Source organism: Homo sapiens, chromosome 15 (genome assembly GCF_000001405.40).
Source record: "Homo sapiens chromosome 15, GRCh38.p14 Primary Assembly".
Lineage (NCBI taxonomy): Eukaryota > Metazoa > Chordata > Mammalia > Primates > Hominidae > Homo > Homo sapiens.
In genome coordinates, this window is record NC_000015.10 from 33,295,667 (window position 1) to 34,449,099 (window position 1,153,433).

Genomic DNA, 1,153,433 nt, shown 5'->3' on the forward strand with positions numbered 1-1,153,433 from the left:
CTGTAATCCCAACACTTTGGGAGGCCGAGGCGGGTGGATCATGAGGTCAGGAGATTGAGACCATCCTGGCCAACACGGTGAAACCCGTCTGTACTAAAAATACAAAGAATTAGCCGGGCGTGGTGGCGGGCACCTGTAGTCCCAGCTACTCGGGAGGCTGAGGCAGGAGAATGGCATGAACCCAGGAGGTGGAGCTTGCAGTGAGCCGAGATCGCACCACTGCACTCCAGCCTGGGTGACAGAGCGAGACTCCGTCTCAAAAAAAAAAAAAAAAAAAAAAAAAAAAAGAAAGATTAAAACAGATCACTTAAAATATTTACTTATAAGTTATTTTAAAATAATGATAATACATCCACATGTATTTTATGAAAAATGACTGCATTGTTCCCCCAGATTAGTGAGAAAAATGTCATTGTTTTAGATTTTTAAAAAATATTGTATTGAATGGCCTAATAAAAGACAGCACAACTCTATCTTCTTCTTCAATTATAATCTGTTGTGACATGTTGTTTTGATTCAAGTATATAAAGAAAATATGCTTCACCTGGGTATGTAGTTGGAAAAGGAGGATCTAGCCAACTTCCTGGAAGTGTCACAGAGACCCCTAGAGGTCCTCAGGCCACACTTTGAGACCAGTTATCATTATGTAGGGTGTGGGCACAGGCAGCTTGCATGGCTTAACATCAGCCTATGACCATGTATTGGTAAAAATATAGAGATGTGGTATGACTCTGGGTGCCCTACAAGGCAGCTACCTGAATGGCAGGATTTGAGAAGCATGATGAGGTCCTCCTGCCCCAAATTATCTCCCTTTCACTGGCTCCTCACGGTGCAAGAGCCTGATGATTAGTTTAATCTTTGGATGAAGACACTGAATGCTCCAATTTAAATTCAGATTTATTGATCATCCTTTAAATAAACTTGTATTAAGTGACATAAATGTGCAAGACTTGGAGCTAGGAACATAACTGTGAATAAGAGAGAATAATAGAACAATTGATTAGTCAGTAGTTTCCTGAGAGAATGGAAAATAGGATAAGCAAGTGTTGATTGTATGGAGTGGCAGAAAAAGTCTAAAGAGGATATTATCAAGGCCTAATTCAGGCCAAACTAGAGGTGGCCAGCGTGGAATGACTTGAGGGATATCTGGAATTCTCATCTGGGGAAAAATAGTATCTTTGAAAACTCAAATGAGAAAATTCACTTCTTCTAGTTATTCAATTCTTTTAAAATGAAAATATGCCTCCTTCTCCCTATCAGTATAAAGACCACTATCAGAACTATTGGATATTCCTGCCTGCTGTGTCATTCAGGACTCAACAGAATACACACACACACACACACCCCACACACACATACCGATTTACTGCAAGAAATTATGCAACAGGGAGGCTAGGCATGTACAAATCTGTAGGGCCAGTTAGCTGTCAAGAAGGGCAAGCTGGAAACTCCTGGGCAGGAGACGATGTTGCAGCCTTCAGGCAAAATATCTGCTTCTGCAGAGAAACCTCAGTTTCAACTAATTAGATCAGGCCCACCCAGATTATCCAGGATAATCTCCTTTACCTTAAATTGACTGATAGTAGATATTAATCACATCTACAAGATGCTTTCACGACATGCCTGGATTAGTGCTTGGTTGAATAACTGGAGATCATAGCTTAGCCAAGATGAGACATAAAACTGACGAGTGCATTACTTTATTGTAAATTTTTCAACTTCTCCTTCCCTAAAATGTTTTATAAATTAAAAAAATTCAACACCTAGGGACTAAAAAATGAAAAGAAAAATACAGAGCAGTAAGATAGAAAGAGAAAGCTGGTCAAGAGGTGGGGAATGGAAGGAAGAGAGACAAGGAAAGCCTGGAAACTGCCACAGAGAGACATGCAAAATTAGAGAGGGGTGAGGCCCAGGGACAGGAACAGAGAGGAAAGGGTGACTGTTCCGGAGTCTAACTGCTCTTATCACTAACTTTAAATTAGGAATTCGAGAAATAATCATTATTCATAACTCTTCATTTTCCTTATTCTTGGTGCTGAATGGAATCGCTGTCTGAGTTTGCCAGGTAGGAAAATATAACTCTTGGAGCTCAAGTGACTGGAAACTTACTAACTTTAAATCCTAGCTGGAGCTGGCCTCTGGGATACAGCTTCCCCATTCCTGCACTCTCTGTTGAGACAGGTTTGGTTCTTGCAAGTTTGCCTAGGGAAAATGTGACCTGTCTCTTCTTTTGGTCAAGGTCTCGAGCTCTGTCGTCAGACCGTGCGGAAGGAATCCTTTAGGATGGTCCCAGTGAACTCCACCTCTTGATATTCATGCCCTTTGTGTTATCTCATCACTGTTAGTGTGGGCTGAGGCTAATGATTTGCTTCTTATGAATACAATATGGCAGAGTGATGTGATATCACTTCTGCAATTAGGTTTGCATCTTGCTTTCACTCTCTGTCTGTCTGAATCTTCCCATGTACTTGTTTTAGTGAAGCAAGCTGCTATGTTGTAAGTCACCTTATGGAGCGGCCCATGTGATAAGGAACCAAGGATGGCAAATGACTTGAGTTCTGTGCCTCAGTTAACTCATTTGTAAAACGTGGACAGTAATAATAATACTGACCGCATAGGGCTATTGGACTAAATGACTTAATACATGTAACCAGAATAGTGCCTGGCACACAGGAAATGTTAACTTAATACTACTACTACTACAGATACTGCTCTACTATTATCATTCAAAGTTCAGAGAAAGATCACCGTGTATATCCTTCTAGAGAAAAGCACAATGTTACTGCTGGGCAATTAAGAATAAATGCTGCCTCTTAGGGATTTAGTCTTAAATTTTCAACATCAGCTTCCCAAGCTTCTGCTAGCTTCATGCAATTCTAATCTTGGAATGGCAATGTCCTCGTACATAGATGGCCCCTGAGAGCCCAGTGCCTTGCTGAGCCCAGAATATTCAAAAAGATTTCCAAAGTATTTGGAAAATATCTTCCACAGATATCTTTTCCCATTTGTTCTTTTTATCACTTTGTGATTTTTACCCAAGGATTTTCAGTGCCTGGTCAGGGAGTTACCTACTAAAAAAAATAGACAGGACGTCTGGCCTCAGAGACTGGCGAGGAATCACTTAAATGGAATGCTGAGCAGAGACTGCACCTGCCCTGTCATTGATCTACTCCAGAATCTTGCAGTGCTTTTGCCTCAAGGGATTCTGACTGGGCTGCAGGGAATGGAGGTGTCAGACCAAACTGAAGGGTCATTATTGGTCATGTCTCTTCCCTTAACTGTACATCAAGGCTAATATTTCACCCTCTCTACTTTTCTTTCTTTCTTTCTTTTTTGAGACGGAGTCTCCCTCTGTCGCCCAGGCAGGAGTGCAGTGGCGCGATCTTGGCTCACTGCAAGCTCCGCCTCCGGGGTTCACGCCATTCTCCTGCCTCAGCATCCCGAGTAGCTGGGACTACAGGCGCCCGCCACCACACCTGGCTAATTTTTTGTATTTTTAGTAGAGACGGGGTTTCACCATGTTAGCCAGGATGGTCTCGATCTCTTGACCTCGTGATCCGCCCGCCTCTGCCTCCCAAAGTGCTGGGACTACAGGCGTGAGCCACCGCGCCCGGCTTACCCTCTCTACTTTCTAAGCTGTCTTTTTAGGAATGAATGAATGAATGAATGAATGCCTCAATGATATCATTAACACATCTGTTATGACGAGAGGAAGCTTCAGGTAATGAGTATATTTGATTTTTTAAAAACCTGCCAAAAGGTAACAGATGGAATGTTAAGTAATAGCTAAATAAGCCTTGCAATTTGGCAGAAATGGGCCTGAACTCAGAGTTCAAGGAATTCTTCTACTTCTAGAGATCCAAGAATGCCATAAATGTACCGTCTGTTGACCAAGGCAGGGAAGCCGTCACTCAAGTGGATTTCAATCTATTCTCATTTGTCCCTTCCCAAACTGCTCTCCATAAGCTTGCAGCAGTTGCTGTGTAGCCTTAGAAGTAGTATCCATAGCTGTGTTGATAATGAGGAAGAATAATCAACCTCTAAATACAAGTGCTTTGGATCAATCTGTAGGATCTAATTTGACTATCTCAAATCTAAAGTAATTAAAAGAGTGTTTTTTTCTTCTCTGCTTGAACTGGAGACATTAAAGCATAGTGATTTGGTTTGGCTTTAAAATTAGATAGACTAGGGTTTAAATCCCAGTTTAGCTGAGAACCCTTAGGGAGATTTCTTTTTTGTTTGTTTGTTTTTTGAGACAGAGTCTCGCTCTGTCGCCCAGGCTGGAGTGCAGTGGTGCAACCTCGGCCCACTGCAAGCTCCGCCTCCCGGGTTCACACCATTCTCCTGCCTTAGCCTCCCGAGTAGCTGGGACTACAGGTGCCTGCCACCACGCCCGGCTAATTTTTTGTAGTTTTAGTAGAGATGGGGTTTCACCGTGTTAGCCAGGATGGTCTCGATCTCCTGACCTCGTGATCCGCCCGCCTCAGCCTCCCAAAGTGCTGAGATTACAGGCGTGAGCCACCGCGCCTGGCCGAGAACCCTTAGGGAGATTTCTTAACCCTTACTCTCAGTCTCCTCATCTGTAAAATGGCAGTAAAAATGCCTACTTCACAGGGTTGTTGATAGCTATTATCATGACATGAGAGAGAATATTTAACATGGAAGGGCAGGGCAGGGATAGAGAGAGGATGAAAGCTGGATCTACCTCTGGAAGTGATGATTTTTGAAGAACGGCATTGCCACTCAGTAAAGCACTTTGCCTAGTCCAGCATAACTGAGGGGTTGCATGAAGCAGCAGTCCCGGCCCCAGGCCTTCCACATGACAACCAGCATCTCAATCAGGGGAGCTCTCGGGCCCAATCATTGTATCTTTGCCTCTGTTCTGCGAGCCTAAAAAGAAATCATCCCATAGGGCTAAGCTTAATCTTGTTTACTCATGGGAGCTCCTTCTGACCACCTCAGCCAGTGGTAGTCTCCCTGGACACTCAACTTCTACTCCACTCCCTGGACACTCAACTTGCATTGCTGCTTACTTTACTGTACTATGTTCATATTTTGTCTTTGAAACTAAGCTGCAGTTCCTTGAGAGAGGTAGATTTTTATCTTATTTGAATCACTGCCAGTGATAGTATACTCATTACCTGAAGCTTCCTTTCCTTATAACAGGTGTGTTAAATATACCATTTTTATGTTCTTTGAATCACTCCCAGTATTCACAAATGCTAAGAACTGTGCTCCCCAAATTGGTCTGCGAATCCCTAGGGTTCTGTAGAGCTGAGTCAGGTACCTCACCTACTATGAGATCACTGGGCACCCAGTGCCAAATCCTGGGACCCCCATCCACATCTCTCCCTGCAGCTTCAGCCGGAATAGCCTGTTTTCATAGGTTTTGCCTTTGGTTGTCAGTGGTGATGATGACGATGGCATATTTATTGAACATTGGGTTTCCTCCCATTGTTGGGTATTTGGCAGCCCAATTTCCAACTGCCCAAGGGCTTTCTCTGGCAGCTGGAGCAGGCTGAAGGTGCCAGAGAATTAACACCCTGGGAGCAGCCTTCACCCAGTGACTGACCGGAGTTAGCGTGTAAATACCCCAGCTTCCTTGTTTTTCTGAGGGTGACTCTGAAGTGCATGTTCCTCACTAGTTCCCAGAGTTCCCCAGTGAGACTGGGCTCCTCATGCACAGTGGTAACCTGCTTGATAACTTGCTCCTTACTGGCTTCCTTCCCTTTCCTGTCTCACTTTCTCACTCTTACTGGTACTTTCTGGGATCATCTCCGAAATCAGGGTCTGCTTTTGGAGAAACCAGACAGTAAATCAGCATCCATCTGCTCATTGCCAGTCACTGTTCTAAAAACTTTATAGATGGCCGGGTGTGGTGGCTCACGCCTGTAATCCCCGCACATTGCGAGGGTGAGGCTGACGGGTCGAGAGGTCAGGAGATAGAGACCATCCTGGCCAACATGGTGAAAGCCTGTCTCTACTAAAATACAAAAAATTAGCTGGGTGTGGTGGTGCATGTCTGTAGTCCCAGTTATTTGGGAGGCTGATGCAGGGGAGTCACTTGAACCTGGGAGGCGGAGATTGCAGTGAGCCGAGATCACACCACTGCACTCCAGCCTGGCAACAGAGCGAGACTCCGTCAAAAAAAAAAAAACAAAACACAAAACCCAAAACTTTATAGAGATACTGACTTTTCAATTCTTCAATCATCCTCTTAAATTTGTTTTTAAATTTTACTTTCCTTTTTTAAATAAGAAAATTGAGACAAGGCAAGGTTAGGTATCTTACTCAGGTTCACAAAGCTAAACAGTGTTGGTGCCAGGATTCAAAGCAAAGGGTTCCAAATTGAAGAGACTCTGAAATGTGCTGATCCAGGTAGGTACTCTGCCCATTGGATGAGAATCTTAGCTTCCTTGCAGAAGTCCTTGGCAAAGCTCAATTTCTCTCATTAACTCCTGAATCCTGTCTTTGTGTTGAAGTGTTTTAGGTCTAGATAACCTTTGTCTGTTGTTTGAAGGCATCTCTTTATCAGAAGTGTTAGTTTTTTTTGCTTTGTTTTGTTTTGTTTTTCACACACCAAACTCAGTTGTGGAAGCCAGTAGAGGGGCAATGCGGCAGGGAGAAGTGTGTGTCCTGATGTCTTGACTGAGTGACTCATTATTTCTGCTGGTTCCTTTGCCAGTGTCAGTCATTGTTCCTCCAAGGATGGTGGTAGCAATAATAGAGATAGAAAGGCTGGGAGGAAGGAGAAGCCAGTAGGTCTGGAAAAGGGGAGCTCATGGGGAGGGTACTTACTTACAGGATAAATTCTGTTTTAGTCATGTTGCATTTGAAGAAATGGTGATACACACAGTTGGAAGTCTCCATCGTACAGTTAGAAAAGTAAATCTATAACTTGGAAGACCTGGCAATAAAGATCTGAGCATAGAGACTGTGGTGGCTAAAGTCATGAAAGAGGATAAGATGAGTTTGCAGAAAATGAAGGAGGTTCAAATTTGGAATCTTAGGGAATGTCCATTTCTGATATCAGGATGAGAAAGAGAGTTCATCAAATGAAATCAAGAAGGAAGGGTCAGAGAGGTAGAAGAGTCTGGATAGTGCTAGGACCTGGACCCCAAGGATGGGGAGTAGTTTCAATAAATAGTAATGAACCAACAGGGCCAAATACTGAAAGGGTTGAGAAGAACAAGAATCACAATTAAAGAGTGCTTAAGGTGTCTCAGCGTTTGAGGCCATAGACTATAATGTTGTGGTAGAAACTAAGAAGTGGAAGGATATGAAAAATGTGAAGTAATGTGTAAGTCATTGAAATGGTTTGGCTGTGTCCTCACCTAAATCTCATCTTGAATTGCAACTCCCACAATCCCCACGTGTCATGGGAGGAACCTGGTGGGAGGGGATTGAATTGTGGGGGCAGGTCTTTCCTGTGCTGTTCTCATGATAGTGAATGAATCTCACGAGATCTGATGGTTTTAAAAACGAGAATTTCCCTGCACAACTCTCTCTCTTTGCCTGCTGCCATCCATGTAAGACGTGACTTGCTTCTCCTTGCCTTCTGTTATGATTGTGAGGCCTCCCCAGCCACCTGGAACTGTAAGTCCATTAAACCTTTTTTTTCCTTTTTTTTGTAAATTGACCAGTCTCAGGTATGTCTTTATCAGCAGCGTGAAAATGGACTAGTACAGTCATGCAATTTAGTAATTTAATATTTTATGTTTGTAAAGGGCTATCCTAAAACCACCTCAACATGAGATTCACCAATCCCAAAACCTCCTCAACACACTGCTTTTACGTGTAATAAGTACTTAAGTGAGTGAAGTGATTAAGCTCAACCTTAATTTTATTTTCCTTTTTGTTGTTGTTGTTGTCTGTTGTTATAGTTTTAAAGAATAGTCAATAATCCCTTAGGGAACAAGCACTCTAGGTGGTCACTAGCGAATTCTCACACATGTGTTAGCCATTTTTAAAAGAATGAGACTACAGCAAATTCACTAAACATTATAACTTTATAGAGGACAATATTTGATGATTAAGAAGACACTCCAGGATCTTGCTCTACGTCTGCGTCATTACACTGAATTTAATTATGAAGAAAGCAGGGAAGATAAATACCAGACAAGGAGCCCAGAGATCTGGGCTTTGATCCCAGCTTTCATCAATTCAGTTCACAGTTCACCTTAGGGGGCCTTAGTTTCCTCATCTTAGAGTGAGGGGTTGACTCTATTGGTGATTCCCAAATCCGTGCTGGTCTTGATGAGGTTTTCATCTCCTTTGCGGGAAAAGGAGAGAGAGTGAGTGATAAAGAGAGAGAGGCAGAGAAAGAAAGAGATTATGTAGTGAGTTATTCATAAAGTCAAATTTATTCTTAATTCTAAGATTTGTCCTTTTTACTGTCTTATGTTAAAAAGTCCTTTCTTTTATACAATGGTAATAGCCATTAATTAGCAGTTTGATTATCAATGTGCTTAATAGCAACATAAAAACATGGCAACCCCATGATACAGCTGAAAATTGTACATTTTTACTGGTCTATGCACTCATTGAACTTAGGTTCTACATTCTCAATTCTAGATTGTATGATAAGGTACAAATGTGGTAGTTTAAGGTCTCTGACTTCTGTTTGGACCTCAGATGAGAGCAACGGGAGCCACCCAGCAGCACTGCAGGCCTCCTGAACTTAGAGTCCACAGCATTCTGCCATGCATGTTGGCGACAACAGCAACATTCTGACAATGAATTGCAAGGCAGAGCTAACATCCTAGGACACTGGAGCTCTGATACTAAGAGAAATTGTGTGTCCTTTAGTGCAGAGAGAACAAGGATTTGCTTTGTTAGATTCCTTGAATTATTTTAAAGGAAATTTCACCAGCTCAAAGATACTGGAAATGAGATCTGCTCAGAACAGGCTGTAGGGACAAGTTGAACCTGGGAGTTGGCCATATAGTTACATATAGTTACCCTAGAACCAGCATAAAAGTCATTTACCTACATTTTTGCCTACTGAAATGTGGGTCTTACCCTGGCACCTGAAATAAATGACAAACAACTGTGTTCATCTCCTTTCCCACTGTGTGCCCACCTATTTCAGCAGGAACTATTAAAACTGCAGCGAATCAGAGCAAATTGTTGCTGGCAGCAGCTTCAATAAATCTGTGCCACTGAATTACAGGAAGAATTAAAATGCAGAAATTAGAAGTCAAAGGCACTGAGTTTAGTGTGAGACTTATCTGATTAAGTATAGTTTCATAAGCCACTAGATCTCAATCTCATAAAGCCCAAGGGAAAACCTGAGGGGGGTGGAAGGTGACAATTCCACCTTCCAGAGGAAGTCACAAATTTCAATATGCCATAGCAACAGAATACATCTCTCATTAAAGATGCAAACACAATACAGCTCAGAACAAACTCCCTAGGAAACAAACACAGAAAAGCAGTGTTGGTGTTCACCATTAACTTGCAACACATGAGATCTGCCCGGAATGTTTTGCTTATTGGGGCAGGAAATCGTTTGCTGAAATCAGAAACATTGTGTCTCTTTTTGTGTGAGTAAAGGCCTCATAAAAGTCGAATAAGAATAGAACTTTAAGAGAGGCAAGAATACAAATAGACCGGAAAGGCAGGCGTTGGAAACCAACACAAAGGAGGACAGGGACTGATCTGCAAGGAATATCTAGGTGTTTTGTGCTGAGCAGTTTTACCAGACATTCTGCTAAACATTCTAATCACCCAGTCATTTAATCTTTAAAATACACACAAAAGTGGGTATTTTCATAAAATGAAAACAGGCTTTGAGAGTTTAAATTATTTGCTCAGAATCATACAAATGGTAGACTTTTGCCCAGGACTCAAACTCTAGTGTTTCTAATGTCAAATGTCTAATTTCTAATGTCTAATACACAATGATTACAGTATAAATTTACTGTTAAACAGAGGCTGACCTGCAGGGAAATGCAAATAAACTACTATAATGCTGGTGGCTTAATCTATTGCTTTAACAACCCTTTCCAACTGGAGACTCCTTGAAGATGAATTAGTTCAATGGACGGCACCTTGCAAAAGATCTGCCTCCTAGGCTTCTGCAAGTGTGCTCAGCTTGCCTCTATCTCTGCTGTGCCTCAGAGGCTGCCCCAGCCCCGCTGGGAGAAAGCCCCCTCTTTATTTAGTTTCCGGAGCCTTTCGCCAGAATGGCATATTAACTTTTGCCTTATAATGTAATCCTCCAATCTTAAAACATCAAAAGGAAAAAGAAGGAGAAGGTGAAAAAGAAGGAGTAGAGGAAGGAGAAAAAGAGGAAAAAGAAAGGAGGAAGAAGAAGAGGAAGAGGCGGAGAAGGAGGAGGCAGTGGCAACGACGACATTTCCATGTGTTCAGCTTCAGGAAGGTATCAGTAAGTGGATCCTTGCCTGTGTTAAGCAGTTGCGATGTCCGTGGCTTTTATAAACAAGATAATGCACATATCATCAGAAAAAGAAAGATTTTTTTTTGTACCTGTTTCCTGTCTATTTTAGAAAGGAATCTGAATCAAGGATTTTTGGTATGGCTTCCAAGTTTTAGGACAAAGCTATATTAGTATACCAATTTAGTAGCTTATTATAAAGATCTTGGAAACAATTGATAATTTTTTCTTAACATTAAAAAATGACTTTTGTAAAATGTGTATACCATCGTTCCTACTGACACCAAATTAAAAGCAGGTGTAGTCTCAGGAGCTCTTTCTGTTCACAGGCTTCCCTGGTGAAAATAACTTCTTGCCTTGGAACACCTGAACAAAAAGCAGAGAAAAGTGTTTTTTTTTCTTTTTGCTAATGAAAAACAAATAAATCTTCAGTCAGTATATAATAGTACTTGTGTATATGGTGAGATATTTTAAAAGATGGTAGCTAGCAGAGTCAGTTCCCTCAACTCTACAGTTCTTTGCATCATTCCCTTTTATATGTTCCTTAGGCAAATCCTGAGTCAATGCAGACCAAAGCCATGAGCGCAATTAATGGAAGAAATGCATTTTCAGCAAATGGATGGCTGCTATAGTTAGGAAGTGAGGCTGAAATGGATATTGGAGAAAGATTTAGTGTTGTGTAGAATTTAATATATTGCTAGTAACATGGGTGAAGGCTATCTTTATCAAGTGTGACCTCTTAGCTTCTGTGTCTCCAAGCATGGGAAGTCCTAGCTTGTTAAAGCTTAAGCCTGCCTCCCCTATGGCTAAATGAACAAAGATGTATGAGACTTTTAACCAGAATGAAGGGGCCAGAGTCTTTGGACAGCAAATGGAGTGAAGCTAACTGGCCCTCCTAGAACTGAATCCATATCCTTGGCCTCATTGAGACCACTTGGGCAACTGGCTACCATGAATAATACAACATAGCAAATGAGATACTGACTTATATGAGTGTGGACATTTTCATTAGCATTTTAAAACTATAGCAATATTACTGTTAAAACACAAATAAGAGGCCCTCTTATGTGAGAAAATCCTTAGGACCAATACTTTGAGAACCTCCAGAGGAGAAAATAAATACATGAATTTTATTTCAATAGTCAATATTGAATAACAATATTTCAATGTCAGGCCTTTAAAATTGTATATGTAAAAGGTATAAAAGTGCTATAATGATAAAAATGAAAAATTTCTGATTTGGCCCCCACTACAGGCTCTCCACCTGCTGTTGATATTGGCTGCAGAGTGCCCCAACATTCAAATACAGCAGGCTTTGAGGTCTGACTTTGAACCATGCCAGTATCCCAAAGGTATTTGATTTCCCTGTTGTGTGCACCTAATTGAAGTCATAATAATGGCTGATAGCTTTCTCCAGAGGTTTAGAAACCTGGGAGGCTTTGGGTTTTTCTTTCAAAATGTAGTAGCTACAGTACCCTCTAAGACCTAAGGTCCAAGTCCTCCGGCTCTCTACTAAGAGTAACTGGTCTTGAGAGAGACTCAGTTTAAAATATAGGCTGTGTGGAAGCAAACCCAATGTGTATGGGGTATGGGGGCATGGAGGTGGTGTATGAACCTGATGTTTTCCACTTTGCTGTTCTAGAAGCAAGGCACTATAGTGGAGAAAGTACTGAAAAGTATTGAGATTGTTTTACTCCAAGTAAGAGGAGATTGTGTGACTCCTTTTACTAGATGTATGAATTTAGACAAGTAACTTACTATTAGTTTATTCTCTCCCGGTCTTAATGGGTGAACTAATAGCAAAACAAGTATCAAAGCACAGTGTCTGAACTACTATTTATCTGTACCTGTATGACTACAGCATCATTATTGGTGCATCTTTGGGAAATCTTAGAGAATGGAAGAAGTACCAATAGATTTCAAATAGAAGTAAATGTCCACCTTCCCCAGTTTACAGTCTGAAACAACAGCCTGAGACTCTTTTATACGCTGAGCTCCAGAACAATCTTAGATTTTGATAATTAAACAGCTTACTTTTGGGAACTCTAAAGGAACACAAAGACCATCAGGAATCCAAGTGGATGCACCAATGGTGTTACAGAACTCCATTCTTACTTCTTTTGTGGTAGGGTTATTTGACTGATGCGGGAGGTGGTGTCCCAGATTACATATCTGTATTTCAGTAAAGTATGTAAGAAAGGCATTTATAGTAGCCCTATGAACAAGAAGAAATTTGGGCTGCAAAATAATATATTTATGTAGGTTATTTTTTAATTATAACTTTTATTTTAGGTTCAAGGGTACATATGTAGGTTTGTTACATAAGTAAACTGCATGTCATGGAGGTTTGGTGTACAGATTATTTTGTCACGCAGGTAATAAGCATAGTACTCAATAGGTATTATTTTTCTGACTTAGGTAAGTTCTTGATCATTAAATAAGCATAATCAAAAGTATGAAAGTTAATCCAACAGGGCCTCTATTAGTATTCTGAAGGTATGCCATATTAAGCATAATCAAAAGTATGAAAGTTAATCCAAGAGGGCCTCTATTAGTATTCTGAAGGTATGCCATATCACAGGTTAGTAATAATTAGCACCTTGCCTGGCATACTCTAGCTTTAAAAATACCTTAAAGGTTCACATATAGAGACATCAATACATGATTGGGTATTACAATTGGAAGGAACACACACACACCCACCCACACACACACACACACACACACATATTTTTGAGACAGAGTCTCGCTCTTGTTGCCCAGGCTGGAGTGCAATGGCATGATCTCGGCTCACGGCAATCTTCACCTCCCGGGTTCAAGCGATTCTCCTGCCTCAGCCTCCCAAGTAGCTGGGATTACAGGCATGCACCACCACGACCGGCTAATTTTGTATTTTTTTTTTTTTTTTAGTAGAAATGGGGTTTCTCCATGTTGGTCAGGCTGGTCTCGAACTGCCGACCTCAGGTGATCCACCCGCCTTGGCCTCCCAAAGTGTTGAGATTATAGGCGTGAGCCACCGTGCCCACAGGTACTCAAGCACTTGCATGTGATCAAGATGGAGAAGAGCTGACTTTTGCAGTTCACGTGGGAGGAAAAAAGTAAATCTAGAAATTCTAGTTAACTCCAAACACAGTGAGTGTCATTAGTGTTTCTCCAGAAGCCAATCCAATATTAGGCTGCACATAAAGACTGTCCAAAACAAGGACGGAGAGCACAACAATTCAGGAAGAAGACCACCTGGAATGCTCATATGGCCATCAAAGATGACATAGGCTCTGGAAACTATACTACAGGGAAAGTTGGGGCTAAGAAGAACCTTGAGCCAGGAGAAGAAAAGAGTGGATGGTGGGCCATAGAGGCAAGCATGGCAGATGCCTTCTAAGAGGTGAAGGGCCACAATGTACAGATGGTTTGACTTATTCTAGGCGGGTTTCAGAAGAGGCACAAGGCCCAAGCTGAAGCCTAGAAGGTAGCAGTTTGAGTACAATACAAGAAAAAAACATTTTTCTTTGCATTTCTGATGTTCATCAGAACATATGGGACGGAAGCTCAGGAAAGAGATCTTAAGGTAGCATCAAGAGATAGATGTCGTCCACAAGGAGGCGGTATATGAAGCTGTGAAATGGCTTGGGGTTTCCAGTGTCTTCCACCATCATCAGCCCAGAATTACCACCTTCCCAGTTGCACTTCCTCCTAAATCTACATCTCTGGTGCCTTTTGCCTTGAACAGTCTCTTGCCTTGGAGCTTCTCGGCCATCAAACAGAAGGGGGCACCCTGCACCGTCAGTCAAGGCAAGGACCAATCTGGCAATCCCCAACCATGGAAAAGGACCTAAGGCTGGGTGGGATGTAGGAGCCTTCCAGGACCTGGAAGGGAGCCTCCTGTAACTACTCTCTACTCCCTTTAGAGTCCACAGGGCTGGAACTCTAAATGCAGAATAAGGTTAGGGGTGGGCAGAGAGGAAGGGTTGTGATGCCACCTGACTTCCAAATTGAGGGTGGCACAGGATCCCCCAGAAGCTCCCTGGGGTACAGAAGTCACAGCAACCCTGGACAATCCAGGGGTTTGGTAAAGTGTACTTACCAATTTTGAAGAGGGGAAGGGGTTCTCTTAAGGTGTAGAAAGGACTATCCAGGGAGTTGCAAACTTTGTTGTAAGTGGACAATCACCCTCGCTCCTCACTGCACCGTCTTCTCCTTGCCCAACAATGCACGCGGGTCCTAGCAAGGTATTCGAGTCCAGATCTCTCTCTCTCTCTCTCTCTCTCTCTCTGTCTCTGTCTCTCTCTCTTTCCTCTCTCTGTCTCTCTGTCTCTGTCTCTCTCTTTCCTCTCTCTCTCTCTCTGTCTCTGTCTCTCTCTTTCCTCTCTCTCTCTCTCTATCTCTGTCACACACACACACACACACACACACACACACACACACACACAGGCAAAGTGGGCAAAGCGGGCAAAGCGAGCAAAGCGAGAGGGTTGGTACCCAGTCTGGGCGCGCTGGAGCTAAGCAACTGGCCTTTGTTTGTGAATTGGAGCAGTTTAGGGGACATCCTCCGGTCGCCGCGGGGCGCGCGCCTCCGCTGAGTGTGCGGTGCGGTACCCAGCGGTGCGGGGGAGGCTCCACCGCGCCAGCCCAGGGCCCCCGCACCGCCCCCGCCAGCTCGACGCGCCCAGCGTTGCGCTCTCCACGGAGCGGGCGGCCGCAGCGCACTTGGCTGGGGCGAGAGGCGAGAGGGGTGGGCGGACTGCTTGGTTGGCGTTGGCGCTCTGCAGTGCAGTGGAGTGTTAGCCCAGCTCCCTATATGGTCGGGGATTAGCTTGGCGCTGCTGAGGCTGAGGCTGAGCCAGGAGCTGGAGGAGGAGGTGGAGGACGAGGACGAAAAGGAGGAGGAGAAAGAGCGCAGCAGCAGTCAGCGCACGCCGAGCGGCTGCCGGGGGAAGCAGAGGCGCCGGAGGCTGGGGCACCGCCGACGCCTCGGGAGCCATGGCCGAAGGGGGAGAAGGAGGCGAGGACGAGATCCAGTTTCTGAGGACTGTGAGTCTCCGCGGCGGGGGCGAGGCCGTGGGCAGGTGGGGAGGAGCGCGGAGCGCGGCGAGGAGGGGCTGGCTGCGCTGCGCCGCGGTGCCGGGTGCCCGGTGCCGGGCGCTTTCTCCGCACCCGCGGGCTGCAGAGGCGGACCGGCCACCTACCCGCGGGGCCGCGAGGGGCTGCGTGGGAAGGGGCACCATCTCCTGCCTCTCCCTTGTTCCCCTACCGCCACCCCTGCCCCAGGCCCTCCACCTAGGACCGCTCGCTCTCCAGGCAACTTGCTACTTGGTCTGAAACCCTTGATGCCCAAACTTCAGCCGGGGTTTGTTCGCGGTTGTCCTGACCCATAAGATCGGCGTTGGAAGCCCTCGCCCCGGGGTCGGCCCTCTGACACCTCCATACTCCACCCCAGCCCCATTCCTCTTCCAGGGCGCCCCCACGCACAGGGGAACCTCCGGGAAGGAGCCAGCGGGGCAGGGGGGAGTGTGGGGAGCCGGGTCGGAGAAGCGGGCGCAGGCGCTTGGTCCTAGCCCTGGGATCGCTCGGAGGGGAATTCACCCAGCGCTGCCCCTCTCGTGTTAAGCCCCACGCCGGCAACTGCTGCTGGAGCCTGACTTGACTGACTGCCTGTCGTGTGTTCGAGAGCTGTGGCTTCTGCTCCTGGCTCCCGCGAGCCCCGCAGGACAGGGAAACCCCAGTCAGTGGCTCCGCGTCACTCAGGTCCCCTCCTTGACACCTGAGGGCGCTGCTCCGTCCCAGATTTGGGGGTGAGGGGGCGAAGTCTGTTGCAGCCACACCAGCCTTGCCCTGTAGGAGATAATACAAAGACTTTCAGGGTGGACGGCCACCCGGAGGGGTGGGGGCATTGGGGATGCATCCTAGCGCTGACTTCAGCCAAGTGACCTTGAGCAAGTCGCATAATCCGCCCTACTCAGCCTCAGTTTCCTCATGTGTAAAATAAAATGTAACCAGCGTTTCAGGGTGATAAGGATTAAACGTTATCGTGAATGTCATAATGTTTTGTAAACGGCAAATCGCTCTGTAAATCTTAGGTAATTTTATATGCGCTGCCTTGCTCTCAGGAATTAGAATGAAATTCTTTCTTTCCCTCTCTCACTTCCCTTTAAGGGTGCCCCCTTCTCCATGACCTGGTCTTCGAAGATCACAACTTACCTCTTGTCCATCTTTTGAACCACTCTCCTCCTGTTGAAGCGCTTCCTTCCAATTTACTTCAGTTTCTCTTCCAAACATGGTTCTTTTGTCAAAGCTGGGACTTGGGTCTTATTTGGGGGGGGTATGGAAGTACCTATCGCCCTGCTGGTACTACTGAGAGGCTAGAGTATTCATCTCTTCATCCTTCGTCTGACCTGCAGACCCAGACTCCATTCTCATCTCTCACACTGCACACAAGATGGCCCCACAGTTGCAACTCATGACAACCCTATTGTTATAAAGCTGCCTGCTCCCCTCAAAGCTCCATCAAATCCTTTGGTTGTCCCTCTGACAGGTGTCTTTAGTAGTGGATGGGTGGCAGCTCAGGTTTTTTCTGCCTTGTGTCCTCCATGATCAGTCATTTCTTCTCCTTATTATTAATGATCTTCTAGGCGTTATTGCTTGAAAAAATTATCTTCAGACAGGGTCAGTGTTGAATAGATGTCCCAGGGAGTTGAGGCTTAGGAAGGTGGTAGTTGTTGTGAGATCCTTATGCTTTTCTCTTGGCTTCTGAGCCATCTTCCCTGACTTTTCCTCTCCATCTGGCATTGTAAGTGTTTTTTGTTTTTGTTTGTTTTTGGTACACCTGTAGCCAAGGTTTACTATAGTAGTGGTTCTTAAGTTTTGTGTCCTGGGCTTCCTGCCCTAGAGATCAGAGCTGGCAGACCTCTTTTAAAGTACACCCATGACAGCCTGTGGGGTTCAAGGACCCAGGTTCAGAGCCCCTGTTGCAGAGAACTGCATACCGGTTATGGCTTAGAGCGAGTGATGGTGGTAACCATGGGGGCAGTGACTCCAAATGTGGCGTTATTGGTTCTTTTCCTTCTAGTTATCACCTTATGTATTTTTTAAGGTGTGTTCCTCATTTCTTCACCCTATGAGGCACCTTAACATCTTTGTTTTTAGCTCACTGGGAAGGAAATAGGTGATGAAACTGAAGCACAGGAAATCGAGTGACTTGAACATAGCTGTTGACAAGTTATTGGTAATTTTCATTATACAATGTTCAATTACATTCCCGCTAGAGCCTGGCATTGAGCGTTACGCCAGATGTTATATATAGTCTTAAGAATATACCTAAGAACATAAGAGGAGTACTGCAGCTTTCTGAGCTTGGCATCCTCCTTCTTCATCTGTGAATTCGACAAAATGATTTTTTGGAATCCAATAGCCATAAGCTTTTGATCTCTGCACAAAATTTTGACTTTAGGGTAGTTGGGAACACCAGGCTTGTGCTAGCAGTGGGATTTTTCTCTCCTCTGGGTATGTCTGGGTTAGGGAAGCTATTTCACTTTGAACTCACTCAGTTACCTTTGCCTTAGGCTTTCTTTCTCCTCCCCAGACAACACCTTTAAAAGCATTTTGGCAGTGTATTAGTCATATATAATGCTTCCTCACATCGACATGGTCCTGGATGAGAAGGTGACTCATACTGGACCATGGAATAGAATCATATCTTTGTAACCATGAACTTTAAAGGATTGCCATCCCAGAGAGCAGAAGCTTTTAACCTATTTACAAAAAAAGACCATACAATAGCATTATGCCAAGGATCCTAATCAAATTGTTAGTGGTTGTAGTGTCAGGTTTGTTATAATAGTGCCAAAAATGAAAGCAGCTAGAACTATTGATAGTGTGAAATGAGCCAGAATTACTGCAGTAACCACTGTAGGTGTGTGTGGTGTGGCTTTAGACACTTATTTGTGGTAGTGTTTATTTTGGTTATGTCCTCTGATACATTTGGAAGCCCACCCTCTCCTAAGTAGGGAACAAGACCTAAACAAGGGCTTTGGAAGCTTAAACACATGTGAACTAAATGCTACTGTACCCCAAGCCTTAAGGAGGCAGTCTAAAACTATATACCCTCTTCTGGCCTTCTGAAATCACTGACAGTCATGTATGCCAGTTAGAATCAGGCAGATAGACAGAATCTTTAAGGCTAAAATTTTCCCTCCCACTGCTGTTGGCAGTGGCATCCTCCTCTCTTCCGATTGCTCTTGCTGACGTAGCCAGTGTCATTGACGTGGCTCTGAAGCTGCTCAGAAGCAGATAAACCTGCCAGCCGCTGATCTGAAAGCAAGAAGTTATGGTGAGAAGAGTGGCAATTACCCCATCTTCAGACAGTCGGTGGAGCAGCTGGCACCACATTCTGCTTTGAGAGTGCTAGGAGAAAACTTTTCTCTCCTACTTTTTCCTTTAGACTACAGTATCCATTTAAAAAACACAAAACGAAACAAAACTCTAATCCTTAGCTTATTGTTTTTAAAATATCACAGTCTTCTCCTTGCCAACTGCCTTTCCACCACAATGTTAATTGAAACAGAACTCAGAGCCAGGCGCGGTGGCTCACGCCTGTAATCCCAGCACTTTGGGAGGCCGAGGCGGGTGGATCACGAGGTCAGGAGATCGAGACCATCCTGGCTAACACGGTGAAACCCCGTCTCTACTAAAAATACAAAAAATTAGCCGGGCGTGGTGGTGGGTGCCTGTAGTCCCAGCTGCTCGGGAGGCAGAGGCGGGAGAACGGCGTGAGCCCGGGAGGCGGAGCCTGCAGTGAGCCGAGATTGCGCCACTGGACTCTAGCCTGGGCGGCAGAGCAAGACTCAGTCTCAAAGAAAACAAACAACAAAAAAAAAAACCAAAAAAAAACAACAACAACAAAAAACGGAACTCAGAGTGAGATAGACATTTGTTTGCATTAGTTTCAATTAAAGGTTGGTCATAGACAGCCTAATTTAGACCTCCCCATAGAAAGTTGTCCTCCTTCATCTAAATTTGCAGCTCTCGAGGGATGAGAAAAGGCACTTGGGCTGAAAATCAAGGATTGGTCCCTTGTCTTGGGTTCCTGCCTACAGGGTGCCCAGGACAAATTCCTGAATTTGAGCTGCAGCGCTCACGTGAGCTCATGTCTCTCGTCCCTCCCCAGAGCGCGCTGTCTTGTGTTGGAATGACAGTGAACTTGTACCTGGTGGTTTATGGATGCCTGCTTTCTTCTCTCTGCGGCAGGGCCCATTTACATAACAGCTGCATGAAGCCTGTGTTTTGGTAGATTTTCTTTAAGGAGATAAGGGAAAGGAGGTGGACACCTTCCTCCAGGCTCTGGGTGCTAGTGAGTAGCAATGGAGGTAGTGCTAAAATTCAGACCTCAGATACCCAGACATGCAGTGTGAGTTGCTGCAGAGCTGAACTGTAAGCTCTCCTGCTGAGTTATGTTTGAGGATTAAAATGACAAAACTCGGAATATTCCCACACTCTGGGCCTCCCAAGGTCACTTCAGGGCTTCCCATCTTCTCAGTCTCTGCTTCCTTCGCTTCTCAGAGCTGATCTGATTAAAGACCCATATCAGCCGAGCTGGACACACAATATCCCCTCCTTTCCAGGGAAACGTTCCCGGTGAGGTGAGAAGGAGGCTGGATCCTTTTTTCCAAAGCAATTAACTTGAATCAGAAAGGCCGCATCAGCAGTAGGGGGGTGGTGGCACATATCTTCTCTGCCAAGGCAAGATTGCCATGTCCAGGGTTGTCCTAAGGATTTTAAGCTGCTGATCTCCTGGGAAGGAGGTGGTGATGACTGCAAACTTGGAAATATTTGGAATGCAATGCGGCCCACTGTATAAGGACTGAGGTCAAGGGATAGGTTTGCAGTTGAAGAATGTGTGTCTGACATCTGTGCATGTTTTTTTTTCTTATGCTACTATGATTATTAAGCAAGGAATAATTATTAAATATGTTAAATAACATATTTCACAAGTGAAAATTTTAATTTCTAATATTGGTTTCTCCAGCTCCTTAGGGTTGATCTGAGGGCAAAAAAAATGGTGAAAAAGAAAAGAGTGGGAGGAATTTATCTGGAGAGAAAAATACTCTGATAATTATTTTTGAAGGATTTGTATTTAAATAAGGCATAGCTATCTGTGCTTATTTGCCTCTTTGCTTTGTGTTATTTTTACACCTTCATAGAAAGGAATCTTTATTTTATAATTCGACTTTTTCTTTACCTTACTGCTTAAAGAATTTTTAACTTAGAAGCCATCAACTCCATCATCTTCTAATTGACTTGGCATTATTCTGAATGATCTTTACCAATCTCAAGTGCAGACCCAGGCGGTCCTAGGTCTTAGGAACCCAATACTTTAGTTAATTTCCCACAAGTTCATATCAGTATAAACCTTTCTAAATTAGATATGTTCTTTAAGCTACCCTTAATACAAGATTTATCCAGTAGGAGTGGGATGCTGTAATAATAAAAAAAAATGAGCTTAGAGGCAAGAATTCCTATTTTTAGGTCTAGATCACTATCACCTTCAAGGAGTCACATAAGAAAATTGAGGTTTCATTTTTCCCACTGTATGGAGATAGAACCTGCGTTAACAGAAGTGTTGAGAGAGGCAATAGTCATTCCAAATGAGAGACATATTACCCCAAATGAGTCAATAAGTTGTGTTTCATAGGATATTATCATTGTGTCTCTTCTGCACTAGGAAGTCGACCTTTCTTATCATCAGATCTTGTTGGAAAACCAGCCCAGTTGCCGCCATCTCTAACATGGTCTTTGTTGCGGGTCCTTCCCTCCATCCCAGAGCTGTTGGACAGCCTCTAGTGTTGGGCTCACCCCAGGATCTCTGGGCAATTACTTCTCTAAAGCCAACTGCAACTATTCTTAAGCTATTTGATTAAAAGACTTGAGAAGTCAAGGCAGTGGGTGTGATAATCTTCAAAAGGCCAGGTAGGCTCCTCCCAGGATCCCAGCCACCAAACAGAACATTCAGAGTTATTTTTTGTCATCTCAGAAAATTACCAAAGCTACCGTTTCCCATAGGACCGCCTTTTCTTATTGAATCCCGTAGCTCTTCCTTTCATAGCTATCCTTCCTATTCCCCTTCCTGTTTCTTTTATGAGCCCATTTTTTCTTTCGCTCAAAGCACTGGGGACCTGCTTTCCTGTAAAACCAGAGCGGGTTTTTCTCCCAGGGATTCTGCTGCTTTAGTCATGTCTGCTCAGGGTGTTGGGGCCTTTGAAGAGTTCCTTTTGGCTGCACCCGGATGAAGCAGATGCTTCTAGGGTGGAGAGCCCAGCCAGTGGTGAGGCTGTAGGGCCACAGTTCTCCTTGGGGAGCCACACTGGGTCCTCCAGGCCCCAGGCTGGTGTCCTCTCAGCCATCTTCTTGTTTGGAAGTCAGGGGGGGTGTTTTAGGGACAAAGACATTTCCAGTCACTGCAGTTTCCTTTGGTTCAGTGAATTTTGCCATCATAGCACCTCTTCAATTCAGAGAGAGGGAAGAAAAAGTGCTGGCACCTCAGCCCTGATCCTGCTACAGGGATGAGCCTCTTGAGATGCCAAGATTATTTTTTTTCTGTTTATGTCATTTCTGATTCCCGGTTGTTAGAAAACAAAGTTCAGATCATCTCTGAGACTGATGATGCAGTATTCCAGAATAAAAGAGCTATACCTCCTCTCCTCACATGCACTTTTCCCCTCCTCTGGCTTAGAGTACATTGCTGACTCTACAGTCATACTCTGGGCTATTGTCCTTTGAGGTGGGACATAGCTTTACAAGGAGGAGGCATGGAGACACCAGGGCCTTCTTTTTTCACCTTCCACCTCCCTATACAGTGAACTCCTCATTGATTTCAGGTCTCTCTGCTCCTGTGCAGTCTTGTCAATACTTGAGGAATCTTACTATTATTGGATTCAATGCCCAAGAAGAAGGAAAGCAAACACTCTATCCTAAAATCAGATTACAAAGAGATTCAGAAATTACACTCAACATGAGCTCTTCCCTCTGGGGTGACAGCTGCTTGCTGCTGCTTATTTCAGAGTGCAAAGGAGGCAGAGAGAGCTCTGGAGACAGAGCTGCTGCTGCCTGTGCAGAATTGTACAGGCCATCAACAGTTTTTCTACTGAGTTGAGTTTGTAAGTGGTTTTATGCTATAGGAACCAGCCAGTATTATGAGCAAGGCAGCACACCTGTTATAAAAGTGTAGAGATGAAAGTCTGGGTTGGTGTCAGTGTCACTGTGACCCTTGCAGATACCCAGAAGGATGTCTTTCTCCTTGGTCTGTCTTTGGGATAAAGCACTGTCTCAAGAAATTCCCCCTATTAAAATGCTGAAATGCAAAGTTGTTAGCTCAGCAGGTACCACTGATGATTAACATCATTAACAGCTGAGCAGAGCCTATTACTGAAGGAACAGGAATTGGGTTGGAGAAAGGTGAGAGCACATGAGGGCATTGCTGAGAGGGGCAAGCCTGAGTAGGGCACCGCATTGGTGCTTGGGGAACCTTGAGTAGGAAATATACATCAAAGCACAGGAATCTAGGTTCTGGAGATGGCGGTTCAGACTCCATCTTTATTTAGACCTTTGAGCAGAGGAGAAGAAGGCTTGAGTTACCTGGGAGAAAGTGGCCAACCTTCAGGCATTCAGAAGAGCATTATTCACCATCAAGACTGGTGCTAATACATACTTTGTTTTAAATAATTCATAATCAGAGAAAACAGTAAGATAAGGTGACTCTACATCAAAACGAGAACTAAGGTGCCTCCTTCCTGAAGTAGAAAAGTGTTTGAGAGACAAAACCTCATTATCAGTTATTGTATTCATTAACACGTCACTCATACTAATCCCAAGCAAATGCTCCAGAGCCCCTGAAACCATTTCAAAGCAATTCCTATAGCAAAAAAGGGAAAGTGCTAAGGGGAGCTGCTTATCCCCTAACAGAGCAAATAGAAAAAGCTCTTACTGGAAGGTAAAGGCATTGCACCCGACCAGTGACAGGTACTGGCATCAACTCTGAAAATTTCACAGTTGAGTTCTCTAATGGGGCTGGGCAGAGAGAGCTAGTCAGCGGGACTACAGGAAGGAATGGAAAGTTCTCCATCAATGGCACATAAATGTCCACAGTGTGAGAAGAGAAGTATTGATTTGAATCGTGTTGCTCTATACCATGGACCAGATCCAGACTGTAAATAATACCGGGGCAGAAGGAGAGATCCCGTTGGCTACCACATCATATCGACCAGAAGCCGAATCCAAGAGATCAGATCAAAATAGGACAGCTGGTCTTGGAGTAGCATAAGCCCCTCCTAAGTCCCTTCTCAGTCACCCAGGACACTTGGCTATTGTTCCAATTTAGGACAGTGGTTTTCCTCCAAGTAATCCTCTCTTCTGTCCAGGCTGGCTAGAAGAGAACAGTTCAAGAATAAACTATAGTGAGGTCTTGAACAGATCTCATCTCTTTGCAAGAGGCATTTTAGGAGAAAAATATAGCAAAGAACATACTAGTCAAATGATGGGTAAAGTCAGAGGTAAAGCGTTTGCTATATTTGGCAGCATTTCTATTGCCAGATGCCTGTGAGATTGCCTGCCCTTCCCAGGTCCTAGTTCAACCATTTGTAAAGGCATGGTAATAATTAATGATTACATCTCAGAGATGTCCTGAAGAAACTCCACATTTCCTCCAGGAGAACTAGATATGTAAATCTGGAGAGAGTAGCTTGGAATAATAGTTGCCCTATTCCCTGAAAATGTTTCCGTCAGCCTAAAGTATGAGCCATACATTAGGAACTCCAGGAACACAGGGGTCTTAAATTTGGTTTACGCCAAGTTCTCAGGTACCTACAGATTGGAAAGTTCACAAATCTAAACACTTTGGGGTCAAGCAGGTAGCTAAATGTGTAAATCAGGCTTTATTTGCAAATAGAGGCGGGCCTGATCTGTACGTTCAAATAAAAAAATTCTCAACACTGCCAGTCAAGCAAAACACATCTGCAGCAAGATTCTGAGCTGCCTACCATTGTGCAGCTGCAAATAAGCACTCCAAATCTGTTTGAATGAAAGCACTCCCTAGAATGCATGAATATTTTCATGATAGGATCAGGCTCACAATACACATCATGGTCCTTGGATAAAAATGTCAACCTTAAAGACAGTGTATCATTTATCACAGGGTATAAAAGAGAGATTGGCAGGCAGACAGATTAATGGGCTTAATAAATGATAGGCTTTATCATCAAAATGAATTCAGATCTTGCTAGTCTTTAAAACACCCTTTAAAATCATCATATGGATGTAGACATCATGAAATCTAAAGAAAGCAGGGTGTGCATTCAACATGTATTGACCAATTACTCTCCACCCAGCCTTAAACAAGTTACTGGAAGTTACATAGATGAAAAAGACATCTTAATGTTTGTTGTTTTTGACAGCTCAGGGTCAAGAGGGAGCTCAGACTTACTTTGAGGTAGCAAGGATATCAGTCACTTCAGATGACTTTATAACAATTAATTTAACTTTTCCATGTTTCTATGGTACAAAAATTTTCCTGTTGAAAGGTATGACCTTGGGGAAGTTTCCTTACTTCTGTTCTTGTTTTCTCATGTTAAATGAGGGTCATAATAGTGCCTATCTGAGAGGATTGTTGCAAGGATTAAATGAGTTCATCCATGTGAGGTACTTGGAACAGTGCTCAACATATAGTAAATCCTCAATAAATATTATTTATTATTGTCTCAACAAAACAGTGTAAACATTGACATTAGTCACACTAGCTATTCCAAATGTCATTGCACAGTCATTTTATTATTGGAAAGTACAAAGGGACAATCCCCTGGGATTATTCCATAGTCTTGATTCCTGGCATTCTGCTTCACTCTAAATATGAGCAGGCTTTGTGAATGGAAATGAGCCTGCAATGTTCATGGCCTTGGGAGTACAGATTGGGAGGTCAGTTCTCTGAGCGTCTACTTTGCAAAGCCTCTTGATGCAAATGCTGATTGACTTCTCCCTGGGCAATTTTAAATTCCTCACGTCAATAGATGGGCAACATGATTTGGAGAATCCACAGCTACACAAAAATTCATCATCTTTGCTTTGGGGAGACATTTTTTACAACTTATGTCTTAAGTGTAGAAATTAACCTCTCTGGGAATTTACTGTATTTCTAATAACACAAGGTCATCCTGCTGTAAGGATCTGGCTTTTCATATCCAAGGATACAAAGCATGGACCTAAAGTAAAGCTTGATCCTTGCTACATACTTCACTGCCCTCTCCCCTGAGAGGTCCTGCTGGGGCAGTTGTCCAAGCCTCTGATTCTTACTCCCTCCTCTCTATCAAACCTTATTCCCATCCTTTTTCCCTCTGCTTTCCATGGAATTAAACTGGATCATATTGGTTATTTAACCCTGTTAAGAATTGTCCTTCCCTGGTTGAGAGTAGGTGTGTGTGAAGCTAAAATGCTCTGCTCCTTAAGTGACAGGTGTGTAGAAGGGCCCATGGACAGGCTGATGGCACCTTGTTTTTGATTAGTTTGGATCACCCTAATTGGTTCTTCATTTCACTCAGAAATCTGGTCCCAATGACTGAAAACTTAATTGGACTTAATAGACGGGAAATTTAATAATAATACAAAAAAACTAAAGCAAGATTTCTTCAAATAATAGAGAATGGGTGGGCTTTTGGTCTCCTTAAAGAAAGGAGAGTTCCGGTGCTGAATCTGAGTGTTTCACTAACTAGCAATACATTTAACATTTTAAGTTGTAAATAGAAAAGTGAACTCTATGGATGAGTTATTTCATTAATGCCAGCCTCAGTTTCCTAATCTATAGAAAGGTGAAAATTATAACTAATTCACAGAGAAGGGGTCAGGGTGAAATGATCAGACCTGAGATTCTCCAGAGCAAGGCTCTATTTTATCACCATTTGCTGCTTCCTTCTCCCCAACGTTTAACTATGCCCAGCACTTGAGACTGCCCTCAGAAAGTACACTTTATAGAGTATAAAATGCTATGAAGATGTCACACATGCATCTTAGAACTTGGACAACATTGGCATCTGATTACATTTTATGTTAGGCCATTCTTGGGTTGCCATAAAGAAAGCTATGTCTGAGACTGGGCAATTTATAAAGGAAAGGGTTTAATTGGCACATGGCTCTGCGGGCTGCCCAAGCATGACACTGGCATCTGCTCGGCTTCTGGGGAGGCCTCCAGGAGCTTTTCGGCATAGTGAAAAGCAAAGCAAGAGCGAGCATGTCACATGGCCAGAGAAGGAGCAAGAGAGGGAGCGGCAGGGGGAGGTGCCACACACTTTTAAACGACTAGATTTCACAAGAATCCCCTTTATCATGAGGACAGCACCAAGACATGAGAAATCCACAACCATGACCCAAACACCTCCCACAAGGGCCCACCTCCAACACTGGGGATTACAATTCAACAAGAGATTTGGTGGGGACATATAATCAAATTATATCCCATATATAGAGAGCCCACTATTCTAATTAAATACATTTTAGATCAAAGTTGCTCTGACTTATTTATTTTTGTACATACATTTTATTATATTGGCTCATAATTAGGCATGATGGTACACAATTCACATAAATGACTACAATCTATGTAAGTTTTGTCTATCCAGAACAACTTTTTTTCCACTGAATGTCCTAGTTCTCTCTTATTGTCGATCTTAAAGTCGATGGTTTCTCTGGAACCACATCATTTTCAGGTCACCATTGTCACTGTGCTTATTGCAGCTCTACAAACATAAATGACAAATTCAGAATTCACACTCTTGTCTACCTTATTGTAAGCTCTTAACCACTCTGTTGTCAAACAATGTATCATCTGTATCAGCACCACTATCATGTACAGTCTCTGACAAGAGAGTGGTTAAGAGCTTACAGTAAGGTAGACAAGAGTGTGAATTCTGAATTTGTCATTTATGTTTGTAGAGCTGCAATAAGCACAATGCCTGGCTTGTACCAGGCATATTTTCTCTTCCGTGCTATAATATATGATATGATATTTAATACATATATATTTTTTTCTTTGAGACAGAGTCTCACTCTGTCTCCCAGGCTGGAGTGCAGTGGCACGATCTCTGCTCACTGCAAGCTCCGCCTCCCAGGTTCACGCCATCCTCCTGCCTCAGCCTCCCGAGTAGCTGGGACTACAGGCACCCGCCACCATGCCCAGCTTTTTTGTATTTTTAGTAGAGACGGGGTTTCACCATGTTGGCCAGGATGGTCTCGATCTCCTGACCTCATGATCCGCCTGCCCCGGCCTCCCAAAGTGCTGGGATTACAGGCGTGAGCCACCGCGCCCGGCCTTAATACATATTTTAATGGCAGAGCCTACTCCCCAGTGGCTGAGGATTCTTTCTGCCAGAGCCCCAGCACCCATGCTCAGACTATACTTTGATGAGCCACCTGGGATCCTGAAGCAGCTGCTCTTCAATGATATGGGGAGGGGGTGGAAGATGTACTTAAACTGTTTATTTACTACAATTTCTAAGTCAATTAATTGAGAAAAAAAATCTAAATAGCTCTCCCACCTGCGCCCTGGAAGCCTTAGCCAAGTGAAAACCTGTGGGTGTGCATGCATTTGTACTTGATTTTCTAAATATGTGAAGGTTGCAGTCCAAGTCATGCTTTTAACTCAACCACATCCTGTGCTTGACTCCCAGCTGTTTGGGAGGTGGTAACTTTGACTGTCCCCTGGGCTTTGCTCTGGTCTCTGGCTGTGCTAAGTGCATGCCACTTGTTCATATCCTGGTGAGGCCTGTGGAATACACATAAGAGGGCAAATAACTCACAAAGCTGGAAGAGGCTCCCGGATCTAGTCTGAACTGCCCAATTAAATGCAGATTAGAAGGCAGGTTTATTGAGGTTTTGAAGTAAAGGAGAGTTAGGGTTAACCTTTATCTAGCCCACAGGTTAGGTATAATATGTCACTGGGCAGGATGTGACCCTTTGCCCAGACTTCTTTATCACCATATGACATGGTACATGGAATTCCTGACATTCAAGATACTCTTTTGGATTAAGGTTTTATCTCCAAGGCATTTGCCTTGGATATTGTCTGGGGGTGGGAGGAGTGAATTTAGATGTTACTATACATCCTCTTGGATTATGACATTCTCTATGGATGAAACTTTGGTCTGGTAATATGGCATTTGGGATATAAAGAATTACCACTAAGGCACTGGCAGATTCCACTCACAGTAGGTTACCCTGTATCTTCTGGGGAAATGGGGGAAGGAAGGGTACTCTAAAAAAGTGGCATCTTAAGGATAAGGAGTAGGAGCACAGAGTCCAAACATCACTAATGTCGCCATTTTTATCCCAATCTTATTTTGTAGATGCTAATATCTTAGATAAAACTCAGTGCTTTCTATCAATAGAGGAGGGGTTCTAATGTTAAATGTTTCTTTCTTTACCGCCTACCTTTCTTCATCTTTGGTGCTTGTCAACATCTAGCAAGCTGTGTATGACACTGATTTATCCTGTTTGTCTCTCTCCTACTTTGCAAGCGTTCAGGGGCCAGAAGTTTTGTTCTTTTCTTTGCTGTGTTCTTGCTACTAAGGATGGTGCTTAGCATATAGTAGGTCTCTGTAAAGAGTTGTTGAAAGAGTTAGTAAATCCTCATCTGCTGCCCCTCCAGCCCAGGTGCTCACCTCACTCAACTCTCTGCTAAGTTCCCCTCTCTGTGCACTCATGGTTGGTGAGACTGAAGTATGTGTTGACACAAAGTTAAAAACCCAACCGCATTATGGAATGATCCACTGGGGATCTGGGGACTAATGTCTCAGTTTCTGATCTCAGTGGCTTATAGGATGCCAGCTTGTGAAGACTGAGAAATCAGGATGGCATGGACATCACATATGCATTTGCCTGATTCTCAGGACTAAACACACATATGGGATATTTCTAGATTCTTCTAAAAATGGAAAATAGATATAGGACAATTCTATATTTATGGGACATACGTCTGCTCTACATATTATTGATACCAGTTTGATGACTGTTCATATTTTTGTATTTCTTTGTGCTTGCAAACTGATGCTTGTTTGAGAAACTGAAGGTTATTTGATGTCAGTGTACCTTGGACAACATTTCTGTGTGCTTTTAAATCCTATAGTCTGTACCAGATACAAACCAGTAACCACTCTATAGGACCCCTTTACTCCCATGAGATTCTGGAGCACCATCAACAGCAGATACCAGCCCCCTCCACTGGCATGTGTACTTGCCGATTAGGAGCATAAACCCAGCCATCACTCATATCTAAAGATGAAGGGAAGACATTTTATTGACAGTTGAAGTTATTGAATGGTCCAAGATTAATTTTTGTTTGGCTTTGAAATGTACTTTACTACTTTCATGTTGCTTAGCTTGTTTCTACTTTTATATTACTCCTGTTTCCTTCTAGTCCTCATCTTCCTTTAGAATCTACAGCTTCTTCTGAGCCTTCTGATATTTCTCCTTTAGGGTCCTGAATTCCCATAGGATTATGATGAGGTTTCTTTTCTTTTCCTTTCTTTCCTTTTCTTTTCTTTTCCTCTCTTTCCTTTTCTTTTCTTTTCCTTTCCTGCCGCTTTCCACCTTCCCCCTTCCCCCTTCCCCTCTCTGCCTTCCCCCTCCCCCTCTTCCTTCCTTCCTTCCTTCCTTCCTTCCTTCCTTCCTTCCTTCCTTCCTTCTTTCTTTTCTTTTCTCTTTTCATTTCTTTTCTTCCTGTTGTTGAGACAGGGTCTCACTCTGTTACCCAGGCTGGAGTGCAGTGGCACAATCATGCCCCACTGCAGCCTCCATCTCTCGATCTCAAGCAATCCTCCCACCTCAGCCTCCCAAGTAGCTAGGACTACAGGCATGTGCCACCATGCCTCGCTAATTTTTGTAGTTTTTGTAGAGATGGGGTTTTGCCATTTTGCCCAAGCTGTTTTCTTGAACTCCTAAGCTCAAGCAACCTGCTCACCTCGGCCTCCCAAAGTGCTGGGATTACAGGTGTGAGCAACCATGCCCGGCCTATTTCTTTCTTACACGAGTCTGTTGAGGTTCTTTGTTTTTTGTTTTCCCCAATGTCTACTGAACTAAATCAAAGCTACTATCTTCTAAAAGAACCATAGGGCATTATAGATAGGAAAAGACCCCTGGCAATCATCTGTTAACTATTGTGTTAGGGAACTGAGATGCTATCCCCTTATTCATCCGTCCATCCACCCATTCATCCAGCAAGCATTTGTTGAGTACTTACTATGTAAAAGGCATGTGCTAGGGATTGGAGAAGATTTAAAGGTGATCAAAACACATAATCCCATTTTCAAGGATCTTAAAGTGTGGTCAGAGAGTTAGATATCTAAGGAACTAACAAGAAAGCAGAACAAAAATGTGTTAAATAAAGGTAAAAGTTATACATCCTAGAAGGAATACTTTTGACTAGGGAGTCAGGGAAGATTTGAAAAGAGAGGGAACATTTGAACTGGGGGTTTCTATAGGTTGTTGATAGGTTGCAAATGGAGTGAAAGAGGCACTTGAGACAGAAGGATGATCGTAAAGCAATACTCAGCAGTATAAAAGTATGTGACATGTTCAGGGAACTATAAAGACTGGAGTGTAGGGAGGTACATGGAAGACTGACTGTGTTGGGAGATAAGGCTGGAAAACTGGGGAGCAAATCAAGACAATCTGGCCTTAATTCTTTAGGTAATGGAGAACTAGCTAACATAAGTGCAATTAAGTCTAAAAATTTTGAACATACTTATGATAATTTACTACAGCATGGTTTTGATAAGGTAGACTATATAGACATAGATTATGAAGGATGCTTTTTATATTAATTTCTTCAACTTATTGTTATATGTCTGATACTAAATCATTTGTGCAATTGCAACTGTAAATACTGTACTTGATAAGCCTTAGGGTGTAGTTTAAAAAAAAAAAACTCCACTGACAGAGAACTGGCATTGCCCCTTGCATGGAAGTGAAAGACGAGACGCATGTTACATCTGTAATTTTCTTCATGGAATGAGAGCTGTTATACAGCTATAGAAGATGATTCACCTTCTCAGGCCAAAGGATTAAAGGTGACAGAAAAAAAAGTAAGTACTTTGAGAACATGTAGAAAACAGAAGCTGATGAGCACTGGAGGGCTATAGTCTTATTAAAGGTGTTACTGAGGACTCTGGTTGTTGAAAGTTGAGTATCAGCAGCATCCCTCATACCTCACACTGTTAAGTGTGTATGGATCCTCCACTTCTGGCAGAAAGCCACGAATCCATGGGACACAGGGGCTGTCTTAAAGCCACTGGTGATAGTGTGGTACAACCATTGTTTGAATACACATTTATAGACCTTGCTACCCTCGCTCTGGCCCTTTGAACCTACCATTTGGTTATATCTAATAGTGAAGAAAAATTGGAGAATTCAAATCAACACAATCAGATTGTTTAAAATTTTGCTAAAGGTTTAGTAAGGACTATAACTGGAAAGTGATTGTTAATTACTGTTTTCTGAACTAAACAATCAGGTGCTTGATCATATTGTGCAAATTTTACTTCATGTTATGAAAATCTCCTTTTCTCCACTAGACTGAATAGCTCCCTGGAGGGGAAGTTGCCTGCCTGCCTGCCTGCCTGCCTTCCTTCCTTCCTTCCTCCCCATCTCTATCTCTCTCTCTTCCTTTCTTTTCCTTTATCAGTGCTTATATTTGGGTATACAGTGACTCAGTGATTACTTGAATGATTTTTCATTCATCATTTCTGCATGGTCTCATTGATTAGACTAGATATTCTGCAAGTATTACTTCAGATCCCCCCAAGTGGTGTTTTCTTACCTAGTTACTTATGAAAATCCACATTCAGAAATTGCAGGTTATATTCTGAGTTAGACAATGTGAACCTCTAATGGGAATGACTTGTTTTCAATAAAATTTCAAAAGGGGGTTGTGTCTGTATGTGTGCCTGAAATTAAGTCCAAGACTGGGTTTTTGTTGCTGTGTTTTCTGATATAGCCCTAATGGCCAACACAGCATTTCACCTATAGCATGTGCCAAATAAACATATGCAGAACAACCTAATAAAATGAAATGGAGAAAATGGGAAGAAACATAAGTTTATTTGAAATCTGACATCTCATGTTCCAACTAAACTCTACATCCATCCTATTTCCACCTATGTAGTATCATGAGTTCCCTGTGTGGGCTGTTACGGCAGCTCTGCCCACACCGTCCTTATCTTTCTGGAGTGCTTCGTCTGTTCCTTTTCAAGCTTCCTATTGTTCCTTTTAAGTGTGCTTAACTAAGTGGGCCACCCATCATAGCTCCTTTCTTTCACCTAATCTTCAGTTATTCCTTCTCAGGTTCCTTTCTTCAGGTCTAATGTCCCCTGCTACATTTTCAGATGGGTTCCTTCTCTATCACTAATCTTCATGGGGTCATTAAAGTGAGTGCCCCAGATAATATTCTCTTTGCTTTCATCAAGAGCTTCATTATGCTTTTGGGAACATTACATATAAGCAATTATAAGTGCATATATTTCCTATGCTTTAGTTAAGACTGATTTGTAACCTTCCTTTTCAGATGTTACAGAGGTGTAATTGTTGTCTTAGACTTTGGTTTGTAGATCTAATATGGTCATTTGAATGCCTGAATCATTTTGTAACCTTTTAATAAGCCCAGACCTCGCATTTATTCAAATATGTCTAAACTTGTAAAAGTACTTTCTCCTCTTCCTTCTTATGCTTATTGATTCTTACTTCCTTCATCCTTTGCTTACTTTTTCTAGCTTGTGGTTTTATTTTCCTCTTTCTCCCCCTTTTCCCTTGTTTTCAGATGTATCTCTCCTTCTTCATTTCTTGCTTTCCTTTTTCAGTCTTTCTCTGGAAATATCAGTAAGTACAAGTAAAGTTTAGCTATGGAATACTAATGTAGGCTGAAGTACTCCAGTTAAAGGAAATTTATGGTTAGAGTAACGGCAGTTACTCCCTGCTTAGTGAACTTCTGTAGTTGTCTATCAAGTCTGGTCTGCAAGCCGAGGGACAGTTTCCTGCTTCCTCTTCTTCTCCCATCCCCATTTCTTCCCCTGGCTTACAGAAGGTTTCTGGAGGATGCCTCAGGCACATGGGCTGGTGATTCTTTCTTCTCTATTTTACATATGGGTAAGAACTCGTATGTAATGCTAACCTGAGTTTCTACGAGTGGTCAGCAGGAAATATTTAATTTTGTCATCTAAGATATGAAAATTTTCATGTCCCCAGAGAAGTCACTTACCAAGGAACATGAATACTGCTAATAAAAGTTACAAAAGATGAATATAAAAACTGGAACTCAGGCTTCAAATTTACCAGAATATACTTGGCTCAAACCGATGATCTATGTAGGGTTTTAAAGTTCATTAAGTTGTTTGATGAGTGTGGAACTGATGGAGACAAAAAGAAATTGATGTTCCTGAAAGGAGCATCAGGCTCACTCGTTTCAGTGTGTAGAGCGATTCCACTTTTGAGCATCTTTGTCGAAAGAACTGGAACACAATATGTACTGGAAGCTGGAGCTATGTTGGTAAAAATGCTTACTCACCAGTTCTCAATGTTCTCAATACTCCTTAACATCAAAATCTTTGGCCATCACAACATTATCTGTTCTTAAAATTTGACAAAGGATAGTCTATTTTTCATTTGATGCTTGTACATAGGACTGGTCTATGCCCAAATAAGCAGCCTACAGGTAGTACCCAAATATAGGAGACTCCAGACTTTGTGCGAAGGGGAGATGGTTACTGTTGTATTTGTCTGTGGCAATGTAATGCCAAGGAGATAGTCATCAAAATACAGGAAATGGAGGCAAAAGTTGGGAGTCGGGAAGGAAATATTTGGTAAATCAAGAGGACAGTATGAATGGGTGAAAGGGAGTGATCTTGTGTATAAGTGCACAAACCCTGAGGTCCTTCAGGGCAGTCTTCTTACCCAGGCCTAGGGCACTCTGGGCCAAGAACAGTCATAAGTCAGACTGGACAGTTTTTCCTTGGGTTACATTCTATGGAGGCACCATCCTAACCAATGAATCTCATGAGTAACTTAGCTCAAAGTGGCGGTGCTTGTTGGCTTCAATTTTAGGGTACATGTTCTTTGTCCCAAAATCATCAGGCTACACCTCTTTATGTGCTTCACTGTCTTCTATTCAGCAATCACCTGTATTCCTTCTTCATGTCTTCTGTTTATTCCCAGAACTTATACTAAGTAAAACAAACAGAGGAGTTTCTTTGTTTTCTCTGTCTTTGCATCCCCCTGTCTGAAGTAGTCTCTTCATTGGAGCAGTTGCCATCATGCCATTTTTTGCCTCCCAACTTTTCCCAATCAACCATAGCTTTCTACACATATGCCTGGAGGCACTGTCCACAGGCTGGTTAACCCAGGAGGCTCTCTCTCCTGTGCTCTAACCCTCCCTACTCTTCCTCTCCCCCAAAGTTTACCTGACTAGTGTTCCTTCACGTCGTGATTCTCTTTGGTATCTCTACTGCTTTTATGAGTTGATTTGAATTAGAGTATTAAAGATTGACTAATACTATGCTCCCAGATAGTTGTATTTTAAAATCAGTCTTCAATGTCGTTATTCATGTAAGTGAACAATAACTGGAATTCTAGGCATGCTAGGAGCAGGATGCCATAGGTTGTAGCTGCTACTCAGAGGTACTCTAGTCCCAGGGTTATCAATCCCCTTCGTCAGTCTTATAGATAGAGTGTATAGCATTAAACTTAGAACTTAAAAGCTGTGAAATGTTAGTTTTCACAGGATTCTCTTAAGCCACCCATTTAGCATTTGTGTTTTAGTATTATCTCTGCTACTAGCTCTGCAAACTTGGTCTATTACTCATTCATCTCTAAAATGAATGCTCTGTAAATGCAGAGGATCTCCCCCTGTAGCTGCTTTCCCCAGGAGCAGTGTGCTCCAGTGACAGAACTTTGTTTGTTTGTTTGGTTGGTTGGTTGGTTGGTTTTTGTTGTGCAATTTTATGAACAGAGTTGAGAGAATATATTTTAAAGGCTGGTTTTCAGAACGGAGCCTCTTCATCCTACTATATATTTTTAAACATACTAAAGTTAACTTTTTTCTCGACAAATATACTTTGGACCTTTTGAAAGAGTAATCTTTTAAAACGAGTTCATTCTCTTCCAAATATTAATTCTATAATGTTCTTGATGTCTCAGTACTTTAGGGTGTAGTCACATAGTTAAGAAGGCAAAAAAATGTGTTCTTAAATCCATTCCACCTATTATCTTATAGCTGTTTAATTCACTAATGTTCTTATAAGGTAGATCACTAGCTAATTCCACATTTTATAAGGATGCACTGAAGCATAGTTTGGTTTAATTAAGTAATTTTTGGTAGCGAATTAATTGTTTTACTAGAAATAGACTCTTAGTTTTTCTTGCTTCACTTGGTAATGACAGTGCCTCTAGCTCTTCTTCTGTGATTAAAAAATGTATACATGAAATACATATTTATACATTAAGTGCTGAGAGAAAATAGGATATTCAGTGAAATTATCTTTCAAGAATAAAGACTTAAGACATTTTTCAGAAAAAAAACAAACCTAAGAAGGATTACCACAGACAGAACTTAGCTAAAGGATGTATTTCAAGAAGAATAAAAATGGTCATAAAAAGAGGGTTTAAGAAGAAAGAAGAAATGGTAAGAAAAACAAAATTAAATTAAAATAAAGTGATAAATATGTCTACTGGAAACAGTAACAATATGTGTAAGTTGTGGGGTTAATAAAACCAGTATGTATCCAAAATTTTGGATAATAATTGCATGTAAATAGCATGAAAAGTGGAAGGTAATTGATGATAAAGAATTCTTAGATCCTTTTATCATTGTAGGAGGGTAAAGACAGTGATTTTAGACTTTAAGTATAATATGCAAATTAAAATTTCTAGACTATCCAGGAAGAAAGGAAGGAAGGAAATAGTACATAACTTTAAAGCAAGTACAGGAATTAAAGTGAGGAAAATTTTAATCAATCTGAAAGAAAACAAAATTGGAAGTACAAAATCAATGAGTTAAATATCCAGATATAGCAATAATGACAACTTAATGGGCTTATCCTCCAATTAAAGCTAAAGATTCTCAGAATGGATACATAAACAAATTCATAAATATTAATTAGAAATGAATAGGGACAGTGCTTATCTTTGTAAGTAGTCCAGTTCATCAGGAAGTTATAAAATGTTTAATTGGCATGCGTCTGAAAATATAGAGCAAAAATGGTCAGTGCTGCAAGAAGAAATTGTTAAATCCACTGTTTAATGGGAAATGTTAACACTTATCTCAATAATTGATCTGTTAAGCAATCAACAAGGATATAAAAGAGTTGAAAGATACAATTAATAAGACACTGCATTCAGCAGTTATAGAATACATACTATTTTTAAGCACACACACAGAAATTATAAAAAGTGATCATGTACCAGGCCAAGAATAACATTTCTAAAAATTTTAGGCAATCAGTATCATATAAATCTTATTCTCTCATTACAGAACAATTTAGATTAGAAATCAGTTACAACAAAGATACCTTGAAAAAAACCTGCATTTGAAAATTTAAAAATTACACTTTCTAAATGACCCACATAACTTCCTTTAGTCAAATAAATTATACCTGATGGTAGAAATAACTAAGTTCAGAAGAGTTATGAAAATACCATATAGCAAAATATATGTGTTGTAGCTCAAGCAATACTTAGAAAAAAATCTGTATTCTTAAAGCAGGGTGGGCAAAATTTTCTGTAGCAGAACAGATAATAAATCTCACTATTTACTGTCAGAACTCTGTTGCAACTACTCAACTTTGTTTTTGTAGCACGAAATCAATCATATCCAATAAATATGAAAGTAAATGGGTCTGTCTGTGTTCTGATAAAACTTTATTTAAGAAAACAGTCAGTGCCAGTAACAATTTTTGAAACTGAGGCAATAATAAATAGCCTACCAACCAAAAAAAAAAAAAAAAAAAAAAAGCCCAGGACAAGATGGATTCACAGCTGAATTCTGCCAGATGTACAAAGAAGAGATGGTACCATTCCTACTGAAACTATTCTGAAAAATGGAAAAGGAGGGACTCTTCCCTAACTCATTCTATGAGGCCAGCATCATCTTGATATCAAAACCTGGCAGAGATACAATAAAAAAGGAAAATTTCAGGCCAATATCCTTGATGAACATCAATGTAAAAATCCTCAACAGTATACTGGCAAACCAAATCTAGCAGCACATCAAAAATCAGGTAGGCATCATCTCCAGAATACAAGGTTGGTTTAACAATGCAAATCAATAAATGTGATTCATCACATAAACAGCACTAAAGACAAAAACCACATGATTATCTCAATAGATGCAGAAAAGGCTTTCAGTAAAATTCAACATCCTTTCATGTTAAAAGCTCTCAATAAACTAGGTATTGAAGGAACATACCTCAAAATAATAAGAGCCACATATGACAAACCCACAGCCAACATCATACTGAAGGGCAAAAGCTCAAGCATATCCCTTGGAAACCAGCACAAGACATGGATGCCCTCTCTCACCACTCCTATTCAGCGTAGTATTGGAAGTTCTGGCCGGGACAATCAGGCAAGAGAAAGAAATAAAGGGCATTCACATAGGAAGAAAGGAAGTTAAACTATCCCTGTTTGCAGACAACATGTTCCTATATCTAGAAAACCCCATAATCTCAGCCTAAAAGCTTCTTAAGCTGATAAGCAGCTTCAGTAAAGTCTCAGGATACAAAAATCAATGTGCAAAAATTGCTAATATTCTTCTACACTAACAACAGTCTAGCCAAGAGCCAAATCAATTCACAATTGCCACAAGAAGAATAAAATACCTAGGAATATAGCTAACAAGGGAAGTGAAAGATCTCTGCAAGGAAAACTACAACCACTGCTCAAGTAAATCAGAGATGTCACAAACAAATGGAAAAACATTCCATGCTCATGGATAGGAAGAATCAATGTTGTTAAAATGGCCATACTGCCCAAAGCAATTTATAGATTAAATGCTAGCCTCATTAAACTACCATTGACATTCTTCACGGAACTAGACAAAACTATTTTAAAATTCATATGGAGCCAAAAAAGAGCCTGAATAGCCAAGGCAATCCTAAGCAAAAGGAACAAAGCTGAAGGCATCATGCTACTCAACTTCAAACTATACTAAAAGGCTACAGTAACCGAAACAACATGATACTGGTACAAGAACAGACACATAGACCGATGGAACAGAATAGAGAACGCAGAAATAAGACCACACACCTACAACTATTGGATCTTCCACAAACCTGACAAAAATAAGCAATGGGGAAGGGATTCCCTATTCAATAAATGATGCTGGGATAACTAGCTAGTCATATGCAGAAAATTGAACCTGGACTCCTTCCTTACACCTTATACAAAAATTAACTCAAGATGGATTAAATACTTAAATGTAAAACCCAAAAACTATAAAAACCCAGAAGATAACCTAGGCAATACGATTCAGGAAATAGGCATAGGCAAAAATTTCATAATGAAGATGCCAAAAGCAATTGCAACAAAAGCAAAAATTGACAAATGGGATCTAATTAAAGAGCTTCTGCACAGCAAAAGAAAACTATCAACAGAGTAAACAGACAACCTACAGAATGGGAGAAAATTTTTGCAAACTATGCTTCTGACAAAGGTCTAATATCCAGCCTCTGTAAGGAACTTAAACAAATTGACAAGAAAAAAAAAAAACCCCATTAAACAGTGGGCAAAGCACATGAACAGACGCTTCTCCAAAAGAAGACATACATGCAGTCAACAAACATGAAAAAATGCTCAACATTACTGATCATTAGAGAAAAATGCAAATCAAAACCACAATGAGATACCATCTCACACCAGTCAGAATGGTTATTATTAAAAAGCCAAAAAATAACACACGTCAGTGAGGTTGTGAAGAAAAAGGAACACTTTTACATTGCTGTTGGGAGTGTAAATTAGTTCAACCATTGTGGAAGACAGTGTGGCAATTCCTTAGAGACCTAAAGACAGAAATACCATTCAACTCAGCAATCCCATTACTGGGCATATACTCAAAGGAATATAAATCATTTTATTATAAAGACACATGTATGTGTATGCTCATTGCAGCACTATTCACAATAGCAAAGACATAGAATCAACCTAAATGCCCATCAGTGATAGACTGGATAAAGAAAATGCAGTACATATACACCATGGAATACTATGCAGCCATAGAAAAGAATGAGATCATGTTCTTTGCAGGGACATGGATGGAGCTGGAGGCCATTGTCCTTAGCAAACTAATACAGGAACAGAAAATCAAATACTGCATGTTCTCACTTATAAGTGGAAGCTATATGATGAGAACACATGGACACATAGAGGGGAACAGCATACGTTGGGGCCTATCAGAGGGTGGAGGGTGGGAAGAAGGAAAAATAACTAATGGATACTAGGCTTAATACCTAGGTGATGAAATCATCTGTACAGCATGAAATAATCTGTACAGCAAACCCCCATGACACATGTTACATATGTACCAAACTTGCACTTCCTGCACCTGTACACTTGAGCTTAAAATAAAAGTGAAAAAATAAAGAATAATTAAAAAAAAAAAAAAGATCAGTGGATCAGTTTTGGCCCAAGCTTCTTGGTTTGCCAACCCCTACCTGCTATTTATGTATTTGTTTATTTATTTCATTTAATCATCCTTCATAGAACAAAACTCTTGCCTTTTAAAGGCTGGTACTAGAAGAAGAGAAAGGTTGGAATAAATTAACCATCTAACATAAGATCTTAATTTAAAACCTAAAGAATAAACCTAAAGAAAGGAACAGAAAGGAAATAAATGATAAAGACAAGAACAGCAATAAATAAAAGAAAAGATTTCATAAAACAAAGCCAAATTCTGGTTATTTTAAAAGACTTTTTAGCCTGGGTCCTCCAAAAAGTAGAAACTTAAGTACAGATTAAAGTTTCTAATACTTTTACTTAAGAGACACAAGTCCAAGTCTATGAAAGTGAGATAAAAAGATCAGCAAAAAGCACCATGAGCCTGTAATCTCAGCACTTTGGGAGGCTGAGGCAGGCAGATCACTTGAGGTCAGGAGTTTGAGACCAGCCTGGCCAACATGGTGAAACGCTGTCTCTACTATAAATACAAAAATTAGCCACCCGTGGTGGCACATGCTTGTAATCCCAGTTACTCGGGAGGCTGAGGCAGGAGAATCACTTCAACCTGGGAGGCTGCAGTGAGCTGAGATGGTGCCACTGCACTCCAGCCTGGGCGACAGAGCGAGACGAAAGAAAGAAAGAAAGAAAGAAAGAGAGAGAGAGAGAGAGAGAGAGAGAGAGAGAGAGAGAGAGAGAGAAAGAAAGAAAGAAAGAAGGAGGGAAGGAGGGAAGGAGGGAAGGAGGGAAGGAGGGAAGGAGGGAAGGAAGGAAGAAAAAAGCACCATGAGCTGTCAAGGGCACAACATGTTGCCCAGCAGGCACATTGGCTCAGCAGCATGGTCTTTCATCTGCGTTTGAAAGTAGAGGTATGATCCAGCACAGGTGAGCTCCATGCAAAGGAGAAAGAAGAAGCTGTGCAGGGGAATCTAAGAATGCCTGTGACGTTTGTATTGCAATACAAGGACTATAAAGTTTCTAAAACTCTGGCCGGGCGTGGTGGCTCACGCCTGTAATCCCAGCACTTGGGAGGCTGAGGCGGGCGGATCACGAGGTCAGGAGATCGAGACCGTCCTGGCTAACACGGTGAAACCCCGTCTCTACTAAAAATACAAAAAAAAATTAGCCGGGCGTGGTGGCGGGTGCCTGTAGTCCCAGCTACTGGGGAGGCTGAGGGAGGAGAATGGCGTGAACCTGGGAGGTGGAGCTTGCATGAGCCGAGATAGTGCCGCTGCACTCCAGCCTGGGTTACAGAGCAGGACTCCGTCTCAAAAAAAAAAAAAAAAAAAAAAAAAAGTTTATAAAACTCTGAGGAGACTGATAAAAAAAGAGAAGGCATGAGTAATCCATATTAGGAACAAAAAGAGTACATTACTGATGGAGCAGAGATTTAAAAGATAGGAGAATATTTTGAACTACTTTGTGCCAATAATTTTGAAAACTTAGATGTTAGGTCAGATTCCTAGAGGAATGTAAATTATCAAAACTGACTCACAAAGAAGAAGACAATTAGAATGCTCCTATAAATTATTAAATAAAATGAAAAATGTATTACCAAGAAAGTTTTCTCCAGAAACACAGAGCCTAGGTAATGTTATAGGCAAATTCTACAGCAACAACAAAAATCAAGCAACTGATAATTCCAAGCTTGCAAAAACCTTCTAAAACAGTGGATATAGAAGAAACACTCCCAAATTAATGTATGAGGCCAGTACAAACTTTAAGCCAAAATCAAAGATTATTAATTTTCAGAAAGGAAAATTACAATCCAAGTGCCATTTTTTTTTGCATGTGTTCACTTTTGAACATAGATGCTAAAGTCCTAAACAAAATAACATCAGTTGGAATTTATGAATAGATGAAGAAAAACTATTTCATCATGACTGTCAACTGGTACAGTCACTTTGGAAAATAACCTGATAACATGGTGAAGTTGAATATACACATTTCCTGTGACCCAGCAATTCCTCCCAGTGGAGCCTCTAAACTCATCCACATGTGCATCAGGTATGTGTTCAAGTATGTTCATAGTACTGAACAACTGGGAACAACACACATGCCCATCAGCAATAGAATGGAGAAGGTGTGTACATTATACATATGTCAGTAGAGGAAAATGATGAGACAAGTCTCAATCATTTTAGGAGATTTTTTTTTTTTTTTTTTTTTTTTTTTTGAGACTGAGTCTCACTCTGTCGCCCAGGCTAGAGTGCAGTGGCGCGATCTTGGCTCACCGAAAGCTCCGCCTCTTGGGTTCACGCCATTCTCTTGCCTCAGCCTCCCGAGTAGCTGGGACTGCAGGCGCCCGCCACCACGCCCGGCTAAGTTTCTTGTATTTTTAGTAGAGTCGGGGTTTCACTGTGTTAGCCGGGATGATCTCGATCTTCTGACCTTGTGATCTGCCCGTCTTGGCCTCCCAAAGTGCTGGGATTACAGGCGTGAGCCACCGCACCCGGCCCATTTTAGGAGATTTATTTAAGGATGCACCTGGGAGACAGGTCTATGGCTTTCCTCAAAGATGATTTTCGGGGCTCCAAATTTAAAGGGGAAAGGGCGGGATATTGAGAAGTACATAGTTTTCATGTAAGTGAATCTGCATTTTTACATAAGATGACATAAAAGGGGCAGAGGAAAAATGCGGGGAATCTGCATTTTACATAAGAGAACACAGACAAAACGGGGTAGGGGAATAGTCAGATGTGCGTTTGTGTCTGGTGGGCTGGGGTGACTGCACCTGTAAAGACAAGTTATCAATTTCCATTGCCGTGGTGAAATTTTAACAGCTCACTAGGAATTTCCTTGTGGGCAAAATATGGGGGAGGCATGTAGCTTTTCATCTTGTAGCCATCTTATTTAGGAACCGAAAGGGGGAGGCAGGTTTTCGTGACCCAGTTCCCAGCTTGACTTTTCCCTTTGGCTAAATGCCTTTAGGGTCCCCAAATTTAATTTCCTTTCACATACATATATTCATATATATTTATAGAAGGAGCAGTGAAATGAAATAGCTAGTTACCTGCAACAATGTGGGCAAATTTCATGAACATAATGGTGACAAAAAAAAGTCCTTGAAAAATACAAACTTCGTTTCCTCTTAAAAACAAGCAAAACTAAACAATATGTTATTTATGTGTACATACACACTGTAAAACTATAAAGGAAAGCAAGAGACTGACAAAACTGCACATTAAGGATAGCTGCAGCTTCTGGCAGATGGAAGGGAGGCAGGGAGTCAGAGGGCTTCCGAAGACTGGTCATATTCTCTTTCTTATATCGGTGGTTGGAACATGAGGGCTGTTAATATATCATGTATGACATTTCACACACAAAGGAAAAAGCGGACATTTTTCCAGTAGACATTAGGACTACTGCACACTCGGACCCACAGGACCGAAGGCACTTACGTGCTGGGCCGTGGGACTGGAGAGGTGTGGCTGCTACTGCAGCCTGCTGAGGTGGCAGGGCTGTGGCCCCAGGTCAGACTGGAAGGGCTGATGGGCTCACGGAGAGCTCTTTCTGAGATTTACGTTTTAGAAGGAAGACTTCTGCCCGTATTTTGGAGAGGATGAAAGACTAAGGCCAGTGACCAGGGAACGAGTTACAAGACTTTAAGTTTAGTCCAGGCAAGAGATGACAGAAGTGTCTTCCAAGGTTATGGTAGCCAGGATGAAGAAGAGGGGAAGGATTTGAAAGATATTTCACATGAACGGGATTGGGTGCTGCCTAGTGGATATGGAAGAGGAGGGAATCACAAAAAGCCAAAGATAGCCTCAGAAGGCAAGGATTTCAGCTGGCATAACTAGAAGGTTAAAATTGCCATTACCGGCCGGGCGCGGTGGCTCACGCCTGTAATCCCAGCACTTTGGGAGGCCGAGGCGGGCGGATCACGAGGTCAGGAGATCCAGACCATCCTGGCTAACACGGTGAAACCCCGTCTCTACTAAAAACACAAAAAATTAGTCGGGTGTAGTGGTGGGCGCCTGTAGTCCCAGCTACTCGGGAGGCTGAGGCAGGAGAATGGCGTGAACCCGGGAGGCGGAGCTTGCAGTGAGCCGAGATAGCACCACTGCACTCCAGCCTGGGCGACAGAGCAAGACTCCGTCTCAAAAAAAAAAAAAAAATTGCCATTACCTTAGTCGTGGAACACCAAAGGAGGAATGTTTTTGTGGCTTAAAAGAGAAGAAGAAAGGAAGATGACAGATTGAGCTTGAGGTGTATATGAGACACTTTTGTCCAGGGGTGGCCTGTCCAAAGGGCGTTTGGCCACTGCCCTTCCTACAGACCCATCCTGATCCTACTGCCTGCTTCTCCTCCAAGGACAAACGCCATGTACTTTGTGTTATTCAATCTTCCTTAGCTTCTTCCAACTTAGTGGCTCCCTTTGAACGCTTTAAGGAAGGACCACAGCTCTCACATCACCATGACACAACCATTGCACACATTGCAGGTTAGGAGAACTTACCTTTTGAGCAGTGCCAGACCTGTGCAGAGGGTCAGGGGCTCCAGGATGTGCTCTTCTTACTGTCTGTCATGCTGACAGTGCAGCCTTCCTAGAGTTGCATTTGTTTCTTTTGATGTTGGAGGCTTGATCCAGAATTCCAAAATCATTTAATTAAAATGTAAAGATTCCTATCCAGAGAATCAGAAGACATGGCGTGTTAGCCTGCTAGGGATGCCATTATAAAACACCATAGACTGGGTGGCTTAAACAGCAGAAATTTATTTTTCACAGTTCTGGAGACTGAATGTCCAAGATCAAGGTGTCGGCAGGTTTAGTTTCTCCTGAGGCCTCTCTCTTTGGCTTGTGGATGGTCCCCTTCTCACTGTGTCCTCATGTGGCCTTTTCTCTTGCACACAGGTCCTTGGTGTCCCTTCCTCTTCTTACAGGGACACTAGTCCTATTGGATTAGGGCTCCACCCTTATGACTATGACCTTATTTAACCTTAATTATCTCTTTAAAGGCCCTATCTCCAAATAGAGTCACATTTCGGGTTAGGGCTTTATGAATTTTGTCAGGAGACACAATTCAGTCCATAACACTTGGAATCTAATCATGGCCCACCTATACCCTAGATGTATAGTCTTGGGCAAGTGACTTTTCCTGTACTCCTGTGTTTCTCATCTGAAAATAAAGATCTAGAGACTAGAATGGTGGTTCTCAAATGTTAGAGTGCATTGGAATCACCTGTACCTGTAGGGCTTGTTGAACCACACACTGCTAAGCCCCATCCCCAGAGTTTCTGATTCAGTGGACTTTGTTTTGTTTTGTTTTGAGACAGAGTCTCACTCTGTCACTCAGGGTGGAGTGAAATGGTGTGATCTCAGCTCACTGCAACCTCCTCCTCCTGGGTTCAAGTGATTCTCCTGCCTCAGCCTCCCGAGTAGCTGGGACTACAGGTGCGCCCCACTGCACCCAGCTAATTTTTGTATTTTTAGTAGAGACAGGGCTTCACCATGTTAGCCAGGCTGATCTCGAACCTCTGACCTCAAGTGACCCACCCGCGTCAGCCTCCCAAAGTGCTGGGATTACAGGCATGAGCCACTGCGCCCGGTCTGATTCAGTGGACTTTGCATTTGAACATGTTTTCAGATGCTGCTGCTGCTGCTGCTGCTCTGGAAACACCACACTTTGAGAACCACTGGAATAGAATGATCTACATAGTTCTTTTAAGCCTTATCATTCTAATATTAAATTTATTGGAAAGTAACATCTTGCATCCTTTCTCAACTGGAGTTCCTCATCTGAACCACAACCTGGAAATAGATCTGAGTGGCTGTTTTCTGAATTCTTCCAAAAATGGAGTATATATTGTACCATCTACCATCTAGAAGCAGGAGGGGAGGGGTTGTTCATTCATCATAGAGAGTGGGTGTTGTAGGATGTTAAAGGCTAATTCTCTCATGGAACCCTTGTTGAAAAAGGCTGATATTAGAGGCTCAGTCAGGCTGAAAGGACTCCAGTTATGAACTTTACTTCCCTCAAGGTGATGTCCACAGCTTGCAGGAGAGCAGAACCCCTCTCTTAGATGTCCCTTCTTTCTGTCCAAAAAGGTAGAAAAAATTAAAAAAAAAAATTAGAGCTCAAAGAGATTGTAAGTCATTTCTAGACCAGAAGTATAAACTTTCAGAGGAGGAAACTGAGGCTCGAGGGTGACCTATGCAAAGCCACAAAGCAAATTAGTGTCAGGACCTGAACTGGAATTTAGGGTTAGTGATTCACCTGTCCAGACCAGTGCTTCATACCTACTTAGCTCGAGAAACGAATGATGCAGCAAGGGAAGTAAGAGAATCAACATGGAAGTGGGTGGGCAGGATTTCTGCTTTCTACCAGGAGCAGTGAGTCCTGCCCCCACAGCTGTAGTGGGCGTATTACTTCGGCACTTAGGAAGGTGGCAGATGTCACATGAGCACTCCTGCTGGGATCCTTTGCTGACTTCTGGCCCCTGCCATCTGCAAATTTCCATAGTGTGGGGCTTAGAAAACTGAAAATTTGTTGCATTGCCTTAGTGCTCAATTTTTACAAATTAGGAATAAAATACAAGATGACAGAAGTTGTACTCATAAAAGAAATTTATGTCCACTGAAAGTTAAGCCATGTTCATTCTTCTCAGATGAATTGGGATTTAGCATTATGTTAGTTTCCTGATCACAGCCCTTGATGCCAGTTTTCCTGTATGTACCTGTTTGATGCATTTATATCTATTGACTAAGTATTGAAAATATATTAATAGGTAGGGTTTCCATAACCTGCAGTAGTTTTAAGAATCATTTTCAAGGAAAATGGGTCTCTAGTTTCACGTATATAATATTATCCAATAATCAATCTTGTTTGTTATAATTAAAGCCAATTTGTATTATTCAGTTTTCTACCTCAAAATCCTTCCCCCCTTCTCCTAAATTCAAAAACAGAAGCAAGATGCTTCTCTTCAAAATGGCATGAGTTCTGGTCCCCACTGCTCTTGCCATTAGACTGTAAATTTCCCTGCTGTACTCAGAGAATCAATCTCAAAACCATTTCCAAAAGAAAAAGACATTTCTTATTAACTCACAGCCCAGAAGTTTTATTCGAACTGTGTCCCCTAGATCCTTCCCAGTGTTGGAGGACAAACAGCGACATATGACATATAAGGTATCTAGATACCATGGGGGTCTACAGGGCAGAAGTATAGAGCTTTGAAAAAACTCGATTGTTTTAAATGTTCTGTCTCACTGCAGTTAATTAAGACAGAAATGAACATCCTTAAAAATGCTATTTTTGATAGTGGAAATGAGAAAGTGGAATTAGGGAGTACCATTTTCATACCTTCTTACCTCCCCACTGTAAAAAAGGAAAAGCAACCATTGAGCAAGTGCACAGAACTCTCTCTACTAGGAGTACAGTACTTTACAGCATCGTCATGGAATAAGTAAAAGAATCTGTTTCTGCCAGTTCTCTGGAAGTTCTGAGTTCTTTAAAAGCTGAGTGTAGCTCTTTGCCCTTACACAATCACCCACTTTCCCTAAGCGGCCCTTCATTGTCAAATGCAACGTTAAAAAAATAAATAAATTTTAAAAAAACCCTTCATCTTCTATTCCCTATCTCTTTTACAGTCTAACGAACACCTCCCTTTGTGTTTTCCTCTGAACTGTCTTCTTTGTGGCACCTCCTGCTGAATCACACAAGAGAATCTATTTTGGGTTATTTTGTCACTATTTTATGCCTCCTCCCATCCCCCGCAGTTTGATTTCCCAGATGCTCTCACTTTACTGTCTTTTGAATTTTCCTGCGCTTTCCATCTTCAGAGTGATTTATGATCATCCTTGCCTATTTTTTACTGTGTCATGAAAAGAAATTGTTGTTATCAGTGGAAAAACACTTCTTTTCCTTCAGCATTATTTCTTGTCTACACATCTTGATCTTTTTCAAAATACTTTGCCAATTATTCTTATTTTCAGTTCCTATTGTTTGGTTCAATTTTTCCGATGAGTCAAGATCAAAGTGCGAGGTGTCCCATCCCAGGAACGGAAGCAGACTTTTGCTTATTTGGCCTATTTATTTGGCCCAGTTGCTGAGTTGCTCCTAGCTTGAGAAAGATGTCTTGGGCATTTGCATTTTTCCTATACAGTAGTAATTCTTGATGTCTTCTGGCTTTGGAGTAGTGATTAGTGGAATGGAGAAAGGTTAAGAAGATTTTGAAAGATGGCAGCTTCTAGCAATCTTATTTTAAGATTAAGAAAAAAATCTCTGCCAAAGAAATAGTCCCGAAATGCTGTCGCAAGCTTAAATTCAAAAACGTACATTCACTTGCTGGAATTGTTGTTGTTGCTTTTTACAAAGCAGTATTAATGCAGAGTAATGAGATGCAATCTGTCTGTACTAGCCAAAGCAAATGAAAACTCATTGCTCTGGTTGAAGGTGAGGTTTCAATTCATCCATGTAAACCTGCACCAAAAATGGAAACTCTCTTGCTGACTTCATTAAAGAGCTTGCACCTTGTACTGAAATCTGCCTCATGGTTGAACAAATGTGTTTTGCTGACATTGGGTTGAGTCATGAAAAGTAATTTCTTCCTAGACAATATTTGCTAGTACTGTCTATTTGACAATGTAAAACTAAATTTGGAAAATTAGACCCTGCCATGGGTATATATACACATTGACAAGTGGTTTTCTAATACAGTTTTCGGTTCCCCATTTGCTTGTTTTTGTACGTTCATTTTTAGTGGACAATATATATATATTTTTCCAGAAGACATTTTGGAATCATCTAGTTCATATAGAAAAAATGTGTTAATTTTCCCAGGTGGAGTGTTTTTGTTCTGGGTGGTTCTTAAGACTACCATGTTCAAAACATCTCTCAAGTGTTTCCACTGGACTTTAATTTCAGAGGCTGGTTCTGGGCATAAAACCCCTGATGAGTATAATAACAGAACCATTGAGAAGACGGTTTCTTAAAACAAACAAGGCCTACTTTCTGGTCATGTAAAAATGAGTTATCACTGCTTCAGCCACTACAAAGCTCAAAGTAGGGGAGGTGACTTAACATAAAAATTAAGAGGCCAAGACTGAAAAGATTATATTTAATAAGTATAATTGAAAAGTCTTGAGCTTAAGCATGACAGAGGGTTAGCAGAAGTTCTGATGCTATAGCTGATGTTCAGAATTTTGTTGCTGAAATCCACTTTCCCAATTCTCCCACATTTTGCAGGTAGGAAGGAGGCTTGCACAGATGTGAACTGACTTCCCCAAGTTTGCACAGCTGATAAATAACATAACCAGAATGAGAACTCAGGTTGTCTCGTTTCTAGTCCACTGCTTTTTTTCTTTTCTTTTCTTTTTCTTTTTTTTGCAAGTTCAGTATGAAGTAACTGAGATAGAGTTGCCAAAATCTATATTACAAACTCAGGAAAAAGAAGAATAGAACAGAGTATAAGCCTACCTACTCTTCAGCAATCAACTTATGCACTAAATAAATATTTATTGAGTAGCCACTATGTGCCAGGCATGGAGCTCCTAGCTCACAGCATTACAAAGGACTATATAAGATATCATCTAGCAGCTATTTTATAATTTTCAGCAGCTACTATTATTATTATTATTTTGAAACAGGTTCTCCCTTTGTCACTCTGGCTAGAGTGCAGTGGTGCAATCACAGCTCACTGCAGCCTTGACCTCCCAGGCTCTTAGGTGGCCTCTTAGGTTCCTTACCGCTCTAAAGGCCCATGTTCCTGGAAAAGCTTCTATAAATGTTTTCACGATGGAGTTTTAAATATAAATTCTGCACAGGAGTAACAGTGTTCATTCTAGACCAGCCACAAGACTAAGGAGAGGGTCTCAGACTTTGTACTCTGCCATGCAGAGTACAGACTTTGTATTCTGGGTCCAGCCTGGGTCCCAGCAGAGCAGAAGGAGAAGAGTGTGACGCTCTCCACTGAATTCCCAGCACCTCATTGCATCAGGCTACACAGTGTTCAAGAGAAAATACATAGTTTTTAATATGGAAAATTTTCCAAACTACAAAAAGAATATGCTCTGTTTACAAAAGTTTAACCATTACTGAAATCCCTACATGAAAGTGAAAATCCTTAATCATTCCATCCACCCAGTAAAGCGGTTTGGCATACATTTCTCTAAATGCTTTTTTGAATGTATTAACATGCGCCATTTCTTAATAAAAATCTAGTTATGTTCTATTTAGTAACTTTGTGTTTTTACATAATTATCTTAGATATGTTAGATGTTACTGTATTTATTTGAAAAAGGCTTATACAGCATTTCATTGAATGGAAGTATCATTTTAAACCATCATTATATATATTTTTTCCTATTTTTAAAACAATAATACTATACCAACTTCCAAAGGATATTGATCTTTGTGGTTGCAAAATAGAGGTGACAGGTGATTCTTGGAAATTAGAGAAATACAACACTAGATTTTTAGATGGCTGTGTGCGTGTATGTGTTGGAGTGAGAAGGACATAACTGAGAGGGAGTTGGTCACAAAAATGTATTGAACGAAAATAGATTGTAATTTCTCTAAAGAGAACACTGTGACATTTTATTGTGTCTACATACTGACCTCAGTGGTTTCAAAGCAGTGCTACTGAAATTAATGGAGGAAAATTCTCTTCTCCTTATTATTTACCTGAATCCTCCAATACAATTTGCACCCAAAGTGTGGCAGTAACCCATGCAGCTGCAAGAGCAGGAACCCTGGAACCATTTGGAAGGAGAGCACAGTGGTTTATGTATGGCTTCATCTTTTATTCTGGGCATTATCCAGAGAAATAGTTCAAATATTGATATCCAAATGTAAGAACTGGTATTCTGTATCTACTGTTGGAGTTCAAAATTCTTCAAAATGCCCTGTTGTGCGGGGGGCACCTTGTAGTAATTAGAAATCCTCTTGATATCAGAAAAAATGGTAGGCAAGGTTTTCCCCTGAACTTTGCTTTATAAGTAAGTACACCAGAAAAGGGGGCCTCCAGCATAATCGTGCTTGCTTTATTTGTAAAGGCCCTAAAAGCACGTTAGAATCCAAACTAGTGTTATTGATTTTTAAAATTACTAGGCTTTATTTTAGATTAAAATAAAAATTGAAGGCTTAGGTGGGAGGGTTGCTTGAGGCCAGGAGTTCGAGACCAGCCTGGGCAACATAGCAAGACCCTGTATCCACAAAAATTTTAAAAAAATAGCTGGGCATGGTGGTGGACAGACATGCATCTGGTGTTTTTCTCATGATTAGGCTGGGAGTATGTGTTTTGGGGAGGAAGATCACAGATGTAAAATGCCATTTTCATCATGTCATATCATGGGTCCATATTATCAATATGTTGACTGTTGGTGCTGACCTTGATCACCTGGCTGACATAGTACTTGTTGGCTTTCTCCACAGTAAAGTTACCCCCATAATGTCCCCTTCAGAGGGAAGTCACCATGCACAGCCTACACTTAAGGAGTGAAGAGGTATGTTCCACCTGTTTAAGGGCAGAGAATCCGCATAAATGATTTGGAAGTCTTCTGCATGGAGGATGTCTTTTCTCCTGTTCTATTAATTTATTCAATCATTGATTTATATCATGAATGTAAATAAATGGAATCATGGATATTTATTCTGTATCTTGAGTTATAGTCCAATATCACTTCATCTTGTTGCTCATGTTGTGTCAGATTTGGACATTGGGAGCTTTTTTTTTTTTTTGAGACGGAGTCTTGCTCTGTCGCCCAGGCTGGAGTGCAGTGGTGCTATCTCGGCTCACTGCAAGCTCCGCCTCCCGGGGTCATGCCATTCTCCTGCCTCAGCCTCCTGAGTAGCTGGGACTACAGGCACCCGCCACCATGCCTGGCTAATTTTTTGTATTTTTCAGTAGAGACGGGGTTTCACCGTGTTATCCAGGATGGTCTTGATCTCCTGACCTCGTGATCCGCCCGCCTCAGCCTCCCAAAGTGTGGGAGCTCTTTGAATTGGCTCCTGTGCCCCTTTGTCATAGCCCATCAATTAAACAAAATTTGCTTTTAGGACTTCCTTACTTTCTGACACTAGAAGGTATTCCAGGCTCATCTTGTATATTTTCTGCCCCAGTCCTAGAATCAGCCATTTCTTCCAGGAACCCTAGTTCCTTTCATTGGAGAGTGATATCAGAAACCAACTTCCAGGTACTATGTACCCTTGTTGCTACTGGCATTTTTTTTTTTTGGCACTTTTAACTGACAGAGCAAAGAAAGATATGTATGTATATTAAGAGTAGTATATACATACATCTATAAACATTCCTATATGTAACAATCTGTGTCTCTAGTAAGCTAAACATGAGTGCTGATTGATATCTTCAACTCTATACATTATCACATGGATTATTCTGGCCTTCTCCCTTTGCTTATCTATAAATTCTACTCCCGCAGTGAGAAACCTGTCTCACACCATCTGCCCTGCATTTACTAAGTTGTTCAGTTCTAGTATACATAGATAGCTGTATCAAAATTGTTAGCCCATAACCCCTGTGGGAAACAACTTCACTGCAGTACAGTGTTTACATGCAGTTCCTATAGCCTGTAGTCTTACAGACTTCATTCATTTCCAGAGTTACTTAGGTTGGCATCTTTTCCTCTCTCACTTCAGTGAGGTTGTTTCATACATGGTAATACAGTTAGATTCTCCTGTCATTGTCTTCATTCTTTCCTGAGGTCTCCTGACCTAAGTGATTTTATTTTATTTATTTATTTATTTTTGAGATGGAGTTTCACTCTTTTTGCCCAGGCTGGAGTGCAATGGCATGATCTTGGCTCACTGCAACCTTTGCCTCCCGGGTTCAAGCTATTCTCCTGCCTCAGCTTCCTGAGTAGCTGGGACTACAGGCGTGCGCCACCATGCCCGGGCTAATTTTGTATTTTTAGTAGAGACAAGGTTTCAGCATGTTAGCCAGGCTGGTCTTGAACTCCTGACCACAAGTGATCTGCCCACCTCTGCCTCCCAAAGTGCTGGGATTACAGGCGTGAGCCACTGCGCCTGGCCTAATTTAAAAAAAAAAAATTGCATGCATTAAGTTTCACTCTGTGCTGTGAAGTTTGGCGAGTTTTGCCAGATGTGTCGTGTCATGTATCCACTATTGCAGCATAATACAGAATAGTTTATCACCCTAAAAATCCCCTGTGTTTTATTTTTTTCTCCTCCCCCCGACACCCTGGCAGCCACTGATATTTTCATTGTCTCTATAGTTTGCCATTTCCGAAAGGTCATGTAATTGGAATCATACAGTAGGTAGCTTTTTCAGACTGGTTTCTTTTGCTTAGCAATATGCACTTAAGGTTCCTCTGTATCTTTTTGTGGCTTGATAGCTTGTGCCTTTTTTTTTTTTTTTTTTTGCTAGATAATATTCTACAGGGTGGATGTACCACAGTTTGTTTATCTGTTTACCTATAGAAGTACATTTTAATTGCTTCCAGTTTTGGGGAATTATGACTAAAGCTACTAGTAATGATTCACATACACGTTTTGTGTAGACATAAGGTTTCAGCCTAATTGGGTAAATTCCTAGGAGCGTGAATGCTAGATGTATGGTAAGAGCAGGTTTAGTTTATAAGAAACTGCCAAACTGTCTTCCAAAGTGGCTGCACCATTTTGAGTTCCCACCAGCAATGAATGAGAGTTCCTGTTGCTTGCCATCCTTACCAGCATTTAATATGTCAGTTTTCTGAATTTATCCATTCTAATAGATGTTTAATGGTATCTCATTGTTTTAATTTGCAATTCCCTAATGACGAATGACGCCAAGCATCTTTTCATATGCTTTTTTCCTCCCATTTGTGTACCTTCTTTTTTTTTTCTTCAGATTTTTTTTTTTTAATTATACTTTGAGTTTTAGGGTACATGTGCACAATGTGCAGGTTCGTTACATATGTATACATGTGCCATGCTGGTGCGCTGCACCCACTAACTCGTCATCTAGCATTAGGTATATCTCCCAATGCTATCCCTCCCCCCTCCCCCCACCCCACAACAGTCCCCAGAGTGTGATGTTCCCCTTCCTGTGTCCATGTGTTCTCATTGTTCAATTCCCACCTATGAGTGAGAATATGCGGTGTTTGGTTTTTTGTTCTTGGGATAGTTTACTGAGACTGATGATTTCCAATCTCATCCATGTCCCTACAAAGGACATGAACTTATCATTTTTTATGGCTGCATAGTATTCCATGGTGTATATGTGCCACATTTTCTTAATCCAGTCTATCATTGTTGGACATTTGGGTTGGTTCCAAGTCTTTGCTATTGTGAATAGTGCTGCAATAAACATACGTGTGCATGTGTCTTTATAGCAGCATGATTTATAGTCCTTTGGGTATATACCCAGTGATGGGATGGCTGGGTCAAATGGTATTTTTAGTTCTAGATCCCTGAGGAATTGCCGCTACATAATGGTAAAGGGATCAATTCAACAAGAAGAGCTAACTTTCCTAAATATATATGCACCCAATACAGGAGCACCCAGATTCATAAAGCAAGTCCTGAGTGACCTACAAAGAGACTTAGACTCCCACACATTAATAATGGGAGGCTTTAACACCCCACTGCCAACATTAGACAGATCAATGAGACAGAAAGTCAACAAGGATACCCAGGAATTGAACTCAGCTCTGCACCAAGTGGACCTAATAGACATCTACAGAACTCTCCACCCCAAATCAACAGAATATACATTTTTTTCAGCACCACACCACACCTATTCCAAAATTGACCACATACTTGGAAGTAAAGCTCTCCTCAGCAAATGTAAAAGAACAGAAATTATAACAAACTATCTCTCAGACCACAGTGCAATCAAACTAGAACTCAGGATTAAGAAACTCACTCAAAACCACTCAACTACATGGAAACTGAACAACCTGCTCCTGAATGACTACTGGGTACATAACGAAATGAAGGCAGAAATAAAGATGTTCTTTGAAACCAACGAGAACAAAGACACCACATACCAGAGTCTCTGGGACACATTCAAAGCAGTGTGTAGAGGGAAATTTATAGCACTAAATGCCCACAAGAGAAAGCAGGAAAGATCCAAAATTGACACCCTAACATCACAATTAAAAGAACTAGAAAAGCAAGAGCAAACACATTCAAAAGCTAGCAGAAGGCAAGAAATAACCAAAGTCAGAGCAGAACTGAAGGAAATAGAGACACAAAAAACCCTTCAAAAATTAATGAATCCAGGAGTTGGTTTTTTGAAAGGATCAACAAAATTGATAGACCCCTAGCAAGACTAATAAAGAAAAAAAGAGAGAAGAATCAAATAGATGCAATAAAAAATGATAAAGGGGATCTCACCACCGATCCCACAGAAATACAAACTACCATCAGAGAATACTACAAACACCTCTACGCAAATAAACTGGAAAATCTAGAAGAAATGGATAAACTCCTCGACACATACACTCTCCCAAGACTAAACCAGGAAGAAGTTGAATCTCTGAATAGACCAATAACAGGATCTGAAATTGTGGCAATAATCAATATCTTACCAACCAAAAAGAGTCCAGGACCAGATGGATTCACAGCCGATTTCTACCAGAGATACAAGGAGGAACTGGTACCATTCCTTCTGAAACTATTCCAATCAATAGAAAAGAGGGAATCCTCCCTAACTCATTTTATGAGGCCAGCATCATCCTGATACCAAAGCCGGGCAGAGACACAACCAAAAAAGAGAATTTTAGACCAATATCCTTGATGAACATTGATGCAAAAATCCTCAATAAAATACTGGCAAACCGAATCCAGCAGCACATCAAAAAGCTTATCCACCATGATCAAGTGGGCTTCATCCCTGGGATGCAAGACTGGTTCAATATATGCAAATCAATAAATGTAATCCAGCATATAAACAGAACCAAAGACAAAAACCACATGATTATCTCAATAGATGCAGAAAAGGCCTTTGACAAAATTCAACAACCCTTCATGCTAAAAACTCTCAATAAATTAGGTATTGATGGGATGTATCTCAAAATAATAACAGCTATCTATGACAAACCCACAGCCAATATCATACTGAATGGGCAAAAACTGGAAGCATTCCCTTTGAAAACTGGCACAAGACAGGGATGCCCTCTCTCACCACTCCTATTCAACATAGTGTTGGAAGTTCTGGCCAGGGCGATTAGGCAGGAGAAGGAAATAAAGGGTATTCAATTAGGAAAAAGAAGTCAAATTGTCCCTGTTTGCAGATGACATGATTGTATATCTAGAAAACCCCATTGTCTCAGCCCAAAATCTCCTTAAGCTAATAAGCAACTTCAGCAAAGTCTCAGGATACAAAATCAATGCACAAAAATCACAAGCATTCTTGTGTACCTTCTTTAGTGAAGTGACTGTTCAGATCTTTTGCCCGTTTTTAAATCATTTTTTTTAAATTGTTGAGTTTTAAAAAAATATTTTCAGTCTTTATCAAATCCTTACATAGATGGGCCTTAGTTACAGTTCCTTTATCAGATATGTGTTTTGCAAATATTTTCCCCTTTCTGTGGCTTATCTTCTCATCCTCTTACCAGTGTCTTTCATGTGTTTTTAAATTTTATGGCCATTTTCTTTACTCTCAGAGAATAGCTCTGAGAATTAGGGTTGAATTCTTCTGGTGCTAGGTGAGATCAATTATTTTGATACAGTCAGTGCTTTCTTCTTCCCCTTTCTATATTGATAACCACTGGTCTAGATTCCCACTGCTGAGCCAAGCCCACCACACTCTGGAGTCTGCCCTTGTTGACTTAACGAGATAGAAGCAATGAGGAGGTGCACAAAATCCTAGGAGACTTGGTGCTTCGTTTTGTCTCTGCTCATTATCAGCTGCGTGGCTTTAAAAAGACAGTGGTATTTCTCTGTGCTGCAGTTACTTTGGGTCTGATACTCTTTAAGCTAACAATGCATAGAATATTATTCACAAGCAAAAGTTTTACTGGGAAAGTATTTGATTACTCTTACTGAGTTTCAAGGTTGACTACTACAAATAGCTTTTAAAACAGATACCTATGCCCACTTCTGTTTACTCATGGTGGTCATTTAGAGAGCTAAGGTTAAAGCTGTAACTGGATGATTTCTAGGAAGTAGGTTCAAGCAGTTCCAAATATTTCACTTAACACACGAGGACGATGGGGACCTGTTTGCTCTTCTTTTAATATGTTATATTTACTATGCACTTGGAAATCTACCCCGGACCTAACATGAGCTCTCCTTTTGAAAGTGCCCCCCAAAATGGAGCACCTACTCTATGAAACCTTCTCTGACATTTATTAGATAAAGTAGAAAGGTTTAGAGCAGCAGTTCTAGTGTTGTTTCATCTTCTTCATTCCTCTTCTCTAAGGTATATGAGTGCATTTTTTATATTTAGCTTGAATTTAAATTAGAACAGCCTAAGTCAACTGTGGGGAAGATAGTAATATACAGCCAAGTCCGATTTTTGCCTTGGTAAGATATTTCTGTTATTCTATATGCCAAGGAAAGTAACTGAAGAATTTTAAGGAGAATACTGATGTGATTTGATAACTTTTTTGCTTTTTCTGGAGAGGTCACCCTTGAAGGTGCGCATAAAAGGGATTTTAGTTGGGCAGGAGCAAAAGCAGAGAAACATGTTAGGGAGTGATCACAATAGGCAAAGCTACAAAATATCTTGGACCATCTGGTGGCAGTGGAGTTGGGGAGAAGGCATCAGATTTGAAGCTTATTTGGGAGGTAAAGCTAACCAGATTTGCTGTTAGATTGAATCTGAGTGGAAAATATGACAACTAACCATACTGGTTTGCCCAAGACTGTCTTGATTTTACCACTGAAAGTCCCACATCCTAGAAACCCCATCTGGAATGGATGGTTGCCCTAGTGGAGGAACACCTACACTTTAAAATCAGGGGTTGAATCCACAGATCATGAAGTTTCTTTTCCCTACCTCTAAAGTTCTTTGTTGCTGTGATTCTGTGAAATACTCCTGCGGAGCAGTTTTCCCTCAATTAACAGACAGTCTAATGGTGATTTTTTTTTCAGGTAGGTCTAGGGCAGATATTGCAGAAGAAGGCATCCTATATAAGAATAACACATCCCATCCTTTGTAACACCTATGTGAAAGAAAATTCTTTATGGTAGGAGAAATTTAGTTTCCATAAAATAAATCATGTTTTAACTCTGGGGAATGGAAAACTGTGACTCCAGCCTTTTGAAAGATCCTTGAAGAGCAGATTGGACATTGATTTATCTGACGGCTGCCCAGAATCAAAGGAAAGCTTGACATGACCTCTTAGGGTCACTCTTTTGATTCTTTGACAAGTGGTTTGGGTTCTACAGCAAAAGAAGTTGGAAAATGCAAAATTTGGTGAGTACTTATTGTTACTGCCCAACATAAATGTTTAACATCCCATTTTCTCAGATACAGGTGGCATCTATGAGAATTCCTTTGAGAGGCAGTCAACCTACAGCTGTTAAATTCAGCCTCTCTGCAGCATCTACCAAGAAACCACTGTGAAAGAACCATGTAGTAAGATGCCCATTTCTTAGTGTTCCTATCCACCCAGCTTTATTTCTCACATTGGAATCTGGTCTGCCCTCCCTCACTTCTGGTAGAGCATTGCCTCTTGTTTGCTTTCTTTCTGCAAACTGCACACACAAGTGCAAACATTTTGACTAATGTCACCTATGAAGCCTTGAACCTACCCATGGGGAAATGCTCAAAGTCATTTCAAAATCCTGTAAATGAGAGCATCTTTACAAAAAAGAAAAACTGCTAAGTGTCAAGTATCACTTCATAATGCAGCTCTTGACTTGTTATTATTCAAGAATGCCAAGCCTTTCATCTTCTTTGCAAGCCTGCCCTGGAATTGATTTAATCAGCTTTCTGTGCTTGGTGGGAAGTTGTGGTGTGGGAGTAGTTTCTCACTAACTCTCACATATACTCTTTATAAAATAAGTACATCTTTCTTTCAGGAGGTGGTTTATCAAGGTTGATCTGGAAGCTTACTATTTTCCGTGATGCTCAATTTCCTTAGCAATTCACAAGTAAAGTAGTTGGACTTTATTGGCCTGTCTCTGACAGGATCAGTTGAAAACCACCTTTCGGCAGCATTCATCATGAATTATTCCTACAACCAAGATCATGTATTAGTTGGGGCCGAGTGCAGTGGCCTCATGCCTGTAATGCTAGCCCTTTGGGAGGCCGAGGCGGGCAGATCACTTGAGGTCAGGAGATTGAGACCAGCCTGGCCAACATGGTGAAACCCCGTCTCTACTAAAAATACAAAAATTAGCCGGGCGTGGTGGTACACGCCTGTAATCCCTGCTACTCAGGAGGCTAAGACAGGAGAATCGCTTGAACCTGGGGGGCGGAGGTTGCAGTGAGCTGAGATCGTGCCATTGCACTCCAGCCTGAGGGACAAGAGTGAAACTCCCTCAAAAAAAAAAAAAAAAAATCATGTATTAGTTGGCTTGGCCAGACTTGTCATCTTTATATTTTCCAAAACACAAAGCATGAGATCAGGCAAAATTATGAATTCACTATTTAAATGTGAAGGTTTCTAACTTGCAGTCATATTATATTATTTAATGGCCAGGAGAATAAGACTCGTGCTTATGGTAATTAATATTTATTTAGCATCATATGGTACCTATAGCATCACATAGCAGCCTTCCCAGCAACCCTATGAGATGTATGTTATTTTTCCTACTGTACATGTAAGGAAACTGAGGTTGAAAAACTTTAAGGTGTTTGTGAAAGCTGACATCGCTAATAAGCATCAGAGATAGGTTCGCAAATGCTGTGGAAGTCATAAGACAATCAAAGCCACGATTTAATCTTTAGGCTTCTCTTCTGCCATATTTTCTTAGGTAATTTTAAAGAGCCTTTAATCTAGTCATCAAGAGTGTCTAAAACCTTCCAGGCTGGTGTTGCTTCCATTGTAGCTGACTATATGGAGGCCCTTTGTCACTTGGGCCACCAGAAGAAGATGGCTGCTTCTCATCCCTGATCCCCTAGCTAGGTATAACCGGTGCCAATGATATTCATCTTGGGTGGAGAGGATGAGAACTTAGTATCTGTCTGATCCCTATACTCCCTAGGTTCCCGCCACACAATTCAGCTCAGTTATTGGCTTCTTTCTCCTTTTTCCTTTGAAATATGTCATTTGTCTATTCAAAACTTGTTAAGTGCCTGCTTCATATAGAACCCTGTAGTAGATACTGTGAGAGAAACAGAAGAGTGAGACCTTCAGCTGTAGGACATTCAGGTGGAGATTTCCTGCAGATGGATGGCGGGGGGTTCTCAGTTTCAGAGATAGATAAGAACTGTGAGTATAGATTTGTGAATCATGCATACGATGAGGTTCCATGAATCTAAGTGAAGGAGCAGCATGGTTATTTGGAAAGGAATTTTGGAGTGAGAAGGTCCGTGTTAGTCTTATGTCTGACTCTTACTAGATACCTCTGGCAATCTTTATAACCTCAACTAAACCTAAGATCCCTTTTCTCTTAAAGCAGAATAACTGTCATTTCTACCTCACAGCATTGTCACAAGGCTGCAATGAAGTATGCTGGTGTGCTTTGTGATATGCTGTGTCTAAATTTCAGTCGTTAGTGTTATTTTTGTTTCCATCATAAACAAGTGAGAAAAATAAGAGTAGGTGAGGGTGATCCACATGAAAGTGGCCCTCTGGTTACAGTCTGCCACTTTGCAGGTAGGCTTAGAAGTCTGAATTTGAATTTGTGGACTTTTCTCTATGGACATAGTGGCACAGATCTAAGAAATAATGATAATTAAGAACATATCAAAATAAACAAAATTATGTATAATCTCTCTGAATTTTACTTTCTCCCTTAGTAAAATGAGAATGATTATAGACACATAATATGTTTATTTTGAGGATTAAATGAGAGAGGTAAGTAGTAAGGAGTAAGTGTAAGTATAAGTAGATACTTGCAAATTATAAGTAGATACTCTCTGTTCCCTCATCTGTAGATTTTTTCTGTGTGTGCCATTTAGTAAGGTAAGATTGAGGTTTGCTCTCTGAGAACTAATGTAGCATTTAACTCTCCTCTAATGTGGCATATAGTAAGAATCCAGTAAATCACAGGTAGTAATAATTATAATATGGAAAAATAGGCCTTCGGGGGCCATAGTTGAGCAATACCATTTATTACTAGGTAATGTATCCTGGATGCTTCTTTGGAAAGGAGTGATTCCTTATGGCTGGTGACTCATGCTCTGTTCTCTTGGAAGGGTCTTTAGGAAGTGGAAGGTGTCGTGTCCCATCCTTCACTTGTCTATCTCACCTGCTTTCCCTGCCTGTATGCCACCTCTGACTTTGCTTTCCTACCACGTGGCCTGGTCCTGGACATATGTGGTGTTTGCAGCAAACAGAAGTCTAAAAATTTTGAAGGAGGGCCCAGCCCTACTTCTGCCACTTATCAGACCTGAATTATGTGGACACTGCTGGGTTTCTTTAAAATAACTTCAGATCTGGTCTTGAATGGATCAAGAAAGATTTTCTTAATAAAACAAACAAAAACAGCAATCCTGTCCTTTATGAATTTACTTGTTTTGGAAAACTTAATTTCCACATTGGACAAGAGAAAAGGTGAGTCCCGGTAGGTGAGGGCACAACCTGGGTATCACTCTCCTCTCTAGTGACACAAGGGTCACCCTTTGTCACCCTCACCTGTCAATACCCTCTTACATTTTAGAATTTTTCTGGCATTCAAAACCTTCAAATTTTAAAATCAGAACCCTGTTCTCCAGCTAACACATCCAGATTTTCCAACTTCCTGCATTTTTGTCTTGCAGGTTATTTTATAGTGCCTGCTTAAAACAGGCAATAATCTATTGATATCATAGAAAATTTAGAGTTTGATTGCTCTGCCTATGGAGTAGCCATTCTTTATTCCTTTACTTTCTTAATAAACTTGCTTTCACTTAAAAAAAGAAAACTCCACCTTCATTTATAAGTATTTTAAGAAACAACCTGTTCCTTCATTAATTGGACATTATTGACTATTTTAAAACAAACATACAGGGTAATCTTCCCCCAGCACCGCCCCCAGCAGTCACCAGCGAGCCTAATCATGTTTTGGTTCTTTTACACGGAAGTATTTTACATGAATGGCAAACTTACGTTGGATCAGATGGAAAAACTTTACTAGAAGGAGGGCTGTGTCCAAACTCTTACAGCAGTGTAGCCAGTAAGTGATTCTGTCCTTGCATTTGCCAGGGGCAAAAGCATACATCAGTGCCTTTTACCTGAGCAGCATGTGTCAGGGCACGCTCTTAACCTCTAATTACTTTCTTCTAAGCTGGTAGAGTAGAGTCATGGGAAGAGTATGGAGTCAGGTTGGGTCCAATCCTGGCTGAGTGACCACTGACAAGTTGTATATCTCCTCTGAGCCTTGCTTTCCTCCTTGGTAAAGTGAGGATAATAATGCCGACTTCATGGACTTATTTTCCAGGTTAAGAACAAGCTGCCAGGTCCCCAGAAAGTGCTTAGTGGGGTGCAGGGTCTGCCCCTTTGCTGGGCACTCTACCTACTGAGGCACTGCTGCCCATCTGGAACTCAGTCTATCAACAATAAGTGAAACTTGCCTTTCTCCACTGACAAATTCTCTCAGCCTCTGTTTGGCTTACTTGGAATTTGTTTGACAGTATATCTGTCTGGCCCATAAAGAGGGGAATTTAGACAGGGTTGAAATGCATCAAATTAAGTCCTGTCTCCACAAAGAAAACACTTTTGTACTTCTGTGAAAAGGCTGCAGAGACGTGGTGACTGGCCATGAGTCAGCCCAGGACTGTGGTGCAGCTGTGGTCCTTAATCCCTGCCCCACAAAAGATTTGATTTAAATGCCTTGTCACACTTGTTGAAATCTGGGAAGTGGTATCGTTAAAAAAAAAAAAAAAAAAGGACTTGGTTTAAACTTAATTTTAATACTCTGTTAGATTTTGCTTCTTTTGCAGTACCTAGCGCCTTAGCGGTAGTTAAATTTATAAAAATGAGACTTACAATCTTTTGACCAAAATAATGAGGCACTTTCTTCTCCTGAGGGACGATGAGTGTTCTTTTACCAAAGAAGAGTGGCAATCCTAGGTCACATGGCTGAGGGCTTAACTAGGTGCTAGGCACTATTCTAAGCTCATTTTCTTTCGAACATTCTAAGTACTTTTCTAAGCACTATTTCATGTGCTTTGAGTATTTTAAGTATTTTTCAGGTGCTTAGAGCATTCTAAATACTTTTCAGTGTTTCTTCAGAGCCAACCTATGAAGTAGGAACTCTACTCTCCAAATTTACCCTGAACACATTCTCCACTGTTACACCCTAGTTTAGGCCCCTGTCATCTCTTGCTCCAACGGTGTGATAGTCTCATAACTATTGCTTCCATCTTTACCCACTTCCACCTCTTCTCTTCACAGCAACCAACATGATACTCTTAAAACACAGATAATATCAAAGCATTTTTCTTCTCTTTCAGAAAAAATACAACAATAACAACACAACAAACAGACAAAGGCCTCTACTCACTTTCCAGCGTACTTAAATTCCAAATTCCTCACCTACAGTCTTCCTACAGTCTTTAAAGCCCCTGTGTGTCTTTATTTTCCCGACTCTTCACCTTCCTCCCTTGGCTTCAGCCTCAGCAGCTTCCCTGCTGTTTCTCAACTGCACCAGACACCACTCTGCCCCAGGGCCTTTGCATGTCCTGTTGTCAGTACTTGGGATACTCTTTCCCCAGATAGCCCCATGGCTCACATCCTCTCTCAGCCTTTCACTTCACTGAGGTTTCTGCTCAAACACAGTCTTTTTAGAGAGGCCTTCCCTGACCCCTTATTTATTTATTTATTTATTTATTTATTTATTTATTTATTTTCAGACGGAGTCGCACTCTGTCACCCAGGCTGGAGTGCAGTGGCGCGATCTCGGCTCACTGCAAGCTCTGCCTCCTGGGTTCACGCCATTCTCCTGCCTCAGCCTCCGAAGTAGCTGGGACTACAGGCGCCCACCACCAAGCCTGGCTAATTTTTTTTGTATTTTTTAGTGGAGACGGGGTTTCACTGTGTTAGCCAGGATGGTCTCGATCTCCTGACCTCGTGATCCGTCCGCCTCGGTCTCCCAAAGTGCTGGGATTATAGGCGTGAGCCACCGGGCCCGGCCTCCTGACCCCTTATTTAAATAGTGCCTATGATACTCTCCATACCCTTACCCTGCTTTATTTTTTTAATGGCATTTATCATTATGAATTGAATCTATTTTTATGCATTGATTATCTGTCTCTCCTCTTTAGACTGTAAGTTTCACAAGTTCCGGGATTTTGTTTTGTTCATATCATATTCCAGCACTTAGTACTTGACTCGTGGCGGTGCTCCATATAAATAAATTTTGAGATATCACTTGAATGCAAAAATAGTGCCCATTCAAATGAATCATTTGACAAGTAGACCTGTATAATCACTCTTACAGTCGTGAGATAGGACAGTTTCCCCCACCCCTCCACAGTCAGTCCCTGCCCATCTCCCACTCCCAGCCCCAGGCCGTCACTGACCTGCTTTCTATCACTATAGATTAGGTTTGTCTTTTCTAGAATTTTGTGTACATGGAATCCTACAGTATATGCTCTTTTGTGCCTGATTTCTTTTTCTCAGCATAATGTTTTTGAGATTGATCTATGTTACGGCATGTACCAGAAGTTTATTCCTTTTCATTACTGAGTACTATGACTTTGTATGGATATATCACAGTTTACCAGTTCACCTGCTGATATGAATATTTGGGTTGATTCTGGTCTTTGGATGTGATAAATAAAGCTGTTCTGAATGTTTATACATAGGTCTTCCTGAAGACACACATTTTCATTTCTCTCTACTAAATACCTAGATATGGCTTAAAATATATTTTGAATGAATTTTGGAAGTGAAGAATTGGAGCCTTAGAGAGGGTCAGTGACATTCCCAAGAACACACAGCCAGTGTGTTGGAGTGGGGTTTGCACCTGGGTGGCTTAACTCCAAAGTGCCTGAGTTTTGCATCTTTCATTGAAGGTAAATTATTTTCTATAGCCCAAGGCAGCCAAGGAATCTGGCCTATGCTTTAGTGTGGCCAGCCCTCTGCTCCTGGAGACAGGACAGTAGACAGACCTGAGCAGAGGTTGCACACCCACTTCCCCATTGATTCCCTTCTCTCTGCCCCAATCCCACTGCTGTTCCCTAGCTTTCTCCTCTCAGCACCGAGCAGTAATGGCTGTATTGAGGGAAAAGCAGATGTTGCAGCTCCTATTCTGATTGGAGCACATGGTGTGTTCCCCTCTAGCTGGAGGCTTCTCAGCCTGCATACAGCTGGGGCCCACATTTCTCATGGCCTGGATCCAGGTCAGCAGCTGGGCTGGGGTAGGTTTTCTGTTGCAGCTTCCATGTAGATAGTGAGAAATGGATACTGGATCTCAGTTCTCCTCTTTGGTAAAGACACCCCTTTCTTTCACATCTGGGACTCTCCATTGGACACTTGCTGAACACATGATGCAGAATTATTACAAAGGATAGAATCCCTCAGCAGATTACAGCTTAATTGAAAGGATGGCAAGCGAATATACATGAATACAGTTTTTATAAAAGGTTGCAGAAATAAAACTACCTAACCATGCATGGGCCGTCTCCATTTTAGCAAGGTAGAAAGTGCATGGCAGCAGTAAATACTTTATACCAATAGGATAAAGGAAGAGAATGAGGAAGAGTGAATTTCAGGGGTGTTTAGCATTGCACCTTTCAAAGAGTAGACAGAGCAGAATAAGGTAAAAGAGACTGCAAGGATTGCAGGTACCTGGGCCTCAGGCAGCATCACGAGTGTAAAATAGGGGCTAAATAAGCAGCAGAAAGGACTTCCTTCGCTGTGACTTCCTTTACAAGTTCCCCAGCCTTGAAGAGACTCTATTTTATATTGTTCCCTTCTGCACTGGGAGCATCCTGGCTAACAAATGAGCCAGTGATACCCAAAACCTAGTGCGTGAGGAGTAGCTGGTGGTGTGTTGAAAACACAGATTCCCACAACCTACTCCCAGTGACTTGAAGCTAATTGATCCGGGATGGGGCTTAGGAATCTGCATTTTTAGCAATTCTTGGATGACTGTGATGCTTGTTGTCAGGAAACCATACTTAGGAGAAAGAGTGATCCAAGCCCAGCATCTTCCTCAGTGAGCAAGGTTCAGTGGGAGCCCAGGAAGGTAACTGACTGGAGGCCGGCTAAGTTGCCGCATTCCCAAGGCTGAGCCTCCTGACCAGTGGCCACTCACCCATTGCCAGGCCTGATCTTCATGGAATCCCACAAGAGGTGAATGCAAAAGATTAATATGTAAATAACACAGCACCCTTGCCCCCTGCGGTGTGTTGCCTCTTACTTTTTGTGCTGAATGCTCTATAGTGCTTGTAAATAGAATTCCCCATTGGTTTGTGTTATTGCGTTATTTGCTTGGTATTTTTGCCTTCTATTGTCTTTACCCTCCCTGTGATCCAAAATGAACAGCCTGATGTTAACCTGTCTTCTCTACATCATAGGGTTGTGGGGAGAATTAAATGAACTAATGTGTGTAAAGCGTGTAGAATAGGGCCTGGCACACAGCAACCACTTGGTAAATGTCTGTCGTCATCATCATCATCATCAGCAGCAGCAGCAGCAGCAGCAGCATCAGCATCATCAGCATCATCATCTCATCACCACCATTTCATGGGTATAAACCTGCACATTTGTATTAATATAAATCCACACATATGATTAAATCTTCTGTTCAAGTGCTTTTATTGGTTCCCAGTGTCCTACTTAGGAGGACCCAACTCCTAGCCTGGAAGCCAAGGTTGGCCTCAGCCTTCCTTGTCAGTCTCAGCTTTTCCTTTCACCTATACAGTGTTTGAATTGAGCTGGATCGCTCTCTGTTCTCTCCCATGCTTTTCCACATATTTTCTTCTACTAGACTTCATGCTTGGAGAGCCCTTCCTTGAAATATCCTACACCATGACTGTCCTTCAGTACCAGAGCAAAACACAAGAGTCATCCTCTCCCTTAAGGTTTCTCCAACTCTCCCAGATAGTATTAACATCTTCTTTCTGTGAAATCTCAGGGGGTTACCTGTATCATTTATCTGCACTTCCCTTATAACACCTGACACGTTGTTCTGCCATGTGATGGCAGCAGTTGAGCTTGGGTCTGTACTCTCCTATTAGAGAACAACAGGGCAGTGACTTTTGGACATGGCTGTGTGTTATATACTTCTTCATATCCTCACCCTGTCCTGACTGCTCCTTCCCCAACACAGCAACCTTCATCTGGCATCTCCATTTGTTGATGAATAAATAAAATATAATGAACACTGCAAGGGTGCCATGTGTACCAGTCAGTCTTGGGTAGAGGAGAGAAAGCAGAGAACTTATGTAGGTAGGGTGCTCTTTTTCTCTCTCTTTTCATCTTTTTGCAGAGGCTCACTTAGCTGGTGTAACCTGTGCTCCAAAATTTCCCTCTTAGCCTCTCCCTCCCTCACTCCAACTAAAACATCTTGGTTCTGAATGGAATTGTTGGCTCGCTAACATTTGTTAACTAATTTTTGTGAGTATGCCAAAGGTTGATAATGGCTTAAGAGCCTTCTCTTCTGTTTTAACCAGTACTGATTTCTCATGCTCAGTTTTGGGACACAGAGGATCCTTTGGCCAGCAGATTCTAACTAGTGGCATGGAAGCTCCTAGGATATGGCAGATGTTAATACAGTGGTCTTTCAAATCCACATATGTGGATATTTTAAAAAACCCTATTTTTAGATATTTGTATCCGTATTTTTTTCAAATATATGTAGATGCTGTAATGAGTATGCTGAAATTATTTAAAGGAATTACTGAGTACAAGCTTTTTGTCAATTTGCAGGTTGCCAATCATGAGATGTTAACATAAAATGACTATTATGTGTTGAGCTCAAGAAATTTTTGTTAACAGATGGGTTCTCACACTCAGAACTTTCTGTGTCTCTAGATTGTGCTGTTCAGTGTGATAGCCACCAGCTGCATGTGGGTCCTGAGCATTTGAAATGTGGCTGATGCAATGGAGGAATGGAATTTAAAATTTTATTTAATTTTAATTAATTTAAATTTAAAAACTGATACTGGATCCAGTTACTGGAAAACTTTTTAAGTATGTTTGAAACTACTTGGATATATGAATCTACTTTTTCCACTGTAAATTTTATGAACTCTAAATACAGATCAAGTATTTCCAATGAAAATTTAGCTTCTGAATTGAGGTGTGCAGTGAGTGTGAAAGATAGTCCAGGTTTCAAAAACTTATAATATCTCATTAGTAACTTCTTATATTGAATACATTGAAATGACAAATATCTTGGATATATTGTGCTAAGTAAAATGTTTTTAAAATTTACTTCACCTGTTTATTTTTTGTTTTTAAAATGTGGCTAATAGAAAATTTATATTACATAGGTGCCTCATTGTATTTCTGTTGGACCAGGCTGCACTAAACCATTTCTCTCAGTGGTTGACATTCCTTCCATCACAAACCTGTTCACTCTCCTTTTTCTCTGAGTTTCATATGGAACAAAAGGCTTCTATAGTTACTTTAAAATAAGTGATTATATTTTACTGAGGCAGCATGCACACCTCATGAGAAGCCCTTTGCAGGGTCCTTCTGTTCCCCATCTATCCCTTTCCTCTACATCTTCATTTTATCCAGATCATGGTATTTGCTAGCAGCTTGCAAAACCATAGGCACAAGGCAGGGAGAAATACAAGATAGAGTAATGGTGGGAGACTTCAAATATTTGGGCCTGTAGAGGCAGATGCATTCAATTAAAAAGCAGCGTACCAGACAATGCATTGTCAGGCCTTGCTGAAAAAGTCATCTCCTAAGATATAGAAGTGACAAGGTAGACAGAATTGTGTCCAACAAGGAAGACCCAGGTTGATGTGCTGGAGAAGAAAGAGATCTGAGAAGAAATGGATTCTATCTAACGTTCATCAAAACAAAAGGAAAGATGACAAGGCAGAAGAACCTTAGATTTGGGCAAGGCAGGCTTCAGAAACTTTAGAAAAGAGCAGTAGATGTAATTCCACAGTATGCAATTCTAACAGGAAAGAGGGCTCATTAATGGAAGGAGGTCTCAAAAAGTAACTCTGCCACTTGCAAACGATCTCAGGAAGGAAGACAAGAAGGTATATAAGAACAGCTTTCTCAGGAGCTGAGAGGCAAAAAGGACACATACTGAAGATGGACAGAGGGACATGTAACTAAGAGGAGTATGACAGGGTAGCAGCAACATGTAGGAGCATTACCCAGAGGGCTGAGGGCTCAGATCAGCTGATGCCTGTGAAAAATAATGGCCACACTAAGAGCTATTTTAGTTCAGCTGGTGCAGAAAGAGTCACAGCATAGGACAGACTGGATAACCCTCCTCCTTGGGGGCCACAGTGTTTATCCATGTCCTGAGATTGGGAGGATAAACATTTATTAATTATGTGGAATTGAGAGCTCATGACTCCTGGACTGGATGAATTCCATTCCATGGGACCAAAAGTCAGTCAGTGAAATCACTGAACTTTCTGATAGACTCTTTGAAAGAGTGGAAGGACAAGAAAGGTGCTCAGCACTGCGAGGGGCAGAGGAAGGGAGGAGAAGTCATTTCCAGATTTAAAAGTGAAGTCAGTGGATGGTAAAGACTCCAGGGTAGTGAGTTGCACAATTCCAGACAAGATACTAGGATAGATCATGAAAAGTGTAGTTTGGGGACATTAGAAAAAACTCAAAAAAGCCATCAGTGATTGGCAGGACCCAGCTTAAGTTCAGCAAAAATAAGTCATTTAATCTACTATACAGCACAGCACCAATAGCTAACGATGCTGTATTGTACACTTAGAATTTTCTAAAAGGATAGAGCTCATGTTAAATATTCTTACTATGCAAATAAATAAGTAGTAACAATAATAAAGGGGATAGGAGGAAACTTTGGGAGATGATGGATATGTCTGTGGCCTTGGTGGTGGTGATGGCTTCACTGATGTACACTTAGACCCAAGTCATTGAATTGCATTTATTATATATATACAGCCTTTTACATATCAGTCATGCCTCAGTAAAGTGGTTTTTAAAAAAGTTATCTCAGAGTAGTTTATTTTTCTTAATTTATTAGCTTATTGGACTAGAAGATTAGTGTTTCACATGTATATCACCAGTTCATAAGGCACTTAATAAGGTCTTTCCTAAAAGTGTTGTAAACCAAATTGAGAAATGTAAACTGAACGATATGAGAATTGTGCGTGGAAACTAATGCCCTAATTAAAGAACACTGATCATTTCTTACTAGAATGCAAATTCTGAGTGAGCAGTCTTGGTTCTGTTTTCTCCTGTTTCTGCAGCACCTGTTTGCTTCACATAATAGGTAATTGGCAAATGTGTTTTATGAATTAATTAACTTGAAAAATATGGGTTGATTATTTACTATTGATTGTCATAGATTATCCATTTTCTGGTCCTGCGTCATTTATTCTCTTCTTGGTCTTGTCTGTTCAACGGTTTCATCAGTGAATTAGGTAAAGTTCAAAAAGACATGCTTATCAAGCTGCAGATGGCATAAAGCTTTCAACAGTAGTTAATATATTGAATGGCATAATAAAAAAAGATCTGGATAGTTAGAAATAATGGGGCTCATCTAAGAAGATAAATTTAAATAAAAGTATATGTGAGGCCCTGCACTTAATTTCAAAAAGCTAAGAGAACCAGCAGCAGTGGTACATCTGAACAAGAATTAAGGGTTTTAAATGGACAGTCTACTCAATCTGAGGCAACAGGGTGCTGTGCCTATTGAAGAACTAATGTGAACTTGGGAAACATTGAGATGGACAAAGATAAATCAGAGGAGGGGTTTGCTAGGAAAATGATGGGTGTTGAGGAGCCTCAGTGTGCTAGGAGGAACCACTGGGCCCATGGGAGCATGGAGCCTGGAGACACAGTAGATGGCTTTACTCAAAATGCAGGAGAATTCTACTACTTACAAGACACTTGTTATACATAGTCCAAATGGAGAACAATGAGACCGGTCAATAGAAAATTAGAGGGATGAATTTGAGCCCAACAAAAGGAAGGATTTTCTAACAGCTAAGATGGAATACCACACAGGAGGAAAAGAGCTACTCCATCTCTAGGGGAAAACAGGGATGTCTGGATGACATTGGGTGTACCTGATATTAGCGTGGCCAATTTAGCACTGGGATTGTAACATTTTGTTCATCCATTTATTTCAGTGCTGCTAAAGGCATTGCCAATGATTGAAGAACTATGAAAAACAAATTACAAAGCCTATTTTTATTACTATAAGTAAATTATTTTCAGTAGCCAGAGGCTGTGATACCTCCTAGTGGCTATGTCATCAAATCAGAAAACATGTAGTTTATTACCAGATGTTAAATTCTTTCACATTGCATTTCTGAAAAAAAGTTCAGAAAGTATGAAGAAAATAAGTAACCAAGAAAAGACTATAGTGACCTCAATCTTTATTTCCTCTGAATTCTCCCTTTTGTCACTTTCTTCCTTTTTTTCCTTTCTGCCTCCCTGCTCTTGCCCATTTTCTCCTGGATAATCTTTGACTCTGCTGTAGTGTTCAGAGTTTTAAAAATACAGTTGGTTTAGTTTAGGCAATGGAGAAGTCAGACTGAATTAATGAAAACATGTGAACAACGGGGCTTTCTATCTAACCTTCACACAGTTTGTCCAGTCATAAGAATATAAGAGTGCCCTGTGGTGAGAAGAAAGAGAAAACAGGGCTCTAGAATCCTGCCCAGGCTTTGGCTAGATGAGAACCATTTCTGAGGAGCACAATTATTGGTTGTATACCAGGTGTGCTGGTAAAGGAGTTCATTCTTAAGAAGTTACACTATGATTTCAAAACAAAACAGCCAGACCCATTTTTATAGCATAGTGTGACTACAAATTTCTGAACTGTTCGCATATCCCTGAAACTAATCCTGGTAGCAGTGCTGGTTGATCTAGTGATAACATATGCCCCTAAATTCACAAGGATTGTCAAGAATCCCGAGAGATTTTCAGTCCAGCCTTACTATTTTGCAGATATGAAAATTAAGTTATTGCAGAGATAACTTACTTACATAAAGTTGTGGGGCTTCTCTGCAATGAATAATCCTCTGCATTAATCTTCGTCTTGCTTCTGTGATAAATATTTTCCATATCTGATGAAGTATTGTTAGCATTGTAAATGGGAAGGAAGGGGGGAAGCTGGAAGTGAACTCTAGTTTTATTCATATTTTGTTATCCTGTCAATAAATTGCAAAAGCTCTTTAACTTTCCTCACACAATTTAATCATTCCTTTTTGAAAAACCAGCCTAGTTTTCAATTCACAAAGGTAAATCACAAAAAGACGTAAGGACTCAGTATAAAGAACAACAACAACAAAAACATCCCCACTGAGTTTGACTTGCCTCAACTCATCCAAATATATAACATCGGAGTAGATTCTGGGTCATCGCCTAGTTTTGCAGCTTCAAAACAGGACTTTTGTTTCTTCATTGTAGCCTTCCTGTCTTTTTTTTTTTTTTTTTTTTTTTTTACCATGGTGGCTCCTTACTACAAGGTCTGGATAACTAGTCTGCTTCTCTTCTCTTAGAGTCAGCAGGGCTTTGTGGCTTGGGGAGACACAGGGTTCAGCAGCCCCCACATTAGTCTGTGTGGCCCTCATCTGACCTTGGCTTTGCCTTTGTGATCTTCCCAAGGCTGTTGAAGCTGAGATTTCTGGAAAGTGATGACATGGATGGATGAGCCTCCTGGTCCTGTGTAAGTGGTGTTCAATTCAGTGATAATGTTCAATATAAAATGCTTGTACCTTTCTGGGTGAGGCAGCTGGTTCCCAGAAAAAGTGCAGTGAGCAGTGTCCTTCCCATGCACCTTGTCGGAGTGCCCCAGAACCTCCTCGCCTGCAGTCTTGGCAGCGTTCCACCCAGTCAGCAGGGAGGGTGATGGAGAAGGCCTCTTTCATCAGGTGGGCTCTAGTGTCTCGAGATTGGAGAAATAGCCTCCTAAACTTAGAGCGAGGTCCAGAAGAGAGGGTTTCAATCCGAAACATGACAGTGTCCTGAAAACTTTACCTGCTTCAATCCACCTCAAAATAGTAGGGTTTTTTAGTCATCTTTAGGGATGTTTCCCAAGATTAGGGAGGGCCTCAGGGAGCTCTTGCTGTGCACCAGCACTGACAGACAGACTTTTCCTGGACCAGTTACTCTCTGCTCAATCGTGACATATATGACTATATGCCGGATACAGCTTAAACATTTATATTTTATAACATCACTTTTTGAAACAATTCTGTAATCCCCAGTTTGCAGAGAAGGAAACTGAATCACCAAAAAGTGGTCATTTGCCAAAGGCCACACACCTAGAAAGTGGCAGAACCAGGCAGCCTGGCTCCAGGACCAAACCCTAGCCACTGCACTCTGTTGTCCTAACATAGACCTTGTTCTTCTCTCCTTCAAGCCCTCTCCCTATAGCCTACCCAAACCCAGCCATTCAGCTGTCCACAAATGCCATTGGCACTCCTCCACCAAATTACCTTTGTTCAGTCTCTGGTCCTTTGATGCCCTTGGTCCTCTCCCTTTTGTTAAAAGCCTACTCATCATCTATGGCCGAGCTCACATGCTGCCTCCTCCATGAAGGCTACCCTTCTCCTTCCATCTATAGTTTCTGTCTCTGTGTTTGAGGAGCTCCTTTACCATAGGATTCTCTCTGTTACCTTCATGGCAGGTGTCAGTTTGTAATTCCTTCATCTATCTATCTGTCTGTCTGTCTGTCTGTCTGTCTATCCATCCATCCATCCATCTTCATCATTTATCTATCTAATTTATTATCTATTGCTCAGATCCTTCTCTGCTCTAGACTTTAAAGGAAGATACCATGTCCATTTTTTTCTGAATATGAGACACCCAGCACCTATAACAGAGCATGGGCTGAAATATTTTCTGAGTGAATGAGGAAGTAAGTTGATAGATGTGTGTACCTTTCCTATAGTAGCTGTCACATTCTGCCTTATGTGTTGGTTCTCTTTGTGAAATGTCTCTCTTCCAGACTTGATTATAATCCCCATGGACTTTAAGGCTTAGATCATGGACAGTATCTTATTCATCCAAACATTCATCCCATACCTAATATAATGTGCTAGTGCCTAGCACATGGAAAATGCTCATCAATGTATATGTGTTCACTTGAATTTAAGGGACACTTTCAGCCATCATACTATCGCTTATTTAAATGTTTCTGTGCTATTAACAAGTGTTTGAAAATGCATCTTTTTCCCCCTGTAGGAGTCTTGATACCATGGCAACCACATTGGTTTGACTTGGAAGTATGTCTTAGGAACTGAAGGCTTTTCCTTCTACCTGCTGCTATACAACCATGCACTGAGATGCTTTCCAAAAAAGGCTATTATTTCCATCTGAGCAGGTTTGAGTAGGTAGAGCCCTTTCCTCTACACACTCTGACACGGTTTCCACATGGTCTGCCCCACCTCTACCTCTCAACCTGTTACTGATGAGTTATTTTGATGTCTGTAATCATCATGTCAGAAAATCAACAGCAGTCATTCCCTTGATACTTTTACTGGCACAGAACACTAAAGTTCAGAGCTCTACAGCCAGATGTGCTAAGAAGAGCAGCTGGCAAGCTATGCTGCTTACAGATAGGACACAGCTGGCCATAAAGAATGCTGACTCCCAGTTCTTGGCTGTGATTCTCATCTTTCATGTAGGTAATCACTTTTGTGGCCCAGATACAAAGTAAACGTATTGGACATATTATAGGTGCCCAGGTTTTCATTTTATAGCTAGGCATTTTAAGAAGATTGTCATGCCAAGATGTTGGCAGCTTTGGTGCAAGACAAGCAAGGGTGTGAGCCAGGATGGAGAAAGTCAAGTAAAGCATCCAGATGAACCAGGAAGAAACTGGAACCAGGGCAGGGCTCAAGGCAAAGTCAGCTTCAAAGCAATTTTAGGCAAGCAGGGAAGACAGACATAAGGAACTGGAAATAAAGATGACTCATATCTAGAGCAGTAGCATTTAGAGATGGGTGCTTCGCCATACTGTCTACTGCCTACCTCCTAAGGAGATATAGACACAAGAATGGAAATACCGCAAAGTAGGGATTTTAGTCTGTTTTGTCCCTCACTTGATCCTTCGCTCCAAGAACAACAGTTTCTGGCACAAAGAAGATGCTCAGTAAACATTTGGTGACTGAATGAATGGGCCCAAGACAAATCATTATTTTTATTTCATATTTATTTTGTAACATATTTAGCAAAAGCGTTCACACACAATCTCATGTAAACCTGGTAACAGCTCTTTGAGAGAGCATATTATCCTGTTTTATGAATGAGAGAACAGGTAAGGAGGTAAAGTGGCTGAGAAACAGAGGGTTGCTCAGCTGGAAACTGGCATCGCAGGGCTTCAGCCTCAAGTCTGGAGCTCCTGCTGCTATTTGGAGCAGGTAGAAGGGAAAGCCTTCAGCTCCAAAGCATACTTCCAAGTCAAACCAATGCGGTTGCCATGGTATCAAGGCTCCTGCAGGAGGGAAAAAGATGCATTTTCAAACACTTGTTAGTAGCACAGAAACATTTAAACAAGTGACAATGTGATGGCTGAAAGTGTCATGAGGCCCCTTAAATTCAAGTGAACAAACATACATTGATAAGCACTTTCTATGTGCTAGGCGCCAGCACATGATGCTAGGTATGGATGAATGTTTAGATAAATAAAATACTGTCCATGATCTAAGCTTTATTGTCCATGGGGTTTATAATCATGTCAGGCAGTAGACATTTTACTAGTCTACTCTGAGCAGACAAGACAGCAGAGAAAAGTTGGAGCTAGGGATAGACAGACACCTAGCGGGAGGATCATATTCATTTTCTGGGAACCAATGACTGATTCTCCAACTGGGGCAGCACAAGGCTGGAGATTCAGCAACTCCTGATGTCTTGCTGGCTACAACAAGCACATCCTGTATCCTAGATAGCTGCCTACAAGTCCAAGCCCAGGGCCTGCTGTCAGATGGGAGTTTTCAGAGGAGGGTGGGCTAAGGCAGCGGTGATGGCTGGTTCTGCTGGAACCCTTATGAGCACCAACCAACTTGTTTATCTGGCATTTCAGCCAAGATGCAAAGACCTGGAAGGCCTCAACTGAAGATTACTCACTCCAGCCAAGTAGGCATTTGCCTTCATGAAACTGCTTTGCACATAACAGCTTCCACTTGTTGATGCTCTGTGTGCTAGGTATTGTGCTGACTACTCTATATGAATTATTCCATTCAGTCTTCACAGCACTGCTGTGAAGGAGATAGGATTACTATTCCCAATTTATAGATGAAGAAACAGGTTTTGATATTGTTACTGCCTGGCTCAGAAAGCATTTTGAGACAGGGCCTTGCTCTGTTGCCCAGGCTGGAGTGCAATGGCATGATCTCGGCTAACTGCAACCTCCGTCTCCCAGATTTAAGCAATTCTCCTGCCTCAGCCTTCTGAGTAGCTGGGACTCAAGATGCACTCTGCCATGCCCGGCTAATTTTTTTTTTTTTTTTTTTTTTTTTGGAGGTGGAGTCTCACTGTCTCCCAGGCTGGAGTGCAGTGATGCGATCTCGGCTCACTGCAAGCTCCACCTCCTGGGTTCACACCATTCTCCTCCCTCACCCTCCCGAGTAGCTGGGACTACAGGCGCCCGCCACCACGCCCAGCTAATTTTTTTGGATTTTTAGTAGAGACGAGGATTCACCGTGTTAGCCAGGATGGTCTCAGTCTCCTGACCTTGTGATCCACCTGCCTCGGCCTCCCAAAGTGCTGGGATTACAGGCGTGAGCCACCACGCCCGGCCCCAGCTAATTTTTTGTATTTTAGTAGAGATGGGGTTTCACCATGTTGCCCAGGCTGGTCTCGAACTCCTGAGCTCAGGCAATCCACCCACCTTGGCCTCCCAAAGTGCTAGGATTATAGGCGTGAGCCATAGCGCCCTGCCCATAAAGCTTTGACTCTTTAGGGCTTCACTCAAGTTTCAGCTGCTCACCACCCTTCCTGACTATTTCAGTGTGTGTCAAATTTTGCTTTCTCCAAAGTCATAAGAATTGTAATATAGTGCCCAACAATAGATAACCTGGTAGATAGCCTGGCAGTGCTGATTGTCTTGGTGTTTAGATTGGCACCCAATCTAGATTATGCACCTTGGCAGGCAGGGACACCATCTCATACTTCTCACGTGTCTCTTGCCCATTTCTCCTATCAGTGAATTTGTTGAGTGATCAATTTACTTTGAGTTAGGTTTTCAGGAATGGTGGATTCATGCTGATCAAGTCTTCTTCCTATTCTCATTTGAATTTACCAACAAGCATCTGCCACTGGCTGACCCTGACCAGGGAATCCTAATTCATCAACTTCTATTTTAGGAATACATCTCCATATGGTGTTACAGTCCTTACATCTTTCCTCTTCCCTTTTCTACCATCTCTATATAAACGCCAGAAGAGATCCAGATGATGTGATGTATTTATTCCTAATTCACCTACCAGATGACAGACTTTCCACAAGGTACATAACTTACTTAAATCATGTTTCTGTATCAGTAAAATGGGGTAATGCCAATTTCGTAAAGTTGTTACAAGGTCTAAATGAAATTATGTATGCAAAGGGTCTGGCACAGTAGGTGATCAACCTATGTTTAGAAAAAATAACTGTTGTTATTAGAATACACCACAGAGTGGAACCTCAATATATATTTCTAGGCATTTTTCTGATATTGATACAATAGCTATTTCATATTTTGGAGATTTTAAAAATTGTTTGTTTGTTTGTTTTGTCCAGGATACATTTCCAGGAGATAACTTGATTTTTATGTTCTGATGTGTTTTAAATTGTATGTAATTTTAGTAAAAGGCATCACAATGCTTAGTTCTGCTGCAGACATACAACAATTAAATTATGCCTTCAAATAGCTCCAAAGTGATTAAATGAGGGCTACTGGAAGTAGCAGGTATGAATGAGAAAAAAGGCAGTCATTTTATAAAAGTATAGGATAGATAAAATGAAAGGTAAATAAGTTTTTTTAAATATGTTGTGGTAGGAATAGAGAAAAAGAGGCCAGGAGCTATAAAGAGTAATTGAAATGTACAGATAATTAAGAAAAAGAAATCTTATTTTAGGTGATGGTTTAAAATCCCTTCCTCACAGTGCCTGGAATCAGGGATGCTGTCAGAAAACAAAATTGGCTGGTTTTAATTTGACATATTTTTATTTTCCCTGTTAAATCTCTAACAAAGCAGCTAAAAAGCAGTGAATTGCTAAAAAGATAGGCAATTAAGAGGGAGGAAGATGAATAACAAAAAAATGTTTTTAAAGAAAAAAAAGCCAACTTCAGACTCTCCATCTTCAGCCTCTGAGTAATGGAGTATCAACTGTGCCTGCCTCCTCAGGTTGACTGAGATGCGACTGGCTCTAAGCTCATCTCTCATTTAGCCTGTAGCCTCCATAGTATCCTTGTCTCCTTGCTCTGTGTGTCTCTGGCTTTCTTCCTGTACGAGTGTATGTGTGTGTGTGTGTGTGTGTGTGTGTGTGTGTGTATATATATCTCCACCCCCACCCACACACACCCACACGCATAGATGTACACGTCAGCCAGATCTCATTTTTCCTCAATTATGGTCAGTGCCAACTATGCCTTCTTTGCTTTGAACAGTCTGTAGCAAAAGGAAGTGAAAAATATCCAGAGCTTAATTGCACCAAGAAAATTTCCTCAGCACACCAGATCACACTTGACCCTTTGGGACAGTTTGAAGTTGTATCTGGAAGCCTGAATTTAATCTCATTGGGGTTTAAAAAAATGACAACACATTTGTGCTCTGAATGGTAATGAAATGGTAATGTTATAATTGAGAGCAGATGAATTACATTGCACTAAACATTCAACGAACAGAAATGTAATTGTGAGAGCATGTGTTTGGAGCATTCTGGAAATCTTCTGGAGCCCTCCAGGACACTCAGCAGCTGTATTCAGCTGCTCCATGGCTGTGGCTCTGGCTGGGCTTTACCCAGGGCAAATCAGAGCTTGCAAATTGGTGCTCCTTGCTTCTAAATTTAAAAGTGCTGCTATTTACTTTAAAGAACTATCTTGAATATTTATTATAATCACTGCATTATTAATAGTATAGCTATTTTTAAATTCAAGCAAGCGATATTTTATTAAACATACATTGAAAGCAAATAGTGTCTAGTGGAGAGTATCCAGCCTTTGAGACCAGATGGAGTTCAGTTTGAATCCTGAGTTTTTAAATTATTGCTCTCTAACTAAGGATAAATTGCAAAATTTCTCTGAATCTCTGTTTCTTTCTCTGTAAAATGAGAGTAGTAATACTTACCTTAAGGGTTTGCCCCAAGTTTTTAAGTGAAATAATACAAAGCGCTTAGGACACTGTTTGATGCATGGTAAGCACTCAGAAATAGCAATTATTGTTATTGCTGTTGTTATTGTTAAGTCCCCAGTGGTCTGCTGCCAGAGAGATGTTGATTGTTTAGATGGCAAAATAGCGAGCCTAGTCGGCTGCAATCAGTGGATTGGATTGAGACGGGGAGAGATATGGGGAGGAAGTTGTCACTTCCTTCAAAGATCTTTAAAGCTCCTAAAAGAAGGGCAATCCAGATAAAATAGAGAAGCTGAGTTCTGGGTAAAGCCAGATAGGCATATTTCAAGGCTCCAGACTCAAACATGAGAGTTGTGTTATGAACCACTCTTAAAGTTCACTGCAGTGGGATTGACGGTGATAGAGATCTCTATCCACATGTAGGGGTGATCAGAGCAAGCCCAGATTCAAGGCAAACATTATTTCTTATTGAAGTATAATTTTTACACAGTAAAATGCACAGATCTCAAATCTACAATTTGCTGAATTTTGACAATTGCATACATCTGTGTAACCACCAATGAAATTAAGATATAGAACATTTCTGGCCAGGCGCAGTGGCTCATGCCTGTAATCCCAGCACTCTGGGAGGCCGAGGCGGGCGGATCATGAGGTCAGGAGATTGAGACCATCCTGGCTAACACAGTGAAACCCCGTCTCTACTAAAAATACAAAAAATTAGCTGGGCGTGGTGGCGGGCGCCTGTAGTTGCAGCTACTCGGGAGGCTGAGGCAGGAGAATGGCGTGAACCCGGGAGGCGGAGCTTACAGTGAGCCGAGATCGCGCCACTGCACTCCAGCCTGGGGAACAGAGTGCGACTCCATCTCAAAAAACAAAAGATATAGAACATTTCTGTAAACCCAAGTTTCTTCTTGTCCCTTTTCAGGCAACGTTCTTCTCCCCGCCCCAGAGACGACCACATTCTAATTTCTAGCACCATGGTTTTATTTGATCTGGCATTTCATATAGATGGATTAGTACCATATATACTTTTTTGTGTCTGGCTTCTTTCCCTCAACCTAATGATTTTAAGATAACTCATGATATTGAGTGTATCAGTAGTTTGTTCCTTTTTATTGTTGAGTAATATTCCTTTGTATGAATATCCAACAACTTGCTTATCCATTCCCCTCTGATGGACATTTGGATTTCCTGTTTATTGCTGTCATGACTAAGTCTACTCCAGACATTCAGAAATAAGTCCTTGTGGACATATGTTTCATTTCTCATGGGATAATTTTCAAATTTGTCTCAAATTGAGGCAAGGGAACAGGGCTATGTGTACACAGTTTGACTAGTCATTGGATGAGGGCTACCCCCTGGGTGAGGCAGATCCCTTTTGCTGAGGGAAATGTATGAAGAGACACAGTTGCGACTATAACAGCCAACACTTGCAGCGGCGGGAATGGGGTCTTGGTCTGAAGTGGGGAACCCGGGTAGTACTCCACAACATCCACTTCATCTGTCTAAGGTCACGTTTTCCTCTGTGTTCTCTTCTAGAAGTTTTATGGTCCGAACTTTCACATCCATGTCTGTGAGCCATTTCAAATTTATTTTCGTATATGGAATGAGTTAGGTGTTGAATTATTTTTGTTTTTGCATACAGATATCTAATTGTTCTAGCACCACTTGTTGAAAATTTTTCCTATCTTTATTGAATTCCTTGGTGCCTTTATTGAAAATCAATTGACCACATATGTGTGGGCCTGTTTTTGGACTCTCTGTTCTGTTTCATTGATCTATTGATCTATCCTTATATGAGGCAATGTTTTGAAAGAAATCTGGTAGAAACGATGTAACCCTTTGTGTTCTGGAAGGTAATTTAGTAGCTTAGGGAAGCAAGGCAGGCAGCATGTACCACCATTTAGACAGACGTAGACAATAGGCCCTAACAAGTTAATACCTGAAGTAAATTGGGTATTATAGGCTCTGAATTGGCTAGGCTATGCCATGGTTACAAACCAACCCTGAAATCTCAGTGTCTTAACCCAGTAAAAGTTTGTTTCTTGCTCATGTCACATGAGTTGGGTGGCTCTTCTGGGCAGCTCTTCTCTAAACAATGACGCAGACACCCTGGCTGCTTCCATCTGATATCTGTGCCATCTGGAACTTGTGCCTTCCAAGACCACATGGATGGGGAAGAAGACACTGAAGGATGTTTTAAGTGTCTGGCCTAGATATTCTCACATTATGACCACTCATATCTAACCGTCCAGTACTCAGTTATATGACTCACCCTAACAGCAAAGAAGGCTGGGAAATGTAGTCTTTGATAAGCATGAGCATTCTCCACAGGTGGGATTGGAGCAAGTTAGAGTCCGATAACTTTCATATGCAAGGGATTATAGCAGAAGTGTTAAACGCATGAGCTCTAGAGCCTGATTTCTCCAGGTTCAAATCCATCTCTGCCACTTACTGAATACATAGGTGACCTTAAGCAAGTCACATACATCTTCTGATATCTCAGATTCCTCACCTGGAAAATGCAGTGGTTAATAATAGTTGTTTCAGGGTGTTGCTGTGAGAATTTTTTTAAAAACGTAAGTTCTAGAAATCTTTTTTTTTCCCCCCTTTGGATATAGGGTCTCGTTATATCACCCAGGCTGGAGTGCAGTGGTGCCATCATGGCTCACTCCCAGGCCCAGGCAATCCTCCTGCCTCAGCCTCCCCAGTAGCTGGGACTACAGGTGCACACAACTAACCTCAGCTAATTTTTGTATTTTTTTGTAGAGATGGGGTCTCACCATATGGCCCAGGCTGGTCTTGAACTCCTAGACTCAAGTGATCCTCCTGCCTTGGCCTCCCAAAGTGCTAGGACTACAGGTGCAAGCCACTGTGCCTGGCCTGCTGTAAGAATTTAAAGAATACAGTATATATATGGTCCTTAGCATAATGCTTGGCATAGAACAGCATTTGATAAATAGTAGTTATTATTACACCTATACAGGCCCATAGGCATTACTTTGAATTTGGATCTGGGGGAGCCAGTCCAGCCCACCTTCTTCCCATTCTATTTGGCACTTTCTTCCACAGATCTTGGGGACTCTTGATGAGACCAGAACATCCAAACTGAAACAGCTCCATGTCCCCTCTGCCTGTCCCAGCCTCCTATCATTTTAAACTTAACAGTGTTGCTTCCTGGGAGAAGTGTCAAGTGGTCAGAGACTGTACACAGCAGAAACTTAAAAGGGTTCCTCATCCCAGGCATCTGGCATTGTAGGTATTTTGAGGCTTCTTGTTCATCTTTGTTGAGGCTAATGTGGTTGGTAATAAGCTGTTTGCAATGACGGCCAACGAAACCCAAGTTGTTTAAATAAGAAGCAAATAAGGAGAAGGGATCTAGTGTTTTTTATGGAATAACCAGAAAAGTGTTTGTGCCTGAGTATTTGTTTCAGTCATCAGAAGTTATTATTAGGACAGAAAGCAGATTGAAAATATGTTTTAAGGCCATGTGCAGTGGCTCACGCCTGTAATCCCAACATTTTGGGAGGTCAAGGCAGGAGGCCTGCTTGAGGCCAGGAGTTCAAGACCAGCCTGGGCAATATAGCAAGAACCCCATCTCTATAAAAAATAAGAAGATCAGCCAGGCATAGCTGTGTGTGCCTGTAGTCCTAGCTACTCAGGAGGCTGAGGCAGGAGGATTGCTTAAGCCCAGAAGTTCAACGTTAATATGAGCTATGATTGTGCTACTGCTCTCCAGCCTGGGCAATAAAGTGAGACCTCATCTCAAAAAAAAAAAAGTGTGTTTTAATATTACACTTAGTCCAAGTGAAAATCTTATCTATGTTACCACAAAGGTTCTCTTTTTCTCCTTCTAAGGAACTGTGGATAAACTACTTCCCCCTCTGAGTTTTGGTCTTTCCACACCCACATAAAATGGATAAAAGACAGAAAATTCTGATAGTCTTCTCATCAGGAAAAAAATGAGTACAAGCAGTTCTGGCTACTGGTTTGTAATCACATAAAACTGATTTCCTGTGATACTGTAACACACTATGGTTTTCAGGAATTTGAGAGATTGCTGATGTAATATTCATAAAAAAGAATAGAAGCGACACTTGACTATTAGTGACTGGTCATGTGGCTATTTCTCATTATGCTCTAGAGGGAGTGGAAGTGAAGGGCCATGCTGGGGATTGGAACAAAATGGACATTGGAACTGGGCATTTGGTTACAGTTTAGTGCCTGTGAAAAAAATACTTTTTGTCATTGTTCTGTTTGCAAAGTTCAACTGACTTTGACTTGAACTGTCCTGCTACCCTCGATTTCATTACTCTTCAGTGTGTCTGTTTTTCACTCAACTGGAAGCAAATAATGGAATTAATAAGTCAAGAAGAATGGAACTGAGATTGAATCTGTGTTAGGGTTCTCCATAGGGACAGAACCAATAGGATATATTTATGTGTATGTGTGTGTGTGTGTGTGTGTCCCTCTCTCTCTCTCTCTCTCTCTATATATATATATATATATATGAATTTGTTAGAGAGAATTGGCTCATACGATTACAAGGTTAAGTCCTACAATAGGCGGTCTGCAAAATGGGGAAGAGAGAAGCCAGTAGTGGCTCAGTCCATGTTCGAAAGCCTCAAAACCAGGGAAGCCGAAAGTGCAGCCTTCAGTCTGTGAACGAAGGCCCCAGAGCCCCTGGCAAGCCCCCGGTGCAATTCCCAGAGTCCAAAGGCTGAAGAACCTGGAGTCTGATGTCCAAGGGCAGGAGGAGCTGAAGGAAGCAGCCAGCATTAGAGAAAGAAGGAAACCAGAAGATTCAGCAAGCAAGGTTATCCTACCTGCTTTGTTCTAGCCGCACTGGCAGCCGACTGGGTGATGCCCACCCACATTGAGAGTGGTCTTCCTCTCCCAGTTCACTGACTCAAATGTCAGTCTCCTCTGGCAACATCCTCACAAACACACCCAGAAACACTATTTTACCAGCCATCTAGGCCTCCTTCAATCCAATCAAGTTGACACCTAATATTAACCATCACAGAATCCTTGAACTCTGTCCGATTTCTAAATTGGTAACTCTAAGGTCCTTTATAAAGGGGCTCCCAGTGCCTCAGGCTTAGCAAAGGGGACTGACCAGAGGCCTGTTCTTGGAGGCAGGAGGTGGGACTGGGGATGGGGGATAGTTAGGTAAATGCCTATTACCCACTGCGAGGAAACCCTCACAGCATTCTATTTTAAGACATTTTCTGGCAGGGGACATTTATCTTTGAGTGACTTCTGAAGTTCTTTTAGCCATGGGAAGGCTGAACTAGAGATGGCTGAGCGATTAGCTACTAGGGTGATAAGCACTCTAGAATTTTCAAGGGAGAGGGCTAAATATAGCAAATTCCACAGGCTGCACTTAGTATCAATGCCAAGGGAGACAACTCATGTTACTTGGGCTTCATGCATCTTCCAAAGTACAGCCAGTCGCATTTGCACATGGCGCTAAGCCATGCCCTGGGTAGTGCTTTTCAGCTGGTGTGGGCTGTATGGTATTCCTCTGACAGACAGGACATTCGTTCAGAGCCCACGAAGCAGCACACGTACGTACACTTCAGCCAAGCCTTACACGGAGACCCAGAAATGTCTTTAGCTTGCAAAGCTCTCCTCGGTTCTTCTGATTTTGGTCAGTATCATGGCAATCAAGCCTTTATAGCCAACTATTTAATAAAACAAATATTTTAAAGAAGGACCTTATTCTTGGTTTATCACATCTGTGCTGTTCACTCATGATTTTGGTCTTAGGATGTATGTCCAAGCCTTCATCACCTCGAAGGATCAATAATCTCCTAAATTGTTTCCAATTTCCAGTCTTCTGTCTCCTATCTTTAGTCTATTAGATCAATTTTCCTAAACCTCTACTTTGAAAGCGTTCCCTGTTAACAGATCCACATAGGCTTGTTACTGCCGAGATGAAGGAGTCCAGGTTCCTCAGTTTGCTATCATCTGGTTCCGCCAATGTTTCCAACGCCTTCCTGCTCATCTTAGAACATTGGAGAGAAAAGTGATCTTAGAAATGCCCGAGACCCATATGTTACAGATAAAGAGGCAGATCCAGAGCAGTGAGGTGATTTGCTCGAGGTGACACCAGGAATTAGCAGCCGAACCCCTGGAAAGGAAGTGCTATGAGGTCAGGGATTTTTATTTTGCTTACTGCTGTGTCACCAGTGCCCCAAACAGCAGGTGCTCAATAAACACATATTGAATTAATTCATGAACCTTGAGCATCTCAGTTCAGCCTTCTTTCCATCTCCCTGCTGTCTGTCCTCCACTATCCTCTGCTGCCCCAGCCTGATGGCTCAGCATCCCTTCCTCCAGGTGTTTTTTCATAGCCTTCTTCCTGCCCTGACCACTCTTCTCAGTTTAATTTTTCCTTCAGGGCTCAATTCAGTCCTACCACTCCTTGAAATCATTTCTGACAGCCCCAATCTCAGCTTCCTCTCCTTTCATTGGCCTCTTGTGGTTCTGCAAGACGCATGGCTGACTTGCCCTATGCTGCCTTGTATTTATGTTTTACTCCAGGAGCACAGTCTGTTGCTCACCCACTTCAGCCTCCTCTGTCCTGCAGGTGCTCTGTTCATTAGTATGAGCACAACAGTGCTATGGAGCATGATGTTGATTTTCATTCAGACTCGCCCCATCTTCTTTTCAATCCTGTAAGCCTCTATTATTTCACTTAGTTATATGCCTCCATCTCCTGTCATGAGTGCAGGGGCAGTGGTAGGTATAACAGTTATTTCCAGAGCCCATATAGCATAGTGTAGCACAGGAATCAAGCGAGTTCAGAAGAGGGGTGTCAAAATTAGACTAGAATTTTAGTACTTTAAAAAGATGATAATTGGCCAATGAAAGGCCAAAGAGGGCACTGCAAGCAGATGTAACCTAGAAGGATGGTGTTTTGGGGAACTGCAAGAAGCTTGGTGGGGCTGGAAGGAAAACTGGATATGGGGAAGTAAAGGAAAATGAAGCAAAGTGTGTAGGCAGCAGCCAGATCATAAGGGACTCGTCTGCTGAATTTAGGTATTAAAACTTGGTTGTGCATTAGTATAGGTACCAACATAAATATCCACAGGAACTGCTAATTTTAAAAGTGGCTTTTTTTTTTTTTTTTTTTTTTGAGACGGAGTCTCGCTTTGTCGCCCAGGCTGGAGTACAGTGGCACAGTCTTGGCTCACTGCAACTTCCGCCTCCTGGGTTCAAGCAATTCTCCTGTCTCAGCCTCTTGAGTAGCTGGGACTTCAGGTGCAAGCCACCAGCCCGGCTAATTTTCATATTTTTAGTAGAGACAGGGTTTCACCATATTAGTCAGGCTGCTCTCAAACTCCTGACCTTAGGTGATCCACCTGCTTAGCCTCCTAAAGTGCTGGGATTACAGACATGAGCCACCGTGCCCACCCCAAAAAATGACATTTTATACTTTCAATATTGTGCAAAAGAATGAAGTAGATCTGTGTACATTCATATGACGTAATCTTCAATATAAATTACATAAAATGCATTTGTGTAAAATGTTGTATATGACATATCTGTTAATATAACACATATATATGCATAGAAAAATTTTGTGGTACTGTTAATAGTAGGAGCCCTGGGGGCATGGGGTGAGTGAACAACTTACATTTCATGAAAATGATCCTTACATTTTAATGACAAGAGTCGTTTCATACCCTTTGGTAATATTTGAAATTTTAAACCTGTAGCTGTATTATCATGACTAAAAAAAAAATTCTTCAGTTAAAAAATGAACAAATTCTTCATACCTAGAATGACTTAGCACCTCTGACAGATTTGAAATAAGAAAACAATGTAATCATATTTCAAAAAGACTGTTAGGCCATAGTGAGGAAACAGAGATGGAAGAAGTGCCTCATGGAGGCAGGGAGACTAGGTGAGTGTTGGAGACTGTTGCAGGGATCCCAGACAGTAAGTGATGGGGGTAACAGTGAAGATCAAGACCAAGAGAGGATGGAAAAGTGAATGATGAGCATGTCAGAGCTCCAGGATATGCATGTGAGAAAGGAGGGAGGAGTGTGACATGACTGCCAGCTTTGTATTGTTGTGGCAACTGGCTATCTAGTGTTGCCGTCATGAGAGAGGAAAAAATAGAAAAAGGCCAGAAAAATGAATGCAGTTTTGAGATACGCCACACTTCGGTGATATGTCATATTTGTGGTACCTCTGACTGGTGATCCCTGTTGGCATCTTCCGGAAATTGCCTTCTGGATTTCATAATAGCATGAGTTAATGTCCGGCATTTTCATGGGGTCCACAATACCTGAGTCTTACCTTTCAAACTACGAGAGTCCACCTTAGTCTCTACTTGGTGTGACCATTTTGTTTTTAATTGGGTGTACATTTGCAGGGTTGTTGCATGGATATATTGCATGATGCTGAGGTTTGGCATACAGATGGTACCAACACCCAGGTGGTGAGCATAGTACCCAATAGGTAGTATTTTTGGCCCATGCCCCTCTTCCACCCTCCCCCATCTAGCAGTCCCCAGGGGCTACCATTTGACCCAGCAATCCCATTGCTAGGTATATACCCAAAGGAAAATTATTCATTCTGTCAAAGAGATACATACAGTCGTATGTTCACTGCAGCACTATTCAGTTGTAAACCCATGGAGTCAACTTAGGTGCCCATCAACAGTGGACTGGATAAAGAAAATTGGGTACATATACACCATGGAATGCTATGCAGCCATAAAAAAGCACGAAATTATGTCCTTTGTAGCAACATGGGTGCAGATGGAGGCCATTATCTTATGTCAATTAACGCAAGAACAGAAAACTAAATACCACATGTTGTCACTTGTAAGTGAGAGCTAAACAAAACAATGGCTTTTGTCCTGTGCACTCTGCCCCCCTTTGATAGGCAGGCAAGTCCTGTCTCCTAGGTTTAAAGCTAGGTCTCCCTTTGAGAATCTTGCCATTACAAATATGTAAGATACAGCTTTTGGACCCAGACCGAGGAAAGATGCCTTGACTGTTTATCTTTTTTAAGCTTTCAGAGAGGATAGCAACCTAAATCTTCTGCCTTCCTCAAGGCACACGAAAAGGTAAAGTGGATGAAGAGTCTACTAAATAATGCAGGCCAGAGGCATCCGGGTTTTGCCTGAATTATCTGAAAAATTCCTTGGCTCCTCTGATTATAATTGAGTTTTGTCAACACAAATTGGGTATTTTGTACTTGTTTTTTTGGTCATTATTATTTTAATTAATATAATTATAATATTATATTATAATATTATATTTTATATTATAATAATTATACTATTATTTTAATTAATAATATAATAATATTAATTTAATTAATATTATTTAAATTAATATATACTTACGGTGTACAACCTTATATATACATATCTATATATGCACACACACACACACACACACGTTGTGGAATAACTACATAAATTTAATTAACCTATCCCTTACTTCACATACTTACCATTTTTTTGTGATGAAAATATCTAAACTCTACTCTCTTAGCAATTTTCAATAATGCAATGTATTGTTAACTATAATCACCATGTTGTATAATGGATCCCCTGAACTTATTCTCCTGTCTGCCTGAAATTTTGTATCCTTTGACCAACACCTCCTTAACATGCCCCCCACCTGAAATTGACTGCATTTGTTTTGACTAACGATTTTCTAAGGGTTGATTGGAGGTAGTGTGGAATTTCCAACACTATAGCGGAAGCATTTAAAGGATAACTATGAAAGAAACAGTAAAATATGACCATAATATTTTAGCCTTGATGTTTTTCCCTTCCACCCTTAGATGTGCCAGCAAGGTATACGAAAAAGAAAGCTAAACAGTTTCCTGTGAAATTTCACGTAAAATCAAATTTTTTATGTCACTTACCACAGCTTTTTCCTTATTCCTCTACTTTTTCATCTACATTAAAGGGTTATTTTCTGGATGTATACAACATTCACCATTTCACTCACGGAAATGAGATGCTGCGTGATTAGTTAATAAGTGTTTATTGATTACTTCTGGGCCTCTTGGCAGAATTGAATTAGAGCCAGATACTATCCCCTTGTGCTTAATAGTACTTTTTTTTTCCCCTTGTAGAAGGTGGAGAAATATGTTCTCTTTGCTAACAACAGAGAAAATGGAATTTATCTTTTTTATCCCTGAAAATGCCAGGATACTTCAGTTCGACTGATTATTTTTAGCTGAGTAATGGGCATTATGATTCAAGTCATTCTTAGTCCATAGCTACTTCTACTACTGCTTTTATCTATAGAGTTATGAGACTCCAAAGTTAAAAAGTACTTACCTATTGTCCTACGTTAAAAACAAACAAACAAAAACCTCATAGTTTAAAATCTGAATGGTAAAGCTAAATACTCATCTTCTATGTTAATACTGACTTTGGACAGTAATGAGTTGGCTCTATATTGAGTATTTTCAAGAAATATGCTGACACTTCTGCCCCCTTTTTCTTTTCTTTTTTTTTCTTTTTCTTTTCTTTTTTTTTTTGAGACAGGGTCTCACTCTGTAGCCCAGGCTGGAGTGCAGTGGCATTATTATGGCTCACTGCAACCTCCAACTCCTGGGCTCAAGCAATCCTCCCACCTCAGCCTCCCAAGTAGCTGGGATTACAGGTGTGCACCACCAAGCCTGGCTAATTTTTTTAAGTGTTGGTAGAAATGAGGTCTCACTATGTTACCTAGGCTGGTCACAAACTCCTGTGCTCAAGTGATCCTCCCGCCCTGGCCTCCTGTCTTGACTGGGATAACAGATGTGAGCCACTGTGCCCAGCCTCTTTTCTTTTTTTTAAAACATGTTACTGTTATAAAATAAAAACAATCCTTCTTCAAGAAAATAGAATTTATGGATTTAAAAGGCTAAAAAGAAAATCTTTTAACTTTCTATATCAATTTGTCTTAAGGTGGTAGCATTTCTTTTGATTCATACAGCCTGAAATTCTTTTCTTTCCAACACCACCCCTCTTGCTTGCTTTGTATATTCCTAGAAAATTTGTACTAAATATCAGAACTCCTGTGTTCTGAGCAGTTTCTTTAACTCATTGGCGTTTCATTCCTTGCTGTATCATAATTAAGACCATTTCCAAATACAGAACAACTCATAAGATGTCACTGAGCCCATATCTTGGAGAAGAGTGTTAATATAAAAATATGTGTTGCTAATATTGATTACTTTCGCGTCAAAAATTTAAAACATTGCCATGAGCTGGTGCACTCAAATCAAATTGGAGTCATGCCAGCATGAGCTGAAATTGTAATTGCTGAGAAGACAATGGATAATGCCCCAGTACTTCTGCTACAGCTCCTTGTCCTCTTTTTAAAAAATCATCGTAACCATTTTCAGGTGTACAGTTCAATATTGCTAAGTATATTCATATCATTGTGCAACCAATCTCCACAACTTTTTCATCTTGCAAATCTGAAACTCTCTATCCATTAAATAACAATTCCCATTCCCCCTTCCCTCAGCTTCTGGCAACCACCATTCAATTTTCTGTTTCTATGCATTTGATTACTCTCTAGATGTGTTATAGAAGCGGAATTGTAGAGTGTTGGTGGCTTATTTCACTTAGTGCAATGTCTTAACATTCATGTTGTATCATGTGTCAGAATTTTTTTCCTTTTTTTTTATTTTTTAATTTTTTTGAGACAGAGTCTTGCTCTGTCGCCCGGGCTGGAGTGCAGTGGCACAATCTCAGCTCACTGCAAGCTCCGCCTCCCAGGTTCATGCCATTCTCCTGCCTCAGCCTCCTGAGTAGCTGGGACTACAGGCGCCCACCACCACGCCCGGCTAATTTTTTGTATTTTTAGTAGAGACGGGGTTTCACCACGTTAGCCAGGATGGTCTCGATCTCCTGACCTCGTGATCCACCTGCCTCAGCCTCCCAAAGTGCTGGGATTACAGTCGTGAGACACCACGCCCAGCAATATTTTTTCCTTTTTAAGGCTGAGTAATACTCCCTTGTATGTATATACTATGTTTTGTTTATTCACTAATCCACTGATGGACAATTGGGTTGCTTCCACCTTTTGGTTATTGTGAATAGTGCTGCTGTGAACATAGGTGTACAAATATTTCTTAAGAGACTCTGCTTTCAATTCTTTTGGGTAGATACCCAGAAGTGGACTTGCTGGATCATATAGCAATTCTATTTTTCATTTTTTTGGGAAAATGCCACACTCTTCCATAGCAGCAGCATCATTTTACATTCCTAGCAACAGGGCACAGGGGTTCCAATTTCTGCACATCCTCACCAACACTTGTTATTTTCTATTTTTTTGAGAATAGCCATCTTGATGGGCATAAGGTACCTGTCAGTTTTTTGTTGCTTGATCCTTAAATATGTGCAACTAAGGATCACCAGATATTTGAAGAAAATCTGAAAAATGAAGAAAAGAACACAAGATGAATAGGCAGGAAAAATGACCTCACAAAAAAAAAACAGAAATAGAGAAGAGATTGGATTTTTTTTCTTATGATTCTCAGAAAAATGTAAGCAGACACTGCATCCATAGAACAAAATGCTCTAAAAAAAGGAACAAAGAACAAAACGTTTAATGTATAACTGTATAATGTTTTTTAAAGTACTGAAAGGGTAGATGATTTTGAGGCAGGTATAATAGAGAAAAACAATGATGGAGAATGTGAGAGAAAAGATAAGTTATAGAGAATAAGTCTAGGCGGACTAGAAAGAAAGAACAGAGGAAAGAAAGAGGAGGAAATTATAAAAAAAATTTTAATTTCACAACACTAAAAAACAAGAATGAAGGGAGCCACTTAATGTCTAGCACAAATAAATAAAACATGATCTACAGAGAAAACACAGTTTCTGAATGTTCTGAACACCTGGGATAAAGAGAAACATTTATGAATCTTTTGAGGAAGAAAACAACAAAACAAAACAAGAAAACATAAGAACAGGCCACCTGCAAAAGATCAGGAACCATAGCAACAAAGGATGTGATAGTTGATAAAGTAAAACTTTAAGTTTTTGAGTGAAAATTATCTTCAATTTAGATTTCTCTTCCCAGCAAAACTATCAGGCAAGTGTAAGAATAGAACACAGATCTTTCAGATATGTTCTAAGTGGGAGAAAAAAGTAAAAGGGAAGATGGTATAGTGGAAATAATAATTTCAACCCAATAGAGTAAGGAAGGAGAATCCCAGGTTGACAGCTGAATTTTACTGACAATTAGTTATGATTGGAGCAGGAGAAATGATTGCTTTGGGAGGAGGTATCAGAGAGTAGGGATTAGTGAGGAAAAGCGATTCTATAGGTACATTGCTACCTTTAATTTCCTAGATCATATAAGGAAGCAATACAAACATTGCAAGAATGAAGACAAGGACAAGTATAAATCCCAGGATAAATAAAATGCTATAAAATAAAGGAAATAGAGCTACGCTATACCATTGGCTTCTAAGAGTGAACAGTAGTTATGGAGTCATCATTATATAGACACTGTTCATTGATTTCAACTTTTAGAATTCACCTATAGACAAAGCATGGAAGACAGACATGGCTACAGAACAGCATGTAAGTATTATCAACCTCCATGCTATAAAAGTGTAAACATGAACAACAGAGAGCTTCAGAGTGAAGCTGGGGAGGAAACCTGAAGGGGAAGATGAGGGCACTCATCACTCTTTATTCCTATAGAACGGAGAATTAAGAAAATTCTGCCCATCATATGAGTTCATGTCCTTTGTAGGAACATGGATGAAGCTGGAAATCATCATTCTCAGCAAACTATCACAAGGACAAAAAACCAAACACCGCATGTTTAATTGAACAATGAGAACACATGGACACAGGAAGGGGAACATCACACACTGGGGACTGTTTTGGGGTGGGGGGAGGGGGGAGGGATAGCATTAGGAGATATACCTAATATTAAATGACGAGTTAATGGGTGCAGCACACCAACATGGCACATGTATACATATGTAACAAACCTGCACGTTGTGCACATGTGCCCTAAAACTTAAAGTATAATAAAAAAAAATTCATCATAGATGGAATAAGAAATGAAGGGATAAGTAATTACAAAGGAAACCCATACAGAAACCAAAAGTAGCAATCAATAGATCATATCTAAAATCAATACATTAAGAAATAATAGTGTAAGTATGTTTTTTAGTGATATGGAGATGATCAGTAGAAAATTAAAAACAGGGACATTTAAATAAAAGTGGTTGCTACTAGGGAATAACAGCAGCTGGCATGTGGTAAGGCGGGAGACTGACTTTTCATTTAAAATAATTTCTTGACTATTTTGTAACAATGGGTATCGATTACTTGCATTAAAAATTAAGAATTTAATACACAGATTAAAAGTAAAACTGTCTCCTACCGCAGCAAGTAATGTAATGGAGTGACAATTATGACATCTATGGAAAAATATGAAAAATATTTGTCCTGTGTTTAAAATCTGAACCTTGATGTACAATGTGATCATAACCTTATAAAATATATATGATCTGGACAGAGTCTGAAAGGTAACATGCAAAACAGGCATTTTGTGTGAAATCGTGAATAATTTTCTCTTTGCAAACTTTTATTTAATATCTTTTCACTGCTTTTTCAAGGATGCAGTTTAGTATTTATGGGTTATTATTACATGCAGCTATTTCACCTTTCAGTAATATTTATGAAAATGTAACATGACAGTGAATTACATGAGAAAATAGCATCCTATAAATATGCTACCTTGCCACTAAGAAAGGTCACTTTGGCTATAAAAAGTTACAATGAAGAGGGCCATGTATTTAGGCTATGCTGATTAGTTTCCAATTTCTATCATTTCAGGTATGTAAATTATTGCTGAAAACATGGTTTATGTTTGTGGTAAATGAAATTTATGTCGCCGGATGAATTGGCTTCACTGCTGGAAATCTGTACTGTTATTCCAAGCAGAGTCTCGCTGCTGGGAGACAAGAAATGAAATCTCAGTTTTCAATATGCTTTTCAAATGAAGGCAATCATTAAATATAGCCCATTGGTATTGTATATTTAAAGCCAACAAAATAAGAGTTTTTGTTTGTTTGTTTGTTTAGTTTGTTCTTTTAGCTGGGCCCACATGGGCCTCAGTACCAGTATACCTGGGGGTCTCTAAATTTCACCTGACCTATTGAACACTAATATTTCCAAACACTGATATTTCCAAACTGATATTTGCAGGACCAAGCCACTGCAAAAGAGAATTCCTATAAAACCTCCTGTGAAGTTGCTTCTCTTTATCTGTTGATCTTATGATGCTGAAAATAGGGGAAAGTTCGACGCATTTGTTTTCACGACTTCTTCTTCAGGGGGTGATAGGTGTGGAGAGAAGAGTTAACAAAGCAGGCATGAGGAGGCTATGTTTAGAAGGGTCTGTCTGCAAGGGTGGGGGTCTTGGCCGACACCTGGGAACTTGGTACTTGTCCCATTCTCTAAGAAATCAGAGTGGTTCACTCTGCGTAGATTGTTTGCACAAACAATGTGATTTATGCCGAACACCTGCTTAGTTCTGGGAATCTAGAAGAGCGGTACTTGCTAGTCAGAGGGTGCTTCTGTGACCATACCCCAATAAAAACCCTGGATGCTGACTCCATAATGGGATCCCCAGGCAGAGACATTGCACACAGTACTGTACTTTCAGTTGCTGGAGAAAGGAACATGCTCAGTTGTGTCCCATCACAGGAGGGAATGGGTATAAGGAAGCCTGGCATTGATTTCTCTGCCTGTGTCTTTCCCTTATGATCCAGCTGTGTATTCTTACTATGTGGCTATAATAAACTCCAGCTTTGAGTACAACTGTTTGCTGAGTCCCGTGACTCCCTCTAGCAAATCTCTGAAGGTGAGAGTAATCTTTGGGATCCCTGAAACAGTAAGAAATATGTTAGTCCTGCCTCTTTCCCCTCATCCCTCCAGCCCCACCACTCTGCTTATAGTCAAAGATTTGGGAGTAATTCTCAAATACAGACATGGTTTCTAAGAAAGGCCTGGGATTCCAACCGTTTTGAACTGGTGTGCCTCCACTGAGGCTTCACTCTCATGCAGCCAAGTAATTTTACTTTTGAACAAGTGCAAGATTGCATGTTTTTAAATGGAGTTTAAAAGTAGTTAAAATTTGGGCCAGGTGCGGTGGCTCACACCTGTAATCCCAGCAATTTGGGAGGCCGAGGTGGGTGGATCACAAGGTCAGGAGATCGAGACCATCCTGGCTAACACGGTGAAACCCCATCTCTACTAAAATAAAAAAAATTAGCCGGGCATGGTGGCCGGCGCCTGTAGTCCCAGCTGTTCAGGAGGCTGAGGCAGGAGAATGACGTGAACCTGGGAGGCAGAACTTGCAGTGAGCCGAGATTGTGCCACTGCAGTCCAGCCTGGGCGACAGAGCGAGACTCTGTCTCAAAAAAAAAAAAAAAAATTAAAATTTGAAGGGCTGGACCAAATAGGCCGAATAAATAAATCATTAGCTGAGTAAAGTAATAGTGTTGAGTTTTTGTTTTGACTCCCAAAAGAAATTGCAAAGTCCTTTCCATTTCTTTAGGGTTCTTTGCCCAATTTGATCATTTAGGAGGGACTGGAAGAGGGTGTAGGACTCTTCCACAATGCTTCAGCCATGCTTTTCTTCTCTCTGCAACACTGTATCCTTATGCCTCAGGGCTTTTAAACATGCTGTTTCCTCTGCCTGGGACAATATTCCACCCACTCTACTTGCTTAATCCTACCCATCCTTCAGCCTTTTACTAAAAGCTGCTTCTTAAGGGAAAGGTTTCCTGCAAATGTGGCTAGATATTCTTATTTTAGATTCTGCTTTTATTCTGCACTTTGTTTTCAGAGCACCTATCAATTAGATGCTTACTTGCTTGATGTCCGTTTCCCCCATTTGATCGTAAATTTGCTGAAAAAAGGTTAGTGTCCATCTTCTTAATTGTTGCATCCCTAGAACCTAGCACAGAGCCAGGCACGTGGTAAGCCCTCAAAAAAAAAAAAAAAATCGAAGTCAAATAAAGGAATGAAGAGACTCTGTCTGGGTCTCGTTGCATGCGTCAGTGTCTTAGGGTGAACCTTTCCAAATAAACGACTTGTGCTCCACTCTTATTTCAAGGTACCTATGATTATACCTTGAAATAAGGCTGGAGCACAAGTCGTTTATTTGGAAGGATTCCAGGAAGCACCGTAGGGAAGTGGGGAAGTGAGGAAGAGAAGGGAAGGAAGCCAACCTTGGGAGGGTGAGCGGCAGGTCACTCTGTGGGCAGCTGGGACTTGATCCTTCTTCAGGCCTCTGAGAGACAGTGGAGAACATGCCTCAGAGTTGTTCTAACTGAGGGGTGAGGAATTGGGTATTTATTCACTAAACCTCTTTTATTTTAGTTGAAGGCTACTCCCTGCATCATTAACTCTCTGCCACTTCCAGCCTTTGCCACTTGGAGGCCTAACAGGCTCCTGTGGGTAGAGAAGCCCCTTACACAGAGAGTAGAAAATGCTTGTAATAGCAGGAGATCCGACACTACTGGAATGGCATTGAGGGGTTATGAGTGGGTCATCCACAGTATCTACTATGGTCAGAAACCCAACTGGATGAAATCGAAGCAAGTAGAGTATAGTATAATGCCAGTATAATTATATCACATGTTGAAAAGACAGGAAGAAAATAAAACCTATGCATATATGCAGTTGTAATTATTGTTCAAGTATGTTTTAGGAAGCCTACAAGGGCATGGGATTGCACAAGAAGCTAGCACACTACAGATACATAGCTGTGGCAGGAAGAAAGCTCATGTTGGCTGTAGATTTGGAAATTCTGAAAACAGCCTCCTCTAAGAGCCCTGAATGAATGGCTGCTACCACCTCATCTCTGTCACATGGAACCAGCTCTATCAAGAGAGATACTGCCAACAGCATTTGTCTTTGACTCGGTTTTTGTGTAACTGCTTAAACATTTTTCAGGGAACAGTTCTGCAAGGCAGATGTGAACAGGTAGAATCTATATAACAGCTGACTTGAGTTAAATGAGGAGCTGAAACTTCCCAGGACTGAAAGAAACCTGCTGATTATTGTCGCATAACCGTGATTTGCTTTCAGAACTTCAGCATAAAAATCAAGTGAACTTTTTCCATACCTATTGACCCTCCTCCCCTCAGTGTAGTGGTTATATTTCTATAGAAAGGTTGTTGGAAAGACCACAGGAACCATGCTGAGAACCTACATAACATGTATGAAAATGCAACATGCTTTAAGCCAATTCTGGGAAGAAAGGGAGAAAGACTCATATTAAAAAATAGGGGGAGGAAATAGGAAGAGCTTATTATTGATAGGGAGGGAAGCAGGGTGCTGCAAACTTTGAGAATGAGCCCACTTGAGCCCATTATGGTTGAGAAGGAGCAACTCAAGGACAATTCGACAACAAAGGGTGATTGTTTGGCAGGATTCAGGACTGGGAACTCCACTGTGTATTTTAGGCTTTGCATGTTGGTCGTTTGGTAAATTCTCAGAGCCGCTATTGGATGCTGGCGCAGGATGACAAGCTTGAATTCTAAGCCAGGCAAATTCACAATCTTGGACCCTTGGGCTGCAACATGGCATTTCCTGTTGGTTTTTCTGATCTACTTCAGGGACAGAAAACAAGCAGCTACTGAGCAAGGACTGTGTGCCAGATACAATGCGAGGCATTCTATGATACGATATCTCAATTAGTACATCCAGCAGCCCTATGAGATAGATGTTGACATCCCCTTTTCAAATGAAGACACAGAGACACAGGATCAAACAATTTTCCTATGGTCATCCACCTGCTAAATAACAGAGCCAGGCTCAGTTATGTCAGGCTCCAAAGTTTGTGTTCTCTGCACCATCTTGTGTGGCACAGGTTACCACTCCATTCTCTTGTGACCCTGGGAAGTTAGTTCAAGTGTTACTGTCCTCATTTTCCATGTTGGGAAATGTGGAAAGTAAGATATTCAACACTGCTTGGCAGTAACTCCCACGCGGAGTAAAATGGTCCTTTGTAGTGGCATGGTGCCAACCCTATGATGAGCTGAGACAGTAGGGAAGAAAGGAAGTTATTACAGGGTACACAAGCTTTTCGATAGAATTCAACATTGTTTAAAATATTTTCAGTACAGCCAAAAAGAGAGATGGGAGAAGCAGAAAAATCGGAGTATGTAGTAATCTGAGTCCAGTGATCTGAAAGAGAGAGACAATTTACATGTTATGTTCCAACTTTCCATGTGGTTTAGATTGGCCCAGACTGTATACCTTTGGTGTTTAGGTGTGGGAGCAAGGGGTATGGAACACCCTGTTTTCCATCAGGTTGAGTCACAAGTTGTCACTTTGGCTGCTGAGCTGATTTTCTCCATGGTATCTCTTTGAAGTGTTATCCTGTGAAAAGAACTGTAATTTCAGGGGAAGAATTCTTTCCTCCATTCTATGAGATTCTTGGCTGAAGCCACAAACTAATTTGATTCTGAAATGATGCTGTATAGAAGAGCTCATCTCTTAATCTCTGGGGCTTTTACCAACCAAACATGTGCTGATTCTGTTTTTCACAAGTCAAGCTAATTTCTAAATAATGTAGCAACCAGTTAGGACAATCACAAGAGGGAGAGAAATTGATTTTGAAAGCCAGTTCTGAGAGATGAATGGAAATAAATTTGGAATGTGAAAGGTAAGGAGAGCCAGATGGACATACAGTATAATGCCAGACATGAGGAGTTTTAAAAAATGCTGATGCAAAAAAAAACACATACTGATACCCGGGTCCCAATCTTAGAGGGTCTGACTTAATTGGTATGGTATGGGGTGCAATCTTGGCATTGAGGTTTTATAAGCTCATTGAAGTTTGAGAACCTCTGGGCTAGACAATACCGTGTGTTATTCCAAGGACTGTGAACTTTAGAGGAAAATCAAGAAAATGTGCTCAGTTACACAAAGATGGTGTGTGATTTTAAAATTTGATTGTGGAAAACTAGTGCCCGTGCTTATAGCTGTGTACACATCAAGGTGTGACTTTTCATATCAGTCACAAACATGGGGACGTAGCTGGAGCCTTTTCCTTCAGCAGTAGCCTGATTATGGGAAGACATTTCTAATGCAGAGATGATGCTTTATGTTTTATTCTTTCTAACCCACAGTCCCTGGAGCACTGCTATGTTTGTGATAGTTTCTTAAAAACCGAAACTTAAAATGGAACCACTTAGGGGTCTTTTATTTTTATCATCTGCTACATAACGCAAGGCACATACGTACTTCAACACTGGGCATTTCTGAAATGTCAGCCCGGGCTCTAGGATGACTGACAGGCAATCCAGAGAGACAGAGCCTAAAATTTGAGCTGGTAATGAATCTGGGCCAGACCCAGTGACTGACAGCCTTCCCGTGACACAGGCAGGCACTCTGCTAAGTAAGTCCTTCCACTGTGCCTGGAGCCCCGTGTTTGTCAGCCATTCTAGAAATCATATCTGGGTGCTCTGTGCAATGATGAACATGGACGTGGTTCACTCTGGGGCTTCTCCCTGTTAAATCCTCTCTGATTAGCTGAGTGATTTATCTTAGGGACTGCTTGCCTTGAAAGTGACTTCACTTAGCCCTCTGTAGTTGCGGAGCATTGGTTCCAGGACCTCCCACAGATTCCAAGATCCATGGATGCTCAAGTCCTTTACATAAAATGGCATAGCATAGTTGACCCTCAGTATCCATGCGTTCTGCCTCTGCAGATTCAACCAACTGCAGATGGAAACCCACGCATACAGAGGGCCGACTGTTTTTATCTGTCCTGCTGTGCCTGCCCACTTTGGATATCTGGCCCGAGTGAGTGGGTGAGTCTTCATCCACCTGTGCTGTCATTCAGGGACACAGACACTTCGGATTCATGCCGGTGACTTTTCCATAGTGGCTGAAGAGAAGCAGGTGTTGTCTGAAGGATCTTACATTCAGGGGCCGGCCCACTTGAGTGATTATGAAAGCTGGACCTATTCTGGCCCAGAATAGTATACTTCACTGAGAGAGAGCCCTGCACAGGCCTTCTTGACAACTGCCGAATTTACATTAAGAGCCACAGAATATATCCCGTCTGTGTGAGTGAAGTGAAGCACCTTCCAAACCCGTCAGTGTTTTGTGGTTGACACCCTGCATGTCATCTCCCACCTGTGCCCAACAGTGACAATTGTGGTTGTCACCTGAATGATCTTCTGGCCTCTGCCTGCCCACCCGAGGGACACTTCCTCTGCTCTTGAGTGAAGTAATGAGACTTATCCCAAGTTCTCCAACTTCTAATCTTCTCAACTTTTCTGTCTTTAGATGAGAGATCTCAAGCCCCGGGGATCCCTTGGTCAGACAGATACTAGGTTGGTGCAAAGGTAACTGGGGTTTTGCCATTGCTTTCAGTGGCAAAAACTGCAGCTGCCTGTGTACAAATCTAATGCATGAGTGAAACAGGCTGGCCTCAGAGATAGTGGGAGTGCTGAAGACTGTGACAAACTGGAGGGCTGGTGACCCATCTGCAGAGGATACCTGCCACTCAGCTCCAGCCAGTTGGTGGTTACCGTCAGTGAGATAACAAGTGACCCAGGTCTAGGGAGATTTTTACCTCTCACTCATAGATATCCTGGGCTACAGGAAAGGAGATTTAGAGAGGGCCTTTTCTCCTTCAACCCCCCTTTATAGACTGAAACCCAGAAGAGTAATGCTTACATGACCAAATAACACAAGCCAACCTCTTTATTTTTCTGGTAATGAAACAAAGCCAGTCATATTTTATTAATACTTCTGTAATAAAGGCAAAAAATAACATCTGCAGAAAAATTGGAGCTTCTATATGCCAGAGAAGGCAACAATACATTTGATTTTTGTTATATATTGTTAACTGAAAAAATTACAATGTATAAATTTAGAAAAGGAGAAGAAAGAAAATTTATTTCTTATAAAGGGTTACAACCTGTAAGGTGCCCATCCCCCAGGCTGGGAAAACATACCTCCAGCCAAGACCAGAGACAGGAACTTTGAAGGAGGAGGGGTAGGGATAGGACTTTATGCTGAACAGGTTGGCTAAATGTACATATTCAGCAGGTTACAAAAGGAGCTATGAATATTCATAAAGGTGATACGGACACAAGCATATTAAACAAACATGCATGTTAACATATGACCCACGTTCACTTTGGAGTGGAGCCTTAACATTTCAATGTCTTACAACTAGGCCCTATGCATCAAAAGGTCTTTTCAGGACACAAAGACACACAGGTACAAAATCTGTGTAAACTGGCATAGACCAGTGCATGGTCAGTGGTCTCTTTTCAGGAGAAAGTTACTGAAAGCAGTCTCTTGTCCAATCAGAGCCGTAGTCATGGCTGGTGGAACAGGGGCATCGTCTGTGATTTAGGCAGCATCTGTGAGCTGGATGAGCTGTAATTGTTCTAATATTGCTTATCTGGAGAACAGTTCTTGTTTTGCTGCCAGAGAAAAAGAAAAACCTTTTGGCAGTGAGAATCATAGTTTATTCTTTAGGTGTGGGGTGTGTGACTTAACCCTTGCCTGGCCTTAGGTCTTGTTTATAATTTGGTATCTTATTGCCACTGAGAGGCTATTCTGTCAGTCTTACGATCTCTATTTTAATATTAATTCTGGCCAGTTGTTGTGTCTAAACCACAGAAGAGGGGGGTGTAATGAGGCCTATTTGATCTCCCATCCCATCATGGCCAGAAATTCAGTTTTTTTCTGGGCTCCCTTTGTCCACAAGGGGGTCTGTGGCCCATCAGTTGTTTGGAGCTTAGGATTTTATTTTTAGTTTACAAATATCACAAGCCTGGTATGCCAAATATAAAATCTATGTAATAATATATTTCAATTATTTTCTACAGTCCCAGCGAGATAAAATACTCAACTTGGGGCTTCTTTGAAGAATGATCTGATATAAATTTAAAGTAGCTTTAAATAAAATGGATGGTGAACACACAACATTGACAGAAATGAACTACCTTTTTCCAAGGATTTTTTCAGAGTTGCAAAGATCGTGTAAGGTCAATGGTCAAAGCAAAGTTGCTAAGTTTTTATTAGAAACCGTCAGGGTGGCCATCCATCCACAATGCTGTGGGTATCAGGCGCACCATTCTTAGTGCAGTAAGCAGTGCGAGGAACTCCTGACTTTGTCGCATCTTTACTCTAAAGAACATAAACAGTGAATTCTGAGTGGGGAAAGTGAATGGTGTTCGGCAACTTCACAGTCAGAAATAGGAGGTCTGAGACAGATGGGTTAAATGATTAGGTCACAGTGAATTTTGGCAGTATTAAAATGTGCTAGTCTGACAGAATGTCTTCAATTAGTCAGTGTATCTATACTTATTTTACTGTGTGTAAAACAAGAAATTTCTCCACGCATGGGATTTCAGGGAGTTTTGTTTTGGAGAGGAATTTTTCCCACTCTCTTCTCTCCCAGGTGGGTGGAGGGTGGAGCTTTGGTCTCCTCTTGTGAGTGGTGTCATGTGGTTAGGCACACAGCAAAGCAGCGGAGGTGGGAAGGGACCAGGAGGTTGGGGGGTGATGGGTGTTGCAGACCCACAGTGCAGAGCCGAGCTGCGTTCCTGGCTCTGAGGAGAGCGAGGCTCTGGCCTGGAGGGACTCGTTCACATGGCGAGCTGAGCATGTCTCTGACAGCCTGGGTACCTGGGTGCGGGGTGCACCTGCCAGGTGTCATCTCACAGGGCGTGCCGAGAATGAGCCTCTCAGATTGTGGGGGCATTGCCTGGTTCTCTAGGTTGAATGTTTTGTTTCCTCAAACTGTACCATTAGATGTTAATCCAGAATCCTGGATTTATACAAGGGCCAGGATTTAAATAGAGGACCAAGACTCCTAATAGCAGAGACACCATGGTAAAGAGCACAGGCTTAAGAATCCATCACACCTAGGGCCAAATCCTGGCATTACCTTTGACAAGTGACCCTTTTTTTTAAGTCTCTGCCTCTTCATTTTTGAAATGGAGCTAAACCATTGTAAGACTCATATGACATCATTTGTATTTGCTTGCTAGCCAATTTAAAGGACAGCATTTATAGCGCTATTAAGTTCTGCATTGTTACATTTCAATAGACTCGCTGAGCCAGAACCAAGCTCTCTTCTCCTAAATTAAAAAAGTGAACCCTGAGGCCAGGCGCAGTGGCTCGTGCCTGTACAATCCCAGAACTTTGGGAGGCTGAGGTGGGAGGATCTCGAGGTCAGGAGTTCGAGACCAGCCTGGCCAATGTGGTGAAAACCTGTCTCTATTAAGATACAAAAAATAGCTGGGTGTGGTGGCCGGCGCCTGTATTCCCAGCTACTCGCGAGGCTGAGGCAGGAGAATCACTTGAACCCGAGAAGCGGAGGTAGCAGTGAGCCGAGATAGCGCCACTGCACTCCAGCCTGGGCGACAGAGTAAGACTCCGTTTCAAAAATAAAAAAGGAACCCTGAAATTGCTGAAATTGTTCATGGGCGACAGCTGCTTTACCTGTACCTCCTCAACACCCCCAGGCAAGAACAATGACATGGTAGCTAATACTAAAATAAGCCTGAAAGAAAGATAGATCTATATCTATAGTTATAGCTGTAGCTATAAATAAATGTATGGAAATATGTGTGTATACATATATGTATATGTATATACATACAATCAAATCCTAAGTCTTCCTTTTTAATAACTTCTAAAATCTAGGTAGGACAGACATAGAAGTGCACATACCACAACAGAGCACCTCAATGAATTACTACACAGTCCAGACTCCACTCAGCTCAAGAAATGGAATGTTACTGAAATCACCAAGCCCTTCTCATGCCCCTCCCCTCTTCTTCTGACTCCTTTCTCGCAAGGAAAACACTAAGCTGACTTCTTATCTCATGGATAAATTTTGCATGTATTGAAATTTATTTAAGTAAAATCATGTATATATCCTTTTGTGTCTGGCTTCTTTCACTCAGCCTTATATTTGTCAGAGTCAAGCACGTTAATTCATATCCTAACACTATGGTCACCATATGTAAACTGGGACCATCCCGGTTTATACTACCGTTTTGGCATAATTACTGATAGCACACCTTTTCACTGTTGAAAGTGTCCCGATTTGGAAAATAAATGGAATGATCAACCCTACCTACCACCAACGAAAAGAGATGGACTCCTTCCCCCCGCCACACACACACTATAGGCTGCTGTTTTGTAACTTTTCCTTTAAAGCCCGTTCCTACTGATGAAGCTAATTGATGACACCTGAGTCTTTTTGCATTCACGTGCTGGGGGAAAAGCAGGTGAGCTCCTGTGTGATTTCCCTATTTAGAGGTCTGTGAAAGCTGCAGAGGGCTGAGTTCTATCACTGATTTGAAATTTCTTCGTGGAGACTTTCTTCCTTCATGGAGACTTTCTTCCTTCGTGGTGAGTTGTATGGAACAAGATAAAGCAACACGGCAATTTTGTAAGGTAGTAGAGTAGGGGTGCTTGCTTTTTATAGAGTCTTAAAACTGGCTTCTGTAGCAAGATGCCTGAGTTGGCTTCCAGTGGGGAGTGGTATTATTAATGATATTATCATGCTTTCCCTTTCTTCCACCAACGCATAATCCAACACATTAAAACTATGACTTGAACAAGAAAAACACTCTGAACCTTCTTTTATAAGTATTGCAGTACCCTTTTCTTACCTCTGCTCTTTGAGCCACAGTTTGGGTCAATCATACTGACCTAAAGTCAAGACAGCATGGACGGGTAAATTTGCAATACAACAGCTTGCCTTAACCACCCACTATGGTCTGGTCACCCTGAAATAACTGTTGGTTCTGTAACATATATTTTCTGGTTACTGGAACATGTGAAAGGCATTAGCAGCCCAGGGCCAAATATGAGCGAATGCCCTTCTTTAGCTGCAGCATGGGAAGTGTCCCCCTTGAGAGTGTTATTTAGCGGTCTCTTCTGCTCGGCTATTATGAGGTCTTAAAAACAGTACTGCTTTGTTGGGGCAATCATCCTGAAGGGCAAGTGAGCTAAGACATCCTTGAATGTATCATCTCCTGATGATAGAAGCACTGTTTACACTCATAGAGCACTTTTAACTTCTCACAGCTCATTTAAAAAATTATTAATTTTATCCTTGCAATAGCCCTGGTCAGGCTGGGTGGTAACCTTGTTGTCTCAGGCGTCTGATTTCACAAGTACACTGTATAGTGCATGAATTTAAGTCACCTGGTAAAATCCTCTGACAAGTCTTCCAAATCTTACATTCAGCATTCAGCACTATTCAGCGCCTATCACTGCCAGCTGAAAACTGTATAGCCATTAAGATGTTGCTGTAGAAATTCGAGAATTTCTGGCCTGTAGAATAATTTTTTACATGGAAAAACATTTGTAAAATTTTGCTTGAGGAAACAGATTACAAAACAGTATGTGAACATGACAGTGTGATGTCATATGGAAAAAGGATATGTCACCTTTAAGACGTGGACCACCATTTAACAGTTTTGAAATAAGGATACATCTCAAAATGTGAGTGCTCAACCCCTACAAATGTTGTTATATGGATGACAAATCCTATATTTGACAGCATCTTAGAATAAATACAATCTCTCTTTTTCTCAAATCTGTACCTATATAAGTAATTTAAAGAATGTCTACCAAAATGTTAACAGTGATTATCTCTGGGTGGGGGCAATGAGTGATTTTGTGTTTTCCAAATCTTTTGTGTTTTCCAAATTTGAGTACATATTAATTTCAACAATGGCTTTTTGTAAAGATAATATACAAGGCCAAGGACCACAAAGTAGTAGACTGAGAAAGATGAGGTTCTTCCCATGATTATTATAAAATAATAGATGGAGAAGCCAAACAGCTAAAATCTTCTGCAAGAATGGTTAAAAGCATCTACAGGTTGATTTGGGGGAAAGGAAATAGAAATTTTAATTTAAATGTTGCATTTCAACATTTAAATTGATCATAGATATTTTGTACAATTTTTGTACAAGACTATCCGGTAGGAAAGAAATTATAAGACACTAATAAATTCATACCTGCATCTGTGGTTGATTCATTTACAAGAGTGTTCCTGATAGAATTGGGAGACTAACAATTTACAGGTTACAGATGAAGAAGAGCCATGAATAACACAGCTGAAGCGGCATGGTTAGTAAATGGCAATGGAATTTGAGTCTCCCAATTTGATTCTCTCCCCAAATACTTGAGGCACACAGGAGGCTTTCATAAACCAGTTGTATCAAATATGGGAAAAGCATGAATCAGGTGCTTGTTGTTTCTGTCACACTTCTCATGTAAATTCACAGTCTGCCTTGGATAAATATTCTTTATTCATCAGTTTAATCTAGAGCACTATTTAGAGCTGATTTATGATGAAAATGTAGACAGGCTGTTTTTGTTAATACTAGGCTGAACTTCACATATTAAACAGCTTGGCTACATTTAAGCACCAGCTTTGAAGATGATCCATTCAGCATAAATCCTGCACAGACTAAGAGCATGTCAGTGAGAACTGCCCTAGGCAGAGGGGCCCCAGGACGACAATGACTCAAGGACTCAGAAGACTCTGCTGGGATATCAAATTTGTGTTTTGTCAAGTCTTAGCAGGACTTGGTGCTATTTGTTGTTATGAAATCAAATGCCTTATGGGGCCAGGACTAATTAGGTTGACCATGGTGTCAGCTGCAGGGAGGCAGGCTGTTGGGAATCTGACCACAGCTGGATGTGGATGGGCAGTGCCTGCCTCACTGCGTCAGCCACAACCCTGCTATGAGCAACCAAGTCCAGCATCAAATGGCTAGAGACATAGTTATTTAAGTGAGCATTTAATGGACTTTACTTTGATATTTTATTTTAGTTTGTATCTTTAATATGAGGCAGTAGAGAAATGAATGGTCAAGAGAGCTGCTATTGGACATGAGGAATCTTAAAGACTTCGTTTCTGAACCAGGACTCTATAAAGAGGTATGAAACTCAGTAACTGATGAAAGATCTCTTTTGCATGTTTTAATTATTTTCTTTTCAACCATGTATAGGTAGAAAATTAAGGCAATGTGCAATGATACTCTTATTCTTTTTAAACTCTGGGCCAATACCTTTAGTGAAATTAACAAAATAATTGGGCTTTGTGAAGCGGAGCAAATCTAGACTCCAAATGATAAGATACATGTTTAAAGCTATGAAACTAACTTCACAGTATACAGAGAAGTGCTGACTTTGTGTGTGGGGGTGGATGTCTGATGTTTTGAGTAATCGGAGATGAATTGAAATACTTTTGAAGTGTCAATAGTACATTTTTCCAGTAATGTGTATGCCCAATACAGACTAAATATAAATATCCTTAATAGGTAAATATATCAGAATCTAAAAATTATTTTCAAATTATAAATTTCACTACAGAATAATAATTGACAACTTTTCAGTAAACATGTATGATTCATTAATCTAAATTAATGTAATTTTAGAAAACATAAAATGAATCAGATTTTTTCAGTGAAATAGTCATAATTTTGTCTCCCATTTGCTTCATAGCTAATAATTCAAGTATTTCTAAAAACACTGATCTTAAATGGTTAATAAGTAGACTCTGTGCATAATCACATACATTGGTTCCTCCAGTGCCTTTGAAATATCTTTCCTCTTAGTTGGGTTTGGCTGAGTTTATCCTTTAACTAAATCTTGGATGGCTTTCAAATGGAAGCCAAAAGAGAGATTGTTAGCCATAATTTTAGAGGAGTGGTAAAAAAAAAATGCAATAGCCAAAAAGCATATGGAATATCTTGTCAATTGAAAGATAAACAGTTGTTTTGTATGGGTACATCTTGCTTATAATAGCAAGCCACATGTTACTGTTCTTTCAGAAGTGTTTTTGCCTCTCCATTTGAGGGATGAATTTGGTCGTAAAATAACAGTTAGCTTACATCTGGAGTGGTGCCTTTTATTAGTAGAAATGATGACAGGATGTAAAATCAAAATATTGCTTGTGCTGTTGCTTTTTAGCTTACCTTGATGACTATAAATGATGAAACATCTTGGTGATGTTTAGAGGGAGAAAAAATTCACTTTTATTGAACGTGTATGTGTTCATGTGCTCGTTTAATCTTTACAATGATTCTAAACGATAAACATTCATCCCTTCTTACCAACTAAAAAATGGGCTTCAGAGCTGTTAAGTAACTTGGCCAACGTCACACAGACTGGGGTGGCTGTGACCGTGAGACCAAGCTTGTCTGCTCTCAAAGCTCAGGTTCTTCTATACGGTTCTCTTTAGCCAACTGGTTGTTTATGGCAGAACTACTATCATTGAAATAGCTAATCCAACTAGCATATCAATAAAATTAGGGACCTGTTTATCATTTTAAATGAGGAATTACTATTTACTACTGTGTGTTTTTTTTTTTTTTACTTGTAACTGTTGAAAACACTAGGCTTCAGTCACTTTTCAAAGTATACAAGTCGAGAAGCTGAGAAGCATTAACCACTACAACAAAGTCTTAATACAAATGAGAATGGATAAAGTTCATAATAAAAGTATAAACTGGACTGAAATGATTTAACTTGTTTTTGAAGACTATAAGATAATTTTTCTTTCCAGACAGAATATATTCCTTTCATTTGTATACATAACTTTTATTTTAAAAATTTGTCTTTTTGGTATCAGATGTCAAGTATTTTAGGGGCTGTCTGCTGGAGAAACTTGGAAATATAATGAAAAGAGCATGTATCCTCCAGTCAGATGACCTGAGGTTAAGTCCTGGCTTTGCCACCAACTAGCTGTGTGACCTCGGGAAACTGGTAACCTTGGAAAGCCATGATTGTCTCATTTGGTAAATTGAACTAATACTTACCTCCCAGGTGCTGTGAAATCCCCCATGAGATAATGTTTATGGAAACATTAGAAATACGTAAAGTATTATTTGAATCAAAGGTGATGGTAATTTTTGTCAAACATATAAAACTTTGGTTTTCTTGCAGGAGTATTTTTAATGCAGAAGTTGGCTTAGTGATCTGATCCAGCAACCATGAGTGGTTTTCATTCCTTGAGGCCATGGTTCTGGCATTGGAGACTGAGGTTATAAACCACTCCTGATTCACTTCATTAAGAATGTGTCTTGGAGTTTAACTGGGGTGAGATGTGACCTTATAAACTGTCCTGTGTCCCCTCTCTAGGGATTTTCCCTGTGCCTTTTCACTGAGTATATGGCCAAGATTCTAGGCTGCTAGCACCTGGGACTATGGGAGGTTTTGTCTTGCTTTGATAGTAGAAAGAAAGAGTTGAAGAATTCTGGAGACCCATGAAACCTCCTTGGCATGCTGATGTATTTTTTTAACCCACATGTAGTATCGTGTTCAATAAATACTTTTTTAAAAATATAAAGCATCATAGTTTAGTCACTTGACTAGCTGATGCTTCACTGATACTTACAAGCAAGTAAGGCACGTTGATAGTAATGATGTATATTAACCAAGGCTTATTCAGTTGCAAGTGTCAGAAACCCAACTCAAATGAGGTTGCAAAGAGGGAAACTTACTTGTTAATCGAACTGGGTAGTCCAGCTGGTGGTTCTGGCTTCAGACCCAGTTAATCTAACGATTTAGACAATGTCATTAGGACTCTGCTCTGCTTCCCTTGCTTGGCTCTGCCGTCCTCTGCTTCATTCTTAGGCAGCTTCTCTCTGGGGGTGGGGCAAAGAGGCCCACAGTGGCTGTAGGCCCATAGCATCCTCACAGGTGTATATCATGGAGAAAAGAATGTGTCACTCCCTTCTCTATAATCCATATTGATTCCTGAAAAGGACTCTCAGTGGCTCTGCTTAGTTTATGCGCCTACCCTTGAACCAAGCAGTGTACCCAGGAGGACATGTTATTCTGGAGATCCAGTCTGAGTTACCTGCTAACTGCTATGGCTGGAAAGAGTGTCTAATGGCAGTAGGGAGGTGGGAGGGAAGGGATATCACAGTAGTTCCATAGAATACCTTCTGTGCTTTGTCATGGGTACATGGAAATAGGAATCCCATTGGATGCCAAGGAAATGCCTTCTTTTTTTACCACCTTCTCTGATTAGACAGGTGATTAGGGGAGAAGAAGTCCCAAGGAGTGGATCTATTGATAACAGATGGCTAGCTCCCTTGGACCAAATGTTTGACCCTCACAGTTTTCATTTCCCCTCTCAGGAATCTTTCAGCTGTCTCTTCCATACCTCTGGCCTCACTCCACTTCCATAAAATGTCTGTGATCTATCCCCGTCAGCATGACAGTGAAAGTATTGACCCATGATATTTAGTTGCCTCTCAAGAACATTTACTCTGGAGAATATTTCAAAGATAACCTTTCAAGAGCTGAGGAATAAAGAATTGCCATGAAACAGTGGTCTCTATTTGGGGTCAGGTTGCCTGCCCTACAAATCCTCAAATAGTACAGCAGAGGAAGCCACTTAGTTGGTTTTGGGATACAGGCTGAAGCCTTGTGTTCTGTATGATCAGTTTGAACATAGCTGAAAGTTAACCGTCAGACAAGGGCTTGTTAGTCGAAGAGGAAATAACTATCCCAGGCCATTTCATTGTTTTTTTTAACAAAAGTTTGTTGAATTCTAAATACATGCCAGATCCTAGTCTAGATTCTGAGGATAAAGCAAAGTTCCTACCTGAATTGAGTGTTTATTCAGATATATACAAGAAAGGGGATATCTTATTGAATTTGTGCTTCTATAACAAAATACCACAAACTATGCAATTTATAAACAATAGAAATTTATCTCTTATGGTTTTGGAGGCTGGCAAGTCCAGAATCAAGGCATTGGCAGGAATGGTATCTGGTGAAGATTGCTCTCTGCTTCCAAGATGACAGCTTGTTGTTGGATTCTCTGAAGGGGAGGAACACTGTGTCTACACGTGGTGGAAGGGACAGAAGGTCAAGAGGGGTCTAAGCTAGTTTCCCTCAGCCCTTTTATAAAGCACTAATCCATTCATGAGGGCTTTGCCCTCATGGCTTAATCACTATCTTAAAGGCCCCACCTCTTAATACCACCACTGTGGGGATCAAGTGTCAACATGAATTTGGAGAGGACATAATTGTTCCAACTATAGTAGAGGGTGACGAAGTAAATACATAATGTGACAGAAGAGAAGTAAAACAGGGTAAGAAGGATAGGGTATAAATGGGGAGCAGAGTAGCCTTACTGGAAGAGACCTGATGGAGACGAGAGTGAACCATAGATCTGTGGACAGAGTTGCAGGCAGCAGGAACAGGAAGTCCATGTTCCTGTGGTGGGTCATGCTTGGTGTGACAGAACAGCAGATGAGGCCATGGGAGCTGCCAGATCACCTGGGGCCTTGGAAGTCACTGTGAGGATGTTGACTTGTACTCTAAGGGAGATGGAAGGGGACTGCAGGGGTGACATGCCATTTCATCCAGATACCAAAACCTGAGAGTTTGATAGCTTTGATTTTGTGTCATTGGATGGAGTTAATTGCGATTCACATAGCTTCAAAGTACTGCAGTAGAAACCTTGACCTATGGTAGTGGAAGAAAGTGAGTAAAGAGAAAATAGAGGCATCTCTAGAAAACAGGAGCATAAAATCTGGAGAAAGGCATTTATTCCCGGCATGGACAGTGGATTCCTGGCTAACCATAGGTTATTAAGGTTAGTTAACATGTGAGCATTTCCTGTGGCATGTATATATTACTTGTTTCCCCTCTACTCTCATTCAAAAGAGTTAAAACTGATAGTGTTCCTTTGTACAGCATTGCTTGAGGATAGGGTTGCCTTATTTGGAAAAGGAAAAAAAAATGATATCCCAGTTAAACTTGAATTTTTTTTTTTTCCAGTTTTCATTTTTAGATTCTGGGGGTATGTATGCTGGTTTGTTACCTGGTATATTGCATGATGCTGAGGTTGGGGCATGAATGATCCCATCATTCAGGTAATGAGCATAGTACCCAATAGATTTTAAGCTCTTCCCGCACCCCCTTTGCAGTCCCCAGTTGCTACTGTGGGCATCTTTATGTCCATGAGTACCTAATGCTTAGCTGACACTTATAAGTGAGAACATGTATTCAGTTTTCTGTTTCTGTGTTAATTTGCTTAGGATAATGGCCTCCAGATGGCATCCATGTTGTGGTAAAGGACACGGTTTTGTTCTTTATCATGGTTGTGTAGTAGTCCATGATATGTGTGTTCCACATCATCTTTATCCAGTCCACTACTGATGGGCACCTAGGTTGATTCCATGTCCTTGCTATTGTGAATAGTGCTGTGATAAATATCAATGATTGTGTCTTTTTATTAGAACAATTTTCTTTTGGATATATACCCAGTAATGAGATTGCTGGGTCAAATGGTAGTTCTGTTTTAAGTTCTTTGAGAAATCTTTAAACTGCTTTCCACAGTGGCTGAACTAAGTTACTTTCTCACTAATGGTGTATAAGCATTCCCTTTTCTCCTCAGCCTCACTAGCATCGGTTTTTTTGACTTTTTAATAATAGCAATTCTGACTAGTGTGATATGGTATCTCATTGTGATTTTGATTCAGATACACAAATATTTTTAAAGTATAAATATGTCCCAAATATTGCATGCCATCCTGTATTTTATCTGGCAATCCTAGTAGGCAGCAGAGGACATAAAATTTTAGTATTTTGGGTCTCAACTTCAGTTGCTTCTCCTATAGAATAGAAAAACAAATGGATCTTTAATATTTATAGTCATCTACTTAGAGTGATCTATGACTAGAAAACTGCTCCTCACAAATCTGTCAGAGGGGAAGTAACATGAAATTCACTCTCTGTGTATGTGTATTCAGATGAGGAAAAAAACCCTCCAAATCCTAAATACCGCTTTCTCATAATGCATTAGGGGTTTGCTTTTTGATTGCTAATCAGTGGCCCTTCTGCCAGAGAGTGCTGACAGGCAGAGGATTTCTATAAACTTTCACTATCTAGTTGGCTTGGCCAATGGCCTAGGTAATTACAACCTATGTACTCGGAGATAAGAAATAGGCCTTCTTTAAGTTTTAACGTGCATGTGTACAATGTGCAGGTTAGTTACATATGTATACATGTGCCATGTTGGTGTGCTGCGTATAATAAATAAATAAATAAGTAAAAAACAAATCACTGATCCAAATAAACTTGAGTTTCAAAAAATCTAAAAAAAAAAAAAAGAAAAAAGGCCTTCTTGTTCCCAGAGACACTACCTAGATTCCGCTCTCTCTGCAGCTCTCTACTCTCTGATACTCTGTCCCGTGAACTCTGGCTGTCTTGGGCTCCCCAGGTGCTCAGCTCTATCTCTTCACCTCAGGCTCCACCTGGGTTTCTCCTCCCTGTGCCACAGCCTGGCTCTCACAGACAGGAAGTGGGACAGTGGTTGGGCCCACTGTTCTCCAGTTTCTGGTGTCCAGTGTCTTGAAAAACCATTGTTCCATATCCAGTATTTTGTCGTTTTAAAATTTTCCCTATTGTTTGGAGTGGGAGGGTCAATCTGATCCTTCTGTTTCATCTTGGCCAGAGGTGGGTGTACGAGAGAGAGAATCTTAGGAGTTGCCCACTTCTGGAGTTCTAGCTATGTCTGAAAAATAGCTGAATTAAAACTTATCTCTTAGAGGGGATCAAGAACTTGTCTTGTAGACTAAAAAGGCACAAGGTTGTCTAAGGAGTCAGGAAATGCTAGTTCCTGTTCTCTTTCTCCTTTAGGCCTGGATTAAAGAAGGATTGTAATCTGAGAAACTCCTGAAAACACCAGGGCCTGTGATCCAGTGATCCTGGAATTTATTTCCCTCACTTCGAGCAGCTCAAAGCAGGCATAAACCCCAAAGAACATAGAAGTCAATTTGAAGGAAACTATTTATATTCCCTTATTTTTTTTCTGAACATAGAAAAACCATATATCCCACTGTGTAAACATGGTCTGGGGCTGTGTGCACAGTGATAAATGATAGTGGGAAGAACAGTATAACTGGCCCATCTAATGCCACCGCCTGGGGAATCTATGCCACAGCACTGATTAAGCAAATCCTTGGGGCTGATCTGCTAGCTCATCACCCTCAGTGGCATTATTGCTCCTCATGTATTTTTAAATAACTGAACAGGAGCCTTTGATTCTTGAGAACACTTGGTTTGGCAGGCCCAAGGCTCCTTAATTTAGAATCATTTGAGTTGAATTGGAATGAACAGGCAGGTAGCCTCCATAGTGGAAACCAATTATTCACTACGTGTCAAGATGTTGAAAATGATTTGTTACAAGTTTAGACAAACTTTTTGTCACTAAAGGTCCATCCTCATTATTCAAACTCAGGACCAGTCATCCGTAATAGATTTGAGAAGAGAATTTGTCAGGTGAAGAAAGCCGATGTCTCAGAAAGCAATGAGAAGTCTGTGTGTACTTGATTGCCTTATTTTAATCTAATTGTTGGGGAGAGTTGGAATTGAGGCATAAATGTCTTTCAGAGGATTTAATTCCCCACTGTAAATTCTTTCAGTCTCAGAGTGATATGAGTGGCATGGGCCCCGCACAGCATGGCAGTGGGTGGAAGGCCACGAGAGGAACCATGGACGCTGTATTAGTCTGTTCTCATGCTCCTAATAAAGACATACCCAAGATTGGGTAATTTATAAAGGAAAGAGGTTCAATGGACTCACAGTTCCACATGGCTGGGGAGGCCTCACAATCATGGCAGAAGGCAAAGGAGAAGCAAAGGCACATCTTACATGGCGGCAGGCAACAGAGCTTGTGCAAGGGAACTCACATTTATAAAACCATAAGATCTCGTGAGGCTTATTCACTGCCATGAGAACAGTATGGGGGAAACTGCCCCATGATTCATTATCTCCACCTGGCTCTGCTTTTGACACATGGGTATTATTACAATTCAAGGTGAGATTTGGGTGGGGACACAGACCAACCCTATCAGCCACCCTCCCTCCTTGGCTGAGAAGCTGGCTTCTTGCTGGTGCCTACTTCTAAGTGCCCCCTACCTGGATTTGTCTTGCTCTGGCTGTTTGAAAGTCTGCTTACCTAGGGCTGAAGTTGTCTTGCTGAGCCCCTGAGAAAAGTTAGGAGTATTCACACTAAATTTAAATAATGTATTTTCCTTGTCTCTACACAACCCTCAGCCATCACTGACGTCTTTAGGGCATTAAGTAACACAGGCAGCTGTGCAGCCTGCCTTTAAGAAGTCTGATGACAGACATCTGTCACTGCAAATATTGAAGCAAACAAATCTATACGTTCTTTTCATATTTACATGGAGGAATTTCTGTGGCCACATGGATGTGAGACAGAATGAGATATGAGGATGGTTCAGATGGGATGCACACGGTGAAGAAATTGTGCCACCTGTTCCTTGGGCATGTGCTATCTTCCCAGTCAACCCACTGACTCTGCTGAAGATTATTATTTCTAGTTATTTACTAATTTGACAAAGCTGCCAAAATCTGAATCACAAACTTACGACCACTTCCACTTCCCCTTAGGAGTTCATTTTCCTGACTGCCCACACACAAAAATTTATGAGGGTATCTGAGGTTTGGAGCTTTCTGAGAGGCTGTGTCTTCATATGAAAATCATGGTCCTGTGCTGGTCTCCTCCCTCTGGTTGCACGGTAATGGCTTTTCACATACCACACTGATGGCCATGCCTCAACTGCAAGCCTCAAGAAAATAGGGATAAGACTGTCAGACACTTGGCAAGGGTCTAGCCTATCTTTCCTGTGTTTTGGATGTTTTCTGTTGTAATAATCAGCTCCATGAAGACCTTTTAGGACCAAGTTAACCCCCAAGAAAGAATTTGTCACAGTTGTCTGTCAAGAAATCTCATATTACTGTGAAGGTAATATCCAACTTAGGTTCCCAGTGTGTCAGCCACACCTGTTGCTGCCATTCAGTAGGCTACTTTGTGTATAGTTTCTTAGTTACTGAGAATAACTACTTAGGCGAGTAAGAGATTATAAATATTATCATTGAAATGAGGTAGGCTTATTTTCTTCTCGGATACAGTTGTGGGCTTGTGGATTCAGTAATTTCTGGTGAAGCCATGCAGCTTTTCAATTTAGTAACCCCTTTGGCTTGAGGCTGGGAAGGCCATGGGTTGTTCTTGGCACGGACTTGCCAGTGACCTCTTCCAAGTGCCAAAGGTATGTTCTCAAGCTGAATTTGGGCTTTGATGCCACTCTTCTCAGTGGGAGACAAACTGACAGCGGAAACCCTGGCTCTATTTAAGGCTTCTGGAGAGAGAGCAGGTGGTGATATGTGGATTTCCATCAAATAATTTGGTTGTCACCAGTAGGATCACTTTGAAGCCACCCTGGCCACGTGCATTGGCAGAAGTCTCCCTGCCCTCTGGAGAAAGGAGAGGAGAGCCCCACGGTTTCTCTTCTGGGTCTAGGGTTTGTCACCAGGCCCAGAAATATGGGACTCAGGCCTCTTTCTGCAGCAATGGAGACCAGGCCCAGTATTGGAGATGGGCTGGTTTGGTTGTAACTCTCTGAAGCTGAGTACTGTGGCTAAATCAAGCTCCCATTCCACTGCTGCATTTTCAGAACTGTCCTCCGGTTTGCCTGTTTCACACCCTCCCACTTCTACAGCTTCCTGTTTGCAAACAGATTTGCTTGTTAAATGGAGAAAACCAAGTTTGTATGCATTTGTGTCATGCAAAGGAGGAGGAAAACCAGTCTTCCTGGGGGAAGGCAGCTGGGGTTGAGTGTTGACGATGAGAAAAAAATTCTGTTCAAGAAACTAGCCTATGTACTCCATCTTTCTCTTTCTGTGCTCTTTGAGAATGAGAAATGGTCTACCCATCTCTGGGTCTGAAAGACAACTGTACCATCCTGATAATTAGGATGATGTAATTCCAAGGATATTATTTCATGGATAAAATGGCTCTCTTCTTTTGAAGAAATAAAAATGAGATGTTCTTCCAACCTCTTGAATTCTGGCATGTATGCTTCTAGGAGAGGCCTTGTTATGCCGTTTGAGAAAAGGGAGGGAGCTTGCATTTCCTAGAAAACCTAGTAAAAACACATTTGTATTGGCCAGTAAGTCTTCTCACTGACTTGGATCCTCAAAAGATTTGTCTTGGGCAAGAGTTTGTCATATCTTAGAAGCTTCTCAAAGACTGAACATTAGAAAGATATGCTATAATAAGTGTGACTTCCAAAAAGGTGTGAAGAACTCTTAAACCAAAGCAAGAGAAAACAGTCCAATTCCTAGTGGAAGCGTCATGTGACGAAAGGTGGGGAGAGCAAACAAGACAGTCCAGTCATTGCCACTGAGAGCTCCCTGTGTGCTTCCTCAGAGCTTTCTTAGCAGGTCAAGGAGATATCACTGTTCTGATTTAGGGACAGGAGTGTGGCCAGCAGGGGCTGTCATCTTCATGAAAAGAGATATGTGGTCTGCAGACTGACTTCTGATCTAGGACTGGTCAAAATTGCAAAGTGGGTCAAATGTGTTTAAAGGGCCTCTGCACTGAGGTCCTTACCCAGTGCCTGGTGCCCCCATGCTGTGCAGCAGGCCTGTGGTCCTGTTCCCCCCCGCTCAGCTCTGCGCTGTTTCTGGGCCCCTGAGTCATTCTTTGCCACCTTTCCCATCAAAGTTTACCTGTCTTTTTCCCCATGTATTTGGGATTCATTATCCTATTAACTTTTTTACCATGATTGGTAATAGTCTTAATAACTTAGAGTATTGTCATATTTATATTTGAAAAAGCTCTTAGTGGCTATTTTTGCAAAGTAAGGAGAGGGAATTCCAAGTACGATGGCAGGCCATCAAGGAGGTTTCTCAGGATTAATGTCATTTAAACATCTGAGATACATTTAGAATGAATGCTACTATACTAATAAAACATTAAAATGTATATCAAATTACCTAATGAATCTGTTTCTACTTGTTATATATTCGTACCTTCAGGAGTCCCAGATTCTACTTCACCCCCTTGTTAAACAACAGAAATTAATTAGTCATACTATAAAATTATAAAAATTTCATTGACTTAAAGTATTACATGATAAAAATTACAAAAATATTAGAAAAGAGAATGTGATTAAAAAGAGGCAAACAACTAGAGACTTCCTGGAAAATAAGGACTTCGAGCTGAAATTTTTAAATGGTTTGGAGAGTGGTATTGTAAGCTAGTGGTAGAAAGTTATGTTGTGTGCTGGGTCTGTATAGCTAAAGTTCTGGAGACCAAAGAGAAAAAAAGACTGTGCTGACCCACAGTATGTAAGATATGGAGGTCTCCATGGTTATCTTGCTTATAGTTCTAAATATATAACAAAACAACTCTGGCTCCCAGACCAAGAAAGACAGCTTCCTCAACATTTTGGGTGTGAGTGAAGCCAGACAATATTTGAATCTTGACTCAGAAGCAGTGACAGGATGTGTCATGTCTGAGAGGCACCTTGAAGTTTGAATAAGTAATTTTTATTTTTTTTGGATGGAGTCTCGCTCTGTCGCCCAGGCTGGAGTGCAGTGGCGTGATCTCAGCTCACTGCAAGCTCCGCCTCCTGGGTTCACGCCATTCCCGCGCCTCAGCCTCCCAAGTAGCTGGGACTATAGGCACCCGCTAATTTTTTTGTATTTTTAGTAGAGACAGGGTTTCACCGTGTTAGCCAGGATGGTCTTGATCTCCTGGCCTCGTGATCCGCCCACCTAAGGCCTCCCAAAGTGCTGGGATTACAGGCGTGAGCCACCGCGCCGGCCTTAATAAGTACTTTGTGTGGTTTATCAATAACCTGCCAATCATCTTTGTGCCTGATAACTTCTGGGTTATATATAGGCACCCCCTCAAATATGTCAATGCATTTGGATTAATAAGACACTCTGTCCAGTATGGTAGCCACTGGCCATATGTGGCTGTTGAGCACCTGGAGTGTGGCCAGTCCAAACTGAGATGTGTTAAGTATAAGAGGCATGTTGTGGATTTCAGAGATTTAGTATGAAAAAAGAATGCAAAGTATCTCAAGAATGACAACTTTTTATTGATTATAACTTGAAATGATGGTATTTTAGATATATTGGGTTGAGTAAATATGATTGAACTACCAGTCCTTTTTACTTTTTATTAATGTGGCTACTAGAAAAGTTAAAATTACATACGTGTCTAGCAGTGTATTTCTATAGGACAGCACAGGCATGGATATTCATGTGTGTATACAGCTGTAAAAATTTTTCAGATATTTCCATATTTTCCCTTTTCTCTTTCATTTAATAATTTGCATGACTGTAAGGGACCTGAATTACAAAGGTGAATAAAGATTCCATATGTTCCACATACTCAGCAGCTTACCATTTGGTGAAAGAGATACTCTTTTTTAAAAAAAAAAAAATTACAGTACAGTATGTAAGGGCTGTAATAGAGAAGTGTACCAGTGCTATAGGAGAACAGAGGAGAAAGACCGTGAGACCACTGCAAGCAAAGACCGTGAGACCACTGAGTGGGCAAAGGCTTCAGAGAGGAGTTCACATTTGAACTAGACTCAATTTTATTTAGTTTTTTACAAGACATAATTTATTTCCTTTTTTTAAAAAAATTTAGATTTGAGGGTACATGTGCAGCTTTGTTACTTGGGTATATTGTGTGATGCTGAGATTTGGGTCTCGAATGACCCCATCACCCACATAGTGAACATAGTGCCCAATAGGTAGTTTTTCAACCCTTCTCCCCACCTTCATCCCTCCCTCCCTCTTTTTGGATTCCCCAGTGTTCATTGTTCCCATCTTTGCGTGTAGCCAATTTTTAGCTCCTACTTGTAAGTGAGAACATCTGGGTTTCTGTTTCTGTGTTAATTCACTTAGGATAATGGCCTCCAGCTGCATCCATGTTGCTATAAAGGTCATGATTTCATTCTTTTTTATGGCTATGTAGCATTCCATAGTATATATATCCCACATTTTCTTTATCTAATCCACCATTGATGGGCGCCCAGGCTGATTTTATGTCTTTGCTCTTGTAAATAGTGCTGCAGTGAACATAATGAGTGCATGTGTCTTTTTGGTAGAACGATTTAATTTCCTTTGGATATATATCCAGCAATTGGATTGCTGGGTCAAATGGTAATTCTGTTTTTAGTTATTTAAGAAATCTCCAAGCTGCTTTCCACAGGGGCTGAGCTAATTTGCATTGCTACCAATAGCAATAAGCATTCTCTTTTCTCTACAACCTTGCCAGTATCTGTTATTTTTTGACTTTTTAATAGTAGCCATTCTGACTGGTGTGAGATGGTATCTCATTGTGGTTTTTATTTGCATTTCTCTAATAATTAGTAATGATGAGCATTTTTCATATATTTGGCTATTTGTATGTCTTTTGAGAAATGTCTGTCCTTCGCTTACTTTTTAATGGGTTATATGTTTTTTTCTTCTTGATTTTAAGCTCCTTATAGATTCTGGATATTAGTCCTTTGTCAGATGCACAGTTTGCAAATATATTTTCTCCTATTCTGTAGGTTCGTTGTTTACTCTGTTGATAGTTTCTTTTGCTGGGCAGAAGCTCTTTAGCTTACTTAGGTCCCAATTGTCAATTTTTGTTTCTGTTACATTTGCTTTTGAGGACTTAGTCATAACTTTTTTGCCTAGGCCAATGTCTGGAACAGTATTTCCTACATCTTCTTGTAGGATTTTTATGGTGTGAGGTCGTACATTTAAGTCTTTAATCCATCTTGAGTTAATTTTCATATATGGTGAGAGGTAGGAATCCAGTTTCATTTTTCTGCATATGGTTAGACAGTTTTCCCAGCACCATTTATTAAATAGGGTGTCCTTTCCCCATTGTTTATTTTTGTTGACTTTGTTGAAGATTGGTTGGTTTAAAGTGTGTGGCTTTATTTCAGTAGTCCCTATTCAGTTCTATTCATGTATGTGTCTATTTTTGTACCAGTACCATGCTATTTTGGTTACTGTAGCCTTGTAGTATAGTTTGAAGTCAGATAATGTGATGTCTCCAGCTTTTTTCTTTTTGCTTAGGCTTGCCGTGGCTATTTGGGGCTTTTTTGGTTTCATATGAATTTTAGGACAGTTTTTTCTAATTCTGTAAAAAATAATATTGGTAATTTGATAGGAATAGCACTTAATTTGTAGATTGCTCTGGAAGTATGGACATTTTAATGATATTGATTCTTCCTATTCATGAGCATGGAATGTCTCTCCATTTGTTTGTGTTGCTTATGGTCCCTTTCAGCTGTGTTTTGTAGTTCTCCTATAAAGATCTTTCACCTCCTTGATAAGATGTATTCCTAGGTATTTTATGTTTTTGTGGCCATCGTAAGTGAGATTGTATCATCTATTTGGTTTTCAGCTTGACCGTTATTGGTGTGTAGAAATACTACTGATTTTTGTACATTGATTTTTGTATCCTGAGACTTTGCTAAAGTTATCAGGTCTAGGAGTCATTTGGCGGAATCTTTAGGATTTTCTAGGTATAGAATCATGTCCTCAGTGAAGAGAGATAATTTGACTTCCTCTTTTTCTATTCGTATGCCTTTTATTTATTTCTCTTGACTGATTGCTCTGGCTAGGACTTCCAGTACTATGTTGAATAAGAGCAGTGGGAATGGACATCCTTGTCTTGTTCCGGTTCACAGTGGGGTTGCTTTCAGTTTTTGCCCCTTCGGTATGATAATGGCTGTGAGTTCATCATAGATGGCTTTTATCATTTTGAGGTATGTTCCTTTGATGCCTAGTTTGTTGAGGGTTTTTATCATGATGTTGGATTTTATTGAACGTTTTTTCTTCATCTATTGAGATGATCATATGGTTTTTGTTTTTAATTCTACTTATGTGGTGAATCACATCAAATTGCGTATGTTGAACCATCTTTGCGTCACAGATATAATGCTCACTTGATCATGGTGAATTTTCAGTGTGCTGCTGGATTCAGTTTGCTAGTATTTTGTTAATGATTTTTGTGTCTACATTCATTGGGGATATTGGACTACATTCATTAGGGATAGTTTTGTTATTGTTTCTTTGCCAGATTTGGGTATCAGAATGACACTAGTTTTATAGAATGAGTTAGAGAGGAGTCCCTCTTCCTCGATTTTTTGGAATAGTTTCAGTAGGATTGGTACTAGCTATTCTTTGTAAATCTGATAGAATTCGGCTGCAAATCCATCTGGTCCAGGGCTTTTTCTCGTTGGCAGGTTTTTTTTTTTTATTATTATTGATTCGTCTTTTATTACTGATTTACTCATTATTGGTCTTGAACTGGACTTTAAACGAGAGTAGAAATAGACCAGGTAGAGAAAATGGCAAGAACATTTTTCAGGTAGAGAAAAAAGCACAAGGGAAGATGGTGAGAAATGGAAGAGCTGGACAGAGTGGGTTTCAGCAAGAGTTGAGGGTGGCCAGACAGGTAGCAAGAGGAGGAAAGATGACCCTGGAAGGGTAGTTGGAGAAACTGGACTTTATCTTATAGAATGAGGCTAACCTATAGTGATATGTCAATAAGCAGTGACATCAAATTTGTGTTTTAAGACAACTACCCCCTGGAAGCAGTGTAACTAAGGAACTGGGGAAGGCAAAGATAGACATCCCAGAAAAACCAAGCCCTAACTTTACACACTGGGGGTAGAGATAAAGCCAAGGGGACACATTCACAAAATACTTAGGTGGTATAGAAGACAGGATCTGGAAGTTGAATTGCTTTGGTGGAGAATCAAGGCAATAAGCTAGCATGAGGACAGGAGAAACCAGAACGCAATGAGTTAAGGAATTAGTGGAAGCAAAGAAGAGGTAATATGAGGATAGATGGCTTTATTTCCAGAAGCTCCAAGGTGCAGGCAAACACAGAAAGGTGAGCAGCTTTTGATGGGAGGACAAAGAGGTGTGGTATGGTGTACAGCCATCCTGCTTATGTGTTTTATATGTGCTTTATATGCATTTAAGCCTTTGGGCTGGGGAGCAGGACCAAGTAGAAAGAAAGAGATTAGAGATATAAAAGCGAGGGAATAATGAATGGGAAAAGCTTCCTGAGGAAGCCTGGGCAGGGACTGAGAAGCAAGAATTATTAGGCAAAGGAGAATCAGGTAAATTTGAAAAAGCCACTGTGAGAAACTGAGATTGCTGAAACCCTCAGTTCTGCCTCTTTTAGTAATAGAGGCCAAGCACATTGAAATTCTTCAACCAAATCATTTTAGAGGTGTCAGTCCAGTTCCTACTTGCAGTTGACTTTCGGGAAGGGATGGGAAATCCATTTCAGGTGGAAAAGTTGGCTTTTGGAGGTGCATTGTGTGCCAGGAAGTAATCAGTCAGACGTTAGACTCTGTTGCCTCTAATCGTAAACTTTTGGCTCCTGTCCTTCCTTCCTTCCATCTATCATTCATTTATTTTTAATCTGTATGCTTTCATTTGGAACTTAGTTTGAAAAGATGTAAGGAAAGTACCTTTCTGCTGACAGGCTCTGTCAAACCTAAGGCACAAATAGTACCTTTATTTGACAGTGTGAGCACATAAAATTCTCACGTTTTAGGGGCTTCATTTTCTTTATCTCTAAAACTTTGCATTCGTTTGGATTATTGCTGAGGCTCCTTTTAATTTTAAAATTCCATGGTAGTATGGTACCAACTTGAATTTGTGCCCACTTACAAGACGTGAAGCAGAAGGAAAAAGTGATGCAGTGTGTACTCATCAGTGAGGGCGCTGGTGTTGATGTACTACATATGTATAAAATCCCCATGTAACTTTACCAGGCATCTGCAGTACAAGGACATTTTGCCTGCATAAGCAGCGTATGCTTCAGCTCAGAATATATGCCAAGCACACTTGAGAACTTTCGTATTTTGCAGCTGAAGTACAACACAGCTGGCCTCCTAAATGATTTAGAGTCTTCCTCTCCACCAGCAGAATTAAAAACTAAGACTGTTATGATGCCTCTAAGAGAACAGAGATGCAACCTATAATTATGAATTTATCAGACAATAGGTGACTTTCCACAGCAATTCTTAATGTGTTACCATAATCACACTTTCTCCTTTGGAGAATCAAGCCTTGTTTTAAGAATTTGCATTGCATAGAGAGTGGGAGAGGGGAAATGGATGTGTTGGGCATCCAGCAAAGCTTAAAAAGAAAATATAATTGGGTTCCTCCTTATCTGCAGCAAAGCAACCAACAGAAGAATCAGAATGTCAGGGGTTTGAGTGTTTAGCAGGTGACGATGGGGTCTCAAGCCCAGGGCCTGTTTATAAGTCCCACAAAACATAATACATTTGTTTGTGATGTTACTTGTAAGTTGATTAATATTTTTATATTGACATAGAAGAGCAAGGTGAATCTGCTGGATTTCTTGTAGACCATTCCATTCAGAGTGGAGGTACCTTCATGTTGTGTCTTATTTGTTCTTGCAACATCCTGATGAGGTAGAAATCTATCCTTATTTTGCAGACGAAGTTAAGGCACAAGAAGTCAGTTTCAGCAAAGCAAGTCAGGGACAGATGGAGCACTAGAATCAGATCTCTAAATTTGCAGCATGTTCTTTTCCTTCGATTTTTTTTTTAAAACAATCTCACAAATTTTAAAAACTGAGCTGCTGTTTATTTGTCTAGTTCTTTGCCTACCTTATAAGAAAGGAAGCTGTTGCTTCTGATAAGGCCCCTTGATGAAATATGCAGATATGGAAGTAGGAAAGCAAAAATAATCTAGATCAGAACCTACTGTTGGTAAAATGAAATCCCACCATGTCCATTACCTACCTGCTGTGATGGTAAGCAGTCATTCTGCAGGCATTTTTGAGTACCTGCCCTGTACCATGCAGTGTGCTGGAGACTGAGGAGGTGTGCCTAAATTTTTCTTGGGGGTCTTGCTTCTTTAGGGAAAATTACCTTACAAAGATGACTGAGTCCTGAATGGGTTATCCAGGCCAAAAAGGTCAATTTGGGGAGCCATGAGAGGAGGGATTTCACTTACTATTCATTCATTCTTTCTGTAGTAAAGGCCTGGAACTAAGAAAGATCCTGGTGAATTGGAGGAGAAACGGAATGAAGCTGAATTTTAGATTTCAAAGGGGTGCATAAGGAGACCAGAGAGAGAGGCAGAGGACAGATATTAGAAGATGTCATTGATTGTGTAAGGTATTTAGAAGGACCTCATGCAAGGGAGTTATCTAATTAGAGCTGCTTTTGCAATGAGTCTGAGCCTAGAGGTAGGTTGAAAGGAGACAAGACTAAAGACACAGAGATCAATTTGGAGTTGTTGTATGAATCCAGGTGAAAAACCAAGGCCTGGACTAGGATAACGACATTGAGGATGGAAGTAATCTAATCTGTATGGTTTGGGAAAGGTTATAGGGGCTTGGTGAGAATCGGATGTGGACAATAAAAAGGCGAAGGAAGCCTCTAGGATGATGTCTAGGTTTCTGGTTCCCAAACAAAGGTAGATGGTGTGAAATAAGGAATGCTGGCAGAGGAGGGGTTTTTGAAAGATCAGTAGGAGACAATGAGCTTACTCTTAGACCTCTAAGAGTAATAATCAAATAACCTAGGTCATGCTGATGAGGCCCTAATTCATAGTGACCAAACTCACAGGAGTTTATAAATCTGAGTATTATTCTGTGAATTATTATTTAGAAGCATTTATTTCCGATGACTGGAAAATCCCCTATTTATATCAGTTCCATCTGTTAGGTAGAACTTCAGAGTAACCCAATTGTCAGATGTAGAAGCAGAACAAAGAAAAACGGATGAATTTTAAAAGAGGTTTAATTTAGTCCCATAAAATGTGGAAGACCTGCTTGGAAACAGACATATTTAGATAAGAATAATCAAATTACTCATTTTTTGAGGTTGGTAGTATTGGGTGATTACTAACATTTTTACTCTTCACCTTAAGATTTTGCTTCCTTCACTGCAGTGCTACTTCAGTTCATTATTATAATTGAACAATTCTGTTTCACATGGAGCACATTTTCAATAAACTCCTTCCCACTTGCCTTCTCAGAACTTCCTCAGGTTCCAGTTTGTGTGGATAGTCTCACTGTGGGGGTGATCCTTTGAGGCTTTTCTGACTTTGATGGTTTTTTTGTTTTTGTTTTATTACTTGACACCTGGTATTCATACTTAAACTTGGTGTCCACTGAAGGACAATGAGGCAGCAGCAGTGAGTGACTTCATCTTAGAATACAGGTGATCAGAATCTTTACTCCCCAGCTGAGTGCTGGGCTTAGTCTCTTGCTCATTTATTTAAAAACCATTTATGGAATACTAGTCCTTGTAGAGAAATATGGAATGGCATATTTCCTGTTCTTAATAAAGTAACAGTGTAGTAGAATACAGACATGCAAATGAGGAATTGGAATATTGTGATTGCCATTGCAGAGGGATAAATCAAGGTAATGGGCCATGGGTAAAGGAGCTTCAGAAGTGTGGGGAAGGCTTGATCATGGATTCATTAGGCTAGATGATAAGAGTTGGGGTAGGGGTGGTATGTGAGCCCTTTCTAAATACACAGAACTGCGTGGGCAAGCAGAGAGAGAGAGGAGAGAACCTCGCACATCCTGGGACTCTTCTGTATCGTGGGGCCATGAATTTATAGATAGCAGAGGTAGTATGAGAGATGAACCTGGGCTTGGACAGGTAAGTAGGAACCAGATCAGCAGAGGCCTTGTATCCCCTGTAAAACAGTTTAAATATTAGCCTGCAGAAAGCCATTGAATTGGTTTGAATAATATATTTTAAAGGCATCTAGTTCTAAGCATATTTGCATTTGACATAGACCTAAAGACAAGACAAGGTTGCATTTATTCCCTCTTGTAGTAGTTGAGAAAACTTTGCATATTAGTGTTTTTATTTTGCTTCAAGGGAGTTTAAATTGTAACATATATATAACATTGAGTTTGCCATTTTAACAAGTTTTAATTTTAATGGTTAAAATTCAGTGGTAATAAGTACTTACACAATGTTTTACAACCATCACCACTATTCCCAAAACATCTCCATTACCACAAATAGAGACTTTGCAACCATTAAGCAATAACTCTCCATCCCTGCCTCCAGCCCCTGGTAATCTCAAATCTACCTTCTGTGTCTATGGATTTGCCTATTCTAGAAATTTCATATAATTGAAATTATATAATATTTGTCTTTCTGTGTCTGACTTATTTCACTTAACAAAATGTTTCCAGAGTTTATCCATGTTGTAGTATGTATCAGAACTTCATTCCTTTTTTATAGCTGAATAAAATTCAATTGTATGTATAGACTGTATTTTGTTTATCCATTTATCTGTTGACAGACACTTTGATTGTTTCCACCTTAGGTTATTGTGAATTGGCCTGTAAGCATCTGTTTGAGTTCCTGCTTTCAGTTCCTTTGGATATATACCTAGAAGTGGAGTTTCTGGGTCACATGGTAATTCTACATTTAACTTTTTGAGGACCCACCAAACTGTTTTCCACTGTTTACCATTTTACACTTCCACCAGCAATGTACGAGGATTCTGATTTCTCCACATCTTTATCAACATTTATTATTTTCCAGGTTTTTTTTTTAATATTGTCATAGCCATCCTAGTGGGTGTGAAGTAGAATCTCATTGTGCTCTTATGCACCCTGGATTTGGAATATGCAAAAATATTTTGTAGTGAGTAATAAGCTTTGAACACATTTTTGTTCATGAGGTTTCTTAAGTGTTCCTATTTTTGCCATAGAAAATAATTGATTATAGACTTTTATTTCCAAGTTAAGGCTTGTCAGTTGAAGCATTCTTCTAAAAATTTTAAAGTAAGAAAACCCGTTGCTCTGAAATATCCTCCAATGCACCCAGGATCAGTTTGCTAAACGGCAGCTCTTGGCCATGTCAATATGCCTTGCTAGTACTCTTGGTGAACTCTCCTTGCCCTGGTTCAGATGTCCCTAGTCTCTGGGCTAGACTAGTACAGTGGCTTGCAAACTGTTCCCTCATTTCCTGATCTCCTCTTTTTCTCATTCCTCCTAAATACTGCAGGCAGTACAGCATAGTGCTTAAGTGCACAGGCATCAGAATGAGAACCTGGTCTGAGTCCCAGCTCTGCCACTACTAGCCATGACACTTCAGACAAGTCAGTTAATCTCAGTGAACACCTGTTTCTTTACCTATAAAAGAGGACAACATTGCCTACCCAACAGGGCTATTGTGAAGACAAGACAGGTCAAGCCCTTAGTACATTGCTTGGCACATAGACAAATGGGGTTAGTTGGGGTGCTATTAATACTGCCTGCAGAGTTATTTTTCTAAAAACCTGATTATGGAACTTCTCTGCTTGAGCCACTTCAAATTTCTGTTTTCTCAAAACAAACTTCAAACTGTTTGGTACTTTGTAAGAGGCCCTTTGCAGCGTAGGTCGCTAGCCTTGTCTGCTGCCCTCCTAAGCCACTGGCCAGTGTAGACCAGATAAGCATGTGACTGATAGCTCAGTGCATGCTCTCCCATCTGCCTGATTGAGCCACATTTAAGGAAATTATCCTTTCTCTGAAGCCTATAAAAAGATTCCTCTCTCTGAAGCCCCACCTGGCATATATTGGACTGGGTCTAGGCTCACCTATCTCTGTTAGAGTGATTATCTGTCATCACATGGGGGTTTTTGTGAACTCTTCTGTGTCTTATTTATCTTATTTATCATATCTTATTTATATGATGAGCACTATAGGGCCTCTATCAAGATGCAAAGATGAGAAGCCGGGCATGGTGGTGTGTGCGTGTAGCCCCAGCTACTTGGAAGGCTAAGGCAGGAAAATCACTTGAGCCCATGAGTTTGAGTCCAGCCTGGCAACATTTTGAAAAACAAGAAGAAGAAAATGGGAATATGGGAATAACTTTACCTACAGCAATCAGCCCCATTCCCTTGTTTTCTAACTTGGCATGGTTAGGATTGTGGGAAGAGTTTCCACATCTTGAAACTTACCTGTCCTTTCATGTGGCCATACAGTCAACAGACTCCTTAAAAGTGCACCATGGATGAATCCTGTGTGCTAGTGTTGATCTCCACCGCGTTTTACTTATTCAGCAACTCTGTTGAATACCCAGTTGGTGTAAGTCACTTTAATAGCCCCCTAAAGGAGATAAAGAATTGCATAAGATGTTTCTGTTAATGAGGCTTTTCAAGATAAATGTTCTTGCTTGTCCTGTGGCTTTGAGGAATGTAAAATCTAGTTGGAGCAATTGTAGTCTGTCTGTTTGCTGGAGAGGCTGTGGGAAATTCTGACTCCTCCTGTCGTCATTGTATTTCCAAAACAGTTCAGCCTTCTTGCTTGGCAGATGGGGCCACATGTAGTCCTGACTCAGCTTCTGAATTTCTGGTGAAATCTAAAACTACAGAGAGAAGAGAAATCCTGCTGTTTGCAAAGGATTCAAGAGGGAGACCACAATAGGTAGCAATTCAGAAGTAAACACCAACAAAATAACCCTGTGTTGTCTGCTATAGTCTACAGTCTGTTTTCTGACACCATTTGGTCTGAAGCTTCTACTAGGTTGAGACTCACAATTTTTTTTTTTTTTTTTTTTTTGAGATGGAGTCTCGCTCTGTGGCCCAGGCTGGAGTGAATTGCCGTGATCTTGGCTCACTGCAAGCTCCGCCTCCCGGGTTCATGCCATTCTCCTGCCTCAGCCTCCCGAGTAGCTGGGACTACAGGCGCCCGCCACCACACCCGGCTAATTTTTTTGTATTTTTAGTAGAGACGGGGTTTCACCGTGTTAGCCAGGATGGTCTCAATCTCCTGACCTCGTGATCCGCCCGCCTTGGCCTCCCAAAGTGCTCGGATTACAGGCATGAGCCACCGCGCCTGGACTGTTTTTTTATTCTTTAAATCTTTAAAGAAAATATACTGATATGTTCCTACATTGTTTGTAATTGAGCTCCCTGACCCTCTGATGTTATGTAAAGATCAAAAATCTTAATTAAAGCTACAAATCAGTAGCATTATTTTGAAGAGGTATTTAATGTGAGAAGAAGGCAGTGTGAGTCAGGAGAAAAGTTACAGCAAAAGTATATGTTAAGCATTCTTTGTAAAGTAGATGTAAAACTTACGAGCTTCTTGACAGGTGATGCAAAATAGAAAAATATCAGGAATTGAATTAATACTTTAAAATACTTTGATTTCAATACTTTGAAATTACTGAGTTGAAAAATGTTAATTTTTTTTAAGAAAACGTGGCAAATGTGGGCATCCCCTGTGGTCCTTTGGTACTCTTCAGCCTGGCTTCCAGATTTCAGATGATGTTGGATCCAGGCTCAGAAGTGAGGATGGGCCTTTGTTGCTGAGTTCAGAAGATTGCAGGCTACAGGCACTATTCCATATTTTTTAGCCAGGTGTTAGAGAAAATGTTGCTCCTGGAAGTAGTACTTTCTTATCCTTTTAGTGGTAAGGGTGTAACTTTTTGTACTAAAGGCAGTTTAATTTAAAAAACTACACAAGATACATGGTTAAGTGATTTTATGTACATATAACCCTTTTGGGTATTCTTATCATCTGGATTTAACAAAGATATAACTGAGGCTGGTAGTTAAGTATATTACCAGCTGATTAGTGGCAGAACCAGGATTGGAATCTTAGTCTTATTTACTGGCATCTTAGTTAATTCTGGCTGCTGTAACAAAATATCACAGACTGGGTGGCTTATAAATAACAGAAATTTATATCTCTCAGTTCTGGAGTCTGGAAGTGTGGGATTGTGGTACCAGCATGATCAGGTTCTGGTGAGAGCCCTGTTCTGGGTTGCCGACTGCTGGCTTCTCTTGTATCCTCACATGATGGGATGAGAGAGCTCTGGTCTTTCTGTCTACTTATAAGGGCACAAATCCCATTTATAAAGGCCCCACCCTCAGAATCTAACTATCTCCCAAAAGCCCCTCCTCCAAATGCCATCACATGAAGGATTTAGACTTCAACTTATGAATTTGGGAGAAGAGAGAGATGCAAACGTTTAGTTCATAACAGCTGGGTTCTATAGTTACCAGCTGGAGAGGCCTCTGATGGATACAGGGATCCAGGAGGATATGCAGAAAGGCACTGAACAGGGTATAGAAGTGTGTGGGTATGTGAGTCTGTGGGTATTCACTCTAAAAGTACAGCAGTATCAAAATTTAATGTTCCACTCTTTGTTGGATTTGGCCCCAATTTCATTTTATGAATGGATGTTAAGATATTTCTGACTACAGGCCAAAATGATTCAAAGCTGGGTGCAATAGTGTGCACCTATAGTCCCAGCTTCTTGGGAGGCTGAAGCAGGAAGATCATGTGAGCCCAGGAGTTTTAAGCAACATAGACCTCATCTCTAAAAAACAAATGAAAAATATTCAAACTCTGATTGGTAGTAATAAAGAATGCTGCTCACAACTACATTTTTTTGTGTATATGTTATGGGTATTCTCTTCAGTGCAGGTTTATGACTAGTATTCTCGTTTTGAAAAATACTTTTTGGGATGACAATCTTTTTTCAAACTCTTGACTTTATTTTCTGGAACTAGATGTTGTATTACATCACTGGAAGTTTATTCATGGCTCTCTCTGAAATGAATATTTATGCACCTGTGCAAAGCTCCCCTCACATCTCCGAGCAGTCAGTGGTATCACAATGAAAGCCAGATGTAGAAAGAGCAGGTTGAGATTGGTGAATATAAAACATGAAACTGGAGTCTATTAGTCAGACACTAAAGGAGCCTCATGGCTGTATCTCTTTTCCCCCATTTCCGCTGGGCAGCCTTATTTCTGGGTAGAAGCTCTGATCCAAAGAGAATAGCAAAGGGCAGGCCTTAAGTAGACAGGAAATGCTCATGTGGGAACTACTATCTTGCTGAAGCCTTTCTGAAATCCCTTCTTCTCCCAGAAACGGAGATCTCTCTGACCTGACCTCTTCTCCCTTATCAATCCCTATCATCAGATATAACATGGTGCCATGCATTGTCTGTTATCTTTGTATTGTAAGCTCCTTGAAGGTAAGGCTTGTGTCTTTGTCTTTGGTTTGTGGTAGTAGAAGGCCACCCCAATAGTGAATGATCTAGGATTTCCAGATAAGCTTATTGTTCATCATATAGATGGCGCACATTTCCTTCTTCTTCTACCTGTCCCTGTCTCTTGTATTGCATTCGAGTTAATGAGCTAATTCCATATCAAATGGCACAATGATCCTTAACATGTGTACATTCAGTTATTGATGACAGGTGCTCTCTTGGGTTTAAAAAGCTCTGCTCAAAGAAAGGTTTTGCTTTCTCTCAATTTATGAAAAGTCATTGTGTGCAGGTAGATATTAAGTTTTGTACTTCGAAGATTTTAGTAATTTAATAATCCTCACCCAGATATCTCAGATAAACAAAATCCTCTTGTTGGACAGATAATAAAAACAAAATACCTTAGACCTACATTTCTGGGTTTTCCTATATCCATTTAAGGCAGCATAAATACCCACGTGGAAACAAAACCTTAATCTTAGTTTATTCAGAGTTTTTTTTTCTGTCTCCTCCAAGAGGAAGATGAGCAAAAAAATAAAAAACTTTGCAGGTGTGTTTCAATCTAAGATTACTTGATTCCTTATTTTCTAGCATTCACATAGTCAGACCCAATTAAGTTAGAGGATTTTTTTTTCCGTGACTTCATATTTTTAAGATGAGTAATAAACAGTTATAGTTCAGGGGATACATGTTAGTGAAAAAAAGTCAAAGTTGTTAGCATAATTGTATAGGGTACCACATTAAGTTTTTCACAGAACTTTTCAAATACCTGAGATAACACAATATACCAGGTCCCCAAGTGTGACTTGAACATCGTATGACTTCTGTTTCCTGAAGCTGCTGAGATTCTTTACTGTTAGAGCTTGGGAATTTCAGGAGCAGCACTTCTACAGGAACCTAGTTAAGTTGCCCAGTGGCTGAGGCATCCTGGAGGAAAAACGACACTTTGTTTAGTGGGCGGGCACTGCAGGAGTTTGTTTTGCCTTTTCTCCTGCTCGCATCCTTCGTCTTCTCATACTCCCTTAGAATAATCGTGGAAACATGATGCAGGAGGCCTGGGAGGGATCTTTCAACTGTGTCTGAGCAATTTTAAGAGTTGTTCCACCAGGGTCCCCAGAGGACTTAGGATTTTGTCTCCACTCGGTTATGAGCTGGTAGGGAAATTTGGGAAGAAGCAAGGGAACATGTTTTCAGCCTGATGAGTACCCTACATTAGCCAAGTATAGGTGTCACTAAGGATTGTCACGCAGCTCAAAGAGATGTATGTTTTTTCTTCTAGACTACCTTCCTTGTAAAAGTCAGCCTCTTCTGAGAAAGATTTTAAAATCTGAGATAACAGCGGGAACACAAAGCTGAAGGATTCCTCTTTCTTTCTCTGGGCTTCTGAAAGGCAGACGCTGATGATCGGATTTGCACTTTTAATGGTGCTCTAATTGACTGGTTAAACATGCCATTGCTGTCTCTAATGTTTTCATTGTGCTCTAATGAATCTCTTACAGGACACACAGCTCAGCACTCTGAATGCATCCACACCAACGGTCCTCTTTATTATCCCCTCCCAAAACACTATTTTGAGAAGACTTCTTCCTTTATACATTTTACGTAAACATATTTATTGAGAACTGTTAAGCACGTATAAGAAAATCACAAAAATGGAATGAATAATTTAGGAAGCTCATCTAAGTGACTGGGTAGCACTGACAGTTGGTTTCTGGAAAGGCAGACCTCTGTTAAATATTGTATGACATAAACAAGATTTCTTTTCAAAAGATGGTTTATTATTAGTGTTTCTTTGGGAAATAGGAATAGCAGCAGGGGGAAAAAAGACTTTGTTTTGGTTCTCTAGTGTACCTTCAGCCAGCCAGTCGTCTAGGGCCCACAGGGCCTTCTGGCTGGGTGTGCTGGTGGTTGGTCTAAGATGAGAGGGGAAGGAGGGCACGTGAGTGGGTGCAATTTCCAGCCAACATCAGCAAAAAACACGAAGAGGAGGTGTACACTATTTGTTTTGAGATAGATGACTGTTAGTGTTATCCAACCAAATTGGGTCCACTCACCCAGTGCAGCAAAGCCAAACACTTATATCAGGATTGCAGTGAGCGAAAATGAGGCATTTATTGCACAATGCCAAGCAAGGAGAATCGGGCAGCTAATGCTTAGGATCCGAACTCCCTGATGCGTTACAGATAAGGGTTTTTAAAGGTGGGGAGGGAGAAGTCACAGGCAAAAGTGATAAATCGGCACATCGAGGCTATACATTGGTTTGACTTAAAAAGGGAGGGCATCTCAAAGTGGGGACCCACAGATCCATAGACGAATTTGAAGATTTTCTGATTTGCAATTGGTTGAGGAGGGAGAGCTTTATCTAAAAATTTAGGGTCAGCAGAAAGAATGTTAGCACTGACTTAGGGACGTGACCTCCTCCAGGCCCCTTAGAAAGAAATTTAGAACAAAGAACAGTGGTCAGAATTCTGTCCTCAGTTTCCCCCTTATCTGAGGTCTACGGGCCAGAGAATCCATTTGGTGGCGATGTGGGTTTCTGAAAAACAATGCGGGGACATGTGTTAAGATGTTATCTTCAGTTTCTATAAGGAACAAAACATTCTTCTGACTCTACCTTCCTTGGTTATTGTTTTAAGCTACTACTATCTTCTTGCTTATCACGTTGCTCATTTACTTCTCAAAGCTGGCTAGGTGCCAGGAATTTCCCTTGAAGAAATTCAAGATTTTCCTTTATTTCTGTGCTCTGGGGGTGAGAGATGTCTGGCAGGCCCCCAAGAGTGGGTCCCTGCTCTGTCACTAACTCTCCAACTGCCGGCAGCCTCAGAAGAGAGTGTACATTGCTTTCTTACCCTTTATTTTTTTAGGCCCATCTTACCTATTACTGCTTAGAGGAACAACTAGACTTAGGGGCTCAAAAAAGACTTGTCAAAGTGAATTGCTCTAAATGTTGTAATGTCAAGAATGGGTGAAAGTGTGGAGTAACTGACACATTGCTTGTGGGATTATAAATTGTACCACCACTTTAAGAGGTGAGTTAGAAGTATCTATCCAATCCAGCACTTCTTCAGTATAACTAGCAGGAGGTAAGCATAAGATTATCTACTGCCACGTAACAAAAGCAAAAGTACTCCCATATCCATGGGAAACCACTTATGGAGCAGCTAAACAGAATGAGTTAGATCTGTATCCAGCTCAACACAGAGGGATCTCTAAGATGCATTGAGTGGGGAAAAAAAAGTATCACATACCTTTTATGAGATACCATATAGTTTCTGCAGCTACATTTATGTACAATCATACATATAAGTGTGTGTATATGTATGTATAGATATGTTTGGAAGGAGATAAACCTAATTTCTACTTCTGAAAAGGAAGAGAGGGGCTGGGCACAGTGGCTCACACCTATAAACCCAACACTTTGGGAGGCTGAGGTGGGCAGATCGCTTGAGTCCAGGAGTTTGAGACCAGCTTGGGCAACATGGCAAGATTCCCTCTGCAAAAAAAAATATGAAAAATTTAACCAGGCATGGTGGTGTGCATCTGTAGTCCCAGCCACTCAGGAGGCTGAGGTTGGAGGATCGCTTGAGACAAGGAGGTTGAGGCTGCAGTGAGCCGAGCATGCACTCCTGCACTCCAGCCTGAAAAAGAAATGAGGGCGACAACAGAGATAGAAGACGGAGGATAATCATAGAGGATTTAGCCTTCTTTGAAATGCCAAAAAAGTATGTGTTGATGTATTACTGATCTAATTTAAGCCTAAACCAAAAAGTAAAGCGTTGTCTCTTTTACGGTGAGACTGGGTAGTTTGTGGGGCCAGGAGACGTTTTTGCATCATCAAGTAATCTGTCAACATATTTCAGATAAGAAACAGCAAGACTTACTGGAGTAGATAGGAATTATTTCTACTAGTAAGTCACTGGGTTACCCTCACTCATTGTTTACCTTGCCTTCAGATTTGGCTACTCACAAAATGCTGGCTCTTGTTTGACTCATAGATGTCTTACAAATATTATGCAGTTTTGGATGAAAATAAATATGTGTTCCCCTCATGGCTGAATAGTTTTTTGGAGAAAGCCAAGGTAAGCATCACAAGCAGGAGCTTGTGAGGATCATAAAAATCATAGGTGCTGATGTAAAAAGATGACTACTACAGGAGGGAAAAAACCAAGTGTCTGCATTTAGTTAAAAGGAAGAACAGTGTGGTATCTGGGGAACACAAAGGATGTTACTGAACTACATAAATGTAGTTTTCAAAACAGTACACCTATGTTAACCTGCCAGCCCTCACCCTGTAGCCTCATCTGTTTGGGGAAAATTTGAGGTTCCAAGACTTTTTCTTGTCTTAAGATGCTTACTCCTGAGTTTTGCAGCACTGTTGCATTTAAATCCTGTTTCCAGGTGACTATGAAACGATTCTTGAGATAGTCAACCGTGTTTTCCGAATTTTTGACCACAGAGACCCACTTAAATTTCATTAGATGTGAAGATTTTTCTTTTTTTCTTTCTTTTTTTTTTTTTTGAGACGGAGTAGCTGGGATTACAGGTGCCCACGACCACGCCTAGCTAATTGTGTGTGTGTGTGTGTGTGTGTGTGTGTTTAAAGTAGAGATGGGGTTTCACTATGTTGGCTAGGCTAGTCTCAAACTCCTGACCTTGTGATCTGCCTGCCTCAGTCTCCCAAAGTGCTAGGATTACAGGCGTGAGGCACCGCGACTGGCTGAGATGAGAAGATTTTTCTAGTCTCAATAATTCCACATCGAATTAGTTTTTCAATGTCTGGCTTATATGAAGTCAGGATAGAAAAATCAATACAATCCAACTCTTTGGCCTAAATTAATCTAGCCTTAGAACCGTGGAAATAATGTCCATTGTGTGGGCTGAATCAAATTAGTTTATTGATCAATTCTTCAACTGGTCTGTCCATTACCTGAGGCCTATATTGACCTTTTCCCTCATGGGTCTTTGACTCATGCAAACATTCTAGAGGAAGATAAAATGGGACTCTCCAAATCATTGTTATCTGCTGCATAGAGATGTATTTTATGCTGTATGTATTCAGGTATGTATTTTTGGTTAGTGTGTAGTAAGCATAAAAACTGCCACCTGGGGTTGGACCGAGGGGTCCCTATACTGCTTCACTTGTCTCCCACAGGAAAGTCATTGTTATAGAAGAGTATCTTTGTTTGATTTGGCTTTTTCAGGCATTAGTATCAAATGTTAGGCATGTCCCCCCAAATCCTTTATTTCATTAGCAGACCATTAATGCATGCTTGGATTTGCATCTAAAGCTATTTTGGTCATTCAACATTTTATATAATAAGTACATATTACGTTCACTAAACTTCTTGGGTATTGTGTGCTGGACATATAAGATGACATAGAAGTAATGATACACTCAAAGAAATTAAAGGACAATTAGGGAAGATAGATTAGTAAGTAAATAAATGCAGTCGTAGGAGTATGAAAAAGGGTAAGAAGTAAAAATATAGAAGTAGCTGATTTATATATTGACTGTGTAGCATCTTTTGAAGTAACAAGTTTCACATGATTAGCCTATACAAATTACTTTTAGTATTAGAAAACTAAACTGGTGTGTGAGAAAGCACCTTACTGGGTAGCTAGTACATTTCAGGCTTTCAATGTATTTGCTTCCCCTTCCTTACCTCAAGCTTTGGGATGCCCCATTCCACAAGCAGCTGGTTACCTCATCCATATTTTTAAGTAAACTGATGCATTTTAGTGGTATTTCTTTTCAAGTCCCATTTTCCAGATTGGCAGACTCTCATATTTTAGTGTGACCTCACTGGACACAACTTTATCCACCTAATCATTATACTTAATCTTTTTGTGTCTCCTCCAGCTCCATTACATTTTTCTTCAAGTGCAACAATTTGAACTTCACACAGCATTCCAACTGTGGAAGCACCCTCATTCTCCAAAATCCTAGGATAATAGTTTGCACCTTTTCTGATGGTAGTTGACATTTTGTTGGGATGTTTTTGTAGGTAACAGCACACTGGGTCAATGTCTTCAAAAATAGTTGATGATATCATCAAGGTCTCTTTCCTAAGTTGTGCCTGAGAGAGAGCCCATCAAACCAGTAAATGTAGATTGTATTTTCAGTAAAAATATTGTCTATTTGCCCACAGTGAAATTCATCAGTTGTTTGTTGGTTGTTTGCCAGTTACAGCGTCAGAAGTTTGCTCTGCAAATCACCTCCGTTGTCTTGGTGGGTCCTGTGCTTATAGTTTGTATTAGCTGCAAGAGGTTTTGTCATTTGCACATTAAGAGATTTCAAAGGGTGTTTACTCCAGAATGTGTTAGAACTCAGTTGAATCCACTTATTCCTCTCCATATTTCCACATGTCTAAAACTTATCTTCTCTCTGTAATATAGAACAATATTAACCAATTTCATGGCAACTTTTTTGAAAGTAGAGTTGGAAGCCTTGGTAACTTGATGAAATATTTTATGCAAGTAAAAATATCTAGTACCCATATGTAAGGCACAAACAATAAAGATAAACTGAACACTCGCATACTTGCTATTCAGCTAAAGTAACAGGGTATTACCGATAACTGTGTGCCCCTCCCCAGTTGTATTTCTCTCTCCTCTTCAGAGATAACCTCTAACCAGAATGTGTCATTCTCTTCTCTTTAGTGTTTGCTGTAGGTATTTCTCCCAACACTAATAAAAATATTTTTTCTCATTTACATTTTTTGTTGTTGTTGTTTTGAGACAGAGTCTCGCTCTGTCTCCCAGGCTGGAGTGCAGTGGTGCGATCTTGGCTCACTGCAAGCTCCACCTCCCGGGTTCATGCCATTCTCCTGACTCAGCCTCCCGAGTAGCTGGGACTACAGGTGCCCACCACCATGCCTGGCTAATTTTTTTTTGTATTTTTAGTAGAGATGGGGTTTCACTGTGTTAGCCAGGATGGTCTCAATCTCCTGACCTCATGATCCGCCCGCCTCGACCTCCCAAAGTGCTGGGATTACAGGCGTGAGCCACCGTGCCCTGCCATTTACATTTTAAGTTCAGGGGTACATGTGCAGGTTTGTTATTATAGGTAAATTTGTATCACTAGGGCTTGTTGTACAGATCATTTCATCACCCAGGTATTAAGCCTAGAACCACCCATTAGTTATTTTTCCTGATTCTCCAACCTCTGATAATTATAATTTTTATATAGATGTGTCATACTCTCTGTATTTTTCTGGAACTACTTTTGTTAATGTTGTGAGTTTCACGTATAGTGATATATATGGTTCTCATCAATTTTCAGCTACTCTGTGGCATTCCAGTGTATACATTTATCATTATGCTTTTTTCCAGTCAGTGTATAGTTTGGGGCTCTGGATATGTGTATGTGTGTGTGTGCTATTTCACATCCTACTGTAATAAACATTCTTATACTTGTGTGAGAATTTCTTCAGGATTTATACTTACAAATGAAATTGATGGGTCAAATGGGCTATATGCCTCTTCCTCCATATTGTGTCTCGCATTTATTCCTTCTCATGGGTTCTTGCTCTTGCTAACTTCAAGAATGAAGCCACCGACCTCAAGCGTTACAGCTCTTAAAGGTGGCATGTCCGGAGTTGATTGTTCCTCCCGGTAGGTTCCTGGTCTCACTGACTTCAGAGATGAAGCTGCAGACCCTCGCAGTGTTACAGCTCTTAAAGGTGGTGTGGACCCAAAGAGTGAGCAGCAGCAGCAAGATTTATTATGAAGAGCTACAGAACAAAGCTTCCACAGCGTGGCAAGGAACCCAAGTGAGTTGCCACTACTGGCTGGGGTGGCAGCTTTTATTCCCTTATTTGACCCTGCCCATGTCCTGCTGATTGGTCCATTTTACAGAGTTCTGATTCGTCAATTTTACAGAGTTCTGATTGGTCCATTTTACAGAGTTCTGATTGGTCCATTTTACAAAGTGCTGATTGGTGCATTTACAATCCTCTAGCTAGACAGAAAAGTTCTCTAAGTCCCCATCAACCCAGAAGTCCAGCTGGCTTCACCTCTCAATATCATATATAGCAAGTTATATTTCAAGGTTGTGTTCATTTGAGTTGTCATTGCCACCATAAGTATATGAACCCTCCTTGTGCAATATCTTTGCTATACTGATTTCCTTTTTTTTCAAATCTGATGGAGTGAAATAGTGTCACACTGTGTCTTTAATTTTACCATCAAGGTTGAGCATCTTTTTCATATATTTATTAGATATTGGTGTTGGTTTTTTCTTTGAAATACCTGCTCATGGCTTTGGGTTACTATCTTTTCCAAATAATTCATACTAGTTCTTTGGACATTACAACTGTCAACCTGTTGGTTATGTTTTACGAAGATCTTCCAGTTTGTGGCTTATGTGTTACTTTATCTGCCTTTTCATGAAACCATATTCTTTTTTTTTTTTTTTTTGAGATGGAGTCTTGCTCTGTCACCCAGGCTGGAGTGCAGTGATGCAATCTTGGCTCACTGCAACCTCCGCCTCCCGGGTTCACACCATTCTCCTGCCTCAGGCTCCCAAGTAGCTGGGACTACAGGTGCCTGCCACCACGCCAGGCTAATTTTTTTTTTGTATTTTTAGTAGAGACGAGGTTTCACCATCTTGGCCAGGCTGGTCTTGAACTTCTGACCTTGTGATCCATCTACCTCAGCCTCCCAAAGTGCTGGTATTACAAGCATGAGCCACTGCTCCCAGCCAAAACCATATTGTTAATCTTAGTGCAATTTGATGTATTAGCCTTTAAGTTATTTATTTTTTGTTTTTTAAGTGGTCCTTATCTACCACAATATCAAAAATATTTTCTTCTAACATTTTCAGAGTTTTTCTTTTTACATTTAAATATCTAATCCACTGGAATTGGTGTGTGAGTTGTGAAGTGGGGATTCAGTTTTATTGTTTATGCATGTGCTAACTAGTTGTCTTAGCATCACTTATTGTAATGATTTATACTTTCAACTCTGTCAATATCAAGATTCCATGTGTTTGAGTGTGTGTGAGAGAGAGAGATAGAGTGTGTGTGTGTGTGTGTGTGTGTGTGTGTGTGTGTGTGAAAATTCAATATGATTGCAAAAAATAGAAAAAAAATAGTGGCCTATTAAGCCTGGAGTTTGTCTCATGCAATAAGTGGTCTGTGGTCTGGAGCAAAGTCGTTGAGGCTGGCATAGCAGCTCAGCAGTGTCATCAAGGACCTAGGCTCCTTTTACATTACATCATTGCCATCCTTAACATTTTCCTCATGGTTACGGCATGGCTGCCATACTCCAAGGTTTTATATTTGTGTTCAAGTCAGGAAGAAGAGGAGAAGTATAAAGGTCAAAGACCTGATCTTGTTACGATTTACCTTTTAGTTTTTCAGGAAGGGAAAATCTTTTTTAAGACCTTATCCCTAAATTTTATTGTATAAAACTGTTATATATACTACTCTTACCTGAAAGGAGGCTGGGAATTAAAATAGAGCATTGAGTTGAGTAGTTTCCACTGTGGAAGAAAACAAGGAAGAACGGAGTTGGGATAACTGTTGAGTGAGCCAGCTTACAGTCTCTGCCACAGTGGCCTGTTTCTGGACTCTGCTTTTCCACTGGTCTGTATACTTACCTCTTCTCTAATACCACATTATCCTACTATAACTTTATTTTTTATTTTTGAGATAAGGTCTTTCTCAGTCTCCAAGGCTGGGGTGCAGTGGCACAGTCATGGCTCACTGCTGCCTCAATCACCCGGGCTCAAGTGTTCCTCCCACCTCAGCTTCCCAAGTAGCTGGGACTACAGACCCACCTGGCTATTTTTTAAATTTTTTGTAGAAACAGTGTCTTGCCATGTTGCCCAGGCTGGCCTTGAACTCCTGGCGTCAGCATTCCACCTGCTTCAGCCTCCCAAATATCTATATATTGACAAATGATAAATTGTATATATTTATTGTGTATTATTGTATTTCTCTCTCTCCTCTTCAGAGATAACCTCTAACCAGAATTTGTCTGGTTAGACAGAAACGATGTGATGTTTTTTGAACTAAGAAAATTTACATAGTCATTACCTCACATACTTTTTTTGTGGTGAGAACATTTAAAATCTCTTGGCAATTTTGAAGTAAATTATACATTATTATTAATTATAGTCACCATGATGTACGGTGGATCCCCAGAACTTATTCCCCTTGCCTGACACTGTGTACCTGTAACCAGCATCTCCCATTCCGTACTTCCCTCCCCATCCTCCACCCCCAGGCCATGGTAACCACCATTCCACTCATTGCTTCTATGAGCTCCTTTTTAAAAAAATTCCACATATAAGTGAGATTATGCAGTATTTGTCTTGATGTGCCTGGTGCCTGGCCTGTCTCACTAAGCATAACTTTAAAAATGTCTTTTTGTGTGGTGTGGAAAGGCCACCGAGTCCCAACCCCATTTCCTATTATTCTTTTTTCTTCAACTGTCTCAGCTATTCTTGCTCCTTTTATCTCCCATATAAGTTTTAGGATTAACTTATCAAGTTACACACACATGTGCATCAACACACAGGGTAGTTTCACCACATTGTATTGAATTTATAGATTAATTTGAGGATAACGGACATATTCACAATATCTTTTCCACAATATCTTTTTTATCTTTGAGCATGGTACATTTATTCAGGTCTTCGTCAATGTCTTTATATAATTTTCTCCTGAAACTGATAGAGTTACAAAACCTAATAACTAAAAGAATGGACTCTATTGCACATTATTATTTACATCACAAAAATACACCTGCACATAAAACAGTAATCTACACTTTACAAGAACTCATACAAACAAAAGGATACATAACAAATACATTAGGATGTTTTTCTGTGGTCACTGTTGAATGGAAATAGGAATGAGAGAATGGGCCGATGCTGATAAATGACCCAAGAGTCGAGCAGTATTAGTAACTTGAAGTTCAAAATGTTAAAAAAAACTAATAAAAAGTTCTGTAATCTTTTAATGTAGTTGTCTGGTTTCCTTTTTTGTTATTGCTAAATTTTTTTAAAATTTTGTTTTATAATCCTTTACTGCTGAGATATAGAAATGCTTTTGCTTTTTAACATGTTGATCTTGGAACTAGCCATCTTGTAAAATTCTTAATATTTTATCTTTGGGTTTATTTGGCATTTCTATAAAAGAAATTGTATAGTTTTCATATGACAGTCTTTTTCCCATATTGCACAGTACAATGTCGAATAGAACCAACAACAGTAAATATACTTGATTTGTTTTAATTTTTAAAGGGGCTACGTCAAGTGTTTTATCATTGTGCATGACTTGAGCAAGTTCCTGTAAATTCCTGTTTCTTGGTGAGTGGTTGTTCAAATGCTTTTTAAAAGTACTGTATATCTTCTTCATACTCTATTTGATTCAATTTGCCATCATTTTTTTAAAATTGATGCTCATAAATGAGAACAGTCTTTAATTGTCCTTTCCTATATTCTCCTATGTGGTTTTAATCTCATAAAATTAGTTATGGAGTATTTCCTATTTCTAATCTTTATTCAAAATGTTTGAAGACTAAATTGATTACAGCCATAAAATAGTTGTGTGATCATGGACAAGTTATTTAATCCTAAATCTTCACTTTCCTTATGAATAAAATCAGAATGATAATATGGATGCCATGGGGTTATTAAGAGAATGAGTTGAAATAATCCATATGAAGTACTTAGCTCATTGACTAACATATGGCAAATATACACAAAAAAATCATAGTTATGGTAATATTATCTATCATTAGTCCTTTTTCATTCATTAACATATGGGCTTGTTCTTATGGAAAAAAGTGCCTTTTTATGTGTTGTAGGTATACAAGCATGGATAGCGACAGGTAGATAAAAACGAATTTGTTTTAAATTCTTTAGTTACAATTTTTCATTTTAAAATTGAGTCTAGGCTGGGCATGGTGGCTCATACCTGTAATCCCAGCACTTTGGGAGGCCAAGCTGGTAGGATCACTTGAGCCTAGGAGCTCAAGACCAGCCTGGGCAACATAGGGAGACCCTGCTTCTATTAAATTTTAAAAATTAATGGGGCATAGCAGCATGCACCTGTCGTCCCAGCTACTTGAGAGGCTGAGGTGGGAGGATCACTTGAGCCTGGGAAATCAAGGCTGCAGTGAGCTGTGATTGCACCACTGCACTCTAGCCTGGGCAACAGAGTGAGACCCTGTCTCAAAAAATTGAGTCCGACTTCATATGGACTGCTGACTCAAACCCATTTAAACAAGGAAGTACATAGGTAAGCACTTGAGAACCACATCTTTGAGGCAATCATCATAGCCTCTGTCCCATGCGTGTTTTAGGATAGACTAGTTCAGTGGCTTCCAACCAGGTGTGATTATGCCCCCAGGGGACATTAGGTAGTGCCTGGAGATGTTTTTGGTTCCTACAGCTGGAGTGCTATTGGCATCTAGTGGGTTGAGGCCAAGGATGCTGCTTAATATCATGCAATGCACAGAGCAGCCTTCATAACAAAGAATGATCTGATCCAAAATGTCAGTAGCGCTAACTTTAAAACCTACATTATCAAAGTGATTCTCCAACGTGGAATTTCTATATATGTTGGGAGTTCCTTATTCAAAATTCCACAATTCCAGGCTCTATCCCTAGAGGTTCTATTTCAACTTGGTAGAGCCGTAAAACCTGGCTCTTTAAATATGCAGACGAGCTTGATATATGTGGTCCAGAAGGTTCATTATAAGACACAATGAAATAAGCAAATAGTGAAAACATGTTAATACATGCATTTTCCAAGTACATAGACAGCAACAAGGAAAAGAATGGTCAGACAGCAGTGAGAGTATTTGTGCTAAGAGCTGTGGATTTGGGAGCAGTAAGACTCTCACTGGCTCTTTCTTGTGGTGGTAACGATGATTTCTTGAGTCGCTTGGTGTTGTGTGACAGCAGTTTCTTACCCAGTTACGTACACAGCACAGCTGAATGGTTTCTGTCATTATCAAGCACTTTGTGCCCAGCCAGCCACATTTTCAGGGTCACTTCAGTGGTGAGAATTTGCCATCATTCTAGGCAGGCTGAAAACAGGGCTGAGTGAAATTCATTTCTTGCAATTGTGGTTACGGTTAGGGTTAAGAATGCTTAGAGGAAATTGCACATCAAGCCTCATCCTTGGTTGCCAAATTGTTCAGTCTGATTTTCTGACCATCCTTTTCAGCCACAGTATTAACTAATGTCACTTTGATTAAAAAAAAACTTAGGATGAATATTTCTATAATGGGTGCTTTTTAGTCAATGCCTGTATAGCACATATAATTTTCCAGGAATTGTTCTGAGTTCTTTAAATATATTAGATGACTTAATTTTCGTGACAGCCTAATGACATAGGTTCTGTTACTATTCCCATTTTTAGATGAGGGAAGATAGGTGGGGAGTTGGGGGAGGCAGATAGTCATTTTCTCATGGTCTTATAGCTGGTAGAAGTGGGGACTTAAACCCATTTATTCTTGTTTCAGGGTCTAGACTCTGAGACACTTAAACACACTCTTTCAGGTGCTTTCTCAAAACTCTGTGATCATAACATTAAGCTTACAAAATGTTCATTCCCTAGAAGTTCATTGTTTAAAAGACCTCAGCTTTTAAGTGAATGCCCTACTTTATACATTTGGATACTTTCTTCTACTTTATTTCTGCAAATGTCTTAAGACCTTACTGCTGTTGAATGTGAATTACCTGTCCCAGATCCTTACATGGTTGCTGTATTGGATTTCATGAGAGCCTCTTGATGGTGACTGAATTATTTCCTTGAGAGTAGGAAAGAGAAGACACAGGATAAGAAGAGAAAAAACACTTTCATTGTAATTTTTCAGACATATCATTGGAATGTCATTCAGCAAGTTATCACTTTTTGGATTATCCATAGGAATTTCCGAGTTTCATTTTGTCTACTGCTCAGCTGGGTTATAGTCCGTTACCTATAAGATGAAGCCAGAGAGACATCAAACCCAGAAACTGGTATTAGTGTCAGTGAGTGACTTCTGAGTGTGTGCCAAGCAAATAAAAACAATTTTCAAATTCTCAATTAGGTATTATGTATCCCTCACATTTCTATGTGAAAGTTGACTCCAATGATACATTAATTAATGTAATAAATTACCTTTTTTCTAAGAGAGGAAATATAGCTAAAAGATGGTTGTAAAAACAATATTTCAGTCAAGCAATTGAAATTTCCACCATGAATTAATTACATTGTTTTATGGTATCTCACTTTGATGTTCTCTGGGAACTACAATTTACCTTTGAGCATGTTTGCTTATTATTTTTATTTTGATTAATATTAGGTAGTTTAAAAATTTAAGTGTATTTAATGCCTCTTTGCTTCTAAAATTTGAAAAGAAACAACTTCAGAGAACTATTTGAGAATTTCGGTATGCAATGGTTTTCTGCTTCTAGCAGAATTAAGTAGGGGAGTGAGTTTGCAAAGACGTATCATGTAATAATGGTGATGCTGATAACAAAGACAGTTAAAACCACAGATTATAGCCGCCTGACCATATCAGCAGGTTGCACATGGCCTGAAAATGTCACATGTTGTTTATATGCCTTCCTCAAGCCAAACAGGCTTTAGACAGAAATTTTAACCATAGCAGTACTTCATTTATCTGGAGGGCACTCATCCAGTATCAGTAAACATTTAAAACATAATAATAAGCAAAAGCCTCTGGACAGCCAAAATAGATGCTGCAAAGCCAAAACACTAAATCCATGTGTTTGTCCACCACAAGGGGCTATAACAAAAGCATATTTGCTCTTACAGTAGAACACAGTTGTTCTAATTGTCCTGATAATGGTGATTTCCAGACACATTAGAAGGTAGGAGAAAGAAGGGAATTACAAACTTCATAAACAAGGCCAGGTGCAGTGGCTCACACCTGTAATCCCAGCACTTGGGGAGGCCAAGGCGGGCAGATCACTTAAGGTCAGGAGTTGGAGACCAGCCTGGCCAGCATGGTGAAACCCTTGTTTCTACTAAAAATACAAAATTAGCTGGGTGTTGTGGTGCACGTCTGTAATCCCAGCTACTCTGGAGGCTCAGGTGGGAGAATTCCTTGAACTAGGGAGGAGGAGGTTGCAGTGAGCTGAGATTGCACCACTGCACTCCAGCCTGGGTGAGATAGTAAGACTCCACCTCAAAAAAAAAAAAAAAACCCTGCATAAACAAAAGTGCAGCATTTCTAGTTGACAGCTAAAAAATAAACTAAACCCTGGAAGTCAGAAAAATTGAAAGATCAGTGTGCCCTGGAACTGTTAAGATAGGCTACCAGCAACATTAAGAACACGACATAATTTGATTATGATGAGCCCAAGTTGTAAACAATGGCTAAATTTTATTTATTATAGGATGTTTAGTAAAGCAAAGTTTGCAATGCATTTAAAAAGAGGTTAACCACTCTTTCCACCCGAGAAATTAGAAAACAGCCCTTAAAAACATGACAATATCCTATTGTGTGTTGCTTACCTAGGACAGTACAGACATCGCTCCTCTGACACTGTTCAGAGTAGTAATTATCAGGTTGTCAGGTCTTTTATTGTTTTACAAGACATGGGGCACCTGAGTCTGGAAATGATGGAACAGACACAAAATAAATGGGCCCACTTTGCTCACTCATCAGGAATTCACTGGCTGTGCCTCTGCCACATGCCCAGGAAGTGGGAAGCTCTTTATCACATTTTCCTTATAACTCTCCTCTTGTTTTCTGCCATCATCCTTAGCTCCTGTTATCATTTTTGGAGATTTCAGCGTCTGTGTTGACAGTTCATCTGGGGTTCCCTATATGACAGCTTGAAAATCTATTGCATTCTGACACACCATAGATATTGCAGGAGGCAGCCACCATGTGAAATCTACTTACTCACACCCTGTAGGTTATATTGGAGTGATAATTGCAAGATGCCCAGTGTGCCTGAAATGAATTTGAGGGCTTTGTGGTTAGCATTCTTTGGAAATGAAATTTTTAGTCAGGAAAACTAAATTGAGACCCATAGTAAAAAGTTTTTGGTGGGATTTTTTTTCTCCATTTCATGGGTTCCCTGTGGGGTTCGTGTACAAAGCCAGGGCCAAGAGGCTGTCACAGACCTGTTGTAGACAGGTGACACTAATTATTCTGCTCTGGGAGCAAAAAGCTTGTTAGAACAGGAAGTTTTCTAAGCAGCCCCCTCAAGTTCAGCCAATTTGCATTTTAATTTGCTTTCTGAAAAACCAAAGGTTTAAGAAATATTTATTTTGCTAATTTCATTTATTGTTTTCAGAGAAATAGGAAAATGTAAGTGCCTTTCCATGTGATAAAACCATAGACCCTACTCCTTGGTTATGTTTGTTCAGTGGCTATCGACTGAGTACTAGCTGTGCACATAACTTAGCGCTAGACATATGGGGATGAAGGAGATGGAGCCTCCCTGCCCTCAAGGAGTTTACATACTAGTAGAGAAGAGACAAGTAAGCTCAGGAATAAGTAAGGATTGTGGCAGGTGCTCTGCTATATATTAGCAATGGTGTGAGGAAGAATAAGGGCAAAGAGCTGTCTTAGTTGGGGCAATTACATTGGAGGCTTAGACCTGAGCGGTGGGTCAACCACCCACACAGCAAAGCTGGCAAAAGAGCATTGCAGGTGGAGAGCACAGTAAGTTCAGCAGCCCTGAAAAGGAAAGGCTTGCCACGTTCAAGGAGCTGAATAAAAGCAAGACGAGTTAATGGGTGCAGCACACCAACATGGCACATGTATACATATGTAACTAACCTGCACGTTGTGCACATGTACCCTAAAACTTAAAGTATAAAAAAAAAAAAAGCTGGAGTGCGCGGCCCCTGTGCCCTGAAGGGAGAATGCTGATAGCTGAAGTGGAAATGAAGACAGTGAGTAGCCTATGTAGGGCTTTAGAGGGCACTATAAGGTGTTTGGATTTATCCTAAAAGGACACTATCAAAGGATATTTAGCAGAAGAGTGGTATGATTTCATTTACATTTTGCAAAGATTCCATTCTTGGCCAAGGCAGCAGGCTGGAGGGACCAAGAATAGAAGCAGGAAGGTGAGTTGATAAGCCACTGCAGTGGTCAGAGCAGAGGTGGTGAGAGCTTGGGCTAGAGACTTAGCAGTGAGGGTGATGCGAAGGGGGCACATGGGATATGTCTTGGAGTTGGCGGTGATAGGGAACGCTGATGGGCTGGATATTGAGGAATAAGGATGAGGGAGGAACCAAGAAGGAATCTTAAGTTTGAGGTTTGAACAACTGGGCGAATGCTGGTATTTTCAGAGATGGAGGAGACAGGAGACAAAATGGCGAGATCTGTTTTTGACATACTCATGTTGAAATGCCTGTACGCAGCCAGCCCAGTAGAGACACATGTCTGATTTTTCCTGATCTAGGTCCCCTCTAGGGAATGTAGCAGAGACATGGTGTAGACCTTAGATTTAGTAAATATCATTAAATTCTGGGGAACCTACACTTCCGTTTTCCAGTCTCAGATGATGAATATAAATTCCTTTCCCTCCTCATCCCATTTTTCTACAAGAATAAATACCACCCTTTCCCCCACCAACACACACACACACACACACACACACACACACACACACACACACACACACGAAAGCCATTTGAGATTCCTGGAAGCAACACAAAGGAAGAATTCAATGGTTTATTTTTTTTTTAATGAAAGTTAAAAGTCAAGTTAGTTCATCCTTATTAGGTACTGGATTTGTACATTTTACAGACAGAAGAAAATCGACGTGATTTTTGTACTGTTATAAAGAGCAAAAGAAGTGACTTTACATTATGTAACATTAAGATCCCGAATGTTCTGGGACCCTGAGACGCGTTAGTAGGAAATGTTGTAGACTTGCTTCCTTTAAACCTTTACATGAACTCTCAGGAGTGGCTTAAGTGTGATTGTCCAGATTTGATTAGAGTCCTGAGGATAATGGAGGCAATTTCTTCAAAGTTATTTCCACACTTGATAATTACTTTATCCATGGCGAGGTGCAGAATGAAAACTAGGGACTATTTCTGCCACCTGGAGAAAATTCGTTTAATTACCACTGACCTCACTAACTTCTGCTTTTCTGATTCTCTTGCTCAAATTAGTGTTCTCCTCGCAAGGACCAGGCAAGAGATTGAGATTTTCTTTCGAAATTGAAGACTTAGGACAACTGAGCTCTTCCCTCTCAGATAAGGAAGCTTTAGAATAAATACTAATATTTCTTTACATGGGTGAAAGTTGGGTATGAAAATAAGCTTAATGTGTTTGTATTTGTTTGCTAGAGCTGCCACAATAAAGTCCATAGATTGGGTGGCTTAACAGAAATCTATTTTCCCACAGTTACAGAGGCTGGAAGCCCGAGATCAAGGTGTCAACAGATTTGGTTTCTTCTGAGGCCTCTCTCCTTGGCTTGTAGATGATGACTGTCTTCTCCCTGTGTCTTCACATGGTCGGCCCTCTGTGTGTGTCCGTGTCCTGATCTCTTCTTCTAAAGACACCAGTGAGATTGGATTAGGGCCCACCGTATGACCTGATTTTACCTTAATTATCATTTATAAAACACTGTTTCCAAATACGGTAAATTCTGAGGTACTCTGGGTGTTAGGACTTCAACATATGAATTTTGGAGAAGCACAGTTCAGCCCATAATAGTATCCCAATCTTAATTAGTTCTGCCAGAAAACTCACTCTAGTGCAGAAACTTAACAGCTTCCTTTTAGCACTTTAGTGTCATTAACAGCTGTTACTCTTCCTTCTCTTACATATATTGTAGAAGGCAGGTTCTCCAACGCCTTCACCACCTTGCTCTGTTGCCTCTTGCTCTCAGAAAACTTTTTTCCTGCTCTTTCCCCAACAAATGGAGTTGATGGCAGACTCTTCTATGCCATTGTAGAGTGCGTCTCACCCTGCACCACAGTTCTTTACTTGCATCTGCAGCCCTGATTAGAATGACAGAAATGAGGCCAAAGGCCGTTTTCAACTTTGCATTCTATTATTTAGCCTGGCGTAGTATAAGTGCTTAGTAAAAGAAAAGGTGGGATGTACATGTGTTAGTATTAGTTTGGAGACAGCTTCTATTTCATGTAGTGTCAATAAAGGTAACCTTTTGTTCATTGCTTAGAACTTGGTATTCATGATGATAAATTCCTGTACTCTAATTACCTTCACACAGAGAACCCCCTGACTTCATTCAGCCAGTAGCCATTAGGGTGACTAGTTGAGAATGGGGATAACTGGGTATGAACTGGGCAGTCTTCAAAGCAACAGGAGAACTGGACATTCTGTTAATGGTAGGTCAGGAGCATTCTGTTTTCCTAAAAGGACTTCCTTCCCCACCCCATGCCCACTTACTTTCCTCCGAGCAGTATTGGGATTTTGGACTTCTTAGGAGGTTAAGGTTGTATTTTGCAGTACTCCAGTCAGAGCAGGCATTGGGTTGTGCTCCCTCTGGGAAGGACATGAGACGATGGGCTTTTTCACAGATAAGATCATCCTTGAAAGGACTGTCACAGATAAAATTGTCCAGGATGGAGGCCACTAGCTACATGTAGCTAGGCAAAGTTAAATTAAATAAAATAAAAATTCAGTTCCCCAGTGACATCTGACACATTTCAAGGGCTCAATAGCCACACATGACTAGTGGCCACAGAGTACGGACCATTTCCATCATCACTGAAAGTTCTTTTGTTCAGCATAATTCTAAAGCCCAGCTCATAACTTTTTGTTTACTTCAATAGATGATAATAGTAATAAGTACCATTTAGCATGCACTTACCATGGGTTAAACTCAAATCTCTTTTTGAGGCTCAGTGAATTAAGTAATTTGCCCAAGTTGGGTCCCCCAAATTGGAAAGTAGCAGAGACAGGATAATAATAAAAATATATTTTCTAAAATTACCAATGTAAGAGATAGAAAATGGTCCTGTACTGTAATTTCAACTTACATGCCTTTTACAATGAGGTTAAATTGGAGCAAAGCAAATTATCTGAGGTTTTGTTTCAGACCAACCTGGCCTCAGTTTCTTCTCTCTTGTCTTGGTTCCAGTGACTTGAGGTGGCTGAGTCTTCCAGTGAGGGCCTCCGGGAGGATAAGCAGCCCCTCTCAAGAAAGCAGACGTCTGGCCAGCTGCTGGCCTCGAGAATATGGAGACAGTTTGTGTTTCATGACTGCTTTTTGCTCCTCTCCCTTTTCCAGATCAGAGTCATGTTTCAGTGGGACTAAGAGCAGGATAATACCTTTTGCCCTGAGGCTACCCAATCTACCAGTGAACAAGAATAGGACCCTGAAAGGGTGAAGGAGGCCAGTCATTTGTTCATGTTTCCCTGTGAGTTATAAAACACCCCCATCAGGGGAGACTATTGTAGACCTCTCAGAGAAACAGGCATTTCTGAAGAGAAAAACAAAGGCAAAGCCTTGAGAGCGAGATTTGAAGGTGGCTGAGCACTAACAAGGAAATGTACATAAAATAAAAAGTATGTACAAGAGTTTCCACAGATGGTGACAAAGTAATGATGAGGGCCTTTTGCTGCTAGACCAAAGGTGAAGTTTATCCAGAAATCAACTTTAATCTGTATTTTCACTATTTCAGTGCAGTTGGGCTCCTGGGGAGAAAACAATCAAAGAGTAAGAGAATTATGGTTTTGGGAAGCGGATTCTGGCCTCATTAGGTGAGGAGGCTGACAGGTGGCAGGACCTTTCTTGTGCAGTCAGCTCCTGAGGGTCAATGGCTCTGTCTCGGTTGCCCCTTGCAGCTGATTGGAAGTGGCTGCGGCTGCCTGGAGTGTGGGGGAGAGAACGTGGTCACTGATTATCCTCGTCTTCCACAGGTTTAGAAAGGGAAGTGGTGCCACAAACGTCAGGTATTTGTGACGCAAGGGCCTGAGAAGTAGTCCCGGAAAGAGTTTCACTACTCAAAACTTGTGGCAGAGAGAGTAATTAATTGTCTATTGCTGAGTGGCAAGTTATCCCCAAACTTAGCAACTTCAACAAACTTATTACCTCAGTTCCTGTAGGCTTGGAATCTGGGTGTGGTTTGGCTGCAGCCTCTGGCTCTGGTTCTCCCACAGGGCTGAATCAAGGTGTCAGTGCGGGCTGTGGTCACCTTAGTGCTCCGCTGGGGGAGGATCTACTTCCAAGCTTACTCACCTAGCTGGGACAGACCTCTGGTCCTCACTGGCTGTTAACCAGAGACATCCATTCCTGACCACATGACCCCCTCCGTAAGGCAGTGGATTCCACAGTGATCAAGCGAGACAGAAAGAGGGGTCGTACAATGTGAAACTCACAGTCTCCTTGTAACATAATCTTGGCAATGACATCGTGAATCAAGCCACTAGGTCCAGCCCATACTCACCGGGCAGGGATTGCACAAGGGTGTGAGCTCCAGGAGGCAGGAATCACTGAAGGCTATTCAAGAGGTTTCTACATAACATAGTGTGAATGGGGGGCAGAATATTAAATATATTATAGAAATACATTTGTTTTATTAGTAATGTATTTTAAAATGTAACAGTGTCGTGTGTTGTCCCATGCTGAATATAAAAATAACACAAATGCCATAATGAAACCTGAAAGAATTCTGATGGTTCCTCTAAGTTTAATCAGATTGCTTTTTGCAATAACGTCAAGAGAACAGAAGTTTTGGCAAGGTGTATAGGGTAGGTCAGTCATTTTCGAGCACGGATCTCTTTGCTTCAAAGACGGTGTTCATGCTGGTGTGAAAGGAAGGTATTTAACCAGAGGGAAGCATAAAGATCCCCCAAATCCTGGGTGGGACTGGGAGGAGGGGGACAAAGGCAGCCGAGGAAGTAGAATGGGGACTGGATGAGGTGGAGAATACCCAAAAGGAAAGTTAAACCTAGTTTGAATTACTGCTTAGTGGCAGCCCTGCCCTTCCCTTCTAGAGGCAAAGTATCCATAAATTATCTGTTATCTCAATCCTGCTTTTTCCTGTCCTTACTGCGGCTAGAGCATTAATACCTAAAAAAAAAAAAAAAAAAAAAAAAGCCGGCAACTGTGAGCATTAGCAGTTACAGTTCTCAAATGGGAGAATTCCAGGGGCATCCACACCCTGCATGGCTTCACTCAGATACAGCTTAGTGGGCTCAGATGTCTGACCAAGAATCTGAGATTTTGTGTTGTCCTTAGAGATAAAAATCCTGCTAAATAATTAGTTCTTGAATCTAATGGCTGTACTTTATTTGGGAAAACAAGACTCTGATTGTGAGTTTAATGGATTTCTAAGGCTAGAAGGCAGAGAGGGCAGGGACTGGATGCCACCAAGCCCCAGGCTGTACACCCTGTAGCTTTGCAAGCAGCAAGACGCTTCTGCCGCCCGCCCTCATCTCAAGCTTCTCTAAGTCAAAGTTCTCCACACAGCAGTTTACAGAGCCCGAGGTGCTGAGACAAAACTGTTTGGAGCAGAGTGACGTTATCTATTCCTAGGCAGAGCTCCTTGAGCTCCTTGCACCCTCTGTTCTTGAATTTTTTGAGGGTTCTTTTTTTTTTTTTAATACAATGTCAGCTTATGGGCTACGTATGTATCTTTTATTTACACTGCACACCTTGCAGCATCCTTACCTTGCAGAGTACTGAGTCCTGGCTTCATGAATTTCATGTCAAGTAAATGGGTTTTAGTCATCCCTAGTTCATGTGCATGTGCCGAGAAAAAGGGGAGCTTCTAAAACATGTGCGCAAACCACAGGAAACAGTGCAATCCTGTGTGTCTCCTATTCCACTTACTCCTCAAGGCCCCAAGGTAGGACGCATGTTTGGTGGCTTTCTGGCTTACAAGTTCCAGTGCCTACTCCCATTCCCTCAGAGGTTTGCTGTGATCACTGAGGGAAGCAGAATGGAGCATCGTGTGGTCCTTACTGGAGACTCCTTGCAGCACCTGAAACAACCCAATGTTGTTAGAGGCAAATCTGTGCTGGCAAACCTGGATCCTCATTTTATCTCTACCACTGTGTAGCTTTGGGTAAATGACAGATAGTCTGAACCTTATTAGTTTTCTCACATGTAAAATGCAAATGAGATCATTGTCAGTGTTTAATAAAGTACTGTTTATAAAGTGCCTGGCACAGAGCTGGTACATAACAGGCACTCCATAAATGGTGGCTTCCTTCCACTTTCCCCCAGTAGATAGCAGTGACCTTCATTACCTCTATTCAAACGGGCACCCTGTTCTGCTCCTTTCTCTCTCTACCCCTTCCCCACTTATCTTTCAGGATATTAACAGTTCCCATTAGCTTAGCCTGATAGAGGCTGGACAGTATAAAATGAACGGATGAGAGTGACCACTGGCTGCATAGCTCTGTTATAAATTGTCAAGATTGTCTTGGAAAAGGAACCTAAATTTTGGGGAAAAAAAAAAACTGGGGAAAAATGTGCTCCACAATCATGTGAGTGAGGTGGACAAGCAGGTTATGTTAACTCCAGAATTATTAATGCGTCAGTGACGTCTGCAGCAGCGTGCCAGAACTTGCCAGGATGGAAAAGAGGCTGGAAGATCTTCAGGTCACAGTCAAGTCCAAAGACAAGCCTAGTCCAGTGCAGACAGGAGTCAAGTCCAGAGTGACATAGCAAGGAAGATGGAATCCCATGCAAAGTGAGAGACTAAAAAAGTTGAAGCCTGAAAATTTGAGTTATTAATATTTCTGCTTTATAGTTTATAGGATGCATCTTCATGTATGATTGTTATTCTTCACAGTAGTCTTTGACTTCGTCATTATTAACTTCAGTTGATAAATAAAGCTCATAAAATTAAGGGATTTGCTCAAAGCCATGCAGCCAGTGAATAATCTAATCAGTACTCAAACCGGAGTCTTTGGGATTTCATTCTGGTGACTTTTTAAAAATTAAATCACAATCACAGACTTAATCAAACTGTCTAAGGCACTGAAGTCTGGTTGAAGGCCCGGAAAGGGCCTCCATGCTCCAACAACCAAACAGACGTGATAGTGGGACAAGACTCTGGGGCCAGGCCATGTGTGTTTGCCTCTTTCAGAATTAAAATTGGTTCCAAAGGCTGCGATCCAGCCTTTCTTTTAGAGTAAGCTCAGTTATGGGGTACAAATCAGGGCTGAAAGGGAATGTTTCTCATTGTTGGTTCTGCCCTGGTAATCACCCAGAGTGCTGCCAGTTCATTGCAGGACAGAAACAAGATATTTCTTTTTAACTTCCAACTTTCCAAAGCAGGACTGATACTGTGGCTTTGGATCGGTAATCTATCAAGGATAATTTATATTGCTTAGATTTAAAGCAGCATCTCAATTGCCAGAAAAGCAACCAAAGAGAAAAAAAATCAGTCCCATTTCTTCTAAATCTTGGCTGCAACTTTAGAAATAATATGTCTATGAAAATCAGACTACTTATTTCTATTATTATAAGAAGACATAGGCCATTGAGTATTCGTTATTCTTAAAGGGCTTCTTAAATATAATGATAGATCATAACAAAATGCCAATATCTACTGAGTACTTGTTAGATACAAGTACTGTTTTGGAGGTTTTATATTTACTAACTCATTTAATCCTCAAACAATGTGTGAATAAATGACTATTATTGTTTCCATTTCACAGCCAAAAAAATTGAGGTGTGAGAGGTTAAAAAAATTGCCAAAAGTTACATGGTGAGGTTCAGGGAGAAGATTCCAACCCAAACAGTCTGATTTCAGAACCTGGTAGTTTTCCCTACCCTGCTATAATGGATTTTATATGAAACTTAAAGTAGTGAAATTAATCAGTGAACAAGACAGACTTTAAAAACACCGTAATACTTTATTCCTAATTACAGAAAAACCTACAGCAATCTGTTAGGGTCAATGGAGGCTCAGTCTCTGAATGTTTGACTTGTCTGCAAGCAAATCTTCATACCAACATTTGCCAGAAGCCTCCTGGCTCCAACCTTTCTCCTTCCTTTGAAGACTCCAGTGAGGTTTGCTGCACTTGAAACTAGGGTTTTTTTCCTTAGGGGCAGCAGCCTGAACTGCAGGCCAAAGCTTCAAAATGGAATATAGTCAAGCAACAAGTTCTATCTCAAAGCTCAAAATAAACTAAGACCTTTATTAAATCATCCATTTGTTGGCTTAAGAACATTTGAAAGGTTAAGTGCTATATTAAAGTAAGATTTGTAGAAAAAAAATAAACCTTAATTACTATTCAGATGGCTTTTAGGCATTCTATGTCGATTTACCTCTGATTCTGGCCCAGATGTAGTTGATTTTACCAGCATTTTTCAGCTTTAAAAGTACTTTAGCTGCTTGGGGACTTTTGTGTATTCTAGAACAATCTCTGCATAATATTCCTACCATTGTATGTGGCTAAAGGAAACAACATTTGCTTCCATGATTGCCTGGGTGAGAAAGTCTTATATATTGATTGCTTATCCATAAAAAAGCAGAAATATAAAATAAGACCTACAACAGTTCTGTAGGTTTGGTGCAAAAAGGAACAACTGCTGTAATATAGTGATGATTCTCCCAAAGAATGTATATCTGTATACAAATGTTAACTGTCCATTGTACCACAAATCCTGGTATACTTGGAAAATATGCATGTGGAGTTGCATCGTCTTTGTGTTTCTGCAACAGTTGCCACGCAGTTTCCTGATTTTTCTATGGAAAGAAAAATAAGGATGTTTTTTCTAAAAGAAGTATTAGGGAAATAATACTAATGTCTTCCTGTGTTTTCATATGAAAAAAAAGTTAATTTACAATCAAGGAACCCAGACTGCACACAAATGATTAACCCTTTGACTCTGTTGGAGAGGAACAGTGAGTCAAACACAGCCTTTTCTTTTCATTGGGTCCTTTCCTAGGATCCAGCGGGTAAATGATTGACTTGTTTTGAATGAAGAATTGTTGAATTCTTGCCAGGTTGAGGCTTGGACAGTGGTACTGGACCTGAAAATTGGCAATAGCTCAGAATCTAAGCAGACATCATAAGAATTCTGCGTGAGGCTGGAGGCTATCCTTCTGGTCTGTTCCTTCAGTGATTTGTGAGGTGGGAGGCTCACTTGACAAAGTTTTGCGAAGATGCTGTAGTATTGGAAAACATGGCTTCTGTTGACATGGAGCATCCAGTAAAGAGAGAAATTGAAGACTAAGAAGGACTAACGGCACTCTGACTGAGTATCCCCAAACTAAAGTAACTGGCCAGAGGAGGCAGTTAAGGTGCTTGCTTGTAAAACTGTTTAAACCTGACTGTTATCCCACTGCAGGTAACACTGACCTTTTCTTTCTACCTACTTTCCCCATACAGTAGCCTGGGCTAAAAAATAAAAACTAGAAGCTAACCTGTGAGTATATTGGCGGTAACATGCTGAGTTTAAACTTAAGACCCTGGCCAAGCGAAACTCCATCCATCATCCAGTCATTAAGCATTTACCGAACATATCCTCTCTGCTAGGCCTTATCCTCGGCACGGAGATGAGTCAGACACAGTTGCCATCTCCAAGGATGGAGGAGGCAGACAAGCGAAACAGCGGTTAAGGTAAAAGGTAATAAATGTAGTCCCAGAAGTATGCAGGGAGCACTATGGATGCACAATGATGGACCCTCCCAGATTAGATGATGTATATGATGCAAGCCTGAGAAAATGAGGAGTGTGATAGAGGCATGCATCCTAGGCCAAAAGAACAGCATATACAAGGGCTCAGAGATAAGAGTAAGTGTGGCACTGCAGCAATAGCTCCATAGCGCTGAAGTTGATCATTTGGGTCAGGGTTGGTGAGGGCGGGTAGGAACTAAGGCTATAGAGAAGAGGGCAGGAACCAGATGAGGAGGAACTTGAACTTCAGCTATAAAACCTGAACGTTATTGGCAAACTATGGAAGAGTTTTAAGCAATGTAGTGAGCTGCTGAGATTTGTCTTTTTGCATATCACTGTGTCTGGAGCAGAGAAGAGAGAAACAAGGCTGGGCTCAGTAAGGAAGCTATTGTAGAAATCCTAGGTGCCTAAACTAGGGAAACAGCAGTGGGAACGGAGAGAAGCAAAGGAAATTCTAATTGAATGTGTAACACAGAGCAGCTGTGGATGACTTCCAGGTCTCTCCATGGGTGTGTGGGTGAATGATGACACCTGTCACCGTGCAGGGAGGGCAGAAGAAACACCTGTGGGAAGGAACAATTATGATGTGAGTTTTGGATGAACTGACTTGCAGTGTGTCAGGGCATCCAAAGGACCGGCAGCCTGCAATCTAACATAGGGTCTAGAGGTCAGATAAGATGTTTAGGAGTTATAAATAAAGAGATTTGAGTTAATCGTCAACTTGGATGGAGTCACTTGGTAAGTAGTGTGAGAAGAGCAGAGGCTGAAGACAGAGCCTGAGGAATTCTACCTCTAAAGGCACAAGAGGCTGAATGAGAGGATGGGAAGCTTTTCAGGAGAGGAGTACGTGCCTTAAAGGCCAAAAGAAAAGATGGTTTCCAGAAAAATGCAGAGATTTACGGTGTCCCTTGCCACATAGGTCAAGTAAGACAAGGTCAGAAGATGTCCCTCATATAGGACAAATTGAAAGTTCCTGGCCATCTAAAGTGAAAGCAATTGGCTGCAGGAACAGACAATATCACACATTGTAGAACAAACGGGTACAGCTTTGTCATAGGAACAGAGGCCAAGAAACTTGGTCTCTGGATATTGGTCCTGGAAGAAAAAAGTATTAGATACAAATGTCTACCTTGTTAAAGAACAGGAAAAATATTTTATTTCCTATTTATTGCACATAATCCCACACTAAACATAATGGAGGCAGGCTTAAGTGTATATGCAGCCACGAAGCTCAAGTCCATCAGTACACAAGCATCAAGACTCTAAAATTGGATAAATTGACCAAATATAACCTTTTGTTAATGACTGTTTCCTTAGATTGTATTCTTACAGAATACTAATCACAAGACACTTTAAATATCCCAGAGAAGATAGTTCTGTATTCTGTGTGTGAATAACTGTAATCTAATCTTGAAAATTTATAGTAGTGTTTAACCCTCACTTTCAGTAAGTTCTTTCTCATATCTCATTTCGATCTCCTCTGCTATGTTTTTAGGGCTAGTCTGTCTCATTCTCACTTCGCTGGATAATGGATGGTTACCATCTTCCATATATCAATCCTTCCCATAGTTGCAGATGAATAATAAATTTCTTTTCTGCTTGGAATGCTCCAGGCTGAATAACTTCAACAGAGCCCAAAGAATTGATCGCGCAGAATGCCAAGAGGATTAACTAGTTAATGGACACTGACTGTTTGTAGGCAGCGAGTGGGCAAGCACGTGACACAGGAAGTTTTTTAATCAGAAAAAGAAGTGTGCAAAATAGCATTACGTCTTTTTTTTATAAGCCCTGCTGTGTGATTGGTTGCCCAGGTTATCTTTTGGTGCTTTGCATGTGAATGTCTTCCCTTGCAAAGAGAGCAGTTTGAACTTCTGTCTTGAATTCCTGAGAGGTTTGGAATCAGTGGCTCCCGAGGTGCTTCACTCCTAAACACTGATTCCACTTCCACATAGACCATTTTTCCATCCCTTATCTTGGTTTGGAGGTTACATTTGCACAAAAGAACTTGATAATGACAAAGCATGAGAAATGGGGCCATGAGCACCTTCTCAGGGTTTTGCTAGAGATGAGTGTTACTTTCACCTATTCCTGGTGAAATCTCTTGCTGTGTTGTTTCAGTGGCTCAATGCTGAATCAGAAATCATCAGAGCAACAATAGTTGCAGTTGTGTGATAAAATAGGGGCCATTCTATATCATTAATTTGCTTTATATAAAAGATGTGAATATTGGTGTTTAATTCTAAGCTGACTTAGAGAATTAGAATCCAAAGTTATAAAGTCTCTCAATTCCTGGGATGATAAATACTGCATAATGACTAGAATTTTGTTTGTGTTCGACAAATAGGTAGCTACCTGTAGATGAACTATGGTTTTTTAAATGTTTGGAATACATGTAAATGTATTATTTGACATTGTATAATACTATTGTGTAACTATGTTTTCCCCAAATTTGGGGAAGAAGATTAAAATTTATTTCCCTATTTCAAATGGAAAAAAATGTGCCAAAAGAAAATTAAGATACATACATATTAGCTTTGAAACATTATTTAGCCATTCTGACTCCTGCCGCTGAGAAGGAAATGTGTTATTGTGGGGAGAGAGACCTTGATTCTTCTTGAAATCGGTATGTCAAAGAGATATCTGTACTCTTATGCAACACTATCTACAATAGCCAAGATATAGAATCAACTTGTGTCTGTCAGTGGATGAATAGATGAAGATAATGTAATGTATATACGCAATGGAATACTATTCAGCCATAAAGAATAAAGTCCTGTCATTTGCAGCAGGATAGATGAGCCTGAAGGACATTATGTTAAGTGAAATAAGCCAGGCACAGAAAGACCAGTATCACACATATGTGAAATCTAAAGAAATTGATCTCACAGAAGTAGAGTATGGAATAGTGGTTACCAAAGACTGGTAAGAAGAAGGGGAAAGAGGATAAGAGATTGATCAATGGGTAAAAAGTTATAGTTAGGAGGAATAAGTTCTCCTGTTCTATGGCACAGTAGGGTGACTACGATTCACAATATCGTATACTTTAAAATAGCTAGAAGAAAGGATTTTGAATGTTTTCATTGCCAAGAAGTGATACATGTGTGAGGTGGTGGATACGCTAAATACCCTGATTTCATCATCATACAACATATGTATTGAAACATCACACTCTACCCCACAAACTTGCAATTATGTGTTCATTTTAAAAGTTAAAATAGTTTTACTTGCTGTCCTTTGAAGCTATCAGAAATTCATTCACACCTTGTCATGGAGCGGTTTGGGAGTGGATTGGGGAAAGGAAAATAAGGATCAGCACGTTTCCTATCATCAGTAGTGCCAGGTACATTGAGAACATTCAATAAGTTCTTCCTGGTTGCTTGGCTAGTGTGATGGTTAATTTTATGGTGTCAACTTGACTGGGGTAAGGGATGCCCAGATAGCTGGTAAAACATTATTTCTGGGTGTGTCTGTGAGTGTGTTTCTGGAAGAGATGAGCACTTAGTAAGCTGAGTAAAGTAAGAAGAGTGGTTGCCAGGGGCTGGGTAGGGTAGACAGTGGGATAGGAGGAGATCAATTACACTTTGTACTCACCCTCCCCAATGTGAGGGGGCATCATCCCATCTGAAGGCCTAGATAGAACAAAAAAGTGGAAGAAGGGCAAATTCTCCCACTCTCTGTGTCTTTGAGCTGGGACGTCTATTTTTGTCTGCCCTTGGACCTTGTTGCTCCTGGTTCTTGGAACTTTGAACTCCAGGACTACTTATGTCACCAGCTTTCCTGGTTCTCAGCCTGCAGAGGCCACGTCGTGGGACTTCTCAGCTTCCATAGACACATGAGCCAGTTCTCATAATCTGTGTGTATATTTGTGTGTGTATATCTCCTATTGGTTCTGTTTCTCTGGAGAACCATGACTAATACAGCTGCTTTTCTTGTTTTAAACTTCTCAGTTCATTGTAAGTTCATGATTCCCTAGTTCTGGAGAAGTCTGTAAGGTGTTTAGTTTCTCTTGATGATTCACTTAAAGCTGACCTATCATCTTCCTATCTAGTCCCTGTAGCCAGGGGAGAAGTCCTATGAGGCAGTATTATAAAGGCCTTGAGAAAAAAGAAACCAGGCTCTATTTTAGAGTAATGTACCAAATGAGGGACCTGCAAACAATAGCCTTTGGTGACTGGTGTTTTCTGGGGTCAACAATGGCCTAGCCTTTGGATTCTTGATTGAAAGGAAATGAAGACCCAATACCTGATCTTTCCCACCACTGTCTTCTTTTTGTCATATCCAGAACTCATTTATTTTCCCCTGTGATGTCATGCCTGTATTAGTATATATCTACCAACCTTCTCTAACTTCCCCAGCTGTCACTTCTGACCTGAGTCAATGGAGGAGTCCTCCATCCTCACTGGTGTCTGTGACCTGGGAAGTGCTTCAATACCCGGCCCAGCATCCACCCTTCCCCAGAGATTCTCACTCATTTGGATTGGGCTAGGGCCCAGGCATCAATATATTTTTACAGGTGCTCCAGATAAGTATGATGCTCACATATGGTTGAGCCCCACGGCTTCATAGCAGAGCTAAGTTTGTTCTTTTCCTGTAGGCTCATCAAAAGGAGAAAAATTCTGGTTAAAAAATGCAGAATAAAAATGAGTTATATCCCTTCCTCACCCGGACAAGCAAGGATTTGTATCCTGGAGACCTGGGGTTCCCTTTTGCCCTGGGGTAGAGCTGAGACTTAATTCTCAAAGTCTCTTGGAGATAAAAATTCAGGTGGTATTAGTAAGATGTCCCTGAGGCTTGGACAAGTGGAGACCAAATAGTCAAACCCGGGAAAGCTGTGCTTTCTGGTTTAAGACTGGTGTAAGAGCACAGCAGGGCTTAATAGGTGGCAGAAACCTGCAACTCTGACCATTATTCTCTCCAGAAGACATAGGGTCTATGAGGGCCAAGATGCTGGAGACCTGGGCACTGACCCTGAAGCCACCAAGACTTTGGGTATCACAGTCTGCGGCTGAAAATGGTGATGAAGTGGTAGACACCTGCCAGCACATGGACCATGCAGGCTTGGACAATGGGTATCTTGACAGCAATCTTTAAGTGAAGACCAGCTGCCTTGCTCTAAATTTGTATACTATATAACTCTCCTGGGATTATTAAACAGTTCTAGGGAGGGGAAAGCTTCTCCAAACATGACTGAGATTGAAATTATTGCAAGTGAGGATTCAAAGCCAGACATGATTATATTTAAAAGGAAAAAAGCAATATGATGAGGATATGGAACAAATTCTAGTCTCGGTTACAAAAGGAATCAAGCAGTCATGCTTAAATAAATTAACTGTATCTCATATGCTTCTAATTTTATTGGTTTTTAAACTAGATTTTGGTTTGGCTAAGCACTCTAAGAACTTTTACTGCAGTACAGGTGCATTTTCTGAGCCTGTTGTTAGAATATGCTCCAGAAATTTTAATGGCAGGGCATATGGTCAGAAGGTCAGCAGAGTGATTGGACATGGTAGGGGACAGAGAGAATGGCCCCTGGGCTTGAAGCTGTGTTTTCATTAGACTTAAGTTGGAGAAACAATTGGCTGTTCATATTTTATTTAAGAAAGGGAAGCTGCTCCTTTAACTAAAGCCTTCGGGCTGCAATGCCCGCTGCTACACTATGAGTAAGAAGTTGAAAAACTAGTATCACTAAGTGGGAGTGGTGAGTGATGGACATATTGCAACTCTTACATTTGGTATGCAACTGACTGAAATGCTTCCTTCACAAAAGAGCCTTGTGTAAATTGGGAAGAACTTGAAGTTTGGAGTCACACAGAACTGGATTTACACCACTACTTACTAAATTTGAAGCTTTCTTGTATTCTGAGGACTTAGCGAGTCATACAGAACTGGATTTACAGCACTACTTACTAAATTTGAAGCTTTCTTGTATTCTGAGGGCCTAGCACTGCATGGTGTGTAATGGGCACTGAATAAATGCATGATACATTAAGGAATAATTAACAAAAGAAATCGCCGTCTTGCTCTGAGCAGTGACTTAATACGTCTGAGGCCAGGCTTAAGTGCCTTTACCTGTAAAATGGGCATAATGACAGCTATCTGGAACAGAATTTTTAGGAGTTTATGAACTATGAAGTACTCAAACCAGTGCCTGCAGGAGTCTTGGTAAGTTTGTTTCCTGCTTGGCCCACCACTTCCCTAAGTGCTGTTTATTCCGTGATTTTTGATAGGAACAGCCCCACTGTATCACAGCCTTCAAGTGTGGGAATTTGTGGCACATAATATCCACCTTTTTTTTTTTTTTTTTTTTTTAAGACGGAGTCTCGCTGTGTCGCCCAGGCTGGAGTGCAGTGGCGTGATCTTGGCTCACTGCAAGCTCCGCCTCCCGGGTTCACGCCATTCTCCTGCCTCAGCCTCCCGAGTAGCTGTAACTACAGGCACCCGCCACCACGCCCAGCTAATTTTTTGTATTTTTAGTAGAGACGGGGTTTCACCGTGTTAGCCAGGATGGTCTTGATCTCCTGACCTCGTGACCCGCCCGCCTCGGCCTCCCAAAGTGCTGGGATTACAGGCGTGAGCCACCGCGCCCGGCCTACTAATATCCAACTTTTAACCACAGACTAGACCCTGGGAACTAAACACTGAGTCCCACCACAGGAGAATGAGTTGAGGAGAATTCTGTCAGCAGAAATAGGCTTCACTCCAGTTTCACGGGTACTTTGTCTCTTCACGAGGCAATGTCTTATAACCCTGGATAGTGTCTGGTTTTGATTCTTTTAGTAGATACTTTGGGTTCACAGCTTTTTCTTCTATTTGACCCACAATTCTAATCTGTTATTTCTCCTAACCATTATTTTAATTCAATGAGTACTTTCAACATGTTTTCCATATGATCGGTATTAGGGATACAAGATAAACAGATGGAGATGGCCAGGATATGATCCTCGCCTTCTAAGCCTAAACGTTCTGGTGAGAGGGGAATTAAATAAGAAATATAAGAGTTGCAACATAAAGGGATAAGTTTTCCAATGGAAACATTTACTTACAGCAGCTCAGCCTAGGGCAGAAAAGTTGTCAGAGAAGAGAAAGAAATAGCCCAAACATCCGTGTGTTCTTCCTGCTGTCTTACTCAGATTCTTCTGGTCCTGAATTATGTCACCATTTCTGCAAACCAGTGCAACCCCAAGCCTGTCTGAGCTTAATGTATAAGCTGGGCTCTTTATCCACCTGGAATGTGACCTCCATGAAGGTGGATGCCATGCCTGCCTTGTTCACCACCATATCCAATACCATAAAACAAATATTTCCTGAATGAATGCATGATTTAGTTCTGAATGGAGCTGGAAAAAAAACCGTAGTTTTATGTTTTTTGGTTTGTTTGTTTAAGAAACTAGTCCTGGACAGGACAGTTCAGAGGCCTTATATGTTCCATTAAATTTTGGAAACACTTATTTTGCCTGTAAGTGACCTGTTTTCAAAGATTTAACCTTCTAAAAGTCAGCCCATAAATTTCATTAACATCTACTAACTTTATAGAGCATCTTTTTTTGAAAAAGGTAGTGTTCCCTGGTTATTAGATTTTGTATGGAAATTGCTGGATGGTTTGTTCTGACAAATTTACTGACAACATGTCAGTAAATTGCAGTGAGTGTGCACATAAAGGATATTCAAAGAGTATCCTACATGCCGAGTATTTTAGTTTTGTTTACTTTTTCTACAAACATTAAAGGGGAAAATCCCAGAAAGCACCCTGTATGAGGCGCTACAAGTAGAAAGAATCTCAATAAATTAGTTATTTCCCAAAAACAAAAGTGGATGTGCTGTGGCCTTTTCCCCTCAGGATAAGTATTGTTAGAAGATCTTGCTAAAAGTAGATGGGTTGTCGTTGGTCAGTTGTATGGCCCAGGGAAGACATTATGTCTTAACACAGTAGCCAAGGATTCCAGAACCAATGATAAATAGGAAGATAAATTGACTTAAAAATAAATAATATATCTAATGACATACAAATGCAGATACCATAGATCTGATAACATACAAACACAGATACCATTGCACAATTTGTCAGGATCTCCCTGCTAGTGCCATGGTGGCCTCAGACTTAGATGCTCTTCTGTCTCGTTGGAGCCACAGTGCTTAGAGTGCATCATATGATGGAGACACAGCCACAGACTCATTAACATTTATGATGGAAATATGAAAAGTTAAAGTGTCCTGGTCATATGTCCTTCTTCAAATAAGGTTCAGGTCAGGTGTGGTGGCTCACACACCTGTAATCCTAGCACTTTGGGAGGCTGATTGCTTGAGCCCAGAAGTTTGAGACCAGCCTGGGCAACATGGCAAAACCCCGTCTCTACAAAAAAACACAAAAATTAGCCAGGCGCACCTTGCCTGTAGTCCCAGCTACTCAGCAGGCGGTGGGAGGATTGCTTGAGCCCAGGAGGTCGAGGCTTCAGTGAACTGTCATCGCACCACTGCACTCCAGCCTGGGTGACAGAGTGAGACCCTATCTCAAAAAAAAAAAAATTTTTTTTCAGAGCAATGTTAGAACCAGAGACCAAAACTTTCCTGCCATAACTTTATTACTGACCCTTGCTACCTCTGAGGTTAGAGAGTAAAAATTATGATTTGCTGTAGTATTTGAGATTTCTTCCATTCATTCTTCTCCATGGCTGTTGTATCCAAAGAATAATGAAACCAAAGGAGTGTGTGCAAGCTTTTGGGTGTGGTCACTCACCTGCTGTGTTCTGATTGGGTGGGAGAGATGTATCCAGAATATCAGTGTTACCATTTTATAGAAAATCCTTCTGTGGGGCCTGAAATTCTCTGGGTAGCAACTAGATCATTATTTTTCCAACCTATGAGAATAGAAAACTTAAACAAATTGATTATTATTTCTGGAGAAAAATGTCATAGGTAATAGGTCACTGCATTCTTCCATGTTACATAACAGCATGTTCTGCCTGAGAGAGAATTAATTGCATATGTAAACCCTAATGCCTGCATGCCGCTACATCTCCCTAATCAACTCAGGGAAAGGCTTTCTCCTTTGCTCTCCCTTGCAAGTTTTATAAGAGATCAAGCCATGGGAGGCTGAGTAGCTTTTATGGTCAAGCTCAAGCTCCAACCTCTGCCTTCTTGGTAATGGGAAAAGTTGTAAAGAGGAATTACAACAGTCCTCCCTGTTGCTGGAGCCCAAAGGGTCCTGTAAGCTGTGGGTGCCTCTTTTGTCAGTCCCCATAAGCAAACAATTCCAGATGAGACCAAAGACTGGACACTTTCAGCAAAAATCATAAAAGAATGTAATGAATTCCCAGGTTTTTTGGGGGTTTACTACTTAGTAAGAACTAAAATGACTAATCTTTCATTCAGTGACTCCGTAAGTGCCTACCATATGCCAGGCACTGTTTCAGGCATTGAATATACAATGGTGAACAGAATCATATGCATGAAGGTTATTAATGAGGAGGAGAGAGATTAGAAATAAACCTGTATTGTTAGGAGGTAAATACTAGTTGGAAAAGAATATTAAGCAAGATTGGAAATGCAACATGAAAATGGAGCTATAATTTTATATGGTGTGATCAAGGAAGGCCTTTCTGACAAGGCAACATTTGAGCAGACACCTAAAGGAAGTGAGGGAGGGAGCCCTCCAGGTATGTGGGGGAAGCACATCCTGCATGAAGGGAACAGCAAGTACAAGGTTTTGAGGGAGGATAATGCTTCAAAAACTTGAGCTCTAAGGATAGGACCAGTATAGATAAAACCAAGCAAGCAAAAGAGTTACAGAAGAGAGACTGTAGGGAGGTGGAGATATATATATATATATATATATATATACACATATATATATACATACACATACACATATATGTACATTTATATGTATGTAAATATATACAAATATAGATAATATGTATTTAATATATAATGTATATAATGCATTTCCTATATAATATAAACAATATATTTAATTGATATATTTTTATTTAAGGTATCAACTTGATGTTTTGATATACGTTGTGCAGTGATCACCACAATCAAGCTAATGAATATTTCCATCACCTCACATACTTACCTTTGTGTGTGTGTGATAACACTGAAGCTCCATCCTTTTAGCAAATCTCAATTATAAGATAGAGTATTGTCAACTAGAGTCACCGTGCTGTACATTAGAGCTCCAGAACTTACTTACCTTGTATAACTGAAACTTTTTACCCTTTGACCAGCATCTTCCCACTGTCCCCATCCCCCCTGTCTCTGACAACCACCATTCTACTCTGCATCTATGAATTTGACTATTTAAGATCCCATAAAAAGTGAGATCATGCAGTACTTGCCTTTCTGCACGTAGCTGATTTCAGCTAGCATAATGCCGTCCAGGATCCAATAACATCTGTGTTATTGCAAGTGACATGATGCCCTTCTTTTTAAGGCTGAATAATATTTCACTGTGTGTGTGTGCCACATTTGGTTCATCCGTTCATCTGTCAATGAACATTTAGGTTGTTTTTGTATCTTGGCTATTGCGAATGTGCTGCAGTAAACATGGGAGTTAGATATCTGTTTGAGATACTTATCACATTTTCTTTGGAGATATATATATACACATATCTGTATATCTATATCTATCGATAGATATCTATATCTATATTCAGAAGCAGGATTGCTTCATCATATGGCATTTATATATTTAATTTTTTGAAAACCCACCTTGCTGTTTTCCGTAACTTCTGTACCAATTTCCAGTCCCACCCAGGGAATGGTTTTCAGTGTACATCTAGCATGCAAAGGTTCCCTTTTTTCCATATGCTCACCAATACTTCATAGCTTTTGCCTTTTTGGTAATAGCCAGTCTAACAGGTTTTGCTTTGCGTTTCAAGATGGGCGTTTTTTAGGACCTTGTAGGCCATAGTAAGATAAGAATTCTGCCTTTTCCTTAAGTAAGATGGAAAGTGATTGGAGGCTTTCAAGTCGTGAAATGATGCGATCTCAGGTTTTTAAAAGACTCTGGCTACTGTGTGGAGGACAGCAGTGAGAAACAAGTTTGGAGGTGATTACAATAGTTGTGACAAGAGATGATGGCTGAGCTAGGTGGTGGTGGTGAAGAGGATGCAAGATGGTACAATCACATATATTTAGAAAGTAGAATGAGAAGAATTTGCTGATGGTGTGGATGTGAGGTAAGAGAAGGAAAGGAATCACATGACCTCAAGATGTTTCTCTCTTCCTCCCTTCCTTTCTTCATCTCTCCGTCTCTTCCCTCCGTTCACTCAAGCAACCCCAGAGAATAGAGTTGCCAATGTTCTGAAATAAAGAAAACTACAAAAAGAACATATGTGGGGAGATACTCAGAAATCTGATTTTGGATATAGTAAGCTTGACATGCCTATTGGACATCCAAGTTGAGATGTTGAGTAGCATTTGGAAACACAAGTCGAGTTCAGAGAAGAGGTTTAATGTGGTGGCACAAACTTGGGAGTCCTTAAAATACACCTGTTTTTTAAAGCCATGTAACCAAATGGAATCAAGAAGGGGAGAGTACAGGTAAAGAAGAGAACTCTGAGGACTGGTCCTGGAGCACCACTGTAGCAGTAGAGGGAAGAAAATGAGGAGAAGCAACCAAGGAGACTGAGTATGAGGTGCTAGTGAACAGAAAAAACAAAATAGTATCCTACAAGCCAAATGAAGAAAGTATTTTAAAAAGGAAAGATAAATAAGTCTGTCAATTTGCTTCTTGGTATCCTGAAATTTCCATTTTATTTCATTTTTTAACAACAAGTAGTAAGAAACTGGAGATGGGTAGCTTTCACTAACTTTTGACACATTCTAAGACAATAAGAAGTACTAAAGGGATAATAAAACCAAAAACCAAAATAGTAAGTTGTAACAACAAAACTTCAAACATTGTTGCTGGAGATACAATGTCTGAGAGGTGGACACTGGACGAGTTATTCTCCTTCAATCTGTTAACCTTTACTTTCATAATGTGTGCAAAATGAGATTAATAATATTTCTATGTCTCATGGGTCTATTGTAGAAGCAAACAGGGTATCATAGATTCCTTTAAGAAGGATCTTTATTTTGGAATTTTTATACATAAGCATATTTGTTAATATAAGTAGTCGTTTTCAGAACATACGATTCTTTCACTGAATTCACAAATATTTGTGCTTTTTCCATTCAGTTCCAGGTAGTATTTTAGGCACTGAAGATTCATAGACAAAGGAGAGGCTCCTACCCCTAAAGATCTTAGAATTGAAGGAAGCAAATAATCCAAATGATTGCTATTTAGAACACACAAGTAAACGACCTTGTCATTCATTCTTGTGAAATAATCTGTGTGTAGTCTCGTCATTCCAAAAAGCCCACTTATTTTTCATTTAAGAAAGGCTTTTGGGTAAAGTCTTAGAATAAGTGCACACCCATATCTTCATATATTTAGAAAGTAGCTTAACTTTATCAGTTCCCTAAGTGCCTGATGTTTAAGATGAGTAGGTAGGAAACATCTTCCCTTTTAAAGCAATACATCATTATGGATTTTCCTCTGCAGTAATAATGTCTGCACTTAAACATGAAATCTGCTGGATGGCACTCTGTCCCACGTGCTCCTGGTCATGAGCTGCTCAGTACCAGTGATTTGCAGATCTAACTATAGGGCTGTCATCAGCTGCCTGGTGATCTACCTTAAATAGGGCTGTCAGCCATTTTGTTTTGTTCCAGAGAGTTCCTCACAGGTGACCCGTAGAGAAGCGGGAGAGCCAAGGTTCCCCAGCCATCAGCTCAGAGCCAGCAGAGATGGCTCTCTATTGTTCTGGCCCTCAGGCTGCGAGCCAAGGTATAAGAAAGAAAGCTGTAAGGATAAAATAGGCAAGATCCATTCATTTTCAAGTTCAAAGTTCTTTGGCCAGAGGACGGTAGAAAGAAGTTGACTTTGTCAGAGATGACCTGTGACAATGTGAAATCTAAGCAAAGAGAGCCAAAGGCTGTATATCCTTGTTCAGGGACAATCACTCAACACCACCACAAGCTGAATCTATGACAGGAATAGCTGGCGTGTGTGAACCACATAGCTTGGAGGGAGGCTGACATATGATATACCTTGGATTTTCATTTTTCTCCCTTTGCAGCAAGTTTTGGGCTGATGTTTACCCCTTCCAGTGTTGCAATCATGGGGAATAGAGAAATCTTGTTGTATTTATTTATTTATTTTAGCACTCTGGCTGCTCTCTTTGGCCTTGTGCTCTGTGATGTGGTTATGTTTCAATGTGGTTTGATCATGTGACAGGGCTGGGAGCATCTATTTTTGTCAACACCATCACCATGGGCTTTAGAATCAGACAGACATGAATTCATACCTATTGCTAAGGTCAGTCTCTTAGAGTAAGAGAGCCCGTTTGGTGCCATGGTAGAGAACTGACTCCTGATTCAGACAGTCCTGGGCTTAAGGTCTGGCTCTGTCACTTACAAGCTGTGTGGCACTGGGCAAGTGACTTAACCTTTCTGTGCCTCAACCACTTTATCAAATATAGAGCATATTAGCACCTACCTGACAGGATGATTGAAAGGATTAAACTGAGATGCTATAACATGGTAGCACATGGTGACTGGCCATTAAATATTCACTGTTATTAAATGTACCTAACCCCTCTGAGTTTTGGTTTTCTCATTCTTAAAGTGGTTGTGTTGTTGTGAAGGCTAATTTAATCTAGGAGGAAATGTCAGCATAGTGTTTGGCACAGAAGTCCAGAATGAATAGTTGATATCATTATCAATAATAATAATTAAGAAATAGAAGCTATGGACTCCAAAGCCTCATTGTTTTATTTTAAATGCCAGCATCTGTTCCCTTTTTATTCAATTATTCAGTTCTGACTCATCAATGAAAATGACCCTGTTATGTGGGTGAAAGTAGGGAAATTTCTTGTAATCCAAGTCCATATCCCAGTTAATTAACACATTTTTACAAAACACATTATGTTTCCAGCTTGGATGGGAAAGCAGAAGTTTTCTGCTCTAATAGAGTTTATAATTAAATAGGGTTGCAGTGTAAAAACATACCCATTCTGTAAATTATAATTGGGTGCATAATAGACATCAGATACCACAGTGGTGAGTATCATGATAGGCAGAAATGTGAATCAGATGTGATCCTGCCTTTGAGGGGTACAAAGTCAGCTGGAAGTAGTGGTAGCAAGTGCATCAATATAGGCTGCCTGGATTAGATACCAGGCTCTGCCCCCTGCCACCATGAGACCTGAGGCAAGTTACGTAACTGCTCTATACAGGCTTTCATTTGCAAAATGGAGACAACAATAGTGCTTACATAGTGTTGATGCGAAGCTTAAATGGGTTCTTGTGCGTAAAGCATGGTGCCTGTCACATAGGGATCAGTAAATGTTGGCCATTTAAAAACATATAGTGGGGGAGAAGGCATGCATGTAAGTAACACTGCAAAAAGTATGGTGATATTGCTATGGAAATTCAGAGATCAGAGAGATTACTTGGGCTTCATAAAGGAATGTGGCATTTAAACTAAGCTTAGAAGAATAGGTAATATATGGACATGGAAAACTAGGGCAAGTTAGGGCAGCTTTTCAGAGATTTCATGATCAAAGGCATGGAAATAGGGAAACCCAACGCTACAGGGAAGAAGTTAGGATGATAGTTTGGAAATGTGGAAACCTCAGATACTAGTTCAGGAAGTTTATGTTTTTTGAGAGTGCCATTGAGGATTTTCAGCAAGAAAATAAGGCCAGAGCTATGCCTCTGGTAGCAGACTAGGGAAGAATGCTTTGGGTCAAATAATAGCCTTGTCTTGGTCTCAAGACCTCCAGTCTCTCCTTCTGCTGGCCCATTTGCTGTGATACAGGAAAAGGGGAGGACTCAGAGATACGAGATAATGATGTGTAAGCTGAGGTTGCCCAGAGGTTGGATGTGCTCTTGACAAACTTGGGGAATATAAAAGGATAGGTAGACTGAAAAAGAAGCCTTTCAGTGCACTGGGACATGTTGATTTGAAGTGTTTGTAAGTCCGCAGGTAAAAATAGATGGAGGTTTGGAACCCTTGAGTACCACCAGGTTGGAGGTACAGACTGAGTAACAGCTCCTCAGAAGTAAAGCAGGAAGCCTGAAGAATGAATGAGATTGCCAAGGGAAAATGACAAAGACCAATCGTTGAGCAGTCCCTTATATTTAGGGATGGCAGAAGAAAATAGAGATGGGAAGGATCCAACAGAAAGGCGGGAGCACTAGAAGAATACAGAGATGAATACGGGAATGGAGGGGTTTCAAGAAGGAGCATTTTAGGGATCCTGGGCATGACTTATTTGGGAGACAGTAAGGCAATAGGAATGAAGGAGAGACAAAGCTAGAGGTGTCAGGTAGAACTCAACTGTGGGGCACCTGAAATCCAGGCAGAGACATTTTGGCTTACTTGGTATAAAGCAGGAAACCTTTATGTGATCTTAATGATAGTATTTCCCGATGACTAAAGAGAATCATATTCTTATCCTAAAAGACAGAGGCTGGGTTTGAAAGGTCTTAGTGTCCCCCCAGCCCCCACCACCATTGCTTATTATTGCACCTTCTAACTTAGTACTTTCTTCTCTTTATTTTGTTTCTCTTTCTTTTAAAGATGGGAGGTATGGTTATTTTATATTGACAGAGTTGCATCTGCTGTGAGGCCTACAAAAGGAAAATTTTGTGGTCTTGTTCCAGTGAGATAGAGTTGAAACAAGCTGAAAATAAGTTACCAGGAAATCATACATTTATAGTGGCATAAAACCCCAGAGTTGTGTTATTTTCTCTATCAAAAAAAAAAAATCAACAGTCCTCCTTGAGAAAGAGGAAATAATGGAGATGAGAGCACTTTCTAGGAACTGGAAGTCTTTATAAAATAGAGCAAATCTAGTAAAAGTAAGGAATGCGAAAGCAAGAGAGAAAATGGGTCTGTAAAGGTGGATAGTCCAGTTCTGGATTTTAGAAGTGGGATCATTCTAGGTTATGACATGGAAGGTTCATGATAGTGTGCTACCAAAACAGGGTGGAAATCATTAGGTCCAACTGAAGAGTTTTTGCACGTGGGTAGAACAGTAAGGTCCAAATTTGGCATCAGGACATGTGAGAAGTAGGCAGACTTCTGGGAAAAGGAGATACAAAATGTGGAAGAATTTGCAGCCTTCGAGTAAGGGTGCTTCCTTGGAAATGACATCCTTCAGCAATGCCCAGATCTGATTTAAAGCAAAATGAGAAAAAAGGAGGGAGGATAATTCTAGGGGAGAAAGTGCAAACCAGTACAGGGATGAAGAGAAAGGCTTGTGTTCTAATTGGAGAGCTTGTGTTCTGTATTTTACTCAGGAGCAAGAGGAGTAATCAGATGGGTTGAATTAACTCATCTCATAATCCCAAACAGAATTCAGTGCAAAGATTTCAGTGTCAGGCACTCAAAAGCTCCAGATGTCTGTCTATTGAAGGTTTATGGAAATAATTGCTGCTATATGAAGCAAAGGCAGGTGCAGGCTGCCACTCCAGGTGGTGTCTGCAGCCAGGTCAGCATGGTTGAGCAGAAGGTTCCAGATAGAATGTGGGAAAGAGTAGAAATCGTTTGGAGAAGCATCAATTTGGCCCAGAGTCCCATACCCATCTGTGTGTCACCAGAGCCCCAACCTAGGAACACATGTGTGCAGGGCTGCTGTTCTGCAAATTGCTATTAATTAAATCAGGGCAGGTTATTGTATCAGTTTCTTGGCAGCTTGGGATGTGACTTATAGGATGGGGAAATTTCAGAAGACAATTAGGGAGACCCCAAGGCAGCTACTGCAAGGTCAAAGCCTTGGTGGTTTGGGCGCCTGGGGGATAGAAAGGGAAAGAGAATTGAGATCTTGAAAAGAGAACCTCAGAGGCACACATTGATGGGAAAACTGTCAACTTTCATGCCTTTGTAAAAAAAAAAAAAAAAAATCCATAATTACACTTCTTTGATTTCTAAATGCCTGAGTTTTGTTGTTGTTGCTTTAGTTTTTTGGGGGGTTTTAAGTTTTGTTTCTTTTTACTGGTTAACTGTGGTGGGGGAGACACATAACTATTTCTCAATAGGGGGTATTCTTGATTTGGGTGTGAAAGGTAAGTTTTGAGTACTACCTCTTGCATTGCTGATGACTTAACTTCCATGGCCCCTGCTTTCCAACACAAACAGCACATCTCAGTCATCTTGGCAACTAAGAGCCCCTCATTACCTGCCCCTGACCACCAATGCCATTAGGAGGATCCTAACGCCCCTGGTTGATACAGGATCTAGGGGCACACTCCACCTGAGGAAAAATTTCACTCTCTTCAGAGATTTCACTAAACCCCCACTTTTAAAGCAGTGATATTCTGGAGTTTTCTTCAGTCTCAATTAAAATGAAGACCATGAATTCTGATTTTACTATAAGCAAAGACTCCTGAATTTGTTTCTGACTCACTTAGATAATGAACAGTGACATTTCAGTGCTAGTAAAACTGTGGAGCTATGTTTTTCCACTCTTCGTTTCATACATCTACAACTTGTGGCTTCTCGCATTCCCCTGCAGCCCCTCACCTATCTCTGGGCACAAGCAGGTATCTTTGTAGGGGTCTGTTAATCGTGAATTGCTTCGCACTCTCACCAGGTGGGACCATTTTATTTTCTTCACTTCGTAGGCACATTCTAGACACAGTTTAAGAAAAATGATTTCTACTTAATCTGCCTTTCCAACACTCTGGTGACACTTTCCAACAAGACAATCTCTGACACTGAAGGACATGGAGGTGAGATGGGGCAATGGATGGCCAGATGCTCAGAAGGAGGGAGGCTCCAGCTGGCTCCCCCAGGTCACTTCCGTAACTTAACCACACCTGGAAATCTGTTTGCTGCTTGAAATCCAAAGCTATGTGGTGGTGACTAGGGAGCATGGCCTGACAGATAGGAGGGGCAGGAATGGAAGGATTAGTAAGGAAACTGTTTTCCTCTCCACCTCAGGGAGGGTTGTGCAAGAAAATGTTTTGGTGTAGATGGAGGGCTGCCTCTTTTCCAGGGCCTCTGAAATTTTAGGAGGGCTGCTTTTGGGATTGATATTTAGGAGGGAGGTCTACTCCTTGAGAATTCAGAGCAGTTCTTCTACTTGACCTTCAGTTCCTCCTCCTCTTACCTGATCTTCAAGGCATCTTTAATCTTCCTTTTCTGTGAGTCTAAAACCCATCTCCTTCACCCTCCATATCTTCCTCTACCATCTCTGGCAAATATGCGGCCCACGACATACACTGCCTTCCTCCAACAAAACATACTTTGCCTCTTCCACAACCTGAAACCCCAACACTTTCCCTCCACTCATCCCACCTTGCTCTGATCTTGTCTGTATTCTCTGTTCCCTTCAATCCTATCTTATTGTTTTATTCTATATTTGGAGAGATTGTATAAATTTGCTTTCATATTTGCCCAAATGTTGAAATCATCAGCTCACCTAGACCATATGCTTTGCACAGCTCTCAGAAGTGAGGCCTTGGCTGTATGTGTACTTGCCCCCACTGACCTCACTCCAGGATTAAGTAGAGTTCTGACTCACGGTAGATGCTCCGTGATGTCCTGTGAATAAAAAATCTCCTTCCGTAATCAGGTTTAAAAATAAAAACAAAAAGCACGTGGCTGTCAGGGATTGGTGGCTTACCTGACTCAGGTACAGGAAGGTGACTCGGGGCCTGGCTCAGCAGTTCCCCTTACTCATGTTTGGGTCTCTCTTCTCCTGGCAGGAGGATGAAGTGGTACTCCAGTGCATCGCCACCATTCATAAGGAGCAGAGGAAGTTCTGCCTGGCAGCCGAGGGACTTGGGAATCGCCTGTGCTTCTTGGAACCCACTTCAGAAGCCAAGGTGAGATTGGCTGTCCGCCCTACACCTTCTTCCACCTTGGCGTCTGACAAAGTCATTTAGGGGAGATACTGCTGGGAGATGGTGATGAGGACGACATTTGAAAGGACACATTTATTTTTTAAATGGGAAGCAGATCTGGTTTAAACCATAACTTTCCACAAGCCTAGGAATCGTTGATGTAGGAACCCAGAGCACTATGAAGAATTAGAGGTGCTTTGCCTGTCAGTGTTGTCCAGGACTCTGGGGAGGCTTTGAGCTCACTGTCAGTGCTGACCGAGGAGGTCTTAATACTCCCAGAATGCCTTTCTGTTGCTGTTAATTCCTAGAAATCTGAGTGTGTGTTCTTTACTCCCTGCTGTTGTTCTATTGCTACAGAGACTCACAGATGCCTGAGCCTGTGTTTCACAGTGAGCACACCCCTTTCAGTTCTGACTGCGCTGAGATTGTTGTAACTGTCTGCCCACTGTGACACGAGGGCAGAGAGTAATGTTTGCACTGGTCTCCGCCTGCATGGTGGCAATAATGCTGTGTCTTTTCAGCAGAACTTTTCTTTCTCCATTTTCAGGCTGTTTCTGCTTTTCATGATCTGTGTGTCAAGTGGATCTATGTGCTCAGCATTCTTGCAGTGCTTTTCAGTCCTGGGAAAACCTCTATATCCGTCAGGGTTCTCCAGAGAAACAAAGTCAACTGGATGCATGGATGGATGGTGGGCAGATGGGCAGATGGGTGGATGGGTGAGTGAGTGCGTGAGTGGGTAGGTAGGTAAGTATATAAGTGTATAGAGATTTCTTTTAAGAAATTAGTTCTTGCAGTCGTAGGGGCTAGTGAGACTGAAATCTGTAGTTAGTATCAGTAGGCTGGAAACTCAGGCAGGAGTTAATGCTGTCATCTTGAGGTAGAGTTCCTTCTTTTCTAGGACATCTCAGTTGTTCTGAAGGCCTTCATCTGATCGGATGAGGCATACCAAAGTTATCAAGGCTAATAGCCTTTTCTTAAAGTTAACTGACTGCAGATGTTAATTACATCTACAAAATACCTTCACATCAAAACCTATGGTGTCGTTTGGCTGAATAACGGCACTATGGCCTAGCCAAGTTGACATAAAACCCACCATCACACCCTCTAAGCTCAGTTTTTCTCACAGAACCTTTTTTAAAAAAACCGAAAACAAAAATCAGAAATTGGTAACATTTTCCAAAAGACCCACCTATTGGCATGCCATTTTCCACATAAACATACACAACACAGACATACACAGAGAGTTTGGCTAAAATCTGTAACACCAGATGTCCAGGGTGATGGCCACGTCCTCCAGAAGCCTTCTTGTACTTCTCCCTCCCTTGTAGGTCACTGATCTGTGGATCCATAAGGATAGACATGAACCAGAGTCCCATTAAAATATATGGGATAGAAGAGAGACAAGGAAAATTTTTATCTTTTTAAAGATCTTTGACTTGATTTTCCTAAGGCCTTTTCTCATTTGCTTTTGTTCTTAGCTAGGTTTTTTTGTTTTTTTGTTTTGCTTTGTTTTGTTTTTCATTCCCGGCAGTCTGGGATAATAGGGAGGTCATTAGATTAGAAGTCAAGAAGTTAATTCTCAACCATGAGCTACTCATGTGACCGTGGGACAAGTCAGTCACTCATGTTTGCAATTTTCTCATCTGCCAAATGAGGTGCAGGACAATCCAATGGGAAGTGTGTTGACCTAAATTAGAAAACAAGTGGTATCCTTTTCTAGTCATCCATCGAGTAGGGTATAGGGCAGTGCTTTAGGGCAGCAGTTCCCAACCTTTTTGGCACCAGGATCCAGTTTTATGGAAGAGAGTTTTTCCACGGATGGTGGGAGATGGTTTCAGGATGAAACTGTTCCACCTCAGATCATCGGGCATTAGATTCTCATAAGGAGCGTGCAACCTAGATCCCTCACGTGCACAGCTCACATTAAGGTTCATGCTCCTATGAGAATCTAATGCTGCCACTGATCTGACAGGAGGCAAAGCTCAGGCAGTAATCCTCACTCACCTCCTGCTGTGCAGCCTGGTTCCCAACAGGCCATGAACTGGGTCCATGGCCCCAGGGGTTGGGGACCCTGCTTTAGGGCACAGGCTGTGAGCCAGACTGTCAAAGTTGGAATCCTGTCTCTACCACTTGCTGGCTAAACCAGGACCTTGGACAAGGTACCTCACTTTTCTGAGCTGAGTTTTCTCATCTGCTTAATGGGAATTTAATAGTAACTACCCTATAAGATTGCTGTCAGGATCAAATGGGTTCGTAAATCGCCTAGTGCATTGTAAGCTTGATAAAACCACTGGTTATTATGATTTCATATTGTACAAGACATTTAAACTGGGACTTAGTTTCTTGTTCTTTAAAATAAGGAAAACTAATTACCTTTCAGGGGGACTGTGAAAATAAAGAGAAATAATATATATAAAGCACATAATACTGAACTAATACAGTACACTTAACAGCTAGAGTTGATAATAATACTAAGTATAAAGTTGTTATCCCTTTTGACTTACAAGGTCTGATTTTGTGTAAAAGACAGAAAGACCACGGATCAGCCCCTGAACTTACAAAATCTTGAGTTTAGAATGAAAGTCTTGGAATTACAAATTCATGTAACTATCATATAATTCTATAAACATGTCTCTGTATTTATCGTTGTTTTACCCGAGCTAGATTAGAAACAACAGTGTGTTGTAATCTGAGAATGCTTTGTATCCCTCAGGCATAGAAACGATAAGTCATACACTCATAGATGAATTGGGGATGAGGAAATGTCTTTCCTAACATCCACTTAACTAAGTGATTGTTCTTATTTTAATTTGTCATTCTAAATTTCAAGCAAGATAAGACTGAAGAATTTTAAAAAGAGATACATGTCATCCATAATTTTACCACTTTGTCACAACTATTTTCATTTGTTTTTCATTCTAGCCTTTGCCCACGTGTACCTGTCTGTTTTCAAAGTTGTACTCATACTGGTTATTCAGACATTCTCTGTTTTGGGTTTTTTCTTTACTATTTCAGCCAGTTCCATATTGCTATATGGTCTTCATGAATGGTAAAAAAATAATATGCCTATGGTTTTCTTGGTTTATTTTGGCTTTCGGGAGTAAATATCCAGGAGTAGAATTAATGGTGTCGGAAGCATGAACACTATTAAACTGCTTTCCCAAAATGATAGATAAATTGTTTACAGTTGACATACCCACCATCCTTGCATGAGTGTGCCCCTTTTATATGTAGCATGAGGGAAGTGCGCCATCAGGGTTCTCACAGAGAAACAGGGTCAAATTCACGGTAAGGATAGAGCAGATATTCAGAATTTCTTGTCACCATTCCTGGGAGCAGTCTGCTAGAGGAACTTGGGTTCCAAGAGCTTCATTCTTTCCTGCAGTCATTTGCAGCTATGCAACCCTCTCTTTTGGCTGGTTGTCTTCTCCCTTATTACTAAATAGTTGCCCTAATTCTCTACCATCAAATTTCTCAACGAGCTGTACCATTCTTAGATTCTTGTATCCTAATGGAAGTCATGCAGTGAGGTGAGGAGGTATGTTTCCAAGCTTGGCACTGGGCATGAGGCACAGACATCAAATATCCTTCTTCTCAGCTGGCTACAGAGCCTACCGGTGACCTTGGGCATTTCTAGTCAAGGGTGTTTTAAGCTAGTTGAGACTCAGAGAAAATTGAGATGAATTCTATGGAGAAGAAAGACCTCAGAGAAAAAAAGAGATAAAGTGTTCAAAAACTATTCTTGGTGTGTGACCCGGAGAAAAGGAGATCATATGGAAGCAAAGGAGTGAGAGGATAGAAGAATAAAGGGCATGAGTATAATAAGATCATTAACACTTGCTATAGACATGAAGAGTATTTAGCACTTGGGAAGTCTCCCAGGACTTTGATTCCTGTATGCCATGGTCCACCCTTCCTTGAAGGTCTCCTGAAACTGCCATTAATTGATGGAAGCACTATTATTCAGCTCCCTTTCAAATAAGCAAAGGTTCAGGAATTTAAAGGTATCTTGTTTTGTTAAAAAAAAAAAAAAAAAAGGCTGGGCGCGGTGGCTCACGCCTGTAATCCCAGTACTTTAGGAGGCCGAGATGGGCGGATCACGAGGTCAGGAGATGGAGACCATCCTGGCTAACACGGTGAAACCCCATCTCTACTAAAAATACAAAAAATTAGCCGGACGTGGTGGCGGGCGCCTGTAGTCCCAGCTACTCGGGAGGCTGAGGCGGGAGAATGGCATGAACCCGGGAGGCGGAGGTTGCAGTGAGCGGAGATGGCGCCACTGCACTCCAGCCTGGGCGACAGAGCGAGATTCTGTCTCAAGAAAAAAAAAAAAAAAAAAAAAAAAAAAAAGACTAGGGGCTATTACCAGAGACTCAGAAAAAAGAGAGAGGAAATGTTTCTTTTTCATTTTATCGATAGCAAATGTTTATTTACTTTCCTTTTTACTCAATAGAAAATGTGTTCCTAGGCACTAGGAATTTAATACTTTCCCTCTGGTCCTTCACATTATATCTCATCTATTCTGTATCTGCAGTGTCCACTTGAGGGGGTTGGGGGGGGTGGTTTGGTTCAACTTTACATCCATACTCATAAGACTCTCATAGACCACTTGGCATCAGTCTTCTCAGAAGGACATAGGACAGAAACCATGGCTTGCCAGCTGGGATGTGTCAAGTACTGCATTTCGGCAGAAACCCCTATAGCAATTCAGGGGCTGGCTTCTGGATTTCCAATCCCCAGATGACAGCTCAGGTACAAAGAGCTTGAGAGGGTCCACGTCAGGCAGGTGTGAGAGTCACCATGGCTTAAAAGCCTCACGTACCATAGGAACCAATATATCTGTAACAATTCCATAGGCATAGCTTTTGAGGACTCCACAAAGGCAGCCCCAGCTACAAGAGTCGCTGCACTCCAAGAATATGCCCTTCTAAAATACGTATTGATAGTCTTCCCAGTCCACATGCAGGCTATCAATCAGGGATCATTTTCACCACAAGCAATGTACCCTGGTAACATGACTTACATACAGGTTGTATCAAGTAACCATGGGAACAAAACTGGAGAGTTAACTGAAGGTCAAATTCTCATGCAAAAGGAGTTTTAAAAAGTCATAACACTTACCCCACAGTAATCTTCAATGATGACAATTATTTAACTACTATGGCCTTGTTAGATATATCCGGAACCCCAATACCCTTCCAAATCCCAACTTCCACCTTTCTTAATAGTAGATCATCATCAAGAAATGGGAAGAATATGAGAACTATTTTTTGTTTAAAATAAGTTTCAACAGACCAAGGTTTGTTTCATTGATTTTAAGGAAGAAGAAACTAAGATAGGTGGAGTAAAACAATTTACCTTAGTGCCCTTTAAAAAGCCAGTGGCATGTCTAAAGTCTTGAGGCTGTAGGTATGTAACAGTGAAGTCCCACTTCTTTTTTGAGGAATTCTTTCTTACTGATCATGGCTTGTTCAAACTGAAAAATACAGTTTTCAAATCCAATGGAAATTTTCATTTTATTGTTTTCATCTCCTGTTTGCAGAATGATGGAATAGTGTGCTATTGTTTGAGAGTTATGTAGGCTCTGAAGACCCAGGATTAAACATTAGCTGTTGTACAAACATCATTATGTAGATGACATAAATTAAGATTGCATCTTTGGCTAAAAATAACTTATTTTCTATTATTTTTAGATTCTTTAGCTGAGAAAGAGATTACTGTTTCCTCCTAAAAAATTAAGTCTGTGAAGATTTGCAGAGACAGACTCATCCTAAGGTTGTACAGCCTTCTTTGAACTTCTGATGTATGTTAGTACATAGTATTCTCTATGGACCTGAGATCTTATGAAAGACCAGGCTATTATAAAACTTTAAAAAAAAAAAACTCCCTTATCATGTAATATGAAGAGGCATATAAGCTGAGATTTTGACTTTTTTTTTTTTTTTTAACATTTATCAGGCATCATGCGCTATGTCCCAAGTAATGCCGTGGGTGCCTACTGCTTTCATTTACTCTTTATGACTCTATAAAGCAAACATTGTCCTCATTTACAGAGAAGAAAGGTGTAAGAATTTAAACTGAGTTAAGTGACTTCATGAAGATTGTTCATTCCAAACCTGAATCACTGTCTAATTTCTGTAATATTCAGAAATAAAGAGTATCGTGGATCCAGCTTACATAAGGGTAAAGAAGGCATATTACTCCATGTAATTAGACTTCAGAAATGCCTGGGCACATCTCCATACCCCTCCCACAACTTTTCTACATCTGTCCTATGACTGTCTGGCATTCCTAAGTTAGAAATATATATTTTGCTTAAATCAAACAGGAACTAGTAAAATGCAAATGCTTTGAGTGAGCCATAAAGCAGTGTTAAATTTTTGTACAGCTAATATTTTACAATATAAATGAGAATATCATGTATTTTCTTCAAAGTAAGTTTCTAAAGGGATCTAAGGCAGATTATTATGTGCCTCTATATTGGGATAGAGGTACCCAGACATGGTAAGACTGGGGAGGAGGGGTGCAAAACATCTACTGCTTTAATTTGTGACAGTTTATCTGACTTTTCTTCTGCCTTTCCACAAGTCTGTGAGCACTGACATCAAGGACTTTTGTATAGCTCTGTATAGCACAGTGCTTAATAAACTTGACCCTGGAGTCAGACTGCCTGGACTGGTAATTCTGGCTCCAACACTTAGCTGTGTGACTGTGGGCAAATGACTTTACTGCTCTCTGCCTCAGTTTCTTCATCCTTCAAACTGTACCCATCTCATAGGATTATTATGAAGATTCAGTGACACAGGTTCAAAATTGTAATATGCTTTACAGCAGTTCCTAACACATCAGAAGTGCTATATTTAAGCAGTAGCATTTAGTATCAGCACAGGGTCATACACATATTAGGTCCTCAGAAAATGTTGATTGGCTTAGTTAAGTTGCCCATGTGTACTGAATTAACTAATTGAATTTTTGAAAGCCTGGATGTAAGAATCAGGAGGATATTTGTGACTTTTAAAAGTAAAATATTAAGGAGAGTCAGAGGGAGTTAGATAAAAAGTGTTAGTGAGTGGATGTTTTAAACAATGAATCAGTGGGATATAAGTTTTAATTGTTACTAATTTTTATTTTAATTCTGATGTGCTCAGAAAACATTCTGTGTATCACTCCAATCTTTTTCAATGTATGGAGACTTATTTTATGGCCCAGCATATGGTCTATGTTGGTGAATGTTTCAGGTGTCTTGAAAACATGGTGTGTCCTGTAGTTGTTGGATGTAGGTTTTATGGATGTCAAGATGGTCAAAAGGGGTGTTCAAATCTTCTATGTCCTTACTGAAATGTGTCTGCTGTTTTATCAATTATTGAGAGAAAGGTGTTAAAAACTATGAGGATTTGTCTCTCTTTAGTTCTGTCACTTTTGTTTCATGTATGTTAAAGCTCTGTTATTAGGTGCATGTGTATTCAGAATTTTTGTTTTTCATGATGAATTGATCCTTTTGTCATTATCAAATTGTCCTATTTGTCCTTGGTCTTATAGTATGCTTTGACTCATGCTAGTGTAGCCATAAGCTTTCTTATGCTTACTGTTTATATGGTACATCTTTTTCATCAGTTTTTTACCTTATGTATGTATTTATATCTTTATATTTAAAATGTATCCCTTATAAACAACATATAGGTAAGTACTGTTTTCCTACCCCATTTTACAATCTCTGGTGTTTAATTGGAATGTTTTATTCATTTACATTTATTGTAATAATTAGATACTCAGGTTTTAGTCTACCTTCATGCTATTCTTTTGTCTCCTCTGGATTTTGTTCTTCTGTTTCTCCTTTTTTGCCTTTAAATAAAGTAAAGTTATGACATTTTATCTTCTCTGTTGGCTTTTTAGCTCTACCTCTTAGTATTATTTTTGAATACTTTTTTTTTTGGGTTTTTTTGAGACAGAGTCTTGCTCTGTCACCCAGGCTGGAGTGCAATGATGCAATCTCAGCTCACTGCAACCTCTGCCTCCTGGGTTCAAGCAGTTTTCCTGCCTCAGTCTCCCAAGTAGCTGGGATTACAGGCACCTGCCACCAGGCCCAGCTAATTTTTTGTATATTTAGTAGAGATGGGGTTTCACCATGTTGGCCAGGCTGGTCTGGAACTCCTGACCTCAGGTGACCCACCCGCCTCAGTCTCCCAAAGTGCTGGGATTACAGGAGTGAGCCACCAGGCCTGGCCTTGAATACTTTTTTTTTTTTTTTTTTTTAGTAATTAAAATATAAATCGTTAACTTATCACAGTTTTCCTTGCATTCATATTTATACAAATTCCCTTATATCTTTTGTGCTATTATTGTCAGAGATTTTATTTCTACCCATTTAAAATGTGTAACACATTTTTATTTTTGTTTCAAAATGTCAATAGTCTTTTAAAGAAATAAAAGGGAAGAAGAACCTTTTATAAAATTAATGTATTTGCCATTTTCAGTGCTCTTTTTTTCTCTCCTCTAGATCCAGATTTCTATCTGGTAGCATTTTCCTTCAACCTGAAGGATATTCCTTAGTGTTTCTTATACTTCAGATCTGCTGGGGACAAACTCTCCAAGCTTCTTTTTCACTGAGAATGTCTTTATTTTGTCCCTGTTTTTGAAGGATTTTTCTCTGGATAAAAAATCATTATTTAGTTTTTTTTCTTCTTCTTGCAGCACTTTGAAGATGGCATCTTATTGCCCTTTTGCCTCCATTGTTTATGATGTAAAGTTAGCTCTCATTTTTATCATCATTCTTCTATATGTAACAAACCTTTTCCTCTGGAAAGTTTTAACATTTTTTTCTTTATCTTTGACTTCTAGCAATTTGGTTTTTGTTGTTGTTGTTGTTGTTTGTTGTTGTTTGAGATGGAGCTTCACTCTTGTCACCCAGGCTGGAGGGCAATGGCGCCATCTCCGCTCCCTGCAACCTCCCCCTCCCAGGTTCAAGCAATTCTCCTGCCTCAGTCTCCTGAGTAGCTGGGATTACAGGCGCAAGCCACCATGCCTGGCTAATTTTTGTATTTTTGTAGGGATAGGGTTTCACCATGTTGGCCAGGCTGGTCTCGAACTCCTGACGTTAAGTGCTCCTCCCACCTCAGCCTCCGAAAGTGCTGGGACTACAGGCGTGAGTCACTGTGCCCAGTCAGGTTTCTAGCAATCTGAATGATGTGTTTGAGGGTAGTTTTCTTTAAATTTATCTTGCCTGGATTTTGATGAGCTGAGCTTTATGGATCTTTTGGTTGTTGTTTTTCATTAAGTATAGAATTTGGGGGACATTATTTCTTAAAATATTTTATGTGCCATATTTACTCTCTCCTGGGACTCCAACTACTTATATGTTAGATTGTTTTATATTGTTCCACAGGTCACTATGACTCTATCCATTTTTTCTTCAACTATTTTTTTATCTATGCATCTGCCTGAATACTTTCCATTGACCTATTTTATATTTATTTATTCCCTTTTTTAATGTACATGTGCTATTAACCCCCTCTAATGAATTTATTTCAGGCTTTTATTTTTAAATTCTAAAGTTTGCAGTTGTTTATTTCTAAGGTTTCTGTTTATTTTCTAAGATTCTTCTTTCTCCTCCATTATTCTTTCTCCCCTTCCATTATCTCTCTCTTCTCCCATTATTCCCATTTTTTTGGTAAATTCATTAATAAATTTATAATCATTATTTAAATCCTTGACTACCAATTCAACGTCTTGAATGTCTGTAGGTCTGCTTCTAATGACTGACTTTGCTCTTGGTTATAAGTCACATTTTCCTATTTCCTTTAATATTTAGTATTTTTAAATTTTATACTGAACATTGTAGATGATATTTTATAGTTATTCTGGTTTCTGTTGTCTGCCCCCTGAGGAATATTGTATTTTGTTGTAGCTGGCAGTTAAATTACTAGTGTGTCTCCTTCATCTTGTGCCAGCTTGCTCCATTTAAATTTTGCCCTTAGTTCTAAGGTGCTGTTCCTGGTCTCCAGATGTAGTCTTTTGGGATTTTAATGAAAAGCCTGCAGTATTTTCTAAACACCTCTAAATAGCCAGACTTGAAAACCAAATTTTGCCATTCCAGAAATAAGTAGCTGTTGAAACTTTTGCTTATTCTAAGCATTTTAGCTGTTGCTTTCTAGCAATGCTGTCTTATATAGCTTATGAGTTGGCAAACAAATTGAGGGGAATTTGTATACTGATCTTGGGTTTTATTAATCTATGGTGGTTTCCTTGTTCCTAACATTTCTCCTCTTCTATTTCCAGACATTCTGGTAGCCCCATACTCAGGTCTCTTACTTCCTAGAAGCCTTTTTCTTGACATCTATTCCCCATGGATCCTATGAACAGGAGAGTACCCTTAGAAGAAAATTTAATTAAATGTTTATAGCACCTGATTGACTTCTCATCTTTAAAAAGTAATATTCCTTTCAGTTCTAGATTGCTCCCTGGTGCCTTCAAATAGTTATTTATTTAAATATTTATCCAGAATGTATCATTGTTATTGGCAAGAGGATTATTTTGCTATAGGTAGTTCCACCATTACCTGAACCAGAACCTCATCAATGAGTATTCATTGCTCTTTAAAAGAAGTTGAGTGTTTAAATGAAGAAGAGAAAAAAAAAATGACGGTTGAAGTAGAATTGAAGTCTTATAAAGAAAAAGTTTTAAGGTTGTAAAGAAAAAGTTTTCATAAGAGACACAAGCATGTTTCTAGGAAGAGAAGAAAAGGGCCCTAGAAAAGGAAAGAGAAGGTTCCAAAAGATAGAACTATAGGCATATGCAAAAGATAGAACTTTCTTTGGCATATGCCAAAGCTTCACTCAATTTAATTTCCTCTCTAATAGATGGCACTACTAGAGAGGGAATTAAATTGAGTATGGTTTTGGCATATGCAAAAGAAAAGATAGGTGATGAGGGCACAGATTTTGAAGTAGCAAGGATGGGAGCTGAACATGTATAGGGACTTATTGCTGAAGGAAAACATAGACTTGTGATCATTGTATAGATTCCTCATGTGAATAGGAGATGAATAGGCTTGGATTACATTGAATTCAGGTATGGGTAACAATTCATGGAGTGGCAAAGGGATCAAGGTAGGAGGAGTCAAGTATGATGCTAGAGTTATAGGTTTTAGCTGCCTGTAACTGGCTGACATATCATTGAGTGAAATAGGGCATATATTGGAGGAGGGATAAAGGAAGACAGAGGGAGGAGATGGAATTTATGAACTAAATTTTAGTCATGTGGAATTCAAAAAGCCTGTAAGACATCCAACAGAAAATTTTGGTAGGCATCTGTATATATGACTTAAGAGTTCAAAAGAGAGGTTGGGATGGAAGTAATGTTCAGGAGTTACTGGCTTAAGTAACTCCTTAGTAAAGGAATTGGTAAATCACACTATGAGAGTGAATACAGAAAATGTTTATTAAAAAGAGAGGAGGGCCTGGGAAATGTCAATAATTAAAAATGAATGGAGAAATAAACGATAAGAAGGAACATCCTGAGAGATCAGAAAAGAAATAGGCATGTGTGTCATAGAAGTCACAGAAATCAAGAGAAGAATATCAAGAAGGAATATAGTCATAGGGTAGAATACCACTTGGAGAAGATGGCATGTCCATTAGATAAAGTGACATGGAGGCCAGTGACAACCTTGGAGGGAGCTCTTTCAATGGCATGTGGTGAGGACAGAAGCCAATTTAGAGAACTTGAGCAATAAGAAGAAAGTAAGAAAATAAAGACAACCAATGAGGCATCTCTGAAAGAGAATGATGGCAGGATAGGGTCTTAGAATGGAAGGATTTTTGAAATAGGAAAGACTTCAGAATGTTTAAATGCTGAGGGGAAGATATATGTGGAAAAGAGAAGAGAGGAGATACAGGAGAGGGAAGAGGTGGTCAGTGTGCAAAATTGCCGATACAGTGGAAAGGCCTGGTGTTAAGAACAGAGACAAGGAACTGACTTTCAGATAAATGAGGAACTCATGTTTCATTGAATAGGAAGGAAAACGTCAAGGATGAGGGTGGATCTGTAGGTTTTTGTGCAGAAAGTTTTGGAGAGGGAGCTGCCTAGAGAAGAATAATGGCATTTCCAAATAGTGTGAGAGCATAGGGTTGAAGACCACTTGAGGATGACGACCATGAATTTTTAGTGCTACGCATTTTCTAGATTGTGTCACTCTCTGCAGCAGTCCCAGCACAGGCATGAAGAAAGTGGATTGTTAAATTCAGCCAGGATCAAAGTGTTGCCAGGCAAGTATGATAAACAACAAAGGGGCAAAAGAGTTGAGGAGATTGGACCATGGAGTCTTGGAATTTAAGTTGAATGAGGAAAGAACAAAAGATAGGAGTGAAAATGTATAAAGGATATAAATAGTAGGGAGAGTAGTTTAATGAGTGAGCGAGCAAGTTGGAAGATGAGTACATGGTTAGACAGTGGCCTGTCTCAGTCAGAGGTCTCAGAGTAGAGGACATAGAAACAACCCCTAGGTGTATGACCATGAGAGGGTGTGACTGACTTGGAGCGTGGAAGATCGTTGATAAAGAGGAAGCCAAATAACTGAGGAGTTGTAAGATGGAATATTCATTCATTAGTAGGGCTACTGTAACAAATTACCACAATCTAGATGGCTGAAAACAACAAATTATTCTCTTGCAGTTCTGGAGGCTAGAATTGGAAATCAAGGTGTTATCAGGGCCATGCTCCTTCCAAAGTCTCTAGGGCAGGATACTTCCTTGCCCATTCCATTTTCTGGTAGCTTTAGGCATTCTTTGGTTTGTGGAAGCATAACCCCAGTCTCTGCCTCCATCTTTACGTGGCTTTTTTCTCTGTGCACGTCTTTGCCTGTACATAGCATTTTGTTGTTCGTATAAAGGACATCAATCACCTTGTAAGAGGGCCTCCATCTCAACTTGATTATATCTGATAAGGTCATATTCACAGGTACAGGGGGTTAGGAATTCAACATATCTTTTGCGGGGACACAAAACCATATATCAGTATGAATGTTCAAATCACTAGGAGCAGAAATGAAGAGAAGACAGATTTCAGTAAAGGAATAATAGGTCAAAGTACACAAACATCAAAGAGGAGGGGAGTAGAGGGTGATGTTGCCAGGTTTGCAAATCTTAGAGTTAACAGTTTGTAGAAGAATAATGATCTAAAACCAGTGCTGAGCAGCAGAAGTGCATAGGCCCCACCTTGTGAGCCTGAGTTATTTGGTGAGAGAATGAGTATCCTGTGATTAGGAAGTCCCCAAGAGAAGCAGGGTCCTTTGGGAGGACCTGAGTTTCATTTGTTCAGGCTCAGAGTGAGAAGTGGTGCCCAGGGAGAACTTTGGGATGGATGGCTGGGCGCAGTGGGTCATGACTGTAATCCCAGGACTTTTGAGAGGCCGAGGCAGATGGATCACATGAGGCCAGGAGTTCAAGACCACCCTGGCCAACATGGCAAAAACCCATACCTACTAAAAATACAAAAATTAGCCAGGTGTGGTGGTGGGCATCTATAGTCCCAGCTACTTGGAAGGCCAAGGCATGAGAATGGCTTGAACCCAGGAGGCGGAGGTTGCAGTGAGCTGAGATCATGCCACTGCACTCCAGCCTGTGTGACAGAGCAAGACTCCATCTCAAAGAAAAAAAAAAAAGTGTGAGGTGGATGATTGAGCATATTGATCCCGGAGTAGGCATTCCAGCAGGGTTGGAATGGGCAAAAGGCTGAGTTAGGTGAATGGAGGGTGAGAGAACTAAGAAAATGAAAATACAGAAGAGGAAAAATGATACAGCAGAGGATTTAGATAGTGGCAGTTGCTGAAAGAAAACAAAACAAGGGCATGAGACTTTTGGGTTTAATCCTGCTGTCTTCTGGAGCATGGTGGGCATGTAGTGGCATGTAGCAGATAGATGCTGGATAGTCGTTTTGTTTGACCTAGACATTCTTTTTTATCTTAGCTACCAGAGTGCCTGTTTACAAGTACAAGCCTTGCTGCCCAACATTTTGGGTGAACAGAGTTCACTAAGAATGTTCAATCTTATGCACATATGGTGGGCTGGCCCTGTGGTGAGGTTCTATGGGGACCATGGTGGGCACTATGCATTGAGAAACTAGCCTACATCAGGCCGTTGTTCCTGTTGTGCCAGGGATTATTGCTGTCACATGCAGGCAGAACAAAAAGGGTCATTTCATATTCATCCATATGCAACTTCAAGGTGAAGGGTTGGGATGCAATCCTAACTATGTTCAGATTCTGAAAAACATGGCTCCACATTCCAGTTCTTCGTGATTGGCAGCTGAACTGTTTTCTTTCAGGAAATTATCTTCCTGTTTCTACATCCACATTGCTCCTCACGTTCTGCTATTTCTAACAGTCAAGGAATGGAGAAGGGAAATAGATATCTAAAGAAATAGCATAGAAGTCAAGTGCAACACATGTCAAGTTTATTAATGTATTTGTCATTTGTTGAACCCATAGTAGAAAAGAAAAAAACATCCACCTTTTAACTCTGAGATCTCTCCTCATCTATATTGTCCTCCTTCCTACTTGAGTTATTAATGCTGTCTTGATAACTTATCTGCTTGAGGCAATACCAAACCCCTCTTCTTATTTAAAGGCAATCTGTACCTTAGTGGTGGGAATCTTCACAAAGAATTTATTCAGTGTGTAAAGTAGCACCATAAGTCTGCTGTTCATTTGTCATTTACTTGCTCACAGCAGGCCAGTGGCCCCAGGTGAATTATGAATAGGTATTCATACATAGGCACCTCTGTCACGCTTAGTACTTTGCTCTTTAGACCTAATAGCTGCTATTTTGGTCTCGATTAGCAGTATTTTTTTTCTTCCTCCGCCGACTCCTGAACTTACTAATTAGATCACAGTCTTGCCTTTTTTTTTTTTTTTTCTGTGATTAGAACATCTCTTTTCTAGGTGTTGTTTTTACATGGAAGAAGAAATAAAATGGTATATTGTGTTTGTGTTAGAACTTGACTTTTAAGAACCCAAGTCATGGCCGGGCATGGTGGCTGATGCCTGTAATCCCAGCACTTGGGAGGACAAGGCGGGCAGATCACAAGGTCAGGAGATCGAGACCATCCTGGCCAACATGGTGAAACCCCGTCTCTACTAAAAATACAAAAAATTAGCCAGGCATGGTGACACGTGCCTATAGTTCCAGCTATTCGGGAGGCTGAGGCAGGTAATCGCTTGAACCCAGGAGGCGGGGGTTGCAGTGAGCCGAGACTGCACTACTGCACTCCAGCCTGAGCAACCGAGCGAGACTCTATCTCAAAAAACAAACAAACAAACAAACAAAAACCCAAGTCATGTTACATCTGTCATCTTGATTCTTCATGGATATTTTCAAACCAGGAGGTAAAACCTAAGTCATGGTTATGACCTTTTGTGTTGTATTTTGAAGTTATGTGCATGCTCATAATTCACAAATCATACTACTGTTTTGGGTAGTGATTCAAGAGATCTGGCTTTGCTCTCCTTCTAACTTGCTGTAAAATGTTATGCAAAATGACCTCTCAGGCCTGAATTTTGCTACCTGTCACATGAGGAAATATTTTATGAAGGAAATGCCTACAATTTTTTTTAGAAATTAAGATTTTCAGACATTTACATCGACAGCTTTATGTTCCTTATTTTTTTAACTTTTAAGTTCAGGGGTACACTTGAAGGTTTGTTACATAGGTAAACTTGTGTCACAAGGGTTTGTTGTACAGAGTATTTCATCATCCAGGTATTAAGCCCAGTGCCCAGTAGTTATTTTTTCTGCTCCTCTCCCTCCTCCCACCTTTCGCCCTCAAGTAGACCCATGTCTGTTGTTTCCTTCTTTGTGCTCATAAGCTCTCACCATTTAGCTCCCACTTTTAAGTGAGAACATCAAGTATTTGATTTGCTTTTCCTGCATTAGTTTACTGAGGATATTAGCCTCCAGCTCCATCCATGTTCCCACAAAAGACGTAACATCGCTCTTTTTTATGGCTGCATAGTATTCCATGGTGTATGAGTACCACATTTTCTTTATCCAATCTGCCATGGTGAGCATTTAGGTTGATTCCATATCTTTACTATTGTGAATAGTGCTACAATGAATATTCATGTGGAATAGAACATTCTAGAATGATTTCTATTCCTCTAGGTATGTACCCAGTAATGGGATTGCTGGGTCGAATGGTGGTTCTGCTTTTAGCTGAGACATCACCATGCTGCTTTCCACAACAGTTGAACTAATTTATACTACCACCAACGGTGTGTAAGTATTCCTCTTTCTCTGCACCCTCACCAGCATCTGTTGTTTTTTAACTTTTTAATAATGGCCGTTCTGACTGAGATGGTGAGATGGAACCTCATTTGCCCATTCATTCCTTAAAGTTTCATTCTTTTTAAATAATGACCTGACCAAACTCTATGAACTGAACCATTTTGAACCATTTGCAAACAAAAAACTTTTTTATTCTTAACTTCCTGATAATAGAGCAAATAGTTGATTTTTAAATAATTTATTAACAAAACACCCTTGGGAATTTGTTTTTCTTCATCTAAATTATTTCAGGGAATGATTACAAAGTGTTCCTAACTCAAGGCATTCCAGGATTTTGCTGCTTTCTCTATAAGAATGTCTTCAAATCACTTTTCTTCCATTTAACTGAGCTTTATCCAAAGCTTTTAGAGGATGAGAACAATTGGTACAAGAAAGCTGTTTGTAAGCCTCTCTCAAACAGCTGCCTTTGGGCCACTGAGCAGTTGACAAAATTAAGAAACTCTTGACCTAATGCTCTGTTTCTTCTTGGAGCATTTTCATGAAGGATCTTTGCTCTAAGCCCTACTTTAATACTTCACTGTACATCCCAAGATATTTCTACTTCAAAATAGAACAGAATATCATCTCTTTGGGGTGGTTCAGGTGCACTACTGCCTAATAGTACTGAGGGTGGAATAATTGATCTCAGCCTCACCTCTTCAATTCCAAGAGTAGTCACTTCAGACTTGAAATTTGAATTATTACCCTAATAAGCCATGGCATTTAGGTTCAAACAATTTAACTTCTTTTACCTAAAGATGAAGAGAGCTTTTAGAATTTAATACAAGCTGTGAAATGGAGTGAACAGAGGAAGGCTTAATATTATCCTTCAGAAAATTTCAAGTAAACAGCTAAAGAGTATTACTCTTGTTAAAAAAAAAAAAAAAGAGTCAAGAAAGATGAGAACTTTTTGATGTTTATGAGAATTTTTACAACCTTCTCTGGTCAATTTTTGACTTGAAAAATGAGCCCTGTGGTTTTGCTCACTACTCAATTTCCTTGGCAAATTGTGTCAAGAATGCTTCTCCATAAAGATAAGCCTGGCCAGTATCCATGGGGCTTGGCACGGAGTTCTCTTTGAAGGGTGGTGGTTCCCATCTTGAATGAACATATCCATCAGTTCTCATTTTTGTATTGGATGGGGCCAGGAACTAGCTTTTTTTAAAAAAATAAACTGCCAACAATTCTTATGCAGGTGGTCTACAGCCTGCACTTTGAGAAATTGTTGGTGGGGCTGAATTTGCAGTCATTGACCTTATACACCAGTTTCGTCATTTGACTAATATCTTCAGTGACAAAGGAGCTAGCTACTTAGCCAGGTTAGGAGTGCTGGTGTCATCACAAAATAAAGCAAAGCTATGATCTCGACTTCATTAGCAGCACATTCAAACTTACCCACATTCTGTCCTAGGTTTCCGGTTGCTATAGTAATAGATAGACTTGCTTCCTTTCCAAAATATACAAGTTTAATAGGCAGCCAAACATGGCTTTCATCTGTGTCTAGTTCACTAAGAACATAAGGATGAATGCCACAGGAAAGCAAGTGGCTAATCTGAAGCATTTATCTTCATGGGGTCTGACAGACCTTGCTTAGGTCGCTGTGAGCAAGGACTTTGCTTTTTGAGGTGTGGCATTGCTCCATCAGTTTCTATCAATGCATTCATTCTGCCTAGTGTTGCCAAGTGAACTCAACCATTATGTATTGGAGATAACTCTTAGTTATCCAGGAGGGAAAAAGAAAGGCCATAATTTGTCATGCAGCACCCCTTCCCTGTCTTCATTGTTGATGCAGAACCTCAGTAACCCTGGTTAATTACTCAGCAAAGCGGAGGAAGGGAGCTCAAGATGAAAGCCCAGTCATGTGAACTTGGATGGTTGGACAGATGTAGCATTAGACGTGGTATTTCCTGGCCAGTCCCCCCAGATACTGAGTGATGGGTTGAATTCAAGTAGGAGGAGACTGAGTCTCCTAATGGTTTCCCTGTGTTTATCAGAGACAGCTCATGCCCTGGGTGAAAGATGTCAATGACTTCAACCAGGAAAGATTTGGGGAGAAGGAGATCCAATAGATCACCACAGTTCAATGAACACTTTCATTTTACCCAACCTCCATACTTACAGTTCTTCCTGGTAAGGATGACATGATTGAAGAAGATATGGCCTGAGGAGGGGATAGGTCTTTCTATTACCATTCTATTCAAAAACTGATAAGTGAACATTTTAACTCCTGCAGGATCTGACTGGCAGTGCTAAATCCATGCCCAGTGTATATATTTTTAAGTGTCTGTGATGAGTGTTACGTGCTTTCTTGCAGTGGGGATGTATAGTACAAATCCTTGCAGATGTAAACATCTAGTGGTGGTGGTTCAGCTCAGGTAGTATGAGACAGTTGGAGGGGATGGGATCTAGTTCTCTGTGGAGAGATACAAGAACTTTTTCCATTTTGGAGAAAAATATTTATAACATTTATTTCCACAAAGGTTTTTGAAAAGGTATTTTCCACAAACATTTTTGAATATCTGTCCATGTACTGCTGCTAATTATTTTTTAAATCTAGAATTTGGTTTCTAGAGATATTATTTCTCTCAAAGCAAAAAAAAAAAATGCCATGTAGGAGCAAAAAATAAAAACTACATGTCCACATTGGAATTTGGATTCAGTTTGAGAGTAGGAAGAAGGCATTGGGGAAAAATCTCAAAAACATTTGGAAGCCGAGCTGTTTTCCTTGGCTTTCATTGCCCTGAGCTTTGTGTTCACTTCCCATCCTGGGTCCATGAACTGCATGCAGCTAATACTGCAGTCAAGGCAGGACCCAGTACGCTAGAGGTGCTCCCAAAGTGATAAATGATGCTGATGCCGATTGCACCTGAGGAGACAGCCCCACCTCTGGCTACTCTGTCTCTGTTCTGTCTGTCAGCCTTCAGTTCCAGTTTGGCATTTCCTCAGCTCTCGTGGGCGCTTAACAATGCTTTTCTCAGTGTTCCGCTTCCTGTCATGCAATGAAAAGGCCAAGAGACACAGATTCTCCCATCCTGCAGCTGCTGGATACCACTGCCTTGGTAATAGAGAACAGCCTCTCCATGGTTTGTAAATTCTGTAGCAACTATATCATCATTCCAGAGGGAGGAGGGTGTAAGTGGAATGGGAAAGGAATACATGGGAGAGGCAAAGCTCATTTGTGTTCTTCCCACCAAAAGTACAGTGAAACAAAATTTGAGACAAAAACCTGAACATTAGCTCGAGACTTAGACCTTCCTTCTCCCCTCTCCCCTCAATCTTCACCCCATCTCTCTGTTTCTGCCGATCCTACCTCATCTTAGCTGCACCATCATGTACCCTGCCTTCCTCCCCCTGCCGATGCTTACATCCCTAACTTATCGATGGGACACTGTGGTTGATTTTTATCTCCCGTTTGACATTCTGCCTTTTCTCTCTCCTGGCCTCTGCTATTTTTCTGATATGCAAGCTCTTTGGAATAACATCTTCATGGTTTCTCATCACAGCATCCATTGAAAGCTAGAATTCCAGGGATTGTTACGTTCCCATTAAGTTTCCACAGCTCATTGTAGTACCTGTGCTACTCATTAAGTGGTTGCTTATTTATGGCTGTATATTTTTATGACCATATAAAGAGTCAGTGTTTCAGGTATTTCTGTCCATCAACAGTAGGTATTAGTTGCTACTCATCAACACAACTTGTTTTTCCAGGTGCAAGGGTTCCAACTTTTCACCTATTGGCACCTTAGCTTTGTAACATGCCGACCATGTGCTGCCAGGCAGAGGGAAAAACTGGAATATGAAATTTTGCCAGTCCTGCTCAGGAGTTTCTTGGCTCACCGTATTTCTGCATTAATCCTTCCAGAACAAGCTTATACATATCTGTTTTAGCTCTTGTGAGAAATCTCTGAGCACCACCAAAAGAATAATTAGCTGGGTGCTGTGGCACACACTAGTAGTCCCAGCTCTTTAAGAGGCTGAGGCGGGAGAGTCTCTTGAGCCTAGGAATTGGAGTTCAACTTAGGCAACAGAGAGAGACCTTGTCTCAAAATAATAATGATGATGATGATGATGATGATGATATTGATAATTGATGCAAGTGTTGTTCTCACTTGAGTTACTAAACCTTCCTCCAAGAGAGGCTAGACTTTAATGGATCTGTTGATCAATGTCAATTAATAGCTATATATCTGGGCCTTTGAGGAATAGGCAAAGAAACAGTGATTGTGGCTATTTTTTTTTTTAGCTCTTTATCACATTAGATTAGCATTTCTCAGCAAGTCTTTTGTCAAAGGATATTTGTCCTGCAATTTGGATTCTCTGCTTCTAGGCAGTGGTGATGCCTCCCTTACATAAGAAAAGCTTCAGCAAGCGTTTTTCTTAAGTAAATATTTAAGCTTTCTAGAATGAGCTTTTTATTCTATTCAATAAATAAATTTGATAACCTTCTCCAATTTCCTTGCACATGATCAACTTATTCCAACATTTTCCTTCTTAATATTCCTTGTGTTGGAGTAAACCTCAGGCCAGCACAGTGCCTAGAAACAGCAATCATTCTGCTCATGGCTGCAAGTGCTTCTGCTTTAGAAGTCTCCTGGTGCTATGATAGTGTTTTTCCACCACTGTCAGTTCTCTTGGGGCAGCTCACTCATCCCTAGAATGAAGAAGCACCTAGAGAGAGTCTTTGTGCTGAAAGTATTGCATTTCTGTGGTTTATTCCTCAGACATTAGAAGGGGTTTTCTTTACTTCCTTCTTTTAAAAGATACTGACATCTTCCTCCCCACCTCCCAGAAAAAAGAATATTTTCCAGCTATAAGTTTAAATTTTCTGCATCTTACTGTGTACATATAATTGCTTTTGTTAGCAGTGTCTAAACAACATTATAGCTCAAATGTTGTGAATAGCTTCTATAGTTTTCTTCAGAAGAACTTTCCATCTTTTACCATAGCAAAATACCTTTTTAATTTAAGAAAGGTTTATGCATTTTAACTTTATTTTATAATAACAGCTCTTAACACAAACAGGCAAGCTCTCTTTTCTCAAAATCTTTAAAATCTGAATATATACACATTTAAAATCACACATGTGGTCCATAATTGAAACTTGCACCATCATCCCCAGAGTTAAATTGCGTTTTGGAAGAAAAAGCTTATATGGTGAGTCAGTCTCAGATTTTTAGAACTGCATAAAATGAAAATATTCCCACCTGCCTAAGTTTATAAAATATAGATTTTATGAGCTCTTGAGCCCTGATAGTCCCAGTAACTTCAGTCCATAGTCTTTACATTCTCAAAGATTATTCCAAAATAGAGAATGCTTTCTGAGGTACACTCAATAACGGGGTATAAAGTCCTTAACTTTCATTTAAGGCATAAGAGTTGGGAGGTAGGTAGCCTAGTGGGATTAGAATTGTACAACCTTGGGATAGGCATGGGAATGGGAACTCTATCTCCAGGGATATTGATGCAGTATGAGTCAGAAAGAGTTGGGTGTGAAATTTAGGGTTTAAATGTTCATCCCAGCGGTGTGATTGTGGGGAAGTGTTTCAGTCTTTCTGAGTCTTTCTCACCTGCAAAATGGCTTAAAATGTCTTCTCTAAAAGCACTGGTGTAAGGGATAGATGACATAGTATTTATAAAGCATCTTAGTGCAATGCCTGGTACAATTGTATAGATAGTTTCATGGATACATTTAAAATGTATATATGGATTCTATTCTTCTTTCTCTACTTGCCCATATAAGTTTTACCTAGTTCCTTTGTATTTCAATTGACTCACCTCTAATATGGTTGTACAGCCATTGATTATTTTTGTAGAAATCCAGAGAGTAGCCAACAGCATCAGATTTAAACATTCACCGTGTAACTTTCTCCATTATAAACTATCAACAACTTTCCAGAGGTCACAAAGGTAGGCTTAAAAAGCATTTAACTGCACAAATACATAAATAAAATCTGGTTAAGATGAGGTATAGATATTAATGACTGGCTTCACCTTTGAAGTATAACTACAATGCAAATAATTATGTGTTATCGATAATTGATTGGAAGTCTGTAAGTGAGCTCAGGTTTGCTGTAGGTTGATGAGATAATGTCTTTAAAGTGCTCAAAGGTCCTGAAATACAAACTACACACACCGTCTCCACCTATCCTGATGCTGTCCCATGAAAACGTGGTCTTATCCAGTTCCACTGTACCCCATGAGGCCTGGTTGACCTGGGACATTTTCTAGAGGCGATAGTGGTTTTCTGCCTAGGAGAGCTTGAGAAGTCTTCTCATCCATGTCTTTGAGTAGGACTATATAAAACCATCATAGGGAGATGGCAGTCAGCCCTGTTTGAGGTGATGTGGTGTCACGGAGCAAATGCAATGCATATAGAAGCCAGGCCACTGGGGACCGAGTTCATCTCCACCTTCTACCAGCAGACATAATGCCCCTGGAGAAGTAGACTCTGTGTCTACACAATCTGAAATCTAGAGCCACGACAGTGAACACCACCCATATTTATTCCTGAACGAGGCAGTCTCAGGTAGCATGAATAGAGCATAAAGGGGGAAATTGAAGGCCTGATGCAGTGGTGTACTACTTTTTCTTTCCTTTGCTCACACCCATTCCTCATTCATGACATCCTCATATATGCGCTCTTTTTCTTTGAGGAGATGAGAGAAAAAGCAAAGGGGGGAGACAAGGACAGATTCTGTAAAGCCTGTAATTTTAGAATGCTACTTCAATTAATGAAATTTTAAACAGAAGGGAAGAATGCACACACACAATACAAAAAATGGAAAGAATAACTCTCCCATTTGGATCATTCATTAAACAAAAATTTGAGATCTTACTATGTGCAGGAACTCCTTCTTGCCCATATATGAATAAATCGTCTTCACCCCTCAGGCCAAGCTCTTGCCTGGGTGTACCTGCCTAATCACATCATCCCTGGGAAAGTTCCTGCACAACTTTATATGCCAAACCTCTCAATTTAGCATTGAATTTCCTTTTTTTGTAATGTTTTTATAAAGTCTCGTGTACAGTAGATCTGTTTCTTCAAATAGGTAAAAAAAAAATTCCTTGAAGGACAGAAACCATGCCTTACTTCGTTTGTTTGTCCCCAGAGCAGCTGGTACAGGAACGAATGTACATTGTTTCCTTCTCTAAGGACTGACTACCTGCATGGCTAATACGGGAAAGGACAGTGAGGTTAATTGGGCTGACTCTGGTTGCCCAGCCTCCACTAATTCTCCTTTTGTGGAGAATACGCGTTAATTCCCCAGATTCCTCCTCTTCTCCCAGAGGAGCCTGCCTCTGCTGACATCTGCAGAGATACCCATACATCACCACAGAAATTTCTCCGCTTTCCTGTCACCTTTCTGTTGGCCCAAATGAGAGGTCCCAGTGGGCTATCTGCCAAGTTAAATGCTGTCTACATGGTCTTTCTGACACTTGCCATGACTTGTTCTTGCTGAGTCCTGTCCTTTTTGCTTTCTGTCCCATCCAGTAGAAACCTGCTCATCTCCCACTCTTGCTCCATCATCTCCCATATCCAGTTAGTCACCAGGCTTCATCTCTAACTTCTCAAGATTTTAAAAATCCATTCCCTTATCTCTATTCCTGCTGCTGCTACTTTAATTTAGGCCGTTGTCACCTCTTACCCAGTTGACTGCAAAACCTCCTAATTTATCTCTCTGCTTCAGCCTAGCCCTCTTTATCTGTCTTTTTAAAATTGGCACATAAGAATTGTACATATTTTATGGGGTACAGTGTGATGTTTTGATTGATATATACAATATGTAAGGATCAAATCAGGCTAATTAGCACATCTATAGCCTCAAACCTTTATCATTTCTTTGTGTTAGAAACATTCAAAATCTGCTCTTGTGGCTATTTTAAAATATACATTAAATTATTGTTAACCATAGTCACCCTAAGTGCTATAGAACACTAGAATTTATTATTCCTGGCTAGCTGCAATTTTACATCCATTAACCAGCCTCCCTCTCCCCACCCCTTCCCAGCCTCTAGTAACCACCATTCTACTCTCTCTACATCTATGAGATCAACTTCTTTTAATTCCACATGTGAGTGAGAATATGCAGTATTTTTCTTTTTGTGCCTAGCTTATTTCACTTAACATAATGTCCTCCAGACTCACCCATGTTGCCACGAATGACAGGATTTTAATCTTTTTTATGGCTGAATAATACTCCATTATACATATGTGCCACATTTTCTTTATCCATTTATTTGTTGATGAACACAGATTGATTCCATATCTTTGCTATGTAATATGCAATAAGCATGGGAGTGCAGATATCTCTTCAATATACTGATTTCATTTTCTGTTCAGTAGTGGGATTGCTGGATCATATGGTAGTTGTGTTTTAAGGACCCTCCATACTGTTTTGCATAATAGCTATACTAATTTACATTCCCACCAACAGTGTATAAGAGTTTTCTCTTCTATGCATCCTCATCAGCATTCGTGATTTTTTGTCATCTTGATAGTAGGCATCTTAACTGGACTACTATCATTGTGGCTTTGATTTGCATTTCCCTGATTAGTGATATGAGCATTTTTCAAATACCTATTGCCCACTTCTGTGTCTTCTTTTGAGAAATGTTTATTCAGACCATGTGCTCATTTTGTAGTTGAGTTTTTTTGGCGGGGTGGGGAGGGGGCTGTTTAGTTGTTTGAGTTCCTTGTATATTCTAGATATTAATTCCTTGTTGGATGAATAGTTTGCAAATATTTTCTCCCATCCTGCAGGCCGTCTCTTTACTCTGTTGTTTCCTTTTCTGTGCACAAGCTTTTTTGATATAATCCTATTTATTTTTGTTTTGTTGCCTGTGTTTTTGAGATCTTTCTTATTCATAAAATATTTGTCCACACCAATGTCCTGAATCATTTTTAGATGTCTTCTTCCAACAGTTTTATAATTTCCAGTCTTGCATTTAAGTTTTTAATCCATTTTGAGTTGATTTTTGTATATGGTGTGTGTGGGGTATTGTTTCATTCTTCAGCATATGCACGTTCAGTTTTCTCAGCACCATTTGTTGAAGAGACTGTTCTTTCCCCAGGGTATGTTCTTAATGCCTTTGTCAAAAATCCGTTTAGCCTTCTTAACACTGGACCTGCAATTCTTTCAAAGATGCAAATTTGATTATATCATTTCCTACATAACTTGCTCTAATGGCACCCTATTCTCTGAAAATGAAGCCCAAACTCCTCCTTGGCAAGAGTACCCAAGACCCAGTCTAATACCTACTTCTTCCTCAGCCTCACTTCTAACCTCCCCATGCTTACTCCCCTCCCTCTCTCTCCCTCCCCTTCCTCTCCCTGCCTCTCCTCCTCTCTCCCATTTTCTACCCCTCTTTACCTCTTTTCGCTCCATTTCCCTCCCTGTCTTCCATCCTTTTCTCCCCATCTCTCCCTCCTCCCCCTCCTCCCTCCTGCCACTCTTTCTTCCCCTCTGTCTCCTTCTCTCCTCTCCATTCCAGACATCCTCAACTCTGTGTGCTTCCTCACATGTTTTCTTACCTCTGGGCCTTTTGTCTCATACTTCAAAAATTATTCATTTGCTTCACTGACATTCCACTAAATCACACAATCCTGTAAGGCAGGGATTTTGCCTTATTTTTATACAAATAAGAACTTCAAAAATATATTAGTGAACATATAAGTGAGTTACTGAGTTTTGATTTCATTGCTGTTTTTTGGATATGCTTGACATTTGTTAAATATTTACTGTACACATCAGATCCTATTTTAAGCTGTTTAAGTAAAAAACCTTAGTTTATTTTGAGAAGTAGGTACTATTATATCTCCATTATACAGATAAGGAAACAAAGGCATGTGTAACAGAAACTAAGTTACCTGCATAATGTCATTCAGCTAGCGAATAGTCGATCAGAGATTTGACTTCAGGTAGTCCTACACTATAGTGTTCACTCTTCACTGGTATCCCCTATGGTGCCTTCAGAGCCATTGACACACCTACAAGGTGTATCACTGAGGCATGACTGTGTATGAACCAGATGGATTAACAGAGAAGAGACAGGGGCTCGTGACCACGGGGAGAAGAAAGACGTGTTGAATAACAGGCAGGAGACTTGAGGAGTCATTGCAATCTGTCTACAGCCACAGCCATAATCAGCACCACACTCCTGGATGATAGTCTTGAAGGACACAGGATCTGTTCAAGAAGACTTGAGTTGGGTGCTTACTATTCTATGTACTTGGGATACCAACAATAGAATAAGGCACAGATTCTTTCAAGGGACCCACAGTCTGGTGAAACAGACAAACCTCAATGCATCAAGAACGATATAAGCCAAAACAGACTGCAGTTAACAGTACAACGGAGAGAGGTGATGGTCTTCCTTTGTGTAATTAACTCCCTACCTCATTTCCCTGAGGGCTTGGCTAGTGTATGCTAGCACAGTGCGAAGTGAATGTTGTGGATTGCCAGATAGAGAAATGCTAAATGACTACAAAACAGGGGCAGCAGATTCCTACTAGCCAGGATTCAATAAGCCCCAGAAAAATATGCCATTATATAGATTTATGGAGCATGGAGGATATATAGACCTTGCCTCCTACTGTTTTCCACATAGTGAGGCTAAGTGAATCCTAGTTCCTGGCTTATCCAGGGCCCTGGCCTCTCAAGGTTTCCTGTAGGACATTTGGAAATGTAGTGCTTCTCTAGGTTCAGGGCAGGGCTTGGGGAGAGTGATGAGGAGCTATTTCAGAACAGATGTCAACAGAGCCCTTCTCTCCATGCTGAGAGTCATCAAACACTTGCCCCGTGCCTGCCAGGTAGAGTGACTGAGGCCACAGGTTCCACAGCACAGACACAATGAGCTGGCCTCCTAGGGGACTCTCATGGCTACAAACAAATTAGCTTTAATGGACGAGTGGCCTTTGCTCATTCATCAGGAGTGTGGAGGTGGGAGTTCAGGCCAGTTTGGAGTTTAATTAAGGATGGCAGCTGGCATAGCAGGTCAGATGGCTCTGTGCTCCATTCATGTCACAAGTTTTTCGTTGTTTTGTTTTTCTCCAGACATTCCAGTTGCTCTGTTCCCTCCCTTACCACTGCCCACACATTGTTTTGGGTGCTGTTGGAGTGGCATGCTCTTATTTCCAAGTACAGAGAGTCCAGGCAGGGACCACACACCAGAGGTACAGAAACTAAGCTGCCAGGAAACTCTGTAAACTAGTGGCAGGTACAGTGCTCCCATTTGAGAGGCTTCCTCTCCATGCACACTATTGTCCTGTTTAAATATACCCATTCAAACCAGTAATGAAATTGTGAGCACCTGGGGACTTTCAATACCTGGACTGAAAGGACAGCTATAATCATAGCATGCCTAGTGTCCCTATTATCTATTAGTGCTTCTCCTTCAAAATGGCTGATGGCAGAGACAAGGAGAGCTCCTGTCTCCTGTCTCAAACCAGACACAGGAAGGAAAGCAAGCTGACTTAGAATTACATGATGTCATGTAAGGGCAGAATCTTTAGCATTTGGAGCTATGAGGGTTTCTGTCTTAAAGAGAATAGACTGAATATGTTATTGTAAAAGTGGGCATTAATGTTGTGACCATTTAATTTGCCAAATTAAACTTTAAAGCAGACTTTAAAGGGCCAACCATAACTGCAGACATTCTTCAATGGGAAATCTCCAAATCATTCATTCTGATGAATTGGAAGAGGAAGAAACAAGCAAACTATGGCTTTTATGCTTCCTGTTCTGGGAACATGAAATTCAGGTAGGCAGAGTGGTAGAAAAATCTCTATAAAATCTCCTGAGATGGCATCATATTTTGGAAGGCTAAGTTAGACAATATATGTTTATGGTATAAGGTCTTAAGGAAATGCTTTATCATATAATTGTATGCTATTTGTAATAATGCTGTATGTACTGTACAAACATTTCCTGGACATGAAGCTCTGCCCTGCATCACCAGCTGCCTGCTTGCTCAAGTCCCATACAAATAAGTTAATTACCTGCTTTGGGAACAGACTTTGAAAACAAAGGGAGCAACACAAAATAAAGGCGGTAATCCTCCTCTGTTACAATCTCTTCTTAGTTAATGGTTTTAATAAAAAAGGATTGGGCAAATTCCTGTATTGCCAGAATTCTAAGACTAGGTTTTTAGGATTTCTCAGCATAGAGACCTTGAGTAGAAAAGTATTTAAGTAGAAAAGTACTCCCTCAAATCCTTAGTAGAAAAGTACTTGAAAATGTACGTCACCCAGAGCCAGTAGCCTTTGGAATAGGATTGTCCATTACTGGCTTAAAACTTTAATAAAGGAAAATTGTAGGCAGGTCCAGCAGGCCGATTATCTTATTTTTGAGAATGTTGCAGTTGGGAGGGGAGGAAGAATAAACACTCAGAAATTAAAGGGAACTTAAAGATGGTCAATTCCATTATTTTTATTTTAAAACTAAATGCTGAAGTTAGAGAGGTTGTCGGAGCCTTAGTAACAGACTTGGTTTAGCTTTTAAAGTGGAGCTCCATGGAAACAGCTTTACCTGTTTTGAAGTGTTAGGCATGGCTGTCGGTAGTTTCTGGCCCTCATTCCTCATTCCTGTTGTTCTCATGGTATTGATGTTCTGCCAATATCATGTAGGAAACAAAGGATTGGTACACAGGTGATCACAAGCTGTATTCTCAAGGAAAATGGTGTGTCATTGAAATGGGATTGTAAACTCCAGAAAGGCAGTGGTTTTGCTTTGTATTTCTTTGTATCTTTTCCAATATCAAGCACTACGTAAATGAAATATTTGAATATTTGCTGATCTAAAATGTTCTCACAGTGAAGAAAAACTTTAATATTTTTCTTAGTGGCAGGAACAGTGTAGGGTTAAGCACATGGACTTTGGAGACAGACTGTCTGGATTTGTATCTGACTCAGCCAAATGTAACCCTTGGGCAGGCGACCTAAACTCACTGTGCCTTCGTTTCCTTGGCTAGAAACTGGAATATTAATAGTCCCTCTCTTATAGGATGGTTGTGAAGATTAAATGAGTTAACCTATGCAAAGCCCTTAGAACAGTACCTGGCATAAAGTACTCAATAAATATTAGCTACTGTTAGTATGCAAAGAAGGCTATCTTTAACTGTTAAGAAATGTCCCAGAATAGGCATGAATGTCACGATGTTAACTGGTCACTGTTAACTGATTCTAATAAATTGGAATGATTGTTATAGGGATCATCAATTCTTAAAGTTCTGGACATTCCTTTGATTATGCTATATTTATATAGCTCTTAACCCCCTCTGTGGCCTCTTTTTATACTCTATCTAGGTTTTCTTAACAAATAAATGGATTCTCTATTAGGGTCACTACTGTCTAGAGCCACATTATGGTCTGTCCACTGCCCTTTTACAGATTATCGTGGATGAAATCCCAGTGGCTTTCTTTCTCTGGTCTCACCCAGACGTGGCTGTAGATCAGCCTTCCCTTCCTCTCCCTTCTTTGGCAAGGCTATATCTGTGTTCTTCCATATGAACCACCAGCCTTCCCTCAAGTCGATCCTGACATGTTGGAAACTATTCCCTTGATATATGGGGCTTTTCTTACCATTCTTTAGAAACCAGCTTAAAACCCATCTTGAACAGGAGAAAGCCACCTTTTTGCATTCCTATTCATCCATCCAACTGTCATTTTGATTCATAGGCTCTTTGCCCTTGAGATGTTGTTGCGTGACTGATCTCTGACTGATATGAGTAGGTATCCTCATTCTGATTTTATTTCCACAGTACATTCCTCCAGATCTCTGCGTCTGCAATTTTGTGCTGGAACAGTCCCTATCTGTCAGAGCCCTGCAGGAAATGCTTGCCAACACAGGTGAAAATGGCGGCGAAGGGGTGAGTACCCGAATTGTGTCCTAGGTTGGGATTGGGGTGCACCACATCCCCAAAATACGTTCTACATTTCATCCAACTTTGAACTGAAAAATTTTAAGACTGTTGAGATGATTCATATGGAGATAGTAAATCTTTCTCCCTGAGTTGAGTTGGTGTTATTCAGCAACCCTACTTCTGCTTCCTCTGAGTTAATCAGCTTCCACCAGAAAATGGACCACCACTAATGCTGCATGAGCAAGGCACAGGATGTTAAGCCTACTCCCCTCTCTTATCCCAGAATTCACCAGCGAATGTGGAGAGGCTGAGAGGGTCTTGAGATTGAGCATGCCTGTGAGGCAGTTTCTTTTTCCTTGGAAAAACCTCACTGGGGAGTTAGGACTGCTCCAATGGAGCACAACCAAGTTACAACAGTTCAAACATGATTTCCTACAGAATTATGAGTCTTTGACATGTGTCCAGAACTTGATGGTTTCACTGATGATGAGCAAGTACAGAATTGTCTTGAGTTTCCATTGTCAGTAAAATGATCCTTATAACTAAGAGACAAGCTCCATATTGCCTATGTCAGAAGGCTTTTGGGCAAGACTTTGGCCAGATATTTCAAAATAATTTTTGACTCTTCCCTTTCCTAATGGCTCACATTCATTTTTATATATTTGTCATCAAATACTTTAATTCTACTGCCTGAATATCTCAAATTCAACCATTTCTCTCCACCATCCTCAATCCCCCATACTCCATTAGATGACTGTCCTCTACCTTTTGGTTACGGCAACAGCCTATTAATTGCTTTGATTCCTCCTATACTTACCCCCTCCTCCCGTTTTTCCACTCAGCAGTTCTTTCCAAAATGCAAATACAATTATTACAGTTGCCTGTTTTAAAATCCTTTGTCTTCCCATTATTTTGAGATAAATTCCAAATTCCTAAACATGGCTTAGAGCCCTTTAGGAGTTGGTGAGCCCTGTTCACCTTTCCTGCCCCATCTCTCACCACATCCCACCAAGTACTCAGTATCCCAGCGACATCGAATTCCTCTCTCTGCCTCAAACATGCCAGTTCTCTTTTGCCTCTGATCCTGCATATCACCTATTCCTTCCACATGGAACAGCTTCCCTCCTCCTCTCTCACTTCCCTTATGTAATCCCTACGTATCCTTCAAGGAACTAGTTTAGTTATTAGATGAGTTGAGAAGCCTCTGCTGACCCCACAAGTCTGTTGCTGGGACAACATTAGGTACTTTTTCTGTCATAGCTCTTATCACTCTGTACTGTCATTGCAAGTCTTTTTTCTTCGCTACTGGAGAGTACACTGTCTGTGGGTAGAAACTGTTTGCAGTTACCTAGTAGCACAGTTTGTTCTCGCTTGAAGTTGTACATAATACGGACATGTCTCATTTGTAATAGAAGAGACAATTGACCATAGAATCAAGAGAATCGATGTTTACATTTCGGCCATCCTCCAGCCCTTAATGTGATCTTGGGTACATCTAATCTCTTGGGGCCACAGTGTTCTGTGAATTAGATCTCTAAACCCCTTAATACCAAATATTTGTGTTTTTTCACTCTTTTGATTTATAGCAGTATGCTTTAGTAAGACAACTGAGAATAGTTTGCTTTGTGTCTTAGATCATTAACAAAGGTGAGATTTTTGTTCATTTAATGTTCTCCTCAGTCTGGGTTCATTTCCCTGTTCCTTGCATTGACCTCAGCATCTTATATCTTCCACATACTCTCAAACACTTCCAGTTTAGGGAAACTTTGTTGTTGTTGAGACGGAGTCTTGCTCTGTCGCCCAGGCTGGAGTGCAGTGGTAAGATCTCTGCTCACTGCAAGCTCCGCCTCCCAGGTTCACACCATTCTCCTGCCTCAGCCTCCTGAGTAGCTGGGACTACAGGCGCCCGCCACCATGCCCGGCTAATTTTTTTGTATTTTTAGTAGAGATGGGGTTTCACCGTGTTAGCCAGGATGGTCTTGATCTCCTGACCTCGTGATCTGCCCACCTTGGCCTTCCAAAGTGCTGGGATTACAAGTGTGAGCCACCACGCCTGGCCGGGAAACTTTTTTTTAATTGATCACTCTTCTTTTTCCAAGATGTATCATATAAAGAAATCTTTGCTGAGGGAGACCTAGTTGATTTTAAATATCACCACTTTCAGTATCAAACTAGACCCAGCCTACCATGGTCTCAGGATAGAAATTAAGAAGACAAAGACATACTATGTTAATTGGAGAATTATTTCTTGGTTAATCTCTTATCCTGTTTTGTTGTAAAAGTATATTTCAAAGGACTTCTTTTTCTTTATCATTTAGCTTGAGTGGTTCAGAGTCCTATAGATGAGAAAGTAAATTCAAAAGTTCTGGTTTTTCCTTGTTGCAAAGAACTTAATAGTCTTAACTTGGTTTGTCTTAAGGGGAATAAGTAATCATTCATGTTCCAAGTAGAATGGAGGGACGCACTTTAATAAAATTGAGCTCTTCATTTTAGAATATATGAATAAGACCTACCTTAATTACCAAGCATGTTATAGCAGAAGTTTGTTTAATATAATTATATATTTCAGAAGCCATTTATAAGTTACAACATGTAGAAACCAATACATTAAATCTTATTTGAATAATCTACTCTTCTTTAAAAACTCATGTTCAAAATAAATGATCCATGACATTTTTGTTAATATCTATAGAATTATCATCATCATCATGTTGAGTCAGACTCTGAAATTTTCCATATTGCCTTTTGTTCTATTTTTGCCAAAGAGAAGAGAGACCTAATAGTTATTTCCCACCTTGACACATTTATCACTATTATAAGGAGTAGTATTCACTGGAGATCTCAGAGAAAAGAGACTTGAGAAGAGAGATGGAACACAGATGGGAAGGTACTTTTTTCAAGTCATATTACTTTACTGTGCATTGATGACTCCACAAAATAGTTACCTGAACAGCAGCTTCAGGTACTAGAACCCTCTTGGAACTTTCTCACAATTCCGTCTGGGCTCTTAGTCTTTCGTATGAAAAATGCAAGTTTTATATCATCTCTGGAGTCTGATTATTTTGCTTTTCTGAAGTAATTACTGTACACATTTACTATTGGTATTTAATTTGATTTTAGAAGAAAATATTCAGCAGGGAAGAAAAAGAGGAAAAATAAAGAAGGAAGTGAGTTAACATGACAGAGCAGAATGATTCTCTGGAGAGCCTGGGGATGTTTGAGTGGGATGGAGCATTCTTTGCATGCCACTCCATTCTGTTTGGAAATAGCCATTTTCTGCTTTTAAATAGACATTGCTTTCACTAATGATCATGACTGCCACCAAATGGGAGGCTTTGAAGAGTATAATTTTTCCTTCTAGTCAAAAATTGGTCCTGGTGTACTGTGTCTGTTCACTGCTGTGTAGCTACTGGACATTTTTAAAAATGACTTCAGCTGTTTACTCACGTGTTGAGTGTACAGAAGTCTTTCTGCAAAGATTACAATTCTGCAGCAATTTCTCTTGCTAACAAAGAAAACAAAATGCCCTAATTTAACAGCAAAGAGGTTTCTTTATTATTTAAATGTCATTAGCTGCAGCCAGTAGCACATGGAAGCCAGCTTCATATTGAGAAGGAGAATCAGTGATGAGGAGGACCTGGAGCAGAGAACATTTTGTGCCTCTCAGGGTCTGCCCTATCTCAGCTCCTCCTTGGATCACTTTACCTCTGATCTAATCCTATGTAATTTTATTCTGGGGAAAATTACCGAGGGATAGATGCTTGGCACTGTGGCCAATTTTATGGCTACAGTTTGAAGTAAAATTCCTGCAATCAAATATTAGAGTATTTTCACATTTTCAATTGATTAGACCTACAGTGTCTACCAACCTTCAGCAGGACATGGAGCCAAAAGAGATGTCCCCACCTCCCTCTAAGCCCTCAATCCCCATCATCCTACAGAAATGACTTTAAAGTGAGAGCAAACAGCATTTGTGATGAAAAAAATGCTCAGTCTTCAGTGTCAGGCAGATGTGTTTTCAGTCCAGCCTATATTGGACCAGGTGACCTCTGGGGCAAATTATTTCTCCTTTCTGTACCTTACTTTCCACATCTTCAAGATGCAATCTATCTCGTAGGACTGGGTGAGAATTAAATGAGATCAGTGCCTACAACTACCTGTGAGTTTGAAAATAAAAGTATTGGTTCCTCTGTTCATCCCTGGTCCACTTCCTCCTGTTATACGGATCCTTCAGGAATATTCAAACTTCCTCAAAGGAAGGAGAGTCCTGTGCTACACAACTAGGTGCATGTTAAACTTAACTCCAAATGGGTTCTGACATGAACTGGCATAATGCTTCTAGGAATGAAAGGCCTTGGTTAACACAATTACCAGCTGCACTCCTGCCGATAAGGGCTCCGGTTTTCTCTAAAAGTTGACTTCATCAATGTCAGATCTTTACAACTACGAAGAGAGATGAAATATAAATATAAAATGAATTATATAAATGGTATTTATAAAAATATAAAACTAATTGTATAGTTGCCACATGAACATGACACTTTATCCATGTCCAGAACACGTAAGATTATGCCTGACTTTGGATGCTAAAATATCTGGTATGCTAATACACAAGCAGCCTTTTAACCTTGATTGGGCTGGGCGTGGTGGCTCACACCTGTAATCCCAGCACTCTGGGAGGCTGAGGCGGGCGGATCACAAGGTCAGGAGATCGAGACCATCCTGGCTAACACAGTGAAACCCCATCTCTACTAAAAATACAAAAAAATTAGCCGGGCATGGTGGCGGGCGCCTGTAGTCCCAGCGACTCGGGAGGCTGAGGCAGGAGAATGGTGTGAACCTGGGAGGTGGAGCTTGCAGTGAGCTGAGATTGCACCACTGCACTCCAGACTGGGCGACAGAGCAAGTCTCCATCTCAAAACAAAACAAAACAAAAAACCTTGATTGGGAAATGTGACCTGGAAAGATATTATTTCTGCAAGAACCTTTATAACAGACATCCTCACTGAGAAGTTCTTCATCTCCCCGTATTACTTGTGTGATTTGATAGTCCCATTAACTCTGAAAGGAGCTTTTGGCTCCTTTGATTTATTCTTGTCTTTACAGTAGGGAATACCACACACAGCATGGTTGCTAGTGAAATGGTGTGGCACATTTGTCATATGTTACTGCTTCTTGAAGATGACATGCCTGTGACTGCTAGGGGTTGTCTCCTGGTATCATGTGACCTTGTAAACGGCCAGTGAAGCGTAAACATACATTATGCTATATCCGTGTAAAGGTCCTTAGAGTGCATGTCATGAGATACATGAGATATTTACCTTGCAGCCAGGTTCAGGACATTCATTCATCTCATAAACTCACAAAAAATTTAGTGACAGGTGGCAACATCATTAAAAAAGAATTGGCTAACAGTGCATCTGCTGTGACACTGCTAGCTGATAAATACATCAAAACAAACACTGATGAAGGGAATTATTAGAAGCCCCTTGTTTAAAGTCTGAACTGTGGCTGTGCCAAGATTTAGACATGTTGTGCAAACTCCTCTAGAATGAAGAGGGCTAATAGGATCCTTACTTCTTTCTTCCTGGGTTCCTGTGTGCCTGCCAACATTTTTATACCATAGAAGAAAAGGGGAACCACCACCATCCAGATTTAGCATCTCACTCTGAGGTTTTTATCTTCCCTTTAGAAATGTTAGAAAAAAATTGGTAATAGAATTTATTTTGTATGTGTGTGAGGAGGAAACATGACTGATGGAGGAACTGCGTCCATAATTCTAAACCTCATCCCCATTTTTACATGTTTTAATATTACATTTTTAAAAATACATAATTGAATGAGTCAAATCTAGCAAGCATTGATTACACTTCAGGAGAGTTCATAAGATTTCCTTTTTAAGTCACTCATGCTTATATTGTGATGTAAGTCCTAGGTCTTGCCCATGTATGTGTCAAGTCCCTACAGCCAGAGTAGCCATGCTAGGTGTTAAAAGCCTGAATTTCCTTTGTATTCGTTGGTAAAAAGCCACTGCCTCAAGCTGTCCAAGAACATCCTTGGTGCCCTTGCTCAGGACCTCCCCACCCCAGTGCCGATGACTTTCAGGCTGCTAACCTTTGGGACACTCCTCCTCCCTACACCTGATTGGTAAGAACAGGATATCACATCATTAAATTTTTAACTTGCTTGACTTGACTCTGCTTTTTCCTTGGAGAGGGAGAAAAATAACATTCTGGTTTCAGATGCTGTTCTTTCCCTTTTTAAATCTATGGCTGACCATCCACACCTGCTGCAAAAATAATGTTTTTTTATACTCGCAAAATAACAAATCAACTTGGCAAAATTGCTCTCATGTGCAAAAGCTTGTCGAAACCTGCGCTTTAAAAGCTGCCCTGTGTTAGAGTTCATTTTACAGATGTACTCCTGGCAGGCAGCCTGTTTCGGTGACAAAGCTGGGTGTTTGGAGGTTTAGATTTGGTCTTAATAATGCCACCAACTGGAAATTTAACTTCAAGCAAATATCTTACCAACTGGGCTTTAGGTTCCCCACCTCTACATGACATCACTTAGATGCAAAGTCCTTTCTCAGGTCTGTAATGGTTGCAGTGTACCAAGTTAAACTGGAAAAGTGTCATCACGTCACTTCCTCTGGTGTGTCCTGTGGGCTATAGCCCATCACTGATGAGCTGTGGAAATGTTCCCCTTTTTGTATTAATCATTACTTGAGACCTCGGCTCCCATTTATTTAGGTAGAATGAATAAATGTATTCTCTTTCTTCTTTGCTGTGGACAAGGAGAATTTTACAAAATCCATCCAGGACAGCAACCCTAAAGCACTAAGCATTGAGTACATAATTTTAATTTTTTTTTTTTTTTTGAGACAAGGTTCTCCTGTGAATTTTCTCGTGGAATTTTAGGGGACATATCATGTATATTTGACAGGTTTTCTTTCCTCAAAGAGCTAGGAATCATTTTGATAAATTAAATATTATTATAAATGAGAGGCCTCCAAACTAAAGTTTCAATGTGTTTTTTTCCACAGACCAAATTGTCATTAAACATGTACATCCTCTTCCCCCTTTCCTTTCCCCTCCTTACTGTCCTTTGTCATGTTATGCTATGATTTTAGGATTTTATGCTGATATAATGGATTTTAATGTTTCCCTGATAAGCTGATATTTATGAAGATATGTGCAAATAACTCACATTTCATTTTTGGACTGGCCTTTTGATGACATGATTTTTGGTTAAAATATGCCATCAGGAAGACCTTACTTCATGGTAAGAAAGCACCTTTCTTGGTCTAAGCAAAATCTGATTGATATAATTGATTGCAATTCTATGAGAAATTCCAAATTGCCTGATGTAGGTATTGACCATTTTTCTTGGGTGGATTTTTTTTTTAAATGTTAGTTATAAAAAAGTGGTTCAGCTGACTTAGGCGACAGCACATTGCTTGCTTATAGTTTGTTGATGACATCAGCACTGTACTAGAGAAAAACAGGAAAAACAAACTTTTACATTTAACGCTCTTGCAAACCTCTAAGATAACAAAATATTTACCAGGTAGGAAATCCACCCTCTTTTTTCTCTCTTTAAAAAAAAAAAAAAAAAAAAAACTCTTTAGTAAGCATCAGTAGACTCCTCAAATAAGTTGAAAGCTTTCAGCAAAACCTGCACACGCTAAAATATCCATTTACTGTTTTGTTTTTGATTTTGCTAGCTCAGTGATCTCTCGGAATGGGTATGTTATTCACTCCTTCAATATACATGTACTTTGCATGGACAACTGACTTCAAGCTGTATTTGTCATGAACTGGGCCTTTCACTTGTGAGTGTTCAGGGCAGTTTCCATTCTTTGTGTCTCTGCAATTAAAAAAAAAAAACCACTAGTGCACCTCACCCTTCAGTGTTGTGAAATTAGAGGTGGCTGCACACATAGAAATTCGTCGCCAGGCAGTTTGTTTTACCACTGCTCTCCAATTAGAATGACTTGCCTGTGGACTCATTTTTTATTTCTTCAAAACATTGCAAGTTGTTTTCTTTTTAATTTTTTATTTTTTTGAGACGGAGTCTCGCTCTGTCGCCCAGGCTGCAGTGCAGTGGCGCGATCTCGGCTCACTGCAAGCTCCACCTCCCGGGTTCACGCCATTCTCCTGCCTCAGCCTCCCGAGTAGCTGGGACTACAGGCGCCCGCCACCACGCCCGGCTAATTTTTTGTATTTTTAGTAGAGACGGGGTTTCACCGTGTTAGCCAGGATGGTCTTGATCTCCTGACCTCATGATCCGCCCGCCTCGGCCTTCCAAAGTGCTGGGATTACAGGCGTGAGCCACCGCGCCCGGCTGCAAGTTGTTTTTAAAGCCTCTCTTGTTTGCTCTGAATATGGTCTAGATGGCCTGTGATCATAGGTTCAATCTGGTGAGATGACACAAGTGTGTAGCTTTGCCTTCATCTCAGCTTCTCGATGCTTCAGACCTCTTCCAGTGCTATTATGCAACTCCAGCTCTGCTATTCCATGAGGCTGGAATTCATGATAAAAATGGAAAAAGCTAGTTTGATATTTTCTTTCTCCTGCCATATCTCCAAAGTGAACCAGCAGAAGAATTAAACGTGAACTTCAACAATTAAGAATAACCATTCAGGTTAACTAGCTTTTTACATTTCTTCACATGCTGAGTTAGAAGCCTTTTCAAGTGAAAGAGCCCACAGAATAGATTTTTAAAGCTCCAGACTCTCTCAAATCCCCCCATTTATTGAATATAGTGCTTCAGCTTTAGTGTGACTGTCTTTTCTTTGGTGAAATGGGCGTGTTGTGAAGTCGGCACCTCATGTTTAAGATCAATATGCCTGTCTGATCCTGGCGGTGTTTTTGCAAATGTGTTAACATTTAGCTTTGCTAATGTTACACAAACTAGAATTCTGTTCATCCTTGCTGTGGACATTGGAATGCTCTGTTGAAATAATCTTGTCATAATTGTATCTGTGATCTAGAAAGCCTGAGCTGCTTCTCCATGGCTGGACTAAATATATTTGTTGGTGGTGGTGGTTGTTTCTATATTTTAATTGCAAAAAAATGTAAACATCTTCATGAAAGTTTCTTAGAGGCATGAGGAGGGATTGGGGGTGTCTAAGCTTTCTCCAGGACACAATCTGTAGGTAAACAGTTTATTATTCAGGGAGATGTTTTGATAAGAGATTTTGCTGAGAGTTTTGAGAAAAATAACTGTTTCATGGGGGACAGGAGTAGAGATGGGTTGTAAAAATGAATTTCAGCTGCGTTTCTGGCAACATGTTTTAATCCTTAATTGTACAATATTTGAATTTTGGGGAAATCTTTTAAGAAACCTGCTTACTTTTTGAAAATAAAGCACATTTGCAGTTTTTTAAATCCTAGGAGAATGGAAACTCTTCAGTTTATTTATTAGAGTTTTCCTTTGATCATGTAATTCGCTTTTTAATAAATACCTGAGTTTAAATTACATATTTGTAGTGAGAAATGAATGAACTAGAGCAAACTTCAATTTATTTCCATTTCATTAAAGCTTAATAAGAGCACCGATCTGGATATTCTGGTAAAGAAAAGTTAACTTGGTGCTAGAGAAACCCTGATCTCAGCTGGCATTTTCATCCTTACTTGAGTAAAAACCTTGTGACCAACACTCCAGTCCTATGATTGCCACTATCTGGTTTTAGAATGGAAGGAGCTAAAATGATGACGTGGAATCGGTGGAAAGAAAGTGGGAATAAGACCAAATATATTTAGGCGAACCATGGTGTAAAAATCACTTCTGCTCTGCAGAGGGCTGAAATGGTTATCTGCAAAGTAAGACGAAAGCTGAAGGCAGAATGCTTCTGCTTCCACCTAGAGTTTCCTGCTGTGGGTACTGCATGTACTTGGGCTTGTAGTGAGGTGGGAGATGGGGAAAGTGCTGAGTCTTGTTTCTGAGTTCCGTGATGTTGCTCTGGTGTGAGGGAGGAAAGTGCTGGACTAGGCAGGGGGTGGACATTCTAGCCTTGGTATTCCCACTCTCTGGTCCTTGCTGTCCCACCTGCAAAACATGGACTCTGAACTAAATGAGTGGCTCCTAAACGTCTATCCCAGGATCAGTGTCTACCCGTGATGAAGGATTCATAAGTCATCAGGAAAATGGGAAAAACTGTTTTTTAGTACCCTTCCTATATTGATGATTAGTTTCATTCCTGTGGTTGAAATTGTACTTGTTCTTGAACTTGTTCTGTAAGGCCTATTCTTGCCTACAGCTCACGCATTCCATGTACTAAGTAGTTTTGCCCAAATATCAGATAGGTGTTTTGGTTTAAAAAAATGCCTTAAAAAATGTTCTTACTGAAACCCGGATAGTCAATTCCCTTGCTGGTTGTGGTTATTCACCTCTTTCTTTGTGGATAACTACCTCTGTGATTGAAGAGGAAAGGCACTTGATTTTAGAGTTTTTAGGCATCAGTTGCCCCTCCTTTTGTTTTTGTTCGAGAGAGAAACATGCATTGGCACCGGCACTGATAAGAATCACCTGGTGCCATCCTATTAAGGATGTGCAGCTGGAGGCTTGGTGCTCCAGACCCCGTTTCTCTGCTGCTCATCTGCCTTGAAAAGATGGAGGGTGGTAGGCAGGAGAACTGGGGTGTTCTAGAAGAATGAATTGAGAGCTGACCCAGTGTAAATGAGGCCCGCACCACGGAGGTTTCTTCTAAGGAACAGCCTTTGGGAGTTTGCTTTTAAACGCCCTTCTCTCTGCTGACTCCTGAGTCCTGCTCTCTGGGTGGGGCCAGAGGTGGAAATTATTCATGGTGGAGCCATTCCTTAAAATACTCATTTTCATGTCTTTGATGAGCTATTTGAAAGGTAAGTTGAATGCATTACTTTTTTTTTTTTTACACCTTATATCTTCATAGTTTAGTTTCTAAAGTTATGACTTGGTTTTAGGAATTTTCAGAATCACTGCTAGGGTATAAAAATCTCCAGTTGTTGGCCAGGAGCGGTGGCTCACACCTGTAATCCTAGCACTTTGGGAGGCTGAGATAGGCAGATCACGAGGTCAGGAGATCGAGACCATCCTGGTTAACACGGTGAAACCCCATCTCTACTAAAAATACAAAAAAAAATTAGCCAGGCATGGTGGCGGGCGCCTGTAGTCCCAGCTACTTGGGAGGCTGAGGCGGGAGAATGGCGTGAACCCGGGAGGCGGAGCTTGCAGTGAGCCGAGATCGCGCCACTGCACTCCAGCCTGGGGGACAGAGCGAGACTCTGTCTCAAAAAAAAAAATCTCCAGTTATGTTAAACAATTTTATAGTTGATACATAATGTACCTAGTTTCAGAATACATGTGATAATTTAATACATTCATGTAATTTATAAAGACCACATCAGTGAAAATTTCCAGAATTTGTTTTTGATGGGTACAAATAACTGAGCTGTAATGACTGAGGCATTGTGAGTCGATGAAATAGAGCTTTGGAGCTGATTCTGTAAAACCTCACCTCCACAATGATACTGTCTAAACCATCGAAGCCACAATTAATTCTCTGACCTCAGGCAGCTGACCCAGGTCACCAGGAGAATGAGCAACTGCTGTTCCCAGGCAACCACTTTGATGGTGCAGGGCAGGTGGAGCAATAGGGATACACAAATCCATGCTTTATTAGCTATGCAGATTTCACTGAAAGTCAGTGGGAGAAACCTTTGTAGGTCTGTCTGCAGCCTTCTCAAGCTCTCTCAATAATATAGTCTCTACCTGTTGTATATGGAATGCCAATTCCTCTTTTCATAACTTCAGTCTTTCCTATGGCACAAATCCCTTCTGAACTTCTTACTATGTCTTTCCCCAAGTGGAGCTACCTAGGCCTCTGCTAATACTATTTATTGCATTTGCAGTTTCTTGTGAGATTTTATTAAAATGAGCTGTTCCCAGGGTAACCAGGAATGGTAAGTTCGCTGGGCTGAACCCTGGTCCAAACAGATCCAATTCAAACTGGTTTATTGTTTTGCCTTAGGTTTTTGGCTTGCAGGAATACAAAACATTCTTCAGTTCTGCCAGTCTCTTTCCCCATTTGTCTGTCTATAAAAATTCATCAATGTGCACTTATTTTCTAAATATATTAACTTCATTTTAATGCTATTAACAAACCTTAGTATTTTGCGTATGTGTGTGTGTGCATAATAGATACCACTTCGCACTTCCTCACATTTACACTTGTCTTTCCAAACATATATCCCTGTATAAAAGGAATTTCTAGGGTGTCTATTTTGGACTTCACTTCTTTTTCCCACATGGTACGCCTTGTTACTAAGATAAAATTCTAACAAAAAAACCTTTATTATGATATTTGTATTAAACTATGTTTAAAAATTGGTTGCTTCAATCCCTTTTCCTGAAGAGTAATGTCCTAGTTGCTGTATCTTACAAAACATGCCAAAAATAATCAAGAGATTTCTGTATTCCAGCTTCCCCCATGTTTTATTCAATATAGGCTACTTTAATTTATCCTCAGGTTCTAGCATGAAACAGAGGCATGCCCCCCCCGAAATGATCCTGTTTTTAACATACATGTATATCCCTCTAAACCAAAAGACTCGTATCTGTAAGATCTACTTTTTTTTTTTTTTCCTCCTGAGACGGAATCTCACTCCGTCACCCTGGCTAGCGTGCAGTGGTGCAGTCTCTGCTCACTGCAACCTCTGCCTCCTGTATTCAGGTGATTCTCCTGCCTCAGCCCCCCGAGTAGCTGGGATTACAGATGCCCACCACCACGCCTGGCTAATTTTTGGTAGAGACAGGTTTTCACCATGTTGGCCAAGCTGGTCTTGAACTCCTGACCTCAAGTGATCCACCCACCCCAGCCTCCCAAAGTGCTGTGATTATAGGCGTGTGCCACCACCCCTGGCCTGTAAGATCTATTTTAAATGCACTCACTTGATCTAGGAAAAGAGTCTCTGGCCAAATCCAATTTTTTCTTACAAATCTCAGTGGGCTTCAGAGAAAGGGGAATGCTGAGTCAGACAATATGCTATCCCTAATGTTCCCGAACCTCCCTGTAACCAGATCTTGCTGGCTCAGACCACCCAGTTTGTAACCCATGAGACCTTGCACAGCATTCTCTCCCAGATGGAGCTTCTGCAATTTTTCAGAATGGCTTAAAAAAAAAATAAGGAACCAATAAAGAATAACCTGGGTTACCATGTTTACAGAATTGATGACAAGAGCCAAACATGTTACCCGGTGTTCTTCTACCTTTTATTTTATTATTATTATTATTTTTTGAGATGGAGTCTCACTCTATTGCCCAGGCTGCTGGTGTGCAGTGGCACAATCTTGGCTCACTGCAACCTCTACTTCTCGGGATCAAGCGATTCTCCTGCCTCAGCCTCCCAACCAGCTGGGATTACAGGCGCGTGCCACCACATCCAGCTAATTTTTGTATTTTTAGTAGAGATGAGGTTTCACCGTGTTGGCCAGGGTGGTCTTGAACTCCCGACCTCGTGATCCACGCACCTTGGCCTCCCAGAATGCTGGGATTACAGGTGTGAGCCACTGTGCCCAGCCTCTTCTACCTTTTAAATAACCTTTCTGATTTTGTCTTTATAATCCAGTGATTGAAAAAGAAGCTTCAGTATGGGGCTATTAGAATTTGAACTGAGAATCACTGCTGTAACACTACATTGGAAACTCGCTGTAATGTAACCTAAATGTACATTACAATGACCATTTCACACAACATGTCACCAATTCCTGTTTTAGTATCATCTTAAATTCGCATCTCTTTAAAATACCCAATGTGTTCCAAAATACAGTCGTCGTTTTCTCTTGGATACTGAGATCCTCCTTGCCTGGTCCAAGGGAATGCATGTTAACCTCTGCAGCATCATGGCTGATATCTTTGCGCAAACCCCTGCTTTCTTGCAGCAACAAAGTGACCCAGGCTCATCTTAATTTTTCTACCCCAGGACATGACATTGTATAACTCTTTAATATCTCTGGTTCTGTTTCAGAGAGAATATTAAAGATCAAACTCTGGCTCTAGGGATATATATTTATTACCCCCACTATGACCCATCACAGGCCAAGTCCAATTGGCCTGAGATTGGAGGAGATATTAGTATGATACCAGAAAAGAGGTTAAATCACCTTGATGACAGCATGATTTAATAATAGAATGAGACTTTATTATTTTTATGAGGAACATGGCACTTATGGAACACCTACTGTATGTTCTTTCCGTTCTCTGGTTTCATGGCACAATTTTCTAGGGTTTCTAAATCTTCTTTTGATTCTTCAAGTTGCATAAACAGCTGTGGATGCATATTGATGACTGGACAATGATAGAGTTTCCAGTGATTTATATAGCCTGCCTTGGCTCAAGTCAGTCAGTTAATCTGTCTGTTTCTCTGGCACTTCCTCTCACTGTGGGCCATCACAAACTGCTTCTCTTAGATAACATGCTTCCTTCTTCAGGCTTCTGAAGATCATTCCCAGTCAGCAGTGGTCTGTCTCAGTGGAAAGAGCAGAAATCAGCAGCAACATTCTTTTCGGTGCCAAGTTGTCACATTACATTAATGGTAACCACCAAACTTGCTGCAAATGGATTGAATTATTATTTTTTTTCTTCACTGGAGGAGGCAAACATCAACACAACTGATACTAATTTTATTAATTTTGTGGAGTTGTTTTTTTTCAAATTGTGAACCATACTTGGTGTTTTTGAGCTGGCCGCTCCCCCTCCTCTCGCAGGAGCTCTGCAGGTGCTACTTTTAATACGCCTTCTTTCTTTGCTGCAAAGCCTGCCACAGTGTCTTGCAGCTCAAGGGAAGTCAGGTTTTACTGTCAGCCCCAGTCGGTTATCCTCCCATTGTCAGTGTGATAAATTTGCTCCCCGCACAATGGGAGAAAATAGATCAGATGGTGCTCGCTCTGTCCGGGTCCCAGCTTCCATTCATAGATCAGCAAAGGAGTTTTTTTGTTTAACTTTTATTTTTCCAGTTGTCAGAAAAGCTAGTGGATGAGAAGAATGCTTGGACCTAAGCTAGCCTCTGAAAGGTGGGCTTTGGAAAGCAGCCATGCGAAAAGCACTGTCCAAGCATTAGACAACTCAAAACAACTCTGAGACACACTAGTCCTGCAGATACAGAGAGAAATGTAGAATGCAATTCTAAGAATGCAGAATGAATGCTGAGGCGTACCCTTAAGTTCTGGGGGTCTGCAAAGCACAGAAACCGGAGTGAGAACATAAGATCAGAGCTGACTAATTCCAGAGGGAGGTGACCAAGTAGTAAGGGAAGCAATAGTGCAAGTCCCTTTCCCCAGTCTGCTTTGTGCTTTGCCATTAACTGCATCTTTTCCCAGGCCCTGCAGCATCCACACCAGTGGGGAGGGAGGTCTAGAATGCATGGGGGGCAGTTCAGGAAGTGTCCAGCTGACCTTTGATGTGGTAAAGACAGGTGGATCTGGGGTTGACAATGGTGGGCTGGAAACTCTTCTTCTGAGAAGCTTATCTACAGTCTTCACCACACATAGATTTTGTAGTAGGGATTTGTGTCTTTCTATCTATCATATATATAGAAGCAAAGCTGAGAGAGAAGCAGAGAGAGTCAAACATTAGTCCTAAAGTTAGCAAAGGCAAGCAATCATGTTTGTTCTTTGCTTCTTTGGAGTTCCGGAGAAATATTAAAAGGAAAGTCAATCACTGGTCCAAAAGGATGCTTCCGAGAACACAGAAGTGCTTGCCGACTGCATGCATCATACATGAAGGGTCCTATGTGGCTAAGTCCTGGAGGGGTGACTGTCAAGCCTGACTGTGCATTTGAATTACCTGGGAGCTCAGACCTCACCATAGGCCCACCAAATTGGAATCTTATGAAAATGACCCAGCTTTTATGTTGTTTTTTTTTTTTCTTCTTTTGTATTCATTTTTAAATCTCCACTAGTTATTCCGGTCTATAGCTGGGATTGAGGGCCACTTTTCTAGAATGAAATCATGAGAGGTTCAGAAGAATGATGTCATTGCCTTCAGAACAGCCCCTGGTCCGTGGACAGGTGCTAAGTATTAGGAGCATCCGTTCTGTCTATCCCCAGGCCCACATACACAGGACCCTGGAGAATCAGCCTCTCCACCCAAGGCTACTTCATATACTTCAAGAAAAAGGCAAGATCGCTGTTTGTTTTGCTGGGTAATATAAACTTGGCCCCATGCTCATTATGTGGATATAGAGAGAACAAGAAGAATCGATCTCCAACTAGGAAAATCATAGTTGAGACCAGTACAAAAAAGATAGAGAGATTTAAAAAAATAAAGGTTGGTTGTTACAGGACATCCAAGGGGGAAAAAACCCCATGTAAGTTGAAGAACTGCAGGAAAGGGGGAGGAGGATCAGATAACAAAATAGAATCCAGTTGACCTTCTGCTTTATAGCTTGTGTGGGTAAAGGTGTTACACACAGTAGTAGTCAGCAGGGTTTTATGATAAAAAACTTACTCCTATTTTGTTATCTATAAATCCTCAGGATGAACAGTGAGTTTTTTTATAGAGAAACAGTAGATTAGAAACAGTGTTCAAATTTTCACGTCAAGGTAATCGGACTTTTTGAATGTTAGACTCTTTGTTGGAAATACTCATTATGCTACATTTGGTGAATGGAAATAATTGGGCAGAGCTCTTAATATTGACCCTTTGTGGTCACTGGTCCACTGTTTCATCTGAAGCCTGATGAGGAGGAGGAGTATGGGTGGTTCAAATAGAAACCAGAGCAGTGACTAGAAAACAAATTTGGCTGACAGGCTCCTTTTATGCAAAGAATAAATTTGGCAACATCAGATTCTTAATCTATTAGCTACAGGAGAAGGTGGTGGGAATAATTCGGAAAAAAAAAATTGCCTCACCTCTTTCCAAAGCATACTTGTCATCAATCTAAATGTCATTAATACGCTGACAAATATCTGGCGATTTGCTCTTTTAAAAGACACCATAATAAGAAACATGTGTTAGGGTTGCCATTTTGGCTCACTGTTCTCTCCATGGCATCTGTGTTCAAAGAAAAGCACAGATGTATACAGGATGACCCTGCCCAATTTGGAGGCATACCAGTGACCACCTTTTCCCCCTCAATGGAAAATGCTCATCTGTCTGTTTGAGAAGCAGTGTTTGAAAAGTATCAGGACTAGTGGGAAACTCAGTCATTTAATTTGTTCCCCAACCATTATGGATTGGGACAAAAGGGGAGGAAAATGGTTGCAGAAATCTACATCGATTCTCATAGGGCAAAGGCTCTTATTTTTAAAGTCTTGGAAGGCAGGAGGTTCCCCAGTTGTCTTCAGTTGCACATTTGGAGTTTAAGTCTGCACCATCCAGGGGATCTTCCTACGGCTTTAGGTGCCCACAGGAAAGAATCAACTCTAGGTTACCATAGCATCTCGTTTGCAGTCTCCAACCCATCTGAGCCATCTCGCAGATTATACCTATTCCATGTGCTAAACTTGTGCAAAGCAGAATCTAAGTTGGTGTTTTCCTGAAAGAGACTACTTTACTGGGGTACAGGTTCTTGCTGCAAATGATGCCTGTGACTGAGAATTTACACCTTCTCAAATTAGGCTCTGGCCTTTCATCCTTTTGTTCTGAAATACTTCCATGTGGCAGTGAAACTAATGACATGAACAAAAAGGAGATTGCGCCACCTTCTCATCCAGGAAAAATAATTCTAGGCACTTCCAAGAGAGAGGGTTAGCTGGATTCAGTAAATTATAAACCATGGGAATGGTAAATTTGACATTCAGTAGTGGGCGGAGGGGGATGGATTGTTTGATTTTGCCTCTGTTTTCCTTGCTTAGTGGCAAAGTTTATGTATTTAAAAAATCAAAGGAGTGCCTTTCTGTGCACTGCTTTTCAAGTATTCTTCTCTTTTGTCCTGTGATATGAGGAGACAGGAAGAAGGCAGTACTGTGGGTGTCGAAGGTGGGGCTCCCTGGAGTCAAGGTCACTCTACAAGAGCACAGCAGCAGACAGAGTGACTGCCATAGGTCCTTCTGCCACCAGATGCAGCCAACTTTCTTTTCTGGGGTAAGGGCTGTCCTATTGTGCATTGCAGCCTTTGACATTTGGTCCTGTCTTTTTAGTAAGGCAACTGCTAGCTGACCAAGTAAGACTGCCATGATCACTGAATTTGGGGGAAGTAGTACTTTCAGATGCTGTGCCTTCCTCCTGTTTTCTGAACTTCATTAAGATTCTATTTGATGGCCAGATGCGGTGGCTCATGCCTGTAATCCCAGCACTTTGGGAGGCCGAGGCAGGCAGATCACCTGAGGTCATGAGTTCGAGACCAGCCTGGCCAATATGGCAAAACCCCATCTCTACTTAAAAAAAAAAAAAAAAAAAAACTAGCCAGGTGTGGTGGTGTGAGCCTGTATTCCTAGCTACCCAGGAGGCTGACACAGGAGAATTGCTGGAACCCAGGGGGCAGAGGCTGCAGTGAGCTGGGATTGCACCACTGCACTCCAGCCTGGGCAACAGAGCAAGACTCCATCTCAAAAAAAAAAAAAATTCTGTTTCATAGTTTCAGTTTTCACTTTTCTCTCAAGATGCCCATGAAAGATGCCAGGGGTGTCGCCCCCTTTCAAGCATGTTTCTGTGAAGGACCTGTACTGCTCTGGCTGAGTTGGTCCAGGCCCACTTGGAAGATTTCTTAGGGGGGAAAAACCTCTTCACAAAGTTCCCTGAAGTCAATGGCTCAGGCACCTCTGACTCTCGGCTTTAGATTCGTATTAATTACCCCATTATGAGTTGAAAATCAAGGTGTCAAAAGAACGATACCTTATGCTGTATAGTGCTTTATACTCCAAGGTTGAGAGCCACAGGAGGTAGAGAGAATCTTTGTTCAGCTCAGGAGAAGGAGGGTTTGGCAATTAGCCAGTTGAGGATTTAACTATCTGATCCAAAAAAGGTGGTGAAGAAACAAGTTAAGTGTCCCACACTGGGCTCTTTGGGGTTTCATACCAGTTTCAGGGAGTTAGGATGGCTACCTGTACTTAGCGAGCTCCTGTTGCCTCATTCTCTGGCTGTGACTCCTCATCACAGGCCATACTCATCTGTGCATGTGCCCCTCCTACCCCTGGGCTGTACTTTCTAATTCCCAGTCTACTACCACAAAATCCTTCATTAACTATTAATATCATTAAAGAAGAAAAAAATATCCGTGTTACCAGATGTTTACAATTCAAGGCCTGTTTGGAAAATGCCCCATCAGTTCCTTTGGTGTCATTTGAGCTGGAGAGGTGTTGTCTAGCCCTATTGAGAGGTGAAGCCAGCTGGGCTTCTGGGTGGGATGGGGACTTGGAGAAATTTTATGTCTGCCTAAAGGATTGTAAATGCACCAATCAGCACTCTGTGTCTAGCTAAAGGATTGTAAACACACCAATCAGCACTCTGTAAAATGGACCAATCAGCACTCTGTAAAATGGACCTATCAGCAGGATGTGGGCAGGGCCAAATAAGGGAATAAAAGCTGGCCACCCGAGCCAGCAGCGGCAACCTGCTGGTGTCCCCTTCCACGCAGTGGAAGCTTTGGTCTTTTGCTTTTCACGGTAAATCTTGCTGCTGCTCACTCTTTGGGTCCACACTACCTTTATGAGCTGTAACACTCACTGCGAGGGTCTGAAGCTTCATTCCTGAAGTCAGCGAGACCACCAACCCACCGGAAGGAGCAAACTCTGGACACCCCACCTTCAGGAGCTGTAGCACTCACCGCAAGGTCTGCGGCTTCATTCTTGAAGTCAGTGAGACCAAGAACCCACCAGAAGGAACCAGTTCCGGACACACTATCTGTCCACCCCTCCTGGAAGAGCAGTCTGCTTGAGTAGGATCTTTGGAGTTTGGCCAGCTAAGGGAGTGATCTGCTAGCCTATAGCAGTAGGGCAGGGTAGACCTAGAATCTAACAGCTGTGTGAGGCAGCCTTGAGAAGCAGGGAATGCACCAAGTCCCCAAAAACAAGAACGGGATTTAAAGTGAAGAGGGACAGTCAGAGGAGCCACTGGGTTTGGGACCCAACTGCAACGAATCCCTGCAGCAGGAGATGTTTACTTTGGAGTCTGGAGCTGAGCCTGAGGGAGCTATGGGGAAGGGAGTCAGGTATCGTCAATAAAGGCTGCCTCTCTAGCGTTTCCGTGTAACACCAAGGGTAAAGAAAGACTCTGGAGTCAGTGTCTTAAAAGCAATGATGCTAGATATGTGTCCCCATCTGCCTTTCAGGTAGGTAAAGTCGTTTCCTGAGGATCCTGGCAAAGTAATCGTACCCACAAGCAACTGAAGGTACAGGGAATAGGCAAAATACTTTTAAAATGCTCGATTTCATTAAACACACGTACCATGTTGTTGCACTACCCCCCTACACACACATACACACACTATCCTTTTCCCCAAAATGCTGATATAGTAATAGTGTTAAAGAAAATTTAGAAAAGGAAAAATTCAGTGGTTCGGCAGCCAGCCAAATGGCTATTTCATTTTCATAGGTTTCCTTATTCTTGCCTATATGTAATACTTGAAGGTATTTTGTTTTCTGCTTTTCCCACGGTGGCATATCACAAATGTTTTTCTGTGTTTCCACATAACCTCTGTAATTGCCTTCTTTAATAGGTAAAGCATAGAACATCCTCAAGAAGCCTCATAATTTACTAGGTAATATTTTTCTTTGGGACAGTTAGGTTCTTTCCAGGTTTTTTGTTTTGTTGCGCCTATTATAATGCTCTTATCACAGCTGGGTGCACACTTTTCTTTGCTTGTCTTGAATTGCTCCCAGAAGCAGAATCACTACAGAAAAGGTTATGGACTTCCTTATGGCCCTTTTCATATACTTCCATATTGCTTTGCAAAAGGGTTGTATTCCGTACCACCTTGCCTGGAATCTCATCAGCTAAATTGCAACTCTGATAGCATTAAGCTTTTTTTTCCCCACTTTTGCAAATTTTGCAGATGTAAAATGATATATCAAAGTTGCTTCAAGTGTCATTCCTTTCATTACTAGAAAAGATAGAATCTCTTCCATATGTTTGAATTTTCTTCTAATATGCGTCATTTATTCATATTCTTTGCCGACTTCTATGAGGCTTAGTTTTTTTCCCTACATTTCAACGAGATAGTAACCCTTTTGTCATAGTGTTACAAAGTCTTTCTGTAGTCTATTAAATGTTGGTGTTTCCATTGTTCTGAATTTCAGTAATTTTGGTACAATCGTATCTGTCTTCTATTGCCTTTGAGTATATCTGATGCATCAAAGCATGGATAAATATTAGGTCTGTGAAGAATGTAGACTCTTCCGTTGCATGCTAGTTGTTTTAGAATTTAATTTTAAAATGAAATATTTAATTATGTTATCCATCTGTAACTTATCTTTTTATGTTTCCTGTGGATCTTACTGAAAGCTTTTCTCATTTGCCATCCGCATCTCACAGAGACTTGTGCTTAATAACCCCGCCTTTCTCCTGTTGTACTGAAATCTGCTTTGTCATATGCTACACTTTCATATAGTCAGACCTGTTTATGGACTGTCTGTATTGTGCCACACTTTTCTCTTTGAATCAGAGTATCAGAGTGAATTAATGAACTTGGCTTCATAACATTTACTAAAACCTTGGTTCTTTTCAGAATAAAAAATCCTTACTGTTTATATTGCCAGATTAGTTTTGTAGCAATTTGTGAAATTGCAAAATATCGCACTAGAATTGTAATTAAAACTGTATTAAATCTGTCAGTTAAATTTAGGGGAATAAGCAGTTACAAATATTAATGTTCTCATCCTGTAACAAAGTACACCTTTCCATTTCATCAAATCAAATCTTATTTTATACAATGAGGTTTTGTAGTTTGATTTTAAAGGTTGCCTTCACCTAAGCAGATTTCTAAAAATTTAACATTTTGTGGAAATCATGAGTAGAATCTTTCATTATGCTTTCTAACTGAATATACTGGGTGACTTGCTTTTGTTTATTTCTACTGTTAAGTATTATTGTTTTCTACTTATAAGGCATCATTACTATTTAGTTGTCACTTGTATCAAAGGAAATGCAAACCTCCCAGGCAATGTAAAAGGGCTCTAGCCTGTTCAGGAAATATTGTTCTGTGAGCTTCCAGAAAGACTTCTTTCTTCTGTAGCCTAAAAGAGGGGAACTGAAGTGAGGTGTGAAAGGAAGAGAAAATTAAAGTGCACATCCATGCTTGGAAAATGACTTCATCCCCTACAAGACCTCCTAGGAATATGACCTTCCAAACAAACTCAGCAAGGAGCCTTCCTGAGGCCTTGGAAGATTTCTTATTGCCTGGGACTCCCAAAGTGGAATTTAGGGTTCGAGATGTTAAAGGAAGTTAGTTTGGAGCTCTAACAGTATTGAAACATTTGTGTGTGGCTGGACAGAAGCATAGTCCCCTCCCCTCCTTAGTTGCCGTATCTGGTTTATCTGACTGGGAAGAAATATCCTCTGGGAACTACTAGAAGAAACGTCAGTAATGGAAATTAATTCTGAAATTACGGGCACGAGGATTGAGTTAATGAGCTAGTGGAACATTTTTCCTCTGGACATGGCATCAGGGCCTTTTACCAGCATTTCCCTGATCCACCCCCATCCTGCGAGATGGAACCAAATATTTTCCTTCTGCCAGTGGTAATAGCCAAGGTCACTCGTGGCAGGGACAGGACTGCCATCCTGATAAATCTTCCCAGTCTTGAGGTCTGGACCTCCTTTGTGAGCAGACCCACACAATCTTCTATGTAGCATATCACACCTTTCCTGGAATGTTATTCCAGAATTAGTATCAAACAATGAAAAGAGTAGAATTTGTAGTTAGACCTAAGTTCAAATCCAAACACGTTGCTGACAAGCTCGTCATGGGAATGTTTATTAAATTCTCTATGCCTTTTTTTTTTTTCCATCTGTAAGATGAAACCAAAACACCACCTCCCCTAATTACTTACTCATTCAGGAAATATTTAATGCATGCCTCCTATGGTGCCGGGCACTGACATGGGCATGGCAGAGGATACAACATGGTCATGGAGCTTATATTCTAGGGGGAGAGAGAATAAATTCATATTAAAAATAATACCACAGAAGATAATAAAGCAGAAAATGTGACAGAGTAAGGATGATTGTTCTTTTAGAAGACTTGACCAGAGAAGAATTCTCTCATAAGATGTTTGAGCACAGAACTGAATAAAGGGTGGAAATTAACCATGAGAATATTGGAAGAGCATTTCAGACAGAGGGAAACGTGTGCAGAAGCTTTGTGGTGGGAGCATGCGTGTCTGAAAAACAGAGGAAAACCAGTATGATTGGAGCAGAGGATGTGATGGAGAGCGTGCTGCTGGCAGGTGAAGTTAGAGAGGTATGAGGGAACCAGGTCATACAGGGCAGTGATATGCAAACTACAGCCAACAGGCCAAATCCAGACTATGGCCTGTTTATGTACAACCCTTTAGGTAAGGGAGGTTTTTAAATTTTTAGAAGAATGTTTTTAAAACATTTTTTAAAGGGCAAATTCTTTAAAAAATAAAATAAAATAAAATACATTAAGGCCGGGCATGGTAGCTCACTCCTGTAATCCCAGCACTTTGGGAGGCTGAGGTAGGTGGATCACTTGAGGTCAGGAGTTCGAGACAGCCTGGCCAACATGGGAAAACCCCATCTCTGCCAAAAATACAAAAATTAGCTGGGTGTGGCAGTGCACACCAGTAATCTCAACTACTCAGGAGGGAGGCTGAGGCAGGAGAATTGCTCAAACCTGGGAGGCAGAGGTTGCAGTGAGCCGAGATTGCACCACTGCACACCAGCCTGGGCAACAGAGGGACACAACTCTGTCTCAAAAAAAAAAAAAAAGGCGTATCATATTTCACCCACAAAGCCTAAAATATTTGCTATCTGCCCTTTTACAGAAAAAAAATTGCCTGATGCACGGCCTTAGAGGCCACAGTGAGGACTTTGTACTTGTATTTTAAGTATGGTGGGAAGCCATTGTGGGTTTTTGAGCAAGAAAGTAACATGATGTGATTGACAGTTTTTAAAGGATGTCTCTGGCTGCCGTGACTGAAAGGAGGAAGGGCAGAGCAGGGAGCACAGTTGGAAGGTCGGTGATTAACAAAACCCTGGTGAGACCTGGTGGCAATAGAATGGACTAGACTGGCAGGCGCAAGGTGCTGAGTAGTGGGATACAGAGTATCTTTTGGAGGTGGCACCGAAAGATGCTTTGAACTAATGGGGGAGTATGAGAAGAAGAAAGGAGTGAAGGATGACACCAAGATTTCTGGTCTGCTCACCCCTCGTAATGCTTTCATGGAAACGGAATGAGACTATTTTTTTTTCTACTTCTGTGGCTTGACCGTCCCATTTCTTCCACCATTTTGCAGTCAGGGTTCCCTTTCTAAGGTACAATTTTGATTGTGACACTGTCCTTTCAAAAATCTACTCCAGTATCCTGTTAGCTGTGGAACAAAGTCCATCCACTGAGCCAGTCAGTCTGAGCCCTCCATAATCTGGCCACCCCTCACCTACATCCTGTGTCATGTCCTTTTACTCCTGTTCATCCACCCCACCACAAACCAGCGAATGGTCTGCAAGTCCCCATATGTGCTTTATTCTTTCCACTTCCAGACCTTTGCCCACATGTGCTCCTCTCTTACTATGGAGGTGTGTCAACAGTCCTACCAGAATGTTGTGGCCTACTTTTACAATAAGGTCATTGCATGATACCTCTTTATCCTCCTAGTCTATTTCAATACTCTCTGCCTTCACCTATTTTAATAGGTGTTTCCATTTGTAACATCATTTTTATACACAAATCTCATCCCCCATCATCAAACTTCAGAAAAGGAGACAGTATAGCACATAGTTAAGTGCCCTCACTTTTGTTAAATCCTGACTGTGAACTTGGAACTTATATGACTTTGAGCAAGCTACTTAATCTCTGTAAACCTCAGTAGTGTGTGCCCAATGGTAGTAATCACCATGATGATAATTATCAAAAGCTCTGTAGGAAAACCACTTTTGCCATTCTAGCACTTGAAGCTTGCTTGTTCCCTGAAAGCAATGGTTCTCAAAACATGACACCCCCCTCCCCCAGCTTTTGGGGATCAGTGACTCTTAATTCTTCTTATGATTAGAGAGTTGGTAGGGACAAAGAAGAGTTGGAGGAAGGTAGGAAGTATAAGCTGGTCAGTGGATCCGTTTGAGATGTAGGACTGTTTTGGGAGGACACACCCACAGTGTAAGCCATCAGGAGCCATCCATTAACTTGTAATAATATAAGTGGATAAGATCAATTTTTGGTAGATTGGCAAGATGTGAAAATTATTTGGTATGTCTAATTTTAACATTAGCTGTTGACACATTTATAAATACAGAAACTAAAGTTAGTGCAGATGATTTCAAGAAATTTTAAAATATTGTGAAGAGCATTGTAATTCCACACAGTATTAAAGCCTGGAGAACACTTAAATAATCTCTGTAGCTGTGGGAAAAAGCGCAGCCGCATTTATATTTAGTTACCGGCTTTTTTGGAACATGATACCACGTTTATCTTTTTTCTCTTCTTTAGGCTCATTATGTGACATGAAAAATCATCTTTTTGACAGAGTGATGCTATTAATCCAAATAGAATTGAAATAAAATTACTCCAGGCTTTGTCCTCCACACTACCTGATTCCCTTTCCTCTGCATTGCTCATTGGTGTGGTTGCAGGTGGACACGGGAGACGGGCAGAGCCTCAAACCAGTCCTTGGGCTGCCAGTCTGTAACTCTGAATAAAATGGACTGCATAAGAGGTGTCCTTGAAGAAAAATGCTAGAATTATCTTCATAATTAATTTTTATCTCAAGCTTTAGATTCTCTTTCTGTGCATGTTTGGGGAGGGGAGGGCTTATGCTCAAATATTTTCTCCAAAAAGGGTGTGTGATCAAAAACTTGATTGCTGGTTAGCATGATGAAGAGATACTTAGGTGAGAGGTTGGAAATGTTGATGCCAAAAACTCCTAGAATTTTCTGTAGATTTCCATTTTCCATGCGACCTACTCACCTCTAACTATAATAAATTACAGTTTTGTCTCCTATCATGTACCATTCAGTTCAGCATGGTGACGTGTGAATCAGATTCAGGGAAAGAATAAGAAACAGACACCAGTGGCTTTATGTCGGGCCATCTCTCCCTCTCATGCCTCCCTCTCCCACTGTTTGGGCAGCCACTGAGCAAATAGCCAAAGTGGAACTGCCTGGTGAGGCAGAGAAGATACCTAGATGGTCTCTCAACTGAAGGATCTATTTCTGCATAACTGGTTACCCTTTTAAAGTCCTGGATTTCAGAGCCATCTCTCGTTGGTGAGATCTGTGTATAAAGGACCCATTTAAGGGAGTGGGCAGAAGGCATAAGTGCCTTGAAGGGAAAAGACTGCATGGCACAGAATGTGACCATGTGCCGCCTGCCACACTGCCTTTGTGTTGCTAGGCTATGGCTACATCACATTTGTTTCTCTCTCTCACTCTGAACGCTTCTGAGAAGTTTCAAAGGAAGGTAAGCAGTACCTATGTCACTTACATGCTTCTCTGGTAGAACAGCTCTGGGTTTCTGCTGATCCTGGGCAGAGGCCATTTCTGGGAATAGATTTGGTCCCACACACCCTCTCCCAAGGATGTTGCATGGCTGTGGTCACACGTCTCTTTCTGCCCGTAGACCAGCCACTTGCTTCTGGAATGAATTCCTTAGGAGCTTTGCAATGGGTCTTTTCCTGGTAGTCTGTCTCCCAGAATTATTGTGTTGCTTGGCTCCCGGAGAAGCCACAACGGGCATGTGCTGACCTTATTCTTCCTCATTCCCACAGGCAGCACAAGGAGGTGGCCACAGGACCCTGTTATACGGCCATGCAGTTCTCCTGAGGCACTCTTTCAGCGGAATGGTAAGCAGCTCTGGTGCCCACTTTCATCATTCAAGGAGAAGGAAAAACTGAAGAGGGGGAAATACAGGAAGCCAGCAATAACAACGTAACAGCAGGAACAATTGGAACATAACTAATTTTAGCACGTTATCCTCTTGGCATTTCCTACATATGACCTACCTCAATTTGCAATAATTGCAATTGTGTTTTTTGTTTCATCAATGTCTGATACCCCACCTCCAACTCCCTGAGGAAGAGGGCCATGTTTCTTTCTTATTTTGCTAGACCTATAACCCCACCAAATGCAGTGCTTTGATATACTAGATGCTCAATAAATATTTGTTGAATTGACACATGATCAAATGGCTTATGGAGTAACAGAGCGCTTTAGTATACAAGGATAACCAGCATAGAAGAAAAACCAATCAAATGGAAATTTTGTGACAGTTCTCCTCCTTTACCTAGCTAAGAGAAATAGAATGGTACTCACTGTTTTCAGTCCTGGAAGAACTTGCAGGTGGGATGCTAATCCAGAGCCAGGAGGAAGACAAGAGGCAAGGTAGTCACAGAAAGCTGCATGGCTATTACTAATCAGGGATCTAGAACCAGAATCGACAGAAGGATGATGCCTCAATGTAACTTGAAAAAATTGCTACATTTTAAATATAATTTATTTATAATTTATAAAAAAATATAATTTTACAATATTTTAAAAGGCAGATATTGTAGTTTTGCAGGGAGTATTAAGGAGAATATTATTACTCAATCAACTATATGCCACTCCAATAGTGTATCATCCTCACTTTCTTTCGGTGTAAGAAAGGCTTGTCATTTTCCTCTAGCCCTAGTGGAAAACTGATACGTTAATTCAAGACTATTTCCACACATTTATACCAGCAGCATGATGCAAAGTTCATCTCAAGGCTTGAACTATCAAACTGACAACAGGAGCAACAGCTGCCTGTTAAATAATTCATTTGCTGCAGCATATATATATATATATTTTTTTTTCTGAGCACTGGTAAGAGGCTGACCTTTTCAGCCTGAACATTCGTCTGCTGTAGTCCTTCATGGCAAAAGACGAAAAACAAAAATGTCCAAACGGAAGTGTATCCAAGTAGGAGATGGAGATGTTTTTGAGAGTAGGGAAACTTTGAACCCTGATAATATCTGGAATTGAGAAGGTGATACTATCTTTCAGAATCTGGTGTTTATCTATAGGGTAAATAAAACTCCAACACTTGTCTTTACCTAAATGTAATAAACAGAACTTCAAAAGCATACTTCTTATGGCTTCAAAAACAAGCTAATATCATGGTAGTGACACAAAGACTTGCATTATTTACATTAAGTTTACCCCTCCTAAAAAAAAGTTCTACTCACAGTGAACATATACTCTCTACTGGCTAGCTCCTTTTAAGTACAGCTCTGGGAATAAAGCCTATAAGATATGGCTTTCTACATTGCAATGATTTTCCATCTTCCTCTCGCAGAGAAGTAGAACTGTGGCTTAGAAAGCACATCCCAAGAGCTTACCTGCCTCTCAGTCTAATCCTAAGATGAGCAGCTATGCCCATCAGTGAAGGAGGCCATGGGATGCTTTATTAAGTTAGTTTAACAGTCATTTCTAAGTTTTACCTGCCCATGTATCTTTATAATAAGAAAAAGAACCATTATTTTGAGGAGTTTTAAAGCTCATAGAAAATTTGAAAAACCAAAAACAGAAGGTCATGGGACCTTCTGTCCCATGGTCATGGGAAGGTCATCCATGTCCCTCCACACTATCCAAAATCAACTTCTGTTTCATTTTTGTGTAATTCCTTTTAGTCTGGTTGCTACACATTTAAATTTTTGAGTACAGGTTAACTTATAATTGTACTATTTTATATATTACTTTTTAGCTTCATGTATTGTAAATAATGTTCCAGGCTCTTACACATTCTTGATAAATACTCAATAACATAATATTATATAAAATAGCAGTATCAAAGGTTATCTAGCTTTATTATTATTGTTGGTCATTTATGTTCCATTTGTATTGTTCCTAATTTAAAAGTTTCTCAACATCTTTAAGGCATCTTTAATATTTCTAACTCATTTCTATAACATATAGTTCTATACATTTAACTACTGAGTCATCAGATAAGAGCATCTTTGAGGTTTTAAGTGTATTGTAAAAGTATTTTCAGCTGGGCATAGGGTGGTTCACATGTGTAATCCCAACACTTTGGGAGGCCAGGGCAGGAGGATCACTTGAAGCCAGGCGTTCAAGACCAGCCTGGGAAACATAGATAGACCACATCTCCACAAAATTTATTTTAATTAGCTGGGCATGGTGGCACACACCTGTAGTCCTGGCTACTTGGGAGGCTGAGGTGGGAAGATTGCTTGAGCCCAGGAGTCTGAGGCTGCAGTGAGCTAGGATTGTGCCACTGCACTCCAGCCTGGGCAACAGAATGAGACCCTGACTCTAAAAATAATAATAATAATTAAAAATGAAAGTATTGTATTAAGGCATTTACCAATTAACTTTCCAATGAACAAGATAAATAGAGCTGTCTTCACAGTAGCTCATTGTTGAACTTAACTAGAAGCTAACTAGTGGTAAGATACCAAGACTCAATGGAAGAGTGTGACTTCACTAGTATTTGCTCTTCTTTCACAGTATCTAACATGCTTGACTACATCAAGATCCCAGACAGACAAACTTGCCTTTGATGTAGGTCTACGGGAACATGCCACAGGTGAGTCAGCATTCCCAGATCTCTTGAGCTCAGCGGGGGTCTTGGGCTAAGGGGCTTTTGAGAAGGACCCTGAATGCGTTACTCATTTGGGATTCCAAACCAACCTGGTTAAGAAATAGGTCTGAAAAAAAATTGCAGAATAATGAACTAGAGAAAGAATGTGTAATGGAAACACGGAAACTAAGAATGAAGGAGAACATAATGTTTTTACCACAGTCAGCCAGAATCTCAAAGAAAAACAAATCTTTAACGTTGTTAGGTATTGAAAGTAAGTGAACAAATCATTTGTGATAAGAACCAATGATACTAAATGACTGCCAAAAAATAAAGGTGTCGTAATAAAGGCTTAAATAATGAAATATAGTGTCTAGATCAAAGGAGTAGTCCTATTTTGTTCTGCAATGAACAAGCTATGTCTAAAGTAGTGTTTTCCAAATGTTATTGACATCTATAATCGTGATTTTGCCATTCCACTGTATCCTTTATAATATCATTTACTTTATGATTTTATTTAAATTTAATTACTTTTGTACTTAAAATTTTACAGACAAAACTTATTGCCGTAAGTATAAACTGTTTTTGCTTGCCATAAAAGTAAAATAATGAAAACCATGTCATTAAGTAATTGAAGAGATGTTGACAAATATTATAACATGTTAATGATACACTAGTTCCAAATGTAAAACTTTATTTGAAAGCATCAGAAGGTTTAAAAGGGTAGTAAAAATGGGCCGGGCACGGTGGCTCATGCCTGTAATCCCAGCACTTTGGGAGGCCGAGGCTGGCGGATGACCTGATGTAAGGAGTTTGAGACTAGCTTGGCCGACATGGTGAAACCCCGACTCTATTAAAAGTACAAAAATTAGCTGGGTGTGGTGGCAGGCGCCTGTAATCCCAGCTACTCAGGAGGCTGAGGTGGGAGAATCGCTTGAACCCAGGAGGCAGGGGTTGCAGTGAGCCGAGATCGCACCATTGCACCCCAGCCTGGGGGAGAAGAGCGAGACTTCGTCTCGAAAGAAAAAAGTAGTAAAACTGAAAATAAATTTCTCACTGTATTTGTCAGTGTCATTTAATTGCCTCCCACCAATGATATACATCATATACTTTGGGAACCAATGGATTATTATTATTTTTTTTTTAGTATAGTCAAAAATATTGACAGTTAAAAGGTGGGTGCTGAAAATGCTGACCAGGATGGCACAGGTTCTCACTGGAAACCAAAAATAAAGAACCGAGGACTAAGATAATAATCTACAGATATTCAAAGTTGTAATATCAAACAAGATGCTGACTTGCTGGGGTTCTTCCAAAGACCAACAGAGCAGTGGGTAGGAGTTGAAAGGAGGCACATTTCACATCAATTTTGAAAACTACTTCGGAACATCAGCAATTAATGAGCAGGAGAACAGCCGGCCTTGGGATATCGGGTGCTCCCTGTGGCTAAAAATATTCATGAACAATCTGACCATCCGTCAAGGGCATTACATGTGGAATTTCTGCTCCATTTAGAGGTTGGGCTAGGTACCAAACAGGATTCTTTGTTGCAAACAAGAGAACTTGATTCAGGTTAACTCAGTAAGAATAAGAATTTACTAGAAGGATGTTTGGTAGAGCCTTCACTAAATCTGGAGCCTCAGGCTTGAAAATTGGGTAGGAACAGAGACCAAGGAAGAGAAAACAGGTTAGGGCACACTGCAGGAAAAGTCTAATTTGAATACAGTCTGTAATATGACATTCTCCCTTAAATAGGAAGAGGGTTCCAATGTTGGGTAGCCAAAGAAAGACAAGAGCCTATGTTGTTATTCTAAAGCTAGGTCAGTTCATAATGGAAGGATCCAGGTTGCCTAATTTTATAGATCTAGAAAAAAAAATCCAGCATCCAAACCGTGTGTACTTGCTGTTTCCATGTCTTGCACAATGGTGTCCTGAGAGTGCCTGAGGGAACCTCTTGCTCTTTTCTTCCTCTTCCTGTTTTTGTACCAAGCAAAAAAGTGGCCCCGCCTTTGCCCATTATGGCTTTTTTCCTAAAATAATATTAGATTTGAATTTGATTTAAAGTTTCTTTGTTTTCAGCCAAAGTGTTAGTCTTAAAATATAATTTCCTCTAAGGTGTTGTCGACCTTGCTGGAAATTACAAAGTGAGTGAAGTGCCACACTCTGAATATACACTTCTTTCTAAATATAGACCAACTGTCAATCCTGAAGAATATGATCAGAAAAGTCAAATATGGTCACTGTATTTATATCAGTAAAATAACTTGATACTTTTTGAGATTGGAAAGAAATTGAGAAACACCGCTTTTTAGTCAAGTGTTCAGAGAATTATTTTAATTGTTAGAGCCTTAAATAAAAATAAAGGGAAACAACAGCGGCAACATTACTCTTTTCATCAGTTTTTAAACTGATGAAATTCACACATCAGACTAGGTGTGAATTCTGTTGACAGACAAGGCAAACACATAGAACTAACCCATATTCAAGCTGGCTGTTGAGAAGCTACCTGTGGCGGAAGACAGGGAGAGAAGGCTTGACTAGGTCTTCATGAAAACCTAGAGCCTAAACTAACTTACGTTTGTTTTGCATCTCTCACCCAAACTCATGTGATATTCTCCTTGAAGAAAGCTAGCTGGCGTTTGTGAGGGACAAGGAGGATGCACCTCCAACTCAGATGAGGTTCAGCATTACCTGGAGATTCTCCTCACTGCAGGAGGAGGTTCACACGGAATCCAACAGAAGGGTCCCCTGTTCCTGTCTGGCTAGTTCTCTGAATGCACTTCTGGCTCAGAAACCCCTTCAGAGTTGTAAACAAGTAAACTGCCCAGTAGTGGAGTTGAAACTATAGGAGAATATGAGGAGAAAGTTTGGGGGCAGTTTCTTGAACAATTCTAGCATTTTTCCCCAACACATTGAATTGTACATTCTCACACTTAACACAGAATTGATGATCATTTTATCCTTGATTTTGGGTAAAATTACTTATTCTGGTCTCCTTTTAAAGTTGTTTAATTGTTTTGTTTTTAGGATTTAGATATAGCTTTAGAATTTAGACTTAGGAGGAAAGAAATGTTTAAAGCATACCCACACTAAAAGTGTTATTTTGTATTTTACGGCTTTGGACTGGCCCATCCCACTGCTTCAGGGACAGCTCCATCCCTGGCTCCAGAGTGTGGGAGAGGGCAGGGAAGCAAAGTACTCTTTCTGTGTGTTCCTCTTCAGGACCCCCTTCATCATGGACACCCTTCGGTGGTCTCAGAGAACATTAAAGATGCATACAACATTTTCCCCTTCAAATGTAGAGCTCAACCTCTTTGTCATGTCATGTTTAGTTTAATTGAAGTAGTACTCACACATAGATTAAAGAGAGAAATAGTGCTCCTGAGCTTATTATAAACACCAGTCTCCTGCCCTCCCTCCTTTGGATGCTTGCCTCTCTGGGGCATCTACTTTCAGCTCTTTTAGTATTGTTTACCACTTGTTTATAATATACATATTAAAACAATGCTTTTTAAAATTCTTTCTAGATTATGCATTAACTGTGGATGTCCTGATAAAAATTTTGCTTTTATTTCACTCTTCCCTGTCTTTTCTTCCACTCTTCCCATCCTTCCAATAGATTTTCATCTATTTTATTTAACTATCAAATCAATATTAACTACTTTCACTGCTATAACTGTAACTTTTATTTGCAAATGAGCCACATAATATATTCTGACCAGGTAATTTATTGTATTACTTTAGAGTTTTCCAATAGTTAATAACTGCCTTATTTGTTTGCTTAGTTTTTTTGTGACCCAATCATGTATTCATTTTCAAACTTTCCTATAGAAGTGAAAATCTGGTTAGATTCGCTTGCATGATCTGTTCTCTCAGTTTCATCTTCTTAGAAACATCAGCCATCATCTAGGGAATTTCTGTTGCCTTGCCCTAGATTCCATGTTTATTAGATCTGACAGGGTTGGTTTTTGTTTTCTGGTTTTTTAGTTTGTTTGTTTGTTTTTTGCCTTCTTGGTTTACCACCTCACTGTGGTGGAACACATTATCTAGTAACTTTTACAGAAAAGATGCATGTGGATTAAATTTTTGTCTGAAAATTTCCTAATTACAGCTTCACAAGTCATACACACTTTACTGTAATTCTATATTGGAAATTTTTTTTCCTCAGCTTCCTGAAGGCTTTCTACTAGCCAGTGGTCTGACTGTTGAGAAGTCTACATTCTGATTTCTTATCCTTTGTGTGTGACTTGCTTTTATTTTCTGAAAGCAGCTAAGAGCGTCTCTTGTGCCTTGGTGTCTGAAATTCCACAGCGATGTGTCTTGGCGTGGCCTCTTTCTGTTCTGACATCTCACTGGAATGCACCTTAGAGTGGGTTTCTAATCTCTACTGTGTTAGGGACTCTGTAGGTTCTTTCAATCTGGAAATGCTCATTTTTCAGCTTTGAAAAAACTTTAATAGTATTTCTTTGTTAATTTCCTCTCTCTTTTTCAGTTCTTGCTCTCTGGAATTCCTCTAGGTTGGTTTTTTGATAATTCTGTTTTTTGTCTTCCTTCCTTCTGGAAGAATTTTTCAGCTTTATCCCACCACCTTTTTCTTTTCTTTTCTTTTCTTTTTTTTTCCAGGATCAGTGAGTATTTTTCTTTTCCTTGGAAGGGATCCTTCATAGATACTAATATAGCTGTTTCATGAATGTCCTCTGAGATTATTAATTATAAGATTTTTTAAGTTTTCATTTGTTCTTTATAATCTTTGCTTTCTCCAAGTCTCTTCTCTTTTCACTTTGTTTCTGTGGTTCCTGTTAGAGACCTTCCTCGGTTGTCAGGTGGTCCTTGGTCTTCATTCATGTTCTCATCAAGGCAGTAAAAGCTGACTAGAAGCTGGCTGAGGCTTGTTGTCTGTTAAGCCTCACTTTTAGGTCATCTGGCAGAGACCTGAGCATTTCACTGGTGACCTAAAGCCACAGTATGTTTTATCTTAGCTAGTTTGGCTTCCCTAAAGAGTGATCCTCAAATTTGGGTGGAGGGAGGGAGGGAAAGGAGCTGGGGTTTTACTAATCAGGGTATAAAGTTTGAATTCTGTTTTCAGCAAGACTCTACTTCTTTGTTTGACAATGTCTGGTATTTCCAAAACCAGACCACCCTTGGTAGTTGGCTTTTCCATGGATTAAACTTCTAATCTTCTATAGCGTGGAGGAGGAGAGGTCTTCTGGCTGTTCAGGGCAGGGAAAGGCATCAGGGATTTGAATGTCCTTTTCAACCTTTCCACCAGTCCCGTTTTCAACCCATTTTCTGCCTTCGCAGGTAGCTGGTGCTTCCAAGTCCAGGGACTTTCTTGAGATTCTGCAGCAGGAATTGGCTTTTTATTGATGGTTTCTTCATCTCCATTTTCTTACTGAAAGACCTGGGTTTTCACTTTTTATTGGCTAAAAGCTTCCACCTGCTTTCCTTTTTCCAAAATGTCAATTTATCTTCTTTGCTATCAATTTCTCACTTATTGTCTGAGTCCTTGCAGATGTAAGCCTTTAAAAAAGCTTCCCTTAGGACAGGGGGAGACAAAGATGAAAGTGTGTAAGTGTGCAGTAGACCAATGACATAGATTCTTATTTATTTATTTATTCTTGGTGGTCTTGATTGGAGTCAATTCTCAAAACAGAAATTTGAAAGACTATAAAAAGCATTTTTCCTATTTGCATTAAAAATACTCAAAGGCCGCTATAGTTTCCGGCCTCCAATACTCCTTTCCATACACTGTTTTTCTGTCTCTAGGGAAAATGAAAATGACAGACATAGTCAAGAGCAGATGGGGGGCTGTCTGGAACGGTTAGAGACCAACAGAAGTTGAGGTCTGGAATGTGCACTTGTTGTGTGCACGTGAAGGGTTGTCCTAAGAGGAAGGAGAACAAGGAGCAAAATTAGGGACACTGGCTTCTGTGAAGCAATGACTAACTCAAGGAGCCTTCATGTAGGAGAAGCCTGTTGGTGGACTATACATCCTGCTTCCAAACAGAGGTCCGAAGGAGAGAAAGTTCGAATTGGCGATGACCTCATCCTCGTCAGCGTGTCCTCTGAAAGATACCTTGTAAGTACCTCATAATATAAGAGTCTTCTGTTTTCAGAAATTTTTCCTTTAGGAATAGATGGCCATGAAGAACTGAGCCACAGCAGGTTGGATAGAATAAGATGCTTTTACATATATAGAGTTGACCCTTAAACAATGTAGGGGTTAGGGATGCTGACCCCCTGGCACAATAAAAAATTAAAGTGTAACTTTCGACTCCTAAAAACTTAACTTTTGATAAGAAGTAGCCTACTTTTGATGGGAAACCTTACTGATAATGTGAATAGCCTGTTAAAGCATATTTTATATGATATATGTATTATATATTGCATTCTTACAATAAAGGAAGACAGAAAAAATGTTAAGGAAATCATAAGGAAGAGAAAGTATATATACTGTCTATTAAGTAGAAGTAGATCATCCTAAAGATCTTCATCCTTGTCATCTTCACGTTGAACAGGAGGAAGAGAAGGAGAAGGAGGGGTTGATCTTGCTGTCTCAGGGGGAGTAGAGGTGGAAGAAAATCCATGTATATGCAGACCTGTGCAGTTCAAACCCGTGTTGTTCAATAGTCAACTGCACTCGAGGGATGATTAAATACTGTCTGCTGCCACGTGATCATGGTGTCCGGAACTAACCTGTTATTCTTTTAGATGATGGTGCTGCATCCAGCAAACTGTTAAAATGCCCCAAGCGCTATATGCACATTAACTCCCATTATTCTGAATTTATTACGTTGTTTAGCTCTTGTTTAGGGAAGAACAAGAAAGGATCGAATATAGGAAAATAAGTTTATGTTGGAGAAAGAAAGAAAATGTACAATGTTTCAGGACATGGGGTATCACAGAGAGTGGAAGTTGCCAGTGAGATTTTGCAGCTGGGGTTGGGTAATAAAAAGCACCATTTGTGTCAGGCACTTGTCTGGGGGTGGGGATGCCTGAAGATGAGAGAAACGTCAGAGAAGCTTCTCACGGAGTCAACTGAAGTAAAATCTGTGGGCAGATTTTACTTTGCCTAGGCCAAGTGTTGGGTAATTTTTCCCATTTGTGAGTTATCTTATCCTACAAAGAATGGACATTTTATGAGTTGGTGTTGAATCAGCTCCAGCTGAGGGGATGAAGTCAACACATGTCTGCCATCTCTGTAGCTGAATAATTCCTCACCCCAGAATAAAGTGTCCCACTTTGAAGCTGCTTCTAGATCAGGTGGAGAAATCTCCCACAGGCTGTATAGAAAGAACCAGATGACAGTAAGGCTGTTTAATTTAATCCTTGAAGTTCTAGGTGAGCTGTTTCTGTCGGCACTGGACTGGTGATTTAAAAGATGTCTCATTTCTGTTTCTGCTGCAGCATCTCTCAGTATCAAATGGTAACATACAAGTGGATGCCTCCTTTATGCAAACACTCTGGAATGTACATCCTACGTGCTCAGGAAGTAGCATCGAAGAAGGTGTGCTTCTTTAAATGCATTTAGCCCTGAGCCTGCCTATCTCTCTTGAGCTGTATACATTGACATTTTCTGCTACTTCCCAGATCTCACCTGAATGTCTTGGTACACAGGTAGCCTGATTTTAGCTCACTTGAGTTTCTTTCTCTGAATTCAGTACAGATTATTTTCTATTCTAACTTCCAGTTACATGAGCATCCCTGAACTTTTTTTTTTAACCCCTTGGAGCCCACTATTGTTTTAGCACTACGTGTATTCAGGACTTGGATATGCACCTTTGCTCTCTCCCTGAGTTTCCACAATTTTATTTTTGCTTACTAGTTGTAAGTATAAAGACCTCAGCACCTTCAGTTTTAGAAGAGATTATTTGCCAAGAAGGTGACATGGTTTATATTTCTCCTTATGCATCTCTCCATGCAGGCGAAGCACTTACTCTATTATAAAAGTGTTTGGTCATTTGTTTTCACTTGTATTTATGGAAGGCCATTTTAACATAAGAGGTGAAATTATTTTTCCCTTGGAAATAAAGTCATCCAACGTTGTTCAATGTATTTTATTTCATAGAATCAGGTAAAAATCAATACACCTTTCAAGTTGTGTAATAAATGTACTGGCCTTACCTCACTCATAGGTAATACCACAGCTGAGAAGAATAATCAAATGTCAGTGACCTATGGGCTATTGTGTTACATTTTGGCACATTATAGCAAGATCAGAATTTTTAAAAATACTCATCACAGGCTTTAGCCCTATTAAAGTCTAGTACTTTCAAACTGGGAATGCCGGTCTATTCTATCATGTTTGAAAAAAGAAGGAAAACAGAGTTGTCAAGGTGATACCCCAGTTTCAGAATGCATGATAGCTAAACTGAAGACTCAGGAAAAGACAAATTCTTAACTCTTTTGGCAACAAGTGGAAGGCTTTAAAAGGTAGGATGTGTTTAGCCCTCTTCCTTTGTGCCAAAATTAACCCACCCTCCTGGGTCTATTGTCAGTCAATCCCTTTCTATTAAGAATCAAGAAGCTCTGGGTTTAAGTCTTTCTCAAGAAAGTTTTGGCTCAATCTTCTCCATGTTAAATTTTTTATTTTCACCATAGGAATAAAATTATTTCCTGGTCCCAACAGAGGGCTTGTGGAAATTAATTAAGGAGTGTTTGCAAATCATGTCAAAAGGTCCTTATAGAAGTGTTGAGTGCCGTTGTAATATAGTCTGGATAACTCATCACTTGAGTCATCTTGCTCTGTAGAAAAATGTCCTTCCAGCATCCACTGGTGAGAAACCCACTTCAGCCCTTAAGAACGTAAGTGATCTTCATCATGATGCTGCTTTCCTGACTATGGCCCTGATAGATTTCAGTTAAGAAAAGTCATGATGCACCAGCACTTGGCAGTGTTCTCTGTGTGAGTAGGATATTGATGGAAGGAGCCCAAAAACCATAAAGGATAAACTCCAAATAGGGCATGGCCTCTCCATCATGAGATGAACGAGAGCTTAATCAAGAGGTTGGTCATGGAGGGCTTTAATTTTCTAAATAAATTAGCTGTTAAGAATCCCCTATAATATATCATGAATCATTTTTAATGCAAAGGAGGTTATAACTCAGATTAGCAGTACAAAAAGATACAGGAAAATTGGAAGGAGACTTCTGAATATTTGAGGGAATTTTAGAAAAACTTGCCTTGTCTAGGTAAAAAAACTGAACTCATAACAGACTGTCACTGTACAAAATTCACTAATAATACCCTTTTCTCCTCTGGCATGATTGCTCATTCTTACTGTTTTAATCCAGCACCCAAAATAGTTTTAAGACAGCCCCTAAAGTGATCTAATTATGTGATTTTTTTTCCTTTAAAAATTCTGACACAGACATTGGGTATATTAAGTTCATATGTCTCCTGAGAACAGACTAACCTGGAGAATTTCTTAATTCAGAGGAATAACAAATCCCATTTCTTGGAGCAAGGTAAAGCTCGGACTGGAGCCCCTCTCCTGCTACTATGTTCTTTGAATTAAGGTTCAGCATTTATTTGAAGACAAATGGGTCATCATGTCTTTGAAGTTCATTGTTTCCTTTCCATCTCTGAACTCCATGACTATTGAGATTCTTTTCCTTATTCTGAAGGCTAAGTGTTTGTTGATGAAAGCGTCTACACTTGTTCACTCAGGGATGCTGGAGAGTAGTTCTGCTTTCCCTTTGTGCTGTAGGAGTAGCAACCAGATTTGATCTGTTTGTTAAATGTATTTGAATGTTGCCTTCTCCTAAAGGGTCTTAAGAATGGTCTGCTACCCCCTTCTCAGCACCTTTCTTTCCCATGACTGCAATCTGATTTGGATTTTTTTTACAAAGTGTACACAGTGAGATTGTGGATATTTATCCAGAAATTTGTTATTGGGTGTACTTACATCCTAAGCAACTGGACACTCCTAACATTAGCAACTTAATTTTCCTTTTGATTTTTAATGATATCAATTGGCACACTATTTTCACCTTACCTTTTGATGTTGGACTTGCTCACCTCTGAAGCCCTATTTAACTTTCAACATTAGAATTGTTTTGACTTTCCTGTCTTTTCTGCCTGAGGCCTGCATTCATGGAATATGTAGTTATCAAAATGTGTCTCTCTCAGTATTTACCGTAACTGGCTCAGACCTGTGTGAATTTACCCTTTTTAAATATGCCATTCTCTTCATTAAACTTCCCATCATTCACAGTAGAATATAATTCTCTTACAGGATACCTACTTGGTGGGCATGTAGTACGTCTTTTCCATGGTCATGATGAATGTTTGACGATACCATCTACAGACCAGAATGATTCCCAGCACAGGTAAGTCAGTAGCTGCATTCTTCCACTAGCTGTTTCCAGTCTCAAATGACTCAAACTAAAGAGTTTACATTGTATTTAGCCATATATGAACTCTGTACATGTCAGTCCATTGACAAACCTTCCTCCAGCCATGGGTTCCGGTTTGTAAAACAGGAATGGCAGTTCAGCTTGCTTACAGGAGGAGCTCTGTACACATGCTGTTCTTAGGCAGTTCTGTAATGCTTCCAGATCCCTTCATTTTCTTTGGCTCTGCACTTAAACAAATTATTCACCAGGCTCTTCAAAGACAGATCATCTCTATTTCCATTTCATGTGCTAAGTAAATAAGGTGGACTTCATTGATTTGGTTTTATGACTAAATAGCATTAGAGAAACTGATGTCCAGCTGGAGCTGGATTTAGCAGGGGGTAGTGCCAAGGGTGCATTTAGAGGGCGCTGTGCCAAGGACGATGTGTTCTTGTCCTTATACTTGACCCCTTCATGAATGCTTTTCAAAGTTTCAAAACCATGACATGGAGGATATGAATCCAAGTCTTAAACGCATACTAAAGAGTTTTTTTTGGGTATTCTATCATCAAAGGAACAGAACATAAAAAGCTTGGCCTTGTAACTATAGAAATCTGATATTTAAAAAAAAAATCAAACCTCAGATCCAAACTAGATTGAATTTGGGACAGCAGTGAGTCTGATCCGGTGATCATGTTTTCTTTTCCTTTTGTGTAATGCCTACAGGAACCTTGTCAACTGCATTTCTTTTGCTTCATTAGAAACGTGGGCTCACAAGTCTTCACATCTTGGAGAATATGTAGGTCAGGCTCCTGCCACAGGTCACACACTGGCTGATTTCAGATGCAAGCCTAGAAGCCAGAGCTGCTGACTCTCCATCAGGGACCATTTCCTAATTGATGTACTCAAGGACCCCCGCAGAAGCAATGTGCTTGAATGTATTATTATGCACCTTAGAAAGCACCCATTGGCAATGTGTATCCCTTATAGTTCTGAGTCTCTTCCTACTTGCTATCTACTCTGAATACCCTTTCATAGGAACCAGATGTGACCCAGAAGGGTGCCTAGGACACATAAAGCACAGACCTATGTAAAGTGCTGTGCTTAATTCACTTGTTGCCTCCCTGGCACTGGTCCGGCGGTTGATAGTTATCTCGATTAGGAAGTTAGGTCGACCTTATTTTCCTTAGAAGTAAGGATTCTCTACCCTGTCGTGTGATCCTGTTCACTTGTGATTTGCCTTTTATTCAATATTGAAACTATACAATAGCCCATTTACTGTCCCTTTGATATCATATCCTGCTGCATCAAGGGGAAGGTTTGCAGGTAGATGAATAACTAAGATTTTATGAGTTTTGCAGGGTTGTCTGTATCTAAGATGGAATACATCAGGGTTTTCCTAGTTCATTCTCTCTATTCCTGTTCTACTTTTAAGGATGGGAACTGGAAAAAATGAAGTATTTACCATGGGCATGCCCCCACCCACATGCACACACCTGTCATCAAAATTAGAGCCAAATTAGAAACAGCTGGACAGAAACTGCTACTTAGGTTAGTCATTTGGTGGGCATTTTGTTCAAGTGATTCAGCAAAATTCTGCTTACAAGGAAAGGCTCAGCAAGTGTTTGAAAGGAGGTGATGGGAAGAGTGAAGTAGATGGAGGGGGATTTTCACAATAGGCACACTGGAGCAGACATGCATGCCATCATTTAAATAAACATGAAGGTGACCTTTCTTTAGCCCAGGATTTCATAGGCTCTAATTTGTGTTTTGGAAAAAAAAATCATCAAACAAAATAAGAAGGCTTATTTTATAAGGAAGCGTGAAGGGTTTGAGACTGGGGTAAGTGAGCAGCTATTCAGCACACTGGAACTTGAATCTTTGTGTCAACTAGTCTCAATCAAAACAGGATGCCTTGGTGTTATTTGATGTCTAGGTGAAGTGAGTGATAAGCCTTGTCTTTGTCTTCTATTGTCAGGTAAACCCTCAGAAATGTCCAGCATGGCCAGGAGCACCAAAATCTGGGGAGCATGATAGAATAGGAAACAGCACACTAAAAGACTCCAGCAGCCACTAAGGCATGCAGGTGTTCCATTGCAATGGTGCTGACTCTCCAGAAGAAATCGTTTTCAGTCCCTGTAAATCCTGAGAGCAGCCAGGCTATGTGGAAAGACTGTCTGACCCAGAGTGGAAACCCAAGATTAACAGTCTAACATTTTGAGCTCTGATCCTTGGCTTTGCCTCTGGCTTGTCAAACACCCTGGGATAAGTTACTTAACCTATTGAAGCTAAGGCTAAGCTGTCAGCCAAGCTTTCAAAAGCACCTCAGCTTGCCGCCCACTATACTCCTCTCCTTGGAATTGTTTTAGAGAACAAGAACAAGTTGTTTCAACCTCAGTAACCTTGTGAGATTAAATGGAGCAAGCCGCCCAAATGTCACAGGTGGGAAGAACAAACCTTCACAAATCCTTCAGATGTCAGGGGTAGAGAATCTTCTAGTTCCAGCTCCAGCGCTGTTTCACCTGTGACCTGGGTGAGCCACTTCACCCTCTTCTCCTGAAGGGATCCTTTCAGCTTGCACTAGAGAAAGAGGAGCATAAATGAGAATCTTAGCAAATTTTCCTAAGTGGCTAGCAGGTTGGTGCAGTATCATTTCCGTTCTAGGCCTGGTACAGAGACACCTGGGGTGTAGGAACTCTAAAGCAACGTCAGATTTTCTTCCTAATATTTATTGGGCATTTCCCGATAACATGTACATTAGAGAAAGATTGAGAAATAGCCTCTGTAATCCCACCTTCCAGAGGTAACCATTGTTGATGTAATGTTTCATTGATTGCTGTATGATTAATGTGTTCCTCTATGCATGTTTATAAACATTTATAAAAAACACTTTCTAAACATTTTAAAAAGTCCTTTAAATTTTCACAACATTGTTTTATAAGTACCCTTATTAGAAAGCAAACTGAGACACAGAGAGTTGAAGGGGCTTGCCCGAGATCACACAGCTACCAGATTCAAACCCAGGTCTGTCTTAACTTCCAAGCTCATATTTTGAATCGACTCATAATTATACTACTTCTCCAGAAAAAAAAAATAAGTATACATTTTCTTTTCACCACTATTGACTAACTCTTGTCTCTAACATCTAAATCAGGATTCCTCTTGGGTTTGACCACTTCAATTGTGATCCATACAAATTCTCTACGGTGGAGGTAGGATTTTAAGTTAGTGAATGTAAATGCAGTTAAATAATCAGTTTTGATCAGAGGTCACAAGATTCTCAGAAAGTGGCTGGATTCAGTATACCAGGTAATCTGGGGACTGCTGTTCTTGAGACATGCTCTTAAACTGTGAATTTTGTATAATGTGGAGCAACCTGCCCCGATCACAGGTTATACAGAATTTATTTAAAATAAAACTTTAAAAACTGAGGCTTTGTTAATCACTGGAAAAACATCAGACAAATCCAAGTTGAGACACATTTCACAAAATACCCAACCGGTACTCCACAAAACTGTCAAAGTCATGAGAAACAAGGCAAGACGGAGAAAGCATAGCAGATCAGAGGAAACGGGAGACATGGCAGCTGAACGCAGTGTGGTATCCTGGATTATATCCTGGAACTGGAAAAAAGTTTGCAGGAAAAATTAAGGTGAAATTCAAATAAAGTCTTGAGTTTAGCTAGTAATGACATACTCGTGTTGGTTTCTCAGTTTTGACAAACGTACCCTGGTAATATAGGATGATAACATTGGGAGAAGCTGAGTGAGATCATACAGGAACTCTCTGGACTATCTTTAGTAACTGTTTGATAAACCTAACATTTTTCTAAAATAAAAATTTTATTTCAAAACACATTAAAAGATGATTCTTAACACGGGAAAGGAAGCAACAGTACAGTAATAAAATCATGAACAGTGTAACAACTGAGCATAAAGCTTTGTTCCAACTGCCCTGGAATGATGGAAATGAGTTCACACTATGTCGAATAGGTGTTTTTAAAGTACAAATACATTTTTTAAAGATATAATAAAACTACATCAGGGAGCTTGACCTGAAGGAACTGGAGCATTCTGTGTCTGCCGTCATTGTGTAACTGGGCTATTGTGACTCCTGATATAGAAATGGAGATGTTCTTGTTCCTGCCTTTCCCTTGTATACCTGATGATGCATAAATGCCCATGATATGGATATGGTGAGCAGTTCCCTCCCCTCTAGCTGCTTTGACCCTTTCTGAGAGAGAGAGACTGGGAAACTGTCTTCCCTCTTATTCTGGCTTTGCATTCTGCTGACTCCAAAAGGGCTTAGACAAGCTCAGTACCTGAACAGCCTCTGCAGGGAGCTGTTCTTCACCCGGGTGCTGATCAGTGTCATGCAAGTAGGAGCTGATCTCCAACTCTGCTCACAGGAGGATATTCTACGAAGCTGGGGGAGCTGGGACTCGAGCCAGGTCTCTTTGGAGAGTGGAACCCCTTCGGATAAGGTAATGGAAGGCCTGGGAATGCCCTTTTCAAGATTACTTTCTTTTTCAGTACAGGCCGTTCTCTTAAATATTTCATTCATTCCACATCATCTGGCAAACTCCTTCAAGTCCTTTGTCTAGAGCTAAGTTCTGATATTTCTGTGACTTTGTTTTTAAAGAACACACACACACACAATCTCCAAAGCCACTGTGTTGACTCTGAGGCTGGCAGGCTTTTCTGCCCTTGCAGTAGCTGACTATAAAAGGAAAGCTCAGACAAGGCCACTGAAAGCCATCCAAGTTCTCCCATTTGTTTTCTTAAACAGGTTCTCTGGAACCCAGATAAGTCTTCCGTCTCCTCTCAGTAGCTTTGTTGGCTCCAGTGGACAGTTAGCTTTAAATGGCACACAGACAGGTGGTCGCGATTGCATAAGATAAGGAAGATGTAAACTTCACTGGAAATGTAGGTGTGAAGAAAAAGGTACTTACTAGAACTTTTCAGAGACAGTTTTGTCCCTTGGTGGAAGGAACAGGAGGCTGAGACTTTCCAGCCACAAGCTTTGAATAACCTCAGGTGGTCGGTTAACTTCAAACTACTGAAGGGGGATCACTTTCAATGCAGGACCTTTACTGGGCTGAGAGGATTTGCAAGTTAGGCTAGAGCTAAACTGCTTGGAATGAGAGAGGAGGGTTAAGCATCGCCCTCTGATTTTCCTTCTCTGCCTTTCCCTCTAGTTCTTTCTGCTCAGTCTCCCCCCGAAAATATGTTCAAAATAAGTCTCTCTCACGCAGGGTATATGCCCCCCAAGGGCTCCTGAAGATAATCCATTGGCAATCAGAAGGGAATGTTAGGAATTCTCTTACACCATACACACATATGCACACGTTTTTTTTTTCTGATAAATTGGCGGCTGATGGTTTAAGGAACACCGGTTTTAAGGAGCGTGCACTTACTAACTGGCTTGAGTCATTTATATCCTCTTTCCAAACCCATTAAAAATCTGAGAGTAACATACTCTTGTTCTCAGGACATTAGGCCTTAGTTCTTGCTTAATGGACTTTTTAAGAGGTCAAAATAAGTATGTATGCGTACTTCTGGTTATGATTGCTTGCTCATTTCCCCAGAGACCTAAACATGAAGAATTCAAGCCTTTTATCAATGCGATTTGGATTTATTGATGCTTCAAAAAGTTGGACAAAGTGGAGAGTGGTTTCAAAATTTCACACATCTCTCTTAAACCTTATATTCTTAAGAGATAAGTATTTTGCATATGAGCAAATATTTTAAAAAGATAAATTTTGAGTTAGATTATTCAGTGGATAATTTCTCCCATAACACTTACCATAACTTTTGCTGAGTGCTGATCTTTTGATGAAGGACCATGAAGAGGACAGTATTCAATATGAGTTCTCACTTGTCTTAATCCTTTTATCCTGCTTTACTTATTTTCCATAGAATTTATCCTTTTAACATAATTCATTGTTGACTTATTATGCTTGTTTGTTGTCTCTCTTTGTCTGGCAAGTGTAAGCTGTGCAGGTATTTTTACTATTTCCCTTGAAGATAGGACTCTTTGTGGTAGTAATACGTTTTAGTTCAGATGGCAGGTTTGGAAAGGCTTTCCCAGAAACAAGTTTCCATTCAAAGACAAGCTTCCCATTGATTTGTGGTTATTTGCATCAAGAACTTTCAGTGGAGTAAAGGAAAAATTGGAAACCTGGGACTTCCAGTTGTATGAAGCCACTGACCTGCCTTCAAGATCATTCCTTGTTGATGTCATCAAGAAAGAGCACTATGCTGGGTTGTAGGCAGACATGAAATCCTACAGCAAGCCAGCAGCCTGGTGCGTTTTCCCTTAAGGATGGACACCAGAAGGGTTATAAGTCTGCTAGCATGTGTAAGAAAGCATAGGATAAATACTGAAAAGGACTTATTTTTGTATAAATGCAATTTCTTGTCTGTTTCATCTGCCCAGCTGGAGTGGCAGTAACATCAGATGGGGCCAGGCTTTCCGACTCCGGCATCTCACCACAGGCCACTACCTGGCCTTGACAGAAGACCAAGGCCTTATACTGCAAGACCGGGCAAAGTCAGACACCAAGTCCACAGCTTTCTCTTTCCGGGCATCAAAGGTAAGGTGTGATAAAGTGGACTTTGACCCTGTTCTAAAAGTGAAAACTCAGAAACCTCCAGGCAGAACTATAACTGGAAAAGAAAGTAGGCTGGAACAAAGTGAAATTGGAAATTTGCCCTAAGATAGATAAACACTTTCTTCTTTTATCTTTTGAATTGAGTTCATGGAGGAATATGTACCTTGGATGAAGGTTGAAGTCTTGAGCAAAAGGAGAGTGTGGAAAGTCCTGGAAAGTGCAAGGAGCATAGGAATGGACAGTGTTGCTCAAAGGCTAACGGAAACTATTGTTGTTGTTTAATGCATTCTGAGTTGTCTTTGATAAATTCCAAGTTATATTCTTCACTCCTTTAAAGCAATAGTAACATGGAGGCATGAGTTTCAGAGCTACATTTGTTTAAATAAAAAGGTAATTTGTTAAACAAAAAAAAGATTTAAATGTAAAAAGCATGAGTTTCAGTGCTATATTTGTTTAAATTTTTTTAATGATGCAGAGAAGACATTCTGGACATAACATTATCTTGCAGTTATTAATATCTATATGATAAAATTTACTAGTACCTTCCTCGTTCTTTTCCTTAACTATCCCTACTCCCCACATCTCTTAGTTTTCTCCCATCCATCCCAAACCTTCATTAAGGATGGATCCTCTGGTAGTTAGGTTAACCTCGAATTAATTGCTTTACCATTTGATGTGTATGTAGACAACTATTCTTTTTTAGAAACCGCCTCCTTTAAGGTTCAGCCAAGCTTCTACTCTGTCTAACTCAGTGCTGGATCTAGCTGAACGGTCAGAATTGCATGCTGAGCTAACTTCTGACAGACAGTTGGATGGTCTGTCACTTTATGAGTGTTCTGGAAAGATCATCCAAGCATGAGAAGGGCTCTGCACAGATGCTTGCACAGTTAGCAGGAAGTCTGCACTTCCTAAGAGTATAGCTCAATATCTCCTTTGGGAGCGTCACCTTTAGTTTCATTCTTTGCTCTTTTCCAGAAATAAATCTTGATATGTGTTCTCACCATGACTTCACTCAAGGGTTGTTGAGGATTCTGTTCATCTAGGACTAGGTGTGAGGCTGACAGCTGAATTTTCTGTGGGGCATCTCTGCTTCCTAATGCACCTGAAGAAGATAGTCAGCACTGTCCCCTTCTTTGGTGCAGGGGTTCGGAGTCTGTTTTCTCCCTCATTTTGTGCTCCTGTGGTCTTTTTAGGCAGAGAAACTCTTTGGCATGTAGTTTTTTCTCTTTAATATTGCCCTATATCAGAATTGGGCTTTTTTCATATCTTTATTTCAAATATTAAAAGACATGAGCTTCCTGTTCACATCTTCCTAACCGTCTCTCAAATGTCATCTTCCTTCTGCTTCTCTTCCAATGGCTATTGACTCTGATTTCATTCTGGTTTTCTGAGCATATCTTCCTCACTTTGCTATCATTTTTTTTTAGATTCCCAGCACAAGAGGGATTCTTTAAATTCAAATTTATATCTATTTAGTGAATATTTTTGCCTCCAGGAAGTGATTTAGAGCAGTGCAACTTTCTGAAAGATTCAGTGAAACAAAGCAACAGGAAAGTCGTAAGAACAGAGACTGGGACATGGAGTGGGAGCTGAAGGTGGGCGGCAGTAGAAGAGGGAGGTGGAAAATAAGAAATGACTCATCGTGGCTAATGACCAAGCAAGTGTTTTCCTAAGAATGCCAGTTTGGCCCTTTCCTTATTTGAGCCTTCTACCCCCTTTCTCCTTGACCCACTCGGGATATGCTGCCAGGGTTAGAGCAATGACCTCGAGGTCTTTACCATTTCAAAAAGGGGCTTTTCTTCCAGCACAGGATCAGGCGGCCTTCCAGGCAGCTGGCAGGATCCTGTTCCAAGGGGACTCTTCCATTATATTCCATTCTTGGCTCAGCCTTGTGGAGCATGGGTCAGCACTGTGCTGTGGTCTCTGGGGGAAGCAAGGAAAGCTCAGAGCCCCATAGAGACCTTGTAACACTCCTTCCACTTGGCATCACTTCTGGCCTCTGAATACATTTCCCTTCAAAGGGTCCATTGCTCATCTCCCCAAGTTCCTCCATTTCCACGTATGGAGAAGCAAGCAGCGCATGGGTGGAAAGTCGTCATGGTACCACGGGGGCCATCGGCATAGCAGAGCTGGGGGCAAAAGTCACCCATGAGTCACATTGTCCTGTGCACTTGGCAATGTGGTTACATTTCACTGGAGTCACTATGCTAGAGATTTTAAATAAGTCTCCATGCGGTAGTATTCAACCTAGCTACCTTCATTTCAATTTGAAAGGAACTGAAATTAAAATGGCTTAGGCTCTATGGCAGGCCAAGATATGGCTGTGTTCCCACTGGATGTCAGGGTTTCTTTGGGACGTTGTGTGGGCAGGGCTTTGGCACCTTAGACTGTGAAGCTGCACAATAAGGAAGAGCATGTGGAGAACACATAACTGTCATACACCATCCAAATAACTGTGGGGGAAGGGCGGTAGAAAGGCCCTGATTTTCCTGGGCTTCCATGTGCCTGCTTAGTAAGCATATTCTTGCCTTGCTTGGCACGGGCTTTCCTTAAATGCATTCTCTGTGCTTCCCCTCCCTGGGCGCTAGTGACAATACCCAGCAGAAAGAGGTTTGGGGCTCTGTTTCTCAACAATGTAAGGGCACTGAATCATCTCGCCAGCCCTTGCCTGCTACAGGTGTTATGTGACAGAGTAGGTGGCAAATGGTAGCCTGAGATAGCGGTTCAGGATCTGTGTGGTGGCATAGGAGTTGGGAAGGCTGAGGGAGTGGTGGAGACAGTCATCTGTTTTCTATGGGACTGGGGCAGAGGGCGAGGAAGCAGGGTATTCATCTGATCCTTTCCATATGTTGGAGAATCTGAAAAAGGAGAAAAAGAGGCTCTTGGGAAGAGCACTGCTGGGGCTTTAGTCATGTGTTTTGGGAGGACACTGGGTGTGCTGGGCCGTGAGTCATTTGGTAATGACGAGCTTCCCAGTCCACATTTTCTGTCAGGTTGCATTAGCTTGTGACAGTTATGACTACTAAATTAGGGGCCACTGGACAGCTGCAGGTGCGTGCTAACATCCTTAGCAGCCTGCCATTAGCAGGAAGATGGCAGGTGCCCCAGTGCATCTTGTATGTGCATAAGATGGAGGTGTGATTGAGCCTTGCTGAAAGGTGACCAAGTCCAAGAACCAACCAGCTGCAGTTATTGGCCGGGCCTGGCTCAAATGGAATCAGACTGAAGACTTTGAGCAGGCTATACAAATCACATAGAATAAGGAGCAAGGAGCAGGATGTGATCTTGATCAAGGTCCTCCTTCCCCCAACTTCAGCAGCTGATGCAACTCAAATTGGAGAGCTAGGATGTAGTATTACTTCCAAAATACAGCATCCCAGCCTTATCCCTTTGATCTGAGAGTGGTGTTGTGTAAGACAAAGCCTGGCTTCAAAGTTAGCCTAGATCGGGCCTTGATTCTCATCTGCTCTCTGTGAGACCTGGAACACAATTCTTCATCAATTTGCACCTCATTTGAAGTCTGTCATAAAAGATCATTCAGACCTGACTGCTGCCTGCCCTTCCATTGCGTCTCTTGCCACTTGCCTGAGGTTGCCTTGAGCTCCGGCATACTATTTATCAGTCTTGGAACATATTTGTTTTTTTCTAACCACCACCAAACTTGTGCCTGAACGCCTTTTGCCCCTCTGCACTCTACCACAGTGAGCGCCTTCTCATGCTTTCAGGCGAGTGTCAAGTGCTCTTTGTGAGAGGAAAACCTGCTCATGCATTATTAAGGCCATCACTTCCTTGACTGGGAGGCCCTGGATGACAAGGACCACACATACCCCACCCTGCTTTATTTTTGCATCCCAGAACGTCTTGTAGTAAGTTTGAAAAATGCTTGCTGAAGGGTTACATCAGTGTGGTCATACCTTGAAATAGAGTGAAATCCATTTCATTCTAACCTCCATTATCTTTTTTTTTTTTTTTTTTTTTGAGGTGGAGTCTCGTTCTGTTGCCCAGGCTGGAGGTACAGTGGTGCGATCTCGACTCACTGCAAGCTCCGCCTCCCGGCTTCACGCCATTCTCCTGCCTCAGCCTCCCGAGTAGCTGGGACTACAGGCACCCACCACCACACCGGGCTAATTTTTTTGTATTTTTAGTAGAGACGGGGTTTCACTATGTTAGCCAGGACGGTCTCGATCTCCTGACCTCGTGATCCGCCCGCCTCGGCCTCCCAAAGTGCTGGGATTACAGGCGTGAGCCACTGTGCCTGGCCAACCTCCATTATCTTTACAGAAACATCCTGCCATCCTTGTGTAATCATTTTGCTACTGTAATCTCTTCCCAGTACACACCCAATGAGAGAGATTCATTTTATTTTGAACATCTAAGTCAAATTTCTATGAACTTGATTTCACATCATTTTTCCATGGTCTTGACATTGCAAGGCCATTCCCACAAGGATTTCAGATAATGTGATTTAATATTTACTCCTGCACGGCAGTATTGTCTGTTTAGATGTCATGACTCAATGTCAGTTTACAGCATTGAATTTTTTTCAGGGAAGGGTGAATTAATAATGTTAAAGCAGGCCATATATATAGCCGCTTTTTGTAAAGCCACTTTAGAAGTGCTTTAAATAGCCACTTTAAATGACTACACCATACATCTTGAATGATTGGGATAGATTCTCGAATGTTGCCTATTTCATAGTGTAAGGGTATAGAGCTATCACTGTTCCCAATTAGAGGAAATTTTTTCTCACAGTATAAAAACATTAAATTCAGTTTAGTAAACATTTGTGAAACATCTATGTGCTAAGCATGGTGTTCTTGGCCAAATGTGACTTCCCTGCCTACGTTTCACATGCCCTTTAACCTTTGCAGCCACAGCACCCCTAACCAAGGTGACAGCTGTGCTCATGGTGCACCTGTCTCTGAAACTCTGGTGCAGAAACAGCGCTGTTTTTGCCAGTCCCCTTGCTTGCTCCGTTTTCTCACCAAGTTATCCACTGGGGAAAGGGAGGGTATGGAGCAAAGGAGGGAAGGGGAAAGAGGAAAATACGGATAGTAAGATTCAAATGCCTGAAGACAACATCACTTACTGCAGCTTCATTTTAAATAAAATCTACAAAGGATTTTTAAACTTTAAGTTGATGTGCTTTCTCTAGTGTTTATTGTTCAAAGTGGACCAAATAGAGAGTCAGTCAAGGAAAACCTTGGGCTTCGAAGTGGAAGAAGCCTGGGTTTGAACCCTGGCTCTGCCATATGCTGTTCATATGTTTTGTAAAAAATAGAGATTTAAAAAAAAGTATGTCTTGAATGATAGCTGTGAAAATTAAATGAGACCAGGAAGATGACCTGGTAGTTTTCTTATCCATAAAATGGAAGTAGTGCTGCTTATCTCAAGGTGGTGGTGCAAGGGTTAAATGAGAAATACGGAGAAAAGAGCCCAGTACAGTGACTTCTGCTGAAGAAATATGCCTTCCCCAATAAGGCAGATGAATCTGCTTCCCAGCATGTAGTAAACAGAGGAAGGCGTTCCTCCTCTTCCCACACAAAGCTTGAGGCCAGCTAGACTCTTATCAATGTCCTGTAGTGTGTGGTTTTTAAGGGCAATACGAAGATCTCAAATTCTAGATGAGAAAGTCTTAAGGGGGCTGTATTGATATAGAAATAAACCCAAAGGTGATTCCTCAAGGTTTCTCCAGAGACACGTGGAAATAGTGGGCTAACCAGGAGTTTCTTGAAGGCTCACCCCAGCATCCATGAATGGGCTCCACCTTCCCATATCTACTTTTCCTCTGAAACATTTCAGGGTGCCTACAGTCCTGTATTGTAAAAGGTACTTTCTTGTCATCTGTAAACACAGGTGGCTTAATTGTATTAAATAACACATTTCACTCTAATTAATAAGCATCAATTAGAAGCTACTCCATTCCACATATCATCCTAGATACTGATGGCGTAACTTACAACTCAACCATCTCCAGCCATGTTTCTTTTCAGCCCATCATTCACATTGATGCCAGAATGGTTATTCTAAGATGCAACTCTGTGTTTCAGTGGCTTTCCATTACTTACACTAGCTTTTCCCAAGAGGCATTCCAAACAATGATAATAGTGGGAGGAAATAAACAAAATGCTGCATTAGAGTTCAAAAGGTCATTTTGATGTTTTCATTGATGCTGATGTTTTGTTTTTACCACAGGACTAACAAGAGCTTATACGATCATGATATTCCCTTTGACTCTTAGAAGAAGATTCAGTATTTGTCCACAGTCATATTTTTCCCACACGAAGTCTGTTAACAATATGAGCTTGAGAAACATGAACCTGTAGAATAGAGTTCAGAGTCCTTAATTTTTGCTCTCATCTCTTTCTGGATTCCAGCATTCTTCTTGCCGTGCGGTGCCCCTTTTACTAGAAAGCCAATCCCTTCCTCATTGCCCTTCACTCCTCTCTCCCCTGGCTGCACTCACATCAGGTAGAAATTCTTGTATAAAACCATCCCTAACTCCCCGGTAGAGTTGTTTTTTTTCCCCAAACTCCAATTGTACTCTGAATATAGACCATACCACCTTGCTGTGCTTGTTGATTTATATGTATAACTCAAAATTTGTATGAACCTAAAGCCATTTTCTAATAGTAGTATATGTTTTCAACTTTTTCTTCATGTTAACCTTTAAGCAACTAAACTATTGGTACAATTCATTAGTTAACTGTGCTACTGGTAATGGTAACCATTCAGATATTCTGTTCAAGTGAATTATACCTGGCTTTGGAATTGTACCTGATTTTGGATTATGTTCTATTACTTACAACTATGTGGCTTTGAGCAAGTTGCTCAAACTCTGCAAGCCTCAGTGTTATCTATAAAGTAGGATAATACAAGCCATAGGGCCATTGAAAGATTTAGAGGAAATGTAAAGTGTCATGTGTGATACATACCACTTTGTGGGTCCCTGGTGAATTCGCGTGATGGCATTTTCATTGTAAAGTACTTAGCGCAATACCTAGTTTGAACCAGACCGGGGCAACTATTGGTTCTAGTTTCTCTATTTTTTATTTTTTATTGATTTTTTGAGACGGAGTCTCGCTCAATTGCCAGGCTGGAGTGCAGTGGCGCGATCTTGGCTCACTGCAACCTCCGACTCCCTGGTTCAAGCAATTCTTCTGCCTCGGCTTCCTGAGTAGCTGGGATTACAGGCACGTACCAACGCACCCAGCTAATTTTTGTATTTTTAGTAGAGATGGGGTTTCACCATGTTGGCCGGGATGGTCTTGATCTCCTGACTCCATGACCCACCCACCTCGGCCTCCCAAAGTGCTGGGATTACAGGCATGAGCCACCATGCCCGGCCGGGTTCTAATTCCTTTCTTCATCCTTCCAGGAATATTAAACCAATCTTGGCAACTTGATCATCTCCAGCCAAACATTTAATATTCCAGGAATATTAAACCAGTCGTAGCAATTTGATCATCTCAGCCAAATACTAATATGACAATTATGACGTGGTCATGAGCATTTCCTTAATAAGCTGTCATTGGAGGCAGAGGATAATGATTACTGCCCTTCAACACATAGTAGGCCAGATAACCTCTTCCTTCTTAGAATCAGCTTATCATCTAACATAAACAAGGTTGATGCAGATAAACAGATACAGATTGAATGCCTGCAGAACAATAAAACAATAAATGATTTGCAACCAGTTTTAAGCATCGTATGAAATGCAAAGAAATCCCAGTTTTTTTTCTGAGAACATTCTTTTTTAAATTTATTTGTTTTTTATTATACTTTAAGTTCTAGGGTACATGTGCACAATGTGCAGGTTTGTTACATATGTATACACTTGCTATGTTGGTGTGCTGCACCCATTAACTAGTCATTTGCATTAGGTATATCTCCTAATGCTATCCCTCCCCCATCCCCCCACCCCACAACAGGCCCCGGTGTGTGATGTTCCCCTTCCTGTGTCCAGGTGTTCTCATTGTTCAATTCCCACCTATGAGTGAGAACATGCGGTGTTTGGTTTTTTGTCCTTGCAATAGTTTGCTGAAGAATGATGGTTTCCAGCTTCATCCATGTCCCTACAAAGGACATGAACTCATCATTTTTTATGGCTGCATAGTATTCCATGGTGTATATGTGCCACATTTTCTTAATCCAGTCTATCATTGTTGGACATTTGGGTTGGTTCCAAGTCTTTGCTATTGTGAGTAGTGCCGCAATAAACATACGTGTGCATGTGTCTTTATAGCAGGATGGTTTATATTCCTTTGGTATTGTGGAAGACAGTGTGGCGATTCCTCAGGGATCTAGAACTAGAAATACCATTTGACCCAGAAATCCCAGTTTTACACCTTTGGCATTTTCAATCTGGCAGGGGGCAGCTAGTATACCAACAACAAGACATGTTTTTAAAATGTAGATTTTATTATTCAGGTATGATGAAGCCAATAAATCAGGAGACAATCAGCATTGAAAAAGAACACTTGTTACTCACAGTTCCCAAGAGGAATGGACACGCCATACCACACAGGGCCACATAGAGAAGTGCCATCCTCCAGGAGGCAGAGAGAGTGAGGGGAAGCTGGGGGAAAGCCTTTTCGTGGTTTCCATAGAAAGGGATGGGCTGGCTAGGCAGGATAAATGGGCATAGGGTTGTCTACTTTGAATAATTTCAGCAGGCTCTGGAGCATGGGAGTTGCTATTAGTTGTCTGGTACCGGCCCTGGGGAGATTAGTCTAGGGGAATGGGGGTCCAGAGGGTAAAGGAGGAGGTTGGCTTTATGCGCTTTGAGTTGGTTTGCATATAAAAGGTGAGTCTTGGGTTTGCATACCCAGATGAGTCCTTGACCATTTTAGGAATTGGCTAGCCCTGGAAAGGACAGTCCGTTCAGGGTCCACAAAACCATGAGATCAGAGAATGTGTACAGGTATCCTCCAGCTTTGGCTAAGTAGAGAAGGCTTGATGGATGAGATGTTGTGCAATGTTCCTTTATGTGATCATCAGTCAGGTGCAGCCATGTGAGGAGACACAGGAGAGGCTTAGGAAAACAAAGTTTATTATACTCACAGGTCCTAGCAACAGGAGACGTGCCACACCATGCAGGGTCACATAGGAAAGCACCAGCTTTGGTCAGGAGGCAGACAAGGGGCAGAAGCAAGGTGACAGCCTACACTACCACTTTTGTTGGGGTTTCCATGGTTAAGGCAAGGCAAGGCTGGGGTAAACAGTTTGGGATTTGCTAGTTTGAGTGATTTCAGGGGGCTGTAAGCTATAGAGGTGGTCCTTATCTGCCTAGTACCTGGCCTTGGGAAGGCAGAGGAATATTGCCTCCTGGAATGTATGAGCCAGCTAGAGGAGGTCTGGCTGTGAATTGATTAGATTGCATATCAAAGGCATGCAGCTGAGCCCTTTGCTGCCTCTAACAAGAAGGGCAGTCTCTCTCCAGCCAGAAAGGTTTTAAAAATACTGAAATACTGTAATATACAGAAGATACGAAATATAAACAATACAGATGTAGAGATGCCAAGGTGAGGCTGGGGAATTCCAAACAGAAAGTGTAATGTCAGTAAAGGCCCAGAGAAGGGGAATATTTGGTAAATAAATAGAAGTACTCTTAGTCCAATTTTGTTAGAGCATTTGGGATATAAGAACTTTAGAGATAATAATTGTATTCCATAGGAACTTGGGAGTTATTGAAAGAGAATGATTGGATTAGCTCTATTTTTTAGAAAGTTTCCATTTCTAGCAGTAGGGTGACTGCAGCTGGGACCATATTCAAGTAAAAACAGAAGGGAGCATTAGTTCATACTCAAGTCAAAAGAAAATCACCAATGTGCTGTCAATAAAATCAAGCCTCTCTATCACCGAGCTCTTTAATTTCCTTTACTGATTCATCATTATTGTTTAGGGTTGCATTGGGTTGTTTTTCATATGGATTTTGTCTCTAGATCTTTGTTTGTTGTTGCTGCTGTTCTATTACATTAGAAGTGCCCACTGCAGTGACTGCCGTAGAATTTGGAAGCCGATGCTGTTTTGTAAAAACAAAGACACAGAAACACTCCTTTCTATACAGAATAATGATTCATTTATTTCAGTAATTCCAGAAAAACAGATCTTTGTATTTTTTTTTTGCAAAGCCATGTTTAAATAAGTGAAAGGCAAGAAAGTAATGAAGTTACCGTATTCATTGATAGTTGGATAATATGAATTATTTTAATCAGGAGCTATTAGAAATCAATGTAATTATTCATGTTTAACAGTTGTGGTGTGCATAATTTTTAAGCACTGCATTAGCTATGGTTAGAGAGCAGATTAGAGATGAGAATTTTCGCATCTTTTCAGTCCTGTTACTGGCTTGAGTGTCTCTAGAGCTATGAATATTTCTGCAGTGAAAATCAAGTATCCATTGTTTTATAGGATAAATGCATTCTTGATGAATTGCCTATAAAGAAAATCTCATCTATCAAATACTATTTTCCTATTAGCTAATGTTATAAAATCAGAAATATGTTTTTCTGGAAATAATCTTTTTAAAAAAGAAAAATTCATACTTATCCTTGGATGTTATGTTGCTGCTTGAAAAAAATAAGTCATATTTAATAATCCAGCCAATGTTTCAACACACACATTTAAAAGAAAAAGAAATTTCTTGTAAAGTACTAATATTGCTCCAAGTGATCCTTTAAATGCTGTGCGAAATAATTTTGTTTTTATGAAAGCTTGAAGGAAAATAAGAGTTGAAATGAAAAATAAATGTGAAAGAAAAATTACTCAGCTCTATATATTCTCTCAATATATGTCTATTAAGTAATTGATAGGTGTTGAACTTTCTGTTATAAATCCAAAGTTAATTGAAATTTGGCCTGTGCCCTTGATTTTTTTCATAGCCTGACAAAAAGAAAATGTCGTATAGACAAACACATTTTACATTATGATGTGCTAAGTGCCCAATAAAGCAATTAGACTGTGCTGGGGAAGAACAGCAGGAGAGACTAACTCTTCCTTTACAGAGGTAACCTCTGAGCAGGGTTTTGAAGGGTGAGTAGTAGTTTAGAGTAGGAGAAGAGTGCAGACTCTGGAGCTGGACTTCCTGGTTTAAATCCTGTCATTACTTCCTGAATGATCTTGGGCAAATTTACCTCCTTCATTTTCTCCTCTGTAAAATTGGAATGGCATTTGTAGCTACATCAGAGGCTACTATGGAGAGTTAATCCACGTAAAGAACTTAGAACATTGTACTGAGCATGGTAATGACGCAATACATATGCTGCTATTTGTTCCACTATTAAGAATGAGAAGAATGTGGGGGTCGAGGTGGGTGGATTGCTTGAGCCTGGGAGTTCAAGATCAGCCTGGGCAACATGGGGAAACCCTGTCTCTGCAAAACACAAAACAACAACAACAACAAAAATACAAAAGATTAGCCAGGTGCAGTGGCCTGCACCTGGAGTCCTAGCTACTTGGGAGGGTAAGGTGGGAGGATCACTTGAGCCTGGGGGCAGAGGTTGCAGTGAGCCAAGATTGTACCACTGTCCTCCAGCCTGGGTGACAGAGTGAGACCCTGGGCTCAAAAAGAAAAAAAAAAAAGAGAGAGAAATGTTTTTGCAAATAGGCAACAGCCGTTTTTTATTCTGTGAAAGTTCAAATTGCTGCCTGCTTAATGGCTTTTACAAATGAGCAATTTAATGCAAGATGTAGACAAGAAATGGAAATAGGGTATAACCATTCAGAATAGAACCACGGAGGCCCTGATTGATGAGGAGGGGAAGAAGTTACCATGCATCAGAGGTCTACCTCATGACACGCTATTGTGACAGGTACTTCAGATTGTCACTGAGTTGTTACCTGGTGCACAGGAAGTCCCTTTTCCACACTGGAGAATAGGCAATGAAACAGTGACAACTGAAGAATGAAACCGCTTGACTACAACACACCACTGAGGAGGCCCTAAGAGACTGATACACAAATTACTACATTAGCTTAAGCCACGGTATTAACCCCTGCGTATTCAAAGGGTCTCCTTTCTCTGCAGGTTTTTATAAGAAATTTTTACATGAAATCAATAGATATGATGAAAGCCTCTGAGTCAGTGCATTTGTGACAGATAACCATTACAATTATGGAAGATGTCACTCGCTGGAAATAAGTTAATTGGCTAGTAACAGATTACTTATTAAGTTATATAAATCAGGATGAGGAAAGTAGAAAATATAGTGAAGAATTACACAAAATCAGAACAGAAGAGAAGAGCTTACTAGGTGTCCCCTTTTCCCGTGGATTTAAATAATCACTGAAGTAACCAGAACTCGAAAGCCATTGATTTTACAATTAACAAGCGATAAGGGAAACAAGTCTTTCTGAAATCCTGGCTTGGACAGGCACATCATGATTATTTTGGTAACCAGTTGCCTGGCTTACAGGTTCTTCATAGGTGATTCGTTTTGTATATTGAGCTTCTAATTTAATCAGCTATGCCTATGTTTGTTTCTTTTTGTGTATGAATTAGGAACTCAAGGAGAAATTAGACTCCAGTCACAAGCGAGACATAGAAGGCATGGGAGTTCCAGAAATCAAGTATGGAGATTCTGTCTGCTTTGTGCAGCATATAGCCAGTGGTCTGTGGGTGACCTACAAAGCACAAGACGCCAAAACTTCCCGCCTGGGACCTCTAAAAAGAAAGGTGAGAGTCAGAATATCTGTCTACAATTGTTTTACCCTGAGTTGGAAGCAACTAGGCAATAGAAGTGATTCTGAGAACCAGGTGGACATGATTGTGATTTACTTCTTACTATTCAGAAGAGTTATTTTGTGATGGATTGTACACAGTTTCTCCAAAACTTCAGCCTAATTTGGATACTTTGACCCCATGTTCAATGGGGGAAAAAACAAATACACAGCAAATCTGTGAGGAAGAGGTGATGTATTTAATGTACTCTAAAGCCTGATCTAAATGACTTTTGGTGATGTGCTGTCTTGGGATTATCCACATCATTGCTGCCTTCATTTCAGTGGATAATTGAGTTATTGTGCAGTTTTCATAATAGACTAAATAGATCTCTACAGAGAAAATGCAGATTGCATAATAACAAGCCCGCAGGAACCCACTGGCAGAAAGAAGGGATGTTGTGGAATGACACTGTATCCACAGAGTGTATCTTGATTTGAGTGGTGCATCACAGCCTGCTCCAGCGAGAAAAACTAGCTTGGGTGCATGCAGCATCTATTTACCAGAAAGTCAATTGCCGTAACAGTGTTTCTTTTGGTGGGAACCAAATAATGGATGTCAAAGATGTGATGCTTTTATTCCTGAAATACCCTTATAAAATATGGGTTTAAATAGTCAACTAGTCCCAGAATAAGGTGCTAGGAGGCACTGTGCTCTGTAGTTGAGGTATAGCAGCCTAAGGTAGTCATGATGAACAGTTTTCCAGAATGCAGGTTATGATAAGAAAGGATGTTGAGAATGAACATAAGGTAATACCTTATTACCTTAAGGCAACACAGACTAGGAAAATATCCAGAAAAGGGGAAATGAAATGATCAAGAGGGGATAGAAAATACAATAAATAAGAGACCACATAATCTGGCTTGTATGAGACCAACCCTTCTTCTGAAAACAACCGCAAAGGCTGGATACAGTACCTTCAAAAAAAATGGAAGGTTTCAACAACCAAGCCACCCAAAACATAAGCACAAAATATTGCACATAGAACGTAAGTGCACTAAGGTGAGCCCACCTTGATCTTTGTTTTCTCCTTCAGCACATTTGCTGATTTGCAGAACTAGGGCATGGGATCTTGCATTAGCTCAGTTGTGCTAAAGAGTCAGATTGGACATAGGTTCAGCCAGGGCTTCTGGGACTCGAGGTGCCAAGAGTCCAGAGTAGAGAGAACTGCAAAAACATGAGCCTAAAATTCTACATGCCGTTTCCTCTAGAATCCTAAGCTGACCGTGGATGGGGTGTGAAGCCAAAATAGTAAAGCGAAACTGCTGTGATAATGAAGAGCAAAGCAGAGATGTTGACATTATGAGAGTACTAGGGATATACAAGTCAGGGTTCGGGGTATGACAAGTTGGAATTGCCCTGGAAAATACAGTAGGCTTTCCGTTGATCTTTAGAAGAGCTACACCCTGGGAATGAGGGCTGCACGCTGGGAATAAGAACAAATCAAAAATAAATGCCACAAACCCATCCTCTATTCTTACCAGCCTATCAGAAGAAACTTAAATCCTCTATAGAGTGCAGTAATACCATCTAGAGCCTCTACAGTTTTTCAAACCTACTAAGGCAATGGCAGCATTTAAAGAAAGTGGAATTTGTGGATCTTGGCTGTAACTCTGGGTGGGCAGGAACACACTCCAAGGACTCTGTAAATGTGGAGAGATCTCATTTTGCATTGTTGACTTACTGTGCCTGGCCATGCCTTCTCTTCTAGGACCATAGCCCGCAGATTCATTTAACTGTTAGAATGTATGTGTGAATTTGGGAGGTGCTTTTATAAACTCTCTCCAGCTGGTGTGATGGTGCTCAGCCCTTGACAGGGCTACACTGCTTCATTTCCTAAGAAGCATGTTAAGTGCCCTCTCTAAAAATACAAAGGATGTCTAAATCTGTTATGTTTTATGAAATGAACAAAACAGTAATCAAGAAAAACCAATCGAGCACAAACAGAATGAAACACCTGATGAGTACCCACTTTAAAGCACCCTCTTTCCTATTCCTATCTTAGGCTTCTTGTCCCTGCTCTTCAGTTGTAAGATTTCTCGCAGAGAAGGAAGGACCTTAGGAACTGGCTGCTGAGATCAGTAGGGTTCATAACAACATTCTAACAACTGCATTTCCCCCAGCCAGTTTTAAATGTGTTATCTGAGCAAGCAAAACCTAAGAATTTCGGTCTTTAAGGACCAGAAATCTGGGACCCAGGCCAAAGTAAACATAGTGGCAATGTATTGCTAAACCCAAATGCAACATTGCTAACCAGTTGCTCAGATGTTCTCACAAAGTAATATTTTCTAACAGTTAGTGATTCCAATGGTAACAGTATCCTTTGCTGATGCTTACACTGCAGTATATAGATGGGATGCAAAGTCTTGTTTCAAAAATGAACAAGCCGGTATTCTATTTCATCATATCAGGAAGTACCTTCAAAATAATAAAAAGGAAGAGATGTTTCACATGGAAAGGAAAGTAAGTTGTTTCTTTATGCTAAAAATGAGAGAGACCAACAATCTTTATTCTATAGATATTTTCTAGAGCCACATGTTTTGTCTATGTTGACATGTAGACTTCCAGGATCTACACTTTGTCTCTCTTTGCTTGCTTCCATCAAGAGGAAACCATGCCAGTGAACTTGGATCAGGATTTGACCTTGACTTGAACCAGGATCAAACTAACCTTGACTTGAACCAGGATCAAACTACCTCACTTAACATCTTCACATACTTGATCATTTTAAGGGAAAAAGCCCCTGACCTCCACACAAAAAGCTGGTAGTCCCAAAAAAATTGTGTCATGATATCCTTAGTGACAAGTAGATACTCTTAGCTTCCAGACAACTGATCCAAGATCAGTACTATACTGCCTCTGATAACAAACACTCATTGAGCACCTATTAGATTCTAGGTGCCATGCCAATTCCCTACATGTAAATCATTGAATCTTCCAACCCTCTAAGATAAGTCTATTTGCAGATGGTGAAATCCAAAGCAAATGGGGTTAACTAACTTGCCCAAGGTCACACGGCTGGTAAGTGGCATAGCAGGACTAGACAAAGGTCTGCTGATATCAGAGCCCATGCTTTCAAATTTACTCTCTAGCCTCCAAGAGAAGCCAGCTACCACCTTGAGCTGCTTTCCCCAGCCCTGCAATTAACTAACTCAGTGTAGTTGGCCTTCAGTTGAGAAACCAAGCCTAATCCCAGTACAGAATTTTGCTTTAAATTGTCTGTCTTTTTCTTCAATTCATCTCTGGAGGAAAAGGCTTTGAACACAGTGACTTTTCCCATTTCCAAGGGTAAGATTCTATGTTCATTTTAAGAGGAAAATCAATCATGAGGTATGTTATCGCCCTTTCAAATCTAGGCCTGAGGAATATGTGGTAACTCATACCATGGTGGCACATAAAGTTTCATTTTCATCAAAGCGCTGTGTCTAAGGAATGATTCACATGTCACTAATAGGGCGTATGGGTGCAATAGCTTCGCTAATGTCCCATTCTCAAAATGGACCCAAGAGAGCTTATTTGGAGAAAGGAATAAGAGGGATGAGGGCAATACTGCGGGAAATGTTGACTGCCCATATGTGGAATAATTGTAACCTAGAGCTCCCGTCCCTTGCCCTGTGGGTAGGTCATACTCCATCAGGAAGGCCACATGGATGATGGATTAACACTGCAGAGATGCCAGCGTGAGGAGTCCCAGGCTGCTCGGATCATCCGGAACACTACAGCCTTATTCAGCCAGTTTGTCAGGTATGTTAGCTCCTTTCCTCCTCTACCTAGTGAGTTTGACTCTGTGGCCTGCCAACACCACCACCCACCTCCTTTTGATACTGTGAATGTTTTCAGGAAATAATGATACACCAGCAAAGAGTTTTACCATCAAGAGCTTGAGACTGAAACATATTTCCTACATAGGCGAACTCCTACTAGCTTCACCCTTTGTTCAACAGATGCCCAAGCCCCATTAGTTACTCAGATTGGAGTGATGAATATCCAAGATCTTTGCATGAAAATTAAGTGAAAAGAGTTGGAGTGCATAGGTCCATTTTATGTTTGTGTGTAAAGAGAGAAAGAGCAAAGAGGAACTGATACACTCCCCCATGTGTTATGTAGAAAGGGTTTCTACAATCATTCAGAATTGCTGCTATGGTTTGGATCAAAGTAACTTCTCACTGGAAGCCTTGGGTTACCCAACTGTGGCTGTGGCTTAAATGGGAAAATTAACGGAACTGTCTGCTTGGATCATAATCCCTCCAGTCTAAATAATGCTTCCAAAACAGAACTCTGTGAATTGTTTTCACCAATTACCATGAGAAACTGATTCTGTTGTGAACTGTGCAGTGTTCCAAGACCATTCTTCTCTTGTAGGAAAATCTCTCTAAAGCCAAGGGGTATAAATTACGTGTGTGAATTTGCATGAAATGGTAACTTTTTTTCAGATCTTGACTTCTCTTGCTGTTGAAGGACTGCAGTCCAAGGGATGTGTATTAGGAAATAGAATAGGCTGCTGTTGCAGTTCAGAGTAAACTTGTACTTCTTGTTTAAGTAATAATATAAAGTAGGTAGGTGGTTTAGGGAAAATAGGTGGCCTAGCTACTAGGGCTCAGGTTCCTTCCATCTTGCTGCTCTGACATCTCCCACAGATTCTTAAAGTTCATCCCTGGACCAGAGCATCAGCATCACTTGCAAACTTGTTAAAAATGCAGATTCTTAGGTTTTACCTCAAACCCACTGAATCAGATACCCTCAGAATAAGATCCAGCAACTCATATTGTTATAGGCCCTCCAGGTAATGCTGATGCATGCTAAAATTTAAACTTGACAATAGAGATCTTAACCTTGGCCACATGCTAGATTTATCTGGGGAGGTTTTAATACCCTGATGCCCAGGCTACATCTTAAACCAATTGCATCAGAATCTGCAGATGTTGGATTCAAATGCCAGTATTTTATTGAAGCTCCCTAGGTGATTGTAACATCAACCTCAGTTGAGAACTGCTATCCTGGGATGTTTTTTCATTCACATGGCCAAAATGTCCAGAATAGATCAATCTGTAGAGGAAAAAAGTAGAGGCAGAAGTGGAAAGAGTTACCTAGGGCTGGGGTGTCTTGGGGGAAAGGGAGAGTGACTGCTACTGTGTAAAGCTTTTTGGAGAGCTGATGAAAACATTCTGAAACTGATCATGACAAAGGTTGCACAACTCTGAATATTCCAAAAGCTAGTGAACCATTGAATTGTGCTCTTTAAATAGGTTACTGTATGATATGTGAACTGTATTTCAATAAAGTTGTTATTTTAAAAAGTCAGTGGGAGTTATGTGCCTGACAATGGGAAAATTATTTTTAAACATCTTTATTGAGGTAGAATTTACATATTACAAAATTCATCCTTTTAAATGTACAGTTCCGTGAGACTTTATTTTTTGTTTTTTTTTTGTTTGAGATAGGGTCTCACTGCGGCCTTTCTGCCATCCAAGCTCAAGCAATCCTCCCACCTTAGCCTCTTGAGTAGCTGTGACCACACATAAATACCATTAGACCTGGCTAATTTTTTAATTTTTTGTAGAGATGGGGCCTCACTGTGTTGCCCAGGCTGGTCTCAAATTGCTGGGCACAAGTGATCCTCTCACCTCAGCCTCCCAAAATGTTGGCATTATAGGCATGAGCCACCATCCCTGGCCAATTCAGTAAGTTTTAATATATTTATTTGCAGAGCCTTACAACCATCACTGCAGTTCAGTTTTAGAACATTTCCATCACTCCAAAAATATCTCCTATGCTCATTGCAGTTTATTCTAGTTGCCACCCACAGCCCTAGGCAACCACTAATCTGCTTTCTGTCTCAATTTAATACATTAAATTAATAAATCATAAAATATGTTGTCTTTTGAATCTGGCCTTTTCACTTAGCATTATATTTTTGAAGTTTATTCATTTGTTTCCTCACCTTTTTATTGGTGAAGAGTATTCTTGTGTGTGTGTGTGCGTGTATGTGTGTGTAGAGTGAAAGATCTATATAGATAGAGATGCACACATAACACATTTTACTCATTTAGTTGATGAACAGTTGATAGTTTCCATTTTGATTACTAAGAACAATGTTTCTATGGATATTAGTGTAAAAGTTTTCAGATATGGTTTCCATTTCTCTTGGGTAAATACTTAGGAGTGAAATTGCTGAGTCACATATAAATTTGTATAACTTTTTGTTGTATTTTTATTGTGGTAAAATATACATCACATAAAACTTATCGTTTTAGCCATTTTTAGTTTCAGTGTCATCACTACTATCCATCTCCACATGTTTTTATCATCCCAAACTGAAACTCTGTATTTATTAAACAAGAACTCCCTATTCTCCTGTCCCTCAGCCCCTTATAACTTCTACTTACTCTCTGCTTCTATGAGTTTATTCTCAGTACCTCATATAAGTGGAAGCACACAATATTTGTCCTTTTGTGTCTGGCTTATCTCACTTAGCAAAATATCTTCAAGGTTTGTCCATGTTGTAACATGTAACATTTCATTCCTTTTTAAGGTTGAATAATATTCCATTCTATATAAATACCATGTTTTGTTTATTCAATTGGGTATGTTTCACTTTTTAAGAAACTGAAAATCTGTTTTCCAAAGTGGATGTAACATTTTACATTTCTCTTAGAAATGTCTGAAGTTTCTGTTTTGTTACATCTTTTCCTACATTTGTTACTATCTGACTTTTTGATTGTAGCCATACTAGTAGCTATGAAGTAGTATTATCGTGGTGGTTTCAGTTTGAATTTCCAGAATGAATAATGATACTGGACATTTTATCATGTGCTTATTAGCCATTCATGTATCTTCTTTGGTAAAATGTAATTAAGTATTTTGCCTTTTTAAGTTGGGTCATTTGTCTTAAAATTTGAGAGTTCTTTGTACCTTCTGATTACAATTTTTTTGCCATATTTATGATTTGCAAATATTTTCTCTTGGTCTTTGGCTTTTCTCATTTTTTTTAAATGGTGTCTTTTGAAGCACAAACGTTTTAATTTTTGATTAAGTTCAGTTTAACATATTTATGGATTCTGCTTTTGGTGTCATATCTAAGAACTCTTTACCTTACTCAAAATCATCATGATTTTCTCCTCTGTGTTTTTCTAAAAGTTTCAAAATTTTAGCGTTTACATTTAGGTCCGTGATCTATTTTGAGTCTATTTCTGTGCATAGTATGAGGTAAAGGTTTAAATTAATATTTTTGCGTGTGGCCATATGGATATCAGATTTTCCCCTGCACAGTTTTCTGGAAAGAGAATATTTCCCCATCAAGTTACCTTGGCACCTTTGTCAAAAGCCAAGTGATCATAAATATAAGAGTTCTTTCTGGACGCTTAGTTCTGTTCCATTGATCTATATGCCTGTCATTATTCCAAAATGACACTGTCTTAATTAATGTGCCTTTATAGTAAGTATTGAAATCATGTACAGTGAATGCTCCAATTTTTTACTTCTTTGCAAAATTTATTTTGGTGCTTCTGGGTCCTTTGTATTCCCATGTAAATTTTAGAGTGAGTTTATTAATTTTTGTCCAAAAAAAATTCTGCTGGAATTTTGATGGGTATTAAATTGAATCTAGAGATCAGTTTTGGAGGACTGTTATCCTCATTAAGTCTTCCAATCTTCAAACATAAAATGTCTATTTATTTTTTAATTATTTTCAGGAAGATATTGTGGTTTTTATTATATAAGTCTTGCACTTCTTTTATGAAATGTATTCCTATGTATTTGATTCTTTTTGGTGCTACTACAAATATAATTATTTTTTTGATTTCATTTCAGATTATTTTCTGGTATATAGAAATTAAGTTTTAAAAATACTGATCTTATGTCATTGACCTAATTGAAATTATTTATTAGTTCAGTGGGCTTTTTGGGGAGCAGGTGGATTCTTTAGAACTTTTTACATACAGGATTATGTCATCTGTGAATAAAAAGAGCTTTATTTTTTTCTTTCCAATAGGGATGCCCTTTATTTATTTTTCTTGCATTATTGCACTGGCTGGAACATCCACTACAATGTGGAATAAAAGTGATGTGAACAGACATTCTTGTCTTGTTCCTGATCTAAGGTGGGGGTGGGGACAGGGTGGGAAACACCAATTTTTCACCGTTAAGTGCGATATTGACTGTAGGGTTTTTGTAGATACCCTTTATCAGGTCGAGGAAGTTCCCTTCTATTCCTGGTTTGTTGAGAGCTTTTATCTTGAATGAGCATTAGATTTTTTCAAATGCTTTTTCTTGGTCTATCGATATGATCATATAGTTTTGTCCTTTGTTAATATGGTTTATTACATTAACTGGTGGAGAATCGGGTATTGATGTTTCTGTTACTGTTGAATTGTCATCTTCTACTTCAATTCCATCAGTTTTTGCTTCACATATTTTGGTTTCTGTTGTTAGGTGCTTATATGTTTATAATAGATATATATTTCTGATAAATTTGCCCTTTTGTAATTTTAAACTATTTTTCTTTTTTCTTTATGAACAGTTTTGTCTTAAGTCTACTTCATAGAGCCATTCCAGGTGTCTTGAATGTGCAGATTATGTTTTTTGTTTGTATGGCATATTGTCTTCAATCTTTGTACTTTTAACTTATTTGTGTCCTTGAATATAAAGTGTGTCCCTTGTAGACAACACATATTTGATTTTTTAAAATAGTCTGACAATCTCTCCCTTTCATTGGTATGCTTCATCCATTTATATCTAATGTAATTATTTAGATAACTGGATTTATGTCTGCCACTTTGCTATTTATTTCTTATGTTTCTTTTGTTATTTTTTGGTCCTCTATTCCTCCCTTACTACCTTTTTTTGTGTTAAATAGATATTCTCTAGTGTAACATTTTAATTAATTTGGGTTTTTAAAAATACTTTTTTGAGGAGTTATTCTCTTAGTGGTTGCTCTAGGGAACTTAATATATATTTAACTTGAAATAATCCACTTCAAATTAATACTAACTTAACAAAGCAACTTTGCATTAACATTTTTCCATTCTTTGCCTACTCCTTTGTGATAATATTGCCACATATATTATATCTTCATAAGTTATAAGCTCAGCAACGCAGTTTTATAATTATTTTATGAAGTTGTTTTTTGAATAAATTACAGGAACATAAAAGAAAGATACATGTTTTTATATTGTTTCTGGTATTTACCTGCATAGTTACCTTTACCAGTATTCTTTATTTCTTTGCATGGATTCCAGTTACTGTTTGGTGTCATTTTCTTTCAGCCTGAAGGACTTCCCTTAGTATTTCTTACAAGACAAGCCTGTGACTATTTGCTGATGGACCTGTGTGTGTGGGCTGAATGACAGTTCGAGGTTCAGGCAGTTTAGAGTTCTATCCTGGATTTTGTCTTCTGCTTGTGCGGGAATGAATAGATAGCTAGGGTCCTCTCCAGTTTTTCCCGAGCATGTGTGTGGCCTTGCCCACTGCCTACTCTGCCCTGTTGGAGCTGTTTTGCCATGAGGCGGTGGGGGGAGGGAGATGGAAGCATCAACAGGCTGAAACACCATAGACTCCAACTGTTCTTCCTAAGGCTCATTAAATTAAAAAAAAAAAACTATATATACACACACACACACACACACACACACACACACTGGGCTGGGCACAATGGCTCACGCCTGTAATCCCAGCACTTTGGGAGGCCAAGGTGGGCGAATCACCTGAGGTCGGGGGTTCGAGACCAGCCTGACCAACATGGAGAAACCCCGTCTTTACTAAAAATACAAAAATAGCCGGGCATAGTGGCGCATGCCTGTAATGCCAGCTACTGAGGAGGCTAAGTCATGAGAATCACTTGAACCCAAGAGGTGGAGGTTGCAGTGAGCCAAGATCGTGCCGTTGCACTCCAACCTGGGCAACAACAGCGAAATTCTGTCTCAAAAAATAAATAAAAAATAAAAATAAGATAAAATAAATACTTGATTTTTTGTATGCCTCTAGTCAATTTCCAGAGTCCAGAGATTGTTATTTTGAATGATTTTGCCCAATTTTTTTATTATTTTGTGTGAGAAAAGATTTACTGAGCTCTTTATTCAGCTGTTAAGTCCCACCCTCAAGAGGGAAATTCTTGATTCTTCCAGGCACAGGATATTTTAGAAAAAAAGGACTAATGAAAAAATATCAATGCTGAGGGGGTGTGGGCTGCAAAAGTTACAGTGTTTGGATTTTGTGATAGCTAGGAAGTGAAGGAGAAAAAAACATTTTGAAGTAGATTCTTCTTTCCCATCTCTTTTGAGAAACCAACTTTGTATGCTGTGTGCACACGGAAACCAGGAGGAGGGGTGGCCTTCTGGGAGCACATTAAGGCTAAGGGAATAGGGAAGGAACAAGAAAGAAAAATGAAGACGAAGAGGTTAAAATTTCATCATGCTATCTCATCATCCTCTGTAGAGTTGCTGGGAACTGTCCAGTAGAATGAACAGTGTGATCGATTAAGGAGTCTGAAAAACTCTGCTGAGGAAAAGATACTGTCAGCTGTCCTCTAAGTTTAACCTTAGAAGAGAGACAACAAATAAATCATTATGTTATGATAAATATTCAGAATCACCTGGGACCTCACTTGAATTTAATAAAAGAATTCATTGGCAAAGGCCTAAGAATATAGTGGGACAGGCTATAGGGAGTTGAAGAAGGTGGGAAGGGATAGGTGATAATTGTAGTTGTTTCTGAGTTGAGGCTCTGACTTATCTCTATACATTGGGCTTTACTCTCTGAGGTTCTTCTAGGGTAGAATATGAATGCCATGATGCTTTCCAGAAGTAATGTCTGTTTTCACCATTGTTCCCCATGCCAAGCATGTGATATGTCTTATTTTTTGAGGACAGAATGAATCTGCCTTAGTCTAGTGGAGGACTATAATATTCATGTTTCTTCAAGGGGCAAGATGAAGTAGTCCAGCAGTGAGAACCCAACAGACAGAAAATTAGACCTGAAGTACCCTGGCAATCAAAGAGTGCACCTTTCCTATTTTCCAGGTGCTATATGGAAGCATAAGAGGCTTAGTGGCAACCCAAATATCACACTGATAATGGCAGTGGCAAGGCTGAGACCTGAGATTTCCAACTCCCTGTGTGGTGCATTTGCTGCCTCAGCGAGCTACAAAAATGTCTATAAACCTCTTGCTGTCATCTTTTCCTATCATGTAAAGAATTATTCTTGACCACCCTCGGTGTTTCTAGTAAAATGAAAGTGTTTTTAAAACAAAAAGCAAAACGTAAGCCCTGGAACTGGACCAAAATATTGAGGAAAATGTATTCATTCCTTCACTGAATTCAGAAGTGGGAAGTTCTATCAAATTGAGTTTCATACTGCCGAGCCTTCATCTCATGTACTCATGGCATTCTCTTCCCCACTATTTTTGTGTCTAATAATAGCCCAGGTAGTCATTTGCAAACACTAACTGAGAACTTACAATGTGCCAGGCACTGCTAGGAGTTGAATACACACTGATGTGCCTCCCTGCCTATAAGAAGCTTACAGTCCCCCATTATTCCTTCCCCATTGCATGCACTTGGCATTTTTAATACAAAATTGGAATGATCACCTCACAGCCTGATTGCTTTCAGAACTTTTTGAGTCTTTGGGCCCCGATGAAAATCTTCCCTTAGCATGTATGCAGATTAATATTTAGCAGTTGGTGAATAAGCAAATATACTGTAAATGCCTAGGAGAGCTCATTAGAAATTGGCCATCAAGAAGAAGCCGTGCTAAATGCTCCAATTAAAAGACACAGAATGGCAAGCTGGGTCAGTAGTCAAGACCCATTCATGTGCCGTATTCAAGAGACCCATCTCACATGCAAAGACATGCATAAGCTTGAAATAAAGGCCCGAGGAAAATTTACCAAGCAAATGCAAAGTGGAAAAAAGCAGGGGTTATAATCTTAGTTTCTGACAAGACAGACTTTAAACAAACTAAGATCAAAAAAGACAAAGAAGGGCATTACATAATAATAAAGAGTTCAATTCAACAAGAAGAGCTAACTATCCTAAATATATGTGTACCTAATACAGGGGCACCCAGATCTATAAAACAAGTTCTTAGAGACCTGCAAAGAGACTTAGACTCCCACACAATAATAGTGGGAGACTTTAACTCCCCACTGTCAATATTAGATCATTGAGACAGAAAATTAACAAAGATATTCAGGACCTCAGTATCAGTTCTGGATCAAGTGGACCTGATAAATGTCTACATAACTCTCCACGCAAAAACAACAGAATATACATTCTTCTCAGTGCCACATGACACTTACTCTAAAATCAGTCACATAATTGCAAGTAAAACACTTCTCAGCAAATGCAAAAGAAATGAAATCATAACAGTCTCAGACCACAGCAAAATCAAATTAGAACTCAAGAAACTCGCTCAAAATCACACAACTACATGGGAAGTGAACAACCTGCTCCTGAATGACTCCTGGGTAAATAATGAAATTAAGGCAGAAATCAAGAAGTTCTTTGAAACCAGTAAGAACAAAGAGACAATGTACCAGAATCTCTGGGATGCAGCTAAAGTAGTATTAAGAGGGAAGTTTATAGCACTAAATGCCCACCTCAAAAAGCTAGAAAGATCTCAAATTGACATCCTAACATCACAACTAAAAGAACTGGAGAACCAAGAGCAAACAAACCCAAAAGCTAGCAAAAGACAAGAAATAACCAAGATCAGGGCAGAACTAAAGGAGATAGAGACACAGAAAGCCCTTCAGAGCATCAACAAATACAGGAGCTGGTTTTAAAAAAAAAAAATTAATAAAATAGACTGCTAGCTAGACTAATGAAGAAAAAGAGAAGAATCAAATAGACACAATAAAAAATGATAAAGGGGATATTAGCATTGACCCCACAGAAATTCAAACAACCATCAGAGAATATGATAAACACCTCTATGCAAATAAACTAGAAAATTGAGAAAGAATGGATAAATTCCTGGACATATACACCCTCCCAAGACTGAACCAGGAAGAAATTGAATTCCTGAATAGACCAATGATGAGTTCTGAAATTGAGGCAGTAATAAATAGCCTACCAACCAGAAAAGCCCAGGACAGGATGGACTTAACAGCTGAATTCTACCAGAATTCTACCAGGTACGAAGAGGAGCTGGTACCATTTCTTCTGAAACTGTTTCAAACAATTGAAAAGGAGAGACTCCTCCCGAACTCATTTCATGAGGCCAGAATCATCCTGATACCAAAACCTGGCAGAGATGAACAAAAAGAGAAAACTTCAGGCCAATAACCCTGATGAACATCAATGTGAAAATCTCTATAAAATATTGGCAAACCAAATCCAGCAGCACATCAAAAAGCTTATCTAGCATGATCAAGTTGGCTTCATCCCTGGGATGCAAGGCTGGTTCAACATATGCAAATCAATAAACACAATTCTTCACATAAACAGAACTAAAGACAAAAATCACATGATTATCTTCATAGACATAGAAAAGGTCTTTGATAAAATTCAACATTTCTTCACAGTTAAAACTCAATAAACTAGGTATTGATGGGATATACCTCAAAATAATAAAAGCCATTTATGACAAACCCACAGTCAATATCATACTGAATGAGCAAAAGCTGGAAGCATTCCCCCTTGAAAACCAGCACAAGACAAGGATGTCCTTTCTCACAGCTCCTGTTTAACGTAGTGTTGGAAGTTCAGGCCAGGTCAATCAGGCAAGAGAAAGAAATAAAGGGTATTCACACAGGAAGAGAGGAAGTCAAACTGTCTCTGTTTGCAGATGACATGATCCTGTATCTAGAAAACCCCATCATCTCAATCCAAAAGCTTCTTAAGCTGATAAGCAACTTCAGCAAAGTCTCAGGATACAAAATCAATGTGCAAAAATCACAAGCATTCCTAAACACCAACAGCGAACAAGTGGAGAGCCAAATCATGAATGAATTCCCATTAATACTTGCTACAAAGAGAATAAAATACCTAGGAATACAGCTAACAAGGGAAGTGAAGGACTTCTTCAAGGAGAACTTAAAAAACACTCGTCAAAGAAATTAGAGATGACCGAAACAAATGGAAAACACTCCATGCTCATGGATAGGAAGAATCAATATCATGAAAATGGCCATACTGCCCAAAGTAGTTAATAGATTCAATGCTATTCCCATTAAACTACCATTGACATTCTTCACAGAATTAGAAAAAACTACTTTAAAATTCATGTGGAACCAGAAAAGAACCCATATAACCAAGACAATCCTGAGCAAAAAGAATAAAGACAGAGGCATCACACTACCCAACTTCAAACTATGTTATAAGGCTACAGTAACCAAAACAGCATGATACTGATACAAAAACAAACACATAGACCAATAGAAGAGAATAGAGAACTCAGAAATAAGACCGCACATCTACAACCATCTGATCTTTGACAAACCTGACAAAAACAAGCAATGGGGAAGTGATTCCCTATTTAATAAATGATGCTGGGAGAACTGGCGAGCCATGTGCAGAAAATTGAAACTGGACCCCTTCCTTACACCTTATACAAAAATTAACTCAAGATGGATTAAAGACTTCAATGTAAGACCCAAAACTATAAAAACCCTAGAAGAAAATGTAGGCAATACCATTCAGGACATAGGCATAAGCAAAGATATCATTATAAAAATGTCAAAAGCAAATGCAACAAATGCAAAAATTGACAAATGGGATCCAATTAAACTAAAGAGCTTCTGCACAGCCAAAGAAACTATCATCAGAGTGAACAGACAACCTACAGAATGGGAGAAAATTTTTGCAATCTCTCCATCTGACAAAAGTCTAATATCCAGAATCTACAAGGAACTTAAATTTACAAGAAAAGAAAAACTCATTAAAAAGTGAGCAAAGGATATAAACAGACAGTTCTCAAAAGAAGACATTTATGTGGCCAACAAACATAGGAAGAAAAGCTCAACATCACTGATCACTAGAGAAATGCAAGTCAAAACCACAATGACATACCATCTCATGCTAATCAGAGTGGCAAGTATTAAAAAGTCAAACAACAGATGCTGGCGAGGCTGTGGAGAAATAGGAATGCTTTTAAACTATCGGTAGGAATGTAAATTAGTTCAACCATTATGGAATACAGTGTAGCAATTCCTCAAATACCTAGAGCCAGAAATACCATTTGACCCAGCAATCCCATTACTAGGTATATACCCAAAGGAATATAAATCATTCTGTTATAAAGATACAGGTACACATATGTTCGCTGAAGCTCTAGGCACAATAGCAAAGACGTAGAATCAACCCAAATGCCCATCAGTGATAGACTGGATCAAGAAAATGTGGAACATATACACCATGGAATACTATGCACCCATAAAAAGGAATGAGATCATGTCCTTAGCAGGGACATGGATGGAGCTGGAAGCGATTATCCTCAGCAAACTAATTCGGGAACAGAAAACAAAGCACCACATGTTCTCAGTTATAAGTGGGACCTGAACAATGAGAACACATGGACACAGGGAGGGGAACAACACACACTATGGCCTGTCGAGGGGTGGGGGGTAGGAGGAGGCAGAGCATCAGGAAAAATAGCTAATGCATGCCGGGCCTAATACTTAGGTCAGGGGTTGTTAGGTGCAGCAAACCACCGTGGCACACGTCTGTGTAACAAACCTGCACATCCTGCACATGTATCCCAGAACTTAGAATAAAAAAAAAAAAACAACAACAAAAAAAAACTCCTCGTGATGTTACTTGCACATTGAGCCAATTCTCAATCACTCAGGGCCTTATGATGCAAACCCACAAGAGATAGGTCCATTTCCCCTTCCTCTTCATAGCCTTTGCCCTCTGAGAGGCTCCCAGGTGTACTCCTCAAGGAGATGGGGAAATGAAGGGTCATTTTGTTATCTGTGGTGCTTTGTATTCTCTCTGTGTTGAAGGGGTTTAATTACAAAAAATTGGCAGAGATTAAAACAGAAAAAGAGACAGAGAAACTTGCGGAATAGGAGGAACACAACAGGGAGAGAGAGATGGAAGGGCAGGTAACATGGGGTTGGGGAACACCAAGAAACAAAGAGGGACAGACCTCAAGGCAGAGAAGAAGGATGTTTGAGAGATAGGGGACACTGAGAAAGGAGGGTGATATTCAGAGAGGGAACACAGGGTGAGGAAAGTCAGATGAAAGGACCACAGATACAGAAAGTAAAGGAACCATCAACAAATGGAGTGAAGGAAAGCAGGCATGTACACAGAGAAACGTGATGAGAAAAACACATGCAGAGATCTCAGAAGACACATAGAGACGTGGAGGGGGGTGCAAGAGGAGAGACAAAATTAACATGGAGATAGAGGCAAAGACCCAGTGATAGAAATCCTTCCACCTTAGGATTAATCAATGCCAAGAAGGTGTGATTGTTTAAAAGAATCATGGGTTAAGAAGTTTATTTTTTCTAAATGTTTTTATTTTAAAAAAAAATGTGTGACAGACAACCAGGGGTAAATGGAAGGGGAAGCATCTGCTATAGATAGAAGAGTCACTGTCAAAATCACAGTTGAAATTACCTCTTTAGATTACAGGGAAATCATGGTTAGACATTCAGTGAATACCCATTGACGCTATGTGCTGAAATATTACAGTAATATTAACAGGATGAGTTATAAGTTGCTTGAAAATAAATGTGCTAAAAGGAGTCACTTCCCTTTGTTTATGAAAATAGCTTTAAACTTGAATGTGAATATTTCCTTCTGTTGCTCTGATATCTGGGAAACTTCATTTTGTAGCTGCTGGTACAGTGGCCGCCCAAGGAAGCAACTCATGGTGCACCGTGGGGGGCTGTTAGGAGTGGGACCCAGTGGGTGTTCATCAGGGCCCTGCTGCTGGCCAGTGCCTAAACCATGTCAATCTCATGGTTTTTAGCGGAAACAATCGCACAGCTGCCCCCATCACCCTGCCTATAGAAGAAGTCCTGCAGACCCTACAGGACTTGATCGCCTACTTCCAGCCCCCAGAGGAGGAGATGCGACATGAAGACAAGCAGAACAAGCTCCGCTCACTCAAAAACAGACAAAATCTTTTCAAGGAAGAGGTAAGTCGAAAAATGAAAAGTTGAAATTCACTTAGTGTCCAGAGCTAGAATATCCCTGTGACTACAACTTAGCTTTGTCTTTCTGCATGCACGTGTTTATGAGAGAGCCAGAGGACAAGAGAGATTTGGAAGCTGGGAAATTGGAAGCCAACCTTCCCTGTCCACCAAACCTGGTTACATTAGCAATGGCTGGCACGTTCAAACCAGATTACATTTTAAAGCTTCAGTGCCACATGTGTATCAAATATACATTTTCAGTAAATTTCAGCTGTGAGAGCATGACATTGGCTGTGATTCCCAAGTTTTGGGAAACGTTAGAATTACCTGGGAAACCTGTTTGAAAAATGCAGATGCCTGGATTCTACCACATTGAGAATACCTGAGAAGCTGGTTTAAAAGACACAGAAGACGCTGTCTTATGTCAGAATTGAGCATCTGAGTCACTGGGAGTGGGGCCTGACCATGAGGAAAATATCAGCTTGGGGCTTAAGACACCCAGGACCTCATTCTGGTTCCATCTCCAGCTGTGTGTGACCACAGACAAGCCACAAGCCTTTTCCAGACTCGGAGATGTGATGATTTAGTGCCAACAGGCCATGGTTGTACTTCTGGGCCTGCCATGCCTGGGCACAGGGCTTGTCCCTTGGGCATTTCCAAAGTTAGTGGTGTGGGATGTAAACCATCCCAGCTCAGTCTTCTGATCTAACCAGACTTTGGCCTCAGGGGCATTCTCTATGACTTAAAGGCTACTGAAATTCCATTTACCATCTCCCTCCCATGCGCTAAGAACAGCTAGCACAGATTTTTACTGGGTGGCATAGTATTTCAAATTAGCTAGAAAAGTGGTTGAAGATCCTCTTGTACTGCTATTGTCTCTAAATCCCCTTTTTTTGCAGGGGGCCGGGGGGGTGGGGAGGTAGGAAGCAAGCATGGCTGTTTTGTGCATCTGAATGGAACTTGAACTTACTTGATATTTAAGAGAAAAATAGGTACTATATCCAGAGCTGTTTCTGGGTGAGTCAGAACCACTTCACACCAGACTGAAAGCAGGTTTTTGTGAAACTCATTCACCCTCCCTCTTCCTAAGTATGTCCTTGGATTGAGTTAAGCACGTGGGGGCAACCCGTCAGAGGAGGCTGCTGACTCACTCTCCAAATGGATGCTATTTAGGTCTCTCAGGCATAAAAATACATATTTTGTTTTTAGGAGGGAAAAAAAACAAACCCAACTGGCACCATGAAGGTCTATTTGCATATTGGCATTTTCAGCTTTAAAAGGTGAATGATACAGGAGGGGAAAGAGCATAAGGGACTGTGCTTTCTTAATCAGCAATGTTTACATTTTCCTCCACTCTCCTTCTCAGGGAATGTTGGCCCTTGTCTTAAATTGCATTGACCGCTTAAATGTCTACAATAGCGTAGCACACTTTGCAGGGATTGCAAGGGAAGAGAGTGGCATGGCCTGGAAAGAAATTCTGAACCTCCTCTACAAATTGCTGGGTAAGTACACATACAGTGCCTTCTCCCTGGGATGATTTCCATGGGATTTCCACGTGCAATCCCAAGATTGTCTTTAACTTGCCATTAACCCTGTGATACTTGGACTGCCTCATTCCTTAGAAGTCTTTTGTTAACCATTCAATTTTAACCCAGCTGTTCATTCTGTTAACTAGTAGCAGCCAGTGGAAGCAGATGATAATCAGTTTCCCTGTAACTACCTGGGAAACTGTTTGACAGACACCTACACTCCCTCAACCTCTATTCCTTACCTTTCATGAGGAAACGAGACTAGAACACATTTATGATGTCTTCCAGTTTTAAACTTCTGCAAAGATATCACCTGTACTTTAAGAATTGTTATTCTTTTAAATCTGTGCCCTCTCACTTGTCCACTTGTTAGTCATGATTCTCACTGCTTTGGCCTGTAATTTATTTCATTTTGGTGAAAAGAAAAAGGTGGGAAGTAAGAATATTCCAGCAACAAGCTTATCTTCTCACAATATGGAGTGTGTAGTGAAGTTCTGATGCCTGCTACAACAGGTTCCATCCAATAGGCCTAGGCCACCCGCCTATGGGTGGGAGGCAGAGAGAAGACAGTATGAGCCTGTGCAAGAAGGCGGCCACCAGGAGTTGCTCAGACACTGTGATAAGCTAGTACTTTAGGGCTTTGCTCTGAAGTGTGTGTCCCACTGAGAGGAAATCTATCATAGAAAGTTCACTAGGCCAGAATGGAGCCCAGAGAAATCAGTCCGGACCTATTCCCCAGCTTAGGGTTGAGGCTGATTGGATTACCACAGTACTGATCAATTGCCACTGTATGACCCTGTAAAGTGTCTTCAAACTCTAGTGTTTTGTATTGACCCAGTAGGCATGATTTTAACAATAATACCTAACAATTATTGATCTCTTTGTGAGCGGTGAAATATCGCTTTTGAACTCCAGAGCAACACTTTAAGGGTCAGTTATTATTATTACTGTCATTTCACTGATGATGAAACTGACGTACATAGATGCTCATAACCCAAGGTTACACATCTAGTAACTGATGGAGCTATGGCTTGAGACCCAGCAGTCTAACTCCAGGACTCTTATGCTTAACTTCCTTGCTGCAACTGATCTGAAAAGGAGGTTAGGAGCTCAGACTTGAATTGTGTCCTTTACTGACTGAAGATGCAAAGCTGAGGCCCTAGAGGAGGCCTTTCTTTATCCTAAATTTGCCATGTATCAGCCTCAGTGAAATTCCAATTCAAACCTATCATGTGAAGGGCAAGCTACTTGGGGGCGAATCAATTTACATGGACTTGTTCCAGATTTGCGTCTACTCTTTTTGCCCTGTGGAGAGAAGGTTATTTGGTGTAGATTGGTAAAACTCAAATGACAGCATATTTTCTCCCTCTCTCTGCAGTATCATCTGCCAGTGGCTTTCAAGTAGGAACAGACATCAGGATCAGCTGGAGAGCTGGTTACAATACAGATGCCGAGGCCCACCCCCAGAGTTTCTAAATCAGTAAAGCTGGATGAGGCCTGAGAATTTGAGTTTTTAACAAATTCTTAGGTGATGCTGATCCAGGGACCATGACTCAAGAACCACTGTCAAATAGGGATATATTTTAGATATTTTATAGTTACATGTTGCTATTATTCATCCATTAGTGTATAGCCAACCTTTCCAGCTGTGTTCACTGGGATGCCTTCCTTTAGCGCTGAAGATTAATAAATCTGTAGCTAAATTTAAGAAAACATTGCAAGAAGTTGAGTTCTTAAGTCAGTAACCAAGCCAATATTAAATTCTTGCTTATCACTATCTGAAGTAATTTCATTACCTTATGCATTTATTGTCTCCATTGCCTACTTGATGAAGGCAGGGAATCTCCCTCCCTTTCTCATTGCTCTAGTCTGAACAACTGGACCGGTGTTTGGTACATAGCAGACTCTCTGGAAATACTTGTAAAGTGAGTCAATACTAGATTTTTATTTTTCTAAGTATAGAAAGAGGTTGGGTGTGGTGGTTCACACCTGTAATCCCACCAGTTTGGGAGGCTGAGGTGAGGAGGATCAATTGACGCCAAGAGTTCAAGACCAGCTTGGGCAACATAGTGAGACCCCATCTCAATAAAAAATATTTACGCCAGGCATGGTAGCTCGCTCCTGTAATCCCAGCACTTTGGGAGGCTGAGGCAGGTGGATCACTTGAGGTCAGGAGTTCGAGACCAGCCTGGCCAACATGGTGAAGCCCTGTCTCTACTAAAAATACAAAAATTAGCTGGGTGTGGTGGTGCATGCCTGTAATCCCAGCTACTTGGGAGGCTGAGGCAGGAGAATCACTTGAACCCAGGAGGTGGAGGTTGCAGTGAGCCGAGATTGCACCACTGTACTCCAGCCTGGGCAACAAGAGTGAAAACTCCATCTCAAAAAACAAACAAACAAACAAAAAAAACTTAAAAATTAGCTGGGCATGGTGGTGCATGCCTGTAGTCTCAGCTACTCTGGAGGCTGAGGCGAGAGGATCACTTAAGCCCAGGAGTTTGAGGCTGCAATGAGCCACTACACTCCAGCCTGGGTGACTGGGTGAGACTGTCACTTAAAAAAAGAAAAAAAAAGAAAGAATTGTGTCAAAGGGCTAGATAGGGTGAGATTGGCATTCAGTTCCTTTTAGTTGCTAAGCAAGTGAAATATTCGACAGCTTTCCAAGTTCTCACGCCCATCATTATATCCTTTAACCTCTATGATCAAACATCTCCTTGTTTGCAGCTGCTCTCATTCGCGGAAACAGAAACAATTGCGCTCAATTCTCCAATAACCTTGATTGGCTCATCAGTAAATTGGACAGACTAGAATCTTCCTCAGGTGAGAATTGACAGGAAACTATAACTAGAAAAGATGAAGGGTTTTTTTTTTCTTTCTGTAAAAAAAGAAAACAAAGTTGAATCTTTTCCAATGGATTGCAAACAATCCTCAAATCATACTTCAAAATTAAAAAGAAATAGTCTTCAAGCTTCCTGGCACCTGTACGACTTTATTTAACAACTCTAACCCAGACTTCAACAATCCTTCCTTTTTAAATTTTTTACTCTGTGCCTTCATTGTTATTCCGTGCCTTCATTTTTAATCCTCGGGTCCATTAATCACCCCCCACCCCCACCTCACCCACCCAGTGATCCTGGTCTCCTTCTAACTCCCATTATATTCTTATTCTCTGGGTTTTTAAACCCTTTTCAATGGTGCCCAAACTATTTCTTACGGTCTAAAAGCGGGAGTGAAGAATGACAGGGATGAGAGGAAAAATGATCCCCACTCACCCTCTCTCCCGTGACTCACCCTTCACATCATATCTATAGTCCTCCCTCATGACTTACGGAGAATCTGAGCCAAGAGTGTGGTCATCATTGGGAAGTGACCATGCTGCAGGGCTTAGCAGTTTGCTTCCTCCGAGATGAGTAAACATGGCAGGTATACGCCCCTCAAGGGGAAGCTGAAGGGTTTTGATGCTTTTCTCGCAGTGTAGAAATGACAGGTGCTTTAACAGACCGGCCAAGAGAGGTTCCCCCAAGGATCATCCACCTACACACGTCTTCCTAAGCCTCTTTTTTCTTCAGTGCCTCGGTCTCATGGGCTAGATTACATTTCAGGCTAACTTATGAAAACATTGAGAAAAAAACAGAATCAAAAGAAATTTTCCTAATAAAACTAATTAAGCTATTAGCCAGCTACTTCCCTTGAATTTCAATCATGATATTACCGTGTATGTGCCAGGCTGCAGAGGCACTAGTTTTTCTTAAGCCTTCACTTATATAACCTATCCAGTGTGCCAAAAAAAAGGGGGAAAAGCCAAATAGACTTTATTGTGTGAGCTTACAATTTGTTTGATACATGAGTAGACCTAAAATAAAAATAATTTCTAGGGTAGTTCCTAGAAAAATTCTTATTTGGGAGAAACTCAGAATATTTTCCAAATTACTTGAATGACCTTTAGAATTTATAGTAAACTGGACGTCTTCTCTTGTATCTATTTTTAAATGAAGTATTATGTGGTTTGATCAAATGAAAAATTTTATTTTATAGCTGCTTCTCTGTATTTTGACACACAAAGATCATGTCTTTGTCCAGGAAGCGGGAGATAGGGTTTGTGCCGAATTAAAATCACCAGTAAATTACAGACTGGTTGGCCCCCAGGGGGCTCTGAAGTCTACCGGAAATGATGCATTTTTTTTCTGGCTGGAAAGATTTGATAGATTCAAAGAATTGACGATATCCTGTCCCCTCAGGAAGGACTGTTCATACTCAGGTTTCTAAATTGTGGTCACTTCTGCAGGGCATTTAATGTCCAAATTTGATGTTTGTGGCATTCATGTAGGTATCTTGGAAGTTTTGCACTGCATCTTAACTGAAAGCCCAGAAGCCTTAAATCTGATAGCGGAGGGCCACATCAAGTCGATCATCTCCCTGTTGGATAAGCACGGGCGGAATCACAAGGTAGGTGTGGAAAGAACGGTGATTGACTTTGCCTGGTGTTTCCCTCCCCAATGTTCATGACCATTGTGTTTTACTGAGAGCATGTTGATTAGTCTTTCTTGACTTTGATAAAAATCTTGGGAAACTGGAAAAAAGACTTTCCCCGCATACAAGCACTCTCCAAGCTGGGCAGCCACACTGGACTTCGGATGGTGCCGTGGGTTTCCAACAGCTCCCCAGTCGCTGCTCATTATCATTAACCCTTAACACCAGCTCACTGTGGGACACTCAGTAGGCCCTGTCTGCACATGGCCAACCGTATGGGACTGGCTTTCACCCTAGGATCCAGGAACTTCGTAGTGAAACAGCTTATAACAAGCTGTATAGAAAAGGTATGAAGAAATCAGATTTAAAACAGTGTAGAAAGTCTTAGCAACATGGTTTGTTATTAAACAAAATCAGATTTACTATGAGTGAAACCAAATGAAGTAAATGAATCTGTGCGTGTGCAAGCAGAACTGAAGCCACTGGTCCTTCCCTTTTATACAACGCAGCTATATGAGCTGGGGCCTCAGTTATGTCATCTGTAAAATGGTGACAAGGGCATCTCACTAAGTGGAATGCTATATCATTTTTTTGAGATCTCTTATAGTTCTAACATCTCTATTTTTATGAAGTTATATCTCTAAAACACAGTGATCTGTGGGGAAAGTCTACTAAAATATGGGGAGTTTTTTTTCCTGACCCTTCAACATCTGCACACACGGGGACTATCGTGCTAATTAGTGGCCAGACGCGATATTCAACGGCTCAGGAGGTGTATTTCAGAGCAGATGGCATGATGGGACATGTGGGACTGCAGCTGTGCTTCTACAGAGTGGGGAGAAGCAGGCTTCGTCACTGGCAGTCTCTGCTTGTCATCATCTGGGGGGACTGCGTATTTGAGACAGCTCAGTGTGTCCGGGAGATTGAGACTCGGCAGCATAGACTGTATGACATGCATCAGCCGTGGGCAGCAGAAAGCCATGGTCCTTAGCATGTGGGAAATTGTTTGACAAATAATAAAAAGAAATACATGGGATCTGAAATCGCTTTTCCAAATGCAGCAAATCAAAGGCAAACATGAAGCTTCCGCTTCAGTCCAGATTCTCTGCGTTCCAACATGTTCCTTCCTGTCTGCGAAGTGTAATGAGAATAATCAATAGGCACCTGAGCAACACGTGCTAGGAGCCACGGGCTATGTGCAAATGTCAGAGAAGCCTTTTGACAGGAAAGCTGCTCTCGTCTCATTGCCCCAGAGGTTTCTTTATTATTAGAACACATAGTGTACTTAATAAATAACCAACTTTGTTGTGGCTTCTTTCAGCCAAAAGCCACAAAGCATTTGATGCATGTCACTTGGTGGCAAGTTGATTACTATTCTACCCATTCCACAGTTGAGAAAACTGAGGCCCACCAAGCTGAAGTATTTTGCTAGAAATCAATGCCTGATCTGATATGTTATCAGAGTAGCCTTTAATCTTCTAGAACCAAGACATTGTTAGAGAAATTCTGGTAATGTAAAAGTTGAAGCAATGTGATCTTGGTACATAAGAGTCTTTTCAAAGACGTTCCTTTTCCATCTTTGGATAGATTTTTGGGTAAAGGTTTGTCATGAATTCAGATCCTTCCTTAGGTACTATTCCATTGGATAGCTTTCATTTTCAAAGAGAAAAAACAGGTTCAAACCATCACTAATGTATTTGTGGTCATTTTGCAAAGAATGTGCTGAGTGGAGGCCAGACTTCCATTGCAACACTTCATCTTTGCTTGGAAAATGCCAAGGTCATGTTTTTCTCTCCAGGCTGCATTGTTGTCTCCAGTCCTAGAATTTCAGGAGTCTCTGACTAATCCACTTAGTTTTCGGTGAAGACAATGACTCAAAATATGCAGAATTTTAAAGCCACAAGGGACCTCAGAAGTCTTCCCACAAGAGCAACAACAGTAATGATAACCAGCATTTATTTTGCACTTAACAAATGCCAGTTATTGCTGTCAGTGTTCATGTGTATCTTATTCAGTTCTCATTACGACCTTATGACATAGCATCATTATTATTTGTACATGACAGTGGCAGAAAGAAGGCCGGAGCCTGGGTCCTTAGACGTTAAGCAGTTTCCCAGGAGCCACACAGCTAATTAATGACAGACTAGGAGCAGAAGTTGAATATTCTTTCCAGTGTTTCTCAAGCTGCAGCCTGTGAACATGTTCTTTAGAATCCAAATGCTCTGTGAGAATATATTTAATTTTGTGATTTTAGTTTTATAATTATCTAAATACAAAACTTTTGCAGTGAAAAATTCACCCTAGAAAGCATTTCCTTTGCTTTTTTTATTTATAAAAAAATAAGGGGTACAAGTGCAATTTTGTTACCTGGATATATTGTGTAGTGCTGATGTCTGGGTTTTTATTGTAACCCCAACCCAAATAATGTACATTGTACTCATTAAGCAATTTCTCATCATTTACCCCCTCCCACACTTCCAAGTTGCCAACACCTATCACTCCACTCTCTATGTCCGCATCTCCACATTATTTAGCTCCCACTTATAAGTGAGAATATGCAGTATTTGACATTCTGTATTTGAATTATTTCACTTAAAATTATAGCTTCCAGTTCCATCTATGTTGCTGCAAAAATCTGATTTCATTCTTTTTTTATGACTGAACAGTATTCCATTGTGTGTGTGTGTGTATATAAACCACATTTTCTAATCTTCCATTGATGGATATGTACGTTCGTTCCATGTCTTTGCTATTGTGAATAGGGCTGTGATAAACATACAAATGCAGATATCTTTTTGATATAGCAATTTATTTTCCTTTGGGTAGATACCCAGTAGTGGGATTGCTGGATCAAAAATGGTAGATCTATTTTTAGTTCTTTGAGAAATCTCCATACTGTTATCCATAGGGGTTGTACTAATTTACATTCCTACCAACGTGTATAAGCATTCCCTTTTCTCTGTATCCTCACCGACATTTATTATGTTTTAATCTTTTCAATAATGGCCATCCTGACTAGTGTTAAGATGACATCTCATAGTGGTTTTAGTTTGCACTTCGCTGATGATTAGTGACGCTGAGCATTTTTTCATATGCTTGTTGGCCATTCGTGTGTCTTCGTTTGAAAAATGTCCATGTCCTTTGCTCACTTTTTAATGGGATTATTTGTTTTGTGTTGTTGTTGAGTTGTTTGAGTTCCCTGTAAATTCTGGGTATTAGTCCTTTGTTGGATGCATAGTTGGCAGATATTTTCTCCTATTCTATAGGTTTTCTGTTCACTCTATTGATTATTTATTTTGCTTTGCAGAGCTTTTTAATTTAATTAAGTCCCATTTATCTATTTTTTGTTTTTGTTGCTTGTGCTTCTGACGTCTTAGTCATAAATTCTTTGCCTAGACCAGTGTCCAGAAGAATTTTCCCTAGATTTACTTCTAGGATTTTCATAGTTTCAGGTCTTACACTTAAGTCTTTAACTATATCTTGAGTTGATTTTTGTATTTAGTGAAAGAGAGGGATCCCATTTTCATTCTTCTGCATATGGCAATCCAAAGTTGCCAGCACTGTTTGTTGAAAAGGGTGTCCTTTCCATGGTGTATGTTCTTGTTGACTTTGTCAGAAATCAGTTGGCTATAGCTATGTGGCTTTATTTCTAAGTTCTCTATTCTGTTCCATTGATCCATGTGTCTATTTTTATACCAGTACCATGCTATTTTGCTTACTATAGCCTTGTAGTATAATTTGAGGTCAAGTAATTGTGTCATGTGTGTCCGTGTGAAGAGACCACCAAACAGGCTTTGTGTGAGCAACAAAGCTGTTGATTTCACCTGGGTGCAGGTGGGCTAAGTTCGAAAAGAGAGTCAGTGAAGAGAGATAGGGGTGGGGCCATTTTATAGGATTTGGGTGGGTAGTGGAAAATTACAGTCAAAGGGGGTTGTTCTCTTGTGGGCAGGGGCGGGGGTCACAAGGTGCTCCGTGGGGGAGCTTCTGAGCTAGGAGAAGGAATTTCACAAGGTTAATCTCTCAGTTAAGGTGGGGCAGGAACAAATCACAATGGTGGAATGTCATCGGTTAAGGCAGGAACCGGCCATTTTCACTTCTTTTGTGATTCTTCACTTGCTTCAGGCCATCTGGACATATACGTGCAGGTCTCAGGGGATACGTTGGCTTAGCTTGGGCTCAGAGGCCTGAAGGTAATGTGGTGCCTCCAGCTTTGTTATTTTTGCTCAGGATTGTCTGGGCTACTCAGGTTCTTTTTTGGTTACATATGAATTTTAGGATTGTTTTTTCTAATTCTGTGAATGACACTGGTATTTTGATAGGGATTGTATTGAATCTATAGATTTCTTTGGGCAGTATGGTCATTTCAAAGATATTCATTCTTCTTCTGATCCATGAGCATGGGATGTTTTTCCATTTTGTGTCATCTGCAATTTCTTTCATCAGTGTTTCGTAATTTTTTTTAGAGGTCTTTCACCTCCTTGGTTAAATATTTTCATAGGGTTTTTTTTTTTGGCAGCTATTGTAAATGGGATTGCCTCGAAGGCATTTTCATATAATAAGTTAGTGTTTCGCAGACTGGAATTGGAGAGCTCCTATGGGTTCATGAAGGTAGCCTTCAGGATATGACATTTTTCCTTTAAATATAATTTTACATCTCATAGGTTTGAGATGTAAAAATTCTTCCTGTACCTTGCCACTTCCAATCATATGCTTAGAATTGAGACTACATATAATGGTAGCAATTATTATACCTTTACTTCTTTGCTAAAATATTTAAGTTGTTAGCTTTGTCCCTTTCATGGAAATAACTGCCACTCATCAAAAGCATGATCAGATTTGAGGTCAAAAAGTTATAGGGGAAGAACACAGTCTTTGGAGTGAAAAAGACAGGAGTGTGTTGCAGTGCCCACTCCATATTTTCTGAATGCACTTTACCCTTTGACCTCTCAATGATTTCACTCTTGTGGATCCTTCAATAGCTCCTCACTTCCTACTTTTCCAGGACTCATCAAAATTCTTCTCTGGTCAATTAAAAAATCAATGAAAAATTCTTGTCTGCTCTTTAAAACTTAGTTCAAACGCCACTTCCTCCATGAATCTTTTTCTGATTCCAGTTGGAATTGGTCTCCTCTCTTATGATTTGTTCTCTGCTGTAATAATTGTTCCAATCTGCCTTCTATTATAGTTATTTTTTCACATCTATTTCTCTTACATCTGTAAGTTCCTCTGTGGTAGGGACTGTCTTTGTAATCCTCATAGCGCCAAGCTAAGATGTTGTACATGGCAAGCATTCATACATGTTTGTTGAAGGTTTAATAAATGAATAAAAGGAACAAATGAGTGAGCCAGAATCTACTCCTGTCTCACCTTGAACTAATAACACACTATGTTAGTAGCACTGATTGTGTTATTTGGTAAAAAGAATAACTGATGAAAATTCTAACAGTCACTGTAGTTTTTCCAGAGTAAGATTCTGCTAATATAAATAATGTATGCATTTTCTACTTGCCCCTGAAGCTGCCTTACTCCAAACCTGCTCAAAGTTGCCATAGATAAATATTTTTTATTATCTTCTTTGTTTTGCAAGGATTTGGGTCTACCTTTGAGAAAAATATATGATAAAATAGTAATATCATTGATTCTCAGAAAGTATAAATCAGGAATCAAAGGTTTAGCCTGGAGGGGCTGAATAGCAGCCATTTCTCAAATATAGGACTTGACATAAAAATCTCAGAAAAAATATAGTTAGCATTTGTTTGATCAGACTGCTTTTACAGATGAAAGCTGTGACAAAAATGCAGCAGCCAAACAGTGTTTCCGTAGGTATTTATCTTCAAAGTATAATTCCCATATAAGCTTGTGTTTGGGATAGACAGTAATAGAGATAAAAAGCAAAATGAGAGGCTCTCTAATGAAATGTGGTATCAGTGATGAGAATGAAAACCAGAAACAAATGAACCCCACAAATGGGCCATTGATTAGGGAGGCCTAACTCCTGTGACACACAACCCCGTATTGTCAGTGGCTTAGCGTAGTCAAAATTTATTTTTTCTCATATGACTCTCCAAGGCCAGTGGGAGGGCTTGATAGAGTGTGGTTATTGGCTTCACCATCCCCTAAGGGCAGAGCCTCACAGACAATAAGGTATTTACAAGTCTCCTGGGGATCATGTTAACATGAGGGCTCTGATTCAGTAATTTCGGAGTGGGACTTGGGGCTAAGCATCTGTATTTCTAGAATGGTAGCACTATTGCTGATGAACTAGATGGTACCAGTGCTGCACTTCTGGGGATCACACTTGAAATAAGGAGATCTTTGGGCTTTGGAATCCCTTGTTGGATATCTGTATCCAGTGGAAGGAAGGTAAGGATGGTGGGGCCCACTCCTGGGGGCCACCCACTTCCGATTGGCCAGAATTTAGTCCCCTATACCTGCAAGTGAAGGGTGGGAAATAAAGCCTTTGTATGTTCAGAAGGAGAAGAAAATGGAGTCTGGTGAATACTCAGCAATACCTGCCTCTCCAGCCAGGTATTCCAGTGGTCACCAAGATACCCCCTGTCAGTCAGAAAGTACAGTTGCAATGTCTGCATGCCCCCCATGGTGGATTAGACTTATCTGCACTCCCTTTTCTTTTCAAAGAACCTGTGAACCCAGAAAATCTGAGACAGGTCTTAGTTAATTTGGAAAGTTTATTTTGCCAAGGTTGAGGACGTGCCCGTGACAGAGCCTCAGGAAGTCCTGACGACATGTGCTGAAGGTGGTCCGGGCACAGCTTGGTTTTAGACATTTAGGGAGACGTGAGACGTGGGACATCAATCAGTATATGTAAGAAGTACAATGGTTCAGTCTGGAAAGGTGGGACAACTTGAAGCAAAGGCAGGAAGACCGGAAGCTGAGAGGGAGCTTCCAGGTCACAGATAGGTGATACACAAATGGTTACATTCTTCTGAGTTTGTGATTAGCATCTCCAAAGGAGGCAATCAGATATGCATCTATCTCAGTGAGCAGAGGAGTGACTTTGACTAGAATGGGAGGCAGGTTTGCCCTAAGCAGTTCCCAGCTTGAGTTTTCCTCAGTGATTGTGAGGGCTAAAGACATTTTCCTTTCACATTTCCCCACTTTTCTGTTTTTTTAATCTTTTGGAGAAAGCATTTTACAAGAGAAGAGTCTCTGGTCTCAAGTTTCATCTGATCTCTCATAGCTAGAAGGGTTTATTCCTAGATGGGTAGGTCCCAAAAGCTAATTTTTAGGAGGTTGTGAAGTCCCATATCCTGTGAACAGAAAACAGTGGGGAGGAAGGGAGAGAAAAAAACAATGAACAAAAGAACAATCCTGGAAAAATCCATATAGGCCACATTACTCTGAAGTCCATACATTAGTAGGCAGGTATGAAAGTGGCTTATGTACGTAAACAGGTTGCTGTTATTTTCTTCTGAAGTTTATTTAAGTTGTCTGGCTTCGGTACACAGGGTTTTAAGAAAGCACAACTTAGTTTTCAGTGACTCCAAATTAGGAAAAATGGAAAAAAGAAGGGAAAAAATTTGAAAACATTATTTCGAAGACTTTTAATCAGGAAAAATTAGAATTCAGTCCCAAACTGTAGAAAATAATAAAAATTGAAAAAGATACTAGGCAGACCAGAATCTAACAACAGGTCTACTTGAAACATAATTTTTCTCTCTGCAGTTTCCCATTTTCACTGAAGACAAATCATGGTAGGACTGGTTTGCTTTATTATACTTGGCCTAATTATTTGTATACAGTGCAGCAAGGGTAATTAGTTTTTACATAGGCTTTTAAATGGGCTTTGATGGAACTTTGTTCCATAGCAGGAATCTCAGATACAACTTCTTAAAGCTGAGCCCAGCCATGAATTTGTACCATCAAATACCTATGAGTTGGGTGAATTTCCTCTCCTCTGGAGGGTCCAAGATAAACCTGGGGCTTCTGCACGTGTCAGAAAGTGACATTCTTTACTTACCTCAGAAACCCTATACATGGACTGTGTACACAAAATATGAGGCCATTTGTTCCAAGGGCTTTATTGGCTCCATAAGTCAAGTTTGATTCCTTAAAGGAAAGCACACCATTCCAGTCAAAGCCTTGGTAAAATAACCAGTGTATCCAACTGTGCCCTATTACAAAAGAAAACTGATTCTTATTGTACTTATGCAAATAACTCTATTGCCATGAATTGAGACTACTCACAAATAGTTTCCAAATTCTGGAGAAGTTAGGTAGAGAGAAACAAATATGCTCCAAATTTTGTTCACAGGAGTGTTCTTTACTCAATTGTTAAAAGCCGTAAATAGCTTAAAGGTTTTCTTAACTCTGTAAAACAAAACAAAGTATCAGCAACATTTGAAGCAAAAAGTCAAAAAGATTACTTCAGTTTTTTGTTGCTTCAGTTAATTCAGTTAACTCCTGTTACGTTTGATAGCCATGAACATTTCAGCTCTGCATGAGAGTTCTGAAAGTTTTTTCCTTTATTCCAATGTCACAATTTCCAAAGTTATCAGAAAACCTGCATTTAAGTGCACCTGTTAGAGTCCTACAGCTGATTATAAACCCACCTTTTAGAGAAAGTTTCAAACAAGATAAAACAAGACAGCTTTTTGTGGATGAAAAAAAGTTTTAAGGCAGCCATAGTTAAAAGAAACAATTGACAAGGAAATTTGTTACCTCTGTGGCACGCAATAATTTTAAAATGACAATTATGATTATTACTGATAATGTACACTAAGGTACATCAGAATTACAGGAGTTTTCCATAATTTTGGAATACACACCAATAACACATTTATACAAATATATCCCAAAGAAACCAAATACCATTTCATATTTGACAATGCTTCCTGTATAATTTTTATACCAAATAAGCTAAATTATGTCATTTTTGGACTTTAGGGAACCTAATGTCTTAAAAGATTAGATTAGAAAAAGACATAATTTATAATTTGATTTTGGAAAGTTTGTCAAATATAAAAGGTTTAAAACACTTGATACTACAAAATAGGATTACAGGTCATTGTAAAGTCATTTATTTAAGTGATAATTCAAGCATTTCAAAAAGTGAAAACCTTCATTCTTTGAGAGAGAAGACTTAATTTTCTAAACAAGGAAGCCCTAATAGAAACAGCATGAAGTCAATTACGTTTGCTTTCAAACTTTTATAAACAATTTATAAAATTTAATCTTGATTATAAAATATAACTTCCGTAAGCCTTTTGTAACCTTTATAATCTTTATTAAGAAGTTGGTTAATGCTTCAAGAAAACCTTGTTAATCTGACACAGGGGTCCATATACTGGTTTTGCATCAGTTTGCCTTTAACATTAATAATTAGTTTATAGAGGAACTGCACTTATTTTATCTTTCAAAATTGGCCCACCTTACAATCTTATAATCTTACACACCCACCTGTTTGGAGACAGTCCCTGGGCCTTGAGGAGTTGAATAGCTTTAATTTCTTGCCCTGTGTCTCAGGAATGCAGTTTATTTTGATTGACATCTTCTATCGGGCCTGAAGATGAGCCTTCAATTGCTATCAGTGTTTAAGATTTAGCAGGACTTGGTGTCCTTTTTAGACCCAGGAGTTAGAGCCCTGTAACTCAATGTTACAAGAACTTTAAAAGCACATACAGGAAGATACATGGATGTAATAATGTAATAACCTTAATTTAAAAAAAAATTTATCTCAGTTTTTTTCCCTAAGCAAACCAAAACTTCATATGACAACTTGATTGTGTGAATTTTTTTTAAAGTGTAAATCCTCTTATTGTGACTTACACTGACTGCTCATGACAGGGTTGGACTTTCTGATTTATTCTGAACATCCCTCCTTTTTAAAAAATCAGTGATTTTATTTTAGGACTAAATTTACCATACAAGATTCTTTCTTATATAAAATTATTTCTCTTTAAGTTTTTCACCTCAAAAAAAAAAGCCTCTTTATTTTTATAACTTTCTTTACGTCTTTTTTATTCCTGGTTCCTTTTACCTTGTTGTATACATAACCTTTAAGTTTTGAATTAGACAAAACTTGTTCACTTTTTTTTAAGGACACACTTTTTTTTTCTTTAACAATAATGTTTTCCTACAATATGTATTTATTGGAAAATACCCAAATAGTGAAATATCTATTATTTGATTTAATATAGCTTTATATTCTAAATTATGACCAGTTTGTCTACAAATATTTGTGCCATTACATTTACCTAATTGTTTTGTTTACCTAGATTATTCACGAAAACTGTGACAGTCATTATTTAAAGTTATAAAACTGCCGTTGCAAAATTATAACTGAGACACTGAAAAGAGATTTGATCTGACCAACTCAATATTGTTCTTTTTTTGGGGGGGGGGGATTTCTGACTTCTTTTTATTTATTTATTTTAAGTGGATGAATAATACTTGTACATGTTCATGGGGTACATAGTGATGTTGTGATACATATAATATACATGGTAATCAGATCAGGGTAATTAGCATGTCCACCATCTCAAACATTTATCATTTCTTTGTGTGGGGAATAGTCAATATCCTCCTATTTGAAACCATATAATATATTATTGTTAACTATTAGATTGGTGCAAAAGTAATTGCAGTTTGCCATTCCTTTCAATGGCAAAAACCATAATCTCTTTGCTATAGAACACTAGAACTTATTCCTCCCATCTAGCTGTAATTTTGTATCATTAAACAAATCTGTCCCTATCCTTCTCTTCCCCCACCCCTCCCTCTTAACCTGCAAGCTGTCCTTGTTCATTCCTGGGCATAGGCCGAACTAACTTTGAGAGGAACATAGTTTGTAGTTTAGCTTTGAAATAGACAATAACAGTTCTTTCCCAAAACAAACCTCCTTATTGCCTGTGGACTAGACTGCCTAAAGCCACCGGATTAGAAGTTACGGTAATCTTACTAAATTCAAGATACAACTATTATCATTAAACCCTTATCAATGTCTTATTTATTACAAATTACAAAAGCAAAGATTATTCTGTTTTGGGCTGGGCTTGTAGTTTTGTAACCCCTATGCCAAATTTTGACACCTTACAGTATTTTGGCAGGGATAAGTATGAAATTGCTTGATGAATAAATGCAAACAAAAATGTATGCTGGGCAATACTTAAGGCATTTATAATAGTAGTTTACCAGTAATTTTAAAGCTAGCTTATTTATTAAAGATTTCACTGGCCAGGCGCAGTAGCTCACGCCTGTAATCCCAGCACCTTGGGAGGCTGAGGTGGGCAGATTACGAGGTCAGGAGTTCGAAACCAGCCTGGTCAACATAGTGAAACCCTGTCTCTACTAAAAATACAAAAAATTAGCTGGGTTGTGGGCGCCTGTATTCCCAGCTACTCAGGAGGCTGAGGCAGGAGAACCGCTTGAACCCGGGAGGCGGAGGTTGCAGTGAGCCAAGATTGCACCACTGTACTCCAGCCTGGGCGACAGTGCAACAGTGTGAGACTCTGTCTCAAAAAAAAAAAAAAGATTTTACTTAAGTTACAGGAACTTTAAAAAGCATTTTATTTAGTCTTTAAATAGGAACTTTAAAATAAGGACTAAACAGGAACTTTAAAAAGCATTTATTTAGTCTTATTTAGTATATAGTTTAAGAGCTTTTATTTTTTAAGCCAATTATTTAGAGCTCTTTTATATATTGTTAGTAGTAAAACATTCTGTACACACAAAAAAATACATATAAAAACTTATGAGGCGTGCCAATGGAAGTACATTTTATAGATTTATAAAGACTCCTCCCCCACTTTTTTTTTTTCTGTCTTAGACTTTCAGATTCTTGATAACCTGTTTCACAACCCTAGGCAATTGTCAGCTAAATAGCCTTAAATTTGCACATTAAGGGAAACAACTCAAGTGAAAATCAAATAGCAAAATTTACATCATAAAGTACAGAGAGAAAAAGTCTGGTGGTGCTAGAGGGAGACACTGTTATTTTTCTTGAGCCAAATTAAACATAAAATTAAACTACACCTTCCTTAAAAACCCAAGAGTAGCCTCTGCTGCAATAACTATTTTAATTACAAAAAAAAAAAAATCAGATGAAAATGGAATTCAGTTAACTGAGAAGAAAAAAAAATTGCTCAAAAAAAAAAAAAAAAGACAAGGCCTTAGGAGAGAAAAACAAACAAAAAACCAAAAACATGAAGACCTTTCAAATACAAACACGCACACTTGGATGTTAGCCTTTTAACTAAGCTGACTTTTAACCATTGAGCTCCTTTAAAAAAGTTTTTTTTTAAATCTTATTACCGTATTTCTGCTAGGACAAATGCTGCTAAACTAACAACGATCACACAAATTGTACGATTTCTGAGCACTCTAAGTGTAAGCAGAAATTAATACCAGCTGGTTGTTAAATGCTAACTTTAGTCGTTTAAAAGGAATTTGCAAGACAGAATCCCAAACCAGTTTCTTACCTAGTGATGGGTCTTAGGCTATAGACTGCTGTCTGCCAGCCTAGAAGCAGGACAAAAAAAAAAAACTCATCTTCCCTGTTGGAAGCAAGCTCAAACTCCATAAAGGAGTTACCTGCCTTCCATCATCATGGAAGCAGGAAAACTTGCCTTCCTGTTGGAAGCAAGTAAAACTAAAAAAAAAAATAGGAGTTGGCTGGGTGCAGTGGCTCACGCCTGTAATCCCAGCACTTTGGGAGGCTGAGGCGGGTGGATCACAAGGTCAGGAGATCGAGACCATCCTGGCTAACACGGTGAAACCCTGTCTCTACTAAAAAATACAAAAAAATTAGCCAGGCGTGGTGGCAGGTGCCTGTAGTCCCAGCTACTTGGGAGACTGAGGCAGGAGAATGGCGGGAACCCAGGAGACAGAGCTTACAGTGAGCAGAGATCGAGCCACCGAACTCCAGCCTGGGAGACAGAGCGAGACTCCGTCTCCAAAAAAAAAAGGAGTTGTACAGCAAAACAGACTTTAGATCTCAACCTGAAGTTTTGGGAGATTAGGGATTCTCTGGAGGGAGTACTCTCAGACCTCAGCAAATTGTCCTATTGGTTTAAGCCATAAGTTAGCTCATGCTGGTACCAAGCACCGATAGGAGATTTGTCAAAGGTCAGGGGCACCTCCACTCAGGATCCCCCCTGTGGTTACCAAAATGTGAACCCAGAAAATCTGAGACAGGTCTTAGTTAATTTAGAAAGTTTATTTTGCCAAGGTTGAGGACACGCTCGTGACACAGCCTCATTAAATCCTGACGACACGTGCCTAAGGTGGTCTGAGCACAGCTTGGTTTTAGACATTTAGGGAGACATCACTCAATATATATAAGAAGTACACTGGTTCAGTCTGGAAAGGCAGGATAACTTGAAGCCAAAACAGGAAGACTGGAAGCGGACAGGGAACTTCCAGGTTACAGATAGGTGATATACAAATGGTTACATTCTTCTGAGTTTCTGATTAGCCTTTCCAAAGGAGGCAAATCAGATATGCATCTATCTCAGTGAGCAGAGGAGTGACTGAATAGAACGGGAGGCAGGTTTGTCCTAAGCAGTTTCCAGCTTGAGTTTTCCTTAGTGATTTTGGGGGCCCAAGGTATTTTCCTTTCACAAACCCATTTGAACTATTTTAGAAAAGGAAGTTTATCTCCATTCCCCAGTTTTACCTGAAGGAGTGTCTCCTAAAGCAAAACCTAAACAATGTCAACTCTGATTCTTTAAGTAGCATCATTTATTTATAGATGATGCACTGCTCTGTTAGGCTGTGTGCTTTTTACAGAGCCTTTTTCTCTTTGCTGTTCCTACTGTATGTGGATTAAGCCCTGCTTTCCCTCTGGCTGTGACAGCAAGTCTCCCACAGCCATCACTCCAAGGCAAAACAGATGAAATGTGTAATAGGCCGACTGAAAAGTATTTCATTTCCTGGCCATCTATGGCTCTTTTCTTAGGGTGAGAAATTAGCCTCTGGATTTCAAGTTTCCACAGTTGATGTCTTTCATAGAGTGCTAATGGTAAGAGTCCCCCATAAAACTGCATTTGGGATTCTTTTCTGCTTGTCCCGTAAATGTGCTTTGTATTTATCTGGAACAAAACTGTCATTCAGGGAGTCAAGTAGAAAATTGGTTTGTGAGAATTATGGATACAAATGCCATGAACACCTTGAAGCTATCAAACCCCACTAAGCATTGAGTCTTCAGTGGCCACTTTGAAAGACTGAAATGAGGCTGCCTGCCTCTCTGTTGGCGCAACCTGCCATATCGTGGCTGTTATTTGTCGACTGCTGTTTGCGCATTCCTCTCTGTGAAGGAGAGCAGGAGGAAGAGAGCCTGACTGGCCCGGCACAGTTCGCTTTGCCATGATAGGAACAAAGAAAATCTGAATGAAAGAGGATACAGTGCAAGGAGAGGACAGAGGAGAGGTGAGCGTGCAGGACAAGGCAGACAGAGACTGTTTTGCAGCTGCCTAGGAAGTGGGAATAAGGGGCAAAAGCAGTTTAATGTCTTAGATTCATGGGCCACCTGGGATCTTGAAAGTTTGTTCTCCTTCTAGATGGGAGAAGGAGAGCGGGTAAAATATTTAGAATACCAATCTCCAGAAATTAAAGGGTATCTTCATGAGTTTTGATGATACCACAGCAAAAGACCGAAGAACAGGAGTCTGCCCTACCATCACCCCACCTACAGGAGATTCCCAAGCTTGCTACGTGCAAGACCTTAGCCAAATGGGAATCTTACGTGCCTTTTTATTAAGACCTGTAATATTTTATTTAAGGCCTTAAAATTTTGTTAAGACCTCCGCTAATACTCAGTGCCAAGCACCATCAGGGCTGGGTGAGAGTGTGCTGCTTGAGTTTGAAGTCCACAGAGGGTCTTTTATCCTTCTGCTCTGTGTTTTCAGAGCTCAGACAGTGAGCAGGGCCTGGATTTTGGGCCCTAGATGCCTCGCCACACCTTAGTCCTGGCCTAGCTAGGATATTGTCTTAGACAGTCTGTCTTCAGAGCACAGCCTCTTACTTACTGTAATAGAGCAATGGCCACCGATGGTTTGCATCGTTTGGAGGGAAGGGGCATAAGACTACAACAGAGGGGCTAGAAAGAAGTCCAGACTCATTTTCCCAAGAAGCAGTAGGCTCTGAGGCATCACTCGCTCCTTCTGGGTAAGAGGCAAAGCTTCCTTGGCTCTGAGCTGGCTCTCTACCCGTCACCTAGCCCCCACCCTTTATGGACTCCTTCCCTCATGCATTGTGGTGGTCCTGCCTGCTGTGCCCTCCTGGTGGTCCTAAGGTTTGGTGGGTGTGTCCTGCTGCAGGTTCTGGATATCCTGTGCTCCCTCTGTCTCTGCAATGGGGTTGCAGTGAGAGCCAACCAGAATCTGATCTGTGACAACTTGCTGCCCCGGAGAAACCTACTCCTGCAGACACGACTGATTAACGATGTAACCAGGTAAGGCCACCACCACCATTCCAAATGCCAAGCATAGTTCTGCCTGTCTTGTCCCCAAGCAGGAAAAGAGGGCTCATCTGAACTCCAAAGTTGCCCACCCATTGTTTCCATGGTGATACAAGTACATAAGACAAGACCAAGCAAATGTGCATTTCCTATGACTAGGGCCTCCAACACCTTTAGCAGAATTCCTCAAGCTTTTCTGTTTAAGTAGCTGAGGATAGAGTATGTGTAGCATCTGAGTGCTAAAGAATTTGACCTGAGGTGGCCTACCGTGTTTTCTTTTAAACAGTAATGCAACTCTTATAACTTCATAATATATTCATATTTATTTTTATATACCAACTTTTTTTCTGTAATCTTTTCATAGAATGGATGTCCCAAGTGAGACTGTGGCTTCTTGCATCCTCTGGCTCATGGCCATGTATCTGACTGCTGTCTGTGAGGATCAGGGTGAAGAGCAGGGTCCCATGCAGGACCCCTAGCTTGCTAGTCCATGCATGTGGCTGCACGTGAGTCATGTGAACTCACTGGACTGGGACTAGGCAGGTCTGCGGTTTTGTAGCCACTTTCTACCTAGGCCTACACACTAATCCACAATGGCAAGAATAGAATCTTCCCTCTGAAGTGCAGAGTGGCCCAAAGACCTGAGCTGTCACACAGACTTACTTTCTTCATGGTGCCAGCCTGGTTTTTCTTTGCCTACCCAAAATAGGGCATAGCTCCAGCCCAAGAACAGTTCGTCTCTAAAAGTATGATTCCTAACATAAAAACTCTAAGTGGTGTATCTTAAGCTTTTAACCACTTTGCTGGATACATTAAAACCTCTTTCCCTTAATGAGGTTGCCTAGTAATGACTTCTTAATGGTTTTAAGAGACCAGTGTTATTAATAATGCTTCGGTAACAAAGCTGCTATACTGAAAATAAGGGTGCTTATACCAATTGACCAAAAAATGGAACTCAAGTAAATTTTTTTTAACTTAAAAAACAAAGGTTTGTAATCTTACAAATCTGTATAACATTTCAGCATCGTTGCCCATGGTTGGCACTCAGTAAACGTTGGTTGCCTTGAATGGAATATTAAAAGAAACATCCTTTATGTTTTGTAATGAAAATGTTGTCCTCTTGCATCACACTAAGAACTTGATCAAGTGTTGAGGGTCCTAAGCTTTTTCTAGTCTTTTTTTTTTTTTTTTTTTTTTTTTTTTTGGAGACAAGGTCTCACTCTGCTGCCCAGGCTGGAGTGCGGTGGCATAATCATGGCTCACTGCAGCCTTGAACTGCTAGGCTCAAGCAGTTCTCCAACCTCACCCTCGCAAGTAGCTTGGACTATAGGTGTGCACCACCATACCCAGCTAATTTTTGTAGAAACAGGGTCTCTCTTTGTTACCCAGGCTGATCCCAGACTCCTGGCTTTTAGAGATCCCTCCCATCTTTTGAGCAATATGAAATACACAGCATTGCTCTTGTCCTACGTGTAAATGGGCCGTTGCCTCCTATGGTCTGGTTCAACTTGCTTTCTCAGCTTTTAAGGGTGTGTAGATGCCACTTGCCCATGTTTACTTTCAGTATCCGGCCAAACATCTTCCTGGGAGTCGCGGAGGGCTCAGCCCAGTACAAGAAGTGGTACTTCGAGCTGATTATCGACCAGGTGGACCCCTTCCTAACAGCAGAGCCCACACATCTGCGGGTGGGCTGGGCCTCTTCTTCAGGCTATGCCCCATACCCAGGAGGTGGAGAAGGATGGGGAGGCAATGGTGTTGGTGACGACCTGTACTCCTATGGCTTTGATGGACTTCACCTTTGGTCAGGTGAGTACCTTGCTAAAGCTTTGGCTCATAATCTCACTGGAAATGATGGAGGCTCAAATTATTCAAGCTGAAATGACCACTTCCATTTGAAATGATACAGACTCAAGAGTCTCAACTAATTAAACGGTTAGGTGGAAAAGAGTATCAGATTAAAATAAGACTCATTTATACCATTACTCAGACAGTTCCTAGCTACATGGTCTAGTGCAGATCACTTCTCTCAAGCTCATTGTATCTGTATGAGCCTTATTGTACGGAATCGTTAGGATTATATGAACAGAGACTCAGCATTTATTCACTGAGCAGTGAGTTACATACTTTCTCATTTTTCTCTTATTTTATCCTCACAGGGAGCCCTTAAGGTAGAAAATATTGACCTCATGTGACAAACGTGTAAACAGAAGCATAAAGATGGTTCAGTAATTTATTCAAAGTCACACTAGGAAGGATCCAGACCTGACTACAAGTCCATAATCTTGTCAACACAGCCTGTTGCTTCATAATACAATTTATAAAATGTCTGGATCCATGCCTAACACACAATAGGTGCTAACCTTTTTAAACGAATTCAGGGCTTCCTTTTTTTAGATAAATAATTGATGCTTTTCCCAAGCATGTCCATGGCCCGTGCCTGTGGAGGAATGTCTTGACTTCTGCCTGGGTGAAAAACGCGAGATTAACTCTCAGGCTTTCATCAAGAAGAAGAGCCCTACCTCTCCTGTCTGTTGTCCAAAGCGTGTATTTTCTGTATCTTTTGCAAAACTGCAATTGGAGACGTCGCGTCCCTTATAGAAATCCCTTACGTAAGCATTGTGCCGTGTGCCCGTTACATAAGTAACCATGACACACATTCTTCCTCAAATCCAGTACAAAGGAAAAGTTTACCTCTACAGGACAAACCTGTATATTTTCTTCTGTAACTGGTAGCTACATAACTTATCGCATTTTCTTCCTTCCCTTAGCTTTCTAGTTACAACCTAATTGCCTCATGCCAATGATGAAGTCAGCTCAGGTCCCAATGACATGCTTCTTTTAATTGGTCTTCATTTTCAGTTGGTCCATATGGATTTTTTTGTTGTTGTTATTTTAGGAGCCATGTTGCATTCAGCTTCAACACTTTAAAACTTTTAGGAATGCTGTAAACATTTATTTGTATACTTATTTATCCTGGATCACTGCCATGGGGGAAGAATGAAAAAAAGCCTTCGTTCATGTTCTGTGTGTCCCAGAGGACAATGTGGTCCTGACATAAGTGGATTCAAAATGGCAGGATGATGGGGTCATGTGAAGGGAAAGTCTTATCTTGTGCTCTCATCCTCCCAACTTAACCTTCCCTAATTCTTCATGGAACGTGGAGCTTCCCTTTGTTCTCATAGTGTTATCATGGAGCCACTGAGTCTGTGGCTATGAAGTAGTGACCTTAAGCTTAGGTTATCATCAGATATCATAAGGTTCACAGGAAACTGTCTCTGAAGAAATGATCTGAGAAGAAAGAATCCTTATGCTCATGCACCTTTGCGGCTCCTGAGTGTGGTAGGATTAAGTCTGTGAAGGAATTAACAAGACTGACTTGTAAAAATTGTTTCACACTCCTGCTGACTGCTGCCTATCTCCCACCAACTCGCCACCATAGCCCAAGAATGTTCTCTGGAGCCCAGCTACACCTGAGAGGGCTCTGCATGAAGATTGGCTAAGGAAGTATGAAGCATACCTAGACCCTGGGGTGAAGCAAATTGGACCCTTGTTTCGAAGAGAAACTAATCATTCTCAAAGGAAAAAAATTTAGTCTTTTTCTGACTTTACAGCACTGCATGGGGCACTTAGTGTATTCCTGTATCCCTTTGTAGAAATTTGAGGAATGAATACATCAGTGAGTCAGGAGGCATGGAACCCATTCATGGTGCATCCATAGAGGGCTACTCTGTGCATTTCAGGACCTGAACATCCTGTCTAATTGTGTATCATTCCAGGAGTGTACAGTTCCCCATCCTCTCCCTCATCCCTCCTGTCTCCTCTGAAGGCAAGGAAGCTGGGTGCTCCAGGCTCATGCCGAACATCACTAGCAGTGGCTCCTGTAATTGGAGAAGTGGGAAGAAGGCTGGTGACTCAGCTTTTCAAAAACTGATTGTGGCTCTCTGAAATGGCCTGCACTTGATGGTATATTGGCATGTAGGTGCACTCCAGGGATTTCATCCCTCAGTCTCCAGCATCTGATGAGACATGGAGAAACCAGTGTCTCCAAGTTTTATACGTTTCATTCTCACCAAAACCCAAAGCTTTCCTGGGTCTGGGCATCATTCTGACTTCTCCAACGAGCACACAGGGAACATATATCTTGCAGAAGGGATTGGAATATGTCAGGAATATTTCTTCAGCTGAAGAAATAAAGTTTCTGTTGATGTCCCCCACCAGGACAGGCATGAATTTCAGACTATCTTATGAAAAGGTAATTGATGAAGAAATGAAACAGAAATAACACTCCAACTTACTACAGGAGAGAATGGTGGGTAGATAGGGGGATATATTAGAAAGTGGTCGTGATAAATTATTCTCCTTTTATTTGAGATTTAAATGCCCAGGTCATTACCTTTAAAGTTATTTGTGTGCATAAATTAAGCCACTGCCTTGAACATACTGAAGTATGTCTTTAACATACTTATTAAAGTACAATAGATTTTGCAGTAGTTGGAAAGAATTACAGTGCCTCTAACACTTTGTCCATGGAAAGTCAAGAACAAACAGCGTAGCTTTGGAGTTACGCCTGGGTTTGAGTCCTAGCTCTGCCACTTAATGTTTCTTTTTTTTATATTGGACAAATTAACCTCTCAGAGACTCAGTTTTCCTCTGATAAAATGAGGATACTATAAGATTCTTATGAAATTTAAATAAGAAATATGAAGTCCCTGACACACATTAGATAGACAGTAAATATGAGCTACCTTCCATCGTCATCTATGAATTGCACTGCAGTTATAAAGACCAAATCCAGAGTCCTTGGTACTTCACTCAAGACCATGAGAATAGCCCAGTTAGGGCTACCCCAGGAATATCTAAGGGAATAAAGAACCCCCATTCCATGCTGAATGAGAAAAGAATTCTCAAAGTGACATCCTGGAAGTATGAATGAGCTTTTTCTCTGTGTAGGGGAGAAGCAGCCTTAATAGGCCTTTTTAGCCATGGAAGCCTGGGAAGTCATTTTCAGGCATCAGCTGTGGGAACATCTGCCTCCTCAACTCTGTCTAACCCTCCCTACAGAGTCCAGGGTCAACTCAGACACTGTGATCTTCTCTTTGGAGGAATGGCTCTTTTTCGTGATGGTCTCACTTTCCCTCTCTGGATGGAGACTCAATGGGGCTTTCAGGATAGCAGTTGGGAGTGAATTCTGCTCAGAGCAGCCTACACAGTATGTTACTGGCTGGGGGAAGTTTCATAGGAGGAATCATATCTCCCCTTCCCTTTAACCACTTTTTCCTCCTCAGAATTGAAATAAGCAAAAGAATTGACCATCCCAAGAGATGAGTAGTACGGAAGCGAATGAATGGAGTAAAATTGTGTTTCCTGATTTATTAAGACTACTGACTCCTCAAGATAATTTACCTCTGCAGTCAGATCTGCACAAGGGGACTTCACCTGTCTCCCAACTAAGATGAGTTCCAGGGTATTTGTTTATAAAACACAGCCCACTGTGACTCAGACCTTTCCAACCCCAGTCCTATGTGGACGAGATCCGAGGAGTAGCTGCAGAAGAGCAGCGCTTTTCTGTCTTTGGATCCCCTGTCATTCCAAATGGCTAAATATTTGTGCTTGTGTTATAATGCCAAACTCTGCAGTGCCTGGACCTGTGCAAGTGCTGAGCATCGCTGTTTCCAGTTGCCTTGTTACTCATCAGAGGGGACTAAATTCTGTAATAATACACCCTGAGGTTAATTGAAGATATGCAGCATCTAATTAAGTGGCCTTTAAAAAAAATCATATTATCGGGTTTGGAATGGCCTTTCCAAGCTTCCTGGGCACTTCAGGTGGGCCTGAGCCTCCAAACCAGGGGACGGTTTTTCCTCTTGAGACTGGCAGAGATAAGAACCACTGGCCTCTTGCAGTGGATGGTCTCTAGAGTTATTCAGAGTTCCTAATATCATAAAAAGCACTTGAGGCTGCTCTTAGAAAAGCTCTCTGAAACAAGTTTGATTTTTCATTCCATAGTGTCACATTTCTGCTGGTTGTTCTAAAAGGGTCAAATACATTAAACATACTTTAAAATGTGCATGTTTTTCAGTACTGTCTTTGAATAAAGAAAGTAGATTTTAAATCACTTTTTGGATTCAGCCCTCAATGCTATAATTTCCCATATTGTTATTTTTTTCTAATATTATAAAAGGTATAATATTCCTACAGTGTCCCGGCAAACTTTTCTACTGTTAGCCTAATAATTAAGGTTCCTGGAGTTGAAAAAAACACAAACAAATAGCACTTGCTGTGGGTTACAGTGTGCGAGGCGCTCTTCTATTGCTCTATATAGATTAATTGATTCAAAACTCATAGCAGTCTTATGAGGTAGACGTTATTCCTGTTTGACAGATTAGGTAACTTGAGTCCACAAAGGTAAGTTACTTGCCCAAGGTCACACATTAAGTGACAGAGCCAGAACTAGAGCCCAGGCAGTCTGGTTCCAGAAACCCCTTGACCACTACGATAAACTGCCTCTTAAGTGGTACACAGGACATCATTTAGTTACTTCATTAAAGTGAAAAGGATAATAATGGTACCTTACAAATAACTCTCTTTATAGCATCCCTGTGGGTACCACTGTGCCCATTTTACAGATGGGGAAGTTGAGCCTCTAGTAAAATCATAGGTCCTGGTTCATGCAGCAGGTAAGGGCTTGGGATTTGAACTCAGTCCTGTGTGATTCCAAGGCCCCTCCAACCTCCCTTTGCTATCTCACTGCAGCTCAGTCAAAAGGATTTGCATCTTGTCTAAATGTGGAATACAAGACCCTTCCTAAATGATTATTAAGCCATGAAAGCCCTCACAGGGGTGGAGATTACTTTCTCTGCATGTGAGGAGATTTATAACACACACTATGCAAAAGCAATGCCACCATTCCATCATTTTCCTATTTCAAACTCTTCATACTACTCACATTTTAAAGTGAGGTGTACGTCGTCAGATGACCTTTTACAGTGTGAATATGATATGAGATGGGCTCTCTTATCCAAATAGTCTTCCCAGGACATTGCTCTAAGCACTTGCTAAGTATATCCTTCATATCCAGTGATTATCAACAGTTACCCTTTCATTTCTAGATAATATTAGTCCCAACTCTGTTCTCTACTGTACAAGCTTTAAAAATAGGCCCAGCCTATGGATTCAATTTGCTTATAACTTTTCTTAGCAAATGTTCCAAAGGAAACGTCTACGTTGAGCCCAGTCTCTTAGAGAAAAGGTGGGAAAAGACAGTGTCTTTCACCACGAGGGCATAATTGCTCCTCCTGGTGGTTATTTTCAATGGAAAGAATAAGCCAGACGGGGGAAATTCTCCCAGCCATATTTCCTCTGGAGGGCATATGGCAGCTATGGCTAAATAAAGTTCAGAGCTCAGCTCCTGTTGGTATGAAAGCCCTGCTGCAGATGAAGAGCATCCCCCATGAAAGCTGCTCTTTGTCTTCAGTGGCCGAGCCTCAGGCCAGTATAGAAGCCAACAGTGAACCCTCAGAGGACGGGAGAGAGGACACTGGAGTCACGATTCAACTTTGGCAGTTTTGTCCCAGTTTGTATGATTCTTAGAACATTAAAGAACCTTGGAATTTGTATTTTTATCCAGCAAGGATCTGAATACTTTTAAAGACAATTGTCCAGTGTAGCATTTCAATTATTTCCTGGTCTTCCTCAGTTCACAAATATTTCTTAGAATTTGTTCAAGTAGGCTGGGTGTGGTAGCTCAAACCTGTAATCCCAGCACTTCGGGAGGCCGAGATGGGAGGATCAGTTGAGGCCAGGAGTTCAAGACCAGCCTAGCCAACGAGGTGAAAACCTGTAATCCCAGCACTTTGGGAGGCCGAGGTGGGAGGATCAGTTGAAGCCAGGAGTTCAAGACCAGCCTAGCCAACGGGGTGAAATCCTATCTCTACTGAAAATACAAAAATTATCTGGGCAGTGGCGTGCGCCTGTAGTCCCAGTTACTTGGGGGCTGCAGTGAAAGGATCACTTGAACCCAGGAGGCAGAGGTTGCAGTGAGCCGAGATCGTGCCATTGTACTCCAGCCTGGGTGACAGAGTAAAACTCTGTCTCAAAAAAAAGTTGAAGTAACTACAGTGATATTTTCCAGAAGTTAAACTAATGAAAAAAAATTGTTTTTAATGGTAAAATAAATCTTAAAAGTGAGACAATTACTGCAAGCTTTGCTGAATTTTAATATATAGATTTTTTTCATAGCAAGGACTTGAACAGGAGGAAGAAAAGATCCTGGGACCTTGGGTATCTAAACTCCATACAGTGAGCTAAGAGTACTCAGTGTCCTCAAATGGAGAAATGTGAAAGATGTCAAACCTACACACTCTTCAACTTTGGTTCAGTTTTGTTTTCTTTTTAAATAATTTTACCTATAGGTGCTTCAATGAGGAAGTTGTTCCTCTTTCTCAGTGGTGAAGCAAGGTATTAAAGTTATAAAAACAGAGTCTAAGGCCACTCCAGACTATTTGCCAATATGCATTGAGTACATTATGTGTAGCAGCACTCTTGCTGTGCAGGTGGTCCAAGCTGGATGCTCCTGTCCAGCTTTATTGCCCCACCATATCTCCCTCATCCAGCCTTCATTAACCCTCAGCTTCCAGCCTTACCAAACTCCAGCCATTCTGCAACTATGTTAGACACTCCTCTTGCTCTTTCCTTTCATTTCTCTAGAGACCTTTATATTTTCCAAGTCTCAACTTGTCCCATGCTCCCAGACAGATTCCCAGGCATCTTCCTCTCCCTCTAGAAGGCAACACATACGTACCTTCATTCCATTATTTATCGTATTATTTTGTATTTAAATGTCCATTTCCCAGCAGACTATGGGCTTCTTAAGAGCACGAGTTGGGTCTTCTGTCTTTGATCCCCAGTCCCAGGTGTAGTATCTGGCACATAGGAGAGCCTCATTACTGCCTGTGGAAGAGTGGGAGGGAATGCAATATGGCTTTGTCAATTACCCAAATTAATTAGAGGGAGCTACCTAATCTTTTTTATTAATTAAAAAGAGCACAGTGATTTTACCATTTAAAAATTCACCACTTAGTTTAGAATCTGTTATAGGTTGAGTATCCCTTATTCGAAGTTCTTAGGACCAAAAGTGTTTCAGGTTTTAGATTTTTTGGGTTTGGGAATATTTGCATATGCATAATAAGATACCTTGGAAATGGGACTCAACTCTAAACACAAAATTCCTTTATGTTTCATAAATACAAAGCCTGAAGGTAATTTTTTACAAAATTTTTAATAATTTTGTGCATGAAACAAAATTTTGACTTTTTTGATGGTGACCCATCACATGAGGTTGAGTATGAAGTTCCCCACTTGTGCCATCATGTCAGTGCTCAAAATGTTTCAGATTCTAGAGCATTTCGCATTTTGGATTTTTAGATTAAGGATGCTCAACCTGAACTAGACTAGCAGTAAGCACAGAAAACATTAAATAGTTCTAAACTGGGATTATAAATATTCTATAGCAAAGATACATGTACAGAATTTGTAAATAACTCATATCCATCAGGTGGGGATTTTTTTAAATTACCTTTTCATAGCATATTATACACCCATTAAAATTAAATTTCTAATGAATATTGTATTATACAATAAAATGTTTGAGATATAATTAGTAGAACAAGCTACAAAAACCTACTATACCCCAGTTTGAATAAAAAGTGTGTGTGTGGGGCTGGGCGCGGTGGCTCACGCCTGTAATCCTAGCACTTTGGGAAGCCAAGGCAGGCAGATCACGAGGTCAGGAGATCGAGACCATCCTGGCTAACACGGTGAAACCCCATCTCTACTAAAAATACAAAAAGTTAGGCGGGCGTGGTGGCGGGCACCTGTAGTCCCAGCTACTTGGGAGGCTGAGGCAGCCTCCTGGCGTGAACCCAGGAGGTGGAGCTTGCATTGAGCCCAGATTGTGCCACTGCACTCCAGCCTGGGCGACAGAGTGAGACTCTGTCTCCAAAAAGAAAAAAAAATGTGTATAACTCCATAAAATATATATAACTCCATCAAAATAGAGTGTGTACATATATATTTGGAAGAATTTTTATGGAGTTATATTTTTTCTTTTGTATTTATTTGAGACAGGGTCTCATTCTGTCGCCCAGGCTGGAGCGCAGTGGCATGATCTCAGCTCACCTCAGCCTCCACCTCTTGGGTTCAAGCTATCTTTCCACCTCAGCCCCCTAAGTAGCTGGGACTACAGGTGCACGTCATCACGCCCAGCTAATTTTTGTATCTTTAGTAGAGACAGAGTTTCACCATGTTGGCCAGGCTGGTCTCAAACTCCTGAGCTCAAGCGATCTGCCTGCCTTGGCCACCCAAAGTGCTGGGATTATAGGCATGAGCTCCCCAGCCTTTTTGTATACTTTCCTGTATAAATGGTGACCATTTATAATGAATACATATTATTTCTGTAATCAAGAAACAAGATATCTTTTTATCTTTTGCTGGAAGCTCTATTTTAAAACCTAACTCCTCTTTTGTTGCTCTCTTTCTAATAGAAATGTAAACCTGAGAGGGGAGGGGTAGGTGGTTATAATTATTAATATTTACTTTTAGAATTTCCAGAATAAGATGATATAGGAAAGCAGAGAGGTGATTTTCCTCACTACTTTAAGTCAGGAAATAATAAATCATCTAATGAAAGAGATGTGAAGAAGTTTTTTAATCAATTCAGAGTATAACTGGCAATGTGTTTTCCTGCTTATCCGAAATAATAAAGTTCTTTAAAACAAATAAGCAAACTACGTAGCATAGTTTTTTTGTTTGTTTGTTTTTTGAGATGGAGTTTCACTCTTGTTGCCCAGGCTGGAGTGCAATGGCACGGTCTCGGCTCTCTGCAACCTCTGCCTCCCGGGTTCAAACGATTCTCCTGCCTCAGCCTCCCGAGTAGCTGGGATTACAGGCATGCGCCACCACACCCGGCTACTTTTGTATTTTTAGTAGAGACGGGGTTTCTCCATGTTGGTCAGGCTGGTCTCGAACTCCTGACCTCAGGTGATCCACCTGCCTCAGCCTCCGGAAGTGCTGGGATTACAGGCGTGAGCCACTGTGCCCAGCCTATGTAGCATAGTTTAATGGCTAGATGGCCTTGCCATTCTTCTCTTTGATGGCTTCTCTATTCAACTCTACAGCAGTCTAATCTTTTTGAGGAAGTAGAAGACAGGAAGGTCTTTGGGCACTTACAACTAAACAGACACACACACCAGCTACTTCTGAAGAGCAAGCTACACCAGCAAAAGCAGTCTGTCTGTTACTTCAGACACCAGGCCACAGTCTGAACACTCATTGAGCACATTAAGTTTTTGTTATTTCTCATTCTTAGCAGCTTGAGCATTTCCCCTGAGACTCATCGCAAATCAGGCATGGTGTCTGCCCACTCGCCAGCTTAGGAATTCATTTCTCATTGCTCATCTCACACAAAAGGAAACAAAAGGAAAGTTGCATTTCAAATGCAGTAGTACCTCCGGACCTCTTGAGTACCCATCACACCTCCCCACCTCCCGCAGAGGCCTCTGAGCCTTTCTCAGCCTAGCAGGTGCCTCCAGAGTTCCACAGCCTTCTTCCTGTTCTTTCCTCACCAGGCCGGATACCCAGAGCTGTGGCTTCCATCAACCAGCACCTCCTGAGATCGGATGACGTGGTAAGCTGCTGCCTGGACCTCGGGGTGCCCAGCATCTCATTCCGCATCAATGGGCAGCCCGTGCAGGGGATGTTTGAGAACTTCAACACAGACGGGCTCTTCTTCCCTGTGATGAGCTTTTCAGCAGGTGTCAAGTAAGTTATGGCTGTGATTTCATGGAGAGTAGCAGTTACCCCACCTCCCCGCCACCACTGTGAGCTGCGAAGCCAGCAGTCTCCTTCAGGGCTTCAGTACTGTGAACTAAGTTCCCCAGGACAGTGATGGTGCAAGGGCAAGAGCCAACTAGAGTCATTTGCTCCATCTCTACTGGTAGAACCTCCCCCAGGGGTTGTATTATGTACTCAGATAAACAGTAAGATTAATAGGATAAATCCTGTGTAGAAAATTAATAATTATAAAAGTATTACATGCTCATTATAAGAAAAACTTCAAAGACAATAGTTATGAACAACACAGTAAAAATCACCTATGATTCCAATGGTTAGCTATAATCTCTATTAATACTTTGGCATATTTTTCAAGTCCTTTCTTCTACAAATATACATCATTTTTTAATTGGTATTACACCGAATATGAAGTTTATGTCTTGATTATCTTTTATTCAACAATAATGAGCCTTTTCCTGAGTCATTGAGTATCTTCAAAATGATTTTATAGCCATATAATAGCCCTTTATTTGGCTGTTTCATGATACAGCCATTACTTTGCTGTTCAAGTCTATGCCAATTTCATTTTTGGTCAGAATGCATGTGTGCTTTAAAGTCTAAATTTATAATTATGTGGCCAAATTGATTTTGAGATTCTCTAAACAGTTCAGAATTCCTTATCAATAACTTTAGAATCTAAAAAGCTCTGAAAACCATAAATTTGTTCATAACTCATTTTGTAATAAAATCTAACCTGAACTCATTTTGTGACAAAACTGTCATCAGCAGAAATGAGGCTGTTTTCAGTCTTTCATTTATTCTACGGCTTGTGAATATTTATATGTTTAACTGCAGAGATATTAATGTGTCTGATTATGATGTACTGCCCCTCACCTGGCTGCAGTTTCTGCTTAATGTACATAACGGGTAACTTTTAAAAAAAATTCTAAAGAATTCCAAAGTCTGAAGCACATCTCTAATGATTTCAGATAAAGGATTTGGGCTTGCAGTATCATTTAAAGCAACATATGGGAATGTCCAACTGATTGGATCCTTATTAATTTTTACTGTTATTTGTTATTTTAAATCTTTGCTGATTTGGAAAAATTGTACCTTAGAGTATTAATTTTTTCTTTTTTATTACGAATGTGGTGAAACATTTTTTATGCTTACTTTTAATGTGCTTTTTCCAACACAGTATTTTTGCTAACTTTGTGTTCTCAGCCTTTCTGATATTTATTTTTTGGTAGATATCTTACATATTTTGGATATACTGACTTTATATAGTATATGTAATATATTTACATGTTTATGTATAATAATTTTATATTAAGGATGTTAAACTGTTTTTTATTGGTTTCAAATATTTCTCCCAGTTTCTGATTTATACTTTAACACTTGGGTTTTTTCCTATTGTTTTTTGTTTTTCTTTTTCACAAAAGGAATGTACATCAAAGAAAATAGGAGGAACTCATAATAGTACCACCTAGAGATAATCATATTGGCTTTTTATATACACAGTTAAATATTGTTCATTTAATTGGGCTTGTGCTATGCATGCTGCTTTCCTATATACTATTGCTATTTCTCTGCCTCTTTCCTCGTACCTACCAGTTGGATGCTATTTTTAATTATTTTAACCACGTTATTCATTTTAATGTCTGTAAGGCAAAACCCCACAATAACCCTTCTTTCCCAAACTTTCCTCAGCCATTCTTCATCCCTGTATTTTAAAGAGATCACAATCAATTGAGCAGGAGACTGGAGTCAACATAGAATCATACTAGTGTCCATGGAAGCCCCTGGAAAGGGTCATGGCAGGAGGAGAGTTGTGGGAAGCAGGAGCTGAGATCTGGGATCACAAAGAAACCATTTCAGGGATCCAGGTCCAAGTGAGGGGATTTTCAGGGTGAAACCACTCCAGTAGGCCTCAGCACCTCAGGTGGATTGGTAAACCAAGATATGTTTATATGTTTTCCAAAGTAGGATTTTGGTTCTGTTTCAATTATATAAACTATTTAGAAATAAAGAATTGTCCTATGCGAATGGTACTCAACCTTTGGAATTTGAGACAGATGTGTGTGTATGTTTGTATATATACACAAGCATATTTACAAACATATTCATATAAATGGATATAATATATTGAAGTTATATATTGGCATTGTTTGAGGTTCTTGTAACAAATGGAGAACCAGTAGAGTAAAGCTTTACTGAGGTTGAAAATCTTCTCATCACATATTCAAGCCAGGGAATCTTACGCTATCTGCAGGCACTGTGTTCTAAGAGTTGAAAGTTCTTCTGTGCTGAGGATATTTCATCCCAATTCTTCCTTTTTAAATATGTGAGGATACCACATAGAGCTATTCTCATTGACAGCCATCAGAAGCATGTGGAAAACGGGGAGTGTTGTTGACAAGAGAGGCGCTGTAAGCACAGAAAAATCTGATTGGAGCAAAAGCCTTCTGGAAGAGGGAAAGGACCTTCTAGCCCTATTTTCCATCTTCCCCACTCCACTCCTTAGGAATAAAGAGAATGAGTACAAATATAAATACAACACAACAGTGTTGGGATCATACACCCTTTGACTCAGGAACTTTCCTGAAGAAACAAGGTTACTCTGAGTAGTCAGTTCCCGGGACTGCATTTGCATGTGTAGCTGGTGGCCTTGGTCACCCACCATTAATACTGCTCCCACTTTTACTTATTTTGCCCATGTCCACTCATGGTTTTTTACTCATTTTCAAAGGGAGTACACCTATTTCACAAGCAAGTCATCTGAAAAAACTACTTAGGCAAATTTAGATCTATGGAGAAGGGATCTTCTCCAGTCTACTAGCTAATGAACTTTTCCACATTTTGTGTTTAGAGAATGGTACATCTGCTCTCAAATGTTGCATAATGATTCTGAATCATTAGTTCATCCCTTCCGTCTCCCTCAGAACAGTGAGATAGGATCTTTGTGTCTGTGATTTTTTAGAGGGTAGTGGAGGGATTTTTTTGGAATCCTCTTGACAAGAACCGCAGTTAGCAGGTGAAAAAATAGTTGACTGAAAGGTATCCACATGTAGAAGACATTTCTGGGATCTGGTGTCTAGGTCAGCAGATCATGCAGCCTTCTGAGTGCACAGATAAAGGAGAAGCAAAGTTGCAAGAGAAGAAGAATGAGATGACTAATCATTTAGGAGGCACAACTGCTGAGGAAATTTAAGAAACCGAAGGGTCCAGATGTGTTGACTTGAAGAACCAACAGCTTAGCTCTGAGAGCTTTTTGCTTATAGCAGCTGAACAGGTGGAAGGCTAAAAAGCAGTGCCAGTGGGGTGTGCAGCGGGGCTTGAAGTCACTCAAGCTTCCTGTCTCTCAGGAAACTATGAGCTCTGATATATTCCTGGCTTCGGGTCTCACAGCATGTTGTGATTTGAAGAGAGGTGGAACCACAGGGTCTGTGTAGTTGGGAAATACATTTTACTGAAATGCCTCTAGTGCATCACATGATGACCTTGGTCAGGGTCAGTGCAGGACCTGTACTGGGGGCTAGCCAGTTGCTTATAAATCAAAATAAACCGATTGGGTATTCTACAACCCAAGTGTTATTCTTACATCAACTGGTAAAGTATGATTTGGTGCTGAAACCCAGCAGTTCTTCTCTGTACTACTTTAGTTCAGTTGAACAAAGAGCTAGAAAGAGAAACCACAATATGAATTCCAAGTTAATTAAAGTATCTTATTGAAAAGAAATGTATTGGTCGGGCGTGGTGGCTCACGCCCGTAATCTCAGCACTTTGGGAGGCTGAGGCGGGCGGATCATGAGGTCAGGAGATTGAGACCATCCTGGCTAACACAATGAAACCCCGTCTCACTAAAAATACAAAAATTAGCTGGGCGTGGTGGCAGGCGCCTGTAGTCCCAGCTACTTGGGAGGCTGAGGCAGGAGAATGGCGTGAACCTGGGAGGCGGAGCTTGCGGTGAGCAGAGATCACACCACTGCACTCCAGCCTGGGCGACAGAGTGAGACTCTGACTCAAAAAAAAAACGTATTTTATAATGAAATTGAAAAGGAATTATTGTTTCACCCAATACTGTAGATCACTTGCCTGGTTTTATAGCATCTCTCCCAGCAAGATGCAAAGTGTTATACCTGTCTAGAAAGAGATTCTTTTTCTCCCATCATAGAAGTCTTCAGAGTTGTTTCTCATATTTATTTTTAACTTCCGTATGGCTTCTAAGTTAGACTTGAGTTCTCTTTCACAGTCCTGTTTCCTCCTGTTTAATGGTCTTTACTGAGATCCTTGTCTTGAATTTTTAAAATAATTTTTATACTTACAAACTATGTTGTTAATAATACCTGATTAGGATGTCCCTGCCAGCCGTCATCGAAGAGCAAAGCTACATGAAGAGCAAAAATCTTTTTCAATTAGATTTACCCACAGTGAAGTCAAAGTTAGCATGAGTAATTACTGACAAAACCCACAAATCAATGTCATAGCCTCTTTTCTCTTAATGAATATGCCTCCATAGTTTTCTTCTCAATGTGGTTTGTTTATAGACAGTATTGTTAGTGCAGTAGGCCCCCAGTGTAACAACCGTATTCATTATAGAATAGAATTTGGGATGAGGTATATGTACCTTGTAGCCCACCGAAAAGGCTGAATTACTTAGATGCCAGGAAGCTCTTACTAAAAGTTGATCTTATATACACCCCACAAGTGGCATGAATCAGATAGACAGCATTATACAGAAAGCCATAGTATATAGTGAAATTTGGGTGCTAATTTTTTTTTGCAGAAAATTCATGAGTTAGGCATCATAGAATATATTTTATGGCTATAGTTAAACTCCCCATAAATCTATTTAATCATCTTATGTAACTCTTTTGCCAGCTCTAATTTATAAAAATAACCATATCCAAAGATGTTGTATTTGTGGTTGCTGTTTGTTTTCTGTTGGTATTCTCCAGACTTGGCTAAAATTCAGGTAACCAACAGCTTAGCTATTTCCAGCTTGCTGTGGTCAATGCTGTGGAAATTATTGCTGAGATAAATATGCTTCTTCAGAGAACATGATGGGCACTGGCTGGATTGCCCTGAGCTTTCATCAAACACTAGCCAGAAAGAAATATGAATGTGGGAATGTCCATAACTCAGATTGTTCTCCAGTCTTAGCGATAGGGGCTAAAGATGCAATTATGAATCGTGACTTACGAGTCAAATTCAGGTCAGCAAAAGCTGGCTCATTCTTTCTCCTCTTAACCACAGCTTGTATCCTTTTCTTCTGTGAAACATTATCCCAGCTCTCTGGGAGGAATTCGATAGCAGATAACAGTAATGAGACATCTAGCAAGACTAAAATGATTTTACACGTTTGCTAGCAAGCTCTGAATAATAATATGATAGCCTAACGAAAGGAAAGTTAGTCACCCCCTTTGAGCACAGCACAGCTTTGTCATGATTTTTACTATATTTTTTTCTTAATGGGTCAATCTTTCAAATCTGGGAATTTGTAGTAGGTAGACCCATCTCTCCTGCAAATTAACAAGCAAAAATGCACAAATCTCAAAGACGAAGTTGAAAATGCTGGCAGAGATTTTTCAATATAATTTGTCCTGTGTTTTCAAAATCAGTCAAGTAAATAAAAATTTCCTCTACACATCCCAAAACTTCACTACTCCCAGGCAGCTCTTACTGAAGCTATTGCTCATCTATGAGGTGAAAGAATCTAAGGACAGAGTCGCTTACTGTAAACACTTTAGGAAGGAAAAAATCTTTGAGAGCTGATGAAATATCTGAGTTATAGAAAGAACCCCAGAAAATGATACAAGTGCTGTGGTGGAACGGATTAAATAGATTAATGAATTTGATTTTTTAAATCCATTAATGTAGAGAAAAATCTGAGGATAAAGAGGAACTAATTGTAATGAAATCAGTTCTTCAATTCTCTTTTTAATTTTAAATTTAACATTTTGGGGATGCTGGGTGATTCCATGGAACTCAAGGAGCCAGGGAGGAAAACATGTAGAGAGGGGAGATTTACATTCCAACTGGACATTTCTCATTTGTGAATGAGGCAAAGGATTTAAAAGATAAACATGAAGTGCCAGGTAACAATTTACTGAGAGAAGTGGACTGGTAGGTTTAACTTTATTGCTTCTTCTTCTACCCCTGTAACTCCATGCTCTGGAGAAGTTCTCGGGTAGGTCCTGTAGCTTTTATTACTACTTTTAGGAACAAGAACAATTTTGTCAGTAATTCGAAAGTTCTATCTATTTGAATATAAAATCAAAATTTGTATTCAGTTTACAGCTTGAGCCCTTCCCCAGCTTGGGCCTGCAGTATGAGGCAGCTGCTTCTCCACATTGGTCTGCCCCTCCCTGATTGGCCAGCTCCTATTGCAGACCCCTCTAGAGTTGAGACCCAGGGAGAGATGACTGGAGAATAGGCATGTCTGATGGAGTCAGTGCTATTGTCAGGTAGCATTGAGTCTTTGTGTAGCAGTTGTACAGTTGCTGCCTCTTTCTTTTCTGGGACCCTTTTGTAGTTTTCTTAGCCTCAGGCTGGGAACTTCTGACCACAGTTCTTTTGACACAAACCTTACCACTTCTGTTGGCTGCTCCCTCTGGCTGACCCTAAACCTCCCTCCAGATCCCCTTTCCCACATCCCCCAGCCCCTGGGTTTCTGATCTCTACTCAGACATTTGCCTTTCTGGGAAGTCCCTTTTTAAGATGGCAGATGGTGGGCTCATTCATGGAGCCCTTAAATAGCCTTCTAGGGAGCACAGTCCTTGGCGTCACCCTGAGCGAAAGGGCACCTCTTTTCCATGCAGCCCTTTCTCACACTGTCAGCTCTATCACCAGGAAAATGTGTCCCTCAGTAAACTCCAGAGGACAGTTGTCAAGCTTCCACGTGGTTTCTTGAAACCCTTATCGTTTGGCTTCCGAAAAGGGAGAACGCTTCTCCCTTTCTCCCTAAAAGTTCTCTCCAAAGGAATTCTTTCCTTTATCCGTCTAGAGGTGTGTGATAGGCTGTGGCTGATAGAACTGGTTTCACAGTTTTTTAGTATATACTACATAGTTGACTCAGCACTTCACTTTAGGATGTGAAAATATTTAGCATCCTCTGAATTATGGATTCATATATCTAACTGTGGGACCTCAACCAAAACTCTGAGACAGAGGGGAGCCCACTTTCATATACTCAGATAATTAAAATGAGTTTCAAGTATTTTGTTACCTTCTTTCAGTCGTTCCCTTCAAACCTGAATTTTATCTCCCTAGTTATTACCTTTGATCTCATCAATCTGGATCTCATAGGGCAAGTTACGAAGGGGACCTTCAATATTTGTGGCGGTTTGTTGGATCGCTTCTCACGGACTCTGGGTAGTTTGTTCACAGGCAGTGAGGGGAGGAGCCACAGGTGGTGGGTGTGCCCTGGACCACTGTCTGTTCAATCTGCCTGCTGAGGGCACAGGGAATGTCATCTGCAGGACTTCTGAAGCAATCCAGGACCTTTTCTTCTACCCAGTGAAGCACTGCACGATGATGTTTAAAGACCAAAGCTTCAGTATGCAGTAAACACTGATTCCTGCCTGTGTTAATTTATTTTACAGTTTATGTGGCCATTAGAGAAGATGAGATTCAGATTTATAACCAAATGATCAGTCTCCTTTTAATAACTGAATATAAAAACTAAGCGTTGTTCTCATTAAATGCTACCTGAAACTCTACTTTTCTTGATTTGTTATCTTATCCAGCAGATTTTAAAACCTAAGAGAAATTTTGAAACTCAACAATTAGCAACAGAGCTCATGAATAATTAAATTCCTCTAGAAATCCTCATAAGAGATCATTTACTTGTTCTTGGAGTCCATATGCTAGTGAGTAATGGAATACACTTACTTGCTATACAAGCTACTAGGCATTCAGCTGCTCACAGGAAAGATGCTCAATGAGAAGAGAGAGGCAGAAAATTTCCCACACTAATTCTTTGCCCAGAAAGATCCAATTTTATCCCATGGTTTCCATATGTCAGTACACAATCTGTTATGTTGCAATTGAATTGGGAAGTTCTCAACAAATAATTTTAAGATTTAGTCATTATTTCCTGAGGTTCACTAAATTAGTAATACTGCAGGCTAATGACTCAATTTTGTTTTAATTTCATTGTTCAAATTCTTAATACACATAGATTGTGTCCTATTACATAACACTTAATGTAGGCGCATTCACAAGGGACAATTGTGATTCTAACTCTATATCATTATTATTGAGTACCTTAAAATAGGAAACTGGGAGGTTTAGTATGATTTCTATAATTAATTTTAAAACAGCATTTTATAAAATGCTTTTCAGATAAAGTGTCTGCTCTTATTGGGAAGGAAAAAAACCTTAGCACCTCTTTACTTAAAGAGGCTTTATTTTCCAGTTTCACGATTAGGATATTTCCACGATCACAATTATGCAGCCAACACTGAGAATATCTTGTAAGGCTGCCCTACCAGAACGTTCCAGTGAAAGGAAGTGAGGCCCACTGGAAAGTATCCTGTTGTGAAAGTTTTGCCAAATCATAACTTTTCTCCGTTTACCTCATCCCCCTCCACACATACACTCAGTCCATGAGCAATTCCGAACAAGCCTAATTCCACAACAAAACTGGAAGTGGCTGCTTGGATCACCTCCGTCCAACCCACCATTATCTCCCTCTGACTATTTCAAGAGTCTCCCAATTGGTCCCCAGATCTATCTGCATAGGGCGACTAGGAGAATCTTATATTTCCTTACGTTAAAACCCATCAGCAGCTTTCCATTTGGAATAAAATCCTACCTCCTTGTCGGGGCTCATAGACCCTGCCTGATACAGCCCTACCACTCGGGCTCATGGTGTTCTCACCCACGCCACCCTCCTTTCTGTTCATCTGATCCACCCAAGGTCTTCTCCACCTCAGAGCCTTTGCGCTTGTTCCTCTGCCTGAAATGCTCTTCCTCCAGATCTTGAGCTCACTGATTTCTCCTTACCCCTCAGAGTTAGCTCGCATGTCAGAGAGGCCTTCCTTGACACCATCTCTAGCAGCCAACCCCTTACTTGAGTGATTTCACATCTCCCTTTTTAAAACCCCATCAGATGTCTCCCAATCAGTAATTAACGCCTATTTGTCTGCTAGAATACCTGCTCTGTGACACCAGGGATGCCATATACCTTGTTCATTGCTGAATCCCCAGTACAAAAGCAAGTGCTAATTGTATGGGCTCAGTAAAGATTTGTTAAATGGAGAAGGGCAGGGGAATGAATGTTGTACATAAACACTGCATATATATTGGCTTTTTTCCAGTGTTCAATTACTGTTGAACCTCCAGAGCTCCATATCTCGCCATGTTTTAATTATGGAAAACTGGTTGTATTTCCTCATCAATTTAATGTGGTTGCAGTTGACTTGTGAAAGCTCTATTTCTGATTATAAACCTGGGATCGTATGAAGTATCATTTTGAAATAGCTTACTTTCACCTTCTTTTTGCATGGGGAACTTTAGGGTCCAATCTAACTCTAACCTAACCCATATATATGAGGCTGACTTTCAGCCAGAATACTGAATTACAATATTGAAAGACTTCTGCATGGTGGTAATCAGAGCCTGCCTGCTATTACTGTGAGACCTTTAGTGTCCTTCCCCACTTCGTTGGGAAGTCCCAGTGAGCACTGCAGGAGGTGGGCCAGGGTGTCAGGACTGGGTACTATCAGGAGGATGATACTAAGAAAGACACTGGGATCCCAGTGAGCAAACTCTTGATGCCTATCTGTGCCCATGCAGCCATGGCTGCCTCCTCACAGCCGCCCCCATATGGCTGCTGCGGGGGAATGCGGTCTCCACAGTGTAACATTTTTAAGTAACCTCGCCAGCCATGTACCATTTGTGATTAATACTCTGATGTTACTTAGTCTTTTCCCCTGAATATTAAAATAAGATTTTAATACTTTCTCCATATAGTTACGTCATGCTTTCTTTAACTGATGTGTGGATAATCTCCCTCGAGAAGAGTTGAAGTTATCACACTGTAATTTTTATATGATCTTTACAGAGAATAATCTCATCACTATTATGTTTTTCAATACTGCAATAATATCTATAGTAATTATTTACCTATTAGAGTACAGATAAACTTGGTTCTAAAAACCTAGTGGTTTATGTATATAAATGTTTAGGAACTTAGCCGTGATGGGTCAGCTGAGGATCAGCCTTGATGCTCACTTACCCCTCTGCTGTTTTGTTACATACTGGATGATGTTTGCTGTGGTTAACCTGAAGTCGTTTACTTCTCAACAAAATTATGTTGAGGGTGGGAGGTAGGGATTGATCTTTAATTTTCACTTATTTGGGCTGCATTGTTTTTTTTTTAACCTCTGTATTTCTGCTATCTTCAAATGACAGAGTACGTTTCCTGATGGGTGGACGTCATGGAGAGTTTAAGTTCCTGCCTCCCTCTGGCTATGCCCCTTGCTATGAAGCCTTACTTCCAAAAGAGAAGATGAGATTGGAGCCTGTCAAAGAATATAAACGTGATGCTGATGGCATTAGAGATCTCTTGGGTACCACCCAGTTCCTCTCCCAAGCCTCTTTCATCCCATGCCCCGTAGACACCAGTCAGGTAGGTTCAAATTGCCCGCAGAAGGCAACCAATATAGATGAAGCAATAGAGTTAAATACTTCTTTCTTTCTTGTTTTTGAACCTTTCTTAATATACATGCTCCAGAATTGTTGTATAATGTGAACAACTGTTACTCCTCACATTTTCACCATGTGTGTCAATTGGGTCTTTAAGGATTTCTCAATCAGTGAACATGTTGAGCACCTGCTACGTGTGTTATATTCTGTGAAGGATAGACAGAAATATTTATTGTCTGGGAATTCTCAACCAAGTTAAAGATGTAAGAAGCAAATGTATTATTTTTTTAAAAGGCCAAATGTAATAAATGCAAAATGGACAGTATGCACCAGTAAATACTAGAGAAATCCTTTAGGCTAGAATGTTTCTAGAAGTCTGTGTGGTAAGGGTGGAATTCAGTTAGAGCCTTTAAAAAGCTTAAATGGGGAGGGAGGGTCTCCAGGGGTGATATAAAAGAAATGGTATAAATAAGGGCCTAGAAGTAAAAACACAAAGTAGAAGTATAGACAGGTGGCAATGCGTATTCTCATATGGCTGGGCTCTGGGAAGAGGGAGGAGCAAGTAGGAGAAGAGTTGGAAAATAAAAGGGAGAGAAATGGAATAGCGTGAAGGGCTTTGGAAATGCTGATAAATGGATATTTTCTTTCCCCTCCAGGGTCTGTAATTTGAGAGAGACACATTCACGTGGTATTACAAGGGGCATGCAAGAGCTTTCAGCATTTTCTACACAGCAGGGCTATTTGAATCACTATTCTAGGTGTTATAGAAAATAAATGAAAAGAGACCATGCCTCTAAGGCACTTGGGGTTAATCATTTCCCCAATATAGCTCTTTTAGCCTAGAGACTTTCTCTAGCATGCATTTTTCCCATAATATTCGTATGACCCTATTACATTCATCCATGTGTATGTGTTCATGAGTCTGCTTCTTACCTCCTGTGGCTAATGACTATGTATTAGTCCATTTTCATACTGCTATAAAGAACTACCTGAGACTGGGTAATTTATAAAGAAAAGAGGTTTAGTTGACTCACAGTTCTGCATGGCTGGGGAGGCCTCAGGAAACTTAAAATCATGGCGGAAGGTGAAGGAGAAGCAAGCACATCTTCATAAGGCAGCAGGAGAGAGAGAGCGAATGGGAAGTGCCACACTTTTAAGCCATCAGATCTTATGAGAACTCTATTATGAGGACAGCAAGGGGGGAAGGCTGCCCCTATGATCAAATCACTTCCCAACAGGCCCTTCCCCCGACATGTGGGAATTACAATTCGAGATGATATTTGGGTGGGGACACAGAGCCAAACTATATCACTTTTGATATCATTTCAGTATTTCTCTGCCTGCTTCACAGAGTACCTTAATGGGGAATGAGAATGTTGATAGGAAATTGAGAGGGGGTTGTGAGCTAGAGGTGATTCTAAGAATTAGATCATCTGGGTCCTGTATATTCTAGATGTCAGGGAGGAAAAACTTTTCTTCTACCCTCCTAGGTTCTGTTTTTGGGGTCCTGTGAATTAAGCTCATATGGACAGATTAGCAAGAGAAAAAAACATTTTAATCACCTGGTATGGAGTTCACAAAGGAATGTGGCTCAGGGAGGAAGTTAGAATTTGGAGCTTATATACCATCTTAATAGGGAAAGGAGAAGGGGAGAAGGGCACTTCTGGGAAAATAAGTGTCTTTGGTGAAAAATAAATGATTCCTAAGGAGAACAGATAGGAGATACGATAGTTCTGTGATAGAGCCTGTTTAGGTGTGATGCTGACCTTTCTCTGGTGGTAGAAGTCAATCTCCCCTGGGAAAAAAATTGTTGAATTCTTTTGGGGGGCTCTTTTTTTAGGCAGATAAGAGGAGTCCAGAAAAAGCCCCATCCTGTATCATTTGTTTTTCAAAGTCTTCAGCTCAAAATAATCCTTATACCACTGTGGCATTTTCTGGACTCCTTCATAGACAAGAAGCTTGAAGGCCAAGGCCTGAAGGAGCTTATCCATGGATGCAGGGCTGCTGGTGCCCAAGCAGGCAGAGAGTAGAAGCATGAGTGTGACTCCTGTCTGGGCTGCCTCTCCTGACTTAAGTAATCAGAAACATGTGTGTTAGATAGGGTTTTCTAGAAGATGCTGGCCTCAACAAGGGTTCCAAAGAATGAGGTAAAGTTTTGATTGGGAAGACTTGTTGAATGGCTTTGACCAAAGTGCTGATAGTTATATAGACAATAAGGTCCAGTCTGAGGTGGCCTCAGATGGAGATAGAGGAACTTGTTGGGAACTGTAGTAAAGGTCGCTCCTCCTATGCAAAGAGACTGGCGGCATTTTGGAACTTTGAATTTGAGAGAGATGATTTAGGGTATCTGGGGGAAGAAATTTCTAAGCAGCAAAGCATTCAAGAGGAAGCAGAGCGTAAAAGTTTGAAAAATTTGTAGCCTAACGATGCAATAGAAAAGAAAAACCCGTTTTCTGGGAGAAATTCAAGCCCACTGCAGAAATTTGCATATATAACAAGGAGCCGAATGTTAATCACCAAGGCAATGGGGAAAATGTCTCCAAGGCATGTCATTGACCTTTGCAGTAGCCCCTCCCAGAGGCCTAGAAGGAAAAAATGATTTTCTGGGCTGGGCCCAGGGCCCCCTTGCTTTGTGCAGCCTAGGAACTTGGTGCCCTGTGACCCAGCCACTTCACTCCAGCTATGGCTAAAAGGGGCCAAGGTACAGCTCAGGCCATGGCTTCAGAGGGTGCAAGCCCCAGGCCTTGGTAGCTTCCACGTGGTGTTGAGCCTGTGAGTGCACAGAAGTCAAGAATTGAGGTTTGGGAACCTCTACCTAGATTTCAGAGGATGTATGGAAACACCTGGATGTCCAAGCAGAAGTTTGCTAAACGGGTGGGGTCCTCATGGAGAACTTCTACTAGGGTGGTGTGGAAGGAAAATGTGGGATTGAAGCCCCCACACAGAGTCCTCACTGGGACACTGCCTAGTGGAGCTGTGAGAAGAGGGCCACCATCCTCTGGACTCTAGAATAGTAGATCCACCAGCAGCTTGCACCATGCACCTGGAAAAGCCATAGACACTCGAGCATGCAGGTCCTCCTGAAATGGATGGTTAGTTCTCAGCTCCAGCTGACAGACACCAGGCAAAAGTGTGGGTCCCGTGTTAGCCATCTTCTAAGTTGTCAAAAGAAATGAGAAATCTGGAATTTTATATGAAGTCTCCCATTTCTTAGGGATTGTCAACCAATAAACATGAAAATAATAATAATAAAAAATCTGAGAGGAAACAAAACTTAGGCTCCCAGTTTGTGACCCCTGTGGCGAGATAGGAGCAAAACACCAGGAAAATACAGAGGAACTCTCCCTTTAGGTAATCAGGGGAGACTTCTCAAAGGTGATGACATTTGAACTAAATGCAGGAGGATAAACGTTGAAGGTATTTGCCAGGTGCTGAGGAAGGTGGGTGTGTGGTGGAGGGTGTGTGTGATGTATATGGTGGGGAGTATTAATAAGGGTTAAGGTTGCATATGCAAGGGCACAGAACTGTGAAACAGTGTGGTCTTTTGGGAGAATTTCAAGAAGTTTGAAAAGGATGTGTTTGTAGAGACAGTGATGAGAACTAAAGAAGAGCACTGTGTATGTGGTTAATACATCTAGTCTTAGTGTCAAGGAACACTTGGGTGACACTAGAGAGTGTTTTGACATGATTTTTTGTTGTAGACTTGTCCCACTGGTTGCAGTGTAGAGGATAGATCAGTGGAGAGCTGGGGAGGCCAGTTATAAGGCTCTTGGAATGGTCCAGGGAGAAAATAATGAGGTTGAGTAATGGAGAGAAGGGAATCCCTCAGAAGGACACTTAGGAAATGAACATGGTAGGTTTCATGACTGATTAGATGGGGGAGTAGTGCCAGGGGAAGGATAATAGGATGACTTCCAGGCTTAAAGAGGTAGTGGGGCCATGCAACAAAAAGCAAAAATAAAAACAGGAGGAGAAAAAAGATTTTGAAGGAAAAATAATGAATTCAGCTTTGGGTAACATATTGAGCTCACTTTAATGGAAAAATCCTGTAGGCAGCTGGAACCATGAGTCTAAACTTCAAAAGAGACCATGGTTAGAAATGGCCTGACTTGGGAGTGATCATCTACTGGGTGAGAGAACATGTAGAGAGGAAATAGGGTGAGGCAAGTATTCACATGTGAAGAACATTCAACACATACACCTACAGAAAAGACTAAGAGGCAATGGTCAGAGAGACAACAAGGAGCAGAGAGGAAGCCAAGAAAGGAAGAGGGAGGAGGGCTGGGGAGCATGTGGGTCAGGCAGCATGAGGTCGGATACTGCAGCTCCTCCTGGGTGATGTGCCAATTCAAGTGGGGTGCCCAGCTCCTATAGATTTTATGATAGGTTTCAAAACAATCGATTCTTTTCACTTGCTCCTTTTCCTTTAGGTTATTTTGCCACCTCACCTAGAAAAGATCCGAGACAGACTAGCTGAAAACATCCATGAGCTTTGGGGAATGAATAAAATAGAACTTGGCTGGACTTTCGGCAAGGTATGTGTCTCAGGGCCAGGTTAGGGTGGAGGGTGGGATTGCCTTGTTGCCTGGAACTGTTCTTCCTGCTGCATGCCTAGTTTTCATTGCATTCACTAGTTAGGAACACTGAGGAGACCAGGTCTTCACAGACAGAACCAGAAGTGTCTCCCCTTTCTTAATCCCAAATACTGGTTTATTTTATTCGGGATATAGCACTGTTTCTCAGCACTTGCTTCAGAATACTCACATCTCTCCTTCAGAAAAAAAGTTGTCATCTCTGTATGGGTAGTGAAAAGTGGCTGATTCATTGTTTTGAATCAGAACTTGTTTAATATGGTTTTCAGATGTGTCACTAAGATTAATGGACACTCAGAGGAGGATAGGGAATCTTTCATTAGAAATCATTTTTCAGAGAGAATGTAAATTGACTGTGTTCCATGATTTGTGTAAGGTCATGTCTGAAGGCAGAAGGATAGGTGAGTTCTGAAGCTTCCTATAACGCCAACTCTCTCAAATGACACACATTCTAGCTGAGTTACTGACAGGGTCTCTGCACTCCCACACTTGTGTATTTATATAGCTACCATAAAATATTTTCACATGAGGATGGCTTCACCATTGAACTCCTAATATCTAGCTCAGGGTCTGTCGTGTAGTACAGGCATTCAACAAATGTTTGTTGAAAGAATGAATTACTTAATGTCTAGAAGTGTACTGTCTAATACAAAGCCCCGAGTCACATGTACTTGAAGTGTGACTAGTTTGGATTGAGATGTACTAAAAGTGTAAAATAGTCACCAGATTTTGAAGATTAGTGTGGGGGAAAAAGTAAAATATCTCATAAATAATTTCTTATATTGATTACTTGTTAAAATGATTATTTTGCATTTATTAGGTTAAACAAAACACATTAATTTCAACTTTTCTTTTTGATTTTCTAATGTGGCTACTAGAAAATTTGAAATTACAAATGTGCTTCACGTTTGTGGCTGACTTTTGGTTCTACTGCACAACACTGGTCCAGATTCTGTAGCCTGTCCTATGCTGAAGAATGTTCCTCTTCAGAAACGTTATGGTTACATGAATTTTGGAGGAACAAGAGCATGGCTGCCACATGTAGCACTGCTTCTTTCGGAAAGTATGTTCAAAATGCAGATGCCTGTCTAGAAATAAATCCACGGAGCACAAACCACTGGCAACTTGGAGACTGTGTGTCTCATTGACTAGAGAGATCATCTGTTTGCCGAATAGCAAGTTGCTGTCTTTCTCTTGCCTGATATGGATTGCCTGGGCCATGTTTCAAAGTATGTTCTGTTCTGTTTTCCCATGCAGTGCCAGCTGGTCAAAACTTAAATCACATTCTTTCTTATGTCACCACCTAGATACGAGATGACAATAAAAGACAACACCCTTGCCTTGTGGAGTTTTCAAAGCTCCCAGAAACTGAGAAGAACTATAACCTGCAAATGTCAACTGAAACCTTAAAGTGAGTATTTAATTGAGCTGAAGTTTTACAAACAATGAATAGATGATTTAATGCATTATAACTAAACTGCAAAGATATGTCTCTTGCCTGAAAACGTGGCACATTCTGATAAATTAGAGGAGATGATGATGAATCATGTCACAAGAGGATTTAGCATAACCATCCACCATTATTATTGACTATATTTCTTAAACCATTTGCTATTTGCTAGGGGCAGGGAAAAAGTAAGAGGCAGAAAAGAAACTTAGAATCAAAGGACCAAGTACCTCCTGCAGTTCACATTAAATAAAGGAAAAAAAATGAAGCATTTCTAAAACCCGTTGGGAAACCTGATCTGATACACTAAAATTCAATTTTAAAATAATTTTCGCTTCTCCGTGATGCTACCCATGGGCCTAATTTAGACTTTAACTTCTCTAGCCTAAATTGTTATCTCCCATTTTGAATTCTTTGGGGGCTTGTTACCTGTTCTCTTGTCTTTGTATTTCCCTGTTCTCTAGTTGTCACTGCAGAACATTTTAACTTTGTGGTTTTGTTGGCATAACGATGCTCCGTAAGGTCCCTTGTCCCACAGGCTTACATGGGATACCTTCAATTACACTGGCACCTCTTGAGGGTATGGCTTTGTACTTCATGGTTTTAAGCACAGCTCATGCCCTTACAGGCATCATGCAGTAAATATTTGCTGACCTGTGGGCTGGATATTAGAATTCTATCTGTTCCATGGAATTCGAAGAGGCATATAATTGTAATGCAAATTTATAAAATAGAAAAATGTCTCCAAGAGGGGCAATTAACAAATTTCTCTTCTGTAATCTTATGCTTGCTATCATCTAAATCGGGAGTTGACAAATTATGGCCCATGGGACAATCAGACCAGCTACCTATTTTTGTAAATAGATTGTTATTGTAACAGAGTCAAGCTCATTGGTTTTCATATTGCCTATGGCTGGCTTTGCTCTGTAATCACAGAGTTGTAGCTGTGACAGAGACATATGGCTCACAAAGCCTAAGGCATTTACTCTGTGGCCCCTTACAGAAAAAGTCTACTGACCCCTGGGCTAAATGAATGGCTCTTGTCTGTTTTCAACTCGGATGTGAATTAGGGTTCCTGCTGTTCCTAACACTGCAGTTAACCTTAGTCTTCTCCTTCTGTTGTGTCACAGAACCCTCTTGGCCCTGGGGTGCCACATTGCTCATGTTAACCCAGCTGCTGAGGAGGATCTCAAGAAGGTCAAACTGCCCAAAAAGTAGGTGATTTTTTTTTTAATGGTTCAAGACTTTAATGCTTCAGCCTGGATTTTTAATCCAGGAGGGTGGTACCAAGACAGACAACAGCCCACATAGTTGCTAGCACCAGCTCAGAAGGGCTCCCCTGTTTCCTAGATGACACTGAAGCCCTCAGATAGAAGCCTGGTGAAGAAGTATTTCAGGGTTTTCCCTCTCTTTGCCCCTTCCACCTGGACCTCACACTAATATTGTTAGTTTTGAGCCAGGAGGTCAGATGGATGCACTGTCTTTGATCTATAAGAATAGCATTCAGCACAAAAGCTGAAAAGTGGTTCCCAGCCATGACAGAGAGTCACTCCTCTGGCATTGGACCAGCCTTGTAAGTCCTTTGTGGAAGGGGTATCTCTGCCACCATTCGTTTGACCTCCTATATCTGCCTGTGTCCTGCTCTGCCTCTCTCCCACTACATTCAGACACAGTTGCACATTTCTTGTCCTTGCACATTCAAATGCTTGCTCAGCGGCACATCCACTGGCCCCCTTGCTTGTTTGCTCTCATGCATGCCAGCAGATATGCAGATGGATTCACACACAGGTGTCATCATTACTTAGGAGCCAAGCAGTGCCAGCTTTAATCAAACGTTTATCTTCCCCCTTCTTTCCTCTTAAACTTCCAAGATCCACTCTCACACACGCAACTCCTAGTACCAAGAAAAGCACATCTGACAGGCTGCAGTGGAGGAACAGGCTGCTGGCCAGAGCTGCTGAGGTCAGGACACAACAGTCAGTGCATCCTGACTCTGCCCAAGGGCAGCATCCTGAAAAGGTGGATGCAGAACTTTATCTTATACCTACCTACAATAGACCCTGCATCTCATGTTGCTCAGAGGTCCTGGATGGATTGAGCCCTGGTCTGTGGTTCATCACTGTTGGATTCTGGCCCTGGCCTAGGCAGTCAATGGCCCTAGGGCCATAGATACCTTTAAACTCATATTCCCACATGGCCATGACAATCTGCTTTCCTAAGGTTTCACTCCGCAGTGTGCCCTAGTCTTCTGCATTTACACGATGTGTCTACATAGAGCTCTTCCACTTCTTCCCATTATCAGTCAACTTACAGACATTTGAGGCTGTAACTCTTGGACTGGACAGCTAACTGCTAAGATCACTTTAAGTTCAAAAATACTCTGACATCATTCTTTTTTTAATTCCAAAAGTAAAAGTTTAGCCTTTACTTTTTGACTGAGTGATTATTCTGTGCTGATTTATAAGGAGACATTTGACTCAAGGTCTTGTTCTTGCCAATCTGGTTTTGACTTTTTGTGTTTTTGTAGTGGGATGACAGGCTTCTGGTAATGTTGCAGCATGCTGAACGTGCCCATTATTTCTAGAGAACAGAAGTAGTTTTAGTAGAAATAAAGATGGTTTGTATTGACCATCTGCTTTTTTCAAGTCTTCTTTGAAATACGTTACATATGTTGGGAAGAAGGATGGTAGATTGGGGGCTTCATCTATAGACTTGAAACAGAGCTGAGCTATTTGTTCAGCCAAAGAGTGGGACCTGTGACTGTAGCCTTATTTGCGTAGCGTTCTTACCATGTGCTCTTGGTCTAAAATCCGGAATGAGAAACTCATGGAGATCTGTTAAAAATGTATACTTTTACATTTACTTGTAGCTATATGATGTCCAACGGCTATAAGCCAGCCCCTTTGGATTTGTCTGATGTGAAGCTGTTACCTCCTCAAGAAATTTTAGTGGATAAGCTTGCAGAAAATGCACACAATGTTTGGGCAAAAGACAGAATAAAACAAGGATGGACCTATGGCATCCAACAGGTAAGAAATTCTGGGTCAGGCATGCTGGAAAACTTAGAAGATATGATCATCCACGTGCCGTTTTGCTTTGGTGTGTGTTAGATCAGAAGGAAGAGTTTGCCTTTGCACTCTATCCCTCACACCTCAGTGTGTTCATTATTTATGGAATCATGGGGCTGGACAGAATTTGTAATAGTCACTTCATAGCTCAGCAGTATTTCTGGGATAGTCCCACGTATCTACTGGTGAGGATGAAATGGAGGGGAAGCTAGCCCAGCACAGCAGCAAACCAGCCTGCCCAAAAGCTTTTGCCTCCTTACTTCAGTCCATTGGGCCAACGATTTCTGGGCAGAGGTCTTGGCCTGAGCAGGAGGCAGCTTGAAACCCAGAGCACAGCTAGAAATTAGAAAGAGTTTAGTCCCAAACCACCTGGCACACCTCTTTCCTTGAGATGGTTTCTCTCATCTTAGTAATCACCAATGGTAGGGTTAGTATCAGGGACGTTCAGGAGTGGCTATGTGCACATTAGTTAATTCATACCGGAGCCACACATCTGGAAGCCAGGAAGAACACAACTGTGCAAACTATGGGGGGAGGAGGAGCAGCGGAGTAAAGAGGTTCAAAACAGCATGTTATACATATGAGTTTGGGTGACTTATCACTACAATTGTCCCTATTGTCTTCTTAGTCCCTCCTAAGGAACCGAGAGGGACATTACTACAAATGTGTGTCCTCTGCCATGAAATGAACACACTGTGGCTCTGCCACCTTTTCCGATGTTTCTCCATGAAGGCTGTTAAGCTGTCATGAGGAGGCTATAGCAACTTAAATCATGACATGATCTTCCATAGGGAAATCATTATACAAATCTCCAGCTGCTTTGCCTTGGGAATGGAGGTTTCTAACCAATTCTGTGATGCTTCATTTTATTCACAGACTGGTGTTATTTAAAGTGTTTTTTGTTTTGTTTTGTTTTTTTAATGAGACAGACTCTCTCTCTGTCGCCCAGGCTGGAGTGCAGTGGCATGACCTCAGCTCACTGCAACCTTCATCTCCCGGGTTCAAGTGATTCTCCTGCCTCAGCCTCCCGAGTAGCTGGGATTACAGGCATGTGCCACCACATCGAGCTAATTTTTGTATTTTTCATAGAGATGCGGTTTCACCATGTTGGCAGACTGGTCTCAAACTCCTGACCTCAAGTGATCCACCCACCTCGGCCTCCCAAAGTGCTGGGATTACAGGCATGAGCCACCACACCCGGCCAAAAGTGTTTTTTAATGCTAGCTTTGAGCATTAGTAAAATGTTTCCATTTATACTCATTTAATCTGGAGGAGAAGTGGCAATATGTACATTGCTAAATGTGAAGGCACTGAGGGAAGGGCTAATAGACCTAGAGCGACCAGAAAGCCAGGACTGTTGCTGGGAATATGTGAATAGGGTGAGCTGTGGTGAAGGTGAAATGTTTTCTTGGCACCTTTTTTCTCTGGCGTCACATAGGATTTGAAGAACAAAAGAAATCCCCGTCTGGTGCCATATGCATTACTGGATGAGCGTACCAAGAAGTCAAACAGGGACAGCCTGCGGGAAGCTGTGCGCACTTTTGTTGGTTACGGGTATAACATTGAGCCATCAGACCAAGAACTAGGTAATGAGTTGAGAGTGTTTATTCTGGCCCCAGTTTACTAAACAGGTCCTCTTCTTGGGGCATCCTAACTTCAAATAGGTCTAACTTGTACTATTGGAAATAGTATTGGGGCTGAAGAGCACTAGACTAAATGGTGTGATTTTTTTTATTGTTATCGGGGAGACCATGTTTGATATAAACCATCATCCCATTGACAGATTTTCTGCAATGAACACTTCTATGACTTATTCCCACAACGAATAGGTTATCTTCTAGGGTAGCTGAGCTTTTCAGAATACCTGATCAAAAACCAAGTCACTGTTTTTTTATCTTACTTGCCAAATGTGTGAATATCAGCTTACTTTTAGATCAGGTAATCACATCTCCAAATTAAAAGCTTGTTCAGATTAAAATCTGAACAACAGCTTAAAATTGATGAGCCTGTTATTGTCATCCCATGCCCCAGGAGGCACAGTAGGCCACAGGGGCAGAATTGTAAGTCATTAAGGGGATGGTTTTGAAGTCCAATCTGGGTTTATACCTTTGCTCCTCTGTTCATGGGCTCTGTGATGTTGAATAAATGATTTTACCTCTTTGAGCCTGAATTTCTTCATCAGTAAAATGAGGACAATATTAGCTACCTCATAGGATTATTGTGAGGGAAAACTGAGAAGTGGTCTCTAAAGGATCTACTATGAAGCAATCCCTCAGTCAGTGGTAGCTTGTATGGTGATGATGATGACGATCATCATGAACAGAATGCCATATTGGATAGTAGTCGACCTATGGTCAGTCTTAGATGTTCTCATCAAATTCTTTTGAGTAGTGCTACCTAATTATTGAAGGTCTACGTTCTCTCTTTCCCTTCCACACCCTCTGTTCGCCTTTCTTCTCACAATAGCTGACTCGGCTGTGGAGAAGGTCAGCATAGACAAGATCCGATTTTTCCGGGTAGAGCGATCTTATGCAGTGAGATCTGGAAAGTGGTATTTTGAGTTTGAAGTGGTGACTGGAGGAGACATGCGAGTCGGCTGGGCGAGGCCAGGCTGTCGACCTGATGTCGAGCTGGGGGCCGATGACCAAGCCTTTGTGTTTGAAGGCAACAGGGTGAGTTTATATATCTAGCAAACACCCATCCTCAGACCAAGTTTTCCTTCTCCAAACATTTTTCTGGAAGCTCAAATTACTGGATCTCTGGCTTCAAAGTGAGTGACCACCACCACTGGCTAATGTAGACATTGAATGGGCATCTCCTAGTGACTGTTTCTTTGCTCTTCACTCTGTTGAAGGGGAGCACTGTACCCCAAATCCTTTCTACAATCACCTTCATATCTACTTTTGCACCCAAGCCCATTGACTCCACTCCAGAGGTGACATAAAGATCACTATGCAGCTAGTATGTCAGGAAATCTTACCAGTTTTCCCTAGAGAGAATCCTGATTATTGCCATAGCTGTGACTAGAAATCAAGAGACTTGGGCTACCTTGTGTGTCTTGGTTTCATTTATAACATAGACCACTCCTCCTTGTTGGTTATCCTTGAGTGTCCCCTAGAAATCATGTAACCACTACTAGTTAGGAGATATCGAAGATATGGTCATTTCTCCAGCTGCTGGGGCCTCTAGAGACTCCATTTCTCTAAGCCCTAGAGTCTTGTTTTCTAGGGCCAGCGTTGGCATCAAGGAAGTGGGTATTTTGGGCGTACCTGGCAGCCAGGGGATGTGGTCGGATGTATGATTAACCTGGATGATGCTTCAATGATCTTCACACTGAATGGGGAGCTGCTGATCACCAACAAAGGCTCTGAACTTGCCTTCGCTGACTACGAGATTGAGAATGGTAAATCTAACACCCTCTGCCAACCCCAGCTCCATGAGGCTGGAGGAAAATATAGGGAGAGCTGAGCGACCTGCTCTACTTCCTTATTCGGTCTACACTGTCCTTTGCATATTTGAAAACCCTAATGGTGAAGACGATCCCATAGACTAGCAATTTCAAAGAATTAGGGGAGATAATAGTGATAGTTGGTGTGTGCAGCATACATACACATTCTGAACTCTCAGATAGGTTAACCAAGAAGCTAATTCCCTCCCCTGTGTCTTGGCATTTTAAGATTCTCCAGGTTTCCCAGTATTACAAAGAAAACACTTATTGTATATGACTAATGTCATTGACAGGAGAGAAAAATCAGTGAATTAAAGAATTATCCTTTTATTCTGATTTGAATTGTCAGTCTGCATGTTTGTGTAATTGAACTTGATGCTTTGAAGAGAATGATTGAAACACAAAAGTTAGATTTAGCTATTTCCTTGAATGAAATACAATTTATTTTGAAATTCAGACACACTGTGAAACCCAACCAGAGTTGCATTTTTTAATGTCCATGAATAGACCACAGTCAGGGGCACGCTTCCAGCTACACAAAGGAGGAAGTGGAGCTTATTATTTCTTGTCTATATAACTACATTATGTACACAAGACTGTTGGTATATAGGGGAAAGAGTGTACTGCAAGTCAGTAGACTTCTCCTAACAAGCTCATTGGCTCCCAAGGAGTATCTGTTTGACCTCTCTGAGCTTTACTTTCTTCATCTATATCAGAGAATAAAAGCATTGATGAAATAAAATCTAATGTTCTTCCCAGATATAAAATTCAACGGCAGTGACTTAACACCTGCTGTGTGAATGCCCTTATGCCTGGTGCTTTGCCGCACTGTTTCCTCCTCACGGACGAGAAGGGGGCTGTGCTGGATCAGGAGACCTGGACGCTCACCTGCCTCTGCTTCTGCCTACCCAGGACATCTTAGTTGACTTTATTTATCCATTTAGGAACTCATTTTTATGTCTGTAGATGATGAGGGCTCCTTGTAGCCCTACATTTCTGAGACTTTACAGAAAGAAACATTTCCTACCTAGAAAGCTAAAACAATACAACTGCATAGGCAAGAGAGCACAAATACATGAAACTGTGTGTATGTAATATACATGCTCTTTACAGAGCGTTTTTAGCTTTATAAATGACTTTTGCACTTTTTTTTCAGACACCTATTGTTTAAAGTATGCATATTCAACTGTACCTTTCAAGGTGTTTCTTTTTTTTTATTATTATACTTTAAGTTTTAGGGTACATGTGCACAACGTGCAGGTTTGTTACATATGTATACATGTGCCATGTTGGTGTGCTGCACCCATTAACTCATCATTTAACATTAGCTATATCTCCTAATGCTATCCCTCCCCGCTCCCCCCATCCCACAACAGGCCCCGGTGTGTGATGTTCCCCTTCCTGTGTTCATGTGTTCTCATCCTTTCAAGGTTTTTCTAAGAGCCAAATATTTGGAGAAATATAAAGCTTACAAGTCCGTTGTATTTTCCTAAAAAGACAAATGACTAAAGTCAAATGGAGTCATATTTTAATGCCTTCCAAAGAGGTTTAAAATCAAAATTTTAAAGAAATAACTCTGTTTTTGCAGACAGGTGAGAATGATGTTGCCAGAAGAAGGAATGGCCTGTGTGCTGGTTCAGAGGCAAAGGAGAGGATTTCTGTGGGTGGACATCAGGGCAGTGTACAAGGACAACCAGGTGCTTTCCAAGCACCCACCTCATGCAGTCCCCTCCCTCTGAGGCCAGGAGGAAAACAGCCTAGGAGATTCAGGCACATCTCCAAAGAAAGTCATTCTCTGGGGTAGAAAGAGTCCAAAAATCAGGGCCTTTTCCAGGCCCTGCTATTGTGTGAACTGGAAGAGGTTACTTGTCTGTTGAACTCTGAGGAGGAGATGAGAATCTCATATGTTGTGCAGAGTTACAAGAACTTTGTAAAGTCCAAAGCCTTAATACTCAAAGTATGGTCTGCTTGTTAGCAATGAGGAATCTCAGCCCCACCCCAGACCAGAATCAGAATCTGCATTCTGACGAGACACTGGTGATTTGCATGCACACTGAAGTATGAGAGCAGTGGTCTAAAGCATATGCAAATGTGAGTAGTAGCAGTATTAAGGAGCTCATTTTTTAGTTGTAAAAAAAGACGATAATAATGCAGAGCAGTAAGTTATCAATGACAAGTGACTAATACAGAATGAAAAGTCTATATGAATGGGATTTGAATTGCATGTTAACTACAGAATACAAGATGTCTATGTGTAAGGAGAAGGCTAGTCCTGACAGGGGATGTAACAAGAGTAGTTCTGTGGCTCCAGGAAGCTATAGGAAAGGGTAGAAGATTTGTGTGTGGAATGTATGGATGATGAAGCTGGAAAGGTAGATAAGGTGCAGATTATAGGCTCAAATACTGAGACTCAGCCTTTTCGTTCAAGAAACTATTGTCTTCTCTGAGCCAAGCACCCTTGGACTTTACCCTCTAGGAAATGAGGGGCCATTATGGGGTTTGAGCAGAGGAATACTATAGAGGGGAGGGACATTTGAGCATAACCCGGCTTTGAGAGAGCCTCTGTATTTAATGAAAGTGATGTCCCATAGGCCTGTTGTGTACAGGGATGTGATTTGACCTTCAGAATAACAAAGTATTATTAGGATGCTGTTTAATAATAGAATTGTACTGTAATGTGTTAGCACATTATACTGTCGTATCATATTGCCCTTTAATAACACAGAGACAAGATAATTGGAAAGCTCTTTCAGTTCCGCAATGCCTTGTGAGTTGGTGGAAGGGTAGTTATAAGGAAGTCGACATGCCATTCTTTGATAACAGTAGCCCCAAGGCCTGGAATAACCACATAGCATCTCTCTTCTCTCTGTGTCAAGTGGAAAGAGGTAGCAATTCTTGCCTTGAGTTGTTAAGAAAAGCATCTGTTGAAAATAAAACATTTCATGCATTGTAGCGCCTACCTCCCCCCACCCCGTAAAGCAAAATGCCCGACGTGCTTGTGTTCTTCTGGTCACCAGCATGTCAGCTTTGATTTCAGTCATTACCCCAGTGGGAGCTGGGCCATGGGAAGCCTTTTGCCCTTTTGGGGAAGCAGTGGGGACAGATATTGTAGTTCATGGCTGTTTTTACCTCTGGCTTACTTACAAGTTGTCATTTCCATCCTCTTATGCATCATAGATTATATGCCTTTATCTGCTTCATTAGAATTTTCTAATTAATGTTCCCTCCCCTGGTCCCTAGACTGGACCATCACAGCTCTCAGTGTTGTCACCTAGAAGTATCTGAGAGCTCAGAAGCCTCCAAGGCAAACCCTTTGCTATTAGCCTTCTCTTTTCCTCTGTTTAAAGGAAAGGAACATAAAATCCTGAACATTCTGCTAGACCTCAGAATGCGACGTCTGGAAGAGGCTTTGGTGTGGTCTCCTGTGCTGCCTCTCTGCCAGGCACTCCCCTGAGGGACATGCTGCCTCTTGCTACAGCTTTGGTGTCTGCAGGAGCAGCCTGCCAGGCTGTTCCTGCCCATTGACCTGTCGGGTTTAACAGATCCCTCATTTCTGTTGGCAGCTTTTCAATAGGCACAAAATGAAACTTATCTGCAGGAAGTGTCACTGCCATCTGCAGGCACACACGCTGGTACCCAGGGTCCCCTGTCATTCTCTCTCCAGATGGGTCTTGTGTTTCAGAAAGCGGCTGTGGCAGGGGAGCGTGGCCTGTTGTTTCCTTTGTTTTCTACAAGGCTTGTGACCATCTGCCTGTCATCTCCTGTAACTCTGTCTTTGAAAGGCTTACCAGGAAATAGGAAGGAATGGGTATAGCATGTGCTGCTGGATTGAAACTCCCAGAAACACCCCAGGAATGGTCTGAGCGGTCATCTACCTCCCTCTCTCTAAGATGTCAGCTTTTCCCTTGCTGGTAGCTATTCTCTTTTATGTCTTCCTTTAGTTTAAAATGGATTGAAAGTGGATCTGTCCTTTGGATTTTTGAGAGAGCTGACTTCTTTGCAATCTCCTGGAATTATAAGATTACCCCCCTGCTCTCCCTCTTCCTAATCAGAAAACCAGTATGAGGCCTTATAATACCAAGTGTATCAGAACTGGGGGTCCTGTACAAAATGTAAATGCATATATTCTTGCCATTTCCTTCCTGGGACAAGAACTTCTGTATACATCTTGGCCGAAGACTGTGCCTTTTGCAAATTTTCTTCTCAAACCTCTTCAGAGTTGTCAGCATAATTATATCTATTAGGATGCATGTAGGGAGGTGGTATTCTTTGCCCTCTTATTATATTTTCTTCTTCTCCAATCTCATTTGAGGCTATGGGTTCATTAAGCTGTGTGCAATATGGAAATCCTTCTTTATGACAGATAGTAATGCCACATGACCTTGCCCAGTAGGTCCTTTTATCCAGGTGAATTCTAGAGAGCCATGTGGTGAGCTGTGTACAGGTAGCCCTTTTCCTCTACGGGGCCTGGAGCGTGTTGTGGTTATGGGTCTCCATCTGTCTAATCTAGAGACAAACAGGTGAACTCCCTGACACGTTGGAAAATCATTTGAAAAGCAATGTAACTCAAAACAAGTTAGCTTAGACGACAATTAGAAAGCAGGCATCCTGGCTTCAGTCCCCGTTGCTTGCTGTGGACTCCTGCTCAGGCAGCTTTGTTCACATGCTGACTCTGCAGTTTACCAGGTAGCAGATGTTGAGCCCCAGTCCACTTTCTAGGTCTCAGTTTCCTCATCTGTAAAATTGGCATAATAATGAGATGTATCTGTAGAGCACTAAGCCTGACATTTACAAGGTATTTGGTAAATATTTGCTATTGTGGTTTATCATTCCATGGTTGTTCCCCCTTATCTGTCTTTCATGAAGAGTTATAAAGTTACAAGATTTTTAAATGCCTCAAATAAAGAAGTTTTAGAAATGGAGATACTAGCTAGATCCTCTTAGCCAGGTGGAGGGAGCTGATTAAATGTATCTAGTTATCGAATCGTTTTCTCCAAGAGAAAGCGCTGGTGCTTAATGAGAATTAATCTTTCCTCTCTGTCCTTTCAGATTTTCTCTTTTCTGACTCAAGCCTTAGATTTAGCTGTTCTGCTGCTGTTTTCCAGAGCTGGCCCAGCTGCGTCCACTTAGCCTCCCGGAGGTCCCCAATACTCTGTGCCTCCCATTGCTCTTGCATCCATGACTTTTGTTACCCTGTCTTTTCCCATGGAGTGTGCAACTCTCCCTGTAGAGAGGGCTTCTGCCCCACAGGGACAACACTTTACTCTCTAGTGAATGCAGTCCTCTGGCCCTGGTCATAATTACTGTTTAAATCTGGGGCATTCATCCCCTGAAGACTCACTCCCTCTCACACACTGACTGGCAGCTGGCCTATGACTCGAGGATAAAGGATCTCATCCCATTTTTGTCACTTGCCCTTCCCGTGACTGTGGTCAAGTCCATTAACTCCTCATGTTCTTAGTTTTAGCCTTATTAAAGTGCTGTCCTCTCTACTGGTGCTTAGGAATGAAGAGGAGCTCAACATCCTTAGAAAAAAAGAAGTCTTATGCAGTTATTACCTTTTCCCCCTTACATTGTCATTGGGTCTGTGACTAGGACATTATTTTTATGTCCTGAGGTCAAATCTTCATTGTTGCTGCTTCCCACTGAGGCTTTTACCCCTGCTGCTCGCTTATTGCACCATCCAGGTTCATGGAGAATGGAATAGAGAGGTTTTCTTAAGCTGTCCTACTCTGTGCTCACATCAAGGCTGGACTATTTCATGATCTTCATGTTCATGGCTCCAAGATAAACCTATACTGGTGGTTTTCTTGGTCTAGTTACCTCCCTTAGTAGAATAACTAAAATACTGTCTTGAGATTAGGTATGATTTGCAGCAAACACATTCCCTCTTTTATATTCCATTCCTTGTCCCCATTTCTGTAAGCTCCTTGGGATTGGGATACTTTCTTCTTCCTTCACATCTTGTCATGGCACATAGCAAAACTGTCTTTCCCAATGCGGAGCCTAGGAATTTTACTGGCAAGCAATTCTTATTCTACACTGTAATCAGATTTCCAAAGGTTCTTTATTTATAAACATCTCTGTCTATAGAAAGGAGATGGTTTCATCCATCGCAGCCCCTATCACAAAAATACAGAAGCATAGTAGTGCTCAGGATGTTACATGCACAGGTGCTTGTCCAAGGGACCAGTCCGTTGACTGTCCTGAGAGGTAGGGGTCCTAGTCTGTCCTCAGTTGGCAGTGCTGTGAGGAGGCTTTTTCTACAAACATCACTGCCATTTTGCTAGGACTGCATTGACATTCTCTTTCATTTAGACACGGTATTAAACACGTCTGTATCCTAAGTGAGTTTATAGTTTCTAAAAGCAACCACATAGCTTGCAAGAGATTTACGTTTCACTTATGTAACTTGTTATTTACATAGAAATTTCGTGGCTTAGATAATAGTATATAAGCCTCCCATCTAGGAAGAGTGCATCTTGGCCTTGGTGTCTGTGAAAGAAAGTTTTTACTGTTAGATGTAAATGCTCCCAAAATTGGCTTTTAAATGTCCCCCGAAATGACCACTCTTATCCTAGGGAGTGACACCACTTTCTTCTGTAGGGAACTCCAGCCCCTGCCTCATCCAGCAGCCTCAGAACTTCTCCTACCCTTCCAGGCGCTCTCTGCAGCCTCCAGCGGTCCTCCAGCCACCTGCCTGCCTCTCACATCCTCCCAAATCCAACATAATTAGCGCTTTCCCTGTGTTGCTGATTTGTTGGTCCACAATTATGATTTATAAATAGCCCACAAACAAGAACACCAAACAATTTGAACTTCTGCTTTGGTCTGTTTTGAGTGGTAGTTTTTTAATACGATCAAGCTACAGATGTGAGTTTGGAGAGATGATAGCTGTAGGAAGGAAGAGAGGAGCTTTCTCTGGCTCCTGCTTGAAACTCTGCCTTCCTGAGTAGGCGAGGAGGAGAGTGGGCTAGGAAACTGGGTGTTTGTAAATTGTATTTTGTTAACAAGCACAATCATAGTGCTAGCATTTAAAACTTCTTAGAATCCTACTCTCGAAACGTGAAGGACCTCTCATGTCACTGGGGAAGATGCTGGGTCCAGAAAAGTCGGGCAACTTGCACCAAGTCATCCTTTTTTTATTTTAAATAAATTTTATTTTGTATATTTAAGGTATACAACGTGATGTTATGAAATACATAGAGATAGTAAAAAGGCTGCTACAGTGCAGCAAGATAACATATTCATCATCTCACATAGTTACCCATCTTTTTGTTTTTGTGGCAGAAAATCTCACCAAGTCATTCTTTAGGCTCACTGCATTGTTTTGGGTAGTAGTTAAATTTTCCCAGGGCCTGAGATCAATTTTAACTAAGGGACAGATAAAGAATTTCACTTTTTCTCTTACTGGTTTTGCCTTTCCAGTTGATATTTATTTATATCTTACGAATATTCTTAACTGGATCATCGTTTTTCCCAAGTCATTTTGAACCAAGCTCTCTTATCTTTCCTATGTACCATGGGCAGTGGTGGTCTCCATGTGGCCTCCTGTTGTTGATTTTATGTGCCAGGAAGAAAGAAAGAAAGAACGGGTTGTGTCACATCTTTCCTACTGGGAGTCAAAGCCCTTAAGGAAGCAAAGATTCAGCTGCCTCGGAGTTTCCTGGGATGGTGCCTTCGGGCTAAAGCAGGTCTCTCTAACTCTTCTGCAGGCTTCGTGCCCATCTGCTGTCTGGGTCTATCTCAGATCGGCCGCATGAATCTCGGGACAGATGCCAGTACCTTCAAGTTTTATACCATGTGCGGTCTCCAAGAGGGCTTTGAGCCTTTTGCTGTCAACATGAACAGAGATGTTGCTATGTGGTTCAGCAAGCGCCTCCCGACGTTTGTCAACGTGCCAAAGGATCATCCACACATAGAGGTAATGTTACACAATGTGTGTGGCCCTGGCAGGTCAGGTGGGCCAAGGCCCTAAGCTTGCCCTAAGTCTCCTGTCAACAGGCAGCTGCTTACCTAAGTCTATGCCCTGGCCACTTACCAGCCACCTCCCCTCTGGCCCTCAGAGCTGCAGTTGCAGGCATCTTAATTGGGACAGCTCAGTGGCATCTTACGAGAGGCATCAGCCTTGCACATAAAACCTTACAGATCAACTCTCAACATTTTGGGCCACTGAATTTGCTCTGGATGTTCCTATACTGTGTTGTCATAGTAATATAGTATTCGGAGACCTTAAACTTTTCTGTTTTTTTTTCTTTTTTTAAGTTCGGGCTGGGTGTGGTGGCTCACACGTGTAATCCCAGCTACTTGGGAGGCTGAGGTGGGAGGATCCCTTGAGCTCGGGAGTTCGAGGCTGCAGTGAGCTATGATCACATCACTGCACTGTAGCCTGGGTGACAGAGAGAGACCTCGTCTCTTGAAACAATTTTTTTTATTAAAAAAAAATTTAAAAGTTCCATACCTATATTCAAGATTATATATACTGAACATGTATGTTGTTACCCACTCATGACTTGATGTCTTGTAGGACCTATTCAATTTTTTGATGGTGTTGCCAGGATTTTAAGCTGACGTCTGATCATTGATTAATCTATCCCCATCTTCTAAGGGGAGCAGAGAGGAGCCAAAGATTGTAAGGAGCCTAACTTTAGTTCTGGCCCTACATGGACTAAGACTTGCCTCTGTTTTGGTTCACAGACTATGGTTTTTCCATGGTGGATAGGGGGAGAGTGTTGATTTAAAAAAAATGCCAGACAAATCAGCCCCATTGCAGCTTTAGTCAAGTTAGATTCAGTGGTTTGCTTCAACCTCACTGTAAGTTCCTTAACTCATCCTCCCATCTGAATTCAGCAAGCATCAACCTTAATGCCCCACTTTCTTCCTCAGTTAAATAGTAGAGACTTTTCTCTCTCTGATTCCTCCCTAACCGTTACTTTAGAAAAGTGACTCTTAAACTGTTGGAGGTCATGAACCCCTAGAGGCCCTCTACTTAGAAAAATAGAATTGAAGTATTCTTATAGGACCCAGGACAAGAACAGTTCTATAGAGAGCAAAGAAGAGGCTCAGATTATAAGAAAATTATTATTGTAAGCCTCAGTTCACTTCCCTTGTATCCCCCCATTTCCCTCTCCACACACAAATTGCAAAAATCAATTTCTGACCTTTTCTCCCCTAACTCTGCCCCCTGCAATGCTTGTGCCTAGGAACTGCTGATTTCCTAGTATTAGGAGGAGGCTCCAGGAGCCTCAGCCTTCAGGCCATGACTGTGGCAGAGATGAGAGCTGGGCTGGGTGGGGAGGGTGTCCTCCTCAGGAGCTGGACATCCTTCCTGAGCTTTGGGATTACTTTTTCCCCTTCCCTTAGATGTTTTCATGCCCAGTGACAAGCATAGTCCTTGGAAAGATTATCTTCTTTAGCCACTTGCCCCCTGACCTAAAAGGTTAGCCTCTGTGAACACTATGCTGTGTCTCCCAGATGCCACCCCCCTCTGGCATTTATTCTCCACCCTTGGCCTTACAGAGAACCCAGTGAGCATGTTTTTAAATCTCTAATTTCCCTAGCCAGGAGCAGATCTGTTTCTTCCTACGGGACAAGGCCCAAGTAATGATGAGAATCATAGTTTGGTTATCACTGGACACAACTTACTTCTGTAGTTCACAGAATGCCTTGCCATGTGCATGTCCACGAGGGAAAAAGGGACTGGGTCAAGGTCAGGCCCTTTGGTATGTCAAGGTAAGGACTCGTCCTGTTTCCAGGTCATGAGGATTGATGGCACCATGGACAGCCCTCCGTGTCTCAAGGTGACGCATAAGACATTTGGCACACAGAATAGCAATGCCGACATGATCTATTGCCGCTTGAGCATGCCTGTCGAGTGCCACTCCTCCTTCAGCCACAGCCCCTGTCTGGACAGTGAAGCTTTCCAGAAAAGGTGAGGGTGAGGCCTCCAGTTCTCAGAGGCACTCATTGTATCTCCTGTAAAGTGGGCTTTCTGCTTTTTACCCTAACTCAGCATAGGAACTCCACTGATAGGGTTCTCTCTGCTTTCAGTCAGGTAAAAAAGAAAATGAGAATGTATGTGCACGCATGTACATGCAAGTACACGTGTGTGTTTGTGCAGTGCATAATTAAGGCACCAATCATGCTAAACAGACACATCTGGTGGAAAAGTTTCTGCTCTTCTTGAACTCTGAGCCCCTACCTTCCTTGCTGCCCACAATTCCTGTGTTTTGTGAGTGCATAAGAGGGTGCAATTATTTTTGCTTTTGTGTGCAATTAGAAGTTTCTGGAGGCAGATACTGCCTTCTTTGCATAGCTATGGGCATTGTCCAACTCTGCAGCTGTGTGATTCATGGGCAATGTGACTTCTTTCTTCCTGATCAGTAACATATCCCTTGCTGTCTTTCTTTCCCCTGATGTCTATTTTTAATCATTGATGTATGTCTGCTGCCTGGAGCCGTCTTGTTGGGGTTTCCTCTAGAGTTTTGCTTTCTACCAAGCTTTTAAACAAGCACAGCTACTTGTGAGAATAGGATAACCTATTCAGAGGTATCCCTACTTATATTATTGCGGTCTTCCGTCCTCACTCTCAACTTACCATCTAACTTACCATCTGGGCTGAGGGATAAGAGTTGGGAGTCACATCCCTGCCTTGTGTTAACAGCTTGCAAATGAATAAGTCCCAAGACTGGTTGCAATCACTTGTGTTTAGGGAGTAGCCAGTTTCCTAAACTTGACTTGATCATTGAAGGTAGATCAAGTTGCCTGTCGGAACTGTGGGATTCTCAATACAGCTGAATAACTAAAACATGGATTATCTTTCCCCCAGGAAACAGATGCAAGAAATACTCTCTCATACAACAACAGTAAGTAAATGTGCTCAATTATGGTTTTAATTATTTGATTCTTTGTTGTGCCTGGTAATATGCCCCTTACAGCAAAGATCCGTCTAGAGATCCTCTTTAATTGCCAATTACTCTGTCTTTTAATATCCATCTTGATGCTTCCAGAACACATCTGTGGCATTTCTCAAGTGGGGGAAAGACAGTTATTCAGTGCAAAGCAAAAGCTCTACCTGGAGCTCCTAACTGGGCATCATTGGATACTTGTTGCCCATTTGCCATCAGGGATCCAACACTGCCTTTCTGATTGAAATGAGCATCAGTTGGAGGGCGCTCAATTAAATCTTTTGGTTTGCCTTTTTTGTGTAAACTTTTGTGAGTCAGCTGCCCCATGTCTCTGTGCAGTGCTAGGAGTGATGTTAAAAGCAATCAAATGAGAAGAAGAGCAAGAAGCCATCGCAGAAGATGGAAGCTACTTTTGGTCCCTAGACAGTAGTCAGAAAGCAACTCCTGATTTTTCTTTCTATCTCTCATTCTTCTTTAGCATCTGGCAAAAAAAAAAAAAAAAAAAAAGCCTGTGGAAGACATGTGTGTCAACCCTTCTGTAAAGTTATCCAACAATCCTGAATTTGTAGGTTAACTCTCATCAGGAACAAGATTCTTGCTGCAGTAAATCACTCACTTAGTCTGTGGGGGACACTGTGCTCGGCACATTGTTGCCTTCCCATTTAATCTCCATTTAAAATTAATCAGCAAGCCCTGAAATGGATAATATTATGCACAATATTATGCACAGAGAGGACAAATGATTTGTCCAAAGTCACATGATGAATACCTGGCAGTGTCAAGATTCAAGCCCAGGTTTGTCTAGCCGACCCTTTTTTCTTCCAGTCAAGAAAATTTGACAGACTACAAATAAGAGCCACTTAATTAAGAATGAATCTGCTCAGTTTCATAAGGAAAATGATGAGCTAGTCACCTGCCTCAGAGCTGTAGCTATTGTTGTAATATAGTGATAACCCCATGGATTGTATGAGCCCTGCCAAAAACTGCTGTACTTCTCAATACTGACTGTAGTTGAGTGTGACAGCTACACAGAGCACATTTGGCCATGAGATGAACTTTTTCTTGAGCAACCTCTTTCAAGACTTTCCAGAAAAAAGCACTAGACTTCCCTTTAGAAGGAGAAAGTGTAACGGGGATGCTCTGACCCTTGACCACTCTTTCTCTGAGGGCAGGGACTGTGCCCGCTCTCTCCTGCAGCTCAGATCTGCCCTGGTGCCCAGGAGAGGGTTAGGGCTCTGTGCTGCCATTCTGAGCAGCTGCCACTGCTTCCATCCACAGCATCTCCTGATTTCAGCACCAGTGTCTTCTGGGCAAAGGGTGGTAGATTAGCTTAAGCATTTGCTTTGCCAGATGCTACAGCAAAATAGAAAGGAAAAATTAGGAAGCCAGAATCCCTATTCAGCCTTCCTTCCAGATCTAGCATCTAGCCTACCTCTACTAGTGTGCACTTTTCCAGAAAAAAAAGGGGGGGCCAAGTGAGCTGCTGTGTTATTTCTGCCTCTTGGGCCCCCTATCTTCAACTGGATGGGGGCTGGGGGCCATTGACTCCCCTCTGCGGTCTCTCCACAGCAGTGCTACTACGCCATCCGCATCTTTGCTGGACAGGATCCATCCTGTGTCTGGGTCGGATGGGTGACTCCAGACTATCACTTGTACAGTGAAAAGTTTGACCTGAATAAAAACTGCACAGTGACTGTCACCCTAGGGGATGAAAGAGGCCGGGTCCATGAAAGGTAAGGGGGCTCCCAAGTGGCAGGGTTAGCCATCGGGCTTCTCAGTCCCTCCCCCCAGTCTTTTTCTTCCACCCCACACCCAAAGAAGGAAACATCTTGGCCTCTCTTAAAAGGAGAAAATGAAGCACAGACTTCAAAGAAACAAACCGGTACTATGACAGTGAGAAAAAGTGCTAGTGAAAATAGAGAAGAGTTTCATCATGTGTATAAATCGTGACCCAGAGATGGAAAATATAGACAGAGAATGGGGTACGTGATCTCTCTCAGAGTTTTTTTCCAGGACTTCTGGGCAAGTCCCAGTTTCTACAACATCAGAACAAGACAGAGAAAATCTCTGGGTGCTTGAGAGAAGTTGATTCAGAAGAAATAAAAAGATATACCACATCACACACTAACTGATATACTCAGAACTCCTCCTCCCAAGAGTTTATAATGGTTGAAAGCATAAGGAATAAAAGAGACATTGAAACTTCATGAATAATAACCACCAAATAGAAATTAGGAAACTTTAGGGCAAGCGCGTTCTAGGCATACCCATACCCTCCCACTGGTCTGCTGGCACTGCTGCCAGAGAAGGGATTGTTGGCCAGATGTGCTCCAGAGGTGACTGAAGAGACCATGGCTTGTGGTTTCCATCTGTTCCCCACCTACGTGAGGTACAGGAGCATCTTTTCCCTATACAGCCATATGTAGCGATGTCATAAGTTGTTTTTCAAGCTGGCCTTTGCTCCCTACGAAGACAGGAACGTTTTGCAATCAGTGTCCTTTAGAGAATGTTGGCTCACCAAAGACTAGTAGCCAGAGGTGAGTCACAGTCACTGTGTCACGAGGGACCTGCAGCTGGTTAAGAGTGCTGGCTTAGGCTGGGCACGGTGGCTCACGCTTGTAATCACAGCACTTTGGGAGGCCAAGGCGGGCGGATGACGAGTTCAAGAGATTGAGACCATCCTGGCCAACATGGTGAAACCCCGTCTCTACTAAAAATACAAAAATTAGCTGGGCGTGGTGGCGTGTGCCTGTAATCCCAGCTACTCGGGAGGCTGAGGCAGGAGAATCGCTTGAACCCAGAAGGTGAATGTTGCAGTGAGCCGAGATGGCGCCACTGCACTCCATCCTGGCAACAGAGCAAGTCTCTGTCTCAAAAAAAATAAAAATAAAAAAATAAGTGCTGGCTTTAGAATAAACTGCCTGGGTTCTTAGGGGTATGACATTGGACCCGTCACTTAACCTCCCTGGGCCTCGATTTCCTTATCTAAAGATGAGGATAATAGTTTCTATCACAGAGTATTGTGAAGATTAAATAAGTTAATTCATAGAAAAATTTTTAGGACAGTGCCTCAACTCAGGCACTCAGTAAATATCAGCTACAGTCATCCCTTGGTATATGAGCTAGATTGGCCCCAACATCTTCCACCTATACCAAAATCCGCTCATACTCAATGACCTCAGTCAGCACTGAACCCTGGTATAGGAAATGTCAGCCTTCCCTATACGTGAGTTTTGCACTCTGTGAACACTGTATTTTCAATCTATGTGTGGTTGAAAAAAATTCACCTATAAGTGGACCCACATATAATGGACCTATGCAATTCAAACCCATGTTTTTCAAGGGTCAGCTGTATAATTATTATTCCCATTATTGAATGTCCATCATTGAGAGAGCCAAAATAGATGCTATAAGCAACATCTGGTTTAGATTGGAAAGGAAAGTATTCTAAAGTAATTGACCAATCCAGGCTTTGTTCTTCAGCCAGAAGAAAAGGCAGAAGTGTCCACCTCATTTGAGTTTATAATTCCAGTTTGCTGGCTCTACCATACAAGATTGATTACTTCATTTATCTGAGCCTCAGTGGCCATACTTACTGTGAACATTAACTGACATTTTAGCACCTAGGATAAGACATACTATATGGTACACATTCAATAATTCTTACTTCTTTGTCCTATGTAATAAGAAATAAATACAAAATCCGTTTACAGATGCTTTAGGACATTTTGAATTTGGGCCCTTTAATGTATGACCAAAGCGAGCCACTTCACATTCCCACAGCTTTAATACATTATTAATTGTATTCTGTATTAGTCATCAGTATGGTTAGCACCTTAATCACTAAAAAGTAGTACTAACATGGCTGCAGTTATAGAACTCTAATAATGCTATAACTCTTTGAAAGAGGCTATTTGCACTGGCCCCTGCCTGAGGGCATTCACAGGAAGCGAGCAGACCCATCATTGTCCCAAAGGAGAGGACAGGAGATTAATGCATGCTTACAAAGGGGGAAAGTGATAGACTTCTAGAGGCAGAAGGAACCTCGGAGAATCCTAATTGAACCTTTGGTTTTTCAAATGAGAACATCATCCTGAGAGGTGAAGCAACTCTCAGAGTTTACAGGATCTATTCCAGCATCTACCCACCCCACAGTGCCAAATGTACTATCCCTGCCCCTATGTGGCCTTGCCCTCCATGCTGAGGACCACAACAGGAAGCCAAGCTGAGTCACATCAGACTGACCCTAAGATGTTTAAAGGGGCTGCTCTTGCATCAGGTATAGCATCACCCTTTTATTTAACTTGAGAAAAGTCATGTCATGTCACTTCAAGGGACCAGGTGCCTGAGCTGACGTACACCAGTGTGGGCTTAGAAGAAGAAAGAATCGGCCATCTCTTGCCCACGGTGGGGGGCTCTGAGAATCACCTCTGCCACTGCACATCTCCACAGCTCACCTGGGATGTGAAATCCTACAATTGGGGAATCAGGCTTTGGGAGCCTTAAGGACTTTTTCATTATTATAGTTTGCTTTTAAGTGTAAATACCTGTCATGGAGTTTTGTATTCTGGGGTTTGGTAGACAGAAAGCTAAGCAAGGCACCTAAGCTGATGGTTAGCCAGTAGTGCGGGAGGCAGAACTCCAAGGCATGGGGAAGGACAGGGGCTCATAAGTCAAGGTAGCAGCAAGGTGTCAGAGAAAAACTACTTTGTAGGGAGCCCAGGCCGGCCATCCTAAGGAATGTGGGCCCGAGTTTTCAAGTGTTTTACAGCCTTTTGCCCTGGTTACCAGACTGGGACTCTGAACCCAGACTTTTTTTCTGCCTCTTATTCCAAATCCCCATATAAGTTTGCCGAAGGTGGTCATTCACTCCGTGCCTCAATTTCCCGTCTCTTTGGTGGGATACTGCCGTTCCCATGATCTGTTTCACAAAGGTGTGTTGACATTGAGTCTGGAAACAGTTCTCTGAACATTGTGCTTTTTGGAAGGAGGTAGCCTGAATAGATTGCCACATCCTTACTCTGAGTGGTTTGTGTCTGAGTAAATTGGATTGAAGCTAAATAAACTCATTTAAGGAAAAAAAAGTATTTGGGGCTGAACAGAAAGCTTCCTAGGAAAGTTTCTGTAGCCATTTTCATTTTTCATTTCATTCCTGAGTCTTGATTACAAACTGCCCCAGTCCAGATTCTGTGCCTTTTCCTGTCTTGGCTCCTAGTGTGAAACGCAGCAACTGCTACATGGTCTGGGGTGGAGACATTGTAGCCAGTTCCCAGAGATCAAATCGGAGCAACGTGGACCTGGAGATCGGCTGTCTCGTGGATCTGGCCATGGGCATGTTGTCCTTCTCAGCCAATGGAAAGGAACTGGGCACCTGCTACCAGGTAAGGGCGGCTTCTGGGGCCGAAACAGGGCTATCCCAGGCCTGGTGTTTATCACTGTGTTCCTTGTTCTCCGTACTCAGCATTCCTGCCACAGTGTGTCAAGCTGATGAGCCCATGTGGGCCATGGGCCACTTAGGACAACAAATAAACAACAACAAAGTTACTTCATTGTATGCAGAGAAAAAAAGGCTGGGCAATCATAGTTATTGGTTGATCCAATATGCTGGTTGTCTTTCTAGAGGACGAAAAGTCCTTTCCTTGGTGTTGAGCTGTAAATGTTATTCATTTATTTCATAAATATTTCTTGTGCAGCCTTATCTATTACCTGCACTATACAAGATACAAGATGTAAAGGTGAACAAAAATACTTCTCACTTTAAGAAACTTCTGTACTCAAAATAGAAACCTATAAAAAGGATTAATTTGCCAGGAAATATCCCTTTTGCAAAAAGGTTATCCACATTCCCTATGACTACCTCATAAGATGCTTTAAAAATACATTTATAGGCCAGGCGCAGTGGCTCATGCCTGTAATCCCAGCACTTTGGGAGGCCGAGGCGGGGGGATCATGAGGTCAGGAGATTGAGACCATCCTGGCTAGCATAGTGAAACCTGTCTCTATTAAAAATGCAAAAAATTAGCCGAGCGTGGTGGCCCGCGCCTATAGTCCCAGCTACTCAGGAGGCTGGGGCAGGAGAATCGCTTGAACCTGGGAGGCAGAGGTTGCAGTGAGCTGAGATCACACCACTGCACCCCAGCCTGGGCAACAAAGCAAGACTCCATCTCAAAAAAAAAAAAAATACATTTATATAAACAATGTGTTTCCTCATTTCCTGGACCGTGAACTTCCATAGAGCTACTCAGGAAAACCACCTGTTATACACATGTAGGTTTACCTGTCATTAACCACAAGCAGCCTGATCTCTTCATCCTTGATGGCCAGGTAAGGTTGGGAAACTGCCACATATCACATCCACCTCTTGAAGTTTTATAATGAAGGTTATTAGCACACTGAAATATTTGAGAAATACTTCAGAAAGAAACCTATGTAACCAAGCAGTTCTCAAATTATTTGACAAAGAAAAGCACTTTTTTTAATTTTAAGAATCAATAATGTTCTATGAACCTAGAGTTCCACAGAGCAAACTATGGGAGATGGGAGGTTAATGTCTACGTTAAACATTCTCGACTCTCCAAGGTAGAATGGAGAGTCACAAGTATTTGTAGACAGAGAACGCTGTACGAGTTCAAAAAAGGAAGAGCTCACTCCATCACAAGCAGTCAGGAGAATGTTCATTAAGGAGAAATCTTGATTTATTTATTTTTTTAAGGAAAAAGCGTTTTTACGGGCCAGGCATGGAGGCTCACACCTGTAGTTCCAGTATCTTGGGGAGGCCGAGGCAGACAGATCATTTGAGCTCAGGAGTTCGAGACCAGCCTGGGCAACATGGTGGACCCTCAGCTTTACAAAAAATAGAAAAATTAGCTGGGTGTGGTGGCATACACTTGTGGTCCCAGCTGCTCAGGAGGCTAAGAGACTCACTTGAGTCCGGGGAGGTCAAGGCTGCAGTGAGCCATGATTGTTCCACTGTACCCTACTCTGAGTGACTGAGTAAGACCCTGTCTTAAAAAAAAAAAAAGAATGAATTTTCATGGGTAGAAGGAGAAGAGTGTTGAATACATAGCTCAAGAAGTATCATGGAGATAGGGAAGCAGAAAGTGTGTTTGGGGATCTGTGGACAACATCGCATAGGGCTCTTATGGTTATTGGTAAGAAATTTGTTTGGAAAGCTAGGGAGATATAGATAGGAAATGGGGAGCCATTGAAGGTTTCTGAGCAGGAGAGTGGCATGCCGTACTTAGGGCATCCAACAGTTTTTCAGGGTCACCAGTTTACCTAACTATAGCAAATTAAAAACATCCTGCTATGATGTACATGGATAAAACCCCTGATTCTTAAATCAGCCTCAGGTTACAGCCTTCAGGCTGAAAAGCCTCTTGGCAGCCAGTTCTCTGGCCTGTGGTTGGAGAGAGGGGGTAAGGTAGACAGCAGACAGAGTAGCCACCTCCCATCTGAAATGTTCATTGACTAAGAACAGATGGACCAAACCCTTCCTGGGGGCGGGGAGCAGCCTGTTGGCACAGAGGCCGCCACCTTGTCTCTCCAGCACCTCCTGCAGTGCATGACCCTCTCTGCACCTCCTCCTCTTCCTGGGAGAAAGTGGAATCATCACCACTTGGCACGCTTGCTTCAGCAGCTGGGGCCCAACCAGCTATTTCCAGAAAGATGCACTCACAAAGCCAGGCTTTGAGGCAGAAAGTAAAGTATTATTCTTCTAGTACTTTTTCATGATTCTATCTCCTCCACCCCCAAATCCCCTGAGAAATGTTTTATATACATTACTGCTGTCCTTCAAAATCCATTAGCTTTTTCCCATTAACTTTAGAAATGAGTTTAACTGAAGGGTCCTCCCTGAGCTGCAGAGGACGCTAAAGCATCTCATAACTTTTAAGACTAGCTGATCTTTGGAAGTTCAAAAAAAATAATTAATTTTTTAAAATGGCATTTGCAGCAGCAGTGACTTGCCTGCTTCAGGAAAGAACCTGTGATGTTGAAGAGGAGGACACTGTGACAGCTTTAGCCCACCTTTCACCATCCTTCTGGGTGACATAGGCTGGTCAGTTGTCTTCTTTTGGCTGGGTGCTGGTACCCTACCTCCTGGAGAGCCTTCCTCCACCCTGTGCATAGAAATCCTGATGACCCTGCTCAGCGATCCCAGTCCTGACTCTTGCCCTTAAGAATGCTGCCGCAAAGGAGACAGTATCAGGACTCTGTCCAGAAACCTGAGAGGTTCACACCCAGCCAGCCCCCTTCTCATTCCAGGCGAGACAGTAACGTGTCCTGCCATGCATTTGGTCCCTGACAGTGGGATCGTTGTTATTCCACAGCTGTAGCCATTTTCATTTTTCAATTATGTCAAGAAGAACAGTCCAGCAATATTTATACACTGGCTTTCAGATTCAGAAAGGACTAGAAACCAAAATAATGAGAGAAGGAGTCTCTCAAACAATGTTTCTAGACCTCCCCATTAAATAGTGATAAACAATTTGAACACATTTTTCTGTCCACTTAATATAATCAGTGGCGAATTTGAGAAATAAAATCTACATTCAAGAGATACTCCTCAGTGATTGCCACTCCAGGCACACCAGTCTGAGACACAGGCAGCTATGAGGTTTGGATTTACAAGAGGGGTTAGCTTTCAATTCAGGCCCATTCCTGTGCCATGACCTTCACACATGATTAGAAAAAGAATGTCCATTATTGCAAGGACAAAACAGATCAGCCAGTGATGAAAGGTGCCTCAAATACAAAAGGGAAACTGTCAGTGGCATACCACGGCAGTGCTAAATCTGGGCTGGTTGCGCAATCCATGGGCATGTAAGTTCCTCATTTAGAAGGTAAGCTCCTTGAGGGCAGAGGCCCTCTCCTGTGCTCACTGCCGCCTCCCCATGCATGAAACAGTACCTGGCATCTAGTGAATGCTCACCGAGTATGTGTTGCCAGACTGACCCACGGCTGGGAAATCCCCTTGTAGGCATTTTTTTTTTATTGTTGCCTGACAAGTTACCACAAAATTTAGCAGCTTAAAACAACACACATTATTTCAGAGTTCCGCAGGCTTGACTGGGTACTCAGATTCTCACAAGGCCAAACACAAAGTGTGCCCTGGGCCTGAACCAGGCTCATCTGGAGGCTCTAAGGTGAATCCACTTCTGAGCTTATTCAAGGTATTGGCAGTTCTTTGAGATTATGGGTCTTAGGTCGTAGATTCTGAGGCCCCTGTTTCCTTGCTGGCTATCAGCCAGGGCCACTCTCAGCTCCCAGAGGGCACCCACATTCCTTTACACGTGGCCCCCTCCATTTCAAAGCCAACAAGGGCACGTCCAGTTTTTCTCTCTGATTTTCCCTTCTTCCTCCAGCAGGAAAACTCCTGCCTTTAGAAGCCTCATGCAATTTGAAAAGGCCAACAAGGTCTCCCTATCTTGAGGCCAAATGGTTAGTACAATTGCATTACATCTGCAGAATGCCTTTTGCCGTGCAACATAGCATGATCATAAGAGTAACACCAGGGGTCCCAGAGGGCCTTCTCGAATCCTGCTTACCACACCACCAATTGCCCATTTTTATCCTTATTACACCCTCATGAGCCCACACTTGTGTTTTTTTCTTGTTTTAGTGATCGAAGAGACATTTCCTTTGTTTATCATGTGAGACTATACTCTGCGTGGTGGAAAATAAACCTATCCCAGGGCATCCTAAATGCTCTCAAAGCACTTACTTTCTGCAGGGAGGGTTGAGGAGAGCCCTGGAGTTTGGGCAGTTTATGAAGTTTTCAGGAACCAGTCCTGAGGGACCTGAAAATAAAACTCCCTCTTCAAGCTATGGCTCCCTATACTGGTGTGATTCGACTGAATGCATTTCTCTCTCCCTGTTAGCAGAAACGCATGGGCTTCCTACTGGTCCAGATGAAGTTTCCTCAGCCACAGGAGCTCTGCTCCCTTCAGTTTGCAGTGACTTGAGGCCTACAAGTTGTTCTAGATGTCACATATTGGGCATTTGAGAAATCTGGGAGCCAGCCCAGGGACGACTCCTGCCTTGTAGCTAAAGTCAGAACAACATCAAATCAGAATTTCCTATTCATGTCTCATCACCATGAACTCAGGGTCTGGCACAAAGCAAGTATATAATAGGTACTACATCATTATCTGTTGAAAGTCATTTACAAAGCTTATTTCAGGCAGAGGCAGGCAGTACTAGCAGTCTACTCCAACATTTTGGTTTTACTGGCACTTATCTCTTCATATCGTCCATGGAACATCCAGTATAAATCAAATATTTTTACCTGAAATGTGAGGCCACTTTTGTGTACTAGAAGGATCATGTACTGGATGAAAGTCTGGGGTTTAACCAATCCAGCCTATTTCATCATGAACAAATGATAGCACTAAATCATGCAATCTTCTAAGTCACAGCCATAAAAATGTGTGGTTTTGTAACTCTTATGTCTAAATACATTGAGGAAGTTCATTATTTAAAGAAAACCTGTGACAATTGCTTTGACAAAAAGAAAACTCACTATACTCATTCTCTGTTGTCACATTACAAATTACAAATTTAGCGGCTTAAAATAGCATATATTTATTAGCCCATGATTTCTATGGATCAGGAGTCTGGCCACAGTGTAGCTGGGTCCTCAGTCCAGGGTCTCACAAGGATATTGTTAAGGTGTCAGCCAGGCTGCCTTCTTTTCTAGAGCTCAGTATCTTCTTCCATGCTTACGTGCTTGTTGGCAGAATTCAATTGCTTGCATTTGTAGAACTGAGGTCCTGTTTTCATGCTGGCTGCAGCCAGGGGCCACTCTCCCCGCCTTCCGCCCCCAAGAATTCCTTGTTCCGTGGCCCTCTCGTAAGCCTTCTAACAGTATAGCTGCTCACATCTCCAAGGTCATCTGGAGAAGCTTTCTCTCCAGTCCACCAAGATGAAGTTTTACATAAAATAATCTAGGAAGTGACAGGTCCTTCATCTTTGTCATTCTGTTTGCTGAAAGCAAGACACAAGTTCTAGGGGAATGATGACCCATTGGGGTCACCTTAGGGTATGTCCAGCACACCTGCCATCCCCTCATTTATAGATGGGGAGAGTTGCAAGAATTTCCTAATGTTTATATTTGCTTCAACCTAAAAGGTTTCAGTTGGTGGAATTAAAGTCCCAGTGTGTGAGCAGACTTTATGTAGTCTTCCATCATCCTCCAGTGACTTTCTTGAAAACACTTTAGTAATATGGAATTCAGAGGCTGCTCCTCCATCAAAGGGAGCAAGTAATACCTGGAGCTCCTGATGTGGTACACTGATAAATCTAATGTTTCATCTAAGTGGCAGCTGCAGCACAATCAGTAAATGCCAAACCCTTCAACAGAAGAACTGGAATGCTGAAGAGTGCAAAGGGGGTGGAGAGGATGGAGAGGAGTCCAGAGGAACCCGGGGAGAATTAGGGCTTTGAGAGGGAGACAGTGTCCTTTTGTTATTCCAGTGAGGGACCTCACAGTCTTTGCCTGTAGAGCAGTGTTTCTCAATCAGGGGTACTTTTGCCCTTCACAGAACATTTGGCAATGTTGGGAACCATGTTGGTTGTCATGACTGTGGTGGGGGCAGAGAGTGCTGCTGATGTGCAGTGGGCAGAGGGCAGGGATGCCGCTCAACATCCTACAGTGCATGGGATGGCGCCCACCGCAAAAAGCTACCTGGCCTGAAATGTCGGCAGTGCCAAGGTTGAGAAACCCTACCATGGGATCTCCATGGGCTTGCTTGACTAATGTTGGTTTGCCTGAGTCACCACCCTATCCCAGTTATCATCTCCTATGGGCAGGTGTGGAGAATGATGGTGCTGCCATGTGCCACGTGTCTTTGGGCTCTGTGAAGAGCAAGCACATCACACTGTTCAGTGACCAGCAGCAGGTATGCCTTTGGTGGGGAGTTAGCTTCACACCTACCTGTCCTGTGCACTGGAGGAAGCTACTGGCTACAGGTATCTGAGAGAAAAAATGAAAGGACCTGAGATTATTCAGCCCTGAGTGGAGACACTGTTTAAGGTGTGGAATTGTGACAATCTCCGCTGATAGATAACTGGTCTCTGCGAATTTCTGAGCAGTGGAGAATGACCAGACAGCTAGCAGTCATTGGAATGAGATTGTTGACCAAAACACCCAATGGCTGAGCCAGCTGTGTTGTTTGTCCAGCTCTGGGCAAAGCTTTCGATTTGTTTTGATTTCCAGGTGGAGCCTAATACCAAAGTGTTTCCAGCAGTCTTCCTGCAGCCTACAAGTACTTCTTTGTTTCAGTTTGAACTTGGAAAGCTGAAGGTATTTATTTGTCCTCTCATCTAATGGCCATGACAAGAGAAAGCAGCACTAACCATTAGGGGGAAAATCCCAGGCCTCAGAAGATGGGAGAAGCCTGTTCACTTCCCATAAGCCCCCCACCCCCAGGCCCTGCCCTTTCCTGTGGCATTCAGATGGTAGAATATGCATTCTTATCTTCCCCTTTTCCCACCTCTTTTGGGTGCTGAAAGAATCAATTAATGCTCATATAACCCATTATTTGAAATGCTAATTAATGCTGGTAAAGCCCTTAGAGATCCCTGGATACATTTGTCCCTCTTTAATTTATACTGGCCATATCGGTTAAAATGTCTGGGTGCGTCATCCAGCAACTGTGTGTTTCTTTTCCAATGCCTTTCCCACGTGCCCCAGAACGCAATGCCCCTGTCAGCGGCCATATTCAGGAGTGAAGAGAAGAACCCAGTCCCACAGTGTCCACCTCGGCTGGACGTCCAAACCATCCAGCCCGTGCTCTGGAGCCGCATGCCCAACAGCTTCCTGAAGGTGGAGACCGAGCGTGTGAGCGAGCGCCACGGCTGGGTGGTGCAGTGCCTGGAGCCCCTGCAGATGATGGCGCTCCACATCCCCGAGGAGAACAGGTACCAGAGGGGCCCGCGAAGGAAGGGGCAGGCCTGAGGGGCAGGTGAGGCAGAGCCAAGCCAGCCCAGAAGGAAACCAGGAGCATCTGTGTTGGATCCTGCTCAGTCCCAGTATGACTTGATTTCCCCAGTGCCTCAGTTTCTATTCCTTCCCACTTTCATTACTCAGAAACAGCAGGAAACACACTAGGAGGTGCCTGCCACAGGGCCTTTGTTGCAGCTCCTAGTGCCTGGTATTAAGGAACAGTGCCATGCCTTAAATTAAAAACTAGTTTACCTTGAAATATGCATCATTTATGACAGGAAGGGGAAGACTCTAGCTTGACTTAGAGAATCAGGAATCAGGTTCCTGGTCTCCCCTTGCTAAGAGGTGCTATTAATTATGGCTGGGGTTCAATCCCATTGCTCTCTCTTTCTGGCTTTGTGGCCTTGGGTACATTACTTATGTACTCTGAACATTGCTCTTTTCATCTACACAGTGAGAGAAATGCTCACCCAAAGGGTTTCTGGGAGGAAAATAATGAGATTGTATAAGTATAATCTGGTACAGTTTCTGTACATAGTAAGAAATAAATGTTACGGTTATTGCCATCCCTTGACCTCTTTGAATAAAAAAGCAGAGCAATGGGAAAGGGTTGAGGTATTTGACACCTGCATAGGTCCCATTTAGGTGTCCCATTGGGTCACGAGCAGCAGGGCAGGCCATGGCAGGAAAGGGGCAGAAAAGACCAGGAGCCCAGCCAAGTAAGTCAATTCTGCAGGGTCCTCAAATCCATGAGGAGTCGTGAGACTAAATGAAAAATCTAAGCAGAGATTAGAGCCGAGGCCCTGGACCCACACAAACAAGGGAGCAACATACAAACAGACCTCTAAGTCAAGAAAGAGAGAGCCAACTGGATAATGTTAATTGGTTTCAGGTTGGAAGGTGTTTCCTCTCTGGACAAGAGTGCAGAGTATGTTTGTGAAAACAAAACAAGTATGTTTGTTTTCAGGTCGTTGGAGGAACACCCCATGGATAGTGGTAGATTGGACTTTATACAAATGATACAGATCAGTGGTCCCCAGCCTTTTTGGCACCAGGGACTGGTTTCATGGAAGACAGTTTTTCCACAGACAGTGGTGGGTGAGGCTGGGGGAGGGGGTAGAGGGGATGGTTTCAGGATGAAACTGTTGCACCTCAGATCATCAGGCGTTAGATTCTTATAAGGAGCATGCAGCCTAGATCCCTCGCATGCACGGTTCACAGTAGGGTTTACACTCCTATGAAAATCTATTGCTGGTCCTGGTCCATGGCCCCGGGATTGGGAACCCCTGATGTAGACGGTAGACTGACAGAAAGCATAATCTACATTTTCTGAGGAGATTTTACATTTCTGAGGGAAATGAAACATCTGCTTGATCCTACAAGTAAGACGACCAAGTCATCACTCTCATATATGTGAATGTTTTCTGTTTGGGAATTTCGGATTTTTTCCTAATAATGAAGACTTTCATATTTGGTAAACCAGTGTCTTGCAGGCTTTTGAGAGCCTTGTAGTTAAATACAGTGGAGTACTAGGAACTGGAATACGGACCAGAGCTGAGAGAGGCATGATAAGCCATAAGAGAAACTGTGGCAGAGACCCCTCCAACCTTCCACCCACCCTGCCTTTGTTGGGCTGGATGAAATAGCTGGATTCTGGTGGGTTCTTCTCCCCCTGGTGTGGCTGATTGCTCGTCCTGTCCTCAGGTGTGTGGATATCCTGGAGCTCTGTGAGCAGGAGGACCTGATGCGGTTCCATTACCACACGCTGAGGCTCTACAGCGCGGTGTGCGCCCTGGGAAACAGCCGCGTGGCCTACGCCCTGTGCAGCCACGTGGACCTCTCCCAGCTCTTCTATGCCATTGACAACAAGTACCTCCCCGGCCTCCTTCGATCTGGTTTCTATGACCTGCTCATCAGCATCCACCTGGCCAGCGCCAAGGAGAGGAAGCTGATGATGAAGAACGAGTACATCATCCCCATTACCAGCACCACCAGGAATATCCGCCTCTTCCCGGACGAGTCCAAGAGGCATGGACTGCCTGGGGTGGGCCTGAGAACATGTCTCAAGCCCGGGTTCAGGTTCTCCACCCCTTGCTTTGTTGTGACTGGTGAGGATCACCAAAAGCAGAGCCCCGAGATTCCCTTGGAGAGTCTCAGGACGAAGGCTCTGAGTATGCTGACAGAGGCAGTGCAGTGCAGCGGGGCCCACATCCGAGACCCTGTAGGGGGGTCTGTGGAGTTCCAGTTTGTGCCTGTGCTGAAACTCATTGGAACCCTGCTGGTCATGGGCGTGTTTGATGATGATGATGTTCGGCAGATCCTCCTCCTGATTGATCCCTCTGTGTTTGGGGAGCATAGTGCGGGGACAGAGGAGGGAGCAGAAAAGGAGGAAGTGACCCAGGTGGAGGAGAAGGCTGTGGAGGCTGGGGAGAAGGCCGGCAAGGAGGCTCCTGTCAAAGGCTTGTTGCAGACTCGATTACCCGAATCCGTCAAGCTGCAGGTAAGCTGCAGGTGGTTAAGTGGAGGCAGGTTAATAGATCTTCTGCTTTGATCAAAATATCAGGAACACACTGAGGATTAAAGGAGGTAAGGTATGTCAAGTGCTTGGCATAGTGACTGACCAAGAGTGCTTGATGATTATGGTGCTTGTTGTTGAATAAGTTCTAAAAGTGATAAGATTGGTAATAACAATCCAAAACAACTCATCCCAGAAAAACAGTGCAAAAAACAATGAAAGATGGAGAGAAGGACAAACATCTCTACTTTCCATCCTCCAGGACTGGAACATTTCAGAAAGGGAGGCAGCATTCACGTGCATGATCTGGAGCTGGTTTTTCTACTCAGCTTCCTGGGAAACTATTTTCTTAGAAATATTTTCTCTCTCTCCATAGGCAGATTTCTTCTGTCTTTAGTGAGCTGTTTTCTGTTATTGCCTTCGACTTAATGGTGAAGATTTGAGTAACAGCTTTATGGCTACTGTGTGGCAATTTACTTTGTCTAAGTCTCAGTGCTACTGTCTGTAAAATGGGCATGCTAGCAGCCTCACCAAAGTACACAAAGTGTTATCTATATAATACTTTCATTGCAGATGTGTGAGCTCCTCAGCTATCTCTGCGACTGTGAGCTGCAGCACCGAGTGGAGGCCATTGTGGCATTTGGTGACATTTATGTCTCCAAGCTGCAGGCAAATCAGAAGTTCCGCTACAATGAGCTCATGCAGGCCCTGAACATGTCTGCGGCCCTGACTGCCCGGAAGACCAAGGAGTTCCGCTCACCCCCACAGGAGCAGGTGAGGGTCCTTCCTGAGCCTCTGTCCAGTTCCTATGGAAGAACTTGAGACCTATGGAACAGGGCACATGAAACCTCTATGGTCTCTGGGGCAGCCTCAAGAGCTATGGAAGATGAAAAGACCCACTGCAATACCAGGAGACAGGCCTAGTCCTGAAAGCTAAGGAATATGTGCCAATTCTCTTGGGTAGGAAAATACCCCTTTCTAAACTGCACACGTGGCAGGGCTTCCTCCCTTCTTTAACCCTCTCCAATGCCTCCATTACTGATTCAAAGACCAGACCACTGTTGGGATTCAATTGTCTCCTCAGCAAGGATACACCACTCAGAAGGATTTCTGCCAACCCTTGCAGAAGTCACTACCTGTCTATCAGTTACCAACAGAATAGGGTCAACCTGCCCCTACTTATGAGAGTTGGCACACAGTCTTCTTCTTCTAATGCGTCTAAACCCCCTTGCCGGTGGCACGACTCTCTCACAAAGCCTCCCCAGCTCCATGGAGCCTGGAGAAGGGGACTCAGTGAGTGAGTCATCTTTGTGATTTGTTGTATTCATTCTTTACAGTACCCACCTTGGGGTTAGCCTTACCCCGATGGGAAGGGCTTCTTTAAGAAGAGTCAAGATCCTAGTGAGAAATTTCTAAATGAGGGAGACACATTCTGTAGAATAGGAGTTTCCATTTTCCCCGCTGCTCAGTGGCTCACTTAGACCTTGCAGATGGGTTGACCACTGCTCCCTAAGTGTTCAAAAGAAAAGATAAATCTTTCAGCGAAGGAAGTAGTTTTTGTTTTGAAACCAGATCTTTGGATTATATTTATACACATATATATATAGATATATGTGTGTGTGTGTGTATATATATATATATATATATATATACGTATGTATACATCTGCGAGGGAGATGCAAAATGTAGGTAATCTTTGCATCTCCTCCCCAGGGTTCTTGCAAGGATCACGTGAGATAATTTGTTTGGATTGCTTAGCATGACGCCTGTCATAGAGTAAGCATACATACATGTATATAAAACAAGCAGCCTGTCCATAAAGTGTTGTCAATATAGTTACCACCATTTTATGTTAATGGCAGAACTACAACTCCATCCAATTACTTTCCTAACCTATTTTAAAACGTAGATATCTATATTGGCTTAAAAATGAATGACATATCTTGGCTTTCAAAAGACTCTCTTGAATGATACCAGCCTGGCTAATGAGTGGGTAAAGCTTATCATCCCTTTGCAAAATGAGAAAGCCCTTTGGATTGACTGGAACAGATCATTTGCACCACACAAAATGCACAAGTGTGCTATTTTTCCAAGAATTACTCCTGAAGGCTTTACAAATGTTGTCAGGCTGCTTTTAGACTGGCAATAGATCTGCATATTCCCTATTTCACTGGGCGTATTCTGGCTCTTTCATATGTATTTGTGAATAACAGAAGATACAATGACATGGTGATGGTAACACATGTTGGCCTTGGGCTGTGGGTTCCCAAACTGGCTCCCCCATTGCTCGCTGTGTGGTCTTCCACATGACCTTTCTGTATCTGTTTCTTTAGCTGCAAAATGTGGATAATTTTTGCATCTCCCTCCCAGGGTTCCTGCAAGGATCCCATTTAGATTGCTTTGTGTGATGCCTATCACAGAGTAAGCATTCTGTAAGTACTAAGCGAGCTACTATTACTTTTATTGTTGGAGATATTTGCAATTGCTTCATGACAGGCTCTGTGACCTTCTATCAGTGACCCGATGAGTGGAGTTCACACATGTTTTCTGGCATCTCTTTCTCCCAGCCAAGACTGGGGTTGCCCACCCAACACTGTCCTCGTGGATATAGCTGCTCATGGTTCCACATCTTGGGAAGGACAAGGTTTACTCACACACTTCCTTTCCCCATTCTGCCTCCATACCTTCTGCTGTCTCTTGGGCTACCATTTAGATCCACTGCCAGTCTAAAAGCAGCTTGACAACATTTGTAAAGCCTTCAAGAGTAGTTCCTGACAAAACAGCATACCTGTGCATTTGGCACAGTGCAAATAATCTTTTCCAGTCAATCCAAAAGACTTTCTCATTTTACATCTAGCAAAGGGATGATGAGTATGTACCATCCTTTAGTATTCTAAGCAATCCTCTGATCAATCATTTCAGACTCATTTCAGAAGTCAGTAACTCAAGAAATTCTTCACTAATGTATTAGACCAGTGATTCTTGAGCAAGCATCAGAATCATCTAAAGGGCTTAATAAAACACAGATTGCTTGGTTTCACCCCTAGGGTTTCTTTTTTGTGACAGAGTCTCACTCTGTCATGCAGGCTGGGATGCAGTGGCATGGTATCAGCTTACTGCAACCTCTGCTTCCTGGGTTCAAGTGATTCTCATGCCTCAGCCTCCCAAGTAGCTGGGACTACAGGCATGCACCACCATGACCAACTAATTTTTGTATTTTTAGTAGAGGGGTGGGTTTCCCCATATTGGGCAGGCTGGTCTCGAACTCCTGACCTCAAGCTCCACCTGCCTCAGCTTCCCCAAGTGCTGGGATTACAGGTGTGAGCCACTGTGCCCAGCCTCACTCCTAGGGTTTCTAATACGGTATGTCTAGGGTGAGGCCTAAGCTTTTGCATTTTTAGCAAGTTTTCAGGTAATGCTGATACTGCTGGTCTGAGAATAAAAATGAAAGAAGGGACACTTACCGCTATGAGATTCAGCTGTCCCCCTGCCATCCCTCTCAGAGTATTCACTTCTACAAGGCACCTACCCATAGAGTCATCAATATCAGAAGATTTAATGTCATCAAAGGATATGGTGGATTTAGATCAATTTCAGAGAATAGCAATGCAAAATCACTTAGAAAATAGGATGCCTGAAAATTACAATTTTAAAACAGTGATATCCTTCTACAACCTTTGAAGAGAAAACAGATTTTTAAGCCCTATGTCCAGAGAGTATTCAGGGAGATGGAAGAAAATGGGGGATATAACTAAGTACAAAAGAAGGTAAAACTGAGATTAGTCCAAGGGTTGCTGGCAAGTTAGCCAAGCATAGCCAGCTGGCCTTTCACTTCCAAGAGGACGTTATTAAAGGGCATGACCTGCAGTGGAAAATTCAGCTCAACCCAGCTTTCTGTTGTATGTCCTACAGGCAAGGAAGCCCCTGCTTCCTAAATGTTCTGCCAAAGGAAAGATCTTTTAGTAAAGAAATTCATTTTCTAACTCAGAAACCAGATCTTCAAATCTTATTTTTATTTAATCGACAACAAATCAGCATATGTTGTTAATATAATTACTGTAATTTAACCTCACAGAAAAACCACAAACGTGACCCAACCTGTTCTGTGGATATTTTTTCTTACAAACAATACCTCTACCTACTTGCAAAATATGGTTTGCAGTAAGATCTTTGTGTAGAGTTCCTCCTAACAATGCTACACAAGGTTCATGATTTAATAAGAGATTGCAAATTTTTCCAACCTAGAAATCCTAAACAAAAGGAGTTTGGGTTATCCTGGCTGAGGCAGCAAAATGTTTACCTCTGGTTATTTCTTCTGTCACTCCAGGTGTTCAATGACCTGGGGTCGTGGCCCTATAGGCAGAATTCAGAGATCCAGGAACCTGAGTGGAAAATGAATGACAGCTTTATTTTCACTGATCTCTGATAGCATTTCTTTTCTTATTTTAATATTGGCAGCAAAACAAGTACCTGACTTTGACACCAACCAAAATTGCACATTTTTTCATGTCACATTACAGTGGTTACGGTATCTAGAAAGATCATTTTCATTCCTTACTACTTCAAGACCACAGTGGATAGATATAAGACCTGCCACTAGATCATTTTCTCTAATGAGTTAATAAGTACATACGTTACTACATCACAAATTTGATTTCTATAGTTTTGATACCTGTATTACAGTATAATTATTTCTCTTTGTAGTCCTATGTATTTTATTTTGTGCATTTAAAATATTAATCAGAGAAGCAATCCATGGGTTTCACCAGACTGTCAGAGGGGTCCATAGCACAAAAACTACTAAAAATCCCTGAGTCAGGCCCGGCGCGGTGGCTCATGCCTGTAATCCTAGCACTTTGGGAGGCCAAGGCAGGTGGATCACAAGGTCAGGAGTTCTAGATCAGCCTGGCCAACATGGTGAAACCCCATCTCTACTAAAAATACAAGAAATTAGCTGAGTGCGGTGGTGCGCACCTGTAATCCCAGCTACTCGGCACCCTGAGGCAGGAGAATCACTTTAACCCAGGTGGTGGAGGTTGCAGTGAGCCAAGATTGCACCATTGCATTCCAGCCTGGGCAACAAAGCAAGACTCAGTCTTGAAAAAAAAAAAAAAATCCCTGAGACAAAAACTAAAAAGAATGATAGATTGGCATGAAACCCCCTCTCTACTAAAAATACTGAAAATACAAAAAAAAAAAAGAAATCAGCCGGGCGTGTTGGCGGGCGCCTGTGGTCCCAGCTACTCGGGAGGCTGAGGCAGGAGAATGGCGTGAACCCGGGAGGCGGAGCTTGCAGTGAGCCGGGATTGTGCCACTGCACTCCAGCCTGGGCAACAGAGCGAGACTCTGTCTCAAAAAAACAAACAAACAAACAAAAAAACTTGTAGACAAAATTAAAAGCTGACCAAAAGCTGGGCCAATACATGTAGAGTATAAAAGTATATAAAAAGTTAAAAATCTAGAGGTGTCCAAAGCACTCAGGGGCAAATTTTTTAAAGATAATTACCCAGTAGAAAAATAGAGGAAAAACATGGATGGGAAATTTATGAAATACAAAATAAAATTAATCTTTATGTGTGAAAAAACAAATTTCAACCTCACCAATTAAGCATAAATTAAAGCAACAGGGATAGGACATTTTTCACCCATTCAATTGAAAATATTTGAAAATGTGTTAACTCTTATTACTGTAACGAAGATGGCATAGTAATACACACTTGTATAAACTTGTTAATAATGCAAATTGTAAGCTTTCTGAAGGGCAATTTGTAAATTCATATAAAAAAACATTAAAATATGCAAACCTGTTCCTCTAGTCATTTTGCTTCTGGGAGTTTATTCTAAGAAAATAATCAGAGACATGAAAAAAAATTATTTTAAAGGAAACTCAAACCAGCTTTATAAGGACAAATAATAGAAACAAATATGTCATAACAGAGTTAATTTTACATAAATTATAATTCTTCCATATAATTACAATGCACCTATTAAAAATTGGATTAAGAAAGTAAGAAAATGTTCAAGTAACATTAAGTGGAAAACTCTGGTTTTTAAAAGGTGTATCTGGAATGTGATCCCATTCTGTGCGTATACCTACATAATGTCAGGAAGACATTAGCTAAAATATTAACAGTAGTTATCTCGGGGTGGTGGAATCACAGTAAATTTTCTTATTTAGGTATTTTCCAAATGTTATACAATTAATAAGTTACTTTTAGAATCAGGAAAAGGTGAAAGCTACTTGTAAATATTGGCCACTTTTACCAAAAAAAAAAAAATCACTAAGTAAAATAAATTTGAAAAGAATGTAAGTGTCTGTCTAAGGCAGGATCTGAGTTCCCTTGGCCAACATTGAGAACCAACTAGCTATTCTTCTCTTGCCTCTCAAAGATCAACATGCTGCTTAACTTTCAACTGGGAGAGAACTGCCCCTGCCCAGAGGAGATTCGGGAGGAGCTGTATGATTTCCATGAGGACCTTCTCCTTCACTGTGGTAAGCTGCCCAGAGAAAGGCTTTGTCCTTTTTTTACAAGAAGAGTCTGTTTTTGATTCCTTCATTAGAAAGCTAGTGGGAGGTTGGGAAGTTATTTTTGTATTTAAAATTGCAATACTGTCTTTCAAGACGTGACTATCCTAGCTACTTGTGTCAGAAAAGATACAGGAAGTAACCCTGACAGAATATATGACCAAAATTCCTTCTACCTAAAAGAGCCTGTGCTGAGATATAGAGAGGAAACAGGGTTTCTAGCAAAAGAATGAAGACAACTGATCCTTATATAAACCTCACCTAATTTGCTTAAAGTTAGTTGGGACTCTCAGCTTCCAGGTGAGACAAGATTCTGATCTCTTTGCTTTTTAGCTATTAGGGGTGTGTGTGTGTGGGGGGGGGGGGGGGTGTGGGTGTGTGGGTGTGTGTGGTGTGTGTGTGTGTGTGTGTGTGTTTAGTAACTTCTGCCCTTAAGGCTTCTCAGCCAGCAATCTCTACTTGGATACGTACCTACTGGTTTTAAGCAGCTCTCAGCATTTGTGTTGCTTGTACATGGGTAGGTTTAATAATATATGGGTAATTGACAAGCTTTTCATTTGAAATAACTCATTGTTAACTTCTTCTACAGATTCTAGGGCCACGTCCCCCAAACATTCTTCCAGAGGTTTCAACACTATAAGAGTGTATGTAATCCCCCTTACACTCTTTCAGAGGTTTTGGGGGTACAGATTCAAAACACATGTTTTAGGATTAAACTTACTTGTTGTTCTGATAAACAGGAAATCAATATTTTTTTTTTCAAAAGCTATAAGATAGGTAACTATTCACGAGAATAGTATCTTTAGAAAGCCTGTAGTATCTTTAGAAAGTTCCAGAAGGATGGGAAGCAGTTTTTTAAATGTTCTTTGTGACACTATGATGGTTTCATGCACTGCTTTGGATTTTCACCCTGTTCTGTGGCTTGCTAGGGGTTCCTTTGGAAGAAGAGGAAGAGGAGGAGGAGGACACCTCCTGGACAGGAAAACTCTGTGCCTTGGTTTACAAAATCAAAGGCCCACCCAAGCCAGAGAAGGAGCAGCCGACGGAGGAGGAGGAGAGATGCCCCAGTAAGTGACATTGCCTTTAAATGACAGTGTGCTCTTCTAAGACTTAATTAATGTAACTTTTTTTAAACAAATACTGTAAGATAGATAGGGGCTGCTTAACTTCAAAGAAAGCATCTGGGCAGTATGTTATAATTGCTGGTGGTTCAGTTACGTATTTTGGGTTCTGCCTTTCTTCTGATTGAAGAAACTTACTTTCATACTGTCCTGAAACCTGAGATGGGTTGCTTGGTGTCTGTTCTTGCTGTCGTGTTCTACTTAGAGGTGCCTGTAAATACATGTCTGTTCTTCTTTTAGGTTTCCATAGTCTTCCTCTTTTAACCATTATTGTTTCTTAACGATTATTGTTTCTGTCACTTCCCTTTGTGGTTCCTTAGCATTGAAAATTGCCCCAGAGAGAAAATAAAATAATAATAAAAGAGAGTTTGTAAAGGATATAGGATATGAGTTTGGGGGGGTTGTTTTTGGATTTGGGGTATGATTTTTGAAAATGTAGCATCCTAGAAACTTTGACTTCCTATTTTTCAACAATGCCGAGCTTTGTCTAGATTTATCTCTCTAATCCTTATACTATAGATGACTCCTACCGTTTTGACCCATGATGAAACAAGATTATAACTTGTTCTGCAGGGCTGTTAGACTATCTCTAGGACATGAAATTTCAAGAGGAAGATTGTCTTGTCTGAGTATTATATATAATCAGTCTACTCCTTGGTACAGATTCAGCAAATTTATCATTTGTTTAAAGAAGAAGGAATTTCTCAGGTTTAATATCGTTGCTTTTTATCTTGTTACCTATTCCTATCCATCTTGGAACACCCTTTCAAATCGTAGACTAGAGCAATTGACTGTCAAGATAGGATCAGTTTGTCTGAAAACACTACTTTGGGGTTCATACATCTTACTGCCCTTACTGCCCTTTATATCGACCTTTCAACTTTGTCAGAATATCTCTGAAGGGAACAAATCTCACCATTTGTCATCGGAAGTATTGAAACCTCTGGAAGAGTGTATGGGGGACTTGGCAATGGCAACCCTTGATAGGGTAGTTCCATCAGTCACTCTGGAAAGGGCGGGTCTTTTGTGAGGATGTGCCAGCAGCACTCTAAAGCCACAAAAACGTGAGTTTAGGCTCCCTTTGTGGTTACCGCCAAAGGAGAACTGAAAATAGGCTGAGTTACCCATATGTCTCCTATATCACCTGCTGAGAGTCTCTTTTGAAAGTGGTTGCTTCTTTCCCACCTTCTTTTTCTTTTTTTTTTTTTTTTTTTTTTTTCCTGAGACAGGGTCTTGCTCTGTCACCCAGGCTGGAGTGCAGTGGTGTGATCTCCACTCACTGCAACCTCCACCTCACGGTTCAAGCGATTCTCCTGCCTCAGCCTCCCAAATAGCTGGGATTACAGGCATGCGCCACCATGTCTGGCTAATTTTTGTATTTTTAGTAGAGACAGGGTTTCATCATGTTGGCCAGGTTGGTCTCGAACTTTTGACCTCAAGCAGTCTGCCCTCCTCAGCCTCCCAAAGTGCTGGGATTACAGGCATGAGCCACCACAGCTGGCCCTTTCCCACCTTCTTTTTAACAGAGAGTTTGTCATGGCTGGCGGGGGGTGGGGTCCCACCAGGTGACCATTTCATGTGAGGTAAATGGAGTCAGTCAGATGAAGTCACTTGTCACCTGCCTCTGTGAAGCCTCCCCCTACATCTGTGAATGGTGTTCGGGCACCAAGGATTGCAGTCTGCAGCCCCGCTACCTCAGGCCTCAGGCACACAGACCACATTCTGTCTGTCTTGGCAAAACACGCACACCCGAGAGGCCAGCCCTGTATGAGACTGCGTGTCTTCACCTCATGCTTCTTCCCTTCCACAGGAGGAGTTATGAGAGGTTCACGTTTCGTGTCATAAGTACTCTATCTTGGGATCCCAGAAATAGACGAAATGGTTGAGGTGATCAGGCATGTTTGGCTTCTCTGCTGAATGTTCCAGACATGATGAATCCCCTCACTCAAGCCTGGCATTTTAAAATAAATTCTAGAGAGTGGTTTAACAACCACCACCCCCATAAATTGTTTTTAATATGATCAGATGGAGACAAGGTTGCTGATTACAGAACCATATGCATTAAAGGGTCAAAATCCTTTAAATTATTGGTAATTTTGTTCATGCTATTGCGTATCTGATTTCTATTACCCTTGCATTTGATGAAATAATAAAAGTGTAGATAGTGTTAGAAACGTTATACAATGAATTGGCAGTTTACTGAATACTTCCACACATATTCATTTACTGCTGTTAGTTTTCTACACTCCTCCATTGTATAGTTGGGGGAAGCAGGACTCAGAAGAATTAAGGGGTACTTGTTTATTCTTTCTACCCTTACCCGTTCCAGAAAAACGTCCGGGTGTCTGATTGTCACCAACCTAAGGTACGTAAAGTGAGTAAAGCTATGGCTTGAAGGCAGGTCTTCTGTCTCTTTGTATTGTGCTGTGCTTCTCCACTGTACCCTTGCCAAAGAACTTACCAGCATACATACCATGAGCTACAAACACATTTGGAATGGCTTTTTAAAATCACTCTTTTTATCTTGCCTACTACATCTGTGAGATATCTCACTGTTTTGACTCAAAATCTGAACCCAACGGAATTCAATGTTTTAACATTTAAAAGTTCACCAAACCAAGGATCTGAATCATTTTCAGATAAGGTGGTGGTGGGCTCACCCCGCAGTCCCTCTGCTGTGAGCAGTTGATGTTGGCCAATGACCTGCAGAGAAGCCACAACTTTTCTAGGAAAGAGAGAGCAACAGTGTCCTGAAACTCACATTCTGAAATCTGCTAGCTGGCTCAATGTTGAAGGGATTTGCCTAAATTAACTCCAAGCCATATTGTTAATGAAAGCTGTTACAATATTATCAAAGGATCAAATGATAATGAACAAGTGAAAAAATCTAACAATAGTAGCCACTGTACTAAGTCACTTTTTTTTCGTATCTCCATCCAGAAAATTCCCTAGAAAATGTTTTGCTTGTTCCTTCTGGCCAGTACTTTTCCAACGCTGCAGTTTAAGCAGCATTTCCTTCAATGTAAATATATAGGCATTGAATTATTCTTCCAGAAGAGGCTGACCATCTATTTCTCCTAAATTCTAAAATTAACAAAATAAAAACCATCTGTCAAATTTTACAGATTAAAATTCGGTAAATTCTTGATCTCTGCCATTTGTTGAATGCTTTCCCCATGGGAGAAGGAAGCTCCACGCTGGCATCTTATCTCTATGCTTAGAGGTCTTGAGATGACCCATTGCAATTCAGCTTTGGGTGGCATCGGTTAAGAACTGAGTTATAGGTGAGCATGGCTGAGTCTTTCTGAAGGAGGTGAACATCCCTCTTCTGTCTTTAGCCCTGTGCTGTTTGCCACAGAATGTTACCTCTCGCAGAGATTAGGTGGCACTCTTGGCCTTGAATAGTGCCTGCTCTCCCCTGCCACTCTTCTCCTAATGAAGACCAGAACTGGAGGTGACCTTGAACCTGTCAAGCCCCAAAGTCCTTACGTATGTTACCTCTTGCCTATTCACTGAACAGCCTAGGAGCCCTAAACCAAAATTCTCTCCCAGCTAAATGCTGTAGCATGTTTAGTGCTGAGAAGAAGAAAACATCTATACGAAATAAGTCCTAGCCCCTCAACACAAATACGCACATGCAAAGTGAGATAACTTAGTAGTAAGTACATCTGCAGAGCTCAGGCAGTATTTCTAAGCCTCTTCTCTAAATTCTCTCCAAAGAGCCTCTCCCTAAACACACACACACACAAACACCTCCTCTGTGAAGTCTTTCAAACTCATTCTTTTTCCCTCTACCCCTTCCATATTGTGGAATTTCTAGTAGTGTATGTATGACTTTCCACGTTATGTGAGGTACTTGTATATGTGTTTGTTTTCCTCACCAGGTCTTAATGCAGGGAACATGTCGTACTTGTTTCCACACTCAGCTCTATGGCACAAATCTTTTTGACCTCCAACTGAATATTGGTTACTTGAGGCTCATAAAAAAGAAGAAAACAGGGACCTTTCAGAAAAAGGAGGAAATGGGTATGGCTAGGCAACTCAAAATAATCATGAGGTTGGATGTATTGTAATAAAAGTACAGACAAAATACAGTAGGTGGCCAGAGGAGGAGATTGGGAAATTGTCTGTGAAGAATGTAGATGGATGGATAAAATAAGAAGGAAAAGGCATTTTTAATGAAAAAAAAAAAAAAAGCTGCTTCAACAAAGGCCCATGTGCAGCAAAGTTCATGTCATATACAGGAGTGGCAACAAGTTGAGAATGGCTGAATTATAAAAAGAATAGAATGGGTCAGAATGGAAAAAAAAAAAAAAAAGAGTGGTGTTAGAATATAGAACATCTTGAAAAATCCAGTGGCTATAGTCCCAGTTACTGGGGAGGCTGAAGCAGGAGAATGGGGTGAACCCAGGAGGCGGAGCTTGCAGTGAGCCGAGATAGTGCCACTGCAGTCCGGCCTGGGTGACAGAGCGAAAATTCTGTCTCAAAAATCCAGCAGCTAAACCGTATGCAGGCTTAGAGTGTTACTCTTTGTTATGCCCATGTATTTTGTAATATTTGGTCTCCCAGTTGTGGGGAGGGAGGGGCTAACACTTACGTGGTACCCACTTTGTCCTGAGCATTGTCTTGAGCACTTCCATAAATATTACCTCGTTTAATTCTCATGAGAACAATCTGTAATACACAATTCTATTTCTATTTTACAATTGAAACTGAAGTAAAGACAGAGTAAGTAACTTTCCAAAATCACACAGAGGTGGCATAAAACTTCAAAACTTTGTCAACCTGAATTCAACGCCCATCCTTGTCACTTATGTAATAACATCCTGCCCCCTATAGGCAATGGCTGTGAAACGGCTTAAGGACTAAATGATTAATTTACTTAACAGTACTGAGATAGTTATGAGCACAGGGCTCCGGAGTTAGGCTACCTAGTCTTAAGTTATTAACTTCTCCCAAAATTCATGATATCCAGGAGACTGAGCATGAGACAGCTTCTCTGTGCCTCAGTTTTCTCATCTATAAAATGGACATGGCATATACATACTTACCTCATTGGGTTGATATAAGCATTACATTAGTTAATATGTGCAAATTGCTTAAATGTGTGTCTGGCATATAGTAAGCGCTTAATTTTAACTATTTTTTGGCTATCGTTTGTTGATTACTTGCCATCTTAGGCACAAATCAAGCTGCTTTAGCAAGACAATAGTCTTTTAATTAATGATTTAGCCCTTACCAGCTTTGTGTAGCCCTCCCTGCAGCAGGGAGACATTGGGAACAGGAGCATCCATTAGGATTTCATCGCAGTGCTCTGGGTGAGAGGTTCTGAGGACTTGAATAAGGCTGGTATGGTAGCCAGGATAATTGCCCCCCAAAGATGTTCACATCCCAATTCCTAGAACCTGTGGATATGTTAGGTTAAATGGTCAAAAAAAATGCAGATGGAATTAAGAGTGCTAATCAGGAAATCTCGATTATTGGAGTTGACCCAAAGTAATCCCAAGGGTTCTCAAGAGTGAGAGAGATTGACAGAAGAGAGCCAGAGATATGCAACATGAAAAGGGTGTGGCTTAAATTTCCTGAAGGAAGGGGTCATGAGCCAACAAATGTACGCTGCCTCTAGAAGGTAAAAAAAAAAAAAAGGCAAGGAAATGGATTGTCTCCCAGAGCCTTCAGAAAGGATTGCACCTTGTCACACCTTGATTTCAGTCTAGATCTGGGGCAGACTTCTCATCTATAGAATCATAGGACCGGAAATTTCTGTTGTTTTAAGCCACTAAGTTTGTGGTAATTTGTCACAGCAGCAATAGAAAAGGTGGTGACAACAAAAAGTATTTTTGAGGTGTCAGACATGTTAGAGGTAGGGTTGCCATATCCTGGCACCCAGTTAGAAATGTGAAGAAGAACAAGGCATTAAAGAGAGCATTATAGTCGCCTGAGAGATGGTCAAGTGCATAATGGACATGCAGATGGGGTCAGTGTGGGAACAAGGGCAGAACTTTACTTTTATTTAGCTCCATAGAGGTTGCAAGAAGATTTTTTCCACACAGTCTGATTTGCCTTGACACCCTGCATGGCAAACAAAACAGATATCATTAGTCCTAGCTTAGAGATGAGGAAACGGGGACTCCGAGGTGTTAAGCAACTTGCCTACCTCACAGGTGGCAAAGCAGGCATAAAAACTCATTGTATTGGGCTCCTGGAATGGTGCTTCACAGTAATCGATGCTTAAAAAGTATTCTGTGATCTGTTGAATCAATCATTGTCAGGCCCTCTCTTTTGGTAGCCTGTGCTTTAGTGATGGGGAAGAGAGTTTGGTTCTCAGGAGAGAGAAAGTCGAACACTTAATTGAGTACCTCCTTTGTGCCCGGTACTGCGCTTGGCACTTCACCTTACCTCGTTTGATTTTATTCTCGCAACAAGCAACCAAGTATAGTGACCTCTAGGCTCCCATTTTATGCACTAGGCAACTAAGCCTGAGGGTAGAAAAATAATTCGGACAAAGTCTTGCAACAAGTAAGAAAAAGGCCAAGATCTGAATTGCATTCCGTATCCCGGACCCACACTCTTTCCAGAGCACCGGGCAGGGATGCCTGGAAAGGGGGCCATGGGGATGGAGAGAGGGGGATAGGGAAGCATGGATGTTTAGGGTACATGGCCAGTGGCTTGCCTCATAATCACTTATTCTCTATATTGAAACTAAAAAGCAATTCGATGACTTTCCCAGCTGAGTGAAGACAGAGGCCCGAGGTCCCTGAGTCCTTCGCTGTGCCATCTCTGCCTCATCTTTATTTCAGAGGCATCTCTCCCTAACACATCAGCAGACGCCCTCTGTCCTCACTGTGCTCTTTTCCCCACCATCATCATCGGTCATTTAATCGCCTACATGTATTGAAAAACTGATTATGAGGCTGGTTGACAGATTTCAAAAACAGGCTAATTATCTTAGTCTGATGGATGAAACCCCTTGGGACTCTAGAGCAGGACTGGCAGAATCAGGCTGCAAACACAGTCTTACTGGCTTGCAGGGCTGCCTCTGTCAGATATGGGTATCTGTATCTGTCTGGCTAGGGAAGCAGTTCTGGGAGTGAAGCATTTTGCTTCTGCTCTTGTCTCCATCCTTAGAGATGTGGAGGCTCTGCTCAAGGTAGAAAACCACAGACGGAGGGAAATTTAGAAACAGATTTAGCAGAAATACACACCTGTCACGAGCCTATCTAGACACAGCCTGTCCTGAGAGCCAAGCTCTGTGGGCCAGTATGACTGGGGCAGTTTTGTGGGATTCACAGCCAATCACGGATAGAGTCAGGAGGCTCCATATCCACTACGCCTTCTGGACACCACCTATTTATAGGAACTTAGATTTGTTTATTCAATTGAAGCGTTGCTTTGCCTAAAGAAACCATAAAGTGAGGCTTGGGTTAAGAAGGGCCATCATCGTTGGGGAAATTCCGTCCATGCCACACCTGTCTTGTCAGTTTTTACATGGTAATGATGAGGATTGAATGATCATTCAGGCACAGTAATAAAGAGTCGGACACAGGAAGCTCTTAGTAAATGTTGGCTATACTATTTGATATGGTTTGGCTCTGTGTCCCCACACAAATCTCATGTCGAATTGTAATCCCCACGTGTTGAAGCAGGGGCCTGGTGGGAGATGACTGAATCATGGGGGGGAGACTTCCCCCATGCTGTTCTCATAATAGAGTTCCCACAAGATCTGGTTGTTTGAAAGTGTATAGTTCTTCCCCCTTCATACGCACTCTCTCTCTCCTGCTCTGCCATGATAAGATGTGCTTGCTTCCCCTCTGCCTTCCACCACAATTGTAAGTTTTCTGAGGCCTCCCAGCCATGCTTCCTGTACAGCCTGCAGAATTGTGAGTCAATTAAACCTCTCTTCTTCATAAATTATGCAATCTCAGGTAGTTCTTTATAGCAGTGTGAGAATGGACTAATACATTATGATAATGAGAGGTAGGATGTTCTAGAAGGCAGTTTGAACTTTTATTCTTCAGCCAAGGAAGCCGATATAGAAAGATAGAAGTGTACATACCCAAAAATTAAATACAGACCTGAGATGTGTCCTGCTGTTTCCTGTGGAGCCTGGGGCCAGCCCTATACCATCACGCGCCTCGAGGGGTCTGACAGCCAGTGCCTGTTCCTGTGCCCTGATAACATGCTGTAAACAGAGCAGTTCTTCTTATCACCCAAGAACAATGCTCCGGGTTATCTTCACAGGTTTTTCCTTTGACTGCAGAGAGCCTTGTAACTTTATTCTGAGTAATCACAACATCCTTGTTCTAGCAAAATGAGGCCAAAATGGTACCTACTGCACAACCTGGGCCAGAGAGGCCCTGGGGAAGCACAGAGAAATTTGCATGATGAATTCTTCAAAAGTCCTCTTGAAGTCCATGGATTTAACTTTTTCCCTGACCTTCTCTGCTAATAAGTAGTAGATACTTGATGACTTTGTAATTCAGATCAGACTTTTGGCCTAGAGGATGCTCTAGGGCACAGACCACAGAGGGCATGAGTTCCCCTCCCCCCCGCCCCCTGTAAATCTTCCCTACTAAATCTAGAGGGTGTTATTGCATCACCTGACCCCTGACACAGGAAGCTTCATTTCTCTGCCAGCAATCAGGACAGTCATCAAAAAGGCCATCAAGTTGCCACAGCTCATCTCCTCGCTGTAAATGTTTAGTGATGTGCAGTGATGCTTTGATAATGGCCACTTACTCACCATAGTGAGTAACCACTGGAATTTTGAGATTTTATTTCTTCATCCTCAGGTTTTACTGTTAGGAAAAGCAAGCTGGGTACCATCAAAATAGGGCATTAAAATGTGGTGGTAAAATTCTTGATGCTCATTAATTTAACCCAATGAAGCCAAAGGCTTTCATTTGCCATTTTAGTAAACTGACACAACCCTTTCAAGAGCTCCATGGGTCAGATAGAAATAGAACCATGGAATATTAAGCCACAAGTGACTTGACTTCATAGAAGGGCACAGAGACACAGAGAGGTAGGTGACTTGCCCAAGGTCACATAGCCAGAACTAGAACAAAGGACTCTTATTCCCTGACCAGTACTCTTGTTCCCATACCACACTTACATTCATTTTCTTCAACATAAATTTTGTATTGCTAATTTCATTTTATTGGTGAAGAAATCAAGGCTCTGGGAAAATGAGTAATCTGCCCAGCTGAGAGTCAGAAAAAGAACTAAAGCTTTATGATTTGGGAGATTTTATTTCTGAATCCATTTTATGGTTTATTAAAAGAGCATCATCTAGATATTATAATATAAAGTTAAAGCATTAATAAAGATAACTGTTTTTCTGAGTTTTATGGAGCTATTGAGAGTAAACAGCTCTCAGATGGTCAGGTAGATGTGCTTAGATTCCAGCAGCATGGGTTTGAATCCAAACTCTGACATTCACTAATTGATTGTAATATTAGGCAACTTCCTTAACCTCTGTATATTTCAGTTTCTCTATATGAAAAATGAGAATAATAGTAGCTCCTATCCTGCTGAGTGGGGGCTAGGGAATATAAGGATTAAATAAAATAGTGCTCAGCTGGATGTCCTGGTACTTGGAAGTTTGTATACCTCAGCTTCTGAAATGAGTATACAAAGCATAGATCATAAGAACTTCATCTCCACATTTATCTTTTCAGATGCGTTCAGCAAACGAGCAACAGGAAGCCCAACTCAGGTAGAATAGCCATTAACAGATTTCACTGGCTGACATCTGTGAGTTTAGCGATGGAGCCAGCCAAGGACTGAGTTCATCCAGTGGCTCTGCTCACTCTCCAGGCAGTCATCTTGCTTCTTGTTCCAGCTTTGCCCTCGAGCTGGCAGAAAGATGGTGGCTGCAGTTCTGGGCCTCATATCCGTGCACTACAGTGTCCAAGGGAAAAGTGAGAAAGTTTATCCTGCCCTGGTATTGCAAGCAAGGATCCCGAGATCACTTTTGATTACAAAAACTTGGTCACAGGCCAATTCGTGTACCAGAGTGTGACCTAGAAAATGGAACATGCTAGTTGACTTAAGTCAACAGGGTCTATTTTTGAAATAAGTTTGGGTCATTTTACATTCCTGAGGAGCATAGGCTGTAAGTTGGAGAGGCAGAAAACTGTGCAAAAGCAGGGTTCTGTTAAGAAGGAAGAAGAGACAAACGGGTGCTATGTATGTGGTCAGTAATATTCATTATGCATGATGGTTACATCTTCAGCGTCTTTAATTTATTCAGGGGTAAATGTTGACATGCAGCCGGTTCTGGCTCGTGATTTTCAGAGGGAGAACAGGGCAAAAAGAAAAGCTGTGTTCTAGAAACTGGAGACTGTGCTGTCTGTAATCTACATACGTTACCTAATGGTGCACAGCAGTTCTGCAGTAGGTGCTTTCTGTGTTTAATGTCAGCTCTGGCTTCTCAAGAGCTCTGAGCCAGATTCAGGCAGACCTCAGTTACCTCAATAGCCCTGCAATTTACTCCAGCTGCCTCAACAATACATAGAAGACTGTATCTCTCTTGGGTCCCAGTTTCTGTGGGCACATTTGTCATGGCTTTCTAACAGAGACTCTCCAGTCTGGTTTGTAGCCTCAGAAAAGAGTTAACCATCCTCAACCCAAGACTTTCTTAACAGCTGGAGTACGTTAGTTTTCTACTGTTGCTATAGCAAATTATCACAAACTTAATGGTACTGCAAACAACACAAATTTACCTCTTACGGTTCTGGAGGTCACAAGTCAACAGTAGGCTAGTAGGGCTGCATTCCTTCTGGACTTTCTAGGGGAGAATATACATTTCATGCCTTTCCCAGCTTCTTCACATCTGAAAAGTCTCTTTTGTAAGGTAACATATTCATAGGTTCTGGTAATTAGGACATGGACGTTTGGGGGAGTTGGAGGGACATTATTTAGTCTACTACTGGGAGAAATAAAGTAGAGGTCAAAATACACTTGTTCTTTACACTTCAAAATTATCTACCACCTGTTCATGCCTCCAGAGCATTTACAGCATGCCACAAGCTGACTTTTCAATCACTTAGAATTTAAAAATAAGTGTACATCCTTTACATGCACATAATTATTTTTCTTTTCCCATTGTAATGTGAGCATTATAAATTGCTTTCTAAGTGTAACCTAAGTGTGGTGCAATTTTGTTTGCTCCCTCTTCTCAAAGTGATTGGATGACTTTTTCTTCCAAACTGACCCAGATTTAAGAGCACTCACAAAGATACAACACCAGCGTAGGTTTGAGATCTGTAAGCTGCAGGGATTTGCTTTGCCAGTGGCCAACCTCCACTCTTCGATCATAATGTACTTCATTGCGTGATGGCCACTTGGACTGTGATCTAAATTTGGAGGAAGAAATAAAAGATTATTTACAGACCCCTGCAGCCTAAACATTTAAACCTGCACCATGAAAATAAGTGACCTTTCCTTTATGGTAGTTGGCATTGCAAAGCTGGTTATTTTACCATTTAAAAAGGAGTTACACCAACTTTGGTAGGTGAATCTTTAGAGAATTTCTCATAAGGGTCACACATGGTGGGCTTGGTTTCTAAAGTCAGAGCAGAAAGTTACAAAACAACAAGTGGAGCGCAATAAACAACTTAACAATGAGTGACACCTGGACTCCAAACTGATGTACTAAGGCTAGCTCAAATTTAAAGACCCTCTAACTCTTTGTTATTATGTAAAAGGTCTGACTAGTCCAAAAATTAGGTAATGAGTAGGTTTTTTTTTTTCCTTTTTGAAATATCCCTCAGGCATCAAGTCTCCCTAAACAATACAGTGCCTTGGAAATATTTCCATTCTGAGTTAGCCTGAATAATCATTTAAAATGCAGCTTATACATCATATATTTGATATCATTGCCTTAATGTGACTACCCCTAATTACGCTAATTGCAAAAGTGAAGTGAATTAGAATGTTAATAATAATCTCATAAATGAAGCCATTTATAATTATCAAGGAAACCATCTGTACATGACTAGCTTCCCTAAGACATTCTGTTCAAGAGCATTTGCTTTATTTCTCATCAGAAAACATGTGCCTGGCAACATATTTTTCTTTCTTGTCCCTTTTTGAAAAGAACAGTATATTGTAATCCCATGAACCGAACCATCGAGTGCACTTGGCAAGGCCTTCTTGAGATTCTGCTAAGTCAGTGCATAAAAATCCTAGAGATGCAACAAGGTCTGCTGAGGCGTCCTTACTATGTGTGGTGGTTCTGAGTGGGGTTAAGTGGTGTGCACATGCATGTGTGTGTGTGTTGAAAGAGTAAGACGGGCCATACCTTGTGGCAAATGGTAGATTTAACCTCTTCACCTCAATGTCATCTTGCTTCTGATGGCTGTCCCACTTTGAGAGTCATGTTTCCTTTTTTTTTTTGAGATGGAGTCTCGCTCTGTTGCCCAGGCTGGAGTGCAGTGGCGCGATCTTGGCTCACTGCAAGCTCCGCCTCCCGGGTTCATGCCATTCTCCTTCCTCAGCCTCCCGAGTAGCTGGGACTACAGGCGCCTGCCACCATGCCCGGCTAATTTTTTGTATTTTTAGTAGAGATGGGGTTTCACTGTGTTTGCCAGGATGATCTCGATCTCCTGACCTCATGATCCACCTGCCTTGGCCTCCCAAAGTGCTGGGATTACAGGTGTGAGCCACCGCGCCCAGCCGAGAGTCATGTTTCTTATGAATACTGAAGTATTTTGTAGTCACTAAAGGGTAGCATTTCTAAAGATGAACTCAGTAAAGCAACAGAAATAAAATCAGTATTTAGTTGTAACTCTTCTTAACATCTCTAATGCTCTTTGTTTATGAAAGAGATTCATGTATATTCACAAGAAATAAGTCCCTCCATTGCTGTTTGAAAATCCTACCAAAATTGGGGAGTCCATTCCAAGATGGCCAAATAGGAACAGCTCTGGTCTGCAGCTCCCAGCATGATTGACACAGAAGACGGGTGATTTCTGCATTTCCAGATGAGGTACCTGGTTCATCTCACTGGGACTGGTTGAACAGTGCGTGCAGCCCATGGAGGGTGAGCCAAAGCAGGGTGGGGCATCACCTCACCCAGGAAGCACAAGGGGTCGGGGGATTTCCCTTTCCTAGCCACGGGAAGCCGTGACAGACTGTACCTGGAAAAAGGAGAAACTTCCGCCCAAATACTGCGCTTTTCCCAAGGTCTTAGCAACTGGCAGACAAGGAGATTCTCTCCTGTGCCTGCCTCAGCGGGTCCCAGGCCCACGGAGCCTTGCTCACTGCTGGAGCAGCAGTCTGAGATCGAATTGCAAGGCGGCAGCCTGGCAGGAAGAGGGGCGTCTGCCATTGCTGAGGCTTGAGTAGGTAAACGAAGCAGCCAGGAAGCTCGAACTGGGCAGAGCCCACCACAGCTCAGCAAGGCCTACTGCCTCTATACACTCCACCTCTGTGAGCAGGGCATAGCTGAACAAAAGGCAGCAGACAACTTCTGCAGACTTAAATGTCCCTGTCTGACAGCTCCGAAGAGAGCAGTGGTTCTCCCAGCACAGTGTTTGAGCTCTGAGAATGGACAGACTGCCTCCTCAAGTGGGTCCCTGACCCCCATGTAGCCTAACTGGGAGACACCTCCCAGTAGGGGGCAACACACACCTCATATAGGCAGGGTGCCCCTCTGGGATGAAGTTTCTAGAGGAAGGATCAGGCAGCAATATTTGCTGTTCTGCAGCCTCCACTGGTGATACCCAGGCAAACAGAGTCTGGAGTGAACCTCTAGCAAACTCCAACAGACCTGCAGCTGAGGGACCTGACTCTTAGAAGGAGAATTAACAAACAGAAAAGAATAGCATCAACATTAAAAAAAAGGACATCCACACCAAAACCCCATCTGTAGGTCACCAGCATCAAAGACCAAAGGTAGATAAAACCACAAAGATGATTATCCAGGAAAACTTCCCCAATGTAGCAAGGCAGGCCAACAATCAAATTCAGGAAATACAGAGAACACCACAAAGATATTCCTCGAGAAGAGCAACCCCAAGACACATAATCATCAGACTGACCAAGGTTGAAATGAAGGAAAAAATATAAAGGGCAGCCAGAGAGAAAGGTTGCGTTACCCACAAAGGGAAGCCCATTAGACTAACAATGGATCTCTCAGCAGAAACCCTGCAAGCCAGAAGAGGGTGGGGGCCAATATTCAACATTCTTAAAGACTTTTCAACCCAGAATTTCATTCCAGCCAAACTAAGCTTCATAACTGAAGGAGAAACAAAATCCTTTATAGACAAGGAAATGCTGAGAGATTTTGTCACTGCCAGGCCCGCCTTACAAGAGCTCCTGAAGGAAGCACTAAACATGGAAAGGAACAACCAGTACCAGCCACTGCAAAAACATGCCAAATTGTAAAGACCATTGATGCTATGAAGAAACTGTATCAATTAACAGGCAAAATAACCAGCTAACATCATAATGACAGGATCAAATTCACACATGACAATATTAACTTTAAATGTAAATGGGCTAAATGCCCCAATTAAAAGATCTAGACTGGCAAATTGGATAAAGAGTCAAGACCCATCAGTGTGCTGTATTCGGGAGACCCATTTCACGTGCAGAGACACACATAGGCTCAAAACAAAGGGATGGAGGAAGATCTACCGAGCAAATGGAAAGCAATAAAAAGCAGGGGTTGCAATCCTAGTCTCTGATAAAACAGACTTTAAACCAACAAAGATCAAAAGAGACAAAGAAGGCCAATACATAATGGTAAAGGGATCAATTCAACAAGAAGAGCTAACTATCCTAAATATATATGCACCCAATACAGGAGCACCCAGATTCATAAAGCAAGTCCTTAGAGACCTACAAAGAGACTTAGACTCCCACACAATAATAATGGGAGACTTTAACACCCCACTGTCAATATTAGATCAACGAGACAGAAAGTTAACAAGGATATCCAGGAATTGAACTCAGCTCTGCACCAAGCGTACATAATAGACATCTACAGAACTCTCTACCCCAAATCAACAGAATATACATTCTTCTCAGCACCACATTGCACTTATTCCAAAAGTGACCACATAATTGGAAATAATGCACTCCTCAGCAAATGTAAAAGAACAGAAATCACAACAAACTGTCTCTAAGACCACAGTGCAATCAAATTAGAATTCAGGATTAAGAAACTCACTCAAAACCGCACAACTACATGGAAACCGAACAATCTGCTCCTCAATGACTACTGGGTAAATAACGAAATTAAAGCAGAAATAACGATGTTCTTTGAAACCAATGAGAACAAAGACACAACATACCAGAATCTCTGGGACACATTTAAAGCAGTGTGTAGAGGGAAATTTATAGCACTAAATGCCCACAAGAGAAAGCAGGAAAGATCTAAAATCAACACCCTAACATCACAATTAGAAGAACTAGAGAAGCAAGAGCAAACACATTCAAAAGCTAGCAGAAGGCAAGAAATAACTAAGATCAGAGCAGAACTGAAGGAGATAAGAGACACAAAAAACCCTTCAAAAAAATCAATCCAGGAGCTGGTTTTTTGAAAAGATAGACCGCTAGCAAGATTAATAAGAAAAGAGAGAAGAATCAAATAGACGCAATAAAAAATCGTAAAGGGGATGATATCACCACCAATCGCACAGAAATACAAACTACCATCAGAGAATACTATAAACACTTCTACGCAAATAAACTAGAAAATCTAGAAGAAATGGATTACTTCCTGGACACGTACACCCTCCCAAGACTACACCAGGAGAAGTTGAATCTCTGAATAGACCAATAACAGGCTCTGAAATTGAGGTAATAATTAATAGCCTACCAACCAAAAAAAGTCCAGGACCAGACGAATTCACAGCCGAATTCTACCAGAGGTACAAAGAGGAGCTGGTACGATTCCTTTGGAAACTATTCCAATGAATAGAAAAAGAGGGAATCCTCCCTTACTCATTTTATGAGGCCAGCATCATCCTGCTACCAAAGCCTGGCAGAGACACAACAAAAAAAGAGAACTTTAGACCAATACCCCTGATGAACACTGATGCCAACATCCTCAATAAAATACTGGCAAACTGAATCCAGTAACACATCAAAAAGCTTATCCAATCAAGTTGGCTTCATCCCTGGGATGCAAGGCTGGTTCAACATACAGAAATCAATAAATGTAATCCATCACATAAACAGAACCAAAGACAAAAACCACATGATTATCTCAATAGATGCAGAAAAGCCTTCGACAAAATTCAACAGCGCTTCATGCTAAAAACTCTCAATAAACTAGGTGTTGATGGGCCTTATCTCAAAATAATAAGAGCTGTCTATGACAAACCCACAGCCAATATCATAATGGGCAGAAACTGGAAGCATTCCCTTTGAAAATCGGCACAAGACAGGGATGCCCTCTCTCACCACGCCTATTCAACATAGTGTTAGAAGTTCTGGCCAGGCCAATCAGGCAAGAGAAAGAAATAAAGGGTATTCAATTAGGAAAAGAGGAAGTCAAATTGTCCCTGTTTGCCAATGACATGATTGTATATTTAGAAAACCCCATCATCTCAGCCCAAAATCTCCTTAACCTGATAAGCAACTTCAGCAAAGTCTCAGGATACAAAATCCATGTGTAAAAATCACAAGCATTCCTATACACCAATAACAGACAAACAGCCAAATCATGAGTGAACTCCCATTCGCAATTGCTACAAAGAGAATAAAATACCTAGGAATCCAACTTACAAGGGATGTGAAGGACCTCTTCAAGGAGAACTACAAACCACTGCTCAATGAAATGAAAGAGGACACAAACAAATGGAAGAACATTCCATGCTCATGGATAGGAAGAATCAGTATCATGAAAATGGCCATACTGCCCAAGGTAATTTGTAGATTCGATGCCATCCCCATCAAGCTACCAATGACTTTCTTCACAGAATTGGAAAAAACTACTTTAAAGTTAATATGGAACCAAAAAAGAGCCCACATTGCCAAGACAGTCCTAAGGAAAAAGAACTAAGCTGGAGGCATCACACTACTGATTTCAAACTATACTACAAGGCTGCAGTAACCAAAACAGCATGGTGCTGGTACCAAAACAGATATATAGACCAATGGAACAGAACAGAGGCCTCAGAAATAACACCACACATCTACAACCATCTGATCTTTGACAAACCTGACAAAAACAGGAAATGGGGAAAGGATTCCCTATTTAATAAATGGTGCTGGGAAAACTGGCTAGCCATATGTAGAAAGCTGAAACTGGATCCCTTCCTTACACCTTAGACAAAAATCAATTCAAGATGGATTAAAGACTTAAATGTTAGACCTAAAACCATAAAAACCGTAGAAGAAAACCTAGGCAATACCATTCAGGACGTAAGCATGGGTAAGGACTTCATGACTAAAACACCAAAAGCAATAGCAACAAAAGCCAAAATAGACAAATGGGATCTAATTAAACTCAAGAGCTTCTGCACAGCAAAAGAAACTACCATCAGAGTGAACAGGCAACCTACAGAATGGGAGAAAAATTTTGCAATCTACTCATCTGACAAAGGGCTAATATCCAGAATTTACAAAGAACTCAAACAGATTTACAAGAAAAAAAACAACCCCATCAAAAAAATGGGCAAAGGATATGAACAGACACTTCTCAAAAGAAGACATTTATGGGGGGCTGGGCACGGTGGCTCACACCTGTAATCCCAGCACTTTGGGAGGCTGAGGCAGGGCAGATCACGAGACAGGAGATCGAGACCATCCTGGATAACATGGTGAAACCCCGTCTCTACTAAAAATACAAAAAATTAGCCAGGCGTGGTGGCGGGCACCTGTAGTCCCAGCTACTTGGGAGGCTGAGGCAGGAGAATGGCGTGGACCCGGGAGGTGGAGCTTGCAGTGAGCCAAGATTGCGCCACTGCACTCCAGCCTGGGCGACAGAGCGAGACTCCATCTCAAAAAAAAAAAAAAAAAAAGACATTTATGCAGCTAACAGACACATGGAAAAGTGTTCATCATCACTGGTCATCAGAGAAATGCAAATCAAAACCACAATGAAATATCATCTCGTGCCAGTTAGAATGGCGATCATTAAAAAGTCAGGAAACAACAGATGCTGGAGAGGATGTGGAGAAACAGGGATGCTTTTACACTGTTGGTGGAAGTGTAAAGTAGTTCAACCATTGTGGAAGACAGTGTGGCAATTCCTCAAGGATCTAGAACTAGAAATACCATTTGATCCGGCAATCCCATTACTGGGTATATACCCAAAGGATTATAAGTCATGCTACTATAAAGACACATGCGCACATATGTTTATTGCAGCACTATTCACAATAGCAAAGACTTGGAACCAACCCAAATGTCCATCAATGATAGACTAGATTAAGAAAATGTGGCACATAAACACCATGAAATACTATGCAGCCATAAAAAAGGATGAGTTCATGTCCTTTGCAGAGACATGGATGAAGCTGGAAACCATTCCCAGCAAACTATCACAAGGACAGAAAACCAAACACTCCATGTTCTCACTCATAGGTAGGAATTGAACAATGAGAACCCTTGGACACAGGGTGGGGAACATCACACACCGGGGCCTGTTGTGGGGTGGGGGAGGGGGGAGGGATAGCATTAGGAGAAATACCTAATGTAAATGACGAGTTGATGGGTGCAGCACACCAACATGGCACATGTATACCTATGTATCAAACCTGCATGTTATGCACATGTACCCTATAACTTAAATTTAAAAAAAAAATCCTACCAAAATTGTCAGCATTCTCCCATGGATACTATATATATATGTACACACACATGCACACATACACACAGATGCACACACACATACAGGTACTTTATGTATGAATCATCTCTCTAAGGAACATAGCATTCCAAAATAATCATAGCAAAGCATAATGTCTTTTTCATCAGATCATTTCTGGTATCACTTGGAAGGCCCCTCTTTTAACTTCCTGATAGAGCTTTTTCTTCCCTGCTTCTTTAGTCTCCATGTAATGGAGGCTTATTCTAGAAATATAAAAAACTTCAGATAAAAAAAGCCATTGGAAGAAAAGAGGGAGATCTTATTGTTTCTCTTCTCTAGTTTCTTTTGAATATATGTGTTACTATAGGAGTTATACCTTCTTATGAATTGTCTTATTTCCTAATTGTCTGAGACAACACAGTTTTACTCATTATTTTACACTTTATTTTTTATTAAATGCCTCACATGTGTTAGTTTCTCCAACTAGGCTGTAGTGGGTAATAATTGTGTCTTGAAATAGTTTCTTGTAGAGTACTTAACCTTGGGCATGTAACAGATACCCAGAAAATGCTGGTCAGTTAAAAGCTAACTTAGAGGTGGCACGACTGGAGTTAATTCAGCTATTCAGATGAAGATAGGCAGAAACTTGTGAATTGGTGTACGTCCTGAGTCCTGGACACATATCAACTTCAGGGCAAAGCCTTCTATAGTTGACAGCTCTGGTTTCCAGTATTAATAAGAGCAAAGTCATTGCTGAAGGATCAGCTAATGTTGGGGACAAAGAGTTAAGTGCCTCCCTCTCCAGCCTGCAGCCCACCTTTGTGCGTGTGCAGAGCGGGCTGAAGAAAGCCATGCAGCCTCAGCATAATACAAGCCTGGCTCCCTCCTTGCTTAGAAGATGACTGTTCTTAAGCCCAAATTCAGGAGAAAAAAAGCATTAGGAGCCCTTCAGGCTAGCAGGTTGCCCTTTGGTGATGAATGAATAATAGCCAGGGCCCTTGACTGCCAGGATTCAATTTTCAAAATAATGATTCTTTAATCCTCACTTTATTTCTCAATGTGAGGTGTCTTACTCTTCTTATATGAGATACTCTTCTTACATGAGATATTCTTCTTACGTGAGATGCTCACATTTAATCTCGTACATACCTGCCTCCCATTCAGAAGTAAACATGGAAAGCTTCCTCATCTGTAGCTTTCTAGGTTCATGTCTCAGCTACTTGATCAGAATCATGCAGCCTAATGGAACAGGTTTCATCTTAGCTGGAGGGAAAGCTTTGGTTTCCAATCACAGCCTCACTTCAGCATAGGCCCTTTTATATAGATCCGTGGTTCTCAAACCCTTTGGTCTTGGGACCCCTTTACACTATTGAAAATTACTGAGAACCCCAAAAGCTTTAGTTTATGTGGATTATATCTATCAGTGTTTACCAAATTTAAAATTAAAATTGACAAATATTTAAATATTTATTAATTTAAAAATAAAAACCTTATTACATGTTACATAAAGATACTTTTATGAAAACTAAATTTTTCAAAACAAAGTGATATTTCTTTGCATGATTATAAATCTCTTTAATGTCTGACTTAATTGAAGGCAGCTGGATTCTTATATCTGGTTAAAGAATAGGAAGAAAAATGGCCTTAAATACATAATTGGAAGGGTAGTAGTATTTTTCATAGCCTTTTCCAATAATTATGGATATTCTTCTGTAAAACTATATCTGAACAAGTAGTAGTTTCTGAAAAGTTAGTTGGCATGTGGAATCTGAAACCATATTAACTAGATGTCTGTACTTTGTTATGTAACAATTCATTGGTCTATCTTGCACATTGAATGGATCTTTTACCTAAGAATGTTTTTGTAATGTCATTCATTGATCATTGAGAGATTATTGGTTCGTTGAGTTAATAAGAACTTCAAAATCTTGACACATTTCATTATAAAATAGTTTAAAAATCACATTTGTTAGTATAGACAGGTTAATCAGAAAAGTCTTTAAGTACTGGGAAGCTGTCGAGCTCCCAGTGGCAGCTAAACATTTTTCAAAATTCTGATTTTCACTTGAAAGGTCAAATTTCATTATTGGCAACAAATACTATCACTTGAAGTGAAAGGCTTACTTTTTTCATTTTTTTCATTTCATTTTTTTCATTTGTTCAAGTTAACCATAGTTTCTTATTCTTTAATTAAAAATGGCATTCATGAAATAAGCAGCTAGTTCAGCTCACAACTCCATCACACAAGTACTTTTCCTCCAGAAAAAAACACTGAACTTTAATACATAGCAGAAGTGCTTTACTTCTTTTCTTTCTCTGTACCATTCTATCACAGAGGATATTTTAAAGATGTAAACTCGAGAGTTTATGATTAATAAAATTAATAATTTTTACTGCTTTATTCAGGACATCCTTCTGTGAAACGCATTTATCTGGAAGTGTGGCAATAAAAAATATAGTTGGGTGCTGCTAACTCGATTCAAGCTAAGGCACAAGCAGTTTTACTCAGCATTGCTTTTGCACCATCAGTGCAATTATCAACACGATGAAAAAGGCCAACAATATCTTAGAATTTTTATGAAAACACATTTGGACTTAAAGGGTATCTAAAGGGTCTTGGGCCCCCAGGGCTCTGCAGATCACATTTTTATGACTCTTGGTAGAGATGTCAGTAATAGTTCACCTTTATTAAACCTGCAGTATGTGCCATCCATGGTTATATGCATTAATTACTTTAATCATCAGATATACAGGTATATGGAGAGCCTAACACAATCTAGAAAATGTATTCTTTTTAACTTCTGGACTCTGGTATGTTTTGGCTGCTCTGCTGCTGATGCACGGGAGCTAATTAAAATCTGAAGAATTTTTAGTAGCATTGCTTGCTAGGGGTATAAAGCTCCATTTTCTCCATCCCAAAAGTGTTTAGACCTTGAGAAGTTCATTGGTTGTGCCTGGGTTTGCTTGGTGGGTCCTGGGTCTCTAGTATATGTCAGATGACAAAATATGTTGTGCTTTTCATGGCTCCTGAAAATGTCCCCTTCTGCCCCTCTCCCCCTGAATTTTATTTCTTTTCATAGTTATTGTTTCTCTCACTTACTGCACCTTGGTCTCACAATTTGAAACATTTTCCAGTACATATGGCTTTAAATGTCAGGCCTTCCATGGAATTACATCTGCCTGTCAGCAACACAGCGGTAAGTCTTGCCTCCTTTTCTGGCAGGACCTGGGGACTACTTTTTTTTTTTTTTTTTAACTGTACTTCAGCTTGGTCACACATAAATATTTATCCCGTTCTCTGACACTTACTTTGAAGGCTTGCCTGGACAAAGAATGGAGTGGCAGGTGTTTGCTGCTTCATGCTTTGAGGCTAAAAGGGTGTTTTCTTTCCCATTTTGCCCTCTAGTGAGGTGTTTTGCTTTACATGCTCTCTAGGCCATAAATATTTGTTTGGATTTTTGAGTCAGTGTGAGGCTAAGAGCTTACCCAAATCCTGAATTAATCTGAAAGCCAGGTTAAAGGAAACTCATATGTACTTGGTTTTATTATGATTCTGTAAAATTCTCTGTTGAAGAGAAGATGGTCCTTGAGCAGGTTAGCAATTCCACCAGATCTGATTATTGCTTTTCCAGTGTGGCAGGGACTGGGATAGCATGTATTATATCTGCAGAGAATTGTTTTGTTAGTCGTGAGAACTATAATTCTTTCAAGCCAAGGTATAGGTTTTAGAGGAAATTGTACTGACGGGACTAGAAAAACTTAAATTGGGTCCAAGAGTCTTTGTTTTTGTCTTGCTTTCCTTCTTACTACGTAAGTAATAACTAGGAGTGCATCCATACGTATTGGTGGTCGCCTCTGTGATGCTGCATGCCTGGTGCCCCGGGCTCTGCAGTTGCTGCCCTCCATGCTACCATGCCTGCGCCACCACTCCAGCAGCGCCCAGGTCCTGTGCCCGGCCCTTTGCGCTGCTCAGTGTGCATGTGTATGGGGTCTGCATGGCAGCCTGGCCTCCTGGGGCCTCCTAGGCCCTCCTACGCCCTGTGCCTGGGGCTACAGCGGCTGTGCACTGCACACCAAAGGAGACAAAGCTTCTGTTGAATTCCTGAGTGATGAAATTAAGGAGGAAAGGGAAATCGAGAAGCATAAGAGGCATTCCCTCCCTAAGAGGTCTGGAAGTTGGGAGCTAGAATTTAAATGGAACAGAAGCTAAATTAGCGTGGCAAGTTGCCAGGGGAAAGATCTCTGTCACTTTCAACATTATCAACAGCATCCCACACACATCTGGTGGTGAGGAGGAGCCCTCCCAAGGGCTGTAGGTTGCAGAATAGGATTCTGAATTGACATCAACTCCCACTTTCATAGTTGAAGTTATGAAGAATGATAGCAAGAAGGTCCTGGTGCTGACTGTCACTATCAGAGGATGAGTTTGGACAAGAGCAGGTGGAGAGTAACATTTTCTCCATCAAGGATGTTAGCTTTCAGTCCAATGGCAAGTCTGGATGTTAGGGCACTAGTACACACTCAACACAGAGTGCCCGGACTAGGCCCTGTATTATTTCTTTGAGGACAAAGGGGTGGAAACGCTTTTGTGGATGGGTTGGTGGAGCTCAGCACAGTTCCGGAGCACCAGGAGGACGTTACTTTTCTTGAAAATCTCAAAAGTTTTGTCAAGGACCAGCAGAGTAGACAGACACTGAAAGCCCTAGTTTTCTGGCAGGCTTTGGCCAGCGAACAAATCCTACCATGAAGCCAGGCACTATCATCCTAATATCATGGAAAAAAAATAGCAAATTTAAATTATTTCTTTTGTGCTCTCATTTACTATTCATTTGCTTTTTTCTGTACAAATCTATTATTACTAGTTTTTGTTTTTTTTTTTTCAAGACGGAGTCTTGGTCTGTCGCCCAGCTGGAGTGCAGTGGTGCAATCTCAGCTCACTGCAAGCTCCGCCTCCCGGGTTCACGCCATTCTCCTGCCTCAGCCTCCCGAGTAGCTGGGACTACAGGCGCCCTCCATCACGCCCGGTTAATTTTTTGTATTTTTAGTAGAGACGGGGTTTCACCGTGTTAGCCAGGATAGTCTCCTTCTCCTGACCTCGTGATCCACCCACCTCGGCCTCCCAAAGTGCTGGGATTACAGGCGTGAGCCACTGCGCCTGGCCTAGATTTTTTTGAATAATATGACAGACAATAAAATTAGGGTTTCTCCTCCAAAATATATACATGTGAATTAACCAGGAGATGCAGGAACTTTTATATTTGGACTCTGAGGAAACAGGTTTCTGACAAGGAGCCCAGCATAGCCCTTAAATGACTTTGCCCCTAGAGGATACAGATATTATCTAACCTAACAGGTATTAGTCTGCAGTCCCTGCCTAGTGAGGTCTCTTGAGAACATCCTTTAACTGTGCTTCTCTCTGACTTGGGTGTCCTTTTTTAAGGTTCTCAGTTTATGTGTCCCATCTGAATCTAACACACCGACAGGGTTGATAGACACAGCAGTAAGTTAAATTAATCCATTACATCTAGGTCTCTTTTAAAGCTTGGTAACTGAGTTCTATTTTTATATCCTTACGATGAGCCAAGACTGTATATAGAGCAGACATCTGCCATCTATAGTGATGTGGAGTAGAAACCTCAACTATTAGAGATGCCACGGGCTACCAGAAGCACTGATCTGTTTACTCCCCTTTCTTTCACTGATTGACTGAGTGACCTTCATTGTCCCCTTGGCACTGCCTGGCCTGAATTAAGGATCTTCCTGCCATCCATACCTTGTAGGACTGTGATATGCAGTGCCAGGGTAGGATGCATTTGTGATTTAAGAGCAGCATGTCTCACCTCTGTCATCTTCTGGAAGTGTGGATGGTAAGGGAAGGGGTAAGCAGTGCCTTCCCGGCCATTCCAACAGGTCCCCTTCCTCCTTTACCTCCTATGCCAATGCCAATCAGCAATTTTCAGGGGCTTTTTAGTATAACCTCTGAAGGTTCCACAGCTGTTTTGAGTCCCAGTTCAGTGATCTTTCCTTTACTTGTATAGACAGTAAAATTTCCGTAAAACCAGTATGAGCCCCAATAAATTCTGAATTCAAAGTCACTGTGGTTTTTTTCTCTTGATGCTTATGAGAGGAGTCCAAGATGCAGTGTCAGCTGACTCTTGCCAAAGATCCAGTGCAAAAAAAGGCTGTTCAGACTTTAGGATGATGCTCAGATGTCCCGTTGTAAAGCCTTTAGATCTGTTCTCTCAGCCCAGTGTGGATGCAAGTATTGTTTAATCAAAATAGAATAGTTAGCACCCTCAACTCATAATTGGGATATTCTTTTATTGTTATATAGCCGGTTTATTTGTCTTTTGATGATATATTCTACTTCTGTGCATGTCATAACCCACCCTTAAAATACAAAAAAAAAATTTTTTTTTTTGAGACAGAGTCTCACTCTGTTGCCCAGGCTGCAGTGCAGTGATGCAGTGGTGGCTTACCGCACCCTCAACCTCCAAGGCTCAAGCAGTCCTCCCACCTCAGCCTCCCAAGCAGCTGACTACAGGCGTGTGCAACCACACCCAGCTTTTTTTTTTTTTTTTTTTTTTTTTTTGGTAGCAACAGGGTCTCGCTTTGTGGCCCAGGCTGGTCTCAAACTGCTAGGCTCAAGAAATCCTTCAGCCTCAGCCTCCCAAATTGCTAGGATTATAGGCATGAGCCACTGCACATTGCCTATAATAAGAATTTTGTAACCTCAACCAATGATGTGTCTTCTATTTGCATGAAGTGGCTGAAACACCCAGCTCTCCCTGAGCCATGACAGCCACAGTCCTGCTCCCTCCTGTTGTCCTTCCAGCAACATTGAAGGAACTCATCTCACAGACGATGATCTGCTGGGCCCAGGAGGACCAGATCCAGGATTCAGAGCTGGTCCGAATGATGTTCAACCTCCTCCGGAGGCAGTATGACAGCATTGGGGAGCTGCTGCAGGCGCTGCGGAAGACCTACACCATCAGCCACACCTCTGTAAGCGACACCATCAACCTGCTGGCTGCCCTGGGCCAAATCCGCTCCCTCCTCAGTGTCAGGATGGGCAAGGAAGAGGAGTTGCTCATGATCAATGGGCTGGGGTAGGTGATTCACGGTTACGTGCTGTTCTCTCTAGGAGCTTTAAGTGGGAAAACTGACTTACCTTGATATAGAGATATAGTGGAATCAAATCATATTAAATCTTTGTGTGAACTGATTCCAATTTCACTCCTCATGGAGTCATATCCTTTGCAACCTGAGAGACCCAACTACTCACAGTGAAAGGCATTGCTAAAAGTATGGAGGAGTCTTGGGGAAAAGCAGTTACTTGATTTTAATCTTTTGAAAATAGCCCCAGGGAGCCCATGAAAACATCTGGAGGAAGGGACGGTGTGTTCAACCCAAGACAGAAATGATCTGAGCACCTGAGCTTTTGACTCGAAATCTTCCGAAACTTCCCTCTGAAAAATTGCCACCTGATCTCTCCCTTTTCTCAGGACTAACCTAGAGTCGTTTTTGTTAGTTCATTGAGATAACTTTCCCCTTAACAGTAGCTCATGGCTCTCCCTTAGAAGCCATGTAGTCAAAAAAAATTCATAGCATTTTAGACATCAAAAGGGTTTCCTATAATCACGTAGGGTAGCACTTCTGTTTTGCAGATGAGAACACCAAGGCCCAAAAAGATTCACTAACCAGCCTACAGTTTTACTTTATTAGAATCAAGAACTAGACCTACAGACAACCTCCTACCTAACTTTTCATCCTACCACCCTTGAGCCAGCATACCAAAGGAGCATCACCAAGGTGCAGGAAAGGGACCTTCAGGATCCTTGGAGGGAAATGCACTCATTCGTCAAACTCATTTCCAAAGAGAAATCTTACATAAATGAAGCGACTTTTATGGGAAGACAATACAGTTAGATAATTATTCTCTCCCCAGCCTTCGTAGTAGACATAGCAGAAGTAAAAACTGGCAATTGGAGGTGGTGTTTCCTGCAACCCTCAAGAGAAGGGGAATGGGCAGCCAGAAAGTAACCACCCAGCAAGGGAGTACACAGCAAATTACCAGGCTGTTTCTGTATTTTGATTTGCATGCAGCTTTACTCTGTGAATTTATATTGGATGACTTAAAGATGTAATTGTTCTTACATCTTAATGTCGTGAGTTTTTAAAGACTATTGTCCAAAAGCTTCATTGATATCTAAAATTATTACAAGAAAAAATAAAACAAGGGATGTTTAATAGGTCATCAGAAAGAAATGTTTCAAAGAGAAAAAGCAAGTACTTAGAAATAGAGGAGCACAGAATATTTCAGTCAGCTAAAATGGCCCTCCACATATATTCCAGCTGAACTAGTGCTTTCTTATTATCTTTTCAGCCTGTTACTTTCATATTATTTTGCCCTCTCGTGTGTTTGTGTGTTCTCATCCCTGAATTTTCATAGCATATAAATAAGCAGGTGCTGAAGACTCTCTCTGATCCTTATCCTAGAGACATAATGAACAACAAGGTGTTTTACCAGCATCCCAACCTCATGAGAGTCCTGGGCATGCACGAGACGGTGATGGAGGTGATGGTGAACGTGTTGGGTACAGAGAAATCTCAGGTAATGCTAAAAGGAGAACCTAGCCAGAACTTGTCCCTTGAGGCAGGAGCACGAGGTGACTTGTTCAGAGCCACGTGGCTGGTGTCCCTTGCCTCAGTTTCTCTTCCAGGGAGAGGAAGGGATAGGCACAGTGCCAAGAAGGAGCCAAGCGATGGGATAATGCTGCTGGACGGAATCCCATTGTGTAAGAGCTCTTGAAGCTTGGAGACTTTCTTCATTAATCCCACTGGGCTATTCAGTTGCTAAGTTTACTTCCCGTATTCGGCAGCCCTGCTCTTTCCAAGATGGAATCACTCACTTCCACTTAGGAGCCTGGTGTGTTTTGTGCTGAGTCAGGAGAAGGCTGTTCTAAAGGAGAACAAGATCTCAATAGTGATCCTGGCAGTGTTTCCCCAGAAGTGTTGATGTTTCCTCTGTCAACCGAACTCCTGAAGAAGCCAGGTTTCCTTGCCAGCTCCCTCATAAGGAGCCCGCATCAGGGGGAGCTCCTGTTGCTAAGGGGAGAGTTGTGGGGATAGGACACAACTGGACATTTATCCCAGCTGGGCTGGGGACCTCCTCACGGTTAAACTGCTTCCACAGGCAGTAGATCGGGTATGGCTTCAAATGTTGGAAATTCCAGAGTGCCAGGGTCCTAGGAAGGGATGATTTCTGGTGCAGTTTCATCAGTGCTACTGGGGAGGGGGTGGGTGTGTAGAAGGAACAGAAGCCAGGGTCACGTTCCTCATGGGCTTCCTTCTGATCTCTTGGGAAAGTGAAATCTCTCCAGAAGATCCCTGAGCACATGTCTGGATGCCTCAGCGAGCAGATAGACTACAAGTTTCTGAACCTTATTGCTTAGAGCATCCTCTGTGATATTAAAGGAGGAAATCAAGGTTGTCTTAGGATCCCGAGCAAGGTTAACACTGGCACCATTTATTGAGCACTGTAGGATCAAAACTAAGATTTGGCCCAACCTAGAGATGCTGGTTACTTTGTTAAGTAGAAAAGCCAAGTACAATCAACAGTAATGTAAGATGGCATCTTCATGCTAGACTGCATGAATCAAATTACAAGTGCTATGGAATCCCATAGAAGAGCAATTATCAATGACAAAAGTAGTCAGGGAAGACTCAGAGAGCGATGCCTTTCAGACTTGCGTAACTGTAGAGGCCAGCCTTGACCCAGGGCACTTGGGCTTTGATATACTGGTGGGCCTTATGTGTCTACGATCACCTGTGTCTGTCTGTCTGTCTGTCTGTCTCTCTCTCTCTCTCTCCCCCCCTTTCTCTCTCTCCCCCCTCCTCACTCTCTCCTCTTTCTCTCCTCACTCTTTCCTCACTTTCTCTCCTCACTTTCTCTCCTCTCTGTCTCTCCTCTCTCTCTCATCTCACTCACTCTCTCTCCTCTCTCTCTCTCTCATCTCTCTCTGTCTCTGAATTCTGTCCACTCCCTTCCTACTTGGAAACAATAGCCTGGTAGAAGGTCATGCAATTTCACATGACTTCCGAGGATGATTGGGATTCTTGTTTGACATCTATTTCTCTTGGAGGAAAGATATTTCAGGAACTATAACTCCTATGAATAAGTCTTGAGAAAAAAAATGGAAGGAGAAAGTTCATTTTTCCAAGTGTTCACACTTTACCCACTTAAGACTCTGAGGTCAGAGTTTTCAGAAAGGCCTCATGATAGATTCTTTTGTCTGACACTTTCTACTTCTCCCTACAGATTGCATTTCCAAAGATGGTTGCTAGCTGCTGCCGTTTCCTTTGCTATTTCTGTCGAATTAGCCGGCAAAATCAGAAGGCCATGTTTGAGCATCTGAGTTATCTTCTGGAGAATAGCAGTGTTGGCCTAGGTGCGTAAGTCTTCTTGTAACTTCCACATCCAAACTCGAAGGTTACACTCCCCCTTTTGACCACTTAGGAAAATACAGGGAAAGGAGCCACATGCACGCTGTGATATTTGTAAATACTAGAAGAGACTCTGCCTGATTTAAAACAATTGAAGTAACGATGCCACAAGAACGTTCTCCAACAGAAGTAGAGATGTTGCTACCAGCCAAGATTGGTGACAGTTTAGTGTTGGCATAGTCGTACAGTTTTACCTCATCTCTCTTGGGACCAGTGGCCCATGGTTTACAAAATGCCCCTGGGATTGCAGGTATAGTCTGGGGGCACAGCTCTTCCCAGCCCACTCAACTGACCAGGGAGCAGTGCTGATGAGACCAAGGTCATGGATCGGATCTCGTCTTGGCAGGCTGGCTGCAGGCTGCATACCTGTCCATCAACCTCCCAGCAAGTGCTTTCCTTAGCGGGGAGGCAGACTGGCCAAGAGCAATCGTGGATAAACAGTGTAAATCCACCACTACCACTAGAAAAGCAAGTCACTGCATATGCCTTACTCACTGTTCTGGGTATAAACGAAATGAATGTGTGTAATACACAAATACTTGCACTTGAAAACTGAAGTTTCACGGGTTTTTATTTCTCAAATGCAACCTCAGGCTACTAACCTTTTTGTAAAATGCCACCTGAAGTTTTTCTTAATTCTAGCCTGAGAACCAAACAAACAAGTCAAAAACAACATTGGTGACCTGGTGAAACTATATGAGCTAATGCTGTTTGATGCTATTTTTAAACTCTAGGTGGTAGCCCCAGAAATATACAGGTTCCACTGGGCTTAGTTGGTCGAGTGGCATCTGATATGGGGGCCTCAAGAAGTTTTGTGTTAGAAAAGCACTTGGAAATACATGGTCCCGGTTGGTAGTGTGAACCGATTTTGTATTAATTCGTATTCACGGCAATGAATGTGGGGAGGAAGGATAGCTAATAGAGCTGTTCTTAATGCAAGCGGACTGTCCCATTGGAGAACGGTCATGTAAGCCAGGTTTCAGTGTGTTTGCTGCCCTCTCCTGTCCGCTTACGTGCACTGCAGTCTCAGCTCAGCACTGAGTGTCTTCCTCTGTCCTTTTCTTGCTAATTCTCCCCTCCTCCCTCAGCCTCCCCGTCGATGAGGGGATCCACCCCGCTGGATGTGGCAGCTTCCTCTGTGATGGACAACAATGAGTTAGCGCTGAGCTTAGAGGAACCAGACCTCGAGAAGGTAACCGGCCCTTGGGGTGGCAGTGTGGTGTTCTCTTCGGCCTGTAGTGCAGCTAAGCTAAGGATAAGCAGACCACGGATGGAGTCTCTGTCACTGTATCGTCATCTTGGTGGGCTTGTAGGGAAAGTGTGAAAGAATGTGAGTAACCGGTAGCAGCACAACGATTATGACCAAGGGATCTCCTGTGAACACAGGTAGCCAACTTCAGAGACATGTGGACATTTGTGTTCTTCGTGTGTGGAAGCCCAGCCTCGTTGGTCTACATGGAACATTACCAGATGCCGGTGGTTCCTAATAAAGTTCTGCGTAATTTACAGATTTATAAATCTACCTATGGAAGGAAGAGACATGGCAGAATACTGTATAATCAGTGTCCTTTCCATGTGTAACTGAGACAAACTGAGCTGCCCTCTGCTGGGAGTGTGGATGAAGCTCCTGGTGGTGGAGCTGGTTGAGGCGGCCTCACTACGTCTTTTCCCCATCCCTTTCTTTAAATGATGTCCTTGACCGGAGGGCTGACAGGATTCACAGTGTGACCTTCTGAGTGGAGCAGAGCAACCTGGAGGGGGAGGGGGGTGGAGAGGAGGGACGTGGGCAAGTCAAAGACAAATCAAAGGTCATCATTATGTAGGGGGTTTGGGAGCACACGGAAAAGGGCACCTGAGCCTGACTAGGGGATTGGGAAGGTCACTCAGAAACAGTCATGACTTGAGGGATGAGTAGAAGCTGATCAGCCGCATTGTTGGGGAAGCATGCCAGGGATGTTTGCATGTCCGAGAGGAGAGTATGGCGTGCTGGGGAATAGGAGACTGGGTATGACTGAAGCACAGAGTACCTGGGGGATGTGGTGAGAATGCAGCAGAAGCAGTGAGGAATTGAACTTATGCTACCATTTCTATTACTAAAAGAAATTCATGCTCATACACTGTGCCAGGCTTTATTCTGAATGCTTCCCACAAATGAACTCACGTGACCCTCAGACCAAGCCCTTTCATTGTTGCCTGCCAGTTACGGGCAAGGAAGTGGAGGCATAAAGAGATTGGGTGGCATCCTCAGTGTCATGCGGTTAGTCAGTGGCACAGCCAGGCATCGAGAGCGCTGGGCTGTGGAGGCAGTGCTCCTACCCATTTTATTACAGGAGGTCACCGTAGAGCCAAGAGTGGTGGAAACCACTGGAGAGTATTAGGCAAAGGGGCAACACGATACAATTCATATTTTAGAAAACACCCCAGTTTCAGTAAGAAGAACTGAACAGAAACAAGTCTTGAGGCAAGGAGGAGAGTTTTGGTAGTAATCAAAGCCCAAGACTGTGCTGGCTTCAATTAATATTGATGCAGTGGGTGTGAGAAGCGTTTGAAGCCAGGGGACCGATCTATCACAGGACAAGTTGCAGCCATTAATTAGATATCAGTTCAGCCCATGTTTTCCTCCAAGGAGTGCAGGAGGTAGAGCAGATCTGAGGAGGCCGGCGATGAGTTTGGGGTCTGTCAAGTTTAAGGGGCCCCAGGGCTCCCAAATGGCATTGTCAAGTAGGGAATTGACGACCTGGCAGTATATCTCAGGAGAGCTCTCTGAGCTGCAGATAGAGCACACAGAGGGTGGTTGAAGCGCTGGGGGTACATGAGGTGACTCCAAGGGCTGGTCTGGAGCAAGAAAAGAAGCATAGCCAGGCCAGAGCCCTGAGGACCACCAGCATATTTAAGGGAGTCGCTGAGGAAAAGGCACCAACAAAAAACAGGAAGAGGAGCAGCCAAAAGGATGAGAAAACCCAGCAAATCTAGTATCTGAGAAGCTGAGAGGGAAAATTGAGAAATAAATACACATTTTTTTCTTCGTGTCGCATAGTGAACGTGGGGTGGCTCAAAGAAGACAGGGTGAGGAAAGAGAGAGAGGGGTTGTCTTGATTAAACGATTGTGGCAGCAGATGGCCTTCCTCTAGCTGAGGCAGCCACACAGAACACAGATTTACCACTCACGAAGATTCTGCTGTTTCAGGCCTTGGCAGAGAATCATTGGCCAAGCTGCAAAACCATGTCTGATCTATTAAGATGAGATGATAATTACCCACCAATAATTCGTTGACATTTTTCAGTTAGTAAATTCTATTTCAAATGCATTCAACTGATAATTACTGAGGGCCTATCATGAACCAGACAGACAAAACGCCCGTGTTTGTGCAGCATATTTCTAATGGGAGGAACTTTCCTTGTAGTCAGAGAGGATATTACTTTGCTGGGGCTGCCATAACAAAGTACCACAGGTTGGGTGACATAAACATCGGAAATTTATTTTCTCACAGTTCTGGAAGCTGGAAGTCCAAGATCGAGGTGTGCGCAGGTTTGGTTTCTTCTGAGGCTTCACCTCCTGGCTTGCAGATGGCCACTGTTTTGCTGTGTCCTCACGTAGTCTTTTCTTTGTGTGCACGTATCCTTGCTATCTCTCTGTGTGTCCAGATTTCCTCCTCTTGAAGGACATGACCCCAACAACTCAGTTTAACTTAATCACCTCTTTACAGCCCCTATATCCAAATACAGAAACATTCTGGGATATTGAGGGTTAGGGCTTCCACATGAAATTTGCGGGAGACAATTTAGCCCATGACAGAGGGGTTTGTCTTTGAGTTGGTCATTTTATTTTGTTCTTTAAAGTATTTTGAAATATCAGACATTTTTACAATAATATTTTGAGGCGACAAATTTAAGTGAAAGCATTTTTTTTTATTTTGTCAGATTCAATCAGTATTTCCAATGGACTTCATTGGGTCCCTTATAAATCATTAAGTTAAAAGCAGGAATCAAGGAAAGAATCTATTTACTGGCCTTATCAAATATGATGTTTATCAAACAACCCAATACCATAATAATACCATAATAGAAGAACCTTGCTTTTTAACATTCTGTTAAAAGAGGGCAGTCATGGTGGCTCACGCCTGTAATCCCAGCACTTCAGGAGGCCGAGGCAGGTGAATCATTTGAGGTCAGGAGTTCAAGACCAGTCTGGCCAACATAGCAAAACCCCATCTCTACTAAAAAGAAATACAAAAGTTAGCCAGGCATGGTGGTTGGTGCCTATAGTCCCAGCTACTCAGGAGGCTGAGGCAGGAGAATTGTTTGATCCCGGGAGGCAGAGGTTGCAGTGAGCCGAGATCATGCCACTGCACTCCAGCCTGGGAGCCTGGGTGACAGAGCGAGACTCCGTCTCAAAAAAAAAAAAAAAGAAAGAAAAAAATCTGCTGAAAGAAGTCCCAGTCAATATAACTTACGGTTAACTTTAATAAGCAATCCCAGCTGCAAACGGAGTAAGTGAAAATGACCAGACCAGAGGGAAATGTTAGAAGTTGCTCCTCCAGGCTCTGTAGGCCTGTGTTGTGAAGGGTACCAGCCACCTCCTGCATACACACAAGACTCAAGCACCATGCCACCTGTCGTGAGAGCTTCCATAAATGCTGTGTCTATTCATGGTCTCTGCATCTAGAGGGAGAGACCTCAGCCAAACTCTGTTATTCGTACATTTAGATGACAATAAATAGCTCAGTGTTTTAGGTGGTATGACGATAACCGATGCTTGTGTGAAAAGCAGCTGAATGGGTCTTTTTGGACAAGGCAATGCCACAAGGTTTTGAACTCCATATCCTATTCTCAGCCTCAGTTCATCTTTTGAAACAGTGTTGCTCAGCAAAGACATGGAGCCTCCATTGGAAGAAGTCAGATGTGATTAACGCAGGCCAGCAAGCTGGAGAGGGAAGAAATGGGCGCTTTGGGAAATCTGTAAAGGGGATGAGGTTTGCCACACCGTTTTCAAGTAGTTGGGGTGGCTTAGCACACTGCTATAGACTTTATTCAGCCCAATGTCAGGAAATTACCCAAGTTTGGTTCACAGGAAAGAACAGCAAAGGACTGGTATGCTGGAGTTTCTTCCTTCTATTGATCACGCCAGAAATTAGATCATTTAGGATTGAACAGTAGCCCTACCCCAACACATACACACACGCATATGCACACACACATGCACACACACTCTTTCTCTCTCTCTCTCTCTCTCTCTCTCTCTCTCTCATATGGGCAATTATAGCAGCCTGTGAAATGTCTGCACCTGCAATCTTGAAAACTCTGCCCAATTCTGGCCCTTATTGATGCTTCCCTGACATTTTAAAGACAAAATCAAATCTGAACTCTAAGCAGAATATTATCTTTACTGGTTTAAGAAGGAAAAAGTGTGGTGATAGATTCTTGCTGAGTTTGGCCTTATTTTTATTATACTTGCAAAATAGAATATTTGACATCAGCAAGTAAGTGATTCATTGAACAAACATTTATTGAACAGCTACTATGTGCTAGGCCCTGGAGGTTAAAAAAAATCTTAAAAAACACCATCTCTGACTTTGAGGATTTTGGAGCACTGTGGATTCTCCTCTTCTCTGTGTATACATAAGATATCAAAGGTGAAATTAGAATAGCAACTGCGTTTTAATCAAAGGTATATTTGCCAGGCTTTTTGCCTGAAAGCTGCTGAAAAGTAGAACAGAATCTAAAATCTTCTGTAAGATCCTAGCACAGAGATCTCGTGATAAGTGTCTGGTAACCTGGAAGCAAAGAGACCACCACCAGTCCCAGTCCTTAATGGATGGGGATCTCTTTTTCTGGCCATCCCAACCTCAACATCTTGGCTTTTGACTTTGGACAGCTGTTGTGGATGCAGAACGAGAGTAGACACCCCTGATTACTCAAGGGCCCACTCTGGGTCAGTCAGTGACTGAATATTGTAGCCTTGCAATACCATGGCCAAGTGAACATGGCCCGCCCCCAGTGGGCCCTTCTTTTCCTGCACTGTTGTCTCCCCAGATGTACGCTAGCTAGGCTTATTTTTAAATGACAGCTCCCTCTTGCCAGAACTGGAAAAACCAGGAACTGACAGTACATGGTGTGTTCCTACATAACAATGATAATCAATCTTGTTAATCACTTGGAAACAAAAAATGAATTGGAGGCTCTTTCTAGCCTCCAGGGAAATGGAAGCCTTTCAGTTCTTAGAATTTCACAGGCCTCACAGCTATCTTATAAAAAAAAAAATAAAAACTTGAGCAGTTCTTTCTTTGTTTGTTTCTTACATACGTGTAAGATTTATTTTTAAATTTTATTGTGTTAAAATACACAAAATATATAATTTACTATCTTGATCATTTTTAACTGTATGTGTAGTATTCAATACTTTTGTAATGTTGTTGAACTGTCACCACCATCTATCTCCATAACTCTTTTCATCTTGTAAAACTGAAATTCTAGACCCACTTAACAATAACTTTCCATTCTTCCCTCCCCTCCCCCAAGTCCCTGGCAACCACCATTCTACTTTCTGTCTTTATGGGTTTTACTACTCAAATTACCTCCTATGAATGGAACGATACGGTATTTGTCTTTTTGTGACTGGCTTATTTCACTTAGCGAATGTCCTCAATGTTCTTCACGTTGTAGCATGTATCAAGATTCTGTTCCTGTTTAAGGCTGAATATCCCATTGTACGTATATATCACGTTTTGCTTATTCATTCATTCATCCATCAGTGGCCACGTGGGTTGCTTCCACATTTTAGCTTTCAATTATTTGGGGGTATATACCCAGAAGTGAAATTGCTGGATCATATAGCAATTCTGTTTTTAATTTTCTGAGGATCTGTAGTACTGTTTTCCACAGTGGCTGTACCATTTTACATTCTCACCAGCAATGCACAAGAGTTCCAACTTCTCTACATCCTCAACCAACACTTGTTATTTTTTGAGGTGTGTTTTTTAATAGCCATCCTAATGCGTGCGAAAGAACACTTTTGTACTGTTTCTGGCAGGTGGTGACCTACTTGGCAGGCTGTGGCCTACAGAGCTGCCCCATGCTTCTGGCCAAAGGATACCCTGATGTCGGCTGGAACCCCATTGAAGGGGAACGCTACCTGTCCTTCCTGAGGTTTGCTGTCTTCGTGAACAGTGAGTCCCACATTTTTCCATACCTCTTATACCCAGAATAGCATGATCGTGGATACCTACAAGGAAAAGGATATCCTTTCCATTGCTTCTTATCTGAAAATAGGGGGTTGGTGGCTGGCAAGAGAAATCTTAGGGAGAATCACAGGTGTTTGGTGGCTGGCAAGAGAAATCTCAGAATCAGGCCAGACAAGGATAAAGAGTAGAGTCCAGTGAACAGAGCACTGAGCATTAGTCCCAGGTCCAGCAAGAAACTCACCGCAGAGAGGTCATCTCTCTGCACTGTAAAAGGGGGCCTTATGAATATCATCATTAATACCTCACCTGTTTCACAGAGCTAAATGCACATGTACATCTAGATCCCTGGACTGTTGGATGGATGGATGGATGAATGAATAAAATCAAGTATAACTGAGTAGCTGTAAAAGATAAGTAAACTCCCAGGAGAAAAAAATTGCTATAACAACCCTAAATATTATTTGTCATAATACAATCTACCTCCCATTTATAGTGAATTCCAACACAACCAGAATTCTTTAGTTGCTCTGGAATAATATGCTGAATATTATGTAAATAAGTGGGGTACTTTCTTGAAAATGAGCCTTGCCTCCTAAGAATTTTTGTTATAATACTAATTCATTTGTATTGACATTATAGTTATAGTCCCTCTCTGTTCTCTCAGTTTGGGGTTCCAGGCTAACAAATTGCACTAAGCAGGTTAGGTGATCTCAAAGAGAGATTGCAGCTAACACACAATCATGCCAGTTGTTCTAAGAATTTGTCTCAAAATATGTTGATATAATGTGATCATTATATTCCCGTGTGCTTTTCTTGTTGTCTCTCTACCCTCCCATTTCACCTGCTTACTTTTCTTCACTGTACTATACTATAGTCTTAATATTTAAATGGTTTCTTTTCTCCTTGTCCTGGTTAGATTGCAGGCCTTGAGGTGGTTGCTTGTTATCCCTGGAACCCACCCAGCCAACTTCCTAATCAACTCTCTCTGCTTCTCTCTGCGTATTCATCACTGCATCCTTCTTGTTTATCACCAGCTTTGCTAACCTCCATTTTCTTCTCTTGAGGGCAGTTTTAGAGTATCCTCTAATAGCCTGGTTCACTTTGTATCCAAATTATCACATGTCCAGAATTAACACGGAGTTACTGTAGGAGTAAAGCAAATTTGTGGGTGTATGAAATGGATATTAAGAATTTATACAGCTCGCCAAATTATGTAAATAGATTGTTTGCAGACAAATCTGATCAAGGCAGAACCAATTTATTCATCTTGGTCACCTTCACAGTCAAGATCAAGAGCTTTTTGAGTCATTTTATGAGACCATCTACCTGGATCGTGAAGGTAAAGGAATCGACTGGCTCTTCTTCTACCCGGATTGCTAAATTCTAACACTTGCTTTTGTGGGTTAGGTACAACAATATTGAACTAAACTCTAGACCAAAAGGTTTGGTCCACCCCTTTTGTTTTCAGGTTATTTTATATCTTTTCAATATATTTTCTGCACTACAATTCTATAATGCAACAAACTCTGGCAAACTGGCCCATCAATAGAAATATTTGTGGATTTCAGTTTAATGTTTGTCTCTATAATAGTGTTATATATATAAAGTTTCGGTGCCACAAAAGAAATAGCACTTGAATATAAAATTTTCTTTTTAATTCTCAGCAAGGCAAGGTACTTCTTTAGAAGGGTGTGCCCTTACAGATGGAGCAATGGTGAGCACACACTTGGACAAAGGAGGGGAGGGGGTTCTTATTCCTGATGCACGTGGCCCCTGCTGCTGTGTCGTTCCCCTATTGGCTAGGGTTAGACCGCACAGGCTAAACTAATTCCCATTGGCCGATTTAAATAGAATGACGGGGTGAGTGCTTCGGCGGGAGTCAGGACAGAGCAGGTAGCAGGTAATCAGAATAAGTCAGGGTGGAGCAGGTGATCAGAATGAGTCAGGGTGGAGCAGGTAATCGAAAAAGTTTGCTTTAGGAGGAAGTTAGGTTTGAAAGTAGAAGGCAAAGAATTGAACATAATGACATATTAATTCTTTGAAAAGAAATTTAGAGCTCATATCTAACAGTAGCCGTGTCTAGTTTTGGCAAAGGATGTCAGCTTCTCCTTTCAAAGAATTTTCAGTCTTTTAAGGGGAGCAGACATGGACAGAGATCACTACAATAAAAGTAAGTGGAGTAAGGCAGGGAGAGAGCACTGAAGGGGTTCAAGAGGGGAAACTTATATCTTATTGAGGAGATCAGAAAAGGCCTAATGGAGGAGGTGATGTTAGAGATAAGCTTTGAAAGGTCAAGTTTCCAAATACATAGATTCAGTTGAGAAGCAGCATGTACAGTAGCTGAAAGGCTAAAGCATGCTGTGCTCAGGAAACCTAGTGCTATTGTTTAAATGTGTCCCCTAAAAAGCATGTTTTAGAAACTTAATCCCGAGAGTTGGGAGATGGGGCCTAATTGGAGGTGTTAGGTCATGAGGACCCAACACCTCATGAATGGGTTAATGCCCATTATAAAATGGCTGGAGGCCACGAGTTCAACATCTTGCTTTCTTGTGCACACTCTCTTGCCATGTGATGCCTTCTGCCATGTTATGATGCAGTGAGAAGGCCCTTAACAGATGCACCTCCTTGATCTTGGACTTCTCAGCCTCCAGAATCATGAGCCAAATAAACCTCTATATTGTATAAATTACCTAGTCTTTGATATTCTGTTATAGCAGCACAAAACAGACTAAGATACCTTAGTCTGGAGGGTAGATGCATGGATGGCACTGGTAAGACATGCGGTTTAAAAGGTAGGTGGTTATAATGGGGAAAACCTAAATGCCAAGTTGAAAAGTTTAGTATTGATTCAGCGTGTAGAGAGCTGTAAAACTTTTTAACAGAAGAGAGACTGATGGGTTGATACCCACTCATGGGTTCTGTACTCAGGTTAGAATAATGAGTTTCTAAATTATTATGGTGTTGGTAAAATGGACTAGAAGAGATACATTTGAAAGAAATTACTGAGGTGGAATTCACAGGACTGTATTAGACCATTCTTGCATTGCTATAAAGAAATACCTGAGACTTGATAATTTATTAAGAAGAGAGGTTTAATTGGTTCACAGTACTGCAGGCTTTATAGGAAGCATGGTGCTGGTATCTACTAAACTTCTGGTGAAGCCTCAGGGAGCTTCCGATCATGGCAGAAGGCAAAAATGGACTAGGCATGTCACATGGCGAAAGCAGGAGGAAGAGAGAGAGAGTAGAGAGGCTGGAGGTGCCATACACTTTTTTTTTTTTTTTTTTTTTTGAGACAGGGTCTTGCTCTGTCACCCAGGCTGGAGTGCAGTGGTGCAATCTTAGCTGACTGCACCCTCGACCTCCCAGCCTCAAGCAATCCTCCCTTCTCAGCCTTCCGAGCAGCTGGGACTATAGGCATGCCAGTGGCTCTACCATCCTGGGGTCTGGAGGGTGGCTCCCCACAGCTCCACTAGGCAGTACCCCAGGAGGGACTCTGCATGGAGCCTCCAACCCCACATTTCCCGTCTGTACTGCCCTAGTAGAGGTATTCTGTGAGGCTCCACACCTGCAGCAGGATTCTGCCTGGGGACCCAGGCTTTTCCATACATCCTCTGAAATCTAGGTGGAAGCTGACAAGTGTTCTCCACTGTTGCATTTTGCATACCTACAGGCTTAACACTACATGGAAACTGCCAAGAGTTATGGCTTGCATTCTCCAAAGTGGCAGCCCAAGTTTTAGCTGGGCCCATTTGAGCCACAGCTAGAGTTGGAGCAGCCAGGATATATGGGGAGCAATATCATGAGGCTGCCCTGGGCCTGGCCCACAAGTTAATTCTTCCCTCCTAAGCCTCTGGGCCTATGATGGGAGGGGCTGCCATGAAGGTCTCTGAAATGCCTTTGAGGCCTTTTCCTCATTATCTTGGATGTTAGCACTTGGCTCCCTTTTAGTCATGCAAATATCTCTAGTAAGTAGTTGCTCTACATCCTACTTGATTTCCTCTTCTGAAAAAGCCTCTTCTTTCTCTGCCACATGGCAAGGCTGCAAATTTTCCAAACTTTTACACTCTGTTCTTGTTTAAATAAATTTCCAACTTTAAGTCATTTATTCATTTTCACATCTGAACATAGGTTGTTAGAAGCAGCCATGCCACTTCTTTCTTTCATTTTTTTTTTTTTTTTTTTTTTTTTTGAGACTGAGTCTCGTTCTGTCGCCCAGGCTGGAGTGCAGTGGCATGATCTCAGCTCACTGCAAGCTCCGCCTCCCAGGTTCATGCCATTCTCCTGCCTCAGCCTCCTGAGTAGCTGGGACTATAGGCACCCACCACCATGCCTGGCTAACTTTTTGTATTTTTAGTAGAGATGGGGTTTCACCGTGTTAGCCAGGATGGTCTCAATCTCCTGACTTCGTGATCCACCCGCCTCGGCCTCCCAAAGTGCTGGGATTATAGGCATGAGCCACCGCACCCGGCTACCAGGCCACTTCTTGAACACTTTGCTGCTTAGAAGTTTCTTCCACCAGGATACCCTAGGTCATCACTCTCAAGTTCAAACTTCCATCGATCCCTAAGGCACGAACAGAATGCAGCCAAGTTCTTTACTAATGTGTAATATGCATGACCTTTGCTCCAATTCCAAATAAGTTCCTCATTTCCACCTGAGACCTCAGCAGCTTGGACTTCACTGTCAGCATTTTGGTCACAACCATTTAACTGGTCTCCAAGAAGTTCCAAACTTTCTATCATCTTCTTCTGAGCCCTACAAACACTTTCAATCTCTGCCACCTACCCAGTTCCAAAGCTGCTTCCACATTTTCAGGTATCTTTATAGCAATACCCCAATCTTTGGTACAAATGTTCAGTATTAGTCCATTCTTGCATTACTCTAAATAAATACCTGAAACTGGGTGATTTGTTAATAAAAGAAGTTTAATTGGCTCGTGGTTCTGCAGGCTTTACAGGAAGCATGGTGCTAGCATCTGCTTGGCTTCTGGTGAAGCCTCTGGGAGCTTTCAATTGTGGCAGAAGGTGAAGGGGGAATAGGCACATCATAGGGTGAAAGCAGGCATAAGGCAAGGGGGAGGTGCCACACACTTTTAAATGGCCAGATCTCTTAAGAACTCACTGTTGTGAAGACAGCCTCAAGCCATGAGGGATCTGTCCCCATGATTCAAACACCTCCCACCAGGCCCCACCTCCAGCATTGGGGATTACAATTCAACATGAGATTTGGGCAGGGACAAATATACAAACTGTATCAAGGACTGAATGGTGATGATGATGGCTGAGCCTAGGTATGTTGAGAGAAAAGGAACAGAGGTCACATTGAAGCTTAAAGATTTTTGAGGGTAGAGAGAAAGAAATAAGGATGTCAGAAGAAGCAAAATGGTTTGAGATGGAAGGTAATAAGCTTGGCTTGGGTCACATTATATTGATTTTTCTGTGTACAGTACCCATATAGAGATACCCCTAATTGAATTTGTAGGATAGAAATCAATCAACAGATTAGAACTAAGTAGATTTGCAGTCCATTGGTAGCTCAAATGCTTCACAGTAGGTTGCCACAGGTGAAGGCATGAAAAAGAAAAATGTGGAGAGTATGAAAAAGAAAAATGAGAATATTTCTGAATACTTAGGAGGAGGAATAGTGGCTCAATCACAACAGAATGTTACAGAAGAGTTTGGAGTAGAGAATGGAGTAACTTGGGTTCAAATTTGGCTCTATCATTTACTAGTTGTGTGAATTGAAGCAAGTTAGTCAAAATACCTAACCTCAGTGCTTTTTTATGTGTAAAACAGAGATGATAATAATGTATGCCTCACAGAGTTGTGAGGCTTAAATGAAATAATCCATGGAAAACTTAGATCAGCCCAGTGCCACAAACCTTATAAACTTGTAGTTATGATAGTTGTTGTTCATGATCTTTACGAGAGTGGTAGGGCATTTGAAATGGGAAAACTGTAATAAACAGATTTCTTTGGAATCTCAAAGCCCTTTATAAGTCCTTATGTCTAAAAGGTGATTCAAAAGGACTTTCTGAATACCTTTGTGAACTCTGCTCAGCAATGTAAGATAAAAGTGATATAAGGAATCGTGGCAGATGATGGAAGTATTCATGGTGGGTGATGGTAGATGATGGTGGGTGGTGGTATATGATTATGGTGGGTGATGGGGTGTTCATGGTGGGTAATGGTGAGTGGTAGTGGGAATTGTGATAGTGGGTGATGAATGGTGATGATGCTAGTGATAGTGGAATATGATAGTTGGTCAGTGGTTATAGTGAGTTGTAGGGTGACTGAGGTGGGTGGTGGTTAGTGAAGGTAGACATGGTGATGGTGGTGGCTGATGATGATGGTGATGATGGGATATGATGGTTGGGTGGTGCATGGTCATATAGGGGGGTTATAAGGGTGAGTGTGGTGAATGATGGTGAGTGATGATGGGGGTGGTGAGGGTTGTGGTGAGGATAACAGCTAACACTTATTGAGCATTTACCATGTGCCAGGCACTGTTCAAAACACTTTTACATATATTAACTTTAATTATACGACAATCCAATGAGGGAAGCATCTTAGTCTGTTCAGGCTGCCATAACAAAATACCATAGACAAGGTAGCTTATAAACAACGTAAATTTATCTCTTACACTTCTGAAAGCTGGGAAGTCCAGGATCAAGGTGCTGGCAGATTCAGTGTCTGGTGAGGTTTCCTGGTTCATAGATGGTGCCTTCTCACTTTGTTCTCACATGGTGGAAGAGGCAAGGCAGCTCTCTGGGGCCTCTTTTGTAGTGGCACAAATCCCATTCATGAGGGCTCTGCCCTTATGACTTAATTACCTACCAAAGGCCCTACTGCCTAATATCGTCACCTGGACAGTTAGGATTTCAACATGAATTTTGGAGGGTGGGGGGGACACGAATATTCAGACCATAGCAAGTGGATACAATTATCTTCATATTGTAGATGAAGACCCTGAAGCTTAGATTAAATACCTTGCCCAGAGTCTCATAGGTAGTAGAAAGTAAAGCCAGAAATTGAATCAAGCAGTTTGACTCCAGAGGCCACAGTTTATGAACCATTGTGCACTGTTGTCTTCCTGTCTCCCTAATCAACAAGGAGAAACAACATTTTCTCCTTTGAGCTTGTCAAAAATGGTGGTATTATTTAATCACTGTTTGGTGCTAATTTTAAAAATTTTAAGCCATATCAAAAGCTTTTAATATATCAAAATAATGGAATTAGAAAACTCTTTCTAACATTAATTTACTATTATTTCTTAATGTTTGTAGTAAATCTTCTTAAATATTTGTCTTTAAGAAAATGTTTTAAGGCATATAATTTGCTTCACTTTATTTTTATTAGCTGTTGAGAAGCCTTGGGTTGTGTTTAACTCTGGAAGTAATGAAGTCGTTAAGCTTCTATTTTCCCCGCAGTTGCAGGCACTGTAGCCAGGCTAAGCACAGATGTGTTTGGGTGTCTGTGATTAATCCCTTCCTATTGTAGACTCTGAGAAGGAAAAGGTTTCCTATCAATCCACAAGAAAAAGGGAAAAGTTATTCTGTGTTTTCTTAGAGTCCTTGGAGAGTTATAGCGATATCTTCCCCAGACTACAAACTTAGTTTAAGGAACATAATATCTCCTAGCTTTGCTGAATCTGCTTTCCTAGGTAGATTTATTATCAGTGGCCATAACTTGGACATCCATCATGTGACATGTGAAGAGTCTATGAGGGGCTGTGAAACGTGATGCTCTAGAAGTCCTGCCCAGAAGTCACTTCCTACAACTCAAAGCAGGAAACAGAGAAAACCCAAGTAGAGTGATCAGAAACATGTATGGAATAATTACTAAAAACTTTGTAATCAACCACACCTACCTACATAGTGACACATGAGACATTGGCATGCCAAAATGATGGTGTTTATTGGAATCTGGTAGAATTAGTCAAGGGATGCATGAGGAAGAAGGCAAGTGTTGAATAACATCTTGAAATAAATGGATATAGTTTAACAAAGTCCTAAAGGGAGAGCATATGGATAGACTGTTGTGCTGGGAGACATACATCTTTTAGGGTTGAGAGTACAAAGTGTCATCTTAGCTTTGAAGGGCATACAAGGTGTAGACACTTAAGAATCATCTGGTTTATTTCTGCCCTTGTATTCATGTTTTTAGAGTCAGAAAGGGCATGTTAACCATTCTTCAGTGTGATTGGTACTAGACTAGGCATGGTTAGGACTAAATGTGTGACACATAGTTTTGTTCTCAAATTTATAAAACAGTTGAAAAGATTCAGCAAGCTCTTGAAAAATTAACCAATGGCAAAAGATTTAAATAACAGTTTAAGACAAATAGGAACAACATCGCAATGTTGTACTCAGGAGATACAATCATGCTAGAGTGATAAGAAGGTAGAATATAAGGTACATTTGAGATATGGCTAGTTGCAGCTGGATTCTTAACATCTATGTTACACCTTTGTACTAACTGTAAGGTATCTTAGTCCATTTATACTGCAGCAACAAAATACCTGAGACTGGATAATTTATAAAGACAGAAATTTATTTCTCACAGCTCTGAAGACTGGGAAGTTCAAGAACAAGGCACCAGTAAGATTGATGTCTGGGAGGGCTGCTGTCTGCTTCCAAGATAGTACCATGTTGCTGCATCCTCTGGAGAGGAGGAACACTGTGTCCTCACATGGCAGAATCAATTGAAGGGCAAGAGACCATCCCTTCAATTTTAAACCCTTTTATAAGGGTACTAATCCCACTCATGTGGGCAGAGATCCTTATAACTTAATCACCTCCCAAAGGCCACACTTCCTAATACTGTTTAATATGGTTTGGATGTTGTCTTCTCTGAATCTTATGTTGAATTCTCATCCCGAATGTTGGAGGTGGAGCCTGGTGGGACGTGTTTGGATCATGGGGGCAGATGCCTCTTGGCTTGGTGCTGTCCTCACACTAGTGAGTTCTCATAAGCTCTGGTTGCTTAAGTGTGTGGTACCTTCCTCCCACTCTTTCTCTCGTTCTCTGAGACACCTGCTCCCCCTTCATCTTCTGCTATGAGTAAAAGTTTCCCAAGGCCTCACCAGAAACCAAGCAGTTGCTGGCACCGTTTCCTGTATAGCCTGCAGAACCAATGAGCCAATTAAACCTCTTTTCTTTATAAATTACTCAGCCTCAGGTATTTTTTTATGGCAATGCAAGAATGGCCTAACACACTGTTGCATTAGGGATTAAGTTTCAACATAAATTTCGGAGGAGGCACCATGATTCAAACCATAGTATAAAGCGTGTACAGTCTTGCATACCCTACCTTCTTCGTTCTCCCACTGGACTCCCTGGAATCTTTATACCTGAGAAAAGGAAAGGAAATCTATCAGACAGGTAAAGGGCTTCTAGTGACAGAGGCAAGGAAATGTGCCTCCATCTGTAAAAATTCAAAGTGAAACAGCATCAAAGTCCAGAAATAAGCAGACAGTCAAAACAGTACCAGTAATAGAAAACAAATTCCTCAAATAAAGAAGCCAATGGCAAACCTAGGCCCAGAGCACCAAAATGAGGAAAGCTGGCTGGGGTGAAAGGATATCAGCTACATTCTTTTCACCCTAAGTGAATTTCTCAGCAGCTTGCCTCCAAGGCCCCTGTGGGATTCCAACGATAGTGATAACTGAGTGTCTTGGCAGTGGACTCAAAAGTCCAGAACCTACTTAATATACGTATGTGGATTTCATCAACCATTTCATTGATAAGAGTAGTAAGTGAAGCCTGATACTTCAATAAAACTAGAATTAAGCTGAATGAAACAAAAAAAAAATCCACTTCATCAACATTATTCACACAAAATGGCAGTATTATGATCCTTGTGCCCATCAAAGGCTGATTTTCATCATCTTATTGAGAATGCCCATATTTTGTCAGAGCACACCTTCTGACTTCAGGTTTCTATGGCATTCAAGTTTTATTTGGCATATTTCATGAAAAAGCTACATAGACCCAAACTCTAGACACATGGGCAAAATCTTAGCACAATTCTGCGATTAAATACTGGCCTTCAAAATATCTGGGCTACTACTGCACCATCCACCCTGCATGGTTTCATGGCTTTGAATTCCACGTATACACTGATGATCCCCAGATGTACTTTGCCAGCTTTGTCCTCTTCCCTGAGCCCCAGACTTGTATATCTTGGTTATCTACCTGGTATTTCTACTTGAAGGTTTAATACGCATCTTAAATTTTGTACATCTTAAAGCTGAGTATGTAATTACCACCCAAAACCCGTTCTTCCCCGAGGATTCTCCATCTCCTTAACTAGCTCCACCAACTTTTCAGATACTCAGACTAAGTCTAGACAGCATCCTTGAATCAACTTTTTTCCTTATTCCCACATCCAGTCCATCACCAAGTTCTGTTGATTCAGCATCTAAAAGATATCTGAAATCTATCTTCTCTCCATCTCCACTGGCCACTTTCTACTCCAAGTTGTTATTATCTTATACCTGGGCCACTCTAAGTTGTGTAGGAGGAACTGAATTCCCTCCTTCTACTCTCTTATATTGGCCTGCATCTGCTACATAATAACTTCATAATCTCAAAGGCATAAAATAATAAGCATTTATTTCTTACATATCTGCAAGGTGGTGGGAAAGCTCTGCTGCAGGTCCACAGGTCTGCGGGGGTGGCTCTGTTCCACTGGTCTCATTCTGGAGTTCAAGCTTGACTGTCCTGGTTACTGCTTGTCTGCTGTCTCTAGGTCAGTTACTAGCATGTAGTGTGGACTCAATGGATAGTTGAATTCATTAATAAATGGGCAAACAATTCCTGGTTTGTTCTCTGTGCTATCACAGTGGCTCTTAGACATATCTCCAGTCCATCCCTTCCCAGGCTGGAAGGCCCTAAAAAGAAGATGGTATGTCCTTACTATTTGGAATCACTTAGTTCATACAAGTTGCCTGGCACCCTATCAAAGATGGCATTTAGCAAATAGAGGTGTTGGATCCTGGCCATTACCCTGCCCCTGTGATTCTCTAAATTAATTAAATGAGTGTCAGTACATTCATTCATGCTGAAGCCCCGTGTTCTCTCTTACTGAGGTGGGACTTGATTGGGAATATGTTTCTTTTCTTTAGGACTAATTGAAATCTGAGGTAGTAGATGATGCAGGCTCTTGTAAACAGAGGCTGATAATTGCCTGGGATAATGGAACAATGGGTAGCCACCTTTGGTTTTCCATCCAGTCATTCCAAGTCTCTGCCTTGAGTCTCAATAAAGTCTATTGACTTATTGAAGAAATATATTTTTTGAATGTTTGTGATATGCCAGATGTTAGCAAGACCCTTGAGCACACAGTGTTAGATAATTCAGACACAAGGCCCTGTTCTCATGGCATGTACAGTCTAATGGGGAAAGCAGGCACAAAGGAAGAGGACAGGGTGTTTGAGAGGAACAGGTCCTCTGGGGTTCCCATGTTTAAGCTCCTCCTGAAGGATGAAATGGAGTTACCTAAGTTGAGGGTTTACATCAAAAGAATGGGAAGAAAAACAGTGTTCCAGACAATGGAACTTTAAAACAGGAACTAGAGTTAGAACACAGAGAGTGAGAAAAGTGATGGGCTGAAGGTTAAATAATTATTTCCCTGCTAACTGTCCCTGTGGTGGGTATGACTGTTTTACCAGGGTAAAATGGGGAGAATCATTTCCATTTCCATCCAACTATTCAGGAACATCGAAAAGAAAACAGTAACATGAAGACAGTGTTGAAGCCTTTGAAGAAAGGCACTGTGAACATTCATGCTGTTATTAAGCTCATTATTCATATTAGAACTCAAGCAGAAAGCATTGTTGCAAGCCCTTGGGCAAAACTAGTTTACCTCAAGTCTCTCTCTCTCCCCCTTGAAAAATGCCCTCAAGGTCAATATCTAGCTTTACCACAATGGATTTGGTTAGCAGTGAAGCTTGCTGAGCTACAGGTAATTAGGAAGAGACTGTCTCTCCCTCCTAATCATGCCATCCTCTTTGCCTTGGGAAGCCTTTGGAAATTCTTTTCCTTGGTCCCCTGTCTAATTAGCAGCAATGGTTGCACTTCAGCTCCTTCGTCTTAGAGCGTGCTCTGCATTCTCCACAGATGTCCACAATTCAGTAATCAAGGGCCGGCTTCCTGGGTCACTTGCAGGAGCAGACCCAATTAGTTCAGTTCTGAAGGCCTGAGACTCATAAAATAAGGTTAATTGGGCAAATGAATTTCAATCGCAAGCTCAACGTAGAACTCACAGTCTGATTTTTCAACTTCTGCATATTGTGGTTTTATATCCCACCAACTTCGTGATGCCAATCACTGTGGGAAAGGCTAAGTTGAATTCAACATGCTGGTAAAATCGGTGGCTGACCCACAAGCATTTCCACCAGGTAACTGAAAGAATTATAGTATTCAAATAAGCTTGATTAACAGAGTTGGGTTTTTTCCTCCATTTTTTTATATTTAAAATTTCAACGTTTTAGCTTTATTATTCTTGTAGTGAGAAATTACAACTGAGAGGGCTGATGTATGTGCTACCTGATAAGTACTGGAGGCCAAAACCATTCGAAAGTAGTGAACTGTGAGATACGTCCATGTCTGAGACCACTGGCTTTTAGAAATGTAGATTCTCCTGGGGCTTTTCTGTAAGTATCCCTCCTGTGAGTAAACTGTATTAGGTATAAATGGTAGGTTCAACTGATAGGAGAGCATGGGCATAGCACTTGACATCATACCCTTCTCTGGTCTTCTACAAACTGTACAATGTCTTTCAACCTCTCCTTGGTTTCTCTTTTTCCAGAATATGTTGATTCCTTCCACCATCCCATTATTATGATAATTTTACCCTTTTAGTATCTCCTGAGAATTTTCTTCACATGGATTCTGGTTTAATAAAAACTGATTGTTTTTTAGTGTGTGATACATTGGATAGAACTTGAAGACAAACTTCTTTACAAAAATTTTAGACTCTTGAAGGATTGAGCTATAAAACCGTGAATGGAAGCTGATTAGCTGTTTAAATTCAGTCTAATAAATTTTTTTCTGGATTGAGCTACGCAACTCTAAAACTTAGAGTGGTACATGCTTACAATCTTGGATTTTGCCCACAGTGCAAAAGCTTGAGTGATAAAAGAGGATGTCAGCAAGCCAAGCTCTAGGACTGGACTACACCTGTGGTCTGAGGTAGACTCTTCAGGGCTGTGAGACACATTCGGTATGTTCAAGATTGAGTTTGGTGTGAGAGGTGAGCCTGAGTTAATTACAGGCATTCGGACAGCAAGCTCAGCTGCCACCCCACCCCATCCCCATTCCTCTGAGCATCATGGGAGAAATCTCTGCATCTGAGTTAGACTAATAGAGTCACTCTAAAACTAGATGGAGCATGCATATCTGAAAAGGGGAAAGATCCAGTGAGATTGTGCAGTGTGTGTATTCACACAGTGATGAGCTAAAGAGCTGGAACAAGAAGATTTTCTGGGTTCTCATTCAGATGCTCTGCCAGGGTGTGGTGGCTCACGCCTGTAATCCCAGCACTTTGGGAGGCCAAAGCAGGAGGATTGCTTGAGTCCGGGAGTTTGAGGCCAGCCTGGGCAACATGGTGAAACCCTGTCTTTACAAAAAAGTACAACAACAACAAAAATTAGCCAGTTGTGGTAGCATGTGCCTGTAGTCTCAGCTACTCAAGAGGCCGAGGTGGGAGGATCACTTGAACCCTAGAGGGTGAGGCTGCACTGAGCTGAGATCATGCCACTGTACTCCAGCCTGGGTGACAGAGCCAGACCCTGTCTCTTAAAAAAAAAAATGCTTTACTCACAACACTTCTAAGTTGATTCATAAAATGTTGTATTAAATAGAACTTAAACTGCTAAAATTGTTTCAAAATATGTCTATAAATTCTTTGATGCTCCTCCCTCCAAAATACAGAGCCTAATTCTCCCTTTACATGTAAGCTGGACTTAGTGACTCACTTCTAATGAATAGGATATGACTAAGTAACAATAAATGACCAGGTTATTAAAGGCAGCTTGGCTTCCGCTTTACTGTCCTTCTGGATAAGTTGTTCTGTGGGAAGCCAGCTGCCACATCATGAGAACACTCAAGCAGCCCTATGGGGAGGTCAACATGGTGAGAAACTGAGGCCTCCACCCAACATCCAGTATGCAACTGAGGCCTCTTGCCAACAGCTGTGTGAGTGAACGTGGAAACTGATGCTCCGGTCCCAGACAGGCCTTCGGAAGACGGCAGCTGCCACCTCATGGGAGATCCCAAGGCAGGACCACCTAGCTTAGCGACTTCAAAATCCCTGACCGATACAAATACTGCAAGATAACAAATATTTATTGTTCTAGCCTGCCAATATTTTGAGGGAATTTTTTGCACGAGAATAAATAATACAACAGCTTATCACATTGTAACCTCGATTATCGCTCAGTTCTCCAAGAAATACCTAGGGTATTTCTGTAGAAAAGTTTTTCTTCAAGCTTCCAGTACATAACATCAAAGTCTTGCCTTTGAGTATTGAGTTCAGGGATAAATTCTCAGACACAAATGAGGTACCTCTTATGATTTTGTAGAGTTTTTCTTTAGGCTTTAGCTAACACAACATGAAAAAAAGTCTTGCTCTTGAGTCTTGGCTCAGAGATGAATTCTCAGATACAAATTAGGATTTCATCTGAGACAGAGTTTTTTTTTTATTAAGTTGTTCGAACAAGCTACCAACCCACTTTTGAATATATGTATTGGCTCTAAGAAAGAATGGCTATCCCTAAGTGTCCAGTTCTACCACTTAATCACTTTATCAGGAAATGAGACCCTATCTTCATTATCTATGGTTCATCCAAAAACAAATGCCACAGAATACAATTCTCTAACCTCTGCCTTCCCACAGAACAAGTTTAGGAATAACCAATAAAACTTTACCAAGGAGATTCTTCATCTGGATACATGATTCCAGAAATGACCTGAAGTCCCTCCATACAAACCTGGCTGTCCTAGGTTAGGTATTAGACTCTGTGAGAGTATTAGGGTAACAGAGTCAGAAGCTGATATGTCACTTCCCCAAACGTTAATTGAAGCACACCAGCTTGAGTAACCATCTGCCTTCCTTTCAAGGAAGGAAGCAGATTTGCATGCCCTCATTGAGGTAATCAAGATGTAAAGTCCTTCTGTTCTCTGAGTCACTTGTGAATGAATCAGTATTCCATGGTAGACTCAGTAGTTTATTAACTGCCCTCTGAGGACCTAAATATATGGAAATAATCTCTACAGTACAAAATCCTGAGCCGAAGAGTAAAAACCTGCTCTGTAATGGTGGATCTTAATACTTTAAACAAACAGATCCTGACCCAATTTATCAAAGCCACCTTTTTCTCCATCAGTGTCAACTCCTAATCTCAAGAGTAGATGAGGCTGGTTCAAGTGCAGTGAGTGGGGTTTATAACTAACTGACCACAATCAGTTACAGATGTCTTAGTTCCTTCTCCACTCCCACTGCCCACTTGACTGGCCTAAACCAAAAACAGAGTAGGTGATAAGCTGAACAAAATACTGTTCTCCCAGCCTCATCAACTAGAAATAAATTCTGGGGTTGTCCTTTTCATTGAGAAGGAAACAGTGCCTGTCTTCCTCAGGTGAGAGTGTGGAAGAAAACGCCAGCGTTGTGGTCAAGCTGCTCATCAGACGCCCAGAGTGCTTCGGCCCGGCCCTGCGGGGTGAGGGGGGAAACGGGCTCTTGGCAGCCATGCAGGGTGCCATTAAGATCTCTGAGAACCCAGCGCTCGACCTCCCCTCTCAAGGATACAAAAGAGAAGTGTAAGTGAATGGAATTCCCTTCCGGCACAGATACGGTTGGTGAGCTCTCAGATATTATTGGTATACGGATGATTTAGGAGGTAATAGAGAAAGCACATGTTCTTAACAGTTACAGCTAAAACATTGACCCTTCATCGAGAACAGTGTTGTCTTAACTCTCCCAGTAAGGCTAGTGATCAGCATCACCTTCACCCCCTTCCATTTTCTCTACTCTGCTCAGCGCAGCTGGAAATCACAAAGTGGGCAAACTCTTGGCCTCCCTATAGTATCACCATGGGGTAGGAAGCTAAAGGTCTGGACCAAGGTTGTACTCCTTGTCTAACTTCAGCATGTTTCCTTCAGTATTTTGTCCCACGGTGTCTCGTCCCATACCTCATTTGTAAAAACAGATAGTGCCTCCACTTCCTCTTCTGAAAGCATGAGGACTAATTAAGAAAGTGTTTCGATTTGACTTCTAAAAATAAATAAATAAATAAATAAACCAGCTGCAAAATGTGAAAAGTCGCAGCACTGTAATGTTGTTATTTAAATGTTAAGGATATAGTTGGTAGATTGTCTGATTGTCTTACTTTCCCTTTATCAAGTCTCATGATCATGTCCCTTTCTTTATCACAGCCTTTAGGTTAGACCGTAGAATCTAGAGAGTGGGCATAACCCAGCAGCAGAAACTCTTTAGACGGTTGGCTTTTTTCTTTGTCATCAGACCTGGTAGAGCTGGAAAGGACCCTACACATACGCTTTCGCCACTTCCTCAAGCAACATGAGAAAAAAACTGAGGCCCAAGGTCATATAGCTTATTAGCAACAGAGCCAGGACAGGGACTGAGCCCTCCTGACTCTTGGTCCAATGTGTTTTCCATGTATCTTCCCCTCACAGAGAGGAAAAGGGAATGAATGGTTGGTAGGAGTTATGGTCTGATGATCAGCTCATGTCGGTACTCATGCCTTAAGATTCATGGAATCCTGTGAATGTCATGGACAAAAATTTGGGTTCCTTGAGCTTAATGAATGAAACCACTTTGTCAACTTCTAGAGGAAGACGAGGTTCCAAGGGAAAGGATGTATGATATGCAAGAAGAGCAGAGTGCTTCCATATCAAGCAGCTTATGTCTCGCAGCATGGCAGTGCCTGCCAACCTTCCTCACACCTCCCCTCTGTTGGTTCTCTCAGCAGCACGGGGGACGATGAAGAGGAAGAAGAAATCGTGCATATGGGCAATGCAATTATGTCATTTTATTCGGCCCTTATAGATCTACTGGGCCGCTGTGCTCCTGAAATGCACGTAAGTGATACAGCTTCCAGAGAACAGCTTTGAGAAACCTATGCCAAGAACACTATAGATTTCCTGAACCTCATTTCTTCCTCTGTCTCTGGCATTTGCTAACATGCCTTTTTCTAGGTCCCTTTTAGCTAGTTTCAAAAGTAGTTTCCACCTCTGATACGTGACTCTGCTGCTTTCTAGGGAGGGACTCCCGGGCAGATCCCTGTCTTGTGTGATTTCTCTGTGGCACTAGTTGAGCATGTCCTCTGCACAGTTTATTTCAAAAGCCTCCCATTTGACATGCCTCAATTTGGTCAAAATGGGAGCAACTTGATTCTGGATCATGGCCATCAGGATGCTCCATGTAGAAGATCCCTTTCCTGATGACTGTGGCGTTAGGCCCCAGGAAGGCAGACTCTTCCTGTGGTTGGTGTTTGAATTTTTCCCCCAGAGGTAGAGTTTGCAAACATCACAAAAGGATGGTTCTATTTTATGAGATGTCTTCTCAGACTTCTAGTTTTGAACTAGAAAGTATGTTCTTTTCTTTTTTCACCTCTACTGAGGGCTGAAAGAATAAGCCTTATTTCATATAAGGTCTGACATCATAAGAGAGGAAATAGCTGCTTTTCCTATGAAAAGCAACTCTAAATCTTGATAAGGGAGGCTGATCTGAATTCCTAGGATTCCAATTCCTACTATGATAAAGGACCCTTACCCACTTAGGCCTGTTTTTCCATTTCTGTGCCTTTAAGTAAATGCAGGAAACCTGGAAGGGAGCCCAGAAAACACTAAGGTGTTCTACAGTCTTGGCGGGGGTGGAGAGGGTCAGAGACCCCTGTGTGTTCGCACTCTAGCTTTCCTGATCACCTCTCATCACATCAGAAAGCACATTATAGTTTGCTGCTTCTCAAGAAGGCAGCATGGGATAGCTCAGTCACCAGAGCCCCATCTGCGGTGCCCCATTCTTCCTTCCTTACTGCCTCTCTGCTCCAACACCTTACACACACACACACACACACACACACACACACACACACACACACACACATATATACATCCCTTCTTAGGACCCCTCCTGTGGGTCCTGCCCTATCAGTGGTGAGGGAAGGATGCCATCATCACCAACCACCTCTTCTCTACCCTTGGAGATGGAGGCGGCACCAGGGTGCGTGGGCGGGCCTTCTCCTTTCCCTGGTGGCACCAAGCATCGTATCTCAGCATACCATCCAGCCCACCTGGGGACAGTCTGACCCTATGACATTCAGTTCCCAGCTGAACGCCTACTACACCCCGCCAGAGACTGCCTGTGCAGGGGGATATGCATGCACACCATTGTACGTGCTGGTTGGCCCATCAGTGTCGGGGTGGATCGGGCTACTCAAGCCGGGATAACTCCGCTGAGCCCCTCAAGTTCTCTCTGACATTCTCTACACCCTTTTTGCCCAGTCATCATCCCCAGCATTAATCAAACTCTTAGAAATTGAAATTCATAAGCCATTTCTATGTTTAACAGATTTCTAGAGGCCAGGCGTGGTGGTTTACGCCTGTGATCCCAGCACTTTGGGAGGCCGAGATGGGCAGATCACGAGGTCAGGAGATCGAGACCATGCTGGCTGACATGATGAAACCCCGTCTCTACTAAAAAAAAAAAAAAAATACAAAAAATTAGCCAGGTGTGGTGGCGGGCGCCTGTAGTCCCAGCTACTCGGGAGGCTGAGGCAGGAGAATTGTGTGAACCTGGGAGGCGGAGCTTGCAGTGAGCTGAGATCACGCCACTGCACTCCAGCCTGGGTGACAGAGCAAGACTCCATCCCCCCCCCCAAAAAAAAAAAAAAAAAAAAACAGAATTCTAGAGTCTGGCATTGTGGCCACGCTGTCAACACTTCTGTCGTGGCCACTGAGCACTTCCGGCAGTGCAGTCACATTGAGAAGCCACCAGCAGGCCGTGTAGTTATTCCTGGGGCCTGATACCACAACCTCATGGCCACTTTAATAACAGCAAAGGAATCAAGCAACGTCTTTAGTCAGTTATTTCATCAGTAGCACTCTTCTGGAAAATCAAGATGCCACTCTCCTCTTTCCCTGTGGCCACAAGTGTCTGTAGCAATTAGGGAAACATAGAAATGGACCCCTGCCCTTAAGCCGTTTTACTGCCAGAGGTTTGGAGGTGGGGTGGAGGGAGGTGTGGGAACCTCACTTATCTAATGTCATTCTCAACCCTATCTTCCAGCTCATCCAGACAGGAAAGGGGGAAGCCATCCGCATCAGGTCCATCCTGCGCTCCCTGGTCCCCACAGAAGACCTGGTTGGGATCATCAGCATCCCCTTGAAACTGCCCTCCCTCAACAAAGGTAAGGGGAGTGACTGCAGGCTGCAGCAGCAGTCTCCCAGCAGCCACTGGCTCGGGGCAGGACTCTGTCCCCAGCACAGTGGCCCCCAGGCCCTGACTTGCAGGGCGGGCTGCACAGGGCAAGTGTCTCACTCTTTTTCCTGTGATGAGTTTTCTCCTCTAGGCTCTAGCCAGCTGCTCTCTTGTCTTCTCAAGAAGCAATCTCAAAACAATAAATCGACTCCTGATTCCTAGCATTTGCCCATTTCTGTGGTATAAACTTTCTCACCATGACCAATTTCAAGCCACCAATGTAATGTCACTGAACACAGAGTTGGGAAGAAAATGGACATGGCACACCATTAGATTGTATTCCCAACACACAAATACAACTGATGCAAAAAACCTCAAGAGTATAGTTCATAGTGAAATAATTCGGAAGTAATGACTTCAATCTGCTCTCTTGTCTGTGTCAGGACAATTGTACCCTGTGTCCCACAGGTACAGACAGACCTTGCTGTCCTCCTATGAGCATGCCAACCCTCTGAGGGAGGCTGATGGAATGGGACAAGCGAAAGCTCTCACCACGGCCTCCCTTCTCGTTTTCCCCTGGGTCCCCCAGCTTGTGTAGGCAGTTGGGGCACAGACGGGCCCCCACACAGCCTGTCTTCAGCCACAGTCGCATGCCTTAGGGCTGAGGATCATAAAAGTGTTTTCCCCCAGTGCTACCTGTGACATTTGACATCAGTCAGTGTTATCTTTGCAAAACTTATACTCTCCTCGAAGTGTTGTTTCTCTGAGTCGCCTCACCCATTATCCAGGCTAATGGAAGAATTGAAAACATATGATTCCAACCGTTGTCATGTTTCCCAAACTGATATTCCACAGAAGGTTTTTGTGGGAGATATTAATAGGTGTGCATATTAATAAGGGACCCGGGGTCAAATAAGTTTAGGAAATGCTGTGGAATACATCACATCAGTATAAGCACAGTAAAATGATTACATCTCTGAGAAAACTTAAGATAAAGCAAATAGATGTTGAACTCAGTGTTTCCCAAACATAAAACACTAACTAATATCCCACCACACCAGGCACGCATGAGAGAGGAAGTCAATTTCAGCCATTCAGGGCAGGAGAGGCCGCAGCCTGCAGTCTGGAAGGCCCCTTCTCTCTGGCTCTGCTGGAACCTGACGCTGATTCCTGGGCAGGACGAGAGTCTGGGCTGGCTCGGACTTAATTTTTGTCCTCTCAGGGTTCCTTATGAAGTCCCACACTTTTCCGGTACAGTATTTAAATATGCTGTGGCTATAGCGTGCTCATTTGGGGGTCCTCTTTCCTAGTTTTTAGTGTCAACAAAACAGGAAGAGGAAATTGTTTTCTATCCTCACTCGAAATCCTGTCTTTATTCTCCAGCTCAAGCAGTTTTTATTTTCTTCATAGTATTTCCCCACTTCACCTTTGAACCTCTTGATTAAGATTAGAATTCTTGGATGACCTGATTTACATTTCACCTAAATCAGACGATTATTTCCAAATATTGCAACAGTATGTCCTCGAAGTTTATTCTATTTATGATGTAATAACTACAGACATGACATATTAAACTTAATCTGTCTTCATTCATGTTTTCTCCCTCACTTACTTAGGTTTCAAATCAACAAAGCAATAAATCGAGCCCTGATTCCTAGCATTTGCCCATTTCTGTAGTATAAACTTTCTCACCATGGCCAATTTCAAGCCACCAATGTAATGTCACTGAACACAGAGTTGGGAAGAAAATGGACATGGCACACCATTAGATTGTATTCCTAACACACAAATACAATTGATGCAAAAAACCTCAAGAGTATAGTTCACAGTGAAATAATTAGGAAGTAATAAGCTCTAGTATTTGTTACCTTTTTTAAATATCTACTTAATTGTAAATTCTAATTTTTAATAATGAGCATGTTTAACAACTGGCTGGAATTTTAAACTGGCTTTTCAACAAAGTACAAGCTGCCTTCAGCGCAGCACTGTACAGATTGAGTATTCCTTATCCTAAATGCTTGGGACTAGAAGCGTGTTGGATTTTTTTGGATTTTGCAATATTTGCGCTATACTTACCTGTTGCATATCTCAAATCTGAAAATCCAAAATCCAGAATACTCATGAGCATTTCCATTGAGCATCATGTTGGTGCCCAAAAAGTTTCAGATCTTGGTGCATTTCAGGTTTCAGATTTTTGGATTTGAGATGCTCAATCTGTATTTTTCCAAAAATTCTTGTCCCTTATAGGGAGAATAAGCTATAGACAGACAAGCTCTGTGTTATCTTTTGAGACTTTGGAGACAGGAAAAGGGAAATTACATTTTCTATGTGTCTTTCAGATGGGTCGGTCAGTGAGCCAGATATGGCGGCCAATTTCTGCCCTGACCACAAGGCACCTATGGTGCTGTTCTTGGACCGCGTTTATGGCATTAAGGATCAAACTTTTCTGCTCCACTTGCTGGAGGTTGGATTTTTACCTGACCTAAGAGCTTCTGCCTCTCTAGATACAGTAAGTTGCAAAAATAACAAAAAATTATTGTTCCCATCATTGTGAAATTAGTAATGTTGGACTTCGAAGCAAATATTTTCTCTTTACTCACCAATTACATTTTAATAGCTTACTTTAATGGGTGAGAAAATAGAGGTATCATGAAATGGAAGATCTTAATTTATTGGGCCAGAGACTTAGATATAGGTCAATTTGACCCCAAATCCAACTCCCTCAATTGCAGAGTTTTTTTAACCTTGACAGTAAATGTTAAGGGGCTATCCTGTGCATTGTAGAACGTGTAGCAACATCCCTGGCCTCTACCCACTAGATATCAGTAGCACCCCAGTTCACCGCGAATCCCTGCCAAAATCAATTTCAGATATCACCAGATGTCCCCTCGGGGACAAAATCACCCTCTGGTGAGACCGTGTCTCTATTGCCTTTGAAAAAGGCTGGCTGGCAACATTATAGGCTGACATTACTCTTCACACTCTCGCTTCTTAGTTTCATGTACTGACCACCAGGATGGATAGGTCTGAAGCCAGGGGCCTGACGAAGGTCAATACAAGAGGACAAAGGCAAATATAAGTTTGGAAATCAAGGGTGAGATAGATAAGGTAGTTCACCATCAACAAACATCAAGAGAGGAGGCCCCTAGAGTTACAAAGCTCAGATACGAGATGCCACAAGTCAGAACTAAGCAGAAAAAGGTACACCAGGAGTCATAGGTCCAAGGAGAAAAGACAAACTAGATCTGCGTAAGTCTAAAAAACATCTTTCCAGTTTAGTGTTGTTTTTAGTTATAACATTTCTCAAAGGCTCCACCTGGTGTCCAACAGAGACAGAAATCTGAGCTCTGTGATGGGTTGTCAGCGGCAAATACCTTAACTTGGATGGATTCCACCTGCATGGGTTATCCAGAAATGGAAAGAAATATGAGCCCCAACCTGAGTGGGAGCTGCATTCCCATGTGTGGTATGGTGATGATAAATGGTATATATGACAGTATTAGGGTATACGATCCCTAATACTGAATAACCCAGTCTAACCCAATGTTTTGATATAATAAAACAATGAATAATTTTTTATTCATAATGAATAATTATGAATAATTATTTGTGAATAATTAAAACAATGCTTCTGCCACTGCTGTTGTTTTGAACTTTTCTATAAATTATTTGATTTTAAAAATAATTTTCTTAACTCATGGGATCTCCCCAAGCTTCCTGATCAAATAATTTAATGTTTTTATAAATCAAATAAACAGCAAATGCTATTCTAGTATCTGGTGTTCAATCACATGTTTGTCCAAACACCATCTACAACAAAAAGGTGTTATATTCAGTTCATTAACACATAGACATTCATGCATTCTCTTTTGAAAACTTATAATCTACTGAAATCAAAGCTCTGTCCTTTCTCGTTTTAAGTCTGTATATTAAAGTGATAAATGTGAAAGATTAGCTGTTTCTCCCAGCATGATTACTGAAGTTTCTAGGAGACAAACTTGATAATTTAGATAATTTATAGGAACAATGAGACATGTATATAGTTCAAAGAAAATGGTTTTTCAAATCATAAGTTATATAAAGTGTGTTACAGATAGAATGACTGCAGGAATCACAGGAAATGGCAATATTTCATCTCTGTGGATCTCAAGGTTTCTTTCGAAAGTTCTATAGTTTTCAAAGATGGTGGTAAAGCATGCTTTGGCTATACTTAGTGTCACTAAATGGGTTTTCCTTGTATTCCATTCATCCGTCTAAATGTACATCAAAGAGCATTGTAAGCAAGAACTATGTTAGAGTTGTACAGAAGGTCCCAAGTTTCTGTTCCTTTTCCACGTTGCCCATGCAGAGTCAGGTTCCCTTTAGTGGGGTCTACTCTAATGTCAGTATTGATTGTGAATTGCTCGAAGTGCTCACCAATTAACTGAAAGGAGTCAGAGTTCCACTTTCGCTTTCACAAAACTGGTGAATTTGAGAAACTGCTTGGCCTATAACCATTCACTAATCTTACAGTTGTAAAATTACAGTGTGTGAGTCCCTGGTAGGTGAGAAAAGAGAGCGAAAACCAGAATAGTAATGTAGTATCCTGGCAACTAGACTTTGCAAGCATCAAAATGTTGGGTTAGACTGGCCATCAGCTGATTTTAATGAGTTCAAAATTCTTTTGAAGGGAACAGATATTTATAGGATCATTTGGGAAGACTTAGAGCCAGCTAGCCTTTGTTATGATTTTTTTGTGTGTTTTTTTTTTGTTCTTTCTTTTAACTTGATTTTTTTTCATTGAAAATGCAAAAAGAAAAATAGAACTGCCGATAAGGTAGAAAGTTGTTCACTGCCTTGCTATGCAACGTGGACATATATAAGCTCCCACAGCTTGCTACATGGGAACTCTGTGCAGAGCCAGCTTTGCTCTGTTCCTCAGGGCAATTAACCTGTGTCCCAATCTTCTTTCTCTAGGTTTCCCTAAGCACCACAGAGGCTGCGCTTGCACTAAATAGGTATATATGTTCTGCTGTGCTCCCGCTCCTCACAAGATGTGCCCCTCTCTTTGCCGGAACAGAACACTGCACCTCTCTGATTGATTCCACACTGCAGACAATATACAGGCTATCCAAGGGACGTTCCCTCACCAAAGCACAAAGGGACACTATAGAAGAATGTTTGCTTGCCATTTGCAAGTAAGTACATATCCTATGTTGTTACTTCTGTGTATGCATCCAGGTCAACTGCATTTTCCTATGTAATCTAAAAACTGGTGGTCTAGTCTAAGGAAGCTTCCAGGCCATTGTCATACACCAGCCCTCCCCCAGACATCTCATAGGATGTGCTCGGCTCCCCTATTTGCCACAGGCTCTTCCTTGAGGCTCATCTTTCCCTTTGGGGGAAGGGAGAGGGCACAGCTCAGGCTTTACCCATTACGGTTGATGGACCAGAAGACTATTTCAGGCCTAAACTGTTCAGATTAAGGGCTGTCTTCATTCTCTTCATTCTCAAGATAGAGCCAGAAGCAGATGTGTCTGTCCTCTACATGAGCATATCTTACATAGAAGCCAGACTCTGAGTGTGAATAAAAGCAACCTACCGGCTGGGCACGGTGGCTCACGCCTGTCATCCCAGCACTTTGGGAGGCCGAGGTGGGCAGATCACGAGGTCAGGAGATCGAGACCATCCTGGCTAACACGGTGAAACCCCATCTCTACTAAAAATACAAAAAAAAAAAAAATAGCCGGGTATGGTGGCAGACGCCTGTAGTCCCAGCTACTCGGGAGGCTGAGGCAGGAGAATGGCGTGAACCTGGGACGTGGAGCTTGCAGTGAGCCGAGATCATGCCACTGCACTCCAGCCTGGGCGACAGAGCAAGACTCCATCTCAAAAAAAAAAAAAAAGCGACCTACCTCTAGGCCTCCCAAGACCAGCAACAAATGAAAGAAAAAACCTCCAGTCACAGTGGGGAATTAAAGGCAATAATTTTTATGACTGCAGATGGGCATCAGAGCCAGCTGAGGACAAAAGGTAAAGTCACCCCAAGAGCCTTGGGTCTTCAGGAATCTAAGTCAAGTCTGGTAGAATCCAAGGAAGACGACCCTTTCAACAGGTCTTAGCAGCACAGGCCAAGACTATGATCTGCTATTTTTCAGCCAGTGTTTTTCCTTCTCACCTGCATATCAGAAATGCCTGATGAGTTACGAAATAAATATCCCAGTGCCCAGGCCACATCCGAGCCCAAAAAGTCAAAACTGTTAGGGATGGGACCCAAGATTCTGGCTTTTGAAGCTTCCCAAGTGATTCCAATATGTAGTCCAGATTAGGAATCACTGCTGTAGGGCACTCCAGAGAGAGGATCAACAGCCTTCCCCCTTTAGGGGCCAGCTGAGTATGGTCTTGATTTCTTGTTGAATGAGTTCTTTTCTAATCACAGATGAAATTACTATGCATTGGGGAGCTAGGGCTACCTGGAAAAAAAAACTCATCGGTCCTCACATCGATGTGAGTAGAACATCACACCAAAAGGTAATCTCAGCAATGAGATAGCACTACACACATATCAGAATGGCCAAAATGCAGAACACTGACAACACCAAATGCTGGCAAGGATGTGGAACAACAGGAACTGTCATTCATTGCTGGTGGGAGTGACAATGGTATAGTCACTTTGGAAAGTAGTTTGTCAGTTTCTTACAAAACTAAATATACTCTTAACTATATGATTCAACTATCTTACTCCTTGGTTTTTTTACCCAAATGAGTTGGAAACTTATGTCCATACAAAAACCTGTATGCAGATGCTTGTAGCAGCTTTATTCATAATTGCCAAAACTTGGGAGCAATCAAGATGTTTCTGAGTGGGCGAATGGATAAATAAACTGTGGTACATCAGACCATGGAATTTATTCAGTGCTAAAAAGAAATGAGCTATCAAGCAATGAAAATACATAGAGGAACCTTAAACCCATATTACTAAGTGCAAGAAGCTAATCCGAAAAGGCTACATGCTGTATGATTCCAACTATATGGCTTTCCGGAAAAGGCAAAGCTAAGGAAACAGTGAAAAGATCAGTGGTGTCAGGGGTTGGGGGAGGGAGAGATGAACAGGCTGAGCACAGAGAATTTTTAGGGCAGTGGAAACAGTATAATGATGGATGTATGTCATTAAATACTTGTCCAAACCAATAGAATGTACAACACCAAGAGTGAACCCTAATGTAAATTATGAAATTTGGGTGATAACGATGTTTCAATATAAGTTTATCAGTTGTCACAAATGTGCCACTGGTGAGGGATAATGATAATGGGGAAGGCTGTGCCTGTATGGGGCCAGGGATATATGAGAACTCTGAGTACCCTTTGCTCAATTTTGCTGTGAACCGAAAACTGCTCTGAAAAATAAAGCCTGTTACAAAACAGTTTTAAAATGTTGTAAAAAGGATAATCTCATGCTTATATTTCAAATATAACAATGATCACTATGTTTAAAATGCTTTTTAAAATTAAGCTGTATCTACTGTCTTTGTATTGTCTAAGGCCTACAGGCTTTAACTGCTTTATGGAACAAGCTGTGTCATTGCATGGTATTATTTTCTTGGGGTGGGGAGTAAAGGCTGGTTGATGGGAAGGAGGCCTCGACCCAGGCCCCAAAAAGGGTTTTCTCCCAGAGATCTCCTTCCCAAACCAGGCCTAATATTATGTTACTGCTTCATTCAACACAAGATTTTTATGATAACTGGCAGACAATTAAGCTAATTAGAATATTTTTGATCTTTCAAGAGAGACAAATTTCAGTGGACACACCAATTAACCTCCAGGAATTAATAAGGTACCTAGGTTTTGCACTTTGCCGCTTCAAAAGGAAGATTAATGCCCCATTATTTGTTTTTATGAGCCTCTATTTTCTTAACGGTAGAAAATGGAGTAAATAATGAGTTTACACAAAAAGAAATCGTTTCCATCAGCTTTAATTTGTAATTGGTTGGTAATGCATCAATAACAGCTGCGATCGTGTTCCACCTTTTGCTGGAGCTGAACTCCAGGTGTATTTTAGAAACCACATCAACCAAGGACCCCTGCCTCCCAACATAAGCTGTTTCCTAATAACAAAGTCGCATTGGTGAGACTGATTTGAGCTGCAAATATTTCTAAAGAATCAGACTTTGGAGAAATTCGATTTTTTTTTCTTTTTTTTTTTTTTTTTTTGAGACAGAGTCTCGCTCTGTCGCCCAGGTTGGAGTGCAGTGGTGCCATCTCCACTCTCTGCAAACTCCGCCTCCCAGGTTCACACAATTCTCCTGCCTCAGCCTCCTAAGTAGCTGGGACTATAGGCACCCGCCACCACGCCTGGCTAATTTTTTGTATTTTTAGTAGAAAAAGGGCTTCACCATGTTAGCCAGGCTGGTCTCGAACTCCTGACCTCAGGTGATCACCCCACCTTGATCTCTCGAAGTGCTGAGATTACAGGCGTGAGCCACCGCGCCTGGCCGAGAAATTGGAATTTTACATCAAACAAAAAGTAGAGCTCACAGCCCCTATTACTGTACTTTTAGAGCTTTTCTTCTTGATCACTTGAGCTCTAGATGTAGCAGGCAAACTGATACTTAACTAGGTTTTTTCATTGTTTATTTTAATAAGTCAGGAATTCACAGAATTACAGACTTATTGCACTCTTTGTATTCAAGTTAGTGAATCTTAGGTGACAATTGCTAATTAGCTGAATAATTGAAACATTGAGTGATTTTTGCATTCTAACTATTGGATTCTGAGACAAGGCTACTTACTTGCTGTGTATTTTCACCCTGGGGCTTTTTATCACAAGGCCAGCTCCAGAAACAGTTGTGAAACAGACGACTTTTGTTCTCCATCTGCATACATCCTTCTTATTGTAGATGCTCCAAGGATTTCTTCCCTGGCATTCCAACATTTAACAAAGGGGTGTCAGCTTTACCTCCTTAGCTCCTTAGGCAATAGTGGAAAAAATCCAGGGATTCATGAGCTGAACTTATATACCAAATTGTGTTTATGTGTGTACACCTTTCTCTGGAGAAAACCATAGGTTCCACTAGGTTTTTTTTAAAGTTTGGCAATGTAAAAAAAGCAAAATTCGTGTTGCTTATCTCTCCTTTCTCTACCTCAAAATTTATTTGTGCCATGAACTCTGTAATTTGATAGATTATTCTTTAAATAGTTACTGTGTTTGCCTATTAACGGAGTTGTTTTGAGAACAAAGCCTTACCCCAAACAAATGATTCCAGTAGTGAGAATTTCATGGCCCAGATCATAAGGCGGAGGGCTTTAAAGTTCTCTTCAAATCGCACCAGTAGGTGGCCTCAGATTCCACCTGTGCAGCTGCTCAACGCCAGTTTCTCCCTCTGCAGAGTTCAGGGGACCTTAGAGATGACTAGAAAATGAACTGCACCTTCTTTCTGTTATATTCTTTGCACATAATCAGTGACTATATTTTGAGTATGCATATATCCTAGAACATTTTGTCACATAGCAATTAGAATTCCACTTCGGGTATCCCAATTCATTAGCACTCTTTTTCTGAATTTTAACTGTACTCTTTTCAAGTGTTTCATCATCTACTCTTGTTTATCCGAGATCTTGTGTATTAGGAGCTGTTTTGAGGCTTGGCTGTAATATGCTTATTGTTCAGTGTTTCTTTCATTCCTCCTTTATTATTATGTTTTCATTTTATTTATCTACGTTTGTCATTTCATACTGCAGTCACTTGAGGCCTTCCATGTTACAGCAACTCCTGCGACGCCTCGTTTTTGATGTGCCGCAACTCAATGAATACTGCAAAATGCCTCTCAAGGTAAACATCACTATTGTTACAGAAATACAGTCTATTGCACAGGAAACTTGCCTTGTAATATGTGATGTCTTCACAATTTAGAAGGAAAAATACATGCTAAATGGGTTTTACTCCCTTAAGTTGATGGTTAGCTAACAAGATAGATCCCACAAAACCAAGTCCTTTCTTGAATGCCGAGGTTGAAGAAAATTGCTCCAATTTTCTTTAACTGCTTTCCACTGACTGCTTGATATTTAGCTGCATTTAATACGAGGACTTAGATTTTGTGCTTCCCCAATGTAATTAGGTTTTCAGATTGTGTTCATCTCAAAAAGCTTTGAAGGCCCTGTGGTTTTTCATTAAATTGATTAAAATGTCCCTTTTCTATTCCATACTGTTTTGTGCTTTTCTTCTTTGTAAGAAATCTTTTTTGTTTGTTTGTTTTCTACTTTTTTTTTAAATGAGATGGAGTCTTGCTCTGTCACCCAGGCTGAAGTGCAGTGGTGAGATCTCAGCTCACTGCAACCTCTACCTCCCAGGTTCAAGCAATTCTCCTGCCTCAGCCTCCTGAGTAGCTGGGACTAGAGGCACATGCTACTATGCCCAGCTAATTTTTGTGTGTTTGTTTGTTTTTTAGTAGAGATGGGGTTTCACCATGTTGGCCAGGCTGGTCTCAAACTCCTGACCTCAAGTGATCTACCTGCCTCAGCCTCCCAAAGTGCTGGGATTACAGGTATGAGCTACTGTGCCTGGCTCTCTTTCTTAACAAAAAGACCACAGACCCCTCTCTTTTATTATTATTTTTTTGAGACAGAGTCTCGCTCTTGTACTCACACTTGAGTGCAGTGGCACAGCCACGGCTTACTGCAACCTTGAGCTCCCGAGTTCAAGCAACCCTCCCTCCTCAGTCTCCCAAAGTGCTGGGATTACAGCAGGTGTGAACCACCATGCCTGGCCTTCCCTTTTTTTTATTGTCTTGTTTCTGGTTTTCTCATAAATTACAAATATTTTATCACTAGAGGCATCTGGGCCTGGTGGGAGGACACCAGAATCAGTCATCCACCCAAGCAGACAGTGTTTTTTACCTTTTATCTCTGAGGCACCTGCCATATTCCCATATGCAAAAGTGTTAGCAATGGCTAGCCACACCTGAAAATCCTACCTAATGATTTTAACAGCACTTTCCTTTATAGTCCAAGCGAGCATTTCAGGCAGCATTTTACTGTGCTAACAAGAATTCCCAGAGGGCTTTAGTTCAATCCCCTGTCTTCATGCCAGGCAGAAAACAGTTTGTATGTTCTTAGAGATTCCACAGTCCTCCAAGGGCTAATTCTACTCTCTAGCAGCCCCAGTTTTCATCTCAAAAAAATACTTTAACTGAAAACCATAGTTAAAGTATTACCATCTTAATTTGGTATTGCTTCCTCTGCAAGCCTTTGCTGCCAGCTGGATACTGGCTTTGAAGAGGCATTATTGATATCACTCAATAAGCTCACTTTTACCTCTCAAATCTGTGGGATTTTTCTTGGAGGACATGGATCACACCTGCTGGGATGGAAACATTACTGGTAACTTCTGCCCTCTACTGGCGAGATGTGAAACTGCTGTAAAGTCACTGGGGTGTGAGAGAGGGGAGAGGGAGCGGGCACGGGGAGTGGGGGCAAGGAAACAACGGGTAGTAATTGACGAGAGAAAATCTTCAGACCCACGACTTGCAGCCCACCATCCTCTCCCCATATCAGCATCCCCCAAAGATCTTCCAGAATTACAAGCAAAGGTCCCAGAAGAAATTATTTCCACCCCTGACTGGCTAGAACAGCTCACAGTGGCTACTTTCAGAAGGTAGCACTTTCTGGTGTGAACTAGAAACGGCTCCTCTCCATTTCCTAGTAACTGCTAGGGGGCACATTAGGAGGCATAAGAATTAATCAGGCAGATCCGCTCAGGCTCAAGCTGACTGTTCCCAGCTTGAGAGCAGACTGTTCCCAGCGGTGTTTGAAGGGCCTCTTTGTAGACAGCCCAGCTGTTTCGCATGTTTCATTCTCATGGTCTCTGCTTACTACTTGATTCTCTCCTGCATGTTTTTGATGCCTGTGGACTTTCTCTATGCCACCCCGCTGGTCTGTCCTGTTCTGCACCTCCCAGCTTCTGACGAATCACTATGAACAGTGTTGGAAGTATTACTGCCTGCCTTCAGGATGGGGGAGCTACGGGCTAGCTGTGGAAGAAGAGCTGCACCTAACGGAGAAGCTTTTCTGGGGGATTTTTGACTCGCTCTCCCATAAGGTAATGACAGTACTTTCTGAACAAAAAGAGAGCATCTCAGTGCTCCAGCATCTACAGATAATAACAGCCGTCATCTGTTTAGCATTCCATTTGCCAGGACCTGTGCTAAGTACTTCACAAGCATATTACGCCAATCCTTGCCCATCTCTCTGAAATGGAAACTCTCAAAATCCTTATTTTACAGGTGAAGAAAAGCCTCAGAGTAGCTGAATAAATTTTCACATTCACAAAGCTGTACGAGGGAAAGTGACTACCAGAGTGAATTCCACACAGATCATCTGATGTCAGTCTTTGATGTCTTACCTCCCCATTCGTTTCCCCCTGATTTGGTGTGGCTCCTGTCTGCCAACCTTCACTAGGCTCGAGCCAAGAGGAAAAGTCCTGACATCTGCTGTGATGGTGGGACAGGGGATTTCCAGAAGACCTTAAGCCATTCTGGGAGAGGTTCTTTGCAAGCACTCATTTGAGGAGGCTTCGAGTGAGAACTGAGAGCCTCTGAATCCCAGGCCTTACTTGAACGGTGTGATTGAAGTAGAGCTCTGACTCTTAGACTTTGCTCCACTTCCCCTAACCCAGTTTGTGAGGTCAGGAGCTTTAAAGGTAGAAAATGAGTAGGTCTGGTTTTCTTAGAGAAATCTAGAACATGCACATAGCTTGTTCACCTGCACTTAAATTTTCTTTACCCCTGGATTTCGTTGGTCTAGTATAAGCAGATCAAAAGCTCTTCCCAACCCCATGCCATTTGACTGAAATTCATTTCTGGCTGGGTTCAAGAGAGAATGATGGATATTGAGCAGCCTGCTGATGATGTCAACATATGACCCATATCAGCTACTGCAGAGCTTGGCACAGCTTACTGTGCCCTCTCCAGTTATAAGTTGGGTCCGTTTCTGTGACCATCCTTAGCAGACAAGTTTATAGTCACCTTCTGGCCTAGCGCCTAGTCACTTTAACCCTTAGGTAGTCTTGAAATTAGTCATTTAGGAGATATTGATTTAAGCCTGTTTTAAGATTTTTCAACTTAAAGCAAATGGTGACTTGAGGATTTATAGTGTTATTTCATTTTCCAAGGATACCTGCATTTCCACCAGAAAATATTTAAGGGGTTACACATTTCCCGTTTTGGTTAACCTGGATAAATGCGCGTATTTTATTTCTGTTTTCAGCTGATTGGTGATTGGTTCTGTCTAAAGGCATGGTTCTGCTTTCTCTACTAATGTGGCCTTGTTTTTCCCTCACAGAAATATGACCCAGATCTTTTCCGAATGGCCCTGCCTTGTCTCAGTGCTATAGCTGGGGCCTTGCCACCAGATTATTTAGATACCAGAATCACAGCCACGTTGGAGAAACAGATCTCAGTGGATGCGGATGGCAACTTTGACCCAAAACCTATTAACACCATGAAGTGAGTCCAGAATCATCTCTGAGCTGGTGCTGTATTTTGTCCAATAGCCAATGTTTTCTTCCAGAGGGTAGCAAGAAATGTGAGCTTTACCTCTTTCCCTCCTGCCAACACTGTTCATCATTTCTCTTGATGTGTCAAGTCCCATCAGGCACAAGGTTTAATCCATACATATCTGTATTATTATATTCTGGGTTTTTGGTGGGGGAGGAAAGGGTTGGTTTATTTTTTACCAGAGATAGACGTTCCCACACATAAATATCTCCTGAGGCACTGAGAGAACTACCCTGACAAATTATGCAATTAATTTATTAATGAGCTTTTTGACAATATCTTTGCTCATGGTGAATTAGGCTCATATGGTTCTAATAGCATCATACATCACAACAGCTCCATAAATAACACTCAGCTGTGTCCTGGCAAGGCTGCGGTGTGATGGCAGAACAGTGTGGGGTCCTCACTGGAAAAGCTGGACCTGCTCTTTGCCATGCCGAGGGATGCTGGAGCTTCAGAATAGCCCTACCATTGCACCTTTTACTTTCTCCCTGTAATTTTCCAGAATTTCTCACTGGTGTTGACTAGGCCATGGAGGTGTGCTTATCCCTTGGGCAAAATATTGCTAAGTTTTGGCTTGTGGTAGTTCTGCCCAGTTATGAATATGCGCTGTAGGGTATACAGTCAGCTCCAGGTGCATTTTAAATGAAGAGCTCTAAAACTGCTTCAGAGTGAGCAGGGAAAGTAAGCCTGAGCCTATATGAGCCCCTTGGACCTGTCCTTCATGGCAGTAGTTCTCAAATGAAAGCCTGAACCCTTCCCAGGGGGACTGTCTGCTTTGATCATGTGTAACATTCGTCTTTGGGACAATTAAACACACATTCCGTTGGAAAGAGCTTTGAGCTGTGGGGATGGTGAGACAGAATTGAAACTGCTGTTAAGTAAGAGGTAAGAAGCATGGTGAACCATCAAGCTTGGGCCAAAGAAGGCAGGTGCTGACTTGGGAGGGCTCTGCCTATAAAAAGGGAACAGTGCTAAAGAAAGACAAAGCAAATGGCGTAGTAACTTGGATGCTTTTGAAAACGTTCTGAGAAAACATTATACTCTAGCAACTGTGTGTTAATGGCTCTGTGTTATTTTGAGAGTTCAGATTTATTCCAGTGTACCTGTGACATCAACATAGTTCCTTGAGGAATGTGAGGAATGGAGACTAACCCTGGCTTAAGGAGAAAAGCACCTTATTGCAAGAATATGGGGTCATTATCAAGACCTAGTGAAAGGCCAACCTGGCCTTAGCACGCATAGTCACCAGGGAAGGACTGCAATCAGGCACAGGGAGGAAATCGACAATCTTCAGGTGTCCCCATTGGGTAAATCACCTTGAAGAATTTACTGCCCTAGTTTCACCCAACTCAAGACTTAAATTCCGTGGAGAGAAAGTCTGATTTGCCCAGTCATATGCCCATCCTTGGTGACAGTTCACATAACACTGCATGCAATATAAGACTGTGCAATGCAAAGGGAATGTAGGTGCTGATACCAACAGAAGGGACAAGAGCTGTTTTCTGGGAAAACAGAAATAGCAGGTGTCTACTGTACTGCCAAAATTCTAGTTTTGTTTTGTTTTGTTTTGTTTTGTTTTTTTGAGATGGAGTCTTACTCTGTCACCCAGGCTGGAGTGCAGTGGTGCCATCTCAACTCACTGCAAGCTCCACCTCCTGGGTTCACGTCATTCTCCTGCCTCAGCCTCCTGAGTAGCTGGGACCACAGGCACCAGCCACTACGCCCGGCTAATTTTTTTGTATTTTTAGTAGAGACGGGGTTTCACCGTGTTAGCCAGGATGGTCTCGATTTCCTGACCTCATGATCCATCCACCTCGGCCTCCCAAAGTGCTGGGATTACAGGCGTGAGCCACAGCGCCCGGCCCCAAAATTCGAGTATTTTACCATGAGCCACTGAGCCCCAAAAGGTAGAAAACCACTATTTCATAACATACGGCTCTCTGGCTACCCATTTCTACCATTTCCAGATTGTAGCCAGAGGATGACAGGCCATTTACCTTGGATTCTCGCTGTCTAACCAAGACAGGTCTGGCCCAGGAGCCAAGAGACCCTGGAGCACATGGCAGGAGGCCTTCCCAGCCAAGGCTCCTGCAGAGATGTTCCATGGTTAGACTTGGGTGCGTCCGTGACCTAACCCTGGCTATGCCACCCCTACTCAGGAATGTCACTGCGCCTGGAGTCCAGCTTTAGCTTTGGGATTGGCTGGCTGATCAAATCCACCTTCTGACAGCTGGTTGATTGGTAGTTCTGACTATCTTCTACTATGTCTGGCTGAAGTGCTTGGGGAGGTTGTAATTTTTTTTCCTCATTTCACAGTTTTTCCTTGCCTGAAAAATTGGAATACATCGTCACCAAGTATGCTGAGCATTCACATGATAAATGGGCCTGTGACAAGGTAGGGATTATCATCCAACTGACAATCGTCAGGAAGGAAAAACAGCCCAAGAACATTAAAGGGCCCAGTCCTGGAAATCTGCCTGATTTGTCTAAGTAACAGATTTTCCATGCCGAGAGCATTCATTATTTCTGAGCAGCAATTTCCCAGGGTTGGTGGAGGTCAAAGAAATAGGTGACAGCAGCTGCTGGTGTTGCTTTTGTATTTCTCAAGAAAATGATCAATTCTGGAAGTGTTAACTTCTTTCTTAACATTTACTTACTGGAGTTGTGCCCAAACACAGGCTTGTATGTGTTTGACGTAAATGCTTAATGGGAATGGGAAGGCTGCTATTTAATTTTTGTCTTTGAATGCAGATTGGAAAAAAAAAATGAAATTGAAAGCCTAACCCTTACATGTTTCTGGAAGGCTGGATTTTATTCTAGGGAAGACATGCAATCGTCTTCTTATGGTAGGCAGTGGTAGAACTCCCAGACACTCCCTTATTAATAAGGCTCTCCATCTGGTGTTTAAAATTCCTCACCACATGAGGTCAGGCTGTTTAATAAGTTTCATTGCTGTGTCAACCCTTTAACACTGGCAGGCAAAGTGGGAAGACTGTGCCAAGGATATCCAGGATTCCTGTGGGCAGCCAGTTAAGGATTGGGGCCATTTCTCAGCTGCAGCCTACGGTGTGTAACAGTGGACCCATGTCCACAGCAAAGCCACAGAAAACCACCTCCATACAATGTGCCCACAGAGAAGGGACACCTTGAACCACCAGCTCAGCCTCTGTGTGGATGTAGGCTCAGCTCGTCCTTCCAGGAGTCTACTGGGAGCTGATGATAACAGCTATCATTGTAACTGTAGAACGGGCTAATACCTCATGATTCTAAAACAGGAGTTGGCAAATCTGTTCTGTAAAGGGCTGAATGGTCAACATTTGAGGCTGCAAGGGCCAGACCATCTCCATTGCAACAACTCCACTTGGCCGTTGCGGCACAAAAGTAGCCATAGAGAAAACATAAACAAAAGTGGGTGCCTGTGTTCCAATCACATTTTATTAATTAAAAAAAGGTGGCCAGCTAGATTTGGCTTAGGGGGCATAGCCAGGTGGCCCTTGCTCTAGAGCATCTGCGTTTTCTGAGAACTCCTTGCTTATGGCCGTTTGGCCAGCCTGTGAATTAGGGAGAAGAGTCACCTCCAGGAGCCCACAGCATTAGCCAAGCCATCACTCAACCATGTGGATTTGAACTCCCGAGTCTCTCTTATATCTGTATATTTGTCTCTGTTCTTATGACTTCAGTCCAAGCTGCCATCGTCTTTCACCCAGACGACTGGGATAAGCTCCTTGCAGGTCTCCTCAAGTGCATTTGCCCAGTCTGTTCTTCATACTGCAAGCAAGTCAGAATTTCAGTACACAAATTGAATCATACATATTCTACCACTGCTTCTCCTACCCAGCCCCTCTCCTTGTTAAAATCCTTTCATAATTTCTAACTATTCTGAAGACAATGGTCAAAATCTTTGGTATGGCCTGGTAGGCACTGCCTGATCTGACCTCTGCTACCATCTGTAGCCTCATCTCCTCCTTTGCCCTCTGCCCTCCAGCCACCTCCCCTTATTTTAGACTCACTCTCTCATATGCACTACACATGCCAGAGACCCTCCTCTGCCTGAGCCTGCCAGATACCCGCCTGTACTCACACACATTCTCACAGCGTTCACCAACTCATCCTGCAAATATCACTCCAAGCATGAATTCCTAGGATGGCATTTTTCAGATTTCTCAGCTCTGGGCCCTCTTAGCACCTTGTTCTTCTCTTTCATAGTACTTTCGTAGCACGCTTAGGTATTTGTATTTATAACAGTTAAACATCTACACATTTATTCTATTTATCAATTTTACATTCACTTGTATGGTTATTTGATTGATATCTCTTTCTGCCACTAGATTGTAAGCTTCATGAGGGCATAGATACATGCTGCTCACCAGTACCAGGCGGCGCTGATTATCTCACAAGAAAAAGAGTATTTTCCTTGCCCTCAAAAGCCTCATGATCTTGTGGGAGAAACAAAATGAACCAGCCATTGTGGGGCAGCTTGTTCAGGGCTATGGTGAGCATGAGCACAGGATTAGAACACATAGGAGTCCCTAATCCAGTACCGGGGGTCCAGGGACACCTCCCAGAGTTGGTGACATCTACAGCATTTGCTAAAGGATGAGTGGGAGCCATTTGTCACAAGGAAGTAAGCGCGCTGCCGGCCTTGGGAACAGCAGGTGCAGACCCAGGGAGGCAAGAGACAGTTTGGCTTTAGGGAACCATGGTTCAGTATAGCTAGGACATGGAGTAGGATGGGTACAGAGGGTGAGAGATAAGTCTGGAGAGGTCAACATGATCACCTTTTTAGGTTTACAGGTCATTTGAAAACATGTGGGTTTTACCAGGATGGCAGCTTGCTGTTGGAAACATTCGAAGTCAGTAGTGTGCCCACAAATGATTGTGATTTTTGACTATCCCCTGACAATAGTGTAGAAAATGAATCCATGGAGAGGCAGCAAGACTGGAGGCTGGGAGGCTGCTTAGGAAGCTCTTGCAGTAACCCCAGTGAGAGCTAATGGTGGCCTGAACTAACATACTAGCAGGGAAGTGGGTGAGAGAGACAGACAGACAGACAGACAAATGATGGGAGGGGTACAGGCAGTGGTGTCAAGGAGGACTCCCATGTCATTGGCTTGGAAAGTGAGCATAAGCTGGGGCTGTTCACTCCACTTCATCCAGGGGACCCACGAGGAGACATGTAGAGAAGTAATTTGAGGGGTGCCTGTGGAACATCCAAGCAAAGCTTAAATAGGTTTGAAACTAGGAGGGAGTTTCTGCGCTGGAAGTACTGATTTGATACTAGCCTCTTCTCGGTGGTAACTGAAACCAAGGGCCTAAATTAGATCACCCAGGAAGTATATGTCTTGAGAAGGGACAGAAACTTAGGAAATATACACATTTAACAAATGGACAGGAGCAGAGATTGAGAAAGAGCAGCCAGGAGTCTTGGGGATGTGAAGTTACAGAAATCAGGGGCTCTTACTTATCTCTGTATCCACTGTGCCTCGGACAGAGTCTGGTGTGTACCATAGAAGACATTCACCCAATATTTGTTGAATAACCCTAAAAGTTCTTAAACTTCTGTGACTCTAGGAAGCACACATCACTACACTTTTGCTCTGGCACTGGCAGGCAAGGGTTGCAAGGCAAATGGCCCCTCTAGGCAGTGGCAATAGGTCCAGTCTTCCCAGGCCTTCCAGTCCTAGCCTCTGTTCTTCCTGCGAGGGGAGTACTCTAACCTGAGAAGCACCATTCCCAGGGCCTTTTGAAACATGCTGTTTTAAGAGGGCCTGAAATACAAGTGAGAAAGTGGAGAGGACAGCAACTGAAACAAGAAGGAATAAAAGAGCAGAGTTCAAGATTCAGGAGGCGGAGAGCCTGATGGCCTGAAAAGATCAATTAGGCATTTTTGAGGAGAATTTCTAAGCCCTGTCACTATCCATTACTCCACTTGCTCCATGAAAATAGAAGCAGGGATTTGGGTCACATAGCGGGGTTCTTTGCGTGCCAAGGATATTTGAACTGAGAACATTTCTACAGAGTCAGAGTGGATGGAAATATGGGATTTCCCTGGATGAAAATGTGAAGACCCACCCACTGATAAGGCCTTTCAAGACATTAACGGAGAAGGTAAGAAGCAGGCCTCTGGTAACACTGTGTGACCATGCTGTTTCCTTCCTTGAGTGATTTTATCAGAGGAGTTCAGAGCACATTCACTCTCACGTCCCTACAACATCATCATCTAGGACTCAGTAAACTGTTCACAAGCTTGCCAGTGGGCAAGTGCCTCAGGACCAGTTTCCGAGAGCCCAGCCTCACTTTCTGTTCTTTGGCTTTGAGAGGCCATTGGTGAAAGAAGCATTGTTCAGCACTTTGAGGCTGGGCCAAAATGCATTTGTAGTTCTGCAACTGAACTGAACCAGGAAGGGGTTTGGTTAGGGCGGGGCAGGGAGAAGGCACGGTGAAATTGCTGGAGAAAATTCAGACAAGGCCGGGTGTGGTGGCTCATGCCTGTAATCCTAGCACTTTGGGAGACCAAGGTGGGAGGATTGCTTGAGGTCAGGGCTTCAAGACCAGCCTGGCCAACATGGTGAAACCCCATCTCTACTGAAAATACAAAGATTAGCCAGGCAGGAGAATTGCTTGAAACCGGGAGGCAGAGGTTGCAGTGAGCCAAGATCACGCCACTGCACTCCAGCCTGGTGACAGAGCGAGACTCCATCTCAAAGAAAAGAAAAAGAAAAAATTCAGACAAAAATAATTTCTTTCTTTCTTCTTTTTTTTTTTTTTTTCTCTTTTGAGGCAGGGTCTCGTTCTGTCACTCAGTCTAGAGTGTAGTGGTGTGATCTCGGCTCACTGCAACCTCCACCTTCCGGGCTCAAGTGATCCTCCCACCTCAGCCTCCCAAGTAGCTGGAACTATAGGCATGCACCACCATGCCCAGCTAATGTTTGTAATTTTTTAGCAGAGACGGGGTTTCGCCATGTTGGCCAGGCTGGTCTTGAACCCCTGACCTCAAGCAATCCTCCCACCTCGGCCTCCCAAAGCACTGGAATTACAGGTGTGAACTACCATGCCCAGCCAAAAATGATTTCTAATACATGGAAGATACAGGTAATAGAGAAGAGAATCCTCAAGAAAATATGGTTAAGAGAATGCATCTCTTGCTTAAAAAAATTAATTAATTAACGTATTTGGTTTAACTCAACTCTGAATTCTTATCTTGCAATCTGTAAGATTCTTAGTAAGCTTTAGGCCTAGGCCTAGTGTCACATGTAAAGGCTGGTGTATGTATCTTTGCATTCATGTTGACTACCTATTAAATTGTACATAGACCAAAAGAGAAATCTTTTTTTTTTTTTTTTTGAGACGGAGTTTCACTGTTGTCACCCTTTTTTTTTTTTTTTTTTTTTTGAGACAGAGTTTCACTGTTGTCACCCAGGCTAGAGTGCTGTGGTGCAATCTTGGCTCAGTGCAAGCTTCATCTCCTGGCTTCAAGCAATTCTTTTGCCTTAGCCTCCCGAGTAGCTGGGACTACAGGCATGCACCACTACGCACAGCTAATTTTTGAGTTTTTAGTGGAGATGGGGTTTCACCATGTTGTCCAGCCTGGTGTCGAATTTCTGACCTCAGGTGATCCACCCGCCTCGGCCTCCCAAAGTGCTGGGATTACAGGCATGAGCCACCGTGCCCAGCCCACAAGAATTCTAAATCTAAGAAATTATCTTTCCCAAACTCACAGGAGAGCTTTATGCAGATGCATTTTGACAATCTTCAACAACTACTAGAACATGAGGAGCCACTCTCCCATTCCTGTTCTTCGTCTACAGAATGTAGATAATGTCATTAATAATGTCTGGCACATTTCCTCCCAGGGCAGGAAAGACCGTAGGGTCTTATATCTAAAAACACCAGAAAGACTGTGTTTCGGGTAAGATGCCACAAAGGATGTTTTGACCTTGTGAGAGAAGGCTGGTGCTAACTAGCACCCCCACCCACAGTGGGATGCACCTTCCATGCGGAGATGGGCCAGGGAGAATGCTGGGGTGTGTTCTGCAAAGTGCTTCTGCTCAAATTCTCTTCTAGGAGAAGGAAATTTATCGCTGGCCTGCGCGAGAGTCCCTGAAAACCATGCTGGCTGTGGGCTGGACTGTGGAGAGGACCAAAGAGGGAGAAGCTTTGGTTCAACAGCGGGAAAATGAGAAGCTTCGAAGTGTGTCCCAGGCCAACCAGGTATGACACCACACCCAGAGGCCCACGCTGGGCCGATGGAAGCCATGGAGAATCTGGGAATGTTCTGCCTGGGGCATCGTAGGTGGGACCATCTAAGATGAACCCTGGGGAGTTTTCAGGACACATTTTTGACAGCTGAAGTTGGGGATGCCTGATAAGAACAAGGAAAATAATGGCAACCCAGTGACTCTGCCTTTGCTTTCCTAGGGCAACAGCTACAGTCCTGCTCCCCTCGACCTCTCAAACGTTGTGCTCTCCAGAGAGCTCCAGGTCAGTGCCCCAGGTCCAGCATGACTTGCTTTCAAGTGCAGGACGCATTACCTTCCAAAGAGTTAAAGGGGGAAAAAAGGGAAAGAATGCCTAGAACATATCACCACTAAAATTCAAAACTGAAGACGGTCACCTTGTGCAGAGGCCACAGGGAAAGTCTCTGCAGAGTGAACCAATCCTCCAAGGGGAGGCTTTGCGCTTCTTCTAAGGACTTCATGATGGATGCTGACTCAGTAGGAAGCACCACCAGCGCACTAGAGTCATTCCTCAGCATCCATGAAAGCTTTACCCTAGGACTTCCCACAGATACCAAAACCCACGAACGCTCAAGTCCCTGATATAAAATGGCATAGTTTTACCTATAACCTACACACATCCCCCCATATACTTTAAATTATCTCTAGATTATTTATAATTCCTAACACAATGTGAATTCTATATAAATAGTTGTTATGCTGTATTGCTTAGAGAATAATGACAAGAAAAAAATCTGTACATGTTCAGTACAGACACATTTTTTTCCAAATATTTTCAAGCTACAATTGGTTGAATCCACAGATGCAGAACGCATGGTTAAGGAAGGCTGACTATACTGTATCAAAAACCAAAATAAATAAGACAGCTAGGACAAAATCTGTGAAATTTAGCACCTCAATGGAGGTGCTTGCTGGTCATTGTAAGGCCCCCAAAACATAAGGACAGCCCACACGTCCCACAGTGGGTTTGCTGGAGCTCCCTGTGATGGTGCAGGCAGGCAATCATTGCAGGATATAGGAATGTAAGACCAAGGGGTTGAAACTGAAAGCCCTAAGCTGCTTCCTCCCGTTGCTCCCCTCCTGTACACACTGGTGGCTGTGGCCTGCCCTAGCCTGGAGCACTCACCCTCTGGAAGTCCATCAGACCAGCCCCTTGGACCTTCGAGAAAGTTTCTTTCCAAAGTACATCCTTCATTCTAAGTCACTGTTTTACAAGCCTTACAAAGATGGATTCTACTAGAGAAATCTTATTTACAGCACTTTCCTTTAAGACGTGATTATTTTTAGTTTGTTAAGCTATAGGCTTTCGGGGGTTCTAGACTTTTCTTGGCCCGCACTCCCAACTCCCCGTCTGAGGTCAGGAGTACAATACCAAGCTGCTGTGAAAAATGATGTGCTGCCAGCATGCGGGTTCAAGTGGAAATGGATGTTTCTCATAAATGCATCAAACTGCCAGAATAATAAGTTACAAGGGAAGGACAGAGTTAGAAATTGTTTTCTATGTGTATGGGAGGATAGGAAACTAATGAGGTACATAAGCACACACTAATTAATGATGGGAAGCCCTTGGCCGTCTGCTGTTAGTGTTCAGTGGTGTGCTTTTCCCGAGGCTGCCTGAAATGACCTAGCAGCTATGAAGCCAGCTTGCCTGCTTTCTTTCTTTTTGACTTGGCTCTTCTTGGTGGGACACAGGGAATGGTGGAGGTCGTGGCTGAGAACTATCACAATATCTGGGCCAAGAAGAAGAAGCTGGAGCTGGAGAGCAAAGGTGAGTGAGGTTCACAGCATCCCCTAAAGAAGCTGAACCGGGGCAGCTATGGTCTCCCAGAAGTGCAAAGGAAGAGCCAAATGTCATCTCTCACCTTACTGACCCCAGGTGGTGGCAGCCACCCTCTTCTGGTACCATATGACACCTTGACTGCCAAGGAAAAGTTCAAGGACCGGGAGAAGGCACAGGACCTGTTTAAGTTCCTCCAAGTGAATGGCATCATAGTTTCCAGGTAAGTCACCTTCCATGTGATGCTAGTGGGACAGGGCTGTGCCTCCCTAGATATTTAATTACGTGCCTACAAAACCCATCCAAGTAAGGAGAACAATTGAGTCTTTTAAAATGAGAACATTTTTATTTTAGAACATGAAGCCCTCTTTTTTTGATATAAGCAGAAATGTTAGGTATTAATTTTTAAAGATCAGTGACAACAAAGAATTATTACAAATTATACCTACATACCTTAAACATTTCATTGTAACTTAAAATATATAAACATGCATTCATTCACAAACCTTGTGCTATGGGCTAAGGCCCTTTCTTTGTATATTCTCTTTATTGGAGTTATAAATGACATCCATAATACAACCTCAAAGCTTTGGAATTTGGGCTTCTTTAAAGAGTGGTGATAATTTGCAGCACATGATAACAGGGTAAATGCAGTACCCTAGATATTTTTTTATTATTATTTAAGTTCTGGAGTACATGTGCAGAACGTGCAGGTTTGTTACATAGGTATACACGTGCCATGGTGGTTTGCTGCACCCATTAACCTGTCATCTACATTTGGTATTTCTCCTAATGCTATCCCTCCCCTACCCCCACAACCCCCACAGGCCCTGGGGTGTGATGTTCCCCGCCCTGTGTCCATGTGTTCTCATTGTTCAACTCCCACTTACGAGTGAGAACATGTTTGCTTTTGGTTTTCTGTTTGGTTTTCAGTTCTTGTGTTAATTTGCTGAGAATGATGGTTTCCAGCATTATCTATGTCCCTGCAAAGGACATGAACTCATCCTTTTTTATGGCTGCATAGTATTCCATGGTGTATATGTGCCACATTTTCTTAATCCAGTCTATCATTAATGGGCATTTGGGTTGGTTCCAAGTCTTTGCTATTGTGAACAGTGCTGCAATAAACATACGTGTGCATGTGTCTTTATAGTAGAATAATTTATAATCCTTTGGGTATATACCCAGTAATGGGATTGCTGGGTTAAATGGTATTTCTAGTTCTAGATCCTTGAGAAATTGCCACACTGTCTTCCACAATGGTTGAACTAATTTACGCTCCCACCAACAGTGTAAAAGTATTCCTATATCTCCACATCCTCTCCAGCATCTGTTGTTTCCTGACTTTTTAATGATCGCCATTCTAACTGGCATGAGATGGTATCTCATTGTGGTTTCGATTTGCATTTCTCTAATGACCAGTGATGATGAGCTTTTTTTCGTATGCCAGTTGGCTGCATAAATGTCTTCTTTTGAAAAGTGTCTGTTCAAAGCCTTCACCCAGTTTTTGATGAGGTTTTTTTTTTTTTCTTGTAAATTTAAGTTCCTTGTAGATTCTGGATATTAGCCCTTTGTCAGACAGATAGATTGCAGAAATTTTCTCCAATTCTGTAGGTTGCCTGTTCACTCTGATGGTAGTTTCTTTTGCTATGCAGAAGCTCTTTAGTTTAATTAGACCCCATTTGTCAATTTTGGCTTTTGTTGCCATTGATTTTGGTGTTTTAGTCATGAAGTCTTTGCCCATTCCTATGTCCTGAATGATATTGCCTAGGTTTTCTTCTAGGGCTTTTATGGTTTTGGTCTTATGTTTAAGTCTTTAATCCATCTTGAGTTAGTTTTTGTATAAGGTGTAGAGAAGGGATCCAGTTTCAGCTTTCTGCGTAGGGCTAGCCAGTTTTCCCAGCACCATTTATTAAATAGGGAATCCTTTCCCCATTGCTTGTTTTTGTCAGGTTTGTCAAAGATCAGATAGTTGTAGATATGCGGCGTTATTTCTGAGGTCTCTGTTCTATTCCATCGGTCTATATCTCTGTTTTGGTACCAGTACCATGCTGTTTTTGTTACTGTAGCCTTGTAGTATAGTTTGAAGTCAGGTAGCGTGATGGCTCCAGCTTTGTTCTTTTTGCTTAGGATTGTCTTGGCTATGCGGGCTCTTTTTTTGTTCCATATGAAATTTAAAGTAGTTGTTTCTAATTCTGTGAAGAAAGACAATGGTAGCTTGATGGGAATAGCATTGAATCTATAAATGACTTTGGGCAGTATGGCCATTTTCTCAATATTGATTCTTCCTATTCATGAGCATAGAATGTTTTTCCATTTGTTTGTGTCCTCTCTTATTTCGTTGAGCATTGATTTGTAGTTCTCCTTGAAGACATCCTTCACATCCCTTGTAAGTTGTATTCCTAGTTATTTTATTCTCTTTGTAGCAATTGTGAATGGGAGTTCACTCGTGATTTGGCTCTCTGTTTGTCTTTTATTGGTGTATAGGAATGCTTGTGATTTTTGCACATTGATTTTGTATCCTGAGACTTTGCTGAAGTTGATTATCAACTTAAGGAGATTTGGGGCTGAGTTGATGAGGTTTTCTAAGTATACAATCATGTCATCTGCAAACAGAGACAATTTGACTTCCTCTTTTCCTAATTGAATACCCTTTATTTCTTTCTCTTGCCTGATTGCCCTGGCCAGAACGTCCAATAATATGTTGAATAGGAGTGGTGAGAGAGGGCATCCTTGTCTTGTGCCTGTTTTCAAAGGGAATGCTTCCCGTTTCTGCCCATTGGCTGTGGGTTTATCATAAATAGCTGTCATTTGATACCTTATTTGATATTGGCTGTGGGTTTGTCATAAATAGCTCTTATTATTTTGAGAGATGTTCCATCAATACCTAGTTTATTGAGAGTTTTTAGCATGAAGGATGTTAAATTTTATTGAAGGCCTTTTCTCCCTCTATTGAGATAATCATGTGGTTTTTGTCATTGGTTCTGTTTGTGTGATGGATTATGTAGTACCCTAGATATTTTTCAAATTTCCTCCCTTATCTTTGACAGTTTTCTCACCCATACCTAATTCAAAAATTACGTATTTGGAAGCCTGCAATTGCAGGTCTTTACAAAATATGCATCTTAGTTTTCATAGAGTCAGCAGTTCTCTTCATACTTTTATTTGTTGTTTTATATGATATCTTATTAAATTACATAGTAATAATAGCAAGCATAACTGACATAAGCAGTCTTGGAACAAAGGGAATTGATTATTATGAAGATACAACTCTACTGGAGAGATTGAATGCATCATGATGTCCTAAGATGTTTTATCTCAAACTTACATAAGTCAAAATCATCTAGGTGAATGTTTTATATAGGATGGCATTGGCTGCTTAAATCTTAAAGTCAGGCTGTTTTCTCCCTGGTCAAATGGTGCTGGTGGGCTGTGCTACGTAGGATCATGCTTGCTGAGTTCTTTGTCAAATGAAAAGCCGGTGTTTTTATTCCGATATAGCCATTCTTCCTAAAAGAAACATTTACTGAGCAAGCTGCTGTTTCTTCTAGTTTCCTATAGATTTTTTGCCATCGAATGGCAAAAATAAAAATAAAAATCTGTACAAACATTTCTATTGTATCTCATATGAAAAAAATAGCAAGACTTATTTGCCGTGTTGTCGAACAGGAAAGGTCAGACAGCAGGAGATAGCCTCCGGGGAAGCATTCGAGAAAGACTCCCGTCGTCATTTTAATCCTGTTCTTAACACCAAGATGAATCTGTGGTGTGATTTGCTGATAAATAACTTGCTCACAGCAATGAAAAATTCCCGTTTACTGTAATGATAAAGGAAGTCAAGGAAATAGGAGGAAATCAAGAAGAAAGATACAGGAGTTCAAGACCAGCCTGGTTAAGATGGTGAAACCCATCTCTACTAAAAATACAAAAAATTAGCCAGGAATGATGGTGCGTGCCTGTAATCCCAGCTACTCGGGAGGCTGAGGCAGAGAATTGCTTGAACCCAGAAGGCAGAGGTTGCAGTGAGCCGAGATCATGCCAATGCACTCCAATCTGGGCGACAGAGTGAGACTCCATCTCAAAAATAAAAATACCCAGAATTTGACCACTTCTCACCCACTTCATGCTATCCTCATCCTCCTGCCTGTGCTCCCTGCTTCTACACTTGACTCACCACCATGGTCAATTTTAAACACAGCAACCAGTGATCCTGTTATGATGCAAGTCATGTCATGTCACTTCTCTATTGAAAACTTCTAATAGCTTCCCTTCTCACTCAGAGCAAAAGCAAAATCCTAAGGATGGCCTGTAGGGACGTACATGATTGTCCCCACTTCCTACCCCACACTGCTTTAACCTTCAACGCAACATGCATGCTCCTGCCTCAGGACCTTTGCACTGTCTCTTCGCCCCACCTTAAGAACTATTTCCCCAGATGTCCATATGGCTCACCTCCTCATCTCCTTCAAGCCTTTATTGCAGCATCAGTCTCCCAGTGAGACCAACCCTGACTACCCTATTTAACACTACAGTCTGCAAACCCTGGCAGTTTTACCTTTAAAATATACCCAGAGGCTGGGCGCGGTGGCCGGCCTTTCTGGACCAGTTCTGGACCAGTCTGGACCTTTTCATTCTGCTTTAATTTTTCTTTTATTCACAAAATGTGTTAACTTCTAAGATTCCATCTAATTTATATTTTGTTTTTTCTGTTTACAGCTAGCATGTAAATTCTTTCCGTAAGAGCAGAGATTTTTGCTTTCCCCTCAGACATCTCTAGCTCAGTACTCATTGTATGAATGATAAAGGTCTTTCTGAAAAATCTGTGCTCACATAGGTAGGTTCCAAGTGAGAGGGGAAATCAGTCAAATGATGAGTCATGTCACTACGCCAGAATAACCACTAACATTTGGAAATTAAATTCAACACTGGTAGGACTGGTGGTGCACCTGAGTGACATGGTTGTCTCTGTTACTTCCTGGGGTCTGTCCATGTCCAACGTAGGGGTATGAAGGATATGGAGCTGGATGCCTCCTCCATGGAGAAGAGGTTTGCCTATAAGTTCTTGAAGAAGATCCTGAAATACGTTGATTCTGCTCAAGAATTTATTGCCCATTTAGGTAAGTATCATCATGAAATAACCCAAAAGAATTCAATATTCTTTTATCAAGAAATAATCCTTTCAGACTGTAACTTTTTATGATTCATTTAGGTGCATGATTTTAGGGGGAAAACAGTGGCTGAAATTTTTTTCCCCCAACTTAAAAAAAATCAATCCGGCCGGGCGCTGTGGCTCACACCTGTAATCCCAGCACTTTGGGAGGCCGAGGCGGGCGGATCATGAGGTCAAGAGATGGAGACCATCCTGGCCAACATGGTGAAATCCCATCTCTGCTAAAAATACAAAAAAAATTAGCTGAGTGTGGTGGTGCACGCCTGTAGTCCCAGCTACTTGGGAGGCTGAGGCAGGAGAATCACTTGAACCTGGGAGGCAGAGGTTGCAGTGAGATCGTGCCATTGCACTCCAGCCTGGGGACAGAGTAAGATTCTATCTCAAAACAAACAAACAAACAAACAAAAACTCCTTAGTTTTTATAGTGGACTTGATTGAACCTTTTGTCATTTTTTCGCACAACTTATCCTATTTTAACTTTCCTGTTGTCTTGCTTTATGACTGTGGACATATGACTCAACCTCTCTGAAACTGCTTTCTTTCTTTTTTTTCTGAGATGGAGTTTTGCTCTTGTTGCCCAGGCTGGAGTGCAGTGGCACAGTCTTGGCTCACAGCAGCCTCTGCCTCCCAGGTTCAAGCAATTCTCCTGCCTCAGCCTCCCAAGTAGCTGGAATTACAGGTGCCCACCACCACGCCTGCCTGGCTAATTTTTGTATTTTTAGTAGAGATGGGGTTTCACCATGTTGTCCAGGCTGGTGTCGAACTCCTGACCTCAAGTGATCCACCTGCTTCAGCTTCCCAAAGTGTTGGGATTACAGGTGTTAGCCATCGCGCCCAGCCTTGAAGCTGCTTTCTGATTGTTAAAGTAGAAAAAAGGGTAGTGAAACAGCTTAAAGAATTGACACAAGAAATAGCTAACCAGGACAGTTGTAAAGTACTTTGTAAGATATATTTTGTGAAATCAGATAGCCTTTTTAAATAGCCTTTAGAAAAGCTGCTCTGTTTCTAAAATGTTGTGACTGATTTTTACTTCGTAACTCTGGCCAACTTTGTGTTACCTGTGTCTTCGTAGAAGCCATTGTCAGCAGTGGGAAAACTGAAAAGTCTCCCCGTGACCAGGAGATCAAATTCTTTGCCAAAGTAAGTGGCCCTGCACTTAATCAAATTACTTTCTTCTTAGGATCTCTACTATTTAGGAAACAGGTTAAGTGGATCCAGTGAAGATATCTAAAACTCCAATGGCTTCAGTGAGGTACATGTATATTTCTCTGTCGTGTAACAGTCCCAAGGGAGGCTGGCAGTCCAAGGAGGGATGCAGTCTGCCTAGCCCCACACCATCACCTGGGAACCCAGGTTCTTCCTCTCTTGCTACTCCACCATCTCCGGAGGTGTGGCCTGTGTGCGTGGTTCAGACAGGCTCACCTGCACTGCATCTGTGGGAAAGGGAAAAGGAGAAGGGAAGGCAAGCTGTTGCTTTTTAAAAGTTCTATCCCAATGGCTAGAACTTGTCATCTTTCACCTTACTGACCCCAGGCAGTATGTCTGGGGTCAATAAGGTGAGAGATGACAGGTTTACCCTTATGGTACATATGGTACCCTCTTCTGGTACGATATGATACCTTGAATGCCAAGGAAAAGTTCAGGGACCGGGAGAAGGCACAGGACCTGTTTAAGTTCCATTTGAGCTTCATCCAGCTGCAAGGGAGACTGGGTGATACGTTTTCTGCCTGGGTGGCTCTCTATCCAGCTAAAACACAGTGGGATCCTGTTGCCAAAAGGAAGAAGGGGAGAATGAATTTGGGCTCAAGTTAGCAGTCTCTTCCATACAGCCCTGCTCAGAGGACTAAAGGCACAGAAGGGCTTGAGTCGCCTTGCTCTGAGAAGCAGACAGAATGCTTGAGGCTAGTGGCACTAAGCCATGCCTTGAGTGCCTCTTAGATGCAGCGCCCAAGAAGCCCTATCTGAGTGCAGCTGTCTCGTAGGACTCCTCTGCAAATGCGCACACATTTCTTTGGGCCCTTAGTCCATGGCTGTCTCCTTTCACATGCCCTTAAGGACTCTGGTTTGAGGCATAGAAAAGGAAAATACGATGGAAACTGGGACCAAAGGGGTAGAATTTCCTGGAAATTACAGGACCAGGGTTCAGAGGCTTTTTGCTCACTGAAAATAAACACTTTTAAATGAACCAAATGAAGAGTTTTGGATAGCTTCCTAGAAGTTGATTTCTGGTGCGTTTCCCAGGTTCTCCTCCCGCTGGTTGACCAGTACTTCACCAGTCATTGCCTCTACTTCTTGTCATCCCCTCTGAAGCCCCTTAGCAGCAGCGGATATGCCTCCCATAAGGAGAAAGAAATGGTGGCCGGGTGAGTCTACAAGATAAAGGGAAGGTGATGGTGCTGATGCAATTTACTTAAAATGCCAGGTCCCTGTGGACTAAAAGGCGAGTCTTTTGGAGAAATGAAACTGGATGATGTTTTGGTTTGTCATCTGAGTTTCGAAAGAAACTATATTCATACATATCTGAATTATTTCAGCAACCAATTGAGGTATACTGTGTGGGAGTACCCGTGGGGCTTGGGAAAGATGTATATAATTAAATCAACATCGGGACAGAGATTAAGATGGCCGAATAGGAACAGCTCTGGTCTGTAGCTCCCAGCGAGACCAACGCAGAAGGAGAGTGGTGTCTGCATTTCCAACTGAGGTACCCAGTTCATCTCATTGGGGCTGGTTAGACAGTGGGTGCAGCCCAAGGAGGGCGAGCCAAAGCAGGGTGGGGTGTTGCCTCACCCAGGAAGTGCAGGGGTTGGGGAACTCCCTCCCCTAGCCAAGGGAAGTCATGAGGGACTGTGCTGTGAGAAACGGTGCATTCTGGCCCAGATACTGTGCTCTTCCCATGGTCTTCACAACCTGCAGACCAGGAGATTCCCTCAGGTGCCTACCCCACCAGGGCCCTGGGTTTCAAGCACAAAACTGGGTGGCCGTTCGGGCAGACACTGAGCTAGCTGCAGAAGTTTTTTTTCCTACCCCAGTGGCACCTGGAATACCAGCGAGACAGAACTGTTCACACCCCTGGAAAGGAGGCTGAAGCCAGGAAGCCAAGTAGACTTGCTCAGCGGATCCCACACCCATGGAGCCCAACAAGTGAAGATCCACTGGCTTGAAATTCTTGCTGCCAGCCCAACGGTCTGAAGTCGACCTGGGACACTCGGGCTTGGTTGGGGGAGGGGTGTCTGCCATTACTGAGACTTGAGTAGGCCGTTTTCCCCTCACAGTATAAACAAAGCTGCCAGGAAGTTCGAACTGGGTGTGGAACGCACCACAGCACGGCAAAGCTGCTGTAGCCAGACTGCCTTTCTACATTCCTCCTCTCTGGGCAGGCCATCTCTGAAAGAAAGGAGGCAGCCCCAATCCGGATTGTAGACAAAACTCCCATATCCCTGGGACAGAGCACCTGGGGGAAGGGGCGGCTGTGGGCGCAGCTTTAGCAGACTTAAAAGTTCCTGCCTGCCGGCTCTGAACATAGCAGCGGATCTCCCAGCACAGCACTCAAGCTCTGCTAAGGGACAGACTGCCTCCTCAAGTGGGTCCCTGAGCCCCGTGCCTCCTGATGGGGAGAAACCTCCCAGCAGGGGTCGACAGACACCTCATAGAGGAGAGCTCCAGCTGGCATCTGTCAGGTTCCCCTCTGAGACAAAGCTTCCAGAGGAAGGAGAAAGCAGCAATCTTTGCTGTTCTGCAGCCTCCGCTGGTGATACCCAGGCAAACAGGGTCTGGAGTGGACCTCCAGCAAACTCCAGCAGACCTGCAGCAGAGGGACCTGACTGTTAGAAGGAAAACTAACAAACAGAAAGCAATAGCATCAACATCAACAAAAACGACACCCATGCAAAAGCTCCATCCAAAGGTCACCAACATCAAAGATCGAAGGTAGATAAATCCACGAAGATGGGGAAAACAGCACAAAAAGGCTAAAAAATTCCAAAAACCAGAATGTCTCTTCTCCTCCAAAGGATCACAACCCCTCACCAGCAAGGGAACAAAACTGGACAGAGAATGAGTTTGACAAATTGACAGAAGTAGGCTTCAGAAGATGGGTAATAACAAACTCCTCTGACCTAAAGGAGCATGTTCTCGCCCAATGCAAGGAATCTAAGAAACTTGATAAAAACTTAGAGGAATTGCTAACTAGAATAACCAGTTTAGGGAAGAACATAAATGACCTGATGGAGCTGAAAAACACAGCACAAGAACTTCATGAGGCATACACAAGTATCAATATCCAAATCAATCTAGCGGAAGAAAGGAAATCAGAGATTGAAGATCAACTAAATGAAATAAAGCATAAGGACAAGATTAGAGAAAAAAATGAAAAAGAACAAACAAAGCCTTCAAGAAATATGGGACTATGTGAAAAGACCAAACCTACGTTTGATTGGTGTACCTGAAAGTGACGGGGAGAATAGAACCAAGTTGGAAAACACTCTTCAGGATATTATCCAGCAGAACTCCCCTAACCTAACAAGACAGGCCAACATTCAAATTCAGGAAATACAGAGAACACCACAAAGATACTCCTTGAGAAGAGCAACCCCAAGGAAATCATCAGATTCACCAAGGTTGAAATGAAGGAAAAAATGTTAAGGGCAGCCAGAGAGAAAGGTAGGGTTACCCACAAAGGGAAGCCCATCAGACTAACAGTAGATCTCTCAGCAGAAACCCTATAAGCCAGAAGAGGGTGGGGCCAATATTCAACATTCTTAAGGGAATTTTCAACCCAGAATTTCATATCCAGCCAAACTAAGCTTCATAACTGAAGAAGAAATAAAATCCTTTACAGACAAGCAAATGCTGAGGGATTTTGTCACCACCAGGCCTGCCTTACAAGAGCTCCTGAAGGAAGCAGTAAATATGGAAAGGAAAAACCAGTACCAGCCACTGCAAAAACATACCAAAATGTAAAGACAATCGACACTATGAAGAAACTGCATCAACTAATGGGCAAAATAACCCGCTAGCATCATGACAGGATCAAATTCACAGAGAACAATGGTAACCTTAAATGCAAATGGGCGAAATGCCCCAATTAAAAGACACAGACAGGCAAATTGGATAGTCAAGACCCATCTCAAGTGCAAAGACACACATAGGCTCAAAATAAAGGGATGGAGAAATATTTACCAAGCAAATGGAAAGCAAAAAAAAGCAGGGATTACAATCCTAGTCTCTGATAAAACAGACTTTAAACCAACAAAGATCAAAAAAGACAAAGAAGGGCATTACATAATGGTAAAGGGATCAATTCAACAAGAAGAGCTAACTATCCTAAATATATGTGCACTAAATACAGGAGCACCCAGACTCATAAAGCAAGTCCTTAGAGACCTACAAACAGACTTAGACTCCCACACAATAATAGTGGGAGACTTTAAAACCCCACTGTCAATATTAGATCAACGAGACAGAAAATTAACAAGGATATGCAGGACATGAACTCAGCTCTGGATCAAGCGGACTTAATAGACATCTACAGAACTCTCCACCCCAAATCAACAGAATATACATTCTTCTCAGCACCACATGCACCTATTCTAAAATTGACCACATAATTGGAAGTAAAGCACTCCTCAGCAAATGTAAAAGAACAGAAATCACAACAAACTGTCTCTCAGACCACAGTGCAATCAAACTAGAACTCAGGATTAAGAAACTCACTCAAAACTGCACAAGAACATGGAAACCAAACAACCTACTCCTCAATGACTACTGGGTAAATAATGAAATTAAGGCAGAAATGAATAAGTTTTTTGAAACCAATGAGAACAAAGACACAATGTACCAGAATCTCTGGGACACCAGCCAAAGCAATGTTTAGAGGGAAATTTATAATACCAAATGCCCACAGGAGAAAGCAGGAAAGATCTAAAATTGACACCCTAACATCACAACTAAAAGAAATACTGGAGAAGCAAGAGCACACAAATTCAAAAGCTAGCAGAAGACAAGAAATAACTAAGATCAGAGCAGAAATGAAGGAGATAGAGACACGAAAAACCCTTAAAAAAATCAGTGAATCCAGGAGCTGTTTTTTTGAAAAGATTAACAAAATAGACCACTAGCCAGACTAATAAAGAAGAAAAGAGAGAAGAATCAAATAGACACAATAAAAAATGATAAAGGGGATATCACCACTGATCCCACAGAAATACAAACTACCGTTAGAGAATACTACAAACACATCTATGCAAATAAGCTAGAAAAATCTAGAATAAATGGATAAATTCCTGGACACCACATACACCCTCCCAAGACTAAACCAGGAAGAAGTCGAATCCCTGAATAGACCAATAACAAGTTCTGAAATTGAGGCAGTAACTAATAGCCTACCAACCAAAAAAGGCCCAGAACCAGACAGATTCACAGCCTAATTCTGCCAGAGGTACAAAGAGGAGCTGGTACCATTTCTTCTGAAACTATTCCAAACAACAGAAAAAGAGGGACTCCTCCCTAACTCATTTTATGAGGCCAGCATTATTCTGGTACCAAAACCTGGCAGAGACACATACACACACAAAAGAAAATTTCAGGCCAATATTCCTGATGAACATCGATGCGAAAATCCTCAATAAAATACGGGCAAACCAAATCCAGCAGCACATCAAAAAGCTTATCCAACACAATCAAGTCGACTTTATCCCTGGGATCCAAGGCTGGTTCAACATACAGAAATCAACAAACATAATCCATCACATAAACAGAACCAATGACAAAAACCACATGATTATCTCAATAGACTCAGAAAAGGCCTTCGATAAAATTCAACACCCCTTCATGCTAAAAACACTCAATAAACTAGGTGTTGATGGAAAATATCTCAAAATAATAGCTATTTATGACAAACCCACAGCCAATATCATACTGAATGGGCAAAAGCTGGAAGCATTCCCTTAGAAAACCGGCACTGTACAGGGATGCCCTCTCTCACCACTCCTATTCAACATAGTATTGGAAGTTCTGGCCAGGGCAATCAGGCAAGAGAAAGAAATAAAGCGTATTCAAATTGGAAGAGAGAAAGGCAAATCATCTCTGTTTGCAGATGACATGATCCTATACTTAAGAAATGCCATCGACTCAGCCCAAAAACCCCTTAAGCTGATAAGCAACTTAAGCAAAGTCTCAGGATACAAAATCAATGTGAAAAAATTACAGGCATTCCTATACACCAATAATAAACAAAACAGAGAGCCAAATCATGAGTGAACTCCCATTGGCAATTGCATTTATTCTCACAAAGAGCATAAAATACGTAGGAATACAACTTACAAGGGATATGAAGGACCTCTTCAAGGAGAACTATAAACCACTGCCCAAGAAAATAAGAGAGGACACAAACGAATGGAAAAACATTCCATGCTCATGGATAGGAAGAATCAATATCCTGAAAATAGCCATACTGCCCAAAGTAATTTGTAGATTCAATTTTATTCCCATCAAGCTACCATTGTCTTTCTTCACAGAACTAGAAAAAAACTACTTTAAATTTCATATGGAACCAAAAAAGAACCCACATTGCCAAGACAATCCTAAGGAAAAAGAACTAAGCTGGAGGCATCACGCTACCTGACTTCACACTATGCTACAAGGCTACAGTAACCAAAACAGCATGGTGCTGGTACCAAAACAGAGATATAGACCAATGGAACAGAACACAGGCCTCAGAAATAACACCACACATCTACCGCCATCTGACCTTTGACAAACCTGACAAAAACAAGCAATGGGGAAAGGATTCTCTACTTAATAAATGGTGTTGAGAAAACTGGCTATCCATATGCAGAAAACTAAAAGTGGACCCCTTCCTTACACCTTATACAGAAATTAGCTCAAGATGGATTAAAGACTTAAACATAAGACCTAAAACCGTAAAAAGCCTAGAAGAAAACCTAGGCAATACCATTCAGGACATAGGCATGGGCAAAGACTTCATGACTAAAACATCAAAAGCAATGGCAACAAAAGCCATAATTGACAAATGGGGTCTAATTAAACCAAAGAGCTTCTGCACAGCAAAAGAAACTACCATCAGAGTGAACAGGCAACCTACAGAATGGGAGAAAATTTTTGCAATCTATCTGTCTGACAAAGGGCTAATATCCAGAATCTACAAGGAACTTAAATAAATTTACAAAAAAAAAACAACCCCATCAAAAACGGGGGTGAAGGATATGAACAGACACTTTTCAAAAGAAGACATTTATGCGGCCAACAAACATATGAAAAAAGCTCATCATCACTGGTCATTAGAGACATGCAAATCAAAGCCACAATGAGATACCATCTCACGCCAGTTAGAATGGTGATGATTAAAAAGTCGGGAGGGCAGCCACAGTGGCTCATGCCTGTAAACCCAGCACTTTGGGGAGCCCAAGGCAGGCAGATCACGAGGTCAGGATTTTGAGACCAGCCTGGCCAACATGGTGAAACCCCGTCTCTACTAAAGATACAAAAAATTAGCCAGGCATGGTGGCACACGCCTGTAATCCCAGCTTCTTGGGAGGCTGAAGCAGGACAATCGCTTGAATCCAGGAGGTGGAGGTTGCAGTGAGCCATGATTGCACCATTGCACTCCAGCCTGAGTGACAGAGCGAGACTTCATCTCAAAAAAAAAAAAAAAAAAAAAAAATCAGGAAACAACAGATGCTGGAGAGAGGATGTGGAGAAATAGGAATGCTTTTACACTGTTGGTGGGAGTGTAAATTAGTTCAACCATTGTGGAATACAGTGTGGCGATTCTTCAAGGATCTAGAACCAGAAATGCCATTTGACCCAGCAATCCCATTACTGGGTATATACCCAAAGGATTATAAATTATTCTAATATAAAGACATGCCCGTGTACGTTTATTGCAGCACTGTTCACAATAGCAAAGACTTGGAACCAACCCAGATGCCCATCAGTGATAGACTGGATAAAGAAGATGTGGCACATATATACCATGGAATCCTATGCAGCCATAAAAAAGAATGAGTTCATGTCCTTTGCAGAGACATGGATGAAGCTGAAAACACTCATTCTCAGCAAACTAACACAGGAACAGAAAACCAAGTACCACATGTTCTCACTCATAAGTGGGAGTTGAACAATGAGAACACATAGACACAGAGAGGGGAACATCACACACCGGGGCCTGTCAGGAGGTGGGGGCCAAGGGGAGGGATAGCATTAGGAGAAATACCTAATGTAGATGACAGGTTGATGGGTGCAGCAAACTACCATGGCGCGTGTATACCTATGTAACAGAACTGCACGTTCTGCACATGTGTCCCAGAACTTAAACCATAATTAAAAAAAAAAAAAAATGAGCATCTGTCCTGTGACAACATTGAGAAGAAGGCAAAGATCATTCTGAAGCTTGGGGAAAGTGAACACGTAACACTGTGAATAAACAGGTGGACACTGCTTTCCATCCCATGCTTATCAAACTCTATAAGATTAAAACTTATAAAAAGACTCAGATCGACTGGACACGGTGGCTCATGCCTGTAATCCAGCACTTTGGGAGGCCAGGGCAGGCGGATCACAAGGTCAAGAGTTTGAGACTAGCCTGACTAACATGGTGAAACCCCATCTCTACTAAAAATGCAAAAATTAGCTGGGCGTGAAGCCACGTGCCTGTAATCCCAGCTATTCAGGAGGCTGAGGCAGGAGAATCGCTTGAACTTGGGAGGCAGAGGTTGCAGCGAGCCAAGATCATGCCACTGCACTCCAGCCTGGGCAACAGAGCAAGACTTCGTCTCAAAAAAAAAAAAAAAAAAAAGACATCATACAAGTCCTGATGTGAGTGAGCTGAAATTTGTAGTCTAAAACAACATAATTCAATTTAAATTCCTAATAGGAAAAAAATTTTTCATCAAAAGCACCAGGCTTCCTACTCATTCCACTAGGTTAACATGTAGATACATTAACAGAAATGAGAAAAGAGGGGATAGGTCATGATTGGGCTAAAAGATGGATTCTACTGTGCCTCAGGTTCTCTCTGTATTTTATTAAAGAAATACAGGAATGGACTAGACTTTTAAGTAGCAAAAAGCTAAGACCCTAATGAAAATAGTTAGGAGGCCAGGCGCGGTGGCTCACACCTGTAATCCCAGCACTTTGGGAGGCCAAGGCAGGCGGATCATCTGAGGTCAGGAGTTCGAGACCAGCCTGGCTAACATGATAAAACCCCGTCTCTACTAAAAATACAAAAGTTAGCCGGGCATGGTAGCACACACCTGTAGTCCCAGCTACTCAGGAGGCTGAGGCAGGAGAATCACTTGAACCCAGGAGGCGGAGGTTGCAGTGAGCCGAGATGGCACCACTGCACTCCAGCCTCGCCAATAGAGTGAGACTCCGTCTCAAAAAAAAAAAAAAAAAAAAAAAGAAAATAGTCTAAATAGTCTAAAAACGCTTTCCCTAGCATCCAGTGAACAGTGTACATTATAGGGCCCAGCCATTAAATATCACCATCTTGGGGAGGATATTCAACTTTGAGATTTAGCTAACTTTTATGAAACACTTAGCATTGAGCACAGTTTTTTATATATAAGAGTTATTGCCCATTTGTGTAAAAATCTCTGTGAAACATCATGATGTTTTAAATTCTGAGAACTGCCTGTGTAGTATGATCTCCATTTTCCAGATGAAGAAATTGAATTTCAGTTGGGTTAACTCTACTACCCAAAGTGACTCTTCTGAGTTAGGACAAGAATAAAAATGCAGTCCTGGCTGAGTGCGGTGGCTCACGCTTGTAATCCCAGCATTTGGGGAGGCTGAGGTGGGTGGATCACTTGAGGTCAGGAGTTTGAGACCAGCCTGGCCAACATGGCAAAACCCTGTCTCTACTAAAAAAACAAAAAAAATAGCTGGGCGTGGTGGCACGCACCTGTAGTCCCAGCTACTCTGGAGGCTGAGGCAGGAGAATCGCTTGAACCCAGGAGACGGAGGTTGCAGTGAGCCGAGATGGCACCACTATACTCCAGCCTGGACAAGACAGTGAGTCTCCACCTCAAAAAGAAAAAAAAAAAAAGAAAAAAAGAAAAACCAGTCCTCTGTATCCACGTGAAGTATGATTTATCCTGCACCCTAATTACTTACTCTAAGTTAAGACAGGAGACGCCCCATGCTATCAAAATGAGATACTCTTAAAATCAGGTGCTGACCGAAGACCTCCTAAACATTTGCAGGATGCACCAGTGTGTTTTGTAAGAAGCTAGGGAAACAGTGAGTAAAGTGAGATATTCAGATAATCCAACAGAGGGCAGGTGTGTCTGTTTTCTTTATCTACTTTTCTTAGATTATTAATTCATGGAAATGTAACATTTGTTCAACCAGGCACCATTTGTCACGGCTGGAATACAACCTAGAGCCGATCAGCCTTGCAAATAGCTTTCAAATCCATCAGTGTGCTTGCTGCCCTCCCACAGAAGCAGTCGTGTTTGCACTGAATGTGTCTGCATTGCCAGATTTCTCTTCTTTGCAATCTTCGCCCTTGCGCCACCTTTTCTGCATCTGCAGCCCTTTGCCCGTGGGTCTCAGACTCTCCCTGAGATTCCTTTCATTTATTGTCTTCAAACTCTGAGATGGAGGAGAGGCACTTGGGGACTCGGGGCCCTCATAACTCTGGGCTAAAGACGGTGCTTCCAGTTAAATCCCAGGTTCCATAGGGAACAAGCAGTAGCCTTTGGAAATTTCAGATCCTGGCCTTGGCATGCCTAAGAAAGCACTTCTGACAATGAGATTAGCCATGTTAGTATGAGGATCAAACAACCCAAATATCTGCCTTTGTTAGAAAAACATTGTTTTGTGTTTACACAGAACATGTGTCCAACTTGAAGCATTTTCACCAGAAATACCTGAGTTTACCTGCCCCTAACTCTGAAACCCGAGTCCTATGATGACTCTCTACAGTGAGAAAGTTACCACACAGAGCAGTTAAGGGGCTTCCCCAAGACAGCCCAGCTAATCACAGAGGAACAGAGCCCACATTCCACAGGGTTAGCCCCTCGCTTCAGCTCCATGAGTTTGCATCAACTACCCGTCTCTGAAAAAAAAACCATGGGAAGAAAAAAAGAGCAGCCGATATTTAATTTCACCCTAGATGGCTGCCACGTTTCTGGTAACTTATTGTGTGTTCTCTTAAGCTATAGGCCAGGGGGTCCCAACTCTTTTCCACTGCAAGACCAATTAACTAGCCATGGGAACTTTTGTTGTGATTTTCCAGTAGACAGTCCAAAAAGACTCAGGGCATTTATTGAAAACATTTAAAGGTGAGCAGGTTTTCATCCCCATCAACACTCAGGATATATTCCTTCCCCATTTGAGTTGTCCTATGGAAGACTTCTGCCCTGAATGGGGTAAGGAGCTCCGTGATGAGTTATGAATCAGAAACTGGGAATGTGTCACCAGGGGACCCCGTGGCCTATCCAGGTGGCTTTTTTCTCTCTTCTTTTTTCCCTCTTTCTATTCCACTGCTTTCTGAAGCAACTGCAAAGTTCTTGTCTAGCCATGCCAGTGTCAGTAATGTCAGTTCTGAGCAATCTCTTCCCAAGAGCCTCAGCAACACAGGTCAAATGATGGCCACAGTGCCCCTAGGTGAGGTCCATTAGCAGCATGTTCAGAAACAGCGATGGACTCCTTTCTGACATCACAAGGCCCTCATTAGGCACTGTGGAAAGTCAAACAATGAGGCACAGCTGAACCTTCAGTGGTTCCACAGTGGAAAATATGGGTGAAAGCATAAAGGAGAGTCAAAAAACACAAAAATATACAACATGGGCCTTTCCTAGTTTCCAAGGACCCAGTTAGAACAGTGACCTGGTCAGGCCTGGAGACTAACTGGAGATGACAGAGAATACACAATTCTTAAAACGTTTTTGTTTAACACAATCTCACCTTGTACCTGAACCATTAACACTTTTCCAATCCCAGCTTCTTGCCAACCTCCCAACTAAAACTTCATACCCTCAATGGAAGGCTACAAAATGGTTTGCAATCCATTGCAACAAGGGGAAAATCATGCTTTTTTCCGGAGTCTTCATTTATCCCTGAATGTCACACAAATGAACGTTTCAGTACATGGTACTCTATAGCAAAGTATACTTTGCACTGGGTCACTGCAAAATACTATAACTGTTTCAGAGGGATTGTGTTTAATAAAGATGGAGCTGCCTGCAAGGTACCTTTCATGATTCTCCAAGGCAGTGTGAACCACACATGTTCCTGAGTGTGGACCAGAGGATTCTTTGCTAGGAACATAGTGCATCTCCCTAGAATGCCACTCTGTGCTCTCTGTTTCACAGTGTAAGGGACATTGGGGTGGGGGATACAAAGCGTGAGTCCTTTAATCTCTGTGACTTTCTGAATTGCTTTCTTTTCTGCTTCAGCCTGTTCTGCAAACTTGCCGCTCTCGTTAGACACAGAATTTCCCTCTTTGGTAAGTGAAGTGTTGCTCAAGGTACCGCTCCTCCCTGTAATTATCTTGAACTTGCACTTTGCCTTTATTTGTGTCTTCCTCAGACAACCCGGGCCTTGGGACTAAGGTGTCACCTAAATTTGCCATAGAAAATTGATCTGAAGCATGATAAATGACCTCTTTACCCTTTTAACTGCTCAGATTTTCCACACCAATGAAAATTTTAAGCTCTACCTCTGACATCCATCATAAAGCAAGGCTGTGTCAGGCTAGAAATTAATGCATTGTCGCTGAACACAGGCCCAGGACTTTATGTGTTGGTAGTTAATTACGCTGGGGCTGTGGCTTGTGCATATGGAGAAGACTGCATTTGAAAGACAGGCTGAGTGGTTTGAGGGAATCACAGATGATTTTTTTTATTCCAGGTAGTGATTCTACTACAATGGTGAGCTGTCTTCACATCTTAGCTCAGACACTTGACACAAGGTAAGTCTGCCCAGTTTTTCCCAATAGTTTCTCATGACTTCCTCTCTGACCCTCTCATCTCACTAATTATACTGAAGAGAAGACAGATCGCTGCTGCCAGGCTTTGAGAAGAGAGGAGAGACAGGGCAAAGACCCTAGAAGTTAGCACTCTCTTTTTCTCAGTTCACATAACGAGAGCCACTGCCATGGCATAGACGGAATGCAAAGGCCTGATCAATTCTTATCTTTCCTTCCTAAGAAGTTTGTCTTTCAGAAGATAAAATATATAATGTGGCAAACCCCACTGGTGGGTGGTGAATCTACAAATGTTATGGGAAAGATGAACCACAGCGCTCTGAATTCAAAATGGCCAAGGAAGGAAATGCACAGAGATCTGGCTTCAAAAGAATCAGAGACAAAGACGTTGATGCCATGGCCTAGGGATTTGGGAAGAAGTCTTAAAAAATAATACATAAGTTCTGGTAATAACACAAATGATGAGACTGAAAAGAGAGACGCAGGCCAGGCGCGGTGGCTCATGCCTATAATCCCAGCACTTTGGGAGGCCGAGGCAGGCAGATCGCTTGAGCTCAACAGTTCAAGACCAGCCTGGGCAACATGGTGAAACATCTACAGAAAATACAAAAACTAGCCAGGCATGGTGGTGCATGCCTGTAGTCCCAACTACTCGGGTGGCTGAGGTGGGAGGATGGCTTGAGCCCAGGAGGTGGAGGTTGCAGTGAGCTGAGATCACGCCACTACACTCCAGCCTGGATGACAGAGCCAGACCCTGTCTTAAAAAATATATATAAATAAGAGAGAAGCAGTGGAAAGAACTGACAGGGACCTTTCTTTAACATGCCCATTAAGAAGGGTCCTTGTCAGAGCCGGGCACCATGATTTCTGCCTATAGTCGAAGCTACTCAGGAGTTCAAGACCAGCCTGAATAATGTAGAGAGACCTCATCTTTAAAAAAAAAAAAAGAAAGAAACGTCTTTATCAAAATTGGGAGGAGGACACACCTCCTAAGACCCAATGCAAAAGAGGTTACCAACCTAAAAGAGTGGGACACTAAAAGAGCGTCCCAAAGATGAAAATCCACAATGAACTGAGAATGGCTATAAAAAAGGAGGAGAATAAGGACTATTAAAGGGATGAGAAATCTTTACTCCAAGAAACTTGGGAAAAGTCTTGAGAGAGTCCAGTTTTTTGTTTGTTTGTTTTATTTTGTTTTGTTTTGTTTTAAATGAAGGTCAGTTGCAGGTTGGTGTGTTTAGTAATTATTCCTGACAAAACCTGGGACTAGAAAGTTAGGAAGGGCCAGATGCAGTGGCTCACGCCTGTAATCCCAGCACTTTGGGAGGCAGAGGTGGGTGGATTGCTTGAGGCCAGGAGTTCAAGACCAGTCTGGGCAACATAGACCCCCATCTCTACAAAAAATTTTAAAAATTATCCAGACATGATGGCACATGCCTGTGATCCCAGCTACTCGGGAGGCTGAGGTGAGAGGATTGCTGAGCATGGGAGGCTCTCATGAGAGGTCACTGCACTCCAGCCTATGCAACGGAGTGAGACCCCATCTCAAAAAAAAAAAGTTAGAAAGATAGCCCATGAATACTTATAGGATAAGAACAAGCCTAACTGACTTTATTTCTTTGTTTGTATTGTCTTGATGAGTTGAATGATTATCAGGAAAATGATGTAGATAAAAAGCATCTGTCCTTGAACCAAGTCTTTCATAATCTTCTGAATAAGATATAGAAATACAAAACTTATAGATGACTTGTAAGCTTTGTTCCAATTCTAAGTTTTATGAAATACTGTAGTTTTGAGGGAAGGCTTCAAATCTCCATAGCTGATCTTCATCCCTGTAGATCACATTTCAATGTTTTGTTTTGTGTTTTCCAGAGGTCTGATTAAGCTGTCTACTTTAAAACGGCTAGTTGTCTCTTTTCTCTTTCCTCATCCAACCTAGGACGTTTCCCGCAAACTAACAGAAATCTAAGCTTCTGTTGACTTATTTCCTTGCTCTTTTCCTCTAAGAGGTCTTACATCGGAAGAGTTTATGTTTCTAGCTAACCTTTATAAAAGTTGTTTATCTAGGCTGAGCACGGTGGCTCACGCCTGTAATCCCAGCACTTTGGGAGGCCAAGGCGGGCGGATCACCAGGTCAAGAATTGGAGACCATCCTGGCCAACATGGTGAAACCCCGTCTCTACTAAAAATACAAAAATTAGCTGGGCGTGGTGGCGGGTGCCTGTAATCCCAGCTACTCGGGAGGCTGAGGCAGGAGAATTGCTGTAACCTGGGAGGCAGAGGTTGCAGTGAGCCGAGATCACACCATTGCAGTCCAGCCTGGTGACAGGGTGAGACGCTGTCTCAAAAAAAAAAAAGTTGTTTATCCCACAACTTTTCTTAAAGCTCATTTCCCTGTTCTTTTAACTAGATCTTTACAGAAGACTTTAGCCAGTTGCAACTTACTGTAGATAATAGTGGGTGACCAATATTGGCTTCATTCTAAATTGTTCTCTGCATTTCCTGAAGAGGTGAGCAATGTTTTCCTCAGACTGTCCAGTGGCTAGCCCCTCTGGGATTGTGTGATTCAGGTTTCTTCCTGGATGTTAACTGCTCTCTCCCTTTCTCCTGACACAGTGTCATTGAGTGACAGGAGTGGCAAATGTCTGCCCAGATGACACTGCCAGTTTCAAGAAGGGGATTGGCCAAAAGTTCAGATTATGCTTCTAGATTTGAACATTGTTTGCTTGCAGGACTGTCATGAAGTCAGGCTCAGAGCTGGTGAAGGCTGGGTTACGAGCATTCTTTGAAAATGCTGCAGAAGATTTGGAGAAGACTTCAGAAAACCTGAAACTTGGGAAGTTCACCCATTCCCGAACGCAGATTAAAGGCGTTTCTCAGAATATTAACTACACTACAGTGGCTCTGCTCCCCATCCTGACGTCCATCTTTGAGCACGTCACTCAGCATCAGTTTGGAATGGATCTACTCTGTGAGTTCTACTGGTATTTGTCGTGGATGTATGTGCACATGGCCCCAGATAGGAGGTGCAGGGCCCATTCACTTACATTGACCTTGAGGGCAGAGCAGAGAGAGAATTATTCCATGCCTTTTCTTTCTTAGATTAAAAAAGAAGAAGAAGAAGAAGAAGAAGTAATATACTCTTGGAATGGAAAGAAATTCCCTAATTTGAGTATATAATATTTATCTTTTTCCACTTTTGTTCTGGACCAGAATTTCCCATCTGCCTGTCTAGCTCTCAGCTATTGTACTCTCGCTTAATTTCAAAGGTTATCTGAGTAATACAGTGGGAGATACAGATTTGCTCCTGGGTTTTTGAGACATCATTTTTCTTATTAAGAAGACTTAATTTATTCATTGGATACCAGGAGCAAAGGAAAAATGCTAACATTTCCTTATCTGAGCTTTCGGAAGACCAAAGTTGGTTGGTTTTATTTTAGTTTGCATTAACACCATATTTAGTGCCACCACCTCCTCCAGCCCCCTGTGCAGATAGTCTGCCACCAGACTTCAGTTTTACACTTTAAATATTGGGACATGATTTAATTTGACCAGTTGTTGATAGCTAAGACTATGTCTTTCATATCCTTGAACAACTGAAAATCAGTGATTTCTGTTGTGTGGGGGCTGGAAGAACATCCAAACTCATTATTTTGTGCCATAGAAACAGTGCAGTTCCTTGGTCGGAAAAGAAAACATTAAATTAGTTCTGAAAGTAGTCCCGGCCTTGGTATGAGCTCTAGACATGGCTAGGGATGTGTAGCCGCCAGATTCACAAGCAAAACATGCCCTTCCCCTAGGAAACATGATAAAATCATACTATTGAATTGCCTTTTGCAGAACACCCAGCAGAGAACCTGGGATAGGCAGATGTGAGGGATTTTGCTCTATCTCTAAGGGAAGTCTAGCAGTTGGACGTATCTTCCTGGGAAATGAGCAAAAGGCTCATTCAAGCTTCAGATTTTCTGCATTCATCCTTCCAAAGGAAGGAAATATTGCCCTGGATAAAACTGGGCTAAAATGTCTCTATTGGAAACGAACCAAATCGCATTATGGAAGGACCCATTGGTCAAATGATTCCTTTCCCTGTGAAGCGATGTAATCTTCATGATAAGCCCCACAAAGGAACTGGGATTGCTCAGTGGAGGATTTTTCCTATATTTTTTTTTTCCTAGTCCAGCAATTAGCAAACTGGCATCTGGGTAGAAAAGGGATATGTTTGTTGAGAGAGAAAGGGAGAGATCTTTTACTCTTTACTGATGCTCATGCATTTTTTTTTTCCTCTTCATGGATCCTTTCTGTATTCAGGATTGATGCAAATCAATGATATTTCTTCTTTGTTTCAGTGGGTGATGTGCAGATTTCATGCTACCACATACTGTGCAGCCTCTACTCCCTTGGGACGGGAAAGAACATTTATGTTGAAAGGTAATTAGTGAACGAAGAGGCTAACACTTTCAGGCATAGTAAAATGTTACTTACAGCCTTTTACACACTTAATGATATCATTTCAATCCAGCAAGACCAAAATGCTCACTGATACAGAATGGTGGTTTTGAGCCTTGTTTATGACATGCTTTTGGCAATGTAAAGAAGTGCAATGATGAGGCTATTGAGATTTATGACTCCCGTGGAGATAGCTGGCGAATGTATGTGGCTGGAGAAGCAATATAGCCAAGCTAAATCAGGTGCTCATAACCAAAATGTGTTGGAGATATGTCTGCTTCTTCAGAATCACAGCTTCTAAATAGCTTCCAGAGTTTCTGAGGTTAAAGTGCGCTGAGAAGCTCAAGGGACATGAGGCAGTTGCTTTAGTGTTTAATGAGTTTCTGTGTGCTACAACCCTGGACTTTTACCAGTCTTGGCTGTCGGATTTGCCATAGTTTTCAACAAGTGCACACTTTGGTATTAGCAATGCTAGTCAATACTCTTGAGTCTGAGCAAGCTGACTGCAGAAGCGTGTGGGTTCCAGTTTTGCCTCTCTAATCTGCTTGTCACAGCAGAGACCCTCGGTGACCCCTTGCTTTTCAGCATCAAATGCCTTGTGTTCTGTTGTTGTTCTGTTTAATCCATGGGGAAGATTGGGAGGATAAACAGTATTAACAAAACTAGATCTTACTCTTATCCTTGGAAGATTTTTGTTTTCTTTCTTGCCTTTTCAAACAAGCAAACTGGAAAGAATTCGGTCTGTGCTTACAATTACTTAATCGAAAATCCTTCGGTATCTGCTTTCTATGTGCTGCCTCTATGTATAATGCTTTTATCAAACAAATTGGTAGTGAACCCTCGTCTCATGTCAGAACTTATATTTATTCAAATTGCAGTTTCTCAATATAGCCAAAGATGAAATAAAAGACTTCAGCCCCTTCAAGAACTAAGGAACTACTGACTTGAAGTCATGTACTAGAAACCAAAAAATGTTGTAGAAATGTCTGTTTCTTCATAATCACGGCTTCTAAATAGCTTCCAGAATACAAGAAATTGAGGAACTAATGGCTGCGTTTGTTTTTATTATGATTTTAAGTCTTTAACAGTTGTCAGGCTTTCCTTACTGTTTTACATAAAATATAGATAAATCATTTGTAATTTAGGATAGGAACTGGGCAGACAAAGTTTTATCCATATTTTATACCAAATCACAGAAAAATCAACCAAAAATTTTTCTATTAATGCCAAATTTCACTTGAGGCAGATGTTTTTAGTTTATTTCTCCCACTGAGCATTTGTAAATACATCCTCAGTATCTTTCTCATTCTCTTGTTATATGTATATAAGTATACATTCACTCATATGTCTGTATGTTTCTTGGTACAATTTTTTGTAAAGCTTATGCATTCTTCTCTTGAAAAAAAAAAAAGTCAAAAAGTCAACTCTGAAGTGTCAGACCAGAAAAAGACTGCTCTTCATGTGACTTTCTATCCTTTATTCATGGATTCATTCCAGGTTGATTGTGTATCTGCAGCACCGTGAAAATAGTGCCTGTGCTTCGTGCTCCATGTTGGTAGAAGTCAAGGCTTGGAGAAGCCCCTAGGTTAAGGCTGTCCCTATTGCTTTTTTCTGTATTTTTTTTCCTAAATATTTTTTCCCCTGAACTATGTTTCTCATCTGTGTGTTGGTTATTAGGTACATTGCTAGTTCTCGGGAGTGGAGAAGGATGTGTGTGCTTGTGTGTTTTAAAATGGAGGAGAATGAACAGGAAGAAACAGCAGGCAGCTTCGCATCTGAGAACCTGGCTCAGGACTAACTCTTTCTCCCTAAATCAGCCGTGTGTTTAGCCCTAGCAATGTACCAACGCTCAGCCTCTCATGTTCTCCCCCAGCTAAAGTAAGCAGCTGGCCCAGGTGAGAGGTTGGTGAAACTCAGTGCATCCTAGAGTCATAAGACTTGTGTTTAGTGATTTAATGTAACTGTATTCCCTACTTAGAGAACTCAAGTCAGTGGCCACAAAACGGGCTACTTCTTTCGCTTTGCCTGACCTCCAGGGTTTCTCTAGGCTAGGAGTCCAAGTTATGAGAATGGCAGATGGCATGTATACTTTTCCCTACTCTGTTCCCATCTGCTACTCTGTAATGGAACGTGGCCCCACACGCATGCTGCCCACCAGGTCTCCCGTGGCCTGCTCACACACTTCATCCTCATTGTTTCAGGCAAAACCTTATCTTTTGGCCCCCTTAAAACCCCTATATTCACTTACAGAGGCCAAAGTCCTCTTCCAGGTCTGGAAAGTATGTTTCCATTTCGGTGTCCTTACTTGATTTGGTTTTCATATTTTATGGGTTCAGAGTTACCGTACATTTTCCAATTTTAGCATAGATCAAGATGTCTTCCCAGTTTCTTTTCATTTCTTGTGGGTTTCACAGAGGAAAGTACAATGAACCCACCATTTCTCTACCACCTTTTGCTGGCGTCTCCTTGACTGATGAACGTATGTAAGGGAATCACTACATACTTGCTTTCCAGCTACACCTGGAGTATGCTTTGTAGATAGAAATGATTCAAGACACCTTGGTGATAGGGTTGACTGTGAGGGGCAAAGTCACTGAAACAGAGTACAGACATTTCTTTTGGAATGTTTTCTAATTGAGACAACAACACTGAGAATGTCATTGACAAGTGGAGTTTGCAGACACAAAATTTCAGAGAAGGGTAATGGTTTGTGCATTTAATCATGCAGAATACCGAATTATTTAACTTGGAGATACTTTGATGAACTTAAAGAGCATTTGATGGGGGTTATTCAAGAAAGCAAAGCTTGAAACTTGGTAACGTTAAACACTGGGTCTCAGTTTTGTTTCAAATGAAGACTGAGTTTTCTACTTCATGCTTTAAAGCTATTTTGTTTCTTTCATCCTGTCTGGCTCCCTTTGACCAATTATTTCTGATCAGACATTGCACAATGTTCCCTAAACCTCTAAGGTCACCATCACTGCTGTCTAGACCCGTGTCCTGCCCTGTCCCCACTGTGCTTTCTGCTTCTCTGTTACATGTTATTTCCTCTCTTTAGTACCCTCTGGAATATAAATGAAGGAACTTTCAAAATTGCAAAGCACCATTTACGTGCAAGATATTATTATTATTACTTTGATGACTTTGTCTTTTCCTATATCCCTAACAATCGATTTTGAAAGGCAAGATTCAGATACATGGAAATAAAACTGAGAGATTGAAAAGGAAAGTGCTACTTGTCAAATTAGGATGTAACAAAAACTGAAATACAAACTGAACACTGTCCAGTCTGTCACCATTGACCAAGTATGTATTGTGTGAAAAATACTGTATGAGGCAGTGAGAACCGAGACCAGACGAGCCTGGGCAACCTGGCAAGACCCAGTGGCTACAAAAATTTTTTAAATCAGCCAGTCATGGTGGCACATGCCATAGTCCTAACTATTCAAGAGGCTGAGGTGGGAGGATTGTGTGAGCCCAGGCTTTCAAGGCTGCAGTAAGCTGTGATAGCAGCACTGCACTCCAGCCTAGGCTACGAAACAAGAACTTGTCTCTAAATAAAGAGAGTTTCCATATCCAATGATAAACCCTTCCAATATATCCTCTGGTTATTATGGAGCTGTTTCTGTAGGCTTTTCTCTGTGGGAAGCTTGGCCCATACCAACACTCCCTGCTGGGGAGCACTAATGACCAGTGAGCCTTATATTAATAACAGCAAGTCTTTGCCTAGCTCAATCCCTCCTTGGGCTTTGGGACCAAAGTCATTCACACTGATACTTCATAGCCAGGAGCATTAATTGGCAGACTTCTGGGTTTTACTTTTACAGACTTCTCAGTTTTACTTTTTTTTTTCCCCTGGGTTTAACTTTTTAACAGCTAGGCCAAGAGAGCTGTTGTTTATTTCTTATAAGAAGCTACTTAGCACCAATGTGCACCCCAGAGTAGAAAATGCCCTGTTGTGGAGCTTGTGGAGTGGTCAGGTTTGTTAGTAATTAAAATATGAGAGGGCAGGGCCAGTCCCCTGAGTCAACACAGCACCAGAGAACTGAGACTTAGCAACAGCCTTTTACCCCAAGGACTGCCTTCGTGTCTGACTAACCTTCTAGAAATCCACTTTCAGGAGATCATGGTTTTAATTTTGGTCAAAGAAAGAGGAAAAAAAAAAAAAAGAGAAGAATAATGGATCTATCCAGTCCCAAGCCACCTCGGGACCCCTTGTCTCCTAGGTTCATCTCTGTGTAAAATTTGCTGTCAGGCAGGACGCGGTGGCTCACGCCTGTAATCCCAGCACTTTGGGAGGCAGAGGCGGGCGGATCACCTGAGGTCAGGAGTTCGAGGCCAGCCTGGCCAACATGGTGACGCTTCGTCTCTACCAAAAATACAAAAATTAGTCGGGTGTGGTGGTGCGTGCCTGTAGTCCCAGCTACTCGGGAGGCTAAGGCAGGAGAGTCACTTAAACCTAGGAGGCAGAGCTTGCAGTGAGCTGAGATCGCACCACTGTACTCCAGCCTGGGCGACAGAGCAAGACTCTGTCTCAAAATAAATAAATAAATAAATAAATAAAGCTATCAGATTTGAAATCTTACCCCTTGTTATTCCTGATTTTCATCCAGGTTTTCTTTCCCAATGCTCTCCCTGTGGCCTTTCTTGTCCTTTCACAATTTATCTCCTTATTTCTTCCTCCAATTCACAAAGCAAGACTGAAGAGAGAAAACACCATATTTCTCCTCATTGGCCACTGTGGTAAAGATGGTAAAACTCTTAGCTGAAAAAAATTGCCTCTTGTGAATGCCTGTATTTGATATGTAGAGGCACTCACTATCCTCAGTTGTCACCGAGGGAATTGGCAACTCAGGTCTGAAGTTAAAATGATGCCCCTCTTCCCACACCTGGCCACCACCTGGAACTTAGTAAAGAAGAGAAATAATCGGGGAAGAGCAGGTGCTGAGGAGGAAAGGCAGGGGAATAGGCCTGGCCTGGGGCCTGCCCAGAAGTGAAGCTGCATTGTGAAAGCTTCGCCAATATCACCTGCGTCTCAGCAGTCTCCGTCTCTGGGCAGCATTGATACACAGGGCACAATAGGACTGGTTTGTCCAAGGGCCTCCACTCTGCCTCTGGAGCAGTCCTGGGTGGGGAGGTTTTAGCAGTCAAACATTTATCCAAAGGACAAGACTGAGCCATCAGCTAAGAAGAGATTGCCTGACTGAGGACCTGTCAATCCAGTGTTGCTGACTGGGGGCTGATTTTGAAGTTATCGGCTCAAATGCTTCATAGCCAAGTAGGCTATCAGCCAAGCCTAAGAAGAAGATAAAACATAAAACCACATATATTAACTTCCCCTTATAGTAATTTAAAAGATCACTTTTTAAAATATGTTTGGTAACTTGAATGAAGACTGGGTGGCTTTTCGAAGGAATGCACAGCTTTCTGCCAACTCACCCACCCTTCCCTCCTCCTTCTCTCTAGTTCAGCAGATTTATATCTCAAGGAGAGCACTTCTATATACCCTAGATTTGCTGTCTGCAGATTCTATCATAGTCTTGTGCAGTCATTTTTCTTCAAGACCAGTTAAGATCACAATTTTTCTTTTCTTTTCTTTTTTTTTCTTTTTGAGTTGGAGTCTTGCCCTGTCACCAAGGCTGGAGTGCAATGGTGTGATCTCAAGCCTTTTGTTTTTGTTTGTTTGCTTGCTTCACAGGAAGACTTAAGAACCAGACCTTAAGATATGGTGGACAGTCAACTATTTGTACAAAAGAGGGAAAGGAGTAACCGTTATCTGAGGTCTCTCCTGTAAATCAAGCAGTAGGTTTTAGGACCTATTGTTTCTGTTGTAAGGGCAGGTCTTTTATTTTTGTGTCTCATTGGTGCTTTGGTGTGCTACCTACTGTTCCCACTAGTGGACACAGGCTCCATCCATAGCAGAGAAGAGACACAGAGAAATTACACAGATTTCAAAGCATTTTTGAGAACAGGGAAGGATCCATCTCAATTTGGATACCAGCAGAACTTGCTCTCACACATGCTGGGAGAGAGGGACAAAGCCGCACAGTGTGTTATATCATCTTAACCAGTTAAGAACTAGGATCTGGCCGGGCGTGGTGGCTCACGCCTGTAGTCCCAGCACTTTGGGAGGCCGAGGCGGGCAGATCACAAGGTCAGGAGATCGAGACCATCCTGGCCAACATGGCGAAACCCCGTCTCTACTAAAAAAAAAAATAGAAAAAGAAATTAACCGGGCATGGTGGTGGGCGCATGTAGTGCCAGCTACTCGGGAGGCTGAGGCAGGAGAATGGCGTGAACCTGGGAGGCGGAGCTTGCAGTGAGCTGATATCGCGCCACTGCACTCCAGCCTGGGTGACAGAGCAAGACTCCGTCTCAAAAAAAAAGAACTAGGATCTAAGCAGTGAGAGCATTGGTTAGTGTCTAGAGAAAGAGGAGGGGAAGAAGTGCATGCAAGCTTGCTGAGCCTAGTGCCTAGGGATGTCCATGGATTAATCTATGGGGAAGGCCTGATCTGCCAATGCATGGGGCCAGCATGTGGGGGGCCACACTTCTCAATGGACTTCTTTGTTTCCAGGCAACGCCCTGCCCTTGGAGAATGTCTGGCCTCGCTGGCAGCTGCCATACCAGTGGCATTCCTGGAGCCCACCCTTAATCGCTACAATCCACTCTCGGTCTTCAACACCAAAACCCCCAGGGAGAGGTCTAGTAAGTATCTCCCCTCAAAGGTCATCAACCCATTTCATGTGCTGAGAGGAGAGGAGCCACACAGGCAGGGAGCAGCAGCCCTGCAGCACTGTGGCTTTCTTGGTCTGAGAGGAGCCAGGAGGTGAGGTTAGGGACTAGGTTGCAGGTCTGCATCTTACTGGAGAAATAAGCATGGGCAAGGCTTTGTTATAATTAGGCTTTGGTTTCCTCTTCTCTAAAGTGAGGAGTCAGTGTTGCTGATTTTGAAATCCTTTCCATCCTAAGACCTCAGGGTCTCTTGTCTGCTCTGGGTTTCAGTTCCCCCTCTGCACCTGGGGATGTGACTCCTTTTTTGCAGTGCCTCTCCAGAGTGGTATCAGAAGGTGCACATCCACAGTAATAACCCAGTTATACTCTTCAAGTCCATGGAGAGGCGTGCTTCTAAAGATGCTGATGACACATTTTTGTCCTCATGGAAGATAAGACATAGAAAAGCACCAAAAGGAAGAGAAAGTGTACAAGAAAGAATATTTCTTAGCAAACATATTGACACGCTAGGTTCCACAACAGGGTGGCAAACTATGACCACAGGGCAAATTTGGCCCCCTGCCTATTTTTGTAAATAAAGTTTTATTTGAACACAACCACACCTACTTACGTACATTTGGTCTGTGGCTGCTTTAGCACGACAATGGCAGAGTTGAGTAGAGGCAGGAAAGTTTGGCCCGCGAGGCCTAAAATATTTACTATCTGGCCCTCTACAGGAAACGTTTTCCACCCTCTTTTGTAAAATGATCCTGGAACTAAAATCCAAGGCAGGTTGTAAATCTGCTTCTGGAGGGTGCTTGTATCTGGGTTAATTGTGATCCTGCCTAAGGATAAGGGAATAGAATAGAGGAGCTTCAAGTAGGAGCCTTGAATCAAGCTTGGACTCCAACTAGAAAGAACTGCGATGATTCCATCTATTCTGAAGCAAAAATTACCCAACTGTAGGCTAATCAATATTAAGGGAAAACAAGCTACAGTAAATTATTTTCAACCAGAGCTTTTTCTATTCAGAACCAATGTTTTCTTAAAATATTGCTATACACTACCAGTAGATGTCTGGACGTGGTAGCAATTCCATTTAGTTCAAGCCCCCTTTCTCAAACTGCCATGAGATTTAAGGAAGAAGCATTCTGAGCAAGAAAGGGCTCATGCCACACTTTTCTTTGCCACTGCTGTTTTTTTCATCTAAAAATGCGAAGTGCTAAGCCATGGCAGCTTTATTCCCACTCGCTTCTTGTTACTTCAGGTAAGAGGAGCACATTGCCCCCCAGAAATGATCACCAGGACAATTCAGATAAGGCCACTAATAAAAATCTTTCACTGAGCTAGAATACAGTGGAGACTAGTGTTCTCAGAGGTAGTCAAGAGAAACATTGCCAAGATGCCTCAACTTTCCAAAGTCCCGTATGAAATCTATAAGTTAACCTTTCCTCAACCGCTTCAGCCTCATCTCACCCTTTCTTCCCTTTGAAATTAGCAAAAAAAAAAAAAGGGGGGGGGGATTTCCAACCTTTTTTTTACTTCCCACTCCTGATTCCAAATGAGTCCTGGCTTTCCACCAAAGTGGAAGCTGAGCAGCAGAGCAGACTTTGGTGAAGTTGAGAAGTGGCTGTGACATCTCCAGGCAAATGCCAGCCCAGGTGTTGCTTCCTGACTCCAAAGGGACATGGGGCCCAGTCATGACAGTTCTGGATATGTATACATTTATTCTGCTTCAACTGTGACTTGAGAAATAGTGTATCTCTGTCTCTATACCAGCACTGTGTAGAGCTTCACCTGGGGAAAGAGAGAAACTGCCTCTGCTCTTTAGTTCATAAAGGCACAGTAGCAGGGTGAAATGAGGATGTGACAAAGATAGAGGAAAGCCTAGGTTAGCTTTGGGAGGGAGGGGAATTAGTCTCTTGCATTGTGCTCCTTCCCAAGAGCTATTTGAAAAGTGTTCCTTTTCATTCTATATACCTTTGCATTGATTTGATAAGACATATTCATAAATAAAAAATGACTCCCCACCATTGCATATTCCAAAGGAAGAAAAGAGACAAGGTTGTAATTAGAGATGACACAGTCCTTTATCCATTAGCGACACACTATGGGACTCTATGTCCAGCTCCCCTGAGCCCATGTCTTTCATCACTGGCTTTAGCAAAGAGTGGATGCTGACCGTGTATATGGCTCTTAAAAAGTTTATCTAGAGCCGGAGAATGACTGTTGGCTTAATGAGCTGTAAGAAGGTAGACTTCATTCATTACAAAGTGGGTGGCCTGAGGGATAAAGGGCGGGGAGGAATGTATAAGGTGACAGGTGATGTGAGCCTGTGATTTAGAAATACAGTATGAACTGATTTATCATGTCTTCAGTTAATTGGGCATCTCTATTAATTGACACTTGATGCTTTGCCAGCAGAATTACTCAGATTAGTATCTTTGATGCCCTATAACATCCTGGTGCATTTTCTTCCTTATCCAAAAATTATTAAGATATACCTAGAAAAAGTTTAATACTGTTATGAGTCAGTTATTCAAAACTAGTTAAATCCTTAGTTATGGGTGGCAGTGATCTATTAATCAGAACACTAGATGTCAGACCAAAGCATCCTATTACCAGTCAGTTTGCTTTTCTTCTGTACCCTATTGGAACTCTTTTCTCTTTGGTTGATTATTCCAATTCTAATGTAAGCCATCTGTCTGTGTTGCAAAGAGAAGAGGTGCTAAAGTGAGGCACACAAGACTTTAGAATCTAATCTGGTGATTCTTGAATTCTAACGCGCATCAGAATCACCCGGGAGGCTTGTTCAAGACTGTTGAGCCCCACCCCTAGGGTTTCTAATGCAGTAAGTCAGTTTGGAGTGAGGCCCAGGAATTTGCATTTTCAGCCGGTCTCCAGGTGATGCTGGTGCTGCTGGTAGGAGGATTGCACTTTGAGAATTATTGATCTAGAAGTTAAAAGGACAGTGATTCTAAAGATTCCCCCTAACAGTCTTGCGTCTGATTCTAAGAGGACACAGCTGAGGCTGTTTTTCTAGCAGCTAACTCGGAATTCATTCTGTGGGTTTATGCTGTGGCATTTGAAATACAAAACACCCTGAATCACAAATGTTTGTTCCACTCAAGGGCCAATTACGTATAAATAACTTTTAAAGGTCATTATAATGGCTCCAGTGCAGCAACCTCAAGCAACTCTGTTTTTCTTAGGCAGCGGGCAAAAAGTGTTCATGATGATGTATTGTCTATGTGACATTTAAACAAACGCACCTGAGCCTTATCGTTTATAATCCCACGGCAAATAGTTGTAAATTTCAGTTGCGTCTATGGCAGTGGCATTGTTCTGTGTGTAGAACCTCAAGGTAGAATGTTTGACTTCCCTGTGTTTACCTCTGTACTCTGAGAGTATGTGTATAAAATTATTTTGTTTGCAAGGGTCTCTCCAGACTCCCATGATCTTGTTACCCATGGCCATTGTTGTCCTGCTGCAAGATGCAGGACAGACTCATTATCTGCAAATGACCATATCTGACCCATAATTTCCTTCTGCAAATCACAAGAGTTCAGGGTTCTTTGGCTTTCATGCTATTAATCCTTTTCAGTTGTCTGGGTTTTAAAAGATATTGGTCCACCCCTGACATCCAAGGAGGAGAGATTTTTAGCCTTCTATCCACCAGAAGGCTCTAGTGATAGCAACAAAAGTCATCACTACGGAAAGGCTAATAGTGCTTCACTGGGCCTATTCCATAGCATAGAGACTGCTGGGATCCATTGCTTTGCAACTGCACATCCTGTCCAGGTAGAATCACTTGTCTCAGCTGCAGATTCATTCTCTCCAAGATAGCTGGGATTATTCTGTATCTCTGCTCCATGCACTATAACCATGAGAGAAATTGAGACAGTCCCTTTCAATTGACCAGTGTTCCTTAAGGCCAAGGAATTTGGTATGGCCTCTCCTATTTATTAATCCTTCAATTCCAATGGATATAAAATCTGAAAATCTAGAGAAGAAAGACCTCAAGCCAATGGTAATCCCAATGGCAAAGGGCCTTGCAGGCATAACCCAATTCACTAAACATACATTTGTATTTGCAGTCTTCTGCTTTATCTTTGGAAATGTATGAGAACTTTGCATTTGATTCCAAATATCAAAAATAATTTCCTCAAATCTTCCAGTGAACTGATGTTCTGGGAAAGCACACCACATTTTTCCTGTGGCTTCCCAGACTGCCTAGCTCCTTCAGTGCCGGATGTTTTTGCCCCCGTTTGAGAAGTTTGGCCTGAGGAGGAAGTAGACACATTCTGTAGGAAGCAGTTAGATCAATGGGTGCGTATGCAAACCTTTGGGCTTGTGGCTCTTACTCAGAATTGTCCACGTCCCTCCACTCAGAGCCCTTGTTATCCTCTAACATGTCAGGAACTTCAGGATGCTTCCAGTCTTCCTCCCATCTTGCAGGAAAGAGTGTCCTTTACCTTAAGGGAAGCAGGACAGATAAGCCCTGGATTTTTCTGTTTACAGTTCTTGCATCTGAAAACCCTCCCTGGTTGAATATTGAACTCTGTCTGTTGATACTTTAGCCTGTGTGTCCTTGTCTAGAGCAGCACCCTCAATCATTCAGGGTGAGGAAAAGATAGGGCTCCCACGATTCCTTACAAATCAGTCCTTGGAAACAAAAAGGATTAAGTGATTGACAGGGAGTCAATCAAGCCACCTCAGGTCATCCATCATTTCTATTGTGAAGCCAGAAATCAGTCCACGTGCGATGCTTTTCCCCCCAGAATTCCAGCTGGATGGAAAGTTGTTGTTTCTGGTCCAGCTGAAGGACTATTAGATGAGTGGACTTTTATTTTTCCTTTTCTAAGCCGAGTATAGATGTGATCCAGGCAATGGCACCACAGCTTGGAACTAAACACTGATCAGTTGCTTTTCTCCTCTGATTACTGATTTTCCTGCAGGGGACACACTAAGGCCCAGGCAGGCAAGCCAAGAGGGAGAAGCCAAGAGACTGGCTTCATCGCAGGATAGTCTTAGGAACTAACTATCCCTCATCCTTGTGTCTGCTGTACTCCTTTAACCATGTGTTTGTTTTAACCTCACCTCAACACGACATCTAGGAAGATAATGCAGCCTCTGGAAGCTGCACTCTGTTCACAGACAGCTGGAGGACAAAAGCCACTCCACATCCAAGCTCACTGCTGTGAAGCTCTAGAAATTTATTCCTAAAGACCAAAGGAAAGGAGGGGCAGAGAGAAGGAAGCTTGCACCCACTGTGCTTTTGAATTTCTGTCCCTTTATTCTTCCTCTCAATCAGTTCTGGGGATGCCAGACACGGTAGAAGACATGTGTCCTGACATCCCCCAGCTGGAAGGCCTGATGAAGGAAATCAACGACCTGGCCGAGTCAGGGGCCCGGTACACAGAGATGCCCCATGTCATCGAGGTGATCTTACCCATGCTCTGCAACTACTTGTCCTACTGGTGGGAGCGGGGTCCTGAGAACCTGCCCCCCAGCACAGGGCCATGCTGCACCAAGGTCACCTCTGAACACCTCAGTCTCATCCTGGGCAACATTCTGAAAATCATCAACAACAACCTGGGCATCGATGAGGCCTCCTGGATGAAGCGCATTGCAGGTACCGACCCCTTTCTCCCCAGTCCCCAGCCCAGGGGCCAAGATAACTGGATTCTTTTTTCATCTCTATTATTAATTCCAAGATGGTTTTGCACAAGCTCTATTCTATATTTAAACCTCCCCATGCCCACCCCAGTTGCTTAACAGTAAAAAGAATTGACATATTCCCCTGAAGAGCTTCCTGGAGCCAATGCTCCCGGCCCACTCCCCTACTCATCCAGGCCCCTCAACTCTCCAGGAAGCCCTTCTTAATCAACTCCACTCAAATCCAATGAGCATTGCTTTATTTGATTTTGGTACTCAAGAATCCCATTAGCTCTTACAGTAATAATTGTCCAGAATTTTCCTGGTAAGTAATCCTGTGTGTTTTCCACTTGTATAAAACTCACTGCCATCTGACCTACACTATAAGTTCCTTACTGTCACTCTGCATTTGTATTTCACTCTGTGCTTTCTAAGACACTGTCTCATGCGGGCTCACGGTAGTGGCACTTTGTTGTTTTTTTTTTTTCTTTTGTATCCCTCCAAAGTTACTTGCACACAGCCAGCTCTCAATGAATGCTATTAGCCAATTTTCTCTTCCTGAAGCAACTTCAAAAAAAGGACAGGCTTGGAAAATCAATAACTATACTTTCCACAGTCAGGAAACCACAAATATTTTGTGTCCTCTGTGTCAAACTACAGTCCAAGGAGATAGAAGCTAAGGCAAAATTACTGCTTTTGATGGACCTATGATTTAGGTAGTGGAGTCCACCAGTAACATCTTTACCCATATAATCTCCTGGACATGAAAACAATGGCTAAGCTAAAGGGAACTATTAATCCAACACTGGTATTTACTTTCCTGGACAAAGGAATCAGTGTCCTTCTGCAGGACCAAGGAAGAAAAGTTACTGCTTCTTCCTGTCTCACAGATGAACTAAGATCAAAATTATAAATATCTTGGGTGCTAATTGGTGTTCCTCTATTACCCATTAGCCCTAAAATATTGTTAACCATAAGGTAATTTTTCAATGAGTTTTACTTGGTAAATCTGAATTAAGGGAAGGAAAGGTTTCAAAAAAATCTCCTCCCTTACCTCCCTAGAGGTGCGCAGAGGGAAAGTGTCACAACGTGAAGGCCACTGATGGAAACTGAAGTTCGGCCTGTTATTCCACAGGTGAATCTAGACTTCATTCAGACAGGCTACTTACTTCTTGGTGACTAAACAAAGTCAATTTTAAGTAGTAACCCCAAATCACCCACATAAGATGTAGCCATTCCAATTACATATCTAAAGCAGAGTTGCTCATTGAAGAAGGCTAAGAAGTCACAACTTCTTGGTGAATGCAGAGAGTGCCATTAACCTTCTCTTTCTAAAAGTATCTGTTTTATAAAAGTAAAATATAAAGTGATATTTTGAAGAAAATTGCTGGAATGCAAGCTGTTTCCAGCTGAAATGCCTTAAGCTAAAGACACTTTGAAAAGGTGAATGTAGATTGTCAGTGGTTCACAACTCTCACTCACTCATTTTTTTCTTACAATTACTCTGGTCTTTAAAAAAAAAAAACAAAAACAAACAAACAAAAACAATGGAAAGGCATATTGCTCTTTCTCTGATTGCTTGTTTCTGCTTTTCAACTTCTAGTGATCACCCCAGCCTCTTTTTGTTCATTTGTAATTGATACCAGACTTATATCCCTCCCTCAGAGCCCAGAGGAGTCTCCAGGCAATAGGTTGGCAGGTTTCAAGTGTTGAGGCTGAGGATGGTAGTCGGGTTAATGTGCTTTTAACAACAGATTGTTCTGTAAAATAACCAGAAAGCATATACTGAGTGCCCGCTGTTAGTGCAGTACTTGCTGTTAATAAAAGCCTTCCTTCAGGAAGTTTACAATCTGCTAGTGAGCCGAAAGCAAAAAGAATGGACTATAAAATAATACAAAATAGTCTGTCACGAAGAGCTAAGGGGTGTGGCATAGGCCATGTGTGCATGAGAGGTTCGAGGGAGGCAGGGGCTCCTCATGGCCTGGAAGAGCAGAGCAGGAATATGGACCTTCTCCCATAGTGGCCTCGGTTCCCCATCCCTCAAGGTGACTCTATGAGAGGGAAGTATCAAGGGGAAGATTGAGGAAGGGAACAAGGGGCAGGTGCCATCCTGAGTCGATGGGATTCCACGGCCTCACCTTTCAGTCATGTCTTTCATTTTCATCAATTGCCATAATACGTGAAATGACGGGGAGGCTCTTTGTAAACGCAGTGTATGCACAGCCCATCATCAGCAAAGCCAGGCCCGACCTGCTGAGAAGCCACTTCATCCCAACTCTGGAGAAGCTGAAGAAAAAGGCTGTCAAGACGGTGCAGGAGGAGGAGCAGTTGAAAGCCGATGGCAAAGGGGACACCCAGGAGGCAGAACTCCTCATCCTGGACGAGTTCGCGGTCCTCTGCAGAGATCTCTATGCCTTCTACCCCATGCTGATCCGCTACGTGGACAACAACAGGTACGGAGGAGAGCACTAGGAGCCTGTCTGCCCCTCTGTGGGGCTAGTTTAGGCAACAGAATAAAATGGAAAGATGGTGTTGGGTTGTTAACAGTGAGATAAAGGAGGCGATAGCCGCCCCCACCATTCTCCTTCCCAACACCAATGGTTCCTGCTGTAGGAGCTCTGGGCATTGCTTTCCTGGAGCAATGATTCTGTATGGTCTGTGACATGGCCATCTCCTCCATCCTTACGGGCTACCACAGGTCAGAGGAAGTTGGTCAAATAAAGGTAGCAGTGACCCACTTCTGCCCCTCTGCTGTTCACTAACGTATTCCTTCAACCAATACTGCCTGACTGTGTGTTAAGCGCTCTTCTAGGCTTTAAGCGATAGGAGTGAACAGAAAAGACAAGCTCTCTGGCCTAGGGAGATTTCTTTCTGGGGCTAGGAGAGGTGCATAAACAATAAACAACCCATATAAGTAAATTATATAGAGCGGGGTAAGGGGAATTAGGAGGGTCAGGGTGGGGTGGAGTTGTGTTTTTAGATAGAATGTTACTGAGAAATCAACATTTGAGCAAAGACCTGAAGTCAGTAACGTTTGGAACCAGAAAGATCTGGGGCGGGGGTGTTGCAGGAAGAGGAAACGTCTGGTGCAGGCACCAAGAAAAAAGTGCGTTTGGGATGTTCAAGGGACCAAAAGGAGGCCAGTGTAGCTGAAGCAGAGGGAGGGGTGGGGAAGAGCAGTAGAAGATGTCAGAGAGGCAACACGGGGCCGAGAGTCCAGGCCTAGGACGCCACTGTGAGGACTCTGACTTTTACTCTGAGTCAGATAACAAGCCCCTGGAGATTCTGAGGGAGTCTGTAATGTGATCTGATTCACTCTTTGAGCACTGTAGCAAGAGGTGGAGGCAGCAGGGAAGGAAGAAGACCAGTGGGAGGTTCTCCATGATCCAGGCAAGAGTGGAATGTGATCCATAGAAACTGAAAGTGGATTAGCAGTGTCAGGGGTGGGAGAGAGTGATGGGGAGGGACTGCTTTATGCTTTTTTTTAAGCACTGGGCTTTCCTTTTGGGGTGATGAAAACATCGTGGAACTGGATGATTGTAGTTTCACAACATCGTGAATGTACTAAACATCGCTGATTGCAAATTTTATGTTATATGCATGTTACCAGGTTTTATTTTATATATATATATATATATATATATATATATATATTTTTTTTTTTTTTTTTTTTTTTTTTTTTTTTTTGAGACGGAGTCTCACTTCGTCACCCAGGCTGGAGTGCAGTGGCGCAATCTCGGCTCACTGCAAGCTCCGCCTCCTGGGCTCATGCGATTCTCCCACCTCAGCCTCGTGAGTAGCTGGGATTACAGGCGCAGGCCACCATGCCTGGCTAATTGTTTGGTATTTTAGTAGAGATGGGGTTTTACCATGTTGCCCAGGGTGGTTTCAAAGTCCTGAGCTCAAGCAATCCGCCTGCCTCGGCTTCCCCAAACTGTTGGGATTACAGATTACAGGCGTGAGCCACCACGCCTGGCCTTCTTTTTTTTTTTTTTTTTTTTTTTGAGACAGAGTCTCACTCTGTCACCCAGGCTGGAGTGCAGTGGTGCGATCTCGGCTCACTACAAGCTCCGCCTCCCAGGTTCACGCCATTCTCCTCCTCAACCTTCTGAGTAGCTGGGACTACAGGCGCACACCACCACGCCCAGCTAATTTTTATTGTATTTTTTAGTAGAGACAGGGTTTCACCATGTTAGCCAGGATGGTCTCAATCTCCTGACCTCGTGATCCACCCACCTCGACCTCCCAAAGTGCTGGGATTACAGGCGTGAGCCACCTTGCCCAGCCCTTTTGTTTGTTTGTTTGTTTGTTTGTTTGTTTTTCTGTAAGTTGATGGTGGCTGAGGCCAAGATGGTAGCAGTGAAGGTTGCCAGAAGTTATCAGATTCTGGGTCTGTTTTGAAGGTAGAGCCCTTGGAATTTCCAAATTGGGAATGAGAGAAAAGAGAGGAGTCAAAAATGATTCCAGGAATTTTGCCTGAGTACATGGAAGAATGGCCTTTTTAGCAATTGAGGAAGACTGTGGATACATCAGATTTGGCCAAGGTTGGAGTGAGGTTGTTGAGGGGAAGATCAGGAGATCACTTTCAGACGTGTTGAAATTTAGTTGCCTATTCAATAGAAAAGTGAAAATGTTGAATGGACAATTGCATATAAGATTCAGAGTTCAAGGGAGAGGTCTGGTGTAGACATATGAATTTGGGAGTAATCGACACATTTAAGGACTGTGAGACTAGATGAGATAAGTAAAGGATTGAGGAAGAGACAGAAGAGTTCCTCAGTACTAAGAGGTCAGGTAGAAGAAGAGGAACAGCAAATGAGACTGAGAGGGAGAAACCAACGAGACAGTAGGAAAGCCAACAGAATGTTGTATCCTGAGTGCCAACTTCACAAAGAGTTTCCAGAAGGAAAGAATGACCAACTGTTTCAAATGCTGCTGGTAAATAAGATGAGAACTGAGACTGGGCATTATATTAAGCAGCTCATTAGTTATTGGTGACCTTGACAAGAGCAGTGTCTATGAAGTATTGAAGATAAAAAGCCTCTTTGGAATGGGTTAAAAGAATGAGAGAAAAGGACTTGGATCTGGCAATACAGGCAACTTGTTCAAGTTTTACTCTAAAGGAGAACAGAGAAATGGGACGCTAGCTAGAAGCAGAAATGTGGCCAAGAGAGGAGTTGTTAACATAGGAAACTTGTCAGGTTGTTTCTTCACCAATGGGAAGGATCCAATAGAGATGGGGGCTATGAACATGTAAGAGAGAGACAATTTCTAAGGCAATGCCCTTGAGCAGGCGAAAGGTCAGCCTCAGGAAATTCATCCCCAGCAACAGACAGGAGGGCAGAGACTGTGTGTGACACACACACACACACACACACCCCTACATTCGGAGAGAGAGAGGGAGAGAGAGGTCTTTTGGGGTCCTTTTCTGATTGCTTTTATTTTCTCAGTGAAGTAGGAAGCAAGATCATCAGTTGGGAATGAAGATGGGGAAAGGTGCCTAGAGGTTTGAAGAGTAAAGAGAAGGTATGAGGGGTGGTTCCCAGGGAGAGTGGAAGAATAGATGCACCAGGGAGATGCGGGGTGATTACCCGGTAGCATTAAGAGATCTCTGGTCATGAATTTACAGTAAGACCCATCAGCACATTGTCTTTTTCTCCAGCCAAATTCAGCTGTCAGATATCAACCAAGAATAGGAAGGAAGTTGCATTTAATGAGAGGTGAGGTTTTGCAAAGTGAGTATAACAAAAACAGGCTAGGGAGTTAAGGGTATATGTAAGGAGGTAATTATAAAGATTTACCATGGAATTTAAGCTGGATGAAGAGGAGGACAGAAAATAGAAAGCCTAATGTGCTTGAACAGACAAAGGATCAAAGGATTGTTGGAGAGTGGGTACTAGATAGGAGGAAGGTAGTGGACAGAGAAGTGAAATGCATGGATTTAAGATTAGGGGATTAGGGGAGGTTGCAGTTACTAGTAATGACCATGGGATTGCATACTGAGGCAAGTGGAAAGCAAGAACCCTTAGAGAAGAAATCAACAGACTGAAAGGCCATGGAGCTGGAAAATCATAAACACATATATTGAAGTCACTGAGAATGAAGACTGGTGACATGTTGAGAATATCAGTGAGATATGTGCTAAAAGCATGGATAAAGGAAGGGGAATGGCTCAGATTAGTGGACACCTTGGTATGAGATGAAATTCAAAACTGGAGACTTTCGGAGACACTTCATGGTGTGTGTCTCTGTTCTGATATCTGAGCACCATTTAGAGAGGAGAGGTGGAAAAGAGCACAATATAATGAACTTACCCAAACCTGCTGCTCCCTTCTCTCAAGGCCTCTCCCCCAACCCGAGTCCTTCAGGAGGGGCACCCAGAATCCTCATTCTTTCTCTATCCCTTGCCTTCAGCCCTTCACACTGACTCTGTGCACCTTCCCTTCTCTCCCATCAGTCAGTCCCCTGGGGTGGTGGCCATATGCTGTGCTGGACAGGCTGTGTGTCCCAGTTCACCATCATCGCTTCTATTCTACAGAACTTCAAAGGTTGAAAGTCTCTAATGTCATAATTAGGCAAATTAATTCATGTCATAGGAGAAATTTTTAATGTAATTCACTCTTTCCCCAATGTTCGTTTGGTGCACAAAATTTAGCTGAGTGAAAATAAATAAACAACAATTATATGAGAAATGTGAAGGCTTGTGGGAATGTAAGTCTATAAAATCATAAAGCTATTGATAGGGTGAACACAGACATTTTCATTGTATCTTAGGGTATGACCCTTACCCTATTTGTGGGTTTTGTTGCATTTTTCCCTGTAACCAAATATGTGTCAGTTGTCCAAGTCCATTCTCCAGTTCTCCAACACCAATTGGGTATCCAACAATCCAATTTAATTCTGACAGTAACTACGCAGAGTTAGTGCAGATCCCACAGGTCAATGGCTCAGTTTTGCAAGACTGTTCCTGCCTCAGACACCAGCCACAAATGAGTTGCCTAGGCTGCTCACACTTCTGCCCAGCGAACTGCAAATTCCATGGTTCTCATGACCTGGCTTGATAATTCACTCAGATTTGATAATTCACTGGAATAGCTTATAGAACTCAGGAAAGCGCATTAATAATTACAGGCTTATTAGAAAAGAATCAACTCAGGAACATTCAAATGGAAAAGACGCATAGGGAAATGTATGGGTGTAGGGGAGTGCAGAACCTCTGTGTCCACCCTGGCACACACCACCCTCCCTGCCCATCAATGTGTTTACCAACCTGTAGGCTCCCTGCATCTCATACGAGCTTTTGTGTAAGTTTCATTGATAAATCACTGGCCATTGGTGATTTAGACTGAACTCAATCTTCAGCACCTCCTGTCTCCCCAGAGGTAGGGAGTGAGGCTGAAAGTTCCAACCCTCTTACCATGTGCTTGGTCTTTCTGGTAACCAGGGCCATCCTGAAGCTACCTAGCCCTTCCCCATTCAAGGGTCACTTCATTAGCATAAACCCAGGTATGGTCAAAGGGGCTCGTTATATATAATAAAAAAAACTCCTATTACTCAGGAAATTCCACAAGTTCTAGTAGCTCTGTGCCTGGAAACAGGGGCAAAGACTAATACATATTTTTATTATACCATACCCTTCTAAAGTTTAAGGCCCTAAAATACAAATTTGAAAATGTTTAATTTTAAGGTACCCATTATAGATATTGAAGGGATGCAGGACTATTTGGGGGAACATTGGTAACTTTTTGAGTGGTAACCCATTCTGCCATGGGCAAGAAATGGGCCTAGATATACTCATTTTAGCATTATTTTATAAGGTAAATTGTAGTTACTATTTAAAATAACCTAATTAAGATTACTTATATTTAGCATTCCAATAGAAACACTTTACACACAACACCTTACACACACACACACTCTATATATATACATATATAAATATATATTTATTTATTTATGTAAATGTATATATAAATAAATATATAAATACATATAATACACATAAATATATATTATATATAAATATATACATAAATACATATATATAAATATATACATAAATAAATATATATAAATATATACATAATATATATTATATAAATATAATATACATAAATATATATTTATATATAATATACATAAATATATAATATATAATATATACAAATATACATTATATATAAATATATATTATACACAAATATACATTATATATAAATATATATAAATATATATTTATGTGAAAATGAGTACAATTTCCCATAGATAGGTAAGGAAAGAAAAGATTTTTTATATATATATTTTTATATATATATATTTTTATATATGTTTATATATATAAAAATATATATATATATAAAATCTTTTCTTTCCTTACCTATCTATGGGAAATTGTACTCATTTTCACACACAAAAATCCCTGCTTTTTTGAGGGTCATCATTTTAGTCATTTCCCATATCATAATAACGTTAGCAGTGTAGAGAAGGAAATCGCCAGAGTTTGAAGTGAAAAATAAAAGTAGAGTAAGGTTGCTCCTGGAATAGCTCTTTAATTGCATTTGTCACTATTGACGATCAAGACTCAAGACAGAGTATGTTGTACTTATGCGGTGTTTGACAGTTGCTAAAAATGGCAATGTCAGAGAGTCTTTGAGATCATCATTAATTCATTCATCCCCACTTTTCAATCTGTTCTTCCCAGAGCATTACGGTCATATGAGCTGTGCTGAGAAATACAGGCTTCCAACATGAGTGCCTTTAGTTTCTTCAGGTCCTCTCTTCATCCAAAAAATTAGCTGGCTTTGAATTATGGAATTGTGGCCTTGGCAGGGTTGTTAGAGGTCACCTCATCTTACCTCCCAGTGGATGGAGAAATACCCGTTCCTTTTTCCTATCGTGACTTTCTGCCTCTGGTTATTGGGAAAAGTGGGGAGCAAAAGACAACAGGGACAGCATTGCCATGCATGCAATCCCATTCTGGTTTCAGACCGTTCAAACCATTTGAGCTCAAAGGATAACTCCTACCTATCAGCTCTAATTTTACTCTCCAGAACCACACAAAATTACTCTAATCCCTCTTGTGGCAGCTCTTTAAATATGTAACAGAGCCATCTTGGGCTTTCCTCTTCCCTGGTTTTTCTCATCATATTAAACCTTTGTACTGTTTTCTGCCCTGCCACAGCAGTGTGTAAAGTTTCTTCTGTGTCTGGAATACTCTTCTGAAGAGCGGCTTCTGTTGGTCAGTGTCCAACCTGAAGTTGACCCAGAATAAGCAAGAACCAGCTGTGGTGTGCTCAGTGGGGGACACATAAGTGCTTCGTTTCCGCATGCCAGGAGATAAAAATCAAGAAGTATTAAACAAGTCTTTTTCTTTTCTTTTTTTTTTTTTTTTTTTTTTGTGAGACAGAGTCTCACTCTGTTGCCCAGCCAGCCAGGCTAGAGTGCAGTGGCATGATCTTGGCTCACTGTAACCTCTGCCTCCTGGGTTCAAGCGATTCTCCTGCCTCAGCCTCCCAAGTAGCTGGGATTACACACATGCGCCACTACGCCTGGCTAATTTTGTATTTTTAGTAGAGACAGGGTTTCGCCGTGTTGGTCAGGCTGGTCTTGAAGTCCTGACCTCAGCTGATCCACCCACCTTGGCCTCCCAAAGTGCTGAGATTACAGGTATGCACCACGACGCCTGGCTAATTTTTTTGTATTTTTGGTAGAGACAGGGTTTCACCATGTTGGCCAGGCTGGTCTCGAACTCGTGACCTCAGGTGATCTGCCTGCCTCTGCCTCCCAAAGTGCTGGGATTACAGGCATGAGCCACCGCACCCGACCTAAACAAGTCTCTCTTTCTAAAAGGCAATCGGCTTCTTAGCCTCCTTCCTAGGAGTCAGAAATATTTGGAACTTAGCATTGAACTTTAAATAGTGAGATTTTTGGTGAAAACCTATCTCTCAAACTGTTGAAGGGAGTTAGGGTAAATCCCATGCAGCAACTGCCTCAGGCTTGGTCCTCTAGGGGAGGCTTTGGAACAAAGCTGAAAAAAGCTCTTACCTCCAAAGTTGACACAGGAGCGTGGCTTCCTTTTCTTTCAAAACCTGATCATTTGTCGTTTTTTGTTTTGTTTTGTTTTGTTTTTGTTTTTGTTTTTGTTTTTAGGACAAAGTCTCGCTCTGTCGCCCAGGCTGGAGTGCAGTGGCGCGATCTCTGCTCACTGCAACCTACACCTCCTGGGTTCAAGTGATTCTCCTGCCTCAGCCTCCCGAGTAGCTGGGATTACAGGCATGCGCCACTACGCCCGGCTAATTTTGTATTTTTAGTAGAGACGGGGTTTCACCATGTTGGTCAAGCTGGTCTTGAAGTCCTGACATGAGGCGATTCACCCACCTTGGCCTCCCAAAGTGCTGGGATTACAGGCGTGAGCCACCGCGACCAGCCCCATTTGTCTTTTTGAAAATGGAAGTCTGAATCTCCTTCCTTCTGCCACCCCCCAGGATTCTGTTCTTATGCTTCTTGTTTTTCCTGTGACTGTGCTCAGTTATTTCATCCACTTGGGTTGCTGCTGCTCTTTTGGTTGTTGTTATAAATTTAAGGGTTACAAGTACAGTTTTGTTACATAGGTACATTGTTTAGTGGCAAAGTCTGGACTTTTAGCATGACCATCACCCAATACAACCTCCCTGGAAAACAGTATGGAAATTTCTCAAAGAACTAAAAATAGACCTACTATTCAATCCAGCAATCTCACTGCTAAGCATCTACCCAAAGGAAATGGAATTATTATATCAAGAAGATACTTGCACTCATATGTTTATTGCAGCACTATTCACAACAGCAAAGATATGCCATCAACCCAAGCATCTATCAATGGATGCCTGCATTTTTAAAAAGTGGGATACATATATACACACACAGTGGAATACTCTTTAGTGATTAAAAGGACAAAATCGTGTCTTTTATAGCAACGTGCATGGATTGGAGGCCATTATCTTAAATGAGACAACTCAGAAACAGAAACTCGAATACCACATGTTCTCACTTAGTGGGAGCTAAATAATGTGTCCACATGGACCTAGACTGTAGAATAATAGACATTGGAGATTCGGAAGGGTTGGATGGAGCTGAGGGATGAGAAATTACTTAATGAGGACAATGTGCCTTATTTGAGTGACGTGCCATCTCCTCCATATGGCAGAATCTCTCATGGTTACCTCTAAACCCAACCTTCTTCTCTGCCTACAGCCTTGAGTTTTCCAACTGCCTTTTGGCAGCAAGCACTGCAGATGATAAAAGAGACCCACAGATCAGCTAGGTATCTACAAGAAAATCAAGCGACTAAATATTGACAGAGATGGTGAATCCCATAGGAGACTGGGAGCAAGCAGGAGAAGCACCTTGTTGCATTAATTGGGGGCAGAGAGGGTATGAGCGAATGTGAAAAGCTAGGTGAGGATCTTCCATTCTCCCACAAATACCTTCCTTGACTTGTGTGCCTAGGGGAAAACCTTTAATGAGATGTTTTTCATTGCACTTACCACTCTGAGCTTGAAGAATGAACCTCACTAGAGATAAAGAGCAAATGTCTGCCTCTTAGAAGAGGGGTGGCCAAAGAAAAATATGTTCAGCTGAAACCGCATTCTCACACGAAGGCAACAAGATGAAAATCCTCTTCCTTCTCCCACCAAGAAACGTTACCCAAGATTTTGTTCCTGATGCTCTTGCTACTCACAGTCCCTGTGGCTGTTTTGTTCCTTGGCTAGATAGGATATGATCCTCATCTTTTCCCACTGAAGGCATCTGGAAAACCTATCAAGCTCATTTAAACCAAAACACTAAGGAATGAACAGCTGGTAGTTGTGATAAAATTTGACATTTGACCCTGAAAAATCAATAGGAAAGAAATCAGAAAGCATTGCCAACCTCAAGCCTCAAGTTTGAATTGCATTTGGCTGCTAGTAGTGGAGAATTGGCTATAGTGGCTTAAACAAATGAGAAATTTAGTCTCACACGGAAAAGAAGTCCAAAGATAGTTGAGCTAGGGCCAGTATTGTTCCTCGTTAGAAAGCCTCATGCCTTTGTCTGTCTGTCTTTTATTTATTTATTTTTTTTGAGATGGAGTCTTGCTCTGTGGCCCAGGCTGGAATGCAATGGCACAATCTCGGTGCTCACTGCAACCTCCGCCTCCCAGGCTCAAGCGGTTCTCCTGCCTCAGCCTCCCAAGTAGCTGGGATTATAGGTGCCCACCACCATGCAAAGCTAATTTTTGTATTTTTTTAGTAGACACAGGGTTTCACCACATTGGCCAGGCTGGTCTCAAACTCCTGACCTCAAGTGATCCACCTGTCTCGGCCTCCCAAAGTGCTGGGATTACAGGTGTGAGCCACCATGCCCAGCCTCATTCCTTTGTCTTTATATTCTCAACATTGCCTTCCATCTTTGAAGTTACTTTATGATATAATAAGCCAATTAGAGTTCCAGCCATCATATTTTCATTCCAGACAGGAAGTAGGAAATCAGCAGGAGAAAGGCAAAAAGACACCTTCAGCTATCTGATCCCTTCTTAGAGGTTTATTTCCAGGAGGCCCATCCAACAACTTCTACATTCATCTTATTGATCAGAACTTAGTTACATAGCTATAGTTAAAGGGAAGCTGGGTAATGTGATCTTTAGCAGGGCATAGTTCCACCCTGAACAAAATGGGGTTTGTTACTATGGAAGAAGAGGAGAATGAATATTGAGTAGACAACCAGTAATGTCAGCTATATGAAGGAGAGGCTGCTTGAATCTGAAAACGAGAGATTAGATAAGAATGTCCCTGAGACTGGAACCAAGGGCAGTAAGGAATTCAGGAGATAAGAGAAGGATCCCAAAGTGATCTTGGCCTCATGAGTCTCTACATTTCTTAGCCTGGTGCTCCTCATGAATGGGTAGGAGGTACAGGCTACCCACAACAATTCATTCTGATGTCCTAGGGCTTAGGGAACTGGCTTTTGGTAGCTGTTACCCTACATGAGGCAAGAGGCATCAGGTTTTTTAGACCATTTTGAGACGCATTTTTTTTTAACTAAAGGAAGACAATAGTTTAACTTGTGTCACTGTGATATTTCGATATAATAAATATGTATTTGCTCTTCATCTCTGCTTCCTGGCACAGAGCTCCCAAAACTCATAGAATTTCCTGAGGGAAAGGGATGAAAGGAACATCTTCTGTTATTCATAATAAGCCCCTTTCAACCATACCTGAGTTTATTCTAATGAGGTGACTCTTGGAGAATGGAGACTGGTTGCCAGATGTACCAACTCTGCAATTAGAGGGTTGGGACTTTCAGCCCCACCACCATTTACCCTCCCCTAACCTCTGGGGAGAGGAGAGGGGCTGGATATTGAGTTTAATAACCAATGGCCAGGGGTTTCACCAATCATGCCTATATAATGGAGCCACCACAAAAAAACCCTAAGCTATGGGGTTTGGAGACGTCCATGTTGCTGAACACACAAAGGTACTGGGAAGGTGGTGTGCCTGGAGAAGGCATGGAAACTCCCTGCCTCTTCCCCCATACCTTGCCCTATGCATCTCTTTCATTTGGCTATTCCTTGGTTGTGTCCTTTATAATAAACTGGTAATAGTAAATCAAGTATTTTCCTGAGTTCTGTGAGCTGCTCTAGCAAATTATTGAACCCAATGAAGGGGTTGGTTATAGCCAGTTGGTCAGAAGTACAGGTCACAACCTGGGACTTGAGACCGGCATCTGAAGTGAGGGGCAGGCTTGTGGGTCTGAGCCCTTAACCTGTGGGGACTGCACTAAATCCAGGTAGTTAGTGTCATATTTGAATTGTAGGACATTCAGTCAGTGTCTGAAGAGTTGAAGAATTGTTTTATGTGAGAAAAACCCCACATTTGATATCAGAAGCGTTGAGCAGAGAAACAGTGGGGGTTTTTTGTTTGTTTGTTTAGTTACTCTATGTAGACATTTGAAAATGGCAACTCACCCAGCCCTTGGAAATATAATTTAATTTGAATATGTAAGCTACTTCACGGCAAGACAGCTTAGAGAAACGACTGAATTCCTGAAACTGCAGTTCAACCTTCTTGGTGCTACTGCAAAATTTCTTAACCAGTCTATTTTTTTGTTTTATGAGTAATGCTTATTTGTAGGGAATCTTCAAACCATTTTAGAGGGCATAGATGAAGATAATTGATCTCTGCTTATACACTTCAAATCACAGCGAAAAACATATTATCTTACAAATTTCATTGATAAAACTGGCTTTAAAGGAAAAGGGGTGGGACATGAACTGTTGAGAGTGCTCAGAATTTCAGAGGTTTGACAATGACAAGTGTCCAGGACCAGGTTAGATGTCTTAGTGACCAAGACTTGCCTACCTTTGCTAGCCTTATATATTAAAGGAAGCATGTCCCAAAACTTAGAGCTTAACCTTAATCAACTAATCAGTTTAAAGAAAAAACATAACCTACTTTTGACCATTTTGAAATGTCGATTTCTGACATCAGTTTGCTAAGGCAATTCTTGAATCCTTTGGCAAATGGAAATAATTACTGTAGATCTTTCAAGAAATCTACTCTAATTATGTACCTATATCTGAATGTTTAAGGAATATATTGCTATTTAGTCTCCCTGATTATTGCTTTCATATGAGAATGCAGTTTGATCTGGATAAATGTATGTCTCCAGTGCTGGTATAATTTTTAGAGTGTGAATATTTTAATCTCTACTGAATTTCAAATGCCTGTTTATTTACTTTTGGACCCAGATCTAACTGGCTGAAAAGTCCTGATGCTGATTCTGACCAGCTCTTCCGCATGGTGGCAGAAGTCTTCATTCTGTGGTGTAAATCTCATGTAAGAACACATTTGGGCCCTGGGTTTAGAATGGTTGTGAAAGCTGCAGACCGTGGAAAACTGTTGATGAAAAAAAGCCAACAGTAAAATATTCGAAGAAATGTATTCTGAGCCACATGTGAGGACCACGACCCATGACACTGCCTCAGGAGGTCCTGAGAACATGTGCCCAAGGTGGTTGGGTTACAGCTTGACTTTATACACTTCAGTGGGACAGAAGTTACTGACAGAGGCATAAATCAATACATGTAAAGTATACCTTGGTTTAGCCCAGAAAGGCAGGACATCTTACAGGGGTAGGTAGTGGGCGTCCAGGTCATAGGTGGATTCAAAGATTTTCTGACTGACAGTTGTCAATCAGAAAGAGTTATTATCTAAAAACCTGGAATCAATAGAAACGGTGTCTGAGTTAAGACAAAGGATTGTCAGACCAACATTCTTATTATGCAGATGAAGTCTCATATGTGGCCACCCATAGAGACAACAGGTGACAAATGTTTCATATTTAGACATTTAAAAGGTGCTAGACTCTCATTTAATCTCTTCAAGATCAGGAAAAGACCAGGAAAGGGAAGGGGATTCTCTACAGAATGTGAATTTTCCCCACAGCAGAGACAGCTTTGCAGGGCCCTTTCAAAATAATGTCAAATAAATACATTTTGGGGTCAAATATTTTTATTTCCTTCCAGGCCTGCTGTCTGTCATGTGATGCTATACTAGAGTCAGGTTGGAATTTGGTGTCTTATTACTACCAAGAGTCTATTTTGTCTTAAGATCTCTATTTTAATGTTGATGCTGGTCATATGTGCCTAAACTCTAAAAGGGAGAGGGTATAATGAGACATGCCTGACCCCCTCTTCCCATAATGGAATGAATTAGTTTTTCACGTGTCTTTGGAATCACCTCGGCTGAGAGGAGGGGTCTATTCCGTTACTTGGGGAGCTTAGAATCTTATTTTTGGTTTACAGAACTTTCTTGTAATGTTTGCTGTTTCAATTCTTTCCCACTTAGAACTTCAAGAGAGAAGAGCAAAATTTTGTGATTCAGAATGAAATTAATAATTTGGCATTTTTAACTGGAGACAGCAAAAGCAAGATGTCAAAAGTAAGTCCTTAGAAATCAATTCCAAAAACTCTTCAACCCTAACCTCAGCCATGACTTGGATCTGTTTCATACTTTCTGGGGATTAACACCGTACTGCATTTAGGTCAAACTACATGACCAACAGTCTCTGCTGCTGTTTCTTTGAGAACGAGCCAGAAGAAACTGCTCTCAAATAAGCATGGTCATCACATTTTATGAATAAATAGCTGCTTGTATGTCAAAAAGCTTAAGTTTCAAGACTTGCCTAAGGCATTTGAGAGGTCTCCAAAACAAAAGCTGCTGTTAGTGATTTTAAAATAGAACTTCTTCCTGTGTAGTGAGGATACAGCAATACACATGCCTAGAACCACCTTTTGATAGCTAGGAAAAAATTACCTTGCTTTGTAGATTTTGACAGCACGTACTCTTACATCATGCTTGTTTTCCTCCTATCTGTAATATCCAATACCTGTTTTATTTCAGCTGTGTTGATCTCTTAATGCCCTCTGTTTCTTTTTCATGATAGTTGCACTCAGAAAGCCAAACATTTGTCCATTTCCTTTAGGAAATGTTTGAAAAGGCATATCGGACATCTGTCTGAAGAAAGACTAACCTATAGAGAGGAGCATAGCAGGAATACAAGGGGCACAAGTTAGCCTCCCACCTCCTCTTGCGTCGGCTCTGCACGCTGAGGCTTCATTATTTTGATTTAAGAGACTTCTCAGACGTACTCCTTCAAGTGTACATACAAAAGCAAAGCCTACTTAAATGTGATGTTTTGTTACCAGCTGTTATGACTTACCTTGACTCTGTACCCCTGAGAAATGTGCCTCAGTGAGGGTTGATTTTATATGTCAAGTATAAGTGACATTAATACCTGAGATGTGCATCTCTCTCATTGCTGGTACAGTGCTGCCTTTGAGGAGCATCAGGGTGGAGTGTGCATGGGGACCCTCAGAAGTAAAAGTCAGCTCTGGAAAGATGAGAATCATGGGTTTGTAACAAAGCCCTTGGGCATCTTTCCAAATAACCATTTGGGATGGAGGTCTCATATATAAGCTGCAGACAAGGGGCTGGTATGACACCAAAAGCGAAAACTTTAGCATCTGGAGCTCCACCAAGCATAGCTAGCTCTAGTCAGCTGCGATCATTCTGAGCTTTCTGTTGCTTTTATTTATGTTGACACATTTCTTCCAACATATAGAAATTGACTGTTAGAGTTTATAGTATACTCTAAGTATACACTTTTAGTATGCATTGCTTGATAAAGTTTGACAAACAAAATTACGTACATACAAAGTAGAGCAATCACATTCATGAGGAATCTTTGCTGCAAAGGTATCCTTTGTGCTTTAGTTTTATTTGATTTTTCAGAATTCATTTTGCATTTGTCTTTTGGTAAACACATCTACTGTCATATGATGTAGACGAGGTTGAGTTTTTTCAAATCCACCTTTCGGGGACAGCTAGCTTATCTTAAGTTGCCTCTGCAGGTCTTCTTACAGGTATCACAGCCTCTTCTTTGACTCATCTACCTGCAGAAAGTCAATAAATCCCAGACAGATTCCATACTATCTTTTTTTTTTAATTTTTTGAGATGGAGTCTCACTCTGTTGCCCAGCTGGAGTGCAGTGGCATGATCTCGGCTCTCTGTGAGCTCTGCCTCCCAGATTCAAGCAATTCTTCTGCCTCAGCCTCCCAAAAGCTGGAGCTACAGGCGCACGCCACCACACCTGGCTAATTTTTGTATTTTTAGTAGAGATGGAGTTTCGCCATGTTGGCCAGGCTGGTCTCGAACTCCTGACCTCAAGTGATCCACCCACCTCATCCTCCCAGAGTGCAGGGATTACAGGCGTGAGCCACAGCTCCCGGCCTTATCTTCAAATTGGGGTAGATTCAATGGCTTAGGACTGAACCAGCTAGCATCCATTGGGATTGTCAGGGAACAATCACAAAGCAATGGAAATGAATCTGATACCAGGACTTGGATCCTGGATGAGCAGAAATGGCAAAGACATCTCAAGCCTCTGGTAATGAATGAATGCTCAAGGTCCTTGGGTTTACATTTGGACAAAGATGAGGTAGCAGAAAATGGCATTTCAAAACCCACCTACTAACAAACTAACCTGACATTTTGTTCATTCACATCACTGAATGAGGAAAAGCGGGTGTTTGTTTCTTGACAAAGGATGGTCATTTTCAGAAAGTGGTCTTCTTCCTTGCTGGTCCGGTTAGTCTGTAGAAGCAAAGTCTTTTGTTTCATTTCTGTTGTTGTCATATGCCAAGTATTTCTGAGCCACATGGGATAGGGTCAAAATTACAACTTAACGAATGGATGAGAGGACACTCCCTAGATGTTGAATAATAGTTGCCATGGTCCTCAGGGTAACAAGAGTTCATATTGTTCTGTTGCCTGAGTTAAGACACTGTGTAGTGGTAAATAGACCAGAAGGCGAAAGGAAGCTAAGTCTTGCCCCTGGCCCAGCTGTTGGCTAAAGCTACACCTTGCATCATTCACTTAACTCCTCTGGGTCCCATTTACCAATCTGCAGAATGGGATTGAGCTTACTTCCTGACTTCTCCCAGCTCTACTAAGATGTTCTGGTTTAAGGTCAGTTTCAACAGTATCTCTAGGATAGAGTAATATTTGAGAAATACAGTGCATTATTTCAGACAAAAAGATACCATGCCTCCGATAAGAAATATCTCCTAGCCATTTCTGGTATTTTTTGGATGTGGAACTACATACTGAGGGGTTAGGGCAGGAGTATTCTTCCTTATCAGTTGACTCCCTATTGCCTTTGCCTCCCTGCAATTAGATGTTCTCTCTACTACCTGATCTGAACAGTGACCTGTACTTGCTTTTATCTCCACTCTTAACTGAATTCTGGTGTTGTAAAAATGAAGTTAGCCTCAGTGCATATGGCAGGCTTTGTGGAGGTATGTGTATATGAATGCCCTATGCCACACACACCACATATGCCGTTGCGAATGGAAAGGAAGTGGAGAAAATATACAGTGAGCCACGCTGTTACTACTTGATTAGTTGAAGGTCAGTTCAAAGATAACGCTATTTTTCTGGGGCAGTCAAAGCAGATTTTGCTTGTGAGAGCTCATTGTATATTTTGTGTATATAACACCAGTTTGCAAATGTATGTTAAGCTAAATGTAACTAAGCTGAGCAAGTGTTTTTTGTTTTGAAACTTTTTTTGTTTCTGGAAAAATGACAGCAGCTTCCTCAGAAGGGAATGGTAAGTTAGAATGTGTTCAGCCCAAGAAATGCCAGTTCCTTGACCAAGGTTATAAACAATAAAATCAAAAAAGTGTCGTGATGCAGGAAATATTAGAGTGCCTCATTGTTCAAAGCCACTCCACCCCATGAAGTGTGATTTCAGTGGATCGAAAAAGGACAGGAAATATTTTTGAAGCTATCTTTGAGTTTTTCAAGGGCATTCACACTTACACGTGTGAGTGAATTTTCTTGCTCATTCTCCCTCTTTCATTCCCTCCCCTACCACTTTTCTCTCTCTTTTTTTTTTTTTTTTCTTCTTCTTTGAGACGGAGTCCTGCTCTGTCGCCCAGGCTGGAGTACAGTGGTGCGATCTCGGCTCACTGCAAGCTCCGCCTCCCTGGTTCACACCATTCTCCTGCCTCAGCCTCCCAAGTAGCTGGGACTACAGGTGCCCGCCACCACGCCCGGCTAATTTTTTGTATTTTTAGTAGAGACAGGGTTTCACTGTGTTAGCCAGGATGGTCTCGATCTCCTGACGTCATGATCCGCCCGCCTCGGCCTCCCAAAGTGCTGGGATTACAGGCTTGAGCCACCACACCCGGCCTTCTCTTTTGTTTTTATTCCCTTTGTTCTTGCACTTCTGCTGTTTACTCACAGGCATGTGTGCATACTCTGTCTCTCTCTCTCATAAATGTGCACACGGGAACGCACACTCATCCTCTTCTTCTCCTCTCCCCCTCCCCTTTCACCCTCCCCTTTTCTCCTCCCTTCCCCTCCCTTCTCTCCACCTCTGCCTCTGTCCACCATTTCTTCCTTCCCTCCTGCCCTCCTTCTCTCACTCTATCTCTTGCTTCGCATTCTCAGACCGACTTACAGAAAGTCTTCTGTTTTTTCTCTGTCTAATGTTGGGTTGACTTGTCATTGCTTCGGTTACCTTCTCAGTGGGACAAGAGCTTCCCATGGCCCGGGCTTGCCTTTGTCCAGAAGTCTGACACCAGCTCTCCCTGTGCTGTCCCCTTGTGATGTGTCCTCAAAGTCACTCACCCCACAAAAGCCTGTGTCTGTCTTTTAAGTTCTACACACAAAATCAACTGTCTAATCATTATAAGATAACCACTGGTGATAGTTTATGATGTAAGCGTGGGGAGATGCAATGATTTTGAAGGTATAAGAATCTGTACATTTCTATTAAGAAAATAAAACATGGGCCAGTGTCGTGCCTGTAATCCCAGTACTTTAGGAAGCTAAGGAGGGAGGATCACTTGAGGCCGAGAGTTCAATACGAGCCTGGGCAACATAGCGAAACCCTGTCTCTTAAGAAAAAAAAAAAGGAAGAAAACGCAAGAAAATAAAACGTTTCCACCACCAAATTTTTAAAAGCATTTCATTAGAAAATTGCAGTGAGTTAACTAATCTTAGCAATATGTGACAGAACAAATAAAACTAGAATCTGTAGCCCCAACCTAAGGCATGTTTAAAGGTTGTAGCACAAGAAGGGAAACGCTCCATCTTTTAGGTTTTTTGGTGATTCTGAATCACTTTGGATATTCCTAGAGTACTTTTTGTTAATAAATCTTCTTTTTTCCTTTTTTTTTTTTTAAGACAGGGTGTCCCTCTGTTGCCCAGTCTGGAGTGCACTGGTGTGATCATAGCTCACTGCAGCCTTGAACTCTTGAGCTCAAGCGATCCTCCTGCCTCAGCATCCCTAGTAGCTGGGACTATAACACACAACCCCACACCCAGCTGAATTTTTTTTTTTTTTTGTAAAGACAGTGGCTATGTTGCTCAGGCTGGTCTCAAATTCCTAGCTTCAAGTGATCTTGCCACCTCGGCCTCCCAAAGTGCTGGGATGACAGGCATGAGCCACTGTGGCCTACGCTACCTTCTTTTAACATAAGCACAAGCATTGCCCCTTAGGTCAGTTCTCCCCTCTCTGTAGCCACAGATGTTGCTAATGTGGTGGGTAGAAGGAAGAAAGAAAACTCTGCTCTTTGGTTATACAACAGATTGTCTATAGCCCACCCAGGTGAAAGGAGGGAGGTAGAAGGGGCAAAGACTTCAGTTCTGGCCACCCACAAGAACTCTCTAGATCTAAAGACCAGCCTGGGTCGGGTCTGAGTGCCACACACTCTAGAAGGCTGCTTCTGGGTTGATTGTTTGGTCTGGGTATAAGTCCTTTGACCAAATTAACTTCCATCCTAACCTCCCACTCACTCTTCATGCTATGCTCAACTGGCTTCCAGAACCATTGAGTTTCTGTTGTGTTGGCTGAGAAATGGGGGCTAAGAAGCTATAACTAACATATGGTGCCTTTTGCCTTAGAGCCCTGCTTTTACTGACTGACTCTTCTCCTTGTTTCTTTTCTTTTGTCTTTCCACACAGGCCATGCAAGTAAAGGTACAGGTCAAATGCATGACGTGTCTTTTCTGTCCTAGTATTAGAGGTGCCGGGCTCTGGCCCCCTCTGCACTGTGATCACCATGGGGGTGGTAGAGAATGGATTTTCCCGCCTGGAGGTCCCCCAGGCCTGCTCCAGGGAAGACAACTGCCTGTCAAAGAGTGAATGTAGGCCTACCCACCCTTGGAATGGGGAAGCCGGGGAAGCCAGCCAAGCCTCACCCTAACCGAGGTCTCCTTGCTATCTCTGCTCCCTTCTCCAGCTGCCCTCTCGGCAGCCACCACACTAACAGAGATAGGGATGACTGACAGGGCTTGAGAACCCAGGGGACTACTCCTCGTGGTGCTACCCAGGGTCAGAGTCCTATTTTTTATTAGTGGTCTCAGCCCTTTCACACTGTAGGTGTCCTGCATCCTGTATAAGGCTCCCATGATTCAAAGAGAGTCTTCCAAAGCCTACCCTGGGAGAATTTCCCAGTTACAGTTTCAGGTTATAACTGAACATTTTCTCTTCCTCTTAATTAATGTGTGTCGGCTGCCATTCTCCCAAACCTCTGCTCTACACTATGCAGTGAAGAAGGGGAGATGTGGAGGAACTAGGGCACACGCAGCTCTTAGTTAGGAAAGGAAGATGGAGCCCAGGCGAGATAGACTTGCATCTGGTTAGCTCAGAGGCTTACTTGCTATGTGATCTTGGAAAAATTGCTTAACTTCCCTGAGCAATCCCATTCTCATTTACAAAACTGACTGGTTTCAGGGGTTTTGGGAGGATCATAAATGTTTTATATAAGTAGCAGGCACATTGGAGTCATATTGCATATGCAGCATTTATGATTAGAAGGACATGAGATTGGCCCAATCAAATAGAGAGTGAGCAGGAAATAATTTAGATTGTGTAATCAAATCCACGTAATTACACTTTTGAGCATATTTATTCGATTGCATACTGTGTATTACCATTTATATTTTACATGTATACATACGTGATATCACATAGTTTATATACATATAACCAGGTTCTATGTTTTATGGATGATTTGAAACATTTTCAAGGGTAATTTCGACTATAAATGAGTTTTGCCCTGAGTCGCAACCTTTAGAATTTTAAACCTGGTGGTAGAATGGTGAGGAGCCCAGCAAGCACTCAGCCAGTGATAGTTGGCACACGCTCAGTCTGTGTGTGAAGCAGCTTTCCCTTCCTGCTGTTTTCTGGAACACCAGGAGGCTCCTTCTCTTAGCCCCATTTCTTTCCCTCTGTTTATATTTCTTACTGCCCCTCCCACTGCTGTCCAAGGGCTGACTGGTGTTTTGGAGCACTGGACGCAAGATACCCCTGCAACAATAGAATTTTCTGGCAATGTTTGGCCAGACTAGGGTTCTGCTGGCCAGGGATTTTGCTGTGGTTTCTGTGATACTGTGATGCAACCACCTGAAATTGCAGCCGCCACAAGTGCTGAAAGAAATTACACTGTTCTTAAGAGTGTCCATTAATAATTATGAAACTCTTTCGCCTTTTGGAAAGCAATTTAAAGAGATTAGTCCCAAGACACTGTTAATTCTGACCCTACTCTTCTCTTCCAAAAGCCTTTTCCCATAAAATGAATTCTGCCCAAGCCCAGGAGGACCAGATCTTGCGTGCCACTTCCAGGGGAGGCATCTGGCGTGCTTCCAGAGCCCTGTATCTGTATGTCATGATAAACCACAGTGCTGTCCCCTCATTGCTGCAAACACTCCATGGTACCTCATAGCGTAAAGCTTTGGTGAGCACCGCTTCTTTCCCAGAGTCCCTGACTTGATTCTGGCTACCCAGCCCTCCCCACTTCCAGCAAGTGCCCACTGAGGCCCAGTCCTGCAAGCACGTACCACGTGAGCAGCTCTGTGTCTCTGGAACCTGGAATCATGAAATCTGAGTCACCGCCTTGTTTCCTTGAGCCCACCTGGACCCACCAAGTGATTTCCCTGTGCCGTGGATGCTGAGGGTTCTCAGTGGGTTCCCTGGGGCTGCTATTGTGTCATAGCCCAGTGCATTGGATTCCTCTCTCTCTTTTTTTTTTTTTTTTTTAATGTTTTGTTGTTGTTGTTGTTGAGGCCGAGTCTTGCTCTGTCACCCACGCTGTAGTGCCATGGCGTGATCTCGGCTCGCTGCAACCTCTGTCTCATGGGTTCAAGCGATTGTCCTGCCTCAGCCTCCCAAGTAGCTGGGATTACAGGCATGCGCCACCGCACCTGGCCTGGATTCCTCTCTTAAACCTGCAACTTCACTGAGTGAACTCTCTCTGAAAAGGATGAGAAGGTATAAGTCAAAGATGGGTATGAGCTTCCATGGACTGAGGAGTTCCTTTCTTTCATGTCTTCAGTTTTTCTCCTAACTTTCCTTCAGCTGGATTCCAAAGCAGCCCTGCTTTAGATTTTCCTTTTCCTGTAAGAATTTGCATTGGCTCATGGTCGGGAGGCCATGGTGAGGTGTTCCAAAACACCAGCTTCAGCTTTGAAAACACAGAGCAATTATTCTGTGCTGGATACTCTTTCATATTTTTAGTGATCCCCCAGCATCAGAATTCTCAGAACTTTTCTGGGGCCATTTTTGTCAGTTAACAAATCATTCTTTTTGTAGAACACCAGTTTACTTGTTCAGTCCGGAACTGAGTGAGCAATAGGCGTCGGTGATGTGTGTTTAGTTATGTGGCTCTGTGTGCATGCGCAGAAGGAGAAGGCTCAGGGTTATGGCTGGTCTTTGATGGCTACCTAATTCGTCTTTGTTCAACACACTCTTTTCACTGTCCTTTGAAGTGTAGTAAGGCCCACCCTATACTGACAGGGCCACAAGGAGGCAGGCTGCCTCTGACAGGAGGCCGTTCCTTTGGGAGAATCACTGAACCCCTCTCTGTTTATTTCAACATCATCTCCTAGTCTGGAGGACAAGACCAGGAGCGGAAGAAGACAAAGCGGCGGGGAGACTTGTATTCCATCCAGACCTCCCTCATCGTGGCTGCACTCAAGAAAATGCTGCCCATTGGTTTGAATATGTGTACTCCAGGCGACCAGGAGCTGATCTCCCTCGCAAAATCGCGATACAGCCATGTAAGCTGCCCGTCTGCCTGGGCTGAGTGTGTGATCCACATGGTGCAGTGATAAGCATTCAGCCCCTGAAGGGTTAGTCCTCCTCCCCTGGGGGGCGGGGAGCAGATGCGCAGAAACCAGTGTGTATGGAGGCAACACGCCCTCATCTTTAAAACTGGTTTGGAAGTCCGTGTGTGCCCTTTGGGACAAATCTCCGGAATATTTTTTCTTTTGTTCTTCTGATAAAGATCCCAGTGAAACTGTGCGTTGACTCTCCATACATCCCCATATGCTACTTGACAGTTCCATGGTGATCTCCGGGAATAAAATCTGACATCTCTTTCCACAGAGGGACACAGATGAAGAGGTCAGAGAACATCTGCGGAACAACTTGCACTTGCAGGAAAAGGTGATGACTCAGGACAGCAGTGAGAACTCACACCGGCTTTCCTTCTGGCTGCAGGGTTCCAGCTTTTCACTTCATTTACTCATGCTTCTTATATGTGTTCCAAAAACAGTTTGGGGGTATTTGTGTTTAATTGGTAGGACTAGCTCTCTCTTTTTTAAATTTTTTTTTAAAAATTTACTGGTACATGGCTGGGCGCGGTGGCTCACACCTGTAATCCCAGCACTTTGGGAGGCCGAGGTGGGCGGATCACGAGGTCAGGAGATTGAGACCATCCTGGCTAACACGGTGAAACCCCGTCTGTACTAAAAATACAAAAAGTTAGCCGGGCGTGGTGGCGGGCGCCTGTAGTCTCAGCTACTTGGGAGGCTGAGGCAGAGGCAGGAGAATGGTGTGAACCTGGGAGACGGAGGTTGTGGTGAGCCGAGATCAGGCCACTGCACTCCAGCCTGGGTAACAGAGCAAGACTCCGTCTCAAAAAAAAAAAAAAGTACTGGTACATAAACTGCCCTTAATGTATGTTTGTTTGTTTGTTTGTTTGTTTGTTTTTGCCCTTAATTTTTGTTCTTAGTTATTACAAAGAGGATTACAAAGAGGATACCCAATAAAGCATCTATTCCCATTTCCCATTATGTGAACGTCAGGCCATAGCAGTGGCGTGTAGCTTAGGTGTCAGAATTTACTGACTGTAAGTCTTGTTAAACAGTGCAGTGGACACCTGGGGGAAGTTTTAGCACTTCCTGCTCTAAAGAGATTTTGAAACAAAATAATTTTGTTTCTAGTTGGTACAATAAAAAAATATAATTTTCATGATAAAGGCTATTTGAGATGTTTTAAAGCCTGTGAATCTGAACAACTCTTACCTCAGATACATTATGCCCTGAGATGGAGAACTAAGCCAACACACAAAGTCTTTCCTTTCCGCCCCAAACATATAGGAATGGTGGATAAAATATACTAGGAAAAAAAAGGCAATAAAAAGAAATCTCTAGGGCCAGAAAAAAAATCTTAGGGGCTTGGTTTTTTAATCATTGTAAAGGAAGAGGAGTGTGGGACCTAATTACCCACACTATGCATAAATACAGAGCAAGAAACTTCCATAAAGTTAGCCTTGAACCAGTAAAACCCACAAATATTCCACAGAGAAACCCAAGTGGAATAACCACTTGGAGAGCCTCCACCTTCTAAAATACAAGCTGAGATACCAATAGGTAAAATTCCTCCTGAAGACAAGCTCATATTTTTTTTTGATTACAAAGCACATCAGGAAATCTACTAGTAGAGAGTCAGCATAGGAAACAAAGAGAATAATTCAACCATAAGGAGCAATTGAAAGAGATGTAAATGTAAATAAAATTAAAACATTTAAAGAGATATAAAGGAATTAATCGAACCCATAAAGCAATAATTGGATGTTATATTTTTAAAAAGAAGGGGAGATGGGTTTGAAAAAAGACTTCATAGTCATTATAAAAATAAAAAATAATCATTGAAATTAAAAACCTAATAAATGGGTTAAAAATAGGCTACACATAGCTGAAACAATAATTTATAAATTAGAAGAGTGCTTTAAGGAAATCATCCAAAATGCAACACAGAGAGATGACGAGATAGAAAATATGACAGAAGCATTAAGAGACATAGGAGTTAGAATGAGAAGTTCCTATACAGTATCTACAGTGTTCCAGAAGATAATTGAGAAAATGAAAGTGAAGTGATAATAGAAGGAGAGTCTTGACTCCTACAGAACCATGGTAGGACCAAAAGGCTTCTTCAGTATAAGAAGTACAGGAAATTCCTCATCTTATGAGTATGCTTCAATTTTCAGTCTGATGACCCAGCTGTAAAATGGCAACTGAACCTCTACAAGGATGTTCTGAAGAGTGAAGAACCTTTCAATCCGGAAAAGACAGTGGAGCGTGTGCAGAGAATTTCAGCAGCTGTCTTCCACCTGGAACAGGTAAGGAGCATCTGCCCTGAGGAATGGGGAAGCAGAAACACCCTGGACCATACAAAGCTCCCCTCCACACTCAGCATTCAGGTACAAGTGCCCTCATAAGACTGAGAAAACAAGGACCAAGGATCATCCCAGATCACCCCCACGTGCCATCTCGATGCCCTGTGATAGGAGACCTCTCCATTATTTCCCCTGCCAGTGTTTTGTGCATTCTTGCCATTAGCTCAAATGCCCTATTTAAGTCCACTACTGTTAGTTAAGCTGCTATTAGGGAATAAATGACTAAAAGCAACTGGGAGAAAGAGGAAAACCTAAGACTTTCACAACTGAAATCATCTGCTCCTGGGTGCATTTTGCTAACTACAGTTGAGAAGCCAAAATTCTTCCAGAATGAAGAAGTCTGGGCTACAGGTGACTAGCTTCTGCCACCAGAAGATCAGCCTAATGTGCACCAACCGATGTGATCTCTTCTCAGGTGGAACAGCCTTTGAGGTCCAAGAAGGCCGTCTGGCACAAACTGTTATCAAAGCAACGGAAACGGGCAGTGGTGGCCTGTTTCAGGATGGCCCCTCTCTACAACCTGCCCAGGCAAGTATTTTGTCTTTTTTCCTGGCATGTAAGCCAGCGATGGGAATGGAGGTATCCTCCCACAGCTGTGCTCTCTCACTCTTAATCCAAGGAATAGAAATTGGAATCCTTGGCCTATGGAGCTATTGCAGTCTGCATAGTATAAGGGCCTGGCTAAGACAATCAAGGTAAGCATAAAAACTGAAACCAGATGAGATTCTCTAGAGCCCATTCCTGTCAGGCTCACCATTTGTACCCTAAAGTCAGCCAAGTAAGCATATGGAAGTACACTACTTTTGCTGAGGTGGGATTCTTGGTTAGCATGTAAAGACTTCTGGAAAAAGAGAAACTGTTTTCTGAAACATTTTACCCCAAATTCCATCAACAGTTCCAATAGTATTTCTCTGCTCAGGAACTTGACACTGAAATTACCATTTCCTCAGCAGGTACAGAAATGTAACTTGAAAATCTTTTAGCACAGTGTACTAGCTGTCAAAATATAGAAAGGCTGCAGATGCCTCAAGAGGCTTGCCAGAGGCACGATGCCTTCGGGTGTTTCAGCTTATACTTTGAAGTAAAATGTATTTGAAGCTTTTGCTGAAAAGTCTGGGACATATCCTTGTCAACATAGGGAATAGTATCAGTGACAGACTGGCCCAGAGTTGACCACCCAGACCGATTCAGTGTCTTTGGTGATGTGGTGACATTCCTGTCCTCAGACTTATTGCAGAGTAGGTATGGTCAGGTCTTGGGTCAATAAACAAAGCTGGTAATTGAATATCAGCCTCTGCTTCACTGACTTATCAAATCAGTAGGAATATTCTCACTTGCTCAGGGAAATTAAACTGACTTAGACAAGTATACTCTGAAGCTTATGTAAATAAATGTGTTTCTTTGGAATATCACATAAAGGACTATTCCTATGCTTGACATTTTGTTTTCATCAAATTGTGGATCTTGGCCATCATTTGTCCAGAGTAGCCTATAACCTCGTCCTGAGCCAACTGGCCACCTGGGCTTTCTTAGGGTCTTTGAAGATAGTTAAGAATGATGGTCTCCGCCGGGCGCAGTGGCTCACTCCTGTAATCCTAGCACTTTGGGAGGCCGAGGCAGGCAGATCACTTAAGGTCAGGAGATTGAGACCAGCCTGGCCAACATGGTGAAACCATCTCTATTAAAAATACAGAAAAAACTTAGCCAAGCATGGTGACATGCACCTGTAATCCCAGCTACTTGGGAGGCTGAGGCAGGAGAATTGCTTGAACCCAGGAGGCGGAGGTTACAGTGAGCTGAGATCACGCTACTGCACTCTAGCCTGGGCAACAGAACAAGACTCTGTCTCAAAAAAAAAAAAAAAAAAAATCAGCCAGGTGTGGTGGCAGGAGCCTATAATCCCAGCTATTTGGGAGGCTGAAGCAGGAGAATCGCTTGAACCTGGGAGGCGGAGGTTGCAGTGAACAGAGGTAACACCACTGCACTCCAGCCTGGGTGACAGAACGAGACTCTGTCTCAAAAAAAAAAAAAAAAGGAATCACAGTCTCTGACACATACCTGCTCCAACAGATCTCTTTCAAGAAACAGATTACTATCTTTGGAAGAGAATGAGGCACCACCAAATCAAGTAGAATTCATGAATGAAAAGATGAAAAGCTCAAGCAGTCATGGGCGTTAAGGCTGCTGAAGTCGTAACAGAAAAGTGAAATTCATAGCCCGTTAGAAAAAGCAAAAGTGCATAGAATTTGTCTTTGTTTTCTGGAAGTGTCGAAACATCAGAAAGTGTTTCCTTCCCTATCTGATTGAGATTTCTACCTGACATTGTGCTGAGTTGGCCTTCGAAAGAGCCTAGCTCGAAAGCACATGTCTCTGGGACCAGGACAGCTAGGCAGAAATTACATCTCTCAAAAACAAGCATTTTTTTCTAAATCCACTGAAGATATTAGTACCATCCTTACATATCTGGGCTGCACCTTCAGTAGTTTTACTCTGTATGGGTAAGAGTAAGTCTAGGAATTCACTATGTCCTTCATGAAGCATGACCGTCCCTAACTCAGTTGTTTTAGAGGGGCTGCTATGGGTGATCTCTCTAGCATGGAGGACTGTAAGTAGATTTCATAACAACAGAGAAGCTGATGATGGAGACAACTTCTCTTCTCCACCTTGTGATCATCTAACCGCACAGAATCTCCCAAACTAAAGGGCTAAAGGGATTTGTTTTATTATGGGAAACTGTCTCTGATGCTAGTTTTTAAAAGAAAACTTGTATGCTTCTCTCCAGACACAAAATTAATAATTTCTTCCTGAGCACCTTTCAACAAGTTTGGCTGGAAAAGGTTAATGAAAAAACTCAGTATGACAGGCTTATACCCATTTTAATGGTAATGTAACCTGTGGAGAGACCTGCTCATTCTCTGCACACTCCTCCTTTATTGACCATGATTTAACGTTACCATAAGAACACGAATTTGTACAATTTTTAGGAAGAATTCTGATTGGTCAGACTTGAAGAAAGATGGCAAGGGCTGTGTCCTACCGAAAACCATGACCGGAGTTTAATGGCTCTGGTGTTGACTTTTATCTTCCTCCCCTCTCCTTCCCTCCTCACCACTGTCCTCACATTTTGTAAACACTTGGCTGCTTTTGCTTTGCAGTGGCTAATATTCCCAGAAGTCAATCCTGGCTTATCGGGAGTGGCTCATGCCAGTTATTCAGTGCACCCACATACCAGGGACATAGCTAGAATCCATGCGGCACACAGAAAATATGCCAACGACGTAACGTGCTTAAACCTTGTCGTGCTAAGTAAAAGCTGGAGCACTTTACCACTGTGGTTACTTGGAGAATGAAAAGAAGCCACATTTTGGTATTTTGGTATCTCTAAGATGAAACCACTGATCATCGGTATGACTTAGATTGGATTACCTAGAAGGGTGATCAGCCTAAAGGAATACCTAAATTGCCATATGAAGCAAATACTTCAGGACTGTTACTTGGCCTAATGATTGATTTCTCATTGGAGAGGAAATGTGATAAAGAGCCTATGAGAACAGAGTAGGATTACAGATAACTGCCATGTCTTGCTAACCATTGTCATTTTCAGAAGGTGCTCTAATATTCAAGACTCGTCATGGTAGAGGGTTCTGGTTTCTTTGAAGTGAGTTCTGTGGTATGCTACTGGCTACCCTGACCAATCAGAAGACAAGAATTGTACAAAAGTCTGTCCTGCTTACTAACCATTAACTGCCCAAACTAAAAGAACAAGTTCCATGGATCCCTCTTGACCTCCCTCTCACCCCTTCCGCTCAGGCACCGCTCTATTAACCTCTTCCTCCATGGCTATCAGAGATTTTGGATAGAAACAGAGGAGTATTCCTTTGAAGAGAAACTAGTACAGGATTTGGCTGTAAGTACTGACTCCCCTGGGAGCAGATATGAGTGTGGATGAATTTGATTTTCGAATTCATGTGTGTGGTTGTAACAGTTAAACATTCACAAGGAATCGTGTGTATACAGTTGAAAAGCACTAACTGTGTAAGTGCTCAGGGGAGGCCCTGCTAATGGTCATAGGAGCCAGAGGATGAATTTTCACTTGGAGTTGCTAATACTGTCATCGTCCTCCTCATTGTCGCTGTTAACAACTAATATTTCTTAAAATGCACCGCCATGTCATGGGGGGTTCATGCTAAGTGAAGTTTTGAGCACCACTGGTTGCAGGAGGCCACCCCAGCCAAAGCCCCACGTTCCTACTCTGTAGTTCTGCTTTGGGGAAGATGCATCTAGATACCCTTCCTGCATCTTACATTTCTATATTTGGCCTTTCAGAAAATTTGGCATGCCTTGTCTCTAACAGACTTCATGCTCTAAAGCCACTTAAAATGACACAAGAGGGGAAAACTTACTGCAGAGGTGCCACAGAGCCTCATTCTGGTTCAGAGAGAAAATAAACCCTCCTTCTCTTTGGCCAGCCCTGTGGTTCTTTTTCTCCTTCTCCCACGAACCTTTTTCTCTTACCACTCACTCTCTCCGTTCATCTTGTCCTGTGTTTCTGATAGTCACTTTTTTCTAAATGTCTTTCACTTTCTATCTTTCCCTGTCACCCTCTGTTTCTTTCCTTCTTTTTTAAAGCCTTTTCCTATTGTTTTCTTTCCCTTTGTCTTTATGTCTTTCATTCTTCCCATATATTCCTGTTGGTGAGAAAGACACTCCGTTGGTTTTCTCAGTTTCTTGATGAGTGTGAAGTTGACAATGAGCGTCACTTCAGCCCTCTACTTCTTCTGAACCATTCATACAACCCATGTAGTTCTCACCAATTTACCAAATACGGTCCACCCTGCTGGCTCTGCCACTGCTAGAAAATTCACTTTTACCTCTGACATTAGCTGTTATTTCTCTTTCCATGAAAAGCGATAAAGAAAAGACCTGATAAAAGGAGAAGGGCAAGGCCTGCAGCTCCAGGATGGCAGCTCTCAGGAGCAACAAGAATTTTAGAATCAAGAGTTAGGTCAGGAAAGAGAGATGTTTTGCTGGGTTGAATCTAGAATAGTATTAGACCCAAAATGGCCCCACTGCTTTGTAACTCTTGCCCCACCTCCATGTCCAGCCCAGCCCTTCAAAAGAAATGTCAGCTGTTGGCCTGAGAGAGCAGTCTCTCAGGTGTCTCTGTGGGGTTTTCCTCCTGAACTCGGGTGCCCAGAGCTTGCATGAGAGGTCAGCTGATTGGAGTCTGTAGCTATTCCCTTTATGGGCAGCCTTTTGCTTTTTATTTTGTTTTAACCTGAAATTGGAATGTTTCTTTGGTTGGCTGTAAAAATAAAAAATATACAAACATATATACACATGTATCTCAAACCTCGCACCTTTAGGGCTTCTATCCTGAAATAAATACATGACGTAGTGGTTTTGTTTTGTGCTTTAGTCTGATGCACTCTGTGCCTTGCGCTTTACCTTCTCTTTGTTCGCATGCCAGTCACGTGGCACGAGATTAAATTCATGCCTAAAACCTATCTGTGTTGGTTTGTGTAGAAATCTCCAAAGGTGGAAGAGGAGGAGGAGGAAGAGACAGAAAAACAACCTGACCCACTACATCAGATCATTCTCTATTTTAGCCGCAACGCTCTCACGGAGAGGAGGTCAGAACCACCAGCTCACCTGCTTCTCCCAGGCACCAGGGATACTTGTGTCCACTCCTGACCTTCTTCTCTCAGACGGCAGTGGGTGGAAAAGGGAAGCTAGATTTGAGCAGCCCTCCTTGCTGCCTTATATTTGGCCATCAAGATATGTCTAGGGAGCCAGGCGTGGTGGCTCACGCCTGTAATCCCAGCACTTTGGGAAGCCAAGGCGGGCGGACCATCTGAGGGCAGGAGTTCGAGGCCAGCCTGACCGACATGGTGAAACACCATCTCTACTAAAACTACAAAATTAGCCGGGCATGGTGGTGCACGCATGTAATCCCAGCTACTCAGGAGGCTGAGGCAGGACAATCGCTTGAACCCGGGAGGCGGAGGTTGCAGTGAGCCGAGATCACACCACTGCACTCCAGCCTGGGCGACAAGAGCAAAACTCCGTCTCCAGAAAAAAAGACATGTCTAGGGAAACTACATCAAGCCACAGCCTGCTCTTCATAATGTCAGACACTGAGCTAAAGATTAAACAGCCTAAAACTATAAACTTCATCTCTGAATTCCATGTTAAGCCCCTGCTGGTTCACATTTTCAGAGTGGTTTCTAAGAATCAGAGTGGGGGAAGGGATTTTCTAATTAATTCACTAGTACTTATAATTTGAGATTTATATGACTCTTAGTCTTTATTGTGGGGTCCAAAGAGTAGCCTGCTAAGGCTGGGCATGGTGGCTCATGCCTGTAATTCCAGCATTTTGGGAGGCCAAGGCAGGCAGATCACTTGAGGTCAGGAGTTTGAGACCAGCCTGGCCAATATGGTGAAACCCCATCTCTACTAAAAATATAAAAAAGTTAGCTGGGCATGGTGGCAGGCACCTGTAATCCCAGCTACTGGGGAGGTTGAGGTAGGAGAATCACTTGAATCCAGGAGGCGGAGGTTGCAGTGAGCCGAGATCGCGTCATTGCACTCCAGCCTAGGGGACAAGAGAAAACTCTGTCTCAAAAATAAATAAATAAATAAATAAATAAATAAATAAATAAATAAATAAAAAGCCTGCTAAATATTTCCTCCATTCTTTCCAGCAAATTGGAAGACGACCCTTTGTACACCTCCTATTCCAGCATGATGGCCAAGGTACACCCAGGTTTTCTGCCCATTGTCTCTGTCTTTCTGTCTTCCCTTAGATTTCTTTAGGCGCATGAAAATTGTCATGTTGAATAGCAGGCCTGGGACTTTGTCATGACATAGGTTTCAGGCATTGCACAATTCATGTGCCATAGAGATGATATTAGTAAACCAATTCACCGTCTTCCTAAGGAAACCTTGAAGCTTTGCAGAAACAATGGGTGCTGGTGGATAGGTTCACACTGACATTTCTAAAGCCAGCTAAATGGGGCTTAGGCATACAGAATACCCTTGTGTTTTCACTCAATGTTCAGGATACATCAGACAGTTCAAACACATCCACAGGTGAAGGTTAGAAACTAGAGAGAGCTCCCGGTGCTCTGGAAGAGGCAGTGTGACCAGAAATGTTCTTTGTCACCTAGAAAGATGGTGACCTCTGGAATGCTGAGCAAATAAGGGAAACTTTGATGTCAGGCAGAAAGGATGTGTTGGGGTATAGGAGCACCTATTCCTTGATCTAGCTGTACCACAGGGCCCCAGTGGGAAGAGGCGCTTTAGGATTCACATCCTAGGTGATGTGTCTCCAATCTTAATGCCATGCCCTTGGGGCTGTATCTAGGAAGTGGCAGCTCCCTGCATTCCTGTCTCCCATTTACACCAGAACCTTACTAAGGTAGAAGAGTTCAAGTCTGTGGTTAAACCAGCTAGGTCACCATTGATGATGTGAGCTCTGTGTTCTCATTTCTCATTTCTGAACTCTATGGTAACTGCGAAGATGGCATTTACAGGAGAAATGTTGCCCAGCAGTGGCCAAAATGTTCCTGGCTTTACACAACGCTGAGGTCCTGAGGTGCCTGTGAATTACGTCCTGTCCCCTGCCCTTGTAGAGTTGTGTTTATTAGATTTCCCTTTAATTTGATTGTCTGTCTTCTCCCTTCCCTGCTCCATGAAATCCAGAGTTGTCAAAGTGGTGAGGATGAAGAAGAAGATGAAGACAAGGAAAAAACATTCGAAGTAAGTTCTCATGAAGAATAAAAATAGAGCCACCCTCCAAGGCCAATAGGCCAGGCCTTCAGAGGTGGGTGCTGACATTAGCCTATTGAGCATTTCCTGCATTCAGCCAGAAATACTCAAGTTGACCCCTCAGCAGGTTTCCCTGTGTAACAGAACATGGAAAACAAACACATTTTAATGTTGCGTTGCTTCCCACAATTATGGTATCCAAAAGGAATGGACTGTGTGTTCTATCAGTACAAAAAATGGAAAATGTACCATCAAAATAAGAGTGATGGGTAGACAGTTTTAGAAAGCTGGCTAGTGTCTGGAAATAAACTTCAGAAGTCTGCTTTATCCAAGTTGATGTGTGTTACCTTCCTTAGGTAACTGGAAAATTCTCTCTCACCTCACTATGGGTGAACTCCCTGGTGCTGGGTAGGAACCAATCTTTCCCTGTGATTTTTTTTCCCCCCAGGAGAAAGAGATGGAGAAGCAAAAAACCCTCTATCAGCAAGCTCGGCTGCATGAGCGTGGTGCTGCAGAGATGGTCCTTCAGATGATAAGCGCTAGCAAAGGTGATTTCCCTAGTTTCTGGATGGGCTTATGTAACTTCCACAAAGATATCATGCTGTGACATACAGCCATTATTAAAGAGCCCTGCTAAGGCCCAGGAGGCATGATTTACCATCTGTTTCCTTGGTGATTCAATCGAATCTTCACCATGGCAGGTGAGATGAGCCCCATGGTGGTTGAGACGCTGAAGCTGGGGATCGCCATTCTGAACGGAGGCAATGCTGGTGTGCAACAGGTAACGGGAACTTGCAGCGGCTGGGCAGGCTCCCGGGGTATTCCCATTTGACACCTGTCATGCTTCAGGGAAGAGGAGTTGACTGCTACAGAGGGGAGCCACCCAGAATCACTTAGCTCACGTTTGTCCTTAGTGGCCAGTTATATCAGAGTAGCTGGGAACGCAACATGGCTGGGAATCTGCAGGCAAATGTGTCTTTAATAAAGAGGTTTTATCCAGGATTAAAGATAAAAACATTTAGTTTTTCATCAGTAGATAACTTTCTGTATAAATATTCTCCAGAAAAATTTCCTAAGAGTTAGGTTTTTACTTTAGCCCTTTATTTTCACTAATTAGCTGCCTTTAGTATGAGCAAGGAGCCTCATCAGTTAAGTGGAACTGATAAACTCACAAACCTGTTATTCGTTCGTTCATCCATTCATTCATTCATTGAGCAACTGTTTACTGACTGATGACCATGCCAGGCTCTGCTGCAAGGGCTGAGGGTGTAGCAGTGAATAATACAAATAAAAACTCCTGCCATCGTGCAGCCTACACTCTAGTGAGCATTAAATGCGACAACACATAGAAGCATACAACCAAGTACCTGACACATGGTATTTCTTCAACAATCTGAATTGGAACAGGCTGCAGAAGACAGGAACATACCGGTGTTTCTCAGGCACTCCGGGTTCTGGTTAAAAGCATCTGTGTGTACAGGGAAGTGAAATTTCAAACAGACCCTTGGCATTCATAAGGGTTATATCCCAGGGCCTGTGAGAGTCTCCAGATTCACAACCACCATTACTGCATATAGCTTTTCCCAGCCTTTAACTCATCCCCCTAAAGTTTCTCCAATTTTTTATTAAAAACTGTCATTTTCTAAGTTATCCTTCACTTTCTGTTCCCTTCTACCACCTACCACGAGATGTCAGTTGACTTTCTTATGGGGCCTTTTGTTTATTTTTTAAAAAACAAAATTTTTATTATGTCAAACAAAGTTCCTACCTTCCAGTAAAAGAGAACACAGGAAACAAAGCCTCATTGTGAAAGAAATACTGAGCTTTCAGCTAGGCTCCTTACTGGCTAAGCTCCTTGCTCCTCTGTGCCAAATTCATAGCATGAGCTATTCAGATTATAACTCAGCTTCGTGATACATTACTATATCACGGCCTTGGTGCTTGTTCCCAAATAGAAGGGACTTCAATCAGTAGGTCTATGAATGTCAATTCTGCCCTAGAAGAAATGCCAGTGGGCGTTTATAAAATAAACATGATCTACCCCATGGGACTCTGATTCCATAAGCAGAGCGTCCAACTCAGTGTGGCTGGGGATTTCTCCATCAGGATTAGGAGGGTCAGCTCTGTGGTATAGTTTTCATCGCTTTTCCCCTTACAACGTGTCTCCCTTGCAGAAAATGCTAGATTACCTAAAGGAGAAAAAGGATGCTGGATTCTTTCAAAGCCTTTCTGGTCTTATGCAGTCTTGCAGGTAAATGCGGGAAAACTACCATAGCATTTAAAAAACTCTTCCCTCTAAGCATAGGAGGCAGGGGAAGGGGAGCACAAAATATACTGGCCTACCATAGAATTCTTGAGAGAGGAAGCACCTACTTAGAAAGCTAAGAGAGTAGGTGTTGTTCCTCCAGCCTTCAGGATGACAATTCAGCTAACATTCAGAGGGGAAAATGTGATTGCCATTAGCCACATACACACGCTCCCCCACTGCTGTTGTGTTTAATCTCCCTTCCTTACCTCCACGTTTATGTTGCTTTCCCAGCAGGCTCAGTGTGCGCATTGAGTTTCTCATCAAACATGTATGTCCATAAAAGTCAAACCAGGAAAGAATGGAAAAGGGGGGATTCCTGACTATGATTCAGGGCTATGTTTTATTAAACCCACTAGGTACTTTGTTAATCTTTGTCCTTAACAATTCTTTGAGCTTGAATATGTGTTAGGGTAGTGTGTATTTTGACACATCCATTTTGACAGCGGTACATCCTGGCATGGGAACATTTTGACATAGCCTAAAAAACAAGGCTTTGAACTTTCCATTCATATTATTAAGCTGTTTAAGCCACCCCTCATGGCTGAATGGCTCTGACACATAAATAATATATAATCCAGAGTCATAGGTCATGATACTTGCTGAATTCAGAGATGAGCCAGAATCTAAGAAAAGTGTCAGCTTATTGTCTAAGATTCATATGTATTTGGATAGTCTGCAGATAATTCTAAAAGAAATTAAACTTTTAATTACCTAGTTCATTTGCCTCCAATTATGCTTTCCATTTAAAAATGTGGAGGATGGTCATCCTTTCTCTTGGTGGACTACATACTTTTGCTAACCATATTTCACTGGGTAAAATATCGTACCCTGGGCAGTAGGGAGCATACGTGAGCTGCAGTATAATTCTTTAGTCTCAGCTCTGTGGGGCTTTTCCCCACCAACAGTCTATTCATTTATTATCTCTCTCAGGAAAACAAAAAGGAATATTTCCAGGCCTGCCTCTCTGAAGCTAAAATAGTACATATGAACTCAGAGATGGCAAAAATCAAGGCAACTCAATTCCATATTGCTCATAAAGTTATCCATTTACTTTCTAACAGTTCTCTCAGTATCCTGTAATACTTAATATTGCTAAACTCATTTATAATGACAGCTTGGAGAGACAGGTGATATACGCTTAGATGCCAGCTGAGTTCTAACAGAAGTTTTAAGATGTCTTACTGCTGGGTTTTTTATGATTATAAGAACAATATATGTTTTTTAAAAATTTAAGCAGTAGGGAAGTTAAAACATTCAAAATGGGTATTTAGGAATGGAGTGAGTAAGGATCAGAAATGTGTGTTGCATAGATTCAGATTCAAAACTGCTGCTTCAGAGCAACTATGTCCAAATGTTCTTTCCCATGTTTTCCTCCCCTGACGGCTAAACCAAAGTAGAAGGATAGTTTTGTGTTGATGAGCAAGCCCTTTTGCCAGCAGAATCTGGGAAAAACAAACAAATGGCAATAGAGATTTCACTGTCTACCTAAATCATTTTTACCTAAATGATGAAATTAGGTAAATGAAACTTACCTAAATCACAAAACATGTGACTCCTTAAAAAGAAAACAGGAAGGCCAGATTTTTCTCCATGCCTTTGCCCCGTGGTAGAAGGAAAGCTAAGTTTTGCAGAGTCTTAATGGACTTAGCCATAAACTTTCCTAAGAGCTATGTTCTATGTTCTATGAAACCTTTCAGATTGGGGAATAAGTTAGACTCCGTTAGTAAAATGGAATGAGCCCCACTTAGAAATAACATGATCATATAGTGGTCTCATCAGCAAGCTTTGTGGTTGCACTATGGCTTCCTGGCTGAGTAAAATTTGGCAGTGGCTGTGACTAGGAAGGTTGTGGGGAGTAGGGACAAAAATGAAGGCCAACTTGTCATAAATTCAGGAATACCTGGAGGCACCATTCCCTGTGGAAAGCGGAACCTCAGCTTCCATAGGCTTTTGCATGATGTAGAATCATAAAAGGGCGTGGCCCTTTGAAATCTGGAAGTTTGTAGCTCATCCTAAGCTCTGGAAACCACAATTCCATGTGATTCTCAGAGAAAGTAGGTAAAGGTGGGAGGCAAACATTAATCAGTGCTGTTTAAAGTAAACTTTCCCTCGAGAAATCTTAAAAACAGATTATTCCTTCTTTATTTGGAAAACTTTTCTAAACCTTCACATCAAAGTGAAGACCTTGAGTCTTCACCAAAAGACTCAAACTGGACAGACAATGAGAGTCACCGTAAGTGTTCATGACCCCTCTACCTGTATGTAACAAAGTCTGTGAGCTATAGGCACCTAAGACAACACTGCTCGGCACAAAACCAAGGAATCATTAGACTTGCAACCACCCTGGAATGTGTTAGTTTATTTACGATAACACAGGGGCAGGATATGCTTAGTCGATAGGTACATTAACATTAGAAATCTGCTTTCCCAGCGTGCGTAGCCCTGAACCTTGTTTCTTTCTGTCTATTAAAAGTGTCCTTGATTTGAATGCATTTGAGAGGCAGAATAAAGCTGAAGGCCTGGGGATGGTGACTGAAGAAGGAACACGTAAGTAACTAATGAATGTGAAGGCCATTCTCTTCCTGATTAAAATCTTTTTTTTTTTTTTTTTTTTTTTCCCCATACAGAGTTTCGCTCTTGTTGCTCAGGCTGGACTGCAGTGGCGCGATCTCACCTCACTGCAACCTCTGTCTCCTGGGTTCAAGCACTTCTCCTGCCTCATCCTCCCGAGTAGATGGGATTACAGGCTCCCACCACCACAGCCAGCTAATTTTTTGTATTTTTAGTAGAGGCAGCATTTCATCATGTTGGCCAGGCTGGTCTTGAACTCCTGACCTCAGGTGATCCACCCCACCTTAGCCTCCCATAGTGCTGGAATTACAGGCGTGAGCCACCGCACCTGGCCATTTAAAATCTTAATTACCTATTTCTGGTCAGAGCTCATGTCTTTGCTTAGTATGCAAGGACTTGCTCTGTTTCAGTAAAATGCTTCCATCGGTAGCTTTAATAAAGCTATCATCTAGGATGGATGTGTTCACATAGCCAGTTTTAACTAAAGACAGTTTATCATGATGTTTACAGTTTTCTTACTTTCTATTCTTCTGTTTTTCTCTCATTACCAGTCATTGTTCGGGAACGTGGTAAGTTTCAGTTTCTGGCCTGAGTTCCTACCGTGTGTGAATCCTAGGAGATCTCATTTAATTGCCTCAGCACAGAAACATTTTAGGCTTGGTAGTTGCATGTTGAGTTGAACTCAGCAGTTTGGTACTTAATTAAAGAAGTGTCTTCCATCTGTAAAGCATGGGTTATGGACCGTGAGCCATTTACTCTCCTTATCCAGTTGTCTTCATTACAAATGCATTTATTGGGCATTGTGCCTTGCAGCCCAGCTCAGTTTAATTGGGCTTTTCACCATTCATCCAAAGTTCCTTTTCCAAACCATTCTGACACAACTCCTTTATCATCTGTGTAGTCATTTACATTAGAAAGTATTCTCTGGTGAGAAGCCAAACCAATGCTCATCAACGTTCTGTGTTTTCAAGGTGAAAAAGTACTCCAGAATGACGAGTTCACGCGTGATCTCTTTAGATTCCTACAGTTACTTTGTGAGGGACATAACAGTGGTGAGTGGAACAGATTGATCTGCCAAGGAAACACAGCACTCGGGCAAAACTAGAATTCCGTTCAGTATGCCCCATTTGATGCAACTAGTTGTTAACTCAAGGACATCAGTTAATGCGTTCCTCAATAAGAAACTATGTAAATATCATGGCTAGTGATATTTAGTGCCACCAAGGCTAAGCTGCTTCCAGAATCTTCAGATGAGAAATCTAAATACCCAGCCCTTTCCATCTAGCCCCTTGGGGCTCGTTAAGTCCAGTTTCTGGTGTCCGCAGGTTGGGGGGGTGCTCAGAGCAGAGCTCTGCCCTGCAGGATCTGCCATGACCCAAACATGGTATTCTTGTAAGCCTTTTCACATAGAATGTCTTATCTGAGCTCAGCTGAGAGGGCATGCTTGGCCCCCTCGGCATGGCAGGGACAAGCTCTGACCCAGCACTGGTGCTCTCAGACTTTCAGAACTTCCTGCGGACTCAGATGGGCAACACCACCACCGTGAATGTCATCATCAGCACTGTGGACTACCTTCTGCGTCTGCAGGTGAGTGGGAGGGCCTTGGACAATGGGACCTCTCACCTTTGCTTCCAGAAGATAAACACAGTTACACAGGGTCAGGGACAGCCCAGGATACAGTCAAGCCCCTATAAGGAAGGCGTTGTAACGTGTATCCACAGATGCATGGGAAGTCCAGTGCCCAAAGAGTATATTTGAAGACAGAAGTGGGAGACGTGGTTAAACACCAAATCGTCTGTTATGAAATGCTGGTTTACTTTAGTTTTGCCAGTGAAAACCAATCTGTGTTGCTATAAAACAACCAAGAGCTATAACACAACCAAGAGCTCTAAAATAACCTGTGAATGAGAACAGATTTCACTAGAAAAAAAGACTTACACGAGATGATAGGAATAGGATGAGTTTACAAGTTCGTGTTGAGAAGTCAGATGGTTTGTTTCAAGGAAGCCCAAATTATATTGAAAAAATCTACACAAACCTATTAACAAAAAGGGATTTTTTTCCTCTTTGCTGATTCCTCATCCTGGTTCTGCCACTTACTGGTTTGTAACCTAGAGCAATATGTTTAATGTGCCTGTGTTCCAGTTTTTTCATCAGTAAAAGGGGTAGGACCTATGCCATAGGGTGGTAGTAAAGATTGAGAGGTTGGATACAGGCATACCTCATTTTATTGCAGTTGGTATTATTGTGCTTCACAGATGCTGTGTGTTTTACAAATCGAAGGTTTGTGGTAACCCTGCATCAAGCAAGTCTATCTGTGCCGTTTTACCAACAGCATTTACTCACTTGGTGTCTCTGTCACATTTTGATGATTCTCACAATATTTCCAACTTTTCACTATTATATCTATTATGGTGATCTGTGATCAGTGATCTTCGATGTTACTATTGTAATTGTTTTGGGGTGCCATGAACTATGCCCTTGTAAGACAGCAAACTTAATGTTGCATGTGTTCTCACCATTCCACCAACTGTTCCTCCATCTCCCTCCTTCTCCTCAGGCCTTCCTATTCCCTGAGACATAACAGTATTGAAGTTAGGTCAGTTAATTTCCCTACAGTGGCCTCCAAGTGTTCAAGTGAAAGGAAGAGTCACACATCTCCCACTTTAAATCAAAAGCTGGAAATGATTAAGCTTAGTAAGGAAGGCATGTTGAAAGCTAAGACAGGCCAAAGGCTAGGCCCCTTGCACTAAACAGCCAAGCTATGCAAAGAAAAAGTTATTAAAGGACATTAAAAGGGCTGCCTCAGTGAGCATATGAATGATAAGAAAGCAAAACACCCTCATTACTGAAATGGGGACAGTGCGAGTGGTCTGGATAAAAGGTCAAACCAGCCACAACATTCTCATAAGCCACAATCTAATCTAGAGCAGGGCTCTAACTCTCTTCAATTCTATGAAGGCTGAGAGAGGTAAGGAAGCTGCCAAAGAACAGTTTGAAGCTAGCAGAGTTTGGTTCATGAGGTTTAGGGAAAGAAGTCATCTCCAAAACAAAAGTGTAAGGTAAAGCAGCAAGTGCAGATATAGAAGCTGCAGCAAGTTACCCAGAAGATCTATCTAGGATAATTGATGAAGGTGGTCACACTAAACAACAGATTTCCCACGTACATGAAACAGCCTTCTCCTAGAAGAGAGATACCATCTAGGACTTTCATAGTTAGAGAGGACAAGCCAATACCTCACTTCAGAGCTTCAAAGGACAGGCTGACTTTCTTATTAGGGGCAGCCCAGCTGGTAGCTTTAAGTTGAAGCCACTGCTCGTTTACCATTCCAAAAATCCTAGGGCCCTTAAGAATTATGGTAAATCTACTCTGCCCATGCTCTATGTATGGAAAAACAAAGCTTGGATTGTCATCTGTTTACAGCATGATTTACTATTTTAAGCCCACTGTTGACACCAACTGCTCAGAAAAAAAAAAAGATTCCTTTCAAAATATTACTGTTGTTGACTATGCACCTGGTTCCAAGAGCTCTGATGGAGATATACAAGGAAATGAATCTTTTTTTCATGCCTGCTAATACAAGATTTATTCTGCAGCCCATGGATCAAGGAGTAATTTTGACTTGCAAGTCTTATTTTTTAAGAAATGCATTTCGTAAGGCTACAGCTGCTACAGATAGTGATTCCTCTGATGGATCTGGGCACGGTAAGTTGAAAACCTTCTGGAAAGGATTCAACATTGTAGATGTCATTAAAAAACATTGTGGGCCAGGCCCAGTGGCTCGCATCTGTAATCCTAGGACTTTGGGAGGCCAAGGCAGGAGGATCACAAGGTCAGGAGATCGAGACCATCCTGGCTAACACGGTGAAACCCCATCTCTACTAAAAATACAAAAAAAAAAATTAGCCGGGCATGGTGGCGGGTGCCTGTAGTCCCAGCTACTCGGGAGGCTGAGGCAGGAGAATGGCGTGAACCCGGGAGGCGGAGCTTGCAGTGAGCCAGATTGCGCCGCTGCACTCCAGCCTGGGCAACAGAGCGAGACTCTGTCTCAAAAAAAAAAAAAAAAAATTTTGATTCATGGGAGAAGGTCAAATATCAACATTAACAGGACTTGAGGAAGTTGATTGCAACCCTTGTGGGTGATTTGGAGGGGTTTGAGACTTCAGTGGAGGAAATAAATGCAGACGTGTTGGAAATAGCAAGAGAACTAGAATTAGTAGTGGAGCCTGAAGAACATGAACCTGAATTGCTGCAATCTCATGATCAAACTTTGACAAACGAAGAGTTTCCTCTCATGGATGAGCAAAGAAAGTGGTTTCTTGAGATGGAGTCTTCCTGGTGAAGATGCTCTAAACATTGTTGAAATGCCAAAAAGGGATTTAAAATTGTAAACTTAGTTGATAAGGAGTGGCAAGGTTTGAGAAGACTGACTCCAATTTTGAAAGAAGTTCTGTGGGTAAAATGCTATCAAGCAGTACATGCGTCTTTCATGAAAGGAAGTCAGTTGATGCAGTTAACACTGTCTTATTTCAAGAAATTGCCACAGCCACCTCAACCTTCAGCAGCCACCACCCTGTTTAGTCAGTAGCCATCAACATCAAGGCAAGACCTTTCACCAGCAAAAAGATGGTGGAACTTACAACTTGCTGAGAGCTCAGGTGATTGTTAGCACTTTTTAGCAATAAAGTATTTTTTAATGATGGCACGTACATTGTTTTTTAAAGACATAATGCTATTGCACACTTAATAGACTACAGCATATTGTAAACATAACTTTGATGTACGCTGAGAAATCAACATTTTGTATGACTCACTTTATTGTAATGTTCACTTTACTGTAGTTTATCTGTAATCAAACTCGGATTATCTCTGAATCTCTACATGCCTGTATATGTAATGTACTCAGAACAACGTCTGGCACTTACAATATTAGCTATTATGTTGTTGCTGTTACTATGATTATTTGGATAATTACCATTATCTTCACATATTTCACATTGAGTAAATTATCCTATTTCATAGTCTCCAAGTTCCAGCTGAAGGCAGTCCTCACTCCTATCTATTCTTTCCTCTGCAGGGATATTTGTGCATGAAAGATCCTAGAGACCTGGTATCTCTGCACTTCTTCACAGGGTCCCTGGCTCCTGTCAGAGCAAAGAGGTCATAGAGATGCAGGATTATCATGTACCCTTCCCAAACACCGAGTTTAGCTTCACTGACTGAAGTCTGAGAAATACTAAGCTCTACTCATTTGTTTTTAGGAATCAATCAGTGATTTCTACTGGTATTATTCAGGGAAGGACATCATTGATGAATCTGGACAGCACAATTTTTCCAAAGCTCTGGCAGTCACCAAGCAGATTTTCAATTCTCTTACAGAATACATCCAGGTATGTGCTACAGAGTGCATGGTTGAAAACAAAGAGAACATTGTTGATATGCCTGTATTCTATATTCCCTACAGAATACTTGATTGTACACAGTGCACTATCCATCCAGCCCTAATGCTGACAATTTTTATTTTCTCTAAATAGGAAGCAATAGTACCTGCATTCCACAAGCAGCTATAGTTTGGGGTCCCCCCACTGGACCTGTTTATAATGTTCACACTTTATTTGCATTTATCTAGCTACATTTTGCTTTCCCTCTTAAACTAAAAATTTTTCATGGAAAGAAAATGTCTTACTCAAAACTCTTTATATCTAGAAAAATGTCTGGCATATATCTGTTCAGTAAGCATGGAGAGTGGAGTGGAGAAATGATTCATAGAATGAAGGAATTAAGGGATAAATGATGTTCTCTTGATGGAGATTAAAAACAGGATCCATGAGATCCTACTGATTTGTCAGAAATTAACTCTGGAAGAAGTAACTTCAGAAGCGCACAAACTACATGCAGTGGCAGTCAAACCCGCAAGTGTATTTCATGTTAACTGTCTAGATCTTGCTGCAGTCTTTCTCTATTCATAGTATTTTCTATTCATTGTCTATGGTGGTCTAGCTACTTTAGAAAAGGAACAGAGGATATATTCAGGCATAATTTGCTATAAAATTAGTAGGCGTATCATTACCGTCGGTGATACAAGATTTTTTTTTAAAGCAAAAGTAATACTTCATCTTCAGATTACCATAATCAGGAGACTCATGAATAGGGCTTTTATTCATTCATTCATCAAAACGCTCAGTTTGTACTCTGCGCTGTGGTTCATGAAAAGAAGCACAGTATATTGCCTCTACCCGTAAAGAGCTTACAGTGCAATTGAGAAAATACATATGCACAAGGAAAATTATTCAATATAAGATGATCATACAGCCAGATGCGGTGGCTCATGCCTGTAATCCTGGCACTTTGGGAGGCTGAGGCGGGTGGATTGTCTGAGCTCAGGAGTTCGAGACCAACCTGGGCAATATGGTGCAATCTCGTCTCTACTAAAATACAAAAAATTAGCCAGGCATGGTGTCGTGCGCGTGTAGTACCCGCTACTCGGGAGCCTGAGGCAGGAGAATCACTTGAACCCGGGAGGCAGAGCTTGCTGTGAGCTGAGATCGCGCCGCCGCACTCCAACCTGGGCGACAGAGCAAGACTCAGTCTCAAAAAAAAAAAGAAAAGAAAAAATCATACCTGATTTAAAATAATCATATATACTGTGCTTAATTAAGAACCACATATGTGGCCGGGCACGGTGGCTCACGCAAGTAATCCCAACTCTTTGGGAGGCCAAGGTGGGCAGATCACCTGAGGTCAGGAGTTCAAGACTAGCCTGGCCAACATGGCGAAACCCCGTCTCTACTAAAAAATACAAAAATTAGCTGGGCGTGTTGGTGGGTGCCTGTAATCCCAGCTACTCAGGAGGCTGAGGCAGGGAGAATTGCTTGAACCTGGGAGGCAGAGGTTTCAGTGAGCCGAGATCGCGCCATTGCACTACAGCATGGGTGACAGAGCGAGACTCTGTCTCAAAAAAAAAAAAAAAACCCTACATACGTATGAGTTCAGAGGAAAGCAAGCCCCTTAAGAGCCAAAGGGGCCAGGTGCAGTGGCTCACTGGGGCCTGTAATCCCAGCACTTTGGGAGGTCAAGGTTGGTGGATCACCTGAGGTCAGAAGTTCGAGAGCAGCCTGGCTAACATGGTGAAACCCCATCTCTACTAAAAATACAAATTAGCTGGGTATGGTAGCAGGTGCCTGTAATCCCAGCTACTCAAGAGGCTAAGGCAGGAGAATCGCTTGAACCCAGGAGGCAGAGGTTGGAGTGAGCTGAGATTGCACCTTTGCACTCCAGCCTGGGCAACAAAACTCTGTCTCAAAAAAAAAAAAAAAAAAAGAGCCAAAGGGCTCCGAGTCTCCATAGGACCACGTAGGCTATGGATAGATGAAGAGGAGGAAGTACATTCTGTGTCAGTGATTTGGAGAAGTTAGAGATAGGATTATGCGTGGCTTTATAAGAAATAATGTCGGCAATTATATCCATCTTGCTGAGACAGAAGACATAGGTGAGGAAAGAAGTGGACAATGTTTTTTACCTTTTCCTGTACACCTTCATTTCTTTCCCAAAGAACTTTTTATATTCCAAGAGTCCAAGAGTTTTTAGTGACTTTTTTTTGTTTTTACTGGTAATATGACTGAGCCAAAACTTGTTCTATGAAAAATATTAAATTCTCATCAAATAAAGATCCATGTGATGAGCCAACTGGCACAGTCAGATCATATTTGCTCATTAAAAGAAACACAAAACTAAGACTGTCAACTTGAAAAGGAGGATTTTGAGGGGAGATATATCCTTGTCACTCAAGCGTTATAAGGACATGAAGTGATAAACCTAAAAATAAGTTACTGATCTGAAGTTTCACAAAATGCAGTGTACCTAAGGAGATCATTGAATATATTTGATAAGCATCTGATTTGATCTCTGCAAAATCCATCCTTATCTTCAGAACTTCCCATGGAGCACGAACCCAAAAGTAAAGGAGAAGCTCATTTTTGGTGAATGTGTTTCTTTCAGAAACCAGCTTTGTTACAGAAAGAATCTAATGGTTTCTAGGGATCAGACACTGAATGTACATAAACAGTGATTTTTAACAAACTTACGTGATTTGGGAATGCAGGCAGTATTTCTCCTCACCTTTTAAACCTTGGGAATCCTGCCAAGACTTTTCTAGAAATTAGGGTAATATATGTGTTCCTTTTAGAACTTTCTTATTGAGTAATTTGGAGATTGGTTAAAGGGTAGAAAAAAATAGACTGTAAAGAAAAGATAAGAAATGTTGGCTCAATAATGATCTTTAAAAAGAGTGAGATTATTGACCGCGCACTGTGGCTCATGCCTGTACTCCCAGCACTTTGAGAGGCTAAGGCGGGTGGATCACTTGAGGCCAGGAGTTTGAGACCAACCTGGCCAATGTGACAAAACCCTGTCTCTACTAAAAATATAAAAAAATCAGCCAGGCGTGGTGGCACATGCCTGTAATCTCAGCTACTTGGGAGGCTGAGTCACAAGAATCATTTGAACCCAGTGAGCAGAGGTTGCAGTAAGCCGAGATCATGCCACTGCACTCCAGCATGGGTGACAGAGCAAAAATCTGTCTTAAACACACACACACACACACACACACACACACACACACACAGTGAGATTAACATGGAAAATGCAAACTAAGTTATTCCTCTACATTTGGCTTTCAGAAAAGTTCGTCAGAGATGCTATTATATATGAAGTTTAGGTTAATAAGAAAATCCTAGACGTGGTTGAATGCTAAGATTATTACACAGATTTCTTTTCTTTTTTTTTTTTTTAACTTAATTAGATAGCTGTGTGGTTATCAGCATGTGTAACTTTGCCTGGAAACAATAGGTAGATGAGGGCCTGGTTTTCACACTGTGCTTCGCAGCACCCTTGATCTCCTCCAAAGGCCTCTGAGGCCAAGGTGAGGGTGGGGAGTGTGCCCTTCAGCCCTGTGTCAACCACAACATTTCACTGTTTTAAATATTGTTCTCCAGTGTAAGCTTTTGTTTTAAGAACTCATTCTGAGGCTAAAAGAAAGTATCTGAAAATCACTGGACTGTGAAATCCCTAGTGGTTTTTCCTAGATATGGTATCCTATAATCAGGAAAAGAAAAAAGTAATAATCCTGGGAAAATACTGAGCTATGAAATATTTGACTTTTGGAAAGTCTATCTGCTCATATAAGTAGGTATCAGATGCCCTTACTAGACAGGTTTCAGAGCAACTTGTGATGTTTAAGTGACATAAGAATGTCCTCTTCTCTGCAGGGCCCTTGCATTGGTAATCAACAGAGCCTGGCTCACAGCAGGCTGTGGGACGCAGTGGTTGGCTTCCTCCATGTCTTTGCTAATATGCAGATGAAACTCTCTCAGGTACTGTGGCCCATTCCCTGCACGTGTCATTGTTGTGAAATGCTAAGTCAGTCCTCACTCCTTGGTGTTCCCATTGTGATGTGGCTGCTTGATCAAAGGCTGGACAAGCCATGCATATTAGGTCTCAGTTTTTTAAACTGAAGGCCAAAATGGGAGATGGAAATGAATGCCTCGGAGGGGCGCGGGGTCCCAGACAGGCTTTTGCATGAACGCAGCTTCCTTCTTTGTGTCTCACCAACCTACCCTTATTATTGCCTCAACATTTGCTTTCTGTGGTGCTAATCCTTTCTGCTTCCTTGCCACCATTTCGTCAACTTACAAACACTCTACCAGCCCCGTCTGACTTGTCCCATGTTGCATGTCTCTGTAATCCACATCCCTCTTCTCTCTCACTCCTGCTTCCTCCTCCCTCCCTCCCTGTCTCTGCCTCTCCTTCTCACTCCCCATCTCTCTGGCAAGATGAATCAGAACCGCTCAGAGCATTTATTATGAACAAATAAATGTAGCATATGTAGCAGTTTATTGCCTCTCTCCATGGCAACACATGAGGGAGACCTTCAGGAGGTATTTGAGGCTGATTAGAGTAACATTTGCAGCTTTAACTTAAATCATGTGTATCTAAAATTTTCAAGGCTGTCACATCTGCCTCCTCTCTTCTGGAATGTGCTATTTAACCTTTCATTTTTCCCCTTTTGACTCTGGCCTTACGGGAGGAGAGAGTTCCTGGGAGGGCTGCAATTTGACAGTAAGATGTCCATTCCTGTGTCAGCTGGGCAGTGTAGTGTAGTCTCGAGACAAGAGCCCTGGCCCTGCCACCTCCTCACCAGTGACTTTTGGAAAGCCACTTTCCCTTTCTGGTTTTGGTTTCATCATCTCTGAAATATCCCAAGTTAGAATAGGTGATCTCTGAGGTCTCTTCACAGCTCTGATATCCTACACTTCTGTGATATTTTGTATATAGCTGTGATACACACCATAGGTGATGAAGATTCCTCTGAAAGTTGAAGGGCTAGGCAAAGAGCTATGGTTGGGTTTTTGGTTTTTGGTTTCTTTTTTTTTTTTCCTTTTTTCTTTTCTTTTCTTTTGCTTTTTTTTTATTATTATTTCTTTTCTTTCCTTTTTTTTGTGAGGGGGGGGTCTGTAAAAGGTATGTGACTCGGAATACCTTTTTAATCAAATCCCCAGATTGCCCACCTCAGATCTTCCAAGAATTGTTTCCTACTGTGACATAGGGTATAAGGCACGGAGGTAGCTTAGCGATGCTCTTCCTGCATTGCTGAAATTAAAACCAAACAGACTGGTATCAAAACCATCCAGAGGAATAGCCTCCATTTTATTCCATTTAAAGGGACAAGTGGCACCCAGATCACCACCAACTAGAATTAGGAGACTCTAAATTAATCCAGAAAGAAAGGAGAACCCACTTGGTGATTATAACCTTGATACCTTTACCAGATGTCCAGTGTTCCCATAAAGCTCACTGGTAATTCTCCAGTGTAGATAATGACAACGTAAACTACTAGAGATACCTGAAGGCTCTTTGGTGCATTGGGTTGTTCAGCCGTTTTGGACAACACTTGGTATATCTGCCACATTGTACTAATAAAAGGAAAAATGTAAAGGAGCTTTGTTGGATGAGTCCTGCTACAGTGAGTCTCCCGGTGCTGCAAACAGTGGACGATAAGGCATCCTCATTCAGAATGAGAAGGAAGCTCTTTCCCGACACTGATGCAGCCTGCACCTAACCTTTCCAGAGCAGGCTCTTCTCGCTCACTGCCCTGTACTTTACTGAGGGATCAGATAGCTCAGGGGTATCTCCTGTTTCTGTTCTAGGATTCCAGTCAGATCGAGCTGCTGAAGGAACTCTTGGATCTCCTTCAGGACATGGTGGTGATGCTTCTGTCCCTCCTGGAAGGTTGGGCTGTTTGGTATAACTAGGCCTTCACACAACTGTAATTGGTCTGAGCACTAACCTTACTGATCATGCAGATTATCCTTCTGGCAGGTCACTGATGCCATATGACATTGGTCAGAAAGCCAAATTTTCAGAAACGAAAAATAAAATGAGGGGCACCTGGTCTGACGGACGAAGCCTGAAATCAATTGATTTTCTATCAATAGGAAAGCCAGAATGAACTGGGGAAAACCTCCAAGCTTTGCTCTTCCCTATCCTCTCCCTCTCCCCATTGCTTTTCAACACATCTGGCTGCCAGTGTGTATGCCAGCCATCTAGTTGGGCACCCTCCTAGGTCTAAGGGGATCAAAGGGACACCATGTATCCCTATGTGTCCCTGATAATCTAATAATGAAACCACTTCCCAGGCCCCAGGCCATGTTAAAGGCAGTGGTGTGGCCACCTCCTTCTTCCCTTTGTTTCTTTCCCCCTTGGCTCCTAGTGGTGTAGTCTTTATGGCTTGCTGCTCCCTCCTACATCATCACGGTCAGAGAAGAGCTGACTAATTTGGCACAAAAGTCTTCTAAAAATAGCTACCTGACAAGTGACATGATAGCTTGGGTTTATTTGTATATTTGTATGTCTTTTTGAACCTGCCTCACAGGGAATGTGGTAAATGGCACCATTGGCAAGCAGATGGTTGACACACTGGTAGAATCATCTACCAATGTAGAAATGATCTTGAAATTCTTTGACATGTTCTTGAAACTTAAAGACTTAACCAGCTCAGACACCTTCAAAGAATATGACCCAGATGGTAAAGGAATTATCTCCAAAAAAGAATTCCAGAAGGCCATGGAAGGGCAAAAACAGTACACGCAGTCAGAGATTGACTTTCTCCTGTCGTGTGCAGAAGCTGATGAGAATGACATGTTTAATTACGTTGATTTTGTAGACCGGTTCCATGAGCCAGCCAAGGACATAGGGTTTAATGTGGCTGTGTTATTGACAAATCTTTCTGAACACATGCCAAACGATTCCCGCCTGAAGTGTCTGTTGGACCCAGCAGAAAGTGTGCTAAATTACTTCGAACCCTACCTAGGACGCATCGAGATCATGGGTGGGGCCAAGAAGATTGAGCGTGTTTATTTTGAGATCAGTGAATCCAGTCGCACTCAGTGGGAGAAGCCCCAGGTGAAGGAATCTAAGCGACAGTTCATTTTTGATGTTGTCAATGAAGGTGGGGAGCAGGAAAAGATGGAGCTGTTTGTGAACTTCTGTGAGGACACCATCTTTGAAATGCAGTTAGCATCTCAGATCTCTGAATCCGATTCAGCTGACAGGCCAGAAGAGGAGGAAGAAGATGAAGATTCTTCTTACGTGTTAGAAATTGCGGGTGAAGAGGAAGAAGACGGGTCTCTTGAGCCGGCCTCTGCATTTGCTATGGCCTGTGCCTCTGTGAAGAGGAATGTCACCGACTTCCTGAAGAGAGCAACCCTGAAGAACCTCAGGAAGCAGTACAGGAACGTGAAAAAGATGACTGCGAAGGAGCTGGTGAAGGTGCTCTTCTCCTTTTTCTGGATGCTGTTCGTGGGGCTATTCCAGTTGCTCTTCACCATCCTGGGAGGAATCTTTCAGATCCTCTGGAGCACAGTGTTTGGAGGGGGCCTGGTAGAAGGGGCAAAGAACATCAGAGTGACCAAGATCCTGGGTGACATGCCTGACCCAACCCAATTTGGTATCCATGATGACACTATGGAGGCTGAGAGGGCAGAGGTGATGGAGCCAGGTATCACCACTGAACTAGTACACTTCATAAAGGGGGAGAAGGGAGATACAGATATCATGTCAGACCTCTTTGGACTCCACCCAAAGAAAGAGGGCAGCTTAAAGCATGGGCCTGAAGTGGGTTTGGGTGACCTCTCAGAAATTATTGGCAAGGATGAACCCCCTACATTAGAGAGTACTGTACAGAAGAAGAGGAAAGCTCAGGTAAGTGTCATTTGTTTCTTTCATCTTCCTTTATCCCCAGAATAAGACTTGCCACCATATCTTGTAATCAGTACTGACACCATTTCCCTAGGAGCCAACACTCTATGTTAGACAGTGGCTGTGGTGTGATTACGCTGATCTTATAATTCCACCTCTGACATGTCTGCAGAAATCAAGACTTAGATGGTTATCTCAGTGCCTAGTCATTGGTTGGTCGTCTAGTTTATATTGTAGAATTCAAACATGATGGCCTGTGACACTTTGCCTCAGACTTTTATTAGAAGGTTAGTTCTCATGCTGTGCAGATGCATTCAGTGAACTGAAAGCACAGGAAACGAAGAATAACATAAAAGGAGACCTTCCTTCTGAGTCCGTGCTTTCTCAGTGTCATAAAAGGTCAAAATGATCCTTATGATTTGGCCTCTCTATGAGTTTGATCATGCTTGGGACATTTTTATCCTTGTGATACACTCACTGTTCAGTTAGTACTTCATGTCAGTCAACAAGATTAAGTGAACAAGATAGCAGGAATTCAGAGCCCCTTGACCATGGAAGGTTCTGGGTGTTCCCCTCTCTTGTAGTATCCAATTCACAGTGTCATTCTAGCATCAAAGAGAGTAGAGAAGTGTGAAAAGATCCAAGCCCAAAAACATTCATTCATTCATTCCATTATTATTTATTGAAAAGTTATTGTGCTTTGTCACTGTTTTAGGCTCTGGGAATATGGTGCTGAATAAGAAACACACTGTCCCTACAGCTTAGTGGAGAATAAAGGCATTGGACAAGTCAAGACAAGTATAAAGAATGCTAGGAAGGAGAAATGTCAGGTACTATAGTTCTCTGTAGGAGAGAACGCTGGTTCGAAGATTCAGGGAAGAAAACATCAGAATCAGCATTCCCACAATATTCTGTTTTGCTCCCTGATGTAGCCCCAAAACCTAGAATACAGTTTGATACATAATAGGGTCCCATTCCAGGACTGCTATGTGCCAGCCTGTGTTCTAGGATACAGGAATACATAGGTTCAAAGCAGAAAACAACATTTTTGCTCTCATGGATCTTAACTTCTAGTGGGAGAAGACAACAAATAAGATAATTATCATTTGTGCTGCGTGTTAGAACACATGAACATGCAGTGAGTTACAGAGTGAATGTAGGCCCAACAGAAATAGGTAGAGGAGGCTTCTGAAAAGGTGTCATCTGAGTCAAGTCCTGACGAGCAGCAGGCACGTGAAAAGCTGGGGCAGGCATACTCCAGGCAGAGGATATGGCTAAGTATCCTTTGGAATTACTCCTGGAATGATCGGGAATGTTCCAGGAAGTCTGCGTGTTTGGGTGTGGGACACGAGTCAAATGGTACAAGATGGGGATGAAGAGAAACACCGGGATCATGCAAGACTCATAGGCTGTGTTGAGGAGCTTGAATTTTACTCTAACTGCAGTGGTCCTCAGCCAGAGGGATTGGGATACTGGCAAGAGGATTAAAGACAAGGCAAGAAGAAGCCTGTCAGATGGAGGCAGGCTGATCAAACTTGGTTTGATCTGTGTCCCATGTCTTTCTGACCCTGTGGAGCAGTAGAACCACCGCCTTGAGGCTCTTACAATGTCCTAACACAAGTTTCCTCTTTGAATTGAGTAAGTTATAGAAGGGAGGTTGAGTTTTCAAGTTTCAAATCTTTGTCTTGGCATCTCTTCAGAGTCACTTGACATATATAGCAGGACACTTATGTTCAGTGATCCTGAGAGAAGCAGAAACATGAAAAGCCATTGAAATTTGTGACCAAGAAGCAAATGGCCAAGAAAATGTCTCATCATCATGACCTCGCTTCTTTGAGGAAAGCTTGACTAATTGTTATTTTTGTCTAGGCAGCAGAAATGAAAGCAGCAAATGAAGCAGAAGGAAAAGTAGAATCCGAGAAGGCAGAGTAAGTTCTTGGTAGCATCAACTACTCTCATTGCTATGGTAGATAATTCTTAGGCCAGGCAGAGTGGCTCGCACCTGTAATCCCAGCACTTTGAGAGGCTGAGGCTGGAGGATCACTTGAACCCAGGACTTCGAGACCATCCTGGGCAACATAATGAGACCCCATCTCTACAAAAAATACAAAAATTGCTGGGCATGGTGGTGTGCACCTGTAGTCACAGCTACTTGGGAGGCTGAGGTGGGAGGATTGCTTGAGCCCAGGAGGTCGAGGCTGCAGTGAGCCAAGATCACATCACTGCACTCCAAGCTGGGCAGCAGAGCAAGACCCTGTCTCAAAAACAAAAAAGAAAAAAAGAAAATAAAGATAGTTATTGATAGCATCTGATATTCTGTCGCTATAGTAAATAGAAAACTTGATATCTGTCAATGCAAGCAATTATTCTGCAAGCCCTGGGTATATTTCCTTTTACCCTAGCTATATAATAAATACCTTATATTTATCATGCTAAGTTTATAATCCCACTAGCAGATCAGAGTTTCACTATCTGGCCAGATGACTTTGCAACTTCATATATTGATGACAGTGATATCTAATGTTAAATACCTATTATGTGTCAGGCCTGTGCTCAGGTCTTTTATACAATATCTTATTAAATCTTGCCAGAAGTGTGGAAGAGTAGGTACTATTGCTTAGAAAATAAAGGGTAACTTCAGAAGGGGAAAAAAATTGTTAAGTCTAATTTCAGAAGAAGAGTACAAACTTGTATATAGCTGATGTTCACCAAGATCATGGCTCATCCTCATTGAATATAAATTTAATGTCCAGCCACTGTGGATTGATAAAGACCTGAAGTTTCCACCTTCAAGGAATGATTCTACCTCCCGGCCCTCTCAATCCAGATTTCTCTTTAATCTAGTCTCCCTTTTTGGGCCAGACCGCCCTCCCGTCTGCCCTGCTGAGTGGGTTTCCCATTTCTGCAGCATGGAAGATGGAGAGAAGGAAGACAAAGACAAAGAAGAGGAGCAAGCTGAGTACCTGTGGACAGAAGTGACAAAAAAGAAGAAGCGGCGGTGTGGTCAGAAGGTTGAGAAGCCGGAAGCTTTCACAGCCAATTTCTTTAAAGGGCTGGAAATCTATCAGACCAAGTTACTGGTAAGCATTCCAACCTTGGCCCTGTTCATGGTGCAGGGATTGGCCCAGGCAGATGGCAGAGAGGTGCCGCTGATTTGTTTCACTGTTTGGTCAGTTACACTTCCTCCCCTTTCTCATTCCTAAACTTTCTTCTTCCCATGTGTCTACCTATTCCTTTTCTGTTGGAGGAAAAGAAAAGGGGGAGAGCCTGGAAAGAACCACAGTCCTCCAGCAGCTCTGCTATCAGCAGGGTGTCCTCTCTCACCTGTTTCCTTACCAGGAGAGCAGGAACACCTCTTTCTACCCAGTCCTTTATGTGTATTATGTGGGGACTTAGCCAATCCTGGTCCAAAAGTTCAGAAGTGTTTTGATCACGTGGGAATCAGAAAGAATGTTCCTCTTATGTTAGCTTCCCACACTAGTCCTCCAAACCTTGATTGTTCTATATGCAATCAAAGCTTAGAACAGCTTGTAATATTCTTTCTCTGATACATTGCCCTCTGAGGTACAGTGGCTGAAGGCCAGGACCACACCTTCCCTAGCACCATTAGTGAGGGCTCCCCACAGAGAGATTGGGAACGTTACCCAGGCAGCTTCCACTCCAGTCTGTGGATGCTGATTTTTCTGGGGAAGATGGCAGCAAGAATGGGAATGCTGTTCCCAACAAGGGAGAAGAAGAGGCTCCTGGAACTGTAACTTGGAAAGGAATGAGGACTGAGGCCACAGAATGGCTACATCCAGGTTGGGAGTTGCCAGGGTCTTCTGCGAGCCTAGACCACTTACAGTTTCCTAATAGACTGCTTGCTGCGTGGAGTGATCACGAAAATGCAGTCACACAGCACTTCAAGGCAAGGCTCGAGTCCTCTGCTGGTGGCGTGTTTAGGCCTTTGGCTCCCTGAGCAATAAAGCCAGAGCAGGATTCTTTATACCAATTCTAAGCAATTTTTTTTTAAATCAACATTTTGGTTCCATGTTCATGACACGACACAGTCATGCCATGGCTGTGTTAAGAATGCCAGGGTTGGCCGGGCACGGTGGCTCACGCCTGTAATCCCAGCATTTTGGGAGGCCGAGATGGGTGGATCACGAGGTCAGGAGATCGAGACCATCCTGGCTAACACAGTGAAACCCCGTCTCTAGTAAAAAAACAAAAAAATTAGCCGGGTGTGTTGGCGGGCGCCTGTAGTCCCAGCTACTCGGGAGGCTGAGACAGGAGAATGGCATGAACCCGGGAGGTGGAGCTTGCAGTGAGCCGAGATTGCACCACTGCACTCCAGCCTGGGGGACAGAGCGAGACTCCATCTCAAAAAAAAAGAAAGAAAAGAATGCCAGGGTTACCCTAGAAGAGTGGTCATCAAAGAGTAGGACGAGTCAAGTGTGAACTTCTAACCAGAACTGACCTTCTGTGTGAAAGTAGGAAGTTCTCTTTTCCTTCCAAAGCTCTTCTACTTCTGCCTGTCCTTTTCTTTGCAGCATTACCTGGCCAGGAATTTCTACAACCTGAGGTTCCTTGCTCTGTTTGTAGCCTTCGCTATCAACTTCATCCTGCTTTTTTATAAGGTGATACTTCATTCAGGGGTTATTTGCTAAATATGCTGTATACTAAGTATGCTATGTGTAGAAAAAGAATCATGACAGAATTTGTGCTCTTAATTGTAGCAAACATTCTAATAGGTAGCAAATTTCTAAGACATTGGCTTCTAAAAGGAATACAATTTCTAGCAGTGGAGAGACTACTGACAAGAGAGCCAGTGAGGGGACTATTTCAATAGTTCATGCTTATTTTAGTCGTTGCTTAGTCTTCAAATACTTGCTGAGCATCTACCATGAGCTAGACCCTGTATTAGGAACAACAAGGTATTTCAAAATGAGTAATAAATAAAATTCTTTCTTCAAGGAATAAGGTAACCAAGAGCCATTATAGTTGGCCTATTTGTTAGAAGCGTTATAAAGGAAAAATTAACAGGATTTGGAAAGAGAGGGGACTGCTCAAGTTAAATGAAGGTTTTGAACATTGGCAAGTGGGTCTTGCATGCTGTAGGCATGTAATAATTGTTAGTGCAGTGAATTAATGAAGGGTCCTGAATTCTCGACATAGTCTTTAACTGGTTTTTCTATCTCTTGCCTATCTCCCTTTCTACTTAAAACCACCAATCTAATTTGTATGAAACATTGTTTTATCCACCTCAACTTTCCACTCGACAAACTAATGACCTTCTGTTGCCCATAAAAGAAAAATGGAAGTCCATAGCCAAGAGAGGCAAAGCTTGGTTTTAAACACATTGAGGTTGAAGTGACTTCAGACAGCCATCCAAGAAGAGAAAGCCAGCAAGCAGTTGGAGCTACAGGACAAAGCCTCAAAGTTGTAGATTTGAGAGTCATCTGTATAAGAATAGCGGCTGAAGCCATGAATGTAAATGGCATCTCAGAAAGAATGGAAAATACTGAGTCTCTGGCTGGGTGGCAGTGGTGGGTGGGGGAGCGGGCACACACATCCTTCACGCTTGTGTGTGTGTCTTTGCCTCCTCTCAGGCCACAGCATGATCAGAGATTCCCTTCTGTGGCATAAGGATTATAAGCATATGTAGTAAAAGTTGCCTAATTTTAATTTTTTTGCTTTCTTCTCAAGAGATAGGTTTTGTCTCCTTTTTAAAAGTTTGTTTGCAATTATTAGAGATACTGGGTGATTCCTAGTAATAAGTCACCTAAAAACCTCATTCATTCAGCAAGTAATGTTGAGTCACTACTATTTGTATAGCACATGCTAACAATATAAAATATGTGGGGAGAGCCCAATGGCTGAGGTTCTTTTTGATGTTTAATAAGCGAGTGTGTATTTTGAGCCAGGTCACTGAAGAACCTTTAGAAGAAGAGACAGAGGATGTTGCAAACCTATGGAATTCCTTTAATGACGAGGAAGAGGAAGAAGCGATGGTATTCTTTGTCCTTCAGGAGAGCACCGGGTATATGGCACCAACCCTGCGTGCCCTGGCCATCATCCATACCATCATCTCTCTAGTCTGTGTGGTGGGCTACTACTGCCTGAAGGTGAGCTGTTTGCCACTCTGGATCTAATCTCACTCCTTGAGGAAGAAATGTCCTTTTTGAGCCCAGCCAGCCCTTTGCTCTAAGACTTTGCTAGCCGTAAAGGCCTTCGTAAGGTCCGTAGAGCAGCAGCAGCACATCACTTGGGAGCTGCCTAGACCTGCAGAGTCTCAGGCCTCACCATAGGTTTTCTTCTGTTGTTGTTGTTTTTGAGATGGGTTTCGCTCTTGTCTCGCAGGCTGGAGTGCAGTGGTGCAAGCTCGGCTCACTGCAACCTCCGCCTCCCAGGTTCAAGCAATTGTCCTGTCTCAGCCTCCCGAGTAGCTGGGATTACAGATGCCTGCCACCATGCCCAGCTAATTTTTGTATTTTTTAGTAGAGACAGGGTTTCACTATGTTGGCCAGGCTGGTCCTGAACTCCTGACCTCAGGTAATCCATCTGCCTCGGCCTCCCACAGTGCTGGGATTACAAGCATGAGCCACTGCGCCCAGCCCCTAAGTCCTTTAACTCAGAATCTACCACTTAGCATGATCACTGGGCAATCTGTACGCACTTTCAAGTTTGAGAAGCCTTGAGCTAGGAGTCCCATTTCAGGTACCTCTTGTTGAATTTCATAGAACTAGAGTCATCAGGCTAAAGTCACATGGAGAGCTAGTCATGACAGAATCTTCTGATCTTTGAATTGATGTCAAAATTTTTATAAAAATACCTTTTCATTAGGTGGTAACCACTCAAGATCTCAGAAGAAAGCTTACTGATGTGTTAGTTTTCAGTTATCCATTGCTGCATAACAAACCACTCTAAAACTCAGTGGTCTAAAATGACAACTATTTATCTCTGTGATTCTGTGAGATGACTGGCACATTTGGGCAGTTCCTCTGTTCTATGTAAAGGCGCTACATTTGCAGCCATCTGCGAGCTCAGCTGGGCTGGAATGGCCAAGATGGCACATTCCCATGCCTGGCAGCTCCACAGGGGGACAACTGGAAGGATGGGCTCAGCTGGGGTAGCTGGGCCTCTCTCTGTCTCCCTCTTTCTCTCCAGGGAGATTCAGAGCATCTCCTTCTCCACGTGGCCTTTCCACATGATCTGTCCGGTAGGGTAGCTAGACTTCTTGCATGATGGCTTGGGTTTCCAAAAAGAGCATGGAGGTGGAAGCTGCTAAGCCTTCCTAGGTCTTAGGCCCAGAACTGGTACAGTGTCATTTCCATTGCATTCTGTGGTTTAAGGCAAGTCACATGGCCATCCCAGATGCACTGCTGCATGGTAGAGGGGAGAGGCACTACACAAAGGCATGAATTCCAGGAGGCGTGGTTCCTTGGGGCCATATTCACAACCACTACAGTTATGTCAATCTTCTGTCATTCAATTTTTGGTGTCCCAAGTCCAGATCTAGTTCTGCTACATCATAATTGTGTTTTTCTCACTGCTTTTCTCATTACATTTTTTTCTTCCTTCTCTTGAGTAGGAAGTCTCCTTAAGTACAGCAAGCCATCTTCTTCCCAGGAAGAGTCCAGGAAATACTTTCCTATATTGTGGTCCTTTCTTCCCTCAGTGAACTATTGTGTCATGTAGGAAGTCCAGCTACTGTGCTGCAGAGACCTTATGCCCTGGGCTACACTAAGGACTCTATTGCAACTATGAAAGTGCAAATTCTGGAGCCAAGCTGCCTGGGTTGAACTCACAGCTCTGCCACTTAAACTCCCAGTCCTCTATCTTCTCATACATAAAAATGAGTACTGTTGCTAAAGTTGCTGGGGGGATTAAATGTAGAGGTATGTGTAAATGTACTCAGAACACATAGTAAACCCTCAAGCATGTTCGCTGCTGCTCCTTAGTTTGAGATCCTAGAGTTCAGCTTATTAGATGGAGTACAGATTATACTGTGACCAGGAGAAACAAAAAAGAAACACTATTTAGCAAGTAAAGAATGTGGAAGTTCTGTTTACGAGAGTATACAAACTTCTAGGAGACTGAAGGGGAATGCTTGGAATCCCAGAGATGAGCACCGCTCTACAACTTGATATTACTACTGTTCTCTAGAGTCATCCAAAACACGGCAGGCATTAGTCGCTGAGCTTTGCCTCACCTCCCACATCATCTGTGTACTAACAGTCATCATCAGTTCCTCACAGTGTGCAGTGGCTACTAGCCTTTGCCACCTTCCTATCGTGAGTTTTTCATTTTATCAGTGTTATTTCATTGTTTTAAAGAAAAACAGGGCAAGAGGTAACTCTTTACAAATCACTGTCTGAATTTTGTTCTTTTGTTTTGGACAAAAGCGATGTGGGGTACATGCATATCATGGGTTTGGAGACAAAGGTCTCAAGGATGTTGCCAAGTAGCCAGTGGCATCTCAGCTGGAGATGAGATGAGACGCCCTAGCTCTGTCTGAATTAAGCTTTTCTGGCTAGAGGAGCTGCGTCAATTGTGACTTCTCATTTCCTGGGATTTCAGCAGTATCCTCTGGCCTCATTAACTGTCCCATGTTTGGAGTGTGTGTGCACTTAGTGATGGTTGGGGCAAGTGGATTATTTTCCAATCCCTTTCTGTGTTCCCCTTTGGCAGTAGGTCCTTAGAGCCATACCACTATATCTAGTCTAAAATAAAAGTTCCAATTATAAAAGAATAGAGAGTGATAGTAGGAAACAAGTATGCCACTACCTGGAAGGAGCTCTTTACGGACAGAATCTCAGGAAGAAAACTTCATACAGAAAGACTGAATCTTCTCATTCTAACTATGAGACCATGTTTCATTAACTGACCTTCAACGCCATGAGATAAATATGGCCCTGTACATTGAAGGGAGTTGGAACATTTCATCATATTCCTGTGGCTGGCCGATCTATTCTAGAATGGTTTATTGTCCTTTCTAAATCTTGGTTCAACTCCAGCCGAGGAGCCTTAGGAGTCCTAACTCATTCAACCCTGGGGCTCATCTAGGCGTGGCCTGCACACTAGCATGGGTCAAGGAGTCTAGTTTGTATTAATATTAGCCATCTAACTGAAAACTTAAAGGGTGACCCAAATCAGATCAGCTTTAAAGAGGTAGGTAGGTATTTAGCCAAAGAGATTCATTTGGCTTTGATCCCACAACTAGGCACTCTAAGAATTCCACTATAAGGAGATTGCTGCTCTGAAGTTGGAAGGTTAATTTGTGACAAATACCTGGGAGCAGGAGCTTTAATCACAAAGCCTGCTCTGAGTAACCATCCTCCTCCCACTCCTAGGTGCCTTTGGTGGTTTTCAAAAGGGAAAAAGAAATCGCCAGGAAGCTGGAGTTTGATGGCCTATATATCACCGAACAGCCATCTGAAGATGACATCAAGGGGCAGTGGGACCGCTTGGTGATCAACACACCGTGAGTGTCCCTCTACCCCAACCTAAAAAGGAGATGGAGTCTCTACTGTAAATAGAGTAACTCTTTCCTCCTGGCCTTAAAACTGGTTAATATAAACTGTCTTTTGATTTCTAGGACTTTTCTCCCTTGCCTCTTCAATAAAGCCACTTACTGCCCATCAAATACTTGTATAGACTTCTATTAGTTTAATGGGGACAGAAGATATTATCAGAAAGTACTGAATATATTTGATTTAGACCAGACAGTCCAGTACAATATTGCTTAAACTAGTTTTCCATGTTCGAGTCACACAGTGTTTCCAGGGCTTAAGTGGCCAAGGCGTCTAGAGATCAAGTTGATCAGCTTCAGCTTTTCCATAGCCTTCCATGGCACAGCACTGCTATAACTGCCATCTCTGAAGTCCTCTTTTTTTTTTTTTTTTTTTTTTTTTTTGAGACAGAGTCTCCCTTTGTTGCCCAGGCTGGAGTGCAGTGGCGCGATCTCAGCTCACTGCAAGCTCTGCCTCCCGGGTTCACGCCATTCTCCTGCCTTAGCCTCCCGAGTAGCTGGGACTACAGGCGCCTGCCACCACGCCTGGATAATTTTTTTGTATTTTCAGTAGAGACGGGGTTTCACCGTGTTAGCCAGGATGGTCTCGATCTCCTGATCTGGTGATCCACCCACCTCAGCCTCCCAAAGTGCTGGGATTACAGGCATGAGCCACCACGCCCGGCCTGAAGTCCTCCTCTTAACCAAATAGCCTGCTTGGTAAGAGACCTCGTCTTAACGTAAGATTGAGAGGCAATTACATGGGCAGGTAAATAGAGCCGTCTGGTAGGGATATGAAGACCTGTGGAGGCAAGCCTGCCTTCCTGTAGGCATGTGGCACTGTGGTGGGAAGAAGGAAGAGCACTGATTGACAGGCAGGTGACACCAAGGCTCTGACGCTTACTGGTCTGTGAACTTGCACAAGGTAATCAAGCCTTCTCAGCCTTAGTTTCCTCATCAGTAATAGAAGGATGAGAATATCATCCTGCAGAGGATTAATGAATGTATGTGTCAAATGCTTGGCAAATGCCTGGCACGTGGTAGGCATTAAGCTGTTACTCATTCTCTTTTCTTTCCTGTAACTATCCAAAAAGTGGCCATCACCATTAGCAAATGTCACACTCTAATGACAGTTGATTCACAAGTAAGTGACAGTTTCAAGATAAATTAATGTGGCAAAAGAAAAGAAATAGGGCCAAATAGTAAACAAAGGTGACTGTGTTGAAACTCTTAGGTGTGCCAATTAAGATAGGCATGTTAAGAAACAGCAACCCTGACTCCAGGGGAAGAAAGCTGTGTCCTATCCAAAGATGATCAGGCAAACTGAGAAGCAGCTCTGCAAAGGTACAACTAAGGATATTTATTTCTTTATATTCTCCAGAAAAGGAAGCCTCTTCCCTTAGAAGGGGGAAAATGTGAACAGGCACATCCTCACATCCTAAGTCTGTCCCTGCCTGCGGGTCCCCTGCCAATCTTCTCACACAAGGAAAAGCACTGTTTCTGATGCTTTGTCATTACATTACAGAAGTCTTAGACACTATTGAATAGTTTAATCCTTTGGTAAGCTTTGTGCAATCATCAGTAATGCCTGCGTCTTGTTATACAGGGGCATGTGGCCTAAAAGTCCCAGTAAGAAGGCAGTTCAATTTCGGCCAGGCACAATGGTTCATGCCTGTAATCCCAGCGCTTTGGGAGGCCGAGGCGGGTGGTTCATGAGGTCAGGAGTTCGAGACCAGCCTGGCCAACATAGTGAAACCCCGTCTCTACTAAAAATACAAAAAAATTAGCTGAGCGTGGTGGTGGGCGCCTGTAATCCCAGCTACTTGGGAGTCTGAGGCAAGGAGAATCACTTGAACCTGGGAGGCGGAGGTTGCAGTGAGCTGAGATCACACCACTGCGCTCCAGCCTGGGCGACAGAGCAAGACTTCATCTCAAAAAAAAAAAAGAAGGCAGTTCAATTTCTAGCAATGTATCCTAAGGAGATAATGAGACAAGTACACTAAAATGTCCTAACAAAGGTATTTCCCAATATTTTTTACTTAGAGTGGCTTAAACGTCCATGAGTAGGAAATGCATAAATAAATAGCTATTTTTTAAAATGTTAGATAGACCAATGTTTAATTTTTTTTCACAATGGCATCATAGTACATGTTCATGTTTTGTAACGTGCTTTTTTTCAGTTAACTGTATGTCATGGGAGCTTTCTTTTTAAACATTTTACTTTTATATTGTTAAGCACACATAAGAACATATAAAATGTATATGTACATTTTACAGTATAATTATAAACCAAAAAGGTTAAAAAAATAGAACATTACTGAGAGCTTAAAAATCCCCTGTATTATCCTCCCTGATTATATCTTCCCAACCCACAGCTATCTACATTTTTGATGTTCATTAGTGGTTAGTAATATTAATTCTTAAATAATTAGCAATCAGTGATATTAGTGATATTCATTCTCCTGCCTTATAGTTTTCCCACTTAGGTATTTGTCCCTAAATATATTTTGACTATTTTGACTATTTGGAACTTAATATAAGTGGAATTATACTATATACATTATACTGTCACTTGAATTTTTTTTAGCATTGTTTGGGAACTCACCTATGTTGATGTATATAGCTATAGTTTGTTCATTTTCAAAGCTGTAGCATTTTCCATTATGTATATTATCACATTGATCAATTTTCCTGACAGTAGATATTTCAACTTGTTTTCTAAAGTTTCTGGCTTTTATAAACAGTGCTACAGTGAACATTCTTATACCTGATACACAAGTTGAAGGATTTCTCTAGAGTATAGACCCAGGAGAGAAATTTGCTGAATAGTAGGATATGCAAAATGTTTGTCCCAATTTATGCTCCAAACAGTACTATATTCGAGTTTCTTCTTCTCTGCTTATTTGCTGGCACTTATTGCTGGCAGATAATTTTGCTGATCTAGTAGGTGTATAGTGGCACCTCATTGTATGTTTCCCTGATTACTAAATGGGTTAAGCATCTTGTACTTTTTCCCTGAACATTCATGTACAGATGTACTCTTTATTTATGCACTTTCCTTCTGAAGGTCTGTTCTCTATGCCACACTTTAAGGACTCGTAACAAGTAAAAAATCTGTTTTCTACCTTCAAGGAGTTTGCATACCTAGTCAGGGGACAAGAAATTCAGAATGCTCAGATGAAGGTAAGACCGCATCTATGAAGGGGTCATGCCCAGAGCCTGTGGTCCTTGGCCCTTCAGCATCACTCGTGGAATCTTCTGCTTAGGAGAAAATGCGACCAGGCTGAGTTGTATGTTACCATTTGTATAAATGATTTAAGAGAAAGGAGGTATCAGTGTGGCAGAGAGCGCATGGCTTGATTTTTATTTGTTTTATTTTCAATTTAAATGCAGTGCATAAAAAAATCAAGGAGCAATGTACAAGGAAGAAAGTCAAAATAATTGTTATTTTCATCCCCCAGAGATAAAATATTAGCAGTTTACTCTGTAACACCAGCATTTGTTTTTGCTTTCAAGTGGCATTTAAATGTTTAAGACAAAGAAACTGCTTTAACAAACCAAAAAAAAAAAACATTTTTTTTTAAATACTGCCACCCTGTTGGGGGAGAGGCGGCATGAGAGGTCAGTGAATAGTAGGAGGTCTCCATTTCCTTATCACCAACTTGGGTGGTCTCTGGAGAATAGGGAACTGTTGTGTTCTAGAACCAAAAAGAATGAATCAAATAAAGGAAAACAAAAGTAAGAATGCATGCACCAAAGGCCAGAGACTCCTAGGCTGCAATCCAGTCTTACAAGGAACCCCCCCACAGGAAGGATTCAGTAATTCTGGATAGGAACAACATATTTTCAATGGTTTTTGCAAGCATTCCTGAAGATGACAGTTCTTTCTTAACTTTAACAGTAAGAAATATTTGCAGTGGAGCTGGTACAAGCTACAGAGAGAAGAAAGATCATCTCTCTGGGGATGCTAGGGGATGGTACAGAACCATCTCCAAAAAAGAAAGGGATCCAACTCCTGGAGGAAAGCAGGCCCTGTGGCATTACGTGGGAATAGAAAATAGAGTGGAAAAACACTCAGCTTAAAAAATCCAATGTAAATAAACTAAAGGTGATTCCCAGACTGGAAACTGCATATAGTTAGGGACTTTATCTACACTTTCTACCACACCCCACATCCCGCATCGCCATTATCTACCCCAGTAGGTGACATAAAGTAGTGACTCATTGAATGGAATGCCTGTGTTTTCTGTAGCATTTTGTTTCTGGTTATACTGGGATTAGGGAAAGGACTTAGAAACATACAACTGTCTCTGTCTAATCTGTCATCACAATTCTTGGCTCCAAATCATAATTCTGAGGCAGAAACTGCCCAGTGGCCTTCTGAGTGTTTCAAAAGCCAATACAAAGTAATGAAGCCATACATGACTCAGTAGAGCCTGTGATGACTCTGAACTTCAATCAGATCTTAAAATTCTTTGGTGAGCAGGACACAAACCAGAAAGATCCCAGATCCAGGCACTCAAACTGAAACGTTTCTTGATGTGTTTTCCTTGATGTTAAGAATGAAGAACCAACCTTTTTCGTTTTGTTTTTCAGATCTTTTCCTAATAACTACTGGGACAAGTTTGTAAAGAGAAAGGTATGCCTTGTTAGTGGGGGTGAGTTCCGTGATCACCAAAAAATGTGGTGTATGTTTTTTAAGTTCTCCACATACAAACATGAGTAAATGTGATGCTACTTTTATGATAATATCTCAAGAAGAGTAAGTCACAGAAGGGGTTGGATATGAACATATGTAGGTTTTTGGCTTCATTCATATACTCATCTGCCTTAAACAAGTTAACACAGTCCTCATTGTTTTCTGCATAGTAGATGTTTTCTCCCCTGCAAATCAAGATATCAGTATCAGCTTAAAAAACAGTTATCATTTAATTGTCTTCATTGCTTTTTTCTCTGGGTTTTCTCTTTTTTCTGCATTTTGAACTATGTCTTCATCTACCCCTTGGAAGATTGCCCATAGGGCAGCAAAGCTCTGAAGACCCCAGAGCTAGAAAATATTTGGTGGTGGCGTGTGGCCTGAGCTCACCCTGTCATCCTTTGCTTCAGGTGATCAACAAGTATGGAGATCTCTACGGAGCAGAACGCATTGCTGAACTTCTGGGTTTGGACAAAAATGCTCTTGACTTTAGCCCAGTAGAAGAGACCAAAGCAGAAGCGGCTTCTCTGGTGTCATGGTACAAAAAGCTTAGGAGTTCAAATCCAAAGCAGCTAAAATAGATAGATCTTTGCTTTTCCATAGGAAAAAATCACAACCGTGTCTTTGTTCTCTCAGGCTGTGGTCTGGCTTAGGTGTTTCTTCTAGGTTCTAACACTGGGAGAGCACTGCCTTAAAAATTTGAAGACTAATACATTTTTATGCCCTATAGAGCTGAAAGATAAAGACTTAATTAAAATTTCAGGTTGGGCTGGGCGCAGTGGCTCATACCTGTAATCCCAGCACTTTGGGAGGCTGAGGTGGGCAGATCATGAGGTCAGGAGTTCGATACCAGCCTGGCCAACATAGTGAAACCCCGTCTCTACTAATAATATTTTTAAAAAGTAGCTAGGCGTGGTGGTGGGCACCTGTAGTCCCAGCTGCTTGGGAGGCTGAGGCAGGAGAACCGCTTGAACCTGGCAGGTGGAGGTTGCAGTAAGCCAAGATCACGCCACTACACTCCAGCCTGGGTGATAGAGTGAGACTCCGTTTCAAAAAAAAAAAAAAATTCAGGCTATGTGATTCAACTGTTCTCTTGTCTCATGGGGAGCACATACAACTTGATAAAGCTGAGAGCCATATTTAGGTTATTAAACCTGAGAGAAAAAACTTACTTTTTCCCCCTTATTGAGCACTTAACTACCTCTTGACATTTATAAGTTTTAAAATCACTTGTTCTTCTCTAGGCTAAGTTCCATAGACATGAAGTACCATATCTGGAAGCTTGGAGTTGTTTTTACTGACAACGTAAGTACTGCACCTGGAAAAACAAAATTCTATACCCCAGTTCAGGGATGCCACAGAGAAGCAAGCTATGCAGGATGCTCAGAAGGGTTCAGGGATTGCTTATCAAAGACCAAGAGCCTTATACGTGCTGGGGGAACACTTATACAATGGTATAAGGTAGATGGGGCTCACTTAGCAGATCTTGGGCCAGCTCACAGCACCTCAGCACCTAAACCCCCTCTATCCTCAGTGTGTCTCCCAAAATAAGAAAAAATGTTTTATAATGAGCACACTATGAGGCAAACATGCTTAAAAGTCTGCTTTCTTCCATTCCCAGTCCTTTCTCTACCTTGCCTGGTATACAACCATGTCAGTCCTGGGCCACTACAATAACTTCTTCTTTGCTGCTCACCTATTGGACATCGCAATGGGCTTCAAGACACTGAGGACCATTCTGTCATCTGTAACTCACAATGGCAAACAGGTATGGTTTCTACTGATGCAGAACAGAATGGACCTGTATATGCACAGGAAAAAAAGAACAGCAGGTAGTATACAGTATATGACAGGAAGGAATATGTCTTGGTATATAATGTACTTTTCTTGGCCAAACACTTCAACTAATGGTGATTGTTTTTGCAAAATTGTAGCCAATTAAAAATGTAACTGCAACCATCATCTAAAAAGCATAAGACCTTGATTCAGTGACCCCTGACATTTAGATCAACCAGGAGAGGGAGGGAGGTGATGGACATGTCAGAATGACCTTGGAGATCTTTTTTTTTTTGTGACGGTGTCTCGCTGTGTAGCCCAGGCTGGAGTGCAGCGGTGGGATCTTGGCTCACTGCAACCTCCGACTCCCAGGTCCCAGTTCAAGCAATTCTCCTGCCTCAGCCTCCAGAGTAGCTGGGATTACAGGCACATGCCACCATGCCCGGCTAATTTTTGTATTTTTAGTAGAGACGGGGTTTCACCATGTTGGCCAGGCTGGTCTCAAACGCCTGATCTCAGGTGATCCACCCGCCTCGGCCTCCCGAAGTGCTGGGATTACAGGTGTGAGCCATCGTGCCCGGCCGGAGATCTTTTTAAGGTCTACCCCTTCCTCCATGAATCTGATATATTCCCTGGGGGTTAGCAAGTAGACATACTGTACACAGAAAACTCCCCAGGTATTTCTGATATCTGCATCCAATTAAGAGCCAATATTTCTGATATCTGCATCCAATTAAGAGCCAATGATTTCAGATACACACACACATATGTATATGGTTGTTATACACATAGTACACATTTTATGTGTGTATATACATTATATAGTTAATACATATTATATAGTTAATATATAATCAAGAAATTGACTCTGACAATATATGGAAGACTGGATATTGATGAGACTGGATATAGCAACGGCTATAACCATATTAAAATCTTCTAATGGCTTCTCCTTGTATACAGATTCAAACTGTTTAGCATTTCATTCCTCATTAAGTACAAGTCTGTGTATGACAGACAGGCTTCCTCACATGTCCAAACCTTTGTACGGGAGAGGGAGAAAAGACGGAAGTTACAGTGTGCCAAGCTCATGCCGTGTCCCAGTTACTGTGACAGCCTCACAACTACCTGGTAAGGCACACGTTAAGCTCACTTTACAGATAAGAGAACTGAGGCTCAGAGCAGCTAAATGTCTCACCCAAGACCACACAGCTGCTAAGTGGCAGAGCGTAGATTCACCCCCTTTTCTTCCCTGATGCAAAGTCCAAGTTCTTTCTCTTTTTTTTCCTAAACCACCTGCTTTCTGTGAGGTCTGCTCTCCAAGGTTTGAGTCACTATTCTTCCCTCAAGTCTGCTGAATACATTTCCTCTGGTGCTGATCTTCACACTTACCCACTCCCTTTTGTGTGGCTCCTTGAAGGCAAAGCTCTGATCCTGTTGATCTTCCTATCTCCCAGCTCAATGCCTAGTCCTTGAGAGAGGTCAGATGTGCAGGTCCTGTGTACTCCTCACTTAAGCCAGTGAACTCTCACTCCTAAAGCCTGGAAGTAAGCGTGCCCTAGGACACTGCAAAGGGCCTGGGCAGAATTCTCTGTAATAAAAAGTGTGACTCAGCTCCACCATCATAATTCTTAGAGTAACTTCAAAGTTGTGACAATTATCCAGTGCATGATTATTTATGAAATAGTATAAGGTAGGGATATCCACCAGTCCAAAGAACCTTTGGGTTTTTTGTTTGTTTGTTTGTTTGTTTTTTTGAGACGGAGTCTCACTCTGCCACAAGGCTGAAGTGCAGTGGCGCGATCTCAGCTTACTGCAACCTCCGACTCCTGGGTTCAAGCGATTCTCCTGCCTCAGCCTCCCAAGTAGGTGGGATTACAGGCACACACCACCACGCCAAGCTAATTTTTGTATTTTTAGTAGAGACAGGGTTTCACCATGTTGGCCAGGCTGATCTCGACCTCCTGACCTCGTGATCCGCCCGCCTCGGCCTCCTAAAGTGCTGGGATTACAGGCGTGAGCCACCCCATGCCCGGCCTGGGGTTTTTTAAGCAGCAGCATTAGAGTAGAAGCTACATTGTGAAGCCTCAGGTAACAGCTAGCTCTGTATGAACAATAACAAAACACAATGTATCCCTCCTCACAGCACCTGCACTATTCAATACTTAAGTTCCTTTATATTTTACTTACGCCCAATCTAATGCCCTATACATTAGTCTGCTTGGGCTGCCAGAACGAAGTACTACAGACTGCTATTTTGTTAAACAACAGAAATGTCTTTTCGACAGTTCTGGAGGCGGTAAGTAAGTCCAGTATCATGGTGCTGGCAGCACCAGCACCTGGTCTCCTCAGGGGCCTCTCTGTGGCTGTAGACAGCACCCTCTCGCTGCCGCTTCCCCTGACCGTCCCTTCACGTGTGCCTGTGTCTAGCCTCTCTCTCTGTGTCTCCAACTCCTTTTCTTCTAAGGATGCCGGTGAGATTGGTTGCGGGCCCATCTTAACAACCTCAGTTTAACTTACTCACCTCTTTGAAGGCTGTATCTCCATCTCCAAATACAGTCACATTCTGAGGTACTGGAGGCCAGGACCTCAGCATATGAATTTGAAGGGACACAATTCAGCCCCCAACACCCCATCATTACTCTTTTCTGCCAGGAAGCCCGCTTCTCTTTACCTGTGGTGCCATCTTTCCTCCTCTGCTCATGGCCTGATAGCTTTCTTAGCCGCCCTCCACCCCTTCCCCATTTCCTCTCCTTGCCCGTCCTCACTCTTCCTCCTCGTTTTCTTAGAGTCTCCTGTGAACCTTTCAAGGTAGAGAAGACCCCACTCCTTTTCCTTTCTCTGTCCTCTCATTCCCAGTTGGTTCTGACTGTCGGTCTCCTGGCCGTGGTGGTTTATCTCTATACTGTGGTGGCTTTCAACTTCTTCCGCAAGTTCTACAACAAAAGCGAAGACGATGACGAGCCCGATATGAAGTGCGACGACATGATGACGGTGAGAGCCCACCCACTGCGGGGCCAGCCCACCCACTGCGGGGCCACCCCGCCCCACCACCTCACTGGGAAGAAGGGCTGTGTGGGGGTGCTCTTGAGAACTGTAGAGTTAGTTACAGAGCACAGCAGAGATTAAAGTAGAAGACAGATGTCTTCTCCAAACAGGAGAGTGTCCTGGGAAGACAGAAGTGATGGAGGTAGTTTTCATTACCACACATCTAAGCCCCGTGGAAAGGGAAGCACCCTGCACAGTGGCGTCATCATTCATCTATTTCCGGGGTAAAGATGAGACATTATTTTATTTTTTTGAGATGGAGTTTTGCTTTTGTCGCCCAGGCTGGAGTGCAATGGCGTCATCTCAGCTCATTGCAACCTCCGCCTCTCAGGTTCAAGTGATTCTTCTGCCTCAGCCTCCCTAGTAGCTGGGATTACAGGCATGCACCACCACACCTGGCTAATTTTGTATTTTTTTTAGTAGTGATGGGGTTTCTCTATGTTGGTCAGGCTGGTCTCAAACTCCCGACCTCAGGTGATCTGCCCACCTCTGCCTCCCAAAGTGCTGGGATTACAGGCGTGAGCCACTGCACCTGGCCAAGATGAGACATTATTATGAATGAAACCAGTGTCTAAATTTCATGGAAGTTGAGCTTTGATCATCGTCTCTCAGAACAGAGAGCAAAGTCCCATGGACCGGGATTAAGCACTTGATTTATTTCAGCAAGCCAGTCGGAGGTTCTTTGCGGACAGCCAGCAGCAGGATCAGGTTGGAGGTGGGGAGGGGGAGTCCCGTCAGGCCAGATCTTCGTGAGAAAAAAGGCACTGCCCAGAGTAAGCCAGCTTGGCTGCAGCAACATCGCCAGTTTATTTTGACCAGATTTCAGAAAAAGAATCTGTGTCTCAGGGACAGGGGACAGTGAAATGCCCAGTCTGTGAGCATCTCCATAAAAGAGGTAACACTTCTTGACGAAAAACTCTCCATGTGCTTTCTCGGGCCAAGCACCGTCATGAGACAGCAATCCTAGCCCCTAGAGTACTGGCATGACCAGCGTGTCTTCAGGCTGCCCCTGGCTTTTGATTTTCCAGGTGTAAGACGGTCCTTTCTCTGTGAGTCTAATCAACCCATCAGGTGGAGAGACAGAGGGTGCCCTGCTCAGGGAGCCCGTGCCTAGATTGGCTCAAACCTGCAGAACAGGAGGAGCAGAAAAGTCCATTACCTTTGACCTTCCTGCTGCAGGAATCCCTGCCCTACCAGGTGTAAGGGGAATGTGGATGAAGAAGAGGGGGGACCTTTTTGCAGTTTATAGCACAGCCTGAAGGCCAGGCTAACACTCTTAAAATTAAATGAGGAAAAATTATTATATGGCATAGGCCATACTCATCAAGGCTTAAAGATCTTTTAACTTATATACACCTTTAATGGGCCTAAAAATACCTTTTAAAAGCCTAAATGTAACGACAGTCTTTCCATCTTTGTAGATATCAAACTGTCCAGAGGGTGCAGTGGACAGCAGCTAGCAGCATGAATACTGGCACCTCTGAAGAGTTCCCCTCTCGTGGCTTAGGGCTGCCACAATCTGACCGAATCATATGAATGATCTGAGCATCTTGCTAAAAACAGAACTGTGACTTTTGCCTAAATCCCCCTTATTTTTCTTCTCTAGTGTTACCTTTTCCACATGTACGTGGGAGTGAGAGCAGGAGGTGGCATTGGTGATGAAATTGAAGACCCTGCTGGTGATCCTTATGAAATGTATCGCATTGTCTTTGACATTACCTTTTTCTTCTTCGTCATTGTCATCTTGCTGGCCATCATTCAAGGTATGATTGCCAATTGTGTTGAGTATGAACAGGGTTTAATCTAGTTCTTTTTGCTTTCTTCCATCTATGACTTAATTGGTTTATGAAGAAGCGTGTGAATTCATTTACTTGTTAATTTAGCAAGAACTAATTTAGCATCTACTATACCTGAGGCTTTGGCTATATATAAAGCCAAATACACACCCAGGCACAGTTATAAGAAGCTTCATCCATACAGAGGAACCCCTTCCTTCTGTTCCTCTACTCTGAATTATTTACTCCTCACTTCTGCTTCTGAGATCTCTCCTGTGGCTAGTCTTGTCCTCTTCATTTTCTTCCCAGAGAGGGAGGTAGGGTAGGAGCAGAGGAGCTGGACAGTGCAGGGGAGGGGAGGGAAAGAATGATATTTTAGTCAACAGCTTGTCAAGATTGGAGAAAGATGATAAATTTAGCTTGAGTCATGCTGAGTGGAGGAACCTGTAAGACATGCAGGTGTTGAGGGCTAAGAAGTGAAGTAACTGAGGAGGAACCCTGATCCACCTCAGTGTCAGAGGTGCTAGGAGAAGAGGGAGAGCCTATCACACAGACTGAACACAAATAGCTAAGCAAAATAGGAGACCAACCAGGGAGAAGTAGAAAGGAAAGAGTTTCAGGGAGGAGCAAGTAGTTAACAGCACTGCATGGTGTAGAAAGGTAGAGTTAGGAGGAACAATGAGAAATTGTTAGCCAGGATGTAACACAAAGAAACACGAGTATTATTTTTCTAATTTTGCTTTGATAATTCACTTTTTTTTTTTAACAGAACAAAGTAGCTTCTTCCTTTATCATTCCTCTACCCCTGAACCACTACACAGATTGCTTTGTCTTTGTATTTAACATTCCAGGTCTTATTATTGATGCTTTCGGAGAGCTAAGAGACCAGCAGGAACAAGTACGAGAAGATATGGAGGTAATGTTACTCTAACTACTAATCCCAGCTCTATTTTAATATCCCCAGAAGCAAATAGATTTTTTAAACAATAGGTTTTACTATTACTTAGGGCCAGTACTAAGCAAGAACGCAGTTTGTTTTCCATGCCCTGTTCTCTGCACCCTGCCATACCCCTGCCAGGCCGGCCACTCTGCTGCCTCCTCCACTGTCCCACAATAGGAGGGAGCAGTATCCTCAGCTAATCAGGAGCTAAGTGTATGGCACTACTGAGTGAATGACTAATAGCCAATGTATGGCACTACTGAGTGAATGACTAATAGCCAAAAGCATTAGAAAGAAAGTTTTCATTATCCTTCAATTCGATAGAATCATGACAGTTTTCTCTCCTGCCTATATTATGCCAACAAATGCCTTTTCTGCCTGTTATTTTTCTTAGACTAAATGTTTCATCTGTGGGATTGGCAATGACTACTTTGACACAACCCCTCATGGTTTTGAAACACATACATTACAAGAGCACAACTTAGCCAACTACTTGTGAGTATTCTTGGTTAACAAAAGTAATGGCAGCTGTAGCGTAAATAAAGCCAATTAGGTCATATAGTTCAGTCTCTGCTGGAAAAAGAGTAACCAGAAAGGAACTTCCAGGAGTCCCCATGAGCCTGTACCTTTGTCCATAGACTCTGTCTCTCCCATGTGTGATAGACGTGTGTTGTGGACAATTCCCGCTCCTAGCAAAAGGCCAGCCCCTCAACCTGTGATTGGATTCCATCCGGGACACATACCTCCAGCAATTTCTCTTTCTCTACTGGACTTCTTCTATCACCATATAAATATGCTTTTTTTTTTTTAATCCTAAACAAAGAAAAATCTGTGGCCCCACTTTTACTTCCAACTATTGCCCTACTTCTTTTTCCCTTTCAGCACAATTGAAAGCTGTCCATGCTCAGTCACTGTCTTCAATTTTTCTCTTTTCATTCTCCTGTGAACCTCCTACTGGCAGGCTTTCCTCCCACTACATCATAATATTGGGTCTTGTCAAAGGGGCCTGTAACCTGCATGTTGCTAAATTCTGTGTTCAGTTTTCAGGCCTCATCATGTCTGTCTTTTCTCATTAATAGCTAAGCCCCATGACCTGGGATATTTTTGGGCATGTCTGTTTTCATACTGCCTTTTTTTGTTTTTGTTGGCCAGGCTGGTCTTGAACTCCTGACCTCAGGTGATCTGCCTGCCTCGGCCTCTCAGTGCTAGGATTACAGGTGTGAGCCACTGTGCCCAGCCTCATACTGCTTTATCCCAGTACCTAGAACAATGCCTGGCACCCAGTAGGCAACTAATAAGTGTTTCACTTATTCTACGGTAAAGCATTCACTGAATAACAAGTTACTTGAACCTATTGGGTGCTAGGGACTTCCTATAAAACTTAAAACAGAATGTATAGAGTGTATAGATTTTATTACCTGATAACTCAGACCCTGTAACTGTTCATTTACAAGAAAAAAAATAAAATGCTGGGCTCTGCTCCCCAGCCTAGCTCTTCCCCCTTCTCTCTCTATTTTGTAGCTTAGAGAGTCCTCATCTTTCGAGATAGATAGGGTCTCAACCCCGTTGCCCAGGCTCGAGTGCAGTGGTATGATCTTGGCTCACTGCAACCTCCACCTCCCAGGCTCAAGACATCCGCCTCAGCCTCCTGAGTAGCTGGGACAGGTGTACCACTAATTTAGCACCAGCTAATTTTTTTTTTTGGTAGAGAAGGGGCTTTGCTGTATTGCCCAGGCTGATCTCGAACTCCTGAGCTCAAGCTATCCACCCACCTTGGCCTCCCAGAGTGCTGGGATTACGGGTGTGAGCCACTGGGCTGAGCCCTCATCTTTCTTTAGGCTAGAGCAGGCTCAGCCTTTGGAGAAGGCATTGTCAGAAGTGGCAAAGATAACATGTTTTTGCTGGGGGATGAGTTTAAGTCAAAAACATGAGTTTTGTTTTTTTATTTATTGAGACAGTCTCTGTCACCCAGGCTGAAGTGCAGTGGCGCCATCTTGGCTCACTGTAGCCTCCACCTCCTGGATTCAAGTGATTCTCCTGCCTCAGCCTCCTGAGTAGCTGGGACTACAGGCACCTGCCACCATCCTGGGCTAATTTTTGTATTTTTAGTAGAGACAGGGTTTCACCGTGTTGGCCAAGCTGGTCTCAAACTCCTGACCTGAAGTGATCCACCTGCCTTGGCCTCAGCCTCCCAAAGTGCTGGAATTAGAGGCGTGAGCCATCACACCCGGCCTCAAAAACTTGAGTTTTAAAAAGATAACTTTACTGTGCCCTTCCTCATGAGTATTTATCATCAATTCCCATTAAGAGAATATACATCTTAATGGAGGTTAATGAGCCCATGGCCACGTGTCTGTACCCATGGGTTATAGACCAGTGGAAGGATGCTGTCCTTTGGGTTGGAACCCCTTCTGTGCCTTCCCATGGCACTGTTACACTGGTCTCTTTCCTATCTCTATCCCCTCTAGGAGCAAGCTTGAGGGGAAAGAACCCAATTTTATTCGTGTTTGAGCCTCCCACCTAAAATGGTGCTTTGTTAAATAAATGTGCTGGGCAAGGAATGATGTCCTCAGCCCCTACGTATCAAACAGGATAAAGAGATTAACCCTACTGTCTTTCTCAGTAAATGAGAAGCGGAAAGGCAGTGAACATACTTAGAGCTGCTACTGTGGGCCAGGACCTGACGCTCTATACACTATACCACCATGACAGAACTCAAGATCTGGGGCTTAGACTCTCCACCCTCAGAAGGACATAATTTCTACTTTCTCATATCACCAACTTCACAATCCTTTTCCGGAAGGGCAAGAGCCTGGTTCCTTTGGAAACGGTCTCTGAGATCATATAATGTGAGCTGAGAGTTCAGCCCCTGCCCCCTGGGATACTTATGTGTCACAGACAAACTCAAACCTAAGATATGGATCACAGAGCAAGTGAAACTACACTGGCATTCCCGCAGCTATTTATGATGAAAACAAAACTATAGTTCTGGAAGAATCTCCATGAGATTAAATACTTTCTAACTTTTCCATGACAGATATTCTTGAGACACACACATAATTAATTTCAATTCAATTCTACATTTTTATGAGATGATAAATGGCCTGTTAAATATTCTATGGTAAGAATTTGGGCTACCATTTTATTGTTTTATTAGAATTTTGTTAACAATAAAATGGTGGCCAAAATGCTACCTTGCAAGTGATCTTACTTAGTTCAAGGTATAGGGATGGCAAAAAGCATCTCTCCTCACAAAGTGGCTAATTTTGAGATTCATGTGTGCTACTATTAGAAAATGATGGTTTGTGTCCTTATGCCACACTTCCCTGATCATTTAAGTCACTGTAGATAGCGTGGGACCAACTAGCCTTTCTGAGCCCTGATCACAGTTAATCCATGCGAATGAACTTGGGTCTTGACCAGAGTATCTAATACTATCTTTTCCTCGTTCCAGGTTCTTTCTGATGTATTTGATTAATAAAGATGAAACAGAGCACACGGGTCAGGTGAGAAATTAAGAATCATATACCCGTGTTAGATCTCCCTTTCCTAAATCTTGAGACTTAGTAGGGCATAGGTTATCTGAAATACATACATGGCCCCATTAATCCCGTGAATGCATTTTCCCATCACCTTTTTGTGACTCAATAAGAAGCCAAAGTCCTCCTGTTTATCCTTCCCAACAAACACTGACATTTTCTAAATGCTTATAGCTACTGCTTCAGACTAGAAGAGCTGGAGGTGGGGAGAACATTACAGAGACAATATGAAATAAGAAATTGTCTGACAATAAGAAATGGAGTGGGTGGCTGCAACAAAGAGCAGAAAAATCAGAGTACAACGGAGTGAGAGACAGGCTAAGAAAGATAACGACCTCATGTGTGGGTGACACAGGAGCCTGGAGGTGTGCATGTGAGAGGATGAGTGAAAGGATGTGTCAAATTTTGTGACTAAATGTGAAAAAGAAATGGAAAGGTAGAGAACAAGGGAGGAAAAAGTCAGTTATCAAATATTCAAACATCATTGGCTTTGTAGGAAAACTTTACAGTTCACTCATTCAATGGGAGAGGTACCTGGTTTCCAGCTCTGGATTCAGCATGCAATAAACGTTCCCTCAAGCATTCCTCCGTCTTCCACCAGCGGCATGGAATCAGCTTATTGCTAAATCTTTAAGTATGTTTAGTGGCAAACATTGATTGGTTTCAGTTTTGCTTGTTTGGGGCAGAGGGGGATTTTTCTCCTTCCCTGCCAGCATGTGTCAGAGAGACATGGCTTCTTGCTTCCCAAACAGCCTGTGCTGGGAATAGAGCAAGAATGAATGTGCAGGTTTGGCCTCATATAAATTCACATCAGTCTTCCTAAAGGGAGCCACAAAGAACAAAAACAAACTGGGTTTTAGCTTTTACTGTGGTTTAAAAATAAGCACCCGTTGTTCATATTATTTCAGGAATCTTATGTCTGGAAGATGTACCAAGAAAGGTGTTGGGATTTCTTCCCAGCCGGTGACTGCTTTCGTAAACAATATGAAGATCAGCTTGGATAAATCTGAATCAAAGAAGCGCGACAATTCTGGACAGTCAACTTCCCATGAAATAAAGTCCCCTTTTTACAGTTCTGCAACATATCTGAAATGTGACATTTTCTAAATGCCTCCCTTAAAAAAAAAACTGCTGAAAATCTGTGCTATTTTGAAATTGATTTGGCTTTTTGTGCCTAATGGACATACACTGTGGGAGAGAACCTGTCAAAATGTCGAAGAAGGAAGGCGAAGAATCAAGTAATCTCTAGGCAAATGCCTTCAAGTTTTCCAGTTCTGAGGTAACTAGTTCAGTTTGTTGGGATGGAAGCATGAAGGAAAGGGCTAGAGAAGTATGAAATCTCGAATGTGTAATACCTGAAAATTTAAACACTTGAATGTCATCATGGTATCCAACTTGTGACTCATAGGGTCTGAACTCACTCCAAAAGATAATAACTGCAGTCTAATTTTTCCCATGGTACTTGCTAGTGACTGTATCCAGAAAAGCTTTAAGCAGTTAAAGAAACAGAAAAAAACCGACACTTTGTCGACACTGAAATATCGATTAAGTGCCTTAAAACCTCTTTAGACATAGCTATGCAAGTTTTTTATGTTTGTGTTCCAGAAGGACAGTTCCATTCATTAGTTGTGATCTTCCGTCTTACTTTATGAAACTGCACTTGAAGGTTATTCATACAAGTTTTTTTAGTAACAGCTGTCAGTCAACTGCTGTTATTAGAAGAAAAGTACTGTACTGAAAATTCAGAAAAAAAATCTCAACCTTATGCCAAAATGGAGTAATGCTTTATGGTCCCTTGTAAGTAGTGGAGCTGCTCTGTTTAGGTGAATCTCCTCAAATACAATGAAGTGCCCACTGCAATAAAGTAATACGTACCAATACCTCCAGGGTCTGGACTCTTGGAATGTACCACTTCTGGTTGATTCTACAACCACTCTGTGACTGCTGGGAAAGGGGACATGAGACGAATTGCCCAGGGCCCCACACAAGAAAGGAAAGGAAAACTGGACAGACCAGCATTTGTTTATTTTGGCCAAATGCATGCCTTGTTTGCATCTATTCTCTTAATCAGCAGCAGCATCTGCTATGCTGTAAACACTGGCTATGTTGTAAACACTGCAAGGAAGGAGGCTAGAAACAAGGGCCAGAGTCTATCTCCTGCCCTTAAGGAAATCTATTAGATTACTAAGCCAGAAAAACAAATGCAACAAGCTGCTTCAATGTATTCTTTCAGATGTCAAACACAGAGGTAGGCATTTACTGCTGTGAGCATAATGGAACACACTAGCTTGAGACATGCTTGTAAACTGGCTGGTCCTGAAGGACAGCCTTATGCCCACCTGCCGTTAGAAGGCAACCAAGATTTGCTTCAGGCACTTTTTTTCCCCTTTTTAGGAAATCATGCTGTCCAACCAGTCTTCCAGCTCTTCCTCGGTAACATTTTTGGAGGTACTTGGTTGCTCAGGTTCCATGTTTTTTTCTTCAGTCACAGATGGTTTTGCACAAACTGGGGGAAAAAAAACAATGTTAACACCCTCAGATGAGTCCTAAAATTGAAGGTATAATTCAGCCCAATTTATTACTTTCCTTACAACAAGGGGAAACATTCTCATTATTCTTACTCCCTAAGATGATACAGTAATATCTAAACAAATAAAGCTGGGTAGAGGATTTGCTCTTTATTCTGAAGTTGAACTTCACACCTTGCTAGTTGGTTTTTTTTTCAAAGACCAACAGCTCAGTTTCCTTTTTACTATTATTATTGCAGCAGTCCTGGAAAATTAAAGGATCTCAAATGTAATACATGCATGTGGCAATCACCTTAGGCCCCTCTACATCAGATGGGCCACTATCTCACAGGACATGCAGAAATCAGAATGTGGTGTTCTTTTGTCAAAATATAAGACAGAAATAGCAAGAAAAAGGTATGAAGAGGTGGCCTGTCAGTCGATTAAAAGGGCCACTGCCAAAAAGCTGAAGGCTACAGGTATCCTAATGCCTTCTGATAGCGGAAATTCCATTTGCAGCCCCAGGTTTCTACTGCAGTCAGGCAGGTAGCAGCTTTGGAAGCTTGGTGTGTCGCGTGAGAGGAAGGTTGTCAGAAAGGTCAGCTCAGGGGGAAGCAGAGACGTGAGCACAGAAATAGATGTCAGTGGACAACACTGGATCAATGTCAGACACCCAGAGGGATGTGTGCGGATGTGATGCGGGCGGGGCTGTTCTTGAAAAAACACCAGAATCAAGATTCACGGGGAATAAAATGAAAGCCATACCTTCTTCCTCTTGGACCACCTCCCCATCTTCCTTGGATTTCAGGTCCTGAGACGTCTGATCTGGTAAGATGTTATCTCCCTCTTTTATAGGTGCATCTAAATTAAGCAACAGATCTAGTTCTTCTTCCAAATGGTCTCCTGCTGACTGCAGTGGGGAAGTGGGTTTCTGAGAATCCCTTGAAGGACCCGGGCTTGGGTTGTCTTTGCCCAGCAACACAGGGCAGCCAGCAGCCACAGATTTCAGCTCAAAGATGGGCCCCCTTCCTCCAGGCCCCAAGGGCCCCTTTAACTGCATCCCTAATCCCTTGCCATCATCAGTTCTCTTTGGTTTCACCTGAGGAACCTCTAAAGGAACTGTACCCTGAAAGAGAAGTATAAAAACTGAGTTAAAAATGTGAGTCTTGCCATATTGGCTTAAGTAAATACATAGGAGGCTAAACGAAGCCATCAAACTTTGTGACAGAGGAAACTCAATTCAGATAGTTCACAAAGTGGCTCCTTTCCAGGCCCTGGTGGGGGCACCCTTCCTGACATCTGGGGTAAATGTGGGAGACCTCACTGAAACATGCCAGCACTGTGCCTCCCACTCTCCCTACCTTGACCATGTGCTAACTAGCTCAGATTTGGAATGAAAAGATCCATGTCTTCCTAGCCCTGGCCTGAAAACTGCCAGTACCATAGGTCTATTTGGCTTTACACTTAAATCTGTATTAAGACATGAACATCTATAAAAAGTCACCAAGAAGTGGCCAGGCGCAGTGGCTCATGCCTGTAATCCCAGCACTTTGGGAGGCCAAGGTGGGTGGATCATGAGGTCAGGAGATTGAGACCATCCTGGCTAACATGGTGAAACCCTGTCTCTACTAAACAAACAAACAAACAAACAAACAAAAAACAAAAAAATTAGCCAGGAGTGGTGGAGAGTGTCTAGTCCCAGCTACTCGGGAGGCTGAGGCAGGAGAATGGCGTGAACCTGGGAGGCGGAGCTTGCAGTAAGCTGAGATTGTACCACTGCACTCGAGCCTGGGCAACAGAATGAGACTCCGTCTCAAAAAAAAAAAAAAAAAAAAAAAAGTCACCAGGAAGTAATTAGCAAATCAGATCTGTTCATTGTATTTAAGTGCACTAATATAAAGGTGCAGTAACAAATTCACCAAGACTCTCCTTGGTAAAAAATGCCAGACACAAAAGAAAATACACTATTTGATGATTGTATTTGTAAAAAGTTCAAAAGCTACGGTATTAGAAGTTAGGTGAGCGAGTGCCTTTTGGGGAGAGAGTGACGTGGAGTGTGTATGAATGGTGGCTTCTGAGGTGCTGACAATATTCTAAGTCTTTATCCGGATGCTCATTCCATGTATACTTACATGTGCACTTTTCTGAATCGATGTTATACTTTAATAAAAGTTACAAACTCCCCCGGTGATTGTAATACAAGGTTATAATCTAAGGCTGAGAATCACCGCTCTCGAGGGAAGGCTCCAGGGATGAGCAAGGCCTCACAGTGGGCAGGTTCAGAAGTTCAACCTCTACTGGAGGTCCTGACCCCTTATTTTTACATAAACATCCTGAGCAGACATGTAAGACGGTATGGCTTTATATACAAACAGGAATAAATATCCAGCAGAGTCAGTCAGTTGTACAGGGCAAAGCTGGGACATGGTCCTCTATTCTAATCTTAGAGTCATTTAATTGTTCTGGGGTGGGTGTCTGGCCTTGTTTTTGTTTGTTTTTAACTCCCCAGGTGATTCTAATGTGCAAACAAGGTAGAGAATACTGCTCTACAGCATGGGTGGGGGAGAAATGTTTCTAAGTGATTTAGCCAGGATTTCAATGTCACATAATTATTTTATACCTTTAATGCCTGCCACTGACATTACAACCTTCACTTCAAACACTCACAACCACTTCCTCTCTGTCCTGAGTCCTGAATCCTTTATCTCAGCATTTCCCTGGTGAGTTCTGCTAAACATTCCTCATCATATGAGATCAAGCCAAGCACTTCAGAACTTTGAACATCACTGGACATCAGCAGAAGAGCCACTAGTGCTCTCCCAAACACCCCCAAATGTTTCCAAAGAACCCCCAGGGCAATCCCCCATCAGAGGCAAATGTAATTCTTTCTAGTTCTCTACCCTGTCCCTAACTGTCCTCCATCCCTGAACTCTGCCTGCTGTCCCAAATTTTAGACTAGTAAATGCTATACAGCAAATGAATGGGTAACCAATTCATTACTATGCTCAAGCTTAGCATCACATTCACCCACAGAAGGAAGTTGATAATTTCAGTTGCTAGGATTCTACTTAAAATCAGTACGTCCCAAGGTTTCACTTTTTTTTTTTTTTTTGATCGTGCCAGAATGTTGAAGTTCTTCATGGCATAATCTTTGGGCCTCCCCCTCTCTTAGTTCATCAATTATCACTTCATCCTGTTATCTCCTGAATTTGTATTTCTAGCCCTTGATGTAGAACTATAAAGTTCAGCATTCAGTTGACTGTTATTTCCACTTGGATATCTCAGAGGCACAAACTCATAAAGTCCAAAACTCACCCTTCCTGATCCTACCACTGAGTTGCACAATCTACAAAGTCTTGAATTTTTTCTTGACCACTCTCTCCCAATTTCCAATATACCGTCAAATCCTGTTAATTGTACCTTTGAAGTACCTCAGTACAGCCCTCTCCTCTGCCATCTCCACCGTCATTACTGTAGTCCAAGCTACAGTACTACTCACCTGCACCTGTACAACAGCCTCCCCATGTGCCTCCCTCACCTGCTCTGTGCATGTGTATGTGCACATGCAGACTTACCCCCACACATGCACTCCAATCCCACAGTCTTCTCTACTTGGCAGCCCCATCGTTTTTATTAACGCAAAGCTGACTGGGTCTTTCTCGTTTAAATGCCAGCTCAAATGTCCTTATGCTTTAGACCTCAGCTCATCTATCACTGCTTCAGAAAGCCATTCCTAACCACACCACACCAGAAACTGATTTACTCTAAAAGCACACTGTACTTCACAGGATGTATTACAATTTGTATATGTTTGTGTGACTATTTGATTAATATTCATCCTTCCCAATAGATTAAGTTCCAGAAAGGCAGGAACGACATCTGTCTGTTCACCACTGTGTCCCTAGTGCCGAACATAGAGCGTGATGCGTAAATATTTTGAGTAAAATAGCCAGACTTTATATTTTACATTTCACTCAATTCCACTACATTTGATCCTTTAAAATGTTTCAAATATAAAATATAAAAAAGTAACTTCAAAAAATTTTTGGATTCTCCTTTAAACTTTACAAAATGCTACCTTGATATGAAACCCTCACTTTTATAAAGGGAAGCTGACACTGAGACATCCTGCTGAGGGAAGTGTTCCCCTCTTTTTCTCCTCCTGCCCTAATCCACCCGCTTCAAGAGGGCTTCGGGATTTTTACCTGGACCAGTTCGGCAGCAACGTTGAGTCGGAGGCAGAGAGGCAGCTCTTGAAGGGCTCGAACCAATAACTCACTATCCACATAAAATGCTGAATTCTATATATATATATAAAAGAAAATAAAATATCAGGTGATGATTATGACCTTTTGGAAATAAAAGAAGAAACTGTAAATAATCCACTGGAGTTACATTTGGCTAGGAATAAGTCACACCATACATCACACTTATGTGTTAGAGTTTCTGCATCTCCACATTATGATCAGTAAAACCAAAGCTACCTTCTTGAGCCACAGCTCACACTGTCAGAGCAACAACAGGGCAATGATCATCCTCCCATCAAGACTGTCCAGGCTGGGCGCAGTGGCTCATGCCCGTAATCCCAGCACTTCAGGAGGCCGAGGCGGGTGAATCACCTGAGGTTAGGAGTTTGAGACCATCCTAGCCAACATGGTGAAACCCTGTTTCTACTGAAAATACAAAAAATTAACTGGGTATGGTGGCTGATGCCTGTAATCCCAGCTACTCGGGAGGCTGAGGCAGGAGAATCGCTTGAACCTGGGAGGCAGAGGCCGCAGGGAGCCGAGATCGCAACACTGCAAAACAGCCTGAGCAACAAGAGTGAAACTCCATCTCAAAAAAAAAAAGACTGTCCAGTAACCTGGAAACGGTGGAGGCTTTTGCAATGACTGACAAGCTGAAAGAAAAGCAAGCATTTAATGAAATCTAACCTGATCTCTTCTCTAAATTCAGACTGCTGGCCTCAGAAGAGGAAAGGGCTATTTAGGCAGTGAGAAGGGACTGACAGGTGTTGCGAAGGTTTCAAACGAGCTAGTCTCCTCAAAAAAAAAAAAAAAAAGCCACTTTGTAAGAAGGCTTTCTTTTTTGGTCACCAGTTTGCCCCATAAAGGGCTAAAGCTGAAGAAGGCCTTAGATATAAAGTTAGCTGCAGTGAATTGCTTTTAATACTAAACTGTGAATTTTAAAAATAGGTTTAATTGGAATAATAATAAATCAGCATTTTGTACATGTTTTAAAGTATTCGGTGCATTATTTTTGCCTGGGTAACCCAGCTCCCATGTCAGCCTGGTCAACCCTGGCAGCCACTTGGCAGTTGAAGTAGAGGGCCTGGCCTACGACATCTGGCTGCAGACAGGAGCAGACAACACCCACTAAGGATGCTATGGGGGTGGGGTGTAAAGAGAAAGGAGACACTCCAGTGCTGGGGAGAGGGGAGCCAGTCCTGACTGTAGGACAAAGCCTTTCTGTCCCACTTCTCTGCCATCAGTGTGCACAGGACCCTGTCTGTGTGCTGAGAATCTGCAAGCCTGAAGCTTCCTCTCTGGCCAGGAATCATAAGACTCTGAGTGTCCAGTATCTGTATAAAGGCACACTCTTTAGTAAGAAAAGAACCCGCTATATACTTCACTTTGCAGCTAAAAAACATACCCTTCAATCAGACTATTACATCCTCCTCAGAATCTACAGCAATTACTGTCCATATGAGCCTGGGGCCCAGAGACCATGTGTACATGGTATGGTGGAGTAATAAGCTGGGCAGCTTTTTAAGATACAGGTTCACAGGCCTCACCCACAGAACTGAACTCTCTGGGTGGCGTGGGGGGAGCCGGGAATCTGTGCCTTTAAAAGCCAGGCCCTCAGGAACGGCCGCATATCACTCAGCAGCCAGCAGTTTGCTCAGCAGCCAGCAGTTTGCTCAGCAGCCAGTATATTGCCCAAGGAAGTCCTACTGGATAAGTCACCATGTCAACAGAAATTTAATGTGGAATTTTAAAAACTTAGGTGATTTAAAAAATAATAAATCTGTTTGTTCACCCAGGGAAATTACCTTCCCACTCATCCTCTCTTTACATGGTACCCACCCTGTCCAAAGGAAAGGTATGAGAATCCCACTTGTGGATCTAAGAGACCGACACCCCTGTGGTCATGGAGGCCAACATAGCTAGATCAGAGCACCCTGACCGCCGACCTGTGTCCCTTCACCCTGCGTATCAGCCACAGAGCAACGAACGCCAAGTCCAAGCCGTGACGCCCGGTCCCTCTCCTGCCAGGATTCCCTTGAGGATTTTGGACATGTCTCCCTATCAAACTCCCACTCCCTTTAACTGCAAAGACAAAACATATTTCTACTTTTCCTTTTCTTTTTTTTTTTTTTTTTTTTTTTTTGAGATGGAGTCTCTCTGTTGCCCAGGCTGGAGTGCAATGGCACGATCTCGGCTCACTGCAACCTCCGCCTTCTTGGTTCAAGCGATTCTCCTGCCTCAGCCTCCCAAGCAGCTGGGATTACAGACGTGCCCCACCACGCCCAGCTAATTTTTGTATTTTCAGTAGACGCAGGGTTTCACCATGTTGGCCAGGCTGGTCTCGAACTCCTGACCTCAGGTAATCTGCCCACCTCGGCCTCCCAAAGTGCTGGGATTATAGGCGTGAGCCACTGCGCCCGCCCCCTCTCTATTGTCTTGCGTCACTGGTCACACTGAGGACATGGGATGGTATAAGGAACAACAAATTACATATATGTGTGTGTGTACATATATATAATATATAATATATATATACACTCAACATATAATATATATTATATATATGCACTCAATATATAATATACGTATTATATATTACATATAATTATATATAATACGTATTATATATTATATATATCCAGTTTTTTCTCTTACATCAACAAGGAAGAAAATTTAGTGAGGAGTTAAGTCAGACAGGAAATCGTTTTGATGGTGAAATGAATTCAGTTTCAGCCATGTCCTACCAACACCTCCAACTCGAACTGTTCAAAATCAAACTTAACTTCTTTCTGCTCTTATTTTTTTCCATTCATGGCATCACCACTCACCTAGTTACTCAAGCTAGAAAGCATAGTGCCATTGCAAATCTTTCTTGTCCTTGTGTCTCACATCTGGCCAGTGAGCACAGTTGACCCCATCCTCCACTCAAGTCTTGTCTATGAGTAACCCCTGTCCCACGCTCACTGCCTGACCCTCTCAGGCTCTCGTTCTTTCCCATTCGTCCAACATCACATCCTCCTAATCGGTTTCCCTGCCTCTAACCTCTCATCTCATCCGTTCAATCCCTCCCCATCCTTCCCAATACTGCTGAAGTTAGATCTAACCATTTCCATGTTCTTGCTAAACAAAACTTTGTTAACAGATAATATTAGTAATAAAAGAGCTCATTTTGAGTGTTTCATATGCATCAGGAACTGCACTCAAGGGCTTTTTATTTATTATCTAATTTAGTCCTTCTTATAACTCTGAGTTATATTTTGTTATTACCTCCATTTTACAGGTGAAGCAATAGAGAAGGAAAAAGTTTGCCCAAGTCTCAGATCTAGAATTCACACTCAGGTCTGAAACTGCTGGTACTAACTAGCCCACACCTGCCCCTGAGGCCTCCTCCTCTGGGAATACTACACTCTGGCCACACCCTTCTCTGAGCATAACCTCGTTTTCCTGATCTTACCATTTTCATGTTGTTTCCTCAGACAGGACCTACCAGAGTCACACTTGTCCACCAAGACCCGTTCAAATGATCTTTTCCCCATGGTACCAATTCTAATCACTTCCAGTGCAAAGTAGCTATCTCTCTCAGTATTGTTAATTCATTCATCACACCCCTTATTTTAGGTTGTATTCTTTTTCATGTATTAGGTAAATATCTACTGAGCATCTACCATACTACAGACTACAGGTCACCGAGTGTGCCCAGGTAAGGGGCTTAGAGCAATGAACAGGCATGGTCTGTCTCATTCACTTTGAATAAGCTCCATTTAATAAAAACATTTAGTAAACAAGTGCTCTATGTTTTGATGAATGACGAAGCTTAGAATTATTTGAAACTCTGAAGCTACTTGAAATATTCTTTGGTAATCAGTATGGTTCAAAAGGAGATGAAATGTAAATTGTTCGGCTTCTACCATATTCCTCAACAATCTATCTTCGATGTGTCCTAGAATACTAAACAGTACCTCAGGCGTAGGCCCAGACTTAAGCAAAGACAAATATTTGTAATTCTCACCTTTTTCTATGGCATATATAACACGTTCTTTGTAAAGTGCCAGGCAGTCATTTTCTAAGAGACTCCCCTCCTCGTAATCCGTATGCGTCAAAGGCCATCCCAAACAATTGAGCCTAAAACCAGCCCACAGATCAAACGAGCCACCCACAGCACATACGCTGATGTGGGAGCAGAACAGGGAGGACAGTGCCTACGGGCTTCGGGTCTGCAGCTTCAGCCACCTCTCTGAAGCTGGGGGCAGATGGTAATCAGTTTATCAGACAGTATGCTCTAGGCCTGGAGTTGGGGAGCATATCACAAGTCACCACTATGTCCCTATGTGCATCCTAAAAGGGGGAGAATATCTGTCATCTCTTATATGAAAAGAATTAGAGGAAGCCTGCTTGGAAAATAATCAGAACTCCTTGGGAAGAAAATATTACATACACACAAAGAAAATAAGGCATTTGGGGTTGAGAGACTTGCTGAAAGACTTCTATAATATTTGCCCTTATTTTATACTTCTATTCTCCTAATTGTAGGAGAAGTGTTATTTAAAGCTGCAAGGTTAAGGGTTTTCTCAACCTAACACCAAAAACAGTGAGAGACAGAAAACTAATTTTCAACTCTCAAGGGAATTGTCAAAGCGTGGCAAAGGAGGAAGACCAAATGGCAAAGTAATCCACTCTGTCAAAATCACGGCTATCAAGTTTCTACCTCGAGACCCCGTCCATGTGGGCTGCATAATTCACACAGATGGCCAGGTAGAAAGGTGAACTCTAGCTTCAAGGACCTGTGGAATTTCAGCCCCCTGAAAATTTTCTGAAAAGTTTAGCTGAGGGTACACTGTAAGAATTACTACTCTTTTCTACATGAAGACTCTATCTCAAGAACGTAAAAGGTGTTAGCCTTCAGCCTTGAAGAAGAGCCAGTCCACACTTAACACAACTCTTATCTTACCTGTTTTGGACAAGAAGCTTCACTATCCCATTCTTTCTCCTCAGCAAACCGGAACTGTGAGAATGAGTCCCCTAGGAATAGGAAAAAAAAAAAAATTTATGCAAAAGCCAACGGAAACTCTCAGTTCTCTAAATTTCCCTGCTAGAGCAAAAGTGCCATTTCTGAAGTGCTCAAACTCAAAGGGAGAGGCAAGGATAAAACTGGAACATACCTCCAACTCCATTTCCAAAATTACAAAACACACAGATGACAATGTTAACATTTGATAAGATTAAATGTAAGGCAAAAGGACCAAGAAAAAAGGATAAAATCACTACTCTTAGTCATTGGTAAATAAATTTGATCCCTCAAAAAGTTATGACATAGGCCAGGCACACTGGCTCACACCTGTAATCCCAGCACTTTGGGAGGCTGAGGCGGGTGGATTACTTGAGGTCAGGAGTACAAGACCAGCCTGGACAACATAGTGAAACCGTGTCTCTACTAAAAATACAAAAATTAGCTGGGCGTGGTGGCACGTGCCTATAATCCCACCTACTTGGGAGGCTGAGGCAGGAGAATCGCTTCAACCCGGGAGGCGGAGGTTGCAGTGAGCCAAGATCATGCCACTGCACTCCAGCCTGGGTGACAGAGTGAGACCCTATCTCAAAAAAAAAAAATTATTACATAAAGCCTCTGAATAATATAATTAATAAGACCTTGTATTTGTGGATATACATGTGTATATGTGCATACCACAACAGACTTAAACTTTCTCTTTAGAAGAGGTTATCAGCCTCTACTGTCACTCCAAAAATCACCTGGTCAGAATGTCAAACATATTTTGATAGGTGTGTGTACTTACTTTATAAATATCAATGTAACACTAATTTTTAAAAAGGACTGTATAAGACCAAGAAAAAATTAATTCTAAAATGTAGCAGCCATACAAATCATATTCACTGATGTAAGCAAGCAGAAATTAACCACAAAAGTAAAAGCTCCCCACATTTTTATAAATTTAATCTCCTTCCCACATGACTTTTTGATCAGAAAAAAACAGAACTAAAACTGTAGAATTAGAATACAGAAAAGAGTAATAAATTAATATAAACCAATCCATAAGAAATAAGTGGTTGTTCTCAGAGAAAAAGTTAAAGTCAAATACTTTCATTACTAAGCAAAGAAAGAACTTTAAGAAGAAATAAAGCAGTTTTATAAAGTTTCCTAACTTCCTAAAAAGCCAAACAGAGAAACTGAGGAAAAGAACCAACAGAGTTGTGGGTTGTTTTTTCTTCTTTTTAAATTAAAGAAACAAACACACCAATCTTCTCATCTAAATAACTGAAAGCCAGGATTATACCTAAAAATATAAACTAACACCATGGTCATCTAACATTTTTTTAAAAAGAGCAACCAATGCGATTAGAAAAGAGGATGAATTAAAAGGCATCAACACTGAAAAGCAGGGGACAACAGCATGATAATCTGAAGAAACAATGCTGTGTGTCTGGAAAACCAAAACAATGAGTGAAAGGGACTCAGAAAGGTGGCCCAGTTATAAAACTTATCTTAAAAAATAAATGGCTCTCTAATACACAAACAAAATCCAGTGAGAAAACAAAAGGGGGCCGGGCGCGGTGGCTCACGCCTACAATCCCAGCACTTCGGGAAGCCGAGGAGGGTGGATCACTTGAGGTCAGGAGTTCAAGACCAGCCTGACCAACATGGTGAAACCTCATCTCTACTAGAAATACAAAAGTTAGACTGGTCACGGTGTCTCATGCCTGTAATCCCAGCATTGTCGGAGGCCGAGGCAGGCGGATCATGAGGTCAGGAGTTCGAGAACAGCCTGGCCAACATGGTAAAACCCCGTCTCTACTAAAAATACAAAAAATAGCCGAGCATGGTGGCACACGCCTATAATCCCAGCTACTCAGGAGGCTGAGGCAGGAGAATTGCTTAAACCCGGGAGGCGGAGGTTGCAGTGAGCCAAAATCACACCACTGCACTCCAGCTTGGGCATCAGAGCAAGTCTCTGTCTCAAATAAATAAATAATAAATAAATAAAACAAAATGGAAGAAAATATCTCATTCATAATAGCAATAACATACAAAAAATTCCTGGGAATGAATCAGGAATAAACATTTATTAAAAGAAACTTTACAAAATAAAACTTAAAAAGGAAGACAAAAAACTCAACAGTTATCAAGATACCAATTTCACCTAATGAAGTCTATAAATTCACTATTCAATCCCAAAAAGATTTTTGAATTTGTCCAAATTACTCAAATTCATTTTTTAAAATATATGAAACGAAGATATGCTTTTTTTTAAATGGTAAAGAAGTTGTCTTATTGATTATAAAAATGTATTCAAAAGTCTCAATAAATAAAATGGATAGCCACTGGTGAAAAACATAAGAACAGAAGAGTGTCTAGAAACAGCCCCAGGTATATGGAAACTTAGATATCGTAAGAGCGGCAGATGATATCTGTGCAGAAATCACTTTAACAGTGTTAAAGCAACTCACCAGCCATGTGAGAAACTAGGCTAGTTACCAATATCTCATTTCTCAGATGTAAAACATATTTTGTATGAATCAGATATTTAAGTGTTCAGAAAAAAAGGAAATCATAACACTATTACAAGAAAGCAGGTAGGGCAAATTTTGGCTACTGAAAAAATTTTAATACATAAAAAGAAAATTTTTTTGAATTACAGAAATTATCAACAAACTCAAAAGATGACAGGCTGAGAAGTAACGTTTGTAGCACATATTATTGGCAAAGAATACGTATTAATCTAATAATATATTAGATCTTTGTGTATTAGATACAAAGAACATCCACAAATCCATTAGAATAAAGCAATCCAGTAGGAAAATAGGAAAAGGGGAGAATATATGAAATATGATTGCTAATATATATGAAGTAAATGACAGATGTATGAATTTAAAATCTGATAGATTTTTTTAAAACTGTCCAAATTGCTGAATGCCTTATTCAGTGTTGTTTTTGACATTCCTGAACTTCTATATTAGAAATGATCATATGATTTCACAGATTAATATATAATTGGTACAAGATTCAGTAATGTAAAAAAGGCATGCTATATATACTTATTTTTAATATCTGAATGTTCACTTAAAAATATGGGTAAAATATAAATCATGCTGCTATAAAGACACATGCACACGTATGTTTACTGCGGCACTATTCACAATAGCAAAGACTTGGAACCAACCCAAATGTCTAACAATGATAGACCGGATTAAGAAAATGTGGCACATATACACCATGGAATACTATGCAGCCATAAAAAATGATGAGTTCATGTCCTTTGTAGGGACATGGATGAAATTGGAAATCATCATTCTCAGTAAACTATCGCAAGGACAAAAAAACAAACACCGCATGTTCTCACTCATAGATGGGAACTGAACAATGAGAACACATGGACACAGGAAGGGGAACATCACACTCTGGGGACTGTTGTGGGGTGGGGGGAGGGGGGAGGGATAGCATTAGGAGATATATCTAATGCTAAATGACGAGTTAATGGGTGCAGCACACCAGCATGGCACATGTATACATATGTAACTAACCTGCACATTGTGCACATGTACCCTAAAACTTAAGGTATAATAATAAAATAAAAAAAAGAAGATAGTGAAGCAATGTCTCGAAAATAATAACATGCAAAATCCAACAACCTTGAATTCTTTATCCACCAGAAACATCTTTCAAAACTGGAGGCAAAATAAGACTTTTTCAGACATGTGAAATCCTACGGAATTGATCACCATTAGACTCTCGCTATTAGAAATGATAAAGGACACCCCTAAATGAAAGAAAATGATCCCACATTGAAATGTGGTTTGACAAAAAGAAATGAAAAATCAGATACAGTAGCTACCTGGATCAATTAGAAACCTCTGTATTATGTAATGTCTATAAAGAGAACAGTAATGTCTATAAAGAGAACTATTCAGAGAAAAATTAATAAGAATACATTATGATTTTCAATAAAAATAAAAGCAAACTATATGACAAAGCAGAAAAGCGAAGGTGGGTGAAGAACATGTAATAATGGTTTTGTACTATATGTGAATATATAATAGCACCTGAAGGTAGATTTTGGTAAGTTATGTATTTACTGTATACCCTAAAACAACCATTAAAATAAAACCCTCTTAACAAACAAACAAACAAAAAATGGGTAAAATCCAACAATGACTATCTTATTCCCCCAGTCTTGCTGAGAACGAGGAACCAGGCGCCCCTACCCAAAAAGACCTGAAAAGTCTTATCTGAAGACATGAGAGTTCCCAAGGCAGTGAGGACTTGGATGAAATTCCTGGAGAGAAGAGAAGCAAACAAGGAGGTCAGGGTAACATTTAGGGCTGCTTATCCCCCTAAGGCATTTATCAATTTTCAAAAGGTGGTATTGAGAGGCTAAAAAACAACCCAGGAGGTTGTAAAGCTGAAGAAAGCTCTGCTAGTCTTACAGCACTGGGAGGACAAAAACTAGAGTTCAGGGCCAATGGATGAGGAAGAGTCTTGGAAAACCAAGGCTTTCAGGCGGGACCCCCTGATGACTGCATCCTGTAAGTTAGGAGTAAAGTAGGAATTGACCAGCCCTCACCAAGTCTGAGGTCCAGCTGTGAGTGAGCTCAATCTCTGATTCTGCCTACAAGCAAAAGTAAATCATTTTTGGAGGAAAATGACACTATCAATAGCCTCCAATGATCTCTATAATTTTTAATTTACAATGTCCAATATTCATTAAAAACGATCAGGCCTACCAAAAGATGAGACCAAAATAGTAGAAAACAAAGAGAAAAGAAAAAAGAAACAAGAGTTAACTGAAAAAGATCCACAGAGATTAAGATATTGGGGACATGAGACATGGATTTTATAATTTTGCCATGTCAAAATTTCAAGAACAGGAAAAACTAGGAACATCATAAACAATGACATCCATGAAGGCATCTTTGATGCACACAAAATAAAATACACATAAAGAATATAAAGAAGAAAATGTTAGAGAAAAATGAGTTACCTAAATACCACAAAAGTTACCACATTTTGTTTTCAGGAATAAAACTTCAAAATATAACACAATTTAAAGAAGGCTTTTAAAAATCCTTACAGATAAAGAATATAGAAGCTAATTTTATTTTATTTTTTTATTTTAGTGGAGATTGGGTCTCACTCTGTCACCCTGGCTGGAGTGCAGTGGCACAATCAGAGCTCACTGCAGCCTCAAACTCCTAGACTCAAGTGATCTCCCCCATCTCAGCCTCCCAAGTTTCTGGGACTACAGGTGCACACCACCATGCCCAGCAAATTTATTTTTTGTAGAGATGGGGTATTGCTATATTGCCCAGACTGGTCTCAAACTCCTGGCCTCAAACAATCCACCACCTCAACCTCCCAAAGAGCTAGGATTACAGGTATGAGACACTGCATGTGGCCTAGAGGCTACTTTTATTATTATGTTTTAGATAAGGTCTCACTCTGTCACCCAGACTGGAGTGCAGTGGCACAATCATAGCTCACTGCAGCCATGACCTCTGAGGCTCAACTGATCTTCCTGGCTAATTTTAAGTAGTAAACTTGGTAAAATGACTACTATAGAATACCAACCACTCTGATTCTCACATTGAAGATGAAAGTGTACAAACCTGAAACTATGAATCCTAGAACTAAAAGTCTTTCTAGAAAACATATTACCAAAATTCTTCTGCGTTGTGTTGTTACATACACACAAAGTATGGTGATTCACCAAATGTGCTACTTTTATATCTTATATACCAGACATATGGACATGCATGGACAATTAGAAACCTACTTTAAGTAAGATAGCAAGGGGTATTCACAGCACATTCCATTCCACTCCAGCTTTATTTGTTTGCCAGAAGAGTTCCTGGTCTCTCACATACTAAACACATGGTGGATCTGACTAAAAGGTATAGAAGAAAACCAGAAAAGAACAGTGACAGCCAACTGTAGTTGACAAGGGAACAAACATGGAGAAGTGTGTCTTAGGAGTCATAAGATTCAACAGCTGTGTGTCCTGAATTAATTGGGGCATAGTGAAAGGAATAGAACTAGAAAGAACTAGGAAGCTCAAAGGGAGTATACCACTGTCTTCCCTCTTCTTCAAGTAAAGACAACTGTCTGACTTACAGAATATTGTAGAACGGCCTTGTTGTGTACTTATATAATATCCTCAAACAAGATGGAAGAGCAGCTAGTGCCTATTACATAGCCTGCTTAAAAAACAATAAAAATCCCATAATATTCTACTACTTTATAGATAAGAATACCAAAATATTAGGCCTACAAAATCCAATGACTGCTTATTATGAAGGCATTTACTGGAATCTGTTTAAAAGGGGGAAGGGGGTAGCAAAACTGATGTACATGAAGAGTTCACATTTTCCTTACATGATAAAAAGCCTCATCTCATCCTATTCCAGCAACAATGCTGAAGTTGGCACACATGCAATCAAAGCTGAGACACAGGAGATATTGAGACAATTTTGTTGTATTTTGAAAGTCAACTACATTGCTCTATTGCCACATTTCTAGAGCCAAAATTAATAAGAGATTTTTAAATCAAATAATTGTGTGAAGAAGCAAAAATGTTAAAAAAAAAAAATAGAAATAAGGCTGGGTGTACAGTGGCTTACGCCTGTAATCTCAGCACTTTGGGAGGCTGAGGTGGAAGGATCAATTGAGGCCAGGAATTCAAGACAAGCCTGGGTAACAAAATGAGAACTCATCTCTATTTAAAAAAAATAAAATAAAAGTACCCAGGTACAGTGGCCCGCACCTATAGTCTCAGCTACTCAGGAGGCTGAGGTGGGAGATTGCTTGAGCCCAGGAGTTTGAGGCTGCAGTGGAGCTGACATCATGCCACTGCACTCCAGCCTGGGTGACGGAACAAGACCCAAGACCCTGTCTCAAACAAACAAACAAAAGAAACAAAAACGGAAGAAAATTAGAAATAAATATAAGAGATAGCAGCAATCTTACACATGCTTCTGAAAATATTCAGAAAGAATGTTTCAAGCAGTATACAATGCTTCAATTTCTAGGATTGCTTCATTAAACTCATGACCATAAAACAAATCTCCAAGGGTAGGGGCTGATAAGGAGATCAAGTTCTTACCTAGTCAGTTACTATTTGAGAAGACAAGCGTAGTTGCTGAGGAACAACTTTACCATCATCAGTACTCTATTCTGGCAGAGCCAGCCAAACAACATCTTGTTCCTCTAGACACCTCAGTTAAAAGGTAGCAACTTTAGTATTGCAAATGTGTAGTGTAGTGTATGGTGACTACAGGAATAACCAAAAAGCTGACGGTGGTCAGAAATCAGTATGCCCATTTGTCTAAATCTGGCTACTAAAATTTTAATATAGTCTTTAATTTGAGTTTTTTTCTTGTATCCCAGTAGTCCATTTTACAACAATGATATTTAGCTTTAACTTCAGCTAAATATTGATCATTTGGCCAAAATGTGTTTTGGTGAACCACAATATTCAATCAGTGGCACTCCATTTGGTAGGTCTGTATGTACTGACACAGAAAGATACCCATTATCTCAACTGCTACATGAGAAAAGCACGCTTCAGTATAGTATGAATGATACATATATAGATATAAAGATATATAAGTATGTATATCACAAAAAATACTAATTTATGCATAGAAATTAGTCAAAATAATTAATACCTATTTTTAAAATGATTATCTCTCAGAATGTGGGATTGAAGGAAACTTTTCCTTTTGACACAATACATTTTCCAGTTGAATCATCCTTTGTAAACAACAAGGATTTTTCCTTTTGGAACGAAACAAAATGGAAGAAAATCTAGAGAAAAAGCTCAATTTTCTTGAGGGCAGGGACCTTCTCAGAATGTATTTGAGACAAAATATTCAGAGACTTCAAAAGTTGGAACTGCAGACATCATTCATTCTAACCCTCACTTTATAGAGCTGTGAAGAACCTTAGCTCTAGAAAGTTCAATGTTCTAACCAAGACCACACAGCCATTTAATGGCTAGACACCTAGACTCTTGGCTCACAGCATTTGTTATTTTATTTTTTAACTTTGCTTCTCCAAAAGACAACCTGGCATCGATTTTTCTCAAACTCCTGGGCTCAAGGGATCCTCCCACCTCAGCCTCCCCTCCCAAGTAGCTAGAAATACAGATGCATGCCACCATGCCCAGAGAGCATTTACAATAATAAATTATTAAGTAGTAAAGCTCTTTTTTCCACTGTTTCTGCTAGGCCTCTTGGCTATCTTGAGTTCCCCAGAACAAAAGCAAATGCTCAGGAAATATTTTATGATAGTTGACATACTAATATTTGATTTGTTGACATGTTTGAAGATATGGAAGTCCAAACTAAGAAATAAAGAATTCCTCTTTTTAGGAAATCACCTCAGGAATTTCCTAAAATTATGCCTATAGTACTTTTAAAAATAGTCTGTCTTACAGAACTCTAAGTATTCTAATAATGATAGTATTAGTGAAATAAAGGTGTCGTACCAATTCCATCACTGTGTTTATAATATCCAGGATTTTCACTCTGCCTAACTTCCCAAACTGGCCTAACACATGTCTTATGGTCAGTGGCAAAGTGGACATTAAACTTGCTAGAACTCCTCAGTACTAATATGCTTTCAAAAAGCTTACCATCTAGTCATAGATAATACAGCTGCCAATTTTAAGCTTACCCTTTCAGCCCTATCAACAAAAAAAGGGCTTTCAGTCAAGCAAAAGTACTTAACAAAGCTATCCAGTGAGAGTTCAGAGATTACAAGGAACAATCTTTACTCAGGCAGAAGGAAACCTGCAAAGACTTTCAGAATGAACAATACAGATCAGGCATATGTGAAGAGTGAATGTGAAAGATGGAAAATCTTCCCAAGCCTACCACCCAATTCTGATCATTTGATAGTAGCAATTCCCATAACTCATTCATCCTGGCTATTTGGATCTTTCAAATCATATAATTGACCTGAATCTTTGTGGTGTCTCCTTTAGGAAACCAACTCTAGAAAGCAGAGGAATGTGTCACCAATTCTGCATAAGTACTTCATTTTAAGCTCCATTTTCCTGGCTCCTCTTCATCATGATCATCTTCCTTTATCTATCCCACAGCCCCTGCAGAACATGTCCTCAACCAGGACACCAAGTTACTGAAAAGTCACAAATGAACTTTATAGGTCGACAAAGGCTGAGAAGACCCCAATCTTCACAGAGGAGGAGAGAATGTCCAATAGTCACCGCAATGGCTGCTACCAAAAATAAAATGTCCTCTTTCATTTCTCTGAACTTCTCTAATCTCATCTATGAAAGATGACATATTTGGAGGGTCAAGGTGGATCCTAAGTCTCCACGCTGACACAGATCAATCCAGGGAAAATCCACAGCTCAGCCTACAGGACATAAAAATTCTTCACCACTTCCAATTTCTAGCTTCCATGATTCAGCCTTTGTAGATGCAGATGTGATGTCCTTCACCTCAATATTTACCCTAAAACAAGCGACACCTAACACTTTGTCTTTGTGAGGAAGACTATGCAAGTCACTACGGTGATTATTTTAAAAGTTAGGCTGAGCTAAATGAACAAGAGAATAATAATAAAAATCTCTCCTCCTGCTCAACAGTGACTTATAATTAGCTTTCTCACCAAGTGTAGGGCCCAAAAAGCCCCTGAGCATCGAACATCCACACTGAGCACTACATAATAGGTTGTGCCTATCTTCCCAATGCCATTAAAAAGCTGCTTCCCCATCTGCATGGATTATGTTGAAGGAAATGCCAAATACACTAAGGTACCTTAAAGGGATTCTAGGCTTTATGAGAAAAGGATGATGACATTCTGGAATTTAGAACCCAGCTGTTTTCCCCAAAACAGTTGGTGACTATTCTGTTAACCCTGTACCACTGTATATGACCTAGTAAAAATTGTCAGATCAATCACCTTCAGAACAAGGCCAGCATCAAACCCTGGCACAGAACTCCAAGATGAGAGTAGATGACTTGACAAAGCTGAATAAATAAGGGAATACAAAGATCAGTCTTTGGATGGGCAATGAAGTCATAAGATCTTAGAACTGATCTGTAGTATAGTGTGTCAGGATAAGCTCTGGCTGCATGTAACAAAGACCTGTACCTGTATATCACGGCCCAAACAAGATAAAAGATTCTATCTCTGTTGATATGGTTTGGCTCTGTCCCCACCCAAATCTCATCTTGAATTGTAGTTCCCATAATCCCCACGAGTCATGAAAGGGACCCAGTGGGAGATAACGGAATCATGGGGGGCGGTCTCCCCATGCTATTCGCATGATAGTAAGTTCTGACAAGATTTGATGGTTTTTTGTTTTGAGATGGAGTCTCGCTCTGTCGCCCAGGCTGGAGTGTACTGGCACTATCTCAGCTCACTGCAACCTCCGCCTCCCAGGTTCAAGTGAGTCTCCTGCCTCACCCTCCCAAAGAGCTGGGACTACAGGCATGTGCCACCACACTCGGCTAATTTTTTTGTATTTTTAGTAGAGATGGGGTTTCACCATGTTAGCCAGGATGGTCTCGATCTCCTAACCTCGTGATCCGCCCACCTCAGCCTCCCAAAGGAGAGTTGATGGTTTTATAAGGGGCTTCCCCCTTCACTCAGCTCTCATTCTTCTCTCTCCTGCCACCTTGTGAAGAAGAACATGTCTACTTCCCCTTCCACCATGACTGTAAGTTTCCTGAGGCTTCCGCAGCTCTGCAGAACTGTGAGTCAATTAAACCTCTTTCCTTTATAAATTATCCAGTCTTGGGTATGTCCTTAGAGCAGTGTGAGAATTGACTAATACATTTGTCAACTAAATGAAGTACAGAGTCCAGCAGTCAAAGGCTGGTATGGTGGCCCAGGCTCCCCCTATTGCTCTGCCATGCCTGGGGAGGCCCTTCTTGCCACAGTCCAATATGAGAACCAGAGCTCCTGCTATCCCATCAAAATTCCAGGCAGCGAGATGGAAAAATAGTTGAAGAAAAGGGGGCAGAAGGCATGCAGCATCTATCAATTAAGGTTTTCTAGAAACTACAATAGAACATTTGCACTCATTTCTCTTTTGGACAGAGCTATATTGTAAGTATAAGAAATACATCATAGTTCTATCAAACCACAAAGTATGTAAGATAATTTTTTTCGGGTGGCCATGAGTCCAGATAAGAATCAGAGGTTCTATTACCACAGAGAAAAAGGGAGAATGACTATGGGGTTAGGAAGCAAATACTCTCTGTGACAAGTTATGGGACCAAACTACTTGAGAAATAGCTAGTTAATAAGGGTCAGCTTCTAGGGGAGGGATTGTGCTCACTAAACCATGAGTTGTCTCCCAACCATTTTGAAAACTTGTAATATTCAGACTTCTCAAACTGGAATTTTAGACAATGTGCCTTTCAACATTTTTTTCAGTTCTAACATAGGGTAATTATGGGGTAAAATTCTAGTTTCCAGCAGAATGTAACAGCTTTTACCAAAATAAATATTGTTTACTACCTTTCTAGGGGAAAATGGGAATGACTTCAGGAGTGATGATTCTATTTATTAATTTTCATTTTTCATACATTTTAGCACAACTATGTGCCAAACACTATTGTATGTTAATAACATAAATATAGAAGATACACTCCTGCTCTCCTTATTCTCAGACAGACTCTGAGTTGAACAAGACAAGAGAAGACTACATGAAACAGAAAAAAAGAAACTTAAAGGAAATCTGAATTCTTTCCTCAAGGACTTAGAGGGGGTCACATTCTCTCCCTTTATTATTTTATACACACAATGATATGCTCGTGATACTAATTTATTTAGAAAAGATTTGGTCCACCAAGAAGCTTATGTGTCTTACTAATAACTTGTCTGACACCTAAAATGTTGAGTATTAGTTAACTTTGTTGGTGAAAACCACCATACAAATAATCAAAGCTTCCGGGTCCAATGCCTGGAGTTGAAAGCCCAACAACACCATCAGCAATCTTGCAACCACACCTAGTTCACCCTCAGGGAGAGCAGATGAGAAAGAACTTTCCCACATACTACCAATATAAACAAGTAATAACTTTAAGGAGAAAAAAGTAACCCCTCCGTGACAGCAACAAAACCTTAAGAATGGGTGAGACCTATATGAAAAAAAATATAAAGCTACACAGAAAGATCCTTGATTATTCATTTAACAAAAATTTGTTAAGAGCCAGATACTGTATTAAGTGCTGAAAATATAAAATTAAATAGATTAGTGCCATACCCTAATGAGTTAAGGATCACATAAATAAGCAGTTACAGAACATGCAATGACAGACACAAAGTCTTATGGGAGCATTGTGTGTGTGTGTGGCAGGGGGAAGGGGGGCATAGTGAATCCAGGTTGGGGCAGAGTCAGTGAGGCTTCCTAGGAGAAGTGACACCTGATCCGACGGAAAACAAAGAGCTGCCCAGGCAAAAAGCCAGAAGGAGATGGTAACTAAAAGAAGGGCCAAAATCAGAAAGGAGAAAATGCAGGTACTGTGGGATGTGCAAGCAATTTGCTGTTACTAGAGCATAAAATGTGAACAAGGTAAAGATAAGGACAGAGGTATAAATGGAAAAGTGGAACATTCCTGGATGAAACTTTACAACTGTAAAGATGTCAATATTAATGTTTATAGTCAATGTAACTCCAATCAAATTATTGTTAATGTTTTATAGTCAATATATTTAATATTTATTTATATCCAGTGTGATTAATATTAATTTTAAATTGCCTATGGAAAATACTTTTGGAATTCTTTTTTTGTGTGTGTGTGTGTGAGATGGAGTCTCACTCTGTCACCAGACTGGAGTGCAGTGGCGCGATCTTGGCTCACTACAACCTCCGACTCCCTGGTTCAAGTGATTCTCCTGCCTTAGCCTCCCCAAGTAGCTAGGACTACAGGCGCATGCCACCACGCCCAGCTAAAGTTGGCCAGGATGGTCTCAATTTCTTGACCTCGTGATCCACCTGCCTCGGCCTCCCAAAGTGCTGGGATTACAGGCATGAGCCACCACACCCAGCCTGGAATTCTTTTTTGCTATTTTCATATAACTCAGGTGAGATGTACGTCTTACAGATATTTTAAAATTATTATTTTAATTTGTATATACTTGAAAATATCTTTCAGAAAATTATCATTTAATATTTTGAACATCTTCCAGATTTCTAAATACAAACATGAAAAATCTATTAACAAAATCATAAAAATGGGCATCTTTTTTGACTGCTGTACTACAAAGACTTTAAATGACATATAAATTCAAAAACTCTAAAACCACATTATTCAAATAATGCTAGTCTTTTAATCTCTGTCAGTATAACAAAACCTTTTCCCACCAATGCCAAGATCATTTCTGTAAGTATCCAGCAGATTTCTTGCTTTTATTGCTCTCCCCACTGTTGGCTTGTGAGTCTGTTCTGTTTGTTTTTGTGCACACTATGAGCTTAGCTGAAAACTCTAAAATAATATTAGACTAATTAGGACGTCCATAATGTCCCTTGAATACACCTGTCTGACACTACAATGTAAATCTTAAGTTATCTGTTTCTCTGCCTCTTCCCCCTCCTATTCAACCCAATGGACATGAAATATGTTTCTGCACAAAAAAAAATACGCATCCAACTTGCCTTCTCATCTCATTAGGTTTTCTTTTATTTTTAGTTTTGAAAAACAGTATTCTACAGAGCTGTGATTTAAATGGGCAAATGACATACAGAGTAATTTGAATTTTTAAATGTTTTGTTTAGCCTTCCTGTCAAAAATTAGAGCAAATATGTGCAATCTGATTTTTATTCTTTTTCAGGTCATGTCCTTTGAGACTAACGGAGCAGCTGTGGCTTCTTGTCACAGCATACATTTATAGAAAATCGGGCATACCATTAGAGGGGAGACTCGAAGCTTGGTCCTGAAAATGATGTGCAAACAAATGTGCTCTCCACCAATGGGGTCAAGGTACGGCAAGGTAGATACAAACCCTACATTCTACCGATTCCAAACTTCACAGAAAACCAAGTGGCCACAAGGTGTCAAGGCGAGTTCCCTCTCCGACGTGCCAAACTGATCTTCTCTGGAGATGTTTGTGCATCACTGATAGTGTCTAGGTTTTTGTTCATTGATGCAAAACATTTTTTGGTTTTCTGGTTTTTTTACTTCCTCAAGGGATAATACACATTATATGTTCAGTAGTCTGAGGTATATAGTGATCTTATCTTAGTTGGGGCTCGATGCTGCCTAGCTCCACACAAAGCCAACATGATTTCTGCAATGTACACATCTTCAGTAAAGCACTGTTAACTGTCAGAGCCCAGTTTTTATTACTACTCTTGTGACTGGTGCGGTGCCTGGCACACAGTAGGCAGTTAGTAAATGTGCATTTAGGAAGGAGGGAAATAATAATGCGTAAATATATGCATGCAAGAATAAATGAGCAAACGAACAAGAATACAAGGCTAAACAAAATCAACAAATGAACATCAGTAGTCTATGTGCCATAAAGGGGATAAGGAAACAGAGAAATAAGGGGGGAAATCATGTTACTTTCATGAAGCTTGCCAAAAGTATAGGGCAAAAATGTAAAATACAGAATTCTGTTTGCAACCAGAAATTTCTAGTAAATCAAATAACTCAAATAAGAACAAGTGGGAAGGAGAAAAAAATGGCAGAGATCTTCAATTAGAATTTTCTTAAACCACTCTCAAAAAGGGAGAAAGATGAAAAGAAACTAAGGATGGATCTCAAAATGTAATATTCCAGCAATTACCACTATCCAAGACAAGTGAACAGTGCAAACTTACTAGCTGATGAGCTATGAACATGACCATTACAAAGGTAAAACTGGCCAAGCATGGTGGCTCACAGCTGTAATCCCAGCACTTTGGGAGGCTGAAGAGGATCATGAGAGCCCTGAAATTTGAGGCCAGCCTGGGCAACATAGTGAGAACTCATCACTACCAAAAATTTAAAGAATTAGCGGAGCGTGGTGGTGCACATGTGTAGTCCCAGCTACTTGAGAGGCTGAGATGAGAGGATTGCTTGAGGCCAGGGGGCGAAGGTTGCAGTGAGCCGAGATCACACCACTGCACTCCAGCAACAGAGTGAGACTCTGTCTGGAAAAAAAAAAAATCCTAAAAGATATACTAAAATGTCTGGCTTTTAAACATTCCCCTTGTTGGTAATAAGCAAGCTTTAGAAATTTATCCCCACAGAAATTTTGTTTTATATTGTATTAACTATTTTTTAATGGTTTGTTTTTATTATACTTTAAGTTCTAGGGCACATGTGCACAACGTGCAGGTTTGATATATAGGTATACATGTGCCATGTTGGTTTGTTGCACCCATTAACTCGTCATTTACATTAGGTATTTCTCCTAATGCTATCCCTCCCCCAGTCCCCCACCCCCTGACGGGCCCTGGTGTATGATGTTCCCCTCCCTGTCTGTGTCCAAGTGTTCTCATTGTTCAGTTCCCACCTGTGAATAAGAACATGTGGTGTTTGGTTTTCTGTGATAGTCTGCTGAGAATGATGGTTTCCAGCTTCATTCATGTCCCTGCAAAGAACATGAACTCATCCTTTTTATGGCTGCATAGTATTCCATGGTGTATATGTGCCACATTTTCTCAATCCAGTCTATCAATGATGGACATTTGGGTTGGTTCCAAGTCTTTGCTATTGTGAACAGTGCCACAATAAAAATAGGTGTGCATGTGTCTTTATAGTAGAATGATTTATAATCCTTTGGGTATATACCCAGTAGTGGGATGGCTGGGTCAAATGGTATTTCTAGTTCTAGATCCTTGAGGAATCACCACACTGTCTTCCACAATGGTGGAACCAATTTACACTCCCACCAACAAAGTAAAAGCATTCCTATTTCTCCACATCTTCTCCAGCATCTGTTGTTTCCTGACTTCTTAATGATCGCCATTCTAACTGTCATGAGATGGTATCTCATTGTGGTTTTGATTTGCATTTCTCTGATGACCAGTGATGATGAGCATTTTTTCGTGTGTCTGTTGGCTGCATAAATGTCTTCTTTCGAGAAGTGTCTGTTCATATCCTTTGCCCACTTTTTGATGGGGTTGTTTTTTTCTTGTAAATTTGTTTGAGTTATTTGTAGATTCTGGATATTAGCCCTTTGTCAGATGGGTAGATTGCAAAAATTTTCTCCGATTCTGTAGGTTGCCTGTTCACTCTGATGGTAGTTTCTTTTGCTGTGCAGAAGCTCTTTGGTTTAATTAGATCCCATTCATCTATTTTGGCTTTTGTTGCCATTGCTTTTGGCATTTTAGCCATGAAGTCCTTGCCCATGCCTATGTCCTGAATGGTATTGCCTAGGTTTTCTTCTAGGGTTTTTATGGTTTTAGGTCTAACAGTTAAGTCTTTAATCCATCGTGAATTAATTTCTGTATAAAGTGTAAGGAAGGGATCCAGTTTCAGCTTTCTACATATGGCTAGCCAGTTTTACCAGCACCATTTATTAAATAGGGAATCCTTTCCCCATTGCTTGTTTTCGTCAGGTTTGTCAAAGATCAGATGGTTGTAGATGTGTGGTGTTATTTCTGAGGGCTTTGTTCTGTTCCATTGGTCTGTATCTCTGTTTTGGTACCAGCACCATGCTGTTTGGTAGCCTTGTAGTATAGTTTGAAGTCAGGTAGCGTGATGCCTCCAGCTTTGTTCTTTTTACTTAGAATTGTCTTGGCAATGTGGGCTCTTTTTTGGTTCCATATGAACTTTAAAGTAGTTTTTTTTTTTAATTCTGTGAAGAAAGTCATTGGTAGCTTGATGGGGATGGCACTGAATCTATAAATTACCTTGGGCAGTATGGCCATTTTCACAATACTGATTCTTCCTACCCGTGGGCATGGAACGTTCCTCCATTTGTTTGTGTCCTCTTTTAGTTTGTTGAGCAGTGGTTTGTAGTTCTCCTTGAAGAGGTCCTTCACATCCCTTGTAATTTGGATTCCTAGGTATTTTATTCTCTTTGTAGCAATTGTGAATGGGAGTTCACTCATGATTTGGCTCTCTGTCTGTTATTGGTATATAGGAATGCCTGTGATTTCTGCACATTGATTTTGTATCCTGAGACTTTGCTGAAGTTGCTCATCAGCTTAAGGAGATTTTGGGCTGAGACAATGGGGTTTTCTAAATATACGATCATGTCATCTGCAAACAGGGACAATTTGACTTCTTCTTTTCCTAACTGAATACCCTTTATTTCTTTCTCCTGCCTGATTACACCAGCCAGAACTTCCAACACTATGTTGAATAGGAGTGGTGACAGAGGGCATCCTTGTCTTGTGCCAGTTTTCAAAGGGAATGCTTCCAGTTTTTGCCCATTCAGTATGATATTGGCTGTATCTCCACAGAAATTTTAACATGTAGGAAGAAATTCATACAAACACCAGCCTTGCTTATATCAGAAAGTAGTATTTGCAGGGCGTGGTGGCTCACACCTGTAATCCCTGCTACCTGTGAAGATAGCTTGAGCCCAGGAGTTGGGGGCTACAGTGAGGTATGAGCACACCCCAGTACTCCAGCTTGGGTGGAAAAAAAGAAACAAGCAAAGTAGTATTTTCCTGAATATTCTGTTTTTAAACTATTGTTTGCAATGCATAATGTGAATTCTTTTGAAATTTACTTTTGTTCTTTTTGGACTTTCTTTCCTGAATAAAAACTGGCATCACCACTACTAGCAAAGTGAACTCTACCTGAAGCATCTTAAAGCTGGTGATAGGAAAAGCAGAAAGGGGTGTGCACTCTCTGGGTTCCCTGCTGTGCTTATGCAGCCCCTCTGATTAGCTACTTCTGGCTCAGACCAAATGTGCAATAAATCAAAGAAGCAGTTGGAATAGAGTGTGGTCACGGTGTTCCATCAATTCATCAGTGACACCAAGTTCCAACTCAAGGCTTTTCAAACAGAAAAGAATGAGAAGGAGGAGCAACCTTGATGCCAAGATTTTTTTTTTTTTTTTGAGACAGAGTCTAGCTCTGTTGCCCAGGCTGGAGTGCAATGGCGTGATCTCGGCTCACTGCAACCTCCACCTCCTGGGCTCAAGTGATTCTCCTGCCTCAGCCTCTCCAGTAGCTGGGACTACAAGTCAGCACAACCACACCCGGCTAATTTTTGTATTTTTAGTAGAGATGGGGTTTCGCTATGTTGGCCAGGCTGATCTCAAACTCTTGACCTTAGGTGATCTGCCCACTTCGGACTCCTAAAGTTCTGGGATTAAAGGTGTGAGCTACTGCGCCTGACTGATGCCAAGAATTTTAAATAGCACTACCAGCACCAAAAGTGCAGAACCAGGAAGGAGCCACTGAACTCTGCCCAATCTCCAGAAAGAACACGCACTGGATACTGCAGCTACATAACAGGAAGGCACTGACAGGCCTTCATTAGGATCTTACTCCTCTTTTCTGGTAAATGAAACTGAAACCACTGACAGCTAATACTAAAAATGTAACTAAAAGTTTAATAAAGTAGAAGAACACAGGCAGTTGGGGTGGATAGGGTTTTTCTCTTAAAAAAAAAAAAAAAAAATCATCGGCCGGGCACAGTGGCTCACTAGCACTTTGGGAGGCCGAGGCAGGGGGACTGCCTGAGCTCAGGAATTCAAGACTAACCTGGGCAACACGGTAAAACCCCATCTCTACAGAAATACAAAAAATTAGGTGGGCATGGCAGCGTGTACCTGTAGTCCCAGCTACTCAGCAGGCTGAGGCAGGAGAATGGCGTGAACCCGGGAGACGGAGCTTGCAGTGAGCGGAGATCACGTCACTGCACTCCAGCCTGGGCGACAGAGTGAGACACCATCTCAAAAAAAAAAAAATAATAACAATAATAATAATAATAATAATAATAGAATGCTGTTTTAATTGCTTTTAAAGCTCTGTTTCCACACAACTTTTTCCTAACTTGTATATCCTTAGATGGCAATTGCTGGATGTCATCTATGTGATTAAAAGGTGCCATCTGGAAATTAAACTTTGCACTACCTTTTGGATACCGATTCTATAGCATAGCAAGATCCCAGAATGTTCTTTTATTGAAAGAACGTTTCCATCTTCAACTTTCCTCTAGTGCTTAGTGTCATAGCTCTTCCATACCCATCTGTAGGTGTTTGGATTCTACCACTGGTGGGCACCCTTCTGAATTCAAACAAACTTACTCTCTAGTATGACAATGTATTTTTTAAATCAGATTTGGGCTGATTTTTTTATCTTTGAAGCTTAACCTACTATTTTTTTCACTGTTCTTCTGCAATGGTTTATATTTTCTACTTCAGAGATACTTTTTGAACAACTCAGACACTGTTTTCAATGCAACTATATTTCTTTTTTTTTTTTTTAAGAGACAGGGCCCCACTCTATTACCCAGTATGGAGTGCAGTGGTGCAATCATAGCTCGCTGCAGCCTCAATCTCCCAGGCTCAAGTAATCCTGCCACCTCAGCCTCTTGAATAGCTGGGACTACAGGTATTCACCACCATGCCCAGCTAACTTTTTTATTTTTTGAAGAGATGAGGTCTCCCTATGTTGCCCAGAGTGGTCTCGAATTCCTGGCTCAAGTGTTCTTCCCACCTCAGCCTCCCAAAGTGCTGGAATTACAGGCATGAGCCACCACACCCAGCCCAGTCATAACTACTTCTTAACTGAATCGCTGCAGTTGTATTCTAACTGGTTTACCTACCTCCAATATAGTATTCTGAAGGCCCCACCAACTCCACCAGATAAATAGAACAACCCATTATCTGTATTATATTCAAAATGATCTTTTAAAAATACAAATCTGATCCTGCCAGACTCTTAGTTAAACCTCTCTATAACTGCCCTCCACTAATTTTAGATAAGGTATAATAACTTTTATATCCAGCCATGATGGAGGCTAGGGATCAAATGTACCCTCCTACCTGAAACAGTCACAAAGTCTGCCCCCTAATTCATGCCTCCTAACGCATAAGGCAGTGGGTAGAGAATTCCTGAGGCATTGGGTAGAGAATTCAAAAGGGTCTTGCTGTAGTAGAGAATAATTAACGCCACACGAAACATTGCTCTGGTCTCACCTAACAAATATTAAAAGCAAGACCTAAAGAGATTAAACTGTTTCCAAGTAACTTAATTATACCCCAGAATAAAAACTACATAGTATTTATAGGAATACAAAATTATGACTGCACTCAACAAGGTAAAAGCAATTTCTGATATGCCATCAAAAATTACATGGCATGCACAGACGCAGGAAAATAATGGCCCCCTAAAGAGGAGAATGATCAGTCAATCAAAATAATGCCAGAACTGACACAGATATGAAATTAGCAGAAAAGGACATTACGGCTTGTTAGCATAGCTTACATCACCCAATACAATCTGGCACCCATCGAATTCTCCAGGCGTCAGTTCTCTCCCTTACACTCTATACTTCAACTGTACTGAATTTCAGTTCTTCAAAAATGCCATGTTCTTTCTTGCATTCATGTTAATTATCTCTCCTGGTTATAATACTTGTCCATCCAGTGGTGTCCAGGAGAACTGTTTAGGGGCTGGGAGAGAGTCCTCATTTGATGTGTTTAACAATATCCATGGTCTAAGCACACCCACCACGGCCAATTTCAATCTGTCAAAAATTTAGCCACTAACTTGCAGAGTTCCTGAATTTTTAACAATCAACTCTGAAGCTGGTATAAGCCTGCATCCATCCCTCTCATCATCTGCCTGGAGCCTAATCATTCATCCTTGAGTCTCAAGTTAAACATCAGTTCCTCTAGGAAGCCTTTTAAGATCCTTCAAATCTGTTAAATGTTCCTCCTCTGTACTCCTATATAATACACTGTACTTGATACCATCACAACACTTATGATACTCTATTGTTATTACCTGACATATAAAACCCAAAAGGTAGATATTGTGCCCACCCTATTCATTAATCCATCTGCAGGACATTAGCACAATAGCTAGCGTGCAATGACACTCAAAAATCAGCTGAATGAGTAGTAAAAAGGAACAGACTTCCAGTAAGTGCAACAACATAGATGAATCGCCAATGCATTATGCAATGTGAAAGAAGCCAGACATAAAAGGCTACATACTATAGGGTTCCATTACATAACATTCTAAAAATGACAAAATCCACAAATCTATAGTTGCCAGGAAAGGACTGGGAAGGTACATAGGGAACTTTCTGGGATGATAAAAATGTTCTATGTGTTGGTGGTGGTCACAGACTACTTACATTTGTAAAAACTGTATACCTAAAAAGGCTGAATTTTGCTCAACATAAATTATACCTCAATAAACATAAATTAATTAATTAATTTATTTATTTTGAGATGGACTCACACTCTATCGCCCAGGCTAGAGTGCAGTGGCATGATCTTGGCTCACTGCAAGCTCCACCTCCCAGGTGCAAGCAATTCTCCTGCCTCAGCCTCCACCATGCCTGGCTAATTTTTGTATTTTTAGTAGAGACAGGGTTTCACCATGTTGGCCAGGCTGGTCTTGAACCCCTGACCTCAGGCGATCTGCCTGCCTCAGCTTCCCAAAGTGCTAGGATTACAGGCATAAGCCACCGCGCCCGGCCATGAATTTATTTTTTTAAACAACAGCTGCCAGGCCTGGTGGCTCATGCCTATAATCCCAGCACTTTGGGAGGCTGAGGCAGGAGGATTGCTTGAGGCCAAAAGTTCAAGACCAGTCTGGGCAACATAAGACGACCTTATCTCTACTAAAAATCAAAAATATATGTATGCAGCCATGGTGGTGTGCACCTACAGTCTTAGCTACTTGAGAGGCTGAGGTAGGAGGGTGGCTTGAGCCAAGGAGTTTTAGGTTAAAGCAAGTTATGATTGTGCCACTGCACTCCAGCCTGGGTGACAAAGACTCTGTATCTAAAAAAGCAAAGCAAAAAATAGCTGAATGGGCCGGGCGTGGTAGCTCACGCCTGTAATCCCAGCACTTTGGGAGGTCGAAGGGGGCGGATCACAAGGTCAGGAGATCGAGACCATCCTGGCTAACACGGTGAAACCCCATTTCTACTAAAAATACAAAAAATTAGCTGGGCGTGGTGGTGGGCACCTGTAGTCCCAGCTACTCTGGAGGCTGAGGCAGGAGAATGGCGTGAACCAGGGAGGCAAAGCTTGCAGTGAGCCGAGATCGCACCACTGCACTCCAGCCTGGGCAACAGTGCGAGACTCCGTCTCAAAACAAAACAAAACAGCTGAATGACTCAGTCACTGCTAAGGAGATAATGATGAGTAAAAAACAGCCCAAGCTCTTTACCAACTTATAATACATTGCCTGGGGAGGACTAGAGATTAGATCAACACACTATATGCGTTTCCTAGGGCAGCCTTGTACAGGACCACAAAGTGAGTGGCTTAAAACAACAGAAACTTATTCTCCCAGTTCTGGAGGTTAGAAGTCTGAAATCAACATGCTGGCAAGGCCATGCTGTCTCTGAAGGCTCTAGGGGAGGAGCTTCCCCTCATCTTCCTAGCATCTAGCCTTGCTAGCAACCCCTGACATTCCAGTTTGTAGTTGCATCACTCCAATCACTGATTCTGTGGTCCCATGGCCTTCTTCCCTGTGTCTCTGTCCAAATTTCTCTCTCCTTTTGACACTAGTCATTGAACTGGGACACACCCTCATCTTGTGTGACCTCATCTTCACTTGATCACATTTGCCAAGACCATATTTACAAATAATGTCACATTCACAAGGACTGAAGTTTAGGACTTGAACATATCTTTTAGGAGGGCACAATTCAACCCACAACACACAAAAATAGCTATGAAACAAGACAAAAACATGACAAATGCCACAAAAAGACATATAAAGTGCTATGGTTCAGAAGTCCCAGGGGGATTAACAGAGGACTTCATGGTATTCAAAAATAGTATTTGAAATGGTCCTGAAGAGGAGTATAATTTGGGTTAAGAGATATAAAGGAGAAGAGTAGGACATTCCGAGTAAAGGGGGAAATATTATAGTGTTGTAAGACAGAGGTAGGAAAGGGTGATGATACCAGGAAGGAGTCCAATTTGATAAAAGCATTAGCTCTAAGTGTGATATACTGGAAAGGTAGGTGGGGACCAGATAGAAGGTGGTCACATGCCTAAATAAGGATTCTGTACTTCATTCAGCAGACTTTTGGGGACCACTGAGAGAGTTAACTGTGGTACTCACCTCTGCCCCTATGACACAGTGAAGAGGCTCATACACTGTTGACAGGACACTTTCAAGTGCAGTTCTTTGAACTTGTTCACATCACCCAGGTAGCAATTACTGATGCTCAAACTGAATTTTCTTCATTGATCCAGCTACCATATGGTAGTAGAACTAGAAACAGCTGGAGGGTCCTCAAAGATTTTGCTATTGTGTTTAATCTATTTTGTTCATCTGCTGAAATAGTTTTCTCTTGAAAATGCAACATTGATTCAAAGTGTTTACATTTATTTGCTTCAGGGAAAACCTTTTTTTTTTTTTTTTTTTTTTTTTTTGAGACGGAGTGTTGCTCTGTCATCCAGGCTGGAGTGCAGTGGCGCCATCTCAGCTCACCGCAACCTCCGCCTCCCGGGTTCATGCCATTCTCCTGCTCAGCCTCCCGAGTAGCTGGAACTACAGGCGCCCGTCACCAAGCCCAGCTGATTTTTTATTTTTAGTAGAGACAGGGTTTCACCATGTTGGCCAGGATGGTCTCAGTCTCTTGACCTCGTGATCCACCTGCCTTGGCCTCCCAAAGTGCTGAGATGACAGGCATGAGCCACCGCACCCGGCCAGGGAAAGCCTTTTCTATCCTTAACTTGCAAGCTAGCATACAAAACTTAGATTTCTGACTAGCAGAAAAACCATTCTCTTAGGTAATTCTTCCTTCCAGAAGTATGTTCCAGAGGTCGTACCAACTCATTCTTTTAGATTAAAAGCTAAGGATCCTCAAATCACAGTTCAGTTTTTTTTTTTTTCACACACAAGTATAAAGTCATGTGCAAAGAAGTAAACAGAACAGAGAATCTAACTTACAGCAATTCAATGGAAATTCACAGTAAGAATGCCAAGGTCACAATTATCGCATGTATTATTGTCCTAGTGTCTACATCTGTATTTATGAATCACCTTTTTTTTCTTTCCTCTTCTTCTCTCTAAGCCCTTTTCTAGGATACTGCAATTATAGTTGTTCTATTGGAAATGAGTCCTTGAAACCCTTCAGAATCTAGAAGGTCACCTCTCCCACAAAGCCACATTATGTCTAAATGTTCTCAACTGTGTGAGATTACAGTCACTCTACTTAGTGCGGGAAAGTGGATAGAGTTTTGGGAGAACATTTTTTTTTTTTTTTTTGAGACAAAGTTATTTTCTGGCACCCAGGCTGGAGTGCAGTGGCATGATCACAGCTTACTGCAGCCTCAACCTCCCAGGCTCAAGCGGTCCTTCCACCTCAGCCTCCCAAACAGCTGGGACTACAGGCATGAGCCACCACGCCCAGTTGATTTTGGTAGTTTTTGTAGAGACATGGTTTTGCCATGTTGCCCAGGCTGGTTCAAACTCCTGGGCTCAAGAGCTCTGCCCACCTCAGCCTCTCAAAGTGCTTGGATTATAGGTGTGAGCCACCATGCCTAGCCAATTTAGTAATTTTTAAATACAAAAAAAAAACTGATCGCATAGCAAAATAGGTCAAGTAAAATATCATTGGTGCTGTATTTATTTTCAACCATACAATAATTACCTTAAGGTCTAAAACTTGACATTTATCTATAGGTGACAAGTTTAAATCAAATTTAATTTAAAGTCTTAATTATTCTATTTCATAAATAGCAATACCCAGACAACTATTAACTGCCAACGAACAGTTTTTTGTGTTTTCTTCAGTAGTAACCTTGAGACGTATCTTCTACCTTTCCTTCAAAGATTCCTTGGGCTGGGGCTAGAAAGAAGGAAATGTCTATAGAGCACCCTTGATGTAAGTAACTCCATCTTAGAAAAAGATTCTACCTTACACTGGCCAGGCACGGTGGCTCATGCCTGTAATCCCAGGACTTTGGGAGGCCAAGGCAGGCACATCACGAGGTCAGGAGATTGAGACCATCCTGGCTAACATGGTGAAACCCCGTCTCTACTAAAAATACAAAAAACTTGGCTGGGTGTGGTGGTAGGCGCCTGTAGTCACAGCTACTTGGGAGGCTGAGGCAGGAGAATGGTGTGAACCCGGGAGGCGGAGCTTGCAGTGAGCGGAGATCGCACCACTGCACTCCAGCCTGGGCGACAGAGCAAGACTCCACCTCAAAAAAGAAAAGAAAAAGACTCTACCTTACCTTTCAAAAGGTATCATGCCAACAAGGACTAGATATTCACACACTAGAAGTCCACATACAATGAAATACCGACACGTGCATACACACGCACACACGTTTTATCTATTTGCCCACTGATGGACACTCACATTGTCTCCATATCTTCGCTCTTGTGAATAATACTGAAATGAACATAGAGTACAGATATCTTTACAAGATGGCAATTTCAATTTCATGTCCTTTGGGTATATATCCAGAAGAAAGATTACTAGGTCATATGGCAGTTCTATTTTTAGTTTATTTAGGAACCTCCATACTGTTTTCCATAATGGCTATACCAATCCACATTCCCACCAACAGTGTGCCAGGGTTCCCTTTTCTCAACACCTCACCAACATTTACATCTTGACTTTTTTATAACAGCCATCCTAATGAACATGAGGTGGTATCTCATGGTAGTTTTAATTTGTGTTTCCCCAATGATTAGTAATGTTGAACACCTTTTCATATATCTGTTGGCCATTTTTATGTCTTTTTTGGAGAAATGTCTATTCAGGTCCTTTGTCTACTTTTTAAACAGATTGTTTTTCTGCCACTGAGTTCTAACAGTTCTTAAAATTTCTAAAAACTTAAAAATGTAACCTCTTATCAGATATGTAGTCTGTGAATACTTTTTCCTAGCCCATAGGTTGCCTTTCCATTTTGTTGACTGGTTTTTTGTTTTGTTTGTTTTGCTGTGCAGAAGCCTAATTTGATATAGTTCATGTATTTATTTATCTTTGCTTTTGTAGCTTGAACTTTAGGTGTGATCCAAAAAGTCATTGCCAAGGCCATCTATGAGCACAGGGTATTTTCCATTTATTTGCATCCTCTTTATTTCAACGTTTTATTGTTTTTAGTGTACAAATGTTTTACCTCCTTCAAATTTATTCCTAAGTGTTTTATTTTTGTTGATGACATCACCAACAAGTGAGATTTATTCCTGGTATGCATGGCTAGTTTAACACACACAAAATCAATGTGATACACCACATTAACAGAATGAAAGATTTAAAAACCCCATGATCATCTCAATGGATGCAGACAAAGCCTTTGACAAAGTTAAATATTCTTTCTCAATAAAAACTCTTCACAGTTTAAGCATACAAGAAAAGTTCCTCAACATAATAAAGGTCACTCATGAAAAACATACAACTAACATCATAATCAACAGGAAACAAATGAAAACTATTCCACTAAGATCCAGTACAAGGCAGGGATGCCCATTTCTATTCAACATAGTACTGGAAATACTAGCAAAGGCAATCAAACAAGAAAGAAAAGGCATCCAAATCAATGCCTTTATCTCTATCTGGAGATGACATGATTTTATACGTAGAAAACCCCAAAGATTCCACATAGTAACAACCTGTTAGAATAAATGAACTCAGTAAAGTTGCAATATACAAAATCAACACACAAAAATCAGTGCATTCCTACGCACAAATAAAACAGCCTAGTTGAAAAAGAAATCAAGACAACAATCCCATTTTTGATATCATAAAAAATTCTTAGGAATAAATTCTGTAGCTTAATTAAACTAATTAATTTATCCATTAATCCTGTGTGTTTATCTTTAGCAGTCTCTCCTATAGTTTGATGATCAATTTACCCTCCACCCTTCACAACTGCTAAAGCAAATGCCATCTAATGGAGCCACTTGTCATTCTTTTGGCCGCCAGGATCTGAATCCCCTTCCTAATCCTTAGCATCCCTCACCTTATAAAACAGAGCCCCTCTCCTACTATCAAAGCAGAAAATTCTAGATACTTCTTTTCCAGCATCTCTTGCTCTAGACATCGGCACGTAAATGAGGCCACATTGATCATAAATACTCACCCGCAGTATTTGAATCAAAAACTAGGGATGAGAATGAGGGATTATGCAGAATCCATTCTTAGTATTATGTGGTGGCAACTACAAACAGTTTATAAAAGGACAGAGGCAGTAGCAGTGTCCACTGCCCAGTGACAGTAACACTGACATGGATGGCACAAATTGCAGTGCTCATGTGTGCAGCAACAGCAGGTCTTCAGTCAGCTCTGCAATGTGAGGCCCTATACTAGCCTTCCTTCTAGTTTTTGAACACAGTCCCTGGGCGCTCCCAGAGAGGTTGTAAGCTGCCCAAAATACTTTCAATAAATTCCTTCTCTGCTTAAATTTGCCTAAGTCAGTTTCTGCAGCTTGCAACTAAGACCCTGATTGATACAGCATCTTGGTCTCCCTTAGACTAATTTTACATGCTTTGGCATTACATAATCTCATTAACTACAAGTTTCCTCAAAGCACACATGGGATCCTAGTAAGGAGATGTGTTTAGGAAAAATATAACAATATTAACACTTTGCATTGTATAGATCTTAACTGAATCTGAAAAGAATGAAAAATAGAAAACATGGTATATATAAAAGAACATACTTGTTTATAAGTGAATATATATTGTATATGTGTATATACAGTCATGCATCACATAACAATAGGGATACATTTTGAGAAATTCATCATTAGGTGATTTGTCATTGTGCAAACATCAGAGAATGTACTAACAAACCGAGATGGCATGGCCTACCTAGGCTACATGGTGTAGCCTATTGTTTCTAGGCTACAAGCCTGTTCAGCATGTTACTGTACTGAATACTGCAGGCAACTATAACACAATGGTAAGTATTTGTGTTTCTGAACATATATAACATAGAATAGGTATGGTAAAAGTATGGTATTAAAATTTTATGGGACCACTGTCGTATATGTGGTCCATGATTGACCAAAACATCATTATGCAGTGCATGACTGTATATGCATATATATTAACACATATTTGTAGGCCAGGTGCAGTAGCTCACACCTGTAATCCCAGCATTTTGGGAGGCCAAGACAGGAGTATTGCTGGAAGCCAGGAATTTGAGACCTACCTGGGCAATGTAGTGATACCCTGTCTCTACAAAATATTTAAAAATTAGCCAGGCATGATGGTACACACCTACAGTCCCAACTACTTGGGAGACTGAGGCAGGAGAACCACTTGAGCCCAGGAGTTCGAAACTGCAGTGAGCTATGATCGTGCCACTGCACTGAAGCCTAGGCAACAGAGTAAGACTGTGTTTTGTTTTGTTTGAGACAGAGTTTTGCTCTTGTCGCCCAGGCTGGAGTGCAGTGGTATGATCTCAGGTCACTGCAACCTCTGCCTCCCGGGTTCAAACGATTCTCCTGCCTCAGCCTCCCGAGTAGCTGGGATTACAGGTGCCCGCCACCACGCCTGGCTAATTTTTTGTATTTTTAGTAGAGACGGAGTTTCACCATGTTGGCCAGGCTGGTCTCGAACTCCTGACCTCAGGTAATCCACCTGCCTTGGCCGAGACTGTTTCTTTAAAAAAAAAAAAATATATATATATATATATATATACACACACACACGAATATGCACGCTTGCACACACATGCACACACATATATATGTATATCTGTTGTTCTTTATAATGAAGTTTGGTTATATTTAATTATATTTTAAAAATCTGTTAAAAGATAACTACTTTTGGTTGGGCGTGGTGGCTCACGCCTGTAATCCCAGTACTTTGGGAGGCCGAGGCGGGTGGATCACCTCAGGTCAGGAGATTGAGATCAGCCTGGCCAACACGGTGAAACCTCGTCTCTACTAAAAATACAAAAATTGGCCGGGTGTTGTGGCACACGTCTGTAATCCCAGCTACTCAGGAGGCTGAGGCAGGAGAATCACTTGAACCTGGGAGGTGGAGGTTGCAGTGAGCTGAGATTGCGCCGTCGCACTCCAGCCTGGGCGACAGAGCAAGACTCCGTCTCCAAAAAAAAAAAAAAAAAAAAAAAACTACTTTTGTTTCCCAACTAATTAGGTGTTTAAACTAATTAGGTGTCAAAACAAAACAAACAAACAAAAAAACCCACAGGCTTTGGGGTCAGAAAAAACTGAGTTTAAACTGCTGTTCACTACTTACTTGCTGTGAAACCTTGGAGAAGTTTCTTAAATTATCTAAGCTTCAATTCTCTCATTGGAAAAATAAGGATAATAACACCCATTCTATAAGGCTATCTGTAGGGTGAGAGATAATATACATAAAAGAGCTTGCCCAGTATCTGACATGTATTAGATGCTCAATAAACTTTGAAAGTCCAGCCCTCACAATCTGCCTATCCCTCAATGCCAAACCAAACTAATCTTCTCCAGGGATTATTTTCTTCCAAAGGAAGATAAAATTGGCTGGACGCCAGGGTTCACACCTGGAATCCCAGCATTTTGGGAGGCCGAGGTGGGCCTATTGCTTGAGCTCAGGAGTTTATATCAGCCTGGGAAACATGGCGAAACCCCTTCTCTACAAAAAATACAAAAAATTAGCCAGGAGTGCTGGCATGCACCTGTGGTCCCAGAGGGAGGCTGAAGTGGGAGGTTTGCTTGAGCTCCAGAGGTGGAAGTTGCAGTGAGCCAAGACCGTGCCATTGCACTCCAGCCTGTATGACAAATTGAGACCTTGTTTCGGGAAAGAAAAAAAAAAAAAAAAAGGTAAAATTCACTCCCAGACACCCACCCAATTCAACCAAATGCACTGAAACACCATGCATCTTATGTTTAGCATACCTGTTACCTACTGTCTTCCCTATATTTCTAGGACACTGTCTTTCTTCTATTTCTAGATTTTCTCAGTACCTCCTATACATGAATTGCTGTCCATATAGCCATGAAGGCATGCATTAAGTTGTTAAATTGCATTTTATTAACATCATTGCCCTACTAAAAAAAGGTCAAGCTTAAAGCTACTTGGTTACCTAAGAACAGGTCTACGTTTCTCCCAACTTACTGAACAGAGCTGGAGTGAATTGTGTGTGCTTGAGCTTCTGTGTATGTGGAATGGGTGGAGGGAGGGAGGGGTAGGGAAGGCAAACAACAAAGAGGAAATGAAACATGCACCAATAGGACCCACAAGCCCTCCATACCAGTGTATTACACAAGATACTAGAGGGGCTTCAGAGATTAACTGGTTCAACCACCTAGTTTTAGAGATATAAAACATGAGAAGCACCTTTTAAAATACTGAATGATATGCCACTGTACATAGATGCCACAAGTTGTTCATCCATTTATTTCTCTATGGACACTTGAGTTTGCTTTCACCTTTTGGCAATTGTGAATAATGCTCTGCTATAAAGTTGGATGTACAAATATCTGTTCCAGTCCCTGCTTTCAATTCTTTGGGCTATATAATAAGTGGAATTCTCGAAATACATAATTCTATTTTTAATTTTTATTGAACCTTGAAGACATTATGCTAAGTGAATAAACCAGTCACAAAAACAGACAAATGCTATATGATTCTGCTTATATGAGTTACCTAGAGTAGTCAGACTCATAGAGACAGAAAGTAACATGGTGGTTGCCAGGGGTGGTGGAGAGAAGACAATGGCAAGTTATTGTTTAATGGGCATAGAATTTCAGTTTAGGAAAATGAAAAAAACTCTGGATATGGATGATGATGATGATGGTTGCATAGCAGTGTGAATACACCTAATACCACTCAACTGTACACTTAAAGATGATTAAAGTGGTAAATCTTATGTATATTTTAACACAATTTTTAAAATGTATTCATCTAGTTTTTAAAAAGGGGTGTGGGGGGGAAGGGGGTGTACACAAATTGGTTAACAGGCTTTCCAATGTCAAACAATGAGTGGTAGAACAAGGATTACAACCAAGTTCTTCTACCTGACGGCCCACAGCTTTTTCTACCAAACCACGAATGAAAAGAAAAATAATTATAGACTTGGAATGCCTCCTCATACTAGCATCTGGACCACATCTTGTCCAATATGATAATATCTCAAATATCAGCAGGATAGACCCTGCTCGCCCAACTCCAGTTGTTTTCTGACACCTACTAGGCACCAAGTTAACTGGGCCTCTCCTTACAGCCGAGACCTCAAATGATGGGACACAGAGGCTGTCCCTTTTCCTCTCTCTCAGGCAATGTTATGTCTCAAGGGCAGGAACCTGAGGTCAGCTATGTTTTGCTCTGGGAATTTCAAGGAGTATCTCAGAGGAAAGGCTGGGGTATCAACATCAGTCATTTTGCTTCCACATGGGATTATGCTTTTTGAATGAGACATTGTTTCTAAGGGACATTGCCAGCCTTCTGTTCCATATTTTTCACTGGTTTAAAAGATTTTTGTTGCTAAGTCAGCTCATCAGGAAGGAAGGAAATGTAGCCATATTTCAGGCCAGACTGTTGCAAAGTATTCATAATGTATCACAGCCTTGGAAGCTAGATTTCATGTTGCTATCTGCCTTTTATTCCCCTCACCTCTCCATTCTGACAACTGTAGACAAGTTAAAATTCAGCAGTATGTAAGAATCAGAGAACAGAGGTTGTTTCTCTAAAGTCCTAATAAACCTTGAAAACAATAAAGCACTAGAAATACCCCTGCTGTCCTAATCCACAAAATTCCCAGCACTAAAAAAAAAAAAAAAACTATATGGAGTAAAGATTTCAACATAAAAAAGTTAAGAGTGCTAGAAGAAAAAAATGGGTGAAATGTATTATCTTTTATAATCTTGGAGTGAAGAAGACCTTTATAAACACAATACAAAATGCATCTAACTACATAAAAATGTAAAGCATCTCTATGTCCAAAAATTTAGGAAAGTCAAAAGACAAATGACAATGCAGGAGAAATACTTGCAACACATCAGATAAAAGGCTATTTTTCATTTACATTGTATATTTTACAAATCACTTATTAAAAAATTTGTATTGTGATAAGATATACATAAAATTTACGATTTTAGTCACTTCTAAGTATACAGTCCGGTGGCATTAAGTACATTCACATTATTGTGTAACTATCACCACTATCTGTCCCTAGAACTCATTTATCATCCCAAACTAAAACTCCTTACCCATTACACATAACCAGGATTCTTTTACTTCGAAAGCTGAATTGCTAATTCCAAAGAACATTGTGTTGACAGTGCCTGCAATTAAGAAGCCATCACCTTTGTGTTATGACAGTTTTCTTCCTTACTACAAGCATTATTGTTACCTGGAATAAAAGATTCCTGCTTTTTTGTTCACATCTTGAGCTGGTTATGAGTATTAACCCATGTCACTGTTGGTACATTTATAGAGTATAAAATCACTCTATAATTGCAAATGGGCAAATAGGTTATTCCCATGAGAACTCACCCCGAACCCTGGCAACTACCATTCTATTTTCTGTCTCTGTGAATCTGACCATTCTGGGTGACTCATATAAGTAGAATCATACAGTATTTTTCTTTTTTTTCTGACTGGCTTATTTGTCTCAGCAAGGTTCATCCTTGTTGTCGCATGTTTCCGAATTTCCTTTCTGAAGTCTGAGTAATAATCCACTGTATCACATTTATTCATTTATCCATGAATAAACACTTAGGTTGTTTTTACTTCTTTGCTATTGTGTATAAATCAATATTTTAAAAAGACAAATAATTCAGTTAATGGAGAAACTACAAGAGGGCTGGGGCTTGATTCATACAGAAGTCTGCAGGAGAAAAGACAAACCAGCAAAGACAGGAGCAGTCACCTGGGGTGGTCTAGAGCGACAAAGCTGGAGACCTGAGATCTGGGCAGTTTCCTTCACATGATTTTTGCTGAATTCTGAAGCTGCTTCAGAGATGCACTGAAGTGTTTCTGTACATTTTTAATACCCCCTGTAGTGGTTTTCTACCACTCTGAGCTGCCTGCCTGGGCTGTCCCTCAAACATCTCCCCAAGTACAAGTTGGTTTTTGTTTTGTTTTGGTGCTTGAGTTTCTTAGTGTTCTGGTTACAAAGAGGAATAAACTCTCAATAGCCAGCTTCTACCCTTATTTTTCCCTTAAGCCCTGTTATTTTAACATGTGATTTTGTAGAACCCAGGTTTCTCAGGAAAGCAAAAGCACCTTTACTTCCAACACCCAAGTGTGGCACAGGCTGGCAATTCAGAGAAAGAGACAAAAGTAAAATGTGCAGGGAGAAAAAACAAACAAACAAAAAAACCTAAGAGTTCTCATGGGAATAACCTATTTGCCCATTTGCAATTATAGAGTGATTTTATACTCTATAAATGTACCAACAGTGACATGGGTTAATACTCATAACCAGCTCAAGATGTGAACAAAAAAGCAGGAATCTTTTATTCCAGGTAACAATAATGCTTGTAGTAAGGAAGAAAACTGTCATAACACAAAGGTGATGGCTTCTTAATTGCAGGCACTGTCAACACAATGTTCTTTGGAATTAGCAATTCAGCTTTCGAAGTAAAAGAATCCTGGTTAGATGCTAAAGGTGTCAGCTCCATTCCTACCCCTACACCAAGCTACCAGTTAAAAAACCACCTAAGTATTTCACTTTTCAAATGTTTAAAATCAAAACAATTTTGGAATGGCTACAATTATTGTAATTTTACAAGGTATAAATTTTATCAGGTATATAAAATTATAACTGCCACAACTTTGCATTTATGTAGCACCTTTTTTAAGCATTAAAAACATTTGCTGGCCGGGCACGGTGGCTCATGTCTGTAATCCCAACACTTTGGGAGGCCGAGGCGGGTGGATCACCTGAGGTCAGGAGTTTGAGACCAGCCTGGCCAAATACAAAAAATTACACAAAATACAAATACAAAAAATTAGCTGGGCTTGGTGGTGGACACCTGTAATCTTAGCTACTCGGGAGGCTGAGGCAGAAGAATCACTTGAACCCGGGAGGTGGAGGTTGCAGTGAGCTGAGATCGCACCGCTGCACTCCAGCCCCAGCCTGGGTGACAGAGCGAGACTCCATCTCAAAAAAAAAAAAAAAAAATTGCTTAGTAAGCAAGGTAGTACTTGTTAAAAATGAGTCTCCTTGGCTTCCCTGTAAGACATATATTCCTTTCATTTCTCTGAGATCTTTCAATGGGGAGCTAAAAGAAGTGTGAAAAAACAAGAGGGGAAGGTGTGAGGTGGCTGTGAATTTTGCTGGACAACTAGTAAGATGTCTGTTCAGAAATCACTAACAGGAAAGAAAAAAGGGAAACAAAAATAATACAAAGCAAACACATTTACCACATACTCAATACCTGCACAGCATTGTGCCTGGTGCTGTTAAGAACTCAGGCCACAAAGGCAAAAGTGTGTGGAAGAAATTGGGACGTGAAGATAGCTGCGCCAGTATCTGTCATGTAATTATCCTATAGCCAAAGTGATGCTATACAAGGTCTTCCTCTCTCACAAAGTACTAGTGGGAATTTGTGCTCTAGGATCTTAAAAAGTGACAGGGAGAGAGAATGCACCTCATAAAATGCCCAACTCACCCAATGGGCATTACTCATGATGCTAGAAGGAGATCTGTCTAATGGGACACATTGGTGAGGCTGGAATAACAGGAACATTCTGCAGATGGGCCAACGGACACTCTGGTAGGGACTGACCTGAAAAGAAATGGGAGTTTCCTGAGTCTAGCCAACAGTGATCATGGCAGCTCCCAACGGAGAGTTAAGGGGCATCCCAGTTCTACTGCCACTGCTGACTAGTTATCACTCAACTCTCCATTCATCCATTTTCCCATATACAAAATGGACAAATAATATCTTAGGAGACGTCAAGATCATAAATATTCTCTATTCAACTGCTTTGGAAGAAAAACAGTTTTAAACCGATGAATCATTGTGACTCAACATTGGGTTGGGAGAGAAGCTAAAACAGTGAGGACAGTTCTAAAAAACTAAACTGCATAGAAGCCAACCCATTAAAATACCCTCTCAAAAATGTTCATCAAAGCAGAATAAATGTTCCTTATTCCTCTCAAGACCAACTCCAGCACCACCACCTCTTCTCATCACTCACAGTATCAAAACCACCGCTGCCAATACCATATTAAGTAGGAGTCAAGCAAAACACATGGTTGAAACTTGTTCTACTGACCAGATACCACTGTGAAGGCAGCAGATCAAAGCTGGTGCCAGACACCCCTTGAGGAACAAAGGAGAAAGATATCCAGAGCACGCACAACAAAATCAAGGGCATCACTAGCTATTCTCATCTGTGTTTAGCTTTGTTCCCTGCCCCCCTCCTTTTTTGCTAACATACCTTTGAAGGATAAAATACTTTACATACCCTGTTCACATGGCATTATATACTTTTCTTTCACAGTAACTTAGAAATAATGCAATGCCCGGAAAAAGAGGTATACATCTTATTTAATACAGCAAATTGGGAAATAACTCTTCGTTAAAAGCACAAATTACATTTGATATGCTGGGCTCTCCCAGGGTCATGATATTTAAATAAGAATTTCTGAGCCACGAACTGAGACTGTTAAAAAGCAAAATACAATGGTTAATAATACAGAGCTCTAAACATAAAAGCATATATTATTTAAGCATTAAAAAGTCATTGTGTATATTTGTCTAACTGGCAATATAAAAAAACATAAAAATCTGATTTGTTATAAACTACACAGAAAATTGAAGTAGCAATTACAGGCTAGCAACTAGCTAATGACTTATACCGTTCCTTTGCTTCTGATAGAGAGGTGTTAGCATACAGAAGAACTTCCAGAGAGAGAAAGAAGAAGGTATGAACTGCAAGTCAGTTCACTATTTTTATGTTGGATCTCCCAATAACAGTATTTGAATAAGCAAGGAGAGAGGGAACCCCAGGCTTCAAGGAAGATTTGTGTCATCTATATATTCCCTGCATGATGTAAATTATCTATGGATCTTTGGAAACAGCATGAGGTAATAGAAATCAAAGAGATATGTTTAACTCAGCTTCACAACTTATTAACTCTGTGACCTTAGTAAAGTCAATTAATCTCAACTTTCTCATCTGTAAAATAAGATGTAACACTATCTACTTCATAGAACTGTTAAGTTTAAGGGAAAGAACAAACGTATGTTCTTTAGAAGAGGCATAAATATTAGTGCTCCCTACACGTTGGCTGCCTACTGACTATTTGCAATGATGACAGACCACAGTTGGAAGGCATCCTATGCAATATGGAGTGTCTGCTTAATATTAAAAAATTATCAGTTATGGAACATTTAAACATGGAGACAAGTTCTAAGAGGAAAGAGTATGAAATAACCTCAACTATGTAAAATATTTATAGAAAATCTAATTAATTATCTAAATGAGGTTCCTCATAAAGTTACTACCTATAATGTTAAGGACAATTCTTGGTCAAAGGGCAAAGTACAATACAAAACATCACCAAGCATGGATTTCCATCAATGTGTAACTTAATCCCTCTCAAAGAGGATACTTCAGTTGAGGTTCTGCCCAACTGAAATGCTGAGCTGTTCTAATCTTAGCTCTGTATGTTCTCTTTTTAGGGATGAGCTTGTCTTTCACTGCTAATTGAACAAATCAATTGTCACAAGACTGGTGACATATGACACTCATGCCCATTACACTCCCATTGGTGGCAAAAGGAAAAAACTGAGTCCCTATAAGCCAGTAACTAAAATCCACATTTGGCTAGAATTTTCATTAGTAAATCTAATCCAACACTTATAAACTGGCTATGTTGTTTAAAGATTATCATGTAAAAGGCATAATTTTTTTTTTTTTTTTTTGAGACAGAGTTTCGCTCTTGTTGCCTAGGCTGGAGTGCAATGGCGCGATCTCGGCTCACCACAACCTCCGCCTCCTGGGTTCGAGTGATTCTCCTGCCTCAGCCTCCCAAGTAGCTGGGATTACAGGCATGCACCACCACACCCAGCTAATTTTGTATTTTTCGTAGAGATGGGGTTTCTCCATGTTGGTCAGGCTGGTCTCGAACTCCCAACCTCAGGTGATTCACCCGCCTCGGCCTCCCAAAGTGTAGGGATTACAGGCATGTGCCACTGTGCCCAGCTGGCATAATTTTTTAAAAAAAGAATGCAGAGGAATTGTATTCAATTAAGAGGCTTTAACTCAAACCCCGTGACCATGCCTACGTTCAAACAAGGGCTGAAACCAAATGTTAAACTTTTAAACTAATTGGTATTAAAAGGAGTAGATATATACATACAGGTCCAAATAATACAAATTCTCAACATTAAAATTCCTCTATTAATGAGGAGGATAATAGAGACAACCAAAACATCATTAATTTGGGACTGGGGAGCTCATTACAGAACATAAGGGGCTTTGAGCAGATTTACATTCCTAATTATGTTTTGCTTCATCTAATATTAAAATTACCTTGCAGTATTTCCTAAGACCCATGGTGAGGGTGACTAGCATCCGGGCTGAGTGTAGCAAGTACAGTGAGCCTAGGATGAGATCTAATGCCAGTAACTCATACAAATTACCTTAAGTCATTGAAGTTTGTACATTTCCTGTAAAACTGAAAACCAGCCCTCTGAGTCATAATCAAATGATAAAGAATATAACTAGTCTTAGGATATTTAATATTTTTCCCATAAAGTCAAGAGCAAGGTAAGAATGTCCTCTCCCACCACTTCTCATTATACAAGAATACAAAAGTAGCCTTGAACCAATGAAAAGACCATTCCTTATTCTTGGTTAAGGATATCTCAACAATATCAATGGATATAACCAGGCGGAAACTCAGATCTACAGAAATCCATGAAAAGGGCTGAAAATGGGAAATATGTGGATATAAAATATCATTGTTCTTCCATAATTTCTTTAAAAGACAACTGATCATGTAAGCAAAAATAACAACATTGTAAAGTCAGGTTCACAGCATACGTAGAAGTTAACAATAGCACAAAGAGCAGGGAGGAGCAGATGAATAGAATTATACCCATAGAAGGTGCTTACATTTGAGGAATGGGAGGAGTGGAATGTCAGTTCTAAGTTAATGTATAAATTTAATATAACCCCCCCCCAATAGCTATGAGCTCTTTTACAGTGGTTTTATAGTTTTTCTTTATAAAGTTTGAATGTAAAAATAAACATACAGTAGCAGCTAGGAACACACTGAAAAGGAAGAGCCATGAGAAATACTAAAACACATTAAAAGCCTGTGATTAAAACAGTGTGTAGCACGTATGCGCACAGATGCCAAAGAAGTAAGTCCAGAAATAGACCTGTACCTAACCTATGATAAAAGTACATCTCAAATCACAAAGATGACCTTTTTAATACATAGGACTGGTACAACCGTATAGCAATTTGGAGAAAGATAAAATTGGACCCATTCCTCACACAATACAGAGGAATAAACTCCAAATGCCTCCAGGATCTAAATATAAAATATGAAGCTCAAGTACTAGAAGAAAATATAAATTCCTTTTTAACAGGCATATAGGGAAACCATACTAGATGAGTTATAGGATTGAACACACACTTGAATGCATTGATACTGCTGAGTGACAAGGTTCTCATCATGAAAGGGATATACAAACATGGAGCAGGAGAAGGCAAGAAAGATCCCTGTGGGGATGGACGAGAACTAGAAATACTGGTATGAACTCATGATTTTTTTTTAAAAGTGTAGGTAGAGATACATGTATGCATGCATGTAGTTCATATCAGTATATGTACATATATGTACACATAAATGTATTCCTTAGCTCTCACCATCTAGCAAAGGCACCTCATGTGCAATGCTCACACCTAGAACCTGTATCTTGGTCTTTAAAACCATTTGCACTAAAAGGAACCAGGATTCCTGAGAGAAATGACTGATTTCAGGGTTGGGAAACAGCAGGGACAAGATGCATACCAGAAAGAAAGTACCCTCAAAAAATGATGGGGAACATGTCACAAATATACAGCAGTAGTTAAAAAGGGCTTCCAACTGGCCAAGTCTGGGGCAATTTGATATGTGTTTTAAGTATAAAATACTTAAGAGGGGAGATGGGGGAAAATGGTAGATAGGAGGCAGGACTAACTTGCAGCTCCCACTCAGAGCAGCATGTGGAGACTCACATCGTGAACTTTTGCTCCAAGAACTACTGCAGGAACATATAAGGAAAACCAAGATAATCCACAGACTCTTTGAAGGAAGCAAGCGCATTGCTCCTGTAGGCCACAGGAGACAACCAAAAAACTGTTGCGTGCCCAGAGTGTGAAAGTGTGAAAGGGGGATCATCCACCCCCAAGCACACACCCTCACTGGGGAACATGAAGGTCCAGATCACAAGAGAAGAATATGACTTACCTGGAGCTGAGACAAATTTAGAGAGTCAAGTGAAATACAGGAGTAGAAGAAGCAGCGGGAAGAGCCCTGTGGGCTCTTGGTCCCCAGGAAAGCCATTTCTGACTGTCTCACAGAGGTCCTTGGGGAGGGCTACCAGAGGAACTGGGAAAAGACCACAAGGAGAAGGGAACTTCCAGCTGAGCTTTGTAACAATTTCGATAGAACTCAAAGTTTTCCTGGACAGAACTCGGGAGAGGGGATGAATCAGGAGTGCAGACACAGCACAGAAGCCACAGCAGGTGGGGAGGCCTGAAACCTGAAAGCCCTGTTTGGTTTCTCAGCCAAGAGGCTGGTAGCCTGGGGTAGGTTCTCAGCCCTGCTCACCCGCGGCCTGGAAATAAACTCCGTGCTGTTGGAGAAGCATGGTGGGAATGAGACTGGCCTTTTGGGCAGCGTGGGAGCTGGGTAAGGGCTTGCTTTACCCCACCTTCCTGGTGACCTGCATGACACAGCTGAAGCAGCCATAATTCTCCTGGGAACATAACTCCACTGGCCTGAGAGCCACACCTCCACCCCCACAGCAGCCGCAGCAAGCCCCACCCACGGAGAGTCTGAGCTCAGACACGCCCAACCCTGCTCCCATCTGATGGTTTTTCTCTACCTGCCCTCGTAGCCCAAGACAAAGGACATAATCTCCTGGGAGCTCCAGGGTCCCACCCACCACCTGATCCTCCCTATACTACCACAGCTGATGCCCTCTTGAAAGCACCACCTCCTGGCAAGAGGCCAACCAACACAAAACTTGTGCAATAAACAAAACTACAACTAAGGACCCTCACAGAGTCCATTTCACTCCTCTGCCACCTCTACTGGAGCAAGTGCTGGTATCTACAGCTAAGTGACCTGAAGACAGATCACATAACAGGACTCTGTGCAGACACCCCCCAGTACCAGCCCAGAGCCCAGAAACTCCGCTGGGTGGCTAGAGTGGGGAAAATCTTCGCAATCTATGCATCTGACAAAAGGACTAATAACCGGAATTTACAAGAAACTTAAATCAGCAGGAAAAAAAACAAAGAATCCCATCAAAAAGTGGGCTAAGGACATGAATAGACAATTTTCAAAAGAAGATATACAAATGGCCAAAACACATATGAAAAAATGCTCAACATCACTAATGATCAGGGAAATGCAAATCAAAACCACAATGCAATACTACATTACTCCTGCAAGAACGGCCATAATAAAAAAATAATAATAATAAATGTTGGCATGGATGTGGTGAAAAGGGAACACTTTTACACTGCTGGTGTGAATGTAAACTAGTACAACCATCGTTATTAGTCTGTTCTCATGCTGCTATAAAAAACTGGTGAGACTGGGTAATTTAGAAAAAAAAAAAGAGGTTTAATTGACTCACAGTTCCATAGGGTTGGGGAGGCCTCAGGAAACTTACAAACATGGTGGAAGGGGAAGCAAACACACCCTTCTTCACATCGCAGCAGCAAGCAGTGCCCAACACAAAGGGGAAAAGCCCCTTATAAAACCATCAGATCTCATGAGAACTCACTGTCATGAGAACAGCATGTGGGTAACTGCCCCCATGATTAGATTAGCTCCCACTGGGTCTCTCCCACAACCCACAACACATGGGGCTTATGGGAACTACAATTCAAGATGAGATTTGGGTGGGGACACAGTCAAACCATATCAACCACTATGGAAAACAGTGTGGAGATTCCTTAAAGAACTCAAAGCAGAACTACCATTTGATCTAGCAATCCCACTCCTGGGTATCTACCCAGAGGAAAAGTAATCATACAAAAAAGATACTTGCACATACGTTTGTAGCAGCACAATTTGCAATACAAAAATATGGAACCAGCCTAAATGCCCATCAATTAATGAATGGATAAAGAAAATGTGGTGTGTGTGTGTGTGTGTGTGTGTATACACACACACACACACACACATGGAATACTACTATATATATACACACACTATATATATACACACATATATACACACACACATATATATACACATACATCATGGGATACTACATATATATACACACGGAATAATTCACACACATACGTGTATATATATATATATATCAATCACACATGTGTATGTATACACACACACACACACAATGGAATACTACATATATATACACACATGGAATATACATATATATACACACACACCATGGAATACTACTCAGCCATAAAAAGGAATGAAATAATGGCATTCACAGCAACCTGGATGGAATTGGAGATTACTATTCTAAGTGAAGTAACTCAGGAATGGAAAACTAAACGTCATATGTTCTCACTCATAAGTGGGAGCTAAGTTATGAGGATGCAAAGGCAGACTCAGGGGTAAGTGTGGGAGGGGGGTAAGGGATAAGACTACACACTGGGTACAGTGTACACTACTCAGGTGATGCGTGCACCAAAAACTCAGAAATCACCACTGAAGAACTTATTCATGTAAGCAAACACCACCTGTTCCCTAAAAATTTATTGAAATAGAAAAGAAAAATATATGATTCTTCAAAGATTTAGTACAAAATAAAAGTAATTTTTCTATTAATTACAGGTTGAAATAATATTTTGGATATATCCAGTTCAATAAAATACATTAGCACCATTAATTTCACTTTTTTCTACTTTTTATTTTGTTTCATAATGAAATATGCAACAAAGACAAAAATAAGTTGTTTCATTCTAAGCTTTCTGATATAAAAGCAGATTCTCATACGTATCTAAGCAAAGCAAAGCAAGTGCTATTGGCAGGACTGGAAAAAATTAATCAACATTTTAAAACTGCTTGAAGCTTCTTTTAAATAACCATAAATTTTAAGCTCATTTAGCTCCTACTATGTACTTTTAAAATCAAACTAATAATAGGAACCTAGCCATAGTTTTCTAAATCTTGCTTATTTAGTTGAACATCGCTATAATTTGTCAAAGAAAAGCATTTCATAAAATGTGATGATGTTGTGTCTTCCCAGTCTTAAATTACAGCTTTTTTTTTTTTTTTTTTTTTTTTTTGTGAGACAGTCTTGCTCTGTCACCCAGATTGAAGTGCAGTGGCGTGATCTCAGCTCACTGCATGCAGTCTCTGCCTCCCGGGTTCAAGCGATTCTCCTGCCTCAGCCTCCTGCGCACACCACCAAGCCTGGCTAATTTTTTGTATTTTTAGCAGAGATGGGGGTTTCTCCATGTTGGCCAGGCCGGTCTTGAACTTCTGACTTCAGGTGATCTGCCCGCCTCAGCCTCCCGAAGTGCTGGGATTATAGGCAAGAGCCACCACACCCAGCCTACAGCATCCTTTTTGTAATTAAACTTTTTCTTCTAAATGATGTTGTCTTAATTGACTAAACAGAATTTCCTCAATGTGAAGGAAATTAATCTACCTTTTTAAGGAGAGGTTAATGCTACTGCCATCTGGTCATCAAACACATGAAATAGCCCATGCCTCTGCTTTTCTGTTTTTTTTTTTTTTGAAATGGAGTCTCACACTGTCCCCCAGGCTGGAGTGCAGTGGTGTGATCTCAGCTCACTGCAACCTCCGCCTCCCAGGTTCAAGCAATTCTCCTGCCTCAGCCTCCCGAGTAGCTGGGATTACAGGCACCTGCCCATCACGCCCGGCTAATTTTTTGTATTTTTAGTAGACACAGGGTTTCACTCTGTTGGCCAGGCTGGTCTCAAATGCCTGACCTCGTGATCCACCCACCTCGGCCTCCCAAATTGCTGAGATTACAGGTGCTTTTGTGTTTTTAAGAAAAAAATCCATACTAATATCTTGCTAACATAAATATTCTTAGCAGAAGAAAAATAAATCCCAGAATTTATTTTTCAATACTCCAAATTTCAATAACGTCTAAAAACATTAGATAACAGTGATGTTATACAGCAAAGGGAAATCTAGCAAGGCAATTCTAACTTTAGAAAGACAAATTGGTATCTCTCAAACAGCAGTCATGCAACTTTGGTGTATATCAGAATCATCTGAAGGGCTTATTAAAAGTAGAAATGCCCAGGTTCTACCCAAAAGCAATGAAATCAGAATCTACAAGGGTGAAGTCAATATCTATAATTTTATCCCCAAATCTCAGTGGAATATCAATCCCCCTTAGACAACAAGAAGGGTATGGGAATGAACCATATGAATTCTGTCCACTACTCAGCAAACACCTCAGAAATGTGTGGCTTAGAATAAGAGCACAGAGGGAAAAGAAGAGCAAGCCAAAGGCATTTTCTGTAGGGGATGCTACTTCCAGATATGTGACAATACACACACATTATTTAACTGATAATTTCACTGAGCACATTCCAGGTATTTGGCCTCATTCCCTAAATTAACACGAAGTACAAAAAAATTTGAACCAACCATTAAGAAGCTTCCCATCCAACAGATTTCCATTCATAATGAATGTAGATAAGTATCACTTCCACAGAATACACACAAGCCTCTGTTTCCTAGTCTGATTACAATCTCCTATGTCTTTGGCATTTTCCCAGTATGCCTACTCTTTAAGACCTCTTCCTAACCTCTTATTCCTTCCCTATCCATCTCCTCCATCAGAACTAACTACTCACGTGAACCTACCCTCAATAGTACCCCTTGTTACCTTATTCTACACTGGCCCAGCAAAACCCTAACCCTGGATTAATGAGATTTCTTCTTCTATATGCAACAGGGTGCTAGAGTCAACCATGCAATGCAGATTTGTCCTACAATCTTAATTGTGGTAAAAATACACATCACATAAAATGTGCCATCTTAAACATTTTTAAGTGGAAACAGTTCAGTAGCATTAAGTATATGCATATTGTCCTGCAACCAATCTCCAGGACTTTTTCACCTTGCAAAGCTGAAACTACACTCATTAAACAACTCATTTCCCCATCTCCCCAACCCCTAGCAACCACCATTCTACTGCTTCTATCAATTTGACTTCTTCAGTACTTCATATACACGGAATCATACAGTATTTGTCTTTTTGAGGCTGGCTTATTTCACTCAATCCCACTACTTGTTGTCAATATCACGGTATTCCTTTTGATAGCAGTCTCATTCCTAAATCTGACTTATATCTTAACCCCAGTACACTTTTATCTTTCAACGAAAAGAACATGCTCCTTTTCTGATAACAAAAGTAATCCATGTTCAAAGCAAAACACTTTAAAAACGCAAAGAAAAAATGTATGTGTCTTGCCATGAGACTGTGCTCTTAAGGACAAGGGCCACACCTGATTCATCTCTGGATCTCTGGCACAGTGGCAAGTACATAAAAGACACTTACATGTTTGATGATTACTTTTCCAAATATACTTCCTTTTTTTTTAGATGAAGTCTTGCTCTGTTGCCCAGGCTGGAGTGCAGTGGTGCAATCTCGCAATCTCGGCTGACTGCAGCTTCTGCCTCCTGGGTTTTCAAGCGATACTCCTGCCTCAGCCCCCCAAGCAGCTGGGACCACAGGCGCACACCACCACACCCAGCTAATTTGTGTATTTTTGGTAGAGACGGGTTTCCACCATGTTGCCCAGGCTAGTTTGGAACACCGGAGCTCAAGTAAGCCACCCACCTCAGCCTCCCAAAGTGCTGGGATTACTGGCGTGAGCTACCGCACCTGGCCCTTCCTCGTGTTTCAATAGGTAAATTTATGTGTGCCCTTGATAACTGTTTAACGCTTTTCCACAAAGCAAAATTTCCATTCTCATCACTATTATTAGTTAGTAGTAGCAGTATTCAAGTATTTTAACAACACATAGCTCAAGCTCCTAGTAGATAAAGATTAATCTTCTCAGTACTGCACCTAAGCACCTAAGATAGTGCCCACCCTGAAGGAGCTCATGATCTAATTAAGAAGAAAGGCAAGTTCCAGGTGACAGACACAGACAGTAACTACTAATTCCAAAAAGAGTCTGCTGCAAATTGAGACAGTTTTTCAGAACAGGTGAGATTTAATCTCGAATTGAGAGAACAGGGAGGAGAGTGAGAGAGAGTGCATTCCTGGAAGAAGGAACTTAGGAAAAGTCAAAGAAATAAGGAAGGCACACTTGAGGTAGAGGCAGCAATATATAGTTGGCAAAGAGGATTCTTCAAGAAAATGGAAGCCAAGAAAGTTGGAAAGGTAAGTTGGGAGCAGCCTGTGCATTGCCTTGAGATGGTGGGATAAGATATTTAAACTACATTCCACAGAGTGGCAACAAGAATATTTAGAAAACAATGACATCATGAGGGTTTGAGCATCAGAAAGGCTCATTTGGACACTTCCTTTCCTATTCTGAAGAGACAAGAATCATACTCAAAATGTAAGCACATCCACAAATCTCAAACTTTAACAAAAGAGAACAGAAGAAAACTCAGCACACATGCTAACTGACCTGGCTATATTATTATTGTCTTGTCTCTGCTCAGGCTGGAGGGAGAGATTGGGAAAAAATGGTTAGCAGCAAACCTACAGTTCATTTCTCCTTAAGAGCAGGGAGCGGAGGGTGGGGAGGGGTCTATGGAAACACTCCTAGTAAATAAAGAAAGGAGGTAGTTAACCTGGTCAATTCTCCTTGTAAACATACTAGTGTCAGATCTCTTGACAAACAATCCAATGGTGTTTATTAGTAAGAAAGTCCCTATCGATGGATTTTAGCAGGACGTATCTAATCTGTCTAGGATTACTTCTGGTTAACAAATTTGGAATCTTTCAATATAGGGAGTATAGCCCCTTGGAAAATATGTCACATAAGTTATGCAACCACTGGAGTACAAAGCGAAAATGATTCCTAATGGAAACAGCTTCCTAACATACCACAGGCATTGCTTCTAAGCCCTTGTACCTTAAATCTGGGCCCACAGCATCCTAGTGCAGCTAGAGAGGACCTGGAGAGTAGGGATGGATGGCTATCCTGTACCTGAGGACTACTCGTATTCCTGAACATTATTAGTAAACCTTGATGTAAGCTAAGGGCTGATTCTTGTGAATGTGATTTGACACTTTTTTTTCTCTTATTTTTGAGACAGGGTCTCACTCTGTTGCCCAAGTTGGAATGCAATGGCATGATCATGACTCACTGCAGCCTCAACCCCTGGGCTCAAGAGATGCTCCCGCCTCAGCCTCCTGAGCAGCTGGGACTACTGGCATGTACCACCACACCCAGCTAATTTTTATTTTTTGTAGAGATGGGGTCTCACTATGTTGCCCAGGCTGGTCTGGACTCCTGGCTTCAGATCCTCCCACCTCAGCCTCCTCTAATCACAAGTGCTGTGATTACAGGTGTGAGCCACTGGTACCCAGTTCCTGATTTGACAACCTAATTCTCTATATTATCTCAGAGGCCTTCTCTTCTTACAGCTTATTTCATGAAATATGCTTTCTGCTTTACTTCTTATGCTCTTTCTTGGGTGAGGAAGGGTGTCTGTGACTCAATCCTTAGGACATCCACAATTCCCTGTAAAAAGTTCAATCAAAGTTTTATCAGGAATGAATGAATGAAAATGTTGAATTTACATCTGTTTTATAGCTATTCTAATCAGTTTCTCATGTATATGTGTATATATACACTTAATGAATATCAACTTAAAATAATACTTTATGAGTTAACCTGATTTAGAACACATATTTTAAGAATGCAAATTCATACTATAATTAGAAAGTTTTCACAAGATTAAGGCAAACTACATTAAAATAGGATAAGCTAAGAGAGAGAGAGAGATAAGCTTGGTAATTACCATGCTTTTGTTCCATTTCAATGAAACAACCTTATTAGGTAGAAAAAAGAACTAGTAATGTAAGATTTAGCCAAACATTGTTTTACAAATTACAAAAAGGAGTAATTGTGTATTCTATCCTTGAAACATATGTTTAACTCCTATAATTTTAATAATCATATGTAACCTTACAATAGTCAAGCACATGCATTAATGAAGAGTAGTAAGTTAATTCCTCAAAGCATATTACTTGATTTATTCTGTGACTTCCAAATTACAAGACGTGGAATTGTGAGAGCCTGCAGTTACAAACGTAGAGCTGAGATGGGCAAACTTTCAGTAAATAGTTAAATAGTAATTACTTTAACTTTGTGGGTCACACAGTCTCTGTTGTAACTACTCAACTAGCTGCTATAGTGCAAAGGCAATCAGTCAATAAGTAAATAAATGGGTGTAGCTGTGTTCTAATAAAACTTTATTTATAAAAGTTGGCAATGAGCCATATTTGGCCCTCAAGTGGTTGTTTGCCCACCATGATGTACAGCATGGGTTCCCAACCCCTAGGGGTTAGGAACCAGGCCACACAGCAGGAGGTAAGTGGCAAGGCAGGGGAGAGTGAGCAAAGCTTCATCTGTATTTACAGCCACTCCCCATCCCCATTCTCACAAGAGCACAAACTCTATTGTGAACTGCACCTAAGAGGGATCCAGGTTGCTACTCCTTATGAGAATCTAATGCCTGATGATCTGTCACTATCTCCCATCACCCCCAGGTGTGACTATCTAGTTGCAGGAAAACAAGCTCAGGGCTCCCACTGATTCTACATTATGAGTTGTAAAATTATTTCACCATATATTACAATGTAATAATAATAGAAATAAAGTGCACAATAAATGTAATGAGCTTGAATCATCCCTAAACTATCCCCCCCTTTTCTGGTCCACAGAAAAACTGTCTTCCATGAAACCAGTCTCTGGTGCCAAAAAGGTTGGGGACCACTAATGCATAGTATTTCTGTCTCCACTATTTGTTGAGTGCCTAAAGCAATCAAGGCACTCAGAGGACTAGGGGTACGGTAGTCCTCTGCAGAGAAATGCCTGTAGTCCCACCTACTCGGGAGGCTGAGGCACAAGAATCATTTGAACCCCGGAGGTGGAGGTTGCAGTGAGCCGAGATCATGCCACTGCACTCCAGCCTAGGTGACAGAGCGAGACTGTCTCAAAAAAAAAAAAAAATTATTATTTTTTTCCTGGCACGACGCAGTCTTGACCTCCCAGGTTCAGGTGATGTTTCCACCTCAGCCTCTGAACTATAGGCATGTGCCACCAAACCGAGCTAAATTTCCTGATTTTTTTGTAGAGACAGGGTTTTGCCATGTTGCCCAGACTGGTCTTCAACACCTGGGCTCAAGCCATCCACCTGCCACAGCCTCTCAAAGTGCTGGGATTATAGGCGTGAGCCACCACACCTGGCCAGCACATCATTTTAAACTGCTTCATTATGATTGTCTTATACTATTTTATCAAATACGTTCATGGAGTTTTTCAAAGCATTTTGAAGTATTAAATTATTTGAAGCATTAATTTATAGAGATGTAAGCTTTCAGAGTACCTTCTTGCTTCAACTGTAGAATATTTCATTATTATCAAGGACCCATAATTGCTGGCATTATTTGAAGAAAGACATAGGTAATAAATAATTGAGAAAATTTGGAACCTACTCTGAATTAAATAGATAATATATGTAATTCATTATATACATATATTTTAAAATATGAATTATGTTTGCAACTGTGATTGATAAATGCAACTGACTGGTTAAACATATTTTTAGAACTCCTTTTGCCTTACCTACAAACAACCTTATGTTACCAAATTTCGCTTTAGGAAATATTTAATTATTCATATCAAAATTAGAATTTAAACTCATTCTTTATTAAACTCTGTGTTAACTATATTGGTGTTTACATGTCTTCTGGCTTTTATTATAAAGCAACTTGATGATGGCTTCACACAAGCCCCTGTACCTTCCTCCCTATGATTCCCTAAAGCAATTACAAGAAAAAGTACCACTTTGTCTCAACCTAACATCATTTTTTGCAAAGTCCCAGGGATAAATGATTAATGTTAGCATTAGATGGGGAGACATCTACCCCAACCTCCCTCTGATACCTTCCTTTCTATAAGATAAAACCAGGACTGTTCATATGATACCCACAGAATTAAGATAAAATTGGTGGTCAAAGAAGGAAGTCTGGCTAAAGACTTTAGTGAAGACACTTTGGTTGAAGAAATGGGACAAATAGGGCCATTCCATGCCAATGCCAATAGTTTCCCTGGTGCTCCAGTCACTGCGGTGACAGCACTGCAATGGTATTAGGACCCTCAGAACCATAGGCAGTGCTTTTAAGACAGGTGTGCCGGTTAATGGCTGTTAATTGCATAAGACACTTAAAAGTAATTCCTGCCCATCAGCACGGGTGAGAGCTGATACTACTAACTAGTAAGACTGTAGTGAATGAGGTGCATTATAAAGAATTTTATCCAACAAGGTACCACAGTAAGGTTAATTTATATGCTGATACTCTCTTTAGTGGGAGAAAGAATTTCAAATCATGGCTAGAAGTCAACTCTGAACCTACTTGAGATGGAAAGTTTTTATAATTATATTTTATTTACCTTTAAAGACTGAAATCCTATGCTTCCCTTTTTGGAGCACTGTTCTAACATGATTATTAAGAAAACATTCCTTATGTTTCATCAGACTCTTCCTGTATTATTTAAGCTATTTTCTCTTAATTATGCCTTCTCCGCAAATGAAGGTATTGGGCGATATCCTTGAAGCAACCATGTATGTGCTGTTTTTCCAAGACGCCATTTTCATTTGTGCTAACGGTTTCAACATAGTTTTTCAGATGGCAGGGGAACATTACCAAATCACCTCTATATATCCATAAAGCATATATGGACTAAAAAATCAAAAATGTGAAAAGTATTTCCCAGAGTCTGGAAAACACAGTGCAATTAAGCAGCTATTCAATAACCTGCCCTCTCACTGCCTAACCTGTCTCAATTTTTGTGTTTTCTCCAGAACCCTATTTATGGCTCCTTTCATTCTAGCTTCTCTTCTACAAATCTTTCTCTTCTTAACTCTCCTAAAGTAGGGAAAACAAAATACATCCCTACTAAGCATGCTGGAAAGGTCACTTTCTGGCCTTGTGAGGATTGGGATCACGGCAGCTCTATTAGGATTTGAGAGGCAGTGCAGGGGCGGTCAGGAAGTGAACCGTGGAGTCTGAGCTTTGACCCCAGTGCTACTATTTATTGACAGGTTATTTAGAATCTCCGTGCCTCAGATTTCTCCTCTTTAAAATGAAAGTAAGATTAGGCACAGAGGCTCATGCCTATAATCCCAGCATTTGGGGAGGCTGAGACAGGAGGATTGCTTGAGGGCAGGAGCTCAAAACCAGCCTAGACAACATAACCAGACCCTGTCTCTACAAAAAAACTTAGAAATTATTATTATTATTTTGAGATGGAGTCTCACTCTGTCACCCAGGCTGGAGTGCACAATCTCAGCTCACTGAAACCTCCACTGCCTGGGTTCAAGCGATTCTCCCACCTCAGCCTCCCGAGTAGCTGGGATTACAGGCATGTGCCAACACACCCAGCTAATTTTTGAATTTTTAGTAAAGAGAGGGTTTTGCCATGTTGGCAAGGCTGGTTTCAAACTCCTGACCTCAGGTGGTCTGCCTGCCTCAGCCTCCCAAATTGCTAGGATTACAGGAGTGAGCCACTACACCCAGCTAGAAATAAAATAAAAATAATTTTAAAAAGAAAATAATAGCCTGTAATCCCAGCACTTTGGGAGGCTGAGACAGGCGGATCACAAGGTCAGGAGATTGAGACCATCCTGGCTAACACGGTGAAACCCCATCTCTACTAAAAATACAAAAAAATTAGCCGGGTGTGGTGGCGGGCGCCTGTAGTCCCAGCTACTGGGGAGGCTGAGGCAGGAAAATGGCTTGAACCCGAGAGGTGGAGCTTGCAGTGAGCCAAGATCATGCCACTGCACTCCAGCCTGGGTGACAGAGCGAGACTCCATCTCAAAATAATAATAATAATAATAATAATAATTGAACTTCCTAAGACTTAAGTGAGATGATATGTTAAGTGCTCTTAACAGTGCCCAGTAAATGGAAAGTGTCTGCATTGAATCATTGAAATGAATTAATTACCAATAATAATAATAGTTAATAATTATCAATAATAATGATAGTTAATTCATCTCAATGATTCTCCAGTGCCAACTATATGTATAAAACACTCTAAAAAGCACTGTTTCTAACCATACTTTGCTATGATGTTCTGATATTTCTCTACTGGAAGATACAGACTGATTGGAGGTAATTTACAACAAGGCTAACAGAACAAGCTTCAGGGCTCCTCACTTGCACAGGCCCCTTCCAAGGCCTTGGGAGGCCCAAGGCACATATTCACATGGTCACATGTTTCTGTAGAATTTGGAGGCCCTAGCAATGTATTACATGGTCATATATTTTTGTAGAATGTGCAAAAGAAAGATATTTTAACTGCAATCTGTTAAGAACACTTTCTTTCCATTCAAACTTCACACTTTTCCTCATGTAGGGTGGCTTTGGTGTGGCCCTGGAACCTTGGAGGGTCTAGATAAGGGGAAATTTGAGTTGGGGACATATTTAATGTGGTTTCTGTAGTGCTGGCCCTCTTGGTATAGGAATAGCTTTCTGGAATATTCCCACTGCCCACTGTGCCAACTCAGCATCAGGACACAACAGTACAGGCTGGAGAGCTTACTGTGTGTCCTACTATGCCTGGTGATGAAGTAGGTGGGTAGTGGAGAAGAAACAGGTTTGGAATGTATAAAGAAGCTAATCCATGCGAAACTTTTCCAACCACCACGTGGGTAAAACTGTAGGCTAAAGATTCAGCTCTTTTCAACACCTTGTCAAAATGGAAGTCTCTCTGTTGAGTAAGGCAGTAAAATACTACTATTAAAGAATGTTACATAAAACTCATAATGAGCCACTACAACAAAGACACAAACAAACTGGTTACTGACTGTTGTAAATTGAAAGATTAGTCCCTGCAAAAGAAAACTTGAAAGCTCTGAAATCTTACAGTTCATATTATGAAAGAAACTTGAGAAAGGGATTCCTAAATTTGACAACAGAAACCTGGCCAGCAAGCTAAAAGAAAGCAAGGGATCAATCTCTGGCAGAGAGGGCTGTAGAGTTACTGGAAAGGTGGCCCTGGAAGTATCAGAGGTAAGGAGATACTGTGGACAGCAGACGTAAGGCTGAAGAATGCCTTATGAGGACTAATTAATAGTACAAGAGGTTGAGGCTGAGGTTGAGAAACAGTCAACAAGTAGAGTGCTCTCCAAGACGCAACTGAATGGGGGAGGCAGAGGAGGAAATAGAGCTCTATGCATCCAAGGGTGGGCAAGGATGTATGGAGTAAGCCATCCTGACTTGATTGCCACATGAACCCAGAAGCTGACACAGAAAGGGAGCTCAGCCATCCTTCCCAGAGGGACTGCACAAGTACCAAGAGTCACAGAGAAACTAATGGGGAGGTGCTCCCAGGCAGGAAGGGCCTTTAATGCAGTAGCCCTGGGTCTAAAATCAGTCCAGATGTGTCTTCAAAAGGCACCTGCCTCATGGACAAGAATCAACATAATAACAAATAAAGCAGAATTTCTTCCTCCCCTTCCCTGATATGGTATTAAATAATACTGTGGAATACTACCTAAGATGTTCCTACTCTAGAGATGAGAACCTCCAGCAAGGTAGTACCCATCTAATCATAACGGCCTCAAGAAACTCAAAGTGACAGTCATGTGGAACAGAATAAAAATTCTTACTAAGTTCCATAACAGTTGTATCTCTTGCTTCCTGCTTATAGAAAATTTATTCTTGGTGGGGCCTTAGAACCATGGAGTTGGAGAATGGGGTGCCTGACCTAGAATACCAAACTATGTTCAATATAAAATGTACGTGTTTTATCACCTTAGCACCTGAATCTCAGCAGTTCTTTGAGGCATTCTGCTTCCCACACACATTTGATTCCCTCCATGGTAAGTATGCTGACTGTTATCCGCTGAGGCATATAAATGTTAACCCTGTCACCCAGGAAGGCTAAAGTCATACTTCCTCAAGTCCTGACTTCATATTTTGAGTAACAATTTCAAGTGAGTTGCCCACACTGCATAGCTGTAGACAGTCTTTCAACTGATAGGACTAGGGCCAGCCTCTGGGCCGAGGGAAAAAGAGTAAACCACTTTGTAGGACTGATGCTGGTGCCAGCCTTGTGAGCTACCCAAGTAAAAGAGGCTAGTTTACAAGGCTGCTAAATTACTAATGCTTCAAGGATTCATCGGACTTTCAACTGTTTAAACCACAAAACTAAAGCAAGAATTCTCTATCACCATTAAAAAATTAGAATATTTCACCAAGCAACCTAAATTTGCACACAAAATGGGGGGAAAATTACTGTGACTAATTATTCTTTACTACCCTTTCCAAAGATAGATCAAAACATCTTTTAACAAATGTCAATTTAATTTTACTGCTAAAGAGAAGCAGCAGGTGATAAATGGGAAACACAGTGTCCCTAAATACACATTGAAGCAGATCAGCTTAATCTTCACATATTTAAGAAATGAAATTAATTCAGAACAAACAGGGGCATAAGGCATTAAACTACTAGGGAACTGAATAAAAAGTCTATGATAACCGGCTGATGAAATAGAAGTATGCTCAATTATAACTGGTATAACCGCCGCTTAAAAAAATATTCCTCCAGTCCTTTCTTCATAAGTGCTACAAATCATTCATCCAGTGGAGAAATACTAAAGGGGCCCTATAAAAGCACCAGTGTCTTGACGAACAGATTAGGAAACTGTTCTAGCATGCCATGGTAAGTCTCCAAAGCAATAGAAAAAAATTAACAAATACCTTCCATCCCTTTACACATCTTCTTCTGCCATCTTTCTCCATCCTTCTGGTCTATTGTTTCCTACTCTAAGAGTGAGCAGAACCATGTCCCAAGGAGATTTTATTATGGACCTGATTTGGGATGACATCTTGACATCTAGTCACCCAAGATAAGAAGTAAAGCATTACTCTAGTATTATTTTGAGTCCATCTAGGACAAAAAAAAAAAAAATGTAATCCTTAAAGAGAGTTTATTAACTAACTACTAATTTTAGGTTCAGTTTAAGCCAAGTAAACATCAGGTCCTAGACATAAAGAAACATGATACAAAAGAATGTGAACATGTATAAAATACTCATAAATTGTAATCCATAACTATTTTCTCAAAGACATGGAGCTAAATAATCTCTCTTCTTTTCACATAAAACAGCCTACATATACTTTCTTACGAAATCTAAAATGCTATGGGAATAGTCTGTATCCAAAATTAAGATTATCATGTTCAATATGAAATTCAGAATGAAAAGTAATCTGTTACAACTTAAGAACTGGCCGGGCGCGGTGGCTCACGCCTGTAATCCCAGCACTTTGGGAGGCCGAGGCAGGAGGATCACGAGGTCAGGAGATTGAAACCATCCTGGCTAACATGGTGAAACCCCATCTCTACTAAAAATACAAAAAATTAACCGGGTGTGGTGGCGGGCACCTGTAGTCCCAGCTATTTGGGAGGCTGAGGCAGGAGAGTGGCATGAACCTGGGAGGCGGAGCTTGCAGTGAGCCAAGATCACACCACTGTACTTCAGCCTGGGCGACACAGTGAGACTCTGTCTCAAAAAAAAAAAAAAAAAAAACTTAAGGATTACTAAGGGGTGTGACTGCAGGGTAACAATGATTTCATGATTTCTAAACATTCTCTGGGCAGATCCCATATTTTTACACACCCCTTAGAATAATTAGACGTTAGTACTTTTCTTTTGTCTTTTAGAATGACTACCAACGATGGATACGGCACAAACAATGAGGAAATTATCTATAGTCTAAATTAGAAACCATGCTCCCTTGTTAAGAAAGGCAGCTTTCAATAACAAATTTAAATATTTAATTCTATTTATAGGATCATTTGTATGGACTTGTTTTGCACTTGTTTCAGTCAACACATAACCATCAAATTAAGGGACCTTTTAAATTTATTTATTTGCCAAAAAGAAACTATGCTGAATATTTTCTTTTTTTTTTTTTTTTTTTTTTTTTTTTTTTTTTTTTTTGAGACGGAGTCTTGCTCTGTCACCCGGGCTGGAGTGCAGTGGCACAATCTCGGCTCACTGCAAGCTCCGCCTCCTGGGTTCACGCCATTCTCCTGCCTCAGCCTCCAGAGTTGCTGGGACTACAGGCACCCGCCACCACACCCAGCTAATTTTTTGTATTTTTAGTAGAGGCGGGGTTTCACTGTGTTAGCCAGGATGGTCTTGATCTCCTGACCTCGTGATCTGCCCGCCTCGGCCTCCCAAGTGCTGGGATTACAGGCGTGAGCCACCGCGCCCGGCCTGAATATTTTCACTAAACTTATTAAAGTGTTACAACAAAATCAAGTAATTAATTTAAATTCTCTTATTTTACTTTTTTTAAAAAAATAAAGAGCTTGGTCATTAGAATTCACATAGTAAGCAGAAGGCAAGACCCAATTGATTAGAAAGATCCCTTTCTCACAGCTAGAAGTATAGTTGATTTGCAATTGGGAAAAATAGCTCATCAGTCAAAACCATCCCCCTGATGGAAGAGAGACAGAGATGAGAGAAAGAATAAAGCATCCAGAATCCTCACATTCATGTGGAAAGGCTTGATTCTAAGATGAGCTTGATCTCCAGGGAAGTAAATCACAATAAGCAGTATTATCCAGCATTCTATAAGGCTGGTTTGAACAGACTTCCAGCATGTAAAAGTCAGAAAATTTAGAGCATCTTATGAGGTGAAGATTGCAGACCACTAAGAGCAGCATCAGAAACTACAATCAAACTACAATGCTAAAAGAAATGAGCAGAACCTTGAAGAATAAACACACATTCTGAAAACCTTTGGTCTTTTTTTGTAACTTATACTAAATAACATATACCCAATTTGGCAAGTTCAGAACTACCATTTCCAAATCAACAAAACAGCAAGAGTCTCCATGTCCACCAGTGATTCACATGTTAACAAGTCATACAGTGATCTTGTCAGTTCTAAGTGTGTACTCCGTGGACAGTGCCATGAAGACAGACATAGTTCCCAGGACAACTCTATGTACACTGACATTACTAGGTACACGTTTTTGCAAGATTAACTCTATGAGGAAGTTAAACTGTAACAAGAATAATACACAGTTATGAAGAAGAATAAGAAATGGTCTCCTTAAGCCAGCGTTACTTTTAAATTGTAGGTCTGGGCTGGGCGCGGTGGCTCACGCCTGTAATCCCAGCACTTTGGAAGGCTGAGGTGGAGGGATCATGAGGTCAGGAGTTCAAGACCAGCCTAGCCAACATGATGAAACCCTGTCTCTACTAAAAATACAAAAATTAGCTAGGTGTGGTGGCCGGCGCCTGTAATCCCAGCTACTCAGGAGGCTGAGGCAGGAGAATTGCTTGAACCCTAGAGATGGAGGTTGCAGTGAGCCGAGATCGTGCCATTGCACTCCAGCCTGGGTGACAAGAGCAAGACTCCATCACAAAATAAACAAACAAATAAATAAATAAATAAATAAATAAAAATTGTAGATCTTGACACATCAGTGGTTTGTTAAATCAATATAGTGGGTGTCAGCATTTTTAGATGAAATAAATAATAGAACACAACACTGCATGCAGTAAATGCAAGATTTATTTCATGAATCTTTTGTTTCTGGTATATGTGGGAGAAGGGTAGCAAAACAAACTGTATTTCCTATTTGGATCCCATTCAAAAATGTTTGAAAGCTACTGGCTCAAGCATTGCCTTTACAAACAGAATATACTAATCAGAGATGAAGATGAAGGGACACCTGAAAGAATGTCCCTCCTCACACGCTGGCAGCTCCAGTATCACAAAGGTTATTATTATAGGTAGGTTACGACAACTCTGTGTCGTTAGATAAGAGTGGAATATATTCAAAAGACAGCCCTTGTCTCTCTCTGTTCTACACAAAGCTGGAGTATAATGGTCTTTCCAAAGCAGTAACAAGGTTGTAAAACTCTCAGGGAACTTGGTTAGACCTGAGTGATCTGTTCAGCTCCATATGGAGATGGAGAGAAATGAATGTGGATGCTAAACTGGACTAGATGGTATCTCCCCCTCTCTATGGAAACACTCCAATTGAATTAGGCTCAGGAAGTAAGCCAGGCCTGGCCTCCAACAATCACACACACACACACACACACACACACACACACAGAGAGAGAGAGAGAGAGAGAGAGAGAGAGAGAGAGAGAGAGAGAGAGAGAGAGAGAACTGAGGCATCCTCCATTGGAGCTCCAGTCTCTTTTTCTCTCATACCCACGCACCATGCTAGGGCCTGTACAAACTGAGTTAGAAAAATAGTCTCAGCCGGGTGCAGTGGCACATGCCTATAATCCCAGCACTTTGGGAGGATGAGGCAGGCAGATCACCTGAGGCCGGGAGTTCAAGACCAGCCTGGCCAACATGGCAAAACCCTGTCTCTGCTAAAAATACAAAAATTAGCCAGGAGTGGTGACACACACCTGTAATCCCAGCTACTCAGGTGGCTGAGGCACAAGAATTGCTTGAACTGGGGAGGCAGAGGTTGCAGTGAGCCAAGATTGCACCACTGCACTCTGGTTTGGGTGATGGAATGAGACTCTGTCTCACACACAGACACATACAAAAACGACTGGTTTGAAACAGGAATTTTCTTTGCTCAAGAAATCCCTCTGTTCTCATTGCTGAGGCTCAATCTATTATATACTCAAATTAAGATATTATGATTAAAAAGATCTTCAGGACCAGGTGTGGTGGCTCATGCCTGTAATTCTAGCATTTGGGAAGTCAAGGCAGGAGGATGGCTTGAAGCCAGGAGTTCAAGACCAGCCTAGGCAACATAGCAAGACCCCATCTCTACAAAAAAAAAAAAAAATTAGCCATATCCATAGTCCCAGCTACTCAGGAGGCTGAGGTGGGGGACTCCTTGAGCCCAGGAGTTTGAGGCTGCAGTAAGCTATGAATATGCCACTGTACTCCAATCTGAGTGACACAATGAAACCTAGTCTCAAAAAACAAAATCTTCAGCAATTAGAGACCAAGCAATTCTTCTAGCAACCAAAAGAAGAGAAAAGAATTTGCAAGGGAGGAGGGGAAATATCACACAAAGTGTTATCTATTTCCAAGTTAATTTCTCATTTGTTTTGTGTTTTTATTCTGATCTATCTCACCTTGGACAGCTATCCTGAGCCACACAAACATAAGGGCTAGTTTCCTCCACTGCAAACTCTGTGAAGTGGAGTCTCTGCAGCACTCTAATGTCCTTGCTAGGAAGGATGACTAAGTGGTAGATGAGGACTATGTTTAACTCTTCACGTCGTGAAATCAAAGCATTACAGAAACAATCTGAGTATCATGTATTTACCTTGTATCCTGGTTACGCTCTCTCAGAATGGAAGTAACTTAGTGAAAAGTATATGGGCTACAGAATCAGGTAGATATGTCTCCAAACCTGAGCTCTATCACTTTCCAATTGTGTGACCTTGAGGAAGTTGTCTGCCTAAATTCTAACCTGTTTCCTCAACTGTGAAGGGTAAATGAGAATTCCTACTTCAAGAATTAAATGAAACGATGTAAGTAAAGGAGATAGCACACTGCCTGGCATATTATAAGTCTCAAGTATTATTTACTTTGAAAATCTTCCAGATTTTCAGCTTATTCATCTATGAAAAGAAGGATCCAAACAGATGATCACTAAGGCTCTTTCCCGGGGTGGAACGATCCATCCAAGTGCTATGAGTCCATGGGACTGATGTGTAGACATGACTAATGTATTCTGATGGCTCCACTTTCTCCTATTTTGAACCACAATATACAAACTGAAAATCCTGAGACACTTAATTGAAAACATCTCTTTCCACAGGTCGTCATAAAAATGATTTTCAAGACGTGGAAAATTCGAGGCATCTCAGGCCTTTTTCTAGGACTCTATCACACAAAAATGCTAGCTAGCACAAGTAGTTGAAGATGTATATACATGTGTATTCACAATTATTGCAATAGTCCCAAACTGGAGAATGTTTGTAATGTGGTTTGTAATTCACATAAGGATCTAAGTAGCATTTTTTTGAACTCAGAAAATGTCAATTAAATATTGTTGCATTAGAAAAGCTGCTATATATATTTGTGTATATATGTGTATATATATGTATATATGTGTGTGAGTATATATATGTGTATATATATGTGTGTGTATATATATATGGCATGATCCCACTTGGAGATTTCTATAAAGGTTATATATGTGTATAGATAAATATTTCATTAGTCTACTTTCTTTTTGTATGCTGACTACATGGAAAGTGCAAGAGAAAAAAGGTAGCAGCAATGTGTATGAATTGTTTAAGTGGTAACCTAGCGGAAAGTAGAGATTGAGGCAGCCTATCTCTATACTTCATAAGGTATCAACAGAAGAAAACATCTTAAATAGGGTGATTATGACTAATTTTTACTTCTTTTAATGTGCTTTGACTATTTTCCAAATTTTCTATACTGGATTATAAATGTTTAAGACCGAGAGGACTCCTTTATTATTTTAATTTTTTAAAGTTACCCTCAGTTACATATAGGCTCATTCATTTAGTTTTGTAATAGTGTACTTAAGGCAAGAAATACACCAAAGAATAACCTTTTAATTTCCAGAAAACAATCATAAAATGAATCGATTTCAAGATTTAAAAAAGCAAAAATACGAATGGAAGGGAACTTTCTTAAACTGGTAACAGCTATAAAAACCAACAGCAAACATTACATATCATGGTGAGATTTTAAAGGCATTCCCACTAAAGAAAAAAAAAACAACAAGGATGGCCTCTATCACTGCCTCTATTCAGCATCATGCAAAATCGATAAGAAAAAGATCAGTAGTAGAAAGGGAGAAACAAAACTAACTCTGCATACAGACAACACAGCAGACTACATGGAAAAATGCAAAAGCATCTGCAGACAAACTGCAAGGATTAATATGAGAGTTCACTAAGGTTACTGGATCAGATGTGTTCCTCTGATGACTAGAAAGCATAATTGATAAGCAATCCTTGCGTTATACCAAAAAAACTATAAAGTACCTGAGAATATAATAAAATATGTCAAAGACTCATGGAAACAATAACAACATATTATTCTACAATATAAAAGAACAGAATAAATAAATGGGGAAATTTGCCATGATCATGGCTGAGAAAACACAATATTGTAAAGAAGTCAGTTCTCCCCAGATCATTCATAACAATGTAAATACAAACAAAATCTATACATTTGGGGACTTTTGTCTTGTTTTGTGTGTGTCTGTGGTGTGTGCATGAGTGATTTAATCAACTTCTCCTAAAATTCACATGAGAGAAGAAAGGGCCACTAATACCCAAGACAATTTTGAAGAATAACAAATTAGGAGTTTTACCATCTCAGATATTAAGATTTATTGTATAACTTTAATAATTAAGACCGTACTATTGGTAGAATTAAAGACAAAGCAGTGATCAAAATTAAGACCAAAAACAGGGCCAGGCGCAGTGGCTCACGCCTGTAATCCCAACACTTTGGGAGGCCGAGGCGGGCGGATCACGAGGTCAGGAGATCGAGACCATCCTGGCTAACACAGTGAAACCCCATCTCTACTAAAAATGCAAAAAATTAGCCGGGCATGGTGGCGGGCGCCTGTAGTCCCAGCCACTCGGGAGGCTGAGGCAGGAGAATGGCGTGAACCCAGGAGGCGGTGCTTGCAGTGAGCCGAGATCGCGCCACTGCCCTTCAGCCTGGGCGACAGAGCGAGACTTCAACTCAAAAAAAAAAAAAAAAAAAGACCAAAAACAGACACTCTATCATTGTAAATCAGTGGGAAAAAGACAGCTGATTCAATTAGATGCTGGGGCAACTGTTAGCAACATTTTAAAAATTAAATCAGGGCCGGGCACGGTGGCTCACGCCTGTAATCCCAGCACTTTGGGAGGCCGAGGCGGGCGGATCATGAGGTCAGGAGATTGAGACCATCCTGGCTAACACGGTGAAACCCATCTCTACTAAAAATACAAAAAATTAGCCGGGCGTGGTGGCAGGCGCCTGTAGGCCCAGCTACTCGGGAGGCTGAGGCAGGAGAACGGCATGAACCTGGGAGGCGGAGCTTGCAGTGAGCCGAGATCACGCCACTGCACTCCAGCCTGGGCGACAGAGCGAGACTCCATCTCAAAAAAAAAAAATAAATCCTTCTACGGACTAAATGGTATCCCCCCAAAATTTATATGTTGAAGCCCTAACCCCCCAATGTGATAGTATTTAGACATGGGGCCTTTGGGAGGTAATCAGATTTAGACCAAGTCATGAGGACAGGGCCTTCACAATGGGATTAATGGCCTTATAAGAAAAGACACCAGAGAGTTTCCTCACTATTTCTGCCCTGTGAGCACAGGGAGAATGTAAGCTGTCTGCAAACCAAATGAGAGAGCTCTCACCAGACAACAACCCTTCTGGTACCTTGATCATAGACTTCCAGTCTCCAGAACTGTGAGAAAATAAATTTCTGTTGTTTAAGTCATCCAGTATATGGTATTTACAGCAGCCTGAACTAATACAAATCCCTACTTGACCAAAAAAAAAAAAAAAAAAAAAAAAAAGAAAGAGAAAAAGAATTCCAATTAAAGTACTAAATATGAAAAATCAACCATTTAAAATAAAGGAATAATAATCATAACATAAAATCATAAACTATTTAAAATAAAGGAATCATAATCATAATATCTTAGGGGGAAAGAAAGATTTCTTGGAGCAACAGGTCTGAAATAATAAAGGGAAATGTGGACAAATATGATTACTATAAAATTTAAAACCTGGCCAGTCGCGGTGGCTCACGCCTGTAATCCCATTACTTTGGGAGGCCGAGGTGGGCGGATCACGAGGTCAGGAGATCGAGACCATCCTGGCTAACACGGTGAAACCCCGTCTCTACTAAAAATACAAAAAATTAGCCGGGCGTGGTGGTGGGCACCTGTAGTACCAGCTACTAGGGAGGCTGAGGCAGGAGAATGGCGTGAACCCAGGAGGCGGAGCTTGCAGTGAGCCGAGATCGCGCCACTGCACTCCAGCCTGGGTGACAGAGCAAGACTCCGTCTTGAAAAAAATAAAAATAAAAATAAAAAATAAAATTTAAAACCTATGTTCAACAACAGACACCACAGACAAAGTAAAAAACAGGCCATTGACTGGGAGAAAAATATTTGCATACATGTAACCAACCAAAAATTAACAACTCATTCTAGAATACACAAAGAACTACAAATCTCAACTACTTGCTGGACATTCATACCTAACCTCTTAGCAGCACCTTATTCATCAAAATGCCAAACTGGTCAAATTTTTAAAACAGAGAATGCATTAGTTATGTAACCAGAATAAATGATAAAGTTATAAATTTAAAAACTCCAGATGTCTAACCACAAACATCATGCTCCCTACCAAACCGACAGGATCAGATACACCTATTTCTTTCTTCCTTTTTTTTTGTGGGGGATTGGCGGGGGGCAGAGTTTCACTCTTGTTGCCGAGGCTGGAATGCAATGGCGCCATCTCGGCTCACTGCAACCTCTGCCTTCTGAGTTCAAGTAATTCTCCTGTCTCAGCCTCCAAAGAAGCTGGGATTACAGGTGCCCACCATTACGCCCGGCTAATTTTTGGTATTTTTAGTAGAGACAGGGTTTCACCATGTTGGCCAGGCTGGTCTCGAACTCCTGACTTCGTGATTCGCCCGCTTCAGCCTCCCAAAGTGCTGGGATTACAGGCATGAGCCACCACGCCCGGCCACACCTATTTCTTTCAACGGCACTGCCATTCTACCAGTCACTAAAGCCTTGAGACCACAGGGAGGGAGGAAGAACCTCAGTCTTCCCTCTTCTTCACTTCTATACAAATTGTCACTGAATTTACAATGTGTTCAATAGTATTTAAACCAATTTCATTAATTAATTACAATTCATAAACTGCCAGAGTATCAAATGGAACCATTTTAGGAGACAGGAGCATAGGCTAGAAATCAGTATCGCTTGTTACTTACGGAGTAACACGTACAACTGAAGAAAATATGCTAAAGGCAAAATCCCCTACAGAGGTAAAATCTAAAGAAACAATAAAATATATTTACAGAGAGACAGATAATGAGCAACAGAGAAAGACAACTCACTGCCACAATAGAGGGTTGCAAAGTGCAGTGGAAATTATCAAACTACGAACCAGGAGATCTGGATTCTAATCTAAACCCTGCTTTCAAAATAGCTGTGAATTAAAGCAAGTTACATACTATCCCTCGTGTTTAGCTTTCTCATCTTAAAAATAGGATGATTGCTAAACGTTGCTACAGCTCTAAAATTCTATAAGCCTTCTGTTATAGACTGAATGCTTGTGTTCCCCCAAAACTCATTTGTTGAAACACTACCCCCTAATGTAATGGTCTTAGGAGATGGGGCCATCGGGAAGTAGTTAGGATTAGAAGAAGTCATGAGGGAGAAGCCCTCATGAATGAAATTAATATCCCTCTTTTTACTTTTTCTATTGTGGTAGAAAACATACAACGTTAAATTTACCATCTCAACCATTTTTAAGTTTACAGTTCAGTAGTGTTAAGTATATTTACATTCCTTCTACTAGTTCTGAGAGAGCTTGCTTCCTTTCTCTACCAGGTAAAGACAGAGCAAAAAGATACTCTCGAGGAACCATGAAGCAGGCCCTCAGCAGGAGGAATCTGCCGGTGCCTTCATCTTGAACCTCCCAGCCTGCAGAATTATGAGAAATAAATTTTGTCATTTAAGCCACCCAGTTTAAGTATTTTGTTATAGCAGCCTAAGCTATGACGCATTTTTTGTTAAACAGATGGGGAAAGTGTAATTTGGACTGAACAAGTAATGTAAGTCTGCAGCTCAGTTTCCTTCTAACAATCTTAAAAAATCATTAAGGCAGCTATTAACTTTCCAAAATAGAGTAATGCCAAATATTTCAATAAAACAAATTTGCTTTTTCCTCTTCTCAACCTTTCAGCTCTTCCCTAAGTTGTGAAGTGCAAATACAATATTATGAATTACTAGTTAGCAGGCCAGCTCATCCCCAGTACTGCGTCGCCAAGTACCTATGAAAGTATGCCGGTCATACCTATAAAACTGGGAAGCAGGTTGCACACATAAAGTTTAGTTGAAATGTCTTTGCAAGATGTGAAATTCCTTTTTTTTTTTGAGACAGAGTCTCGCTCTGTTGCCCAGGCTGGAGTGCAATGGCACGATCTCAGCTCACTGCAACCTCCGCCTCTCGGGTTCAAGCGATTCTCCTGCCTCAGCCTCCCGAGTAGCTGGGACAACAGGCACCTGACACCACGCCCAGATAATTTTTGTATTTTTAGTAGAGATGGGGTTTCACCATGTTGGCCAGGCTGGTCTCAAACTCTTGACCACGTGATCCACCCACTTTGGCCTCCCAAAGTGCTGGGATTACAGATGTGAGCCACCACACCCAGCCACGATATGAAATTCTTATCGCTTAGGCTGAATAGGGATTCAACCTCATCTGAACCATACATACCTCCTGTAACTTCCAACAAACCTCTTGCTCTAAATGCTTCCTAATCCATTGTTCCACGGTTTCTTTACAGAGTATTAGTTCTACAAGATGCTCGAAGAAAAAAGAATTCTACAAATGTTTCAGAAACACTACAGGTTATCCCTCATTCCTAATCAATTCACAATGAACATTCAAACATTAAAGGCTTTGAGAAGCCCCAGAGTTAAGAAATCTGATTTCTACTGTTTAATCTAGGGTTTCTCAACCCATGTGACTGTTAACACCCTTTCTTCACAGAATGTTTACTAATACCCTATAAAACTGGTATTCCAAGGAACTCACTTTGGAAGGTACTTGAGTAAAATCTTTTGCTGAAAATTTGTTATTAGATTAAATTCACATAGCTAAACTGAAACTGTTTTTTTTTTGTTTTGCTTCTGACACTGTACCATTCAAAGAATCATTTATCTATTTCTAAATATTAATTTTCCAACATCCAACTATTTAAGGTTAAACGAACAGTAAGACTTTCCTCCTGACACACGCAACTGAAACCTACCAATCAAAGAATATGGTCACATGTGACAGAAACTACCACCAGCTGTCTGGTCCAAGTATGTAAACTGCTATTATCCTGTCACAGTATAACTTATATCTTGTCTGGTTGTTCTAGTTTCAGTTTGGGAACCGCACAATTTACATTAAAAACAAAAATAAACTTTTAAGCAAAAGTTAATTAAAATACAAAGTGAGAATAATTTAAATTACCAGCAAAATAAGGGAAATAAAAACTAAAGATGGACAAGCCTTAAGACATATCCTATGAAAGAAGAAAATCTATTAAAAACAAAAAAAAATAGAACTTATGGGACAATAGTCTTACACTCCTCATTCATATGGAAAACGTCATTGCTTGAAGGTTGACTTAGATTTGCAGAGGATAGGCAATACTTGTACAAGTAGAACACATTGTTAGCTATTTACACACTTCAGCTTTCCAGTGTTTGCTTTCTTGATAGTAAGTGTTCTTTTGTACATGTAGCCATGTCAACAACAAAGAAAATAAAGGGACAGCCTGCCCTAAATTACAAACAACAAAAACACTCAGTCCTAGGAGGTTAGATAACAAAATGGTGTTTATCAAGTAAGCTTTGAATCCTTTCTAGGGATTGTGTGACACAAATCGTTACAGCACTTGAAGACTTACTGTCAAATCTCAATGAAAATCACAAAAAAATTAATCTGTCCTCATTAAATAAACTCAGTTACTATTTCCAATTACAGCTATTACTAAATAGAGAAGAAAAAGCATTGAATCTTAGCTCCTGTTGTCAAATTCTATGTTTGTATAATTTTAAGATCACATTTTTTTATATATTAATGCCCACTCCTCTTGCTGTCAGTTCACACCATCTCCCTTCAAGCTCCCATTCAAAATGTATCACTTTCAGAAAGTCTTACATTATTGACATAATTCAAGACGTCTGTCTACTCAACAACCGTGGTACTAAGTATTTAAATGAAGTTGTACTTGGTAACATGCCGCTTTGAGAGGAAGTTTTTTATCTTTTTTTTTTCTTTTCTTTTGAGATGGAGTCTCGCTCTGTTGCCCAGGCTGGAGTGCAGTGGTGCGATCTCTGCTCACTGCAAGCTCCGCCCCCCGGATTCACGCCATTCTCCTGCCTCAGCCTCCCAAGTAGCTGGGACTACAGGCACCCGCCACCATGCCCGGCTAATATTTTTGTATTTTTAGTAGAGACGGGGTTTCACAGTGTTAGCCAGGATGGTCTCGATCTCCTGACTTCATGATCCACCCACCTCAGCCTCCCAAAGTGCTGGGATTACAGGCGTGAGCCACCGTGCCCAGCCAAAGTTTTTTTATCTCTATATATGTGCATGAATTCTTCTCAATTACAATATCCTGAGGATTTCTTTTATCATTCAGGACTTATCAAAAGTTCTATATTCCTTTCATTAGAGGATCTGCCACAAAAATCATGATTTATTTGGAGCCTTCTGTTTTACCTTTAACATTCATACAGAATGTAGATTCAACACCGTAACACATTTTTTAACAGAAAAATAAAAGTGAATGTTGGCAAGAACATAAAGAAAGTGCACTGTTACTGGGGCTGTAAAATGGTGCAACTGCTATAGAAAACAGTAAGGAAGTTCCTCAAGAAATCCAAAATAGAGCTACCATATGATCCAGCAATCCTGCTTCTGGATATTTATCCAAAAGAGTTGGAAGCAGGATCTTGAAGAGGTATTTGGCTACTCATGTTCATAGGAGCACAATTCACAATAGCCAAGAGGTAGGGGCAACCCAAGTGTCTGTTGAATGGATAAACAAAATGTGGTATATATACACTATGGAACATTATTCAGCCTTCAAAAGGAAGGAAATCCTGTCACATGCTACAACATGGATGAACCTTGAGGACATTATTACCAAGTGAAATAAGCCAGTCACTAAAAGACAAATACTATATTATTCCATTTATATGAAGCATCTAAAGTAGTCAAATTCATAAAAATAGAAAGTACAATGAAGGCTGTCAGGGGCTGGGAGGGAGGGCAAACAAGGGAGATAGTGTATAATACAGAGTTTCTGATATGCAAGATGAACAAATTCTAGACTTAACCCTATGGAACTGTACAATTAAAAATTGTTACAATAGGCTGGGCACACGCCTGTAATCCCAACACTTTGGAAGGCCAAGGCGGGTGGATCACTTGAGGTCAGGAGTTTGAGACTAGCCTGGCCAACATGGTGAAACTAAAATACAAAAAATTAGCTAGGTGTGGTGGCGCACGCCTATAATCCCAGCTACTTGGGAAGCTGCGGCAGAAGAGTCACTTGAACTCAGGAGGCAGAGATTGCTGTGACTTAAGACTACTACTGCACTCCAGCCTGGGTGACAGAGCAAGACTCCGTCTTTAAAAAAAAAAAAAAAAAAAAAAAAAAGTTGTTACCATGGTAAATTATATGTTTTTCTTTAATCACAATTTATTTTATATACTTCTTTATTTTTAGAAACAGGGTCTTGCTATGTTGCCCTGTCTGGTCTCGAACTCCTGGGCTCAAGTGATTCTTTCTCCTCAGCCTCATAAAGGGCCAGGATTACACGCATGAACCACCACACCTGGCCTAGTCACAATTTTTAAAAATGTTTTTGATTAATTCATTTGTCTCAACTCTTCAAGTAAGACTGATAGTACTATATTTTCCCAACATCCAACAGGAACCTACTGAATAAAGTTGCCCAGAAGACCCACACGAGTCTGAATGTGGTCACTGAACAACGCCTTTACTTCTCTCACATCCCCTGCTCAATTCAACAAACATTTATGAAACAAGCAACTATACTGTGGTAACTGAAGAAGAATATAGAAATTAATTAGGCCATGATCCCTGTCCCTGAGCAGATCAGAGAAACCCACAAGACCTAGTTCAGTGCCGGCAACTATAACGTGTCCAGTGAATTGATCAATTTCACAGTTCTCCTTAATTACCTGCTAAATTGTAGGAGGAAAGTGGACTTCTCCAGACAAGTTTCTCTGGACAAAGTTTCCATGTTAAGCACAAAGAACAATACCTGCGTGTGGAATGGAAATCAACATAAATTTTTTTAAAAACACTCAACCAGGCCAGGCACGGCTCACGCCTGTAATCCCAGCACTTTGGGAGGCCGAGGCGGGTGGATCACGAGGTCAGGAGATGAAGACCATCCTGGCTAACATGGTGAAACCCCGTCTCTATTAAAAATACAAAAAATTAGCCGGGCGTGGTGGCCGGCGCCTGTAGTCCCAGCTACTCGGGAGGCTGAGGCAGGAGAATGGCATGAACTCGGGAGGCGGAACTTGCAGTGAGCCGAGATCGCGCTCCTGCACTCCAGCCTGGGCGACAGAGTGAGACTCAGTCTCGAAAAAAAAAAAACCCACCAAAAGTTCTTTTGTAAAAAGAGAAAACCTTGAAGTAAAAATGATAGAAATGCCTTTCCATTAAAGCAGATATATAGAAAGTCCTTAAGGTACATGTTAGCTTGGCATACCAGGCACGGACTCTCCACAGCAATGAGCACAGGCTATCCAATGAAATAGAAAATTTATGGGTGAGATAACTACAAAAAATTTATTAGTACAGATTCCAGCATTGCATCCACCAGACCAGATGAATTCAGTTCTGAGCAATGTCTGTAATCACACAGAGCTGTTCCCTGAATGGCAATAACCCAAGCTACTTTCTAGTGGGTCTCTTTATTTATTGCAATGTCAATCTTGTCATAGATCCTACTACTTTGTCTCTGGGTACAACCACAAGAGACATTTCGCTTATAAGAACAAGCCCACTTCCCTTAATAATGGCTGGTTATGTCACCACAGAAACAGCTTTACCTCCAAGAGAATCTGGTAAAATGGGCATTATGGGAAAAGCTGCTTTTCTCCACCGTAAGTGTCTCATCTGAGGCCTTCATCATTTCTGGATTATTGCAAAGCCTCCTACCTGGTATGCCTTCCTCCAGTCTTGATGCCCTGAACCCATCCTAGTTTCTACTCAGAGTTAATTTTTCTCAATTCCAAAATTTATAGTACTCCCCTGCTTAAAACCTTTAATGGTTCACAGAGCCTTCAGGATCTCTGGCATGGCACAGGAGCTCTTCATGATTTTGTGGGTCTGCTTGGTGCACTCTTAGAAAATGTTTTGTTTTGGTTTTTTTTTGAAATGGAGTCTCGCTCTGTCACCAGGCTGGAGTGCAGTCGCGCAATCTCAGCTCACTGCAACCTCCACCTCCCGAGTTCAAGCGAGTCCCCTGCCTCAGCCTCCTGAGTAGCTGGGACTACAGGTGCACACCACCACGCCTGGCTAATTTTTTTGTATTTTCGTAGAGACGGGGTTTCGCTATGTTGGCCAGGATAGTCTCGATCTCCTGACCTCATGATCCGCCCACCTTGGCCTCCCAAAGTGCTGGGATTACAAGCGTGAGCCACCTCCCCTGGCCCGAAAATGTTTATTTTTAAATAATTTCAAACTTACAGAAATATTGCAAGAATAATAAAAAGAACTCCTGATTCTTTTCATCCAAATTCACCGTTTACTAACCTCAGTGAGAGCAGGAACTGTATATTTTATTCTTAGTGTCTGGCACATAGTCAGTATTCAATAAATTCATGGAAGAAATTAATCTGTGTGTGAACTGAGGAGGAAGTAATGAAGGGCCCAGCTTCTGGTTAAACAGAGTGGATGGAATACAAATGTTACCTGTACTTCCTCCCAAATACTCAAATAAGTATTAAAGATATATATATCTGGAAGCATAAATCTGTAAGGACAAAGAGAAGATATGACAGTGGCCAAAACTGACTTGGCAGCCCTAGTAATGTGAACCTTAGAAAAACAGCCCAAAATAAAGGCTCAGGCAAAGGAGGCAGAGGTAGGGCTGAAAAATCTCAGAAAGAGCAGTTAGTCACTCCCCCTCATCTCCTGTCCAACACAATAAATCACATAACCAACACTCCTTCCAACACCAGCAGAAAATCTCTAGAGAAATGCATTCAACTGATAATCGGGCAAGCAATTCCTGGATGCCAGGCTCAGTTCTAGATGCCCAGAAATCTCCAAGGGAACAAAGCTTAGTCCTGCCCTCATGGAACTTACATTCTATTGGGGAACCACAAGCAGGAGGATCTGTGTTAGCTCAGATGTCATGACTGCTATGGCGCAAGAGGAAGCAGGCCGGTGGGTAGGAAGCGTGGGGCAGTTTTTGCTACAGAGCAGAGATCTAAAAGGAAGGAGAAGTGAGTGATGCACAGGACAAGGGAAACAGCCCTCCAGACAGAGAGCAGCAGGTGCACATACCTCAGGATGGACGCATAATTAAAGAGGGTACAGCAAAGTAGCTGCGGTTGCGGGGAGCGGTTAGGCAAGAGTAAAAGGGCAGCAGAGAAGTCACAGATGTAGTGCGGGCTCGGTCACAGGAGGAGCAATCTGAGCAATGATTCCTCTGCTCAGCTGCACACTGGACTCACCTGGAGAGCTTTAAAACACTCAAGAGTCCCACCAGAGTTTCTGATTTGAAGTTTGATTGGTATGAGGTGTGGCTGGTTGTCAGCAGTTTCACAATTTCCCCAGGTGGTTCTCATCTGTAGACAGGTTAGGGCCATGGAATTAGAGGAACTCTGGATGCAGGGACCCCAAGCATAACTGGTGGAAGAGGTGGAGGGGGCTCCACTGGAAACAGGAAGATAAAGTAGAGGGTGTCCAAAGTCAAGCGCAAGACTCCAGCCTCTCCAAGACTCCTTTCCCATCTAACTCTGGGACACCACGGACAGAAAATGCTGGCTTCCAGACAGACTCATATGCCTCTGTTGCAGATTGGTGTGGGCAAAAACCAAACAACGAATGCTCCCAGCATGAGGAAGAGAAAAGCCAAACGGGGTGCTCCTAGTGTTTTAATTCCTTGAAAACTGAGAGGTAAACCCCAACCAATGAATAGGAAAAGTAAAAAACCATCATGAGAGACTGAAAGAAAAAGATAAGCAAAATAGAAACATCTGTAATACGTAGATGCGTTTGGGGACCACATCCAGTCATCCCACCATATAGGAGGCAGGGGGCCAGGGAGGGAGAGGTTGGTTCCAGAACCCCTGAGGATACCAAAATCTGTGGATGCTCAAGTCCCTGACACAAAATGGTGAAGTATTTGGATATAACATACAACATCCTCCTGTACACTTCAAATCACCTCTAGATTACTTATAATAATTAATATAACATAAATGCTATGTAAATAGTTTTACTATTTTTTTATATTATTTTTATCTTTTGAGTTTTTAAAAATATTTTTAATCTGCTGTTGGCTGAATCTGTGGATGCAGAACCTTCAGATACAGAGGGTCAACTGTAATTAAATAAGCAATTTAACTGAGTGGTATCATCCCTCAGACTCCCTTTGAAAGTCATTTGAAACAAAAATTATGGCTATGCCATGTCTGTAATGGATGGAAAATATTACAGCAATAGATTTCTGCTAGGTAGAAAATACATGAACAATTCTGCTTTAAAGGTTTTTAAGAATGGCATTAAAAATCTTTTCAAACTGTAAGTGTAAACACACTCAAGTATATATACAATTAGATCTTCATCTGAGACCACATGCTATCTCTGAAAACATCCAACATATTTATGAGAGTATCAAACAATGTCTATTTTTCTTTTCTTTTTTTTTTTTTTGAGATGGAGTCTCGCTCTGTCTCCCAGGCTGGAGTGCAGTGGCATGATCTCGGCTCACTGCAACCTCCGCCTCCCAAGTTCAAGCAATTCTCTGCCTCGCCCTCCTGAGTAGCTGGAATTACAGGCACCCGCCACCACGCCCAGCTGATTTTTGTATTTTTAGTAGAGACGGGGTTTCACTATCTTGGCCAGGCTGGTCTTGAACTCCTGACCTTGTGATCCACCCGGCTCGGCCTCCCAAAGTGCTGGGATTACAGGCGTGAGCCACCACGCCCAGCCTATTTTTTATATTTTAAAAGTAAAATTTAAATATCTAAGTGTCTAAAGATCATCAGTATTTTAAAGATGCAAGGAAGCATAAAAATAAAGTAACAATACTTTTTAATAAGTGTTAGTATCTTTTAATAAATATCTAAATATTTAGATACCTAAATAAAGATACTAAAAATGTAAGACAAAGAAGTCATCACTGTGTCACTCACGAACACTACAGCAGGAGTTTGAGAACCCAAGGATGCACAGGATAAAGGATAAAATAAGGTATGGTTTTTGAAGGTGTTTGTTTATTTGTTTTTAAGACAGAGTCTCACTCTGTCGCCCAGGCTGGAGTGCAGTGGCACAATCTCAGCTCACTGGAACCTCTACCTCCTGGGTTCAAGTGATTCTCCTGTCTCAGCCTCCCAAGTAGCTGTGATTACAGGTGCCCATCACCACGTCTGGCTAACTTTTGTATTTTTATCGAGACAGGGGATTCATCATGATGGCCAGGCTGGTCTCAAACTCCTGACCTCAAGGGATCCGCCCACCTTGGCCTCCCAAAGTGCTGGGATTACAGGCGTGAGCCACCGTGCCTGGCTGACTTTTGAAGGTTTTTAAATATGACAATTCAATTCAACTCATTTCAACAAACAGTTCTTCTTTTTTTGAGACGGAGTTTTGCCCTTGTTGCCCAGGCTAGAGTGCAATGGCGTGATCTTGCCTCACTGCAACCTCCGCTTCCCAGGTTCAGGCGATTCTCCTGCCTCAGCCTCCCGAGTAGCTGGGACTACAGGCACCCGCCACCACGCCCGGCTAATTTTTTGCATTTTTTTTAGTAGAGACAGGATTTCACCGTGTTAGCCAGGATGGTCTCAATCTCCTGACCTCATGATCCGCCCGCCTCAGCCTCGGCTGGGATTACAGGCGTGAGCCACCGCGCCCAGCCAAATAAGTCTAATGTTCAACAGCACAGTAGGGGGTCTATAGTTATCGTTAATTTACGCTATATTTCAAAATATCTATAAGATTTGGGATGTTCTCTATACAAAGAAATTCTTAATGTTTGAGGTGATGGATATCCTAATTACCCTGATTTGATCATTATTCATTGTATGCATCAAAATATCAAGTATATTCCATAAATATGTATAATTATTATGCATAAATTTTTTAAGTGGATTAGTCGTTGCCTGAGGCTGGGTGTGGGAAGGGGAAGTGACTGCAAATGGACACGAGGTTTCTTTTCTGGGTGATGGAAACATTGTAAAATTAGACTGGGGAGATGTTGCATGATTTTCTGAATTTACGAAGAAATCACTGAATTATACTCTTAAAATGAGTAAATTTAATGATATGTAAATTATATCTCAATAAAGCTGTTTTTAAAAATAAGCCAAAAGATAATTGGTACAGCTATTATGGGAAACAGATGGAGGTTCCTCAAAATATTAAAATGGGAACTACCATATGATCCAGCAATCCCACTTCTGGGTATACGGCCAAAATGAAATCAGTATCTCGAAAAGATACCTGCACTCCCATGTTCACTGCAGCACTATTCACGATAGCCAAGATACAGAATCAACCTAAGTGTCTATCAAGGGATGAATGGATAAAGAAAATGTGATATATATATACCATGGAATATTATTTAGCCATAAAAAAAGAAGGAAAGCCTGCTATTTGCAACAATGTGGATGAACCTGGAGGACATTATAATAAGTGAAATAAGCCAGGCACAGCAAGACAAATATTGTATGATCTCACTTATATGTGGACTAAGAGTCAAATCCACAGAAGCAGAGAGTAGAACAGTGGTTGCCAGAGGCTGGAGTGTGAGGGAAATGGGGAGATGCTGGTCAAAGGGTACAAACTTTCAGTTATGAGTAAGTTCTGGAGATCTAACAAACAGCATAGTGACTATAATTAATATTACTCTCTTACAATTTTCTAAGAGTTGTTCTTAGTATTCTCACCACACACATACAGGGCAACCATGTGTAGTGAAAGGTGTGTTAATTTGATTGGTGATCATTACACTGTGTATACAAATATCAAATCATTACATTGTACACCTTAAATAGATACAATTTTTATATGTCAACTATACCTCAATAAGCTGAGAGGAAAAAAAGAAAGACATCAAGGAAAAAACCCACAAGGGTGAACTTGTGAGAGGTGGAAGGAAACTAAAGCCAAAGCAAGATCTTGAAGAGCCTGTGTGGCATTCCTACCTACAGCACCAAAGGCTTTATAAAGGCCTGCATGTGGGAGGGAGGTAAATAATTTTTAGTCTCCTTGGCTCCACTTGCTTCAAAACATTCTTCAGAGTATTTCTAAAGTAACTTCTGGCTGGGTTCAGTGGCTCACACCTGTAATCTCAGCACTTTGGGAGGCCAAGGCAGGAGAACAGCTTGAAGCCAGCAGTTCAAAGCCAGCCTGGGCAACATAATGAGACCCTGCCTCTACAGAAAATAATAATAATTAGCAAGGCAGGGTGGCTGATGCTTGTAGTCCCAGCTACTCGCGAGGCTGAGGCAGGAGGATCACTTGAGCCCAGGAGCTCTGAGGCTGCAGTGAGCTATGATTGCACCACTGCACTGCAGCCTGGGCAATAGAGTGATACCCTGTCAAGAAAGAAAAGAAAGAGAAGGAAGGAAAGGAAGGGAGAGAGGGTGGGAGGAAGGGGAGAGGAGGGAAGAGGCGAGTGGGGGGAGGAAGAAAACAAACCCACAAGGGTGAACTTGTGAGAGGTGGCAGGAGACTTCAGCCAAGGCCAGATGTTAAAAAGCCTGTGTAGCATTCCTATGCGCAGCACCAAAACGTTTATAAAGGCCTGTGCGTGGGAGGGAAGTTAAGTATTTTTTAGTCTCTCAGGTACGCTTCCTTCAAAACATTCCTCACAGTATTTCTAAAGTAATTTATTAACAATTAATAGTTTGACCATGTCAATTTAATACTTCTAGACATTATTCCCAGAACCAAAAAGTCTAAACCAGCCTTCAAAAATTCCTTCATTTCATACACCGGGGCCTGTCAAGGGGTGGGGGAGGGAGGAGGGATAGCATTAGGAGAAATACCTAATGTAAATGACGAGTTAATGGGTGCAGCAAACCAACACAGCACATGTATACATATGTAACAAACCTGCACGTTGTGCACATGTACCCTAGAACTTAAAGTATAATAAAAAAAAAAAAAAGATGCAATTTGCCATCCAAAAAAAAAAAATTCCTTCTTTCATTCCCCTTTCCCTCCTCTAACAAATCTCATTATACCTTAGCCCACACTCTTCCATTTTTGTCAAACCTGTCTCCTTGAAGGCAAATAAGGTAGAAGATGGAGGTAAAGGCTACTTTATAAGTTACAGAACCATGTCTATTAACACAATACCATATATATAATGAATATAAAATAATGATAAGAAGAAATTGTTTAGGAAAGACCATACTAGCACAGAGGAAAGTTTGATAAATAGACTCAAAGTAAAAATGTATCTTTACTGAGAAGATGCTTCTATTTCTCAGAGAAATCACTCTCAACTCCATCTGGAAAGCTGGATAAGACCAAGGCCAAACATTAATTTCCTAAATACTTACTATACACAATGTACCATCCCCACCCAAGTAAGCAGAGCTCTAGAGCTCAAAAATCCATTTGATTTCAATAGCAAGATGTATAGATTATTCAGGGTTTATGTGGCTGCAGTAACAAAAGATATATTTTAGAACAAAATTCTGTCTGGTCTAGCTTTAGAAATAAATCTGCGCCAAGGTGGATATATAGATAACAGCAGCTCACAAACAGGTGGAAATGATATTATCTTCAATAGCAAGATAAGTCAGCCTGTCTTCCACATCAAAAAGGGGAAAAAAAATCACTCCAGGTTCAAAGGTATAGATAGAGGGAGTTGGAGGAGGCAAAGCATTAGCAAAGAGAGCAATATACCTTGCAACCTATTCCCCAAACTATTAGAAGATGACTCCTAAATCTATCCTACTTTATCTGTCTAGATAGATGCTTATCCATAATTGGGACACCTGTAGTAACTTGGTTGCAGGAAATGAGAAATTAAGTCTCATCCACTGTAATTTCAGTATTTCTTCCCTTTCTGAGTCAGATACCAACATACTCAATGGCAATAAAATTACAATGATTCTCCAAAAAGATAGGAAACCGCATAAATAATGAAAGAGTATTACGTCTTTTTTAAAAACTGGCTCCCAAAACAGCATAAATGAAAAAATAGATATTAAATATGCATTTTTTGTAATAACTACACAACTTTACCTAATCTTCTGAGATTGTTGAACTAGATGTGGAACTGAAACTATCCAACTGAGGAAAACAGCATGGACAAGAATTTACCAATCAACCAATAAGTATGTCTGAATGCCTAATAGGGCACTATACGAAGACATCTACATATGCCCAAAACACCAAGTTGGACAGGCCATACACCCTTGTCCATAAGAGGCTAAAGAGAAAAAAAAAAAAAAACACTTCATTTCAACAACACATAGATCCCTAAGCATCCCAACATTTATATTAGAAAATAAGACTTTTCGTCTCAGGATACAAAATCAGTGTGCAAAAATCACAAGCATTCTTATACACCAATAACAGACAAGAGAGCCAAATCATGAGTGAACTCCCATTCACAAATGCTACAAAGAGAATAAAATACCTAGGAATACAACTTACAAGGGATGTGAAGGACCTCTTCAAGGAGAACTACAAACCACTGCTCTACGAAATAAAGAGGACACAAACAAGTGGAAGAACATTCCATGCTCATGGATAGGAAGAATCAATATCATGAAAATGACCATACTGCCCAAGGTAATCTATAGATTCAATGCCATCCCCATCAAGCTACCAATGACTTTCTTCACAGAATTAAAAAAAAAACTACTTTAAAGTTCATATGGAACCAAAAAAGAGCCCACATTGCCAAGACAATTCTATGCAAAAAGAACAAAGCTGGAGGCATCACGCTACCTGACTTCAAACTATACTACAAGGCTACAGTAACCAAAACAGCATGGTACTGGTACCAAAACAGAGATATAGACCAATGGAACAGAACAGAGGCCTCAGAAATAACACCACACATCCACAACCATCTGATCTTTGACAAACCTGACAAAAACAAGCAATGGGGAAAGGATTCCCTATGTAATAAATGGTGCTGGTAAAACTGGCTAGCCATATGTAGAAAGCTGAAACTGGATCCCTTCCTTATACTTTATACAAAAATTATTTCAAGATGGATTAAAGACTTAAATGTTAGACCTAAAACCATAAAAACCCTAAAAGAAAACCTAGGCATTACCATTCAGGACATAAGCATAGGCAAGGACTTCATGACTAAAACACCAATAGCAATGGCAACAAAAGCCAAAACAGACAAATGGGATCTAATTAAACTAAACGGCTTCTGCACAGCAAAAGAAACTACCATCAGAGTGAACAGGCAACCTATACAATGGAAGAAAATTTTTGCAATTTACCCATCTGGCAAAGGGCTAATATCCAGAATCTACAAAGAACTTAAACTTTCGAGAACTTAAATTTTCAAGAAAAAATCAAACAACCCCATCAAAAAGTGGGCAAAGGATATGAACAGACACTTCTCAAAAGAAGACATTTATGCAGCCAACAGACACATGAAAAAATGCTCATCATCACTGGTCATCAGAGAAATGCAAATCAAAACCACAATGAGATACCATCTCACGCCAGTTAGAATGGCGATCATTAAAAAGTCAGGAAACAACAGATGCTGGAGAGGATGTGGAAAAATAGGAACGCTTTTACACTGTTGGCAGGAGTGTAAACAAGTTCAACCATTGCGGAAGACAGTGTGGCTATTCCTCAAGGATCTAGAACTAGAAATACCATTTGACCCAGCGATCCCATTACTGGGTATATACCCAAAGGATTATAAATCATGCTACTATAAAGACACATGCACACGTATGTTTATTGTGGCACTATTCACAATAGCAAAGACTTGGAACCAACCCAAATGTCCATCAATGATAGACTGGATGAAGAAAATGTGGCACATATACATCATGGAATACTATGCAGCCAGAAAAAAGGATGAGTTCATGTCCTTTGCAGGGACATGGATGAAGCTGGAAACCATCATTCTGAGCAAACTATCACAAGGACAGAAAACCAAACACCATATGTTCTCACTCATAGGAGGGAATTGAACAATGAGAACACTTGGACACAGGGTGGGGAACATCACACCCCAGGGCCTGTCATGGGGTGGGGGGAGGGGGGAGGGAATAGCATTAGGAGATATACCTAATGTAAACGACGAGTTAATGGGTGCAGCACACCAACATGGCACATGTATACATATGTAACAAATCTGTACGTTGTGCACATGTACCCTAGAACTTAAAGTATAATAAAGACTTTTCAATCTGCATCTAGTCCCACAAACTCAACTCTTCTTAACTAAGATAAATAATATCTGAGTTATCAATATCAACATTTTCTCAATCATTAGATTTTCTACCCAGAAAAGTCCTTGAAAGGGCCACTGGAAGGTACCAAATGGCTATCTTTCTACAGCTTTGCACTGGAGTGAGTACAGGACATTTTGGATAATGCCCATCTGTACAAGAATTCAATATAAAATAAGCTTGCTTTTCAGATACCATAAAGAATACTATCTATCTGACACCACAGTATTGTCTTTTTTGTTTTAATTTTTTTAAAATGTAATCTATAACCTTAAGTGTCAGAAAATACTATACAATCTTTGCTGGTCAATATTCAAAGTATTCTATTAGGTGTACTTTTTTCCCTTAATCTTTTGTCTTAGTGACTCAAGGAACTATTGAAATATATTTGGGCATAGGGTTGAATTTTAAAAAAAAATCTAGATAGCAACCAAATTGTGAGTGAGAAGGAAAATGTAAATCAAGTTAACTTGTTGGTTTGAACATGTAATTACATTCTTCTTTAGGAATGTAAGCAAACAAGAATATCATTAAATATTTGGTGCTCTATTTGCCCCTAATATGTATAAATCTGCAGGCATAATCCACAACGTACAACGCTTAAAACTATAATGTACCACACAGAATTATAACGTCCTAGACCAAAAGGTATCTCAAGCAGTTATCTATTTACCTCCAATACTAAGCTAGTCAGGAAAAATGATAGTTTCATTTTAAAGAGTATTATGAATTTTAGAATTCTGAAAATAAAATGAGTGATGAGGCAGAAGTCATAGGAAGATAAGAAATGTCGGGGGGATGGGAATTAAAAAGAAAAGCACCATTCTGTTAAATTACATGCATTACTTGCTTTTCCAAAATTAAACACTAATAGTTAATCTCTCTCCGAATCAGTTACTTATGCTACCTTTGCAACCAAAGGGAGACACAAGCATGACTGCACATTTTTGTCCTAAGCATTCAGTGATGTAACGTAATTCACCATAAGAAAAGCTACAAACAGCAATAAGCAGCTAAACCAGTAGAGATGTGTTTCATGTATTCAGCATCTTCATATATATTCTCCAAAAATTAAATTTAAGACAACTGAAGAATATATCTTTAAACTATAATTTGTTAAGAGTGTTAAATTTTCATTCCATTAAAAATTCTATTTTAATGCTTCCTTAAATGGAAAATGCTGGGAATAATGTGACCTTTTGGGGTAAGTGACTCCCTCGGGCTGTTATCTGTAGGGCCGTCTGCCTCCGCGGTGACCAGCATTTGTAGTTATTGCGTGTAGCTATCTAGTTTCCCTGCTTCTCCCATGACACTAGAGCGCCAGCTGTCGCTCCTTGCTAAAGTCAACACGCCTGCCCCTACATTAGCTCACCTGTCCTGCTCTAATGTGCTGGCCCTACCTTTCCCATTTCCATCTCCCCGCTCCTCCAATTCCCCTCAACTTGAAATGCCCTTCTTCTCCAACACTGCGCATCCTCACTCTTGCCAGTGCAAAGTCTAATCAAACTTTCTGATCTGTCAATCTGATAACTGAAAATATGTATTTCAGTGTAATTAATTTGCATCTCTCCTATGAGTGCATTGAGCATCTTTTCACATGTTTAAGAGCCATTTGCATTTCATTTTCTGTGAACAGTCTGCTCATAGCCTTTGCCCAGTTTTAATAGGGTTGTTAAAACACATCATATATATTGGAAACTAGTTCTCTGTAATGAGTCACCATCCTATCTCCCCTGCCCACACACACATAATCATTTATCTTTTGGCCTTGGTTATGGTGGGTTTTGCCATGCAGAAATTCGTCACTTTTAGATAATCAGATTTAACAGCCTTGTATTTCTGGATTTTGTCCAATATTTTAAAACACCTTCCCTATTCTGACATTAGAAAAGAGTATGTCTATAATTTGTTCTAATATTTTTATTACATTAAGTTTTTGTTTTGCATTAAACTCTTTGGCACATGTTGACATCATCCTGATACGAGGTTTGAATACCAATTTTTTTCCCAGATGGTGAACTCCACTTGGACCAACACCATTTTCCTGACAAATCCATCTTTTTCCCCAGTGATGTGAAATGTTCGGGAGTTTTTTTTGGGTTTTTTGGTTTATGTCCTCATTGTCTGATATTTAGAATTTCTGGAAAAATAACATTCAGATAAACTAGGAGTAAGATAGTTTAGATTTAAGGCACTGCCTTGCACCTTCTTAAAGTTTAATAATTTGTTTTACCTGTGAGCTCCTCAGGAACAGTACTGGGAGCCACGTGCCCTTCTATGGCTAATATATGGTAAGTGCTTATTAACTGTTCTTTGAATGAATAATGAACTACATTTTTTAAATCTAAACATAGATTTCAATTCTCTTAGGATTTGGAAGAGTTCCACGGTCACTGTTATTTAGCCACACGTATATCCCAAAGGGTAACACTGCCAAGCTTCCTTGTCCATTAGAGACCTTTCTTCTTTGACAAAAAGTCCTTCAGTCTAGTCAATGTCTAGGATCTTCACTAGAGTCAATAAAAATTTAATCACAATTTGACTACATTACAACCACTATGGAAAACTATTTTGGCAGTTTCTTATAAAATTAAGCATAAATTTACCCTAGGACCCAACAATCCTACTCCTACGTATTTACCCAAGAGAAATGAAAACATATAACCACAAAAAGACTTGTATATTAATATTCACGGAAGTTTTATTTATAATATCCCAAAATTGAAACTAAATCAAATGTCTGTCAACAGGAGAAATGATAAACAAATTGTGATCTAGTCACATGATGGAATGCTAGTCAGCGGGTAAAAAGGAATAAACCCCATGCAACAACATAGGGGAATCTCAAAATCATTATATTGTATGAAAAAAAAAAAAGCCAGACATAAGCGAATACTGAATAATTCCATTTGTGCAGTCCAGGAATAGGCAAACTAATCACAGTGCTAGAAATCAGAACTGTGATTGCCTGGGGAGAGAGGCAAAAAGGGTGAAGAGGGCCTTTCTGGAGTGACAGTGGTATTTTATATCAGCAGTTTCCAAAGTGTGGTCCCTGAACCCAGTGGCACTTGGGAATTGTTAGAAAGTTGAATTCTCAGTCCTCACCCCAGATCTACTAAATCTGAAACTCTGAGTGGGAGTAGCAACTTACGGTCCGTCAAGCCATCCAGGTGTTTCTAATGCACACTAAATATTAAGAACCACTATTCTATAACTTGTTTGTAGAAGTGGTTACACAGGTGTACATAAATTGTCAAAGCTTATCAAACTGTTAAGATTTGAGCATTTTATATGTAAATTATACCCCAAATTTTAAAATGTGGATGAACTTTTCAAAATATTATCTTTAACCAAATCTGTCTTCTCCTCCTGTTTTCCTTACCTTGATAAATTGCAAAATAATTCACCTAGACGCTTGAATAATAAGAAAACTTCTTCTCGCCATGCACTGTGGCTCACGCCTGCAGTCCCAGCCCTTTGGGAGGCAGAGGTGGGTGGATCGCTTAAGGCCAGGAGTTCAAGACTGGCCTGGCCAACATGGCGAAACCCCATCTCTACTAAAAATACAACAACAACAAAAAAATCAGCCAGGCATGGTAGCACACATCTGTAATCCCAGCTACTCAGGTGGCTGAGGGAGGAGAATCACTTGAACTCAGGAGGCAGAGGTTACAGTGAGCCCAGATCATGCCACTGCACTCCAGCCTGGGCAAGACAGCAAGACCCTATCTCAAGAAAAAAAAAAAAAGGAAAAGAAAAGAAAGAAAACTTCTTTATACACTTTTCCCCATACAGCCAATCACATCTGCTAAATTAACCTTTGAAACATGCCTCTTCTTCATTCCTAATCCTCTATTTATACTCTTTCTAATCCCACCATCCTAGTTCAACAGGCACCTTTGTTTATTTTACCTGGTCTGGTAGAATAGCATCCAGCTCTCATTTTCCAATTCATCCTCTAAACTGCTAGAGCTATTTCTCTATGCCATAGGTGTGCTCGTGTCTTTTAGCTGCTTTTTTAAAGCTCACAGCTCCCCTCTATCTAGAGCATAAAATCTTCACTCCATAGTGGGGCACCAAAAACCTTTGGTGACCTGCTTTCAGCCCATCCTATCCAGTCTCCTCTCAAGCCATTGGTCTCCTCAGACCTGGCACCACATCAACATCAGCAGGGTCAAGATTTTCCCAATATGCCAAGCATATGCTTGCCTCTGATTCTTCACTCAAGCTGCTTCTCACGTCTAAAATTCCATCTTCCCAACTTCCCTGCATGGTGCAATCCTAGCTACCCTTTAGTATCCAGTTGAAACATCACCTCATTTGTGAAAGCTTCCTGTCATCAAACCCAAGGCAGAATTAATTACTCTCCTCTCTGACCTTACATTTTCCTACTAGATAGAATAATTACCTGTTTATGCCATACTTTTTTAAATACGAATTTCAGTCTTCAAGGACCTGAATGTGCAGCAGTTTTAGGTAATCTCTTCATATCACTTCCCTGCTTATGACCTTTCAATAGGTCCCTCTTGTCTACTAAACAAAGTTCAGATTCCTCAGCAGGAAGTCCAATCCAAGTCTACCTTCAGGCCCCTTAATGCCTCTTTAACCTCTCTCACTACTCCCTACACTTCAGTCATAGCCATAGCCCTCCGAGCACCACACTCTTGAACCCCCAGACTCTACCTAGGGGCAGAGGGAGGCCCCCTCCTCTCTCCACACCAGTGCCCACTCCCCAACCCCTCTAAAGACAGGTCATTAGGTTCAAGCACTAAGAATAAGCAACAAGAAAGGTCAGACACCAGGTGAACTGGAATGAGAACGAGGAAGAAGAGGAGGCAGAGCTGGTCCTTCTCAGCAAATGCTGGAGACATTATAAGGAGTAAAGCATGGTGTCTACCCTGGAGAAACGTTTAGTGGAGATCAGAAAGACATATAAACCAATTTCTACAACATGGAATGTGACAACAGAATGAATCCTATTACAGCAGAAAGGATATATATCAAATACACAAAGAGACACATATGCAAAAAAATGAAAGGCATGTCATGGTGAGATTTAACCAAAAATCAAAAACATCACTAAGCAGAAGATGCCACTGAACTCCAACATCTGTGCAGTAGTGTATAACTACTGGATTCGTGTCGGATGACTTGCCTAAGGGTGAAAAGGCAAGGCAAGGGCCTTGTCGGATGACCCTTCAGAGCCTCAACTTCCTCTTTATAAAATAAGGGACCGTGATCAGATATGGAGGTTTCTTTTAGAAATAAAATACAAATTAACAAAAGCAGAAGCCTACAAACCAGATACACGAACCTCTTTCAGCACAGGGGGAGAGGTCAATGCCTTTTGGAGATTTAAGCATGAGGCAAAATCAAATTAATAAATAGAATTTTAAATGTCACGTCTGTGAATGTGACATTGAATTTTAGGATCCTGAAAATTGCAGCTTATAATGGAACTGCTGACACAACCTCAACCATAGCAGCAAATGCACTACCACAATCAGGTTGTTATGGCAACTAGAATACTTAGGTTAAAATGAGGAAGAGAGTCTGTGTCTCGTGTGTGTGTGTGTTGTGTGTGTGAGAGAGAGAGAGAGAGATTTTGTTGCCACTTCCACTAGAAATATTTTAAAAATGTTTTATATTTAATCTCAGAACTACATTCATCACTTAGCACATAAGTATCTTATTAATGCTTTGGGATTAAAAAAAAGAACTTCTTAAAAAATAAAAATAAAATGAACTCTTTTGAAGGGGTTCAAAGAGCACCTAACCAATGTCTACAGCTGACACAGCTTAACATACCTCCCTGACATCTCCAGATTAAACTAGCTATTTCCTCCTTCATGTGAGCCCCATTTTATCTTCTGCTGTATAGCGACTTGAGTATAACATAAAGATAACATTATTCCTTGATATGCTTGTCTTCCGCGGTCCATTCAGCTGTGTGGGAGCAGAGTTTATCCCTTAGTCATGCTCATATATCCAGTGTCTAGAACAATGCACATGTTTTAGGTGCTAAACTGTTTGTTCAACTGAGGACTAAAGTACCAATCTTATCAAATTTTAAATATGAAGTCTTTACATAAATAATGTAACTATTTTTACCTTATCAAATGTATTTCTGGTAAAAATATTTCTTTTTCTTTTTTCTTTTGAGACAGAGTCTTGCTCTGCTGTCCAGGCTAGAGTGCACTGGTGAGAACTTGGCTCACTGAAGCCTCGACCTCCTGGGTTCAAGCAATCCTCCTGCCTCAGCCTTCCGAGTAGCTGGGATTACAGGTACACACCATCATGCCTGGACAATTTTTTGATATTTTACAGAGACAGAGTCTCACTATGTTGCCCAGGCTGGTCTCGAACTCCTGAGCTCAAGCAATTCTCCTGCCTCAGCCTCCTAAATCTCACACCTGCTGGGATTACAGGCGTGAGCCACCATGCCCAGCCATAAAATATATTTCATTTCTCATTATGCATAAGAATTTCTCTTATTAAAGAAACTGATAAGTAAATGGTATGTCTCATAGGAGGAATTATTGGCTAGAATTTTGATTCTTAAGGTTCTACTGTTCTAACGTATCGACTTTTAACTAGTTACAAGATCTGCATCCTTGGGTGAATGCCAACCTCTGAGATGCTCAGCATTCTCATCTAGAAAATAAAGTGTCTGCACTGGGTGAGGTGGCTCATGCCTGTAATCCCAGCACTTTGGGAGGCCAAGGTGGGCGAATCACGAGGTCAGGAGATCGAGACCATTCTGGCTAACACGGTGAAACCCCGTCTCTACTAAAAACACAAAAAATTAGCCGGGCGTGGTGGCGGGCACCTGTAGTCCCAGCTACTCGGGAGGCTGAGGCAGGAGAATGGCGTGAACCCGGGAGGCGGAGCTTGCAGTGAGCCGAGATCGCGCCACTGCACTCCAGCCTGGGCGACAGAGTGAGACTCTGTCTCAAAAAAAAAAAAAAAAAAAAAAAAAAGAAAACGAAGTGCCTGATCATCTGAGGAGAGTGTGTTCCTATGAACCAGTATAACCAAGAAATCTTTTTAGAAAATTAAAGAAATGTTCCATATCAAAAATCATTCATAGATGATTTTAAAGAAATTATTTTCAACCAGGTTTGGGGGGCAGAGCACAGCATATTTATTCCTAGAGTGGCTATTTCCAACCACACCCCACACAGAAAGATTGATTCATTAATTCCTTTCCTATCTCACTGAAATACTTGCACGGAGAGAAGTTATGATTGGTGTTACATGTAAGTGGCAGAGACAGGAAAAAACAAAGTAAGGTTAAAAACCGTAATGAAAAACAAAGGAATGGGGGAAAAAAGGACCTATTTAAAAAAATAACATGTAACAGTGTATTGCTTCTCACATATGTCAATTGTAAAGTATTCCTTCACATGCCTCAAGTATTTCAGAAGGTAAGAATTACCAGATCCACAGCCCATCTTGTTCAATATTCTCTCTTGATTTCCCTTTCCCAAACCTGTTCCTCATCCAGCTTCCCCAATTTCAGCATATTGCATCTCCAGCCACAGTTACTCAAGCCAGAGTTCTCAGGGTCATTCTCAACACTTCTCTCCCCATCATACCTAGATACCTAATTCATCAGCAAACTATCATTTATACCTCTGTATATTCCTGTAATCTGTCCCTTTCTTTCCATCTATTATTACCTTAGTCTAAGGAATCATCATATTTTCCCTGGATCATCATCATAACCTCTTGCTAATTCCTAAATTTTTTAACATGCCACATCAGACTCAAATCCTTTAAAAACATAACAAATCACTAAATTTCCCTGCATAATATCTGTCTGTCTATAATTCCCCCCTTATCTTCTGCATAGCATACAATTATGATCAAGATCATTTTCATTTATTCATGTTCCCACTAAAATGTGTATGTAGCCAGGCATGAAGGCACATACATGTAGTCACAGCTACTTGGGAGGCTGAGGCAGGAGAATGGTGTGAACCCAGGAGGCGGAGCTTGCAGTGAGCCGAGATCGCGCCACTGCACTCCAGCCTGGGCGACACAGCGAAACTCGTTCTCAAAAAAAAAAAAAAAAAAAAAAAAAAAAAAAAAAAAAATTCTCATACAGAAGTATAATCATTAAGCGGATAATGACTAAATCAAAATTGTGGCCTTCCTAACATGGGATAACTGAAGAGAACAACTCCTAACAGTTAGATGCCTATATGAGAAGGAAAAAGAGCACTAAAATTTATTGTGTAAAATGGATGGCAGGACTAAATTATCTCTACAGTCCCTTCCAGCAGTAAAATTAAATTAAATTCCATAATAATTATGACAACTCTTGACATCTACTAAGCATCTGCCCTCTCTGTGCCAGGCACTGTGCTAGGTGCTTTGCATGGGTTAATCAGAATATGTCCCTAAGACTGTTTCTATGAGATACCTGTCTATTTAAACAGCCCTAACAGACAAGAGATCCAAGAGGAAGATAGATCCTTTCTTTAAAATTTATCTGATATAAAGCAAAATGGAAATGGAAGGTCTAAAATCTCTGTGGGGTCTGCCTTGTTCACTGAGACAGGCAGTGGCTGGCTTTTGTATGAAGTGCTTCCCTAAAGATCAGATGCCAGAGCTGCTGAGAAGGGTATCAGAAAGTAAAACACCAGAACCCAGCCGGGCGCGGTGGCTCACGCCTATAATCCTAGCACTTTGGGAGGCCAAGGCAGGCGGATCACTTGAGGTCAGGAGTTTGAGACCAGTCTGGCTAACATGGTGAAACCCCATCTCTACTAAAAGTACAAAAATTAGACAGGCATGATGGTGGGCGCCTATAATCCCAGCTACTCAGGAGGCTGAAGCAGGAGAATTGCTTGAACCTGGGAGGCAGAGGTTGCAGTGAGCCGAGATCGCACCACTGCATTCCAGCCTGGGCGACAGAGCGAGACTCTGTCTCAAAAAAAAAAAAAAAAAGAAAACGAACAAACAAAAAAACCCCAAAGCCCATCCAAATAATCCTATTTGCCCCCAGAGAATGGCTCCTTGCCAGATTGATGCAGTATCAGGGCTCATCAAGAAAGCAGGAATGATCTCGCTACAGAGAGTATTAGTGGGGCATTCACAAACTTAGAAATCTAAAAGACTCCAGTCATTAGGATCTAAAAGGATGTGATGTGGGTGTGCCTAACGTGACATCTTGTGACCACACGTTCAAATGTTAGTGTCCCCACTAGCCTACAGGGTTCTTAGGGTCTAAGTCCTTACTTAAAAAAAAAAAAAGTCTACCGCCAGGACATAGCATAGTTCTAGAACCTGGAATATAGGAAGCATTTCACAAATACTTAATGAGGAATATTAGTACCCAATCTCCCCCCGAACGTATCTGTTCCACTTACTAGGGTATGGTTGTAAAATCAGAGCTTTCTAAAGTGTGGTCTGGAGACCTCTAGTGGTTGTCTGCAGTTCAGTATAAGGTCAAAATATTAAGGATGACAAATTAGGAAAGAGCCAAATAATAGGTCACAGGTTAAGGCCTGAGATGAGTGAAAAAAGTGGGTGCTATGGTAGAGGAATAAACTAAAGAAGTTTAAAAATGAAAGATTCATTTAAAGTGTCTAAATTAGAAGATAAAAATGCAATCTTTTTTTCTCCAACAAACTGATGCCAAAAGAAAAAAAATGCAATCGTTTTACCCGAATGTAATACATATGAAGACAGCAACTGTTTCCTAATAATCAACTGTATTGCAAAGTACAACCACTCTAGTTCATATCCCCCCTCATACCACTACTTAGTTTTAAAAAAAAATTTAATAGAACATAAATGAATAGTATTTTAAAACACATTGCTATTTGAGAGGCCATAATACAATTTTGGAAAGAAAAATAAATCACCCTTTATAAATTCAAGACATAGAAACAAGAAGAACACATTCCCTATATATTAAAGACAGTCAACTCTCCAGGTTATCTAAGATCTCCAAGAAACTGCAGATTTCATTTTTGTAGAATGTTAGTCATGCTGGAGAGACGCCACTCTTTCAACATTATACTGGGAGTCTCACGCTTAAGTTGAATGATGGTTATTCTCAGTAGGCAATCTTACTGGACTTTAAAACCACCTAGGCTGGGTTCATACCACAGTTCAACATCTTAATAACAGGGTAAACTTGAACAAGTTACTTAACCTTGGTGTACCTCAGTTTCCTTCTTTATAGAAGATGAATGATAACAGTCTGCCTCAGAGCTGTTAAAAATTATGCATTATAAATCCAAAGAACCAAGTGCACTGGTCTTGTACCAAGTAAGGAGTCAATAAATGTTTATTATTACAATTAATGTGCTAAAAATGGCATGGCATGACTCACGTAAGTCAACAAAGGTTTGATTTCTTCAACAAGAATTTAAAAGCATATTTATTTTAGAAACAGCTTCCATAAGTCCACAATACTCTCTTAAAATGCAACTTTTTCTCTTCATTTATTAACTGAAAAATAATCACACTCAATTGAGATTATACATATTGAAATGCCCTAAAAGGAAGCCGTTGCCATGGAAGAAATCATTAACCACAAATCCTACTCATCTAAAAACTGGAGAGCATAAAGGAGAGACTTTTTTTCTTTATAAAAGTATTTATAATTTTGTAAACAGCTATGAGCATAACTCTAGGTATGGACCAAATGTTCTAGCAAAAAAGGACCTTGTAAAAGAAAAAATCATTTATCTTATACATAAATTCATTTGAAAGTCTGTGATGCCTCTGAAGTTGTTTAGCCAACTTTACAGTGGGCAATGGGAGAGTTCAGTTTAAATATGAGAATACATAGAGTTGTAAAAAGGGAGATGAGAGTTGAGACATCTGAACAAAAGAAAAATGTGCTTTATTATATGTATCAAAGAAAACATAAAAGTCCATATCCCTAAGACTTTCCTCCTCCTCCTCATATTTAGGGTGGAAAAACAAGCCATCCACCCAACTAGCTACTCAACCTATTAGATCTCTGAACAATACAGTTCATGTAGACAACTCCTTGCTTCAAAGCAGAAAGTTCATCCTGTAGAAAGTAAAAATAAATACAGCTTTTTATTAAAAAAAAAGAACAACATCAGGAATACCAAGAGCAAAGTCTTGGAGAAAATTACTTTCCACAATGGCTGAAGTATAATTTGGAACTGTACAGGCCAGTACTTAAGTCAATGTTTTTCCATTAATTCAGTTTATAGCTAAAGTACTGAGAGATAATGATATGAAATATTTGCACCCAAAATACACTCATAATCTATTATTCCAGTTCCCTCTATAACCACTTTTTCACCCACCCTACAAAGTTCTCCAGCAGAACCTGCATATTTGCAAAGTGTTCTCCTATGTTGACATTGTATTATAAATGACTGAGAAAAATTTCAGAGACAACTTGGAAAGAGAATGGAAGCATTTTTGCTCACCTTTTCCCATTCAGCTTATCTGTATTAAATGGTGATAATCAGTAACTATTTACTAAGCTTTCAAAAAGTGATTGGCACATATAGTCCTTATTCAGCAAGATTTAAAGGACAAGGTATAATTTGAGAACATAAAGTGTAACACAAAGCTCCCAAATGTTCATGCCATAACATGACGTATGACAAGAGATACTCAAGAGTGAGCACCTTGGGAGAGAAGTATTCTATTGCCCTCCATAAAAAATGGGAGCACGGTCCTCAGCAGTGGCTTTGAGCTTAGATGGAAACAGAAAATTATAATTTCCATCTACACCCCTTTAATGGCTCCCCATATTCACCACCCCCATTCTCTTTCATCCAGCCAATTTGAAAGATGAGATAAGAGTGAGAAGAGACAGAGAACCTGAATGAGAATGAATTTCGACAGGTGAGGGTGTGGCACACAAGTTATTTTCAGGACCTCATGCTATTGTATTCTTGGAAAAGTTAAGTGGACAGCCAAATGTTATGCTTTACCAGAAAGGAGCTAGGAGTTCAAACTTCATAGAAAAATTAAAATCCATTGGGAAGAAACCTTGACATTAATGAAAAACATATATAATATTATAGTCATCGATCCTCATAAACACAATGGCCCCATTTGATAGATTTTTACTTCTCTCATTTTGGATCTCCACTGAACTCTAAGTCACATTCAATCATTGAAATGGCTTAATAATCAGTGGCTTAAAACTTGGGGTATTTATTATAGAAGTGACCAGTATATAATGACCAATCATTACCATATGAAATTACAATCCTTTTCAGTATCATGCAATGTTAAGTGGGAAAAGTTCAAGAAAATATTCTAAAGATATGTTCTCTTGCATAAATATTCCTATTACAAATGTGTGTCAAAGACCACTATAAAACTAAAATTCACTTCTTTCTCATACATGTTCATCTGTCAGTGTTTAAAATTCTATTGGCTAACAATTAAAGTGTATACTTTGTCTGGATTCTCACTCAGAAAAAACCTACATAAAGACATAGTTTCTGAGACACAAGGAATTTAAAATGAACTGGATATTATATGACTCCAGAGGATTATAGCCAATGTGTTAGGTGTGATAATGGCACAGGGTCATGTGAAAAAGTGTCCATACTTTAAAAATATACATACTAAAGTACAAATAGGTGAAATGAGATTTGCTTTAAAATATTTTAGCAAAGAATTGAATCTGACAATTGTTGAATCTTGGTAATGAGTTTCTGGAGGTTCATGTATTATTTTTGTATTATTTTTCAGAGTTTTGTGTAAGTTTGAAATGTTCCATAATAATTTTTTAAAATTTAAAAACATTATATTGTCTAGATACACTCATAAAGAACTCAGGCAGGGAAAAAACGTTTAAATTTAAAATTTAAATTTTAAACTGAAGTGCAGTTTTAAAAATTTGAATTTTAAATTTAAAAACTGAAGTGCAAAAATTATGAAATTGACATTTAAAAATCTATTCTTTTATACAGCTAATATGGATTTCATCTAACTTAAGGAAAAGCTTTAATGAAGACCCTGTTAAAAGTTTGTATCAAATGAGGACTTATAATGCTTTACTCCAAAGCAACAAAACGCATATGCCCAAAAGATGTATAAAAACAGGCATACATTTAGGAAAAAAAAAAAAGGCAGCCTTTTCTCTGCTACAAATATTTAAAACTCACAGTATACTCTTTCTATCTCAAAGACTTTTAAAAATTATTTTCCATCTTTAGGGAAAACCATATGAGAAAATAACTCAGCAACATGTCTGTGAATAATGCCTAGCAAAGCTTAAAAAAAAAAAAAAAAAAAAAAAAAAGCTTCTAGCCAAAAAGACTAACAGGAAAAAATGAACATTTTCAAAAGCATTTTGGAACCTTATTCCAGCTACCTCCATGCTAAGCCCTCTTTTTCCTCCCAAAATACGTCACTTAACTGTCTGTCAAATAACTCTTGCCCATTCTACCTGATCACACTCTGAAGCTGCAGCTTTTCCTGGATTCTCTTCTCAATGACAAGCTGTTCAAACAGAGAACACCTATCAAAACGAATATCATCATCTGCTCCTTTCTTTCTTCCTTTCAGGATATACTGCTGTCCAGCAGGGGAAGTAATTAATGAGTTTTTTATGTATGGCAGCGTCATCCCATCAGTTTGCTGTCTGGTTTGAATAGCTCCTATCAGCTCTTCATTCATGCCAAGTACGCTCACCGTCCAGAGACATGATAAAGCCGTACTTCCTTCTGGATTTTTACCTCACTATTCAAAAAACAGGGTACCAGAAGCATGGGTTACAAAAGCATGAGGAGGACAGAAGAAATGCCTTCATCTTCTACAGAAAGGAAGCTGATGGACTGAAAAGTTCGTATGGAGAAAGGAAAGCAAGAGTGCAAGAACATCCATGCTTCTAGTCCAGATAATGTTTTTTAAAGCAGCTTGATTTGGAAGCGTGTGTAATTCTGAAATACGAACAAGCAGAACTTTTCCAGGGGGTCAAATGCATATAGGAACAACCAGGATTTCTCATTGCTGAAGCATTCAATGAATCTTTAATAAGTTCTCAACACTCAGATTGTTTGTGATCAGATCAACTGCTGTTACCAGATAAAGGCAAAACTCACCCTTCTGGTTCTATAATCCTATCCAAATGGAGTCTTCATCTACCGCATACTATCCTAACTAATGCTACAGGATTATCAGGAATACAGATATAAAGACACTGCAAGAAATAAAACACTGGCAAAATAAAACATGAAAGGAAAGTAGAGAAGGCATTTTGGGTCTCGAAGCTTACTATTTCCAGCCAGAGTTCAAATTACTGAGCTTCAAACAAACCACTGCCAGGTAAGATTTAATTTTATAACCTTAATTTATATCTTGTCTACTGAAATTAAATCTGCTCGTGCTGTGAATGAGATAGTGGATTTGAATTTCTTGCAACCCTTCCTTAAGCTTTTGCAGATTTAAGCTGAGGTAAACGCTTGTTTTTACTTATGCTGCATAAACAAGTCACTCAGAACTAGATAATAAAGCATCCAAAACTCCCATTCATTTTTCATTGAATTTGTCTCATCTTTGTCTTTATTTTTATCCCAATTTTGTTTTATTTAATAGCTTGAAAAAAATGCATGAAGAGAGCCCTGAATGGTGCATAAGAGCCATTCACAGATAATGTTTACCAACAATATTCAAATGAACTTAGTTTCCCAGAGTACTTGATAAAACAAAGAAAAATTAATAAGCATTTTAAATATTTTTATTCATATAAAGGAACAAAAGCTCAATGACTGATTTCTATTGTTACTAAGAAAAAAAAGCTGTGATGTCATTTCATTCATACTAAAGAAAAATAATCTCTACTAAATCGAGGTATAACACTCTTGTAGGATAGGGCTAATTTATCCTAAAGATACTAGACATTTTTATAACAGACTAAATGAAGACATTTTTCTGATTCAACAAGAGGATAAAAAGATGAAAGATGTCTGGTACCTTAAAACCTCAAAAGCTTTGACTCAGGTCAGTGGTCCAAACTGTAAAATGCAAAGCACTAGTGAAGCCATCAAAGGATTTTAAAAGATACAGTGCCTTTAAGAAATTCCCTAGAAATCACTGCATAATGAGACTTCTAGAGTGACAATCTTATGTAAAAACAACAAAACGTTATCATTTAGCAGAAATCCCAACCACATTGGTTTTCATGAGTTTCATTGGAAAACTTAGGTCCAAAGCACCTTATCATAAAGAAGTCCTACAACAAATAATATTTATATTATCTTAGAAGAGAGGAGACAGGGAAACAAGAGCATATCACACCTAACTACGGAGATCTTGTGGTAATATACATAAAGTTATCAGAAGTAAGTATTCAATACTTGTCTAAAAGTAGTCAAATTAGAAATTCTCTTCCATTTCACTGAATTCTTTCCTTTTTTCAAATTTTAGTTAAGGGAGTAAATTATATGATCCCTTCAGGCTTTTCAAGACAGTCTATAAATAACCTTAAATATCATAAGTCTTTTACATCTGAAGTCATTACAGAAACTTACCTGTCATTTTCCAGTACCAAAGGAAAGCAGCAATTTAATACAAGTAGTGATTATCTAATACAACAATTTGTTTCAGAGAAAAAAATGTTTATTTAGAAATCTCAAAATACTTCTTATGCATACCAGACATAACTAAAAGTTAAGGGTGGTATTGTTGTTGTTTACCTACACTGAGAAACAGCTGAACCCTTAAGGGTTCTTTTCATCTGTTCCCTCCTTATTATGGTATTACAGTTTGTAAACAGACATGATTCAAAAATATGTAGATATTTTAAATGAAGAATATTAATCAATATTTTAAATTATAATTAAAGATTTTTTAATTAACTTGGACAAAAGTATGAAATTTCTACTATGCTCAATTTGCTTCCAATAAATGGAATTAAAGGGGGCAGATAACAATATTCCTTAAGTGTTCTGGATTTTATTTACTCATTGTAATGTAAACAGAGACTCATATCCCACTAATTTGGGGGCTTTGTTTCTATAACTCACCTTCTAATGACAATGGCTGGGCAAATGAATACTACCTTGCTCCACCCCAATTTGGTCCTTGTCAGCATCAATCCCAGTGAATTTTCACTTTCTTTCCTTTCCAAATCAAGGCTTTGCTCTATAATAACCCATTCAGAAAAGTGATTACTGAAGTTTTGGTAACAGCTTTCAAAAAAATACCCTACAGCAATTTGGAATAATCTGTATTTTCTTCATGTAGGGTGAAAAAAAAATTGAAAACTGCTTCAAGTTTACATCTCATGGGTACAAATGGATGAGGGATTTTATGCTAGTACCTGAAGATTTGGTTTATTTATAACAACTTTTCCCTGTTATTGATAGATTTAACAATTAAAGAGATTCTGAACAGTCTTGGGATGTAGTCAATGACCTGCCTACTTGTTTCTGCAATTTAGAATGTATTTCATTCACACATATTATATAAAAGTATTATATTGTAAAAGTAATGTGATTGTGTATCATTAGTTCCTTTCATAGAAATGGAGCAAATATTTTGGCTGCCATATCCTTATAATAATACCTATTGCTATATCCTTAAATTCTGGTCATTTTAAATTATCCAAAAGCTATAAGCTTTTTATTTAAACTATGATAAAATAAAAATGGCATCTAGGTCAAAATGAACACATCCATTTCGTGTATGTTGACATAACAATCTTAAAAAGTAATTTTTGTCTGAAATACCAAGCAACATAATTTTGTATATAAAATTAGAAACATACCTAAAATTCATTTTTCTGTGTTAGCATTCAACTTAAAGGGACATTGCATAATATTTTTAAATGCATTAAATATATATTTACTTATATCTTCATTATTATAACTTTAAGTTTTCATAAGGAATTTTTTTCATTCCATTATAATGGCACCGTGTTTCAAGCTTAATTCAACTGGGCATTTCAACTAGCCAATATATTTGTTCCTTATTATGGTTAATTTTCCTTATGAAGTGACCAAATTTGAATAAGGATGTAGTTCACCATGAAGATCATCTCCTCTCCAGCTTCTTCCTGCTGAGAGAGAACAATCTTTGGTTTGTGACATCACAATCTGTGACTGGGAAGTGGCTCTGATATCAAACAGATGATTATATGCTTTCAGTGTGAACTAGCTAAAAGAGAGATGTAAGCACTATTATTTCAAGTCATATCACCAAGACACTAAAGAGATGCATGACAGGAACTGAATTAGAGAAAGATGCTTTTATTGCATTTGTCACTTTTTCAGCATCAACTATTAAAGATAAAAGTACCATCTCACAGTTTTCTCATTAATAATTCAAAAGCGGGAGTAAACATCATGTTGGTTAAATTCACAGACCATGATAAAACGGGAGTAAGGAAAATACCAGTAAGCAAGCAGACAGTCATGAAAGAGGCCCCTAGAGAACTGAGAAATAGATGCAAAATTTCACCTTGGTTCAAGCAGAAATACTGATGCTACTCAGAAAATTGAAAAATTACCAAAACACCCAAAATGAGAAAGACGGTGTCTCTGAATGAGAAAGAGATCCCTAAATATAGATTATAAAGTGATCCCATGACATAGATTAATTAGTATCTGACACATGGACTAGTATGAGGGCAGGGAGGGGGCTGGTTAACACCTTTCTAAAACAGCATGGATTTGTTAAAAAACAAAAACAACAACAGAAAACAAAAACAAAAACAAAAACAAAAAAACAAAGGACTGTCTTGAATTAGCAAAACTTCTGTGTTCTCTGAAAGTCTTCAACAAATATTTGTAAAAAATAAATAAAAATAAATCAGGAGTTAGGGTTCAATTAAGGAAACAAAAATGAAAGCTCCTTTTACAAACACATAGGCATATACAGACCTCTTTTTGTAATCTTTGTTTGCAACAGTAGCCAAAAGACAAAGCAGACCAACTAATCCTTCCACACTGAACACATGTGCAGTCTGTCCTTTGATTAGTGGCAATACCCTGATTCAGAGTATCAGTCATTTGTGACTGACCCTCCTAGACTCAGAGCCTATACAAAGATGATGTGTAAAAAATACAGTTAACTACTCCACGCATAATTACAAGTCAAGCTGAAGTCTCATTATCTACAGTTACACAGATTGCTTGATCCAGTGGTGTGTAGAGAATTCTTAAAGCATTTATTCAGTCCTATGTACTGGTTCATTACAACCAATGGGTTATTCAGCAGTTGTTTAAAGATCTGACATTCTCCATTTTTTGTATTGAAATTATTAGTGAAATAACTCAAGAATCTGGACCAATCAGAAAACATTACCACTTTTATAGACATTGTTTGACGTCACACTGTTGTCATCATCAGACTACGTGGGCCTTCTTATTTCCTGATTATCACTATAGAAATGTAGCACTGAATAATGTGTTCTTTAAGAAGCAAAAGCCAGAGATGATTTCCAGTTCAGTTATCAACTAAAAATCCTTAGCTATTTATAGAATTTTTTGGTACAGTAACCTAGAAAGCTGTTGGTGTAAATCTATCAGGCTCAGTATATAACATAGTACAACTCTTAATATTTCATCAACTGTATACCTTCCCTTCATTTGTGTTGCAAAGACAGTCCTCTACATGCAGTAACTTCTGGGTAACTTCTGGTAATACCTACAGAAGAGCTTCTCATGCCTAGGAACTTCCCCAACACTTTGAGGATACTTCTTTCATAACACCTTGTTAGATTCCATTGAAAACCTATTTATGGCCAAGCGCAACCTGTAATCCCAGCACTCTGGGAGGCCAAAGCTGGAGGATCGCTTGAGGCCAGGAGTTCGAGACCCACCTAGGCAACACAGCAAGACTCCATCTCTATAAAAAAATCTAAAAGTTAAAAAAATAAGAAAATCTATTTATATAGTTGTCTGACATACGAAATTGCATTTTTCATGGTTGAGGGCCTTAAGAGTAAAGACCACATCTAATTTATCTGTCTATTCCCAAGGTAAGCTCAGGACTAGTTAATCAGCAGATGTGTTAAATGAATGTGAAAATGTATCTTAATGCATTCTCAGGTACAATCTCAGACAGCCAGAAGAATAGTGATCCTAAAATATACCTCAGCTGCATTTCACTGATAATAGGCAAGTAGGTAACTGCAGAAAAGTCTAATGAAGGAGTCTTTTAAAGTAGTTTATACTGAAATAATAGCTATAAGGAGATAATATCTGTTAGGGATAGTATATGATATTATGAGGTATGCAAATACAGGATAGCAAATTTATCCCTTATGCTTTTGCTCTATTTGACATATGGAAATCACGTTTGCTATACTACTAGATCTAGAATTTCATCGATAATCCAAAAGGATCTAAATTGGTCTTGCTATTAAAAAGTGACTTCAGGGGAATTTGAATAAGTACTTTGCAAATGAAATTGAAGAGATACTACAGTCATCTTTCTATTCAAAGATGAGTGGAGAAAGTGACACACTTAAAATCTTACATTTATTCTGTTGGATGCTCTACCTGCCCCCTCTCCCTCTTTCACTCTCTGTGAGGAATGAATCTTTGCAAGTTACCTATGTTATATCTCCCCAAGTCATCTCTTCTCCTTATGCCAACATACAATATACCAACAATGGTGATTTCTTTAAAAGCAGGGACAAAGGCTAAAAGACTATGCTGTGCCTCAACCCCTATGATAGAAATTAAAGTAGCAGAGTGTTGAAGTAGGCCAGCATCACTCTAGAATTCATCAACATGTGTGTTGGGGTGGGGGCAGCTATAGTCTGAAGATGCTCAGGGTACATGAATAATGCATGTGTACGTCCTCACAGAAATCTGTGATTTGATGTTGGCGTGCACAACTTAAGATTTTGAGCTTTGGGCCGGGCACAGTGGCTCACGCCTGTAATCCCAGCACTTTGGGAGGCCGAGGCAGGTGGATCACCTGAGGTCAGGGGTTTGAGACCAGCCTGGCCAACATGTTGAAACCCCGTTTCTAATAAAAATACAAAAATTAGCCGGGTGTGGTGGTGCATGCCTGTAATCCCCGCTACTTGGAGGCTGGGGCCGGAGAATCGCTTGAACCCAGGAGGTGGAGCTTGCAGTGAGCCAAGATTGCACCATTACGCTCCAGCCTGAGCAACAAGGGCGAAACTCTATCCTGAAGGAAAAAAAGAACAACAGATTTTGAGTTTTGACATCCTATCATGTTTTTAGCCATGTTCCTTCTTTCAAACACCATCTTAGATAAAATATCAAGATATAAGACATATAAGAGCAGATCTGCCCTGGTTGGGTTGAGACAGAAAGCTTAGAGCCCGCAGGTCCCCTTCTCACCCCATCTCTTCTACACTCTCTCCTCCACACGCTTCTTGGACACCTTCTAAGATATGTTTGTTGTAATTGTTCTGCCATCTAGAGGATTCACAAAGATATTCTTCTCCATTTTAATGCAAGTTTTTGATTCCATATAGACACTGCCAAATACTCTAACCTAAAACTCCTGGTATATGTCAAGCAATAGTATTTTCTAGAGCAAGAGGGCACAGGTTGCGAAACAGTGCTACTTAGCTATGCGGAATGCTACTCAATTATTCTGCTGCCTAAACATTGATCAAGCAACTAAGACCTAGGATTCAAATAAATTATAAGTTGATTTTAAAAAGGACTAAACATCTATAATTTGGGTTGGAATATTCCAGAAGTAACTAAAATTAACAAAATCTCAAAAAATTATTTGCAATCAAGAAAGCATAGAAACAAAAAGTGAGAATTTGTCATAATAGAACTCAGAATTCAGTGTGAGAAAACAACAGAATTTGTTAGAAATACCAGGTCCCAGCTGGGCACGGTGGCTCACGCCTGTAATCCCAGCACTTTGGGAGGCCGAGGCAGGTGAATCATGAGGTCAGGAGTTCAAGACCAGCCTGACCAACATGGTGAAATCCCATCTCTACTGAGAATACAAAAATTAGCCGGGCGTGGTGGCACATGCCTGTAGTCCCAGCTACTCGGGAGGCTGAGGCAGAAGAATCCCTTGAACCCGGGCAGCGGAGGTTACAGTGAGCCTAGATTGTGCCACTGCACTCCAGCCTGGGTGACAGAGTGACTATGTCTCAAAAGAAGAAAAGAAAAGAAAGAAATACCAGGTCCCTTGCATAATATTCTAGTATTATTTCACCTAACAACATTATACCAAACACTGGAGTTGTCCTGAGTTGTTTCCAGGTTTGTGAACTCTGCAATTTACTTGCTTTTGCAAGTGAGATGGGGCTCAAGTATTTAAGCTTGAACCTCCATATATAACTAAATATTACAACCAGCAGGATATATTGGATAAAATCAACTTTTAAAAGAGGAAATATGATCTTCCATCTAAAAAAGCCATGTTTCAATTATTATGACATACTATTTATATTACAATGTATTCATTTGCATTCAGTGATCATCTCCAGCACTGTCCTGTTCACTAAGGAATTCTCATAACTATTCATCCAAAATCTCAAATGATTCCTGCTTTGAAGTCAATCTCCTAAGTGAGTAATGTCGCTTTTTTCTCTAAAATACTTTAAAATATTTTCAAATATATTCTTGAGATTCAATTTTAAGTAGAGTTATTTTAAACCAACAACCAATACCCATGGACTTATTACACAGCTTTAATATAAATTTCTGCCATGCCCGCATCAGATTTTTTATGGCCTCTCCATAAATGGATCTGGGAAGAAAAACTCCAGTAGACAACACACTTTTATTCTGTAAGTGTATTAGGAACTGGTTAAAATTTATATATCTTTATTTAGGCTTTTTAAGTATCAGGAATAGGACCTTCTGCAGGCATAATGGTATATCTCCATTTAAAATATTTTAAATAAATGTAAACAGCAAGACAGAAACAAAAAAAAAATTTAACATAAATGTATTGTACCTCTCCTGTCTCAGATGACCAGCTGAAATTTTTAACATAAATTTATTGTACCTTTCCTGTCTCAGATCCCCAGCTGAACTTTTGAAACAAACATCCTAGGCATAGAAACATAAGCTACTTTATTTTTCTATGCCTTTTCTTCCCATCCCTGAGTCAGCCAGCCTCCTGTGGTATAGTGACATCCTGGATGGAAGTAAAATAATCAAAATTACAGGGTCCCTTGGGAAGGAAACCAATTCCCAGCAGTGATTCCTTATATAGAAAAGAGATAGCTAAACTCATGGTCACAATGGCATGAATTAGTTATGGCAAGGTTAATATCTTGTATAGAAAAAAATAATTTTTGGCTTAAATTGGTACCAAGGAGATAGGAAGGTTGAAAGGCTGTCTCCTCACTAACAAAATCCGCACTACCTTTTTTAGCAACAAAATGAACAAAAAACACAAAATATACATTTAAAGGGAACACAAAAAGCTGGAGTTCTTACATGAGACAGGGAAGCTTGCCTTTAGGATAACAAGAACAAGCTCCAATACTCTTACTCTAAGACACTTTTTCTCATATATTGGTAGGATAGAAAGATCATCTGATTAGCACTTCAACAAAGCAGAAGATGAGACAGATTCAAAACAAATCCTCCCCTTATCATCTCCTCCTATACTCCCTTACTTTTATTTACAAGTACATAAAATACTGCATATTATAATGAATTCCGGTTTCAAACCTTGACATTCTCTTTTGTTAGGAGGCTATGACAGCGTGCTTTGATTCAGGGTGTTGTATCCCAGCCTCGTGGCCTCACTGAGCACCATTCTTATGCTTGCTCTCCTCCAAGGACACTTTGGAAGAAAGGATGGTACATACATATTTTCCTTCTCATTACAGCCCTATGTCTATGTCTGTGAAATTTTGAACCTTGAAATTCTGACTATTTCTACAAGTGAAGAATCAAACGTTCTCTATTACACTCTAAGTTTCCAATAATATGGTCTCAGAGCAAGTAAGTCCTCCCTGGCAAAACAGCCAGGTTTGAATTAGAAAGGACTATTTCAGGCCAGGTGTGGTAGTTCACCCGTGTAATTCTAACACTTTGGAGGCCAAGGCAGGAGGATTGCTTGAGCCCAGGAGGTCAAAGCCGCAGCAAGCTGTGAACACGCCACTGCACTCCAGCCTGGGTGACAGAACGAGCCCTGTCAAAACAGAGAAAAAAGAAAAGAAAAGAAAGAGAAAGAGAAAAGGAAAAAGAAAGGAAGAAAAGGAAGAGAGGAAGGGAGGGAGGGAGGGAGGGATGGAAGGATGGAGGAGGAAGCGAGAGAGGTAGGGAGGGAGGGAGGACCATTTCAAAAGTCACTATGTCTATATAAAACTATTTTAAAAACATAGAAATTCAACCAGAAAACCTTAGCGATCCAAGTACATGAAGAAAGAGGAAATTTCTCTCTAGGCAGAACCAATGCAGACTGGCCGTTCTGAACAAAGTGACACGTATTACTAATATTTCCTGAGCATCCTCTGAACATGTGTGGTACTAGACTACAGCAAACCCACTGTAGACACAGGAAGTCTCTTGAGTGAGAAAAACAGAGTGGGGGAGTACATTTAATAATTGGAAATAAAACATCAAATGAAAATTAAAGCGTACAGGCCGGGCACGATGGCTCACGCCTGTAATCCCAGCACTTTAGGAGCCCGAGGTGGGAGGATCACCTGAGGTCAGGAGTTCAAAACCAGCCTGATCAACATGGTGAAACCCTGTCTCTACTAAAAATACAAAAATTAGCCGGCATGGTGGCAGGCACCTATAATGCCAGCTACTTGGGAGGCTAAGACAGGAGAATGGCTTGAACCTGGGAGGCAGAGGTTGCAATTAGCCAAGATTACGCCACTGCATGCCAGCCTGGGTGACAGAGTGAGACTCTGTTTCAAAATAAATAAATAAATAAATAAAAATAAAAATAAATAAAATTAAGGTGTACAAATTCGTCCCCAGGCATTTGAGAAAAACAGAATTCGGCCTTACTTTTTCCCTTTCCCCTGGTTCCTACACCCAAGAAATATTAGAAGGATATATTAATAAACCACAAACTTAGAAGAAACCAGAGAATAATGTTCACTTTCACCCTGAAGTCCCAAGTCTAACAAGAACAAACATGTGAAAAATGGACAGAGGAAAGAGATGTATGTCCATGCCAGGCAAAAGTAAGGAGTAGGGGTAGCAGAACAAGATAAATAAAAAAACAGACAATAAATGGGACCTACTGGCTCATATAATGCTCCAGGTTTCTTTTTCATCCTGTTTAGAAAGGTTGACATACTTGAGAATATTCCACATTTTAAGTCTACTCTAATAAAGAACCGTTTACTTCCTCTCTGCATATCAATTTGATTATAGCTTACTCCAAAGGACACAACCACAGAAGAGTCACCTCGTAAACCCCTCTTCAAAATAAAAATTGGAATTTAAATGGGTATCTAGGCTATTATTTAAAGACTGCACGGTTGGCCAGGCACGGTGTCCCATGCCTGCAATCCCAGCACTTTGGGAGGCCAAGGAGGAAGGATTGCTTGAGCCCAAGAGTTTGAGATCAGCCTGGGCAATATGGCAAAACCATATACAAAAATTAGCCGGGCATGCTAGGGTGTGGCTGTAATCCCAGCTACTCAGGAGGCTGAGGTGGAAGGATCACATGAGCCCAGGAGGTTGAGGCTGCACTCCAGCCTGGGCAACAAAGCAAGACCCTGTCTCAAAAACAAGCAAGCAAATAAAACTGCACTATTTATGAACCTACAGAAAACACTCTTATCTGAGCAATTCATCTCCCACAAATACTTGTATGGCCTTAAGTTAAACCTCAACCTTTATGAGCCTCGGTTTCCTCCTTTAAAAAATGAAAGATTTGGACCAAATGTTATCTGTTTTCAGAATGAACATTCTATAATGTTCCTGAAGAGTGAGAAAAAAGACACCAATGGTTCATAACATGTCAGCTTTACTAAACTAAGAGAAGTTCGTTAGGCATCCTCAGGAATCGTAAAGGACACATGTAGAGAAACACTAAGGAGCTCCAGTGGTCAAGAAAAATGCAATGCATATATGCTTATATATTTTTCTTTTATCAACTGCTGGTTAATTAGAATAGCATGAGCAATCCAAGAGATTCAAGATTGGTATTAGAGAAAACCATTCAGGTGAACACTAACTTGTTCTAGCTATGAATTTGTTAAATCTCTGGTTTCTGGGTTTTAAAAAATAATCAGCTCACTTTTTCACTATGATTGTAAAGGAAAAAAAAGAATGAGAATAACAAGGGAGAAGATTTAAGACATCCTGGTTGAATCCATGATATTGTTTAACATTATCTCATAGTAAACTAGTATGACTCAGAGCAACTAGGCACAGAAGAAATAGGTACAAGGAACCTAAACATGTAGAGCTGAAGACACATTAAAGTATGTAAGTATGTCAGGAGCAGCAAGTTCTTATTTAGGAATTATACTGTATAGCTGACAGACATGCACACTCCCACACAGACTAGATTTAATAACATCTTTTTGTCAGCAGCACACCTTTCAAGAATCATCGCACTGGTAATGTCTTAACTTGACAAGACCTCAGTGCAACAGCCTGCTCTAACGTGATTCCACCTTACCTGTTGCATTACTTACGCAAGGCTGTTATAGTACCGTCCCACACATGAACTCTCCAAACGTGCTGCCTCCCAGGCAACACGTCCTCTGATTTCTCTTGTTGTGGGCTGATGGCCATATATGACATGAGCACAAACTACGAATATTAAATATACATGTATGGGTATCCTGGGAGATCAGGCAAAAGGCATCAATGAGTATATTAAAGCCTTGGGCACTACAGTAGGTAGTCATGCACATAAGAAAGAAAAGGGAGTGACACACAGAAAAGAGAGGCAAGGTCTAAAGTGAAACCTGCCCCACAACTTGGCCCATTTATCATTATCTGTACACGGAGAACCCCAAATTACTTCTTGCTCTAAGCAGAGTGTAGGCAAGGACCTTAACTAGTTCCCAAATCCCATGTGTACCATATGCAAAACATTATCAACAAGAGTATGAAAATTACTAACTTGCAATACCATTCTGACTTCAAAATATAATGGAAAAAATACAGCTAAATGTAGCCTGCCCTAAAAATCGTATCACTAGAGCCTCCAATCAGAACTTAAAAAAGATTAACATAGGATTCAGAAACACTCTGCAAGTAAAAACTTTCTCACTTTAAAATAGAGATCATCAAATTGAAAAAATGCTGTGACTTGCTGAGGTCACACTGAGTTTTTATATAAACATACAATCACAACTTGATTCCAAGACTCCCCAGTTTTGGACAGCAACCCCTCTTAATTTTCTCTCAAAATTGTGGAGAGAAAATATCTGAATTAAGAAATCCAAAAGGTAATGTGAAAAATATTAACAGCGATGCCTTATCAATTTTCCTAAAAAATATGAAGCGGATGAATTTCATTTCACTTTCCGCATGCACAGTTTATAACACATAATTATCTTTTTGCTTGAGTTATTAGCAGTCAAGAAAAACTCATTTGCAAGTTAGCACTCCTGCGTACTAATATATTTTTTCCGGACTTTTCAGTTTAAATGAAACAAGTAGCAAGCATAAGAGTATTGCTCCCATTGTCATGACCAGATCAAAAGGCACCAAACTAAACATAACCAAGTTTTTTTAAGTAGCCAAAAGCTTTCTTCTTTTAACAGATACTAAAAATGGGGGGAAGGGGAGGAAACACAAGTTTCCCAAACAATGAAATGGCTCATTTTCTATACAATACACCAAAAGGGCCTACTGCTGCATAGCCAACTGTATGCATACCACAGGGGGCGAGAGTGCAATATAAAGAATAGTCATGGGTTTTGGAATCAGATTGAAAGGAATTCACACTGCAGTTCCATTACACACTAGTTATGTGATCCTTGTTACCTAACTTCTTTGAGCTTAATTTATCTCATCTATAAAATTGTCTAATACTAACACTGAAGGGCTATTTTGAATTTAAACAAAATGTATACAAAATACCAAATATCTAGCCAGGTACTCTATAAACAAGTTTTGTTTTTTTGTTTTTGAAACGGAGTCTCACTCTGTTGCCCAGGCTGGAGTGCAGTGGCGCGATCTTGGCTCACTCCAACCTCAGCTCACTGCAACCTCCACCTCCCAAGTTCAAGCAATCCTCCTGCCTCAGCCTCCCTAGTAGCTGGGACTACAGGTACATGCCACCATGCCCTGCTAATTTTTGTATTTTTTCTTTTTTTTTTTATTAGTAGAGACAAGATTTCACCACACTGGCCAGGCTGGTCTTGAACTCCTGACCTCAGATGATCCACCCGCCTCAGCCTCCCAAAGTGCTGGGATTACAGGCATGAACCACCACACCCAGCACTAAATAAGAGTTATTTTAACACATTTGTTAACACCTACATCTCTGCAGATGTAGAGCTGCATCTGCAGCTCTGCCCCCAACAAATTAAGCCAATCTAATTCAGAGGTTGGCCCTAATGCATTTTTCAGCAGTGCTGCCTTCTCAATTTCAAATTCCTATAAGATCACACCCTCTCCCATCCCAATCCAAACCCTAGTAATGACCCCAAGAATTACCAAATGCTATGCTCTGCCAAAAATAAAAATTAAAAAAGGAAAAAAATAAATGGAAGTATTTCTGATAATACTACTAAAATATTTTCTGGAGCAAAGCAATAACATATGGTTAAGAGGCCAAATCTCAGTCCCAATGGTCAAATTCAATTTGATTGACTGCTATTAACTCAGCACTGCCAAATCTTGATCCTTTTTTAAGATTTTACAATTTTTTTTAAATGCTATAAATGTTTACCCATATCTACCACTGCACTGACTCAAAATTTTTGAATTTAGTAATGGAAACAAGAATTTGTTTAGGTTATGGCATTTCCAAGAACAGCAGTAAAGAATGTAGTTATGTTGTACATCCAAATACCATGATGCTTTCCCCATGATGTTTTCCCCTTATGAATCGAAAAACACATCAACCACATTCTCTCTCTCTCTCTGGACCAGCCCATCTGGACAACACCCCTAAAGCAACAAAGGCTACCTTAGAATTATCCCAACTTCTGAGGGAGATCAGTCAAATGGTTAGCATGTCCTGGGATGACTGTTGGATCACTGGGACATGCCTCCTTCCTACCCATCAACTCCTGTTGGGATAATTTTTGAAAGACTGCACCTCTTAACTGCATGGACCATGACTGTCTCTTGCACAAGAAGCACAACATTAAGGCAGGTTTTTCTGAGCAACGGATTTTAGACGTGGATATATAAATCACTTGGGATATAGCTAACCATATACATATATGTCCATACTCTGTGTGTGTGTGTGTGTGTGTGTGTGTGTGTATGTGTGTGTGTATATATACACACGTGTGTGTATGTGTGTGTATATATATATATACATATATATACACACACATACACACACACACATATATATGGCTTCTTGGTAACCAACAAATGACAAAAGATAAAATAAGCTTTTTGTAACTGATTAATGAGGAAGAAATTAAAATCAATTATTGATGTTTCACCTTGTTTTACAAACGTACCCTCATTAACCCCATTCAGTTAACATAAACGCTTCCATTCTTCAAAGAAATTGACAGAAGGGTCAATGACACAAGAATAGCACCATTTATAATACAGATAGATCTGCAGTAAAGCATAAATAAAAAGGGCAAGTATTTAGTCATTATAACTTGACCTCTTGTCCAAGGCAATTCTTGGCTTCAGAGAGAACTAGTTCCCCTGAACTTTTAAGGAAAAACAGTATCTTTGCATAGCCTCAAAACATTATTTACTGTCATTGTTTTTAACACATGCCCAGAAATTCCTCCTTCCATGGATGAAGCTTACTCGCATCGTCTTGAGTGTGAGCAGGACTTAGTGACTCGCTGCTAGTGAACAATAAATGGAAAGGGAAAAACAGGGAGTTTACAGGGAGAAACCTGACGGAGGTTTCTAAGTGGTAACTAAGAGTAACTAAGTGATCAGAGTTAACATCATCAGCAGTAAGTCCTATAAATATTTTGTGTCCACTGACATGATCCAACAAGAAAGGTACATCATCTTAGGGTATTCTCCCCCAGAATCCATAATCTCAGCCTCATCATGAAAAAAAAAAAAATCAGAAAAACCCAAATTAAGGGACATTCTACAATATGGTCTACTCTTCAAAAGTGTCAATTTCAGAAAAGACTGAGAAACTGTCACAAATAAGAAGAGACTAAGGAAATACAAAGAATAAATGTAATGTGGTATCCTGAGTTAGAAGAGAAAAAGGACATCAGTGGAAAAAATTGGAGAAATGCAAATAAAGTCTGTGGTATACCAATGTTAATTTCTTAGTTTTGATAAAGATACCATGGTTATATAAAATAATAATATTAAGGGAAGCTGGGTAGAAAGTACACGGAAATTCACTGTATTATCTTTGTAACTCTTCTGAAAAATCTAAAAAGTATTAGAAAATAAAAAGTTTACAAAATAAGTAATTGGACCTTAATGTCATTTTATTAAGTTAATCTACATACAAGATATTCTGCAAACTCAGTCACTTTCCTCACCTGTTAGAATAGATTGATGGTAGGGTTTTTTTTTTTTGAGACAGAGTTTCACTCTTGTTGCTCAGGCTGGAGTGCAATGGCATGATCTCGGCTCACTGCAACCTCCACCTCCCTGGTTCAAGCAATTCTCCTGCCTCAGCCTCCCGCGTAGCTCAGATTACAGGCATGCTCCATCACACCCGGCTAATTTTGTATTTTCAGTAGAGACAGGGTTTCTCCATGTTGGTCAAGCTGGTCTCAAACTCCTGACCTCAGGTGATCCACCCGTCTTGGCCTCCCAAAGTGCTCGGATTACAGGTGTGAGGCACTGCACCCAGCCTATTCATAGTAGGTTTCTATATGAGTTGCTTTTCATTGAAGAACAAACATCTTCCCAGGACTTCGGTCTTTAAAAATGAGACAAACGTTAGTAGCAAACATAGGGACCTTTGATGCAGTAAATCACACCCAATAACCACAAATAACAGTTCATTCACTCATTCAGCAAGCTCTGTCATCATGAACCATGTGCCATGTCCTGTGTCATACACTAACAATGAAAAGATCTACCCTCAAGAGATGAACCAACCAATATTTTCACCTCAAGAGCAGTGGAATCAGAAAAGCCTCCTTGACCTTGACCAGCTGAACCTTTCCTGGGTTATCCCACAGCATTCTGTATCCCACAGCACTCTGTACCTGTCACACTGAACTGTATTTGTTGGTTTCCTCACATCTATATCACCTCACAAGAGATATTTGCCAATAACTATGCAGGGTCTGAGATTCCACCTTATCTGTAAGCTAACAGGTTAGCCTGTTACTGTTTCATGGGTGCTAGCAGAAGACATGAGACACCTGGGCCAGAGACAAAAGGTGTCTCTGGCAAAAGGAGTAGTCAAACTTCATGTTAATTTTTGTTGGTTCCTCATTGCCCCCGTCTCAGAGTGGTAATTCAAAGAGTCCTGTACATGCTGTGGGCTTTATTACAGGGAAGGAACACTGAGCTGAGTGTTCCTTTGTTACCAGAAAGGAACACTGAGCTGAGTGCATGCCCTCAGCTCAGTGTTCCTTTTTCAGTAAGAGTAAGTTCCTTGAGTAAGTAGAAGCAACCCTGGGGGAGATATTACCTCATCCCTCAGGGTTGCTTGCTGGAAACACAACTATGAGAAATTCAGACAAAGAGCAGTCAGAGCCTTGCATTCTTGACATACCCATCAGGAGCAGTCTGGGCCACTGCAATTCAGCTCTCCCAACAATATTCTGAAAGGCAGGCACTGTGTTGTAGGCATTTCTGTACCCTCAGCACCTGACATGATGCATGATACACCTGATTCCTTAGTGTTTGGTAAGTAAGTACCTATAAGCTAGAAATCTTGAGTTTGAAGCCAAAGACTACTGTTCCCAATTCTGTGGCCATGTACGCAGTCACTTAATCTTTTTAAGCTTCATTCTATTAATTTCTAGGAAATGTTCAAAAATAGAAGTTCAAGAAATGTTCAGTGAAAAAACTATCTCTAAGGATTCTTCTCTAATACTGAAAGGTTCATGATTCTCTCAAGGGCAGAATGCCAGAAAGCCCAGGTGCCTGATATCTCTCTGACAGATCTAACTCACATAGCATTCCCCCATGGAGGCAGAAATTCATGATGGCATAACAAATTTAGGATTCTATTAAGTTGATTTTTGTTTCTCAGGGTTATTTGTGAAAACCTCACATTTCACTGTAAATTTTTTTTTTTGTTTTTTGTTTTTTGTTTTTTGAGATGGACTCTCGCTCTGTCGCCCAGGCTGGAGTGCAGTGGCGCCATCTCGGCTCACTGCAAGCTCTGCCTCCCGGGTTCACGCCATTCTCCTGCCTCAGCCTCCCGAGTAGCTGGGACTACAGGCACCTGCCACCACGCCTGGCTAATTTATTTTTGTATTTTTAGTAGAAACGGGGTTTCACCATGTTAGCCAGGATGGTCTCGATCTCCTGACCTCGTGATCCACCCACCTCGGCCTCCCAAAGTGCTGGGATTACAGGCGTAAGCCACCGCGCCCGGCCCACTGTAAATTTTTATAAACTCTGTATAAACACAAGGCAGAAGACTCTACAACTACAGAATTTTAAAGGTAAATATAAAACCACATTAATTATCTACTTAGCTAGAAAGTAAGAGGTAAAGAAAGCAAGCTTTCTGAAACTTAATGATTTTTTAAAAACCAGCAGTAATATTATTAAAGACAATATTTTCCTTCATGTGCAATACACAGGATATAATAGATCATGACCATAAGGCTCTATATCAGGTTTTTGTTTTTGTTTTTTTTGAGACAGAGTCTCACTCTGTCACCTAGGCTTGAATGCAGTGGCGCAATCTTGGCTCACTGCAACCTCCGCCTCCCAGGTTCAAGCGATTCTCCTGTGTCAGCCGCCCGAGTAGCTGGGACTACAGGCACGTGCCACCATGCCCAGCTAATTGTTTTGTATTTTTAGTAGAGATGGGGTTTCACCATGTTAGCCAGGATGGTCTCGATCTCCTGACCTCGTGATCCGCCCACCTCGGCCTCCCAAAGTGCTGGGATTACAGGCATGAGCCACCGCGCCCAGCCCAGGTTCTTTTCAAGTGCTAAATAAACAGATAAAATATAGATTTACTTTTCCAAGAGGAATTCTCACCACAGGTTATGAAAAGCAGTATGTTGACATCCTCACCACTCAATGCCTCTAAATTAAACAGTATATATTCATAATTCATTAGCATTAATTCCATTCTCAGGTCACTGAAAATTCTGAGACCAGTGCAGTATTCTCACAACAAATTATGTGAGGATATTCTTTCCATCCCACTCCACATATGACAGTGACTAAGAATGTACAATGCAGTATCCCATATGTGCTTTATTCTTTTGCATATGTCACCTTTCTGTTGGAAAAGGTACATTTGAAGGTTTTTTCATTTGATAAACTAAGATCAAATTCATTTATTATGCTGGCTTGCTTTTTATTTAACAAAAGGGGAAGGGAAAGGGAAAGGCCAGGAAAGGAAAAGAGAAAAACAATGGACAGCCACCAGACAGTCTCTTGCCTCCACAGTGTTAGGATGGAATAAACCCACAGACTCAAGGTCTTCCCTACTCCAGCCTCAGATTACGCTCCACTCTCCTCCCCAGCTGCAGCCTCTGGGACCATCTCTTTGCCCATCCCCTTCTTCTCAGGCCAGCGAACAATGGTTTTTTTCTCCAACCATGAGCTCCCAAATCTACCAGAATTATTCCACTGAGGTCAAGGCTGCTGCCAGCTGCTTGGTCCACCTGCATCTGCAGGCCTCCTCTATTTATCTCTCTCTTTCTCTCTTTGGGCTTTTGTTTCAACTGCAACAGTGTGGCCCCAGAAGGCAGGAACCACTTCTGCTACAAGTTGGCAAACAAGCATGCCTAGAAGATTCATAATCAGCGCTGCATGCAGAAGCTGCCCCAAGATGAGTGGGATCACACCCTGGATGCCTAGGAAGCTTTCTGGCCCCATGGAAAACCCTAACCAGGTCCTGCTGGGTCTGCATGCCCTGGGTTATGGCCACACAGACCCACATTCTCTGTGACTGTCTACACAAGGAGGTGAAATGCATCAAGAAGGAAAACCACCTGACCAACTTCCATAGGCCAAAAGACTCACCCTCCAACACAACTGGGAGCCTCACAGTGCAGTGCCCTGAGGCCTGGCTGCAGCTCCCAAGCCTTGGGGCTTCTGTCCAGGTGCCTGCCTCCAGCCCAAAGGCAGCTTCTTAACCAACCACAAACCTTCTCTGAAGCTGCAGACCAAGTGTAAACAACACAGCTTCTTTTTTTGCAGAAACAAAAAATGTGTATCTTAGACAGTGATATACAATAAACATAGTTTTTTTTAGTTTCAGATAATCAACAATATATTTCGATTTTAATGAACAGTATCAAGTGCAAAAAATTCCAACCTTGAAGCCAGGCATACTTAAGTTTGAATCCTGATTCTGCTACCTAAGAGATATGAGAATTTTGTACAAATTGTTGAACTTTATTTCTAAGGCTTAGTTTCTACATGTATAGAATAGAGATAATGAAACCTACCCTATTAAGTTAAAGTTAGGATTTAATGAAATAGAGAATGTGCCCGTGTAACACATCTCACACACAGCCTGCAACTGGTAGGTTTCAGGAAATGACAGCACTGATGACCGCCATCAGCTTGTTAGCTTAAGGTCACCTGTGGTTGCAGGGTCACTAGTGGCCACAGGGCTCATTTACACACACACGTCTTGCCTATTTATGAAGCCTAACCCTTCTGAGGACACTGGGTGTGCTCACTTAACACACAAGTAAAACACTGTAGAATTATCGCAAAATTAAAAGACAAGAGAACAGAATTACAGGGTTGAAAAAACTCCTTGATAAATGACCTTGCTCTATCCCATGCAGCAAGAAGGACCATTGTTGAACCCATTTCCATTAAATGAAACCAAATCCATTTTGAAAGATTTTCAGTAAAGGTGATTTCCCAACTATCCCTTGGATGCCCAGTTAACACTCATAACACAAATGGCTAATCTAAATCCCCTGTATTTTAGTTTAAGCACATTTGATTTTTTTTTCCTTTGTCTTTACAGCTTGGAAAACACAAATTATTAAACCATTTCTCAGGCTTCTTTTGCTTAGCATCCTAAACCTTTCATCATAAATCCTGTTTTTTCTTATTTTTAATCATCTTTCAAGTTCCCTGTATCACCTCTATAGTTGCAGAAGTTAAAATAGTTCAACAAATCCCACACAAACACACACAAAAAAGCTAAATAAAAGAGAAGATGAGTTAATGATCATTTATTTTTCTAATTACATATATATGTTAGTACCATGCTTGGATATTTTCATGACAGCCCCGTGTTAATGACCTAATTTCAAATATGACCCACAGTATATTCTAACCCAACAGTTTGTTTCTCTTCACCTAAAAAGTAATTCTTAGCTTTTGTATAGAACTTTATAATTTGTAAAATAATTCCACATGATCGTCACAACTACCCCTAGATTAAAGCAAGGAGGTATTATTTCTAACAGCTGGTTTTGTTTGGAGTTTAAAAAAAAAAAAAAGGTTCTAAGACAACCAAAACCAAAACTAAGATCCCCTGACGCCCACCAAGTGTTCCTTCTATTCCACCACCTAAACACATATACTACACTTCAGGCACACTACTGAAAAGATGCCTTTCCTACCACAATACTAACACTACAGCCGTCCCTTTTCATAGTCTCTGAATTCATGTTTCATGTGTTTTATTTTAGAAGAGCTTCTACCCTGATTTTCTTTAAGGACTTTATCAAAAATAACCTTTTATTATCTTTCCAGATCAAGTAAAGAGAATTTATCAACTTCCAATTAAATATGACATTGATCAGAAGCATTTATTTGCTCTCCTTCCCAAAACCCACCTAAAATTATCTTAATTTTTTTAAGGAGAGGTATGAGTCTAAAAGATAATCATACAAAGAAGAGACAATAGCAATTGAGACGGATACACTAGATGCTATTAGAACGTGGTACCCAGATGAGGCCGGGTTCAGTGGCTCACCTCTAATCCCAGCACTTTGGGAGGCCAAAGCAGGAGGATCACTTGAGGTCAGGAGTTGAGACCAGCCTGGCCAACATGGTGAAACCCCGTCTCTACTAAAAATACACAAAATTAGCCGGGCGTGGTGGTGGGCGCCTATAATCCCAGCTACTCAGGAGGCTGAGGCAGGAGAATCACTTGAACCTGGGAGGCAGAGGTTGCAGTGAGCCGAGATTGCATCGTTGCAATCCAGACTGGGCAACAGGGTGAGACTCCGTCTCAAAAAAAAACAAAACAAAACAAAAAAAACTTAGCCAGGCGTTGAGGTGCGTGCCTATAGTCCCAGCTACTCAGGAGGCTAAGGCAGGAGAATCGCTAGAACCTGGGAGGCAGAGGCTGCAGTGAGCCGAGATCACGCCACTGCCCTCCAGCATGGGCGACAGAGTGAGACCCTGTCTGAAAAAAAAAAGAAAAGAAAAGAATGTAGTACCCAGATGATTTGATGATGCAGCCAGTTGTCTAACTGAAGAGTAACTGGAATATAAGTCATTTGATAACCAGAAGAGTATCTGGAATACAACTTAAACTCAGAAAAGATTCACTAACGTTCTCTCATTAAGCCATGTCCAGTATAACTAGCTTAAATTATCTAATAATAAACATTTAAAAATAAACAGTCCTTCATGTGAACTTGAAAGTACAGTCTCTGCTAGCGATCCTATGGCTCGGCTCTGGGGGCCTGGGACCGGAAAGATAACCACAGCAGCCAAAAATGGTGATAGTGAAAACAATGGCTGCTCTGGGGACCGAAACCTACCACCATCAAATCAAGTATCATTTTGATGACTTTAATTTGCCGTAAGACGAATTTTTAAAAGGAACAGACTAAATTGGATGAAAGCTGGATACCTCTGGAAATAACAAAATTCAACAGGTTAAATTACCTAACAACAGATTTTAATATAATAGAAGCACTGAACAAATCAAAGGCAGAACTAATGAAAATACAGATAAAACTAAAATCAGAAGATTTTTCCAAACAAACCTCCCTCTGATTAGTACAAAATGTCCCTCTGGCAACTGATGAGTAGAAAAAAATGATGTAAAACCAGATCCATTCATATGAAAGGCTTCCCAATGGATGCAACTCCTGATGACATAATTATTTTATGTCTAATCTTTTAAAGATTAGAAGATAAAGGACAAGCACTAAATATTCAAATGAGAAAAACATTACACAAAGCATTTAAGCAATCAACACGTGCAGTGTTTGACGGTATTAAATCCAATAAAAAGTTTATAGAGACCCTGGCCCTGAACCCTGGTATAAAAATACAGACCTTCTAACACTTTTCAAGGAGGATTATTTTGCAAAACAAGAATGAAGCAAAACAAAGTATAAACTAAATTCAGAGCTAAGCAAGAGCAAGAAGAAAAATGGAAGTGCTGCAAAAGATAAATGCTTGAGAGGATGGATACCCAATTTTCCATGATGTGATTATTATGCATGGCATACCTGTACCAAAATATCTCATATACCCAGTAAATATATATATCTACTACGGACCCACAAAAATAAACTTTAAAAAAAAAAAAACAGAAGTGCTGAGGATGCTCAAATGAAATGTCTAGATTGAATGTTTGCTGAAATTTTGGGATGACTTAGATAATGTGACCTGTAGAAAGCACCCACATATCCTTTTCTCAAATCATGGGGAAATAAAATGGATACACTTTATCAGTAGAGCAAAAGAGAGATTAATTCTATGTAAGAAAAAAGCTAAAGAAACACTAAATAAAGCAGAAGCAGCCAGCAATTGTAACCTATGACTAAGAAACAAGGAAGAGATGTGGAAATTACTAGACAGAAAGGTAGAAAAAGAAACACTGAAAAAAACTCATGCAAAATCACCAAGAATCTCTAAACAAATGAGAATCAAAAGGTCATAGATTTAAAGGAAAAAGAAAGGGAAATAAAGCTGCCTAGGCTGGATCTGCTAAAGGAAATGCACAACTTCAGGGCAGGAAAATGATAGTTCAGGATGATGAAAATGATGCAGCTGGACCAGCAAAAACAAAGAATTGCTTCAAAACAACAGAAAACACAAAATGGCGCTGGAGACTAGCAGTTTAGCACACAAATTCTGCTCTTATCTTTTGAAGGTTTTTAAAAAGAAAATCAGGCCGGGCGCGATGGTTCACGCCTGTAATCCCAGCACTCTGGGAGGCCAAGGCAGGGGGATCACGAAGTCAGAAGATTTGAGACCATCCTGGCTAACAAGGTGAAACCCCGTCTCTACTAAAAAAATACAAAACAGTTAGCTGGGCGTGGTGGCGGGCACCTGTAGTCCCAGCTACTCGGGAGGCTGAGGGAGGAGAATGGCGTCAGCCCGGGGGGCGGAGCTTGCAGTGAGCCGAGATTGCGCCACTGCACTCCAGCCTGCGCGACAGATCAGGACTCCGTCTCAAAAAAAAAGAAAAAAGAAAATCAAATTAGGCCCAATATTCAATATTCAGCTACAAGGAAAAGTTTTTTTGTTATCGGAGTTTTCCTTGTTTTTATTTTTTTGGTTATCCAATTGAAAATTTTTTTAGCCCTGTCAGCCAGAACAAATTTTTTAATTTATAGTTCTGTTTGTGTTATTTCAGATGTTTTAAATATCAAAGGGAAGAATCTTCTTCTACTATATTGCCTTTGTAATATGAGACTATATTGGCACAAACTATATACCATACAAGAAGAGGGAAAAAAATGAGCTGAATCAATGAGGACAAATAAAACTGTCTTGTTGCCTCATGGAAAGAAAAGGTTCGAGGTTTAATTTAAAAGTACAGGCTGCTAGAGTAATATCCTTTCTTTTCCCTTCAGTCTAATTGTTGGCACAAGGAACAGAGGAGGGAAGAAATTCCAATGTCATTACAATTAAAATTTCCTACCCAAAATAGCTTTTCATAAAATTAAATTGAAGAAAATATATAATAGTTTTAAGCAAAAATATGCACAGACAACAACTATACTGACCAAACTGCAGTCTGGTTATTTCGTTTTTATTTGTATCTCTAAAAATAGTGTTTACAGACTTGCACATAATATTTTCCCCACGTTTTCTTCAATATTGATCCAGTGCATTCTGCTCACACTGTTAAACATTTTTCTAACTCTGGCTATCTGTGACATCTTGAAAGGAACAGACAATGCATATTGCATGAATTCAATGATTTGACTTTTGGGGAAAAAAAATGAAGGGCAGAAGAAATTTCTCATAGATCTTACTTTTTACGTTTGAAGGTAAGAGTGGGGTGCCATTTTCAAAGCTCTTGAAACGTAACTTAGAACTGCCAAGAATACTGTTCAAAAAGAAAAGCCAAAGGCATGATTATCTCTTTCAGAGACTAACAGAAAGAGTTCTACAAAGACACCTAAAGACTCACAATCTTACCAGAAAAAGTATGACTTTGAACAACCGTCCCCTTTCCCATATCCACCACTAATAAAAATGAGAGTGTCACTGTCAGTGGTCAGAAACAAACAGAGCAGGCAATGCCCGTGTGGCACAAGTGGAAGGAGGCAGGCTGGAAAGGGCTGCCTCTCCAAAAATGGTTCCCACCTCTATGGTGGTAACAGAAATTTTACCATTAGAAATCCACTTTTAAAGAGTTTTATTCCTTTTATAAAGAGATCTGTAAAATAAAAAATTGATAATACATATGAGCTTATAGAATAATTATTAAACCAACATAAATAACAATCATCCAGGCCAGGAAATAGAATACTGCCAACACCACACCTGCTACCGGGCCCTCCTCAATCATTACACCTCATCTCCCCACTAGAGGTGACCGCAATCATGATATCTGGAATAATCATTTCCTTGATTGTCACTTTAGTATTTAAATATACATCCTTAAAAAATAGGGTTTTTTTTTCCTGTGTTTGAACTTTATATAATAGAATCATACTAACGAATTCTGTGGGCATGTTTCTTTTACTTCATGCTATGTTGAAAAGATTCATCCACTTATTTAAGTATTCATTCCACTATTAATGAATATTTGCGTTGCTTCCATCTGAGGCTCTTCTGAACATACAGCTGTGAACATTTGGGCACACACGTGCTGGAGTTTCTCTAGAACAGGGGGTCCCCCACCCCCAGACCATGGATCAGTACCGGTCTGTGGCTTGTTAGGAACCGGGCTGCATAGCAGGAGGTGAGTGGTGGGCAAGTGAGCAGATTCTTCTCTATTTACAGCCACTCCCTACTGCTTGCATTAGTGCCTGAGCGCCACCTCCTGTCAGATCAGCAGCAGCATTCGATTCTCATAGGAGCCAAACCCTATTGTGAACTGCACATGCAAGGGATCCAGGTTGCACGCTCCTTATGAGAATCTAAGGCCTGATGATCTGTCAGTCTCCCATCATTCCCAGATGGGACCATCCAGTTGCAAGAAAACAAGCTTAGGACTCCCATTGAGTCTACATTATGGTGAGTTGTATAATTATTTCACTACATATCACAATGTAATAATAATAGAAATAAAGCACATAATAAATGTAACACGCTTGAATCATCCTGAAACCGTCATCCTCACCCTGGTCTGTGGAAAAATTGTCTTCCACAAAACCGGTCCCTGGTGCCAAAAAGGTTGGGGACCTCTGCTCTAGAGTATCCTTTAAGGGTGAAAGTGCTAGATCTTCAGTTTTATCAGAAAATGGCAAACTATCTTCCAAAGTGAGCATCGACATATACATACAGTGTGTGTGAAATAGAAATTCACTTTTTAATTACAAGTCTTCAAAAATTCACTGTTACAATGGAAATCTACTTAGAGAATATATGTTAAGCTATATTCTCTACTCTTGAAGTTCTATATTCTCTACTCTTAGATAAAGGTGTACTCTTAGATAAAGGTCTATCTTCCAAATAACATTTGAGAATTGGACCAGAGGTCCAGCTAATTTGGGAAGAAAAAAATAACATACAGGCAACCATCCACATTGGTAGATTTAACCAACCATAGATCAAAAATATTTTTTAAAAATAAAAAATAATAATACTGGCCAGGCACAGTGGCTCACACCTGTAATCTCAGCACTTTGGGAGGCCAAAGAGAGAGGATCACTTGAGACCAGGAATTCAAGACCAGCCTGGGCAACACAGCAAGGTCCTGTCTCTACAAAAAAATGAAGAAATCAGCCAGGTGTGGGTGGCACACCTCTATAGTCCCACCTACTCAGGAGGCTGGGGCAGGAGGATTGCTTGAGCCCAGGAGGTCAAGGCTGCAGTGAGCTATGATCATGCCACTGCACTCCAGCCTGGGTGACAGAGGAAAACCCTGTCTCTCTAAAAATAAATGAATAAAGAAAATTATTTTAAAATAACAATACAACAATAAAAATACAAATAAAAAATAATACAGTATAACTTTACATAGCACTTACATTGCATTAGATATTATAAGTGATTTAAAGATGATTTAAAGTATATAAAGGAAGGTATCTATACTTTTTGCATAGGTTATATGCAAATATTTTGCCATTTTATATCAGAGACTTAGCATTCCTAGATTTTGGTATCCACAGGCGTCCTGAAACCATCCCTCTTGGATACCAAGGGAAAACTTTTGAGTCCTTAAGTCCTCAAAAGCAATTGCAACAAAACCAAAAATTGACAGGTGGGACCTAATTAAACTAAAGAGTTTCTGCTCAGACATTTTTCGAAGTTACTGAAATGACTAAATGAATCAGATGCTTCAGACCACACCAAACTGCAGGTCATAAGCCATTAGTGGGACATTATATCATTTGGGTTTTTAAAATGCTGCTGCAGCTCCCAGCGTGATCAATGCAGAAGACAGTGATTTCTGCATTTCCAACTGAGGTACCTGGTTCATCTCATTCGGACTGGTTGGACAGTGGGTGCAGGCCACGGAGGGCGAGCTGAAGCGGGGCGGGGCGCTGCCTCACCCTGGAAGCGCAAGGGGTCAGGGGATTTCCCTTTCCTAGCCAAGGGAAGCCATGACAGACTGTACCTGGAAAATCTGGACACTTCCGCCCAAATACTGCGCTTTTCCAACAGTCTTAGCAAATGGCACACCAGGAGTATATCCCACACATGGCTAGGTGGGTCCCACACCCACACAGCCTTGCTCACTGCTAGCGCAGCAGTCTGAGATAGACCTGTGAGGCAGCAGCCTGGCAGGGGGAGGGGCGTCTGCCATTGCTGAGACTCGAGTAGGTAAACATTGTGGCTGGGGAAGCTTGAAGTGGACAGAGCCCACTGCAGCTTAGCAAGGCCTGCTGCCTCTGTAGACCCCACCCCTGGGGGCAGGGCATAGCTGGACAAACGGCAGCAGAAACTTCTGCAGACTTAAACGTCCCTGTCTGACAGCTCTGAAGAGAGGTGTGGTTCTCCCAGCACAGTGTTTGAGTTCTGAGAACCGACAGACTGCCTCCTCAAGTGGGTCCCTGAACCCCATGTAGCCTAACTGGGAGACAACTCCCAGTAGGGGCCGACTGACACCTCATACAGGCGGGTGCCCCTCTGGGACGAAGCTTCCAGAGGAAGGATCAGGCAGCAACATTTGCTGTCCTGCAATATTTGCTGTTCTGCAGCCTCCGCTGGTGATACCCAGGCAAACAGGGCCTGGAGTGGACCTCCCACAAACTCCAACAGACCTGCAGCTGAGGGACCTGACTGTTAGAAGGAAAACTAACAAACAGAAAGGAATAGCATCAACATCAACAAAAAGGACATCCACACCAAAACCCCATCTGTAGGTCACCAGCATCAAAGACCAAAGGTAGATAAAACCACAAAGATGGGGAGAAACCAGAGCAGAAAAGCTGAAAATTCTAAAAACCAGAGCGCCTCTTGTCCTCCAAAGGAACGCAGCTCCTCGCTAGCAAGAGAACAAAGCTGGATGGAGAATGACTTTGATGAGCTGACAGAAGTAGGCTTCGGAAGGCTGGTAATAACAAACTTCTCCCAGCTAAAGGAGGCTGTTCGAACCCATCGCAAGGAAGCTAAAAAGCTTGAAAAAAGATTAGATGAATGGCTAACTAGAATAAACAGCGTAGAGAAGACCTTAAATTACCCGATGGGGCTGAAAACCATGGCACAAGAATGTAGCAAACAATAAAATGTAACATTCTTCAGGAAAAAAAGCAAAATTAGAACTTCTAGAAAATATAGGAGAACATCTTTAACCTTGGGAGAAAGATGGATTTCTAAAGGCATAAAACAGCATAAACAGTAGGATAGAAAATTGATAAATTCAACTAAAATTTAAAACAATGCACTGAAAGACACACTATAGAAGTGAATCTCATATCAGGAGATACCTGCAAACACAAATATCAAAAGATAAGTATCAAGACTACTTTTTTTTTAACCCACAAATCAATAAGAAACAAAATAGCCAAATGGTCAAAGAATGTGAGCAGCAGTTCACAAAGAAAGCAAGCACCACAAATACAAAGATGTTCAACCTCAGTAATAACTAAGGAAATGTAAACTAAAAACTCCAAAGACGAGGTCTCCACACCAACTCACAGCCAGGCACACCCGTATTTTTATATAAGACTATATCATTACCGTCATCCGCAACCCCCTGCCCCACCAAATCTCAACGTCAAACATTCTAATCTACAGCCACCACTTCCCACCTCTCCAACTCACACTTTCTCAAGAAGGTCAATAATCCTTCTGCCCTGAAAAAATCTGTAGTCCTGTGATCCCAATATCTTTTTACTGCCCCTCATCTTCTCTCATATCTTCACTTATTTCCTTATCCCACTTAAATTCATTTCAATCATTCTAATCATCTCCTTTTCCCTCTCTCATTTCATTGCATTTGCTCTGCTAAACTGTAATCATGATTAAGTCCTACCCTTCCGTCCGGTCTTTCTGGGCCTGCACCCATACAGCACAATATGAGTCAGGGAAAAGTATACCTGTTCTCACCTTAAATTTATGAATACCAACTTCATGTGGGCCCCTATTGTCACCCAACATCTATACCACATTTTCCTACTTGGAAAATAGGAAACTATACTTTCCCACTTCCTTGACAACTATTTCTTACCTTCTGCTCTCTCCTTCCACTTCCAGTACCTCCTCCACAACACTTATCCATGGTTTTCTTAGACCACTTCCTCAAGCCTCCATGACATCTACCCATCTACCCATATCTATGCCCATATATTCTGCCTTTCCTCCAATTACAGTTGGAAAACTGCCCAAGCCCCAGCAATGGGCCATCCCTCCACCTGCACAATAGATCCTATCAAGCTCATATCTACTAAAGAACACAGATCCAGGAATTCTCACCCCTCCCCTTATGATTTTTGTCCCCTTTTCTGGATCTATCAACAAGTAAACATGTAGTTATTTCTCCCACCTTTAAAAAAATGTCTTAACTGGCCAAGCATAGTGGCTGACATCAGTAATCCCAGGACTTTGGGAAGCCAAGGCAGGATTGTTTGAGCCCAGGAATTCGAGACCAGCCTAAGCAACATAAGAAGACCCTGTCACTACAAAAGAAATGCCAAAAAAAGAAAAAATTAAAAAGTCTTGACTCACTTCTCCCACCAGCCCATTATTCTCCTTTCCTTTATAACAAAACTCCTTAAAATTAAGTCATTTATACCTGCTGTCTCAAACATCTCTTCCCACATTCTTTTTAAATTCAAGAAAAAATTTATGCCACCACTCCAACAAAACTGCACTTGTGAAGATCACCAATAACCTTCCTGTTAAATTTAACAGTCAATTCTTCATTGTCATCAACTGCATTTGATACAGATCTCTCCTCCTGCTTCAAAACACTTAAAGACACTACACTCTCTGGTTCTTTCTTCTACCACTCATGCTCAGTCTCCTTTGCTGGTCTCTTCTCTTTCCCCTAAACTCTAGACACTGTGGTGCCTGGGAATCAGTACTTCTCTAGGTAATAACTCCCCCTGTCATCTCATACATTCTCACGACTTTAAATATCATCTATAGGCTGGCATCACCCAAATGTATTATTGCCAACCCAGGCCTGGATCCTGAACCCCACATTCCTCTATCCAGCAGCCTGCTCCATGTCGCCTATTAGATGTTGTGCTGGGTCTCTTCCATGTGCCAATGCAGATTTATCCTCCACCCTTCTCCAACCTGTTCTACCCTAGAAGGTTGACCAATATGGATTACAACTTCCCTTGTCTTCTGGCTTCCAGTAGGTTAGACTTATGGAAGCCTTGGCAGAGGGAGGAAGAGAATGTTTATTCCTCTGACTCTCTCAGAGTGGGGTCATCTTCACTGGCTGAGTCCCCTCACCGAAGGTGATTCATTCTCCCAAGGCCAACTCTCTATGACTCCCTTCAAATTTCCAGTAACTAGGGTGGTAACATCTCTGCCGCTACTTGCCCTCTCAACACAGCACTACCTCAGTGCTTTCATTAGACTCTACACATACCTTTGTAAATGATTCCTTTGTCAAAGTGTTCAATTATATTGAGTGTGCCAGCCATTTATTAAGGAATTCTGACTGCAACAGGTATCAAAGTGACATCTCACTTTTAATACATGCAACACTGGTACCTCCTATAACTTACACACCTCAGTTAAGGGCAACTCCCTTCTTCTCACTGTTCAGACCCAAAACCTAGTGTCATCCTTACGTATCTTTTTCTCTCATACCCAGCATTTGCAAGTGCTCTCTGCTCTTCTCTCTACGTAGATCTAACCCAACCACTTTTCACCACCTCCACTGCTCTCCTCTGGACCCAGCAACCACCACCGCTGCTTACCTGGATTATTATTAGTGGCTTCCTAACTAGTCTACCTGCTACTAGTAGTAGCAGTGGCTTCCTAACTAGTCTACCCGCTCCCCTCTTGCCAGTCTTCAGTTCCTTCCAACACAGCAGAGTGATCCTGTTAACACAGGAGTGTTATATCACTCTTCTCTTCAAACCCTCCGCTGGTTTTTCATCTCACTCAGAATAAAAGAAAACATCTTTACAATGGTCTACAATACTACGCGATCTGGCTGGATAATGCCTTTCTGACCCCATCGCATATTCGCTCACGTTGCTTCTGCCACACTGGCCTTCCTTGCGATTCCCTATCCTCCTATCTCAAAGCCTTTGAGCTTGCTATTCCCTTTGCCTGGGACACTTTTCCCATAGATATCCTCACTTGCTCCCTCACCCTCCTCAGATCTTTGCTCAAATGTTATATTCTCAGTAAGACCCCTGGCTACTTCTAAAACTGGTTAACAGCCCTTCCTCATTTTATTTCTATTCTAAGCAATTATAGCATTTAACATTTTATATACTCTTCTTGTTTGTCTCTACCCTCTAGAAAGTCAACTCTGTGAGACAGGTGTCTATATCTGTTCTGTTCACCACTCTATGTCCAGCCTCTAAGCCAATAGCTGGAACAATGGGTACTTAAATATCTGTTGAATTAACTACACTAGATACCATTCAATCAACTGGTCACAATTTAAAAGTCCAACAGTACTAGCTATTTGCAGAGATGACGAACACCAGGAACTCTCTCATCTTTACCGTGGAAAGCAATTTGGCAATATCTAGAAAAGTTTATGATTGCACACCTAAGGAACCAACAATATTTTTTCTCAGTTGTCTATTTATTTATACAAACAAGGATAGTACACTAGAAAGCAGAATTGTTTCAAGGAGTATGGTCAGCTTACCTAGAAAACACTGCATACTCTAGAATTTTTATTATCAGAGAATGAAGTTGACCTCTCGAAAGTAAACCAATATAGCACCAAAACACTGAGTATGAAGAAAGCATGGAAGCTCTTCTCAGTCTTATGCTATCCTGAGAAGAAACTGATAAATCAGCAACAGAGTGGGAAAGAAATGTAAGCACATATCAAAAGACAAGACAGCTGCAATTACCAAAAAAACCAAAACCAATCACAGATAAACAAGCCACTTCAGAAGAAATCAGTAAGCAAAGAGACTACAAGAAAAATACATGAGAGACTCAATCCATGCCAGGTTTTTAATTATATATAAAATGCTAAAATAAATAACCAAAATCATAAACCAGAGGACAGGCCTGCTAGGTTGGACTAGAATTTTTTTTTTTTTTTTTTGAGACGGAGTTTTGCTCTTGTTGCCCAGGCTGGAGTGCAGTGGTACGATCTCAGCTCACTACAACCCCCACCTCCCAGGCTGAAGCAATTCTCCTGCCTCAGCCTCCCTAGTAGCTGGGATTACAGGTGCCCGCCACCACGCCCAGCTAATTTTTTGTGTTTTTAGTAGAAACGGGGTTTCACTATGTTGGCCAGGATGGTCTCGAACTCCTGACCTCAGGCAATCTACCTGCCTCGGCCTCCCAAAGTGCTGGGATTACAGGCGTGAGCCACCATGCCCAGCCTGGACTAGAATTTTTAACTGCCTTCCAACATTTATGAAGTATCTTTTTTTTGACAGATACTAGTAACTGACTACACAACTGATTGAATTAAATCTACTTTAGTCCACAAGTTAATTTCATTGTATTACTTCAATTTTCTCCCCCTAGATCTTCTGGCAGAACAGCTGTTGAGAATTAAAACTAACCAGCTCATATTTTACCTTCATTCCCCTTCTCCCACCTTGAAGAAAAGTGCTTATAAACCCATAATTGGCCAAAATATAGGTACCAAGAGGGAAGCACTCATTTTACAGGAAAAATTATTTAGTGTTACCAGTTCTTGAACAGTCAATGAGTTGAGAGCAATCCACAAACCTAAAGAAGTTATGCTATTTGAATCATCTACGGTAATGACGAATCCTGTGCTCCTGACTCACAATTTTATGATCTACTTCTTTCCTGCTCGGAAAAGCACATTCTATTAAGTTAGAAGAGAATGCATCACTTTATTGTTCTTAGTCTGGTGCCAGCATTCAAAAATACAGGCAGATAAAGAAGAAAGGTAGAACTAAACAGCAACATCAAAGTCATGAGGAAGAAAAAATTCAAAGCAGTCCCAAAGTATTATTTTTGTTTTACTTCCCTGCTTCTCACATCTGCATCCTTTATATCTTTTTAACCTGGCAATAATTATTTAGCGACGTAATTGCAGATTCACACACAGTTATAAAGAAATAATACAGAAAGATCTCTTGTACACATTGCCCAGTTTACCCCAATGATAACATTTTGCAAAACCATAATATAATATCACAACCAGAAGACTGACACTGAAACTGATACAATCTGCCAATCTTATTCAAATTTATTCATACTCATTTGTGCACACGTGTGTATATTAAGTTCTACACAATTTTATCACCTGCGTAGGTTCGTGTATCTGCCACCGCAGTCAAGATACTAATCAGTGTCAGCATCCCAGGGATCTGTCACGCTGCCCCTTTATAAGCACATCCGCCTCCCACCCTCCCATCCCCAACACCTGGAAATCACTAATCTATCTTCCAGTTATTCTTTAAACTCTTACGCCACACCTCAGTAGGGACCCTGCAGCCATCTGTACACCCAGCACTCCTCCATTCTTCCCTGTTACTGCTCTCCAGCATCACATCACTCAAGGTGCAATCAATCTTAGATTACAGCTGATCACGGAAAGGCTGGGTTTTTCACTTTATTGACAGAGAAGACTATCCAAAAGCAAAAACAAAAACTTGGTGTTCAAGTGCATATAGCTCCAATATGTGCATATCCACTACTATGTATATACCTGGCTACTTAAAAAAAGGAAAAAAAAGAGAACATATATTCTAGAAACTTTATAATGCTTCCTACAAATATAAGGAATGTTTCCTCCAATATCAAAGAAAACATTTATGTTTCTCAGACTATCAAATTTACAGCAGCATGGCTCAGCTTTTTCCACTTATAGAAAGCCTTTTATCTATCGCAAAGACTTTAGTCATTCTACATCGGTACATGGAAACCCTTACTTCCACTTAAACTCATTTTTTTCCCTTACAAGCCATTAGAAACACTGTCCTTTACTTGAATTAAAAATCCAAAGAACAAAGGATAAATTGCTAGTTATAAAAGTAGAATTTAAAAACATATATAAAATGTCTGTGCAACTTTCAGAGCACTAAACAGTATGCATGCAACTGGAATTCATACCTGCAGAGCTAAGGAGGACACTGAAATCTGTTCCCCTCTGTGACTCTCCACTTTCATTATTGACCTCTTTTTCAATATCTTGATATCGATCCCAGTTAGAGACAATCTTTCTTTTAGAATAATTTCCCTGTTCATCATTCTCTTCTCCATAGGTCTCTGCATCGCTGTCATCTTCAACCTGCAATCATTAGAGACAAATCAATAAGTAAGCAGTGGAAATCCTGACCTTAGTAGACTTCCCAGTAAAACAAAAAAGTACATGGACATAACAATAAAAAGCAATAGACCAAGCTGTCTGAAGATATTAAATATTATTTTAAGAGAATCACACTATACCAGAGTGTTCTTTTAGGGTGAACTTTCCAGTAATCATTGAAAAGGAAATCTAGCAAGCAGCTGCCTAAACATTTGTGTAGCTGATCTCTAAAATTTATCCCTATGTATCCTATTTCAATAGTTGCTTCATCCAGTTGAAATAATCAAGGCTGTAAGCATCTTAAACTCAAAGGACTTCAGGATGGAAATCAACTCTCCCTTTCAATTTATGGATATGGATTTTACAAACACATTCCATAAACATGTTTAAAAGCTTTATTTAATTTTTTAGAGCAATGAAAGTATGACATTATTTAAAACTATTTAACTTAAACATATATTACTAGGAAAACACTATTACATATAGTGAGGGACAATGACTTGTGAAATGGAGTGTGAATTTACATGGTACTACATTTATACATAAGATTCCATACTCTAGAATAATGAAAACCATTCCACATCTACATTTGTTTTAGTACTTCTTATTAACAACTTGAGTTTGAAATAAATACATGTTATGACCAGAACCATCCAGATAGGTGATTAATGAACATTCTGATGTTATATATTGACTCAAATCTATTTTTAAATATTGAGAGGAGACAAATTACTGACAAAGTCAAGGCCACTTCATTTGCCCTTGATAGCCTTCTGTGAGTGCCCTCTCAGGTACTCTCTTAGCACTCTCCAGGCTCAATTTCTACAACTTGCCTGTGTGATTGTTCAGGTAGCGTCTGTGTGAGCAACTAGTTGTATACATGTGGACACACACACATACACAATGCTCCTAGAAAAAAGCTAGCACAAAATCTTAATTCAATAGAAAAGCTTGGGTATAAAAAAGTTCCCTGTATTACAACTGACTATGTTGTATAGATTTTTAAATAGGAACCCTGCTCAGATGCATGCTAGAGAACAGTTTCCAGTATTGGGCACTGAAAGGTTAAGAGAGCATGCAGAAAGATGCACAATGTGAACAATTCTAGAAGATAAGGAACCCAGTTTCTTCAATAAATAAACTGAAAGAGAAAAAAATGGTGGGAGAGGATGGAGAAACCTATAAACCAAAAGAGCTTAAGGCATAATCAGTTGTAATGTAGGGAACTTATTTGTACTGATTTGAACAATCTAGAGAAAATAATGACTATGAGACAACTGGGAAAAAGTAAATAATGACTGGATATTTGATTATATTAAGGAAATACCACTAATTTATTGTTTGTTTGTTATAATACTGGTATTGCAATTTTTTAAAGTGTTGTTAACTTTTAGATATAAACACTGAACTCTTTATGGATGAAAAGATAGGACATGTGAGGTTTGCTCCAAAATAGTGGGTGGAGAGGAATGGTGGATAGACATGAAATATACTATACTTAATTGGTAATTGCTGAAGCTGGATGATGGGTACATGGAAAATCACTGTATTATTATTCTATCTACTTTTGCATGTATTTAAATTTTTTCATAATAGAATATTAAATTTTTAAAACAGAGATGCATGTAGAATCTAAAGACATGGTTCAAAGATGTGTCCCAAACATTACAAAATCCTTATCAAGAAAAAAATGAGTAAAATTATTAAAACAACTCATCTGTATAGGATGGGTTAGTGTGGACTTAAAAAAAATAATGAGCTTTTATTAACACAGAAGCAGGACATATGCACTGGAGAAAATTAGGAGGAAAAGACAAGCAAAACTAAAATATATAAAAACCCCAAATTCCCTCACCCACAGAGTACCACTAACCCCTCAGTACACATACTTCCAGATCTTTTTCTATGTATATATTTATATATACTTCTTTTTGGTCACTAGATTTTTAAAAAATATTCTTCATCTCTCCACTTAATAAATTTCATTTCATATAACATCCAGGCTAGTTCCAAATTTCCGTAACCCAAAAAATGTCCTATACAGCTGGTTTTTCCAAGACAGTATCCAATCCAGGACCAGGAATTGTATCTAATTGTTTATTCCTTAAGTCTCTTTGAATCTAGCACAGTCCCTATTTTTACGACCCTGACTTATTGACAAGGCCAGGCTAGGTCTGTTTGCTTCCTCATGGTATTATTTACAGATTTTTTTTATCTCCAATATTATCTATAAACTAATCTTAAAAATGTAAGTGCTCAATGGAGTCAAGCTAAATATTTTTGGCTAAAATACAGATGCTGCTTTGAACCCTTTGTTACAGCACATAAGATGGCTGAACAAACATAAGCACTATATATAATAACTAAGATGGACCACAGGGTTTGGATAATGAAGTCTGATCCACTCACCCACTGTACAGATATGTCTTCCCTCTTTCATCGAGGAAATTGTTTGTGCAGTGTTATTTGATCCACTGTAAATTTCTAGTTCCCCAACCATTCACTTAACAAATTTAACACTAGTCAATAATCCTCACCTGAATCAACTTTCATACACTTTCATGAAATAGACTAATTGGCCTTTCAAGATCACGTTCAGCCCACAAATATCATCATAAGCCTCCCTGTCAAAACAAAAAGATGGCGTTCTACATTATGATCTAGGGACTGCAAAGACTGCCTGAAAACTAGAGCATTCCTGCAAGTTTCTCAGAACCAAAAGATGCTGGCAGATTAAAGAGATATAATAGAATCTGCTATGTAAATAACAAATACCAGGAACATTCTACAGAAAATAGCCTTGGCCAGGCACGGTGGCTCACACCTGTAATCCCAACACTTTGGGAGGCCGAGGAGGGCAGATCACAAGGTGAGGAGATCGAGACCATCCTGGCTAACATGGTGAAACCCCATCTCTACTAAAAATACAAAAAATTAACTGGGCATGGTGGCGGGCACCTGTAGTCCCAGCTACTCAGGAGGCTGAGGCAGGAGAATGGCGTGAATCCAGGAGGCGGAGTTTGCAGTGAGTCAAGATCACGCCATTGCAATCCAGCCCGGGCAACAGAGCGAGACTCCGTCTCAAAAAAAAAAAAAACAGCCTTGTAACTGATGAGAATTTGCGGGACAGAACTAGAGCTGAAAACACCAGCAGGGTTTTGTCTGGGAAAATTCAATATTCTTTTGTTGGCCCATTGGGTGAACAGAGTTCAGAGAGGCTTCTCCAGTCAGTATAAAACCTATAAAACCTCTGAACACAGCTGTAACACATGGCAAAAATGTAAATCTGGGCAAAATAATTACCTTGATCTAAAAGAGGATTATGATCTAAAACACCTAAGGAACGATTAATGCAGTGAAACAAGCACTGAAATGGAAAGTGGGAGACCTAAACCGAATTAATGGTCCTGCCAAGTGTTTATAATAGGCTGATCCTTATGCATATGAATAACTCACCAGTCCCCAAATTAGAAGAACCACTGAACAAGGATCTCATTACCCCTACACAAATGCAGAGACAGAGTTGTCATTAGCCTTCATTCACAAGAGAGTAGTAAGAAGTAATATAATAATAAAAAAGTTTAGAAGACATTTGATGTAACTGAAAGATGTATCTTAAAAACTAGAGGTTTTATAGGTTCATTGTGCAAAGATGTGAGACAAAATAAAAATATGCAAAGCCTCAATATGGAGAAAAAGAACAGAGCAAATAAAATACTGATCAGAAAACAAGGTGAAAACTATAAAGATAAAGGCATCATTTTCATATAAATATTGTTACAAAATTAGTCTGGTGGTTTTCACTGTAATAGTTCATACCTGGACATCGGTCACTGGTTGCATTGTTCAGAGATTAACAGGAATCCATTTAGATTAATAAGCTGAAGACCTATTATATAATCAAACTACTGCCGAGCTATTATCTTGTCCAATGACACACACACACAAATCCATTTAAAACAAATTGAGATTTTCAACTAGAAAGAGTAGCTTAATGTTTTGCAGCTTTTCCAATAGGCAAGGGTCATTTTTGACCTCACCTGCTCTGCAGAATGAAAATGAAAAAATGAAATAAAAAAATGAATCAACTTTCTAATAATAAGAATTGTCATGATAACTCCATGTCATTCTCCAAACAGAAGAGCCGACGGCCCCTTACATATTCATATTAGAACTGTACAGAACATAATTCAGCCAAATTCTCTGCCACTTTCAAACCAGGCACGCTTTTCCTCTAGTGTCCATTAACATGTTCCTCATTTCCATCTGAGACCTACCCAGAGTCGCCTTTAATGTCCATATTTCTACCAACAGTATCTTCAAGACAACGTAGGCTGCTTCTATCATGCACCTTAAAATTCTTCCAGCTTTTACTCACTACACAATTCCAAAGCCACTTCCACACTTTTAGGTATTGGTTAGAGCAACACCCCATTTCCTGGTACCGTATTACTTTCCTACAGCTGCCATAACAAAGTATCACAAATTAGATGGCTTAAAACCACAGAAATGTTTTTCTCTCTCAGTTCTGGAGGCTAGAAATCTGAAATCTGGGTATTGGTAGGGTTGGCTCTTTCTGGAAGTTCTGAGGGAGAATCTATTCCATGACCTTCTCCAGCTTCTAGTGGTTGCTGGCAACCTTAGCATTCCTTCCTTTGCCATTTTCACATGGCATTTTCTCCTCTATGGGTGTGCATCTTCTCCATTCTTATGAGGACATGAGTTATACTGGATTAGGGCCTACCTTAATCAAGTAAGACCTTACTTTATCTTTGATTACATCTGCAAACAACCTATTTCCAAATAAGATCACACTCAGAGGTACTGCAGATTAGAATTTAAACCTATCAAAATTCTTGGAAGAAAAAATCACCTATCACAGGAGAAAAAAATAGTCGAAAATAATGGGTGGGCCTGGCACCATGGCTCACTTCTGTAATCCCAGCACTTTGGGAAGCCAAGGCAGAAGGATTGCTTGAGGCCAGGAGTTCAAGACCAGCCTAGGCAACATAGCAAGACCCTATCTCCACGAAAAAGATAAAAATTAGCCAGGTATGGTGGTGTACCTCTGTTGTCCCAGCTACTCAGGAGGCTGAGGTGATAGGATCAGCTGACCCAGGAGTTTGAGGCTGCAGTGAGCTGTGATTGTGCCACTGCACTGAAGCCTGGGGGACAGAGCAAGACCGTGTCTCTTAAAAAGAAAAAAAAAAAGAAGAAAAATAATGCCTGAAAACTTCCCAAAGTTGATGAAAAACCTTTTTTTTTTTTTTTTTTTTTTTGAGACAGAGTCTTGCTCTGTCACCCAGGCTGGAGTGCAGTGGCACAATCTCGGCTCGCTGCAACCTCCGCCTCCCGGGTTCAAGTCATTCTTCTGCCTCAGCTTCCCAAGTAGCTGGGACCACAGGCGTGTGCCACCATGGCAGGCTAATTTTTTGTATTTATAGTAGAGACAGGGTTTCACCGTGTTAGCCAGGATAGTCTCAATCTCCTGACCTCGTGATCTGCCCGCTTCAGCCTCCCAAAGTGATGGGATTACAGGCGTGAGCCACCGTGCCTAGCCGATGAAAAACCTTTATACATCCAAGAAGCTCAATGAACTTCTAGTGTATATGCAAAGAGATTCATAGATACATAATAAAAAAGCTAAAAGCCAAAAACAAGGATTCTGCAGACCCACTCCATTTTGTTAAGATAAAATTAAAACACACACTCACACGTGCGCGCGCGCACACACACACACACACACACAGACCATCGAGAAAACACTGAAAATCAAGAAAAAGGAAAAACCAACTCATCACAAGGCAACCCAAAGAAAATTAATGGCTAACTTCTCATCAGAATCAACGGAAGCCAGAAGGCAATAATATAACATATTCAAAGTGTTGCTAGGAAAAAAAATAAACTGTCAGCCAAGAATCCTACATACAAAAAAGCTATCTTTCAAAAGTGAGGGTGAAAAAAAGACATTCCCAGATAAACAAAACGTAAGAAAATTTGCTCTAACAGGCCCACCTTACAAGATACACTAACAAAGTTCTTCAAACTAAAAACAAGTGGTCCTAAACAGCAATTCAAATCCACATGAAAAAAACAAATCCACATGAAAAAACCAGTAATTATGTAACTATAAAATATCACATAAATGCATATTTCTTCTCTTGTCTTCCCTTTACTGATTTTAAAAGCAATTCTATAAAACAATATGTGTATAATTGTATTGCTGGGCCTATAACATAGATTTTTTTAAAAAATCAATATCCAACTACAGCTGTCTACAGGAGATTCACTTTAGATTCAAAGATACAAGTAGCAGTAAAATAAAGAAAAAGCATAAAAAAATTCTATGCAAACACTAAAGAGCTAGCATGACTACATAAATATCAGACAAAATAGACTTTAAAACAAAAATCGTTATAAAGACCAAGAAGGCTGTTACATAATAATAAAAAGGTCAATCAAAAAGATATAACAATAGGGCCAGGCACAGTGGTTCATGCCTGTAATCCCAATGCTTTGGGAGGCCAAGGTAGGGAGGGTCGCTTGAGGCCAGGAGTTTGAGATCAGCCTGAGCAACATAGAGAGCATTGCTACAAAAATAAAAATAAAAAATTAGCTGAGCATGGTGGCATGAACCTGTAGTCCTAGCACTTGAGCCCAAGAGTTTGAAGTTACAGTGAGCTATGATCATGACACTGTACTCCAGCCTGGGCAATGGAGTGAAACCCTGTCTCTTAAAAGAAAAAAAAGAAACATAATAATTATGAACATATAAACATATGCTCCTAGGAACACAGCTTCACAATATATGAAGCAAAAACTGACAGAATAGAAGGGAGAATAGAAAGTTTAACAATAATAGTTAGAAACTTCAAGCCCCTACCTTTAATATGGATTAGACTGACTAGACAAAAGGAACCATATGCTTAACAGAAACAATAAAAAGATTTACTTACTGAAGCTACCATCCTATTTAACTTACAATAAATAAACAATAATTTACATTAATTTATAATCTGCTTAATTTAACTGGCCCACCTATGAACAGTATATTTGGACAACCTTATTCATTAAATATCCTACCTTTTCTTTCCAAAATAAATAAATAAATAAAAGAAGTTGCCAAGAGAATACTTACAGATTATCTCTATCACCAAGAGCCTTCAGATGAGCCAGTAAAATTTCAGAAGTTATTAATACTAATAACATATAACAACCAGACAACAGATCCTATTTAAAGCCTTTTATGTTTAAGAACCTAGTTTTTGCAGGTCCCTGGTTCTACTTTCTTCTGGAGCAAAAAGGTATAGAAAAGGCTTTCCTGTTTTGAAGCTAGTAAGGAGTTCAAAAACATTCACACCATTTTTCACCCACCTCCTATGTTCCTCACAAAAGGTAAATTATATCATAGAGGTGAATAGGTAGAATAGAAAGAAATGAGAAAGAACACATTTAAGGAAACCCTCCAACAAAAAAGTCACCAAAAACTAATCACAGTGATTACTAATGTCAAATATTCTCAATTAAAATTTTACAATGTGTATAACTGAAAAATAATACTAATTCAGCCCATTTCAAAATGTTTAATGTTACTGAGCTTTAAAATATATAACTGATTAATAGTTAATTGCCAACTTTTATATTTGTAAACCTATTAAGGTCATTTTTATCTTATATAATCATTTGGACCATAAGCAACAACTTACACTACTTTTTTCACTATTAAAAAACATTATCTTTTTAACAATAGAAAAACTCATAAACCATCATAATTAAAGAATTCAATGACAGTTTTCGATATTTGAAAAGTGTGCTAGGGCCGGGCATGGTGGCTCATTCCTATAATACCTGCACTTTGGGAGGCCTAGGCAAGAGGATTACTTGAGCCCAAGAGCTCAAGGCTGCAGTAAGCTATGATCATGCCACTGCACTCCAGCCTGGGTGACAGAGCAAGACTCTGTCTCAAAAAAAACTTTGTTTACTAGGCCTATACGAAAAAGGAAAAAAAGGCAGGGGGAACTACGCTAGCAAAAACAATTCTTTCAAGAAGTGAAATTTCAATAAAACATTGAATAAAAAAGGATACGGATATACAAAAAAGGGCGTTTCCATTTGTCTTTGTGTATTAAATAAAATATATGTTGTATATTAAATAAGATATGCATGATCATATTTGAAAAAATTAATAAATGCAGTATATGGCATATATGTGAATTATCTCTTGATCCCAGAACAATGTACATAATAATAAATAATTGGGCTCCAAAATACTGTGGCCATTAAGAATGGGAATAAAATGATCCACATGATAGTCAAATTCAACTGTTTCTCTAGCAAAAGAAGTATATACAGCTGTCCTTCCTTGTGGTCAGTATATGGAAAAAGCAGAGGGGAAGGGAGGAGAGAGGCATCCCACAACCAAGAAAATGGGAACTCAACCCTCAGTGCAGCTGTTCAACCACTCATCTCACAGGCCTCTCATTCCATCTCTCTCTTTCCCTAAGTCCTTATATCTTTCTCATGTGTGTCATTTTGCTTCCAAGTCGGCTAAAACTGGAAGGCACAGGAAGGTAATTTGCATCTGTAGGCAGCCCACACCAGGGACAGACTATGGGATTTCTCAAAGTCAAGACCTTGCGAGTTCTATGCTTCAATGACTTAAGGATAATTTGGGAAATTAGACTGGAGTAACTTTTATTGGACTAATTAGTGATTTTAAACTACAGTTTGTGGAGGTCCTTTTAGGGAGTCCTTGTAGAAAGGAAGGGGGAAATGGCAATAGAATCAGTTTCATTTTATCTGCTTTAAAAAATGAGCTTCTTATAAGAATTTGGGACTTCTGAAGCTTTTTAACAAGGTTTGGAAATTACCAAATTAAGCCATTTTGCAAGTCCCAACTCCCAGGTAAAGTCTATGAGCTAGATTACCATCAACAACTTTTCTAGTAAAGAAGGCATTAAATGGTCCTATATAAAGACAATTTGCTTCTTGACGTGGTTATGATCTGAGAGAAAAGATACCGTTTTGCTTTGCCAATCTATTTAATCCACAGACACACACAATAAGTAGTGACACAACTAGAAGGCCTATAAGTAAAACATTTCCTTTGTTAAATCATATGATTAAAGGTCATCTGTATAAAAAATATCTTTATATAAATACCCTGAGCATTTCTGGGTGATCTTGGTGTGCAAAATATATTTACCTGAACCATTGCCACTGACCATTTACTGTTTTTCTGAAGGCGGAAAGGGATGCTTCAGGTACATCTGCCTCTCTGTTCCATTTTTGCTGGGATTTCACTGCATATGCTTAATGCTGCAAATGGCCAGATTTTCTTTTGTCTCTGTCTCAGTTAAATTTTCAACTCTCTTATCTACCAGCGTAAGTCTGGTTTCCTTAGTCACTCAGGTTTTAATGTCATCACATTCCACTTTCCAGAAAAATCAGACCATTAAATAGCTGTCTTCTGGCCCACTTGAAGATATTTTCCAAACTCTCAAGTCGCCAGAGGAAGAGAACTTTAACAAGTAAAGCATTACTGAACTAGAAGGAACCTAGATAGGTCAAGCCTCTGCCCTCAAGCAAGAACATGCAGAAATCACATTGCACCAGTCTGTCCTACGGCTAGGTTCTGGGGTTATGTTTACTCTTCACCTAAGTTAACCATTATTTTTTCCTTTATAAGCACAAATTTCCAATTTCTTAATCATTGTCATGGTCTGTTTTAAATTTCCTAAATTCCCCACCAGCTTTTTTAATGGTTATAATCAAAATGAATGTAGCATACTAAGGACCTGACCAGTGTCTCCTCCTATCACAGTGGTTTTTTTGTTTGTTTGTTTGTTTTTTGAGACAGAGTCTCACTCTGTCGCCCCGGCTGGAGTGCAATGGCGCAATCTTGGCTCACTGCAACCTCTGCCTCCTGGGTTCAAGCGATTCTCATGTCTCAGCCTCCTGAGTAGCTGGGATTACAGGCGCGCGCCACCACGCCCAGCTAATATTTGTATTTTTAGCAGAGGTGGGGTTTCACCATGTTGGCCAGGCTGGTCTCAAACTCCTGATCTCAAGTAATCCATCTGCCTTGGCCTCCCAAAGTGCTAGGATTACAAGTGTGAGCCACTGGGCCTGGCCAAATGTTTTAAATAAAATGAAAATAAAAACAGTCACCTTGATAGTTCCTTCCCAGGATAAACTTATTTCTTTAAGTACAACTCTAAGTGGCACTTATTGTTACATTTGTCTGTCCTGCAATATGTCCACAGAGAGCTACTTTTGCTCCTTGCACCACTAAATTGCCAATATTCATTTAACAGTGTTTCCTGAGTAGTTACTGACTTCCAGCACTGGATCAGGCATTGGGAATACAAAGACCAATAAGCCAAGGGCCCAGGCCTCAAGAACTCACAGTGCTGTGGGAAACACGGAGAAGTAAACATATATAGTGTGATATCAGCTACTATAAAACATTCACAAGATGTTACGGAAGCACAGAAAAAACATCACCAATGGGGGAGAAGGGGGAATGGGGGACATCTTCAGGACCAGGCTTGTGAGCCAGTGGGAAGCAGGAGGATGACATCACAGGCTGAGGGAAGAGTATGTACGAGGACCCATGAGCGAGAAACAGTTCTGCTCTAGATGTAGACTCACGGCCTGAGATGAGCCTACTGAAGGAACGGCTGCTATCTTCCGCCTGCTGACTCTTCCCAACCTCAAGAACAGAGGGAACTCACATTATCCCCTGCCTTGGTATTAGCAAAGAACGTGCTTCTAACCAAGAGATAACAGCTGTTCAAAACAAAACCCGGGGAGATCAACAATGGGAAATTTTAAAAAAGAAAAACACATTTAGCTGGGCACAGTGGCTCACGCCTGCAATCCCAGCACTCTGGGAGGCCAACATGGGCGGATCACCTGAGGTCAGGAATTTGAGACCAGCCTGGCCAACATGGCAAAACCCCATCTCTACTAAAAATATGAAAAATTAGCCAGGCGTGGTGGCACGCACCTGTAACCCCAGCTACTTGGGAGGCTGAGGCAGGAGGATTGCTTGAACCCAGGAGGCAGAGATTACAGTGAGCCAAGATTGTGCCATTGCACTCCAGCTTAAGCAACAAGAGCGAAACTCCATCTCATTAAAAAAAAAAAAAAAAACAAAAACAAAAACCACGTTTGAGGATTCTGGGAAGATGGCAGCAGCAGCAGTATGGTTTTCCCAGGTCCCCTGATAAAAAATACAAAGAGCAACTAGGGTAACAAAATCAAAAATCCATGGGAAACAGCCACAAAAGCCTAGGTGACAAAGTATCTCCACAAAGTCCCAAAGATGAACAGGTACAAATCACCAATAGTCACAAGACCTGTAAGGTAGGTACCAGTGTCTGTGAGAGGAAGCAGAGATGGGATCAATGCAGCATCTGACAGACCTGGGCATCCCAAAACAAACAACAGGCACTCAACTGGAAAGTTCAGCGGGCCCATCTGGGAACAGCGGCTAAATATGTTGGGTCTACTCCAACAGCTGGTGAGTTCAAGGAATTTGCAGCTAAGGCTGAAGGAGCTGAGAATGTGGCCCCTTGACCTCTCAAAACTAACTGGCCAAAAGCTCTTTTGCCAGACAAAACTCCACTCTGAAGAAAAACTCCTGGGGGCAGAATTCAAATTGAGCAGAAGAGGAATAATAAAAGATAAACAGAAAGGAAGGGTCAGATACAGGGGGTGAGGGGTGCCGGATTTGAGAAGCAGGGACCATCTTTTTAATCACTTCAAGACAACAGAAGACTTCTGGTACTCTAGAGTCCTGAAGCCTGAAAAGCTGTCCTTAACAGTGTGTCTCCCTTCTAAAAGCTGGGAAAACTGGCTTTCCATGAAGATGAGCAACAACAAAGGATCACAGTCAAATCCCATTCAAAGCTGTTATCATAAGGAAAAAGATAACAAAGGAGCACTTTTTAAAAAATTCCACAAAATAGGCCGGGCGCAGTGGCTCACGCCTGTAATCCCAGCACTTTCGGAGGCCAAGGCAGGCGGGTCACGAGGTCAGGAGATCGAGACCATCTTGGCTAACACAGTGAAACCCCACCTCTACTAAAAATACAAAAAATTAGCCAGGTGCGGTGGCGGGCACCTGTAGTCCAGCTACTCGGGAGGCTGAGGCAGGAGAATAGCGTGAACCCGGGAGGCGGAGCTTGCAGTGAGCCGAGATCGCACCACTGCACTCCAGCCTGGGTGACAGAGCGAGACTCCATCTCAAAAAATAAAAAAAAATAAAAAAATTCCACAAAATATCCAAAAATGTTTTATTATAATACAATCTCACTGTTTTAGGATAATTTGGGAAATTAAACTAACTAAAAATTCCACCCTCGGTCTTTAGGAGCTAAGAATAAAAAAGTAACAGTTGTCAGCTCTCAGTCTTGCTCAGAAACAGCAACACATGAGGGAAAAAAAAGTGGGTAGAGAGACTCTAACAGACAAAAAGGTAAACCAACCCACAAAGCTAATGTTCAATGACACGTCTCACACGGATCTTCACTCCATCCCTTTCCTTCTCCAAGTCCTTATATCTTTCTCATAGGTGTTATTTTATTTCAAAGATAAAATGATAAAAATGAGAGGCATGAAAGAGTAATTACCATTCGTTAGCAGAATCAACAATTGGAGACAGTACATTCCTGGCTCCTTAGATGCACTCTTAACTTTCCTTCAAATAATACACCCTCAGATCTGAACAGTAACCATTATGTGACATAAAACTGGAAAGCGGCTGGGCGCGGTGGCTCATGCCTGTAATCCCAGCACTTTGGGAGGCCAAGGTGGGCGGATCGCCTGAGGTCAGGAGTTCGAGACCAGCCTGACCAACATGGAGAAACCCCGTCTCTACTAAAAATACAAAATTAGCTGGGCATGGTGGTGCACGCCTGTAATTCCAGCTACTCGGTTACAGTGAGCCAAGATCGTGCCATTGCACTCCAGCCTGGGCAACAAGAGCAAAACTCCATCTCAAAAAACAAAAACAAAAACAAAACCGGAAAGCAACTTATCTCTCCTAGGTTCTGCATTAGAATGAAGTGCACAGTACTATCAGATCAACAAAACAACAGACTTTTAAAAATCTTATTATGTAGTAAACTTACAATACTAATAGACACTGAGTTGGGCTCGCATGGGTACTGACCTCTCCATCTCACCTGGTCAATTATCTGCTTCCTGGTACTTGATTCTCTGCATGTGGCCACATGACTCTTTTTTCTTACAAATTTCCCCCTTTCCCTTCATACCACACTTCAGTCAAAAGTATCTCAGCAATATTTATCTCCTGGGCTACAAAATGTAACCTGAATCTTTAAAAAATATTACCAACAGGAGTTTTTGATCCAGTCAACAAACTTTTCTCCACTAACTAAAGCCAAGTGTCTCTGCCTGCTTGTATGCTATGGAGTATGTAATCAGAAACAAATTAAATACTCAGAGAATTCCCTTCTCTGGTGAGTGGTCCATTTTAAACCAGCGTAACCGTTTGGTCAAAAACAAAAGGTTTGTTTCTTCTTCACATTCAGAGTTCTAGACCATTACCTTCTAAATAACTCAGGTTCACCAAAATATCACTTGCCAACACCCACGTGTGGTGGCACACGCCTGTAATTGCAGCACTTTGGGAGGCCAAGGTGGGTGGATTACTAGAGCCCAGGAATTCAAGATCAGCCCGGACAACATGGCAAAACCCCATCTCTACAAAAAAGTACCAAAAATTAGCCAGGCATGGTGGCACATCCCTGTAGTCCAAGCTACTCAGGAGGCTGAGGTGGGAGGATCACCTCAGCCTGGGGAGGTCAAGGCTGTAATGAGCTGTGATTATGCCACTGCATTCCTGGATGACAGAATGAGACTCTGTCTCAAGGGGGAAAAAAAAAGGTATCATTTGACAAAGCTTCTCACCTACAATGAATCCAACCACCCGTCTCAAATCCACCCACTCTGTTCACCTATTAACAATTCATCCAAAAGCCTAGAACTGAGCTCTCATACAAAATGAAACAAAGCAAAGCAAACACCACCACCCCATTTTAAACAGCATGGAGATCTCATCCCTGTTCCATAAAGTTAAGCAGATTCCCCAAAGAATGACATTTCAAAAGAGAAAATATCAATCACCTAAGATTTTTCAGGTAATGTCCCTATCCCCACATAACTACCCATTCTCGTAAGATGCCAATTAACCAAGATAAGTGATTTCAGTATGATTTTTTTTTTGTTTTTTTTTTTTTTTTGAGACAGGGTCTTGCTATGTCATCCAGGCCGGAGTGCAGTACTGCGATCAGCTTATTGCAACCTCCATCTCCCAGTTCAAGCAATTCTCCTGCCTGAGTCTCTCAAGTAGCTGTGACTACAGGTGCATGCCACCACACCCAGCTAATTTTTGTATTTTTAGTAGAGACAGGGTTTCACCATGTTGGCCAGGCAGGTCTCGAACTCCTGACCTCAAGTGATCCACCCACCTCAGCCTCCCAAAGTGCTGGGATTACAGGATTGAGCCACTGAGCCTGGCCAGTAAGCCTAAGGTTCTAAAATTATTAAAAACTCCATTGTCTAGCAACTAAGTAATGCACCACATACCATTTTGGTCAACAATGGACCATATTTACAACAGTGGTCCCATAAGGTTATAATGGAGCTGAAAATAATGTCATAGTGCACAGCATTATTCACAGGTCTGTGGCGATACTGATGTAAACAAACCTACTACATTACCAGTCATATAAAAGTCCAGCACATACAATTATGTACACTACATAATACTGACAATGATACTAAATGGTTTATGTATTTACTATATTATACTTTTTACCATTATTTTAGAGTACAGTCATTCTACTTACTTCTTAAAAAAGCTAACTGTAAGCCTCAAGCAGGTCCTTCAGGAGCTATTCCAAAAGAAGGCATTGTTACATAGGAGATGACAGCTCCATGCATTTTGCTGACCCTAAAGTCCTTCCAGTGGTACAAGATGTGGAGGTGGAAGACAGTGATATTGTGTCCGGAATTTATTCCTTCTTGTGGGTTCTCGGTCTCACTAACTTCAAGAATGAAGCCGCAGACCGTCGCGGTGTGTTACAGTTCTTAAAGATGGTGTGTCCAGAGTTTGTTCCTTCAGATGTTCAGATGTGTCGAGTTTCTTCCTTCCGGTGGGTTCGTGGTCTCCCTGACTTCAGAAGTGAAGCCACATACCTTCGCAGTGAGTGTTACAGTTTTTAAAGGTAGTGCGTCCAGAGTTGTTTGTTTCTCCCGGTGGGTTCGTGGTCTCGCTGACTTCAGGAATGAAGCCGCAGACCCTCGTGGTGAGTGTTACAGCTCATAAAGGTAGTGCAGACCCAAAGAGTGTGCAGCAGCAAGACTTATTGTGAAGAGTGAAAGAACAAAGCTTCCACAGAATGGAAAGGGACTCCAGTGGGTTGCTGCTGCTGGCTGGGGTGACCAGCTTTTATTCCCTTATTTGGCCCTGCCCACGTCCTACTGATTGGTCCATTTTACAGAGTGCTAATTGGTCCATTTACAGAGTGCTGATTGGTGCATTTACAATCATTTAGCTAGACACAGACCACTGATTGGTGCATTTTTACAGAGTGCTGATCAGTGCATTTATAATCCTTTAGCTAAACACAGAGTGCTGATTGGTGCATTTTTACAGAGTGCTGATTGGTGTTTTTTACAATCCTTCAGCTAGACACAGAGTGCTGATTGGTGTGTTTTTACAGAGTGCTCATTGGTGCATCTACAATCTAACTAGACACAGAGCGCTGATTGGTGCGTTTTTTTTACAGAGTGCTGATTGGTGCATTTTCAATCCTTTAGCTAGACACAGAGTGCTGATTGGTGCATTTACAATCCTCTAGCTAGACAGAAAAGTTCTCCAAGTCCCCACTCAACCCAGTAAGTCCAGCTGGCTTCACCGCTTACTATTGATGATCCTGACCCTGTGTAGGCCTAGGCTAATGGATGTAATTGTTTGTGTCTTCATTTTTAAGAAAAATCTTTTAAAAGTAGAAAAGTATTTTTAAAATAGAAAACAAAAGCTTATAAAGATATATTTTGGTACAGCTGTACAATGTGTTTGTTTTAAGCTAAGTGTTATTACAAGAGTCAAAAAGGTAAAAATATTTAAAAGTTTATAAAGTAAGAAAATTACAGTAAACTAGGGCTAATTATTTAAAAAAAGCATAAGTTTAGTGTAGCCTAAGTGTACAGTGTTTATAAAGTCTATAGTAGTGTACAGTAATGTCCTAGGCCTTCCTATTCACTCACCACTCACTCACTGACTCACTCAGAGCAACTTTCAGTCCTGCAAGCTCCATTCATGGAAAGCACCCCATACAGGTTTACCATTTCTCATCCTATACACAGTAATTTTACTGTACCTTTTTTATGTTTAGACACACAAATACTTACCATTGTGATATAACTGTCTACAGTATCCAGTACCGTAACATGCTGTACAGGTTTGTAGCCCAGGAGCAATATGTTATACCATACCGCCTGGGTGTACAGTAGGCTACACCATCTAGGTTTATGTAAGTACCCTCTATGGTATTGCACAATGACAAGTCACCTAACGACATGTTTCTCAGACTATATCCCCATTAAGCAATACATGACTATTTATTGTAGCAAAACTTAGAAAAATAGAATTGCAAAGTCTTAAGCAGTTCTTTTGTATGCAATTACATTTTAATGCATACAACAAGTTCAAAAGAGTCTTGATTTTTTAAACACCTTTTCCATGCCTCAAAATAGAGGTTTTAGGCTGGGCGCAGTGGTTCACACCTGTAATCCCAGCACTTTGGGAGGCCAAGGTGGGTGGATCACAAGGTCAGGAGATCGAGACCATCTTGGCTAACATGGTGAAACCCCGTCTCTACTAAAAATACAAAAAATTAGCCAGGCGTGGTGGTGGGTGCCTGTAGTCCCAGCTACTCGGGAGGCTGAGGCAGGAGAATGGCGTGAACCAGGGAGGCGGAGCTTGCAGTTAGCTGAGATCACACCACTGCACTCTAGCCTGGGTGACCGAGCGAGACTCCATCTCAAAAAAAAAAGAAAAAAAAATAGAGGTTTTAAAAGGATAGTGTTCTTTTCTGCTTTTAGAACTTTCTTACTGATGCCTTTACAAGTTGGTTGCACAATATAAATCCAAGGAGGCAAATTAGAAATTTGGTTGAAACAATACTATTTCTCTTAAAGCATGTAGATCATCTGGTTTAAGCCTCTAAGCACCTATCCTTGTTAACTAAAGGGTTAATGCCATCATCTGGCAGAACATCCCCTCTTCTCACACCACCTCACAATTCTGAAATGGATTTCAATTCTCACTGCACTTTCATTAGTACTTGCTCTGACTTACAGATGGGCAGCTGTAACTTCATAAAGCTATGTATGCCTTCATAAAAGCTCCTCATATCACATCATTCAAGCCCCTTGACTGAATTACGACCTTACTCTCCTTGTCATGAAAAGCTGTAAATGAAATTAGGCCAAATTTCGTAAGACACAAGATATAATCTCCACATAACTTTTTACTTGTTTTTATAAGAAAAGGGCCAAACTCCAGCCCTAACCAGTAAAAGCTGTTTGATTTGCCATTTTGTATTAAAAAACAAATGGACCTACCAAAATTCTCTTCCTTTTAAGCACCTACCTTATATGGAGACAGTCTATATGCACACACTGACCAAATGGTGAGGAATGAATCACTGGGCCATGCATCTGAAAAGTCTTTTTCTGCATATACACTTTACCTGACAGAAAATGATTTCATGTATGCTTCTCTAGCTTTCCAGCATCTGAAGCTCCTCTTTTGAATTTATTCTCCTTTTCAGTTCTTCCCCGATGAAGAGTCTATAAAATGCCTATCTTTTCTCATTTGTGGCCTGGGTGAATTTTTCTATGAAAAAATTGCATCTTTTTCTTTTTCTTTTTTTGGAGATGGAGTTTTGCTCTGTCGCCTCCCAAGTAGCTTAGGCTACAGGCACACACCACCCCACTCAGCTAAAAAATATTTTCTGTATCTTTTTTTTTTTTGAGACGGAGTTTCACTCTTGTTGCCCAGACTGGAGTACAATGGCGCCATCTTGGCTCACCACAACCTCTGCCTCCCGGGTTCAAGTGATTCTCCTGCCTCAGCCTCCTGAGTAGCTGGGATTTCAGGCACACACCACCATGCCCAGCTAAGTTTGTATTTTTAGTATATACGGGGTTTCTCCGTGTTGGTCAGGCTGGTCTGGAACTCCTGACCTCAGGTGAGCCACCGCGCCTGGCTTATTTTCTGTATCTTTAAGAGCACTTACACATGGCCGTGTAAGGTGGCTCATGCCTGTAATCCCAGCACTTTGGGAGGCCAAGGTGGGCAGATCATTTGAGGTCAGGAGTTTGAGACCAGCCTGGCTAAAATGGTGAAACCCCGTCTCTACTAAAAATACAAAAATTAACTGGACATGGTGGCAGGTGCCTGTAATCCCAGCTACTGGGGAGGCTGAGGCAGGAGAATCACTTGAACCCAGGAGGTGGAGGTTGCAGTGAGCCGAGGTTGCGCCACTGCACTCCAGCCTGGGTGGACAGCGCAAGACTCCATCTCAAAAATAAAAATAAAATAAAATAAAATAAGAGCACTTCCACATGGCAACATTAACATGAAAAAGAAGTGAGCACCCACAGCACTTGTGCAAGCAGCATTCTTAAAGTCCATAGAAAGCAAATGACAACTACTGCAAAATTTGTACTTAGAGAATTCAAGTGCAAATATTTTGTAGATGGAATAAGACGGCATTGTTTGCAATAAGGACAAGTACATGCATTATATTTAAAACCTACTCCTGCCACACAATGCATGACATTTGAAAGCTGTTTGGCTGGCATGCCCTTCTTTTCTAGCTGAACTGCTTTCTATTGCTCCTCAGACATCAAATGAATGGCATCATGGCCCCATGTTAGCAAAAATTCCTTCTTTCCAATCCTGACAATTTTAACCAGAATGGAGAAATAAGAAAACATTTTTCAGAGGCAGAACAATTAACAAGACAATTTTCCCCATGACAAGACAGAATACTACTATAATCTGCATCTCCCTTCTGCAGCTCTTTTCAATTGTGACCTTTAGGAAGCTCTCCCAACATTAGGGAGGAAAAAATATTTAATTAAAAGAAAGGGCAGCAAAGGCGCCTACAGAAGGGAGAAAGCTTTTACCTTGTATTAGAGAAAGGTGGATTTTCTCAAAGCTCCCCATCCATCAGAACAAAATGCAAATCCCAGGATCAGGACTACGCAGCAGGAAGGGTACACAAACTTTGAGGCTGGGCCACAGCCTGACATGCAAGCCTGAACATCTGCATGCTGGTAAAATTCCCTTGGAGTTAGAATACTAACATTATGGTTGCCTTACACCTTTTGCATAAGTATGAGATTATCTCTCTGCTTCACAGAATTTTAAAGACTCCAAGGATTCTGCCCACTGTGATTAAAAAAGGAAAGCATTCCCCCAACACACACACACTCTCCAGCTTACATTTTCCTGACCTTCTGGCTGGAAGGATGAGATTTCTCTTGGATTTTTGCTACCTCTGTACCACCACTGCAGCTCTGCTGAAAGCTTGCCTTTGGCTCAAAGCCAGATAGAAAAGAACAATGAGGCCGGGCGCGGTGGCTCACGCCTGTAATCCCAGCACTTTGGGAGGCCGAGGCGGGCGGATCACAAGGTCAGGAGTTCAAGACTAGCTTGGCCAACATGGTGAAACCCCCATCTCTACTAAAAACACAAAAATTAGCCTGGCGTGGTGGTGTGCGCCTGTAGTCCCAGCTACTCAGGAGGCTGAGGCAGAACTGCTTGAACCCAGGCAGAGGCTGCAGTGAACTGAGATCGCGCCACTGCGCTCCAGCCTGGCAACAGAGCGAGACTCGGTCTCAGAAAAAAAAAAAGGAAAAGAACAATGAGAAACTTACCCCTCTCATCCCCCACTCAGGTTGCTACTCCAGGCTTTCACTTCACAATCTGCCAGCTTTTCTTTACTTTTCTGAGTCCTCAGGTAATCTGCCCACTGAGTTTGGTTGCTATCAGCAAAAGAAATAGGCTGTGGTGGGCTAACCTCATCTTGGCCGAGTCCTCCCTAGTAATCTTAGTAACAGTTGTTGCGGCAGCATCTCTCTTGGCCACATCACATAATGATAGCCGATACACACCAGAGCTCAGGCGCAGCCCACCTCTCACCTTCCTCTTGATGATGCTGTCAGGGTAGAGAAAGCCTGGTCATTCATTCTTGCAAAACCTGAGATTCAGTGCACAATTTCTTAACCTCCTCTTAGGTGTCACCATTTATTTCAGACTCTAACAAAAGATGGAAGAAAATAAAAAAACTCTCTGACCTCTGGAACACTGTCCTATTCTTGCCCCTACTCTGTAAGCCTCTGTTGCTTGCCATCCCTTCAATCACGCCAGGCTTAAAAGGCCAGGTGAGCAGTTAAATATTAAAAGTAAACAGCTGCTTATTGTGTGCTGCTAGCAACTAAAAAGACCTAATCTATACACCTTCAGGCTGTGAAGGGCATCAAAGAAAGAAAACATGTGTTAGAAATTCTGACAGATGCCACGTTTTTGGCCAGGGAAATTTAAACTCATTCTGGCTCTTTTTATTGATGGCAAAATAGAGGACTCTATCCAGAGAGGAGCCCAGAGAGTGGATTTGATTTCAGATGTAAGCTAAACCTCTTCTCCCTTCACTGGTTTTAATCGTAACAGGAAAAGCATAAAACCTGCTACCAGAAAATAAATGTGAATGTTTCCAGAATACTGCAAGTAATCCCTTGCTTAAACACAAAATCCTTTATTCAATTACACAACAAATATCTACTGAGAGCTGATACTATGCCAGGCATTAGTCAGTGTGCTTGGATTATAGCAGTGAACAAGACCAATTCCATGCACCCATGAAGTTTGCATTCCACCAGAGGAGTCAAACAACAAAAAAGGAATACTTTATAATGCTATTATAAATACATAAGACACCATCACTTCAGGTAGTGATAAATGGTATCAAAATAAAGTAGGTATGAGATGAAGAGTGATGGGCGGCAATCTCTATGAAGAAACCTCTGAAGGCTGGGCGTGGTGGCTTACACCTATAATCCCAGCATTTTGGGAGGCCAAGGCCAAGACTGCACCACTGCCCTCCAGCCTGGGCAACAGAATGAGACCCTGTCTCAAAAAAAAAAAAAAAAAAAAAGAAGCACTTTGCTCACAGAATATTCATTAAGGAAAACTATCAAATTAAAACTACAAATTACTATAAATAAAAAGGAAGGCCAGGCACAGTGGCTCACATCTGTAATCCCAGCACTTTGGGAGGCCGAGGCGGGCGGATCATGAGGTCAGGAGTTCGAGACCAGCCTGACCAACATGGTGAAACCCCGTCTCTACTAAAAAAAAAAAAAAATACAAAAATTAGCCACGCATGGTGGCACACGCCTGTAATCCCAGCTACTCAGGAGGCTGAGGCAGGAGAATAGCTTGAACCCAAGAGGCAGAGGTTGCAGTGAGCCGAGATCGTGCCATTGCACTCCAGCCTGGGCGACAAAGCAAGACTCCTTCTCAAAAAAAAAAGGAAAAAATAAAAAGAAAGAAAGGTGGCGAGGCCGGGCATGGTGGCTCACACCTGTAATCCTAGCACTTTGGGAGGCCAAGGCAGGTGGATTACCTGAGGTCAGGATTTTGAGACCAGTAGAGAACCCCGTCTCTACTAAAAATACAAAAATTAGCTGGGCATGGTGGTAGGAGCCTGTAATCCAGCTACTTGGGAGGCTGAGGCAGGAGAATCGTTTGAGCCCGGGAGGCAGAGGATGCAATAAGCAGAGATCGCACCACTGCACTCCACCCTGGGCGATGGAGTGAGACTCCATCTCAAAAAAAAGGGTGGCATTTGAGGTGAGCATGTGAAAATGAATAAGATTCTGAAATATGAAGTGTGGGAGGGAAATGTAATTTACTAGAGTTTTGGTTGCAAACTATAGAAACCAACTCTGGCTAATTTAGGTAGAAAAGGAATTTACTAAAAGAATTTCTAGTAGCTTATAAAATCGACAAGAAGTTTAGAGAAATAGGCTGAATAAAAAATGAGCAGGAAGCAGGCAGCTGAGAACCCAGCCACAGGAACAATCAGAGAAGTAGACTAGAGTGGTTAGGATGCCATGGTAACTGCCATAGTGAAGACTCTCTTAAGTGTCCCTTCATCCATACATCATTGCTCAAGACTCGAAGCCTAATAAAGGACGTTATTGGGTCATCTGGTGAAACCTCTGTAAGGTTAAATAGAATTGTAGCAATGTTAATGTCCTGATTTTGATAATTGTGCAATGGTTATAAAAGATTTCCTTGCTTTTAGGAAATACACATTGAAGTGTTTAGGGGTAAAGACGCATCATATCCACCGCTCAAAGGTTCAGAAGAAAAAAAAATTGTGTGTGTGTGTTTTTGTTTTGGTTTGGTTTTGCGTGTGTGTGTGTGTTTGTGTGTGTGTGCGCATGTGTAAAGCGGAGGAAGGAGAAAAAGACAGGCACTGGACCTGTCCAAACTCAAGTGATCATCTTGCCCCACAAAGCCCGTGTTTACACTTACCACACACAATACCACATAATCTCACCACCCAGAGATAATCCTTACAGTTTTTATGTGCAGTCTTGCCTACCTGTCTTCCCTATTTTTATAATCACAATATATTTGTAGAATCGTCTTTTCAAATTGGAATATATCTATGTTTCTGATAATACACAACAGTAAAAAATATGAATAAAGGAAAGACAAAGTTCTACATAATCCCTATATTTTCTCTACTCCAAACACAGATTAAGTTTGATATTCTTCTACCCTTTTCAGAGTTTTAAATGCATACATATACCTTATAATTTCCACATATTGTCATTTTTTTTTTACTTAAAAGTCTTATGACATCTTCCCAGTTTTATGAGAAAAGAATATACATCAAATGTTAACAGTGGTTATTTCTGGATGATGATACTAAAGGGCACTTTTATTTTCTTCTTGGTATTTTTCCTACTATGTGACAGCAAAATAGATGAAGCTTTTAACCTCAGGGTGTAACTTTTAACCTTAGGATATAACTTTTAACCTTTTATATTAAAGGGGAGGAAAGGAAACACGGATTAATTTTGATGACAAGGGGAGATATGTTGAGAAAGGTCATACTTGAGATGAGTTTGGAATTGAAGAAATCATATAAGGAAATCAGGAGGTAATGTGTGTCAATCACATATAAGCTGACGTCACCCAGGATGTAGTAAAAAATATAAACTATAAATCAGGTACTCAAATTTTCCAAGGAATGATGAAAACAGGCCCATGAAAAGATAGACAATCAGAACAAGGATCACTGAGGACAAGAGGAAAAAAAATGATAGACTATCACATTTCACTAAGTAACTAAATCACTAGTTTTTGCCTTCTTAATACACTGATATGGATATGTGATCAATTCCAAATTGACAGTTTCAGAAAAAGTAAGTCGCTCACATTAAATATTAAAAACTTCCCCTGCGGTCTTTTGTTCAACCTTAAGAGAGTTCTGTGCTTTGGCTGAGCCAAAAACTCTGTTGTTCCAAAGACTAGAACTGTGGCCTACGTATAATAGAATTAAAGAGTGACATGATGTGTTTTGTCCCAAAGGAAGAAGTTTCTAACAATTAGAGATGCCCAAGAGTGGCAATGGCTGCTTCAAAAAATAGAATAGAAGTACTTCCAGAATGATAAAGACCTCTGCAAACCCACTCTACTACAAAAGCAACAAGAACACTGACAAAAATTGTCAACATATACTCTTTCAAAACTCTGCAAAGTAGCCAAAGACTCACAAAAGTCCAAGGAGTGTTTATTTAAAACAGCTAAATCTCAGTATGAACAGTAACGTGCCCCATTCCCATTCCACTCTACTCTGGTCTGCAGTTGCTTTGAAAATGAACAGCCTCGGCTCATACCTGTAATCCTAGCACTTTGGGAGGCTGAGGCAGGCTGATCACCTGAGGTCAGGAGTTCAAAACCAGCCTGGCCAACATGGCGAAACTCTGTCTCTACTAAAAATACAAAAAATAAAAATAAAAAAACAGCCAGGCGTGTTGGTGGGCACCTGTAATCCCAGCTACACAGGAGGCTGAGGCAGGAGAATCGCTTGAACCCGGAAGGCAGAGGTTGCAGTGAGCTGAGATTGCACCACTGCACTCCAGCCTGGATGACAAAGAGAGACTCTGTCTCAAAAAAAAAAAAAGAAAGAAAACGAACAGCCTCACAACTATGGTAACTGTGAAAACCAGCATCCTTGGATCCACTAAAAGGGGCAGAAAAGTTTGCCAAAAGCCCCATTCCCAGGAGGCTGACACCATTTGACCTCCCTGACAGCTCTGTGAAAAACTCCATTCTCAGGCCTTGACGTTATCCACCAGACTCATTTCACTCTGTGCAAACAGTCCTATTACCAGAGAGTTTGTCAAAAACAATCAGCAACAAGGGTTTAAAATCACAGCTACCTGAGGCAAGGATCAGGTGAGGCTCAAAAAAAAAAAAAAAAACTGACAAAAACCTTAAAGGAAAAAACTGAGGAACAAGATGTTCAAGAGGGCATTGTAGAACGTTGACATTACTGGGAATCTGGAAGATATACACATGTCCAAGGCTGTGGTCATGCGCAGAAAAGATCTGAGAAGGCCCTAATATCTCACCTCTGGCTGCCCTTAAGGCTCTGCACAGGCAGGAAGTAAACACTAAGGCAGAGGTGTAAATTTCCTAGCAGAGCACTGAAAGCATAAGCATACCCCACACACAGAGAGACCCCCCCTCAGCAAAAGCTGGGAGACTTCATGCTTCAAGCCATTTAAAAAATTTTTTAATGAAGAAAGATAATACATATTCCATAAATAATAAGATTCTAAATATTCTATACACATATGTTCATGTGTATGTATGAATGAGTATATAGTTTGCATCTGACCTACACACTGTAACAAGAGAAGGCCAGGTGCAGTGGCTCACACCTGTAGTCCCAGCACTTTGGGAAGCCAAGGCAGGTGGTTCACTTGAGCCCAGGAGTTCGAGAGCAGCCTGTGCAACCTGGCAAAATCCCGTCTCTATAAAAATAAAAAAATTAGCCAAGCATGGTGGCACACATCTATTTGGTCCCCATATTCAGAAGGCTGAGGTGGGAGGATCACTTAAGCCAAGGAGGTCAAGGCTTTGGTGAGCTATCATCATGCCATGGGCACTCCAGCATGGGTAACAAAGTGAGATCTTGTCTTAAAACAAACAACAACAACAACAAAAAAGAAGACCCTGAATGAGAGAGGACAGCAAAGTGGCAAAGTGACTATAAATATAGTAAATATATTGTGTTCATCTAATGTCAGTCCTTACAACAGCTGTGTAAGGTAGATATCCTTAATCACCTTTCACAGGCGAGGAAACTGAGGCTCAGGAAGTTTCAGTAACTTTCCTGAGATTTTACAACTAGCACATGGGGGGTGAGAAGATAGGATTCTAACCAGTCTGTTAGACTGCAAAACACACCACCATCATCGGCCACCACATTGTACCTTCACCTGAAAGAAAGAGGAAAAACACACAGATGCCAGAAAAAAAAAAATTGGGAGAGAAAGTAAGGCAAAAAGCAGAACACTTACTTGGTTTTGAGAGGTTATATCTTAGTTATTCATTTGTCTATAAATTTATTTACTACCTTGAAATAACAATTACTATTTGTCCACAACTCTTCACCTCTAATCCTCAAGTTTTCAGAGATTCCCCTCTGCAGACGTTCATGCTACCCACCAGAGTAGACATTCATTCTCAGGCTTCCACAGCACCTTCCCCTCTCCATCCAGGGACAGAAAACAGCTGAGGCTCAAACCTGAACCCTCCATCACCCCCACCACCGCCACTGCCAACTCTAAAAACCCTCTACTTTAAGTTTACTTCCATATTGTAAAAATGAAAAACAATTCAACATGTATGTTTAATTTTTCTTTCCAAGGTATGTAAAATACGTGCTCATAAAATAACACCTGGCCACATCTTAATTCAATAATTCCCTTGGCTGACTACCAGAATAAGAGGGGGAAAAAAAAGTTTTAGGAACCGGGCAAGGTGGCTCATGCCTGTAATCCCAGCACTTTGGTAAGCCGAGGCAGGGGGATCACTTGAGTCCAGGAGTTCAAGACCAGCCTGGGCAACATAGGTAGACCCTATTTCTACAAAAAAAAAAAAAAAAAAAAAAAATTGAAAAGGAAATGGTTTTAAAACTTTAGGAGTTGTTTACATATTCATAGTACTACTGACTTTAAAAAGAAAAGAAGCAGCAAAACAAAACACAACACTTGGGAATGGAGTGAAGGACACCAAGGGAAAATAGGAAGCCAAGCTTTGTCTTCAGAATAATACTCATTTTTTCATCAAGGTTTGCTCCCAGAAAAATCATAACTTCCTTGGAAGGAATTGAAGTGTAATGTATCTGTAATAGGGATTAAGACTTCTTTAATAATATAAGACTAATCTTCAATTAGCCCAAATATTGAACAGAGACACTCTATTTTATTATCAGCCTTGTAGTAAAAGGAAAAAATGATGTTGAAACATTCTAGTCCTCAATATCATGAATCCAGCTCACTAGAATGTGAACTCTAGATTCACAATAGAACTATAAATTCCAAGCCGAGCATGGTGACTCACACTTGTAATCCCAGCACTTTGGGAGGCCGAGGCAGGCGGATCACTTGAGGTCAGGAGTTCGAGCCCAGCCTGGCCAACATGGTGCGACCCCATCTCTACTAAAAATACAAAAATTAGCCAGGCATGGTGGCACATGTCTGTAATCCCAGCTACTCGGGAGGCTGAGGCAGGAGAATCTCTTGAACCCAGAAGGCAGAGGTTGCAGGGAGCTGAGATCACACCACTGCATTCCAGCCTGGGTGACAGAGTGAGTGAGACTTCATCTCAAAAAAAGAACTATGAATTCCAAATCCACTATGTCAATAAAATTCACATTGCATGAAACTTTTTGAGAATACTAGGTTTTGGGGGGTTTTTTGTTTTGTTTTGTTTGAGACGGAGTCTTGCTCTGTCGCCCAGGCTGGAGTGCAGTGGCGCAATCTCGCTTCACTGCAAGCTCCGCCTCCCAGGTTCATGCCATTCTCCTGCCTCAGCCTCTCAAGTAGCTGGGACTACAGCTGCCTGCCACCTCGCCCGGCTAATTTTTTTGTATTTTTAGTAGAGACAGGGTTTCATTGTGTTAGGCTGACCTTGTGATCCACCCGCCTCAGCCTCCCAAAATGCTGGGATTACAGGTGTGAGCCACCACGCCCAGCCTGGTTTGGGGGGTTTTGTTGAGAAAGAGTCTCGGGCTGTCATCCAGGCTGGAGTGATCATAGCTCACTGCAACCTCCAACTCCTGGGTTAAAAATCTTCCTGCCTCGGCCTCCTGAGTAGGTGGGAATACAGGCGTGCACCACCGTGCCTGGCTAAATTTTTTGTTGTTGTTGTTGACAGGGATCTTGCTTTGTTGCCCAGGCTGGTCTTGAACTCCTGGCCTTAAGCAGTCCTTCCACCTCACCCTCCCAAAGTGCTGGGATTACAGGTATGAGCCACTACACCTGGCCTAAATATTTTTTAATTTTCCCCAAATGTAACTGTGAATGGTCTTTTCAAGCCAGAAATTACAGAAATCCAAAATAGATGACTATGTTCGTTTCACAGAATATACATCTATTAACAAACTCTTGGTGTCAGTAACTTGACACAGTTAAATACAAAAATAGAGGAATCACAACACTGATAATAAGCCAAAAGAATACATATGAGTTTTTTTTTGTAACAGCCTATTATCCCAATTATGCTTTGCTTAGGTTAATTTTTTTTTTTTTTTTTTTTTTTGAGACTGAGTTTTGCTCTTGTTGCCCAGGCTGGAATGCAATGGCGCGATCTCAGCTCACTGCAACCTCCGCCTCCCGGGTTCAAGCGATTCTCCTGTCTCAGCCTCCCGAGTAGCTGGGATTACAGGCGCATGCCACCATGCCTGGCTAATTTTTATATTTCTAATAGCGACAGGGTTTCATCATGTTGGTCAGGCTGGTCTCGAACTCCTGACCTCAGGTGATCTGCCTGCCTCAGCCTCCCAAAGTGCTGGGATTACGGGCATGAGCCACCATGCCCAGACTGCTTAGGTTAATATTAAAATGTTTGCTATCCCTCAATGTAAGTTTGACTTGGTACTAAAGAAATATGGATCAGACAGATTCGTATCAGTCCTTAATGGCAAGAGGACTCAAAGGTAGAATTAAGTTTTTACAACAGGGAATGCATTCCATTAATCTCCTATTTTTTTTTGGATTGTTGTGCTGTTTGCACACACACCAATGATGTGATATGGGCGGTAGGAAACAGCATCCTTGGCAGTGTTGTTCTTCACAGGAATTGCCTTTTAAGCAATTTAAGGCTTACAAAATCAGGTTGGTCAGATTATAACAACAGCATCCTAGCAGCATCAAGATAAAACACACACATCAGTTTGTATTTCTTTTCAGCATCCTCTGACAAAACCCACTCAAAAGTGAAATATTCTCCATAACCATTATCCATGCACTGCCCCATGACACCTTTGTAGAAAATTTTCAGACTAACAAAGCTGTTAATTATTTCCATCCAAGAGAAAAAGTATTAAAGTACTTATTTCTGGCACCTCAACACACACATACGCGCGCACACGCACACACACACACACACAGGGCTTCTAACAAAAGAAAAAAAAAATCAAAGAGAACTAATCCAGTGCCGTAATAAGTTAGTCAGTAGCTTCTATCAAATAGAAATTACTATGTGTCACTATGGTCTTTATTGCTCCCTTTGATACTTCAAAGTGCATCAAGAAATAGTGACATCTGAATAGAAAACACCTTTGCAACCACCTAATTTCTAGAAAAAGGCTAGTTAAGTCATGCTATGGTGTGGTTAGGATCAAATGACCTACGTAACCTCTCTAGAGGTCACTTGCCCAGTGCTGTAAAAAGTAATCACTACTTTTTCTGGAAAAAAAATAAGAAAACCAACAATGACTTAGTACCTACTCTTCCAGAAAACACATGCCAGTGGTATCGATTTATGAGCGAGCTATTTTCCATCCTAGCAGCAGTTTAAAACAAAGAGAGTAACACTATTAAGAATGACAAAACCTGGAAACCATATTCTGCAAATGATGGATAGCCAGAAAACAAAAAAGCTCTGAATGAATTCATGCAATGAACCATCTTACTAAGAAACAAAGGGGCTATGATCTTAGCTGTCCTCAAAACGGAGTGTGCACATACCTAGGGGTTCAGAAAGATTTTCCAAGGAGTATATGAGCAGTATGTTTTTCAGGGAATCAACTTCCAGATATTCAAGATCCACGGTCTTTCCCAAAAGCAGTCTACCCTAGAAGGCACCTGAAGACAGCACAACTGCTTTTCAGCCATTCTCAATCTGGCTGTATTCCCCAAGCCTCAACAATAGGATAATTTTAAATATAGATGTTGAGGATGTGTAACTCTAAAGAACATGTAATATGTCCTTTTGCAAATCAGGTAGTTCCAATTATTTGCTTTCAATCAAAGTGATGGAGAACCTAATACAGTCATCACTTGACAGATTCTTAAAATACTTTAAAAATAACTTTTTGGCATACAAGTAGAGATATTTAATGAACTGAGTGACATTGATATGGCAAAACTCCAACATTCCCATCTACCTATTTATGTGAACAATGTTTCTCAATCCTTACATCTATAAAATCAAAAATTAGGAAAAGAATTGACACTGAATCCTATCTCGTGCAGGCAATAAGTAATGTTCATCCACGGATACTCAAACTCACTAGGGAAAATGAGACTCATTCACAATGAAGTTTTACCTTTATGTTTAATAACTGCAAGGCTGGGCGCGGTGGCTCATGTCTGTAATCCTAGCACGTCAGGAGGCAGAAGCGGGCGGACTGCCTGACCTCAGGAGTTCAAAACCAGCCTGAGCAACACGGTGAAATCCCGTCTCTACTAAAATACAAAAAATTAGCCGGGTGTGGCGGTGTGCACCTGTAGTCCCAGCTACTCAGGAGGCTGAGGCAGGAGAATTGCTTGAACCCAAGAGGCGGAGATTGCAGTGAGCCGAGATCGTGCCACTGCACTCCAGCCTGGGTAACAGAGCGAGGCTCCGTCTCAAAAAAAAAAAAAAAATTGCAAATCAAAATAACTGTATATATTAATCAATGTAATCTTAATTCAATCTAAAAGAAAAAGTAGCACCCAAGCCTGTAGAGTTATATAACATTTTTTAAGTCAACATTTATTACAGGAAGACATGAAATGGTAACCACTAAAAAACTTTCAAGTATGAAATATATTCTGTTGAATAAGGTTCTGTGGGAGATGGGGAATTAAAATACAAGTAAAAAAGAATAAGAAACAATGGAAATCTTCACACTACTAAAGAGTTGGGTTTTGTTTTTTGTTTTTTGTTTTGAGATGGAGTCTCATTCTGTCTCCAGGGTAAAGAGCAGTGGCGCAATTTCGGCTCACTGCAACCTCCGCCTCCCAAGTTTAAGCGATTCTCCCGCCTCAGCCTCCCAAGTAGCTGGGATTACAGGTGCGCGCCACCATGCCCAGCTAACTTTTGTATCTTTAGTAGAGAGGGGTTTCACCATTTTGGCCAGGATGGTCTCAATCTCTTGACCTTGTGATCTGCCCACCTCAGCCTCCCAAAGTGCTGGGATTACAGGCATGAGCCACTGCGCCCAGCCTAAATAATTTATTAATGTGATTTTTAAATGGCTAAAGGCAAATATCAAATCACTCTAGTATTTAAAATCCATCCAGAGCCAAGTGTGGTGACTCACATCTGTAACCCCAGCACTTTGGGTGGCTGAGGCGGGAGGACTGCTTGAGCCCAGGAGTTTGAGACCAGCCTGGGCAAGACAGTGAGACCATGTCTACAAAATATAAAAATATTAGTTGGGTATGGTGGTTCACGCCTGTACTCCCACCTACTCAGGAGGCTGAGATGGGAGGATCCCTTGAGTACAGCAGTTGAAGGCAGCAGTGAGCTTTGCTCACACTACTGCACTCCAGCGTGAGCAACAAAGTGAGACCCAGTTTCTTTTTTAAAAAAAAAAAAAAAGGAAAAGAAAAAATCAATTTATAAAAATTGTGTTTTTATTTAAAAAGTCAATATATACAATATGTTGGAAATTTTATATTTTGAAATTCTCTGATCCATTGATAAAAATGTTAGATATAAACTTTAAAGTACATTGTACATGGTTTCCCAAAATTTTTTTAGGCAGAATACAAGCAAAAAAGTTCAGTTGTCTGTGTTGATATTGAAAATATGTAAGTGAAATAGTGGTCAGTGAGAAAAGCAACTTAAAAACAGAATATGTTAACAAGGATAAGGATGCCAAAATAATTACAGTGTGTGTGCAATGGTTTGCAGCAGGAGGAGAGGTCAATTTCATGGATTACCAAGAACTAATCTTAAAGCAATCTTCTGTTGGGACACTTAAGCACATTCAGTTTCTAACCAAATTTGCTTCAGGCTTTCTGGAAAAAAAGGAAAATAAAGTCTAGAGGCTGTCATTTCAGTTTGAGCTTTTAACAGGCTCTCAGTCTCTAGCTGGCTGACAAGCGGCTGGTGGCTACTCTGAGCAACAATGAAGGAGCAAGTCCTTAGACACCTGCCTGTAACTGATCTGACACCATTTCTTCCCTCCAGGTTCACACTAAACTTGAATAGAAAATTAGAGATTTCCTTTTTACCCAGTGAAATGAAAATGTCAACGCCATCGGGTATTAATTACTACTCAGGCTTTGTTTACAAAGCAAAAGTTTGATCAGAATTAAATGCCTCCAGATTCTACTTTTTAGTACAACTATAAACAGCTGTCTCATCTTTTATTGAATATAAATCATTTTAAAAGGAATATGAAAAGCTGCAATATAAACATGGAGCAAGAAAGCAAAGGTCTGGTAACACCCACAATAACTGAAGATGGTACCAATGTTACCTTAAAACCTTATAACCATACTAACATATCAGTTAAAAAAATAATCAGGCATGTGAAAGAATCACTCAACAGTCCTCCACACACCCCTTTTTCAAATCTCAAAGTCATTCCAGGAGCAGTTTAGAGCAGCAGTCGAAAGAACAGGCTCTGGAGTGAAAATGCTGGGGTGGAATCCAGGCTCAGCAATTTTCTGGTTGAGTGATATTAAAAAGTTATTTCACCTCTCCTAACTGTGAGTTATTTAACGGTGCCTCAGCTGTCTCATCTTATATTAAGTACTCGACAAATGTGAATTACTGTTATTACTAGAGGAAGGAAAAAAGAAAAAAAATTCCAAAGACTACCAGCTGGCCTTGTCTTCCTCTCTGCTAACAGCCCATCACAAAGATAAATACTAAACAATCCTAGTATTGGGGGCAGTGATAGGGGGATTATTTATTCATTTAGTTAGTAAGTTAGTTATTTGAGACAGAGTCTCACTCTATTGCCCAGGCTGGAGTGCAGTGGCAGGATCACAGCTCACTGCAGCCTCCACCTCCGGGGCTCAAAACAATCCGGCTGCTTCAGCCTCCCTTGTAGCAGGGACTACAGATGCACCCCGCCATGCTCGGCAGTTTTGTATTTTTTTTATAGAGAGGGGGTCTCGTTATGTTGCCCAGTCTGGTCTCGAACTCCCAGACTCAAGTGACCCACCCACCTCAGCCTCCCAAAGTGCTGGGATTACAAGCGCGAGCCACCACACCCAGCCAGTTTTGTGTTTTTTTTTTAAAGTTAATGATTGTATCTAGTACAATAATGCTTCTAGTGAGTATTCCGTGAAGATAATTATGCTCACCCATAATCAGTAAGCTTAGAGCTCAGACCATTTACAGAAGGAATGATTTAAGAGCAAGAGACTAAGAGATGTACTCAACTTAGTACTCAACTAAGTTACCCTGGAGTATTACATAGCTATGTAGAAGTTGGTTAGATTGATTTTGTTTTCCATTTGTATGCAGTGGTCCAAAATAGAAAGCAAAGGTGTACACAAAATTGGTTTCTGAAGGTGGACAACTGGTCTTTACATGGCTAGGAGTCTATTATGATTTTTTTTTCCTTTGATCATTTCGGTTACTCTCTCCTTGGGGCACAAATGCACCATGGGATATGAGAACAAGAAGGCTTCAGGAAAGTCAATCAATCTTGTCTCATGTAATGGTTAAGCACCAAAAATGGTGTCCTAGCAAGACTAAATACAAACAGTACTTCAGAATCTGAGAAATGGAAGGAACTTAGAGATGACCAATCCAAACCAAAATTAAGGAACAATCTGCCCAACATCCCTCCCTCCAGCTTTGGCTGAAAACATGATGATGAAGGGATAAGACCAACTCGACAAAAGAAAAAGCCTAAAATTTTAACAGAATGTGTTACAATACTATCTTAAATTTTTTAAAGTCTTGTATTATTCTTTCTTTTAATGATATACCATCATGACCAGGCGCAGTGGGTCACACCTGTAATCCATATCCCAGCACCTTGGGAGGCCGAGGCGGGTGGATCACCTGAGGTCAGGAGTTCGAGACCAGCCTGACCAACATGGTGAAACCCCATCTCTATTAAAAATACAAAATTAGCCGGGCAAGGTGGCTCATGCCTGTAATCCCAGCTACTTGGGAGGCTGAGGCAGGAGAATCACTTGAACCCGGGAGGCGGAGGTTGCAGCAAGCCAAGATCATGCCATTGCACTCCAGCCTGGGCAACAAGAGTAAAACTCCGTCTCAAAAAAAAAAAAAAAATATATACCATCATTTCACCCAATTTAATTCAACAGAGATTAACAAAACAGAAGCACCTTCACTCACTCAATTCAACTTAAAGACACTTATTAGTAAAGTCCTGTGCGCCAGACACCATAGTTAACACCAAATGTACCATTACTACAATTACTCTTAAAGCACGATCCCTGCAGCTAAGGAATATCTACTTTGTTCTCAATAAAGTGGTAACTGGTTCACGAAAAAGTAAGAGATAAAATACTGTTGACTCAAGGGCAGCTTGATATAAATCCCAGCTCTGCCACTAGCTGTGAAAGCTTAGGCAAGTCAGTTAACCTGTAAAAATAAAGATTACTCTCTATATATGGATATATAAATAATATATAACATTGTAGTTAATATATAATTACATACTATTATATTACATAATTCTACATTACATATATATTATATATATATAATAGAGTTATAAGAACAAAATGTGATATATAGTGGGCACTAGGTTGGTCTTAGTTTCTGTCATTTACCTTAGTTTCTGTCAGTTTACACGAGGTAAACTGACCCTAAAAATGTTTTTATATCTCATTCAAGTTTTGCCTATTACCTATCTTAATCCTAACAAGATTTAAGTTTGTTACATTTAAATTTAAGTTTTATACTTTTTTTTCCAGCTCTGTATTGCTGTATACAACTACTCTCTTTAGGGATATCTTATCTGCTATGCCCTCAAGATATTGTAAATACTTCAGTAAGAGCAAATTTTGCCTCATGCAAAAAAGAATTTTTTAAATCAGTGTGCATAAGAATGCAGAATATAAAGATGGTCTTGTCCTACAGATGTTAAGGTAACAGAACAACTCATAAAAAGACAGTCCTCTAACTCCTTTAGCTGAGATATGGTTAGCTTTGCCCCCATATATATCATCCCCTGCTCCAATCTCCAAAAACTTCCTTCTATGAATGTGTCAATAAGACTGATGATATTGCTATTAAAACTCAGAACTTGACTGCTCATTTATAAATTGAAAATTCAAAACGACAAAGCCCAGTGCTCGCTGATTTCTACACATACAGGCATAATAAAAGAGAACTACGCTATTACAAAGAACTATGCATCTGGTCCCGCCCCCAAATACTAGAGTCCAGTCGTAGGGGTCATTCTTTCACTCAACAAACTTTTTATTATGCGCCTACTGTGTACTAGGCATTGCACAGACAGTTAACAAAACAGACCAAAAAATCCTTTCCCTCCTAATAACAGGAGCGTGCCCGTAAAGGCTGCCGAGGGACCACGTCGTGGCCGCGCCTCCGTCCCATAGTGGTACTCGTACAGACAGCCCAGCCGGCCCACGGGCCGCCGAGACTTGCAGCCCTGACACACGGCCTTGGCCTCTGGGTTCCTAACCCGGACCCTGGGGCAGGCTGGGAAGCCCTCCTACCCCCACTGTCTCGCGCCAGCCCGGCCAGGAGGCCACGAGGGCCAAGCGCATACCCAGGCGCGCCCCCGCCACCAGGCGCGCCCCCGCGCCACCATCCGCCCGTCCCGCGCAGGCGCCGGCGCCGCCGCCCGTCTGGCGCGCGCCTGGCACGCTCTCTTGCGGCTCTTGACTGGCGGCCTCGGCCCCACTTGCCCCAGTTACACGCGGTCCCAGCCCCACCAGCCGTCGCCTCTTACCGGCGCGCTGGCCCCTGCGCCCCAGCCTCCCGGCTCCCGGCGGCTGCCTCGCGGGGCGCCTCCTCCTCCTCGGCCTCCGCGAGCGCCGCGGAAGCCCCGGCCACGGCCACGGCCCCGGCGTCCGCCTCCGTCCCCGCCGCCGCCTCCGCCGCCGCCTCTGGCTACCGCCGCTGCGGCTCCGGGCCGCTCGCTGTGGCGATCTCCGCCAGGCCGGCCGCGGCCTGGCCGCCGCCCACGGCCTCCCCGAGCTCCTCGCTCCGCCTGCATCTGGCCGCCGCTGGCGGTGCTGAGCGCGCGGGAGCCGAGCTGCGGCGGAGACGCCCTGGCCCCACCGGAAGCGGGCCGCACGGAGGAGCCGCGAGCGAAAGGCGCCCGGTAGCAGCGAGGCGCGGGGTGCGGGGCTAGGGATCGAGGCCGGCCGCAGCGGAGCGGGGCGGGGCGGGGCGGCCGGCGTCCCGCAGGTGGGGCCGGAACCGGGACCGCGGGAAGGCCGGACCGCTGGGAGCTGGAAGTGGTGGGGGTCTGCAGCGGGGCGGGGGGATTCTCAAGGCATCAGAGATAGGTTGGGGGAGAGACCGTGCTAAGTGCAAGGACGAGTCATAAAATAAAATTTGTATGATGTGAACTCTCGGAAAAAAAAAGTTTAAACGTATGTATTTGCATAAGAAAAGGTCTAAACAAATACATACTAAAATGTTAGTGGTTAACTGCTGAGATTTGAAGTGAGTTAATTTTTTTTCCTCCGTTTAATCTAATTTTCAGCAACGAATGTGTATCATTTTAAAACTATACCGAAGTCAGGGTTCAGGAGGTGTGGATGTAAAGACAAGAGTTTGTGTCTGGTGAGAGGTGGACTGCAGCACGTGGGAGAGAGAACAGTGCGAAACTGGGAGATGGCTAGAAAGGGCGTCAAAGTCCTCAGCAGAATTTCTGTAGAAATGACTACTACAGCTGACATTTATTGAGCACATGAGTATTTCATTCTCATAACAGCTCTATGAGGTAGGGATGACTGTCATCCTTATTCTGCAGTGAGGTAACAGCCTTGGAAAGGTTAAAAAAAACTTGACTAAAGTGAATAACTAGGTAGTGGTGGAACTGGCATTCTAAGGCGGTCTCACTCCAGTCCCTTCTTTCAACCAAGGAGAAAACAGGAAGGGGAACAGTTGGTTACACAGATGCATGAAAGCAGTTTTTAACTTGGGACTGAAACCACCTGAAAATAATGAAAGCAAGGGCTAAAATGTCAGCCTAGCAGAATAAGTGTTTTCTTCCCCCTCAGTACTTTCTGGTTCTTTCCTATATCCATACATAGTTAATACTTTTCATTGCTTCTAATTGCCTACTCTGCATCAGGCACAGTGCTATGTCCTGAAATTAAAAACAAAAACAAAAAAAAAACCTTGCCCCTGCCCTCAAGTAGCTCACTGCCCACAAGGAAGATAATCTAGTCGTGTGAATAGATGATTACAGTACCGTGTTGCTGAGTGCAGTGAGAGATTCAAGATCAAGGTCCAAAGAAGAAAAGTTAAATTATATTTAAACGGGTTACCCAAGGCTTCATGAGAAATAGACCCCTGAGCTAAAGCCTAATGGTTGAGTAGGAGTTTGCCTGGTTGGTAAATGGGAGTAGGGGCGCCTTCCAGACAGGGGGAACTATTGAAGGATTGTCAACTCCAGAGAAACAGTCTTAAAAATAGTAACACTTGTAGAGCACTTATATGCACCAAACACTATTCTACATACTTCTCATATCACTTCATTTGGGACTAATAGCTGGCCTACGAGGTAAGCTAGTGTTGTCTCCATTTTACAGATCAGGAATCTAAAACAGATGTTAAGTAACTTCCAAGATTACACAGTTACAGGCCAGGTGTGTGGTTCGTGCCTGTAATCCCAGCATTTTGGGAGGCTGTGGCGGGTGGATTGCCTGAGACATGAGTTCAAGATCAGCCTGGGCAACATGGTGAAACCCCATTTCTACAAAAATTAGCTGGGCATGGTGGTATATGCCTATAGTCCCACTACTTGGGAGGCTAAGATAGAGAATCATTTGAGCCCAGGAGGTTGAGGCTGTAGTGAGCTGTGATTGTACATGGGCAACAGAAGGAGACTGTCTAAAAAAAAAAAAAAGATTTCAACATGAATTTTGAGGGAGATGAACATTTAGACCATAGCAGTGGGGAAGGGGCATGGAAGAATATGGTTAAATATCTACCAGCATATCACTGGTCTGGCCTCTCACCAAGTTGAAGATCCACACATTAATCTCAAACTAGACATTTGCACAAATCGGAGTTTCTCAATGTTGGCAAATTTAGGGCTGGGTAACATTTTGTGGCGGTAGCTTATCCTGTGCATTGTAGAATATTTAATAGCATCCCTGGCCTCTACCCACTAGATGCCAGAATGAACCCCTCTCCCCCTCATTAAGACAACCAAAAACATCTCCAGACATTGCCAAATGTTCCCTGAGAGGCAATCACCCTGGATGAGAACCACTAGCACAGATAGATTGGTGCAAAAGGTACGTTTTAGTATCTAAGGAGCTACCGATGTAATTTATCCAAAAATTTATCCAGCCTTAAATTTGCCAACATTGAGAAACCCTGATTTGGGCAAATGTCTGGTATGAGATTAATATGTACATCTCCAATGTAGTGAGAGACGAGACCAGTGGGAAATAGGGCTTTAAGGAACTATATAACTATCCCTTGAGAAGCCTCCAAAATTATGAGGTTGAAAAGATCAGTGGCTTGCAGATTAAGCCAGTGTTATTAGGGCACATTCACTATGCTTGATACTTTCAACTAGTCAGTGTAAGACTCAGTAACACTTTTGAAAGGTATGCCATTTTAGAGAGAGATTGGTTTGTGGATGATGCCAAGTTTTTTTAACACTTATTTTGCACCTGATACTATTCTAAGCACTTTCCACGTACTAACTCATTAAATCTTCAAAATATCCCTATGAAATAAACACTATTATTATTCCTATTTTACAGATAAGAAAACTGAGTTGCAAAAAAGTTAAATAATTTGCTCAAGCTAGTAAGTAACAGAACTGGGATTTATACCAGTACAGTCTAATTCCAGAATCCATGCCTGTAAGTCTATTCTGCAGATGCCCTCAGAAGTCCGGGGGTATGTTACTCTCCATCTGTTCATTCAAGGCGTATCTTGTTTTTCTCAATTCAACCAAGAGTGTTTAGGATAGGAAAATTCTGAGGTCCCCCTTCTAGCACTTCCTAATTAGCGGACACAACTAGCCAAAGTTCTTTCAACAAGGATACGGTATATGCTGTCCTCGTGTGATTCTGGTCCAAAAATGTGTTATTAAGGTTTAAAAATACCACACAAGTACCTCCTGCATTTTGAGCAACCAGAGACCTTTGGATTGCATAAATAACAAAGGGAAGGAATCTTTTCTGGTATTGCTTTTGCTTGATAGTCCTGATTTTAAACATATGCCATTGCATGAATAAAAAATTCAGTTTTCCCTTAGGTAGGACTCATGAGAATTCATGAGTATCAAAACCAAAGTGCTGAATTATATAGGTAGCTCCTTAGAAACGAAACTGTACTTTTTGCATATTTTTAATACATACATGACCTAAGTTTTTTTTTTTTTTTTTTTTTGAGACGGAGTTTCGCACTTGTTGCCCAGGCTGGAGTACAATGGCGCAATCTCAGCTCACCACAACCTCTGCCTCCCAGGTTCAAGCGATTCTCCTGCCTCAGCTTCCTGAGTAGCTAGGATTACAGGCATGCACCACCACGCCCGGCTAATTTTTTTGTATTTTTAGTAGAGACGGGGTTTCTCCATGTTGGTCAGGCTGGTCTCAAACTCCCGACCTCAGGTGATCCATCCGCCTCAGCCTCCCAAAGTGCTGGGATTACAGGCAACAGCCACCGTGCCCGGCAACCTAAGTTATTTTTTAAATAAAATGGTAGCCAATTCCTTAAGGTAGTTGTTCTCAAAATGTAGGCCAGAAAAATAGCATCACCTGGGAACTTGTTAGAAATGCAAATTCAGAATTAAAACTCTGGGGATGAGGCCCAGTAATCTGTGTCTTAATAAACCTGCCAGTTGATTCTGATGCATCCTCAACTACTGTGTCAAGGTAGCATCTGAGCCTTCAAACATCACAAGAAACCCAGTAATTCCTAGTCTAAGACTATGGATTGGCCAGGCGCGGTGGCTCACGCCTGTAATCCCAGCACTTTGGGAGGCCGAGGTGGGTGGATCACGAGGTCAGGAGATTGAGACCATCCTGGCTAACACAGTGAAACCCCGTCTCTACTGAAAATACAAAAAATTAGCCAGGCATGGTGACGGGCGCCTGTAGTCCCAGCTACTTGGGAGGCTGAGGCAGGAGAATGGCGTGAACCTGGGAGGCAGAGCTTGCAGTGAGCCGAGATCACACCACTGCACTCCAGCCTGGGCGACCGAGCAAGAATCCGTCTCAAAAAAAAAAAAAAGACTATGGATCTCATAGGCTTTCACTGTTTGACGAAAAGTAGATGTTATGATAGGACTTAGAAAAAAATGCACTGTCCTCTTGCAAATATAAAGTTTGTGGGGAAAGTACCTCTTCCTGATTCTTCTCTTCATAGGCAAGCAGATTTTCTATAGTTTAGCTAGTTTCTCGTGCTTAATATATAAACAATGCAAACTGGAAAACACATAAGTTTCTCAGAAAGATGTCTTTATTTACTATGTTGTTTTGAACAGCTCCATCTACTACTGAGGGTGCTCACCAGCTACAGGGGGAGAGACTCTGGCATGAGCTATTCTTTCAGCCTGGAATCCACAGCCTGTACTCTGGTGGAGAAAAGGGAAAGTGAAGAGCTTACCAGGTCATAAGTCATAAGGGTACTTTGACTTGAAGGGCTGGAGTCATGATTAGAGAACTCCTGAAAATGCATGGAGCAAACTCCCAAAATACAGAATACATGACAATATCTTCTCCTCTCTCCTTCCACCCTCACTCTCAGCTGCTGACTTTGCTTTCTATTTCATGAAGAAATGAAAGCAACCAGAAAAGAATTTCCAGTGTTGCCATTACCACAACTCCCAGCCTACTTGTATCTGTACCTATATTGTCTGCCTTCCTTCCTGTTAGTATAGAGGGGTCTCTGTCCCAGTCCAAGGCCAAGGCCTCTATTACTGCACTAGATCTTATCTGTGATCACCTACTTGGGGACGTCTTTCCAGCAAATGCTCCCACTCTCCCCTGCACATCAGTTGGTACCTTCTAATGAATCATTCACATTAGCATACAAGCATGCTGTATTTTCGCCCTTTAAAAAAAATGAAAAAAAAAAAAAACTTCTTGGCTTTACACCCTAATCCAACTTCTGCATCATTTCTCTACTCCTTTTTATAGCAAAGTTCCTCAGAAGAGTCATCTATAGCACTGTCTCCAATTCTCCTTCTCCCATTCGCTATTTTATCCACTCCTCAAGCCTTTTGTGCCCACCACTTCACCAAAACAACTTAGCAAGTTTCACTGTGATCTCCATGTAACTAAATCCAATGGTCAGGTCACTGGCCTAATCTTACTTGGTTTATCAGTCTCATTTGATACAGTTGATTACTCCTTCCTCCTTGAAACATTTTATTGTTGTTGTTTCCAGAACAATACACTACCCTTAGGAATTTAAAGATATATATAATCCTTGCCCTAGGTTTGTGGGGAAGACTTGGGCAACAGTCAAGGGCTTCTGTACCTCCAGATTCTCACATAACTTTGTTTATGACAGTACTTCCCAGACTTCTTCATGTCTTGGCACACATAGAAAATGGTAATATTTTCCCAGTACTCTGGAATAACAAGACAATACTGCTCCCAACAGAAGGGGACCCACCTAGCCAACCCCATAGCCTGTGGCAGGAGTCGACAGTGTATGCGTTAAATGGGTCCAGTTTATGCCTTCATGTGAAGCAGTTTCACCTATTTTCCTGTCCTATAGCAATACAGTAATTTGGCTGGGCGCGGTGGCTCATGCCTGTAATCCCAGCACTTTGGGAGGCCGAGGCGGGAGGATCATGAGGTCAGGAGATGGAGACCATCCTAGCTAATAGGGTGAAACCCCGTCTCTTAAAAATACAAAAAATTAGCTGGGCATGGTGGTGGGTGCCTGTAGTCCCAGCTACTCAGGAGGCTGAGGCAGGAGAATGGCATGAACCTGGGAGGCGGAGCTTGCAGTGAGCCGAGATCGTGCCACTGCACTCCAGCCTGGGCGACAGAGCGAGACTCTGTCTCAAAAATTAGTAATAATAATAAAAAATAAAGTAATTTAATGACCTCAGTAACAGACCTCTCTGTCACCTGAATTTGGTCTAAAAACTCAACTTTATTCTTACATTCTCTTTTTCTTAGAGCTATAAAGATGAACTCTTTCAGTTCAAGGACTATCGTATATCTCTTTTATATGCCCCACAGCAGCTGGCACACTAGTGAACACAAAGTATGTTCTAAAGAACATGTCACATTGAAATCCTGCTCTGGATATTATTGCTTCAGAGGTATTAAGAGGTCATTTCTTAATCACCACCTTATCTTCAGTCAGCAATTTGATTCTACCAGTCAAAAGGAGTTAGATATATCTTACTTTAAAATATTCACCAAAAAAATGCAAGTCCAGAACCTCCCTTATTCATTCACACGCTCTTTCACTGCAAGTCCTTCCTCATATCTAACACAGTGGTACCCCATGTGCTTTAAGCCTACTTTGTCTTGATTTGTCCTTGAAAAGGAAGGAGGGAGTCACTCATCAATATTCTACATAACAATATGAGCTGGTTATCATGATGTCCCAATATCACTGGGTTGTAGATGCCATTAAAGTTTTCCACTGTAGTTGCTATAGAAACAATGAAGAGTAACAAGGACAGGTTCAGGCATAAAGCTTCTCATAAAAAAAAAAAGGTGTTTCAGAAAACGAAGGCCTAACCTCACTTAGGAAAAGCCTCAAAAGTTGGCAAGTCCACTCGACAAGAAAAGGAATTCATTTGGTACACAGGGTTACCTTCTTTGATTTTTATGTTGCTTTGCTTCATTTGTAATGTATTGACAGCAGAGAACAAGAAACAATCGGCCAAGGTTGGAAACCCAGAGGCTTTTATTACTGTGGGAGTCTTTGTCTTATGTAGTGGTAGAAAATAAACCTGAGATGATTACTGCTCTCTCTTAATGCTGGTATCCTAAAAATAAACATACTCTAGATGGTGGGATGAAAAATGGGAACTGTTAAAGTTTGAGTAATCAGGGAAGAGCTCAAAAGGATCCACACTCCCAGATAACCACTTATATTTCATTTGCCTCTGCAACTTTCCTCAAAAATAAGTTACCCTTTCAAAAACATAATCAATGATTTAAGAAGTTTATTGTGGAAAACATTCAGGCTGGAAACTCAGTTTTCATACTCAACTATCATCCAAAAAAATAAATCAATCCATCAGCCGTGGAACCTACCTTATGTTCCAAATCTTTTTGTGGAAAGATCTGTCCAGCAGCCTAGGAATCAGGAAAAGTTATTCTCCCAAAAAGTGAGGCAGGAAAAAAAAAAAAAACGGGAAAAAGAGAAGGCAGAAAATCTCTAAAGGCTAATTATATTAATTTCGAACAGGAGAAAAAAATTTTTTTAACTCAAGTGATTTTGGAAGGCAGAGGGGGATTCAAATGTTACTGCACATTGCAGTTGGAAAATTCCAATTTAACAGCCCCTTTGTGAACGATCATTCCCCTTTTCTAGGAACCTAGGAAATCATTCTCAGCCTTGCAACTTAAAATATGGTACATGGATCAGTAGCATCAAGAATACTCAGGAGCTTTTCAGAAATGTGCAATTGTGAAATATGGCCAAGATGGCGGATTAGAAGCAGCGGCAGCCCGCAGCTCTCATGCAAAGGAATGAAAGGTGTGAGTGAATACAGCGCCTTCAACTGAAATATCCAGGTTCTCGCTTTGGGACTAATTGGGCAAACAACTTGACCCACAGAAAACAAAGAAAAGCAGGGTGGGGTGACGGCCCACCTGGGAGCAGCACAGAGCCAAAGGAACCCCCACCTCCAGCCAAGGGAAGCGGTGAGTGATTGTGCGACCCCACCGGGGAAACCACATTTCTCCCACAGGTCTTTGCAACCCATGGAAAAGGAGATCTCCTTGTGAGCCCATGCCAGCAGAGCCTTAGGTCCAACACACAGAGCTGTGCGGAGTTTCAGCAGAGCAGCCGCTCAGGCACAAACAGAGACCTAGCAGGGCTTTTTTGTTTTGGTTTTTTTGTTGGTTTTTTTTTTTTTCTTTTTTTGGAGACGGAGTCTCGTTCTGTCGCCCAGGCTGGAGTGCAGTGACACGATCTCGGCTCACTGCAAGCTCCGCCTCCCGGGTTCACGCCATTCTCCTGCCTCAGCCTCCCGAGTAGCTGGGACTACAGGCGCCCGCCACCATGCCCTGCTAACTTTTTGTATTTTTAGTAGAGACGGGGTTTCACCGTGTTAGCCAGAATGGTCTGGATCTCCTGACCTGATGATCCGCCCGTGTCAGCCTCCCAAAGTGCTGGGATTACAGGCGTGAGCCACCGTGCCCGGCGGAGACCTAGCAGTTTTACATACTCCAACGCTGGGATCCCTGGCAAGGCGGGAGGTCCATCTGCACATACCCCTAGGAAGAGGGCTGAAACCAGGGAGCCAAGCAGCATCTTTCTGCAGGCCCCACTTCCCTGGCACCTCACAAGATAAGACCCACTGACTTGGAATTCCAGCCAGCCAACAGTAAAAGCCAGAGTCTGCCTGAGAGAGAATTGAGCTCCCAGCGGGAGGATGACTGTTACCTCTGTGGTTCAGTTGACTCAGCCATTCTAGCTTGCGGCTTTGGAGAATCGAAACAGTCCAGACAAGGAAAGGTCCCTCCCAACGCAAGCACAGCTGCTTTGTCAGTTGGTGGCCAGACTGCTTGTTTTGTCTTTGTTTTGTTTTGTTTTTGGAGATAGTCTCACTTTGTCACCCAGGCTGGAGTGCAATGGCGCAATCTCGGCTTACTGCAACCTCTGCCTCCTGAGCTCAAGTAATCCTCCCACCTCAGCCTCCCGCACCCTGTTTCCCAGGATGAGGGGCTCTCCACACCAGATCCCAGAAATAAGAAATCAAAGGGTGCACGGGAGAAGGGATGGGGTCAAACAATAGGACCAAGTGAGTGGAGTAGCTGGGACTACAGGCACACATCACCACGTCCAGCTCGTGTGTGTGTGTGTTTGTGTGTGTGTGTGTTTGGTAGATATGGGAGTTTCACCCTGTTGCCCAGGCTGGTCTGAAACTCCTGAACTCAAGCAATCCACTTGCCTCGGCTTTCCAAAGTGCTGGGATTACAGGCGTAAGCCACCACACCCGGCCAGACTGCTTCTTTAAGCAGGACCCGGATCCATTCCTCCTCACTGGGTGGGATCTCCCTGTGGGAGCTTCAACCACTCCAGCCAGGGTTATATGGATAGAGCTCTGATCTTTCCCTGGGATGGAGCTCCCAGAGGGAGGGGCAGCCGCCATCTGTGTGGTTTGGTTGACTCAGCTGTTCCAGCCTGCTGGCTTTGGAGAGTCCAAATGGTCCTGACAAGGAAGGGTCCCCCACAACGAGCACAGCTGCTTTGCCAGATCATGGCCAGGCTGCTTCTTTAAGTGGGACCTGGATCCATTCCTCCTCACTGGGCAGGACCTCCATGTGGGGGTTTCAGCCACTCTAGCCAGGGTTATACAGACAGAGCTCTGATTTCTCCCTGGGATGGAGCTCCCAGGAGGAGGGGCAGCCGCCATCTCTACAGTTTGGTTGACTCAGCCATTCCAGCCTGCTGGCTTTGGAGAGTCCAAACAGTCTGGACAAGGAACAGTGCCCCCACAATGCAGCACACCTGCTCTACCAAAAAGCAGCCAGACTGCTTCTTTAAGTGGGTCCCTGATCCCATTCCTCCTGACTGACACCTCCCAAAAGGAGTCTGTGGCCTAGGTGTGTCTGGGCCAGCAACAGGTCAGTATCCTCCTGGGATGGAGCCTCCAAAGGAAGGAGCAGTCTGCCACCTTTGCTGTTTTGCATACCTGGTGGTATGTTTTGCAGCATACCACCAGGTATGAGAACAACCGAGGTGACTAGGGTCTGGAGTGGACCCACGGCAAACTGCAGCAGCCCTGTGGAAGAGTTGTCTGACTGTTAAAAGAAAAACAAACAAACAGAAAACAACAACATCAACAGAAAAGACCCCACAAAAACCTATTTCAAGGTCAGCAACCTCAAAGCTCAAAGGTAGATAAGCCCACAAAGATGAGACAGATTCAACACAAAAATGCTGAAAACTCAAAAAGACAGAGTGCGTCTCTGCCTCCAAATGACTGCACACCTCTCCAGCAAAGGCACAGAACTGGGCTGAAGCTGAGATGGCTGAATTGACAGAACTAGGCTTCTGAAAGTGGGTAATAACAAACTTCACTGAGCTAAAGGACCATGTTGTAACCCAATGCAAGGGAGCTATGAATCATGAGAAAACAATGCAGGAGCTGACAGCCAGAGTAGCCAGTTTAGAGAGGAACATAACAGACCTAATGGTGCTGAAAAACACACTATGAGAACTTTACAATGCAATCACAAGTATCAAGAGCAGAATAGACCAGTGGAAAAAAGAATCGCAGAGTTTGAAGACTATTTTTCTGAAATAAGACAGGCATACAAGAATGGAGAAAAAAAGAATGAAAAGGATCATGGGATTATGTAAAGCAAAACCCATGACTGATTGGGGTACCTGAAAGAGACAGGGAGAATGGAACCGAGTTGGAAAACATACTTCAGGATATCAGTCAGGAGAATTTCCCCAACCTAGCAAGTCAGGCCAACGTTCAAATTGAAAAAATGCAGAGAACCCCAGTAAGATACTCCACAAGAAGATCAACCCCAAGACACACAATCATCAGATTCTCCAACGTTGAAATGAAAGAAAAAATATTAAGGGCAGCCAGAGAGAAGGGCCAGTTCACCTACAAAAGGAAGCCCATGAGACTAACAGCAGGCCTCTTGGTGGAAATCCTACAAGCCAGAAGAGACTGGGGCCAATAATCAACATCAACTTTTTTTTTTTTTTTTTGAGACAGGATCTCACTCCATCACCTAGGCTGGAGTGCAGTGGCACAATCTCAGCTCACTGCAACCTCTGCCTCCTGGATTCAAGCCATTCTCTCATCTCAGCCTCCCGAGTAGCTGGGACTACAGGCACCTGCCACCATGCCTGGCTAATTTTTGTATTTTTAGTAGAGATGGGGTTTCACCTTGTTGGTCAGGCTGGTCTTGAACTCCTGACCTCAGGTGATCCACCCACCTCGGCCTCCCAAAGTGCTGGGATTACAGGCGTGAGCCCCCATGCCTGGCCTCAACATTCTAAAAGAAAAGAATGTCCAGACCAGAATTTCAGATCCAGCCCAACTAAGCTTTATAAGTAAAGGAGAAATAAGATCCTTTGCAGACAAGCAAATGCTGAGGGAATTTGTCACCATTGGGCCTGCCTTGCAAGAGCTCCTGAAGCTTCCATATTAAGCACTAAATATGGAAAGAAAACCCGTTACCGGACACTACAAAAACACACTGAAGTACACAGACCAGTGACATTATGAAGCAACCACATAAAAATGTCTGCAAAATAACCAGCTAGCATCATGATGACAGGATCAAATTCACACATAACCATACTAACCTTAAACGTAAATAGGCTAAATGCCCCAATTAAAAGACACAGAATGACAAGCTGGATAAAGTGCCAAGACCCATCAGTATGCTGTCTTCAAGAGACTCATCTCATGTGTGAAGACACACATAGGCTCAAAATAAAGGAATGGAGAAAAATTTACCAAACAAATGGAAAACAGAAAAAAGTAGGGGTTGCCATCCTAGTTTCTGACAAAACAGACTTTAAACCAATAAGATCAAAAAAGAGAAAGAAGGGCATTACATAATGGTAAAGGGTTCAATTCAACAAGAAGAGCTAACTATCCTAAATGTATATGCACCCAATACAGGAGCACCCAGATTCATAAAACAAGTTCTTAGAGACCTACAAAGAGACTTAGACTCCCAAACAATAATAGTGGGAGACTTTAACACCCCACCGACTATATTAGACAGATCACTGAGAGAGAAAATTAACAATGATATTCAGGACCTGAACTCAGTTCTGAATCAAGTGGACCTGATAGATATTTATAGAACTCTCCACCCCAAAACAACAGAATAAACATTCTTCTCATCACCCACAGAACTTACTCTAAAACTGATTACATAATCAGAAGTAAAACACTCCTCAGCAAATACAAAAGAACTGAAATAATAATAGTCTGTCAGACCACAGCGCAATCAAATTAGAACTCAAGATTAAGAAATTCACTCACAACCACACAACTACATGGAAACTGAACAACCTACTCCTGAATGACTCCTGGGCAAATAATGAAATTAAGACAGAAATCAAGAAGTTCTTTGAAACTGAAACAAAGGACAAAGTACCAAAATTTCTGGGATGCAGCTAAAGCAGTGTTAAGAGGGAAATTTATAGCACTAAATGCTTATATCAAAAAGCTAGAAAGATCTCAAGTTAAAAACCTAACATCACAACAAAAAGAACTAGAGAATCAAGAGCAAACAAATTCCAAAGCTAGAAGATGACAAGAAATAACTAAGATCAGAGTTGAACTGAAGGAGATAGAGACAAGAAAAACACTTTCAAAAATCAACAAATCTAGGAGCTGGTTTTTTGAAAATAGGTAAAATAGATAAACCACTAATTAGACTAATAAAGAAGAAAAGAGAGAAGAATCAAATAAACACAATCATAAATGATAAGGGAGAAATCACCATTGACCCCACAGAAATCCAAACAATCATCAGAGAATACTATAAACACTTCTATGCACGTAAACTAGAAAATCTAGAAGAAATGGATAAATCCTGAACACATACACCCTCCCAAGACTGAACCAAGAAGAAACTGAATCCCTTAATAGACCAATAATGAGTTCTGAAATTGAGGCACTAATAAATAGCCTACCAACCAAAAAAAGAAAAAAAAAACCCAGGACCAGACAGATTTACAGCAGAATTCTACCACAGGTACAAAGAGCTGGTACCACTCCTACTGAAACTATCTGAAAAAATTGAAAAGGAGGGACTCCTCCCTGACTCATTCTATGAAGCCAGCATCATCCTGATACCAAAGCCTGGCAGAGATACAACAAAAAAAAGAAAACTTCAGGCCAACATCTTTGATGAACACTGATGCAAAAATCCTCAATGAAATACTGGCAAATGAAATCCAGCAGCACATCAAAAAGTTTATCCACCACAATCAAGTTGGCTTCATCCCTGGGATGCAAGGTTGGTTCAACATATGCAAATCAATAAATGCACTTCATCACATAAACAGAACTAAAGAAAAAAAACCACATGATTATCTCCATAGATGCAGAAAAGGCTTTGAAAAAATTTAAATCCCTTCATATTAAAAACTCTGAATAAGCTAGGTATTTAAAAAACATACCACAAAATAATAAAAGCCACCTGTGACAGACTCACAGCCAATGTCATACCAAATGGACAAAAGCTGGAAGCATTCCCCATGAAAACCAGCACAAGACAAGGGTACTCTGTCTTACCACTCCTATTCAACATAGTATTCAAAGTTCTGGCCAGGGCAATCAGGCAAGAGAAAGAAATGAAGCATATTCAAATAGGAAGACAGGATGTCAAATTATCTTTGTTTGCAGATAATATAATTCTATGTCCAGAAAGCTCCATCATTTCAGCCTAAAAGCTTCTTAAGCTGATAAGCAATTTCAGCAGTCTCAGGATGCAAAATCAATGTGCAAAAATTGCTAGCATTCCTATACATCAACAACAGGAAAGCACAGAGCCAAATCGTGAATGAATTCCCATTCACAATTGCTACAAAGAGAATAAAATACCTAGGAATACAGCTAACAAGGGAAGTGAAGGACCTCTTCAAGGAGAACTGCAAACCAATGCTCAATGAAATCAGAGAGGACACAAACAAATGGAAAAACATCCCATGCTCATGGATAGGAAGAATGAATATCATGAAAATAGTCATACTGCCCAAAGTAGTTTATAGATTCAATGCTAATCTCATGAAACTACCATTGATATTCTTCACAAAATTAGAAAAAAACTACTTAAAAATTCATATGGAACCAGGCCAGGTGCAGTGGCTCAAACCTGTAATCCCAGCACTTTGGGAGGCCAAGGCAGGCAGATCACTTGAGATCAGGAATTTGAGACGAGCCTAGCCAATATGGTGAAACCCCATCTCTACTAAAATTACAAAAATTATCCAGACATGGTGGTGGGTGCCTACAGTCCCAGCTACTCAGGAGGCTGAGGCAGGAGAATTGCTTGAACCCAGGAGGCAGAGGTTGCAGTGAGCCAAGATCATGCCACTGCACTCCAGCCTGGGTGACAGAGTGAGACTCCATCTCAAAAAAAAAAAAAAAAAAAAATATATATATATATATATATATATGGAACTGAAAAGAACCCATATAGCCAAGATAATCCGAAGGAAAAAGAACAAAGCTGGAGGTGTCGTGCTACCTACTTCCAAACTGTACTACAAGGCTACAGTAATCAAAACAGCATGGTAATGGTACAAAAATAGACACGTAGGCCAATGGAACAGAATAGAGAATTCAGAAATAAAACTACACATCTACAAACATCTGATCTTTGACAAACCTAACAAAAACAAGCAGTGGGGAAAGGATTCCCTATTTCATAAATGGTGCTGAGAGAACTGGCTAGCTATATGCAGAAAATTGAAACTGGACTCCTTCCTTATACCTTATACAAAAATTAACTCAAGATGAATTAAAGATTTAAATGTAAAACCCAAAACTATAAAAACTCTAGAAGAAAAGCTAGGCAATACCGTTCAGGACATAGGCAAAGGCAAAGATTTCATGATGAAAGCATTAAAAGCAATTGCAACAAAGCAAAAATTGACAAATAGGATCTAATTAAACTAAAGAGCCTCTGCACAGCAAAAGAAACTATCATCAGAGTGAATAGACAACTTACAGAATGGGAGAAAAATTTTGCAATCTATCCATCTGACAAAGGGCTAATATCCAGAATCTACAAGGAACATAAACAAATTTATGAGAAAAAAACAACCCCATCAAAAAGTGGGCAAAGAACCTGTATGAACAAACACTTCTCAAAAGAAGACATACATGCGGCCAAAAAACGTGAAAAAAAAACTCAACATCACTGATCATTAGAGAAATGCAAATCAAAAACACAATGAGATCCCATCTCATGCCAGTGAGAATGACTATTATTAAAACTCGAGAAAACAACAGATGCTGGCAAGGCTGTGGAGAAAAAGGAACACTTCTACACTGCTGGTGGGAGTGTAAATTAGTTCAACCATTGTGGAATACTGTGTGGCAATTCCTCAAAGTCCTAGAGGCAGACATACCATTTGACCTAGTAATCTCATTACTGAGTATATACCCAAGGGACTATAAATCATTCTATCATAAAGATACATGCATGTGTATGTTCACTGCAGCACTATCCACAATAGCAAAGACATAGAATCAATCTAAATGCCCATCAACAATAGACTGGATAAAAAATGTGGTACAGATACACCATGGAATACTATGCAGCCATAAAAAGGAACAAGATTATGTCCTTTGCAGGGACATAGATGGAGTTGGAAGCTATTACCCTGAGCAGACTAACACAGGAACAGAAAACGAAAACTAAACACCGCATGTTCTCACTTATAAGTAAGAGCTGAATGATGAGAGAACACAAGGGCACATCCAGGGAAACAACACACACTGGAGCCTGTGGGGGTGAGGGTAGGAGGAGGGAGAACATCAAGAAGAATAGGTAATAGATGTTGGGCTTAATACCTAGGTAATGGGATGATGTGTGCAGCAAACCACCCTGGCACACGTTTACCTATGTAACAAACCTGCACCTCCTGCACATGTATCCCTGAACTTAAGATAAATGTTGGGAAAAAAAGGAACAAATGGTTGCTTGAAAACAATTTTAAAACATCTTAAAAGTAAATAAGCTGGGTGCGGTGGCTCACACCTGTAATCCCAGCACTTTGGGAGGCCAAGGCAGGCAGATCACCTGAAGTCAGGAGTTCGAGACCAGCCTGACCAACATGGAGAAACCCCATCTCTACTAAAAATACAAAATTAGCTGGGCATGGTGGCACATGCCTGTAATCCCAGCTACTCAGGAGGCTGAGGCAGGAGAATCACTTGAACCCGGGAGGCGGCGATTGCGGTGAGCCGAGATCACACCATTGCACTCCAGCCTGGGCAGAAAGAGTGAAACTCCGTCTCAAAAAAAAAAAAGTAAATAAACAAGGCCAGGCCCGGTAGCTCGCACCTGTAATCCCAGCATTTGGGAGGCCGAGGTGGGTGGATCTCTTGAGGCCAGGAGTTTGAGACCAGCCTGGCCAACATGATTAAACCCCATCTCTACTAAAAATACAAAAAATTATAATTATCTGTGTGTGGTGGTGTGCACCTGTAGTCCCAGCTACTCAGGAGGCTGAGGCAGGAGAATCTCCTGGATCCGGGAGGAAGAGGTTACAGTGAGCTGTGATCACGCCACTGCATTCCAGCCTGGGCAACAGAGTGAAACACTCTCTCAAAAAAATAAATATAGGCTGGGCACAGTGGCTCATGCCTGTAATCCCAGCACTTTGGGAGGCTGAGGTGGGCGGATCATGAGGTCAGGAGATCAAGACCATCCTGGCTAACATGGTGAAACCCTGTCTCTACTAAAAATACAAAAAATTAGCCAGGCATGGTGGCGGGTGCCTGTAGCCCCAGCTACTCAGGAGGCTGAGGCAGGAGAATGGTGTGAACCCGGGAGGTGGAGCTTGCAGTGAGCCGAGATCACACCACTGCACTCCAGCCTGGGCGACGGAGCAAGACTCTGTCACAAAAAATAAATAAATAAATAAATAAAAATAAACAAATAAATAAAATGTGGAAATGCAAGTCCCACCCTTCTACAATTTAACAAGATTATCCAGGTAATTCATATGCATATTAAATTTTGAGACACACTGATTACAAAATCCTGGTGACCTCAGGTGATCTGCCTACCTCAGCCTCCCAAAGTGCTGGGATTACATGTGTGAGCCACCACACCCAGCCTAAGCAGGTATTGTTATACGTGTTTAACAGATGAGAAAGCCAGGAACTCAAAATATGCTGAGGGCTGTTTTCACTACACTAACTTCCAAAGCAGCTAAGTAACTGCCGTTTCCCTAGTTAAGAATAGAAGAAAGTTGAGGGCTAAAATTAATAGTTTCCAGTGTTTTCTACTGTGAGCCTATAAGAAGAGCCTGAAAGCATTTTAAAGGATAAACCATTAATTCCAGTCTCTTAATTCCATATATGGAGAAACTGGGGCCCAGAGAGAATACATGGCTTGTCTCAAATCACAAGATTTTAGCCGAAATTAGAACTCCTACTCCATACTCCTAGTTCATTGTTTTTTACTAAAATGCATTTCCCAAATGTGATTCATGGATTCCACAGGATATTAACAGACATTCCTCTGAGAAAGGCTAGATAAGCTAAGCTACCTCTGTGTTAAGCCAAATTAAGTAATGTTCTCTACTGCAGAACCTCCCAGCTTTCACTAGGCTAATGTGTCTTCTGAATCTTTGAGAGCTCTACATACTACATGGTATTTTCTCAATTTATCAGATCATGAAACCTTTTCAATCATGCATTTGAAGTAGTCCTAGTCTATGAGCAGACTCTGAGGAAGACTGTGTTAGCCTCGGCTCTCCTCAAGGTTGTTCTGCTTGAATGATTGGGAGCAGTTTGTTATGTTCCTAGAGGTAGAGCGCCCACCAAAAAAACTAAAGAGGAAGGGCCAGGTGTGATGTAATCCCAGCACTTTGGAAGGTTGAGGCAGGCAGATCACTTGAGGCCAGGAGTTCGAGGCCAGGAGTTCAAGGCCAGCCTGAGCAACATAGCGAGACCCTATCTCAAAGCAAAATGAAACCAGAAAAAAATTAGCTAGGGATTGTGGCACATGCCTGTAGTCCCAGCCACTCAGGAGGTTAAGGTGGGGGGATCCCTTGAGCCCAAGAGGTTGAGGTTGCAGTGAACTATGATCACACCACTGCAATCCAGTGTTAGCACCACAAAGCATCTAAAAGAGCCAGTTTGTGGTCGTGAAAATATTGCCTTATTATTTTACCCTGTCCCTTAATAACCATGCCTCAGGCTCATTCCTACCAGGAGAAGAGTTTTGGTTTTTTTTGGTTTTTTTTTTTAGGTGGAGTCTTGCTGTGTCACCAGGCTGGAGTGCAGTCGCATGATCTTGGCTCACTGCAGCAACCTCGGCTTCCCAGGTTCAAGCGATTCTCCTGCCTCAGCATCCTGAGTAGCTGAGAATATAGGCACATGCCACCACGCCCAGCTAATTTTTTTTTTTTGTATTTTTAGTAGAGACGGGGTTTCACCATGTTAGCCAGGATGGTCTTGATCTCTTTACCGCATGATCCACCCACCTCGGCTTCCCAAAGTGCTGGGATTACAGGCATGAGCCACTGTGCCCAGCCAGAATAGTCATTTTGATGCTCTTGTTGCTGGATTGCTACTTTGTAGTGAACATTCCCTTGTGTCAGGCACTGGCTGAATACAACATGGGTTATCTCATTTAATACTTAAAACAATCCTATGAGGTAAGGACTGTTTTTATCCCCACCTCAAAGTTTAAAATCTGAGACTCAGGTTAAGTAATGTGTCCAAAGTCATACAGTAAGTTGGAGCCATATGTTGTAGCCCACACCTGTAGTCCCAGCTACGTGGGAGGCTGAGGCAGGAGGATCGCTTGAGGCCATGGGTTCCAGCTTCAGTGAGCTATGATGGTGACACTGTTCTCCAGCCTGAGTGATAGAGCAAGACCTTGTTTCTAATAAATTAATTAATGTCATACAGCAAGTAATGGAACTAGGTTTTTAATCTGAAGCTGACCAATGCCAAATTGTGATATGATTGTGAGGTGATGTTACCACTGTAAATTATTTTCTTTTCCCTTTTAGCAAAGAGCTTATTCCATTTATCAGAGAGAGAGAGATTTATTTTTATTTTAAAGGACTGGGTCACATGATTGTAGGGGCTAGCAAATCTGAAATCTGCAGGCAAGCTGGAAAATCCAGCAGGAATCAATGTTGCTGTCTTGAGTTCTAAGGCAGTTTGGTGACAGAATTCCTTGCTCTTTTCATTCGGCACCTCAGTCTTCCCTTAACCCCTTCAAATGATCGAATGAGGCCTACCCACATTATGGTGGGTAATCTTCTTTACTTAAATTCTACTGATTTCAGTATTAATCATATCTGAAAATACCTTCGCAGCAATATCTAGACTGGTGTTTGACAAAACAACTGGGTACTGTAGCCTAACCAAGTGGACACATAAAATTAACCATCACACTATTGATAAATAAAAAATTACAGGAGGTCATTGTTTTGGACTAAGCTCTTGAACTAGGCTCCAACAAACCAGAATAAAAATCAAAATGGAGCCACCCATACTAAAGTTCCAAGTCAACAAACCTAAACTAAGTTGTTATTTGACCTGAGAAATCAGGAGAGAGAGAGAGCCAATTTCCCAAACAGGCCACTATAAATCTTCAATCAGCATAATAAGGAAGTTCTCTCTGCTTTAATTCTAACACACACACACACACACACACACACACACACACACACAGCCTGAAGTAACCTGATGTTAACTAACCAGTTATTTTCTGTTGTTCTGTCTGGAAGTAACTAATACACCCTTGTTCTTTGCTTCTGCTTTCTTCAGGCCTTCTCTGCCTATAAAGCCAAATTCTTCTGGTCAGCTCATCAGAACATTTATTTCACAAAATGAAGAATTGCCTGATTCTAGAATCACAAATAAAGCCAACTGAGATCTTTACAATTGTTTTAATTTTGTTTTTTGACACAATATAATATACAAAGTCATAGAAATGTAGGTATGTTAGTTCCCATAGTCCAATTTCCTTTTTTTCTTAACTTTCTTCTTTTGAAACAGAGTCTCACTCTGTCGCCCAGGCTGGAATGCAGTGGCAAGATCTTGGCTCACTGCAACCTCCACCTCCTGAGTTCAAGCAATTCTCCTGCCTCAACCTCCCAAGTAGCTAAGATTACAGGCACACACCACCATGCCCAGCTAACTTTTGCATTTTTAGTAGAGACAGGGTTTCATCATGTTGGCCAGGCTGGTCTCGAATTCCTGACCTCAGGCTATCCACCCGCCTCGGCCTCCCAAAGTGCTGGGATTACAGGCGTGAGCCACCACACCTGGCCTCCTTATTTTTTCTAATGAGGAAACAGATGAAAAAGAAGTACCCAGGCTATACATGTGTCCAAAGGAGTATGTGCACATCCAAATTCCCAGAAACTTCCATAAATTGCTTATGACCTGATAATAAAATTAAGTGGAAAAATTAAATCCTTCCAAAACACCATGTATTCCTATTTTGAAGAATTGATTAGAAAAAATTCAGCAAGCGGTCAGATCATTTTACTACTTCTCTCCGGACTAATGCTCCCCAACACCTGGATGTTGGGACTACCTTCAGAGTAGATGGGGAGTCTGGAAATAGCTGACACAGCTCTCCCATAAAGCTGACTTTTCTCTTAGGTCCTCTCCTGTCCCTCCTTCTCCTGCCAGCCTCTCCAGTTTCACCTTTCACTTCTCAGCTTTCTTTGGCTCCAGCTACCTTGTTTCTTTCCATTCCTCCTCTTTTGCCTCTGGGCTTACAAACAAGCTCTTCCCTTCCCTGTCTGAAACATTCTGGCACTAGCATCCCCAGCCTCCACCCACCTTTTGCCTAGCTATTGGTGACTTCATTCTTCAAGTCTCGACTCTTAGGTCTCTTCCTCAGGAAGTGCTTCCCATGTCCACTCAACGAGGCTGGAGGTCCTTCACAGGTGCCCCTATGGCATGTTGCACCCCTGCTATTTCTATCTGCTAATTTATTTACATTCCCAACTAGTGTCTAAAGAGCAGAGACATTAGCCTATTCCATGGTATCGCCAGCATTAGAGTCTGTTCCATAATAAACATTCAAATATTTAAGAGGGGCAGGAGAGGAAGGAAGAAAAGAAAGAATAAAGGAGAAAGCGATTTCCACAGGCCCTTTTTTGCACTGTGTGGCTTAGATCTGACCATTGGAAGATAATCTGTGATGGCATTTGCCTAGAGATTTGTAGAGTGTAGAGTAACTGGTCTTTTCAGATGCTGGGGAATCTCTACCTAATGACCTGGCAACCTTAGAATTTGCTTCAACAACTTGAAGAATGTTGATAACACCGAGGTATTATAGGTATAAGCTGACAGTTGGTAGCAGCAGGAATGGAGAGGGACCAAAAAGAGGAGTCTTCGTGGGTCAGTTAGACTGCATGTGTTTGGGAGGTGAAGAAGCATGCAAGATTGGGAAGATGGGAGAATCTGGTTTCCGGTGCAAGACAATATCATCAACTCGATTCCATATTGAATTTGAGGTGTTATGAAAACACCCAAAATTACAGCTGAAAATATAAAGCAAAGCCAAGAAAACTGTAGCCCTTTGCAAATTTGTCACCTTTCTGTCAGTTACTGTTATCAAAAAAGTGTCAAGACTGGCCATAGGCAGAGCAGAAATACCCCATTAAATAAAATTGCCCACATGGGGTATTTTAAGGGTCATCAAAAAGATTTTCACCGGGCACGGTGGCTTTCGCCTGTAATCCCAGAACTTTGGGAAGCTGAGGTGGGTGGATCGCCTGGGGTCAGGAGTTCGAGACCAGTCTGGCCAACATGGCGAAACCTCATCTCTACTAAAAAGTACAAAAATTAGCCAGGCTTGGTGGCTGTAATCCCAGCTACTCAGGAGGCTGAGGCAGGAGAATTGCTTGAACCCAAGGGGCAGAGGTTGCAGTGAGCCGAGATGGTGCCACTACACTTCAGCCTGGGTGACAAGGGCAAGACTCTGTTAGCCGGGCGTGGTGGCAGGCGCCTGTAGTCCCAGCTACTGGGGAGGCTGAGGCAGGAGAATGGCGTGAACCCAGGAGGCGGAGCTTGCAGTGAGCCGAGATAGCGCCACTGTACTCCAGCTTGGGCAACAGAGCGAGACTCCGTCTCAAAAAAAAAAAAAAAGATTTTTTTTTTCCCTTTACCGCCCATTATCATGTCAAGGTGGTGTTTGTTATATATCATCAAATTTATGTTGTATGCATATATATCTCTAGAAGGAAAAATAAATGGTAGCAGTGGTTACCTCTGAAAATGGGGAGCTTGCAAGCTTGGAGGTCAGAGGTGGGAGGGAGACCTAATTTCTACAATTTACCCTTTAGTACACACTGAAATCTTTATCATGTACATAGATTTTTTAATCTACAAAGGGAAAATTTCATTTTAGTTTTGAAAGTTAAAATTTGTCAACAGAGGGTTAATTAAATATAGTACATCCATTAAGTGGAATAATGTACAGTCATTACAATGAAAGTGGTAGCTCTAGATGTACTGATAAAAAGCTGTCTGTGATAATTCATTTGTTAAGTAAAAAACAAAATTCAAATTGTAAATGGTAAAAGGCACCCATTTAAAATAATTATTAGTATATGCATAGGGGAAATTGTATTTAAATATTTATTTATTAGTATATGCATATGGGAAAATGCCAAAATATACACTAAACTGTTAGCATTGATTACCTCTGCAAGGTGGAATTAGAGGAGACTTTTGCTTTCTAAGATTTACATTTTGACATTGTTTGAGCTTTTATAAGGAATGTATTACTCTATAACCAGAAAAAAGATAACCTAAAACAATTCTATGATATTGCAAATAGTTCAGGAACAGAGAGAAGGTCCTTATCTTCAGCAGCTGGGGCAAATGTAAAACCCCCTAGATGAAAACCAGATATGCACTTGGAGTTTGTGCATTAGGGCAAGGAGAGGTGGTATAATATGGTCTTGGCTCACAACGGCACCTCAGTAATGTTTAATAATCAAGACTGGGACTATAGAATAGATACCACTTTTTCCCCAGTGCATGACGATTTAGGTATTTATCACCAGGATCTTAAAAATATAGGGTTTCAGCCCTTATGATCATTGCAATCTAAAGTGATTTAACATCCCTGCTTTCCTCTCTTTACTGCTTCTCAACAATCCATTTTTTTTCCTTTCCCTTCACCCTCCTCGTCTTCCCAGCCCTTTTTAAAATTGCCACAAGAGGGCAGCAGCCTCATGCATAAGAAGGGCACTCAGCCATAGGTAACAACAAAAAGCAAAAGGATGCCATTAAAAATAGGTGATCAAACTTTAGAGATTTCAGCATCTTGCTCTGAATATGTGTGCAGCCACGTTTAATATTCCATTAGAAACTATAAACAATGGGCCGGGCGCGGTGGCTCACGCCTGTAATCCCAGCACTTTGGGAGGCCGAGGCGGGTGGATCACGAAGTCAGGAGATCGAGACCATCCCGCCTAACACAGTGAAACCCCGTCTCTACTAAAAATACAAAAAAATAGCTGGGCGTGGTGGTGGGAGCCTGTGATCCCAGCTACTCGGGAGGCTGAGGCAGGAGAATGGCCTGAACCCGGGAGGCGGAGCTTGTAGAGAGCTGAGATCGCACCACTGCACTCCAGCCTGGGTGACAAAGCGAGATTCTGTCTCAAAAAAAAAAAAAAAAAAAACTATAAACAATGGATGGACAAGAAAATCATGCTGGTGTGCGAAGCTAATGTGTTTCCCTCTCTTCCAGATGCTGGCCAAGAAGAGCTGAAATAGAAAACAGCCTAGAACCTAACACTATTTACTGTAAAATTTTTGCACCAGGATGGAAGGGGATTCTTACCACAATGCAACCACCGTCAATGGCACCCCAGTAAATCACCAGCCTTTGGAACGCCACAGGTTGTGGGAAGTCATCACCATTGCAGCTGTGACTGCTGTGGTAAGCCTGATCACCATTGTGGGCAATGTCTTGGTCATGATCTCCTTCAAAGTCAACAGCCAGCTCAAGACAGTTAACAACTATTACCTGCTCAGCTTAGCCTGTGCAGATCTCATCATTGGAATCTTCTCCATGAACCTCTACACCACCTACATCCTCATGGGACGCTGGGCTCTCGGGAGTCTGGCTTGTGACCTTTGGCTTGCACTGGACTACGTGGCCAGCAACGCTTCTGTCATGAACCTTCTGGTGATCAGTTTTGACCGTTACTTTTCCATCACAAGACCCTTGACATATCGGGCCAAGCGTACTCCGAAAAGGGCTGGCATCATGATTGGCTTGGCCTGGCTGATCTCCTTCATCCTCTGGGCCCCAGCAATCCTCTGCTGGCAGTACTTGGTTGGGAAGCGGACAGTTCCACTGGATGAGTGCCAGATCCAGTTTCTCTCTGAGCCCACCATCACTTTTGGCACTGCCATTGCTGCCTTCTACATCCCTGTTTCTGTCATGACCATCCTCTACTGTCGAATCTACCGGGAAACAGAGAAGCGAACCAAGGACCTGGCTGACCTCCAGGGTTCTGACTCTGTGACCAAAGCTGAGAAGAGAAAGCCAGCTCATAGGGCTCTGTTCAGATCCTGCTTGCGCTGTCCTCGACCCACCCTGGCCCAGCGGGAAAGGAACCAGGCCTCCTGGTCATCCTCCCGCAGGAGCACCTCCACCACTGGGAAGCCATCCCAAGCCACTGGCCCAAGCGCCAATTGGGCCAAAGCTGAGCAGCTCACCACCTGTAGCAGCTACCCTTCCTCAGAGGATGAGGACAAGCCCGCCACTGACCCTGTCCTCCAAGTGGTCTACAAGAGTCAGGGTAAGGAAAGCCCAGGGGAAGAATTCAGTGCTGAAGAGACTGAGGAAACTTTTGTGAAAGCTGAAACTGAAAAAAGTGACTATGACACCCCAAACTACCTTCTGTCTCCAGCAGCTGCTCATAGACCCAAGAGTCAGAAATGTGTGGCCTATAAGTTCCGATTGGTGGTAAAAGCTGACGGGAACCAGGAGACCAACAATGGCTGTCACAAGGTGAAAATCATGCCCTGCCCCTTCCCAGTGGCCAAGGAACCTTCAACGAAAGGCCTCAATCCCAACCCCAGCCATCAAATGACCAAACGAAAGAGAGTGGTCCTAGTCAAAGAGAGGAAAGCAGCCCAGACACTGAGTGCCATTCTCCTGGCCTTCATCATCACATGGACCCCGTATAACATCATGGTCCTGGTTTCTACCTTCTGTGACAAGTGTGTCCCAGTCACCCTGTGGCACTTGGGCTATTGGTTGTGCTATGTCAATAGCACTGTCAACCCCATCTGCTATGCCCTCTGCAACAGAACCTTCAGGAAGACCTTTAAGATGCTGCTTCTCTGCCGATGGAAAAAGAAAAAAGTGGAAGAGAAGTTGTACTGGCAGGGGAACAGCAAGCTACCCTGAAAAGTCAACAACTCCTCTCGAAAGAACAATGACCACAGTCAACATCCTCTGAGGATGAGCAAGCTGATTCTGGTTTGTATATTTTCAAAAAGAAGACATCTCATTTTGAGTCCTTGAAGATTTTTGTAAAGGCTCAAGTTTGGTTGCCAAATGGAAGGGGCCATAGCTGCAGCAATTGCTGACATATTAAATGACTCTTGCCTATGACCAAGGCCATTTGATGCCAGGGGAGTTTGCCAATGAAGTAAAGGGATAGGCTCATGGCCCTTCACAAGAGGAAGCACACTGGGTAACAATGAACAGTGACTCAGGGAACTTATGCCCCTTCTGTAGGAAACAGCAGAGACCAGGTGGAAACCTTTTCCTGTGGAAACCTGTCATAGAATTTTGTGCAATATGTATGTGTCTATGAAGCTGTCTTGTGCCAGTGAGAACCAGCAGGAGAATGTACAACAGTGTCACTTGTTAACGAGACTGATATTCAACAGGCTTCTAAGAATATGTATCTTCATAAACTGATCACTATCTATTATGCAGCTATTATGTGGTCTATACTATACTGTGGTTTGTTTTCCTGTCCCCACATCTGAGTGAAGGTCTTGCTCTTCCCTTTCATATCCAATGTCAATTCCTTGTACTCACTGAACCCATGCTGATCTCCAGGGAACCATCCTTCCTCTCAGAATCCAGAGTCTGGAAGGACTGAAACCTGGTCATACCCAGTCCTTTCAAGGGGCCTCTTTTCTACTAATAAAGATGGATCAAGTCTCCACAGTCAGTTATTTTAGTTTTTGCCAGTGGAAATTTTTTCTTTTATCTAAACAGATATTGTGCATTCTATTTTGTGCCCATTTGAACCCATTTATTTATGCTCTGTTCTTAGGAAGACTAATTGTGTAAGAGCCCTTCACTGGCTGAAGATTTTCTCCAGGCTGTTGAATTAAGGTTCTTATATTGTTTTCAGAGATCTTGCTTTCTAATCTCTTCACAGGGCAAACCTGAGCAAAATGTGGAAAACAGATTTGCTTTTGAATTTCTTCCAGAGCCCTTTTGCAGCCTCCAATTTCCCTTGTTCAGATCCCCAGTTCACACCAAGACGCAAGCAGGTCAGCTGTGCTGCCTCCAAGCAGGGGGTTGTGGGGTGAGGTGGGGGTAGAAAGTCTTTTTTTATAGGTCCTTCAAATCAGGGCCTAAAAATGACTTCTTTATTCCTCTCCAAATTCGGTCACAAATGAGAAGGCCAGAAAAGCACACTTGAGGGTGCGATGAAGCTGAAAATGATCTGAAAGCTTCATTTTTAAAAACAAAGTGTAGGTCATAGTAATACATAAAAATAAAACAGTTGACATGCATGACAGCATGAGGATTATTAAAAACCACACTTAATTGAAATCTCTAAGTGCGTATAAACAAACGGAATCAAAGGACCTTTGTGGACAAAAGTCCACAAAGAAGCAGTAGTGTGGTACACAGCAAGGATTTTAAAGATGAAGCACTCCTGTCAGACATTATTTAACTCGTTGGTTACATCTGCAGCTGGACTTAAAAATCACCAGACTTCATGCGTCTTAGTGTAGGCCGGGTCCTTTTCAGTCTCATTTGCTAAGAGGATGGAAAATTAGCTGGTTTAGTTGTCCTGGGAATTAGATATGTACCTGAGTATGGGAGAGCTTCAGCCTACCACTGAAGAGCATCATCAGCCTCTCACAGGATGTCCCACGGAGGCTTCAGGGTAGTAGAATCTCAGGCAGGACGGGACTGGTCCCTTATAAAGACTTCACGTTGACATGAAACATCTTGTAAGCAGTGCATCTGCTGAGCCTTTGTAAAGGGCAGGTTGACACCTGCAAAGAATTCGGTGGGAACAGTAATTGGCTCAGTTCTCCAGCACAGAGGCTTTCGGGCCTCCGTGATGCCAACTGGGTGTGACTTCATGAGCAAACCTGCTCTACCAGCGCCAGATAAACAGTTGAGTCTTCGTTTAAGGCTTTGATTCCTGATAAAGATGAAAACCCCTTCATGAGAATAGGCTTTTAAGCCCATGTTGGGCATTCACCATTCGCAGTTGAGAGTGAAACAAGCTAATTTAAACAAAAGAACACAAATCGGGAAAGGATGCCATGGAGGGCACTCCTCGCACACTCCGCACTTGCTTAGGACTTGGCCTTTTTTGTTCATCTTTTGTGAAATTGATTAAGAAGTGTATTGCTGGGTGTGGTGGCTGACACCTGTAATCCCAGCACTTTGGGAGGCTGAGGCAAGAGGACTGCTTGACCCTAGGGGCTCAAGACCAGCCTGGCAACATAGGGAGACCCTGTCTCTACAAAAAAAATTTTAAATACCTGGGCATTAGCAGGGCATCGTAGTGTGTGCCTGTAGACCCAGCTACTTCAGAGGTTGAAGCAGGAGGATCGCATGAGCCCAGGAGTTAGAGGTTGCAGTGAGCTATGATCACACTACTGCATTCCAGTCTAAGTGACAGAGCAAGACCCTGCCTCAAAAAAAAAAAGAGAGAGAGAGAGGTCAATGCTTCTTTTTTTATCATTGGTTTTGGAAAGCAGCCAGTTTTGCAGACTACCTATGCCTCTTGACATAGACAAAAAATATCCCAAACTACTAGGGACAACTAGACTTCTATAGAATAGCGGCTTTAGTGGGGTCCTCAGAATGAATAGACCTAATTGTAAACTACAGGGACCTGATGGGTGGGTGGGAGGCGCATGGCCTGACTTGAGATCTTAGGCCTTCTATGCCCCCAGTCTTCCAGGCTTTGTCTATAGTAAACCATGTATGACTTTGGCTAGTTACCTACTGGATGCTGTTACTTTGCTATCATTGTAATTTGTTTCCCCTTGGCTGTGAATTTGATGACTTGTCAGGGAATCTGTTTTCCATTCAATTTTTGGTTGAACAAAGCATTTTGTCAATATTCTCAGCTTTTGCTTCGCTCCTTTGGTGAATGTCCTTTGAAGACAATACTGATGCCAGCTCTTTGTAATTGTGAAATCTGTACCCAAACCTCTGGATTAGAATCTCCAGTTGTCTACTGTAAATACTGGAATTACAGCAAAGGATATGGGGACTGGGCTGCTTTTCTGTATTGTATAAGCACTATTCTAGATATTAAAGAAATTTAACCGCACAGTGGTCCAATGCAGAGCATTTAAATAAGAAAATTGTTTCAGAGTAGCCTATTAGATCCATCTATATTGGGTTTCCCACACACCTTTGCATGGCCTGGCCTTTCAAGAAAGTTGGGATTGATACACAGTATGGATACACGTCCTTCTTGCTACCTTTTGTGATTCCTCCTTCCCTCTAAGTTACCAATGACCAAACTAAGATTAAATAATGATGACAAGAGATCTGTGAGTAAAACGCTTTCCCTTCCCTATGGGACAAGGGAGGTGGGGCAGACCTGAAACCACAGTCCTTTACCGAGTGGAGACTGCACAAAAAGGGGCAGCAGCATTTCCTTGTCAACTATTTAAAGAGTCGGTGCCCCACTCCATTCCCATTGTAAGTGATACTAATTTCCATCTTCCCCACATCATTTTACTGGTAAAGTTCAAGATTATGTAAACTCTTGCCCAATAAAGACCCCAGATCGAGAGTGAGCGGAAGAAGGGAAAAAAGTTTAATTGTCAAAGAAGAAGCTGGAAGCAATTAAAAACAAAACAAAACTTTTTTGAAATCATTTAAAATTTACAGAAAAGTTGCAAGAGTAATAAGAAGAACTCCTAATGTCCTTCACCCACATTCCGCACTTAACGTTTTGCCACATCTGTGCCTGCTCTCTCTGTATGTGTGTGTGTGTGTGTGTGCACATTTTTTTCTCAACCATTTGAGAGTAAGTTGCAGACCTCTTGCCAATTTACCACTAAATACTTCTTGAGTGTGTATTCCTTTTTTCATTCATTTTTTTTTTTTTTCAAGACAGGGTCTCACTCTGTCATCCAGGCTGGAGTGGCAGCTTCGACCTCCCAGACTCAAGTGATCCCACCTCAGCCTCCCAAGTAGCTGGGATTACAGACGCACGCCACCACGCCAGGTTAATTTTTTCTACTTTTTGTAGAGACAGGGTTTCACCATGGTGCTCAAGCTAGTCTTGAACTCCTGGGCTCAGGCAATCCACCCGATTTGGCCTGGCAAAGTGCTGAGATTGCAGGCAGGAACCACCGCGTCTGACCTTAGAGTGTGTATTTCTTAAGAAGGAGGAGATTATTTTACATAACCTCAATACAAATATAAAAATCAGGAAATTTGACATTGTTACAATGTTATTATGTAATCTACAGTCCACACTCAAATTTTACTAGTTTTTCTATTTGGGAAACTAATATATGTTCATTATAAAAATTTATTTTCCAGTTCAATATCTAATCCAGGATCACACATTGCATTTAGTTGTCATGTCATGGTTAGACTTATTTAATCTGTCTACAGCTTTTCTGTCTTTCATGATATAGTCATCTTTTAAGAGCACCTACAATCCAATTTTTTTTTTTTTTTTGAGACGGAGTCTCGCTCCTTTGCCCAGGCTGGAGTGCAGTGGCGCAATCTCGGCTCACTGCAAGGTCCGCCTCCCGGGTTCACGCCATTCTCCTGCCTCAGCCTCCCCAGTAGCTGGGACTACAGGCGCCTGCCACCACGCCCGGCTAATTTTTTGTATTTTTAGTAGAGACGGGGTTTCACCGTGTTAGCCAGGATGGTCTCGATCTCCTGACCTCATGATCCACCCGCCTCGGCCTCCCAAAGTGCTGGGATTACAGGAGTGAGCCACCGCGCCAAGCCCCTACAGTCCAATTTTTAAAAACAATTTCGGCTGGGCGCGGTGGCTCATGCCTGTAATCCCAACACTTTGGGAGACTGAGGAGGCTGAATCACGATGTCAGGAGTTTGAGACCAGCCTGACCAACATGGTGAAACCCTGTCTCTACTAAAAATACAAAAATTAGCCAGGCATGGTGGTGCGTGCCTGTAATCCCAGCTACTTGGGAGGCTGAGGCAGGAGAATTGCTTGAACCTGGGAGGCTGAGGCAGGAGAATTGCTTGAACCTGGGAGGCGGAGGTTGAAGTGAGCTGAGATCGTGCCACGGCACTCCAGCCTGAAAACAGAGAAAGACTTCATCTCTAAAAATAAATAAGTAAAACTAATTTCATCAGTTTGAGGCTATCTGATATTTCCTTATTAGATTCCATTTAATTGTTTTTGGGGGGCCAAGAATATCACAATGCGTTACTATGTTCTCAATGCATCACATCAGGAGGCATATGATGTTCTATCTCATTATTGGTGATGTTAATATTGATCGATGTTTTAAGTACACTAACCTTTTAAGTAAAGTTCCAAGATTTGCTTATAATTTTTTTATCTTCAGATTGAAGGGATATACTCAGATTACTATGCTCAATAATTGCTTTTGTTAATTTTTTTGATTCAGTGTGGTTATATTGTTCATTTGAAATCAGTTGGGTTTGCTCCTATTTATATTGAATTTCAGAGTTTTCTCCCATAACTGTTTATTTAATTTCATTTTCTTGAATAAGTAAAATATTAATATGGTTGAACATCAAAACGATATGAGAAGATACACTCAGAGAAGTGTCACTCTATCCTTTATACCTTCCATCCCATTCCCACCTGTATTAGTCTGTTCTTACACTGCTATGAAGAAATACCCACGACTGGGTAATTTATAAAGAAAAGAGGTTTCATTGACTCACAGAGTTCTGCATGGCTGGGGAGGCCTCAGGAAACTTACAATCATGACTGAAGTCACCTCTTCACAGGGCAGCAGGAAAGAAAATGAGTGCCAGCAGGGAAAATGCCAGATGCTTATAAAACCATCAGATCTCGTGAGAACTTACTATCACGAGAACAGCACGGGGGAAACCGCCTCCAGGCTTCAACTACCTCCCACTGGGTCCGTCCCACAAGACATGGGGATTATGGGATTACAATTCAAGATGAGATTTGGATGGGAACACAAAGCCAAATCACCCTGTCCTGTAGATAACAAATTTTCTTCAGTCTCTGGTTTATCCCTTCTTTGTTTCTTTTTTTTTTTTAAATCGAACTCTTTTAGCCATTTTTGTATCCATATTTTAAAATATCCATATAGTTTTATTTTAATGTTTTTAGTTTAAGAAAATATCTACTGACTTTCTACCGAGAAAAATAAAGGTTTGATTCTTACATAGTGATGACTACTTACCAAACAGCCACTCCTCTGGCCCTCAGTCTACAAAGCTATGCATAAATGGGTACCTTTATGAAGTGATCACTTGGATACAGGGTGCTAGAGCTCTCCATTGAGCTAAGGATGTGGGTCCTAGAAAAGAAGACACAGTCTAAGTCTTGGAGCATCTACTGATATTGAGAGCTACGAATACACCAAGTAGAACAAGTTGAACAACTCTGGAGACACTAAGTAATAACAGGCAAAAGACTGACACTGTTAAATATTCACATTAAACTCAAAGAGGGCACAGCCAGTATTATTCTGCAATAAATTTCACTGTCCCCCATCTCCCCTGATGAATTAATGTGCATGAGGTGGGATGGACGGGAGTTAAAACCTTAAATTTCTCTGTGATCTGTGATTAGGCAAAGAAAGCCAAGGTCTAACTCTGCTCACTGGGCTTGACTACCACCCTGTGTTAGTGTGCTTCGTGTCAATGCGTCTGTCCAAAAAGTCCTAACTTTTAATTTTATATGGCTCTTGAACAAACCTCATCCCACCCACCAGATGCCTCCAGTGATGCCTTCATGCTCCTGCTAAGAGTAGTTCTTCAGAGGGTACTTTCCCAGTTCTTGGCAATGATTTTCTGACAAGGGTTATCTTGCATGAATGGATCTTTAGTGGTGTCCTAGTAAAGGAATGGGCACCCTTACCTTCAACAAAGAATGGCTCATACTCAACTCACTTACCCCAATATTACTAGCTAGGGAGTTGCTGCTTATTTTTCATTTTAATTTTATTTTGAGACAGAGTCTCGCTCTGTCACCTAGAGTGGAGTGCAATGGCATGGTAGCCTCCATCTCCCAGGCTCAAGTGATACTTCTGCCTCAGCCTCCCAAGTAGCTGGGACTACAGGTGCATGCCACCATATCAAGCTAATTTTTTTTTATTTTTAGTAGAGATGTGGTCTCTCTATGTTGCCCAGGATGGTCTCGAACTCCTGAGCTCAAGTGATCCTCCTACCTCAGCCTCCCAAAGTGCTGGGATTCCAGGTGTGAGGCACCGTGTCCAGCCAGGTGCTTATTTTTAGTAGTTCCATGTGTATCCAAAGACAGGTTTATAGTCCAGCCACTTTCAATCAAAATCCATAAAGCTATTGATCATGATGTACTAACTACAGCTCAGTGCCCCTAGTATACCATATAGTGCACTGCAGTGGAAAACACCAGGCTGGAAAACAGTAAAGAAGAACAAGTGATACAAATTTAAACTGGTATTTGGAGGACTACTCTTTCTCCCTAAGAAACTAGACTTCCATGAATAAAAAATCCTTTGATAGGTCCTTTCATACCCAAAAGATAGGACTTATCAATAAGAGTCAGAAACAAAATGAAGTCTTTAACTCAGAAAACTAGACTAGGTTATCTTTTATATTCACTATATGTAATAATATAGTCATTAATATATTAATACATATTTTCTGGCCAGGCACAGGGACTCATGCCTGTAATTCCAGCACTTTGGGAGGCTGAGGCAGGAGGATCACTTGAGGCCAGGAGTCTGAGATCAGCCTGGGCAACATAGCAAGACCTTATCTCTACCAAAAAAAAGTTTTTAATTAGCTAGGCATGGTGACACCCGCCTGTAGTCCTAGCTGCTCAAGAGGCTGAGGCGGGAGGAACTCTTGAGCCCAGGAGTTCAAGGTTACAGTGACCTATGATGGCACCATCTCTCTCCAGCCTGGGCGACAGAGTGAGACCCTGTCTTTAAAAAAATAATAATAATACATATATTCTAAGAAAACAAATAAGCAAATAAAAAATTACCTGGGCCGGGCGCAGTGGCTCAAGCCTGTAATCCCAGCACTTTGGGAGGCCGAGGTGGGCAGATCACGAGGTCAGGAGTTCGAGACCAGACTAACCAACATGGTGAAACCCCGTCTCTACTAAAAATACAAAAAAATTAGCTGGGTGTGGTGGTGTGCTGTAATCCCAGCTACTCAGGAGGCTGAGGCAGGAGAATCATTTGAACCCAGGAGGTGGAGGTTGCAGTGAGTCAAGATCTGGCCACTGCACTCCAGCCTGGGCAACAGAGATTCTGTATCAAAAAAAAAAATTACCTGTAATTTTATTTTATTTTACTTTTTATTATTATTATTTTTTTGAGATGGAGTCTTGCTCTGTTGCCCAGGCTCTGGAGTGCAGTGGCCAGATCTTGGCTCACTGCAAGCTCCGCCTCCCGGGTTCAACACACCATTCTCCTGCCTCAGCCTCCCGAGTAGCTGAGATTACAGTACACCACCACACTCAGCTAATTTTTTTGCATTTTTAGTAGAGATGGGGTTTCACCCTGTTAGCCACGATGGTCTCGATCTCCTGACCTTTTGATCCGCCTGCCTTGGCCTCCCAAAGTGCTGGGATTACACGCGTGAGCCACCGCACCCAGCCTACCTGTAATTTTAATACCCAGAAATAATCTCTGCCAAATATCTTACCATCTATCCTTCTAGTCTTTTTTCTATGTACAGACACTTTTTTTTTTTCTTTTTCTTTTTTTTGAGACGGAGTCTCGCTCTGTCGCCCAGGCTGGAGTGCAGTGGCACGATCTCGACTCACTGCAAGCTCCACCTCCCGGGTTCACGCCATTCTCCTGCCTCAGCCTCCCGAGTAGCTGGGACTACAGGCGCCCGCCACCTCGCCCGGCTAATTTTTTTTTTTTTTTTTTTTTGTATTTTTAGTAGAGACGGGGTTTCCCTGTGTTCGCCAGGATGGTCTCGATTTCCTGACCTCGTGATCCTCCCTCCTCGGCCTCCCAAAGTGCTGGGATTACAGGCGTGAGCCACCGCGCCCGGCCTGTACAGACACTTTTTTAAACACACAGAGCTGTTAAATACTGTTTAGCAATCCTCATGCTCATATCTTGCAGAAAATATCTGGTCATTCAAACTCTTCAAAAACAAAAAAATCATAAGGCTTCGAGTAACATAGGGAGCTCTTTTTTCTTTTCTTTTCTTTTTTCTTTTTTTTTTTTTTTTTTGAGACGGAGTTTCGCTCTTGTTGCCCAGGCTGGAGTGCAACGGCATGATCTCGGCTCACCACAACTTCCGCCTCCCGGGTTCAAGCAATTCTCCTGCCTCAGCCTCCCGAGTAGCTGGGATAACAGGTGCACACCACCACACCCAGCTAATTTTTGTATTTTTAGTAGAGATGGGGTCTCGCCATGTTGGCCAGGCTGGTCTTGAACTCCTGACCTTGGGTGATCCACCCGCCTCGGCCTCCCAAAGTGTTGGGATTACAGGCGTGAGTCACTGCACCTAGCCAGGGAGCTCTTATCCATAACTAAACGTAGATTAGAAAGAGATTACTTCTGTCCTTTTCCATGTCTGTTACATGCACCCAGTACAGCTTAGTCTACAGGAACTATTTCCATCGGAATTCTTGAGAAAAAACAATTACTGTTTGGAGGAACTTTCTTTTTTCTTCTTCTTCTTTTTTTTTTTTTTTTTTTTTTTTTTGAGACACAGTCCTGCTCTGTCATCCAGGCTGGAGTGCAGTGTCACAATTTCGGCTCACTGCAGTCTCTGCCTCCCAGGTTCAAGCAATTCTCATGCCTCAGCCTTCTGAGTAGCTGGGACCACAGGTGCACGCCACCACACCCAGCTAATTTTTGTATTTTTAGTAGAGATGGGGTTTGACTATGTTGGCCAGGCTGATCTCGAACTCCTGACTTCAAGTGATCCACCCGCCTCAGCCTCCCAAAGTGCTGGGATTACAGACATGAGCCACTGCACCTGGCCCATGGAGGAACTTAAAAAACAAAAACAAAAAACAACCAAAAAAAAGTATATTTAAATTTTAGAATAACTGTGTTAGTTTCCTAGGGCTCCAGCAACACAGTTCCACAAACTGGGTGGTTTAGAACAACAAAAATTTACCATTTCATAGTTCTGGAGGCCAGAAGTCTGAAATCAAGGTGTCAGCAGGGCCATGATCCCTCTGAAGGAACTGAGAAAGGATCTGTTTCAGGCCTCTCTCCTAGCTTCTGGTAGTCTTGTGTTCCTCAGCTGTTAAATGTCCATCTTCTCCCTGTGTCTCCTCATATCATCTTCTCTCTTTGGTGTCGGTCTCTGTGTCTCAATTTCTCCCTTTGGGGGATATCAGTTATATTGGATTAGGGTCCACCGTAATGACTTCATCTTACCTTTATTACCTCCTAAAGACCCTATTTCCAAAGACAGTCACATTCTGAAGTACTGGGAGTTAGGACTCCAATGTATCTGTTTGTTGGGGGGACACAATTCAATCCATAATAATAACCAAGCAAGAAAAACACTTTCCTTTTTTATAGTTGAACGAACTGTAGACCAATGATGGGTAGTATTGAATGGAAAGGATTGACCAGGTGCGGTGGCTCACACCTGTAATCCCAGCACTTTGGGAGGCCGAGGAGGGCAGATCATGAGGTCAGGAGATCGAGACCATCCTGGCTAACACGGTGAAACCTTGTCTCTACTAAAAATACAAAAAGTAGCTGGGCGTGGTGGCACACGCCTGTAGTCCCAGTTACTCAGGAGGCTGAGGCAGGAGAATCAGTTGAACCCGGGAGGTGGAGGTTGCAGTGGACCAAGCCAAGATCACGCCACTGCACTCCAGCCTGGGCAAAAGAGCGAGACTCTGGCTCAAAAAAAAAAAAAAAAAAAAAAAGAACTACCTGAAACTGGGTAATTTATAAAGGAAAGAAGTTTAATTTACTCACAGTTCCGCATGGCTTGGGAGGCCTCAGGAAACTTACAATCGCAGCGGAAGGGGAAGTAAACATGTACTTCTTCACGTGACAGCAGGAGAGAGAAGTGCAGAGTGAAGAGGGGGAAAACCCCTTATAAAACTATCAGATTTCATGAGAACTCACTATCACAAGAACAGCATGGCGAGGAGTGCCCCCATGATCAAATCACCTCCCACGAGGTCCCTCCGTCAACACATAGGGATTACAATTTGGATTACTATTCAAAATGAGATTTGGGTGGGGACACAGAGCCAGACCATATCATTCACTATCTTTTTATATCCAAGAATCACCAGCTAGGCAATCTAATTACTCCTTTGTTTGGTTACTTATTTGTTCAGCAAATAGTTATTGATCTATTTGGAAAGCTTGGGGATGTGGAAGGGAATAAGACACTGTCTCTGCCCTCTAGGAACATAGACTAACAGAATGATGGATGGAACAACTACAGTAACTACAAAGAAAATTGTCCCAGTGGTGGCTGAAGGACATGCTCCTCCCCAAGAACAAGCGTTTTGCTTCTCCAGGCCTCTTATTCCCTGCTCTTTGGCACAGAAGGAAAATTAGCACTGAAGCCTAAACATATAGGCTTGAAGAGGAAGGATGACTGAGGAATGACAAGATGAATGCGGATAACATCCAACATTCCACTCACAGGATCTCACAAGCACAGGCCTCTGATCTTTTTTTTTTTTTTTCAGTTTGGTTCCCAGTTCCTGGACTACATGCCAAGGTACTGTGTTTTTCAGAAAGAAGACTTGCCCTGTCTAGATATACCCTAAATTTCTTATTCCATAATCCAACTTCTTCTCAAGGGAGGAGCAGAGATCAGGTAGAAATACAAAGAAATTAGAGTTTTCCATAGAATTCTCCAAATTTTCAAAATCAAATGCATACAATCACACACATTAGAGCACAACTTAAAGCAGTGAGTACAGAGTCTCAAGGTGGGAGCAGCTGGTTCACAGTAGGAGTGCTGAGGGCCTACCAGGAATGAGGAGACCTCTGAGAGGCTTTGAAAAAGACCGGAAACCTTCCTTCCAACCAATTCCCACCAGCTCCAAAGAGGATGAAGGGAGAGAAACCGTCTTTATGCCACTGGCCTCTGCTGGGCTACATCATTTAAAGATTTGAGGTTGGGCCAGAGGTAGGCAGAGAACAAGGCAGGAGGGAAGACAATGCTTATTTTTCCTCCAACTAACATATTCTCTCAAAGTTTCTGGGACTCTGAGATTTCTACTAAAGATTCTAGGCTTTCTTGGCAATGATTTTCATATACCACAGTTTGCTCAGAGACCTGTTATCAGTACATCATGGCCAGGTGATCACAGCCAGTCACAGCCAGCTTCAGGTCTCCATAAGAGGGAGTCCCTCCAGAATTGTGTGATTTGCCTGTGGCAATCACATCTATTTTAGGTGCATTAGGGGGAACTATGTGAAGGACGCTTCTAGTGAATCCTTTAGTAAAGTGAATAATTACTTCTAGGCTTCAACTAGAAGTGATTGGAAGTGATAGAAGTCATTGGAAGGAGCCTTATGACTTCACCACTTTACTTATTATTAATGGTCATTAGCCACAGTCACCACCATGTTACTCACAAGATTCAAACCCAAGCTGGCCTGGCTCCCAATCTGTGATCAGTTCTACCTCATTGTCTCAAGCACACTGAACACCATACACAGGGCTTTCCCTTATCATTTTTCCAGAGAGAATCAGGGTATTGTCCTCCAGAAGATAAGGCGAGTTCAGGCCTGCAATGCAACCAGGCGATGTCTGCCTACCTTTTTCGCCTCTCTTCTCTCCAGCTGTACTGTTCTTTCAGTTCCTTCAAGAGCCAAGCTCCAGGCCCACCCCTCCTTCAGCTCAGACTAGGAAGCACCTCATTCTTATCCCGCTCTTCTCAGTCTCAGCCTGGTTAATTCCTAGTCTTTCAGTCTTACCTATGAGTCACTTTTTAATGGAAGTGCTCTTACATTTGCCCTCTACCCACCCATTCGGGTTCCCCATTTATGAGCTTATAAATGACTTTTTCTTGGTAGCATCTACCAAAGTTTTCATTAGATACCTGTGTGTGTTTGGTTGATTCAATGTCTGTGTCTCCCTCTAAATGCTCATCTCTGAAGCCAGAGTTCATGCTTATTGTGCTCATGATCATATCCCCTCACCTAGTAGCCCTTGGCACATACGTGGCAACAGTACTTCACAATGTATTCTGTACTAAGTAAGTATGTGCTTACCTGCGATAGGAGATGGTTACAAGGCAAGGTTCCTGGTTTTTGTTTTTTCCTGTATTCTTAGTATCTTTATGATTCCCTGAAAAGTACAAACTTAATTCACCATGGGTCTCTGATCTCTATCCTTGTCTAACGATTTGAGTTAGGATCCCAACAATATGATAGAGCTGTATGTATGGCAGCCATCCCAGAACTATTTTAGAGGAGAGATTAATATTCTTCCTACCCTTCCTTGAGGACAGGACTGTTGTACTACTAGTGCTTTACAGTCCAAGGAGCTTAGGGTCCAGGTAGGGAAGTCAGAGAAGTAGACAAGTAATCTCAGAAAATGAAGTGCTATATATATAATAGGATAAGCCAGGCATGAAGGGGGACAAGGAGGCTCTTATCTGATCCTCATGAGCATCTGGAAGATTTCTGTAGAAAGTCCTAAAAAAGATGTTACAGGTTGATAAGGGAAAAAAATAGGCATGGGGTGGAGAGCTGAGATGAAGAGATACTCAAAAAGGCTCAGAGGTGAGAGAGCATGGAGTTTTCAGAGGGGAATTGTGAATAATTTGAGATACATAGGGAAGTGGCAAGAAGTGAGTCTGAAGGAACTGTGTTCAGGGGCCAAAGATGTTTGTCTTGAAGTCCATGAGAGTCAACACAGGGTTTAATTGATGAGTGATCCCATCAGATTTGCCTTTTAGAAACATCTTTAAGATTAGTGTCTAAAGCTCCAGTTACCAGAAACTAGGACTACAACTACTTTCTCTTGGAAGTCAATTTCTCTTGACTACACCACTGCTTTCTCTCTAAGGAGAGTTTGGAAGGAGAGAGGCAAGTCCCTAGATCATGCCAATAGAGGTAGGAGGAGGGTGGACAGGTTGGAAGAGATGTATACCATGTGTTGACTATGGGTATATTAATGTTTTTCAGTTTAGCATGTGAGAGCAGTACTACAGAAAGCAGTTAACAGTTTTCTCTAGATTAAGACCACTTACCCACTGATGAGTTTGGGAAATTGTTTAACCTGTTTCCTCATCTGAAAAATAAGAATATTAATAATTATAAACTCATCGAGAACTTATATGCCTTATCTCACTTATGTGTGGAATCTAAAAAAGCCAAACTCATGGAAGCAGAGAATGAAATGGTGGGTTGAGGGGTAGGAGAAATGGGAAGATACTGGCCAAAGGGTACAAACTCAATTATAAGATGAACAAGTTTCAGGGATCTTAACTACATCATGAGTGATGGTGGATGTATTAATTAATTTGATTGTGGTAGTCATAATACAATGTATATCAAATAATCACATTTTATACTCTGAATATAGTCAATCTTTATAAATTATTTTTAAATATTTTTAAAAGGGAATGAAATAAATTTACATTCATATATATGAAAAATTTGATTTCAAAATTATCTAAGAGGTACAAATATGAATCAATAGATTATTAAATTTCAGTGGAATTAAACGCCTTGTCAACAGTTTTCTGTTGGAAATGCTGCGTATAGCTAGTTTTTACAGTTCCACTCATTCCTCCAGTTTAATGTTTGACCTTAATTTACTCCTTCCTCTTCTCAGGGTTGCTTGCCTGGCTGGCTCAGTCCTACCAGACAGAAGCCACTGTGGAAAGCTTCAGTTCCCCTAGTGCTCATAATAAGATCGTTTTACCATAAACTAAAGAGATAAGCTAATATTTGGAGCTATTTTGGGGGCATTTTAAAATTTTCAATACTTCATCTTTTACCAAGAGTATAAAAACAATATCCACAATTTATAGACACCATTTGAATTTTACCGAAGCTACTTTCAAGTTCTCCTGAATAACATAAACATTTAAACCAAATGGATATTCTCACCAGCCTTATAAATTTAAGACTCTAAATAATGAAAATAATCACACCTAAAATGCGGAAGAGCTCAGTACAACTGGTCCCATCTCAACATACTCTTTGAGCTGAATTAAAAGACTCAGTCACTAGCTTCTGTTGGGTTACCTGAAATTGGTGCTTAGCAGAATTTTTGCTGGGTTTAAATACAAAATGTACATACATGATTGTAACCATGCAAATGTATGTCTATATGTGACCCGAAAGGCAATAAGCAAAAATGAAAATAGTGGTTTAAAATATTTAATAAAAATATTTTCAGTAACAGTTTTTAAACAAAAGATACTCTAGTTGAGCACTTAAAAAAAAAAGAAACAAGCCAGGTGTGGTGGCTCACACCTGTAATCCCAGCACTTTGGGAGGCTGAAGTGGATGGATCACGAGGTCAGGAGATCGAGACCGTCCTAGCTAACACAGTGAAACCCCATCTCTACTAAAAATACAAACAATTAGCCAGGCATAGTGGCGGGCACCTGTAGTCCCAGCTACTTGGGAGGCTGAGGCAGGAGAACGGCATGAACCCGGGAGGTGGAGGTTGCAGTGAGCTGAGATCGCGCCATTGTACTCCAGCCTGGGCAACAGAGTGAGACTGTCTCAAAAAAAAAGAAACAAAAAACACTCAAAACTTCCTGAAAGTCTGAGTGACTAGTTAAATGAAAAGCTCTCCCTTATCTTTATGGACACTGCTTATCAGGACCTTCAAACCCTTCCAACTACTGAGAAGTATGCTGTGTGATAGTATCTGCCCTCCTGTCAGGGAAGGCATAAGGGAAAAATGACAAGATGGTTTTCTACTCAGGGCAGTTTAGGTAAAATCCTGTATCTTTTCAAAATGTTAACCAGATCTAGGGTAAATCCTGAGGTTTTGGCTCCCAAAAAACTGTTTGAAACTTGGGAGCAATAGAGATGTCCTGGAGAAATCATCCTGGACATTCAGGACTTTTTGGCAAGAATGGACAGCAAAATTTATTTTGCACAAAGTCACTGTTCAGATTTAATTCAGTAGATGTGAAAAATTATAAAACACAAAACTTACATTTAAAAGAAGATACATAGTGACCGGCTCATGCCTGTAATCCCAGCACTTTGGGAGGCCAAGGCAGGCGGATCACTTGAGGTCAGGAGTTTGGAGCCAGCCTGGCCAACATGGTGAAACCCGATCTCTACTAAAAATACACAAAATTAGCCAGGGGTGGTGGCACTCGCCTGTTATCCCAGCTACTCGGGAGGCTGAGGCAGAAGAATCGCTTGAACCTGAGAGGCAGAGGCTGCAGTGAACCAAGATGGTGCCACTGCACTCCAGCCTGGGTGACAGAGGGAAACTCCCTCTCAAAGAAAAAGAAATAATATATATATATATATATAATAAAATTTTAAAAATAAATAAAAGGAGATACATATAAACCAAATCTAACAAAGGCTCTAAAGAAGAGCAAAACAATACTTTGTTCCAAATGGGAAATAGCAGAAAGAATCCAAGGAAGTAAAATAAGAAAGCCAGCACTGATCATATGGTTCTTAAGGGTAGGAAATACTAGGACTGGGCTAAAAGTATAACAGAATTTGAGATTTCAAATTTGAAATTTCAAAAAGAAATTTACAGGTCTAATCCAAATCCTTCCATTTATAGATGAGGAAACTTAAGGTCCATTTATTATTCATTCAACAAACTTTTATTGGTGTGCCTACATGCTAGATGCTAGAGATAGTACAAAGACCAAGACAAGACATGGTCCAGGACAGTGACTTGCTCAAAGTCACAAAGCAAGTTAGCAGCTAACCAGGGGCTCTTTGCACTAAACCCCATATTGTCCAATAATATATAGTCATTTCTGTGCCTATAAGCACCTTAAGCATTTGATGATGGTTCTATGAAAATATAAGATTTTCATACACAACTGATACATTTCATAAGGGGTATATATTATATTTAGAGGTAATATGATAAGGGGTATACATAATATATAAGGGGTATAGATTATATTCAGATGCTGTTAGAATCCATGTAAAATAACCAGTTTCTTATGTAGCATATGAAACAGTAATTTCCTTGGAAGTGCTTCCTAATTTCTCAGTCATTAGGTGTTGTGCAAATGTTGACAATCTAAATTATAAAATTTTTATTTATTTTTTAAGTTTGGGGGTACATGTGAAGGTTTGTTACACAGATAAACACATGTCACAAGGTAAATTATGAAATTTTAAAACATGGTTTCTGGTCATATGACTCTTACTATGTCTCCTTTGAATTACAAAGGAGAATGTCATTTTTTTAACTTAATGTTTAAGTGAAAATTAGAACACTAATTTTTTTTTTTGAGACAGAGTCTCACTCTGTCATTACGCTGGAGTTCAGTGGCGTGACCTTGGCTCACTGCAACCTCCACCTCCCGGGTTCAAGCAATTCTCCTGCCTCCGCCTCCCAAGTAGCTGGGACTACAGGCGCATGCCACCATGCCCAACTAATTTTTGTATTTTTAGTAGAGACGGGATTTCACCGTCTTGGCTAGGATGGTCTTGATCTCTTGACCTCATGATCTGCCTGCCTGGGCCTCCCAAAGTACTGGGATTACAGGCGTGAGCCACCGTGCCCGGCCTAAAACACTAATTTTAAGTGAAAATTAGAATACTAGTTGAATGAACGACATTTAGCTAGTGTTCTAACACTTTATTTTCATAAATGACTCGATTTTAAAAGACCTACTTCTATCATTAACCTGTTGACCCATCTAATCATTCATAGCTTAACCAGTTTGGTAACAGTGTATGTAATATAAATAGAAACAGTTAATAAAATGTTCTGCATCAGAACTTTTTTTTTTTTTTTTTTGAGACAGAGTCTCACTCTTGTCACCCAGGCTGGAGTGCAGTGGCATGATGGCTGACTGCAACCTCCACCTCCCCCAGGTTCAAGCAATTCTCCTGCCTCAGCCTCCCCAGCAGCTGGGATTACAGGCGCCTGCCACCAAGCCTGGCTAATTTTTTGTATTTTTAGGAGAGACAGGGTTTCACCATGTTGGTAAGGCTGGTCTCAAACTCCTGACCTCAGGTGATCCTCCCACCTCAGCCTCCCAAAGTACTGGGATTACAGGCGTGAGCCACAGCGCCCGGCCCAGAACGTATTTCTTTAAGAGAAAACACGTACCTCATTTTTAAATGAACAATAGCACCTAATACAAAAGAGAAAATTGAGTTTGGAAGCTACTCTGTTTTTTTCACTGATTTAATAACTTTAAGAAAGCAATACAGGAGTTATTTAATATGGGAAAGAATAGGAACCCTCTACTAGAAGCAGTACTGTGGCCTGAGAGTTCTTTAATTAAAATAACCCAAAAGGAAAAGGTGTGAAAATGTTGTAACTTATTGAAATAAAAAACTTTTGAGATACTCCCGATTGGAAAGTAGTTATTTGGCCAGGCACAGTGGCTCACAGCTGTAATCCCAGCACTTTGGGAAACCGAGGCAGGCAGATCAACTGAGGTCAGGAGTTGGAGACCAGCCTGGCCAACGTGGTGAAACCCCATCTCTACTAAAAATACAAAAATTAGCTGGGCATGGTGGCACATGCCTGTAATCCCAGCTACTTGGGAGGCTGAGGCAGAAGAATCGCTTGAACCCAGGAGGCAGAGGTTGCAGTGAGCCGAGATCGTGCCCTTGCACTCCAGCTTGGGCAACAAAGGTGAAACTCTGTTTCAAAAAAAAAAAGAGACCAGGCGTGGTGGCTCACGCCTGTAATCCCAGCACTTTGGGAGGCTGAGGCGGGCAGATCATCTGAGGTCAGGAGTTCGAGACCAGCCTGGCCAACATGGTGAAACCCCGTCTCTGCTAAAAAATACAAAAATTAGCTGGCTGTGGTGGCCAGTGCCTTAATCCCAGCTACTTGGGAGGCAGAGGCAGGAGAATTGTTTGAACCCGGGAGGCGGAGTTTGCAGTGAGTCGAGATAAAGCCATTGCACTCAAACCTGGGGTACAAGAGCGAGACTTCTCTCAAAAAAAAAAGAAAGTAGTAATTTATCTTCTAACACCTCTGAGAATCTATGATGAGAAAGATGAGGGGACTGAAAAGCTACCTGTGTTATATATCTCTGTTACAATATGGAGGTCTAAGGTTGATTCCCCATCCTCAGGATCTAGAAGGCTCTCCTACTGTTGTACTTCTTTCCCCTGGCCATTCATTCCCTGTTATTATTTGTCCTCCCTCCCGACATAATAAGTTCTATCAAGGAGAAGCACTTGTATATTATCCATCTCTGTATTCTACCTTGCATCACAGCACAAAGCTGGTACTCAATAATTGTAAGACGAATACCATAGATGGTAACCAGAATAAAATAGTTGATAAGATCTATTGTGATTCATATATCCATACTCTGAAACTAACTGTAATAATAAAAAATTGAAACTACATCAGCAACATATGGCTCAGATTATCAGAGAATTAAATGGCAGAGAGCTGAAAATTTTGAAAGGTGTGGCCACATAAAAAACAATGTGCATGCTGTCTAAAAATAACAACCACTCCCTTTTAAAGAGGAAAGGTAAATTTCAAGCCTCAGATAATTGAAGAAAATTGTCAGAAAAAAAGAAACATTAAGTAAAAAAAAAGAAAGATGATTTGATTTCTGGATTAAGATGTTTTAATTAATATACATAATGTATAGTAGTTCATATAATTTATTAATGGCATTTTCTATAGGACACTGTAATTAATTCAGTGACATCAATATTGACCTCATACAGACAAAAGATGAAAGCTGGGTTTTCTCGTGTACCAAGTACAAAACATGTGCTAAAAAGTTAACATACACAGTTGTAAGAGATCAACGTCGGGATGACTCAAGTTTATAGTAGTTGCTTCACACGGTTTTCCAAGACTTGGATGCCACCCAGTGTTGCCGTGTTTGTGCAAATGCCAGCTCTGGACGGCCTGACTACCTCCTTTTGCCAGCCCCACTTTTGCCTGTTTTACTGCTGCCGCTGCTAGATTTGCCAGATGATTTTGAAGAGAAGAGTCTTGTCATGAACTCAGAAACATCAGGCAACTCATGGTTGGAATTCAGCATATTCATTGACTGCTCCATTTCCTGCAAGAAGACAAGGCACAATGATATGTAGGATCCTTCGAGTCTTTTAACTCCTAACACTTCCTATTAAGGAAAAAGTAAAGGAGTAGAACAAGTGAAAGGTACTGGTTCTGAGCAATGATGCAACATCATACTCAGTAGTACTTCACCTATATATCATTAGTAACTATTTTCCATATCTCCTTTATACCACTAGACATTTTGACTCTTAGTAAATGTCCAATAAATGACTGCCTAGGGTTTGATTCTGCTTGCCTTTTTTTTTTTTTATTATTATACTTTAAGTTTTAGGGTACATGTGCACAACGTGCAGGTTTGTTACATACGTACGCATGTGCCATGTTGGTGTGCTGCACCCATTAACTCATCATTTAACATTAGGTATATCTTCTAATGCTATCCCTCCCACCTCCCCCCACCCCACAACAGGCCCTGTGTGTGATGTTCCCTTTCGTGTGATTCTGCTTGTCTTAATAAAGAACACTTTTTTCTGATACTGAATATATTTGATCATATTCCTCTCTTATTTTATGTTTTCTGATTAAAGTGATTTCTTATTGTTTTAATGAGTACATTTTTAAGTTCATGCTTCCTTTAGATGCATATAACCAGAATATTAATTTTTAACTATATATCAAGGTATCAGTACAGTTTGGAAAATAAGTGCAATATTTCTAAGAATTCATTTATAAGCCTCAGTAGTAAATCTATGAATGCTGTATGGCTTGCATGACTTCAATTAGACTCTAAAGCAAGCAACACACTGTTACAAAGAAGTCATTGGCAAAACAGGATAGGACTTGGCACTTTTGAGTATTTGTCCTCCCCTTTAATTGAGCCAAAAATCTATAAAGTACTGTTTGATAGTTATATAATATTAATGTAACATCTGCTTCATTTAAATTTTAAGTGACATTCTCAAAGTGAACTTAAAATTGACTTTAGTTCATTCATACATGAAAAAGATAGCAAATACTATATTATCTATCATTTCTTTCATTTTTTTCTTTTCTTTTTTTTTTTAGGAGACAGTGCTCAGGTGATCTTCCTGCCTCAGCTTCCTGGGCAGCTGGGACTATAGGCACACAGCACAGCACTAGGCTTCCATTTCAAATTGAACACTGTTGGGATATTAGCTTGAGCTTTTCCCACAAAGGTAGAATTGATTCCTAAATTTTAAAGGAGAAGTTGCTTTTACAAATAAGGCTAGCGAAAGAAATATTGTAAACATAAATCAAGTATGTTAACATGCCCCAATAATTAAGAAATAAATGTATATGGTAACAGCTCTTGAGTCCCTGCAAACATATATCAACTCTATTTTTGAATCTGTTCAATTCTGAAGCTCCCCTTTTTTTTTTTTTTTTTTTTCAGTTTTTGTGGTTTTATTTAAACACAAATAAAACATGCATGAGAGCCGTTGATTCCTTTTCCTCACTGTGGAGCCTGGCATTGGGACTAGTGACTGTGATGGCCAGCTGGGCTGCTCTTTCCAGATGGTTTTGTGGTTCTTGGAGGAAACACTGTGAGTAATCTCAGCACGGTAACATTTGTTGCAGATCAGCAGTACTTCCAGCTCCTTGATGTTGTAGACCAGGAACTTCCAGAAGCCACTGGGTAGTAAGTACTTTGTTTCTTTGCTGCTCCCATAACCAATGTTGGGGATCAAGATCTGGCCCTTGAATCTTCTACGAACACTGTTGTCAACACCTCTAGGTTTCTGCCAGTTAAGCTAAATTTTGACATATTGGTCTGACTGGTGCCAGATAAACCTCTTAGTTGTCTTTTTGATGATCTTGGGCTTCACAAAGGATCTGAGGGCAGCCATGATGCCAAGTAGGAGATGGTGCCACCTCTGCAGGCAGTGCCAAGGAAGAGAGCTTCTGAAGCTCTTGAATCAACTTTTTAAGATGCTTACTATGTGCAAAGCACTTCACAAGGAATGAACTTTTTTTTTTTTTAACGGAGTTTTGCTCTTATTGCCCAGGCTGGAGTGCAATGGCACGATCTCAGCTCACTGCAACCTCTGCCTCCCAGTTTCAAGCGATTCTCCTGTCTCAGCCTCCCAAGTAGCTCAGATTACAGGCATGCGCCACCATGCCCGGCTAATTTTTTTGTATTTAGTAGAGACGGGGTTTCACCATGTTAGTCAGGCTGGTCGTGAACTCCTGACCTCAGGTGATCCACCTGCCTTGGCCTCCCAAAGTGCTGGGATTACAGGCCTGCGCCACCGCGCCCGGCCAGAATGAACTTTTAATCAAATGTGACTTCTGATGTTTCCTTCTACTGATGCCACAGTTAATTGGCTTAACATATACAAGGAATGCACAGGATGTATTACTTTCAGTCTAACACTGAAGCAAAAATGCAAACATTCACCAATAAAACATTTTGAAATATCAAAAACCTTTCTTTTCCTATGAATCTTTTTCTGCCATTCCTGCTTTGAATATACCCCTTATTACCTTCCACAGAACATAATCACCTACTACCTTAGCAAACATTTTTATTTACCTTATTTCTTTAAGAAATAAGACAAATTTCTATTAAGAAAAAAGAAAAGAAAAAGTCACAAAATCCCCTGATAGCAAGAAGAATATTTGATAAATCCATTCTATTTTCTACATTTAACTGGGACTGAGCCTACTGATGACAGGTATGGCCTATAATTCATTTCTGTATCTCCAGTATCTAGACCCTAGAAATTGATAAATGTTTACTCAGGAATGAATAAAATGTCACCACATCTATATACTAAATAAAATGGGGAACCTTGAAACTCAGAAGATACTTGTTGATGGTTGAACGGAAAAATGCATGATGGTTTTTTGAAAAAATGAAGAGTTCAAATAGAAGCCAATATTCAAAGAGAAAATGTGGTGGCACTAAATTGGAAGCATCCTACTTAGCAAATCCTCTCCCTCTGCAGAACCAGTATGGTTTTGTGGAACAGAATTCAAAGGTCACTCTTCTACTTATCCATCCCCCTTGGTCTATCTGTGTGTCTGAACACATAAACTGAGTATGTACTCTGAAGAGAGTTTTGTAAAGTAAAGGCAGATCACAGGAACAATCACTTTGTAAAATATTTAGATTCAGCATACCAGAAGTATTGTACATTTCAGCTATTTAAAAAGTAAGGCACACAAAGAGGCTAGGATGCAGTAAGATGTTTTAGCTACATAAAGAGATCCAGGCCAGGCAGAACTAACAATTTATCTAGTCTAATGGAAGCAACTAATTAAAAGCCATAAACATGATACTATGTTAATACAACCTCTAGATTAATTTGGCTTGGGAACTAGAATAAAATTGAGAAAAACTAAGCTACCCAGCTACGATGGGACAGAGCAAACATCACAATACGGTTCAAAAACCCACAGGTGGGGCCAGGCATGGTGCCTCGGACCTATAATCCCAGTGCTTTGGGAGGCTGAGGCAGGTGGATAGCTTGAGCCCAGGAGTTTGAGGCCACTCAAACTGATTGTGCCACTGCATTCCAGCTTGAGCAACAGAGGCTCTATCTCTTAAAAAAAAAAAAATCCATAGCTGGACCATCATCTTACCCGTCTCATGTCAGGATCACTTGTGTTGACCACTTTAGGCAGAAGCACAAATATCAATAAAGGAAGAACCATCATCATAACCTGCAGAAAAAAAAAATCCAGAAAATGTTTTTCCCCCACTTTACAGTTAATAGAACAAAAACTGCACTTAACAACCAATGGTAAAATTAAAGATTTAAACGTTGTCTATACAATAACACTAGTAGCAACCACCGCAATTCTACTGAGCCAGTTCTGATGATAGCAAGGGGCTGTCTGTCTGACTATGGTGGACTATTATAGAATATTAAAGTTTTCTGTATGTATGTTTGGACTTTATAGACACCTCACTTCATAGTTGTGCCACCCACCTATCTTTTTGCAGAGTTACAGTGTTATTTAACACAAATAGTTTGCAAATGGAACTATCTATTCCCTTTTTTTTTTTTTTTAATCTATAGTCTGGCAATGGGATTGGTGATCTGATGGCAAGCTAACTGCTCTTTTCAGGTGACTGTGGTTCTTGGAAAACTGACCTACTTTAGCAGACCAGTTTTGAAAAATGACCTAGAAGCATCAAGCACTGGAGCACTAGATACACTTCCACGGAATTTCAGAAATGAGAACATGGAAGGTGAATAAGCTCTGGAGTTTCACTGCTGACTTCTTCCATCCAGTCTCCCCCCGCCTCTTTATCTCTGATTACAGATTCTAGGTACTAATTTATTCCTCCCTAGGGGATATACAGCCTCTGAAAACAGATCATGTGTGATCTAAATAGCTATCAGCAAGGATTATGACCAAAACTTAGATAAATTCTTTTATTTTTATTTTTATTTTTTGAGACACGGTCTCGCTCTGTTCCCCGGGCTGAAGTGTGGTGGTGCAATCTTGGCTCACTGCAACCTCCACCCCCTCTGGTTCAAGCAGTTCTCCTGCCTCAGCCTCCCAAGTAGCTGGGATTACAGGTCCCCGCCACCACACCCAGCTAACTTTTTATATTTTTGATAGAGATGAGGTTTCACCATGTTGGCCAGGCTGGTCTCGAACTCCTGACCTTGTGATCCGCCCACCTCAGCCTCCCAAAGTGCTGGGATTACAGGCGTGAGCCACCGCGCCTGGCCTACTTAGACAAATTCTAAGACAGCAATTCAATTTTTAAAAACAGCAAAAGAAAAGGTCGATTTGTTTCTAAAAACTGTTTTCTTGATGATAGTCAACAATAATTTATTGTATATTTTAAAATCACAATCAAAGAGTGGAATTGGTATGTTCCTAACATTTATAAAAACATGATAAATGCTTAAGGTGAGGGATATCCCAATTACCCTGATGTGATTAATACACATCGTATGCCTATATCAAAACATCATATGTACTTCATAAATGTACATCTATTAGGCACCTATAATAATTAAAAATAAAAACAAATTTTTAAAGAATGCATGCTATTAGTGTTTTATTATTAGTGAGTATCATAACATCGGTTCATAATGCCAACTACTTAAATTACCATAGAATAACTTTTCTCTTCACTACACATGTTAAAAAAAGAGGAAGAAATCCTTACTTGTGCTATCAATAGGGGCTGGTTAATAAATGATGGCACATTCATCAATGGACTAATAATATGCAGGCAGTATGGCTGGGTGCGGTGGCTCACGCCTGTAATCCCAGCACTTTAGGAGGCCGAGGCGGGCAGATCACCTGAGGTCAGGAGTTCAAGACCAGCCTGGCCAAGATGGAGAAACTCTGTCACTACTAAAAATACAAAATTAGCCGGGCGTGGTGGCACATGCCTGTAATCCCAGCTACTTGGGAGGCTGAGGCATGAGAATCGCTTGAACCTGGGAGGCAGAGGTTGTGGTGAGCCGAGATCGCACCATTGCACTCCAGCCTGGCCAACAAGAGCGAAACCCCGTCTAAAAAAAGCCAAAACAAACCACAAACAAAAAATACGCAGGTAGTATGAAGAATGAGACAGCTCCAGGTATGACTGACTTACTGAGTATTCTTATTCTATTTGAAATGTAAAACATGCTATAAATATTTATCCAATTTCTATTACACATTTCAATAATCAAATCTACAGTGCAATTCTCATTATATTCTCTTCATTATGTATTCCCAAAGCCACTATTCTTCTGAAATCTGCAAATTATTCACAATTATCCTTTCATCCACCAATCTGACCTCAGCTTTCTATCTCACAGAGGTTTGAAGTTTCCACTGCCTAGAAGCAAATTAGGTATTAGTAAAGTGCTTTATTTTAGCCTGATACATACCATTGGGTTCATTAGAAAGTCTGTCCAGCCCCACGATTCCCTTTTAATAAAGTAAGAAGGTGGACCTGAAGATTTCATTTGGAGAGGATAGGGCAGTCTGACAACCTCTGATGTTTTGATGTAATTCACATATCTTGCTCTGATAAAGCAACATGGGGAAAGCAACAGTAATTCCATTAAAAACATTACTGGTTAAAAGAACTGCTTATATTATATTAGCAATGCCTTATACACACTTTCAGCTTTTTCCAAAATGCTTTAAAACCTAAACTTTTGATCTTGAAAATCTGACCAAAATAGCTTTATCTACATGTCTAAAATATGCAGCAAAACACAGAGAAAAAAACGCTAGACTTGGAATCTTCTAGCTGCAGCTCTGTCATTACCTAGACCTGTGGGATTAAATCAGTTCCCTAACTTCTATTTATGTCAAAAGTTCTTTTAGAATCCTTCTGGTGCTAAAGTTATTTGATTATATTTAGTAATGAATTTACTTCATTATACCATACAAAAATACTGGATTTTATTTTTTTGATGGTCTAAGAAATGCATTATTGGATGTAACCAATTTTTAAGGCTATATTGCCAGAAAATGTTATAATGCAAGAAAGCACTGCAGCAGTGCTATAGGTAACGCTACATTTTTCACCAAAGACGCACTAATTTTAATCAAAATTCTCATCCATGTTTACATAGGATCCATTTTACTTTTTGAAAACTGCCTCTCCTATTTCACTGTCATTGCTGTGTTGGGAAATTTTTTTTCTGATCTGTCTCCCACTTCATCAGACTTCTGCTCAGTTTCTTAATGCATCCATTTAGTTGTACATTTCAATGCCTATATTCATTGTAGAGATTCTATTCTATTCTTTTTTCAAATATCTATAGCCTATTTTGGTATATCATTTCTATGGCAGTCTTTTATTTCCTTAAGTACTTTAAATATACATTAAATTATTTTACAGTCTATATCTAATAATTCTACTATTTAAAGTTCTTAGAGGTCTGATTTATTTGCTGACTCAATGTAGACTGTTTTCTTGGGTTCTTTGTAAGTTTAGTAGACTTTATTTACCTTTATTTAAGTAAAGAGATACAAAGGGTATCTCCTTCCAGAGAGATTATGCATTTGTTACTGCCAGGAATTTGGGAATTATAAACAGAAACTATTTTGTTCATTGCTTAGCTTGGAAGTTCCTGGATTATGCAGAAAGTAATAAATTCATACCCCAACTTGTAATGAGTGTAGGAGCGTAACTATCAGTTTTCAGGGGAGACTTTTTCCCCCAAAGGCCAGCATCAGACTTTTCCCTCCGAAAATCCAGGGCCTTCTGCATTTTAGTACCAAAGGTCAAAGGGAGGACCAAATTTTAGATCTAATTCTGACTCCAAGCAAGCCCATGGCTTGCCTCCTCCCTGCACATTGCTAATTAAATCTAAGCCTTCTGGGTTAGAGAATATCAAAATCTCCAGGTGGGGAAGTGCTTTATAGTTTATCCCCTAGGGATTTCCTTTGTTGTGGGGGGAGCTATGCATTTATTAATAAAAGAAAATGTTCGTCATATTTTTATCCAGCATTTCTCTGCCAAAATGTCAGAACTGAAAATCCCACATATATTCAAAACTAATTTATCATGCATGCTGCATGCTTATAAAATATTGGTCAAGGCTGGGCACAGTGGCTAATGCCTGTAATCTCAGCACTTTGGGAGGCCAAGGTGGGTGGATCATTTGAGGTCAGGAGTTTGAGACCAGCCTGGCCAACATGGTAAAACCTGTCTCCACTAAAAATACAAAAATTAGCCAGGCATGGTGGCACATGCCTGTAATCCCAGCTACTTGGGAGGCTGAGGCAGGAGAATCACTCGAACCCAGGAAGTGGAGATTGTAGTGAGCTGAGGGTGCACCACTGCAATCCAGCCTGGGTGACAGAGTGAGACTCCGTCACACACACACACACACACACACACACACACAAAGAATTAGGATCTTATATGAATCCCACTTTGTTCTCTACTCTGTCACACCCCCAATTATTTTTTATTTTTTTGAGACGAAATATTGCTCTGAAGCCCAGGCTGAAGTGTAGTGGCGCAATCTCGGCTCACTGCAACCTTTGCCTCCCGGGTTCAAGTGATTCTCCTGCCTCAGCCTCCTGAGTAGCTGGAATTACAGGCGCACGCCACCATGTCCAGCTAATTTTTGTATTTTTAGTAGAGATGGGGTTCATCATGTTGGTCAGGCTGGTCTTGAACTCCTGACCTCGTGATTCACCTGCCTCGGCCTCCCAAAGTGCTGGGATTACAGGTGTGAGCCACCGTGCCCAGCCCCATCCCTAATTATTAAAATAATTTTTAAATAATTTTTTCTTTTTTTTAATTTAACCTATGCTTCAGACATCCAATCATCAGGAATGTATCTGAGAACATGAATCCCACTGCTGCAACCAGTTCATAAGTGCTAAAGCAGGAAGTACTCTTTACTCAAGGTAAAAAGGCAATGAAAACTTTATACAGTTGCTCCTCAATTTACATTCCAATAAGCCCATTATAGATTGAAAAATACTGTAAGTCAAAAATGCATTTAATACAGCTAACTCACAGAACAACATAGCCTAGCTTAGCCTACCTTAAAAGTGCTCAGAATACTTACATTAGCCAACAGTGGCAAAATCACCTAATACAAAGCCCACTTTATAATAAGAAACTTATTTAATTCATGTAACTTACTAAATTCTGTACTAAGCATAAAAAAAAGAATGGTTGTTATGGGTACTTAAAGTATGGTTTCTACTGTGTATCGCTTTCGCACCATGGTAAAGTCAAAAAATTCTAAGTTGAGGGCTGGGCACAGTGGCTCACACCTGTAATCCCAGTACTTTGGGAGGCCGAGGCAGGAGGATCATGATGTCAAGAGATCGAAACCATCCTGGCCAACATGGTGAGACCCTGCCTCTATTAAAAATGCAAAATTAGTTGGGAGTGGTGGCGCATGCCTGTAGTCCCAGCTACTCAGGAGGCTGAGGCAGGGGAATCGCTTGAACCCGGGAGGCGGAGGTTGCAGTGAGCCGAGATCACGCCACTGCACTCCAGCCTGGTGACAGAGCGAGACTGTCTCAAATTAAAAAAAAAAAAAAAATTATAAGTTGAACCATTGTAAGCTGGGGACCGTCTATATTTAAAACAATATTCCTATTTGCTAAGACTATTTTATTCAAAATTTAACCAGAGTAAAAAGGATTAAAAAAAAATACAAGTATTCCCTTTTGTGTAGCAGCTCTCATTCCGTCCAATATTGTGTTTTCAATATAAAAAAAATGTTTAAAGCAGTATATATAACATATACTGTGATCCACGTACCCCTCCATTTCCAAGCTTACAATTCTAAAATATACAAAAAGTCATGAATAAGTCCTTTAAGGCACAGATTTAATATAAAAGAACTTTACATATACACATATATGTATACACACACACACACACACACACACATATATATATATATATATTTTTTTTTTTTTTTTTTTTGAGACAGGATCTTGCTTTGTTGCCCAGGCTGGAGTGCAGTGGTACAGTCATGCCTATAATCCCAGCTACTTAGGAGGCTGAGGTGGGAAGATCACTAAAGGTCAATTTGAGGCTGTAGCGGGCTATGATTGCACCTGAGAAAAACCACTACACTCCAGCCTAGGCAACATAGCAAGATTTTGTCTCTCTACAAAGTAGGGGGGAAAAGTAATTTGTTTTTAAGAATATATTAGTGGCATTAGAGTATTACTTTCCTGATAATATCAAGAATATTCTCTTGGACAGGTGCAGTGGCTCACATCTGTAATCCCAGCACTTTGGGAGGCCAAAGTGGGCAGATCACTTGAGGTCAGGAGTTTGAGACCAGCCTGGCCAACATGGCGAAACCCCATCTCTACAAAAAAATAAAAAAATCAAGCCAGGTGCCGTGGCTCACACCTGTAATCCCAGGACTTTGGGAGGCGGGCAGATCACAAGGTCAGGAGTTCGAGACCAGCCTGGCCAATATGGTGAAATCCCGTCTCTACTAAAAATACAAAAATTAGCCGGGCGTTGGTGGTAGGTGCCTGTAGTCCCAGCTACTTAGGAGGCTGAGGCAGAAGAATTGCTTGAACCCAGGAGGCAGAGGTTGCAGTGAGCCGAAATCACACCACTGCATTCTAGCCTGGGTGACAGAGCGAGACTCCATCTCAAACAAACAAACAAAAAATCAGACAGGCATGGTGGCGTGCAGCTGTAATCCCAACTACTTGGGAGGCTGAGGTACGAGAATCCCTTGAACCTGGGAGGCAGAGGATGCAATGAGCCAAGATTGCGCCACTGCACTCTAGCTTGGGCAACAGAGCAAGACTTTGTCTCAAAAAAAAAAAGAATATTCTCTTGATAACTGTCTCTGTTTAGTATACATGCTAAAAGAAGAGAAAGAAATCACTGCTTGTCTATCAATAGGAGCCGGTTATATAAATGATGTCAAATCCACCAATGGACTAACACGCAGCTAAGATAAAGGATGGGACAACTCCATGTGTGACTCATTCTATTTGAATTATGGCATATTTACATATTACATTTTTAAAACTTTCAATGTCAAAGAAAGCAAAGAAAGAAGAAACAAATTACAAATTTTAGGAGTAAACACTAACTCAAATGTAAATAGTATGGTACTAACTGAACATGTGTCAGCTCAATTTTGAGTCTCTACAAGTCAGTCTAAATATGCTGCGCAGACACCAAAAAGATCAGTAGTAAAATTATTTATTAGTCCTCCACCTCCAGAAATTGTTTTTGCCTTTGCATGACCTGTGCTTTATTACTGCAACATAGTCATATTTGATAGCTTAAAGAAGAGACATTACCACTTAGGAGTTGCTTCATATATTTCCTGGTCAGATTTGACCAAAGAGGATGCTATTGCCATGAGACAACAAAATAAATAAATAAATGTGTTCTATTATAATGGGAAGCTGACTCTGAAGACTATAGATACTATACAAATGTTTCAACTTCAAATAGGTTTTGCTATTCCACACTCACAGTCTAAATTAGACTATAGTTCTTTTCACCTCAATTGTTTTCCCTAGAAATACTATATTTCCATTGAACATAAAAGATTCCATAAAGAAAGGACCACAGAAATTTCCAGATCAATGAAGTATCAAATAGGTAATAAGAGGTATTATCAAAATATCCCAGTGAAAAACAGGTGATGAATAGTATTTCTAATTTAGAAAAGTTAAATTATTTCCAACTTAATAATCATATTTCAATTATAACTTTCATAGCACTTTAGCTCCTATAGTAAGTAATCTTACCTTTTCTTTATGTAATCATATTAGGAGCTTTAAAATAAATTTTAAGCCAGAGCAAGAAGCTCAACTTTACAATTTTTTCAATGTTCAGATTAAATAAACGAGGATATTTTAAGTGTTTTAAGGAATAGCTGTAGTTTAAATAAAAAGAATTTTCCATCTAAACTATTAATTCTAAAAGGAATATATACTAAGGTATTCAGTAGCCTAGCTTTTGGCAAAAATTAAATCAGGTGCCCTCACCTCATTTTTCCTTTCGAAGTGATATCCACTCGAACGGGATCAAATCTGTAAGCTGGAGATACAACTTCCACTACATAAGATCCAGAAGGTATATCATGAACCACAAAACTCCCATCTGTCCTGGAAAAATGAAAATCATGTTTAGCTACTACTGATCAACAGCTTAGTCTTTTCTTACTTGCTAATTCCCAAATCAACTCTCCCGAAAAATGACATTAAAAGCAACGGGCAAACAAACAAACAAAACCTTGGCGAAAGTTGTCCTATGCTTCAGTTTCTTTTCTTTTTTCTTTTGAGACGGAGTCTCGCTGCGACGCTCAGGGTGGAGTGCAATGGCACGATCTCAGCTCGCTGCAACTTCCGCCTCCTGGGTTCGAGCGATTCTCCTGCCTCAGCCTCCCGAGTAGCTGGGATTACAGGCGTGCCCCATCATGCCCAGCTAATTTTTGTATTTTTAGTAGAGACGGGGTTTCACCATGTTGGCCAGGCTGGTCTCGAACTCCTGACCTCGGGTAATCCACCCGTCTCAGCCTCCCAAAGTGCTGGGATTACAGGCATGAGCCACTGTGCCGGCCTTCAGTGTCTATAATTACACTGAATAGGTTCTGAAAATACCCAAGACCACTCCAGGGTAGCAGAGAAGCCTGACATAGAAAGTAATTATTTTCCTTCTATGGGTAGAGATGACAGGTGACAGAAACACAATTCCCATTCTAAAGCCATGTCTTCATTGAATATACATTATTATTAAAATATTAGGGTTCCAATTTTGCCAGTCACCCCCAACAACTTCTTACTGTTAAAAATGGCAGGCCAGGCGTGGTGGCTGCCGCCTGTAATCCCAGCACTTTGGGAGGCCGAGGCAGACAGATCACCTGAGGTTGGGAGTTAGAGACCAGCCTGACCAACATGGAGAAACCCCATCTCTACTAAAAATACAAAATTAGCCAGGCGTGGTGGCGCATGCCTGTAATCCCAGCTACTCGGGAGACTGAGATAGGAGAATTGCTTTAACCCGGGAGGCAGAGGTTGCAGTGAGCTGTCCAGCCTGGGCAACCAGAGCAAAAACTCCATCTCCAACAAAAAAAAAAAAAGGCATTTTGTTCTAGTTTTAACTTGCAATTTTTGGTTTTCTGTTCTTCTTCTTTTTTTTTTTTGAGACGGAGTCTCACTCTGTTGCCCAGGCTGGAGTGCAGTGGCCCTATCTCGGCTCACTGCAAGCTCCGCCTCCTGCGTTCACGCCATTCTCCTTCCTCAGTCTCCCGAGTAGCTGGGACTACAGGCGCCCTCCATCACGCCCGGTTAATTTTTTGTATTTTTAGTAGAGACGGGGTTTCACCGTGTTAGCCAGAATGGTCTCAATCTCCTGACCTCGTGATCCGCCCGCCTCGGCCTCCCAAAGTGCTGGGATTACAGGCGTGAGCCACTGCGCCTGGCCGGTTTTCTGTTCTTTTTAACAAATAATAAAAGGTATTTAAGTACCATTTGTTCTATTTGCTATAAATAATTCCCATTTACTTTGGTTACTAGAAGCTTAAAATGTTTATGTAGTTAAAAACATCCATCTTTTCCTTACTGATTTCTTCTAAACTTCCTAGACTTAGAAAACCATCCTATCAAGAGCTGATAATTTCATTTCACAGATCAAAATTAATTTGTTTGAAAAATGAGAAACTACTATTCTGAGGGGGGAAAAAAAGTTTATGTTTCAGGAAAACAAATGGTTCTAAAATGACCAACTGTATCAGAGAATTCCCGATATCATAATAATATATTAAAATAATGCTTCTTAAATCCTCATAGGCTCTTTCATAGTTAAAGGAATAACTGATACTGATGATATCCACAACAGTTACTAAAAAGCAAGATGACGAGACCATCCTGACTAATACGGTGAAACCCTGTCTCTACTAAAAATACAAAAATTAGCTGGGTGTGGTGGCATGCGCGTGTAGTCCCAGCTACTCAGGAGGCTGGGGCAGGAGAATCACTTGAACCTGGGAGGCGGAAGTTGCAATGAGCCGAGATTGTGCCATTGCACTCCAGCCTGGGTGACAGATCGAGACTCCGTCTCAAAAAAAAAAAAAAAAGTAAGATGAAAAAGTGTCACTCCAGAGCACACTAAGCCAGAATTGAAATGTAAAAAAGTTAACTTATGCCTGGCCTGGACATGTTCCATTTGCCCTCTAGATCCACTCTCTACCTTTCTCCTCTTTGCAGACTGGAGGAAGGAAAGAAAATGAGCTTAGTCTATTTTCCCCCCAGACCTCTCACTGACAGGCCACCTCTGACTGGCTGTGTTAAGGGACTGGTTTGTGTCTTTCAATGCAGGCCTTTCTTCCCTTCAAGGTTCCAGTAACCTCTACTCTCCTCTTCCTTCAGGATTAGAGGTGGTGATAATAACCTTGAGGATGTAAGCTCCAGGGTACTGCACAATCTGGCTGTTTCCCAACACCATGACTACACTGTTTGATGCCTTCATTAAATTATCCTTGAATTACTCTAATTTGAGTGCATCTTCTACTTCTTAATGGGACCCTGACTGAACCAATTTCTTTCTTTCTTTTTTTTTTTTTTTTGAGACAGAGTCTCACTCTGTCACCCAGGATGGAGTGCAGTGAGGTGATCTCTGCTCACTGCAACCTCCGCCTCCTGGGTTTAAGTGATTCTCCCGCCTCAGCCTCCCTAGTAGCTGGGATTACAGACTACCGCCAGTATGCCTGGCTGATTTTTTTTTTTTTTTTTTGTATTTTTAGTAGAGATGGGGTTTTTCCATGTTGGCCAGGCTGGTCTCGAACTCCTGACCTCTGGTGATCCGCCTGCCTCGGCCTCCCAAAGTGCTAGGATTACAGGTATGAGCCACCGTACCCAGCCCTGACTCAACCAATTTCAAAACATTTTTTCAGATCCAGAAAAAAACAAACTGATGACAGTGGAACACAAATAATATCAGAAATAATTAAAGAAAAAGCAAATATATTTATCATCCTAAGGTAAATATTTTACTTGAGAAAAATAACATAAAGTTTGCAATACAAAATTTAAAATTCATCCTTAAAAATGTACTCTACAAAATGTAGGCCTTATTGGATCCTGATTTGAAAGAACAATTATATAAAAAATATTTTTGAGAAAACTGAGGAAACATAAAAATGGGACTGTTAGATGATATTAAGGCATGATTATTTTGTTGAATCAATAATGGTAATGTGGTTTTTGTTTAAGTCCTTATTTTTTGGAGATACATAATAATGCTTTTACAAGTAAAATCCTATTATGCTTAGAACCATTTAAAAATATTTCAGAAAAAAATTAATGAGGTACACAAAAGACATGAAACAAAACAGTAGAATGCCATTCTATAAATGTTTGAAAATTTCTATAATAAAAAGTGCAAAAAAGTATAGAATATAATATTACTATGTAAACAAACAAACAAACAAAAACACATGAAAACCACCTGTCCAAAAACAGAGGACTGGTTAAATAAATTATGGCTTATATACATTGTGATGATAGCAAGAAATGGCATGAGGAGTCTTCAGGCCCAATTCCCTTTATCTCCATTAACTAAGTCCTAAGCCACCTCCAATAAGCACAAATGTAAGTCAAAACTGTGTGCTAGTTATGCAAAACAGCTACAATACAAATTACCTACCCCTTTTCCAATAAGATTATCACCATAAACTCCTCATATTAATTCTCCATCAATGTTTCTTTTTTTCCTGAGAGACGGGGTTTTGCTCTGTAGCCCAGGCTGGAACGCAATGGCATGATCACAGCTCACTACAGCCTCAACCGCCTCGGCTCAAGTGATCCTCCCACCTCAGCCTCCTGAGTAGCTTGGACTACAGGTGCACACCACCACTCCTGGCTAATTATTTATTTTTTGTAGAAATGGGGTCCCACTATGTTGCCCCAGCTGGTCTGAAACTCCTGGGCTCAAGCGATCCTTCCACCTCAGCCTCCCAAAGTAAGATTACAGGTATGAGCCACCGCGCCTGGAAATTCTCCATCAACCTTTCTACATACAAATAAAGAACATGAAATGGTATCAAAAGCTGTTCAAAAATATTAAGTGAAAAAGGCAGGATACAAACTACTACATGTTGTATTTTACTAGTAAAAACCTAAGTCATATGATTCCAAAAGAAGCTGGAAAAATGGTAGGCACCGTGGCTCACGCCTATAATCCCAAAAATGTGACAGGCTGAGGCAGAAATATCACTTGAGGCCAGGAGTTTGAGACCACACTGGGCAACATAGCAAGACCCTGTCTCTACAAAAAATTAAAAAATTAGCTGGACATGATGGTGTCCGCCTGTAGTCCTATCTACTGAGGAGGCTGAGACAGGAGGATCACTTGAGTACAGAAGTTCGAAGCTGCCATGAACTATGATCTCGCCACTGCACTCCAGGCTGAGTAACAGAAAAAGACCTTGTCTCAAAAAAATAAAAAGAAAGATACAATGAAACATTAAGGGTTGTTTTCCTACTTTGTTTCTAATATACTATTTTTAAACAGAAATTAAATGCTTTTTAAAAGAACTGTATACAGAAGAGTGGCCAAATGGTCAATTAAGGCTTATTCCTAAAGCTTAATGAGAACTTTATCATTAAAACATCATTAATTAGGGTAAACTCTAACGAATGCCCTAATGCCAGATTCTTAATGACAGACAGCAGTAAAATACTGGTTGTAAATTTGTCACTATTTATTAATCTGAGGTTGAATAACCACTCAAGGGCACTTAGATGATCTGAACAAATATGTAAATCAGATTTGGATTTAAATGTCTACATTTAAGTTGTCTGATTTTCAGATACCATTTGCTGGTGTACGAACCCACCAAAGGAAATACTTCCTAATTATTTGCTTTCAGTTTACAGTTTCACCTCCAAGTAAGGGTGGAAAGATTTAAAACAACATACGCGTGCCTAGACATTTCAAAAGCAGGCTGCTGCAAAACTAGTGCTAACAAATTCATCCTGTCTTTTAATATAGACAGAAAACCCACTTCCACTAATAGCATGAAAGGACAGAAGCAAGAAAGCAATGTAGAGGAACCCTAGTCTCACATAAATGACAAGTGTGATATAGCAAATCTCTCGATGAATTCAACTGTAAAAAAGAACAACGATCCCACCCCCAAGCAAAAAAAAAAAGAAAAAAAAAGTGCTTTGATTAGGGATTTCAGAGCCTATTAATTTTAGAAGCAGTAACATTAGCCTCCCAGTCTATGTCGTCACTAGAAGCCCTTTGGGTTTTGAGAATTCCCACTTGTGTCGCATCTTTCTACATAATAACAAGCTACCAAAAGACTGAAGTGAATGCAAAAAACGACTAGGTTCTAGGGAAACCAGATGAGATATAAAAGAATCCAACAAGAGACTAATAAGGGTCCACCTGTCCCCAGGGCCCAGGAATGATCGTCCCCACATGGGGCCAAAATAAGGTTGGAAATAACTGACTCCATGCTCTGACCATGGCAGGGGGTGAGCGCCTGCCATGCTCATTCCAGAGGTACAGGACCAGGAAAGGGAAAGCATCCGACTGCCTCCCAAGGTCTCCCGGCATAGACCGTTAGCGGCACCCTCCCCTTCAGTCTGAGACAGCGACGTTGTCCCGTCCTGACACTTAACTCTCCTGGTGGGGTCCCTGTCCGGCCTCCATCCCAGCCTTTTTCCCGCTGCCCTCAGGATGCTCACTTAAGGAAACCGACGTGCTCTTCTCCGTCTACCAGCACTCGGGCCGCCGAGATCCAGTCCTGAGGCTTCACCCCTGGAACAACTGCACGCCCCTCAATCTTGAAGCGATCTCCTATGCCGACCCCACTCCCTCCCGATCCCTCAGCAGCAGCCCCGGGCACCTCCGAGCTCTGGACATCCCCCGATAGCAGCAGCAGCAGCAGGACGGGAAAGAAGCCCCACAGAGCGGCCGCCATGACAGCAGCTCTGCACTCAGACCGGCAGCCCCGGAAGCCCTCCCAGTCTCCCGGCCGCCACCGCCGCCGCTGGCGGCTTGATGTTGTCATCACTGCGCGCCCGTTTCTGTCATAAGCTGTGGGATCCAACCAGAGGGAAGAGATCATGGCCGATCGACTAGCGAGGCGGAAGTAAGGCGGAAGTACTGCCCTTAACTCCCGGCACTCTGGATTGGAAGACGGCGCACAGAGCCTGTGTCAAGTGCCTATGAAGGGGACTGCCCATGAAGTGAAAGTCAAGTGTGTGTTGCTGCGGCAGCCACGGAGGCCAAGGACCTCACGGGAGTAAAAGATGACGAGACTGGCTTCGGGAGAAACACCATCCAGAAGAGACCTTTCAAAAAACTTCTAGAGACTCCCCAAGACGTATGAGATGAAAGGCTTCTTCTGTCTGTGTGCGTTTAACTCATTTCTCCTTAGCCCCGAGATTACGCGCTGCTGTGCCTGCGACTGCAGCGTTTACGCCGAGATAACTCGTGGATTACAGTGCCAACCTTACTCCCAAAGTTTGCCACGAAATATCTCGCTTCTGTTATTTTCGCATGGTTCTGGTATATTGACTTTTGAAACAAAAGACATCATTCTGTTTATAGCATTCTGTTTTTAGTAGTGGGATTTCCATCTACAAAATATAGTAATTCTCGATCGCTGAAATGTCAAATCCTAGAAAACGTAGCATTCCTATGCGTGATAGTAATACCGGTCTCGAACAGTTGTTGGCTGAAGATTCATTTGATGAATCTGATTTTTCGGAAATAGATGATTCTGATAATTTTTCGGATAGTGCTTTAGAAGCCGATAAGATCAGGCCTCTGTCCCATTTAGAATCTGATGGAAAGAGCTCTACATCAAGTGACTCAGGGCGCTCCATGAAATGGTCAGCTCGTGCTATGATTCCACGTCAAAGGTATGACTTTACCGGCACACCTGGCAGAAAAGTCGATGTCAGTGATATCACTGACCCATTGCAGTATTTTGAACTGTTCTTTACTGAGGAATTAGTTTCAAAAATTACTAGAGAAACAAATGCCCAAGCTGCCTTGTTGGCTTCAAAGCCACCGGGTCCGAAAGGATTTTCGCGAATGGATAAATGGAAAGACACTGACAATGACGAGCTCAAAGTCTTTTTTGCAGTAATGTTACTGCAAGGTATTGTGCAGAAACCTGAGCTGGAGATGTTTTGGTCAACAAGGCCTCTTTTGGATACACCTTATCTCAGGCAAATTATGACTGGTGAAAGATTTTTACTTTTGTTTCGGTGCCTGCATTTTGTCAACAATTCTTCTATATCTGCTGGTCAATCAAAGGCCCAGATTTCATTGCAGAAGATCAAACCTGTGTTCGACTTTCTTGTAAATAAATTTTCCACTGTATATACTCCAAACAGAAACATTGCAGTTGATGAATCACTGATGCTGTTCAAGGGGCCATTAGCTATGAAGCAGTACCTCCCGACAAAACGAGTACGATTTGGTCTGAAGCTATATGTACTTTGTGAAAGTCAGTCTGGTTATGTGTGGAATGCGCTTGTTCACACAGGGCCTGGCATGAATTTGAAAGATTCAGCGGATGGCCTGAAATCATCACGCATTGTTCTTACCTTGGTCAATGACCTTCTTGGCCAAGGGTATTGTGTCTTCCTCGATAACTTTAATATATCTCCCATGCTTTTCAGAGAATTACATCAAAATAGGACTGATGCAGTTGGGACAGCTCGTTTGAACAGAAAACAGATTCCAAATGATCTGAAAAAAAGGATTGCAAAGGGGACGACTGTAGCCAGATTCTGTGGTGAACTTATGGCACTGAAATGGTGTGACGGCAAGGAGGTGACAATGTTGTCAACATTCCACAATGATACTGTGATTGAAGTAAACAATAGAAATGGAAAGAAAACTAAAAGGCCACGTGTCATTGTGGATTATAACGAGAATATGGGAGCAGTGGACTCGGCTGATCAAATGCTTACTTCTTATCCATCTGAGCGCAAAAGACACAAGGTTTGGTATAAGAAATTCTTTCACCATCTTCTACACATTACAGTGCTGAACTCCTACATCCTGTTCAAGAAGGATAATCCTGAGCACACGATGAGCCATATAAACTTCAGACTGGCATTGATTGAAAGAATGCTGGAAAAGCATCACAAGCCAGGGCAGCAACATCTTCGAGGTCGTCCTTGCTCCGATGATGTCACACCTCTTCGTCTGTCTGGAAGACATTTCCCCAAGAGCATACCAGCAACGTCCGGGAAACAGAATCCAACTGGTCGCTGCAAAATTTGCTGCTCCCAATACGACAAGGATGGCAAGAAGATCCGGAAAGAAACGCGCTATTTTTGTGCCGAATGTGATGTTCCGCTTTGTGTTGTTCCGTGCTTTGAAATTTACCACACGAAAAAAAATTATTAAATACCGATCATCATACACATCTGTTCCATTAGGATTAGAGACAAGTTCTGTTTAGAAATAACTCCAAGATTGGGAGGCCGACCTGGGTGGATCACCTGAGATCAGGAATTCAAGACCAGCCTGGCCAACATGGTGAAACCCTGTCTCTACTAAAAATACAACAATTAGCTGGATGTGGTGGCACATGCCTGTAATCCAAGCTACTTGGGAGGCTGAGGCAGGAGAATTGCTTGAACCCATGAGGCGGAGGTTGCAGTGAGCTGAGATCACACCACTGCACTCCAGCCTGGGTGACATAGCGAGACTCCATCTCAAAAAAAAGAAATAACTCCAAGAACAGTTTTGTTGTTTTTGTTTTGTTTTGTTTTGTTTTGAGACGGAGTTTCACTCTTGTTGCCCAGGCTGGAGTGCAATGGCATGATATTGGCTCACTGTAACCTCCACCTCCCAGGTTCAAGCGATTCTCGTGCCTCAGCCTCCCTAGTAGCTGGGATTACAGGCATGTGCCACCACACCCACCTAATTTTGCATTTTTAGTAGAGACTGGGTTTATCCATGTTGGTCAGGCTAGTCTTGACCTCCCGACCTCAGGTGATCCGCCTATCTGGGCCTCACAAAGTCCTGGGATTATAGGCATGAGCCACTGCGCCTAGCACCAAGAACAGTTTTTATATTTTATTTTCACATTGAAAATCAGTCAGATTTGCTTCAGCCTCAAAGAGGGTGTTTATGTAAAACTAAATGAGTGCAGGCAGCGAGCTACACTTTTTTTTTTCCTAAATGGAAAATGGGAAGGAGATACTGTCTCTGAACAAAAATAGCTGGAAAAACACATAACTGTTAACTAAGGGTTGCCTCTAGTGAAAAGGATTGGAAGACAATTTATCTGATGCTACACTATTCTTCCTGTTGTGATTGTTTTACTGTGAACATAACAAGGTTGTATTGGGGAGGAGGGCAGGGGTTGATTGCTGCCAATGTTGATTGCTGAGGCCTTAGCCAAGATTTCAGGCATCATTTGCTCCAGTCCTTTCATTTTCTTTATGGTGGAAAGTGAAGTGACTTGCCCAAGATCTTTGTTGGCCCTAAACATCGCTGTCTCTGCTACAGATTCCTATTGAGAGCAATGCATGTTTTAGCCTTGTGCACTCTTAGAGTCAGCATCATGGGAAAGAGTAACAGCAATTGAAAAAAGAGATTCAAGAGCCAAGTACTCAGCCCTGGCAGGGGATGGGGACATGATGCCCAGAGCCACCCCTATACTCCAGTCTCCCTGGCATCAGCTACTGCAGTACTGGGGTACTTGCCTTCATCTTTTTTCTGAAGATAGTTACTTCTTCATATTTGATCATCGGAAGGAGCAGCATTGCTCAGAAACACACACACACACACACACACTTGACTTTCTTGTCTGCCAAATAAATTTCTTATTTGCTAGGGAACTGGTAATCTAGGCTCAAGAAGTGTGTGGAGAAGGTTTATTTTCATTCTTTTTACTTTAAAATATGCCTTAGTTTTTGAATAGATAAGACATTCAAGTGTCAGAAAGTAAAAGTCAGTTCAGGACTGAGAAAGGAAAGATCAGTGCTGATTTTAATCAGACTGTAATGTACCAACTAGATACAGACAGGGCCAGTGGCAAGGCCATCAGAAAACTTCTTCCCAAGGCCACACCACACCTGCAAAATGCCTAACAACCTTCTTCTTTTCAGTGATTACCACTTTCTTACCAATGACTTCGCTTTGTTCCTCGTGCCTCTGAACAGACTGCTGAGATACCCAATCAAGAGCCAATCCTTGCTTCCCTAGACTCTCCTCAATCATTCAACAGAAGCCCAAATCTTGTAAAAGTTCCTTTCTGGGCCGGGCACAGTGGCTCACGCCTGTAATCCCAGCACTTTGGAAGGCCGAGATGGGCGAATCACAAGGTCAGGAGTTTGAGACTAGCCTGGCCAACATGGTGAAACCCTGTCTCTACTAAAAATACAAAAAAAAATTAGCTGGGCATAGTGGTGGGTGCCTGTAATCCCAGCTACTTGGGAGGCTGAGACAGGAGAATCACTTGAACCCGGGAGGCAGAGGTTGCAGTGAGCCAAGATCGCACCACTGCACTCCAGCCCTGGCGACAGAGTGAGACTCCATCTCAAAAAATAAAAAAGTTTCCTTCTGTTCCCTCTTACTGTTATATCCTTGGTTTCTCTGGTGTGGGGTCTTCCTTACAGCAGCAAGCTCATAAACTTAACTTGACCGCAGGTGTGTTCCTTGGTGGTCTTTATCTGATAGACTTTGTCACATGGTACAATATTCAAAAGGCACATGGTACAATATTCAAAAGGCACATGGTACAATATTCAAAAGGTATGAGTATACAAAAAAAATCTCCCACCTACTTCTCTCCCTAGTCACCCAATTCTCAAGAGGCAATCACTGTTGCCATTTTCCTGAGTATTCTTCCACAGATAGTCAACTATCTACAGAAAAATATATACATTAAAAATAAGGCCAGGCACAGTGGCATGCCTGTAGTCCCAGCTACTCAGAAGGTTGAAGCAGGAGGATCACTTGAGGCCAGGAGGGCCAGGAATTTGAAGCTGTAGTGTGCTATGATAGCAGGCCTGTGAATAGCCATTGCACTCCATCCTGGGCAACATAGCCAGACCCTGTCTCTAAAAAAAAAAAAAAAAAAAAAAAAGACAAAAAAACAAATCCATATATACATATATATGTATATATATAGTATGCTACCAGTTGTGTGAAAAAAGGGGCAAAATATATATTTATTTAACTTATATACAAATAACATTCTAGAAATAAATTGTTTAATATAAAATACACTAATATATAATAATGTATTACCTAACATATGATTATATATAACTATAATGTGTACTGTTTTACATACATATTTCCAAAGTATACTATAAATGCACTTCCGCACTTTGCTCTTTTTACTAAATATATCTTGGAAATCATCCTTTATTCGTACATAAAAAGCTTCATAGTTCCTTTTTATGGCTGCAAAATGTTCCAGCTTATGGATGGACTGATTCTCTATCGAGCAACATTAAGATTGTGTCCTATTTTACTATTCCTAATTTTGCTGAAGTGAATTTCTTTTGCCATGTGATTTCCACAGGTGTATATATGTAGCGTAATTAGTACTAGTAGAAAGTAGAATTGCTAGATCAAAGAGTATGTGCCTTTGTAATTTTGATGATATTGTGAAATCTTCTTCCACAGAAGTTGTTGCAACTTTCACTCTCACCAGCAATGTGTAAGATAACTTGCTTCTTCATACCCTCACCAACAATGAGCTATCAAATGTTATTTTTGCCAAGCAAATAAATTAAAAGTGATATCTCAGTTTTTGTTTGTTTGTTTGTTTTTTGAGACAGAGTTTCACTCTTTGTTGCCCAGGCTGGAGTGCAGTGGCGTGATCTCGGCTCACTGTAACCTCCGCCTCCCAGGTTCAAACGATTCTCCTGTCTCACCCTCCCGAGTAGCTGGGATTACAGGCACCTGCCACCACACCCAGTTAATTTTTGTATTTTTAGTAGAGACAGGGTTTCACCATGTTGGCTAGGCTGACCTCGAACTCCTAACCTCAGGTGATCCACCTGCCTCGGCCTCCCAAAGTGCTGGAATTACAGGCGTGAGCCACCATGCCTGGCTCTTCTTGCTTGTTTGTTTTGAGACAGAGTCTTGCTCTGTCAGCCAGGCTGGAGTGCAGTGGCACGATATTGGCTCACTGCAACCTCTGTCTCCCAGGCTCAAGCAATTCTCCTGCCTCAGCCTCCTGAGTAGCTAGGATTACAGATGTGTGCCACCACGCCTGGCTAATTTTTGTACTTTTAGTAGAGACGGAGTTTCACCATGTTGGCCAGGCTGGTCTCAAACTCCTGACCTCAGGTAATCCGCCTGCCTTGGCCTCCCAAAGTGCTGGGATGACAGGCGTGAGCCACCACGCTGGGCCTCTTCTTGGTTTTTTAATCCATCTTCTGCCATATGGTGAATTAAATCTAAGTTGTATTGTAGGATTAATGGAGAGCAGCTAAAGAGGAATAAAGCCATGTGTTCAGCCAAGGATAGTTATCATGAAGGATAAAAGCCTCAAAATCCTGATTTTGAAATACAAAGTGCTGATTTTAAAATCAGTACATGTTGAGCTGAGCCCTGAGGCCTTTGTTTCAGTCCCAACCAGAGCAGAAGTAAGCATTGTTGAAACCGTAGTAAAAAGATTATTTGAGAAATAATGGAATGGGACAAAGGATTATAATGTGCTACAGCCCTCTGACCATTACACTTTCTAAACTATTAATAAAATTTTACTTTTCAAAAATGATTTCAAAAATTGCAAAATTTAGAAATATGCTGAAATAAAAACAGCTTCATCCCAAGTTTCCTGATTTTTTTTTTCTGTATATGTTTGGTGACCCTTCTTTGCTGGTGGTATCTTAGACACTTGTTCAGTTTTTTTTTTTTTTTTTTTTTTGAGGCAGAGTCTCACTCTGTCACCCAGGCGGGAGTGCAATGGCGTGATCTTAGCTCACTGCAACGGCGTGATCTCAGGTCACTGCAACCTCCACCTCCCGGTTCAAGCAATTCTCTTGCCTCAGCCTCCCGAGTAGCTGGGACTACAGACGCGCACCACCATGCCTGGCTTCTTTTTGTGTTTTTAGTAGAGACAGGGTTTTGCCACGTTGGCCAGGCTAATCTCGAACTCCTGACCTCTGGTGATTCGCCCGCCTTGGACTTCCAAAGTGCTGGGATTACAGGCATGAGCCACCATGCCCGGCCTTGACACTTGTTCAGTTTGACTAACAAGTAATCAGTGCTCGTCATATTTCCCCAGGTAGGAGCTGGGAAGTTTACTTTGCAGTGGGACAAAAGGTGGATGAGGACCAGCAGTGAACAGTAACTGAAGTCTCTGTATCCCCATTTCTGCCTTCCTTTCTTCCCTTCCCTTATTGTCACTCATACTAAACTATCCAATGCTTCAAACCCCTCACATGCCAGGCTTATACCTCTATAGGCACTACATGGAGAAGAAAAGCCTGAGTAACGTTTTCAGGTAGTGCAAAATTCTGTTATCTCTACTATTTTCCAGGTAGGCCAGAGGAATTGTATAGAGATTCAACTCCAAATTATGTGTTTTCCCATAATGTAGCCCTTGGACTCATGCTTTATAAAAGAAACTATAATTATAATAAAATATTTTAGAAAGATTTTGTGCTGGACTGGCTCAGTTTGTCCAGCCAGATCACTTTTTTTTTTTTTTTAGACGGAGTCTCACTCTGTTGTCAGTCTCACTCTGTTGCAGTGGCGTGATCTCAGCTTACTACAACCTCCGCCTCCCGGGTTCAAGCGATTCTCCTGCCTCAGCCTCCCAAGTAGTTGGGACTACAGGTGCGTGCCACCACGCCCAGCTAATTTTTGTATTTTTAGTAGAGACGGGATTTCACCATGTTGGCCAGGATGGTCTCAATCTCTTGACCTTGGGATCCACCCACCTCAACCTCCCAAAGCGCTGGGATTACAGGTGTGAGCCACTGCACCCGGCCCAGCCAGATCACTTTCTACTCTTACCCTGCTTTGTGACCTGGAAGGGTGGACCTTTAAGGGCTGCAAAAATTCAGTTCCATTTCCTTCTGGCTTCCTGTTGGGTTCAGCCAATGGGAGCTATCAGTAACACACCCCTTGCAGTTTCTCTTAACTGCATAGTTAACTGAAGCAGCTCCCCATACTTCAAAAATTCTAATGAAGGGATAGTTTACAATTGCCCCTTTTGAGTGTTCCCTTTCTTTCCTGCCAAGACTCTGACCCATATGTATTTCAAGTAGAACTATGTTCTACATATGTTAATTATTGCAAATAGTGTTAAAGTGAGAAGTGATCAGTTTACTATCCAAGCTGTTCACTTTTCTCCCTCTTCTTTTTTTGCTGCCTAGCTCTTGACTTCATATCATGGCCACAAGGGGGTGAACAAAGATAGGCACAGAAACAAATCTCAAAACCCATGCTTTAGGAATTTTTATAAATGTTCAATTATACCAACAAAAGTTAACTCTGGGGTTTACAGGTAATACTTCTTTTTTATCCAGTATTCTTTTTAAGTTTCTGTTTTGGGCAACATTTTTATAGTCAGGAACGTATAAAGCTGTTTTTCAAAATAAAGGGGGAAGTAAACTTGCTAAAAATATATAATAGAATTTACTTTGAACTCTTAAAATTGGAATCTGTCAAAAAACAGTTATCATCTCTATCTGGACTTTTCATGATCATTTAAAGCAACATCTTTGGGGATAGTTTCGGCCTTTCCCCGCTCTCTTTCAGTATTCTGCTTGTCAGCACTGATATAATGGTGCTTTTTAAACTATTCTTCACACATTGGCTATCTATTTACAAGTAAGAGGTAGTCAGTTATAAGGTATGACTATAAAGTAACGAGGATTATACCTTTAGCCACTTCTCTTTTATATTTAAATCAATGGGTTTGTGGTATTTTTTAAAATAGAGTAACACTAGCAGAATGCTTGGGAAACTTCAGCCGCTCTAATCTCCAAATACCTCATTTACTTTAAGTGATTTTTGAGCTTTAAGTTTTCAAATCTCATTTACTTCAAGTAGACTAGCTAATCTTTTTCACTCCAGTAAACTGGAGCCAATTCCCATAATATTTTTAAATGCTTGTCATCCACTAGGACTGTGGATTTGGCTTTCTGAAGTTCCCTATGAAGTCCTCTGAAATCGGATGGGTCATCCGTCATTCTCAGAGGGAGTTCAAGATGAATCCTAACTTGCCTCAGTGTCCTGCAAAAATAAATTATAATGGAAAGATTTCACTTTCCTCATTTTACTCTAAATTCTTATCCCTTCCACCAAATTCTGTGAAAAACATAAGTAAAATAAATTGTGAAAGTGTGAAGACATGCTAAATAACTTATAAACATGAAGAGGAGGCAATCATCTTTGATATTAAGAAATGTTATACAATTGCAAACATCCGGAGATATTCTAAAGTGCTCTGTAAATGCTAAACTGTAAATATTGTTAGTTACTATAATTGAACAATACTGACTAAGAAGTGAAAACGTTAGGGGGAAGGAGTTATGTTGCACTGACTATGCTTTGTGCTTTTAGGCTCTGCTCGCCTGGTGAACCCTGCTTCTCAAATGGCCTGTGGTACAGGTATAGGGATGTTCAATGCACTACGGGGGACCTAGGCTAAAGGACTGGCTCTAAGACCAGTCACAAAACTTAAGCACAGTAGTTAAACTCCAGCTCCACACACGACATCCAAAGCCCTCCTTGTATAGTCTCTGTGTTGCTGCCTCACATGCCAGCCCTTACAAAGCATTAGTGCTCTATTTACATCTCTACATAATAAATGCAAAAGCTGGATCTCCTTCATGCCTCGATTAGGGTTTTACTTCAAACAAACAAACAAAAAAAAACTGTGGGCTGAGCACAGTGACTCACGCCTGCAATCCCAGTACTTTGGGAGGCTGAGGCGGGTGGATTGCCTGAGCTCAGGAGTTCGAGACTAGCCTGGCCAACATGGTGAAACCCTGTCTCCACTAAAAGTACAAAAATTAGCTGGGCATGGTGGCACACCCCTGTAATCCCAGCTACTTGCAAGGCTGAGGCAGGAGAATCACTTGAACCCAGAAGGTAGAGATTGTAGTGAGCTGAGGGTGCACCACTGCACTCCAGCTGGGCAACAGAGCGAGACCTTGTCTCAGAAAAATAAATAAAAATTTACTATCATCAATGTGCAAATGGGTAGATGATAAAATTTTACCATCTCAACTATTTTTTATTTTATTTTTTTGGTGGGGGAATGGTATCTCACTCTGTTGCCAGGCTGGAGTGCAGTGGCGTGATCTTAGCTCACTGCAACCTCCGCCTCCCAGGTTCAAGCAATTCTCCTGCCTCAGCCTCCTGAGTAGCTGGGATTACAGGCACCTGCCACCACGCCTAGCTACTTTTTGTATTTTTAGTAGAGACGGAGTTTCACCATGTTGGCCAGGATGGTCTCAATCTCCTGACCTCTTGATGCCCCCACCTTGGCCTCCCAAAGTGCTGGGATTACAGGTGTGAGCTACCGCGCCCGGCCTACCATCTCAACTATTTTTAAGTGTACATTTCAGTAGTGTTAGGTATGTCACTGTTGTATTAAGTTATCGTTGTTGTAAAACTAATCTCCAGAAATTTTTTATCTTGCAAAACTGAAACTATACCCATTAAACTCCCCATTTCCCCACAGCCTCTGGTAACCACCATTCTTTCTGCTTCTGTAAATTTGACTACTTTTTTTTTTGAGATGGAGTCTTTCTCTGTCACTTAGGTTGGAGTGCAGTGGCATGATCTCGGCTCCCTGCAACCTCTGCCTCCCAGGTTCAAGGAATTCTTCTGCGTCAGCCTCCTGAGTAGCTGGGACTGCAGGTGAACGCCACCACTCCTGGCTAATTTTTATATTTTTAGTAGAGATGGGGTTTCACCATATTGGCCAGGCTGGTCTTGAACTCCTGACCTCGTGATCTACCTGCCTTGGCCTCCCAAAGTGCTGGGATTACAGGTGTGAGCCACCGCACCCAGTGAATTTGACTACTTTAAATAACTCATACAAGTGGAATCATACAGCATGTGTCTTTTTGTGAATAGCTTATTTCACTCAGGATAATGACCTCAATGTTCATTCATGTTCTAGCATGTGTCCAAATTTTTTTCTTTTTAAAGACTGAATAAATTACATTGAATGTATGTACTATATTTTGTTTATCCATTCATCTGTCGATGGACACTTGGGTTGCTTCCATCTTTTGGCCATTGTGAATGATGCTGCTAAGAACATAGGTATACAAATATCTGTTCAAGTGCTTTCCTTCACTTCTTTTGGGTATATACCTAGAAGTGGAATTGCTGGATAATATAGTAATTCTATTTTCAGTTTTTATTAAAACTGTCATACTGTCTTCCATAGTGGCTGCCCCATTTTACACTCCCACCAAGAGTACACAAGTTTCTCCACATCCTCGCTAACACTATTTTCTGTTGTGTTTCTTTTTCTTTTTGAGACAGGGTCTTGCTCACTTTCCCAGGCTGGAGTGCAGTGGCATAATCATGGCTCACTATGGCCTCAATCTCCTGGGCTCAAGCAATCCACCCACCTCATCCTCCCAAGTAGCTGGGACTACAGGCATGTACCACCACACCTGGCTAATTGTTTATTTTCTGTGGAGACAGGAAAAAAAATGTTGCCCAGGCTAGTCTCAAATTCTGAGCTCAAGCAGTCCTCCTGCCTCAGCCTGCCAAACTAACTGGTGGAATTACAGGTGTGAGCTACCATGTCTAGCCTTTAGCCTATTTTTAAATAGGATTTTTTGTGGTTGAATTGTAGGAGTATTGTATATTTTTTGAATATTAACTTCATATCAAATGTATGATTTGCAAATATTTTTTTCCATTCTGTAGGTTGTTTTTTCACTCTGTTGATTGTGCCCTTTAATGCACAGAAATTTCTAATTTTGATGTAGTTCATTTTATTTGTTTTTATTTTATTTTGGTTATCTGTGCTCTTCTTGATGTGTCATGTCTAAGAAATAATTTCTTTTTGTTGTTGTTGTTGTTGTTGTTGAGATGGAGTCTCGCTCTGTCACCCAGGCTGGAGTGCAGTGGTAAAATCTCAGCTCACTGCAACCTCCACCTCCCAGGTTCAAGCTATTCTCCTGCCTCAGCCTTTGAGTAGCTAGGATTACAGTCACGGGCCACAATGCCTGGCTAAATTTTATATTTTTAGTAGAGACGGGGCTTCATCATGTTGGCCAGGCTGGTCTTGAACTCCTGAGCTCAAGTGATCTGCCTGCCTCAGCCTCCCAAAGTGCTGAGATTACAGGTATGAGCCATCACACCTGGCATGAAATCATTTCTAAATCCATTCTCATGAAGCTTTCCCCATATGTTTTCTTCTAAGAATTTTGTAGTTTTCTTATTGTCTTTTTATGACTACCTTTTCTGCATTTGTTGGGAGATTTCTCTGCTTCTTGTGGGATCTGGACTACTCATGTCCTGTGGGTAGAGTTGTTGGTCAAGGATTTGTTTGTCTGTTTACTCAATCATATTGATAGAGGCAGGAGGCAGATAAACTCTGGGCAGACAGGGGCAGGTCCCTGGCACAACCCCATTTTTGAGCCCAAAAGCCTGAAACCCATGGCCCAAAGTGAGAACTTCCATCCCTGTGTGCCCGCTGTCTCTCAATTGGTTCTTTCTGAATAATGTATTTTTACTAATCTAATGTTGCCTTTTCCAAAACCACCTACTGCCCGCCCCACCCGCCATACTGTGCCTATAAAGACCCCAGACTCAGCCAGTAGAGAAGAGAATAAGCTGATGTCGGGGAGAGGTAACTTGACTTCAAAGATGATGGCTGGATGTTGGAAAGAGGCAACTTGACTTCAGAAGAGAGAGGTAGAGAGGTCACTTGGTTTTAGGGGAGAGCAACCTGCCCTTCTCAACCCTTTCCAGCTCTCCTCTCTGCTGAGAGCTGCTTTTGTTGCTCAATAAAATTCTCTGCATTCACCATCCTTCAATTTTTCTGTGTGACCTTATTCCCCCTGGGCACTGGACAAGAATTCAGTATGCACCAAGTGCAGGTAGCCAAAAAGGCTGTCACACTGGCCCTTTGCCCTCGCCGGTGGAGGGCAGCCACCCCACTCAATGAGGCAAAATGCCCACTGAGCTGATAACACACTGCTGTTTGTGGATGGCAGAGCTAAGTGAGCATTGTAACACGCCCTCTAAGGCCTTGGGGTCACAGGCACTCTCACCTGGACACTGCCTTGGGGCCTGCACAGAATTCACTTCTGCTGGCGCTAAAGCAGTGAGCTGGTTACTGCACTCAGTCACCTATGCACTCCCTCCAGCAAGGGGTGGAACATGGTTGCAAACCCTAGTGAACAGAGTTTGCTCCCACTGGCGCTGAAGTGACCGGCTGGTTCCCACACTCCTTTGCTCATGTGCTCCATCCAGCAAGGGCTTGAGCAGAGTGGGCTGAGTAAATGGGGCACCCCTGTCATGAGTCCTACAAAGGGGTCAAGAAAATATATTGTATCGATACTGCTTTTGGAGCAGTCCTCTCCTTTATTTAATTTTATTTTTATTTTTATTTTTTGAGATGGAGTCTTCTTGCTCTTTCGCCCAGGCTGGAGTGCAGTGGTGTGATCTTGGCTCACTGCAACCTCTGCCTCCCGGGTTCAAGTGATTCTCCTGCCTCAGCCTCCCTAGAAGCTGGGATTACAGGCACACATCACCATGCCCTGCTAGTTTTTGTGTTTTTAGTAGAGACAGAGTTTTACCATGTTGGCCAGGCTGGTCTTGTACTCCTGACGTCAGGTGATCCACCTGCCTTGGCCTCCTGAAGTGTTGGGATTATAGACGTAAGCCACTGCGCCTGGCCAGTCCTCTCCTTTAGAATGGAGAATATTTTCCTAGGTATAGATTCTTCTAAAACTGACAGCGCCTCTCAATTTTCACATACATACATATCACCTGCAAATGTTGTAAAAAATGTACACTTTAATTAGGAAGGCCTGGATAGGGCCTGAGATTCTGCATTTCTTTCTTTCTTTTTTTTTTTTAGACGGAGTTTCACTCTTGTCACCCAGGCTGGAGTGCAATGGTGTGATCTCAGCTCACTGCAACTTCTGCCTCCTGGGTTCAAGCTATTATCCTGCCTCAGCCTCCCGAGTAGCTGGGATTACAGGCATGTTCCACTATACCTGGCTAATTTTTGTATTTTTAGTAGAGACAGGGTTTCACCACGTTGGCCAGGTTGGTCTCGAACTCCTGACCTCAGGTGATCTGCCCGTCTTGGCCTCCCAAAGTGCTGGGATTATAGGCATGAGCCACCACACCTGGCCCAAACAGGTTCTGCATTTCTAAGACGCTCCTTCATGCTACTAGCGGATGGAGCCACTTTAAGTAGGAAAGGAGGAGACCTGAGATTATGTATGGCCTTTTGTTCCTGGGTGGGCTTTGAGGATCCTCCAGTCCAGATGCTAAAATATAAATTCTTTTTCAGTTTTTATCATATGACAAACAGCTTCATAAAGTTTCACATAGCACTATAGGATCTCATTCTTTTTATTCTCGCTCACAACAATGCTATATCTTATGAGTTATTAAGGATGTAAATTTGGTATTCATGAGCTAAATTAGCAGAGTATGAGAGTTTACCACAGGGCTATGTCACAATTTTGGGGGGGTCCTAAGCACTTTTGCCTTTGTAGATCACTTTCCTCCATAAAAAAATTAAAAATTATATTTTATTGCTGCACTGAGATAAGGATAAATATACTACAGGCAGATTCATTATTGTATATTCACTATTGTTTCTTATTTTAAAAGGAATTAAGACATTTTTGTGGAGCCCTGAAAGTATCATTGGCGCTAGGCCCTGTATTTACTGTGCCTAATGGGAATGCTGGCCTTGGTTTGTTGAAGACTCTAATTCAGAATTCTACGGGTAAGACTGGCAGCCATACAATAGTTGGCAGATTGCTGAGCTCCCACAATTAATGGGCAGAGGCAGATGGTTGGAATTCCTATGATTTTCAGACAAGATGCTATCTGAAACTGGATCAGCAGTGTTGTTGTTAGTTGGTCATAATTTTCCATTGCTGCTTTTCTTGTTTGTTTTGTTTGTTGTTGTTTTTTGAAACAGAGTTTTGCTCCATTGCCCAGGCTGGAGTGCAGTGGCACGATCTCGGCTCACTGCAACCTCCGCCCCAAGGTTCAAGCGATTCTCCTGCCTCAGCCTCCAGAGTAGCTGGGATTACAAGCACACGCCACCACGCCTGGCTAATTTTTTATATTTTCAGTAGAGATGTGGTTTCGCCATGTTGGCCAGCCTGGTCTCGAACTCCTGACCTCAAGTGATCCGCCTGCTTCGGCCTCCCAAACTGCTGGGATTACAGGTGGGAGCCACCACACCCTGCCTCTTCTTGTTTTTTAATTATAAAAACCGTGTACTCTGTTAGTTTGTATGGTGTTAACCCTAGAAAGTTTAATGATACAAATGGATACATTTTTACCTATAATTTTCCCAAAGTTAGACTTTAACACAGGTACAATTGCAGTTTAAATATCAATCATTCAGTCCCTTGTTGCAAAAGCAGATGTATACATATATAATTTCCCACAGGGGTACTTTTTTAGTTGTCAGCTCATGTCTATAAATTCACAGTCTTCTCTTGTAAATACAAGTGACTCATATGTATGTTTCTTTTCTGTACTTTGTTTTAAACCTGAAGAATTAACTTGAATCTAGATGTCATCAATGAGGGTAGGAGACTAGGTAGAACCAGATGCTAAAGAAAGGGTGGCAAAATATCTTGGATAGATGGACTGAGAGTAACAAAAAGAGATCACTACAGTTTCAGAAAAGAAGATTCATGACAGGACCAAATCTGGAAGCCTCAAGGGAAACAGAGGAAAATGCTGGCCTGTCATTCTACCTCAGGAAAAAGGATATTGGAGAAGGGACGGTCTCCTGGGTGCATACCTCATAACTTTCATCATAAGTTATAATCAGACTGCAAATTCTCTTTATGCTAGTATATCATGTCATTTTCATCTGTGATTAGGGTTTTCAGTGCTCAACCTGGCTGGTCTATCTGAATGGTCATAGTAGGGTCTGGCTTTTCCTCTAATATTCAGACTTATACCCAAATATACCTACAGCAAGGAAGGCCTACCAGGAAAATGCCCCTTCCCAATACTCCCCTGACTTGTTATCTTAGTTACTGCCTGCATTTGACTCTAATTGAATGCAGAGCTTTGAAGGTTAAATGGCAATCATTTGGGCAGCTGGTTAGCAATGCATTCACTCTTCTTTTCTTAGGCTCTAAGTCAAGTTCTGGTCTGGAAAAGGGTGGTGAAAAAAGTGTACATACCTTGAGGAAGGAGCATTAGGAGTTCTCGGGTAGTGAGGACCCAAATGTTCTTTTTCTTTTTCTTTTTTTTTTTTTTTTGGAGATGGAGTCTCTCCCTGTCGCCCAGGCTGGAGTGCAGTGGTGCGATCACAGCTCACAGCAACCTCCACCTCCCGGGTTCAAGCGATTCTCCTGCCTCAGCCTCCTGAGTAGCTGGGACTACAGGCGCACGCCGCCACGCTTGGCCAATTTTTTAGTAGAGATAGGATTTCACGGTGTTGCCCAGGCTGGTCTCGAACTCCTGAGCTCAGGCAATCAGCCCGCCTTGGCCTCCCAAGGCATGAGCCACTGTGATCGGCCCAAATGTTCTTTTTCTTTCTAGCTTCAAAGGAGCAAGTGAATCACAGGAACCAGATGTACCATATATTTTTCATTTAGAAGATACCTATTAACAACCACAGGGTTTTTAGAAAGTTCTGAACAACTCAGAAACAAAGCAAACGACTTCTTAAACTTTAAATCTGGTTGCTACATGCTAATTATAATATAAATGGAACATTTAGAATGCTTTGACAGAATATAAGATCACATTCCTTTTTCTGTCATTTGAGCCTCTATATTTCAACACCCAAGAAAAAATGTCTCTATAAAGAATTACTAAAATTTATAAAGAAACAATATGAATCATGAATTTAGTTTAAGTGCCGTAATTTTTATTTTTTGAGATGGAGTCTGGCTCTGTCACCCAGGCCAGAGTGCAGTGGCATGATCTGGTCTCACTGCAACCTCTGCCTCCGTGTTCAAGTGATTTTCCTGCCTCAGCCTGCCAAGTAGCTGGGACTACAGGCGTGCACCCCCATGCCTGGCCACTTTTTGTATTTTTAGTAGAGACAGGTTTTCACCATGTTGGCCAGGCTGGTCTTGAACCCCTGACCTCAAGTGACCTGCCTGCCTCAGCCTCCCAAAGTGCTGGGATTACAGGCGTGAGCCACCGTGCCCAGCCCAAATCCTATAATTACATGTGCAACTGTACAGAAAATAGCCTGACAGATGACCTGGCCATGGAATAAACATAGCTTACATCAGATAGTGAGGGCATCCTGTGAACTTCCAGAAAACTGCAATCGAGTCATCTTCTTGAGTAAAGGTTTTGGCTGATTTGATAAGAAGTTCTGATAAGAAGGTTTAAAAAAGGACTAATGTATGGCAGCTCTAGAGAAATAGATTAAATCTTATTATAAGGAAGAGCTTTCTAAGTCAGACAGAATAGATCATTCCCAGGGCGTGGTCAGGAATTCCTGGCAGGAATAAGCCACTTAGCCACTTGGTGGAGATGCTGTAAAAGAGAATTCAAGTAACATATGGCTGTGCATGATCACTTTAATCTTGGGAGTTTGCGGTTCTTTATTTGGAGTCTGAACAGTTGTTTTAAACTGAGAGTTTATTAACAGTGGTTACGGAAAAACAACCATCATTTCTCACATGCCAAGTGAAAAAGATGAAACACATACAAAACAGAGTGCTAGCTGTTATCATTAATACACAATCTTTAAAAAAAAATTTTATTTTAATTTTTGTGGGTACATAGTAGGTATATATATTTATGGGTTATGTGAGATATTTTGATCCAGGCATGCAATGCATAATAATCACATCATGAAAAATGGGGTATCCATTCCTTCAAGCATTACCTTTGTGTTACAAACATTCCAATTATACTCTTTGTTTTGTTTTGTTTTTGAGACGGAGTCTCGCTCTGTTGCCCAGGCTGGAGTGCAGGGGTTATCTCAGCTCACTGCAACCTTGGCCTCCTGGATTCAAGCGATTCTCCTGCCTCAGCCTCCTGAGTAGCTGGGATTACAAGGCGCCCACCATCACACCTGGCTAATTTTTTTGTATTTTTAGTAGAGATGGGGTTTCACCATGTTGGCCAGGCTGGTCTCGAACTCCTGACCTCATGTGATCCACCCACCTCAGCCTCCCAAAGTGCTGGGATTATAGGCGTGAGCCACCGCGCCCGGCCACTCTTTGTTATTTTTAAATGTACAACTGAATTATTGATTATAGTCTCCATTTCGTGCTATCAAATACTATGTCTTATTCATTATTTCTATTTTTCTTTTGGTACCCATTAAACATTCCCATCACCCCCACAGTCCCTCATTGCCCTTCCCAGTCTCTAGTAACCGTCCTTCTTTTCTCCATGTCCATCAGTTCAATCGTGTTGAATTTTAGATCCCACAAGTAAGTGAGAACATGTGATGTTTGTCTTTCTGTGCCTGGCTTACTTCACTTAACATAATGACCTCCAGTTACATCCATGTTGTTGCAAATGACAGGATTCTTTTTATGGCTGAATAGTACTCCATTGTGTGTAAGTACCACATTTTCTTTATCCATTCATCTGTTGCTGGACACTTAAGTTGCTTCCAAATCTTGGTTATGATGAATAGAGCTGCAATAAACATGGGAGTGCAGATATCTCCTCAATATACTGATTTCCTTTCTTTGGGGTATATACCCAGTGGTGGGATTGCTGGGTCGTATGGTAGCTCTATTTTTAATTTTTTGAGGAACCTGCAAACTGTCCTCCATAGTGGTTGTATTAGTTTACATTCCTACCAACAGTTAGAAGAGTTCCCTTTTCTCTACATACACGTCAGCATTTGTTATTGCCTTTTGGATAAAAGCCATTTTAACTGGGGTGAGATTATTTCTCATTGTAGTTTTGATTTGCATTTCAGTCATCATCAGTGATGTTGAGCACTTTTTCACATGCCTGTTTGCCATTTGTATGTCTTCTTTTGAGAAATGTCTATTAAAATCTTTTGCCCAATCAGATTATTAAATTTTTTTCCCCATAGAGTTGTTTGAGCTCCTTTTATATTCTGGTTATTAATCCCTTTTCAGATGGGTAATTTGAAAATATTTTCTCCCAATCTCTAGGTTGTTCACTTTACTGATTGCTTCCTTTGCTGTGCAGAAGCTTTTTAACTTGATGTGATGCCATTTGTCCATTCCATTTTTGCTTTGGTTGCCGGTGCTTGTGGGGTATTACTAAAGAAATTTTTGCCCAGACCAATATCCGAAAGTTTCCCCAGTGTATTTTTTTTCCTTTTCCTTTTTTTTTTTTTTAGACAGGGTCTCACTCTGTCACCCAGGTTGGATTGCAGTGGTTTGATCTTGGCTCACTGCAACCTCCACCTCCTGGGCTCAAGCGATCCTCCCACCTCAGCCTCCTGAGTAGCTGGGACTACAGGGGCAAGCCACCACACCGAGCTAATTTTTTGAATTTTTTTTAGAGACAGGGTTTCGCCATGTTTGCTCAGGCTGGTCTTGAACTTCTGAGCTCAAGAGATCTGCCCACCTTGACCTCCCAAAGTGCTAAGTTTGCAGGCGTGAGCCACTGCACCTGGCCTCCCCAGTGTTTTCTTGTAGTAGTTTCATAGTTTGAAGTCTTAGGTTTAAGTATTTAATCCATTTTGATTTGATTTTTGTGTATGGTTGAGAGAAGAGAGACAGACCCTCTCATATTGTTTTATACTCAGAAAAGGAAAGAGAAGCAAAACTAAAGGCAGGTAGCCTGGTGCCTAGGAACCAGACCCGAAACCAGGCCTAGGCCTGCCTGACCTAAGCCTGGTAGTTAAAATTCGACCCCTGACCTAGCAACCGATGTTATCTATAGATTACAGAAAGACATTGTAAAACTTGCCGGTCTGTTCTGTTTCACTCTGACCACTGGTGCAGGCAGCCCCTGTCACGTGCCCGCTGCTTGCTCAATCGATCACCACCTTCTCACGTGGACCCCCTTAGAGTTGTGAGCCCTTAAAAAGGACAAGAATTGCTAACTCAGGGAGCTCAGCTCTTGAGACAGGAGTCCTGCCAATGCTCCCGGCCAAATAAACCTCTTCCTTCTTTAACTCGGTGTCTGAGGAGTTTTGTCTGCGGCTTGTCCTGCTACACGGTGAGAGATATGGGTCTAGTTTCATTCTTCTGCATATGGATATCCAGTTTTCCCAGCACCATTTATTGAAGAGACTCTTTTCCCAGTGTATGTTATTGGCCTCTTTGTTGAAAATGAGTTCATTGTAGGTATGTGTATTTGTTTCTGAGTTCTCTATTCTGTTCCATTGGTCTATGAGTCTGTTTTTATGCCAGTACTATGCTCTTTTGATTACTACAGCTCTGTAGTACAATTTGAAGTCAGATAATGTGATTCCTCCAGTTTTGGTCTTTTTGCTTAGTATAACTTTGGCTATTTGGGGTCTTCTGTGATTCCATGTACATTTTAGGATTTTTTTTTTTCATTTCTGTGGATACAGAATCTTTCAATGAGAAAAAAATAAAAATTCAATGAGTTCCATTTTAATAGGTCATACTGCAGATGTTGCCAATTGACAATTATACTATAAAATTAGACAAGATGATTTATAATTTGTTAGTTATAATTTTGCTATTCCCAAACTTCCTGTGAGGCCCTGACTAAACTGACAAACCTGAACATTGTAATTCCTAAAACAATAACAAAACCCTACCACTCACAGACCTCAATGATTCTCAAACTTATGTGTGTGTGAGAATCACCCGGGGAGTGTAATAAACATCAGATGCCTGGGCCCCACCCCTGGAGATTCTAACTCGGTTGGTCTGGAATGGGGCCCTGGGCAGTTCCATGTTTACAAGCTTGTGATGTCATTCCGATGTGCCGCAAGTTTGAGAGCTGCTGGCCTATCTCAGGGGAATAGCATTTGCATTAAATAAGTAGTCTAGTAAAGCTCTTAGAAAACAAAGCATAATGCTTCCTTTGTGGCTATTAGTCATTAGCGACTTTCCAGAAGCAGAAATGGTATGTCCATTTATCACGATACTAACAAATTTCTGTCTAGCTTTGACTCAACAGTTAAAACAGTGCAGGGGTTAAGAACACACACACAGGATATGGGGTCAAACCAGGGTTTGAATCCTGGCTGTGTCAATTACTAGCAGTGAGACCTTGTCCAAGTGGCTTCATGTTGAGCCTTAGTTTCTGCATGTGGAAAAAGGAACTAGAGTACTTATTTATCTCCCAGGATTGTATGAGGATTAAATGAGAGAATGTAAATAAGGCACCTACCACAGCTATAGGCAAGTGAAAAGCAATCAATAAATGGAACTATTGGCCAGGCGTGGTGGCTCACAACTGTAATCCCAGCACTTTGGGAGGCCGAGGCAGGCGAATCATGAGGTCAGGAGTTCGAGAACAGCCTGGCCAACATGGTGAAACCCCATCTCTATTAAAAATACAAAAATTAGCCAGGCGTGGTGGCAGGTGCCTATAATCCCAGCTACCTGGGAGGCTTAGGCAGGAGAATCACTTGAACCCGGGAAGTGGAGGTTGAAGTAAGCTGAGATCGCACCATTATCCAGCCTGGGCAACAAGAGTGAAACCTTGTCTCAAAAAAAAAAAAAAAAAAGGAACTATTATTATTATGTTGACTAATTACTAGATGATTTCAGTGTGACCTTGCTGTGATTAATGCAGGATTAGAAACAGGATCAACTTAATATGATCATATTAAGCTTTCTGTGACCATATATTTGTTCTGGAAAGGGTGAAACATACAAGTGTGTATATTATACACACTACAAACAAATGTTTTATCTATTTTAAAGTAAGTAATTATATTTAGTCTCTTCCATTCTTAATGTGTTTATATCACTTACAAAAATACTTCCATATCACATAGGGAGATCATTTTACAGAAGAAAATGAATGGCATGAGATGGCCACCTGTTTCATATTCTAGGCAACACAGCAGTCACAAGCTATGGAAATCCAAGATTTAGGAGACTGGTTTTATATCCTAAGCCAAAGTTATCCCTCAAAACCAGAATGCTTTTTAAAAATAAAAATAGTCTTATGGTGATGAAGGCATATGTCTATAATACCAGACCGAAAAGTGATAATAGTAATCAGCAAGCAGAATTAACCACAGTTTTTTTAGTTATAGTGCTCTGGCCTATTACATTAAAATGAACAATTTTTCAGATAAAGAATCTTCAACTACATTTCCAGTGGAGAAATTCAATTGCCCTATCCTAGACTTATGCAACTCTGGTTCTCAAAGGTCCCTAATTTTTATCTGTAAGAACAACTTTTTATTTCCTAGATACTTTATGATTCCAAATGGGTAGGGGTAGGGGTGAGGCGAGGGCAGAAACTGTCCCAGAAGTCAGCAGTGAAGTCCCTGAACAGAGATGGACAGTGCTGATGATAGAGTCGGTCAGCTCCCTACTTTTGCCCTTCTCTTGGAGCTGGTCAGAGGCATAACCAATATGGTGAGAAAAATGGCTTTCATGCAAGATCTACTGGCAGAGATCCTGATGGGCTGCTGGAGGTCCCCTGGGTTTATAATTATCAGCACACATCTATGGAACAATGCAACTGTAAAGCGTACTGTGCTAGGTACCCATACAGAATAAGTACCTTACATTAATTCTGCGACAAAATATGCAGTCTTACAATTAATGATCCATGTGTGAGGGAGTGAATCCTAATGGCAGTAACAGAGGGTTTGCAGATATGCTCATTGACAGCATGGCAGGGTCCTGTTACAGGAGTTCTATTACGGAATGAATCTTCTCTTGATAGAAAAACAGGTGCTGGTTGGTGGCTACAGCCAAGAAGGATGAATGACTGATAGGAACAGGCACCTGGGTCTCGTCTGAATATTCTAGTTTATTTTAAACACCCAGTAGCTCTTTGTTCCTTTATTCATTTATTCAACAAATTTTTATTGAACATTTCTTATTATATTTAGGTTGCACAGAGCAGGGAGCTGGAGTTACAATGGTGAGTTAGACAAACATTGATCCTACCTAAGAGGCTACTGACAGGTAAATAAGTAAAATTTAGTATAGCCAATTATACTTATGTACCATGATGGGGGAAGAACAGGATACACTCAGAGCACAAAGAAGGGGCACCCAACACAAAAATTTGAAGAGAAGAACAAGCTAAGACTTGAAGATTCAAGAAAGAGTTATTTTCAGAGAAGGTGGGAGGATGGATGAAGGGAAAAAGGCAGAGACAGGAGTGAGTGTTCTCCGCAGAGAAAAACAGTAAGTTTGAAGGCCTGGACTGAAATTGCAGGGTATGTCCAACCAAATGGCCCAAGAGTACCCTGGCATACGGTGGAGTATGTATGTGTGTGATGTTGAGATGAGATGAGGGTAGAAAGCAAAGCCAGGAACAAGAAGAAGCTAGTGGCCAGGCACAGTGGCTCACAATGGTAATCTCAGCACTTTGGGAGGCCAAGGCAGGAAGATTGCTTGAGTCCAGGAGCTCGAGACCAGCCTGGGCAACATAACGAGACCCTGTCTCTACAAAACAAAAGAAATATTAGCTGGGCAGTCCCTGCTACTCAGGAGGCTGAGGCTGAAGGATCCCGTGAGCCCAGGAGTTCGAGCTGCAGTGAGCTATGAGCTATGATTACATCAGGGCACTCCAGCCTGGGTGACAGAGAGACCCTGCCTCTTAAAAAAAAAAAAAGTAACATACAGTAATTTCTGAAATTACTAAAACTATACAAGGTGCCAGGAAGTTCCAGTTAGGTCACTAGCAGCAGTAAGTTGATGTCATTAAATCTGAGCAGATTCTGTGTAAAGTTGAAGAGTGATGGGCTCTTCGGTTTCTATGCTAGCTATTGATGCTTCCTCCCTGTATCCTGTTAAAGCCTATCTATTCCCAACTAACTGTAAAATATAAGGAACACAGCAGTTTCGTCAATGTGAGTAAGAAAACTATTCAATTAGTAGACAACAATAAAGGAATTCTGTCCACAGAAAGCCTATAAAGTATTTGAACAAATTTGGTATTTGATATATATTGCCTGAACTACTAGCCTAAGTGCAAAGATCATGTTTTCCCAGATTCCTCCAGACTGAAGTAATCAACCCTTAACCAGCTGCAGCCAGCAAAAATAACATAAACAAAAACAACAAACACAAGCATACTCCTTCCACTCACATGCTTTATACTACTTTTTACTTAAAAAAAAAAAGTGTATCTTCCAATAGAGTCCACAAAGCCTCAAGCAGCAGGAACATGTAATGGGGTCTGTTTTGTCTGTTTTCTATGAAGGCATGATTTTACATATCAGCATTTATGTGCATAACAATCTGTCGGCAACAATACACCTGAAAATTTGATTTGGAGTTTGTAGTTTCCCAAACTTTTGTGTTGATACAGACAGAAAAAGTGAAGTAGTAGGAGATTCTAAACAGCTCAACCCAAAGAATTTCATCCTCAATATGAACAAAAGAGAGTTGCCAGAGGGCCCCTAATTATGCTTATTTCAGGTGCCTCTCCCCTTCCAAAAACATGTCATTTAAAGTATTTCAAATTATAATTACTCTTCTTGAAGAGTAAATGACAGATCCCTGGGCTTTTCATGGTGCTGTGACCCTCCTGACCTAGACTACCATCCTTCACTCCTCTGCTGGAGTAGGTCACATGGTGATGGGAACCTGGGAATCCTCAGGAAACAGGCTGGGAGAGGGCTGCCTGACTGCAGCAGGAGAATGTTCTTGTCTCAATTTTCATTCTGCCATCTCAGGGAGAGAAGCACCCTAACAGCTTAATCCTTATGTTAAAACCTCAGCAAAACAAAAAAACAAAACTAAGCACAAAAAGACTGCAGCCCCTTCTTTAGAGAGAATTCTGATGCCATTCTATTTTTTTTCTTTGTTCCTTGCTCTAATACTCAAACCAGGAAACACTAATTTGTAGCACTTTTCTGTCTCAGTGGTGCACATACACCCACCAAAACCAATTATAACTCAAACTGCAGGCTCAAACTCCTGGGCTCAAGCGATCATTCACCTCAGCCTCCCAAGTAGCTAGGGGTACAGGTGCTCACCACCAGGCCCAGCTAATTTTAATTTTTTTTTGAAGAGACAGGGTCTTGCTATGCTGCCCAGGCTGGCCTTGAACTCCTAGGCTCAAGTTATCCCAAAGTGTTGGGATTACAGGCATGAATCACCATGCCAGTCTGCCATTAAGTTTTTCTTTCAAATAGCTTTACTGAGATATAATTCACATACCATAAAATTCACTTAAGTATACAATTCACTGGCTTTTAATATATTCAGTTGTGTATCCATCACAATTTTAGAACACGTTCATTACCCCCAATTCTATCCCCCCTTAGCTGTCACTCCCCAATTTTCCCATCCGTATATCCTTAGGCAACCACTAATCTGCTGTTTTTGTCTGTACATGTTTGCCTATTTTGGACATTTCATATAAATGGAATCATACAATGTGGTCCCTTGTGACTGGCTTCTTTCACTTAGTATAGTGTTTTAAAGGTTCACCATGTTGTAGCATGTATAGTATTTCATTCTTTTCATCGACAAATAATATTCCATTGAATGAATACACATTTTATCTTTCCATTAATCACTTATGGGCATTTGGGTGTTTTTCACCTTTTGGCCATCATAAATAATTCTGGTTTGGACATTCATACACAAGCTTTTGGGTGAACAGATTTTGATTTCTCTTGGTATTCTCTTAGGTGAGTATCTAGAAGTGAAATTGCTAAATCATATGGTAACCTTGTTTAACCATTTGAGGAACTACTAGACTATGTTCCAAAGAACTACACTATTTTACATTCCCACCAGCAATGTATGAGGATTCCAGTTTCTCCACATCCTTGCCAACACTTGTTATAATCTGTCTTTTTGTTGATAGTCATCCTAGTGGGTGTGAAGTGGTATCTCACTGTGGTTTTGGTTTGCACTTCCCTGATGGCAAATGATGTTGAGCACCTTTTCATGTGCTTATTGGTCATGTATATCCTCTTTGGAGAACTGCCTATTCAGAGTCTTTGTCCATAATTGTGTTGTCTTTTTGAGTAGCTCTTTATATACATGTAGTATAAATAGCTCTTTATACAAATGTAGTAGCTCTTTATATATATTCTAGATACACGTCCTTTAGCAGACATATGATTTGCAACTGTTTTCTACCATCCTATGAGTATTTTCACTTTTTTGATAGCACAAACCTTAAGGCACAAAAGCTTTTAATTTTGAGAAAGTCCAATTTATCTTTTTTTCTTTTGAGATGGAGTCTCGCTCTGTCGCCCAGGCTAAAGTGCAGTGGTGTGGTCTTGGCCCTTTACAATTTCCAACTCCCTGGTTCAAGGGATTCTTCTGCCTCCGCCTCCTGAGTAGCTGGGATTACAGGCGTGCGCCACAATGTCTGGCTAATTTTTTGTATTTTCAGTAGAGACGGGGTTCACCATGTTGGCCAGGCTGATCTTGAACTCCTGACCTCAAGTGATCCACCCACCTTGGCCTCCCAAAGTGCTGGGATTACAGGCGTGAGCCACCGTGCCCGGCCCCATTTATCTTTCTTGTGTTGCTTCTGCTTCTGCTGTCATATCTAAGAAACCATTGACTAATTCAAGGTCACAAATATTTAAACCTATGTTTTTTTCTAAGAGTTTTATAGTTTTTGCACTTACACTTAATTCATTTTAATTTTTGTGTACATGTGAGGGGTCTAAATTCATTCTTTTGCATGTAGATGTTTGATTGTTCCAGCAATATCATCTCTGAAAAGACAATTCTTTCCCCATTTGTTGTGACACCATTGAGGAAAATCAACTGACCATAAATATGAGGGCTTTTTTGACTCTCAATTCTGTTCTATTGATATATATGTCTGTTCTTATACCATCATCACCATCTTGATTACTATAGCTTTGTAGTAAGTCTTGAAACCAGGAGTGTGAGTCCTCCAATTTGTTTTTTCTCAATTGTTTTGGCTATCCTGGTTCCCTTGCATTTCCATATGAGTTTTACGACCAGTTTGTTGATTTCTGCAAAGTCAGCTGTAATTCCGATAGGGATTGCATGGAATCTGTAGGTCAATTTTGGGAGTACTACCAGGTTAATATTCAGTGTTCCAAGCCATTAACATGGGATGTTTTTCCATTTATCTAAGTCTTCTTTATTTTCTTTCAACTATGTTTTGTAGTTTCCAAAGTATAAGTTTTGCACTGCTTTTGTTCAATTTATTCCTATTTCTTTTTGGTGTTATTATAAATGGAATCACTTCCTTAATTTCATTTTCAGTCTGCTCATTGCTTCTGTACAGAAATACAATAAATTTTTCTATGTTGTCCTTGTCTTCTGCAATCTTGCGTATATGCCAATGTTTTAGGGCATAGATAGATAGATAACTGGAACACCAATCATTGACTTACTCCACAATATCCACCTTTAACCTCTTTCCTATCTATTCCACTGCCTCTGCTTTTAGTTCAGGGCCTCACACCTACTGGCCAGGACTTATCCTCATAGACTTCTAACAGAGCTTTCTGCTTCCATTGAATCCCCTGCAATTCCTTTTCTACACTACTGCCAGAATGAGTTGTCTGAAAGACAAGACTTTCACGCAATTTACTTGTTTTGAATAATCAAATATTGATTCAAATATAAGAACTTGGAATAATATAATCAAAGCTCACAAAACGTTTACTAACTGGCCCAATGTATACTCCTGTCACCTTCCAATGTAACTTTTGTAAGCCTTCAGACACACTGGTTACTTTATTGGGGCTACCTTTCCCCCAACTAGCTAGCTCATACTCATCTTCATTTAACTTGGGATACCTCTGTGAATCTTTTCTTTCTAGTCTCTTTTTCCACAGTCTGTTTATTTCTTCCTCTGGGAGCTCAGAAAGTCCTACATTCCCCTCCACTGCTGAGCCTAATACATTACAATGAAGTTGGAAACTGCTTAAGGGCAGAGGACAACTCCAAATAGCATCCAAATAAAAGAGGAGAGGGTAAGAAAATGAGTCTTGAAATGTAACTTCAAAGTACAGTCTCTAGGCTCACTTTTGGAAGATGAGCTGGAAAATGGAAACGTTGTTAATTGATTCTTCATCCTGAAGCTTCCCATGATCAAAGGAGATAGGCTTTTGTGAAATTCTAGACCCCACTCATGAAACATGTATCCTTGGCAATATGTTTCCCAGGAAATTAACCTCCTGTTCATTTTAATAATACTATTGGTGGTGGTGGTGGGGCAGGGAGAAAAGTATAAGCCTTCAAATTTAAGAAATTAAGGTTAGGAAGGAAGCCAGTATCATTTCTTAATTTACGTTCAGATTAGGAGTCTTATTTTCATTGTTATTCTTACTTTAGGGTCCCCTATTTACAAACATAATGAGGAAAGAGCTTTCCATATTACTCTTTTACAGATTTTCTGCTTTATGGTTACATTAGAATAATGAATACCTTCCACATATACAAAGGATGTACAATACGACAAATTAGTAAACTCTAGTAAAAATAAACTACTTTAAATACAAAAGCAATATATTGTTTCTTTTGTCTATCTTAAGACACAGGCTTATTTGGGTTATTTTAACATCAATTTTCTTAAATGGTTTTGCTTACCTTTATTAGGGTATCAAAAGATTATTATAAGCCTCAGATTAGATTTTTGCCATTTTGATGCACAGGAGTTTGGTATATACTAAAACCTCTGCAGTAAGAAAAAAATATAAGCAGGAAACACCTTTGATTTCTTGTTAAATTTAGCAAAATACATTTTAAATGAAACTTTTTCCTGCTCCACTTACAGTTCAAAAGGCACACCATAGGAATGAATTGGTATGGTGCTTTAGTAGCCAAGATACACAGTTAAAAGTATTAATAAAACAGGAATGAACACATTAAGATGTATTTTAAATACTATAGAGAAATTATTCCTATCAAGAACATCTGAGATGTGGTAGAAACAGATGAAAACATTCATATAAGGTTTAACATATATCATACAAAAGAAACAAATATTAGACACATATCCTGAGAGAATAAAACATTATTTGAAGAAATATAAAATTTACATATGTCAAGGGTGACAGTAATGCCTACTTAGTGAAGTGACATATTCAAAGGTCAAATACTGGCCGGGAGCTATGGCTCACACCTGTATCCCAGCACTTGGGCAGGCCGAGGCGGGTGGATCACGTGCGGTCAGGAGTTTGGGATCAGCCTGGCCAACATGGTGAAACCCTGTCTCTATTAAAAATACAAAAATTAGCTGGGCATGGGGGCGGGCGCCACTTGGGAGGCTGAGGTAGGAGAATCGCTTGAACCCAGAAGCCGACATTGTGCCACTGCTCTCCAGCCTGGGTGACAGAGTGAGACTCCATTTCAAAAACAAACAAAAAAACAAAGGTCAAATATTGTGGCCAGGCATGGTGGCTCATGCCTATAATCCCAGTACTTTGGGAGGCTGAGGCATTGCGGATCACCTGACGTTGGGAGTTCAAGACCAGTCTGACCAACATGGAGAAACCCCGTCTCTACTAAAAATACAAAATTAGCCAGGCGTGGTGGCGAATGCCTGTAACGCTTGAACCCCGGAGGCGGAGGTTGCGGTGAGCCAAGATCGTGCCATTGCACTCCAGCCTGGGCAACAAGAGTGAAACTCCATCTCAAACAAACAAACAAAAAACAAATATTGCTAAGACTGCTCCACCTCCACCCTTCTTTATTTTCTCCTAGAACATAACTGAATGGTTAAGAGCATAAACTCTGGAGTTAGGCTGTCTGCTTTAACAGTTATTAACTGTATAGACTTGGGCAAACCAGTTAAATTCTCTGAACTTTCATTTCTTAAGGACACCTATGATACCTACCATATGGTTGTTGTGAGGACAAAAGGAGTGAATACGAGTGCTCAGATCACTACCTGGCAGTATTCGTTAAGTGTTAGCTATTATTATAAATCTCCAGAAAAACTTTTTCTCCTCAATTACAGCAAGGGCTTCTTTCTAGAAAGGGTGAAATGTTTGTGTTCTTTAGCATTATCTTTGATTGCAGAAAAAACACATATAGGTACAATATCAAGAAGTCAAGTAATCATTAAAATGTTTATTGATGTAAAGCTGCAATCAAACACTAACTCTTGGGAGAAAAATAAAGGGTGAGGACAAAAAAATCACCTGATTATTGTAAAGCTCTGACTTAGGCAAGTTGTTTTGAGTAAACAGGTATAAAATGCTGAAAGAGCTCATGAGTAGGAATCAAGATTTGAATGTAGGAGTAAAAAATGTGCTTATGGGACACAATTACAGCTGTGCTGATGCTTCACACACATAATGTTTAAGTTCTATGAAAGTGTTGAATGGATCACAAACTAGATCAAGTGATTCAGCAAATCCCTTTAGAAGGCAATGCATTCATTGAATGCTGTTCCAAATAAAGTGTTGTAATGTTTCTATAAATACAGAAATTCAAAACTTACAATTAACTAGCTGTTGTACGTTTACTGAGATCTTTAATATCTGAAGTATACAAAAAGGGGCAGGTCAGGCTATAGTGAAGGAGCTTAAGTTTGTTAAGGATTAAGGATTTAGCTCGGCTTCTAGGCCAGCCTTCAGGAATATAAAAAAGGCTTCAGATGACATAAAATCTAAATGTCTCCCAATTTGGCATAGTTTTAAGATAATTTTGCACTGTGGTGTCAAAGCAGAAGTTGTACAGTATATTGAGGACTTTATTATCGTGGAGCAGAGCCTATTATTATTTTGGGATGTTGAGCTGAAGTCAGACTCATTTCTCATAATCCAAGTACATAAAACCTACTTCACCTGATAATCTGAGCCTCAATGTTAAGTGTTTGAAACTCAGAGTCCCCTAATCCTATACCAGTATCTTTTCCCCTGTGTTACAGTATTTATGACTCTGCATGTGCTAAGGAACAGCTTCCTTCTGATTCCTTAAAAGGAAAAACTCAAATAAATATCCAGGACATACGCAACTTTGGAGTTAAAAGTTCAGTAATTTCACTGGAGACAGTTCAGGGAATGTATTTCTTCTAGGCTAACCACACATCCACAAAAAAGGGAGTGCTTTTCACACATGGTTTCATCTTGTGCATTAGGAATACAATCCAGTCACTGCATAACCACTGTACAATGTCAATTTCACCAGGTAATAGTATTTTATAACACAGAGAAGTGGAGGTGAGGAATGGGTATATTTAAAGGCTATGATTTTACATAATTTACATAAAAAGTTCTTTCTATACAAGATAATGGTGGTTGGGTGCAGTGGCTCATGTCTGTAGTCTCAACACTTTGGTGGGCTGACATGGGAGGGTATCTTGAGGCCAAGAGTTCAAGACCAGCCTGGGAAATATAGGAAGACCCTGTCTTTATTAAAACAAAACAAAAAAAAAACAAACACAAAACCCCCCAAAACAAAAGGTGATGCCTTCACAAGCCCAAAGGAGCTCTGTCTATAGTTTTGATTTTGTATATCATTTATAATTAAAATGTCACTTTTTCCTGAAGAGCCAAAAGTAGTAATTTAGATAGAATGTTGCTGCAACAATTCAGGAAGAAAAAAATTAAAAACCAATACTTAGAATTTACCAAGCAGCTATTTACTCAGTATGACTCAGGACACAAGCACTGAAGGGTGTATAGTCTAGCGGACTTAGAATCTAAATTAAATAGGAACAAGGATGTACACAGCATGTAGAAGAAAAAAAAAAGCAAATTATCAAAAAGAAGTAGAAATACTTTTTTTTCTTTTTTTAGCAAATGTTTAAATTTGAATTATATTAGTTTCTCCAGTGGGACATCTCTGGCTTCAAAGGTATTAATGGCTAAACAAGATAGTCATCATTTCAGTGAAAATAATAATGGTGTGATGTCAAAGAACATTAAGATGTTTAACAATTTTTGAAATTTATAGCCAAGAAAAAGGATGATTTGGAAATGATGTAATCAGAATTTTTCCACGTCAAGTTCTTGTAGGGAAAACTTCCCAGCAGCTACCCATTCTACAAGTCAAAATGTGTAGGGAAGGAAGAAAGAACCTAAGACAAAATGCCCTTGAAAGTTGTACCTTAGTCCACTGGATGCTACGTCCTCAAAAGACATCACAGTATGGATAATGAACTAATATATAAGTATGAATATCATATATCTAACTGAGAAATAAACAGGGATGGCCATGGTATACAAAACTCTCTATTAAGCCTAATTATTACTTGAGATTTGATGATAAAGTTCTGAGGGTCCTATTGACAGCAGTGCAAATAGCTTCCTTCTGTAGCCAGTCATGGAGAAAAAAGTAACATACTACATATAAAGAAAAAATGGGTTTTACAAAACGCAATACTATATTTTACATTTGAGTTTGAAATTGCTTAGATCTGGATCTTCCTAAAAGTATAAGTTAGAACTAAAGCTTTCAAAGTCTTTTCCAAAATAGTATGCTTTTAGAAACACAATACATTTAGTATTTCGGAACAACTTTTTGAGGGTAGGGACTGTACCTTACCTTTGCACTTAACATTAACGAGCATATAGCAAGTAATCTGTTTATTATGGAGAGCCTCACTACCTCAACCAGTTGACATTTTATTACACACCAAGTACCTGGCAGCTCAATGCCTGTGTTTATCATCTAGAAACAAGGACATGCAATAAATAGAGAAATTTAGACATACTCTTAATCATACCTATTAACATTAGTTGGGACATAAAACTATTAATTTTCCAATAAAAGTTTTGGGAAACCTGAAATAAGACTTTAGAGAGCTGTATAATCAGAATGACTAACAAGAAAAGAGATATATATTAGTCAACCTTGAAGAAAAAAATTCCAGAGATTGAACTTTAATTTTGAGGTTCTTTTTTTTTTTCCCATGCCCCCTGAGGCTCTGTTCTTTATATACAACTTTAATATACAATTAAGTTGCAGTTGTTACTTACAACCTACTTGTTGAATGTTGACCCAAATATGTTTCTTTGGTATCTTTAACACTTGGCTTATAATGGCTGTGTTACAACTTACTCAGATAACTGCTAATAAACATTACTGGAATGTACTGGAGGAAGCTTTTCCCACTATATAGTCAGCTGTTGCTTTTTTCTTAAAAGATGAAACAAAAGACTAATTAACAGACAAACATAACAGGCCAGGCGTGGTGGCTCACACCTGTAATCCCAGCACTTTGGAGGCCGAGGTGGGTGGACTGCCTGAGGTCAGGAGTTTGAGGCCAGCCTGGCTAACATTCTGAAACCCATCTCTACTAAAAATACAAAAAGTAGCTGGGAGTGGTGGCGCATGCCTATAGTCCTAGCTACTCAGGAGGCTGAGGCAGGAGAATCGCTTGAACCCGGGAAGCAGAGGTTGCAGCGAGCCGAGATCGTGCCACTGCACTCCAGCCTGGGCGACAGAGCAAGACTCTGTCTCCACGCACACACACAAAAAGTAACAGACTTGAAATTCATGCCACATGTGTTATGACAAATGTGGATGTGCCAGCTGCTACAAGGAGCTCATGGAAGCTGTGTATATTTCATAAATATATTTTAAAGTATTTGATTTCAAAGATATAATGCAGTTTCTCGAATATCACACTACTCAACAGTTGCATTAACATTTCTAAAGAAGCCTAAGTTTCATGTCATTTAAACACAAAACTTATGAGTCCTTCCATATCAACTTATATTTTCAAAAAACTGTTAGGTCCCACTACCTAATAAAGATACAGAAAAAGAAAGTCATACTGTATTCACTTATTTCAAATTATAAAAGTCTATCATGTGTCTAAGCAAATCTTAAGATACATGACATAATACTATTCTAAAACATTAGCTACTCCCTTTAAGACTACACCAAGCACATGCCAATCATTATAATTACTGTAGCTTTTATTAATTCTAAACTTGTCAATATTTAATTGATGAAATTTAAGGAAAACTGTAGTTTAAATAGTTTGTCAAAGTATAATTTCTACACAAAAGTCTTCAGAAACTTTCAAAGCTATCTTTTGCTATTTCGTATCTTGGAGATTTGTAGAATGTAGTCATACTCATTAACTACAAAATGGAGCCTGACAGCAGAAATGGCTGATTATCAGACTATGCCAATAATAACATTGCACTAAATCAATACTATTGGATATTCTTAAATGCCTAACATTTTAGGTTTATTTTCATTGCTATACTTTTTTTTTTTTTTGAGATAGGGTCTTACTCTGTCGTACATACTGGAGCGTGGTGGCACAATCTTGGCTCACTGAAACCTCCACCTCCCTGGTTCAAGCGATTCTCCTGCCTCAGCCTCTGGAGTAGCTGGGACTACAGGTGCCGCCACCACGCCCGGCTAATTTTTGTATTTTTAGTAGAGTTGGGGTTTCACCATGTTGGCCAGGCTGCTCTCGAACTCTTGACCTCAAGTGATCCGTCTGCCTCAGCCTCCCAAAGTGCCGGGATTACAGGTGTGAGCTGCCCCGCCCGGCCTAATTGCTAAACTTATGTGCAGTTATCTTTAAAAAACTAATTTTATCATCACTTTAAAAAGCTCCTGACAAAACCACACATAAACAATCACAAACTATTTTAATTAAAAAAATTAGAAAGAGTATTAATAACTTTCTGTTGATTTGCTTTGCTGCTTATTAACTTAGTAAATTAAAAAAATGGAAACTAGCCAGGTGCGGGGGCTCACGCCTGTAATCCCAGCACTTTAGGAGGCCAAGGGGGGCGGATCACGAGGTCAGATCGAGGCCATCCTGCCTAACACGGTGAAACCCCGTCTCTACTAAAAAAATACAAAAAAATTACCCGGGCGTGGTGGCGGGCGCCTGTAGTCCCAGCTACTCTGGCGGCTGAGGCAGGAGAATGGCGTGAACCCGGGAGGTGAAGCTTGCAGTGAGCCAAGATTGCGCCACCGCACTCCAGCCTGCGCTACAGAGCCAGGCTCCACCTCAAAAAAAGGAAAAAAAAAAAAAAAAAAAAAAAGGAAACTATGCCAGACTAAAATCACCAATAACTTTACGATTGATGTAGATAATAATTTTTTTTTTTTTTTGAAACGGAGTCTCGCTCTGTCGTCCAGGCTGGACTGCAGTCTCGGCTCACTTCAACCTCAGCCTCCTGCCTCAGCTTCCCGGGTAGCTGGGACTACAGGCACGTGCCATCATGCCCGGCTAATCTGTATTTTTAGTAGAGACAGGGTTTCACCATCTTAGCCCGGATGGTCTCAATCTCCCGACCTCGAGATCTGCCCACATCAGCCTCCCAAAGTGCCGGGATTGCAGGCGTGAGCCACTGCACCCGACAGCTAACTCTACTCTTGACTCCTGGAATATGAGGTCCAATTCAAATCCAGGCTCCACATTGCAGGTTTTGTGGATAAATGCAATAGAATAATTCTGGAAGCAAGTAATTCTGGTGATTCAGTGTATTCCAGGACTCCCATGACAACTCTTTCTTACCCTAGAAAATGCTTTGCATTAACTCTTTGTACCTTTGGTGTAAATCCAGTGTCACAACTGTCCTGGCCAGGTCCAGGACATTTTTTAAACAAATCCTGGTTTAAATCTAAATGAAAATACAGAATATACTGTAAAGCTTAATAATCAACACTAATTCAAGTGTATCTGGGGAGTGAATCCTTATCTGGACTCCAGGCATCTCCCATCTGAAAACTTCTTAGTGCAGAGAGTAATAATTCTGTATATAAAAGAAATTGTAACAAGCTTTGCTATGAAAAATGTATTGTCAGCTATGAGGCTGCCCTTTCATGAATTTTTTTTTTTTTTTTTTTTGAGACAGAGTCTCGCCCCCATCACCAGGCTGGAGTGCAGTGGCGTGATCTCAGCTCAATGCAAACTCCACCTCTTGGGTTCAGGCGATTCTCCTGCCTCAGCCTCTGAAGTAGCTGGGACTACAGGCACGCGCTACCACACCCTGCTAATTTTTGTATTTAGTAGAGATGGGGTTTCACCACGTTGGCCAGGATGGTCTTGATCTCTTGACCTCATGATCCGCCCGCCTCAGCCTCCCAAAGTGCTGGGATTACAGGCGTGAGCCACCGCGCCTTGGCCCCTTTCATGAAATTACCAGTACACAGCAGCTATGTCTTTTTGTGTTTTATGACCAATTACAGTCTATAAAATACTATGGTATACATATTTTTTATAGTTGTACTGAGATTTTATTGAAGTTTGATTTTAGGAGGTACTATTAAGTCAATGATTTGGCCCAGAGAAAATTACAGTATCTACATGTTTTAAATATAGCATTGAAAAATGGACTGAGTATACTGGATATATGATACGCAGTACTTACTTTGTTATAGTTGGTGCTATTACTGAATCAATCAAGTAGATGAAAAATTAGAAGCATACGGTGTTCAGGGAGGGATAATTCTTTTTTTTTGAGTAGGAATTTTGCTCTTGTTGCCCAGGCTGGAGTGCAATGGCGCTATCTCAGCTTACTGCAACCTCTGCCTCCTGGGTTCAAGCGATTCACCTGCCTCAGCCTCCCGAGTAGCTGGGATTACAGGCATGTGCCACTACGCCTGGCTAATTTTGTATTTTTTAGTAAAGACAAGGTTTCTCCATGTTGGTCAGGCTGGTCTTGAACTCCCAACCTCAGGTGATTCACCTGCCTCGGCCTCCCAAAATGCTGGGATTACAGGCGTGAGCCACTGCGCCTGGCCTGAATTTTTATTCTATAATTCTGTTATAGAATAAAAAAGGGGGGAGGTATAGTGTGTTGCAAAGTTTTATGACAATTTTTGTAGCTAGAAGTATTCGAAATTAAAGGAAAAAGAAAAACACAGAAGTAAATACCTACCAACATATGTCCAGTAATACTATTTCCATCTATGGTAATCCAGAAATAAAAGTCTATATTGAAAGATAAGAAGTAGTGTGTCCAAATACATCACTGTAGTTGGGTCATTTTATCCTGATTTAATTTTTTCTATTTAAATAAACAAAGGCAACTGCATTACCATCTTGTTCTTAAATAAGAAGATAACTGGGAATGACTGATGACACTGTTAACTTAAACCTTATTTTTTCAGAGTCCTTGACTAACTTAAGTAACTAAGTAAGCATTTAAATATGACTTCTATTATCAGCATTCAGTAGCTAATAATCATTACTCCAATTAGTTATCCATTAATATTAATTGTGTGAACAACTTTGCAAAATATAGAAATGTTCTAAGTTTGAGAAAACTACTGTTTCAAAGGTCAGAAACCTAGCTTTGAACCCACACAACCATGGTTAAGGTTAGGACATGATGTGTACCGAGTAAATTTAGAGGCATTAGGATTTAATTCCTCAGTAGCCCTTAGAGTTCAATGTTGGTATTTGTGATTCCCCCAAATGGACAGAGATACTTACAACCAATTCTCACATCTCAAGATTCATGTAAATAGTGCCAATTGCCTTTGAAATCACTGCCAAATATTAATTTTAAAAACCATCTAATGATACTTACTTCCTAACTTTTAACCATTATTCTCATCACGATCACTCATTACAAAACTCATCCACTTTGTCCCAAGTAGAAGCAAATTATCTGATAACCCTCTATCACCTCAATAAACTACCTGCCCCTACACTTGCAAAGTTAGCAAAGTCAAGTATAGAAAACCTAAGATAGAAGGACTAAGAAGGCATAGAGACCTTGGGTAGTCCGTCAGTTCTGTATACTCCTTAGCAGCACAGCAACAAATCAGCAATGACAGACAGTAATTGTCCTAATCTAGGTCAATACAACAGCCAAAACTTTGTAAACACTCTCTTTGGCTCTTCCTGGAGATCAACACTGTTCTAATTAAAATGCTGTAGCATGAAAGGGCTTAATAGCAACACAAGTGTTCAAAAATACTTATTTATCTAATATCATTTATCCAAGAATCTTAAAAATCACTTAATACTAATCAATTCAATAACTGAGAGGGGTAGGTACTAAGGAAACTGCAAAGGCCAAGAACAGAAATTAGGAGTATATGCTACTCAATAATCTTTGTCAGCTAAAAACTCTGCTGACTTATATAGCTCTGAGTATGTAAGATAAAGTATTATCTACATGCCTTCAAAAAACCTAAATTTAGGTATAAATGTTACCAAGATAATACCTGTTCTTACTATATGTCATTTGTACTTAATTTTTCTGAAGTCTGATTTATTGAAGTTTGATTTTTGAAGATACTGTTTAGTCAATGATCTGACCCAGAGAAAAATGTGAAAAATATCTGATGTAATATTACTTAATACTTTGAAACTAAACATTACACAGTATTTTAGATATCTTATTTTGAATCTATTATTTTAAATGTTAGATTAAAAGTCTACAGTATCACATATACCCATTGAGTAATCTTTCCATTTGAGGCGAAAGGTTTATGCTAAGCTATACATACCATCTTCCTGAATTTCTGAGATGGATACCTGACGGAAGGTGCAATCGACAGCTATAAAAACATTTTGTGTGTATGTAAAGTTAATGAACCTACAAAAGCATCAAACTCCTGTCCACGGCCTCTTTAGCACCATACTCCAACCAAGTTAACTGGTTCAAACTGCTACATAAGACAGTGATAACTACAGGAATAAGCACAAAGAAAGGTTATATTTTATCATGTTAAAAGTTTCACAGAGATAACAGGTTTACAATTCAAATTCCCATGTCCTGAAAACTGGCCTCTTAAATAACTCACCTCTCAAATCACAGACGTGCAATAATCTGAAATTATTATAATCTAAAGACTTAAGGAAATAACCAATTATTACAATTCATGTTCACTGTGAGGAATATCTAGCTATATAAAATATAGCTACACAAAACCAGAACTCAGTGAAACATAACTTTTAAGAGCAAGAAATCTGCTTGAGATTCGTATCAGTAGTCATTAAACGAATAAATGCTAAAGGTTTACATTCAAGTGCTTGAAGGACTACTGCAGAGAAATTCAATTACTAAAAACCTTTGCTCAGATGCCTGTCAGGCATATTAAGGATGGGATGATGTGTGAACCACCAGCAGTGGTATTAAACCCCAATCATTTTCAAGACAAGTAAGATTTAGAGCTGTTAAGACATTCCAGAATTTGGTTCACTGACACTAAAAGTGGTATTTTAAAAAAAGACCTCATACAGTCTGCTAGCATATCATACTAACCATTAGAGGAGGTAGTGACACAAAGTGTTGGAATTTAAAATACAAGATCAGCATTAACTGTAAACCATTCTAAATCACTGTATGTAACTCTTTAAAACATATGTAGTGAAAAAGAATTAGAATTCATATAAAATCAGAATTTAAAAAAGCAAAAAATAGAAATATTTAGTGAATTTACTCAAATGAAGGAAGTTTAAATGATACAGGAATGAAAAATATTAGAAATCTATGTACAATAAAAAGTAAATATAAATTAGCCAAGTCCATGGACATTTCCAGTTAAACATTCATACAAAAACATATTCACCTTTTTCCTTAGATAGGGATAACACATTCATACATGACATGATGATTCTGGCAAAAAATATCAGAGATACTAAAACTATTCTCAAGTTTTAAAAATGGTGCAGAGAGTGTTTCAAGAACACTCTACAAGAATGTAAACCCCTGATTTAATTCCATGATTTTATCATGCCAGAAGCATGGTTGGTTTTAGTTTTTTAAAACAGATATTGGTATCATAACACATTGGCTTATTAATAATTAAGGCATTTTACATACACAGTATCTCAGTGTGAACAAAAAATGTTTAATATTGATTTTTTTCATGTTTTAAACTTTCAGTCTTTTCAACATAAGAAAATAGCTGCACACATTTAAGTGTTTTTTTTTTTTAATAAAACACAATCTTAAAAAAGTTAATGATGATTGGTCTTGGTGGTTCCTAGTGGTAAGTCCTGTCTTATTTTTTCACATAGTATAAATTATATTTTTATGCAGGATTGCATTAAAATCCAGTAGTTCTTAATGTTACCAAATAACCATATAACTCCCAAATGCAGCAAAGGTGAACAATCTTCATAGTGCACTTTCACCTCAATGAAATTGAAGCTGCTCCTTTTGGATATTTTTCCACTTCAATGTGAAGCAGATTGCTGGGATTTCATTAGTGGTTTCATTACGTGGCTTTTTAAAAGAAAAAATAGTTTTGATTTCTTCCACAGTTCACAGTTCTCAGACGAGACTTTTTTTTTTTGTAAATTATACAGTTCAGGGATGTTTTGAAAAACCAAATGCTCTTTAGTAGATGAAATCTCTCAATGTAACTGTAATAAATAAGCATCTACATCCTTAGAAGATAAAACAAAAACATTTCATTAGACAGTACAGTAAATACAAACATAAACAATCCATTTTTTTTTGTTGTTGCTTAATTTGCCTTAGTTTCCTTTTGTGACCTTTTGAGGGTAAAAGACGTGCCTTGTTCAGTGCTTTTATCTGCATTTGTTCAGCACAGGGCCTGGCACATAGTATGTGCTCAATATATATTTGCTAAGTGCTAAATGAATGTGTTGGTTCCTATGCTCAAACAACTCTGCTTTCATAGCTAACATTCACAGAAATTCTATCAGTGCTGTTTACTATCAGTGCTATATTCACTTGAGCCCAGCTTGACAATAGCCTCTTTCAATTTCTTTCTCTTTTTTTTGAGACAGAGTCTTGCTCTGTCACCAGGCTGAAGTGCAGTGGCGTGATCTTGGCTCTCTGCAACCTCCACCTCCAGGGTTCAAGTGATTCTCCAGCCTCAGCCTCCCAAGTAGCTGGGACTACAGGTGTGCACCACCACGCCCGGCTAATTTTTTGTGTTTTAGTAGAGATGGGGTTTCACCATGTTGGCCGGGATGGTCTCGATCTCCTGAGCTCGTGATCTGCCCACCTTGGCCTCCCAAAGTACTGGGATTACAGGCATGAGCCACCTTGCCCGGCCCTCTTCTTTCAATTTCTATACTCAAAAAATTACAAATTAATTGATGGTTTAATTTTGTAAGAAAGTCTCATCATAAGGAACTTCGCATTGAACTTTTAATCACTCAATATTGTCCCCAATAATAAATGGTACCTTAAAGTCATATTCACAATAAAGCTTTTCCCTTTGTAAAAAACTGATTGTGGCCGGGTGTGGTGGCTCCCGCCTGTAATCCCATTACTTTGGGAGGGGGAGGTGGGTGGGTCACTTGAGGTCAGGAGTTCGAAACCAGCCTGGCCAACGTGGTGAAATCCCGTCTCCACTAAAAATACAAAAATTAGCCAGGCATGTGTGTAATCCCAGCTACTCGGGAGGCTGAGGCAGGAGAATCACTTGAACCCAGGAGGCAGAGGTTGCAGTGAGCTGAGCTTGTGCCACTGCACTCCAGCCTGGACGACAGAGCGAGATTCAGTCTCAAAACAAAAACAACAAAAAAAATTCTGATTGAAAGCAAATTTCAGTCATAAGGAACAATCATTTTTTAGTTCTTCTATACAGAATGCAACAACCCTTTAGAGCAAGGTAATACGTCATGTATGCTCTAAAAACCTAAAACAACAACAAAAACTTTCTAGGAGATTGATATGTTCATAAGATTTTCATCATTAAGAATTCTATAGGCCAGGCGCAGTGGCTCACGCCTGTAATCCCAGCACTTTGGGAGGCCAAGGCAGGTGGATCATGAGGTCAAGAGATCAAGACCATCCTGGCTAACATGGTGAAACCCTGTCTCTACTAAAAATACAAAAAAAAAAAAAAAAAAAAAAAAATTGCCAGGCATGGTGGTGGGCGCCTGTAGTCCCAGCTAATCGGGAGGCTGAGGCAGGAGAATGGCGTGAACCTGGGAGGTGGAGCTTGTAGTGAGCCGAGATTGCGCCACCACACTCCAGCCTGGGCGACAGAGCGAGATTCCATCTCAAAAAAAAAAAAAAAAAAAAAAGAATTCTATAGAGTAAAATCCCACACAGTGGTAACAAACTTGGTTGATATATCATTTTGCTTCTTTTTTTTGAAGGTATCTGAGAAATTTTTTTTTTTGGGAGAGGGGCCATGGTCTTCCATAGCAATGGCCAGAGCTCCTCTGTGGCTGTCACTTTGACAGGAGATAAGCTTCTGGTTGGTCACTGTTGGTATCACTCCCATTTGCTTTTCTTCCCTCAGCTACATTAATTCCCTGAAAGCTTCTGTCTCCTGTAAGAGCTGAACTTATCTTGGAGTAGAAGCCAGATTATCCCTCAAGGCTACCTAGGTTTGCCCAAGCCTCTGTTTCCCTTAGCATTGTATTTTTTTCCCCCTGAATTCTAAGAAGTTGTTTTGTCTCCGAGAAAAATGTTATAACTAAGTCCATGACATAAATCCTCTTATTTAGAAATATATATATATATATATTTTTAAAACCAAAGAATGCTTTTTATATTCCTGGCTAATGCCCATTTATGATAGCAGTATGCCCGGTAATAAAGTAAAAGTATTTCTTAATGACAATTTTTTCTTCAATTAATTTTTAACTACTAATGTTTTTTCTTTCTTTTTTTTTTTTGAGACGGAGTTTCACTCTGTTGCCCAAACTGGAGTGCAATGGCACGATCTCAGCTCACCACAACCTCCGCCTCCCAGGTTCAAGTGATTCTCCTGCCTCAGCCTCCCGAGTAGCTGGGATTACAGGCACGTGCCATCACACCCAGGTAATTTTTTGTATTTTTAGTAGAAACGGGGTTTCACCAACCAGGCTGGTCTCGAACTCCTGACCTCAGGTGATCTGCTTGCCTTGGCCTCCCTAAGTGCTAGGATTACAGGCGTAAGCCACTGTGCCCGGCCTAACTACCAATGTTTTCTGGAGTTTAAATATTAAAATTCAAACTAGCAATTTTTACTTTTTCCTTTACGAGACAAATCAATAAAGACCAAAGTCAAATTCACTGTGATTTAAATAGTTTACCTTCTCAAAAAGCATAACATTAGCAAAAGTAAAACTTAATCTCCAAAACCATTTAATTATGTTTCTTATCCCTTGTTTCCTGAGTTCCTCGTCTTGTTTTCTGATGCTGTCCTTATTGGATTCTCAAAATTTTTTCAAATACTTTTCTCTGATTAAAACCCTCTGTAAATATCCTCTAGCATAGCATTTCAGGGGCTGTACATGAAACATGTTCAATGGCCAATTCCTGTGCTTGCTGCCAAGGTCACAGTTACACGCAGAGGACCTGAAGCATTTGAAAATATGAAATTGACTTTAGACATTAGAACAGTACCATATTATTTTGCCTAGAGACTTGAAAATTAATTTATAAATGTAAAATATTATTTCTAATTTTTAATGTTTAATTTATAAGCTTAAATATAGATTACCTTAGCTATATTACCAGTATATCCTGGAACCAAAGTAAGATGGTTTTCCTGTTCCCATAATCCACTTAATTGTTGTTTTAAAATTTGAATATTTCTAAAAGAAAAAAAAGGAAGAAAAATGAGAAAGCAAATACATTAAGATACAAACTTTCATCATAAATATGCATAATAAAAACTGTTCTAAAATTTTTCAGGTATTTTTCAGGAGAAAATGATGCTATTTGAAATAAAACATTTGGGAACGTGGAGAGAAATTAAAAAAAAATCAAATAACTTTTAGAATAATACATGTCAGTCATGAAAATTAAAGGTTTATCCACATAATACCGCCAAATGCCTCCTATTTAATTAATTCTTGGAAACAACAAAGGATGTTTTTTCAATTCCAAAATTAATAAAATTTCTTACTTGATTTCAATTAAAAAAAAAAAGAAAATTAAAGGTTATTTAGTTGTCAAAGCAGGTAAGAAAATGACCAGGCGTTTGGAACATTTGGACATTCCTTGGTGTGAAGTAGAAAATTTTGAGAGCCTACAAAATAAATTGTGGCTTTTTTTTTTTTTTTTTTTGAGACAAGGGCTGGCTCTATTGCCCAGGCTGGAGTGCAGTGGTGCCATCTCGGCTTACTGCAACCTCCACCTCCTGGGCTCAAGCGATCCTCCTGCCTCAGCCTGAGTAGCTGGGACTACAGGCGCACACCACCATGCCTGGCTAATTTTTGTATTTTTTGTAGAGACGGGATGTCATCATGTTGCCCAGGCTGTCTCAAACTTGTGAGCTCAAGTGATTTGCCCTTCTTGGCCTCCCAAAGTGCTGGGATTACAGACAGGCATCAGCCACCGTGCCTGGCCCAAAATTATGGACTTTAAGGAAACTGTTGGGAGATATTTTTCTGTGGTTTCATGATAATCTGGCTATACTCTGGTAGAATACCCACGAATTTTCACATCAAGGCAGTAATAATACAGTTTTTAGAACTGTAAACATCAACACCGGACTCTCAGGTTAATGTCTAGGTAAAGGACCCCGCAGGGTGCCTCCATTCCTTATTACACTGTGGGCATCTCTTTTTCCTCCCTTACTCATAATGAATATGAGAATTAAACCACTATTGTGTTTTTCTTCTAAAATGAAGGGTAGGGTTGTGCCAGAAGAAGAGATACAGGAGGTTAGTAGGCTCTGGAATTCAATTTCCAGGTGTGGTTTTCACAAATGAACAGTCTCTTAAGTTAGTATCTCTCTGAATATAAAAAGAATAAATACCATACACTGATGATAATGGGATAAAATTATTACCTAGTTTAATCAAGCTGCTTTCCTGAAGAAAATTTCAGCATGAGTTTATCTTTAAAGGTATACTCACCCATCATTTATAATTTCTGTTTTGGATGATAGTTCTGACCACCACCTTTTAATGACTGCTTGAAGCCAGTTTAAACCAACTATAACATATCTGAAATGACATTTTGTTACAAAATTCAAGTGTTTTCATCTAAGAACCCTTCTTATAAAAGATGATACTTTCCCTCCCAAAAAACACACACACACATTGGTCCCTTCCCTTTTAAAAAATTGTTACCTTCATGATCTATTACACAAAAGTATATTTCATGTAATTTGTTTAGAGATGCTTTTATAATTGTCCTTTAGTCATTTCATATTCTTTTCCTAATTGTACTATTAGCTTCTTGAAAACAGAAACCTTGCATGTCTCATGGAGCCCAATCTACTATGTACTCACAAAGCACAAAATCAAGGATGCTGAAAAAGAAAAATGAATCAAGATTCAGATTAGCACTTACTCTTCAAATTTGCTTTTAAGTAGTGACTTTACTAGAGGCAACAAGTCAACACAGCAGCCAAGTGAGATATATTGTTTTTCTTCCTGTAAACTAAAATAAATACCAAGTTATAAAAATATGGATGGGCCATAATTTGACCTCCTTTAATCTTATTTTTTTTCTGAAAAATATTGTTTTTACCAATTGGTGAGCACAGGAAGGCAATCTACCACAACGCCAAGATCTTCTATCCTGAGAGTATAAAAAGAATAGCATTGCCTTAGAGAGCTGATTTCCTTATTTACTTTCATATTATGATTATTCACACCGCTTTTGAGAAATTCATTCATTTAACAATGTCAGTATCTACAATGAGTCATGTCTGTGGATACAGCAATGAACAAAGACACAGGGCTTGTATTCCAGTGTGTGAGCAACTGTGGGGGTTGGGGGGTGGGACAGAGACAGGCAATAAACAAATAACAAGACATAAGACATATAGAGCAGGTTGATATAAGTGCTATGGAGAAAAATAAAACAGGAAAGCGAGATAGGGAGTGGAGAAATAGGTATTTTAAAATAAGTTGGTCAAAGAAGGCTTCCCTAAGGTAACATCTGAGAGACTTGAATACAATGAGGAAAGTAATGCTTCAAATTCCCACTCAAAAGGGATGTTTACTTTTTATTTTTAGTAATTTTTTTTTTAAGAAACGGGTCTCATTCGGTTGCCCAGGCTGGAATGTAGTTGCATAATCACAGCTTACTGCAACCTCCAACTCCTGGGTTCAAAGTGATCTTCCCAAGTATCTGGGACCACAAGCACGTACCACTGTGCCTGGCTTATTATTTTTATTTTTTGTAGAGATGGAGTCTTGCTATGTTGCTCAGTCTCTCACTCCTGGGCTCAAGGGACTCTCTCACCTCAACCTTCCCAAATGCTGGGATTATAGGCAAGAACTGCCACACCTGGCCTCAAAAGGGATTTTTAGAAGGTTAGTTTTCCCATATCGTTATCTCTTAGTTTTATAGGTAAGAATGACAGTCAGGAAAGGTAACAGCTTTGTTCAATCTGATAAAACATTGTTTTCTGTATTTTGGTTACTCTTAGATGGGTGAGGAATGTAATTTAAGCCATACTGTCTCTACTGAAGCTACATATAGGCAGTTTAGAATAATGAAGAAGGTTCACCTGAGCTCAGGAGTTCGAGACCAGCCCGGGAAACATAAGACCTCATGTCTTCCAAAAAATTTTTTTAAAAAATAGCCAGGTGTGGTGATGTGCACCTGTACTCTCAGCTACTCAGGAGGCTGAGGTGGGAGGGCTGCTTGAACTCAGCAGGTTGAGGCTGCAGTGAGCCATGATTGTGCCACTGTACTCCAACTTGGATGACAAAGCAAGAACTTGTCTCAGAAAAAAAGTGATTGAACAAAGAGGATAAAAGGTCACACTTACCTCAACAAATAAGCTACAAGTTCACTTATACTTCTCTTTCTCCAGAAAGTTAAAGCTACATTCAATCTCATATTCCTGCTGAACAAAACTTGGGCCATTGTTTCATGGTCCTGAGAAACCTGAAAGGCAATAATCTGATTTGTTAAAAAGCACACTGAAACAGGGTATGAAACTATTTTTTTATTAAATCGTTCTGGTAGACATAGTTAAAAATCATGCAAAAGTAACTCCTTTTACTAGCCCACAAAAAGGAATACTGCAGTTGACCACAGTAAACAAATGATCTGAACAAATTTAAGACCCATTTATACTTTTCACTAGCTACCATTTTTCTTTTAAAACCCAATAATTTATAAAATTATTTTTAGCTGACCTATAAACTAGGACTTAATTTATAACATGGATAAAAGAAAAATGTAAACATGTAGGCTAGTCATTACCAACTGAATGGCAGGAGAATCACAAAAACTCAGTTTTTGACAAGTGTTGTAGTATCATTTAAATTTATCTATTTATTGTTAAGTAATGAAGTGTCATTTTCCTGTTCTAATGTGTTTAACACAGAACTATGTAAGATAAAAAGTAAAAACTCTCTGCCTGCCCACAAAAACATCCAATATCACTCCGCAGAAATAATCACAGTTAACAGACTGATATGTATCTTTCCAGACCATTTTCTAGACAAAGACAAATTAAGTACACATATAAACACTCTGAAAAATTAATTACCTATATTGTTCAAAACCTTGCTTTTTTACCTATATGAACATTTTTCAATGTCAAAACACAGATCAAGCTTTTTTTTTTTTGGAGACAGGGTCTTGCTCTGTTGCCTAGGCTGGAGTGCAGTGGTGCAATCTCAGCTCACTGCAACCTCCGCCTCCCAAGCTCAAGTAATTCTCCTGCCTCACCCTCCCCGAGTAGCTGGGATTACAGGCACCCAACACAACACCCAACTAATTTTCCTATTTTTAGTAGAGATGGGGTTTTGCCATGTTGGCCAAGCTGGTCTCCAACTCCTGACCTCACATGATCCGCCTGCCTTGGCCTCCCAAGTGCTGGGATTACAGGCATGAGCCGCCACACCAAGCCCAACTTTACTTTTAAAGAACAACAGCATAGCCTGGCATAGTGCTGTGTGCCTACAGTCCCAGCTACTTGGGAACCTGAGGTGGGAGAACCACTTGAGCTCAGGAGTTTGAGTCCAGCCTGGGAAAGACAGTGAGACAGTGAGACCTCATCTCTTAAAAACAACAACAAAAAACAATAGCATATTCTCTAGTCTTTACATACCATAATTTATTTAGATTCTGGTTTTTACCTATCAAAACTGATGAGTGGACATCCTGATATATGTAAATATGTGCACTTGTACAGACACTTTTGTTAAAATTAATTTTACAATTGGAACAGCTAGGTCAATGGTTATATGTATTTTAACTTGGCTAAGATGTTATGGTATCACTTTCAGATTTAGGTTTTTAGAGCAGGTACTGGTCAATCAAGAAAACAGGTATGAAACAAGAATAATCATTAAACCTATTAGTTAAATGTAAGGTTTAGTGAAAAGTAGTGAAAATGAGAATGTAAAGTAAAAAGAGGTTCTTGAGAAAGATGTCTCACTGGGGTAGTTTTTAAAATGCACAACTGAAACTTTTTAAAAAGAACTTTTATTCTGGCCAGGCACAGTGGCTCACACCTGTAATCCCAGCACTTTGGGCTGGGGCTGAGGCAGGTTGATCGCTTCAGCTCAGTAGTTCGAGACCAACCTGGGGAGCATGGCAAAACCCTGTCGCTATAGGAAATACAAAAATCAGCTGGGTGTGGTGGCACATGCCTGTAGTCCCAGTTACTCTGGAGACTGAGGTGGGAGGATTGCTTGAACCTGGGAGGTGAAGGTTGCAGTGAGCCAAGATTGCACCACTGCACCCCAGCCTGGGTGATAGAGCGAGAGACCCTGTTTCAAAACACAAAACAAAACAAACTTATTTTATGTTCAGGGGCACATGTGCAGGTTTGTTATATAGGTAGTTTGCATGTTGTGGGGGTTTGGTGTACAGATTATTTCATCACACAGGTAATAAGCATAGTAACTGATAAGTAGTTTTTTGATCCTAACTCTCTTCTCACCCTCTACCCTAAGGTAGGCCTCATGTCTGTTGTTCCCATCTTTGTGTCCATATGCACTAGCACAGTGTTTAGCTCCCACTCCAACTGAGAACATGAAGCATTTGGTTTTCTGTTCCTGTATTAGTTCGCTTAGGATAATGGCCTCCAGGTTCACTCGTGATTGCAAATGACATGATCTTGTTCTTTTTATGGCTGCATATAGTATTCCATGGTGTATATGCACCATATTTTCTTTATCCAGTTTACCATTGATGGGCATTTCGATTGATTCCTTGTCTTTGCTATTGTGAACAGTGCTGTGATGAACATACGCATACATGTGTCTTTATGGTAGCATGTTTTATATTCCTTTGGGTATATATCCAATAATAAGATTGTTTTAAGTTCTTTGAAAAATTGTCGCACTGCTTTCACAATGGCTGAAACTAAATTACATTGTCACCAGCATTGTATAAGTGTTCTTTTTCCACAACCTTGCCAGAATCTATTATTTTTTGACTTTTTAATAATAGCCATTCTAACTGGTATGAGATGATATCCTGTTGTGGTTTTGATTTGCATTTCTCTAATGATGAGTGATTTTAGGTTTAGCATTTAGGCTGAGCATTTTTTCATATGCTTGTCACCTACATGTATGTCTTCTTTTGAAAAGTGTCTATTGTGTCCTTTGCCTACTTTTTTTTTTTTTTTTTTTTTTTTTTTTTTTTTGAGACAGAATCTCACTCTGTAACCCAGGCTGGAGTGCAGTGACAAGATCTTGGCTCACTGCAACCTTTGCCTCCCGGGTTCAAGCAATTCTTGAGCGTCAGCCTCCCAAGTAGCTGGCATTACAGGCGTGCACCACCACGCCTGGGTAATTTTTGTATTTTTGGTAAAGATGGGGTTTTGCCATGTTGGCCAGGCGAGTCTTGAACTCCTGACCACCTGCCTTGGCCTCCCAAAGTGTGCCACCATGCCTAGCTAATTTTTGTATTTCTAGTAGAGATGAGGTTTCGCCATGTTGGCCAGGCCCAGTTTTAGAATATTTCTATCACTCTCAAAAACGCTTTTGAGTCTGTTAACCAGTTTTGCTTGAGCCAGAAGAGCAGCAAACCACAGCAGGTTTGCCTGAACTATGCTTTAACCAGGCAATATTGAGAGCCCGGCAAAATGTGTCTGGATAACTGGCTTCGGTGGTCCACTTTTTTTTTTTTTTTTGAGATGGAGTCTTGCTCTCTTGCCCAGGCTGGAGTGCAATGGAATGATCGCGGCTCACTGCAACCTCTGCCTCCCAGGTTCAAGTGATTCTTCTGCCTCAGCCTCCCAAGCAGCTGGGATTACAGGCACCCACCATCATGCCCGGCTCATTTTTGTACTTTTGTAGAGACAGGGTGTTTCACCATGTTGCCCAGGCTGGCCTCGAACTCCCGACCTCAGGTGATCTGCCTGCAGATGTTGTCCTTTTTATTTTTATTTTTTTGAGACGGAGTCGCTCTGTTGCCCAGGCTGGAGTGCAATGGTGTGATCTCAACTCACTGCAACTTCTGCCTCCCGGGTTCAAGCGATTCTCCTGTCTCAGCCTCCTTCTGAGTAGCTGGGATTACAGGCGCCCCCCACCATGCCCGGCTAATTTTTGTATTTTTAGTAGAGGCAGGGTTTCACCATGTTGGCCAGGCTGGTCTCAAACGCCTAACCTCGTGATCCACCCACCTCGGGCTCCAGGCGTGAGCCACTGTGTCCGGCCTAGTGCTCCACTTTTTTAGGCAAGATTTCTCCTTTTCCCTTCCTTTAAATCTCTACTGGCTAACTTGTCATTCTGGATAGTTTTAGCAGCCTGCTAAGCATTTCATCCCATCTTAGAGAAATGGAATAAATTATTAATTCAAATTTGGTTAATCTAGAAAATTGTCTCAGGGAGTTACTATGACTCAAATAAGTCTACATTCAATAGGTGACAAATTATTCTGCTAGTGGAATATGGCAAAGAAAAAAATCAAGATTATAACAGGAACAAAGTTAAACTAGATATGAGTTAGAGAAAAGACTTACCTCAGAAAAAAACCCACTATATTTTGATGATGGGCTTTCTGTCTGTGAAGAACCAGAATCACTGGAGTTAACCAAATATGTTCGACTATCATGGTGTAATTTTTCAGGCAGGTGGCCTGCACAAGCCAGTTCATTTTCTTTATTTGCCATGTCACAGCCCCCACTTCCAGGGGACTGTTTTTTTCTGTAACAAGGATTTGGAAAGGGATGATGAACTTTCTTTCTGCGATAGATCACTTTACGAAGTTTATCTGGGCTTTTCACAGTTTGTCCAACTGTTCTGTAAAAAGAATTTATTTTCTTAAATGAAAAAGAACCATATGAAATCCTTTAAAAGTTTTTAAACAGAGAATTAATAGGCTATATTTGGTGATTGTAATCCACTAAAATTAGAAATAAATAGAATTTTAAAAATCTTAATTCTGAGTTGAAGAGAAAAGTAAAAGGGAAATTACAAATTATCTGGAAGACAATGTAAAGGATGACATTTTATGCCAAATAAAAATGAAGACAGACATAATAACCAGAATGCTTTTAAAAATGAAATATTAAAGGCCATTCTGGGAGTAAGAAGACCACAACATTTTCTAGAAACCTGATCTTTTTCTAACAAAGTGGCAAATAAGACTGCAAGTGTGAATATTTTAAAATTTAATTAAGCTGAAGTATATTGATTTATTTGAGTAAGAACACGATAGAGCAAGCCTCATCGTTTAATACAGTGGTTCTCAAACGTTTTAGTGTCACGATGCTTTGCTCTCTTAAAAATAATTAATGACTCAAAAATTTTTTTTTTTTTTGAGATGCAGTCTCTCTCTGTTGCCAGGCTAGTGTGCAGTGGCACAATCTCAGCTCACTGCAACCTCCACCTCCCAGGTTCAAGTGATTCTCTTGCCTCAGCCTCCTGAGTAGCTGGGACTACAGTCGCGCGCCACCATGCTGAACTAACTTTTGTATTTTTAGTAGAGACAGGGTTTCACCCTGTTGGCAAGGATGATCTTGATCTCTTGACCTCATGATCCACCCACCTTGGCCTCCTAAAGTGCTGGGAATACAGGTGTGAGCCATGGCCAAAATAATTTTTATGTGAATAGTATCTATTGATATTTACTGTGTAAAAACTAAAACAAAATTTAAATCATTTGTTAATTCATTCAAAAAAAGACTAATTACATATTAACATGGAATATCTTACCCAAAACCCATATTTTCTAAAATAATTTTTTAAAAAGTGAGAAGAATGGTACTGTTTTACATTTTTATATATCTCTAATATCTGGTTTAACAAAAGACAGCTGGGTTCTCATTTCTGCTTCTCCATTCAATCTACTGTGATATCAAATGGCATATAGCTTCTTGAAAAATTATATTGTACCCTCAAACAAGAGAATGAAAATGAAGACAGTCAATGTCTTAGTATTGCTATGGAAGTAATTCTGACTTCACAAATTCCATGAATGGTCTTTAGGGACCCGCAGGTCCTCAAATCACACTTTGAAAACCAGTCGTTTTGTAGAAAGTGCCTTTAGAAGTTAGGCAGATCTGAGAATGAATGTCATTCTTACCACTTTTCTAGCTATATGATTCTGAACAAATCATTTAACTTATCTGATCTTAAGTTTTCTCATCAACTGTTAGGGTTAATGTTATCTATAGAGTAGGCTATAGAGTAGGACTGTTGTAAGGAGCAGAGACAATATTGATGTGTTTATTAGTGCAGATACTGGCATAAAGAAGCTGTTTGACAATAAGTTAATTATTATTATGATAAAAGAATGCTTATTTTTCCCTTATTGTCATCCTTACCCAGCTTTCATATTTGTTGTTCCCCACAAACTTTAAAGAAACTCTTACCTATTTATGTAAGCAGCCAACTGTTTTGGAGATTTCTTAACCTGAAAAATGAAAGTAGATAGTTGATGTTAGAAACAAATGCTTGGTGCCGCAAAGAAGAATCAGCACTCCGGCAAAAAGCTTTCTCAGCAAGGCAATTTACTTCTGCAGAAGGGTGCCAATCGTGCCTGGAGTGGTCGCAAGAGCATACCGGGCATGGGAGGAGAAGGGGTTCTTATCCCTAATGCAGCTAGTCCCTACTACTGTGTCATTCCCCTATTGGCTAGGGTTGGACCGCACAGTCTAAACTAATTCTGATAGGCTATCTGGGTATGAGGCAGAGTGGCGGGGTGAGCAGTTTAGGCAGGAAGGATGGTTACAGTGCAGGTGACTAAGGATGACTAAGGACAGAGCAGGTGACTAAGGATGACTAAGGACTCTAAATATGTGAGTATAAAGGCTAGAAGGGGGTTGTTTACTGAAACTAGGGCAAGGAGGTGTAAAGAATGAGGAAGTTAAACTTTAAAATGGAGAACAAAGTATAAGAAAGCTGAACATACTGACATACTGGTTCCCAGAGGAACTCAGAACTCACTGTACTTAACAATATCCCCCTTTTGAATTTTACAGGTCTTCCTCTTCAAATTTCTTTAACATGTCTTGGCATAGCTGTTCTGCTTGGTTTTCTAAAAGAAAGAGCTTGTCAGAATATGGTGGAGGGGAACTGAGAGAAGTTTTAGTAAGGGCTGTTTCTGTATGTCTTTGGACTAGCCCACGGATGCGAGGTATGATGCAGCATCCAACAAGGATAAGCACTACTGCTACAATTGCAAGAGAAGTAAGGATGGTGGCTGTGATCCCTTTCCATTTACCAAACCATTTTTCTAGCCACCCTGTGAAGGGGTCATTTACTCCTGAGTTTTTTGCTAACTCATTGGACAGAGCAGTTAGACCTTGCAATGCCTTTGTTATACTTTCATCAGGGGCGGTATTGTTTGGGATGAAGGTACAACACTGAGTTTTAATCATGATGCAAACTTCCCCTTTTTCTGCTAAAATCATGTCTAAGGCCATTCTATTTTCCCAAGCCATCTGGCTAGTAAGCCCTAATTGCTCAGCTATTCCTTTAACAGCATCTCTAGTATAGTTAATAAACCGCTGTTGGTTGTAATAGGTGGAATTTATCTAATCTACGTTTTTATTAATTGTCACCCACCAAAATATTGACTCAAATCCAGCAGCTATTTGATCTCAGGTCTTAAATTTATTTGGTACTCCTCGTGGGACTCTAATTGCATCTAAATAAATGTGGGAGTCGAAAGACCCATAAGGGGCTTCCCTTGCTTTATGACATTGTGTTTTTTTCTTTCTCTGGTTGATGAAATGCCAGGGTGAAAGGGATAGCCAACTGCACTAGGGCGCAAGTGACACTCCAGTTACTAGGCAGAGTGTCCAGCAAAGGTCTACCACAATATCACCATACATCTGCTCGGGGGTGTATAAGGGCTGACTGGTTGGTGAGCTCTTGGAAAGTCTTAAGCTCACCGCATCCTTTTAGGTCTCTAAGGGATGCTAAGTTTCCTCTTTGTCGTGAGAGACACAAAATGAACTCAGTGTCGGGAGACAGAAGCTGGATGGCCCTCGGGGGCTAACCTGTGGGGTCTTGAACTTCGGGATATAGCAGAGAAAGAGCTTGGCACGACTTGTTACCCCAGGCTGTGGAATCCTGGAAAAAGAGCTACCATACAGCCCATGCCTGGTTGACTGGAGGACCATCATAGTGGAAAGGGGACAATCTGGCCCTCTGGCCTGCCATGCGCACGAGCATAACAATTGCTTTTGTTTAAAGTGCGGATGAAATATTTTATCTATTCTAACCAGGCATTGGCATTTTGATATCCCGTCTCAATTGCTAAAGTTTCTTTTAGGACTTTGACTTCTACAATAGCTACCTTCGTCTTGTCATTAGATGGAGGAAGAACAACAGTTTTGTTGTGGGAGGTTCTGGAAGAAGGCTTAGGGGAAGGTGTAGGCGGTGGGGGAGCAATGAAGAATATTTCAAAGGATCTGATAGGGTCTGCTCCTGAAACCTCAGCCCCCATATTATAAAACTGGCTTAAAGAAGGAAATTGGCTTAGAGAAGGGGAAGAACTTAGAGGGTTTGAGATAATAGCCTGTACTGGATTGTACTGATTTAGCTGACAGTTAGGGGAAGCTGTTCCTTTAGTAAAATGAATGTATAGCTTTAGGAAATTACAACTACTGCTTGGGGCAATCTATTCTTGCTCTTTAGTGGTCCACAGAATGTTGGACCAACTACAGCATAAAAGCTTTGTATTGGGAAGGCAAGACTCTCAGTTTATACTGGAATCTCCGTCAAACTCTTCCCAAGCTAACTTATCCCAGTTAACAGAATTCCAGTCTGAGAAGAGCTAGGAAGGACAAAGATACTTTTCTGAAGTGGAGAGTTGCCTCTGGCTTGGCACATCTCCACAGGGCATCACAAGGCAAGCATCAAAGGTAATAGTTTGGGGTGAACTCGACCTAGTTACATTAATAACAAGAGGACTAGCAATAGATGGGGAAAAGAAGAGATGCAACATAAGAGGATCAAACCCGTTTTAGCTTTAGCTTGGTTAGAGTAAGCCCTAGAATAGCTGCCCATGATTCTGGAGGAGGTGGTGCTCTTTTGACCTGGGTGTGATGAGTCCATCCCATTTCTGCTGTTTGAACTGTGGTCTCAATGGTTAGAAGCACTAGGCAGGGTCCTTCCTAAGCTGGTTCAAGTTTTCCTTCCCTCCAACTTTTGACAAGGATGTGGTCCCTAGGCTGATGTTGGTGTACTGGAAACTCTAGGGGTGGTGCCTGTGCTAAAAGACCTTTAGTTCTGAGGCAAGAGAAAGTGGAAGATAAACTTAAGTATATAATTTCTGAGAAACTGATCTTTTGTTTCGAACATGGGAATGTCAGCAGCGGAGTGCAAATAGAGCAACTTACACAACATTTCATAAGGGGATAAGCCAACATCTCTCTGAGGAGCAGTTCGGATTCTCAACAGGGCAATGGGAAGGCATCTAGTCCATGGCAACCGAGTCTCTAAGACTAATTTGCTTAAGTGGCTTTTTAGAGTTTGGTTCATTTTTTTCCCCACTCTTCCTGATGAAGGTGGGTGCCAGGGAGTATGATTTCCCATGTTATATCCAGTACCTGGGCTAATTTCTTAATGACATGTGCAATGAAATGAGTTCCATTATCTGAATCAATGTTTCCTATTAATCCAAACCTGGGTATAATATTTTCAACTAATGTTTTGACTACATTATTAGCAGTTGCACTTGAAAGGAAATAGCTTCTACCCAATGAGTAAGGTGATCTACTATTACTAATAAATATTTTAGACAACCAATTTGGGGCATCTTGGCGTAATCAACTTGGATACTTTGGAACAGTCTTAATTCCAGATACCTTCCCCTAAGAGGTGGTTTTCTGAGGGTCTGCTTATTAGTCATCCTAAATACTAGGCAACTATCTGTAACCTGTCATGTCAAAGTGTAAATTGCTACACATCCATAAACCCAAAGGACTGCATCACACATAGCTTGAGGTCCCCAATGAGTCTCTTGATGCAGATGAGAGAGGTCTCTCATAAGGGAATTGGATAACATTTTTCTTTGGTCTGGTAACACCCATTTCTCTTCTGAATTTTCTTTGGCCCCTATTTTTATTAATTTCTCTTTTTCAGTGGGAAAGAAGATGGGAACTGCAGTTGGGGGAAGAAGGCAAGGGGTTAAGTGAAAAACAGGCATTTCAGAGGAAATGGCAGCTTGTTTGGCTATTTGATCTGCAAGGTTGTTCCCCCAGCTTTCAAAAGAGATATCTCTTTGATGTCCTGGGACATGGACAACAGCTATTTCTTCTGGCAACTGGAGGTTATCTAATACTTGAGTGATTAATTCTTGTGGACCAGGTCTTGGCCTTTGAAGACCTTGTTTGCTCCAATTTTTTTTTTTTCAAAGGTGTGAGCTACCCAGAAGGCATCTTTGAAATCAATATAAATAGTCCTTTCTTGGCTCTGCAGATGCTTTAAAGGCTTGATTTAATGCAAACAATTTACATGTTTGGGCAGACCAATTACTGAGTAGTATTCCTGACTCTACTTCTGCAAGGAGTTCCCCATTGACTACTGAGTACCCATTATGTCTTTTTCCTTCAATTACCCAGGAAGAGCCATCTATAAATAAGTGCTGCCCCATTTGAAAGGGGTCTTTCTTAAATCAGGTCTGACTTTAGTATGACAATTAAATCTGAACACTCATGCTCAGGTCTCTTTAAATTTGGATTCTCAGTCAGGAAACCTGCTGGGTTAAGCGAATTATCAGTGGTTAGTGTTAAATCAACGCTCTCTAACAGGATAGCTTCGTATTTTAAAATTATTGATTCAATAAGCCACCTTTCTGCCTTCTGATTAAGGATAGTTTTGACTTGGTGAGGTGTACTGACAATGAAGTTCCTTCTAAAAGTTAATTTTTTCTTTTTTTTCTGTTAATAGGGCTGTTGCTGCTACAGATTGAATACATTTAGGCCACCCTCAGATTACAGGGTCAAGAATTTTTGACAAAAAGGCTATGGGCTGCCGGTGGCCCCCGTGTTTTTGAGTGAGTACTCCTAAGGCTACTGTTTTGTTTACATTGACAAAGAGATGAAAAGGCAGTTCTAGGGGAAGGTAAAGCTAGGATGGGGACAGTTACTAGTAACAACAGGGTGGGTGGTTTGGACTATCTGATTAATAGCTCTAAGGTCTTACACTAACTGGTATGACCTGTCTGGCTTCTTTACAGGCAGTATTGGAGTGTTATAGGGAGACATACAGGGTTCAAGAAGCTCATCATGGAGAAGACCTTCAATTATAGGTTTTAAATTTACCCTGGCTTTTAAAGGAATAGGGTGTTGCTTTCTCTTTACATTTCCCTAGGGTTTTTTAATTTTAACATGAATTGGAGGAATCTGTAACCTTCCTTGATTCCCATCTTTTGACCATACCTTGGGATGAATGTGTTCTTTGTCTGTGGTGGTGAGCAAGTTTAGGAAGGGGAGGAATTTTCCATGATTGATTTGGAGGCCTAAGCCTAATTTTAGAATTAATTCTCTTAATAGATTTGTCCCTGCATCCGGAATTAATAAATTTGATACTAGCTGATCAGTTTTTATATTTCACTTGTGTCTCCTCTAAGAGTTTTGCTCTAAACCCTTCTCCTTTTACCCTTGAGATAAAAAGTTCTTCTTGTGAACAAGTTACACTAGATGGAAAGTAACAAACTGAGGAGCGAGCTGCTCCTGAGTTGATTAAAAAGGTAATAAGCTCAAATTTAGGTCCCACTTGTAAATTTATCAAGGGCTGTTGGTGGGACTCAAGATAAAAAAAGATATAGCCCCTGACTTCCCTAGTCTTCCTCAAAAGCTCTAAGTGGCATGACTTTTTCTTCCTTTTCTCATTCGGGACATTTTCTTTTAAAGTGACCTAATTTTCCACATTTGAAACATTCGTTCTGTCCTTTTTTCTTTTCTACCTTTGAGCCTCCTGGCTTTACTCTTTTGTACCCTTCATATTGCCTGGAGAGCGGGGGTCTAGCTTCCTTACAGGTTCTGGCCCCATGGATACTTTGTTGTATGGTGGACAGCAGAATTTTTGCCTTCTGCTTTTCTCTTCATCTCTTCTTACATATACTTTTTGGGCTTCTCTTAGAAGCTCTTCTATAGATCTGCCTTCCCAGTTCTCTATCTTTTGTAATTTCTTGTTAATATCTGGCCAACTATTAGTTACAAAATGAAGCTTTAACATCCTTCATCTGGGGGGGTCTTCTAATTCTAGACCTGCATATTTTCTCATTTGCTCTTTGAGTCTTTTTAGGAATTTTACAGGTCTTTCATCTTTTCCTTGTTATTGAAAGCTTTTGTAATGTTTTGGATGCGGGGTTTAGACTCTTGAATTCTTTTTATTATCATTTCTCTAAAGTCTTTTCATTATTCTTCTAACATTTCAACATTAGGCCTAGGGGACTATCAGGGGGAATATTATTGTTGCTAGCTTTATACTTTTTAATCCCTTACCTTACTTGGGGTATTTCCCATCTTGATGGTTTTGGGGTAAGGCTCAATCTCCCCTACTGGAGATTTCTTGACTTTTGGGGTGAGGCTCAATTTCCCCTACTGGAAATTTTTTGCCTTCCCGACTACTGGAGGTTTGTGTGAGGCTCAATCCCCCCTACTGGAGATTTCATGCCTTCCTTTCCTAGAGGCTCAACACCCCCCTGCTGGAGGCTTCTCACATTCTTCTACTTTCGCTTTATCCTTCTCTGGCTGCTTCCCTAATGGGAATGTCAGATCCCTCTTGGGATTGGCAGGTTGGTATAAACTCCAACCCAGACTCCTTTACAGGAGGGCTGCCCTAAGCTGTATGAGGTGACTACGAAACCACAAATCCGGACTCAACACTCGCTTTGCACTCAGTTGTGCATCTCATTCACACACTTTCAACCTCCAAGATACCCCGACCACCAAGGAAATACTTTGTCACTCTTGTGACGTTTCTTACCTTGGTCTATGCACAGGGTTACCTGGTATGTGATTATTTTTTTTCCCCCAAGTTGTTGGTCTGTTTCTTCCTGCGTTGCTGAGAGTCCGGGTTTATTCATCACACTGGGTGGGCCTCGATTCCTTACACAAGGCCACCGCAATGAGGCTGCAGGGCGTGCCTCCTCATGGGAGAGGACCAGGGACCCTTGCCCAGAGGAGAATGGGAATCCCGGACTGGCCCCCAAATTTGTTAGAAACAAATGCTCAATGCCGCAAAGAAGAATCAGCACTCTGGCAAAAGGCTTTCTCAGCAAGGCAATTTACTTCTGCAGAAGGGTGCCAATCACGCCTGGAGTGGTTGCAAAAGCACACTGGACAAGGGGGAGGAAGGAGTTCTTATCCCTAACGCAGCTAGTCCCTACTGCTATGTTGTTCCCCTATTGGCTAGGGTTGGACCGCACAGTCTAAGCTAATTCTGATAGGCTATTTTAAAGAGAGCAGGGGTATGAGCTGGAGTGGTGGGAGAGCAGTTTCAGCGGGAAGGATGGTTACAGAGCAGGTGACTAAGATGACTGAGGACAGAGCAGGTGACTAAGGATGACTAAGAACTCTAAATATGTGAGTATAAAGGCTAGAAGGGGGTTGTTTACTGGAAACTAGGGGCAAGGAGGCATAAAGAATGAGGAAGTTAAACTTTAAAATGGAGAACAAAATATAAGGAAGCTGAACATACTGACATACTGGTTCTTTGAAGAGGAACTCAGAACTCAATGTACTTAATAATTGAGGCATATTTAAGTTCATTAATAGTTATGTAAATTTTGTGATTGATATCAACAAATCTAAAATTCAACAGATAAGTTTTTCAGATTAATGTTTTCTCTGTTCTAATTCTGTAGTCTGAATCAACATACAACAACATCATATGTAGTTATTTTTGGTAAAGCAACATATCTGATATGGTTTTGCTGTGTCCCCACCCAAATCTCATCTTGAATTATAGCTCCCATAATTGCCAAGTGTTGTGGGAGGGACTCAGTGGGAGATAATTGCATCATGGGGGCGGTTTCCCCAATACTGTTTTTGTGGTAGTGAATAAGTCTCACGAGATCTGATGGTTTTATAAGGGGAAACCCCTTTCAATTGGTTCTCATTCTCTCGTCTGCTGCCACGTATGTAAAATGTGCCTTTTGCCTTCCGACATGATTGTGAGGCCTTTCTAGCCACATGGAACTGTGAGTCCATTAAATCTCTTTTTCTTTAGAGATTACCCAGTCTCAGGTATGTCTTTATCAGCAGCATGAAAACGGAATAATACAACATCCAGCTCCCTATTTTCCACACTTCTAGTTGCAAATTATATTGTAACTTACAGGATGCTTAACAAGTGAGTTAAATTTTAATCTCTTTTCTTGTTGCTGTTGTTGTTTTAGAGATAGGATCTCGCACTGTCACCCAGGCTGAAGTGCAGTGGTATGAACACAGCTCACTGTAGCCTTAACGCCCTGGGCTCAAGTGATCCTCCTACCTCAGCCTCCCCAGTAGCTAGGACCACAGGTGCATGCCACCATGCCTGGCTAGTTGAAAAAAGTTTTTTTGGTAGAGATGGAGTCTCACTATGTTGTCCAGGCTGGGCTTGAACTCCTGGGTTCAAGCAATCCTCCTGCCTCAGCCTCCGAAAGTGCTGGGATTATAGGCATGAGCCACCATGCCTGGCCTAAATGTGGTTTAAAAGAAAGTATACCAGTGCTAATGAACCTTACAATAGTGAACACAAAGCACCTCTGGAATTCCTCTTTAACTAAAATATTTAAATTATATCATATTGAAACAGCATACTGACTAAAAACTTTTTTTTTTTTTTTGATATGGAGTTTTGCTCTTGTCACCCAGGCTAGAATGCAATGGCGCGATCTCAGCTCACTGCAACTTCCACCGCCCGGGTTCAAGTGATTCTCCTCCCTCAGCCTCCCAAGTGGCTGGGATTACAGGCACCCACCACCATGCCCAGATAATTTTTGTATTTTTAGTAGACACAGGGTTTCACCATGTTGGCCAGGCTAGTCTTGAACTCCTGACCTCAGGTGATCCACCCACCTCGGCCTCCCAAAGTGCTGGAATTACAGGCATAAGCCACCATGCCCAGCCCGATTAAAAACCTTTTAGAGCTTATAGAAATAAAATGGTTAAGACCTAACAAAGAAAAAAAAAGAAATACATTGGTTATATTTCACCAATTCAACTTAATTCTGGGAGATTAAGCAGAATTATTATCCTCCCATTGTTTAAACAATTCAACCAGAGATATCTAGAGACCTAACCGTTTAAATTGTCTTATCTGTTTTCTAGAAACCATAGACTTACCTCCTTCATGTTCTTATTAGTGAAATTAGAGATCTTTTTTCTAGGAAGATCAATGAAATGATCCTCAATCTTATTACAAAAGTTCCGTTTTTTAACATTGTGGGTTTCTGATGCCATAATCTCTTAAGTACCTAGACAATAAAATAAAATAGAAAATTAAAACAGCAAAAAGAGTCTGATCATTTTTAACACACACACAAACATACAACAGTAGCACAATGCTATATAAAAAAGGCAGAGGACATCATTTTAATTTACACATTTTTAAAAACCTTAAACATAGAGGAAGCACAAGGCAAGGCATTCCAGGAAATTAAGGATCTTTCTGTCCTCATTCTTTTTTTTTTTTTTGAGATGGAGTTTTGCTCTGTTGCCCAGGCTGGAGTGCGATGGCACGATCTTGGCTCATTGCAACCTCCGCCTCCTGGGTTGAAGCAATTCTCCTGCCTCAGTCTCCCAAGTAGCTGGGATTATAGGCTTGTGCCACCATGCCCGACTAATTTTATATTTTTTCAGTAGAGACGGGGTTTCACCATGTTGTTCAGGCTGATCTCATACTCCTGACCTCAGGTGATCCATCCGCCTCAGCCTCCCTAAATGCTGGGATTACAGGCATGGGCCACTGTGCCCAGCCTGTCCTCATTCTTTAATTGGAACCAGTGACAATAATATTGTATGTATTTTTTTGTGCCAAAGCAACACATCAATCTCCCCATTTTCCATGTCACTAGCCATTTAATAAACACACAGGTTATGAAATAAGGTGTATAAGGTGGTGGTATCTATGACATCCAAATGTACAGAAACCTAAAACTGTGCAACTAAATCACTGGGTCAAAACAACCCTAAGCAATGAGAGGAACCAAAATTGGACTACATACAACTGACTTGTCCTATGCCTAATCCTTAAATTCTTCTTTCATTTTTGCAGACAGCTCTCCAAAGCTCTCCTCTACCTTTGAAAAAAAAAAAAATCAATGCCCTCCTATTTTACTAATTATATCTAAAGAGGGTCTAAAGAGGGCATGTTGATGGAAACAAATGCTATGACTTAATTTATATAACAGAAGAAATTTGTGATTTTCTCACTTGCACTCTGGTTTCACGTTGGAAATTTATTTTAGGTCATGCCCTGAATGTAAGTTGCTCCCTTATTCTTTCTTTAAACATCTACTAAGCATTCACTATAAGCCAGGCCCTGGCGTTAATGTAGATGGTGCTCAGAGATCCTGTTTTAAAGAATCATTTAGGAAACTTTTTGAAAATGGATTTTTGTGGGCTCTAACTTAAGAGACTGTAACTCAGTATAATACTGTCTCTCTCTGCAGTGGAGCCCAAAGCAATTATATTTTTAAAAAGCTCCACAAGTATTTTTGAGGCATATTCTCAATTCTCCAAAAATATGAACATACACATGAAATTTTACAAATAATTTCAGCGAAAGATTTCTTACAGCTAATTAATGGACAACCCTTCCACCTGTATCCCAGGTTAAGAAACCTCTAGAGTGAGATTTTTTGAAAAGTAAATAAATAACTGCAATAATACAATAAGTACTCTGACAGAAGGTTACTCAGACAAATCAGCACACTGACAAACTAGCATGTGCAGAACTGAAAGGCGTGAAGCAACACGGTTTGTTTGGCAATCTCTTAAGTAGACACTTGTGGCTGGAGCTTACATTGGGGGCGACTTAAATGAGGCTAGAGATAGAAGTTAGATCACAAAGGGTCTTGTCCACAATGCTACAATGTGAGATTTTTTTTTTCAAAAAAGGGGACTTTTAGTTTAAAAGAATGGATTGAACACATGCAATTACCTCTACCCTTCCTTGAAACCTGATTAAATGACAATAAAAGGTTTGTAAAGACATAAAACCCATGAGGACAAAGACAGGAGAAGTTCAGGTGATGGCAATAACATTTTGGAAAATGCAAAGCTAAAAGTGGTAACTTGATCAGGTGTGGTGGCTCATGCCTGTAATCCCAGCAAGTTCGGAGGCTGAGGCAGGCGGATCACCTGAGGTCAGGAGTTCAAGACTAGCCTGTCAAACATGGTGAAACCCTGTCTCTACAAAAATACAAACATTAGCAGGGCGTGGTGGTGGGACCTGTAATCCCAGCTACCTGGGAGGTGAGGCAGGAGAATCGCTTGAACCCGGGAGGCTGAGGTTGCAGTGAGCCAAGATCATGCCACTGCACTCCAGCCTGGGTGACAGAGCAAGACTCTGTCTCGAAAAAATAATAATTAGTAATAAATAAATAAATAAAAGTGGTAACTGACTCAGCAGATGTGAGAAAGCCAGATCCTAAATTGGCAATGAGGAAAGCAAAATGCAGAATCCCCTAAACGTTCAGGAACTGGCAATACCAAGGACATCAAGAAGTAGAGATGGCAAGTCCATTCCAAGATGGCCATTATAATAGGAACAGCTCCGGTCTGCAGCTCCCAGGGTGATCAACACAGAAGACGGGTGATTTCTGCATTTCCAACTGAGGTACCTGGTTCATCTCACTGGGACTGGCTGGACAGTGGATGCAGCCTACAGAGGGCGAGCTGAAGCAGGGCAGGGTGTCACCTCACCCGGGAAGCGCTAGGGGTCAGGAGATTTCCCTTTCCTAGCCAAGGGAATACATGACAGACTCTACCTGGAAAAACGGGACACTCTAGCCCAGATACTGCACTTTTCCAATGGTCTTAGCAAATGGCAGACCAGGAGATTCTATCCTATGCCTGGCTCGGCAGGTCCCACGCCCACGGAGCCTTGCTTACTGCCAGCGCAGCAGTCTGAGATAGACCTGCGAAGCAGCAGCCTGGCAGGGGGAGGGGCGTCCGCCACTGCTGAGGCTTGAGTAGGTAAACAAAGTGGCTGGGGGAAGCTCGAACTGGGCAGAGCCCACTGCAGCTCTGCAAGGCTTGCTGCCTCTAACACTCCACCTCTGGGGTCAGGGCATAGCTGAACAAAAGGCAGCAGAAACTTCTGCAGACTTAAACTTCCCAGTCTGATAGCTCTGAAGAGAGCAGTGGTTCTCCCAACACGACGTTTGAGCTCTGAGAATGGACAGACTGCCTCCTCAAGTGGGTCCTTGACCCCTGTGTAGCCTAACTGGGAGACACCTCCTAGTAGAGGCCGACTGACACCTCATACAGGTGGGTTCCCCTCTGGAATGAAGCTTCCAGAGGAAGGATCAGGCAGCAATATTTGCTGTTCTGCAGCCTCTGCTGGTGATACCCAGGCAAACAGGGTGTGGAGTGGACCTCCAGTAAACTCCAACAGACCTGCAGCTGAGGGGCCTGTCTATTAGAAGGAAAACTAACAAACAGAAAGGAATAGCATCAACATCAACAAAAAGGACATCCACACCAAAACCCCATCCGTAAGTCACCAACATCAAACACCAAAGGTAGATAAAACCACAAAGATGGGGAGAAACCAGAGCAGAAAGGCTGAAAATTCAAAAAATCAGAACACCTCTTCTCCACCAAAGGAACACAACTCCTCACCAGCAAGAGAACAAAACTGGATGGAGAATGAGTTTGACAGGTTGACAGAATTAGGCTTCAGAAGGTCGGTAATAACAAACTTCTCCAAGCTAAAGGAGCATGTTCTCACTTGTTGCAAGGAAGCCAAAAACCTTGAAAAAAGGTTAGACAAATGGTTAACTAGAATAACCAGTGTAGAGAAGAACTTAAATGACATCATGGAGCTGAAAATCACAGTACGAGAACTTCATAAAGCATACACAAGCTTTAATAGCTGATTTGATCAAGTGGAAGAAAGGATATAAGTGAATGAAGATCAAATTAATGAAATACAGCAAGAAGACAAGATTAGAGAAAAAAGAGTGAAAAGAAACGAACAAAGCCTCCAAGAAACATGGGACTATGTGAAAAGACCAAATCTATGTTTGATTGTGTACCTGAAAGTGACGGGGAGAATGCAACCAGTCAGAAAACACTCTTCAGGGTATTATTCAGTAGAACTTCCCCAACCTAGCAAGGCAGGCCAACGTTCAAATTCAGGAAATACAGAGAACACCACAAAGATACTCCTCAAGAAGAGCAACCCCAAGACACTTAATTGTCAGACTCACTAAGGTTGAAATGAAGGGAAAAATGTTAAGGGCAGCCAGAGAGAAAGGTCAGGTTACCCACAAAGGGAAGACTAACAGCGCATTTCTCGGCAGAAACCCTACAAGCCAGAAGAGAGTGGGGGCCAATATTCAACATTCTGAAAGAAAAGAATTTTCAACCCAGAATTTCATATCCAGCCAAACTAAGCTTCATAAGTGAAGGAGAAATAAAATCCTTTACAGACAAGCAAATACCAAGAGATTTTGTCACCACCAAGCCTGCCTTACAAGAGCTCCTGAAGGAAGCACTAAACATGGTTACGAACAACCAGTACCAGCCACTGCAAAAATATGCCAAATTGTAAAGACCATCGATGCTATGAAGAAACTGCATCAATTAACAGGTGAAATAACTAGCTAGCATCATAATGACAGGATCAAATTCATACATAACAGCATTAACCTTAAATGTAAATGGGCTAAATGCCCCAATTAAAAGATACAGACTGGCAAATTGGATAAAGAGTCAAGACCTATCGGTGTGCTGTATTCAGGAGACCCATCTCACGTGCAAAGATACACACAGGTTCAAAATAAAGGGATGGAGGAAGATCTTCCAAGTAAATGGAAAGCAAAAAAAAAGCAGGGTTTGCAGTCCTGGTCTCTTATAAACAGACTTTAAGCCAACAAAGATCAAAAGAGACAAAGAAGACCATTATATAATGGTAAAGGAATCAATTCAACAAGAAGAGCTAACTATCTTAAATATATATGCACCCAATACAGGACCACCCAGATTCATAAAGCAAGTCCTTGGAGACCTACAAAGAGACTTAGACTCCCACACAATAACAATGGGAAACTTCAACACTCCACTGTCAATATTAGACAGATCAGTGAGACAGAAGGTTAACAAGGATGCCCAGGATTTGAACTCAGCTCTGCACCAAGCTGACCTAACAGACATCTACAGAACTCTTCACCCCAAATCAACAGAATATACATTCTTCTCAGCACCACATCGCACTTATTCCAAAATTGACCACATAGTTGGAAGTAAAGCACTCCTCAGGAAATGTAAAAGAACAGAAATCACAGCAAACTGCCTCTCAGACCACAGTGCAATCAAATTAGACCTCAGGATTAAGAAACTCACTCAAAACCATACAACTACTTGGAAACTGAACAACCTGCTCCTGAATGACTACTGGGTAAATAATGAAAGAAGGCAGAAATAAAGATGTTTTTTGAAACCAATGAGAACAAAGACACAACGAACCAGAATCTCTGGGACACATTTAAAGCAGTGTGTAGCCGGAAATTTATGGCATTAAATGCCCCCAAGAGAAAGCAGGAAAGATCTACAATCGACATGCTAAAATCACAATCAAAAGAACTAGAGAAGCAAGAGCAAACAAATTCAAAAGGTAGCAGAAGGCAAGAAATAACTAAGATCAGAGCAGAACTGAAGGAGATAGAGACACAAAAACCCTTCAAAAAAAATCAATGAATCCAGGAGCTGGTTTTTTGAAAAGATCAGCAAAATTGATAGACTGCTAGCAAGACTAATAAAGAAGAAAACAGAGAAGAATCAAATAGATGCAATAAAAATTGATAAAGGGGATATCACCACTGATGCCCCAGAAATACAAACTGCCATCAGAGAATACTATAAACACCTCTATGTAAATAAACTAGAAAATCTAGAAGAAATGGATAAATTCCTGGATACGTACACCCTCCCAAGACTAAACCAGGAAGAAGTTCAATTGCTGAATAGACCAATAACAGGCTCTGAAATTGAGGCAATAATTAATAGCCTACCAACCAAAAAAAGTCCAGGACCAAACAGATTCACAGCCGAATTCTACCAGAAGCACAAAGAGGAGCTGGTACCATTCCTTCTGAAACTATTCCATCAATAGAAAAAGAGGGAATCCTCCCTAACTCATTTTATGAGGCCAGCATCATCCTGATACCAAAGCCTGGCAGAGACACAACAAAAAAAGAGAATTTTAGACCAATATCCCTGATGAACACTGATGCGAAAATCTTCAATAAAATACTGGCAAACCGAATCCAGCAGCACATCAAAACCTTATCCACCACGATCAAGTCGGCTTCATCCCTGGGATGCAAGGCTGGTTCAACAGATGCAAATCAGTAAACGTAATCCATCGCATAAACAGAACCAACAACAAAAACCACATGATTATCTCAATAGATGCAGAAAAGGCCTTTGACAACATTCAACAGCCCTTCATGCTAAAAACTCTCAATAAACTAGGTACTGAAGAATCATATCTCAAAATAATAAGAGCTATTTATGACAATCCCACAGCCAATCTCATACTGAATGGGCAAAAACTGGAAGCATTCCCTTTGAAAACTGGCACAAGACACGGATGCCCTCTCTCACCACTCCTATTCAACACAGTGTTGGAAGTTCTGGCCAGGGCAATCAGGCAAGAGAAAGAAATAAAGGGTATTCAATTAGGAAAAGAGGAAGTCAAATTGTCCCTGTTTGCAGATGACATGATTGTATATTTAGAAAACCCCATCATCTCAGCCCAAAATCTCCTTAAGCTGATAGGCAACTTCAGCAAAGTCTCAGGACACAAAATCAATGTGCAAAAATCAAAAGCATTCCTATATACCAATAACAGACAAACAGAGCCAAATCATGAGTGAACTCCCATTCACAATTGCTACAAAGAGAATAAAATACCTAGGAATCCAACTTACAAGGGATGTGAAGGACCTCTTCAAGGAGAACTACAAACCACTGCTCAATGAAATGAAAGAGGACACAAACAAATGGAAGAACATTCCATGCTCATGGATAGGAAGAATCAATATCGTGAAAATGGCCATACTGCCCAAGGTAATTTATAGATTCAACGTCATCCCCATCAAGCTACCAATGACTTTCTTGGAAGAATTGGAAAAAACTACTTTAAAGTTCATATGGAACCAAAAAAGAGCCTGCATTGCCAAGACAATCCTAAGCAAAAAGAACAAAGCTGGAGGCATCATGCTACCTGACTTCAAACTATACTACAAGGCTACAGTAACGAAAACAGCATGGTACTGGTACCAAAACAGATATATAGACCAATGGAACAGAACAGAGACCTCAGAAATAACACCACACATCTACAACCATCTGATCTTTGACAAACCTGACAACAAGCAATGGGGAAAGGATTCCCTATTTCATAAACGGTGCTGGGAAAACTGGCTAGCCATATGTAGAAAGCTGAAACTGGATCCCTTCCTTACACCTTATACAACAATTAATTCAAGATGGATTAAAGACTTAAATCTTAGATGCCAAATCATAAAAACCCTAGAAGAAAACCTAGACAATACCATTCAGGACACAGACATCGGCAAGGACTTCATGACTAAAACACCAAAAGCAATGGCAACAAAAGCCAAAATAGACAAATGGGATCTAATTAAACTAAAGAGCTTCTGCACAGCAAAAGAAACTACCATCAGAGTGAACAGGCAGCCTATAGAACGGGAGAAAATTTTTGCAATCTACCCATCTGACAAAGGGCTAATATCCAAAATCTACAAAGAACTTAAACAAATTGTCAAGAAAAAAACAAACAACCCAATCAAAACGTGGGCAAAGGATATGAACAGACACATCTCAAAAGAAGACATTTATGCAGCCAACAGACATATGAAAAAATGCTCATCATCACTGGTCATCAGAGAAATGCAAATCAAAACCACAATGAGATACCGTCTCATGCCAGTTAGAATGGTGATCATTAAAAAGTCAGGCAACAACAGATGCTGGAGAGGATGTGGAGAAACAAGAACACTTTTACACTGTTGGTGGGAATGTAAATTGGTTCAACCATTGTGGAAGACAGTGTGGTGATTCCTCAAGGATCTAGAACTAGAAATACCATTTGGCCCAGTGATCCCATTACTGGGTATATACCCAAAGGATTATAAATCATGCTACTATAAAGACACATGAACATGTATGTTTATTGCAGCACTATTCACAGTAGCAAAGACTTGGAACCAACGCAAATGTCCATCAATGATAAACTGGATTAAGAAAATGTGGCACATATATATCATGGAATACTACGCAGCCATAAAAAAGGATGAGTTCACGTCCTTAACAGGGATATGAATGAAGCTGGAAACGATCATTTTCAGCAAACTATCACAAGGGCAGAAAACCAAACACCATATGTTCTCACTCACAGGTGGGAACTGAACAATGAGAACACTTGGACACAGGGCGGGGAACATCACACACCAGGGCCTGTCATGGGGTGGGGGGTGGGGGAGGGACAGCATTAGAAATACCTAATGTAAATGACAAGCTGACAGGTGCAGCAAACCAACATGGCACATGTATACCTATGTAACAAACCTGCATGTTGTGCACATGTACCCTGGCACTTAAAGAATAAAAAATAAATAAAGAAATAAAAGAAGTGGAGATAAAGGTAACCCTAAGAACAAGTAGATAGATTGAATATCCATTTAAGACACAGTTGGCTCACTAGATCCTCTTTCTCATTCCAGTAAAAAAACGAGTTTTATTCTCTAGAAAACGTAAAACAGAGTCCTTGGGAGGAACATATTCTTTTTTTTTTTTTTTTTTGAGATGGAGTCTCACTCTATTGCCCAGGCTGAAGTCCAGTGGCACGATCTCGGCTCACTGCAACCTCTGCCTCCCAGGCTCAAGTGATTCTCCTGCCTCAGCCTCCTGAGTACCTGGGATTACGGGCTCCCGTCACCATGCCTGGCTAATTTCTGTATTTTTAGTAGAGATGGGGTTTCACCATATTGGCCAGGCTGGTCTCAAACTCCTGACTTCAAGTGATCCACCCACCTTGGCCTATCCAAGTGTTGGGATTACAGGTGTAAGCCACTGCACCCAGCCTAGGAACATATTCTAAAAAGGGGGATGATCAAGTGAAAGTTTACATACTAAATGTTGAGACCGCTAATCTTTCTGCTTCTTGCCTCACAGAGGCTTGCAACCAGGCTTATACACTCCAGGGAAGAGTACAGAGGATACTTTCTTAGGAATTCTGACTAATCTTGTAACACACAGACACACAGACACATAGACACACAGACACAGACACACACACACACACACACACACACACACACACACGCTTCTCTCTAAAATACTAACATCAATGGTGGTCTGTTTCCAAAGAACTGTATGTCAACTAAGGTGGTAGTTACCTAATTATCAAAACTAATAGAGCTATACACTAAAAAGGGTGAATTTTTATTGTATGTAAATTGTACTTTGATAAACCTACTTCTAAAAAATATTTTAAAGAATTGCATCTATAAAACAAAAATGGGACAAAAAACCCAACAAAAATACTCTTAAAAATTAAAAATAGGACATAATAAAGATAGTAAAAAACTCAACAGAAGTTGGAAGAGAAACCTGAAGCTATCTCCCAGAACATAGGAAGAAAAAAAAAACCAGAAGACTGGTTTAGAGGGACCAACATCCAAATAAAAAGAATTTTAGAAAGAGTACAAGACAGTAAAAGAGAAATCAAACAAAGAGATAATTTAAGAAAACTGTACAAGGTTGAAGGACATAAATTTCTAGATGGAAAGTGTATCATAATGGATGAAAACAGACCTACAAGGTACATCATTGCTACATTTCACAGTAGTAGGGAAGCTAGAGAAGGTGAAAATATACAAACAAATAAAAAATAAATCCTAAAATCCAAACTTGGTCATGTAAAAATGACAGATACAGAGTAAAGCCTTCAAAATTCTCAGGCAACCTAAAATTTTATATCCAGCCAAATTATCAAGTGTGAGGGTAAGAGAAACGTATCTTCAGATACACAGAGTTCCCAAAAATTTCTTCACAGTAAGCAATAAGAGAAGGATAAACCAAAAAAAAGAAAGATAAGAAATGGAAATCCAACAGGATATATGGAAGGTATTTCCCAGGATGATTATGAAAGAAGGTCCCAAGATGAAGGCTGTGCACCAGAAGTAGAGGAAAACTGGTATACATCGGAGCACATAAGGAAAAAAGTATCCACAAAAATGAAATTAATTTATAATAACTACTTGGTGTTCATTAGAGAGGAGATGGAGACAACTGGGGAATAGTTAGAAGGAATGGCACATTTTTCAAGTGCTATAAGAAAAGAAGTGTCAACCCAGAATCCTATGTTCAGTAAAAATATCCTTCAGGAATGAAAAGAAAACTGACAATCTCAGATGAAAGAAAATTAAGAGAATTTGTTACCAGCAGATCTACCCTAAAAGAATGACTACAGGAAGTTCTCTTTAGCCAAACAAAACAAATGAACAAACAAACAAACAAATGATGAAAGAAGGCATCTAGGAACACCAGGGAGACAGAAAATGGTGAGCAAAAATATAAGAAAATGCAATAGACTTTCATTCTTGAGTTTTCCAAATTATGTTTAATTGTTGAAGTAAAAATTATAACACTATCTGATGTTGTTCAAAATACAGGTAAAGAAACTAAGACTTTTATAGGATAAGTGGTGGAGGTTAAAGGGACATAAAAAGAGGTAAGATTTCTACATTTCACTCAAACTGGTAAAATGACCACATAAGTAGACTGTGATATGTATAATGTAATAACTAGAGCTATCACTGAATTATCAAGAATTATACTCAAAAACACTATAGGGAAATCAAAATGGAATGAGAAACGTGTTTACGTAACCTGGAGAAAGGCAAACAAAACAAAATAACAAACCAACAAATAAAACCAGGGAAACCAAAGAACAGAGAGAACAGAAAACAAAAAATAAACTGATAGACTTAAGCTCTGACATACTGATAACTGTATTATATGTAAATGGTCTAAAAGTCATTTAGTTAATTAAAAGCCAGAGATTGATGGAGTAAATTCAGAAACATGACCTAATTATACGTTGTCCACAAGAAACTCACTTCAAAAATAATGATGTAGGCATGCAGAAAGTAAAAGGAAGGGGGGAAAAAAGTATCATGCAAATACTAACTTTTTTTTTTTTCTTAATTCGCTTTGTCGCCCAGGTTGGAGTGAGTGGTGCGATCTCAGCTTACTGCAACCTCCGCCTCTCGCATTCAAGCGATTCTCCTGCCTGGATGGGACTATAGGTGCCTGCCATCACACCCAGCTAATTTTTCTATTTTTAGTCGAGATGGGGTTTCGCCACGTTAGCTAGGCTGGTCTTGAACTCCTGACCCCAAGTGATCCACCCACCTCAGCCTCCCAAAGTGCCGGGATTACAGGTATGAGCCACTGCGACTGGCCACAAATATTAACTTTTAAAAAGCAGGCCAGGTTGGTGGCTCATGCCTGTAATCCCAGCACTGTGGTAGGCTGACGAGGCAGGAGGATTGCCTGAGTGCAGGAGTTCAAGACCAGCCAGGGCAACATACTAAGATTCCATTACAATAAAAATAATACAAATGTAAAATAAGCAACACACACACACACACACACACACACACACACACACACACACACGCATATATAATATATATGTACATACAGGTTGAGTATCCCTTACCTGAAATCATGAAATGCTTGGAAGCAGAAGTGTTTTGGATCTTTTATTTTTTCAGATTTTGAAATATGTCCATTATATACTTACTGGTTACACACCCCAAATCCCAAATCCCAAATGCTTCAATAAGCATTCCGTTTGAGTGCTCAAAAAATTTCAGTGCTCAAAAAGCCTTGGATTTTGGACCATTTCAGATTTGGATTTTTAGATTTGGAATACTCAACCTGTATGTGTTTTTAAAGAATCTATAAAATCATTTTTTTCTCTAGATGACAACGTACATAGTCTGCACCCTTTCATATGGGAGACATGTTTATTTCTTCAGAGGCTAAAACAGTTTTCTAAAACTTTTTAAGAATGAAGGACTTGACACCATTAGTCATTATAAAATGCAAGTCGAAACTACTTGCAAACCTGTTGCACAAGCAATGAAATAAAACTTCGTAACCATTAGAATGGCTATACTAAAAAAGACAGACAATAACAATGTTGAGAAAGATGTGGAAGAACTGGATCCCTCACGCATTACTACGGGAATGTAAAAATACATTCAAACTTTGGAAAATGTATTTTCCAAATATTACTTGAACCCGGGAGGCGGAGGTTGCAGTGAGCCCAGATCACGCCATTGCACTCCAGCCTGGGTGAGAAAATGGCAGTTTCTTAAAATACTAAATACAGATTTATCATATGATCCAGCAACTCTACTCCTACATAAAAATGCAGAAGAAACAAAAACATATGTCCTGACAAAGATATGTATGCAAATGTTATAACCTTATTCACAATAGCCAAAAAGCAAAAAACAACCCAAATGTCCATCAACTGCTGAATGAATAAACGAAATGTGGTGTATCTGTATGGAATTTTATTCAGCATCAAAAAGGAATGAAGTGGCCAGGCGTGGTGGCTCACGCCTGTAATACCAACACTTTGGGAGGCGGAGGTGGGCAGGTCACCTGAGGTCAGGAGTTCGAAACCAGCCTGGCCAACATGGTGAAACCCCGTCTCAACTAAAAACAGAAAAAAAATAAGCTGGGCGTGGTGGCAGGCGCCTGTAATCCTAGCTACTTGGGAGGCTGAGGCAGGATAATTACTTGAACCCGGGAGGCGGAGTTTGCAGTGAGCCCAGATCACGCCATTGCACTCCAGCCTGGGTAAGAAGAGTGAAACTTCATCTCAAAAAAAAAAAGTAGTACCAATACATATACAACATGTTTGAATACTATGTTAAGTGAAAGAAGCCAAACATGAAAGACCACATATTATATGATTCAATTTAAATGAAAATGTCTATAAAAATAAAATTTATAGAGATAGAAAGCAGACTCGTGGTTGTCTTAGGCTAGGATGGGAGTGGGAATAATTGTATATATAGGCACAAGGTTTCTTTTTGGGATGATGGAAATGTTCTATAATTATACTGGGGTTGACAACTGCACAATTCTGTGTACACTTACAATATACTTACAATCAGTAAATTGTACATTTTGGTATGTACATTTAAGACAGGTGAATTTTATGGTATATAAATTATACTTCAATAAAGCTTTAAAGGGAGTGAAGGAAATCATAATTGTAATGGTAAAGTCTCATTGCAAAGGATTTATACACTACAAATTCCATTTTGTTTCATGTCTCATATATTTGACAGCACCTTTGTTGGGGCAACAATACAGGATTATCCCTTTTCCACCAAGAGCATTTGACAATGTAACTAAAACTACTTTAAAGCAATGGTCAGGCCTCTATGCGCTTTTGAAGTGCTATTTGATAATACACAAAAAAGTGAAGAATCTGAAATGGTATTAAGGGTTGAAGACAGTGATTATAGAAACTGGCAATTATCATTGCCTTTTAATGAAAAAAAGGAACAAAAGAAATAAGGTCTTAAGAGAATAAAAGATTGAGAAGAGGCCAATACACTAACTGTATATAACTATCCTGAACATTGGATATAGTGCATATTTTCTTAAAGACAATACAGTGTTTGCTAATACCCTTAGTGTATTGTCCTAAGAAGGTAGAAAAACAGAAGCATGTAGAAGGAATTGGAGGGATAAATTCTCTTTACATAGTAGCTGTCACCTACCAGAAAAATGAAAAGGGATCTTTCTATATAATCTACTACAATGGCTGCCAAATCAAAGGATTAAACAGCTCTAGGCTGGGAGCGGTGGCTCACACATGTAATCCCAGCACTTTGGGCGGCCGAGGTGGGTGGATCATTTGAGGTCAGGAGTTTGAGATGAGCCTGACCAACATAGTGAAATCCACTCTCTACTAAAAATATAAAACTAGCTGAGCATGGTGGTACACGCCTGTAATCCCAGCTACTTGGGAGGCTGAGGCAGGAGAATCACTTGAGCCCGCGAGGCAGAGGTTGCAGCGAGCCACTGTACTCCAGCCTGGGTGACAAGAGCAAAACTCTGTCTTAAAAAAAAAAAGGATTAAACAGCTCGAAGTGTTCACATACTCCACATCTACTTAAAATAATGAGAAAAACTCATCATACAGGAATGGAACACATCTAGACTTTTGTTTGTAACACCTTAAGTTATAGCTCAAGATCAAGTTAAGCTTTCTTTTTCCATTAATATACTACAATATATTTATCACTTACATTGTATTTAACTCTGTAATTTTACGAGGCAATTTCATTCCTCCTCTTGAAAATCAAAGCATAGTTGTGTACAAAGAAACTTTCTCCTCCAGTTACTACTACACAGTCATTCCCACTATGGCAAAGGGTATGTGTAGTTATCTCTCAAGAATCTTGAAGGTGAAAACAGTTTATAACCACTATAATACAATACATAAATAAGAAATAAAAGGGTTTTAGAACGTAAAAGCTTTAGTCTATTTTTTTTAACCCAGAGATGTCAAGTAACTAACCCAAAGACAGTTAATAGCAGATCACAGGACGTAGAATACATGCCATTCAACCACATTTCTATTTTCGTTAATTGAATTCAATTTGTTCTCAACTGGAATAAACATTTTCAATCCGAATAACCAACTTTAAACAGCGTATTGAAGCCAAATAAGATGACAGTACTAATTTTTCTGAGGAGATAACAACAGGTGGACAGGTGAACATAAGCTATAAGCTATCTACCATCCTTCCTTCATCTAACATGGGTAACCTTTTCCTCTCTTTTCTAAGGCCCACCAGGAGATTCATGGGGCCTTATCACAAGTTTTCCCATGAGGCAGCTACCATGTAAAAAATGAAAGGGAAGGGTGAACATGAACTTTTTTCTTCAAGAATTTCAATGGGCCGGGCGTGGTGGCTCTCACCTGTAATCTCAGCACTTTGGGAGGCCAAGGAGGGCAGATCACGAGGTCAGGAGATCGAGACCATCCTGGCTAACCCGGTGAAACCCTGTCTCTACTAAAAATACAAAAATTAGCCAGGTGTGGTGGTGGGCACTTGTAGTCCCAGCTACTTGGGAGGCTGAGGCAGGAGAATGGCATGAACCCAGGAGGCGGAGCTTGCAGTGAGCTGAGATCGTGCCACTGCACTCCAGCCTGGGCGACAGAGCAAGACTCTGTCTCAAAAAAAAAAAAAAAAAAAAAAGGATTTCACTGAAGGAGAGAAGAAGAGAAGGTAAACATGAGATTTTTCTGGGATAATCTTTAGGGCCTGTACGTACTGATTCCTTCCTCCTTTCCTCCTAAATTCAGTTGCCAGACTCTCAATATGTGCAGTATTTCCATAACCACAGTATTATCTGTAGTTATGTTTCAAAATGCAATACAGATCAGGTTAAAAAAAGAAGGTGATAAGAATGGATCTAAGAAAGCCAAGGCTGATCTCAATGGGACTGGTGCTTACAATGGAATATTAAAAAGACTATTTTCAAAGGCTGTTTTGTGAAGTGAAGCCAAGTCCAAAAATAATGGTTGTCTTAGCTCGTTTTGTGCTACTACAACAGAATAGCTGAGACTGGGTAATTTATAAAGAACAGAGGTTTATTTTGTTTAGTTCTAGAGGCTTGGAAGTCCAAGACTGAGGGGCCCATATCTAGCAAGGGCCTTTTTGCTTCCTCATCCCATGGTGGAAGGTAGAAGGGTAAGTGGGCAAAACAGAAAGCAAAAGGGCCAAAGTTACTTTTATAACAAACCCACTTTAACAATAATGAACCTGCTCCTATGATAAAAATATTAATCTATTCATGACAGAGCCCTCATGACCTAATCATCTCTTAACAGTCCCACCTCTCAACACTGTCACATAGGGGATTAAGTTTCCAACACGTGAACTCTGGAGCGCACATTGAAACCATAGCAATGGTATTTTTTTTTGTTTGTTTTTTAAGAGATAAAGTCTCATAGGTTGCCCAGGCTGGCCTCAAACTCCCGGACTCAAGAGATTCTCCCACTTCAGCCTCCAGAATAGCCAAGACTATAGGCACACAACATCCCACCTGGCAAGCAACAGTATTTTAAAAAGCAGAATAGAAAACTAAATGCATAGTAAGATCCAGGTTTTTCAAAAGAGATATAGGTAAGATCTATCCAATCAAAAAAGGTCTATCAAAACATTAACAGAAATTATTTATTGTTGGTGGGATTATGGGTGCTCCCCCCCACCATCACTTAACATGTTTTTCTATTTTCTACAACAAACACGAATTATTTTTATAATCTGAAGAAATAAATATTTTAACTTAATGAGATCACTATCTTATAAAACATGGCTTAATCGTATAACTCCCTTATAGTAAACAAGCAAAAAAGGTGGAAATGCCAATACATGGAGGTAATATTTCATAAGAAGAATCTATTTTAACTTTTCCAAAATTAGGACAGCTTCATCTAATTTTCTCAGTTCTTGCTTTCTCACCTCAATTTGGACTTTGCTCCCACAAACCCTTTTTAAAAATCTTTGATTTCTCCCTTTGAACTTATTCCTCCCTTCTGCTTTCAAACATGATCAGATTTCCGTGATCAACTCCTATACTCTTTCTCTGCTTCCCTTTCCTGCCAAATTTCTACAATGAGTGCTTTTTAGCTTCCATTTTCTCTTTAACTCTTTGTAATCTTGCTTTTATTTTGCTCTCTCATCTGAAAAAAAAAATGCGTCTTGAATTAAACCTATATAGGAGCCTTTATAGCACTGATGATGCTCATCAAAGTCAGCCAAGCCAACTCTAAAGACATTGCTCATTCTTCATCACCATTTAGCTCTTTCGTCACTTCAGGGCCCTTCCCTGACTCTTTCTGTTCATACGACACAGTTGTCCTGACTCTCCTTGTTCCCTTACCATTTTTCTGGTTCCTTTTCCTCCAGCAGCTCCTCTCTCTACTGAAATTGAAGAAATATGCTTTCATGGCTTCAGTTATTTCTCTCGACCCAGGTCTTCTTTAATTTCTTTGTATTTGGCTCCTCGGTCAGCCACTGCTAGGTCCAAGTCAACACATCTAAATCTCTTCAATGTCAAACCAACTTGCTGCCCTTCCTAGCTATCACATTTGAAATGACTGGCAAAATTCTCTCAGACTGGAAACATGGGAGTTATTTTGACTCCTTTCTCCTTCCTTCTAACAAATCACCAAGTTTTCTCAAATCTTCTTTCAGGCAGGGCACAGTGGCTCACACCTGTAATCCCAGCACTTTGGGAGGCTGAGGCGGGAGGGTCACTTGAGCCCAGGAGTTCGATACCAGCCTAGGCAACATAGTGAGACCCGTCTCCAAAAAAAACCAAACCAAAGCAAAACAAACAAAAAACCTTCCTTCAAAATATTTCACAGATCCATTCAGATCTTCCTTCTTCCACTGTCAGAACTATAGCCCCATAACTTCAAGCCTAAATCACCATAACAATTATTTGATTTTCCTGCCACCAGTCTTCTCCTGGTCCTTGCAAATCATCCTATACAAGTGTTACCTATAGTGTTCATGGTAAAATACTACTACAGAATTTCCAAAGTAGTGCTGTAGATTTTAATGGATGCTGTATGGTGTTCAAGTACATTTGGATATGCTGCACGTTAAACTATTTCCTGGAATTTAAATATATTAAAAAGGCCCTAAGAAGTTGGCACAATTTTAATCCATGATTCCCAGACTTAGCCATCATCCTATCTTATTTTTATTTTAGAAGATACATAAAAAATTTGAAAAATGTAGATTTCCAAGAAACATAGTTTTTGGAACTGATTTGCTACACCAAGACTAAACTATTTATCTAAATATCGAAGACATACTCTCGTTTCTCTTCAGATCGTATTAATCTTTCACCTCTTAAATACTGAAGGTCTTCATAATTAGAGACATTACTATTAAAAATTAATAATTAATTTTTTAAATTAGAAGGGAGAAAACACAAAACATTCCAGCATATACATATATATGTCCATATATATATCCATATATATACATATATATACACATATATATGTCCATATATATACACATATATATGTCCATATATATACACATATATATGTCCATATATATATCCATATATATACACATATATATGTCCATATATATATCCATATATATGGACATATATATGTCCATATATACACATATATATGTCCATATATATATCCATATATATACACATATATATGTCCATATATATATCCATATATATACATATATACATGTCCATATATATCCATATATATACACATATATATAGTCCATATATATATATCCATATATATATATATATATGGATGGGGAGGAGAAAGGGTTTTGCTGGGGAAAGATTCCACTACGATAGTGTTAACAGTATCATTAAAAATAACAGATAGACTTTATCAAAAATTTACCATATGCCAGGTGTAGGCACTGAAGACATATTATCCTCTTTCTATAGGTAAGAAAATAAAGGCATAAAAAGATTAAATAATTTGCCCGAGATTAAACAACGAAAACAAGTAAGAGTCTGCACTGGAACCCAGGTGTTCTGTATCCATTGCCTATATTCTTAACGAATACACTGTAATGCCTCCCAATTAATATGAGAGATTAAGGGCTGAATGTATAAACAGATGATACAGTTTTCATCACTTTCTAGCTCATGATTTTTGGCAGATCATTTATTCTATTCTAAATCTGTTTTCTCAAATGCAAAATGAGAATATTGTGAAAATCAAAATGAGATTACACGTAAGTTATTACTGCTATTATCACCAATAATACTTATAAGAAATATAAACATATACAATTACGGTGTTCTGGAAGGCAAATTTGACAGCATTGTAAAGCAAATGAAATATAATCACATCTCAGTATGCCCTCATTTAGAGTGACCATAGAATTTATCATCCAAACTAGGACACTTTTGAGAGTGAAAGGAGTTACTATTAAAAATTATGCTGGGACAATAGGCATAAATCAGATCAGTCCCACGAATATTGGGATATATGTTCACCCCACCTGAGGTAAATGTTTACCATCCTAGACTGGTTTATTCATGATTTTTTTCTATACAAATGACTAACTACTCAGCAATAAAAAAGAATGAACTACTAATAAACATGACAACCTGGATAAGTCTCAAATGCATTATACTAAGTGAAAGAAGCCAGATTCGAAAGGCTACATATTACATAACTTCATTTTCATGACATTCTAGAAAATAAATATGGATAAGAAAAATATCAGTGATTGCCAGAGACAGGGAAGGAAGCTGACTAAAAAGGATAAGAGGAAACATTTTGAGGAGAGGGACATGTTCTGTATTTTGATTGTGGTGGTAATTACACAACTGCCAAAACTCACGGAAAGGATACCTCAATAATCTGACTTAAAAATAAATTGGGGCACACAGCTATCCATGGCTTTTCACTAGACTCCTTGGATACCTGGCATTTGCTTGACAGAGCTGAGAAATATGGCGCCCCTTGGCCCACATCCATTCTTTTGTCTCCAGGAAACTGGTTACTCTTCAATCCTGGAGGTGCCAGAAACATTCCTCAAAGTATCTGGAATTTTCGTTTTGACTGGCGACTACCAAGGCCAGCTCTACCGGTTTTGTTTGCTCCTCTCAGCTGTGTGGGCTGGGTCTGACCCTGCAGACTGGGGATGCCCTCAGTACCCTTTGTATGCAATGATGTGGGGTAAGTGCTGTCAGGCCAATGGGAGTTAAAACTTAATTTGCAAAGGCCTCCAGGCTCCTCCTGCCCCTCCCAGCTCTCTGGAAAGCTTTCTACTTACTATGCAGGTAGGTATCACAACTTACAATCTGGGTAAAAAATTAAAGACTCATCCGAATTTTTAAAGGCTGGTGCAGCTAAAAAGATTAGGTCAAACAGATCCATGTTCAAATTCCCAGCTTTCCCACTTAACTAGCTCTATAACCTTGGAAACAGCTGAATCTCACTTTTTTAAATCTATTAAAGACATTTATGTATTTACCTTGCCTCACTCCAAAAGAAAGAAAAACCTGCAGACAATAAAATACGATTATTTTTTAATAGAGGAGGAAACTAGAATAAAGAGAAAGGGGAATAAATAAGTTAATTACCAAATTCTTAAAACCTGAGAGAATATTTTGATGTTCAAAGTGATTTCAAAGTGGTAGGCAAAGTTTGGCAGAGTACTAACATTAGAATGCCATGCAGAGATCAAGTGATTCCATTTATGAGAAGAGGGCAAAAACTTAAGAAACTACCACATTAAATCTTTTACAAGAAGCAGAGGGGAAAAGGTAGAAACTCCTAAACTCGGCTGGGTGCGGTGGCTCATGCCTTAATTTCAGCACTCTGGGAGGCCGAGGCAGGTGGATCAGCTGAGGTCAGGAGTTCAAGACTAGCCTGGCCAACATGGTGAAACCCCATCTCTACTAAAAACACAAAAAACTGCCGGGCGCAGTGGCTCACGCCTGTAATCCCAGCACTTTGGGAGGCCGAGGCGGGTGGATTACGAGGTCAGGAGATCGAGACCATCCTGGCTAACCCGGTGAAACCCCGTCTCTACTGAAAAAATACAAAAGAATTAGCCAGGCGTGGTGGCGGGCGCCTGTAGTCCCAGCTACTCGGGAGGCTGAGGCAGGAGAATGGCGTGAACCCGAGAGGCTGAGCTTGCAGTGAGCCGAGATCGCGCCACTGCAGTCCAGCCTGGACGACAGAGCGAGACTCTGTCTCAAAAAAAAAAAATTAGCTGGGCGTGGTGGTGCGCACCTGTGGTCTCAGCCACTCGGGAAAGTCAGACAGCAGAATCACTTGAACCTGGGAGGCCAATGCTACAGTGAGCTGAGATCGCTACAGTGAACCGAGATTGCGCCACTGCACTTCAGCCTGGGCAACAGAGTGAGATTCCATCTCAAAAAAAAAAAAAAAGGAACTCCTAAACTCATTGTAAGTATCCTTAAACATAGCTTTTGGTATTAATACTTCCTGTCTCTCCTAATGTTTCTTTTTTTTTTTTTTGAGACAGAGTCTCGCTCTGTCACCCAGGCTGGAGAGTGCAGTGGCGATCTCGGCTTACTGCAAGCTCCGCCTCCTGGGTTCACGCCATTCTCCTGCCTCAGCCTCCCGAGTAGCTGGGACTACAGGCGCCCGCCACCATGCCCGGCTAATTTTTTTCTACTTTTAGTAGAGATGGGGTTTCACCTTGTTAGCCAGGATGGTCTCGATCTCCTGACCTCGTGATCCGCCCACCTCGGCCTCCCAAAGTGCTGGGATTACAGGCATGAGCCACTGTGACTGGCCATGTTTCATTTTTATTAAAACAAAATGTTTCTTCTAAAACTTCTCCTTCCTTCCTTTCTACTTCATCATAGCCTCTCTTGATGACTTGAGTTCAAATCTTCCTCTTTGAAACACTTGAGACAGGGTCTCGCTCTGTGCCTAGGCTGGAGTGCCATGGTATGATCACAGCTCACTGCAGCCTTGACTTCCCAAGCTCAAGTGATCCTGCCACCTCACCCTCCCAAGTAGCTGGGACTACAGGTGCCTGCCACCATGCCCAGCTAATTTTTGTATTTTTTGTAGAGACGGGGTTTCACCATGTTGCCCAGACTGATCTCAAACTCCTGGGCTGAAGAGATCTGCTTGCCTTGGCCTCCCAAAGTGCTGGGATTACAGGCATGCACCACTGTGCTGGCCTCTAAAGGACTCTAGATCCTTGTCTTCGTTGATTTCTTCCTTCACTATCTCTTTTTGTACTTAGTGAATACTGCACAGTTTAAGACTTAACAATCTACAAATAATTGAAGGCCTAAAGGTAAGATATGACTGGGCACTAACTAATCCAGGTGTGTCTCCTCTTGCCAAATAGACTGCAAAACTTCTCTTGGGCAGCAACTGCATTTCGTATATTTACGTATGCAATGTAAATTGTAAATCAATGATTATTAGATTAGTTAATATAAATGTATACCTATAGATATATAACCTCCAGTGAACAATGAATACCATCACACTCAAAATACTGTTACCAGAACAGCAGGGGTTTGGTCTAGGTCCTGATGCTTGGCACACAGAAAGCCAATCACTGAGACAATGCAGGGAAGAAGGCTCTAATCAGGTGCTGCAGCTCAGGAAATGGAAGATCGGCCTCAAATCCATCTCCCTGACCAACTAAAATCAGGGGTTTATATAGCAGGGAAGAAATGTAACTACATGCAGGAAAACAGGAATTAGGGAGGGGTAAGAAAGAAGAGTTGGTCAACAGGAAGCAGGCGGCCACTTGGGCAATCATGACAGATAAGGGGTCTGGTGTCTCATTGTCCAGATGCTATGATCTGGTACGTTTTAGTTCCATGATACTGTCTGAGAGTCCTGCTGGTTGGTTTCCTGAGAAAGGAATTCATATAAGACAAGAGTTACTTTCTCAAAGTTTTAAGATCGGGAGGGTCAATTTCTATGTTTATTCAAAGAAACCATAAACATCACTTCTATGGGACAATTGGGCCATTTCAGTACCCTCCTTTCTATTTATTAGTCCCTCGATCATGGGGAGTCTGGTCATTGATCTTTCTGGCTGCTTCATGCTGAGGAGGGGCATTGTGGGCAACTAGGTACCATGAGTGACCACACTGATGACAGTGGCTGCCACCATCATGCCAGTTGCAGCAGGGAAGACCAGTTGGGTCTGCACAATCCATGAAGCCAGTGGGAGCCCCGCCCCTTCTGAGTTGGGACAGGAGGTCCCCATGCCGCTGCAGTTGTAGACCCAGGTCTCCTGCTTTACTGAGCAAGCAGGAGCCCTGCCCAGGTGGGCTACAGCCACCCAAACTGCAGCTGTGGATCCCAGCCTCCCTGTGCTCTTTGGGGAGCCAGGAACAGGCAGGATCTGCCTTCCAGGGTGCAGCTGCAGCCACCTTACCTATGGCTGCAGACCTGGGCCTCCTTCTCCAGGAAGCAGGCAGGAGGTGGGGACAGGCGGGAGCCCTGCCTCTTCCAAATTGGTGGGGTGGGAGCTCCCCTGTGCAGCTGTGGCTGCCCTCCCAGGCACAGGACCAGGGCGTCTCTGCAGTCTACACCCTTGGGCGCCCCAGGAAGGATCCCCCTCCCCACTGTCCCTGCAGGCTCAGGGGTGTCTGCTCCCACTGCCTGGCCTCTCTCTGCTCCCAGCACCTGCTCTGATCTGAGAGCAGGGTTGGGGCCAAGCCCCAGGGCCATGAATGGCAGCGGGAGACAGACAAGAGTCCTGGATGGAAGGGGGCAGGGTCCCCAGTAAGGCCCCACCCTCAGGCCAGGGAGGACCTGAAGGAAGGGGGCTGGGCTGCCAGTCCCAAGGACAAGAATGGGGACTCGTGGTGCCTCTTCCGGGCCCACCCATGACAGCCCATGGATCAACTGGCATGCACTTCCTCCTCTCTGAGGTCCACAAAAGCCCTGGGCTCAGCCACAGCAGGGCGGAGGATGCCAGAGGACAAAGATGGCAGAGAGATGATGACAGAAGAGGACAATCAGCTGCAGAGTGGAGTATCCTCTCTGCTGATAGTTGGAGAAGATGGGACCACCAGCTGCAGAGAGGAGTACCCGCTCCGCTGAATGCTGCAGACGACCAGGCGGAAGAGAGAAGCTGCCCTATCTGCTGAGCGCTTCAGAGACCTGCAGAGATATCAGAATGACTTAACTGCAGAGAGGAGCCACTCTCTCCAGGGCCTCTTCTCTGCTAAGAGCTGAACACTCAACTGGACGACCTGCCTACAGAGAGGAGCTACACACTCCTCTGAGCTGTTCTAACACTAAATAAAATTCTTCTTCACCCTTCACTTGTCTGTGTACCTCATTCTTCCTGGACACAGGACAAGAACTTGGGCAAAGGCACTGCAGCCACAGAGGTTCTGGCCAGAAAAATCGACACCCCAGAGATCCCATAACAACATGGCCACCCAGGAATCAAAGGTTAATCTAATACTATAGTTTTCATCTGAAATACAATATTTCTCTCTCCAGTCCCCCACTTCCACCTAACATAAATCACAGCAGGACCAAGCCACCTGTAAAATAAGCTTCAGTCCAACTATACTTGGCCTGATTACCCATACAAAGTACAGCAAACATCATTGTCCACATAGCCTCTCCTAAAATGGTTTTGTTGGAACCTATCATAAGGCCATTTCAGTCAAAGTCCTGGAAAAATAACCAGTTCCTCCATCGCTGTCCCATTATAAAAGAAAACAGATTCTTACTGAACTTATGCAAACAACCACATTGCCACAAATTAAGAATATTCACAAATAGGCCAGGCACGGTGGCTCACACTTGTAATCCTAGCACTTTGGGAGGCCAAGGTAGGTGGATCACTTGAAGTCAGGAGTCTGAGACCAGCCTGGCCAACATGGTGAAACCCCGTATCTACTAAAAATACAAAAATCAGCCAGGTGTGGTAGCAAGTGCCTGTAATCCCAGCTGCTCGGTAGGTTGGGGCAAGAGAATCGCTTGAACCTGGGAAGTGGAGGTTGCAGTGACCCAAGATCATGCCACTGCCTTCCAGCCTGGGTGACAGAGGAAGACGCCATGTAAAAAAAAAAAAAAAAAAAAAAAAAAAAGAAAATTCACAAATAATTTATGAATTCTGAAGAAACTGGGCAGAGAGAAATACACCTCAAATTCTGTACACTCTACTCAGCTGTTAAAGGCTATAAATAGCGCAAATGAGCTGGGTGTGGTGGCTCACATCTGTAATCCCAGCACTTTGGGAGGTTGAGGCGGACAGATCAGTTGAGGCCAGGAGTTCGAGATCAGCCTGGCCAACATGATGAAAACCCGTCTGTACTAAAAATACAAAAATTAGCCAGGCATAATGGCACATGCCTGTAATCCCAGCTACTTGGGAGGCTGAGGCATGAGAATTGCTTGAACCTGGGAGGTGGAGGTTGCAGTGAGTCAAGATTGTGCCACTGTACTCCAGGTTGGGCAACAGAGCAAGATTCTGTCTCAAAAAGGGGGAAGAAAAAAAGTTTTCCAGACTCTGAAAAACAAAACAAAAAAGTAGCAGTGTTTCAAACAAAAAGCCGTACAAAATTATTTCAGTTCTCCATTAGTTCTGTCCATGCAATCAGCTCCTGCTCTGCTTCATATTGGGTTAGTAATTCTTATGAACGCATCAGCCTTTTGGTTAGTCCTGGAAGTTTTCTCTCTAGTCTCATGGCACAATTTCCAAAGTTATCAGAGGCCTGCATTCAAGAGTCCTTTTCATGAACTCCCCAAAGAAGTAAGCCCAGCATTATAACTGACTGTCAGCTGCTTTTTGGAAAGAATCAAAGCAAAACAATTAATGACAAAAATCTCAGGACAGACACAATTGACAAGGACATTTGGTTACTTTTGTGGCATACAAAAATGTAACAAAGACGTCATTACTGACATATTAATAATAATCAAGACATCAGAATTTTAGGAATTTCATACAACCTGGAACACATTTTTTTTTGAGACAGAGTCTCGCTCTGTCGCCAGGCTGGAGTGCAGTGGTGTGATCTCGGCTCACCACAACCTCTGCCTCCCGGGTTCAAGTGATTTTCCTGCCTCTGCCTCCGGTGGGATTACAGGCATGCGCCACCACGCCCAGCTAATTTTGTATTTTTAGTAGAGATGGGGTTTTGCCATGCTGGCCAGGCTGGTCTCGAAGTCCCAACCTCAGGTTATCCGCCCGCCTCAGCCTCCCAAAGTGCTGGGATTACAGGCGTGAGCCACTGCACCTGGCCCTGGAACACATATTAATACCACATCTATGTAAGTATAATCCAAAGAAAGTTAAACACCACCTCGCATTTGATAATGCCTCCTTGTATAAATCTAACATCAAATAAGTCTAATAAGTCTCTCTTGGACTTCAGGGAACCCAATATCCAAAAAAGTTTGAGGCAAAAAGACTGAACTTAGAACTTGCAATTTTGCTTTCGGAAAGTTTGTCAAATATCAAAGGTTTAAAAAACTTGATATCACAAAATATGATCATAGGTCACTATAAAATAGTCATTCATTTAACCAAAATGAAAAAACAAAAATGTTTACTCTTTGATAGAGAGGAGACAGTTTCCTAAACAAAAAGACTATAAAGACGGCACAAAGCTAACTAAATCTGTCTCTTCCCTCTCCTTTGTTCCCTGCAGTTTACTCAAAAAGTAAACAAAAATATTTTATTATCTCTTATTAATATTACACACAAATTCTGTTCAAAAGAGAAAATCAAATGTTACCTTTGTATGTTTCAGTACTGCTATTTTAGGGTTCATTTCTTAAACAATTAAAAGGAAGTGTATGTATTCAATCCAGCATGTACTGATTCAGCACTACTATGTGTCAAGAGATGAATAAGAAGTACATTCTTTTTTTTTTTTTTTGAGACAGAATCTTGCTCTGTCTCCCAGGCTGGAGTGCAGTGGCACGATCTCGGCTCACTGCAAGCTCCGCCTCCCGGGTTCATGCCATTCTTCTGCCTCAGCCTCCTGAGTAGCTGGGACTACAGGCGCCCGCCACCACACCTGGCTAATTTTTTGTATTTTTAGTAGAGACAGGGTTTCACCATGTTAGCCAGGATGGTCTCGATCTCCTGACCTCGTGATCCCCCAGCCTCGGCCTCCCAAAGTGCTGGGATTACAGGCGTGAGCCACCGCGCCCGGCCTGGAAGTACATTCTTATTTCTAAGAAGCTTACAATCTAGTGGGGACGAATAACAAGGAAGCCAATGAATATGAATAATGAGTGCTATAAAAGAGGAACAGATTACTAAACAGGTTACTAAAAACGCAGAAGCAGTTCATCTAATTTAAGAGGCAATGAAGCATCCCAGAATACACCTTGGGTCACAGTAGACACACTGGTCCCGAAGACAAACAGGAAATTGTAAACATGAAATAAAGGAAAGCTGTCTAGTTAAGCAACCACAGTAAAACTCTTGTATACTCAAAATTCAGAATCCAGAGCTTTCCACATTTCCGAATTTCCAGTTCTTCTCCAGATATGGTTCCTCAATTTGAGCATCAATAGAAAGCAAAAACAGTTAAAGAAGGTAATGGGAAACTTTACAATGGATAAATCAGGTTGACAACATCTAAGACACTAATCAATTTTAGCATCAAAAAAAGAGACAACCAGACATTATATGAATCCTGATATGATACAACAGGAAATATTAACAACACTACTAATAAATATTCTTGCCAAAAAAAATCAAACCTGAACATAATCAAGCTTCAACTGCCTGTTACCAACTACCAGTTTAATGGAAATACAGAAGACACAGGAACCTGTTAATGCGACCATGAGGATGCAATTAGAAAAATCCAGAAAACTTTCTTTGGGATAGATGACTCAGTGTTCTCAACAAACGCTTTGCAAGAAAATAAAATAAGAGGATGAGGCTACATATTAAAAGACACTTCAGGACTATATCAACTAAATGCAATGTTTGGATGTTGCTTAGATCCTAGTTTAAAAAAAACAAAACTTAAAATGTATATCCTCCCCAACCACTTGAATGTATTTCTGTCACTATAGTTTGCCTTTTCAAAAATTTCATATAAATCATAGACCATATATATATATATATATATATATATATATATATTTGGTAGGGCTTCTTTCACTTAGCATAACTAGTTTGAGAATCATCCATGCTGTTGCATGCATGTATCAATGGTCTATTCCTTTTTATTGTTAACAGACTGTTAACATAACAGTCTATTAGGTGGCTATACCACAATTTGTTTATTCACCTACTGATGGACATTTGGGTTGTTTCCATTTTTCACTATTATTAGTAAAATTACTGTAAGTCATGTAAACTTGTATGAACATATGCTTTCATTTCTCATGGGTAAATACCCAGAAGTGAAATGGCTGGGTTTTATGGTAGGTGTATGTTAAACTTTTAAAGAAAATTGCCCAACTGTTTTTACAGTGATTATACAATTTTACATTCTGATCAGCCGTGTATGAGATAGAAGAATTATTATTAATCATTGTTAATTATTTTTAGTTGAATGGTAGTGTGGTTATGTGTTTTTTTATTGTTGTTGTTGAGAGTCTTTTAGAAATCCATCCTGGCTGGGCGCAGTGGCTCACACCTGTAATCCTAACACTTTGGGAGGCCGAGGTGGGCGGATCACGAGGTCAGGAGATCAAGACCATCCTGGCTAACACGGTGAAACCCCGTTTCTATTAAAAACACAAAAAATTAGCTGGGCGTGGTGGCGGGCGCCTGTAGTCCCAGCTACTTGAGAGGCTGAGGCAGGAGAATGGAGTGAACCTGGGAGGCAGAGCTTGCAGTGAGCCGAGATTGCACCACTACACTCCAGCCTGGGCCACAGAGCACACAGTGAGACTCCATCTCAAAAAAAAAAAAAAAAAAAATCCATCCTACAGATAAAATGAGATTACATTTAGGATTTGCACAGAATAGGGAGTATCAACGAAGTAAGATATGTTGATAATTGCTGAAGCTGGGTAATTGTAAAGTTTATTATACTATCCTCTCTGCTTTTTTATATGATTAAAAATTCAGTCAGGCGCAGTGGCTCAAGCCTGTAATCCCAGCACTTTTGGAGGCCGAGGCAGGTGGATCACCAGGTCAGGAGATCGAGACCATCCCAGCTAACACGGTGAAACCCTGTCTCTACTAAAAGTACAAAAAATGAGACAGGTGTGGTGGCACGTGCCTGTAATCCCTGCTACTCAGGAGGCTGAAGCAGGAGAATTGCTTGAACCCAGGAGGCAGAGGTTGCAGTGAGCAGAGATGGCGCCACTGCACTCAAGCCTGGGCGACAGAGTGAGACTCCATCTCAAAAAAAAAAAAAAAACAAAAACAATTCCTGTAAGTTACAAGAAATAGGATACCAGACTATTTCAGTGAACAAAGCCAATTCATGGGAGACATACATATTTACGGCAATGCTCTGCAATGATACAGAGAAAATGGCATGTCTCTTGCTTTTAGGCCTAGAGGGTGGTGGTCTCTTCAATGACTGTATACGAAATCGACTTTGTTTCAGTAAGTAATGTGAAAGTCCGGGGAGGGAGAAGAGACAGAAACAAAAACAGACGTGTGTAGAAAGACTACGTGCTGTCCCTCCTTCCCACTCCATACTCCTGGATTTGGGTATAGGGAGAAGGATGCATAGAAGAAGAAAAAATCAGGAATAAATATGGAAAAAATAATCTCTCTCCTTTTAGAATATCCCCCAGCAATCACTGAATGCTTCCACAAAGGTGAACCTGGGAGCTGGGGATCAACAGTATTAAACGTTTTTACTTTATGTCCTCTTTATACCAAATTTTGCATCTCATAAGTATTACTTTAAAAATAACTTAAGGCTTGCCGGGCGCGGTGGCTCACGCCTGTAATCCCAGCACTTTGGGAGGCAGAGGCGGGCGGATCATGAGGTCAGGAGATCGAGACCATCCTGGCTAACACAGTGAAACCCCGCCTCTATTAAAAATACAAAAAATTAGCCGGGCGTAGTGGCGGGCGCCTGTGGTCCCAGCTACTCGGGAGGCTGAGGCAGGAGAATGGCGTCAACCCGGGAGGCGGAGCTTGCAGTGAACCGAGATCGCGCCACTGCACTCCAGCCTGGGCGACAGAGCGAGACTCCGTCTCAAAAAAAAAAAAAAAAAAACAAAAAAAAAACTTAAGGCCAGATGCAGTGGATCATGCCTGTAATCCCAGCACTTTGGGAGGCTGAGGCAGGCATATCACTTGAGGCCAGGAGTTTGAAACCAGCCTGGCCAATATGGCAAAATCCCATCTCTACTAAAAATACAAAAATTAGGCAGGCGTGGTGGCATACGTCTGTAATCTCAGCTATTCAGGAGGCTGAGACACAAGAATCGCCTGAACCTGGGATGCGGAGGTTGCAGTGAACAGAGATGGCGCCACTGCACTCCAGCCTGGGAAACAGAGCAAGACTCTTGTCTCAAAAAATAAATTAATTAATTAAAATATCACCAGTAGGCTGGGCATGATAACTCATTCCTGTAATCCTAGCAATTTGGGAGACAAATGCAGTTGGGTCGCTTGAGCCCAGGAGTTTGAGACCTGCCTGGGCAACGTGGTGAAACCCTGTCTCTACAAAACATACAAAAATTAGCCGGGCATAGTGGTGCACACCAGTAGTCCCAGCTACTCAGGACGCTGAGGCAGGAGGGTCGCTTGAGCCCAGGAGGTTGAGGCTGCAGTGAGCCAAAATTGCACCACTGTACTCCAGCGTGGGTGACAGAGAAAGGCCCTGTCTCAAAAAAAAAAAAAAAAAAAAAAAAAAAAATCACCAGCAAAATCACCAGTAATTCAACCACTTTTCCTCCCATGCAGTTTAGTTTTTCTTTGTCGTTTTTTATTTTTTTGAGATGGAGTCTTGCTCTGTTGCCCAGACTGGAATGCAGTGGCACGATCTCGGCTCACCACAACGTCCGCCTCCTGGCTTCAAGCGATTCTTCTGCCTTGGCCTCCCGAGCAGCTGGGACTACAGGTGCACGCCACCATGCCTGGCTTATTTTTGTATTTTTAGTAGAGACGGGGTTTCTCCATATTGGCCAGGCTGGTCTCGAACTCCTGTCCTCATGATCCACCTGCCTTGGGCTCACAAAGTGGTGGGATTATAGGCGTGAGCCACTGCACCCAGCCTGCAGTTTAGTTTTATATGCTGCATTTTGTCATTAATATTATATTTTCCTACATGTTAAAAGATTTTTTTTTGAAAATATGATTTAGGGCCAGGTGCAGTGGGTCATACCTGTAATTCTAGCACTTTGAAAGGCCAAGGCGGGAGTAGCACTTGAGCCCATGAGTTTGAGGCCAGCCTGGGCAACATACTGAGACCCTGTCTCTATAAAAAATAAGAAAAAAAAACTTTAAAAATTACATGAGCATGGTGGCACGCGCCTGTAGTTCCAGCTACTTGGGAGGCTGAGGTGGGAGGACAGCTTGAGCCTGGGAGGTGGAGGCTGCAGTTAAGCTGAGATTGTGCCACTGCACTCCAGCCTAGAAAACAGAGCAGGACCGTGTGGAGGTGGGGTTGGGAAGGGAAAGCCTCTGCATAACCAAAGAATCAACAAAGTGAACAGACAGTATCTACAAACTATATATCTGACAGTGGACCGATATCCAGAATTTATAAGGATCTCAGACAATCAGACAACTGAACAAAAACCCCCAAATAATCCCATTAAAAAACAGGGTAAGAACACAAATAGACATTCTTCAAAAGAAGACAAATGGCCAAGAAGCATGTGAACAAATGTTCAATATCACTAATCACAGAAATGCAAATTACAACTACAATGAAATATCATCTTACACCAATCAGAATGGCTATTATTAAAAAGACAAAAAGTAACAGATAACAAGGGTGTGGAGAAAACAAACTCATATACTATTTGTGGGAATGTAAATTAGTACAACCTCTATGGAAAACAGCACAGAGATTTCTCAAAGAACTAAAAACGGAACCACTATATGATCCAGCAATCCCACTACTGGGTATCTACCCAAAGGAAAATAAATCATTATATCCAAAAGACACCTGCACTCATATGTTTATTGCAGCACCAATTTATAATAGGAAAGATATGGAATCAACCCGTGTCTTATCAACAGAGGACTGGATAAAGAAAATGTGGTACATATACAATATGGGATACTATTCAGCCTTAAAAAAGAATGAAATAATGTCTTTTGTAGCAACATAGATGGAACTGGAGGCCATTATCTCAAGTAAAACAACTCAGACACAAAGACAAATACTGCATGTCCTCACTTATAGTAATGTGTACATATGAAAGCAGTGTGGAATAATAGAGAATGGAGACTCAGAGAGGTAGGGGTGGGAGAAAGGTGGATGATGAAAGCTTGCTTGATGGGTAAAATGCGTGTTGCTCTAATGATCCATGTACTGAACCTCCTGACTTCACCACATGCAATATATCAATGTAGCAAAATTGCACTTGTATCCTATAATCCCAGATACTCAGGACGCTGAGGCAGGAGAACTGCTTGAACCTGGGAGGTGGAGGTTGCAGTGAGCCGAGATCCCATGACTGCACTCCAGCCTGGGCAACAGAGAGAGACGCCATCTCAAAAAAAAAAAAAACCCAAAAAACAAACAAACAAAAAACCCACAAATAATTTTTTTAATTGTAACTGTCAAATGACTATGTATTGGGAATTCTGCAAACCACACTGCATTCCTCAAAAGCAATTCTATTTTGTGGAATATACAAAATAGTTATGGCGACATGGAAATTGATGATAAATGCAAATAAATTTAGGGTCCTAAAAGTAACTTTGTGATTTATGAACATTTGATTTATAAATCTTTACCTTACTTGCTATATGAGAAATCAATGTGTGTCTGATTTTTTAAACTACGTGTGCATGCTTATCTAAAATGTGTCTCAAAATAATAAAAACTGGAAAGGGGTAAGCACATTCTGGCTTCAGAGAAAAAATAAAATAAAAAGATTCATTAAAAAAAGATGTTACACATGTATCTTAAACATTTCAATTTAAAATCTAAAAATCAGCCAGGCGTGGTGGCTCACACCTGTAATCCCAGCACTTTGGGAGGCCAAGTGGGATGGATCACCTGAGGTCAGGAATTCAAGACCAGCCTGGCCAACATGGTGAAACCCCATCTCTACTAAAAATACAAAAATTAGCCACGCATGGTGGCGCCTGCCTGTAATCCCAGCTGCTTGGGAGGCTGAGGCAGGAGAATCGCGTGAACCCGGGAGGTGGAGGCTGCAGTGAGTCGAGACTGCATGACTGCACTCCAGCCTGGGCAACAGAGCGAGACTTTGTCTCAAAAATAAAATAAAATAATTTTTAAATGACTGGGCGCGGTGCCTCATGCCTGTCAATCCCAGCACTTTAGGAGGCCAAGGTGGGTGGATCACTTGAGGTCAGGAGTTCAAGACCAACCTAGCCAACATGGCGAAACCCAGTCTCTATTAAAAATACGAAAACCTGCCAGGCGTGGCGGCAGGCACCTGTAATCCCAGCTACTCGGGAGGCTGATGCAGGAGAATCACTTGAACCCAGGAAGCAGAGGCTGCAGTGAGCTGAGATTGCACCACTGCACTCCACCCTGGGTAACAAAACCAGACTCCGTCTCAAAAAGAAAGAAAGAAAGAAAGAAATCTAAACATAATGTATGATGCATCATCTATAATTTATAGTTTGGGCTTAAAGTGGCTCAAGAACTTGATACATTATCAGTACAAAATCCTAAACTGTTACAGTTTTACTTCATTTATGTTTAGCTTTCTAATCTACACCTTATTTGATATACAGTTTTTCAGGCATTTGCCTTTGTCCAGACTACCCAAAGCATTACAATTAATTTCATGGAAACAATATATTTTAAATTCCTATTTCCAATTGCTGTCTTCACTAAATTGGGAACTAAGAAGCTTGGCAAATGTGGCAGAGATAGACTGCTGCTCTCTACAAAGGTTTTTCCAACTTAGACTCCTGCTACTAGAGGTGGAGAACAACCACTATTTGCATCCATGATAACACAAGATTCTGTCTTGTCAACGTTTTTACCTTTGAAAATCTGACAAACGATGAACAATGTCATGTTTTAGTTTGCTTTTGAAAAATTTAATGTGAAGTTGTATTTTTCTTACGTTTAAACTGAAAAGACTAGGCAGTATGGTGTGACAGAGAAATATAAGTCCTAGAGTCAGACTACCTGGGTTTAAGTCCTGTTTTAACCATTTATTAGTTATGTACCATCTTAGGCAAGTTACCTAATCTCCTATTTTCAGAATAATGCTGTGAGGATTAAATAATCCACTTACCACAATGTCTGTAAATCACTCCGTAAATGTTAGCTATTATCAAGTTATACACAAACATCACCTATGAGGCAAGTTGCCTTTGGTGTAAGAAACATGATTCGTGGTATTAGCAAACTTTAATATCAGTTCCTAAATTTGTTGTATGTTTCTATATGTGCATATGTAGCACAGAGAAAAGAATGAAAGGATAAGGGTTATTTCTAAATAGTGGTATTACATTCCTTTTTTCTGTTTATTTTTCTATGAGATTAAGATTGAATCGTTGTCTTTGGCTTATTTTTATCAATTTTTACCAGTAAAAAATATTACCTTTTAAATAAAAGAATGAGGTTTATTTTATTTTTTTTGAGACGGAGTCTCGCTCTGTTGCCCAGGCTGGAGTGCAGTGGCATGATCTCGGCTTACTGCAACCTCTGCCTCCCAGGTTCAAGAGAGTCTCCTGCCTCAGCCTCCCTAGTAGCTGGGATTACAGGCACACGCCACCACACCCACCTAATTTTTTTATTTTTAGTAGAGACAGGGTTTCACCATGTTAGCCAGGCTGGTCTCAAACTCCTGACCTCAGGTAATCCATTCGCTGCCTCGGCCTCCCACACAAAGTGCTGGGATTATAAGTGTGAGCCACCGCACCCAGCCGAGTTTCTTTTCTTGACACAAAAAGAGGACGATACGCTAATAGGAACTGATAAATTAAAGCTTCTTAAGCCTTGCAACATACAAATTCTTATGTAAAGGAATATGAAATAATTGTAAAATTATGAAATTCAGTGACCTAAACCATTCTAAGGTAGAATTTTTGGTGGTATATACAGCTACATCATAGCATGTAATACTTTCCTACCTAACTCCTGTTCAGATCCTTAAACTTCCCAATCTTTCCTGCTGTGAAATTCTCACCATCATCCCATAGTTTCTAGTGGGAGAAATAGACAAACAAGCAATTATAATACAATATGTCAAGCACTGAGATATCCCTGAGGATTTATCTAAGAGCTTAGGGAAAACAAACAAAAACTGCTCTTGGAGTTAAACTATGAAACAGTAGATAGTGGTTTAAAGCAAAGATATTTAGAGTCATTTTACAGAAAGTAACAGCTTCTAGTCCAGCAGGACTTGCTGAGTAATCTCAATGAATGTTTCTCTACATTTTAATCAATGTGTAAAATTTATTTCCATAACTAATACAAAAGTGTTCCAAAAAAATACTTTGCGCTAACAGTGTATAGCAGGTGGAACTTATCACAAAGAACAACAACAAAAAACCCATAGTTTAATGTTAAACCAGATTCAAAGAAAGATCACACAGTTCCATAAATGTGACATTCCTTTTTTAGGTGTATTTGGTCAAGAACTGGGAAGAGGGACTGGCAAGGGAAGCAAAGACTTGTAGTCAAAAAGTAACAAGGTAAATGGAATGTTAAACTGTACTTTTTATAAAATATGAGAAACTATTATATAGGTACAGCAATGATACATTCTGTTGACCTTGCTAGTTTTGTTTTGCACTCGTTTAATCCCATTTAATCTGATTGAAGGTTACCATTTTGAAAGAATGTGGCAATTAAACGGGGCATGGATTCTGGGGAGGAGGTGAACACTGGAAAAAGAACAAAGAGAAATAGAGACAAATACAGGCAGTGCTACTCATGTACTGTCCAGCAAAAGGGTACCCCATCAGGTTACCTGTATTGTCTACTATACTTGTTAGGTTTATTCCTATTAAGAAAACAGATTTACCGGCCAGGCGCAGTGGCTCAGGCCTGTAATCCCAGCACTTTGGGAGGCTGACGTGGGCGGATCACGAGGTCAGGGGTTTGAGACCAGTCTGGCCAACATGGCAAAACCCCGTCTCTACTAAAAATACAAAAATTAGCCTGGTGTGGTGGCATGAGCCTCGAGTCCCAGCTACTCTGGAGGCTAAGGCAGGAGAATCTCTTGAACCCGGGAGGTGGAGGTTGCAATGAGCCTAGACTGTGCCACTGCACTCCAGCCTAGATGACAGGGCAAGACTCCCATCTCAGAAAATGACAGACTATAGATTTACCAAATTAACAGAGCCTGACATTATTAAATATTCAAATCATAAAACTAAATCCCGTCATCCTGATTCCACATGTGTCCCGAGTTGGCTCCTTCCAGTTAGTTCTTGGTCTTGCTGACCTCAAGAATGAAGTCGTGGACCTTCACGCTGTTACAGCTCTCAAAAATGGTGTGTCCAGAGTTTCTTCCCTCTGGTGGGTTCGTGGTCCAGAGTTTGTTCCTTCCGATGTGTCCGGAGTTTCTTCCTTCCGGTGGGTTCGTAGTCTGGCCGAATTCAAGAATGAAGCCGGAGGACCTTCGTGGCAAGTGTTCCAGCTCTTAAAGGTGATGCGGACCCAAACAGTGAGCAACAGCAAGATTTATTGTGAAGACGGAAAGAACAAAGTACGGAAAGAACAAAGTTTCCACGGTGTGGAAGATGACCCGAGCCGGTTGCCACTAGGGCTAGGTGGCCAGCTTTTATTCCCTTATTTGACCCCGCCCATGTGCTGCTGATTGGCCCATTTTACAGAGTGCTGATTGGTCCACTTTACAGAGTGCTGATTGGTCCACTTTACAGAGTGCTGGTCTATTTTTACAGAATCCTGATTGGTGCATTTACAATCCTCTAGCTAGACACAGAGCACTGATGGGTGCATTTACAATCCTCTGGCTAGACAGAAAAGTTCTCCAAGTCCCCACCCAACCCAGAAACCCAGCTGGCTTCACCTCTCACCTACTCGGAACAACTCAAAGTTGATATCTCAAGGGTTTAATATTTCCTGAATGATGATTCATCACACCACTTTCTCTCTCTCTCTTCTTTTTTTTTTGAGATGGAGTCTTCCTCTGTCTCCCAGGCTGGAGTGCAGTGGCGCCATCTCGGCTCACTGCAACCTTCGCCTCCCGCATTCAAGAGATTCTCGTGCCTCAGCCTCCTGAGTAGCTGGGATTACAGGTGCGTGCCACCACGCCCAGCTAATTGTTTTTTTTTTTTGTATTTTTAGTAGAGATGGGGTTTCACCATATTGGCCAGGCTGGTCTCGAACGCCTGACCTCTTGATCCACCTGCCTCAGCCTCCCAAAATGCTGGGATTACAGGCGTGAGCCACCACGCCCCGCCCACCACTTTCTCTTAATTCAGTTTTCCACAGTAAGCTGATTTGAGAAATAACGTCAAACTCGGGAAAGCAGATCAAGCATGAAAATAAAGACAGATGTCTGGAGATTCAGTGGGTACAATACTATATCATTTCAATCAATTTGGATCAAACTGAATTCCAACTCTCTTATGACTGAGATACCCTGAAATAAAAATTACAAAAGAGATGCCAAGTGGGAATTAGCTTTCCTACTACCTCTTCCTCAGTGTTTTTGTTTTGTTTTGTTTTGTTTTTTGAGACAGCGTCTTGCTCTGTCGCCAGGCTGGAGTGCAGTGGCGCCATCTCAGCTCACTGCAACCTCTGCCTCCCAGGTTCAAGCGATTCCCCTGCCTCAGCCTCCCAAGTAGCTGGGATTACAGGTGCACACCACCACACCTGGCTAATTTTTTGTATTTTAGTAAAGACAGGGTTTCACCATGTTGGCCAGAATGGTCTCGATCTCCTGACCTCGTGATCTGCCCTCCTCGGCCTCCCAAAGTGCTGGGATTACAGGCTTGAGCCACCACACCCGGCCTCTTCCTCAGTTTTAATCAAGTCCACTTAGATTACTACATTAGGGAACTGGGACTAATAATGGGAAAATAAAATTAAAGAACTAGGTAGATGTTTATCACCATCCATAGTTGTGGACCTACACAGGCTTTTTAAAAAACATAACTATGCCTTATACTGGAAAGTAGGGAGAAAAAAGTAAGGTAGCAAAACACTATGTTACCACTTAGGTTAAAAAGTGTGTGTCTGTGAGGGACTACTTGTATATTCACTAAATATCTTTTGAAGGATATGAGAGAAACTGGGGACAAAAGTCACTTCTAGTGAGAGGATATGTGTGGCTAGGGGGTGAAGGGAGAAGACTTTTCCCTTTTGGGCCTTTTGAATTTTGTATAATGTGCAAGTATGTTTTAACTTAATTATAATGTATTAGAGTATTATATACATATTTTCTTAAATGGCTATAAAACACCTGAATCTTTGGGAAGACTTAGGACTTCTTACGCCTAGAAGTAGATGGTTATGATTATTCTAGCATGTTTTGGTGAATTCGCCAAATTCCAATTTACTTTCCCTGTTAGAATAACCCAGTATTTTCTGGAAATATTCAACAGGGAGGAAAAAATACTTGATTCTGTTTTAATTGTCTTCTTGGACTCAGAAATGGAAAATATATATACAACTGGCCCTCTGTATCCGTGGGTTCAGCATCTGTGGATTCAATCAATTCCCAATCAAAACTATTTAGAAAAAAAATACATCTCTACTGAATATGTAGACTTATTTTTCTCATCACTATTCCCCCAATAATACAGTATAACAACTATTTACATAGCATTTACATTGTACTAGATATTACAAATAATTTAGAAATTATTTAAGGTGTATGGGAGGATGTGCAAAGGTTATGTGGAAATACTACACCACTTTATATCAGGGATTTGAGCATCCTCGGATTGTGATATCATTGGGAGGTCCTGGAACCAATCGCCCATAGATAATGAGGGATGAATGTATACATACATAAAACATTGTCACTTTAAGGATCATTTTTGACCCTTGTTTGCCTACTAAAGGTATTTCTGATACTTTCAAAACCAATAGACTCTCTACATATGAGAGGATATACCAATAAAGTAGTATTCAACTCTCAAAATGATGAGCTAATATAAATTAATTAAAAAACTCTATCTTCATTATTTGGACTAATGTCACCACCCTACGACACTTGTGCCTAATTTCTACAGTACCAGAAGTCAACAGGGTTAAGTATACCCTAAGCCTTGGAAAAAAGGGTAGATCATCCTTTAAGAATTAACAAAAATGATACTAGAGACATTCAAAATCTTTTTATAACAACGGTTCTTAAACCTTTATGTTCCAAAACTTGTGAGGATTATATTACATCCCCAACAGTTACAGTGGTTGGGCACCACCATATCTCCTAGGCTGAAATCAGAACGTATATTAAGGTTTGAAAATGCCTCCTCTCTCAGGGAACACTTTCTTCTCCAACAGAAGAATCACTTGCAGGCTCAAGAAAATATGACTCCTGTGTCCAAGACTTAACTATAACAAAAATTAACATATTAACTTTCATTTAAGAATAAAATCTCGGCCAGGCGCGGTGGTTCACGCCTGTAATCTCAGCACTTTGGGAGGCCTAGGTGGGCGGATTGCCTGAGGTCCGGAGTTCGAGACCAGCCTGGCTAATACGGTGAAAACCCATCTCTACTAAAAATACAAAAATTAGCTGGGCATGGTGGCAGGCACCTGTAATCCCAGCCACTGGGGAGGCTGAGGCAGAAGAATTGCTTGAGCCCGGAAGGCGGAGGTTGCAGTAAGCCAAGATCACGCCATTGCACTCCAGCCTGGGCGACAGCAAGACTCTGTCTCAAAAAAAATAAAAATAAATAAATAAAATCTCTCATCATACTGTTTCACCTAAACTCTGGATTCAAATCTCCAACTGCCTACTAGCCAGCTCCACATGGATATCCAATAGTCATCTATTCTTGAACTTAACATATTAAAAATAGAACCCTTAATATCCCCCCTCTCAAATCTGCTCCTCCCAACAGTCCCTAACTCAGTAAACGGAACCATCCTCCTTCCAATTTCTCAAGCCTGAAATAAAGGATTCATCCTTGATTTCTTTTTTCCTTAATAACCTACATCCAATTTGTTGACTTTGCCTTTATAATATATTCCCAAGCTGTCCGTTTCTTTCCATTTCCATTACCACCATTCTAGACCAAACCACCAACTCCTTTAGACTATATAATAGCTTCCTAAATGCTTCAGCCACACTGGCCTTCTGTCCTTCAACATTTCAAACTTATTTCCATTTTGTGGCTGAGCCATTCTTTCTGCTTAAAATATTCCTCCCACACACTCACCACCCAATCAAGAATAACCCCACCCTCACTTACAATCATTCTCTATAGCAGTACCCTGTATTTTTCCCCCACCACATTTATCACCATCTGGAAATTAGCTTATGCACTTATTGCCCATGACCTCTCACTAGACTGTGAGCTCCATGAGAGCAGGAACCATGTTCATTGTACCTAGAATAGATACACTTATTCTGGTATCTATTTTTTCTTTTTTTGAGATGGAGTCTTGCTCTGTCTCCAGGCTGGAGTGCAGTAGCACGATCTCAGCTCACTGCAACTAACTCAAGGACAGAAAACCAAACACTGCATGTTCTCACTCATAAGTGGGAGTTGAACAATGAGAACACATGGATACAGGGAGGGGAACATCACACACCGGGCCCTGTTGGGGGGTGGGGGGCTAGGGGAGGGATAGCATTAGGAGAAACACCTAATGTAGATGACGGGTTAATGGGTACAGCAAACCACCATGGTATGTGTATACCTATGTAACAAAGAGCACATTCTGCACACGTACCTCAGAACTTAATTAAAAAAAAAAAAAAAAAAGAGCCAGTGTGTGTGATTCACTCCCATTACCTTACCTCTAACCATCAACAGGTAACCAACAACAGGCCAGAAAGTTAAGACTCCCCTGTCCACATTGCTAAGCAAGGAAAACTAGGAGCACAGGCCCAGACAGCTCATGTGTAACATGAACTGAGGAAAAATAAACCTCTGAAATAAGCCACTGAGATTTGGGTGCTGTTTGTTACTACAAAATCACCTAGTCCATCCAGACTGATGAACTGTTCAAGCAATGCTGTGGGCACAGAATGATTCAGTCAGTCCCACTAAGTGGTTACTTGCAATGTAAACTGATGTCACTAGATATACATATTTAATTCTTTTCTTATTACAGTTGTCCCTCAGTATCTGAGTACGGCTGGTTCCAGGACCACCTCAGATACCAAAATTCGTGGATACTCATGTCCCCTAGTCAGCCTTCCGTATTCATGGCTTCCATACAGAGAACCCATGGATGCTGAGGGTAGACTGTATTACCTAGTTTCCAACAGGTCTGTCAACAAGGATCAAAAAAACTGTTTACATGGAGTTTTAAGGAATTCTTGTCTCTAATGCTATTTTTCACTAAATGGATAATTCACTCAAACAATGAATGCCACCCATACAGGCTTCTTGAAAAACCATCTGCCAGACTTTCTTCAACTGGAAACATACTTTGTAGGCAAGAATAACTGCTTTTTGTTTCCTTATTTTCTATACCAACTATTCAATAATTAAGTAATTATTGAGTACAGGCCACTGTAAGGGAAAAGAATAAAAAGGTAGTTGGCTAAAATGCAGAAGTCCCTGAATGCTAGGTCAGGAATTTGGACTTTATCTTGTAGACAAAATAGACTTACTGAGAAACTTTGTATACGAATTATATGTGAAAAAACTATTCTTGACGATTATTTATATGGCAGTTGTGGAACAGGAAGGCAAAGAGGGACAGTTTTTTTTTTTTTTTTTTCCTTTAAGATGGAGTCTCGCTCTGTTGCCAGGCCGGAGTGCAGTGGTGCAATATCGGCTCACTGCAACCTCCGCCTCCCGGGTTCAAGTGACTCCCCTGCCTCAGCCTCCTGAGTAGCTGGGGCTACAGGTGTGCACCACCACACCCAACTAATTTTTTGTATTTTAGTAAAGACGGGGTTTCACTGTGTTGACCAGGATGGTCTCGATCTCTCGACCTTGTGAACCGCCCACGTAGGCCTCCCAAAGTGCTGGGATTACAGGCATGAGCCACTGTGCCTGAAGAGTGCCAGTTTTTAAATGCTATGCCATGAATCCTCCATGGATGAAAGGCCAAATTTTAATCAATATATATAATTCATTTTTGCTACAACAGTAAATGTCCTGTTATTGATTATATTAAGTGTAGCACAGGGAATGGCTAGGACATAGGTTTTTGAAAGTAAGAGTAAAATGCATACTGAAATGTCAAGCTGGCACTTAAGTATGTGGTGATGGTCAAAATCTTACTCTGTGAGTAAGAGGGGCAGCCAGGGCAGTAATCGCTTAATAGTTCTGAAAGGCGATTAAGTGAACAATAGACACTTTGCTACTGCTGGGAGGTATTTTTACATTGTAGGAATGATGGGTTGTACTCTGGTTGGTTTGCATTTTGAATTCCTTCAAGATACTCAGAGCATCTGCGCAGTACTCCAACAAATTTTATCTTTCCCCAGCAACCCATTCCTTCATTTCTTCACTCGTTCAACAAATATTAAGTACATGTTACAGACTAATTACTATTCTACGCACTAGGGAAACATCAGTGGACCAAACAAAAATCCCTGCTGTACTGAAGCTTATATTCTACTGGCCTTTAAATTCCATCCTAAGATTTCTTCCTCAATCCTATCATATAAGTAGCTTTTAAAAATGCCTTTAGGAGAAATAATCTATGATTAATCACACTAAGATGTAAAAGACTATCCAGAGGCCTCTTCCCCACAGGTCTCCCTCCTCACCAAAGAACACCCCTCAATAAGTAACTATTTTATAGATTCTCGACCTTGGAGATAATTTCAGATGAGATTAAATCACTTGCCCAAAAACCCTTAGTTACTAACAGGCTTAGCGTTGCGACTTACAGTAATAGTGCCTTTCCCACTGTAACACCAAGCTGTGCATCTTAAGAGTATGCTAGTGGGCAGAGGAGATGCTAGAATGAGCATCTCATGACTCATACATAGGTGGTAGGTTTCTGGGTGACTTGCTCAAGGCAAAAAGAATTTCAGACAGTATATAAAACTGAAGGAGAGAGAGGTAGTTACAGGAAGCAAAAAAGGGAGTCCTTTCAAAATACCTTTTCTCTCATTTCTACCCTCATTATGCTCCAAGAACAAGAATGGTAAATATAACGCAGAAGTCTCCAAAGTTAAGGGGTATTAAGCTGGTAGTGAAAAAATACTTAGATGAGCAAGAAATAGTAAACACAGCATTTGAACCTGGCAAAGAAAAGTCAAATTACGCCGGGCATGGTGGCTCACGCCTGTAATCCCAGCACTTTGGGAGGCCGAGGTGGGCGGATCACCTGGGTCAGGAGTTCAAGACCAGCCTGGCCGACATGGCGAAACCCCGTCTCAACTAAAAATACAAAAATTACCCGGGCGTGGTGGTGGGTGCTTGTAATCCCAGCTACTCAGGAGGCTGAGGCAGGAGAATAGCTTGAACCCGGGAGGTGGAGGTTGTGGTGAGTCAAGATCTTGCCACTGTACTCCAGCCTGGGAGACAAGAGCAAGACTCCGTCTCAAAAAAAAAAAAAGAAAAGAAAAGTCAAATTACACCCTTCCAATTTAAAAAGTGTATGCTCCCAGTAAAAGTACCATTTGTATTAGGTTTAAGGTGTTTAATTAAAAAACATTATATTCCTAAATACATTTTCCAGAAAGCACCAAATTAACTAACATGGATCAACAAATATAATGATTGATAAAACATCAACATAATACTGACTAGTGTAATGTTATGATGCATCTTGTTGTTACTAGACAATACTTTTTTTTTTTTTTTTCCCTGAGACAGGGTCTTGCTTTGTCACCCAGGCTGGAGTGCAGTGATATGATCATGGCTCACTGCAGCCTCCAACTTCTGGACTCAAGGAATCCTCTCACCTCAGCCTCCCAAGCAGCTGTGACTACAGGCGCATGCCACTACACCTGCCTAATTTTATTTTATTTTATTTTTGAGATGGAGTCTCACTCTGTCGCCCAGGCTGGAAGGCAGTGGTGCGATCTCGGCTCACTGCAACCTCTGCCTCCTGGGTTCAACCGATTCTCCTGCCTCAGCCTCCCAAGTAGCTGGAACTACAGGCGTGTGACACCACGCCCAGCTAATTTTTTGTATTTTAAGTAGAGACAGGGTTTCATCGTGTTAGCCAGGATGGTCTCGATCTCCTGACCTTGTGATCCACCTGCCTCAGCCTCCCAAAGTGCTAGGATTACAGGCATGACCCACTGGCCCTAATTTTAAAATGTTTTGTAGAGATGGAGTCTTGGTATGTTGCCCAGGCTGGTCTCAAACTTCTGGGCTCAAGCTTTCCTCCTACCGTTGGCCTCCCAAAGTGCTGGGATTACAGGTGTGAGCCACACCAGTTCTGTGGCTGCACTGAAGTGCAGTGGCACAATCTCGGCTCACTGTAGCCTTGACCTCTTGGGCTTAAGCGATCTTCCCACCCCAGCCTCCCAAGTAGCTGGGACTACAGACACATGCCACCATGCCTGGCAAAATATTTTAAATTTTTTGTAGAGATATGGTCTCGCTATGTTGCCTAGGCTGCTCTCGAACTCCTGGCTTCCAGAGATCCTCCTGTCTTGGCCTCCCAAAGTGTTGGGATTACCAACCCTGCCTAGCCCCACCATCCACCCTTCTGTTCAGTGCCCTACATAAATCCTGCAATTGTTAGTTTTTCGCAGAAGCTTTACCCAGTTCAGTTCTGCATTCATCCACTGTACTAACGAAGAGTGTCATATATATTTTTTGTTGTTAATCTCATAACCCAAACTAGATTAATCTCCCTAAGGTTGGTTGTCCTGGCACATTTTTTATTTTATTTTTATTATTTTTTATTTCAATAGGTTTTTGGGGAACAAGTGGTGTTTGGTTACATGAATCAGTTCTTCAGGGGTGATTTCCGAGATTCTGGTGCACCCATTACCTGAGCAGTGAACACTGTATCCAATGTGTAGTCTTCTATCCTTCATCCCCCTCCCACTCTCTTTCTACCAAGTCCCCAAAGTCCATAGTGTCATTCTTGCGGCACATTTCTTTTGTATAGCCAATTGGGTCTACCACCCTGTTGGGCATACAGGCAATCGAAAGCTTTGTAACTGATGAATGACATTTAAAAGCTCTGCTATAGATAAGTATAAACTGCTGATTTCTTACTAAGTGATTTTGCTTTTGAAATTTATTCCTTGTCAAGGAGGTATTAGTTTAAGTATAACCATTTCAAGTACAGAATAACCACTCAATAAGTTTTAGGGATGAAAACATTTAACATGTAATTTTTTATTTTAAAGTAATACATAAGTTGCTAAGACTAACACTTTCAAAACTTTCAGGAAAGGATATAAAGGAATTGAAAACATAAATTATAACACACATAAAGCTTATGAACTCCATTTATCTTAAAATAGTCAATGGATTTTTTGCTCAGGCACAAACCTTAAGTATAATCATCAAGAGCAGAAAACTTGAATGAATGGTGTGTGAATGAATGTATGTGTACACAAAAGCACACTCAGGTCTCCGAAGTTTAAGTAAATGAAATGAAAGGGCTTTGTAAACTAAAAAGAGCCACAGATAAAGGAGGTAGTAGAGCAACAGAGTTAAAAGCGTGGAGCCAGCCTGCTCGGGTGTTAATTATATTAGCTGTGTAACCCTGTACGGTACAAAAGTTACAATACTAAAATTTCCTGTGCCTTAGTTTCTTCACTGTCAAAATGGGGACAACAGTATATATCCCAAAGTAAAGCTCTTAATACGCCCAGCGCATAGAAAGCACAAAATAAATATTGCCCATCATTATGATCACACTGGCTAATATTATTATTGGCTAATATTAGTTATTAGCCAAGTAAAAGCCTCAATGGATGACGTTTCAATTCAAGTCTGAAGCTGGCTATCCAAAGAAACTCCAAAAAACCCAGCAGATTTAAGCTATTAGGTGGACTAGTTTCTCATAATTCTCGCAAGTGCTGAACTGATGATTATTACACACCTAATTTCTCTTACAATTTTTTTTAAATCAGCAAAGAAACTGACATAGGTATCTCTGTTTTCAAGGAACTTTATAAGCCACAAGAAAACAAACCAACTCTTTGTTATCTCCATATTTAAGCAATATAAGAGCGTAGTAAAAGCCTAGATACTTTACAGAACAACTTTTCAGAAAATACAGTAAGGTTTTTAAAGTTGCAATCGACAATTCTTATGCAGTTATGTCAAGTTTTTGTCCTGCGAAACAAAAGCTCATCCGTCAGGAATCCGAGGACCCGTCGGAAAATAAGGAAATGCCTGGGCCGGGCCTAGGCGCTCTGCGGAAAACCTGTCCTCAAAAATGCTCGCCCCACACTCGTTCTGTCCTTCCCCTTCCCCAGGTGCAGCTGTCGACTCCACCCGAAGATAAATAAGTGACAACAGGTTCGGTCCACGCCTCTCCCGGCCCAGTCCCCTGGAGCCCCCCAGCGCCCGCTGCCCGACTCTCCCCGCAGGGACCGGCAGAGGGGCTCCGCCCCGGCCTTGCCGCCCCGCCCCGGGACCCGGCAGCGCTGCCGCGAGCCCGGCCGAGCCGAGGCCGCCGCGGGGCCTGCAGGTGGGCCCAGGGCGCGGCCAAGCCCGGCTGGAGTAGCCCTGCCAGGGCAGGGCAGCTGCGGGCGCGGGGCTCGCACCGGCTCGGCAGTCACTTACCGGCGCCTCATGGTACCGCGGCGCCTCAGCCCAGCCTCGGCGCTGACGACCAGCGCCCGGCAGCCTAGAGAGTCCCTCGGCTTCTGGGCCGAGTCCCACTCAGGGCCATTCAAACGCGGCCGCGCGCGCGGCCCGCCGGGATAGCTGGCGCTGTGGGCGGCTCGCGGGCTCCGCCCAACGTTGGCTCCGCCCCTCTGGGGGTCGCTAAGGGCCGGAGGGGAAAAGGACCTGTGGCCACAGTGCCCCCTGGTGGCTAGAGCTTCGCACGGTAGCCTTGCTATGGCGCGAGAAGTGATACTGCGATAGGAACTGAGGGTGGGTAAAGGTCAACGAATGACCGACCGTGCGCTAGGAACAACCTAGTGTGGGAGACCGTGCCTTAGTGGTGTACCAGGAGGTGCAAACAATTTCCTATAAAGTTATGGTTCCGGGAGAGATTTATTCATTCACACCTATTTAAATACACTAAGAGTCTGGGCACAGTGGCTCACACCTGTAATCCCAGCACTTTGGGAGGCCGAGGCAGGAGGTTCACCTAAGCCCAGGAATTCAAGACCAGCCTGGACGACATGGGGACAACTACCCCCCACCCCCCACCTCCGCCCCCGTCTCTATAAAAATAAAAATGATACTAATAAACGCTCTAAGGCATAGTTTCTAAAAGCATGGATTGTGGAACTATGTGACCTTGAGCAAGTCACATAAACTCCTAGGTGCTTTGCTTTCCCCTTCTGTAAAATGGGGACAATAACAATAGTATCTGTCTCTTAGTGTTGTGAGGATTAAATGAATTAATACATATAAAATGCTTAGAGGAGTGCCCGGCATATGGTAAGCCCTTCGTGTTTGTTAGTCATCATTTTTTTAGTTCCTATTATGTGCCAAACTTTGTGCTAGACTCTTAAGAACACAAGAAATGTACATGATGCAGAACCTGTCCTCAGGAAGCTGGTTCGGTCTTGTTGGGATGGGGAACACTAAATTAGATTATGAGGTTAGGGTTGGGTCTGTAGATGATGAACTTTTAATTACTGAGGGCAGTTCTCTTCATTAGAACCAGGCTGCTCACCTTCATAGATAAGCCACCGGTCAAGGTTAGCCAAGCTGTGACAGGAGCAAGTTTGTCTATGGTGGTTCTCTCGCCCCTTGCAGAAACCAACCAAGCAGTGCCTTTGGTGGAAATACTTCCTCACCACAAGACTACATCCCTTGGCTTGCTTTTTCAGGCACTCATTTCGGAACTCAAGGCTTGCCTAGGGAGCAGGCTGCTTAAGTTTGGTTTAACAATCTTTTTGAAGGCCCGCCATGTGCCAGGCAAATTGTGCCTGGTGCTGGAAATCGCCTGAAGCAGCTCTCAGTGGCTTGAAAAACAGGAAAAGAGATCATTCCAATACACTGCAGTGATAAAAGGTATCTCCTAAATGCCGTGGGAGTTCCGAGCAATGGGAGGCCTGTCAGATAAACTGATCAGAACTAAGATGTCATCAGGTTGTTATAACTTTATGTATTTTTCCTCCCTAGTAACAGAGTCCTTACTTAATCAAAAAAAAAAAAAAAGTCATGTTGAAAATTGAGGCAAGACCTTAGGGCAGTGGGAAAATAGTTTTAGGATATTTGGCATAAGCAACACCTTTGAGAGCTTCTCGATTGTACCAAGCATAAGCAAGGCACATACATGCCTATGTGTGGGGCCACATCTGTTAACAGGTGGTACTGTTGAGAGAGTCCAGCTAGGTGAGTAAAGGAAGCTGGAGCCCTAGGTTCCATGTATGTACAATAAAGAATATTTCCTGAATATGACTTCCACTAAGTAGATGTGTTGTTTTAAAGAAAATAAAAATTCAACACACATGGGTGAAGTCACTTTCTCTCAAGTCATTTCTTCATCATCATGAACAGGAATTTCTTGATGACCCACTATGCAAAAGGCACTGTGCTGGCCTCTCATCAGAAGAATAGGGTAAAAAGAGTGTACTATATGATCGTTATCCTCAAGGGAGGCTAAAGAATTAAGACAAGTAATGGAGTCCTGGAACTCAGGGAATCTGCTGTGTTAACACAGAAGAATCTCAGCTAATACAAGGCCTCCAGTTGCTGGAGGCCAGAGAAGAACCTTGATATTCTCATTTCTGGAGCTTGTTAGGGCACAGGATCTCAGGCAGGTTAATCTCCAGAGCCAAGTTATAAAGTTTGTATCAGTGATGGGCAGCCCAGGCCCTCACATCTCATAATTTCACATAAAAATAAGGAAAACTGCCTTTGCATTGCTACTTTTGGAATATATACAAATACTGTCATTTTAGTGATGAAAATGCAAGGCAACTTTCTTCATTGATACTTTTCCTATCAATAAAGTTGAATTTTTCCCCCTTGGGGCTCAATAAAATTTGAATTCTTACTAAAAAAAGGTACAGCCCATACATTAAAAAAATCCCTACATCAGTGTTTGTGTACAAAAAGGTGGTTTACTGATAGCCTTCGTGGTGGGCAGTCTCCAAGGGTGTCTACTCCTCTGGCCATTCCTTCATTCCTTCCTTCTGAGAGAACACGCAGCTAAGTTAGCCTTCCTGCCTCACATCCCCCTCTCTACGGGGTGCAGAATCATTCAAGGACACAGTGTAGAGTGACCCACATGAGAAAAGAGCTGCCATGCAGTCCTGTGTACACTGCTTGATGGCAAGCAGGGGAGGGATGGTGGAGCTGGGCCTGATGAACTGGAGAGGACAGACAGGATGTTCCTGACAGAGAGGTGGAAATGCAAAGTAAGTTCTAGTACTGCAGTCTATTCTGATTTGAGTGGAGGGAAAAGTGCTTGCAAGAGTCACAGGAGTGAAGACTGAAAAGGTACGTAAGGCACCTGATAGGTTGCGAAGACCTGGAATTATCAAGCAAAGTGTTTGAGGTGCAAGGAGACAGCAAAGACAATTGAGCAGGGGAATGACTAAGTCAGTTCTTTAGAAGGATTGATCTGTTTGGGAGGCCAAGGTGAAAGGATCGCTTAAGGCCAGGAGTTTGAGACCAGGCTGGGCAACATTTCAACACCTCAACTCTACAAAAAATTTAAAAAATAGTCGGGCATGGTGGTGCATACCTGTAGTCCTAGCTACTCGGGAGGCTGAGGTGGGAGGATCACTTGAGCCAAAGAGCTCAAGATTATAGTAAGCTATGATTATGGCACTGTAGTCCAGCAAGAGAGCAAGACCCTGTCTCTTAAAAACAAACCAACCAAAAAAAAAGCAAGAAAAAGAAGAAGAAGAGTTGATTTGTTACCAGGATGCTGGATGGCCAGGGGTAGGGAGGAATGACTGATAGCAATAACATTAGGTATAAAAGTGTAGTTCCGTCTAGGGTCCTAGAAGCCATATCATTTACTGCATTGTATGTCATTCTCATTGAGACCAATGCCGATTCTGACAGAGAACAATGCCTGAAGGGACCTAAAAGACAGCAACAGCTCACCCATTCCACACTGCTCAGCCTCAGCACCTTTGGAAAATTCTAGGCAGTTGACTTTAGCAGTCAAAGTGAGAAGTCAATCCCTTTTTTCTGCTCCTCCCTTCCCTACCTTCCTTTGCAGGCTGTGGAAGGAAGTAATGGCAGAAGCAGTAAGCAAAAAAAACAAAAACAAAAACAAACCCAAAAAACAAAACAAAACCCCTGGTAGTGTTTTTTGCGGGGTGAAGGGTGGGTGGTAGGGAGGTGTTGAGTGATGGGGGATCCTATTTTTAAGATAGCTTGTTTCTGCTACATCTACAGCCCTCTATTGTAAATCTACAACTGAGATCAGGTGACCCAAAAACATTTATGACTATGATAATATTTGGTATTTATAGACTTTCAAATCCGAATCTCAAGAAACCATCTCTCTCCTCCTGCAAGTACATTTCCTGCAATTAGACTATACTGTCACCAGGTGGAACGTGGTGGGGGCAGCATGTTAGACTAGCCTTGGAGCAAGGCTCATCTCTATTTAAAACCTAGATTGCTGCCTTTGGGCCGTTTCTACACCGGTTTTTACCTTAATGTGCAATGGGGATAACACTCTCCTCTCAGGGGCTGTTGGGAAGTGGGATAACCTATATAAAACATATACAACAATGCCTAGAGCAGTGATTGTGTCTCTCTCTGAAAAACTGAGTTTAGTGATTTTTCCAAGATAGAGAAGAATACAATATGGTTGACTGCTGCCTTGGAAAAGGGAAGTCCTGGAATTAGACTACCTGGGGGTCAGGGTGCAGGAGAGGGTGAAGTGTCAATGTTGGGGGTGGGGTCAGGAGGCACGGAACAGACTCACTGTGATGCTGATGGCCTGGTAACCAGAACAGGGTACCTGAAAAGTCCTATCATATGCAAAACAAATCCAATTATGTATGCAGTTGCTGGTGGAGGTGGTGGGGGGAGGGGAGATGTTCAGTACAACTGGGACCCCATAACAGGTGAAGTACAGAGGAGTTCCTGGCGAGCAGGCAAGCAGGAAATAAAATGCGCTAGCAGTTAGCAGGGCAACAATCATCAGAAGCAGAAAGTCCTTGGGAAGAGGACTTAAAAGAGCAAAGCAGGTCCCTAGCCTCAAGAGACAGGAGCAGTAGAAAGATTACTAAGACACTTCTTGGAGCCAGACACAAAGGCAGAACCGCTCTTGCAGTAACACAATTGAGCCTGAACCTAAACTGGCTTGAGTTACTTCCCCAACTTAGCTCTGTGTTCTTCAGGACATCAGTTCTAAGAGATGTTGATAGGTTCAAAAAAGAAGAGAAAAAGAAGAAAGTGGTTTCCTTGGCCACAGAAGTTTGGTAACTGCTGAAGTAAACAAATATTTCTTTACTGTAGCACTTCTCGGTCTTTAAAAACCTAACATTTGTTGTCAATTTTTAAAGAAAGATACATGCAGTGTTTCCTAAACTTATCTGAACGCTTAATCCTTTAAATGGGAGAACACAAATACTATTAAGAATTATTCTTATCTAAGAAGAGTGTCAGGACTAGTCCAGGTCCTGGAGAATAGGGTATGGCTGCAGCAGTAGGCTGGGAGGAGAGGACTGTGGAAGCTGGATTAGGCATGGTGCCTCATGATCAGGGCTGGATGAAAGCAACAGGCCTGAAAATCTGGCAGAGCTATAAGAAACATTTTAAAAAACCGAAATAAAAATGTACTCATTCTTTTTCCTGTGCCTTTTCTAAAAAGTAAAAATACCGCTCTTCATGAAATAGCATCTTATAAAACAGTATACAGTATTAAATAAGTCTAAATATTAATTTTTAAAGTCTGAAAACATCTAAATCAAAATGCTCATGAAAGGTTTTTTCTTTGGCATGATAGGATTTGTTGGTTATCTTTTTTGCCTATTTGTATTTCTCATTTATATAATAAATGTGTTGCTTTTAAATTAAAGTTACTTTTTAAAACCATTTTATTAAAGAAACCAATCATAGCAATTAGGAAATTAAGTAAAACTTTTTGTGGGCCGAGCGTGGTGGCTCACGCCTGTAATCCCAGCACTTTGGGAGGCCGAGGCGGGCGGATCACGAGGTCAGGAGATCAAGACCATCCTGGCTAACACGGTGAAACCCCGTCTCTACTGAAAATACAAAAAATTAGCTGGGCGTGGTGGTGGACGCCTGTAGTCCCAGCTACTTGGGAGGCTGAGGCAGGAGAATGGCGTGAACCCGGGAGGCGGAGGTTGCAGTGAGCTCAGATCGTGCCGCTGCACTGCAGCCTGGGCGACAGAGCGAGACTCTGTCTCAGGAAAAAAACAAAAAAAACGACTTTTCATGTAAATGTTTTAAAGTTTAGGATTTAATTCTGTAACTATGGCAATATTATTTTACCTGTTATTATTTTATTGTTATCATTTTCTCCTTAAGCTAACCCTTAATACATCTGAATGGACTCTCTTTTAGAAAGAGACGTATTTGTTTCTTAGGGTCGCTGTGACAAAGTACCACAAACTGAATAGCTTAAACCAACAGAAGTATATTATCTCACAGTTCCAGAGGCTAGAAGTCCAAACAGCCTCCGGAACAGGACCATGCGCCCTCTGAAGGTCTAGGGAATAATCCTTTGCCTCCTCTTCCTAGCTTCCTCGGCTTGTAGCTGCATCATTCCAATCTGTCTCCATTCATCACATGGCCTTCTTCCCTATGTGTCTGTGTGACCTCTTCATATAAGGATGCTATAGTCATCAGATTTAGGTCTCACTGTAATCCAGTATGACCTCATCTTAACCAATGTATCAGCCAAGACCTTCATTGCAAAGATCTGATGTGAGACTCTGGGTGGATACGAATTTGGGGGTGGGGAGGAAATTATTCAATTCACTGAAAGACTCTAGCAATGATTTAATCAATAAACCCTTAGAACTGTAAATCAGTACATTTTAGAGAGCCTATTATTTGAACCCATCAACATTTTAACTGTATAAAACTGTGGGAAGAGATCCTAATTTTATCACTGTCCTACAGAAATGTGTTGACAAGTGCCCAACGATGTTCACAGCAACATTTTTTTGTAATAGCGAAAAATGGGAACAAGCTGAATGTCTATCAATTTGGGACTAATTAAATTATCTCACATCTACATTCTGCAGCCTTGAAAAAGAATAAGGTAGATCTGCATGATAGACATGGAAGATATCCAAAATAGATTAAGTAAAAAAAGCAAGTCAATAGACAGTGTTTAGTACATTCCTATTTACATAATGAGCAAATTAAACAACTCTACATTTATGTACATGTTTTAAGGAATAGCTTTATTTATCTTTCAAACATTAAAAGATACCTATTGTTCTCCAACTCTTCTGAATTTCATTTCATCCTTGTATTATTCTGCTTGGGTTGCCATAACAAAATACTGGGTGCTTTAAACCAGTGGTCCTGAACATTTTTGGCACCAAGGACCAATTTTATGGAAGACAATTTTTCCACAAATGTGAGCTGGGCAGGGAGGGTGGTTTCAGGATGAAACTGTTTCATCTCAGATCATCAGGCATTAAGACATAAGGAATACACAACCTAGATCCCTCACATGCACAGTTCATAATAGGGTTTGAGCTCCTAAAGAATCTAATGCCCCCTCCTTGATCTCATGGGAGGCAGAGCTCAGGCAGTAATGCTCCCTGGCCTTGGCAGAGAGCTCTTGGGTGTCTTATAAGGGCAATGCTATCATGAGACATCCACCCTCATTACCTCATTTAACTCTAATTACTTCCCAAAGGCTCTATCTCTAAATACCATCCCATAGAGGATTAGGATCATCCCATATGATTTCTGGGAGGACACAAACAATCAGTCCATAACAATCTTCCTTTAAAAGACTCAGGTTATGGCCAGGTGTGGTGGCTCACACCTGTAATCCCAGCACTTTGGGAGGCCGAGGTGGGTGGATCACCTGAGGTCAGGAGTTCAAGACCAGCCTGGCTAACATGGTGAAACCTTGTCTCTACTAAAAATACAAAAAATTAGCCAGGCATGTGGCAATGCCTGTAATCCCAGCTACTCAGGAGGCTGAGGCAGGAGAATGGCTTGAACCTGGGAGGCGGAGGTTGCAGTGAGTCAAGATGGTGCCATTGCACTCCAGCCTGGGCAACAAGAGCAAAACTCCATCTCAGAAAGACGAAACAAAACAAACTCAGGTTATAAAACAATGCTTTATATCGAAACTGATTGAAGCCTTTTAAAATTAGCACATAGGAAAAAATGCCCCAAAGGACCTTTATTGGTGGTTTAGTTACTTTGTGTACAGACAGTATAGCCCACTTTCAGGATAGCTGAAATTAATCACCAAAAAGAATCCAGAGTAACTGATCTTGGAGAGACCTGTCACGCCACTAGTAATGTATCATTATGACTCATGCTATGGTTGTCATTCTTATCCATTAATGAGATCTGTGGGAATGGCAACCCTTCCAACTTCCTAACCAAGTGCTGGAGGGAAGCTGCTATAATGAGAACTTGTTAAAATGTGAATTGGACAATAGGCCTCCTGAAATGAAGGAAAGGTAACTGCTAAGGAAGAGTGGTATTACCAACATCTTCTCCCAGCACCATACTACTGGTTCATGTCGCTGCTGACAAGGGCATTTCATGACACCGCAGAGCCACGAAATAGAAATTGAAAAAGAATGTAATCTGTGTAGAAATGATGTGGTACCTCAACAGTAACTAGCAAGGTAAGATCTTATACAAAGTGTTTTTTCAGTAAAGGGGTTCGAAATGCAAACAGTCAAAATGGATAAAAAAAAAAGTTTCTTCTTTAGACCGCACAACTGATGCAGAGTAAATTGTGTCATGAATGAAATAGTTTTAAGTTGGTCTTTTTTAGAAGATAATGATAGTAGAGTTAAACTAAGACAAATAACTGGGATTTGCAATGGAAGACGAGTTTTTTTGAAGCTGCAAAGAATCTTAGGAGCTTTTAGAGCACACTAGGCAAACTGGTTGTCCCAGGAAGGATGACAAAATAGAATTATTATATAGACATTGTGAAATGGTATAGGCCAAAAACTTAAGACATATCTATAAAAGCCCCATCACCCCCCTCCCCCGCTCAGAGGGATCCATTCTTGCAAACCTGTTTGTTTGAATAGAAAATTTTCTTATTAAGTTTCAATCCAAATACAACTGTTCAGAGAAGAATGGCATGAAATAGCTTCTTTGGGTCTTAGGAAGAGGTAAAGGATGAAACACAAAAACACAACAACTGTGCAGGTGGCACAAATTATACAAAGTCAAACAAGGTAACTCATATGAGTTATAGAATTGTGGTTTGCCTTTTTATACTTTCTTTAATTAAAATCATATTTGCTCAAAGGCACAAAGTAAGGAAAATTTTAATATTTATTTTATTATTTTTATTTATTTTTTTTGAGACTCTCGCTCTGTCGCCCAGGCTGGAGTGCGGTGGCACGATCTCGGCTCACTGCAAGCTCCGCCTCCTGGGTTCACGCCATTCTCCTGCCTCAGCCTCCCGAGTAGCTGGGGCTACAGGCACCTGCCACGACGCTTGGCTAATTTTTTTTTTTTTTTTTTTTTAGTAGAGATGGGGTTTCACCGTATTAGCCAGGATGGTCTCGATCTCGTGACCTCATGATTCGCCCACCTTGGCCTCCCAAAGTGCTGGGATTACAGGTGTAAGCCACCGCACCCGGCAATACTTATTTTATGATTTCAATATTCCATCATTTTCCAATTCAAGTTTAGTCCAGTGGGATGCATACAAGAAGTTTCTTAAAATCGGATTGTCTGCTTAGATTATGTTGTGTAAATTCAAACCTTGTTATTTTAGAGCAACAAAATGCTTTAAATCAGCTGTTCTCAATCCTCACTGCACAGCAGAATCACCTTGAGAGCCATAAGAAATACTGATGCCCAGGCCTCACCCAAAGCAAATGAATCAGAATCACTAAAGGTGTCATCCAGGCATATATATATATATATATATATATATATATATATATATATATATATATATATACACACAGAGAGAGAGAGAGAGAGAGACATAGAGAGAGAGACAGAGAGAGACGGAGTTTTGCTCTTGCTCTTGTTGCCCAGGCTGGAGTGCAATGGCAAGATCTCGGCTCACTGCAACCTCTGCCTCCCGAGTTCAAGCGGTTCTTCTCCCTCAGCCTCCCGAGAAGCTGGGATTACAGGCATGCGCCACCACGCCTGGCTAATTTTGTACTTTTAGTAGAGACAGGGTTTCTCCATGTTGGTCAGGCCGGTCTCGAACTCCTGACCTCAGGTGATCCGCCTGCCTTGGCCTCCCAAAGTGCTGGAATTACAGGCGTGAGCCACCGTGCCCGGCAAGCATCAATATTTTTAAGAGCTCTCAAGTTGATTCTCATGTGTATTCATAACAGAGAACCATTACATTTCTGTTTGGAATTATGTCATGTTATAATTAATAATATTTATGTTTTTCTAACTAAAAAGTAGTACCTGCACAATGCAGAGACCTAGGAAAACTGTAGGAAGGCACGATTTTAAAAAATTATCTGAAATCCCATTACTCCTTTGAGTGTCTATTACTGAGTGTTTTTTTTCGGGTGTATATGCATGGAAAGAATAGTACACTTTATATGTTTTTTTTTTAAAACGAGTATGATATATTTCAGAACTAGAAGGCACCCTTAGAAATCATCTAGTATAAATCTCTTATTTTATAGATGAAGAAATTAAAGTCAAGAGAGTCCCTAATTCAAAGTGAATCATGTAGTTCATTTGGAGTCAGGATTAAAATCCAGGTTTCTCAGGCTAGAGTGCAGTGGCACGATCTAGGCTCACTGCAGCCTTGACCTCCTGGGCTCCAGTGATCCTCCCACCTAAGCCTCCCAAGTAGCTGGGACTATAGACACAAGCCACTTTGCCAGCCTGATTTTTTATTTTTTGTAGAGACAGGGTTTCACCATATTGCCCAGGCTGGTCTCAAACTCCTGGCCTCAAGCGATCTGCCCACCTTAGCCTTCCAAAGCACAAGGATTACAAGGGTGAACCACCACACCAGGCCTGGAAAATCTTACACTAGTTTTCTTTTCCTTGCGAAACAAAATTTGTGCAAAAACTTTAAAACTTTAATTCCAACTTGAAGCTCCATTTCCATAAATAACCTATTATTTCTAATGATCTTCTAATATTTTAAAAATAACAAGCAAAGCTTTATAGGGGAGACCTTCATCTTTCTCCTGAAGAATTCTAGCATGCATATAGAGCAGCTGCCCTCACTGTATTCTGTGGAACACTGATTCTATTGGATGTTAACGAATGTATTAAGGAAAAAAAAACAACAAAAAACTGGTTCCTTACTCAAGTAGATTGGGAAACAAAATTAAAGGAGATTCTTTACCAAACCATTTCTTGTTGTTTTCATATGTTATACTAACGGCACTAAGACTCTCTTGAGTGTGTGTGCAGAATATAATATGTAGAATTTCTCAAATTTATCTAATCTTGGAACCATCCTCAGCCTAGTCCTGATGTGTTCATTTTTTGGAACGGAGTTTCACAAATAATACTATGAGGATTCCTAGGATAAAGAAATAAATGATCCAGAGTACTCCCACTGAGGCCAAAGCAACTTTTTATTTTTTGTTTATTTATTTTTTTTGCGACAGAGCCTTGCTCTGTCCCCCAGGCTGGAGTACAGTGGCACAATCTTGGCTCACTGCAACCTCCACCTCCTGTGTTCAAGAAATTCTCTGCCTCAGCCTCCTGAGTAGCTGGGATTATAGATGACTGCCATCACGCCCAGCTAATTTTTTGTACTTTTAGTAGGGACGGGGTTTCACCATCTTGGCCAGGCTGGTCTTGAACTCCTGACCTCGTGATCCACCTGCCTTGGCCTCCCAAAGTGCTGGGATTACAGGCGTGAGCCACAGCACCCAGCCCAAAGCAACTTTAATTTAGGTTATAGTTTACACATTTTTATAGCAAGTAGGGGAGTATTTAAGTAGAAAGAATATATGATTCCAATGACTAACTTAATGTTTTCAAAAGTGTTCATTTAAAACTTATTAAAGCAGGGCCAGGTGTGGGCTCATGCCTGTAATCCCAGCACTTTGGGAGGCCAAGGCGGGAGGACTGCTTAAGCTCAGGAGTTTGAGACAAGCCTGGGCAACACAGTGAGACCCTGTCTCAAAAAAATAGTAAGTAAAAAAAAATTATTAAAATGTGGCTAGGAGCAGTGGCTCACGTCTGTAATCCCAGCACTTTGGGAGGCTGAGGCAGGCAGATCACGAGGTCAGGAGTTCGAGATCAGCCTGGCCAATGTGGTGACACCCTGTCTCCACTGAAAATACAAAAATTAGCCAGGCGTAGTGGCACACATCTGTAGTCTCAGCTACTTGGGAGGCTGAGGCAGAAGAATTGCTTGAACCTGGGAGGCGGAGGTTGCAGTGAGCCGAGATTGCGCCATTGCACTCCAGCCTGGCAACAGAGCAAGACTCCATCTCAAAAAAAAAAAAAAAAAAAAAAGTATTAAAATGTAATAAGAAGGCCAGGTGTAGTGGCTTATGCCTGTAATCATCACTTTGCGTGGGCGAGGTGGGTGGATCACCTGAGGTCAGGAGTTTGAGACTAGCCTGGCCAACACAGTGAAACCCCATTTCTACTAAAAATACAAAAATGAACAGGGCGTGGTGGCGGGCACCTGTAATCCCAGCTACTCAGGAGGCTGAGACAGGAAAATTGCTTGAACCTGGGAGGCAGAGGATGCAGTGAGCCAAGATCGTGCCACTGCACTTCAGCCTCGGTGACAGAGTGAGACTCTGTCTCAAAAAAAAAAAAGAAAAGTGTAATAAGATTATCTTGAAAATTAGACAAAATTGCGTGAAAATTATTGCCCCAATAGAATGTATATCCATTTTTATGTTTTATTTTGCACAAGTGTAGTTATAGTACATTCACATCTTGGTGTTTGTTTACTTTCAATTTAATTTACTCACATTCGCTAAACATTTATTCAGTACTTTCTATGTTCTAGGCAACAGGCTCAAAGATAATATATAGCTTCTGACCTGGGGGGATTTAGGGTTGCCTATAGAGGGGTAGAAATAAGTGCTCAGGGGACTTTAACAAACAAAATGCAATGTGGTAAGTGCTATTATGCAGCATATAATGCAACAAAGAAGAATGCCCAATAGGGTCAGAAGCTTGAGATAAATATAAGGTTCATGAGACAGAACGTGGTAAAGACAAAAAGTAGAAAGGAGCAGAAACACAATCTATAGTTAGGTCTTCCTACAATCAGATAGATACACATTTTAGGATGGATTGGAGAGGCAAAAGACTTCCATTTCTGCCTTGTTTAAGTAGTCTGCTATGAACACATATTTTTAAAATCAGAAAATAAAGTGGAGGTGGCAATCTTCAGCCTCTCTTACATCATCATCATCTTCAAGAGTCCCAACTTTTTTGTTGGCCAAGGAAGCCTTTTTCAACCTTACCTCCCACAGCATCTCCTTCCCCCTAACTCCAGCCATATCGAATAACTTGGAGTCAAAGAAATACAAATTAAAAAATAATACAGTACCATTTCAAACTATTAAAAAAATTATAGACTGTGAAATGTAAATGGTGCCATTTTTCCTAGTGGACATTTTAATTTTTTTTGTTGTTGTTTGCAGAGGCAAGGTCTCACTATGTTGCCTAGGCTGGTCTTGAACTTCTGAGCTAAAGCAATCCTCCTGCCTCAGCCTCCCAAAGTTCTGGGATGACAGGTGTGAGCCACCACGCCTGGCTCCTGTGGGCATTTAAAATGAAAATTCTTTAAAAATGTGCATACTCTTTGATCCAGCAACTCCAATTTCACTTCTAGGACTATAACTTTAGGAAATAAGAAAAGACATACAGATATGTTCACAGCAACACTGGTTATAAAAGGAAGGAAAACAGGAAACAATTTAAATGTCCAATAATAGGCTATATTATGAAAAAGGTATACCATACAAAACCCAATCACTTTAAAGAATGACATACATTATTTAATGACACGTCATTAAAAACACATCAATGGTGTTATTTGGTAATGATGTGATACATCATTAAAAACACCACATAACCTAGCACTTTGGGAGGCCGAGGCAGGCAGATCACCTGAGGTCGGGAGTTCGAAACCAGCCTGACCAACACGGTGAAATCCCATCTCTACTAAAAATACAAAATTAGCTGGACGTGGTGGCGTGCGCCTGTAATCCCTGGTACTCGGGAGGCTGAGGCAGGAGAATTGCTTGAACCCGGGAGACGGAGGTTGCAGTGAGCCGAGATAGTGCCATTGCACTCCAGCCTGGGCAACAAAAGCAAAACTCCGTCTCGAACAAAAACACAAACAAACCAAACACCAGATATGTGGTGGGCACTAATCTCACAAGCCTTGAAAGTAGGTAGATTATCCAACTTTTACATGAAGAGGCTGAAACAAATTCAACTTGCCCAAGGTCATACAATTATTAAGTGGTGAAACCAGGATTCAAAAGGAGGCCATCTGCTGGGTGCAGTGGCCCATGCCTTTGTAATCTCAACATTTTGGGAGGCCAAGGCAGGAGAATCACTTGAACCCAAGAGTTTGAGAGCAGCCTGAGCAACATAGCGAAACCCTGTCAAAACAAAACAAAACAAAACAAAACAAGACTGGGGCGTGGTGGCGCGCCCTGTGGTCCTAGCTCCTCGGAACGCTCAGGTTGGAAGGAACGCTCAGGTGGGAAGATCGCTTGAGCCGGGGAAGTCGAGGCTGCAGTGAGCCGTGATAGCGCCACTGCACTACAGCCTCGGCAACGGAGTGAAACCCTGTCTCAAAAAACAAACCCAAAACAAACAACAACAAACGCAGGCTAACTGAATACCGAGCCCATGTCCCCTTCCATGCCCACAATGCTGCCTTGCCTTTGTGCAGAATGTGGTTAGAACTGTTTACCTCGCAAGGTTACTGTGCAAGTGAAATGAAATAAACACATGACACAGTGGACATTCAATACTCAGAAACTACTAAGTAACTCGCTCAAGGTCAAGCTAGGATTTAAACCCAGGATTTGAATCTTTTGTTCCAGGGAGCGCGTAGGAGGTTAAGAAGCTTTTCTTGGCTTCCTTTTTTTTTTTTTTGAGACAGAGTTTCGCTCTTGCTGCCCAGGCTGGCGTGCAATCGCTCGGTCTCAGTTCACTGCAACCTCCGGCTCCCGGATCCAAGCGATTCTCCTGCCTCAGCCTCCTAAGTAGCTGGGATTACAGGCGCCCGCCACTAAGCCCGGCTAATATTTTGTATTTTTAGTAGAGACGGGGTTTCACCATGTTAGCCAGGCTGGTCTCGAACTCCTGACTTCAGGTGATCCGCCCACCAATTCTTAACGCTGAGTCAGTATGGGCTTTCCTTCAGCCCCATAAAGTGCACCTCAGAGGTCAGGGAACACATAACAAGGACATTCAAAAGGGGAGCGCGCGGAAGTGGCTTTAGGAAGCACTAAGTCTTGCCTGGTTTTTTTTCCTCCCTGCTTTTCTAAATCCAAACCCGGACTCCTCAACCCACAGCACCACCAATTTCCAGGGCGGAAATGACGTCGTATTCACGCGCCGGAAGTGCATTTGCAGAGTGAGACAAAGCGGAGAACGCTGGTGGGCCTGTTGTGGAGTACGCTTTGGACTGAGAAGCATCGAGGCTATAGGACGCAGCTGTTGCCATGACGGCCCAGGGGGGCCTGGTGGCTAACCGAGGCCGGCGCTTCAAGTGGGCCATTGAGCTAAGCGGGCCTGGAGGAGGCAGCAGGTGAGGCACCTGGGCAAGCTGTACATCACTGTTCATCCCAGAACTGCACCAGAGTAATGAGACCTGAGCCCTCAGGCATAACTCTGAAAAAGATGGGTGGCACACAGACATCACCTGGGGAGGTAGCGGCTTTTCTGCCGTGGAAGTTTCTCTGCTCAAACAATGCTTACATCAGTCCTCCTGATAAGTCAAAGGACTGAGGAACATACGAGGGGGCTTGGTCTAATCTGAGTAGGTGCATCTGAAGATCTTTATTCCTATGATTGGTAGATCAGGAAATGTGGGATAAGAAGTATCGGAGGTTGCAGCTTTAGTTTCTTGGTTTGGTTTTTTAGGGGTCGAAGTGACCGGGGCAGTGGCCAGGGAGACTCGCTCTACCCAGTCGGTTACTTGGACAAGCAAGTGCCTGATACCAGCGTGCAAGAGACAGACCGGATCCTGGTGGAGAAGGTACAGAGGTATAGATGTTACCGTAGCCCATGGGCCAGTCCTGAGTTACACACTCATCCTCTTCTCCTAGGTGGAGTTAACGTAGATAGCTCTTATCCTGAAGATTTGGAAACTAAACTGCTTGAGGCTGGTATTTCGGTATTTTATATATCAGCTACAAAAGTGCTTAATAATTTGAAAAATAGAAGATGTTTGGAACATAAGGTATAAGAAAGTAGGTTGAAAACTATCTTTTGGTGGCAACATCTTCCAGTTGAAGTGATCCTTTTTCTACTCTGGTTCCCTTACACCACATATCCAACTGTCAGGATACTCTGTTGGCTTTACCTACTACTTTTTCCTGTGTTCACCTCTCATCCTAATCCAAGCCACCATCCTTCATCTAGATTTCTGCAGTAGCCCGGCTAATTTTTGTATTTTTAGTACAGACAGGGTATCACCATGTTTGCCAGGCTGGTCTTGAACTCCTGACCTCAGGTGATCCATCCGCCTTGGCCTTCCAAAGTGCTGGGATTGCAGGCATGAGCCACCGCGCTCGGCCCGGGGCTATTTATATTTCTAATTTCTCCTGTCATTTTGTTACATTTTTTCTAGAAACTTATCCATTTCCTAAAATTTCAAATGTATTGATATAAAGTTGTTCATAATATGATCACTTCCATATATGCAAGATCTGTGATGTTCATTTTTTCATTCCTGATATTGAATATTTTGTCTCCTCTCCTTTCTTCATCAGGCTCACCAGTATTGATTTTTTAAAAATTATTTTCATTTATTTTTACAGGTCACTGTACCCATCACCAGTATTGATTTTATTAATCTTTTCAAAAATACTTGGGTTTTTTTCTAGTTTCTTGAAATGGATGCTTAGTTTATTTTTAGACTGCCATTACTTTTTTTCTTTTCTTTTGAGACAGTCTTGCTGTTGTCGCCGAGGCTGGAATGCAATAGCACGACCTTGGCTCACTGCAACCTCTGCCTCCCAGGGTCAAGCAATTCTCCTGCCTCAGCCTCCCGAGTAGCTGGGATTATAGGCACCCACCACCACGTCCAGCTAATTTTTTTGTATTTTTAGTAGAGACGGGGTTTCACCACGTTGGCCAGGCTGGTCTGAAACTCCTGACCTCAGGTGATCCACCAAGCTCGGCCTCCCAAAGTGCTGGGATTACAGGTGTGAGGCACCGCGCCCGGCCACATTGCCATTACTTTTAATGGCAACAACCGCAGTTACTTTTGCAGCAACCTGGTAGTATGTATTTAAGGTTATAAATTTCTCAGAACTCTAGCTGTGTCCCACGAGTTTTAAAATGTGGTACTTTTGCTATCATATAAATCTATTTTCCATTATAATTTCTTCATGTATCATTGTTAATTCCCAAACATAAGAGATTTTCTAGTTACTATAAAATTATTTCTAGTTTAATATCATTGTAGTCAAAGAATATGTTTTGTACAATTTGCATTCTTTGAGATTGACATTTTCTTCATGGCTCAGCGAGTGGTCAGTTTTTGTGAATATCTTGTTTGAAAAGAATGTGAATTCTGCAATTGTTGAGTGCAGTGTTACATGTCAGTTGGGTTAAGTTTGTTAATGTCATTCAAATCTTCTATGTCTTGATTTGCCTGCTAATTCTATTATTTCTGGAACTAAATTAGTTCGATGGTTCTATTAGTTATTGACTGAGGTGTGCTAATCTCCCATTATGTGGATTTATCTATTTCTTCAGTTGTAGATAGGACATTGATAGATACATAAGTACCAGGACAAAAGCAGGGAGATCTTTTTTCCAAAATCAGGAGAAAAAAATGACATCTGGAAAACCTATAGGGAAAGGCATAACAGATGGTAAGGATACTTTATCTTGAGTAGGAGAGCCTTCCTGTGGCAACGTGGAGAAGGGAAGAGGTCGTAGAATTGAGGAGTCAGCTCAGTTAGAAGCAGGGAGTTGGGAATTCCGTTCATGTGATTTAGCATCAGTGATATGGCAAATGTGGGACTAAGGGTAGTGATCAGAGGGTTAAAATTGTGTGTTTTGTTTTAGCGCTGCTGGGACATCGCCTTGGGTCCCCTCAAACAGATTCCCATGAATCTCTTCATCATGTACATGGCAGGCAATACTATCTCCATCTTCCCTACTATGATGGTGTGTATGATGGCCTGGCGACCCATTCAGGCACTTATGGCCATTTCAGCCAGTAAGTATTCTTGAAACAATAACCCTTCCATAAGTTTGAAGAATTAAAGGCAGGCCGGGCATGGTGGCTCACGCCTGTAATCCCAGCACTTTGGGAGGCGCCAAGCTGGGTGGATCATCTGAGGGCAGGAGTTCGAGACCAGCCTGGCCAACATGGTGAAACCTTGTCTCTACTAAAAATGCAAAAATTAGCTGGGCGTGGTGGCACACGCCTGTAATCCCAGCTGCTTGGGAGGCTGAGACAGGAGAATCACTTGAACCTGGGAGGCAGAGGTTGCAGTGAGCCGAGATCGTGCCACTGCACTCCAGCCTGGGTGACAGAACGAGACTCCATCTCAAAAAAAAGGAAGAATTAAAGGTAAATTCTTAGGGACAGTTTTTGGCTAACAGGTATATAGGGGAGTGGGGTAATGGTGGTGGCATGGAGGGGAGTGTAGTGCTTACCATGGTTTTCTGTTTGCCTTTAATGGTCCTATTTGCTGTCTTACTATGGGTCTGTCTATATGAATTTAATATACAGTTGGCTTGATTCGTATTGGGGGAAAGAGTTCTTTTGGTTTGACAACTTCTGTTACCGCAACAGCTTTCAAGATGTTAGAAAGTTCAAGCCAGAAGTTTCTTCAGGGTTTGGTCTATCTCATTGGGAACCTGATGGGTTTGGCATTGGCTGTTTACAAGTGCCAGTCCATGGGACTGTTACCTACACATGCATCGGATTGGTTAGCCTTCATTGAGCCCCCTGAGGTAAGGCAAAAGAAAAGCTGAATTTTGGGTAGTTGTAGTATACAGTGAATAGCTGACCTACTTGATGGTAGGAAATTGGAGTTGGTATTTGAGTTTCTTTTTTTTTTTTTTTTTTTTTTTGAGACGGAGTATTGCTCTGTCGCCCAGGCTGGAGTGCAGTGGCATGATCTCGGCAACCTCCGCCTCCTGGGTTCAAGCAATTATTCTGCCTCAGCCTTCCAAGTAGCTGGGATTACAGGCACCTGCCACCATGCCCAGCTAATTTTTTTGTATCTTTTAGTAGAGATGGGGTTTCACCATGTTGGCCAGGCTGGTTTTGAACTCCTGACCTCAAGTGACCTGCCCACCTCTGCCTCCCAAAGTGCTAGGATTACAGGCGTGAGCCACTGCGCCTGGCCTAGGGTTTCTTAAAAAATAAGAGCCATTAGGAGTTTTTAAGTTATTATTTTTAATTAATTAATTAATTTATTTATTTTGAGACAGAGTCTCACTCTGTCGCCCAGGCTGGAGTACAGTGGTGTGATCTTGGCTCACTGCAACCTCCGCCCCCCAGGTTCAAGCGATTCTTGTGCCTGAGCCTCCCTAGTAGCTGGAATTACAGGCAACTGCCACTGCACCTGGCTAATTTTTGTATTTTTAGTAGAGACAGGGTTTCACCATGTTGGCCAGGCTGGTCTTCAGCTCCTGACCTCAGGTGATCCACCCACCTCGGCCTCCCAAAGTGCTGGGATTACAGGTGTGAGCCACCATGCCTGGCCAAGTTATTATTTTTGAAACAGGGTCTTGCTCTGTCACCCAGGCTGGAGTGCAGTCATGTGATCATGGCTCACTGCAGCCTCAACCTCCGGGCTCAGGCACTCAGCCTCTCAAGTAGCTGGGACTACAGGTGTGCACCCCAATGGCTCGCTAATTTTTGTATTTCTTGTAGAGACAGGGTTTTGCCATGTTGCCCAGGCTGGTCTTGAACTCCTGGGCTCAAGCGATCTGCCTGCCTTGGCCTCCCAAAGTGTTTAGCTAAGATTAGCTACTGCGCCTGGCCTGGAAGTTCTTTTTTAAGGATAGGCAAAATAGAGCTTGTGGTTAAAGTATTAAGTAATTGATTCAGGAAGTTATTTTAACACTCATTTGCCACTCACCTATTTATTCTTTCTTTCTTCTTTCAGAGAATGGAGTTCAGTGGTGGAGGACTGCTTTTGTGAACATGAGAAAGCAGCGCCTGGTCCCTATGTATTTGGGTCTTATTTACATCCTTCTTTAAGCCCAGTGGCTCCTCAGCATACTCTTAAACTAATCACTTATGTTAAAAAGAACCAAAAGACTCTTTTCTCCATGGTGGGGTGACAGGTCCTAGAAGGACAATGTGCATATTACGACAAACACAAAGAAACTATACCATAACCCAAGGCTGAAAATAATGTAGAAAACTTTATTTTTGTTTCCAGTACAGAGCAAAACAACAACAAAAAAACATAACTATGTAAACAAGAGAATAACTGCTGCTAAATCAAGAACTGTTGCAGCATCTCCTTTCAATAAATTAAATGGTTGAGAACAATGCATAAAAAAAGTTGCACAAGTTCCTTATTTTCCTTAATATTTCACTTCTATTTAATACAAGCTGGGACATAAAAATTCTGTTGGGGATACCTGGGGGAAGATGTGAGAAACTAATGCTGAATTCAGCTTATACATGATGAAAAGAAAAACCAGACAAAAGGAGCACATAAATATGCATACAGTGTAACTGTTATTATTTTAATACCCACGATAAGGGATTTTTGTTAGCATGTTTAGGGGGAACGAGGATTGGTGGGATCCTTGGGCCACAGGAATCTGAGGCAACGGAAGATATATAGAGTGATCGTCCCCCTGCCGAAGGAACCTGGCACCTGTCAAGCAGATGCTGCAGTTCAAACTTCAGCTTTTAAGATAGATAGCTATTGAAGGCAGAGGGTCAGCAGGAGGATGTGTATTTCTAATCTACCCTGGTAAAGTCATAGGTAAGACTCAAAAGCGGGATCTTATTCAAAAGGCAGGTATTTCCTTTGTTTTCTGTCTTGAAATAGCCCCTTCCCCTAAGGTGCATTCTCTCAAGTTTTCAGTATTGCTTTATTTGCAGTGATTAAAAGAGATGAGAGACTTTGGAGACAGACAACGTAAGCAACACATACACACATGAAATACTCTAGACAGACATGAATATAAATCTGGCCTAATAACCAGTTTTCCATGTAACAGTGATTTTGTGTTTCGGGCTGAAGCAGTGGTTATATTAAAAGCCACTAATTCCCTTATCCCTTTAAAAGATTTTTACAATTCTCCAACCACAAACAGCACTTCTAAAACTAACTTTACTTTCTGCCCATAATTTGTTCTACATGGAAAAAAAAAATATTACTTTGGCCAGGGGTGTGTGTAAATGTGGCAGAATTCCTAGGCAGGCTGACCTTTACAGTATGGGCCTTTAAGATACTGGATCCTGGTTGGGCACAGTGGCTCACGCCTGTAATCCCAGCACTTTGGGAGGCCAAGGCGGGCGGATCACCTGAGGTTGGGAGTTCGAGACCAGCCTGACCAACATCAGTTTCAGTAGAGAAACCCCGTCTCTACTGAAAATACAAAATTAGCTGGGTGTGGTGGCACATGCTTGTAATTCCAGCTACTCGGGAGGCTGAGGCAGGAGAATCGCTTGAACCCAGGAGGCAGAGGTTGCGGTGAGCCAAGATTGTGCCATTTCACTCCAGCCTGGGCAACAAGAGCGAAACTACGTCTCGGAAAAAAAAAAAAAAGATACTGGATCCTGCAGGACATGACTCACTACTGTTAAACTCAACTAAGCAATGGAGTGTTGCAGTGGGAGTTGTAAATAATGCTTCTACCATCTGTAGGAAGTAACAGAAAAAAAGACTTAAGATCCTATCCGCTTTGCCATCCTCAGTGGGCCTGGAGGTTGAAGCAAGCAAAGGGAACAAATCAAAATTACTCAATTTCTTTCTTTCTTTCTTTTTTTTTTTTTTTGAGATGGAGTCTCCCTCTGTCGCCCAGGCTGGAGTGCAGTGGTGCAATCTCGGTTCACTGCAAGTTCCACCTCCCGGGTTCACGCCATTCTCCCGCCTCAGCCTCCCAAGTAGCTGGGACTACAGGCGCCCGCCACCATGCCCGACTAATTTTTTTGTATTTTTGTAGAGACAGGGTTTCACCGTGTTAGCCAGGATGGTCTCAAATCTCCTGACCTCGTGATCCGCCTGCCTCGGCCTCCCAAAGTGCTGGGATTACAGGCGTGAGTCACTGCACCCGGCCCAAAATTACTCAATTTCTTAAGCTATATTGAAGGGTTTTCTCTGTCCTTACAGGTCAAATGAATAATTTGTGACACCTAGGTCAGCTTGCTCCATGTCCTATTTAGTAATCAAAGAAGAGTGGCACTATTTATGACTAATAAATTGAAATTCAAAAACAGCCATGAATACAGGCAAGAAAAGTTTCTCTAAATAACTATTCTGTAAAAGAAATGAAGATTTCACATACTTGAAATTACTGCTCAGCCAGCCACATAAGTAGTTTCCCTATGCTTGTAAGCCAGATGTTTGATCAGTATATTAGTAAATAAAAAGCTGAGCTTACACAAGTATTTCCTTGGCACACTGAACTTTCTTTTTGAAACATATCACTCTGTTACCCAGGCTGGAGTGCAGAGGTGCAATCCTGGCTCACTGCAACCTCCGCCTCCTGGGTTCAAATGATCCTCCTGCCTTAGCCTTCCGTGTTGCTGGGATCACAGGCATGCACCACCATGCCCAGCTAATTTTTGTATTTTTAGTATAGACAGGTTTTCACCATGTTGGCCAGGATGGTCTCGAACTCCTGACCTCAAGTGATTCACCTGCCTTGGCCTCCCAAAGTGCTGGGATTACAGGTGTGAGCCACGGCACCCGGCCTGAAGTTTCTGAAAACAAATTAGAAGACTGTTGGCTTGGCTAATCTCGTAGTTCAGGGCCAAGTTTCTGTAGTCAGAATGAAGAATAAAATTGAAAGAAAAAGGGGGAAATGCTTATACTTGGCATTAAGTTGAATGCCTCAAGTCTTAACTATGGCTTTGTAGATGAGGCAAAAGATTTCTTAGTGGTAAAATTTCTTCAACAGGTCAATGCCAATCTGTATGCCATTTTAGTAAAGTAGGTAAGGAGAGTAGCCGCTCAGTAACGTTGGCACTAAAGAAAGAGTGTGGCTCTAGAACTTCCAATTCCATTGCTAGATGTGCCCTTTAAAAGATGGTCCAGTGCTTTCAGGGAAGGATGTTTAGCCAGTTTTCCTAGTATTTGTTCCTTAAGATTTTTTGACCTGTGCTTAATAAGAGGGCATAAAAAAAGGCGCGGGGGTGGGGGCGGGGGGAGAAGAACCTGTTGATTAATGTGCACCATGACCTGCATTTCTTAGACAACAGCTTGTATGTTTTGTCCATGTTGTATAGAGAACCACAGACTATTTCAGTAAATGTTAATAGCTTCCTTTTGGAGTTCTCTTAGTTCGGCCATTTGAAAGGAACCTGAAAGAAATAATTTTTACCTTACCAAAAACAATTTCCATGGTAACACTGCCTGTGTTACAATGACAGAATGGGTTTTGAGTTAAGAGAAACAAAACAGTTGAAGTATACACTGACACAGTATTTGGATATTTAAATCTGGTATTTTGGGGGGATGTTTTTGAAGAAGTAGAGGCTGCAGCCATGTTTCAAGTTAGTATCCTAATATAAAATTACAGCAGTGGGTATACTAAAGAAATATAGCTAAAAAATGTTTGCATCTTGGCTTGCCGAGGATAATAGGTCCAAATATACTTGACCATAAATTCTTTAGTAAGATGAAGCTGTCTCTAGTTGTTATCCTCACAGTGTCAACATTGAACCATGACTTCTGAGATTCATCTTTAATGCTGAATACGTACTTGACTTGCTTTTTTTCTTCAGTTGAATTTCTAGCATCCCTTTTACCAATTCATTTATTGGCTCAGCTTGTTAATTCTAATTTGCCTTTGACTGCTCAGACGTGGCTTGAAAGACTTGAGCATTGTTCTGATGTTGAGGGAATATTTGCTTTTTCTGTAATGACTGCAGATCAGATGGGAGCTCTTTTACACAGGTACTTGAGGCTCAGCTCATCAAGAGTTCAGTATGATGTGTACAGAACACAGGCTTCTAGTTGAGTGGGAGTGGTAGTAATGAGCTGGCACTTCCATGGAGGACGTAGGCCTTTTAAGAAAACAGGTCAAGCACGGTCATTCAGAGTAGGTTATGAATAAATGGTGATCACTTCACTGCCACCACCCCGGACAAGTAGGACTCGCTCTAGTCCCTCGGTAAGCACCTCTAGGAACTCCATGTCTTCAAAACTTGTCAAGGAGACAGGCAAAAGAAGAGCACAAACTTAAAACCTGGCATCATCATAATCTGAGGTTATCTGATCATAGAGCTACAAAATTAGCTGCTTAATTATTATATATTCAGAAAAGTCTGAACTTTGGATTGAATTTAACCCTGTGAAGTAACCAGAGATCCAGTCCTTTTGCATACATAATACCAGACTCCCATTTGTGTATTTAAAAAATGGGAAAACCTAGAAGTGTTACTCTAAATAAGATAAAAATGATGAAAGAAGAAGAAAAGCCACAATAGGGCAGCTAACAAGATTCCTAGAGAGAACCCAAGTAATTTCTAAGTGAAGCTGCTCAAGTCAGATTTTTCTGCCAGTTCGGTTTGTCTTTTTCTTTTTAAACCTTTTTCTTTTCTTTCTTTTTTTTTTGAGACAGAATTTCCTCTTGTTGCCCAGGCTGGAGTGCAATGGTGCGATCTTGGCTCACTGCAACCTCCACCTCCTGGTTCAAGTGATTCTCCTGCCTCAGCCTCCCGAGTAGCTGGGATTACAGGCACCTGCTACCACACCCAGCTAACTTTTCTATTTTTAGTGGAGACGGGGTTTCACCATGTTGGCCAGGCTGGTCTCGAACTCCTGACCTCAGGTGATCCACCTGCCTTAGCCTCCCAAAGTGCTGGGATTACAGGCATGAGCCACCACACCTGGCCTAAACCTCTTCTTTCTTAATGGTACTGGTGGGAATAAGCTAATTTATGTGTCAATGCTGAAGGGTTTCCCGTATCCCAGGAGTCCTGGGATGAAGGTATGAGGAAGAATCCCTATCTCTTTTTTCCCCTCAGTTAAAGGAGGTTCTATCTCAGCTTCTCCCCTAACTCTATCCAAAAGAAAGGCTTTGCAAAGCGGGTAGAACCTAAAAAGGCGAAAGGATGTGGGTATGCTGTCTGTAGGATTGTCAGGAAGGGTTTTATACACTGAATATTAGATGTCATGTTGCAAATACACCACCTAAAACTAGAACTGAATTATATTTGCCCCAACTCCCCTAAAAGAGTTTAATCTTATAACTTTGTAAAAATCCTTGCCTAGGACTTTTAAGTCTCCCTTCCTTAAAGAGGGAAAGTGGGGCATAGACAATGACTTTTATTGTTACCTAGTTATCTCAGAAAGAGGTTAAGGAGATTTTCCCTACTGGAAGCCCCACTCTTGGAAAGGATACAGTTTTCATCACCCTCAGGGTTTCGGGGTGGCCCTGGCATATTCAATAAAACCAGCTTTGCTTCATGGGACTTGTTAACTATAACCTCGTTGAGTTTCACTGCTGTATGCATCCGCCTCACATTGGACTGGTCCCTGAGTGGGGAAGAAATAAAGGTTGTTAAGGTAAAAAGACAACTAGCCATAAAGTCAACGTTAAAAACTTGAGATCCTGAGCTTTTTCACTTGACTATGGATAATCTGATAAAATGATTTTTTTTTTTTTTTTTTTTGAGAGGGAGTTTCGCTCATGTCACCCAGGCTGGAGTGCAATGGTACAATCTCAGCTCACAGCAACCTCCGCCTCCCAGGTTCAAGTGATTCTCCTGCCTCAGCCTCCCGAGTAGCTGGGATTACAGGCCCCCACCACCATACCCGGCTAATTTTTTTTGTATTTTTAGTAAAAACAGGGTTTCACCATGTTGGGCAGGCTGGTCTCGAACTCCTGACCTCAGGTGATCCACCCGCCTCTGCCTCCCAAAGTGCTGGGATTACAGGCGTGAGCCACTGTGCCCAGGCTAAAATGGTTTCTTTATGATATTAATATCTGGGTTTTCTCATTCTCTGTTGGCTTATTTTATAGTAAGAACACAGTATGGAGGTGAACTATGTGGATAGAGGGGATGGTTAGCTTGTGTACAGTGTTCATTGGGAGCCAGTATGAACAGGCAAACAATAATGAGGTGGCTAGATTCAGGGTGAAATGAACAGACTCCATCCTGTGTGTCCAGGCAAAGTCACATTTGTGCCACTGATTAGGTAATTTTATGATAAACTTGGGAGTGGGAAAACTTACGGACGCATGTTAAGCAGGTCCTGGAATCCTTCCATTGACTTCGCTTTTTGTCCCCGGGATGCCATGTACTTGTCTTTTGTCCAAGTCATGTGCACCTTCTCCTGATAGGTTTCTGTCTCTTCGTCCTCATCAGAGCCAATGCTGGTCAATCGTAGCATTGAGTTTCGGTCTTTCACCAATTGTGCCTGAGGAAGAAGGTCCAACACAAGTTATTCTACCAAATTTTCTCTTATGCTTCATCTTTGGTTATTTTGAAGCAGTAATGGGTTATAGTGGAATAACTGACAGAGTGAGAAGGAATTTGTCATCCTTGAAAACAATATAGTATCATCCCTTTTTTTTTTGGTTTGAGACAGAGTCTTCCTCTGTCACGCAGGCTGGAGTGCAGTGGCGTGATCTTGGCTCACTGCAACCTCCGCCTCCTGGGTTTAAGCACTTCTCTGCCTCAGCCTCCTGAGTAGCTGGGATTACAGGCATGTGCCACCATGCCCGGCTAATTTTCGTACTTTAGTACAGATGGGGTTTCACCATCTTGGCCAGGCTGGTCTTGAACTCCTGACCTCTTGATCCACCCGCCTCGGCCTCCAAAAGTGCTGGGATTACAGGCGTGAGCCACCATGCCCAGCCCAGTATCATCCCTTTCAGTGACAGACTTTAGAGAGCACGGATTGGATTGATGCAGTAATGTCTCACCTCTCTGTCTCGCTCTGTTTTGGATAGCCGCATGTGCCGGAGCATCTGGGACCTTTGTTCCATCATCAAAGTGCGCTCGTAAGTATATGCTGATATATCACTGTCATGCTGCCATAGACATCACATAAAAGGGGCAAAAAGCACAAAGGAGAAAGAAGGATGAACCATACATTTTTATTTCCAGTCACTAAATTAAACCAGGGACAGCATCACTATATTAACCTAAGCTTCACCCTTACTTTGTTTAGTCATTGAGCTACATAAATGTTTTTGTGACTGTAGATAAAATTCAGAGGCCCTGAGAGTCTTTTCCATAATCTAACCAAGACATGTGTTGCCTTGAAACACAAAATACAAACTCCAGTCTCTCTTTTTTATACTGTTAGGTTTTTTTTAAAAGCCATGTGTGATTTTAAGCTGAATATATGAATAAAAATTTCATAAAACTATATTAAGCAGATGAGAATCTGGCAGAAATATAAGGGCTGTGTAATAAACAAGAAAGCAAAACCAAAAAATAACATCAAACATGCATCACATATACATTCTACTTAGGGCAACAAATTAGGGTTTTTTTTTGTTTTTTTTTTGGCACTAGGGGATTAATCCACATTTAGATCTGAAAAATTTCCCAAACCAGAAAAGATTCAAGGAAGACAGGGAGAGGAATGGGGGAATGAACCTCTTGTATCTCAAACTCAGCTTTCTCACCATCTCCACCACTTCTACCTCCGCCTCAATGCGTAAGTGATATAGGAAGGTGGCTAGGTCCTTCTTCATTTGGATACTGTTGTCTTCTAATTGGGCTACTGTGAAGATCCGTATGCTGCACTTTCGCCACACCTGAGAGAGTGACATACACATGTGAAAAATTAGAGCAAGGAGGCAAAAAAGGTTATTTCCTAAGACATTAGACATTGTGGTCTAGAAGAACCTTGCTATATGTAGTATAAGGCTATTTGTTCCTAGCTTCCTACTTGCTATGTTATTGTATTAGGGCAAAAGATTGACTAAACACCACATTTAATACAGTTTTAAGGAGTCCTTAATTTCATAACAAGAAAACACTGGCAAAAGAAAAGATGGTTCACGATACGTTAAGAGGGTACTTTATTCAGACAGTGTATCAATGACAACATGCAGACTATATATTTACTATTTTAAATCTCATTTAATTAGTCTTACCACGGAATGAGCGCATATATGCGTGCAATACACACATATACATATACCTTAAGTTTTCAGTATTTTTTAAAAAAAGATGTGTTCACTTGTTGTTTTCCCCTAGGGCTCATATGGAACTTTATTAATTGGCTGAATTTCACTTGGAGATAAGTAGGTATCAAATACAAAGACAATGATTTCTCTTGTTTGAAAGTGGGATCATGGGAAAGCCTAGAATAACTTCCAACTCTTCTGATTCTAAACCCCAACACTATTATAATCAGAGGAAGAATTTGTCTGTCCTGTGAACCAGGACAGAAGGGAGAAAGACTTTTGTAAAAAAAAAGTTGTATAAAATACCTTGTGCTGTTTCAGTAGGAATGGTAGTAGCATAAGCATCCCCCCATCATGCACAATCCACCACACATCAATGTTGCCCTCAGAAAATTGCTCCACATTGCTGGGAAAGAAGGAGATGTTTTTAGCCACCAGCAGTGCAAGATGGGCAGCAGTTGTCACTCGAACTGTGCCTAGGGAGAAAAAAGAATAAGCAGAGAAGAATCCTTAGGCTTGCCTTGCTTCCTAGCATGTCAGGAAAGCAAGGAAATGCTCTTTTCACACTTCTTTGAGCAAGGGGTCCTATTTACTTAGTAGGTTATTTCTCATTACGTATCAAAAACCATTGTGAAAAATCTGAATAGCTAACAGACTGAGAACCACAGTTTATGTTACTAGGTATATTCCCATTACTACATTTCTAAGGGGGGATATGTGAATTTGAGAGATTATGATGCTGAAGAACAATTCTTGCAATTCCTGTGAGAACATCAATATGGAAAATCACAAATGAAAACACGGCAATTTTGGAGATAATTCCTAGCACAAGACTTGACAGAAATAATTCATGAACATAATGTGAAGCTGAAGGGGGTAGGTAGAATCTGGGTATTACTACCAATAGTTTTTCAGGTTGCCTTATAAGACTATGCTTCAGCAATGGCATAGTCTCTACTTTAGGAGGCTGGGGGTGACAGAGATTTAACTATATACCCTCGACTTGGGCCTTTAGGTTTGTATGAGAAATGGTTAGTACCAATAAAAGTCTTCCAAGCGCGGGCATCTTCGCTTTGACGCCAGCCATTAGGCCAGCCCATCACCACCGTGTTGTGCTTCATGCCCCCAAGGCCACATGACTGGATGAGGTGGGAAATGCCCTCTCTCAGCTTGGCGGCCACCACCAGCTGGCAGAATCCTTTTACCTTCTCTGCCTCCATTAGGTGCTTTATGGTCTGAAAGAGACACAGGACCGCAACACTGAACTGGTTCACTCTGGACATTTTAACCCATTGTTCCTTCTCCATATTATATCCCCCACCTTTTTCCAAAGTCTTCATAATACTATATCATCTACAGAAAAGTCCAAAAAGTTAAAATTATCCCAAAGGAATTTCATGATCTTTTGTCTTTTTGCTTACTACGTATTTTTGCCTCTGTAGCTGGTTGTCTACATGTAGTTTCTCTGCTTTTTCCTCTGTTCTGCTTTTGTTCCTTTGCACCATACCAAAAAACTGGGAACAGGGATCTCTACAAAGTGAATATTCAACATTCTTTCTCAGTTGACCAGGGTGATTCACTATTGTGAACACGATCTCCTTCCTGCCTCAGCCCCAGTCATGCCCTGACTCATCTTACCAGAAACTCAGTATGATGATTCAGTTTCACTTTAGAATTTTCTCAGGTATGTTTTCTTTTTCGCCTCTCCCATTCCCATATGCTTTTTGACATTTTAATGGTGATTATTCATGACACTTGTATTTGCATTACTCTTCCTTTATTTAGTCAAACCAATTTGGAGATATCATCTCATTTACTCTTACTCCACCCTGGGAATAATGGTATGGAAAATGGAATGATTTTTGCAAAGGCACAGATTAAATCAGTGATGCGGCTAAGAACTAGGCTCTCCTGATTTTCAATCCTGTGTACCTTTTATTAATTTTTACCATCATTCTGGAGTAATGTTTCTTCAGCATTTCTAGTGTTTAGGATTTCAAAGGATTCCAAAATGAAATCCAGTAAAACTTTTTTTTTTAAATACTTTAAGTTTTAGGGTACATGTGCACAACGTGCAGGTTTGTTACATATGTATACATGTGCCATGTTGGTGTGCTGCACCCATTAACTCGTCATTTACATTAGGTATATCTCCTAATGCTATCCTTCCCCCCTCCCCCCACAGTAAAACTTTTGAAATGCCATTGAACACAATGGCATTTCAAAAACAATAGGATTAGTTCTATCATATATAATAAGTATTAGAGTGAAAACAACTTCCTTGTTAAAGTAGAACTTTAATGTTCAATACAGCTAACCAGAAGTGGCAAAGGAATCTTGCTCATGATACCACGTAGATTAGTAAAGAGGAAGAAAATTTGGTCATTACTCCTTGTTGTCACAAGATTGAGAGGAACCCTCTCCATAGTTCAAGGGATCAATTTATTTACATGACTTTTCTCAGTGCTTAGATTAATGTTTGGAGTATATTTGAACATAAGGTTTAGACTTAATAATCTTATAATTTAGTAATGCTTTAAACAGGAAGAAATAATAAATAACTATTTTTGGCTCATCTTATTATTTGGGAAAAAGTGTCCTTTCAAAGGTCAGCACTAAGTGAGAAACCTCCTAGATCACTCAGGAACAAGATTCAAGTAGAAGTTTGAGGTCTTACTACTTAACATCACAAAGCTGTAAACTGAGTTCCAATACCTCAAAAGCCTGACTCTTACCTGCTCAGCAGCTAAAGCTTCACCGTAGTTCTCTAGGAAGTTCCCCACGATGACAGAGCCCACAATAGTGAGACCTTTTCCTGCTTTGAGCTGTGAGGCAAAGGTGAGGAGGCGAGGATGCTTGACATGTAAGTCTTCATCTAGTTTCAGTAATACAAGCAACTGAGGCCTGTGAAGAGGTTGGTGGGGGTTGGAGGGGAGGAGAAAACATTTTGGGTTTGGGGAACAGAATGACAGACTCCACCCTTTAATTCAGGAGATCTGTATGAAACAGGTAATTTGACAGAAGGAAGAGATCACAGGAGATGACAGGATAAGGGCATTATTTTGAATGCTCCCAGTACTATCTCAAGTTGATCAGTCTTCAAGGAAGAATAATAAATTGTAGAAATCTTGATCATAAACGACATGAAGAAAAGGGAATAAAAAAATTAAGGATTTAGAATAGTTCAAAACAGGTCCATTATACCAATTCCTTGAGCCACATATGGTTTCCTTATCCTAAAATCAACAAAACACATATTTTTGTGTGTTAACCATGTGCCAAATACTGCTAGTGTTGATTTCTTTACCTCCAGTTTTTAGTGTGTGGAGGTCCTTCCTCCAATCGAAGCAAAGCAAACCGGGCTGCACTGAGGGACAGCCCACGGATACCATCACCCCATTCTTTCTCAGCTCTGTGAGAAAAAGAAAAGAGCAGAGACAAATTTAAACTATAGTAAGTATAATTTTAAAAAATAAAGTTTTTTTCTGAATCTAAAAATCACACATGTGCAAGGTAGAAGATTAAAGCTCAGATTAATGATTTACATAATGTTCTTTACTAACATAATGAACCTGATGTAGGTAGATCAACAGCACCAACAGACTGCACTGCACAAACAGTTCCCAATAAAGCCTGAAGGGGTCACTCATTCAGTCCTTCTATGTAATTGTTCAAAACAATAATGTAAAAGAGCAATTTAGATTAGAAAATTATAACAGACCTGGAGTTTAAGTTACTTTGAAAATAATGCAGAGAAAGTAAAGTTCAATGTGATCTTCTGAATAAGAATGTTATTTCGTCCTCATTTTTGAAAGCTGTAAGTCTTAGTAGTTACTAAGTTGTTCAGAACTAATTTCTTTTTCATTTCAGAGACAACCCCTTGACTGAAGAGATAAGCAAAAATATTTACATTTGTGTTGTACTTTGTTTAGTACTAATTATTATTATTTGGAAATGTCCTTTGTTATTTTCCATTGATCCATTCATACTTTCTCAATGGATCTCCCTTGTGATGAAAAGCTTGCATCATTAAGATGGTTAAAGAATTAGGGGTACAAAATATAGTTATGAAAATGAAGTTACCTGAGTCCTTAAGATATTTTCACTGAGCTGGCTCTAACCAAACTAGCTAGTCTTGCTACTTTTAGCAGTGATCAAGATTAAATCCACACTCACCCTTGGTATTCAATGTACTTGTAGATCATACCAGCTATTACCATGGCTACAATGGCATAATACCAGGAAGAAATGAACATCAGAGCCAGACAGATACTCATTCCCATGAAAGAAAGGGCCCTAGAAAATTAAAAACAAAAAAGTATCTTTTAAAGTAGCTGAAAAAGAAGCCTATGTTAAAGGTGCTTCTCAAACTATCTGTGGTGAGGTATTATTTTTTAAAAACTTTGAAACTATTATAAATAGAACTTTTGTAAAATGCAATAAAAATGAATTATTCGAAAAATTATCACATGCCTGGATGCTGTAGCAATGTCAAACTGCCACAAAAGTTTCTAAATGATTATTCTCAATTCTATAGTTGTCTTATCATGAAACAGTCGGTAGATGTGCACTAAACCCCAAACTGTCCTTTGCAACAGAAGATGTTTCCAACTGCTGGAAAACCATATAAATAACGGAACACTATCAGTCATCTGCAGTTATGAGGACAATTAATACTTACTTGGCAAAGCCAGGATGGGACACGCAGCCAGAAATGTTAATAACTCTAGGATCTTTTTAAAAAATTTCATATAAATATTTCTAAAAATTTTATAAATACTTATTAGCATAACTGCAGAACTCACTGAGAAAAATTATTTTTGGGCCGGATGCGGTGGCTCACAGCTGTAATCCCAGCACTTTGGGAGGCTGAGGCGGATGGATCACAAGGTCAGAAGACTGAGACCATCCTGGCTAACACGGTGAAACCCTGTCTTTACTAAAAATACAAAAAATTAGCCGGGTGTGGTGACGGGCGCCTGTAGTCCCAGCTACTCGGGAGGCTGAGGCAGGAGAATGGTGTGAACCTGGGATCTCAGCTCACTGCAACCTCCGACTCCCGGGTTCAAGCGATTCTCCTACCTCAGCCTCCTGAGTAGCTGGGATTACAGGCATGTGCCACCATGCCCGGCTACTTTTGTATTTTTAGTAGAGACGGGGTTTCCCCATGTTGGTCAGGCTGGTCTCAAACTCCTGACCTAGGTGATCCGCCTGCCTTGGCCTCCCAAAGTGCTGGGATTACAGGCATGAGCCACCACGCCCGGCCTCATAAAGAACTTCTAACTAACATTAAAGCTAGAAAGAGGATTTGAGGCATTAAAAATCAGTTGAAGATTTTAATTTTTGCCCAGTAAACGTTACATCACTGCCCACCATTGGTAAGTGAAGACAGAAAGGGAACAAGGAGAAAGTTAGCAAAGAAGAATGTAGCAACGGGTACATACAGGACATAATTAATGAGCTCTGAGCTATAAGAGGAAAGAGATGGGATGGTAGCCAAAAATCTTTCATGATGACCCCTTCAGGACTGGGGAGACTTAACTACAACAGCAGCAGCAGCAACAGTTCATTGAGAGCTGAGCTTTACTATGTATCAGGCACTACGATAAGCACTTTAGATTTATTAGTCCCATTTTACAAATGAATAAAATTAAATTTTACATGGTTATGTGCTTTGCTGAAGGTTACAAAGCTAGGAAATAGTAGAGCTGAGATTGGAATTTAGAACCTCTGACTCTGTAACCCTAAGAGACAAACAGGAAAATAAACATGCAAGAGAAGGTTGTTTTAACCTGAAAATTATAGAAGGCTGGATATCTCTATTTAGTGCTTTTGCTCTATTCGTATTGGGTGTTATAAGTTATTATAAAGTGATATAGGAAAATAGGATAGGAGGATGAGGATTCAGATAAGAATTGAAAGTTGAAACAGTATGAAATGGCTGACCAAGAAAAAAATTTTATCGAGAACCCAGACTCTCCTAGTTTTCTAGTTCAAAGATGGGTTCTCTCCAAACGTGAGTAAAAAGAATAAAAGAAGCAGACTTACCAATGGTAGTAGCGGAATCGGGGTCTCCAGTTGGGTGTTCGAAGTAATGTTTGCAAGGCACATGCCAAGTTTACAAAGAGGTAACACATGAGAAAAAACCTGAAGAATAAAGAGTAAGAGGAATGATTATTACTGGAAGATGATTCTTTGAAGGTTAAGTAACTGAATACCTTTGCTGTATTGAAGCCTGTTTCTAGACAACTAACCCTTGATTAAGTAGGAAGTAGGGAAACTTAAACCTCTCCCCACAAAACTGTTCATCCTTCTCTGTTCTCTCAGTCAATGACACAACCACTCTTTACCCAGTTGTTCTTAGGATAATCCAGGTTTCCTCTTCCTTACCCTTGTTCCAAATTCACTTACCAAGTCCTATGGATTCTATTTAAAAATCTCTTAAGCTGCTTCTCTTCCTTTTCATCTCTACTACTAATCACCTTAGTTCAGGCTCTCATTTCTTCTTTCCAATTAGCATTCCCAGCTCAATTCTAGCCTCCTTCTAATCCATCTTTTATACAAGATTGATCATCCTAAAGCATTATCATTTTGTGCTCAAGGATTACCCACTACTTCCAGGTAAAAGTTCCAGGACCTTTGTGATCTGGGTCTACCTACTTCTCTATTCTGTTATTCCCTCAACATGTACCCTCCACTCTAGCCAAGCCAAACTACTTCCAGTTCTCTGGATGTGCTACCTTATGCCATCCCTCAATTCCTTTATATGCATTCTCTGCCTGGAATGTTCTTCACCCCTTATTTTCTTAGCAAATAACCAGTTATTCTTCAAGATACAAGTATCACTTCCTCCGGAAAATCTTTCTTGAGTTTCCATCTGTTTAGATGCCTTGCTCTGGTGTTCCTAGGGCACTCAGTGTTCACCTTTATCATGGCACTCATCACGCTATATGGGAATCATTGGTTTCCTTATCCATTATCAGTTCCATAAGATTGTGTCTTATCCATCTTTGTATTCCCAGAATACCACATTACACAGTGCCAGGTAAGTAGTAAGCATCAATAAGTCATAGGTGAATAAATAAATAAAAACTAACAGTGGTGGTAAAAGCTACAACCAATTGACAATGAATTAGAAATGAAGCCAAAGAACTTTTGAAGTTAAATAGGTAGGAAAAAACCTAATAACTTACAAAAGTTAGCCTTACTTGGAAGTTCTCAGGAATGATTTTTATTTAAGTGAAGTTACATCTGTATTTAGCCCACTCTGTTATCACTACTGTTATATGACTGATGGAAATAAACATGCATTATTTATCATTTAAGCAAGAATAACTGAAGAGAATCACTGGCTCTTACATGGAAAGAATTGGGGCCACAAGATCCAGGGAGGCAATGAGTATTCCAAGCTCTGCAATGGCAGCAGTTAGAAGTAAAGCCCAGGTAGGTTCCCCATTGGCTTTGCTGTGGCCAAAAACCTGTACACAGAAGGGAAATATCAGGCACAGGAGTACTGAGTCATTGCTCTCTGATTTCTCTAGCCTACAGTTTTCAGACATCTGGAAGACAACAGTGTTACAACTGTGATACCTTTTAAATACCTTTACAGCACTCACAGGTAAACTCATGCTTGGGATTTAGAGGTTCTTGTACTAAAAACCCACGTCTCCACATTTATGATCTAGTAATTTCTAAGCCCATGAAGACCACACTGTTTCTCATTAAAGCTGGGAAAAAAAGAAGAGGGCATAATAAAAGGTCACTCACCCTCAGAAACGGTATGATGTTATCCTTGGCAATAGCTTGTAGCAGCCTCGGTGCACCTGTGAGGCTCTGAAGTCCAGCCCCACATGTTGAAAAGAAGGAGCCAATAACAATCACCCATGGGGATGGCCAAGATAAGGTGCCTACCACCAAATTACCTTTCACAGCATCACCGAACCTGGGAAAGAAATAGGAGTGGGAAATTTAATCTGGAAATAACTTTAGACTGAAAGACTAGAGATATTCACCCAATTTTTTTTTGAGACAGAATCTCACTCTGTCACCCAGGCTAGAGTGCAGTGGTGTGATCTTGGCTCACTCCAAACTCCGCCCCCCAAGTTCAAGCAATTCTCTTGCCTCGGCTTCCTGAGCATCTGAGATCACAGGTGTGCACCAACACACCTGGCTAATTTTTGTATTTTGAGTAAAGATGGGGTTTCACCATGTTGCCCAGGCTGGTCTCGAACTCTTGGCCTCAAGTGATTCACCTGCCTCAGCCTCCAAAAGTGCTGGGATTACAGGCGTGAACCACTGCGTCCAGCCCACCCAGTTTTTTTTTTCTAAGTTTTAGAGAATCAAAAGTGAGACAAATAATATTACGAAATATAAGATAGCCAGATTTGATCAAACGGCACTATTGACCTATATTAGGAAAAAAATACATATGGGGCTAGAAAATAAGCTAAGCTTCAGTTGTAACTTTCCCCTTCAGGGTATCAAAATATCTGCTTTTTAGAAAAATCGCGATCTCACTGCACTATAATTCTGTATTCTTGAAATGTAAGCATTTTTCTATGTCATAAAAAGCTATGAATAAAAATTTGTAGTGATTTGAATAATATTGCATCACAATTTCTTATCCATTCTTCTAGTGTTGACTTTCTATTATATAAAATATTATAATTAACATCTTTATGCACATATCTACATTCACAGTTCAGGTTTTTTTCCTTAAGGCAGGTTTTGTTTTTTTTTTGAGACAGGTCTCACTCTGTTGCCAAGGCTGGAGTACAGTGACGCTATCTCAGCTCATTGCAGCCTTGACCTCTCTGGCTCAGGCGATGCTCCTGCCTCATCCTCCCACGTGGCTGGGACCACAAGTGTGTGCTACCATGTCTGACTAATCTTTTACAAAAGTTTCTGTAGAGACAGGATCTCGCCTTGTTGCCCAGGCTTGTCATGAACTCCTGGGCTCGTGTGATCTTCCCCTCTTGGCCTCCCAGTATGCTGGAATTACAGGCATGAGCCATTGTGCCCAGCTAAGTTATGGCAGATTCTTAAGAGGGAATAACTAACCAAAGGGATCAATATCTTAAAACATTTCAAAATCACTACTAAACTGCTGTCCAGAAAGTTTGTACTAAATTTTACTCCCACTGGAAATATAAGAAGATTCAAGTCTTGTGGCACATGCACACTCCACACCAGTCTTCTGTATTAAAAAAAATTAAGGTCACTTCTAATTTGATGGGTGAAACATAGCATCAGTTTAATTACTCGTTTTAACAATTTTTATTAAGTATCACACACAAAAAGTAGTGTGCAAGGCTGGGTGCGGTGGCTCACGGCTGTAATCCCAGCACTTTGGGAGGCCGAGGCGGGTGGATCACGAGGTCAGGAGATCGAGACCATCCTGGCTAACACAGTGAAACCCCATCTCTACTAAAAATACAAAAAATTAGCTGGGCGTGGTGGCGGGCGCCTGTAGTCCCAGCTACTCGGGAGGCTGAGGCAGGAGAATGGCGTGAACCCGGGAGGCAGAGGTTGCAGTGAGCCGAGACTGCGCCACTGCACTCCAGCCTGGGCGACAGAGCGAGACTCCATCTAGGGGAAAAAAAAAAAGTAATGTGCAAAAAAACAACAAATGCACATCTGAAGATTTCTACAAATCCAACACCCATGCTGTAGGTGTTGACCTACTACCATGCAGGTCAAGAAACAGAACACTGCCAGTACCCAAAATTCTCTCTTATGCCCATCCCCACTCATTAGTCCTTTCTTCCTCTCCACTATCCTGACTTTTTTTTTTTTTTGAGACAGGGTCTTGCTTTGTCACCCAGGCTGGACTGTAATGCTGTGATCATGACTGACTGTAGCCTCAACCTCCTGGGTTCAAGTGATCTTTCTGCCTCAGCCTTCCCAGTAGCTAGCACTACAGGCATACGCCACCATGCCCAGCTAATTTTTTACTTTCTGTAGTGACAAAGTCTTGCTATGTTGCCTAGGCTGGTCTGGGAACTCCTGACCTCAAACAATCTTCTAGCCTCAGCCTCCCAAAGTGCTGGGATTACAGGCATGAGCCACCATACCCAGCCCTCTGACTTTGAATACTATAGAGTTTTACCGTTTTAAAACTTTATATAAATGATACACAGTACATACTTTTGTGTTTGGTTTTCTTCACTTAGCATTGCTTGTGAATTTTTTTGGGGGGAGGTGTATATTGCTATGACTTACTTTGCTGTATGGCTTCCTATTACATGAATATATAATTTAATCATTCTACTAGCGATGGACATTTGGATTATTTCCAGGTTTTGGCTATTAAGAATACTTATGAAGAGAAAATGAAGCAGGCAAAAATAAATAAATAAATAAATAAGAATAACACTACTGTGAAAATTCTTGTGAATTAGTCTTGATGCACATGTGCAAGCATTTCTGTTAGATATACCTAGAAGTGGAAATGCTGAGTCATAGGTAAGCACATGTTCAACTTTAGGAGATAATAACCAATAATTTTCCAAAATGATACTCTAATTTACACTCTCAATAATAATTTTTATATCATGGTGTAACTTACCAAAGCTCCATGAATTTCCTACTACAATGGTATAGTAATATACTATACTATATACATACATATATACACCCCCACCCACACACACACACACACACACACATATACTGTGTTATATACATATATATATTGTGCTTTTTATTTTTGTCAACAATATTTATATTGCATCTGTTAGGCTTCGAGTCCTCAAAGAGCTCAACGTGTAGGGGAGAGTAATATGAAAACAAGTAGCTGCAATATAGCATCATAAATGCTATAATATAGTATATTCAAATGGAGTTGCTGAACACAAGGTGGAGTGTTTACCTCTGTTTGGGTGAGTATGGGAAAGCTTTACAGGAGAGAAGACCCTTAGCCTAGTCTCTAAGAGGATGAATATGAGTTGGCCAGGTGGGAGTAACCTATTCTAAGCAAAGGAAATAACACAGACAAATGTGTTTATACGTGGAGACATAATAAGACATATTAAACTCTAAGTTAGGGAGCTTATGAGGGAATGGCAGGAGATAACAGTAAAAAGAGGTAGAGAGGGCCAGATTACAGTGATGGATTTTAACAGGCTTTGGCAGGCTCTGAAGCAGGGAGGTTTGTATGTTCAAATTTTGTGTTTTAGAAAAGTCATTCTGGTGGCAGTGTGGAAGAAGGATTAGAGGCTAGAACTAAAAGGGAGATTATTACAATAACATAGGCAAAAATCCTGAAGGTCTGTACAAAGTGAGTGATGTGGATAAAGAATAGAGGATACATCTGTGTAGTATGGGAAATTTTAATAAAATAATAGCGGAAAGGGCTGGGTGTGTTGGTTCATGCCTATAAGCCTAGCACTTTGAGAGGCTAAGGTGGGAGGATTGCTTGATCCCAGGAGCTTCAGACCATCCTGGACAACATAGTAAGGCCCCATCTTTACAAAAAAAATTAAAAAAAACTACTAGCTGGGTGTGGTGGTATGCACCTGTGGTCCCAGCTACTTGGGAAGCTGAGGCGGGAGGATTACTTGAGCCCAGGAGGTTGAGGCTGTAGGGAGCTGTCACTGCACCACTGCACTGTAGTCTGGGCAACAGAGCAAGACCTTGTCTCTAAATAAATAAGTAGAAAAGAAAAGAAGAGAAGAGAAAAGAACAGAATATGAAGAAAGTAAGTTTCAGGCTTTTATTTAGAATGCCAAACACAATTAGATACTTATCTCTCATAAAGGAGATGCTAGAGACACTTGAAATTTTATTTACTTGCCCTTCTTGACTTTTGGTCTCGTTTCTGAACAGTTCTTGATGGACAGGGAAGTCCTCATTATTCAGACACATTCACTGCTTTTTTGAAGGACTGTATTTAACTGTCTCATATATTCACTGAAAATACTGGCCCCTTTGGGAACTACATTCATATATTTTCTTATTGTTAGTCATGATTGATAACTCAGGTTGGGTTATTTTTTTGAGAAAGGGTCTCACTTTGTCACCCAGGCTGGAGTACGGTGGCACAATCATGGCTCACTACAGCTTTGACTTCCCAGGCTTAAGTGATCCTCCCACCTCAGTCCCCCAAGTAGCCAGGACTGTAGGTGCACACCACCACACCTGGCTAATTTTTGTGCTTTTTGTAGAGACAGGGTTTTGCCATGTTGCACAGGCTGGTCTTGAACTCCTGAGCTCATGCAATCCACCTGCCTTGGCCTCCCAAAGTGCCGGGATTACAGGCATGAGCCACGGTGCCTGGCTGTGTTGAGTCTGTAACTGTCTTGGAGCTATGTGGAATGATCAGAAGTCATGGCAGACACACACATAATTGTTACAAAGAAATTCATTACTCACTTGTCTCTGAGAACAACCCCTTCAATACATGCACCAAAAAGGACAACATTGCTTAAATCTACCATATTGAGAGTCAAGGAAACTGTTGTTTACCCTCTAACATGAGATAGAAAGTAGACACTCAGTAGACACTTTCTTCTGTCAGTAAAATGAGCTGCTAAATACTCCTATAAATTCTTTTTTGAATTTTCTATATGAGGTAGGCAGATAATCTGGCAAGAAGTGAAGTGATAGAAAGCAGGTATCTTTGTTACCAGGATAAAAATACTGATCATCTAGTTCTACTGGATGCTCCTATGACTAAGACTCAGACTGGATCCATAAAAAGGATACAAACAAAGGAGGTGGTCAGGATGGCAAGGATAGTACCAATCGGAATAGACTTCTGAGCATCTTTCAGATCTCCAGATCTGTTTGATCCAGCCATGATACCTTTAGAGATAAGGGGGAAAAAACCAAGTTAACTTCTTGGACACTTTGATATTGATACTGATAGCAAAGAGTAGAAGCAAATCTAGGAACCCTGAGAATTCTGCCTCCTGAGAAAAATCACTCCGTGGGTCTGACAGCTTCTAAAATATACAACAGCCTATGTGTTTACCTGTAACAGAGGGAAAGAAGATTCCCACCAGAAGCGTGAAGGAGGTGGTGATGTCAACAAGAACATATTCATGGTTTAAGCTGCCTAAGACATCAGAAGATTTGGCTGAAGGCTTTTCGATGATCTCTCCCTTGGGTAGGTAATTACTCCAAAGATTCTCTGCAGTGGGAAAAATGGGAATTTAAGCAGCAGCAGTATGAAAAAAAAAAGATAATTAATTTTCTACCCAAACATTCAAAATCAGGCTCCTCATTTATACAGTTTCTAAAGGTGTGTTTGCTTCTACATGAGCACATGTATACACACACATTGCACAATAAAACACACATAAATAAAAACATAGTTTTTTTTTTGTTTGTTTGTTTTTTGAGACAGAGTTTTACTCTGTCACCAGGCTGGAGTGCAGTGGCACAATCTTGGCTCACTGCAAGCTCTGCCTCCCAGGTTCACGCCATTCTCCTGCCTCAGCATCCTGAGTAGCTGGGACTACAGGCGCCTGCCACCACGCCCAGCTAATTTTTTATATTTTTAGTAGAGACGAGGTTTCACCATGTTAGCCAGGATGGTCTCGATCTCCTGACCTCATGATCCTCCCACCTAGGCCTCCCAAAGTGCTAGGATTACAGGCATAACCCACGGCGCCCAGCTAAACATAATGTTCTTTCTTATCTAATTTAAATATAATTTGACAAAATGATTTGGTACATGCAAATATAGTTTAACTTTACTAATGCAAATTAGTAAAAGTTAAACAGACTAAAACTAAATGCCCCACAAATCCCATTATTATTTGTCATCAGTGCTGTTTCTAACACCTTAATGTAAACTTACTTATGTGCAAAGAAATTTATAGACCAAACATTTATAATAGAAGACACTTAAGGAATGTTTCAGGAATTTAGCTAAGTTAGGAAGATACATGTGGATGTGGACATTAAAACAGGTCTATTCTGTCAGTGCAGGAAGAACATTGGCAATTTTACAAGAATACACGGAATATTTTACCGTAAGGTTAGAAAGTGATTTGCTCAACTCTGCTCTGAAATGGAGGTGAATTTTAGCAGACATCACTCTGTAAAGGAGTACTGAATAAGGACAGCTTTACTAATGGAAAAGCAGAAATATGGTGAATTAAGAGCTGTGTGGTGTGCTTAAGAAGGGAATTAGCACCATGGCAGTGAATCTTTATGGACAGTAGAGGAATCTAAGATGACAAGGCCTATTTTCCCCAGAAAATAGGAAAAAACTTGTCCAATAACTCCCTAACTTACCTGTAATTATACCACTAGCCAATCCAGGAATGCCCTGGATTGAAGTGACGTTATTGTGAACAAAGTATTCATCACAGGTGGCATTGAAAAATTGACTCGAGTTACAGAAGAATCCCCATAACTTTGATGGGACTGTCATGTTGTTAATTTCCTTGGTCTTAGAGCAAACGTCAATGTGTCTTGATGAAAGGGTGCGGTTACCCAGCATGCAGACCCTAAGTGAAAAGAAATAGGGAGAAAGATCAAGTAAGGAAAAAAAGTACATTAAAAAAAAAGGAAACAGGTTAGTAAAGGAAACAAGAACCCCATCTTTAAGAGCTTCTACTGTTATGGGTGGGAAAGGAACTAATGTTTATTTATTTATAATTTATTTTAACACTGTGAATGGTGACTTACATTTTCTGCCAATTTAATACTTACAGCAACCTCACAATGTATTAGAATTTCTATGTTGTGGATGGAGGCACTGAAGTTTAGGAAGACAGGGAGTTAATTGAAGGTTAGGGAAATACAGTTATCTGTCCAAGGTCATAGGTGGTGGCAGTGAAGGAAGTCAAATTGAAGAACTGTCTGAAGACATTATGCTGACTCATCTTCCAAAATTTTTGGCTAAAATTGTTAGGTCTAAAAGAATACTGAAGTCCTTTTGTTGTTCTTATAAAGTAAAAAGCACTCCTCTTTTTTTGGCCTAGAAAAGCCTAACATTCATAACAAACACCTTGAAAATGTTATGCTAAAGGTTGAATCTTCTGGCTACTGTTGCAAGGAAAACAGCTTGGTCAGAATTAAAAGGCAGATCCCTCTATGGCCTAAGAGAAAACTGTTTTTGAATTTAAGCCTAGACTCAGTGGGAGTGACGGTAAGGATAACATAAATATTAACCTGCTGGTTTTACTTTTTTCTTTAACCCAGAGACACAAATATAAACAAAGGAATAATACATCCATAGTTAAAATACCTCTCAGGTCCAACAAAGGGACTTCTAAAATTTGCAAAATGATTGAATACATTATTATGAACCATGTACCTATTACTCAGCTTCAACAACTCTCAACATTTCCCAGTCTTGTTTCATGTATTATTCTAGATTTTTTGTCTTGTTTTGCTGGAATATCTCAAAGAAAATACCATGCATTATGACCGTGTACTAATCAAAAAAGAGGAGAAGCCCCAAAGGTGAACCTGAGACAAAATGGAATTTCCCAAATTGAGATATAACCAGAATGTCACCTTTAGAAATTTTATGCCCCTAAAAAGGACCTTCAGCTGTATTACAGTCCCTAGATAAGCAGATTAAAAGTTTAAGATGGAATCTACTTCTGCCATCATGCAGCATAGCATAGAAGAAATACTGAATGGGGAGTCAGGAAATCACAGTTCATCTTCTTGCTCTGCCATTAATTAACTTTGAGGTAAGTCATTAAACCTACTGGAACTGTCTTTTTGTCTTGAAAAATCTTTTTTTCTGTAATCTGGTTAAATCAACATAGAACCGATGAGTTTGATCCTCAGATAATCCAGATGACTCTTCAAGATAATTCTGTAACAAGACTACAAATAACACTGAGTGCCAGCTAGTCCCTATGCCACTAGTCAAAGGGAAAAGTGAGCCTGTGAGTCACAGATGTGCACAAATCCATTACTACTTCAAAAAACATACTTTAAAGTATTCGCACTAGGGAGTTGAAGGAGGTGGTGAATGATGAGAGAGTACTTAATGGGTACAAAGTACATTATTTGGGTAATGGATAAAAGCCCTGACCTAGGCTGGGCGCAGTGGCTCACGCCTGTAATCCCAGCACGTCGGGAGGCCAAGGTGGGCCTTATAAAGGTTGCTGGCAATAACTACACTGTCTGCAAAGCCCTTTATGAATAGTTCAAAATGTGTATAATAAAAAAAGATTATGTACAATTATCAGGGAGAAAAAAATCTAATATCTGAACCTAAATGATGGTTACAGCTACTAGTTCTATGCTTAGGACATAAGAAAGAGGATGAACGGGACATAGTTTGCTGGTAGGCTTCCTGCCTAGATGAGGAAGGAAGTCTAACTGGGCTTATCTGAGAGGGAAAATCTCAGAGAGACTCTATGAAATTCTGACTTAAAATTATCACACCACCAGATATTTTCAATTACTACCCAATAAGGATGGCTAGGCAGAGAGACAGACACGTACGGGAAGTGTGGAGGAGCAAAAGAAGACTTGATGGCTCCAGCATAGATGGCCAAGATGGACACAATGACACAGGCCAGGAAAAGTGAGGCAAACTTGTTCACATAGCGTACGCCGATAAATACCACTAATACCATAAGGACCAAGAAAGCTGTGCCGTAGACACGCATGTTATTTAGCATGGCTGCTGATTCCTTGAGTGCGTCATCACTGTGAAAGATGGCAGCTCGGGGGACGATATAGACCTGTTAGGTAAAAATAAAGGAGAAAATTAGGTTATTTCAAAATAATTAAGTAAAAAGGCTGTATTCGTTTGCATTTACTTTCACAAAAGAAAGCAAAGCTGAGAGAGAAAATGACTGGGGAATTAGCCTAGTTTCTAATAGGATCTGAAATGCCTTCAGAAATGGGATGTCATGGATTTTTTTTTTTTTTTTGGTCTACATGCTGTTCTGAATAACTACATTTCCAAATGGAAAGAAAGGAAAGGAACAAATTATTAATTTTATTCATAGGGTTATATAAAGTAATTATAATGATGATCTTTAACCCTGACTCTACTATCACTACTTTAAATAGTAAACAATATGTCTCAGTGAAGAGAGATATGAGAAGCATTTTATTTCATAGGGATGAAGATATCAAAAAAGATAAACTTTATTTTACTTTTTCCCCATTGGACTTGAACCTCTTGGATGAGGTGGCAGAGTGGTGGCAATCAGGTAGAAAGGAAGGGACAGGCAGGCAAACAGAATTTCAACCTTTCCACCTCATATTCATGTAAGAGGCCAACTGACGTTGGCAGTCAATCACCTGATTTATTCCCACAGCTGATCTCTCAGAAGCTTTCATAGCAAAGAATAAACCTAAATCAATATTTCTTCTATATTATAGACCACAATGAAGTCATTACTTACCAGAAAGATTTCAATGGCACCAAGGATGTACATGGCTGCTGCAAATGTGGTACCAAGATAAAAGCAGAGGCCAACAGCCCCACCAAACTCTGGGCCCAGTGCCCGGGAAATCATAAAGTATGAGCCCCCAGCTAAAAGACAAAACAGAAGGTGAATAGAAGAAAGAGTGTGTATTAGCAAGAGGAATATGAATAAAACAGAAATAAGAAAAAATATATACATAAAGGTTAAATGTTTCAGGCTTCTGCAAACCCTCAATGTGATAAAAAGATGTGCTAGTGGGAAGTAAAAGGTGAAAGTGTTATTGTGGGATATACTGCACAACTAATGTAATGAGCCATATGAAGCAATAGTTTGCCAGCATTTACTTAGAAAAAAATTAGAGAATATTTACTATGACATGAGACAGCCCAATAAAATATATTCTGGCTGGGTGTGGAGGTTCACGCCTCTAATGGTAGCACTTTGGGAGGATGAGGCGAGAGGATTGCTTGAGGCCAGGAGTTTGAGACCAAACTGGGTAACATAGTAAAATGTCACCTCTGTAAAAAAAAAAAAATAGCCAGGCATAGTGGTGTACACCTCTAGTTCCAGCTACTCAGGAGGCTGAAGTGGGAAAGCAGCTTGAGCCTAGGAGTTGGAGGCTGTGTGAGCTATGATCGTGTCACTGCACTCCAGCCTGGGTGACAGAGTGAGACTCTGTCTATAAAAAAATATATATTCCAACTAATAAAAGCTAAGAATGTGACTGAAATTAATGCATTCTAGTTTAAAAAATAAAGAGATTTTAAAGACGGCATCTTAAAGTCAAGTAGTATTATGTCTACGTCCTATAGACCATTACTCTGTTGTAGCACAGAACAGACCAAATAGTATTCTATTCTTCAGAAGTTTGCACCTCTAGCTTTATAGCATAAACACAGAGTCAACACTGATAAATCCTGAAATACAACCTTGACCTACTAACCTGGCACCACTCCATTAGTGGCAATGGCACTCATGGAGATAGCAGTCAACATTGTCTGCAGAGAAAAGGAAAGGAGAGGATTGTTACTGTGTAAAGATGACATTTCTATACTACTTCTCCATTTGTGTTCCAAGAGCACTTGGCAAACATTTAACTCTACCTACTTTTATGGACAGTCATACCTAATGGTATGGAAATAAGATGATATGGTCCAATTCATTGCGCTAGTCATACCACTAATATCTGGAGGATTCTGTCAAAATGCTCCCACATCAGTAGGTCAGGTGCTATTAAGAACTGCTAATCTCACTCTGGATTTCCTAGTTACACAGGAAATAGAGCATAGTATACTCAAAAGGAAGAACTAGAGAAATAACTCAGAAAATAGGTTAGAACCTGACTAAAGACTAAATACAATATCAAGAACAATGTTCAGTAAGAAAGGGAATCACTGAAGGCTTCTGAGCACACAGGAACCGCATTTTAAAAATATTACCCGGTAGCACAGTATAGAATGCGCTGCAGATAGGAGTAGCTGGAGGCCGAGTGATTGGTTAGCAGGCTACCATAGTAGTTCAGTGAGAGGTAAAAACTATAGTGGTGGTAGTGTGAATAAAAAGGGCTGAGTGTAAAAGATTTCAGAGAATAGATTAGCGTTGGTAGCTGATTAGATGTGAAAAGCAATTAAGAAGCCAAACACAGCCTTGAGGTTTTAAGCCTGAGACTAAAAAAAGGTGGTACCATGAACATTTTAAGTTATTAAAAATATGAACTGTGCCTGCTTAACCTGTTTTGCTCATCAGCTGGGGATAATATACAGGTAGGGTATAAAGGTCATAGTGATAAAAAAGGACAGTAGAAAACTATAAAATTCATAGGTGTGTCTGGGATACATAATGAGAAGTTTAAATTAAAGGAAGATAAAAATGTTCTCAGTAGAGAGAAGACCTGGAAAGAACATCTAAATTTCTAAGGAAGGGATAAGGGAAGAAACTTCAAAACCAAATAAAAAAACCAAATACCCCTCACATCCGCAATAACCTGTCTTGTTTCTCAATATATACTGGAGTGATACATCACATTTTCTAACACATTTTCTGTCACAACTTTGGTGCTATCAAGCTCAAATAGTTTGGATTCTGAATTCTCTGAAGACAGGAACTTTATCTTCCATTTTCAGTTGAAGTCTTGCTTTGTAATTTCTAGTACATCATATAATAGATAGCAAGCAGTGACTAACAGGCACTGAATAACTGAAAATCCTTTAGATTTTAATATCAGAATAATTTCTTCTGTTGAGATCATGAGTCCTTCCCTAAGTATTCTTTGTTTTATTCCCAAAGAGGTCATGTGCATCTGCTCTTGAGAACTTGCAACGTTCAGGTGATCTCTAGGAGCCAGTGCAGTACTTACACAGCAGCAGCAGATAAGGACAATTGCAAAAGCCTGAAGAACTCCAGCTGTGCCCACCACCCATGTAAGGCGTAAAAAAAGGATCACTCCAAAAATATTTTGTAGACATGGGAGGTAGACACCCATGAAGGTACCCATTTGGGGGGTCTAGAAAGAAAGACATTGATAAAAAATCACACAGTTATCCTAAAGAGAGGTTTTTATTCTTTTATGTAATAACTTGCTCCCTAACTACCATATTAACCTCCAAGCAGAAATCATAAGTTTAATCAATACCTTCAAAAGGGCACATATAAAATCTCCATCTTTCAAGTGTTTATCACCATACTTTTATTATTCCTAAAGCTATATATTTTAACTTTACAAAGGTTCCTGCATGTGTTTATTATACATAGGCATTTGGCCACAAATAAACTTTTATGTGCACCCACAACAATTTAAAATTTTGTTTTTCAAAGCTGTTGGCTTTTTTCATTTAAAAACAATAAGGACTTGATGGAATTTCTTCAGAATTTGGCATAAATTCTTCACAGTAGTTAGTAAATAAATTAGATGGCAAAATGAAGATCTGAGGGCCGTTTTATCCCTTTTTGAAAGGGCTGAACAACCAGAATGGTAAACTGAATGTCTTATATTTTCATTTTGAGACAAACTGATGTTTGGTGTTTAAAAAACCCAACAACTTCACAACAGACAGATGGCATCAGCAGATGGGTATGGACACTCTTCTCTTGAAAAGCTATTCCCTCTCCCTGAATGCTCTTTTCCCACATAGCTCACTCCCTCCCATCAGCTAGATCTCTCCTCAAATATCACCTTGTCAGAAAGGCTTTCCCTGTCCAACCTATGTAAGTAGCAACGCCCTCCACTCTGGATCCCTTGCCAATTTCAGTCTCTCTACTCTGCTTAATTTTTTGCTCGGGAATTTATCAACACTTAATATGTTATATACTTTGGCAGTTAAAACAGCTTAAGGACTGTATCCCCACATCAGAATTTAGACTGCATCATATGTTTTCTTTGTGCTATGACGCTGGTGCCCAGAACAGTTCCAGGCACCTCTCAAGCATTTAATAAATAGCTGCTGAACACAGAATGGTGCCTTAGGTATTTCCTTCTTTCTTATATACAGGGCTCTTTCTATGTATTCCTTGTTATTCTGAGGCCTCACCTTGGTGGGCTTCTTTTTCCCTTCAGTGATGTTTTCTGCCTCTTCATGTTCCTTTGCTCCTTGAGTCAGATTAGTGTAATTGGCCATGCGGTTGAGGAGGGAAGACACCTTCGGTCTGGTGTCCATTTCTTCCTATAAAGCCAGTGACATGGAAGAAATGAGCTACAAAGAACACTGAACATAAGTATCAAAATAATCTTGCTACCAGAAAACTTCAAATTAAATGAAAAAATATTTCACAGGTAGGCCGGGTGCAGTGGCTCACACCTGTAATCCCAGCACTTTGGGAGGCCAAGGTGGCTGGATCACCTGAGGCTGGGAGTTTGAGACCAGCCTGGCCAAGATGGTGAAACCCCGTCTCTACTAAAAATACAAAAATAAGCTGGGTGTGGTGGCACGTGCCTGTAATCCCAGCTACACGGGAGGCTGAGGCGGGAGAATCAGCTTGAACCCAGGAGGCAGAAGTTGCAGTGAGCCGAGATCGCGCCACTGCGCTCCAGCCTGGGCAACAGAGGGAGACTCCATCTCAAAAAAAAAAAAAAAATTGGTACATTGAGTTGGGCATGGTGGCTCACACCTGCTAACCCAATGCTATGGGAGGGCAAGGCAGAAGGATCGCTTGAGCCCAGGCACTCAAGACCAGCCTGGGCAACAGAGTGAGACCCTGTCTCTGCAAAAAATTTAAAAATCAGCCAGGTGTGGTGACACATGCCTGTAGTCCCAGCTACTAGGGAGGCTGAGGTAGGAGGGTCCTTTGAGCCCAGGAGGTCAAGCTGTGATCGTGCCACTGCACTCCAGCCTGGGTGACAGAGCAAGACCCTGTCTCAAAAACAAACTAAAAATGGTACATTGAGAGAAGTGGCACTTGCATCATTGTCAAAGGCCAGAAAAAGGTAGTGCTGAAATAAACCAGGCTCCTTTCAACAACCTGGCCACAGCTTATGGAGCCTGGCCACAGAGTCCATGTTGTCTTATTCAGATAAGATATAGAAGTCCTCTTCATTATGTTAAGTGAAATAAGCCAGGCACAGAAAGATAAATAGCACACGATCTCACTTACATGTGGGATCTAAAAAGTAGAACTCGTAGTAATAGAATGGTGGTTACCAAAAGCTTGGGGTGTATGTAGGGGAAGGGGGAGAGGTTAGTCACAGGATACAAAGTTTCAGTTAGGCAGGAGAAATAAGTTTTTGAGATCTATTGCACAGCATAGCAACTATAGTTAACATATTGTATATTTCAAAATTGCTAAGAAAGTCAAATTCAAATATTTTCACCATGAAAATGATAAGTATACGAGGTGATATATATGCTAATTAGCTTGATTTAATCATTCCACAATGCATACAAATATCAAAATATCACATTGTAATCCATAAATATATACAGTTATTATTTGACAATTAAAAAAAAGGACATGAAGGTCCTGCTAATCTGGAAGCCTGCTTCCTACAGTGATTTTTGGAGACGGAGTCTTGCTCTGTCGCCCAGGCTGGAGTGCAGTGGCACAATCTTGGCTCACTGCAAGCTCTGCCTCCCGGGTGCATGCCATTCTCCTGCCTCAGCCTCCCGAGTAGCTGGGACCACAGGCGCCCGCCACCATGCCCGGCTAATTTTTTGTAGTTTTAGTAGAGACGGGGTTTCACCGTGTCAGCCAGGATGGTCTCGATCTCCTAACCTTGTGATCCACCCGCCTCGGCCTCCCAAAGTGCTGGGATTACAGGCGTGAGCCACCGCGCCCGGCCTTGTTTAGTTAGTTCTAAGGCAAATGATAGTCTTTCCAGACAAAGGGTGGAGAAATACACTGATTTATAGTTAGAAGAAAGATTATTCTAATAAAAACAATTAAATCACAGCTGAATTAGATTGCAAGGTAATCTATATGTCCAAGAAGTCAAACTCCTCTTCCTTACTACATAACAATTTGATTTAATAGTTACTCACTATAATTAGATTACACAGACAAAATTTACTATAATAACAAGTTACAATATTTTCTTTTAACATTAAATTATCCAGCTTGTAAAATTTTTAAACCAAATGGGGTAAAATATGGCTATCATGAGATCTCTGTTCCTAAAGTCTCAGTCCATAGTTTTCTCCAAAATATTACCTCAAAGAGTGCCAAATTTTTATCAAAATATTCATCTCCTTCTTCATAATTGGAATTATTGAGATAAGCATTTCGAGCTTTCTTATGTCCGTCGTCTGGAAAAAAAAAAGTAGACCAAGTTAGTTTCTCACTGGTTTCTGACGAAGAAACATCAGCACCAGATAAGTGCAGGTTGCTTCGGTATTAATATAACCCATTTTCATATTCAAATTTAATCTTAGAACTCAATCAGCACTGCTTGGAGAATATGGAACAAAATAAAACTCTCCAGCAGGAACAAAAAGAAAACTCTGAGAAGTAAACATGGGTCATTCCTTTCCTTAACAATAATCAAGACCCCTAGAGACGCTATTCTTTTGGAATTCCAGCCCATGAAGACTCTTTTTTTTTTGAGATGGAGCTGCTATGCCGCCCAGGCTGGAGTGCAGTGGCGCAATCTCAGCTCACTGCAACCTCCGCCTCCCTGGTTCAAGCGATTCTCCTGTCTCAGCCTTGAAGTAGCTGGGAGTACAGGCACGCACCACCATGCCCAGCTAATTTGTTTGTATTTTTAATAGAGATAGGGGTTCACCACGTTGGCCAGGCTGGTCTCAAACTCCTGGCCTCAAGTTATCCGCCCACCTCAGCCTCCCAAAGTGCTGGGATTACAGGCGTGAGCCACTTGCACCCAGCCGAGACTCTACTCTTAAAGTCACCTAAGTTTAGGAGGAAAAAAAGATATTGAGTATATACTCAGGGTATAATACTGTGTTAGATGTAGTCTCCTTTACACACTATTGCTGCTGATAATGACAGTAAAAGCTCTCTGCCTCCACAGCTGTCTGACCTTTTATAAATTATATGAAGTTTTGATTTGCATTTCTCTGATGATTTCAGTGATGAGCATTTCACACCAGTCAGAATGGCAATTATTAAAAAGTCAAAAATAACAGATGTTGGCAAGGCTGTGGAGAAAAAGAAATGCTTATACACTGCTGGTGGGAATGTAAATTAGTTCAGTCACTGTGGAAAGCAATTTGGAGATTCCTCAGAGAACTTAGAACTACCATTCCACCCGGCAATCCCATTACTGGGTATATACCCAAAGGAAAATAAATCATTCTACCAAAAAGACACATGCACTTGTATGTTCATTACATACAATTGAAACCCAACCTTCAAGCCAAAGACAGTTTAAAGCCTAGCTACAAGTCCTGGATAAATCCATGGACTGAACTGAGAACCTCTCTTCCCGTTTGGCATACTTTCCTCTAATTGATTCTCCACTCTTTACCTATTTTACATATATCTACCCTTCCCTAATTGGTTTTTTACACTGTGTGCCTTTGTTTTAGCCTTTTTTTGCATACTCACAAACCAATGAGCATACACTCCCCTATTCTGAGCCCATAAAGGCCCCAGCCCCAGCCCCAATGAGAGAGACCACCCTCGCATGCCCTCTCCACTGAGAATTGTTTCTCATCATTCAATAAAATTATTCTCCGCCCTCCTCACCCTTTGATATCAGCACAACCTCATTCTTCTTGGATGTGGAACAAGAACTCAGGACCCACCAAACACAGGTACAAAGAAGGCTGTAATACTGTGGCCCTCCACGCTCTGCCAGTGGAGGGCAGCTACCCCACGCGACGGGAAGCAGCAGCGGGCGGGAGCAGGGGCGACAGGACAGACAGAGCTGTTAACATGCCGCCATCCATGGGGCTGCAGATGGTGGGACTAAAAGAGCTATTAGCACACGGTAACACCCCCTCTGAGGTTTCAGGGTTGCGGACACCCGTCTGGGCGCCACCATGTTCCCCTCAGTGTGACATGCCTGGTCCAGCAGCAATCCCTACATACAGCCCGCTTCTGTCTCACTGCTTGGAGCAGCCAGCTGGACACTGCACTCGCTCACTCCCTCACCCCCTCCCACCAGTGCGCAATTGCCACGGCTGCAGGATCTGCATTGGAGCGCAAGCCAGGCATAGCCCAGCAGGATGAATAGACAGGGCATCTCTTCTGGTGAGCTCGGGCCTGAGCAAAGCCTGGGCATGGATGTTGCTGGCTGGAGGTCTCTGGCTGGCAAAGTGGCCAAGAAAAATCCTGTGTCACTATGCTTCCTACTTGGGTGAAAGGATTACCCATACCCCAATCCTCAGCATCATGCAATATACACATGTAACAAACCTGTACATGTACCCTCTAAATCCAAAATAAAAGTTGAAAAAAAATAGGGCAGGCATGGTGGCTCATGCCTGTAATCCTAGAACTTTGGGAGGCCCAGGTGGGAGACTGCTAGAGTCCAGGAGTTCTGGACCAGCCTGGGCAACATTGAGACCCTGCCTCAACAAAAAAAATTAAAAAATTAGCAGGGCATGGTGGTGCATGCTTATAGTTCTAGCTATTCAGGCAGGAGGATTCCTTGAGCCCAGGAGTTCAAGACTGCAAGTAAGCTGTGACTGATCCACTGCACTCCAGCCTGGGCAACAGGGTGAGACCCTGTCTCGGGGCAGGTTTGTGGGGGAGTTGAAAAAAGAAAAAAAATTATGTCATTTAACTATTATTTTTGTACAAACCCTTCCACATTTTTTTTTAATGTTAAAAGAGGCATCTGACAAAAATTCGGTGAAAGAGCTATGAGGAAAAAAAGGAGACCAGGCCCATAAGACAGCAAACTTTATTTGAGCACTTCCTTAACTTTGTTTCATTATTATGCAAAAGTTATATAATTACAGAGTCTGGAAGGAGAGAAGAGAAAAAAAAACATAAATGCTATTAAAAGCCAAGATTTTCAATACTGGGGAAATAAATACCAATATAAAAATTAAAGAATTAAAAACCCTATAAGCTTAAATGTATAAGGATGGGCTTGAGAAACAGTCAATAAACTATCAAAATTACTGGGTCACATCAAAGGGCACAGAGCCAAACTGAAGGGGTTCCCAATGCCCCAAAATGGAATAATACAAACATTAAAAATAAATAATGTGATGGATTGAAATGCAAATTTATGAAATACTCAAAATGATATTCTGAAAAAGTCACCTTTGCGGGGTTAAGGAAACAACACATGACTCTGAAAAATGACATTAATAAATAGAAAAAAAAAAATGGAAAGAAGTAAGCAATCATCTTGCCTTTCTTGTGCCAACTGTATTTCAGGGTAACCAATAATTAAAAGAAAATTTCTTCCTTATAGAAGCATTCCAGCTAATTAATGATAGATGGAATGACAGAAAAAAATCACTAATAAAATAACAGATTTAGGCAACGATAATCAATGGTTGTTAAAACCATTAGGTGAAAGGCTGAGGCAAAACTTTACAATGGATGGATCAGGCTGATCTGGAGCCTGCTTATCAGCTTTAACATCTCTGAAGGTATGACAACACAATCTCCTGTAATACAATGAAAAATACACTGTACAAGCTATGATGTATTCTTTCCAAAAGAATGGAAGTTGAATCTAATCAAGCCTCGAAATCTAACTATCAGTTCAAGGAAAACACAAAGGAGGAATATGTTAAACATTAGAAGGATCTAATCACCAAATTCAGAATGTGAGAAATTTTACAAGATGATCTGACTTCTTCAGCAAATAAATGGCATAAACTTAAAAGGTGAACTTTTATAGATAAAAGAGACTTAAAAGACATATCAACTAATTGCAAATGAACATTGTTAGGATCCTGACTCAACACATCAAAGGTAAAAAGGCATTTTTGAAACAAAAAATAAGAGAAAATATATCACTCTTTTTTTTAAAAAGGGCAAGTAAAATCATATGATGTCTGGAATTTTCTTTAAAACAGTTTAGGGAAAAATTAGGTAGGGTCTTCAAAACAGATTTGTAACATTGATGAAGCTGGGTGATGCATTCATAAAAGTTCATTATGCTATTCTACTTTTCTGTACCTTTGATATTTTCAGTAACAAAAAGTTATAAATAGAAAAATGTAATTCTTTTCCTCTTCTTAATGGCTCCAGAAAATTCTAAAGAGTATAGCTTAGGCTGGGTGCAGTGGCTCATGCCTGTAATCCCAACACTTTAGGAGGCCGAGGCGGGCGAATCACGAGGTCAGGAGATTGAGACCATCCTGGCTAACACGGTGAAACCCTGTCTCTACTAAAAAATACAAAAAATTAGCCGGGCGTGGTGGCAGCCGCCTGTAGTCCCAGCTACTTGGGAGGCTGAGGCAGGAGAATGGCATAAACCCAGGAGGCGGAGCTTGCAGTGAGCCGAGATCGTGCCACTGCACTCCAGCCTGGGCGACAGAGCGAGACTCCGTCTCAAAAAAAAGAGTATAGCTTAAAATTATCACCACTTCTGAGTAATTCATTTATTCAACTAATATTTATTAAATTCCTAGGATGTACTGGATACTGTTCTGGGTCCTAGAGATATAGCAGTGGACATGGCAGTTAAAGACCCTGCCTTTACTGTGCATATACTGAAGTTACAGAAGACAGAAAGTAAGTAAAAACAACAACAGCAATTAAAAAAAAAAAAACAAACAAAAAAGACAAAATAAAAACAAAAAAACCCAAAAAGAATTTCAAGAAGTGGTAAGTTCAAGGAAGAAAATCAAATAGGTACTGGGAGAGACTGTGACTAGGGAGGGGAATGACGACTTCATGTAAGATCATTGGTGTGCTGATAACAGCCTCTAAAGAATTAAAACAAATCCGACTTACAGTACTTGACAATTTCTGTGGTATAAATACTCACACATGGCCATTTTCAAACTACTAATGTGAAGACAATGAACCTGGTTTTGGGAAGAGATTTGCATTAACTGGCTCTTGTGAGCTGGTATAAGCTGGCTGCAGCACACTCCTGGCATAGGATAGTAAGGAAAAGCCTACATTTCAGGCAGAGGGAACACAGCAATTTTAAAAGATCCTAAAGCAGAACCAATTCAAGTGAATTCATAAAGCAGAAAGGACAATATAGCTAAAGGACAGTGAGGAAAGGAGAGCATATTTAGAAAGACAGAAAGGAGCCAGACCACGTAAGTTAGTTAATGGATAGATTTTCCAAAGGAGAGAGTAATGTGAGAGTGTGCTAATAGTTCATTTGGGAAGCAGGGGTAATACAGAAAGCTTTTTTTTTTTTTTTTTTTTTTAAGAAGAGATTATAAAGAAGCAGAAAAAGTGGGACAAATAATTTAGGATGGCACAATGGTCCAAGCATATCAATAAAACCAGTAATGTAAATAGACTAAGACAAAGATTGACAGACTGGATTAAACAATAAAATCTAGACATATACTATTTATAAGAGATATAAGGACATACAAAAGCTGAACATTAAGAAAACATTAAGGAAAGAGATATATCAGGCAAATACTAACCAAAAGAAAGCTGATATAATTTTATTAGTATCAGATAAATTTATGAGAAACATTTTATTAGGTATTAGAAGGTAACCACATAATAACAAAAGGTTTAATCCACCAAGAAGGCATGACAGTTTTGTTTATACCACATAATAACAAAAGGTTTAATCCACCAAGAAGTCATGCCAATTTTATTTATCATTATTATTATTTTTTGAGACAGGGTCTCACTCTTACGCCCAGGCTGGAGTACAGTGGTGCGATCACAGCTCACTGCAGCCTCAGCCTCCTGGGCCCAAGAGATCCTCCCACCTCAGCCTCCCAAGTAGCTAGGACTACAGGCTTATGCCACCATGAAGAGCTAATTTTTGGATTTTTTGTAGAGATGAGGTTTTGCTATGTTGCCTCGTATTCCTAGACTCAAGCCATCAGCCTGCCTCAACCTCCCAAAGTGCTGGGATTACAGGTGTGAGCCACCGGGCCTGGCTGGCACAACAATTTTAGACATACATCTATTGTTTAGTTATTATTATTATTTTGCTCAACAAATTACCTCCAAATTTATTGGCATTTTAAACAACACAGTTTATCATCTATTTGTTTGGGTTGGATTTTTAAAAGTCTGACAATCTGTCTTTTCAACTGCCAAGTTTAGTCCATCAACCTTAGTGATTAATATATTTAGACAGGGTTCTAACATCTTTTTATTTGTTTTTTCTCTATGACTCATTCTCATCCTCTATCTCTCCCACTCTTTGGATTTTCTGGTTTGTTTTTCCTTAATGACATTTTCCCCTCTAGTTTCCATTCTCTATTTCTGTTCTTTCAGCAATTACCCTTGAAATTTTACTATATATCTTAAATTGTTAAATAAGTTTAAACAATTGCTTGACATCCTCCTGAACAACACGAAGACTTTCTAATACTTCAATTCCAATTTTCTCCTCCTGACTTACCTAATATTGGTGTCCAACGTTCCCAGTAGTCTCTTTTTAAAAAAAAAAAAAACTCCATAAATAAGATATTAGAGTTGTTTTATTGAGACAACACTGATTTGAGTCGATGTACAAGTTTACTAGTTCATTTATTCACTACTCTTTCTTACATTTCAGACTACTAGTCTTCTAGGATCATTTTATTCTTTCTTGAGGTATATTCCTTAGAATTCCTTTAGGTTTCTCAAACTCAGCACTATGGAATTTTGGAGCAAATAATTACTGTGAGGGACTGTCCTGTGCACTGTAGAATATTTAAGAGCATCCCTGGCCTCTACTCATTAGATGCCAGTAGCACCTCCAGTAGTGACTGTCAGAGATGTCTCCAGGCTGGGCGCAGCAGCCCTCTCCTGTAATCCCAGCTCTTTGGGAGGCCATGGCAGGAGGACTGCTTGAGGGCAGGAGTTTGAGACTAGCATGAGCAACATTGTGAGACCTTGTCTCTACAAAATTTTTGTGTACACTTATTTGTGTTTTCTGGCTTGTAACTTTGTGTTTTGGTACTGAGAATTCTTCTGTCATTCTGTTGTTCCTTTGATGAACTGTCCTTTCTCTCTGGCTGCTTTCAAGATCTTTTCTTAGATTTTCTGCAGTTTCATTAAGATGTATCTAGGTGTAGTTCTTTTTGTTTACGCTATTTACCTACTACTAAGCTACTGTTTAATTTCTTTTTTATATCTATATATATTTTTTCTTTTCTAGAATTTCCATTTATTTTCCTTCTCTTTAAACAGTCTTTTATTCCTGAGGAGTTTGCTCATCTTCCTAACTGCATCCTCTACTGATTTAAACATTTAATAGAATTTTGTATCCCAGACTCAGGACCATGTCATTTCTCTTGAGGGTTATGGAAGTAAGAGTTCAACATACTACCTCTCTGCTATTCAATAACCTTACAATGATGCTGTTACAAAAATCTGGCATGAGACAATCCTGTCCCATTCTGCTACCTGCTGTCCAAGCCACCTCCTAGCAGCTCTGGCTTGCCTTGTCTTATTATCATCAGACAGTCTGGATCCTGGCTGTTTCTGGCCCACCTTCCATTTGCTTGCTTACTTTTTTTAGAAAGGTAGAAGAATATCCCTGGAGATTTTTGTCTACATTTTATGAGACCAATGATGCCTCCAACCAATAATGTCCTACTCATGGTCTACTTGTGGTAGTGTTGTGCAATGGGAGGCTCCCAAAGAGTTCCTGGTCAATCATGGCTTGTGGACAGTCATGAAAGGTCAAGGCTTTCCAAGGCAAGAAATGAAGCATTCATCAAGTGTGGTTATACCAAAAGGCATGAAATTAGAAGTGATTATATTGAAAGGCAAGGATTAATTTTTGGCTTGAATATCTTGGTGGGAAACCATGCTGCTTTAGAGTTCAGCCTTCAAAAGTTTAGGTCACTGTTGTGACCCCAAGAAATACCAGATGGAATGGAACTTCTAGTTTCTGAGTAGCAAATAATCTTTACTCTGCAGGAACTAAGAACCAAATCCATATTCCAGGGCTCTTTTAGGATTATTCAGAATCCTAAAATGACTCCTTTGAAGGATCCCCACTGAGACTGGCCTCAGTAATGGTTTGCATTACATCACCTGTCAGATTACTATTATGTTTCTTTTTTTCTTTCTTTCTTTTTTTTTTTGAGACGGAGTCTTGCTCTGTTGCCCAGTCTGCAGTGCAGTGGCACAATCTCAGCAGACTGCGACCTCCGCCTCCAGGGTTCAAGCAATTCTCCTACCTCAGCCTCCCGAGTAGCTGGAATTATAGGCGCCTGCCACCATGCCTGGCTAATTTTTTGTATTTTTAGTAGACATGGGGTTTTGCCATGTTGGCCAGGCTGGTCTTGAACTCCTGACCTCAGGTGATCCACCCACCTCAGCCTCCCAAACTGCTGGGATTACAGGTGTGAGCCACTGCGCCCAGACACTATTATGTTTCTTTTTTCTCATTTTACTATCTAAATAATGCTGACATTTTTGGGAAACTTACTGGTGTTTCACTGCATAATTCAAATGAAAACTGATAGGATAATTCTACTAAATATTTCAGATTTCTGTTTTTCATGGCATATTTTTTTTTTGTAAACAGAAAAAAGGTATACCAAAGGTCTTACTCTTTATATAAACACTTTACTGTTGTGATGTTATTACTTCTATAATGTTGCATTTGTCAATTACCACTTATACTATAATTTGGGCCCTAGATAAATCTCAAGTTACTCCTTTAGCTTCCTGATCTTGTCAAATGGCCTTTGCTAGTCTGAGTTAGGCAAGAGAGCAGTAGGTGTACCTAATTTCCCTTGGCACAGGTTTGGGTTTGTACTATGTGACTATGTGAATCTGAAAGGTTATCCCAAATGCTACATGTTTTTGATTTTATACTTTGTTTTGCCATTGATGTGTTAAGGAAACCATGTCATTTGTCCTGGAGAGTTTCTGATGGTCTGGGTTTTGATCATGGCATCCATGTGATGCTGTTTAACATGCTCTTTTTTTTTTTGTAATTCCTATAAATTGGTAGTTGAATCTAAAAGCTTAATCACATTCAGTACTTCTAGGAGGGTAGGGAGGAAAACTACTTCACAGTGGTATTATGAACTGCCAGGAGGTACATGTCATTGTCATCTGGTTGTCTTTCCTTTTGAGATATTAGCAATTGTTGATGAGTAATGCCTAGCTCCATTAATTTATGAGAGGTCACCAAATGGTAATATTCTCATTCTATTATTGTTCCTTCATTTATTAGCTAGAATACCTCTATAAAAAGAGACATTTCCTTTAATCTACTATTTGATTACCAAGTGGTTCAGTTAAAAACAGGACGAATAATTCTTTCCCTTTACTGACCAGTTCTCAGAATAATTGGTTCACTAAATACTCCAATGGTGACCAGTTAGTTGTGGGTTTTGTTTTGTTTTAGAGACAGGGTATCACTCTGTCGCGGAGTACAGTGGCACCATCACAGCTTACTGTAGCCTCCAGAGTAGCTAGGACTACAGGTGTGTGCCACCATGCCAGGCTAATTATTTTTTGCTTTTTTGTAGAGATGGGTTCTTGCAATGTTGCCCAGTCTGATCTTGAACCCCTGGCCTCAAGTAATCCTCCTACCTCCCTCCTCAGCCTCCTAAAGTGCTGGGACTACAGGCGTGTGCCATTGTGCCTGGCTCATTTTTTAAATTATCATTATGAACTCATAAACTTAAATACTGGGTTTTTACTGTATTAGCCCTTCCTCATGCTGCTATGAAGAAATACCCAAGACTGGGTAATTTATAAAGAAAAGAGGTTTGGCTGAGCACAATGGCTCACACCTCTAATCCCAGCACTTTGGGAGGACGAGACAGGCGGATCACTTGAGGCTTGGAGTTTGAGACTAGACTGGACAACATGGTGAAACCCCGTCTCCACTGAAAATACAAAAATTAGCCAGGTGTGATGGTGGGTCCCTGTAATCCCAGCCACTTGGGAGGCTGAGGAAGGAGAATCACTTGAACCTGGGAGATGGAGGTTGCAGTAAGCCGAGATCATGCCACTGTACTCCAGCCTGGGTGACAGAGCAAGATTCCATCTCAAAAAACAAAACAAAACAAAACAAAAAACAAAAAAAAAAAAAAGAGAGAGAGAAAAGAGGTTTAATTGACTCCAAGTTCAGCATGGCTAGGGAAGCCTCAGGAAACTTATAATCATGGTGGAAGGCCCCTCTTCACAGGGCAGCAGGAGAGAGAATGAGTGCAAGGAGGGGAAATGCGTGATGCTTATAAAACCATCAGATCTCATGAGACTCACTCACAATCATAAGAACATAGAGGAAACCGCCCCCATGATTGTTACCTCCCACAAAACGTGAGGATTATGGGAATTACAAGTCAAGATGAGTGGGGGGAGACACAGCCAAACCATATCAGGTATGTTTCAAATCAAATGCTTTTTCAACCTCTATTAAGATTATTATACAATATTTTTCTTTTAATTTGTTAACATAGTGAATTATATAAATTAACTTTCAATATTAAACCAACCATGGATTTCTAGCAGAAACTCAACTTGATGAGGGGATAATTTAAAAAAATATGTTGCCCGATTCAGATTGCAAATATTTCGTTCAGGATTGTAGATATGTTCCTAAGTAAGGTTGGCCTATACTTTTTTTTTTTTTTAATCTCATGTTGCCATTCTTAAGTTTTGGTTATCAAGGTTGCAAAAGCCTCAAAACTGAGGTAGTAGTTACTTGGTTTTCTATTCCTTATGAGAGACTGACTGCAGAAGACTCGAATTATTTTTCCTTGGATGCCTGATAAAACTTTTAATAATGCCAGGACCCATGGCTTGTTTGCTTGCTAGCTTTCTAAAAATTTTTTTAAGTGCAAAGCTACACACACACACACACACACACACACAGAAAAGTTCATAAATCACAGGTGTACAGCTTGATTATTACAACAGCAGTTTCACCCTCCCGTATATCTCCTCAGCCTGACCCTGAGTTTTGCAAGAGACCCGATGAGTCAGTGGGAACAGTAGATACATTAAAATAACTGTGCCCTGTTGACAGTAAAAACATTTAGAAGGACTGGAAAGGGCTTTTATATATCCAATTCAACAGCAAAGGTCTGAAAGATGTTATTACAAATTCAATTAAGCAGGCAAGGCAATTGAACCAGTTTTTCACCTACCAGGCCAAATTATCCTAAACAAGGTTTTTAGGGAGAGCTGGGAAGATTTTCTTTTTTTTTCTTTTTCTTTTTTTGTTTTTGTTTTTTTTGAGACAGAGTCTCACTCTGCCGCCCAGGCTAGAATGCAGTGGTGCGATCTTGGCTCACTGCAACCTCCACCTCCTGGTTCAAGCGATTCTCCTGCCTCAGCCTCCCAAGTAGCTGGGACTACAGGCACCCGCCACCATGCCCGGCCAATTTTTTTTAAGTAGACATGGGGTTTCACCATCTTGGCTAGGCTGGTCTCGAACTCCTGACCTTGCGATCCACTTGCTTTGGCCTCCCAAAGTGCTGGGATTACAGGCGTGGTGAACCACGGCGCCTGGTTGGAAGATTTTCATTCAACCTTATAATGCCTTTTCTGAGTAACTTATCAGATGGTTAGAAAATACAACAAAAAAAATCTTTCAGTCTTTTGCAAACTCATGAATTTCTTTTAATTAAACCAGACTTTTAAAGGTTTTGAGGCTACAGCTAAAACAAAGATACTTAAGACAGAAGACAGAAGAGGATAGTTCTTCAGAGCATGAGAAAAAAGGAAAATATGATCTGACTCCATGAATCTAGGAGAGAGAACTCAGGCTGGCAGGATGGACATACCTGATAATCTGGCCAGAAGACTGGATGAATCCTCAGGTTGGCTAAAAATTGAATGCAACTGTAGGCTGCCAAATGAGATTAATGTTTGAAGCAGTCTCTTTGCAAATACTATTAGAATTTTTTGGCTAATAATGACTAAGATAACTCTTCCTTCATAATCAAAGTTACTTATTTTTGCCTACAGTTCCCCAGGTATCCTTTACTGCAGGTGATTAGCTGGGAACAAAATCCAGCTTAGTAATACTAGAACTGTATCAACTTTTGACTGTCCATTTCACTAGCTAAGCTGCCTCCATTGTACATGTGTTCCTGATAATGAACTATTCTCAAACATCTCTGCCTGTCATGTATGTATCAGGGACAGAAACACTTTCATAGTTTAGAGGAAAGATGTTCTTTTCATGGTCTGGCAAAATTTTTCAATGAAAGTTTAATCGTTCCTGATCCAAATATAAAATTTTTATATACAGAAGACTAATTTTGAGCAATGTATAGAAACTATCCAATATAAAAGTATAAAAAAGTGGCCGGGAGTGGTGGCTCATGCCTGTAATCCCAGCACTTTGAGAGGCCACAGTGGGTGGGTCACCTGAGGTCAGTAGTTCGAGACCAGCCTGACCAATAGGGCGAAACCTTGACTCTACTAAAAATACAAAAATGAGCCAGGCGCTGTGGCGTGCACCTGTAGTCCCAGCTACTCAGGAGGCTGAGGCCAGAGAACTGCTTGAATCTGAGAGGTGGAGGTTGCAGTGAGCCAAGATCGTGCCACCGCACTCCAGCCTGGGTGACAGATCAAGACTCCATCTCAAAAAAACCAAAAACCAAAAAAACAAAAAACCTCTAACATCACACGGTCAGGACCTTGGTGATCAGATTTGTATATTTATGTCAAACCATTTACTTAACAAATATATACTGAGTGCCTAGGATGTCAGGTACTGTTTCAGCATATAAACTCACTAAAGGAATGAGGGCTATGGTCTCATAAACTCTTCTCATTAACCCAAGGACTATCCTAAGTCTTTAATATAGAAAGAACGAAAAAGGAGTATCCCAGTTTCTTCAACTAATCCTCTGAAGTTTTTACTTTCCCTACTTTGGACTTTTTGATAGCTTATTTTTCCATAGCTGCTTTACACATATTTAAACAGCTAAAAGCTCAGCAGGGATCAAAATAAGCCTCAAATCAAAGCATACATAGACACACAAGTGTTAAATACCAAATAATATACTAAAAATTACTTAACCTCACTTACACTGAAGGAAGTATAAATAAAAAACTAGAGATGCCATTTTCACCTATTAGGTAAAGAAACTATTTTAAGATTAATAATACCTGTTTTTTTTTTTATTATAGAGAGTCAAGCATTACTCCATACTGGTGAGAGTTTAAGCTGATGTATCTTTTTAAACATGTACATATCTTTTGAGTAAGGAATTCCACTGTTAGGAATTTACCCTACAAATATACTGGCATTAAGACTGATATATCTATCTTATATACTGGATATAAGTATAAGATATTCATTGCAACACAACTTACAACAGTAACACACTTGGAAATACATGCTCATGAGTAGGAAACTGGCTGAATAAAATTATAGTGCAGGAGCACAATGAAATACTCTTCCATCACAAACAAAGGAATGAAGCAGAACTTTATGTACTAAGATGTCCAAGGTAAAATGTTAAGTAAAAAGAAGCAGTCTGTATAATAGAACAGTCCATTTACTATAACACCATTGATATAAAAAGGAAAAGATAGTCATATATAATACAAAAATTTATAATTAAAAATTTCTAGAAGAATTCCCAAGAAACTGTCAACAGCAAGTACTTTTAAGAGGTGGAAATGAGGTGGTAAGAAGAAGAGATACTTTTACTTTCTTTATATATGCCTTTTGTTTGAGCTGAATGCCTCATCAGGGTATGTTTCTTTTTACACTTTGAAAATTTATCAGTCCTGAGGTCTTGTGAAATTCCTGTCAAGGCCGGGTGCAGTGGCTCACACCTGTAATCCCAGCATTTTGGGAGGCAGAGGTGGGCGGATCACGAGGTCAGGAGATGGAGACCATCCTGGCCGACATGGTGAAACCCTGTCTGTACTAAAAATACAAAAATTAGCTGGGTGTGGTGGCGGGCGCCTGTAGTCCCAGCTACTTGGGAGGCTGAGGCAGGAGAATGGCATGAACCTGGGAGGCGGAGCTTGCAGTGAGTGGAGATCGCACCACTGCACTCCAGCCTGGTGACAGAGCGAGACACTGTCTCAAAAAAAAAAAGAGAAATTCTTGTCAAATTATGCACTTACTTTAAAGAAGTGGTACCCAGAGGAAGTAAATTCATTTCCATAATTTGTTTCATAGATAAGGAACTGGAACACCAAATTCTAAGGACTGCTTAAGGACATACTGTTTATGAAGTACTTTCAATAATTAAAAAGGGGATCAAAAGGCCAAGAAAAGTAATAAAAAGGGAAAATTAGCTGCAAAGTCAGATATTACAAAGCTATTATAATATCTTCTTTTCCAAATTATCTTTAAAAAATTCTAGTTCTTAGATTTTTTTTAACCATAAACCATGCAAAATTACTTTTTAATTTAACTGAGTCTTAGTAATCAATTATAGAAGTAGTTTCCTAAAACTTGGCAAGTTGGGAATAGAAACAGCAGGAAAAAAGTTGTTGGGTGGGAAGTAGAAAAGGAGGGGATAGAAAATAGAATCAGAGAAGGGAGTAATGTCTGTTAGGATAAATGAGTTAAGGGTGACTTTGGATAAAGTCAATCCCCACAGTAATACTATACCTAACAGTTGGCTGTGTTCCCCTGTGATGGAGTTCTGACTCAGGTCTGAAAAACAAACAATTGAAAAGAAAAGAAAAAAATGAATGATCAAAACAAATAATTTCTTTAAAATCAGCAACAAAAGTCAACCAAGGAAATAAGCAAAAAAATTTAAAAACTTATGAAATATTAATGTGAAGATAATAAAAAATAGAATGAACTAGTGTAAAGAATGATCACATAGCTCAAAAAGTTAAACATAATCACCATCAGCAATTCTACTCCTAATTATACTTCCAAAATAATTGAAAACAGGGACTCAAACAGATACTTTACCACAAAGTTTATGACAAAATAATTCACAATAGCCAAAAGGTTACCAGGTATACTTCTACAGATGAAGGAATCAACAAAATGTAATATACACATACAATGGAAAATTATTCAGCTATAAAAATGAATGGAATTCTGATACATGTGACAACATGGATGAACCTTGAAAACATTATGCTAAGGAAAACAAACCAGACACAAAAAGATAAATATTATATGACTCAATTTATATAAAATGTTGAGAAAGGGCAAATTTATGGAGATGGAAAGCAGATTAGAGGTTACCAGGGGCTGGGTGGAGTAGGGTATGGAATGTTATTGCTTAAAGAGTACAGCGTTTCTGTTTGGGGTGATGAGAAATTCTGGAAACAGATAGTGGTAATGGGTGTACAACACTGTAAATGTAATTAATGCCACTGAGTTGTACACTTAAACATGGTTAAAATGGTAACTTCTGTATTGTATATATTTTGCCACAATAAAAAGTAAATTAAAAAAATAATAATCACACAAATTTGACCAAGCAGTCGTTTCATAAAGTAGAAGGATGATTCAGGATTGTGATATGAATTATATTTTTAATGACGAAGGAACATTTTAATGACAAAAAATACTTATGGCTATAGCAGCTCAAAGTCAAGACATAAATAAAGCACTTATTACTATTAGCAGATATATTCTAGTAGTTTGACTTTAAGATACACTGACTACATTGGCTTTCATAAATATCAATTTCTTTAGTAATCTGAAATAAAATTCGTGGCAATAAGCCAAGTTCCTAATGCAAGAGATATTGACAATCATCATTTAACAGTCAACCACTTACTTATTTTAAAGGTTTGAAAAGCACTAAGAGCTAAAAACAGAAAAGACTAAGCTCCACTTTCCTCAAAGACTAAATCTCTTGAGACGCTGATGATTCTGGCTTCCTTGAATGTGCCTGGGGTAATAAAAATAATTTTAGACCAGGGTTTATGTGAACAATGGGAAAAAAAGTCACATCTTTATTTTCACTAACCTCTAACTGAAGTTAAGGATTTTCTACAGCTATGATGTATGCAACAGATTACATAAAAGTACCTTTGATTTTGTCTAACAATAAATCTGAGACATTTTTATATCACATTATTGTTTTAGACAAAATCCATAGTCCACATATGTTTTACATATCATTTAATTAACACTTTAAGCATCCCAGACAGAAAGAAACAATCAGAATACTTAACAAATTCCAGTTTCTGATGTATATTGGAGTATACACTATATATTTTAATTAAGGAAGTCAGGTAGAAATCTGATTTCTACCACAGAAGTTTTAAATGCTATTTGAACATTTAACAATTTATTTTCAGGGGATTTTTTTCCTTAATTTGCTTTGAAAAAGGAAAATTTGAAATGTTCCTATTCTAGAATATTTTCCCCAAACATACCAGCAAGTGAATTCCCAGTTTTTACTTTAAACTTATCTTACTTCCCATCTAAATAAAGGATACTGGGGCTGGGTGCAGTGGCTCCTGCCTGTTATCCCAGTATTTTGGTGAGCTGAGGCGGGAGGATCACGAGGCCAGGAGTTTGAAACCAGCCTGAGCAACATAGTGAGACCGCATCTCTATGAAACATTTTAAAAATTAGGTAGGCATAGTGGCGTGTGCACCTGTAGTCCCAGCTACTCAGGAGGCTAAGGCAAGAGGTTCCCTTGAACCCAAGAGTTAGAGGCCCCAGTGAGCTATGATGATGCCACTGCACTCCAGCCGGGGTGACAGTGAGACCTCATCTCTCCCCCAACCCCCCACTATATATATATATTCTTGCACATAAGACAAAGTAGGAATGTTCTTGCACATAAGACAAAATAGGAATAACAGTTCTGTAGTCACTCTCTCTCTTAGGGAAAATTGGGCCCTATCATTATGGAGAAACAAGCATGTAGCTGGCATGAAAAGAAGAGTAGAGAAAGCATAACAGAATTTTAGAACTAGAAGAACCTTGGTCATCATCTAAACCTACTCCAGTGACTCTAGAGGAAAAGCTGAGGAAGTGTTATCACATCATTTATTTTTCTCTTTAAATCATACCAACACCTCTCCTTCAAGATTCTGATTCCCAGCCATAGTCACTAATATGAATACCTTGTATCTCTCAGGTGTGCAGGAACAGAAAAGTTGAGAACCTCATATTTTAATGTTTATAGTTCTAAAAAACTAATGCCTGGGTTAATCAGTGGCTAAAGACACATCATACTACTGCCCAAAGAAAAAGGTTATAGTCTTGATGCTTTGAGAACTTATGTTCTTGCTTCCCAATATTCTGTAATTCTAACTTTCTTGTTCTAAAACAAGGTATGATAGGCTAAAACAAGTTATTCGAAATTGCCAGGGAATACAACCTATGAAGAGAAATAGGAAAACATCTCAGATAACTCTGACAGACTAGGTATGGTTTTAGAGAGGAAAATATAAATGACTTTTCCTTTAAAAAGAATTAGCTCGGCTGGGCGCAGCGGCTCACGCCTGTAATTGCAGCACTTTGGGAGGCCGAGGCGGGTGGATCACCTGAGGTCAGGAGTTCGAGACCAGCCTGACCAACATAGAGAAATGCCATCTCCACTAAAAATAAAAAAATCAGCTGGGCGTGGTGGCGTGCACCTGTAATCTCAGCTACTCTGGAGGCTGAGACAGGAGGATGGCTTGAACCCAGGAGGTGGAGGTTGCAGTGAGCCAAGACCACACCACTGACTCCAGCCTGGGCAAAAAGAGTGAAACTCCATCTCAAAAAAAAAGAAAAAAATTAACTCCTCTATTGTGTAATATACTTTCTTGCCTTCTAAGCTGTGCATACATGACGTATGTATACTCTCTAGACAAGCCAGGAGTCTTCCTTTGAACACCCTCCTATACTTCAGATGAGTAGAAACAAGTCCTTTTATTTTTTTTGAGATGGAGTCTTGCTCTGTCGCCCAGGCTGGAGTGCAGTAGCGCGATCTCGGCTCACTGCAACCTCCACCTTCCAGGTTCAAGCAATTTTCTGCCTCATCCTCCAGAGCAGCTGGGATTATAGGTGCCCACCACCACGCCCAGCTAATTTTTGTATTTTTAGTACAGTTGGGGTTTCACCATGTTGGCCAGACTGGTCTTGAACTCCTGACCTCATGATCCACCTGCCTCAGCCTCCCAAAGTGCTGGGATTACAGGCATGGGCCACTGAGTCCAGCCAGAAACAAGTCTTTTGTGTAGTTCCCTACAAGTTCAACTTAGATTTTTATTTTCATTTATTATAATTGAAAAATTATGGGCAATCCTTGATACTTATTTAGTAATGTGAAGACTAACCTCCAAGAACCTGCAAATCTTTTATTAATATATATAAAAGCTAAAACAAGGCTAGGAGCGGTGGCTCACACCTGTAATCCCAGCACTTTGGGAAGCTGAGGCGGGTGGATCATGAGGTCAGGCGTTCAGGACCAGCCTGGCTAACGTGGTGAAACCCCATCTCTACTAAAAATACAAAAATTAGCTGGGCATGGTGATGCGCCCCTGTAATCCCAGATACTCAGGAGGCTGAGGCAGAGAATTGCTTGAACCTGGGAGGCGGAGGTTGCAGTTAGTGGAGATCAGGCCACTGCACTCCAGCCTGGGCGACAGAGCAAGACTCCGTCTCAAAAAAACAAACAAAAAACAAAACAAAACAAAACAAAAAAAACAAAGAACTAAAATAAAGGTCAATCTGGGAGTATATAGGCCCGTGAACCCACTAGAATGAAACTAGTTTTGCCTGTAAAAATTACAATTGTTCAGTGGATTTAACTTGAAGGGCGTTTCTGGGTTTGCAATCCAAATTGTGCAGTCATCATGCTAACACTGCTGAGATATGTCTGAGCACCCTTCAATTGTTCTGTGTCTAAACTCCCCCATTTACCACTTTTCCTGACTATGTCATTGGTGAGGGCACACCCAAGTTTGCCTAAGACTGGGAGTTGTCCTAAAGATTACTCAAAATGACATTTATTTTAAACCAGATTATTCTCTCTAATAGGAACTATGTGCCAATAATGTCACTAGTTTTACCCCATGATGGTCTTCATAAATAAAGCTACTCTTAGGACAAAATACAATCAGGTTATAATCAAAAGCCAGAGATACTCTATAAGTCAAAATGATAGATCAAATAAAAAATAGAAACAAACTATATACCTATTAAAAACAGATAGATGTAATCAGAAAGATGAACTGAAAATATTTCCTTGTAACACTAATGATATGGTAGTTTTACAAATAAGCACTTGCTCAATATATTTAACTTATCTTGGGTAAATAGTAAGAATGAAGATTTTAGTTTCCTGCCATGCACCTGGGAGAATGGAGACAGAGTGAAATGATTGTGGGTGGTACTCACTTGCAAAACTGCCTCTGTCAAGTTTTTCTGAAGAGCTTTATTATTTTCCTTAGTTTGCCAATAGCAATAGTCTTTGAGACTATTTTGAACAAAATTTCCTTTGAGAATCACTTTGTTTACCATCATTGGCAGACAATTTGAAGCAAATAAAGGCTAGCTGGTATCTTGTAGCTAAAACACAGGGCTAGAAGGTTTTAGTCTTTATTAAATCTAGAATCAGTAATATAATTAAATAACACACCAACAGCAGAAATTGTTGCCCAATTCTTTAGATAAAGAAGTAGGCATGACCAAGCGCATATACATCAGAATTAAGACTGTTATGCTACTGGCTGTATTATCTAGACATATCACAAAAGTTGTTTCAGGAAAACAAACAACTGAAATGACTAGTCTTAACACGTAAGGCATTTCTAACTTTCTTAACTCCCAGTTTTTAAAAAAACCAAAGCGTCATCATCATCAAAAGAAACGATTCCAACTCAGAATTAAACTAAGATAGTTAAAGATGGAACTGAATTTGGGGATGTAAACTAGTATAGCCACTAAGGAGAAGAGTATGGAGAGTACTCAAGAAAAGTACAACTAGAACTACCATATGATCCAGCAATCCCACCACTGAGCATTTATACAAAGCAAAGGAAATTAGTAAAATTAGTATATCAAAGAGACACCTGCACTGCATGTTTATTGCAGCACTATTCACAGTAGCCAAGATATGGACTCAACCTGGGTGTCCAAAAACAGATGAATGGATAAAGAAAGTGTGGTATGTATATACAATGGAATACTATTCAGCTCTTAAAAAGAATAAAATCCTATCATTCATAGCAACGTAGATGGAACTGAAGGACATTATGTTAAGTGAAATAAGCCAGGAACAGAAAGCTAAACACCACATGTTCTCATTCATATGTGAGAGTCAGAAAAAAAAAGTTGATCTCATAGATGTAAAAATTAGAACAGACGATACTTGAGGGTGAGAAGGGCATGGGTATGGGCGGAGGGCAGGGGGATAGGAAGAGATTTGTTAAAGGATACAAAAGTATAGCTAGATAAAAAAAGAGTAAGTCTAGTATTCTACACTATTGAAGGATGACTACGGTTAACAATAATATATTAGACTCAAATAGCTAGGAGGAGGATATTGAATGTTTCTAATACAAAGTAATGATAAATGATTGAGACAATGGATATACTAATTACATTGATCTGATCACTATACTTTAATAGGTATTGAAAAAAAGATGGAACCAAAGACAATTACTCTAACATTCACATTTATTAGATTCTGCCTGTCTATATGGGTAGGATCTCATCTTGGTGGGAAAACAAGTTGAACTAAGTCAAAATCTGAAAAGCCCATCCTCTTTACATAATATATTCTAAATTTATAGCAATGAACTAGATAGACCTAGAAAAACTAACATGAGATTAATGAGGTTTAAATAAATGAGTAAGCCGGGTGCAGTGGCTCACGCCTGTAATCCTGGCGCCTTGGGAGGCCGAGGCGAGTGGATCACGAGGTCAGGAGATTGAGACCATCCTGGCCAACATGGTGAAACCCCATCTCTACTAAAATACAAAAAATTAGCTGGGCATGGTGGCGCATGCCTGTAGTCCCAGCTACTTGGGAGGATGAGGCAGGAGAATAGCTTGAATTCAGGAGGCGGAGGTTGCAGTGAGCCAAGATGGCGCCACTGCACTCCAGCCTGGTGACAGAGCAAGATTCTGTCTCAAAAATAAATAAATAAATAAGTAAAAAATAGTAGGCAATTTTAGGCAAAGTAATTAAGCAATAAGATGGCAATGTAAACCAGTGCATACAAAAAGTTAATTCTTTATGTTTCTACACTACCTCATAAAGGACAAAAATCCTTATTTTAATTTTTAATGTAATAAAAATATAGTTTAAAAAAGATATATAGAGCCTACATATGCCAAAAAAAAATAGCTAAAGATCATTAAGCTAAAATGTGTACTTTAGTCCACACCATCTGCTACATAGTGGCTTGTGTAGACAGTTAACCATGAACAGAATAAGCTGCGATAGTAGCAAGGAACCACATACTCTACTTCATGTACAGTGTATAGTCCTTAGGGCATAAGTACACATTCCTTAGTATATTAATAGGGATTTGGTAAGAAACGGTTTGGGGCAGGGATTGTAAGTAGACTTGTCAAATCTATTTAATAGATAAGTAGATTGCTCTAAAGTGTAATTTCTCATACCCTTCAAAATGCTAATGACTGCCTAGCTAATCTCCAAAAGAAGAATATAATATTCAGCATTCCTAAACACATAGGAAAAGATCATTCATTTTGTATCAAATACCTTGTATAATTAGTGTCCTATGATATACACTTTGGGAAACGTTGAACTAATTCCTATCAATATACTAAGGTTAAAAGATAACTCCCTGGCTGGGCACAGTGCTTCAAGTCTGTAATTCTAGCTACTCAGGAGGCTGAAGCTGGAGGACTACCTGAGGCCAGGAGCTTGAGGCCAGCCTGGGCAACATAGCAAGACCCCATCTCTTAAAAAAGAAATAAAATTAGCTGGGTGTGGTGGTGTGTGCCTGTCATCTCAGCTACTCAGGAGGCTGAAGTGAGAGGATACTAGAGCCCAGAAGTTCAAGGTTGCAATGAGCTATGATCACTCACTCACTCACTCACTCATTCATTCACTCAGCACTATTTCCATTAAGTCAGTATTTTCAAAATTTGCCTGGTTACAACAGTCATGGGGTATTTGTTAAACTACAAATTTCTGGGTCACATAACTAACCCTAATGACTCAATTTTATGGGAGGAGGCTGAGATTCTGTAGTTTTACCAAGTGCCTCAGATGGCTACTATAAAACTTCATTCGTTCAACCATTCCTGTGTTTAAATATCTGAGCGACTAATAAGTCCCAGTCATTTTTCCATGTGCTAGGGATAGAAGGTAAATAAGAAAAAGTTCCTTTTGTCATGCAGATATGGGAACATCAATAAGAAAAGAAAATTAATAGCCGGGCACTGTGGCTCACGCCTGTAATCCCAGCACTTTGGGAGGCCAAGGCAGGTGGATCACCTGAGGTCAGGAGTTCAAGACCAGCCTGGCCAACATGGTGAAACCCCATCTCAACTAAAAATACAAAAATCAGCCAGGCATGGTGGCAGGCACCTGTAATCCCAGCTGCTTGGGAGGCTGAGGCTAGAGAATCACTTGAACCTAGGAGGCAGAGGTTGCAGTGACCGGAGACTGCACCATTGCACTCCAACCTGGGTGACAAGAGCGAAACTCTGTCTCGAAAAAAATAAAAATAAAAATAGAAAAGATAATTAATAAGATAATTTCAGCTTATGGTGTTATAAAGAAAATAAAGAAGGGTGATTAGAGAGGCTATTTTTTATTGGGTGGACTGTCAGGACCTTTCTGAGGAGGTAACCCTTAAGGTGAGACTTGCATGAAAAGGAGCCAGACATATGAGGATCCTGAAAAGACTGATTAGGACAGAGGAACAGCTGTGAGAAGACCCTAAGATGGGAATCAGCTTGGTATATTTAGGAAATATTAATGTAGCTAAAGCATAGTGAGTAACAAAGTGTTTTTTTTTTAAAGAGGGTAAATTAGGTAGGCACTACATCTTGTAGTGTAGCACACTATAATAAGGAGTGTGAATTTTACTCTGAAAATGACGTAAAACGACTGAAAGGTTAGCATTTTTTTTTTTGAAACAGGGTCTTGCGCTGACATCAAGCTGGAGTGCAGTGGTGCAATCAGGGCTTACTACAGCCTCAACCTCCCAGGCTCAAGTGATCTTCCCGCCTCAGCCTCCTAGTAGCTGGGATCACAGTCATGTGCCACTACACCCAGCCAGTTTTTTGATTTTTTTTATGGAGACAGGATCTCCCTATGTTGCTTATGCTCGTCTCGGTCTCAAACTCTGGGGCTCAGGCGATTCTCCTGCCTCAGCCTCCGAGGATTACAGGTGTGAGCCACCACACTTGGCCAGCATAATTTTTTAAAAATGCAGGCTGCTGGTTTGAGAATGGATTGTAGGGGAGACCAAGAACAGAAATGGGGAAACCAGTTACAAGTTTACTGAAGAAACCACAGAAAGACATGATAATGGCTGTAGTGAAGCTGATGGAGGGAGGCAGGTTGATGATATCTTACGGAAAGAGAGCTCACGGGCTAGTCTTCAAAAGTAATGTCCATATTACTTTCTTTGTTTCTTTTCTTTTTTTTTTTTTTTTTTTTTTTGAGACGGAGTCCTGCTCTGTTGCCTAGGCAGGCACCATCTCAGCTCACTGCAACCTCTGCCTCCCAGGTTCAAGCGATTCTCCTGCCTCAGCCTCCCGAGTACCTGGGATTACAGGCACCCGCCCACCACGCCCAGCTAATTTTTGTATTTTTAGTAGAGACAGGGTTTCACCATGTTGGCCAGGCTGGTCTTGAACTCCTGACCTTGTGATCCACCTGCCTCGGCCTCCCAAAGTGCTGAGATTACAGGCATGAGCCACTGCGCCTGGCCCATGTTACTTTGAGATCTGTAGCTCTTTCATTAATGTATTCAGTAAATATTTTCTGAGAACCTTCTACATGTGAAACACTATTCTAGTTACTAGAAATGTAGTAACAAAATCCCTGCCATCAAGGAGCTTAAATTTTAGTGGAGAAAAAAACAACCAGTAACCTATGTCAAGAACAGTAAGCTATAAAACAAACAAAAAAGCTGAGTAAAAGAATACAGAGGACTAGTGGGAGAGTGGTTTGTGTGCACACTTAGATACTCAGTCTGAAAGGCCTCTCAGATAATGTGACATCTGAGCAGAAAATTGAAGATATCTAACCATACAAATATCTGCAGGAAGAACAGTTAGTGCTAAGCGAAGCAGGTATGTATTGACATGTTTGATGAATGGCAGCAAGGAGACCGGATTATCAGACAGAATAAGCAAGTTGAAAGTGACAGAGTATGGAATAAGAGATGGATATAGATGTTGGAGGAGGAATCAAAGATCATGTGCGGCCTTGTAGGATATAGTCAGGATTTTTGTTTTTACTGTGAGATAAGAAGCCATTGAAAGGTTTTGGTTTCTGTTTTAACATGATCACAACAGCTATAGTCTGGAATGAGCAGATAGCAGGGACCAAGCAAATAAACAGAAAAAAGTTAGAAGGCTTTTACAGTGGTCCAAGAAAAGATAATGGTAGTATGGATCAGATCAGAAATACTAGAGGTAATGAGAAGTGGTCAGATGCTGGATATGTTGACTAGCCTAGGTATGTTTCAAAGGAGGGACTGACAAGATTGGCATGCTGATGATTGGCTACAGGGTGGGAGAGAAAGAAAAGAGTCAAAGATATTTCCACAGCAATTAGATGAACAGAGATGCCATTTACCCTTTACTGAGTTGGAGACTGACAGAGAGCTAGCAATCGAATTAAAGGCACAGTGCTTATGATGGTTTTTTTTTTTTTCCAAGCCAGCTTAGTAGGGAATCCTGTGTAGTGGAAAACCAGTGGGATGGGTTTTTAAATTAGGTGTGAGTTCTCCATGTACCCACCAAATGGCAGTAAGAAAAAATTCATTTAAAGAGGTGGAAGCAATCCAAATGTCCACTAATGGATGAATAAACAAAATGTGCTATATGTGTGTGTGTGTGTGTGTGTTTGTCATACATAAAATGGAATATTATTCAACCTTTAAAAAGGAAGGAAATTCAGACACATGCTACAACATGGATGAATCTTGACAGCAATACACTAAATCAAATAAGCTAGTCATACAAAGGCAAATACCATATGATTCCACTTATATTAGTTATCTAAAGGAGTCAAATTAATAGAAACAGAAAACAGAATGGTGGTTAACGGGGTGGTAGGGAGTGGAAAATGGAGAGTTGTTCATTGGGTATAGAAGTTCAGTTTTGCAAAATGAAAAAGTTCTGGAGATCTGCACAACAATGGAAATACTCTTAACACTACTGAACTATACACTAAAAAATTATTAAGATGCTAGGTTTTATTGCTTTTTTTTTTCTTTTTCTTTTTAAACAGTCTTGCTCTGACACCCAGGCTGGAGTGTGGTAGCACGATCTAAGTTCCCTGCAACCGCCGCCTCCCGGGTTCAAGCAATTCTCCTGACTCAGCCTCCCGAGTAGCTGTGATTACAGGCACGTGCCACCATGCTCAACTAATTTTTTTGTATTTTTAGTAGAGATGGGGTTTCACCATATTGTCCAGGCTGGCCTCAAACTCCTCACCTCAAGTGATCTGCCCACCTCAGCCTCCCAAAGTGTTGGGATTACAGGCGTGAGCCACCATGCCTGGCCTTATGCTATTTTTTTAAGCCACAATTTAAAAAATTGTATTTGACTCCGTAGTCTTTTGGCTAATACATTGTGGTCTTCATTAATAGCATTCATAAGTCTAAAAGGAGAGCTCCATTTTCCATTTTTAAAATTTCCCTGCCCGGGCACAGTGGCTCACGCCTGTAATCCCAGCACTTTGGGAGGTTGAGGTGGGTGGATCACTTGAGGTCAGGAGTTTGAGACCAGACTGGCCAGCATGGTGAAACCCAGTCTCTACTAAAAATACAAAAAATTAGCTGGGTGTGGTGACAGGTGCCTGTAACCCCAGCTGCTTGGGAGGCTGAGGCAGGAGAATCGCTTGAACCTGGCAGGCGGAGGTTGCAGTGAGCCAAGATTGCGCCACTGCATTCTAGACAAAGTGAGACTCTGTCTCAAAAATAAAAAATTTCCCTATGTGCATTAATTATGCAGCAACCTTATCTCCTAATTCACAAGATATGTACTCATACTATGCTTCAAAAGAGGACAAATAATAAAGCTTAAATATGATGACACCTAGTGCAGCTACAGAAATTACTTATAACAATTTGCTTGAAAAAAGCCAATGAGGAAGCAAAGCAAAGCAAATGCCAAAGCAAGTACTTTTTTTTTTAAATACTTTAAGTTCTGGGTTACATGTGCAGAATGTGCAGTTTTGTTATACAGGTATACACGTGCCATGGTGGTTTGCTGCACCCATCAACCCGTCATCTACATTAGGTATTTCTCCTAATGTTATCCCTTCCCTACCCCCCCGGGCTCTGGTGTGTGATGTTCCCCTCCCTGTGTCCATGTGTTCTCATTGTTCAACTCCCACTTATGAGTGAGAACATGTGGTGTTTGGTTTTCTGATCTTGTGACAGTTTGCTGAGAATGATGTTTCCAGCTTCATCCATGTCCCTGCAAAGGACAGGAACTCATCCTTTTTTATGGCTGCATAGTATTCCATGGTGTATATGTGCCACATTTGCTTTATCCAGTCTATCATTGATGGACATTTGGGTTGGTTCCAAGTCTTTCCTATTGTGAATAGTGCCGCAATAAACATGCACATGTGTCTTTATCGTAAAATGATTTATAATCCTTTGGGTATATGCCCAGTAATGGGATTGCTGGGTCAAATGGTATTTCTAGTTCTAGATCCCTGAGGAATCACCACACTCTATTCCATAACGATTGAACTAATTTACACTCCCACCAACAGTGTAGAAGCATTCCTATTTTCCCACAACCTCTCCAGCATGTGTTGTTTCCTGACTTTTTAATGGTTGCCATTCTAACTGGTGTGAGATGGTATCTCACTGTGGTCTTGATTTGCATTTCTCTGATGACCAGTGATGATGAGCATTTTTTCATATGTCTGTTGGCTGCATAAATGTCTTCTTTTGAGAAGTGTCTGTTAATATCCTTTGCCCATTTTTTGATGGGGTTGTTTGCTTTTTTCTGGTAAATTTGTTTAAGTTCTTTGTAGATTGTGGATATTAGCCCTTTGTCAGATGGATAGATAGCAAAAATTTTCTCCCGTTCTGTAGGTTGCCTGTTCACTCTGGTAATAGTTTCTTTTGCTGTGCAGAAGCTCTTTAGTTTAATTAGATCCCATTTGTCAATGTTGGCTTTTGTTGCCATTGCTTTGGTGTTTTAGACATGAAGTCTTTGCCTATGCCTGTGTCCTGAATGGTATTGCCCAGGTTTTCTTCTAGGATTTTTATGGTCCTAGGTCTTATGTTTAAGTCTTTGATCCATCTTGAGTTGATTTTTGTATAAGGTGTAAGGGGGTCCAGTGTCAGTTTTCTGCATATGGATAGCCAGCTTTCCCAACACCATGTATATGTTTGTGTAGTTTGTGTAGCCTCCTTTCCCCATTGCTTTTGTCAGGTTTGTCAAAGATCAGATGGTGGTAGATGTGTGGTGTTATTTCTGAGGCCTCCGTTCTGTTCCATTGGTCTATATATCTGTTTTGGTACCAGTACCATGCTGTTTTGGATACTGTAGCCTCGTAGCAAAGTTTGAAGTCGGGTAGCTTGATGTCTCCAGCTTTGTTCTTCTTGCACAGGATTGCCTTGGCAATGCGGGCTCTTTTTTGGTTCCATATGAACTTTAAAGTAGTTTTTTCCCAATTCTGTGAAGAAAGTCAGTGGTAGCTTGATGGGGATAGCATTAAATCTATAAATCACTTTGGGCAGTAAGGCCATTTTCATTATATTGATTCTTCCTACCCATGAGCATAGAATGTTTTTCCATTTGATTGTGTCCCCTCTTATTTCCTTGGGCAGTGGTTTGTAGTTCTCCTTGAAGAGGTCCTTCACATCCCTTGTAAGTTGGATTCCTAGGTATTTTATTCTCTTAGTAGTAATTGTGAATGGGAGTTCACTCATGATTTGGCTCTCTGTTTGTCTGTTACTGGTGTATAGGAATGCCTGTGATTTCTGCACATTGATTTTGTATCCTGAGACTTTGCTGAAGTTGCTTATCAGCTTAAGGAGATTTTGGGCTGAGACGATGGGGTTTTCTAAATACACAATCATGTCATCTGCAAACAGAGACAATTTGACTTCCTCTCTTCCTATTTGAATATCCCTTATTGCTTTCTCTTGCCTGACTGCCCTGGCCAGAACTTTCAACACTATGTTGAATAGGAGTGGTGAGAGAGGGCATCCTTGTCTTGTCCCGGTTTTCAAAGGGAATGCTTCCAGTTTTTGCCCATTCAGTATGATACTGGCTGTGGGTTTGACATGAATAGCTCTTATTATTTTGAGATATGTTCCATCAATACCTAGTTTATTCAGAGTTTTTACCATGAAAGGCTGTTGAATTTTGTTGAAGGCCTTTTCTGCATCTGTTGAGATAATCATGTGGTTTTTGTCATTGGTTCTGTTTATATGTTGGATTACGTTTATTGATTTGCTATGTTGAACCAGCCTTGCATCCCAGGGACGAAGCCCACGTGCTCATGGTGGATAAGCTTTTTGATGTGCTGCTGGATTCGGTTTGCCAGTATTTTATTGAGGATTTTTGCATCAATGTTCATCAGGGATATTGGTCTAAAATTCTTTTTTGTTGTGTCTGTCAGACTTTGGTATCAGGATGATGCTGGCCTCATAAAATGAGTTATGGAGGATTCCCTCTTTTTCTATTAATTGGAATAGTTTCAGAAGGAATGGTATCAGCTCTTCTTTGTACCTCTGGTAGAATCTGGCTGTGAATCCTTCTGGTCCTGGACTTTTTTTGGTTGGTAGGCTATTAATTATTGCCTCAATTTCAGAACCTGTTATTGGTCTATTCAGAGATTCAACTTTTTCCTTGTTTAGTCTTGGGAGGGTGTATGTATCCAGGAATTTATCCATTTCTTCTAGATTTTCTAGTTTATTTACATAGAGGTGTTTATAGTATTCTCTGATGGTAGTCTGTATTTCTTTGGGATAGGTGGTGATATCCCCTTTATCATTTTTTATTATGCCTATCTGATTCTTCTCTCTTTTCTTGTTTATTAGTCTTGCTAGCAGTCTATTTTGTTGATCTTTTCAAAAAACCAGCTCCTGGATTCATTGATTTTTTTAAGGGATTTTGTGTCCCTATCTCCTTCAGTTCTGTTCTGATCTTAGTAACTATTTCTTGCCTTCTGCTAGCTTTTGAATTTGTCTGCTCTTGCTTCTCTAGTTCTTTCAATTGTGATGTTAGGGTGTTGATTTTAGATCTCTCCTGCTTTCTCTTGCGGGCATTTAGTGCTACAAGTTTCCCTTTACACACTTCTTTAAATGTGTCCCAGAGATTCTGGTACGTTATGTCTTTGTTCTCATCGGTTTCAAAGAACATCTTTATTTCTGCCTTCATTTCGTTATTTACCCAGTAGTCATTCAGGAGCAGGTTGTTCATTTTCCATGTAGTTGCGTGGTTTTGAGTGAGTTTATTAATCCTGAGTTTTAATTTGATTGCACTGTGGTCTGAGAGACAGTTTGTTGTGATTTCTGTTTCTTTTACATTTGCTGAGGAGTGCTTTACTTTCAATTACGTGGTCAATTTTAGAATAAGTGCTATGTGGTGCTGAGAAGAATGTATATTCCGTTGATTTGGGGTGGAGAGTTCTGTAGATATCTATTAGGTTCACTTGGTGCAGAGCTGAGTTCAGTTCCTGGATATCCTTGTTAATTTTCTGTCTCGTCGATCTAATATTGACAGTGGGCTGTTAAAGTCTCCCATTGTTACTGTGTGGGAGTCTAAGTCTCTTTGTAGGTCTCTAAGAACTTGCTTTATGAATCTGGGTGCTCCTGTATTGGGTGCATATACATTTAGGATAGTTAGCTCTTCTTGTTGAATTGATTCCTTTACCATTATGTAAATGTCTCTTTTGATCTTTGTTGGTTTAAAGTCTGTTTTATCAAACAGACCAGGATTGCAAGCCCTGCTTTATTTATTTATTTATTTTTGTTTTTCATTTCCTTGGTAGATCTTCCTCCATCCCTTTATTTTGAGCCTATGTGTGTCTTTGCACGTGAGATGGGTCTCCTGAATACAGCACACCGATAGGTCTTGACTCTTTATCCAATTTGCCAGTCTGTGTCTTTTAATTGGGGCACTTACCCTATTTACATTTAAGGTTAATAATTGTTATGTGTGAATTTGATCCTGTCATTATGTGCTAGCTTGTTATTTCATCTGTTAATTGATGTAGTTTCTTCATAGCACTGATGGTCTTTACAATTTGGTATGTTGTTGCAGTGGCTGGTACCAGTTGTTCGTATCCACGTTTAGTGCTTCCTTCAGGAGCTCTTCTAAGACAGACTTGGTGGTGACAAAATCTCTCAGCACTTGCTTGTCTGTAAAGGATTTTATTTCTCCTTCACTTATGAAGCTTAGTTTGGCTGGATATGAAATTCTGGGTTGAAAATTCTTTTCTTTCAGAATGTTGAATGTTGGCTCCCACTCTCTTCTGGCTTGTAGGGTTTCTGCTGAGAGATGCACTGTTAGTCTGATGGGTTTCCTTTTGTGGGTAACCTGACCTTTCTCTCTGGCTGTGCTTAACATTTTTCCCTTCATTTCAACCTTGGTGAATCTGACAATTAAGTGTCTTAGGGTTGCTCTTTTTGAGGAGCATCTTTGCGGTGTTCTCTGTATTTACTGAATTTGAATGTTGGCCTGCCTTGCTAGGTTGGGGATGTTCTCCTGAATAATATCCTGAAGAGTGTTTTCTAACTTGGTTTCATTCTCCCTGTCACTTTCAGGTACACCAATCAAACGTAGATTTGGTCTTTTCACATAGTCCCATATTTCTTGGAGGCTCTGTTCATTTCTTTTCACTTTTTTTTCTCTAATCTTGTCTTCTCACTTTATTTCATTAATTTGATCTTCGATCACTGATATCCTTTCTTCCGCTTGATTGAATCGGCTATTGAAGCTTGTGTATGCTTCACTAAGTTCTTGTACTGTGGTTTTCAGATCCATCATGTCATTTAAGCTCTTCTCTACACTGGTTATTCTAGTTAACCATTTGTCCTACCTTTTTTCAAAGATTTTAGCTTCCTTGCAATGGGTGAGAACATGCTCCTTTAGCTCGGAGAAGTTTGTTATTACCGACCTTCTGAAGCCTACTTCTGTCAACCTGTCAAACTCATTCTCCATCCAGTTTTGTTCCCTTGCTGGTGAGGAGTTGTGTTTCTTTGGAGAAGAAGAGGCATTCTGGTTTTTGGAATTTTTTAGCCTTTCTGCTCTGGTTTCTTCCCATCTTTGTGGTTTTATCTACCTTTAGTCTTTGATGTTGGTGACTTACAGATGGGGTTTTGGTGTGGATGTCCTTTTTGTTGATGTTGATGCTATTCCTTTCTGTTTGCTAGTTTTCCTTCTAACAGACAGGCCACTCAGCTGCAGGTCTGTTGGAGTTTACTGGAGGTCCACTCCAGACCCTGTTTGCCTGGGTATCACCAGCAGAGGCTGCAGAACAGCAAATATTGCTGCCTGATCCTTCCTCTGGAAGCTTCGTCTCAGAGGGGAACCTGCTTGTATGAGGTGTCTGTCGGCCCCTACTGGGAGATGTCTCCTAGTCAGGCTACACAGGGGTCAGGGAACCACTTGAGGAGGCAGTGTGTCCATTCTTAGAGCTCAAACATCACGCTGGGAGAACCACTGCTCTCTTCAGAGCTGTCCAGGAGGGACGTTTAAGTCTGGAGAAGCTGTCTGCTGCCTTTTGTTCAGATATGCCCTGCCCCCAGAGGTGGAATCTAGAGAAGCAGTAGGCCTTGCTGAGCTGTGGTGTGCTCTGCCCAGTTCGCGGTTCCCTGCCACTTTGTTTACTCCAAGTGAGCACAGAACTGCCTACTCAAGCCTCACCAATGGCAGACGCCCCTTGCCCCACCAAGCTCCCACGTCCCAGGTCAATCTCAGACTGCTGTGCTAGCAGCTAGCAAGGCTCCGTGGGTGTGGGACCTGCTGAGCCAGGCATGGGAAGGGATCTCCTGGTCTGATGGTTGTGAAGACTGTGGGAAAAGCGCAGTATTTGGGCAGGAGTGTACCACTCCTCCAAGCACAGTCACTCACGGCTTCCCTTGGCTAGGAAAGGGAAATCCCCCGACCCCTTGTGCTTCCTGGGTGAAGCAATGCCCCACCCTGCTTTGGCTCACCCTCCGTGGGCTGCACCCACTGTCCAACCAGTCCCAATGAGATGAACCAGGTACCTCAGTTGGAAATGCAGAAATCACCCATCTTCTGTGTCAATCTTGCTGGGAGCTGTAGACCAGAGCTGTTCCTATTCAGCCATCTTGGAAGCGACTCCTTAAGATACGTGTTTTTTAAAAAATCTTAATTGAGTTCTGATATGGCTTTAAGGATACAGCAATTAGGTAAAACAGGGAAATTAGTAAAATGTAGTAAAAGTAATTCTATCTATTGCTGTCAGGACTGATAGGTTTTTATTTTATTTAATTAATTAATTTATTTTTGAGACAGAGTCTCACTCTGTTGCCCAGGCTGGAGTGCAGTGGTGCAAACTCAGATCTCTGCAACCTCCACCTCCTGGGTTCAAGCAATTCTCCTGCCTCACCTCCCGAGTAGCTGAGATTACAGGTGCCCACTGCCACATCCAGCTAATTTTTGTATTTTTAGTAGAGACGGGGTTTTGCCATGTTGGCTAGGCTGGTCTCGAAATCCCGACCTCAGATGACCTGTCTGCCTTGGCCTCCCAAAGTGCTGGGATTACAGGCATGAGCCATCGCGCCTAGCCTATTTCATTTTTTTGAGACAAAGTCTCGCTCTGAGGCCTAGGCAGGAGTACAATGGCACAATCTCAGTTCACTGCAGCCTAAACCTCCCAGGTCCAAGTAATCCCCTGGCCTAAGCCTTCCCAGTAGCTGGGACTACAGGCATGTGCCGTCACACCTTGCTAATTAAAAAAATGTTTTTTTGTAGAGACAAGGTCTCCCTATGTTGCCCAGGCTGGCCACAAACTCCTGTTCTCAAGTGATCCTCCTGTCTCAGCCTCCAAAGTGTTGGGATTAGAGGTGTGAACCACCATGCCCAGCCAGGGCTGATAGGTAATTTTAAAAGCTGGTTGAAATAGAGAATCACACACACACAAAAATGGCTCACACATTAATATTTCAACATAAAAGTATATAAACTTGCAAATGTATATTAATTCACCAATCATTTTGTAAAAGCGATACAACTATGCAGATTGAATTTATTCATTTTCTTTCTTGTGTAAATTACACCCATAAGGCATAAGTCTGTGATTTCCAACTTTGGTTTAAAGATACTTATGAAGCAATATCTATATTCTTTTCAAAGCTTTGTCATTGCCCCACTCCCAACTCTTTTACAGGTCTCTTGTCCACTGCTAATTTAAATACTTCCTTCCACCCCCACCTTGAGACGGAGTCTTGCTCTGTCACCCAGGCTGGAGTGCAGTGGTGTGATCACGGCTCACTGCAAACTCCACCTCCCTGGTTCAAGCAATTCTCCTGCCTCAGCCTCCTGAGTAGGTGGGATCACAGGCACTCACCACCTGTGATCCAAAATGTGATACAAAAATGCCAGGCTAATTTTTGTATTCTTAGTAGAGAGGGGGTTTCACCATGTTGGCCAGGCTGATCTCGAACTCTTGACCGCGTGATTCACCCACCTTGGCCTCCCAAAGTAATGGGATTACAGTTGTGAGCCACCACACCTGGCCCTAAATACCTTTTTTTTAATTTTATTTTTAAGATACAGGGTCTTGTTCTGTTGCTCATGATTGAGTTCAATGACATAATCTTAGGTTACTGTAATCTTCAACTCCTGGGCTCAATCAATCCTCCCACCTCAGTCTCCTGAGTAGCTAGGATTACTGGTGTGCACCACTATAACTGGCTAATTTATTTGGTAGAGACAAAATATATCACCCAGGCTGGTCTCTAACTTGTGGCCTCAAGAGATCCTTTTGCTTCCCCTCCCAAAGTGCTAGGATTACAGGCATGAGCCACCACACCCAGCCTTAAATAAGTGTTTAATGACCTGCTAAATAATCCACGTTAGCTTTTATAGACACAACTCTACTTTCCCTATTCATATTACATCAATTTGTGTAATATTTGGTTAAATTATGGATTTATAATAAATACAAGTGTCATGAATAATTTTGGGACCAATAAAAGTCTCCTAGTAGACATAACAACAATAGAAAGAATTATCAACAGTTAGCACTTATTAGGGTATGTATGTGATAGACACCTAAACGTTTTACCTGTATTATCTCATTTACAGCAATCTCATCCTATGCTGTAAGTACTATCATGATTGTTCCATTTTACAGGAAAGGCAAAGGGAACCTCCAGGATGATGCTGAAGACAGAGCCCACTATGACAGCTGTGCAACTATCCCAGAGCGCAGACATGAGGCAGAGTGAAAAGATAACACAGAACTGGGAAGCAGGTAAAGCTCAGGTGAGATACTAGCTCTACCACATGTTATTAGTGTAACCTTGGGAAAATGAGTCAATACTTCTTAGCTTTAATTTACCATCTATGCAATAGGAATAATACTATATCACAGAAAATTGAGATAAGCCACAGAATGATCCTCAACAGACATAATAACAATTATATGCTAAAAAGAGTCATGGCGACAAATTAGAATTTAGGTAGCTGGGCATATTTCTTGGAATTCTAAACATTTTGTAGTACAATAGTACTGTGGAAAATATCAAAGTAATGTGGTTGAATTCTTAGCACTGATATACACATTGATTTATAACGATACAGTCATGTGATAATAATAGTTTGAGTCACTATTCTTGTATCAAAAAATTTGATACATTTATAGTGTGGACAAAATACACATTAACATACAGTTTGGAGGCTGGGTGCGGTGGCTCACACCTGTAATCCCAGCACTTTGGGAGGCCAAGGTAGGCGGATCACCTGAAGTTGGGAGTTCAAGACTAGCCTGACCAACATAGAGAAACCCTATCTCTACTAAAAATACAAAAAATTAGCCAGGCATGGTGGCACATGCGTGTAAGCCCAGCTACTCGGGAGGCTGAGGCAGGAGAATTGCTTGAACCCAGGAGAAGGAGGTTGCAATGAGCTGAGATCACGCCATTGTACTCCAGCCTGGGTGACAAGAGCGAAACTTCATCTCAAAAACAAACAAACACACAGTTTGGAATGTTGTGATACAATTATTTATAATAGTAATTGTTAAGGACTGTCTGTACTACATTTCCCAGTACAATTTTATTAATGATTCCAATTCAAATAAACAATGATAATTTAATTCCATAAGTTTTAAACATGCCTAAAGCTGTGTTGGATGCTGTGGGGAACAAGAGTGAGCATAAGATATTTCCTGACATTAAGCAGCTCATAATCTAGTTGAAAAGTCAACTTCAACTTAAGAAACTAAGAAAGAATGATGGTAATAATAGTAACTTACACATAGTAACATTTTACAGTTTTTAAAATATTTTCACATATTTCTTTTGGTTCTCATGATAACCCTGTGATACAGATAGGAAATATTAAAAAGCTAAAGCAAGATTAGGCTCAATGGTTCATCCAAGGCAAACTGAGTGTAAATTTCAAAAAAGACTCGCTTGAACTTGGATTCTGATTTGTCTACTATATCATACTGGTTGTTCCTAAAATTTAGGTACAAGAATGAATAATGGTAATATACATAACTTTTAATTATCCAGGGAAGATAATTATCTAAGGCACAAGATCACAACAAGGCATGTATGAAATAATTACAAATAGTCAGAGTAGGTATCTGGTGCATGGAACTACACAGTGACCACAGATGGCCATATCGATGCGTTGCTAATGCAGCAGAGTTCACAAACATTGCCGACCCAGGTAAGACTGCCCCATCCCTTTTTGCCAAGAGCATGGCAGAACACAGAGAAGGTAAAGGAAAGCTCATGTGGTTATGGAATCCAACAGAGAGTCAGGACTGAAGGTAGAGAAATTAAGAAGAGATAAAGAACATCCACATAGAAAAGTAGATATGCTTCTACTTTGATATTTGAAAAAAAATTTTAGTAACCAAACTGTTTTACTTGTGTTATTTGTATACTTCTGATAACTCCATAAGAATCAAATTTTTGAAAATTTAACTACAAATGTTTATTAAGTTCATTTTCTACTAAACATCTTGATAAGTTTTAACTGATTCTACCTTCTCCCCTCATCCTGCCATTAACCCAGCTAACTGAAAGTTGGAAGCACTTTGCCAAATATCATTTTTAAAAATGTTTGTGCTAGAATATCTTTAAAATCTCTTCAAATGTTGCTAATCTCTTTTTTAACAGGCTTAGTCAGAGCCTAAGCTTGGCAACAGTATCTAACAAGATTAGCTGCTTTATTGTATCTATTTTTAATTTATACTCTATTTATGGCAAGCATGCTGGTATTTCATTTAGTGACAACGTTCCTTTTTAAAAGGAAACCATAAAAGCAGTGACTCAATTTAAGAAAAAAATTAAATAAACACAAAGATGATCCATAAAAATAGAAAGATTACAAAGGTAGTCTCTAAAAGACTGAATTTAGGGAAAATTTCCTACTATCATCACATAAAAACTGCACAGCAACCATGTGAAGAAGAATTATTCCTATATTCATAAAGAAACTAGCTCAGAGAAAGCTGAAATGATTTGCCCAAGGTGGTGTAGCCAATAAAGCCAATGGAACCATGGCAAAGCCAGGCCTCAGCTGTGGTCTTGGATCATCTCACTAGCAGGAAGCAGTGTGAGGGTCCACAGGGAGACGTGCAACATTGATCAAGGCAGTGTGAACTTGAAGGAGGATTTTTGAAAACCTTAAAAATCATGGAGGGCTCAAAATCACAGAGGAGGAATAAATACAGCACATGTCTGGAAAGATTTGCTTGGGAAGATTGGGTCATATTAGGAAAATCTTGGAAGGCAAATAGAGGAGTCTAAAGGAGATGGAAAACAACTGAAATTCTCTATGTAGAAGTCTAAAAATGAAAGCAGTATTTTAGGCAAGGAAACATGAGTACAAAAATGCAAAAAGAAATAAATGCTAGATATATTAGAGACAGGCAGGCAGACTCATTAATAGACCACGGCGGTCTGTCCATGTGCAAACATCTCTAAGGCTAACTGTCTAGGACAGCAGTAGTAGTTATTAATATTAATTCAACCAAGACTCTGAATGCCTACTATATGTCAGGTACATGCTAGGCACTATGGATATCAAAAACAGTGACCATTTGCTCTCAAGAAGTTCAGAGGGGAAAAATACACAATTATGAAACAATAAAATTATTACAGTTTAAGTACAAATACTGTGGGACTCAAGAAGGAAAGAACAAAAATAGGCCGCTCACACCTGTAATCCCAGCACTTTGGGAGGCCGAGGCAGGTGGATCACAAGGTCAGGAGTTTGAGACCAGCCTGGCCAAGATGGTGAAACCCCGTTTCTACTAAAAATACAAAAATTAGCTAGGCATGGTGGTGGGCATCTGCAATCCTGGCTACTCGGGAGGCAGAGGCAGGAGAACTGCTTGAACCCGGGAGGCGGAGGTTGCAGTGAGCTGAGATGGTGCCTCTGCACTCCAGCCTAGGCGACAGAGTGAGACTCTGTCTCAAAATAAATAAATAAATAAATAAATAAAATAAAAATAAAGCAATGGTAAGAGATGTTGTCAAGGGGATAACTGAGCTAAATCTTGAAGGATGATTAGTTCATGAAAAAGTAGAAAAATGGGTGGGGGGAAATGGAGGAGAGACATTCCAGAGATAAAATAGCAGGATTTAATATACCTAACATAAAAAAGAAGAAAAGAATCCTGTCATTCACAGAGAAAGTGGGTACACAGAAGCAGTGAGCACATGTACTTCCAACCTGATTCTTCCCCCTTCCTCCCTCAGTCTCAATATTTAGTCATCAAATCCAGTTAAATGTGGCTTCAGTATGCTTCCACACCAATCTATTCCATTGCACTGCCATCATTTAGATTCTCATCCTTTTCAGCTTAGACCAATTGCCACCAATTCTCCCATCTTCAAACAATCCTACATTTTCCTCCATACTAATAATCCTAAAATTCTGCCTTTATCAGTTTGCATCATTGCTTAAACAACAAAATAAATACTTTGAAAGCTTTCCAAGTGACACTGCCAGGAGACCCCAAACATTTTGTGAAGATCATTTTCACTTGTTTATTTGTAATCTACATCATGTGTGGGGTACTAATCTGAGTCCCTCAAAGCAAAGGGGAAGGGCTGCCTTTGTAAGCTCTACCTTTGTTCCTACTTTGAAATCTCAGGCTGGGGGATGATGGTGGGGATGATGGTGGTAGCGGAGGCTACTGGTGTAGACATTTATAAATAGATTGTGGTTTACTTATTTGGACCCATTGGCTTATAGGGTGAACTCGAAAAACTTCAGCTTGGCATTTAAGCCCCTTTATATTTTAGTTTAACCTTTTCTCAACTGTTGGGTATAAGCTGCCTTGTATTATCTTTTAATTAATCAACATATTAATTCAACAAATATTTACTAAGCATCTATAAATGTCAGATTATGTGCTAGGCACTGGAGATGCATAAAGATGAATAGAGCACAGCAGCTACCCCTAAGGGGCTTACAGCACATACGGGTAAGACAAGTGATTGCAGTGGGTGACTAAAGTACTATATTGGAGGTGTAGACATAGAGTATGGTAGCGTGTACATTACATTACATTTCCTGGAGTGATCACAGGGACCATTAAGGAAGAAGTGGTATTTGAGCTCAGTCTTAACATGAAGATTGTTTGCTAGGTAACTGAAGAACACTCCAAGAGGATGGAATAAATGTGTTAAAGCAACAGAGACATTCAAGAACATTCATTATATCTGGTGTGCAGTATGTACAAAAGAGTAATAAACAAGGAAGCTATTAAGCTGGGATGTTCTAGATCGTGTAGGTACATGTACCTGCTAAGCAGTACAGACTTTGTCAGCATGGGGAGACATTAGGGGGTTTTAAATGAGGGAGTAATAGGATGAGATTTACATATGAGAAAAATTCCTCTGGTAATTACTGTAATGGATGGCTTTAGGAGGTTAGACAAAAAATAACAATGGACTAGGATAGTAGCAGTGAAGATGGAGAGAACGGGACAAATTTGAGAATTATTTGGAAGACTAAATGAGCAAAAATCGGCGAGAAAGAAAAGGAAAGAGTGACAGAGAGATTGAATATTGTAATATATCAAGGGGGAAGGAGTCAATAAAAAAATTAGAAATCACAAGAGTTAGGAAGCAAGAAAGGTTCTAGAGCACAGGTGTATGGATCAATATTGAACGACAACAAGGAAGGTGGTAAAGGATAGGTGTCAACACAGATGCTGGTAAGAACTTATGAAGAAGAATATTAGAAATAAAGAAATACAGTTTACTCTGTGAAGTAGAAGGTTTAGCTATATGAGAATGGAGGATTGAGGTCTTAAGCATTTTAACTCTGTAAGGATTGAGAAGGGAAGCTAACTAGAATCACACAGAATGTCTAAATAGTGTCGACAGTACAACATTGTTGGAAATGATGAATTTATGGTGGTATCAGTTTTCATGGCTGTGAGATTCCCCTACTCCCCTACCCCTAGCCATAACACAGCTGCCAGGATTAAGAATGAAAGGAGGTGGCTAGGCACAGTGGCTCATGTCTGTAATCCCAGCACTTTGGGAGGCTGAGGCAAGAGGATCACTTGAGCCCAGACCAGGCTGGAAAACATAGAAGACTCTGTCTCCACACACACCCAAAAGTTTTTAATTAGCCAGTCATGGTGGTGTGTGCCTGTAGTCCCAGCTACTTGGGAGGCTGAGGCACGAGGACTGCCTGAACCTGGGAGACAGACATTGCAGTGAGTGAGCTGAGACGCACCACTGCACTCTGGCCTGGGAGACAGAGTGACTCCGTCTCAAAAAAAAAAAAAAAAAAAAAAGAATGAGAGGAGCAGGTTTGGGGGCATGAGGGGCAGGGGTCCTATCTGCCCATTATAAGCATTTTGAGACAAGAATTTTGTTTTAACGTTGCTGTGACAATTACAACTTCATGTAATACAGACAGAGCTTCATGTAACATTTATAAAATGTTCAACATTTTTGTTTTTTTGAGAAGGAGTTTCACTCTTGTTGTCCAGGCTGGAGTGCAATGGCGCGATCTCGGCTCACTGCAACCTCCGCCTCCCAGGTTCAAGCGATTCTCCTGTCTCAGCCTCCTGAATAGCTGGGATTAGAGGCATGCACCACCACACCTGGCTAATTTTGTCTTTTTTAGTAGAGACAGGGTTTCACCATGTCGGTCAGGCTGGTCTTGAACTCCTGACCTCAGGTGAGGTCAGGGATTACAGGTGTGAGCCACCAGGCCCGGCCTCAACATGTTTGTTAACTGACTCATGTTGAAGTGATTTCAAAGACAAATACCAAGAGACCAAAATTCAGGATTAGTTTTAATAAAGGCTGATGATGGAAACAAAGAAACAAAGTCCTCATCAAAACATAAGAGCTGAAGACAGAAGGATGAACTTTCCTAAAAGCCAATGGAAAGAGAAAGCACCTGAGACCAAGGGCTCAGAATGCTAGAGAAGGAAACAGAGGGAAAAAAATTATTGACACTATGACTGTAATGCTGTCATTCCAATTTTTCCCAACAAGTCTAGATACTAGAAGGAAGAAAATGGTAATTAAGGTAGAAAGTAGTGAAAATGTAGGGCCAAACATGCCTATGGAGCAGAACACACAACACATGAATCCTGAAGAAATTGTATGTGAATTTACTTAGCAATCGTCTCTTTGATCCATCTGACTTATTTTAAAGAAAAGACAGCCAGACAAGGCTGGGCGTGGTGGCTCACGCCTGTAATCCCAGTGCTTTGGGAGGCCAAGGTGGGCGGATCACCTGAGGTCAGGAGTTCGAGACCAGCCTGCAGATCTGCCACTAATACTGGGTACTCATCAACAATGTCCTTCAAAATCCAGTACATATGCTAAGAATAAGTATTAGATTAACAGAGGCTCTTAAGCAAACCAGTGCTATTTAGTGGAGTGTCCCAAGCAAGAGAAATGTTAAGACCACTTTTTGTTTGAGCTCAGATTTGTATAAAGAAAATGCAAATGAGGTAAACTGTGTTCTGAATACATTAGATTAAGTTGTGTTGAAATTCTTCCAAATATGTGGAGATAAATCCACTAGAAGTTGAAGAACTCAGCAGTGATGAAGATAGTTATACTTCTAATTCACAGCCTATAACTTATACAACCTATGGTTGTAATTTTCTTCTCAGCCTATAACACTGAGAAGATGGTGAGAGTAATACCAGACAGTAGATTTAATAAAGGCCAAAGTATAATATAAAGAGAGTTTATTGGGCCAAATCCACAAACTGGTCAGTCAAGAAAAGTATAAATGATACAAGAGGACTGTACCTACACAGTTAAAAAAGAAGAAAAAAAACTTACTAAGAAATAACAAAGGAGGATGGATCTTGAGGCTGTTGCAAATATTACTGAAGAAAATTATGTATAAAGAAGATTATGGGCTAGCCAGGTGTGGTGGCTCATGCCTGCAATCCTGACACTTTGGGAGGCCGAGGCGGGTGGATCACTTGAGGTCAGGAGTTTGAGACCAGCCTGTCCAACATGGTGAAACCCCATTTCTACAAAAATACAAAAATTAGCCAGGTGTGGTGGCGGGAGCCTGTAATCCCAGCTACTCGGGAGGCTGAGGTAAAAGAATTGCTTGAACCCAGGAGGCGGAGGTTGCAGTAAGCTGAGATTGTGCCACTGCACTCCAGCCTGGGTGACACAGTGGCTCATGCCTATAATCTTGGCACTTCCGGAGGTGGAGGTGGGATGATTGCTTGGGCCTAGGAGTTCAAGACCAGCCTGGGCAACACAGGGAGATTTGTCTCTACAAAAAAATTAAAAATTAGCCTGGCGTAGTAGTGGATGTCTATAGTCCCAGCTACTTGGGAGGCTGAGGTGAGAGGATTGCTTGAGCCCAGGAGGCTGAGGCTGCAATGAGCCATAATCATGACACTGCACTTCAGCCTGGGTGACAGACGGGAGAAGGGAGACCCTGTCTCAAAAAAAAAAAAAAAAAAAAAAAGATTATGTCATTCTTTGGTCTTGTGGATGATCCAAATTATTTTTCATGCACTGTGGAAACATATTTCACATTTTCATTTTAAAGATGGTTTTGGAAAAATAAACATGACCATAAGAGACTATCTTCTTAACAAGAAGGGGAGAAAATTGGCCTAAACAACAAATTAGGAACTAAGGAGTTAAAAGGGGAATTAGGGGGACTAAGAGACTACTGTGAACATTTCCAATATTTTAAGAGCCTATATTGATTTCATGTTACAGTCAAAGGTTAACTGCTTAATGTAGGCTGAACATAACATTTCCTAAAGTTTTAAACCCAGACATTAAACTAGAAACTATTATTATATATACTGTATTCTGGAATTTTTTAAAAACATTGTTTTTAGTGTGTATACTTTGAATAGTAAATGTGTCATGATCTTCAATAATTTAGAAAATATAAATGGAATCATATATAAACTTTTGAGACTGCCTTTTTTTCATTGAGCCTAATGCCTTGCAGATTCATGCAAGCTGCTGTGTATTATCAACACTAGTTCCTCTTTAAAAAAAATACATTTTGAAACATAAACTACAGACCTGCCATGGTTTGAATATATCCTCCCAAAAGCATCTGTTGGAAACTTAATCCCCAATGCAACATCACTGGGAGGTGGGGGACTAATTAGAGGTAATTAGGCCATTAGGTAATTAAGCCACCCTCAACAATGGATTAATGTCATTATCAAGAGAGTTTGTAACAAAATAGGGAGTTTGGTCCCCTTCTCTCTCACTCCCTCTTACCCTCTCTGCCCTCTGCCATGGGAAGATGCAGCAAGAAGGCCCTCAGCAGATGCTGGCACCTTGGTCTTGGACTTTCCAGCCTCCAGAACCACGAGTCAATAAATTTCAATTCATTATAAATTACCCAGTCTGTGGTATTGTTATAGCAGCATGAAACATACTAAGACAACACCATATAATTCACTCAAAGTGTTCAGTGTTTCTTAATATAGTCACACTGTTGTGTAGCTGTCACCACAATCTAATTTTACATTTTTGTCTCCCCACTAAAAGAAACCCTCTACCCATCAGCAGGCTAATCCCCATCTCACTCTCCCCAACCCTATCCAGACTAAACGACCATTAATCTAACTTCTGCCTCTATAAATTTACCTATTCTGGACATTTCCTACGAATGGAATCATACAGTATGTGTTTGGGGTTTTTTGCAACTAGATTCCTTAACTTGCATTTTCAAGCTTCACACATGTTATAGCAGGAATCAGTACTTTGTTTTTATTGCCAAATAATATTCCATTATATGGCTATATCACATTTTATCTATTCATTTGTCAGCTGGAGGACATTTGGGCTGTTACTTCTTTATTAGCTATTATTTATAATGCTGCTATAAACATTCCTGTACAAGTTTTTGTGTGGAAATACACTTAATTACTGGGACATATGGTAATTCTATGTTTAACTTTTTAAGAAACTGTCAAATTGTTTTCCAAAGTAGTTGTACTATTTTACATTGTCACTAGTAGCAGATGAGAGTTTCAATACTTCACATCCTTTCCAACACTTGATATCTGTCTTTTTGTTTATAGCCATCCCAGTGAGTGTGAAAAAACTGTACCTCATTTTGGTTTTGATGTGTATTTCTTTAATAACTAATGATGTTGAGCATCTTTTCATGTACATATTGGTGCTTTTTCCTCTCCTCACCTTAATTGGAAAGCTGTTACTTCCTTTTGTTCCCACAGTTTTGAGGTTCTGCCCTGACTTACTTATCACATTGTAAATATTATTGTTCTCTGAACTATGCATCCTTTGGTTAAAAACCTTACTTAGCATTTACATAATACATTCCCAAAGAGTCTGTCATTTTCCATTATTTCTATCCCTTTCATCATGTGATCTCTGTTCTAGGTCACTTGTTATTTGGCTAAAACCCCTTCTTGAATTTTCTCAGAGGAGTTAAGTGGGTATTATATCCTTGAAATTTTTGTATAGTTGTAACATGTTTCCCCTCATAGGGGAGAAATATCTTCAAGGGAAATAGGGATTTGGGATTGTGAAATCCCCAATCTGTAAATACTCTTCTACCATCTCCTAGTTTCCAGTGTTGTGAATTAGAATTCTGATTCCAGTCTGTTACTTGATAGGTGCAACCTGTTCTATCTGGAAGCCTCCAAGGTGAATCCTTGGAGCTCAAAAATTTTACAAGGATATCCCTATGTATGTGTTTTTCATCACTGATCTCCCCCAGAACTTCATTCTGCACACTGAAGTCTTTAGCTCAGGAAATAATTTTATGTTGTTTAATTATTCCTTCTCCATTTGTTCCTTTTTCTTCTTCTGGAACTTGTATTAGCCATGTTAGGTGTCCTGAATCGATCCAATAGGTCTCTTTTTTAAAAGTTTTTTTTTTTTGTATTTTTTTTTTGGCTCCATGCTTTGAAATATTTATTTTACTTGATCTTCCAGGTCAATAATTGTTCATACTCATTCATTCCTTTATTCAATAATTATGTTTCGGGCGCCTACTATGTGTAAGACAGTGTTCTAGGTATTAGAGTTGACAACAGATTAGCAGTGAATACAAGACAAAAAAGTTCCTGTTCTCCTGGTGCTTACACTCTAGCAGAGATAGTTTTAAAAAAAATAAGTGTGTGAGGATAAATGGAGTCAGGTGATAATAATTATTTAGGTGGAAAAATCACATTTTTTGTTCCATAAAGTCTTAAATGTGGCCCATTATTATTTTCATGTTCAAGTTTCTCTCTCCTCCAGCATTTTTTTTTTTTTTTTAAAGATGGAGTCTCGCTCTGTCACCCAGGCTAAAGGGAGTGGCGCGATCTCGGCTCACTGCAACCTCTGCCTCCTGGGTTCAAGTGATTCTCCTGCTTCAACCTCCTGAGTAACTGGGACTACAGGCGCCCACCACCGCGCCCGGCTAATTTTTTGTATCTTTTTTTAGTAGAGATGGGGTTTCCCCATGTTAGCCAGGATGGTCTCGATCTCCTGACCTCGTGATCCGCCCGCCTCGGCCTACCAAAGTGCTGGGATTACAGGCGTGAGCCACCGTGCCCAGCCTCCTCCAGCATTTCTATTTAGCTAACTCAATATATTGTTTATTCTAAGTGGTTTTTCTCTTTCAGGTTGCCTGGCTTCCCCAGATGGGTTGTTTATCTTTGTCACCTCATGGGGGATGAGATTTAGTTGTTGGAGGACCACAAGCGGTAGCAGTCTCAAGAAAATGGAAAGGCAAAGCAGTCTCTACCCCTGTGGGTAGGCAGTGCTGCAGCAGGCAAGCCACCAGCCCTTGTGGAGGCCCAGGAGGAAGCCTCCCTGCTCTCAGGTCTCCTTACATATGCCAGCCACAGGGATGGGAAGATCTCAGACCCATGGCTCTTTCCTTTTCTCCTTCCCTCCAGGAATTCATGGATATCTACCAAACCAAGTTCTTTCCTGGATTTGCCATTCTTATGCTTATCCTGAGATTTTCCAGGCTCTTGTCTAGAGGAAAAGTCCTGTACCAACTCTCCCTGACAGAGTTCTCACACAGCCCATGGCCTCAATTGCACCAACTGTTCATCAGATCCAGGAGCCACTTCACTCAAGATTGACAGATACAGGCTGGAAGCAGGAATGGAGGGATAGTGAGATATTCAAGTAGCCACCTTCCCAGAACTCACTCTGAAAAGTCAGTCCTGTTTACAGACTAATCCTAAAAGCATTAAAATCTTGGCATGTAAGTCAAAAATTTAAAGTGCCACTGTAAAGTCCAAACATCTGTGGACTGCATTGTTTTCAACTACTGCCCTAAGTATTAAGTTCTGAAGAAAAAATTTAAGAAATAAGGAAGATCTTAATGGAAGTCAAAATTAAAGGAAACTGATTAGATGGACTCTGAAAATAATTGTTATATAAAAGCAGTCAGACCAAAAGGAGTACATACTGTATGATTACATTTATATAAAATTCTAGGAAATGCAAACTAATTTGGTGACAGAAAAAGAGAACAGTGGTTGCCTAGGGACCAAGGAATTAGGTGAGTGGGGCATAAAGGGCACAAAGAAACTTCTGGGGGTGACGAAAATGTTCACTATCTTCATTATAATTATTTCATGGGCATATAAATGTCAAAATTCATCAACAAAATATACACCTTAAAGATGTACAGTTAACTTTATGTCAACTGCACCTCGATAAAAAAATACCGATGGGGAAAAACATTTGGAATTTATTTCCCAAAGGGATTGACATCCCTAAATATAAAGCATATCTAAAAAATAAAGAAGAATACCTACAGGTAACAGACATGAACAGGAAGTTCACTAAACTTTTCCGAATTTGAAATTTCCACAATAAAAAATAAAATATGTAATTTTCAGAAAAATATTAAAACACTATGTCTCACCCTCAATACAGGTGAAGAGATAAAATATAATTACAGTGTTACTGCAAGAATATTTGACTGCTGATAAATACCAATTATTTTTCTTTGTTTTTTACATTTTTCTTTTATTTTTAAAATTGAAGATGAGGTCTCACTATGTTCTCAGGCTGGTCTCAAACTCCTGGTCTACAGCCTCCATCTCTCAAAGTGTTGGGATTATAGGCATGAGTCACCATGTCCACCCATTAATACCAATTAATGATATAATCAAAGTTGGAGTAGAAGATTAGGAAAGTCATCTTGGAGGAAATAAGTATGAACTTGGTCTTGAAGTAATGAAACTGAATGTGGGTATATGTAATTTTTTTTACTGTAGGCAGGAAACAGCAGAAGAGAAGAAAGTTGAGATGAAGAAAAAAATATGAACGAAGGCAATGAAGTAAGGGGAAGATGGAGACAACTTTTAGGGCTTTTACTATAGGTTCACTGTTTCTAATATAACCATCAGAATCTTCTGTCACAAAAGGTTACATGTTGATGGAAAGAATACAGGAAAATAAATGAGATCTAATTTACCATATGAGGCTTTAGAATTTATTAAAATCATTTGTTATTTATGTACCATATTTAATCTTTGCCATGTCTATATTCTACCTATATTAGTATTTTTCTCTAGAAAGAATTTAGTTTTTACTCAGCTTCATTTCCATGAAAATGAAATATAATTTTTCTTAATATATTAAAAATATCTTACCTACCTTCAGTGATATTAAAATTCAATTATTTCACTTGCTCCATATGCCCATTTTTTTCCATCACTAACCCTTAGTCTTTAAGCATGCAGATCTAAATTTCCATTAGTTAGACTGGTACAAGTCTCCTGCGAATTGTTAAGTCTCTTATTTCTATCTCGCTGATAATTGCATCTTCCTAGAAATGTGAGGAGTGGAGAGCTACTAAAGACTGTTGGATTAAGGGTTGGGCACGGTGGCTCATGCCTGTAATCCCAGCACTTTGGGAGACTGAGGTGGGTGGATCACTTGAGGTCAGGAGTTTAAGACCAGCCTGGCCAACATGGTGAAACCCTGTCTCTACTAAGAATATGAAAATTAGCCGGGCATGGTGGTGCATGTCTGTAATCCCAGCTACTCTGGAGTCTGAGACAGGAGAATTGCCTGAACCTGGGAGGCGGAGGTTGCAGTGAGCCGAGACCACTCCACTGCACTTCAGCCTGAGCAAGGAAGCCAGACACTGTCCACCTGACAAAAAAAAAAAAAAAAAAAAAACAAACCAGATTGTTGGATTAAGTCAAGTTCAGATTTCTCAATTTTTAGTGCCATTTGAAAGAATATTCTACATTTGTAAATACTCTATGCGAAATAAAAAAGCAATCCAAAACAAAACGGTAGAAGAAGCAGTTAACTTTCAATTAATTTTGTTAAATCCATGAAGATAATAGAGCTTAAGAAGAACTAGTAACTACTGAAAAAACAGAGCAGCCTAGTTCAGAAAACACAAATAATTACATATATGTTTAAAGTAGAAACAGCGTGGTGTGGCGAAAAATAATGGCTTTAGAGCTACACAGCCCTTATTTTGAATTCCAAATCTGTCACTTAAATAATCTTCCTAATTTTTTGGCACCTCACTTTCCTCATTTTTAACATGGTGATAATGGTTACCTGTCCTGATTGTTGTGAGGATTAAATAAGCCACAAACCAGTGCCTGGTTTGAACACTGGCTCTGCTACTCACCATGCTCAACAATGGTAGTTGGTATTTTTACTGAAATGTTGATGACATTTTCTGGGTAAAATTGTTTCCTCTTTCAGCCTGGCCAAAGCAAGAAATTCTCGATTCTTTAAATTTACCAGCTTATAATCAATTTGTTAACCTATGCCATATGTCTAAATTCAGCCCGAAATTTAAAAATCTTTTGAATATTTTATAATACACTAAAATTACACTTAATATATTTTTATATTCCTAAATATTGCTTTGACTATAGAATTTAAAAATTAAGCAATATGCATATTTTATAGCAATTTTTATCTTTATAGAATTAAATCAGTTGAAATCTGGTGTATCTCTTGTGGGGCAAAAGTAGCAGACAGTTGACAGAAGGTTGGTATACTAAGCTAGAAAAATTTTGGAAGTGAGAGATTCTAAAAAGCCGATGATAACAGTGCTCAAATAAGAAATCAAAGTGTCTGAGATTGTAATATGAGAAAGAAGGGTCACAATCTAAACAAAGTTTTAAAATGTAAAAATCTGAAAGGAATCAAATTTGTATTCTTATATTAAGGTCTTAGATATAGTAAACAGAATTGGGAAGATATTTCAGAGAGGTATTAGTCTTTCTGACAATGGCTGGATACTGCGGGTTGGGGAAGGAGGCAGGAAAACATGCCTCACAGAGCCAACTTAAAAAAAGGATAAAGCTTTGATCCTGAGATTTTAAAGCGTGCAGATCTAAATTTCCGTTAGTTAGGCTGGTAAAAGCCTCCCATGAATTGTTAAAAGGACTAGAAAATAAAAGGCTTTTCAATCACTATAGAAAAGATTTTTATTGACACAGAGAAGCTCTTTAGTTGTCTATTTCAATCTATTTTAATGTTAGTGAATAAAAAGAGATAATCTTTTTTTTTTTTTGAGACAGGGTCTCACTTTCTCACTTTGTTGCCCAGGATAGAGTGCAGTGGCATGATAACGGATTACTGCAGCCTCCACCTCCTGGGTTCAAGCAATCCTCCCACCTCAGCCTTCCGAGTAGCTGGGACTACAGGCACACAACACCACGCCCAGCTAGTGTGTGTGTGTGTGTGTGTGTGTGTGTGTGTGTCCCTGTGTCCAGGCTAGTGTTGAACTCCTGGGCTCAAGTGTGTGTGTGTGTGTGTCCCCGTGTCCAGGCTGGTGTTGAACTCCTGGGCTCAAGTGTGTGTGTGTGTGTGTGTGTGTGTCCCCGTGTCCAGGCTGGTGTTGAACTCCTGGGCTCAAGTGTGTGTGTGTGTCCCTGTGTCCAGGCTGGTGTTGAACTCCTGGGCTCAAGTGTGTGTGTGTGTGTGTGTGTGTCCCCGTGTCCAGGCTGGTGTTGAACTCCTGGGCTCAAGTGTGTGTGTGTGTGTGTGTATGTATGTGTGTGTCCCCGTGGCCAGGCTAGTGTTGAACTCCTGGGCTCAACTGTGTGTGTGTGTGTGTGTGTGTATGTGTGTGTGTGTGTGTGTGTCCCCGTGTCCAGGCTGGTGTTGAACTCCTGGGCTCAAGTGTGTGTGTGTGTGTGTGTGTGTGTGTGTGTGTGTGTGTCCCCGTGTCCAGGCTGGTGTTGAACTCCTGGGCTCAAGAGTGTGTGTGTGTGTGTGTGTGTGTCCCCGTGTCCAGGCTGGTGTTGAACTCCTGGGCTCAAGTGTGTGTGTGTGTGTGTGTGTGTGTGTGTGTGTGTGTGTGTGTGTGTGTCCCGTGTCCAGGCTGGTGTTGAACTCCTGGGCTCAAGTGATCTGCCCACCTTGGCCACCCACAGTGCTGGCATTACAGGTATGAGCCACCAAGCCCAGCCAAATCACCTTTTTTAGAACATAAGCTTTCATGGGTAACAATTATTTAGTTAATAGTCTAACATCCTGTGGATTCTCAATAAAATTTAAACCTCATTTAATAGAAATTTGTCTCATAGTTTGCTCTCCTACCATTTGTATTACTTGTGAGTTACTGTTTGGAGATGCTCTTCAATACCAGTACAGGTTCCTCTCTCTATTGTGCTATAGGTCCATTTCTAAAAATTTCCTTAGAACCTTATTTTAAAGGAGAGAAAATCTTCTAAATGGCAATCTGTGTCCAGTGAAGGCAAGTTTATCAATTCAAATCTGCCTAATCCATAGGCAATATAAGATTTGAGGAGCAGGGGAGAAAATCTCGAACAATTATTTCACAAAAATACTAACCATAATATTTATTTTTATTTTTTAATACATATATTTTTAGGCTAGCCAAGTGAAGCAGTGGAAATAAATATTTAAATAAATGAATGAATGGAAATTCATATCTGATTAAGTAAATGCAATAATCAGTAAAACTTTGTTATATTGGTCCTATTTTTAAAAATCACAGTTTCGATAATGCTCACATCAAAATCTGTGGCTCAGGCACATTAAGATATAAAGTAATCTCTTCTTATTAGTAAAAAGCTAGGATTTGGCATCATGGTATAGTGGAGAGCACAAAGAATTTATAAGTTGAACATTGGCTCTGCTACTCACCATGTGGCCTGAGGCAAGTCACTTATTCACCAGCCTCAGATTATCACTAAAAAGGCAATAACCACCCACTATCCCACAGAGTGGAGAAAGGATGAAATTAATAACACTTCCATAAATGGCCTCAATCTACCTCTCTCCCTCATCTCTTATCTCTTTACCACATGCCCAATGTGCTAACTGCCCTAAACTTTTATTTCCCATGTGCTATACCCTGCTCTCATTCCTTTGTATTGTTCTTTTTATCATTGCCTCTAAACCTTCCTGCAAGAATTGTGTCCCTTCCTCTGAGATACCTGTCCAGGGTCCCGTCCAGTTAATATTATTATTCTATCATCTGTTATCCAAATCTGTTTCTTTTTCTTATTAGACCACTAAAAGTAGTTCTTATTTTTGAGTGCTGTCACATATGTATTAAGTGCTTTATAGATGGTACATAATCCCATGTAATCCTCACAACCACCCTGTAAAGCAGGTGCTGTTATTCTCTGTTTTATCAGTGAAGGAAAGTAGTCCTTGAGAAGTTAAACAGCTTGGCAAAAGTCACTCAAGTAATAATTAATAACAAATTATCACTACTAATAATTAGTAGGACTGGGATTTAAAGTGAAGTCTCTGACTCTCATTCTGCTGCCTTTGGTGGGGATCCTCCCGTACATCCTATACTTCTGTAGCCTTAGGAAAAAAGTAAGTACAATACCTGACATATTTATACTGAACATGTGTTTGGTGAATAAAAAAGGCAGGGAGCATGTCTTACTCACTGAGTTGCTTATTATGTGCCATATTTTTACCTTAGGACCTGGAGATACGAAAATGATCTGACGAAGTCCTCAAGGAGTTTATAATCAGTGTACCAGGGGAGAGAATCAAGTAAACAGATTATTATAATACAGTGTGTGGTTAAGTACTGTTTCTGAGCACACGCTGCTGAGAAAACAGAATGGGTAGGAAGAAAACAGTCAAGAAAGACGTAAGGAAAGTCCGAGTTTCTGCTTTTCCCTTCGAAACCCAGGGTTTTGAAATTAAGCAGGGTTCTAATATACAGGCATACCTTGTTTTATTGTGCTGTGCTTTATGGTGCTTCACAGATACTTTGGGGTTTTTTGTTTGTTTACAAATTTAAAGTCTGTGGCAACCCTATGTCAAGCAAGTCTTTTTAGTGCTGTTTTTCCAATAGCATGTGCTCACTTCATGTCTGTCGCATTTTGGTAATTCTTACAATATTTCTAACTTTTTCATTATAACTATACTTGTTTATGATGATCTGTGCTATTGAAATTGCTGTTACTATTGAAATTGTTTTGGGGCACCATGAACTGTGCCCACAGAAGACTTAATCCATAAATGTTGTGTGTGTTCTGACCACTCCATCAACCAGCTGCTTCCTTTTCCCTCTCCCTCTCCTCTGGCCTCCCTATTCACTGAGACACAACAATACTGAAATTAGGCCAGTTAATAAACCCACATTGGCCTCTAAGTTTTCAAGTGAAAAGATGTTGGACATCTCTCACTTTCAATCAAAAGCTTGAAATGATTAAGCTCAGTGAGAAAGGCATGTTAAAAGCCGCCAGGCCAAAAGCTATGTCTCTTGCACTAAAGAGCAAGTTGTGAATGCAAAGGAACAGTTCTTGAAGGAAATTAAAAGTGCTATTCCAGTGAACACATAAATGTTAAGAAAGCTAAACAACCTTATTGCTGATATGAAGAAGGTTTTAGTGATCTGGATAGAAGATCAAACCAGCCACAACATTCCAATATGCAAAAACCTAATCCAGAACAAGACCCTAACTCTCTTCAATTCTATGAAGGCCAAGAGAGTTGATGGGGGTGCAAAATAAAAGTTTGAAGCTAACAGAAGTTGGTTCATGAGGTTTAAGGAAAGAAGACATCTCCAAAACATAAAAATGCAAGGTAAAGCAGCAAGTGCTTTTACAGAAGCTATAGCAAGTTATCCAGAAGATTGAGCTACGATCAATGATGAAGGTGGCTTCATTAAACAACACACTTTCACTGGAGAGGAAGCAGTCTTATGTTGGAAGAAGATGCCATCTAGGACCTTCATAGCTAGAAAGGACAAGACAATGCCTCGCTTCAAAGGACAGGTTGCCTCTCTTGTTAGGGGCTAATGCAGCTGGTGACTTTAAGTTAAAGTCAATGCTCATTTACTGTTCTGAAAATCCTAAGACCCTTAAGGACTATACAACAAGCCAGGTGTAATGGTGCACATCTGCAGTCTCAGCTACTAGGAGGCTGAGATAGGACAATCACTTGAGCACAAGAGTTCAAGGCTGGCTGGGCAACATAGTGAGACTCCTGTCTCTTAAAAACGAAAAAAAAAAAAAAAGGTTTATGCTAAATCTACTCTGCCTATGCTCAGCGGAACAACAAAGCCTGAATAGCAGCTAATCTGTTTACAGCATGGTTTATTGATTTTTTTTTTTTTTTTGAGACGTAGTCTTGCTCTGTTGCTTAGGCTGGAGTGCAGTGGCCCGATCTCAGCTCACTGCAACCTCCGCCTCCTGGGTTCAAGCGATCCTCCTGTCTCAGCCTCACAAGTAGCTGGGATTTACAGGCATATGCCACCACGCCCAGTTAATTTTTGCATTTAGTAGAGACGGGGTTTCGTTATGTTGGCCAAGCTGGTCTCGAACTCCTGACCTCAGGTGATCCACCCACCTCGGCCTCCCAAAGTGCTGGGATTACAGGTGTGAGCCACTGCACCCAGCTAGTTTACCGAGTATTTTAAGCCCACTGCTGAAACCTACTGCCCAGGAAAAAAAGATTTCTTTCAAAATATTACTGCTCTTCAACAATGCACTGGTCACTCAAGAGCTCCGATGGAGATGTACAAAGAGATCAATGTTGTTTTCATGCCTGCCAGCATAACATCAACAACAGCATCTTTGATCCATCTGCAGCTTATGGATCAAGGAATTATTTCAACTTCCAAGTCTTATTACTTATGAACTACATTTTCTAAGGCTGTAGCTGCCATAGATAGTGATTCCTCTGATGGATCTAAGCAAAGTACAGTGAAAATGATTCACCATTCTAGACGGCATTAAGAACATTTGTGATTCATGGGAAAAAGTAAAAATATCAACATTAGGCTGGTGAGTGCAATGGTATTTACAACTAACTGATCATAACCAGTTACAGATTCCTTTGTTCCTTCTCTCACTCCTACTCCTTCACTTGACCAGCCTTAAAAAAAAAAAAAAAAAAATCAACATTAACATTGGGAAGAAGTAGATCCTAGCCCTCATGGATGACTTTCAGGGGTTCAAGACTTGAGTGGAGGAAATAATGCAGATATGGTGGAAATAGCAAGAGTACGAGAATTAGAAGCAGAGACTGAAAATGTGACTGAATTGCTGCAATTTCATGATAAAACCTGAATAGATAAGGAGTTGCTTCTTATGGTTGAGCAAAGAAAGTAGTTTCTTGACATGAAATCTGCTGATGAAGATGCTGTGAACACTGGTGAAATGGCAACAAAGGATTTTAGAATATTCCATAAACTAAGCAGCAAGGTTTGAGATGATTGACTCCAATTTTGAAAGAAGTTCTGTGGGTAATATGCTATCAAACAACGTTGCATGCTACAGAGAAATCTTTCATAAAAGAGTCAATTCATGCAGTAAACTTCATTGTTGTTCTATTTTAAGAAATTGCCACAGTTACCACAACCTTCAGCAGCCCACCCTGCAGCAGCCATCAACATTGAGCCAACACTCTCCACCTCCACCAGCAAAAAGATTATTACTCACTGAAGGCTCAGATGATCATTAGCATTTTTTGGTAATAAAGTATATTTTAGAGCCAGGAATGGTAGTACATGCCTGTAGTCCAAGCTACTTAGGAAGCTGAGGCAGGAGGGGAGGATCGCTTGAGCCCAAGAGTTTGAGTCCAGCCTGAGTAACATAGCAAAATCCTGTCTTTAAAAAAAATAAAAATAATTTTTAAATTAAGGTATGTACACTGTTTTTTAAAGACATAATGCTATTGCACACTTAACAGACTACAGTATAGTATAAATAAATATCATTTTTATATGCAGTGGGAAGTCAAAAATTCATGTGACGGCCAGGCGCAGTGGCTTACGCCTGTAATCCCAGCACTTTTGGAGACTGAGGCGGGCGGATCACGAAGTCAGGAGACCATCCTGGCTAACACGGTGAAACCCCATCTCTACTAAGAATACAAAAAATTAGCCAGGTGTGGTGGCATGTGCCTGTAGTCCCAGGAGGTGGAGGTTGCAGCGAGCAGAGATCACGCCACTGCACTCTAGCCTGGTGACAGAGCGAGACACCATCTCAAAAAAACAAAACAAAACAAAAAAAACAACAATTCATGTGACTCATTTTATTGCAGTGGTCTGGAACTGAGCCCACAATATTTCCAAAGTATACCTGTACCTTTTCAAAAAATTAGATTATCTACATTCACACTTCTATTTTATCTCAAATTCCTCATCTGTCCCGTTCAAATAAATCTCATATTTAAAAAACACATTTTAAAGGATGATTTACATTCTAAATATGTTCAATTTATATGACACTACATATTTTTCTCTCCATATAAATTCAGAAGAAAAAACAATGAAAAATGCTACTGGTTATATAACTGGCCAATGTTGGAAGTGCTTGTGAAAAAACCATGATCAATTTAAGATTTTTTTTTTTTAACTTAGGAGAACAAGGGGATAAAGCTCATTGCATGAAAAGCAACTGCTCCAAAAAATCATGTTATCTTCAAAAATATTTTACTCCTAGGTTTAAAAAAACAAATAACTTTTAGATTGTTCTGACATACATTTCCCTCCTTCCTACCCTTGAATTTAACCTTATAATAAAGGCAAGTGCAATTTAGATAATATACTACCAGCAGTTGTTCACTTGCTAAGCAATAGTTTATTCAAGTAGGTATTTTCTGGGCTGTTATGGAAAATGCCAAAGTAAAAATGCTTATTAAACTCAATTTAGATTATATCTGTCACTTCTTCCTTGTTAAAAGCAATTACTATGGAAGAAAATAAATTACACCTAATAATGTCCACTCATTACAAAGTTGGGTACTATCAAATTTTTATGGCTTTTACAGGTAGTTGCTAACAGATTGAATGATTTTAACACTCTCTTATAATCTGAAGAAAGCAAATTTCTGCAAACATAATGGGACTAGTAAAGATGAAATAATAAAAAACAGTAGAGGTGGTGGAGAAAGCAAATTTAAAAAACAAATGAAATGAGGTACAGATGGACTTCGTTTGCAGCTTATGAAATTAACGAAGACAACAGCAAAGACAAAAGCCTAAAGGGATTAAACTGTAAGGGTGGAAAACATAAGCAAAGAAGGTGCAGCTTCAAATACACATTAGCCTTACTATCACATTTGGGATTAAGTAAAAAATAAGTAAATAAATAAATACACACAGGCCTGAGACAGAACCTAATTGAGCTGAAGTTGAGTTGTAGAGAATCATATTCAAGTTCAAAGCAGATTAAACTTGCTTTCCACTTTCCATCATCCTATTCAGCAAAATGAAAATAACCTTGCGGACAAAGAGTTTACATAAAATCTTTTTTCTGATATTCCCCTAATAAATTATCTCACTAGAAGGAAAAAACAAAAGGAACATTTTCCTTAAAAGTTTGCATCTTCAAACAAGATTCATAAAAATTCTCGAATGGTTTTAAGAAAAAGATAACCAACCGCTATTGACACCAAGGAATTGCAATGTGTTACATGCTATAAAGGAAAGTGAGAATCACAGAATCACGGAATTAAAAGTAACTTTGAGGCCGGACGCAGTGGCTCACACCTGTAATCCCAGCACTTTGGGAGGCAGAAGCGGGGGATCGCTTGAGGTCAGGAGTTTGAGATCAGCCTGGCCAAAAAGGTGAAACCTTGTCTCTACTAAAAATACAAAAATTAGCCGGGCGTGGTGGCAGGCATCTGTAATCCCAGCTACTCGGGAGGCTGAGGCAAAAGAATCGCTTGAACTCGAGAGGCGGAGGTTGCAGTAAGCCGAGATCACCCCACTGCATTCCAGCCTGGGTGACAGAGAAAGACTCCATCTCCAAAAACATAAATAAAATAAAATAAAAGTAATTTTGAGAGCTTATTCCCTTATTCTTAATTCATATAACTAAAGACGCTGCTCACGATTTACAGACTTGAAAAATAAGGGGCTTCAAATTACAACTATATTTAATACTATAATATTAACAAAGATTTAATTGCTTGTTTAAAAATTCAAAACCACAATTCCTCTAGCAAGTGTGAACTGTTACCATTTAAAGAAAATAATAGGGATAATCACATTCATCAAATACTTTTTTTAACCTGATGCTATGCTAGTCACCACAATGACCATCTCTTGTACTTTTGTTCTGCCATTAAAAAATTCTTAGACCATTCATTATTGAATTATAGTTTAAGCTGGTAAACTGAGGTAAAATACTGAATAACCTGAGAAATCACAAGTACAGTCAAAGTCCACGGTACAAAACTACTGAACCATGCTCCCTCTTTATATAATATTATGTAAACTGCTAAGTTTAAATGTCATCCACTCGGTGGGTTTAAAGTCTTTTCCAGATATAATCTAAACTGTGAGGAAAAAGTGAATTCTAAATTCCACATAAATTGACTTCTGTGTCTTTCTTTTTGCTTGAAAACTCTTCAAACATTGCCACTGATTCAGTTTCACCTGTTGGTAATGAACACAGAACTCATTGTGGGGAAAAACAATCCAGTGTGTGAGAAAAGTAAGAGAAGCTATCAGATACACAGGGGAGTGAAATAAGTAACTGAAAAACACCTCAACCACAACACTTTTCTCTGTCCTAAAGAAGGCATTTTGAATTTTGATATCCTAGTTACTTCTTTCATGAAACATTTTATAGGTTCCAAAAGCTCCCAAGTTGCGTACTCACCTGGTTCATCTGAATCCTGAATCCGGGCTTTTATGTCTGCTAAACTAGGCTCTTGAGAGATCGAAGCCGCTGCCCCCTCCTCTGGGTCCTCTACCTTAGTCACAGTAAAATGTGGCATTGTTATAGTTAGATAATACTTTGCTCTTTCTGTATTTAAACTTCCTTCCAGTTAGTTTTCCCTGCCTACCTCTTCCTTGCTGTCGTTTCAGACTGTGATCCCTGCCTACAAGAGACAGTGGCTGGGATTCGGGAAGTACTTTAAGCTCACGTGACCTACAGCCCTGAGGGAGTGGGGCGCTTGAAGACACGCCTTCCACAGTGTTTATCATTCACTTAAAAGGATTAAGCACTCCACCCTTGCTTATTGTTATTAACCTGAAGAACCCCAAGAACAGTTTAGCCTGCTTCCCAAAGCTGCTGAAACCTGGAGACTGGACAGAATTCACAGTGAACTACTGTCTACCGCTTGCTCCTCTATTTCCTTCACTGAAGTTGTCATTCTTATCTGCATGTCATGATCTCAACCTCTGCCCTCATATTTCACACAAGAAAGATTAGAGAACAGTTAACTTTTTTTTTTTTTTTTTTTGAGACAGGGTCTCGCTCGCCCTGTTGTCCAGCCTGGAGTGCAGTAGTGCGATCTCAGCTCACTGCAACCTCCGCCTCCCAGGTTCAAGCGATTCTCCTGCCTCAGCCTCACGAGTAGCTGGGACTACAGACATGTGCCACCATGCCCAGCTAATTTTTTTTTTGTATTTTTAGTAGAGACGGGGGTCTCACCACGTTGGTCAGGCTGGTCTCAAACTCCTGACCTCAGATGATTTGCCCACCTCGGCCTCCCACAGTGCTGGGATTAACAGGCGTGAGCCACCGTGCCCAGCCGGGAATGGTTCATTTTTATACTGTCCTCTTTAAAGACTGACTGGCACTATATCAACTTAAAATATGAAAGATACGGCTGTGCGCCGTTGCTCACACCTGTAATCCTAACACTTTGGGAGGCCAAGGTGGGCGGGTCACCTGAGGTCAGGAGTTCAAGACCAGCCTGGCCAACATGGGGAAACCCTATCTCTACTAAAAATACAAAAATTAGCCAGGCGTGGTGGTTCATGCCTGTAGTCCCAGCTGCTCAGGAAGCTGACACAGGAGAATCCCTTGAATCCAGGAGGCGGAGATTGCAGTGAGCAGAGATTGCGCCACTGCACTCCAGCCTGAGCGACAGAGCGAGACTCTGTCTAAAAAAAAAAAGAAAGAAAAAGAAAAAAATATATATGTTTAAAGAGTTCAGAACTTTTGTATTGTACAGAGTGGTTGTTTCAAAGAAAAAAAAAAAAGTCCCAGAAAATCCCTTTAAGTGGCGTACAGTTCCTTTAGCATACCCTTAAAATAACATACTTAATTCTTGATATAATTTATCAGACAACTGTATCAAGTTCTCAGCTGACGACTTTAGAGTATGAGGTTCTACCTCTGTACTTAGCAGGGGAGTTCAGTAAATTGAGCCCTGTGTAATGTCCATATTGATGATGTAGTATAAGGCCTCTGTTATTGGGAATGCCTTCCATCTGACAAGTAAGGTTGTGCTAAATTTAACTGAAGCAATGATGCTTTGAATTCTTAGTCATTCAGTTATATACCACTTCTTGCAGCACTATTCACAACAGCCAAAATATGGAATCAACTTAAGTGCCCATTAACACATGAGTATATGAAGAAAATGTGGAATATATATACAACAGAATACGATTCAGCCATAAAAATGAAATCATGTCATTTGCGGCAACACGGATGGAACTGGAGGTCATTATGTTAAGTGAAATAAGCCAAGCATAGAGAGACAAATATCACATTTTCATTCATACGTAGGAGCTAAAAATGTGGATCTCATGAATATAGAAAGTAGAATGGTTGTTACCAGAGGCTAGGAAGGGTAGGGGGGAAGGAGGATTAAAGAGGAAAAAAAGAAGGTAAATATAAAAGCACAATCACGTTGATAACTGATTTATGCTAGCAAGAATACTGGCCTTGTTTTGGAATAAACAATTTTTTTTTTTTTTTTTTAAAGAAAAAGCTAGGCTGGGTGAGGTGGCTCATGCCTGTAATCCCAGCACTTTGGGAGGCCGAGGCGGGTGGATCAAGAGGTCAGGAGATCAAGACCAACCTGGCTAACACAGTGAAACCCTGTCTCTACTAAAAATACAAAAATCTTAGCCAGGCGTGGTGGCGGGCGCCTGTAGTTCCAGAAGGCTGAGACAGGAGAATGGCATGAACCTGGAAGGTGGAGCTTGCAGTGAGCCAAGATCACGTCACTGTACTCCAGCCTGGGCGACAGAGCAAGACTCGTCTCAAAAAAAATAAATACAATAAAATAAAATAAAATAAAATAAAGGAAAAGAAAACCCTACAAATATATACCACTTCTAAAAGAGAAGGAAAGCAATAAAGACCTAGTTTGTACTCTGCATTGCACTAGAAACTTTACATCACGATCTCATTTAATCAACACGAAAACAGAAACATTAGACTAAGAAACTTGCCCAAAGTCACCATTGTAAGTGGTGAAACTCAACTTTAAAACCTCTAATGCCCTGAGGTAGGCAACATAGAGTATGTTTCAAAGAAAGAAAACTCATATACACTCACCTAAATTTTATTTCATTGGTTCTTAATAGCACTGGTTTGGCTGCACAGGTTCTCTCCTACGGTGAACTATATATAAAAGTGCAGGGGCATAGAAAATTGAAGGCAAAGTTAAAGTAGTACAGAAAAAGCTGAGAGAAAACTAGTAAAGCTGAGGTGTGTGATGTGCATGGAGAGTGATTAAAGAAGGTGGGATGTGAGAAATAGCTATTTAAAGTACAATACACTATCACAATGAGGTTATCACTACACTCACCAAGATGGCTAAAATTCCTAAGACCAAAAACACCAAATTTGGCAAGACTGTGGAACAAAAAGAACTTTCATACACTGTTGTTGGGGGTATAAATTAGTACAACCACTATGGAAAAGGGTCTCACACTTTCCCCTATAATCTGGCAATTCCACTCATAGGTATTTACCCTTAAAAATGAAAATATATTCCCACAAAAGGACTTGCACAAAAATGTTCACAACAGTTTATTCATAATATCCAAAAACTGGAAACATCTTAGGTATACATTCACAAGAGAATGGATAAAGTGTGATATAGTCATACAAAGGATTACTATTCAGCAATAAAAAGGAATAAACTAGATATGTTCAACAACATGCATGAATCTCAAAAACATTACGGCTAGGTGAAAGATGCTTTAAACAGAAGAGTACATAATATGTGAATCCACTTTTATAAGGTTTTAGAACAGACAAAACTAACCTATGATGCAGAAAAAGCAGGACAATGGCTGGATCTGGAAGAATGGAAATACAGATTAACTGGGACTGGGCCTGAAAGAACTTCCTAGAGTGATGGTAATATTCTACATCTTGATGGGGTTTAGGATTCCACAGGTGCATGCATTTATCAAAACTCTGCCAATGTTCACTTAAAACTCGTGCCTTTGCCGGGCGTGGTGGCTCACACCTATAATCCCAGCACTTTGGGAAGCTGAGGTGGACGGATCACCCGAGGTCAGTTCGAGACCAGCCTGACCAACAGGGAGAAACATTGTCTCTACTAAAAATATAAATTAGCTGGGCGTGGTGACACATGCCTGTAATACCAGCCACTGGGGAGGCTAAGGCAGGAGAATCACTTGAACCCGGGAGGCAGAGGTTGCGGTGAGCCGGGATCATTCCACTCCAGCCTGGGCAACAAGAGTGAAACTCTATCTCGAAAAAAAAACAAAAACAAAAACTCGTGCCTTCACTGTACGAAAAGTTTACCTCAAAAGAAAAAAAGCTGCAGTTACTGAATTCTAATTCATAATTATATGAATTCTAATTTATAATTCATAATAATGCATTGTGAAGTATTTGTGGGAGGTGAACTGATTCTGCAATTTACCTTAAAATGCATACAATAGGATAGATGGACACATATGTAAAAAGACAAGTATAATAAAATGTTAATGATAGTATCTAGGTGGTGGGTGTATGGGTGTTCACGATGAAAGTTTTTCAAGCTCCTGTATGCTTGAAAATTTTCATAATAGGCTGGGCGTGGTGGCTTACACCTGTAATCCCAGCACTTTGGGAGGCCAAGGTGGGCAGATCACTTGAGGTCAGGAGTTTGAGACCAGCCCAGCCAACATTGTGAAACCCCGTCTCCACTAAAAACACAAAAATTAGCCAGTCGTGATGGTGAGCGCCTGTAACCCCAGCTACTCGGGAGGCTGAGGCAGGAGAATCGCTTGAACCCAGGCAGGTGGAAGTTGCAGTGAGCTGAGATTGCACCACTGCACTCCAGCCTGGGCGACAGAGTGAAACTCTGTCTCAAAAAAAAAAAAAAAAAAAAAAAAAGGAAAGAAAGAAAAAAATAAAAGAAAATTTTCATAATAAAATGTTGAAAAAATACAATGGACACCATTATGAAAATGAATAGGCAAGTCACAGACTGGGAGAAAATATTCATAAAACATATACTTGACAAAGGAGATCTGTATCTAGAAGACATAAAAATTCCCTACGCCTCAATAATATGAAGACAAATAAAATGGGCAAAAGATTTAAACAACTGACAAAGGAAGATATGCAAACCACTAAAAACCGCTGAAACAGTGCTCATCCCTGGCCATCAGGGAAATGCAAATTAAAATCACAATTTAAAACAATGGTCCCCAACCCCTGGGCCATGGACTGGTACTGGTCCCTGGCCTGTTAGGAACGGGGCCCGCACAGCAGGAGGTGAGAGGCAGGCAAGCATTACCGCCTGAGAGCCGCCTCCTGTCGGATCAGCGGCAGCATTAGATTCTCATAGGAGCGCCAACCCTATTGTGAACAGCAATTCCGAGGGATCTAAATTATGTGCTCCTTATGAGAATCTAATGCCTGATGATCTGAGGTGGAACAGTTTCATGCCAAAACCATGCCTGTCCCCGACCTTAGTCTGTGGAAAAACTGTCTTCCATGAAACCAGCCTCTGGTGCCAAAAAGGTTGGGGACTGCTGATTTAAAAGACTGTTGGCATCCAGGCATGGTGGCTCAGGCCTGTAATCCCAGCACTTTTGGGGGCCAAAGTGGAAGGACTGCTTGAGCTCAGGAGTTTGAGACTAGCCTGGGCAACATGGCGAAACCCTTTCTCTACCAAAATTCAGAAAAATTTAGCCAGGTTTGCTACTGAATACCTGTAGTCCCAGCTGAGGCAGGAGGATTGCTTGAGCCTGGGAGGCTGAGGCTGCAATGAGCCCTAATTGTGCCACTGCACGCCAGCCTAGGTGACAGAGTGAGATCTTGTCTCAAAAAAAAAAGACTTTTGGTAAAGATGTAGCACAAACATTGGTGGGGAGTGTAAAATGGCACAATCATTTTGGAAAAAGTTCCAGTAGTTTTTTTATAAATCAAAAACATATGCCTACCCTAAGACCCAGCAATTCTTGTTCTCTGTATTTTTACCCAAGAGAAATAAAAGCGTAAGTCCACAAAAATTCAAACAAATATGTATATAACAGCTTTATTCATAAAAACCCAAGCAGGAAACAGCCCAGATATCCATCAATAAAATAATCAACCTGCAGTACATGGCATACGATGAATTATTATTCAACGATAAACAGGAATCATACAGGTATGAAATATTTACATTTGTATACTTTAAAAAAATTATGGTATTTTTAAGTAATAAGATATAAAGGTCAGGCCAGGGCAAAAGGGGCATTTATAATGGCATTACTCCCATAGTGCTTTATATATTAGGCCAAATCTTACACATATTGTATTTATGTTATTAATTAGTTTCAGTAAAACACATTATTTGTGACTATATTATACCTGCTAAAAATAGTTAGCATGCCCATTCTTCAGAGGAATGGGTCTATTTTGGGGTAGTATTTTGATACTGCAACTTAATATGTTACACTAGCATAGCTCAGAACTCATAATAACCACTGTTCTGTTTTATTAAACCCATTTATTAAAAAAAAATTTTAAGTTAGATTTAGTGAAAAGATTGAAACAATTAAGGGAAAGTCAGTGGGAAATTATTTTCAATATAAGGATTCTCTATCAGAGGGCTACCGGTAGGGAAAGAGCACTCTATATCCCATACTCCGTACCCTCTCGAGTGTGGTATCATTTAGAAGGTTAGGCGAACATGAAAGGATGTGAACCACTGTTTTAGAACACTGCTTTGCAAATTATCTCTGGTAAAGAACTTTTTTTTTCTTTGAATTTCCAATTCATTATGGGCCAATAATTTTGTTAAAAAATAGTAAAAATGAATTACTAGAAAAATAAAATAAATATATATCAAATATAAGCCCCAATTTGTTATTATTAGATTTGACAGACATAAATTTGTTCTATCAAACTGCTATGCAAGTTTCTAAAAACTCAATTTCTGAACTTATCTCCTCACAAATAATAAACAGCTCATGGGCCAGCACTGTCTCGTACTACACTCTGAATAGTTCTGTGTTAGAAAATGCTATAAACATCTTACAGGAGAATGAGCTGTTCACCACTTACATTTAGGGCTACTACTATAGCAGAGCCTGAAAGGTATAGTCTCATTCTTAAGTAGAAGATGTATACACATTTTCCTTATTTATCATATTCAGCAAACCCTCTTATCCCTCTGCAACTGAGACAGGAAATATTAGTGAAAAATATAAAAAAGATCACAAATTCTAAATTTTGCCTTACTATGTATAAAATTATTAAAAGAATTGAATGCATCAATTACTTTGGTAAAGACCAACTATCATGGGATGGTAAGGACTTACAGCTTAAGTCTTTTAAATCTTGACTTGAAACTGTCTATGAAAATGCATTTTTATGAAATGTTATCAGTGGTGAATATATAATGAATTTGGAGGCTAAAACTAAAAATAGAAGAATTAAATGTCATACATCAGAAATGAAACCCTGAGTAACTGAATGTCTGTGTTCATAGCTGCCAGTGCTACCTCTTTGGTTGGTGATTTATATATTTATAAATATATAAAAGACATTATTTTCTGGTGGATTCATCATATTGTAGAGTAAGAAAGGCAAAGAGTTCTCCAAGTTAAAGCCTCAGGAAAATCTCATGCTTTAACTGAGGCTGAAAGGATCATGCATTCACTCAATAATATTTGAGTGCCCACTAAGTGCCAAGAAATAGGAATGAAATGGAGAGCAAGACACTGTTCCTGCCCAAGGAGCTCACAGTCTTATTATCCAAATTAACTATAGACTCAAAGGCAATACAAAACTAGGATTATACGTCCAATGCACTATAATTAGAGAATGAACCTTGAGAACACAACACACCACCACCTGCCCAGCTACTTTTTCAACTTCCTAAAAGTTGTGTCTTCACTAGAGGAAAGAATAGAGTAGGATAGTTGATGGCTAGCTAATTTGATAGCTACTTCAGCCATTTTGGCCGCTGATCCAAATACCAAAGCAGGCATTATCAAATGCCTCTGAGTCCTCAGTTGCCACTGTTGCCTCTTTCAGCATATCACAACTCTTTATAAAAGGTTGCCACCTTTTTCCTTAGTCTAATGTCAATATAGCCCAGGTATGACAGATAGGACCTGAGAATCCCAACCAAAGAGGGTAGCACTGGCAGCTATGAAGACAGACATTCAGTTACTCAGGGTTTCATTTCTGATCTAAGATATTTCATTCATCCATTATGAAATGCTTGCTAGATTAAAAACGGGCTCCTAGTCAACACAAAAAAAGTGTATAGAAAATAAACCTGACATTAAGCAACATATTGTTAAAACTAAGGACATATTTCTAAAAATGTGAGGAAAGGAAAATGAAAACACAATCCAAAACAAAATTTTTTAGATCTATTGAGACTTGGGTCAAAATCTTCATTAGCTTTAGGACAGAATGATTAATGTAACTAAATCAATAACTGTTGATGTAACTCAGCACTACTACACTGCTCTAGGCACATAATTTGTGTAAAAGACAATGAAATACCTATTCTTATGCCAGATTTCTTTTTACGAACATAGAATCTAAGTTATTCAGAGAATATGTCATTTTATTACTTTTTTTTTTTTTTTTTGATACAGGGTCTTGCTCTGTCACCCAGGCTGGAGTGCAGTGGCATGATCATGGCTCACTATAGCCTTGACCTCTCGGACTCAAGCAATCCTTCCATCTCAGCCTCCCAAGTAGCTGGGACTACAGGTGCACACCACCACAACTGGCTGCTTTTTTTTTTTTTTTTTTTTTTTTTTTTGTAGAGATGAGGTTTCACTATGTTGCCCAGGCTAGCAATTATGTCTTAATAAATGTTTCAATAGGGCCAACTATTATTAGCATACCAGAGAAAATGCAGTGTAATGACAAAAATTCTGGTCTTGGAATTACATGTGCCTAGGTTCAATCATTATTCTTCAACTTATTATTTGTATGACCTTGGGCAAGTTACTTAACCTTATCAACCTCAGGTTTCTCCTGGATAAGAAAAATTTCATCTTAGTACAGAATAAAATGACTTTTTAAAAAATGAAAAAATACCAAAACTGATCATTTTTCAAAAGGGGAAAGAACTGACCTCATCTAATAGGGAAGAATATTTTTCTATTCCTATCAATTCTTAAAATTTCATTTGAAATGTAGCATGCTGCTGAACCAGAAAAAAATAAATAAACCAAACATAATCTTTTGTTTGCATCTTAGGATGTAAATTAGCCAGCTGTAAAAAAGGCTGTTAAAAAAACAAACAAACAACTTTAGCCAGGCACAGTGGCTCACGCCTGTAATCCCAGCACTTTGGGAGGCCGAGGCAGACAGATCATGAGGTCAAGAGTTCGAGACCTAAACATGGTAAAACCCCGTCTCTACTAAAAATACAAAAATCAACCGGGCATGGTGGCATGCGCCTGTAATCCCAGCTACTCAGGAGGCTGAGGGAGGAGAACTGCTTGAACCTGTGAGGCGGAGGCTGCAGTGAGCCGAGACCGCATCACTGCACTACAGCCTGGGCAATAGAGCAAGACTCTGTCTCAAAAAAAAAAAAAATTAGATATGGTAAATGCAAATGCTCTCAAAATAGAATAAAAGTAAATTTTGGTTAGATTCAATTTCTCATAGCTCCTCAAAGTGAAAACGTGGATGTGTACATAAGAGTTTTTAACTTATTAGTGTTCTCTCTTCTCTCTTTTTTTAAACTAGCAATATGAAAAATAAATAGCTTTACCCCAAAGTAAATGTAGACCTGTCTGGTAAAATGAGAGAAATTCAGGTGCTACTTTGCCAAAAATTAAAGTTATTTACCAAATGGTTATGACTATAAACAGGTGAATGTCATCAATTGAGTTTTTTGCTCAAGGCCACGACAAATATAATGAGGATTAGCAATGCCGTAATAAAACTACAAACAAAAAGCTGCCATTGGTTAAATTAGCTAGAAAACTGGAGACTGAAACCCAGCTCTGAGCTAAGATAACAGGAAATTTTAAAAAGAAAAAAAAAAAGACTAAAATTAGAAGACCTGTCATTTCCTAACAATGTGGCTTTTGTTTTCTATTTCTACAGTTTTCAACTACAAAAACTGAAATTTTAAGAAGAAAAAAACTTCAGCCGTTACATTTTTTTCAGTTAAGACATCCAAAGGTAACTTCAAAACTTCAGGTTTCGCAAAGCCCCTCAGACTGACTTATTTACAATACTGACTTGATTCTGAAATCTTGTTAAGTATAAATTCCACTTTAACAGTAGCTTAAAAATTCTTCAAAAGTAAGACGCACCTGAATATCAGAAATGTTAAAATATGGTAATGTACACACCTTAGAGCTGAGCAAATATGGTGATAGTGTTTCCTACTCATCAGGTACTGAACTACCATTAAGGCAAGGTGCTGTATGCATGTGTATATGTTGTATGTTCTGCAGTTTTGTGCTTGTACCTTCAAATGTAATTGTTGAGATTCTTAAAAGTATACCAGGGCCAGGTGCGGTGGGTCACACCTGTAATCCTAGCACTTTGGGAGGCCGAGATGGGCAGATCGCTTGAGCTCAGGAGTTCGAGACCAACCTGAGCAACATGGCAAAACCCCATCTCTACCAAAAGCCAATACAAAAGTTAGCTGGGCATGGTGGTGCATGCCTGTAGTCCCAGCTACTCAGGAGGCTGAGGTGGGAAGATGGCTTGAGCCCAGGAGTTCAAGACTGCAGTGTACTACAGTTGTGCCTCTGAATAGCCACTGCCTACCCAAGTCCAGCCTGGGTAACAGAGCTAGACCCTGTCTCAAAAAATAAAAACATATATACACTGAAGCACTAATTACAGGGTTTTAACAGAGAATAGCTTCTTGTTTTTCCACATACTTGTAAAACTTATAAAACTTCATTAAAAGAATACATTGTTTTAACATTCAAATGCTCACATAATTCCTACACTATAGCTCTCCAAACTTTCATACCTACTCCTCAGAAACACACATCACCAAAAACTTAAACTCATGTAACTTCATTATTCTGAAACAACAAGCTCACCAGCTACAGCTGTGTAGACAGTGCACGAGGGCATTAAGCCAGAAGGGCAAGGGGAAGAGGGTTGAAATCCAGCTTGCCCTTCTCCAGTGAAGTCATGATGGCTCAGGGCACAAAGGAGTGCCTTTTTAGAATTTGCACAAAGTTCTTAGTAGTCCAGAAGTATATGTTAGACACGAAGGGCAAAAGAAGCAGCAGCCATAATTCAAAAGCTTACAGCATTATAAGTTGCCTTAAACATCAGCATTAGAAACATTCCCCTTCTTCTAACAGCTTTAAAATGGGAAAGCATAACTTTCATAAGGTTCCCAGGTTTGCAGGAGTACCTTCTTTCATTTCCTTCCATTCCAGTAAAGGTAATATCAAAATTTATGAGAATCTGGAATCTAGAAACATGCCACTGAGAACAAAAGAATTTGGGCTCATGATGGAAAGACTTAGTGAGGACACAGAAGAGACCACCGAAGATCAAAGACAAGAAGTTGAGGTAATCACTGTATTGATCACTGATATTTAATCAAATATCTACAGCATTCTAGGACACACTCAAAAGAAAATCCTTTAATTGTAATTTAACCTTTTTAAAAATTGGCCAGGCATGGTGGCTCATGCCTGCAATCCTAGCACTTTGAGAGACCCAAGTGAGAGGATCACTTGAGCTCAGGAGTTCCCAGACATCTTCAAAGATAAAAGCTAAGAAATAGTAAAATGTACCTTTTACTCTACTTCAACAAATTATAAACATTTGCTAATCTTGTTTTGTCTATCTCTCCCCAACTTTTTTGGGGAGGAGTGGGGAGGAAGGAGCTGGAGTACATTTCATTTAACCTGTAAATACTTCAATATATATCTTTATAGATAACAGCTTTACATTATCACAATGTCATAAACATCTATAAGAAAATTAACAATTCCTTAATATTAATATCATGTACATGTTCAAATTTCCCCCACTCGTCTCAAAAGTATCTTTTTTCAATTGTTTTATGCACATCAGAATCCAAACCAAGTTCACACACTGCATTTGGCTGATACGGCTCTTTTTATCTGTAACAGCTTTCCCTCTCTTCCCATCACTCCTCCTCCACCCCATCCCAATTATTTGTTGAAGAATCTAGTTATCCAATAAAACTTCCCATATTCTGGATTTGGCTGATTGCTTCTTGTGGTATAAAGCAGTATATTATAAAGTTTAATCTGGCTACAGAGTATAGAGAAGAGAGGAAAAACAGTTAAGGTATATAACCAGCTGGGCGCGGTGGCTCACGCCTGTAATCCTAGCACTTTGGGAGGCTGAGGTGGGCTAACTGCTTGAATGCAGGAGTTCGAGACCAGCCTGGGCAACATGGTAAAACCTTGTCTCTACAAAAAAAAAATTAGCTGGTCATAGTGGTGTGCACCTGTGTTCCCATCTACTCAAGAGGCTGAGGTGGAGGACTGCTTGAGCTCAGAAAGTTGAGGCTGCAGTGAGCCGTGATCACACCACTGTATCCAGCCTGGTTGACAGAATGAGACCCTGTCTCAAAAAAAAAACAAAAACAAAAACAAAAAAAACAAAACTATCAAGAGGATGCTTCTTTCAGACAAGCTAAGAAGGTACCAAATCAACATATTTTAGCTATTAGAATGCTGAGGTAAAACATGGATAGTATTCAATAATTATATAATATAGAAGACTTATTTAAGAGAAAGGTAATAGTCCATCCTGGCCAACATAGTGAAACCCTATCTCCACTAAAAATACAAAAATTAGCTGGGTGTAGTGGCACGTGCCTGTAGTCCCAGCTACTGGGGAGGCTGAGGCAGAAGAATCACTTGAACCCAGGAGGCGGAGGTTGCAATGAGTGGAGACCGCACCATTGCACTCCAGCCTGGGCGACAGAGTGAGACTCTGTCTCAAAAAATAATAATAACAATAATAATAATAAGTAATAGTCACCTATGATTAGCAAAACAATATAATTCACTTATTTTGGTGTGTGACTAAAAATGATAATTTTGTTTTTTGTTAGGTTTTGTTTGTCAGGGTAGAGGTATTTATTTATTTGAGACAGAGTCTCGCTCTGTCATCCAGGCTGCAGTGCAACTTCCGCCTCCCAGGTTCTCATGCCTCAGCCACCTGAGTAGCTGAGATTATAAGCATGCACCGCAACACCTGGCTAAGTTTTCATATTTTTAGTAGAGACGGGGTTTCACCATGTTGGCCAGGCTGGTCTCGAACGCCTGGCCTCAAGTGATCCGCCCGCCTTGGCCTCCCAAAGTGCTGAGATTACAGGCGTGAGCCACCGCGCCCAGCCTAGAGGCATTTTTTGAAAAGCTCTCTAGATCATTCATTATGCAGCCAGATGAAGTAGCACTACTCTCGTACATACATTAATATGCCTTTATCAGAGTACGTTTTTAATTTGTCTCTTGTTTTTAAGTCTACAAGATCTTCAACTCAATGTATATTTATGGTGTACAAGTTATATGTGATATCACATATTACACTAGGTGTAAATGATTTTGTATCCTTGTCCTCAAGAACCCTACAGCATAGTTGAGAAAGATAATATGTAAATAAAAACAAAATATAGTGATATAGGTATTATAGCAATATAGGGACAAAAAGAGCCTGGTTTATTATATCTGGATATGGGGTTCAATCAGAAAAGGTTTCAGAGAGGACATGACTCCTTAAAGAAAGGACTTATCTAAATTACTTTTATGTCTCTAACATCTCTCACAAAAACTTGGTTAACAGCCAGTCTCAAAGTTGTTACACTTAGACCTCAACTCTCCACTTCAGAAACCCACTCCAAGGCTACACACTAGATCACATTACATGAGAAATGCTCTACCTCTGAAATTGCTCACTCCAACAACATTCAACCGTCTGACCACAGTCTTTAATCTTTCTACACTTTTCACCACACTTTACCTTATCAAGTCCTCCAGTCTCTTAAGTGTCTCTATTTTATCTTAGTTGATCATTTTCCTTTGCCGTATTTTTGCATATTTCTATTGTTGGACTTATACAGCATTATAATTTATATACAAATGTGTTTGCTTTGTCTATTAGATCATAACTTTCCTTAGAACAGATTAACGGATGCTTTTTCTCTGTCTTTAACACCCAACATCTTTAACAGCCAGCCAGTGCCTTATCCTTAACTCATTGCTCAGAGTAACAAATATTTGGTGAAGGAATAAGTAAAGTGCTCTAGTCATTTTCACCATTATACCATGAGATCTGCAAAGGTAGAAACTATATGTTACCTGTATATTTCCTACAATTAATACCAGACTGCCTCATACATACCAGCGTCTCAGGGAGTATCTGTTGACTTATAAAAGGTTGAAATGTATTAGGGACTGCAGGCAGGGTGTATGGTTCACACCTGTAATCCCTGAGCTTTAGGAGGCCGAGGCAGGAGGATCATTTGAGGTCAGGAGTTTGAGACCAGCCTGGCCAACATGGTGAAACCCCATCTCTCCTAAAACACAAAATTTAGCCGGGTGTGGTTGCAGATGCCTGTAATCCCAGCTACTTGGGAGGCTGAGGCTGGAGAATCACTTGGACCAGGGAGGTGGAGGTTGCAGTGAGCCGAGATAGCGCCACTGCACTCCAGCCTGGGCGACAGCGCGAGACTTTGCCTCAAAAAAAAAAAAAGAAAAAGAAAAAAAGTATTAGGTCCTGCAAATGACATATAAAAATATGTTTTATAGCCACATGGTTATAAAGCACATGTAAAAAATGTTCATCATAGCAGAGGCAAAATGATGCAAGAAAGAGCACTAGATAAAAGTCAGGAGGCCTGAACTTCAGTCTTGGCTTTGCCACTTTGTGATCTACAAATAACCATCTCTATAAGCCTTAGTTTCCTCATTTATTTTGTTATTTTTTTAGTCTAATCTATTGGGGTTTTAAGTCTCCTCACTTATTAAAATGTGGTTTGATCAGAATAAGATTCTAGATCATTAGCTCTAACATGTGGTGCTTTTCAAAAAAATTACTATAAAAGTGATACACTATAAATACTTAAAAGTTGTATATGCCCTTAATTGTTTTGGTAAAAGAAAATTCCACTCTATTTTTTTTTCTTTTTCTTTTTTTTTTTTTTTGAGACAGAGTCTCGCTCTGTCACCCAGGCTGGAGTGCAGCGGCGTGATCTCAGCTCACTGCAACCTCCGCCTCCTGGATTCAAGCAATTCTCCTGTCAAGGCCTCCCGAGCAGCTGGGATTACAGGCGCACGCCGTCACGCCTGGCTAATTTTTTGTATTTTTAGTAGAGACAGGGTTTCACCGTGTTCCCCAGGCTGGTCTCGGACTCCTGAGCTCAGGGAATCCACCCGCCTCGGCCTCCCAAAGTGCTAGGATTACAGGCGTGAGCCACCGTGCCTGGCTCCACTCTATTTTTGTAACTCACTTTCCAGAGGCATCCACTCTCAACAGTTTCTTTTGTATCTTTAAGGCGTTCTTCATACATAAGCTAATACACTGCTAAGATTCTTGATTTTACCAACTGGACAGTCCTATAAATTCAAATGGAGCCTTGCCAAAATGAAAGAAAAATTACTTTGATAGCAGAAAGAAAACTACTCAGAAAGCCAACAGCAGAAAAAATTAAAATATACTGAAATAAGTATTTAAAACTTCATGTAGGGCTGGGCGCTGTGGCTCACGCCTGTAATCCCAGCACTTTGGGAGGCCAAGGTGGGTGTATCTCCTGAGGTCAGGAGTTTGAGACCAGGTTGACTAACATGATGAAACCCCATCTCTACTAAATACAAAAAATTAGCCAGGTGTGGTGGTGCATGCCTGTAATCTCAGCTACTTGGGAGGCTGAGGCAAAAGAATCACTGGAACCCGGGAGACAGAGATTGCAGTGAGTGGAGATTGCGCCCTTGTACCCCAGCCTGGGCAACAAGTGTGAAACTCCATCTCAAAAAAAAAAAAAACAAAAAAAACTTCATGTGTCACCTCCTGTTTGTGTGATGTAATGTGAGTAGAAGACATATGACAAGAAACTTCGGGTGGGAAGTTTCTCTACAGGAAGAAACGTGGGAGGCATGGGGGAAAGGAGAATCATACTAATGTCACAACCACAGAAGGATGTACAAAGGGTGAAAAAATTCAGAGAACTGTAAATACTAAAATAGCAAACTAACTGTGAAATGCACTATGAGCTTAAGGAGAGTCAACTGTAGAAAGGATGCAGTTGTTATCTATATTAAAGCCAGCCTAGAGGGAAGTGTATATTAACATTAGGCCCTTTTCTTCACAACAGCACCCTTTGAAGATCTACATCTAAATCTAACAAGGGCTTTCACATACTGAGAAGTCAAGGGTGAAATAATTGTGTTTCTAAGTGGTTTCTTCTAATGGTGGGGAAAATTTATCACATGATGACAGTCATCATAAGAATTTTTTTAAATATAGAAAGAAAAAAAAAGAGAAAAGGTAGGTCACTGAGAAAGTATAAAGTTCCACGAGAATAGGGCAAAGTCCTCTCTAATGGCCAGACTATTAATTTCCCTTTCATCTGGGTACCGGAGAATATTTAAACATTAAGTAAGGAATGTGTTATATAGAGAACCAAGCTTTTAACATCTGTAACCACGTAAACAAACATAAATTTCACTTAGATATGTCCCCATTTTTACCCCTGTAGTCCCATTTTTACCCCTATAGTGTAAAAGGATACCACTTTAGACTGTAAAGAATGCTTAAGGGTAACGTAAGAACCGCAGACTGGACAAGGAACCTGTTCTGCTGGTCTAACACATTACTAAGTCCACTTTTCCAAAGAATAAAAATACAATTCTGTAACATGTAAGTCACAAGTCTAACAAACTAAACTATAAATTACCTAATGATAATTACAATATTAAGAAATTAACACTGGTATAGTCTTTACCTGGAATTTTTACAACCTAAATACAGCATGATGGATAAAAACTAAAACCACAATTTGGAATTAATTTGGAGGAAGAGGAAATGATAAATTTGTATTCCATACTGTAATTTTAATCCAGTGTATGACACACTGTAAAATTTGTCAAAAAGTTGAAAACAGTAAAGTCTGAGAACCAACCTATGTCTCCATAAAAGAAAAAATGATTAGTCAAGGATGAGTGAATTCTAGGACTGTAAACTTTACCAAATCTACCTTGTCTCCAGATACTAAAAACACAAACAGAATTAGGGAACTAAAATCATTCTGGTTTCCTGAACCCTTTAGGTTAAAAGGAACAATATTTCCTGACACCGGAAAATGGTGAGTAAGCCTTGCTTTCACAAGTCAGTGGGTGAGGCTATGGTTTTCAAACTTGGGTGGAATATTATTTTAAGAGTCTTTAAGGGAAATTTTTATCATTAAAAGATTACATTAGTTACAACACAGCATAAAACTAAATATATAAAGCAGTACAGGTCTCAAACTTTTAAATTTCAGAGTCCAAAAAATGTTATGATCTCCCCATTTTCTCTCTTCTCTCTCTTCCATCACCTCTTCCCAGTACCTCAAATAAAACCAAGCCAGCTGACACACACAAACTGGTTTAGGAAGCTAAAGGTCTGTAGCAGTCAACATGAGCCAGGAGTGGCTTGTGTGCTACCTGCTAACTCTAATCATCAGACTTTCCATCTAAAGCTCAGAGAGAATAAATTACATGGGAATCAGGCCCTAAAAGCCTTTTCAGAAGTCTTCCATTTGACAGAATAGCACATTAGGTCTACCCACCATCACCCTGAGTGGGCTTAGCTACTTGTGTCAAGGTCTCCATAAAAATACAGATTTCAAAAAAGAATTTTGCAATACACATTCGAAGTCTTGGAGGAAAGCTGCTAAGATACGACCAGTAACTACTCCATGAAACCAGTCTTAAAGCAGACTGAAATAGCCAATGATGGCTACAGAACACATATCCAACTCACTAAATTTTAAAATTTAGGATTCTGTGTGCTGAAAACGATTACATTCTTTGATATTCACTTTTAACCAAAATACCCATTTCATTTCTAAGAAGACAAAAATGAGGAAGTTAAAATATACATTTGCCTTCCTTCTTGTCATACACCTTCCCACATACCAAATTACTACTGCAAAGAGCCACTATGCTATTATTCCAAAGAGTTCCTAAGCATCTCACAAAGAGATGCCTTGGTTCCTGATGACTATTATAATCATAATTATATGATTATGATCTTCCAGATCCATAGATGGTCATCTTGGATAAAGAACCCAGTAATGAAAGTATGCTGCGGTCTGTGTTTCTACTTACCCTCGATGACATCCTGGGGGTGAGAAGTCCGGTCACTGGGTGGATCCAGTGCAACAGTTGCCAGCGAAGTGGTGGCCCCAGACATCTCACTCATAGGCTCACTCCGGCTTGTTTCAGGCACGCTTTCCCGGGAGCTAAATCTTACTCGGGAACTAGATCGAGAGCTGAGGTCCGGACTGGTGTCTGACAAACCTGGAATGTCATCGATCTTTGTCGGTGTCACCATGAACCGAACTGAAGCCATCTTGGTGGTGGTTTCTGGAGGATGCATTTTGTTCTTTTTAAGAACAAAAAAAGTGGGGGGAACCTCGCAAAATCTTCCTCTTACGCTAGCTACTTTTGACTGCAATACAAAAGATAACTTGAAAAATAACACATTTCAATAACCTTGATTCACACCACACAAAAAGCCCCAACTAAGAATACTTCTACTCAGAATTCAAGCCGACTGTCCTAGAAAGTGCATCACCAATAGGTGAATATATTTTTTAAGAGAGAAAAAAACAAAAAACAAAAAGACAAAACAATGCCAATCTTGTGTGACTTCTTTCCTTCAGAATGAAGAGCTACCTAGCTAACCCCTCTGGTCCGGGGCTGAAGGCTCAGTGCCATGGTCTCAGGGCAGCAGATGAAGCCTCCCTCCCCTCAGCCCCCAGTTTCCTGTCGAGGTAGTCCTTTATCTGGTGAGTGTCCCACGGTTCTAGTTGGGCGAAGTGCGTGCAGGCAAACCTTTATCAGGCGACTATAGCGTGGATCAGATTGCTAAAAGGTGTACACCCGGCCACCTGTTGTGTATCAGGTGAATACCCCACAGGTCTGGCTGGGGGGAGGTGTATGCAAAGCCACCCGGTGTTTTTGATGTCGACAATCCACTTGGGTCTGGTGGGAAAGGTGCACATGCATAACGGGAAAAATAACCCACACTACTGAGAGAAGGGTGAGCAGAGGAGGATGCAGGGGCAGAGCGGATTCCTGTCTCCGAGAGGTCGGTGGGGGTGGCGCGCCCGCTCTTCTCCTAGCAGAAAGGTCCTCGGGGTCTGGGAGGAGGTTAGCGGATCAAGACACCTCGGACTGCAGCTCAGAGTCGTGGCAAGTCGTAGCTAGTCCACTGAGCCACGGTCCGCTCGCTAGGTTTCTCCTGCGTGTGACAGGACGAGCCACCCCCTTTGCCGGAGGCGCGTTCTCCCCTACCCCCGCCCCGGCGCAGGTCACCCCCTCGTCGTTCTTCCTCAGGGTCCCAGTAGAGGAGGAGACGGCCACGCAGGCTGGCCTGACTGGGCAGCAGGGTGAGGGAGAAGGAGGTCGCAGGTGCAGTATCCCGGCGCCAGCTGATGCGGGTGCGCGCGCAGCTGTTGTTTACTAGCCGGTAACTGTTTCAGAGCCGCGGCGCGCGCAGGGTTCGCGCTGCCGGGGCTGGCGCCCCCTCCCCGGCCCGACGCCAGAGCAGCAGTTACGTGACCTGGCCTCCCCCAGCCCCGGGCCCGACGGGGTGCGCCCGCGCCGCCGCAGCCCTTCCCTTCCCTCCCCGCTTGTTCCTCATTCGAGGTGAACCTTGCGAAGAGAAGCCCGGGGGTGCAGTGAGAGGGCGGAACCGTCCCGCGGGCGCCCGAAAGCCCCGCCCAGCCGCCGCAGCCCGCGGTGACCGAGTGCAGCGCGCCTGCGCTCGCCGCGGGACACGGCAGGCGGGGCGGGGCCGAATACGAGTGGCCAGGGGCACGACGGGAGCTGTAGTCCAGGGCACGGCCCGACCCGCGTGAAGAGGGGAATAATCCTTTTCCTCGGTCCGGCTGTGCTGCACACTCACTCTGGAAGCATCCTAGAGGGCGGGCGCTGCTCCTCACCCTCAGAACCCGGGGAGCCATTTCTCTTTCATGAGTGTCTCTGAAAACATCATTCATGATTTCTTTAACCAGAAACACCGCTCCTATACCTGGGAATAACCCTCATTGTAATTTTTATGTAGAGGTCTACATACAAATAAACCACTTTTATGTAAAAAAAAAAAATTAAAACTATAAAGTAGGCCTGGCGCGGTGGTTCACGACTGTAATCCTAGCACTTTGGGAGGCTGAGGCGGGCGTGATCGATCACCTGAGCTCAGGAGTTCCAGACCAGCCTGGCCAGCATAGCGAAACCCCGTCTCTACCAAAAATTCAAAAATTAGCCGGGCGTGGTGGCGTGTGCCTGTAATCCCAGCTATTCCTTAGACTGAGGCAGGAGAATCGCTTGAGCTTGGGAGGCGGAGGTTGCAGTGAGCCGAGAACGCACCATTGCATTCCAGCCTGGGGGGACAAGAGCAAAACTCCGTCTCAAAGAAATAAATAAATAAAAATAAAACTATAAAGTACCTTAAACACATTTGTCCTACTTTAATTTTTTGTTGTTGTTCTTGTCCTTTTAATAAATGCTATGTCCACTTTCTAGTCAGACTGAAAGTTCCACTAAATAATACGTTTTTTTATACCTGGAGAAGACGTTGATGTATTTTCTCAAATCCATTCCATGTTTTCACCACTACATTTGTCGCTAGAATATTTTTTCTTAGTGTTTATTTAATGTATAAATGGTGGTGTTCGATAAATTCTGACTCACCAATGTTTTGTTTGAAAAGCTATTTCCTATAGCTGTGATCAAGACCTCTAAATTTAACAATCACCTGGGCCCAGAAACTGGCCCCCGGTTTTGCCTGGGGTCTTGGCTCCTCACAAGTGGTTATGTTTAAGCAGCACTCCTAGCAATGGGAACTGTATTCCCGGAAGTTCTCTTTTATCAAATGACACACAAAGTCCAAATCCTTTCAAGGATTAAAGGATCAAAAAGGTTAAAAAGATCCTGGTAACAAAATGAGAAATCCTAATGTAAAGTGTAAACCTCCTAAAGTTTGACTCTTTATAAAGTCTGGGTTTCTTGATTCAGGCCCACAGCTTTCATCCATCCTCAGCAGGATCAATTTTTTCCTCAGGCAGGCCTGCCGTTCATTCAAACTTCAGACTTTTCCTTTATAAAGAAACACAGAATTTTTATGAAACCCAATTTCCTACCAGTGTATCTGCATTTACTTATATGTACCACCTAATTCCAATATACTATCCCTGTTAAGACTTTTCTTGTTTCTGAGCACTAACCAAGCTCTATAAATGTATGTCTCAGACGTTAATACCCCAGGGATCTCTTTATTTTCTCAGGGAGACACAGCCTCTGGTGCAAAATGAAGCCTCATTCCTCAGGGGATCTCTTATGGAAAAAGTCCTTTTTATATTCATGCCAGTTTGCTTTCTCTCCTCTATATTCATTAGGAATATTTTCAGGTTAAAGCTTTTAAGTCTACACAGGTGGTAGCATGGAGCAATGCTAATTCTTTTTTTTTTTTCTTTTTTGTAAGATAAAGGCAGAACTGCAGCCAACATTAAAAAACTGGTAGCAAAATTCACTTACTGACTTTGGTGCTTAAGAAACATGTCTCCAATCATTATCCCCTTAATTGGATAAGATAACTTTTAAAAATCTTTCAGATCCAATGTTATATCCAATCCTGTAAGTGAACAAGCTAAGAAATAAAATTGCTTGACAGGAAACAAGTATCCCATTTCACAATTTCTCTAAGTTAACTCTTTAAAATCCTTCAGATCCAATGTTAAGAACCCTGCAAGTAAGTGAACAGGCTAAGAAATAAAATTCCTTGACAGGAAACAAGTATCTCATTTCACCATTCCTATATGTTTCAGTAATGTATTTCAAAATCATCTGTCTTCTATTAATTATGACTCCAGTTGAGAGACTTTTTTTTTTCTTTTCAGCAACCCACAACTATCCTGAACTTTTCTGCTGGGATGGTCAAATAGCAAGATCCAAGAAAAGCAAAGTCTGGCCGGGCACTGTGGCTCACGCCCGTAATCCCAACACTTTGGGAGGCCAAGGCAGGAGGACAGCTTGAGCCCGGAGTGCAACACCAGCTTGGGCAACATAGTGAGACCTCGTTTCTATAAAAAATTTAAAAATGGGGTGGACCGCTTGAGACAGGGAGGTAGAGGCTGCAATGAGTTGTGATCACATCACTGCACTCCTGCCTGGACCACAGGAGTGAGACCTGACTCAAAAAAAAAAAAAAAGTATTTCCAGGGTATGTCTTCATAAATCACATCTGTGCTAATTTAAGTTATATCTGCTTCTGGAATCTAGAATTTTTATCATAGAAAATAAAGATTGCAGAATTAAAATACAGACTCCACAAAGCAATTTTAAAATCTGCAGCACTAGGCCGGCCAAGGTGGCTCATGCCCGTAATCCCAGCACTTTGGGAGGCTGAGGCGGGCGGATTACTTGAGGTCAGGAGTTTGAGATCAGCCTGACCAACAAGGTGAAACCTTGTTTCTACTAAAAATACAAAAATTAGCCAGGCATGGTGGTGTGCGCCTGTAGTCCTAGCTACTCGGGAGGCTGAGGCAGGAGAATAGCTTGAACCCAGGAGGCGGAGGTTGCAGTGAACCAAGATGGCGCCACTGCACTCCAGCCTGGGGTACAAGAGCAAAACTCCATCTCAAAAAAAAAGAAAGACCCAGGCCAGGTGTGGTGACTCATGCCTGTAATCCCAGCACTTTGGGAGGCTGAGGTGGGTGGATCACTTGAGGTGAGGAGTTTGAGACCAGCTTGGCCGACATGGCGAAACCCTGTCACTACTAAAAGAAATACAAAAATTAGCCAGGTGTGGTGGCGTGCACCTGTAATCCCAGTTACTTGGGAAGCTGAGGCAGGAGAATTGCTTGAACCTGGGAGACGGAGGTTGTAGTCAGCCAAGGCTGCACCCCTGCACTCCAGCCTGGACAACAGATCTAGACTCTGTCTCAAAAGAAAAAAAAAGAAAGGCCCACCACTAAATCAATTTGAGTTCAAAGATAAGTTAATCAGGAGAAAAATCAGACTAAACAGGTTAAGTAACTTTCTCAAAGTTATACAAAAAGCAAATACTGGTCTTCTGACTTTCAATTCACTGACCTCTGTCTGTAATATGCCTATTACTTTTACAAGTACTCTTCCATTTTTAATCAAAATCTTATTTCAAGGGACAAGAAATTACGTTAAGTGACAACAGAGGTATTTTTCAGTGAATGCTGACAGCTGTGAAAGTCTTAATCTTTCTTCCCCAATACCCTCCTATCATGAACAGCACATGACCACTCTTGCAACAGCAGGACTGAAGTTTTTCTTCCAAGTGGTATTGTTGCAACTCTCTGGGGTACTCTCCTTTATCATCTCCCTCCCTTTAAAAAAATACTGCCAATCCTTTCCTCCAACAACTCACAAAATAAGAGTTTTTCAAATCATTTTATCTTTAATAATCTTGTAGTAATTTAAAATATGAGAAAAAAAAGTCAAATGTGTTCCCTTTATGGGTGATGCCACCATGATTGCCTCACACAAGCATAATCAATCGCCACGAGAGACTGGATGCCAAAGAGTATGGCTGGCAAAAAGGCATCAGGGCTCACAGTCCGAAGAGTTTGGTTACGGAGTCTCCGAGGGGTAACAGGTGGCAGAAAAGACATCAGTTTAAGGGACCCTCAGAGGACAGGGCGCGGTTGCTGGGTCATGAGCACCTTGAAGCGTTTCTTGATGGTGATTCGGTGTCGAGAGTATTTGTCATCTGGGGAGAACCGAGCAGGATGGGCTGAGCAGGTCTGTTGTCCCATCGGGTCAAATTTCTGCTCCAGGAACACAGAATGTATGTCAGTACAGGAGTGATGAAATGGGGTGGGGCCAGCGCGAAAAAGGGCAAACATGAAAATAGAAGATGCAATGGTCAACTCAAAAAGTTGTACAAATAAATAGAGAAATATAAAATTTAAAAAGGCCGAGCGCGGTGGCTCACGCCTGTAATCCTGGCACTTTGGGAGGTCGAGGCGGGAGGATGGTTTGAGACCAGCCTGGGCAATATGGCGAAACCTCGTCTCTACAACAAACAAACAAACAAAACCAACCAACCAAACAAAAAACCCCAAAACCAAAAATTAGCCGGGTATGGTGGCGCACGCCTGTAGTCCCAACTACTCGGGAGGCTGAGGCAGAAGGATTGTTTGAGCCCAGGAGGCGGAGGTTGCAGTGAGCCGAGACCGCACCACCGCACTACAGCCTAGGCAACAAAGCGAGTCCCTGTCTTTAAAAAAAAAAAAAAAAAAAAAAAGGAAAAGTGAGTGCAATGGCGCTATCCCGGCTCACTGCAACCTCTGCCTCCCGGGTTTAAGCGATTCTCCTGTCTCAGCCTCCCGAGTAGCTGGGATAACAGGCGCACACCGCCATGCCCGGCTAATTTTTTGTATTTTAGTAGAAACGGAGTTTCACAGTGTTGCCCAGAATGGTCGCGAACTCCTGAGCTAAGGCAATCCACCCGCCTCGGCCTCCCAAAGTGCTAGGATTACAGGCGGGAGCCACTGCGCCCCGCCAGAATTTTTTCTTTTAATTAAAAAATGAGTCGCGCGGTCCCGGTTCTTCCCCACCTCGGTTCTGGACTTTCTGGTTCCCCGCACCCAGCTAGGTAACTCCACGTATGACCTCACCCACTCCTCCCATCTACATTTCTCGCCATGCCTATTTACACCCTGTTTTCTCTCCTCACCTTCAGCGTATAGACTCGATCTCCCTGCTCGTTGAGGTAATACTGGAGAAACATGATCGCTTATAAGCCAGCGGTCCCAATTCGGTCCACCGCTCAGTCTGCAGTGGTCCGCCCGACCGCGTCACGTGTTCGTCAATTTCCTTCCTGCATAACCGGAAGTCTCTCTCTCCTGGCACTCCGGAAAATGTAGTCAATTTTTGCCTTGTTTTCAGCTAGCCAGAAGGGGGCGCACGAGAGCAGGGCTTGGCTTGGGGCCCTACTTGCAACTTTGCAGGCTAAAACACGTGGAGTGTCCCTACTGTGTGCTAGGTACACGGCGTTAGAGGGGGGTAGGGATGGATGTGGATAGAATATTGACGTATAGAAGCCTGTCTTTGTCTCAAGATACACACCCATTTCAGGAGCAGTGAGTTTTCAATGCCTGAAGAAACAAGGGCTCCAGGATTCAGAGCCCCTTTACCCTAGGGAAGAAAGAAGAGGTTTTCTTCCCTCCCCTCTTTTACATCCAGTTCCCCTGCTCCATTTCAAAGCGTTGGCGGTAAAGAATGCATGTTGAGTATCAATATTCCGTAAAGCGAAAGAGCGTAAAGTTATTTTATGAAACTGGTGAAGCATGTTTCAGCGGTCGAACCAAGATTTAAAGTTAGGTCCCTACCGCAAATTCAGCGCTCTTTCTTATGGTGGTGAGTAGCTAATAATAACGTAATAAAGTGCACCTTCTAGGAGTTTTTACAATTTTTAAAAGAATATAGAAGTTCTCCTTATAAGACTCTCGTTTAAAGAAATGAAAATGAGAACCAAAATATCATTACAAAGATCATCGTTACGCCATTATTTACAATGACAAAAGCATTGGAATATATATTAACTGTGTAACCAGAAAAACCTGCACTTTTTTTTTTTTTTTTTTAAGAATATGGTTTGGCGGGGCGCGGTGGCTCACGCCTGTAATCCCAACACTGGGAGGCTGAGGCAGGCAGATCACAGGTCAAGGGTTCGAGACCAGCCTGGCCAATCTGGCGAAACCCCGTCTCTACTAAAAATACAGAAAAATTAGCCGGGCGTGGTGGTGGGCGCCTGTAGTCCCAGCTACTTCAGAGGCTGAGGCAGGAGAATCATTTGAGCCGGGGAGGCAGAGGTTGCAGCGAGCTGAGATAGCACCACTGCACTCCAGCCTGGGTCCGTCTTAAAGAAAAAAAAATATGGTTTGTGGCTGGGCGCGGTGGCTCACGCCTGTAATCCCAGCACTTTGGGAGGCTGAGACGGGTGGATCACAAGGTCAGGAGTTCGAGACCAGCCTGGCCAATATGGTGAAACCCCCAAAAATACAAAAATTAGCGGGGCGTGGTGGCGGGCACCTGTAGTCCCAGCTACTCGGGAGGCTGAGGCAGGAGAATCACTTGAACCCAGGAGGCGGAGGTTGCAGTGAGCCAAGATCACGCCACTGCACTCCAGCCTGGGCGACAGAGCGAGATCCTGTCTCAAAAAAAAAAAAAAAAAAAAAAGAATATGGTTTGTATTTACTTGTAGTTGCATAAAAAATCTCTGCAAGTATTCACAAGAAACAGATGATACTGGTTTCCTCTGGGATAGAGAACTTAGTTGCAGGAGAAAGGGGTAAGGGTTGGGAGGCAGACTTATTGCTATGTATTTTATTACGCAGTTTGATTTTTGAACCTTGCTAATGTATTTATTACCTGTTAAAAATTTTTTAAAGGCCGGGCACGGTGGCTCACGCCTAGTAATCCCAGCACTTTGGGAGGCTGAGGCGGGCGGATCATGAGGTCAGGAGATCGAGACTATCCTGGCTAACACAGTGAAACCCCGTCTCTACTAAAAATACAAAAAATTAGCCGGGCATGGTGGTGGGTGCCTGTAGTCCCAGCTACTCAGGAGGGTGAGGCAGGACAATGGCGTGAACCCGGAAGGCGGAGCTTGCAGTGAGCAGAGATCACGCCACTGCACTACAGCCTGGGTGACAGAGCGAGACTCTGTTTAAAAAAAAAAATTTAAATCTAAGTAGTTAATTTTGTTAGAAAGGAAAATGATGATTTTAGCCTTCAGGTCTTTAGAAAAGAGAAAAGATATCTCAGAGGAAGCAAGAAAGATGCCATGAACCCCAGGGAAGGCCTTTTGGGGGAAATCCACGTTTGGATGAAGCTGTGGCTGTAGAGGATGCTCTGGGAGTTACTGGCCTGAAATAGTCGCCAGGAACCTTAGCAGATAAATTTTATTTTTAAAGTTTAAACCAAAATAATTTAACAAAAAGAAGGACTTTCTACTCTTGAAATTTTAAACTGCATGGCAGCTTTTTTATTTAGTGAGGCTTTTCAGCAAAGGGTAAGGCGTCTGTGGAGTACAGAGCCTATGTTAGTAGATTGGACAGCTTTCCAAGGAAATGATGTGCACACAGCAATCGAGCACCTTGGATCATCTGACAATTCTAATTTTAAACTTTAGTTCCCTTGATCCTTACGTGTATAGACCAATGTACTCTGAATTTAGTTCAGAAAATATAGCCATCATTGAATTAAGTCAGGGGTCTACAGTCAACCTGCTGTTAATAGGAAGTCAGTTACAGAACTGGCTGGGATGGAAGGACACAAAATGAGATATGTTGGTGAAGAATCGAAGTGTAGTGAACCAAACGGTAAAACTGTAATGTGTTGGGAATCTGAGAAAAAGTTTACAAATAGCCCTAAAGAGGCAAACATCAATTGTGTTGCCAAACTGTAGTTTGAAGGGAATTCCTGGTTTTTTCATACTTACTAGAACCCTTCATGGAATATCTGTCCCCACCCTCACCCCACTTTTCCCTCTCCCCTCCCCCACAGCAGAATGCCTTGAGTTCCGTATTCTAGTTCTGTGTGATCTGATCTTTACCTTCCCTTCCTTGGATCCCTGTGCACCTACTGGAGCCAGGTTACTCTGGGTCCTGGACCTGACTGCCTCATTCTGGAGGCTTCCAGACAGCCACAGTTAGTGCCCAAACCTGAGAGGATGGCTTCAGATGGAGGTAAGTCTGCAGGTGGTGAGGAGGATTTCTGGTACCTGCTCATATCCTTTGAGACAAGCTCTCTGGGCTGACCTAAAGGAATGTGAGGTGCTACACCCCGTCAAAGGTATCACACTTGGGGAGGCTAGGGAAGGAGATTGTACCTTTAAGACTAGGGGCTGGGGAAGGAAGAGGACTTCCTTAAGGACAGATTAAGGTGTCTCTGAGGACACATGCTGAGTATAGAGAAAGGATGGCAATTAGCAACTTGATTCTCTTGAACAGGGGACACTTCCGCATGTGTTTTTGTGGTGGGAGAGAGGATCAGGGGTATGTGTCTTAGGACTGGCACAGAGAGGTTTCAAGGGGGAAGGCCCAAGTTCATCTGTCTTTTTTAGGCAACTGGAGCCTGTTCTAGGATTTTGCCATGCTTGAGCTTATGAGGGGAAGGGGATGTGGAGGATGGAGGATGGGAGGGTAAGGTGGGAAGGACCTTAGTGGGAAAAGATAATCTGTAGTTATCTGTTGCAGAGAAATGCCTTCCTGAAAACTAGGCTGGAATGTATTATAAACTGCCTCTGCTTGGGCCGGGTGCGGTGGCTCATGCCTGTAATCCCAGCACTTTAGGAGGTCGAGGCGGGTGGATTACCTGAGGTCAGGTTTTTGAGACCAGCCTGGCCAACATGGCGTAAACCCCGTATGTCCTAAAAATACAAAAATTAGCTGGATGTGGTGGTTCGTGCCTGTAATCCCAGCTACTTGCGGGGCTGAGGCAGGAGAATCACTTGAACCCAGGAGGCGGAGGTTGCAGTGAGCTAAGATCGTGCTGCTGCACTCCAGAATGGGCCACAGAGCAAGACTCCATCTAAAAAAAAAAAAAAAAAAAAAAAAAAGCAGCACTTAGAGGCAGTGATGGCTTGGGCTTGTCTCTTCTTGGCAGATAGGGGTCTGTGTGTCTTGTTGAAAAAGAAGCAACTTCTTTAATGCAGTCATTCTCAACGAGAAGTAAGATCAAAATCACTTGGGGGACATTTGCAAACTATGCAAGTTCCCCATCCATATCCCCTCTTTCACCTGTTGAGAATCAGTGCTTTGAGTCTTCGGGTCTAAAGAAGAACTCAGATGGGGTGTGGTGGCTCACACCAGTTATCTCTGCACTTTGGAAGGCTGAGGCAGGAGGATCACTTGAGGCCAGGAGTCTGAGCCTAGCCTAGGCAACATAGCGAGACGTCATCTCTACAATTTTTCTTTTTTTTTTTTTGAGACAGAGTTTTCCTTTGTCACCGAGGCTGGAGCACAGAGGCGCAATCTCAGCTCACTGCAGCCTCAACTTCTTGGGCTCAAGCGATCCTCCCACCCCAGCCCCCCAAGTAGTTGGGACTACAGGTGCATGCCACCGCACCTGGCTTATTTTCGTATTTTTAATGGAGACAGGGTTTTGCCATGTTGCCCAGGCTGGTCTCAAACTCCTGGAGTCAAGCAATCCTTCCACCTTGGCCTCCCAAAGTGCTGGGATTACAGATATGAACCACCGTGCCCGGCCTCTACAAAAAAATTTAAAAATAAAGGAGGAATTCACCTGTAATCCCAGCACTTTGGGAGGCCGAAGCAGGCGGATCACAAGGTCAGGAGATCGAGACCAACCTGGCTAACACGGTGAAACCCCGTCTCTATTAAAAATACAAAAAGTTAGCCGGGCGTGGTGGTGGGCGTCTGTAGTCCCAGCTACACAGGAGGCTGAGGCAGGAGAATGGCATGAACCTAGGAGGCGGAGATTGCAGTGAGCCGAGATTGTGCCACTGCACTCCAGCCTGGGCGACAGAGCGAGACTCCATCTCAAAAAATAAAAATAAAAATAAAAATAAAAATAAAAATAAAAAAATGGGGAATTCAGATGGCTAACTCTGGTCTTCTTTTCTCCTACTCCATTTCTTCTTTTTCTTTGTCTCAACAGCATCTGCATTGCCGGGACCGGATATGAGCATGAAACCTAGTGCCGCCCCGTCTCCATCCCCTGCACTTCCCTTTCTCCCACCAACTTCTGACCCACCAGACCACCCACCCAGGGAGCCACCTCCACAGCCCATCATGCCTTCAGTATTCTCTCCAGACAACCCTCTGATGCTCTCTGCTTTCCCCAGCTCACTGTTGGTGACAGGGGATGGGGGCCCTTGCCTCAGTGGGGCTGGGGCTGGCAAGGTCATTGTCAAAGTCAAGACAGAAGGGGGGTCAGCTGAGCCCTCTCAAACTCAGAACTTTATCCTTACTCAGACTGCCCTCAATTCGACTGCCCCGGGCACTCCCTGTGGAGGCCTTGAGGGTCCTGCACCTCCATTTGTGACAGCATCTAATGTGAAGACCATTCTGCCCTCTAAGGCTGTTGGTGTCAGCCAGGAGGGTCCTCCAGGCCTTCCGCCTCAGCCTCCACCACCAGTTGCTCAACTGGTCCCCATTGTGCCCCTGGAAAAAGCTTGGCCAGGGCCACATGGGACAACCGGGGAAGGAGGTCCTGTGGCCACTCTATCCAAGCCTTCCCTAGGTGACCGCTCCAAAATTTCCAAGGACGTTTATGAGAACTTCCGTCAGTGGCAGCGTTACAAAGCCTTGGCCCGGAGGCACCTATCCCAGAGTCCTGACACAGAAGCTCTTTCCTGTTTTCTTATGTAAGTGGGGAGACCGGAGATTAATTATTCTAGGGCTTTTAAATAAGGAGGACTTTGGGGTGAACATAGTAGTTTAGGCTGTTTAGGACTACTTGAGGGAAGGTCATGAGGGCAAGGGAGATGCTCTGAGAATGAAAAACATATTAATAATAATAATCAGCCTCTTAACCCACTTCCTAGTTTATAACAACCTTTCAGGTGTCTTATCTTAAGTGATCCTCACCACACTGTGAGTTCAGGCAAGCCTTCCTCTGGTAATCTTCATTTACAGATAAGAAGACTGAAACCAAGGACCAGTGATTGGAACTTAGGTCTCTCACTCTAAGTGCCAGGGTCCTCCCCCCGTTCTATTTTACTACCTTTTGACATTGAGTCAGAACTATCCAAACTAGCCAGGATGAGTGCTGGACCCTAACTCAGGGCCCTGGGTGGCAGGGGGAACAGTGTGGGGCCAGGCAAAGGACTTTGTGTGTGCTGCTCCCTCTGCTCCCTCCACTCATTTTATTCAGGAGAATTCACTTTGAAATAGGGTGGTGGGTAGAGCTTGCTTAGTGGTCAAGGGCATGGCTCTACCACTCACTAGATTTGTGATCCTGGGCAGGACATTTAACATCTTTGCCCTCAGTTTTCTCAGTTAAAAAGGGGGATAACTATACCTAATTCACAGAGTTGCTGAGGAGATTAAATGGGTTAATATATGTGAAGTCCTTGGCGCAGAGAATGTTTCATTAAATGTCAACTGTTTTATTATTATCCTAAAAAGGCCATCTAGAAGAGGAAAAGAACTCGCAAAAGGTCAAAACGTCCTTGCTTAAGAGCGAGTGTGTGTTTAGTCAAGGAGCCCAGGGTCCTAGGCTGTTTTGTTTACAAAACAGTCATTCCTCAGCTGGGGAACAGTCTTCCCTTCCCACCCAGACCCACTGTCCCTCTCAACTGCCCTGTGCCCTCAGCATTTTGTGTAAGCCGCTATATAACACATACCACATTTTATTGCTTTAAACAAATGTACATGGTGCTCTTCCAGTGGCTGAACTCCTAAAGGAATCCCTCTACCCCGAACTTGGAGCAAATGAATCAAGATGTTCCCCCAAAGTCCTAGATGTACAGCGTCTTCAGGCTCCCTGCTTTCTCAAGGCAGATCTGAGTTCGCTCTTGGAGCCTAGCAGGCTAAATTTCAAAATCTTGAACCAATGTGGGCTCTCAAGGTTTGCATGGGATCCATTTGCTTTGGGTCCTGGTCTGCTTGTGCTTCACACTCAGGGGCTCTGGGCAGGGTCTTCCACAAGAGGCAGTCCAGACCACTGCAACATGGGAAGCTCCTAAAATGCTCAGTTGTGGGATCCTGGGGAGCTGCAAGTTGATTATAACGAGCTTCCCCAAGCGATTCTGATGCCCAATAATGTCTGAGGACTCCAAGGGAGTCAGAGAGACAAAAATGAAGCCCTTGCTTTAGGCTGGGCTCTTGATTTCTTCTGGATTAGGAAGGGCTCAAGAGCCCTCTAGAAGTGGGGGTCTAGTACTGGCATTTAACTGTCTGTGGGGAATATCTGGAAACAAAGACTGAAAAACCAATAAATAAAAACACCACATGACCTTTAATTAGAGATTCCTTTGGGTTAGCAAATGCCTTTAAAGAAAAAATGCAAGAGCCTTTGGACAAGGTTAAACATACTTTATAGCAAATCCCATTCATTTAATAACGCGAGTCCTCCCTTTCTAATAATTAATTGAGGATGGCACTGTGATAATTAGGGGTGGTAGTTGCCATTGATTTTAAAAGGTGGGGAGAAGAATTGTCTGTTTGATTTTATATTAGTTGTAAAGTTCAACAGGAAGAGGGGCGAGTATGGTAGATGAATGGATGGGAGGTTGAGCGTCTGTAAGTCTAATCAGAAGTGGGACACGACAGGCCCTAAGGGGCACAATAGATTTGATGAGGGGCAGGGGATGTGTTATTGATGTAGGTGTCAGGGCAGGTGGATGGGAGCACACTTTTAGAATGTGACTGACTCAATGGGGGTTTTAGCCCAGTGCTTCGTTCCCTGGCCCGGCTGAAGCCCACTATGACCCTGGAGGAGGGACTGCCATTGGCTGTGCAGGAGTGGGAGCACACCAGCAACTTTGACCGGATGATCTTTTATGAGATGGCAGAAAGGTGAGTTCGATGAACCTTCATTCTCCTGAGGGAGGCTGTGTGGCTGAGAGCAGTAAGGGCCGCAGAGAGACTTGTGTGGGGGTGATTATCAAAAGCCATGTTAGGATGGGGCGCAGCGGCTCACGCCTGTAATCCCACCACTTTGGGAGGCCAAGGCCGGTGGATCACCTGAGGTCAGGAGTTCGAGAACAGCCTGGCCAACATGGCGAAACCCTGTCTCTACTAAAAAAAAAAAAAATACAAAAATTAGCCGGGCATGGTGGCATGTGCCTGTAGTCCCAGCTACTCAGGAGGCTGAGGCAGGAGAATCGTTTGAACCTGGGAGGTGGAGGTTGCTGTGAGCCAAGATCATGCCTCTGCACTCCAGCATGGGTGACAGAGCAAGACTCCATCTCAAAAAAAAAAAAAAAAAAAAAAAAAAAAAAAAAAAAAGGGATGTTAGGCTGGGTGTGTGCTTGTAGTCCCAGCTACTCTAGAGGCTAAGGTGGGAGGATGGTTTGGGTTCAGTAGTTCAAGACCAGCCTGGACAACATAGCAAGACCTCATCACAAAAAAAAAAAAAAGAAAAGAAAAGAAAAAAAGGGACGGGAGGAGGGGTGTAGACTAGGATGGCAGTTTCCTGGATCCTTGCTTCTTCTTCCACCACCTTGACTCTTGGGTTTTTCTATCCTGTTTCCTCTTGAAAGCTCCCCCCTCACCAGATCCTGAATCTGTATAGGAGCCTTGATATTGTAGGTCTTAGGATGGGATTGGAGATTGGACCCCGATAGATATAGAAATTTCATGCTGAAGGGACCTAGCAATGAGGAGGTGTGCTCTACCAGGCAGGTTCTTTTCTCTTCTCATTGACTTGGTAGCAAGTGGCTATTGATACAGAACTTCAGGACCACTCCTCCATTGGAAATAGTGGCACAGAAAATCCCTTTCCGCCTTTATCCCAGGGAGGGGGCTGGTTCTGGAAGAGCCGGGGAAAGCCAGTGTCCTGGATGCCCAAAGTTGTCTCCTGGCTCTTCTTCTATTTCTCTATAATATCTTTGATTAAAAAAAAAAAAAAAAGGCTAGGCGTGGTGGCTCCGCCTGTAATCCCAGCACTTTGGGAGGCCGAGGCAGGCAGATCACCTGAGGTCGGGAGTTCGAGACCAGCCTGACTAACATGGAGAAACCCCCATCTCTACTAAAAATACAAAATTAGCCAGGCATGGTGGCGCATGCCTGTAATCCCAGCTACTCAGGAGGCTGAGGCAGGAGAATCGCTTGAACCCAGGAGGCAGAGGTTGCGGTGAGCCGAGATTGTGCCATTGCACTCCAGCCTCGGCAACAAGAGCGAAACTCTGTCTCAAAAAAAGAAAGAAAGAAAGAAAAAACTCAGAAAAATGAACAGATTCTTCCAAGCTTAGCTTCCACTTACTCCCTCCCAAAACCTTTTGGACCCATGCTTCCTAGACTTACCTTTCCAAGAATCCCATCCCAGTCTCAGGACTCTGGGATCTCACATTGTTTCCTGGTAGGAACTGCCTTGAATTCTTTGTGGTTGTAGGCAGGGGCAAATGAGGTCTTGAGGAGGATCCCACTGTGAGATCCCACCAGGCTGTTGCATAGGCCTGATTAAGTTAAACAAGCCTATATTGAGCACTGCTGTGTACAATCCATGAAGCTGGGTGAGATAGGTACGGAAAACAAGTGAGGCCGGGCACATTGGCTCACACCTGTAATCCCAGCATTTTGGGAGGGTGAGGCGGGCGGATCATGAAGTCAGGAGATTGAGACCATTCTGGCTAACACGGTGAAACCCCGTCTCTACTAAAAATACAAAAAAAAAAAAAAAAAGCCAGGCGTGGTGGCACGCACCTGTAGTCCCAGCTACTCAGGAGACTGAGGCAGGAGAATCACTTGAACCCGGGAGGCAGAGGTTGCAGTGAGCCGAGATTGGGCCACTGCACTTCATCCTGGGCGACAGAGTGAGACTCTGTCTCAAAAACAAAAACAAGTACTGAAAGCCCTCACTGTGTCCAAGAGAAGTTTACAAGCTCTAGATCATTCTTAACTTTTTTTTTTTTTTTTTTTTTTTTTTGAGACAAAGTCTCACACTGTTGCCTGGGCTGGAGTGCAATGGCACGATCTCGGCTCACTGCAACCTCTGCCTCCTGGGTTCAAGTGATTCTCCTGCCTAAGCCTCCCGAGTAGCTGGGATTACAGGCACCCACCACCACATCAGGCTAATTTTGTGCATTTTTAGTAGAGACGGGGTTTCACTATGTTGGCCAGGCTGGTCTCGAACTCCTGACCTCATGATCCGCCCGCCTCAGCCTCCCAAAGTGCTGGGGTTACAGGCGTGAGCCACTGCGCCTGGCCTCATTCTTTACTTTTTAAAAATTTTCTTGAGGCAGGATCTCACTCTGTTGCCCAGGCTGGAGTGCAGTGGCACTGTCATGGCTCACTGCAGCCTTCACCTCTTGAGCTCAAGCGATCCTCCCACCTCAGCCCCACAATAGCTGTGACTAGACGCGCGTCATCACTCTTGGCTAATTTTTTTGGTATCTTTTGTAGAGATGGGTTTTTGCCGTGTTACCCAGGTTGGTCTCAAACTCTTGGGCTCAAGCAATCTGCCCACCTCAGCCTCCCAAAGTGTTGGGTTTATAGGCATGAGCCACCCCACCTGGCCATTCATTTTCTTAAGCTTCCTAAGTTATGACTATAGGGGAAGGAACTATGTGCTGAGCTCCTGAAGTTTCCCTGGAAATACGATTAAGCCACCTGTGACCACCCTCCTGGGTGACATGACTTAGGCAGACTTTGCCCACCTGAGAGCACTTCCTTTCTTGGCCATGCTTGGCTGTCGTCTGGATTTCTGATGGGTCTGGTCTCCTTCTCAGCATTGCCTATGCCTTTCTCACCCTCTGCAGGTTCATGGAGTTTGAGGCTGAGGAGATGCAGATTCAGAACACACAGCTGATGAATGGGTCTCAGGGCCTGTCTCCTGCAACCCCTTTGAAACTTGATCCTCTAGGGCCCCTGGCCTCTGAGGTTTGCCAGCAGCCAGGTGAGGCTACCCAATTTTGACAGGAGCCGTGGGCCAAAGGCTCAAAGGGATGCATACAGAAGCCAGTCACAGATTAGAGAAGGCATAGCCCAGGCTCTGCCACTTTCCCTCTGGAGAGTGGCATTTGATATTCCAAACAGACCACCCCATAGGAGGCTGGGTTCTCAGGTTCCTTTTGCCCTGAACTAGGTATTGATCTTGGTGAAGTAAACTGACTACTCTCACCGAGACTCTAAATTCAGCACATAATACCTCATCTGCCTAAGAAATGGGGACTGGATTAGGGGGTTTCTTGGAATCTCAGGGATTCCAAAATTCCTCATACAGTGATTCTTAGACCCTCTAGGTCCTAAATCTCCCATGGCTGGCGCTTTTTCAGGTTGGCCCAATCCAGCCTGGAACCATTTCAATGTACCCAGATTGCTGAGCTTACAGAGCTGGGAGGCAGAAGCTGTGGTTTCTGTGCTACTTCCCATTCTCCTGTCCATCTCTTACCTTAGTGTACATTCCGAAGGAGGCAGAATCTGTGGTTTCTGTGCTACTTCCCATTCTCCTGTCCATCTCTTCCCTTAGTGTACATTCCGAAGAAGGCAGCCTCCAAGACACGGGCCCCCCGCCGGCGTCAGCGTAAAGCCCAGAGACCTCCTGCTCCTGAGGCACCCAAGGAGATCCCACCAGAAGCTGTGAAGGAGTATGTTGACATCATGGAATGGCTGGTGGGGACTCACTTGGCCACTGGGGAGTCAGATGGAAAACAAGAGGAAGAAGGGCAGCAGCAGGAGGAGGAAGGGATGTATCCAGATCCAGGTCTCCTGAGCTACATCAATGAGCTGTGTTCTCAGAAGGTCTTTGTCTCCAAGGTGAGCTGGGCCTGCACATCTTGTTTCTAGCAGATCCTTGGGGTGGGTACTCCCGGGAACTAATGATCTGGGGTTTGTCCAATGCAGTAGGACTTAGGTTTTATTCTATAACTGAGTAATGTGTGTGCATGCATCATCATGAGAATGTGTGTAGCCGGTGGTGGTCAGTTTACAATACCGGAGGGGTAAGAGGGGAGAGTTGGGGAGCTCTTAGTTTCTTCTGTAAAGCCCCTTGTTTCACAGGTTACCTGCTTACAGACTTACATCGCTTTTCCTTCTGTTATCCAGGTGGAGGCTGTCATTCACCCTCAATTTCTGGCAGATCTGCTGTCCCCAGAAAAACAGAGAGATCCCTTGGCCTTAATTGAGGAGCTAGAGCAAGAAGAAGGACTCACTCTTGCCCAGGTAAAACTGGGGTATAGGAAATATGAGAACGAGAAGCTTGCAAGATTTTATCTAACCCTACACTGTCGTGGGTGATATGGCTCTAGAGATGAACAGCTTCAGGATTGGGCTTCAGGTGCAGAACGAGTAGGTAGAGGGCTATGGAAACACAGGAAATGAGAATGTAAGGGCTCAAAGCATGGGAATAAGGCACAAGAAGGTGGGAAAGAGCTGCAGTATCTGTCTTTGCTACCATCGCTTAAACTACTTGCTTGCCTTCCTTGCCCTGCCCAAATACCGTCTTGTGCCACCCACTCAGCCACCTCTTTCACAACCACGTATAGAACTGACTATTTGTTCATTTCTTTCAGCTGGTCCAGAAGCGACTCATGGCCTTGGAAGAGGAGGAAGATGCAGAGGCGCCTCCAAGTTTCAGTGGCGCTCAGTTGGACTCAAGTCCTTCTGGTTCTGTTGAGGATGAAGATGGGGATGGGCGGCTTCGGCCCTCACCTGGGCTTCAGGGGGCTGGGGGCGCCGCTTGCCTTGGAAAGGTTTCTTCTTCAGGAAAACGGGCAAGAGAAGTGCATGGTGGGCAGGAGCAAGCCCTAGATAGCCCCAGAGGGATGCACAGGGATGGGAACACTCTGCCATCCCCCAGCAGCTGGGACCTGCAGCCAGAACTTGCAGCTCCACAGGGAACTCCGGGACCCTTGGGTGTGGAGAGGAGAGGGTCTGGGAAGGTTATAAACCAGGTATCTCTACATCAGGATGGCCATCTAGGAGGCGCTGGGCCTCCTGGGCACTGCCTGGTGGCTGATAGGACTTCAGAGGCTCTGCCCCTTTGTTGGCAGGGAGGCTTCCAGCCTGAGAGCACTCCCAGTTTGGATGCTGGACTTGCAGAGCTGGCTCCTCTGCAAGGACAAGGGTTAGAAAAGCAAGTCCTGGGATTGCAGAAAGGACAACAAACAGGGGGTCGTGGAGTGCTTCCTCAAGGGAAGGAGCCTTTAGCAGTGCCCTGGGAAGGCTCTTCAGGAGCCATGTGGGGAGATGACAGAGGTACCCCCATGGCTCAGAGTTATGATCAGAATCCTTCCCCTAGAGCAGCTGGGGAGAGGGACGATGTCTGTCTCAGCCCAGGAGTTTGGCTGAGCAGTGAGATGGATGCTGTAGGCTTGGAGCTGCCTGTACAAATAGAGGAGGTCATAGAGAGCTTCCAAGTTGAGAAGTGTGTAACTGAGTATCAGGAAGGCTGCCAGGGACTGGGCTCCAGGGGCAACATTTCCCTGGGTCCTGGAGAAACCCTAGTACCTGGGGATACGGAGAGCAGTGTGATTCCCTGTGGAGGCACAGTTGCGGCAGCTGCCCTAGAAAAGAGAAACTATTGCAGCTTGCCAGGACCTTTGAGGGCCAACAGCCCACCCTTGAGGTCCAAAGAAAATCAAGAACAGAGCTGTGAAACCGTAGGGCATCCCAGTGATCTGTGGGCAGAAGGTTGCTTCCCATTGCTAGAAAGTGGTGATTCCACACTGGGGTCTTCCAAAGAAACCCTTCCACCCACATGCCAAGGCAATCTCCTTATCATGGGGACTGAGGATGCCTCCTCCTTGCCTGAAGCCAGTCAAGAGGCAGGGAGCAGAGGCAATTCCTTTTCTCCTCTGTTGGAAACCATAGAACCTGTCAACATACTAGATGTTAAAGATGACTGTGGCCTCCAACTAAGGGTCAGCGAGGACACCTGCCCACTGAATGTTCATTCTTATGACCCCCAAGGAGAAGGCAGGGTGGATCCTGATCTGTCCAAGCCTAAAAACCTTGCTCCTTTACAAGAGAGTCAGGAGTCTTACACAACTGGGACTCCCAAAGCAACATCTTCTCACCAGGGCCTTGGAAGCACTTTGCCTAGAAGGGGAACCAGGAATGCCATAGTTCCGAGAGAAACTTCTGTTAGTAAAACACACAGGTCAGCAGACAGGGCCAAAGGAAAGGAGAAAAAGAAAAAGGAAGCAGAGGAAGAGGATGAGGAACTCTCCAACTTTGCTTACCTCTTGGCCTCTAAACTTAGCCTCTCACCAAGGGAGCATCCCCTCAGTCCTCACCATGCCTCAGGAGGTCAGGGCAGCCAGAGAGCATCCCACCTGCTCCCTGCTGGAGCAAAAGGCCCCAGCAAACTTCCATATCCTGTTGCCAAGTCTGGGAAGCGAGCTCTAGCTGGAGGTCCAGCCCCTACTGAAAAGACACCCCACTCAGGAGCTCAACTTGGGGTCCCCAGGGAGAAACCCCTAGCTCTGGGAGTAGTTCGACCCTCACAGCCTCGTAAAAGGCGGTGTGACAGTTTTGTCACGGGCAGAAGGAAGAAACGACGTCGTAGCCAGTAGGGAGCAGCGGGACCATCTGACCCCACTTGCCAGTCCCTAAAGGTGGGTGCCCCAGAGTAGATTCCACCCCTGCTGCCCACCAATGGAGAATCCCAATGTTGAATCTCATCCCAATGTTGTTTTGTTGTTCTGCAAAAGTGGCAAGCATGGAGAGAGAGGTCAGACTGGCTAGGCTGCAGGGGGAATTACCTTTGGAAGGAGCTATATAGAAAAAAAATGAATAAAGTGTTTTGTTGGAAAATGCTCTCAGAGTGCCCTTTTTCTGTACTCGTGTCTTTGCTGCTAGATAGGGTTAAGATGCTATGAAGAAAGGCTGTAGGGGTAGTCTTAGATTCTACAAATCCATAAATCTTGTCTCCAGCCTTATCTTGGCTCCCTGCAGCCTCCTCCTGGCAACAGACTGGCTCTCAGGCTGTGATAAGTCTCCAAACTGAGGAATCTCCAATGATCACATTATACATCCCCTCTTCACAAGCCTGGACTTGGTGTCAGGAAGGCTTATCTGGGCATCTTATAATTATCTGCCTCCCTTGAAGTCTATAGATAGAAAGATGCTTTTCTACCTGTTAGATCTCTGAGATAGAGATCTAATTTTCTTTCTTCTTTTTTTGAGACAGGGTCTCGTTCTGTAGCCTAAGCTACAGAGTGCAGTGGCATAACGATGGCTTATTGCAGCCTCAACCTCCTGGGCTTAGACAATCCTCCCAGCTTAGCCTCCCAAGTAGCTGGGACTACAGGTGTGCACCAGCATGTCCAGCTAATTTTTCTATTTTTTTTTTTTTTTTGTAGAGGTGGGGTTTCACCACAGCATCCAGGCTGGTCTTGAACTCCTGGCCTCAAGCCATCTGCCTGCCCCAACCTCCCCAAGTGCTGGGATTACAGGCATGAGCTACCATGCCCAGCCTAATTTTCTAATTGTCCATAATTGTGTCTCTAGGGGGCCTTGTTTTCTTCCTTGAAAAGAGGCTGAACAGAAAGGACTTCAGTGTCCTTACTCATCTTGTGTCAGAGAAACCCTCCTGTGTAGCTGGTCTGACCTGCAGGGAGGAGGCCGGTTCCTTACTGACACAGCTCCTTGCTTCCACTAGGGGCGATGGAATCAAGTCTCAGTAGGATTATTAAATATGGAATGGTAGCAAGCTATTTTTTAATCTTTAATGAGGACAGAGCAAGAGGGAATGGGCTGAAAAGAGGTTCACGAGGAAGTCTGTTAAAATGTACATATAGGAGATGACAGCAGGAGGGAGGATATGGAACCTCAGTATGATTTCTGTGCAGGAAAGAGCCCTGTCCGAAGAGGAAGATTCATCCAGCTATGGCCAAGAGGACGAACCTTGGAAACATTTGTGATTTTCCAACGGGCGTCCTACAACCATTCATCCCTTTCCTTCCCAAGTAATGGTAACATCAATATGACTGGACTTCATTTTTTTTAATAGATATAGATATAGATTTATATTTATATATAAAATAGTTTTTTACAAAAAAATCAACCAAACAAAAAATTAAAATCAACTTAAAAAAACAACAACCAAACAACAATAACAAAATTCAAACAGGAGCAGAGATGGGGCTGAGGCATAGGGGAGGCCCCTAGCGCTGCCCTGAGGAGGAGGGGGTGAGAGGCTGAGGCACTCAGTCTCCCTTCTGCTTGGGTGCTTGCACAGTCCCATTGGCCAGAGCAGTGGGGTTGCCTGGGGATGAGGCATTTGGTGTCTGGGAGGTGCCTCGAGAGGTGTGTGGGGGGCGCAGGTAGGTGCTGAAGAGTTTCCCATAGAGTGGGTCATGGAGGGAGAAGTTCTGGAACTGACCTGGACAAATAAGAGATGGGGAAAAGTGAAAAGATCTAAGAACGAGAAGAGAATCTCCCTGCTTTTTTCTCAGAACTAAAACACCTTGTGCCTCTACTCTGTTTAACTTCTCAAATCCAGGTTCAGGTCCTCTCTTCCTTTCTAGCCTGTTCCTCCCAGCCTTACTTCTCATAGGTTCTGATCTCCAGCACTGGCCACTAACCCTTGTTCCCTCCCAGCCCAGTGCTTTCCTGGATGCTGATGGTGCCCCAAGTGCCCGTGTGGGGCTGAGAAGGCAGTGACTCACAGAGGGAGAGGCCTTGGCTGGATCCTGCCTGGCACAGCTCAGCATGCAAAGCTGTGGCAGCAGGGTGGGGTGAACCCAGCAGCAGGTGCAGGATGGTGCTGAAGCCGTCTTTGTACAGCAGGCGGTTGGGACCCTCTGCTTGCTCTTCAGCAAAGAGCTTGGGAGAGAAAGGGATAAGAGTCAAGTTCTCTCCTCATGCCATGGCCTCACCCTGCCCCACAGACTGGCCTGACAGGCTCCTCCTCTTCCAAAAGGGTGGTGCACAAGCCTTCCCTGACCCTCCAGTGCCCTTTCTGCAGAACTGTAGACTTTATAGCTTTTTCCTTCTTCTTCCTTCTTCTTGTGCCCAGCTAGGTCTCAACATAGAGGCCGGGGGTCTGCAGTTTTAGGCACTGTGGCACTAGGTTGGATACCAAATGCCTAGTATCTAGAAGCTACTGGAAACAGCATACCAAAATAGGCCTCCTGGAGCGGGGTGAGCATAGCCACTAAGCACCCCCCACCACCGCCACCCCCCATTACCTCAAAGGCCAGACGAGTTAGCTCTTCCAGGCTCCTGCCCCCATCCAGAGCTGCTAGTGCAAGGGCCACATCTCGGAAGTCCACCAAACCCTTGGTATCCTGGTGTGAAAAAGAAACCAGGGCAATGCGGGGACCCTGCGCCTCCCTTCCTGCTCTTTGGATTTTGACTCCTCCCTCTTCTCAGCAAATAATGGGGGTGATCCCTGTGACTGCTCCCCTCAGAACTGTGAGCTCCAAACTCTTTAGGATCCCTGGAATTTCTCTCAGGTCATAGGCTTTCTCAAGCTATATCAGGTCACCTGGTGACAAAGCCCTCCCATAAAGGGATCTCCTAGGAATGTAAGGGAATCCCTCAGGAATGCTGAAGCTACTATGAAGTCTCTGACATGCCAGCGGAGGGCAGTCCTGGTCCCCAGGCTAGACAAACTGGTTCTCTCTGACTCAGCCTATGTAGAAGAACTGGTCCAACAGATTGAAAGGGGGACACAGGCATAATTTCTTATGAAAAACACAAGGAGGATGCCTGCTGTACCAGCTCCATGGGAGACCATGGCATTTGAATTTTTGTTTCTGCTCTGCTACAGGCCAAGTGGGGGAAGCTCTTTTCGGGGACAGTCCGCCTCAATCTAAGGAATCTAGATACCTGGTCACTCTGTCCCTTCAGAGGATGTTGAGGGTCACATTCTGCATCTCAGATCAAAAAGCTCCTTGGGACCACTGTTGGTTGTTCATAAGCATTAAGAATCTTTTAGGATTTTTGGAAGTTGACCAGGGAACTTGGTTAAATCTTGAGAAATACATGGCTTGCTAAGAATCTTGAGAAAATTCCTCTAGAGAAGCTATAGGATATTTAAAATAATCTGCCCAAGTCCTACAGATATAGCTGGGTCTCAAGCTCTCAACCATCTAACTGTCCGGTGTTGTTTCTTCTACATGTCATCTTCCCACGTAACCTTCATGACTCTCCTTCAAAGACCCTCACCCAGCACCCCAAAAGGTCTTATGATTCCCCACCTTCGCCACTCTCTAAAGTGGTTTCAGAAATTTATAGTCCTTACTGATTATTTCTCCCTTGTTCCTCCTCATGATGATAACATTGCTCTTCAATGCACTGGATGCCTGATTAAAAAATGAATCTTCAGTGGATCTCAGGGGATGGCCATCTAACAACAGCTGTGAGAACATCCACTGAGGACTCCAAACTGTGAGTGACTGATACGGCCACTAGGAACATGTCAGCCTGGAGGGAAGCCTGGGTTCTGCTCTGCTCTTTGTTCCAGCTCCTTTACCTGCTGGAAGTAGCCAAAGGCACCAGCCACCGTCTGAGGATCAGAGAGCTGTAGCTGCCTGGCAAACTCTTCCTGGCTGATCATTCGACTCCGGCCTGGCTCTGCCCCAGCGTCCACATAGCCAGCGGACAGCCTACGATGGAATTGTTGAAGGCAGAGAGCTGTCTCAGTTTCCTTCTGGACACACCATCAGCAGGACTTCAGCCCCAGTACCAAGAGTTCTATCAGTACAGGTTTAGCTGCTGTTTTTCTAAGATGTACTGACTCACAGTCCCTTGAGAGCACTTCTTACTTTTTTCTTTTCTTTTCTTTTTTTTTTTGACGGAGTCTTGCTCTGTCACCCAGGCTGGAGTGCAGTGGCACGACCTTGGCTCACTGCAACCTCCACCTCCCAGGTTCAAGCAATTCTCCTGCCTCAGCCTCCCAAGTAGCTGGGATTACAGGCATGTGCCACCAAACCCGGCAAATTTTGTATTTTTAGCAGAGATGGGGTTTTGCCATGTTGGTCAGGCTGGTCTTGAACTCCTGACCTCAGGTGATCCACCCGCCTTGGCCTCCCAAAGTGCTGGGATTACAGGTGTGAGCCACCGTGCCCGGCCCCTTCTTACTTTTTTCACCTGCATTATTACATATCCTTCCATTTATTCCCCACTTCCTTTTATTTATTCTATTATCTTTCTTCCCAGTTTTTTTCATTTTTAAGATTTTCCTTCTTCCTTCTCATTTCTCCCCTTCTTATTCTCTCTCTCTCTCTCTCTGTGACACTGCTCATACCCTCATTTCCAAGACCACTTACCCAGCCTTCCGAAGCACTTTTCCCAGTTCCCAGAGCTGTGGTTCCAACGCCACCTTCAGCCGGCCCACCACAATCACAGGTAAGCTCCCTACAAACTCACATTCGGTGGCTGGAATGCCCAGAGCCCTACAGGATGAAGAGGGATGGGATGGAGGGTAAGGAAGCAGAAGAAACTTCTGAGGGTTGGTTCCTGACCCTGGCCCGCTGACTGGAGTAGATCAGGCCCCTTTAAATCTCCCTGCCTCTGTCTCAGCTGTTCAAGAGCCCTTCCCACTGCCTGCTCCTCGATCTTTGCCTGAAAACCTCGCCCCCTCCACGCCCCTGTGGTTCCTTTGCCCTGTGCAACTGCTCCAGGAAATAGTTTGTGGGGCACTCACTGTGCCATGACCCTCTGAACATTGTTGGCATAGAGGGTGGGGTCCCTGCTCTCCTCAGGGCTGGGGTGATACACAGGAAGGAACTGAAACACAGACACACACAATTCTTATCAGAACCTCAAAGTGAGGTATGACCACTCCCACCCTCTTTTCCCAAGGTTTCAGGAGTCTGAGATGTACTTCTCCCACCGCCCCCACGGGAGCCATACCTCCACATCCACAATGCTGCAGGGCTGAGAGGCTGTGAGCCAGAGGACTTTGAGTCTAAGAGAAGAGAGATTTCGATACTCACCAATCTCTAACTATGGGCTCCTTCCCTGGCTCCCACACCCCACTCCCCTTCCCCAACCCAGGTGGGGAGTGGGAAAAGTTCTGCCCATTGATAATAGGGACAGACTCCTAGCCATACAGTCAGGTGGGTGAATATGCAGTTGGGAGACACAAGGAACGGCCAGAAACGCGGTAGGGAAAGAGAGCAGAGCTGCATGGATATGCCAGAGGAAGAACTGTAGGCAAGAGGAGGTTTGAGTAATGGAAGAAAAAGGCGAGAGGCATGCCTGATGGTGATGGTTCTCAGGAAGGGATAATTGAGGGAGAAAATCACAGAAACATGGGAAGATAAATGCATAGCAGCCATAATCACAGCAGGAACAGTTTAGGTGGGATAGCTAATCTAAGCACAGCCAGATTATATGGGGACATCAGGGGGAAAGTGGTGTCTCCTCTAGAGTTCTCTCAGTCCTCAGATGAAGAAGGGCCATTCACCTTGTCGGGAGATTGGAAGATGGGCCAGGAATTCTCTGATGGACCCTGCTCCCCACCCTCACCCCCAGGAATACCAGAACTCACACTCCAGGACCCCTCCATGCCCAGCTGGTGGTGTCCTATGGGAGAAACACAGGTGAGGGCATAAGAGCATTACTTTTTCCCCCTGGAACTGGCCAATCACCTTTGAACAGAGGGCCTGATCCCACCTCTGGTCACAGCCCCCAATGCACATCCCATTAAAGCACCAACAGTTTTCACTTATTTCCATTTGGGGTGGATTTGTGCTCCCCCTTTCCACTCTTTCTTGGACTAAGACTCACCAGACTGTTGGGGTAGCGGATGAGGACAGGCTGCACAGGCACCCCTGCGATGAAGGCTCCTAAATCCCATTTCCACCCCCACCCCCACAAGGCAGAGGTTAGTACACAGAAGTAGCTAGAGGGCATGAGGTATGGCAGTCTGGGACAGTTCTCAAATGAGATATGGTTTTGTTCCACTCATTGATAATTTTCTCTCTGACTCCTCGACTTGACAGCATTAGCTAGGAGGTTCCTGGTCTCCCTTCCTCTCCCATCCCTCCCCCTCTTCTACTTCTTGGGTTATTTCAGAGTCCCTCCCCAAATCTGGAACTTCTTTTTCCTACAGCCCACCACCCACTATCATTTTATTCACCTGGTTTGAACTTAAGCAAAGCCTTCTTGTTGGAACAGGTGCCCTCAGGAAAGAATAGCACCTGGGGTAAAAAAGAGCAGAATGAGGTGAAGAAGACTGAAGAAGGCTGTGGAGAGAGGAAAGGGAAGCCTCTTCAGGAGCACATGGAAAGTGAGAAGATGGTCTTGAGACCCTTACCCACCTGCGGCCACTTGCCTCCTGAGGTGGCCCGCCTTCGGACCTCCTCCACCACTCTGCGTCGAGAAGCCGGGTCATGCCGGGATACCAGGATGGCTTGGTTGAATCGAAGAAGGGCTGGGGTTGGGAAGGATACAAAGAGGAATCACTTCTTTCCTACCCAGGGGCAGTAACATCTGCAGCCTCCACTTCCTCAACAGCATGAGAAGTTTCTGTTATCTCTTTTTTTTTTTTTTCTGTTGTTGTTGTTTGAGACAGAGTTTCGCTTTTGTTGCCCAGGCTGGAGTGCAATGGCTCGATCTCAGCTCACCGCAAACTCCACCTCCTGGGTTCAAGTGATTCTCCTGCCTCAGCCTCCCGAGTAGCTGGGATTACAAGCATGGGCCACCACGCCCGGCTAATTTTTTTTTTTTTTTTACGCCCGGCTACTTTTTTTGTATTTTTAGTAGAGACAGGGTTTCTCCATGTTGGTCAGGCTGGTCTCGAACTCCCGACCTCAGGTGATCCGCCCGCCTTGGCCTCCCAACGTGCTGGGATTATAGGCGCGAGCCACCGTGCCTGGCCTGTTATCTTTGCCCTGGGACAATCCCTTTATAGTAGTTGTCCTTTTAGAGAACTGACCAGAACTCCCTCCAACACCTTCTCTCTGTCCCAGCCCTCAGAATCTAAGACTGGTTGACTAATGGTGTTAATTTATATTTCACTTGCCAACAGTCCCTCCCCACTTTGAGGCCAGTTCTTCACTCCAGTGTCTCCATTCCTGACTTTTTTTGCCCAGAGTTGTCACCCTGCCCTTCACCCCCTTTGAACTCTCTCACCTCCAATGACAGGAACGGAAAGGTTCTCAGCTCGGGACACAACTTTGGGCAGGTCACAGGGCAGCAGAACAATGGGGTCAAAGAAAGTGGAGTGTGGGGCAGCAACAAGGACAGGGGCTTGAAGGCGAGAGGCTCGCTGGCCACGAACGCGAATCCGGAGGAAGCCCAGCAGGAAAAACAGCAGGCGGCTCAGGCCTAGCACCCCGTTGTGGCACACAGTCCTGCCAGGGCAAGGCTGGGTATCAGCGGAAGCAGTGGTTCTAACCCTCACCCGCCCCCAGGTTCAGACACCGGGAAAGTAGGGCACCCCTCTTTTACCCTTAAATAGGATGTGACCAAGGGGCCAAGGTCTCTGGCCACTTTGGGACCTATCAGGGCACATTACTTAGAGGTGAGGTCTGGGAACCACGTCTGAGCTTGGCTGACTCATCTCATCTACCCAAGCTAGACAGAATAGTTTCAGAATGCTCTCTTTTCTTCTTCTCAAAGAGGGAGCCGAATAGACAGCAGGGAAGAGAAGTAGGGTCTCTGGGGGCTGATCCCTCACTTACTTCCTCCATCCTGTAATTGGCTCCTGAAGCTGCTCCTCACTAAGACCGGCCACTTGAAGCCAGGCAAAGGGCCAGAGGAGAAAGAGGACGATAAAGGCCAGAAGCACTCGGATGGGGGCCAGCAATGCCCCCAGGAGGCAGAACTGCAAAGGGTGGGAGAGAATGCCACTTTAGAGCTTGGATATGCTCCCTCCACAGCATCCTTCTTCCACAAAGCATAGACCCAGGAGCAGACAGCCATCATCCCTTGCATGTGACAGGTGGTGTGGGAACAGGAGAGGGGACTGGGACCCAAGGTGGGATGAAGATACCAATGAGGGCAAGAGGATAAAAGATTAATGGCATCAAGGGCCTTATTTTCCTGTCTTTCAGTTGGTCCCTACCCCATTTATAAAACCGAAAGCCATAAAAAGCATCTAGCACTTAGAGGATTTAATAAGAATGCATGCGAAAGTGCAGGGCGCTGTGCTTGATGTACAGTAGGTTAGAGACAGGTCCTCCTCCCCCACATCTTATTCCATAAATAGCTCCTATGCCCAACAGAAACCAGGTGCACAGATCTTTCCACTTTGGGCCTAGGAGGCAGAGGGCTGTAAACAGCCAGAGGTCCAGTTTTCAGACCCGAGGTCATTTTCTGACACTGCTCAACAGCAATCTTAGAGTACCGGGGGATATGGGAGACAAGAGCTCGGCCCCACTCTGCAAGGGAGAGAGGCTGCCAGGAGCCAGGATGACTCCATAGGCTGCCTTGGGGAAGAAGCAGGTAAGCAAACCTAGCCCCTGGAGCCTGCCTCCGGGGAGGTGATGACAGCAGAAACCTTGGACACTCCCTCCCCACACCACCTCCCAGCTCCCCTAGGCTGGCGCGGCCCTCCACTTCCTGTAGCCAACCTCCCTCTCAGCCTCCCTGCCCCCACCGGGAGGTGCTGCAGTGCGGGGTGGAGGGGGGTTGGAGGGAGTGGGAAGAGGGAGTGTAGGAAGGGCACAGGGTCGCAGGCTCCCGGCCCAGAAACGTCTTCCCTCTAAGTCATGCCTCGGAGGAATACTCGGCACGCCCCCGCCCCCGCCCCCACCCCCGGCTTCCCGTAGACTCTAACTCCATCCTAGCCATCAGGCTCTGCAGAATGTAATCCGCATTCCCCAGCGTCCTTCATCTCTCCAACCCCAGGGTCCCCTGCAGCCCTCCATCCCCACCTACTCAGTTTTTCCACATCTTCGAGCTTGTCTATCGCCCAAGCCCGCAGCGTCCTCTCCAGGACTCCTTGCCCAACCGCGGCCGCCCCCACGTGCGCACCCCCGGACTCCCGCTCCGCAAGCCTCTCAGCCATCTCCTTCTCGTGGATCCCCAAGCCCACCTTTGCCAGGGCTCAAATGGCCCCATTTTCCTATCCTCACGGGTCCTTCCGACGCCCGCTCCCCACACATTACCTTAACCCTCTGGAGGCGAGAGAGATGTAACTCATGCACGAAGGGGTTGGGGGATGCTGGGGGTCCGGGGGTGGGATCTAGGGGGGCCCAGTCCCCCGGACTTCCCTGGCTCATGGCGGGAGAAGGTGGGAGGGAGGGCACCCCGGCCCTGGCCCCGGCCACCACTCTGCAGAGCAGCTGCTGCTGCAGCAGCGGCGGCGGCGGCGCTCTGGCCCGGGCCCCGCCCGGTGCAGGCGGCCGAGGGGCGGGGAGCAGGCGGCGCAGCCCAGCCCGCCCGCGTTGTCAGGGCGCCGGCCGAGGGGCGGGGCTTCCAGCGCCCTGGCGCCCCTGCTCCTCCGCGCCCGCCGCGGCGCCCGCAGCCGCTCGGGCCATTGTTCCGCGGCTGCCAGGGCTGGAGCGGGCTGCCCCTGGGCTTCTGCGCCTCCGTCGTTCCTCTCTGAAGACCTGGCCTCCGCCTCGGAGTGGGAGTGGGTCTGGGAGCTGAGCGCAGAGCTCAGAGCGCCCTCTGTCCCCGCCCGGGCGTCGAGGTCACCCAGCAAGCGCAGATCGGGGTGAGGCTCTTGGGTTGGTAGGCAGGGAGGGACAGGTGGGCCGGATGCAGAGGCCGGCAGCTCGCGGGTGAGGCGGCGCCCCGCTCTTCCTATGGGCTCCTTGGCCCGGTCCGCGCCTCCTCGCAGGCGGACCACCTTTCCTTCCCGGTCCGTGGGGCGCCATCGCGCGGGGACTTGAGGCACTTGCGTCCTCTGGCGGCTGCATGGCGCCCCGCAACTCTCCACCTCCGCGTCCTGCCTGTGCTAGGCAGGGCCGCCTTTACTGGTGTGAGGGTTGCTTGAACCCTTGAGGCGCCAGGAATCCCTAGTACACTGACGCATGTGCTTCCCATGAGCCCGACAAGGTCTGGCAGGGGAGAGGCAGTGGTTCCTGATCTCTGTCACTCTCTGGGTGAACGCAGAGGACACAGTAGTAATTCCCCTCACCCACAAGCTCCAAGCTACCCTAGAAAACAAATTGTTTAGCCTCAGGCCATCGTTTGAGATCAGGGACCAGGGAATTAAGTGGACTCTGAGATCCATTGCCATGACAAAAGGGGTAAGAGTCTCATTGCTTGAGGAAAGAATACGCCTTAAGTTCACTTTATGTCTTCTGCCCATTGCATGGCAGTTAGGGGAGCTGAAGGAAGAAAGTGAAAGAAAAAGAGACCTCTCATAACCAAGAGTGTTTGCCGCCACTGGCTTCTCCTTTAAACCAAACTCCAAATTAATCTGCTCCAGGAAATTTTCTGAGCCCAGGCTGAGAGGGTTGAAGGCTCATGCATCCTACTGAGACCAAGGAGCTGCACTGGGATGTTTTTGTATATAACACAGAGGTCCCAACACAAATACATCATTTCCACATTTTATTTTTGTATAGATAGGGTCTCGCTATATTGCCCAGGCTGGTCTCGAACTCCTAGCCTCAAGTGAGCCTCCCACCTCGGCCTTCCAAACTGTTGGGACTACAGGTAGTGAGCCGCCATGTACAACCCAAACCTTTTTTTTTTAAGCAGATGATTTCAGCTTTCTCACCAGAACCGAGAAAGTACAACTGCATGTATTAGTCTCCCTTGCCTTGCCTTTGGGGAGAAGTTTGTGTGTGTGTGTGTGTGTGTGTGTGTGTGTGTGTGTGTGTGTGTGTTTGTCTTTTGTTGTTGTTGTTTTGGGACGGAGTCGCGCTCTTGCTCTGTTGCCCAGGCTGGAGTGCAATGGCGTGATCTCAGCTCGCTGCAACCTCCGTCTCCCGGCTCCAAGCAATTCTCCTGCCTCAGCCTCCTGAGTAGCTAGGATTATAGGCGGGCACCACCACACCCGGCTAATTTTTGTATTTTTAGTAGAGACGGGGTTTCATCATATTGGTTAGGCTGGTCTCGAACTCCTCACCTCATGATCCACTCGCCTCAGCCTCCCAAAGTGCTGGGATTACAGGCGTGAGCCACCGCACCTGGCGGTTTTTTTTTTTTCTTTTTGAGATGGAGTTTCACTTTTGTTGCACAGGCTGGAGTGCAATGGCACAATCTCGGTTCACTGTATCCTCCGCCTCCCGGGTCAAGCGATTCTCCTGCCTCAGCCACCTGAGCAGCTGGGATTACAGGTGCCTGCCACCATGCCTGGCTAATTTTTTTTTTTTTTTTTTTTGTATTTTTAGTAGAGATGGGGTTTCACCATGTTGGCCAGGCTGGTTTCGAACTCATGACCTCAGGTGATCCACTTGCCTCTGCCAAAGTGCTGGGATTACAGGCGTGAGCCACCACGCCCAGCCTAGAAGGAGGTTTAAGGACTAAGATAATGTTCATAAGGTGGGAGACAGGGAAAGATGAGAGTGTAGGGAAGTTTAAATTTTTCCCTTGAATGTTTGATAATTTGAGTCTATAAAACAAACTGATTACATAGATTAAAGGGAAAAGAGGCCTACGCATTTTTTTTTTTTTTTTTTTTTTTGAGACGGAGTCTCGCTCTGTCGCTCAGGCTGGAGTGCAGTGGCACGATCTCAGCTCACTGCAACCTCCACTTCCCGGGTCACGCGATTCTCCTGCCTCAGCCTCCTGAGTAGCTGGGACTGCAGGTGCACGTCGCCATGCCTGGCTAATTTTTTTTTTTTTTTTTTGGTATTTCTAGTAGAGACAGAGTTTCGCCATGTTAGGCAGGCTGGTCTTGAACTCCTGACCTCAGGTGATCCGCCCGCCTCGGCCTCCCAAAGTGCTGGGATTACAGGTGTGAGCCACTGGGTCCGGTCTCCTACAAATTTTATTTGATGCACGCATGTGTGTGGGAGTCATACAAAATATAAAAACTCAAAGAAATGCCCAATGGTTGCTTTTATACCACCTTGAGGTTACAGAAAGAATGAGAGCTTGCATCTGGGCAAAACAGGTTATGGTGGCAAGACAGGTTATGGGAGGGGGAGAAGAAGAGGCCTGGCCAGCAAAGACGGTCTTGGTGAACAAATGAAATCTCACAGACAGTAGCCTTTAGAAGGAATAGGTGGTAAAGGTTTCTGTTAGACCTTTTAAGATGTCAGACTCTCAGTTAATCTTTCCTAAATCTGGACAAGGGAGAGCACCAGAGAAAGCCTTTCTGCATCGATGCAGATTCTCTGCAGATGCAGATCTCCCCCACAAAAGACAGCTTTGCAGGCTTTCTGAACAGTCATCTCAAAATACATCAAATTCAGAATGAAAATTTTTGGTGCTCTTCAAGAGCAATAAATACTATGAAAACCCAACTACAGGGGTAGAGTTTTGATAATCAAATATTTGCCGGTGTCAGTCATCCAGGATGAACTAAGAAGTTCATTTCTATGAATGAGTCATGAAAGCATCCACATTTCCCCTTTTTCTAGCCCCTCACCAAACTATTATGATGGCCTTTCTGCAGGCAGTCTGAGAAGGGGCAACCCAGTTGTAAAGAATAACGTTGAGAAATTGATCATCTCTGGTAGCATCTGTCACTCCCTTGAAAATATCCACCAGGCTAGACAGGTTTCTCCTCCACCTGACCCCTGTATCTGTATCAGTCACCATTACCTGGGAGTACTGGAGACAATGACATATCAATGGAATTCTGGATTATTGGATACCATTAATCTTCTGTTGGAAGGGGGAACCAGACAGAAGCCAGAAGTTACTTCTGTCTAGACTCCCTCCCAACCTCCCATGTTTTATAGCCTCAAAGAAGGCAGTCAGCATTCTCAGCATTCTTTTCTTCTTTTTCTTCTTCTCTTCCTCCTTCACCTCCTCCTCCCCTTCTTCCTCCTCCTTTCCCTTCTCCTCCTCCCCTTCCCCCTCCCTCTTCTTCCTTCTTCCTTCTTTCTTCTCCTCCTCCTCTTCATCCCCTCCCTCCTCCTTTCCCCCTCCTCCTTTTCCTCCTCTTCTCCTCATCCTCCCTCTCCTCCCCTCCTCTCCTTCCTCACTTCCCTTCTCCTCCTCCCCCTCCCCCTCCCTCCTCTTCTTCCTTCTTCCGTCTTTTCTTCTTCTCCTCCTCCTCCTCTCCGTCCCCTCTCTCCTTTCTCTCCTCCTCCTTTTCCTCCTCTTCTCCTCCTCATCCTCCCTCTCCTCCCCTCCTCCTCTTCCTCCTCCTCATCCTCCCTCTCCTCCCCTCCTCCCCTCCTCCTCTTCCTCTTCTCCCCTTCCCTTCCTCCTCCTTCTCTTCCCCCACTTCCTACCTCTCCTACTCCTCTTCCCCCATCTCCTCTTCCTTCTCCTTCTCCCCCTCTCCTCCCCCTCCCATCTCCTTCTCCTCCCCCCACCTCCTTCTCCTCCTCCTTCTTCTTTTAAATAGAGGCAGGGTCTTGCTTTGTTCGTCTTAAACTCCTGGGCTCAAGCAATCATTCTGCCTCAGCCTCCCAAAGTGCTGGGATTACAGGTGTGAGCCACTACTGGTGGCCCGTCCTTTTTAAATTTTTAATTTTATTAATCTTATTTTCATTTCTTTTTAATAGAGATAGGGTCTCACTATGTTGACCAGACTGGTCTGGAACTCCTGGTCTCAAGCAGTCCTTCTGCCTCAGCCTCCCAAAGTGCTAGGATTACAGGTGTGAGCCACCACACTAGGACAAGATTTATTTCTGTTATGAACTGAATGTTTGTGTCTCTCTTCCCCCAGTTCATATGTTGAAGCCCTAGACCCCAATGTGATGGCTATTTGAAGGTGGAGTCTTTGGGAGATAATTGGGTCTAGATTAGATCATGAGGGTAGGACCCTTATGATGGGATTAGTGCCCTTAAAAGAAGAGAGAGAGGGAGAGGGAGAGAGGGAGAGAGGGAGGGAGGGAGAGAGAGAGAGAGAGAGAGAAAGAAAGAAAGAAAGAGATCTTTCTTTCCATGAGTACATATGGAGGAAACGACATGTGAGCACACAGTGAGAAGACAGCTGTCTACATATCAGAAAGTTGGCTCTCACCAGACAACGAATCTGCAGGCATCTTGATCTTGGACTTCCCAGCCCCTAGAACTGTGATAAATAAATTTCTGTTGTTTAAGCCACCCAGTTGATGGCATCTTATTACAGCAGCCTGAGAAGATTAAGACAATTTCTTAAAGGTTCTTAGAGACGATTCCATAGCTTTCTTTTATCTCTTATTTAAAGGAGGGCAGGTTTCTGTACATCTTGTGTTTTCCAAGATAGTTCCAATAATTTTATAATTTCATTTTTTTTCAATTAAGGCAATTCATACATGCATAGTTACACATAATTTTACTTTTATGACTTTAATATTGTATTTTTTTAATGTGCACTTTTATTGAACTGGTCTCAAGTCAGTGTACAGGTAACCCCTTGCTACTTTCACACCTCCATCCAATCCCAGGGAGACCAAAAGCCTTCATACACCTCAAGTTTAGGGACAAAAAGTGTGGCCACAATGGCTCATTCAAAATAAAACAAAATAGGCCAGACGCAGTGGCTCATGCCTGTAATCCCAGCACTTTGGGAGGCCAAGGCAGGCTGATCACTTGAGCTCAGGAATTTGAGACCAGCATAGGCAATATGGTGAAAACCCATCTTTACCAAAAATACAAAAAACTAGCCAAGCAGGGTGGTGCACTTCTGTGGTCTCAGCTACTCGGGAGGCTAAGGTGGGAGGATTACTTGAGCTGGGGAGCTGGAGGTTGCAGTGAGCTGAGATCGCCTCACTGCATTCCAGCCTGGGTGACAGAGTGAGACCCTGTCTCAAAAAAGAGTAAAAACAAAACAAAAACAAAATACAAAGTTATTAAGGCTAAGATTTAAAACATTTTGCATTATGTAATTTGCATGAAAGCAATGCTATCACCTCCCCTGTGTGGACTTAGGAGAGGACTGGGCCATTTTCCTTAGATAGAAGTGGAGTGGCTTTTGGGAGGGCAAAGGAACTTCCTGTAACAATACATTTCATGATATTTGCAATGACTATTAAAAAAAAAAGAACAGGCCTGGCGTCGTGGCTCATGCCTGTAATCCTAGCATTTTGTAAGGCTGAGGCAGACACATCACCTGAGCCCAGGAGTTTCAGACCAGCCTGGGCAACATAGTGAGACCCCTTTTCTACAAAAGATAGAAAAATTAGCAAGGCACGGTGGTGTGCACTGTAGTCCCAGTTATTTGGGAAGCTGAGGTGGGAGGATCACCTGAGCCCTGGAGGTTGAGGTTGCAGCGAGCTGTGATTGGGCCACTGCACTACAGCCTTGGTGACAGAGTGAGACCCTCAGAGTGAGGCCCTGTCTCAAAATAAATAAATAAAATAAAAATTAAAAATAACTATGTACAATCCAAGTTCTTGGCCACATTGTAGAACTTTGGGGGATGCTCATTCCAACAGACTGTTGTCACTTTCACTGTTCCAGTTTGTAAATCCTGAATCATCAAGCCAAAAAAAAAAAAACCAAAAAAAAAAGAAACCCCAAACCAAAACAGAACCCGAAACCAATCAAACAAACAAACACTCCCCAAAAAACAAATAAAGCCATGCCAATCTCATCTTGTTTTCTATGCAAGTTAGGTTTTTGTTAAGAAAGGGTATAACACAACTAAGTAACAGTCTGCTTAGAAGCATTTGCAGTAGAAGATGGGGGCGAGAGAAGTGGGACTCGTATTCCTGCCTGCTGATCCACATCTGCTGGAAGGTGGACAGCGAGGCCAGGATGGAGCCAATGATACACATGGAGTATTTGCACTCAGCAGGAGCAATAATCTTGATCTTCATCATGCTGGGAGCCAGGGCAGTGATCTCCTTTTGCATCCTGTTGGGCGATGCCAGGGTACATGGTGGTGCCGCTGGACAGCACTGCATTGGCGTACAGGCCTTTATGGATGTCCACGTCACACTTCATGATGGAGTTGAAGGTAGTTTCATGGATGTCACGGGTTCCATGCCCAGGAAGGAAGGCTGGAGGAGAGGCCAGGGCAGTGGAACTACTTGTTGCAGATGTCGATGACCTGGCTCTGGAGCAGCTTGTAGCTCTTCTCCAGGGAGAAGCTGGAGGACATGGTGGCCATCTCCTACTTGAAGTCCAGGGCAATGTAGCGCAGCTTCTTCTTGATGTCACGCATGATTTCCTGCTGGGCCGTGGTGGTGAAGCTGTAGCCACGCTCGGTGAGGATCTTCGTGAAGTAGTCAGTCAGGTCCCAGCCAGCCAGGTCCAGACATAGGATGGCACTGGGGAGGGTGTACCCCTTGTAGTTTGGTAGTGTGGGTGACCCCATCACTGGAGTCCATCGCAATGCCAGTGGTACAACCAGAGGCATACAGCAACAGCACAGCATGGATGGCACATATATGGCAGGGGTGTTGAAGGTCTCAAACATGATCTGGGTCATCTTCTCGCAGTTGGCCTTGGGGTTCAGAAGAGCCTCAGTCAGCAGCATGGGATGTTCCTCAGGAGCCATGTGCAGCTTGTTGTAGAAGGTGTGGTTCCAGATCTCCATGTCGTCCTAGTTGGTGATGATGCTGTGCTGGATGTGGTATTTCAGGATCAGGATGCCTTTCTTGCTCTGGGCCTTGTCACCCACATAAGAGTCCTTCTGAGCCATGCCTGCTGTCATGTACTGGTTCCGTGGGCACCCCGTGATGGAAGGCAAGATACCCTGGGGGGCATTGTCACTGCAAGTGTGAAGATATCATCATTCATGGGGAGCTGGCACCAAGTTTGGACTGGTGGAGGAGTGTCGAGCGTGAGGGTCTGTGCTTGGGGCAGATACAGTCTTGGTCTAATATTTTAACATAAATTAACCATATCAGAAAGAGTTATTAAACTTAGGACTCAAACCTATGGAGTAATAATTTAATACTATAATTAAATTAAACACAATCACATACACCTAACCCTCAACGATATACAGAGAAAGTTTTGATACTAATTTTCAATTCTTTATCTCTATGAAGCTGATGAAAAATTCTTAGGCAGTGTGCCTGGTGTGGGATTTTGTAAACCAAAAATAATATTCTAGGCTTCCCAATCAACTGAATAGACCTATCCTCTCAGCCAAGGGCATTCCAAAATTAACCTGAAAAACTAGTTCAGACCATGATGAGATGCAGGAGATGGGGCATGACTTATTTACACTCTCCTGTCTTTGGAATGCAGGCATGGGTGACCAGCATTAACATTAAAATAGAGATCTTAAGAATAAAACAGACTTCCTGTAGCAATAAGACACCAAATTCCAGCCTGACTAAAATAAATCGAATATATATATATATACATATATGTAAAACACTTTGATTTCTTACATATATATTATTATTATATATATTTTGTTATTTTTTTGAGATGAAGTCTCACTCTGTTGCCAGTTCGGAGTGCAGTGGTGCGATCTCAGCTCACTGCAACCTCTGACTCCATGGTTCAAGCTATTTTCCTGCCTCAGCCGACCAAGTAGCTGGGATTACAAGCACACACCACCACGCCCAGCTAATTTTTGTATTTTTAGTAGAGATGGGGTTTCACCATGTTGGCCAGGATGGCCTTGATCTCCTGACCTCATGATCTGCCCACTTTGGCCTCCCAAAGTACTGGGATTACAGGCATAAGCCACCGTGCCCAGCCCCAAAATATATTTCTTTCAGAGATATATATATATATATATATATATATATATTATATATTATATAATGTGTGTGTGTGTGTGTGTGTGTGTGTGTGTATATTTTTTGATACAGAGTCTGTTACCCAGGCTGGAGTGCAGTGATGTGATCTTGGCTCATTGCCACCTCTGCCTCCTGAGTTCAAGCAATTCTAGTACTTTAGTTTCCCAAGTAGCTGGGATTACAGGCGTGTATCACCATGCCCAACTAATTTTTGTATTTTTAGTAGAGATGAGGTTTTGCCCTGTTTGCGAGGCTGGTCTTGAACTCCTGGCCTCAAGTGATCCACCCACCTTGGCCTCCCAAAATGCTGGGATTACAGACAAGAGCTACCATGCCCAGCCTTCTTTGATATATTTTGAAATGGTCCTGCAAAGCTTTCTCTCATTGGGAAAATGTATATTCTATAGAGAATCCTTGATTCTTTCCTGATCCAGGAAGGAATTAACTGAGTCTGACACCTTTTTGGGTCTGATAAATGTCAGGCCTGTGAGCCCAAGCTAAGCCATCATATCCCCAGTGACCTGCACGTATACATCCAGATGGCCTGAAGCAACTGAAGATCCACGAAAGAAGTGAAAATAGCCTTAACTGATGACATTCCATCATTGTGATTTGTTTCTGCCCCACCCTAACTGATCAATGTACTTTGTAGTCTCCCCCACCCTTGAGAAGGTTCTTTGTAATTCTCCCCACCCTTAAGAATGTACTTTGTGAGATCCACCCCTGCCCGCAAAACATTGCTCCTAACTCCACCGCCTATCCCAAAACCTGTAAGAACTAATGATAATCCACCACCCTTTGCTGACTACTTTTTTGGACTCAGCCCGCCTACACCCAGGTGAAATAAACAGCCTTGTTGCTCACACAAAGCCTGTTTGGTGGTCTCTTCATATGGACACGAGAGACAATAAGAGCTCTGAGGCCTGCTACCTGAAGGTTTCATATGCATGATAAAGCCTTGATCTCCACAACCCCTTATCTTAACCCAGACCTTCCTTTGTACTGATTCCAGGTCTTTAGATAATAAACTCTTTCTCTTTTTGGTAGAAGATAGCTTAAAAAACACACACTCCAAAAAACTTCTTTCAACCAATTGTCAGTTAGAAAATCTTTGAATCCACCTATGACCTGGAAGGAACCACCCCTCGCCCCCTCTAGTTGTCCCACCTTTCCTGACCGAACCAATGTACATCTTACATGTATTGAGTGATGTCTTATGTTTCCCTGAAATGTATAAAACCCAGCTGTAGCCCAACTATCCTGGGCACATGTTCTCTAGATCTACTGCGGCTGTCTCATGGGCCATTGGTCACTCATATCTGGCTCAGAATAAATCTCTTCAAATATTTTATAGAGTTTGACCTTTTCATCAATAACCTCTATTCTTTTATCATTTGTTTTCCTCATCTTTTGTGTGTCCTGCAATGTCCTTGCTTCTTGCCACTCCTTCCCTGGTTGTTACTTCATTGTATTATCAGAGGAGTTTGAACCAGAGTGACTCCATCTTGAATAGGGGCTGGGTAAAATAAGGCTAACAACTACTGGGCTGCATTCCCAGGTGGATAGGTATTCTTGGTCACAGGATGAGATAGAAGGTCAGCATAAGGTACACGTCACAAAGACCTTGTTGACAAAAGGGTATGGTAAAGAAGATGGACAAAACCCACCAAAACCAAGGTGGCAACAAAAGTGACCTCTGGTTGTCCTCACTGCTCATTATACACTAATTACAATGGATTAGCATGCTAAAAGAGACACTCACCAGCACATGACAGTTTACAGATGCCATGGCAATGTCAGGAAGTTATCCTATATGGTCTAAAAACGGGAGGAACCCTCATTTCCACAAATTGCCCACCTCTTCCCCAGAAAACTTATAATCCACCCCTTGTTTAACATATAATCAAGAAGTAACTATAAGTATAATCAGTTGAGCAGCCCATGCTGCTGCTCTGTCTATGGAGTAGCCATTCTTCATTCCTTTACTTTCTTAATAAACTTGCTTTCACTTTAGTCTATGGACTCACCCTGAATTCTTGCTTGGGTGAGATCCAAAAGCCCTCTCTTGGGGTCTGGATCAGGATCCCTTTCTGGTAATGTCTTCTGGTTGAACCACGAAGGGACAATATTGAGGAAACCTCTGACCCAAAGAAAACAGCAATACCAATTGGCCGACTTTGAGTAAGAGGAGGGGTACATTTAACGTGGGTAAAGGATGGAATTGGGTTAGAGGCCCAACTTAGGAGGGTTAGAGTCCCTACTAAGACAGAGTTAAAGGCCTCCTTAATAAAAGGCAAGGACACTTGACCAAACTTGGGTTAGAGGCCCAACTTAGGAAGGTTAGAGCCCTTCCTAAGATTCAGGGGGTTACAGGTTAGAGGTCCCTCTCAGTAAAGTCCCTCTTGGTTAAAAATGGATTTGGAATTATGGGATGTTATCTGCTATTCTCTTTGGATTAATCTGCCTTGCACTGTTTGCTGATGGCTGTGGGTGACAGGATTAGGCATGTACAGGATCACCAGATGTGGGAGCATTTTTCTCCCTAAAGTGGGAAAGATGAGAGCTGATGGGACTGTTGGAAGAGCTCCCTTCATTACTGAAAAGCAGGTGCCTGAACTTTTGATTCAGCGTCGCTGCAATGGGTGGGTCTTTCTCTGGCCTCCCGGAGCTATGTACCCTGCCACAGACAATGCTTTTCTCCCCTTTTCTCCTTTCTCTTTTCTATCTTTTCTGTTACTCAGAGCCAACTGTCTGCTGTTTCATCTTGCCCAGAGACCACATGTTGAAACTCCTGGTTGGAAGATCATTGTACCCCACTTTTCTTTTTAGCATATAATCAAGAAGTAACTAAGTATAATCAGTTGAGCAGCTGATGCCGCTGCTTTGTCTTTGGAGTAGCCATTCTTTACTCCTTTACTTTTTTTTTTCTTTTTTGAGACGGAGTTTTTGCTTTTGTCACCCAGGCTGGAGTGCAGTGGCACTCTTGACTCATTGCAACCTCCACCTCCCAGGTTCAAGCAATTCTCCTGCCTCGGCCTCCTGAGTAGCTGGAATTACAGGCACCCACCACCACACCCAGCTAATTTTTGTATTTTTAGTAGAGACGGAGTTTCACTCTGTTGGCCAGGCTGGTCTCGAACTCCTGACCTCAGGTGATCTGCCCACCTCGGCCTCCCAAAGTGCTGGGATTACAGGCTTGAGCCACCGTGCTCCATGATAACTTTTCAGAAAACTTTTTTCTACTTTTTGCCACAACTTTTTTACATTTTTATCCGATAACTTTTTCACCCCAAAACTTTTTTAATCCCATACCTTTTTTATGTTGTGTTCTTTCAATAAACACTTGCATAGTTATACTACATTTTTGTAACAATGAAACAGATTATCTCATGCCAAGCATGCCCAGTATTTGCACAATATCAATACTTTTAATACTATAGTTTTCAAGACACGCAAAATAAAATTTTAAGGCAAAAACAGCACTTTGCAACAATTTAAAAATTTATTGCATTACAGTAGCATCACATCAGCAGTCAATAATGCCACTTTAAGCAAAAGTCTTTCAGTATTTCCGTTACACATTCTGTTAACAAGAACTCATACATTGGTAAAATTCATTCTAAGAAAACTTGGCAAATAACGCTTTGGCCTGGAATTGGCATTTCTTTCTCTACTTTTCCTTCCCACCATTTCTTCCTTTTAAACTACAGGATTTATATTTTAAAATGTTTTATTTCAGAACATTAAGATAGCAGTTACATTTTTTAATATTTATATTATTTTAAAATGACTCTTTAAGATACAGTTTTAAACCCATGGGCTAGAAATCATACGACTGTTAATTAGCCGCATTATTTGGTCTAACATTTTTTATCATTCTGAAACTGGATTTGTGTAATACATTGATAAATTCATACAATTTGGAAGAGTCAGTTGAAGTTACAAGGACCCAATATCTGCCCTCTTTCAGTGAATGCCGGCAAATCTGTTATTCCATTGGCAAAATCGTATTGCTGCTCTCCTGTTAATCTCACATTTATAAAAGGATCATGAGGCTGCCAAGTGCTAAAAATGGAGATGGTCTAGTAACTAGAAAACTCCCCACCCCAGGGAGCACACCTACATATCTCCCTACAACCTAATAATGTGATGTGTTTTGGAACACAGACATTAGAACTTCATGAAGTTTTAACTGTTGATTCTTTCCCAAGCATCATCAAGTTATGATTTAGGCAATGTATGATTGAAATGCATTCATTCATCATGCATAGGCACAATCACAGAAATATTGCACAAAGTATGTCCCTGACTGAAAATGAGAGGTACAAAAACGTATTTCACTCTTCGTAAAGAAGTTTGTGAGGAAATACAACTCTGCGATCGTATAGACATGTTTCCTGATAATACAGACATTCACAAACAGTAGATTGCACCACAGTGTGTAAACATTTTAAGTTGCATAAACTTCTCCTTGATTTTCAAAGATAATATAATACTGTCTACTAAAATTCCTTTTTGTTTCAACTAAGTACTCTCACATATATTAGTTTATAATAATGTTTGTTATTACTTTCTAAAGTGTTTTCCACTCAAGGAAAAGAAGTAAATTCCTATGTCAGAGTAACCGAGGTGGTTGAAGAATAGGTATTAGCCAGAGAGGTCTAGATAGTAAAATCAAACTTCAAGCCTCAAAGAAGCTCCATGAACAGAGAGGAATGCCAGGTGTCACACAGCTTTCCTTCACTCTAATTCATTCTTGACTAGAGCCTGTATGCCTGTTTCAGAGACATTTAAACTCTTAAAGGATTTCTTATGATCTTCACTAAATACATTAAGAAGAATGCCAACCAGCGCCCTTTCGTGTACTGGGACAGGTAGTCATGTGATTAAAACAGGGAACACGAACTCTGACTTTAAAATGTATTGTAGATACAAATGCTCTAAGCTAGGAAAGGTTTTTCACACCCACAGCCAATGATGGCAGCCTTTCATTCCTCGGAAATAAGCCCTTTTTAGGTCACTGAAAAAGAGTGCAACTGCTGCAGCTCACGATGCAATATCTTCATGAGCCCAGAGCACATACAAATCCAAAGGGAACTGCCACAGTACACTGCTCATTCTTGGCACCGGAACAGATGAAACACACTGTATCCTGCACATACCTGCCAGAGCAGGCCACTTTCCTCTTCTGTGAGATTTAGAAAGCTCCCCCAAAAGGTTATCACTCCCATCACCAATACACAGAAAATGGAGGAAAGGCTGTTTCCAGTTCTCGGCCTTTAAACAGCTCTAAATGTCAGTACTCACAGTGGCATATTACAAAGTAATAAACAGTGCACACTTGAGGGCAAACCGCATATTGAGCTATAGAAGAGCTCACTGTGATTAAGATGAGATCAAACATCATAGCAGAACATTAGCAAATTTTATCTGAATTCTGTAATGGACATCCATGCTGCAATAACATTAGAAAAGCACGGGAGCCTATTCCAAACCAGCGAGAACAGTTTTGTGCAAAGAGTGGGTCTTTGTGTGTTTGAACTCCCACCACGTAAGGGCAAACTCGATATGCATGCTAATGACCTACAATTATGAAATGAAAAAAGAAAAATGCTGAAGGATGCCAGAGTGAACATCAGTGAGAGCCACAGAGACCCACTCTCTTTTAACTTTTTACAAATAAACTTAAACTATAAATTAGAAACACAAATAATCATGAGTAGCTCTAACATTCAAATGAAGTAAATGAATTGTGTAGGAGATTAACCCCATAACTTTGTTTCGTTTTTAAAAATTTCTTGAGCAGCTCTTTGATGATGGTGGTGTTTATCTCCTTCTTCTCGGCAGCCAAGCCCAGCAAAAGCATGGCACACAGCAGTTGCTGCCCAAGCCTGGGTGCTCCTGGTGGTCCTGCATCTCACCAAGGAGCTGCACGACTGGCTGTGCAGTAGGGTTGTCCTGGGAAGAACCCTCCCTGGCTTCTCCTTGTGCAGGCTCCACGCTGTTGGTGAGGCTCGCCTCACAAAGATCTTTGGAGAGAGGGAGGCGGGGATCTGAGTGGAGTGCTAGCCGCCCCCCGCTCCTGCCTGCTCACCCCGCCTGGGGGCTCTACTCACCACCATGCTTGTCGGCAGCCCCGAGCTCCTGGGGGGCTGGGGCTCCTGGACTGGGTTCAGCAGCAGGGTTCCGGGCAGCGGCCAGGAATTTGCCGTGCCCCTCGCTGTAGCTGCCACAAGCCGCAACACCATCTCCTGCAGCTCCAGCAGCTTCACCTGAAGGGACGGGTGCTCAGCTGTCAGGCCGCTGCTGGCGCCCACCCTCATGCCCACCCCACCCACACCCCCACCCCACCCCCACCCCCACAGGGATGTTGCACACCCTACCTTCCTCTCCTCCTTGTCCTGGGCCAGCCTGATGATGGCCTCCTCCCGGTGACGCATCTTTGGCACTGTCCCCTGGCTCTGTTAGAAGGCGATGTACTTTCCTGCGGGAGGACAGGGCTCAGACGCTGGGGCCCCTCCCATAGCCCTGCAGCTCCCCCTGCCGTGCCCTGGCCTCCCACTCACTGATGGCATCTCTCTCTCCGGTACTGGATGAATCCAAGTTCCAGTTTCTCCACATGCTCCCTCAGGTCCGCCTTCTCCTCCAGGAGGTCCATAAGGCCGCTCTGGAGCCAAAATAATGGGGTCACATCTCAGCAGCGACCTGCCCCAGCCCTGCCCTTCTTGGCCCATGCTAGGACTCACTCCCCTCCAGCTTCTCCATGACTTCCTGCAGGGCCCGGAGGGTCTCCCCACTCACAGACTCGCCCCCAGTCCCTGAGGCTGGGACTGCTGCCTCTGGCTCCTTCTCGGCCGAGGTGAGCGTCTCCATCACCTGGCCCAGCTTCTCCTGCAGCTCCTTTACTTGCTGCTCCAACTGCAGTGCGCTCTTGTTCTCGTGCTTCTGGACAGAGAGAAGCAATCAGCAGCCACCCACTGCAGCTGGAGACCCCAGAACTTGGTGTCTGCCTCCCATGGCACCGGGAAGGGTGGAGCCAAGTTAGAAAAATACTCTCCTCTCTCCCACAGCCACCAGAGCAAAGCTCTGGCTCACAGGTGCCTTTGGAAGTAATATTTCATGTGAGGGCTACACTGCCCCATTTTACAGGTGGGGAAACAAAGGCCTGGAGGGCTAGGGAGGAGGGCAGGCTCCCCAGGTGGGGCAACCCACCAGCTCCTCCAAGTCGCTCTGTGGCTCGGCCAGCTGCTGAAGCCTCTTCTCCCGTTCCCGAAGCCTCTCCTGCTGCTCCTGAAGCCTCTCCTCCTGCTCGCGAAGCCTCTCCTTTTGCCCACGGTTCAGGAGACTGATGCACTGATTGTTTTCCACCTGAGCCTGGAGCTCTCCTGCCACTCTCTCCAGCTCCTTCCTCAGGTCTTGCAGCTCCACCTCAGAGGACACTGCTGGGGCATCCGGGGGCAGTGGCTCAGCTGAGAAAGGAAGCAGATCATAAGGGCCTCTGGATTCTCAAAACAAAAATCAAAACAGAAAAAACAACAAAACACCCTCCTGTTGGCGCACAGCTCCTCTCAGGCTCCCAAACTTGGCTTCACTGCTAACGATCCCTCGCACCCGGATGGTAGCCAGTCTTCCAAACCACTTTCAGATAGAGAGCACTGCGGGTGGCTGACAACGGGCCCTCTTTGCTCATGGGGACACTGAGGCTCAGGGAGATGACAAGACTTGTCTCCTGGCACAGACCTCTTTCCCTCTGCCTCAAAGCCCTGCCATCCACCCACCTCCCTGGGGCACTCTAAGCCACCCCCACAGCCCTCTGATGCCAGTCCTGCTCCCAGGTCATGCCAGCCCCATCTTACCCATCTGGTTTTTGAGTCTGGACAAGCTCCTCTCCAGCTCCTCTACCCGATGCGTATCATGCTTCTTCTCCTCCTTCAATGTGCAAACCTGCCCAAAGCACAGGGGGAAAGGGCCCTGGAGAGAGGGGCTGGTGGCTGGACAGGCTCCCATCTCCCTCTCTGCCCCCACCTCCACAAAGCCCAGACCCAGGACCACCTCTGGCTGCACTATTCCCATTTTAAAGAGGCCCAGAAAGATCCAGTGACCTATCTTAAGTTGTTGGTGGGGGGGGGGTGGGGCGGGAGGCTGAAGGGTCAGATCTCACCTCCTGCGACATTTTCCTCATCCTCTGCTGCCACTGGGCCCTCTCTCCTTTTATTTGTTCAGCATATTGATCTCTCTCCAGCTGGACTTCTTTAAGCGACTCCTTCAACTGCAAGAATGGCCACACAAGTTAGGAAGGGCCGTCACTGGTCCTCACCTGCTCCTGGCCACCTGGGGTCATCTTCCTTCCACATCCCTCCCTCTGCAAAACCTCACCTGTGTCACGTGTCCTTTCAGCAGTATCTGCTCCCGTATGGACTGCTCTAACTGCCGCTTGAGAAGTGCTTTACTGCGGCTCGAGAACTGGATGGTGAAGAGTGAGAAGTTTCGATCTGGGGAGCCTGGGCCATTCCACACAGTGCCCCTTAAAAGGGCTAGGGCTAGGCTCAATATACAACTCGGTCAGTAAAGATCAAGGCATTTCCAAGCCCGTGGTCTGGTTTTGAAAAAAACTCAGTGAAGTTGGAAGGGACAAGGAGAGAGATCAGATAATATTGCTATTGTTATTACTCCCACTGTTTGAACCTTTGTGGAGTGCTTCAGCAGGTACCTTGCTAGCAATCCCATTTAATCCTCGCAACCACCAGAGGAGACAGTTACTATGATGCCCTCTCTTGGGTAGATGAAAAAACATGGAGTGTTTGAGGTTAAGTGCTTGCCTAAGATCACTTAGGCAGAGCTAGGATTTGAACACCCAGGTCTATCAGATTCTCTAAGCCCATTTTTCTGCTGGGGGTGGGGGCACGGTTAGGAAGGGGAAAATTAATCTTTTGTTCACTTTTTGAAAAGATGATACATTCACATAGTCCAAAACTCGGAAGGTATCAAAGGGAAGTATCTCCCAGCCACCCTGCTGCTCTCTCCTGAGTTGTTTACGAACACTTGCAGACATGTTTTATGTATATTATCATACTATGTACACACACACACACACACACACACGTTTCCTCTCTCTACAGAAATGGGAACATACTAAAGGTACCCTTCTGTACCTTCACAGTACAAGTACCCAATACCCCACACCCCACCTAGGACTTGGCCAAGACCACAGCCAGGTAAGGGCAGGGCAGGCACTTGGCCTCCAAGCTCTGCATCCAGTGCTCGCTCCCCACCGCGCCCCCCGACTCACCCACAGCAGCTGACTCAGCCTCAGGCTGCCTCTAACAACCATACACAAAAGCAGTGAGAAATGGCCATGCTGCCTTCTGGGCAGGACACTCCATCCTGCAGAAGGGACCTTTAGGCTCACTCCTCCATCTGTGAAGCCGGGCTCCCAGGGGACAGGGCAGGTGACTGGACTCACCCCATCCGGCTTCTTCTTCTGTGTGGCGGCGACAGCACAGAGAGACCACTCTAACTCTCCTATACGCTGCGATGAACGTTGCAGGCGGCCGGCCAGATCCTTGGACTCTTCTGTAATGACAGAGTTGACATGGGGCTCAAAGGACTCCGCCTTACAGACCTGTCAAAGTGCCAGGTTGAAGGATGACAGGGTGCCCAGATTCCCACCTTCAAAGTATCTGAGAGAATGTTTCATGTGATACAGGTCCGTATTTAGTTTCTTTTTCTCTGTGTTCAATCTCTGGATTTGACCCTTTGGGAGAAAAGCCAAGCAAGTGCTGAAATAGAAGGAAAGAAACATTCTCCGGAGGACAGGAGGAAACTTCACACCCTCCACTCACCTCTAGCTCCCTTTCAGCTTTCTGTTTCTCATTGTTTGCTTTCTTTTCCTATAGGAAGAGGAAGACAGAGCTCTTACCAGGGGGAGGCAGAGAAGGCACAGCAAGAGATATGCCCCCAGAATGCCACCAATGCCCCAGGACAGGCCCACCCATGGGACCAGGTTATCAGGGACCCTGTGGGGATGGGGTGGAATCTGAGGGGTGAGCCTCCTTCCCCAGGCTGGGAGTGGGTGAGACGAGACTGGGGCCTCTACATCTGAGTGTCCCCCAAACCCAGCAGTCATGTCGCCAGCAAACAAAGAAATCACGTTACTTCTTCCAGCTGATGTTCCACTTGTTTCTTCTGTTGTTTCTGTGGGGAGAGTCAAATTAAAGTGATGGAGGGTGGCCCCCTCAACTCTATTCCCCAGACAGGAAGCGGCAGGCAGGGGCCAGGAATGGATTTTAAAGGCAAAGTTCTCAGACCCAATGGGAACAGGAACTGTTCCCAAGCTCCCAAGGACAGAGGATTTGGGTCTTTGTTGGTTTTCAGCCACAGCCTCACAACTCAAAGTCTGAATCAGGAATCTCTTGAGAGGACAGTAACATAAACCTCTAGAGATGGAGTTTGAGAAAGGCTCCCCCTTCTGCCAGCTTGTGATTTAGAAAAGTGTGTTCATTCAATAGACATTTACTGAGCACGTACGGGCCAGGGATGGTTCTTCACAGCCGATATAGGATGGAAAAGAACAGACAAGAGCCCTTGGCCCTGAGCTTTCCATTCTAGGGGGCCTTTAAATCTCAGACTCTCAGAGCTAACACAGACCTTTGATACTCACTACCTCCTCTGGAAACACGAGCCCAAAAAGGAGAGGTGGCTTGTCCAGAATCAAAGAGCAAATTAGGGACTGAGTCATGGCAGAAATACGGGGCCCCTGACAACCAGTCAGGCCAGCACTTCCCCAAGAGGCAACAACCCCAGGGCGTGTGTAGCAAGGACTCGAGTAGGGGTGCCTGGAGAGGAGAGAGTCGGCAAAGAGGGCAGCAAAAGAAGAGCCATGCTGCATGCTCTGGGGTCCCGCCAGGTGAGGCCTGGGCGCCCCAGCTCCCTATCTGCCCTTGGCACCAGGGGCCCCCAGCCCCCTTCTTCAGGGCCCCAAGAGGAAACCGGAGCCCAGGATTGGCAGCGTGGAATCAGGGGACCCCACTGGACTCTTACCAAAGATTTGATGGTGTCATTCAGTCGACTGATTTTTATGGACCTCGAGTTCAGGACTGCTGCTTGTTCTTGGCACGGGCTCTGACGCGCATGCAGAGAGGAGGAGGCGGAGGAGGACTTGGGGGAGAGGTAGAGAGAACGATCATTAGGGCTGGGTTGTGTGTGGGCTGTCTCAGCTGGCAGAGGGGCACCCAGTCCCCGCTGCGGGAGGAGGTTGGAGGGCTGGCCTGCGGGGTCACTGCACCTCCGCCCAGAGCCTCCTACCTCCAGATCCTTCAGGGTAGCAGATGATGTAGGGCCCTCCCCGTGGATACCTGTTGCTGACTATAAGAGATGAGACTGCACATGGAGATGTTCTGTCCCCCTCAGTGTCTGAGCCCTCCGACTTCCTTTCTTCCCCATCAACTGGCAACATTTTCTTTTCTGCCTATCTTGGACCCTTTGTCCCATAACTCCTTTGTGCCAACTTCTCTCACGGTTCTTATCTCCCCACCATCCCACCCTGGGGGCCTTGCAGTGACTCCTGATGGGAAGTGGCTGTTCTCATTGTCCTGGCTTCCCCTTGAGACTGGGGATGAGGAAAATCAAACAGCAAAGACCATATCCTGGGTGTCCTGGGTGTTGACAGCAGGCCATGTACTAGGGATTAACATAAAATCGACAATTATCAATCTCATTGAAACTTCACAAATACAAGTCAAACAATACCACCTCTATCATACAGACGTGAAAACAGAGGCCCAAAGAGCTCAAGCAACTTGCCCTAAATCATATCCCTAGCAGACGGAGAGGCAGGATTCAAACCCAGAATTCTTTTCTTTTTTGAAACGGAGTCTCTCTCTGCCTTCCAGGCTGGAGTGCAGTGGCGTGATCTTGGCTCACTGCAAGCTCCGCCTCCTAGGTTCACGCCATTCTCCTCCCTCAGACTCCGGAGCAGCTGGGACTGCAGGCGCCCGCCACCACGCCCGGCTTTTTTTTTTGTATTTTTTAGTATTTCACCGTGTTTGCCTGGATGGTCTCGATCTCCTGACCTTGTGATCCACCTGCCTCGGTCTCCCGAAGTGTGGGGATTACAGGCGTGAGCCACTGTGCCCGGCCAAATCCAGAATCCTTCACCAGTACCCAACAGTCCATCCACAATCTTAACGATTGCCCTCTACTGCTCCTTGGGCCCCCTGTCCCCAAAAGCCTGTCCAGGCAAGACTCACAGCCTCAGATGAGTGGCAACCACCAGAAGCGGCCGTCTCAGGGCTACTGCCATTTGCTTTCGTGTTCCTCTTCGCTGCTGCTGGAACACCAGGGCGGTTTCTCTGCCAATATTCTTTGAACTGTGGGAAAGAAGAGCAGTAATACTCATGAGAACTATCAGCCCCTACAGCCACATCCTCCTTTATAGTTTTTATAAAATACTCTTATATACCATCTGATTTAATGACACCAACAACTCTATAAGGTGTCACAATCATTTAGGGACTGAGAGGGATCGACATCATGGCTAGAAAAAAAGAAAAAAGAAAAAAGCGATACTGGAACTTGGAAACTCAGTCTTCCCACTCTAAGCTCTGGGGTTTTGCCAGGCACCAAACCCAGAGGCAGAGGTAGAAAAGTAAACATTAAGTAGGCAGGAGCTGTATGTCATGTGGTTTAGAGTCGTACATCTTCACACGTCTGTTATTGGGAAGAAGTGCACCAGTACCTCTCAAACTTTTATATCAATGTGTCCTCATGGCAGAAGGCAGCCTTTCTGTGAAATCTGGGAATTTATCAGAAAGAGGACAACCCAAGCCTCATTTCAGAGAGAAGTCTGGTATACTCTTAGAAACCTATGGGACTGCCATCCCTAAGTACATTCATGTTTTTTCTCTTATCTCAAGATATCTCAAGAGAATCAAAGGAAACTGATGCTTCAGAAAGATGTCCCACATTTATCCTGTGGTACTCAAAGCACCCCAGCTTGAGATAATATGAGGAAGATTCAAACTGTCAAGTTCAGTCTCCCAAGATCTATTCCACAGAAGATGAGGAAATCTCACTTCAGAGACCACTGACTGAAGGTCCCAGACTGAAGTCTGGTCCCAGAACCATGGAGAATTAGAATATGAGGTGGAGAACTCGGAAAAAAATGTTAAAATCTCTTTGGAAAGTAGAAGCTTGGGAGAAAAACCAAACCAAACCCATTCTCCCATCGCCACCCAGAGACACTGTCAACGTTTTGAGCTCACGGGGGAAGTGTAGGCTTTTCCCACTGTCAATGTCTATGGTAAGGGAGTAAGGCAGCCTGAAACCTCTTGCTCCCAGGTCCCATAGTCTCCATTTCCCTTCCAGCTGGAAATTTCTGCTGTGACCAGAAGAACCAGAAACGGGGTGACAACGTTTAGGGGACTGGGTCATAAGACCAGGGCCAGTCTTCCAGTAATGACAGTTAGTAGGCAGACTGTGACATCACTACATTCCACTCCTCCTAGTGCGGGGGAGGGACCACATCAGCGCGATGTCCGAGTCTCCACTCCACAACGCGGGAGGGAAACACAGGGTTGTGACCCAGGTCCTTGGAGACGCCAGCACAAAGAGCTCAGGGAGGTCGACCTTGAGGCAGCAGGAGGGGAGGGCAGAGTCTGCAGCAGGGAGCCCCAGGAGTCACCAGCCCAAAGTCACCCAGGGACAACTGGCGAGGGCGGGGCCTGGGGCTGGGGGGCCCAGGTCCTTGGATATGCGAGCCCAAAGAGCCCAGGGAGGTCCAACTTGGGGCGGCAAGAGGTGAGGGCCCAGTAATGGAGTGGGGCGCCCCAGGAGTCACCCGCCCAACGTCACCCCGGGGTGATCGGCGAGGGCAGGGACTGAGCTGTTTGCTGAAGGGGCAGGGCTGACTGACAAGACTTTTGTAGGGGGAGCCCAGAAGCGCCGGGGTTGGGGGGCAAAGTCCGGTGTGCGTCAGGAGTAGTATGGACTGTGGCAGCGGTCTTGTCGTCGGAGGGGATCTGTGGCTGGGTTAGCGGGCCATGACCCGGTACGTCTTTACCTTTTTCTTGGCTGCAGCTAATTTACTCTGTCCAGTTTCTTCTGCCATTGTGGGGTGGGGAGGGAGGCGGGGCTGGGGCCACGTCAGCCAAATCCCAGCGAGCGCTGATCAACACATCCAGTCACCTGGAAGACAGCTGCGTAACTGACCCAGAGGCAGCGTAACCAGGGCCACAGTAGAATGCAGAATAGGGGCGTGGCCTTAATGCTTCAAGCCCATTGGCCAACGAGAAAGATGACAGGGAAAGGGGGCGTGGCCAGGCGGCAGTGTGTCCAGAGGGACCTGTGGCTCATCAGGAAAGCTGCCCATGCAACCGCTGTCCCCACCCACTCTGAGAGAGGGGAGGGGCCGCCCGCTCTGGGAGAGTGGAGGGGCTGGCTTTTGCTTTAAAACCCTTAAAACTTTAAAAATCATATGTGTGTATACTTTATATATATGTGTGTGTCTCTCTGTGTGTATCCATGTGTTCCTCCAGAGCTGTCTTCATTAACCAGCTTCTATGCAAGGTCTGTCATTTTGGCCTATATTTTTCATCTTCAAATACTGTATAAAAATTACCAGTATTACCTGAACTGAGATACAGATCCTATAAAAGTGGGAAATCCACAGCATGCTTGATGATTAATGAAGCAGACTATATTATCCAACATTCCAATGAGATAAAATAATCAAAATGATTTCTTTTTTGGAAAAATGTTTCTCTTATTCTCCTACATTGTTGCTGTTTTTTCTTTTTAAACAGGAAACATGGTTAATATCCGTAAAAACACAAAGCTTTTGGGCTGGGTGCGGTGGCTCACACCTGTAATCCCAGCACTTTGGGGAGCCCGAGTCTGGTGGATCACCTGAGGTCAGGTAGTGGAAGTGTGAGCCATCACACCCGGCCGGCTTCATTTCAGAACTCTTTCCCCAGCACTCCATATACTATGAATAATTCCTTTCTTCTTCTTTGGATAGCATTTTAGTCATATCTCTATTACCCCACTTGTCACATGATAATCAGTGGCTCACCCATCCATCTCCCTTGATTGCTCATGAGCTCCTTGAGAAGAGTCTGATTTTCAGCACCTTGAACAGTGTGCCACACATACATGCTTCATACGCAGAGAAGGAAATGATTTCACTACAGTGTAATTATTCCCAGAATTCAATATCTGTATTTCTAAATTGTTCTAGATACTCTGCCAACAACCTGAGAATGTTATGTTTTTTCCCCAAAACTTCCATCCATTATTGTGTGTCTATGGTCATAGTTAACTCAATTGTGACGTCACCTTTGGACAAGCCCATTAACAGTTTCTTTTTTTTTAGGTGATTTTTAATTTTAATTTTTGATTTTGATTGTTTCTTTTCTGTTTTTTAAATCTAGCAGTGTTTGGTAAACTTCAACATCTCTATATCCCCGTGTCTCTGCCCCGCTGGTCTCTGCTTGGAATAATGTCTCAAGGTTTTAGTCACCTGGAAAAAATTTCTACTCACCCTTAAAGAATCAGAAATAAATAGGCTGGGCATGGTGGCTCATGACTGTAATCCCAGCACTTTCGGGAGGCCAAAGTGGGCGGATCACCTGAGGTCAGTAGTTCCAAGACTAGCCTGCCCAACATGGTGAAACCCCGTCTCTACTAAAAATACAAAAAATAGCTGAGCATGGTGGCAGAGGCCTGTAATCTCAGCTACTCGGGTGGCTGAGGCAGGATAATTGCTTGAACCTGGGAGGCAGAGGTTGCAGTGAGCTGAGATCGTGCCATTGCACTCCATCTTGGGTGACAGAGTGAGACATCATCTGAAAAAGAAAAAGAAAAAGAAAAAGAAAAGCTTAAATAATACCTTCTCTGAGAAGCCTTTATATCTTCCTATTCTTTCAGGAAGTGTTGAAAATTCCTCAACTTTTGAAACATTTGTGCCTCTATTACTGTGTATCAGGCAGTGAACTGAGTGCCCAGGATAGAAAGATGAAACTGTAGATCCTGCCCTTACGGAGCTCATGGTCTAGTATGGAAAACAGCCATATGAACAAATAACCACACTATAGGTCTTCAGAGCTCAAGTCCTATCCTAAATACTGTGAAATTAATGTTCTGTGAGGTTTTGAAAGTACTAGGGCCAGAGACAATATGGCTGCTTGGATGACTTTCCATCCAAGTTAACATTCGGCCCTCATCACAAAGGGAATACATGCGTGCATCTTCCTTGCAACCCACCAGTGCCTAACACATCATATCACCACTTTTGAAATCAGGAAACAGGCTCAGAAGTCCAAGAGCTTGACCAAAGTAACTCAGCTGGTAGGTAGCAGAGCCAGGTCAGTATGATTCTTCTTCAATATCCTGCCAGCCACATGGGCAAGTGGCCTCAAAATCAACAAAAGACAGGTAGAGGTTGACATGCATCAATGGAGAGAGGCTCAAAAGGAGGATTTTATACACAAGAATAGAACAGAAATGTTCTGGAAGTATATCTGTGGATGTGAAGCAGGAGGGGGCACACCAGGTTTCACCTTGGTCAAGTGAATCTATAATTCCAACCGGGGCCTCGCCGCCCCCCACCCCCCCGAGCTCCAGACTTAGCTATCTGTCTTTCTTACTCTAATATAAAATCCACAGGGCAGGACCTTAATCTCTAGCTTGTTCACACAGATTAAAGCAGAGTCTGGCTTATAATAAGGACTTAATAAATACATGAATGAATAAATAAACTATCAAAGAAGCTAAAGAAACATTCCACATTCTTGCGGGAAGGGATTACCATGAAACAGACCCTAGCAGTCACTTACAAATACAGTTGACCCTCATCATTGGAGTATCCCATATTTTCAAATTAGCTTACTTGCTAAAATGTCTTTCTAAGTCCCAAATTAATACTTGTGGCACTTTCAAGGTGGCTCCTGGATAGACATGCAGTAGTGAAAACTCTGTCACTCTTTGCACACGTCCCAAGCTAAGGTCAAACAGTGACCTTGGTCTGCTTGTTTCAACTCTCATACAAAGATGACCTGAGGACAGAGACAGTAGAGGACACTGCAGGGTAGCGCAAGAAGCTGTGGCTCTGGGGCCAGTTGGGCGGGGTCTGAATCATAACACTGGCACCTGTTAGTGGAGTGGCCTCAGACAAATCACTTACAATTCTGTACTTCCTTTATTCTTTTGGAAAGAAAGAAAATTCAATCTACCAGGATGAGTTGTTTTTAGGAATTAAGATGATAACCTATATGACATATGTATTTATGTACATATTTACCCTGGAAACAAGGGTTTGCTATTTGATTAATTCAGTGTTCCAGGCAACTTTGTAGAATATTACTCCTGCAAATAGTAAGAATTGGCTGTAATTAAAGAAATAACAGAGATGTAGACAAAACAATTATTTGGGTGAGCTACAGGCAGTCTTCAAGAAGCTTCTGAAGAAACAGAACTTCAGCAGGCACTTAAGCTGTAGAAAAGGCTTGCAAGGAGATAGAACAGCACCTACAGAGAGAGGTCCAGGTGGGGTCAGGAAATGGCATTTCAGGAAGTCTAGAGCAGTAGAAGATGAGGCCAGAACACGGCGCCACAGTGCTGCTCTGCACCCTCTATACACCCTGTACTGCAGAACCTCACTCTCTGCATTTAGTTCTTGGTTTCTAATTCTCTCTTCCATTAAACTGTGAGCCCCTCAAGGTCAAGGTCTCTAAGAAGAAACCATAGCTACAGTCCTCTAAATTTGAAAACAAGTTATTAAACACAGATACACCCAAGAAGACCGTACAAAAATAATGTTGGATTTCAATTGCAGTCATAGAAATTCACAACTGGTATACATTTGCAATCTGTCCAGGATTTTTCTCTGATGACTGCCGTAACTCTGTCATAAACCCTTTTCATTATTTGAGACACCGAGACATTTGTTAGAATGTTTGGGAAAGACATTCTAAAAGGGCAAGAAAGACCTTGATCTTTTTTGTGTAACTGATTGACTGGTTGACTGACTGAGATGGGATCTCATTATGTAGCCCAGGCTGGTCTGAAACTCCTAGGTTCAAGCGATACTCCTGCCTCAGCCTCTCTAGTGGCTGAGATTACAGGCGCACGCCACCATGCTGGGCTCTAGTGTGATGTATTTACGAGGCTTAAACATATGGTTCATTACACAAGGCTGGCACCTCAGAGTAAAGATTTTTTAAAGTTCACTCTAATAGACTTATTTCTCTATATGCAAGATACAATTTTACCACAGTAAAACACAAGGAAGCATACTGATATACATATATGTTACAACAGGATAAAAAAAAGCAATATAATTTTCTCCACAAAAGCTTGCAAAATCCTGGCCAAAACACAGTAAAGAGGATGTTAATCTCACAGCTCACGTTTCTCCACTGAGACCCAGGAAAAACAATGCCAGTTTTTGTACAGTCACAAAACTAAGCACTGTGAGAATTTACAAGATTTGGTTAACTTGTATATTCTCCCCACCCTGACAGACAAGTCCCAAAGGAGCCTAGCAGTTTTACCCCAACATTTCAATCTCCTCCAACCTCCAAAATAAAACCCTCACTGTCCAATATCTCAATTTATATTTTCAAACGTCTAAAATCTTAATCGAAACAAAGAGCAGTGCATTAGCTTTGCCGCCATAGAATGCTTGGTATAATTTTACTTAGGCACATCACAGATTGTGCTATTGCCTAAAAACATATGGGTAGAACCAACATTCCTAGAAACCAAACGCATATATTACGAAGGTGAAAGGGAATAGGGAGTGTTGTTTTTAAACAGATAGAACGCTGTGATTGTCCACTCATAGGTTAGGTGTGATCAAATCACATCGTGCTGTACAGCTAAGTATGTCCTATATTGTATGACAAAGTAGGGTAACACATTATTTATTGAGGACCTGTTGGGTACACAGAGGCACACCACAAGCTGTAAAAGACTTCATTCTTGCCCTCAAGAAACTTCCAAGTTTCTAGACAGCCTGATAGAAGGTAGTCGAAAGCAAATACTTCAAGCACTAGCCATCACAATTACCTTAGGTATTTACGCTACCCTTCTACGAGTCTCTGAATATTTCGAGGCCCCCTTTCCTATTTCCCATGGGCTCTATGGCTCAACATTCTTTACAGCCACAGGCTTTCCTGGACTTTACGTTATTATTGAATCAACATTGCTCACTATCCGCCTCCTTTGCCAATTAAAATTCCACTTTACATCCAACCACCACTTTGGCTTTGAAGCCACTGCCTGATACTGACGCTCTGTCGATGTACAATGACTATTCTTACACGTCTCTGTCTACTGAGGAGGATCCTACTCTTTTAACAGAAACAGTGCCATTGACTTCCAATCAACTAGTTTCCATAATATCCAAAATATTAGATAATATTCCATTATACTCCCAAAACAAATAATGAGTGATGTTCTCTCAAATACACGTATAATCAAATGTGACATTGAGAAGATGGGGCGACCTTTGACTCAGAGATTGTATTCAGGCCTTTGTAGATGCATTTATTTGACATAATTATGCATTTAAAACATAAGTTAAATTGTCATCAGCCTGAAATTATAGGGGCTTTTGTTGGTGAGAAACCTATTTTATATATAATCGTTTACCCATAGAAATGTTTTTGATTAATGTTATCTGTTAAAGACTTCAGTTCACAATATTTCCCCTGTTAATAGTATATATGTTTTTGGAGTTGATCTGGAGAATTTGAGGACCACGTTCTAATCGCTATCTGATGCTATTCTGGGAGGACAATTCATTGCCTTTGGGTTGCTGGGGGTTGGAACTTGAAGGCGGGTCTGAGTCTGGAGACCTTGCCACTGACTTTTGGAAAGTCTGTTGATTCTACCTTTGGAAGTGCCTTTACATGCCTTATGGAAGGCCGGGCATGGTGGCTCACGCCTGTAATCCCAGCACCTCGGGATTATTGATGAATAAATCAATTTGGGAAATGCTTGGTAAATTCAACGGGACCTCTCAGAACAATGAATTTATATGGCCACGATGTTGTTTTCTGGTTTGTTTGTTTTTTTGTTTTTGTTTTTTTTGCAAAGAGCATTCGGAAGACTTTCTAGTACACCAGTTTGGGAACTGTTGGTGGAGGAGTCAGGGTAATTAGGCTTTGGACTATTCCAGGTACAGGTTGTCACTGTATTCAAGGAATTGTTCTTAGTCTTTGTATATATCCGAATTAACTATAGCAAATTAACAAGCAGAAATATAAGAATTGGGCCTTGGAGGGAGGGAGAGGGCGAGAGAGAGGGGTAGATAGAAGTTTCCTATTTTAACTATGGTTCAATTCTAAGCATTCTAAAATTTCATTGGATTCTTTTAACTATGAATTACAAGGGTGTTTAATTTCCAAGTTCATGAAGCCTTTGGTTAATCTCTTCATTATTAACTTCTAACCTTAACTGCTTCATATTTAAATTATCAATTTTATGGTGTGGATTGTACCAATTGTTTTTCAATCTTCTGACGTGCTTAATGGATTAATACATAATTAATGTTTCTCCCACAGTCCACATATGCTTGAGAAGAATACAGAATATCTGATTATTGGGTACAGAGGTCTATATTTGTCCATTACATCACGTCCATTCACGGGTTATTCAAATCTATATATGGGCATTCTGTGTAACTTACTTATGGTAAGCAGGGTATGTTGAAATCTCCAAATACAATGGCAGACTCGTCAATTTCTCCCTGTGGTTTTATCAGTTTTTCCTCTGTATTTTGAGTCTATTTTGATAGGTACATAAAATATGAAAATTGCTACAACCTCCTAATTAACAGTCAGTTGGCATCAAGCTGTTACTAATGCTTTGTGTTCCAACATCCTATCTTGTTTGAAACTGAAGCTCCATCAGTTGTTTTGGTTAATGTATACCGGCATATCTTTCTCTCTCTCTCTCCTTTATAAAAACTTTCAATCTTTTCACATCCTCATAGTTTCAATAAGATGGATTAGAACAGCTGGATATCGTTTTATTAGTTCCATCTGTCTAACTGGTAACTTTAGTCCATTTACAGTTGTTGTGACTCATTTATGTGGACTTCCTTCTGTCACCTTTAGAACTTCCATTTCTCTCACTTTCCAATATAATTTTAATATCTCCTCCTGGGATTCCACTAAGACGTATTTTAGACCTCATTCTGATCTCCCTCTCCCCGCCAACCCCACCAACTTCTGCCCTGTCATTTATCCTCATATCTCTCTGTGTAACATATGGACTTACTTTTTGGAGATAATGGTCTAACCAATTAATCCTTTCTTCTGGTGTCTAATCCATCCACTCGGTTTCTTATTTCAACAATTCCATTTTATATTTCCTTATTTCATTTTATTCTGAGACAGAGTCTCACTCTGTCACCCAGGCTGGACTGTAGTGGCACGAACCTGCAGCCCTGGCCTCCTGGGCTCAAGTGATCCTCCCACCTCAGCCTCCTGATTAGCTGGGAGTATAGGCAGGTAGGTGCCCCATACACAGCTTTTTTCTTCTTCTTTTTTTTTTGGTGGTGGTGGGGTATTTTTTGGAGAAACGAGTTCTCACCATGCTGCCCAGGCTTGTCTCCAACTCCTGGGCTTATGCCATCCTCCCGCCTCAGCCTCTCAAAAAGTGCTGAGATTACAGGTGTGAGACACCATACCCAGCTATATATTTTATTTCTGTAAGTTCTATTTCATCCATTTTCCTTTCAGGTCTTCCTCATCATTCCTGGTGGTCTTACTGCTCCTGCTCGCTCAATTTTATGAGTCCATCTTTTTCTTATATAATACATTTATTTCACATGTAACTATTTTCTCACAATTCTAATATTTGAAGTCTGTATTCTGTATCTGATAATTCCAAAACCTACAGTCTTTGGGAAACATTCATTGTTTCTGATAATTCTCAAATATATTGGGTTCACTACTTGAATGCTATGATTTCACTGAATTCATAGTTGCCTGCTTTTAATCTTTGGGAATCCTACAGGCTTAAGTTAGAGATGGTTTCCTAGAAAAAGTATCTGTGCGTGCTTCTGATGAGAGCTGTGGGGACAACTAACAAGAGACCCCTTTACCACCGTCCGTAATCCTGATATTCTCTTGGATTCTCCTGGAGAATGTCAGGATTACACAAGGTTCTCAAATTTGGCTCCCCAACCTTGCTCATTTATATACAGAAGACTAGACTGCTTAGTATAGGTGATGACTCACTTCCTCCTACCCTGGAAAAAACAAAACAGATCTCTCATCTGAATGTGATCACAGACTAGGAAATTCTGAAGGTGAATAACTGGAGGCTGTAGGCAGCAGGGAAAGACAGGTGTCTTTCCTGACCATAGAAATAGGTCACAAGCTGCCCTAAAGGCTGTGTGCTCCACCAGGATTTCACTATTTAGCTCAACCAGCAGTCCCTCTGTAAGAGTGAACGGAAGCTTCTTAGAGCACCACGCTGCCTTTAAACCACAAATTCTTGCTAAAAGTCATGGTCATGGTAAAAAACCTATGGCTTTGCAAGGCTTTCTTGGTAATGTCCTAGAATTAAGGTTAAGCCTGCGTTTCATGGTAACTGAACAGGAAACCAGCCTGACCAACATCCTTCTCCCCAATGGCTTGCTCTCAGCTCCTCTTGCTTGGGCCTTGGGCAGCCAGACGGTCTGGTTTTAATCCTTGCTCTGCCACCTGTGACCTTGGACAAGTTACCTACCTTCAGTTACCTCATCCACAAGATGCAGATATTAGTAATACCCTCTTTTTAAGTTATTAAGAGGATTGAAAGAGTTAATAAAAAGTAAAAAAAAGACTTGGTAGGCATAGGCACAGAGGCGGGAAAAAAGCAATAATAAAGAAATGATACTTCTATATTTTCTATAGATCATCTTTGTAACAAGAAGAAAACAAACCAAATGAAAATGAAACAAATTCTCTCAAAAAGAATTAAGTCAAGACAGGCAGAAGGCTCACAAAGTAATATAAAATATATCTTATGGTTTATGGAAAATTCTTAATAAAATACCTTCTTTGCTCCAAGCTGCACTCTGGCTTTGCCTTTGAGTCACGTGGCATTTCTTTGTACGATGACCGGTTCTGTCGAGTAGGCACTGCTTCAGCCCTACAGGAAGGAAAAAACATCTCTAGAAAACAGCAGCATTCCTGATTCCCACTTGAGGAGGCCTAACAAAACGGCATATGCCTCAACAGCAGCACATCAGTGTTAAAAAGTCTGGAGTCAAGGGGAAAAAGTAAAATTGGACCATTTCCAGAATCTCACCAAAAACAACAAACGGATGTTGCAAGTGGCCTACATGAGCAAATTAGAACCTTAAATAAAGGTCACTCTTAATGCCTATCCCAGCATAGATGCAGCACCAAGTACAGTGTCATTTTACTGGGTTACCTTTTTCATTCTTGAAAGTAGGAGCTATGAAAAAAAAAACACTAAAATTTCTTGAAGAGAACCTTCTACTTACAACCTAACTTACGTAATCGAAACACTCTATTGAGGGTGAAAATTGAGTATTATAAGAAAATAATCACCTGTTTTGTGAGAAGTTCAATACGTAATGCTCCTCCACACAATACATACCTTAGAAAGAAAAAAGGAAACATACAAAACTATCTCGAGAATTATTCCTGCTTAAACAATTTCTACATGCCATTACTAAGAAAGTATGCACACAGTAAACATGAGAAGAGAACATGCAAGCATGAACATACTTGTTAGGGATACAGGACTATGGGTAACTTAAAAACTCTGTTGGTATTACTCTCATGTAATTGCTCTGAAATTCTAGTCAACTATTTGCAATGGCTCTTAGAACAGAATACTTTGAATTTTTATGATATCAAAAACTAAGAACTTAGCCAAGTATTCCCAAGAATAGGAATAGTAAGCATACTTAGTAAGTATTCCAAAGAATAGGGGCAGAAGAACGCATTTCTTTAAAGCACTACCTCAGAATTCAATTTAGTAATTCCGATGCTGCCTGTAACATCAGAAAACAACTTCCTTAAAAACATAGCAAGTTGGATTTACCAAGTTGCTGACCAGGTCGCATTCCCTCCTGCCCTCAATCCCATCTTTGTGTTATACTTTATCTCCAGTACCATTTTGCTTAGTATTCATGGTGCTCAAGTTGTCACTGTGGACATCAGAGCCTATAAATATATATTGTTCTGGCTCCTTCCTGTACATCTTTCCAAGTCATACCTGCTATTCTCCAAAGTCTGTGAATCCCGACACTAATAACTTGGAAATTCAGTTTAAGGTCCTCTTCAGAAGGTCAGTTAGCTCAAGGCATCACATTTTTCTCAGGACTCTTAAGAAATACTCCAACCACAGAAAAAGGCCCTTCTTTCTGGTATCAGGAGCCATTGGCCACAAACACAAATCCAATAGAGTTTCAGCCATTTACCTCCCACATCGTCCCTTCCCTGAAGTTCTAGCTAAAGCAGGAAAAAATAATGAAAACACCACCTGCAGTCACGAATCCTCCAGTTTCCTGGCCAAGATTTCGTATTTCCTTCAAGATACCTCCCAAAGAGGACATGACGAGGGAGGGGCACACAGGGTGCTACAGGTACTGATAAGGTTTTATTTCTTTTATATATATGTATTTTTTGAGACGGAGTTTCTCTCGTCACCAAGGCTGGAGTGCAATGGCACAATCTCGGCCCACTGCAACCCCTGCCTCCTGGGTTCAAGTGATTCTCCCAGCTCAGCCTCCCACGAAGCGGGGGTTACATTACAGGCGCCCGCCACCATGCCTGGCTAATATTTTTGTATTTTTAGTAGAGAAGGGGTTTCACCATGTTGGCCAGCCTGCTCTTCAACTCCTGACCGCAGGTGATCTGCCTGCCTTGGCCTCCCAAAGTGCTAGGATTATAGGCATGAGCCACCACGCCCAGCCAAAGGTTCTATTTCTTAAGTTTGGTGTTGGGCATATGGATGTATGATTTAATGTTTTAAAAAAGGAAGATACCTTCCTAGTTTTTTTGTGTTTTGTTTTTTTTGTTTTAGGCCTGCGTGCTTTATTCGTTACCCCGTATGAATCCATAAAGAAGTAGCCATTAGCAAATTCAGGCAATACATACCGGATTCATACTTCAGGAAGACAACCCAGTTGACAACGACAACAGTTTCTATGATAACAAAAGTGAGAGAAAATACTGACATTAGGGTCATATCAAGAAAGTTCAATCATAAGATATATCCACAAGCAAAAATATACACACAAAAAGCTAAGTACGAAGCTTTTAGAAAACTACTACCATCCTTAGAGTAAGTACAAGAAAGTATTCTTTTATGTCTGTTTTTTTCATCAAAATACCGCATATAGCCATAGATTTTAAACCATTACATCTTATCTAGATTCCATTAACATTTCTTCTAGATCACTAACATTTCTTCTAGATTCCATCGTTATTCCTTTGTAACCTTTATTTTCAGTATCTTAAAAATACTTTATTAAATATAACACATACATTCAGAAAGTTACATAAAATATACCTGAAGGTATACCTTAACAAGTTATTGTAAATTATTTGCCCATGTAACCACCAACCTGGTCCTGAAATATATTCCAGCCAGTATCCAAGAAGCCCACAGATGTCCCTTTCAGGTCACACATCCCTACCTCCCACCTGGATGGACTCCTTCCCCTAACCTCTATGTGATCACCTCTTTGTTCTTAATAGTTTTACTGCCCAAGTATGAATCCAGAAATAAGTGTTTCTCTGTTTTCTTTTCACTTTTGTCCCCCTAAGAAGCCTTTTTAGAAGTTTTCTTCCTAATTCTATCCCCACTCCCCATGGAATTTTAACACCACAGATATACTGTATGTCGGTTTATGTTATACGGCCCTTTGGAGGGCAGCAGACCATTATAATAGGTAAGATTTTCTTTCACTCTAAGGACCAATTTTCACTCCACTGCAGGCGATATTGCCTCCACTAAGAATGTATGCCCTAACCAACATTAGTTTTCCCTATTGTTGAACTCTATATAGAGGAAATTGTACAAAATAGGTTTTGGGGCTCTGGTCTCTTTCGCTTAACATAGTGTTCAAGGTTCGTCCATCTTTCCCACATAGCTGTAAGCCATTTTATGAATACCACAATTCTTCATTTTCTTGGAATGAACACCTGGGTTACTTTCTGTTTGGGGTTATGATACATGATGCTACTCTGAACATTCCGGTGTCTCCTGGTGCCTATGTACTCATTTCTTGTGGAGTATATATCCACAAGATTCCTGAACCATAGTGTATGAGTATCTTCCACTTTACCAAATTGTTTTCCAAAACACTTGTACAAATATACACTCCCATTAGAAAAACAGAGTCCCGTAACAATTTTATTACCTTAAAAGATAAGTTAAGCAAAGTATCTCCTATGCCTTCTTTTTCTTTTAAGATCTGAAGATCACTGTGCAAAGGACTAGCAGGGTCAACCCGAAGAATCACAAAACAAAAAACAGTTCAAACAAAAAGATATTTTTTTTTCAACTAACTCAAAAATGAACCAATCTGAAAGCTAAAATAGAGCACCTAGGGTAAGTTCAAGAAAGAGAAGATCTTAAGCTGCTCTATATCCTCAGGAAAAACAGAGGTCACTATAGCTTCCAGCTCCTTTAGAATGAATGTCCAAAAGAGATCATAATAGCCTAAATCTAATCTAATAAGGGGGTTCAGAGTTTGCAGTCATTCTAAAGGAAAACAGTCACATGTATATAATTTTCTCAAGAATTCAAAAGAAGTTTAATATGCTTTCCTAAACTTGTATTATTAGTCAAGCAGTTCAAGGAGAACAATTTGCCATGGACGGAACTATGAAAAGTTAAATCACTAAAAAATCGGTATTTTTCCACAACTGTCCTATATATAGATTTCTAATATGACTCCCATCCCCCACTCCCTTTTCGTTTGTTTGTTTGTTTGTTTGTTTTAAGAGACAAGGTGTCTCGCTCTCTCACCCAGGGTGGAATATAATGGTGCAATCACAGCTCATGTGCAGCCTTAACGTCTCCAAGCTCAAAAGATCTTCCTGCCTCAGCCTCCCACCATCCATAGTAGCTTGTACTACAGGTGTACTACACCGACGTATTTTAAAAGTAATAACATAACTACATCTACAATAAGAGTTAATTATATTGCTTTCAAAACTGGGGGAAAAGTCATAAAAATCAACTTGGCAATCATTCTCTGTATAATGAAATATATTACTCTTGTTTACTTTCCAACCAATATTATTCAAGCTTGAGCTTTTTCCTAGAAGATAAAAATCAAGCAAGAGTTCACTCTATCAAGAAAATGACAAAAAAATTTCGATGGACCTATAAAAACATTTCCAACACTCAACATTTCAAGAAGTAAAAAAAAAAAAAAAAAAGTCCAATTAAATGAAGCATTATGAAGTTTCAAGAGAATATAAAACTAGACACAAGTCTGGTTCGTTTCCTATTTCTTATCATCTGAAAAACTCTAGCCAACATGTTCAGACCACCATGGACTCCATGATAGCACAGAATTTAGTATGAGTCTATTCCAAACCCCAGCAATTTTTGAAAATGCTAGAAGACACTCAAGGTGACACATTACTGACTAAGAGAGACTTCCATTCATAAGACTACAAGCAAGAATATTACACAGATGGTCTAGTTCACACATTGACACACTGAGAAACACGTGTACCTACATGCAACTGGTTTCAGTTTTTCAGTGTGGGGACTTCTCTAAAGATGAAAACACATCGATATCTTATCCTAAGACTAAGTAGAAATGGAACTACTTTTTAGTCATGTGAAACTAAAGGTTTTAAAGACTGCACTATACTTTGAAAAAGAAAAAAAATCAAGTTTACGAAGATCTCACTTCCTAGATATGTAACCATGACCTCATTTCCTATCTATAAAATATGAGAAGTTTCTCCTATCTCTAAACTATGAAGAGCACCTATTTCACACAGCGGCTATGAAGACTAAATGAGAGCATCTATAAAGTATAAAGTACTTAACATAGTATCGGTCATGCAAAAGTGTTCAATAATTTATACTTGTTTTGAAGATAACTCAAACTGGAATCGATCACAAGACACGGAAAGTACAGTAACATTATTTCAAATGCTACAAACTCAGTTTTTTAAATAAGATATGAGAAATGGACTAAATTTCTTTCCTCTGGGAAAAATTACTAATTAAATTAATATATAACTAAGACTGAAGGAGGGAGAGTAATCTATCTGGTTTCAACACTTGGCATCTACTTGCCTAACAATTCATTCCCTGTTTTGGAGAACCTGTGCCCAAGACAAAGTAACTGGTCCTCGGCTTTCATGGAGTTGGTAAATAGCTCTAATACAAGGCAGGAAGTAGTAAGTGTTCAGACAATCATCTGACGTTTCCCTACTCTGTCTGAGCATTTCATGTATACACACACATCATTCTCATTGATTTTTCACAGCAGTCATCCAAAAGGTATGTACTATCTATCCATACTTTAGAGTTGAGCAAAGTGAAACCAAAAAAGGTGTGTTTGTCACCACACTCAGTGTTCCTTTCACATCCTGCCACTTCACATAAAAGAGATGTTAAGTCAAAAGAGAAGAATTAGTTTTGATTTGGTCAGAGCAGGATGGACCAAAGTCACCTTCACGAAGGAGAAATAATTTGAGTTGTGTTTTGTAGGAGAGAATGAATGTGAATATACAGATGCCACAGAAGGAAAGTAAGCAGAGAAAACAGCATAAACAGGCTGGAAAGGGGCATATACAGGGATCAGCAGGTGGTTCCAGGATGTGAACAGCAGATGAACAGGGTAAAAAGTGGCTGTTCATAGATGAGAAAGATAACCTTGGGCAAGAGAACATATGACCGTGGCTAGGGACGGTGGCTCATGCCTGTAATCCCAGCACTTTGGCAGGCTGAGGTAGGAGGATCGCGTGAACTCAGGTGTTCAAGACCAGCATGATCAACATAGTGAGACCCCATCTCTACTAAAAATCTAAAAAATCAGCCTGGTGTGGTGGCTCATGCCCATAGTCCAAGACACTTGGGAGGGTGAGGCAGGAGGATCACTGGAGCCCGGGAGATCAAGGCTTCAGTGAACTATGATTGTGCCACCGCACTCTAGCCCAGGCGACAGAGCAAGACCCTGTCTCAAAACCAATAAACATGTGACTGAATCTACCACTAAGGCAGGAATGGAGGAGAGCAGCTGAGATTGGCATGTTCATGAATTGCCTGGGATTAACTATAATTACTTAAACAAAAATCCAGGCTCTAGCTATTTATACACACTTACGCAGTTAAATGCTCTTGTCTTTCAGTCTTCCTAATTTCTCTAATATTGCCAAATTTTCTTTTTCAATTCCTTCATCCTCCAACTTTTTCCCACTAATGGGCTCTGCTTTCATCTCGTAGTGATCTAAGTCTTCTATATCCTGCAAAAAGAAGAAAAATGTTAGCTTATTCAACCTATTTTTCTTCAGCAGTTTCTTATGCCAAAAGTTAAATTATTCTTGACTCAATGGGGGACAAGAAACAGAATATATCTATCCTACGGGGAGAGAGGAAAAGCCCCCACATTCCATTCAAGAGGCTCCCACCTTCTATATCCTACATTTTATTTAAAAGCTACACTCTGGGTAAAGCAGATTTCAAAGCTTTACAAAGTCATAACTATTAAGAAATAAGCCATCATTTATTTATTTACTTCTTTAATTTTTATTTCCTTTTTTAAAACAGAGTCTCACTCTGTCACCCAGGTGGGCGTATACAGGGGTGATCTCTGCTCACTACAAACTCTGCCTCCCAGGTTCAAGTGATTCTCGTGCCTCAGTCTCCTGAGTAGCTGGGATTTCAGACACCCATCACCACGCCCAGCTAATTTGTGTATATTTTTAGTAGAGACAGGGTTGCACCATGTTAGTACCAGCCTATCTGGGGCTTTATAAAGTTAAGAAAAGAGCCTGTATGCATGCTGAAGGCTGTGTGACCACAGGGCTTTTAAAGGATGCTTCTGTGTTCCCACAGTTAGGTGGGAGCTCTTGGAAGGATCTCTTTTATCCCAGTGCTCTTGCTAAGAATGGAAAGCCCCTCTGCATAACTGCAGTAGCTGGTGCCATCCTCTGTTCACTTGCATCAGAGCCTGGGAGGTTGTGGTCTGCAAAGCTCACCTCTCATAATGGGACGCCAATCAATAGTATCCGAAGTTGATATACCCAGAAAGAGAGTTCAAAAATTATTTAGAGAGGTGGAAAATAATCACCAGTAGAATTAAAATCAGAAACGACAAAGTTGGCCAGCGGAGTGGGGAAGTCCAGATTGGGGAATGTGATGTTTCATTATAAGGTCTTTCAGCATTTGCTTGCTTTGGTCTGAGTGAAAGAATTGTCTCATTTTTTTGAGGGCCATGTACAGCAAAGGACTCACCATCTGTCAGACACACTGGTCAGTTCTGGCAAGGCAGAGTTGGAGGTTCCTGTCCTCAGGTGGGTGGGCAGGGACGGCAGCTTGCCGTAAGGTATCCAACAGCACCAGCGGCAGGAAATGAAAAGTGCTCAGTGATTGGTGGGATAGTGGTGTCTAGCACAATGATTCCTGCCAAAATCTTAATGGTGGTTGGGCATAGTGGCTCAAGCTTGTAATCCCAGCACTTTGGGAGGCCGAGGTGGGTGGGTCACTTGAGGTCAGGAGTTCAAGACTAGCCTGGCCAACATGGTGACACTCTGTCTCTACTAAAAAAATACAAAAATTAGCCGGGCGTGGTGGCACGCACCTGTAATCCCAGCTACTCGGGAGGCTGAGGCAGGAGAATTGCTTGAACCTGGGAGGCAGAGGTTGCAGTGAGCAAAGATTGTGCCACTGCACTCCAGGCTGGCCAACAGAGTAAAACTCCATCTCAAAAAAAATAAACAAATAAAGCCACAAAAACAAACAAACAAAAAAACCCAATGGTGTGCAATAAATGAAAATGCTGCCCCAGTCAGACGGGACTAGCATTTTTCAGCAACTTTCAAGGTCTTGTGTCACAAGAATGAAGATCCGAGTATTTCCCACCTGTGGAGGGGGCTGGTGAAGGAGTTTTCAGTCCCGGGCACCCTGGGCTGTGCTGAAAGCCTCTGCGTCACACTGCGTGAGTTAGCTGGGAAAGAGAGCTCCCACTGTTCTCTTTTAACCCTTGTCCTTTTGTACCACAGCAATTGCTTTCCTGGAGATCAGAACCGTGGCTGGGTTTAACATCATCTTTGGAAATCCTAAAAGGCAATGAAGCAATTTTTCTCTTTTCATTTATATATTTTTTTGATACAGCTGTGTCAGTTTGAAATTTTACTTTCGTATCAGTTCTAATAGTGTGTCTGCTTGACATAGTTTCTATTAAATGGGCTTGATATGAAGTTACTTAAAAATTCAAGTATTTAGAGTTTCAGGGCCCATCGTCTTGATTTTTGGGGCAATACCTCAATTTCATACTGTGTTATTCTTTTCCAGAGAGATGGGTCACTGAATAACTTACATTTTATGATTGTTTTATGAGAAACTATTTCTGGTTACAAATGGTAAACATCTAGGTTTTGCAGTAAGAAATAATGGATTATGTTAGAAAAAAAGAACCATAAGAAGATGTGTTTTTAATTTTGACTTCCTGTAAGTACCTTCTGGAGCAGAAGGTTTTCTCTTTGTGGATTCTGCATCTTGGATTTGGGGACTCTGTTGCACTGAGCTGTGCTCTGTGGGGAGGAGCCTGTGGCAGAACAGTTTGGGTTCTGCTGGCCGCCTTTCCCTCTATTCACGGAGTCTGGGTCCCAGAGAAAGATGACAGCAGTTAGGTCTTGTTGGGAAAAAAACGCGGCTACCAACCCTGGACCATTTTGCTTCCCCTGAACAAATAAGATAGTCATTTGCCTACTTTTGGGGACGGTGCCTGTGCTTTGCACAGGACGAGGTGGCAGCTGGCTTGCCTGCTGGCCTGCTTCCTGGAGATAGGATGCTCAGACCCACCGCTGCTCTTCAGGGGTCGTGGAAGGAATTAATGCACTTCCTTCTGTCCCCCAATCTCTGTCCCTTTACGTGTCTCTGGAGCTGAGCAGGTATTCTTTTTCTTTCTTCATCTCAGTAGAGCTGTTAAATTAAATAGATGTTGCTTAAGCCATTCAGAAAGGTTTCACATTTTAAAAAACAAAAGGTAGCTGCTGCCATGATTCCTTTGCCCACCGCTACACCGTGTCGTTGTAGGACAGTCCCCACTTGGCTGTGCTGAGCCTGTCTGGAAGTGTTTCTGATTCTAATCAGAAGTGGAACAGTTTCAGTGCAGACTATAGGTTCATGTTAGTGATGAACTTGGGTGGAGATGGGGACACAGCTTGTTCTTTCCTCCTGGACTCTCATCCAGGGTCCTGAGCTGCCAGGGGCCTGGCCACTCTCACCCTGAGCCCTGCCCTGGCTGAGCTGATCACCGCTGCATGTCCCAGCTGCCGGTCTGCCTGTCACCTGCAGTGCACATGTGTGCATGTGTGTGCATACGTACATGCACCACACACATACCATGCCCACCTCATACACACCACACACATACCCCATACACACCACACACCAACCACACACATTACACACACTGCATACATATCACACACCACAAACACTACACCACGCACACAAAACATACATACACGCTCAAGCCTTCCACACTACATTACACTCCACACACACCACACATCACACTCCACACACACCACACGCACATATCACATTCACATCACACCACACCACATACCACACACCATACACAGTACACTCCACACACCACACCCTCCAGGACGTCCCACCACCATACACACACAAACACCACACACCCACACCATACTACACATTTACCACATACACACCACACACACTGTATCTCATGAACACACCACACACCCCCGCCACACACATTTGCATGCAAACTACTCATTGAATGAAACCGAATGATTTAGTTTTCCCCAAATTAATACTGCCTGCCTGTGCACCCCTGGCTGTCCTGGCCGGCACATCCCCCGGTCCTGCCCTCCCTTGGGTCAGCACCGCCTCCTGTGTCTCAGGTGTCTCTGGCTGTGCCCTGTGGCGTGCTCATGTCCTGATCTTGTGGGAGGCTGGCTCCTCTGCTCCAGTGGCTGCCTTCCTAGAGGAGACCAGCTTGTTTGTCACCTCTCCTGATGCCCAGAGCAGCAGCCCACGGGGGAAGTCCTGCTTCCTCCCTTCGCTGTCTGCCCTTCCCCACAGGTTGTTTTGTCTCAGTGCTGATATCTCCCCAGCTAGAAGAGGAGACCCTCAAAGGTGCACAGGTGGATTTGATTATAATGCAGGTGAATATTAAATGCGTTTTGGTGAAACACTCAACCACTACATACATCTTTAATAAAGTAAAATGTCCAGGCCCCCTCTGCTCCCACCTCTCTCTCCCCTCCCACCTCTCTCCCCCCTCCCACCTCTCTCCCCCCTCCCCTCCCCAGAGGACGTGGCTGACAAGCCTTTGAGGGGTTTCCCCTTTCTGTGTGCCTTTGCGTGTATGTATGGGCTGGGCGGTGTGTGTATTCTCTAGACATCTTGACGGACCTGTAACTGGGATCTACACACGTGCGCTTGCTGTAGCTCACTTGCCATTTTCCCTCAAAAATAGGCCTGTAAAATCCCTCACTGTAGTACGTGTTGCCCTGCCTCTTTAAAAATGCCACCAACTCTTCCAGCACGTGAACTCTGCCGTCATTTTTTTAAACATTCTCTTATTTATGGGTACTTAGGTTGTTTCCAGTTTTTTAAGAGATTGCGGCAATGAAAATCTTCAGCTATCATTTTTCACAGTGCTGTGGGAGAACGTGGTTGGAGGTGCTGTGGCGGTGGAGTGGCCCCACACGTGGCCAGGCTTTGTGGGGTTCTGACTCTGTCCTTGCCAATGTTCCTCCACACAGTGGCTGCCTCTGGGGAATGATGGCTGTGTGAGCGCCCGCCATGCCCCACCAGAAGAGTCTACCATGGCCCACCGGAAGCGTCTACCATGGCCCACCAGAAGCGTCAGAGCGCGGGGAGCAGCATGTTGGACCACAGGGCAAGGCCGGGTCCTGTCCCCCACCACCAGGAGCCCGAGAGCGAGGACGTGGAGCTGCCCTTGGAGGACTATGTGCCCGAGGGCCTGGAGCTGGTCACCCTGCGGCCAGAGAGCCCCACGCCCAAGAAGCAGGAGTGCCACAACCACAGCCCCGATGGGGACTCCAGTTCCGACTACGTGAACGACACCTCTGAGGAGGACGACTATGATGAGGGCCTCCCTGAGGAGGAGGAGGGCATCCCCTACTACATCCGCTACTGCCCTGAGGACCAAAGCTACCTGGAGGGCATGGACTGCAATGGGCAGGTGTACCTGGCCCACGGCGCGCATCCTATGGACACTGACGGGTGCCAGGATGCAGTGGACTGGACGGCCTGGGCGGGCCTGCACCCCCATGGTCACGGGGCTAAAGGTAGCCAGGACTACCCTGATGGCCAACTGCCCATCACGGAGGATGTGTCCTCCGTCCTGGAGGCCCACGACCAGGAAGAAGACGGTCACTACTGTCCCAGCAAAGAGGGCTACCAGGACTACTACCCTGTGGAGGCTAACGGGAACACCAGCGCTTCTGCCTACCCCCTGAGGTGCGGGGACGGGGACCTGGAGGACCAGGAGGAGGACATCGACCAGATCGTGGCAGAGATCAAGATAAGCTTGAGTATGACCAGCATCACCAGCACCAGTGAGGCCATCCCCGAGCATGGACCTGAGCCAGGGCCTGCGGACTCTGCAGAGGGCTGCCCACCCATCAAGGCCAGCTGCAGCCCCAGCAGGCAAGAGGCGAGGCCCAAGTCGCTGAACCTCCTTCCCGAGGCCAAGCACCCCGGAGACCCCCAGAGAGGCTTCAAGTCCAAGACCAGACCCCAGAAGAGAGGCTGAAGTGGCCTCACGAGCAGGTAGGACTCTAGCTGTCCCGGGGAAGGGAGCAGAGGGGCCCTAGAGCAAGGGACCTCAGGGTACAGGCCTCGCAGATGCTGAAGCGAGGCGGTGGGGGGTGCTGGGTGCCTTACAGTTCTAATGGTGGCTGAGCTCTTCATTGGTCCAGTTGGGAGACATGTTGCGTGGATGCTCCGGCCACTCTTAAGCTCACCGCTCAGACTCAGGACTAAAGCCGGTTGAGGGCTGAGGGGCAACTCGTGTCTCGCAGAAGACACCCCTCCTCCCACCCTAGAAGACAGGTTCAATTTCTTGCCCACTGCCCTGGGTCTGCTCATGGTGGGGCAGTATGTGTGGGAGAGCCCCTCAATCCTCAGGGGTGTACTCAGACCAGCAGGGCAGTGGCAAAGACGTGGGGGTGCTGGTGCTCACCCACTGCTGCGGCCAGTGTTGGGTGGCCTGGTGGCTGGGGTCGGGGCCAGAGTGCATTTCACAATGGACGGGTGTCTGAAAGCTGGGGGGCCTTGGCCTGACGGGCAATCAGCTGTGAATACCTATTTGGAAAAGGATTTTTTGACGGTGTGACAAAACCTCGGGGAAGAAACGCATGCTAATGAGGGCAGTGGATGTCAGCATAACTGTATTTTAATTATAGCAAAGTCAGCGTGCATTCTAATAAACACATTTGAAAAGCCGCCTTCCAAAAAAAAGCCTCACTGTGAGTATATATTATAGAAGATGTGATTATTGGACTCGGGTGAAGGAACTTCTATTTGGCCAATTATGTGGACTGCTTTCATATTTTTTAAAGCTTTAACTACTATTTTTTTCTGAGAAGAATTCATGAATGTGTGTGTGTGTGTGTGTGTGTGTGTGTGTGTGTCTGTGTACTGAGAGCTTGGGTTTGGAATGGAAATCATATTGACTCCTGGATTTTCAGCACTTGTATCTTAATGTCTTGTCTTCTCTCTAGAACACATTGTGTCAGTTGACTTCACTTTGGGGCTGTTCCTGTCATTCACAGCAATTCTGTGTTTACAGGGGGCTGTGGGATGCATAGGAAGTCCTATGGTGATGGCAGGCATGGGAATTTTACCCCAAGGGACTATGGTAATAGGGGGCTGACCAAGAATAACTCCTAATCCTATGTCACATAATACCATGAGCAGCTCAGGAAAACTACGCACAACTCAGACATGTGCAGAAAGGAGATGTGGAATGAAATGGAGCCCCCTGGCCTTATAGAGGCCTCCAAGACCTGCCACACCCACGTCTGCCCCCAACTCCCCAGTCAACCTTCAGAGAAGAGAAGGTGATCTCTCTCCAGCTGAGACCAAGCCAAGGCCCAAACTGTTGTAGCTGAAGGATGTTTGGGCTAGGCTCATAGAAGCTGTTCCACTCCTGCAGTGTCAACAGCTGCCTGTGGTCCAGGCTTCTGTCTGGTCCTGGGTTTTTTTTTTTTTTTTTTTGAGATGGAGTCTTGCTGTGTTGCCCAGGCTGGAGTGCAATGGCGTGATCTCAGCTCACTGCAATCTCTGCCTCCCGGGCTCAAGCAGTTCTTCTGTCTCAACCTCCCGAGTAGCTGGGATTACAGGCACCCGCAATCATGCTCGGCTAATTTTCATATTTTTGTAGAGACAGGGTCTCACCATGTTGGCCAGGCTGGTCTAGAACTCCTGACCTCAGGTGATCCACCCACCTCAGCCTCCCAAAATGCTGGGGTTACAGGTGTTAGCCACCGCACTCAGCCTTGAAGAGACACTGGGCCTTTTAAGAGACACTGGGTGCTGACTCACTTCTGGGTCTGCCCCATGGGTGGCCCACCGGGTCTGCTCTGGGTGCAGCCAGGCTGTGCACGTCAGGGAGCCTGAGCTGGACTTAAGGTGGGGAGACATCGCTCCCCAAGAGCTGCTCGGGTGCGACATCAGGGTGGAGGCTGTTGCTGTGTGTGGCGGCATCACTCATTTACCCTCGTCTCATCAGCCTCTGTCCTTCGGCTCATCTGCTTGCAGGTGGCCTCTGATTCTGCCTCTGGAGCCTGTCTGCCCCCTCTTGATTCATTCATTGGGTCCCAAATATGTGAACAATAGCATGCTAGCCACTTTTAGAAATATTTGTGTTCATCTTCAAGAGAGGGGGGTCATCCAGCCATTCCCCAGCCCTCAAAACCCACTCCACAGACAAAGCAGTGGCGGGTCAGGGCTCCTCTTGCTCTTCTGAGCCGCTGGCATAGCGAACACGGTACAAAAGAAAAGGATTTCACATGCAATAGAATTTCATTCACCCTGAAAAGGGAAGGAAATTCTGACACAGGCTACAATATGGATAAACCTTGAGGACATCCTGCTAGAGCCAGTCACAAAAGGACAAGTACTGTGTGATTCCACTTCTCTGAGGCACCCACAGTAGAGTCACAGAGACAGGAAGTAGAATGCGGGTGGCCAGGGGCTGGAGAGAGCAGGGAGTGGGGAGCTGGTGTTTAATGGGTGCAGAGGTTCCGTTGTGAAGATGGAAAAGTTCTGGAGATGCATGGTGGTGAAGACGGCACAACAGTGTGAATGTACTTAATGCCACTGAACTCTACACCTAAAAATGGTTAAGATGATAAATTTTACATTATGTATATTTACCACAATAAAAGAAATAAGAAATAAAAGGTTTTTGGATGATGAACGGGCTCGAGCCAATTTGGACCCTCTAAAGCTAAGTTGAGCCAGGCTGAACCCATGTAGCCAGAATCATACTGGATTAGGCTGTTCTAGCACTTCACGTGGTGAGAATGGGGGAGAGAGAGAGAGATTGATTGATCAGGGGGCTGTGCAGGGGGCGTGCTACACACTTGTAAACAGCCAGATCTCTTGTGAACTCAGAGCAAGAGTTCACCTATCACCAAGAGGATGGCCCAAGTCATTCATGAGAGATTTGCCCCATGATCCAGACACTTACCTCCCACCAGGCCCCACCACCAGCATTGGGGATTGCATTTCAATATGAGATTGAGGTGGGGACAAATATCCAAACTGTATCACCCACAAAGAAGCAAAAACATTTTGGGCCAAATCAAAACTATTTTGATGTAGCCACAGTAGGGATGAGCTGTGATTACACCCATTCAGGCCTGTGGACCTGCGGACCTGGCGTGTGTGGTCGTGGGGCGGTGGGTGGGCACATCCCTGGGAGGTTTCAGGAGGACATTCAAGACCAAAATGAGCCATGAGTAAATAATACAACCACATCCTGAGTGGGAGTGGGGGAGCCTCCCCTTCTCTCCTAGGTCTTGTATGGGTCATGATCCCACCTTGGCAGGAGTGGAAGGAACACAGATCCTACAGGTTGTGGCTTATAGTAAAGTGACTGTGGTCATGCCTTGTGAGTGTCATTAAAATAAACAGATATCGTTAAATCCACTATCAAATAACAGCGATTTCTGCTATCCTTTCACCTTTTCCACAAGTTTAAATATCCCAGATATTCTACTGTGTATATTCCTAAAAGTAGACAGGTAGATTTAGTGAAGTTAACTGGATCATTGGTATCTTCTTTATAGATCATCTGGTGAAACTTGTTTTGCAAATTATGAGTTGTAGGCCTTTGTTTTAATGTCTGTAGCCTTAGGCAGTTCCATTGAGACTAACTCAGTTTTTTTCTTATTAGGACTAATCTTATTGACCGGAACTGTGGACTCCCCGTATTAGGAGAACAGAGATCTGGCCTGTGTAAATGAGTGGAAGTTAAATACTGTAGAAAATGCCCTCTGGAAACTGAAATCTAATGCTGACTTACTATTGGTCATTTAATTTCCTTCTGGCTTGGGCACCATCGTTACATTCATTTTTCAGATGTCAAGCTAGTTTTCTCAGAATGTGTGCAGGGCTCGAGGCCGAGTGTGGAGGCCACTGGGTGAATACAGGAGAGGTCACAGGTCAAGCCTCCTGCGAGAACTGCAGGCTTGAGCCTTCGATAGAGCCACGTGAATGATTTTTAGCCCCACTAGGTTGCTGTCATTAAACTATGCACACAGGGCTTCTTGCTTTTAAGTTAGCAGGATGGAAAAATTGCAGGTGTTTGCAGCAAACATGAAGAACCAGCCATGCTGGCCCCTAAGCAATGGTATTACAAAGGGTTGGTGAAGATTTTCTCATTTGAGAACTGAACAAAACCAAATGGAATTCTCCCTAGTTCTGCAGCTCTGGGGGCTGTAAGCGGCGGAGCTTCCACCTTCCCTACAAACGGACCCAGAGTGGCACCTGGTATGTGAGGCAGGTGACCAGGAGAAGGGGGTGTCAGTGGTTGATGGGCAGCTGCCTCTGCTGCCTGGTTGACCCAGCCCCTTCCTGGGTCATCTCCCACTTTGCCTGGGTGTCAGTCACTGGAGGGTTAGCGCAGTACAAGCTGGCGGGTGACCTCCGTAGAGCTTAGGTGAAGGGGCTCTCACAGGGCAGTATGTTTGAGACCCTTAGAGGGCTCTCCTTACTCTTGCTTCTCCCATTATTTTTAAATTGTAGTAATACACTTGTAACATAAAGTTTACCACTTTAAAGTGTACAATTCAGTGGCATTTAGTACAATGTTGTGCAACCACCTCTGATATTTAGTTCCAGAACATTTTCACTGCCCCCAGAGGAGACCCTGTACTTATTAAGCAGTCACTCCTCATTCTTCCCTCTCCCCGCAGCCCCCACAATGAAAAATCTGTTTTCTCACTTTGGATTTGCCTATTCCGGATATTCCATAAAGACGGGATCAGACAATATGTGCCCTTTAGTGTCTGGCTTATTTCACCAACATAATGTTTTCAGGGTTCATCCCTGTTGTAGCACGTGTCAGTACTTCGTTCATTTCTGTGGCTGAATGATATTCCACTGAATGGCTATGTTTTTATTTTCATTTTTACTTTTTGAGATGGAGTTTCACTCGTCGCCCAGGCTGGAGTGCAGTGGTGTGATCTCGGCTCACTGCAGCTGAAGGGCTATATTAAGTTTCATTTATCCATTCATCCACTGAGGGACATTTGAGTTGTTTCTACCTTTTGATTAATGTGAATTCTGCTGCTGTGACCATGTGTATACAAGCTTTTGGGAAATTTTATTTGGCTAGTCGTAACTTTAAGTTTTGTTTTGGCTATTTATTGTTGCTTAACCAATTATCCCAAAACTTAATGGCATAAAACGGCAAATTTGTCTCTCTCTCACTATTGTATGGGTTAATGGGCTAGCTGGACAGTTTTTCTGCTGGTCTCATTTGGCAGCTCTCACTGTGCAGTTAGACAGTGTCAGGGACTGGTCGTCTGGATGCTCAGCTGCAGTGGAACGTCTGAGACGGCTTCTTCACCCACAGGTCTGCTGCCTTGGTGTTTCTTCATGTGGCCTTTCTACATAGCATCTCATACTCTTGGCCCTCTTCATGTAGCTTCTCTTTCTCCAAGAGGATAGTCAGTTCTTCTTTTTGGCTTCCAGAAGCACAAAAGTGCAAGCTGTCAGATGTTCTTAAGGCTTAGACCTAGAACAGGTCCAGTTTCATTTCTACCACATTCTATAGGTTAAAGGAAGTCTCGGAGCCAACCTTGATTCACTGTGGAATGGGCCCTTCCGAGGACCTGAATGACAGGAGTTGTGGCTCATTGGGGACCAACTCCAAAGATGAAGCCTGAGTTCTGAGAACTTTTTCTTCTCTGATTACTCCTTATTCATATTTTATGTTTTGTTTTATAGATGTAATATATTCACAAGTGTCTTTAAGGAGCTATTTTGATACTCTTTTGTCCTCTCCCTAGCAGGTCTTTTTTCTTTAATAATTTTTTTCTTAGTTTATTTTGGTCTTAGTTTTCTTTCAAAAGCCTTTCCCAAAATATCTATTCTATGTTGCTCATCATTTGTCATCTTTTTTAAAATGCCCCCTTTTGTTCATTCATATTTGAGAGAAGGACTAAAAGACTGACTGGGAGGCTGGGTGTGGTAGCTCACATCTATAATCTCAGTGCTTTGGGAGGCTGAGGTGGGAGGATCACTTGAGCCCAGGAGCTCAAGACTAGCCTGGGCAACACAGTGAGACCCCCATCTCTAGAAAAAATAAAAATTAGCCGGATGTGGTGGTGCCCGCCTGTAGTCCCAGCTACTCAGGAGGCTGAGGTGGGAGGACTGCTTAAGCCCAGGAGATTGAGGCTGCAGTGAGCTATGATCATGCCACTGCATTCCAGCCTGGGCGAAAGAGTGAGACATTGTCTCAAAAAATAAATAAATAAATAAATAAATAAAAAAGAAGTTTGGGAGTTCTTTCTGGCCAAGACTTGTCAACTGATAGCTTTTAGGGGAAAGGGTTTTTAGGGGGAATTTATGCTGATTCCCAATTGTTATCCCCACCCCTCTATCTTATCTCTTTGCGCAATCATAAATGATGGCAGGAACTACTCCATTCCTCTGGAGGTGAAATCTACGTTCTCTTGCCTGAGGTAGATACATGTTTGCTGGGGTTCTGCTTAAGGAAATGTGGGAGAACAATGTGTTTCAGGGCCTGGAAAATGTGTTCTGTATGTAGGCTTTTGGTTAATCTGTTTTCAGTCTTGCCTATCAGTCCCACTCTCCGGGGTACCTGGTGTCGGAGTCTAGTGCCTCTGCAGGGTACTGTGGGACAAATTAGCCTCCTTGTTATCGGTATCCCCCTAACCTCCACCTTTGTTTGCTTTGCTTCATTAATTAACCATTTCCCATTTACTGTCATTGTCTATTGGAGGTGAATTCTCTTCTCTTGGTAACCCCATCCCTTTTTTTTTGTAATTGTGTGTGTTTATACAATCTTTATTCTTCACTGTAATTCCCATGGAGCCTCAGGAAAAAGAGCAGATGGGAGAAATACGTGTTCAGTGTTCAGTTTTCCTTCTGTAAGACACCTGCAACCTGTGTTTTTCACAGAATAGACCATGGACTTAAAGCATAAAGAGCTACTTTGTTTTTCATGATTGTGCCTTCAATTCTATGTAGAAATATAATCTGTGAATTACCTGATGAAATTTTCCTAATTTTGAATCATCCTTGTATTTCTATAATAAACACTGTTAGAATGCATACGGTAGTGTTTTATTTTTGCATTTTTACTTTTATATTAAATAAGATTATAGTTTTGTTTCCTTCCTTCTAGGCTCTTATTTCATTTCCGTACCAATGGTATGCAGGGCTGACTTGGGAAGCTTACATGTTTTTCTAAGATCTAGGATGTAGCTCTAGTTTACACAGTAATTTTCAACTGAAGGAGATTTTTGCCCCCCATGGGATGTTTGGAAATAATCTGGAGACATTTTCGGTTGTCACAACTGGTCATGATGGGAGGTGCTATTGGCATCTCTTGGGTAGAGGGGGTGTTACTAAACGTCCTACAACACACAGGAGAACCCTCCACAAATTGTCTGGCCCAGTATATACACATCGCTGAGGCTGAGAAACCCTGGTTTAAATAAATGTCCAATTTGGAGAGTGAGTCTTTGACTGCCATTTTTCTTCTTCTATGTGTTGGTCTCCAGATTTCCCACTTTTTCAGTTAGTTGTAGTAACTGTAGATTCTTTAAAAAAAAAAAAAAAAAGGATTGCTTCATCTTTACTTCTAGGCTGCTGTAAAGATGTATAAGGTTTTCACTTTTTGCATCATATTCACATTAGAAACAGCTGAGTTTTGGAGGGAACACATTCAAACGGTAGCAAATTTAGTAGAGCAAATTCCAAAGACATTGAGTCTAGGCCAGTTGTCAGTCCTGGGTATAATTTTAGATGTTTTCAGGCTCTGAAGCTTTCCATTTAAATGCAAATTTCGGAACAAAGATCTGTGTCTCTGCACTGACCAAATAGAAGGTATGTGAATGTTATGGTCTTGATTGTTTTACAAGATTTTTTCTGCAGGTACTTTTGCAAGTGTGTAGGGAGAGATGAGAAGTTCCAAGGAAAAGGGTGTGAGGTCTTTGGGGCCAGCTTTGAGCTGGCAAGGCTAAATTATAGGAAGAAGGCAGAGAGGTGGGCAGAGACCAGATGTGGGAGGACTTCCTGTGTCATGCCACGGAGTCTGGACTCCACCCTGTAGGTGACGGGAGCCAAGACAGGGCTTGGCACAAACACATGGCACATTTGTGGTTAAGAAACGTCTTCCTTGCTTCCTTGTGGCCTTGAGGGATGAATTAAGGGGCTGGAAAACCGGGAGCAGGACGGCCTGTGCCCATGGTTCAGGTGAGAGCCGGGTGGGTGGCAGGGGCTACGGAGAAGGCGGTTGAGTTTAGCCCCAGTTCCCAACAGGTGCTGTGGGGAGGAAGAATTTCCAGCTGCCAGGTCAGCCTCTTAGATCCATTTCTCTTTTTTTTTTTTTTTTTGAGACGGAGTCTCACTCTTGTCGCCCAGGCTGGAGTGCAATGGTGTGATCTTGGCTCACTGCAACCTCCGCCTCCCAGGTTCAAGCAATTCTGTGGCCTCAGCCTCCCTAGTAGCAGGGATTACAGGCGTCCGCCACCACGCCTGGCTAATTTTTGTATTTTTGTAGAGACAGGGTTTCCCCATGTTGGCCAGGCTGGTCTCGAACTCCTGACCTCAGGTGATCCACCCGCCTCGGCCTCCCAAAGTGCTGGGAATACAGGCTTGAGCCACCGCGCCCGGCCCTTGGATTAATTTCTTCATGCTTAAAATGAAGGAAACGTGAATCATTGATAAGGTGTCCCCTCTTTAACAAAGCAACAGATGGTTTATCAGGGCCTCTCTTCGCAGGCAGTGGGGCCTCATCCACAACCCTGGAAAAGAACTGGAAAGCGTTGCTCAGCCAGGTACGGAGGGCAGGGCCATGTGGGACTCCCGTCTCCAGGCCCCCTCTCCCCAGCTCCCGTTTCTTTCTTTCTTTCTTTCTTTCTTTTTTTTCTGAGACGGAGTTTCTCTCTTGTTGCCCAGGCTGGAGTGCATGTTGCTGTGCACTTTGAGGGCAGGAACTGGCTCCTGCTCCAGTTTGCATCCTCTGCGCCCGGCACCAGGCCCGTCTGCTCAATGCAGGATAAGCAGGTAGCTTCGGGCTGTCCACCCAGCCCTTGCAGAGGGTGGAGCTACAGAGAGCATGAGTGGCCAAGATGAAGCCCTCATTGGATTCTTTGACTCTTTCTACTATGTGAGATATTCTTGATGTCTGAGGGATGAACGGCAAACAAAGTGTGGCCTACCCATACAATGGGGACAGTAGTTAGCCCTAAGAAGGAAGGAAGTTCTGACGCACGCTACAACACAGGTGGGCCTTGAGAACGTCACGCTAAGTCAAAGAAGCCAGTTGGAAAAAGACAAATGATTGTATGATTTCACTCACATGTGGCACCTGGAGTCGTCAAATTCAGAGACAGAAAGTAGAATGGTGGCTGCCAGGGGCTGGGGGAGGCGGAAAGGGGAGTTAGCGGACACAGAGTTTCAGATTGCAAGATGAAGAAAGTTCTGGAGATGGATGGTGGTGATGGCTGCACAACACTGTGAGTGTATTTAATGCCACAGAATCATACACGTAGAAGTATTTCAGATGGTAAATTTCATCTTTTGTGTATTTACCATAATTTTTAAAAACTAAGAAAATTAAGATATCCTTGATGTCAGATGCCAGGAGAGCGGTGTCAGGCATCTCACCAGCCGATTCTCCCAGAAGTTTTCCTCCATCGGGTAACCACGAGCCTGGGGTATCACAAAGAGAAGCCTCAGTGTAAAATCAACAATCTCAGTGGAGTGGCTTCATCAGGGAGTGACAGGGGCGTGATTTACTACTGGAGGACAAGGCAGCAGGCAGGGAAGATGGCCCAAGCCTGCTTTGAACTGTAAGGAGCACGCAGAACCTCTTATCCAGACCCGGAGGGCTGCCCTGTTGACAGCACAAGCAGCTCAGGGCCAGCGGCGCAGGAAAACCCCAGGGTCCAGCCAGGTCACGGGCACAGGCCTGCACTCACGGGTCACTGCAGTGAGGATGGAGGTGTCACTGCAAATGCGTAAGAGGATATTTTCAGCAATAGTAAAATTTTTAACAGATTTTAGAAATGAAAGGGTTCCCCCTGCATATGTCAAGAACCTGAGTTTCTTTCTGAAACTTGGGTGGGACCCTTTAGAGTTGCTTCAAATAGAAAACACACCATCGGCGGCCACTCCCCTGAGGAAAGGCAGACTTCATGGCTGAAAGCGTCACCCGAGTGCTCCCGGTTTTCAGCATCACACGGAGTGGCTCAGGTGCCCATTCATTTTATGAGTCAGCCTGGGGAGAGTACCCACAGATTCGGAGTCACATCTCTGATGGGACACAAGCTCTACCCTTTCCAAGCATTGATGATCCTGAGGTTGATCAATACTGAGCATTGATGTCTGTGAAAACAAATCACTTAGGTGCAGAGACACCGCAATGACCATCCCGCCGGGGGCAACCGCCTGATTCCTTCCACATCCTGGTCAACATCCCTGGCCAACAGGGCAGCCCACGGACAGCTGCTCTGCCTGGCTCCTGCTGAAAAGCCAACAGCACAACAACTCTGCCCTCCATACAAAACCACATGGGCCCTCGAGATCACACTGGGGCGCCCCCTTTGCCCCCACTTCCTTGGGCTGTGGCTGGCCTGTCTGACATTTGCTCTGGGAGATGAGCCAGGGTCTGCCCAGGCCACCACGGGGGCAGAGACGTGAAACAGGCTTCAGCTACTAATTTTCCATTAAACGACAAGAAAATCGGCTATTGTGAGAAGAGTCACATGAAGGTACCCAAAAGTTGTCACAGTCCACTCACTCGAAATAAAACCCATCCCATTAGGAACACTGTCATTGCAGCCCATCTCCAGCACTCTGCTCTGTATAAAAGACTGACTGTGGCAAGATAAGGGTTTAAAATTGAAAATCAAAGAGCCATTCCTCAGTGATACCCAGGAAATGACGCACACGGGCTGATATTAAACCCACCCACACCAAGAATCCTAAAAGTTAACGTACAGATTACTCGTTTTCAAGCAACACACAATGATACAAGTAAGTCCTCAAGAAGACTGCATGGGTTGAGGCACTGGACTTCTAATCATGCCATCTCTCAGCTCAGGGGTCCACGACAAAGCTAACCCCACTGAGATGAAAAGCCACTTACCCCTTTTTCATCACTCGCAATACAAATTTCAGAACCCATCCCAAACTGGAAGGAAGGATACGACTGAAACTCAACTCATGCCCAGCTAACCTGGGAAGTACACCCTCCTCAGATAATGGAGACCCACCAATTCCCGGGTGTCAGACGTCACACAACCTCTTCTCCCACCAGGGCTGGGGACCCTCAGGAAAGTCAGGTGTCCCTGAGAAACACCCGGCAACATGCAGAACCACAGAGACAGGAGGCAAGGTTCCAGACAAATACACCCAGTAGACAGTTAAAGATTTCAGAGCTGGAGAGAGCTTAGGACACCCCGATTCTCAGACTGCAGACAGCAGGTGGACACCACTGAGCTGGCGACAGCCCCAAAAGAGGTCAGCTTGACTGCGACGAGGGGACGTCTTCATTATCTGTCCAGTGCTCTCTGACATCACCCCACCCCGCCTCCTGTAGCAGTGTTCTATCTACATGAAATTAACCTCACGTATAAAACATATTCCTGGTTCATTGGCAAACAGGCAGCTCTGAGCAGCACATTCAGAAGTTGCCAACTTTGGGAGGCAGAGGAGTTCGAGATCAGCCTGGGCAACATGGTGAAACCCCATCTCTAGGAAACATTTATAAGTCAGCTGGATATGGAGGCACGTGCCTGTGATCCCAGCTACTCTGGAGGCTGAGGTGAGAGGATCACTTGAGCTCAAGTGGTCAAGGCTGCAGTGAGCCAAGATCACACCACTGCACTCCAGTCTGAGCAACATAGTGAGATCCCGTCTCAAAAAGAAAAGAGGTTGCCAGATTAATCCAGTACACACTTCTTTAATCCCGTAGTAAATTTTCTCTTTATAGCCAATTCCCAAAGTCAAGTATATTGACTCATAAAAATACCTTCTGGGAAGCATGTGACTGATTTCCAGCTGAGAGGCCCTGCCACTGGATGGTTAAGTTCATAGGCCCCAGAGTCAGAAGGGGGTTGGAATCTCCCCTCTGCCATGCCTGCTACTTGGCCTTGTGTACGCTCGCGCTCGTGCGCTTGTGCGCTCTCTCTCGCTCTCGCTCTCTCTCTCTCATGCTGATTCTGCAGGCATTCTACAGGCCTCCCATGTCCCAGGAGCCAGCTCTGTCCACAGTGCTCTTCCTGCTCCTGCTCCTGGCCAACCCTCCAACCAAGGTGTCTAGGAGCCACAGGGAAGAGCGGGTTCTCTTGCTAGTTGCTCTTCCACTAGGCTGTGACACGCTGGCCGAGCTCCGCCTCCACCGGCTCTGAAGACAGCACAGACAACTGTTCCACCTCTTCCACTTCCACTGAGCAGAGGAACTGCGTCTGAATGAAGCCAGAAATGGGGCATTTGGGGACCGCAACAGAGAACGGATGCCTAGCAGATGGGAAGACGACAAACTAACAAACACCCAGGCCTTGGACCCACGCCTCCCGGTAGGCTCCCTCTCCTCTCCCTCTCCCCTCCATCACACTTCGAACCTTCCTGGGCCTGGATCACCTTCCTGGAAAGCTGACCACCCCCATGCCTCTGGGCGCCACTCCCCTGCCCTACCACCACAGGGCAACATGGGGCCACATCACGCCACCCTGCAGCTCCTGTTGGAAGAGGCTGAATTCCTGGCAACACCCACCCATCAGTCCCAAGCCCCGAGCATCAGTACCTTCATGCAAAAGGCACTAGGTTGGCTGCTTTATCTCATAAGATGAGAAAATGATGCCCATCACCATAAACACATTGTTAGCTGGTATTGATAGCTGTTAACACCCTGAACAAAGACTAAATGAAAATGATGGAAACTAGTGTAAAAAGTCTATGATGTGCAAAATAACAAAATCTAACCTAGCAGTAGCCACTCCCTACCACTTGTCACAAGGAAGCACGAGGAACTCACAGCAACTGGCAGCTCCTGCAGGGCGGACACTGCAAGGTCAACGCTAGAACATAAATGACAGGGAACAACTGAGGATGACCCTGAGCTTCACAGACTCCAGGGCCTCCCCTGGGGCCATGGGTCCCAGTGGAAATTTGGTGGCACGGGCAGCACCTCCTGGCACAGTCAGGGTGGGGGCTCCCCTCAACCAGTTTGGTCCACCTCCATGGACCCTTTGGCCACTGAGTCACACATGCTGGCCCCACCACCTGCTTTGAGAACCAGGGCTGTGCCCTACCCTCTTCTCCCTACCCCCTCATCTGCCTGTGCACCCAGGGGGCCACCACCACTGCCTGGGGGTCCTCACGTTTGGAGGAAGCAGCTGAGGCTACCAGCGGCTGCCAGCTTGCTGGCATGGGTCCCAGACATTGCCACCACCACAGCCACTGATAGCACCTGAGGAGACCCTCTGAGCCCCCTGCCTGAGGCCAAGCAGCAGAGAAAGCCACATCCTCTAAGGCCCCCATGGGTGAGTACCCATGTGACAGCCCCCGCCAGACCACTGCCCTTGCCTGGAGAAACCACTCCCTAAGACCCCTCTCCTCCAGCTTGCCCAGCCACACAGGGAAAAAAACTCACTTAAACTGTCCACCGGCCTGCTTCCACTCTGTGACACAGCGGCTGCCCTGGGGACTGCTGAGCTACAGGGACCCCCAGTCAAAGAGCCAACCCACTGACCATGAAGCAGAAAGGCCCTCCTGAGGAGGGCCCCAGGGATCGCAGAGTGGACTAGTATCAAACACCCCTCCACGATGGACCCCATAACAAAAGGCATAAATAACAAAAAAGAAAGGTCGACGATGGCAAATGATTCTCCAATAAAAAAATACGAGAGGAAGAATGACAAACCATTTACATCACCAGAGAGACTGAAGCAAGGTGGGCAGGCAGTCCACAAATTTAAAAGGCAACAACTTTTCTACAGACCAGCCATGATCAGCTAGAAAACAAGGCAAGAGGAGGGGATGATCCCAGTGACAACAGCAGCAGAAGTGAGAGACGCACAAACATGCATGAATAAAGCAATGAAGCTCCAGTGATGGAGGCAAAGGACTTTTTACATAAATCAAAATCTGGATGAGAAGAAAATACAAAAGCTCTCTCCTCTCCCCACCCCCAACCCCCACCATAAAACCCACAGAGCAACCTTAATCAAAATCCCAATCAGAATATGGGATGAATTTAGTTTATTCTAAAGTTTATCTAGCGGCCGGGTAGGGTGGCTCATGCCTGTAATCCCAGAACTTTGGGAGGCCAAGGCAAGAGGATCACTTAAGCTCAGCAGTTCAAGACCAGCCTGGGAAACTTGGAAAAACCCCACCTCTACAAAAAACACAAAAATTAGCCAGGCGTGGTGGACCCCGCTACTTGGGAGGCTGAGGTGGGAGGATCACTTGAGACCAGGAAGTCAAGGCTGCAATGAGCCGTGTTCGCACCGCTGCAATCCAGCCTGGGTGACAAAGTAAGACAGTCTCAAAAAATAAATAAAATAAATAAAATAAGGCTTATCTATTCAAAGGAATATAGGAGAAAGGTTGGCGGAGAATGAAAAAAGAAGAGGAATGAAGAGGTAATGGCCCTTTAAGATAACTAAGTCTTACCAAAAGCCACCGTAACTTACACGGTAGATAGTGGCACAACAATAAAGCAGTAAATTAGAATGGAGAATCCAGAAACACAGGAGAAACACTCAGAACACAGCAGCTACTTAACCCATGACAAACCTGCCAAAACAGAGAGGTCAAAGTGGCTGACTAGGAAATTAGGTTGGAATCCTATAAAAAAAAAAAAACTACATCCACAAATCACACCGTATCTAAAATACATTTTAGATCAAAGAAGAGATGTAAATGTAAAAAAATCGAGACTATCAAGTATTAGCAGAATATGCAGGAGGGTGGTTATATACATTAGGGTACAGAAACCCATTCTCTAAGTAAGATACAAAATTCAGGAGTAATTAAAGCAAGCTTGATAGTTTTAACAATGTAAAATTTCCAAATTTTTACATTGCCAGAGATGTCTTTAAACAAATTCAAAGGACAAGTGGCATCTGAGAGAAAATATCCGCAATATATATAGAAAATGAGGAATAACCCTGTGTACCAAGAACACCTAGAAATCAACAAGGAAAAGCTTCACAAATCAAGAGAAAAACAGGCAAGGATGAAAAAGAGAATTAGAAAGAGAAATTCAAATTAGTAGTAAGCACAGAAGAAACAGCTTCTTATAATTCACAATTTTTACAAACACAAAATGAAATAAGCTATCACTTTACACCCACTTGACTGAATGAAACACAAAGACTGATCATGTCCAGAGAGCGTCGATGTCCAGAGAGTGTCGATGTCCAGAGAGTGTCAGTGGGGACACCGCTGCCCCACACACTAGCATCATTTAGAATGGTCACCACCTGTCAAGAGAGCAATCTGGCAATATCTGTTGACACTCTGAATGCCCAAACCATTCAGCCCCGCAAGTCCACTTCTAGGAATCTATGCTACGAAAACAACCCCATGCAGATGCAAGGGTTTAATGTACGAGACTCCACCTGTCAGCATTCTCCGTGAGTGTGAAAAACGGAACAACCCAAAAGTTCAATAAATAAACAGTCACATATTATGCAAGCGTCAGAATAACGCTGCTTGCGCAAAGGACAAGGGACCATCTCTAAGACACACAGCTGGTGAGCGGATCGAACTGCAAATCTTATTTACAGTAGGATCCCACTTTGTTGAAAAATACTTTTAAAATATGTATGTATTTAAAAGACAAGTAAAATACGTCCACAGACAGAAAAAGAAAACGGGAGGAATCGCCACCAAACTGTGAACAATGATTATCTTTGTGGGCACTGAATGGGGCAGTGGTGAAGTTAGGGGGAAGCTTTCATTTTCTATTCTACATGATGCATTTCTGTAAAGTTCTAATCTTTATAATTAGTACATTTGAATTTCATAATCAGAAACAGATATTTAAAGGATCTCAAGATCTATGTTATATAGCTCTATCATATGTTAGGCGCCACCCCCGTTGATGGAGCCAGGGTCCTTCTCAACTCCAAATTCCACTGCCAGAAAAATGGCACCTTTCTTCTCCAGAGATACAAGATAATTGCGAGAAGGCAAAATTTTTTTAAAACAGAGACATCAAGCCAGGTACAGTGGCATGTACCTGTAGTCCCAGCTACTCAGGAGACCGAGGCAGGAGGATTGCCTGAGCCCAGGAGTTCAAGTCCAGCCTAGAGACAACATAGCAACACCTCCATCTCAAAACGCAAAACAAAAACTACAGATGGCAGATCTATTTAATGATTAGCTCTGGTGGGGAGCACTGCCCCTCAGACCTTGACCTACCCAAGCAGCCTCTAGTTGTTAAAGACTTCTCAGTATTGGAGAATAAAACAAAATAGACAAGCACTTTAAAATTCACCAGAAGTTAGGCCGGGCACGGTGGCTCACGCCTGTAATTGCAGCACTTTGGGAGGCTGAAGCAGGCAGATCACGAGATCAGGAGATCAAGACCATCCTGGCTAACACGGTGAAACCTCGTCTGTACTAAAAATACAAAAGTTAGCCGGGAGTGGTGGCGGGCGCCTGTAGTCCCAGCTACTCGGGAAGCTGAGGAAGGAGAATGGCGTGAACCCAGGAGGTGGAGCTTACAGTAAGCCGAGATTGTGCCACTGCACTCCAGCCTGGGTGACAGAGTGAGACTCCGTCACAAAAAAAAAAAAAAAAAAAAAATTCACCAGAAGTTCCCAAGGAATTTGCTTCCACACATAGAAAATAATCGAGTCCGTTTTTTCTGAAAACTTGCTTTAAAGTCCAATTGTGGGGATTTGATGTAGATGGTTCCATTTTAACTTCTTCAGCCAGAGGAAATCTAAAAATTCTTCCTTCCAGCTCAACAGAGCAAATCCACCTACTGCTCTGCAAAAGGAGGACAAAGATCCTCCTGGGGCCGCAGAATTCAGCAGCTTTTCCTTGGATTCCTAGGACAACCAACAGCTGTGGGACACTAGGCCAAGCTTCAAAAGGCAGCCTGCCAGCCATCGGACTCCCAGGCACCTGTGGAGTCCTAGGCGGTTGAGGAACTGGGGGAGGGCTTGGTTTCAACCTATTTGCCAAATCACCAGCAAAACAAGACATGTTCAAAAGAAACAAGTGCACATAAATAAGCCAGGGCTCTACTCCCCAGCCCATCAGGTCACCGGCCCAGCCCCTCAGTGTGCTGGTGAGCAGGACAATCAGAAAAGGCCTCTCTTCCTGGAATAACTAACAGTCTCTCACCATCCCCACTCCCACTGCCCGATGTGTCATGGGAAGTCTCTGAAATTCAGGTTTGGGAAATCAGTTGACATGAACTACAGCATAATATTAGATGTCTGATTAAAATCATCAAGATGATACAAAGGTCTAATCGCAGAGGTGCTCTCCACTCCCAACCCCCACATCAAATGGAGCTTTCTCTCCTTCAAATCAGACTTCTTTTTTTTTTTTTGAGAGAGAGAAGTTCTCACTCTGTCACCCAGGGGAGGGCAGTGACACCCTCACAACTCACTGCAGCCTCAACCTCCTGGGCTTAAGCGATCCTCCCACCTCAGCCTCCCAAGTAGCTAGGACCACACCCGTGAGCCACCACATCTGGCTAATTTTTCTATTTTTTTGTAGAGGTGAGGTCTCCCTGTGTTGCCCAGGCTGATCTCAAACTCCTGGGCTTAAGCGATCCTCCCTCCTCAGCCTCACAAAGTGCTGGGATTACAGCATGAACCACCGTGCCCAGCCTTCAAATCACATTTCTAAGGAGCCTAACAAGCAGCAGGCCTTTCCAGTTACAGCGCATGGAAGTAACAAAGGCAGCCTCAGCCAGCATCCAGCGCAGTCCCAGCAGACAGGGATAATGAAGCGGACGTGGGCCTCACGGGAGGGAATACTGTCCCCCACCTCCACACCATGCTAGTGAGAAAAACAGACTGCCTGCAGCTCCAAAACATACAGCAACTTACCTATCAAACAGGGACCTCTGACGCTTCACATTATCACGTAAGAAATGTTTCTTGCCCAGCAGCCCCCAGAGGATGAACAGCTCCCTCCACCTGAAAGGGGAAGAGGGCCCAAGCTGCAGGCGCCCTGGCCTATCGAGGCCGTGGACAGGAGGCACCCGAATGTCTCCCCAGACCCCACCCTGCTGCAGAGGCCTCTGCAGCCCATCACCCTGCAGCGCTGCTGTTCCCGCTGCTTCTTGGAGAACAGGGGCAATTTAATCTACAAATCCTGTAAATCCTTGTTAAAAAAAAAAAAAAAAAAAAAGAAGGGTAAAATAAAACGTCTGCACTAGCAAGGCTGGGACTTGGCATCAGCTGCCACCTCCTACAGAACCCAGTGGGGAGTGGGCTCCAGAGCCTCCCCGTGATGCTGGCAGTGCCTCGGCCAGACACCTGCCCCCGCCACCCTCCTGCGTCCTCACTGCACCCCTCCCCACCCCATGTCACATCTTCTGCTCATACCTCCCCACACCCTCCTCTCGCCTCTGGATGCACCTCTCAACACGCCCCTGACCGCGTCTTCCTCCCATGCTCTGAACTGTCCACTAGGGAAGCCAGCTGCAGAAATCACTCTCCTAGAATTCACTTGGTAAAATATGTGTTGTTATTGGCCCACCTACTTTGCTCCCAACCCACAGCAAGGGCTCTCCAGGGCTACCAAGCCCCTAATGGTCAGGAACTGCCCCCCAACCCCCATCTCCAGCTCTGACCTACACAAACTACATAATCCTGCTGCCAAAAACTTGGCCCTCCCTATGCCCAGGGTGCCACACTCCAGGCTGGCCCTTCTGCCGAGAGGGCTCTTCTGGCCTGGGCTCTGAACGGGCAAACCCACCCACTCTTCTAGGATGGGGTCCATGATCCACCCCAACCTACCGTGGGGCTCTCACATCTTCCAGACTGTGCCTCTCTAGGAGGGCCTTGGACCCAGAGCCAGAATGGGGCTCTGATGCCACTGCACATTCTCCAGCAACCCCTTCCATGCCCTTCCTCCTGATCCCACCCAGCTCTAAACTGGGAACAAGAAAGCTGGAATATAGTAGCTTCTCAGAAAATACCTACTGAGTACACGGCTGGATAGATGGACAGTGCTCCAGGCAAAGGGACTCGGGGGTAAGAAAAGTGAAGGGTACCTGCTCCCGGTTGTACCACTGCAGAGTCCTTGAGTGTCAAAGGACTGAGAGGTGAATGACGGGCAAGGTGAGACCTACCAGGTTAGTGTCCCGCACCCCTTTGTTTCCACTATTAGATTAAGCCACCCTATGTGACAGATAAAAGGAGCAACACATACAAGGAGTTAGGCCGGGGTTGCCAAAGTGAGGAGTGGGAATGCTGCCAGTCCAGGGGTCCCCCACGGCAGCTCCCCAAATGAAACCAAGACAAGTTGGAGATGAGGCTGCCTCTAGGTGTATCAAATCAACTGAAGTAGCACCAGTCCTCAGTGCTGATTAAGCACAGGCACGCCTGTGATCAAGAAGAAAACCATTACTTAATAAAATGCAGTTAATTTAGAAGCTGAAATCTGTGAAAGCTCAAGGGAAAGACACAATCAGGAGTTCTTGGTCTGGAGGGGCTTCTGCTCTCAAAGCTTCCAACCCAACACAGCACAAAGACGTCTTCCCCAACAACCGCACATCCCACCTGCAAAACGATGACACGCTCCTCTCCAGGTACCTGAACCTTAGGACTCAAAGGGTAGAGAAAGTTCACAGGCAGAATCTTCACAATACATGCACAAAACAAAGGCACTTCTAGTAGGAGCTGTGGGTCAGGAAAATCTCGACTTCACCCAATGCCATTCCCGAGACAATCAGCCATCAATCTGACCCACTCAGTCCTGCCTCAGGGGCTCAGAATCTAGCAGTCAGGCCAGGTGGGAAGTGCAGGGACCTGTGGCCAAAATCGGCCCACTCATCACTCAGCTGACAGCTTTCACGCGTACTAGCCAGAATCAGTTAGAGGCTGGAGGTAGTGCCAGGTGTCTGAAACCCAGCAGGCAGGTTGGTAAAACACTCACACATCCTAACCCTGGTGACTGCACTGACTGCGTGCTTTACTGTAGCAGAACAGTTGCACACATCTCATCTCCTCCATCCATAGTAACTCAGTGGCTGGTGAGGAATGGGACACAGACCTCCACGTGCCCTTCTCGGGATGAGTCAAGACAAACTCTGAGCAGTGACGCTCTACAGCTGGCTCACACGTGGAGGCAGAGCCTGGCTTCCCAGAGCTTCCAGTTCCTAACACACGCCTGGCCCCACTGCACCACACCCGTGACAGCTGCCACCAGCTCCGGATAATTCAGACAGATGCTAGAGCACATGGCTCACTTATTACACCAAAAGACTGAGAAACAGAAACTGTGTTTTAATTGTACAATGCACACACTTGCTTCCAGAGAGACCTGAGAAATCCATCATCCCTAAATGCATGCGGTTACTCAACTAGTGGCTTTACTATTTTTGAAACAATGGATTTTTCCAAGACAGTTGATAATCAAACCAACTGCGGGAAACCATAAACGATACTTGTTTATTAAATTAAGAACAGATACAACAGTTCAGAGGAATTCATATTTAGAGCTGCCTTGCTGGAGAATCAATTCCAGGAATGCCAAACCAACCAAATGAAAAAAAATTATATATATATATATATATACATATATATATATATATATATATATATATATATATCTCACACACACACACTCGTGTCACTTAACGACAGGCATATATATGTATATATATATCACACACACACTCATGCGTCACTTAACGACAGGGATGTATTCTGAGAAATTTATCATTAGGCAATTTCATCATTGTGAGAACATCATAGAACATACGTTATACAAACCTACTACAACACACTAGGTTATAGGGTACAGTCTACTGCTCCTAGGCTGCAAAGCTAGGCAGCATGTTACTGTGCTGAATGTGTGTATCTAAACATAGAAAAGGCACAACGTTAAAATATGCTATAAAAGATAAAACATGGTGCCCCTGTCTAGGGCACTTTCCATGAATGGACCTTCCATGAATGGAAGTTGCTCGGGTGAGTCAGTCCGTACACTAGTGCAGACTTTATAGACATTGTATACCTAGGCTACATTTTAAAAAAATATATTTTTATTTTTTAAATATTTTATATATTTTTTTAAAATAAAGTAACTGCACTACAACTTTACCACAATGTCACTAGGCAATAGGAATTTTTGAGCCCCATGATATTCTTATGGGACCTCTGTCATATATGCTATCATTCACCAAAACAATGTCATGTGATGCATGACAGTACATATGTATCTCAACTGAAAATCCTAAATGTCAATAGTGTTCTCCGACTCACTATTTACTAATAAGAGTTTCCTCAGAACTGTCTTTGCCTGAGAGTTTCACGACCAAACGTCTCTCTGCACAGTTGATTCTAGGGACAAGAAGTGCTAAGAATCCATGTTGGCTTCAAGTGCAAAATGGAAAACACCTTAGTGTCCCACCAACCACGTCAGCCACCTTCCTGGAGGGCTAGCTCCCAGACCCTTTTCCCATCGCTGTATAGGGCCCACGTCATCTGTGGCATTTCCACGACTCTCCGATGCCAGCCATCAGTCTCTCGGCTTGTGTTGAAAATTAGCACCTTTACGTGCCCACCAGTGGTCATGAGTCCTAGTCATGCCCACCCTGTTAAAAACAAATCTGATACAAAATGGGCCCCAGCAGGAGACAGGGACAGAACACGGACCTCACACTCTCTCCAGCTCAGACTCAAAGGCCAGCACTGCCCCATCACAGCCGAGTGCTCTTAGGCAACCCACAGCTCAGCTACCTGTCCCCAGCCTCCTCGTTGCAAAGTTAAGACAAGACCTGCCTTCTAGATTTGTCGGGAAATTATTTAAAATGATAAACAAAGAGGGATGGAACTCAACACACAGAATTGCCCGATGATGTGTGTTTCATTCCAGTGGTTTCGCCATCAAAACCATCTTTAAATGTTGGAGTGTTTCCGTTTCCAGACAACTAGAGATGAAAATATTTTCACAGTCACTCAACGCAGGTACCTCAACCACGTATTTTTTCTCTTAATTTTGATCCTTGAAACACAAAACAACAGATGCACCACCTTACATTAAAACAGCCCTTTAGAGTTTAGAGTTTATGACAGGCCGCCTCTGCATTCTCTCACTAGGCCGTAGCTGTAACTCACAAACCTGACCCTTAAAACTCCCAGGACAATAAGAGAAGCCACACCATGGAGCTCTTGCTGTCATAAAATATCTCGCATCAGTTCAATATTGCATCTCGTCTGTGCCTCAAAACAACCACAGGCAAGAGGCCTCACGCGGGTATTGCAGATGCTGAGAAAGACTCTCAAGCCAGAAGACTGGTCCTGGGCCCCAGGGATTAGTGGCAGGGCCAGGCTGGAACTGAGCTCCTGTTACTCCAAATCCCATCCTCTTTTCTGACCTCCCAGTCCCTTTCTCATAAAACCAAAGCATCTTCTCCAACCAGGCCAGGACACACGCAGGAGAGAGTCAGGCAGGAGGAGGCTTCTGGAAGGGAAAGCAGAGTGGCTGAGAGCCCTGGGACAGAGTCTGACATTAGGTACAGGACAAGTTTGGAAAGATCCAGATGGAGCGGGAAGGGAATCTGGGCGTGGGGGTGCCTCCTTCCAAAGTGCATCCACATCCGAGGTGACTGCAGGGAGACGCAGCGCTGACTTTGGCAGCAGGGACCACCCGGGTGCAGAGAACCCAAACAACTGAAAATCCAAAAAGGAATCTCAGTGCACAGTAAGAAAGCTCATTCTTTGGGCTGGTTACCTTCCCAAACACGTTCTCCTCTGGCCTATGTGAAACCGACGTTGCACTGTACAACTCTGAAGCTCTTTCTTGACTGCCCACTGAATGAGGGTCTGTGCTACATTCCAGGAGGATCCAAATGTGAACACAGCTAGGTTCCAGCTCTGGGACTCGGGAAAAGGAGGCACAGGCAGCAGGACATGTGCTGCAAGGAGACTACTGCTCCCGTGTTTCATTCACTCACTCATCCAACAACAGCACTAAGGCTCTGCTGTGTGCCAGGCACTTTTCTAGCTACTGGGGATCCAGAGGTGAACAAAGTCTTTTACAATTGAGTGGTAAGAGACTGACAATAAACAAACAAGTATATAAATAACACACTGAATGTTGAGTACTAAGGAGAAACACAAAGCAAGGTTAACAAGAGAAGGGGAAGTAACGCTAATTTATGTAGGGCTGTCAGGGAGCCGGCAATAAGTGAGGGGCCGGCCAGGTGGGCATCTGGGGGTGGCTGATGCCAAGGGGGTGGGAACAGCAGGTGCAAAGGCCTGGAGGCAAGAGTGGCCTGGCAAATCCGAGGACCAAGGGATAAGATGAAAGAGCCTACATTCAGTTAGGATCTCCGGGATGGACATGGGCCAAGATGACAGGTGGGGATGGGGTGGGGACAACCCAGGGCAGATCTGGGCAATGAGCCTGTCTGCCTGGAGCCAGGAGAGCCTGGAGGGGCCATTCTTGGGAGCGAGCGGGGGAACTTGAGAAAAATCAGGCCGAGACACATGGATGTGGAGGGAGCACTGGAAAGCCACTGAAGGCCTGGGCAATGGTGACACACCTGGCCTGGGCCAACTTGCAGACTCAGGGGTACCCCACAGCCCAACCTGGGAAACCTCACAGCCGGCACAGAAATCATAAAGCACACAGCAATGGCACCCCACCAGTACGCAGGGTTCCACATAGAGAGCCTGGCTGCATGATCTTGAGGTCACCTAACTCCCGGGCCTCCCTTGTGTGTCTGGACAGGGAGAGAGGGGAGGATTGGCTTCAGGAGAGGCGAGAAACGACAGTGCCCATGACAGCTGACTCAGCCTGTGCCAGCAGGCTGCTCTGAGACATGAGCTGGACCCAACCCAGGCGGTGGGCAGCAGGGGGGTGGGGAGGAACTCTGGGAAAGGAAGGAGCCAGAGAAGTCTCCCTGTGGGCGCTCGGGCCAACCACCACCCAAGGGAACAATGAGCACCCCCAGCCCCCGATGGGCACACAGGCTGCCTCCTGGTGAGCAAGCGTCTCAAACCTGACCTACATCTGGGAGGCCTGCCTGGTCACCAGGGACTACCTTACACCCTACCTGTGCCTCCACGTCCCCAGTGCTCACGGCCACCTGGCAAGGGTGAGGAACTGAGACTGCGTTGAGGACACACAGCCTGTGAGTGGTACAGCCAGGGCCGCTGCCCAGGCCCAGAGCTCTCTCCGTTTCTCTAAGGACCAGGCTGCAAGGCAGGGCATGTGATCTCTGCCGAAGACATTCAAGCCACCCAGTGATGTGTGCTGGGCCTCGATCCCCACCGACCGCCAGTCCTCTCCTCCCCTGGACAGTAAAGGTTTCTCCAAGACTTCAGACGACGGTGTCACCTGAGGCCCTCACCTATTAAGTCACCGGGGCAGGTATGCATGGCAGAGGACACGGAGGAGTGCCGGAGAGGAGCTGAGGCCTGGAGGGGGCCTCTGCAGCCAGGCTCAACCCCCACTCTCCCCACTCCAACAGCCCTCACTGCAGCCACCGCGGCCCAATCCAAACAAAGCCCAGCCTGATGCCAATCTCACCATCAACTGTTTTTCCTCTGACTTCCTCAGTTTTGTCTAGGAAAAATCAAAGTGTCTTATCCCATCTCTAAGCTTCCAGGGGTGTGATCAGTGTCTTTTACAATTACCTTTTACTTTTATCCAGCATTTCTTAGCTCGGTTGGCAAACTGGATATTTATGCACCTCCATTTCACAATCCATCTCCACCGATTATTCCTGTAAAACATTTTTTTTTTTAAAGTTTAGAGTTACTTAAGAAGGTTATGTAAACAAGTTAACCAGCAAGCCACAACTTGGGTCTGCGGTGTCAGAGAAAACATGCAAGGTGCAAGAGAATGAGGAGCTGATGGTCACCAGCTTTACCTCCTTCCAGCACCCACTCCTGCTCACACACACTCACACCCCGTGGGACTCAGCCTGCAGCTTCTCCCAGCCCAAGAGCCAGACAGTGGGGAGGAGCACAGACCACACTTCCTAACAAATGAGAGGGAAGACTTCGTGCCCCATTGCTACTGCCATCACCCAGTCCCAGCCCAGAGAGGGAGCCCACTCCAAGGGCCCCCCTGCCAGTACTGCTAGAGCCCACCGAGGGCTGCCAGCACACAGCTACGAGCTCCAGCTTTATCTACTCACGCCCTGGACACTGCCCGGAGCCCCAGCAGGTTCCACGTGTCCTTGTCACCCCAGCCCTCCTGCCCCGCGGATCCTAAGCTCAGGAGACCCTCTCCAGCCCAGGCTGTGGGGGAAGGCAGCCCCCACGGTCACCCAGGAATCAGCGCAGAGTGCAGGGCATCCTGGACTCCCCGGACTGGGAAACCCAGTTCCTGTCCCCCTGCGTAGTGGCCACACCTCTGGGAGGGGAGAAACCCCTGCCTCACCTCACTGGAGGGACCCTGACCCAGAGGCCTGAGAAAAAGCCACCGGCAGGCTCCTGGCACCTGCCAACCTGCACCTTAGGAAAACTTGTCCCACTTCAACCTGCAAAGCTCTCAGGTCATTACTTCTAAAACCACTGTCCTTTCTGAAACAGGAAGGAAAATAGAAAAACAAACAAAAACAAAGAGGCACAGAAGGCTGAAGACGCCAGAGGCAGTTTAGCCCAAAAACAAAGTGCCAGACACAAGATGCCAAGTTTGGGGCGCTTCCTCCACCGCATGCCTGTTTAGGAGCTGACTGCACTCAACCACAGATTTACGTCTGGTGCCTGCCAGGTCGTTATCTGAAGAGATCTGAAAAAGTAAGCCTTTCTTCTGCCAGTAAATACTAAGTTAAGACTAGCAGGCCCCTCTAAGGCTCTGCTCTCCACTGGGGTGCTGCAGGACAGGCCCCTCCGCGGGCGTTCCCCGCACCCTCCCTCCGCGTCGGCCCGGAGAAAAGGAAGTTCGCCCCTAGCCTGGGCTTACCAAGGCCCGCCGCCCGACCCATGGAGCCCTGCTTGGGGACCGGGGGCCTCGATGTTCTCCTTCACCATCTGCGGCCAGATCTCCCTCCAGCAGCCTTGCCAGGCAGTGCCTGGCGTGGAGAAGGGGCCCTGCAGAGGCGCAGGTCCGCACCGTGCCCCCAACCCGGCGCCTGCAGCCCAGGGGCAACAAGGTGTGGGGTTTTTGAGTTTTTCCCTCTGGGCCTTATTATACAGGGAAAGGGAAGGGGCGAAGATCCGGGCTCGAGTTCTCCCAGGGAAGTGAACCCAGAGGCGATCCCAAACTCAGTAGTTGCCGCCCGGCACGGGGACTTGATGCCGGCGCCAAGCCGGGCAGCGGAACGCACCAGCGGCCCGACCAGCCCGGCGAGACGCGAGCGGGCGGCCCCGCCAGACAGCGCCACTTGCCGGCGCCGAGAGTGGCCCCTCGCCGCGGTGAGCCCCTCCCGGGATGCGAAAGCCATCGCCTAGTCCCCGCCGCACCCGCCCGCCCATCGTGGGAGGAGGATGGGCCGGTCCGAGAGGCGTAAGGCCGCCGGGCTGCACCCCTAGATCCCAGCGGCGGCCTCCCCGCAGCCCCGCCGAGTCCGGGGGGCAGCGCTCGGGAGCTCTTGGCCCGCAGCTTACGCGCCGCCCCCCACGCGTCCGGGTCCCCGCGGCGCCGCGGGCGGCCCAAGGCTGCCGCCGCCAGCGAGTCAGGCAGCCGAGGTTCCCCAGCTTACCTGGCCAGGGCGCGGGGCTGCCCCGGTCCGCCGCCGTCCTCGCCGCGCCGCCGTCCTCGCCGCGCCGCCGTCCTCGCCGCGCCGCCGTCCTCGCCGCGCCGCCGTCCTCGCCGCGCCGCCGTCCTCGCCGCGCCGCCGTCCTCGCCGCGCCGCCGTCCTCGCCGCGCCGCCGTCCTCGCCGCGCCGCCGTCCTCGCCGCGCCGCCGTCCTCGCCGCGCCGCCGTCCTCGCCGCGCCGCCGTCCTCGCCGCGCCGCCGTCCTCGCCGCGCCGCCGTCCTCGCCGCGCCGCCGTCCTCGCCGCGCCGCCGTCCTCGCCGCGCCGCTGCCGGGTCTCTCCCGGGGGCTGAGCTCCCGCAGAGCTCGCGCCTAGCCGCACACCTCGACTGCTGATTAGCCCGACAGCTGAATAGCGGCGGGAGCCTACCGCGAGCGGAGTACGGAAAGCCCGCAGGGCCGCGCCACATGGCGCACGCGCACTGAGCTGCATACCTAGGTGACAAACGTGCACGTTTTGCACGTGTATCCCAGAACTTAAAGCATGACAAAATTTTTTTTTAAAAAACCCTGATGCCATTATTAGGAACAATTTGAATAGATCAGTCACAACCTATATGCTGGCTTCTGGTGTCTCAATTTGTCCTGGGAAAACTGTTGTAAAGCAATAGTATGTCAGTCCTTATATACTTATCCATCTCCAATCTGGAAAGACAAGGCTTATATGTTTCCTTTTTAGTCCCCTAATTTCTCTTTATGACACAAATCCAGTTGGCAGTATTAAAGATGGGGCTGATTCTCCTTTACTTATCTGGAATATGCTACCATTCCAGATAAGTAATAGTAAAATGGCCATTTCCTCTTGCTAATCAAATGTCGTTTTTGAACACAAAAGCCACTGGGTTTGGAGTATGAAACATAAACATAAAACATATCATACACTATCTGTGACGTTTTCATAAACTCACATGATCCTTTTATATTTTTCTCTTATATAAAACGAAATACTTTCCATTAAAAATTGAGATATTTAAATGAGAAAATGCTTGCCAATGTTATTAAAATATAAAATTTTATTATTTATTCAAAGAAAATGGTCACTTTTGGTTTGTGCTAAAAAATAACAGTAACAGTAGAAGCCTGCTTTAAAATATTTTAAGTGTGCGATATCATATTACTTCTCATTTACTCTTTGCGTTTCTAGAGAGCCAAGTTTATTTTTTTCTCAATTCAGTTTAAAATCAGAGGGAACAAAATTTGAAACGTGACATAATATCAAGGTTAACATGCTAGCTATGTAATAACTGTAAAATTTGGCCACAAATGCATTTGCTTTGAGAAAAATGATCATGTGAAATTCCTAAATATTTGGGCCATATGGAAGATGATATCAGAAGAATAATATATTCTCTGTATGTCAAAGGAGGAGGATAATAAAAACCGTAGTTATTAGGTTAGTACAAAAACAATTACAGTATTCGCCATTGCCAAAAATTGCAATTGCTTTTGCACCAAGGTAGTAATAAAAGTATGGTTGAGTTTCTGTAGAATTCCGGCAAAGGATGAGCATCCTTAATCTGAAATCCAAAACTCTCCCAAATTCGAAATTTTTTGGGTGCCCATATGATGCCTCAAGTACAAAATTCTACACCTGACCTCATGCAATGTATCATAGCCAAAGCACAGGTACACAACACATAGTTTATTCAGTGCTTTCAAGAGAAAATTAAAATTAACATGAGGCTACATGTAAATAAATTTTGTGTTTAGACTTGGGTCCCATCCCAAGATCTCTCATTATGTATATGCAAATACTCCAAAATTCAAAAAAATTCACAATTTTGGATTTTTCAGGTCCCAAGCATTTTGATTAAGAGATACTCAACCTGTCCCTGTTTGGAAGCAGTTCCCTCTAGATAGATTAAACTGGCCTAACAAAAGGTAGTATCTGTTGCTGGAGTTGAGAAAGAATAAATATTTACATACAAAAGTGAGGGCAAAAGAAGACTACAAAAACATTCTTATTGAAATTAAATAAAATTATGCCCTTTTCTCTGTGTAGCTCTTTGGCCAGTTTGAACAATGAATACCAAGAGCCAATGACTGAATTCTAATTATATATTTGGTGATTATGCTCAGACAGACTTGAAGAGAGAAATTTCATAAGCATCATTTTGGCATTTGATTTTCTAATAACAGAGCATCTCAAAATATTTTTATTCTTCATAATTCCCAGAATTTTTTTTTTTTGGTAAATCTTGCATATGACTCCAACGTGCAAGTTATTTGTAACACTACCAATAACTTTTCTATTCTTTTGGAGGAGAAAATATTCCATATATATATATGTATATATGTACACACACACTACATATATAGTTTATATATTCCGATTCTGCCCTATTAATCTATAAATGTATGCACGAAGAAAATATGTAATTACTGGGACTGTAAACTATATTTATATCAGATAAAATAGATAAATAATTCTATTAGTTTTATTTTTCAAATATATCTGTGTATTAGGCCGTTTCCTTACAGCTGATAAAGACATACCTGAGACTGGACAATTTACAAAAGAAAGAGGTTTAGTTGGACTCACAGTTCCACGTGGCTGGGAAGGCCTCACAATCATGGCGAAAGGCAAGGAGGAGCAAGTCACATTTTACGTGGATGGCAGCAGACAAAGAGCTTATGCAGAGAAACCTCCAGTTGTAAAAACCATCAGATCTCGTTGATGAGATGAGAGCATGTGGGAATGTGGGAGTTACAATTCAAGGTGAGATTTGGGTGGAGACACAGCTAAATCATATCAATCCATTTCCTGAAATTTGCTCTGTGATAAAAAGTTAAGAGTCAGATTATCTGAGTCAAAAAAAGATATAAACTGGCATTTTAGCTTAACTAGTTATAAAAGTATAGGTTAATTTAAGAAAAGCTGAGGGTTTTAAAAGAATATTTAGTTTTATGCATAGAAAAAAGGTATAAAAGTAAAAACCTGCTGCTCATTTGGGTATTAAAGGTATAAGTGTTAAGTATAAATGTTATATTTTCTAATTGGCTAGTAATTTATGTACTTTTATTTACATCTTTTTGTGTATTAATTTTTCCCAAAACATACTGAAAGTTTTTGTTTTAATACTTTTCTATTGATCTTCACAATTTTCAACTTCTTCAATCCAAATTTATCGATTAGTAATGATGTTGCTTTTTTCTTTTTAAAGTTTTTACCTATTATGTTTTCTGCCATATTAATCAGTATTTTAAAAAATTACTAATGGCTGTAATAGGAGACACACACAATTTGTTAATGAGAATGCATCAAGTTTCTCACCATTAAGCATAATGTTTATCTGTCTTCATACAGCCATATATGTTTTATATATGTGTGCACGTGTTCCCTTGTGTACGTGGGTTGCATATGTGTGTGTAGTTATTATGTTAAGACATACCATATCCTTTATTAAACTCATTGAAATTAAGAAATGTTAATATATTCAGATGCATTTTGGTATCTTTGGAGATAATACTGTGATATTTATTTAGTAATATGATATGATGAAAAATACTAACAAAGCTATTCTCACATTGTTGCCACGAATCTCTCGTGGTCATCGACTATCTTTTTTTTTTTGAGACGGAGTCTCGCTCTGTCACCCAGGCTGGAGTGCAGTGGTGCAATCTCGGCTCACTGCAAGCTCCGCTTCCTGGGTTCATGCCATTCTCCTGCCTCAGCCTCCCGAGTAGCTGGGACTACAGGCGCCCGCCACCACGCCCAGCTAATTCTTTGTATTTTTAGTAGAGACGGGGTTTCACCGTGTTAGCCAGGATGGTCTTGATCTCCTGACCTCGTGATCCACTGCCTCAGCCTCCCAAAGTGCTGGGATTACAGGCGTGAGCCACCGCACCTGGCTGGACTATCATTTTTAATAGAACGCTCAATTCAGTTTGCTAATATTTTATTTGGTGCTTTTGGGCATACATTTTCAGGTTTTTAATTGGAATTGCAATGTCATGCTGACTTCATAAACATAATTCCAAGATTGCCTTTCTCTTCAAATGTTCTGAAACATTTTAATTATCAAGGGAATTATCTGTTCCTGAAGTTTGGATAGATATTACTCAAAATACTGGTGAACCCTGGTATCTATTACTGGAATAGGGGAAGTGATGAGAATAAAAAGCTGAGGCCTTTTGTATCTTGGTGATATTCTCTTTTTATTTATTTTGTCTTTATTCAGTAATCTGCTTTGATATCCTGAATCAGTATTTCCTTAGGTGGAGAGAGTTTTCTTATATTGAATATTAGATTCTTTCTCCAATTTTACTTTTAGAACTATAGTTACCATTCTGTACTTAGATCTCCACAACTTATTCATCCTGCCTAACTGAAATTTTGTACACTTTGACAAATATCTCTTCATTTTTTCTTAGCTCCTCATTTATTCTCTTTTTCTATTTTCTAGAAACACTGATTTTTACTTGGGGTATATATTTTTATCCCCCCATATATATCCTTTTCTTATCTCTTATTGTCTCTTTGTCCCTTTCCCTTGGATCCTAAGGAAGACTCCTATGTTTTCATTGACATCATTTAGTGTTCTATAGCTTTAATTCTTTTCTTCATTCGTTCTAATGCAGCCTCTAGTGTTCCTTTAATATTTTAAGTTTCCTTACAATGCTACCTTCACTCGGTTCTCTTTTTCTTGCCCTGTAATTGGCCAGAAAAAATATTTGCTGTATTTTATATTTTATATCATGTTTTTTCATTTTAAAATACTTTACAGTTACATATTTTAAAATATCTTACTCAAATATTTTAATATATTTTAACACAATGTTTTATCTGAAATATACATTTATATTTCTTGTAATTATTTTATTCACAAACCTTTTATCTGATGTTTTGTTTTATCACATTGTTAAACATTTCTGAAATTATCATGTACTGTGTGTGTATATATATATATATATATATATATATATATATATATGTATGTACTTATCATTAAATAAGGCAGGATCTACACATTGTTTTGATATCCCATAAACAGAGTATACAAGTGTATCTTGGTTCCCTCTCTATCCATCTGTCTCAGCTCATTTTATGCTGCTATAACAGAATACCACAGACTGGGTAATTAATTTACAAAACAGAAATGTATCGGCTCATATTTCTGACAAATTCAGAAGACTAAGAGCATGGCACCAGCATGTAGAGAGGGCTTTCTTACTTCTTCATCTTATTTCTTCATGTTATGGAAGGCAAAATATGAAAAGATGAAAAGTGACAATGTACAAACCGTGTATGTATGTGTGTATGTACCTAAAGGTCCCACTTCTCACCACTGTAGCATTGGTGACTGATTAAGTTCCTAATACATGAACTTTGGGGGACACATTCAAACTATAACCCCATCTGATTATTCGTAGAGTTCTCAACAGATCTCAGGCAGAAGGCTTTTTGATAGGTCCAGCCCTTTATCAATTGTAGATAATTAGAAGTGATACACATCTTTACCAGGCTTCACGCCTTCCTTCTGCCAAGCTTACATTCCTAAACATAAAGCACATCCACATTCACTTGAATTTTTCACCTATATTGAACTTCTTGGAATTCGAGGCCTCAAATCAATGCAGAATAAAAGGAGATAACGGTAAATTTGAAGAATTAAATGATCATGACCATTTTTAAGTCAGGTCTTTCGCAATGACCGTGGTCAATAATGGCCAAGACAAATGGAGATGAATTATACATAGAATGAATACATTAAAATGTCATCTACTTTTCTTTCTCCAGAAGGATTCACTGTTCTATGTGCGCCTCTCATCTGCCTTTTTATTAATTAACCTTTCTACTGAAGTCTGGACGATCTCCAACCAGTATTCCTAGTTTGTGGTATTGTAGAAATATATTTTTGTGTTTTAACGAGTCAACAAAGCATTTGTAAGAAATCATCATAAAAATCTATTAAGCATTCATTTTGCATCAAACATTTATTGCGTAAAATAAGCAGATACAATGAAAATTCTTCTTGATGGTGGAAAGGTATCACTGTAAAAAATCATTATCATCTTGGGTTGCAATACAGCAGTAAACACAGAGATTTTGATATATGTAGGACCTATATTGCTGAGCTTAGCTATGCTCTCTGTATTTTGTTTCTTTGCCTTTCTTGTCAAGTTGTCAGCAATCACTTCACACTACTGAAAATATAATTAATTGCCTTTAGCAGTTCCCTCCCTGCTTCTAACCTTATACTTTGAAGCAGAAGCAGAAAATTACTTTGGCTGAGAGTCAGAGCTAACCTGAACGTTGTATTAAGTGGAGGCCAAAAGTTTCTGAAAATGTACTGGGGGCTTTATTCATGGATGAAAGGGTATAAAACCTTTGTTTTATTGATCTGCACTTCCTAATTTTTATACTTACAACCATTGTCCAAAATTTTATATATTGCTTCAGATGTCTTGTATTCCACACCAATGGAAGGTACCGCGTCTTATTCATCCTTCACCTCCAAGTTCCTACCAAAATGCCTGACATATGATAGGTACTTACTGAAAATTGAATGGAACCAACTTACTGATTATCTATTCTCCCTTGGATATCTCACATGCATCTGAAACTTAGTATGTGGGAAACTGAGCTCATTTTCCTTCTTCCATGCTCAACATTGTCTTTTCCCTCCTGTGTTTCCTATTTTGATGAATAGCCCATATTCTCAACCAATTACCTAGGCCAAGAGCCTTGGAGCCAACCTTTCTCTTTTCCCCTCACTACTCACAACTAATTGATAACCAACTGTTGTCTACCCCCTGCCCCCCACAAAAAACAGCAGATTAATCCATGACCTCCTCTCCACTCTCACTGCACTGTCTTGGTCACAGCCGTCACAATTCTTCGTCTGGAATGTAATATCTCCTAATAGTCCTATCCATTCCAATTCACTTTCCAGATTCCTGACAAAAATAATTTTTCTGAAGAGAAATCTGATCATTAAATTTAGCTGATTGATTGCAAAATTAAGTTCTCCATGTTAGAGATGAGAGTTTGGGAAAAAGAAGGCAGCAAGAATTCACAAAGAAGAATAACAGAGATCAGAAAACTATCCACAGAGACAGCTTCAGAGATTTTCAGGGGATGTGCAGATTTATTGAATCTTCCAATTAATACTGATCAACACAAGTATGTGAGGAAATGGTCAAGGCCAGGGTACAAACCACTAGAAAGGGAAGGCAAAAAAGTCTCCAGAATTCACATAAGGTCATAAGTAGTTTGTGTTTCCATTAGCCAGGGTAGAAAATCCTCGAATCAGTTAGAGTACTCAGAAGGATATTGTCTCACTAATGTGGAAACAATTCTATCTAGACTGAAAGGTGCTCTGGTTCTACCAAGCAAAGCTTAAAAGCAAACTTCAACACAAGCAAATTATTCCTAAGTAATTTAACTGCATCCCAGAATAAAGCTTAACTATTCAGCACAAAATAAGGTAGAATTCACTATGTCCAGCATTCGATAAGAATATATCAGGCATAGAAATAGGCAGAAAAATGATACATATTGAAGAGAAAAAAATCAATCAAGAGAAACAGACCCACAATGACACAGTTGCTAAAATTAGTAGATAATGACATTAAAACAGGTATCTATGTTTGAAAAGGTAGAGGAAAGCATCAAATGAGAGACATGAAAGAGAGAGCAAAATGTGAAATCATCTTCTCGGGATTAATCAAACAAACATGGAAACAATGTCTTAGATGAAAACTATACTGGATGAAATCAAAAGCAGATTATCAATTGCAGTAAAAAAACAGTGAATGTAATTGTTTAACAATAGAAAGTATCTGAAATGAAAAATAAAAATGGGAAGAGAACATCAGTGGGATAACTTCAGTGGCCTATTATAAGGGTAACTGGATTCCCCAAAGGATAGGAGGGAAAAAAGTTTTCAGGAAATAATGTATGAAAGAATAGTTACTGAAAACAATTACATTTAATAAATTGAGCTCTCCTCAGCCTAATGAGTGTCAAAAGTCTCTTCTTTTCTTGGACTTTCTGCTGACCTGAACACTGCTTTGAGACAAGTCTACATGAAAAAAAAAATGAGGCAAAGGTAAAGAAAAGGAAACCTTCTCTTGGTCAATCAGATGAGATGGCTGAAAAGAATGCCAAATCCTCACCACAAGTGATGGAGTGAATGGTCACCTTGGTCCAGAGTGAGAAGACTGTGAGCCTCAGGATGGTTCTAACACAGGATTACCCACTCACCTGGCTGCAGTCCCTGTAATTCAGACCCATCTTTAGGGCTTTTCCTCGGATCCACGAGTCAGCTTCCTGTTTTCTCTTATACTCCTCCTGTCTCGGATCTTCTTAGTCTCTCTCTAAGCTCTACAGAAGTGTCTTCTTTGTTGTTTCCTTATATACTTTATACCTACCTATGAATTACCATCCCCTGAATGTTATGGCTTCTACGAAAGATAATGCAATAATTTTATTTTTCTTTTGAGACGGAGTCTCGCTCTTTCGCCAGGCCGGAGTGCAGCGGCACTATCTCGGCTCACTGCAAGCTCCGCCTCCTGGGTTCACGCCATTCTCCCGCCTCAGCCTCCCAAGTAGCTGGGACTACAGGCGCCCGCCACCGCGCCGGGCTAATTTGTTGTATTTTTTAGTAGAGACGGGGTTTCACCGTGTTAGCCAGGATGGTCTCGATCTCCTGACCTCGTGATCCGCCCGCCTCGACCTCCCAAAGTGCTGGGATTACAGGCGTGAGCCACCGCGCCCGGCCAATGTTTGTAATCTAGTTATTTCTTAGGGACCACCAGCACTCACTCTTGTCTGTGTTTAGCACAAAGAGCAAGGGGCAGAGTACTCATCAACTCAGGAGGAGGAGGAGTCAGTAGAGAAAGCATTCATGAAAAAAGGCTTACATCTCAGCAATTTCTAGGCACAAAAGACTTATGAAATTCTAATATTTTATTTTGACAGAGTTCTTCTTTAGCATTATGTTAGATACAAAAATAGATTTTGAAAAATCATTTTATAATAATTATAGTATTTGCCTATCTGTTTATGCCACGTAAATTCTATGTATAAATAGGTGGAGAGGTAGTCACAATATTGGGGGGCATGTTGCATAGTATCTTGCACCATAGCTCACTATCTTTTACATAATACGCTTTAGTATGTTCAGTAAAACACTTTTAGTAAAGGGCTCAGAAATTATGACAGGGTAATACCAGTCATAGAATCAAGAAAGGCATCTAGTTTTATCTACAAAAGATTTTAGAAATAATCTTATAACATATCCACTAAATTGAATGATGAACATTAGACCACTTTTTATTCCATTATAATCTTATTTTCTCTCATAACGCTATCCATTAAAGTATAGATTCTATTGTAAAAGCTTCTAAAAAAGTATCAAATCTTCCTTTGTTCCATTCCAGCTAAGCTGTGTTTCCCACCTGTTCTGTGCTTGCTAAAAATATAATGAGAAAATAAATGACTATCTAAAGTTGTTTTACAAAAGACTGTATCATAGATCCTGTGAAATCCTTCCTGCTTTAAATCCTTTGAGTGGCTGGATATCTTGAAATGGCAAATGAATTGGCCACAGAACAGTGCACACTATTCAAGGTTTGTTCATGGAGTCTTATTTATCACAGTGATCTGTGGGCATGATAACATAATCTATACAGTGTTCATTTTTCTCTTAGGTGGTCTGGGCATTCTTCAACCATTTATTCAAACATTATCTTCTCAATTCCACCTTATAATTTTTATTTCTAAAGCGAAGTGAGCACAGACCAGATACCTGTACCTGGGTAGTGGTTTTCTAGGATACAGTAAAATGCAGGATACATTGAAGAGCAAATGGGTGCAGATGAATTGAAAACTCTTCCCTCTCCACGTCAAAGCCCAGTTGAAGGTTGGCATTTGAACAGAAAACATTCATAGACATGAATGGGGAAAGTTAATGCTCAGAGTTCACAAGTGAAATGAAACCATTCCTACTCACTGCTTCTACAAATCACTTTATAAGTGATCCTGAGGAATTCTTTCTCATCTCTCTCTCTCTCTCACTCTCCCTCCTCCCTCATCTCTTCCCTCTCCTATTCTGGCTGAAACTGGCACCTAAGTCAAATGTAGCTAAGCAAACAGTGTCTCAGTACGAGACAGATATATATGTATGCACAATACACATATATATTTACATGTATATATATATATACACACACACACATATATGTATTATTTTTTCCTAATTCTACCCACAAAAGAGGCACTAATACCTTAAGAGCCATAAGCGAATTTTGTGCCCAGATGGTTTTTAATACCTGTCCCTACTGAAAGGAACAAGAGCCTCTTGGAGAAATGTCTGGTTCCAGGGCTGGGACAAAGAAGGTACATGATGAAACTGGAACACCTTTTTGTGCCAGAAAGAAAGGGAGTGCTCAAGAAAACAATGGGAACATGTCAAAAAGAAATAGGCAATAGCTTGAAGGGGCTCCTGCTGACCAAATCTAGGGACAATTTGTCTATCAAAATAAATGAGGATTGCAACGATTAAATAAAATAGGATGATTAAATAAAGTAGGAAATTATTCATCTATTATAATAAGCAAACAAAGAGATACGCGCATACATAAATGGATAAATAAGCAGAGGAGAAAAGAGAACATTTCTTTATTTTATTTTATTTTTTTGAGACGGAGTCTCGCTGTCGCCCAGGTTGGATGCAGTGGCGCGATCTCGGCTCACTGCAGGCTCCGCCCCCCGGGGTTCACGCCATTCTCCTGCCTCAGCCTCCTGAGTAGCTGGGACTACAGGCGCCCGCCACCTCCCCCGGCTAATTTTTTTGTATTTTTAGTAGAGACGGGGTTTCACCGTGTTAGCCAGGATGGTCTCGATCTCCTGACCTCGTGATCCGCCCGCCTCAGCCTCCCCAAGTGCTGGGATTACAGGCGTGAGCCACCGCGCCCAGCCAAGAGAACATTTCTTTAAATTAGTGTGCCACCTGATACATGTGAAAGGAAGAGTCATGGAGTGGCCGGGTGGAGGGAGGCAGGGCGGGGAATACCATTTGCAACTATGGTGGTAAAAAATAATTTAGGCAAGAAGTATCAGGAGAATACTTATCTTTGGGAAGAGCTGGATGAGAAGCAGGCTGCTTGCGTGTTCTCAAAGTGTCTCTTCACAGACTGCTATTCATTACAAGGAGAAAAGTACTAACTAAACAGTGAAGAATGCAAATGACACTTTGACCTTTTGCTGCAAAGTAACCTCACCAATAAGAGGTATGTAGATGTCTTGTATTTGGGGGATATATGGTACCCCGAGAAGGACACCACATCACTGCTGCATTATTCCACTTGCAGCTGTATAACCAAGTCTAATCATGAGAACACATCAATCAAGCTCAAATGAAGAAACATTCTGTAAAATTACTAGCCTGAATTTTTCAAAACTCCCAATGCCATGATAAAGAAAGGCAGAGAAATGCTGATAGAATAAAGAAGGTGAAAGAGATAGAAAAACTAAATGCAGTATGTGATTCTAGACATGGAATATGGACTACATAGATTAGATGAAAATATTACTTCAGTGTTAAATTTCTTGAATTGTACCATCTTCAGATGCTTATTTGAGGATATTTAATTCAGTCTGGAGAGTTTTATTGCAGTTTATCTTTCTTCCTAGTTGGTTT

The 1,153,433-nt window shown here is 41.6% G+C and overlaps 12 protein-coding genes, 2 long non-coding RNA genes, 1 other non-coding gene and 4 pseudogenes across 89 annotated transcripts, besides 59 other annotated features; 8 read left to right on the forward strand and 11 right to left on the reverse strand.

The window, feature by feature from the left end:
• Positions 1-7,990: 7,990 nt before the first annotated feature.
• Positions 7,991-14,993, reverse strand: RYR3-DT (RYR3 divergent transcript). 2 transcript variants are annotated; one of them, NR_120327.1, is made up of 3 exons: positions 14,912-14,993; positions 10,666-10,765; positions 7,991-8,272 (listed from the first exon to the last, which is right to left on the reverse strand). It is a non-coding gene; the product is annotated as an RYR3 divergent transcript (long non-coding RNA). The 2 variants fall into 2 exon arrangements; NR_120326.1 differs by lacking the exon at positions 14,912-14,993 and adding an exon at positions 14,484-14,579.
• On the forward strand, positions 15,301-570,436 carry RYR3 (ryanodine receptor 3). Of its 20 annotated transcripts, NM_001036.6 has the most exons (104): positions 15,301-15,430; positions 177,753-177,872; positions 207,965-208,072; positions 234,926-235,000; positions 237,645-237,723; positions 243,684-243,796; positions 245,125-245,224; positions 247,956-248,049; positions 252,464-252,538; positions 254,494-254,650; positions 267,171-267,344; positions 271,012-271,133; positions 284,310-284,478; positions 285,842-285,977; positions 288,729-288,824; positions 290,332-290,450; positions 305,753-305,886; positions 307,457-307,698; positions 317,517-317,709; positions 328,141-328,357; positions 332,805-332,909; positions 334,274-334,377; positions 335,544-335,627; positions 337,283-337,442; positions 338,920-339,067; positions 339,948-340,153; positions 340,710-340,884; positions 348,645-348,853; positions 350,685-350,860; positions 351,758-351,794; positions 353,406-353,569; positions 357,052-357,217; positions 364,054-364,140; positions 364,531-364,757; positions 366,487-367,282; positions 367,871-368,071; positions 373,688-373,790; positions 374,753-374,890; positions 400,552-400,825; positions 402,216-402,330; positions 404,038-404,167; positions 405,311-405,414; positions 411,253-411,388; positions 427,049-427,229; positions 428,399-428,510; positions 430,720-430,840; positions 433,191-433,360; positions 435,808-436,028; positions 440,569-440,659; positions 442,784-442,924; positions 444,166-444,329; positions 446,700-446,778; positions 450,402-450,491; positions 452,448-452,594; positions 452,802-452,864; positions 454,313-454,388; positions 454,497-454,620; positions 459,399-459,514; positions 460,640-460,707; positions 461,809-461,930; positions 472,992-473,041; positions 473,446-473,506; positions 476,254-476,492; positions 477,868-477,949; positions 484,545-484,675; positions 489,996-490,316; positions 492,552-492,792; positions 505,104-505,191; positions 506,203-506,295; positions 511,889-511,903; positions 514,813-514,983; positions 515,312-515,371; positions 517,197-517,328; positions 517,801-517,913; positions 521,196-521,292; positions 522,912-523,018; positions 524,090-524,141; positions 525,090-525,146; positions 525,604-525,703; positions 525,857-525,936; positions 527,330-527,406; positions 529,937-530,010; positions 530,586-530,603; positions 531,006-531,086; positions 531,533-531,621; positions 535,297-535,425; positions 539,302-539,406; positions 541,240-541,321; positions 541,965-543,292; positions 545,159-545,217; positions 546,198-546,369; positions 547,822-547,908; positions 549,196-549,396; positions 552,625-552,755; positions 557,379-557,421; positions 557,889-558,016; positions 558,723-558,783; positions 559,100-559,246; positions 562,114-562,248; positions 563,909-564,065; positions 564,929-564,993; positions 565,412-565,512; positions 568,472-568,523; positions 569,465-570,436. In NM_001036.6, the coding sequence occupies exons 1-104, from the start codon at positions 15,380-15,382 to the stop codon at positions 569,558-569,560; spliced, it is 14,613 nt and encodes a 4,870-aa protein (NP_001027.3). In that variant the 5' UTR covers positions 15,301-15,379; the 3' UTR covers positions 569,561-570,436. The 20 variants fall into 20 exon arrangements, 18 of the variants coding, with proteins under 18 accessions (NP_001027.3, XP_016877957.1, NP_001230925.1 ...); XM_017022468.2 differs by lacking the exons at positions 511,889-511,903; positions 521,196-521,292 and adding an exon at positions 520,168-520,267; NM_001243996.4 differs by lacking the exon at positions 511,889-511,903.
• Positions 15,522-16,033: an enhancer, noted in NCBI's record as "H3K4me1 hESC enhancer chr15:33603389-33603900 (GRCh37/hg19 assembly coordinates)". NCBI's record gives its function as "activates a minimal SCP1, AML or CMV promoter by ChIP-STARR-seq in primed H9 embryonic stem cells {active_cell/tissue: H9 hESC(primed)}" and the evidence as "EXISTENCE:reporter gene assay evidence [ECO:0000049][PMID:30033119]".
• Positions 16,034-16,543: an enhancer, noted in NCBI's record as "H3K4me1 hESC enhancer chr15:33603901-33604410 (GRCh37/hg19 assembly coordinates)". NCBI's record gives its function as "activates a minimal SCP1, AML or CMV promoter by ChIP-STARR-seq in primed H9 embryonic stem cells {active_cell/tissue: H9 hESC(primed)}" and the evidence as "EXISTENCE:reporter gene assay evidence [ECO:0000049][PMID:30033119]".
• Positions 28,037-28,086: a silencer, noted in NCBI's record as "silent region_6271". NCBI's record gives its function as "represses an Ori minimal core promoter by ATAC-STARR-seq in GM12878 lymphoblastoid cells {active_cell/tissue: GM12878}" and the evidence as "EXISTENCE:reporter gene assay evidence [ECO:0000049][PMID:35858748]".
• Positions 32,442-32,953: an enhancer, noted in NCBI's record as "NANOG hESC enhancer chr15:33620309-33620820 (GRCh37/hg19 assembly coordinates)". NCBI's record gives its function as "activates a minimal SCP1, AML or CMV promoter by ChIP-STARR-seq in naive H9 embryonic stem cells {active_cell/tissue: H9 hESC(naive)}" and the evidence as "EXISTENCE:reporter gene assay evidence [ECO:0000049][PMID:30033119]".
• Positions 249,639-250,838: an enhancer, noted in NCBI's record as "BRD4-independent group 4 enhancer chr15:33837506-33838705 (GRCh37/hg19 assembly coordinates)". NCBI's record gives its function as "activates an origin of replication core promoter dependent on BRD2, P300/CBP, MED14 and CDK7 cofactors, and independent of BRD4, by STARR-seq in HCT116 cells {active_cell/tissue: HCT116}" and the evidence as "EXISTENCE:reporter gene assay evidence [ECO:0000049][PMID:35650434]".
• Positions 263,540-264,330: an enhancer, noted in NCBI's record as "OCT4-NANOG-H3K27ac-H3K4me1 hESC enhancer chr15:33851407-33852197 (GRCh37/hg19 assembly coordinates)". NCBI's record gives its function as "activates a minimal SCP1, AML or CMV promoter by ChIP-STARR-seq in naive H9 embryonic stem cells {active_cell/tissue: H9 hESC(naive)}" and the evidence as "EXISTENCE:reporter gene assay evidence [ECO:0000049][PMID:30033119]".
• Positions 317,070-317,571: an enhancer, noted in NCBI's record as "OCT4-NANOG-H3K4me1 hESC enhancer chr15:33904937-33905438 (GRCh37/hg19 assembly coordinates)". NCBI's record gives its function as "activates a minimal SCP1, AML or CMV promoter by ChIP-STARR-seq in naive H9 embryonic stem cells {active_cell/tissue: H9 hESC(naive)}" and the evidence as "EXISTENCE:reporter gene assay evidence [ECO:0000049][PMID:30033119]".
• Positions 336,231-336,450: a silencer, noted in NCBI's record as "fragment chr15:33924098-33924317 (GRCh37/hg19 assembly coordinates)". NCBI's record gives its function as "represses an EF-1alpha promoter that drives an FKBP-Casp9 reporter gene in an ReSE screen in K562 erythroleukemia cells {active_cell/tissue: K562}" and the evidence as "EXISTENCE:reporter gene assay evidence [ECO:0000049][PMID:32094911]".
• On the forward strand, positions 397,545-398,585 carry C1QBPP3 (complement C1q binding protein pseudogene 3; annotated as a pseudogene).
• Positions 424,947-426,146: an enhancer, noted in NCBI's record as "MED14-independent group 3 enhancer chr15:34012814-34014013 (GRCh37/hg19 assembly coordinates)". NCBI's record gives its function as "activates an origin of replication core promoter dependent on BRD2, BRD4, P300/CBP and CDK7 cofactors, and independent of MED14, by STARR-seq in HCT116 cells {active_cell/tissue: HCT116}" and the evidence as "EXISTENCE:reporter gene assay evidence [ECO:0000049][PMID:35650434]".
• Positions 442,385-442,925: an enhancer, noted in NCBI's record as "NANOG hESC enhancer chr15:34030252-34030792 (GRCh37/hg19 assembly coordinates)". NCBI's record gives its function as "activates a minimal SCP1, AML or CMV promoter by ChIP-STARR-seq in primed H9 embryonic stem cells {active_cell/tissue: H9 hESC(primed)}" and the evidence as "EXISTENCE:reporter gene assay evidence [ECO:0000049][PMID:30033119]".
• Positions 462,726-463,388: an enhancer, noted in NCBI's record as "H3K27ac-H3K4me1 hESC enhancer chr15:34050593-34051255 (GRCh37/hg19 assembly coordinates)". NCBI's record gives its function as "activates a minimal SCP1, AML or CMV promoter by ChIP-STARR-seq in naive H9 embryonic stem cells {active_cell/tissue: H9 hESC(naive)}" and the evidence as "EXISTENCE:reporter gene assay evidence [ECO:0000049][PMID:30033119]".
• Positions 502,053-502,222: an enhancer, noted in NCBI's record as "experimental_39317 CRE fragment used in MPRA reporter constructs". NCBI's record gives its function as "activates a minimal promoter by MPRAs in K562 erythroleukemia cells, with activity observed for the introgressed 15:34090005 variant allele {active_cell/tissue: K562}" and the evidence as "EXISTENCE:reporter gene assay evidence [ECO:0000049][PMID:34662402]".
• Positions 556,115-779,659, reverse strand: AVEN (apoptosis and caspase activation inhibitor). Of its 11 annotated transcripts, none has more exons than XR_002957667.2 (10): positions 743,114-743,538; positions 707,366-707,543; positions 580,259-580,329; positions 575,269-575,364; positions 571,829-572,189; positions 570,896-571,062; positions 569,091-569,314; positions 560,647-560,845; positions 559,175-559,279; positions 556,115-556,480 (listed from the first exon to the last, which is right to left on the reverse strand). XR_002957667.2 is itself a non-coding variant. In XM_047432882.1 (8 exons), the coding sequence occupies exons 2-8, from the start codon at positions 778,775-778,777 to the stop codon at positions 570,947-570,949; spliced, it is 894 nt and encodes a 297-aa protein (XP_047288838.1). In that variant the 5' UTR covers positions 778,778-778,979; positions 779,591-779,659; the 3' UTR covers positions 570,561-570,946. The 11 variants fall into 11 exon arrangements, 5 of the variants coding, with proteins under 5 accessions (XP_047288838.1, XP_011520120.1, XP_024305767.1 ...); XR_007064477.1 differs by having other exon boundaries at positions 556,115-557,666; positions 560,647-563,428; XR_007064478.1 differs by having other exon boundaries at positions 556,115-559,279.
• Positions 557,316-558,515: an enhancer, noted in NCBI's record as "CDK7 strongly-dependent group 2 enhancer chr15:34145183-34146382 (GRCh37/hg19 assembly coordinates)". NCBI's record gives its function as "activates an origin of replication core promoter dependent on BRD2, BRD4, P300/CBP, MED14 and CDK7 cofactors, with strong dependence on CDK7, by STARR-seq in HCT116 cells {active_cell/tissue: HCT116}" and the evidence as "EXISTENCE:reporter gene assay evidence [ECO:0000049][PMID:35650434]".
• Positions 562,655-563,854: an enhancer, noted in NCBI's record as "CDK7 strongly-dependent group 2 enhancer chr15:34150522-34151721 (GRCh37/hg19 assembly coordinates)". NCBI's record gives its function as "activates an origin of replication core promoter dependent on BRD2, BRD4, P300/CBP, MED14 and CDK7 cofactors, with strong dependence on CDK7, by STARR-seq in HCT116 cells {active_cell/tissue: HCT116}" and the evidence as "EXISTENCE:reporter gene assay evidence [ECO:0000049][PMID:35650434]".
• Positions 598,652-598,721: an enhancer, noted in NCBI's record as "active region_9170". NCBI's record gives its function as "activates an Ori minimal core promoter by ATAC-STARR-seq in GM12878 lymphoblastoid cells {active_cell/tissue: GM12878}" and the evidence as "EXISTENCE:reporter gene assay evidence [ECO:0000049][PMID:35858748]".
• Positions 598,742-598,861: an enhancer, noted in NCBI's record as "active region_9171". NCBI's record gives its function as "activates an Ori minimal core promoter by ATAC-STARR-seq in GM12878 lymphoblastoid cells {active_cell/tissue: GM12878}" and the evidence as "EXISTENCE:reporter gene assay evidence [ECO:0000049][PMID:35858748]".
• Positions 602,625-602,674: an enhancer, noted in NCBI's record as "active region_9172". NCBI's record gives its function as "activates an Ori minimal core promoter by ATAC-STARR-seq in GM12878 lymphoblastoid cells {active_cell/tissue: GM12878}" and the evidence as "EXISTENCE:reporter gene assay evidence [ECO:0000049][PMID:35858748]".
• Positions 620,233-620,783: an enhancer, noted in NCBI's record as "H3K27ac-H3K4me1 hESC enhancer chr15:34208100-34208650 (GRCh37/hg19 assembly coordinates)". NCBI's record gives its function as "activates a minimal SCP1, AML or CMV promoter by ChIP-STARR-seq in primed H9 embryonic stem cells {active_cell/tissue: H9 hESC(primed)}" and the evidence as "EXISTENCE:reporter gene assay evidence [ECO:0000049][PMID:30033119]".
• Positions 645,785-645,834: a silencer, noted in NCBI's record as "silent region_6272". NCBI's record gives its function as "represses an Ori minimal core promoter by ATAC-STARR-seq in GM12878 lymphoblastoid cells {active_cell/tissue: GM12878}" and the evidence as "EXISTENCE:reporter gene assay evidence [ECO:0000049][PMID:35858748]".
• On the forward strand, positions 672,831-771,792 carry CHRM5 (cholinergic receptor muscarinic 5). Of its 2 annotated transcripts, NM_012125.4 has the most exons (3): positions 672,831-673,484; positions 750,874-751,205; positions 766,977-771,792. In NM_012125.4, the coding sequence occupies exon 3, from the start codon at positions 767,052-767,054 to the stop codon at positions 768,648-768,650; it is 1,599 nt and encodes a 532-aa protein (NP_036257.1). In that variant the 5' UTR covers positions 672,831-673,484; positions 750,874-751,205; positions 766,977-767,051; the 3' UTR covers positions 768,651-771,792. The 2 variants fall into 2 exon arrangements, with proteins under 2 accessions (NP_036257.1, NP_001307846.1); NM_001320917.2 differs by lacking the exon at positions 750,874-751,205.
• Positions 689,550-690,073: an enhancer, noted in NCBI's record as "H3K27ac hESC enhancer chr15:34277417-34277940 (GRCh37/hg19 assembly coordinates)". NCBI's record gives its function as "activates a minimal SCP1, AML or CMV promoter by ChIP-STARR-seq in primed H9 embryonic stem cells {active_cell/tissue: H9 hESC(primed)}" and the evidence as "EXISTENCE:reporter gene assay evidence [ECO:0000049][PMID:30033119]".
• Positions 692,180-692,679: an enhancer, noted in NCBI's record as "H3K27ac hESC enhancer chr15:34280047-34280546 (GRCh37/hg19 assembly coordinates)". NCBI's record gives its function as "activates a minimal SCP1, AML or CMV promoter by ChIP-STARR-seq in naive H9 embryonic stem cells {active_cell/tissue: H9 hESC(naive)}" and the evidence as "EXISTENCE:reporter gene assay evidence [ECO:0000049][PMID:30033119]".
• Positions 726,801-727,301: an enhancer, noted in NCBI's record as "H3K4me1 hESC enhancer chr15:34314668-34315168 (GRCh37/hg19 assembly coordinates)". NCBI's record gives its function as "activates a minimal SCP1, AML or CMV promoter by ChIP-STARR-seq in naive and primed H9 embryonic stem cells {active_cell/tissue: H9 hESC(naive and primed)}" and the evidence as "EXISTENCE:reporter gene assay evidence [ECO:0000049][PMID:30033119]".
• Positions 727,302-727,802: an enhancer, noted in NCBI's record as "H3K4me1 hESC enhancer chr15:34315169-34315669 (GRCh37/hg19 assembly coordinates)". NCBI's record gives its function as "activates a minimal SCP1, AML or CMV promoter by ChIP-STARR-seq in naive H9 embryonic stem cells {active_cell/tissue: H9 hESC(naive)}" and the evidence as "EXISTENCE:reporter gene assay evidence [ECO:0000049][PMID:30033119]".
• Positions 742,511-742,570: a silencer, noted in NCBI's record as "silent region_6273". NCBI's record gives its function as "represses an Ori minimal core promoter by ATAC-STARR-seq in GM12878 lymphoblastoid cells {active_cell/tissue: GM12878}" and the evidence as "EXISTENCE:reporter gene assay evidence [ECO:0000049][PMID:35858748]".
• Positions 742,921-742,980: a silencer, noted in NCBI's record as "silent region_6274". NCBI's record gives its function as "represses an Ori minimal core promoter by ATAC-STARR-seq in GM12878 lymphoblastoid cells {active_cell/tissue: GM12878}" and the evidence as "EXISTENCE:reporter gene assay evidence [ECO:0000049][PMID:35858748]".
• Positions 743,071-743,280: a silencer, noted in NCBI's record as "silent region_6275". NCBI's record gives its function as "represses an Ori minimal core promoter by ATAC-STARR-seq in GM12878 lymphoblastoid cells {active_cell/tissue: GM12878}" and the evidence as "EXISTENCE:reporter gene assay evidence [ECO:0000049][PMID:35858748]".
• Positions 743,461-743,630: a silencer, noted in NCBI's record as "silent region_6276". NCBI's record gives its function as "represses an Ori minimal core promoter by ATAC-STARR-seq in GM12878 lymphoblastoid cells {active_cell/tissue: GM12878}" and the evidence as "EXISTENCE:reporter gene assay evidence [ECO:0000049][PMID:35858748]".
• Positions 774,508-774,708: a silencer, noted in NCBI's record as "peak2290 fragment used in MPRA reporter construct". NCBI's record gives its function as "represses an SCP1 promoter by STARR-seq MPRAs in K562 erythroleukemia cells {active_cell/tissue: K562}" and the evidence as "EXISTENCE:reporter gene assay evidence [ECO:0000049][PMID:32103011]".
• An 8,691-nt stretch (positions 779,660-788,350) lies between the features above and the next one.
• EMC7 (ER membrane protein complex subunit 7) lies at positions 788,351-806,196 on the reverse strand. Its single transcript, NM_020154.3, has 5 exons — positions 805,938-806,196; positions 800,229-800,348; positions 794,651-794,789; positions 792,387-792,467; positions 788,351-788,820 (listed from the first exon to the last, which is right to left on the reverse strand). Exons 1-5 carry the CDS (start codon positions 806,171-806,173, stop codon positions 788,668-788,670), a joined length of 729 nt encoding a protein of 242 aa, NP_064539.1. The 5' UTR covers positions 806,174-806,196; the 3' UTR covers positions 788,351-788,667.
• Positions 790,192-790,700, reverse strand: RPL32P2 (ribosomal protein L32 pseudogene 2; annotated as a pseudogene).
• Positions 805,340-806,197: an enhancer, noted in NCBI's record as "H3K27ac hESC enhancer chr15:34393207-34394064 (GRCh37/hg19 assembly coordinates)". NCBI's record gives its function as "activates a minimal SCP1, AML or CMV promoter by ChIP-STARR-seq in naive H9 embryonic stem cells {active_cell/tissue: H9 hESC(naive)}" and the evidence as "EXISTENCE:reporter gene assay evidence [ECO:0000049][PMID:30033119]".
• Positions 805,340-806,506: a biological region, named in NCBI's record as "H3K27ac hESC enhancer GRCh37_chr15:34393207-34394064".
• Positions 805,807-806,506: an enhancer, noted in NCBI's record as "active region_9173". NCBI's record gives its function as "activates an Ori minimal core promoter by ATAC-STARR-seq in GM12878 lymphoblastoid cells {active_cell/tissue: GM12878}" and the evidence as "EXISTENCE:reporter gene assay evidence [ECO:0000049][PMID:35858748]".
• On the forward strand, positions 806,417-813,020 carry PGBD4 (piggyBac transposable element derived 4). The gene has a single exon (NM_152595.5). The coding sequence runs from the start codon at positions 806,866-806,868 to the stop codon at positions 808,621-808,623; it is 1,758 nt and encodes a 585-aa protein (NP_689808.2). The 5' UTR covers positions 806,417-806,865; the 3' UTR covers positions 808,624-813,020.
• Positions 806,537-806,626: an enhancer, noted in NCBI's record as "active region_9174". NCBI's record gives its function as "activates an Ori minimal core promoter by ATAC-STARR-seq in GM12878 lymphoblastoid cells {active_cell/tissue: GM12878}" and the evidence as "EXISTENCE:reporter gene assay evidence [ECO:0000049][PMID:35858748]".
• A 31,987-nt stretch (positions 813,021-845,007) lies between the features above and the next one.
• KATNBL1 (katanin regulatory subunit B1 like 1) lies at positions 845,008-914,430 on the reverse strand. Of its 11 annotated transcripts, XM_047433036.1 has the most exons (13): positions 914,285-914,430; positions 886,321-886,361; positions 884,802-884,935; positions 882,155-882,333; positions 867,894-868,024; positions 858,978-859,018; positions 857,124-857,403; positions 852,966-853,084; positions 851,714-851,764; positions 851,534-851,623; positions 851,095-851,184; positions 849,732-849,825; positions 845,008-846,705 (listed from the first exon to the last, which is right to left on the reverse strand). In XM_047433036.1, exons 5-13 carry the CDS (start codon positions 868,008-868,010, stop codon positions 846,673-846,675), a joined length of 915 nt encoding a protein of 304 aa, XP_047288992.1. In that variant the 5' UTR covers positions 868,011-868,024; positions 882,155-882,333; positions 884,802-884,935; positions 886,321-886,361; positions 914,285-914,430; the 3' UTR covers positions 845,008-846,672. The 11 variants fall into 11 exon arrangements, with proteins under 11 accessions (XP_047288992.1, XP_047288993.1, XP_047288994.1 ...); XM_047433037.1 differs by lacking the exon at positions 884,802-884,935; XM_047433038.1 differs by lacking the exons at positions 884,802-884,935; positions 914,285-914,430 and adding an exon at positions 887,912-887,934.
• Positions 858,703-859,902: an enhancer, noted in NCBI's record as "P300/CBP strongly-dependent group 1 enhancer chr15:34446570-34447769 (GRCh37/hg19 assembly coordinates)". NCBI's record gives its function as "activates an origin of replication core promoter dependent on BRD2, BRD4, P300/CBP, MED14 and CDK7 cofactors, with strong dependence on P300/CBP, by STARR-seq in HCT116 cells {active_cell/tissue: HCT116}" and the evidence as "EXISTENCE:reporter gene assay evidence [ECO:0000049][PMID:35650434]".
• Positions 859,028-859,228: a silencer, noted in NCBI's record as "peak2291 fragment used in MPRA reporter construct". NCBI's record gives its function as "represses an SCP1 promoter by STARR-seq MPRAs in K562 erythroleukemia cells {active_cell/tissue: K562}" and the evidence as "EXISTENCE:reporter gene assay evidence [ECO:0000049][PMID:32103011]".
• Positions 913,975-914,374: a silencer, noted in NCBI's record as "silent region_6277". NCBI's record gives its function as "represses an Ori minimal core promoter by ATAC-STARR-seq in GM12878 lymphoblastoid cells {active_cell/tissue: GM12878}" and the evidence as "EXISTENCE:reporter gene assay evidence [ECO:0000049][PMID:35858748]".
• Positions 918,378-918,973: an enhancer, noted in NCBI's record as "OCT4-NANOG hESC enhancer chr15:34506245-34506840 (GRCh37/hg19 assembly coordinates)". NCBI's record gives its function as "activates a minimal SCP1, AML or CMV promoter by ChIP-STARR-seq in naive H9 embryonic stem cells {active_cell/tissue: H9 hESC(naive)}" and the evidence as "EXISTENCE:reporter gene assay evidence [ECO:0000049][PMID:30033119]".
• Positions 929,350-934,490, forward strand: EMC4 (ER membrane protein complex subunit 4). 4 transcript variants are annotated; one of them, NM_001351373.2, is made up of 5 exons: positions 929,350-929,534; positions 929,870-929,992; positions 932,027-932,180; positions 932,763-932,923; positions 934,087-934,490. In NM_001351373.2, exons 3-5 carry the CDS (start codon positions 932,069-932,071, stop codon positions 934,120-934,122), a joined length of 309 nt encoding a protein of 102 aa, NP_001338302.1. In that variant the 5' UTR covers positions 929,350-929,534; positions 929,870-929,992; positions 932,027-932,068; the 3' UTR covers positions 934,123-934,490. The 4 variants fall into 4 exon arrangements, 3 of the variants coding, with proteins under 3 accessions (NP_001338302.1, NP_057538.1, NP_001273349.1); NM_016454.4 differs by having other exon boundaries at positions 929,870-929,984; NR_147140.2 differs by lacking the exon at positions 932,763-932,923.
• Positions 929,664-929,713: an enhancer, noted in NCBI's record as "active region_9175". NCBI's record gives its function as "activates an Ori minimal core promoter by ATAC-STARR-seq in GM12878 lymphoblastoid cells {active_cell/tissue: GM12878}" and the evidence as "EXISTENCE:reporter gene assay evidence [ECO:0000049][PMID:35858748]".
• On the reverse strand, positions 934,118-1,042,391 carry SLC12A6 (solute carrier family 12 member 6). 11 transcript variants are annotated; one of them, NM_001042495.2, is made up of 26 exons: positions 1,042,295-1,042,391; positions 1,040,744-1,040,935; positions 979,679-979,723; positions 965,260-965,354; positions 963,147-963,278; positions 961,976-962,122; positions 960,563-960,617; positions 959,596-959,726; positions 958,682-958,923; positions 956,504-956,718; positions 955,233-955,391; positions 954,965-955,063; positions 954,632-954,689; positions 950,027-950,201; positions 949,619-949,737; positions 948,308-948,406; positions 946,436-946,555; positions 945,567-945,671; positions 944,995-945,163; positions 943,299-943,494; positions 942,566-942,735; positions 941,753-941,884; positions 941,042-941,149; positions 940,349-940,533; positions 939,515-939,648; positions 934,118-938,306 (listed from the first exon to the last, which is right to left on the reverse strand). In NM_001042495.2, exons 2-26 carry the CDS (start codon positions 1,040,835-1,040,837, stop codon positions 938,215-938,217), a joined length of 3,276 nt encoding a protein of 1,091 aa, NP_001035960.1. In that variant the 5' UTR covers positions 1,040,838-1,040,935; positions 1,042,295-1,042,391; the 3' UTR covers positions 934,118-938,214. The 11 variants fall into 11 exon arrangements, 10 of the variants coding, with proteins under 10 accessions (NP_001035960.1, NP_001035959.1, NP_001035961.1 ...); NM_001042494.2 differs by lacking the exon at positions 1,042,295-1,042,391 and adding an exon at positions 1,041,666-1,042,115; NM_001042496.2 differs by lacking the exon at positions 1,042,295-1,042,391 and adding an exon at positions 1,041,666-1,042,115 and having other exon boundaries at positions 1,040,744-1,041,001.
• Positions 943,140-944,339: an enhancer, noted in NCBI's record as "P300/CBP strongly-dependent group 1 enhancer chr15:34531007-34532206 (GRCh37/hg19 assembly coordinates)". NCBI's record gives its function as "activates an origin of replication core promoter dependent on BRD2, BRD4, P300/CBP, MED14 and CDK7 cofactors, with strong dependence on P300/CBP, by STARR-seq in HCT116 cells {active_cell/tissue: HCT116}" and the evidence as "EXISTENCE:reporter gene assay evidence [ECO:0000049][PMID:35650434]".
• On the forward strand, positions 947,460-950,156 carry LOC124903461 (uncharacterized). The gene is made up of 2 exons (XR_007064576.1): positions 947,460-948,275; positions 949,586-950,156. It is a non-coding gene; the product is annotated as an uncharacterized LOC124903461 (long non-coding RNA).
• Positions 961,848-962,048: a silencer, noted in NCBI's record as "peak2292 fragment used in MPRA reporter construct". NCBI's record gives its function as "represses an SCP1 promoter by STARR-seq MPRAs in K562 erythroleukemia cells {active_cell/tissue: K562}" and the evidence as "EXISTENCE:reporter gene assay evidence [ECO:0000049][PMID:32103011]".
• Positions 997,526-997,745: a silencer, noted in NCBI's record as "fragment chr15:34585393-34585612 (GRCh37/hg19 assembly coordinates)". NCBI's record gives its function as "represses an EF-1alpha promoter that drives an FKBP-Casp9 reporter gene in an ReSE screen in K562 erythroleukemia cells {active_cell/tissue: K562}" and the evidence as "EXISTENCE:reporter gene assay evidence [ECO:0000049][PMID:32094911]".
• Positions 1,038,503-1,038,552: an enhancer, noted in NCBI's record as "active region_9176". NCBI's record gives its function as "activates an Ori minimal core promoter by ATAC-STARR-seq in GM12878 lymphoblastoid cells {active_cell/tissue: GM12878}" and the evidence as "EXISTENCE:reporter gene assay evidence [ECO:0000049][PMID:35858748]".
• Positions 1,040,180-1,040,229: an enhancer, noted in NCBI's record as "active region_9177". NCBI's record gives its function as "activates an Ori minimal core promoter by ATAC-STARR-seq in GM12878 lymphoblastoid cells {active_cell/tissue: GM12878}" and the evidence as "EXISTENCE:reporter gene assay evidence [ECO:0000049][PMID:35858748]".
• Positions 1,040,290-1,040,359: an enhancer, noted in NCBI's record as "active region_9178". NCBI's record gives its function as "activates an Ori minimal core promoter by ATAC-STARR-seq in GM12878 lymphoblastoid cells {active_cell/tissue: GM12878}" and the evidence as "EXISTENCE:reporter gene assay evidence [ECO:0000049][PMID:35858748]".
• Positions 1,040,561-1,040,680: an enhancer, noted in NCBI's record as "active region_9179". NCBI's record gives its function as "activates an Ori minimal core promoter by ATAC-STARR-seq in GM12878 lymphoblastoid cells {active_cell/tissue: GM12878}" and the evidence as "EXISTENCE:reporter gene assay evidence [ECO:0000049][PMID:35858748]".
• Positions 1,041,970-1,042,529: a silencer, noted in NCBI's record as "silent region_6278". NCBI's record gives its function as "represses an Ori minimal core promoter by ATAC-STARR-seq in GM12878 lymphoblastoid cells {active_cell/tissue: GM12878}" and the evidence as "EXISTENCE:reporter gene assay evidence [ECO:0000049][PMID:35858748]".
• On the reverse strand, positions 1,046,053-1,047,470 carry NOP10 (NOP10 ribonucleoprotein). Its single transcript, NM_018648.4, has 2 exons — positions 1,047,354-1,047,470; positions 1,046,053-1,046,442 (listed from the first exon to the last, which is right to left on the reverse strand). Exons 1-2 carry the CDS (start codon positions 1,047,405-1,047,407, stop codon positions 1,046,302-1,046,304), a joined length of 195 nt encoding a protein of 64 aa, NP_061118.1. The 5' UTR covers positions 1,047,408-1,047,470; the 3' UTR covers positions 1,046,053-1,046,301.
• Positions 1,047,213-1,047,322: a silencer, noted in NCBI's record as "silent region_6279". NCBI's record gives its function as "represses an Ori minimal core promoter by ATAC-STARR-seq in GM12878 lymphoblastoid cells {active_cell/tissue: GM12878}" and the evidence as "EXISTENCE:reporter gene assay evidence [ECO:0000049][PMID:35858748]".
• Positions 1,047,403-1,047,502: a silencer, noted in NCBI's record as "silent region_6280". NCBI's record gives its function as "represses an Ori minimal core promoter by ATAC-STARR-seq in GM12878 lymphoblastoid cells {active_cell/tissue: GM12878}" and the evidence as "EXISTENCE:reporter gene assay evidence [ECO:0000049][PMID:35858748]".
• NUTM1 (NUT midline carcinoma family member 1) lies at positions 1,047,649-1,062,069 on the forward strand. Of its 4 annotated transcripts, none has more exons than XM_047432341.1 (8): positions 1,047,649-1,048,036; positions 1,050,188-1,050,369; positions 1,052,303-1,053,011; positions 1,055,038-1,055,166; positions 1,058,070-1,058,206; positions 1,058,780-1,059,066; positions 1,059,355-1,059,471; positions 1,059,822-1,062,069. In XM_047432341.1, the coding sequence occupies exons 2-8, from the start codon at positions 1,050,354-1,050,356 to the stop codon at positions 1,061,823-1,061,825; spliced, it is 3,399 nt and encodes a 1,132-aa protein (XP_047288297.1). In that variant the 5' UTR covers positions 1,047,649-1,048,036; positions 1,050,188-1,050,353; the 3' UTR covers positions 1,061,826-1,062,069. The 4 variants fall into 4 exon arrangements, with proteins under 4 accessions (XP_047288297.1, NP_786883.2, NP_001271221.2 ...); NM_175741.3 differs by having other exon boundaries at positions 1,050,191-1,050,369; NM_001284292.2 differs by having other exon boundaries at positions 1,050,276-1,050,369.
• Positions 1,058,105-1,059,304: an enhancer, noted in NCBI's record as "BRD4-independent group 4 enhancer chr15:34645972-34647171 (GRCh37/hg19 assembly coordinates)". NCBI's record gives its function as "activates an origin of replication core promoter dependent on BRD2, P300/CBP, MED14 and CDK7 cofactors, and independent of BRD4, by STARR-seq in HCT116 cells {active_cell/tissue: HCT116}" and the evidence as "EXISTENCE:reporter gene assay evidence [ECO:0000049][PMID:35650434]".
• Positions 1,062,070-1,062,966: 897 nt separating the features above from the next.
• Positions 1,062,967-1,071,530, reverse strand: LPCAT4 (lysophosphatidylcholine acyltransferase 4). 5 transcript variants are annotated; one of them, NM_153613.3, is made up of 14 exons: positions 1,071,321-1,071,530; positions 1,069,893-1,070,035; positions 1,069,342-1,069,562; positions 1,068,528-1,068,640; positions 1,068,347-1,068,407; positions 1,067,995-1,068,053; positions 1,067,756-1,067,790; positions 1,067,116-1,067,170; positions 1,066,907-1,066,989; positions 1,066,530-1,066,655; positions 1,065,734-1,065,866; positions 1,064,445-1,064,543; positions 1,063,923-1,064,079; positions 1,062,967-1,063,636 (listed from the first exon to the last, which is right to left on the reverse strand). In NM_153613.3, exons 1-14 carry the CDS (start codon positions 1,071,432-1,071,434, stop codon positions 1,063,461-1,063,463), a joined length of 1,575 nt encoding a protein of 524 aa, NP_705841.2. In that variant the 5' UTR covers positions 1,071,435-1,071,530; the 3' UTR covers positions 1,062,967-1,063,460. The 5 variants fall into 5 exon arrangements, 3 of the variants coding, with proteins under 3 accessions (NP_705841.2, XP_047288290.1, XP_006720517.1); XM_047432334.1 differs by lacking the exon at positions 1,062,967-1,063,636 and adding an exon at positions 1,065,503-1,065,563 and having other exon boundaries at positions 1,063,967-1,064,079; XM_006720454.2 differs by lacking the exons at positions 1,062,967-1,063,636; positions 1,063,923-1,064,079 and adding exons at positions 1,065,088-1,065,161; positions 1,065,503-1,065,563 and having other exon boundaries at positions 1,064,459-1,064,543.
• Positions 1,070,935-1,071,024: a silencer, noted in NCBI's record as "silent region_6281". NCBI's record gives its function as "represses an Ori minimal core promoter by ATAC-STARR-seq in GM12878 lymphoblastoid cells {active_cell/tissue: GM12878}" and the evidence as "EXISTENCE:reporter gene assay evidence [ECO:0000049][PMID:35858748]".
• Positions 1,071,105-1,071,154: a silencer, noted in NCBI's record as "silent region_6282". NCBI's record gives its function as "represses an Ori minimal core promoter by ATAC-STARR-seq in GM12878 lymphoblastoid cells {active_cell/tissue: GM12878}" and the evidence as "EXISTENCE:reporter gene assay evidence [ECO:0000049][PMID:35858748]".
• Positions 1,071,275-1,071,734: a silencer, noted in NCBI's record as "silent region_6283". NCBI's record gives its function as "represses an Ori minimal core promoter by ATAC-STARR-seq in GM12878 lymphoblastoid cells {active_cell/tissue: GM12878}" and the evidence as "EXISTENCE:reporter gene assay evidence [ECO:0000049][PMID:35858748]".
• Positions 1,071,690-1,072,685: an enhancer, noted in NCBI's record as "NANOG-H3K27ac hESC enhancer chr15:34659557-34660552 (GRCh37/hg19 assembly coordinates)". NCBI's record gives its function as "activates a minimal SCP1, AML or CMV promoter by ChIP-STARR-seq in primed H9 embryonic stem cells {active_cell/tissue: H9 hESC(primed)}" and the evidence as "EXISTENCE:reporter gene assay evidence [ECO:0000049][PMID:30033119]".
• Positions 1,071,865-1,071,914: a silencer, noted in NCBI's record as "silent region_6284". NCBI's record gives its function as "represses an Ori minimal core promoter by ATAC-STARR-seq in GM12878 lymphoblastoid cells {active_cell/tissue: GM12878}" and the evidence as "EXISTENCE:reporter gene assay evidence [ECO:0000049][PMID:35858748]".
• Positions 1,072,285-1,072,574: an enhancer, noted in NCBI's record as "active region_9180". NCBI's record gives its function as "activates an Ori minimal core promoter by ATAC-STARR-seq in GM12878 lymphoblastoid cells {active_cell/tissue: GM12878}" and the evidence as "EXISTENCE:reporter gene assay evidence [ECO:0000049][PMID:35858748]".
• Positions 1,074,030-1,074,089: an enhancer, noted in NCBI's record as "active region_9181". NCBI's record gives its function as "activates an Ori minimal core promoter by ATAC-STARR-seq in GM12878 lymphoblastoid cells {active_cell/tissue: GM12878}" and the evidence as "EXISTENCE:reporter gene assay evidence [ECO:0000049][PMID:35858748]".
• On the reverse strand, positions 1,077,868-1,078,911 carry ACTG1P15 (actin gamma 1 pseudogene 15; annotated as a pseudogene).
• On the reverse strand, positions 1,083,402-1,142,142 carry GOLGA8A (golgin A8 family member A). Of its 14 annotated transcripts, NM_001386895.1 has the most exons (26): positions 1,141,732-1,142,142; positions 1,139,717-1,139,805; positions 1,111,858-1,112,069; positions 1,111,008-1,111,204; positions 1,109,251-1,109,389; positions 1,105,046-1,105,093; positions 1,103,489-1,103,537; positions 1,102,968-1,103,063; positions 1,095,687-1,095,760; positions 1,095,457-1,095,599; positions 1,093,978-1,094,102; positions 1,092,167-1,092,286; positions 1,090,959-1,091,075; positions 1,090,074-1,090,112; positions 1,089,761-1,089,808; positions 1,089,588-1,089,672; positions 1,089,382-1,089,491; positions 1,088,295-1,088,381; positions 1,088,080-1,088,187; positions 1,087,775-1,087,862; positions 1,087,131-1,087,387; positions 1,086,720-1,086,863; positions 1,086,485-1,086,585; positions 1,086,302-1,086,402; positions 1,086,035-1,086,190; positions 1,083,402-1,085,947 (listed from the first exon to the last, which is right to left on the reverse strand). In NM_001386895.1, exons 11-26 carry the CDS (start codon positions 1,094,023-1,094,025, stop codon positions 1,085,745-1,085,747), a joined length of 1,812 nt encoding a protein of 603 aa, NP_001373824.1. In that variant the 5' UTR covers positions 1,094,026-1,094,102; positions 1,095,457-1,095,599; positions 1,095,687-1,095,760; positions 1,102,968-1,103,063; positions 1,103,489-1,103,537; positions 1,105,046-1,105,093; positions 1,109,251-1,109,389; positions 1,111,008-1,111,204; positions 1,111,858-1,112,069; positions 1,139,717-1,139,805; positions 1,141,732-1,142,142; the 3' UTR covers positions 1,083,402-1,085,744. The 14 variants fall into 14 exon arrangements, 12 of the variants coding, with proteins under 12 accessions (NP_001373824.1, NP_001355000.1, NP_851422.1 ...); NM_001368071.2 differs by having other exon boundaries at positions 1,086,720-1,086,860; positions 1,095,457-1,095,760; NM_181077.5 differs by having other exon boundaries at positions 1,095,457-1,095,760.
• MIR1233-1 (microRNA 1233-1) lies at positions 1,086,403-1,086,484 on the reverse strand. The gene has a single exon (NR_036050.1). It is a non-coding gene; the product is annotated as a microRNA 1233-1 (primary transcript).
• On the forward strand, positions 1,113,888-1,114,984 carry LOC100422491 (amyloid beta precursor protein binding family A member 2 pseudogene; annotated as a pseudogene).
• Positions 1,122,587-1,123,087: an enhancer, noted in NCBI's record as "H3K4me1 hESC enhancer chr15:34710454-34710954 (GRCh37/hg19 assembly coordinates)". NCBI's record gives its function as "activates a minimal SCP1, AML or CMV promoter by ChIP-STARR-seq in primed H9 embryonic stem cells {active_cell/tissue: H9 hESC(primed)}" and the evidence as "EXISTENCE:reporter gene assay evidence [ECO:0000049][PMID:30033119]".
• Positions 1,123,088-1,123,588: an enhancer, noted in NCBI's record as "H3K4me1 hESC enhancer chr15:34710955-34711455 (GRCh37/hg19 assembly coordinates)". NCBI's record gives its function as "activates a minimal SCP1, AML or CMV promoter by ChIP-STARR-seq in primed H9 embryonic stem cells {active_cell/tissue: H9 hESC(primed)}" and the evidence as "EXISTENCE:reporter gene assay evidence [ECO:0000049][PMID:30033119]".
• Positions 1,141,536-1,141,745: a silencer, noted in NCBI's record as "silent region_6285". NCBI's record gives its function as "represses an Ori minimal core promoter by ATAC-STARR-seq in GM12878 lymphoblastoid cells {active_cell/tissue: GM12878}" and the evidence as "EXISTENCE:reporter gene assay evidence [ECO:0000049][PMID:35858748]".
• Positions 1,141,988-1,142,057: a silencer, noted in NCBI's record as "silent region_6286". NCBI's record gives its function as "represses an Ori minimal core promoter by ATAC-STARR-seq in GM12878 lymphoblastoid cells {active_cell/tissue: GM12878}" and the evidence as "EXISTENCE:reporter gene assay evidence [ECO:0000049][PMID:35858748]".

What these genes read in the sequence shown, in the direction of transcription:
- RYR3 (NM_001036.6), top strand. Translation starts at nt 15,380, where the DNA reads ATGGCCGAAGGGGGAGAAGGAGGCGAGGACGAGATCCAGTTTCTGAGG. An exon ending in AGCTTTTCAGCAGGTGTCAA is followed by an intron (nt 317,710 to 328,140) that starts GTAAGTTATGGC and finishes TTCAAATGACAG; the next exon opens with AGTACGTTTCCTGATGGGTG. An exon ending in ACAAGGAAAAAACATTCGAA is followed by an intron (nt 525,147 to 525,603) that starts GTAAGTTCTCAT and finishes TTTTCCCCCCAG; the next exon opens with GAGAAAGAGATGGAGAAGCA.
- PGBD4 (NM_152595.5), top strand. Translation starts at nt 806,866, where the DNA reads ATGTCAAATCCTAGAAAACGTAGCATTCCTATGCGTGATAGTAATACC.
- EMC4 (NM_016454.4), top strand. Translation starts at nt 929,449, where the DNA reads ATGACGGCCCAGGGGGGCCTGGTGGCTAACCGAGGCCGGCGCTTCAAG. An exon ending in GGGCCTGGAGGAGGCAGCAG is followed by an intron (nt 929,535 to 929,869) that starts GTGAGGCACCTG and finishes TTGGTTTTTTAG; the next exon opens with GGGTCGAAGTGACCGGGGCA. An exon ending in ACCGGATCCTGGTGGAGAAG is followed by an intron (nt 929,985 to 932,026) that starts GTACAGAGGTAT and finishes GTTTTGTTTTAG; the next exon opens with CGCTGCTGGGACATCGCCTT.
- GOLGA8A (NM_001386893.1), bottom strand. Translation starts at nt 1,094,025, where the DNA reads ATGGCAGAAGAAACTGGACAGAGTAAATTAGCTGCAGCCAAGAAAAAG. An exon ending in AAGCTGAAAGGGAGCTAGAG is followed by an intron (nt 1,089,673 to 1,089,760) that starts GTGAGTGGAGGG and finishes TTTCTCCCAAAG; the next exon opens with GGTCAAATCCAGAGATTGAA. An exon ending in CGGAGAGAGAGATGCCATCA is followed by an intron (nt 1,086,403 to 1,086,484) that starts GTGAGTGGGAGG and finishes GTCCTCCCGCAG; the next exon opens with GAAAGTACATCGCCTTCTAA.
- KATNBL1 (NM_024713.3), bottom strand. Translation starts at nt 868,010, where the DNA reads ATGGCATCAGAAACCCACAATGTTAAAAAACGGAACTTTTGTAATAAG. An exon ending in TTGGCTGCTTACATAAATAG is followed by an intron (nt 857,404 to 858,977) that starts GTAAGAGTTTCT and finishes TTCTTTTTACAG; the next exon opens with AACAGTTGGACAAACTGTGA. An exon ending in CTTCCTGTGCTCACCAATTG is followed by an intron (nt 851,624 to 851,713) that starts GTAAAAACAATA and finishes TATTTATTTTAG; the next exon opens with TTTACAGGAAGAAAAACAAT.
- NUTM1 (NM_001284292.2), top strand. An exon ending in GCTCTTTCCTGTTTTCTTAT is followed by an intron (nt 1,053,012 to 1,055,037) that starts GTAAGTGGGGAG and finishes TGGGGGTTTTAG; the next exon opens with CCCAGTGCTTCGTTCCCTGG. An exon ending in TTTTATGAGATGGCAGAAAG is followed by an intron (nt 1,055,167 to 1,058,069) that starts GTGAGTTCGATG and finishes CACCCTCTGCAG; the next exon opens with GTTCATGGAGTTTGAGGCTG.
- SLC12A6 (NM_001365088.1), bottom strand. Translation starts at nt 1,041,014, where the DNA reads ATGCATCCTCCAGAAACCACCACCAAGATGGCTTCAGTTCGGTTCATG. An exon ending in AGGTAGAAGTGGTGGAGATG is followed by an intron (nt 941,150 to 941,752) that starts GTGAGAAAGCTG and finishes TGTCTATGGCAG; the next exon opens with CATGACAGTGATATATCAGC. An exon ending in CCCTGAGGGTGATGAAAACT is followed by an intron (nt 938,307 to 939,514) that starts GTATCCTTTCCA and finishes CAAGTTTTGAAG; the next exon opens with ACATGGAGTTCCTAGAGGTG.
- LPCAT4 (NM_153613.3), bottom strand. Translation starts at nt 1,071,434, where the DNA reads ATGAGCCAGGGAAGTCCGGGGGACTGGGCCCCCCTAGATCCCACCCCC. An exon ending in TTCCGTTCCTGTCATTGGAG is followed by an intron (nt 1,068,641 to 1,069,341) that starts GTGAGAGAGTTC and finishes TCCCAACCCCAG; the next exon opens with CCCTTCTTCGATTCAACCAA. An exon ending in TAACTCGTCTGGCCTTTGAG is followed by an intron (nt 1,064,080 to 1,064,444) that starts GTAATGGGGGGT and finishes TTCTCTCCCAAG; the next exon opens with CTCTTTGCTGAAGAGCAAGC.
- NOP10 (NM_018648.4), bottom strand. Translation starts at nt 1,047,407, where the DNA reads ATGTTTCTCCAGTATTACCTCAACGAGCAGGGAGATCGAGTCTATACG. An exon ending in ATCGAGTCTATACGCTGAAG is followed by an intron (nt 1,046,443 to 1,047,353) that starts GTGAGGAGAGAA and finishes TTCCTGGAGCAG; the next exon opens with AAATTTGACCCGATGGGACA.
- EMC7 (NM_020154.3), bottom strand. Translation starts at nt 806,173, where the DNA reads ATGGCGGCCGCTCTGTGGGGCTTCTTTCCCGTCCTGCTGCTGCTGCTG. An exon ending in ACTTCGAAAGGAAAAATGAG is followed by an intron (nt 794,790 to 800,228) that starts GTGAGGGCACCT and finishes TTGCTTTATCAG; the next exon opens with AGCAAGATATGTGAATTACA. An exon ending in GTGATCCTGACATGAGACGG is followed by an intron (nt 788,821 to 792,386) that starts GTAAGATGATGG and finishes GTCTTCTTGCAG; the next exon opens with GAAATGGAGCAGTCAATGAA.
- AVEN (NM_020371.3), bottom strand. Translation starts at nt 743,380, where the DNA reads ATGCAGGCGGAGCGAGGAGCTCGGGGAGGCCGTGGGCGGCGGCCAGGC. An exon ending in TTGCTGCCGAACTGGTCCAG is followed by an intron (nt 572,190 to 575,268) that starts GTAAAAATCCCG and finishes CTTCTCTTTCAG; the next exon opens with GGTACAGTTCCTTTAGAGGT. An exon ending in GGTGGTCCAAGAGGAAGAAG is followed by an intron (nt 571,063 to 571,828) that starts GTATGGCTTTCA and finishes TTTTTCCCCCAG; the next exon opens with TTTGTGCAAAACCATCTGTG.
- CHRM5 (NM_012125.4), top strand. Translation starts at nt 767,052, where the DNA reads ATGGAAGGGGATTCTTACCACAATGCAACCACCGTCAATGGCACCCCA.